The 979,785-nt window shown below is 44.6% G+C and overlaps 8 protein-coding genes, 1 non-coding gene and 4 pseudogenes across 17 annotated transcripts; 7 read left to right on the forward strand and 6 right to left on the reverse strand.

The window, feature by feature from the left end:
• The first annotated feature begins 108,103 nt into the window (after nt 1–108,103).
• On the forward strand, nt 108,104–108,590 carry LOC110557921 (large ribosomal subunit protein uL15-like; annotated as a pseudogene).
• A 60,895-nt stretch (nt 108,591–169,485) lies between these two features.
• LOC110557918 (centromere protein N-like) lies at nt 169,486–170,837 on the reverse strand (annotated as a pseudogene).
• Nucleotides 170,838–185,028: 14,191 nt separating this feature from the next.
• On the forward strand, nt 185,029–185,185 carry LOC110557919 (large ribosomal subunit protein eL39-like; annotated as a pseudogene).
• Nucleotides 185,186–216,949: 31,764 nt separating this feature from the next.
• LOC132652024 (small nucleolar RNA SNORA17) lies at nt 216,950–217,066 on the forward strand (annotated as a pseudogene).
• Nucleotides 217,067–346,622: 129,556 nt separating this feature from the next.
• Nucleotides 346,623–361,068, reverse strand: Tex36 (testis expressed 36). Its single transcript, XM_021657532.2, has 4 exons — nt 361,018–361,068; nt 353,640–353,771; nt 352,837–352,917; nt 346,623–346,933 (listed from the first exon to the last, which is right to left on the reverse strand). Exons 1-4 carry the CDS (start codon nt 361,066–361,068, stop codon nt 346,637–346,639), a joined length of 561 nt encoding a protein of 186 aa, XP_021513207.1. The 3' UTR covers nt 346,623–346,636.
• A 34,497-nt stretch (nt 361,069–395,565) lies between these two features.
• Edrf1 (erythroid differentiation regulatory factor 1) lies at nt 395,566–430,488 on the forward strand. 2 transcript variants are annotated; one of them, XM_060381326.1, is made up of 25 exons: nt 395,566–395,807; nt 396,730–396,938; nt 399,113–399,179; nt 399,793–399,918; nt 401,953–402,077; nt 402,315–402,471; nt 404,706–404,807; nt 405,062–405,183; nt 405,815–405,926; nt 408,418–408,565; nt 408,640–408,748; nt 409,172–409,283; nt 410,167–410,427; nt 412,319–412,390; nt 412,687–412,837; nt 415,433–415,621; nt 415,883–416,083; nt 417,076–417,294; nt 419,446–419,669; nt 421,186–421,344; nt 421,504–421,653; nt 422,688–422,841; nt 424,207–424,322; nt 425,923–426,074; nt 429,675–430,488. In XM_060381326.1, exons 1-25 carry the CDS (start codon nt 395,697–395,699, stop codon nt 429,844–429,846), a joined length of 3,720 nt encoding a protein of 1,239 aa, XP_060237309.1. In that variant the 5' UTR covers nt 395,566–395,696; the 3' UTR covers nt 429,847–430,488. The 2 variants fall into 2 exon arrangements, with proteins under 2 accessions (XP_060237309.1, XP_060237311.1); XM_060381328.1 differs by lacking the exon at nt 404,706–404,807.
• A 1,919-nt stretch (nt 430,489–432,407) lies between these two features.
• Mmp21 (matrix metallopeptidase 21) lies at nt 432,408–439,089 on the reverse strand. 2 transcript variants are annotated; one of them, XM_021659729.2, is made up of 7 exons: nt 438,915–439,089; nt 436,438–436,969; nt 435,320–435,459; nt 434,926–435,067; nt 433,789–434,046; nt 433,034–433,206; nt 432,408–432,850 (listed from the first exon to the last, which is right to left on the reverse strand). In XM_021659729.2, exons 1-7 carry the CDS (start codon nt 439,074–439,076, stop codon nt 432,551–432,553), a joined length of 1,707 nt encoding a protein of 568 aa, XP_021515404.1. In that variant the 5' UTR covers nt 439,077–439,089; the 3' UTR covers nt 432,408–432,550. The 2 variants fall into 2 exon arrangements, with proteins under 2 accessions (XP_021515404.1, XP_021515405.1); XM_021659730.2 differs by lacking the exon at nt 433,034–433,206.
• Nucleotides 439,090–444,970: 5,881 nt separating this feature from the next.
• On the reverse strand, nt 444,971–461,745 carry Uros (uroporphyrinogen III synthase). Of its 3 annotated transcripts, none has more exons than XM_021659735.2 (10): nt 461,455–461,742; nt 455,140–455,229; nt 454,839–454,922; nt 453,810–453,906; nt 452,365–452,439; nt 451,039–451,113; nt 448,808–448,888; nt 448,251–448,336; nt 447,292–447,390; nt 444,971–445,371 (listed from the first exon to the last, which is right to left on the reverse strand). In XM_021659735.2, the coding sequence occupies exons 2-10, from the start codon at nt 455,200–455,202 to the stop codon at nt 445,234–445,236; spliced, it is 798 nt and encodes a 265-aa protein (XP_021515410.1). In that variant the 5' UTR covers nt 455,203–455,229; nt 461,455–461,742; the 3' UTR covers nt 444,971–445,233. The 3 variants fall into 3 exon arrangements, with proteins under 3 accessions (XP_021515410.1, XP_021515409.1, XP_060237345.1); XM_021659734.2 differs by having other exon boundaries at nt 461,352–461,741; XM_060381362.1 differs by lacking the exon at nt 448,808–448,888 and having other exon boundaries at nt 461,352–461,745.
• Bccip (BRCA2 and CDKN1A interacting protein) lies at nt 461,746–474,663 on the forward strand. Its single transcript, XM_021659738.2, has 7 exons — nt 461,746–461,962; nt 466,468–466,542; nt 467,158–467,238; nt 470,235–470,324; nt 470,972–471,147; nt 472,478–472,652; nt 474,218–474,663. Exons 1-7 carry the CDS (start codon nt 461,798–461,800, stop codon nt 474,386–474,388), a joined length of 933 nt encoding a protein of 310 aa, XP_021515413.1. The 5' UTR covers nt 461,746–461,797; the 3' UTR covers nt 474,389–474,663.
• On the reverse strand, nt 474,621–535,015 carry Dhx32 (DEAH-box helicase 32 (putative)). Of its 4 annotated transcripts, none has more exons than XM_021659736.2 (12): nt 534,880–535,015; nt 510,817–511,330; nt 499,690–499,883; nt 493,164–493,536; nt 488,517–488,762; nt 486,046–486,145; nt 485,799–485,957; nt 478,996–479,187; nt 478,237–478,386; nt 476,709–476,896; nt 475,796–475,977; nt 474,621–474,917 (listed from the first exon to the last, which is right to left on the reverse strand). In XM_021659736.2, exons 2-12 carry the CDS (start codon nt 511,096–511,098, stop codon nt 474,749–474,751), a joined length of 2,235 nt encoding a protein of 744 aa, XP_021515411.1. In that variant the 5' UTR covers nt 511,099–511,330; nt 534,880–535,015; the 3' UTR covers nt 474,621–474,748. The 4 variants fall into 4 exon arrangements, with proteins under 4 accessions (XP_021515411.1, XP_021515412.1, XP_060237316.1 ...); XM_021659737.2 differs by lacking the exon at nt 534,880–535,015 and adding an exon at nt 528,499–528,692; XM_060381333.1 differs by lacking the exon at nt 534,880–535,015 and adding an exon at nt 520,288–520,350.
• Fank1 (fibronectin type III and ankyrin repeat domains 1) lies at nt 528,763–623,549 on the forward strand. 2 transcript variants are annotated; one of them, XM_060381343.1, is made up of 12 exons: nt 528,771–528,875; nt 529,362–529,451; nt 595,337–595,514; nt 603,324–603,448; nt 610,460–610,541; nt 611,539–611,613; nt 612,290–612,355; nt 619,236–619,401; nt 622,091–622,234; nt 622,692–622,769; nt 622,862–622,906; nt 623,015–623,549. In XM_060381343.1, exons 3-12 carry the CDS (start codon nt 595,489–595,491, stop codon nt 623,075–623,077), a joined length of 870 nt encoding a protein of 289 aa, XP_060237326.1. In that variant the 5' UTR covers nt 528,771–528,875; nt 529,362–529,451; nt 595,337–595,488; the 3' UTR covers nt 623,078–623,549. The 2 variants fall into 2 exon arrangements, with proteins under 2 accessions (XP_060237320.1, XP_060237326.1); XM_060381337.1 differs by lacking the exon at nt 529,362–529,451 and having other exon boundaries at nt 528,763–528,875; nt 623,015–623,548.
• A 2,014-nt stretch (nt 623,550–625,563) lies between these two features.
• On the reverse strand, nt 625,564–944,898 carry Adam12 (ADAM metallopeptidase domain 12). The gene is made up of 23 exons (XM_060381368.1): nt 944,361–944,898; nt 895,697–895,797; nt 858,775–858,848; nt 749,309–749,387; nt 731,525–731,601; nt 716,247–716,433; nt 709,845–709,910; nt 708,562–708,633; nt 701,937–702,106; nt 698,940–699,024; nt 695,189–695,337; nt 674,182–674,359; nt 668,469–668,558; nt 666,663–666,858; nt 656,799–656,907; nt 656,496–656,694; nt 653,593–653,670; nt 650,220–650,328; nt 646,180–646,315; nt 645,472–645,580; nt 643,094–643,255; nt 632,449–632,579; nt 625,564–630,110 (listed from the first exon to the last, which is right to left on the reverse strand). Exons 1-23 carry the CDS (start codon nt 944,449–944,451, stop codon nt 630,056–630,058), a joined length of 2,703 nt encoding a protein of 900 aa, XP_060237351.1. The 5' UTR covers nt 944,452–944,898; the 3' UTR covers nt 625,564–630,055.
• Nucleotides 921,153–921,294, forward strand: LOC132651560 (small nucleolar RNA SNORA48). Its single transcript, XR_009589170.1, has one exon. It is a non-coding gene; the product is annotated as a small nucleolar RNA SNORA48 (small nucleolar RNA).
• Nucleotides 944,899–979,785: the final 34,887 nt, after the last annotated feature.

Here is a 979,785-nt window from a genome sequence, read left to right on the forward strand (position 1 = left end):
GTGGGCATTGAAGCTGTTTTGAGAAGCAGCTGTCGCATGGTCAAAGGCATTCCAGCCACGGAGGGTTCCAGAAGCTTTAGCAGTCAGGCAGGTTAAGGAGTCATATTTTCACTGGGTGGAGCTCTGTGGGATAACGAGCCACGCTAGAGAACTAGAGAACTAGCCCTAGGTAGTGGTGGAAGCTTTGGCTGAGAGCCATTGTGTTTTCTTTAGAGACAGCTGGGTCCCCAGGGGCAATTTGCTAGCTGGGTTAGATAACAACCTTCCCGCTGGGCTGTCTCCTCAAGTCAGGCAGCGAGGCTTCCGCCTTCCCAGCAGGCAGCCATCACTGTCTTCTGATAATAATTCCTTCACTTTCCTTGGGAGAACTCTAATCTTCCCACTCCTTGGGGTCCTTGGGTTTGAGTAGGGTTGGCCCCACTCATCTGGGCCACCCTGCTATCATTATAGCGATGACCACTAACATGGATCTAGGCAAGGATCAGAAACGGTCTCAGAATTTTGTCAAAGGAAAAAAAATGCCCTTCACAAGTGCACTGAATTCATATGAGAAAGAAAAGAAGAAAAGGAAACCCCAAGTCCTATGCAAAGAGGGTTTCCAGGAGGATCATAGGCCCAAGTGTGGAAAATAAATCATTATCAATTCTAAAAGAAATTGCAGGGAATCTTTTTCATGTTTTAGGGATAAATTTTAAGTGAGACACACACAAAACACTTATAAAAGAAAGATATATAACTTAATCTACCTTAAAATTAAGAATTTATATTTGTTTGCAAACAGGCATAGGAATTTTACCTAAGGTATTTGCATATACATACACATATATGTATACACACACATATTTGTTGTTGTCTATACAGGGTCTCACGTAGCTCAGGATGGCTGGAAATGTGCTATGTAGCCAAGGATGAACTCCTCACCCTCTTGCCAGCATCTCCTGAGAGTGTAGGCATACACCAACATGACAGCTTTTCTTTTCAGTGCTGGGGGTGAAACCAAGCCTTGTGCACAGCAGGCCAACACTCCATGACCTGAGCTCCTCCTCCAGCATCTGAAATCCATACAGCTGAGTAAGGACTCATCAACGGAAGGAGCTTTCAAAGCCAGTCGGAAAAACACAAACCCAACCCAACAGAAAAGTAGGGGTTAGGGGGCAGGAGAACTTGAATAAATGTTTTATAAGAGTATATGCAAGAGGGTGGGAGGGTGGGAGGAGAGGAGGGAGGAGACTGGGATTGGTATGTAGAGTGAATAAATAAATAAAGAGTAAAAAGGTATCATTAATGAAAATATTTTTAAAAAGAGTATATGCAAGAGAGTGAGAGGGACAGCTTGGGGATTAAGAGTGTGCACTCTGTTTAGAGAGGACCCTGGTTCAGCTCCAAGCCACCCACATGCCAGCTTACAGCACCCTGGAACTCCGGCTCTAGGACCTGACACCCTCTTCTGGCCACTGCAGGCTCCTGAGTTCATGCAGCACACAGACATACACTCAGGGGTACAGTCATATACATAGAAAAATCAGAAAAAAAAAAAAAAACTTTAAAAAAGTGCAAATCACACACACACACACACACACACACACACACACACACACACACACGCAATCTGGAAAGATGCTTGCCTTCATTAAACCACCAAGGTAAATCATGTTAGAATGAGAGTTGAACAATTACTCAACTAGAGTGAGAGAAGAGTGTGTGGCCTGATAAACTTCTCCGTTTGCTTCGGAAAACCTCTTGGTTTGCATACTAAATTGGAACAAAACACATGCTCCATGAACATGTATGTGCTTAAAGTCATTGTGTACGTTTAATAATAAGAGATCCATCGTTGCAGGAAAAGTTCCTAAATAATGACAATACATGTCCACAAGCAGTAAAGCTAATTTACTTAGGGCCAGGATGTAGCTCAGTGCTTAGAAGGGTTACCTAATATTCATGCGTCCCTGGGTTCAATCCCTAGCACCAAAACCAACCAACTAACCAACCAACCAACCAACCAACCTACCAACCAACCAACCAAACAAACAAAAATCCCCCAAACAAATAAACCGACCCTCAAATTCCCAAATAAACAACAACAAAACAACCAACTGACAAAAATTAAACCCTGAACAAAATAAAACAAACAAATAAACAACAACAACAAACTTAGGCCCACCATTTGTTTAAGAAACAAATCATTTAATTGAAGCTTACGGAAGATTATACAGTGAAAACAAAGGACAAAGCTGCAGTCATCCCCCTGTCTCCATTCCCACCACATTGGAGTCACAGTTTGGTAGTTTTGTGAGATAGTCTTCCTTGGTAGCTGTCCTGTTACACATCTCCTCAGCCATAGGTGAGACCTCCAGTCATTCCAGAGTTTGGTATTGTCAGGGCAGAGCTTTCTCTGGAACCTACAAGGATGATTCCCACTAGGGTCCCTCCGGCTTTGGCTCTCACAGTTCTCTGTAAGTTCAAGGCGGGTTAAAGTAGACTGCAGCTAACAGTAGGGAGGACATTGGAAGGAAAGGTGGGACCACTCCTCTGCCTACAGCTGCTGGTTAGGAGAGTATCACTGACCACAGAGAGACACACAGGTGTTTTCCATTGGAGATGAGACAGTCTCTATTCTGTAAAAATTGTTACAGACAGGGCTTGAGGAATGGATGGCTCAGCAACTGGGGGTGCTGACTGCTCTTCCGAGAGGACCCAGGTTCCAATCCCAGCACCCACGCGGCAGCTCACAACCCTCTGTAACTCCCAGATCTGACACGTTCACATAGACGACACACAATGCACATGCAATAAAGGTAAATAAATTAGAAAATATTTAAAAGAACGGTCACAGACACGATTCTGTTTTCCATAGATGCTCTCATTCACCCTCTGTGGCAGGAATTCTGAGTTTCTCTAAAGCACAGCTTTGAGAGCAGCCGGATCATGCCATAATGTATCACATCACCCAAGAGCATCAGGGACAACAGGGACAACTTGATTCCATCCGAAAGGGTGTCTTCTCTCTCAGGAAACAGTGCATACACTGCCAGTTAGCATCAGGAAGAACTAACAGCAGAGCTCGGCCTGAGGGTGGACGGAGACCTTTCCTTCTGCTTATCACATGAATTAATTAATTACATCTGTGTGTGCATGTGTGAGTGTTTGTGTGTCCGTGCCTTTGTGTGAGTGTGTGTGTGTGTGTGTGTGTGCACGTGTGTAGGTCTGTGCACACAAGCACAGGTGCCCATGAAGGACAGAAGAAAGCATTGGACCCCCTGGTGCTAGAGTTACAGGAGCTGGTGGGCCACCTGAAAATGTTGGAGACCTAACTCATTAACTGCTGAGCCACCTTTGTAGTTTGCAACAGAATTTTTTTATGGTAAAAATCTTGAGGTGAGAGCTTAGGATGTAGCTCAGTTTGTAGGTTCCTTGCCTAGCACGTACAGCCCTGGTCTCATTTAGAAATCACTAAAACATTCCCAACCTATAAACCAGGTGAGCTAGTGTATGTTATAATCCTGGTACTCAAGTCACAGAGGCAAGAGGATCAGAAGTTCACAGTCACCCTCAGCTACAGTGTTGAGTTTGAGGCCACCCTGGGTCAAATGAGACCCTGCCTTAAAAAAAAAAAAGTGTGGGCAGCAGCGGCTCATGCCTTTAATCCTAGCACTTGGAGTGGGCAGGGTTGGGGCAGAGGCAGGCAATCTCTGTGAGTTTGAGGCTAGCCTGATTTACAGAGCTAGTTCCAGGACAACCAGGGTGACACAAAGAAACCCTGTCTTGAAAAGCAAAACAAAACAACAACAAAAAACCAAAACAAATCTCTTATTCTAGGTGATGGATAAATACCTTCGTTAATATAAATTCATGGCACCATTTTAGACATTTTATAAGATTTATTATGTGCATATTTTGTGTGGTAATTTCTAATGAAAACAGGCCCATCCATGGGTATGGGTGGTCTTGGGGTGTGGCCACCATTTATAGCAGTTGGGAACTTTGGTCCATGTGGCTCACGGAGGTCCATTCAGCTGTGGCCTCCATGATGCCTTTTTGCTGGAGAACCTGTCAAAACTGTTAGACAGTTCTCATCCTACAAGGGGCTTGTCACCAATTTGAAGGTAGACAAAGGTTCCTAATCTTTAAGCCTAAGCTCACTCAGCTCCCTGAGTAACTGTGAATTCTCTTCACCTTGACTTTCTATAAGGTGACAGAGCAACACAGGGCTGAAGCTTCCTGCAAACACCACAATGACTAGTGACCAAGAGAAATCAGCGAATGACAGCCATTCACATTTTAAGAGACAGAATGGGGTAAGGACATTTATGATAAGGAAGGACCACGTGAGTCAGGAAGGAGGGAGCCGTTTCCATAGGAGGTTCTACAAAGACTTCCAGGGAGATGTTCTAGGTGAACATCGAAGGATAAACGAAACATTGAGGGACGTGGCAGTGAGGGGGTATTTGAGTGAAAAGAAGTCTTCAAAAGAAATGTGAGCATCTCTAAGGATCTGGGGAATCAGAAATCGCCTGGCATGGCCAGAGCTGAGGGTGAATGGAGGGATGAAATGATGTTGGAATGGGTCAGACCTGAAGGGGCCTGATTCATGGGCTCTGCAGGCATTCCAGGTGAGGTCCCTCCATTCATGGTGCTCTGCTTTGCTGATACCTAGAGATGGGGCAGGATGACTCTTGGGGTACCTCTGAGAGGTTCTGTGTTACTCCTCTGTCCTGCTTGCTAATTTTAGCCTCACGGTAAAAGCAAAGACTAAATTAGACTGTGTAGTTAAACACACAGAAAAAGCCACAAGATTAAAAATATAAAGGAAGGATTGAGTTGTTAATCATATCTCAGTGTTTGAAAAAGAATAGGCTGAGTTTTCCAATGAACTGATGACTCCAGCATATAAATTAATCTTTTGTATAGGAAGAAATGAAAGTCGTTAAATGTCATTGTCTTATTTTAAAAGCAGCAATATCCTGCCTGATTGCAAGTGCTTAGAGGCAGATGATTAAACAGAGACCTTATCTTCACTGTTGCAAGGAGAAAATTGGAGCAAAGTTATCCAACTACGGATGATAAAGCTGAGAGAAAATTTTGAGAAAGGCAGAGTTGGGTCAGCAGGTTGTATAAGAACACCATCACCTTGATACCATGATGGGCTCATGGTCAGCACCCAAAACAAACAGCCAAAAGGTTACAGTGACACTCCTATCTACTGTTGAGAGCCACCAAGATCCTCAAATTCTTGAGTTTTGTTTTTTGAGATACTGTCCCAGGTAGCCCAGGTTGGCCTCAAACTCACTATCCATGAACTTCTGCTACTCCTGCCTGCACTTTTGGAACTCAGGGCTTCATGCATACTAAGCCAGCACTCTACCCACTGAACTACCTTCCTAGCTCCAAATTCTCCATGTTGTGAATCTTCTCTTGAGTTTCTGTTTTGGCTGGTGTCTGCTGTTTTGTGTTTATTGCCATGGAAAAGGCTAAGGATTTGCAAATTAGTCGTGGAAAATCAGACATAGTCTTCTTAATTCCTGGATTCAGCCTCCTTACCTATATGCTGGGTCTGTGAATGCCCTACTGAGCACATTCCTGGGAGCTTGTGCCGAAGATTAAGTGACCTCCACACTGGGGTTGCTCTCTCTTGAAACGCTGGCATCCTGGTCTGGATAGCTCTTTGTAGTGGGAGCCTGTCTTGTTCATTCTGGAATGTTTAGGGAGCACTCCATATCTTCACTCACCAGCAGCCCCATTTCCCTCGCTCAGCTATGACAACCAAAACCTTTTTTTTCCCTTCCCATTGTCAAATATTCCCTGGGAACAACAACAACAATAAATCACCCTTAGTTGAGACTATCTGGCCTTGAACTTGCTGAGTCCACACTCAACTAATTGTGGCTGTAATTCTTTTTTCTTTTTCTTTTCTTTTCTTTCTTTTTTTGAGACAGAGTTTTTCTGTATAGCCATGGCTGTCTTGGAACTCATTTTATAGACCAAACTTACAGAGATCAGCCTGCCTCTGCTTCCCAAGTGCTGGGACTAAAGGTGTGTGCCATCACTGCCCAGGGGTAATTCTTATTGGTTTTATTATGTCCCAGTCTTCTAACAGGTGCTTTCAAGCTAATCACTGTGGCCAAATGTGCCCAGTACCACAATTTTGGAATTTATTTTCTTTTCCTAAAGTAAAAGAAATGACATGAAAATATTTATTTTTAAACTTGAAAGACCATGATTATGATAAACATTTTTCTTCAAAGGCATAAATATTTTCCAAAGGCTTAAAATTAAAAAAACTAATTCTATTTATTTTTTCTTTCTTTCCTTCCTTCCTTTTCCTTTTCTTCCTTCCTCACTTTCCCTCTTTTTTTCTTTTCTTTTTTTTTTTTTTTTTGGACAGGGTCTTACTATGTAACTCTGGCTGTCTTGGAACTCACTCTGTAGACCAGGCTGGCCACTAAGTCATAGAGATCCACCTGTCTCTGCCTCCCAAGTGCTGGATTAAAGGTGTGTACCACTATTCCTGGCTCTTATTCTATATTTTTCTAGTGATTAAAATAATGGAGAAATTATTCAGAAATGAGTATAATGGGCCATACCTAGTATAACAGAGAATCACCAAGCCACATAAGGAGCAACATGTGTGTGATAATTCCACAGGAATATATGTCTCACTAGATACTGGACTACAGATGCTTGTTTCAAGTAATTTAGCCTGCATTTATCAGTTACCTCTTTATTGTTGTGCTAAAACACCCCACCAAGGCAACCCAGAGAAGGGAGTGTTTATTTGACTTGTGGTTCTAGAGGGAAAAGAGCGAATCACGATGGGGAGGTGTGGCAGCAAGCAGCAGATGTAGCTGCTGAGGAGAAACTGAGGGTGCAACATACTGAGCAGAAATTGGGAAGCAGAGAGTGAACTAGAAATGGCTTGAGTCTTTAAATTCTCAAAGCCCACCTCCAGTGGCGTACTTACTTAACCAGTGCCCCAAATCCTAACCCTACCAAAACAGTACCGCCAACTGGTGACCAAGTATTCAAATAAGGACCATCTCATCCAAACCACTGCATCCCACTCTGGCTCCCATTGCCTTGTGGTCATATTGTAATGCAGAATACATTTAGTCCAACATCAAAAGTCCCCATAGTCTTCCATAGGCTTAACATGCTTTAAAACTTGTAAGTCCAAAGCCCTGGCTGTCCTGGAACTCGCCATGTAGATCTGGCTGGCCTTGAGTTCAGAGAGATCCACCTGCCTCTCCCTTCCAAGTGCTGGGATTAAAGGAGCATGCTACCATGCCTGGCAAGGCACTCTCTTCACTGTAATGTCCTGTAATATTAAAAACCAAATCACATACTTTTAGAACAAATGGCAAAGGGAGAAAAGGGGGCTTGGGAAAAAAATGGATGAAAGCAAGGCTGAATCTTAGCAGGACAAAGACCATATTATCTCACCTCATGTCTCCATGTCTGATGTCAAAGGGCTTAGATAGTTCTGCCCCTTCAGCTTTGCCACCTGCAGCACAGATCTTTCTTTTAGCTTAAATTCACTGTCTGTGTGCAGCAGTTCTAGGCAGATCTCTCATGACTTTGACATCACCGACACCTTTGGGTCTCCAAGGCAACCCAGGCTTCACTTCCACAGCTTCATGCAATGGCCTCTCAGGTCCTCTTGCCCCCTCAGAACCTTCTCACGGGGAATCCCCTGACACATGTGTTGCTTCACCTCATCAGCTCTCCAAACGGCAGGGGAAGATTCCACAGCCTCTTATCTCATCAGCTCTCCAAAACAGCAGGGGAAGATTCCACAGCCTCTTATTTTGCCATGACTTTAGAGTCAGCAAATGTGGGGAAAATGCCAAGTTTGACTAACAGCTTGGGAGGGACCCTGGCCCCCAGAACCATAGCGGCATCAGCTTTTGACTGCAGCTGTCTTGCAGGAGCAGAAGATGCCTCTGTTCTCTTTTACAAGCTAGAAGCTCAGCGGAATGGGGTCTGGCCCTGAGGACACCGTTCCTTTTATTCCAGCTTAGGACTCCTTGTAGTGCTAATGTTAACAATTGCAGCCTCTCTTCCAACACAAGCCTTGCCTGCAGCATTAAGCTTTCAGTGTCCCTTTTCTCTTTAAATTGCACATTTTGTATTTCTTTTTGCTCTTGCTTGATCTTTATCATCGTAGTCCTGCATAAGAGTGATTAATAATAACTACAAGACAGGATCAATATTAGGCTGTCTTGAAATCTCCTCTGCCAAAGACATTAGTTTTTACTCTTAGGAAAGTTCTTAGCATATGGACAGAAAGCAGCCACATTTTTTTTCCCCAAAAATATTACAGCAATGGTCTCTACCCCAGTTGCTAATATTTTTCCCCTTTGAGATCCCTTGAGCTGGGTGGTCCTCCTCAATCTGTATATCTCTTGGCTCTGTGGTTTCCAAACTTCTACTAGTATGGGTAATTAAATTCCGCTTACAGCATTCAACCACTTTTCTCCTCCAAAGTTGCAAAGTGTAATGGGATTTTGGTTTCTTTGTAAACTCAGATACATATGTTTTTGTTTTAATCCCAAGTGTGGAATTTTAGTTGGGCTGTAGTTTGCCCCCACCTGTCAATGGTCACATGTGAGGCATGATCTTTGCCAGCTGGTAAGGTCCTTCCATGTATGTGCAGCATGGAGAGAGGCATGGCCTAGGGCTCTGAGGATATAAATTGAGAGCCCAGAATAAGAAGAGGTGGTGTGCAGTGGTGGCTAGCAGAGTTTAGCATTTGGAGAGACCAGAGAGACGGATGGTGTGTTGGTTTGGAGCAGATAGATAGGGTGCAGTGGCATGGGGAGACTGCTAGCTGTGTCTGCAGTTGATGGATATTGATACAGGGTCCTAAAAGAACCCTGTGACTCTAACTAGCAAGAGAAGTATAGGGGCCCTCTCTTTAGGCCCACTAAACTTCTCTTTCCTACGTAGGGTTGGGAAGTTGGAAGGAAGGTTGAAGCCTAAACACTCCAAATAATGTGGAGCTTAAAAAAAAACTGAGAGTGAGAGCAAAGTCTTCCACATTCTTCTAAAATGCAGCAAGGTCATGTTTATCATAGCAGTAGTTTACTTTTTGGTACTAACTTTGGTATAATTAGTTTTCTATTGCTGTAATGAAACATTGTGACCAAGGCAACTTATAGAAGAAGAATTTATTTGGACTTGTGATTCAAGAGGGTTAGAGTCCATAATGGTAGAATGAAAGCATGAGAGCAGGGGCAGAAAGCTGGGGGCTCACATCTTGAGCTGCAAGCTAGAAATTGTACAAGTCTTTAAATGCTCAAAGTTTAAAGTTAAAGACTTGGTGGCATACTCATGCCAGCAAGACCACACCTCCTAAGCCTATCCAAACAGCACCACCAGCTGGGAACCAAGTGTTCAAGTACCCTAGACTTTGGGGGAAGATTTATCACTTAAACTACTATACTACTCATCTACACATTCATGTACCCATCATCTATCCATCTAGCCACGCCCCACCCATCATCCATCCATCACTCTATCTTCTATCTTTCATCCATTCACTCTTTGTTTTTTTTCTTCTTTCATTCACTCCCCTCTTCTTATTGTTTATTTTTGTTTTATGCATGTGAGTGTTTTGCCGGAATGTCTGTCTGTGCACCATATATATGCCTGGTACCCACAGAGTTCAGAAGAGGGCATCAGGTCTCCTCGAACTGGAGTTATGAATGGTTGTGAGACACCACATTGGTGCTAGGAGCTGAACTCTGCACCTCTGCAGGCTCAATAAGTATTGGGCCATCTCTCCAGCTCCCTTCTCCTCCTTTTCCACCTGTCCATCCATCCCTCTATTCATTTATTTATTTCCCTTTGTACAACCAACTGCTCATCTTCCTCTCCCTTCTATGCAACTATCTGTCCATTCACATTTTTTTTTCCTCTGTCCATCTGTACACCTATCTAGTACACAAGGTTTAGTATCAACATCCAGTTGATACTGGCACAGTTCTGGTGCATTCTGAGCATGGAGTGATGAATAACACAGACTTGGATATTTTGTGACCTAAACCTAATATAATTTGGTGGGCTCTCTGGTGAACAGCAAAATCACACTTAGAAACTGATTGCTTTCCTGTTGTCTCAGAATGGACCCATGCAAATGAGGAGCCCTGAAATACAAGCTTTGTTGGCTTCTTAGCAAATCCTCCTTTGTAGGTGTGGCCTTTTATCTCTTGGGGATCATACCTTATGTTGAAGATGGGGTCTGGGCCCCCACCAGGCAAGGATTTAGGCAAACTTGACAGAAATCTGTAACATCATGGCCCATGAACATGTGGAGCACCTCAGCTCTCAGCTTTCATCTGTGTGGCCTGTCTGAATCTGCAAATGCTTCATGTTTTCCCTTACCTCCTGTGTAGAGCTTCACCTGTCTGCTGACGTCATATGAGGTGCCCAGTGGTTCTGAGGATGGTAATGCCATCACCCTGTTGTGACTTGCCGAGTTCCTTTGTTTCTTGTCTCCTCATCCCGCTTCTCTCTTGTCCAACTTCCCAGCGCTCAGTGTTCTGGGGTCTTTGCTTCTGTTGCAAGTGAGCCTGTCCTTCAAATCAACTCCTCTTAATAAAAGTGAGTGTCTCCTGAGAGAAATGCCCATGTGCGCTGCAGCAGGAGAATACTACATTCATCTTGTTACACTGGGCTGATATCAAGATCCCTCTCCCAGGATGAGATTGGAGTGGGAACTCTATTTCAGAGGACCCTCAATTTTTCCAGGTGCAGATGGCATCAGCACAGGGGGAACCCCTCACAATCAATATCGTGGGCCGGGCTCCTCTTTTCTTGCGCTGGTACCTAGAGAGCTGATGTGGCCTTGCTCCTTGACCCTCCTGAAACTTTACCAAGCCCAGTTGCCTGCTGATTTCTGGTCAGGATGCTCACTAGGATCTGACTCATCTACACATCACATTGCTGGTTGTTTAGAGTCTTCCAATTCCACCGGGGCAGGACTTTATTCTTTGTTCCGAGCTCAACATTATCTGTAAGGCTGTGTAGTAATGTCGAGGTGGCAGAAATAGCTGTAGACACTTTGCTCCTAAATAGCATTTTTCATACTCAAAATATTTTGAAAATATTAGCTAATTAATAAACAAGACAGAATGCCAGAGTCAACACATATATTTTGAGCAAAGCAGCCACAATGCTTCGGGGTGGGAATTTTTGTCAAATTTGCTGACGTTGTTGTATTGGTTTGGTCTGATAACTACTTCATGGGTTCCAGAGTCACTTGGCAAGAAGCCCTGCAGGCCACTGGACAAGGTGTGAGTGTGCCCTCGTCAGAACGTTCTTTTCACTCTCTGCAGCAAAAATCTGGAGAGTCAAATGGATCTCAAACACTGGGTGAATATCACGGGGTCCAGATGACCTCCCCCAAAAGATGTGGGTGCAATGAGACTCAACTGTGTCCCAGGTAGGCGGAAGAGACCCCTGCTTTTTCATTTCGAATTATCTGGCACCCACCTATTCCCATGATCTTTCTGATGTGCAGCCTAGATAGAGCTCAAATATCTTTTAAGCCACAGAGCAGAGGCATGTGAATCTCTATAAGTTGGAGGCCAGCCTGGTCTACATAGCTAGTTCAAGGCCAGCCAAGACTACACAGTGAGGGACTAAAAATCAAACCAAACTAGACCATGATAAAACAAAACCAAACCTCAAATAATAGCAACAACAAAATACAAAACAATAAAAGATATTCCAGTTACCTGGGATGACAGGCACACATGGGGCCTTGGAGCTGAGAGTGGGGACCATTTGAGCACATCTCTGCTTTATTACCAAGGAGAGGCTGGTTGCCTGGTGGTTGCTCAGTCAGGACTCGGGTGGTAATGAAGCCTTTCTATAATCAGCTTGTTATTCTGTAATGGTTCTTGGCCCACCAGAACCTGGACTTGTAATATAATTTCATTACAAATTAAAAAAAATCACGCTGAACATACATCATAAAAATTTGCTATTGATGCTGATTAAATTTTGCCATGCTTTCCAGCGTACATTATAAGAGATACCAGAAACTGTCAGACCCCTGGCTGCACACACGAGCCCTGCACCTTTAATTTTCTTTTCCTTCTTATTTATTAATAATTTTTTTTTTGTTTTGAGATGGAATATCATTATGTAGTCCAGGCTAGCTTGAAACTCACTGTATAGTTCAGGCTGGTCTCAAACTAGAAATCCTCCTGTCTCAGTCCCCTGTAATTCAGAATTGAACATGTGTACTGCCACACCCACTTACACTTTGTGCTTTTGAAAAGTAATTCAAGGGGCTGGGAAAAGGCTTAGCAGTTAAGAGCACTAGCTATACTTCAAGAAGACCCTGGTTCAATTCCCAGCTCTTCACCTGGCAGTTGATAGCTGCATCTCTATTTTTGGGAAATTTGATGCCCTCTTCTGGTCTCTGAGTGCACAAGGTACATACAAATATACAGGCAAAACACCCATACACACGAAACAAGATAATATAATTTAAGAAGTATTTTAGAATTCTGGAAGTAATCTTTTGTTTCCTTTATTGAAAATAGATTTTTTTCACATAATATATCCTGATTATAATTTTCTCTCTCTCTACTCCTTCCAATTCCTCACACTCTCTTCTCCCATCTGGGTCCACCCCCTTTCTGTCCCTCATTAGAAAACAAACAGGCTTCTAAGGGATTATATAATATAATAATATAATATGATAAAACAAAAACTAACACATTGAAATTGGACAAAAGAAGCAAATAGAAGGAAAAGAGCCCGAGAGAAGGCATAAGAAACAGAATGTGGAAAACTTGCTTGCCCACTCAGAAATCCCATAAAAAAATACTAAACTGGAAGCCGTAATACATATGCAAGGACCTGAAGTGTACAAAGAGGGAAGAAAAAATAGAAATAAAATAGAAAAAAAAATACATAATATCTATTATAATAGGTATATATTAATACATTATAATAGGCACATTATAATATATACTAAGATATATATTAATATATATATTTAAAAACAGGAAAAGCTATTACACAACACTGTGAGACAAAGCACTTCCAAAGATGATGCTGGGTCATTTTCTGTTGTCTCTAGTGTGGAACATGCAACTTACCCTTAAGAATAGTTTGATTAAAAAAAAAAAAAAAAAGAATAGTTTGATTCCCCAGTAAGCCTGTTTTGGAGAAAACTAAATTTTCATTTGCAAATGAAAATCTGCAAATTGGAGATTTCAATTGGACATGGCGTCTGGTTAGGGATGGGGGCACGAGTCCACTTCTTTCCGCTCTAGAAGCACATCTGGTGCAGATGTGTGTGGACCCTGTGGATGCGCCTCAGTCTCTGTGGGGTCATATGTGCACCGGCCACGCTGATTTGGAGAATCTTGTTTCCTTGGTGTCCTCTATCCCCTCTGTCGCTTACACTCTTTCTGCCTCATCCTCTGCAGGGTTTACTGGGCCCGGAGGGGAGGGACTTGATGGAGACATTTCATTTCGGGTTCAGTGTCCCAAGGTCCCTCAGTCTGCGCGTCTGGCTGTAAGTCTCTGCATTTGTTCCCGTCTTCTGCAGGAGGGAACTCTGATGATGGCGGAGCAGGGCACTAACCTGCACCTAGCTGAATGTCATCAGAGTCATCATTGCTAACCCCCTTTCTTGAACAGTAATATTTGGTTTTGCCCTAGGTCCCTGGGCTATCTAGGCTCAAGTTCTTGGTCACCCCAGCAATGCTGAGTAGGGGTTCTAGTTTGTGGAGTGGGACTTAAGTAAAATCCAATAGTGGTCAGTTACTGCCACAAGCTTTGTGCCACCTTTGCACTCGTATATTGAGTAAGCAGGACGCCATTGTAGATCAAAGCGGTTGTAGTTGGATTGGTGTTTATGCTTCTCTCTTGGTAGCATGAGGGGTAACTTCTGTACCAAGGGCACTAGAGTAAGGGGTGAAGACTCTTTGTGGGCAACAGCTTGACTTTTCCATGTATAATGAGTTGTGTAGGTGTTGTTTTCAGCAATGGAGACTCTGCCAGTTTGTGGAGAACAATATATAGTCTTGGCAACAGCCTGTTTTTTTTTTTTTTTTAATTTTAAGTTTTTTTTTTTTTTTTTAGGCAGGGTTTTTCTGTGTAGACTTGCTGTCCTGGACACACTTTGTAGAGCAGGCTGGCCTCAAACTCACAGAGCTCCGCCTGCCTCTGCCTCCCGGGTGCTGGGATTACAGGCATGTGTCACTGCAACTGGCTATGTTTGGGTATTCTTATGAACATCCTTTGGAGCTTATACTCATTTTGATGTAACTGTATCCTGGTACTGGAATCTTTATCTGGTGACAAGAGATGGCCAGTTGAAGATGTTTCCGCTACTATTTGGTAATTTCGTTTTGATTGCCTACAAATATGTATAGATTTTAAGAAGCATCTGTTATACTAGGTTTTTATACTGAGCCTCAAGTGGCCCTTAATTGTAGCCATCTCTCTCCCTATTATCTCTCTCACCTCCTTATCTCCATTCTTCTTCCCTCTAGATCTTCCCATTCCAGCTCCCCCTCATCTTTAACTACCTAGTCTATTTTGCTTTCCTAGGGAGATCTATCTGTGCCTCCCCACCCCCAGGCCCTTACTCTATATCTAATGTCTGGTTCTGCAGATTGTAGCTTGGCTATCATTGATTCAATAATGTCTACCTGTACGTGAATAATACCATCTTTGTCTTTCTGGGTCTGGGATACCTCATTCAGGACGATTTTTTTTGCTAGTTCCATCTATTTAACTGAGAATTTCATAATGTCATTTTTAAATGGCTGAATAATATTCCATTGTGTAAACGTACCACACTTTGTGTATTCATTCATCCATTGAGGGGCATCTAGAGTGTTTCTAATTTCTGGCTCTTACGAATAGAGCAGCAACAAACATGGCTGAGCAAATGTCTCTCTGGTAGGATGAAGCATCCTTTGGGTATATATCCAAGAGCAATATAGCTGGATCTTGAGGTAGATCAATTCCCATCTTCCTGAGGCACTGCCACAATGATTTCCATAGTGGCTGCACAAGACCACATTCCCTTCGGAAATGGATGAGCATTCCTTCCCTATACTCCACATCCTTGCCTTCATGAGTTGTCATTTTTTTTAAACTGATCTTAGCCATTCTAGTAGTGTAAGATGAAATCTCAAGGTAATTTTGATTTTGCAAATAATTTTATCAGCTACATAAAAATCAGTACAGTTCTTATATTGAGGCTATTTAGTGATCTTGCCCCCTTGTCCTTCTTTCCATCCTCTTTTATTCACTACTGCAGCCAAACAAAATTCTCAAGTTGAGCTCCACTGCCTTGAGCTGTTGGCTCATTCCCCCAGCACTCAGCCAAAGTCTATGTCTTCTTCCTGGACTGGGACTCTCCTGAGGGTTTAGGAGGCCCAGGAAAGGAGCGCCCTGGTGGACACCATGTCCCTACCTAGTCTCTGCCTCCCTTGGCTCTCACTCACCCAGCTGGTAGCTCAGATGCCTGGGACCATCTTGTCCTACAGGTCCAGAGGGTGAGATGTTGTTTCCATGACAACCACCCACACATGGATATCTGAGGTCATCCACAAAGGAAGGAGCAAGTCAGCCACGATGACATACATGTTTTCTGCGTCTGCAACATTGCAGGTGCCGTCTGTAACACCTAAAAGTCAGTTGGCTGGGCTCCAGCTAATGCAGCTGCTGCAGCTTGCTGACCTCTTGATGTAGTTTTTAGTCTATTTATAATGGCTTCATACGTTTTTTTCCCCTCTGGAAAACTGATGCTTGGCCCTTAAAATACTTAAAAAATTGTTTTTAAGGAATCAAAAAGGCAAAAATAAGTTGATGCTTCTGTGCCATAGTAAGTGAGGGGCAGGGTGGTTGGTGTTCTGTGTCCTTAATCACACCCCAGGGCATTCACAGGAACCACCTGTAACCGTGAGACTGGGATAAGACAGGTCTGCACTATTGTGGGAGGAAGACCCAGTTTCCTCTTTTTCTTCTACAACCTTGCTCCTCCTCCTAGCCAGCTTCCCACCTCTCTCTTTTTCATCTCTGTTCAGCTGACTGTTGCCAATGATGAGCTGCGTTGCTTTAGAAGTGCCCATGGTCACAGCTGTGGCGGCAGCAATTAGCTCAGGACGTTGCCCTTTCAACACTTGATGTTCTTGGTCTCCTTGACTGTGGGTTTGGGGATAGCAATTTCTGCCTATTGGTTTTCTTCAGAAGAGGAAAATTCATGGCTGTATTTATAAATGTGGAAGATGGCTTTCAAGAGGAAATACATTGTGCAAATCTCCCAAAAGTCCTCTGACCCAAAAGCCAGTTTGGACTCCTCCCCATCGCTCATCTTCTATCTCCCCAAGATCTCGCTTCAACACAGCACTCTCTGAACATGTCAGGCTCACTCCTGCCTGAGAGGCTCTTCCTCCCTCCATCAGCGCATAACACGGATTAAGATATTCAGGAGCTGCTTGCAGATTTCAGAGATGTGCTGTGGTGCACAGGCAAGCAAACACGCTCAGGGTTCTAAGACTGGTCCCAGCTGTCTTATCCCATTGCTTGCGAGATTCTCTCAGCCTCAAAGGACATCTGCTTCCCTGTTTGGAAAGCGGGGATTTGAGCGCTGCCATTGGGAGTGCCTGCCACTGCCTGTCCTGTTGTTCTGACTGGTGCTGTGTGGGTCACTCACATTCGGGGTGCTGCCCTTCTCTGTGCAACTTGTGTTCCAGTAATGTTTAAGGCTCAGCGGGAAAGGGAGAGAATGACAGGCTCTTAGAACAGAATGTGCACCCAGAGCGGTGCAAGGCCTTCTAAAGACAGCAATGTAAGAGAAAGACACCCAATGACTGCCAGCCAGTGTGTACGGGGAAGCCATAATAAAAATGTCAACCAAATGGTAGACATGGTCCTGCATGCCTTTAATCCCAGCACTTGGAAGGTAGAGAGAGGTAAATTTCTATGGGTTAGCCTGATCTACATAGTGAGTTCCAGCCAAGCCAGAGCTATGTAGTGAGATCCTATCTCAAAAACATGTTTATAAAACAGTCATTTTGTCTACTCATCTGTGTATTCATTCATCCATTTACTTGTCCAGTCAGTAAACAGCAGAGAATCTGCCGTGTGCAGATCACCATGCTTGACACTGGCATCAGATAGATGAGGTTACCTCACTCTTGAGGCTCAACACACACTACTACTATGATCTTAATAAAAATGCTCTTTAGGCTTCAGAGCCCGGGGAGACTGTGCCATTGGCAAATGCGAAGTAGGGATCAGGGAGGCTTTGAGTAGGTCTCTTTAATAAGGACATCAAAGGGCAGAATTTAGGGAAAGGTCAGATGGTGATGGAGGAAAGTGCGTGTGAGCAGAGGTAGACAGTAGGGTTTCATGAACATTGTTTGGGGACAGCAGGAGAGCAGAGTTTTCTTGGGGAACATGCTGTTAGGGCACCTCCGGAGGAGGGTTGTGTATGAGCAGGCACGCCGTTGAGTGGCTTTCTGGGGGAAGGTATCTCTATTCACCTACATGAGGCACTACAGACAGACCAAAGATATGATTCCACCAGGAGTACACTGGCGAACCAATGAGCTTGCTGGACTTACTTACAGGAGTGTGAGTGAGAGGGGTCACTTACTGAAGCATAGGTGACACAAAAGCATCCACCTCACAAAAAGAGCTACTTCCAAATTGGTGACAAAAGCTGTATCCGTGGGGCTTCCTGCCCAGCGCACAGGCAGGCCTGCAGAAGATTCTCTTCTTCCCAGCAACTGTCTCCTGTTCCTAAGAATTGTGTAGGTTTCATGAGCCTCCTGAGCCTTGTAAGTTTCCTAAGTTTTTTTTTTTTTTTCTCTTCTCTTTTCTTTTTCAGTAGTATGAACTGCCCTTCTCTTTCTAGGTGGAAGTAACCACACAACCTGTGATGGCTATTTTGGTTGTTATTTTGACCACATCTATAATTAACTCAACTCCAAGCATCTGGGCACACCTGTGAGGCTTCTTTAAAAAGTTTTCTTTTAAAAAACAATCATTTGAAGTGGGAAGACTCACCCTACGTCTGGATCTTTTGAGTTGAGAAGATGCACTTTAAATGTGGGCCGCACCTTCTGGTGGCAGCCTATATAAAGGACATGGAAGAGGAAAGCACTTGGTTTCTGTAGGTCTCTCTCCCTCCCACTGGCAAGTTCATTCCTTCACTGGCAAGAGCGCCTACTTCTTTGGAGGGTTTGGTGTACACTGAAGACTAGCTGAGCCATCCAGCCTTGTGGCCTACACTACTGGATTCTTGGGCCACAGCCTGTCAGATACTCAAATATGCACCTCCCCCTCCCCCCGACTCAATATTTTATTCTGCCAGTTCCCTTCCTCTTAGAGAACCCTGGCCAATACAGCCACCGGATCCAGCCTTACCCGCTCACCACGCCTCACCCGCTCCCCAGCCTAGCCTAGAAGCCTTTCTGCGGAGTCCCCCTGAGTGCTGAGGAAAGGCCATGAGGTCAACCAGCAGGTGAAATGCTAATGGCTCTGGATTCAATCCCAGGTGTGTCTAGACCCCCGTAACCCTCCCCCCAGCCCATCTAAGGCTGCCCCAGGTGGAGCCCTACCAGTCCCAAATGCCCTCATTGGTGACTCTCCCATAGGAGACATTATTTTATCGTTTTTAGGGGAGGCATTTGGCTTTGGGGTCCCCCTTGGAGCAGCCCCAGCTGTAGCTGAGTACTGTTTCAGGCAGAGCTTAGAGGCCAGAGCAGGCCAGCCTGCTGAGCTCACCCCTTCCGGTGAGCACCCAGCTCTCGGAAAGATCTCTTTCTCCTTGGTGCCTTTAAAGCAAGGTTATCTTCTCAAGTATGTATGAGTAAATGAGGTTGTTTGGCTTATGGATACAAATAGATACTGCTTTTTTGACTTGCAAAATGAATTTCCCCATGACTGGTTCAAACTTAAGTATTCAAATGCTCGCTGAACCAGTTGTCTATTTATTTCTGTTTATGCCTGCAGACCCATTAGCAACTTTTTTCTTGTTTTCTCTTAGAATATTAAACGGTTCCAACATATTCTAAAAATTAGTTGATTAGCTTGTTAGGGCACATTTTAACTGCTAGCTCCGCCGAGCCAAAGGAGAAAATGAAGGTAATTTTGTTGGCAAGGGCTGTACGGCACGGAGCTGACTGTTGAAAGATGCGCCGCGTCACCGTAATGAGGGAGTGTAATATCTTAGTTTGCATCAATATGGAAATAACCGTGCGCTCTGACAGACCTGATGCTGAAGGCACCACCAGCCTCCTCATTAGGCATGCCGGCTCTGATTATGAAGAATAGTGTGTTTTCTCTTAAAGAGGAAACCACATTATCAATCAGGCCACACCAATTACTTCAGAAAGGGATCATGGTGCAACAGACAGGGGGCTCTTCGATGAGAACGGCGCCCGAGAGGCAGGCGGATCTTAAGGGGTGTGATATTTTCATTTCGTGACAGTTTGTTAGTATTAATTAGGAGCGCTAACGAAGTATTTTGTGCGGTGGCACCCAGACAGCCCCCTTTGCCCGCTATCATCTGGATCTTTATTATTTGTTTTAATGAGCCCTGTCTTCAGTGGTACCAATGCTCTTCCGATGATAAGTCTCATCCTGTTCCACTCTCCTAGATGAGCTGTCGCATCAGGGAGATGGAGGAAAAGAAGGGAGGTGAACAGAGAGACAATAGGGAAAATATGGCCTGTGACACGCAGGCACCAAACAGAGGCATGAAGACAGAATTGCCCACCGCATCAGCCAGCACCCCACCACCTCTCTCTCTTTCTCGTGTGTGTGTGTGTGTGTGTGTGTGTGTGTGTGTGATGCCTCCCAGGGCAACTCACTTGTTTCTGTTCCAGTCTTGCACACAAGTGGGTAGAAAAGTCTAGGAGCCCAGAAATAGGCTTGGGCACCATCACTTTGGATTGCTTGTTGCTCTTCATAATTGTTCCCCACAGGTCTGTGAATTTCATGAGGAGGTGACCGGTCCAGCACCAGCTAGAGGTGTGTAGCAGATGCGCATTCCAGAGCTGCGGATGAACACGTGACCAAAAACAAAGGTAAACTACACAACAGAAGCAACTTAAAGGGGAATGAGTTTATTGTGGCTCACAGTTTAAGGTACACTTTGTCATGGTGGAGAAGTCAGGACAGAGGAGCTTGAAGCAGGTAGCCACTTTGCATCCATGGTCAGGAAGCAGAGAGCAATGGATCTGTGATAGTCCTCGGCTCACTTTCTCCATTTGGTCCTACAGTCCAGGATCCCTGCTCAGGTCCCACAACTAAGATGGGTCTTCCCACATTAATCAATGTAATTAAGATAATCAATCCCAAACACCCAGAGGCCCATCTCCCAGGTAACTCCAGAGGCTGTCAGGTTGGCAACACCAACCGTAGAAAGTATCTGTAGACGCACACACTTTTATTTTTTGAGATAAAGTCTCATTATGTAGCCCTGGATGGCCTGAAACTTGAAATGTAGACTAGGTGACTGACCTTGAACTCACAGAGATCCACCTGCCTTTGCCTTCTGAGTGCTGGGATTGAAAGCATGTGCCACCACTCCTGGCAGAAACATGTTCTTCTTGAAGGAAACATAATAAGAAGCTAATGATACAGGGCAGAGAATGCTGTTCTGCAGTAGAGCACTTGCCTAATATAAACAATGCTCTAGGTTGATTTCCAACACGGCAAAAATAAATAATTAAGGTGCTATTAGACACGCAAGAGCCAATGATTAAGCATTAAGGATTTGGGTAGACCTGGACACATTCACCTTGAGGCCTTGGGAACACTACATCATATCTACAGACCTTGACTTCCTGTCACATGAGAGGAGTGATGGGCAAGGGAGAATCTTCAGAAGACTCCCGGCACATGGAAGCTTTCTATCCCTGGTGGGCCATCATGAAGAAAATACTTGTTGGATGAACATGCGTTAGGGAGCCAACAGTGTATCTCTTGGGAATCTTCCTTTTCAGTCCCTGGTGGCCAAACACACTGCTGAGCAGAGGTGGCGGTCATGTTGCTGTGGCAATGGAGTCACTGATGGCCTGCAGGGTGGGCATTCATTTCCTTGGTGTTCCAAGACAGGGGTGGAGAAAGCCTGGTCATCCTTCTAGTACCTTCCCATGAGAAATGCTGCCTCAATCACATTTAATGTTCCACTAAGCCCCATGGGAGACACAGGGAATCCATCCACACAAACTGAGAGGCGATGCCTCTTTCACGTCTGTGAATGGATCGTGTCAGGGTTGGTGTTGCCTGCTCCTAGCAGCAAGGTTGCTCTTTCTAGCTGGGATCCAGGGAAGCTGTAGAAACAGTAGGGGATGAGGCTGCAGCCCAGCCTGGAGGGAGAGCTAGCGGCTCATGCTGAACGTGCTGCACCTTTCTGCCAGCTCAGGGACACAGGCTAGTGGTCTGCACCTGTTCATGCATTCACAGATACCTTCGTTCGAAACACGGGCTTCAGGCGGTGGATCCTGGTGTGTCTAAGGCCTGAGGGTTGAGCTACAGTGCTGCAAAATGCAGAGTTCATCTGATTTACACAGGAGGTTCCAAATGAGGTAGCAACTTGTAGTCTGGTGGGAGGAAGAAGATACACTGGATGATTCACAGCTGTGTTGTGCAGGTTCTGAACATGGATCATGACAGCTGTGGGGGAAATCTGGAACAGTTTCCTAGAAGCCTTGGCTTTGCGTTCATCTGACAGCATTTCTCGAGCACGGGTCTTGTAGCTCTCTACTTGCCACAACACGGACCTCGCTTGTCCCGCTGTTATACAATAGTGGGGGTAAGGTAGCAGAGGCAGACAGTGACCCAGCCAATGAATACACAGAAGGGACGCTGTGCAGAGAGGAGTAAGGGCAGAGGATGATGGATGTATAAAGCTGGGTCCAGGCAGAGGAGGAGGGAAGGTGCTCCAGGGTAGAAAGAGGGCACAAGCCCTGAGGCTGATGAGGGGTGAGAGTGGGAGAGAAGCCTCGGAAGGGAAGCAGGGTAGGAGGTAGATTGGACAAGAGCGGAGGAACAAGCATGTGCCCTGGGGGAGCAGGAAGCCAGGACGGGTTGCTGTTCAGGAAAGCAGTAGGCAGACCCCAAATGGGATGGAAAGGTGTAGCATCCTCTGAAGTGGGGAGAGCAGGGCAACAAGGACTGGGAAACAGGGAGAGAGAGTGGGGAGGTCATAGCAGAGATGGAGATGACAGTGGGGGGAGAGAACGGCATCTGTGGATAGGGCACTTGGCTACATCCGCTCATGAGTGACGTCATCGGCTCAGTCCCAGGAGGGACACGCAGCGAGTGAGTGGGAGGCAGCTACTCCTCAGAAGGCCTCGGAGGGAGCCATGCCTCGATGTGCAGCATCTCTGTCCTCTGCCACCTCTGTGCCCAGAGTAAGCAGCCTTTCTGCCAGGGTTGCCAGGTTCAGAATAAAATTAAATCAGAATTAAATTTAAATTTCAGGAAAACAACAGCAACAACAAGAACAGAATTTTAAGGTGTAGGTATGTCACAGCACGGGATACATTCAGATTAAAAACATTACTCGTCGTTTGCCTGAAATTTGCATTTAATGCTGTTTCGTACTGTCACTCTGCTCCAGCGGCAACCTGTATGAAGAAGCTGCCAGCCATGCCCTGAGGAATCATGGTTTCTTGTGTGCATGCCTATGCGTATGGCAGAGCCAGAAGGCCTGTATATCAGCTTTTAAAAATAGAAACCAACCAACCAACCAACCAATTAGAATGAGTCAAGTTTGAAGCTGTCTCTTGTCAGAATGGACTGAGCCACTTTTCCCCTGGTGGCTTGACAGGCAAGGGGGTGGACCACCGGTAGGACCCCGTGTCTGCGGACAGCCAGGAGACTGTGGCATCTCCAGGTGACAGGTTCTCTCCTTCTTAAGGTCAGTGGCAGTCACACCTCGGGCTCAAGCCTGGTGTGATCGCAGAACAGAGCTGTGCTCACGTTTGCAAGCAGGAGTGCTGCCGGTGGGAACGAAAGTCTGAAGGACCCTCCCTGCCATTTGTTCAGTGCCTGTGAATGTAAACCTCTGTGGTCAGGAGGAGGCTGTGGCGGCATAGGGACTTGAGCGGGGTCTTCAGTGTCAAGTTGTCTGTCATTTGTCCTGAAAGGAAGCAGGATCTTCCTCTGGGATGTCGAAATGCGTCAAGATGCCCACCAGAACTGACTGAGAGCCTATTGACGCACCCTCTGCTTGGGTCCGTGTGAGGTGTGCAGGGAAGCGAGCTCCTGGTGGCTTTGAAGAAGGCTGCCTGGCATGTTGTCTCCAGGGAAAGGAATAAAAAGGCCAGCCCAATAGCAGAAGATCTTTTGACCTTGTGTGGACTGGGGAACTCTGGTGGTGGGTGTTGAGGGTTACCACCTCCTGGACTTAGGGGACCTAGAGGGAAATTGTGGGGGAGGAGGCCCTGGTTTAAAGATACCACGTCCCCGAGGAAGGCTTCCAAACTACAGAGAAGGGCCCCTGCTGCAGAGAAAGCCTCCAAGCCTGGCTTCAGCATGCATTTTCAATGAACCAAACAACTTTACTCTCTATCTGATACCCACTGTTGCCTGGCACCGAAACCTGCTTGGAGTCAGGTATGGGGAATTCAAAGTGGAATCAGACTGGACAGGCCCATGCCAGTTTCTTTTAGGAAAGTGTGATTTTCCTCCTTGAAATTGGAAGGCCGACTCTGGGTGGGTCAAAGACCAGCTTTCTCTGGATAGGTAGAAAACGGGATTGAAAGAATCGGGGCTTTCCAGGCAGACTTGGGTGAGTGTCTTCTGCCTCTGCTCAGTGGCTTGATGACTTTGGGCCAAGCAGTTGACCTCAGCATGCCTCAGTTTTCCACCTGTGAAGGTCATTAGCAGACGTGAGAGAGCTGAAGGAGAGAGTGCAGAGGAGGTGTGTGGCTGGTCAAAGTACTGACACAGACAGCAAATTCATGCCCCGAGCCAGCTGCCACCTCGAGGACTTCTCCTGTGAGAACTCATTCAGGCTGGATGATCTCCTCTTTCTGCAGATGAGACACCTGTGCCTTTTACTTCTCATTTTCATTTCACTATTTATTTTCTTATACTTTTTATTTGAAAAAAAAAAATCCATTTTCCCATAGGATGTATTCTGAATGTTTTCCCCACCACAGCTCCTCCCAGATCCTTTCCACTTCCCCACCCATCCACCCAACCCTACTCCCTTTCTTTTTATCTTTAGAAAGCAAGCAAGGAAGGGGTCCCCTTTTCTGAGGAGAAGGGGAGGGGAGAAAGGAGGAAGAGGGTGGGACTGGATGAAGAGGAGGGAGGGGGATGCAAAATGGATATAAAATGAGTAAATAAAATTTAAAAAGCACGCAAGCAAAATATGAATTAAGAAAACAAAGAAAAAACACAAGAAACACACACACACACACATATACATACACACACACCCCATGAAAACACAAAATCAGAAACCATAATATGGAACCAGTAAGACAAAAGCAAACAAAGCAATATGAGACAAAAAGTCTACAAATATACCACTGGGGTGAGTTTTTATGCTGGCCATAGTGTGGTTAATATAGCCAATGAGATGCTACTGGAGAAAACTAATTTTTCCTACGCAGGTGGGTGTCAGCTGAGGCTAGCTTCTTAGTTAGAAGTGGGAGCCCACGTCAGCTTCCCCCTCTCGGCGCTGGAACCCTGTCTGGCTGGCACCTGCACAGGCCCTGTCCGTGCTGCCACAGCCGATGTGAATATGCACATACATCCTCCCTCTGCGTCGGAAGACAGTTTCCTCGGAGTTACCCACCTGCTGGCTCTTACAGTCCTCTTCTGCACAGCTTCCTGAGCCTAGCTACGATGGTGATTGCCTGCCAGATTCGTGGGGGCAAAAGTAGCACAAATGTTGTGGGAGTAGCCAGTTACTCTCCGATTGGATTTAAGGTCCATTCCGGGAGCTGAAAACCATGCCTGATGCTGGTCGGGTGGCCCCAATAGACCGGATAGGCCCGGGGCCTGGGGAAAACAAACTGCTATTGTTCTGCCAAAAGATCATAGCAATAAAATGACTCCTAATGAGATAGATTCTGCTATACCCGTAGACTCTTAATGTAGATCCTGCCTCATAGAAGCTTCCCTTGCAGTAGACCAGACTGAGAGATTTTGGCATACCCAGTCCTAAATGGGATGTCTTCGTGAAACACTCCTTGTTCTCACTGTGAGTTATGTCTGTTAGCACATCCAGACCCAGTACTAGTCCCAGTAAAGAGCAGGGCTGAGGTTCTGGCAAATAGTCTAACATAAAAGGCTCTGAGTGTGTGTGTGTGTGGGGGGAGTTCACTTGGGCTAGGGATGGGTGAGAAGGTGGTGTTGGCTTTTAACTGAGAGGATGCTGCTGGGTGGCGACGGGAAGGGAGAGCTTTAAACAGTGCGGAGGCTGGAGAACAAGATGTTTGGGAGGAGCTGTGGGTCCTGCTGTGTTGCAGCTGGGTTCAGGCAGAGAGCGAGAGTGAGACACGCGTGTGCGCACGCGCACACACACACACATGCGTACATGCACACCCTGGGGATGGGGCTGGAGCTGAGGGGCAGGCAGTCCCAGAGCTGGCCACAAGGTGGAATGGTCATTTTAGTTCATGAAGCAGCTTGAGTGACAATGCCAGCTCACATGGTGAGGGCGCTGTGACGGGACAAGTTTAGTGGGGGGAGAGGAAGGGTTGGTAGCAAGGGAAGAGCCGAGTGCTGCAGAGGGGTTCTTGCAGATGGGCAGGAGACCATGTTGGAGGAGGGTAGCAAGCAGCTTCCAGATGCAGGGCACCCCAGAGGCCTCTGAGGACCCTGGGCTGCGGAAGGAGCAAGGCTGAGTCAGGCAGGCTGTGAGCAATGGGAGTGCACTCCTAGACTTCAGCACAAGGGTCTTTGTCGGGAATGTATCTAGTCCGGGCCTGAGGGACTTGTTGGACAGGGGACTCAGATAGGGGCAGAAACACCGGAGTGGAGGATGCTGGCATCACCGTTATCCCTTGATACTCAGGCTCCCTTCTTGAGGCTTGTGCTGGCAAGGGCTTAGGACAAGAGCCTCTGGCTTGGTAAAGGCAGGGCCCTGCCCTGTGATCCCTCGGGGAAAGTCATTTGTACAGAAAAGACTGTAATGCTATGTTAATGACCTTTCCAGTTGCTGTGACAAAATATTGACCACAACTGAAGGAAAGAGAGAGGGTTTATTTTAGCAAGCAGTTAGAGGGCCCATCCTGGTGAGGAAGTCACGGTGACAGAAGAATGAGGCAGCTGGTTGTATCACGTCCACAGCCAGCAAACTGAGAGAGATGGGAGGCTAGTGCTCTGCTCGCTTTCCTCTGTTTACCCATTCCGGGACCTGTTCTGTAATAGTTTCCTCTGAGATTGAAACATTCTATTCCGCAGGGATAGAATTGAACCATTCTAAGCCGGAAGGTAAACAACCCAAAATAGCTGAAACCCACCAGATCCACTAGGCTCCTCCCTGCCAGAGTAAGCAATAAAAGCCCAGAGCCCCCCGCGGAAGGGCAGAGGCAAGCTCCAAAGACTCTCAGCCCGGACCAGGTGTCCAGAGGCGGAAACAGAAGTAGAAACCAGCCGAGCTGCCTGGAAGAGGTTTAGACTAATGGAGTCACTGGAAAGGACACGCTTCCACCTGTTGAGCCACCTGCAGGCTGTGCGGGGAGCTCAGGTTCCCAGCTCTGGAGCTCAGGTTCCCAGCTCTGTGAGCTGTCGCCCATGCTGGGATGGGCTTTGGTGATGCTGCTGTCTTTGAGTCATTTCTGCTCCCGTAAGTAACCCCTCGCCCATATTCCTGAAAGTGATCCTAATAAAACTCATGCTTCACCATCTTGGACTTCAGTGTTGTTCATACTTTGGTCTGTCACAGAACAGGAGGCCTGGCTATGGAATGGTGCCACATACACTGAAGGTGGATCTTCCAAATCTAGAAACTCCCCGGCAGGCATGCTCCGGGGCTCATTTCCTTAGTGAAGCTAGAGCAGCGGTTCTCACCAATGCTGTGACCCTTTAACACATTTCCTCCTGTGGTGGTGACCCCCAACCATAAAAATTATTTTCATTGCTACTTTGTAACTGCGATTTTGCTACCGTTACAAATTGTTATGTAAATATCTGTGTTTTCTGATGGTCTTAGGTGACCCCTTGTAAAAAGTTCAATCCAGGATGGGGTCGAGACCCACAGGTTGAGAACCACTGTCTTAAATCCTGTCAAGTTGAAAGTCAAGATCCCCTCAGGGATGGATTCGCCTTTTCCCTTGAGGGTGACTCTCAGAGCATCTCGACCTCACACTGGGCAGATGGGAGCAGGCTCCAGGGTAGGGTTGCCCAGAATCCCTTACAGTCTACAGAAAGTTCATACCAGGGCAGAAGCAGAATCGTGTTCAACAGGAGAGAACTTCTTGGAAGGAGCCAAGGTGAGATAGTTTCAACAGGTTTAAGGAAGAATCCTCCAACACAGGCCTTTCCCCACCGAGGCACACCTTCTGTGGGAACTGTAATGGAACTGATGGAAGGTGACAAGTTACGATAGACTGAGCTACGATGAGAAGACAAGCCATGTGACAAAATGGTATTTTGGGGTTGGGGCTGGAGTTAGGCATAATTACAGTCCTACCGAGCTCGGCTTTCCCACCCCTCACTGTGCTACTGGGGTCTTGCACGCGTGGATTGTAGAGAAGAGGATCATTTGACTCTAATTTCCAGCCTTGTTTCACTAATGGCTCCTTGTGGGATGATGTTAAGTAATGATAATTATCACAGAGCCCGTGCTCTGAGCCAGTCTCGCCATCTGCAGCTGTGGCCTGCGGGCTCTGCCATCTCTCTGGAGATGGGTTGGGAAGGCTGGTCTACAGATGTTTGCTGATCACTTCCTCTTGCCCTTTGTAACTGTAATTTGGGTCAGTGTCACCAGATGAACACGGGTGTCTTGAGCTTGGCATTGGGGAGGGGGTGTCCAACTGTTTAGGAGTTTCATAGTCACCCATACTTCCAGGCAGAGGATCTTGTGTGTCACATAGAACAGAAGAGCAGATTGCAGTTGTAGGGAGTGAACCGTGATGATATGGCTGAATGAAGGCAAGGCCACAGTTTACATTCTGAAACAGGTGTGTGTGTCCCTGATGTCTGAGTGCTGGGATTAACCATGCCTGGTTATGCAGTGCTGGGGAGTCAAACTTAGGGCTCTGTGTGTGCCATGCAAGCACTGCATCAACTGAGCTACATTCCCAGCTCCCAGCTAAATTTTCTCAAAGATTCATTTTATTTTTGTTTATGTGCATATAAGTACAGGTGCCCATTGAGGTCAAAAGAGGGTGTTGGGTCCCCCGGATCTGGTATTACAGGCAGTTGTGAGCAGCCCAATGTTGGGGCTGGAAACTGAACTCAAGTCCTTTGCAACAGTAGCAATTGCCCTGAACTGCTGAGGCATCTCTTCAGCTACTAGTTATATTTCAATAATTTCAGAAACAAAAACAAAAACAAAAAAACCAACCAAACAAAAACAAACCAAATGAGAGAGTGAAGGTAGCTGTGTTGACACTTTTGTTTTTCCTTCTTATCCTGCATTCTGTATCTTCTTTCCTCTCCCTGGTCCTCTTCCTTGGGTGTGTGGCTTTTTTCTTTCCTTTTTCTTTCCTCAGCTGGGGTGAACCTCATGCTACAGTTCTGTTTCATTGTGTCTGTATTCCACTGTCTAGTCACAATTTGATCATCTCCCCTGTCATAAAATATCACTTGTATCTATTATTTTCATTAGCTCAGAATTTTGCCAGATGGTTATACCATTATTTCCAAAATCATCCCTGTACTGTTGAGCATTTAAGTGTGTTTTAATTTTTTTTTGCTTTATGAATAACATGACCATGGATGCAGCAATAGAACTTGTCCATTTCTTTGGGATAAATTCCTAGGAGTTTAAGGATGGGATTGAAGTGCCTGTATTTCTTGAGACAATGTTAGTTGCTCTGTTTTAAAATTACACACACTGAAAAAGGAGCCTGTCCCTGTAACGTCCAGGTAACGGCGGCAGATTGAACATTCTAATTTTGTTCCTCCACCTTGCTGCAGCAAGCAGGGTTTAAAAAGCCACAGACTGTCAAGAACATTAGAGGAGAACAGCAGTGCCGTGTGGAAGTCTGGGAACAGATGGGCGAGTGGCGACTGCTTCAGCAGATTTGAGAGGGCTAAATCCCCAGCCGGTGGCTGAGAAAATGGAAAATCAACCAAATGTACACAGTTGAATTTTCAACATTGGGGGGGGGGAGAGTGGCAGGTGAGTCTCTGAAAGCAGTCAGGTTTGAGATCACTTCCGTCGGGTGTTTGTTTCTGGGGTGGGAATGGGGAATGCCCTCACCTCATGGTAGCTTGGACATTACTCTCAGGAGAAGGGGAAACTGACAACCTTGAGTGTCAGCAGGTGGTTGCGGGGATTAGGAATTCTCTCCTCTCAGACCCCTGGAACCCTGGTTTCTCGGCTGGAGATGGAAGGAGTCTTTTTTAGAGAGCACAGACTGATGGTAGACACAAGTAGAGTTTCCAGGTTAACTTACAAGGACGTTTGTAGTTGACTTCTCCTACCTACACGTGTGGCTTCTTTGTGTGTGTGTGTGTGTGCGCACACACACACACACACACACACACACACACACACACACGTGCATGCCTGCACATGCGCAGAAACTAGAGGGAGGCATTGGGTATCGTGCTGTCACTTTCTGTGAGGGGGAAAAAAAAGACAAAAACAAAACAACCTGTGACCAAAAGCAGGTTGGGGAGGAAAGGGTTTATTCGGCTTACACATCCAGAATCACAGTCCACTGAGGGAGGCCAAGGCAGGGACTCCATACAGCCTGGGGACCTGGAGGCAGGAGCTGATGCAGGGGCGTGGACAAGTGCTGCTTACTGGCTTGCTCCTCAGAGCTTGCTTATAGAACCTGGGAACCATCAGCTCAGGATGCCGAAATAGGTGGGGCCCTCCCATATCAATCACTCATTAAGAAAATAGCCCTCAGGCTTTCCTCCACAGAGGCTCCTTGCTCTCAGGCGATTCTAGCTTTGTCCAGTTGACATGAAACTAGCAAACACGTCTGGTGAAAGGCAAGCCGCAGTAATCCTCCTGTCCTGCCCCTACGGTATCTGAACTCAGATTCTCCAGCTTGTGCTCTTAACCACTGAGCCATTTTTCTAGTCCTACATGTGTGATTTCTAAACAGATAGTTTAATTTTTCATTAAGAAAAAAAAAATGTGTTATCTGTGTGTCCCTGTGTGAGATTATGCACACCACGTACAAGAAGGTGCCTGTGGAGGCCAGAGGTCATTGAGTCCTTTGGAACTGGAGCTAAAGAGGGTCAGGAGCCGCCTGATGGGAACCAAAGTTGGGTCCTCTACATGAGCAGCAGGTGTTCTGAACTGCTGAGCTTCTCTCTAGCCTCATCTGACTGAGTCGTCTTAGATCGTGAGAAAATCAGGGACTGTCAGCCACGCAAAGACTCTGTAGCTTGAAAGAGAGAACGAGGCAAGTTTCCAGAGAACATGGATCGCTCACACTGCAAACAGCAACAGTTTGGGATGGAGTGCGGAGCTAACTGTGAAGGGGAAAAGAATAAAGCGTCCAGCAAAGTATGTTATTGTGACCTGCAGGTGGGCAGACTTCATTTTAAACATGATTGTTTTGATGTTAATTGTGTGTGTGTGTGTGTGTGTGTGGGGTTAAGTGCGTGGGCGTGAGGGTGCCTGCAGGGGCCAGGGGCCTTGGATCCCCCTTGCTGCTACAGTTACAGGTGGTTGGGAGCCACCCCATACAGGTGTTGGGAACCAAAGTCAGATCCTTAGCAACAGTAGCACTGGCTCTAAACTGCTGAGCCATCTCTTCAGCCCCCAGAGGCTTCCTAAATAAGACACAAAAGACACTAATTATAACATAAAAGATTAATTATTTGTAGCTCATTAAAATGTAGCATTTCTGTTCTTTAAAAAATGTCTTTTAGAGAATTAAAAAAAAAGAACCAAGTCACTGAGCAGCACTGGATGTTTTTAGTTATTGCCTTAGGCAAATTCGTCTATCCCGATCATTCAGGAAACCACTTTACATCAGTGATGAGCCCTCCCTCAACCCAAAGATCACTGAGAGCTTGAAAATCTTTTAGAGGACCACTCCCCTCCCCTTTTGAGATAGGGTCTCACTATGTAGCTCTGGCTGTCTTGGAACTCACTCGTAGTCCAGGCTGGCCTTGAATTCAAGAGGTCCACCTGCTTCTGCCTCCCAAGTGCCAGGATTAAAAACATGTATTGTCATGTCCAGCCCGAAAATCTCCTAGAAATGCAAAGTACAGAATAAGGATCAGACAAAGTTGGAGAATCTTGGAAATTGAACAGGAAGACCAAGAGCTGAAAAGTAAAAGAGCTTAGAAAATGAATGGATCATCTCAGAAGCTACGAGGTCAGGAGATGGGTAGGAGAAAATAGTGATAGTTCAAGGAAATGGCCCAGATAAAAGGACCATACCTCAGCCCAGAGAAGCTCAAGGTTTATAACAAGTCAGGCAGAATTCAGAAATTGTATATCTCATGCATCACTTTTTTCCCCCAATGGGCAGCCATGAGTTGATGTTTAATCAAAATGATAGAGTACAATAAAGAAACAACAAGAAGAGACAGAAGCTTTCTAGGAGAGTAGGACTGACCCTGGTCCCTGGTCAGCGCTGTATAGGAAGGGTGCCACATCCAAACAGCATGAGTCCAGAAGGGAGCCAGGATGTCCATCAAGATGTCCCTTGCTCTTTTATAGTTTAAAAAGATTGCATTAAAAAGATTGTTTTCACTGCTGGGGATGAGACCCTGGGCTTTTCTCTGCTTGTCCTAAGCAAGGACTCTACCACAGAGCTGTGAAATAACACAATAAAAAATTATTTAAATTTTATTTATATTAAAGATGTTAAACTTATACATGTATATATAGGTAGTGTGTGTGTGTGTGTGTGTGTGTGTGTGTGTGTGTGTGCGTGTGCGTGTGCGCGTGCGCGCATGTGTCTGCCTGTCTGTCTGTGTCTGTGTCTGTGTGAGTGCATGCCACATGTGTACGGGTGCTCATGGAAACTGGATTCTGAGGCTTTGAATCCTTTGTGGCTGGAGTCTCTGGCAGCTGTGAGCTGCCATGTGAGTGCTGGGAACTTTGTGCTCTCTGGAAAAGCAGCAAGTGCTTTAAACTGCTGAGTTTTTTATAGTTCCTTAAAATATTGTTCTCTCTTTCTTCCTATAGATCAATCTATCATCTCTCTCCTCTTTAGTCTATCATCTATTTAACCTCCTGTCTTAGTTAGGGTTCCTAAGAGTATTTATGTTATTTATGAGTGTTGTATCTGCTTGGGCACCTGCCTGCCAGAAGAGGGCATCAATTTCCAGTATAGAGGGTTGTGAGCTACCACGTGGTTCCTGGGAATTGAACCCAGGGCCTCTGGAGGAGCGGACAGTGCTCTTTCCTGCTGAGCCATCTCTCCAGCCCCAACAGCAACTCTTAAATGATGGAAAACATTTAGTCAGGGCTGGCTTACAGTTTCAGAGCTTTAGTCCATTATCACCATGGCAGAATGTCTGGCCGCATACAGATAGACATAGCACTAGAGAAGGAGCTGAGAGTTCTACGTTTTGATATGTAGGCAGCAGAAGGAGACTGTGAGCCACACTGGTGTAGCTTGAGCATATGAGACCTCAGAACTGGCCCCAACGGTGACATACTCCATTCAACAAAGCCACACCTATTCTATCAAGGCCACCCCTCCTAATAATACCATTCCTTATGTGCCTATGGGGGTGTATTTATTCAAACCACCACAGTCATCAGTCTTATATATCTAATATATCAACCATCTATTATAAATTATCTATCTATCTATCTATTTTTCTATCATCATCATCATCATCATCATCTCTCCGTCTACCTATCGACCTACCTTGGTTTGGGCCATAACAAACACAATAATCTTGAATGTCAAAATCCTGAACATTTATGATCTTGGCAATGAATTGTGAAATAATTTGATCTCTTAAAAAAGACATTTATTCCACATTTTTAAAAAGGAGATTTGAGAAGTACATAAAAACAATTCACAAAAAGAAAAAGGCTGAACAAACAATTCACGAGCCACTTAACATAACACACAGATAAACAAAGGCACACATTTTTGCAGTGATGAGCACCAGGCATACTGACGCCACTTGCATGGGTGCACCAGGTCTGAGCTCATGGACTGTATCCAAAAAGACAAAGGTCAAAAGCAAATGGTCTAAATGCATGTCACCATGAGTGTGTGCACCCAGGTTTATAACTGTCATTGTCTGAACTATAACATTAGACAACCCAAGTCTTTTGAAGAGATGCTGCAAACCCCACCATGGGTCAGCACTGCACGAACAGGGGCCCAGAGAGTGGAGACCTTGGGAAATTTCCTCTTTAACAAGTGCGCAGAGGGGCGTGGCGTTGTTCTCCGAGGAGTGGAACGGTTTTTATGCATGTGCACAATACTTACAGAGTCAAAGTCTGTGAGGGTGATAATGCATTTCCTCAGAGCCTAATTTGCAAAACATGCATAAAATGAATTTAGAACTCTCCAGAAGTCTTTCCACAATTCATATTCCTCACCCTGACGAGATGCTCAGCAGTGAAAGATGAAATGCACAGCAGAGAGAGTTGTAAAAAGCAATGCTGACTGTAGGAGCACAGCATTATACACTGCGTGTTTATAAAAGCGATTTCAACTCATTTATAGCATATTTCTTGAAGAGCCCGCACAGGGGTCAAGGCTTATTACGGATGAAATGAAGAGAGCAGAGGTGAACCAGCTGCCCTTTCTGCCGGTTGTCATCCAGAGGGAAGTGACAGGGTCAAGCTCTGCAGTCATAAAAATAAATACATTGTTACAGCGGGTGATGAATATCATAAAGAGGAATTTCAGGTTGAAAAAGACTGTGAAACAAAAGAAGCGAACCCGTGCGTTAATATTGTATTGGCAAAGCACTTTAATAAATTGCTGTCTATTCACTTTTAGTTTCCTTTCTCCAACAAACTGATATCCTGTGTGTTAGGGTTACCATTGCTGTGATGAACCACTATGACCTGAAAGCAACCTGAAGAGGAAAGGATTTATTTGGCTTTACTCTTAAACATCACCGTTTATCATGAAGGGAGTCAGGACAGAGTCAGGACAGAGGCAGGAGCTGATGCAGAGGCCATGAAGGAGTGTGGCTTACTGGCTTACTCCTCATGGCTTAATCAGCCTGCTTTCTTATAGCACCCAGGACCACAAGCTCACAGATGGCACCACCCACAATGGGCTGAGCCTTTCCCCATCGATCACTAAGAAAATGCCCTCCAGGCTTGCCTATAGCCTGGTTTTATGGCAACAGTTTTCTTAGTTGAAGCTCCCTCCTCTCAGATGACTTTAGCTTGTGTTAAACTGACAGGAAACTAGCCAGCACACAATGTATGTGGTACGTATGACAACTGATTGGAGAATAGGTTTGAATCAGCTTTACTTCTATTTTTTTCCCTTTATTTCATTCTTTCCTCTTTCTTTTCTTCTTTTTAGAGATGAGGGCTGATCCCAGGGCCCTGTCCTCTTCAGGGGGCTGGAGGCAGGCTAGGACCAGCGACCCATTCATCTTCCCCTCTCTTGGGGTCTGCACCTCACATTGAAGGTATTACCAGTTATAGAGCTTCAGGCACTGGTACCCAGTGTCCATATGATTTATTCCTTAATTCATTTCTACAAAGGAAGTTGTTGCTAAAATAGTGAATACTCTACTGAGAGATTTTATTCTAGCCTTACTAGTTGATATTGCCCAGGTTGATGTGAAGAAGCAATGCATTACTGTTTTAGTATTTTTGTTTGGATGATGATGATGATGAATTTTGATTTTTTTGACACAGGGTTTCTGTATATCCTTAGCTGTCCTGGAACTCACTCTGTAGACCAGGCTGGCCTGGAACTCATAGCCATCCACCTGTCTCTGCCTTCCTGAGTGCTGGGATTAAAGTCATGTACCACCACTGCCTGGCTTTGTTTGGATTATTAATGAAATTGGCCAATTTTTTATGCCAATTAGTCATTTGCAAACGTGTGCCTTTGCAGTGTGTGTGTGTTGTGTAGGGGTATGTGTATGTGTGGAGGTTAGGGGCTAATGTCTGGGTTTCCCTCAGTTGCTCTCCACCTTAGTTTCTGAGGCAGCATCCCTCTGAGAACCCGGGCCTCACCTCTGTTTAGACTGGCTGACCAGCAAGCTCCAGGGATCCCCTTGTCTCCTGAGAGCTGGGCCACAGCTGTGTGATGTAATGCTCGCTTTTCACGCGGGGCTGGGGATCCAGGCTCAAGCGTGTACAGCAATTACTTGGCTGAGTGAGAATCGTCCTCTACACATACCTGATTGTCTTCTAAAGTGAGCTCACCAGGATGGTCACATGTGTTAACGCAAAGAGCTAACAGACATGCGCTGGCATTCTAGCACAATGTTGCTTATTGTCATATTATTTTAAAAATCATTTACTTATCTTTCAGTTCTGGACATTGAATGCAGTGCCGTGTGCATGGCAGACAAGTGCTCTACCACTGAATTATGCTCCCGGGCCTGGTTTTTTTTGTGTTGTTTTGAGACAGGGTCTCATCCTATGGCCACTGTGCTTGTCTTCATCTCATGGCCATTCTCTTGCCTTGGCCTCTCTTGTACTGGGATTGCAGGCATGAGTCACCATGACTGGAATCTCGCTTCTCTTTGGTTTTTGAGACTGGAGCTCTCTCTGTAGACCAGGCTGGCCTTGAACTCACAGAGATCTGTCTGCCTCTGCCGTCCGAGTTCTGGGACTAAAGGTGTGCCCCACCAGGCCTGGCTCTGGCATCACACTTTTATTAATCATTCTTAATGTAGTTTACTGTTCTTTCAAGTGGCTGTGTTCCACCCACCTGAAGGAAGAGGAAACACCTGTTGCGATTTCGTTTCCCAGGAGTTCGTAACAAGACTTTAAGAAATGCTCAGAGTGCGTTGGCAAGTAAGAAAACAAGCAGGATACCAGTGCCACGTCACTGTTACACCCACAGAAAAGAAATCTGTAGGAGAGGGGGAAACGCACAAGGCATTCTTGGCTATTTCTAGGAAATGGAATGCTAGGTGTGCACCTTGCTCCCATTCTTTCGACTTTCTCGATTTTCTTCACTGAAGAAACACCTGTTGTCATGATGGATATCATTTATTAGGGCAAAGGCACCTGTCTGAGCCGACATGTGGAATAAACCTACAGCCACGTGCAGATGAATAGATAAACAAAGTGCAGTCTGCATCCCAGTGGAAAGCCATGAAGCTGTGAAAAAGGAGGCCCCGCCCTGCTAGGGACATGGACGGAGCCGGAGGCTAGTACATGAAGCGGAATTAGTGGGGCACAGAAAGAGAAAAACATTCTTCCCCAGCCACGGAAGCTTTAACAAGCTGATTTCAAAGGAGATAATACGCCATCAGTTACCAGATGCTGGGAGGACGATGCGGGAGAGAGGGAGGTCTGCAGAGAGGAGGTCGGTGGAGGCAGGGTGAAGCTGGGTGAAAGGGCCCTCTTTTTTCACGATTTATTTTTAGTCTATCCCCTCCCCCCTGATCTCCATGTGTCCACACAGGTGCAGATCAATAAAGGCCAGAAGACAGTGTCAGAACCGAGGAGCTGGAGTTACGGATGGTGGTGAGTTGTCCGAGGTGGGTGCGGGGAACTAAACCCCACTCCTCTGCAAAGGCAGCAAGTGCGTTTAATCGCAACTCACCAGTTTGGCAAGGCTGTGTAGCCAGCGAGCCTCGGTACTCTCCCTGTCCCACCATTCCCCCCCACCTCTGGGATCCCACGTGCACATCACCACGTCGTGTGTTTTAAGTGGGTGCTAGAGCACATGCTTGCCTGACGAGTGCTTCTGTGCCAGAACAACCAATCCGTTCTCTCAGGCCTCAACACTGTCCTTGTAGGCAACATTTATTCTGTGTGTATTTATGTGCCTTCACATCTGCATGTACATCACATGTATGCAGGTACCTCCGAGGCCGGGAGACAGTGTTGGATTCCTGGAGCTGGATGTGGTGTGGTGTGGTGTGGTGATCTGTCTGACGTGGATGCTGGGAACCGAATCGGGTCCTCCGGAAGAGCAGACAGAGCTCCTGACTTGCTGAGCCAGGGCCTGGTGGCTGTTTTGAATGAGGCAACAGGTCCTTTAGCATGTGGTTCTGGCGATTTCTAAAACCCCTCACCCCCAACCACCCAGAAGTGCAGCAGCAAATTGGGTGGTGGAAACTGGGCAGCTTGAAGGTGTTTGCACAGCATGAAAAAGAGCTGATCTCCCTCGGCAACCTGCTTCCATGTTTGTTTTAAAACCAGCGCAGGTAGTGTGCCAGCTGCCCGGGCTCTCACACTGCCACAGGAGTGTGAATGAGCACAGCTTTTCCCGAGGACAATCTGGCGACTCGCAAGAAGAGCCTCGTGCTTCTGTACAGCCTTTTAATGGAGCTGTGCTACCACGGGGATTTCTTCTGAGGAAATGACCCCGTGTGTCTAAAAATAGAGCTGTAAAGTCCATTGCAGCAGAGCTTTGAACAATAAGCATCAGAAATAATGCAAAGGGGTGAGTGAAGTAGATCACGGTGCATTTCTGTGATGGGACGCTGTGTTTCTGAGGAATATTAAGCAAAGAAATTATTATGCCGTCATGTGGGAAAAAGCTAATATAAAGTGATATATATATCGGTATATATCAGCATGATCCATTCTGTATTCAAAATATTACTTTCTAATTAAAAATAATGGGAAATTGCAGTCGAAATTTGTAACTCTTGCTGTTTTTGAATGATGGAATCAGGGTGGTTTATTTTTTCATGTGTTGTTTGATCTTTTTATCTATCCAGCAGGCGGGTCTTAGCTGTCTTGCTCCAGTAATGGACAGAGACTGGTGAGATGTGTTGGGCCAGCCTTGGCTGCCCAGAACGGGGGACTGTCCTTCGGTACGCCAGATATTCTTTACAGGCCCAAGATAGGGCCTAGATGCTGGGGAAAGAAGTAATGCAATAGTTTGGCCATGCCCTGTACGGTCTTTGAAGTGCACCACTGTTTATTCTAATGAGATGGGGGAGAGGAAGTGGTCCTCGTTCTAACCTTTTTGAGTGTGGCATGACTGGGGGTTACTCACATTTTTCAGTGAGTTATCTATTCACCCATTCATCCGTTTACTCATCCACTCATTCACTTGTTCACTCACTCACCCATTCATCCTTTAGTCATTCACTTATTCACCCACCTACCAGTTCATTCACTTACTCACACCCATTCATCCTTTAATCTGTTTACTCACCTACTCATTCACTTATTCACCCACCCATCAGTTCATTCACTTACTCACACAACCTAAGCCTACCTTTCAACATACTCACCCATCATTTGTCCATCCATCCATCAACACCTGTCCATCTCTCTGGCCGTGCCCTTATCATCATTCCTTCATCCTTCTACACATCCATTTATCCATGTACCAAACCACTCATTTATTTGCTTATATAATTGTTCACTCATTCATTCACTCACCATTCATTCATCATTGACCCACTTAGGCACACACACACACCATCTATCCATTTGTCCATCTGTACACCCACCCATCTTCTAGCCATCAAATCTATCTATCCACTTACCAGTCCATCCATCCATTTTTTTGTTGTTTCTCTCTTCATTCCTCAAAACACTGACTGAGGGTCTACAAGTTCCACAGCTTGGGAGGTTGGACGTTTGTGTTGACTGGTGCCAAAATAAAGGACACATTTTATACTCTTCACTCAGACAAGGAAGTATTATTGGAGGCTGTGGTGTGGCCTGAAAAATAGACAAGCTGGGGTCCCCCGTCTGGACTTTAATGGACAAATGAACTAAAGCTAGGTGGGAGAAATAGAAGCAGCGTTATTTTCTGGTTTTGTTTTTTAAACTCTTTTAAAACAGGGTCTCATGTAGCTCAGAGTAGCCTTGGATTTGATATGTAGCTGAGAATGATCTTGACCATCTGATTCTTCTCTCTGCCTCTCCAGCGCTGAGCTATCTCCCAGCTCTTCAAGCCCCTTTCTTGCTCTCAGGGTGTGAGTCAGATCATGTTGATATTTAAGCTTTTAGAAACTTTTCAACATTCCTCTAGTGTCCTCCTCCTCGGCTTCCTCCCTGTCCTCCCTCTCTTCCTCCTCCTCTTCTTTGACAAGGTCTCTATAGACCGGAATGACCTAGAAATCATTACATAGGACCTCAAGTTATGGCGTTCCTCCTGCTTCAGCATCTCAGTTGCTGAGATGACAGACTTAAGTCGCCGTGTCCTGCAGGCTTCCTTTCCAAAGCTGTAAAAGTTCATGCTCTCTCCACATCCTTCTACCCAAGTATTCCAAAAATTTGGCTCAGTCATTAGTGAAACATTTGTTATATTAAAGTGTGTGTCCCTGACTCTTGAGAGTCTTTTTTTTTTTCTTTCTCTCTCTCTTTCCAGTTTATTGCTCATTTTTCTCCTTTCCTCCTTGGCTCAACGGCTCTACATTAAGTGATGTGTCTTGTGTCCCTTTGTCAAAATCTAAAAGACAAATAGATGTCTTTGAGACCAGAGTGAGTTTATTCAGGCAGAGACTGCAGAGGAAAGTGAGTGCCACCATGACCTGTGTGGGGATCCAAGGAGGCTGAGGCAGTCGGGCCTCTTAAAGATTAAACGAGGAGTCAGAAGTTACTCTCGCTCTGTTATCCTGGACTACAAGGATCAGTGGCAAAGATGGTGTCAGGGCGAGGTTAGAAAGTTGTTGGGCAGATGCCTCTGTGGAAATATTTTTGTGGAAGGTTGTGGTTACCTTTGTGGTTCTGGTAGAAGCCTTTGTGAATTACACATGCTTTCTTACACGCATGCATTCCTTAAAGTCTTTGGGATTGGCACAAGGGACCTCTTTGATTCTGACAACTTTTGCACCCTCTTCACGTGTTGAATTTGGAGTAAGGTGCTTGGTCGCTTGCTGACTGCAGTTAGCTAGGAGCCCTGCTGTAGCCTTAAATTTGCTACATGTTACAGCAAGCGTATGGCTTTGCCCACATTTTGCTCCTTTCCACAGAGGACTAGAGGGAGCTGCACTACCCACAGATGGCAAAGGTTGGGGCTCATCAGACTGTATTAATTCCTTCTTCCATGGAACCAAGACTTTGGATTGAGATCTTAAGGTGTTTTTCTCTACATTTAATTAACCTTCCCAGCTTTTGGAAAATGTGCCTTTGTAGTGCGGTTGTTGGGGAGGCAGAGGCTTAGCTGAGTGATAGAGCTGACATCCCCTGAGGGGATAAGTACCTGGGACTGAGTGTTTGTGCTGCTGCTCTACCCAAAAGCGTGGCCTCGGTCAAAAGACTAACAGCAAATACCAGCTCAAGGACACACCGTGGACCAACTAGCTTGTGTTCTTCAGAGCTGTCAGCACCAGGGGACAGAGACAGCCAGAGGATCTGGTCCAGGTGGATGGAAATTGGAGTTCTGACAGCTAATATGACATGTTCTTGCAGGCTGGATCCTGAGACAGAAAAATGTTGCTCTGAAGGACATTCTTGGGACAGAGGGACTCTGTGAATGGTATTATGTCAAGGTGAGATTTTCCTGGGTTACACAAAAGAGTGTTTTTGTTCTTATAAAATCAATGCTGAAGCATTTAGGGGTAACAGGTCATGGTTCTGCAACTTCTTATCTATCTCTCTATCTCTCTCTCTCTCTATCTCTCTCTCTATCTATCTCCATTTATCTATCTATCTATCTATCTATCTATCTATCTATCTATCCATCTACCTACCTATTATTTTTCGAGACAAGGTTTCTCTGTGTAGCCTTGGCTGTCCTTACTTTGTATACCAGGCTGCCCTTGAACTCCCAGCAATCCCTCTGCCTCTGCCTTCCTGAGTGCTGGGATTAAAGGCGTGCACCACCACACCCAACTAATTTATTCTTAATGAATGCAGAAGAAGGAAGGAAGGAAGAAAGGAAGAAGGAAGGAAGGAAGGAAGGAAGGAAGGAAGGAAGGAAGGAGGAAGCAAGGAAGGAAGGAAGAAAGAAAAAAATCATGTTGGGACTAAGCATTGAGGTTAAGGTTAACCTCCTGCTGAGTCTGACAGCCTGCTTTCAATCCCTGAGACTAACATGGTGGAAAAAGAGAATCACTCCTGTGAGTTCTCGTCTGACCTTCATGAATACACACACACACACTCACACCACAGGCATGCACACACAACGCACACACACACACACACATACACACATGCATATATGCACACACACAAGCCATGCACACACAGGCACACATAATAAATAATACAATAAAAGAGGGTGGGGCTAACTGTTAATTGAGGAATATAGATGAAGGGTATATTAATACTTACCACACTTTTTAGAAGGTAGATTGACAATTTTTTCAAAACAAAATGTTATTTCTTGTGTTAGCTAAGAGGATGAACATTGCTCAGGTTCTGTTGAAACTTAAGGTCTTTTCTGGAATAGTCCAGAGGACAGAGTCGTCATCTGCTGCAGCATATAAGCGGTGGGTTTCTGGGGATTCGAAGCATCTCTGTTAGCGTCTGCTGCGTGAGTTTTGTAGAGGAGGAGCGTGTAGGTTACACTGGGGCATCTTATCCTTGTTCCTGCTGTCACGGCATTATCCGCTCAACTCAAACTGCATTCAGTCACAGGAGCATTGCTGCTGCTTAGATAGGTTCGCGTGGCCATCTTCTGGTTAATGTAGCTGGCTCAGGGTCATTCCCTGACTCTGTCTCAACCCAGGACTTCGTGTCAACGCTGGTTGTAGTTTCAGCGCCTCATGGTGGGCATTTACACTGGCCACACAGCTGGCGATCCCTCTTCCCTTTGCCTCCAGGTTTGCAGATGTGCCGCAAAGAAAGGCCTTTGTTTGCCAGATGTGGAACCAGCATTAATGAAAGACGATGCGTGGTTCCCAGTGCATGGAATGATGGGTACCTAACAGGTGAACCGTGCCACAGGAAGTGGAAGTCTGGGATCTATGTGTGTGTTACCTTGACACTGACAGGTATCGCTGAACATACTCACTTCAGTTCTCTTTAATTACAAGCACTGATTGGGTGTGTATGTGGTGTGTGCGTGTTAATATGTGTGTGTACATGTCGGTGTAGTTACATGTGTTTGTTAATGTGTGTATGTAGCCCTGTTGGAGGCTGGAGAGATGCTTCAGTTAAATGCTTGTCTCGACGCATGTAAATGTGTGTGTACTAATGTGTGTATGCACTCGTGAGGTGCATGTGCAGATGTGGAGGCCAGAGGCTGACGTTGGTGTCTTCCTCAGCACTCCCCATCTCCTATTTTAAGATGGAGTCTCTCACTGCACCTGGGGCTCACTCGTTGTCTAGGCTGGTGGGTCATGAAGCTTCCAGGAGCCTCTTGCCCCTGCACCCTTGGTGCCCGAATTACAGGCGTGTGCTACCGTGCGCAGCAGTGTGGTGAGTGCTGCTGATCTAGAGTTGGCTCCTCATACTCACACAGCAAGCATTTAACTGAAGCCTCTCTCCAGCCTCCAATAGGGCTATTGTTTGTTTATTTATTTATTTATTTGGGCTTAAAAAAAAAACAAAACAGAGGCACTGTGTCTACACCTGCCCTCCCAGCTGCTCAGGAAGCAGGATGGAACTGAAGTTGAGAATCACCTTCAGTTTGAGATGGATGGGTTTGGAGGAATGGGGGACACTAGACTTGAAAGAATGATGGAAACAAGGAGCTGAAGTGGAGTGTGTCTTGGGAGACAAATCAGAGTTGAACAAAGGTCCTCGGATAAAGTTAGAGCAACAGAATGGCCCAGGAACCTTCCGTTGGCGCAGAGAAATTGGCTGGAGGCAGGTGGCAAATGAGGATACCTCCAACACGGACATCTACTCTGGGCTCAGTTGGTGGATATAGCCTGGCTTCGGGTCTCAAGAAGAAGGTGCAGAGACTTGGAGTGGAGGAAGGGATGGAAAGTAAGGACTTTGGGTCCTGGACTTGGATGTATCTGATCAAGAGAACGGCTGAATGTGGGATTGGCCTTTAGGTCAAGCTTATTTGGTTACAAGGGACTAAATAAATATTCAGGTTCCATGTTCCCCAGGAAACAGAGTCAGGGACATAGATGAGGTCTGCTCTATAGCCCCGGAAGATCTGGTTGGTGGCTCTGGTGATGTGAGATCAGAAGACCCTATACAGGACACTGGCATAACTTTTATTCAGACAAAGAGGATGTTAGAACATAAACTTACTTCCACTAGCCACCCCTTTGGAAACGCCGGCCTCCCTCTTCTCCATGAAGGCCGTTCTCTGGATGAAGCGTAGTGCTCCACACTGAACTGGCCTGGCCTGGTGGAAGCATACTTTATTATTTATTTTTCTCTTTCCATTAAACTGAGATGAGCTTCCTCAGATGTGGCAGAGACCTGGGCAGCAGGGCCACCTCTGCTCAGAGCTCCAGAGCTGGTGACTTCCACAGAGCAATTAACCTGAAGGCTGCCTGACCCTCACCTGGTGTCTCCATTGTCACTGTCGGTAGAATCCTCGTTTTCTAATTAATGGGACAGGGATGGCTTTATCGTACTAACAAAGGGATGGGGTGACCGGAGGCAGGTGAGTCTGGACTTAATGCGCTGATTTGATTTGATTCATGACCTTTACTCCCCATTTTAAGCAGACGAGTGAACAGCTGTAATTGTGAGCTATGTTATTTTGGCCTGTATTTAACCTTCGACATTACCTCTAGGTGAGCAACTCATCTCTCTGGAGCCTCAGGAGAGGGCTACCTTGCTTACTCATTGCATTCCTACTCTTCCTCCCCTCCTCCCTGCCAGAGCTGACATTTTCAGCCGAAATGGAACACAGGGAAGGAAAGGAGGTAAAAACTTAAGATTCTCCTATTGTTTGGCTGTGGGTCTTTGCATCTGGGTTGCCTTGTCTGGCCCCAGTGGGAGAGGATGCACTCACCCCTGCTGTGACTTGATGTGCCAGGGTGGGTTGGTACCCGTGGGGGCCTCCCCTTCTCTGGGGAGAGGGGAAGGAGTGTGTGTGTGGGTGGGATTGGGAGGATGGGGGGGCTTTGATCAGGCTGTAAAGTGATTAAATAAATACATTAATGAAAAAAAAAGCAAAAATAAAGACAACCAAAAACCTTTAAGATTCTCAGTAAAACAACTCCCTGTGGTTTCAGAAGGAGCTGCCACCTGGCTGGAATCATTTACAATTCTTGACCAAATCCCTGGCAGTGACTATTGGGGTGTGTTGAGGCTGACTTCTCCTGGCCCCTCTCTCCCATCCCTTTCTTACTGTAGGATAAGGTTCAGAGGTTTGCTTGCTTAAGACCTGGGACCTGAGTGTGGCAGATGACGAGTGAGGTTTTCTAGATATTTCTGAAAGTTCCTCCTTACTTTTCGGATAGCCAGGGTTTCTCCCTTCCTCTGAGCGTGAATGAGAATACCTGCTACCCCTCGCTGTGTAAAACCAGGAATAAAGCTAAAGTCTGAAGAAATCATACTTCTCTCTGTAGAAATTGAGAGAAGGGTGCCAGAATGTGGTGACGTCATTGCGCTCCCAAGTCACCTATCCAAGGCGTCCTGTCTACCTGTTGGTGTTCCAGAGACCAGCGATTTCTTCTGCTCATTCAGTGCTGGGTCTGTTTCTTGTAAGCAGAGCCTCCCAGCCTGGAGCCGCACTCACCTTCCCTCCTCTCACACCGAGCTTCTTGCGGATTTCTTCACCCCCTTGCACCCCCGCACCCTGCTGGGATCTTGTGTGTGTGTGTCTCTCTGAGTGCAAAAACTCCCTTTAGTTTGCGCTGTCTAAGTTCTTCATCTTCTAAATCGCAGTTCACAGACCACTTTCTCTGAAGGGCCTTCCCCAGGGGAATGTTCTGTGCCCTCATTATGCTTCCACTGTGCACTGATGAAGTAGAGAGTGGGCAGCCAGGCAGTGTCTGCGCAATCGCTCTTAGGATGGGGTTTCGTTTGCGCGTGAATGAATGCCACGGCTTAAGCAGAAAAGGCACGCTTCCCATTTACGCGAGCCACAGTTCTGTACCGTAAAGTTATCAGGGTCAAAATCCTTTCTTTCTGGTGTCTTTACGGTCTCTTGTATGTTACTACCATGTCCTCGTTCTAGCCAGCAGGAGGGGATAGAGGCAAAGGGAGCAGCGGCCTCTCTCTTCAAAGATAGAGCTTTATTTGTTAGCTGCAAAGGAGTCCGGGAGGCCTAGTCTTTAGACCCAGCACTCAGGGGTCTGGCTAAGCTTGATTACAATGGGGGAGGAAGGACAGTATGGGGAATTGTATCTCTTTTCCACACTGGCATCAGTCACAGACGGGTGCTGGCTAAGGTAGCTTTCTGCACACGTCTGCTCACCCATCAGGTGACATGAAATGTACCTCATTTTTCAGTTCCTTAGTCACCCCAGCAGCAGGAAAAAGGGTGAACGCATATGTTATTCTTCCTACCACCTGAGAAAGGCAGTGCATAGGAAACTTCCTTGCTGTGGCCAAGCTAGGGAGTGACTGCACCAGACAGTGGCAAGGGGGCAAGGGTCGAAGCAACCTCTGGCCATACTTTTTAGCCCAAGACTCATTAGCAAAGGCTAGCGAAAGCTGGTATCTCAGGACACCAGATTCTGAAGTCAAAATAGTATGTAGTATAGTTCTATTTCTTATGAATAAAAGTTTTCTTTCATTATTTGTATTTTTATAGTCTTCTATAACCCCAGTGCAAAACGACATTTGCCTGGTTTGGTAAGCCTCTCTCTCTCTCTATTTCTCTCTCTCACACACACAATAATGAAAACAAACAAAATGGAGTGTAAGACTAGCTGCTGACAGCGAAACCGTAAACAAGGGACCTTGGGGCTGAGCCTGTGCAGAACAGTTCTGTTCTCAGTGCAGATGAGGACTGATGCCCTCTGTGTGGGCTGTCAAAAAGTTGTTGAGAAAGACAATGAAGTTGATTGCTCAACGTAAGCAATAAACTTCTCCTTCTCAGCAGTTATGGTTTAGCATAAAATGTTCCTCCATAGACTCCTGTGTTTCAGTGCTTGGTCACAAGGCGGTGGTGCTGTTTGGAAAGGTTATGGAACCTTTAAGAGGCAGGGCTTGGCTGAGGAAAGTGGGTTACCCACTGGGAGGTGGGTTTAGGAATTATATCCTGATCCCATTTTTTTGCCTGTTTTTTAAAAAAAATCTTCATTCCCTTCCTTTCCCCTCCCCTCCCCTTCCCCTCCCCTTCCCCTCCCCTTCCCCTCCCCTTCCCTCCCCTTTCCCTCCCCTCCCCTTCCCTTTTCCTTCCCTTTCCCTTTCCCTTTCCCTTCCCCTTTCCCTTCCCTCCCCCTTTCCCTTCCCCTTTCCCTTCCCTCCCCCTTTCCCTTCCCTTTCCCCTCCCCTTTCCCTTCCCTTCCCTTCCCCTTCTCTTCCCCTTTCCCTTCTCCTTCCCTTTTCCCTTCCCCTCCCTTTCCCCTTCCTGCCCTTCTCCTTTCCCTTCCCTTCCCTTTCCCTTCCTTTTCCCTTCCCTCCACCTCTCGGTTTTCCTTCCTTCCTTCCTTCCTTCCTTCCTTCCTTCCTTCCTTCCTTCCTTCCTTCCTTCCTTCCTCCCTCCCTCCCTCCCTCCCTCCCTCCCTCCTTCCCTCTCTTTCCTCCCTTTCCTCCCTTCCCTCCTTTTTCCCCTCTCTTCTTTGTTTCCCTTTCCTTTCCTTCCTCTTCCCTCTCTTCTCTCTCTCTTTCTTGTTCTTTCCTTTGACAGGGTCTCACTATGTAACCTGGCCAGCCTGGCCTGGGGCTCCCTCTGTAGACATAGTCTGTTTCTGCCCCCTGGTCTGCAGCTGTTGCAAGCTGCGTCCTGGGGCTGCTGCTGGGGACAGGTGCCGCTCCTTGCTGCATGGAAGCAGGAGGCTTTCCCTTTGTGGAACCACAAACTAAAACAAAGCCTCCTCCCGCTCGCTCAGTTGCTTCTGGAAGGTATGTTTTCCCAGCAGCAAGAAAAGCAATGAATCCATGTTATTATTTTTAATATGTATTTTTATTTTAATGTGTTCTTTAATAATGGGTAATGTGTTTACTGTGCATTTATTTGCATTTAAGAATAGTACTCAAATCAGTACATCCATAATGCTATCATTTCAACATGTAATCAACATAAAAATTACTAGTGAGATATATTACATTCTTTTTTTTGCACTAAATCTTCCAAACCTAGTGTGTATTTTACTTCTATACCATATGTTAATCTAGATTCTAAATTTTTGTCGGGAGTATTTATTTCATAGTACTTAGATTTTGTAAAATTCAAAAATGTGCTTTTTTTTGTGGTCCAGTGAGTTTAATTGCTTTCAGGGTCATAGATAGGGGGTCCATTCTAGGAGAAAGGACAAACTGCTCATGGCTAACCCCCTGAAGAAGCTGCCTCCCCCTCTCCTAGCAACCCGTTAACTGCCTATTGATTCTCAGGGAGGGGTGAGGCCTCATGAACCCCTCTCCTTTCTGTGACAGGATGTCAACAGGCCTAGCCTTTCCCATGTCTCATGCAGGTAAACACAGTTGCTGTGCAATCAAGACAGTACTCCACAACACCCCCTTTCTCTCCTGAGATGTGGTCTCAGGTGTCAAAGCCGACCTGATGCTCACTGTGTATCTGACTAAGACTTTTTTGCCTCTACTTTCTGAGTGCCGGGTTCGCAGCACTGACTTAATGTAGTGCTGGGGGCCTCACCCAGGGTTTTGTGTGCGTTGGGGATCTCAAATCTCTACAGGCCGAGCTACGCCCCCCACCCTCCCATTGACAGATGATAAGTAGACTCACATTCTTAAATTTTGCCAGCAGCTAAATGAAGCCCCAACATATTTTTCCCCTTTAATATTTACATGCGACTTGACAACCTATTTCATTTATTTTGGAAAGATTGGCTTTGCTTTGCTTTGAAACACATTGCTTTCAAAACTATACCATTTCATTCCCGCATGGTGGCACATGTCTGTTACCTTAGCACTCAGAAGATTCAAGGACAACCTTGACCACATGGTAAAATCCTGCTTCAAATCAACCAGCCAACAAAAAGTGTGCTAACTCCTTAGTCAGCCGAGCGTCATTAACGTGAAACTCCAAGGGCTGTTGAATGAACTGTTCCTCCAAACTTATGAATACCAATGAAACACTTCTTGCCATTTTTGGTGGCCCATTTACATAGCACTGTTATTAAAATTTAAATCATGCATATTTGTATCAGAAAAAAAACATATGCTATTTTTATAAATGAAAGTTAAGAAATGATTTATTCCACCTCTCCAACCAAGCAAATGTTTAAAACATCCTTCTTTGAAGGGGAGAGGGCTGATAATTAATGATCTCATGTCAAGGTGAGTCAGTCTTTGTTGGACCGTCTGGACTCTGAATATTTTTGTTGTTGTTGTTGTTAATGACTGCCTTTCCTTCAAGTGAATTCTAAGATACTTGACATCAGCAATATACTCTAAACTTCAGTCCTCCAGGTATTGGGGCCTTGTGTAAAGCCCTAAGGAGGCTTCCTTTGCTGTGTCCTCTAACCACAACTGTTCCCTCCTCCTGAGTTTCCTTGTGGAGAGGGGATGTGGGTCCTGTCTATTTCCATCTGCAGGACCACAGTCCTGTTTCCCCAGTCTGCCCTATAGGGCAAGTCTGAGCAGTTTTAGGATCTGGATGACATTTTCTGTAGTCATGTCAGTAGGAGACTTGCCTGTGGCCTTTGTGTGTGAGGTGCTCTGGGGTGGCTTTCTACAAATGACTCGGTGTGATTCTTTGTTCGCATTGCTGAGTCCCAAGCCGACACAGCAGCACTTCTTCAAAGTTTTAAGGTGGTTTTCTTAAGAAGTTACTGATATGTATGTATCTTAGCAATGTATCTTATGCATGTGGAATAATCTGGCTTTTATGAGTGTTGCACCAAGCTTAACATTTGGTAGTATTTCTGAGAAATTCGCTCTCCCCTCCCCTTGAACACCGCTTAGTAAGATGGTAAAGAGCCAGCACTGGGAAATGCTGGCCTACCAAGAGGTCTCCATCAGATGGGGCCCATGTTCACGCTGCACACTGCAGCCAATCATCCTTCCTCAAGCATCGCCATGGCAATGCCATCTTCTTCCCAACACCTTCCTCAGCTCCCGTGGCTTGCCAGTGAGTTCCCACATCTCTTCCAGTCCCAGGCTCCTTATTCTCTGACTGCAACATGTGACTCTTGGGCATAGGATCTTTTCACAGAGAGAACATGCTACTGTCCAGATGACATGAACCCGTCTGTTCTGCTTGGTCATCTCAGCCCTTCTCTCTTGCCTCTGGATGAAAACCAAGCATTATCAAAGGCGCTGCCGGAATGCCTCTCCTTCATGATCTTTTATTGAGCTAACTCACCTGGGTGCATTTAAACTTATTGTTTGAGAATTTCATATATATGTATGAAATATATATATCACACCATATATATGTGTCTAATATACATACACACATGTGTATTTGTGAGTGTTGATCAAATCCATCTCTCACTTCCTCCCTGCAACTCCTTCTATATCCAGCCCACTACTTTTCCTTCCCACTTTATGTACTCATTTTTAAACCCTCTTAGTCTAACCAGTTATGTGCAAGGATGGAGGAACAGCTACATCCCTGGCTGCCTCTGACCCCTGATAGCACGATCATCCGTAGGAGCTTGGGCAGCCGATCAGGGTCCCAATATCTGAAGAAAACAGATATTCCCCAGAAGCCATACATCATCTGAGTTCTCCACTCTCACCTCTTGGGTTTTGCTATATAGCCCTGGCTGGGCTGGAACTTGAACTTGCTAGCTATGTAGACTAGGCTGACCTCTAACTCACAGCGATCCACCTGCCTCTGCCTCCTATGACATGGACTTCCCTTCAACTGTCTGCTTTCCTGAAACCTATGTCATGGCCAAGTCTGCTCCAAACACTGCTTACGTGTAGTCATTCCAAGTCTCAGTCCACTTACCTCACTCACCAATCCTACTTCCAATACCATTCAAACGCAGGCTTGCTGTAACCAGTCCTGCATGTGTTAGTCAACCGGCTTCTAGCAAGATTGAGCTGTAGGGCAGAGTCCCATCTCTATGAGCTGTCATAGAAGCAAAGGCATGCACTGAATTACCTAAATATTATCCTGATACAAACCCAGGTGACTAGATTAAAATTGCCAAGGGGGACTTGATGGGGAGGGTCTTTGAAAAGTTAACCATAGTCTTGCCCTATGATTTTGCAATTCTATTTCTCATTATATACCCCAGTGAGTTTCAAACAAGCGTTCAGTGTGTCATTACACTCATCTTCACAGTGACACTAGTCACAATAGGCAAAAGGTATGAACAACACAGTGTCCATCAGCTGACACTAAATTAAACAAATTGTGCTACATTTGTATGGTGGGATATTATGTAGCCTTATGAGGAAACAAAGCGCTGATGCCATTAGTGAAGGATTGACCTTGAAGACGTCATAGTGAATTAAAGAAACCAGATGTGAAGCACACGCTGTTTGCATTCATGGGAAATGTTTAGAATGGCAAACACACAGGGATGTTGCAGAGGTTCATGGATGCCAGAGGCAGAGGAGTAGGATGAGAGACTCTTAGTGGGTGGAGGCCTCTTCTGTTGTCAAATAGAATGTTGTGGAACTTGGGTTGTGGGTGCACAAAACTGGGAATTTTCTGAATATCACTAGGTTTACACTGTACGACAGTCCCTTTTATGTGATGTGAATTTAACCTCAATAAAAACAATTTTAAGGTGGAAGTAGATGTGGGGATCCCCAGGCTGAAGGAGGAATATGATTTCTCTAAGACAGCATCAGGAAACAAAGAGGACTAGAAACCTGCAAATGGCAGGGTAGCTGGAATGGGAGGCATAGGAACACTCAAAGAAAGACCGGGAGGCCAAGGCTTTGGGGGCGGTACCAGTGGGGAGCGTGGCCAGATGGCTTCACTGCGTGGTAGAGCAGTAGAGGAGAGAAGGCCATTATTCAGCTCGCTCTTGTTGAGTTTCTGAATAGGCCAGGCTCTGCACTGGTCACCAGTATCTGAGGGCTACAAGAGGGGGAATCTATGCCAGGGGATGAGAAAGAGCTATAGAGGGAAGGTATGCCATGGGCTGCAGCGTTGGGGAGCTATGGGTTAGGGCATGCTATGCCATGGGTTAGGGTAAGCTATGGCATGGGTTTTTCCAGCAGAGGGATGGGGAGTGGAAGGACACTGGAGAGAGTAAGGAAATAAATGTTAAAGTGGCGGGTTTGGAGGGACAAGAAGGCGGGGGAGGAGCAGGGGAAGGAGGGTTAATTTTGAGAGGGATGTTTGAGGGGCTGACCAAGCCCAGCATGAGTTTTGCCCATGGCTTTCCTAAGCTGGGTGAGGGGAGGTGGTCACTATTCTGGATGAGGCTGGTTGCTGGCAGTCATCGCTTAATTGTACCTAGGCGGAGGTACTTGAAGAGTGCTTTCACCTGCTCCAAACCCCACTTAGCTAGATCTTTTCTGTCCCTAAACCCTGGTGTCTTGTAGTCACGATTCTTAGATATCCCAGGCCCAGATTAAGCCCAAAGGTTTGGAGAATGTCACAATGGTTTTGACGTCTCCCTGTGACCATCCTGCTGGCCAGCAAGTACTGGCATCTGCAACTCCATTCTGTCCTGAACTAATTCAGTACTTAAGAATGAGAGCGCTTTCCAAAGACCATCTGTTTAAGCTGCTGCTTAAGGAACCTGCTCCCCAGCAGCCTCCTAGCATCAGATTCAATAAATCCTGACATGGAGGGATGTTTTCTTGGTGGGGCCAGCAATTGAATGTTTTCCAAATGGCACATTATTGATATTAAAACTGATTTGCGCATCACTAGCCATCAAAGATGTATACTAAACAGTATTTTTAGGAACAGAAAGGGAACATAAAATTCTGTCCACATGTGTTCATCAGCCAAGACCTGAGGCCTGACTGTACTGTGAAATTCAGCAAGTCTGTGGGCCCAGGAAATGACAGCAAACTCAGGTCTACTTTTTGATACAGAGACACCCTTCAAAATATCTGACATAAGACAAGCTTTCCTTAGTGTCTGGGGCTTTGCTCCCTTCTTGTAGCATGCAGCTACCATGAAATCCACAAAGGACAATTCTGAATGGAGGGAAGGGGGTGGGGAGAGACAGAGAGACAGGAGACAGGAGGAGAGGGGAAAGGAGGAAAGGGGGAGAGAGAAAATTTGGATCTGGGTTGGGTTCTTCCAGTTCTGCACACACAGGTTGTGTGATCTTGCAGGGTGCTGTGGTTTGAACATGAAGTGTCACCTGCAGGTTGGGTTTTCAGTGCTTGGTCCCTAGATGCTTGTGTCATGTTGGGGAGCAGCAGAAATGTTAGAAAATGGGGTCTAGCTGAGGAATGTAAGTCACTGGGGAGGGCTGTCCTCCCTTCTTGTTGTCCTGTTCACCAGGAAGTGAAGGGCAGAGCCTGTCTGTCCTTTACTGCTGTGATGCTCTCTCTGCCCAGGTATGTGAGGCTCAGTGACCAGACCGAAACCCTCTGGAACTGTGAGCCTCAGCAAGTTCTCCTTAGCCACCTCTGTTGCACATTTCTTCACACAAATAACTAATACAGGTTAGTCAAACTTTCCCAAACCCGTTTTCTCAGTATTGAGTAATATTTTCATTAGATTGTGTGTGTGTGTGTGTGTAAGTAAATGGCAAGGCACACAGTAGGTCTCTACTTCTTGGTGTGTTTCTTTTCCTAGCAGCCCCTGCGCTCCCCAGCTCTTGTGTGGGTGGGTGCTGAGCCGTTTGGTGCTGGCTCCTCCTCTCTTTCCCACTGTTGCTTTACTCATTGCCTGTTTGCTGACTCAAAAAAAAAAAAAAAAAAAAAGAAGTACTTTTCTAATGCAGAGTCCTAACCAGAACGGTGGCCATCTAATGAACACTTTGTAGACTGCAGAGGGATGGGGCACAGTGTAACTCTGAGAATGACTTTAAACATTTAAAGACTCATTTAAACATTTAAACTTTAAACATTTAAACTATCATTGAGGTTGCAGCTGCAGACGCGTATTGACTGTTGCTGCTACTTTGGCGAGCCCTACGTTTCTATTGTCACAACGGAGAGGGGCAGCTCCCCAGTGTTTGAAGGGGGGTACCCTCCACCGGCTGTCACCTGCCTTCTCAGCACTAGGGTTTCCGGGCTGGTCAAGGGACTCAGGGTGAGGGTCCCAGGATGGACTACTGAAGGAGGGTTCTTCAGACTCTTCTAACATTATCTAACCAATGGAACCACTGGAACAGCAAACGCTTGCCTTATATTTTCTCTTCAGATATTGCCTGTGAGAAGTGTTTCAGGCGCCTACTACCCCCTGCCCAAGTGTTGCTGTTTTTAAATTACGGTATGTTAACATTATACAGTAACGGGTTTCAGTTTCGATCATATTCATCCCGGTGCCCTCTCCTGTCCCCTTCCCCCTCCTGTTGATGTCATTCCTCTTCCTAAGTGAGCCTCCCTTTCTATTTTTTGTCTCTTTCTGTGTGTGACCCGGGGAGTGTCGTGAGAGTTGCTTTTGTGAGCACTGGTGAAGCATTAGTCACAGGAGTATGAGCAAAGGACCAGAGGCTCCACAATGGAAGAAAGCAGAAAACCGCTCATTATTTTTTTAAGTGTGTGTCATCATTCATTCCAGTGTGTTACAGTTCACTTCAACCACCCAAGCTCAGTTATCTGGCCTAGGCCTGAAGTGACAGCCAACAGACACAGGGTTGGGCTTCCTCTGAGTGGAGAGCTGGGGGAGAGAGTGGCTTTGTCCTGATCTCTTTCTGGCTGTGGTTGTGTCTGCTCCATCATGTCCATGTTCAAGGAGGTTTGCTTGGCTCCCACTCCAATGCTGCTGCCCTCTGATAGCTTTACAGCTTGTGGAACTTAAGTGTTTGTCTGATACATTTGATATGGAGGCAGCTGAAAAGGCAAAGCGTGTCGTTAAGATGTAGCTTAAGCAAAGGCAAGCTGAACACTTGAAAACCATCAGGCCATCATTGTAGTGTTACATCACAATGCGGGAGCCAATGGTTTGTAAGTGTTCAATGAAAAGCCACTGTCTTGGCTGGGTGTGGTGGCGCATGCCTTTAATCCCAGCACTCAGGAGGCAGAGGCCGGCGGGTCTCTGTGAGGCCAGCCTGGTCTACGGAGCAAGTTCCAGGACAGCCAGAGCTCCACAGAGAAACTCTGGTCTTAAAACAAAACAGCAAAAACAAACAAACAAACCAGAAAGAAAACCAGAAAGAAAAGCCACTGTCTCAGTAAATGTCATGCGTGTACATCTTTCAGCGTGTGTATGAGTAAATCTGTGGGATCAGTCCATACAGACAGAGCACTAGATCAAGGACCATAGCCACCAGCAGTTTATGCCACATCATCAATGTAGGATGGCTCTTCTTTATCCACAGGGGATGTGCTCTCAGCTCCCAGCGGACAGCAGACGCTAAATCCTATATAAACAATTTTTTCCAATAGCTGTGATGAAGTTTCCATGGTAAGAAATGAACACCACTAACCAATGATACAATAGGGCAATCTGATGAAAGTTATCTAAAAGGTATAAACTACTTATTTCCTGAATTTTCCACTCAAGTTCCCGGTTTGCAGAAAGTGACACAGTGATCAAGGGCGAGTGCTGAGAGGCCTGGTGATCAATACGGACACATGCAAAAAGGCTTTGTCTTTTGAAAACTGAAGGGCATCAAACAAATTGGACATTGGCTCTGAGTCTCAGGCACTGCAGACAGTCCTGTTAGAATGAGATGTGCCTGCTTTTAAAACTGGCCAGCACGGACAGGCAGAATAGGGCGCTCTTCAGGAAAATATTATGAGAAGTATCCCAGCACACTTCCCTCTCCCAGGCATAGAGGTGCTTGCCTTAAATTTCAGGAGGCAGAGGCTGGAAGATCTCTCTGAGTTTGAGACCAGCCTGGTCTACAAAGGGAGTTGTAAGCCAACCAGGACTACATAGAGAAAGTCTGTCTCAAACAAAACAAAACAAGACAAGACAAGACATCACAAGATAAGACAACACAAGACAAGACAAAGCAAAAGAACCCACATTCTTTTTAATGCAACATTCTTTTTAATGCAAGGCCTAGAGGATAAAGCTGTAGTATACAACCCACATTTGATTTACTAAAAGCATGTGTCTCTGCTCCCTTTCAAGCTCTGCCCTTGGTTAAGGGCATGGATTTTAATTTTAACTGGTTGCAATTCCAGGGTGTGACTATGATGCATAAGATGATCTTGGCAGTTGACCAACAAGCAAACAATGAGCTCAGCTTTTCTCAGATTGCAGATGACAGTCACACACAGCCTCCAGTCACTCAGCCTGGCTGGTCTGTATCAAACTCAGCTAGTGAAACTACTTGTTAGCACTTTCTTTTCTTTCTTTCTTTCTTTCTTTCTTTCTTTCTTTCTTTCTTTCTTTCTTTCTTTCTTTCTTTCTTTCTTTCTCTCTCCTTCCTTCCTTCCTTCCTTCCTTCCTTCCTTTCTTTCTTTTTTCTTTCTCTCCTTCCTTCCTTCCTTCCTTCCTTCCTTCCTTCCTTCCTTCCTTCCTCCCTCCCTCCCTCCCTCCCTCCCTCCCTCCCTCCCTCCCTTCTTTCTTTCTTTCTTTCTTTCTTTCTTTCTTTCTTTCTTTCTTTTTTATTTCTCGAGACAGTTTCTCTATATAACCTTGGCTGTCCTGGAACTTACTTTGTAGATCATCCTGGCAAAACAAACAATATACCCCAAAACCAAAGCCAAAACAAAAGGAAACCAACCAACCAACCAAACAAAAAAACCCCACAAAACTTCAGCTGCCTCAGCTCCCTCACACTTGTTCTGTTTACCCTCCTACTCTTTCTCTCCTTCTCCTCTTTCTTCCTCTACCTCCTCTTCTTCTCTCCTCCTTCTTCCCCACTTTTTATTTATTTATTTTCCTCCAATGTGAAAGGATGCAAGGAAAAAGAAAAAAAAAAAAAAACAACCTACTTTGGATGTGGACAAGTCAGTACTTTCAGTGGACATCAAAATCCCAGCAAAATATTTTGATGAAGTTTTAATGCAGAGACAAAAGAACCAGAACATTTAACCTCACCATTGAAGGAGAGGGAAGCTGGGGACTTAGGCTACCTGGCTTCAAAACTCTGTGTAGTTAGAACTGTCAGGATGGTTGGTGTTAATCAAGGAAGAGACAGGACCAGTGGAGCAGAGTAGACACCCTCAAAGGAGAAACGTGAGTACATCAACAGCCAGTCTTTGACAAAGGTGCAACGGCGGTGCAACGGCAGAGAGAATCTTCAGAGAGGCCAGGACAACTGGAGGGTGGAAAGTGAAAGCAAGAGACCACAGGGCTGAGGCAAACACAAGCAACTTCTTAGTCTGGATGCTGGCTGGGAAGCCAGAAGAGCCTGAACTAAGGAGCAGGAGGACCACCCTCCTAAAAACTCTCCCCTGAATAGGGAGGGTCAGCCCAATCTTAAGAAGTTCCTGGAAGGCTGGCTTTCTACAACCTTTTCTGCCTCTGATGAGGCTTTGCCTGCTGTCCTTTCTTTATGAGACCCGGGGGTGATGCAGAACAATCAGGATGTGCCAAGGCTTGTTACAGGCAACCAGGGCTTCTGCTCCAAGCAAATAAGGCCAAAAAATAAATACTCGTTGGCTTTGTCTGGACTTATCTAAACAGGCACGTTAATGGTTGCTTCCCCGAATATATTTCATTTCTTGGAGTAAAGGAAAATCAATAATAATATCAGGTTTATGTGAAGGTCAGTGGGCACTGCACTTAGCATTCCTCATGATCCGGCTTTAAAGGAGTTACCAGGCAGCGTTATTTCTGACAGTCCTGCCTGGGAAGTGTCTTGACTGAGATTCTTGGACTTAATAAAAGATTTATGGGAGAAATTCTGCAAGTAATATCTTGTTAAAATAACTTCTGTGCTAACCTCAAGTGACAAGTGATTGCTCAAACTTGTTCCTACAGCTCCGGGACTTTCTTTTTAATCTTTCATTAGCTCTGTTCTCCAAACTTGAAGTACAAGGGATGGCGATTACTTGGGTCCATTATCTATGATCTGAGCGTCTCTTTGTTGTATTGGGTCTGTGTTTTCTTTTTCAGAATTACAAATGAAGTAAATGTCACCATTTGATGGTAATGGATGACATTTGGATGCACCCCAGAATGTCACATCGCTCCAAAGTCAAGACCTTTGTAAGCAATCTTAAGTGCTAGGCTCTTAGAGCATTTCCTGGGATGGAGAAGACAGTGGGAAGATTCCCAGCTTGGATGTCATGAACCAGCAACCCTGCCCCCCTGCCAGCTCTCTGCTGTTTGCAATTAGAGGCACCAGGATCTCTGGTGTTACAAACTGTTGAGAGACTTTTCCTGGAGAGACAACACACACACACACACACACACACACACACACACACAGCCCTACTCACCCCAGAATGGGCACCAACAACAGACCGAGGAAATGACTGCTCTAAAGTCCAACATGATGAACCGGTGAGTTTTTATTGTGGTTTTTAGAAAGGGAGTGAGGATGAGGGGTTACTTCCAGAGATGGCTCAAAAGCTCATCCCAACACAAGGGACAACGCAGGAAAGCTTCACCCCTGAACTCTCTGCCCAGCTTACAGGCAGCTTAAGGGGTCCAAGAGTCTCTTCTGGGCAACAGGGCAGGCCAGAATCTCCCTTTTCAGCCTTTCTTACAGCTTCTATCAGCTTGGGGAGCAGCCTTCTTGAATCTCCTAAGTTTTAGCTTTCCCAGGCACATGAAGCTGATGTTGCCTCCCGAGTCTCAGCAGTCACCCTCCTGCCTCTCCTGAAAGGAACATATTTCAGCTCAGAGGAAACTTATATGCAACAGAAAGAAAGCAAGTGTCCGCCTGTGGGAAGCCCGGGAGGGTGAGAAGTCCACACTATCTTACTGTCTGGCTCCTAGGGAACTTGATCGTGGTTGCCTTCTGTCACAGAATGGATGGAGAGCCTCCCCCAAGTTGTGTGCTGAAGTCCCGACTACTCAGTGCGATAGTATTTGGAAGTACCTTTAAGGAGATAGATCAGATTAACTACTGTTTTTAATGGTGGGGTCCTGTCGCTGGGTAAGAAGAGGAAGAAGGATGGGAGAGATTAGCAAGAGAGTGCTTGCCTCACTTTCAGCTCAGGCACGTGATCCAGTCTTGGCCAGTGAGACATAAGCTAAGACTCCTGAGCATTCTGGGTAGGAAGGCAAGAGAAAAAGCCTCTGCAGTGTGGCCCCTTAATTTCATTTTTGCTTTTGTCTACTTTCATAGGAGGAGGCAAAGTCTGGAGCTGCTTCCTTCAGCAAGACCCAGAGAAGTGGGAGCCATTGTTCTGGAGTCCAGACACCGAGGGACCACAACAGTGCCAGAAACAGCTTCCCCTGTACTTCCTGGTTCGCATTGCTTGCCCGAGGATGCACGAAACAACACAGAACTTTGCTTTTTAAAAGGAAGTTCTGCCATTCCACATGATACCATGCCAGACAGCCATCCAGAGAATTCTCATTAACACAGAGCACTGGAGAGTGGGACACAGGGTGTTCAGTACTGATGTGGCTCATGGACCATGAGAAATTACAATAGTGGTGTGGGCTTCTAATACAAAGGCCACACCATACAGTGTCACAGGGCCCAGGTTTTCAGGTAGTCCTTCTGAAAATCACTTGTATTTGCCCTCATCTTTATTGCGAGCAGCTCAGCATGCCCCCACAGTGTTAGGGACCCTAATTTCCAGGGAGGATGAAGAGAGCTCAAGAGATCGGATTGATGCAGTATGCAGCAGGTTTATTTGAGTCATCGTGCTATGTGGCTGCCCCCTATAAAACCAGCAAGGAACAGCCAGGAGAGACAGAAGGCTAAGGTTTTTAAAAGAAGGAGCGCAGGAATCTCGGAGGTTGCAAGCTTGGTGATAGTGGATTGGGTAGAGTAGTTGACTTTTAAAATGATTGGTTCATTTAGGCCCCAAGTCCATCCGGTTTCCACCCGATGTGGGTGGGGGAGCTGGACCAGTTACCAGGCAACGTTATCTCGTACTGCAGATGTGGACACTCCTTCACAGCGGGGAGGAAACCTTTTGTACTCCTTCGCAACAGGGTGGGGTCTTATTTCAATTCACCGGCTCCTCCTCCTGCTTTCTGGAAAAGTGCTGGGAGAACTTAGTTTAACATGGGGTATGGAATTTATAAAGAAACCTGTAAAGCTAGCCTGTTCCTTTCAACAGCTGCCCTCCCGAGAGCAGATGTGCATTTCCATGTATGTGTCCATAGGCTGACAATAGAATCAAGTGATAATGGGGTCTGCTGCCTGCTTGAGCCCTCCTCCCCAGTCCTGCTCTACAAGGGCAATCAGTAAAGCTCAGAGCATCAGTTCTTAGCTTCTTCTGCTCCCCCTTCGCATCAAATCATCTCTAATTACTATTTTTAGTTCTTTCTGTTGCTGTTCTAAAGAATCTGTGTCTCTGAAAATATACTAAACGGGGATGCTGAAAACATAGCTGCAGTTTAAGGGCTTGCTTTTGCAGAGGCCTGGAGTTTGGTTGCCCCACCCACATCAGATGACTCACAACTGCCTCTAACTCCAGAGCTGGGGAATCTGATGCCCTCTTCTGGCCTTTGAGAGCACTTGCACACAGACACAGGACATGCACGGACACACTTAGTGATTCACAAACTGACACTTTTTTAAAAAAATTTTCTTCTATGTGTGTGCTATGTGCTTCTGCACATGCTTGCACATGTGTGGGCATATATGTGTGGGTACTGGGGACTGAGCTTGGATCTTCTGCATGAACAATTAATGAGTAAGTTGTTAACATGAAAGTGGATACATGTAATATTTCTTAGTCCCTTTTACCTAAAACTAAAGCCACACTAAGTGAAAGGAGAGTGTGGTTAAATTACAGTTGTAGCAGGAGTTTTAGCATGTTTGTTTCAGAACTGGGTCCACCTAGTAGATAAATATAAGAAGGATGTAGAGGAATAAAGTGCAGAGAAAAGAGGGCGCATATCCACACCCTCTGAGCAGCAGATACACTACCTCATTTCTGTAGAACATTTTCAGGAATTGGTTATGTCTAAGTTGCCTGTAAAGGAAACCATACAATCCAATACAAGAAAATTTCAAAGTAAAGAGATAACCAAGAGGCAATAAAAGAATTTTAACATAGAAGAATTTAAGTGATGTATTCCTAATTAAACGTTGGAGCAGTGCAGTTAAAGAAAAATTATGCATTATCTTAACAACAATAAAGAAGATCATCCCAGGATAAAATGAAGATGATTGTAGAACGGAAGTTACTGAAGTTGGGAAGACCAAAGATGGAAGCAGGAGGGGGAGTGGCAAGGAGCGGGTTGATGGTGGATAATGGGAGATGGGAAAACAGGTACCCAGGCTCAGTTAGCTGGAAAAGAATGGGTTCTTGTACTCTGTAGCACATGCAAGGAGTGGGAATGTTAATTGCCCAGATTTGCTATGTGTTAAGGTCTCACACAGAACATTGCTCATAGTCAGCATAAACTGAAGCCCCCAGAAACTAGCCACACCTACATTAAACAGGACTGATTGGAACTCCAGTGATTGGGATAGTGCAGGCTCAGGCCACCTTATCCTGGGCTATCTAACCATCCATTGCTCACCTCTGGGTTTGATGTAGCATCCTCATGACTATTAGGTAGGTCCTTTTGGAATGTAACAATGTGAAATCACTTAATGCCCACAGGAATGTTTAAAACAATACCGTGCTTGCAAAAGAAGGTGTCAGTCTTTTTAAACGTATGCGTGTGGATGCAAATGAGCACATATGCAAATGTGTGCTTATGCAAATATGTTCTTATACAGGCATGCACCACTTAATGCTGGAGAGGTGTCCTGAGAAATGTGTTACTAGGTGATTTTTTTTGTTTGTTTGTTTGTGAACGTCACAAACGATGTCAGTCACATGGCCTCGTGCATGCAGACACAGCCTGTGGAAGAAACATGCAGTTCCAGCTGGTATAACATGACATACTGTTTTATAGTAAGTTTTAAAAAAATAAGTAGGACCATAAAATAACAATAAAAGTATAGTACATGCATAAATGAATCACAATTGTTATTTATCATTATCAAATGTTATGAGCCATGTGCAACGTGTGTACCATTCTTCTACATGCCTGGCAGGAGGGTGGGCACTTTTCACCAGGATCCTCATACATGGAGGTGAGGTTGCGCTATCATGTCATGATGAGGATATGGTTCAAATGTCATGCACCTCCCACAGGCTCATGCATTTGAATGCTTGGTTCCCAGCTGGTGGTGGCGGGGCCTGGGAAGCTGCAGAATCTTTGAGATGACTTTAAGAATCTGAGGGAGGGGCTGGGGAGATGGCTCAGTGGTCAACAGAGCTTGCTGCTCTGACAGAGGACCGAGGTTCACTTACCAGCATTCCCACGGCGGCTCATAACCACCTGTAACTCCAGTTCCAGAGGACCTGATGTTCTCCTCCAAGGCACTGCTGGCTCCTGCATACATGTGATGGAACTCCAGGTAAATGCACACACATAAAATAAATGCATATTTTCAAAGGGGTCTAAGGGAAATCTTTTTCTTTGTAAAAGATGCTTACATATGTATTGACTCACACGTGCAATCTCACACACACACGCCTAAAGGTATCAAGATCTCCCTGACTGGTTTATAGCACCAAAGATCAGTCATTCTTGACGCTTGTGGCCTCACCTGGCTTTTGGCCTGAGCTCTTTGCTTTCTGATTCTCTGAGATGTGAAGAGGATGTGCCACAAGCAAGATCTCACTACCATGGATGAGGCTTCTCTGTCACCAGGCCTTCCTTTCCACGATGGACTGTGCCCGAAGACGGTGAGCCAAGACAAACATCTTCCTTAAGCTGATTCTGTCAGGTGTTCTGTCACAACAGTAAGGGGGAGTGATGGAAATAAATGGCTACAACATTAAGAAGAGGTGGAGATTTTAGCTCCAATTTAAGTTAATGAGTTTGCCATTGTAATATGTGTCCATAATCGACTGAAATGCCAAGCAAATGTGACTGCTTGTGTGTGCATACTTTTAAAAACTTATTTATTTTATTAATGTCTCTTGTCTGCTGGTCAGCAGGGGCAATAAAAGGACATTAGATCCCCTGAAGCTGTAGTTGTAAGCTTTCATGAGCTCCTGTCATGGGTGCTGGGATTTGAACTTGCATCCTTTGGAAGAGCAACATGTGCTCTTAGCGGATGAGCCATCTCCCCAGCCTCATGTATTTATGATTTTATGAGTGTGGATAATTAAGTTTTCATTAGATTTCTGGTGTTGGAGGGCTGGTATAGATGGGGAGGAAAAGGAAATGAATAAAAGTGAGTCATAAAACACACACAAAAAAATACCAAAAAAAAATAGATATTTTAAAAAGATATCAACAATATGTTAACCATTGTGCCATCTCTCCAGCCCCTCCCTCAGGTTCTTAAAGCCATTATTCTATCATCTTTTGTCCCTGTTTTTTTTAAAGCATAGGAAAATTGAAGTAGTAATGTAGTATCCCACTGATATCCTTTACCTGCCTTTAAGCGTTGGGGATAGATCGGTTCGTCTGCTCTATTATAGGTATGTGTGCCTGTGGTGGTTTGAATAGGTATAGCCCCGATAGACCCATGGGTTTGAATGGTTGGCCCATGGGGAGAGGCGCTATCAGGAAGTGCGTCACTGCTGGGGTGGGCTTGGAGGTCTTCTGTGCTCAAGCTGTGTCCGGTGACACAGTCCTCTTCTGCTGCCTGTGGATCAAGATGTAGAGCTCTCAGCTCCTTCTGCACAATGTCTTCCTGGATGCTGCCATGTTCCCCACCGTGATGATAACGGACTAAACCTCTGAAACTATAAACCAGCCCCATTTAAGTGTTTTCCTTTATAAGAATTGCCATGGTTATAGTGTCTCTTCACAGCAATGAAATCCTAACTAAGACAGTGGCAATGCATAATGTAGATCTGTCTACTCACACTGAGCCATTTCATGCTTGAAGTATTTCAAAGCAAGTTGCTGGCAAAATGGTACTTTATCCCCAAATACTGCAATATGTATGAATAAGGACATTTCTCTAATATAGCCACAACACTATTAACACATTTCAGAAAATCAACACACATCCCTTTTCCTCTCCCTCTTTCTATCCTTCCCTCCCCCACTCCCTCTTCCTTCTACACTCTTTATGTACCCCGGTCTAGTCTTAAACTCACTCACTATATAGATGAGGATGACATTGAACTTCTGGTTCTTCTTATGTCTCCATCTCCCTGTGCTGGGATCACAAATGAGCAGCTTCTCACATGGTATTGTGCAGCATTGGAAATCTAACGCAGGGCTGTGTCCATGCTAGGCAGCTGCTGCCCCAGTGCAGCCCATCAACGCTGACTGCATACACTGTGCATTCCGTAGTCCGTTTCCTTCAGTTATTCCAGTGTCAAAGATTGTTGTGTTCCCCCTTTGGAACCTAGATCCAGTCACACTCTCCACATCATGAGCGTGTGTGTGTGTGTGTGTGTGTGTATGTGCGTGTGTGTGTGTGTGTGTATCTGTGGGTTTGTGAGGATACACACTTTCCATGACACCTCTAAGTCATCGGACAACTTCAGGGGTTAGTCCCCAGTTTTCATCTTGTCGGAGATGTGGTGTGCCGCTATGGTGTGCACCAAGCTATCTGGGCCATAAACTTCCGGGGAGTGTCCTGTCCCTGCCTCTCATCTCATAGAAACCCTAGGATTTTCAGTTTTCTGTGCTTGTAAGTACTTTCACCATGGTCACTGTTATGGTGATATGGGAAGAGACACAGAAGCGTTTCTGTGAGCTGATACAGGCTGACTTCAGCATGTCCCTCTGTGAACAGAAAGAAATAAATGGCTAAGAAAGTTCAGGAGGCCTAACTGTACGGCCAAGTAGTTGGGATTATCAGAAAGAATAGATGTATATTCTTAGATGTATATAGTATCTGAAAGCAAGGCAGATGTATACACTCAAACCCATATCAAGAGAGCAGACTGTCCCTTGACACACATAACCAATTTTACTGGTCAGGTCATGGGAAACAGCTTGTTCCTGGAGTCATGGTATATTGCTGATGTTTTCTAGCCAATGCCGGACCTTTTAGAGTTATTTTCAGATCTTAATAAAATAGCAATGGCAGCCACGGTAAGAGACTAGAGGCAGGTTGAGGAGAGTGCAAAGAAGATCACACTTATTGAGTCCTGGGGCTGGAAATCAGACAGAGCCAGGCCCTGAGCCTCACACTGGCCTATGTCACTACAGGAATTTAAAAAGACCCACTGTGGTGAGTAACACGGTCTTCTCGGCACAGCCGACACCCACGCCATCTATTTCCCAGCAAGACTGTCTTCATCCCTCAGATACACTGATATCACCAAGAGAGCTGTTAATAAAGGCACCTGCTAGGTCCTAATCCATGCTAATATTTAAAAGGCTCTCATATACCTCCGTGGCCCAAGAAACAATTATATTCACTTGGGCTCATATGGTAGCCATGACATCACATATTCCTAAAGTTTTTTTTGTGCCTCCTCAAGGGACATCACTTGGGGTTGTGTGTATGTGTGTGTATAAATTCCAAGTCACCTGCCTAAGAAAGTGCTTCTGATGGCTTGAGTTGCAACTGGAATACCCTTAATCAAGTGGCTTCGAGGTGATCCACAGGTTGACACATACGCTGGATGGCCACACCCAGGGGTCTGGTCTAGTGGCAGTGGTCTGGCACCTGCCCGTCTCACCCCAGATCTGTGGGTCCTGAGGAGTTGCTCTTGTGAGATAAGAAGGTGATAGGAATGCCAGTCATGTGCCTGTGGTGCCGTTGCAGAGACTCTTCCGGTTGCTCCTAGAATTGTGGACAGATGTGAGCAAGAAGAGGTCCTGAGAGGTCTTTACTATAGACCATTTGCCTCAGCTAAGGCAATCGGTGTTTGTGCAAACACCCGGCGGCTCTTGTTCTTCACAGGGGTTTCCGCTCCTCCGGAAGTTCACTGGCTACAGGAATGTACAGGAATGTCTACCTTCCTATCATCCATGATTCTTTTTCTTCAAAGATTTTTAACTGTGCTTACATGAGTATCTGACTTTCTAGATGAATGCCCACCTTCCTTCAAAGTCCCAGAGCCTCTTCATCCTTTTTTTTTTGAGTGTGTGGGAGGCTGCACCCACACCCATAATGCATGCACATGCAAAAGCCAGAGCAGAATGTCTGTTGTTTTGCTCAATTGCACTCCACCTTATCGTTTTGAGGCAGGGTCTTTCACTGAACCAGAAGCTTGCTGTTTAAGCTTAGCTGGCTGGTCCGCGAATGCCCTGGACTGGTCTACATCTGCCTCCTGATGCTGGGCTTACAGAATGAGCAGCCCTGCCTGGATTTTTATGTGCATGTTGGGTATTCAGACTTGGCTCCTCATGCTTGTAGAGCAAGTGCTCTTACCCCTGAACCATCTCCCCAGGGTCCCATCATCACTTTTATGCCCTTTCTTGGACCTGGTTTAGGTCACAGAGACATAGCCTTACAATTATGTAGATGCAAATGCTTTTCAGTTAAAAAAAAAAAGGGTGGGGTGGGGTGGAGAGATTTATCTTATTTTTAAGTGTGTGTGTGTGTTGTGTGCAAGGACCCACCGAAGCCAAAAGACGGAGTTGGATTCTCTGAAGCTGTAGTTACAGGTGATTGCAAGCTGCCAGATGTGGGACCAAACTCAGGTCATCTACAAGAGCAGTGACCCATCTTACCGAGCCACGTTTCCACCCCCATTCAGTCCTATTTCTTTCCTTGTGTTGATTGGGTGCTCTTGGTTGGGAACGACAGAAAACCCAACCAGCAAGGGGAAAGGGTGCTGTCTCATGCACCAGGAATCCTGGGGGCAGGCTGGTTCAGAGGCGGGTTAATGAGAACGCTCAGATGCTATCACAGACCCAGGGGCACTGGTTTTCCGCTCTGTCACAACCTGCACGCCGCCAGCGGTTCCTGAGCTCCTCTCCCGTGCTGTAGTTAGGTGCCCGGCTCCTGGCTCCCGGAGGTTTGGGGATGACGTGAATGTGAACAGGAGACAACCTTTTTCTCTTGTGTATTTCATTTTATCATCAAAGAAAATCTCTCTCAGGCACCTTCTAGAAGTTTCACCTGGTAGTTTGACAGCAGAGTTTCATCACATTCCCACTCCTCTCCGGCAAAGAGAAGGGGTGAATGGTTTAGATTAATTAATATTTAGCCTTCTGTATTGCCGTTTTGAAACACATTGTCTTCTTGTAGTGAAGAGAATTGGGGAGAACCTGAGGTGCTGTCTGAGTCTTCTCATACTTGGTTTCCGAGGAGAGGTCCATGTGAAGCACTTTGTTCTTCTGAGGGCGATAAGAACTTCCCTTTCATCTCTGGAGCTTTCCAACATCAGCAGAGATTTCTAGGTGTGGGCTTGTTTTCATTCACCCCTGGGCCCTAGCCTGCATCTTCAGGTTTTGGCTCACCCCTCTGCTGACTCTCCTTGCTCTGCTGCTGAAGCCCGGGGTCTGCTCCTTTGCCTCCTGCGCCTGGCACACATGACCCTTCACCTCCTCTGACTTTGCTCACTGCTTGTGTCCACAACAAGCGATGCAGGTCTCCTGTGCTAGGTCTTCTCGACCCGGACAGGTGGGCCACAGGCTGTGGGGTAATATGACTTATGGCCTTTGACTTATGAGTCAAAGGTTAGATTTTATATTTTTTCCTGATGGAAAAAAAAATAAAGCAAACAACAGTTTGTATCAGGTGAGCACTTTATAAACAAATTTTAGTGTTCATAAGTGTATTTTTTAATTATAAATTAAAAAATTTTTGAGATTATAATTACATCTCCTACTTTTCCCTTTCTCTGTCCAACCCCTCCTATGTATCCCTCACTCTCTTCAAATTCATGGCCCCTTTTTCTTTAATTGTTGTTACACACACACACACACAACCTTAAGTCATAAGTATAACCTGCTTAGTCCATATAATGTTACTTGTATTTATATATTTTCAGGGCTGATCCCTTGGTATTGGCTAACCAATTGTTGTGCTTTTCCCTGGGGAAGACTATTTCTTCAGCTCTCAGCATTCTTAGCTTTCTGTAGTTCCTTCTTTATGGCTGAGGCCTTATGGGCTCTCCCTTTTCCATGTTGGCAGGTCTGTTGGGGCCACTGTTGTTCAAGTCATGTTTAGGCAGCCATGTTCACGAGGCTGTGTCTGTCCCTGTACATACTGCCCACAGTTGCTTTGCGTGACAATCAGCAGTGCCTTAGACAGAGGGAGGGGCTTACAATGAAGCTGTTGAGTTCCCTGGTCCTGGCCTAAGGACATTTGCTGCTCTGTCTGGGACCCTCAGTGTCACCAGGGTCAGCCACTGCCACTTGATGATCAGGCAATTCACCAGCTTATTTTTAGTGATATTACTTTTACTTTCTAAGAATGTTTGTCCTTCACTTTTTCTTTTATAGTATAAACCAGTTACTGTGTTATGGGATTAATATTACTGGTTATGTATTTATTTTGTGTTTGTTTATGAACAACAATTTTTTAATATCTGAATTTCTGAACCCACTACACTATAGCAATTTGCATAGTTTGCTTTATAACATTACTACTAAAGTTATTTCCAGTTTGGGCTATTAAAATGTCACTGCCATAAACGTTTGCATATACTTTAAGGAATACTCTGTTTGTGCATTTCCACTGAAGGAGAGGAGACTGCAGAGCCCCAGAATGTGGATGTGTTCAGGTACAGACGGTATTTGGAAGGCATTTCCAGGAGTTGATGGGAGGTCCCTTTGCTCCATGTTGGTCATAGCAGTCTTAATTTTAGTCATTTAGTAATGATGTGTGGCCATGTATCACTTAGCACAGTGATGTGTTAACTTAACTCACATGCTCTGAGAAGGGCATCCTCACACAGCGTCACCACGTGTGAACATCCTGGAGTGAAAGGACACAGACTGAGGTGACCATGACATCACTCACTAGGTGATGTCATTTTACGGCTGTGAAGTCTTCTGTGTGGTCCATGGTTGACTGGAACAGAACGAATGTCACGTAGGTGGCGAGGAGGCTGCACTCCTTTCCCATCCGAGTGGATATGAGGCAAGACTGCCTACTAGCATTTATATTCAGCATTGAAGGCGAGCTCTGACAGCAGGGCAATAAAGCAATGGAAGAGCGTAGTGGAGAAAATAAAAACAAAATTGACATTCACAGACTTTGTTTTGGTTGATATTCATTAAAGAAGTTCTCTGCTATGCCTATTTTTGTGGATGGGTATTAAATTTTATTAAATGCCTTTTCTGCCTCTGTTGAGATGATGATATAATTTGATAATGCGGTACATTACCCTGATTGAATTTAGAACATTAAACCAACTTTGTATTCTTAGAATAAACTCTGCTTCATAATGGTGTTTTCTCCTTTGTATTTGGATTTGATTTGTGTCTGTTTAGACCCTTTACATCTATCTTCTTGCAGAGTTTTGAACCACAGCTTTCCTTTCTGGCTAACTGGATTCTGATAGAGCCTGTTTCACATTGCATGGCTCCTACAGAAAGCGCGGACAATTTAGGAATCCCATGTATTAGAATCTGGAAGAACTTGAGGATGTCGCCTTGCAAGCATTGGCAGGTTGGTTGGACAAGCCTGCTCACGTGCTGAGCACATCAGAAAGGGTAGCACTCTTCATGTATTGTTCTGGCAGTGTAGCATTTGCTAACTCTCCTTTCTCCCTCTCATATTTTTCATCCAGTAAATTAGCGATTCCTTTCTTGGTGCCACCACATACACATCCAAAATCCAGACGACATATTACATCCTGAACTGCTCTGTATTTGACAAAGCCATTGTCTTTGTTTGGGTTGCTGAAACTGTCTTTACTTGCCCTTCTTTACTTTACTTTCCATTCTTGTTCTCTTCCTGGAGTCCGATCCGTGTTCAGAAACCTGTGGGATATTTAAAAATCTAGTTTTCCAGAGTCAGTAGTGTCAACGGATGATCAAGGCAGATGGAGGTTGGAGGGTCTGAGTCAGGAAAGGGGCAGTGAGGTGGAAACTGGAAGGACCATGCAGGTAGTGACAGCACCCAGCATACGGGTGATGTCTGTAGTGGACAGGGGGATGAGCAACAGGGCCAGCTGTCAACTCTGGATGGATGTAGGATGAATCTGGGAGATGGAGATAGACACTGTACAGATATCTGGTAGCAGTCTGAGGAGTGGGTCATAGGAAGGTAAGAAGGGGCAGTATTGAGATGTCACCCTAATGTTTCTATCTCTATGTTGACTCTTGGTTGTTGACTTGTGGGGAACTGGCATGTCCAAGAGATCCAGGTTCTGGGAGAAAACAAGGCCACATCTTTATTACTCTTTCCCATCATTCCCAAGGGAATGATTTCTGTTCCATTGTTCAAGTCTTCCATAAATTAATCAATACAACCCCCCCAAACCCCCAAATAATGCCACCACCACCACCACCACCACCACCAACAACAACAACAAAAAACCTCTGTCAGCCCCAGAGCTGTCAGTATCTGGCATTCTGGGCTCATAATGTGCTTCCAAGCAGATGGAAGGTTTTGTTTTACTTAACTCTTCAGGGTAAGGGGTAAAGCTGAGAATAAATGTGTTCTCTTCAAAAAACCTTCTTCAAAACACGAAGCCTGTCTCCACCTGGCCCCACTTCCTTTGGACACAGTTTCTTGTAATGTCTAGCTCTCCTTGGCATCCAGTCTTAAGGGGCCTCTGAGATGAACTTTTTCTGACCTTCCAGGCCATTCTTCACCCTTCCATCCCCAAACCGTTCTCTCCTTTTGCATCCCCTTCTTGTTCAGGAACTTCATCGTAATGTATAATCCACTTGTAAAAATGTTACTCTGTAGACAGCATCTCTCTCATCAGAATATGCCTTAACTCGGACCAGCACTGTCTATCCTCACACCATCCGATTTCCACAGTGCTTGGCACTTGTCAGGCATCCATTAAGTGCTGGCTAAGCAGCCCGTGGATGGAACATGCTAGCACAACGTGTTCGCACAGAGCACAGAAGGACGAACAGAGACGAGTCAGGGGAGAAAGAATAGCCATGTTCCTGTTCCTGCTCATTTTGGCATTTTGCCTCTGAGATTTCCTCTTTTACACCTTTCTCATCCCTGGAAGGATCAATATGAAGGTTGTTTATAAAGGTCTCTCTACCTCCTACTTAAAAAAGCCTTTCAGCTTTGGTCCTTAAGCAGGACACTGATGCCTTCCCTGTTAATGGCTAGTTAATGAAGGCTCCCATCACCTGAAAGTCCAGCTTCATTGTTTTTAAATAAAATGTCCTGAAGAGTCATGCTCCATCACCCTGCATTTGAGGATGTCTATAAAAGCTAGACTTGTTCAAAGTCAATATGGGGTCAGCTTAGCTGAGTGGTTGACACACTCGTGCCCAAAGCTCCTTGCATGACCTTGCTGTCAGGCACTCCAGGTCTCAGGAAGGAAACCAGGTGGACGCTCAGGCTGGACCCGTTTCAATTTAATTCTCTACAATCAGTACATGGTTGTCGGCGGAAAGAAATGACTGGACAGTTTCCTATTGTATGGGATTCAGTCTTAGGTTAAACGTTTGCTTTGCTCTCTGCTAACATGGTCAGTTTGCTGGGTGCATTCCATATCTCCACGTAGAGTGTGGAGGGAAATTCCCGTTTGAATGAAGGCAGTGCAAACTTTGAGGTTTCAGCTGTGATTGGATTTCTTGGTCAGGGCAGGAGAATGTAGGGGCCAATAAAGTTGGGTCAGAATCTAGGAGGTGAGATAACTGGTCCCTGATGGCTGGGGTGATGGGAAGCAGGCACTTCCTCTGTGTGGTCACTTGCATGTGCCAGCTGCCGAGGCAGGCCAGGCTCCATGTCTTCGTGCCTCCCATGGGCAGCCAAGAGACAGGAGTCGACTGGTTTCTCTCCTTCACTTTACAGATGAGCAGATGTGGTCTGCAGAGAGCAGTGGCTTCTCTCAGCTTGAGAGCGAATGGGTTGGACAACTGAGGCTTCTTCAGCCACTGTTTTCCATATTGTGGGTGGTATCCAGAGTCCTCTGTGATATGTCCAGTTCTCGGTGACACAGGTCGTCCCGAGCACCAGAAATGGAAATATACCCCTGCTCCCTGTTCATAGTGCCCTCAGCCTCCAGAGCCACTCCAGGTTATACAGAACTACAGCTACTTTCCGGAAGAAGCCTCTGGGGGTAGAGCCCATGCCTTAGAACATAGGAGCTCAAGGACAGTGATCTGAGTGCAGAGTCCTCTCCACAGGACCCCTTCATCTCACCAAAGCCCCTGGTCCTCTCTCTGCCTCTTGGGGTGCCAGCTTTTCTGGCACTGTCAAGCCTGTGGTTGGGAAACTTCACTGAGGACCACGCCGAGAGTGACCCAGTTCCATGCTGCCAACCTCTCCACCCTCCGCACCTGCCCTAGCCTTGCTGTGAGCTTCAGTCACCAGTGAGCCTGGCCTCAGATTATTTCAACCTGGTGGGTCTCCCTGCTGCTGACCACCTGTCTCCTGAGAGGACCCACAGCCAACCCCTCCCACAGCAGATGGCTGCCCCCTCCCGCTATTCTGAGGCATTCTAGCTAAGGCCAGGCCCAGCATGGACAAAAGAGGTCCTGGCCATCTATGGCCAAGGTCAAAGTGTCCATCTGGACACAGGTATCAGAAGTGCCAGGGGGCTGCCACAGAACTGCTTTGGCAGGGGAGGCACTACCCAGACGGTTGCTCTCAGGTTCCCTTTGAGTCTTGCTTCAAAATCAAACCTGAGCTCAGTTGCACCGTTTCTTGGGCAGGTAGGCACATCACCTAATAAATACCTTCAAAGCCCCTCTCTGGTCAGTGACGGCTCTTCCCCAGGAGCCACTGTGGGAAGCGATCCTATCATACTGTTGGAGAGAAGCTTGGCCAGACGCAGATGGACTCTCCTCAAAGGTCATGGTCAGTGAAGTTTCAGGGTTCCACCTCCCAACTTCTACCCCGGCCCGCTAAACTCACCACTCTCAGACACTTCCTCTGAGCCACTGAAATGGGCCTCATGCTGTGAGTGAGTCAGCTTTGAACGGCATCATGGCACCAAACTGTATAAACCAGAACGCTGGAGAGGAAGCCGCGCTTTGCTTCCTGTACAGGACGGCACGCAAACAGGCTCGCTTTTTCCCAATCCTCTTGTTTTCCTTTGTGAACCCATAAAGGACATTGAGGCTGGGGGAGACATCTTGGTAAGGAGCAAGCACGGGGCCTGGATTTGATGCTCAGGATCCATGTAAGAAAGCTGGGAGCGGAAGATGAACTGCGTGCCATCCTAGCGCTGGACAGGCAGACACGGGTGGATCTGTGTGACCCTCTGACAAGCCAGCTTAGCTGACTTGGCCATCTCCAGGTCAGTGAGAGACCCTGTCTCAGAAAGACAAAACAAAACGAAACGAATTGAAGTAGATAGATCCTGAAGGGAATGACACCCAAGGCAGTCTTCACGTACATATGCAGACATGTGCAGGTATTCTTGTACTAGTTCTCACTCATGCCCCCCCGCCCCCACCAGTGAGCTGGCCTTGCCAGAGTTTGTTTTTAAGGATAGCATGGGTTGTAATTACAGTCTCCGCAGTTTTTCCTTATGTCTTTTATTTTTCTGATCCCATTCTACCATGGTCGCTTCCAGAAGGCATTTTTTTTTTCCCTTGCGTTCCAACAAGGCCTTCATTAGATAAAGTTTTTTTCCAAGATGGCACCAGAACGATCAGTTTCACCAGTAACGGCTGAAATAGAATCCAGATACACTGACCATGTTTTCCTATGAGAGATGCATTTGAGTCATGCAATCTATTTACTTACACCTGAGGGAGGTGCTGGGTGAAGCCGGTGGGTGGGTGGGGATTAACCTTCTTCTGAGCATGGTTGCCAGCTGAGCTCTGATTGGCTGGCGTTTCTCCAACCACAGTCCAGCCACCTCAGTTCTTGCTTCTCTGAGGATGGTCGAACCACCTGATCAAGGTGCCAGGAAGGAGGTTGCCATTGCGATTTCTCCAGTTCTACTTGGTGGTGCCAGCCTCATTTACATGCTGCCAGTTCTGTGGGGGAAATCGGATCTAATTTAAGCACCACCTTATCTGCTTATTTTACCTACAGACACGAGTAGATCTCTCTATTATGTAAGCATCTTAGCTTCATTACAACTGTCTCCTGGTACTCTCTACAGCAGACAGCCCCACCGTGCTGGAGACAACCTTTCATGCACTCTATTATTCAGAGGCAATCAAAGCTAGGATGCAAGCAAGACTTGCTGAGGTCATGGGAAAGCCGCCGAAATTTATCCGAATGTCTCTTTGAGCCAGTTCATTTGTTTCACCTAGGTGCTGAGAATGAGTCCTCTAGATTCCTGACTTTGTCTCCTCCAAATGAAATATTAATAATGTTACTTCTGCTACATTTGGCAATGTGAAGAACATCCGGTAATAAGCTGAGCATACAAAATGTTCTTATATTCACTGCAGGTTAGCAGTAATACAATGTACACAGTACAGTAGACATGATTCCCCAGTCCGTGAATTGAGCAGAGCATTAGGAAAACTCCTGGGAATATTCCATTCACCCTAATGAAGAGTTTCCAGGAAGAGTGAGTAAAGTGTGAAGCCAGAGCAAAGCCTTGCTCTGGAGTCAAGGGCTCAATTCTGCCCTCTGGTTGTAGGATTCCAGGTGCAACGAACTTCTTGTAGGTGTCCAAGACATCAGCTTAATTGGTACAAGAATGTGTCTCCAGGTGCATATACTTTTAGCCTGACAGGTGTCTGTGGTTGTTCTGGTAGGTTCTGTGGCGTGGGCTGCCACATGAGGTTGGAGTTTAGAGCAGGAGAGGATCCCTGGAAGTGAGAAGGTGGGGAGGGAACCAACCAACAGGGAGACTGGTGAGGGGCAGACACTGCCCAAGGGGCTTCAGCGGCTTGGAATGTCAGACAGGATCTCATCTCTCCCTGCTAGGGGGAGGACATCTGGGAAATAGAAACCTCATGCCTTCCATGTTCCCCAAAGGATAGGTGCTCATCGTGAGTCTGAGGTTCCAAGTGCAACATGAAAGGAAAGGGGATTTAGGGTAGAGTCCAAACCAAGATGGGGCAGGGCTTGGGGGCACAAGCCTTTGATCCCAGCTACTTGGAAGGATAAGGCAGGGGGCATTAGAGTACTTGCCTAATGTGAATGAGGCCCAGGGTCCCATTTCCAATACTGCAGAAAATCTCAAACCCCAAGACCCCAAACATAGCAGGATTCTCTAAAAAGAAGTTCCTGATGAGCCAGAGGCATATAGAACATGACTGGTCCTTTCTGGTTTGTTTCAGAAAGTCTGGAAAATGGAAACTTTTTGGCAGAACTGTGCCGTGGCTCTCGACATCCTCTTACCTTGTTAGGTCACCATGATTAATGAGCTGTGACCTCTGAGAACAGCTTGGGTGAAGCTTCAGGGTCGAGCACCACTGTTCGCAGCTGGGGATGAAGTGTATGGGTGTGGAGTTTCCTCCAACATCTGAAGCTGTCCTTTCAGAGTCATTTGGATTGTGTGCAGAGGTCATTCACTCAGCAGACTCCTAGGATCAGAAACTGTCTCTCACCACAGTACCTTCAGCTCCTGTGACTGGCTGGCTGCTGGTATGTAGCACCTCATCTCTCTCTGACGCCCGGGCCAACAATCTGGGTGATGTAGAATTCGGCTGTCTCTCTATAGAAGTGCATGGCAGGCTTATTTGGGAAAGGACCAAAAAGTAAATATTTGCAGCTTTGGGTGCTGTACATTCTCTCAAGCACTAATGTGACAGCTGTTACTGTGTGAAAGTAGCAGCAGAGAACAGATGACCAAGCGAGCAGAGGCAGGCGTTGCTACCTACTGACATTTGCTAGCCCTAGATAATGTTTGCTGGTCGGCCAGCTCAGGGAAAAAAAGCCATTTACTCATTTGACAAATGTTTTACTGTGTCTACCCTATATTGTACATAGTTCTTGGTCTTAAATCAACAAACACAGGCAAAGGTCCCTGTACCTGTGTGTTCTGACTTTCAGTTCAGCTGGAAGACAGACCACAGCAGTGTGATGACTGCCTTATCTCCATCTGCCGTTCATCCTCCATCCTAGTTCCCTTCTGCCTTGGTGTCCCAGAAGCCTTGTATACTTCCTTGCCTCCATCATCCTGTTGGGTCCAGCCAACAAAAAGAATGGGCAGGTAGCCTGGTGATGGTGGCACATACTTTTAACCCCAGTACCCGGGAGGCAGAGGCAGAGAGATCTCCAACTTCAAGGCCAGCTTGATCTACAGAGCTAGTTCCGGGACAGCTAAGGCTACACACACACACACACACCCACCCCCACCCCCACCCACCCCCCTCCCCACACACATCCCCCACACGGATGGAAGGAGGGATGGAGACAGAGAAAGACAGAGACAGAGAGAGACAAAAACAGAGACTCCTCCCTTAGGTACTAATGCCTTGCTGATCACCAGAGAGCCAGCAGAGAGAGGGTGAATGAGGCTGTGTGGGACTCAGCTTTCAGAACAGAAACCTTTACCAACGCCAGCTTCCCACTGGTGTCCGTTGGAGAGCTACACTGTTCTACTAGGCAGGCTCTTGCACGCATGGGCAAAATGACCTCTTCTGTGGAAAAATTCTTCCCGGGGTCAGCTCCCTCTCCTCTATCTTAACAGTTGGGATGCCTTATCACCTTTTCTTCACCAACAGATCATTTTGAATCACTTGATCTTTGGTAAGTCCCTTCATTGTTATGGGCTCTGACATGCCAAAGTTCCTTCATTGTTATTATTGTTATTTTGAGAGAGAGAGTCTCACTGTGTGGCCCAGGCTGGCCTCAGACTTATGGCCCTTCTGCCTCAGCCTTCTGAGGTAAGTGCTAGAGTTGCAGATGTGCAATGACACAGCAGGTTTCTTTAGTGCCATTTCACCGAGGTCTAATTAATGAGAAGGCACAGCTGGGGTTGGTTTGCCGTCTTGACCTGCACTTGATAACATGTGTATGTTAGTGTGGTGTTTGCATGTACTTGTATCCATGTGTGCCATCTGTGTGTATGTGTGTGTGTGTTTGAGGGAGATGGAAAGTGATGGCACCTGTCTTCCTTAGTCACTCTCCACTGAGGCAGGATCTCTCACTGAACCTGAAGCTTAATGATTCTGGCTGCTCTACCTGGCCAGTTTGCTCTGGGGAGCCCTGTTTCTGCCTCCCAAGTGCTGGGATTTACAGGGGTTTGCTGTGCTTGTCCCACTTTTACATGGTCCTAGAAATCTGAATTCATGTCACCATGCTTGTGTAGCAAGCGCTTTATAGAGTGAACCATCTTTCCAGCCTCCCTGATTGTTTTCAACTTTGATTATGGTATAAACCCAGAAATTGATCCTCTTAAGTGTACCATTTTAAGTGTACAGCTCAGTAGCACTAAGTATCTTCTCATTGCTGTGGGAGTAATCTCCAGGACTCTATTTCTTCAAAACTTTAGCTTTAAGCTATTAAATAACTCCTCACTCCACCCTGACAGTTACCCCCATTAGTAAGCGTTACACTTTCTGTCTCTATGCGTTTGACTCCTCTATGAGCCTCATATAAATGAAATCACACAGTATTGTTGCCTTTTCAGACTGGCTTATGTCACAGCATAAAGTCTTCAAGATTCACCCGTGTTGCAGCACACACTATTTCTTTCCTTTATTCTGTTACATGGCTGTACACAGGGTATAAGTTTATTTGTTGGTGGAAACTTGGGTTGTTCCCACCACTTGGCTGTTGTAATGCTGTTGTGCGTATGTATACCAACACTGTTGAGTTTTTAAAGGGCTTCTGCAGGAGAAGCTGGCCACTTAGCCCTAAAGAAGATATATTTACAAGCAATTTCCCATTGCATTGAGATTAAAATATCATTATAACCGTTACTATCATCACCTTCATACTCACTATCACCATTACCACCACCACCATTTTCATACCTATCATCTCCATGGCTACCATCGTTATCCTCATCATTCTCATTACCATCATCATCATCACAATCATCATCATCATCATCATCACTACCACCGTGTCCATCCTCTACATCACCATGACTACCATCATCATCACCATCACCAGGATTACCATCAGCATCAGCATCATCATCATCATCACCACCGCCATCACATCATACCCCAATGCATAGAGTTTCCCTTGGCACACAACTTTTTAGGCCAATCACCACAATCTACATAGTATCAACAATAGAAGGCACTATTTGTGCATGATAGTGCTCAAAGTCTGAGCTGCAAAGAGGAAGGTTAATGGGCCACCTAAAAGTATTGGGTAGTTCTATCAGCCTGAAAAACATTGCTGAAAGGCTATGTCTGCATCGACTCTAGGGTAGGTTGGTTGTGCAGGCAGGGGCTGAAAAGTGATATATATATATATATTTTTTTAATTTTATTTTATTTTATGTGCATTAGTGTGAAGTTGTCAGATCCCTTGGAATTGGTGGTATAGACAGTTGTAAGCTGCCATATGGGTGCTGAGAATTGAACCCGGGTCCTTCGGAAGAGCAGACAGTGCTCTTAACCACTGAGCCATCTCTCTAGCCCCCGATATATATTTTTTTAAAGATTTATTTTATGTGTTCAGGAGTTTTACTTTCATGTGTATATTGCCCTTGGAGGTCACAAGAAGGGGTTGGATCCCCTGGAACAGGAGTTACAGATGGTTATGAGTCACCATGCGAGGCCCGGGAACCAAACCTGGGTCCTCTGCATGAGCAACAAGTGCTCTTAACTGCTGAGCCATCTCTCCAGCCCCCACAGCGATTGTCTTTAACCGGATAAGTTTAATGCAGTTCTTCCTAATGGATGAGCCAGGCTGAATTGTGAATTTCACAAGGGAAGGAGAAGTTTGTCTGAAGCTTTGCCAGCTGTGAGAAGACAGGATGGGAGGATATGATTGGAGTAGCAACGTTGCAAGATGTGCTCCTAGTTATTTTCCACAGAGGGGAATCAGGTAGATGTGTGTGGGTTGTTAGTGCCGTTGTTTCCGAACCACTGCTATTGTGTCGTTTAATGGAAGTTGATTATCAAACCACAGGTATACACATTGGATCTCATGGTTTACGAATGGTCAGCAGCGGCAGGAACACTTGTGGGCAATTGGAGAAGGGCTCTACAGCTCTGTCCCAATGGCTCTGACCTTTCAGTTTCCTGTGGAACTCTGTGATACTTTGGGCTGTCAGCTGAATCATGTATTCATCTTTACCCATTATTTCTATTTTCCCTGTCTTGTTGGAAAATAGATCTTTATGAAAAGGAAGAAAGGAAGTCGGGGAGCTGGCTCAGTCATTAAAGTGCTTATTGCTTGAGCCCTGAGGACTGATCTGGTTCCCCAGAACCTATGTAAAAAAAAAAAAAAGGTCAGGCACAGTGGCAACACCTGTATCTCAGAGCTGGGCGGAGGGAGACAGGAAGATTCCTGGACCTACCTGGCCAGCCAACCTAGCCTAGGCAGCAAGCTCCAGGCCCCAGTAAGAGACTGTGACTCAAAAAAAGAAAAGGTGGGTGGCTTTTGTAAAAATGACACCCAAGATTGAACTCTAGCCTCTATAAGCGCGCGCGCACACACGCGCACACACACACACACACACACACACACACACACACACACACACACACCAAAACAAAACCAACCACAGTTCTCTTGTGTAACCCTTGGTCCAGATAGCACCTTTTCTCAATTTTTTTAGGAAATAATGAATGTGGTTTCTGAAGCCTTTCATCATCACGTCATTTCCCCAACATCAGCAAGTGCAGATGCTACAGCATTTTATAATATATATTGGAGGAAATAATAGCCCAGGGATGCTAACACTCAGATGCTAACATCTGAAGTCCCATGGTACTTATTAAAGAAAAACTGGCACCAATGGTTTGTTCTTCTCATGCTAGTGTGTGTATTTACCCGGTAGGCTGTGAGAACGCTTGTTGAAGTTCTCAGCTATTGTATTAGAGAAAGGTATACCATTCCCTAGAGGTGACCAGAGGCTCCTGAGAGCTTCCACTTAAGATTTCTTTATGTGGTTTGCAGAGATGGTTAAAGCATGGGTAAAGTATGTGCTGCACAAGTAAGAGGACCAGAGTTCAAATCCCTACACCTCACGTAAAGCTAGTGTAATTCTGGTGCTCCTATGGTGACAAGGCGTGGAGAGGAAAGAGTAGAATAGTGGAAGCTGGCAGGGTAGCTGGCCTGGCTCATGCAGTGGTGAACAATAGAGACACCATCTCAAAGTGGAAGGTGACATCAAAGTTGTCTTCTTATTTTTGACCTCCGCATAGGGGCCCTGGCATGTGCTTGTTTGCATCAACATATATAAATGCACACGAATGCTTACATACACAAATACGATAAACAAAATGGCTTCATTCTTTCTTTCATCAAGAAAACAGCGAGTAAACTCCTACCAGCCAGATCTACACTTAGCGCTCGCATACAGAAAACCTTTTTTGCTGAGGCTCCCCAGGTTGGGCCTGAGGACACAAAGCCCAGCAGAATGGGTATGGCCTCTTCCAGGGCCATGGACTTACCTTCCAGGAGCCCATGACTTCAATGAGGATGGCACCTCCACCCCAGGGAGCTGTTAGAATGCGCTGATAGAATCACTGATGGTAGGCTCTTGGCTTATTTGCATTTCTTCCATCTTCTTGGTCCCTGCCACCCCCATTTCTAATCCAGAGCTCCAAGGAGACCTTTGTCTTCCTTCATTTTTGCTGAATTGGCCCTTGGGGACCCTAAATTTTCTCTTTCCCCTCTATCTCACAGCTCTGTTCTTTTGCCTCCAAGGACTTGGCTTCCCTTCCTCCTGGGGACTTGGCTTCCTCTCCTCCTTTCTCTCCAACTATGGATTTTCACAAAGTGTCTGCTTCATAATACTGCGTTTTAAGCATCAACATCTTTTCACAGTCTTATTCCTTAGTCCATTTTTGTTGACTCCAACTATCATCGTTAATCCCATGAATTCACAGAATAAAACCCAAATCCTTGGCATTGAGAATTTTTCTGAATTGATTGACACCTGCCTCTTGCTCGCACTAACTTCTCTCTTCTTCCACACTGAGCTACAGGCGAATGATCATTTTTCTCACTGTGAACTTGTGCTGTTTTTGTGAATTCTCTCCTTTTTTCATCCATTTCGAGAACTCATCTATTTCCTTGAAAACACAGGCTGTCTCATGTCTGGGGAGCCTTTCCCAGTTTATTCCTTTGTCTCAGTAGCTCTCCATGTGTGGTCCTAGGATAGGACCTGTCAGCCTGCTTTGCAGTTTTTTTGCTTTGGTTTTAGAGAAATCTGAAGAATCTAAGCTTGGAAGCTCCATTTGTAATCGCCCCCCCCCCCCATTTTATTTGTCTGTGTTTCTGAGCCTTGTTCCAGTCCCAAGGGTCTTGTCCTGAGTGGAGTTCAATAAAAGCTCTTGAAACGTATAAGTGAAGGAATGAATGACCTCTTATGTTTCATACAGTAACTTTATATTTTGTAGACACAAACCCACCATAATAACCCAGGTATATATAACATTGCTTAAATATATGTGGAAGCATTCATTTCACTGTCACAATGCTCAGCAATCTAACCTTGTATTCTCAGTAAATTCCACTGTTTAAAACAAACAAACAAACAAAAAAACAAAAACAAAAACAGGGAAACCTAATCTGTTGACCAGATAGCTAGCTTTGTTAAATGTGATAGCTTCCATATCTCAGATTTGTCTGTGAAACAACTTTTTTTCCTCCTCCTCCTCCTCCTTTTCCTCTTCCCTCTTCTTCTTTCTCCTCCTGTTGAGGCAAGGTTTCTCTGTGTATCTCTGGATGAATTGTAACTCATTCTGTAGACCAGGCTGACCTTGAACTCAGAGACCCCTCTGCTTCTGCTTCCTGTGTTGTGGGATTAAAGGTGTGCACCACCACTGCCCAGCTGTCTTCGAAACTTTGTAACCAAGAGGTTGGGATGTGCCTCAGTTTCCATGGCAGTAAAATAGGAGCTGTAACAAAACTGACATTTCATGGCTGTCACGATCATTGACTAAGACAGTTTACGTAAAGGGTCTGAACCCAGCAGTGATCCAACAATTATGAGAAAACTGAACTAAGGTTTTGTTTGGCTGAGTATGAAACATGGAAGCTGAATAATAGCACAGACTGCAGCTATCTATAGGCATGGCTTTATGACCAGGAGCTCCCCTCCTATGTCTTCAGCCAATAGAGGCACTCACATAACTCCATCAAAGACACGAATGGGGATGTTGACAGCATCAGTACTTGTAATTGTTCCAAACTAGAAACCATCAGAATGTTATTACTAGAACAGATGCACACACCAGGCTATATTCATACACTAAAATAATACTATACAGCAACGTGTAGGCTTAGATTCACCAAACCTACTTTATTTAGGGTTCTTAAGCACCTTTACCTCCCTTCCAACTCCCCCCCCATGTTAGGTAGATTAGTAGGAAAAGGGGCTACTTCCCACTGATAAGGGTCCATGGGTCTTTTGGGAATTACCAAACTCAGTCTTCAGGATATTAGCAGTCCATTCCAAAGGCCAACACCAAGCAGCAACACGAAGTCAGCGAAAGCCGCAAGACTCAGTTGGATTGCCCTGAGAAGTTCTCTGGTATGTTTCTTTCTGTGAAGTCAAGTCTTGAAGCATGAGGATCAGCATAGTGATGTTGATCCAAAAAGTGACGTCTCACTGTATGTAGGCCTCTATATATCTCCTCTCCTTACGTCCACCCATGGATGTTCTCAGCTGGCCAAAGTCACACCCTTTGCATAAAAAAAGTTCACGGCCGGCCAAATATCGTGTGCCCTCTCACAAGCCAACCTACAGCAAAACATCACATGATAAAACCGAGTCTTCAGAGAAACCAGAAATTTCCACTTCAGCAATGAAAATGAATGAAGCAAGAGTTGGTCTCCTAAGTACAACATGAGAGGAAGAAGTCAGGACTGAAGGAAATTATAGTCAAGTGATATCAGTTTTAATAGCAAGTGCTCTCATCTATGCTGGTGGGAACCAGGAGTCACTGCAGAGACTGGAGAGAGTAGGATCCAGGATACTGTTGTCCTAGACTTCAAGCTTGGGGCTGGGTCATCTGCACAGATTCCTTTTGTCCAACTTGGTGAAGCTATGCGTGAAATATGTGCTCTCGACACACTCCAGAAAAAGCTTGATCCAAGAGGCAAATGAAATGGCTGGATGCTGGGAGCACAGCCAACAAAGTAACACTGCCCACAGGGGAACATATTGGAGGGAAAGAGGTACAGAGGCCACATCAAGAGCAGACCCTGGGGCTGGAGTGATGGTTTGGTGGTTAAGAACAAACACTGTTTTTGCAGAGAGCCTGAATTCAGTTCCCAGCACCCATATCAGGAGGCTCACAATTGCCTGAAACTCTAGCTCCAGGCCATCATGAGTCCATTGTCCATCCCATGCTCCCCTTTTGTGGTAAATAATAGAGTCCAGAGCCTTGCATATGTTAAACAAGTGCCCACATCCCCATTCTATAGACTCTTCAAGGTCAAGATGGAGCATATTCAGTCAACCTGTACTTCCTGAGTGAGGCATGATTGAAGCAATTCCTTGGTAGCTTTACCATCTGGCCAAGTCTCAAAGCATACAGCGAGGTCATTAAGATGCGAGGTGCAGAGGCTGGGAGCTGGGGGAGTGGTGCCACGAGTGGCTCTCCATTAATTAAAGAGAACATGAGGTGAAGTCACCATCGTCTGCAAGTTCCAGACTTTGAGAAATCGTCTCAATAAAAGAGAACTTCATTTGGGTTTCAGTGAGAACCAATCAATAAATTAGTTGGCCGAGGGCAGAGATGGGCTGGAAAGGAGAGGGTCAGGTGCTGTGTAAAATCAAGGAGGCTGCAAAGAGTCAGGGTGGAAGGGGGGATAGGAGAGCGGGTGGGGGGTGGGACAAGCAATTTAAAAAGGTTAGAGAACAACACAAAGCCGCCATTTCCCTGTGATGTATAAACTAGCTTGTTAGCCTTGGGAGAGACAGAGAGGATGGAAGAGGAGAGCACTTGTCACAGATCGGCAGCCATTTGTTTTCCCTGTTATTGTCTCCATTAGGGTAGAGAGATCCATCAGAGGGTCACTGTCACAGAGACGTCCTGTACTCTAGCTTTCATTCCAGATACAGCTAAGGATTCTAAACTCTTTTGGGAAACATCCTTGCCTAGCTCTGGACCTGCCAGTGCTGAGCTGAGGTGTTCCATCATCAAGGAGCATGCGGGGTGGGTGACTGCCCTGGGCTCCCAGCTGGCCTTGTAAAAGTTGAGTCATGGTGACAGAATTCTTTCCATCACTTATGCTTCACCTTCTTGGTGACATTACTGCTATTTAGCATACTGCTGTCATCCATAAAGCACCTCTTTGCTATTTGGTTTTTATTTCTCATTCTCCTGGGGGTAGTTGTCCTAATGTCTTGTCTGAGAGGGGGGAGGATAGTTTCTGTCCCCAAGCCTGTTTCCCCCTGCATCTCCTGGGGGAGTGCTTTCTGTCTCCAAGCCTGCCCCTCCTGCCCCTCCTCACCCCACCAGGTGGGTGCTTGCAAGCCTAGGAATCCAGAGCTTGGCACCTGGCTAATCTCCCCTACTCTCCTACTTTATGATCCTGGACAAATCTTTTCATTTCTTTTGTTTGTCCTGTGCCATAAAAAGGACAAATTATAGTGGCTCCCTTTTCCTCAACGGATCGTCAGGCCAGATGTTGTTTCTCCTTATTGCAATAAATTTGAGAGGCCACATATAAACACCGAAAAAGGAAACACTGAGTTTCTTAGGAGGGGAGGGTCTGCTAGGAGTGTCAACCCAGAGTTCTCAGACAAGGACAGCTGTGAATGTGGCTTGGTACAAAATCATAAAGTTACTCGAAATGTGAGGTTTTGTATTATAATTGCACCATGCCACCGTCGAGTATGGAGTTTGTTGGTGACGATGTTGCATCGAGATACCAAAAGGTAGGGACCCTGTCTTAATCCTTGCCAATAAAGGCTGTGCCTAAGAAAACCTCCTGGGCACTCTTCCCTCCTGAACCCCAAGTTCATCTTCTGCTCAGACCCTCTAATGCCCCCCTTCTCACCTAGAGTCTAGGAAGGTCTTTGGAATGGCCCAGGCTCATACTGCTCTCTGCTTCTCCCCTGACCTCCTGCTCTGCTATAGCCAGGCAGCCACCTGATGGCCCTTGTGCACAGCTGGGTAGCACCTTTGACACCTGGAGTTTGCTGTTTCATAGAGCCGATGGCTGTTCTAGCATTTTCTGATGGTCTCTCCTAATGTGACCTTGTGGTATGGGAGCGAGGGGCTTCCCAGACCTTGGTGCTCTCTGCAGGATATCCTCTAAAGCATTTACCAGACCTGCTGGTCTTAGAGCATCTAGGCATCCCCTATATTTGTTCAGACCACACTGGAAGCGCTCAAGGGTAAAGTTCTCTGCTTTGATCTCTGCTGTGTTCCCAGTACCTCCCTCAGCACCTGGTCCATGGTAGTTAAGACACATCTACTAAAAATATCAATATTGCAGCTCTGGTTGAATATTAACAACACCAGCAATAATTATTATTCATACTAAAGGTTGTAAAGCAGTTTGAATGCAAACCCAGTAGTACTCATGTGCTGTAGGCACATTTACCAGTCAGGAATTTGGACATGCAAAGATGTTCACTTTATAGACACTGAGAGTTAGTTAATTTCCAAATCCTTAATTCTACTCAAGGCCAGAATATTTCACCGTGTCAATACAAAGACACTAAGTGTTTCCTCATTCCCTTAGCTCCAGGTCAATTCCAGGATGTCAAATTTTGTTTGTGTTGCATCCTCCAACTGGTCTACCTCACCCTGCTCTGCTGCTGAGGGTGGAGAATGGATCTCAGTCTACACTGACAAGAGGACCCTGTCCTTTTGCTAGCACTAGGCTTGTCAATCCTTCATAGCCTCACCTTGGAGTCATGCTGTGTATTAAGTGTATTAAGTCTTGGTTCCTCAGTTACTCTTTGTAACCTACACAGGACAGCCGGGGATGGCTTTTCCCATCTACATGGCTGAAGAAGTCATATCTTCCCTCTACCTATGGCTGTCTCCCAGCTATCACTTTTCTCTGGTTTTCTTCAAGGCTCTTTCCTCTCAAAGTTTCACTAGAGAACACATTTCAACTCTCCAGCTTTAGGTCTCGGGATGCCGCGGTAGTGACAGGGACAGGAGAGGAATCTCGACTCTCTTCTCCCTGTTTGTCCAGTGTTACTCTCTGCCTTGCTCCTCTCCTGTGTGTTCCTGTTGTCCCTGCCCCAGCTTCCTATTTCAACTATGCTGGTTAACTAAGTTTTGAGACCCGTATGGCTCTTTATCCCAGGCTCTTGGAGCTGCAAGGCTGGCTACCAAATGATGGGTTGAGTATGGCTTTTAGAATGTCTGTTTTGAAATTCAAAGCAGAAAACCAGGGGCCACTCAGGAGGGCAAATACGGTTAATACTTCTCAAACGTTGGGGGCTGGGGAGACAGATCATTTGGTAAGATTTCTGCTGTACAAGTGTGAGGACCTGAATTTAAGTCCCCAGCGCCCATGTTAAAAAACTGGCTGTGGTAGACCACACCCATAACCCCAGCAGACAAGCGAATCTCTGGGGCTCATTGTCCATCCAACTCAGCTGAATTGGTGAGCTTCAGTTTCAATGAAAGACCTTTCTCAAAAAATAAAGTGAAGAACAACTGAGGAAGATACCTCAACACTGTCTTTTGGAAGATACCGCAACATTGTCTTTCGGCATTCACATGTGCATATAGGCACACATACCCCCATGAAGATATGAATATATGCATCACACATACAAATTCCAAAATATTATCTGAATACAAATTCAGTGCTGACTCATATTTCACATATGAGTGAAATATCCTGTGTAAGAGGATTTGACTGTGTGAGTCTGTGGAGACAAAGCAGGGGGTCAAGATTACAAGAGGCAGGATGGGGACTTCCACTCTGAACTTCATGTCTTTTGGTTCAGGAACTTGTCCTTCCTCCCTCCCACCCTTTTCTTCCTGCCTTCCTCCTCCTTTACCTTCCTTCCTCTTTTTCCTTCATTTCTCTTCCTTTTTTTTGCTTCCTTTTTCTTCTTTCCTTCCTCTTGCCCTTCCCCTTCTTTCTTGTGTAGGCTCTGAGGCTCTGACTGGGCACAACGGTGACTGTATGGTGACTCATTACACGAGTTAGTCTAGATTCCGTCATCGTATCGGGTCCTAGGGGATCAAAGACTCAAAAGGGTGAGTTGATAGAGCTCTAGTTCCAAAGTCAGGTGTGAGATGGGGAGGGGGGGTGTATTGTAGGATAACATTCTAGTTGGGGAGGGGGGGAGGGCATGTTGTAGATAGAGTTCTAATTCCAAAATCAGGTGCAGAAACGGGAGGGTAGGAGGTGGAGGGGAGAACGAATGTTGTAGGAATTGCTTCCTTTTTTCTCTTTTTCTTCTATTACCTCGACATCTGAGAGTCTGTTCTGTCTGTCTGTCTGTCGGGTGTGTGTTTGGAACTGTATCTTGGTAGAGCTTTAAATTTCCTTGTCCTATTTCAGACAAATAGTCACTTTACAATAGTTTCGAGTGATAAAAACCTCTCCATTCCTTCCCTGCTCCCTACTCTCTTTTTAGAGAGGGTCTTACTATGTCAACCATGCGGTCCTTGAACTCAGAGAGATTCACCTGCTTCTGCTTCTCAAGTTCTGGAAATCTTTTTTTCTCGTTAACAACTAAAAACCACAGTAAATTGCTGTCTTGACAATGAAGCACCCTACAAACAAATAAAACTATAAGGCCCTTTTTGTTAGGGCTTAGCAGTAGAAGGAAGAGTACCTTGGTTGGATGAGGCCAAGGAAGGCTGCAGAAATTGCACCATGCAACAGCTCTCATACAGGAGATTTATTGGGGGAGGGGGAAGGATTTATTGTGGTGACAGAGTGTGAGGGGGAGACAGAGATAGAAACAAGAGAGAGAGAGAGAGAGAGAGAGAGAGAGAGAGAGAGAGAGACAAAGAGAAAAACCAAAAGACAGGCAGAGAGACAGAGAGAGCAAGAGAGAGAGAGAGGAAGAGAGCCCCTGTGATGGCGGGGACTTTTTAAAGAATATATGTGTCACATTTGGCAGCGGCTGGCACTCAGTCACCGAAGGTGGGCCGAGGAGCACCTGGTTCCTTAACACCTTTGGCCCTCAAAGTGGATTTTCAAAGCTGTTTAAAACCTCTAGCCTTTTCACAGAGGCTACCAGCTTTTAGGGTGTTAGAACGTCTTGTCTGTGTAGACAGGGGGTTAGAGATACATGTGTCTTCTTTTTTTTTTTTTTAGCTTTCTTCTGTTGAACAAATTTCATTGACTAATCCCAGCATTTGCGCTGCTCTCCGGACCACGTTTTGGCAGTGTGGTTGAAAGCTCCTGCAAATCTCCTGGACAGTCTTTGTGCATCTCTGTTGTTCAATACACATCATTTTTCCCTGCACTTGTATGTTTCACACATTTGCAAGGTGCCCAAATTACGTTCTTCAAAAGGTGCTATCATCTATTTAAGCTTTGAAAAAGTGACAAATGAAGGTGTTTTTTTTTTTTTTTTCCTTCCTCTATTGAAAAATGCTTTTGTCAGGTGGTGGTGGCACATGCCTTTAATTTCAGCACTCAGGAGGCAGAGGCAGGTGGATCTATGTGAGTTTGAGGCCATCCTGGACTACAGAGTGAGTTCCAAAACAACCAGGGTTGTTACATAGAGAAACTGTGTCTCAAAAGAAAGAGAAAGACATTTTTAATGCAATATAGCCTGGTTATGTTTTTCCCTCCCCTTACTTCTCCCATTTTCCCCCATCTTCCCTACCATTCAGATCCATACCCTTTCTGTCACTCATTAGAATAATAAAATGCAATAAGATGAATAGAAAACAAACAAATTGGAATATGACAAAACAACTAAACAAGAAAAAAAAACAAAGAAAAAGCATAAGAAATACAAACAGACTCAGAGACACACACATTTGCACACACAGAAATCTTATAAAGACTCAAAACAGGGGAGCTGAAGAGGTGGCTCAGAGGTTAAGAGCACTGGCTGCTCTTCCAGAGGTCCTGAGTTCAATTCCCAGCAACCACATGGTGGCTCACAACCATCTATAATGAGATCTGGCCTACAGGCAGAACACTGTATACATAATAAAAAAACAAACAAATAAATAAACTTAAAAAAAAGACTCAAAACAGGAAGCCATGATGCATATATGTAAAGGACCTGTAAGGTTTAAGAAAACACCCTGACAACATTATGAGACAAAAGAACCTCCCAAGATGCCACTGAGTTTGTTTTGTGTTGGCTATCTACTATTGAGCATGGGTCCGTCCTTGATAGTGGCTTGGTTCCACAGTGAGGCTCCCTTGGAGAAAACTAATCTTTGGTTTGCAAGTGACTATCAACTGGGGATTGCTTCTATGTCAGGGAAGAGAAGGTGTGTCCACTTCTCCTCTCAGCTCTAGGACCCCATCTGGTGCAAACTCATGCAAGTCCTGTACATGCTGCCACCGTCTCTGTGAGTTCATACGTGCATCGTTCTTTTGTGTCTAAAAGGCCTTGACTCCGTGGTGTCCTCCACCCCCTCCGGCTCTTGCATTTCCTCCACCTTCTCTTCTACAGAGTTACTTCTTCGGGGGAGGTATTTGGTGGAGACATCCGTTTTAGGGCTGGGTGTTCCAAAGTCTCTCACTCTCTGCATATTGTCTGGCTGTGGTCTCTGAATTTGTTCCTGTCTGCTGCAAGAGAAAACTTCACTGATGATAGCTGAGCAAGGCATGGCTCTATGAGGATAGCAGAGTGTCGTTCAGAGTCAATTTATTGCTATGTTCTTTTAGCAGAACAATAGCATTCCATTTACCCCCATGTCCCTGGCCAGTCTAGTCTCAGGTTCTTGGCTATCTAAACAGTGTTCATTATGGGTTTCATCTTAGAGTGGGACTTCAGTCAAATTAGATAGTGGTTGGTTACTACCACAAGCTTTGTGCCACTATGGCACCAGCATATCTTGCAGGCAGACCACTCTCATAGACTGAAGCTAGGTTTGTGTTTACTTTTCTACTTCAATAGCATGTGGACTACCTTCCAGTACCGTGAATATTAGTTCACAAGGGTGAAGGCTCTAGGTTCAACTTCTCCATGTTTTTTGATGAGTTGGGTAGGTTCTATATGAAGGTGTCTTAACAGTTGAGTATGTTCTGAGGTTAAAAAGATTGACAAAGAGCATCAAAATATATTCTTGTTTTCTTAGTTTTCACTCTATCACCTTTCTCTTTCTCTAGCTATCAGTTCACACTAAACAGATATTTAATGAGCAGATTATTGCATTCCGTGGGCCACCTAGATACCTGCCAGGCACTATCATGAAGTCTCCAGGTGACACCCTTTCTGCCCTCAGGAGCCAGACATGGAGAGGGCATGGATGGGTCTGTGAATTCTTTCCACAAAACCCCACCACTGCCTGTGTGTCACACAGACACAAACATATACTCCGATGAACGGTGATCACGATCTGGAAGGGTCCTTAGATATTTATTCTGGACTTGATACGAGCAAAACTTCCCCTCTGGTTTGTGAAGATGCTGACATTCCAGGGTTTCTTTTCTTCTTACACCTGCCAGCATTTTCTTAACTCAAAGTTGCTTTCACTGCAAGTTTTAAATAAGGAAGAACAGAACAAGAACATGTGCCCAGGAAAAAAGCCATTTGAAGACAGAGAAGGAAGGTTACCTGTCAGTAAAGGAGAGATCTTTAACCAAACTCACTGAAACCTTGACCTTGGGTTTTCATAATTGAAAATTTCTGTTGTTTAGGCCACCTGACCAGCTCCAGAAACCAGACACAATTCTTCTCTTTTTATCAGCTTTTTAATCAAGTCTAATTTCCTTCAAAGGGTCATGGAGGCTCATTGCCTTTCCTCCAAACTGTACCAAATCTCTATTTTTTGAGTTCTCCCTGTACCCTGCTGTTCCTTCATCCAGTGACTCATGAAACCTGCCTGTGATGCCATATCCTTATCTAGAAAAAGAGCCCCACAATGAAGACCGTATCTGGTACCCCACATAAAAAGAGTGCTCAAGAAATAGATGACTATCAAACAGAGCAAGAAGAATTTTTAAGCCAGCTACCATCTGGAGAGTTGGAACTGGTCAGTGCAGTCTTGGGACTCTGCAGCAGAGGGTCTTTGTGAAGTGCTTCCTGGGAAGAGTTTCTTTATACTTGACAGGGCAGTACCTAACAGTATGTCCAGCTGACAACAAACAAACTGAATGAGAGCTTGGATAGAGTTTGCACGTGCCTCCCCCAAGGTTTGTGTGTTGAAATGTGATCTCTGTTCTGAGTTATTAAAAGGGTAGACATTTAATCTGACTGGAGTGTTTTGAGATGGGGCCTTTGGGAGGTGACTGGCATTGGATAGGATCATTATGGTGGAGCCCTATGATTAAATTACTAGAATATTTATAAGAAGATTGAAAGAGACTGGAAGATAGATTAATAGGTTCTCCAAGTGATGCCCTGAACAATCCTGGGGCTCTGCCAAGAGGATGACTATTACTCGATGCCGGGCCTTGTTATGGGCTTGAACCATTAGCCAGAACAAATCACTTTTCTTTATAACTTACTCCGTCTTAAGCTTTCTGTTCTAGTAAAGCAAAGTAGATGAATACAGTATCTTATTTGGGATGGGCTTGGAAGATTGCTGGCTTTGGAGCCAGGTTTCTTGTCTATCATGCTCAATTGTACTTTTCTATGAGTCCGTCATAGGTTGGAAACATTCAAACGTCCCTGGGTGGAGATGATGCCAGAAAATTAGGAGTAAGGGTAGGAGTAAGTAAGGACTTCCTCAAATCAGTTCCTCTAAAGAAGGAATAGAACACTGGGAAAAATGGTCAGAACTAACATTTTTCAAAAACAACAACAACAGAGAAAACCCCAAAACAAAACACAACACAACAAAACAAAACAAAACAAAAAACCCCATAAACAAACCTATAAAAAATGACTTCCAGGAACCTGGGAAGAATTTATTGAGGGAAAAATGGCTGAAAGTTGGATGAAAAGCTTGTCCCGTGTGTCCCCTACTCTCCTCAGTTCTGAGTAGTAACTTGGAAAGCCAATGGCCTTTAATGACTGTGATCGTCAACAGCCTGGCAGCCATTGGCAAAGCAAGAACGTTAGACTCCTTCAGAGTTGCATTCCCAGGGAACTGCTGCTGTGGGGCTGGTCCAAAGGTTTCTTGGAAGACCTCACTCACAAAGAGGTCTTTATTTATCTGCTTGAAGTTCCCTCCAGTGTGAACAGCCCTTTCCTCAAGGACAGTTGTCACAAGACAGTCAGGCCATTGTTGAGTGTAGTTTCTCAAGAGACGGCAAAGCAGAGTTGGGGCAAACTGTAAACCAAAACAACTTAAAAGAGAGCTCTAGGAACTGAGACTTTCAGAGCGAGCTTTGAAAAGCCCCGAGAAATCCTTAAGACTCCGAGAGGTCACGCGTGGACGTAGAGATGAGCGCATGCTCAGAAAACAACCGAGCAGGGCCCTGGGCGTGTAGCCTTGGCAACCGAGCCTCTGTACAGCGGATAGATTTGTCAACTTCCTGGTTGAGTGTCAAAGGAATGCTCAACACGCACACAAAAGGCCTTGGCGGGGATGGAGGGACAACTCGGGAGTTAAGATATTCTTCCATAAACCGGGTAGGCAACCCCTCCACTGACAACTAAAAAGCCCCTGGTGAAGACTGGCAGACTCATTAGATGCAGGCATCTACGGACATCTTTGGTGAATGATTGGCTGACCACTGAGCTAATTGAGCAAAAACATTATTGGTCACACACACAAAAGGACAGGACCTTACATTGTTTCAGAAAACCAAGAAAAACGGAAACTCTGGGAGGCAGAGGCAGGAGAATCTCTGTGAGACTACATAGTGAGTTTCAGGCCACACAGAGCTATACAGCCAGACCCTGTCTCAGACAAAAGAATACCCAACTGAAATGCACAACAATTAACCACAGAAAGGATCTGATTTCCAGAGTTTGAGTTATAACATGTTATTCCTTTTTATTTTTTTGAGATAGGGTCTCTCTGCATATCCATGGCTGTTCTGGAATTCACTCTGTAGGCCAGGCTGGCCTTGAACTCACAGAGATCTGCCTGCCTCTGTCTCCTGGATGCAGGGATTAAAGGCATGCACCACCACAACTGGCCCATTCTATTATTTTAAACCTCTGCATTTCAGAAGTAAAACTCACAAGACCTAACAAGCAAATGTTGATACACAGAGGCAAAGAGTCCAGCCAGTTCAATTTAACCAGTGTCTGATGAGGACTAAGGGATTAGACTTACTTGATTTTTGTTGTTGTTGTTTTGTTTTGTTTTTGACATAGGTTTTTCTGTAGCCCTGGCTGTCCTGGAACTTTCTCTGTAGATCAGGGTGTCGTGGGACTCAGAGATATCCACCTGCCTCTGTCTTCGTCTCTGAATGCAGGGATTTAAATGCGTGTGCCAGCACTGTCCAGCTGAACTTACTTGATGCTTTAAATCATTTATTTAGACTATTCAAAGAATTAAAGAGAACATGAATGAAGAATTTAGTAAAAGTATAAGAACAATATATGTTGTGGATGTAAACATGTTTTTGTTTTAATCCCAGGTGTGGGAGATGGGTCTGATTCAGATTGTACACAGCAACAAACTATTTGCCTCGTGCGGGCTCTGAGAGGGCTCTTTGCCAGGTGTAGATAGTTTAATTCTGAGGACTCTGGAGAGGGGAAAAAAATGCAAGAGCTCAGAAAGTGTTGTGAGAGCTCTGAGAAAGAAGGCGGCTGCTGGTGTTTCCCCCTGCTGCTCCTGGTTGCTGCTGATGCAGTTGGATGGGAAGTTGGAGATCTCCTGAAACAAAGATTGGACTTGACCCAAAGAACTTGACAACCCTAATTAGCAGGAAGTAGCCTAAGAGAACTATGCTCCCTCTCCCCACTAACCTCCTTTCTCTCCTAGTTGGTATTGGGCTGTTGGAAGGGTTTAGGTTGGACAAGAAAAGAAGAGGTATACGAAATTTAAATAAAATAGAGTTAAAAAAGTACGTCAATAAGTATCTCACCAAATAAATAATTTTAAAAAGAGTTGTAAAGTATGAAAAAGGACCAACTTAGAAATTCAGGAGTAGATGAGCCCCAAAACTAAAACAGGAAGTTTCCCTGGGGCTCAACAGATGGGAGTTGTAAATATGAGGATAAGGAGGAAAAAAGAAAGGAGAAAAGAAACAACCTTGAGTCCTGGATTCCATTCATGAATCATAAATACACATACATGCACACAGGTAATGCCAGAGGCACACACAGAGAAAGGGTCAGAAAAAAATCTCAAAGAAAATAATCATCCAAATTTGATGGAAAATTAGACATCCAAGAAGCTCCATGAAATTTAAGAAGATAGACTCAAAGGGAGTTGTTTCCAAATGGTTACCTGGTCAAACTGTTTAGAGCCACAAATGAGTAACTATTATAAAAATGTTTAGTGTGTATGTGTGTGTGAGAGAGAGAGAGACAGACAGACAGTGAGACACAGAGAGGGGGAGAGAAAGAGGAAGGGAGGGAGGGAGAGAGAGAGAGAAACAAAACATATGAGTGCAGGAACCTGAGGAGGTTCAAAGAGATGTTGGATCCTCTAGATCTGGAGTTACAGATGGTTGTAGTTGCCATGTAGGTGCTGGAAACCAAACTGGTCCTCTGCAAGAAAAAGTGATTTTAACCCCTGAGCCATTTTTCAGGCTCTTGACAAGGAAATATTACTTCATTCTTTTGTTCATTTATTTATTTATTTATTTTTAATTGACAAGGCAATCTTTAAAGCATTATGAAACTCATTGTACACAGAGGCTTCTCAATCAGATTAGCACCTGAATTTCCCAGAGACTATGGATACCAGAGGACAAAAGTTACAGATTCCAAGTACCAGGAAAAGGGACTGTTAAGTGGGAATTCTGTCCAGCAAGATTATCCTCCAAATGAAGGGGCGAAACTGAAATACCCCTAGCTAAACAGAAACAGAGGGGATGTTTGCGAATAAATACTAAAGTGAACCTTGACAGTGGAGGCAAAGGAACCTAGTAGCAACTTGAATTGCCATCAAAACAAACAAAAAACAAAATAAAAAAGAACAGACTTTTCACTGGATGGTTTCTTCTGAGTGGTTTTAAAGAAAACTTCACAAGACAATGCTCATAAATTTGTGTTAATTGACCTACAGTGCATAAGCTTAAATAGTATCATGAATTAGAAAGAGAAGGGAACTATATAGAAATATATATGTATATAATACTTATGCTGCAGTTAGATTACATTGTTATTAGTATAAATTAGACTACTGTAAATTAAGGTTTTTTATGATTCTCAGAGCAAGCACTAAAAAAAATAACATCTAGAAAAGGGAAAAGTGTCAAAAGAGAACAAAAATGTTCTATGAGACTATTCAATACCTCAGGGAATCCGGGAAGACAATGCACGACACAGGTTAATCAAATAGAAAAGAGGCAGACATGAACCTTAGCCCGTAAATAATTATAGCAAATTGAACAGATTAAGCATCATAACTAAATGGGCAAATTGGGCAGAATGGATAAAAGATATTCAACTTTCTGCTGTCTATAGGAGAAATATTTCAGATTAAAAAACACAGCTAGGGGGCTGAAGTGATGGCCTCATGCTTAAGAGCACTGGCTACTCTTTCAGAACACTGGGGTTTGATTCCCAGCTTCCACGGGGCAGCTGACAACAGTCTGTAACTCCAGTTCCAGGGGATTTGATGCCCTCTTCTGGTCTCTAATTCCAGAATTGATGGATGTTTATGGTCTGTTGAGTGTATATTACTGTCACATCATCGTAAAACTAAAAAAAAAAAAAAAGTAAGACAAAATAGACTTTAAGAAAAAATGTTGCTACAGACAAATAATGATAAAGGGTCAAGGTAACGAGAATATTTCACAACAATGAATGCATCTCACAACAGACTTCCAAAATGCATGATGCAGAGACTGAAGGAGAAACAGGCCAATTCAACAATACTAGCTGGGCACATCAATACTTCATTTTCAGTAATAGACAATTGGAGAAAATACATAAGAGTGTATATGTGATCAGTCTGTATGCGAACTTGACCTCAAAGACATAACAGCAGAGTGTGTATTCTTTTCAAGCTCAAATGGACTGCTTTCTAGGATAGGCAATATATTCAATCATAAAAACAGTCTCGTAAGTTTGCAAGGGTTGATACCAAACAAAATACAGTCATCAACTAAAATGGGATTAAATAGGGAATCAATACATTCGTAAATAGTAAATGAGCCAAAGCAGAAATCACAACAACAACAACAACAACAACAACAACAACAAATACTTCGAATCAATGAAGAAAAAGCCACTCCATACCCAAATGAATGAATGAAGAAGAATATTACCAGAAAAAAGAGAAAAAGAACAATGAAATCTAAAGCTAACAGAGGTTAAGAGACAAAAATTGAAGAGAAATGGATAAAGATTAGAAAAATAATAAAAAAAAATAAACAGGTAAAACAGTTGATAGACCAAAAAAAGTAAGATTCAGATTTTTAAAATAAAGTAAAAAAGGGACATTACTGCCTAATAAGAAAGGATGGGATAGGGGTATTGGCAGCTGAAATAACGTGGTAGATGCTCTGGAGGGCGCATTCCTGAAGCTGTATTAATTTCCAGAACTGAGTTCAGGAAAAACAGAAAATCTGTCAGAAATAAAAAGATTCAACTTCTGATTTCAAATTTCCCAAGTAGAACGGGCCAGGACTATATAGCTTCACTGACAGGTTCTAAATACTATTAAAAATGGTTATCTGCAACCCTCCACTAGGTCTTCCAAACACTGAAGGGGAGTTATCCACAAATCGCTCTAGAGGCTGGTATCACCCAGATGACAAACCAGACAGACATCCCAAATACCCTAAGTCTTTTGTGGGTGCAGATATAAATATCCCCATTGAACACTAGTGAAGCAAATCAGGAAACCCAGGAAAAGAAGTTTACGTCAGAACCATGTAGGACCTATGGAAGAATGCAAGGTTGGTTTAACGTGTGATGTTAAGTCAATGTAATTACTGTACCACAGCCACCGAATAAAAACAAAACCATAGCCATTCAGTCATCCCAGGAGATTCCAAGAGACCACACTCTCAAACCCTGTCTCTCTGAGGCACCAGCTTTGTTGTCTTGAGCAGATGACTTGACACTTCTGAGCCTTAGATTCCCCAAAAATAAAGGGTTAAGTCAGTTGGGATGATCAGTACAATCAGCTCACATTAGCATTTATTTGAGAATGTGAACGAATGTGTCACGCTGTGAGTATGCAGGAGTGTACTTCTGTGCATTTAATTTAAAACTTCAACTGAGAAGAAAATACATGCGTTCATCTTGAAAAATACCAAAGAGATCTATGAGAGATTCTCAGTGGTAAAGTCCTTTTGAACTCTGTGTGGCGACTATTTTTCTCACTTGACCACATACGGTAGGTAGCTATGGTGTAGGATGTCATTGGGAGCCATGTATGTCTGAGTTGAGACTTCCAGTTGTATGAAACATCTGGAAAATGGTAGATGTTCAATTCATATTAGTTCCTTTTCTCTTCCTTTATTGCCATTCTTTCTGGCAGGTCTCAATATGCAAACCCAGCTGGCCTGGGGCTTGTAGCTACCATCTTTCTCCCAGGCTTTGTTAGTGTGCGAACCACCATGCCCAAGCCCCTGCCTTCTTTTGATGCATTTCCTCTGGAATGATTTGAATGTAGCTCATTACTGTTCCTCTCATTATAAACTGTAGCCTTTGTCTCCTGAACTCACAGACTCCTTTGGAGGGACCCTACATCTCCTGTCTCCTGCTAGAGCCATCTTCACAATAGTTGAATACTTACTTTTAAAAATATATTGTTGAGAACATATCAGAACTGACAATCTAGATGAGACAATTTTGATTTTCCTCTAATTTGCGGAGTCATTTGAAGGAGTCGATCACCTAAGAACACTGTGCTGGAGTCTCTGAGGACACTTCCTGGCTCCCCATTAGTGCAGTTTACCACTGCCATGGTACTTAGCCACTGCAGGGGGCAGAGCTGCATTTAATAGTGTAGTGCTGGGCTCAAGGTAGACACTTAAGAAGCAATCTCCGAGTTCACCGAGGAGTGGCAAAATATGGGCTTGTTTTTATTGATGGGAGAACGGGAAAACAGAGAGCCTTTTTAAGACATGAAAGATGTTCGTGTCAACATGAGCGATGTGTTCTTACCTGAACCAAATGTGCAAAGCAGCTCTGTGGAGGCAAAAACAAAAGGTTATTTTGAAGGCAATCAATTTTGCTTAATTTTAACATGGCCTCATCTATGCCAAGCAATTAAAGCTTTCTCAGTAGTGTAGCAAATTCGATATGGCAAAAATATTTGGCAAACGCTGGTTTTAGAAGTTAGATGTTGTGCCAACCTTGCTAAATAATCTAGATGTGATTTTTAAGTTACCCAACCACTTCACAGTTGTTGAAATGGGTCCAAATAGCTGTTTATCAAAGATAGATGGTTTCTGATGGAAAGGAAGGTATGGAAGATTGGAAGACAATGTCAAATATTGGAGGAAAAGGAACAATTGAGACATTTGAAAGCCGGCACATTGGATATAAACAAAAAACGACTCCCCTGAGAAATCTACCTTTCTCGTTTGTACTGACAGATCCTCACTGTGCTAAGCACGTTACCCTCATGGACAACACAGATGTTTGTGAGCATTGCATGGGGAGTTGATACAGCTTCCCTTGAAACTCCATCTTCCTTCGACTTTGCTTTTCCCCATCAATTAGAGACACTCTGTTAAAACGATTATATGATTTTTGCAGAACTACGTTATTGCAGACTGGAGGGCAGTAATGCTCTTACATGCGACCGATTCACAGACAAATTCCTACCCGGAGCACAATCCTCAAGGGGCCACATATCATCTTCTGCAAGTGAGGCAGAGAGATGCCAATGCCCAAGAGATGGCAATGGGGCTTTGTGTGTGTGTGTGTGGGGGGGGGTAGGGGTGTCTAGGTTGTGGGGTGCACTGCGCTGTTTGCTGAACTGCCTGCTGTGCAGAGGTTGCTGGGAGGAACGCGCGTCAGCAGCTCTCCCTGTCTCCTGATAAGGTTACACTGAATGGGGCTGGCATCGTTCAAGGTTACTGTTTCAGAAAATATTTGCAAATAATTTGATGTGCTGTCAGCTAGCAGGCTGCAGTGAATCTTTGTAATTCAACATACTAATGTGGGTTTTCATGCCTTAAGCTATAAATAAGTTGGCAATGTGAAAGTTTCTGTAATGTTTATTTAATAACAGTATTTTAAAAAATAAATCTTGATTATTCCATCGCGCTCCAATGGAACTCTTCCACTCCGCTAGTTGCCTATGACCCCGGGCGGTTCCTTCCTTCCTTTGTCTCATTTGATATCGCTAAAGAACATGCTTGCTTTTTCTTTCAGGCCTTTTGAAGTGGCATTCTGATGCTTCTGCCTACATGCGCCCTATCCAAGTCTCTGCTTGTTAAATGGCTGAACTCAATTCAAGTCTTAGGAATCTCAGCAGGGTGGCAAGTTCATGGGCTCAGGGCCCGGAGCTGGGGACAATAGGAAGATGCCACAGCCATCCTGGACTTAGCCCAGCTGGAGCACCAGGCTTGGAAAAGACTGGCCCTGTCAGAAAGCAGTGCCCACAGTTTCAGTTTTTAAGGGAACCCAGAGAGAATTACTAGTCAGTTTGTGGCAAAGGTGACCCAGAGTGGGATCTATAGAGATGGATGTCGTGGTGAGACACAGCCAGAGCAGCAGGCAGCATAAGCACTGGCCGGCAGGCCTGGAGAGCTGGAGTCATCACTGCAGGACAAGTCGCATGGGTGGCTTTTTCTGCTGATATTTTTCTGGAATGAGGTCATTTCAACTGTGGCTTGGCTGAGCTAGCGAGCCTTGAAGGACAGTTCGAGGGAGTTCTTGAAGCTGGGGTCAGCCAGCAGGTCTGAAGATCGAGTCAGAGGGTGTCCTATTTTGTTTCTGTTGCTGTGATGAATACCACGGCCAAAAGCAACTTGGGGAGGAAAGGGTTGATTTTGCTTCCTGGTTACAGTCCATCACTTAGGGAAGCCAAGGCGGGAACCTGGAGGCAGGACGGAGGGGACACTGCTTACTAGCTTGTTTGCCACGGTCTCTCAATCTGCTTTATACTATCTGCTTGGAAATGGCACAACCCCATAGTGGGCTGGGCTCTCTCACACCAGTCACCAATCAAGAAAATGCCCACAGGCACGCCCATAGGCCAGTGTGAGGGAGGTGATTTCTCAACTTATATTCAGTTTTCTCAGTTGGCTATTGGTTGGGTCAGATTGTCAAATACAAGCAGCACAGAGAGTAACGCAGAGGACTGGAAGACATCCATCCTAGGGCGACTGCCATTCTGAGGACCTGAGAAACTTCTGAGGTTCACCATGTTGGTTCTAAAGAGGTGGGCCTCTGAACGAAGGGATGATGACTGTCCAGTCCTGCTTAATTGACAAACACACGTCCTGGTTTCTACCCTCAGCTTAATCAGGATAAAGGGGATTCTGGGGAGTGGTGGGGTAGGAGGCTGGGCCCTTTTTGGATTCACTATACTCATTGCATTGCCCTCAGGGTGAAGGTAAGTCTTGCCTTTGGGTGACCTTGAGAGTCACCGATGTGCTGGGACATCTGGACCAAGCCTTCAGCATCTACTTCTTCAGAAGGAAGGCTTCTAAAGTGTTGACCTATTTTCTTTCTAAGCGCAGAAATACTTAACTATTGAAAAGATGCCCTTTGGGACTAGGTGGGTTTTTTTTAAATATATTTTTTGTTGGTTTTCTTCTTTGACGATTTTGTACTTGTGTATAATTCATTCTGGTTACTTTCACACCCCATCCTCTTCTATCTCTCTCCCACCCCTGTCAATCACTCTCCTCTTCCCTACAGGCCTTTTTTCTTAAATCTCTTGTTTTATTTTGTGACCCCTTGGGTTTACCCAGGGCTGTCCCTGTGACCTCTGGTTGGGAGCCGTTCAGTGAAGGTTGGTGCGTCCACCTGGGTGCAATGAAAGACAATGAAATCTTCTCTATTGTTCCACTAGTTGACAATAGCTACTCAGGGAGGGGTAGGGTCTTGTGAATTCCATCCCAATCCATAATTGACAAGGGACAGGCCTGATCTTGTGCATGACAATGGAGGCAACATCAACCGATATGGGGATTGTGATTGTAATAGCTGTGTCATGCCCAGTGTTGGGAGCCTCTCCAAGCCTTTCTCAGAGGCCCCATCGAAAGGACAAAGGGAGCATTGCTTCTTTTTCCTTCCCTAAGGGCAGACTTGGCATGGTTGGGTCTATGGCTAGCGCCAGGGGCTTAAGCAGTTACGATTTTGTTCCTGGGAACCCGACTTTTCCTCTACTGAAGGGACTGGAGTTATCAGTCCCAAGCATTTGCTCTGCGATACACTTGAGATAATCCTGTGTTCCCCTTGTGCAGTATTGATTAGCTTTCTCCTGACTTTGGCCCACTGTGTGATGGCTTTCTGTTGACCATTTCATTTTCTGCCTGCAATCCATGTGTAAGACTTTACTTGGTATAAGACAGCCTGAGCGAGACCCCTGACCCCAGACTTCTCATCCTCCACCCCTTCCCTGGGCAACCTGTCCCTGAAGAGCCACCTGCTGGTCCATGCGAGCCCAGGACATGGCAGTTTGTAGCGCCTTATGCTCCCCTCTGGCTCTTATATTCTTCCTGTCCCTTTTCCCATGAAGTCCCCTGAGCCTTAGAGAAGATGGTAGAAATGTCCTGTTTAGGGCGAAGCACTCAACCCGTCACTTACTCTCAGCAGCCAGAGCAGCCTTGCGTCTCTCATTCACTGCTGTTCTCTGTACAGAGAGGCCGGCTCCTCTGATTGCTGTTGAGAGTGGTACTTGTCTATGTGTATAAACAGATATTTGGAAAGGAGTTTGGAACCATGTCAACGTATCTGTTATGCAATAATAAGTTCTCACCTAGAGACCAGGATGTCTCAGCCATGGGTTTTGGGCCGGAGTTACAAGCACAGTACATCTTTTTTAAAAGCAGCTTTATTGAGATGTAATTCACACACCAAACAATATCCCCACCTAAATGTCGAGTGACTCCAACACAGTACCTTGTTTTTCTTTTTCAGAGACGTGTTCATATACCACCATAATCAATTTTAGAATATTTTTATTGCCTTCCAAAGAATTCGCACACTTCTTGGCTGTCCTTTCCATTCTCAATTTCTCTGTGCCTCAGCCCCCTCTATCTGTGTTCCTATGTGGTTGCTTTATGTAGCTGAAATCACATAACATGTTCTTTTAAGATAGAGTCTCATATGTTGCCTAGGCTGGTTTTGAACTCACCATTTTCTTGCCTCTGCCTCCCAAGTCCCGGTATTAAAAGGTGTCCACCACCACACCCAGCCTTGTCGCTGGTTCTTGTGTGACTGTCCTCTTCCACTTAGCACGGTGTGGACAGGGGCACCTGTGCCGCAGCCCGGAAGTCCCTCCCGGCAGCAGCACTGGCTTTCTTGCACATTTGATTGCATAGTACTCCCTGAACCCCTGGCACGCGGTGTTCTGCCCTCTATGTGCAGCTGCTGTGGAACAGCCCTGGCTCTGGACTGGCCACCCAAAAGTTCCGGCTCCTCCCACGCAGCCCCAGGCTGCATGTGACCCAGAGCTCTGATCCCTCCTCACCTTCCCTTCTGTTTTCAACTGGAGAAAAATGGTCTTGGGCTCCAGCTGACTCAGAGACCGTAAATGAGTTTTGTACACCCCCGTGTGGTGTTTAGATTTGGGGAAATCTGAATAGAGGGTTAAAGTATGTGAATGCTTCCAGCCTCTCTGGCAAATCCAACTTGGCAATCATCTATGGAGATGCACCCGACAACAATTCTATTTGTTTGTTTGTTTGTTTGTTTATTTGTTTTGTGTGCATGTGCACAAGTGTGTACAGATGCATGTAAAAGGCACAGGTCAGCATTTGAGTCTTCCTCAGTTGCTCTCTACCTTATTATTATTATTATTATTATTATTTTGAGACAGTCTCTCACTAAACCTAGAGCTTGCCAATTTGGCTAGACTGACTGGCCATTGCACCCCAGGAATCATCCTGTCTCTGCTTCCTAGTTGGGATTAAAGGTACATGCCAATGTGGCTTGCTTTTTCGTGTGGATTCAGGGGATCTGAACTTGGGTCTCCAAGCTTACAGTGTTTTACTGGCTAACCCATCTCACCAGAACTATTAAGACTTTTTTTGGTCCTCCCTACCCCCAACTAAAATATACAAGTAAAATAAAGGCAAAATCAGTCTTCAAAATAGTTTTTTATTTTCTGGTGGGGAGGAAAATGTAGCTATTATGTTTATATTCTGGTAGGTGGAAATAGGTCTACAGCTGTGATTTCTTTGTACATTTTAAATAAGTAGACTGGTTTTTTTTTTTTTCCTCCTCAAGCAAAGTCATAATTGTATTTATTTTAAATTTATATCCTGTCTGCTTCAAAAAGGAATTTGAGGCAGCCAGGAAAATCACAAGCTATAAAATGAGCCAGCTCCATTTTATTCTAATAAAATAAAAGTTGGGCTCTCATCAGTGAGACAACTTCTCTTTGTGCTGCGCTGTGTGCAAATATTTGGATTACTAAAGAGAATTTATGAAGCAATTACTTTTAATGCTATAAGAGGAAATTAAGTACTCATTGATTCTTGATTTATAAGCTTGAGCCTAAGATCATGAAAAAGCAAATATAACTTAATTAAATGTCCCTTGGCTTGGCTACTATTGAGGTCTTCACTCATAAAGTTAGTAAAACAAACCATTCCTAGAACATAAACGTATATTGGCTCTTCCAGTTGGGAAGGCAAATAATTTACTGGTTAAATATATTCAGCAAAGTTAACCCAAGTGAGAGATTTTCCCAGTGTCCTTTGGGGCTTAAAGAGATAAAAGCTGTTGTGGTTCTAAGGAAGCCATTGTCCTGGGAATGATAGGCATTAACTTCCTCTAAAAAGATGTAAACATTTCTTCTATTAGAAATATATATTTTAATGTGCTAACAAAACAGACCATAGATCTGCAAAGGAAACAGCGTTCTAGTGTATCCATTGGCTGAGTGTTTGCAGTTATTCATGGAGACGTTAACCTGGGATAATTTAATTGAGCCTTCCAGTAATGTTGCTATTTTTCTCCTCTGAAGTGTAAGTGAGCTTTAAAAATTGGGTTCTAAAATGCAGCACTCCGGGTGATTCATAGCGAGCCAGCGAGCCGGTACGAATCCCTCTTTGTGCTTCAGGAGTTATTGACTAAAAAAGAAGGGAAGGTGAGACAGGAGAAAGAAAGCACAGATACAGAACTATGCAGAGTGGAGCAGGACCATGCAAAGAAGCCGCCTTCCAAGGAAGCGCTATGTCTCTGTTTGCCATTCATCTGCCACGCAATGGGAAAACCCATTTAAATACATGTTGTTTGTGTTTGTTTTTATGTCTGTATCTGTTCATATGTGTGTGCGCACTTGTACGTGTGAGTGCATATGTGCGTGTGGGGGCCAGACGTTGATGCCAGTATCTTTCTTAATTGGTTTTCACCGAATTTATTGAATTGATTTTGTGGGTATGGATGTGCCTGAATGTATATATGTGCTCCATGTATGTGTGAGCCTGTGGGGATCAGGATAGAATATCCAGTTCCCTGGAAGAGGAGTTAAAGATCATTGTGAGGTGCGATATGGGTGCTGAGACCTGGACCCAGGTCCTCTGCAAGAGCAGCAAGTGCTCTTATCCACTGAGCTGTCACCCAGCCCTCCCACCTTAGTCTTTGAGACAGGGTCTCTCACTGGCTTGAAGATCACCAGTCCACTCTAGCCTCAAGGCCAGCAATCCCCACAGAGTCCTGTCTCTGCCTCTGCTATCCAGGCCTGTCCCTCCATCCCAGCTCTTCCCGTGAGTGCTGGGGATCAAAGTCAGGCTTGTGTGGAAGGCAATTTAGAAACAGAGCTTTCTCCTTAGCCTCTAGATATGTTTTAAGGGTGCCTAAGCATTAAGAGTTTCAAGGCTTGTTAGAGAAAAGAAAGAGTTTGAGAAATTCTCTTCCCCATGGCCAGGGAGTGGTGGTGGGGGCGCAGATGGAAATTTTGTCTTCAATGGTCCAGGAGGCTGGTTCAGGAAGGAAAGTTGCCATGGCAGTAAAGGAGAAAAGTTTGTTTGAATTCTGGCCCCCAAGTGTTAGGGTGGTGAATGGGAAAAGCAGCATGTGCTGGCTGGGGGTGGGGGGTGAGGGGAGGGAGGGATGAAATATTAAGGTACTTTTTAGGGAGCGCTGGCATCTACCAGATCTCCTCTTAGATTGGCTTTGTGGTTAGATGAAGTTTTACCTGATGGTTGGCTGGTCTTAGGGGCTTTTTTTTTTTTCCTTCAGTGATGGAGAACTTTTTTTTCTCTGTCTGTTCAGTGAGTGTGCTTACAATTTGACCTGTGGGTGTATATTCTAAGCACAGGCTCTAAGTGGCCCCAATTTGTGGACTGTGTATGGCAGTGGATTAACCCAGAAAGCTAAAGTGGAGAGACACAACCTAATAAATTATTCTGGCTGAGTGGCCTAGAGAATTTCTTTTTTCTGACATTTCTGACAGACTGGTTCTGAGTCATGTCTTCTGGACGGCCACCTTCTCCTCATGTCTCCACACGGCTATCCCTCCGTCTGTCTGTGCCTGTGTCTTGGTCTCCTTTTCTGATAAGGACACCAGTCTCATTAGATTAGGGTCCATCCTTACGGTCTCATTTTTACTCGGTGCCCCAGCTTTTTCAAAATATTTAATTAATGTATTTTTTAAAACTTTAGGTGTCTGGGTGTTTCGCCTGAGTCAGTGCACAACACATTTGCAGTGGACTCAGATGCCAGACGAGGGCATCAGATCCCCAGGAACTGGTGTAACAGAAGGTTGTGGGCCACCTTGTGGGTGCTGAGAACTGAACCTGGGTCCTCCGGAACAGCAGCAGCCAGGACTCCTAACCACTGAGGCATCTCTCCTGCTCTTTAATTCCACTTTGAGAGACCCCGGCCTGTGCAGTTCTTTTCTGAAGTGTAGGAGATATTTTTAGAGGGCACGGTTCAGTCTATAATACAGGAGAGAAGCTGAGGTAGACATAGGTCATCGAGTAAAAAAAATAAAAAAATAAAAAATAAAGAAGACGCCGAGCAAGCAAGTCTGGTCCTTCGTGCAGTCTGCATACTGCCCATTTCTTGTCGCCGCTGTCGCTGGTGAATGTCAGTCAAGCAGGTTTCTAAGAAATAAGTAACTTGTTAGGCAGTGCTTGGTGGTGTCCGTGTCCCCAGCCTTCCAGCCTGACCTCCGTGGATGTAAAGTTGAGTGGACAGTTAGTTCCTGAACAAGCATTCTGGTGCCAGAATGCTGCCGGTGACGCCCCTAACAGACAGGTCAGTCAAGATGAAAAGCTGACACTCTATGTGTTAGTTTAAAAGTGATTCCTAGAAGGCCTGACAAAGGGGCAAAGTCCAGAAAATGTTACCTAAACTATCTATCACTTTCTCTTATTATGAAAAGAAAGAAGTTTCTAGAAGGAGAGATGTGACAGTCTGCTGAAAAGAGGTGATGACATGAAAAGGGCTGAAGACACGTTTGTTCCCTGGCAGTCTCAGGACCTGGACGTACATCCTTCTTCACATAGCTTCCAGAAACCTTGGGCACATTAGTAAGAAGTATATGAGGCAGCTTGGGCAAGTCAGCTCAGCGGTTAGGGTGCTTGCCATCAAGCCTAATGACCTGCATTTGACCCCCAGACTCCACATGGTGGAGGGCGTGCTGCTTAGTCTTATGTCAACTTGGCACATAAACTAGAGTTACCTGAAAGGAGGGAAGGCCAACTGAGGAAAATGCACCTTTGGAGCATAGGGTGCCCCCGAGAACTTGGTTGACAAGGACTTCGGACTGTGACTTTCATTGTTCATGGGACTAGAGACTGCGCTCAGTGTTATAAAAGACATTGTCCCGGAAAATGCCGCACATAGAGGGCGAAAGCTGTGAGGACCGGTGTCTCAGGGTTTCAGTCCCTTTTGGTGGGGCAGGTGAGGTGGAAACTTAGTTCTCATCAGCAGCGTGTGTGGGGGAACGTTTGCTCACGGTGGAGCAGAAAGGAAGAGAGTAAGGAGGGAACTAAGGGTCAGGCCAGCCTTCCAAGGCCTACTTTCATAAGCCGGGCTGTACCCCCTGAAGGCTCCACACCCTTCCAAGTCAGCGCTGCACATTACAAACTGTGGAGACTATTGACAATTCAGACCGTGACCTGTGGAGTCTGAGAGGCTAGCCCGCACCCCATGGCTCTTCCTGAACTGGGGTAATCTTGCCACTCATGGGGCACTTGTTGGTTCTGGAGACACTTTTGATTGTCATGCTGGAGAAGACACTGCTCACGCCTCCCATGGCCCAGGCTGGCCACTACAACAAAGTGCGTCCACCTGCCCCACACAGACCCAAAGGTCACATCTGCTCACTGAGGCTGATTTAAAGAGACCCCAGTGACCCCCACAGGGCTTGGGAAGCTGAGGTAAGAGGATTTTGTGTGTGTGTGTGTGTGTGTGTGAATTACAGGCCATCACGGACGATGAAATAAACTCCAGGCCAGCCTGGGCTAAAAGTGAGACCCTGTCTCAAAACACAGGGGAGAAAAGGATGATGAAAAAGAAAGTACAAATTAAAATTAAAATTAGGATAGATACAAATATGGTGGCTTCTTGGCAGGAGGTGGAAGGTAGAGCTGGAAGGTCACAGAGACACACACAGGGGCTGTGGGGTGAGCACACGGTCACAGAACTGTCATTTACATGTTAATGTAGTCAACAGTGTTTGCTGTAGGACAGGATGGGAGAGTGAGCATGGGCTGACCAGCCTTTAGGGTGGATGGGGCTGGGGAACTCGGCTTCATTTCTAAGGGATTCAGAAGGGTAGAGTGAAGTCTGCTGGATGGGAAGAGCAGATGTGGCTGGCAGAGTTTCTCTGTGTATCCTCGGCTATCCTGGAACTCACTGCTACAAGCTGGCCTTGAACTCACAGAGATCTGCCACTGCCTGGCCAATATATCTCATTGATGATGCCGATGATGAGAACGATGCCGATGATGACAATCGTGGTGGTGGTTAGTGCTGGGGACTGAACCAAGGGTCTCACATGCTCAACCAGCTGTGCTATATTCCTGATCACCCACTTATTTACTTATGTAATTTTGCAACACTAAAGATTAAATCCGTGGCCTCACATAAGCTAGGCAAGTCCTCCGTCACCAAGCCATATCCCGAACCCTCTTTTCACTTTTTATTTTGAGACAGGTTCTTGCTGAGTTGTCCAGAATGAGCTTGAGCTTGCAATCATGGTGACTCAGCCTTCCAAGTAGCTGGGATTACAGGCATGCATCATTGGGCCAGGCTTATTGCTTTTTTTTTTCTAATAGTGTAGACAATGTTTATTTTTGAAAGACTTTTGTGATGTTTATTTCTTTAAGAGGCATTGTTATTTGCAGTGTTGGAGACTTTATTAACACAAAGGATATGGCACATCGTTAAGATAGAATTGCTGTCTTAGTTAACATAGTTAAGATAAAGTAGCTGATGTATTATCATTAGAATATATAAAGTGGAATCTCTAGGCATTCAGGAAAAACAAACAGAAATAAAGTGGAATAGAGCTCTTTCCTTCCTGCCGCCACCATGCCATACAGACTGAGGAAGACTTGGGAATCCCGGGCCCTGTGGTCACTGCCGCCTCAGTAAACACTCCAAGCACCCAGGAGGCCGAAGGAATAGCTGGAGATGTGCATCACCGCAGGAGCAACTTCGACCAACATCGTCCAGGTTACTTTGGGAAAGTTGGCATGAGGCATTACCGCTTAAAGAGAAACCAGAGCTTCTGCCCAACTGTCAACCTGGATAAATTGTGGACACCGGTCGGTGAGGAGACAAGGGCCAGTGCTACAAAAGACGAGACTGGACTTTCTTCCATCATTGATGCTGTGCGATCGGGCTGCTGCAAAGTTCTGAGGAAGGGCAAGCTCCCTGAGCAGCCTATCATCTGAAGGCCAGATTCTTCAGCAGAAGAGCTGAAGAGTGGGATGTGCCTGTGTCCTGGTGGCTTAAGGCTATCCAGGGAGGTTATTTAAATGCTAACATTAAAAAAAAAAGTGGCATGGAAGACTGAAACTCTTCTATAGGAACCAAGTAGGAAACAGAGAATGAGGAACATTTCTCTGACATGACTCAGAGCTAGTGGATGAGCACAACCCTGTGACACAGAATGCTCCCAGAAGTGCCACCAGCACCTGAGGACACTTTACAATTGAGTCAAAACAAAACCTGCAGTGTTCCTTGAAGAGGAGGAGGGGAGGGGGGTAAGGGGAAGGAGAGAAGAAGCAGGAGGAAGAGAACAAAACAAAACAAAGAAAAAGACCCACAGTCTTTGCCAATCTATCTCATAGCTAATAACAAAAGTATGAAAGGAACAAATTCCTGAAGTTCTCCAAAACAAATTCCCAACTCCCCCGTAGGGCCACTTTTCTTTTCTTTTCTTTTCTTTTCTTTTCTTTTCTTTTCTTTTCTTTTCTTTTCTTTTCTTTTCTTTTCTTTTCTTTTCTCTTTTCTTTTTTTTTAACAGAACAGGAAACAAAATGTTTAACTCTAGATTGAATATCTACAATAACTGTAATAAAATACGGAATCTAAACCTATAGAGAGAGCAATACGTGGCCTGTCTTTTCTGTTAAGTGCCTGATTAGATAAAAAGACTAAAGGATCCAATAAAGAGAAACTGCACTTCACAGATCGTTTTGCTCTGAGCTTGAAAGTACATCGAAAACAAGGCTTGTTTTTTTAAAAAAAGGGTTTGTACATCTTAGGAAGTAGAAGTATAAAAAAAGACAGATGAAAAACTGATAAATTAGGAAATGAGTTAATTAGTGAGTGATCACGAGAGGTAGCTCAGGAGGCCCTCAGCTCAACGTAGCGATTGACCTGCTAGCATCTGCCAGAGGCACACACAGAACTAGTGTACACCCAGGAAAAGGAGCCAAGACTGAAGCCACCCCAAGGAGCCTCAGCTTCATTTCATGGCTATCAGTTTGGCTACAAGAATGAAGTGAGTGATTCCCAAGGAAAACTGGACGTGAAAATCTTTTCATGTCCAGTGAAAAGATCAGCAGAAAATGAAAACACTCTAACCATAAAGGAAAGGTCTAAGGAGGTCCTTTTGTAAGGAGCCTTCAGAGGGCTGGAGAGATAGCTCCGTGGGGAAAGCACGGGCTGCATGCTTCTCAGAACCCAGGTAAAGCTGGAAGCAGTGTGGTGCGTCTGTAGTCCTTAACAGGCGCATGGTCAGAGATGAATGAATGCTCCCTGGTTATAAAAACTTATACCATACAAGACAATAACATATAATTGCACACACACACACACACACACACACACACACACACACACACACACACGAGACAGGGCCTTACTATGCAGACCAGGCTGACTTTAAACTCACAGAGATCTGCCCACCTCTCCCTCTTGAGTGCTAGAATGAAGGTGTGCACCACCACTCCTGGTCCAATACTCTGCTTAACGAGGAAACCAGCATCAATGATGCTCAGTCTAGTCAGCAAACAACACACTATCATCAGGGCAGTTGCAATTAGACTCTTCTCTGACAAGGTTTTAGTAACTTGACTCTCAGCATCTCAAGAACCTCTTCTTGTGATTACATGATACTTTTCTTTCTTTCTTTTTTTTTTGTTGACTTTACATAGGAGGCTGTCTTATAGTGATTTTAATGATAATTTCTTTAAAGATGATTTTTTAATTTTTTTTAAAAAATGTGTGTGTGTGTGTGTGTTTATGTGTGTGTGTAAATGCATGGATCTATGGAGGCCAGAGCAGAGTGTTGGATCCCCTGGAGTTAAAGTGCCTGCCTTGGGTCCTGGAAACTGAACTTGGCTCTTCTTCAGGAAGAGCCAGTGCATTTCTGAGTTACCTTTTGTTTCCAAACCATTTGTGCTATTGTCAAAAACATATTCCAGCCCCCTTTGCCCATTCTTTCATTACTTTGACATTGTTGTATTTGCAAATTAGCAGCTCTTGTCATATACCTTGCAAATCTTTTGATCAGTTTATAGTTTGTCTTTAATCTTGTTTATGGTGTCTTTTGGCATGAAGGAACTTAAATACATCTATGTAACGAAATCTTCAATCTTATGTATTAATAGGTTTCCTCTTGGTGTTTGCACTGAGTAGAGCTGTGTCCAAGCCCGGGGGCATCGTCCCCACTGTTTTATTTGAGCGGTTTTACGGTTGTAGTTACGGTTTTACACTGAGTGCTCTGACACACCCGCAGTGCTTACAGCTGGCACGACCGAGGCAGGGGACGTGCATGTGCCAATTTTCCCAGGCTGCAGAGTAGCTGCGGGATCCGGTCCCTGGCCGTCGGTTTCAGGGGCCGTGTTGAGGCACTGTTTTCTCCTGTGGCCTCAGGTGTGCGCTTCTGCATCTTTGTGTAATTTGTCTGGCTCTGGCAGAGTCAGCACCCTGGTTCTCTGCCAGGACAGAGAGATCCTAACGCCATCTTTTCTTCCCCCATTATTCCCTGAAATTCCTTCTTCTGAACCATCTTAAATATTGTTTCTCAAGTTTCAAAAATAAATTTCTGAGCTATCCAAGAAAGGAAACAGTGTTTCCTTTTCTTTCCCTTCTCTGGTTGTTTTTGAGACAGGGTTTTAGTCTGCAGCTCAGACTGGCCTCAAATTCATGACAGTCCTTCTGCCTCATCCTTCGGAGTGTGGGATTATAGGCATGAGTCACCACAACTGGCTCTTATTCTTAAGTGTTATATTTTGGGCAATATTGCAGTTCCCCATTTAGTCCTCTAAACCAGTGGTTCTCAACCTGTGGGCCACAACCCCTACAGGGATCACATATCAGATATCCTGCATATTGCAATTCATAATAGTAGCAAAATTACAGTTATGAAGAAGCAACCAAGTTTTACGGCTAAGGGTCACCACAACATGAGGGACTATATTAAAGGTTACAGCATTAGGAAGGTTGAGAACCCTGCTACAAACCCTAACTGTTTTCAAACCTTCTTTTGTTATTAACTATACACTAACAGCTATTGGCATGCTGTTTTTCAGTTGGTAAATCCTATTTTTTAAATCTTTCTTTTTATTTTGTAGTGCTATTCATCAAACTCAGCACTTGCATACACGCTAAGCAAAGGACGTGTCACTGAGCCATCCCAAGCCTCTATTTATTTCTGAGTTCCTGTAAGATCTAAAGTCGTGTCTAAAACAATTCTGTTCTCTTCTTTTTAAATAGGTGTACATTTTGTTTCTTCCTACTTTCTAATAGTAACAACAAACGAATAATTCCTGAAGAAGGTAAATAATGGTAGATTACGCTTGCCTAGCCGGAGCTGTAGGACCACCGCGTACCACGATGAACTCTATGTACGTGAATTTACTTGACTCAGAATAACCTTATTCATCTACTTAGGTGACCATAAGCATTGATTTTACTGTCAGTGTGCCACAAATTAGAATCACCTGAAAAAGGAGCCTCGGTGGAAAAATTGTCCTGATTCCCTTAACTGATAAGGGAAGGCCCACCGAAAATGTATCTGGCACATTCTCGAAGAAGCTCAGGAGAAAAGGCCGTGGCAGAAGGAAGCTTATTTGTCTTTTGCTCACTTGATCTTTCCTCTCACCACGGAGTTGATTTATCTTACTGCTGCAGTGTTTTCCAGCACTGACTGAAAACGACAGCTTTCTGTGAACTCTCTGGGTTTGAGGGGCCACCCTGGACAGCTGAGGCACCCAGCCTCAAGGACTGAGCAAGCTGGGTTCTCAGCCTCTCAGGCGGGAGCCAGCTGCTGCCACCACTGTGTCAATGTAAGCTGATCTAATGAATTCGTTTAATGGGTTCTGATCCTTTAGAGAACCCTGGCTAATATGCTCATCATCCCCATTTCTTAGATAAAGAGCCTGGTGTATACGAAGATGAGGTATGGTGCCTGTATTCTCTGAGCGAATAATGGTAGAGCCAGAATTTGAACTCACATGTTTCATCTTTTTCAAAGTGTAGCTTAACGCTTATATAGTCATCTGTCTTAATATTTTGTTTTTATCTGCTTATTTGTTTGTTTTTGATGTTTTTGAGACAGGATTTCTCTGTGTAGTCTTGGCTGTCCTGACTGGCTTTGAACGTTATCTGCCTGCCTCTGCCTTCCTGAGTGCTGAGATTAAAGGCATAGGCCACTACGCCCAGCTTATTTGTTTATTTATATTTATTTATATTAAGTCTAGATGTGATTATTTTCCTATGGATTTCCTTTGGAATTCATTATATTTCCCAGGGTTTATGAGTAGCTATTTCTGCTTTTGTCATAAGACTTGAAAACTATTTGGTTAATATTTCTTCAAATGTATTTTGCAGCATCTAATGTTTTCTGAGATTCAATGCCCAGGTGGACTATATACTGCTGTGTACTGTCCCACTGGCTACTGAGACTTCTTAGCCATAGTTTTTCTTTCTGTGCTTGGCTTGTGTGATTTCTATTACATGTCTTTGGACTCACTAAACCTTTGTTTTATCACACCCATTGTGCTGAGTCTCCCCCACTTGCTTTTGAGTCTTTGCTGCTCTCATTTCCAATAGAGTTTTCAGTTCTTTTCATCGTTTCTGTACTTCTTTTGTTATTCCTCATGTTTTCCCTGCTCTGGTATTTGTCACAGCTGCTTGTTTTATTATGTTTTGTGAACTTTGGTTTATTTATGGAGCTGGTCTCACTGTGTAGTTGAGGCTGCTCTAAAACTCACACCCTCTTTCTTCAGACTCTAGAGAGCTGGGGTTTTAGGTATACACCTCTGCATTTTGCGGTCACAGTTTCTTTAAGTGTCTCTTTTCTAAGGCTAACATTTCTGTGTTGTTGGAGGCTCTGCTTCTTTTGGTGGATTGCTCTCCTGACGGTCTGATTTCTGTGTAATTTGTTATTGTGTATGGATACTGTGAATTATTGATACAATGTGTAGAAGGGAGACCTGTCTGCCACAGTTTGAAGAGCTCTGAGCTTTCTTGTAGCAGAGTTAAAATATTGATCCATTAAACTTACCCATATTTGGTTTTCTGCTTTCCTAGGGCAGCTCTGTTTAGATATTTCTTTAACATTATGATGAATCCCCCAAGACACATTTTTTGGTTCTGCTAAGGCAGGACCCTTCTGAGATTTCGGTAATGTCCATTGCTGTGATAAAACCCCATAAGCAAAAGTAATATGTGGAGGAAAGGGCTTATTTCAGCTTATAATTCCATATCGTAGTCCATCAATGGAGGGCAATCGTGGCAGGAATTTATACAGGGCAGGAACCTGGAGGCAGAAGGTGATTCAGAAGCCATGGAGGAGTGTTGCTTACTGGCTTGCTCCTCATGGCTCGTTCAGCCTGCTTTCTTATAGAACCACGACCACCCTTCCAGGTGTGGCACCACCCACAGTGGGATAGGCCCTTTCACATCAATCGGTAATGAAGAAAATGTCCCACAGGCCAATCTGGTGGGGGCTTTTTCTCAGTTTGAGGTTTCTTCTTCTCAAATGATCCCAGCTTGTGTCAAGTTGACGAAACCAACCAGGGCAATGACAATGAAAATGGCAAATGACATCATTATCATCATAATTCTTTGTCTCTAACACTCTTGGGACTCCTAGGGCTTCCCCAAAATGCACATGAAGAACCACTGATCCGAACACTTGTATCAATACCACTCACCCGAACAGTTAGGAAATAAAACTAACATTTATTTCTTGAATGTTGACTGCCCAAGTTTGTTTTCTGTTGCTGTGGTAAACCCCACAATCAGAGCAACTCCAGAAGGAAAGGATTTATTTGGCTACAAGGTGCAGTACATTATGGAGGAATCCCAGGAGCTCAGGGTAGGAACCTGGGGACAGAAATTTAAGCAGAGACCCCAGAGAAATGCAGATGACTGTACTCAGTTGCCTTCCTTGAACATCACAGTCCCACCTGCCCAGGGGTGGCTCTGCCACAGAGGGCTGGACCCTCTTACATTATGTAGCAATCAAGGAAATGTTTCATAAGATGGGCATGGTGGTACATGCCTGTAACCTCAGCACACAGGGAAGCAGAGGCAGGTGGATCTCTGTAAGTTCTAGGCCACTTTAGTCTACAGTGATTCCAGGGCAGCCAAGACTACACAGAGAAACCCTGTGTCAAAAAGCAAAAACAAACAAATAAACAAAAACAAGTCGTCCACAGGTCAATCTAATGGAAGCAATTCCTCAACTGAGGTTCCCCCTTCCCAGGAATGTCAAATGACAACCAAGATCTGTCATTGCAATACTTCTGTGTGTATTTTGCACTAAACTGCACTCTTTTTAGAGCAACCTGTTCTTGTAGAAATTGTCATCTCTTCTCTATCTTTCCCCTTCATTCATTCCCAATCTCACAACATTTTAGAGCAGGTGAACTAATGGAGAGACTGAGTCCCTTTTTTTGGGTTGTACGCAGTTATACAATGTTAGCTTTCTGGATAGAATTCCAACTTTAGTCTCCCCAACCTCCATCTGGACATCTTTCCCTTAAAAAAAAAATGCTGAACAAAGGTGCCTGCAACAAACTATTTCTTCGCTTTGTGATCTGTGATACAAATGTGTGTGTAGTGTGTGTGTGTGTGTGTGTGTGTGTGTCCTGGTGGGGGCAGGGTTTGGCTATGTAGCCCTCACTGGCTTGGAATTTACTATATAGATGAAGCTGTCCTTGAATTCACAGAGATCTTTATGCCTCTGCCTCATGAGTACTGGGATTAAAGGCATGTGCCACTATCCTTTGCTGCAGTATGTTTTTAAGTTTCTCTGTGGGGCCAGCAGCTGGGCTGACCTCAGTCTCCTCTCTTCCCCCCCCCCCACACTGGGAAACACCCAAAACTTCTTTCTGTGCTAACTGCTATTACTTCTGATGAATCGCCAAGAATACGTTTTGGCATATCACATCATACACTTTGTCCTGAGAGCGATTATTCTGCAATAAATGAAAAGATCTTGTCCTCTCATGAAGAATAGGCAGTGATAGCCAATCAATTCCTTAAAAAGATTTTCTCTTTATTACCATCAAGGGTTAGATCTAGGATAGTGTAGCGCTCTGATAGTAAAGGTGAAATACAGGATCCCAGGCAGATAACTACGAGGCACTTTCTTTTCTTTTTTTTTTTCCTGACAGTTACAGAGGCAAAGGAAGATGCCTGATAAGAACCGGAGACATTGCTGTATATGACTTAAGAGATAGGAACAAGGGAAGAGGGAGCAGGAAGAGGCAGGAAAGCCAAGGAAGCTGAAGAAGAAATGGAGCTCTCTTCCGTTACATGGGCTGCTTCTGATGATTTGCCTTTGTGGATGAGAGTTGAGATTTCTTTCTTTCTCTGGGGATTCCACGCTGGGGAAAGTGGCTGACTGGAGTGTATATAGCTTCTGTGAGAGGACCCCTGGCAAATTAAATTCCATGGTTTTGTCTTCATTCATAATGCATGCTTTATACATCTCCGTAAATAACTGCTGGAATTTAAACTAGAAAGTGACAAAATAGTCCCAGCTGTGCGTCTGAACCTCACTGGGGTGTTTGATCATTCTGAAGGCACCTCCGATCACCATCGCCTTCACTCCAGCCTCATGTCTTCCTGTGGAAATGGCTCTTATTCATATTTGGGATTGTCACCAGCGAACAGAGAAGGCAGAGACACTGCACTGCAGTCTCTTGAGATGACTCTCTGACGACAACAGAGTCCCTGTGGACACTACATGACCATCTTGGTAGAAATTTAAACAAAGGAAAAGGAAAAGTCCACTTGAATCTCTCCTCCAAACATTGGCCAAGCCTTGAGGATCTGGTGACCATCCCTGGTGAGTGTCCACAGCTCATTTTCAGGGGTTTTCTCTTTGTCTCTGTGTATGTGTTCATGTGTTTGTTCAGAATGCTCCAAGACAGGTGTCTTCTTCCAATGGCTCTCCACTTTATTTTTAATTTGTTTTTCAATTTTTTATGTGTATTTCGCCTGCATGTACACCATGTATGCACTTGGTGCCTGTGGAGGTTCGAAGAGGGCACTGGATTCCCTGGAACTGGAGCTAAGGTTGGTCTTCAGTCACCATGGGGGTGCTGGAAAATGACCCAGGGCTTCTGCGAAATTAACAAGTGTTCTTAACCACTGAGCCATCCCACCAACTCCTCTCCACTTTAATTTTGAAGCCAGTTCTCTCACTGAACCCACAGATTACTGATTGGCTTGCCTGGCAGGCCAGCAAGCCCCAGGGCTCATTTGTCTTCACTCCCTCAGGGCTGGGATTACAGCTGTTTTTCACCTTGCCTGCTTTTTCACTTGTGCCTTGGGGGAATCAAACTCAGGTCCTTATGACTGAGACCCAGCTTTAAATTTTGTAATGGACTCAGTCAAGGAAACCTTTAGGTTTCCATAAACACAGTTCCACCCTGTTAGTCCTCACTTAGCACAAGAGCTGAGATCACCTTTATTTATCATCCAGGCCACTGACTCAGAACTGTGCTCCTTGGAAACAGGGAGATCAGCCTTGCTGCTGAAGAACTGGACAAACTGAGCTAGTTTGACTCGATCAGGCTCACATCAGGCTCATGTGTATTCTTTGCCCATTGACATAAAGTCATGGATGGGGCAGAGAGGCTTTTATTTTTTTTTCAGTAATGTAGTCACTGAGAAGGTGCCATACCCTAGTAAATAACCCCACATCCAAATACGCAAGCGCAAACCCTAATTAAATGTAGTGAGGGTCGCTGTCTCTGTTACTCTTCAATTGCCATGACAAAACATCTTGACCAAGGCAACTAATAAACAAAAGTGTTTAATTTGAGGCTCCTGGTTCTGAGGCGTTACACCCATGACCATGTTGGCAGGGAGCATGGCAGGCAGGTAGGCAAGCCTGGTGCTGGAGCAGTAAAGCTGAGAGCTCTTATCTCTATCCATAGGCACAAGGCAGAGAGAGCTACCTGGGAACGGCATGGGTTCTTGAAATCTCAAAGCCAGTACCCAGTGATGCACCTCCAACAAGGCCACACCTCCTAACCTTTCCAAACAGTTCTACCAACTGGGGACCAAGTCTTCAAACATGTAAGCCTTAGAGGGCCATTCTCCCTCAAACCACCATAGTCACACACTCAAAAGAGGAAGAAAGAGTTAAATGGAATGGGAGGGGCTAAGAGAAGATAACGTGGGGAGTGTGATTACATCAGTTATGTACATGTATGCAATTGTCAAAGGATAAACAAATTATTTAAAAAACATTCCTGTTTTAGCACGGCACGGTGGCACATGCCTTTAATCCCATCAATCTGGGAGGCAGAGGCAGGTGGATGTCTGCGAGTTCAAGGCCTCCTGGTCTACAAAGCAAGTCCAAGACAGCCAAGATTACACACAGAAACCCTGTCTTGAAACACCAAAAAAAAAAAAAAGAAAAAAAAGAAGAAGAAAAACATTAATTTTTTCCTTATAAATTATCTCTGCACCGTTTTAAAGAGAAAAAAAAAAGTAACACACAAACTACAAAGCACGAGATGCTGAACATGCAAATATTCTAAGAGTGTAAACGAGTCTCAGAGCTCGAAGACTTTCCTGGTTTCACCCTCTTCAGAGCAGGCTCTCTAACCTGGTAAACTTCCCCTCTTGATCCTTTACCTCCTCTGTGTGTGTGGATGTAGTTTTCAAAAATGTTCGTATTGACACTGTGATACCACTTCCATTTTCTTTTTAAAAAAAAAATCTAACCCCATATGGTAAGCATCTACAAAGTTTCCACATAGCCCTAATCGGCTTAGTGGCTACACCACAGTGGATGATTTCCTCATGATTATTACTCCAAGTGTGCCTGAATGTTCTTGGGTGTAACTGTATTTGTAAGTGTGTGTGACGGTAGGTGTATGTATATATACATGTATGTGTGAGCACAGTGTGAGTGTGCGTATTTGTGTGCATGTATGTATGAATGCATGTGTGCCTCTGTGAGTTAGTGCATGTGAGTGTGTGTTTTGTATACACACATGTGTGAGTGCTTAGGAGTGTTTGTGAGTACATGTGCACATACATGGATAGGTGCATGTGAGTCCATGTGTGTGTGTGCATGTGTGTGTGTGCATGTATGTGTGCGTGTGAGTGTGCACATTGGAGCATGTGAGAGTTTGTGTGCATGTGCGTATAGTCTGTTTCCACACATGGTGCCTTCTCTCCTTTTCTTCCTCCTGCCAGATTTGGTTTGTTCTTAGTCTCCAGCATCACTTCCTCCTCTTTCTGGATACTTCTGGAATTCTTTCCATCATTTGGTTATTATTTGTACTTATTCTTGCAAAAATATCCATACTTATTTAGTCTGCACACAGTTCTTGGCCACATGTCTCACTCTGTCCCTTACCTTTGCCCGCTGAGTAGTAACCTTAAGACCATCCTTATTGCTTTTAACGCCAGAACATTCTGTGTCAAACAAACTATCCACTTTCCAGGTCTGGTACCCCAAACTTCCTTCCCATCCCCACTGCTTTGAAGAGCCCTCACCTGACAGCTTCCTCTGTGGAAACAACCTGCGCCTGTCTGTGTCTGGGTCTGAGGGACTCGCATCTAGGGTGACACTGTAGAATCACAAGGCTCGTATATACTTACTGTGGCTGGGAAGAGCCAGGTGGTCGCTGCAGTGGCTGCTGCTTATTTCTCTACAACCGGTGTGGGCAGGCGTGAAAATGCCCCAGCTCCACCCTCCTTGCAGGGCCCACACCCAGACCAGCAGCTTCCTAGACAGAGTCACACGCCATCGTGGAGATAGGACACTCTGATTATGAAATGTGGGCATCTGTGTATTTGCTTTTTGGGCCACTTTTGGGCTGCCTTTTTGATTTGCATCTTTCTCCTATTTTTCTACGAGACTGCCTTTTACTTCCAGTTGTCAAGACTTCTTTGACTATTCCAGGCTACGCTTCTGTCCATATTATATTTCATGGGCTGGAAATCCTTGCTTTCGGTGTGATTAAACTCTGCTGACAACTGTTCATTTTTCACATTATCATAAATCTTCTGATTTATTGTATCGACTCAGTTTTCTTCTCCTCCACACAGTGAACACATGCCCTGTTCAGGTGGATTCACTATGGCCCTCTCGCCCTGCTGTAGGCTTTCATCTACGCGTGGGTCTTTCTTCGTCTTGCCTGTCGTGGTTATGACATGGCTGTGCCTCTTTTTCTCCAGCTCTGTGGGGATCTATTGAACCCTAACCTTGATTTTTTCAGAGTTAACTTAAGCTATTCATGAACTTACTCCCTTTATACATCAGTCAAGTTTCTTAAACCATTTCAGAGGGTTGTGATGGCTCTGAGTTTATACAGCAATTTAGGGACAACTCAGATTTTCATATTATCATCATCCGACAGATATGTAATTTCTGATCTATGCAACTTACTAGAGATTTGAAGTATTTATTCTTTGTTAATTCCTAGATGCATTATCATTTTGAATATTGTAAATAATATCTTTTGTTCAGTTTTTTTTCGAGACAGGGTCTCACTATGTAGCTCTGGCTGTCCTGGAACTCATTATATAGTCCAGGCTGGTCTTGAGTTCACAGATACTCACCTGCCTCTGCCTCCTGAGTGCTGAGACTAAAGGTAGGAACACTGTATATCGCTGTAAATAGTATATTTCAAAATTAGCTTTTCTACTACTTTCTACCCTCTGATGTAGTAATAGCAACTTTGTTGAAAATTCCAGCTAGTTATTTTATTGTTTATTTATTGACTTTTTTTTCATAATTGGGAAATGAACCTATAACTTCATGCATCTTAGGCAAATGTCCTGCCATGGAGTTATAGCCACAGCCTTTATTTGTTGTTTAATTTTAAAAAAATATTTTAATATTTATGTCATAAAAATGTAAGTTAGTTGCACAAATGTTTAACGATTTTATGTTATATTGAGTATCTATTGTAATAGTACAGTAGTAATTTTGTCTCATGCTTCGGATACTCTCTTCTTATGCTAAGCTGGTAATCATGTTATCTACAAAGAATCTCATGTCTCTGGCACCACGTGAAGCCTCACTGGTGAGAATGGGCAGTCTCACTTTGTTCCTGATCTTAGAGGAAATGAGTGGAAAGTTACCTCCTTAAGCATAATAAGTTTTGATAGGTAATTTATACTAAGTTAGAGAAATGCTTCTTTCTGACAGGAACTCTTTTGAAAATCCACAGTCATTATTTATCATATACGTTTTAGGATTTAACTTTGACTACTATTTTTTTCTTTTAATGCGAGGATGCCATGAATCACACTGGCAGACCTTCTGAGGCTGAACCATCCTTGCCATCCTGGTGTGACTCCTCATTCCTGGTCCCTTGTTTTTGGTTTGGTTCCGTTATCCTTTGACTTGTTTACCTATTCATAAGTGAAAGAGACACAGACTTTTCTAGTCACGTTTTTCTTTCTTTATTTTGGAATCAAGACTATCCTAACCTCATAAAATGAGCAGGACAACTTCTCCTGCCTCCCTTCCCCCTTCCTCTCTTCCTCCCTTCCTTTTCCTTTTCCTACTTTGCTTTTTGCTTTAGACAAACAGCTAATTTAAAAGAACAAATTGTCTTTTGAAAGGTTGGTATAATTCACTTGTAAAACTGTATGACATTTGAGGGGCTGGAGCTCAGGAGGGAAACACACTTTCGGCTTATTATTTCTCCCCCTATTATTTGATTTGAACACCTCAGTCAGCTCATTTTCCAGTTTCTTGCCTTAGCTTTGGCCTGCATTTTATTTTAAACTTTTTATTTTATTGAGGCATAGCTTACACACTGTGAAATGCATGATGTTTGGTGTATTGTTTGATGAATATTGACAATTATAGATTCTTATGTAACCCTAAATCAAATAAAACCGCTCAGCACTTCCACAGTCCCATAGGCACCTCCTGCCTCTTCTGTAATCGCTGTCGTCCTCAACCCTGGTTCTTGGAAACACCCACCATTGGAGTCCGTCTATACCTCCCACTTCTCTCTGTTCTTCGGCATCATGAAAGTAGAATTACATAGTGTGAATCCTGTGTTTCATGCCAAAGAACTCCGACTTCTTTGGCTCAATGTGTTTGTAAAATTCCCCTGATTTATTCCACAGATCAGTAATCAGTTCTTTTTCATTCCCGGAAAGTGTTTCTCTGTGCATCAGAAACCAAGAACTGTTTATCAAGTCACCTGTTCACAGGCAACTAACCTTCTCCCCACATTTTTATCAATAAATCTTCCAGGAACATTGGATCGCACATATTCATTTCTTTCTTGATTAAATCTCTAGAAGCAAAATTCTTGAGTCTTAGGGCAGATGCACATAACATTGGTAAGAAACTGCCAATGTGTTTTCTGCAGAGTTTATGCCATTTTATGTTCCCACCCTCCAATGCAGGGGAGCCTGAGACGTTCCAGATTCTTGTCAACATTTGCTATTGTCAGTCTCTCCAACTCCAGCTTGGTGGATAGCTGTGAAGTGGTTTCTTATTGTGCTTTTAATTTGCATTTCCCTCTGTTTTTCTGTGCCATTAGCTCTTTACAGATCTTATTTTACAAATTATCTGTTTATGGCTCTTCACTCATTTTTTAAAAAAAATTTATATGTACAATGTCTGTGCATGTTTGTGTGAGATTATTTGTGTGTGACTGTGGGTAGGGGTGCCACAGCCCATTTGTGGTGTCAGCGGAGAACTCCAGGTGTCAGTCTTGCCTTCGGTTTTTGTTTGAGACAGAGTCCCCTGCTGTCTGACACTAGAAAGCTGGCCTGGGATTCTCTTTTCTCTGCCTCTCGTCTTGCTGCGGGACAATTGGGACCACGGAGGCATGCCGTCTCACTCTGCTTTGCTGGATCTGAATTTCAGTTCCCATGCTGTGTGGCAATAACTTTATCCACTGAGCCATGCGTCCTGCCCACAGGGCTCATTTCAAAGGTTGGATCTTTTAAATACTGCAGTGGAGGACACAGCGGTGTGTGTGATATGCAAGTCAATGAGAGCTCACATGTCCAAAGGTAGTTCCATCAGATTACATCACCTAGCCACCTAGGCTCAGCTTATTCTCTCCCCCTCTGTTTACTCTGTGACTTGCCTTTCTTCCGTCTAGTAGCATCTTTTTATAAAGTTTTAGGATCTATCTATCTATCTATCTATCTATCTATCTATCTATCTATCTATCTATTTATTTTTGAGACAGGGTTTCTCTGTGTAGCCTTGGCTGTCCTGGACTCCCTTTGTAGACTAGGCTGGCCTCAAACTCACAGAGATCCACCTGCCTCTGCCTCCTCAAGTGCTGGGATCACAGGTGTGTGTCACATGCCCAGCTAGTTTTAGGTTTTAATGAAATGCCATTTACCGATCTTTTTCTATCAGGTTTGTGTGTGTGTGTGTGTGTGTGTGTATGAGTGTGTGTGAGTGTGTCCCTGCTAATGTTTGTGAAGATATTCTTAAAATGCATTTTTTAAGCTTGTTTTTTTTATTAATTACACTTTATTCATTTTGTATCCCCCCCATAAGCCCCTCCCTCCTCCCCTCCTGAGCCCACCCTTCCTCCCGTTTCTGCATGCATGCCCCTCCCCAAGTCCACTGATAGGGGAGGTTCTCCTCTCCTTTCTGATCTTAGTCTATCAATTCTCGTCAAAAGTGGCTGCATTGTCCTCTTCTGTGGCCTGGTAAGGCTGCTCCCCCCTCAGGGGGAGGTGATCAAAGAGCAGGCTCATCAGATTATGTCAGAGGCAGTCCCTCTTCCCATTACTGTGGAACCCACTTGGACACTGAACTGCCATGGGCTACATCTGTGCAGGGGTTCTAGGTTATCTCCATGAATAGTCCTTGGTTGGAGTATGAGTCTCTGGGAAGTTCCCTGTGTTCAAGTTTTCTTGTTCTGTTGCTCTCCTTGTGGAGTTCCTGAAACTCTACCAGGGAACTCCTACAGCTGATAAACACCTTCAGCAAAGTGGCTGGATACAAAATTAACTCAAAAAAATTAGTAGCCCTCCTGTATACAAAAGACAAAAGGGCTGAGAAAGAAATTAGGGAAACAACACCCTTCACAATAGCCACAAATGACATAAGGTACCTCGGAGTAACCCTAACCAAGGAAGTCAAAGACTTGTATGAAAAAAATTTCAAGTCTCTGAAGAAAGAATTAGAAGAAGATATGAGAAGATGGAAAGATCTCCCATGCTCATGGCTTGGCAGGATTAACATAGTAAAAATGGCCATTTTACCAAAAGCAATCTACAGATTCAATGCAATTCCCATCAAATTACCAACACAATTCTTTACAGACCTGGAAAGAAAAATTCTCAACTTCATGTGGAATAACAAGAAACCCAGGATTGCTAAAACAATCCTCCACAATAAAAGATCTTCCGGAGGTGTCTCCATCCCTGATCTTAAGTTGTACTATAAAGCAACAGTAATAAAAACTGCATGGTACTGGCATAGAAACAGAATGGTGGATCAATGGAACCGAACAGAGGACCCAGAAATAAACCCACACACTTACGGACGCCTGATCTTTGACAAAGGCGCCAAAACCATACAATTAAAACGCATTTTTAAGACAGGTTTGTCTGTTTGTAACCGTGGGTGCTGCCCGAGGTGATGCGCAGCACGCCTATGTAGGTGCCCTGGAGACCAGCAGAGGGCACAGGAGCTCCCGGAACTGGAGTTGGAGCTGGTTGTGAGTCACCTGGTGTAGGTGCTGGGAAACAAACCCAGGTGGTCTGCAAAGCAGTGAGTGCTGCGAACCACTGAGCCACCTCTTCTGCCCTCCAAAATGAACTTTAGTATACCGTGAGTGAGTATACAGCGACTCCACTGTTGTTGGAGTCGCCCTCTCACTGAATTGATTAGGTGCCTCGGTCAAGTTCAGTGAGTCATAAGACGTACCCTCGCCCTTGCCCTTCAGCTTCTGTTTGTCCGCCTTCGCGTTAGAGCCACGCTGCTTTGATAACTGTAACTCCACAATGTCTCAGTAAGGGAATGCATCTTCCAACCCTGCTCTAGAGACTGTGAGTTAATACACAAAACTTGGAACAATGTAAAAACTTACAAGTGCACACGGATATGTGTTTGTGTGTTCACATGAATGCACACACAGCTGGCTAGGAGTATGGACTGGAGACAGTTTGTAGATTGATTTCAGGAGTTAACCAACTTCTTTTTCAGTCTATTAGCGGCATCCATTTGTCCCTTAAAGCAGGCCCTAACTGTTCTTACACAAGCCTGCTCATGTTTTCTCGTACTTATCTTTATTTCATGATTTTTGATCCTACTGTAGATGACATTTCAAATGTTTTATTTTGCAGTTAGTCACTGTTAGAATGGGGGGTATAGATGAATCTCTAAACTCTTAATGGTATAGTTTATAAATTTCTAAATTTGTTTATTAATATTTGCTTCTTGTAGTCCTTATAGATGATCCTGTGGCTTGTGTGTAATGGAAGCCTCATTTCTTTGTGATCTGTGTGGCTACTGTAGTGATTGTCATTATTCTAAGGCCACGGTTAGGGTGATAAAATTGACAAGAATGGTGTTTAGTACATTTTCTTATGGTGTGATATTGGTGGCAGTTTTTTCCACAGGTATCTTTTACTAGGTTGATGATAGTTTCTTCAGCACATGCTAGATGAAGCCTTTCCTCATGAATGGGTGTTCAGCTTCCTTAAGTGCTTTTTCTAAGTCTATTTATGTGACTGAGTGGTTTTCCTCTTCATTTAGTGTGATACGATGAACATATTGATTGATTTTTAAAAAATGTTATATTAACCTTGTGTTCCTGGTATATAAATGGAATCTAATAAAGTAGAAAACCAGTAGGGAAATAAGCCAATGAAACCAAAGACAGTTGAATTTTTGCTTTTGTTTGGTGATCAAGCATGGTCAAGTTTATTTTTGAGGCCTCTATTATAATTTGAACACTAAGAGGTCATCCTGGATAAAATGTCTTCTTCTTGTAATAAGGGATTCGGTTTACTAGTAGTTATTTTTATTTTGTTGCATATGTGCAAGTGAGGGATATTTTCATTTCTTTTAGCATTTTAAAGGTTTTGTTCTTATGGTGATCATAGGCTCATGTATTTGAACACTTAATCGTCAGTTGTTGGTGCTGTGTAGATATTCAATCTAGAGTTAAACATTTTGTTTTCTGTTCTGTTAAAAAAAAAAGTGGCCTATGGGGGAGTTGAGGATTTGGTTTGGAGAACTTCAGGAATTTGTTCCTTTCATACTTTTGTTATTAGCTGTGAAATAGATTGGCAAAGACTGTGGGTCTTTTTGTTTTGTTTCCTTCTCCTGCTTCTTCTTCCCCTCCTTCTCTTTCTCCTTCTCCTGCTCTTTTTCCTTCTTTCTCCTCCTCCTCTTCAAGGAACTCTGCAGGTTTTGTTGTGGCTTAATTGTAAAGTGTCCTCAGGTGCTGGTGGCACTTCTGAGAGCATTCTGTGTCACAGGGTTGTGCTCATCCACTAGCTCTGCCCCTGAGTCATGTCAGAGAAATGTTCCTCATTCTCTGTTTCCTACTTGGTTCCTATAGAAGAGTTTCAGTCTTCCATGCCATTTTTTTTAATGTTAGCATTTAATTAACCTCCCTGGATAGCCTTAACCAGTACACAGGCACCTCCCACACCCTTACTCCTCTCTTCAGCTCTTCTGCTGAAGAATCTGGCCTTCAGATGACAGGCTGCTCAGGGAGCTTGCCCTTCCCCAGAACTTTGCAGCAGCCCGATCGCACAGCATCAACGATGGGAGTGAAGAGCAGACTCCAACGCCTCCAAAAGAAACTAAACCTTGATTTTTTTATTTTTGTTTTTATTTTTAAACAAACATAAACTTAATTCAACTCTAACTATCTTGTTAATACCTTTAGTAGAGAAAACAGAACTTAAGCTCAACCAGCCCGAAGCAGACAACCAACTTCCTCGTGGGACAGACCAAATAAGGTGTGGCATCACACAACAAGAACTCCGTGTTCTCCCCACACTTTGGCTTGATGTTTTCTAACTCACCATGGTTTCTCCCTCAAAGTCTTCATAGCGTTATTGTGCCTTGCCTCAGATGTTTTGCTTTTACTGTATCATGTGATCCCCTCCTTGAAAGTTGGACAAATTCCCTAGGTATACAGTGTTCTTGTAGGAGGAGCTGGTTTCCTGCAGATTACAAGTCCAATTTTTAAAATTGATACGGAGCTGTACAAATTTTCTATTGTTTCTTGAGTGTAGTGTGTGCTTATTCATCTACACGTGGATGCATGCATGTGTGTGTGTGTGTGTGTGTGTGTGTGTGCAAGTGTGTGTGTGTGCACGAACCAGAGTGTTCCTTGATCACTGTCTGCCTTACCTTTGGAGAGGGTCACTCACGGAAGCTGGCACCCACTGATTAGCTGGACCAGTGGGCCTTCGAGCCCAGGAATCCTCTGTCTCCATCCTCCTCTACCCTGGACTACTCCTTCTTAAATCATGGTGCCAGCATTCAACCTAGGTTTATCATTCTTTCACAGAAGTCACTTCACTGATGGAACCATCTTGCTGGTGCCAGAGCTTGGTAATTCTTGTCTTTTGAGGGTTTATTTACTTCATACAGTTAAAAAAAACTATCGGCTTAGAGTTGTCTGTATTTATTTTTGATGTTTTTACATCTGTGTTATCTAGAGTGGTATTCCCTCTTGCATCCCTGAGATGAATCATGTGATAGCTCTCATTTTGTTTGATCAAGCTATGAAAGTTTGGTTGGCCATTTTATCAATATTTTCAAAGAACCAGCTTTATTCCATTTATTTCTTTCTACTGGTTTATTATTCCCATTTTGCCAATTTTGGTTTATATCTTTACTGTTTCGTCTCTTCTGTTTACTTTCATTTAATTTTTTTTCTAGATTCTTAAAGGAAAAGCTCAGAAAAGAAAATAGACCAATGTTCTTCCCTAAAACAACAATTTGAGGCTATCTATTTTCCTGTAAGTATTGCTTTGACTCCACCCTTCCCAAATAACATATTCTATTTAATATATTTCTATTTAGTTTTAATTATGTGTGTGTCTGTTGTGGATGTGTTCATGTGATTTCAGGAGCCTGTGGAACACAGTTACTGGGGTCCCCCTGGAGCTGGAGTCACACGTGCTGTGGACCACCCACTGTGGGTGCTGGGAATCAGACTCAGGTCCTCTGCAGGAATGGCATGCACTCTTAACTGCTGAGCCATCTCTCTAGCCCTGCATCTTATTTTTAATATCATTCAGTTTGAAATAGCTTCCAATTCCTTCTGTGACTACTTCTTTGCCCCATGGATTATTTAGAAGTACACTGTTTCGTTTCAAAATGTTTGATTTCTAATATGATTATATAGCCGAGGACACAGCATACATAATTTCAAATTTAGCAAGACTTGGTTTGGTGCATAAAATATCCTATCTTTTTCTAAAGTGTGTTTGCAGTATAATTTATTCTATTTACTGATAGTATTATTCTCTGTTGTCCAGTTTTTGTCTCCTGATATACTAGTTCCCGAGAGTGAAGTATTTAAATGGTTTTCTATAATCATTTTTCTTCAACCCCTACTGTTCTGTATAGTGATATTTTTGCCAGTGTGTTCTTATGCTTTCTGGTGACTGGGCACAAATCCATTTAGGATGACTATGGCTTCCTAATTAATGAACCTTTTTATCATGAAAAATCTCTCTCCGTTGTAATATTCCTTGTCTTTAATTAGTTTTCCTGTAATGTATACTCTATGATTAGGTTGGTAGACATATTTTTCCGACCATTTACTTTTAACCCACCAGTGACTTTCACTTTACATTTAAATTAGAATTCTTATACTGAACAAACAGCTTGGTATCTCTGGGGTTTGAGTCCAGTGTAATTATGTCAAGAAAAGTCAACCTAGAAAAAGGAATGTGCCACCTGAAATGCCTCTAGAAGCCAGCAGTAACAGTGGAGGACTCTTGTTGGTTTGTAATAAACAGCATCTTACATCCAATTGTCCAATTGCCGGAATTCACCAGCCTAGTTTTTCACCTCTAGCCACATGCTTCCTTGACAGTCCTGATTCAAGGATACTTTATAGGCACCGAGAGAAAAGGGAGTTTATTTTCTATTTCTTGGGTGCAAAAAATAACACTTATATCAAAATACCTGACCAAGGATTTCTGGCTACTTCCGTATAGACCTCTGCTCTTTACAGAGCTGATCTCCCTGGCTAATTAAGTTCTCTGGCCACCATCAGGAGCTAAAATGCTGAAGTAGAGAGACAAGATTGCATTATTTTCTAATAACCTGCAGTCTTCAGGCTGTGGTGCTTCTAAGATCAATACTTTTATCTTGGTGAGGACAGGCCATGTTCATTTTGTTAAACATCCGATGCTGTAGAAAAGACCATTGTTTCACACAAATAGAGTGACCCAGTACTTTGTTATAATGAATTCTTCTTGGAGGAGCATAGAGCAGTGTGAAAGTGGAGAATTCGTGTCTTAACCAACAGGATTACCAGTGTTTGTTTGTTCTTTTCATTCGTTCGTTTGTTTAAGAAAAAAAAAGCAACTACTTTTTACAGCAACCTCTCCCTCCTTGTCTTTTGAGACAGGGTTTCTCTAGGTAGCCCTGGCTTTCCTGGAACTCACTATGTAGACCAGGCTAGCCTCAAATTCATAGAGACCTACCTGTCTCTGCCTCCCGAGTTCTGGGATTAAAGGCGTGTACCACCACACTGGGCTGCAACAAGCCATTTCCAAATATCACTTCAGCCATGGAATTCTGACATTCTGACAGCCATTCCAGAAATTCATTTCCACTGAGCACCAACCGCTGTCATAAGGATTGTAAGCTGCTTCTGAGCCCCTGGATCCCAGTAAGTGCGCATGCATTCTCATTTTCAGAAAAGCAGCATCTCAAGACACAGAGTCTGAAATGAGGCTATCTGCTCATCCATGGTTTTATTTGTTAATGAGAACTTCATACATGAGTTCTGTATCTACGCCACTCGTACCCTTCCTTTTAACAGATTCATGACATCTTCTTTAGTTATTGTTACATATATATCTATAAATACATATATGCATACATATAAATATATAAATACAGACTACCAAATCCATTTGTGTTGCTTGTATGTGTACGTTTAGGGGTGACCACTTTGGATCAGATGCCCTGCCCTCTCAGGGGCATCAGATGCCCTCTCAGGGGCATCAGATGCCTTCTCAGGGGCATCAGATGCCCTCTCAGGGGCATCATCCCTTTTTCTCCCTCTTTTGGCAGCCATTCGTTGCATGTAGCTTTTGATCTAGGGGTAGGGCCTTGAGAGATTTTTTTTTTCTCCTTCCATGTTGGTATGTCAACTGGTGTTATCACTGTGAAGGTCTTGTTTCAGCAACCACATTTTTGAAATTTCTTGGGTGCAGCTTCTCTGTCATATACTGAAGACATTATCTCAGAGCAGATGTCCTGGTTTTCTGGCTCTTAAAATTTTCCCTCTTAGTCTCTGATGTTCCATAAGTCTTAGGTATATATTTATTTGGTGTGTGTTCGTGTGTGTATGTTTGTGTGTGTGTGTGTGAGTGTGTGTGTTCACATGTGCATGTTGCAGGACTCAAGCAGAGGTCAGAGGACAGCTTCTGATAGACTGCTCTCTCCTTCTACCGCGTAGGTCCTGGGGATTGAACTCTGGAGTCAGGATCCTTAACCCCTTGTCTTCGTCAGGGTTCTGTTTTTGCAAAGACACACCATGACCATGGCTATGGCCACTCTTATAAAAGAGATAATTTAATTGGGGCTTGCTTACCATTCCAGAGGTTTCACCCATGTTCATCATGGTGGAGGGCGTGGCGACACACAGGCAGACTTGGTGCTGGAGAAGGAGCTCAGAGTTCTCCATCCAGATCCACAGGCAGCAGGAAGAACGAGACTTTGGGCTTAGCATGTGGACAGAGGCTATGCTGTGGGTCACACTGTGATACACTACAGCTTCCACAATGCTTTCTCTTCCTTTTTCTCTCAGGGTGAGGTTGCAGGGGTGGAGAGTAGGTATGAGGAGATGAAGAGATGAGTGGGATTGAGGGGTATAATGTGAAATTAACAGAGAATCAATACAAAGTTAAATAAAAATAAAATATTAAAATGGTTTATTTGTGTGTATATGTGGTGTCTGAGGAGGCAAGAAGAGGGCATTAAATTCCCTGGGATTGGAATTACAAATGGGTGTAAAACATGCCTTCCCCTTCATGTGGGTGCTAAGAACAGAACTCAGGTCTTCTGTGGGTCTATGAGTGGGCTCTTAGCCACTAAGCCGTGCCTCCATCCCCTACCAAGCTCACTTTTTGCTGGTATGGTGAGCAGTTAGGGGTCAGAGCTGAAAACTGGGCTCAGAGTCATTTCATCACTTATCCCATGGAATACCTGCCTTCCAAACATTTAAGCATTTTGAAATAACATTGGAATGCACAGCATACAATTTTAAAATTCATCATCTATGAAAGTGATTATCCATAATGCCAAATAACTACAATCTGTGGTTCTCTGGGAAACAGGAAGAATCAATTATTCATGACAGTCAGATATTGTTATATGGTTATCAGTGGGCGGTGGAGAGTAACTGACAGGTAAAAACAGCACCAACCAACGCTGAGCAGAAATCGTGACCTTAAGTTCCTTCATACCGTGTTCACCTCCAGTGATGAAGCCCGACTTCCAGACTCAAACAGGAACACCATGAGAACCCAGAGTACTACCCATCACTTATTTATGTCCAGGAAATGATCTTGCCACCACTTGGTTTTGTGACTTGTGTAGGGGATATTCGTCAGAGAGAGGGGATTGGGTGGAGGAATTTCCTGAAAAATTTAGTTGCAGAGGAAAAAAATGAATAAGGGCAAGCAGGCCTTCTGTGTTGGTTTCTTTCCCAGTTGCTGTGATAAAATACCCCAACAAAAGCAATTTAAAGAAGAAGGAATTGATTTTAGCTGGCAGTTAATCGGAGAGAATGCGGTCTGAGGTGGAGAGGAAGTCAGGGTGGGAGGAGCAGGAGGAGCAGGAGGAGCAGGAGGAGCAGGTGGAGCAGGAGGAGCAGGAGGAGCAGGAAGAACAGGAGGCAGCTGGTCAGGCCCACTCTGCAGTCAGGAAGCAGAGAGAGACACATGCTGGTGCTCAGCTCGCTCTCGCTCCCTTTTGTTCTGTCTGGAGTTCTAGCCCTTGGGACAGTGCTGCCCACACTGAAGCTGAGGCTTCCCACCTCAGTTAACATAATTGACATCTGCCTCACGGGCATACCCAGAGGCGAATCTAATCTAAGTTTCCTCAGGTGTGCAGGCAGGCCTGCCTCCTAAGTGCTGTGAAAGTCTGTCGGGTTGGCAATATTAACCATCCCAAGGATACTTTGAAGAAACACTGTATCTTATTGTCTTTTCCATCAGTAGATGTGGCCTGTAATAGTTGGGACTTAAGCAAACATTCAGAACCTTTTTTTTTTCTTTCAATTTTGTTATCTTCACATGTTAGAGTAGAAGAATTCTGCAGATAAGACAGAGGTTTCTTACACAACCTTTCCGCCAGTTTCTTTTTAGATACTTCTGGAACCTTCTATATGGCCAACACATCTTTCTTGAAGCATCTGGTATAACCACCCTGGCCAGAATCCTGCCTCCCGTTGACTCATACCCCCAAGACATCTGGAAGTCCCTTCTCCTGGAGGAGAGCTATTTTTATACCCTATTTCCAGGAAGGACAATGCAGTGAATGAAAGTGACTTCTGACCTTCTGGGATCATCGCTCCCACCAAATAGGAAACATCTTAAGAATATGAGCATGTGCCTCTGGTCTTAAAAGTGGTCTGGAGCCTCAAGCTGGGGGTCAGAGAACAGTAGTTCAAAACCTCCTGCATCTCAAGGCAGTGCTCAGGTCGCATCGGGTGCATTAGAGGCTGCCCCTGCATGGGTGTGCAGATCAGAGCAAGGACGAGACACTTGTTTCTGCCTCGATTCTCTTCTACCAAGCAACGGACTCGGAGCATTTTGTTTGAAAAGCAGAATGCCCATAGCTTCTGCTTAATGGAAGGCTTCTGAGATGCTGTGGGTCCTATTTTGAAGCAGTGTATGTTTGAGCTTCTCGATTTTCTGGCCAGCGGGCACGGTTACATTCACCTGGCAGGAGACCCGAAGCGGGTGGCTGTCTCCTGTCTCCTATCACCTGGAGCTGTGATGTGATCATGGCCCTTGAGAGCTTCCCTTCCCTGCATCAGGGCAGCGCATCAAGTTTCAGAATTCCTGCTCCACAAGAGCCAGCAGGGGAGTGATTTCATTCCCATCTCACAGTCGGGGAAGCAAGACCGAGGGATGTACTTGCTCTTAGTCAAAAGGCTTAGAAGGGATGCTACTGAGCTGGTGCACAACTTTAGGCCGTGCTTGTGCTCCCACGTGCACACCCAGGGACCTGAGCATTCATTCGGCTCAGGGAAGCAAAGATGTGTCAACACCCCTGGCCCTGCCAAACTCTGTTGCGCTGAGCTCTGCCTACATACTGAAAGTGGGGTTCAAATCCTTACTGCAGGTCACAGAGGTGACCAGAGGAAGGTCATTTGTCTGACATAGCATCAGTTGGACAAGATTCCTTCTCAGAGCTTTTGTTCATAATCCAAGGATGAAAAGTCTGGTCTGGGGGATCTGAACCCCCAAGACTGGGGTCTGGACAGCATCCAGCAGAGGGTAGATATTTTAGAAACCCTACTTCGCTTCTGGCCCCACTCAAGAACTGTGAGACAGCACCAAGCAGCCCCAGAGATCTGGAAAACTGCGCCAGCGGCGCACCAGGCTTTGTCACTTCCTTTGCAGAGCTCATCTCTACTTTGGTGTCTGGTGCCAGTCAGCCCAGAAGCAAACCCTTCCATATCCATGCTTCTCACCTTTGCGTCTGACCTTGAAGGGCCTGGAAAATGGTTCTGGTCTTCACTTCGAGACTCCACGAAGAAGTTGAGTTCCAGCAAGAAGGGAGCTGGCCACCCGGGCTTGTGATGACGTCTCCTAGCCACAGCAGACGGCCTCTGTGTCTGGGGCAGGCAGCCACCTCTCTGAGAGGCCAGTGAAACTACTAGCCAGTGCTTCCTGAGTCTCTGAGCAGCTCAAGGCCACGTACCAGGCTCTGAGCAGAGACTGCAATGCTAGGTAATTGAAACAGAAACAATTACAGTGTGTTAGTGTGACTCCCAGCCCCACTCAGCTGTACCAGTGACAACATAGGACACTCAGAGTTTTGAGGTCGGTCAGCCTACTAACAAAAACAGAAGAAATAAGAATCTTGAAATGCATCAGCAGGCTGCTGTGAGCACATGGGGAGGATGAATGAAAAAAAAAAAAAAAACAAACTATCCATATTGCTTTTCTAGTGGTTGTGGCCAAATATCTGGCAAGAGGCAACCAAGGGAAGTAAAGGCTTATTTTGGCTCACAGTTGGAGGGTACAGTCCATCTTGGTGGGAAGCCACGGCAGCAGGGGCTTGAGGTGGCTGCTTGCACTTCTTCTATGATCAGGAAGCAGAGAGAGCATAGGAAGTAGGGCCCAGGCTATCAGATGTCTTCCCAGGGGCCCAATGCCTACAGCAAGGCTCGGTCCCTTATAGGTACCACAACTTTCCCAGACTGCAGCACAAAGCAGGGACCAAGGGTTGAAACACATCAGCCTGGTAGGCACATCTTACATTCAAACTACAACATTCCTATTTGAGGACAAAGTAGCCAATTTTGAACCTTGTGGAAGCTTTTTATAAATTCTTCAAGAAGGGTCTGCAATATAACTATGTCGGTTTCTTCTTTTGCCCCTTTGGAATCATGCTGACTCCATCTAGGACCTAGTGCCAGCTGAGTGCAGTTTCCCTGCATGAACCTTTAGAACCCGTAGAGAGGTCTCATTGGAGCTTGTAGCAGGTCAGAGGTTTGTCCAGGAATGGGTCTGACCCACTGCTCCTATGTGGCGTGTAGGGCCGTCTTCCAATCATGCCAATGTCTGTGCCAGCCCTGTACTAATGGCATCTGAGTGCCAGCCACAGAAGGGAGTCTGGGAACAGGGCTATGTCCTAGCCTGCCTGAAACAAAGCCAATAGCCTTCCAACGGTCATGATGGCTGCACTGCCCTTTCCTTGTGGAATCCATACATTGGACAGACTGTGTCCCCCACTCAATACGGAGTCCTGAAACCACTGGACAGGTGGCTGTGGGCCACTCAAAAGCTGCTGAGGTGGTTTTAGGAGGCACAGAGGTCGGCATTAGCCACCACTGCCTTACTGGGTGGCAGAACTATTCCCACTCAGTCCCCTCGCAGTTTTTAGTCTCTGGAAGCTTTCTAATACCACCTCAGGCCTGAACCCTTCTGCAGACAATGGCATCGAGTGAGCACTAATCCCATTGTTTTATGTTAACTAAATTTGTTTGTATAGTTATTTTTTCCTATTTGTGTCTAGTGACACTTAGAGTCTATTTGTGAGTGACATGGAACTTTAAAATCAGCGCATTATTTTATAAAATGTAATCAATCACAGGAAAAATATTAATTAAGTAAAAGGCCAGAGGTATAGAAAACTCACCAAGGTTTGCAAAATACTGACTGAGATTGGCGGTATAGGCTTGAACTTGTTCCCCGACTCTGCCATCTCCTAATCACATAGCCTATGCAGGCCACTTAATTATTGCTAATTACAGGAGCTAAGAGGCGTGGGAGTTCTCCTTGAACTGTAAGATAATAGTCAGTGATTGCTTATTGTCACTGCTGCTGAATGGCGATATTAAAATGTACGCGTCTCCATCACACTGGCTGTTTTCCTTGTTACTATGACCACGGTGGATGGACAAAAGGTGTGCAGAGAGCCCAATGCCTGGCTGAGAAGAGACCCCTTGGGAAGGAGGCTGGATGGAGCCCCAGCGTTCAGGTTGGGCAGGGAGAGAAGGTAGCAGGCTTTCCCAGGCAAGAATGTCTCAGATGCTAACGGCTTTGTAGGATATCTCAAGGACTGTTTGTCTCTCAGCTGGCCAGGAACCCAAGTTCAAGGATCCTGGGGTGGAACCCTTCCCTGTGTTACAGACAGGAGCAGAGTCTTGGGGACACACAAGACCCAAGTTTGAGGCCTTTTCAGGACTGGATGTTCTTCCCTTCAGTGCCAGGGTTGCTGTGTGCCATAGAAGGTACATTCCAGGGAGTAGAGGAGCTGCACATCCCAAGTTCACACAGGCAGTCCTCAGCCAAAGTTTGTCATCCAAAGCAGAGGGGACAAAGACCTTATGCCTGACCAGGACAAGCTTGAGGGCTGTCCCATATCGAACCCTGTTGCCTGGCTGAGGCTCACATGATGACAGCCCTGCAGCCATATGCTACTCCACCACTTTAGCCACATGCAGTGATGGGGAGCCCTTCTCCTAGGCACCCCCGCCCCCCAAGTTTAGATCCTCTTCCCCACAACTGGGCTATTTCTGCAGAACTTGACTGATGACAAGAGGGTTCAGACGCACTCACAATGGCCATGGGCTAGGGATGGAGTGGAGACCCCAAGCCTGGCTCTATCAGCAGTATCACGTGGGCCCTGCGGTGTCTTAGATGAAAAGCAATGTGTTCAACAGTCACCTTTAACTTGAATGTTTAAACTCCACCTTCCCCCCCCCCACCCAGAGGCAGCATTTTATAGTACAGGTTGCTACTGGAGTTTGAGTGTCAGAGCCTAGGCCCTGGCTTGGCTACCTGTCCTCAGCGCACCAATTAAAGGCACAAGGAATAGTGAAAACAGAAATAGAGATTTATCCAGTGTGGTCACATTGGGAAGAGGACCAAATACAGGGGTCCCAATCCACTCTCCCCACCCTGGCATAAGTCTGAGGTTTGAATAGAGGGTAAAAGGCAGGCAAGGTGTGGTCTACCCAGCAATGACTCACCACCGTCTCTGCTCCAATCTCTCCCGTGAGGCAGTCTGACAAGTTGTCAGATGGTGTGAAATCTATTCCGGGGAGAGAGCTTCCTGCTGGCTGACACCAGGGCCTTAGCCTTTCCCTTCCCCAGCATGGCTTCTATGGAAGATTCCAATTACTTGGGGTTCTTAGTCTCAATAGTCTGATAGTCAAAGGGGAGGGAACAAATGTCATCTGAGAATGGTTATAATGTGCAGGATGGAAGTAAAAAGAGCCTGTCCCCCAAGGTCAGAGCTCAAAGCCTACTCTTTCCGTTTGTTTTGTTTCAGACAGGTTTCTCTGTATAGCCTTGGCTGTCCCAGAACTCACTCTGTAGACCAGGCTGGCCTCAAATTCACAGAGATCCATCTGCCTCTGCCTCCAAGGTGCTGGGATTAAAGGCATGCGCTACCACTACCTGGCTCAAAGCACACTCTTGAGGTTTGTTCTTTTTATAACATTTTCTGTGTACAGACACAGTGGCAGGTACTAAAGGCAAAACAGTGAATAGAGTTGAGACCTTGGTCCTTGAGTGGAACAAAGGTAGACAATGAGGAAGTAAAGCTCTATGTATGTATGTATGTATGTATGTATGTATGTGTGTGTGTATGTATATGAGTGTGTGTGTTTGTGTGCACTTGTGCATGCATGTATGTGGGGGGCTGTGTGTGTGTGTTCATGCACCTACGCGTGTGGCAGAGTGTACGATACACAGGCAGGTAGCTGGAAAGGGCCCACTGAGGAAGAGGTGGGGCGGGGGGAAGCGCATGGATAGAGGGAACAAAGACTTCACAGACTGGGCTCTCTTGGGCATTCCTCTTTTCCTCAACTTTCCAGGCAGAGATTGTGGTAGTGGTGATGGTTACAGTGGTGGTGGTGATAATGGTGGTGGGTATGGTCATGAAGGTAGTGGTCCAGGTGATGGTGGAAATGGTGTCTTCTCATTTCCTGCCCATGGAAGCCCTTGTCCACAATTCCAGGCCCGTATATGATCTTTATGGTCTGGACCTTGAGCTAGCAGGTGAAACAACGGCTGGGAGGAGGGAGTGGCGGGGAGGCTGTTGGGATCTGGGACTCTTGGGAGGACTGTTAGAGAAGACCCTTTGAGGATGGAGCCTTAATTCTGAGGAACTGTGACTGGCAGAGTGGACTTGTCAGGAGGTGGGGGATGAGAAGCTCAAAAGAGGAAAGTGCATGAGCAGAAGACCTGGTAAGTTCAAAGGTCCCCGAGGTTGGAAGGAGGCCCGTGGGGTCCCCAAGGGAAGCCCCACTGAGTGTGAGAAATGGCTACACACCTTGCCTCCTGGGTTGTAGACAAAGAGCATGTCTTTGAGTGATTGGGGAGGGTTTCAAGGAACTGAATAACTTCTTGTATGCTGTTAGTGAGGATATAAAACGATACTCTCTTTTGAAAACATTTTGACACTTTCTTAAGAAGTTAAGCATAGGGTTGCCATGTGACTGAGCCATCTCACCTTAGTATTTACCATGAACAAGTGAAAACATGCTCTCTCACAAAGGCTGTACATGACATGCCTAACAGCTTTTAAAAGGTACATTTCCACCTGACTTACCTTCTCTTCTGTCCTACTTATTATGAGGCAATTGGCCTCCTCTGTCATATTCTCTCTCCACCATGATGTTTTACCTCACTACAGCCCCTAAAGCAACGGAGCCAACCGTAGGCTGACACCTCCAAAACCATGAGCAGAAATAAACCTACTTTCTGTAACTGTGGACGGGGGAAGGTTTCCTAGAACCACTCAGAGACAGACTCACATGGTATGCTCTCTGCCATTTTGCTTCTTTCCCAGTGTATGGGTATGCTGAGGTTCATCTATGTTGTAGTCGCGTGTTCCCAGCCCACACAGCTCAGTGTTGAGTGGTCGTCTGATGTGCACATGTTATCACATCTCCTTCACAGATCATCTGATAGGGCGACACTTGTGCCTTTATTCCTCCCCGGCCCCAGATTTTGGTTATTGCCATCGAAGTTGCTGCTAGCACTTGTGTACAGCCTTTGTGTGAGCATATGTTTTCGTTTGTTTTGGGTAAATACTAGGGTGGGATGGCTAAGTCATATGGTATTCCTATGTTTAACTTCTTAGGGAGCTGCCAAAATGTTTTCCAAAGGGAGGATTATTTTATATTCCAACTGACAGCATGTGAGGGTGTATTTCAGGTCCTTGAAATCCCCATGGGCATTTGGTGTGGTCAGGCCTTTCCATTGCAACCCCTCTAGTGTGAGTGCAGGACCCTGCGGAGTGGGTCTTCCTTTGCACCTCCCTCAGGTTGTCACAGGCTGAGTACCTTTCCAGAACTTTCTTGGTAGTGTCTACTTAAATATCTTTCCATTTTTAATATGGGTCCTGTGTATTCATTGCCTTGTTGTAAAAGTTCTGTGTGTATTTTAGATGCCTGTCTTTCCTCAGATAAATTGACAGTTTTTTTTCCCCCTCCTAGTCTGTGGCCTGCCTTTTGGAAGGTTTCTTTTGCTTCATATGGAAATCAAATTGTTCTAACATCTTGTGTTGAAAAGATTATCTTTCCCTCATTACGCTGCCTTGGACCTTTTCACTAAAAAACAACTCTCCCACCCAAAATACCCTAACCAAAATGTCATCTATGTATAAGTTGTGTTTGAGCCTCTGCTTCTTTCTGTTGGTCTGTGTTTCCAACTTCACGGTCATGTCATGTTATCCTGGTGACTGAGGCTTTTAACATCTTGCAATCAGCTTGTGTATGTGTGTGTGTGTGTGTGTGTGTGTGTGTGTGTGTGTCCCAAGCTTGTCTAACAAGGTTGCTCTGGCCAGCTTTGCCACCTTGTACTCCTATGTAGAGTTCAGATTCGGCTCCCAGCCCCTCCCTGCCTTACTGTGAGATGATGGCTCCTATCAGCTTGGGATTCTTTCTCCAGCAGGACGGTGACCTGGTCCTCTCTCTTCCTGCCCACCTTACCTCCATTTCCCACAATTCCCAGAGCAGTGGTTCTCAACCTGTGGGTCATGCCCCCTAAGGGTCACATATCAGATATATACATTGTTATTCATAACAGTGGCAAAATTACAGTTATGAAGTAGCAGCAAAAAATGATTCTATGGTTAGGGGTCACCACAACCTGGGGAACTGCACTAAAAGGTCGTAGCAGTAGGAAGCTTGAGAACCATTGTCCTAGAGGGATACTTCAGGCAATTAGCATTTTTGTTGTCTGGTCACAGGCTCTGGTGAGGGGTCTTCGCAGCCCCTCATTGATATGCCATAGCCAGAACTCATGGCCCTCAAGGGGACTGTGGAGTGCTGACTTTAATGGGCTGGAAGACAATGCACACGGAAGTAAATTTTTAATGCGGTGAGCCAGAACCCGCTCAGATCTAGTTTGTAGGTAAGACCCTCCTGGCCCCTCTCTCTATGCACTGTTTACTCTGGTCGCCACCCCATCTGCCATGCTGTGAAAGAACCTCGTTCTTATTCTGTTCTCTTCCCTCAGAAATGTCAGGGGCAGGCTTGCATGGCTGGATGTGAGAAAGCCATGCCAAGGGCACAGTAGGCTACGGCACAGACACTTAGCCTACCCAGCACACCACATCAGACTCCAGTCAGGACTAGGGTGAGCGGTCTGAGGTATGGAAAGGATATGACGGAACACCAGAGAATAGCTGAGAGCAAAGCCACGTCACATTCTTCTTTTTTTTTTTTAAATAACTTATTTATTTATTTATTTATTTATTTATTTATTTATTTTTAAAGATTTGAGTGCTCTATCTGCATGTACACCTGCCTGCCAGAAGAGGCCGCCAGACGCCCGTATAGCTGGTTGTGAGCCACCCTGTGGTTGCTGGGAATTGAACTCAGGACTTCTGGAAGAGCACTCAGTGCTCTCAACCACTGAGCCATCTCTCCATCCCCGCATGTTACATTCTGTGTCCCCAATGCTTCATGCTCTTGCTTGTCCTCTAATTGCTGGGATGGCAGGCTGAGGGGTGAGTGAAAACTGCCGTGCCCCTGAGCCTTCCCACTCTTGTTTTCAGCCAGTGTCACTTGGTCCCTCAGTTCTTTAACATCAACTTAAAGTCTCGGTTTCCTTATGCTATCCCACCCAACAACTTCAGTGTTAGCAATAAAGGCCCCGATTCTCTGAAGTGAGCTCATGTAGTGGGTTAATTAAATTTTTCGTAAAACCAGATTTGAGGTTAGTTGGGCTTTCAGAGGGAAGTCTCTGTGCCAGGCTCCAGTTCTCCATAGGAGAGCAGGGCCTTTGTGAGGGGTGGGGTAAACCTGTGACCTATTTTGCAGAAGGTGCTGGGAGCCAGGAAGAGCAGCGGACCCACCCTGCGCCACAGGGGAGGTGTCAAGAAGGGGGCCATCTTTAAGTTGGGCCTGAAGTTCAAAGCCCCAAATCTTGGAGGAAAAAAAGATAAGGAAAAAATTTAAATTACGTTTAATTTACTTTGTGTGCATGTACGGGCAGGCGTTTTCTCCTCTTCCACTCTACGGGTCCCAGGATGGCGCTCAGGTGGTCGGCCCTGTGGCAGATGCTCTCGCCCTCTGGTCCTCTCATCGGCCAGAAGCCCTGAATCTTTACCAGCTTGAGACAGCAGATAACGATGCCAGCACATGGTCTTTGGTAGAAGTCAGGCATGTGCGCAGCGACGCACGGCGGCTTCACGCGCAGAGCAGCCCAGGGTGCGCACCTTACGTGTACTCTATATGTGCGTGCACTGCACACGTTTAGTTGTGTGTGCCAGTTGCCCCCATCTCACAGGTAAGAAAGCCGAGACTCAGAACGCCGAGGTCCCTTGCAGACAATAAGCCTGAGCGAGCGAGTTGAGGAGCGCAGCTCCAAACCTGAGGAGTCTCAGAGAAAAACATCAAATGCACTCGTGTTAAACATTGAATGGAAATATTGCGGGACCTTCAGAATAGGCTCTGTTTTAGTTTTTCTTAGAATCTTTCAATATTCAAGTGCAAGTGTACTGCGAAGGCACAGCTGGCATGTCCTTTCCATCCTGAAGTGAGTACGTCATGACAATTGCAAAGGTCCTGCCCTGAGCGTCCCTCCCCACTACCCTCCCACACAGCCCGGGCTGAGCATGGGCCACCGTGCTCTTTGCCCCCTTGTGCATTGAGGAAGCTAAATAAGACTTTACTGGGGACAATAGCACCCGTCAGTTATCTGTGCCTTAGTGTAAACAATAAAAATCTTATTATGTACTCAGAATCCACAAAGCCATTGCCATGGAAACTGTTTTCATGTCTGTATCTTTAATGAATAGGTAATGAAAGAAATGCTGCAGTTACAACTTCATTACTGGTTTAAGAGAAAGAAAAGCAAGCAGGCAAGTAAATGCACACACACACACACACACACACACACGCACGGCTATAAATTTGGATTATAGTCCTTGTCACATTTTAGAGTGTGGGGAACACTGCAGAAGCATGCCCAGACTGTCATTTTTGGACTGAATGAGTCAAAGGGAAGCAAAAAGAACATTGCCCAGATTCTGCCCACCACGGCAATGACTGAGGCATTGTCTTTTGGTCTCATTGCGGTTTAATAACTTCAGTCCTAAACAATTCCTTACATGGAAAAAGTATTACTCACCTTGGGGAAAAGGGAGGGGAGATTTGCACGGAATTGCTGGTCTCTGGCATTCTGCGCCGCTTGATCTGTGTCATACACGGGAGGGTCTGCCAACAATGGCTGTCTTCTGCAACGCTTCCTTATCACACAGGCAGGGTGACAGGCAGGGGTTGTGATCGCTGTAGAAGGATTTCTTTCATGCTCATAAAAGCTTGTCTGATCATGGCATCTAATCGCCAGGAGAAATCAATTCTAGGGTGATGGAAATTCCTTAAAAAAATTACTGTTAGGAGAACCATTTACAAGGAGCGATGACATTTCCCTCCTGACAGGCTGGCTAAAATATGTGCAGAGCTTGGAAACTCCACCAGGCAGCAGAGCCCAGGAAAGGAAGAAGAGTTTAGGACACCCAGCACACCCAAAGTCACCACCAGGCCTTCTGGAAGGTTCCCTGTGGGTGAAGGCCATGCTGGAGTTCATACCTCCCCCTAAGCCCCATGCCATCGCTGGGATGTGCAGGCAGAGTTAAGACAGGAAATAAAGAATCTCTGTTGCAGTTTGGTCCTTGGAGAGGACAATTTCGTTTTTTATTTATGGGGGGTGGGTGGGAGTGGGCTGTGACAGGTATACGGAGGTCGGAGGACAAATTCTGAGAGTCGGCTGGGGTAGGCTCTCTTGCTGAGGATTTCTAGCCAAAGAATCCTTCCGGCAATTCTCCTGTCTCTACTTCCCACTTTGCCACCATAGGAGCGCTGCAGTTATAGATGGGGAGCGACCACATTTGGCTTTATTTTATGGCTTCCTGGGATGGCACTCTGGTCCTCAGGCTTGGAAAGCACGGGCTTTTTACCGGCTGAGTCATCTTGCCAACAGCAAGAATACAATTTTAAACCGCATCGGAATCCTGTCAATCTGGGGGTCTACCCACTGTTGTCCAGCTTTCCTGGTGCTTAGGGACCGACCACATTATCCTGCACCAGGCCCTGCATCTAGAGTTTATTGAGACGTCGTAAACAGTGGCAGCCCTCAGCCCCCGCACCCCAGCATTTCTGGCGACCGTGTGCTAAGAAAAGCCGCAGGAAAGAGGGACATTGGAAAAGATATGTAGATTACTTTCAAGTGCCCTTGAGGGAAAAATATCTATTTGTCTATAAAATGTATTGTCTATTCATTAAAGCTCTTCTGTTAAAGAGCTTAGGAAGGGAGGTTTTCTTTATTCTTTTCCTTTCAGTGTAGCAATAAGTACTTGAGGATCATCAAGCTACATTTCCTTAATGAAATTTCTAGAAGACAGGTACTGTTCTGTCATGGAGAATAACACTGTCTGACCTTCCTCGCTAACTTGAGAAGGGGTCCTGGGAAATTTTCTTCTCCAGGCTTGGCTTCCTTCTCTGTCTGTTGAGTGTAGCAGGCAAGAGGATGGAGGAGCTTCCTGTCTGACATTTTATGACTTTTCAGCTTTTCTTTAAAGCCTAGCCTGGGCGTCATGTGTGTGAGGCCAGAGCACAGAGCTGACTTCCTGAGAATCAGCTGGATTAAGGCTGTGCCTCACGGATCTAGAAGTTGGGAGTCTGAGATCAAGCGCAGGCTTGGGATGGTGAGGGCTGCAAACTGTTAGCTTCTTGCTGACCACGGAGGCAGGATGGTGTCCGGTGATGGTCAGATGCTCAGGCATGGGAGAAGGGATGGCTACCACACATAGCAGTGCATGCATTTTGCTTTGGGGATCCCCTGACATGCACAGTGAGTGCCTTTAGGTGTTGGGACTATGGGTAAGATATTTTTCTCTCCTTTAAATTGTATACACGTTCTAAATCTGTTTCCCAGAAATTTATGAGAAAACATTAATTATAGCTTTTTAGAAGAAAAAAAAATATGAAGGGAAAAGCAAAGGCTCTCTCTCTGTCTCTCTGGAAGAAATTTTAGTCTGAGAAGAATTCTTGGTGGCACTCCAGCATGTCATTTAGATCAACTGGAGAGTCTTTCCTATAGCTTAAAAGCAAATAAAAGACAAAACAAAACAAACAAACAAACAAACAAACAAACAAAAAACCCTTGTGAGCCGGGTGATGATGGCACACACCTTTAATCCCAGCAATTGGGAGGCAGAGGCTGGTAAATCTGAGTTTGAGGCTAGCCTGGTCTACAGGGCTAGTTTCAGGACAGCCAGCAGAACACAAAGAAATCCTGTTTCAGAAAAACAAACAAACAAACAAACAAACCCAAACAACAACAAAACCTTTTATTTTGGACGATTGATTGGAGTGCAAAGAAAAGTTGTATCCACATGGTGGTGAGTTTACGTGTTCTATTCGCCCAACAAGCATTTTACAGCAGCATGTTACACTGGTTGAGAGTAACAAATTATCCTTGACACACCTCTCTGGAACAAGTCACAGAATTCAGTTGGATTTCACCAGTTTCCACTGATATCCCCCTCCCTGCACCCCCTGTTTTCATTTGGGATCCAATCTGATGTACCAAGCCTGAATTTAGCCAATTAACTCTGGAGGATTTCTTGGTCAATATGCAACAATTGTTCATTTTGTCTCTCATGCTGAGAGGGAGCTGAGGTAATCAGCCGGAAACAGGTCTGTGTTTTGTAAACTGCTGTACAACATTGGGACATTATGATGACAGCGATTACACACAGGTCAGTGGGGCTAGCTTGCTGGGTAGAGTTGCAGGGAAGGCAATAGAGACTTCCGTGTGAGTGTCACACTGCTCTCTGATGCCTCAGAGTCTCACTGGCTAACAAATGGCTCTGGTTAGGCGATGACCAGGTGTTTACTCTTTGGTCAGGACGGGGGTAAGTGTGTTTATTGGTCAGGAACAAAGTGCAACAAGTTGGATAGCTTGTAGGTGCATCCAACCTTAATTTTTTAAAGACGTATTTATTAATTTTTTTGGTGTGTATTCCAATGTGCGCTATAGCGCATGTGTGGAGGTCAGAGAACAGCTTGGGCAAATCAGCTCTCTCTTCCACCATGTGAACTCGGGGACTCAAGCTTACTTCATCAGGCTTGGTGGCAAGAGCCTTTGCCCACAGAGCCAGCCTCCCAGCCCACACCCAACCTTCTGACACTGAGAAACAACATTACCAATACAAAGCTCACACTTGATTCAACTACAAAAATATTCCAAAAATATTTTGTACAACTCTACGTGAGTGAGGTTTGTTGCTGGCTGTGTTCATTCATGGCTGTCCTCAGCTGTGTGTGGCTTGAGGGCTGTAGGATGAACATGCTTGAAAGCAAGCGGCCTTGCTCTTTCCTGGATCTGGAAACTAGACAGACAGAGTCAAGACTCCAGCAGCCTCCTTTGGAGGAGCTGCGGAGAATCTGTTTTTGGCCTTATCCATCTCCCCTGGCTTCTACGCAGCAATGCCTGGCATTCTCTGGGCCGTGGACACAGTATCCTCATCTGTGCGTCTCTTCTCCCACAGCGGTCTTCTCTGTGTGTGTTCCTATGATAAGGTCCAGCATGGACTAGCTTGAACTTGCTTACATCTGCTGAGACCCAGTGTCCAAACAAGGTTCTCGGGGAACATTAATTTGTAGGGAACACTACTCAACCTACTATGTGTGGGGAACACTATTCAACCTAATCATATATGCTCTAATGGAATAATTTACTTCATGATACCCATCAACCTATGGTGCAATACTTTTTTGTTGTTGTTGATTTCAATCTATAGACAGAAAGCCAAGGCTTAGAAAGGCAAACCTGTGTCAAAAACCCCAATAAATTCATGAGGCCATGCTGAAACCATGGCTTCCCAGACCTCAAGCTGTTCTTTCCTCTCACAGGTTTCTCAAGCTAGATTCAAGCACGTACTCTTGGGCTTCCTCTCAGTCTTGTGACTCCTGTACTTATATTTGAGTTGTGGCTAGGACAGTGCTCGGGTTAGGACAGATTGCAAGCCAAGAATAGGGGACAGTGTGTATAAAAACATGTGTTGCTACGAGAAGGCCCACAGCCTGTCCTGGCAGGCAGACATGCCCGGGAGCCTGGGAGCTGAAGCGAGAAGAGAAGTTTCTGCAGGGCAGGGTGCAGCTGGGTACCACTTGTGCAGCATAGCTGTCCTGGGCACGGCAGGCCTGGAAGCCTCATCTCGAGATGCTGCTTAGCTCAAGCAACAGCATCCCTGTCACATTAAATCTGTGCTTTTAATTGGACTTTTATAGGTTTTATGGTTTTGTTTATATTTAATCTTTAATTTTGTTTTGGTTTTTATAGATTGTATAAGAGCGACAAGCAGAAGGAGGTTGTGCCTAATTTATGGTTTGCCCATATTTGAGTGTAATTAAAGAAATTAAGCTCAGCATGTCAAGAGAGTGTGTTAGTCGTGTGCATGTGGGGGGAACACCCTCTTGCCTCTGGACTCCACCCTTTCCAGCTGCCAGCAGAGGAGAGAAATGTGTGATGTCACTTAGTTTTAGCAAGACCACAATAGGTCTCACAGATGGGGGAACCAGGAAGACTGACCCATCAGCCATCTAGGACTCAAAGCTACCAGGTACAGAGAAGCAATTCTAACTGGTGCGGAATATGACTCATTCAGTGGCACACATAGTAAAACAGAATGGAAGAAGACTCATTAGGGTGGTATAGTCTGGGCTCCAGATATAGGACCAGGATCTGGCTTGTCTCATTTCACTCTTCCCTATAGTCCATGAACAGTGACTCTCAAGGCAGCTCTTGATTTAGGGCCCATAATGGCTATCAGCAGGTCCCAGGCTGTTGAAGTTTTCTATTCATGTCCAGTGGAGACATGGTAGCCCGGAAGAAACCCATGAGTTCTAGCTGGACCTTGAACCCACCTCTGAAGCATCCTTGGACCTAGAGAAAGAGGTGAACTGAGCTTGTCGGTTTGCTTATCCAGAGCCTGAGACTGCAGATGAGGTTACCTGAAGAGCATGGTTAGGAGGTAGCAGAAGTCACAAGCCCCTCAGAAGGAAAAACAGTGTGGTGACTGATAAACAATAAGGAAATGCCAGATGAAAAATACCAGTGCTTAGAAGGTGCCCTAGTTAGCTTTCTGTGGTTGTGATAAATACCGTAACCAAAAGCAACTCGGAAAGGAGGGCTTTACTATTTCTTACACTGCCAAGTCGCAGTCTGCCATCCAGGGCAGGAGCTCCCACAGGGCAGGAACCTGGAGGCAGGGACATCGTTTACCCCTTGCCTACGTTCCACACACCTCCTGGGCTCACCTGCCCAGAGGTGGCACCACCCACTGTGAGCTGGGACCTCCCATGTCAATCACTACTCAAGAAGATGCCCCTCAGACTTGTCTAGAAGCCAATATATGACGAAGGCATTTTCTTTATCGAGCTTTCCTCTCCCTGGATGACCATAGTGTGTTGACAGAAAAACCTAAGAAGCACAGGAGACAAACCTTCCTTGCTGAGTGACCTCTAGCAAGTGTTCCAGCTTTCCCACCCCTCAGGGCCCACCAGGGACCGTGACAACGGTGTTTATATCACAAGGTGGACTTGTTTTATTGGTAGAAATGGAATGAAATAATATAGCAGCACTGACTAGCCCCTGCCTGGGGCAGAGATGAGATCCCAACTTTAGCTGTAACTCACAGTATCTTTCAGCATGGATCCCCGAACAGAAGCAATGATGGTAGGAATGAAGTTGCGTTGGGGGCTCTTGGGGAGTGCTCCCAAGCTTAATGAGGGGAAGAACTTGGCTTTGCTTGAAATAAACACGTTGAAGTAAGAAACCCCTAGTGATGAAGTTTATGGAAGAAAATATCAACATCCTGGGTGTCTGGGGGGAGCACATCAATGTGTCCTAGTTAATTTCTTTTTTTTTCTTTTTTTTAATTTTATTTTATTTTTATCAGTTACATTTTATTAACTCTGTATCCCAGCCGTGTCCCGATCCCTCATTCCCTCCCAGTCCCTCCCTCCCTCCCTCCCTCATCTCCACCGTGCCCCTTTCCAAGTCCACTGATAGGGGGGACCTCCTCCCCATTCATCTGATCCTGTTTTATCAGGTATCTTCAGGACTGGCTGCAAAGCCCTCCTCTGTGGCCTAACAGGACTGCTCCTCCCTTCGGGGGTGAGGAGACCAAAGAGCCAGTCATTGAGTTCCTGTTAGAAATAGTCCCTGTTCCCTTCACTTTGGGAAACCAATTGGTTACTGAGCTACCGCAGGCTACATCTGAGTGGAGGTTCTAGGTTATATCCATACATGGTCCTTGGTTGAATGTCAGTCTCAGAAAAGACCCTGTGCCCAGATATATTTGGTCCTTGTGGAGCTCCTATCCTTTCCCCATCAGACTAACTCCCCTTCTTTCTTATGATTCCCTGTACTCTGCCAAAGGTTTGGTCATGAGTCTTTGCTTTGAAAACACTGCTAGTTAGAGTCTTTCAGATGCGCTCAGTAGACTCCTGTCATACGTTCAATGCACATCCCATCTGTCTTTCTAAATGAGGATTGATCATCTTACCCCATGTCCGCTCAATTGATTATCTTTTTTAGGTGTATAGATTTCATTATGTTTATCATATCTTATAGGTCTATATAAGTGAGTATATCCCATGTTTGTCTTTCTCTTTCTGGGATATTTCACTCAGAATGATCTTTTCTAGATCCCACCATTTGCCTGCAAATTTCATGATTTCCTCGTTTTTGATTGCTGAGTAGTATTCCATTGTATAAAAATACCACAATTTCTGTACCCATTCCACCGTTGATGGACATCTGGGTTGTTTCCAGGTTCTGGCTATTACAAATAGAGCTGCTATAAACATGGTTGAGCAAGTGTCCTTTTTGTGTACTTGAACAAACTTTGGGTATATACCTAGCAGTGGTATAGCTGGGTCTGGAGGAAGCACTATTCCTATTTGTCTTAGAAAGCGCCAGATAGCTTTCCAGAGTGGTTGTACCAGTTTACATTCCCACCAGCAGTGGAGCAGGGTTCCCCTTTCTCCACAACCTCTCCAGCATGTGTTATCGCTTGAGTTTTTCATCTTGGCCATTCTGATGGGTGTAAGGTGATATCTCAGGGTCGTTTTGATTTGCATTTCCCTGATGGCTAATGAGGATGAGCATTTCTTTAAGTGTTTTTCTGCCATTCGATATTCCTCTGTCGAGAATTCTCTGTTTAGCTCTGTTCCCCATTTTTTAATTGGATTACTTGGTTTGCTGCTTTTCAGCTTCTTTAGTTCTTTGTATATACTGGATATTAGTCCTCTGTCAGATAAAGGGTTAGTGAAGATTCTTTCCCAATCTGTAGGCAGTCGTTTTGTTTTGATGACGGTATCCTTTGCTTTACAGAAACTTTTCAGTTTCATGAGGTCCCATTTATTGATTGTTGCTCTTAGAGCCTGTGCTGTTGGTGTTCTGTTCAGGAAGTTGTCTCCTGTGCCAATGAGTTCTAGGCTGTTCCCCACTTTTTTTTCCAATTGATTTAGGGTATCTGGTTTTATGTTGAGGTCCTAGTTAATTTCTATTTTAGCTGGACACAAACAAGGGTCACCTGAGAAGAGGGTGTCTCAGTTGAAGGATTGCCCAGATCAGGTTGGTCTGTGGACTAGACTGTGGGGACCTGTACAGACTGTTGATTGTTAAGGGAGGGCTCGGCCCACTATGGGTCATGCTACTCCTGGGCAAGTGGTCCTGGGTTGTACAAGAAAGTTGGCCGAGCCTTAGCCAGAGGGAGCCACACAATAAACAATCATCCTTCCATGCTTTCTGCTTGAGCTTCTGCCTTGACATCTCTCACTGATGGGCTGGGACCTGTAAGCCAAAGAAATCCTTTCCTTCCCCAGTTAGATGAAGCTTGCTTAGAGTGTTCTATCACAGCCTTAGAGAAGCAAACAGGAATAGTGCTTTGTGGCTGTGTGTCTGTGTGCATACATATGGATGTGAAATGTATGTGAAACTGGGGGATTAGGTGTGTTTGTGTGCATGTGGGGGAAATAGATATGTGTGTGACAGTGATAGTATGTGTGCATGTGTGTATGTGTGCATGTAGGAGCGTTGTGTGTTCCCAGATGAAGCTCATGGAAGCTATGCAGCAAAGAGGATATGAGAAGCTATGGTGACCTATGGGGACAAGAACTCATGGCATGACCCAAGGCATTGAGGTCTTGTCCTATTTCTTCCCAGTAGGGTAGTGCTCTTCACTGTCGACTGAATACAAGGACCAGGAAGACCCATGTGTGTAATTTCTAGGTGCATGGGGAGAGAGAGTGATTTTCCTCAGACAGTGGTGGGAACATGGGAAGCAGTCCTGTGTGTTATTTAGGGAAGGAAGCAAACACACACAGAGACAGACAGACAGACAGACAGACACACACACACACAGAGAAACTGGGAGGCAAGGACATTAAAAAAAATAAAAAGACTGGTTTGATAAAGTTTGCCATGGTCTAAAATGAGTCCCCAAATCCACACAGAGCATGCAGAAGCCTTACTAGTTAGAAGCTTCGGAAAGAGAACTTGAACCTGGTAGGACCCCTGGAGGTGCAGAGGCCTACAAAAAAAGTCTCCAAATGTGAGCACCACGGTGATACTATTTTTTTTTTCTCATGGATTAATGGACAGGCAAGCACGTTTTTTATCAGACAGAAGGTGTGCGGAAAGGTGCTGGTCATCGTGGTCCTTCACGCATGTTGCCACTGACTGACGGTTCACTTTGTGGACTGGGCAGGCTGCAGCCGGATCTGCAGCTCCTTCAGTTAGTTCCCTCCAGCTCCCCCCAGCCTCTCAGACCTCTGGGGCAACCCCATCATGAGACACAGACTCAGTCAACAGGCATGTATTGTCTATCCGTCTCCAATTCCATCGTCAACAATGCTAAGTTGTGTATTCCCTATGCTCGGTAGTGGTTCTTATTACTGGCATTATTTTCAATAGTATTCTGACCAATATGCCTTACAGACAGCAAGCGTAAGAAAGCTGGAGTGACTAGCTTCATGTCGCATGAAATCCTCTTCAAGACAAAGAAATCTGCTAGGAACCAAGGTGGACAATGCATAAGGATGACAGGAAAATGTGAGCTATAAATGTAGAGCTGTGCAGCGACAGAGAACCTAAATACACAAAGCAAGACAGCACTACAGGGGAAGCAGAGGAATCTTCCAATACAGTTGGAGGATTCAATACTCTTTGCTGGCCCTTGATATATAAACCTTGGTAAGTATAGTTAACCAGTTAGGCTTGGCTGACACTTATTCTATACAACAAGAGCAGAGCACATGTTCATTTCAAGGACACACTGACTGTTAAAGAAGATAGACCATATGTAAGGACACAGAACAAGTTGTAAAGCATTTGGAAGGTTGAAACAAATCCTAGCATGTTCTCTGACCATGACAAAATTAAACTGTCACTTACAGGGTGATCTCTGGGGTGGCTCCAGGCATCTGGAAATTAAACAAGTCTTTCCCTTTTAAAAAAAAAATTAATTGACATCTTCACTGCACACCTTCATTGTACATGATATTGTATTGCATATGGACATTTTTATCTACAAATACATTATACATCGAGCATATTCTCTGTGTGCGTCCAGATTTCTCCTCCTGCCTCCTTCTGCTCCCATCAGTCCTCTTCATTCCTTTAGACAATCTTTGCTGCTACTGCTCTGTCCTATAAACATGCATGATTTTATGTTTCTATATGAAATTTATGAACCCTTTATGAGAGAGAGAGAGAGAGAGAGAGAGAGAGAGAGAGAGAGAGAGAGAGAGCAAATGATATCTGTCTATCTGAGACTGGCTTAATTTCTTTAATATGATCATTTTGTATCCATTTTCCTGCAAATGAAATATCTTAGTTGTGGCTTTGAAATTCCATTGTGCATACATTTCACATTTTCTTTACCCATTCTTCTGTTGCTAGATGGATACATCTAAATAATCCGTAGATTGAGGAAGAAATTTTAAGAGAAATTAGAGAATATTTTGAATTAAACAAAAACAAAAATATAACTTGTTAAAATTTGTTCAGTGCAGCTCAGACAACGCTGAGGGGAAGAATGAAGGACTCTGGAAGCTTCCTGTCAGGAAAGGGGCTGGAGCAGGGCTGGGGAGAGGGCTCAGTGGGTCAAGGGCTCTCTGTGCAAGTGTGAGGACCTGAGTTAGAGCCTCCAGAACCCACATAAAGCCAGACATGGTAGAGCTCATGTCTGTGATGCCAGCACTCCCATCAGTAATGGGAGGCAGAGAAGGGAGAATCCCTCCAAGTTCTCAGGTCAGCTAGCCTGGCTCATGCAGCTGTGAACAAGAGAGACCCTGACTAAAATAAGGTAGCAGAGGAGAACATTGGCTCAGGTTCTTCTCTGACCACCACACACAAGCCATGGCAAAGCATATAGCCACATTCCTGCACTGACATAAAGACAAAACTCCTTGATAACATTTTATAGACTCAAAACAGTATAAAGAAATATACGTGCTCTAGAAATCCAAGTCTGTCGTAGTAAGAACATTAATCATTGAAATTTACACAAACAGAATAAACTCGAGTGATCGTCTCCATAGAAGCAGGAGAAAAGTGCTGAATAAAACTAAACATGAGCCTTAGAAAACTCTCAGAAACCAGGAAACAAACAAATGTTCTCTGGCTGATAGAACATTATGTGAAACCCAGAAGTGATTTGCATTGGCGCTGAGACAGCGAGGATAAGTCTTCTCTGCTGGAGAGGCTGCCTCCCACTACTCACGGGGTCTCCTGTGAACCAGGGTCAATCATCCGGATCATGTGACCTTGTGACATTTTGGCCTTGTAGACGTAGGTAAATTCTTTCGGGTTGAGTCCAAATTCCCAACACTTGCCTCCCCACCCCTTTCTGTTACATCCCCCTAAACAACAATGTTTTGTTAAAAAAAAAGAACCTGTCATACCACCGAGGACAACTATACATCACAGCCTGTCTTTGTACCCGGACATAAACACCATATCTGCCCATTTCCTTCTCTTTCAGAGGTGTCCAGTACCTCTGGTTGAAAGGACACTGTGGGAAAAGACAGTGTCTACCAGGGGTCCAGGACCTAAAGTTCCAGGAAGTGGTCAGTGTATCCAACTCTAGTTTCTGTTACTCACTCACCTGAGGTACGTGTCCTCTCTGAGCCTCAGTCTCCCACCTGGTTATTGGGTGTCACAATATTGATGAGATACATTAAAGGTACATTACCTCTGCCTTTTTTCCCCAGTAAAGAAATGTGCTGACTCCCTTGTCTTTTGGGAAGCATCCCTTGAGAACACTGACTGAGCTCTACTTCATGGCTGATTAAGGTATTGCTTAGACAATGTATTTTAAAAATTAATGCGGCAAGAGAATAATACCTGGTATTGATATAGTCTTTGGTCTGTTATCTTAATTATGCTTTATGAAGCTACTATAAAAGTGTTAAGTAAGATTACTGCAAATTAATTAATATTTATTAGACTCCTGGAAGCTAAGTAGTGCCTTCATAAATCAGGGAGAGGGAACTGAAGACAATTCTCCCTGAATTTGTAGGAGCTGGTGCCACCAAGGCTGCTGGCTTGCAGCAAACTTAACCCTCAGCTGTCGGCCAAGACTGCTGGAGCCATCAGGGACCATTTGGGAGAGATTTGGCAGGAGCTGAGAGCTAAGGATTTGCCGAGGACCCGGAGCCCTATGGATTGTGCAGCCATTGAGTGTCTACACGGCAGCAGCTGATTTCCTCTCACTTCTTTGGTTTTCACTGCTCTTACTGCTGGCTTCCTGACCTGACCTTTGCTGGTAGTCCACGCACATGCTTTCAGGAAGAGTGAGAGAAGAAGGAGTGGATGGGGCAGGAAGGTCTGGAGCAGACTCAGCTTTAGCTCTGTCCATTAGGTTGATATGCACCGAGCAGCGTCCGCTCCTGCTTTGAATTCCAAGGTGGCACCATATTTTGGTGTCTACACATATTTTGGTTGACATGATCAAGAATAAACATGCTTTCACATAGCCCCCGTCACCCACCATCTCTGACTTTCTGTTGTTTTGGAACTGATTTATGTTTGGTTCTCTGAGGAGCCTGGGCGAGCTCAGTGCAGGGGAAGAGGAGTTGGCTAACTTTTTCTACAAGCCTACCTCAGGCTCAGAATGGGCTCTGTGTATGTGTGTGTGTGTGTGTGTGTGTGTGTGTGTGTGTCTGTGTGTGTGTCTGTGTGTGTGTATGTGTGTGTGCTCTTGTGTACACATAAACCATATGTAAATATTTACATAGTACCATATGTACAAGCCATATTTCTAGAATTTATTTAGATGTTGGGCTTTAACGACAGTATGGTGTGGGGGAGGGATCTGACATTGAGTAAAAAGCCCTGTGGGTGAAATGTGGTTGGAGTTACGTTAGCAAACAGCGTATGTACCACCTGCCTCAGTTTCCTCTTTTTTCATGCAATTCCACCTCTCCCTGCAACCTCACACCTAATTGTGTTCTCCAGGCACACATACCGTACACTTACTTGAAAGTGCTTTGCACATGGTGACATTCTGCCTCAATCTGGTTCCTGCTTCTAGATTTCTGCAAGCGTAGATTTCCAGATTCTTGCGCAGGATTATGGATTAGATACCGTGCAAACAGAAACTTTGGAAGAACGTAAATTTTGTATTTTCTGTAGTCACTGCTTCATGCCCATTTGGATGGCTATTATTAAAGAGCTCAGAGTAGGCCAAGTGTTAAATGTGGAGGCCAGAGATCAGCCTTGCCTTGTCCCTATGGAGATATCCATTTTATTTTTTCATAGAGTCTCTCACTGGCCTGCAGCTTACCAAGAGGGTTAGGCTGCTGGGCTGGCTGAGAAAGCCCAGGAACCTTCCTGTCTCCCTCCTTACTGCCGGGACTTTAAACATGTCACCATACCCAGGATGTATGTTTCTTTCTTTTCTTTCTTTCTTTCTTTCTTTCTTTCTTTCTTTCTTTCTTTCTTTCTTTCTCTCTCTCTCTCTCTCTCTCTTTCTTTCCCTTCCTTCCTTCCTTCCTTCCTTCCTTCCTTCCTTCCTTCCTTCCTTCCTTCCTTCCTTCCTTTCTTTCTTTCTTTCTTTCTTTCTTTCTTTCTTTCTTTCTATGTTTATTCATCTATCTATCATCTATCTATCTATCTATCTATCTATCTATCTACCTACCTATCTATCATCTACCTACCTATCTATCTGTGGGTGGGTTCTGGGGACCAAACTCCTGTATTCATGATTACAAGGCAAGCATTTTACTTACTGAACTGTCTCCCCAGCATTGTCTGTGTCCCCCCTTTCACCTGCAAGCTTTTTTCCTCTCTCAAGCCTCCAGGGAGTCACGAGGGAAACTGTTTAGTCCACCTCTCTTCCCCCCCCCCCACCGTTACACTGCTGGCCTCATAGGTACTGCAGTTGCTGGTCAAGTGAGCAGACATGTTCTCTTGGGCACCAGTGGAAGGGGAGGTAGGGCCGCTGAGAGCAGCTTTAGGTTTTGTGCTTGCAGTGGTTCGGAGAACACCTCTTCAGCTGTGCAGCAAACACATCTTGGACAAGTCAGTGCTCCAGAAGGAGCTGTGAAAGCCTTCCTTGAACCTCTCTTCCATCCTCCAGCTCATCCAGACCCAACTCTGTGCTGGAGCTTTCAGAAGGTGGAATTGGGGGGTTCCCGGAGGAGTGTTCCCATCACTCTCTGTGCTCTTACTCTCCTTTGTGTGTGTGGGAGCACAGAGCTCATCCCCTGCAGTCTGTCTCCATGGTGGGAATTCTCTTGTATCTTCCAGCCCTGGATATCAAAAGTTCAGCTGCGGAAACCCCTGTCAAACTTGCAATGGGCAGACTCCCCAATCTTGGGATGACTAGTGTGTCACACTGGTGGATTGTCCCTTCTAGTCCGCACTGTGAGATCCCCCCCCCACTCCCATTAGTTTCTGAATTTGGTGCAGCCGCTCTCTTCTTCACCACTGGGTCCCTGTAGACTGTTTTTCTTCACTCTTGTTACTCCAGGGTATGGGATAGTAGCAGAAACACAAATAAATTAATAAATCATTCATGCGTAACTTAGAGTGGTGGCCAGGCAGAGCCCCACCCACTGCTTCTTCAGGATAGGATTTTATGCAAAATTCTAGGAAACTTTAAATGCTTATACACCAAGACTTGGGGAGCCATGTCATAATGACAGCCACACAGGGATACAGTTTGCATATTTTGCAGAAACTGCAGTGTATACGAAATGATACATACTCTGGGAAAAATTCCCAGACTATCAGCATTAAGCCAAGGTATATACCAAACAACACCTCCCCAGTGAGCAGTGAAGAAAGATGTGAGGGGTGGCATGCTTTTCAGGACTATGGGAGAGGGCAAGAATCTTCCTCGGGCAGGCGAGACAGCAAACGCATTTGCAGCAACTCTGCCGCAACAGATTCATTTTCGGTTCTGAGAGGGTGCGCCGCAGACAGGGGCTCATCGGATCTATCATTAGGGTGCTAATGAGAAAACATCACACACCTATCACCTGAAAGCTGCAATTGAAAGCCTCACCGTATCACTGGAAGAAGCTGAAAATGGAGTAATCAACATCAACAAAATCTATTGTTCCCAGAGTACAAAATTGAGGGATTATTTCTACCGAGAATCGGAATGAAACCTGTTTACATTTGTCAGCAAAATGATCACATTTTTATACCATTAACATTTGGCAAGACAGAGCACCATCCATTAGCTAATCTGCAGATGCCCCAAGCACAGATTCAGGGAAAACAAAGAAGAGGGCTGCCTAGTCTGCTAAAAGCCCAGGATGGGAGCTGAAGCTGCTCCTGGGTTTCTGGCCAGGTTCTGTGGGAACCAGGGAGTGGACGGTCCAGAGCTGGCGGATGTTGGGAAAGATATCACTGGATGCATGCAGTGTCAGGAGGTGCCCAGGCAGGGGCTGCTAGCATGGTAAGGTATGTTTGGGGGAGCCAAACAGGCTGTTCATGGACTCACTGTCCCTAAGATGGTGGCCCGGTGCTGGCGTATTTGGCCTAACATTCTTTCTCCACTTCTCTCTCCTTTTCCCTCTCCCCCTTTTCTTCTTTTCCTCTCCCCCCCTTTTTTTTTTCTGAGACAAGTTCGAATGATATAACTCGTAATGGCCTTGAATTGTCATTCCTCCTGCCTCAGCCATTTAGGATTACAGATGTATGGGCACACCTGGATGAAAATCTTTTCTTGTTTTTCCTTTCTTTTTTTTTTTTTTTTTTTTTTGAGACAGGGTTTCTCTGTGTAGCCTTGGTCGTCCTGGATCAGGTTGGCCTCGAACTCACAGCAATCCTTCTCCGTCTGTTTTCCTTAGTGCTGGGGTTAAAGGCTTGTACCATCAAGCCAGGTCAGAATATTTTCTTGAGTCCCACCCCAGGATAAGTGGCCACACGAGAACTCAGGTCATTCTTGGCCCTGGCCTTCTCTGAGGATGTAGCTGCTTCCCTGAGCTTTCTCTCGTCAGTCCTTGGCAGCCGTTAGCTGTTGGCTTTGCCAGGTTAACCTGCTCCAATCCTCAGCCTTTCTCCCTGGCTCAAACCCCGTTTCTCTTCAGAGCTACAGTCCACAGGCACCAGGTCCCATCCCTGGAGCACCCAGCCCTCACAGACGTTGAGAAACGAAGCTTGGTTGTGAGGCTGTAGACGAAGCCTAGTGCTCTGAGCAGAGAGGGCACTGCTGATGGGCTTGGGAGTTACGCAGCAGGACCGTCCATGGCCACTGCACCAAGCACCAGCAATTAGCCTTCTATTGTGTCATCTCAAGATGTTAGTTTTAGAAGAATGAATCTAAGGAAATATTCCAAAACATACAACATAAAATGTATTAAGGAAAGAAGTATCATTCAGAATCCTTCCTGAAATGTAACAGGAACACAGGTATATTTACTGAGGAAATGAGTAAAGGAATCCCGACCCCAAGAATCCTCTCATTCTTGTGAAGTCTTGGTCCTCAAACTGTCCCACTTCACAAAAACAGGACGAAAGCAAATAACCACGGGTGGCTAGAAAAGAATTCTCTCAAACACTTGCTTTATGCATAAAGAATGATTCGTAATGGTGGGGGCTGAGAAGCATTGATGTAACGTCCCCTAAGTCAGCAAACGGGCCCTTTAGCCTGTGCTAGGGGCTAGTATTCTATTGTCAGAGTCGAGCCAAACTCTAGCCAGAAATATTTCATTCCGGAAAACTAACCAGATGTCCCCAGCCAATGTGCCCCTGAGTCATGTTGACTCACCAGGTAAATATGCGGTCTAGACATCACACTGCCATTCTGCATCCTTTTTGCAGAGGGACCTCTGTCTGTTACTGTTTTTGGATTTATGTTCCCTCTGAAGTCGGGGGACAGATAGCTCTTCTGTTGGGAAGTAGACAGTGAAAGCCACAGGAAGCTCAATGACCATCCTCGGGGAGGAAGAGCTCAGCGTAAACCGGACAGGAATTCATACTCAGTTCTGCTGGAGCCTAGGGAGAGACATGCTTCTGCCATGACGCCTGATTCTTCCTGCCTCTGGCTTGTGGCTTGTGCTGTTCCCCTGGCTTAGACAATCCCGCCCCGTGCCATCCTCATACTCTGTAAGTGGGACCTTCACTTCACACCCCACCTCTCAGCTTGGAAATAAACGTTTCAGAGAGGACTCCACAGGCCACCCCACCCAAACTTAATGCAGGATTCACATCCTTCTCAGAACTTATCGGTATTCCTGATCATGTTTATCTTTGCTTGTCTTTCGTTACCTGTCCATCCCAGCAGCGATACATGACAGCGGGCCACTGACCCTTTATTTCCTGACATAACCCAGGAATTGTCATCAGCCCTGGCCACACTACATATAAAATCCTGTCTTGAACCTCAACCCCAGCTTCTGTCGGCTCCAAGTCTCCTTCGATAGTTAATCCCAAGTTGGACAAGGGAGCCAGGGGACAGGAGACATCACCACACAAAGGTTTGTTCTTTTGTGCTGGCTTTTCCCACTAGGGTTTCCCCGTCAGTAATTGTTGGTTTCTATTTTTCCCCTAGAAAGTTACAAGCTTTTCTCTTTCTATTCCTTTTCCGCACTTTAAGGCGCTGTCACCATCGAGGCTGGAGGGGTGGCTCAGAGGTTAGGAGCACTTGTTGCTCTTTTAGAGGACTAGAGTTTGATTCCAAGCACCTTTATCGGGCAGTTCACCATCACCTGTAACCATCACCTGACAGCCTCTTCTGGTCTCCTGCAGCACCTACAGGAACATGTTCCTACGTACATGCATGTACATGCAGACACACGTATACACATAATATTTTTAAAAATAATAAAATAAACCTAAAACCAACAAGTTGTGACCATATTCCCACATGGCTCAGAACCTGAGTTCTGCCAGGCCTCTGTTCCAAGGACCAGCAAAACATGTCCTAACAGTCCACAATCTTCCTCCCCAGGTGGGTGTGGCTGCTGTAGTGATGTCTCTGTCACTTTTCTGTCCTCTCCCCTTGCCCCTTCCCTGGTGCTTGCTTATGTGCCTTGTGTTAGAGTCTCCCTGTTAAAACAGTACTGTGGCGTCCCTTTCCTGACTGGCTCCCTGCAGATGTACTTACCACACGGGTTCCATGAATCCATCTCGCTCTCCCAGGCTTATGAGGTAGATACAACTCCCACCCTCAAATTACAAAAGGGATTGGGATGAATAGAGAAAGATCTGGAAAGCTTGGCAAGATTTCCTGCTACTAAACAGCAGGACTGTGGCATTTCTGAATGGGCTGGTAAACTGTGTGGGTGAGGGACCAGAGCACACCACTGCATGGCAGTCCGCTCTGCCTGGCACACAGACTTACGCTTGATTAAATCTGGAGACATAAGATCTGGAGTGTCAAGACTTCTTGTATCTATGTTTGTGGCATGCGTGTGTGTGTGTGTGTGTGCGTGTGTGTGTGCATGCGCGCGTGCCGATGGGAGTGTGGATAAAGGCCAGAGGTCGATGTCAGGTGTCTTTCTGGATCACTTTCCACCTTATGTTTTGAGACAAGGTCCCCCACAGAACCTGGAACCCACTGACTGAGCTAGGCTGGCTGACCAACAAGATCCGGGAATCCTCTGGTCTCTAGTGCTGGGGTTACAGTGCATGCTGTCATGACGAGCATTTTATTTCGGTTCTGGAGATTCCAACTCTGCGCTCCTCGTGCTTGCATAGCATACACTTTTTTGACTGAGTCATCTCTCCAGTCCTTGGAGCCTGAATAGTTCTGAGTGATACTCTTTGTCTTTGTGTGTGTGTGTGTGTGTGTGTGAGAGAGAGAGAGAGAGAGAGAGAGAAAGAGAGAGAGAGAGAGAGAGAGAGAGAGAGAGAGAGAGAGAGAGAGCACTGAAGGGAACAAGAAAACTCCCAACCCTAAATTGCAGTGTGGTCTCTCTTTTCATCCCAGGTGCCTGCAAATGGCAGAAGTGTCCCCTCAGCCTTGACGTGGAGGCGCTAGAGCGAGATGGCAGTGATGGTTCCCTGCGTGTTGCTCTGCTGTGCAAGATCCACAAGAGCCACTGGGAAAGCCACCACGTTTCTGGGGCCACAATCTGGAGAGCTGGGGCTTCAAAGTGCTGGTGAGTGCCCTGTTCCTCAGCAGAGCTCTGATCCTGGAGTAATGGTTATTATGACTTACGCTGCTCTTTGTCTGAGGCACTCTGGGACAGGAGAGGTTTTCCTCTACTCTGCAAGATAATTACTTCAATTCCCCTCATTCACATGGATGTTTAATTTTATAACATTGCTATTGGGCCCAGAAAAAAAAAAATCCCTCTAGAGCCCGTTATTAACATCCTGAAAATGGAAAGTGTAATCCCAGAACAAATAGCTAAAATAATATTTTGCCAGGGTTTTATTTTATTTTATTTTTGCACAGAGAAGGAAGAAGCTAGGCAGTCATTGTCTGTCTCTCTTTATTCCTTTTAAGGTCTGGTATGTTCAAATAAAATGCTCCAGGGACAAAGGAGACAAACCACAGCCTTGAAGTTCAGTGACCATGCCCTTGACGAAGAGGGTGGTTAGTATCTGCAGAGCTGAGGCCTGACTCCAAAACCCATCTTGCACCTTGCTCACCAATCCTGCATGCACCATTATTATCTTACACACGTGAGCTCAGACTTCGGTATCTCAGTGACCTGTCAAACCAAGAGTTCTCTCAAGATCTATACCCTTAAGTCAAAGCCAGGGTGGCCATTATATCACAGCCTTTTACTTGCTCAAGCGTCTGGTTAGTGAGTGGTTTTGGACCCATTTTCTCAGCCTTGGTGCTAAGAGTCTAAATCCGCCTCATCCCAGAGCCCAGGGCAGCCTAGGTCTCATCACCTGGGAAGTAGAAAGGGGGACGGTAGCTGTCCCGTTTTCTCAGTTCCTGTGCTGTCTGCATCGTTGTAAGCCATGGCACTCGCTGATGGGCAAATTGCTGTGGGGGCTTCCTGTGCCCACACGCCACCCTGAGAATGAGTGCGTGGTGAACTTTCCCACAGCCACAGTGACCCAGAGCACTTCAAGGACACACTTGTCACCTCACCGAGCTGACTGAATCCTGGCTGATCAGTTATAACAAGCCATTTTAATACTATGCAGTTCTGTTTCATAAGTGATCATAAGAAAGTGGTTTATAAAATATGAGTAATAATTTATGGCACAGGAGGCTTTAACCTTGATGCATTAAAATTATAAGATAAAAATGCAATTTAAAATTTAAATAGGGGACTAGAGCGATGGCTAAGTGGAGCAGAGGAGCAGGTATAAAGACCTGAGTTCAGATCTCAGGTAGGCATGGCTAATGCAGTGTAACCTCGGCATGGTGGCAGGGTGAGCTGAGGCCAGAGGCTCGTTGGACGATAGCTCCTGTCTTAAGGGACTAAGACAAAGAGTGACAGAGCAGGACAATGACATCCTCCTCTGTTGTCTCAGAAGGCACTCCTACACACCTGCGCTTTTGCACATCCCAAAACACACACTCAGTGAGAAATAAATAATAACAATTTTAGATCAGTACACCAGCGTTTTGTGAATGTGTGAACACTGTAATGGTCACACTCAGAAGCACAGGGTGCAATGACAGCAGGGCGCTAGTGTGTTTGCCTACTGAGTGTAAATTCAATCCCTAGAACCACAAAACTAGCGCAATACAACTTAGGAGAAGATGCTGATATTCGTGGCATTCCGGAGCCCCTTCCAGAAGCCGTGGGTGGTTTGTTAGACTCATCAGTGTCAGTGCGGGGACCTTCCAAGGCCACAGTGAACTGGATGCTGAGGCAGTCCTTGGACACAGAAGTCAAGAGAAGCCAGGTGGATCACATCCCTGGGACACGTGGTAAATACCCGTGCTCGTCGTAATCACATCTGTGGTGTGATGTACTAATTTGTTGGATGCCAGAGTTAGTGCCCTCCTCAAGAGCTCCTTCCTCCTCACTCCTCCCTCCCTCCCTCCCTCCCTCCCCTCCTTCCTCCTTCCCTCCCTCCCCTCCTCTCTCCCTCCCCCTCCCTCCCTCCCTCCCTCTCTCCCTCCCTCCCTCCCAAGCCTCCTCCACATGCACTTCAGGCTTTATTTCATGTACTCAGCTCCGAGCTCAGGTACTTAGAATCTCCCATTACTATCACTCTGGCTCTTTACTGCTTTTTTATTTGCTCTATCATTCCACAGTCCAGTTGTTCTTTGTGGCCAGGTGGACTATAAAATATCCTGATAACAAGTTCTCACTAAGAGTCCATACCGAGCGCAGACTCCTGGGAGCGGCATGTCCCCAAGCCAAAGCTCTCAGAACTGTGCCGCACTCCCCTCCTCTCTGTGAAGCGCCTCTCCTTGCTCTTCATTGCTTTCATGCTCACAGCTTTTCTTTTAAATAATCAAACCTTTCCCACCCTTGCTTCTTAATTACCTCCTTTCTCTAAAGGTATTTTAATCTATTGCTATGCATTTAATATTATTTCTGTCTACATCAAGTCTCATAAATATGAAATAATGTTGGTCTCTGTGGAATACCTTCATTAAAATATCACCTTCTGCCCTGTCTTCAGGGCACGCCTTTCCAGGCTTGGTACCCAGGCGGGGAGTGATGTTCACTCAAAATACAGTCCTCAGGGTCATCCTGGTCTGTGGGTCACAAGTTGTGACCTTGACCTCTCTGGGCCTTAGTTTTTATTTTATTTGTAGTAAGGACTCCTTCCCACCTCTTTCCTTGGGGCTCTCCTGAGGATGGCATGAGATGGCCGTGTGAACAGCTGGCTCACAGTGGCTTTTACACCGTGGTTATGTCCTTCTCTCTCCAAGCATGCTCTCTCTGGATTACAGCTCTGACCTTGCCTTTTCCAGTAGCCTCTCCTCGTCTCAATAAAGAACAGTTCAACTCCCCTTTGCCACTGCCTGCTCTAAGAGACAACCCATTAAAGTCAAATGATACTGGTCCTGAGCTGGTGGCCTCTGCTTTAGAGTGAGTGTTGTTCCCAAAGTCTCTGGTTCAGGGTCAAGGTTATTTTTAAGCTTGTGTTGACCCAGTAAAAACCCATTCTTCACCTAATTTCTCAACCAAAATTTCTTTCTCTTTTGGTGTGTGTGTGTGTGTGTGTGTGTGTGTGTGTGTATACATGTGAGTATAGGTGTTTATGTAGTGTGGAGGTCAGAGGACAGCCTTGGGTGTCAGTTCTTGGGCTTTCCACCTTTTTGTTTGAGACAGGCTTCTTGTTGACTTATGTCTTAGTTAAGGTTTCTATTGCTGTGAGCATCTGAGACCTCGAAGCCCACCCTCAGTGACACACTTTCTCTAACAAGGCCACACCTACTCCAACAAGGCCACACCTCCTAATAGTGTCACTTCCTAGTGGCCTGTGGGGAGCATTTTCATTTAAACCATCACAGCCTAGAGGCTGCATAGGCTAGCTTGGTTAGCCCAGAGGCTTCTGGAATCCAGCTGTCTTCACTTTGCCCTCACGAGAATGCTAGGTGCACACTCTTATCTATTTTTAACACAGGCTCTGAAGATTCGAACTCAGGTCTGAACATCTCTCCAGCCCCAATTTTGCTTTTACGTTTAATTTCCAAAAGCATACATGTGGCTTCCATAACCACTGACCAAATTCGGGAATGCACGAGGCCAGAATTAAGAGTAGTAGTATAGTTTTTTTTTTTCTTTAAAAAATACATACAGATTATAAACTGTATGCCAGGCAAAGCCAGCGGTACTCAACAAGCATTCTGAACCATGGGTGATATTTTCACACATTTTACAGATAAAGGAACTGAGGCTCACAGAGGCTAAGTCTTTGAAGTCAGGCACCTACAAATTAAATGATAGCTGTCACGCAAGCTTGTCAGCCCCTGCTGTCATAAACCTTCTCCCACTACCATCTTCTGTAAGCAGACTCTATCTCTGGCCACATCTGGTTCCTTACAGACTGGGACAACTTGGCTCCTCACTTCCCACACCATCTGGAATCCAAGTGTGCAAGCTGGATTCAGGGTGTGTCAGTGGATGGAAGTGGACTATTAACTCTGTGGAAGAAGGACGAAGAATTTATCTTCTGGAACCATCTTCTCACTGAGTTCCTGCCGTGCTGCTCACTGGCTCTCTGATGACAGTGGCCCTCCCATAGCACATCAATCTTATTTTACAATAGTTGGCAATTGTTTTATCTGAATTTATTCAATTAAAATTAATAACCTGAAGTTGAGATGCTTCAGTCTTCCGCTACATATTTCTTTAAGACATCTTACCTCTTTTTGAATAGAAAGGACCTTGAGATGATGGTGAATTGATAACTCATCAGTAGGAATTGAAACCCCTTTATTGTCCCAGATAACTACACATTATAACATATCCTCCCACTCTTGTTTCTCTTCAGATTGTGTGACATACCCACCCATTAAAAATGTTATTGGAAGTGACTCACAGCAACAAATACGTGGATGCTTACCTACCTGGGGATGGCGCTATCCACAGTGGACCAGGCCCTCCTGTATCAATCAGCAATAAATGCCCCTCAGATATTTCCACAATCTAGTCTAATGTAGGCAGTTCCTCAGTTGAGATCCCCCTTTCCCAGGCTTGTCTAGATTTGAGTCAGCTCCTAAGAACTAATTACGATAGCATCATGAATTGTACTTCTTTAACTATAATCCAGAATAAATCATTCCTTCCCTAGATTTCTTCTTTTAAGGATTATTATAGAGACAAGAAAAGTAACTACTGAAGGTATTTGGATGTTTGGAGACACAGGTACCTATGGGTTAAGGTGACTACTGTGTTCAGTACATAACCCTCTATAGAGGTTTGCTGCCTAGGAGCTACAGGTTATGCCATGCTGCTAGGTGTGTAGTGGACTGTGCCACCTAGGCCTGTGTAAGTATGCTCAGTTGGTGTTCACACCATGGTGAAATCACCTGAGAATATGTCTATAAGAACACACGCCATTGCCAAGGGAAACATGAGCTATTTCATCAAATCCTCACGGCCATCAGTACCTGTGTTCAAGCTGGGATAATAACCCAGTGCCTGTGAGGATGTGCCAGATGCCCCAGCTTCTGCTGCTTCTGAGTAACATCATCCTCGGGATCACACAGCTACACAGCTCCTTGCCTCACCGCGCACCTCAGGAAGCTTCTCCTAGACCTGGCCTCTGGTCTACTTGCTCCCTCCTTCTTCCTATTCATTGAGGTTAATCTACTCTGCCAGAACCTCTGCCTGTCTCCTTCCCATCCCTCTGGCCTGGTCTTCTTCCCTCCTGTCATACTGCATGGCCAAGCCAGTCCAAAAAATATGACCTCCTTTGGTGACAGGACATCTCTGAGTAGCACATGCTCACACACCTGTTGGCCTTTATTACCCCAAGCAGACTGTGGTTGACCAAGCTATCAACTGCCAACCATTTCTGCTCTTCTCAAGGCCACCAGCTCTCTCCATCACTCCTGAGAGTGACGTGTTCACTGTAATGACACCCTGGGTATGTCTTGAATGACTGAATGACAGGAAGATTGATGGTTAACTCTTAGAAGCCGGGGGCAGGCCAGACACCCGAGGTCACACATCCATAAGAGGCAGACATCATTGAAGCATGACCTCTTTCCTCCTTGGCTGGTGGTGTACAAAAGGCTGGGCTCTGGGTGTGTTATATAGCCTACACTGCTTTTGAACCTGGATTCCACGATGTCAGTGCCTTCAAGATGTGCAGACACCCAGTGCTACTTTCCTCTGGTCACCTGAGCTTTTTGTAAGAGGATACTAGCTATGTTCTCCTGCCCTGATGCCACCACCAAGTATGCATCCTTCTAGGGCATGACTAGCCAGCACCCAGCAGATGATCACCAAGCTTTGAGCAGGGCCAGGCTTGACTCTCCACAAGCTGTGCCTGCCCTGGGAAGCAAGAGTGGACTATCCCATGAGCGTCACAGTTGGCTTCCTTAGAATGCCTGTTCAACAGACTGTTTGGATGGCAACATCACAAATCCATTTTGTGAAAAGCCAATGATATTTGCACCCAAGAATTCAATAATGGGACATAAAACTCAGGGAAAGAGATAATCAAATTGTCTATCCAGAGTGGAGTTAAAATTGTCATAAACATTGATCCTTCATTGCAGGGGACAGGAATAATAAACAGTTACTGAAATTGCATAGCTGCAGAGATTTCATTCTCTAATTGTCAAGAAGCATTAAACATCAACCATTTATTTTTGCAGCAGAGGAAGCATGAACAGGCTTTGGTGCATTCCTCCACTGGAGGCTGTCCCTAATTGTCATGCATAGTTTGCAGCAAGGTTACTGAGAAAAATTGTTTGCATTTATTAATCAAAAGGAGTCAAAGACACACAAAGATATCATCAAGGCTCCCTTGTGCGAGGGGGAGGCTGACAGGGAACAATTCTGATGAAGTGTTTGCAGAGGGCTCACAATCTGTTCGGAGCCCTTTTTCTTTGCAGGTGCAAAACCTTTCTATCAGAAACATCAAAGAAACAATTGAAAATTAAACAGAGTAAACATCGAGATGCAGGTTTCAATCTTCCATTTTTTGAAGACAATGGGAGAGGTATAATTAATTTCCAGGCAATATTTGCGTTCTTTCAAAATTCATTTGTGCACATTAGCATCTCATTAGCCGTGTGGTAAGCACGGCTGCTCCTTTCCCCCTCTCTTTGGCACCTTTTGTTTTTGAAAAATTAGAAAGTTGAACTACTCCTAAGATGTCTTTTACTCCAAAGCATCCATGCGTGGATAATTATCTTGCGCTGCTTGTTTGATCAGCTGAATATGTTAGAACTGCGTGGGTAAAGATGGGAAGCAGGAAATAGGTTAAAGAAGTGCTGTATCGTAATGCCGAGAACTTGAAAAGTATGGTGGTTTGGATGAAAGACAGCCCCCACGGTCTCAGACTTTTGAATACTTTGGGAGGCTTAGGAGGTGTGACCTTGTTGGAGGAAGTACATCTCTTAGGGATGGGCGTTGAGGTTTAAAAGCTTGGGCCATATGGAGTTTGGTCTCCTGGCTTCCTGCTTGTGGTTCAAGATGTGCGTTCTCAGCTGCCATGTTCCTCACTTATAATGATGGACTCTAACCCGCCGGAACAGTAAACTCAGAAAAACTCTCTTATATATTGCCTCAGTCATGCTGTGCTATCATAGCAATAGAAACCTAACACAAGAAGTGTTCTAACTTCTTCTAACACAAGAAGTAAAATGGCTTTCTGGTCCTTCTGCTACCAAGTATTTTAATATTTCTATGTTAGGCTACTTGTAACTACTGAGCCATCTCTATGTGGCTCCTCATTTGGTTGTTTAACTGTGTGTGTGCATTTACTTGTGTAGGTGTGCATGGAACGAAGCCAGAGGCTGGCATGAGGCTGTCTTCCTTAGATGTTTCTCCTCTTTAGTTTTTGAAACAGGATCTCTTACTGAACCTAAAGCTTGCCTACTGGCTGGCCAGTGCAGTAAGTCTGCAGAATCTTCTGGCCTCCATCCTCCCGTTTTAGCACTGGTGTTATAGACAGATGCAACATGACCGGCCACCTCCTGTTCCTACCATCACAATTTCCCTGGAGTGGTATATCCCCTGGAACCATGAACCAAAATAAATTCTTTATTTCTGAAGTTGCTTTTGATGGACATCTTGTCACAGTGGCTAGACAAGCAACGAAGGCACCTGTCACCTCTTCTGACCACAGAGGACACTAGCACAGATGACAGAAAGCAAGGGTTTGACAAAATTACAAGAAATGCCCGCAGAAGAGTAATTTTCTCTTCGTGTGGAGCTCTCTTTGGGTGTGTGTGAGCTCTGAGACACACCCACGTGGCTTCTTTGGTGTGCCACCACATCCTGTGCAGGCTCAGCTACTGACATGCTGGAGTAGCACACACAGTCACTTGGAAGTGGACCACTTTGAAGCTGCCAGCCACTCTTTAGCAAGTGGCAGTCAAAGAACCTGTGAAAGTGGCAGTTGAAGGGCCTGTGATTTGCTTGTTCGTGCTGGCTTGGCAGCTGGGTTTGATACGAGGGACCAGTCAGAAAACACAGCTTTGCAGCTGGAGAAGCTGAATCTCAACAATGCTCACAGCTGGGAGAGCATCTATAGCCCAGGAGGCTTCTAGACAATAGAGTGAGCATGCTTGGAGTGTGCTGGAATGGGGGCAAGTCTTGGGCAGTTTGGTTTATTTGCCAGGTCAATAATTTCAATACCTCCTTTCAAGATTTCCTTCAGAGAGGAGAGCAGTAGTTCCCCTCAGATGTGGCGTTAAAGAACATATACCGAGAACTACTGTTTTGCCTCAGAAAGCCTGAAGCCACCTGCTGACCAAGGACAACCTCTGTTCTACAGAGATCACGGGAATGTGAACTGCAATGGAAACTCAAAAGTGGAGAGTGCCCTGATTCCCTTTGCCTGCTGAGACTCAAAAAGCCAGTCCATTCTGAGGGGATTAAATCTTTTCTATGTGACTAAAGAACACGAGATTCTTTTCTTCTCTTTTGTGTTATTTACGATGGCTTGCTAGGTGACCAAAGGTGAAGATATTAATGCGTTCAGTCATTTTACAGGGAGTATTTAGTGAGTAGCTGTGCAATAAGGCCTGAGTGCATGTCTAGATGTAAAGGTAAAAATACACAGCTCTTCAACTCAGGAGCACAGCCTTGGAACAGAGGCACCTGCAATCAGCGTAGAAGACTGCACCTTTACGATGAGCAGGCTGGTGTCTCCCAATGTAGGTGCACTCCCGACTCAAAGGAGCTTGTGCCAAAGTGTTGGTGTATTTTTAAAATCTATTTTATTGGGTTCTTATATAGAGCACCCTTCTCCACCCCAATCCCTTCCAATACCACAAAACCAGGGAGAAGAGACAGAAGGTTAGAGGGAAGAAGGGATGTTGAAATCTTTTTAGACTACTTCCTGCTGATTAGGGGTGCTGAGTTCCTTAGGAAAAGTCAAACCTTCATCTCATCATGATATCTCCAACTTCTTCTTGTCTCTTTTGTCATAACCACTTGACAAACCAGCAACAGCAGGAGCAGAAACCAGCAGGAGGAATAGCCACGCCTCCTCTCTTGGGGTTCTGTTTTTGTTTTTGTTTTTGTATCTCATTTATCTGTGATTTTAAAATAATTCATCTTCTTGCTTGGTATGCAGGTGAGCAGTGAAGAAAGCAATGCATCTGAATGCATCTGCTGTACCGGCTGGTAAAAGACGTGGGCACGAGAACTTTAGAAGGCACTGGAGGAGCTCTTTCCTGTCAGTCAAGATGCTCTCACTCCTGTTACTCTTGAACTTGGTTTCAAGCTTATGCTGTGCAAATCCTAGCTGTGGCTGAGGATAGGCTCCAAATGTCTCCCAAGCGACTGTGGATTCTCTCCTTTTCTTCTCTGTTTTTATGAATGATCTTTAAATCCAAATTCATGTCCAGTCCAAGGCTTCCTTCTTGCGGAGGCATTGTAGAGTCCTGAATTCTCTCTAAAAGCAACAGCCTTGAGTGAGTCCAGGTGCCGGCTTCTCAGAGCCATCTGCGTGATGTAATGGTGTTTGCTAGCGACTTTTAGTGCCTGATGGAGAGGGGGCACAGTGCTCTTCAGATGGCAGGAGGAAATAAAGGTGCATGGAGTCTGGGGATAAAACACTACGAAACTGGGCTTTTACTGGTTTGGCTGCGAACACTGTGTTCCCCAGGCAACCCAAATCCACACTGCATCCTTCTCATCAACTCTGAAGCTGACCATAACATTTTTTAATGCTCTCTCAAGAATTTTCTTTTTTTTATTACAACTTATTCACTTTGTATCCCAGCTGTAGCCCTCTCGTCCCCTCCCAATCCTACTCTTCTTTCCGCCCTCATCTCCTCCCATGCCCCTTCTCCAGTCCACTGATAGGGGAGGTCTTCCTCCCCTTCTATCTGACCTTAGCCTATCAGGTCTCATCTGGACTGTCTTTCATAGTCTTCCTCTGTTGGCTGGTAAGACTGCCCCCCCACCTCATGGGGAGGCGATCAAAGAGCCAGCCATTGAATTCATGTCAGAGACAGCCCCTGCTCCCCTTACTAGGGAGCCCATTTGGAGACTGAGCTGCCATGGGCTACATTTGTGCAGGCAAATGGGCTAGACATTGGAAGAAGGTGAAACAAGAATTTTCTTAAAGGAACTGTCTCATATTGAAAAGGGCGACAGCTTCACCTGGTTCTTTACTCATCTGAAAGACATTCCAAAGCTCCCAGTGTTGATGAACCTGAGTAGACACGATGTCTAGAAGGGCCACACCATCAATACTTGCACACATCTCCTCACACAGCAGAATCACTTCCTGTGCCAGAAATTCCTTTCTCTGCTTCAACTTTGTGGTTGGTCATCAGACAAGAAGTCCAGGTTTTTAGGATGGTCTTCATCTCACACAGAGGGGTTTTCAGGATGAGCCTCCAGAAAAACTCAGAAACATTCTCATTCATGTCTTTGGCCCAGGCTCAACACTGCTAAGCTTTGGAGAGAAGGGCATTCAGGGTGGGGTGGCCAAAGACAAGATCTACCATTCCTTAGCATTTCCAAAGACTTTTATTCTGAGGGGCCTGCAGAATGCCATAACCTACTGCTTCTGCAACCATTCCCGCCGGCACATTTTCAAAGCCGCCAATCAGGTCCTGGTATTTTTATACCTCTCTAGAGGGCCCAGAATTAAACTGTCTACAGCTGGCATAATCACACCCCTGCGAGAGCATACAGGAGGCAAATATAATCTGCTTCTGTGGACCATCTGAAGCAGCTCCATACCCCACACCTGGGATTAAAACAAAAACATGTTTACATAACAAAACTGGGGTTTTTCTTCTTCTTTTTAAAAGTTTTTATTTATTTATTGTTTATTACAATTTATTCACTTTGTATCCCGGCTGTAGCCCATCCCTTATCTCCTCCCAGTTCTACCCTCCCTCCCTCTTCTCCCCCTAAGCCCCTCCCCTAGTCCACTGATATGGGAGTTCTTCCTCCTCTTCTATCTGACCCTAGCCTATCAGGTCTCATCAGGACTGGCTACATTTTCTTCCTCTGTGCCCTGGCAGAGCTGCACCCCCACAGAGGGAGGTGATCAAAGAGCCAGCTACTGAGTTCATGTTAGAGACAGCCCCTGCTTCCCTTACTAGGGAACCACTTGGAGGCTGAGCTGCCATGGGCTACATCTGAGCAGGGGATCTAGACCCTTTCCATGCATGGTCCTTGGTTAGAGCATCCATCCCTGCAGGTCCCCCTGTGCCCAGATTTTTTTGGCCCTGTTGGTCTCTTTGTGAAGCTCCTGTCCCCTCCTGGTCTTTCTATCCCTCCCCTTCTTCCATAAAATTCCCTGCCTTCTGCCCAAAGTTTGGCTATGAGTTTCAGCATCTGCTTTGATCCCCTGCTGAGCAGAGTCTTTCAGAGGTCCTCTGTGTTAGACTTCTGTTCTGTTCCATGTTTTCTCCTTTCTCCTTCTCTGATGTCTATAGTATTTGCCCTTCTGGATGAGGATTAAGCATCTTCCCTAGAGGTCCTCCTTGTTGTTTAGCTTCTTTAGGACTATAGATATTAGTATGTTTATCCTACATTATGTGACTAATAGCCACTTATGTCTGTGTCTTTCTGCTTCCGGATTTCCTTACTCAGGTTGATCTTTAGAGATGGCTTAGCTGTTAAAGGCTAGGCTCACAACCATAAACATAACTGTTTTTTTTTTTTTTTAAGACACCAAAATTCTTATTGCACCAAACTCTCCATCTTCTGGAGCACAGAGATGCACAGACTAGGTCATTTTGTCTTCATGGGGCACTGACATTCACCCTGAGACACAACGCTTGAAACTAATGATGGCAGTTCTTAGTGACTCTGGCTAGTGCCACCACACATGGGGTAAGCCTTGTTTTCTTCATACTTGTGTCTTCATTTTAGAATGGTGCCTAATGTGCAGAACACACTAAAAAACTAGTCACTTCAGAACAAGTCAGTTCAGCAGGAGCCTAAATGTGTGCAACAACCATAACCAGGGAAAACAGATGTTCTAAGTCTGATATGAAAGAAAGAAATGATGCTCAGAAATGTTACAGTTCATTTTTGATTAAAGCTTTGAGCTAGCCGAGATTATGCCCTGACAAATCCACAAGTCGGAAGTCCACCTCATGGCCTAGCCTTTCTTACTACAGTTCTATGGCTATGAGGAGACACCCATGACCAAGGCAACTCTTACAAAAGAAAATACTTAACTGGGGGCTTGCTTACAGTTTTAGAGGGTTAGTCCATGATCGTTATGGTGGGAAGCAGACAGCCATGGTGCCGGAGAAGTAGCTGAGAGCTTTACCTCCTTATCCACAGACAACAGGCAGAGAGAGAGAGAAAGTGAGACTGGACCTGGCATGGGCTTTTGAAACATCAAAGCCAACTCCCAGGGGCACATTTCCCCCAGCAAGGCCAAACCTCCTAACCATTCCAAACAGTTCCACTAACTGGGGACTAAGCATTCAAATGTATGAGCCTAGATGGCCATTCTCATTCCAACCATCACACTCCCCAAGCATCCTAATCCTACAATACAGTGCCTTCAAGGTATTGCTGGCTCCAGCTCTCAACTAAGGGCCTGACTATGACCTTCCCTGCCACCCAGTGTGGAGAGAGAATCCTCTGGAACATGGCCAGACAGGACAAGATAAGAATCCAAAATTCAAATAGTGGCCTATGCAAAACAGAAACTTAAATGCTACGTTTGTAAAGTTGAAAAGAACGTGTCAATTTCTTCATTACTTGGGGATGGAGATACTGTTATCCCATTTCATAAGGAGGAAATTGAGCTCTTACATGAGGCCACCCAGGAAGAGGAGACAGACATTAGCCAAGCTGTACTGGTTGGTGACGGCTCAAAGCTAGTCCTGGGTTAGGATGTGTACCTGGATATATGGTCAAAGATTATTCTGTGTCATCTGTGAACGTTGTTTGTTTTTAGGTGGGTCAACATTAAATCTGTATTCTCTGAGGAAGGTGGATGACTCTCCATCCTGTGGGAGGGTCACATAGAGTCAACTGAAGGGGTGTAAAGAACAAGATTGGTTGTTTTTTAGCAAGAGGGAATTCTACCAGCAGGCTGGTTTGGAGCTGGAAACACAACCCTCGCCATGATTCACCCATCAGATGTTCAGATCTGCCTGGCTCTTGTTTGTCTCTCTGCTCTGTTTCTTGTGGAACCCACATCCAGTCACAGAGTGGAAATAAAATCGATGGTCACCAGAGAGGCGTGAGCTGTGGCAGGATTGCAAGTGGGTTAAAACAAATTCTTATACCAAAGCCTTGGATGACTTAAAATGTCAAATTCCAAGCTGATGGCTCTGACATGAAGGCTTTCCCAATCCAGCCCTCAGAAGTACAACCTATGGACCTTCCTCTCCTCACCAGGCTGTGTCCTGAGCTGGCCCATTGCTCACAGCCGGGAGAGGCTGTCTGACTAGGAGTCGTGAGTGCTTCATCCAATTAGCAGCTTCAGCCCTCGATGCACTATCATATCCAAAGAAGAACACTTTTAAGTTGCTGCGTTTCTAATAGAGAGATGAAAAACAAGGATCTTTTTTTTTTATTAAATATTTATCTCATTAATAAACACAAGATAATCATGGCTTTTTATTGAATTAACTTTTCCATTTGGGTCCATGCACATTTCACAGATACACTCTTTTCTTGATGTGAAAAGACTTAATTACAAAATCACAATAGTGATTCTCGTCTGCATGAAAATGAAGCCAGTGAAATTGCTTTTCTCCCCCAGTGCTTGTTGCTACAAAGAAACACAATAGAATATGACAGTTCTTGGAGACTCACTAATTGTTTTTGGATGAAGTTTGGGGGATTACAGGCAATTATCCAACAGCACATTTTTCCATGACCATCCATGTTCAGGGACTTATTTTGAAATGAAAGCCAAACTACAGAAGAAATGCAGCTATGATAGCAGATATCTGTTATACCTCTGTCCCTGTTATGTGGCCACACAAGATAGTGGTGTATCGAGGTCAGAAGTCAGCTTGACGGAAGCTGGCAACAGGAAGCAGGCATCCCAACCTGCTAGTTCACTCTGTGGGGAAACTGTCTGTGGGACACGGCACCTGCTTGCACCTCCTATCTTTGTCCCAAATAGTCTTTGTTCTTCTTTCCAGCATGGCCACACAAAGTGGAGTTTTGGGGATGCCACATTTGGTGGCTATATAGTCCTTGAGCCACCATGCTGGCTCCTTGCTCAGCCCCCCTCCCCCCAGGCTGCGGCAGTTCTGCTTCCCACTGATAAGAACCAAGACCCAGCAATGCTGCCGAAGGTCTCACAGGCTGTGCTCTATTGGATGGTGGGAGCAAGGGCGGGGGGGGCACTCACAGACTTCAGTGGGAGGCAAGACCAGGGGTTGTGTAATGAGGTCTAAACTGAGCCTGTCAAGGGAGGGACTTTCCAACTCTGTCTGGCTATCGTCTAGTCCTGGCCTTTAGCTCTTGTTTCCATTGGCCCCTTGCTAGGAAGGGGCCTTTGTAGAATCCTTCCCTTTGTTCTTAAATCACAATCTGCATTCATGAAGCCTCTCAGCCACAGCTCTCTCCTTGCCAGACTAGGGCTCAGGGCTTGTGCCTTCATCTCCCTGCTTCATTACAGCTACTTGTCCAGCCTGGAGTCCATCTCATGGAAGTCTGGAGGTCCACCGACTTGTCCCCCTTTCAGATATGCTTCCATGGTATCTGCACCTTGCTGGAATCTTCCTCTGTTAGTCCTGGTCAGATTCTTTGGGACGGTCACTGCTGGGATGCCTTCTGGTTTGTCTCTGTTCTGTCTCACCCTCCTGGCTGGACACCCCAAACCCCCAGAATATGTGCCGAGATCTGCTGGACTTTTAAAGTGACCCTCTCGTTGCCACCAGTGATGACTGAGTTCCTTCAATGTGGCTCCCACAACATCCTAGAAATCCAGACAGCCTCTAGCCATTCTCGCCTGTTACCTTATCTCAGAAGAGCGTCCCCAGAGAGGTATTTTGAGAAAGAATTTTATCTGATCACTACAGGCAATGATCAAAGAAAACTAATTCCTCTGCGTTTGTTACGACAACATCAGTAAAAGAAGCCAGGGACAGAGTCTCCGGAGAAGCATGAAGTATGCAATAAAGGGCAATGTATAATTAATGAGCATCACGTCTCCACACAGCACTTTCAGACCCAAAGAGATGGGCAGAAGCTGGCTGCCTTTTACTTGTCTGTAAGAGGAAACAGGGAGAGAGGCTGAATGATTTTTCCCCCCAAAGGAAACTACCATAGAAAAGAAAAAGGACCCCAACAATGTTAAAGGTGGTTGTGATGCAGCTATCAATCTAAATCTCCATATCCAGGCTCCAGGGATCTGAGAGAAGCACCTGGTGCATCCGTTCTGTGGTTCACGGCTTGGGGAATCCCGGCACCGTCAAAGTCACACGGGAAGCCCATTGGACGGGAGCCTGTTGGACGGGAAGCCCATTGGACGGGAAGCCCGTTGGAAGGGGAGCCTGTTGGATGGCTTGCAGACAGCGTCTCCAGTCCTGCTCTCTGTTCTGTTCTGTCTCTGGTTCTGCAGCCACTTACCTTATGGATCTCTTTGAGAAGACTGGGGTAACAGTCAGAGCGATGAGGCATGGATGACACGGTGACACGCATTGGCATGGGCTAGCTGCTCTCGGAATGAAATTACAAGCAGCCTTCATTTTGACTCTGGCACAGAATGAGTTACCCATTCGGGTTGCTTATTGTGTGCCACCATTGACTTGAAAGCTTTCTTTCCTTCTTTTTTAAGATTATTTATTTATTATCCATACCGCATTCTGCCCGCATGTGTGCCTGCTTGCCAGAAGAGGGCACCATTATAGATGGTTATGAGCTACCATGTGGTTGCTGGGAATTGAACTCAGGACCTTTAGGAAGAACAGTCAGTGTTCTTAGCCTCTGAGCCACCTCTCCAGCCCCAAAAGCTTTATTTGTTAAACTCAGAAGAGGGTGTCAGATCCCTCGAAGCTGGAGCTGGAGCTACATGTTCTGAGACACCCATTGTGGGGACTAGGAACAGAAGCTGGGTCTTCTGCAAGAGCAGCAAATAAATGCTCTTACCCGCCGGACCACCCCTCCAGTTCCTGAAAGTTCTACTTTTTAAAAAAATCAAACTTGTCCTCAAAGCAAGATAACTGAATATACTAGTCAGACTCTCTCTCTCTCTCTCTCTCTCTCTCTCTCTCTCTCTCTCCCTGTTTCTTTTTCTGGACTGGGTCTCTGGTAGTCTAGGCTGGCTTTAAACTTACTGCTTCGTGGAGGCTGGCCTTGAAGGTCTGGTCCTCCTGCCTCTGATTCCTGAGTGCCGGGATTATAAGCATGTACTACAACCCCCAGTTTATGCAGTGCTGGGGATCGAAAACAGTGCTTCATGCATGCTAGGCAGGGGCTCTAGCCACTGAGCCACACGCCCAGGAGCATGGTTTATGGAAGTTATAAAAGAAACGGGATTTTCTGAAGGGGTCACCAACGCAGCTGTCTCACTGCGCTGTGGGAACAGGATACGTGCGGGTAGAAACCACAGCAAACACCAGCTTCTCTGCTCACATTCGTGAAACTAAGTTGTAGGAAATACACACGTTGGTTTGCCTTCCGTGTTCTTTTGAGTTTCTCTTTCTGTTTTCAAACCAGCTCTAGGCAGACGTGAGCGAACAGAACCAGTTTCTTTTTGTTTCCACCACCCTCGTTATTTCAGCAATTCCCAGCCTGGGCTCGGGGACCTGCTTTCGTGTCTGTTTATATGGCTCCTCTCACTTGTGTCCTTGGGAATTGGGGTTTTCATTTGTTCTCTTTTTCTTTACCGGAGTGAAAACCTATTTCTGCTCAGTCCAACAGTCAAACGTATCTCTTAAGTGACTAATCATACCCAGTGCTGAGCCAGGTGGACAGGAAAGAGCCTCCAAAACGCTGTTGTGCCTGTCCTTGTCCTGAGCTTGCTCTCCGAGCGTTCCATCTCCAGTGCTGTCTCTGACACGTCAGGTGCATGTGAAGTGCTTCCTATGATTTCACAGAAATCCGCACAAGGCCTGGGAGGTTGTTCTGATCATTTTGTCCTCTTTGCAGTTAGGAAATGGAGCGGAGAGACAGAGAGTTAAAGTGCTTTGCCAAGGTGACTCCGGAACAACATGCAGTCTTGGGGTAAGATCCGGGGTCTACAGTAACCCTGGCGGCCTGCACTGGAAGCGGCTCATGGGGATGTTACCTTCCCCTGTGGAGCTATTAGCCACTGATAGATTCTGGGGGAGAGGCAGTCATTTGGGAGGAGGAGGGTCATTTGTTGTGTACCCACTGTTGAGCCTACCAGCCTCCCGAGGTTAATTCTAAACCCATGGCTACACAGATGGCCCTGGTTAAACTCAGCAGGTGACAAAACCAAAAGTGGGTGTGGTGGTTTGAGTGGGGTTATTCCCCATAGGCTCAGGTATTTGACTGCTTGGTCCCCACTTGGTGGCGCTGTTTAGGGAGGTTTAGGTGCTGAAGCCTTGCTGGAGGAAGTGCATCCCTGGGACAGGCTTTGAGAGTTTATGGCCTCACCCCACTTCCAGTGTACTCTCTCTGCTTTGAGTTTGTGGCTGAAAATGCAATGCCTCAGCTTCTTGTTCTGGCTATCTGCTGCCATGTGACTCCCAGTTATGGACTTTCATCCCTTGAACTGTAAGCCAAATAAATTCCTTCTTCTGTAAGTTAATCTTTGGTCATGGTGTTTTATCATTAAAAACAAAACCCTGCTGACACAGTGGAAAAGCGACTTGTCGGGAGGAGGAGGGATCAACTGGGGTGCTAGGGGAGAGAAGACTGGAGGGGAGAATAATCAGAGTGTATTATAAACATGCAAGAAATGGTCATAGAATAAATTACAAAACTACACATGCATAGGAGACTTTATGGTTACAGCACACCCAGAATCCTTGTCCTCTCCCCTGCACACAGCACTTTCATCCCACTTTCACATGTGAGGCAGCAAAATGGAATCGTTCTTCCCTTTGGCCCCAAACCCTTGGCACAGGAAGAAAACATTATATAAAAACAACTCCATAGTACTAAGGATAAAAATAACTGTGGATGGTTCCTGAAGAAGAGAAGGCAGATGAGATGGGGGTTAAAGGGACAACAGTATTGGAGGGAGACCTGGCAGTGTAGACACTGCTGAGACACCTATAGGTCTACTTGATTTCACCATGAATGGGCCCATTAGATGCTGGAATGACATAATTTTACAAGCCTGATCTAATGTTTCAATATAAACATTTCAAACCCAAACAGAGAATAAACACTCCGTGGATACAAAGCAGTCTCAAGAACAGAACAGGACTCAAGCCGAATGTAAAAAATGGCAAGACATTTCAAGGGGAAAACATTTTAGTGCTTGCCTTTAATGCCTGTGCAGCACTGCAAATAGGAACTAATAAGAGGCAGGGCTGGGGGTAGGGCTCAGTGGGGAGTCTGCTGGGGTGGCATGCGTGAAGCCCTGGGTTCAACCCACAGTCCTGCATAAACTGGGCATCGTGCTGCGTGACCCCAAGTGCAGACCCCAGCACTTGGGAGGTGAAGGCAAAAGACTCAGAACTTCAAAGTCATCCTTAGCTACTTGGTAAGTTTGAGGTCAGCCTGTCTTGATGGAGAAGGGAGAGATGGGGGATCTTTGGAAATGGGTGTGGCTATGGCTTGAATATATCTCCCAGAGTCTGTGTGTGCAAACTTTATGCTGGGAGCTTGGGGCCTTCAGAGGATGTCTATGTCATGAAAGTTCCACGTCCACACATAGGTCCATTGTTGCTACTTCAGGAGAGGATACATTATCTTCAAGAGTCTATTTGTTATGAAAATGAGCGTGGCTCCTCTTGCTAGTTCTCTTGGCTGTTTGAGACTGGGTGATGCATACAGAAGGCTCTGACAGGGCCCTTTGACCTTAGCAGCCTCCAGAGTCACAAGAAATGCAATTTTTTTTCTTTATAAATTACCCAGTCTGTGGTATTCTAGTATAGTGGCACCAGCAGGCTAAGATAAGGTAAGAATACATCCTTTTTATTGTTATCTTCCTATAATTACATTTATAAGTGAGTGAGAAGTGCCACGTTTAGGAATACACGAAGATGGGACGGGACTGGTAGACTGAGACTGAGATCCTCCTTGGCTGGTATCTGACCTTGCTTTGCCTGAACAAACTTCCTAGGACCTTGCAAAGACGCAACTCAGAGCTACGTGGTTGGTGGTGAAACGTCCCAACAGCTTTTGACCCTACCCAATGAGGTCACTGACCCTTACCTGCAATCCTGTCTTGGAAGTAATCCCAATACCATGCCTGGCCCAGAGATGAGCATCCATCTCCCACTCCCTGTGTTCTGCAATTGATGAGACATTTCAATGTCGGCTGCTTAGTTTTGATCCTTTAGCTGTGATTATTCTTCCTCATTTTCAAGTATTGAAACCAAAGCCTGATTCTTCCAAGGTCACAGCTTGGTAAGGTTTGCTTTCCCATGTTCTAAAGGACTTAGAAGGTCTATGAAAACAAGTGAACAAGCCCACATGCCCATTGTGTGCTCCACACAGGCCAAGCGACTTTATATTTTATAACTATGACCTTATTAGATCCCCATGGGAACTTCCCAAGGGTACTTGCCATCTCCATAAATCTTCTGTACCAAAAAAGAAGCCATATGGTAATTTGTTCAAAGTCACATGGGCAGCAAGGAGCGGTCCCAGCATCTGAACCCAGGTCAGAGGCCAAGGCTCACGCTCTTTTTCTACTACCCCTCACCTGACCTCTGAATTTCAACCTACCCTTCAGAGGAACATGGGCAGGTAGAAATGTCACTCTACTTTGTTGGCCCTTGGGGATGTCATCAAGAAGAACTCTGCCTTTGTAATTTGAAAGTGATATTTATGAGATTAACTAAGCTAGGGGGCTATTTAAGAAAGAAAAATGCTATTGACTGCCAGGAGCTGCTGTGTAAATCACCCGGGGACACAGATCGTCTGCGGCTCTAAACAACTGAAAAAGTCAAACAACTAAAGATAGGTCATGGTAGGAGGCAGCACGAGAGATCAACGGGACAGACACCTAGAAAATACATCACGGCTCAGTAAGTATTAGCTCCATGGCTCTACTTTTATAAACATCACAATTGGTTAGTTTTTAGAGAAAAATCTAGGAGAGAGTGTCTTAAATTGTAACTGTTATAGAAGCATAAATCACCTGGATTAATCTGCAGTGGACTTTGGTCTACATGATATCAGTGTATATTGATTTAACAAATAAGTTTGGTGACAGAGGCAGTTCATAGGTACCTTCCTACAGCTGAATGTATATCTTCAGTTATTGACCATGATACTTGCTTCTGCTTTTGTTACAAATTTTACAGCTATAAATTAAAAAATCCATGCAGTCCTTTGTATTTCGAGTTTACTGAAATTGAAACCAGTTTCCACCCACACAGGAACATAGTTCCGTTAAACATAAATTCCATACCTGTAGTTTTCAGAGAGAAATCAAAATACTGAGAATTTGTGTTGATATATACTAGGATGGCTACTGAGCTTATTTTCTTCACTCACATACAATTTCAAGGAACATAAACAGTAGCTGATGGGTGCCTTTAGGCTACTGTTTGGGGCAGAAGGCAGCAGGACATAGTAAAACTCATTCATGGGCATTCCTTAAAATTAATCCCAGCACTTGGGAGGCAGAGGCAGGTGGATCTCTGTGAGTTCAAGGCCAGCCACTTAGTCTAAAGAGCAAGTTCCAGGATAGTCAGGGTTGTTGGACATAGAAAGCCTGTCTCAAAAAACAAAAACAAACAAACAAACAAACAAACAAAAAACCAGAAAAAAACCCATACTTAAGGAAGATGACTTACACAGTAAAGTGCCTACCATGCCAAGAAGGCATGAAGACCCAAGTGGAATTCCTAGGACACATATAAGAAGGTAGGTAGGTATGTGGTATGAGCTTGTAACCCCAGCACTGGGGTCACAGAGATAGGAAGATCCCTGGGGGCTGCTGGCCTGACAGCTAGAGTATTTGAAGAGCTCCAGGAAGGTGGAAGAGACCACGCCCCCAGCCCACCCCCACAACCCCAGCCAAACAAGGTGGATGTACTCCAGAAAACAGCACCCAAGGTTGATCTCTGGCCTCCACATGTACATGCACACATGTGCACGTGTGTTTATACACACACCCACACTTAACTTAGGTGAAGTTAGCATATAGTAAGCTTGCAGGATGCAATTTGGCAAACTTTGTTATTTGTGCACACCTATGAGTTCACCATTAATATGCTGAGTGGGCTTGTCACCTGGCTTTCTTCTGCTTTTTCACAATCACCCTCTCCTGTCTCTCTTCACTTCCCCAGGTCCAGGCTTTTCTTACCATTGTAGATCAGTCGTATTTTGTAGAATCTCATATAATCAGGATAACATATGCACTAGTTTTTTTTCAGCTTTGTGTGTGTGTGTGTGTGTGTCTGTGTGTGTACATGTGTGATGTACATGAGTATGCATGCCTGCACTTGTTTGACTGTAGGTGGACACAGGTGTGTGCATAGAGGTTGGCATTGGCTGTCTTCCTCAATTGCTTTCTACTTGAGTTACTGATGAAGGGTCTCTTGCTGGATCCAGAACGCTGGTTGGGCTAGTTTAACCATCTGGCTTGCTCCAGGAGGTGGGAAGATCCCCAGTCTCTGTCCCTAGTGTGCTGGGACTACCAGAGGGCCACTGCCTTCCATCCCCCGTCTCCTCATTTCCCACCAAGCCAGCTTCCAGCTCCTATTGCCATCTTTTATACTAAATAGATACGTCCTGGCATTCTGCCTTCCTCCTTGCCTTGCACCATTATCATGTACATTTTCGTCTGCGCATGTTATAGATTCTACCATACAGCTTCACAATCACATATGGAGTCTTTTCTTTCTGCTCATGCATCTATGGAGCCCGCACACATTTATCATCATGTCACCCATCACGTTGTAAGCTCAATGATGTAGTTTTATAATTGCTGTTTATGTAATTGTCTTTTAAATCAATTAACAGAAAGCAACAAGAACAGATCTATTTATATTCTCTTGTAATGTATACTGTCTTTCATAATTACCTATCTAATTACCTTTACTGGTGCTTTATATTTCTTCATATGGACTTGGGTTAGAACCTGTTTGCTCGAAACCTGAAGAACTTCTGGTAGCATTTCTTGGGTGCAGATTCTTCTGCGCTCTGCCCCGTGTAGAGACTGTCCTGCCTCACGCTGGCAGATGGGCACTCTGCAGAGCTGGGAGAGGAAGCCTGGGCAGAGCGGCGGCAGTCCTTGCTTCAACTGCCCAGGATCCCACTGAACAATCTGGGTTCTCACAGATAAAGCAAACAAAAGCCGCCAACCGCTTCTTAATTCTTGTGCTTGCTCATTTTCCAGGGCTCTGAACTGGTTGGTTTTGACCATTTTATCTAGCTCTGAGCTGCTGTTTCTGAGAGAAGATTTGCTGAGAAGTCTTAAGTACTATCTTACTGGGCTTTTGTTTGTTAAGCCTGAAGAAATGTTCTCCATTTTTTTCCTCTTTATGTTTTTGTTTTTAAGCTTCCACACATATGTATTGCAATGGTTTTGTCAACTTGACAGAATCTACATTCACTTGGGAGTGGGTCATGCTTGAGGTGTTATCATGACTCAGTAAACTGAGGCATTAGATTTGTTCACTGTGGGAGGCACTGTTCCCTGGGCTGGGAATATGGATGGTATAAAAAGGAAAAAGTGAGCCGTGCTCTCTGCTCTGCTTCTTGACCATGGCTGTAATGTGACCGCTGCCTCTAGCACCTGCTGGTCTGATTTCTCTGCCATCATGGGCTGTGGGCCAGAATGAACCCTTTCCCCCTTAAGTTGTGTTTGTCAAAGTGTTCTAACACAGCAACAGGAAAAGACTAAGATGTAGATTCTGTGTGACAAGCAAATTTGTCCTCATCTCCTCTAGCTTTTGTCTTCCCTCCTTTATTTAGGCTCCTCAGTCCTCATAGTTAGTTTACTTTTGTTTTCATGTCATATACTCATATTTTATCTTATGCAGCTGTATAAAACCCAGTAATAACCAATAAAAGAAAAAAATATATATTTGCCCAAGATATTTTGGAGACAAGGTCTTGTGTGGTCTAGGCTAGGCTCCGATTCAAATTATAGATGGAGATGACCTTGATCTTCTATCTCCTAGTCCTTCCATGCTATTTTTTTTTTAAGGAAGCTTTGGTGTGGCCAGAGGTCAACTCAGATGTCATTCCTTAGGAATCTTTCATCTAATAAGATGAAAGATTTCCCACTAGCCTGGAGCTCAGGTGGCCAGTGAGCCCCAGTGGAGGGAGACCTAAGTTTCATGAAGAATAGTTAGAACAGATGAGCCGAGAATTCTAGCAGGAGAGGCTGAAAGGAAGTTTACAGGGAAGACAACCTTGGAGCTTCTGTTTGGAGTTTAAGTCTTAGGGGGAGGACGGTGGTAATAAAGGGAAAGACAGTTTGTCGATTAGGGAGCTAAGATGTCAACCTGAAGTAGGGTGTTCTGGTGAGGCAGATAGGTTAATGAGGAGGAGGGCAGCTTAGGGTTAAGCTACAGAAGTCTCCAGTGGACAGGCTGTGGAATGTGCCCCTCTGGATAGTTGCAGGAGATCATGGTTTGAGAAGATTCTTCAGGTCTCTGTGGATGGAGGATAAAATTACAATGATGGAGTCATGGGAGTGAGGTGGGTGAAGCTGTCCAGCAGTTGCCATAAAAGTGATTACACCAGAAAGGTGGCAATGTTTCTTAGTATCAGAGCCAGGTCCTGACATCCCCAACAAGTTGGGTTTGGCTATCTGTCCTCTATGAGCCAATAAAAGGGACAGGTAACGGTGGAAAGCTGAGAAAAATTTATTCAAGGTGTCTACACTGGAATGGGAAGAGAAGAGGTTCAATGACACCTTCTCATCTCCACTTCAAGTTTTGATAAGATGTTTAGTTTAAACAGAAGGCAAGATATTTGCATAACTTAGTGATGGTCAAGATGTCATCCACCACAATTAATCCACCATTGTCTTGGCTTCCAGTCTCTCCTGCAGGGAAGTCTGACAAGTTGTCAGAACTGTGTGGAACTTTCATTGGCCAGAACAGCTTCCTTCCTTCTCTTGGCATGAGAGTACTGGGGAAATTCTAATTTCTTGAGAACCACTGTTTCAGTAGCCTGACAGCTGAATGGAGGGGCATAAGTGTCTTCAAAATGTCCTCATCCCTACCAGGATGGTTTCAGGAACATTAGTCAGAGGAAGCAGCATCAGCATACAGACACTTGGAGGGATTAATAATTTACTGTGTAGTGGTGGTACAAGTTAGTTGTAAATACTGAAACTCAGGAACTGTAGACTAAGATGGAAATCAAGCCTTCTCACAAAGTAAGATCCAGCTTAAAAACAGACTGTTGATTCAAAATTGCTGATTCTCACTGTGCATTTTCTTAATCCCCTGACTGAGGACAACCATACCAGCTATTTCTCAAGTCTTCTAATCGTGTTCTTCCAGCGCTGGCTTCCTCTTTTCCTTTCCTCCTCCATCATGCGCCTTATGCCTAACTCAGCTTCTTGCCATGTCTTCTCACAAGACTTTCTGAATCAAGTGATTCCTGGCCAAGAAACCAAAAGCAGAATCATCCTATTCCTCGATGGATTTGGATGAAAACTGGTAAGAAAATCAGGTACAACTCTAAGAGAAGACACTGGAGGAGAATGAGGCTGGGTCTGTAAGGATTCACACAATGGCAAGACTGAAGGTTTATACTGAGTCATGGTCCTCATCAACCATGTGTCCTATGATCATTAGTCAATCCTACCAGATGGGGTTTTACAATTTTAACCTGGACACTTGGTCTTGTCTAAATTGTGGGTGGAGTTTGTCCAGTAGTAAAATGTAGAACCTTTCAAAAAATACAAATAAAAGAAACAACAGAATTGATTTCAAGCAAACTTCTCAAACCCAGTATCTTTGAAAGATCCTCAACACTCCACATACCCTGCCCAAATAGGCATCACGCTCTAAAAACCATCATTTTCTGAAAGTCACTTTAATTTTCCCACCAGGTTGAGGATCTGTGAAAAGGGAGAGGCCAGCTTCCTCAGACACCATGGAGAGTAAAACTACACAGGAGGGACAACTGCAGAGTAACTAAGGGAGATGACAGCTCAGTAGATGCGACAGACAACTGTGTATTTCAAATGGTCACTCACAAACTGGAACAACCAGAAAACATCAGAGGTCCATTATGAGGAAAATAATGATATCAGGACAAAGGATACTTAATGGCTTGCAAATTTAGGTACAAAATAGTCATCTACACCCAACTGGTAACTTTCGAGTTTTGTTTTAAATGGCTAAGACTACTACCTGGAATGGTGGGGATACTTTCAGAGAGGAGGGAACAAATAATTCATCTTCCATTTTAATTTCACTACAACTGCGAACAGAGTGGCATGCTACAAATGTGAATGGTGCGCGGAGGGTATCTTTTTTACATTCCAGAGTATCTCACTGTTTGGGAGGGATTGTTCTCTTACTGGAATTGTTCACAAAGCAACCTATTATATGGTGAGAGGGACCCTCCAGGCACCATTGAAATTAATATGAAAGGAACAATCCAGAATGCCAGGCGCAGTGCATAAAGCGTAGGTAGGTGGTGGGAGACAGATAAGCAGCCTGGGAGGGTTAACTTGCAGAATCCGAAGCTGCGGAAAGATGCGTTATATAATTTACATTACAACCAGTCACGATTTCAGAATGGGTAATGAAAAGCTCATATAGTTAAGGACTGAATCCATAAAAGCCACAAAAGGCCGTGCAGCACAAGGGAACCAAATGATGGGTAAACAGACAAAGAAGGAAATCAGGGAGCAGGAGGAGCACGCTGGCCTTGCTTTCACCAACTCCTCTGGTCTTGGCAACCTCACCTGCATGCTGCGTCTTGCATTGTGTCTCGTGGTGGGTTACTTTAAAGGCAGGGTTTGGCAACCTTAGCAAGCCTGACATCTAAGGCCAGGTTGCTCTTTGTTGCGGGTGGGAGTGGGCGAGGGTTGTTGGTGCATCAAACTAAAAATGTCTCTGATGGTACCAGGTGTCTCCAATGAAGGCAGCCCTGTCCCCTTTGCTTAAAGGGAAGCAATGGCATAATGACTCCAGGGAGCTAGTGTACCTTGTGATCATAGACATACACCTTTTAAAGATTTATTTTTATTTATGTGCTTATATGTGTTTGTGAGAGTGTCATGTATGTGAGTGTGCCTGAGGAGGCCAGAAGAAAGTGTCAAATCCTCTGAAGCTGGAGTTACAGGTGGCTATGCGCTGCCATGTGGCTGCTGGGAACTGAACCGAGATTCTCTGCAGGAGCAGCGAGTGCTGTTAACCACTGAGCCACTTCTCCATCCTTCACTTTATCATTTAAGGAGGACTAATCAATGTAGTGTTAACTTTGTTCAAAAAAATATTAATCTAGAGCAGTGGTTCTCAGTTTCCCTAACGCTGCTACCTTTAATACAGCTCCTTATATTATGGTGACCACCAACCACGCACTTATTTCTTGGCTACTTCATAGCTGCAATTTTGCTGTTGTTATGAATTGTAATGTAGGATGTGTGGGATATCTGATATGTGATCCCCAAGGGGTCATGATCCACGGGTTGAGAGCCACTGCCCCAGAGGGTAAGCTGAGCATGCTTTAATAGATCTATGCATTCTAGAAAAATCTCTGCTGATTTCTGCCCCCAGCCAATCTTAAAACCAGGTAAGCCAGGCAAGGTGGGGCACACCCGTAATCCTAACACAGAGGCAGGTGGATGGATATTTGTGAATTTGAGGCCAGCCTGGTCCACAATGTGAGTCCAGGATAGCCAAGGCTACACTGAGAAACCCTGTCTTGAAAAACCATAACTAACCAACCAAACAAAAACCAAACAACAACAACAAAAAAACCCCAAACAACAACAACAACCCCCAAGTGTTTGGTCTGTCCATTCACAGAATAAGCATTGTTTTGTCACAGACTAAAACCCACTCTTTTAGGACACAGTGGCAATGATAGTTTAATTGCATGCTTCACTTGGTGGCAGGCAAAAAGAAAAGTGAGGTTTATTTCACAATGGAAGGGAAGAAGAGAGGCAAGTGGACAGTACTAGGCTCCAGGGTCAGACCTCTGGCCAGTAGGATGTCACAGCCACAGAGAGATTATTTCACAGTAAGCTACTCCTCAAGACTGCATGCTGGCTTCATGGCCGTCATTGTGATTTAGGCTCTTTTTTTCTAAACAGAACTAGGATTAGAGCATTAGTTCCATGAGGGCAGGAATTATGGCTCAGTGATGTTCATCATTGTATCTATAACACTTTGCCTGGTGGCTGCTCTGTAGTAATCAGTCAGCTAATGCCGCATGAATAAATGAATAAATAAATGAAGGAAGGAAGGAAGGAAGACAGGAATACTCACATTCAAGCCCATGGGTTACAGTGTCAACTTCTTAACAAGGCCTACTGTTATCTCTGTGCTGCAGGCACTCCTTGCTTGGCCCATGGTCGGTGGTCAATGAATGTGGAATCCTGAATGTGAGGACTCTGGCTGTGTTGCTCAGGCAACAAAAGCCATCTAGTTCCTGCCCAGGCAAGCATGCTGCTTGAGTCCTTTGTTCGGACTGCAGAGAATGGTTAGACGATCCTGTTTGCCTGCTCACAAGTGTCTCTACATCAGAAGAACCACACTTCTCCACCAAGACCCAGAAGAAGACATGCTGTGTGGGAAGACATCACTCATGCTTTACGGAGGATAGCACCACTGATTGCTCAATGAATGATGGCATATTCGGGTTTGGGTCTTCATCGCCCCTGTCCCATTCATAGGAAATTTCTAAATGAGCCACCCATATGCAGAATCTGACTTCACTGTCATGCTGCAGTTTAGGCAAAGGCTGTACAAACGTAATCATATGAGCCATTGAAGAGCTTGCCCTAATCTTAACCGGCATTATCTGTCATTTTGAGACTTTTTACATCTCATCTCCAATGAAAAATCAAGCGTGGGCCAAAAAGCAGAGTGGCTGGAGGAATGAGGAGAATGCAGCTCTGGGAAGAAGCAGAAACTCTCTCAAAGATGAGGGCCCGGCAAGTGGCATGCGCTGTTACACATTTGGCTGGTGAAATGAGGGCCCAGAAGCTACTGCAAATGGTAATGACAGGCAATAAAACACCCCTTTAAAACTCCAGCAAAAGATCAAGGCAGTAGATTGTAGCAATGCTGTAAAAACCAACCACTAGCAGATTAGCGCAGACAGGGCGAGAAAATCCAACTGAAAATTATTCAATCGTACCAAATGCTGCAGGGAAATGAGGCCAAAGAAGCAGTCAAAATCAAACAGAAGCAAGGTGCGCTTATATCGTTGAGTGGTTCAAATGCACTCAGGGGTTTCCAGCCCCAATTTAAGGGGGGAATGAATGAAACCTTTACTAGGAGAAAAAGTCACCAGGACCTCTCTGGTTTCTATCCCACCATCCCAAGTGGTCTTACCTGGAGAGCCCAGGTCCCACCGTGAGAATTCCAAGATGCTCTCATAGACCACAGATACCTTGAGTGATTTTGTCAAGCTCGGTTCTGCAACATGTGTGACGGACCTCTTGAATTAATTGCACTCAGTGTTTTCAGTTGTGGAAGATTCCTGACTCATGCAGGCAGTAATTACCTTTAATGGCATTCTCGGGTCTTTGATGATAAATTAGGCAACAACGATAATTTGGTAGCCAAGGTTGCAGTTAGTCACAGGTGCCCTCAATGACCTGTGAAAGTTACTTTAAAAAAAAAAAGTCTAAGATCCACACAGGTTAATTGCATTTCATAGTGTTAGAATAGAAAGATACAGTTCTATAAATAAACTAGTGTGGCTTTCTTTTTAATAATTGCTTAACTCCCCATGAGGAGGTGGAGTTACACATGCTAGTTCTTTGGCTGTGAGCAGGAAAGGATCAGACTTTTACTGAGCTCCACAATGTGACTCCGTCGTCTTCCTGGTGGCCCTGGGTAGTGACATACCCTCTCCACAGAGGAAAGGCAGGGTGGTGGAGATGTGGCCTCTCCAAGAAGACGCTTGATCTTTTAATCTCATCAATGACAGGGAGGGTTTCGTGTAAATGAGATACCTGTTAACATTCTTGGGTGAGTCAGCAGCGTGGACCGGCTCAGGGGATGCTGGCCAACTGTTCCAAACAACTCTCCACCCATTCCTAGGAAAGTTGCTGGACCCTGGGGTTGTAGTGGAGCCCATTGCAGGGTTTAGAGAGGAATAGCTGGCTCTGGCCAGCCTCTCACAGCACAGAATGATGTTCTTAAACCAAGAATCTCTTTCCTGGCTTCTTAGGAATCAGAAGGAGGAATTGTGGACTCAATGTGAGGTGAACTTGCCTGACAGTGGGAGAGTTGGAGGGAGACACTGCCTCAGAGAGCATTTCAACTAACCCAAACCTAACTTTGTCTCTAAAATACAATTATTTTCATCAACTAAAACCTCCTGTTGGTTTTTCCAGTGTTCCTGTCTTGTTCCACGATTCCATCTAAGATAATCGAGGGCTCTTTTGACTTCTCCAGACAATAGCAGCTTCTCATATTTTCCCATTTTGTGTTGATTTAGACAGTTCTGAGGAGTTCCAGTCAGGTATCTTGCAGAACATCCTGCAGTTTTGTCTTGACTGATCCTTTTCTCACAGTTAAATTGAAGTATAGGTTTGTGTCGGCGTACTTTAAAAAAAAAAACAAAAAACTTTTATTTACATTTTTTATATCCCTTTCTTCCTACTCCATCCCAATCCCTTTTAACACCCCAACACCAGGTAGGAGAGAAAAAGGGAGAGTGGGAAAGGGGGCACAGTTCTCTTAGCTGCTTCCCACTGGTTAGGGTTGTCAGGTCCAATTCTTATTTCAGGAGATCTCCAACTTCTTGTCTCACAACAGCAACCAGGAGCAGCAAAAAGGAAGCAGGAACAACCTTGTTCTTTCTCAGAGCACCCCAGAACTCTCTGGGCTCTGGCATTTATTCTCTTTCCAGAGTCCTCAGATTTAAACTATCTGCAGCTGGCAAAGAGCTCCCCTCAGAGCCGGCACGGGGCAAATAGTCTGCTTCTGTGGACCATCTGAATCAGTCCCACACCTGGGATTAAAACAGAACCATGTTTATATCCACCACAGGTTTGTGGGAGGGAGACTGGGCACTAGCACTAAGTGACCTTATCTCATTTTCTACCAAAGGTATACACAGTCAGTCACTGCTGCGGAATGTCCTCCCATCCAAGACCCCGAAGGACATGCTGTGTGTATAAGCATGTTGGGTTTTGGGTCCTTTCGATGAAGGGAGGTGCGCACCTTGGAGAACTGCAAAGTAGTCTGGCAGGGGGGTGCCAGAAAGAATCCAAGATGGAACACAGGCTTGTTGGGTTATTTGGAGTGGGTCTAGAGAAGCAGAGGTTTCCATGGCAATGTGACATTGTTAGAAAGCAGGACAATTCTATGATTGGGTATCTCACTAAATCTCATCTGCAGGGTAGCAAGACAAGTACAAATCTCACTAAAAATAAAAACGTCACTGAAAAAAACAAGCACCCAAACAGGAAACCACTGTTATTGAGCTATTTCTTTCCCATGACTACAACAAACTGCCAGAGCCCCATGTGGTTCTTTGTGAAGAAAAGGAGATTGCTTAGCTCAGCGTTTGAAGACTGTAGTGCAGGCTCTCGTGCGTGCTCACCGGCTATGTCACCTATGGTGGATGTATCCTGGCAGGAGGGAGTGTGAAAGGAAGCAATCACTTCCTGGGGTGTCAGGAAGCCACAGACAGAGGGAAGGACCAGGATCTCCCATTTAAAGAAGTTTCTGTTGGAGGACTGGCATCCCAAAGAACATGATCCCTCCATCAGCGGTTCCACCGACAGCTCAACCACCTCCTCCTAGACTCTGCTTTTTAATGGGAGCTAAGCCTTCAACACAGGGGCTCTTAGGGGACCCACTCAAGTCCCATCACAATCACACACCTTACAAAATCGTCCCTCATTAGATATCCTGTTAGATTATCGAATCACTCAACCCTTCTGCCATGTGACATAGAGTCAGGGAGTGGTGGGTGGTTAGCTTTACTGTCTTCTAAGTAAACACACACACCTTTTTAGTCTGGTTTTTCCCTCCTGTCTGCTATCAGAATGCAGCTCAGCAGCCTACATGGAGAAGCGCTGTCTGAGCACGCTGGGATGCAAGAAAGTCTGCGGAAACCTGGGTATTTCATGTCTACACAGTAAGAACTTACATCCTGAACTAGATATTTTCATTTTTGTGTTTTCTTCCCCCTCTAAGAATGAATACAGCAAACAGCTAGCCACAAAGGCAGACAATCCTCTCCAGCAGTCCATTACTTATGGATGCCGATAGCTCGCAGAACTTTACCCATGGGGAGGGAAAAAGCCGTCACTGGTGAGGAGGCAACAGTCACCCGTGGCTGGCGAGAGGGCAGTTTGTTGTGAGTGGCATCATGACTTTCTTTAGTCTCTCACTGCAGTCATCCTCGAAGGAATGAAGATCTAAAGGCATCTGTGCCTCTACCTTCCTTTGGCTATCATACAATAGAAACAACGGCCCTGAGGAATTGAAGTTTCCCCAGCAACCTTAACCTAGGAGAAGGAAAAGGTTAAGCCGGTGTCAGTCAGAGGGATGTCACTGGCTTCTGACAACTGTTAGACTACTTTGGAGGAGGAGATGGAGCCAAGACAATGATGGGTCAGTAATGGTTAGGACTGCACCCCAGCCAGGATTGCTCAGCCCTATAAACCTAACCTCTTTTTAAACCCCTTCCTTATTTTAGAACCCCATACATAGACTGGGGAGCAGGCATCATCCCTGCATGTCTTTATTTGTTCCTCTTCCCAAGGTGGCCATACTGAATAAACCTTCATCCCTGGCTTTTCCCTATTCCTTGTTGCTTTAAGGCTTGATGGGGATGGATGGCTCAACCTCGCTCGTTAGTTATCAGGGCCGGGGCTATGACCCTAACAAATTTTATAACACGGTGAGACAAAATTAGGAAGTGCTTAGTCAACATTTTGTCACAGTTTCAGAACAACTTCAAATTTGGCTTGCTGGGAAACTGTCTGTGCCTGTTTAGAAAATAAGCTGGGCTAGGTGTCAGAGGCAGGCCAGCCTTGGCATGTCAGGGGCACCTCCTCTGTCATTGCTAACCCCCTCCTCTGTCAGTGTTAACCCTGAGCACCCGGGAGAGGTCCCTCCCCATCCCACATGCTGTTTTGTGAAGCAGTCATGCAAAGTACAGGGCATAGTGAGCTCCCTGCACTTCCCTGTGGCATTCCTTCTGATTCTTCAAATGTTTCTCAGGTAAGCCTTAGGAGTCAGGCTTGGAAGAGCCTCGGAGAAGTCTGGAATGTGGTCAGCTGCAGTGTGTTTGGGGACCCCCATATGGCCTCCTCTCTGGGTTACTTGTTTCAGGAGCACGCATGGAAAAGAATTTGAGGATGAGCCAGTGCGAAAGTTAAAGTTTATTAAAGTAGAGAGATAATAGCAGAGTAAGGCCCAGTCGAGAGTGTGGGGGAGCTCTCAAAGGGGAGTCAGACATAAATATTTTTGGCAGTAGACATGGTTACCATTTGGGTGGCTCTCTGGTGACACCTCTAAGGGTTACAAAGTGACTTTTTCTTTCTTTTCTTCATATTTGACAAGTGAGATTATAGGCTGTAGAGGCGCCTTGGATAGAATTAAATCTGGTCAGAACCAGGAGCCACAGGGCCGCACAGGGGCACAGGACTCCCCCTTTCCCTGTAATTGAAGTTTCTGGTTTCTGAGATTCCAAGAAAATATCAGGTTTCCAGCTGAGAAGGGATGAAGGCTTTCAGCACTTGTTCCTGGTGTTGGAATTCTTGATGTGCTACTTGGCTGCTTGCAGGGGTGTGGGGGTGGGGTGCTCTCTTCCTTTTCCATGACCCTGTAATTTCTGTCTTTCTCTCCTGCCTCAGTGGGACTCCAGGGGGCCTCTTCTCTCCAGGGCTTTCAAAAAAGAGAAACTGGATTCAACCCCCCACTTTTTCCCCCACACAAAACAGTTGCTACCTTCCCAACAATTGTTCTCTTGCTCAATTGGATTGCAATCCCCTGTCATTTCTCCTCTTGCTCGTGAGCTTCAGGACACAAGAAGAGATTCAGAAAGCTTCCCTGGGTATTTTAGTTAGTGTTATGATTGCTGCGATGAAACACTGACTAAAAAGCAAGTTGGAGAGGAAAGGGTTTATTGGGCACACACTCTAACATTGTAGACCCTCACTGAAGGAAGCCAGGACAGGAACTCAAACGGGGCAGGAACCTGGAGGTGGCAGCTGATGCAGAGGCCATGGAGGGGTGCTGCTTTCTGGCTTGCTCCACACGGCTTGCTCAGCCTGCTTTCTCACAGAACGCAGGACCACCAGCCCAGGGGTGGCACCAGCCACAAGGAGCTGGGCCCTCCCTCATCAATCACTAATTTAAAAGATGCTCAACAGCAGCAGTTCTCAACTTGTGAGTTGTAACTCCCTTGTGGTAACTCTTTCACAGGAGTTGCATATCCCATATCCTGCATAGTAGATGTTTACATTACATAACAGTAGAAACATTACAGTTATGAAGTAGCAACAAAGTAATTTTATGGTTGGGGGTCACCACCACATGAGGACCTGTACTAAAGGGTCGCAGCACTAGGAAGGTTGAGCTATTGCTCTACAGGTTGGCCCACAGTCCAATCTTTTGGAGACCTTTTCTCAGTCCAGGTTTCTTCCTCTCAGATAGTTGTGTTGAGCTGACATAAATTTAGCCAGCACAACTGACCCCTTGTCAATTTGGCACACAAACGCCACAATCTTTCTTTCTAGTTCATCCCAAGATCACACACATTAATGAAGACATCACAACATAAAACATTCTACAAACTTAAAAAGTTCCACAGCTTTACAACTTCAAACACTTTAGAAGTTGTCTCTTAAAGAATATCCAGTCTCTTAAAATCCAAATTCTCTGTAAAACCCCCAAATCTCTCTCTTTTTAAAGTTTAAAGGCTCTCAACTGTGGGTTCCTGTAAAATAAAAAATAAATTAGGCACTTTCTTAGTTCAAGAGGGGAGGACCAGAGCACAGTCACCATCTGAACAAAGCAAAACCAAACTTCAAAAGTGTAAATAACTCAGTGTCCAATATCTGGGATTGACTCATGACCTTATAGGTTCCTCTGCCCTCTGCAGCACACACAACTTGTCTTCTAGGCTCTGGCTGGCTCCACTCTACTGCTGCTGCTGTTCTTGGTCATCATCCCATTGCCTGGCATCTCCAAAGCCCTGGGGTCTTTTGCTGCAGCTGGGCTCCACTTTGATCAATAGCCTCTCATAGGCTTCCTTCATGGTGCCAAGCCTCAACTTCTCTGCATGACCCTTTCAGTACTGGGCCTTTCCTCATCATTGAGGTTGCACCTTCACCCATGTCCTCTCTTGGCCTCTCACAGTGCCAAGCTCGGCTTCTCTCCATGATTCCTTCATGCACTATAAACCAGTGCACCTGGATGACTCTTAGATTACCAAGTTCTGCTGCCAACATGAGGTACAACCTTGGCTGCCTCTGACACACAGCTTCTGTGAGCTGGCTGTCAGGAAATACTTCCCAGAAGATTTCACCTCAGTGATGCTTGTCTCTTCTTAATCCCTGCTAATTTCTCAGCTCCAGCTGATCATCACTGAGTATCCCAGCAAAACAAAGTTACATATTAGTAATTCTGGTACTTTGTCAATCACAGATGATTCTTCAATCCCAGCCTCTTAATCACAGACTCTTAATTCAAAATAATACATGGCTATGATAGAGTCTTTGAGCTTCCCTTTGAAATGTCACAAGTCAGGCCTCCATCTTTTGCATTATCCTCAACAGTCTTATCTTCCAAAGTCCCACAGAACAGCTCACCAGGCACTGAATGCTCAATGGCTTTTCTTGCACAAAAGTTCCTAAGTCCTTCCACAATCCTCCCCAAAACAGCAGGTCCATCATGACAATAACCCACAGTCCTTGTTCCAACTTGTCTTAGTTAGGGTTACTTTTGCTGTGATGAAACATTATGACCAAAAAGCAAGTTGAGGAGAAAAGGATTTATTGGGATAAGACTTCCACCAGAACAGAAACTCAAATAGGGCAGGACAGGAACATGGAGACAGGAGCTGATGCAGAGACCATGGAGGGGACCTGCTTACTGGCTTCCTCTGCATGGCTTACTCAGTCTGCTTCCTTATAGAACCCCAAGACCACCAGCCCAGAGATGGCACCACCTCCAATAGCTCAGTCTTATGGAGGCATTTTCTCAATCAAGGTTTCCTCCTCTCAGATGAATACAGCTCGTGTCAAGTTGATATAAATCTAGCCAGCACACTGGCAGGCATTGTCTCCTTGTTAAGGTAGCTGGAAGGCAGGTGGCTTCACAGTGGCACATGTGTTTGGAGACTTCCTGAGCAAGGATTTGTGTCCTGGCTTCATCAGTGATGACCATCACCACGTGATCATGAGGTCACCTAAACTCCCAGTGTCCAGCATCTTTTTCTGTAGAATGAAGACACTGGTGGCTAAAACACAGGAAATTCCCTCTTTGACCATTCAGTGACAAGAACAGTGGTTTCCTTATCAGGCCAAAGTCTTCTTCTGATTGATCAGCTTTTAGGAAGATGCAGCAGAGAGGCTCAGGGTCTGAACTGTACATGACAGCTCTATCATCAAGTCACTTGGCTATTTCCTTAAGAACTCAGGAAGATCACTTGTCTGTTTTAATAAATGGAATTCTGGGGTTTCAGAGGCGCTGTCTTCAGGAAGAGGGTTTTCTGTATTGATCAAGAACCTGTTGGAACAGGGGTCCATGTGTCAACCTAGTAACTAGAGTGTACTAGTTGTCTTTCTTGTTCTGACAAAAGCAATGTAAGTTAGGAAGGAAGGGTCTATTTGGGCTCTCAGTTTGAAGGTGCAGTCCATCATGGTGGGATAGGCATGTCAAAAAGGAGCTGGAGGCGGCTGTCTACCTTACATCCACTGTCAGGAAGCAGAGATCAAGGACTGCTGCTGTTCAGCTTGCGTTCCCCTCTTTATTCAGTTCCTGACCATAATACAAGGCATGTTGCCAACCACATTCCTTCCCCTCTTAACCCCACTGTAGAAACTCTCTCACAGACAGGACCAGGGAGATTTGTCTCCTAGGTGATTCTGGATCCTGTCAAGTTGATGATATGAACCATTACAGGGAGCCTGGGTGCCCGCCCTACTCTAGAGGAGAACTAAGCTTGAAAGCCAAGTACTCCTCTGTGTATTTGCTTGAATGACACCCTCTACTCCACATAATGGGAACAACTCACTGATAGATGGAATGTGGGCTTTCTGGCCCTGCTGGTGATCTGAAGAAAATAGGTTGCCTTTAAAAAAAAAAAAAAGATGATGAAGAAGAAAAAAACCCAGAGCTTTTGTTCTGCGCCAGTAAGATAGAGTTCTTTCACTCTGGCAGTCAGCTTCTATACCACGAGCGTTCTCCTGTGTGGAAAATCAATAAAGACAATAAATGAGAGGCAATCCCATCGAGGGCTGCTTACTAAGTGATTAAATGTTTCAAAGCCCAAAGACTTGCACGCTTCGGGGAGACAGATCTGAACGAAACATGTAAACGGAATTAATGCTCAAATAATTTTCTAGTTACTTAGCACAAATATGTGATTATTAGTAGCACCATAATTTATGTTTCAATAGTCATCCCAATTTTTTTTTTCAGAATGAAACCTTTAATCTACTTTTCTGACACAGTTTGAAAACAGACATGAGAGCCTTTTTGAAACCATCTTATGCTTCTGTGAGGAGGCTTTGGGTAAGATGGGATGATCTCTGATGTCCCTATCTGATAAGGGAAGCATGTGGTTTTCCAAATTCAGGATTTGCTAGAAAATGGGAAGGTTGAATTTCTGTTTTTGCTGCAAAGACACTGAGACATAAATAAGGTTTTCAGGTGTGTTTCAGAAAGGTACTTTGAATTATAGAAGGCTCTCGGAGGAGGGTGCTGAAGATGTGAGCAAAAATCTACTCACCCCAGATTGGGCACCCACAATGACAAAAGAGTGTTTGTACCCAAATCTAGTTTGAGGTATTGATGAGTTTATTGGGAGTCATTTACAAGAGCATGTGAGAGGGGTTTCTCAGGAGCAGGGGGTGATTCTGAAACAGCTTCCTCACTGAAAAGTCTCATGACAGCACAGGTGATGACGATGAAGTTTCCCTTTCACTGAACCTTCTACCTCCCCGTGTGTGCTCTAGCGCCTCTAGGCACCGCATGCAGCTGGGGTAGAATTTCACACAGGGAGGAGGTGCAGGAATCACAGGGGATGCTGATGGCCCTCCCTCCCACTGCTATGAGGGAGTTTCAGCAGCCCATGCTTGCTAAGGATTATGGGCAATCACAGCTTGTCTGATTAAGATGGTTACCACAACACAAAGGGACGTGGTTAGACGGCCATGGCCATCTTCCCGAATACCCGTCTTGATCAGCTTTGTATCTAACCAAAATGGTGCTTACCGTTTGCTCGCCTCAGGCAGGGCTAGATTCCATAATTTATTTTTGTGGATGGCATCACAATTTAGTGATCGTTCTCTACTTGGTTCATTCTGAGGCTCGAATTTGTCACAACAATGGAAATCAATGAAGTAAACTTCTCACCTGAACAGACTTAGATGGCATAATTGATTCTTGAACGGCTTAAATAGAGGACCGGCCATTCATCCTGTATCACGTGAATACACTGGGTAAATTTAACCTAAAATCAATTTTTTTTCTTTAGTGTAGGACTGAAATGGAGGTTTACTTCTTTTCTGCTAAGTGGGAAGGACTTGGAAAAGAGAGACCCTAGAGAACATGGAAGGATCCTGTGGGGTATAAGTATTAGGAGCGTCTCTGTCCCAGACTCCACACAGAGGATGCTTTCTCATCCTTTAGGGTCCACTTAGTAACAGCATCATCACAGATAGTCACATTCTCAAGGAAATTAATCAATCAAAAGTCCCACAAAGCTTACAAGCAACACCGGGGCAACAAAACATAAGTAATATGAGCACCGATATGCAGAATAACAGAGAAAAAAATGGAAGTCAAAATTAATTCCATGGAAGAATGTATCATTGGTCCATTATAAACAAGAAGCATTGGCTTTGCAGAAAATAAAAGTCAAAACACAGAAGGAATAAATTAGAGAGAGGCGAACAAAATGCAGAAAGAAAGAAATGTCAGATGAGAATCGTGACAATGGATAAAGAGGGTAGATGACAGCAATCGAGACACAGATCACCAAGGTCCTGAACAGAGAGCTTGCTGACACAGGGAGAAAGAAAGTACACTCAATGGAATATCTGTGGAAACCTCAAGTCTTCCTTATCCAGCTCGCTGAAGCGAAGACCACGTGGTGGTTTGAATGAGAATGGACCCATCGCCCATCTGTTTGAATACTTGGCTCCCAGCTCGTGGAATTGTTTTGGAAGGATTAGGTGTGGCCTATTTGAAGAAAGTGAGTTAGGGGTGGGGCAGGCTTTGAGGTTTCAAAAGCTCCTGCAATCCCCAAGGCACTCGTTGCCTCTGCTTGCAGTTCTAGAGATGAGCTCAGCTGTTCCTGCCTGTGCTCTGCCATCACAGACTCCCACACTCTGGAACCAGTAGCCCAAATAAATGCTTCCCCCCCCATACGTTGTGTTGGCCATGGTGTTTTATCACAGCAACAGAAAAGTAACTGATGTAGATTGACAACAGAAAGTCTTGTAACAAAGATGGACAAAGAACTAGATAACCTGGAAAGACAGGAGACCAAGCCACAGAGAAAAGAAGGTAACAGCTTCATCCCTTTGCCATGGGACTGGCCTGTATACGAGGGATCTGCTAAAATGATAGTGGCTTGAATATTTTTTGGGCCCCTGGGTCCTCTTCTTTCCGTATTGGTCCTGTTTAGATACCTATCCCCTGTCTTCCACCTTTCTTCTCCAGATGGAAGCCACTGTCTCAGGGCTTTCACTTTCTTTGTCTACCTATGCTCCCGTAACTGTTCTTCCACATCTTGGGAAATCTACCAAACTCTGGAAATATTGAGGGGGCTGGCGAGATGCCTCAGTGATTAAACGCATTGGCTGTTCTTGCAAATAAAGATTGGTTCTCAGCACCCACATCAGGCCATTCACAACTGTCCATAACTACAACTTCAGGGAACCTGATGCCCTCTTCTGGCCCCTGTGGACACACACACACACACACACACACACACACACACACACTTGAAACCTTTCTTTAAAAAATGTTGAAGAAGGAATACTTCATGTTTGGAAGACAGGATAAGTCTCTGAGAAAAATTAAACCAGCCTCAGAACCCAGATGAGAGACATTTGATGTCAACAAACCTTCATAAATTAGAAGGGGGCATATTTAATATAAGGCTTCTTACTTTCAGCCAAATGGTCACTCATGCAGCAACAAAGACAGTCACCAATGTGCAAGGGCTAAAGAAACACATGCCCCTCGATGTGGGGTGGGAAAGGTGTTTTTCAGGAGAAAAACCGCTGAGATTAGAGGTTGAAGTTAATCTACATGGTAAAGCTGCACCCCCGCTACACTGGCATTATTAAAGACAGAGTGTGGGTGTATGTGAGAAACCTAGAAAATTCTCATGACAGAGTTAAGAAATTTAAACCATCAGGACCTGTGGACTGGAGAGATGACCCGGCTGCTAAGGGCGCTTGCTGCTCTTGCAGAGAACCTGAGTCTGGTTCTCTGGTTCTCACAACAACCTATAACCCAGTTCTGTAGCGGGAAAGCTGACTCCTCTAGCCTCTTTGGGCCCCTACATTGAATTGCTCATAGCTAGAGATACATAATTAAAAATAAAGTAAATCTCTTTTTTTAAAAGCACCACGTCCTTTCCTACCAATAACTACATTAAATATAAATTCATCAACCAAAGGCAAGAGAATAGCTGAATGGAGGTTTCTAAAAAGTCAACTACAGAGGAAGAAAAACAAAGGGAAGATACATCCCTGATTAAAACAATAAAAATATACGAGCATATTAACCTAACTTAAGGTCCAGGGATCATTGCAGAAGACAGGTGAAGGGCTTATAGGAGCCAGAGGAACGGGGTGTTTGCTGTGACTGTGTCTCCTATGAATGTCAGAAGCTACACCCATAAAGCATGATTGCCTAAACATGAGCTGAGTAAGCACGTCACCAATGAGCTAAAAGGACAAGGAGAAAGGTGCTCGTGAAGCCTTCATCTGCCACAAATAACCACAACTAAGCAATGCTGAGAGAAGCCGCAATAACCTTCCCCAGGGAAGGGCACATCAATTGGTTGACTAATACCAAACAATCAACCCTGAAAATACAAGTATAAAAGTAATATTACATAGATTAAGCAAGGTGGATTTATGTATCTAGGAATATATAAATACACCCTGCTTAATCTTGGCCTCTTTCTTTATAGCTATATCTATTTATAGATATCTATATCTATAAATAGATAAATATATACAATTAATGAAAAAAGAGACCAAGAATTTGAAAGAAAAAGGGAGAATTTATAGGGAAGAAAAGAAAGAGGGAAATGATGTAAGTATATTATAATATCAAAATTTAAAAAGTAGTAATGGTCTGGGATAGAAAATATACTTAAATAGTTAAAATAGTTAAATAGACTGAAATATATTAGGGGAGGAAACATAAGAATAACCTAAACAAAAGCAGTCTAAATGTCCTCAGGTGGCTCTTCTTCTGAGTGGTAAGTGGGAGACTTCAGGCCACTGTTTAATGTTGCAAAGGTAGCCATTAGTTAGAACTAAAACAGAGTAGACACTTTCCATCTGCCTCTGGGGAAAAACAGGAAACAACATCCAAAGATATATTGAAAGGAAAAAGAAACAAGAGAATTCCAAGGAAGAAAAAAAACTAACCCCAAAAATATGAAATAAGATTATACAATTGAAATTAAACATGGTTATTGTAAAACTAAATGCAGATGTCACAAAAGTTAAGTTCTATTTGTTTTTAAAAGAAAAGAACTTATGTAAGGGATTAGAAACTAAATCCAGCTTGAGGCACAGATTTAGAAATTAGGACAGTCAAAGATACTGTCGACCTCAGTAATAGAGATTCCAAAGAGAGCTATCTTATTGAAGAACGAACGAGCAAAGAGATTGAAAATCTGAGGTATGGATGTTCTGGTGGATCCTAAGCCAATCTGGGTAGACAAAAGAAGACAAGGATATCTCATACAACACTTGGAAGGTTCTTCACATTGCTTTGAAATAGCAGTACCAGGCTCTAAGTGTCCATCGCAACGGTGGTATCTGTGTAAATGTCCTCACAGATGTATTTCTTGCATAAGGTGGCAGTGGCTTTGTGTAATGCTGGGTCCTTAGAGAATACTTATTATAGTTCATGTCATCGTGCTGCCCCCATCCTCCCCTGACTCCTGCATCTATTTGATTTTAGGATTAAACACATTCCCAACACATCAGACAGCAGATAGAAAGAGGCTGTATTTGTGATATCGATATCAGGCAAATTCCAGGAGACCCATTGAGCTAGAAAAGCCACAGAGAAATGATACGTTTCGTGTATTTTATTTGCCAAAAATTAAACATTAAAATAAAGTAAAAAAAATTTCAGGAAAAAGGGAGAAACTATTAAAAACAAACTAATAAAGAAAAAACACACGTTTCTTAGGCACTAATGGCTTCTGTAAACTAAGCATAAATAAGAAAGAAAAAAACAAAACAAAAAGCCTCCTGCATCTGTCCATTTTTTTTCAAGTGTCCATTTATTTGTAAAACCTGAGTAACAAATAAAAACCCAGCAAAGTCTAAGAAAACATGAAAGGTTAGTTTTTCTTGTAAACAACACAAGGCAATGAAACTAAAAGTAACAGCAAAGGAGGGTAAACACAGCCTCGTCTTCATCCTGGTATGTGATCACACATCTCCTACTCTACTCTGATGGCAGAGGAGGGGGGAGGGAGAGAGAGAGTTATCAAACCCACAAATGCAGAGTAACTAAAAATAAAAATAACAAAAGCAACCCAGATTGTATCCTAGAGCTCTCAAAGAAAAAAATGCAGTTTTGAAATCTCTCACTATTAATCATTAAAGAATTCAAGTAGGCAGAAAACTAACTAACACAAATAACAATAACCACAGACAGAAAAAGTAACGAGTCAATAATGATAAAACACCGCAATGAATGGAGTAGCAAATAAAACATGGCAGAATCAAATCAAGGGCTGGTTTTGAAAGAGGAAATAAAGAAACCCACAGTCGATTCTTGTTAGACTGATCAAGAAATGTGACAAAGCAGGAAAAATATAAAATTAGAAATAAAAATAGAAAAATAACCGAAAGGAGTTAAGAGAATTCAAAACGTTTTGCACAACTCAAGCTAAAACATGGATGGAAAGCAACTATCCCCATTCCTAGTCTCCCTTGTCAAGGGGACAACTGTGTGGGGATGGGGAGGGAGGCAGTTGGCATCCCTGATAAAAGAACAGACAATTGTGTGACTGTGGTTTTCTTATAACCACGAGGACACTCACAGACATGAGAGATTTTTTTTAAGCCATACATAGAATGAACACATATTTCCCTTTTTTTTTTTTTTAAACAAGAGAGGGTTTCTCTGTGTAACCTTGGCTGTCCTGGACTTGCTTTGTAGACCAGGCTGGCCTCAAATTCACAGAGATCTGCCCGCTGCTGCCTCCCTGAGTGCTGGGATTACAGGCACGCGCCACTGAGTCAGGCTTAACTTTCTTGATAATGGAAAAAGTGAACGTTTTTGTGTGAATCTTTGCTGTCTTTGTTCTAGGTTATTCTCAGTAAAACACGTTTCTCTGTGGAGAAGTTATTTTATTTTCTTGACAGATCACTGCATTGCGCTCATTTTAAAAACTACGAGGTAAAGCAAGGAAGCCCCTATGGGCAGTTTCAACTGCTTATTAAACTGCTAGTCAATAGAACATGACAAGAAAAACAAATGTGAAAATTAAAGGTAAAGAGAAGTCAAATATTCATGACTGACACAGTACCTGTCCTAGTTGGCTTTTTGTTGCAGTGATAAGTATCATGGTCAAAAGCAACTTGGGAGACAAGGTTTATTTCATCTTACAGCTTTCAGCCAGCATCAAGGAAGCCACGGCAAGAACTCAAGCCAGAAGCTTGAAGCCAGGAACTGAAGTTGCTCCTTAATTGAGGTTCTCTTCTCCAGATGTATCTAGGTTTGTGCCAAGGTGGCACAGACTAACTATGGCAGTAAATGAGTGAAATAAAAAAAAAATGTTACTAAAAGTATACTGTGATAATGTGGCAGGCTACAAAGGTGTGTTCAGGACACAGAAAAACAATACTCAAAATGAACTTAACAAAAACATAATAACTAATTAGAAAGTATAATAGAAGAAAAATTTCCACTCACAATAGCACAAATTGAAAATAACTAAGAACAGATTTGTGCAAATGAGACTTAAACCTACAGCATTTTTCTTGGTCTTCAAGGGCAATGAAAAATAGCATAATGCAAGTTCTTGCTACAAACCAAATCATAAAAGCAAGCCAATCTTTACATGAAGAAAGCCAGTGGAATCATGGAGCTAAGTCACAATTAGAGGAAAAACATTAGATGAAATGAGGGTATTTGTGCTTCCTAGAAAAATAATCTATTAAATAAATAAGATAGTTATAAATATTTATAATTATATACTGCAATGCAAAAACTGCTAGAAAAAAATAAGAGCAACATAAACAAAATTATGACAGACAAATAAAGACACAGATATTTAAATAACATAATGTATAATTACGGTATATATCAAGAAAGGGGGGAGTTTGTGTTCAATACACAGAAAATAGTAGGTCTGCTCAAAACCATGCAATATTTCAAAACATATGTTCATACAGTGTGCCACAAAGAATTCACAGTTTGTAAAGATAGAAATCATGGCCATTATCTCCTCTGATTATAGTTAAGTTAAGCTAGAAATTAATATTTTGCATGTTTAGAAACTCTGTTCTAGATAATAAAGCTTAAAAAAAAGAAAACATAAAGTAGACTACAGAACCTTTAGAAACTGACATAAACCAAAGTACTGTTCATCAAAGTTCTCGAAATGGAGCCAAAATAATATTAAAAGAGAACACTTACTATTTGAAGCACATTTATAACAAAACAACGAATACTAAAATTAAATGGTTGTGGTGGTTTGAATGACATGTCCCCCAGAGCTTGAGCATTTGAATACTTGTTCCCCCCCCCCCCCGCCTTTGTTGGCTGTTTGGGGACATTTTAGGAGGTGTGACCTTGCTTAAGGAAGCATGTTGTTGGGGATGGCCTGTCAAGTTTGCGATCTCTGCTTCCTCCATATGGATCAAAATGTGAGCTCTCAGTTTCCAGCTCCAGCACCGTGCTTCTCTGTTTCCATGGCTTCTCCACCATGATGGTGATGGACTCTCATCCCTCTGGAACTGTAAATCCAAATAAACCCTTTTTCTTGTAACACCTCAGTCATGTGTTTTATCACAGTAATAGAAAAGTAACTAATATGGAGGCTAAACATTCAACTCAAGAAATCAAAAGAGAAAGTATAACAAAATAAAAGCTATTTTTTTCATCTCTCAGCTCAACTATAAAGTTAGAAATTACTGACGTAGGAGGTGTGAAGACAAACTTGATAAATATAATGAATTGTTGTATCTTTAAAACTGCTGGTCAAATGAGCCAATCTCTGTCAAGTTCCAACCAAAGGGGAGGGACACTTAAAATATTAGAAAAGAAATAGAAATATGAAGTCATTTAAAAAAAAAGCCTCAAGGGTTTGGAGAGATGACTCAGAGGTTAAGAGCACTGGCTGCTCTTCCAAAGGTCATGAGTTCAATTCCCAGCAACCACATGGTGGCTCACAACCATCTATAGTAAGTTCTGGTGCCCTCTTCTGGCCTGCAGGGACACACACACACACAGGCAGAACACTGTATAAATAATAAATAAATCTTAAGGGGAAAAAAAGCCTCAAAAGCATAGTCACATTCTTCATCTTTTCTGAGAAATTTTAATAAACCTTACAAATGATGTTAAAGGAAATGTCATGGCTGCCAAGCAAAGAGGCATATTGGGACAGTTGTCCAGCTGGCTCACAAGTAAATGTGACTGTTTAGAACTTGTCTCCTTTCCACTGTCACCTCAGTGAAGTTAGTGCGCTGGTGGTGAAGAAACCAGTCAGCTTTTAACAAGTATAGAATCCTTGGAGTCATGTCAAAGACACCTAATGTCTTCAAAACCAACCATGCCATAACAAAACATGGGAGGGATCCAGGCTGTGCATTCAGGGTTAGTTCACAAGTCTCTTTGAATTCAGATTTGTCTAATATTGACCGCAAACCCTTCCTTCTTTCCTTCCTTGTTTTCTTTAGTCTTCCTTCCTTCCCTCCACTCCTTTTTGCATTTTTAACTTTTTAGTAGCACACAAAGCAGGTTTCATTACAGCAACACACTTTGTTCTCAATTGTTTCTCTCCCTCACTTTCTTCCCTCCAGCTACATCTGCTTGGTCCCCTTCCTCTACCCAGAGAGTTCCTGTCTTAGTGTTGTATTTCTGTGAAGAGACACCATAACCACAGCAACTTCTCTAAAGGAAAACATTTAATTGGGGCTGGCTTACAGTTCAGAGGGTTAGTCCATTATCATCATGGCGGGCAGCATGGCAGCACACAGGCAGACATGGTGTCTGCCTGTTGAGACTTCTATATGTGGATCCACAGGCAGAAGAAAAAGACACTGGGCCTTGCTTGAGCTTTTGAAACCACAAAGCCAACACCCAGTGACACACTTTCTCCAACAAGGCCTCACCTACTCCAACAAGGTCACACCTCCTATCCCTCTCGAGTAGCACCACTCCCTAATGACCAAGCATTTAAATCTATGAGCTTATTTATGGTGGAGATTCCCATTCAAACCACCAAAGTCTCCCTTTCTGATTTCTTATCACATATGTTCCACTACTCCTTTTTCCCTCTCCCCTGAGATTTCTCCCTCTCTTCCTGATTCTTGTTGTTCTGAATCAGGGTCTCACCACAGAGCCCAGGCTGGCCATGAATGTCCACTCTTCCAGCCTGGGCTCTGTGATTGCTCAATCACAGACAGGCATTTTCCTGGGTACTAAGAATGTTGGTGGAATAAAAATGGAGTTGCTCAGATAAAATGTAAACATGTAGGGAGAGTTTCAAGGCCTCTACCTGACTACAGGCACTACAGAGGACCAAGGACCCTACTTTGGCTGTTTTCTTCAAGAATTGTTAGAAAATTCCAGCTATAAAAACAACATGGTCCAAACAACGAGGGGCAGATAATTGTATTAAATAGAAGAGGGAAAGCACAATCCAGAAGCACTGAGCATACCGATACCCCAGACCTTGTCTTCTAATATCACTCTCCAAGTAAAAGAGGTGACAGGAATGGAGGCTCCTTGGACTAATGGTGATGCAGGGCAGAGACAGGCATTGGCACAGATGAGCCTGACTGTTAGGACCAGAAAGTGAGACTGTGTTCAAACCCAAGACCCCAGGCCCCTCAGTGAGGGCACAGAAGGCAACTGAAAGGAGCTCCCAAGGCTGCAGGTGGAGAAACTTGAGCCAAAAACAAACAAGTAAATAAACGAAATAATATTGTATTATAACCCAGACAATGCAACGGATATCCATGAACCTATCCTGATATGATTGTACGTGAATGCGTAGTTCAGCCAGTGGTGACTAGACCGGCCTCCTTGCGAGAGAATTGGATAATTTAGGCAGATTCTCTAGGCTCAAGATTGGAAGTGCAACTTAGAGCTTCTGGGTGTCCGTGCTTTGGGAGTGGGGGTGGGTGCCTTCCAAAGTCCACCAGAGGGGAGGAGGTGGCTTCACAGCAGAGACCTCAGCAGGCACATGGCCTTGAAATGATGAGCTGAGGTAAACTTTCCCTCTGCGGTCCTCCATGAAGCAACAGCCCTGCTTCTGGGAAGGAAGATGGGCAGATAAAGTCCTCTGTAGGACTGTCCTTGAAAGTGTCTGAGAAGCACTTCTCAAAATTGCCAAAGCCAGGGGTTAGAGGTGAAGCAGAATTGCGGAGCACTTGACTGGCACAGCGGCAGTGAGCATGGGGCTCAGCCTCCAGCACCATAAGACAAACTAGCGTTAGCGGAGTAGCTCCCCTCTGCAATCCCAGCGATCAGGAGGTAGAGGCAAGAGGATTAGGAGTGCAAGGCCATATGGGGCTACATACAGGGTTCAAGGCTGGAGATTGAAAGCATGTTTCATAAAACCTACTGACCAACCAACCAGATTAAAATTGAAACTGCCAAGGTTATTGCAAACAGGACAGCCTGAGAAATCATCACAGTTAAGAGCACTTAAGAAGACATGACCACTACATGCAATGTGAGATTCTTGGTGGGGTCCTGGAACGGGAGTCTCAGCACTGGTTTGAATCACACATAACATGCTAATACTTGGGAGCAGTGGATCCAAGGCATATGGGAACTCTTAAATTTTCCAAATCTAAAACATAATTAAACATAGTCTGTGAAAGAAAAATATGCTGAGTGTTGGTGGTGGGATTTAATCAAAGAAGCCCCCATTCTGTGGTGCATGCTGCAAACGTGAAAATGTTCCCGAGAAGGCCGACATTATCATGGTTTTCTCAATTATTGGAATATGGTAAATGCATGTAATAGTCAAGATCAAACCTGCCACCGTTCTTCCTACCCTGGAGACCTGGCTGTCTTGAAAAACAAGTTTTACCAAAAGAACTTAGGACTCTTGTGACATTTAGGTTTTTCCTCAAAGTAAAAAGGAAAAAAAATGTTTTCAAACCTTTCTATGGAGTTGGTATAATCTTGACAGAAAAAGGTGCGGACACAAATGTCATTTGTGAATATCCATGCAGAACCTGATGCAAGGAGAAGTGTCATGCCAGTGGCACCGTGCCAGCCCTGAGGGGACAGCAGGGACAGCCAGGGCCACTGGGGTCAGCAGCTCCTTTCCATTTAGTGTGGATCTGGCTTAGCATTAAGCAGCTTTCCTGGTGTGCTCTGTTTGACTGACCGACCAACACTGAAATACGCCCATTTATTTTGGGTATTTGTGCATCGCCCTGTTTTCAGTTTATAAACATATCCATTGAGGATTGGAAGGGAACACTTCAAATTACATAGCAGGAACTATGACCATGAATAATAAATAGAACTCGCGATTTCTTACTCAGTTATCTTCTGTTATTTAATTTTAGAGTCAAAATATGATATGCATATTCATTAAAGCCAAATAAAAAAACAACGAAAACGTGTTTGGCTTGGGGGAATAGCCCAGCAGTATAATGTTTGCCTAAAAAACATGCAAAGGCAAGACCCTAGGTCCAGTACCAGTACAGCCACCATCACTAAAGAAAAGAAAGGAAAATGTTTGATGTGATGCTAAGATGATATAATAAAGTGACAGCAGCATGTGCTGGTGGAGAACTAAGAGCTGGGGAACAAAAGCTTGTTTTAGTGAGATGGATCAGAAAGATCCACCTCTCTCTGGAGCACTGAGTCAGGAGTTACTAAATTAGCATTAAATACCATTAAAGTCAATAATAAGCCTTTACTGTAAGTACGCCCTTAAAGTAAGCTGTTAGGGGATGGGGTAACTTGGCTTCTGAATCACACCTGCTGAATCCTCCCCTGCTATCCCAGTTTCTCGGAGCGAAGAGTTATGAGTCAACCGCCAGCTGTACTTCCTCATGCCAACCCCGGCTGCTTTCAGTGCTCCACAGACGCTGTAAGGGAACATTCAAACACCGTGGGTACCGTGAGGAGGCTACACCCAAACCACAGCTGCTTGCCGCCGAAGCTCAACTCGGGTTCCAAGGGCACCGCCTCAACTACAACAGTTTCAACAGCTTGTGCTGGACTTTTTGCTATGGCCAATTCTGTAGCCATTTACAAACAGGTCAGAAGGGGAGTGTGCTGGTTAGCGTTTGTCAGTTGATACAGACTGGAGTTATCTGGGAGGAGGGAACACCAGTTGAAAAACTGCCTCCGTGAGAATGGCTCTGGGAAAAGCATTTTTCTTGATTGCTAATTGATGGAGGTCACTGTGGGTGGTGCCATCCTTGGGCAGATGGGCCTGTGTTATCTAGGAAAAGTGGGTGAACATGAACCTGGGGGTAAACCAGTAAGCATTTCTTCATGGTCTCTGCTTCAGTTTCTGCCTCCAGGTCCCTTCCTTGACTTCATTTGGGGATGACCTCTAAACTGTAAGATGTAATAAACCCTTTCCTTCCCAAGTTGCTTTTGGTCTTGGTGTTTATCACGGTAACAGAGAAGCAAACTAGAATAGAGAGCATTGCTCTTGGTTGTCCAAAGAATAGTTATGGTGGTTCGAACACAGTCCTTCCTTTGCATGTGAGAATATGATGATTGGTGCAAGGAAATTCATTTGCTCACAGGACTGTGCAGCGCTGGTTGCGAATGCGGTTCTTTATATGAATGAGGGCCTGACATGATTGTTGCAGACACCCTTGCCAGGTCTTTTTCTATCACTATAAACAGGCTGACGACACACTTTGTAAGCCAACCGGAAGACACCCTGCTCTCCTGTGCTGCCTCCTGACATCGCAACATTAATTCTGCTAAAAGGGTCATCTGAGGTGGCCTTTTCTTGCCTACTTCTGATATTTTTCAATACTAAAGTAGGCCAAGTTGGTAAAACAAAGGTAGAATGACAGACATTCACTGGAATGACCCCAGCAGTAACAGTGGGAATAGTAAAGAAAGAGTAGTTGAAGAGTTCCAAAGAGGGGCTGGGACAGAGTCAACAGAGAGCCGATGCAGCATGGACAATGAGTAAAGAGCTGAAGATGAGAAACTGCCACCACTGGAATAGTCCTGAGGAACTACCAAAGGCCCAAGGGTTTCAGGTACTCTAGGCCAGACAGCTGTAACCTAGTCACTGTCCATGGCTCAGCGTTCTGACACTTGGGGTCTGAATAAGAATTGTAACACTAGAGGTACTGCCTGCTTCTTGCTGCTATCTGCTGCCACTGTTTACTCCTGTCAGTCAGACCTAAAACTGAGAAGATAGACCCATTGTCCCCTGGTTGATTTCTGTCAGGACGCTTTCTCACAGGAACAGACATGGAACTAGAACACATGGCTTGGAACTGTAACACTCTGGGTCCAGCCTCTAAGGCTTTGGCACTCAAACAGCTCAGGATCGCCAACAGTGGAAGAGCTTCTTCTGTTCATGATTCCTATCCTGGTGGAATGAGCAAGAGTCTCAGTGTTTTAACAAGTCCTGACCAAGGACCAGAGAGCAATGCAAAGCAATCATAAACACACTATCCAGAAATAAACCTAAGTATAGATAGACATTGGCCACACAATGAAAGTGGCATTTCCAGCCAATGAAAAAGTGATGGGTAGCTCAGATGGCTAGCCATTCGGAAAATATGAAGTCAGCCCCCTGCTGAACTGTTTACATTGAAATGGGTAGTCGACATTTCAAAATCTGAGATATAAAAGTCTAAAACCATGAGAGCACTAGAAAAGGATTATGAGTGGCATATAACCTTGGCACACAGAAAGCATTTCCAAATAGAAATTACACTAAACTGAATTATCAGGCTCCCTTACAATTTAACACAATAAAAATATCATAATTAAAGTGAAAAGATAAAGGATAAGTTGGGAGGAGAATCCTTGCTGCACGCACGTGACGAAACTTCATGTCTCCTATAAGAAGACATAAGAAAAAGTGAAGATCCCCAAGATAAAGTTAGAAAGAAATAGTGGGAAGAGAAAGGCAACCTCCTTACAGTCACTCACATTCATACTCATGGGCAAGGCACACAGTGTGACCTAGATGTTACGTTTCTCAGAATCTTCTCTCTAGAAATACAAAAGCTGAAGTATTGACTGTAATAAGAAAACGCCAGGGGGAAGTCCAAAAACACGTTAAGAGTCTATTAATTTAACGCATTGTGGTACATCTGTACATGCAATGAAATATTACATAATGATCAAAAATTAAAATGGTAAGTCTGTGGATACTAAAAAGAAGTGGCACAATAATTAAGTGAAAAGGGTATTCATGGTTTTGTAAATTCGTTAAAATGCGTATATTGATAAAGATAGTTGAAAGAATATACACTAATCTGTTAAAAAAAAAGCAAAATCTGTGTGTGTGTGTGCGTGTGTGTTTCTCTCTTTCTCTGTGTGTGTGTGTGCATGTGTGTGTTTGTGTGCCTGCATGGAGCTCAGAGGACAACTTCAGCTCTCATTCCTCAGGTACCATCCACCTTATTTTTGAGACACACTTTTTCATTAGCTGGGAGCTTTCCATATACTAGTTGACCAGTGAACCCCAGGAATCTGCCTGTCTCCATCTCCCCATGCTGGTATTACAAGGGTGTACCACCAGGCCTGGCTCTTTTCCAGGTGCCTTGCGTGTCCTCATGCTTACAAGGTGATCGCTTTCACCGTCTAAGCCATCTCCCCAGCCCTCCATTCTAATTCTTACATTTCTTCTCAGTGGGATGTTTTTATGGTTTGGTTAAACCATCAAGGAAAATAACAATTAAAAATCAGAAATAAATTTAAAATTCTTTAAACCTTTAAATTTAAAATTTAAAGGTTCTTCCCTCAATTTCACATGCTATATGACCGGCAAAATCAAAATTTCTGCACCAAGAACAGAAAGGGGGGAAAAATCACTGGATTCTCGAGCCAAGCAAGTTCAGGGTCACAGGAACAGTGGGTTTTCAGCTCAGAGTCAATTCATTCAGAGGGAACTCTCAAAAGCAGGCTTAAGGAAAAGGCCTGAGGGAGGGAGAACCATCACAATTGGTTCCCTTTATCCTCTCTCTCCAAGGGCTGATGAAGGCATTAGCCAGGGACAGGAAGTAGTGAATAAATAGCTGCGGACAGGAAGTGGCCACTTGGGTAGGAAACATGGAGGAGAAAGTGTAGGAATAGATGCTTTGTGTCGTGGAGAGAGCCAGGGGCTGTGGGACAACATGGGTCACTGTGGTGGGGTGAAAAGGGTTGGGACCCGGAAATTTGGAGTTGCTTATCTCTCTGGTGCCTGACATGAAAAATCAGCTAAGGACTTAATCTCATTTGGAAGTGAGATGAACGCTGTCCATCCCCCTGGGATTGTGATGAAGGTTGGATTTAAATAGGGATGTGGAATAGTTCAGACATAGATGGCATACACAAGTCCATTGTCCACTGTCCTTCTGCCACTTGTGGAGCGCGCAAGCTAACCAACCGAAGGCAGTTGTGGGACTGGAACTCTGCTCCCGAGTCTGTGGTTTTTAGATAAAATGCAGTGAATGATTTTACTAGAAGGACATCCTATGAGCAGTGAGCACAAGTTAGTGTGGTTTTGTTTTTCTCCTCGTTTTCCTGTTGTGTACTCTTCATTTCTAATTGATGCCTCTCCACAATCCCTGTCCTGGCTCTCCTGTCAGGAGCTGGGCCACCGGCCTTCATGTGTGAATTAGCAGAGATCTCCAAGGCTGAGCAGGAAGCACCATGTTCTTTCCCTCCCAAGCTGGTGACATGCCAGCTCTAGGTGTGATTCAGAATTCCAGAATGCCACTTATCACCCCCACCTCTGAGTGCTGTTTCCTGCCCCTGATTCACTGGGCTACAGAGAGAATTTTAGACTTAGTTGAAGTATTAAAAAAGAACAAAGATACTTTAAGCTTGCCTGCCTGCTTTCCTTCCTTCCTTCCTTCCTTCCTTCCTTCCTTCCTTCCTTCCTTCCTTCCTCCTTCCTTCCTCTCTTCTTTCCCCCCTCCCTCCCTCCCTTTCTTCCCTCATCCCTCCCTCCCTTCCTTCCTTCCTTCCTTTCTTCCTTCCTTCCTTCCTTCCTCCCTCCCTCCCTTCCTTCTTTCCTTCCTTCCTCTCTTCTTTCCCCCCTCCCTCCCTTCCTTCCCCCATCCCTTCCCCCCCATCCCTTCCTTCTTTCCTTCCTTCCTTCCTTCCTTCCTTCCTTCCTTCCTTCCTTCCTTCCTCCCTCCCTCCCCTCCTTCCTTCCCTCCTCCTTCTCCCCCTTCCCTTTCCTTCTGAATGTGCTCAGGTATTTATGTATATTGAACCTGTGTACTCAGGAATGTGTACACTTGTGTGTGCACAGAAGCCTCCAGAGGAGGCCAGAAGTCAGTGCTGGGTATCTTTTTTGATGGCTCTCCATCGTATTGTTCAAGACAGGTCTTTCACTGCCCTAGTTTGCATCCTCTTGCTGTGATAAACCCCCAACCTGAAAGAGTTGATTTCAGCTTACAGCTAACAGTCAGTCCATGGTGAAGGGGAGAGGGGCAGGCGTTCAGGCAGGAACTTGGAACGCTGGTGCTGGCCTGCTCTCCTTGGCTTACTCAGCCTGCTTTGTGTTTTGTTTTCACTTCTTAAATGTATATTCCCTATGTATAAGTCTCTGTACCGTGCACACACTATGCCCTAGGAGACCGGAAGGAGGCACCTGATCCCCTGGGGCTGGAGTTATAGATGGTTAGGAGCCACCACGTGGGAGGTAGGACTCAAACCCCAGTTCTCTGGAAGAGCAGCATGTTCTTAGCTGTTCAGGATCTCTCCAGCCCGATTAACCTGCTTTCTTACATACTCCAGGACCATCTGCCTGGGCCTGCGCCCTTCCACATGAAGGACATGCCCCACAGACATGTCCACAGCCCAAGCTAATGGGAGCATTTTTTTTTTTCAAGTGAGGTTTTCTCTTCCCAGATGACTCTAGTTTGTGTCAAGGTGACAGAAACCAAAACCAAACCAAACAATCAAGCAACAACAACAACAAAACAACAACTCACCAGCCCTTTCCTGGGTGCCCCATGGTTAGACTGGCTGTCCAGAAAGCTCTGCTTTCTTTGGTGCTGGAAGCAGAGATGTTTAGATGAACCTGGCTTTTTACTGAGGGGCTGAACTGACGGTACAGCCAGGACTTTGCCAGTGGGGCCATCATTCTAGCCAGTGCCTGCCTTTAAAGAGGAACGTGAACTCAAATTCGGCTGAGCTTTCCCCGGTTGTGTTTTGAAAAGGAGGCTCTTTCCTAAACACTGGTCACTCCCTGTCATTTTTCCCACTTGATTCAACTTTTTAGCGAGCTTTGAGGGTTCACTACCCTCAGGATGAAAAGAACATTGAGTCAGTGTTTGCTAAAACAGGACAACGTCTGAAGAAGACCTGCTCTGCCCCAGGTAAAGTGGCAGCTCTAGCAGGCATCAGCAGTCCTTCTCTTTGAGTGAAAAATCCAAATATTTTTTTGGCATTCTTTGATAAAATTATACACTTGAATTACAAAGAGAGAATGTGACCAGGCATCGCTCCGCTTGTTGAGCTGCAGCCACGGCTGTGCCGGGGAGAGGATCAATCCTAGCTAAACAAAGAAATCAGCAGCAGAAAACACTTTTAAAAGGAAAGAAAGAAGAAAAGGAACCAGAGAGTCTCTTTGAAAGAAAAGTGGAATTTTCCGTCTACCTTATTCATTAAAGTTCGAAGCCACATCCCTTTAATGAGCAGCCCAGGGGTAGGGAAATTGTCTTAAACAGCTAAATTCCAGGGAGCTTTGGCACCAATCCCCACAATGTGGTGTGGGATGGCAATTGTATGGAGTTTCTCCCAGTGAATAGGAAGTGATCAAAGATAACACTGCCTGGGAAAGAATTAAAATAGTGTAACATTGCATCGAGTTCCAGCCCGTGTCAATCATCCCATGGGCGGGTGCACAAGGGGCCTTGAAAGCGCAGTATAGCTGCGCCGTGCCATTCACAGTATAATGACCAGCTTCAGTGGGGCTCAAATAAAAATGCAGAAGCATGCGCCCACTCATCTGGCCAGAACGGTGGAGCATAAGCACAGCTCTTTAAATAGATCTCAGAGCCACAGCCTTCATTTACATCACTTATTAAACACCGGACTCCAGGAAGTGGATTAATTCATAAAATACCATAGGACCGTGATTTAACAATGGAAATGCTGTCTGTGAGGAGACTAGCAAATTAGGGCACAACTGGAAAAAAAAAATATAAAGCAGAGAGGACTTCCATAATTGCACAATCACCTTTCTCTCCATAAAGGACAGGGAGGGAAAAAGTAATGGAATTGAATTCCTTATTGTGCAGAAAAGAGTTCCTGGCATATAATGGTAGGCAGAGCCATTTACTGGAAAAAGTGTTGGTTTATTTACATGCTAAACAGCACCACTTTTCAGCTCCCACCGACAAGTTGAACAGCTTAGCAAGGGGTAGAAAGGAAGCCAGGCCCCCTGTCCCAGAGAGAAACAGAACAAGACAGACAAGGGCCATCACTGCTCTAAGCATTTTGACTCCATCGTTATACAACAGAGCACTCAGTTTTTTTTCTGCACATCTCCAAAGAGATCATCTTTGCTTTGCTTTAAAAAGAATTTTTTTTTTTTTGTAACAAGAATCACAGCAGGAATAACAAATAAATTAGACTTTGCATCCAAAAGGAGACATGGGATCTGGAGAAACTGTGGACACATGCCCTACAGCAGGGCATCTCTGCAGGGCAACTCTTTAAAATCGCAGGGCAAGTAACATCTCGTGTCCAGCAGAGGACACAAGACCAAATGCTGTGCACTTGACAGACAAAGAGAAGTGGAACAAAGGCGGCTGAAGCCAGCAAACTGTTGTTGTACGGTAAACAGGAGCTCTGAATAAAGACATCAAAGGAGCCAGGGTCTAGACGGTGCCTACCACTGACGTTGTTCCCAGACAGTGACGAGGATCAAGTGAGCAGACAGGGTCACCAGTTCTGATCTAGTTGTCCACCTTAATCACGGCCTGGCCTTTTGCTTCCCTAGACAGTTGGTTTTTTACAACAGCTGAGACCTCAATAAGTGCATAAGTCAACAGATAACAAAAGGAGGCTGCTGGGGAGCACAGGCTATCCAGGCATCACCCTCAGGATACACAGGTTTTACTTTCACAGGTAGTTTCTAAACTATATGTGTTTTTACTTTACCCTAGAAATAATTTTTAACAATAGTTTTCTAAAACAACAGAGAGAGAGAGAGACAGAGACAGAGAGATTTCTAAAAACAAAACAGAGCAGAATCTGTGGAGGTAGCTCGGTGGGTAAGACTGCTTGCTACATGAGCCTAAGGACCTGAGTTTGAATCCCCAGCATCCACAAAAAAGTGGGCATAGCTGTGTGTGTCTATGACCCCAGCAACTGGGAGCCAGAGAAGGGTCGATCCTGGAAGCTCACTGGCCAATGAGACTAGCAAAGACAGTGACACTTCTGTCTCAAGACATTAAGGTAGAAAGCAACAGGGGAGGTCTTCCTCTGGCCTCTGTATGTGGGTGCACACTATATCACACACACACAAAGACGCGATCGCCTCTAATAGCATTGCAGGGATGGCTGCTGTGTCACCTGCAGTCGGTGGCAGAGGGGAGAGAGGCTATGCCTACACTATTCTGACCTGTGAACGTCTGAATGATGATAACAGTCCTTGAAAAAAGTCGAGCCTGAGACAACTGCCAGTCTGGTGACAGGGGGCATGGACAGGGAGCTATCCTGAGAGGAACACCCCTCACCTGGGCATTGTGGGAGAGCTGGCCTCGGGGGGCATGAGAGCTGACCCCACCCCTAGCCAGCCGCAGTACTCAGGAGAGCATCCCACACACAGACATGATAAGAGTGTGGGTGAGCCAGCCCTGGAGAGATCTGACCCTACCAATCATCTTCTGTGTGGTAGAGTGGGCCTGGAATCATGAGAACAGGAGAGCTGGCCCTGCTCCTCACCTGAGCAGCAAGGTAGAGCTGTCTCTGGTAGTCAGGGTTGCTGATGAGCTGGCTCCGAGGACATGAGAGCGGGAGAGTTGGTAGGCTGACCAGCTCAGATACCTTTCAGGTCCAGATCCAGGGCTTTGAATTGGCCCACCCCAACATCTACCCCATTGATGGACTGCTGGAGAACATGAAGAGACCAGTCTTACAGATCCAAAACTACAGGATCTTCATGACACAGGACAATAGGATATCTGAGAGGAGTCCCAGTGCGGTTCCAGTATCAACACAGTAGCAGAAGCCAGAGGTTTTGTGCCAGACCAAGGATTCATTGCAATGGACATTTGCAAGCAAAGGTACATAGACAAATGGCTATGCTGTGGGACAAATAATGACACATGATAGCTTCCATAATATATTTTTTTCTCTTTTCACTTGATACTGCCTTGCTGAGTCCCATTACCAGAAAGTCTGTTCCTTTGGTCCTCAACAGCCACTGAGAATGAGTCCCCGGTATCCTGACATGCAGCTACCCCATGGTGTCTACGGATGAGCCATCTGCAAATGCTCCCTTTCAAGTGTAAGAGGCCTTTAATAGGTGTGGGCAGTTAAGGGACCAGGACAGTCTCTCTGGAGGCAGCCAGTGTGTTTGTTTAAGGGCTGCAGGACTTTGGAATGAAGGTCTCGCTGGAGTGAGGAGAAGTGTTCTAGGGGACGTTGGAGGATGGGGCTGATATAGCCAGACCCTCTGAACAGATTCTAAGGATGTGAGTGTTATAGAAGTGTCTGCTTTGCCTCCACCCAACACGATATTTCTCCTGCTTTGATGCTGTTTGGGTACCATAGTAGGCTTGAGAAGGTGGGAATAAACTTCTGCTTTCCCTAGGCTGCCAACTCCCATCTCTGCAGTGTTCTCTTTCCCCTCTCCTTTCCCCATCCCTCTTCCCCCCTTCCCTTCCCTCATCTCTCCCCTGCCTCTCCTCTCTTCCTTTTCCTCCTTTCCCTTCTCCCTCCTCCCTCCTCACCCCCATCTCTCCCCACCCAGCGCTCTGTCTCAGGGAGTAAATACAAGACATCTGTGGGACTCTGCCCTGTGGCAGAAGACATGGGAGTCAGCAGGAATGCATCATTCACATCCACCCCAGGTCAGACCATGGCCACTTTGGAGTGGGTAGGACATGACTGATGCTTGGTTGTGGTTAATGACAGAGGTGACCCCCCTCCCTGACCCCCATGCGGTATGGAATGAGTCACAACTCCAGGGAAATCAGAGACTTCCTCCATAGTTGCTAATTTGTAGGAGGGGTCACCTGGACTTAGCAAGAGTCAAACTAGATATGTCTGTTGTGTCTTTCTGGATGTTTTCTCACCAGCTTGTGTGACGTCAAAGATGCCTGACAGGCAAGTGCTGGAGGAGGCTGCAGGCTAGGGGAAGGCATTCTGTAAGCAGGCCTCTTTGTAAATGGTGTCTGTGTAGGGTCTTATGTTCAGCTTCCTGAATACAGTGCGGGGACCTGGGTTTCAGAACCCAGATCAGCCCAGAGGGAGGTACCATATGTTTCCAAACTCAGTGGCTCTCCCCTTTCACAGAATTCATCCCTGGCCTGTTGGGTTTTGTTCTGGCTGGAGTGTCTGTATTAATGGGATCACCAGGTAGCATCAGAGGGATAGAAAGATATCTGGAAAAAAAAAGAAAAAAAGAAAAAAACCAGAAACTGAATTTGTTTCTGCTAGCGAGTTTGCAAAACCTGTGCCTGATTACAAACAGGTCTCAGAATTGAATGATGTTCTAAAAAGTGTAAAAAGAGGAAACACACGAGAGGAAAATGGCACCATCATCCTGGATATAGAATTCATTTCAGGAACATTAAAGATACAATTACTCCAATATTCTGAGCGTTGACTGACTATGAAAATAAAGTGATGTGTTATTGTATCACATGAAGAAAAACGTTTTATGCCATCGGTTTGCCTATGGTAAGATAAAAAAATTTTTTTCTCCTTCTATAGAAGGCATTCCTGATAAAGATGAACCTCATAGGATGACCTCTGTAAGCTCAGGCTCTAAGAAGCCTCCTCTGTGGGTTGCAGCTGACAAAAGGTACCCTGCTGATGTTATTTCAGTCTTCATACAAACATTATGGGTTTTTTATATTATTATTATTGAGCATCTTCAAAATGGACAGGTGAAGCAGAGAATATGGCTCTTTGTGCTGAAATGTCTAGGACCTTTTCTTGCAATATGCTGAAGATATCTAATGATTAATTAATTAGTAAGTGTGTGTGTATGTGTGTGTGTGTGTGTGTGTGTGTGTGTGTGTGTGTAGCCAGAGGTTGATGAGCAGTGTCTTCCTCAATCACTCACCACCTTATTTTGAGGCAGGATCTCCCACTGAGCCTGGAGCTCACTGACTTGGCTAGACAGGCTGGCCAGCGAACTCCGCAGATCTCCCTGGGTCACTCCCCGCCCCAGCAAGCGCTGTGCCTGCAAACCTGTGCTGCATGCCCAGCATCACGACAAGTGCTTTATCAATGGGTCCATCTGCAGAGCTCCAATATTTTTCATAATTCATATGATAGAAGAGGGGACCCGGAGAGGGATGGCTCAGTGGTTAAGAGCACTCGCTGCTCTTGCAGAGGGCCTGAGTTTGACTCCTGGCATCCACATTGGGCAGTTCACAGCTGCCTGTAACGCTAGCTCCAGAGGATCAGATGCCCTCTCCTGGCCTCCTGGAGTACCAGCATGCATGTGAGCATACTCGCTCACATGCACATAAATTAAAAAAAAAAATTAAATCTTTAAAAAAGTTATAGATGTTAAAACTTGGCAAAAGAGCTTAAGAGGAATGGTGTAAGCTAGTCAAAAGGAGATGTTAATATGGGAGCTTGTTTTAACACTCATATTGAAAAGCTACCAATGTTGCACCGGGAGGCTTCGGCCACAGTTGATGGATGAAGGGCTGGACTGCCCAAGATTTCAAAACGCAGAGACTGAGATAACAAATGTCACCTTTTCATTTCCATTGTTCAACCAAAATAAACTTGAGTTTAAACTTGAAAGCAGGCAAGTATTCAGATCCCTAATACTGTGATTTTATTCTGAATAATTGCCTTTTTATTTTCAGTGCCTATTGTGTCTTCACCGCACCTCTTGTCACAATTTAATCCCTCTTTAAACTTAATTTAATGCCCAATTTAATCTCAATATGACAGCTAGTAATTAAGAGAGCCCATGTTGTGTAGCTTAATGTTTGGTTGTGTTGGTCATGTGCGTGTGTCATGTACGATAGTGTTTCATACCGTGCAATTTAACGAGTAGCATCCCTCGATATATTTATTTCTGAAGGAGAAAAAAAAAGGCTCATAGCCATCATCTTCTCACAGTCAAAACACAGGCTTCTGTGGAGCGCTGTGATCAGTTAAAGGTAGGGAGTGGGACTTTTTGTCACATTTTAGTATTCTGTTGCTTTTAGTATTAGGCTGTCTCACGTACAAAGGTGCGCGTCTACAGATTACAGATCCCTCACGTTGTCCTCTCTCCCAAACCTGTGCTCCAGTGCTGGGGTGATTGACACCCATGCCTGGCTTTAACATGGGTGCTGGGGCGTGGAACTCAGGTCCTCGTGCTTGTGCAGCGGGTGCTAGGCCAGTTGGGCCATCTCCCCAGTCTTCCGAGTCTTAACCACCTTCTCCATATATAGATATATATATATATATGGAGAAGAGGGTTAAAAATTTATATATATAAATTTTGATCAAAGCATAGGGGCTGTCCTGTGTGTGTGTGTGTGTGTGTGTGTGTGTGTGTGTAAGGGTCATGGTAGAGGACTCGGAGGCTACCTTCCCTGGCCACTCACAATGGCCCGTGCATGCCCTGGTGCATGTGTGGAAGTCTGAGGATAACTTGCAGGAGTCAGTTCTTGCCTTCCACCTCGTTGAGGAAGGGCTTTAGCCACTCTGTTTACTTCAGGATAGCTGGCACTCAGAGCTTCTGGCCTGTTCTCCTGTGTCCATCAACCAATGTGTCCTAGGGGTGGTGGCATTACAGATACAAGCCACCACACCCAGTCTTTTGTTTGGGCCCCTCAGGTGTCTGTGGAAAGAGCCCTTTACCCCCGAGACCTCCTGCGGCAACCTGAGAGACTCTTCCTGCTTTCCACCTTTAGCAGTGATGATAGTCAGGTGGCTCATGCCTTTGTGGTTGACTCGGATTATCAGTGGCAGAGATCTGTGAGCAGTGTGGACCCCCTGACCTGACATCTGGGTACCTGGACCCTCAACAACACGGCCTACTGGAGTCCAGGATGATGTGATTTCCTGAATCTAGTTGTACGTTTGAGCAAGACAAATAGTTCACAAATTTTCATTCTTTAGTCATTGTTGTTTTCATCGTTGTGAGGATATTTTAGATTTGTGTATGTGGATCATATATGCATACACCCAGACCCGTGCGTGAGCATAATTGAAGCTGAGCAGCTTAAGCAATAATATTAGAGGTCAGAAAGATGCCTTGGTGGTTAAGAGTGTGTAATGAGCTTGCAGAGACACTGAGTTCGAGTCTTAGCACCCAAGTCAGAGGCCTCACAGCTGACGTGACTCAAGCCCAGGAGCACTGGGCATCTCTGGTCTCACAAACGCATACCCTCTCCTGCAAATACACATAATTAAAATAATTAAAAAGACATCTTTAACAAAGAAATAACATGAGAATTGAAAGATACCTCGGTGAAGGGAAATATAGGAGCCGATAGGGGTGGGGTTGGGGGAGGGAATGAAAGAAGACAAAGAAACCAATCCTAGAGGCACAGGCCTGTCATCTTAGCTGCTCAAGAGCCTGAGGCAGGAGGATCACAAGCTGACAGCCTGCCTGGGCCACAGAGTGGGTTCAAGGCTAGTCTGGACAACAAAAGTGAGATTCTCAGAACAAAAGTCAGATAAGGGCTGGGGATGTAGCTTTGTGGTAGAGCACTTGCAGAGCGCCTGTGAAGCCCTGGGTTCAGTACCCAGGACTGAAAAGAAGATGGAGACAGCATATCAGATGGGAGATGTTTAATGCAACTGTGGACTGATATCCTACGGTGTGTGGCATGGCACTTAATGTTATACATGGTGAAGGTGTTTGGTGCTAACCAGACACTCCCCACCTCAGCTCTACAGAGTGGAGTAGGAACATAACAGACAAAGGATGCCCGTGGAGAAGAAGCTGCAGGGCCCTCCGAAGTGCTGAGGGCAGAAGCCATCTTGTCTCTGTGTCTGGAAGGCAGAAGAAGACATTCATGAGAGGCGTAAGAGAACTTTCTGGCAATAGGAGTGTAAGCAGTTGGGGATATAAAGCTGAAGGGAAGAAATTCTCCCTCACAGGAGAAGGTAAGGGCAGAGCTGATGATACCCTTTGCATTTCACTTTCAAAGTTCTGTGACTCCTTGGGTCCACACGCCCAACAATTTTTAGCAAAGAAACCATGGAGCTTCATTGGTTGAAATGTAAATGAGTGCTCTAAGCCCTGCTCTGTGTTTGAATCGTGCTGGGAAGTACACTCAGGAGACAGGGGCAGGAAGCTCTTGGTGAGTTCAGGACACTGTGGCATGCCCATGTAATCCTAGCACTTGGGGAGTGGAGTCCGAAAAACCAGGGGTTCAAAGGAGGTCTACCTGAAACACTCAACAAAACCACCACACAACAGCCAACAAAAGGGACTACCAATGTCATGGGGCAGGACTTCCCTGAGTCCCGGATGTGCTAACTGTCCTGTTAGAAAGCAAAAAACCAGCAACACCTTACACACCTAGTCTAGAACATTCCATCTAGGTGGGGTGATGGTGCACACAGGAAATCCTGGCATTATAGATGGGGTGGCCATGCACATCTGAAATCTTAGCACATCAAAGACTGAGGCAAGAAGATGTGAGTTCAAGGCTATCCTGAGAGATACAGTAAGATATTATGTAAAAGAAAAAAGAAGGAACAAGGAAGGTAGAAAGAAGGTAGAAAGAAAGAAAGAAAGAAAGAAAGAAAGAAAGAAAGAAAGAAAGAAAGAAAGAAAGAAAGAAAGGAAGGAAGGAAGGAAGGAAGGAAGGAAGGAAGGAAGGAAGGAAGGCAGGCAAAACCCAGCTCTTTCCTCCTCGTGGATCACAGCCTGAAAGTGCCGATGCAGTGGTCCTAAGCAAAGTTAGAAATGGCAGGTGTGTCCTGAGTAATAAGATAATTGATGGCACCAGGCTTAGTAGGTTTACCTCAGGCCTTCTCTGCCCATCACCGAATTACACAGGAAGAGTGTCCTATGGGACACAGTCCCTAAGCACATGTTGCTTTACTGCAGGATCTGCATATCCTGCACACCACCTGGCCCTTGTCACCTTCCTTCCTCTGGTTCTCCTCAGTTACACTGTCCTACCCTGACCCTGCTAGATGCACTCTGCACACAGAGAGGCTGGAGGGGGAAGAACTTGAAGGACGTGCCGTCCAGCACCAGCCCACCCAGCAAGCCACCTCCTTCCCGGAGGCCACCTCCTGGTTCCCTCAGTCCCGTGGGCTTTATACATGTAGACAGACAGCCACACACCCGCAAGCTCACTTCTTGCTGCCACACCCCTTCCTACCTTGCTGTCCCACACAGGAAACAAAGGACTCTTCCCCAACTAACTTCAGATCACATGTCCCTCTACACAGACGTGTGACCATGTATGACCTCAAGCTTATATTTAGGTTAAGTCATTTATAGGCAAGTTTGGAATTTTAATATCACCATTCCCCAGTGTTACAGCCTTCTTTTCTCTGAAATCCCTTAGGCTCACCATTTCTTAGTAACCTTCTCTATGCATTTAAAAATTTTTTTTGTCCGCTTATAGTCAAATAAGACAAAATCAAAGTAGAACTGTTATTTTATTTTCCTTTAAAACAATTATTCAGTATTACCTCCTTAGAATTTGCTTTATGAAAATATTTTTAAAGCTATTAGTCATGTTGAAGTTCTAGCTTTCATTAATATATGTATTTTGTGCAAAATCAGCACCCTCTACATTCCTGGTCTAGCTGTAATGCACACAAATTAATGAACGTGCTTAAATGAATTTGATTAATATGCAGCAGCTTAAGATCCATTTTGTCTTATTAGCTGAGAAATTTTCCCTCTTGAATGCTGCTGAATCAGAGTGGTGCATTGGCTTAGGAAGGTATACACACAGAAACACACACACACTCCATACACACACGTGTATGCACACACACGTGTATGCACACACACGTGTACACATACACTCAGAGCAAATAATGTAAAGCTAAGAGTTTTCGTAATTACCATATCACTTATTAAGACATTAGTAAACAGTCATAGCCACCAGACAGCCTCATACATGCATGGAGCTTTCCATCCTCTGCCTGCATCAAAGACACATATGTAATGCTGGTGCCAGGGAACACGCTCAGTGGAAACCCCACTTCTGCATTTTATTAGTGACTTTTGCAAAGTCCAAACAGCTTGAGCGTTGTATAAATTTATAGTTGTGCTTGCACATTCATGATGGTGGCTTTCAGCAGCTTTCTTTCTTTCTTTCTTTTTTTTTTTTTTTGTGAGAGCTTTTACTTGGGACTGCAGAGAGCAAAGCCTCAAAACTAAAGGAAAATAAAATTGAAGTGGCTTTACAATTGAGTGATTTATACATTAAGGTATTTATTTTAAAACAAGATTAAAAACATTGCGCTCCCAGAAGCACTCTCTCCCGATTGAAGCACTCAGATGGAAAATTTCATCCATTTCAAACTGATTTTTTGCCTGAACAGTTCGCACATATTTTCCTAAAACCTAGTCATATCAAATGATTTATTTTGCCTTAACAACACTGTGCAAGAAGGCAGGATGACTCAAGTGTTGAGGGGATATAAGGTACTAGACCAATTAGGTGCTTGCCTATATTTTGAATTTTTATGCTTGCCCATGCTAACCCTCTCCTCAGCAGAACTTGCTCTAGGTGAGGACTTGTGTATATTTATGTCATAAGAGAATTTAGCATAACTTGAGATGTACGATGAATTTTATTTTGCTTTAAAATGTGTGTGTGTTTGACACAGACATGTTTGTATTCACATGTATGTATGTTGTGTGTGTGTGTGTGTGTGTGTGTGTGTGTAGAGGGTAGTGGTTAACTACAGGTGTTGTCCCCAGTTACTCTCCACCTTATTTTTTGATACACAGTCTCTCACTGAACTAGAAGCTCATCCACATGGGCTAGGCTGGCTGGCCAGCAAGATGAGGGACCCTCCTGTCCCTGCCTCCCCAGAACTGGGATTGCACATGCATGTTGCCATGCCTGGGTTTTACATGGGCGCTGGAGATCTAAACTCATTACCCTAGCTCCTGTTATTGTTTTTTGTTTTGTTTTGTTTTGTTTTGTTTTGTTTTTTTTTTTTTTTTTTTTGTGTGTGTGTGTGTGATGTGCATGCATCAGGATAGGTGTATGCACCATGGTGCCAGTGTGGAGGTCAGAGGACAAGTTTTGGGAGTTGATTCTCTTCCACCTTTTCTTTCGAGGTGAGGTGTCTGCCACGCTATATGCTATAAGCTCACTGGTCTACATGCTTCCTGGAAATTTTCTGTCCCATCTCCTGTGGGAGTGCTAGAACCACAGATTCTCGCCACCACATCCATACATGCGCACAACCACATCAGGCTTTCTTTTTTTTTTTTTTAATGTATTTATTTTTATTTTATGTACATCGGTGTTTCGACTGCATGTATGTCTGAGTGAAGGTGTCAGCTCCCCTGGAACAGGAGTTACAGACAGTTGTGAGTTGCTCTGTGGGTGCTGGGAATTGAACTCTGGTCCTCTGAAAGAGCTGTCAGTGCTCTTGACCACTGAACCATCTCTCCAGCTCCCCACATCAGGCTTTCTGATCAGGTTCCAGAGACTAGACTGAGGTCATCGGGCTTATTCTACTCACTGAGCCATTTTGACAATCCCTGTCAAAACGTGAGAAAACCCCTTCCCTCCACTTTAATGATAATCAAATATGGCATGTAAAAACAAACAAACAAACAAACAAACACAAACAAGTCTTTCTTTGTTTATTTCAAGACAAGGTTTCTCCGTGTAGCCCTGGCTGTCCTAGAACTTGCTCTATAGACCAGGCTGACCCAGAGATCTACCTGCCTCTGCTTCTCAAGTGCTGGGATTAAGAGCGTGGGCCACCACTGCCCAGGTGAGCACATTTAAGATGTCCCTGGGATTGTCCTGCCCAGTGCAATGCCATCGGTGCCACCTCGGTGAGGTTTAGGGCTTAGAGAAAGTGCTGCTCTGCCTCTCCTTGGCATGGATCAGCCTGCCATGGAGCAACGTGCCTTCAGCACCACAGAGGAAGAAAAGACTCCTGAAGTCTGCCTGGACCACAGAACTGTTGTATAGAGGACAGGGGGTGTGCATGGAAGATGGAGGCCAAGCATGGAGGCTGGAGGGGGTCTCGAGTGGATGGTGGAAGGATGATGGAGGGTGCACACTGCACGTTTCATAAAACCTGGGTCCTAAGCTGGCCATGGCATAGCCGAAGGGACAATACAGTGAGTGGTTAGTTCTGTCCTGTCTGCTATTTGCTTTCTTCACTCCAAGGCATTCCACTTTCTCCAACAAATAATACCTTTCTGGCAGAGGCTCAGCTGCTTGAAACGTCGACGAGAAAGTTTCATTGTCTTGCAATTGGAGGGGAATTTTCCAGAAACTCATCTTGAATCTTGCTATTTCAGGAGGCTGGCTCAGCTCCTAGGCTTTTTCTGTAGTCCATCTATTTCACAAATTGGCGAGGCATGACGGGAAGATGATTGTTGGGGTCAGGCACGGGGAGGAACAGAACACCAGGTGTTACATTAACAAAGGTGGCACAAGTCCCTGGCTTAGTCATGTACTTTAAGAGTGTGGAAAATAGCTGTTCACAGTTAACACCAGAAGTGCTCATTAAACTGACTTTCTGTTGGAAATGAAGCCTCTGAAATGTCACAGGCTATCAAGTAGCTCAAATTCTATCAGGATTATGATACCCACTGAGTTGCAAGTTATAAGAAATGATACTTGAAATAAAGGCTTTGTGGGCAAATTAAAATAGTAATAATTTCAGCTAATGGAATGATATCTTTTTTAAATCCCTTAATATCATTTGGCCAAAATTACATATTTGGAAAAAAAAAAATGAGCCACTCAAGAAGACTTCCTAATTGTATGTAATGTGCCCGAAGGCATATTGCGGATGTTAATTCCGAGGCCCGAACACAGAGGAAGCCAGCCCTGATGGTAACGCTGTGCCTTGGAAATACATTGTAGTCACAAACAGTCATAATGTGGAATGATTTCCCAGAAAGAGATGATAGGAGAATGAGGCGGCTTCCACACTAAGCTCAGTAACACAGGCTGCTCTCTGGAGATGGCTGGTTCTGTGTGTGCAGACCTCTTGCGAAGCCCCTCAAACTATTCCAGTCTAATGGAGGCAGCTAATGGCTCAGCACTTTGTAAACAATAAAGCGTATTTCCCTGAATCTCAGTTGAGTCTGTAGCTTTCTTTGTTTAGTTTAGGCCAAGATAATACTACTTCAGTTGGTGCATGTTAGCTTAGGGTCTCCCGTAGGCCAAAGAAGGCCTGAATACAGAGCTTACAACGAAGGGAGAATTACTCAAACCATACCAGAATCCTGGAGTTAAACTACTGCATGGCGCTGGAGTGTACCTTATGGTACAGTGTATGTGGCCATTTGTAAGGCCCTGGGTTCAAGTTTAAAAACCACAAAACCAAATCCTGCTTGCAGATGTGTGTGTGTGTGTGTGTGTGTGTGTGTGTGTGTGTGTGTGTGTGTGCGCGCGCACACACACATATGCGTGTTGCTGGGGACTGTATCCAGGGCCCCACTAAGCTGTTGTTTACTTTTGATTTTACATGGTTGAACTTCAGCATGCTGCTTGTCAATCCATCTTTCAATGGCTTTGCATTTGTTCTAGTTCAATGACCACGCAGTTCTGCATCAGGTCTCTCGGAGATGAACATGTGATCTTGACAAAAAAAAAAAAAAATCAAAAATCAAAATGCTCTGGTCTGTTCTCATTGTGGTAGAACTCGGGAAGTAAAGGTGAAACTAAGTTTCTGTTGAGTGCTCAGGCAAGATCACCCAAGTCAGTTGGTGAAGGCTCATGGAAAAGTGGGATGGTGATTCTTGAAATTCATGGAACCACTGTGGGGCACAGCTCTACAGTGCTGATGACCATCACCTCCTGGGCACTCCCAAACCCCTATGCTTTCCTATCCCGCCTTCATTGGCTCAGAGGCAGATACTACCTCCTCCACCAGGTGATTTGCTCCTCCTGGGATGGACATACCAGGGATGCCTATTGTGAGGTCAGGCCTCATGATGGTGTCCTTGACCTTCAACAAAATTAGCTCCCTTTCCACCTTTCCACTTTGTCATGTTCTAAGCCAGCTGGTCCATGAATGGGTGAACAGTGGTCTCCTTGATGTTTGTAACTGCCTTCCCGGGTCATCATACTTTCTGCAGGCTTCTTGGCAGTGAGTCTGTCTCCCCCATCCAGCCTTCTACTTGGCTGCAGTCTTTTTACACCATCTGCAAAACCCTTGATCCTTTTCAGTTGCATCTAAGCCACATAGGAGCACAGCTGTGGGCTCCGGCTGGCCACAAACCAAGGTTGTCACTAACTTGGACATAATACCTCCAAAGCAGCAACCAGAGGAGGGAGAACAAACCACAAAGGACAGTGGCTTCTCCAACCTGGGTGACAAGTAGTTAGTATTTCCAGCCAGGATTCAGACAAGTCCCAGACTCATCTTTGCAGAAGACAGGAAAAGGCCATGTCTAAGTCCAGGGAAGGCCTTAGAAGAAAGCCTCCACCGTTCAGAAACAGGCAGGCATCCCGGGAACAAGGAGGTCCTGCTTCACATTACTTCCCTGGAGTCCCAGGGTGACAGCTGGTGCTGACTACCAGGGGGGCATAGCTAAGGTTAGCAGGTGTCTTAGTCTGGGTTTTATTGCTGTGGATAGACACCATGACTACGGCAACTCATATTTAATTGGGGCTGGCTTACAGTTCAGAGGTTTAGTCCATTATTGTCATGGCAGAAAGCATGGGCAACCAGACATGGTACTAGAGGGTAGCTGAGAGTTCTACATCTGGATCAGCAGACAGCAGGAAGAGAATGCCACACTGTGTCTGGCTTGAGTATCTGAGACCTCAAAGCCTGCCCCCAGCAACACACTTCCTCCAGCATGGCCGCTCCTCCTAATAGTGCCCCTCCCTATGAGCCTATGGGGGCAAATTTTTCTTTCAAGTCCCCAGAGTAGGCTTGCTCAACAGCAGAGGAGGGGTGACACTCACAGGCTGTACTTCCTCAGAAGCCAGTGCAATGTGGAGACCATTGCAAGGACTTTGGCTGAGCAGAACACAGGTAAGGATGACACTCATCATGACACTAGCAGTCTGCGCTTTCCTGCCCCATTGCACTCTGAAGAAGAGGTCCCAGGTGTCATCCATCCTCCCTTCACAGGAGAAAGAGCCTATGGTAGATTGGCCTAGCTTTGTGTTTACAAGCTCATTGTGGTATAGCCTTTCATTCTCACAGGGAAGGGACAGAACAGGCTCTGGGAAGGACCTTGAAGATTTTATTTGACATTATGGGCTAGGGTTCCTTAGCCATCCACACGTCCATCTGTAAAGATGGTTGATGATGACAACAATGATGATGACAACAATAACAAAACTCTTTGGATTTCCTGGTTCTGTTGGGGGACTGCAGATTTAAAAAAAAGGACAAACAATTCTACAGTCATATTTGGGGATGCCTAGTGAGCGGGCCACAGCGAATGTTGTACCAGATACTGTTCTGGCTTCTGGGGATTAAACATGAAGATATTGACTGTGTCTTCAGGGATAACACTACTGGTGGTCCTAGCTCCCCAAGTTACAAAATTTATTTATTAATTATTATTATTGCTATTGTTATTATCATATACCTTTTTCTGAGGCTTCCCTCACATCCTCCTTTTCCTGAGAAGAATTAGGGAACATTTGGGAGAGCAAGGATCAGTGAATATTGAGTTATAGGTCAGGGTTGATGAGACTGGAGCAAACGCCCCACTCTCTTCAACCAACTTCTCTTTTAATAATTCACAGGTGACATCACATTAAAAGTGAGTGAATCTTCCTGTTTTTAGAAAAATGCTGTCATGGGGCTGGGAGCACTCCTGCTCAGTGTAGGTATCAACAAGATAATGATTTGAGATCTTGGGAGGAACGCTTCATTATAAATGAAAGGCAATTTCCAGGCTGTAGGGAGAAGTGCTCCCAGGCTTCGCCACCTCTGATTTATCGGGTAATTTATTGTTATTTATTTGGATTCCCCTCGCTGAATGGTACGCAAACGAGGTACTTTTTAATTCTCTTTCTCAATAAGTCAATAATGGAAGGGATGAGTTCCTATGCATTCTAACCCTTGTGGTCCCCCTCAGTGTCCTTTAATTCGAGAGAAGATGGAGAATGAAGATGATGAAGGGCCACCAAAAAATTTAATGCAAAAAAAAAAAAAAAAAAAAAAAAAAAGAACAGAACCATTTGTTTCTGCCAATGGTGCAAGATTTTCTCACGGTCATGTTCTCAAAACAGGAATCTGTGATGGTTTAAGAGCTGAATACATAATTTAATACTGCCCAAGGCAGCTTTAGCTAAAGCAGATGTCTGCGGAAGATGCATGTTTTTATTGAAGGGCTACACTGCCCTAGTTATGGCCATCTCACCAGGCTTCTCTCTCCAGCCCAGCCCACCCCGTGTTTCTACAATGACAGACACCCACAATGGCTCTTTTAAGGGGACACCACCTGTTCCTTACACAAGAAGCAACAAAGCTGCTTCAAGATGAACAGGGTGGTTTCCTTTCACACAATCTACTGTTGAAAAGTCATCGAATGCCCAAATCCTCTAACTGAAAACCTCAGAGGGTGAGTGGTTCCTAGCAATATGTGAATCCTCTACAGCAGCAGCTCTCACCCACCCTGTGGGTTGTGACCCCTTTGGGGGCCAAACAACTGTCTCATGGGACTTACCTAAGACCATCAGAAAGCACAGGTATCTACATCGCGATTCACAGCAGTAGCAAAATTAAAGTTATGATGTAGCAAGGAAAATAATTTTAGGGTTGGGGGGGTCACCACAACATGAGGAATTGTATTAATGAGCTGCAGTGTTTGGAAGACTGAGAACCCACTGTTGTGGAGCTTCCCAGGACAGTGGTTAACTGCCTGCAGCGATGGCCTGCGTGTTCTGTGTGACACGGTTGTGACAAGGAAGCCCGCCGAGGTTGGGGCTAGAAGCGCGGTGCTTTTGGAATGATGATCTTGAGCTCACTCATTTAACTGGTCTGCTCAGGCTTTCTCTGAGAGCGCCTCGTAGGGTTTGTGGAAGATCTAAAGGGAAAGCGGCGGTAGACCCTCGGACACTGCCTCTGGCGTGGCCTAGAGACCAAGTCATAGATAACAGTCATCGTTTAATCTGTAGTCAGCGTCTTTGTGTTGAGTCTGGCCCTGTGAAGTAGCCAGAGCTTAGAGCAACCTCATCTCTCCAGCACATGACTGATATTTGAAAAGGGGCCTGAGTTTAACCTCTTTCCCATCATCCATCTGCTGCTTCTGTTTTTGCGATCAGCCTGAAACGTTTTCACTTGATGCTCCTGGTGTTTTCTGTCATCCTGTACTTTCGGCACATGTTAGCACCCTTGACCTGACCTCTCCCCCTCACTTCCATCTTCTTTTATGTCTGGTTCATTTATCTATGCCTTCAGTTGTCAACCTAGGTGTCCCTACTGTCTGGAGGCCTTCCTTGGTCCCCAGGGCTGGGCTAGCCCATGCTTCCGTATATCCTTGCCCACCCCCAGTAGGTCTGTCTTTCAGGGTGTCATTGTTTGTTTATTCTCCACTGTGCTCTAAGCTCCATTGGAGGGAGTCCTTGAGCTGCTATTGCTTACTGTGAAGTTCCAATGTACTCCAGGGTGTTCGCACATACTGGGTGCTCAATAAACATTCCAAACTAAAAAGGAAAGGCTGGTATGGCAATCCATGTTGGTCCTGCCCAATGAGAACATCATGTCTGCATTGACCGTTGTGAAATGCTTATACTGGGTGCATTTGGCCCCATGATTTCAAGTAGCCAGTAATTAGCAAAAGTATTCTGGAATTCAACAAAACGCTTTTCTTTCCCAAATCTTAATAAGATATGTCACAGAGAGCTATTGACAAAGTTTCTTTTTGTGAATGCCTGGAATCATAGCATAAGGAAGGTCATTTTCCACAGAGACAAGGATACAGGAGGACCTTTTAATGCTAATCCTGGAAGAGCTTGCTTTCCCCTTCCGTAAGCCAGAGTAAGATGTTTCCACTTCCTGCTCCCTGCTTTCCCTTCGAGATCATGTCTCTCAAACATAGGCTCAGCTAACGCCTCACATTCTGACCCTTTCTTTTCTTTCAGAGGGGAAGAACCATGCTCCCCACTTCACATACATCCCCACAGTGTATGCACGGCCCGATAAAACTTAGAGCCCCGATAAAACTGAGTTTAAAAACAAAACGAAAACCAAACACGTTCAGTGCCATCACTTTGCTGTAATTATTTTCTATGTAGCTAAAATTTTAATTAAAACATTTTATTTTATAATTAATTTATCCATTGTTGTTGTGCATGGGGGGGGGCTGCTTGTGTCATGGCAGGCATGCAGAGGTCAGAGGACAACTTTGTTGAGTCAGCACGTTTCTTACACTCTTAAGTGGTCTTCAGGGATCAAACTCAGGTCATCAACTGTTCACAGGAGGTGCTTTATCCACTGCGCCATCTTGCTGGCAGCACTCTGCTCTGCCCACTAAACCATCGGCCTTCTTTTCATAGGATTTAAAAGAAAGTTTCTGGAGTATTGTGTAAATAAGTAGGGTGAGACACCACAAACCTTATGTAAAAGAATGATCCTGGCAATTGGAAAATACAGTTGTCTGTAACAGTGGAGGTCTATGATGAGGACTCAGAGTATAACAAACAGGAGATCTCAGCTAGAAGGATCATGTCAAATCAAGGGGAGGTAGACAGGGATTTTCATTTGTTTGTTTGTATCCATCCCCTAGCATCAGCTGGTGAAGGCAGGCAGAGCAGGCTAGAGTTGACGATAGCTGTTGTAAGCGAACGTCTCCTCTCTGGTCGGAAGCACCCAGAAGAGGCAGAGCCTCTGCATGAGGAGGACAAGTGAGGCTCTAAAGAAATCAGCTGGCTAGAAGCAGGAAGGATTATGTCACCAGCGTTGGTCAACTGGATGACGTCTGCTTTGTGCGAAGGTGAAGGAGTGCTGCTGTGTGCCCAGAGGCCAGGGCACACTGGTGGGCAGTCAAACCAGGCCTCCGGGCATGCTGATGACCCTAATGCAGAGAGTCGGGGGCCAGAGGAGGACCTGTGGGGGCCAGGCTGGAAGTGATACTAGGCTAAGGTGTTCACTCTCCTTCGTGAATGTCACTTGCTGTGTCCGTCTCAATGAAGTCAACCTCTCTGGAATGTCTTTGCCAGGCTTTCCACTCCTCTGAAGTTTGTGCACAACTTGAGATCTATGGTATGTTGTCAACATTTTCTCTTTCCTCCAAAAGCCATTTTTTCAGTGTGTGTGCGCGTGCACACGCACGTGTGTGAAAGACAAATGAAACATCTGTCAAAAAAACAAAAAACAAAAGCAAAAAAAAAAAATCTCCAAAGCAAAAATAACAAAATCAAACCTGTTTTAATTTAGGAGAGTTTTCCTGTCTGTCTTCTCGGGGCTGGAGCAGCGTTTTCTTTCCCTCTCTGTCTGTCTCCCTTTATCTGGCACAGATGAACCCGTCCCTCTGCCCCCAGTGGCTCAGAACAGAGGGGGAATGTGCGTACAGCTGCCACAAAACAACTTCTGCTTCCTGTCCAAGTAGCTGGGAACTGTCCTTCCTCAGCCGAGAAGCCAGATGAACACCGTCCTTAGCCAGGAACATGAACGCGACCTTTGCCAGATGTTTTCATTCTCTAGGATTTGTTACAGGAAAACTTGGTGCTTCCAATACCTGCCGTGGATGTGCTTTGCCTGTTGTTTCCAAGCTGCCTCAGGCTTTCTTGTGTGGACAAAAATGCCGGTTTCTGTCATAATGAAACACCATTATTTATTCACCTAGCACAGCTGAGGAAATCGTTTTAAAGTAAAAACACAAAATGGCTTGTTTCAACCACAAACTTCCCACAAGAACAGAAACCTTACTTCCTAAGTGGAACCAGGCCCTACTCCATTCTTTACCCAGCAGAAAAACATTACATGGCTTTTAGCTTTAATGGCCTTTTAGGCTTGTCGCCAAAGAAGTTCCAGAAAGATTTTCCTGGTCCCGGTTTGCCCTCTCAGCCCAGTTCTTTTGAAAGCTGGGAGGGGATGGGCTGGAGAGCCTCCAAGGCAGGCTCCGTGAAATGAAGCCAGAGGCCGAGACCCACCCCGAAATCGAGAGGCGAGGAAGTGGAGCCCCACCATCACAATGAATCAGACCAAGCAGGCCTCAGAGAGCGGGCACGGTTTAACTGATGGCGTGACCTGTGTACATGTCACCAACATCTCAGGGTTCAATAGAGAGGGCTGGAGGAGCGCCCGGATGCCTGTGTGTGGAGATGTCGTCCAGGGCTTTCTGTCTCCCTTGTGCTGGTTTGTCTGTTTCTGTCTGCAATAAACACAACCTTTTCTCTCTTAAAGATCTGAGCTTTGGGGCTGGGGTGTAGCTCAGTTAGTAGGGTGTTTGCCTAGCATGCCTGAAGCCCAGCGTTGGATCCTTAGCATCACATAAATTGGGCCTGGGCTACATGAAACAATGTCTCAAAGACAAAGAAACAAAAAATCATTAAGATGTTATCTTCATGTTTTTAGATCCCATCACCCAGGTTGAGTTTTGTATCTGAAACATGTCTCCAGCTCTTCCCAGGGCTCTGTAAGCCGCAGAGGTTTTAGAAGACTCTAAGAACACTTAAGCCAAGAAACACATCGGTATTTGAAAGTGCCACCCACCGTACTTGCCTGGATGTTTCCTTCTCACTTGCCCCGGTAACCCCAGCGCCAGCCTCAAGCTGATGAACAATACTTTTGTAATTGCACACCTGCCGAGATCACCTTGCCCCGAGCTTGTAAGCGCTGCCCTTCTGTTTGACTCTCTCCTCTCTATGTAACGCCTACTCAGCTGGCACTCAGTTCAGTACCAGCTTCAAAGAACTGGGAATTGCCCAGAAAGATCTAAGGCGAGGGCGCACGCCAGGAACAGTGCCGTTCTCTGTCTGAAGCCATGAGGGCCTCTTGGAAGGCTTCAGAAAGAGGGTGTCCTCCAAATTGGGGAGCAGGGCCTCCACCGAGGTGGACAAAAACATCAGCAGGAGGCACGGGCTTGGGTTAAGATTTGCAGAATCTGGGCATGTGTGTCTCAGTTTGGATTGTCCAAACATGTGAGTGAGTTCTCTCCGTTTCCTACAGTCAGGTGGGTCCCTGAGGAAAAGGAAGAATGTCTTGTTGATGCCAGCAGCGGTGCCTCAGGCATTGCTTCCCCGCTGGCATACAGGTTAAATAAGCTTTTGAAGCTGACAGAAAGAAATAAAAACAAAAGCTTTAGGGATGCGGATTTGAGCGACTTTAAAAAAAAAAGTGTTTAAAGGGAGGGGGTGTGCCCTGTTATCCGTATTTTGCTGGGATTTTTAACGGTGTCTAAATGCTCTGGGAGCACTCGTCTTGGAGTTACTGGAATGTTCTGGTCGTATGGGAGTGTCTCAGCCCCAACCAGCTCTGCCGTCGTCTGGAGACGGTGTTAGTGAGAGTGTTACCAAAATCAAAGATGATCCAGGAGAAGCTGAACCTGCAAACTCGAGACAGGCTCATGCCTTGGGTCTCGCCTGAGCCAGTCAGAACCTATGCCAGAAAACGCTCCCGGGGTTTCACAGCCCCAGAGCAGCGTTTCTCTTCCTGACCACCTCGTTGCTGCTGGGGCGAAACAGGCAGAGAACTGAGAAAAGACATCCTTCCAGAACACCATGGAGCCAAAACCCCCGGCAGCCCAGGCCTGTTAGATATAAGACAAAGCAAATAAATCATCTTTACTATACACATAAAATAACAATTAGCATAAGATATTAAATGTTTATAAGCATAGACGATGCTTTTAACAATGTCCAATAGATGGGATGAGTTAGCCGCCCAAACGATCTCCTGATTACTTTTCCTGATACATTACATTCTCTCAGCTTTACCTCCAGGCAGTCCATGGCAAGATTCAATGACACGTCTCACTCTGGAAACACTGGCTCTGCAGTCAAAGGAACGCTCCCATAGGGCCTTCTCTGTTCCCTGTCTCCCTGTGGCACACAGAAGATGGCGGGAAGCACCCAGAGGGTGCACTTTATCTCCTCCCATGGGAGCTGTGCCAGAAAGTTCTGTTGAGAGCTGGACTTGAAGAAGTGTGGCTCACAGGGGTGGAAGATGCGAGATGTTGGAAACAAGATGAAGCCAGCCTGCTGCAGGAGCCTTCTGCTGGGCTTCTCGGTGTGTGGGAGCAGCCGGCCCTCACAGTTCTGTCAGCGGCCTGGAAGGTTTCATCCAGGCTAGCCAGGCAGAGCAGGAGAGCTGCCTGTCCCTCTCGAGCCATGACTTTACTGCCACTCTCTGCCACTGTCTGAGTCAAGAGAGGCCACTTACGCACCGTCTTACTAAGCCATCAGTTTTCAACCTGTGGGTCACAACCCCTTTTGGGGGTCGGATGACCATTTCAGAGAGGTCCCATATCAGATGTCCTGCATCTCAGATGGTAAGATGCACAACAGTAGCAAGTTAGAGTTATGAAGTAGCAACAAAAAAATAATTCTACAGTTGGGGGTCACCCACAATGAGAGGGTGACAGCAGCAGGAAGGCGGAGAAGCGCTGTGCTAAGCAGTATGGGTTGTGAAGCGGTTGGCGGCAATCGCCTTCTTAGGCCGCTGGTAGTTCAGCATGGTATAGGGGCTACGGGAAGGTGGTGCTCCACCGGCCTGGAGTAGGAGGCTAGCGTCTGGCTGAGGGAGATAACTACGCTCAGGAGAGCAGCTGCTCTGTGAAGGATGCTGCAGCAGAGAGAGAAAGACATCTTCTCCTCGGGTGCATAAGGGTGTGTGGAGGTGGCTAAGGGAGTAGGCTTGATCCTCCATGAGTGAGGAGAGCAGTCACATGGGGTTATGACTAAGTAAACACTTTGTTTCATAGATAGTAGAAGCCCAAGGGGAGAGTCACAACTACAGAAAACCAAAGAGCTCAAGCCTTGTGAGCGTTGGTGTGACTACATGGTTATATATACATATATGTATATATTATAATTTAACATATATGTATATAATCTTCCTCTGTTGCTGTCTCTGTCTCTGTCACTCTCTGTGTGTATGTGTGTATGTTGTACACATACTTCTTTTAAAATTTTTATTTTTATATTAATTACAGTTTATTCACTTTGTATCCCAGCTGTAGCCCCCTTCCTCATTCCCTCCCAATCCCACCTTTCCTCCTTCTTCTCCACCCATGCCCCTTTCCAAGTTCACTGACAGGAGAGGTCCTCCTCCCCTTCCATCTGACTCTAACCAATCAGGTCTTATCAGGACTGGTTGCATTGTCTTCCTCTGTGGCCTGGTCAGGCTGCTGACCCATCAGGGGGAGGTGATCAAAGAGCCAGCCACTGAGTTCACGTCAAAGACAATCCCTGTTCCCCTTACTAGGGAAGCAATTGGATACTGAGCTGCCATGGGTTACATCTGTGCAGGGGTTCTAGGTTATCTCCATGAATGGTCCTTGTTTGGAGTATCAGTCTCAGAAAAGACACTTGTGTCCAAATTTTTTTGGTTCTGTTGCTCTCCTTGTCGAGCTCCTGTCCCCTCCAGGTCTTTCTATCTACCCCTTCTTTCATAAGATTCCCTGCACTCTGTCCAAAGTTTGGCCATAAATCTCAGCATCTGCTTTGATACCCTGCAGGGTAGAGCCTTTCAGAGGCTCTCTGTTGTAGGCTCTTGTCCTGTTTCCTGTTTTCTCCCTCTTCCAGTACACACATTTCTTAATTCTGCCCACTAAGAGGAACTGGAGATCCTGTGTGCTGGCTAGCTTTATGTCAACTTGGCACAACCTGAGGTCATTTGATAGGAGGCAACCTCAATTCAGAAAATGCCTTCATAAGATCAGGATGTAGGGCATTTTCTTAATTAGTGATTGGGCAGGGGGAGAGGGCCCAATTCATTGGCCATCCGTGGGTGGGTGGCCCTGGGTTCTGGAAGAGAGCAGGCTGAGCAAGCCATGGGGAGCAAGCCAGCAAGCAGCACCCCTCCATGGCTTTTTGTACCAACTCCTGCCTCCAGGTTCCTGCCTGTTTGAGTTCCTATCTTGGTTTCCTTTGTTGAACTGTGGTGTGGAAGAATAAAGTGAATAAACCTTTTTTTCTCCAACTTGCTTTTTGGTCTTGGTGTTTCTTAGCAACTATAGAAACTCTAGCTAAGACATTCTATGCACATTGGTGTGAACACAGCAAATTTATATACATATATTACATATATTGATAAATAAACCTCACTTGGCATGTGTATATGGGTACAAATATTCCCCTATTCTGCCCATCAGGAAGACCTAGAAGCAGACGGACCTCAAGAAAACCCAATTGTGTTTTCTCATTGAATACTCTTCTTTGCTAAGAGAAACCATGGCTCATTCAGTGCCTGAGCATAGAGAAAAGCAGTTGATCTTGGAAATACTCTTTGGGGCCCCCAAATCAGAACATGTTTAAAGGAGCTGGAGAGATGGCTCAGAGGGTAAGAGTGCTTGCTGCTCTTCCAGAGGATCTGAGTTCAGCTCTAGAGCCCATATCAGGTTGCTCACAGTCACCGTCACCTGTAATTCCATTTCCAAGGAATCCCAGGTGTCTGGCCTTTGGAGACATTTGCATTAATGTACATGTGCCGTCCTCCCTAATAGGCAAAGGTGTGCACTCGCTTGAACACACACATACGTATGCAGGCAAGAATGCGCGCGCGCATACACACACACACACACACACACACACACACACACACATAATTAAAATAAGTCCAACTTTAAGAAGAAAAATAAAAGAAAATGTCTAAAGAATGATTGCAACAGGCCTAAGAAACAGAAGCCAGATTGACTCTTATTGGCTGTATCCAATACAGCTGCAGACCAAATTAAATAATCTCAGCAATGGATTATAACTGACAGAGTAAGACAGGAAACCAAGAGTCCCAGCCACGTAAGCAAGGGACAAAATGTGTGGTGGGGACCGGGATGCTATGTAGACTCAAATCACCTTAAAAAACGAGTTATAAATAGAAACAGAGCTGTGGTGGTAGAGCGGTTGGATTGAGACCGTGGGCCCCCTGAAGAGTAGAAGGGCACAGTGTCAGCTCTGCAGTTCACAGATGTGACAGCGTATTGTAAATCTTCTCACCAGGGAACATTAACCCAAATAACTAGCCTGTGATCCTTACAGTGCCGAGGTCGCGGTAGTCAGGGGAAGACTGCGAGATTAGAGAGAGGTGCAAGCTGCCACCTGTGCCTCTGAACTGGGGTCCTTTGAGGTGAAGGACCGTGCTGGGATGATTAAAAATGTGGGTGTAGCCTGCCTTCAGGGGTGGTGCAATGTTAATTTCTGATTGTGCGGCTAGGAACGCACCGCAACTTCCGATACTCACGTGCACAACTCTTTCCCAAGATTCCTAGGAAGACGTCTTGATGTCAAGCCCTTGCAATTGTCTGTAAGTTTGAGGGGTTTTGCTTCCCCCATCTCTTTTCTGTTTAAATAGTTGATCAATTACTTCTTTCTTCAAAGTACATGGAGTTTTGTGATGAAATCAACTGGCGGATTCTGCACACTACACACCAGAGAGAAGATGAACTTGAGAAACACTGATGATATTTCAGCTGACAATTTCTGTTCGTGTTCGTTATTACTACACATCCTCAATTTTCTTTGTTAATCATGTTTTCTACCTGCTTATCAGGGTTTGTGCCTCACAAATGTTTCCAGCTAGCTACGAAGTCCAAATGACTACATCTCATCACACTGAAGACAGTTCTTCAGTCCATGTGGCAGTGCAGTTTTTATTTGAGAAACACACAATGATAGAGATCATTTCATTGTAGCACTATCAATGATATATCACCTTGATTTAATAGACTTCTGCTATTTCAAAAGGACTTCTGCTATAAGTCCTCTTGAAACAGACGTGAATGGAAGCCTTCAAGCTGCGTACACTGAGCAAACAAAGACTCGGTGGGCAAACTGGCCACTCATTTGCTTTGCTCCTCGTGAAAGGCATCATGTCTGGGGGCTGAAGAGTGGATAAGCACTTGCTGCTTTTGCGGAAGACCTGGGTCGGGTTCCCAGTACCCACGTGGTCACTCATGGTCATCTATAACTGAAATTCTAGAGGATCTGATGCCCTCTTCCGGCCTCTGCAGGCACAGCACCCATGTGGTATATGCATGTATGTGCAGGTAAACACTCACACACATTAAAGAAAACTAAACAAACCTCTTCTATAAAGAAAGAAAGTCATCATTTCTCTCAGAGCCATGCTGCAGCATATATACTGGGAATGCTGTGTGTCATCCTCCTCTGGGGACCTCCCACATATCCGATCTACTGTGATTCTACAAAAAATAAAGATGTGTGAGTCATCGGTGAGGTACCGCTTCGGAATTTTTTTTTCTGTGTTGTATTGTTTCTTAGCATAGTGTTTCCACCTCTTTTATGTCAACCAAGTTAATAGTTAATGTCAATTATTTCAGGGTCTTGAACATTTCAGGGCTTTGTACATAAATGGATCATAAATGTACACATTTCTGCATCTTGCTTTTAAAACTCAATAAAACCTTGTGGGTATTCCTCCAAAACAGCTGAGTCACTAATGCAGATTTTCCAGCTTGTCCTGGGAATATTAAATTTCCTTATTTATGTATTTTTGTTTAAATCATGCACACCTAAATTTCTTTTATGTATATGCTCATATCCTGCCTTTATATTTTTAGTGATTTATTTTACACACATATTCTTTTTATATGTGTGGGTGCTTTGCTTTCATGTACAGCTGTTGTATCACATGTATGCAGTACCTGTAAAGGCCAGAAGAGGGCATCTGATCCCCGCTCCCCTCAACCCTAGAACAGGAGTTACAGATGGTTGTAAACTAACTTGTAGTGCTAGAAATCAAACCTGGGTCCTTTGAAAGAGCAGCCAGTGCTGTTAGCCACTGAGCCATCTCCCCATCCTCTGCATTTATTCCTGTAGATTGGGTTTCTAGGAGCAAGCGCAGTATACAACTCCACATACACAAACTCAGTAAGCTATTTCAGGTAGCCAGGCCCTGGTAGCTCACGCCTGTAATCCAAGCACTGGGAGAGACAGAGGCTGATGGGTCTCTGTGAGTTTGAGGCCAGCGTGGTTTACAAAGTTAGTCCCGGACAGCCAAGGCTACACAAAGAAACCCTGTCTCTAAAGACACACACACGCACACACACACATACACACAGAGCTATTTCAGCAGATTAGTTGATGTTTTCAGATTGGAAGTATGGGAATAAAACAGTATGTAAGTCCTGGACACACACACTTCTTGTTGTTATCGCCTAAATAATATGAAGTAAAAATGTTTACACAGATTTTATGCAGTTTTAGGTATGATGAGTTCTAGAAATTAATTGAAATATAAAGAGTGCCTGCAGGTCATCTGCAAACATTGGATTCCCTTACAGAAGGAGCTTGGTCATCTGAAGAGTCTGGTATGTGCTAAGTGTCCTGGAGCCAATCCCTGCAGATAAGGATTTAAGACTCTGACATCCTGGTACCATATGAGGCTATAGCAATTTATGATGGACAAATAGCCTTTTATGCCCATCCTTAACAGTACTCAGGATGTGGTTGGTCTTAAGCTCTTTTCTAGACCGCTGCCTATAAAGGGGTTCGCTTGCTCAACAAGTACCCAGTGGATGCCTACATACCAGGTACTGCGCTTGGCACTGGGGCTGTAGACAGTAACTGAGTCAGCCACATTCCCTTGTTCACAGAGCCCCACACCAGCAGAGACAGACAGATGACAGTAAACACAGGGCTGATACATGGGAAGACAACGGAGATCTGACAAAAAGGCAGTAGGAACAGACAGAGGCAGGAAGCCTGCTACTGCAGGTAGGGTGTACGGACACCTCAGAAGTCTCTGAAACTGGACACATTTGCTGTGCAAAGGGGTGGAAAGGGGAGGGGAGGGGAGGAAAAGGGAGGAAAGGGGGGGGAGGGGAAAGGAGAGAAGGAGAGAGGAAGGGGAGAGGAAGGGAGGAGAGTGGAGGGGAGGAGAGTGGAGGACAGTTGTGATTACAAAGGGCTGGCACCACTGAGCACCGCAGTACCCTTGGCAAGCCATCCACTTAGACACTGTTTCTGTAATTCCCTGGGATGGGCTTGCTGAGCCCAGGACACTGGCCATGGCAGAAGCTGGCTGAGGACACATGGGGCCAGGAAGAAAGCCTGTTTCTGCTCCTGTCTCCCTCCAGAACCTCTAAACAAAGAGCTGGCACCCAACCCTACCTCTTTTATGCATTAAAAATATTGGTTTCCAAATATACCTTTTGTCTACTGAGGCCAAATTTGTCTTCTAAAAGTTTTTTGGTTTTTTTTTTTTTTTTAAAGACCTGTCTTGTCTCAATTCCCTCATTATTTTTCGAATCTATCACTTCCAGGCATCTAGCCAAGGCTGAAAAGGCTTCCTCAGGCCCTGCACGGTTAGTACAGACACAGCTTTGTGAATAATCTGGGTCTTACTTATATCCAAGCCTTTGTTCCATCTAGGCTATATTTTCAGGGTACTGTAAGATGTGGATCCAACTATCTTTTCTTTCAGATAGCCTTCATGGTAACAAGGTTTATTAAAAACCCACCTTTGCCCACTGAATGAGTCTTTGCTGTGTATTGTCTATTTTCATTTGCGGCCATTTGGTTCTCTGTTCTGTCCTGCTGGTCCCTTTGTCTGTTGCTAACTGATGCCCAGGACTGGATTGCTGGGGTTTGTGCTGCAACCTAGAGTCTTGCAAAGCAGTGTCCTTTTCCACATATGTACATATATGCACAGTTCTTCCTGTAGCTTTCTTAGCTACTCTGGAAGTGTCTACTCTTGCGTAGAAGTTTGGATATCATTCCATTATGCTGAGAAAAAAAAATGAGGTTTTCATCAAAATTAGATTAACAGACAGAGAAGATGGCTCAGCAGGTGAAGATGCTTGCTGTCAAGCCCGATGACCTGAAGTCAATCCCTGGGCCACATGTGGCAGGAGGAGACAACTGATTCCTGTAAGTTGCTCTTTGATCTCTATGTGCACTGTCACGTCCACACACACACACACACACACACACACACACACACACACACACCCCAAATATTAAAAATCCCTAGATTATTTTATAGCTTTTAAAATTAAAGATTTTTATGTTGTGTATGTTCTCACGTCGGTGTGTGCACATGAGTGCAGGTGCCGTGGGGTGTCAGCGACACCAGATCCCCAGGAGCTGGAGTCCCAGGCAGCTGTGAGCTGCCTGATGCGAGCGCTAGGAACTAGACTCGGGTCCTCTGCAAGAGAACTATCAATCACTGAACCACCTCTCCACCCCCGTTTCTTTACATCTCCGTCTGAGAGAACTGACATCTTATGATATTAAGTTCTAAACCAAGAAGAGCATTTGCTTGGTTGGGTCTTGTCTGTATCGCTCAATACTCAGAGTGTTGGGTTTTCTTCTCTATACCCCTCATTCTATTGTTAAATTCATTCATTCTTGGATCTTTTATTACAGTGAGGGAAGCACAGGCTCTTGTTTCCTGTAACGTGTAAAATACCGCAGTTAGTTTAGGTACTTTAAAGCGTTTAAGAAAAAAGTATTTATAAAGGTGTGGGCTGAACAAGCAGGGGTGACGGCCTGGAAGCAGCCGAGCTTGTGCACGAATGCTGGGAAACTGGTTTCTAGGTCTGCAGCTGAGGCTCTAGCTGCAGGAGGGGGCCATGAGGGAGACTAAGGAATAGCCCCACCCCAGCCATGGTGCTGGAGAAAGACTGCACGCTCCATTTGACCTCCTCTCTCCTGCCAGGGGAAACCTGGTGTTAGGCCACCTTAGATATTATCATATCTATTCCAGTAACTTAAAAAAAAAAAAAAAAAAAAAAAAAAAGATGAGATCCCTTAGGCTTTTCTAGGCATCCAGCTGTACCATTTTTAAATGCAGGTAATTCTGTCTCTTCCCATGTTTATAAGTGACTTCATTTGCCTGGGATATTACTTTCCTGTAGTTGCTGTAACAAAGGATCCAAACGAAATGGCTAAAACAGCAGAAACTTATCAACCTACAGTTCTGGGTTCGAAGTCCAAGAGCAAGGCACCCGCTGTCCACAGCTGTCTCACCCAACTCTTAAAGAGGAGATAAATACATCCAACATTAATAGGTTTGTTGTAAAGAAGTGAATGTCCTAACTCCAAGTACCTGTGGGTGTCACCTTATATGGAAATAGGTTCATTGCAAAAGATCCTATTTGGCATCTTCTGAGGCTTGGAGGCATCTGTTCCAGTGCCTCCCATACTTTGGGGTTTTGCCAGCAATCTTTGGTGTTTCTTGGCCTGTAGAAGCAGCACTCCTCCCCCTGCCTTATTCACATGGTTGTCCCTCTTTCTCTTCCTCTCTCTTCACCCCCCCTCCTCCCTTCCTCTCCTGTGTGTGTGCATAGCCACAGCCCATGTGTGGAGGTCAGAGAACAGCTTGCAGGACTCGCTCCTCTCCTTTCACGGTGGGTCTGGGGATCCCATCCACACTGCCAGGCTTGCCCAGCAAGCTCTTTTGCCGGCTAAGCCACCCCACTAGCCTTCTGTTGAAACTTTGAAGAAACCTCGACACTGATGTCTACATGGCCTTCTTGGTTTGGGTTCCCAGCAGTTGTGTGCCGTGTTCGTGTTCTTCTCTCTCCATACCCTTGCTCACTGATCTCTTCTCCTCTTATTAATAGCCATCTTGAAAGGCACGAGGCAACATCTCACTGTGATTCTGAGAGCATCCCCTGAGGAGAAGCAAAGTCAGACTGGAAAAGCCTGCCTTTTTATTTTCTTCATTGTTGATTTGCTGTTCAGAAGCTTTTCTAGTCTGGCATGCTGTTGCTTGGGTTGTTTTTTTTTTTTTTTTTAATTTTTATTTAAAATATGCATGCATGTGGAGGTCAGAGGACAACTTTGAAAGAGTTCATTTTCTCCTTCTGCCACATAGGTCCTGGGGATTTACTTCAGGTCTTTTACTCCCTGAGCAATCTTGCTGACCCTATTTGTTTATTTTTGCTTTTGTTACCTGTGCTTTTAGTGTCATAGCAACAACAACAATGACAACAATTGCATAGCTTTATGTCAAGGAGTGTTTTACCTATATTTCTCCCAGTAATTCTGTGCTTTCAGGGTTGCACATAAATCTTTAATTCACTTTGTTTATTTTGTGTGTGTGGTGTAATAGTGCAGTTTGGTTCTTCTTTGATATCCACTTTTACCAACACCATGCACTCCAGAGACCATTGTAGGGGCAAGTGAAGGCATATTTCTGACATGGGCATGGATGGCATGGAAAGGACCCCAGTGCCTCAGCCCCATGTGAGTGGATGAGGGCGCACAGTGATAACAAAGCCTTCCTTGGGTCCAAGTGCAAATGCTGACAGTGCTTGCAGAAAATGCCCACCACAGCTCCCCGCCCCCATGCTTATGGCCTGAAGAATGCCCCTCTGCAGTGCCCCTCCTGCTGCGATCAGCTAAACCTGTCTCCTTGTTCTGCTGTATATAATAAACCCAGTGAGCTTCCAGGGTACTTCAGCTTTTCCACCAGAAAGCCCAGACCACCCCAACCCAACTGTGTCCCTGTGTCTAATGTTTCTTTAGTCTCTGGTGCTTTCTTTATTTTCTCACAGAAAATAGTCAAGGCTCCAAACTCTGCCTGTGCACAGTCACAGTAGACCATCTTTTCTCAAAGTATATTCTCGCAGTCTGCTGAAGACACCTGACTGGAGATCTCTGCAAGGGGTTATTTCTGGCCTTCTATTCTGTACCACAGATATTTTTGAGAAAAGGATCTCCTGTTGCCTTTATTTTTCTGTTTGACAGAATGATTAGCTGGGATTGTGGTTCTTCATTTACAAGATTTTAAACTGACATTTAATTGTAACTTAAATTTAAGTATAATGATGTTGCTTGTAAACACGGGTTTTAAAAAAGGTTTCTTTTATCTGCATTTGCCTGCATGTGTATGTGCACCACACACAGGCAGTGCCCTCAGAACCCAGAAGAGGGGGTTAGAGCCCCTGGACTGGAGTTACAGACAGGTGCAATGTAAGAGCTGGGAATAAAACCTGGGTGCTCTAGAAAAACAGCCAGTATTCTTTGCCATGGAGCCATCTCTGCAGCCCTGATATATACTTTCTGATTTTAAGATTTTTTAAAAAACATGACTAAGGATGACATAGGATAAATTTTTTATAAGTAATTCATGTATTAGAGAGGAAAAGTATGTTCTCTGAGTGTTATATGTAAGGCTTAACTGGAGTCAAATTTACTTATTATCTGGTTGAATTCCTTTATATTCTCAGTCAATCTATAGTGGCTATATAATCCCACTGCAGTAGTGATTTGAAAATTAACTTTTCCTTTCATTGCTAACCCTTGCAGTTCAGATACTTAACTGCTATATTCTTAGGACACACAGCTGTGACTGGTGTCTCTTCTTTACCTCTTGTTATTATCATCACAAATATCTTGTTGTGCTATTTGGAGCTGTCAATCTAGAAATTCTGGATATTAATACTGCCATGCCAAAGTTTTGAAGTATGCTTCTGTTCCCCCTTTGACCATTAGTATTTTCAGTGTCCCTACTTTACTTTGCTTTTCTGTGTTTCTTGCAGGCAGCATCAAGTGAGCTGAGTTTTGATGCTCAGTCTGGCTCTACTCGGTCTCTCTTAAGGGTTTATTGGCATTTCTGATCATATCATCACTGGTATTCTTGATTCTGGTCCTTCTGTGTTTGTATCATTTAAAATCTTATATTTTTATTTGTGTGTGTGTGTGTCTGATTGTATGTGTACCACATGCTTACAGTGCCTTTGAAGGCCAGAGGAAGGCATTGGATGTACTGGAGCTGTAGTTATAGGTGATTATGAGCTGTCAAGTGGGTACTTGGAACCCAATCTGAGTCCTCTGCAAGAACAGCAAATGCTCTTAACTACTGAGCCATCTCTTCTGTACTTCTCATTTTTTTTTTTTTTTTTTTTTTTTTTTGCTAACTAAGAACTTCAACTAAATATTTCTCTCCTCAGAATTCTTAATTGGGCTGTATTTCTAAAATGCTGTTTGGAATAAAGAGATCAAGACATTCTTACTGAAATGAACTGCTTCTGCTCTCTTCTAGTAAGGTGAAACCATTTCCAAGGTGTTCTTGGTTACTTCCTAATTTTCATTTTAGTTAGAGTTGATTCATTACGTATAATCCACATGAAATGAAAAAGAAAATTGGTTTGGAAAGGTGATGGAAATTACCTTAAGTAGCTCTTGAGAAATCAGTTTTATAACTTGTTTTCCTCGTCTGAAACATTGTCCTTCTTCACCCCCAGCAGAGATTTCCCATGTTAAAGTTACACACTTACCAGTTCTATTCCTTGTATTTGTACTTGTAGCTACTGTTTTAAGTGGGGCCTCTGCTTCCATGATGCTCTCTGATTACTATAGTTACAAAGGAAAACAGTGGAGTGTCCCTTAATCATCATATAAATCATAACTGGTTATAATGACTCTCCCACTGAGTCTCTTGGGATTTCTACATAGGCAATCAAGTATTGCATTAGCCATGATAATGACCAACATTATATCCTTAATTTTCTTTTTCTTGTCCTATTACAATGATTAGACCTGTAGCATGGTACTGAATAATTATGTGTTGAGGATTCTTGTCTTATTCCTAACTTCAGGTCAAATATCTTTTGTGCAATTCTGTTAACTAATAACCTGTTGCATTTAAATATATATATATATATATATATTTTCCTGACAGTTATTTTCTTTTGTTAGGACATCTTGACATTTCTTGACATGGTTATATGAGGCTATCTAACTTTATCTTTCAATGTCATGATAAACATCTACAGACTCCCCAAATGTTGATGGTCTTCTCATGTTTCCCAATCTTACGTTCTCTTGATTGGCTGACATTTTATTTTGGCTTTGCTTTTATTTGTTTGTTTGTTTATATAGTGAAAATGACCTATGGTTTCCCTACCTTGAACTGTATCTGCCTGTTTTTGAAACTTTGCTTATCATTTCAAATGTGTGTGAAAGACACTCTGAATGTGCTTTTTATAAAACAAATAAAAACTGCATCCTGGTTGCATTGAAAAGTATTAGATAAGCTAATAAATCCTCTTTGTCCATCAGGTCTCGGAAGCACGCCTTTCTTTTGGAAAGTCACAATATTTAATGAATAAAGGCTCTGAAAATTCCTGTAGGGAAAGGGCCCATTGCTTCTACTCAGTCTTTCCAAAACCGTCTCAGACACTGCACAATCTTAAGAAGGAAGGGAGACAATGAGTTATTTAAGACCTCCATGGGCTATCTTTAAATATCAGCATTGAAAATGCTATTTTGAGCACAGAAACACTTCCTGAAAATTATTTACAGTGTCAAAGATTAAGAAACAATAGGACCTAGCTCTGTAAATTATAATAGAGTGGAACTTTCTGTAGCCAGCCTGATGCATGAGAAGATTTTCTTAATGTCATAAACACATTAATATTACCTGGAAAGTCAAGATAAAAATATATTTTGTGATCACAGCTACATTAAAACTAAACCAATGGTAGAAAAGAGAAAATAATAACTAGAAATCAACTTACCATAATATCAAATAGTTATCTTGGATAGTGCTTTGAAATTTATTACTTCTTGCTACATTTTATAAGCATGTTTTGTTTTTCATATTTTGAGAGAAATGTCAGTGTCAAAATAATAGATACTTGCTTCTACCCAAAGGGAGCATGAAGGTGGGAGTCTGGCAGATGGAGAAGTGTCACGAGGAGATGGAAACATCAGTCTGTTTAAATCCTTTTTTCCCCTACTGTCTGGGGCTGGCAGTGCCCCCAGTGTGGCTCTCAGTGTGACCAGCCTCCACCACAGCCCAACTTGGCACAGCAGGCTGCAGCGTGCATGCTCACTGTCTCCTCCATTCCCTTCCTAACTCCTCCTTTCTCTCAGTTGGCCATGGGCTCCTACAGAGATGGAGACAGTGTCTAATGAACCACCATGTCCCTCTGGCAATCATCATGCTTCATATCAACAAGTGTTGTTGGCTCATATTCTAAAATAGCCTAAGTGGTGTCACTGAGGTGTCTGTCTAAAGCACCCTTCCCTGCTCAATATCAAGTTCAGAGAATGTGGCCACATCCGACACCCCCAGGAAGAATAGCCTTGAGAGACCAACAGTACAATGGCAAGTTACAGCTCCAATTCTTGACATATTTATCAATGTAATTAACCTTTTGTGGTACAATTTCTAAAGACTGCAGGGTCTAAATATCTATACCAAAATGGTGTTTGCCGGGGGAGGGGGGAACTTCTCTTATCTTTAGCATTCACGGTGTAATTTAGAACTCACTTGGTAACTACATCACACTGGATTATTTTTACTTTCCCTGTCAAACAAGAAAAGGCTGAGTTGTCCTAAGATTATGACACAGTTTCAAGAAGTAATAACTTGATAGTGAAAAAAGTTGATCACAGCCATTGTCATCGGCACCAGCTCTGGGCTGTGTGTCACCATACTTCATTCTGTGTGATTTCTACTGAAACAGATGATTTCTACTGAAACAGATGAGCAAGTGGGATTGAGTGAGGTTAACTTCACACACAGAACATACACAGAGGAAGTCTAAGGAAGATCAGGAATTTGGGGACAGAGACAACTTGCTCCAAGGCCATTTCTATCAACAACATGGAACATCTAGAAATTAGTGTATGAAACACACAGTACTCATTCAGAATGACAACAAAAGGACAGCTCCTACTGGCTAATCCCCAAAGCTGAACTCGATACAGGCAGAATTGTTCTGCCATCTTATTAAAGATCAGGACATTACATAAAGATGAAATGTGGGAATTATCGTGACCTCCACGTGGCTGAAGCACAAGCTACTTCAGGCCCATCTGCAGCAGGTGAGGGCTTGTAACTCACAGCATTTAGTTCCCGCGCTCATGCAAGCAGTGGCAGTCTATGGCCTCCTTTGGTCTGTTTATCATCTCCTTTAGTCCAGTGCCCTCTCTGCTGTCCTCAGTATGAAGAGGACATGGGATTATCTGTGTGCCCTGCACCAGTCAAACCCCTCAGGTGCCTTGCAGCTGAACCCTCTTCAAGCGTCATTAAGTGAAAACGGTGACAAAAATCTGGCTAGCCACTCAGGATTTGTTTTGTTTTCCCATCACCTTGGGCTTTAAATTGGTCTTTTGGTTTAATCAAACATCTGTATCCTGGTGGATGACTGCTGTTTTCTGCTCTTCTTCCTGAATCCAACAAATGATTCTGTCAGGCACCATGGCTTCAGCTTGGAAGCCCAGCACCTACCTGGAAGGTGGAGGCAGGAGGATCAGGATCAAGCTCATCCTTGGCTATATAGTGAGTTGGAGGCCAGCCTAGGCTACCTGAGACCCTGTCTTATAAAATAAAAAAAGGAAATGGAAAAAAGAAAGCAAGAAAGAAAGAAAAGGAAAAAAAATAAAAGAAAAGCAAGCTCTGTGATTCCTCTTTGCAGCTGGGGCCACAGCTACCCTAGAACCCAACAGTGATGTTAATGAAGTACTAAGAAGTTTCTAGCCTCAGAAGGGAAGCTCATACCCATATTCTCCAAGAGCTTCTACCCCCGTTTTATTTATTAGTTGGCTCCAAATTACTCCAGTCAATAAAATTACCATTGTTGGTTCTCACCTTTCAGAAAATTTGTGTGAGTTAAACACTTTGGCAATATTTATTTATTCTGCCATCTGTCTCACTAGCTACACATTCGAAACAGCCTGGCCCAGAAAGCTCCCCCCAAAATCACCTGAGCATCATAAAATTAGTCCACGGCTGTCAGGGTAGTGCATGGAGAACACAGCTGCTGTCCTGCTGCCTGATTTAATGAGGCTCTGAAAGCATGGGGATGAGGATGCTGTCCCTTAGTTACCATGGAAACAGAGGTGCTCAGAGCAGGTGTCAGCAGCATCAAAATCAAGAGGAATCAGCTGATGGCTCGTCATCTGGGGAGGCGGGGACCACGCCCTTGTGGCTGCAGTACCGAATATTCGCTGCTCCTCAAGAACAGACTCAACTCTTTCCAGAATTTATGCTGAACATATTGTGTTGCCGTATAAACTTTGTCAGCCTGGAGGATTTACATTTTACTATTTCAAAATTAGAAGTTTGAAGCGCTTCTGTTCTTTCGGATCCCAATTAATTGGCGATCTGTTGTTTATTATAAAAAGAAAGAAACAATATACCACCAACCCTGTACCGCCTCCCTTCAATCTGGGGGAGTCGCTCACTCTTCTTCAAGCTGCAACAAGATAGCTCACAGGAGGATTTAAGGGTGGAAGTATTTATTTTGACTCCTGGTTTCAAAGGCATTTCAGTCCATCACAGTGGGGTAGGTTAGGTCATGGGAGCAGCTTGTAGGCGGTGAGACTAAGGGGAAGCTGCTTGTTTACATGAAGGTATACTGGAAGCACCAAACACAAGCTGGAACCAGAAGGGGCTATCACCTCCAAAGACCCGCCCCAATACTCATTCCCCATGGCCAGCCGAATGTCTCCACAACCTCTATTCACAGCGCCACCTGCTGGGGTCCAGGTATTCAGTCACAAGCCTGTGGGGGGCATTCTTTCCACCTTCAGACCATACCATGGAGTGTATTTGTTTTATTCAAACTTCTCAAAAGGAAAAGTTTAATAAGCAGAATAGAGGAGCCAGTGCTTTTGGCAAAATCTACCTTTTACAATGTCAAAGGCTTTTATACAAAGCCAGCTTTTCTCCTGTTATGTTATCTACATAACATAACACAATTTGTCAATGTTAGTCTAGTTAGTGCCTTGAGTGAATTCTCAGATTCCACATCCCTTGGAAAGAATAAAGGAAGTTTTAATATAAAAGTAAAGCTCTCCACAACTCATCCTATGTTCATGGAATGGCTTTCAGGTGAAACAGTATGGGTGGAAGAATGAGGAAACTAAACAGACATAAACACTAGTCTTTAAAGATTCCAGTTTGAGTTAATTTTGTATCCAGCCACTTTAATAAAGGTGTTCATCGGCTGTTGGAGCTCCCTGGTAGGATTTTTGGGGTCACTCATGTGTACTATCATATCATCTGCAAATAGTGATACTTTGACTTCTTCCTTTCTGATTTTTACCTCGTTGCTCTCCTTTAATTGTCTTATTGCTCTAGCAAGGACTCCAAGTACTATGTTGAAATATGAAGAGAGTGTGCAGCCCTGTCCCTGACTTCAGTGGGATTAAGTTGAGTTTGATGTTGGCTATAGGCTTGTTGTAAATTGTCTTTACTATGTTTAGGTAAGTGCCTTGTATCCCTGATCTCTCCAGGACTTTAAACATGAATGAGTGTTGGATTTAAATTCCAGTTTGAAGCTGGGGACATGGCTTAGTGGATAAAAATTTGCTGTGCAAGCAAACCTGAGTTCAGATCCCCAGGACCTAGATGTGGCTACACATGTGTGATGCTCACACTCCTACAGAGAGACTGGACACAGAAACAAAGGAATCCCTGCAAGCCCAAGAGCCAGCTACCCTGTGTTAAACAAGAGACTGCAGCAAACAAACTGGGAGTCAGAAAGCAAGACCAAGGCTGTCCTCTGACATCTACTCATATGCCATGGAGCACACACGTGAATGCACACACACATTACTATATATACATATCACACACAAACAATTTTTTAAAACCCAGATTAGCAAACAACAAACCAAACAAACAAAATACCTACCACCCATTCATTAGAATGAACCTGTAGCTCAACATCCTCACTGTCTCTGTGCTGGGGCAGGGAGAGTGCACTAATGGATAATTCAGAGGAAAGAAGGCCACATATATGCTATTTCATGTAGAAAAAGAGCAAAGCGTTCAGTTCTTCTGCTCTTCGGCTGAACTGACACATAATCTTTGTTCTCTAAGAATGTGATGATTTAGGCCAAAAATCTGCTTTCTGGATAATTCAGATAATTGCCTCACCTCCACACTTAGCTGAAGAGGTTTGACTTCAAAAGCCAGGTGGTCAAATTAGAGTTTTGTTCCCGCTTTATTTTAAGCTCTTTTTCAAAAAAGATATTTACTGCTTAATTAAACATCTGATGCAGTTTGAAAACACGACAGACGTGCAGGCATGCTGAACATTTTTAGACATTAAGTGATGGGTAGAAAGATCTTTCTGAAATATGTGGAGGACATGTTCGATATCCTGGGCTTTGTGCGAAGGAATCATCCAGCCAGGCGCTCTTGTCAAGCAGACATTCCAGCTTCCATGTTTGAGGAGATGGAGCTTTCGTCCCAGCCCTCAGGAGCTGTGTGCAGAGTGATGCTCTGTTGCTGTCAGCCTGTGTCAAGTCACTCAGTGCCAGTGTCCTGCACTGTAAACAGAAGGCAGGGGGCTGGCAGCTGGAGTTCCATTAGGCATGTTGTGGGGGTCACTGCTGACACAAGCACATGTAACGTGCATGGACAGCCAAAGGTGGGGTACAATAAGCCATTAGATGAGCATACTTCAAGCAACAATGCTGCCATTAGACTTGCCTCCTATGACAGGCAACTCCTATGAGCTGAGTTTTCCTACCCCTACATGGCTGTTTATTCACTTTGTGAACATTCCGTCGGGTCTTGGGTTTCGTCTGTAACAGGATGTCCTTGTGCTTTGAGCATTCCAACTGTCCACCAGGCAAGGCTCATAACTTAAAGTGAGTGGTCTGCCGTCTCGTCTTCAGAGACCACCGTGCCAGCTCTGTTGTTTGGGATGCCGTGTGCACCCAAGGCTTCAGGGCAGAGCAGAGTCAGAGGACAGACCCTGGGGGAAAGAAGTGATTGGACTATAAAGGAGTCAGAAGCTGTTGATTCCTGGGCTTCGGGGCAGGGAAGAGGAAGCATGTGTGACTAAGACTGTGTTGGAAATATATAGACTTATTGCTGGAAGGGGCCCCAGAGTCCAGCTGGCCTTCAGGCCCTGGTTCTCTTGATGATTATTCATGAATCCAGGGGGATGATGGATCACCGGAGGAGCTTCCCTGAGATGGATGCTCAACCCTTGCTGCTCAGTTTCCTCCCTTGCGCTGGTAGCTGCTCCCAAGTACACCCAGAATGCTGCCTGCAGAGCCTTTGGCTGCCAGGCAGGCAGCAAGGCAGCAGAAAGTAACAAAGGCCACTCTGGTCATTAGAGGAGAGTGGCCAGGTGGCTCTAAGTGCTGTGTGTCACAGTGATGATGTGATCTGGTCCTCTACGTGCCTGTGAACCTGACAGATGAGGGTGGAGAGCTGCTGTGAGAGTGTGGCTGTGAGCACGGTGCATGCTTTGGTGGTGAGTCCCTCTTCCCAGGATGCCATCCTTAGGTTAGAGACCCAGCTAGGTCCAGGTGGGCCTGAGTATTGGCCTGTTCCAACATGGGGCTGGCAAGGCTCTCTGCCAAAGGCATTTCAGTGGTACTTTTTTTTTTTTTTTTTAAAGCTTTGGAGTCCTGTAGTCTCTGTCTCATCCTCCCAAATTCTGCCTGTTTGCCAGGAGAAAGAAGCAGCAGACAATATGTAAATGAACATATTGTAACTCGGTTTGTAAATAACAATGTCACTTTATAGAACAGCCTGTGGTTTTCTTAGTCACAATGAGGGGATTCTGGCATCCTCGGTTCCCCCCCCCTTTGGGGATTTTTGTGGTTGTTTAATTTTGAGATAGGTTTTCAATTATTGTCCATGCTGGCCTTGAAGTCATGGCAATCCTCCTGTCTCAGCCTCCCAAATGGCAAGGTTACAATCATGAGTCATCATACCCATATTTTTTTCTTGACTCCATCTTAGGATAAAACCCTAGACCTCATGTGTACTAGGCAAGTACCCTACCATGGACTACAGATTTCCTGGATTCTGATTCTTGTGACTGGGAACAATCCAGCCACCACTCAGTCTTTGTCACCAGGAACATTCCCCACCTATGGGGGCCGAAGATCTCCCCTCCCAAAATGGTTAGATTCCTCAGGGAACTCTTGATAACACTCTCCATGCTCCTTTCACTAGCTGGCCTCAGGCCCCTCCCAGGCTCAGACAGAGGGGTCCTTTTGGCCTGTTAGAGATTCTGGTTTGGGTGTGTGTGAATCCGGGGTGCAGTGATCACTACAGTGTGTTCAGGGAAGCATAAGTAAGGGGGGAGGGAAGGCAAAGAAAGGTTTGTCATTCCTCAGCATGTCCCATCGCCACACTGATGGGGTCAAACTGAAGTCACTCCAGAACTATAGCTTCAGCAAGGGATATGGCCTTCGTTTTCTGGTACAGCAAGTCATAAAGATTCCTCAGGGAGGGGCGTCCTTCAGAGACTGAAGCTGACAAATAGCCTTGGTCACCAGAGAGTGGTGACTGGGGCTGTGGTGCACCTGAACAAACAAAAGCTTTGGAGTCACCCTTATCTGCCACCAGCTAGTCCACCGGGTCGCATGCCCATCTGTCTAAGCAGCATCCACAGGATTTACTGCTCTGGTCCAGACAGCCAGTCCTTTTGCCAGTGCAGAGCTAAGTTACTGTATTTGAATCTCCTTGCCTTCTATTCTCTTCCTTTTTGTTAAAGAAAGAAAGAAAGAAAGAAAGAAAGAAAGAAAGAAAGAAAGAAAGAAAGTTCTTTTTTCATTTATTTATCGCTGTGGGGGAGGGTGGGTGTTTTTGTACCACCCAGGTTAGCCTTGAATGCAAGACCCTCCTGCTTCAGCCTCCCCAAGCACTAGGATTACAACAAACTCACTGTTCTTTGTCTACACTATATTGAAACATTATGCTTTCAGCCACTCTTTGACTTCACTCACTGAAGATCCCCTCCTGGATACAAAAGTAGTGGAGCTTTTACATTTTTCTCTTGTTAAGCTTCTATTACCTGGGTTCTAAGATTTAGCCAAAGAGTCATGTAAAAACTGAGGAGCAGATTCTCTCTCTCTCTCTCTCTGTATGTGTGTTTCTGTCTGTCTCTCTGTCATCTGTGTATGTATATGTGTGTGTCTATCTCTGTGTATATCTGTCTGTCTCTTCTCTCTTTCCCTTCCTCTCTTGTGTCTGTGTCTCTCTGTCTCTGTTTTACTCTCTGTGCGTCTATCTGTCTGCCTGTCTGTCTCTCTATCATCTGTGTGTGTATATGTGTGTGTCTATCTCCTTGTGTGTCTGTCTCTTCTCTCTCTCCCTTTCTCTCTGTCTCTGTCTCTCCCTCTTTCTCTCTGTCTCTCCCTAAAAGTTCTGGATTGGGGAGTGGAAGCCAGAACAGACATAGGCCTGCTCCTAAGGAGTCCTCTGGATGGCTTCTCTTGAAGGTCAGCTGTAGACCCCTCTGTTAACTGAGCCACCTTCATCTTAGTGCTTGTCTCTCCTGCTCTCTGCCCAGCAGAGATATTTCAAACCTCAATTGAAAGCACTAGTTCCCGACGCCATGCAGTGTCCCTCCAACTATGGTCCCTTTGCCTCACTCACTCTCCCTTGTCATTTCGTTCACTAAGTAAGTGGACTTCAGTCTCAGCGGATACAGCCTCAGCACTTTCATCACAATCCCATCCTGCCTTGCTGTGTCTCGTGATAGTAGAACCCAGGCAGAACTTGTCCTGTCTATGTGCCATCCCCTTTCTGGCCCTGGGCAGCACCCTAGGGACGTCACACACTGGAATGGGAGCCTGTTGGCTGATGGTCCCTTTAGAGTCTGTGGCCTGTCCTTAGAAGCCTGTGCCCTTACAGTGGCACTGAGTTTGAATCTTGGCTCCCTTCTTTCAAGTCCATCTCGTGTGTCCTTGAGCTTTCTTCTCTGGGCAGGTGAACTTGACATCCTGTGCTAGTTAGTTTTTGTTAACTAACCTGAGAAAGGAGAAGTTCAGCTGAGGGATTGCCTTTGTCAGATTGGCCTGTGGCTCGTCTTCGGGGCTTTTTCTTATCTGCTAATTAAGGTAGAGGAGCTCAGCGCACTGTGGGCAAGGCCATCTTTAGGCCAGGATACATAAAAAAAAAGTATCTGTGTTCGCCATAGGGAACACAAGGAGGTAGCACTGCTCCGTGGCCTCTGCTTGAGTCGCTGTCCTGACTTCCTTCAAGGATGGGCTAGGATTTGGAAGTGTGAGCCAAATAAACCCTTTCCATTGAAAAATGCTTTGGTCAAGGTGTTAACTGGAGCAACAGAAAACAAATAGGAATACCCCAGCCACAGAGCAAACCTAAGGCCCCAGGCAGGAAGAAAGTTGAGCAACCCCACAAACAGCCTGGAGATGTCTCCCCTCCTCCTCCTCATCTCTCCAGTGCCAAAGAAATCTGCAACAATGTGTATGGATTTCTGGAAGCCATTTCCAAGTGCCAAGTTCCACTTTCCCTTATTCTATGACAAGCCTAGGACATGGGGCCCAGCATGACTCCCCTTACAGAGAAAGAAACCCAGGTTCCAAACAGCTAAGACACTGGCTCAGGGCCACACTTGTAGTGTACGGCAGAGACAGGATGAAACCAGCTTAGCCACTGGGCTAAGGTACAGCCCTGGGGTTTTAGCTCAGGCTTGCCCTCTTCCATACCTCTCTGGATCTTGTCCCATTTCACATTTCCAACTCCTGGGTCTCATTTCAAGGGTTCTTGCGTCTTTGCTGCACCATTGGCCTCCCTCTCACCCATCTCCTCCCACTTAGTCAGGCCACAACAAGCCACATTTCCCCTCACCCCAAAGCATGATTTCCAACAAGCAGTTTCAGTCTTTATCTTTCTATGCCATTGGCTTTAAATAGATGCTTATGCAAAATAAACAAAGAGATAAACAAATAAGCACGTTTACACACTCTCACAAGGAAAAATCTTAACTCACTTCCCCTCATTGTACTACCTGCCTCTCGCAGAGAACCTGCAAGACGTCATGTGATCACATCTTGCTCTGTCTGAGGTTTTGACAGAAGTGCTGGGGTCTCAGGCCCTACCACTCCACAGTTCTGAACTAGTGGCTGAGACACTTGGGCACACCATGGTTGGAGGACTGTTGCCCTGTGCACACCAGATAAGCGATCTTCTTATAAGCTATTAGTTTTCAAATTACACTAGGGCATGTGCCTTTGAAAACATTCACATATACAAAGGAAAAGTAAGTGTTATCTTTGGCATGAGATAGTGCTTAGGTCTTCACCTGTCTTTGCTTGCTGTGCGATAATTCCCCTTTTCATCCAGGCTGTTGTTAAAGTCGCCAAACAGAACAATAGCAGGAGCCACGGAGGCGGAAGCCACAGATGCGTGCTCTGATGAGCTTCTGCTGACATCTCGGAGAGCGGTGATCTGCTTCCTCCACTCCTACTTTTTGGAACAAGGAAACCTTATTTAGCAGGCAGAACGGCTTCTCAGAGAAATGTGGATGAGCGCATGCTTCCCCCCTTCTGTGAAAATGCTCAGTGTTTCACATTCCGGGTAATTAATAACTCTAGTACTTTCTGTTTATGTGCCAGTGTGGCATTTACACAGCCCTGCATGTTCTTTAGCACATTTGACTTGAACAACATGACAGAAGTGGGCAGGATATTCAGTGCATCGCTCCTTCCACTGATACCTCATGGGAGCCCAGTGCCAGGCTGGGTGCCATGGGAACACAGAAGAGAGTTTGGCAAGGATGCCGCCACTCTGGGGTCCCTCCTGGGCTTCTGGAGGAGATAAACCCATGGAACAAGCTACAAAGCACCAAGCAATGTGACACGAGCTTACAAAGTCCTTGGAGCCAAGAAGCATGGTCATCATTTATATCCTCTGTGCCAAGAAGAAGGACTGACAAGATTCCTGAGACTAAGCATTATACAGCAAGGTCAGACAAGTGCAATGGAAATTGAGAGCAGGGTTAGAGATTGGAACGTCACATCTAGATTATTCCAGAACACCAGGGTTCCTTGAAGGTGGACAGATCTCATGAGCCAGTAGGACTTCATATGGTCTCTTTGAAAAGCCTGACAGGTCAAACGTAAATCCTTGGCATCCACAGAGAATTAATGATATCATGAGAATGTCAGTCTATACAGACCACAGCTTAACAAAAGGCTTTCTCTACCTCAAAAGCTCAGTCTCATTCCATATTAACTTCAAGGCTGTGTCTCTTTGCTTATTTTTCCTTTGTTTTGTACTATAGTTTGGGCTAAATGCCCCCACTCACACAACCCATTTGTTGAAGGCTTGTTGCCCAGGATGGCACCGCAGCGAGATGACAGAACGTTTGAGAGGAGGCACCTACTGGAAGCCTGTAAGTCACAGAGGGTACGCCATTAAAGGGGACTGTGGGATCTGGCCCATCTTCTTTCTCACGTTCATTTGTTGACTTGATAGATGCCACCTCATCAGAGTCCCAAAGCAATGGGCTGACTCAGTCTGAGATAGATCTTCTACAACTGTAAGCCAAATCAAAGCTTCCCTAGTTGTAATTGTCAAAGGTGTTGTGTTACAGTGACAGGAAGCTTACACATTTGATTAAAGTTAAGCAATACAGTCTCATTATAAATAATTTGGAGGCTGATGAGGTGGGTAAGACAACGTGTTTGACAAGCCTGCTGACCTGCTTTCATCCCTGGAACTCAGGATGGACAGAGCTAACTCACAGAAGTTGTTCTCTGACCCTACACATGCCATGGCAGGTGCATATTTGCACGCACACACACACACATACACACTCACACTCACTCATGGCCTGCGTAATAAAATACAACAAAAAATTAAATTTAAACAGATAAAGAAAAATGTGGAAAGTAGAAAAACATTGAAGACTTGTGGGAAAATCAGCCCTAACTCTGTTACCTACTGGTGGCCATGATTGCTAGTTTGAGCACATTTCCTTATAGACTTCGCACATTTATATATATTTTAATATCAACACATAAACATTAATGCACAGTTTGGAGTCCTTTTTCACTGTCATTAAAACATTCAAAGACAAAAGAAATAGATTTTTTTTGTTTTTGTTTTGATTTTAGGTTTGGCTCAATGATTGGGTTCTACTCCCAATATTGGGAAAAGAAAAAAAAAGAACAAAACAAAATTTTTTAAAGTTTACAGTGACATTGTTGGATTGTGCTAAGCTCAAATGTCTATCATGCTTGGCATTTGGGTTGTTCTAATCTTAGGTAAACCTAATTAAAGCTGAAAAGAAGACTGAAGAATGTTGACCATGGGTTGGATTGTGTTAGAACAGATTCCTCAGAAGGAAATCACGTGATCAGTAAAAATGGCATCAAAAGTCCTAGATTTGTGTAAATACCTTTCTTTCTCGGTTGTCCACTCCAGATCAGAGACCCTACAGTCTTCTTGTTACATCCACCGCAGAACACGCTGTCCCCAAACAAGGGACTGGAAGTGACAGCCATCTTGCTGTCCTGGACAATTTTGTGAGTCAGGGCTTGGCTGGCCCATAGCTGGCCAGTTCTTCTGCCCTGAGAAGATGTGGGGTAGGGTGTCATGGTAGTGTTAAGACAACAGCCAACGAGTAAGCCCACATTTATGTCCTGTATTCTCAGCACAGAGTTTTATGGAAGGCATTGGATCATTCTCTCTTTCCCATGTGTCTTTGGGAGTCCTTCCCTGGGTCTTTGCCCCAGGAGGGTCAGATGCCTCACAAGTGACCACAGCTTGCACAGGCTGGAAGTGGAAGCTTCCAGTCTCGGGGTGGCAAGTGTGACCACCCCCATACTCTGAGTAGACAGAGCCCACCCAAGCCCAAGCGGAGGACATGAGAATTTTTCTTCTTGGAAAAAGTGTCAAAAAGTTTGTGACCACCTCTTCTTTACCATGTTGTCATTGAATATTATAAAAATATTTATTCCCTAATTAATTTGAAGCTGAGGTATGGTAAGTCAGTGCACTAATTCCAGGCTTAAGCTTTCCCATAAGCTTTTAATCATTTGAATAACCCCCACTACACACACACACCGTGAGTCCTTATCTCTGGGTGCCATCCAGATCTGTCACTTAGAACTGAGAGATGCTCAAGGCAGAGGCTGAGACTCTCAGCCAAACTTTGGGTGCAGGGAATCTTATGAAAGAAGGGAGAGATAGAAAGACCTGGAGAGGACAGGAGCTCCATAAGGAGAGAAAAAAAAAATCTGGGCACAGGGGTCTTTTCTGAGACTGATACTCCAACCAAGGAACACGTATGAATATAACCTAGAACCCCCGTGCAAATGTAGCCCAAGGCAGCTCAGTGTCCAAGTGGGTTCCCTAGTAATGGGAACAAGGACTGTTGGACTGTCTCTGACATGAACTCAGTGGCTGACTCTTTGATGACCAACACCCCCCCCAGGGGGGGAGTAGCCTTACCAGGCCACAGAGGAAGACAATGTAGCCAGTCCTGATGAGACCTGATAAACTAGGATCAAATGGAAGGGAAGGAAGACCTCCCCTATCAGTGGACTTAAGAGAGGGGCATGGGAGGAGATGAGGGAGGGAGGGTGAAATTGGGAGGGGAGGAGGGAAGGAGGTACAGGGGGCATACAAAGTAAATAAACTGTAATTAATAAAAAAATAAATTTAAAAATAAAGAAGGAAAAGAGAAAGAAATGGCAAAAGAAAAAAAAAAAAGAATTGAGAGATGCTTGATAGGCCAGTCAAATTTGGAGCCTCTCTTTCCTCTTCATCGTCAGGGACGTGGCCATTTTACAAGGCTGTGAGGGCTTCTCAGATGTTCCAGTGAGGGACAGAATCTAAAGTGCTTATTTAGCACCAGGCCTGAGCCGCAACTCTCAGCACACACTTCTCTCCATCCTGTTTGTCAAAAGCTTACCTGTAAGCCACGGGAGCACATAGTAAGGAGAGACCGGGCACTAGATTGCTGGGGTCATGAGGCAACTTCAATCAAGCAAAAAGCCAGGCATCTCCTTGCTCTATTCAATGCTGGTTTAAAGCCACGAGTGTCTGGCACCTCTGCTCCAGGGCAGGAAGATGCCGCATGTGTGTGGGCAGCGTGCCGTGCTACGTAAGAACGAGAGCAGGCAGCCAGGGGCTTATGTGTGTCCTGCCGTGTTTGTTAAACAAACCGTTCCCAGCTGGGGAGCGTGGAAACAGCTGTCAATCCCGCTCTTACAAGCCTGTGGTAACAGGAGACCTGCAGTCATCCATCCATCTCTGAGAAGCATTACCTCTCTGACCTTCAGTTTCTTAAAGGCACAGTCCACCGCCGCCGCCACCACCTCCACCACCACCACCCCAAACGCAGAGAAGCAGAAGGTTCTGACGTCAATTGATGGCTCATGCCTCATATGGAAATAAATGTTATTCCACGAAATGGGCGCTGCACATGCTGCCTGGAAGAGCAAGTTCAGGTTCCAAGAACTGGCTTCCTCCCCTTGTCTAAAGGTAACACTCTGTCCGGTGGCCATCAGCACGAGTGACTTCCTTCCTTTGTATGGAGGGGGGTTATGTTCAGCCAGCCACGTGTTCGTTTGCTACTTTCAGCCTTTTGAAGCCTGGAGGTTTCCCCCGGGCTGGTAGATTCTTTGGGTGACACCTTGGACCACAAGAACATGAAGCCGCAGCCTCACCAGCCTCACCTGGGCAGGCACCTCAGCATGTTCCAGGTAGATGATGGGCTGGGAGGGATGACAGGCACATATCAGCTGTGGCAGAGGCAGAGAGCAGGTGACAGGAAACTCAGAAGGTAAGGACCCCTTCAACAATGTAACTAGGTTTTGAAAGTATCCATTTCTACACCTGCCACCAGTGATAAAATGTGTGCCTTGTTCACCTCAAGGGTATGGGAGAAAATGAGACCACATAGCCATGTCCTTTTGCTGCAGAGGCAGGTCACGGGATTTCTCCAATGTGGCTCATGTCAAATGGCATGCAAGGGTCCTGTGCTTGCAGAGCGTCATGAAGGTACTCAGCATGGTGTAGACAAACCTAAGTCGTGTGTGTGTGTGTGTGTGTGTGTGTGTGTGTGTGTGTGTGTGTGCCTGTCTGTTTGCATGTGTGCGGGTACACACACGCAGAGAGGACACTGAGTCTTCTCCATTGCTCTCCACCTTTTTCTCTCTCACAAACCCTAGAGCTTGTTGCCTTGTCGGTAGTTTAGCAGCTAGTAAGAGCCACTAATCTTCCTGTGTCTGTCTGCACCCCCCCTTGTGCCCCATGCCATGTCTTCCCAACCCAAGCCTTGGTGCTACAGTCATTTGTACCTACACCCCATTTTTATGTGGGTTCTGGGGGTCCAAGCTCCGGTCTTCACGCTTACACAAGCATTTTTACTTATCAAACCATCTCTTCCAGCCCCTGAGACTTTTAAGTCCATGCCCTTTGCATTGAAGTACCAGGGGATCTTTGCATTGTAGTACTAAGGACCCTAGTAACTAGGAATCAGTTCTGTAAATTTCTCGTAAGACTTAGATGCTAGTTCTGATCAGCAGCCAACATTGTTTTTATGTCTCTCTTCACAGAATAAGCTGGACAGAGGCTTTTCACCTTCCAGGCTGCTGCAAAGGCAGGTGGCTTGCAGGTGCACACGGGCTGGTGCCAGGAGCTGGGTGGCATCGAGGCCTCTCCAAGCGGTTGCCTTTTGCTGGGTTATGCTGCCTGAGTCCCCCCCCCCCCCCGCACTTTGTGTCACTGAGCATGGCTGAATAAGCATGGGCTTAGGAAGGTCCTTCACTGAACTGGATAGTCCATGAGCCCGGCACGGGGAGGTCTTTTTTCATAGGCCCTAATGCAGAAGCATCATACTACTTGCCTATCTCACAAGCTGGACCTTCTTGTCACACTCCCAAGTGTAACCGGACTATTGGCTACTCTATCGGATTCTTTTACGTACCACCCTTCTCCACCCTTATTCCTTCCAACCCCCCAATACTAGGTAGGAGAGAAAGAAGGTTAGAGGGGGAAAGGGTATCGATATCCTTAGACTACTTCCTGCTGATTAGGGACCTTGAGTTTCTTGGGGAAAATTTTATCTCTGCTGTCAGGACATCTCCAACAAACAGCAACAGCAGCAGGAACAACAGGCCCTCTCAGGGCTCTGGTGTTGTACACCCTCTGAAGAGTCCCCAGGCTTCTAAACGTAAACTATCTTCAGCTGGAAAAATCACGCCCCTGCTGGAGCACAAGAAAAATCAGTCATCTGTGGTGGAGAGCCTAAAAGCAGCCCTATGTCCCACACCTGTGATTAAAACAAAAACATTCTCATAACATTTCTGTGTTTTTAAAGAAACCAAAAATTCTCACTACACCTAGGACATACTGTTCCCCCTGAACAGGAGATTGTACCCAGTCTTTCTTCATGTAGCCACTGCATGCCTGGAGTCTGTGATGCTGGCTTAGCCCTCACTGGGGTTCAGAGCCTGGGTTCTATCATCTACAATCCAGAACTGTAGCATGCCCAAGTGGGTTTGTGTCCCAAGCTGATGTAGCTTCTCTGTGAATCTCTAAGGACCCCACGGCCAGATCTGCTTCTTGCAAACTCTTCCTGAGTCATGCAGAAATATCAAGACTGGCATATGGTATTCTCATAGCCGGGAAGGAGTCTCCCTCTTAAATAGATCCTGGATAAGCCACCTGCTTCCCATTAACACATGCTGGTCTCACAAACCCCTGTCTTAACTCAGGTCCTTCCAAGTCAAGTGACTCTGGCACAGGTGACCTATGAATGACTTTTCAAGGGATCCATGGGGGAGTAGGGACAGAGAAAGGGAGCCAAAGCATAGTGAAATCCCAGTTTTGGCCTCTTCCCCAGTGGTGGTGGTGAGGTGGTGTCTGGAACATGAATACCTCTTTGGGAGTAAGGCTAGCAGTGGGATTTCTTCTAAGCCCTGTCACAGCTCCGAGCCCTGAGAAAAGTGGTCTTTCAGCAATCTGGACCCCATGATTCAGAGCCCCTCAGACATGCTTCTACAGGATCGCTGGTGCAGAAGTGGGCAGGGGACCAAGATCAGTGTCTAGGAGGCACTCCTCTGCTGCCTACGGAGGCAAGGAGGGAATGAGCCCTGACAGTCAGGGTTGGTTTGTGTTGTTGCTACAGGCTCTGTATCCTTCCCTTCCCTTCCCTTCCCTTCCCTTCCCTTCCCTTCCCTTCCCTTCCCTTCCCTTCCCTTCCCTTCCCTTCCCTTCCCTTCCCCTTCCTTCCTTCCTTCCTTCCTTCCTTCCTTCCTTCCTTCCTCCCTCCCTCCCTCCCTCCTTCCCTTCCTTCTTCCTTCTTTTTTTTTCTTTCTTTCTTTGTTGTTGTTGTTGGTGGTGGTGGTGGTGGTGGTTTTATTTATTTATTTATTTTTGATTTTTCAAGACAGGGTTTCTCTGTGTAGCCTTGGCTGTCCTGAACTTGCTTTGTAGACCAGGCTAGCCTCAAACTCACAAGAGATCCACCTGCCTCTATCTTACAGAGTACTGAGGTTAAAAGGCATGTACTACAATGCCTTGTTCTATGGTTCTCATTATGTAGCTCAGGCTAGCCTGGGACTTTTAATTCCCGTGCCTCAGGCTCATGGAGTGCTGGAATTGTGCCACCATGTCATTCACTAGCAAATGCTGGCTGTTGTGTTCAGCAAGGGCATGGCTCCTGCCTTCCCTTTTAGCTTAGAGAATGTAAGTCAAAATAATGACTATAGCCTCTCTGAAACAGAAGGACTCCACTGCCCAGTGCTGAGAGAACCTGTTCTGGTGGTGTCCATCAGCCCTTGCTCAAGTAAACATCATCACATCCAACTGGGAAGGGACATTCAGTCACCTTTTCACCTCATCAGGAAGATGGACAGAGGTCTTCTTGAGAAGCAAGCCTCAGACAGCAGGGAGGTTAACAGAAAGAAGGAGCTGGATCTCACTGTCCAGGGCATGCATCTCTCCTTTGCAGTGCACCGATTTCCAGGAATGATTGTGTTCTAGAAAAGCATTTAGCACTATATTTATGGACATTGTGCTCAAAACATCTAAGGATGTGCAGTTACCACCTCCTTCCCTACTGCCTCTAATATGTAGAAATAAACATTTTCCTCCAAGAAGATGGAGTTGGGAGAAGGTTAATAGTAAAAAGGAGGCACTTAACAAATGAGACCACTAACTAATTTCCTAAGTGTTTAGAGCAAACTCAGCCTCAGTGGGAACTTTAGAGGGCAGAGAAGGGCCCTGGCATGGAGCGTGGGTTGAGGGGGCACACATAAATGGCATCTTAAAACTCAGAAAAAAAAAGAATAACTGGGGAGGGGGAAGAGACGCAGCGAACACATAAAAAGATGTTATCCCCACAACTGCAGATTGCAGAACTCAAGCCAGTCCTCCCACACAGGGAAGAACAAAGCTCTCATTTTTTAGCCACTGAAGAACATGGGAAGGGGATGTTGGCAGAACTTCTTCATACTAAAAAAGCAATTAAGTTATAACGAGATTTCAGAGAAGTTTCCACAGCGCAAAACCTTTCTTCTCAGAGCCCTGTGTGGAGTTGGAGGACAGAGACAAGCTTGTGCACATCTCTTTACTACATTCACCCATTAATTCACTGAATATTTATTGAGTCATCTCTGGGTGCAGGTCAGGTGAAGCAGCCATATGGATCCTGAAGAAGAAAGGGTCTCTGTGTGTTTGTTTTTCACTGCTGCAGCAAAATAGCTGAGGTTACAAAAGAAGAGAAAAAGTCATGGGGCTGCTGGACTCAGTCCATGGTCGTCTGGCTCCATTACGTTCAAGCCTATGGTCAAGCAAAAATATCAGAGTGGAAGAGTGTGTTCGTATTTTAGAAGGAGAGAAAGGGAGGGGGAAAAGGAGGAGGAAGAGAAGGAGAGGGAGAAGGAGCTGGGACAAGCTCTTTTTTTATATATACCTATTTCTTACAACCTTAAAGGGAATATGCCTACTTCCTCCAACCAAACCCCATTTCCTACTCTATCACCATACCAACACATGGGTTGGTTAGGTCAGAGCCCTCATGATCCAACCAAAGAATGTAAGGCCTGGGATTAGGATTCCCTAGACAAGAGTTGCCGGTTTGACAAGAACATGGTTTTTTGTTTTGTTTTGTTTATATGCCACTGAAATGCTGACTCCTGGGTCTCTGTTTTTCTCTTCTCAGATGTGATCTGTTCTACTTAGTAGCATCTGCGTAAGTGCTGAAGTCCTTGAAAATGTCAGTGACCCTTATTCTCACCAAGTTCCAGATCAAAGATAAGCACACTCCTTACTTTGTCCAACCCAGAACCAATAAGTTATACAGCCTCCTGCCCTCAGGGCCATCTGCAGAAGAGGAAAGTGTGAGTTGGCCCCCAGGCCCCTGATGGATGCCATGTTCAGATGAAGTAACCGTCCATCTTTTGCTAGCTGTGCCTGGACATTTCCCTGCCTCACAGCGCTGGCTCACTCCAAGGCTGAGGCTAACTTTGTGAAAAATGGTGCATGTGCGCAGGAGCAAGTACTCCACCACATCATTGCTGTGTGGTTCCTCAGAGAGGAAGTTAAAAAAAAAAAAAAGCATCTTGTGGCACTCTGTCTTAGTGCAGAACCTAGCACATGAGGAGATGCTGGTCCCACCAGTCCACAGACACAGGAAGGAAGGGCCATGCCTTAAGGAAGCATTCAAGTGGCTGCTGTAGGAAGCTGAAAGTTGGACAGGGCAAGTGGCATGGCCTCGCCCTAAGCGCAAGAGTGAGAACACTGCCCTAGAGGGACCATGGCAAGGGTGTGACAGCCACAGTTCAGTCACTGCAGTTTAGTCACTCAGTTATTTATTTATGCAGAAAAAAAGGGTGCTCCAATCAAACATGATGCAGCCACTTTGGGAATACTCAGAGACACCCCAGGAATCCCGGTGCCGTGGGCAACTTCTGACTTTCCCATAGGTGGAGAGACTGGGGGTGAGTACTTGAGTCACTGAGTGTATAAGCACGGGGTCAGTGAGACTAAAGAACTCCCCAACTCAGAGTACTTTCGTTACCGTCTCCTCAGTGCCAGTGCTACAGGTTAGGGGTGCGGGCCGGTCTCAGATGGACTCTCTTCTGCTGCTCTTAGCTGGGACACTGTGGACAAGGTTCCCGGAAACAGGTTGCCTGAAGCTTCGCATACCTTTCTGGTACTGGCTGGCCACCAGCCGAATGACCACGAAAGCTGGTCATATGTTCCTCATCTCCCAGGAGACTGGCATGAGTCCCTTTACATGTGGATGGCTTGGTTGCAGGGGGCAGCAAGATAGACAGCTGCCATGCGTAAATAGTTCTCAAGTCCTCACTTGTGGGTTTTCTGACATCCTAGTTCTCAAAGGCAGGCCTGGGGTCAGCCTGGCAGGGAACTGTCAGAGGAGGTAGATAGAGGAGGTCAAATAAATTATGGCTGTTACTGTAATCTGCCCCATGCGCCCCGCCCAAGGCACACAATCAACACATGGCGGACCCTCTGTGGTCCCAGGGGCTGACAGGCTTGTGGCGAGCACTGCCTTACATGCCCCTAATGTGTTCCAGACACACAGACCACTCCCTGCATGGCCTTGGAAACCGCCTGGTCTTCATCAGACCCCCCCCCCGAGTTCCTCTGACCCCAGGAGCCTCCTGTCTCAGCAGCTAGATAGAAATAAATGTGTAAATGCATTTGTACAACGTTTAGGGAAAACAATGTAAATGTCTCAGAAGTAAAATTGACTTTCAGGAAAGAAAAAAAAAATCCATGTATGTATGGTTCCCGAATGATCCTGTGCCAGCATTTCTGTACGATGAGGTCACAGCTGCTGGATCTATGTCCTCCTGGCACAACCGTGCAACAATTTGCAGGGTGTTGCTTGACTTGGCTTTCCAAAAAGCACCAAGGAGCCCCCTGGGGTGCCCAGGTCTCAGCAAATGAGCTTTTGTCATGTCTACATGACAAAAAGGATCAGCTCACCCATCTTGCACCACATACCTGGAAAAGGGCAAGAATCCATTTTCCAAATCAGAGAGGGCGGGCGGGGAGTAGGGGAAATGTGTCTGCGTTATTGCAATTAGTCATGCTCCAGAATATCCTGGGGAAAGTCTGCCCTCCAGTTATTATTGACACAGCAAAGTGGAGGAGGTTACGAAGAAACCTGTGGGCTCCATTAATTAACCTCTCCGTTAGTTATTTCTATTTCCTTACGCATTTTCCTGACAGACCGAAGATTACAAAGTCATGCCCTGTTAGAGCTGCAGGCATCTCTACATTTACAGAGCCTCGACCTCCTGCTCCCAGATACGAGAGGATAATGGGCACGCAGCCACATGTACAGTAAAACAGGTAGAGGAGGGGTAGGGAGGGTCCTGTTGCTCACTAAGGTGGTCATTCCTCCATGTACTACTGGCTTCAAAAGCTGTTTATATCCTCCTCCAGGAAGCCTTCCAGGATAGATTTCTCCCTCTGTATTAATGAGCAGCAGTCTTTGAAGTATCTCTAGCAGAACTAAGGTATCCTGCCCAGACCCAGAGCTCCACTTTAAACATTTTCTAATTGTGTGTGTGTGTGTGTGTGTGTGTGTGTGTGTGTGTGTGTGTGTGTCAGAGAACAGCTTGTGAAGTCAGTTTGCTTCTTTCACTGTATGAGTCCCAGGGATCAAACTCAGGTTCTCAGGCTTGGTGGCAGTTATTATTCCCGCCAAGCCATCGGCCTAACACTCTTCCCTTCCCTCCTTAGCACCAAAGCAATCATCATTTACAGTGGGCTACTTACCATTTCTGAGGTCCCTGGTGACTACCGCCAGGTGACTTGGTGACTTTCTCAAGGCTGTATGTTCTTTCTCCTTTCCTCCAGGGGCAGCTGGCATCCAGCGACTACCTGATCCTGGAAGGCCAAGTTCATGTCATTTCCCTCAATGTGAGGACGGTACAGAAGTGCCCTGTGGGCATCCGACACCTCCTCTGTACTCCTCTGCTAAATCCTTAGTTCCATGAGGCCCCACCTTCCACGAGGCATCCCCAGGAGGTTCCGATCTAAATGTCACTAAACTCCTGATCCTGCAGAGGCAGGGTGGGGATGGGAGGGGAGGGCGGGTGACCTAGATTACCCCTTCCCATCTCCCAGGATCTTTAGGTTTGAAACTGGATGCTCTGAGAATGAGTTTATTGGGTCCAGGTTTCTGGGGGGGGGGGGGGAGAGAAGAAAGCCATCATTTAAAATTGCCCACAGTTTTCTGTTTGGTACAGGAAGAAGTCAACCATGTTCTCAGGGACAGACTGCACGTCTGTCTGAACGTGGGAATGGCATTTAAATATCCTTGTTGTCCAGGAAGTAGAGTCCCAAGCCTGACAGAGAAAGTGAGGCTACATTCAGTTGAGCACAGTCTGTTGATGGCCTAGGATGTCTTTGCTAGGTGTGATGGCTATTCTTGGTCATCAGCTTGACTACATCTGGAAATAACTAAAACTCAAAAAGGAAGGAAGGTGTTTTCACTTTTTATTTTAACTTGAAGTAGGAAGATCTGTCTCTAATCTGGATCTAGAGGCAGAAGTCACCCCCCACCCACCCACCCCCCACACACACCTTGAGACAGGACTTTTTTCTTTGTGTAGCCTTGGCTGCCCTGGAACCAGGCTGGCCTTGAACTCACAGAGACCCACAAGCTTCTACATCCTGAGTGCTGAGACCAAAGGTGTGCTTCCCTACTAGGCTAAGACACACCTTTGAAGATCTTTAGAGCTGGGAAAACCCAGTTCTATCCTGGGCCAAACCTTCTGCTAGAAGCCTGGAAAGACTTGGAAGAAGGAAATTCTTTGCCTGCTTGGTCTCACCTTGCTAGTAAGTCGTATTCCTTTACTGACTTTACAGCCTACTTCTTTGGGATTCCTGAATATACTAAAGGCCAGCAAAGATGTCCAGCATTGTGGATTGAAGGACTTCTGGATTCTTGGACTTTCCTTTCATAGCCATCCATTGTTGGATTAGTTGAACTGCAACATGTAGGTCATTCTAATAAACCCCATAGATAGATAGATAGATAGATAGATAGATAGATAGATAGATAGATAGAGTGATAGAGTCACTGAACCTGGAGATCACTGCTGGACCAGCTGGCCATGAGCTCCCCTGCCTCCTCAGTACTGGGATTGCAGGGCTGCAATACTGCATCCTGCTTTTTGTCATGGATTCTGCAGAACTGAACTCTGGTCCTCATGACCAATGAGCATTTTACCAACTGAACCATCTCCCCAGCCCTTATTCCTGATTTTAATTAATTTTTTGAGGCAAGGGCTCTTGTGAGCTGACCTTGGATTCACAATCACCCTCTAAGAGAGGATGAACTTGATTTCTTCATCCTCCTGCCTGGCGTTCCAGGCATGTGCCACCAAGCCTGGTTTGTCACCATTCTAAAGACCATAATGGCAAGTGAGACTGTGAAATGGAACACAAAACTATTGCTTGCTTTTTATACCACCTGCCTTGTACAAGCCACAGGTGGCACACCTCCAAGAATGCCACCAAGGGCCACTTCCCACGAACATGACAGGAGCCATCATCTGTATGTGGGTTTAACTCTTCTCCCTAAGACATACGCTGAGCTTTCACAGAAAACCTTCTAGATGCCACACTAAGCTTCTGTGCGACCGAGTATCTCTGGGTTCTGTTTTTGTTGTTGTTGTTGTTGTGGTGGTGGTGGTGTTTTTTTTTCGGGGGGAGGGGGATTGGTTTTGTTTTGTTTTGTTTTGTTTTTGGAGCAGTTGTGATATCCTGGAAGCTCAGCAGAGGTCCCAGGCTCTGTTACTGTTCAGGAAGAAGCCCTCTCCTGAGAACATTTACCACCAAAAGACTTTTTGCTCTAAGAGGCTGTCAAATCAGAAGCTATGTTCTCATTCATTTTCTCCCTCAGATCCCCTCTCGTGTGTCACATAGGAGAAGCTCCTAATTAGCACTGACGAAGGCTGTAAATTAAGAGAGAAGCCATCATTGTTCCACGGGAGGAAGCCACAGAGCCGGCTGAAGGAACTGCTCAGGATGAAATTGTCTCCCACTCACTTATGTCGTGTCTGGGTGCCAGTGTCCCGAACAATGATTCATGGGTGCCTCTTTGCAGGCCCCATGTTCTCTAATAGATGGCTGAAGTTTTCCACCAAGCATTTTATTTGAGATGACAGTTATTTCTATTAATGGGTGGGCTCTGTCAGCTTCTTGACCCCGGGCGAGAAGGATGTCTCTCTGTTCAAATGGCAGTCATCACTTCTGTGAAGTGATGCATGCAAAGGAAGCAACCAGCGTGTGGCTCCTCGTGCAGGGCTGTCACTCAAGTTGACATCTCCATGTCGGAGCATTTTCTCAAAGTTTTCTCCATGTGACCCGCGAGTTAAAGATCAGGGGCTTCCTTAATCCAAGCCATCCATGTGTCAATCATCCTTACCTTAAAATGAAGGTTACAAATAACCCAGAACTACTATTTATACTTCCTGCCTGGCCCATCTTTCACCTGTCAATCTTTCTTTCTCTTTATGGGTACAGCAAGGCTCTCTCCAGGTCAGATGCTGGATTAGCCCCTCCCACAGCTTACCTTTAGTGATGTTTTATGAAATAGCTATGCCCTCTGGCCTTAGGGCTTTTTCTACTAATGAAAGAAAAACTTGTTTTCTTTCCCACTGTTTCCCTCCCTCCTTCCTTTCCTTCCTGTTTTCTCTTCTCCCTTCTTTCTACCCACCCTGTCTCCTTTCTTTTTCCTTTCTTCATTCCCATCTTCCTCCTCCTATCCAGACTCTTTTCTCTTCCTTCCTCCACTCACATTTTCCTCCTCTTTCCTTTCTCCTCTCCTTCTTCCTTTCCTTTCATCCCTTCTTCTTCATTCATTCCTTTTCTATGATATCTTCCCATGAAAATCCAGAGGTGGCCACTCCTGCCCAGCACCTTTCAGAAGCCCCTTCATAAAGAGCCCTCACTCAGCTGCCAGCCTGAGCCCTAAGGAAACCCCGCAGCCTCCCCTGCTCTAGCAGTGCTGCTTACCTCAGAGGGATTCACATCTCTGCTAGGGCTCTGCATCTTTGCTGGGACCAGCATCCCTTCTCCACCAGGCACCTTTGTTTCCCTTCACTATCCCCCTGAGCATCTTTCCTAGATCACCCCGTAAACGGTCCACCCTGCACACATATCTCGTTTATTTGATCAACATTCACAGGTGCCCATGTGTTTCAGGCTCTGGAGAAGCCCTGTGGTTAATGAGACAGCCATATACCTGCTAGCAAGAGGCGAGAAGTCCACTAGGAAAAAGACACAGCAAATATCTAACAACACTTATTTCCCCCTGGCTGTGATGTGGGTCACAGAGGAAGGGACTATGGCAATCAACGCATACCTTTGTGTGGCCGCTCCTCAAGAGGCACCTCCCAGTAGCGATGATCATTAAAAGCCACTCCTGGAGATGCGTGCTCTTGTTTCCAGACCCTTCTCACTTGGGAACATGTTCCCCTACCCCAGGGTCTGCAGACTTGCCTTTAGATGTGCTATGGCTGACAGGAAGTGCTGCGGAAGACTCATCTGTGGGGTACAACCCCCCAGGACCAGGGAGTCCAGGTCTGTTTGCAGCCTCATCTCAAGTGTTTTGTTCAGTCTCAAGTGTTTGGCTCTAAATGAGGTGTGAGTGCATTTTCTAGCCTCCCTTCCAGGTGAGCACTGTGGCCCACCAGGCTCATCAACCGTTACAGTCAATTTTAAAACAGACTTGAACGCTAAGCCTGGAGGTACTTGCTCAGGACCAGAGCAGAATAATGAAAGTCAAGCCACAGATGTAGTGGTCTTTATCTACTCCACCAGACTCGGTTTACTAGTTTTGTCAGGCTAAATTTCCCATAGGTAAAATGGGGGCAATGTACAGAAAATACCATCTGAAGCCTTTGCACATGCAAACACTGTCGTTTTTCAGAGACCTTGATGCTTTGAAATTCCTCATTGGGAATGTGACACATATCGCTGACCCACAGGAAACAGTGCTGAGGGTCTCTGCCTTCCTGGAGATGGAAAGATTCTCAACTTTAGATGGGGTAATAGAAAAAAAGAGGAAGTGAGCTTCCTTACCCCACCCCAACTAGTCAGTTGTCCTAGAGAAAAGAGATGCTTGAGGGTAGACTGAGGAAGCTGGCCTGAGCTAGAGAGAGTGCTGTGGTTTCTGCTTTGCAAACTAGCTTTGGGGTCTTCCAGTGAGGCTCTGCAAAGCTGAGACTCCTGTCAACTTTATGTTTTCGGGTTTTGTTTTGTTTTTTACCAGATTTTTTTTTTCTGGTCATTTCATAGCGTTAACACACATGCGGAAGTTAGCTGAGGCTGACATGGTGACCTGAGTGTCTAGGTGTGGAGAGGAAATGACATGTTTAATATGAAAGACTGGCTGGAAGATAATAGGAGTTCTTTAAAGAGCAAAACTACTGTTAACTTTTCAACTATAACAGCAAATGAAAGTCAGACAATTAAATGGGGAAGCCATGCACAAATGTCACCCACAGAGGAGATCAAAGGCGACTGCAGTCTCTGATAAAGATCAAGAGGGACAACTCGGATTTTTTTTATAGCATTTTCTAACAAATGGCTAAAGTGGGGGAAAAAAAGAAAGAAAAGAAAGAAAAACACAGTGGGTAATTTGATTTCTCAATACGCCTGCAGACTGCCCCAAGATGCTGCAGAGATCAAAGGCTAGCCTTGGCAACCAAATGCCACCGGGAATGGCATGTTCTTTGTTTTCATTATTATTTCAGGAGGGGTAATTTGTATTTCAGCCCATGTATCAAATTTGGAGGCTTATGTGCTAGTGTCAAGAGAGGTCGGTCAGCTGAGTAGACGTTGAGGGACACAGCGCTTGGCTCTCACAGTCTGGTTACATAGCTGCGCAGACTCTCCCGTGCCAGAAGCAGGCGTGCTCACACAGGGGTAATATTGTGCAGCATCATGCCTCATTACTGTCCCTAGTACTCTTCCAGAAACATCCTCTCTTTGAATTATGCCTGTGTCTGCAGACTATGTGCATGCGTGTGTGTAAACTATTACAGCGTAGTGGTAAACTGTTGTGTGCTGTTTAAGCTTGCTACAACAGTGGCTCTGGAGGCAAGGTAGACACTCCTATTTCAGACTCAGATCTGTCTGTCTCAAGGTATCCTCCAAACACCCCTGGCTTGGATCAGGCTGGCCGCCTGGCTCTGCAGCAGGAAGAGAGGGGAAAGAGCAAGAAGCTAAGAGAAGTAAAGATAGTGTGTTCCTGAGAACAGCCAGGAAGGTAAAGCATTTCTAAAAAAATATTACTGTCGTTCATCCCGCGATCTAGAAATGCCTGAGAAGTGGAAAGCTGGAAGGTCGTCCTTGGAGAGAAAGCTCCACTGGGGTCTCCAGGTGACAGCCTCAACTTCCCCCGCCGCTTTCTGCCCTGTGTTCCAGTTCCCCCACTTGATGCTGTAACCTTCCTTAGCTGTCTCACTTGGGCTACTCCAGTCGTCGCCGCTGGAGGTTGCAAACTCCTGTTTTGGTGATTTGTAGCTAGCTATCTGCTGCTTCTCTCTATCAGCTCTTTGCTATTTAGTATACGCATGACCTCATTCAATACTGTAGCTGACATAGCTCCTTCTCCTTACCACTCAGAACTAGATACATATCAACTAGATACCAGAAATTAGATACCCATCTTGAGCTACACAGATGCATAGACATTTGATGGCTATAGATTAATAAGGATGTATAGAAGCGAATCTTCAAGTCTCTTCTGGAATTTGGCACAATGTAGTGAGTGACATTATTTATAAAGGGCTAAGCTGTTTTTTTTTTTCCATTTCTCACATTTTGTTACCATTATATTATTTATTATTGTTTTTTTTATAATTTACCAATTCATCTACGTAGCTATCAAGAGGCATAATAATATAGTTAATGTTTTACACAAACAATTATCCTTCAAATGGAAGTTGGTAAATGGATTACGAATGAATCCAAGAATGTTTTGGCAGATATCCGTGGGAAGCTTCAGTGGGATCAAATCCATGGTAACGAAACAAGGTACTCTGGCTGGGGAATTGATGGTGTGTTTGAAAAGCTTAATAAACACTGAAATTGTTTATATTGTTTATTCCGGAAAGGCGGGTAGAGAAGTTTAATCAGATATCAAGTGGCTGGAAATTAAATGAAACAGATCAGAAATATAGTTCCTGTAATCAGGATATTTATTTCCCAGCAGTCCACAGCTGCGGCAGAGAGCAACGCACAATCTCTTGTAAGATGTGCAGCAAACAAAAGAGTGCCGCTGACTGCTGTTGACTGTTGGGCGTGATCTGAAGTCTCGGGAGTGTCACTGTCTCCCCTCTGGCTGCAGTCCTGGAACTGGCACCTGAGTAAGCTGTGGTTCCCACAAAACTCACTCTCACTCTCTGTTCTTTATCACAAGAATTCTCAAGTGAGCATTTTGCTACACTTTACTCAATCCTAAATGCCTTTTCTACACCTATTCAAATGAGCTTTTGCTAGAGAAGGGAGCATGATGAACTCCCCTGGAGCCATCACCCACCTTCAATAATTATCAGCACTTCACAAGTTTTAGAGCGGATTCCTTCTCTGGTTTCATTGTATTGAGAAAAATGCATGCCATAGCATTTAGCACGATGGCCATTTGAAAGTGCACCGAGTACATTCACGCGTTCTAAAAGAGGTCTGTAGAACCTCACCTGAAAATCTGAAACTCGACAGTAGGCAAACAGTCCCTTCCTCTAACCACCATTTTCTCACTGAATTTGACTTCAGCATTCTTACATATATGGAGCCGGTGACATTTGTCTTTTCCCTTACCAGCTTTTTTTCTCTTAGCCCAGTGTCCCCAGGGTTCACCCACACTGTACAGTAAGACTGAATTCCTTCCCTTCTTAAATCTGGAAGGCTCTGCAACAAGCACTTTTAACTACTGGGCCATCCCATCAGCAACGACTCTTAGTTCTTTTTTATTTAAATTTTTTTTCACCAATTAATTTATTTATTTACTTCCCTCCTCTCCTTTTCTCCCAGTTCCTCCCTCTCACCTCTCCTACCCGCACCCCTTCTCCCTTTCTTCCCAGAGAAGAAGAGGGCTCTCATGAATATCAACCCATCTTGCCACATCAAGTTGCCCTACCCTTAGTTTTTAAAAGGCACCAAAGCAGCTGCCTCATTTTACAATCCCATCAACGGTGCATACTCACCAAGTTCTTCATCTTGTTGCCAGCACTTGCTACTTCATGCTGTGGGTGTAAGGCTTGCGCTTGCTTTTTTCCCCCTGATCCTTAGCAGTGGGGCATCTTAACATGCGCATCAATTCCGTATCATCTTCAAGAAATTATCTGTTAAAAAGTGACTGTTGAATGCTCAGCCTTAAACAGGACATCTATATCAACTCTACTCCAGTGCCCAGCGAATATCGCAGAAGAGGGAACAAAAAGAGTAAAAGGAAGAGTTGAGTGGAATGCTGTCTTCCGGAGTTGGTATGGCCATCCAACTCTTAACTAATAGTGGCTTTGGTCACCTGCACCATATCAAGCCAAAAAGATCAGTCAAAACACCAACAGGCAACATTAATTGGACCTAGTGGGTTCAAAGAGAGAATGGGATATGAATGTGAGGGGGGTGTATTGAGGTAGTGCCTGGGGGTGTGGGAGAGATTTGGTGATATGATCAGGTGCATTACATACATACAAACCATTGTCAAAGAATAAATAAAAGATACTTTAAAAAGGAGAATTATCGGCTCAAGAATTTTCATGCTTTTGCATTAGATCATTTGACTGTTGTCGTGTGTTGACTTGTGAGTTCTTTAGGAGAGACATAAGAAAGGCTTCTGGTTTGGGTTTGATTTTAACAATAATGTTTGAAAGAAAAAACAAAACAAATTACTCCCGTGCTGAGATGGAGACCAGACGCTCTCAGGGATACGGCTTCCAGTGTGAGCCAACTGGACTTAACTTAGTAGATGGATTTGAACTATCCCTGTGACTAATGGGAACCATCATTCATTCAAGGAGTATTTAGATGCCTTTCTCAGCCAGTCCTCCAAAGGGACCAGTGTTTGTTATGCCGAGGTCTCTGTTGTGGTCTAGATATCAAGTGTCCTCCCAAAGGTGCGTATGTTTAAGGCTTGATCCACAGCAGGTGGGTACCACAGCAAGGCGGTATCACAGAGATGCTGCTGTGTTTTGCACAATTTGTACTCCAGAACCTTGAATAGGGGCACAAGGAAATAAAGAAACGACAGATACATGTGTACAAAACAGCTAGAATCAGATGGTCTGATGGAGAAGCTGAAGTACCTTGAAAGCTCAACATATTTATTATGTGAATAAGGAGGCGGGGTTATTACATACAGGTACACAAGGAGGCCCAGTTATACACAGACGAACGAGGAGACAGGTTTAGTTTTCTCAGTAGGCGCAGGCTCAGTAGGTAAGGGAACAGTTTTCAGGGTGTAAACACCTGGCGGGGACAGGGGGAGAAAGCTACAGTGGCAATCTTCTGCACACACTGTCCACATTCCCACGCAGACTCAGGAAGGCTTTTCTATTGCTGTGGGCCTCACCAGGAGGAGGTTTGGCCACTACTATGGAATGGAGGCACTGAGGCCTTTGCCATGATGACCATGTCATCAACATACGGTCATTCAGGACTTCACTGGATCCCTACACTGAGAAGAGGTTGGGTTCCGAGGACACAGACATCATCAGTACGTTGGCGCTTTGAAGGACTCACCTTGTCCCCAGTTCTCCCTATCTCGCTCTTTCTCTGCTTCCTGCCTGCTGTGATGTGAGTGGCTCTGGTCCTTCCCGCCTTTCTGCCAACGTGATGTCCCACCTCAGCACAGGCCCACAGTAATGAAACCAGCCAGCCCTGGGCTGAAACCTCGGTGAACATGATCATTTTCGCTGCATATACATTGTTTCTCTTAGGTATCCGTGTCACAGCAACAAACCCAACACAGGCCGCAGACTTGAGGAACTTCTGATACTTTAGGAGAAAAGAAGGGTTCTGGAATGATTTTTAAAAGCAGTTTATTAGGATAGACTTCAAGTAAGTCCAGTACATTACATTGTTAATCTCTCAAAGTGTGGTGAGATCTGAGCAGCATTAAATTTATCTCTTAATCCACATTAAAATGCTGCCTGTTTGATTTTTTTTAAATCAGGGATCTCTTAGGGCGAGGCCTGCGCGCTGGACCTACCGCACACACCATCACCACTAGAGGGAGCAACTGAGCATTGTGTATTTACGGGCCTGCCCGTGGCCTTTCTGGTGGTTTGGAGTGCTCCTGCCAGGCCCAGGTAGATCGATGGTCAGGTGCTCTTCTGGCATTGCTTTTACGAAGGTAATGGGATTTCCAAATGTCCCTCCTTCAAAAGTTAGTCACCAGTTAGGTGGCATTACAGATTGTTAATTAAGTATTTGGTTTGTGTTAATTGATTCACTTTTTGTGGTTCACGCATCAGCAGGAAACCTCCTCTCCCTTCCAACTCCATCTAAGAGCAGCCCATCCTTCTCGGCACAAAATCAAGGTTAGCGATTTCTTTAAATGATGCTATTGGCTTAAAGGTTGTGATTTCTTTAAATGATGTCTTCTTTTTTAAGACTTGTTTCATTTTGTGTGTGTGTGTGTGTGTGTGTGTGCTCTTAAAGGCCAGAAGAGGATGCCAGATCACCCTGAGAGAGAGTTACAGATCTTGAGCTGCCTGACATCGGTGCTAGGAACCGAACTCTGGTCTTTCCCAAGAACACAAGCGCTCTTGAACACAGAGCCGTCTCTCCAGTCCCTTGCTGTCACCTCTGTTTCCTCAAGAACCAAACAGAGCACTACGTACGAGTCAACACGGATGTCTGTTCTCCTCCTGCTGCTTTGATCACGATGGCGGCACACATTTATACATTGTCCTGTCTTGTGTCTTTTCTCTTAACAATATATCGGGAGAGCTTTGTAATGTGGTTTTGATCACCACAAATAATAGGAAATCAAGGCCCTGATGGGAGTAATTTTCACAGAGCATTTAGCTATTACTTGATGACTGGTATATGAGTCATTTACAATCAGAGTCTTCAGAGTACCACAGTTCACAGCCCGAATCACTGGGATCATTTAGGTGGGAAGAGACCCTGCTTCCATCTGAATTACCCAGGCAATTAGACTTAATTAGAGTAGATCTAAAAATACTTGCCCCTCTCCCATTTCCCACCAGGGACAGACTTGTGGATCCTGATCCCAACTTATTTTCAAAATCAGCATAGCTGTGTCATGGTTCCAATTGATTCATCCACATTTCGAATGCAAGGCAGTGACAGAGAAAGAAAGAAAGGAAGAAGAGAAAGAAAGAAAAAAAAAGAAAGAAAGAGAGAAGAAAGGAAAGAAAGGAAGGAAGGAAGGAAGGACTCAGTGTGGCCATTTTGTATTCTAGAACATGATCGACCATTCTGAGGCATAAATAAAGGGCATCTGAAACATGGAACTCACTCACAAATGCTAGGTGGTGACAATCCAGAGCTGGTGGACCAGCGCCTCCATGCAAAATGACGGTGTTGATTGAAAGTCAAAGAACCACCTTCCGGAGCGTGACAGGTGGTTCAGGAAATGCAGCTGAACCCAAGAATCCTGACACCAGAGCCCAGTCCTTTATAAACAGAGCGTGACTGACACCGGCACTCCGGCTACACGGGAAAGGTGGATAAGCTTTGTTCTGTTTTGGTGTGTGGGCGTGTGGACCCGGAGGTCGACACGATGTGGTTTCCTCAGCCCTTGTCTACCTTATTTTCAGAGGCTCGTTCTCTCATTGAGCCAGCCGTCCAGGAGAGCCCACCTAGACAAGCTGGCCAGACAGCGCCAGGGATCCCGTTGCCTCCATCCCCACCCCTGGTAACTGAGATTATAGGCGTGCGTAGATACAGCTAACATTTTTTGTGTATGGGAGCTGGGGACCCGACCTCTGTTCCTGTGCTTGTGCAGGGGGAGAGGGAGACACCTCACCAACCGAGTCAGATCCAACCCGTTTTGTTTTCTTGAGACAACACCCACTGCGCTCCAGATTTTTCCCGGCCTTGCAGTTCCTTAACTGGCAGAGAAAGTGAAACCAGTCAAGACCCCTAGACTGCATCACTTCCCTCCGTGATGGGCGGGGTCTGCCGCCTTCTTCTGTCCTTCTGTGTATGTCTTCCATCCTTCCCCTGGCAGCCTCAAGAATCCGCAGAATTTTAATGTCTTCCCCAGATGTCCCACGATTGTGCCAGCTTGGTATTTGAAAGCCACCCTGTTTTATTTCCTAATCCCATTAAACAGATTTATGACTGAACATTTCCTCAAGAACAAAACTTGCAGGGGACTTAGCCAGGGGGGGAGAGTGAGTTGGATCGCCGGGAAGTCTCTGGTGCAACACAACCCTTGAAACTTAACGGAGTTTCAGTGTGGGCCTGGAGATGACTTCATTTGTGCCCGCCACCTGCCCCAAGCCCTGACGGCTTAAGCGGAGGAACGCTGGGGCTTTTGAAGGCATTGTTAGGGTGAAGGGTGGCACGGCGGGAGGCTGTGATTTAATAGCTGGTTGCCTTCCAAGCTGGAGCGTTAACCACTGCCATTAAGCAGTGATCGCACCAGGTGAGGCGAGAGCGGTCCCGAAAGTTTGGACGTCAAAAAGCTAACAGGCAGGCGCAAAGGAAGCTCGATAAGATTGCTGCTTTGAGTTCCCATCGTCTTCCGGCCCCCTTGCCTTGCTTCTGAGTTAATTCTTTTTTTTTCCTCTCTCTAAAAGGAAATCCAAACAAAACAACTAGATACTCAGAGACCGGCCTTTTCTAGCTTTTATCTGTCCATCATGTCTGATTTATTTTTCAATAAGCCTGTATAATTTTTGTAATTAGGAAAAGCAACTGACACTTTCTTTTGAAAACAAAAGAAAACAGTTTGTGTTTTCATTCTTGCCTTTTGCTGAGCACCGACTTCTCTGGCGAGCAATAGGAGCTGGGGGTTCAAGGATGTTTATCCGATTGGAGTAAACAGTAGCAGATTCTCTCTCTCTCTCTCTCTCTCGCTTTCTGACTTTAGGAAATCAAAGACCTGCTTCCAACTAAGACGGTGAGATCAAAGACACCAGAGGATGGAAGGCAAACAACCAGCTCACCTCTCTGTCCATGCTTGCTCACATTTGTCTTTCTCAGCACTGGGCTTCCCGGAAGCCACTGTGTGTGCCCTGCTGGAAACCACGTGACTCTGAAGAGCCAGAAGGGTGATGTTGGGATGAGAGTGGGGTGCTTCCTGGAGGGGTAAATTCTGAGAACCTTGCTCTGAGGTCCTGCCACCCGATGTGGCTATGTTTTAATCACCTGGGGAGCTTGACAAACCGCTGATGTCCAGCTCCACCCTCTAGAGTTTCTAATGTGCGGTACTGGAAGCCTGCCAGGAGCTTCTGTTGTGCCACAAATCTAGAACCTTCCTAGGGATCCTCCTCATCTCCATCCCCCTGCCGTGGGCAAAGCAGCTGCTTAAGCTGTGAGAAAGAAACACTGTTCTGGAAACCTCCGGGAGAGACCCAGCTAGTCTCCTTGGAGATTTCTCTTTGTACCCTCCCCCAGCCCTAGACAACCCCTGAGTTGAAGTGGTCTGGATTGAGCCACTGAGGCACTGAAATTATTTCAGCCGAAGACATCTGAGCTCCTAAAATGCTCTATCCTCATTAACAGCAGAATCCCCGAGGAATTCAGCTGTTACGAAGCCCTCCCCATAAGAAACTAGGATAGTCTCTCACAGAGGTCAAGGCACAGCTGCACCTAGGCAGACATTGTCACACACTCACCAGCCCTCTCAATCTAAGGATACTGAAAGTGTTAGGGGCTGGAATGATGGCTTAGCAGTTCAGAACACTGGCTGTTCTATTCCCAGCACCAATACGGCAGCTCACAGCCATCTATAACTCCAGTTACATTAGATCCTACACCCTCTTCTGGGCTCTGGAGGCACCAGGAATGCACATGATACACAAACATACATGGAGGCAAAACACCCATATGCACAAAATAAAAGTATTTTTAAAGAAAACAAGAAGCATTAGCATTTCACACGTGTCATTGGTTCCTCTGAATTTACTGTTGTGCCTCATCCACTCCCGCCTCATTCTAAGGCGGCATACAAGCCCCAGTTCTAACCACCTCCTTAGAAATACTTGTGTTTCCATATGTCATTAAATCTGTGTTTCTCTCGATAACTTGTCCTTTTTTTTTCCTGATTAATTTGCAAGCCCCAAATACTGAAACCCTAAAACACACTGGAAAGATTTTCCTTTCAGATACTACGCATATGACCACATATCCTGCTGGTGCCCACCAGATATGGTGTGAGGCCCCTAATGTTGCCTAGAACACACTTACTATGTTTCCAGAACCCCAGAATCATGTATCACACCCTCACTTGAAGCATCTTCACAAATCTGAATAGCGGGACATTCTCCCTCTTCTTTGAGGATCTTTCTTCCTTCAAGACAAGCTCCAAGGCTGCCCTGGGCAGGCTGCCCACCCTCTTTTCTCCTGGGAGTGTTTCAAAGTGCCCACCAGATAGCCCCAGCACTTTGCTTCAAATGATTCGTCTGAATAATGAACTGATAGATTAGCAACCTCGTTTCCTAAGTCTCTACCCACCAGATTTAAAAGTATTTTGGGGCCGGCATTTACAGCGGCCCCGGGAAAGAGGAGCTCTGTCCTGGGTCCTGAATTTCCCAGCGTGCTGTAAGGCTTCAATACACAAGGAGAATGTTTCAGAAAGGGCGCCATGCCTCCAGCACTGGGGCCCTGACTGGTAGGATGGCATCGTGCCATCTGCAACCCTAAATGCCTCCTCAGGTGAAAAACAAGCTCAGTCTCAAGGGAACTCGTCTCAGTATCTCTTCTTCTGTCCCTACAAACAAAAAGCAAGATTCGTGGGCTGTCCCTGCACACGTAGGAAACAGGCAGGCTGTACACAGAAATGCTTAGGTAAGGTAAATGATCAACTAGTTGTGTGTGACTCTGCCCTTCTGGAGGAGACAAATACAGCCTTGCATCGCAAAGCACTCCTTTGTTGCTCTAAAATTCCACTTCATCCTGTGTCTTTCTTGTCTAGATTGTGAGTCGGAGAGACTGAAGAATTACTGTATTATCTGTCATGGCTGCATCTTGTATGTGAACACTCTGCAACAGTTAAACAGTTCACATCACCCTTAAACTTATGCATATGTGGATCTAGATATAAGACAAATGAAGCCTGTGTCTGCCACTATGTTAGTTATGATTCTCGTTGTTGTAAAAAAAAAAAATCTGACAAGAAGCCACTAAAGGAAGGATTTCCTTTGGCTTATGGTTTGAGAAGGTATAGTCCATCATGGGACAGCTGATCTCCTTCCATGCACAGAAGGAAGCAGAAAGTGAACAGAAAGTGGGGCCAAGCTATAAAATCTCCAGTCAGGCCTGTGAGATGGCTCAGTAGATAAAGCACTTGTCACTGAGCATGACAACTTGAGTTCCATCTTGGGACCCATATGGTGGAAGGGGAGAGCGGGCTCACACAAGTTGCCTTTTGGCCTGCACACACAATAAGTAATAAACAAACAGTAGGTGTAACTTAAAGCCCCAAGACACACCCCAGTGACCCACCCCTCTTCCAGCAAGGTTCTGCCTCTTAAAAGTTGTAACCCTTAGGGACGAAGTGTTCAAATACATGAGCCTCTAGAGGACATTTCACACTGAAGCCACAGCAGCAATTGAATGGTCATCAAATGGTAGAACCAGAAGGTCCCTTTCCTCCCAAACTATTTAATACAATGTAGTTAAAATTTACAAATTAAATGAAAGTGCCATCTTTAAAAAAAAAAAAAAAACTATTGTACTATCTGATTTTAGTTTGATTTTAATTTTAACATTATGCTTAGTGTTTTAAAGTCAATTTAGGGGTGGGGCGTGTAGCTTGGCGACAGAGCAGTTACTGCGTGAGGTCCTGGGTTCAATTAAGACAAACAAAAAGCAACCTTGAAAACATTTAAAGTAATGTTGATTCAGGGACATGATTTTTTTATGTCATATTTGCTTTCACCTTTTTATTTAAACTTGTCTCCTTTAAATATAACTACATCGCATCATTAATTTTTAAACCATTTCATGCCAGAGTAAATATATATATATATCAAGATTATGGTAGAAGTTTGTTTTAAAGAAAAGTAAAAGTAAAGAAAATTGGTGGAAGTTGAAGATAAGAAGAACCTCTCAAATAAGTGGTTTGTGTGAAAAATTTAAAGCTAGACTGAAACAACAGTCTCACAGAAAGCAAGGTCTCCACGGGACATGCAAGTACAGTACAGACTCTCCATTCACCAAGGTTTTAATTGCTGATCAAAACAATCAAAATGAAGAACATTATTCTCATGAAGTCTGCAACGTGAAGTCAGCTGAAGCCCCACCGTGCTTACAAAGAGAAGATTCAATTAGTGATCAAAGCAAAGAGCTTGAAAAAGATGAGTGTTCTTAACAAGTGTGCAATTCAGCAGCAAGTGGGACTCAGGCCGGGGACTTAGAAGATGAGAAAAGAGCCTTGATGAATTTGGCAATTCCAATGGGAAAGGTGAAATCGCAAGAACTTTGCTCAACTTGGATGATCTCCCAAATAGCTCTGGGCACAACCCCTAGACAGCAGCACGTTCTGTCACACACAATCTGATCAAATCAACCAAAGCAACTGTCTCGCCAGATAGCATGCAGGAAAGTTACTCTTTCGCTTTATACTGTCAGTCTGCTGATGGAGAAAAGATCTATAGAAGCAAGTTTTCTCATCTGGTACATCCCAGGCATAGTTCATAGTCTGAATTGTTAACACTTAGTCCCAGCTTGACATAGGGTGAGGCATGCAAACATAAATGGTGTCTTCAGGATAAAAACCAAAGAGGGAACATCTTCATGAAACAGATAGCAGATCTACCCTTACAACCTCTCTTCGAATACAATGAGAGTGACAGCTAAGTTCAAATGATTAGAATGATTAGGATTCTACAGAAGTTAGACAAATCAACAGAAAACCCCCATGAAAATATGAATGGGTAAAACCTGGTTAATTTTGAATTTGAATAACCCTACTTACAGTTCTTTGATTTCTATTCTTAATCACACAGAAAAATGATATGTGTGGGTACCTGACTTTTTTTTAATTGCTGTTTTTAAGTGTGTGTGTGTGTGTGTGTGTGTGTGTGTGTGTGTACATGAGTGCAAGTGCCAAAGAGGCCAGAAGAGGGTGTTTCATGTGCTGGAGCCAGTGTTATAGGTAGTTTTGAAGTGGCTGACATGGGTGCTGGGAACCAAGCTTGTGCCCCCTGGAAGAGCAGGGAAAGCTTTTAAACCCTGGGCCAGCTCTCTAGCCACTGTACTTTACTTTTTAAACATCCAAAAATATGTTTTGAAATGTTAAAAAGACAAGTCTAAAGGGAAACTGTTATAGAATGTATACATGCCAATGATGGTAAAGAAATCAGACAAGGAAACAACAACAACAAAAAAGTAAGCATGAAGAAGACTGTAATTTAAAAAAAAGTCTCAATAGGGAATATTTTCTGCCCAATGGACCAGAGAGTTAGTTGAGTAGAGGCATGAAAATTTTGAGCAATTGACTCATTTTTTCAGTTTCTTTTATAATGTCCAGGCTTGAAATTTTTCAAGTAAACATAAGAAATACAGATTTTATAGCATTAAGTTCATCATTTATGAATTACACAGTCTGTTATTCACCAATCTATCATGGAGCTACCACTGAAATTCTCAATAATAATTAAGTTTGGTCATCTTTGAAATTTTTCCAACTTCCTCTCCTGTAAAAAAAAAATGTCATCTAAAATATTCTCTTTTCTTCTTCTTCTTCTTCTTCTTCTTCTTCTTCTTCTTCTTCTTCTTCTTCTTCTTCTTCATTTTTTTTAAAGATAAAGTCTCACTATTAGCTTTTGCCTCCTGTAACTCATAAAGACATACCGGCCTCTCTGCCTTCCCAATGTTTGAATCAAAAGCATGCATCACCAAACCCAGACATGTTCATTTAATATACTTTTTAGTAGTTATTTTTTGAGATAGGAGCTTGACTAGCCAAGCTGGCCTGGAACTGATCCAATTGCCTCCACCTCCCAAGTGCTGGAATCATAGGCATATGCCACCACACCTGACTCGTGTTTGATTTTCCAACATGTCATATAAACATTTAAAAATTGTTCCTATGAAGGCACAACTCTTGAGACAGAAGGACTGGCCATCTTATGTAATAACTTCTTAGTTTGGTAAATACTGAGAAATTGAATACTCAGTACAAAGGCCTCCATTTGCATCTTGTCCATGGCCCTCTAAACCTTAAGAGTAGCCTTTCTTGGGCCCAGATGCTGAATCACTGGATATTGTAAGAGGCCTGGAGGTCATAGTGCTCACAGATAAGCACCAGGGGAACCTGGAATGTTAAGCACGCAGCGTTGTTCCTTCATAGGAAGGAATGCATAATTTGCTATCCACACAGAAGTCTGGTCAGCAGATGTGGCTAAAGCCTGGTGACCTTTGCACTGTCTGTGTGGTAGGAGGCCACACCTGATTCTCCCAGGCACTTATCAATTGTTTTTCTCAATCGGTTTATAGAACCCATCTTTATGGAAGGTGTCACATGTACTTTACAGACAGTTTTGATTTCCTCACACCCAATCTTTATTTGGCTTGCTCTGTTCCTCTGGGACATTTATGGTGCTTTATTGTGCACACGGAGTTGAGCTAATTATTACCAGGAAAGTTTTCACCAAATTGCAACCTGCTTACAAATGCCTAAAATAAACTACCGAGGATCCGACTCCCCAAGTTTGAACCACAGCTACTTAGCCGTGTTGAACCAAATTGCCTATTGCCTCCTGCCAATCATTATTCGCTGGCTGTGGCAGCCACAGAGGTTGGTGTGGGGCTATTCTTCATCTCTTAGGGTAAAACTTTCTACTGAGATTGTATCATTGACTCTTGATTATTTAAAGTAGGAGCAGGTGAGGTAAAATGTCCCTTATCATCAGGATGTAGAGGAATAGAGAAAATGCAGACTTTTAAGTCAAATGTGATAGTGTAATGTCCTTGAGGAATCAAACTAGGAGTGGGGAACTCTGGTTGAAGAGTGCTCATTGTTTTCATAGTGGCATTTGTGTCTCTGAGATCATTCAACAGTCAAAATTCATTCTTTGCCCTTTTGAGAACTGCAAAAATAGGTGAGTTCCAAGGGCTAGCTGAAAGTTCTGTATGTCCCACTGAAAGGGTTAGACTAACTTTGTAACCTATATGTCTTCTAAAGCCTATAGTTTTGAGTTTTAGGTCCAGGTTAAGCTAAAGCCTCTTAGTACCTTTCCAGAGAGTGAAGAAATGTGACCCTATCTGTGAGGACAGATATAAAAAAAGGGCAAGCAAGCAATGACATTCACTCAGCAAAAGAAGGACCAGACCCTTGTCCTTGAGATAGCGTTTCTTAGCAACGAACCTAGACTTCTGAGTAGCTTTTGACCTCCGGCCAAGAGCCCGCAGCCCTAATCTTCAAGGATGAGCTAACCACCCCCACCTTAAAGTGCAGCTGCATCCACACTTGGCAGGACTGGCCAAGCTTGAGCACCTAAGACTAACCAATTATCTTACTTTATAGCTTCCTCATCCAATCCTAAATTGCCAAAACTAAAACTTCAAATTTCCTGCAATTTTTCTTTTAAAAACCTAAAGGCCTTTGTCTCCCGGTGCCACTCTTTGCTGACCAGCAGGGGTGATCCCGTTGTACAATGGTTAATAAACCTCTTGCTTTTGCAACGAGTCTTGGTCTGGGGGAGTTTCTGGGAAGGGCGCGATTGAACTCCTGAGCTGTGAGACCCCAGGTCTTACACTACTTGCAAAGTTGGGCTTGTTCTGATTTTTCCTCATGAAGGAGTCGCTGATACTGAGTCATCAAAGACATGTTGTAGTTTTAAAGGCTGTGTGGATGGCCTTACTCCATGACTCCAAACAGGAAAGGTTGTATTTTATATCTTGCATTATAATTACCATGTGATAGTGCACATATGAGACCAAGTACTTTCTTCTCATGTCTGTTGGTTTCAGTTCAGTTGCCAAAAGATAGAAATGAGGAAGGCCTTAGTTTAGGTCTTCCCAACAGAACCTGGGTGCTGGAAGTGCTGTGTGTCAGTCACAGAGTCTAGCTGGGATGAGCACTGGGTACTGATTTCTCTGCCTGTGGAAGCGGATGGACGGAGGATAATGGCGAACAGAAAGGAGGATGGAGGCAACAGTGAACAAACAGTCCTTCTGCTCTTCCATTCTGGGTCACACGTAGCAAACAGGATTGTTCCTAAACCCAGACCTAACTATGGCTCAACTCAGCTCAAAAACCTTCCACTTGGCCCAATTTCTCCATGGTAAAAGTCACACTGCCACCCAGGTTGCAGGGCCTTAAATTTGGGATCCTGACTCCTCTGCAGCTTCTTGTGAGTTCTCCTTTTCCCCACTGCCTAAGGTTGCCCTCCCTGTGTCCTGCACCCAGGGCATTGAACACAATGTTTCCTCTTCCAAGAATGACATTCCTATTGTCCCTGCATACCACTTCCCTGCTTCCTCTCTCTCATTTCTCTTTCACAATACAAGTCAGACCTTATCTCCTCTTGGCGCTCTCTGAGGACTCCCAGCTCACCATCGGATCACTTTCCCTGCTACTGGCAGCTCCAGGTTTTCACCTCCCAACTCTGCTGAAGTTTCTGGATGTAGAGACAGCATGATCAGTACTACATTGCCAGTGTTCCAGTCACGGGACCGGCTTGTGCCACATGCTTGGAATATGTTTGTGGGTGGATGCATGGAAGCATGGGTGGATACAGGGATAATTGATGGATAGATGAATACATACATGCATAGATGGATGGATGCTCAGATAAATGGATGGCACCTTACTTTTCTATTGCTGTGATAAGACACCATGAGCAAGGCAACTTATGAAAGAAAGCATTTAATTGGACCTATCATTCCAGAGGTTACAGCCCATGACGACAGCGTGAAAGTATAGTGGTAGGAAGAGCAGAGAACTCACATCCCAAACTGCAAGCAGAAGGCAGAGAACACACAGGAAATGACACAAATTTCAAAGCTTTCCCCTAGTAACACACATCCCTTAACAGGGCCACAGTTCCAAATCCTTCCCAAATAGTTTCACCAGCTGGGCACCAAGTATGGAAACATATGAGCTTCTAGGATCATTTTCATTCAAACCACCGTAGTTGGGCAGATTGATGCTCCAGTTTCCATGCCTTAGTTCACTGAGTCCTGCTGGACCAGAACCCACCCTTCATCCCAGTTTCAGCCTGAACCCATCTTTCAACCACAAATCAAGAAATAGTCCTCATGTTTTAGATAAATCAGTAGTTACACATCACTCAGTACAGCTAATTCCCTGGATGCTTGGCCTGACCCCATCCTGGGCCAAAGTCTTAGTTCCTAAGTCCCTCAAGATTATTTCTTCTTTAACTCCTCCATCCCACCCAAGGCAGAGTCAAAATAGCACAAAGCGAGGAGACACACTAGCTCTGTGCAATGAGGAGACACATGTGTGGTCATCACATTTTATCTGTAAAAAATTGTGGTGTCGTCATGTGATCTTTTCTACTTGCCTCTCACCAGGTGAACTTCGTGTCTGCCAGGTGCTGTCGCCCTTTGGGGTTTCTGATGAAGTGACACCCATTTAGATGTTCAAGTTACTTCAGAAGAATACTTCTGCAGGGTAAAGGGGTCCCATTTGACTTCTGGGATTTATGTATTTACTCAGAGAATGAAGCAGCATGGCAAACACACCTATTTCCTTGAGATATAAACAAAGAACAGACAACTAGACAGATAAACCTTCCTGTCCAAGAGACTGTCCCCAAACACCTACCCCTTTGAAGATGTATGGAATACCCCCCCCCAATAGTCTGAACTGAGTTTGAAAGGGAAACTATGAATACAGAAGTCCTGTTTATTCTCTTGCTGAAGTTTTACTTCCCAATAGTCAAAACATATATTAAGTGGAACCTTCTGATGATCATGAGTTTTAAATTGCTCAAGAGTCTGAGTGATGTGATGAATCCTTGTGCTGTCTGACTCAGTTGATCCGGGGATGTGATTCATCCATTATCTAAAGAATTCATTCTGCATATACTATCTGCCTGTGAGTCACTTGGTGACTGTTTTGGCTATTAGACTGACTGTCACAGTGTTACTGTGTCTGTGATGAAGTAACCCTTGATCTATTAAACATGCCCCCAATGCTAAAGGGAAGTGAGAGTGGCATTTCAGACCTGCAAAAGAGAGAGGGCATGAGGTACTTTCTTTAAGTGAAATGGTCAACGTGAAATATTTAACAGGGGGTCAGAGAGATGGCCCAGTGGTTAAGAGTCCTTGCTGTTTTCGCAAAGGACCCAAGTTTGGTTCCTAGCAACCTCATCCCATGGCTGGCTAACAGACATCTGTAACTCCAGATCCAGGGGCACTTGATACTTTCTTTTGAACTCTATGGCCACTTCATGGGTGCTTACATGCAGGCAAAAATACTCCTACACATTAAAGATAAAAATAAATATTTTAAAAAGACACTTAATGGGAAAGAGAGAGAACTCACATTAATGCCACTTTCATTATAGTGTGTTTTATAAATATCCTATGCCTAATTTATTAAGTATATTCTATCATGGGCCTCTGTATAGGGTCAACCACAGTCATATTATATATATATATATATATATATATATATATATATACTCACACCCACACACACATATATACATATATATACATATGTATATAATACGCATATATGTATATTAGGCTCTGTGATGGTTAATTTTGACTGTCACTTGACAATATTCAGACTTGCCAAAGACCCATTCATGGTGATAAGACACATCCCAGGTATGAATGGCACTGGTACATGAGCTGAGGTGCTGAATTGAATAGAAAGAACACAGAAAGCTGAGCACCATCATTCGTCTCTCTGCTTCCCTACAATGAACACACGTAACCAGCTGCCTCGCAGTCCTGCCACCATGTCTTCTCAATTGTGATGGACCGTATCCTTCAAACTGCGAGCCAAAAATGAGCCCTTCCTTCCTCAAATCCAAAGGAAACGTTAGGTGTGACTGTGCTGTGCCCTGTGCTCACCTCTGCACTGGGGCCAGAAACTTTGTGGTACCATTATGGACTAGTTTTGGTCATATAGGTACCCATCCCTGTCAGTAAAAGTAGAAAAACAGTAAGAAGCAGGCAGTAGCAGAAGCCCAGGCCTAAGCGGGGCAGGAAGCTCTTTTTATAGTCAGAAAGGGGCTGTGTCTCAAAGACCAGTATGTTGAAGGTCTGGTCACCAGTGATCAGAGCTGGGTTTTTTGTGAAGTGACCAGGCCACGAGAGCTCTGACCTCATTGGTGAATTAATCCATAGATTATTCAAAGTTTGAACTGTTGGAAGCTAATGCAAACTTGGAAAAGGCACATAATTAATGGAGGTAGGTTCCTGGAGGTTCTTTTTGTTTTGTTCTGGGACCCTGGTTCTCCTGGCTTGCTCTCTTGCCCCCCTCCTTTCTGGCTGTAGTGAGATGGGGAGCTTCACCTGCTATGTGTTATCACCACCATTACGTTCTCCCTCAACGTGGCCCCCAAAGCAACTGGGTAAATAATGATCCCAAATAAACCTTTCTCCAATTTAGTTTATTTCTTTTAAGTGTCTGCCTTTACAATGGAAAGTTGACTAGTTCAGCTTCTGAAAAGATCTCAAGGATATACAGAAGCTCATTGAGACTTCGGATCTGATTAATCTTGGTGTGTGGTATTTTTTTATTTGCAAATTCTTGTGGTGGTTTGAATGAAAACAGCCCATATAGGCTCATGGGGAATGATACTATCAGGAGGTGTGGCTTTGTTGGAGGAAGCATGTGTGTGTGGGCAGGCTTTGAAGTCTCAGAAGCTCAAGCCAGGCCTAGTAGATCAGTGTCTCTTCCTGCTGCCTTCAAATTCAGATATAGAACTTTCAGCTGCCTCTCCATCAGCATGTCTGCCTGCGTGCTGCCATGATTCCAACCATGGCATCAACCAGTAAGCCAGCCCCAATTAAATATTTTCCTTTATAAGAGTTGCTGTGGTCATGGTGTCTCTTTGCAGTAATAAAACACTAACTAAGACAATTCTTTATAACAAAATTTTAATTTTAAAAATTGTTCTCAGGACAACATATATCTTCTGCAAATGTTAAATATGTTAAATCATGAAAAAAATATTTAAAAATATGGAGTAAAACTTGCCATTCTAATCCATTCATCTCTAAACAATAATGCCATTAATACTCAGGAGTAACTACCTCCAGTTGTTTTTCCCAAGTACACACACGTGTTTAATATTTAATGTAGTTCTGGTGTGTTGTGTGGACAGGTCTGCACTCTGCTCTTTTTGCTCAAAGCTATAGCAGAAGGACTTTTCTCGTGCCATTTCCTGGACTCTGTTTCTCACACACCCCACTTTCTTCTCTACTTAGCTCCTTGGCAGAAAGTGTTGCACAGTGAACAAATAACTAGAAGGAATACTGGCTCTTTTTGGTTTGAGGAATTTACAGAGTGAAAAGAAAGAGGAAAGTGGCCTCTTCGCAGGGATGCTGAGATGCAGAGTGGTGTTCCTTGTGAGGTCTTGGGAATGGCTATATTTTTCAAAATTATGGCCATTCATCACTACATGTGTTTACATTGTTCTTCAAATTTGTTTGTTTAGAGGTAGGGTATATATATTTGGGCTGGTCTCAGACTCACAGTCCTCCTGCCTCAGAGTTACGGTTTTGGGTGGAAAATGAATGACTCCCATCGGCTCACATGGTCTGCATGTGGTGATAATGCTTCAGCAGGCTGTGAAGCTCTCTGGACATGAGGTCTGCCTGGCAGACGGCAGCCACTGGAGTGGCACTTGAAAATGACTTCCACTTCTGGTTCCCACTTAAGCTCTACCGTGGCTGAGATGTGAGTAAGCCACTCCCCCCTGCTCAGCCTCAGCTGCCCTGATGGACTGACTTAACTCTCAAACCAGGAGCCAAGATAAACATCTCCCTTAAGTCATTTCTGTCGTGCATCTTGTCACAACAATGAGAAAAGGAACAGATACAGAGGACCTCCCAGGTGCTGGTACTTACAGGTGTGTGCCAAGCCCTGCCCTGATTTCTTAAATAAGGAAACCTACTGGACACCCTGCAAGAGCCTGAAGAGACTCTTGGTCTTCTGCCATGGGGAAAGGAAAACTGCCTCAAAGAATCCATGAATTTACTGTGTGCTCTGATAGAACTAGGGCTTTTCGAAAGCACCCCCAGCCCCAAAGCAGAGAGAGCGCTACATGGGGAGCGGAAGATAATCCACAGAGCCAAACCCACTGGCTCAGAGCTGCTTAACTGACATTCACTTTCAGCTCAGGTTCTGGCCCAGTTCAATGCGACTACTACAGACAATGAAGATAAATCCCTGGTCACAAGGAAAGTGAGTGCATAGCTTGTTCTGTCACCGAAACAACTCATCAACTGGAATTAAACTGTCTCCAGCTAACAGAGCTAAATTCTCTGCTGTTATCAGGCTTGGGTTTACCTTTTCTCAAGGTGGCAGGGACAGGACTGGGACATTCTCAGTGGCACAGAAAACCATTTGCATCTGAAGACAACCTTGGCTCTGGACTTCCTCAGCTGCTAGCGGACTAATTTTCCCTGAGAATGGAGCCAAGGGAAGGTGGGCTCTGGCCTGCCACCCATTTCTCATTCCTTACCCTGTCCCACCAGGCCACAGGCACCATCAGCACTACCTCTAGAATGCCTTTGGTCATCAATTTCTACAATTCACGCTCTTCTCTCACCTGGACCACTGTGCCCCCAGTCCTTATCTCCACTAAATTAGAGCAACCTTTCAAAACCAGGGTGTCAAGTGTCAGGCCCTCTGATCTAGACCTTCAGCATCTTCCTGCCAAAAAGAGACCAGCATCTCTATGTTCCACCATGGCCAACCCACCCTGCAGTGGAATTTTCAGCCTTTTAATTTTTTTTTTTTTTTTTTGGACAGTGTCTCAACCCAAGTCAACCCACGTTGACCCCAAACTCACTAGGTAGCCCTGGCTAGCCTCACTAGATAGCATAGGCTGGCCTCAGACTCACAGTAACCTTCCTGCCTCAGGTTTCTGAGTGGTTACAGGCATGAACCACCATTCCTGGGGAGAACCCATTTCTGACTTCCCTGTTAACTATAATTACCCTTATGTTATATCTATCTACTCATGCCTTCTCCCTACTTCCTGAATACCCCCTACATGTTCCTGGCACCTGCTCATGCTTCTATCCAATCCTCTCCCAAGTCATTACACAAAAGTATGGAAGGGAATGTTACTTATGTTGTTGTTGTTATCATTATCATCATCATCATCATCATCATCATCATCATCATCATTATCATCATCATTTTGGTTTTTTTGAGACAGGGTTTCTCTGGGTAACCTTGGCTGTCCTAGACTCACTTTCTAGACCAGGCTGGCCTGGAACTCACAGAGATCCGCCTGCCTCTACCTCCCAGAGTGCTGGGATTACAGGCGTGCGCCATGGTATCCAGCTGATTTTATTTTAAGTTATGTGTATATGCGTGTATCTGTGTGTGTGTGTACACATGTCAGTGCAGTGCCCAAAAAGTCCAGAAGAGGGCATTGGATCCCCTAAATCTAGAGTCACAGGCAGTTGTGAGATGCCATAAGTGGGGGCTGGGAGCCAAACTCAAGTCCTCTGCAAGAGCAGAACATTCTTGATAGTGAGCAGCAGCAGCAGGCGGCGGCAGCAGCAGCAGCAGCTTTTTTTCCCACTAGCACATGCCTGTCCTCTATGGCCCCAACTCAAAGTGAGACCCTTGAAAGCAAGGATGCTATTGTTCTCTATCAACATGCCTTATTAAGCAAACATGACTAGATGAGCACCTAGTTGCAAACAGGTGTGTCCTGCCTCATGAGCCCTGGAGGATAGCACTGGAGATCAATTTTGCTAGAGTCAATGGTCCCTGAGCTTTTACTGATCACCTCCTAAAGATGGAGTTGAACTTTGAGCTACTGAAGAACCCCTCTGACACCCATTAGGGCAAGGTGAGGGAAAGCCTTGGAAGGGGAAGCATGAATCTAACAAAATGTCAGTTTCCCTAAGGTGGGAAAAGACCCACAGCTTCCCTGTTTGCTCTTTTTGAAAGATGATCTCTTGACAGAACCTTTTCTCCAATTTTTATTCATGTTTGTTAAGAGGAGACCAGACAATTAAACTAACCAAGCTCTATGAGGTTGATGGGTTCTAAGTACCTTCCTAATGGTCCTCAGCCTGGTGGATGGGAAGAGGAGCAAGGAGGTCATGATGTACAAACAGAGCTTTAAGACTGCTAGAAGAGAAGGAGAAAATTTAATTTCAGAACCTAGAGTTTCTAAAGATGATATAGTCAAGATTCCACAGCTTCAGCAGTAAGGGTCAGCATCACTGAGGCCTGCCCTATTGGTGGCTGGGTGGGGCCTGGCAGGGACACCATTTCCATCTCTGGTAATCAACTGCCCCACCAGGTATGAACAACTGGTTCATCTAGGGCCTATCTAACCCTTTATCAAGAGCCCCAAACAGGTTTGGATTGCATTTCCTGGAGAAAGGCCATTGACCAGAGAGGGTGAAGAACAACCTAGCAGGGACAGACAAATGAGGTAGTGTCCCAAGGGCATTTGTGTCCAGGAAGCTGTTGCTAGAAGCTGCCTGGGCTGTGCAGCATCAGCTTCAGGACAGCTTCCCATTCCCCAAGTCTGAGTCTTCTGTCTCCCCTTCTCCCCTTCCCCAGCCTCCTTCAGGTTCTTCTACCAAACCAGGCACAACCCATTTAGAGAGCTTAGGTTCCCAGGGGAGACTCCAAGCAGAGGGGAGACAGGTGGTGGAGAAACTCTCATGCAGCAGCAAGGAGAGTGGACTGAGCTCCTGGCTGCTGGACAAATCATCATATTTACACTAGTAATAAGAAGAATGAGTACCCTGGGGTTTTGCGATTAAAGCACCATTCCTGATTGTGTGGTAGCATGGGCACCGCCTCCCAGTGGCTCAATGTTATTAGATTAGCAAGATGATGGCTAACATGACCCAGTGTTGTTCTTGAGAAATAATTAGCTCCCGAAGTGGACCCGAGATCCGGTGGAATACAAGCCCATCTCTTTTTATAACATTTAAATTTGGAAGCTTAATTATCCACTGAGAAATTGTCACTTTGGCACTTTCAGTCCATTTGCCTATATATTGACGTTATTAAAATGCTGTCCTGGTCTTTATGCAAATTGCCCTTTAAAAAAATAATTTATCTCCTAGCAACCCAAAGTGAAATAAGCATTGAAAAATGACATTGTAAGAAACTTTCAGGTTAGTAATCCCACTGATCCCCAGGGTTTATTTGTTGATTGTCCGAATGAACAAATGGATCTGTGCTTATAGGTGTATGCTGTTGAGTAGCTGGACTTCTGGCTACATTATTGGGTTCTTTTTCCTGCCTCCCTACACCATCCTTACCCCTTCCAACTCCCCGACATTAGATAGGACAGAAAGAAGGATAGAGGGGAAGGGGATATTGGCATCGTTAGACTACTTCCTGCTGATTAAGGGCATCAAGTTCTCCGGGGCAAGTTTGGTCTTCTTCGTCAGAGCATCTCCAACCAGCAACCAGAAATCCAGCAAACAGCAACAGCAGCTGCCCCAGGCCCTCTAGGGGTTTTAGCATTTATATCCTCTTAAGAGACCTCAGAATTCCAAACATAAACTGTCTTCATCTGGCAAAATCACACCCCTGATAGAGCATGAAGCAAATCATAGTCAGCTGTTGTGGACAATCTGAAGCAGCCCCATATTCCACACCTGGGATTAAAACAAAAACATGTTCCCATAACACTTCTGTGTTTTTAAAGAAACCAAAAGTTCTCACTCCACCCCTGGCTCGCTCACTAAACTGAATCTTTTTTTTATATATCTGTGTGTGCACTGCTCTTACATGTGTGTGTCCATGCATATAGAGGCCCAAAATTGATGTCAGGTGTCTTCCTCCACTGAACTCCACTTGATTTATTGGGTTGAGGTCTCTTAATGAACTAGAGCTTGCCAATTTCTGCTGATCCAGCTGGCCAGCTTGCCCTGGGTATCTCCTGACTGTGTGTGTCACTGTGCTGAGATTACAGGTGTCCCCCACATTTGCCTACTTTTGTGGGTTCTACAGATCTGAACTCCCATCCTCCTACTTGTGTGGTTATTGCTTTATTGACAGACCCGTCTCCTCAGCTCTAAACTGACCTTTTACGAGGCTCATGAAACAGTAAAATTCGCTCAGCTTAACAGAGAAAGTTGGTGCCTTTAACCTCCAATTTGGACCTACACACATGCACTCGGTGAAAACAGAAGAATCAAACTTGAAATTCTCTGTGTGTCTTTGAAACATTCTCACCCCTATTGTGTGGGGAAAGTCATCTTCTCTTCCTAGGACCTTAGCCTGAAGGACTGGTGGGGATCACAGCTCCCAGAATCTTAATTCCCAGCAACAGATAATGTAAGCAAAGCTAGTGCTTAATCTCACATTAGAAAGAAATGTGTGTGTGTGTGTGTGTGTATGTGTGTGGTGTGTGTGTGTGTGTGTGTGTGTGTGTGTGTGTGTGTGTGTTTGAGGGGTAACTTTCATCCTCGAGTGACAACCTGAGCTATGAGGGAACCAACTCTCCAGGGTTGTCCTTGACTTCCTACACCCTCCAAAATAAAAATAAATAAACAAATAAATGTGATTTAAAAAAAGAGTCACCAATATACTTGACTTTTCAAGAAAAACCAAGGTGGTTAAATGCACAGAGGCAACAGATCCAGTTCTTCCTGGGGATGACCCGGCAGCTGAGACTGGAGTTGCAGGGTTGGTGGCATCCCAAAGTGTATTCCTCCATCCCACCCCTGCCATGCAGGAGCCTTCAGTGTCAGGTGGGAGGGCCGTGCCTCTGTGCTTTGCATTCAGAAGCCCTGTTGTTAACAGATGCTCAAACCTTCCTCTCCCAGTTGCTTCCAGTGCACCACCCTGTCCCAGAGACCCTGACCTGGGGAGACTCCCCGCTTGTCCTGAGCAGCATGTCACCCTGTCTTGTCTGTCCCTGTGGAAGCTCAGGCACATAAAGGTCTCATCCTGGTAGCTACCTCATTAGCTGTTTGAATGTCAACAAAATTTTAAGAGACACATTAGACCCTCCAAAGATGTTAGCTGATTTTTGTATTAAAAAAAAAAATCAGCTGCCATTTTTTTTTCTTTCAAGTCCAAATATAATAGAATCTGGTGCCTGGCTGGAAAAAAAAACATAACCAATGTAAACATGTGAGTTATTGTTAGTGCTTCAACATAGGAACACAACCTCAGAGCAAAGATACTTTAGAAGGTTCTTTGAGGAGTCCATCACTTTTCAAAACCCCATATTCTGGCCTCTTCTCCTCTGAATGTACCTCTGCTCCTAGCCAGAGGTCCCAATGGATCCTGGGATCTGGCCAAGTCTGTGACTCACTGTGAGCAGTAGATCATGTGAGCTGAGTGTCCAGGCCTCAAGAGGTCATATAGCTACAATTCCAGTCCTCTGGAATTGTATGATGTACAATTCCAATGATATGTTGTATCATATAGCAAAGCCAAGCTGGGACCCTGGACACAAAAGACACCAGGGGAGGCATCAGCTGATACTCAGTACCACCTGCCAGCCCCGACAGGGCAGCAGACCAGCTATGAAGGCACTCCATCAGGACCCATTAATCATCCGGGTAAGACCGGCAGGATTTCTGGCTGAGCCGGTCTGGATAGCTGACCCACAGAACCATCAACAGATAAAACAGGTATTTTTAATCCTCTTGGCTTTGGTATGGTTTCTATGAGATACTGATATAAATAAGCTTTTCCGAAATGGAAACAGTTCCAAAATAAAAGCATAATGAGTAAAAAGCTGTCATCTGCACTCACATCTCCACACTTAGCTAGCATTAATATGCTGATGGTTTTACTTCCAAAGGTTTTCACACACATGCACCCGCAAACAATGAGTTACAGAACCGTCCAAAAAGTTGCTCTACTTCAGAGATTAAATGTTTCTCTCCAGTTCGGTTCCCACGAGTCATTTTGATGGGCTAGACTTCTCCCCTTCTGTGGCTTGGAAAGAAAAGGTTCCCGCAGTAGAACTGGCCTTTGCTGTGCTGCACTGAGAGAGGATACAACATGGCAGGAGGGAAGAGGTCACCAGGGCTGGAGTGGGGAGGGTTGGCCTCTGTGTTCCTTTCCTCTTGCCTGGCACCGAGACTTTGCACACAGGTCTTCTCCGAGTCTTTGAATGATGTTGGTGGAAATTCTCTTCATCTGTGATTGCTTGTGAGGATCAAAAGCTAAGTTAGTGAAGCTGAAACACACACAACAGCCTTGCCTGAAACCCTCAGTAGATGCTGAATGGCAGCCACACATTCAAATGACCATTGCTGCCGCCTACTCCTGATTAGAAAAGGAGAGAGGACTGTGGTTTGAAATACTGCATACAGTTATTGACATCCTGCCTCCTTCCCTATATCCCACCGTCCTTCCTACCCTTTCTTCCTCTCTCCCTCCCTTGCTTCAGTAGGTATTGAACTCAAACCTTGCACATGAGCTCTTCCCCTGAGCCACAGCCTCGGCAGTCTTTTTAATCTTTAATTTTGACATAGGGTCTCCTTACATTGCCTAGGCCTGCTTTAAACTCACTCTGTAGCCCAGGAAGACCTTGAACTTGCTACCAGCCTGTCTCAAGCCTCCCAAGCAGCTATGATTACAGACTTATGCTACCAGGACCAGACTTACCATCACACACACCAGTCTCCAAAACACTCCAAATCTTTGCCACTTAGCTCTAGCTTTAATAACAAGAAGCTAGCAAGGCTCAGAAGGGAAGGGGCCCCAGGATACATGGATTTGCCTTAAAGAGCTCTCCCATCAAGGGCGGTCAGTAATTACCTGGACCCTTCACACTCTGTGAGTGCATGCTGGGAACCTCAATGAACCAAGAGATACTCTGGTGTCTGCCTTGGTTAAATCAGTCAACGGCAGGCAGGATGCCTTTGCTATCTGAGTATATGCACTGCAGAGCCCCACTGAGGTGTCTACCCCATTCTCCAGATGGTCTGATTTACTTAAGTCAACAGGAAATTCACGTCCCTGTAGCAGAGCAAATCTGAGCCTTAACCTTGACCATGTACCTATGACACACCTGCCTGCACATTCAGAGCACCGGCTAGCAAGCACATTCCCGTGGCTCTTGTTTACTCAGCCCACGTCAACTCATCTTTGCTCAAACCAGCACTCGCTTGTCTGCACGAGAGTCATTAATGCCTTGCAGAGAGGACAGATTTTTGCATTCACAAGTCAGTAAGATTTCCAAGCTTCCATTCCTGAGGCAGGGCCAGGGCTCATCAGCATTCTCACACACTGACAGTTATAATTAAGTCCTAACGCAGGACTGTCCCAGACAATAACGCATTATTGCTCCTTTTTGTTTACAAACATGCACACTGTGAGGTGTGCATGATCTCAGAACTCAGGAAACAGTGCTTCTAGCCTCAACACTGGTTGGTTTTTGGTTTGTTTGCTTGTTTTTGTTTTGTCTTTGAGTCCTGAACAAATGCCAAATTTTTGGAAACTCCTGTCTTGAGCATCCTAATCCCTAAAGGGGGAAAAAAAAGTAATGATCTTCCTCTAACGACAAATTCACAAGCATCATGTTTCTTTTCCTGCAGGGGTGAATATAGTTATTTAAATTGTATGTTTCAGCGTTTCTCCTGTGGGAATGCAGGAAGAGATGAAGCGGTGGCTTCCCACCCTTCCAGTCATGTGACACAGAAACACAGGGCTTCCCCCACACACTGCAATCCTCAAGCCAACACCATTTAACTGTCCTCTAGTATGATTCCCTCTCATAACTACTTAGAGACGCCATCTGACCCAACAAGATGAGGCTCAGTACCCTGAACTGCATTCAACTGTAGCTATAAATTGGGGGCTCCACATTCCACTTTTTGGGTGTAACAGAGTTGTTAAAGCAGAATTTAGGGGGAGCCTTGACTTAGCTTTATCCATTCATGACAGAGGCTGTTACTGCTGGTGTATATGTGCAGTTCTAAGGAAGAAAAGCATAGAGCAAGGCATGGGGCAGGGCTGTGGAGCCTCCCTGTCTTCTAAGCACTCTTTCCTTCAGGGACATCCCAGCAATTTACGAGCTCTTAAACCCATGTCCTTCTCAGGGTGTATGCAAACAATTATTTTAGGTCTGCCTGGTAGATGACATCATTGACTGATCCACTCAACCCTCCATCACTCCTGTCTCCCCAAGATAAGGAATGAGACTGTAAGCACCAGCTCTTAGCTTCTTGTCCAGTTGCTGTGATAAAAAAAAAAAAAAAAAAAAAAAAAAAAAAAAAAAAAAAACTTTGAGAAGAGCAATTCAGGGAAGAAAGCTTATTACAGCTCCTAGTTAAGGGTACAGTCTATTGTGATGGCTGGAGCTTGTAGCACCTGGTTATATCACATCCACATATCAAGAAGCAGAGAGTAATGGAGGCCTGCTGCTGCTCAGCTCCCTTTCTACAGTACACAGTTGAGGATCCAGCCTAGGGAACGGTGCTGCCTACAGTGCATGGGTCTTGGTCACCTCACTACATTCAAGATAATGCCCCACAGGCATTCCCAAAGGGCTATCTCCAGGCAATTCTAGGTTCTGTCAAGTTGACAACACTGCCACAGAGAGAGAGCCAGAACTATTTGGGGGAAAAAAAAACACAACTGGCAAACAGCCCTACAAACGAACACCTTCAAAAAGTAAAGAAATATAAACACCTGGCAAGATTGACTGAGGGAGAAACAAAAGGAGAAAAGGAAAGGCAGCCACAGTACAAACTGTGATGGTTAAAACAGGGTATACAATCCTAGACACAACTGGGATTTTAACAGTCCAAAGCAGGACCAACAGCTCCAGGTTCTCCCAGCATTCCTCAGTCCCTATCTGCCGCAGGGCATGGCTGGCAACCTCACCCTCTACCCTGAACTGCCCAGCAGAGGCTTCCTCTCCTCCTCACTATGTAATCTGGACATTTTGGTGCCCTTATTTTCTCCTCTCTTTTACCCCCTTGCATGGCAACCAAGAGCTGCTTTAACTTGCCATGCATGAGAAGCAGTTCAACAGCCTCGCTCCCACCTTGGCACCCCTCCCTAGCTAATTATCGGAAAAGGAAGCCAACGCACTAGCCCACTCCTAGGTTGCTTAGCCACTTATGTTGTCATCTTTGGTCACCGCCCACAGAGGCCTGGGATAAAAGGTCCCCTGGCTCTAACCTCTCTCTCTCTTTCTCTCTCTCTCACTCCTTTCTCTGTTGGGGTTGCTCCCTCCCCCATCTCTCTCTCTCTCTGTCTGCCCTCATAGCTCACTCAGGCCCTCTCTTCTGCTTCCTTTCCCTGAATAAACTCTTTCATGTTTACATGGCATTTTTATAGAAATACTAATACTGTTCATCAAAACACAATGCTTGAGCGCAAGGTAAATAGATAATTACGTAGAAATAGAAATTACAAAGAATGAAACCGGAACATCAGAACAGACCTCATACATCTGTGGAATATAGGAAGGATGTTCTCAGGAGAGGTATCTGGTTTGGCCATCTCAATGGGTGAGTTTTGAATCACAGACCTTTGAATCACAAATAGATTGCTGTTCTCTTAAGTAAACCCTCAGCTCTCCAAAATAAATAAATAAATAAATAAATAGAAGGAAAGTTCCAGGACTCATTTCATGAAAATGTTGATATCAAAACCAAAAAGGAACATTCTAGGAAATAAAGACTGCTGGCCAGGCCTCTGCACCAATCTCCCACTACCTGACTAACCAGTCTCCCAGCTGTTGTATCCTCTTTTGTGTTGCTCTTCCTTGCTTCCACAGAGACCTGCTTAGGGTGTAAGATTATGTCACTGCTCTGCTGAAAGGTCCTTGTCTGCTCCCCAAGTCCCTGCATGCTTTTTCACTTTCTCCACTGCTACTTCCTGAACAGCCTAGCCTGCTTGTTGGTCCCCAACACAGAGTGCCTTTGCACTGGCCATTTCTCTGACTGGCATAGGCTTACCCACTGCTTTCCTTCAGCTGTGCTTCAGTTCTCCTCATCAGGTGTCAGCTCTCTCCATTTCCTTCTCCTAATTACTTTTCCGCATGGTGAGTAACATTGTCTATGACTTGTGGAGAGCCACTTGTTTGTCAAGCTGCTTTACTATTGAGCTCTCAGCGAAAAACATGTTTTCACCCTGGCCTCCATCTGGAGTCAGGGATAGGTAGGATGTTTTGCCAAGTTCACTTCCTTTTATTTGTGTGAGGAACACACAGACAGGTGGTTAAGGTAAACAAGTTTGACTTCTCCATGAGCCCCTTCATTGTATTGAGGTGCTTTGCTCTGACTGTGAAAAGGGATTGTGGAATAAACAGGTGCCACAGTTTCTACTGGCAGCCCTCTAAAATTGATACCATGTGTAATGTTTTGGTTTTTTAATTTTCTTTCAATCCTCACTCCCCACTCAAGGACTGTTTGACTCTGCTGGCAGGCTCCGACAATGACTGTAAGTATTTAATGTGAGCTTATTATGTCTACTCCTCTAGGATATAAACTCTGCAAGTCAATGACTTTCTCTTGTCTCCTGGTGAACTCTAAGGTCTTAGAACAATGCCTGACACATTACTGTTGCTTCAAATTATTTATCAAAGAAGGAAATCTCACTTATAAAATTAAATACCAAGATCCTGATTAAAACATTAGTGATCTGGATCCAGTGACTACTTAAAAATACTAATAACAACAGCATCATGAATGGGTAACACTTACTCCTGGAATGCAAGGAAGGTTCAACACAAAACAAACAAACAAACCATGCTCTTGGCATTGTACAGGTTACAGGCCAAATAAAACAGCCTCCCAACCAAGAAACCTGTGAAAACCTTATGCACAAAATGAACTTAACATCTGTGATTAAAGACGTTGACATGCAATTGTGATCCTGGACCAACCAGGTGGGCCCAAGGTTTTTACAAAGATCCTTTTAAAAGAAGACTATCATTAGAGAAGACATGAGAATATATGCAGGAGTGAGTAGGGAGGAAAAAGGAAGAAGAGAGGAAAAGAAAGACTGAGCTGAACTGTTGGCTTTGAAGATGAAAATAGTGACCATGAGCCAAGGAATAAATGCTGGCAACTGTAGGAGCTAGAAAAGAGATGAAAATGGGGTCCCTCACAACCTCCAAAAGGAATGTAGCAAAACTGACTCTTGATTTTAAGACCTCTGACCTTCAGAAATACTGGGAAATAAAGGGTTCCTAAGTCAGTGGTGATTGGTTAGAAGAGCAAAGGGAAGCTAACAGGGTCAATAATACCATATGTTTGCTGAGGTCACTCCTGTATGGCATCAACACTAGAGGCACCAAGGTGACAAAGGCCGGCTGGCCACTTAGAGAGTGGTGTCACACTATGTTAGTGACACAGAGGCCAATGTGCTGTCTTTGCCCCTGCCTGCCCTGGGTTTGCACATAGCTCAGCAGCCACTTCTCTCTAGGAAAGCACAGGTCTTCAGAAGATCTGTCCTTAGGAATCATGACCTCTTCCCAAACCAACAGAGGTCAGAACTGATCACCTGTGACTGAACTGGCTTAACTTTTGTGCTGAGAAAATAAATAAAAAAAAAATGCATAGCTATACTCCTTGGCACCTTTTGTAACTCCATATCTTTGGTAATCAGAAGATTTTGCTGATTTTTGCTTGGGGATTTTTTTTTTTATCAAACCCAATAGATTCATTACAGAAAAATCAAATCCATCCAGAAAGAGTAGTTGGGTACTGTTTCATCATCGGGCATGCTTAGAATTGTCTCAGCAAAAACTCACTTTACTTGAGCTAAATTGAATCTTTGCTAGGAAATAATTCAACCCCAAGCTGTCTTGAAAATTCTATCATCATTGGAGTGCAACAGTGCTATGTTTGGTCCTGTTGACAAACCATTAACAAAACAGCTAAATGTGAAATTAACCACATGCAGTATGCTTTTCCAAAATGAAGAGACCGCTATGAACCTTTCATATCTATGTCCCCTCCACTCCCTTCTTCCTCTCCCTCCTGAAGAGCCATTCACTAAAAGGTTAGAAGGGGTCATCCTCCTGAACTTTCTCTGTGGAAATAATGAGAACATTGTTTTCTTATAAGAATATAGCCACATTAAAGATTTGGTGAACGGAAGAAGAAAAATGCCACCCACAGCCCCAGCAAGCAGAAACAATGAGCAGATGATGCCCACACTGTGTCCCTTAAGAAGGTGTCTTGAACTCTGTCTCCTTGGATAACCATGGAGATTCATGATCCTGTCCTTCAGGACAAGCCGAGGCCAGTGACAAGCCACCATACCTCCCTGGAGGGGCTGCATCTGGTTTGGTATGAGCTCATTAATCTGTTTCCCCCTGTTTGTACTCTTTCTGTTGGACATTTCACTGTGCCCAACAACTTGACAAAAACATTGATCTGTAATTATGTCCTCAGAGTAGAATAGCATTCTGCATTGTACAAATGTTTGTACAAATGCCATTTTGTATTCCCACATTTTAGGATGGGCATTGGCTGGAGGCTTTAGACATGTGAATCCCTGTGGTTTCCATTACTTCAGCTATCTGAATTACTTAAAACTAAAGAGCAGAAACCAGACAGGGGAGCACACACAAGCAATTCCAGCAGTTAAGGAGCAGAGGCAGGAGGATCAGGCGTTCAAGGATATTCTTGGCTACAGAACAAGTTTGAAACCAACCTGGGTTACATGGTAGCTCTCCTGTCTCAACAGGAACAAATAATAATAAGGAAAAAGAAAGACTTCCACTCTAAGCCATCCATACTTGTAGGAGGATTTTATAGCAGTTGAGTCCCTTCCCAGGGCCACCAAGATATTTACTGGGGTCCCAGTCACAGCCCTATCCAGCATGATCTTTGAGTTACAGACCTCAATATGGTAACCCTCTCATGTTTAAGTTAACTGCAAACCATTCTTTCTAATACAACATGAAAATGTTGTGGTGTTTATTAAGTAAGTTTATTAAGTGTATGTGAAACCCTGTATATGAAAAAAGGACAAAGGTTTGGTCTTGCAAATGCGAACTGCTGAATCCATGGCCTGCTTTTATCCAGGTCTTCCCTAGAATTGCACCAACAGAAGCCTGGCTCAGTGGCCTCTGCAAGCAAGAACAGTTGCTAAGGAACACCATATATTCATGGAGTCCAAAAGCAATTATGCTTCAGCTTTCCTGTTTGGCCAGATGAGCTGGCATATGTGATTTTTATGGTTTGGATATGAGTTACTCTGAAAAACCTTGTGTGCTGAAGCCTTGGTCTTCATCTGGTCACAGAAAGTGACTCAGTCCTCAGGATTCTGACCCAATTAATGAACTAGTCCATTTATAGATTCAGTTGATGACAGTTATTGGGAAGAGAGAGAACAGGTCACTGGAGATATACCTATGAAGATATATTCACTTTCTCTCATTTTCTGTCTTTCCTGCTGTAATGTTCTGTCAACATATCCCCGGGACAACAGAGTCAAGGGACCATGAACTAAAACCTTTAAAACAATGAAGCACAAAACCAGGCACAGTGGCACAACCTTTAGTCTCAACACTCAGGGAGGCAGAGGCAAGTAGATCTCTGTGAGTTCAAGGCCAGCCTGGTCTACAAATTGAGTCCAGGACAGCCAAGGCTACAGAGAGAAACCCTATGTCAGAAAATAAACAAACAAACAAAATAACAACAACAGTGAACCACAGCAAACCCTCCCTCAAGTTGTTTTTCTCAGGAACATCATCACAGAAATAAATGGTTGTCTAACCAGTGTTGATTTTTGAGCTCTGTGGATGAAGCAGAAGACTGGGAGACACCAAACCTTCTAGTGGTGTCTAAGCATGTTGGTATGTGCTAACCCCAAGTCCTAATGGTTTGGATTTTAACTTTTTGTCAATACCAAGAGCTAAAGCAAAAGTATATGTTATGTGTATAAGGAACTTCTAGTTGGTAGTCAGTAATGGTGACAGGAAGGACTGTCTGTGACTGCTGTTTAGACAATACCAGAAAAGCTAACACTAGGTGCTCTCCCAATCTCTAAGCCTAATGGACCCAGAGAGGGCAAACTAAGGAAGATGCTTGTCTGGGGTGCAGATACAGAAGACAATACAGGACTTTGTGTTTGTCTTTGTGGAGGACATTGGCTAGCTGTTAGCTGTAATGTGAATCACAGCACTTATTTCCAGCTGAATTATTACCTTGTGAACAATGGTGCTCACCAGCTTGCCAGCTTGGTTTGGAAAATGCTGGAGGAATATGGTGATCACTGGAAGGTGAGTCGTGTCCCTGGGGTATTTGGAGCATGTTGGTGTGACACAGCCATAGATCCTTCAGGTGATGTCTGAGAACTCTGAACTGCTAACAAGTGAAAGGACAGTGTTCTATGAAAACAGAGGCTGAGCAAGGCTGGGTGTGATATTTCTTAGGGTCCTCTCTGGACAGTGCCCTAGTACAGCAGCTGAACTCTGGAATTCTGGGATCTGTGGCTCAGCTTCCTTACTCATCCAAGAGAAGGGTAAGGGCATTCTAAATGGAGAGGTCCCATTTCACACTGGGGATGTGGGGGCTAGCCCAGCACAAGCCTCCTGCCTGGTATGTCTAGAAAGGGTTTATGCTTTCAGCATGATATTTCAAGTGCAAATCAGCTTCTCTTGGCAATGGCCCCAAAAGGTAGGAATGGCTCCAGTGTGGCAGAAAGAGAACAAAAGCAAAACAAACAAACAAACAAAGAAGGCCATTTTCAGGAGCAGTTTCCACTTTGGGTAAGGACCTTGCCCTAGGAAGGAATGTAATCTTCCTTCCCACCTCTGTATCCCAGCTGGGGACAGTGGGTTTGTTGTTTAAAGATGAAATGTTACAGGTTGGCCTCAAACTCTGACCTTCCGGGAGTCCCTCTAGCTTAAGCCTTGACGCATCTAGGACTACACGTACCAGAGTCACTACACCTGGTTCTAGGGAGGATCCCCACTACTGCTAGCACCCCCTTCCTCTTCACTTCCATGCCTTCAGAAGCTGGGGAAGCCACAACTGATCCCCCCCATCCCCAGGACTCACAGCCTTCTGGTATACCTCGCACCGGGGCATCGTGTGACTGACTGATGTTTGGTGGTTGACTCATTCATTCACCAAACTCCTCTGAGTGGCAGCTCTGTCCTGCTGCTGAAGTCACTAGAGGGAAAGAGGAAAGAATGAAGAGAGGGGAAGGGTGAAGGCTGGAGTGAGTCCCGGTGCAGTCTCAACTGTTTGTTCAGGTTCAGGAATTCTTGGTTATATCAACTTGCTATGAAGAATTCTATTTACTTTTGAAAATAATTAACACTTTCATCCTGTAGTGCTTTGAATTAGAATGCCCCACAGAAACTCATTTAAAAATTTTTTTTATTAATTACACTTTATTTACTTTGTATCTCTCCTGTAGTTCCCTCCCTCCTCCCCTCCCAATCCCTCCCTTTTTCCTCTTTTTCCACGCATGCCCCTCCCCAAGTCCACTGGTAGGGGAGGTCTTCTTTTCCTTCCTTCTGAGCCTGGTCTGTTGTTAGGTCTCACCCTGTCACTTCCTGTTCCTTGGGTGGGTATGGGAAAGCTGCTGTCTCACCTCAAGGTGCCACAGAAGAGATGCAGGTGAGATTTTCCTTACTGTGCACAAGAATATTTACCTGATTAAATTAACACACAATAAAATCTCTAAAAAGAAAAAGCAAGCACACAAACAAAAGAGTCAGTGGGCACTAGAGAATGGACCTACCCTTGACCCACCTTTGCTTCAATCCAGGCCTCTCCCGAGCCCTTGAAAAGCACCTGCTGATGTCTGTGAGACCAAGGTCTATGTGGGAGAATTAATGAGTGGAGGGAAAAGCCTATTACTATAAAAACTGTGTTCTGTAAAGCTCAGCACAATATGATGGGGGCAGGGGCAGGGGCAGGGGTAGGGACGGGGCAGGGAGATGCTGGTAGTGTTACAGTGAAAACAGATGTTGGGGTTGAGTGCAGGATAAAGCAGCAAGGTGGGAAATGTTGAGGAAGGTATGGCTTGCAAGCTGGGTATGAGACAGCCAAGCTGAAGAGGCAAAAGGAAGGACAGGGCTCTGGGAAAAAACCCACAAAACCTGTCTTCTCAGGTTCCGATAGCTCTCGTGACACTAAGCCAATTGCCCCACAACCGTACAAAAAGCATTGTTTCCCTTTCCCTGAGGGAACTTTTCAACTTTGTGAGTGGTTTGTTTTTGTGCTATCTTAGGGTTTCTACGGTTTTGACAAAACACCACCACAAAAAGCAACTTGGGGAGGAAAGGGTTTATTTCACCTCACAAATCTCAGGTCAATTTCTATCTCTGGGAGAAGTCAAGGCAGAAAGTTAAGGGGAAACCTAGAGGCAGGAGCACGGAGAAAAACTGCTTCCTGGTTTGCTCCTCATGGCTTGCTCAACCTGTTTCCTCATGGCACCCAAGACCAAGAATAGCACCACCCACAGTGAGCCCTCCTACATGAATCATCATTCAAGAAAGTGCCCCTCAGGCTTTTCCACAAGTCCAACTGAGTCGGAGCATTTTCTCAATTGAGGTTCCCTCTTCCTAGCTTGTGTCAAGTTGACATAAAAGTAACCAACACATGTACTTATTTGTGAATCTAGTTATCACATACTGAACTGAGTAAGAATGGCTTCTAGGAAAGCTTTCAATTATTCTAGGAAAGGAGGTCCACAGGCCACCCTGGCAGTGGTCCAGGAGAGAAGAAATGGCCTCTCAACTCCACCTGCCCCTAACCAACTGTTCTCATTTTTCACTTTAGATTTCGCATCTGATGAAGTAAACCGTGACTGCTTGCATACTCTACCTGTGCCCTGGTGTGAACATGAGGCAGCTGTCATGGTTGGGGTCAGAGGGAATAAAGGAGGAGGCCTCTGGCCTCTCCCACCACAAAAGCACAGCTAGGGACCCGGCTCTGCTGGACAGGCAGTGGTGCCCACTCCCTATGTCAACTGCCCTTCTTAAGCCTGAGATCTCTTAACTTTTCTTCCCAGATTGGCTATGGATAAAGCCAAGTCTTCCTAGGTTGCTCTCAATCCAGCAAATGGTATAAACAAATTCAATACTTCTTTTAACACACAAATGAAAATAAATGGTATGACTAAATGAAGGAATGAACGAAGGAAATCCTCTGGCTCTGATTTTTCTGTTTTTATTTTCTAGTGGCAGAAAGGTATGTAGAAACTCATACCTTTCTCCTAATCCATTAAAACAAAACAACAACATTTAAACAAATTTTTTTGTGTGTGTGTGGATTTAAAACGTACATTCTAGGCCAATGAGATGGCTCAGTGGGCAAAGGTGCTTGCCACCAAACCTGATGACCTGAGTTTGATCCCCAGAATCTACATGGTGGAAAGAGAGAATTGATTCCTGTGATCTACACACACACACACACACACACACACACACACACACACACTAAACAAATGTAGCTAAAACATATACATCAGTGTTGTCCCTTTGTTCATCTAGCATTCTGTAGGCCTTTGGCCTTCGGGACTTTGCTAGCTTTGTGAACATTGCTGGCCTTGTGAACACTCAGGCTATGTCAGCACTCAGAAATCAGTTCACAGAATCCCATAGTTCAGAAAGGCAAAGACAGAACATCTTAACCAAGTAACATGGTAAGATTTTTCCCCCTACAATGAATTATATTCAGAAATGACATGTCAATAGATTCTTAAGTTTTCAAACATCCCTAGGAAAACCTAAAGCCTGGACCACTCCCTTCCACCTGTCTGTCCAAACAGGTAATTATACTTTGTGTATTAAAGTCCTGTACCTTTGACCTATCCAGTGGCGGAGAGAAGCAGTTTAACCTTTAAACCAAGTCATGTATACCATTTTCCTCCTAGAAAGATGAATTTATGTTATCCTGTCAAATCAGTATCAACCTGACCTTTAAAAACATCACTGTTTCTGGGAAAAATATTATGGCTGGGATGCCTACCGCGGTAAATAGTATTAGCTGTTCCTACCCAGTGCTGAGCCGTGCTGTGCTGTGGCTTATCATCAAAATAGGGGGTTGGAAGTCAGTGGGGACCGAGCGCTTCTGACACACTCTACAGGGTACGAAGAACAATGTAAATGTGCTGGAGTTGGCAGCTAGATTCCTCTATTACTGTTCCTATGATAACAGCTAAGGTGAATCACTTCCCACCCCCTCCTATCTCAAATTATTTCAAATTCTGAAGGGACCCTATTTATTTCATTGGTAGCTAGCAATTTACTTAGCTGAAGATCATTATATTTATGTGTCTGTGAAATCCTCACAATAATTACACATCGGAGCGCTCTCAGATGTGCTATGTGTATTCTCATTAGTCCTATATTTGCAAGGATATTATCACATTTTTTTGTAGCAACCTTCACGACGTATGGTTAAAGTGCCTTACTAGATGTGAACTTTGGTTCTCCTGGTTCCCTTCCATATCAAATTTGTGAAACAGCAGGACAGCCTGATTCGAATGCAAATGCTTATGGAATGCTGTGAAGTTGTCTTAATTTCTCTTTTTTTCCCCATCACTTCAGTGCCTCAGCCCTGGAAGATATTGTATTGGACAGCAGGGAGAACAAACCTAGCTGAGATCTGAAATTACTTGAGGAGCTTACCAAAAAGTTCTGTAATGGGAAATATTTATAAGGCAGGGTGCCTCCTTCTGAGCCATAAAGTCGTGGGAGGAGGAGAGGGGGGCAGAGCCTGTCATTTCCAGTGTTTTGGGGCAAGTGTCCCTGGTTGAGTTTTGGGTAATTCCAAGGCTGGTTGGTTTATCTGAAAGACCTATTTTTGTGGTTTTAAGTCAGACATTATGAAAAGGAACAGCCTGGTGGGTTTGCTCATTTCTGCCTCCCCGTGTTTATTACAGAAGAGCTTGCCCTTGTGATGAACACGGTGGTTCCCAGAACAACTCTAACCTTGATAGCAAATAAAAAGGATTCTCTTTCCTGAGCAATTCTTCTGAGATAATAGATAATAGGATTCTCTCTCTCTCTCTCTCTCTCTCTCTCTGTGTGTGTGTGTGTGTGTGTGTGTGTGTGTGTGTGTGTGCACGTATGTGCAGAAGAACATAGCAGAACCTTCAAGCCCAGCACCTGGAAGCTTGTAGTGCTCTGGCCATGGTTTGTCAGACCTTTTTTGAATGGGTCACTGACATCTCACTCAAACAGAAGACAGTACCTACTCACGTGCACCTTCACCCCCTCAACACCAAGAACAGTACCTGGCACAGAGTAGGTGCTCTGAAGAACTTACTGAATAAATGTGATGGCTGGGGTTATTGCTCAGCTTGACAATTTGCAATCACCGAGGAGATGGGCCTCTAGGCACACCTGTAGGAACTGCATGTGAGCTAGGAAGACTCACCTCCGGTGGGTGGAGCCATTCCCTGACTGGGACACAGCACTGGATAAAAATGGAGAGTGTGAGCTGCTCACGAGAACGCATGCATTAATTCATTGCTCGCTGCTCTTGACTGGATGTAATGTCAGTAGCTGCATCAAGTTCCTGCCGTCTTGGCTTCCCCACAATGACAGATTGCAACGTGGACTTGTGAGCCAAAGAGACCTTTTCTCCCTTAAGTTGCTCTTGTCAGGGTATTTCATCACAGTAACAACTACAACAAAAAAGACTGAACGACAATATGTGACTGAGGGAGCACGCTGAGCCAGCTCTGTCTCAACTGTAACCGCATCTCGTATGTGACATGTCTAAGACTAAGTCATATGTGTTCCCCATGTAAGATTAAAGTCAGAGGGAAAAGCCAAGTCTCTAGACCCATCAGGTATCATCATATTCCTTTATCCATAAAATTATGTTCTATTCAGCATCTACCAGGTGCAGGGAACTGTGCCAGACACAGGAGCAGCCATAAAGAACAAGTCATACAGATTGGGACCCTTGAAGATTTCATAGTCTGATGGGGGAAGAGAAGAGCCTTTTATTGCAAACCCCTAGGATATTACATAAGGAGGTTTGAGAACAGAAAAAAATAGACTAGAAACACATCCACAATGAAGGGAGAGGTGTGTGTGTGTGTCTCCTGCTCCTGTTGCTTATAGTCCACCATCTAAAGCTGCTCCTATAAGAGGAGCTCTGTGGGGCTCATCAGTCTGTATCTCTCCACGGTGATGTGTTGCGGTTAGGGTACAAAGGCTTAGATGCTTTCTGATGGGCTTCTAGGAAGTTACTGGACTACGGTGGCTCTGACCTTATCAGTAGAAGATTAATCCCTGATTGGAGTCATAATCTGAATGCATTATGAAGTGTGGAAACTAGGAAGTGAGGCCTGGTCAGAAGAAACCAGTCACTGCGTAGACAGGAAGGACGTTGAGCTGAAGGACATGTCTTTTCTTCAGTCAGTTGTTCCTCTTCCCCTGCCCCTCTGTCATCCCCTTCCTTCTCCCCTCCCTTCCTCCCTCCCTTTCTCCCTCCTACTCTACTCTAGCACATGCTTCATTCATGATGCTCTGACTCACTATACAGCTCCAGGAGCAATGAAGTTAAGTGACCATGGATTGAAACTTCCATAACCCCGAGCCAAATCCTTTCCCTCCTCATTTCAAATTGCTTGTGTCAGGAATTCTGAATGAAGCAGTGCATTTGATAAAATTCATCAAATTGCAAGTCAAATGGCATATTATTTATGTCTCAGGAAAAACATTACAAAATAACCAAACTTAGAGGCTGAAGACAAGGGCTGTTTGTGCTCATAGATGTAGGGAGGAGTAATATGGGCTTGAGCTGGGATGAGCCTCAGGCTGGAAGTGACCCTATGACTGAGAGGCTGAGTCTTGTTTTTGGGTGCTGGGGACTGGGGAGGAAAGGCTTACCTGGACCACTTCCATTTCAGCCTCTCTGATCTGCAGATCTTTTTCTGTGCCAAACTGTGCCCCCTCTGCTGTGAATGCTGGGCATACATTAAGGTAATGTTCACACAGCCCTGCACTGTTACATTGCTAAGTGGAAACACAGAGCATAAACAGTAAACACTACTAACAAGTAAATGGATGGTATGTTAGAGGCAGCGCATGCATAGAATAGAAATTTTAAGCAGGATGAGGGGGGTTGGGGATATTCTCTGTGAAGCTGTTTGCTGGCTGTGATGGTCTTGATAATCTGTTTTGCCAGTCTGGTGATGGAAATGGCTTTAATTATGTTTCCCTGATTGCTAGTGAGCTGAGTGTCTCTTAAGAAGTGTGGCCAAGATTGCTATCTGGTTCCCAACTGCTCTCTCTTTTCTCCAGCACAGTTTGACTCCATCTCTCAGCCTCTTCTGCCTTTAGTTACAGCCTTGGAGTTCCAACCAATGGCTATTAACGAAAGGTCTACATAGTTTCTTGGCCTCGCCTGTAAAAACCTCCCCAGGACAATCCTCTTTCCCTTTTTCAACTACCAAGCTTCCTAATGCAGCTTAGAAATGTGTCTCTGAGTTTCTAGCTGGAGACCCCCAAGGCTGTGAAGTGCAAAATCGTACAGTCCTCTCGCCAGCTTACAACACCTACCTTCTTTATTTAAACAATGGACTTGCTATCAAGTCTACAGCAGCGACCTTATCTGCATTATTACTGTGACCAAGGACCTCACAGAAAGCAGCTTAAGGACATAAGATAAGAGGGGTGACATCCATCAGCATAGGGATGGTTGTTTCATAATTACAAGACCAATGCCCTCTAGTCCAACTCCCTGTAGAATCTCTGTTCCCTTCTGGAGCCTGACAGTCCCTGACTTCATTTCCCCCTGCTTCTGATTTTCCAAATTCCCACCAGAAGTGGCTGTGAACTTGTCTACAGCACTCTAGCGCTACCTCACATGCAACTTCAAACTCTTCAGCATTCCTCCCGTACACCAGTTTCAAAGTCCAACAAACTACATAGCAATAAACCTGCTTCTCAAAGTTACTTTTCTTGTTGCCATGACAAAATCCCTGACCCAAAAAAAAAAAAAAATCCACCTAATGCAGGAAGGTTTTCTTTTCCCTCCTGGTTTGGAGGAATGCAGTCTGTCATGGTGGGAGACACGGTGACAGGTGTGGCTTGGGCCTGGCCCTGACCACTAAGCAAAGAAAGGGAACTTCTAATGTTCTTCTGAACTTCTCCTTCCCCCTCTTCATTTAGCCTGGAACCTCAACTCACCAAGTCTTCCTGCTCCCCATTGGGAATCATCTTTCCCTGTTAGTTAAACCTCTCTGGAAATGCTGGCCCAGAGGTGTATGTCCTAGGCGACTCTAAATCGATCTAGTTAGTAATGGTGATTAATCATCTAATCCTCCTAAGAAATGTAACATTTCTATTAGCCATTTAGTTTCTCTCCTCTAGAGATTGCCTGCTCAGATCCTTCCCAGGCTCAGTCTAAGGTGTTGATTCTTTTTTTATTTACCTGAAAGACTCCTTCATATCCTTGTTACTAAAGATGTGGTACATGGACCAGCAGCACCAATTCACACAGCCACCTATGTTTCCTGTACACCCTGAAGTGGAGGATGCACTGTCTCAAATGTTCTGAGACAGTTTTTCTGGTTGTTTTTAAAGAGGCTTTGAATTCATTGATTGCGTTACTTTCCAGGGTTTTAAAATACTTATTTAATATTTGCATATGGATATGATGTGTTTGACTTCAATCCACCCATTGTCTCCCCTCCAGTTCCTGAATAGTATCTGTCAGACATAAACTCACATCTGGGACTGTGTGCACAAGGCTTACCACATTTTTAAAATCCCAGGCTTGGCATATCTTCTCTGTCCCTTAAGACGTTGTTCTGTCTGGGGTCGTGTGGATATCATGCCATTTCTCCTTCTAAAACATTTAGTTTTTCTTTTCACCTGTTGTTCTTGCACGTGGAATCTGTGATTGTCAGGGGTGAACTATGATGCTCTCATTTTACTTTCTCACACGGGCAATCAATGATCCTGAGCCATCCATTGACTTCTCCATCCATTATCCTCTGATATATAATGTGAGCCCAGTCCCAGGTAGTCTATCAGGTTTCCACACATGACTGCTTTACATCTCTGGCCTCTCAATTTGAATTTTCCAGTTGTGTACACTCTGTTCCCTCGCATTTACTACACATCGTGACCATTCCCCCACGTCATTAGGGGTCTTCAATGATATAAATTTTAAGGGCTGCCTATCACTCTATCCCATTTGATTCTGCTAGACAGTTAAGATGTTCCCAGTTTTACTCTGTTGTGAGCAATGCTGAAAGTCAATATCCCTCACCCAATTTCTGAGCATTGGTTTCCCAAAGAAAGATTCTTTGAGTGAAATTACCAAGTAAGAATACATCTAAAGCGTTTGGACACTGCCAAGTTGCCTTCTAGGAAAGGTGCACCAATTTATATTTCCGCCTGCTTCTGGCTACTTCCTTAACACCTTAATGCCTCTGCACTAATTCTCTGCTGAATTCCTCAGCAAAAATAAAGAAAGAAATAAAGGCACACAATTGTTTCATGTGTCTTTGATTACCACTGAAGGCAATTTTTTTTTCCCCTGCTTATCGGCCTTTTGTATTGACTTCCTTAGGCATGCATGTGAGACTTTCCTGTCTTGAATCCATTTTTGAGAGGAAGGAGCTGTTTATTGATGGACAAACATTTTGTATATAAAATTTGCAACTCTTGCTTATGTTTGTTGCAAAGATATTTTGTGATTTTTTTCCCTGCTTGCTTTTGCAGTTTACAATCTGCCTTTTGCATTTGCCGGTAGAAAAATGCAGAAGCTTTCAATAGTAATAGGGTCAAATCCAACGGGGCTTTCTCTTGAAAAAAGAGAAAAAAAAAACTTATTCCATTTTAAATTTTACTTACTGTGTCTGTGTGTGCTCGTGTCATGCATGCCACAGTACTTGTGTGGAGGACAACTGCCGGGAGTTGGTCATCTCCTTCTGTCATGTGGATCCTTGGTACTCAGTTATCAAACCTGGTGATAAATGCCTTCATCTGCCACTCCCTGGAATGCTTTCTTCTAGTATCATGGTAAAAATAAATAAATAAATAGATAAATAAATAAATAAATAAGACCTATTCTCACACGCAGTTATTCCTCTGTTTTCTTTCTGTTCCTTTAGATTTTTTTTTTAACTTAAATTTGTTGCCTAGTTTCACCCCAGCTCTCAGGTAGCGCATTGTGCCTTTCCCACCTGCCCCCCTGCTCGGACCCCCAACCCCTGTGACTCCCACAGAGCACCAGTTGCCTCTCTGACTAGCACTTTGCACAATGGCCAAGTGTCTTCGATACCTAAGTCTTTCCTTAAGATTCAAGTCTTGTTACACCATGAAGCCCCGTGGAGGCAGGCGCTCTACTTCTTCCCACTGCTGTGTTCTAGAGTGCAAGGCACCTGCCTCTGCACCTGTGCTCCCACTCAGAACACCTGAGGACTTCTGTTTCCACCAGCCCTTGCTACAGCTGCTTAGCTCAGCTAGGACACACACAGACATAAGGGTGTATACTCACACGTATAAAGCATGCATATAGACACAAATGTATGCGGGCATATGCTTGAGCAAACACACTGCAGGCATACGTCAGTAAACATGTAAGTGTGTGGACACACATGTCTATATCGTTTTATAGTTGTACAGTGGCACCTTAGACACCCCTTGGAGAGTTTGCATCAAGCAGAGCTCTGCTGTGGCCACTGACCATCTTGCCCTCCAGCCCGCAGGAGGTTTCTAGGCAATCCTCCTTGCCTTGTCAACCACCGAGCACAATATTTCAAAGGAACTGGACTTCTCGTACTTGCAGTAATCATAACTTGATGTTTTTATTTGTTCATGGTATTAGCTAAAACTTTCAGAACATGTGGGCCTTTTTTAATCAGGAGAAAGCAAAAGGGGGAAGAAAGAAAGAAAGAAAGAAAGAAAGAAAGAAAGAAAGAAAGAAAGAGAGAGAGAGAGAGAGAGAGAGAGAGAAAGGAAGGAAGGAAGGAAGGAAGGAAGGAAGGAAGGAAGGAAGGAAGGAAGGAAGGAAGGAAGGAAGGAAGGAAGAAAGCCTGCCTAAAACAGAAGTGGAAAGTATCAGCATTCCACCTAAACTGTAAAATTTTTAAAAGTGTCCTCCTAAAGTGCCCTCAAAGTTGGTTTTCCTCATGGAGCTCCTAGCAGACTGCAACAGCCCTCCCTAGCTGGCTCTGGTCTTACAGTGCACCAAGACAACAGTTCCAGTGTTGGGGTTAGAAGCAAAGGTCGCGACCCTGCAGCAGGAATGTGAGACAGAAATAGCTGCTTTATGTAGGTCAGCTGCTAGCTATCAGGAAAACTAAGACGGGTCCCAGCTCCATCTTGGACAAGTCACTGTTTCTCTGTGGTCTCATTTCTGCACTTTCCAGTGGAGGTAATTCTATAGCTCAGGAATCTAGGAATATACTGCAGTTGCTTTTCAGGCAGTAAATGGCCTGCCTTCCAGCCCTTGATCCTCAGACTGAAAATATACAGGCAAAGTGATGATTTCAGTAAATACTCACTTGTCTCTTCTGCATGAGAGTGTTAAGGGATTAACTTTGGAGCTAGGTCTACATTGGCTGAGTCGAATGGCAGAGATCACAGAGAGAGAGGGAGAGAGAGAGAGGAAAAAAAAACAACAACATATGATAAGCCCATCACAGAGCAGAAGACTCAAGACATGCAATGCCAAGGAAGAACAAGAGCTTCACAGAGAGAATAGCAACATGTGGGAAGCTGAGGCAGGGGAATTACCAGGAGTGTGAGGCCAACCTGGGCCTGGGCTAGGAGTACGGGACCCTGTCTCAAGAAGGAAGAGGAGAAGAAAGAGGAAGAGAAGAGTCGCATCAACTATGGATGTCTGACACAGACTGAGACAAGGGTTCAAAACCTCCAAAGTGTGCAAGCATCCCTTCTAGACATCTACCCTTCATCCTTATCCCAACATTACATTCCCCCTCCGATATTCCTTATCATCAGAGTGGACCATGGCCATGCCATCTGCTCCCAGAATAGACAATTATTGGTCCTAGGTTTATGTCTGTGTGTGTGTGTGTGTGTGTGTGTGTGTGTGTGTGACCAGAGGTGTCAGAACCGTCCCCTCCCTGCCCCTGCCCCTGCCCCATCTTCATGTGGAGTTAGAGGAGGGGCCACCTAGTGTTGGTACTGGGTACTGAACGTAGGTCTTCTACAAAGTAGAATGAGCTCTTAACTGCTGAGCCATCTCCTAGCCCCAGGGACTTTAATTTTAAATCCTTGGAAAGAGACATAATATTTTGCTCCTTTTTTTTTTAAGTCATAAGTTTTCTAATTACAAAAACAGCAAATTCTCATTTTAGAACATTTTAGAAGCTACAGAACAACGAAAAAAAAAGTCCACAACCAAAAGCCACAGGTCACTTTTGATGGAATTTCCTCCATGATTTCTATGTAATTTCTACAACACTGGTCTTACCAAATGCATATATCATTAAATACACTTCTGATTTTTCATATCTACAAAGGTTTCTGACTTGTTCCTAAGCTTTGACAAATATTTAGCTGCAGTCTCTGAGCTGTAGTAAATAACTCTACAATAGACATCTTCGGCCCCAAATCGTTGACACGATGCTTTGTCAGTCCTCCGGGCTGTTCTTCATTTGTTCAGACGATAAGAATTCTTAGAGGACTATTGGTATAGACTATCACATTATCTTACAGAAATGTGCCTATTGGTTCTGGCAAGACAGCTGGGTTGGTAAAGTGCTTCCTTGCAAGCATGAAGACATGAGTTCAAACCATAGAGCCCAGGGGACACACTTGTAATATGATGACTGGGATGGAGAGACTGGGAGGCTGGGCTCACTGACCTACCAGGCTTGCTTAGTTGCCTAGTTGCAGGCCTTGCCCCCAAACATCTGGTCAACCATGTGCCAGGGCAGGCCCCCACTCGTGAGTGTAATTGGACAACACAAACTGGGCTCTCTGGGAAACTGAAAGAAGAAAACTCAAAGATGGTGGGTATGGAAGTGAGGGTAGATATGGGAAAGGTCTGGAGATGAATATGATAAAAACTAAGTGTATGACATTTTCAAAGAACCAATTAAAGTCTTACTTTAAATAGTAGAAATGCAAAAATAAAGCCAAACTGATACCCAAGCTAGCAGATAGAAAAAAATTAAATAATTAAGACCAGGACATTAAAAAAAAAAAGTATGGCACCCAAGGAATTATATCCAAGGTTGTTCTCTGACATCACCACATAGAAACACACACTTCCATGTGCACCTGAATACTCATGTGAACCAACACACACATGAACATAAATACACGACCATATACACACAGAAAGAAAAGTACCAATTCTGTATGAAGTTATCCAACTCAGCAGATCCTCCCCAACACTGGGTATTTAAATTGTGATGTTAAACTCTTTACTCATTTTGTGGTGAGCGGTGTTGCTTGGGTGGGCCCTCCACGGAGCACCAGTGAGGCTGAACATCTGGGTAATTTTCCCCCTGTGGATTTTCTGTCCATTCTTTCTTCCCTCCCTCCCTTGACCACTCCCTGCTTCCCTCTGACACACTGTGGAGATGTGCTGAGCCTACATTGTCTGGCCTTGACCATGGGGAATGTGGATCGGTAAGAGGTAGGGGGAACTCACAACACACCTGGAGCCCCAGCATTACCCGACAGCCAGCGGCCACTGCTGCAAGGGGGCAAGTATGCACTATTCCTTTTAATTGTGGAAAAAGTTATTATCTTAACCATTCTGCATCTGTGTGCTACTTGAGATGGACCTCATGGCCTTGTGCATATCAGAAAAGTGCTACTGCTGAGCCCCAGCCCCCGTCTTCACAATTTCTCAAGGTCCACTTCAGCAGCGAATCCGCATTACTATGTAACCTCTGCTTAGAACTGCTCCATCCTGCAAAGCTGAACTTCTGTCCCCATGGCAACAAAGCTTTCTGTGTCACTCTCCTTAGATGCTGCTGACCAGCCGTCTGCTGCCCATCCCTGTGGATCTGGACACTTCAGAGACCTGCTACATGTGGAATCACAGAGTTCTTCCCTTTGTGTAGTTCACTTAACATGGTGTCCTCAAAAGTCTTCCATGTTAGAAGAGGTGTCAGAATTTTCTCCTTGCTAAAGGCTGAGTAATGTCTTTTACATCGCAGGCCACCAGTTTTGGTCACCTGTCCACCTGTCAAAAACGCCACAACTTTTTCATTGGGTGATTGTAGACAAAGTTACCGCGCCAATCGTTTTGTGAGCATCTTCTGGGCATATATCCAAAAGGCTGTCTTGGAATAGGCAGACTTGTGGAATCTCGTGACAGTTGTATTCTTAACTTTTGGGAGAAGCCCCACGCTCTTTTCCATGGCAGCTGCACCAGTTTCCATTCCCACAAATTGCATACAAGGCGGGCAGCAAGATGACTTAGGAGGTAAAGGTGTTTGCTGTCAAGCCTTAGGACCTGAATTCAATTCCCTACATGGTGGAAGAAGAGAGCTGATTCCAAGAAGTTGTCCTCTGACCTTTACACAAGCACTATGTGTACACACATGCACATACACACACACACACACATGAGCCTGTACCCTCACACACAGGTATATGAACGCACACATACAGATTCACACACTAGTCAGTTAACCAATCAGTTAAGCAAATAACTGTAATATTAACTGAGCGATGTGACTGGCCAGCTTCACCATGGACAAAAAGGCTGTACGGGTCCCTGTTCCAGCCACTCCCACACATGCGCTGAGATACTGAGGCGTGGGCCCTTACAGGGGTCTGACAAACAAGGCTGAAGTGACTCTGGAAAGAAAAGCATTTTCTGCCCCTTTCAGTTCTCAAAGCCTTGCTGTGAATGTTGTATCAGCAAATATGTACCCAGGGATTTAACAATGCATTAAGAAAGGATTGGGTGTAAATTGTTTGGAATGGCTGTCTAGGCAGGATGAATCTACAATCACCTCTGTGCTTTGGGCCTGGAGGCCTGGGGATGTATTTACTGGGGCCATCTTATTCTCGCCCCAGAGTAGACGCATATATGAGAATCTGCACGATTAACACATGTGGAAGTTAGAGGCTTTCTCTTTTGTCTTTGTTTTGTTTTGCATTTGGGGAAAGGGTCCCGTGTAGACCAGGCTACCAGTCTGCCCTTGAGCTCACTATGTAGCTAAACCTAATCTTAAACTCTTGATCCTCCTGCTTCAGCCTCGTAAGTGCTGGGGTTAGGGGTCTGTAACACCATGTCTGGTTCTATGGGAGGCTTTCTCAGGCACCTCTTTTTTTTTTTTTTTTTTTTTTTTCTTTCTTGCTGACAACAATTCTCTGTTTGCAGAATTTGCTGCTGTGCTTGGATTCTCAGCAAACTCTGTGCACCTGACGCCCCTCCCTTATCTGTACACTGTTACAGGCTCAAAGAGGCAAGCTCATCTCGGTGTTTATGGAAGCAAAGCCCACCAAGCTGTTGAGCATCCTGATCTTCTCCAAAGACCTCCCTTTAGCTTCTATTGAACCGATGGAAGCAAAGGCCAAGGGTGTCTCTGTGAATATCAGCAGGATGTTCCCACCCGTGAGCCAGGGCAAGCGTGACTTCACACTGGGTGAAGTTCTTGGCAAGCTGGTTAGGGTCTGAAAATGGAAGCATTTGGTTTTCAATACTGTCCTGTAAGAGATTGGTGAGATGGAATGGCCCACTGCTAGTCAAGTCTGGTAAGAGCCAGTTAGAATAGTCCATCTGGTCCTAGGCTCTCCTCTGTTTCTCTTGCACCTTGTTCCTGTGGGTTGAGCATGAGAAATGACTGTTCTCCAACTATTCATAAGGCATATAGTTCTGCAGTTTTTTTTTAAGGTATGAAAACACAGAAGAAATTATGGGTTTCATGAGAATGTTGCCTACCAGACTCAGGGAAGTAGATGGCACAGAGAACCTGGGGAGAGAGGCCAAAGGCAGAGGATCCCTCCCGTGAGCAAACTCTGGGATCTAACAGCAATCCACTTTTGTGCACAGAGATGAATTCAAAGGCAGGAGCAAAACTCTAGGAGTCCTAAAGGTCAAGGAGGCCACAATGATCTTGACCCTTGGATAAGAACAGACACAAGAAAAATGCAGTTCCTAAGACATGTTAGTTTCTAATGGGCCAAACACTTTAGATGGCAATTTATTAGAATGTGGTAAAGGTCTCACCCCTTCCTCAGAGGCCATGCTGATCTTTGGCTTCCCCTGTAGGATTCCAGCTCAGCACCCATTGAGTTCTTCCAATGTGGGCTGTCCAAATCTCCCAGCAGATGGGGTCTCATGTGGTCAGATGGGTTGTGCCCTGTTCAGTGCTGTTTCTAAGCCCAGAACTGCCATGCTGCTAACCATGGTGCTCAGCTAAACTCAGGTAAAAGCAGAAGGGCTGGAACCCAGTTTTAATCTTCCCCAACTGTTTGGGTCTTTACTTCCCATGATGCCAGAGGGCTGCAGCAGGGTTTGGGTAGAGGATAGGGAATTGTTCACGTTTATGCTAAGATTCAAGGTCAGATCATTGTGATGTCTTTGCTCAGCTTGCTTTAGCACTAAGATACCCATACCCACTTGGCAGTTGAACTTCACAGCCAAACTCCTGTGGTATTTTCTCTTTTAAGAGGGGAAGTGGAGACTGGGGTATAGCTCAGCTGATAAACTGTTTGTGGTAAACTGTTCATTCCACAGCATCACATATCCCGGTTGTTGTGGCTCACAGCTGTAATCCCAGATTTTAGGTGGTGGGACTACGAAAACCTGAAGGTCACGGTCATCCTCAGCGATATAGCACATTTGAGATCAGCTTGGAATGTAAAAGAAGACGGAGTGGGGTAGTACCAACCGGAAGGTTTAATACAGCATAGTCATTACAAAATGTTAAACCAGGGGTTAGAGAGAACACTCTGTGACTAAGAGCACTGGCTGCTCTTACAGAGAACTCAGGTTTGACTGCCAACACCCACATGGCAGGACACAGCTGTCTGTGCAGTTCTAGGGGATGAGAGTCCCTCCTCTGGCCTCTGCAAGCAACAAGCAAGCAAGTGTATGCAGACAACCTGAAGGCAAAACACCCATGCATGCAAAAATAAATGAAATTGAAATTTAAAAGATAAAACTAAATTAAACAGCTTGATTGAGGTATAATTTTCATAAAACACACATATGTGCAACATAAACTTAATGTAACCCCATGCCCAGAGGAAGACTCAGAACACTGCACATCCCAGCGGTCCGGGGCTTTTGGAGATTCCAAGTGCAGAAGCACTTTGGCCACAGAGTTCCTCTGTGTACACCCCAGGCTTGTTTTCCCAGCTGCAGCCATCTCCAATGTATGCTGAGCAGGGCCAGGCTTCTCAGCCAGCTCCCTGTGGTCATGCTGTGCTCCACACTGCTATGTGCTGTCCAGAACCTCTTCTGGAAGGGAGCACTAGCTAGCAGAATCTCTGACACATCTCCATAGACTGCACCACAGAGACACCTCACCAGGGCACTTCCCAGACAGCCTCACAGCCAAGGATGGACAGTTTCAGATATGAAGGTTAGGTTATATTGGTCCAACTCAGGGCAACTCTGAAGGTTACTAGAACTCGGAGCTCCTGTGGGTCAGCCAGACAGTCTCTGACCAACATCACATACCTCTTCACTGCCTTCCTAACCCCATCCTTCCCACAAGTTGTTCCCATTAACTCCCTGGTTAAACATTCTGCAACCTAGGCCTCCAGCACAGGCTCTCAGAGTCTTCATTTCCCCTAGATCGATGGCTCAGAGCCCTCTAGGTCCAAGTGAGGCCCCGGGTATAAGCAGCAGCCATTACTGTCTGCTCTTTCCCCAGGTGCTGTGCTGACAGAACTCTTCTGTGCTTTCAGTCTTATCGGCTCATTCATGTCTTTACCCAAATGACATGGTGGAGTGCCAGCTCTATAGACACAAGAGTGAAGAGATAAGAAAGCAAACGCCTTTCCTTTCCTCTGAGAACTTGCAGCCCAGTGCAGCAGGCTGATGGCCATCCACTGAAGTCTTCCAGGTACTGAGGGCCACCATGCAGAGGTCACAGAAGTGGAGCTGAGCACTGCAGTGGGAGGCAGCTGTACAGAATGTGGAAGGAGCAAGCGGAGAGCAGTACGGAGCCTGGTCCATGCTGTCCCACTCTGCTGTGCATCGCTCTGCGCACAGGGCAAACCACAGGATACTTGGCTGATCTGAGCCGGGCAAAGACAGGGGAAGCCCAGCAGGTTCTGTGTCCCTCTAAGACACCCTCCCTGCCTCTGCCATCATTAATTGGGGACTAGGCAGTTTGGCTGGACAGACAGACAGGAGGGTGGAAGGGAAGGAAGGAGGTCCTGAGTGATACAGGTGGTGGAATTCCAGCTAAAGAACATTTGATCTTGGCAAACTGCCCCAGGTACCCCTTCATGCACTGGACACCCTTAAACTCTTCGTTGCTACTTTCCAAAGTCAACAGAATTTTCTAAAGTGTGTAATTTTGGTAGGAGAACTTAGAGAAACAGACGAAAACCAAACGTGTGTAAGTGAGATGTTTGCCCTAGGCTGTATTTGGGACATATTGATGGAGGGGTGGGTGACTGGGGCTGGGGGTGCAGAGAGTGACAGCTTAAGGGTGGGGTCAGATGCACTTCCTCAGAACATGTCTGGATAGAAGAACAATGGACATCGGATGTGTTTCAAGATGCCACAAAGATGAAAATAGACCTTAGCTATTTATCAAATTAATTACCCTATAATCTCAAGACAAATGGGATTCTTAGGGCGATATTCAGCTGGTAATTTAATACCCAAGTTTTTCTGATCAATAAACCATTGGCCTGTTAGAATATTTAAGTCATGCTTAAAGTCATTTAGGGGGAAAAAAACCTATTAACTTAAGTTCTTTGAAAGCATGCCTTTAATTTTAAATGTCATTTTCTATTTAAGCATTGCATTTTGCCTTCCTCTAAAACAACCCTGACCTTAAATTTATTAAGATAGATTAAAATGAATATTTGGTGTTGGAAATAACATAATGTATTGTCTTTTATTCAGCAAATATTTGAGTGTCTGTTATATGCCACTACACTATAGAATGACAGAGGAGCCACTCAGGTTGTGTTCTCAGGAAGTGGCCCAGGTCTGTGTGAAGCTCTGGAGAGAGGGGTGAAACAGAGCCCTTACCTACATGGAAAGGAGCTCAGGGCCTCCTGGGCGCTCAGAGAAGAGAACCAACCTTCCCTTAGAGCAGTGGTTCTCACCCTTCCTAATGCCAGGACCTTTAACATGGCTCCTCACGTTGTGGTGACCCCTCCCCCCAACCATGATATTATATTTGCTGCTACTTCATAACTGCATAGGCACTAAGGCCAAAATTAATAAATGAGATTTCATGAAACTTTAAAGCTTATGTAAGGCAAAGGACACTGTCAATAGGACAAGCCAGCGGCCCACAGAATGAGAAAGTTTTCACCAGCTTCACATTTGACAGAGGATTAGTATCCAAAATATGTGAAGAACTCAAGAAACTAGACATCAACAAATCAAATAATCCTACTAAAAGGGGGGAACAAATCTAAACAGAATTCTCAACAGAGGAATCTCTAATGGACTAGAAGCACTTAATGTTCCACATCCTTTGCCATGAGGGAAATGCAAATCAAAACAACTGTATGATTCCATCTTACATTTCTCAGAATGGCTAAACTCAAAACCACAAGTGACAGCTCATGCTAGTGAGGATATGGAGCAAGGGGAACACTCCTCCACTGCTGGTGGGAGTATAAACTTGTACAGACACTTTGAAACCAATATGGTTTTCAGAAAGTCAGGAATCTATTTATCTTAAGACCCAGCTATACCACTCCTGGGAATATACCCATCCATCCTCCTACAAGGACATTCGCTCAACTATGTTTATAGCAGCTGAAACTGGAACCAACCTAGATGATCCTCAACCAAAGAAGGTATAAAGAAAATGTGGTACATTTACCCAGTGGAGTATTACTCAGCTGTTTAAAAAAAATAACATCTTGAAATTTGTAGGAAAATGAATGGAACTAGGGGAAAAAAAATCATCCTGAATGAGGTAACCCAGACCCAGAAAGACAAACATGGTATGTCACACTTATAAGTGGAGCTTACCTGTAAAGGATAATCATGCTACAATTCACCGACCCAGAGAGCTAAGTTACAAGGAGGGCTTAAAGGGGGAAGCAAGGATCACCCTGCGAATGGAAAACGGAATAGATTTTGATAGTGGACTGGGAGCTGTTGTGGATGTTTTGGTTTATGGTATGTAAACATGTTTTGGTTAAAATTCCAAGTTGGAGATTTTAGTGTGTCCACACCTGTTAAGTGTCTCATGCAGAGTGGTCTTTGCCAGGTGGAATTAATTGAATTCTGAGGACTTTTAGGGGTATAAACATGACAGCCCAGAGGAAGACAGCGCAGCTGCTTGAAGGAGGACTGCCTGCTGCTGGGTCGTCCTGCTGCTGCCTTTGCTGTTTGCTGCTTTGCTGGTTACCTGGACCTCTGGATTTCTGGACGACTGATAATGGTATTGTCTCCAAAAGAATCCTACAACTTTACCCAGGGGGAAGTAACAGAGAGAACTCCACCCCTGTCTCCACTAACCTTATTTCCCTCCTACCTGGTGTTGAGGGGTTGGAAGGGAGGTAGAAGTGTTTAATAACCCTAAGTGAAGTCGGTGTGTTTAAAAAAATCAAGGTCAACAGGGGGCAGGTGAGGTTGAGAACAGGAAGGCTCAGATAGCAGGGGAAGGAAGGAGAGAACAATGGGAGAGATGACTGGATTTGGAGGGCATTTGGGGGTGAGGTAGGAAGCTAGTGCGATGGAAACTCCATGGAATCTGCTAGAGCAGCCCTAGCAAGGACTCCTAGTCATGGAGGACATGGAGCCTGAACTAGCCATCTTCTGTGTAACCAGGCAAGGCCTTAAGTAGAGGGACTGGGACACCAACCCAGCCACAGAACCTTCAACCTACAGTGTGTCCTGCCTAAGCATTGTGATTTGGGAGCGGCACCTAGCATAATCATCATCAGAGAGGCCAGAACGACTTCATCCAGCAGCTAAGGAAGCAGATGCAGAGTCCCACAGCCAAACATCAGACAGAGCTCAGCGAATCCTGGGGAGGAGAGGGAGGAAGAATCAGAGGACCCAGAGGGGTCGAAGACAACACCGTAAGAATACGGCCCGCACAACCAACTGGCTGGAACTCATGGGGGCCCACAGGTATCAGGGAGCCTGTAGGAGTCTGACCTAGGTCCTCTATGTATGTTATGGCTGAGTAGCTTGATGTTCTTATGGGATTCCTAACAGTGGGGATGGAATCTGTCCCTGATTCTTCTGCCTGCTGGTGCGACCCTGTTCCTCCTTCCGAGTTGCCTCACCCAGCCTTGATGTGATGGTATTGCCTAGTCTTGTGTATCTTGTTATACAGGGTTTGGTTGGTGTCCCTGGGAGGCCTGCACTTTTCTGAAGGGGAGTAGATATGGGGGAGAGAAGGGGGAGGAGACACCAGGGGGAGAGGAGGGAGGAAAACTGTACTCGGGGTATAATATATGAAAGAACCATTTTTTTTTTAATGCCCTATGAGCCATCCTGTGACACATGATGGTCCTGCTTTTAATCCCAGTGCTGGAGGCAAAGTCAGGTGAATCCTTAGGGCTCCACGAACAACCAACCCAACCTCCTTGATAAGCTCCTGACCAATGAGAGCTCTTGTCTCAAGAAAATAGGATAATTAAGTACTGTCTTCCCCACCACCACACACACCAAAAAAATCCTGTAATATTTTGGGCTAGTGAGATGGCTCAGAATGAAATGTTTCTGCTACCATGCCTGAGCATCTGAGTTAGGTCTCCTGTTGGTTATCCTCTGACCTCTATACTCATGCTGTGGCATGCACGAATGTGCTTGACTGTGTACACACACACACACACACACACACACACACACACACATTTATTAAATAAATAATGTAATAAAAAAACTGAAAAAATGGACAGTGCAATACCCAAAATAGCCTCTGGCACCCACCCATCACACACATACACACACAAGAGAATGTCCAGGCTAACCCAGATGACTCTCTTGTCATAATTTACTGCCTGTCCAAATTTAATGTGTGTACACTCCTGGGTTAAATGTTATTCAAGTTACTGGTGCCTTAAAAAAAAAAAAAAAAAAAAAAGGAAAGGTAATAATAAAATGTGTCTGAAACCATGCAACGATGAGAAACATTTGTCGTGTTGAAAGGAAACAAAACTGCAAGTGCTCTGTTTTACGAGCGAGGACCGAGGAGCCGCTGCTATAAAAACATCTGAAGTTGTTCGCTGGTCTTGGGAGGAAGCAAGGTTTGCGAGAGTTCCATTTGAAGTCACTGCATAAGGGGCCTGCTCCGTGCAAGCTGCACAGCCATGCGTGTCTTGTCAGAAATGATTGCCAACCCGGCGCCTCAGACACGGAAGCATGGTTAATGTCCCACTACATCTTACTTGTTACTGCGGCACCGGTGTGGGCTGCCGGGCACTCCCACAAACCCTCGGAGAGAACAGAGCGCGGCGCTTCGCGAGTCGCTTCCTTCTGGAGAGTCCTCTGGCAGGCGGACCTCAAACCTGACCCGGAGAGCGGGGTGGGAAGGCCTCATTCTCTTCGTGCTGACGAACCAGACAAGATGGACGGCTTCTAGCAGGTGTAAGAAGGATCGAAGTAAGAAGCGTCTTATGAGGGATCTCACGGAAGACGTTAGAGATTTCGTGCATTTGTAGACAATGGCTAAGGGAGACTTAGCATGTATCAGTTACTGTTGTCTTCAAACTCATTTTCGCAAGACAGAAAGCAAGGCAATAAAAAGTAGCAATAGAGGTGCCAGGCGTAGCGGCTCACACCTTTCAGTCCCAGGGCTTAGGAGGCCTGGGGGTTCAAGGCCAGCCTGGTCTAACAGAGTGAGTCCACGATAGCCAGGGCTCTTGCGTAGAGAAACCCCACCCCGTCTCGAAAAACAGAACAAGGAAGTAGCAATAGATAATGGCCCACTGGGTCTGCTGTGCCCAGGCCTGGTGGACCGTCCCCACGTGAGCTCAGGAAGAGCTTTAGGAAAAGACGGACCAGTTTCTGAGTGACGGTTTTACACCAGGCATGGGGCTCGGTGCTTTACCTTCGCGATTTCATTCAATCCTCTGGGAAAATAAAATGTGGTGTCCATTTTATAGACGGGAAAGCCATGCTTCAGGGAAAATAGTGGAGGGTACAAAGTCACGTGATGTATTCCCAGCCTGTTAGTTAATTTTTGCAGACAGAGCTGTGACAAAACACCTGACCGGAGCCACTTTGGAAGGGAGAGTTTATGTTGGCTCACAGTTGAGGGTGGCCGAGAGAGATGAACGCCGGTGCTCAGCTTCCTCTTGCCCCTTTCATGCAGCCTGGGACTCCAGCCAAAGGGGAAGGGCTGTCCACATTTGGGATGGCTCTTTCCACCCCAGTTACCCTAAATCTAGAAACGGCCTCGCAGCCACGCCCAGAGATTTATCTCCCAGGTATTTCTAGATCCCGGTAAATTGACAGTCAGCATTAGCCACCACACCGAAAACCTTAGCCACCGCTAAGGTACCGTTTTTTTGGCTCTGCAGCTCCAAACTGGTCCAGAGGAAATTGCAAGGGAGCCAGACTTTGAGTTTCATTTGTGTGTGTGTGTGTGTGTGTGTGTGTGTGTGTGTGTGTGTGTCATGGCTGTGCTAACCCTGTTCCAGAGCCAACTACCCTGATGAGCCCCAGGGTCAGTACAGAATGCACACAGTCTTCCCCCCCCCCGCCCCCCCACCCCGCCTCCCAGAGCAAGGCTCTCTGAGGTCTCTAAGAAACATTTTGAGTAAACAATTAGTAACCAGAAAAACCTCAAGTTCTGAGGAGCCTTAACCCTCCTCTTCAGAGAACTGGAAGCAAAGACTTGGAATTACCCAACAAATTAAGTTCGTTTTAATATCAGAATGCAATTGGGAGAGCAGGTCTGGGGTGAAAGAAAAATACTGCAATTGCTTCTTTTTTCCAGACTCACATATTGCTTTGTTTATTATGAAATAACGAAGCATTATTTGATCCCATTATTCTGTAAATGAGATTGAAGAAATGGTACATCTGCATTCATGCGGTGACACAGCGTTGGGAAATGTTTATCCCACCAACATTTAAAAATAGCAGTTCCATCTTTTGTGGTAATGAACTTGTAGGTGTTTTCATTGTAAGAATGTATTTTATAATACACACAAATATGGCATAGTTAGATTCAATGCTGGGGGATGCTCTTGTGGAGGCTTTCCTCTATACTTGCGTTTTTTTTGCAATAGGGTTTTGTTTCTTTAAAGCCTGTCTGTGGGTAGTGATGGATGGGACACAAAATCCACTGGCAATTTTTTTTTTTTTTTTTTTTTTTTTCAGTGAGACAGAGGTTAAGTTTCTGGAACCATTTAGCATGTACACCTGCCCTCTTGTGGCACGCATCTGCACGTTCACTGTTTTTAAGACCAAGACAAGGGTTATCCTAAGCACAGATGCTTGTCCCCCCAACGATCCATACTTACTATGTAGCTCCTCTGCTGAGTGTGAAATCCCTCCAGGTGCTCACATTTGGCAAAATTCCTTTATTGGTGTGTCACCGTTCACTGTCCTGTGTGGATTAGGGCCTTGTAACAAGTTACCTCAAAACCTAATGCTACAAAACAATCATCCTCTGAGTGAGAAAGTAAAACAGGAGGTAGTTTATTTGGGCCTCGGGGAGAAGATTCAGAGCCAGGGTTTTGGCACACCTGTAGCCTCATTTTCTTGCTTGGTGTACATGGACTAGGTCAGAATGGGTTTAGCTGGCTTCCATAGAGGATGGGAGACTGTTCCATCTCTCAGCCATTTTATTTCTGAAGAAAATTATACACCCAGCTGTCTCTCTTTCTACTTGATCTCTGCAGATGGACAGTTTCCTAAACATTGTTCTCTGAAAAGAAGTCAACAGATGAAGAGATTTAATGTGGGGGGAGGGGCCAACACCCGTGTGCAGGTGTGCATGGGTGTGATGTCCAATAGTCAACCTCTGACATCATTCCTCAGGCTCTATTCACCATTTTTTTTTTCATTTGAATAGGGTCTCACTCAACCCAGAGCTCACTAATTTAGCTAGGTTGGCCAGCCAGTGAGCCACTGATGCAAAGCATTTTGGAGGTGCTAGGAATCCAAATTCTGATCTTCGTGCATGTAAGCACTTTACTGTCCAAGCCATCTCCCAACCCAGAAATCCTTTTTCATTAATGACAGAAACTTTGCACATCAACAGGAGTCGATCATTCTGCAGATTAGAGCCAAGGAATCCCAGATTCTTCATTGAAGACCTCAGGTTTTTGCTTGTTTCTGGTTTGGGGGTTTGGGTTTGGGTTTTTTGAGACAGGGTTTTTCTTCATAGCCTTGGCTGTCCTGGAGTTGCTTTGTAGACCAGGCTGACCTTGAACTCGCAGCAATCCGACTGCCTCTGCCCCCCTGAGTGCCAGGATTAAAGGGAAGTGGTTGAAGATCTCAGGTTTTAACTAATTTGATTAACACTGGAAGCCCAGAAGGAGGCTTTTGTTCTGAGTAATAGTGTGTATTCAATAACTAATTGTTTCATTAATTGGATTTTTTTAAAAAGTTGTGAAATCATTGTAAAAACCAAAAATGTGGAACACAAGACTGTAGGTCTCCTGCAGTCCTTCCAGGCACTTCAGGCCTGGGATGGTTACACGCTTGCCATCTTCCCCACAGGAAGGTGGTCTTTTAGTTGTAAACAGGGTGCCTCCTAAGTGTGCCTTGTAGTCTGCTTCTTTTCACTTAACATTATCGGATTTTTTTTTTTTAATGAGCAATGAAATTTGATCTGAGAGGCCAGTCATGAGCTGTTTCGAAAGAAGACCATGGTCGCAAAGTGAGGCCTTTCTAAACCCTGTGGTCTTTGGGGAATCAGGAAATTAAACTTTGTGCTTACTGGTCTTTGACCTTCTCATAAACGGACACAATTCTACCTTGTTTGAGTGTACTATAAAAGCAGACACCGGTCAGGGAACAAAGATGCCATAAAACAATTAGGAACTAGGTGGGGGCAGGGCAAAAGTTTATGAGGGGGTGGTGTTGTTAGTGGGCCTTTCCATCTGTGCGTGTGTGTGTGTGTGTGTGTGTGTGTGTGTGTGTGTGTGTGTGTTTGTGTTTGTGTTTGCTCGCTCTTGGAGTATGTAAACTGCCCTACCTGTTTTTTGTTTGGAATTGTCTGGATGTTTAAAAACAAGCAACTGATCTTTTCACAGTCATTTAAGAGAAAGAATAAAGAAAGTCTGCCACTAAGTGATTTTTTTTTTAAACCGTGGCTTTCTGAGTCTGATTATCTTGTTGGAGTCCTCACGTGCTCACAGCTTCTCATGTAAAGTAAGACTGTTAGAAATCCAGGCAAAGCCCATTTTCAGCTCTGCAGGCTCTCTCTTTGGCATGGGTCATTGAAGGGACTCTGACCTTTTTTTGCTTCTGTGAATTCTGTGACATCCCAGACAGGGTGTGTTCTGGCAATTTCCACAGCAAACCCACTCAGGTTGTTGGTCTTACCCTCGATCCTGAGGTAGGAGTGTGTGAGCTCCAGACACTGTGCCTTCTAAAATCTGTTTCTTTATATGCTTAGTTGAGAGCAAACGTGTTTTCTTCTCTACCTGTGATCACAGCTATTAAACAAATAACTGATGGGAATCTATCGTCAGAGGAACACAGCCCGAGTGAAAAGCTGTCATCTTTGCAGACGTGCCTTTACTTACTGCCGGGGCTTTGACTAGCAAAGTGCTGCTTGCTGAGCTGGATTACACTCATTTTATTAAAAACAAAACAACAACAAAACCCAGCAGGTTAAAAATGCACAGGTCTTCAGGTTTGGGTTTAATGATCAGCTGCTCTGAAAATACTCACCTATTCATTGGAGCAATGAGTTGTTACTGGGGCCAGAGAAAGACAGTGTTTTAAGCTGAGCTCCATGACAAGCTGGAGACAGAATGTTTGGAAGGAACCTCCCCTCTACACACTGGCAGTCTTGGAGGAAAACAAATCCTATATACACACCTAATGTCACAGTGCCATGCTCAGGTCTGTGAGGGGTTCTGAGGAAGAATTCACATTATCTGTGAATGAAATGACAGTTTTCTCTTAGCAAGGCAGGAAGAGGAGCCATAGTCATGTAGGAATATCAGGACCTGATGTGTGAAAATTTTAACAGCAAAGAGTCTTGGCAAGTGTGCACCACTCCATTGTTGCACCTATGAAGTGGCCTGTCATTGAGAGATCAGGCTGAGGCCTCACTAATATGTATACATGCACGTGCATGTTCATGTGTGTGTGGGTACACAAGTATGTAGGACAGAGGACAACCTCAAGTGCCGTTACTCAAACGCTATCCACCTCTTTTAAGGAAGAGTCTCTCATTGGCCTGGAGCTTGCTGGTTATGCTAGGCTAGATAACTAGCAATTGCCGGGGACTCATTTGTCTCTTCCTCTTTTTCCTCCTCTTCCTCTTCCTTCTCTTTCTTCTCTTCCTCCTCCTCTTCTTCCTCTTCTTCCTCCTCTTCCTCCTTTTTCTCCTCTTCTTCCCCCCCCCAGCACAAGGATTCCAAGTGTACACCACACCTTGCTTTTTTTAATGTAGGTTCTGGGAATTAAATTCATGTCCCTTGGCTTGCACAGCAAACATTTTACCAACTGAGCCATATCCTCAGCCCAGACCTCTTGATTATTGTCCATTTTTATCTTGTTCGGCTAGGGATTAAGCCTCTTGCATGCTGGGCAAGTGCTCCGTCAATGAGCTACATCTCTAATCCATTCCTAGGTATAGAACTTAAAGCCTGCATCTAAGGCTTTGAAAAATGTTCCAGATGTATTTTCTCATATAGCCCTTAATGCTAACAGGTAAGCCCTCTAACTAACCAAGACTTAGAAGCTTGTTCACCATCACAAAGGTAGTAGGAGAACGGTGGGAATCAGGGCTTCGCTCCTCACCCAGTGAGCTAACAGCAGCCTTCACCACAGTCCCGGACACATATATTCTAGAATGCTCTTTCAGTCGTCTTCTGCGACAATGCAAGTGTTGTATGCTGATGTCAGCAGTGCGGCAGGAAGGGAAGAACAGAGTCTCTGGGCCTGAGGACGCTGGTGCTGTCTTGGTGTCCCCACATTTCCTGAACCTGCCTGAGCTTCCCTTTCATCTTGTTCTCTGGGCATCCATGGTCAACACCCTTGTCATGCACACTTCATCTCAGGCTAGGAGAGTCTACCTGCAGCCTGAACTTCTGGGGCTCTTCTGATGATTGCTTGACTATACTGTACAGAGTCTCTAAATGACCAAGCAATATTCAATTTTGGTGTCTACACAGAATTTCCAAACCAGTTCACACATAAAACTTCTAGATTCTGCATTCCAGATCTGTAAGTGCTGCTCATACTGTGACCCATCATAACTGCCCCTCTTCTTTCCCTCCAGGCATATCCCTCTCACCTACTTCTAGCATCTACAAAAGCTCCGGTACATTTCTCATGTGTTAAGAACACTTAGGATGAGATCTTCCCTCTTAACTTTTAAGTGTATGAAGTATAGCAGCATTGGCTACAGGCACTGTGTTGCCTGCACAGAGTGTCTCCGGAGCTCATCTCACTTAACCCAAATTTCTGGCCTGTGGATGACTAACTCTGTATTCCCTCCCTCCATAGCCCATGGTAACCATGATTCTAGCTTTTGGCTTAACGAATTTGACTCTTTTAAATATGTGGAAGCACCTAAAGTTTCTGTGTCTAACTTATTTCACTTAGCACAGGTCCTCACATGCGAGTCACCACAGCACCTTCCTCTCTGAGGCTGTACAGTGTGGTATCTACCCACAGGTCACCACAGCTACCTACTCAGTTGCTGTTTAGGCAGCCTACAGGTCCCTAATTTCTAATGCTGCCAAAAGCATTAGATGGAGGGAGGGGTTGGTTTGGGTTTTGGTTTGTGGTGTTTGTTTGTTTCTTTGTTTGAGATCTTGATTTCATTTTTTTTATCTTGTTTTCCCACCAGTCCTAGCTGGCCCTTGGGTCAAGTGAAGAGCTTTCTATAAAAGCTGAGGCATCCCCACCTCCAGATGCCTTACCCAGGCTGGTCTAGTGGGAACCAGGCACTAATGGATGCTAACTGGGCTCCCCAGGAAATCTGAAGAACAATCAGCTTCATAGGTCTTAGCCCCTCTGTCCCCCCATGCACACTTGGAACTGGAGAGATGGCTCAATGGTTAAGAACACTCACTGCTTTTCCAGAGGACTTAAGTTCGTTTCCTAGCACCCACACCAGGCAACTCACAACTGCTTATAACTCCATCTCCAAAGGGCCCGAGGTCCTCTCTCCAGGCCTCCTTGGGCTCCCACATACAGACATACCCGTATGTATAAGTAAAAATAAATCTTGAGAAAATTAACCTTGCCTCCAGCCGTGTGTTGCTCACATCTCCATTGCCATTTACCTTCTGGGGAGTTTTTGTCATTTTCCCCTGCCCCTTTATTGATCTGCCAAGCCTGGCTAAGATCCCAGAGGACCTCAAACCCTCTACCAATCCAGACCCACTGCTGGTGGGCCTCCTCCAGCCTTGTCCAGGTTCCCCCTGAGGCACCTTCCACCTCCTTTCAGCAAAACATCATCTCCACAGGTCTCTCCTACCTCCCTCCTGTCTCTTAGCATCTTTCTCATCTCGCCCCAGCCCCCCCTCATGCTGTCGTGGTTTGCCTGAGAACAGCTGGTCCTGCAGCATCCTCAGGAAGAAGCAGAGAGGTGGATGCTGATGTTCAGCTTTCTCTCTTCGTTTTGGTCTGGAGCCCCGCAGCCCAGGAGATGGTGCCACCTACATTCAGATCTGAAAACACCTTCTGTGATAGAAGCAAAGATGTGTCCCTGCTCATTCTAAACCGTCAAGTAGACAGGGAAGGTTAACCACCAAAGCCACCACTCTCAGCTGTATGCCAGACACTCCCTCAGCTTCCTTAAGGTGCATTGAACTGAGCTCACCTGAGCCCCCCACCTGCTGCCCTTACTGGCCCTCCAGTTTGCTTCATTCAAACAGGGGCCATGAGCTGCCTAGAGTCACCCAAGACCAAATGCTTTGCGTTCCTGACTGTAAGGTGGCAAGCCAGTAGACCTCATTCTGTCTGCTGAATAATTCTATTATCCCTCTCTATTACACTATTAATTCTTCATTTTACCTATCATTAGGCTTTCAGTAAATAAATAAATGAAGCCAACACAACTGCTTATATCCATAAGTAATCAAAATGTATTTAGTGCCTTAGTAAGTAGCTTGTTTTTCTAATTTTCCTTTAATTAGCAGAGAAAGAATTAAAATCAATTCCTTATCCAGCAGCTTAAAAAATTAAACTCAGCTTTCTCCCTCATACATATCCAAATTTAAGCATACGTAAGAAACACAAATTCATAATCATTCTGTAATATAATATGTATCCAATATTAAATGCATTGCTATGACATTTATCTTCTCTCCCTGATCACAGCTTAATAAGATTATAATTATGACCTTTCAAAGCATCCTCGCCTGATCCACACTGACATGGCATCCTTACGCTTCAAACCTTGGCTCTTTCTAGGGGCAGATACATCTCCTTGACAGGTCATCTGGCCTGCATAAAAAGCAAGGAAGGACGAGGGCTGTGACTGCTCACCCTTATAGTGCAGAGGCCAGAGCAGTGCTAAACTCAAGTAAGGGCTCAAAACGGTGTCACCAATCCTACCCCTAACCAAGAAGCTATTTGCAGATAGGAGCAACCCCACTCACCACTCATATTGAGCCCACCTGCTTGCAGGCTCATCCATGACGCCCATGACAGAAACAGCCTTCTCTGGGGGATAACACGGTTATCCCGTGGCTGGGAAAGAAACCGCCGTTATGTGGTGTGACAGTCTTCTGATGGCTAGAACCTTTCTCTGAGATCCTATGACTGGCAGCAGCTGGGAGTGGAGTACCCAGCCCTCCTCCAGCAAATATTGATGAGGTTCCAAAAGAGCCGCAGAGAGTTCCCTGGGTACCCACACAGGAGACACATTCCTGGTCCCAGCTGGTGCAGGCCCGTGATGAAAGCCCTTGGAGATTAAAAATTCAGTGTCATCCTCGGGTACACAACAAGTCTGAGGGCAGCCTGGGCTACATGAGACCCACTCTGTTCTGAAACACCCCTGAACAAGATAGTTCACAGCATCAAATATCTAGAAACTTCATAGTCTTGTTTTTAATCTATTTTTACTTCCTGCGTGCTGGTGGTTCACCTGCCTGTATGTCTGTGTGAAGCTGTTGGGTCCTCTGGAACTGGAGTGACAGTTGTGAGCTGCCGTGCGAGTGCTGGGAATTGAACCTAGGTCCTCTAGGAGAGCCGCCAGGGCTCTTAACCATTGAGGTATCTACCCAATCCAAATTCTCAGTCTTTTAAGGAAGAATTTGGCTTGCTGGAGCATATCAACCAAGAGCTGGTGATCTTTGACCAGTTAAAACAGGCCCCGGAAAAGCAGATGCTGTTGGCCGCTGAGTGCGAGCATTGCTCTTTTTCACTTGCAAGCCCACCATGCACTAGGCCTCCTCCCAAAGGCCCGTTCCCTTTGAGAGCCACCATGTAGCCGTGCCACATGTATAAATGCTCATGTGTTTAATCAGTTGCTGACTACTTAAAACTTATTGTTATTTAAATATTTTTCATACAATCTATTTTGATCACATTTCCCCTCCCTCAACTCCTCTAGGTCCACCCCATCCCACCTACCTACCTAACTTCATGCTCTCTCTCAAAGCAAAACAGGGAAAACATTAAAAAAAAAAAAAAAGGAAATCAAAACAGACATTTAAAAAATAAATTGGTAAGACAAAAAAAAAAAAAAAAAGCCAAAACAAAACAACACAGACGCATATACAAACATAAAGCCCTTTTGTGTTGGTCTGGGGCATGGGGCCCACATTGGAGAAAACTGGTTTCCCTTTTTTAGGGAAACTTTAGATAGCTGTAAATTATCTTGTTCTAGGGCTTGTTTGATGACAGAGTGGGTCTCCTGTAGCCCAGGCTGCCCTCAGACTTGCTATTGAGAGACCAAAAAAAAATAAGGTAGCAGTGCTTGTTAAGACACAGAGTAGGCGCGGTATAGTAGTAAGTTCCCTGAGGGGAGAGCTACCTCGCTGCATTCTTTCCCCACCCACTAGAGATACAGTTGCTAGGAAACCGTACCCTAGGGGGAGGGACACCTGGTCATTAATAGTCTGGGAACCTTCCTATAGCCAATCGATTCAAAATGTAGCACCTTGACCAATAGATGCTTGCCAGGCAGGAATTGCCCCTGCCTTGGGCATGCTGGGATGGACCAGAATCTATAAATCACCCCACTAACCTGGGCGCGGGGCGCTCAGCTCCCGCCGCTTCGGCGGTGGGTGCTGTGTAGGCCCGAGCTGCAGCTTGTAATTTACAATAAAGAGACCCTCATGTGTTTTGCAATGGAGTCAATTCCTGGAGATCTTTTGGGGGCTCGCGAACTGGGTATAACATTATGAACCCGAGGATGACATTAATTTCTAACCTCCAAGCACTATCATCACAGGCCTGCACCACCATGGCCAGCTAGTCCTTAGAAGACCAGGAATGTGTCTCCTGTGAGGGTACATGGGGAACTCCCTGCGGCTCTTCTGGAACCTCATCAATATTTGCTGGAGGAGGGCTGGGTACTCCACTCCCAGCTGCTGCCAGTCATAGGATCTCAGAGAAAGGTTCTAGCCATCAGAACGTTATGTCACACCACATAACGGCGGTTTCTTTCCCAGCCACGGGATAACCGTGTTATCCCCCCAGAGAAGGCTGTTTCTGTCATGGGCATCATGGATGAGCCTGCAAGCAGATGGGCTCAATGTGAGTGGTGAGTGGGGTTGTCTTCCCATTTGAAAGTAGGATTGTCCGTCCTGGATGATGCTGGTGCTGCAAGATCCGTGCCTTGAAAGAGCAGAGGTCATGACCCTTTCTTTCACTGGCACCTATTTGAGCTTGAGGAGGAGAAGGGACAATGACAGGATCCACACTTTTGAACCTGTGCTACCTGACTTGGGAGCTTGCAGGTCTGTTTGACTTTGATTAGGAGACAGAATGATAAGGTGATTCCTGTTCCCAGGCAGGAATGACACTCCACAGTTGATTCAGCACTTTCAGACAGGCGTGATGAAGCCTGTGAGTTAGTTCCGTTTATTTGGTGAGTCAGGCTCTGGAAGGGCCTGATTTGTTGTTTAATATTTTGGGGGGATTATTTTGGTATGTTGAGAGCATGTTTGCTGAAATACAGGGTGTTAAACAAGATGTTTTCGTTTGTTTTGATGGGTTCTTGTGAAGGCACTACTCCGCATTTCACACTTACCCGGCACTTTCTATCCTCAACCAGCACCAGGATGAACACAGCGACTACCCTGTGTGTTTGTCAAGTGTGGGTCTGTTTCAAACAGAGAAAGGCGGAGCCGGGAAGGACCTCCAAGCCTCAGAGCTCACAGCAGAGCCGGAAGGGGTCTTCCCAAACCCTCAGCTCCCACTGTCAGGTTCCAACCAGAGATGATGGGCAGCCTCTGAGAGACCAAAGGAATAAATTGATTATTCTCGCTTGTTATATGATGTTCGTAGGGTGTTACCATAACAGCACAGATCCTTCCCTGAACTCAGCAGAACATATGGGAAGCCTATTTTTAGCTTACCATTCCTCCCCGACACCCCTCTCTCTCCCTAGAAGTCCTCAATATGAGCCCATTATGTAGGAGGGGGTGGAGGGAGGAGTTGAACTGGGGGAATGTCTACTCCTCCTGACCCTTGAGGCAGTGATCGCATGTCTTATACTTGTGACTGGGGTTAATCCACATGGGAAGATTGTCCCTAGAACACTATCATATGAGCCTTAGTAGGAAACACGAAGCACGACCACACGGCAAAAGGCCTTTGGCCAAAGGAAGCCCCAAGATGCTCTGAATAAGAAATCACTAAGCAGGGGCAGGGATGTCCTTGAGCACAAACGTGACGACCTAAGCTTAAATCCTCGAAAGCTACATTAAAAAAAAAAAAAAAAAGCTGGGCATGGCAGAGTTCTTCTGTAACAGCAACACTGTGGAGTCAGACAAAGACAACCAACAGGTCCCTAGAGCTCAGTGGCCAATCAGCCACAAGGCATCGATCCACAAAAGAAAAACACCTCAAGGGAACCTCTGGCCTTCTGGGTTGTGGCCTCCACACACATGCTCACACATGTGCAGAGACCTATCTGAGCATGTGCACACACACCCCAGAGACACATGCAAGTTCAAGTGTGTGCAATGCACCCACATGGCATGTACGCATGCCCATCTGAACATGTATAAACACCACACCCACAGAAACATGCATGCGACAAAGGAAATCACAAAAATGATCTTTACAACATAATCATAAATGTCAAAGTGAACCAAAAAAAAAAATGATTGTGTGCCTTTGTTCAAAAGCAGAAAGCATTTAAGAGTGCATTCCATGTAGAAAACCACCACTCTGTCCCCTTGTCTGTGCTGTCCAAGGATCTCCAGACCCTATTGTTGCACATATGAGACTCGTTAGTCACACATATGCCTGCTACGTGCACCAGAAATGATGAGAGCTTCCTGGGATTGCTCTAGAACAAGAACCAGCATTGCTCCAGAATGGGATTCCTGAGCCATCGGTTGCTTTTTAAGTGCCTAAGTGATTTCTAGCGTGGCACAGGTCCAAGGCTGATTCATTAAGATGGAAGAAATCTGTAAACACCTGCGTGTAATTGATTAGTGAGCCGGCGTTTCTGTAGCAGACTGCTTGTTTATTTCTCCATTCAAAATGGCCTACTAAAGCCAAAAGCCAGCTACAGCAACTCACTAGTGCGGTGCCAATTTCTGGAAGATTTTTATTTTCATAAAGTGCATTGTGTTTGGAGCCCTAAGTCCCACCCTCCGTTAAAGTCCAGGATCCTCTTGGTCTTGGTTCACTGCAGGATTGTGAGTAAGTAGATGATGCTGTTTTACACAGGAGACAATTCAGTGAGGAAAGACTAGCTTTCAGGAGAGTTTCCATAGATGTCAAATACACCCCTCCCCCCACTCACTAAACACCACAGAATTGCAGATTTGGTTCTGATGTGCATGTATGTGTGTGCACATGTATGAGTGTGGGTGTTAGACTTAGAGTGGGGAGTTGAGTATAGTGCCCAAGATTTTCAAGCATCCAGTGACTATGTCTGAGTCAGATGAGTGGCCCAAGAAGCAGGACATCAAAGGAAGCTCTGGTGTCCCTGCCATGTTCAATTCAATAAGCAGCAGCAAAGCCAGACAGCCCTCTTGAAACTGGGAATCAGGGGTCTGCCTGCAAGATACTCTCAGCAAAGAAACTGCCACATTACTCACTCATGATACATAAGATGGGGTCTGCTAGTCCTTTCGTTTCTTTGAGCCCATTTATAAGGTGCTGTTTTGTGACCATGAAAGGGCCTTAGCCTGCATTTTCTACAGCATGGGAGGCAATGTGTAGGTAGCCAGAGGTAGCCAACGCCAGTGCAGCATTCAATTATACTTGACCCATACATAAGAAAGTTCCTTCTACTCTTAGCCTGTTGACTTCAAGGAGAATGTCTCTCCAATCTGATGATGACATAGCTAACATTACTTTCATGACAAGAGTGACTGGTTTTCTAAGGCAAAGATGTAGACAGAGCCCAGGTCAGATGTGCTGCAAATGTGTGAGCTAGGGCTCCTCTGGTGCTGGCATGGATGTAGTAAATTTGAGGAGATGTTGGACCAAGAACATGTGGTGGGTTACTTATGGAGGTCCTCTGCCATGCCTGGTCCCCATCATTCTCTCTGCTAAGCACTGAAATGGGTCAAAATCATTGTTGAGGTGCATGAAATGAGAAGTAGCTACTTGGATTGGGGGTCAGAGCAGTATCCCAGGAAGGTATCGGTAGATAAATGAAGAGCTCTTTCTCCGTGTGGTTCCTAGCAGCCATACCAGAACCATTTGTCCTGTCCTGACTGCCCACCTGCACTCAGACAGTCAGTGTGAGAACATGCACACAGCTCACAATGATCCTGAAAAGCTATAAACATAAAACAAGAGTCAAAATATGTGTGCTGTACTTGAGAAAACACAATGAGGGGAGGGAAGTAAGAAAACATTAGTCATTAAAGTTAGTATCAGGCAGCATTAAACACTGCACCCATACATCAAAGCCAGAGAGAGAGAAACTGTCGTGGTAAACAAAGTGGAGCGAGATCAGAGAAGGCTTCTGGCATTAACTTCTGTGGCCGCACGAATTCACATGCTGCCCACGCATACACACATGCGCACACAAAGAGCAAATTGCAAAATCTATTAAGAAATGACTTCAAATTGTACGTGTATTTTATAGGAGAATGACAAGAAACAAAAGTGGATGGTGTCTACGATGGTATTGTTAGAGATAAAGGATGTGTGAGAAAATCGATACACAGACCCAGGGAAGGAAACAAACAAAGTCAGGCCTGGGAGAAAAAAACAAGGATGACAGTCAGAACCTCAGGAAACGTTGTTGTTACTGTCACTGTTTATTCTTATTTTCTTGGAAAAAAAATTCAACAAGCATGTACTCAAAAAAGTACTTTAGAGAAAAAAAAAGCTAAACGAAACTATCAGAGATTACGCTCACATAGTTAAATATGAAATTTAAACTTAGAAATAAAGTTAGGGTATTGTCAATGTTAAAAATATACTTAGACCTACACAAGCTGAGTATTGGAAATGACATAAGTTACTACTTCCCCAAAAGAGCGCACTGTTTACATAGAAAATGCAGGGAGAAACAAATGAAAGATTACTAGAACTCAATCTGATTTTTTTTTTTAATTTTATTAGAAGTCCGGCTGTGGGGAACAAACACAAGATTTGCACATGGAAATCATTAACTTCTTCCTAGCCGTAGCTAATTTAAAAGTGCAACTTTAAAAAATATTAAAAACCACCAAAGCCCAGACCCAGAAAGACAAACATGGCATTTTATCTTTCATATGTGGATGCTATGGAGACATGGGGAATTTCAAGGGAGATGGGGTAGATTACAGGTGCTATGAAGGAGGTGGAAGGGGGATACTGGAGCATGAAGCATTAGGAGGGGTGGGGGATGGAAAGACAGGATACAGGACAAAGTTTGGGGAGAGATAACTAACACTAAAGGCCTTTGAAAATGGCATATGGAAACTTGTTATTGTAACCTTAAATCACCACACACACATACACACTCATACACACAAATACACATGCACACATGGAATTTAAATGAAATTATCCTACAGCAGGGAGCTATTCTTCTCCTAGACACCATAGGGTTGGAGATGAAACAGAATCAAGGGAACTTTTTGGCACCTCTACATTATTTGGAATTTCAAAACAAAAATTCAATCAAGTACAAACTTTTTTAACTCCCCCCAAGGTAAACATGACAATCTTAGCAGTTTATTTACATATGCATGTAGCTTCAGGACACCAGCTAACGACATGCATATATTTAAATGCGTACATAAGAAAGCCATTATAAAAGCCAACTTGTTGACTTTCAAAAGGCAACAAGAACCTGGCAGCTCTTGTCATTTTATCTGCTCAAAGTTCTTAATATTTTCAACCTTATGAAAAATCACAAAAGTCTTCCAACAATTTTGGGGTGGTGTTAGATCTGAGGCATGTACTTTATGAAGACCTGGTGAGATGATGTCACAAACCTCACCAAGAATCTTCTGGAAGGATTAGGGCTCTTGTGGAGAGGCATCCCTTGTGTCAATAGCAAACTCTTCATTTGGGTGGTTTTCCGAAAACTCTTCATAGTTTTGGTTAGGGAAAAAATTGAAGTTGTTCCATTTTTCATGGTAACATTTTGGGAAGCGTCGAAAAGATGAGATCACCACAGCTTTCTTAGGTACATATGATGTTCGGTTATTTGAAAGGCCATCAAGATGGGATGGGATGACATCACAGGCCCAGAGATTGAAATTTCTAGAAACTTGCTGCCTTTTGTCGTGGGGAATCTTCTTGCGACCAAAGCCCTGGGGAGGAGGAACAGGATTAGGGCAGAGCTGCACAGGGTCACACAGTTCCAGGTCAACAAAACCAGCTAATGACATGCATATATTTAAATGTGTACATAAGATGACCATTATAAAAGACAACGTGCTGAATATCGAAAGTCAATGACATCCTGACAGTGCCCAGCCAGACACCCTCAATTCCCAGGGAAGCACCACTCCCACTGCCTCTGAAGAACCAGCAGGTCGAATTTTTTTCCAGCCCTACGGCATCTCCCAAAGGAAGCAGGACCTCTGGTCTCTGCCCACGGGCTTGCTTGAACAAGCTTTTCTCCTAACAGTTGGTACCTCACATGTGAACCTGAGAGTCATCATGTATTCAGAATTGAACATTTGATTCATCACAATGGGGTGAAAACAAAGAAAGAAAATAGATGTTGGGACAAAGGACTGAAAAGACACAGACACAGGTCACACAGGCTCTGTGCCAATAAAATGAGGTTGCCTGCACACAAGAGCCCATCAACAAGGTGGCAACAGGGCCTGTTAGGATGCTTGAATTGGAGTGAAACAGTCTACAAAGTACCACAGCTGGTATCTGCCTCCCTACTTCACCTAATTTCAAATCCAACTAACTGGGGATGGAAATTGTGTGTGTGTGTGTGTGTGTGTGTGTGTGTGTGTGTGCACCGAAAATACTTAAGTCATATCTGAACTGAACATGTATAGATTTTCTTTATCATTATTCCCTAAACAACTATTCACACCACATTTCCATTCTATAGCAAGTAGTCTAAAGGATATGCATGGGATATATGCAAATGTTGTGCCATCATCTATAAGAAACAGGAATCTGCTGATTTTGGTGTCAACAGTATATCTCACAGATACCCAGCAATGACTACATTTATATAATGGAGGGTGTGAGGAAAAGTCCAGTGGCAGTACAATGGCTCCTGATGCGCATTCTGTACAGACCAGCGTGTGAGTCTAGGGCAGGGACGATAGGGGAGGGAGGCTCTGGAGGGACAAAGAGAAGATGCTGGGCACATTACATCTTTCTGAGAAGTAATTTGAGGATATTCCAGAAATACTAAAAGAATAAAAACAAGATAGGAAAAAGCTGCAAGGAAAGGGGCCAATAATGTAAGTCAAAATAATGAACATGTGGCCATGAAATATATTGGCAACTTAAGAGGAAGGAATAAGGGGCTCGGGGCAGGAAGAGTATGAATGTGGAAAGGAAAAGGGAGGAGAAAAGGAGCTAGAGGGGAGAGGAGAAACCGGAGGAAAGTTCCAAGATTTTAACCATACTGGAGAAATCAGGACCAGTGTCTGAGCCGCAGATGGAAGCCCCTTCAGGGTTCATCCAGAGACTGGGAGAAGCCAGACAGGCCACCAGCTATCAGCCCCAGGAAAGAAGGAAAGAAACAGAAAAGTCACTAAGGAAGGGGCCGCTTTGTTCTGGAGGAAGTCTGCAGGTGTTTGTTTTTGTATCCAGAGCAAAGTGCCTTATTAGCACACACTTTTAAACATTTGTATTTAAAGTTAATGATTAGAAGGAAAAAAAAAAAAAACAATAGGCATCAAATAAGCAAGTGCGTTTAACCAGTAGAGTAATGTGGAAACAGGGAACAAAAAGAGACAGCATAAACACATGGATAAGAGGCAGAAAGTGGGTGGCAGGTGTAGAACTAAAACTGTTGTAATAATGTGGATGGCTAAAAGACTTATATGAAGAAGCAGTGACTCTCCGCTGTTGTTTTGCTTTTTAATTGGGCTGCGCTGTTTACAATGGAAGACAAACCCAAAGCAAAATGACTAAAGTTCGTGAAGACACAAATTAGGTATCTATATTATTGCCTCTTAAATCAAGGCAGTTGGGGAAGAGAAAGCAGAAAGATTGTAAGAGCCAGAGGTTAAGGAGGACCAGAGTGAAACACTGTATTTGGAAATTGACAGGACATTGCATTTAGGACTCACAGCTGCTGTGGTTGCCTGGACAAGACCTGGACAAGACCAAGCCAGCCAATGGTCTAGCGTAAAGTAGGGAGAGCTCCTTAGCCCCCACCCCTAGCTGAGGAGTTATAAAGACTGGACACCTTCTGGGCAGGGAGGGTCTGTTTTCCTTATGGGTGTGGCCTATGGTCAGTGAAAAACTCCAGTAGACGCTTCCACACGTATGTGTACACAGGCCTTGGTGGGGTAGGGGGCTGGGAGAGTGGATCTGGGAGAAGTTAGGGGAAAATATGAGGTGAATATGATCAAAATACATTGTACGTGTTTCTCAAATGTTCAGAGAATTAGTAAAAAAAAAAAAAAAATTTTTTTTAATTCATGAGGATGAAGAAACTACACTTTGTAGTGCAACACATGTAAGGAAAGGCCCATGGCAAAAAGCAACACAGAGACTGAGGGATGCACACAGCGGTAAATGCAAAAGCCATCGAGATCAAAAATAAAGCAGTCATGAGTTTTTCTGCAACAAGACATGATACCAAACAATTTAAGGCAAATCCCCCAAAGTGTTGAAATCTAAGAGTAAAACTCAGAAGCAGAAATTGACAGACCAAGACAAAAAGAAATATTTTGCAATATAATTAGCAGTCCTCAGTCAATAATTTTGCAATTAAAGACAGGAATATAATATTTTTAATCACTACTGAAACCCTTTAAAATTAATCACATGCAAAAATAATCTCTGTCACTCAAAAATCAAAATCACAGTGTCCTTCATAAAATTAATGTAACACCAAAAGCAGATATCAGCAACAAATATATAACCTAACAAATTCTACCCACATCAGAAATTCTAGGAATCTTCTGAATAGCTCCCAGTTAAAAGGGAAATAAAAAATTAAATAAAGACTATTTGGAGGCAAATACTAATCAGACCTTAATTAGGTCTGATTAATACAAATTTTAATGATGTGTTTGCCTAAAATGTTACTTGTTCATTTATTTGCTCTTTCTGATTTCTGATATTTTCCTAATACTTACCTTCAAGTGTAAATGTTTGAGAAGCGTATTAACAAAGTACTACCCTCTGAATAAAAAAAATTATTTCCTGCAGATTTCCCCAAGAAAGAGCCTTAGCTCTGTTCAGATAATGGAACAATATTAGAATTGTTAGTTAGGCCTAAATAATAATATCTTCCTGATATAGCCAAAACACCTCAAGAATATTCAGTTTTAATAATTTTACTAACAAAAATAACAAGTATTTGAATTCAACGGTCAACTGAAGAAATTTCAAAGAATAGAAAAGCAAGGGTACTTTGATTGATATTATACCATTAAATTTTAGATGGATGAGATAAATTTTAGGCAAACACGTCATTAAATGCCATGCAATAAGAAGCAGGAAGTTTGGAGAAATAGACTGATAGTCAAGGTAAACTTGACAAAAAAGCTTGTTCTAAAAATGTATCAAACCTAAATAGTTTCATGAACAAAATTACTTAGCCAGGGTTCCTGTGCAGCAGGCAAACAAGCCCACTGAGCTAGCAGCACTGTTCTGCATCCCGTAGGCAAGTTTTATAAAACCATCATAAACTAAAAACACAAATGTTAATGTTATGCAAGCTATTTTAGAATGCAGAGGAAGCTGAGAAACCTCTGGAACCTTCCTGGAGGCTCTAATCACCTGCTAAGATGCATGTGCAGAAGCCTGCTTGCTTCACTAACAAGATACACAGTCGGTAGGTCCGCCCGCTAGACCCCGGTCAGCAGTTAATCACCAGGGTAGAGTGGTGAAGAGGGAAATAAGGATGCAAATTTTATTTGTAAATTTATAAAAATCTGTGTCGACTTTTTTTTTTTAAGTATTTGCTTATTTACTTGTGTATGTGAGCCCCTGAGCGTGTGTGTGTGTAAATCAGAGGACAACCTGTGGGAGCTTGTTCTCTTTTTTTACCTTGCGTTTTCACAGATCAAATTTAGATCTTTGGGCTCAGCAACGAGCACTGAGTCATCTCATCATCCCTTGTTTGGCTTTTGGGATGGACATATCTTACTGTGGCAATTTAGAAAACGTGTTAAGTGGGGCTAGAGAGATGGCTCAGCAGTTAAGAGTATTTGTTGCTCGTGCAGAAGACCCAAGTTTGGTTCCCAGCACCCACATAGTGGCTCACAACCTTCTCTAACTCCAGTTCCAGGTTTTTAGGGCAAGCTGCTCAGGTTTACTTGGAACACGGTTGTGTGGAGGGAACGGTCTCTCTGGGCATGATGTTTCATCTCAGTGGTTCTCAGTTTGCTCGTTTCTAAATCAAGGATAAAAGTAATTAGCCCAAAGGAGTGCTTTGAGGTTTAAACGAGATAATATGAAACACTGGTAGGTAGTAAAGTGTTAATAAACAAAGGATGTTGCTAACAGCGCCTTTGTCATGTTGAGTTTCGAGTTTGTTGATAAGTGTTCTTGGAGCTCACCTGACACATTCTTCTTCTAAGGCGAGCTAGCTTGTGACACTAGTTACCAAGCACTTAAATGCTTGGTAGCAGTTTAAGTTGAGATTAGAGATGTGCACATCCTATTTTTCTAAAGACTTAGTTTGAAAAGGAAAATGTGAAATAACTGATTAATAATTTTTAAGGGACCAGTGAGAGTCTTCAGCGGGTAAGGGTTCTTGTCATTGAGCCTGAAGGCCTAAATTCCGTCCCCAGAGCCTGCATGATGGAAGAAGAGACCAACTCCTGAGTGTTGCCTTCTGACTTCCACCCATGCCCCACACATGCACACACACACACACACACAGTAAATATATAAAAAAATCAAATTGTTTTAAAAGCTTAAGAATTGGTAGAACATACTTTTATGTTAATTGCTCTATTACATGTTGAATTGATAATTTGGAGGAAATATTGGGTTAAATAAAATGTTCAAATGCCCTTGGGCTTGTGATCCAATAAACCTAATGGAAGCTGAAAATATTCTAAGTTGAAAAGTGCTTCTGGAGTGGCCTTTGTGGGTTTAAAACAGAACACTTGAAGTTGAGGGGGGAAAAAAGTGGCCGCAGGGATTGGAAGGAAGGGAAGGGAATGGGGGGCAGGTTTGATCAAAACACACTATACATGTGTATGAAATTCTTAGGCAATAAAAAAATGCATGTAAAAATTTTTAAAGAAAAAAAGATGTACCTAGTCCACTTGCCCTGGCTTGGCAACACATTCCAGTGGAGAGCACTAACTTTGTCTAATGGTGTCTTTGTGGGAGCTGTGATCCAACCCCAGTGACAGAGCCTTGCAAGAAATGAAGATACATGATTCTTTATGTCTGGCAATAGCCCAAGAAAAGGGCAAAATTATAAGTTTGAAGTCTTACTGAATGTCATTCTTATAGCATCGTAAAGTTGAAACTTTTTAAGGAGAAAGTTTGTCTTAGTAATATTACCTGTGTCTTAGATTTTCCTGTTGCTACTAGAAATTTGGAAATCATACTTGCAGCTTGTCCTGTATATCTCTACAGCCAATTCTGTGTTAAACTGCTCGCATGTGCTGTCTGAACTTAAGCTCTCCAGTGGCAGGGAACTCCACAACCCTAGAGATGACTCCAGGAGTCTCACAAGAGATGATGTGGGGGAGGGACACTGTAACTATGGCCTGTGCACGAACGGAGGCAGAAGGCTGGTGCAGGCTTGAAAAACTCCACCCGACTCTGAGAACTTCAAGAGGTGGCTTTTGTTTTGTGACCTTTCATGAGTCTTGTGGAAGACCCCAGGGTTGTTTGGACACTGCTCCAGTCTTGAGGAGCACATGCCTTTCCATTATCTGTGAACCTTAGAAATCAAGAGACCCATTGCTGCTCCCAACTCTACCACTGGCCTGCTTGCTGTGCTAGCAATGGGACCCTGGGCCTCCTACACCAGGCAGGTGCTCTACCACTGAGCTGCACCTAAAGCCCTACTAGTTTGCAAAGAAATACTCACAGAGTCAAGATAGCATCCACAGTTCTCAAAAGTGTGGCGATTGTCATGCATGGAGAAAGGGAAGTTGTTGTTTTTTGCTTGCTGGAGAAGAATGAGGAGAGAGATGAAAAGCACATGTCAGAACCACAGGATGCCCTCAGAACTGGGGCAGAGGGATAGGGGATGGAAAGGTACCTCTCAGCTAGGCTAATGAAGTCTATCACCAGCGTGGACGGAACAGCACAGGATGAGGGATGTAGGTGCAGGAGTAGGTAGGGCTTCCCAACTGGTCCCTGCTACCAAATCTCAAAAAATCAGAAAAACTCTCTTTCAAAACGTCCGTCATAGGAGGCAAGGATGCAAAAGTGAATAGATGCACAGAACCAAATGCTGCCAAGGACTTTTGACAACATAGGGGCCAGCTTTTTGTCTGATTAATAAAAATGGCAAAAACCAAACCCTGGAAACCTGACCAGATTCTACAAGCCCTGAAGCTGGGTTCCCAGAAGCCTAGAGCCCAAAGTCAAGGTCCACAGTGAGTATTGATGTTAGAGCCATTCTGCTTCTCCCTTCACAGCACTGAGCCTGGGGGCATGCTCATGAGCTGGCCAGGGAGGCAGACCATAGCTGTTAATGACCAAAGGTTCCTGTGGAGAATCCCAGCTCATTGTCTGGACCAGGAGGCAGATGTAGCTGCAGAGCACTTGGGTCTATCACAGGGAACCTGGGTATGGCAGATGGGCAAATGGGTTAGCTGCCTGACCAAAATGCCACCTCCTCAGAGAGCCCTGGGGGCACGTATCTGAGGCCCATGCTCATCTCACCTTCTCTCGGACTTTGTATATTGGCGGCAGCTTCCTCTCTGCCTGCTGGGACAAGTACAGAGAGTGGATTTCCTTCAGGGTGGCACTTGTGATGGATTCTGGTGTCTTCTGCATCAGTCCAATGTGAGGGAACTGGAAACAACACAAGGCTTGATTAGAACCAGATACAGCTGGATCTGTGTGGCAAAGACAGGCTTCCTATGCAAAGTGATTACAACACATTTGGGGCACTTCTGGCATGCTTGGGAAATGGTAAAAACCCATGTTACTTTGAAGTATTTCTTCCAAGCAAACATTCCAAGCCACAGGGGCCTCTTCCTATTCAAGGTCCTAGCGAGCCTGGAAATATTTCCGCATTCTGGCAAAGAGGATGAGTGGAGGTACTGGGAGATGACAGAACTGTGTGGTCTGAGGTCTTCCTCTGGCTGGGGAGCCCTGGTACTTGGAGCCTAGCTTCCAGGCCATGTTCTAAGGACTGGGTCTACTCTCAAGCCTAGAGGTTGCCAAGCATGCTAAACTAGCTGGTCAACCTGCTTCCAGGGATCTTCTTGTTTCTGGTTCCATCTCACCATCATTAGGATTACAATCGTGTGCCACCATTCCCAGCTTTGTATGTGGGCCCTGGGATCAAACTCGTGTCCTTACCCTTTCAAGGCAAATGTTTTACAAACTAAGCCATCTCCCCACCCATCTCTTCCCTTTTGAAGGATAATGACATTGGCCAGCTCTGTAATTGTCTCTCCATTCCTCCAACTTAAGACACAACTGCACGCTCGGGTGGCTTTTGCTTGACATTGGTGCGAGGCTAAGGAGGTAGGCTGGAGATTGTATTATAAATACTGTGGACATTGTGGATATTCTCTCCAGTGATGAAGAAGCTAGAAAAGACATAGGACCTGGCAGAGCGGACAGAAGAAAGAAACAGAATGATGTTGTTGAGGACAGAGGACCGTGAGGGTCAGTTTTATGTTAGACATTGTGACACTGATATGGCTATCTGGTATAAATCAGCTAAAATATGACTGACACCACACATCAGAGGACTGAGAATCAGCACAAAATGAGTGGCACTGGATGTCCTGCGAACCCCAAACGTAAGTAGTTATGTTGTCTGCTGTTTAACTGTGGGTTCTGTATAAATGGGCCTTCATGTCAATGGCCTGAGTCTTTGCCTTTTCCAAGCTGCCTGTCTATCTTTGTCCATAGGCGCACGTGTCACCTGCCTATATGTGGTTACTGTGTACCAGGGTATGTCTGAGTGCCTGCCAGTGGCTCCCTGTCTAGTATACGAAGCATGTCCTATCAACATACAACTTCCTAAGTTCCCTCCAACCTCCCAGGCTCCTGTGACCCTCCTCCTTTCCTGCACTGGTGTTTGAAACTCACAGATGTATAACCCAGCACCACTGATGTGAAAACATAACCTATAGGTAACCTACAAGACCACAGGATAATAAAAGAAGCACCACCACGTACGTCTCAATGGCTGCCATGGGCTCAGAAGAAGAATGGAACCGATATGGCCAGGCAAACACATTGGCCTTTATGTGTGCAGGCCCTCCTGAGGAAATGTGAGCAACTGCCCATGGGGCTCCAGGGAATTTGTTCCCGATGAGACTTATAGTACATATGCCTGGTTTAAAAACCTCAGTAGAGAAAAACGTAGGGAAACAGCCAGGCCCGGTGGCTCGAGCCTGTTACCCGCTGCACAGGAAGTTGAGACAGGAAGATTTAAGTTTAAGGCCTGCCTGGGCAACTCAGTGAGAATGTGAGTCAACATAAAAAGTGAAAAAGAAAGCTGCAGCTACACCTCGGTGGTAGAGAGCTTTGCCTGGCAAGAGTTTAATCCTTAGTACCACAAAACAAGTCGAGGGGCTGACGTTCTCCCAAAATCTTCACCCCCACCGCTTCCCCTTAGCTCTTGAAGACTACTGTAAACATCTGGGTATGGATAAGCAACTCTGCATAGAGGTAACTTTGCACACATTGCATCATACAGACAATATACGAACTAAAATGTATTTGTAACTTTAGAAATCACGTGTGGCCATCTGGTGTGATTGATGCCACTTCTAAACACTGCATGCTTTTTAATTTGTTACAAACTCTTCTGGCTTCCCCTCCCCTCGTTGTTGCCTGCACTACCACCCCAGATAACATTGGCCCAGCCCTCCTGTGTTCCATGTGGAGGGCACTAACACTGCTTTACAGGAAACAGGTCATACTCTCCATGCTGTGCACCTTGCTTTCCTCGCTTAATAACAAACACTAGAAAGTTCTCAGCCAGCGTACCTACATTTTTAATTTATTCTGTATTAAATTTTTAAAGCACTTTCAGTTATTGTTCACGTGTATGCATGTCCATGTTAAGGCTAGAAGCCAGCTGCAGGTGTTACTTCTCAGGAGTTGCCATCTCTCACTGGGACTCCAGGGCCTGCCACGTAAGGACGGCTGGACAGGAAGCAAGCCTCAGGAATCTGCCTGTCTCCACCTCCCCAGTGCTGGGCTACAGATAGGTGCCACCAAAACCATTTGTTTACTCGGGATCAGGGAAGCAAAATTGGGCCCTCATGCTTGCAAGGCAAACACTTTGCTGACTGAGATGTCTCCTGAGGCCCTAAACAATTTTAATTGTGGACTTACTATCGCGTGCGTGATGTGTGCATGTAAAGTGCCTGTGCTTGGAGTGAGCAACTCTGGGAAGCTATCTGTCTGTCTTCTACCTTGACAGATTCCACCGATTGAACTCAAGTTGTCAGCTTGCATGCTAAGCACCGCTACCTGTTGATCCCCGAACAATCAAATCCCTATTAAAGATAAATACAAATGGTGCAAGTGGGCTCCAAGTGGAGCCTGTCTCCATTTTCTTTTCATCCAGCTAAGTCGAGACCCTCTTGGGAAAGCCTTGAGACCAGGCTGATGGGGCGACTTCTCTGACAGCAGGAACCGCGGCTCACATCAGCTGACAACTGACTAGAGTTCATTTGTATTCTGCAAGTCTGTGGACTAAATCACTGTTCAAAAATATGACACTACCATTTTAATTTCACTCTTTTAAAATATATATTTAATGGCTATAGCATGATAGCTGTAAAATAAACCCTTCTGTTAGATAGTGTAACCGTGAAATATAGCTTTTTAACTAGGTGGTGCTGAAATTTTCACTGCCTTCCATCACCCGACGACTGAAATACTAAATAGGAAAATGAAAGTAAGTAGGGGAAAAAGAAAGCCTTTCCTGCCCAGCAACAGCCAGATTATAACTGGCAAGGTCAACTGCAAAATGACCGTCACCTCTAATGGGACAATTACTGTCCTTGCACACGGGCTGCAGCTGACTCACCGCCAACTGTTTCTTTAATTTTCCCAACTCGTCTAAAGTTCCTTCCAGAAACTTCATGATCAGCACTATTCTTTTTATGCTCTTAGGTGCTGGCAGCAGAGAGGACTCTTGCCGGAGGCACAAGTTAAGCTAAGGATGCAGATGGACAGCCCCTCTCCATCTGACTCCAGCAGGCTGCCCTGCTGGGCTTGGGGCTGGAGGATGACACAGAGCACCTACTTGTGATGTGTGGATTCTCACCTTATCTCTCATAAGAGAACTTGGGCTCTCTGTAGTTGATTAAACAACTACAACAACAAACTTTCCTTACTCCCTTGTAGCTTATATTGACTCTGAGAACCCATGAACCTGTAAGGCTCCTGGGAAAATGATTGCTTTCCTGATAAAAAGCAGGCAGCCTGAGAAGAGATGCCTTCTGTCTTGTTGTCCTTTGAGCTTCTTGTTTTTCTACCTGGAATATAGACTCTCTACAACCTGGAAAGGACTAACCCCGCAATAAAGATGGCTGAACGGAAGGCTGAAAGGAACCCAGGGAGAACTCCCTGGAGCAGAGTCCCACTGCTAACCTACCTGCTTCTGCACTCTGTTGGTGTTTGAGAAAACACACACACACACACACACACACACACACACACACAGATCTGTGTCTGGTTAAGACACTCTTAGCCCTGCCCCACCATGCTGGTGACAAAGTCCAAACCCAGGACCTTGTACATGCTAGGCAGATAATATATGGATAAGCTACATCTCCAGCCTGGGAGTCAGCTTTTTAGTCAGTCAAACTTCTATCCTAACTGATATTTAGATGATGGGAAGCTATTTCATCTGAGAAACATATTTTTTCTCACCATGAGCCATTACAACAGAGACAGACAGAGGCAAGCAGATCTCTGTGAGTTTGAGGCAGCCTGGTCTATGTAGTGAGTTCAGGCTAGCCAGGACTACACAGTGAAACCCTTTCCAAAAAATAAACATGTAAAACAAACTAAAATAAAATTAAAATGTAGCTGGTTCTATTTCCCATTTGGCTTTGGCTCCCAGAGAGCTCAGATTCAAATTTGTTTTTCAGTCTCAGCCTTTTATTCTAACATATATTTATACTGGTCGTAAACTTTATTTTTACTTAGAGTTTTCTGTTTTATTGTGTGTGTTCCATATATTACTTTTGATCTTATTGGGATAAAGTCTACTGTGTGTGTGTGTGTATACGTGAATACTCACATACTCATATAGTTAGGAAATGTTGATTGACTATTCTGCTTACCTTTGCCCTTCTGAATGAATTATCTTGCTAGTCTTACAACAGGCCTCTAATTTTGGCATATTTCATTTTATAGTTTCAAAAGTCAAGGTTAGACAAACTTGTTTGCCTTAGTCTAAGGTGATGCCAAAGAGTGCAATGCTGTAAATTATTTTTGAATTAATTTATTTTTTATTAATTACAGTTTATTCACTTTGTATCCCAACTGTAGCCTCCTCCCTCACCCCCTCCGATCCCAGTCTCCCTCCCTTTTCTCCTCCCATGCCTGTCCCTCAGACCACTGATAGGGGCGGTCTCCTCCCTTTCCATCTAACCCTAGCCTATCAGGTCTCATCAAGACTGGCTGCATTGTCTTCCTTTGTGGCCTGATAAGGCTACTCCCACCTCAGGGGAAGGTGATCAAAGAGCCAGCCACTGAGTTCATGTCAGAGACAGTCCCTGTTCCCCTTACTAGGGAACTCACTTGGAGACTGAGCTGCCATGGGCTATATCTGTGCAGGGGTTCTAGGTTATCTCCATGTATGTCCTTGGTTAGAGAATCAGTCTCAGAAAAGACCCCTGTGGCCAGATTTTTTGGTTCTGTTTCTCTCCTGTGGAGCTCCTGTCCCCTCCAGGTCTTTTTTTCTCCCCCTTCTTTCTTAAGATTCCCTGCACTCTGCCCAAAGTTTGGCTATGAGTCCCAGTATCTGTTTTGATACCCTGCTGCATAGTGTCTTTCAGAGGCCCTTTGGGGTAGGCTCCTGTTCTGTTCCCTGTTTTCTCCATCTTCTGATATCTATCCATTTGCCTTTCTGATGGAGGACTGATCATCTTACCCAGGGTCCTCCTTCTTGCTTAGCTTCTTTAGGTGTACAGATTTTAGTATGTTTATCCTATATTATATATCTAATATCTACTTATAAATGAGTATATACCATGTGTGTCTTTCTGCTTCTGGGATACCTCACTCAGGATGATCTTTTCTAGTTCCCACCATTTGCCTGCAAATTTCATGATTTCCTTGTTTTTAATTGCTGAGTAGTATTCCTTTGTGTAAATGTACCACAATTTCTGTATCCATTCCTCAGTTGAGGGACATCTGGGTTTTTTCCAGATTCTGGCTATTACAAATAAAGCTGCTACAAACATGGTTAAGCAAATGTCCTTGTTGTATATTTGAGCATATTTTGGATATATGCCTAAGAACCAAATTTGCCCACACCTCCTCCATTTTTCTTTTTCTTTTAAACAAACAAAAATTTCAGTTTGGGAGATAGATGTATTGTTTAGTAAAGCTCTTGGATCTTGCCATGCAAGTTTGAGGACCAGATTCCCAACACCCATAAAAGCCAGGCTGGAGAGGCAGCCCACCTGTCATCCCAGCACTCAAGAGGCAGAGACGGAATCCCCAGAGCAAGATGACTGTTTAGACTAACCCAGCAGCCAGCTACAGATTCAAGAGAGAGATTCTACAATGTGTAAGGTGAAGAGTTATTGAGGCAGACACTTGACATCATCATTTGAACCTCCCCCCAAATGTATGTGCACAGCACCTGTCCACACACATGAACATACTCATACCCTACTCACATACATGTGCAAAAAAGCCACACATCTCTACCCCCACCCCCATATTATTGCCTAAAAGCTTTGAACACAAATCTTTTCTCAGATTCTGCCTCTTGTTTTGAGAGTAAAAGAGGACATAGGGAGTCCCCTTTGTAAAGAAGGTGTAGAAATTGGACATGGAAAACTAACTATAATGCAATATGCATATTAAAGAGGAAACGAGACATTTTGGGGGCCAAGCTGCAAATGTTTCCAGAAGACACTAGAACAACACTCCCAACTGGGCTGCCTGTAAGATCAACAGACGGGGGTCTTGCCTGAAGGATAGCTTGAGCCCAGGAGTCTGAGGTATGATCAAAACAGGTAAATGACACACTTCTAGGCTCTGTCCATTTCATAGTCTGGTGACGGGAATTAGATAGGACTTGCTGGGAGTTTAAGAATATATCAACAAATCCTGGGTATGCCTTCTGCACTGGATCCTACTCTAGGTAGTGATGGAGTACAATTGAAAAATGACAAAGGCCCCGTGGAGCTTCTGTTCTAGGAAAAGGAGACAGCTCGCAATACGGTAAGGGATAGAGAAGTTAGGTGTGCAGAAATAGGAAATGCAGAGCAGGCAGCTCTGCCCCCCAGTGAACATGCTCAAGGGCCCATCCTGTGCCAAGCATGTACCTGCTTTCCCCCCTTCTTCCTCTCCCCTTCCCCCTTTGTTCCTTCCACCTTTTTGCTTTTCCTCCTTCCTTCTCTCCTTCCCTCTCTTCTTTCTTCATTCCCATATTTTCCTCCCTTCTGTAACCCATGCCTCCCTCCTTTCTCTCTGTCCTTTCTCTTTTGTAGCTTTATTTTTCTGAGAGTGTGTCTTGTTAAGTAGCCTAGGATGCCTTAGAGCTCTCCATCTTCCTGCCTCAGCCTCTCAAAGCTTGAACTGTCTCCCTCAGATTCGAATGCATTCATTCAGTCCTGAGAGGATTGCTGAGCTTCCCACTGACAGGAAAAGAAACCAAAGCCAAGGAAAGGGACTCCTCACACATCAGGCTACTATAGGTAGCAGAAGGGAATCCAACAGACAGGGGTCTTGCCAGGAGGATAGCTTGACCCCAGGAGACTAAGGTATGATCAAAATGGGTAAATGACACACTCCTAGGCTCTGTCCATGTCATAGTCAGATGCCAGAAATTGGACAGGTTTCATGAGAAACCTTCCAGGAATGCCATCCTCCTTACCCATCTTCCATCCTTGTCTAAAGGTGGGTTGAAACGCCTCCCTTTGGCCATTCTCTTCCAGGAGCTGAACGTGCTGAGGTGAGGTTGGCTCCCTCACCTGTCTGTGACCTCATAAGCTTGACACATCTGAAAAGCTCCCCAACCCTAGTCCCAGATATTCTCAGTTGCTTCCCAGGCAGGAAGGTGGAGACTGCCTATTACTGTCATAAAATGAGAGCAGAGCCTTCTAAGTTCACAATGGGCAGTGCCTTCTAAGTTCCGAGGGAGGGTTCTTGCCACTTGTTCCTAGCATCAGGTTCCCCAAGCATGCGCCTAGCTCTAACCACCAGATCCTAGCTGAAGAAGTCCTAAAATCAACCCAAGAGGTGAAGACAACATGGCGCTGGAAACACAGCGAACAGTTTTCACCCTCTTGGATCCAACTTTGCATTAATGTCCTCATGGTAACCATCTGTTTCAGTCTCTTCGTTTTCAGAAAACTAACCTGAGTCCTGCACTGGAGTTGACTTTGTTCACATCAGCACTGCTGCTGCACTTGGACCAAAGCAGCCCCAATCTCCTTCCATAGTTTTCTCTGTATCCCAGCTCAGACCTAACAATGCTCTACACACTCCCAGGCTCACCCACCTTCTTGGCACAGCATAGATGTCACAATGAGAAAGCATTTGTGCATAACCATGTTGGTGTTCCTGCTTGAATGGAAGGGTATCCTGAGGCATGGGAGAGAGGTGCTGTCATTCTTTATAGTACAGGCATGGCAGAAAAAGAAAGATGCTTGCCATCTCTTCCCGAGCACTGTGGTCATGGGACTCCAGGAAATACTTAGTAATTCAAAAGCACACAGGAAAATTAAGAACAGACACAAATGAACATACTTCAATGTTTCCTAAATGCTTCCATGTTCGCTGTTACTTAAATGACTTCCACATCAATCCTAAGAGCTGTGCTGATTATTTCCCACCCATGTGTGCCTAGCACACTGCCGATTCATTTTCCATCTCACCCTGCTGTGCATCCAGGGGTCTGATGTGTAAAACTTGCATAACCTATTCTAGTGTTTGTCTCAGAGTTAATGAATTCATCCAGGAGGGAGGCACTAATGGGAACTGGAAAGGCAGGAGGCATCAGGTGTCTCTGTGGTAGATGACACCCAGTCCTCGGGGAGAGTAGCAGCCTGACTGGGGTTGGCTAATTTCCGTGGTCTGAGGGCTTCTGCTGTGGTGGGTTTCAGGCTTCTAGTATCACTGAGCATGGGATAGAGAAGCACTATATGTGTAGTCTCTAATATACTACAGAGTCAAGTTGCTGAGCTCCCAGGCTCCTTCTCTACAAAGCCGTGATTTGGAAGCAGCAATGCATCTCTGTACGCATATATGGCTCTAGCTTCACAACCACAGTTCTCCCTGTTAAGGACTCCCTTTGGCTTCAGGATGCACCAGGCCTCCTGCTACTGCTGCTTCGGAGAGCTGTTCCCTCCTTGTCAGTTCCTGTGATGCTGCCCACAGCTCTTAGCAGAGACTTCCCTTGCTCCCCCCTCCCTCCCTCCCTTCTCTTCTCTCTCTCTCTCTCTCTTTCTCTCTCTCTCTCTCTGTCTCTTTCTCTGTCTCTCTCTGTCTCTCTCTCCTTTCCTCTTTGTCTCTCTCTCTCTGGATGTACATGTGAGTGCACATATGGAGGTCAGAGGTCAGTATCAGGTGTTTCCCTCTACCATTTTGTCCCCTGTTTTTTGAGGCAGGGGCTCTCACTGAACCGGAAGCTCACTGTTTTGGGCTGGACTACTGCACAGAAAGTCTCTAGGATTTGCTTGTCTGCACATTCCCAGGGCTGAAATCACAGTTGCACAGCAGTGTGCCTGACTTTTACATGGGGGCTGGGCACATGAACTCGGGTCCTCACGATTGCTCGGGGGAGTGCTACTCACTGAGCCATCTCCACATTCCTACCTCTTCTGTCTTGGGATGTACCATCGGTCTTCGTAGCCGGACGTTAACATAAACTGAGCAGGTGTTGGTAACTGTCTACATTGGCAAGGGGGGGAATGGCACCCCAGAGAAAGCAGTGACTCAACATGGCTGCACAGTGATAGATAATAGAATCATGTTGGACCCAGATGCGCTAAAGCCATTTTTTGGGGGGCAGCTTCAAGCAGGATAGTTTAGTTGCAGTCCTCTGCTTGCTAGACAGAAAGACAGTGACTCTTTAAAAAAAAAAAATCGAACCTTCCATAAATATTACTGCAAACTCACTGCAGGCCAGTCCCATTGCAGTCACCAACATCAGCTCTTATTAAATAGCAAATACGGCTTCAGCAACACATCCAAAAAGCAGTGTCCCCTAGTGGTGGAATAATCCACATTATTTTCATTGAACTGTCTTCAACATGTATACAAATGGTTTCACCCTGTGTTTTATTTTACACGATAGCTTTGGTGGGCTCTGAAGTTCAGATAGTCTCCATCCAAAGCAGTCAAGAGTCTGTAGGAGGCCCACAGGCCAGTCTCTGTCATGCGTTTCTCCTGCTGGAAGCTATTCCTTGTTTTAGAGGATGATTTGACCCTCTCCACCTCTACCTCCCAAGTCTGTGCCGCTGTGTGCCTCTATGCCCACCACTATACGCTTTTTAAGAGCTTTCCAGAAAAGGTTTTGCTGGTAGCCGTTGTGTGCTAGATACAGTGATAGATGCCTTAGAGGCTGTCTTGGCTCTCGTGAATCTGGCTGGCTAATGAAGAGACAGACTTTACTGCACAGGTAGCTGGTTATAACCATGAGAGGTACAGGTTCCCTGAGACTATCTGGCAGAGGAGCCTAAATGAATCTGGAATGTGATAAGGAAATAAAGAATGGCTTCAGTGAGCTCAGGGAGGTGGGAGAAAACAGCCCAGGCAGATGGGCAGCCTGCTGGAGGCCTGATGTCCAGAGGAGTTCTCTCACTAAAGAACAGAAGAGCTCTGTTCTTTTAAAGGACAGGGTAGCTTGAACACATTGGAGAAGGCCATGCATGGGTTGGAGCAGAGGCTGGGTGGGAGAGCAAAGAGGTGGGTCCCCCAGTCCTGAGAGCTACAAACAGGCTGCTAGCCCTCCATGACCTTGACCAGCTGACCAAAGCCAGTGGGAGGCAGCGATATGAACATAGGTGAGTTGAACTGGAGAGATGACTCGCCCCGTAAAGTGCTTGCCTTACAAGCAGGAAAGCCGGAAACCAAACTCCAAAACCCACATTTTCAAAAGCTGCGAGCAGTGATGTGTATCAGCAGGTAGGAAGTAGAGAAAGCAGATCCCTGGCTCTCGATGGCCAGTCAGCCACACCCAGTGAATAAGCTTCAGGCTAGAGGGAGACCCTGACTCAAAATACGGTAAATAATGCCTGAAAAGTGGCACCCAGATTCCACATGAATGAGCATACATGTGCTTGTATAATCACACATGTGCGCACAGGCGCGCGCACACACAAACAGAAAAGAATTAGGAAATGACAACAAAACAAGCTTTAGCTTTCTGAAGGAGAGTTTTGTGTCTATATGTACATGCATTTGTGTGTATCCAGGTGTATATATGTGGGACATAACATGTATAAACATACATGTGCATGTGTGTTTGCACATGTGTGTGCATGTGTGTGTTGGCATGCACATATGTAGGGAATGAAGGAGTAGAGGTCTATTTCTGGTATCTTCTCTCGCTTTCTACCTTATTTTCTGAGACAGGGTCTCTCACCGAAGCTGGTGCTTGCTATTTCAGCTAAACTGCCTGGCCAGAAGTACCGGATGGTCCTGTTTCCTCCCACCTCTTCCTCCAGCACTGGGGCCACATGTGTGGGCCACCACTTCTAACTCGTATGTGAACGCTAGGCATCTGAACTCAGGTCCCCATGGCTAGCCCAACAAATGCTTTACCCACTGAGCCAGCCCCACGCCCCACAAACATTTACCTCTGGGGAGAGAAAGAAGCCTTATCTTTAAATGCCCATGTGGGCATGCCTAGATTGTTGCTATCTCTTCCTCTGCTTCTCTGGTTCACTGTCAGATAAGTCTGAATGGAAGCATCATGCTCCAGATGCCTGCTTCACCTCTAGAAAGGAGGGATGCTAGTTTTTTGTTTGGTTGGTTGGTTTGATTTATAAAGGGTCTTGTGTATCCCAAGCTGGCCTCAAACTTTCTCTACAGCTGAGGATGATGTTGAACTTTTAATCCTCCTGTCCCTTCCTTCCAAGTGCTGGGATTAACAGGCATGTGCCACTACAACAGCTGCTTTTGTGTTCACAGATCAAATGGGATAGCTCTCCAAAAACCCAGAATAAATGACAGCAGTAATTACACGTGTGACTCAAAATGAAGCTCCAAGATGGAAAACAGCAGCCCTGGAATTTTGAAACAAATCAGCAAAATAAATATCTCTTTTCAGCTAAAGAGAAAATAAACAGTGGCTTGGAACATGGCAAGAAGTTCGTTGCCACCCCACAGAGGCACAGGGGAGAAGCAGGGCAGGCAGAGTCTCTAAACAAAAGACTTTTAAAAACCACCTGATCCTCTTATTTCGTACTATAAAACATAATGGAGATTTCATCAAGTTGGCAGGAAATCGTGAGCTAATAAAAGAGCCTTGTTACAAAGATAATAAGACAAAGTCATAAAAGACAGACTTTGGGCTGAATCCTGGCTCTCAGCCTCGATCTGCAGCTCCACGGGAACGCAGGGTTCATCAACTGAGTTAATCGTGTGGATGACCACAAATTTGTCCTTCCTTGCCTTTGCTCTTTCTTCACATTCCAAGGTTTTGTTTTTTGTTTTCTGGGTTGTTTTTTTTTTTTTTTTTTTTCGCCCAGAGCATGAGCCTCAAAAAGGCAGACTGGAAGTGAACAGGGTACTAAGTCATCTTGTGCAGGCTTCTACATTTGAGACACTTGCTATTCAAGAAACAGTGAAGAAGACCCAGACAGGGCATCGCATGCAGATTCCCAGCATGTCTTGCCATCAAGCTATCAGCTGTGAATTTGCTCTCCTCCTTCCTTTTGGTGTTTTGAATGGGTTGTGAGAGGGAACCTTCCACTTGGGCCTCCCGCATCTATTGTGGAGATTGGACCAGCAACATTGCAATTACCCGGAGTTTATCAGAAATGCAGCTTCTCAGGCACTCTTTAGACCTCAGTCAGAACCTGTGTAAAACAAGGTTCCTGGGCTTAAAAAATTAACCTTTCTAGATTGCATTATAGCCACCTTCAACGGGGATATCAAAAAGGCTTCCTGGGAGGGTCCTATGCTGCTTCGTTGCACAGTTACATAAACACGCTGCAGTATGGCTGTGTTAATGTTTAATTTAGATTGCTGCCCCATTGATTCCACCGTGGCTCAAGCAAATGAGAGTTAGCCAGATTCATGGTTTGGCCATACCACGGTCCAGTTGTTCCGAGCGTACAAGAATGACCACATCAGGTTGTGCGCCTAATTAAGCACTTAGTCGGTAACCCGCTCCCTCTGTGCTGAGTCATTCGCTTCATTCCCCGGCAGAAATGGGATCAAGCTGGGCAGTGAGTGTGAGTAACCCATGCAGGAAGAACTCGTTTAAGGTCAGGGTGGATTGATTGGCATTCAGCATCTCAGACAGCAGAGAGAGAATGTGCAGTCCCTCCTCAGATGGCGCCAATATTCCTTTACAGATGCAAGATGAGGGCTGAGCCCAAATGTCTGGGGGAGGGGAGAGCCAGCAGGACGAGCATCTTTGCCTCCTGTGAGCAGCTGGGATATTGGGGGTCAGGCTCTGTCACCAGCATGCATGAGGCTCACCCAAGTATGGTTTTCAGAAAGTCATTTGATGCATCTAATTGTTCTTGGTGAGATAAGAACTCTCTGTTTTATCTCTAGTCACAAGACACCTTATTGACTGCACTGTCTTACAGGGTGGCCCATAACAGCATTGTTAGGGGGTAATGTCAGCGAAGGCACTGGAGGGTGGAGAAACAAGAAATCAAATTTCTCACATGACAATAGCTCAGATCTCTTCTGGGCTTTTGCTCCCACTGAATATGGTGAACATTCTTTTCAGGCTGATTCTGTCAGCCACGAAAATGTGTTTGCTCAGCCAAGCTAACCAGTAGCTATGCATTCTGACAAATTCCCCACCGTCCTCCTCCTGAGAAGTCTGGACACTGCACGCCCACCCTCCCCAACACTACACCGATCTCCTGCCAGAAAAATCATTTTTGTGGCAACCCCTGAGCCTAAGACTTCATGTGGCTTTTTTTTTTTTTTTTTTTTCCATTCAGCCATCTGCTTGTGTAGAGGCATCCACGAGACTTCTTCCTTGGCTGGCTGTTACATTTACATTCAAGTTATTTTATTTGCTCGTTCCCTCTCTCTCTCTTTCTCTCTCTCTCTCTCTCTCTCTCTCTCTCTGTCTCTCTGTCTCTCTCTCTCTCTCTCTCTGCCCTTGCCCTCAAGGAATTGTGGGAATTCGAGTTAATAGGCTTTTAATGGTTCTGTGATAACTGTGATTATAAACTGTGAATCCGATCAGGGGAGCGTCCAAGTTCAGCAGGATCTCGGGCAAAGGCACCACTGTCGCTTTTGATTCTCAGCGGAGATCGGTTCTGTGTTCAGACACCACTATGCTTGGGAGAAAAGAAAAAGAGAAAAAAAAATGGAGAGGAAAAAAATTAAAGGCGCCTCATTTGCTTTGCAATTGCTTTGATAACAATTTTAAAGCCTTTACACATTCTCTTTTTGATATGTTAGTGGTATTTAGAAACACATCCTGTTGCTAAAAATTAAATTTCAAAAGTCTACATGATTGTATATCCTGCTTTCCTTTGGAGGGGAAGATGCTGGGTTTATTTAAAACACATTGCAGCATGTTGGACACACACACGCTCCCTGCCTTCAACCTTTCGCTGCCAAATATTTAGAAATAAAATTTTACTGTGTTCTCTGAACATATAATTACCGCTTTGAGGCTAGTTAATGAAAATATACTTTTCTTTGAAACATGTTGGCCCTACTAAATGAGTCCGTCCTTGCGGGTCCGTAGATGAATCGATTGTAAGCCTCCTTGAAAAAAAGAGGCGTTGATCATTGCCGCCAGATGCCTCAAGAAAGCCTGCCAAGCTGGGGCTAGAAACACAGCCTTAAAATAGTAGGCACGCAATTACACCATCAGCCAATTAGAGCCTCGGAGCAAATTAGCGCTTGTTCCCATTGGCCAGAGCAGCGGTGACTTTCGACCGGATAGCCCAGGGAACGGTCCAACAGAGTATCTCTTTCTGTGGCCAGCTCTTGCTAGCATCTGAAACAACGGTCAGCTCTCTATTTAAAAAGAAAAATAGAACTGCCTTGCTCAAGCACCTCAGCTCACTTCCCAGGAAAACCTCTATGGCCATCCTAGAAACCAGGCTGCGGTCGAGGGGAAACAATCCTCGTGTTTGGAATAGCTTCAAATGGCAAAGCCTCTGGAGAGATGGGCTTGCTCTTCAAAGGGGGAGTTCTGACCTGTGGTCCCTCTCTGAGCCTCACAGTGGAAGCTGAACCATGGAACAATGACACACCGCACCGACAATTTCAGTCATCGGGGTCTCAAGGGAGGGGGAGCGTGAGGGGGGACAGGGCTGGGGACATGGCTCAGTCAGGAAAACTGGAACCTGTGTTCAGTCTCCAGAACACATGTAAAAAATTTCAAGCATGATGCTATATGCTTAGAATCCAAGTGCTGGGGAAGTGGAGACAGCCATCTCTGGGGCTCACTGGCCAGCCAGCCTGCTCAGTGAGGGACCCTGTCTCAGGAAGGAAAAAAAAATGGTGAATTGTGCTTAAGGAAAGAAAGAGACTTGAAGGTGACCTCTGGCCTCCGCATACATGCACACACACACACATGCATGTGCACACTCACTCAAACAGACTCAAACACACATAAGGTGGGAACCAAATTCACCTCAATTTTAATAAGGGTGTTTAGAGACTGGAGAAAGGGTTCAGTGGATAACAGTGACTGCTTAGGGCATAGGCATGAGGACCTGAGTTTGAATCCCCGAGCACCCACATAAAATGCTGGTCATAGATGCCTGTAAGCCCAGCACTGGAGGGGGTTGTATGCAAGTGGATCCCCTGGGGCTAACACTCGAACACGCATACACACACACACACACACACACACACACACACGTGTTTATGCACACACACACACACACACACAAGATATTGGGACAAGCAGCGGGAGGGACAGAGTCCTAGATGGCAGGCTCATTTGTACGGAACAAAGATCACTCCGACTGGGAGCCTCATCTCTCAAGGTGGGTGTTTGGCATGCACGTCCCTCGGAGGTACTCAGTGGTCAGTGGTGCTGCCAGTCCTGGGACCAGGAACCAAGGAATAAGAAACTGCTGTTGCCAACGAGGAGTAATGTGGCAGCAATAGCCTCCAAAGCTGTGAGAATACAGTTTATAGCCCATCGGTTCTCCCTCTGAGAATGTGCCCCAAGAAAACAGACGCTTGCTTGAGCAAATTTCTCCTTAAGTATATTCATGAAAGTATTTGGGTGTAGGGGAAAAATAATTTAAATGCAGCTGAAAGCAGGGCAAACAGGCCTGAAAAATATGAATTATACAGAAAAATATACTTAAAGAGAAAAGTAGACATTTATACAAAGTGGTCTCTAAAAACTGTATGCACATACATGCACAGGCTAATGGAAATTACACACATATTTTATAATTGTATCTTTTTCAGCATTTTTTTTTCAAATTTCTGTAATGAACATATATTGCTATTTGTGGTCAGAAGCAAAATTTAAGAATTTTTTTTTTAAGAAAGCATAACAAACCCTGTATGGTATGACTGATGCCTTGTCGTCACTCAAGAGCCAGGCAAGAATGAGATGAAGCTACAATGGGTGTCAGATCAAGGATAGGACTGCCTACCCATGATACACCAAATTGCCTTAGGTGCTAAAGAGCCCCTTTTCTCAAAGGCTCACTGCCTGGGGGATGAGTCCATGTTTCCATGGAACAACTGTCATCCACCCTTATGGCAGGCGGGGCAGTTCTCCCATCTGCTCCTTGGGGGGCACTTTAATTAAGCCTTGCGTTATGGAAAGTGAAATTGCATTAAGTACCCAGTCTACTGAGGCTTGATACTTGGCCCTATACCAGACTTGGAAGAGGAAGCAAGTCCTGGAGTCCAGTGGTGGAGAATAACAGAGCTGAGTTCCAGGAATGTCCCTGATAAGATCTCTAAGCATGTAGTCTGGATCTGCTAGATTATCTCCACATGTTCCTTGGAACACAGCTTTGAAACTTTCCAAATTTTCATTCTCAGGAATCAGACCTCCTAAAGGGTAGATGGTGTAAATTGAAGATACGTATGTATATACCTCTCCTCCTGAGCTCCAAAAAGCCCACTGGCCTTACTCTTTGAGTGTCCAGAAGTAATATTTATGTAACTAGGCTTGTCTGAGTGATTCCTCTTTAAAAGAGGAGATGCTGGGGACCAGATCTTAATATAATGAGGTAATTGTAGGGGTTAGTGGCAGAGGGAGCCGAGGCTATAAAGACACCTGGGACTTGTAGTTCTGAGTGCCTCATCTTCCTTGTCCTTCCAGCAATAACCCCCACTGCCATTCTGTATTGTGTAGGTAAAGGTAGCTGTACTTGCTCCAACACCAACCCATCGGAGTATTGCATTGTTCAGGGAAGAATACTGGGTCTAGAATGAACATGTGGTTCTGGAACTCTCACGTGAGCCAAGTGAGAACCTCTGTCCTCACTGGCAGATTTTAATCTGAATGCACACAGACTGGCGTTTCTGCTCCCTTTCCACCTGTGAGCCAATGAAGTTGTCAAAACACAATGAGAATCCAAAGGGAGCAGGGAAAGAAAGAAGAGGAGGCCTCACTGGTGACAAGTAGATGCTAGAGGGGTCCCCTCCAGCATCAGAAAGCCCCATAGAGGCCTGACTGAAGCCTTTAAAGACAAGGGACACTTGTCTCTCCTCCGATATGGCTTCTCCAGGTCTGTCTGTCTGCCATTACTGAGTACAGATCAATTCTTGGCCACCCTTGCTGTTGCCTCTCCAGAGCTGGATGGTGGGTCTCAGTCCTGACTCTCCACAAGAATGGTATGCTTGAGAATACCTGGGCTCCTGTGCGAGTGAGCAAGCAGCTTGGGATTCTAGCTCCCTGGCCCTGGTGGGACCCTCTACGTACCTGACTCTAAGCCCAGCCTGCATACTCTGACTTGAACTTGATTCAAAACCTCTGGGGCCTCCGCAACATCCACTCTGTCCTCTGACAGCCTCAGATGCCCCACTCCTCCTTGTCCACTGAGATTTCCCTGGATTCATAGCATGTGCTCATTCTTTTACTCTCAGGACCCACTGAACCCTTTGGAGTGTGAAAACCCATGAGCAATGCCTGCTCTTCAGTTCAGGGTTCCAGTCACAAGCCAAAAATTAAGCTTTGTTGAACCAGAGTGAAGAAAGAAGTGAGAGTCACACATCTGTGTGAGCCTATACACTCCAATCAGCTCTACACAAGGTTATCCTGGAAAGCCAAGGACAGTCCAGGCACCTCCTGGCTCTCCTCAGTGACGGACAGAGACAATGGTGCAGATAATCCAGCCAAATAATGGGGAATCCAAAAGCCATTTGTATTTGGCCATAGGAAAAGTTTCTGTGCCTGTTCTTCACAGGGGTGTCTGTGAGCCTCCCTGGAAGATCAGTGTGTATAAACTGAGCGAAGCTGCAGGCTGAACTCAGGGAGATGTCTCCCAGCCAACAGCAAGGGCAGCAGAAGATGGAGGAGGCGGTTTAGAAGTCATCGTGGTGACAAGATGATAGGATCTAGCCTGGGCTGATGGAGATGGGAAGACACACGCTAAGCATGGGTGCCCCATTCCACAGGCTGAGCAAAAAGGAGGCAGCCAGCTGAGCACCAGTGTTGACCTCTCTGCTTCCTGACTGTAGATGCAATACGACCAGCTGCCTTCTGCTCCTTCTGCCATTCCTTCCCCACCTGGTGAAATGTGTCCTCAAGCTATGACTCAAAATAATCCCTCCCTTTCCTGGGCCATTTTGTTGCAGCAAGTGGAAAAGTAACCAACACACTGGCGAGTCTCCATTCCACTCTTCCTTAGCGTAGCTTATCCTCCTTGCTCCTGGCTGTAAGACTGAACCTGAAGATGCTGTGGCCCAGGCTCCTTTGCCTTCTAGCTCCTAAGTAGACTTGAAACCTGGGAAAGAAGAAGCAAAGTAGGAGAAAGGCTAGGATAGTTTTTTCTCTGCTTTCCCTTTGTTGTGGTACCATGTTTTTGTTTTCTTTTACTTCTTCCCTGGTTCTAATTTCCCTTGGGCTCCAAGGCCACTATTCCCTCCCTGCCCTTTCATCCCAGGAATGGTGATAGAGCCTTGCCATGGACATGGTCTCATAACCTGCCCACATCTCTCCGAGGCGTCATTGCTCCACGAGAACATTTTTATGAAGCCATCTGGTCGAGCTCTCTGTTTTCCATCTGTAACTCCACAGACAGAGAGGGTAGGACAGAGGGACGGAATCGTGACAGACAGGTACTTAGGGTCCCTACACATAGCAAGCCTCTCACTAGCTGCATCTTACAATAGCCCATGGTTTACCTTTGTGTGGCAGTCAGCCTGCCCGGCATATCCACACAGGTGGCGTAAAATGTATCCACCAGCTCTCAAGCCAGTATTGGACACCAACTCAGCGCCCCCGTGTGGTCACCCTGGATGATGCAGCGTTACAGACAGCTTCCCTTAGATCAGTAGTTTTCAGTTTGCAAAGGAGAAACACATTCAAAAGCTGCCTCTTCCATGCTGTTCCTCCAGACTGGAACTGGGAAATTATCAGCTGCACCTCTGGTTGATCAGCAGCTCTGTGATTTTTTTTTACCCTTAGCTTGCTTTCCAGAATCATGACTCCAGCCCTTCGTGCTCTGTTGGGCTCCCATAGGTGTCCAGCTATCCATCACAGTTTATCTGATATTATTTCTTCTGTTGGTGAACAAATCTGGTCTTTTTTTTTTTTTTTTAACATTGGTGTGTTTTGATACAGGGTCTCATGTAGCCCAGGCTATCCTTAAATTTACTAGGTTGCTGAGGATGACCTTGAACTCCTCTCCCACCTCCTAAATGCTGGGGTTACAGGCATGTGCCAGCTGGCCAAATCTGTCATTTCTGGTAGTTCTTAAACCTAGTTATTGACCAGAATTTTCTATTCCTTTCTCACCATCATCTGTCCAGTTTCACATACCAAAGACATAGGTCAACCACGTGATGCCTGCCTCCCCACTCCCCAAGTCCTGCCGTATCTGGAAAGTCTACCTCTATTTATCAGGTCAATGACTACCTCCCCCCTGGGCTCCGGGTCCATACTTTCTTCCCATTCAAGCTACTCTACCCCGTGGTCCTTAAAAACATAAAGAAGACTCTGCTGACGCTTCCAAATCTCATCAGTGGCCTCAGTGACACTGAGTACTAAGACACAGTCCTGAATGCAGAGCATGGCCCATGTCGCCTCATGCCATCAACCCTTGTTACTCTGTGCTTCCTCCACGCACCATGCTCTCTGCCAGCACACAGCACCTGCATAAGTTCCCTGCTGATTGCCAGAGCCCATAGCACTCTTTTACCTGCTCCATCCCCAGCCATCCTTCAGAACCCACAAATCAGTTCTACTTCTCTGGACTCGGTCAGGTCCCCCAGCTAAGTAGAGAAACTAGAACCCTCCTGCAGAATACTCACCACAGTATGTAATGAGACGTGCGCAACCACCCACCCACCGACAGTGATCCCTATAAAGCAAGGATCACCCTTGGATTAGCGCCCACGGTCCCATCTCAGCACCCTTGTGTAGTCCTGAATGAGTAGCTCACCGTCCATTGAAAATATGCCACAGATGGGGGGACTGGTGGCACAGGCCTGTTACTCAGCTACCCTAGAGTCTGAGGGGGGAAAGGGTGAACCACAGGTTCAGCCTGGGTGAATTCAAGTTCATCTTGAGTGAATTAGCAAGACCTTGTCTCAGGATTGGAAAGGAAAGAGGAGTGGGGCCAGGGCTGTGATTCAGTGGTGGAGGTGTTCGCCTAGCTTGTGCAAGGCCCCTGGGTCCGATCGTCAACGTGAGTAAAAAGAAATGGCATGGAGGAAATTCATGGCAAGCTGGCCCTGCTCTTTTCTCCCCATTCCTTTTGAAAATCCTTTAAAAAGGGAATTTTCAAAGATGTAGATCAGGGGTTCTTGACCTTGCTAATGCTGTGACCCTTTAATACCGTTCCTCATGTTGTGGTGACCCCCAACCATAAAATGGTTTTTATGTTTTTGTTGCTTCATAACTGTAATTTTGCTGCTGTTATGAACTGTAATGTAAATATCTAGTCTGCAGAATATCTGCTGTGTGACCCTTGTGAAAGGGGGTTGAAAGTTGCTCATGTAGGCTCACAAGAACTAAGAGAACAAAGAGAAATGGCAGCTCAAAGGCAAAGAGAAGCAGCTACAAGCAGTAGCTTGTTAATGAGAAGACATTAACCAGGTGACAAGAACTGAGACCTGGAGACACGGAAACCACAGGAGGTGGGTGGGACCCAGCAGGGTGAAGTGGAGGGCTGCAGGGCGGCTAAGCATGGCTTCTACTCCCCTGCAGAAGAGCCAGAGACAGCGGGGGAGGGAGCTCTCAACGCTAACTATGGGCAGGCAAACTGCTTCTGTATAGGGAAGATGAGGCCCGGGACACTGGCATGTCAATGCGGATGACTGCACATTGGCATGCCCACTTGAAAAAACCAAGGTCTGGGCAGGACACAGCATCCTTTTCAGTCAACATATGCGCCCTGAGAGCTACACTCAAGCCAGGGTCAGAAAACAAATAAAGGCCCAGGAGTTGAGACCGTTGGGGGAAATTCAGATTTGGATTCCATGTCTCACTGTGTCTTACTGTGGTGATAACGTTGTATAAACTTAAGAGACTGTCTTGTTCTCCAACAAGCCATGCAGAAGTGTTCAGGATGGAGGCATGGTGATGTGTGCTGCTTTCAAATGCTCAACAAATGAGCTTTACAATAGGTATGTGAGACTGTATTTATAGACAGTGTGCTGGTGAGTTTTTTGTTTTTTTTTTTTTTTTGTCAACTTGACACAAGCTCAGGTCATCTGGGAAGAGAGAACCTCAAGTGAGAAAGTGCCACCAACAGATTGGCCTGTGGACAAGCCTGTTGGGTTTGACTTATATGTATTAGTTTATTTGTTTGTTTGTTTGTTTGTTCAGATTAATGGTTGATGTGGGAGGACCTGGCCCACTGTGGGCAATTTGACCCTTGTGCAGGTGGTTCTGAGATGTACAAGGGGAAGATTAAGCAAACCATGAGGAGTATGCCAGTAGGTGAAATTCCTCCATGGTCTCTTCTTCAGTTCCTGCCTTGATTTCCCTTGATGACGGGCTGTAACCTGTCAGATGAAGTAGACCTGTTTTTCTCCTTAGCGGCTTTGGGTCAGTGTTTTATTGCAGCAACAGAAAGCAAACTAGGACAGACAGTAATTACATAACAGATGGAAAAAACAAGCTGAAAAAAAGATAAAAATAGAGTGGTGCGCCAGAGATGGTCACGGTAATGACGCATGTGTGTGGTTCTCAGGAGTCCATTGTTCTTTCCTAAAATTTTTTGTAGGTTTGTAATGTCACAAAATAAAATAAGGGTACTGTTAGATTTCTCACCCCCAACACAGAGGACTAAGACCAAGGGCAAAGAGGCTGGGAATGACTCCCTTTGTTTACTTTGCATATTTTGTAAACTTTGTATACTTTGCAGGAAAGTGTACCAGCCCTCGCTGAGAAGCTCCAGCAGCCAGACCTGGCTGCTTCAAGTTTTGCTTCTGGGATCCCACTACATCTTCCCCTGGACAGCACGTTTCTGCTCTTCAGCTCCCCTGGGTGCCAGCCCCTGTGGTCCCTGAAAGGGGTGCTCAGATCTTCAGGCTGTGCTGCTGGCCTCTCTACACCTCCTGACAGCAACACCTCAGGACTCCCGAGAGGCTGAGCCTAATCTCCACAGCTTTGGGACCCGAGATGAGCTGCCTGGAGAAACGGAAAAGCTGAATCCACAGAGAAAGCAGCCTCAGTTATGGCTGCTGTCAACAGGGAACTCAGGGGTGAGGGGAAGTACGAGTTTAACTGGAGCTAGCCTGTGAGCTCAGGCACCATCTTTATGGCAACAGGGTATAAACTAGCTATTCCTCTGAGGCAGGGAGCTTTATCTGGTCTGACACTGCCAGCCAGGGACCAGAACTAGAAATCTGACCCCTTAGTATAAGTTCATAGTTTAGTAAGGGGAAGTTTGTTTTGTTTCGTTTAGAGTTCAAATCTGTGTAAACCTCTTAGGACATGAATTAATAGGCCTCTTCCCCAACACCTCTCTGTCAAACTGGCAGTTTTAGCCTCTAACTGTCACCATGCCCATCTTCAGCACCTTAGTGGGACCCTGCCCAGATTTATGCTAATTTTAGATAAAAAAGCTAAACAAAATCCAGGAATCCCTAAGCTTCCCCCAAGCTCAGGACTTGAAATCCCACCAGTCCTCACTCTGGAAATCTCTGCCCTAGACCACTCCACCCCATAAAAAATCTTATATAAAGGTTGTGTTTACCCATTTCTCTTGCTGTCTTCATCTGGGAGCAGAGGTGGCCACTCCTGGATTCATCTCATCTCTTGGATTCGTCCCTCCAATAAATCTCTTTTAAGAGGTTTGCTGCCTGGTATCAGAAGAAGCCAAGAAGCCCAGAAGAGAAGACTCGAAGAGGGAGCAAGGCTCAGGCTCCTAGGCTCATCAGGAGTTGGGGTAACCCTCCCCTGGGAGCTGCAACATCTCTACTGAGGAGGCTTCCTCTCAGGGCTGTGTGGTTCCTGGGCTCCTGTGTCTCAGGATACCCTTGGGACAGTATCCTACCCCACAGCTGTGTGGTTCCTGGGCTCCCATGTCTCAGGATACTCTCCCCTTGGGACGCTGCCCCTCCTCAGAGCTGGAATACCTTCCCAGGCCTTGGAGTTGTGGGTTTCCTGGACACTGTCCCACTCCATCTGAGAGCTAGGGACATGGCTCTTGGAGGCTGGGGACGTGGCTCCAAGGCAGAGCATGAGCTTGGAGTGTACCTGCTGCAAAGCTCAATCCCCAGTGCTGCCCAAGGGGAAAAATAAAAATCAAGAAAAAATATTTCCTTGAAGTATTTTAAATATAGTAATTGTTCACTCAAGAATTCTATTCTCAGCCGTACAATCTTCCAAAATAGTAAGTAAACACATTTAACATAATTGAGACATCAAAATATTGATCTCCAGTATATTTTTCCTTAGAAGGCTATTGAAGGATGTAGTTTAAGCAACAAGGATGTGATGTAGGGTACAACACCAGAAAGAAGGGACGTGTTGGGCTCCATGGCTAAAAGTACTTGTTGCTCTTGCTGAGGATGCAGGTTCAGTTCCCAGCCCCCACATGGTTGTTGACAACCACCTATAATTCCAGTTCTAGAGGATCTAATGCCCTCTCCTAACCCCAATGGACACCAAGCATGCTTGTGGTACGTATACACACACACACACACACACACACACACACACACACAGGGAAAAACCCATACATATAAAATTAAATCCAAAAAACATTTAGTGGGGACATTTTGGAACCATAGAGAAGAGGATATCAGTCATACAAAGGAGCACCCTCTGAAGAGGTGAGGGTGCATGACAGAATTCTAGGTGGATGGGTGGGGGATCAGGGAGAAGGAAACAACACAATGTGGAAAGAAGAGAAAAGAATTGTCTTGTCTGATTGACCTGAACTTATTTTTCTTACACGGAGCAGAGTGTTGAGGAAAGAGCACCGATGATACACAGAGCCAGCACATGAAAACTCCAGACAAAGAAAAAAAAAGAAAGAAAGAAAGAAAGAAAGAAAGAAAGAAAGAAAGAAAGATAAAAGAGAGGAAAAGAAAAGACATACATGTAGAACACATGCCTCAGCTGGAACCCATATTTTTATGATCATAATTAAATGAGTTTGGTACCAATGCTGGATGGGGCTTGGGGAGTCTGTGCATAAAGGAAAGGGGTTGACTATAGTCACGTTCTTGACTGACTGGTATACCATGTCTAGAAGTCAAGAGAAAAATAAACAAAACACAGATAAATCAAATACCCTGCAGGATGGTGGCACATGCCCTTAATCTCAGCACTCAGGTGGCAGACATAGGCATACCTGTGAGTTTGAGGACAGCCTGGTCTACAAAGTGAATTCCAGGACAACCAGGGCTACACAGAGAAACCCAGTCTCAAACACCCACCCCCAAAAAGAAAAGAAAAACCTGCCTGAAAGAACTGAAAACAGGGTACCTACGTTTATATACACCTCTTCACTATAGTCACAAAGAAACCCAAATGTCAGCTGGCAAGTAAATGGACGACCAAAATATGTACATCCACATGATGAAATATTCAGCCTTATTAAAGGATGAGGGGTAAAGACATGCCCCGTAAGTAAACCGCTGCTGTGCAAGCATGAGCATCCATGTAAAAATCTGAGCTCAGGAACACACATGTACAACCCCAGGGCTAGTCAGGTGGAGACAGGCAGACCGTGAGAACTCATCAGGCTAGCTGAAAGAGCAAGTTCCAGGTTCAGTGAGAATCCCTAGCTCAAAAAAGAAGGTCAAGAATGATTAAGCTGTTGGCCCCTTGCACATGAACACGCACACACTGAATACAGTTTTTACACGAATAACTACGAAGTGGATGGCCCTTGGAAACACCCTAAGCAGAATAAACCAGTCACAAGAGGACAGATACTGTCTAGCTCCACCTTCCTGAGGTCACTGGTGTAGCCAGATTCATAGAGACAGAAAATAGAATCGGGGGTGCGATACGGGAGCCAGGGACTTTATGTTTCATGGGCAGAATTTAGGTTTGGGAAGATGAGAAAGTTCTGGAAATGGATAACAGCAGATAATTTCATGATACTGCGGATTACTTGATGCTACTAAATTATCCACTAAAAATGATTAAAATGGCTTGCACGGCTTTTAAAAACAGGATGTCATTTAAAAGCAGTGACAGCAATTGGCAGGAGAAACCCAGGATCCATGGTTCTGTTAAAGCTCCGCCTTATCTATTAACAGGGTCTCATAATTCAGCCATGAGCTCCCCAGCTTGCTAGCCAGCTTGCTGTAAGGATCAGGCATTACAGGTGGGCCACCACACTGCCTGGCATTTCTGTGGGTGCTACGGGTTCAAACTCTGGTCCTCACAATTGCAGGGCAACCACTATACTCACTGAGTCATGTCCAGCCCTATTTTACTCCTTGCTTTATTTTATTTATTGGTTTTTTTGACACAGGGCCTCTCTACGCAGCCCTGGTTGTCCTGGAACTCACTACGTAGAGGAGGCTGTCCTCAGAGATCTACCTGCCTCTGCCTCTGGTTAAAGCCGTGTGCCTCCACACCTGGCTATTTTATTTTTTAAAATACCGTGTTGGAGCTGGAGACATGGCTCAGTGGGTAAGAGCGCTTGCTACACAAGCATGAGGACCTGAGTTCAGATCCTAGCACATACATAAAAAGTCGCAAATGATGGTACATGCCTGCAGCACCAGGGCTCTCGGAAGCAAAGTCAAAAAAATGGCTGGGGCTTGCCAGCTGCTAGCTGAGTTCAATCAGAGACCCTGTCTCAAAGGAATAAAGTGAAGAATGAAAGCACAGAATCCCTGACATTCTTGTCTAGCTTCTGCACCCATGTACACACATGCACAGATAGCATGCACACGCACACATGCACACACACATGATAATAGAGTAGCACTAACATTTACATGGCACTTGCTACATGCCCACCATGTTCTAGCCTAGGCTGGCCTCGAACTTGTGATCCTCCTGCCTCTGCCTACTTCAGCAAATCCTACCGGTGTGCGCCACCACAACCGGCGCCCACCATGCTCTAAATGCATTGGTTATGTGCTTATTTGTCAAAGGGGGTTTCGGATACTGAGCCATATTTGGAGGAAAGCAAACAGCTCCTTCTCTGGCAGACTGCCCCAGAGTTGTTCCTGTGCTTAGTCATCCTGTGTTTCTACAGGTCACACAAGTAAATGACTTCAATGAAAGTAAACAATCGCCAGGCTTGGTGGCATTAGCCTGTACTCCCTTCAGCACTCAGGGAGGCAGAAGCAGGCAGATATCTGTGAATTTGAGGCCAGCCTGGTCCTCAAAGGAAGTCTAGGACAGCCAAGGCTACATAGAGAAACCCTGTGGGAAGGAAGGAAGGAAGGAAGGAAGGAAGGAAGGAAGGAAGGAAGGAAGGAAGGAAGGAAACCAGGCATCGGTGATGCATGCCTTTAATCCTAGCACTGAGGGATGGGGTCGGGTGTAGACAACAAAGCCAGAGAGATCTCTAAGTTCCAGCCCAGCTTGGTCTACAGAATGCATTCCGGGACAGCCAGCACTACATAGAGAACCCTGTCTCAAACAAACAAACAAACAAAAAAGGAAGAAAGCAAGCAAACAACTGACTTAGAAACCCGCTGCACTGGGCATCCTAGAATGCATGCTCTGTCTGCTTGGGTGAGGACTCACCTGGTGTGAAGGCAAAGCCTGCCATTCACTTTCTCTTGCAAGCATGAAAGCTAAAACTAACACATCATGGAACTGAAGCAATGAGAAAACATTTTTTTTCCTACGTATGCATCATTCTGAGCAGGTCCTCTGGTTTTTGTTTTGTTTTTCTCCCACCCTGATTTCTCCTCTCGCTTCCCCCCTGCAGTCATCAGCAGAATGGGACTTGCAGACAGAGGAGCTTTCTTTAGGGAGGCCTTGATCTACAGCGGAGACACACTGAAATCGCAGCCCTATAGTGCAGATCCCAGGCTTTAAAGCACATTGCACCCCCTACTGGAACGCACAGAGCTGTAAACCTCAGATGAGGGAAACACTTCTGAAAATCTAGAATTATGAGTCCAGTTATCGGCAGGAGAGCAAGCCCTTTGACTCGTGGAAAATGCCCAACACGGAGTTACTTTGGGGACCACTGTCTAAAACAAACTCTCTTTAGAAACCGAACTTAATCATGCAGTTAAATTAACACACTCTGTGACTGTTTATAAAAATGAAATGATTAAGCTGGAATACGCCAACCAAAGTGATAAAAATGTAAATGAGAGGGAACACGGAAATCAATACACATTATCAGTTGCTAAATCACTATTTAAAAACAGGATTCAAGCAGACAACTGGAAAATGACAGGAAGCATAAGCACACGGGGTAATAAACAGAACAGAACCCGACATTAATTAAAGAATTCACCCAGTGAAATGTGATAGTGTTTATATCCAAAGTAATAATCATTGTCACAGCTTAATTACAGCTTGAACGTCAAGGCACCAAGCATTCCTGTTTAGGCTTTTTGACGTTTTAAAGAACACCTCAATATTTCTTCTTCTGCTTCTTTTTTTTTTTTTTTTTACTTTTTACAACAAAGTATTCCAAGCAATAAATTTTTGAATATGTAGCAACATTTATTATTGTACAACTGACAGGGATTTTATTTTAAATTACAGCTACAGTATCTACTATTCTAGATGAAATTGCTTTAGAATAGAGGCCTAAATATATTACATTTTAATTTCTTGAAACCTATTATGCCATTTCACTTATTTTATGAGTATTTTGTCTGAAAATTGATTTTATTTTTATATGTCAACCAAATTAGATGTCAACTAAATTAACTGGAGCATGAAATATGCAAGGGAGATGCATTTACAAACACACACAGCAAAATGGTGCTCAAATAGCGAGACCCTGACTTCAACCCACAGGCATGGAAGATATCAGGAGATGGTGACCAGATCCAGCCACGAACCTCTTTATTGGTGCAGATGATTTGTCTGAGGAGTCTGGTTATAATGACACAAGGTAACTGGGCAGTCTTTCATTGTCCTTTGTGTGTGCACACATGGATTCATATACATGACTTGAGTGTGTCTGTGGCATGTATGGTGTATGTGGAGGTGTGTGGTATGTATGTGTTTGGTGTGTATGTGTATGTGTGTAGCGTGTGTGGTATGTCTTGTGCATGCGTGCATATCTACCAAAAGATATTTTGTTTTTGAGGCATGGATTCTCATTGGTCTGTAACTCATCAAGTAATCTAAGCTGGTTGGCCAATTGAGCCCCAAGATTCACCTGTCTCCTCGGTGCTAGGATTAGAAGGTCACCACCATGCATGGCTTTTTTTTTTTTTTTTTTAACACATGAGTTATGGGGATCAAATTCAAGTCCTTGAACTTTCCAAATAAGTACTTTAGGCCATGGTGGTGGTGCACAGCTTTAATTCTAGCACTTGGGAGGCAGAGGCAGGCGGTTCTTTGTGAGTTCAAGGCTGTCCTGGGCTACATAAAGAAACCCTGATTCAGACAGAAACATAAAGTATTTTACTGACTGGCCCCTCCATGCTCATTTTAGTTCACTGCTGGTGTGACTGAGTTGAAAGTCCGTTGCCTGGGAGAGCTTGGCTTGTTCCATTCTGTCAGTGAGTAGGTGGTTTTGCCCTAGTATCACCTCTGCGTCTCCACCCCCTACCACATGACATGACTCCCACCTGTTATAACCTCCAACCTCCCCCTCACAGCTGGGCTAGCATATTTCCTGCCTCCTTGCTGCCTTCTTAGATGTTCCAAAGCCACAAGTGTCCCCAAAAGACCTGGTCGCCTGCCAATGCCTCAGCCTGAGCCCCCATTCTTCTGACCAAGGATCCTTATTGCTCATTTTTGCCACATTTCACATCCAACTGATTCCCAAACCCCACTCACCTGACTCTCATTTCCCCTGGAGCCTATTTTCTCACCACCCCCCTGCCAGTCCCCTCTAGTCTAAAGAAGGATTATATCAAGCCAGCCTTGCTTCCAGTCCTTCTCCCAGGAATGCCCCCATTCCGCTACTGTAACTTTGCTGAAGCTTTTCTCTCTCTCTTTCACTCGTTCTCTGGAATTCTCCTTCCCACCCCTGTTGCATAACAGCCTCCTTCAGACAGGGTCTTAGAGTCAGGGCTCCTTACTCTAGATAGTCTCGCTGCACCTTGCTTCTCACATACCAGTGTCCCGGCACCCAATCTAGTTGCCATAGGAATATATAGAGTGATTACCTCGTTTGTACTAAAAACCAGAAAGGACTCTCAGCCTTTCTGTCGGGAGGCAGCCCCTTGCTAGGCTAGCTGGACCACAGCCTGTAAGCCACTCTAATAAAACCCCTACTAATATTAGGTTTGTTCTATCAGTTCTACTTTCCTAGAGAGCCCTGATTAATATAACTCCCTACCTAGGGAGCAGCCAAGGGAGAATAAATGAGATGCTTTAGTACCAATACTATTGTACCAAAAGGGCACCTGCCTTGGGTCCTACTCTGGCTCATTTGTAGCCTAGGGGTAAAGATGGATCGCCCTACCAGGAGCTTCAGAAGCCCTTAATGACAGCTCAAGTCTGCTTCCAGGTACTTGGTGTATATGCCTGTGATGGCTGCTAGTCTTGGCTGTCAATTTGACATCTGGTATCAACTAAAACCCAAGCAGCAGGGCATGTCTGTGAGAGATTTTCTGGACTGGATCATTTGAGATGGGAAGACCCACACTAAATCTGAGCCACATTTTCTGATGGCAACTCACATAAAAGGAAATAAGGAAGCTTTTGTTTTTTGCTTGTGTGCCTTAGTCTCACTGACAAGTTCTCTCTCCTGATGCTGAGGCATTTTATTCACTGGCATTAGACCCTACCTCTTTGGGGTTCCAATGTAGACTGAACCCCTGAGACATCCAGCCTTGTGAACTGAACAGTCACAGGCCTCTCAGCCTTTCTGTCAGGAGGCAGCCCCTTGCTAGGCTAGCTGGACCACAGCCTGTAAGCCACTCTAATAAAACCCCTATTAACACTGGGTTCGTCCTATCAGTTCTGCTTTTCTAGAGAGCCCCGATTAATTCAACCCCCTACCTGGGGGGCAGCCAAGGGCGAATAAATGAGAGTGAGAATAAGAGAATGAGAATAAGAGATTGGCTGTAATGAAAATGTATTTATCAAGGAAGAAAGCTAAGCTATATTTTTTGTTTTAACAACACAATCTAAGGAAGCTTTAAGTAAACATATGTCATGTGAGCCTCTGTTGTAAGCATCCGAAAGCCCTGTGTTTGTTTCACAAGGCTTGTGTATTTGAAGGTAAGCTTTATGGTTTGGGGATCTCAGGATTATCTCGTGGGCTGTGGTAAGGTAGAATGGAGCACATGACTGCCTTCCAAGAGTATCCTCTGGGCCTCTCAGAAACAAAGTTCAAAGGAGAACTGAACTGACACTTAGCATCCACAGAGATGAAACCATGATTGTCCTGGGACTGCAGCAGTTAAGAGAGCTTGCTACTGGTTCCCAGAACCCACCCTGGCTGGCTCACAGCCACCTAAACTAACTCCAACACCAGGGGCTCCAACAGCCTTTTGTTGGCCTCTGTGGAACATTTAATTAATTAATTAATTAACATTTTTAAAATAAATGTTGTCCAAACTCGTTGATAAGCGTGATGAATGGGGTCAGTAAAGCCATCCCATGCTGAAAATGTGTTCCAGAGTCATCAGACACATCTCAGAAGACTAAGGAGCACGCTCTTGGGCTTGTCCTGCCCCCTCACGTTCTGCTGCTGTTGAGAGTTCTTCATTAAATGTGCCCACATCTTTAATGAAACCTTTTACCTGTGAGGAATTGAGTTGGTGTTCTGTTTCACTTACAAAAAGAAAGTGTTCTGCCCAAACTTGGCAATTTACAGAAAGAGAAGCAAGGAGCTGGAAAGGTAGCTCAGGGGTTAAGAACACTGGCTGCTCTTCTAGATGACATGGGTTCGATTCCCAGTAGCCACATGGCAGCTCATAATTGTCTGTAACTCTAATCCCAGAGGTCCTCTTCCAGGCTCCATGGATGAAAATTGTGGTACACAATCATATGTGTGGGCAAAACACCCATAAACATAAAATAAAAATAAACATCTTTAAAAAGAAAGAAAATTGGGCCTGGAGAGATAGCCCAGAAGTTAAGAACACTGACTATTCTTCCAAAGGTCCTGAGTTCAATTCCCAGCAACCACATGGTGGCTTCATAGCTATCTATAGTGAGATCTGCTGCCCTCTTCTGGTGCACAGAGACACATGCAGGCAGAATGCTGTACAAATAATAGATAGATATCTAGATAGATAGATATCTAGATAGATAGATAGATAGATAGATAGATAGATAGATAGAAGAAAGAAAGAGAGAGAGGAAGAAAGAAAATTGTAAAAGAATAAGAATCATCTCATTACTGAGCTAGAGAGAACTCTGAGGTTGTGAACATAACTGCCTGCTCCTTCTAGCCCCCTTGAGCAGTTCTAGCCACCTAGATGGCTTCGCTGTCCTCTGTGGCCATCTCCACACTTTGATGTTACTGCCCCACCCTCAGCCACTCTCTCTCTTCCTGGCTCAGACTCTCTGCATTTCCCCAACAGCCTTCATAACCAAATTGCTGTGCTCACCATGCTTTGTATCCTCCCTTTGTCAGTGACCACTGTCTGCCTTTCATGCCTCAGTACTTGCTACTGCCCTTTTCCATGACCTTGACCTAAACCTCAGAGGTCAGGAATCATGTCTGAATGATAATCTTCTACCAGAGCTAAATGTTGGACGAAAGAAATCATTGAAATGAATTAAATTTATCATACCTCATGGTGTTGGTCAATCCCAACACTTCTCTCGAAGCTGCTCAGGACTCTAGAGATATGGTTTTTCTTAGGTAACCCAAGACTGACTGATGACAGTGATTGACAGAACAGAAAAACATGGCCAGAAGAAATGCGTGTGGGTGGATGAAATGAAACACAATTAAGGGAAAACCAATTTCAGTAATCTTCTGGAGGAAGGAAGGTAGGAATATGGACCTGGATGGCCCATATGTATGGAGAATTGAAGAAGCAGATAATGATGACTGGGTGCAAGTATTGGGGTTGTTTTTCTATCTTCTCTACTGAAGTTTGCATCTGAAATGTTTTTGTGATGAAAGGTTTTAAGATGAAAGAGAAGTAAGCAGAAGCTGGTATGTAGACCAAGAGATTGTTAGGCAGGAAAGTGCTCCAGGATGGGTCCCTCATCCTTGGTCCTCTGCCTCCCGGGGCAGCACTCCTGCCCTCCAAGCACTCCAATTGCGTTGATAGATGCATACTCCCTCATTTGGTGTTGCCATCTCAGGTACTGCCTCAGGCTGCCCCATGTCCTAGAATGTTGCCAAGTAGGAACCAAAGCCCTTGGGTTGCAGGCTCTACCTCTGTTAATCCAGTTGGTAAACTCCTTCTTTAAGTCACACTGAGCAGGGCTTCACCCTCTTTAAGAAAGAGTATGTTTATGGAACTAGCTTGCTAGAAATTTCTTTACTCTGGACACAGTCCTGAGAAAGTATGGAACAGTTTAGACCAACGGCCACCAGAATAGTTAGATTCTAAAGGACCCTTTAGGGAGTCTCTCTTTCTGGTGACTCTCCTATAAGTTACAATGAGAGATAGAAAATAATATATACTTTTTGCAGCCAGGTGTCAACACAAAACACAGTTCTCACCTCAAGGTTCTTCTCTTCTCTTCTCCCCTCCCCCTCTCCTCTCCTCTCCCTCTCCTCTCATCTCCCTGTCCTCTTCCTCTCCTCTCCTCTCTTCCCCACCCCTCTCTCTCTGCGTGTGTGTGTGTGTGTGTGTGTGTGTGTATAGCATGTATCTTACCTACCTCTCATTAAAAGGAGGCCATTTGTAATGTAGATGAGGTCAGTGCCTGTCTCCCAGTGTTGACAGACAAGAGGGAGATTCCAGGGAGAAATGCCACAGCAACGAATGAATACAAATAATGTTTTTCCACTCTGTGCTTGGAAAATGCCTTTTGTAGGAGGATCTCAGAGCACTTCAGGAAGCATGGCTTTGACAGAGACTTTCAGCCAGGGTCAATGAGAATGGTCAGAATTTCTGAAGTTACTTGTGATGAAAAGGAATATTCATCCAAGACTTTTAAAATGAAATCTTGCCTTTTGGGTAGTAAACAAATGTGTGCCGATGGATAATGACATCTGTGGATTCTGGCTCTGTTTCTAAAGAGAAAAAAATGTAAATAAATATGTAAAAAACTGTCATATGTGGATAACACCCACAGTTCAGGCAGTGGCTGCCATCCTGTATGGCGTTCATAAGCAATGGGTCTTGTCAGTGGGCTCCTCTGTGTGACTGTGTGACTCTGAGAACAAAAACCACATCTCTTCAGTGCCCGAGGGAAGACAGTCAGATGATGTTATGATATGGTTAGAGAGGAGGCCCAGGCGGCGGTCATTTTGTTGTCCCCATTAGATGCTTCCTTGTAAATATCTAACAGCTAAAAAATGCATCTGGATGGATCTGGAAAGCCACTCCCTTAATTGGGAAGGGAGAGTGTGGGGGGAGGGGTGTCACAGCAGTGTTGACGGGCACACTCATTGGATGGTTCACTGGGCATTTTTTTTCTCATTCATTTATGTGCTTGTGTAAATAATTGCATTTTGGCTTCAGCCACTGACATGCTTGGAGAGCAGATGTTAGTGACTTTGAAACTATTCCCAGGATTCATCTGGGGTATTAACCATGCTTGGAGGATAAAACACAAAAACTCTAAGAACACTGCTCTTATAAGAAGCAATATCTTGGGGTGGGGTGGCTGAATGGGTAGGAGCACTTGCTGTGCAAGCATGAGGACCAGAGCTCAAACCTTAGGCATACATTGCTAACTGGGTATGGCTGTACCTCCACCTGTAACCCTAGCAATGGGGGAGGGAAGGGGCCAAGGAAGAAGATCACTGGGCTTGCAGCCAGCCTAGCTCTACATTCAGTGGGAGACCTTGTCTCAAGAGAATAAGGCAGAGAATGATAGAGCAGGACACCCAATGTACTCCTCTGGGTTCCACACAGTCATTCCCCTAGACCCTCAGAGAGAGACAGAGACAGAGACAGAGTGAGACAGAGTTGGGACAGAAAGAGAGAAGGCTAGTGGAGACAGCTTGCTGTTACAAACACTTGTCTGTAGTCTCAAAGCCAGTGCTGAGAGCTTGCGAAACAATCCAAGTTCATGGGTGTCTAGGAAACAAACTTCTTCCAACTCTGGCCACCACTGCCTATCAGTTCTGTTTTCTTACTAATATATTTTTAAAAGAGAGCAAAGTGCTTAAATAGGCTTCTTTAATTTTTGAGAATCAGGCTGAGGTCTCCTTCTAACTTGTGTGTGTTTATATTAAAATGATTTTAGATGCCTGACACATTTAATCTATCTTAAAAGGTAACTAGACCTAGTTAAAAGAGTTAGATGGCCTCAAGCCTTACTATATTAGTTAGCATTTTCTGTTGTAGCCACAAATCACATGAGGTTTTTGTTTTGTTTTGGTCTTTTGGGTTTTGTTTGTTTGTTTTTTGTTTTCCAAGACAGGGTTTCTCTGTGTAGTCTTGGCTGTCCTGCATTCACTTTGTAGACCAGGCTAACCTTGAACTCACAGAGATATGCCTGCCCCCGCCTCCCCAAGTGCTGAGATTACAAGTGTGCAACACCGCTCCACTATCGCAGGAGGTTTGTAACTGTAGTTTGGCTGGCAACATTTCCATCTTTTTTGGAAACCAGCTGCCCTTCTTATAGAGCAGTTACACAGGAACAAGGACTAACTTAGCCGGTTGTTTCACATGCAATGTGTTTTGTCATACATCAAGAAGAAAGGCTGCCAGGCTGTTGTCATAGAACAAATTTAAAACCAGGATGAGTAACAGGAGTGGGGAAAGACCTGCTGGCTGGCTGGCTGTGAGGGAGGATCTTGCAAGCATCTATGGGATAAACAGGTGGGCTGACAGCTGACAAGGAGATTAATCTAGGTGATTTGAATTGGTCAGGTAGTGGTATCTAAGAACACAATTAAGTATGAATAGCTTTTTTCCCCCAAAAAGCTGCCAAATGTGACAGAGGGGCATATGGGCTGGTTGCCTCCATGACCTTGTCGATCCTCCCCCCTTAGCATCCAGCCTCCCCAAGCCAGAGCTGCTCTGTGCTGAGAACCCCACCGTCACTAAGCATGCAATTTTAACTCTTGCTTTTCTTCATCTTTTCTTTTTTCTTTTTTTCGCGTATGCAAGTGTGTGATATGTGCCTGTTCACATATGTAAAGGTGTATACATGTGAATATCCAAGGTTAACATCATGTGTCCTTGATAGCTCCTTACCTACCGTACAACTAGAGCATTGGCATTTTGCCAAGTCTTACTAGCCTGGTTGCTCAAAGGATTCCATCACTTCTTCTTAGGCTCTGGGTTTACAGGCAGAGTGTCCAGCAACATGGCATTTATGTGGGCTCTAGGTCTCTGAACGCAGGTCCTCACATTTGCACAGCAAGTACTTTACTCACTTAGAAATCTCCCCGGTCATATGTGGGCTTTAATAAGCCGTGGACTTCATTTTGAACAACATAGTCATAGAATGCTACAAAGCTTTCCAAATGTCTATCTTCAGAAATGCTCCCTCAGTAGGCTGACACTATTTTGAAAATCAAATAGGTTCTCACTCATTGCTCAAACATCACGTTTATCTTGAAGGAACAGGTCTGTTTTTGTGAAACTTTCTCCAGACTAGATGAGAAAATCTGGAACACTAAAAAAAAAAAAAAAAAAAGAAGCAACTCATTTTCAAGCTTGACAACTCCTCTCATTAGTGTTTTGTCACTGAGGACCTGTGACTCCTCTGTGTAATATGAGCCGTCTCAAGGTCATTCTTTGCCCCATTACACAACTGCAAAAAAAGATCTCTGAGAGGCCTGGCTTTGTCACCAAGTTTAACCTTGTTAGTGGCATCCAATAGCCTTCACTTCTGGCATTCTGTAAAGCACTAATACTTATAACTAATGTCTTTCCTTGGGGATGCCTTCTTCTTCCCTACCTCACTAATGCCACAGCTGGTCCTGTGATTTTGTTGTTGTTGTTGCTGTTGTTGTTGTTAAAACAAAGTAGATGGCGGGTGTGTTAGATGGCGGGTGTGTTAGATGGCGGGTGTGTTTGTCACTAACCAAATGTTTTAAGGAGCCAGCAGTCTAGGTCCTGGATAAAAATTACATAGGCTAGTAGAACTCAAACATTGCATGGGGAAAACTTACAATAAATATTTGGTATATTCTCACTCTACAAGTTTTTTTCATTGTTCATCTGAAATGCAGTTTTAACTTAGTGTCCTATATTTTGCCTAGCAACCAATCCTCACGAGCACTAATACTTGAGAATCATTTTCTTCCATTGCATATGGAGCCTCACTTGCCTGGTATCCCAGCTGACCGTGGCCCAAAAAAAGGCACATATTTAGCAGATTTTTTTTTTTTTAAAGATGCTATGGTTCTTTGTAGGCATAGAGTTTTCACCAAACCTAAATTTAGGTTATTTAGGGTTGTTAAGCACTTTTACTTCCCTTCGACCCATCCTCAACCTTAGGTAGGAGATTAGTAGGGAAAAGGGCTGTAGTCCTTTTTATCTACTTCCTGCTGATCAGGGTTGATGGGTCATTAGGGGATTACCAGACTCAATCATCAGGATACCAATAGTCCAAAGGCCAACGTGAAACAGTGAAAGCCAAAAGACTCAGTTGGATTTCATGGAGAAGCTCTCTGGAATGTTTCTCTCTGTGAAGCCAAGTGTCAAAGCACAAAGATCAGCACAACAGTATTAATCCAGAAAGCTTTATCTCATTGTGTGTGGGCCTCTCTATATGTCCTCTCCTCAGAGTCCACCCATGGATGTTCTTAACTGACCAAAGTCATGTTCCTTGTCACAGCAAAACATCATGTGCCCTCTCACAAGCCAACCTGGGCAAAACATCACGTGCCCAACTTTCAACAAAACATCACAAGACAAAAAATTCAGTCTTCAAGGAAACCAGAAATTTCCACTTCAGTTCTTCCTGCAACCAGGGAGTCGCCTCTGGAGGTCACTGTCCTAAAGTGTGGTCTATAGGCCAATGTGTTCGAGGATGAGCAATCCCATTAAAAATGAAGTTATTGACCTAACCCAGAGATATTGATTTCAAAACTGAGTCTGCTGTGTAGCCAGTTATTATGAAACAAACTGAAGTTCTATCTGGGTACACTGGTCCAGCACTGGAAGGCTGAGGCAAGAGAATCATGAGTTACAGGCCAGCTTAAACTGTATAAGGAAATCCTAAGAAACAACAACAACAAAACAATGAAATTCTACTGGCCCACATTAGCAGCATATTAACGGCACCTGAGTAGTAGACCTGAGCACTCGCCCACTTTGCTTTTAGTGACTGTTGTACACCATTCAACAAATCAATTCTGTTTGTCTTTGTGGGCCATGCCATTCTCTTTAAAGAAGGAGGAAATGGCTTCAGATCACCTCAAATCCCACCTCCAATTCTGAGCACAGCCAGAATGGAGCCTCATGGTTTTCCAATGTTCAACTAGAAAGTTAGGACCACATCCCCAAACATTACCCTCGTATGCAAGTTCTCAGAGGCCAGCATCCTCCACTAGCAGCTATGAGTGCACCTAATTTCCCATGAGGCTCAGCAGCACCACTAACCATAATCACCTTCCATACAGTTCTCCCACTAAAAAGGTTTTACAAAGGACTTCTAATTCTGTTTCAAAAAATACTGGACAAACATGAATCAGTTCATGAAGGTGGCAATTCTTCTGTCTATGAGTGCATCCATCAGGCATTGGTGGCATCAAGGCAACAATGGATCTTTGATTTGAAAGAATCTAGGATCCACAGGGTTACTACAGAGCAGGGCCTATTTTGATGGGGTGCTGCTGAGGACACTGAAAGAACCACAGAGAAACTCAACGGCATGGAGTCTCAGACTGAAGGAAGAAGGGCAAAGGGAAAGCAGTCCTGAGAAGCCACCCTAAAATTGGAGTATAACAATAACGATGAGGACAGAGTGACTTTCCTGAGATGTGAGTCTTGGAATAGTAGCTGGTATCAGAATAAAAGGTTAATTTTCAAAATAAATAAATAAACTATCAGTCTTCTTTAAAAATACAATGAAAAGCCAAAAAGCTTACTTCTAGAATAATTTAATGTTGTCTTTGCTACAGGATTTCTCTGGGCCTTTAGTAGCAAAGGAACACTGTGACTATCTAAAAGAGGGTTAAGTATAGAGTGGGTAGCACACTTATTATAGCATTGGAATAGTGCCTCGTGTTCAGTAGAGTCGGGAGAGATGGCTCAGTGGTTAAGAGTATTTGTTGCTCTTATAGTAGACTCATGTTCAGTTCCCAGCACCCACATGGCTGCTCACAGCCTTCTGTAACTCCAGTTCCAGGGGATGTGACACCCACTTCTGTGCTCTGAAGGCACCAGGCATACACATGGTGCACATACATGCATGCAGGTAAAACACTCACATGAGTAAAAATAAAATAAATAAATCTAAAAAAGGAGAAAAGTTAGTGTTTAATGGGATACACTTGAGGGTATGTAGACTTGTTTTTTAAAACAAAATAAAAAATGTACAGAGTGCTGCAAACAATTAAATACAGACTTTTTAAAAGACTGGTTTTCACTGTGTATCTCTGGCCAACCCAGAAATCACTACATATCTAAGGCTGACCTTGAACTCAGAGCTTTGTCTGCCTCTGCTTCCAGAGTGCTAGGATTAAAGATGTGTGTTACCATATCTGGCAACTAAGTCAGTTTATGACTGGCTAGCACTTCCCCAAGAGCATCCTGCAGGCTGAGGGAAACTTCGCAAACTGAGGTCTAGCTTGAACCCCGTTTCAGAATGGTACAAACTGTGAATTGGTACTAATAATAAGTGATGACACTGATACACTATGTTGGAGCTGCTTTATTAAACACTTTAAGCCTGGATATTTGAGTATTAAAATATTTTTTGAGCAAACAACATTGTTTTTATGTTTCCAACATTTTGAAAGCACTTGAAAAGCCTGACAGCACTAGTCAATTTTCCCTACATTGCCTAAGGCCTGAAACAGCTCAGTCAGCAAATGCACAGCCTGCTGTTGGTGAAACAGAGGTGATCAGACAATACATGCGCCTTTGAGCTCACAGGCAGCAAGGGAAGCAGATACAAACATCATCTTCTTGTAGTGTAACAAATGCAGGATAAAGCAGTACAAGCGTAAGGGACCAAGACAGGAAGGTGACGTGAAGATAAAGTGGGAACCCTCAGGAAGGAGTTATTAGGACGATCCTGAGGTGGATCTAGAAGATGAGCAGAAATAAGGTAGGTAACTTGGAGAAAGGTATTCTAAGCAGATGAAAAGCACCAGTGACTTGGAGCTTTGGAGCAAGCTGCTGGGGTGGCACATTTTAAGTTAGTCATCCATTTAACATGTGTAGCCTAAGCAAGGAGGGCATCAGGCATTGAGACAGGAAACACAAAAGCCCTAAGCCAACACAACTGTTCAGGGAGGCAAGAGTGACAGAAACCATCTGCAGGGGACATAAGTCAGGCAAAGTCTGGCACAGTATGAAAAAGAGCCTAAGTTCATGTCTTAACATTTGAATTATGGGGGGAGTGATCTGTTTTCTCACAACATTGGATTTCAATCACTTACATTAAAGGCAATGATAATAACTTTTAAAAGCCTACAAGCATGTGTTTGATTATGGATTTAAAAAAAAAAGCTCTTAGAAATGGAGGAACGGATAAACCTTATGTAACCCAGATGTGCCTGTTTTCTCCAGGCCTCAGGGATCACTCTCCTCTCCCAACTAAATTAGTCCCTGCTTGTGTGTGGCTTCTAGAGACTCAGCCCACGGCCAGGCCTCCCTCCTTAAGTCCTGGGAGGCTTGATTGCCTTGGCAGAGCCCTGAGCTCCCATGATCCCCTTGGTGCTGTCAGCTTCTTTTTCTGTGTATCAAGTTCTCAGTTCTGCTTCATTGATTTCTGCCTTTTTGCAGGATATAACTAGCACATTTTCCTACTAAGCACCATCAAAAAGGGTCCAAATGTTAACTTCTCAAGAAAAAAAATGTGCAATTATTTGAGTCCTGAGGAAAAAAATTACTATCACCTCAGTAAATCCTTTCTTACTGATACACCATATATAATAAATGACAAAACTGTAAGATTATCAGAACTTAAATTATATTTGTAAAAGGGTTAATAAAACTAATTATAAAAACAAACAGAAAGGAAAATAAAGAAAACTTTGAAGACTAAATGTGGAATCATTTTTTTTCTTACATTTTTTCTTACATTAGACACATAGAAATAGACGTATTTTCAATTGGGATTATATTACATTTTAAATATTTGATTATCAGCCAGGCCGGTTGGCACACGACTGTAATCCTAGCACTGGGGGAGGCAGAGGCAGGTGGATCTCTGTGAGTTCGAGGCCAGCCTGATCTAAAAGGGAGTCCAGGACAAACTCTTAACAGAGAAACCGTCTCGAAAAACCAAAACAAAACAAATTGTAAATTAATAAAAATGCCTTTTTTCACTTGAAGACAGTTTGCATCTGCATCTGCTTTTTACAAGGATTCTGAAAGTTACTGGGTTCTCAGAGCCTCATGAAAAATCATAACCTAGGATAACCATAACTGCAAAGACCAAAACATTTAAAACAGAAAACGTAGTCTCTCAGGGCTGCAGAGAAGGCTCAGCAATCATGAGCACTTTCAGCGCTCAGCACCCACATCCGGCAATTCCCAACTACCTGTAACTCCAGTTCCAGATCGGTCGCCCTCTTCTGGCTTCTGAGGGAGCTTGCACGCACACAACGCGGCGTGTATGTGCAGTCAAAACACTCAAACACATACAAATCTTTCAAAACAAACAAACAAACAAACAAACCTTAATACTTTGCCATAAAACAAAACCTTGTACCTCAAAAAATATATTTTATGAGGACTGTGTCAGGGTCTTCTGTTATTATGTGCAGGGTTGGAAATGTAGCTCAGAATACGAAGTTCAAGGTCTCCCTCCGCCATACAGCCAGTTCAAAGCTAGCCAGGGCTGCATGGGACACTGCCTAGAAAACTGTTAAACAGCCTGATCTTTCCTTGCTTTTCAGAGCACTGGAGCGGCTTCGGGGAGAAATGCAGACTCGTAGCCCTCCAGCCCCACTGATCTGGAGGTACTAAGACCCACAGGTGTTCCCAGCGCGTGGGGAACTCGGAGAAGCCCTTGAGGGCACCGGCCGCCTGTTGAGCGCCTGACGCCACCGGCTTTGATTACGCGAATCCCCGAGGCCGCACGTACCCGCCCCGACCACCCTGACTTTGACTCAAGTCCTAATAACTGTTTGCCAACAAAGACTAGCCACGAGCGAAGGGGAGGAGCCCCGGCGTCGGATATCGCGAGAAGTGGCCGCCCCAATGGTGTGACAGGCGCAGGCGCGCTGCACCTCCTGTCCGTCCCGGGAAGGAGGGGCTACAAGCGGAGGTCTGGCTGGACCTTCGGGACAAATCTCGCGAGATTTGATCGGTTACCTAGAGCTTTTCCTGTCAGCCGCCGGAAGTCCGAGCTGCTGAGCGTCTGAGTCTCTCGCTCTGCGGTTCTCCTGCGAGTCTGGGCCCGCGTTCCTGTCGCCCACTCCGGGGCTCGCGCGTCTGGTCGCCTCCCCAGAGGCGGAAATGATGGGGGACCCCAAGGAAGCAAGAGCCGAGGCTTCTCCTCCACAGTCGGCTGCCCGAGGAGGGCTCAGCCTCCTATCCCAGGCAGAGTCCGAGGAACCCTCTGCACAGGTGAGTCCTCGGAGGGGCGCGACCCCTGGGACCCTGGGGTTTGCGGGGCCGCCGTGCCTGGGAGGGAAATCGCGGAGCTTCGGGAACTTTCTTCCACGCCTCCTTGACAGCTCTATTCATGAGTCACCAGGTGTTCCCTTGCCAGGCACTCCATGCAAAACACACCTGGCTTCCCACTCGGGGGTAATTGACAGGTTATAGAATGTGCCACAGCCCTCCGGAGGCGGAGGAAAGAGGGACGGTGCGGGGAGGGCCTCTTGACTGAGCCGATTTTTAAAAGGCGCAGTGTTTGTCAAACCTAAAGAGGCTTTAGAAGTTGATTGAATGGTTAAGTCCAGACTTGAAGCATACTCCTGAGTGTGCAGTGAAGGCTATGGTGTTGATTCAGAATATGTGTTAGGATGAGCTTATAGATCAGTCGTTGTATGTCTGATATAAACACGACCCAGTACCTATATACAAATGATTTATGTTAAATTAAAATATTCCATTAAAACAGTACAGAGGTCTGGCTGACTTTGCTTGCATTTCACAGAATACAATTGAGCGCACCTGATGTCTGATTCGACATACTGGGTCGTCATGGCTGGTGTGGAACTGGTTATGCAGACCAGTCAGGCTGGCCTTGGACCATGCACTGACCCCTCTGTGTCTGCCTCCACGGGGATGGAAGCACAGGTGTGCAACTAGTGTGCTCAGTATTTTAAAAAGCAGGATGGTTGGCCTTTATCCACTTCGTGACTGATCCATTTCTTTAAAGCTAGGGAAGAATAATTTTGGCTTGTTTATTAAGTGTTAAAGCTGATACGCAGCACAGGCTCCCTGTGAAGCCTGATTTGGTGGGTTCTTGCTTCATTTTTTTGAAGGTGCGATTGTCGATCCTAACAGTATTCATTAAAGCTTCATTCCACATGTTAATTAGGGATCAGCGTTACTTGTTGGAGGCAATGAAGTGAAAAGCAGAGCTGTGGTGAAATATTCTTCCGCTCCTCCGCGAACAGCATTTGCACGTCTCGAAGAAAAAACAGACTTGAAACTCCCACCTGCCAACTGGTTACGAGAGAGTGCCAAACTAGGGCCAGCAGGAACTACCATTCTTGGCAATAGTAAGAAAAGCAAACCATTTTCGAGGTAAATTTTAATTGCTGTCATTTCTTTCCCTTTCTCTAATCCCCCACTCAAAGCTCTTAGAGCTGCTTTCCAGTTCAATGTGAGATGTACATTAACCTGCTCAGATATTTTTAATAAAAGATTATGGGTGTCATCCAAAGTCCATGATACAGTAAGAAGAAATCAGTTACATGCTTTTTTCAAATCTGCAGCATGTTATTATAGCAAACATGAGTGTTGACTACTAATCAGCTGTTTTAGCCATTTGTATAACGTTTAAATATGTACAAATAGGGTGGCATGTGAGGAGCAATATATAAGCCATTACTTGGCTTGCCCTTTGGAGTTTATATTAAAAGGTAAAGGAGTATTTGAAAAAGCCTGAGGTTAAAAACCCCACATGCTGGGTAACCTACACCCTTGACCCACACTGGAAATTCTACTGGTGGTTTTTAAAGAGGAGAGTGTCCTGGGGCCTCATGCTAGTATCCATATTCTTTTAGGCCATTAACTGTGTTTTCTTTTTTCCCTAGAATGATTGGATTTAAGACATTTTCCTATAACTTACATAGAAAGAGCCACAAGTGCATTAATACCATATGAGCTAGTAGTTTAGAAATTGTCCTGGTAAAAGGGTAAAAGCTATTTTCACAAGTTGTTTATTTATAGAATTTTTGATACTATGAAAGTCTGAAAATAACCATATATTTCTATTATTTTAAAAAATGGCTTAATTATATTAAATGTGAGTTGGTTTAAATAGTTACATTGACCGTATAAATACTGTGCTAGATTGTTTTTTCTTCTCTGTTTCTCACAACTGTCTTTTAAGATAGACACTGTTAACTTTTGCACACAAGGAATCAAGGTTAACCTACTTACCCAGAGCAGATGAAAATCATACAAACATATGCAGTGTGCAGTCCTAGTTAAATGTCCTGACTCTGCCACCTACTAATGGGAAAATGGTGATATCCGCTGCTTTTCAAGCTTGTAGATTACAAAGATGAAGCTCATGTGGTGACTTGGAATGAGTTAGGTGCTCACCAGTTTTTCATTTTCTCCTCATGGATGAGTTGATTTCAGGTACAGTTTTTTCTTTTATTGGTATTATATATTCCTAGAAACACAAAATCTTTTTTTTTTCTTTTTAAAAAACTTTTTACTGATTCTTTGTGAGTTTCACATCATACACCCCAGCCTGCTCATCTCCCTGTCCCCTCATATCTACCCTTTGCCCTTGCAAACTCCCCCCAAAATGAAACATACAAACAACAAAAGCATAGAAAACATCTTGTTATGGAAGCTGTAGAGTGTCACAGTGTCCCACAGTATATTCTTCTGTTCACACATTCTTCACTTTCGAATGTTCAAGATCTTTGACCATCAATATTGTCTCCTCATTGGAACTCCTCCTGGTTATCCTGTATTATAGAGATCCTGCAGCTTTGGAATAGCAGTTCACAGATAATATAGATTTTTGGGGTGGGCCAATTCAGAGTCCTGGATCTGGGCCTGGGTGGTAGCTAAATTGGTCAGCCCACCAGCTCTCCCTTATCCACATCACTAGGGTGAGCTCTCCAACACTGCTCTGGCTAGGCCACCCAATGGCCCCCATTGGCAGGAGGAGTGTCAGCTCTTCAGCACTCATGCCCTTAGGGCCAGCTTACCTGCATGTACACCTCCAGAGTGAGCCAGCTCTACTGTGCTGCCCAGTAATGTATGGGCCCCACTCTTCCAGGTGCTGCGGCCTGTGAGGGACTGGGCCGGCTCTCCCACTCTCATACCTTCTGGGCTGGCTCACCAGTGTCTTCACCATTAGGGCCAGCACCACTGTATTGCCCAACCGAGGTGCAGGGCACGCTCTCCCAAAGAAGCATTAAAATCATAATATATCTTTTTTGTGTTTTTTTTTTCATGTGTAAAAAGAATAAAGTCTTGAACTATTTTATATCAGAGAAATTGATTGATGATAATACTAATCGCTTTTCATGGTTCTTACTGTTTCATGAATTGGAGATGTATTTCTAAGGTGTGCCTTCTTTTATGTACACCTAAGAAGGAAATACTAGGCAGCTGATTGATGGCAATATGCACCTTGTTATCCAAGTGTGAGATGTAGCTGTGCATGTCCTAGAAGCAGTACAGCCTGATACTCTGTTCAGCTTTCAACTTGTGTCTTCTTCCCTCCATAGTTTTGGCATGGCATATGACTTCATTGACTCGGTCGGAAATGATGTGGATGTCGTCTCTGACTCAGAAGTGAGTGTTGTTACACAGTTCTGACTTCAGGGATATGCAGTGCTGGATGGTAGCAGATGAAGGGTGTTATACCATGTTTTGTTTTACAGTCTTGCTATTAGTGCAATAAGGCAAAGTTTTGTGATTAATGATTATATTTATTTTTAAAGGTACTTTTTACCTTCTTTTTAAGAGGGAACAATTCCAAAAACAGTAGCAGTGACAAAAATGTGAATGTTTTTGGTTATATTTTAACAGTAATAATTAGAACATGCTATGTTTGAAGTTACTATACATATGCTACCAATTGAGAAATCAGACTTATATTCTAGTAGCTGTTGATCTTTGATTAGTACGATTAGTAGCTCTTTTTTGTTTTCGGTACAACAGTGTGACCAGAATGTATGTGCTTACTCTTATAATAAGGAATTTTGTTGTAAAAATAAGTGTTGGGCTGTCATTTACATTGACAGTATAGCTCAAAGTTTAAAGATCTCTCTTCTGTATGATAGTATTCCTATTTAAAGTCTAACCTTGAGAAAATAAGGCTTAGTAAGCTTCAAATTGAATGAAGTTAAAATCTGAAAGATTCTGGATCATAGTAATGGGGCCTTTCTAAAAATTTTTTTTTAAGAACATAAAAAAGCTCCTGAAGATTCCCTACAGTAAGTCTCATGTAAGCATGGCTGTCCACCGCATAGGAAGAACTCTCCTACTAGATGAGCTGGATATTCAAGAACTCTTTATGAGGTCATCTCAGGTAATTAATTAATTAATTATGCAAAAAGCATTTAGAAAAACATTTCTCTTTATACCTCATAAAAAAAAAGACATTCTTTTAAGGAAAAGCCAAAATAGGGCTAAGAGCACTTGCTGGGCAAGCATAAGGACCTGAGTCAAATCCCCAGAAGTTGTATTAAAAACTAAGAATAGTCATGCAGACCTCTAACCCCATTACTGAGGGAAGCTGGAGACAGGATTTCTGGAGCTTGCTTGCTGAGTGGTAACAGGGTGAAGAACAATGACAAAAACTTGACCGGGACACCTGACAACCTCATCTGACCTTCCAACAGACTGGCACACCTGTGCATCAGACATACTCACATGCATACGTACATACTTACTCTTAACACAGTTTTTAAAAATATGCCAAGTTGGAATTGTAGTTAAGTACTTTAGCAATAAAGAAATGAAATGTTTCATTAAAGATTTAAAAACAGCAAAAAGCTTTAATTAAAAAAAAATAAAAAAGCTGGACATGGTTAGTGGCCTATACCTTTAATCTCCAGGCTTAAGATGCAGAGTGGGCATCTCCGAGTTCAAGGCCAGGGCTACATAGAGAGACTGCCTTTTTTTTTTTTTAATATTATTTTTAGATGCATGTATACATCTGTATCTGTGGAGGTCAGACGAAGGTGTTGGATCTCACACATGTTTGTGAGCCACCACATGGGCTCTGGGGACCAAACTCAGGTCCTCTGGAAGATCATTCAATGTTCTTAACCTCTAAAACATCTCATTAGCCCTTTTTTTTATTGATTCTTACAATGAAAGGGATGAAGTAAAAAAAAAAAAAATCTGTGAAATTAAAGGTACTAGTTGAATTTTTAGAAATCTTTTAATGGCTATTATAGACAACTGAAACATCGCTGTCAAAAATGCAAACAATGTTAAAGAGCTATTCCTATGAATATAACTGATTTCTAGCTGTTGGTCAACAAATGTTATCCTCCAAGTGTTAGGATAGTTTTGGTTTCTTGGGGCCTACTTCATGCTTATGCTTACTTTCATGGACTGCTAACAAATGGCTGATAGTTCTGCTTGTCTATACTGCTTTTTAAAAAATATTCTTACACGGTGTTGCTTTTGTTTGAACCTAGGCCTTCACACATGCTAGACAAGTGTTCTGTCACTGAGCTATACTCACAAACAGCCCTCTCCCTGGACAGAGTCTTGCTAATTGCCCAGGCTGGCCTCCAACTTACTTTGTAGTTCACCCAGGGCTTAACTTGCAGCTTAACCTGTTTTAGCCTCCAAGTGGCTGGGATGATAGATGATAGACCTGCCCACCAGTCCGAGCTTCTCTAATGCTTTGATAAATAAACATAAGTTTCAGGTCATTAAATTGACACTAAAGATAGTTTTCTCTTGAGAAAACACAGTGTAGAGTATGTATGTGTCTGCATGCATGCTGTGCCAGATCTCGGGCTTGCTCCTTAGTTTAGTTTGATTGTTGAGACATACATAGATGCTTTGAATAAAGCGTGAAAGTAGGGCCTACTTCAGGCAACTAAGAAGGTACTACAGGAAAGATGTGAGCTTCTTAGAAAAGGTGTGAATTGGATGAAGAAAGGTGGAAGTGTTTTATAAGTACAAGCTTATGAAACAGTATGCAGAAATTAATACTGTTTGTAAATAAGAGTATTGGATGCGTATTAGTGTTTTGTCGCAGTGCCAGAACACCCAGGAGAATCAACATGAAAGAGATGAGGTTTATTCTGCCTGTGGCTTCAGAAGTTCCACCCTGTCATAGCACCGCTGCTTTGAGCCTGGGGTGAGATTCTGCTTCCCTCATGGTGACCAAAAAGCAAAGAGAAAGGAGGGGCCAGGGTCTCCTTCAAGGTCACACCTTCAGTGATCTAACTCCCTTCTACAAAGTTCTGTATCCTAGAGATTCCTCCACCTCTTAGGAGCACCGTTGGGTATGGGCTGAGCCTTCAACACACTGTTTCACATTCATTTTCACATTCGTTTATGTGTGCATATTTGTTCAGTAATATCTCATGTTATTCAGACTGGTGATTGGACATGGTTGAAAGAGTTCTATCAAAGACTGATTGATCAGAAGTGGCAGAGAAAGAAGAAGAGCAAGGAGCACTGGTATCAGAAGGCTATTCTCTCCAAGTTCTTGTACTACAGGTACTTGACCACTGTTTATTTTTATCTTAAGAAAAATGAGATTCTGGCCTAAAATTTATTAAGTTTGAATAGGGTAAAATTAGCAATTCAAGTTTTGATTCTGTGGTTTTGTTAACATTTATGTTACTATGTTTCTTATAGGCAAGATGTATGATTAGTTATAGAATCTAGTTTATACAAGAAGTAGGCTGTAACAGAAATGTGATAATTTTTCTCCTCCATTTCTGACTTGACCAGCATCAATGGTGATGGAGCTGCTCAGCCTGTCCCATCGCCTGCAGAACAGCAAGAATCCTCTAGTTCTGATCAGACACATGATTCTGAAGGGGCTTCCTGGCCTGCGCCCTTTGAAATGCCCTCTTCAGTTTCTGAAGATCCCAGTGCTTCCAGTCAGGTTTGTTAGTCCTTGGATGTTGATTCTGCAAACTCACTTAGGAAAACAGAGTCTTACTAAAGTAACAGGTGGCAAATAAGTTGAGGAGTATTTTATCAACCTCATCTCACAATTAGAACAAAAATACTTTTAGTTTTCCACAATAGAATTTCCATGTGTTAACATAATCGTTAGATAAAAGTTTTTATTAAATAACCACAAATATTTTAAAGTAACCAACTAATTTTTTTCTCATAAAATTGAGTACTATTGAATATAGCAGTAAAATTTATTATTAACTCGGGTGTGTATTAAGTAACTGTCATACATTGAGACAACAGGTGCCTATAATTTAGATTGTTCAGCCCAGAAGGGATGATGTTCTTGACATTGGCCCCACCTTAATGTTTTATCTCCCTTGTCTCATGTTCTTGGTTTCTTATCTACGTATTTGTTTTTGATATTTATTTTCATCTTATGTGTATTTGTATTTGCCTACCTGAATGTCTGAGCATGTCTGGTGCCACAAGAGAGAGTATTCAATCCCCTGGAACTGGAGTTAGACAGTTGTGAGCTATCATGCTTATCCTGGGAATTGAACCAGGGTCCTCTGGAAGAGCAGCCAGTGCTCTAAACCACTGAGCTATCTCTCCAGCCCCTACCTATTTCTTTTTAACTAATTGTGTCTACCATAGGAAATAACACTACAAATATTAAACTGTGGCATTTCTCTTTCTAGGAAAATATACTAATAAGCCCCTAAAAATAAAAGTAAAGCATTTAACTTGATAAATTATGGTTTTTGGTTTTTTTGGGTTTTTTTGTTTTTGTTTTTGTTTTTTTTTTTTTTTTGTCTTGCTGTGTATTTTCGTATACTGAGCGATAATTGATCTAGATTAGTTCAGTCTTTATGCATTATAGGGTTATAATGCATAACACATTTTTTTGACATAAAAATTAACACATAAAAATTAACACATTTAATTTGATTTTATTAAAAAAAGACTAACTTGATTCTAGTTTTAGGGGTTTTAATATAGAGAAGATATTTCACAAAAGTATATAAATGAATTTGAGGGGGGGTTTTTTGTTTTTGTTTTTGTTTTTTCCTTAAAGAGAAAACATAAAAAATGCTTAATGGGCAGGTTCCTTAAGGGTTACATCAAGAAGTGAAGACATATCAACTCTGTGTTTATTCCTGTACATGCTTTATTCCATGGGCTATGTATAATCAAAGTGTTCTTTTAAATTCGGTTTACTGTGGCTAGAGCAATGGCTCGGCATCTAAGTGTGCACGCTGCACTGTGGAGGGTGTGAGTTTTGTTCCCAGCACTTGCACTGAACAGCTCACAACTATTTTTAACTCCGGCTCCAGCGAGCAGTTGTCTTCCTCTCAATCAAAAAATAATATGGTTTTGTGAAATCAGCAGCATGTACATATGTACATCTTAAGCCCAAAGACAGCATCAATATTAAAGTTTAAAGTAGTGTATCCTAGTGACAGCTGTCTGGCTGCAAAACTGGATAATATACTGCTTACCCAACACTTAGGTGTTTTTCTAAATGTGTTACAGATTCTTGTGAAGAACAAGAGGTTAGTCAAAGCTACAAAGAGAGAAAAGAAGAAAAGTTTTAATGTTAAATAAATGGGAGAACATTAGATTATACAGAGAGGGAGGTGAATTTTTTTGTTTCTAATACCATTTAAAACATTTTTTTTTTGTTTTTTTTTTTTTTTTTAGGACAGTGGTGGGAATGATGTTCAATAGATATTGATCTTCAAAAGCATTATATGGCAAGCAGCAGGTCTTCCCACTGAAAAGTTTTCTCTGGGTCTCCAGTGTTTAGGCTTCTGTGATGTTTACATAGGACATGCTCAAGTGGAGACTGTTGGGGTGAAGAGTGTTTTAAACTGTGGCTGAGGTGCTGGGGGTTCAGTTCAGTAGAGGTGTGCTGGGCTTCCAGAGAGTGTTAATCAAACTTAACCAAAAAAATAAAAAGTGGAAACCAAATCTTTGAAAGATCTTTAACCTATCTCATTTAAGATATGAATGCGATTAGTTTGTGGCGGCAGTGGGAAATCAGAGCCAAAGCAAACCACATCCCATGAGTGATGAACACCATGCATTGCACTGGCTAATTCCCATAGCTAGATTGGGGCGTGTGTTCTGCTGTGTGGGTGATACTCTGTAAGCATAGGTCAATTTTAAGACGTGTTGGCAGCCCAGTCACTCCTTATCTTGCACTTTCCACAGGGCAGGGAGCCTCTTGAGCCCTCATGCATAGTGGGGCATGTGGCCTCAGCACCCAAAGAGCAAAACCTTACTACTTTGTTCAATGACGGGGAGAACAGTCAGGTATGCTTCCCATGTGCCCACCTGAGGCAACCAGTCCCCAACCCATTTCATCACTTGAAAACTAGTCTTAGTTGGAACTGATAGGGAATAACTTCACTTAGTCCTCAGAATTGCTTTGTAAATATATCTCTGTCTTACAGCTCTTGGGAATTGACTTTATCTCCTTTGCTGCTTCTTTCCTGGTGTTTCTTTGGATCATGGGGAAAAATTGTGAATCTGTTGTTATTATAAATCTTTTCTATTTTAAATTAAAGGGTCTTAAAAATGATTTCGTCCGGAATATTCTGTGGACTTTTGAAGATATCCATATGCTAGTTGGTTCTAACATGCCTATATTTGGTGGAGGCAGATATCCAGCAGTTAGCTTACGTCTCAGGTAAAACACCTTATGCCCCCTTTGTTTGTTTGTTTTTCAGACAAGCTTCCTGTAAGTGAAACATCTCATTTGCTCTTCTCTGCCTGTTGGGTTGTCTTTTTCCCTATCTTTTTCCTCTTCCTCCTCCTGCCAATAAAAATGGCCACAGTAAGAAAGGAAGTAAATGCTGACAGCCCCGTAAACAAGTGTTCATTCTGATCCTGATTGAAAAACCAAACCAGATGTCTTATGTGTTCGAGGCTACAAAAGTTTATTTAATTGCTTGAGGTGGCTGACCAGCTTCCACTTACATATTTGCGAACATTTTTCCTAATGCTCCATGCACATTAGCCAGGGTCAATTCTCACTTGGGCATTGTCATTTATGTGGTCAGTGTTTCCTTGGGATGTGAGAGGAGCATGCAGGGAGCTCACAGTCATATAATCATACCGCCTTCAATTTGTACTGAGAACTTAGCAATGCCCATTAGAGAGTTGTTAGACATAACACAACTTTTGACTATGTGTGTCTGGGTTTTCAGATTAGAAAATTTATATGGTAGTCTCTAGGAAGAATAGAGTAAGATATGTAAGATGATTCATTATGAGACATTTTAATTGAGCCAAATAACACTAGAAATGTACATTTTCAGGGATAACAACAAACCAATTAATGTTTTGACTGGAATTGACTATTGGTTGGACAACTTGATATGCAATGTACCAGAGCTTGTGATGTGCTTCCATGTAAATGGGATTGTACAGGTAAGACACAGGGTGACTGTTCTAATCTCAAATGTAGATTGGTGCTGAGAGAACTTTAATTCTTAAGGCTCTAAATATGAAGGTTTGTCTTTGACCAGGAAGATAGGTGTGAATAAACTGAAATTTCAGTATTTTTATGGTTAAGTTGGTAAAAGGAGAATTTTAGATGTTTCAGACTATCATTACAAGTAATTTTTGGGAAGGTTGAAATACTACTGGAGTCTACAATGTTAATGTCAAGCAGCTGTGGTGATTAACTGAAAGTGAGTGTACAGTGGACACATTTGTTTTTGCAAACATCTACTCCCATCTATTTTTTTATAAATTTTTATTATTAGTTACATTTTTTTATTTTTTATATTAATCACAGGTTATTTACTTTGTATCCCAGCCATAGCCCCCTCCCTTATTCCCTCCCAATCTCACCCTCCCTCTCTTGTCTTCTCCCTGCCCCTTTCCAAGTCCACTAACAGGGGAGGACCTCCCCCTCCATCTGACCCTAGCTTATCAAGTCTCCTCAGGACTGGCTGCAGTGTCCTCTTCTGTGGCCTAGCCAGGCTGCTCTTCCCTCGTGGAAGGGGAGTGGAAGAGCTTGCTGCTGAGTTCATGTCAGAAATAGTCCCTGTTCCCCTTATTAGAGAACCCATTTGGACACTGAGCCACCATGGGCTATATCCGAGCAGGGGTTCTAGGTTATATCCATACATGGTCCTTGGTTGAAGAAACAGTCTCATGAAAGACCCCTGTGCCCTGGTATATTTGGTTCTTGTGGCGCTCCTGTACTCTCCAGGTCTTACTAACACCCCCTTCTTTCATATGATTCCCTGCACTCTGCCGATGGTTTGGTTATGAGTCTTAATATCTGCTTTGATACACTGCTAGATAGAGTCTTTCAGAGGCTGTCTGTGGTAGGCTCCTGTCCTGTCACTTGTTTTCTCCTACATCCAATGTCCATCCCATTTGTCTTTCTAAGTGAGGATTGGTCATCTTACCCCGAGTCCTCTTTTCTTGTTTATCTTCTTTAGGTGTATAGATTTCAGTATATTTATCCTATCTTATAGGTCTATATAAGTGAGTATATTCCATGTGTGTCTTTCTGCTTTTGGGATACCTCACTCAGGATGATCATTTCTAGGTCCCACCATTTGCCTGCAAATTTCATGATTTCCTCATTTTTAATTGCTGAGTAGTATTCCATTGTGTAAAAGTACCACAATTTCTGTATCCATTCCTCAACTGAGGGGCATCTGGGTTGTTTCCAGGTTCTGGTTATTATGAATAAAGCTTCTATAAACATGGTTGAGTAAATGTCCTTGTTGTGTACTTGAGCATCTTTTGGATATATGCCTAGGAGTGGTATAGCTGGATTTTGAGGAATCACTATTCCTATTTGTCTGAGAAAGTGCCAGATTGATTTCCAAAGTGGTTGTACAAGTTTGCATTCCCACCAGCAATGGAGGAGGGTTCCCCTTTCTCCGCATCCTCTCCAGCATGTGTTGTCACTGAGTTTTTGATTTTAGCCATTTTGGTGGGTGTAAGGTGAAATTTCAGAGTCATTTTGATTTGCATCTCCCTGATGGCTAAGGATGTTGAGCGTTTCTTTAAATGTTTTTCTGCCATTCTACAGTCCTCTACAGAGAGTTCTCTGTTTAACTCTGTGCCCCATTTTTTACTTGGATTACTTGATTTGTTACTTTTTAACTTCTTAAGGTCTTTATATATACTTACTCCAGCTATTAAAAGCTTTAAGAGAATGGCACAGGATTAATTGCATTTGGCAGAGATTGTTTTTTCCATCATCACAGTCTATCCTGAGGCTAAATGTCAAAATCACCTAAGGATTTTTAGAGAACTATATGTGTTTGGACACTAGAGTTCTAGGACCAGTGAACCAACTTTTTTTCAAGAAGTTTTGTATACAATTCTGATTTGGAGCCTTGCTTGAGCACCATTGTTGGGCCTTGATCCTAAGTGACAACTGTAGTGAAGTATTCATGTTAAGCAGAGGGTAGAAAGGGGGAAAGTAGTAGTGGTGGGGATGGAGGAAGAATAGGGGGACTAAGACAGAGACATTGATTCATTTCAGGATGAGGAAATTGTAAAAGCGTCTAATGAGTTTTCTCAATGCGCAGTTGCTAGGGATGCTGGGGCTGGCACTTGATCTGGATAGTTGATGGTAGGTTTCCTCACCAAAGACTGTTACAAAGTCACACATTAGAGTTTCCACATAGAAAGGAAATTGAGGGGATTGCAGTGTAAAATGCTGGAGATGGAGATGACTAATAGATGAGTGTAGAAGGATAAGATACAACCTTGTTTGATATTAGGAATGCCTAGTCTTACATGTACATGAGATATTGTGTCAAGAGATGTTTAGGGCAGTTGCACAGAACACAAACTGGAAAGACATGGAGGTACTTACCTGTTTGGTTAACAATAAGTAGCTATTGCCTCAGGGTTTTCTAAACTGCATTTTATTTGTTCTTTACAGAAGTATGAAATGATAAAGACAGAAGAAATCCCCAATTTGGAAAACTCTAATTTTTCTACTAAAGTTATAAAAGACATTGCACAAAATATCTTATCATTTCTAAAGTCTAATTGTACCAAAGAAGGGCATACTTACTGGCTCTTTAAAGGTAAGCTAAAGCTTGAATGGACAGGAGTGATTTGGATGAGGGCGGTAGCATGAGGTGGATTGTTTCTCTTTCAGCCAGTGGCAGTGATATTGTGAAGCTCTATGACCTCACGACTCTCTGTGAAGAAACTGAAGACAAGTATCAGAACCCATTCACAATGCCAGTGGCCATCCTTTTATACAAGTGAGTGTTTGAAGAACTCAGACGTCAGCACAAGGTGGTGACACCTTGAAAGCTGGGGGAGAAGTATCACCAGTTCCAGGCCCACCTAGGCCACAGAGCAAGACCCTTTCTGAAAATAAATTTTTTTTTTTTTAGGATAAGGAAGTAGTCCCACTAAGTTAAAAGCTTTAAAATACGTATAGTGACAAAATACATCTTAGGATGGGGCTGGTTTGGAGGTTAGTGTGTGGGGCAAAGAAATATACACAGACACATTATGCCAAATAATGTTCAGCTTTGCTGTGAAAATTTAGTGGTGGTTAAGGTGCAGCATTAGGTGTATCTTTGTGTCAGTTATGTAGTTTAAAGAGTACGAGATGAGCTGCTTTTGCATCCTGCAGGAGAAGCTAAGTGGGTTCTGAAACTAGCATGCTTTTCTTTCAGGGTTGCTTGTAACATGATGATGAAGAAAAATCAAAACAAGAAACACTATGGGACTATTAGAACATTGCTGCTCAACTGTGTTAAGTTGCTGGACAAAAGCAGACATCCTCAGGTAAGATTGCCATGTCTAATGAGTAAGCCAGTTCTACCATACTGGAGAGCATTATTGCAGTGGAGCCTGGTCAGATCCTTTCTCCATACTGTGTCCCTCTAACTGCATGTACATGTAGCTGAGCACTACAGATGTGTGTAATCTGAATTGAGGCATCTGCCAATGTAAAATACACATTGAATTTTAAGAGAAGGTTGTGTGTTGAACATTTGGTAGATGTATAATTAAATACATTAAATTGTTTACTGGATTTCAAGTCTTCATCATGACCGCTAGAAGATATAAAATTTCATTTGTGGCTTCTGTTAACCTGCCTTTTGGACAGATCTGTTTAGTGATGAGCACTCATGTAATCCTAGTAGAGTGTGCATTTTTTCTTTGCTTTATCACAATTAGAAGGCCTTTTAAATAGGTTTACTACAGAAGCAAGATTTGTCAGTAAGGGAGGCTCACATTCCATGCTTAGATTTTCCCTCTTGTGTATATTGAGTTTCTCCCTTGTCATAGATTATATAGTAATTGTTAGTTGCCTACTAAAGATTAATAGTCACAGGTTATAAAGAGACACTCACTTGGGATGAGATGGAATTTGCTAGTATTCTACTTATGACACTTTACACATGAAAGCTTGTCTTCATTGGAATAGGAGGAAGGACGCAGAGTACACATAATTTCTAGAAGGAAGAAAACAGTCAGTCTGGGTTTCATATAGCATACTCGGTATTTGTAACTTTGATTGGGAACTGTTCTTTTTGTGGTATCTATGGTGAAAACAACTTAGCTTTAGACTTCCCCCTAAGACTTTTTCAGTGTGGTGAGGCAGCTTCTGTCTTTACATGTATTTTTCTTTCTTTCTTTCTTTTCTTTTTTTTTTTTTTATAAGATTATTGCTTCAGCCAACTACATGCTATCAGAGCTTTTCCAGTTAGATGAGCCTAAAAAGGAAGAAAGTTCAGACTCTCCTTTAAATGAGAATTCGGATGAAAGCTACAGTGAAGAGGAAGAGGAGATGCCTGATAGTGATGAAAATGGCTCCTACGGCACAAGCTCTGACCCAGCAGACGATAACAAGGCAGTGGCTATAATTAAGTCTGTTGGAGAACTGTCAGTACCAGAAAAATACAAGTCGATTCACCAAATCAGAGTAAGCATGCTTTACTTGTATGTATGTTGTTAGCCTTGCAAACATGGTATTATAACTCACTTTGTGTGTTCTAGAACTTGACTTTAGAAACCGCACAGCGGAGTAAAATTGCCTGGAGTAACTGACTCACATTATGTAAAACCATGATAAACAAATGTGCTAACCAGGCATTCATATTTTACTTTTTACGTAGGGGGATTTCCCTTTCTGGTGATCAGTGTTCAGCATTGTCCTCTTTCTGTCTAGTATTTGAGTTGCTGGTGAATTACAGCTTGTTTGATGAGGATAGAGTCAGAGTTGAAAAAGGGATGGCAGTTTGGTGTCTGTGTGGCGAAATCTGGTGAATTACCACTGTGTTACCAGTACTTGTTTTTGTGCTCTTGTGTCTGCTGTGGTTGAGACCAGATGGACCTTAACAACTTCCTCCTCATTAGGTCTGTGTCTTGGCATGAGTTACACTACTCTATTGTCCATCTGTTGGCAGCAGTGGATTATCGTATACAGTGCCTCCCTGTGTTTAGGTACAGGTCTGGCTGCTTTCTGAACTGAAATACACTCATGTACATTTGAGATGGGAACAGTATATCCAAATAACTTTTGAAAGCACAGCTTTTTTTATACCCTAAATCATTGTCTGATTTGACCTGCTTTTCACACACACACAGACACACAGACACAGACACACACACACACACACACCCCTTTTCTTTTCCATAAAGAAAAGTATCAGAGTCACCTAAGGTCCTATGCTGTTGCTTCTGCTTAGAACATGCTTTTCCTGATAACTTTTTCATAGCTGCCTTTTTCTAGGCCTATGTCTTGACTACATAATGTTACCCACTGCAGGAGACCTTCCCTGACCACTTTGGCCAAATCGTACTGTTTTATCTCTCTCAGAGCCTTTCTCTACCGATAGCCTTGTACTATATGTTCCCTGTCTTCACCAGAGTGTAAGCTTCTGTCTAGGACGTGTAATGTGTGCCTACAAATAAGTCATTACCTGTCTATCTAAATGTTAGTTTAAATTCAGCTTGAGTTCCACATTTTTCTAGTTAAAATGTGATTACTACACTTCTGTAGTAATGTGGAACTGCATTGTAACAGAGCCCTGGACTCACAAGACAGTTGGATGATTTAAGGATGGTATGGAGTGTTAAGATCCTCTGATTTTACAGAGTTCACTCTTTATCGGTGTTGGAGACACACAGAGTGTGGTCATCTTCACAGGAACATGTCTTAGCTTTGCCTGACCTGTGTTGAATGACTTAGGAGTTAGTATGTGGGCTCCTGGGACCCTAATTCTCCATTTGTTCACTTTGTCCTGTGACGATCCTGAGTCATCTGAGTGGGTTTTCCTCTGAAAGCTAGTGTGATTTCAGCCTCCCAGGAATTAGCAAGATGAAATGTCCTGTTGTCATCTAAAATGTACTGTTTAGTAGTTTTTGAGGCTATGAACTAGTTTTGTTCCTTAATTAAGCAAATAAAGGGACCTTGGGTGATGGGTGGTACCTGTTAACCTACTGTTAAATTGATGGTTTACCTGTGTGCTACAGTCAGTGTTAATAGAAGTTAAGCTGGTCTATTTGCTTTGGTGTGTCTTTATATTTATCTAAAGCATTGCTCCTCTTCACTTTTGTTTTTTATCAAATAGAATTACTAGAAGTTTAAGTGTTGTGCTGCACAGATCCTGGAAGGTCCTTTTAAGCAAGATTTGAAACAGTGCTAAAAACATTTTTATCAGATACTTCACCAACCTCAATACAAAGTGCTTTTCTAAATTACTGCTTTGCAGCATTGTAATAATTTTTGGGAAATGAGAGTGAGCTGATTTATTGTAGTGGTAGCATGCTGGTAACTTATCCTGGTAACTTGTCAATGCTTATCTCTGAAGCCCAGTTGTGCATTTCCTGTTTGCCACGACACAGAAGAGCGCTGTCGACTCGTACTTAGCTATGTGCTGGAGGTAAGTCTGGGTTTGCTCCTCATTGATCATCAGTCATCTTATTTGCAAGCAGCACATGTTTATTGGTGTCTAAACATTTTGAATGATGCCCTGCAGTGGTTTTATTTTCTTCATCTAAAGTGAAAACCAAACCATTTTTTTCTAAATCGTTCAGACCACATGTAGTTCTAAGTATCTGAGAAAGTAATTCTGCTGTGTGTTTAAGTTTTGGTTGACTGCTAGTGAATGAGATATAGCAGATGTTTTTCTTTTTAAGAAGGAAATAAAGGTGTGTGTTGTGTTTCTACTTTTTAAAGGGTTTAAAATCTGTAGATAGCAGCATCAAAAAGGAAAATGACCTTCCAGCAGCTGACCCCAGCACTCCTATCCCGTTAAAATATGAAGATGAATCCACAAGGGGTGGTCCCGAGGGGCTGGAGAAGCAGATGGCCTTGTTTCTGGACAAAAGTAAGTTGGTTGATATGCAGATAATGTCTTCAGTAGAGTAACATGCTGTATTGTAGCCAGGAAAAAGCTTGTGTCAAGGCACATATTGGAAGAGGTTTCGAAGGAAGGCGTGTAAATGGAAAGTCAAAGTAGCCTTTCCTTAAAGGATAATTTCAAGATTCTGTAGCTTTCTGCCCAACAGAGTTTTAGGGAATTGCTGCCCTTGGTAAATATTAGAATATTTTAAGAGCAAAGAATTGAGAACCAGGCCATTCACTTAAAACTTTGGCTCTGCCTGGCAGATGCAGGTGGATTTCTGTGAGTTCAAGGCCAGTCTGCTCTACAAAGAGAATTCCAGGTCAGCCAGGGCTATTACACTGAGAAATCCTATTTCCAAAACAAAACCCAACAACAGCAATAAAGATTTTGACACTTAAGGACATAATCTCTATTCAGTAGAGCTATGTTTTCTTTCTCAAACTGCAGACATTGGCATCTGCTTTTTGGAGGCTTGTAGAAGATTTAAAGGAATGATTAGATAATGTGCCTAGAGCTGTGTTCATGATGAGCAGCTACAAGAGATAGCTGCTATTGTGTCATAGTTGAATGAGCTATAAGTAGCTTTTAATGTCTAGAAGATCCTTTAAGGTCACCCCGCACCATGTGGACTTGGAAATAAAAATCTTGTTTCTCACTTTAATGTAAGTTCTATTTCCCTTTCCAGTTATACTGTTAGTCGGTTCCAGTTTGGGTTTTTTGAGATTTTATTAATTTTAAATTGTATGTGTATGGTGTTTTATATACATGTATGTCAGTGTTCCGCATGCATGCAGTGCCCACAGAGGGCAGAAGAGGACATTGGATATTCTGTAACTGGAGTTAGAGATGTGAGCCACCATGTGGATGCTGAGAACAGAACTCGGTCTTTTTGGAATAACAGCCAGTGCTCTTAACTGCTGAGCCATCATCTCTCCATCCTGCAGTTGCAGTTTTTTGTTTTGTTTGTTTTTTTAAACATTTCAAAGTTTGTTTTTTTGTTGTTGCTTGGGGAGAGTGTTTGTTTGTTTGTTGAGGTAATATGAATGTAGAAATGACAGGGCTAGAGGGAGTAGATTCCTTTGTCCAGTACTTATGTGGTACTCCTTGTGTGCAAGGCTCATTCTGTGTGCGCAGAGAACCAGGACTTCACTGTTGTCATCTAAAATGTCTTCGCTTGTCTCTTTTCCCTGTTGAAAATCCTTCCCCAATGCAGGCTTGGTAGCTCAGTTGTAGTTCTGTCACTTGAGAGGCTGAGGCAGAATCACTGCAAATTCGGTGGTAGTCTGGGCTGTAGAGTGAGACTCAAGAAAAAGGAAGATAGGACTGAGATGGCTCAGTAGTTATGAGCTCTTCCACAGGACCCGGGTTCAATTCCCAGCACCCACATGGCAGCTTGCAGCTGTCATTCCAGTTCCAGGGGATCTGATACCTTCACTAAATATCAATGCACACAAAATTTAAAAGGAAAAGAAAGAAGAAAGAAAAGGAAGAGAAAAGGGAAGAAGGAAGGGACGAAAAGGTTATCAGTCTTGGTCACATTCGCATTCTTCACTCTGCTGTTCATGTCGCTTGTCGGAGTGTGTGCTAAAACCAGCCTATATCCCGTTCTCCTGTGTGAAAACAGCTCTGAATATATACACAGCTGTGAACAAGATCTTCGTTGTTGTTCTGTGTCCTCACAGTGCCTCACACGCAGACAGTGCTTTTGACAGCAAAAGAAAAATATATAGGCACAACCCAGGCCATTATAAGTCATAGCAGCAAAATACCTTAAAAATTATGTATGACATTAATAAAGAAATTACATCAAAAAAGAGAAAGAAGTTAAGCTATGATCTGGGGTTCTTAATTCCACAGTATTTTGATATTATCAGTATAGTTAGAGTATTCTGGGCAGTGTGTGCTAACAAGGTAATCCTTTAACTTTGTGTCACTGTTTTTCTGTGTCTGATATCATTGTTGGCATAAAAATGATCATTTAACAGATTGGAGAAGGTAATAAGGGTGGACTTCAGTAGAATTGGTTTTATATTATGGTTTCATTATGGTTGCCCTTCTGTATCCAAGCTGGCTTCAAACATAGGCTGTTGAGTGCTGGAGTTAGGCACGAGTCACTATGCCTGGCAACTTGAGTGTTCTTGATAGAGGAAATGGTAAAATACAGAAGCATTTTTGCTAGCAACAGGTAGGAAATGGCTTTGGCTGATGGCCAGGAAGAATACTGGAATACAGAGTTTAGCATGTGGGCCCCAGTGAATAAAGACACTGGACTGATGTTGGGGGGGCTCTGCTTTACAATGTATACTGTTTGGTGGTTTGATGCTGAAATTGGAGACAGCTGGTAGGTGTCATGAGTTGAAAGTAGCAGTGACTGACAGTGGGAAAGCTGAAGTCCCACACAAGGGTGCCATGAAACTGCTGCTTTCTTCTCTGCCATAAGTAGAAAAGCCTACTCAACCTGCCAGTAGCCCCTGAGTCAGGAATGTTTCATCTGGTAGGTAGTTTTGTGGGGGTTTTTTGTTTTTGTTTTTTTGAGACTTAGATTCAGATAAAATGTGATGTTTCTCCCTGTTATAGTGGGCTCCCTTCAGAAGGGCAATTGTTCTGGGCAGTCTGGAATGACCCCTGGTTCTTGGCAACATAAAATGAAACTTCAGCTAATTCTCAAGTCATCAAAGGCCTACTACATTTTGTCTGATGCTGCCATGAGTCTTCAGAAGTATGGAAGAGCATTGCGATACATTAAGCTAGCTCTACAGAGCCATGGTAAGCCACTATAACAGAAGGCCCCGCGGGGAGGGAAGCATCTGAGTTATAATGACCCTTCACTCCTCTTTCTTGAAAATCTGATTTTAAAGTAGCACCTTCCAGCATGTTGTATTTTAGTGTTGCAACATCTTGGTGTGAAGTGTGCAAAGTCCTGTGTCATCTGATGTGTATAGTGGATGGTGACAGCCTCTTCACCTTTGCCATGAGTATCAATTCTGATGTCCTTGTGGGCTCTCCCTCTCACCATTGTTCAAACAGATACTTACTGCTGCCTCTGCACCAACATGCTTTCTGAAGTGCTGCTGTTTCTTTCTCAATATCTGACACTCTGCGGTGACATCCAACTCATGTTGGCCCAGAATGCAAATAACAGAGCAGCACACCTTGAGGAGTTTAATTACCAAACAAAAGAAGACCAGGAGATCCTCCACAGTCTCCACAGAGAGTCCAGCTGCCAGGGTATGTGGACACCTCCCTTGTTCACAGTGGGATTATCTGCCCAGCTCATGAATATTTAAGTATGCTTCAAAAGTGTCAGGAATATTAGTCTTTTGGTTAACTGTTTCATGTCATAACTTTTCAAGTTTTAAAATTGAGCATGGGTGGGCATGGTGTATACACCTTTAATTCCATTAAGGGGAAGTGTTGGTGAAAGTGGGTTAAATACCTTCTGAGTGGACCCAAGGAGCTAAGAGAAAGTTAACTTATAGCCATATGATTTTTTCATGGGTGCTTAAAGGAAGATTTAACTGAAGGAGCAGGATCCTTGGCTCATAGCAACCATCTGAGCACACTGCAGTGAGGTGTAAGTGTTAGTCTTGGGTAATTACAACTAGTGTGGAATACTAGAAGAGAGAGAGATGTATCATTTCCTAGTAATTTTACCCTTTCTTTCCTTTCTCTTTCTGAAATGATTATTTTAATAGCCACAGTGGGAAAATTCTGGAAGATTTTACTTCTCCCTTCATAGTGATTTCATTTATAATACTTTTTAGTGTCTCCCATGCATTAGTGTCACAACAGGACTAGCACCATTTCCCCCAGGTATTGGATGTGGTGCCATGCTGAGTCTAATGTCACCCAGCAGCCTCTTCAATGACTTAAGCTTGGCATCTGTTTTCTTTCAGGAGCTGGTCCCATCAATCCAAACAACACAAGCAGCATAGTTGCCTAAGTGTCATAAAGACCTTTGGTCTATACAAGTAACCTAGGAAAATCTGAGTGGTAGAAATATTTCGTATTTATAGACAGAAAAATACTTCATTAATCTAGAAAAAAATACCATTTTATTAATAGACATTTTTACTATGACATTGAAAAGCTTTGCTGTATTGATGGAATCTGTATTTATACTGTATTACACTTTTTTCTTAAAATGACAGGCATTGTAGGTACTAAGGAGGACGGGTTCATAATATCACTTGTGTTGATTTTTTTTTTTTTTTTTTAAGGATTTGCATGGGCAACAGATCTGTCTACAGACTTGGAAAGTCAGCTTTCAGTTAGTTGTAAATGTTATGAGGCTGCTAATGAAATCTTGCAATTTAGTGACTTAAAAAGTCAGAATCCAGAACACTATGTACAAGTGTTGAAGAGAATGGGAAACATTAGGAACGAAATCGGTGTGTTTTACATGAATCAGGCTGCTGCACTGCAGGGTGAGCGAGTAGGTGAGTGTCCTCCATGTCTTTCTCTTCATTCCTGTGCTTGGAGAATCAGTTGCACTAATTGTGAGTGGAGCAAAGGACTGGTACTTGAGGGTGTGTAACTACAAGGTTCTTTGTTGCAAATCTTAAGAAATAAAGTTAGAGAAAACATTATTTCCTCTGGGATTCATTCTTTCTGTTATTTTCCATTCTAAATTCTGTACTTTAGACCGGTCAATTCAGAAACAGCCAGGACAGCCAACTATGTGCCAGATTCCATATTGGATGTGCAGCTGGCAAAGTCTGCTCTAAATGCAGATCTCTGGGAAATATGCTAAAAAGTACATGAAGTGCAGTGGAAGGGGAAGCTGTCCCAGTTGTAGGGTATTTGAAGGCTTTAGGAAAGATGTTACTATTGAGTAGGCAATCCCTTAGAAGTATCTGGATGCAAATGAGGAAGGGAAGCCTCTGGAGGATTATTGTGCAGAGCACAGGAGCCTGGGGTGAGGGTAGCAGCCAAAGGCCACATGTGAGTTCAGGAAGCAGTGGGTAGAGGCTTAGGCTGCACTGGATTGGTTTGTGGACTATGCATCTGGAATGGTCTGATTTATTAGTTGATGGTAAGTGTTCTGAGAGCTGTATAAGGGAGGGTGCTATCCAGTATGAAAAGCATCCCTGTAAGGGTGGTACATAAAGCCACTAGAGGAGCTGTTAGTGCAAAAACTAGGTGCTAGGAGAAAAGGGGAGGGGCCAGGCTGGAACTGAGGGCCACAGATAAACTGAACACCTCCATTTGCCTGCTAAGTTGTGAACTGCCTTGGCCCAGGGGATGCAAATGATCCTCCAGAGTTCATTGTTGGTGGGAGTCCTTGAGTGCCCAAGGGACATCTGGAGTTTGTCAGTGGGGGAGAGCATGTGGTATAGTCAGAATCAAGGCAAACTAGATAAAACACAGACTGTAGTCTCTTAAAACTGTGGAACCATGATGTGTGTTTGAAGTTTTATAATACAGTGCTTTGCTCAGTTATCTTTACTTAGTTGTTTTTGATTGGCTGTGATTAAATGTGTTAGTCTGCTGAGAGTGCTAAGTAATAGAATTTACACTTGCTAGTTATGAATCCTGGAAGTCCAAGGTCAAGACACCATCAGGATTGGATTTCTCTCAGATTTCTTTTTCTGTATTTCAGAAAGTCACTGTGTTTTCATAAAGTCTTTTCTCTGTGTGTACTTTTTGTGTCTCTTCCCATTCTTGCAGAGATCAGTCATATCAGTTCAGGGCGCCTCATTCTTTCTTTTTTTTTTTAATTTTTTTTTCTTCACAATTTATTCATTATATATCCTGATTAAAGCCCCCCTCCCTCAACTTTACCAGCTCACCCCTCCCCCCACCTCCTTCCCTTAGTCCATGAAAGGGGGAATTCTTCTCTGCCATCTGCCCATAGCTTATCAAGTCTCATCAGGACTTCCTGGATCCTCTTCCTCTGTGGCCTGGCAAGACCGAATCACCAGGGGCGAGTGATCAAAGAGCAGGCAATCGAGCTCATGATAGAGGCAGCCCCTGCTTCCCTTACTTGAGAACCCACATGGAGACTGAGCTGCCAACCAGCTACATTGAGCAGGGGGTCAAGGCATCGTCTTTGCTTGGTGCATCAGTCTCTGCAGGCCCCCCTGGGCTTAGATTTTTTAGCTTTGGTGGTCTCCTATCCCCTACGTGTCCTTTATTCCCTCCCCCCGCTTCTTCTGTAAGACTCTCTGTGCTCTGCCCAAAGTTTGGCTGTGAGTCTCAGTGGCTGCTTTGATTCCCTGTTGGGTGGAGCCTTTCAGAGGACCCCCTATAGTAGGCTCTCTTCCACTGCTTCTGGTGTCTATCCTGTTTGCCATTCTGAATGAGATTTAAGCAGCCTCCCTATGATCCTTCTTGGTATTTAGCTTCTTTAGGTCTGAAGATTTTAGTATGGCTCAGGGCCTTATTCTAAATGACCTCATTTAACCTTAATCACTCTCTTCAAAGACCTGATCCTAAGTATAGTCACGTTGTAAGCTAGTGGGAGTTACTGCTTCACCTTAGTGACTCATGAAGAATGTGACAGGCATCAGAGAGAGTGCTACAGTTGACCCCATTGGGTTCACACTGATCTCTGCTTATGCAATTGTTTTCTTTCTTTCTTTGTGAAGTGAGCAAATCTGTGTCTGCTGCAGAGCAACAATTGTGGAAAAAAAGCTTTTCTTGTTTTGAAAAGGGGATTCACAACTTTGAGTCGATTGACGATGCTACAAATGCTGCCCTTCTGCTGTGCAACACAGGAAGACTCATGCGGGTCTGTGCACAGGCGCACTGTGGTGCAGAGGATGAGTTCAAACGGGAGTTCTCTCCAGAAGAGGGCTTGTATTACAGCAAGGTAAGGTGGTTGCCTTTACATCAGGCCTCATCTACTCAGTTTCATCACTAAATAAAACTAAAAGTGATTACAGCATTTTGATGCAAAGGAGTAAACAGCTCATAGGAATAGTAAGGTGTTAGTGCTGAGGATGGCATTTGGAACTGTTGGGGGAAGTGGTGTTGATGCAGCTGGAGTTCAGTGTACTAAAGATCGGCAAAGAGAGAGTGAAACTGGGAAAGTACCAGAAGATACAGATGGAAGGGTGTGTGCCCCACCCAGCATGGGAGATAGAAATGAACATCAGAGAGTAAAGGTGGAAGCAGGTCGAAGTCTAGCAGCAATGATCAGAGCACAAATGATAAGTAAGGTCAGAGGTGAATACACCCTTAAGGTAGGAAGAAAAGTTAAGAAATTTGAATATGCAAAAGAGCAAATAACCTTTTAAAGTAAATGCTCAATGTTTTTTTTTTTAATTTAAAAATTACAATTTATATTACACATAAAAATTGAACCTGAAGTGATGGCTCAGCAATTGAAAATGCTTGGTATTCTTCCAGAGGACTGGCGTTTATGTGCCATGTTGGACAGATCACAACTGCCTATAGCTTCAGAGGACCCAAAGCTCTCTCCTTGCCTCTGCATGTACCCACACACATGTAGCAAACACAGACACAAAAGAGAAAGTCAGTTGAAGGAATGACTCTGAGCTGTTTGCTGCATTCATGTAACCCTAGCACGTTGGAGACTAAAGCACAAGGAGGATTGTAAGCTACCTAGCAGAGACAGGCATTGACTTTATTTACCAAGTTGCACATTGTCTCTAGTGTTGGAGAGGGTACAAGAAATGAGCCTATGTGGCCCAGGAGGCAAGGACACTTGACACCAAACCTGATGACCTGAGTTCAGTTCTCAGAGCTCACATGGTCAAAGGAGAAAACCAACTCCAAACAAGTAGTCTTTGACATGACCACTTAAATTTTCAGCTCTTTTGAAACTAAATTAAGCACTTGTGAAAATAGACTGCATAGTACATTTTTAAATAACAAAAAAAAAAAAAAACACCCAAAAACCTATGTATCCACAACAGTTAATAAATAGTTACCTAAATCGTAGCAAGTATTGCTGGGTGATGGAGCTTAATATGACTATTGTGAGAATATGTGGGCAGGTATTTGAAGATGAAAGTGAGAAAATTAATTTTTTTTAAGAAAAAGTAATTTTTTGTAGTTTACTAGCTATACAGAATAATTTTCCTTCAGAGTGAAAAAAATAAAAAACAACAGAGTACATCCTCCTCCATCACCCTGGGTCAGAAAGCTGCACCAAGGACAGTCCCTGGAGAGGCATTCTGTCTGTTCAAAGACATCTTTTACTAAAAACATTGATTCTCTTGTCTCCCTTCTTTGTGAGACTGTCCTTTTGTTAATTCTCTCAGATTAAATTGACGTCCAAGTGGTTTAAAGCATGTTTCATTTCAGTGTATTCTTTGCACATGTTTAACAGAGTCCTAAATTCACACTTTCCCTCTTCACAGGCTGTCGATTACTATTTGAAAGCGCTGAGGTCACTGGGAACGAGAGACATGCACCCAGTTGTTTGGGATTCTGTGAATTGGGAATTGTCCACTACATACTTTACCATGGCAACCCTACAGCAAGATTATGCTCCATTGTCCAGAAAAGCTCAAGAGCAGGTGAAAGAGTTTCTGGGTTTTAAACTGAGGTCAACAGTACTTATTTCTTTATTTAATATTGCACATCAGTAACCATTTTTTAGAAAGCAATATTTAATATGAAAGTTCTTAAAAGATTATAAGCTTGTTCCCCCCCTTCCCATTGAAATGTGTGGACAGATTGAGAAAGAAGTTAGCGAGGCTATGATGAAGTCCCTGAAGCACTGTGACGTTGACTCTGCAACTGCTCGGCAACCCCTCTGTCAGTACCGAGCTGCAACCATCCATCACAGGCTGGCTTCCATGTACCACAGCTGTCTGAGGAACCAGGTAGGATTGTCCCAGATTAAATTCCATGCCTCATTTATTTAAAAATAGTCCCCACCCCTTTTAATTGTTTTTTGTCTATTTTAAATGCTGCCTCCTCTTAGCATGACAATGCTTTTCCCTTTCCATCTATACCATGTACTTACTATAATTGGGTCTTAGTGTGGAAATCCTGGCTAAATTACTTAATACTTGTTTTAAATGTAATTAGGCTTTGTATAGTAATAGTTCTGTGTACATTTTAAAATGCTATTCTTAAGGCTGAAGAGAGACCTTTCAGAAAACTCAAGTTCTATTCCTTGCACCCACATCAGACAGCTGTAACTCTAGATCCAGGAGGATCCAGTGCCTCTGGCCACTGCAGGAGGCTCCTACCCTCAAGTACATATACTCCTCTTCCACACATAATTAAAATGTTTTAAATAAAATTTTAAATATAGTTTTCCCATTTTTGTGAAATGGAAAATACATATTGAAAGAATGATAAGGAAGCCCCAGTGTGCTTGGACTGGAGGTCAGAGAATGGAAGACTGCTCTATAAAGCCCTGGTCTCCCTCCTAGATGGTCTTTCATGTTTAGATCCCCTGTATTTTACAACTGAGTTTTATTCATTTTTAATTTGCTAAGAGCTTGAAGGAAGGAGTTATATTGCCTTTTCTCTCTCATGGCTCACTACCTGTCATTGACCATCTTGTCTCTGAGACTCATCTGCACTGATGCATGGAGTCCCGTGTTTCTTTGGCTGAATTTTACTTACTTTTTTACCTGAGTGTCTTGAGACAAGGACTGTCTGTGCCATTCAGACGACCTAGAACTCACTGTTTAGTAGTTGGCTTACTGAGAACTCATGGTTCTCATGGTCGTCTTAGTCATGTCTTAGTCCATAGCAGGTACTAAGTAGGATTCTAATTCAATGAACTTAAAACTTATAGCACAATAAGTAATAAAAATGATGCAGGCAGAAGAATTGAGTAAGAATACTGAAGCCTGAGCCTTAGGATTTTTTTTTTTTATTGTTATATTATTTTTGTTTGTAGGTTGGTGATGAGCACCTTAGGAAGCAACACCGAGTGCTGGCAGATCTACACTACAGCAAAGCAGCAAAGCTCTTTCAGCTTCTCAAAGATGCTCCCTGTGAAATGCTTAGAGTGCAGTTAGAAAGGGTGGCATTTGCAGAATTTCAGATGAGCAGTAAGTCTGACTTCTCAGATGTGTGTGTGGTGGCTGTTTTCTGCATCACGTTAGGAGGAGGCCAAGCTGTGTGTATGGCTCTTGGATATAAGCAGGACCATTGTCTTGTTCATTTGCCCATAGTTAGATCCTTCCCTACACTTCTTGAAATACTTTTTAAAACCTGAGGAGTGAGTAGAGGTTTTTAAGACTGAAACCGTCTGGAAAGCTTGGGATAGAAAAGCAGCAGCCTGGGAACCATGATCCTCACTCATTCCCTTTAACTATGGAAGTGACACCTGGAAGCCTTCATAGTGTGTGAGGGAATGCTGCTGTAATAATCCCTGCTTGAGCTCAGACAGGTAAGAAAGTGGGGAAGGGTGACAGGAAGTGAGAGGGCTTCATCGTGTGTCATCTTCACAGGAGAGGTTAAGTCAACATTTTGGCCACTTAATGCTTCCAGGGTTCCCTCCCTGGGGTTCTTGCCAGGGCTCCCCTTGCCTGCAGTGGTAGCTTTTGATACCTCTTACGGTAAGGAAACTATTATTTGAAGTACTACAACTCATTTTATTTCATCTTGATTTTTTTTAAGTTTTATTTATTTATTATGTATATAATGATCTGTCTGCATGTAGATGTGCATGCCAAAAGAGGGTACCAGATCTCAGTATCAATGGTGAGCCACCATGTGGTTGCTGGGAATTGGACTCAACCTCTAGAAGAGCAGCTAGTGCTCCTAACCTCTGAGCCATCTCTGCAGCCCTCATCTTGATTTTTCAGTGTTACAAATTTAATTTATTAAAACTTTGGATTTTGGAACATGCCTGATAATCTGATTTTGGAATTAGAGGAGCTCAGCCTGTAAAATCTATACGCCTTCTCCAAAATAGGGAGACAAGATCTAAATTGTTTCTGTGCCCAGGCACTTGTGGTTAGGGATGTTAATGTGTACCGTAAACATATGACTTAGTTTGTGTGAGGTACATTTACAGTAGGACAACCAATAATAAGGCTAAACTAACCCAACCAACTTCAAACAACTAAATAGTAGGGTGACCTTTGAACTCTAGGCACTTGTCTATTGGTCCCATGTAACCTAATGCTTTAGCCACTGGCTCCTATTGCAGAGAAATTGTGAGCTCACCATACAGAGTCAAATGCTTGAGGCAAGAGAACATTACTACAACTACATTAAAAAGTTAAAGGTATTATTGTAGTATAATGCTTTGGCTAGGCTGAGTTTTTCAAAAGAAAAATTAGTAAACAGGTTAGTTTTTGGTTTGTTAGGATTGTCACAAGCTGCCTTTATAGTGCTTGAAAGTAACATTAACACTGGGTGGCTTCATAGGTTTGTAGTTTAGAAATGATTATTTGTATTTATTTTAGGTCAGAATAGCAATGTTGGAAAGTTAAAAACATTATCTGGGGCGCTTGATATCATGGTGAAAACTGAGCATGCGTTCCAGCTCATCCGGAAGGAGCTCATGGAGGAATGTGACCAGGTAATTGAAGAAAACTTTTTTTTGTATGTCTTATGCTAAATGGTAAATGTATGTAACAGGCATATGGCACATACTTACAATGTTTGTACATACACATATCATTGCATGAAAATACAGTACTAATTTGTTTAAAGCCTTAGTCTATTTGTGTGTTATAACAAAATACTGGAAACTGGGTAAGTTATAAAGAAGCTCATTGGCCCATAATTGTGATCCACGTTAGCAGATCCAAGTACCATGGCACCATTGTCCTGGTAAAGGTTCTCTAACTACGTTGAGCATGGTGAAATGGAAAGGGAACAGGCCACGTGCAGAATGAGCCAGGATATGAAGAAGCCTCTTTGTAGCATATACACTTGTAAGAACTAGCCCAGTGTTGATGCAGAAACATAGCTCTCATCACTAAGAAGGAATGAGATAAGTTTATACTGCAGCCACATAGCTGATCACAGCCTGGGAACACAGATGAGTATCATCAGTTTTCTGAAGGCATATAGTAATAGAACCAATTAAATACATTGGTGGGAATATCATACAGGTGAGTTACAATAAAAGAAAGTGGGGCATCTCTGTTACAGATAGGCCTCCAATGCTAGCTGATAGTATCCTTAGCCTTTGGGTTGGCAGAAGCTAGGAATCTATCAGTAAATTACAGAAGAATTTACCTCATTGTCACAAGGATGGATGTTAGGTAAGACACAGGTGGGCAGGGAGTGTCTCTGAAGGGTACCAAAGATAGTCTAAGATGATTTGACCTGCAGCTTTCCAGCGCTTCACAGTTGTGGAAGTTTTAATCAGTCCTGTAGAATCTTTAACATTAACCCACATACAGCTCCCCCACCCACCCCTTGGGAACTTTAGTTTACACCAATTACGTGGGTGGGGGAGCTGTATGTGCAGTCTCCAGAGACAACACTGAGAAGGTAACAGGGTCCAGTTACCTTCCCTGTGTCCGTGTTGTAAGTTCATCAGCTCATGGCCACACACTGCATAGGAGCCTCAAAGCACAGCCTTGGACAGTTCAGGCAAAGGCCAGTGGTTATATTTGCATGATTGCATTACTGACTGACTCACTTTAATGCATGTATATCTTTTATATAGAATGATCTTTAGTAGCCATAGTTACAAAGGGACCTGTTCGCAAATTACAAAGCCTTGTAACTTCATTCTTGTTTGGAGGTGTCTTTTTGCTTTCCAAGAGCAGGGAAGGCTGTGCTCTCAGTCCTAGCCAGCTTCCCAGGAGCATTTATTTGTTCCACAAGCTCCACAGTATAGTCCAGCATTTCTGCTGAGTGGCCTGTGCTCCTGCCTCCCTTACTTTTCTATCCCTGGGTCCTGGCTAGGTGGTATCTGTTTCCATATTGTTTCTGTAACAACCAGTCAGTGTTGGGTAGTCATAAAATTTCCATGCAAAATTCATTTCTTTTATGTCAGCACTTCTTAGGTGTGGGGGTTTATATGTATATGTGTTAGAGAGCTTTTCAGTCTGCTTTCTGTTTGTGATTCCATAATCTGCTGGATTGAAGAGGCAGCTTTGCCATCACTGTATATAAAACATGAAAGGAGGGCAGCTTAGATGAAGTAACTGTGCTGTCTTTAGCCTAAGAATGATGAAACTACACCGGCTGCTGATTCTTCACCTAATCTTAATCGGGAAGAAGTGATCAAACTCCTTAGTATATTTGAATCTCGTCTGTCATTCCTTCTCCTTCAATCCATCAAACTGCTCTCGACATCTAAAAGGAAAATGAGGTAAATTACATGGTTATTTCTTGAACCTTCTTTGCTAATGTTTCACCTATGGAAAGAACATGAAATCTCCATTGATTTAAAGAACACGTAGGTTGTTGTATTTTTTTATGTTATGCATACAAAATGCAAAATTTTTAAGTATTATTCCCTTGTTGGGTAAGAGTCATATCCATGTCCTACTGCCTATTCATAAGGTAATTATAATATTGAAGAGACAAGTAGCCCTGGAATGAAGACCCTAAATTGTTTGTAGTAACACTTATAAGCATGCTTTTTATGTGAATTCAGGACTGCTGAGGGCTAGTTGCACCCTTAAAGGTATAGTAGAATGTTAGTCTCGGAAGCTGGGGTGTTAAGGTGGGGAGAAAAACTATCAAGTACACAGCCAGAGTGTTCCCAGGTTCCTCGTCTGATATGTGCAGTGTTCTGTTTCATCAGAGCTGTTCTTTGGCATCCTTAACTTGAAATTGAGTACTAAGTACTACAACATCGTGAACAAGATATAAAACCACAAATGCAGTCTAACCCATATTACAAAACATGGAAAAATAAATAAAAGTAAAAGAAAATGCACCCACATACATCATTGTTAGTAGTTAAGTTTGTCTTACCAGTTATCTTGGGATATATGTAAGATAATTTTTGCCTTATGTGTTAATTTTATACACAATGTGACTCAGTGTTGGGAGTTTTGACAGCATTCAGCATTCCAAAGTTTCTGTCTACCAGAACCGTGACACACAGTCCATCACTCCACAAATTGCTTTTTGCTTATGTTAAGCAATCTGATCTTGTGCAGTTTCAGAGTTTTCTCTTAGTGCCTCTCTCATTGACTATGGTCATTTCAAGCCCCCATGAGGTAGCCCCTCACTGTTGTCTCTGCCCTGTTTGCTATTTTTTTTCTTTTTAACTTTTTTTTTAATTGCCTCTACTGCTTTGCTCTGAAGTGATGAAAACTGGACATCTGTTAGGACAGGAGAGGCTGGTTTGGTCTGTTTTTACCTGGCAGGTAAAACTCAGACAGTTGAGCTCATTTTTATAACATGCCCAGAGAGAATTCAAGTTACACAGTTGAGCATTTCTTCTTGCCATGACAACCTTTTGTATACCGTAGAACCCAAGTTCTAACAATAGTAGGTAGATGTCCATGGCTAAAGTTCTACCTCCGAAGTTTTACTTTAGTTGACTCTAGTCCAAATTATTAAGTGGAATATTCCAGAAGTAAACAATTTCTAAGTGTGTGCACCACACTGCACAGCCTGATAAAGTGCATGCTGTCTCAGGATGTAAATCATGCCTTTGTCCAGCATATCTGCACCATACACACTGTTAGTCTGTTAGTCATTTAGTAGCTTCTCAGTCATCAGCGTGTTGTAGTGCTGATGGCTTGCATTCATGTAGCCTCTGTCTTGCTTCATAATGGCCCCAGACTGCAAAAAGGGCAGTGATGTTAACAGTTTGAATATGCCGGCTTTAAATGAAAAGGGATGAAAGTTCTCAGTAAAGAAAGAAAAATGCTGTCTGTGGGTTGCTAAGACCTATGCTAAATCTTGCTAATCCTTGACTGTGTCTACTATAAGCTCAGTTTTATCATGTGTAGGGGAAAATATATTTTTCTCTGGGGTTCAGTATACCTAGTGTCAGGATCCACCAAGAGTGTTAGAAGGTGGAGAAGGGGTGATTATACCTTTAGGGTGAGGTAGGACTGTGGAAGGTGATTCCTAACATCCTGGGCTGTGCCCCATCCCGTTATACCATATCTCAGAGAGACTGGCTTCACACATGCTGGCTACTGCCAGCCATACTCCTCCCATGCTCTTTCAGCCTCTTTGGGAAGGGAGGACCAAGGGCGCCAAGACTTAGTTGATTTGGGCATACCTCAGTCACCCCCTGAGTAATTGTCTCTCACCTAAGGAGGTGAGAAGTCTCAAGTGTGCAGCGAGGCATGTTAGCATGTTCACTACCATGCAGCGGATGTACCGTACATCTTTGCAGAGGACCAGAAAGCAGCACATAGTAAATAACACATAGTGAAGAGGAGGCTCTTGGCTTTTACTGCCTAAAAACCTAACTGCAGGTAGGTTTTTAAGATTTATTGGTGTCCACAAGGTGGCAGTATATATAGGATTCTGTGAACTAATTCAATGATTTTTCCCAAATCAGTGGTTTAAGTGATTGGAAATCAGGTAATTGTTTGAGTCTTTTGATAATGTTATCACAATAGTCCTATGTATGACCTAAGTAATTTTTGTTTCTGATCAGGTTATTAATGTTGAAGAAAAAAAAATTTTTTTTCCAAGATATGGTTTCTCTGTGTAGCCCTGGCTGTTCTGGAACTCACTATGTAGACCATGATGGGCTTGTACTCAAGAGATCACTTGCCTCTGCCTCTGCCTCTGGAGTGCTGGGATCAAAGGTGTATGCCATCACACCTGAGTTGAAGAAAATTTTAATCTGAAGTTTTCATACAGGCTACATGTCCTATGAGCCGATTTGTGTTTTCAGGTTTATTAAACAAAAGAAATATGATACTGTGGCAAGTTTGAAGCAGATCACTGTGGTTACTGAGTCAGTGATTTTCTTTGTTTGACTCATATGCAGGTGAAAACAGCTAATAATTTTATTGTTGAAAAAGCAGACCTAGTTATCTTCTTGGAGAAAAGGAAATCAAAATGTGACCTTAAACAGAAAAGAACTTTAGTAGTTTGTTTTATTTTGACTGCTGTTCCCCCCCTAGCCTGAGGCCAAATAAGAAAGTGGGCTTAATAATTGAAAAGCTTAACTTACATAGGTTTCCAGTAAATACAGTGAGATCTAAAAAATTAAGATTAATTTTCTTATTGAGAATTATTTTTCAGGCTGTTGAGAGTGTGCTTCATGGTATGTTAGTTACATAGGTGCTGTTTCACAAAGTACAAATTTTGTTTATTAAGTTGCAGGGGATTTATTTCACTTTGGATTAAGAATTGAGCTGTTCTCATCATTTTAGCATTCCTTGCTGTAGCAGAGTGGGACCTCTTAACATTTTGTAGGCTTTAGGATTTGAGATGAAAAGCTATAAAACAAAATCTGAGGCTCATGGAGCCCTCTTGTATAGGACAAAGAAGTAATTAATGACATCATGAAACCAGATACACAAAGTAATTAGCTTTATGAGTAAAATGGTAAATAAGGTAAGCTACTAAATGGAAAAAGATCCATTTGACATGTGTAGCCTTTGAGTAGTAACTTTAGTTCAGTGGGTAACAGTAGGTTAAGAAAGGGCATGATCTGTACAAGTTGTAATAAATTGAGTCAGGAGTCTGTGACAGCCAGAGTTCAGCTGCCAGCTGGGATGTGGGCTGGTGAGTAGAGGAATGGCCACCTAGCCTCTCCGTGCCCTTACCAGTCTCAGCTCCCACTCTGCTTTCTCAATGACATGGATTTGACCATGTTTTTGTGGTTGCTCACTGTGTCTTTTCCCAGTGCCTTTGCCACTAAGGCAATGGTCTTTCTTTGATTCTCTGAGCAACCATAAATAAATGTGGCTGCTCTAGCAAGTGCCTGCTATTTCCAGCTCCTCCCTCTGTTCCTTTCACCTGTCTGTTTTTAACTGAGTAGTAACGCTGAAGAAGATGCAGTCCTCCAAACCAACAAGCAGATCTACTCCCAGCTTTTGAGAGCGACTGCCAACAGAAACTCAACTGTGCTGGAGAGAGTTGAAGTCATCATCTGTTTGCTGGAACAGCTTGCATCTGGGAGCAGCGGATCGAGTAGCAGTGTTGTCCCCTGACCCAGAGTTGTACCTGGGGGCTGTCTATCAGTGCCTTCCCAGTCTGGAGCTGTTTTGCCCACTTGGTGCTGAGTCTTATTAAATATGAGGAAACACCATTTAACGAACTCTGCGGTAGAAACTCACTTCCTATATCAGGCAGAGCATGTGGGGTGCTTTGGCTCTTTCTGTGAAGGTGAAAAACCAAAATGGAACCAAAAGCTTCTCGAATGTATTTCCTAGAGAAGTACAAGGTTCCTTAGTGGTAACAAGACCTCCTGTGATGTGATTATTCTTGCAAATATTCTAGAAGTATGTTAAAACACCTGAGTATAAGATGAGATTATTTTGGATAAAATGTTACTTTGGTCAAGAGAACTTTTATCCAAGTGATTTTACGGGTTCACATGGCTTGTAGAAACACTCTGCACATCAATGTGTTCTAAATTGCACAAAAGTGTACCCTTTCTAGCTGTGGGCGGGGTTTCTGAAGACTGATAATTGTGCAGGTCTCTATTCAGTGCATGTTCTAAAGGACTCACTTTTCTTTGACTTTGTGTGACATTGGTAAAGAATAGGTACTATCACTTTTTCATTTTAAACTTGAAACTGTGAATAAGGTAAGAGAACTATTTTGAATAAATAAGTTATTTATTTAAAGTACCTTGGTGTTTCCCACTTGCATTCTTCACACTGCTGTGATTTGATGTGCTTGTGATTAGCAAAACCTTATGAAGTACATAGATCCTAATGTTCAAGGCAAAGGTCTCACACCAATTCATGCTCCTGAAACATTCTGCTGTGCCATGCTGCTCTGGGGATCTTATCCTCTTGCATGAGTACATACTCTGCTGTCACCAAAGCCTATTGCATGTGGGGCTGTAACAGTTTCAAGGAAGTGTGCAGCACTTACATCAGGCAGACTTTTGTGCTTGGGTGACACTCTTAGTGTCCAGCCACTGCTCATCCCTTCCCACACCAGCCCCCGTTGTAGCTGTGGGTTTCTATCTGTCACTTGAGCAGGCCTCTGTTGCAGCAAGGCAGATTCTCTAACCATTTGTCTAGTTTGATTTGCATTGTCCTTGGAACAAATTTGCATCTATTTAATCATTGAAACCCTTAAAGTTTTGGTGAAATTGTAAAGCTTTTGAACCAGCTCATCAGTCCCATTTCAGGACTGCTGTGTTCCTTTGCCCCTGCAGTGAGTATGCACATAGTAATGCACAGTCCTTCCTCCATTGGGGAGCCCTGGCTGCTTCCACTGAGCATAGCGCCCTGGAGCAGGTAAACTCAACAGGATTTCCCCTGCTTCCCCAGAAACAGCTGGGGTGTTAAAGCTGTTTGTCTCCTCCTGATAGGCTAGGGTCAGATAGAAGGAGAGGAGGACCACACCCCTATCAGTGGACTGGGGAAGGGGCATGGGAGGAGATGAGGGAAGGAGGGAGGCAGAGCAGGATTGGGAGGGGACGAGGGTGGGGGCTACAGCTGGGATACAAAGTGAATAAATTGTAAAAAAAAAAAAAAAAAAAAAAAAAAAAAACACCTACTTGTCTCCTAGCCCCTCTCCTTAGCTGAAAAGCCTTCATATAGGAGTAGGAGGAGAATGGTTTTTAAGGAAAGTAGAAATTCTGGCTTTTTTCCTTGTCATAGCAATAATATGAACATTTCTGTAGGAGAAATGAAAGATCCTTCTCAAATGTGTTGTAACTACTTGTGTTGGTTTATATTAAAGCTTCCTGAAGTACATGTGTTTTAGCTGTTCCTTTAGAAGACTCTGGCCTGGCCACTCAGGTTTCTGAACCTTTTTCAGTTAATTTCATTGTTCAGATATCATCATCATATATGACATTGGCTTTTGTGTGTTAAGAATCCGTAAGCCTGCTGGTGGTGGTGGTGGTGGAGCATGCCTTTAATCCCAGCACTTGGGAGGCCCTGACTTCAAGGCCAGCCTGTTCTAGAGAGTAAGTTCTAGGACAGCCAGCACTACACAGATTTAAAATAAATAAACTACTAAGCCATATTGATTGTGTGGAAATTAAAGGGTTAATGCTTATCCTAGATTAGGAAAGCTAGCTTCTAGAGCCCTGTTGTGCCTTGGCCTGCAGGACATAAGCAGGTTAAGTGTTTGCTGCTTTGCAAGGAGACAAGACCAATTACAGTGATAAAAGCCAAGATCAGCAGAGCCATTTGGGGTGAGGCCCCTGAGCACAGACAAGGTGCATTTAGCAGGAGGAGGCAACCACCACAGAGTGCAGAGGTAGTGTTGGGATGCTAAGAATGCTGTTATGTCATCCAGACAGACACATTGGCGACCTTTGGTACGTGTCAAATGTTAAACGTCATTAATGACATGCATTTTGCAGTATAGTTAATTACAATTCTGTAGCCTAGTCTAGACCAGAACTCAGTTTAAGTGCTGTAAAAGCCATTTCTGTACCTTACAATGGTGGGACGCCTGCTGGCACTTTTGGGACTGAATGACAGAGGTCTTGTAATGGGGATTCCCTAGGGTAAATTATTTTGTTTCTAAAAGATACTTTCTCCCCAAGCATCTGATCCTTAAATCTATTTTTAAAGTTCAAGTAATGCTTTCTTAATCAGTTTTAGTTTAGGAAGCGGTATTTGCTTTAGCTACTATGAATCTGGTTTGTTTTCTTTGCCAAGAAGGCTGACAGTTTTCTCTAAAAGCTGTTCCTAAGTCCTAGTCATGATTTTCCTGTTCTTATTACATGTTCAATGTAGAGGTATGAACATCACAAACATCGAACCACTTCTCTGAAATAGATTTTTTTGGAAATAAGCCATTCAGAGGAAGTCGAGAGTTCTGTTGTTTGTCCTTGTCACTAACTACTTTCCAGTATGAGTTGCCTTTGAAAAAGAAGATGGAGCTGTGTGCATAGGAGTAGTAAGCTGAATCGATGTTTCTGAATGGATGGTTTTGAGGCATTATTGCTGGAAACACTTGGCTCATCTTCTTTGGATAAGAATTAAGTACTTGGTTTCGGTTGACGTCAAATGCAAATACCTGCAAAGTAAAGCAGACACTTTGCTGAGGATTGTAAACTCAAAAATCAGTGTGACTTTCCACTGGATTCTGTAGATGTGAAGTTCTAAATATGTTTCCCTCTGATTATCTGTCATTGTTACATAGATCTAAAGTGATGAGAACATTTTTCAACTAAGAAGTTGGAGATGCAGTGATACTTACTAGAGACTCCTTGAAGAAGTAAATTAACTGCTGCCTCCGCTCATAAAAGGCAGTGTCCAGGGGCGTGGGGATGCCAGGGAAGCTTTCTGAAATCAATTTGGGGTAGCTCCTTCCTTGTTCATCTTCTGTGTCTGCCTGGTCATTCTCACTGTCATATCTCCAATATTGGTTTCCTGAGAGCCAACCCAAAACTATCAATGTACTTTATTAATACCAGACTACAAGAAACATGGCATGGGTCAGAGATAAAGCCCAGGAATGCTGAACTCCACCAAGTGAGACTTCACCCACCATCCTATGGGAACCTGGTATGCCACTTTGCTTCATGTCATTCCAAAGGGCAGCTGATGATAGTTCCTAAGTCAGTCCTGCCATGGTCCTCTGTCATGATTCCAGAGAAATTTCTCACTCAGCCATCTGCTCAGGCTGGCATGGCTTCTCAGTTTGACCCCAGAAAGTTTGCCCTGCATGTCTGCCCTGCCACTCTGTTGCCTCTCACAGTGAAAGCTCATGAACATCAGAGTATCTTGAGTCTTAGTCCATGTTAGAGGCACCTAACAAAGTTTACTCATTTGGTAACTATTGAAATCGTCCTAAAATCAGAAGATACAGCCCACCCTGAGCCTGCGTTCTGCTTAATCAAACAGAAAAGCTAGTAGTTACCAGCGCATTACAGTGTATCCTTGGTAAGTGCTGGAAATATCTTAAGTACAAGTTCAGGAAGAGAAATAGAGCCACTCCTAAAGCATAGTTACCTTTAAAAAAATACCGCTCATCTTTCCCCCATGACCAGACATGGACGAAGGCATCTATGCTTTGCATAGGGATTCCGCGCCAGCCGGTAAGGATTTGGAGGGGGTCCCCATAGCGAGTCCTGTTGTTGCGGTTTTCATAGAGCCAGTACCAGCTGTTGCGGAAGAAGTAGGTGTTGAACCTCACCCTCACCTCACCATATTGGTTCCTCTCCTTGCGAATCCAGTCAAACACTGTATCAAATGATCCCTCACATGAACCTGGAGGGAAGAATTCCAGCTACTTGTCATTGTGAACACCAGCATTCATAATTGTCTGGAATGGAGAGACGGCATGGCTGGCAATTCTACTGGAATGCCTTAAAGCAAAGCATCATAGATTGAGCAGGAAGTAGGCTGAATTTTAGGAAGCTGCTCACTGGCTTCCCAGACCCAGTGGGGATGCAGCTGGCCCATGACTCTTGATGGTCTGTCTGGTTTTTATGAGAGGAAAGGCATTTGGTTCTGGGCACACAGCGACAGCCATGTTTCCCTGGGGGATGTCTATGTGGCTGAAACAGGCTGGATGTCAAGAGTGGGAGCACAAGAGAACAGACCTGGGATCGGATGTGAGGGCCTAGGAATGGAAGTACTTTCCCTATCTGTGTTATACTAACCAACTTTTTTTTTCTTTTTAATACTTAAAAATTTTAAATATACGTGTGTTCAGGGGTTGCCCACAGGGGCCAGAGGTGTTGGGTCCCCTGGAACTGATATTACAGGAAATTACTAGCCATCAGATGTGGGTGCTATGAATTGAACTTTTGGAAGGCACTCTTAACTGCTGAGCCATCTCTCTTCCCTGCCATATGCATTAAATAGCCATAAGTGCCTGAAAGTTTGTGGTGAGGCTGATGTCTGGAATCAGCCTCTGACAGTGGCTTTGCATTCTAAGGGCTCTGTGATGCCAAGGCATGGGGAGTCCTGCGTCCTCATCAGTGTGTAAGAAGGGGAAGAAAAGGCACAGAGTTTGAGGGCCGCTCTTCAGCCATGCAGCCTGTACTGTTTAGGGATTGGCCTCCTATTGAGCATTGAGCAGAGCATGCTAGCTTTAACTTCCTCAGTACCCCCTGGTCAGGGTTTACCCTAGTCCCATCTTACCATATAGTCTTTGAATTGCTTTCCTGTCAAACCAGTCCAACTCAAATGCAGGCTCCTGGGGAATGTAGTTTGGTTGCATTATGGATCCCACCCTGTAGGTGTGAGGCAGTCCAAGGACATGGCCAATTTCATGGACAGCTACCTAGAAAAGGAACACAAACTACTAGTGTGGAACCAAACCTGAGTCTTTGATGCTGCTGGGACCAGTCACTAAATTATAGAGGCCTGGCCTGTGCCCTGTGCAGAGTTTATTAGGAGAGAAAGTGACTCCTGGGGAAGCACCAACAGAGACTTGCTAAACTTTCTAGAAGGATATACACACAGGAAGGAAAAGCTGTTTCTGAATTTGTGCTAGTGTGCTTTGCCTTTCCCCAGAGCAACTGGAGCCTCTTACTTTGAGAAGGCTGATGCCCGTGTCACTCGATAGAGGTGTGAAGTGCTCATCATCATCAAAGTGGATCTCACCCAGGCGCCAGGCATGTGCAAACTCCTGTCCACTCCCGTCAAACACCCGCGAACAGCCCAGGTGCCGGCCTGATGTGGGGAGATGGGAGGGTAGCAGTGAATGAAGGTATCTGTCTTGAGCCCTCTCTGACTGCACAGACTTAAGCACCACAGCTTCCTGGAGCTAGTGCAGCAGTAGGCTCTGGATAAGCTCCTCCACAGAAGCATAAACTGTGTCCATAAACTGTGTGGCTATAAAGACTAGAAACAAGTGGGAAAAACTGGCACATGCCTTTAATTGTAGCACTCAGGAGGCAGAGGCTGGCCAATGTCTGAGATCAAGGCCAGCCTGTTCTTCCGAGCAAGTTCCAGGACAGCTAAAGCTACACAGAGAAACTATGTCTTGAAAAATAAGAAAAAGAAAAAACAACCAAAAAGACTGGAAACTTCTGGATACTGTGTTTCTCTTTATCTGAGTGTATGTGTGTGCTGATGGAGGAGACAGCATTGGAGCTGGGCCCCTATGTTAGAGAACACCTCGAGAAGGTCATCATCTCTTATATTTATGTATAAAAGTATTGATGTACTTTTATAACCATGTCTTATGTAGCCTAGAATCAGGAGATTAACTCAGTGAGAGCAGCAAGGTGGATGGGCACACCTCTATTCAAAGATGGCCTGTGGAAGTCAGGTTATTTGTCCAGTCTGCCAAGAAGGTAGTAGTGGCTTTATGAGTATTGTCACAGGTCAGTAGGCTGTACCTGCTGCTTCTCCATGTGTCCAGGAGGGTGGGTGATGAGCTGGGATACACGGCAGGCAAGTAAACCCCCACAGCTAAGACCTCAGAATCTACAGAGTAGAAAGAACCTTCCGCCAACCCCTTAGGTATCATCTCTGAAGAAGCCAACAGGTAAGAGTTGAAACCACACCACTGGGTGACAAGGCAATCAAAGCTGTGGTTGGCCCTGGTTGCCCTAAGCATGATAGTGGGCATGGGGCCTTGGTGGAAGAATCAGAGGCTGCCTGTAGAACAGGCAGGATGGGATCTCAAGTTTGCACCCCTCTTACCTCTCCCAAAACCCAGCTTTATGTCCACCACGGTGGCAGGGGCAGTGAGGTCCTCCCGGAAGTTCAGTGGTATCACCTCGCTCCACATCCTGAAGGCCAGTCTAAAGATATATCTCTGCTCATCCCCAGAGAGTTGGCTGCTGTAGGCATCCCCCAACAGCCTCCAGGTCAGTGTCTTCTTGGAGAAGGCCCTGTTGGCCCCAGTGTCCAAGGCATCCTTATGTTGCCCACCTGGCTTGGGTAGCAGCATTTGAAGAAAGCGCTTTTGTCGGGCCCTGGGCCGGAGGCCTAGAGGGGTTGCCATGGCTACTGGGGTTGGCAGGGCTGCCGAGGGTGGCAGCCGTGTGTCAGGGACACCACAGCGTGGCTTGTTCATAGCTGCCAGTGTAGATGAGTCTAGTTTCCCACTGGGCGGCAGTCTGTTTGCCTTCTGGAATCTACGCACAGCATGAGCCAAGATGGAGCCCAAAGGGACTCCTGCTGACTCCTTTGTGCTAGGCATCTCTGACCAGCCATATTTCAATAGGAATCTCTGTGGAAAAGAGAAGTCCTAAATTGATAAGGTTGCTTCCTGCTGGGACTTTCCTTGTGCTGGAGGAGGTTGGGGAGCAGGAGATACATAAGAGTTATGCTAGAGATAAAGGGCATCATCCAGGGCTTACCAGAATGAAGTTATGGGTGCCACATGGCCTGTGGTAGAGCAGAGTTGAAGCCGGCCAGGAGGTGGGACTGGGAGGGAAGGGGTCATGCCTCTAGAGGTCAAGGCTAGAGGTGGACATACACTGAGCTGAGGTGCTAAGAGGGAGGCCTGCCAAGGGAACTGGAACTTCAACTCCCAGAGACTGCACAAGGTTCATTCTAAGAGCCTGCTAGGCTTCTAGCATGTAGGGGCAGGGAAGACAGGGGCTAGAGGGGTGCCCTTTGGCAAGTTTGACCCATCATCCCTTCTCACTGCCCTCAACCCTGGATGCACCCAGGAACCAGGGAGTTTAAGGGAAATCTGTTGTGTTGTTTTTTTTTTTTTGAGAGATTTTTTTAAATTTATTTTTTATTTATTACAATTTATTCCCTTTATATCCCAGCTGTAACCCCCTCCAACTCTCCCTCCCTCATTTCCTCCCATGCCTCTCCACAAGTCTACTGATGGGGAGGACCTCCTCCTCCTCCATCTGACCCTAGCCTATCAGGTCTCATCAGAATTAGCTGAATTGTCTTCCTCTGTGGCCTGGTAAGGTTGCTCCCCCGCCCCTCAGTGGGAGGTGTTCAAAGAGCCAGACACTGAGTTCATATTAGAGGCAGTCCCTGTTCCCCTTACTAGGAAACCCAGGAAATCTGTTGTTTAAATGATGGAAAATCCCAACTGTTCTACCAATAAGGACTCAGGAACCAGATGCTGGGATGAAAACTGGCTAGCTCAGAGAAAGCACCCAGCTGACCTTAGCTCAGGTCTGGATGGAGAAAACCCAAAGGGCACATTACTACAACTTATAGCCAGGAAGAAAAGGCCAAAAAAAAACCCCAAGACCAAAGGCTTGCTAATTCAAAGCCCCAAAAGCCAGGGAGCTGAGGAGCTAAAGCCAGAGCTTGAGCTAAAAGCTTCTCCATGCTGTCTTAAATACCCCTCAACTCAAAGGCCCTCTTACTCTTTAATCTTTGTCAGTTGGTTTCTTGCTCTGCCTCTTGACCTAGGGTTAACTTTAGATCTGGTATACAGAGCTCTTGGATCTAACTTTATTAGATCCGGGGTATACAGAGAACTCTTGGGTTAAAGGTGTGTGCTATGGCTGGGTGAACCATACATTAATCATCTGTTTACAAAAAAAAAAAGAAACCCAGAACATTCTTGGATTAAAGGTGTGTGTTAGGGCTCAACCAAACCAAACAATAAACAGGGTTTTACAGTTCACAATGGGATCAAATATCCTGCAACCAAAATCTTGATTATCTGTCTCCTTAAGGTACCTGGAAACTACCAGACTGCAGGAGCCATCAAGGGGTAGGAGGTCTGCTCAAGTCCTCCAACCCATGACTCCAACCCATGACTCTGGAGTTAGAGAGTTTTGTGGCAGTGAATGCCAGTCAACAGCACTGTGCAGCGATCTTTGCTGGAGCTGCTCTTTCTCCGTCTATCCAGACTGGCAAGAGGCCAATCAAGGGATGGCACCAGCACAGTGCCTTAGACTGACAGCACCACATGCCCACATTCGAATGTCCTCTGACATTTAGAGCTGCTCTCGGCAGGGTTGATCCCGCCTAGACACAGCTGCTTCTAGGGTTAACACTAGATGGAACTAGGTGTAACTCAAGAGGCAGAGGTGCTTGCCCAGCATATGCAAGGCCCCAGGTTTCATTCCCAGATCCACAAAGACAACACATGAACTCTGGCCTCTCTATGTACACATGTGTACGCGTTTGTTCATGTGTGGTGTGTACTGTGTGTGCATGCAGATGCTGCTGTTCTGAGGGTCTCCTCTTACCTGAGCAGCCTGGAGGTCAGTAATGGGCTTGGCCCGGCTCAGGGGAGATGGCTCCAGGTCCGAACGGTCCCGGCTGTGGAAGAGCCGCTCAGGCTGGGTGGGCTGAGGTGTAACCAGCCAGCAGAGCAGCAACGTTAGACGCAAGACAGAGGCAGCAAGCATGGCCCCACTGGGATGCTGGTCCTATCTCACTGTGTCCTGTTTCCTAAGGAGTAGGGCGTGGTGGGGGCCTTTTATAAGCAAGCAAGCATTCTTCACCCAGCTCTTAAGCGTGCCTGCTAGCAAGCTGCTTCCGAGGCACTGGCGAGCTGCCTTTGAAAACCCCAGGGCCACTTTTCTCATGGGTATAAGAATTCCTCTTCCTTCGTCTTGGGTTACAGTGCTTCTGAGTGGTGAACCTGTGGATTGCTGTCTTGTATTGACTCTAGTGATCGAGTTTACTCTTAAATGAACAGAGAGAGGAGTGCTGGGTGTACACCTGTGCTGCTGCAAAGGCCAAGCCTACGCCCTAACAACATGCCTCTTAGGAGTGGACCTGCAAAGGCCGAGCCTATGCCCTAACAACATGCCTCTTAGGAGTGGGGCTGCCGTTTACTCCTATTCAGGTCGCCTTTTTCTGGGTGGTCTGAGGCTTACTTAGGGCATCTTAACTTTGTTTCTCAGACTTTATTTTCATTGTTATTTTTACTAGTTTTTCTTGATAAAAAGAATGTCTAGGGTAGACAAGAAGGCTCAGCAACTAAAGGCACTTGCTGTCAAACCTGATGACCTGAGTTCAATCCCTGGCTCCATATGGTCAGAGAGAACCAATTCCTGCAAGCTGCTCTCTGACCCCTATGAGCATACTCACTGCCCATATGAATAGTAAATAATATAATTTAAAAACTAGAATGTCTATTCAGCATAGAGAAATTGAGTTTTAGAACCAGTGCAAGAAAAGGGGATCTGTGGTGGGGCAGTACCATGTGGATTTTCTTGTAGGCACTTTTCTTATATGTCTATAGAAAAGTATGTACACTGTACCTGTGTCACAACTCCGTAGAAAGCCCGAGGTGCCTGAGTGTTCCTGAATACACCTAATTGTGGAGTCCCAGTCTGTAGTCAGTGAGTCTATGTGAAGATAAACTAGAACACCAAGGCCTAGACATACTACACAGCCAGAGGGAGTAAAAGGCAGCCCTTCAGTTCCTGGAGTCTGAGCCTGGAATCTAAGGGTTCCCATCTGCACCCAAGCCCTGCCTGACTTGCCTGAGGCCTTGCTCTGACCAGTGCCATCTGGCACCAGAGATGGAAGAGCATACGTGAGACATTTATAATATGGAGGCAACATTCAGTAAAGGACCCCCAACCGTGAGGACCCTCCTGCTCTGCTGTCAGCAGGTTGTCTCTTCTTCAGCCACCCCAGGAGCAGTGGTACCCCTTTTCACCTTGTCTCTTCCACTTCCTTTTAAAACTCTGCCTCAGCTGGCTTCTCTTCCTCTTGCATGCCATGGTAAGCTTCCAACCATACATTCTTCTTTGTAAAAAGATGTATTTATTGTTTATACAGCATTCTGCTTGCCTGCATGCCTGTGCACTGGAAAAAGGCACCAGATCTCACAATAGGTGGTTATGAGCCACCATGTAGTTGCTAGGAATTGAACTTAGGACCTGTTGAAGAACAGCCAGTATTCTCAACCTCTGAGCCATCTTTTCATAAATACTGTTTCTTTTTTTTTTTAATTTTTTTATTAATCACACTGTATTCACTTTGTATCCCCCCTGTAGCTCCCTCCCACCTCCCTCCCGAGCCCTCCCTTCCTTCCTCTTCTCCATGCATGCCCCTCCCCAAGTCCACTGATAGGGGAGGTCTTTTTTCCTTCCTTCTGATCATACATGCTTTCTTTTTTTAATATTTATTTACTTATCATTTATACAGTGTTCTGCCTGCACGTGTGCCTGCAGGGCAGAAGAGGGCACCAGATATCATTATAGATGGTTGTGAGCCACCACGTAGTTGCTGGGAATTGAACTCAGGACCTTTGGTAGAACAGCCAATGTCTTAACCTCTGAGCCATCTCTCCAGCCCCATAGATGCTTCTTTTTTGTTTGTTTGTTTTTTGTTTTGTTTTGTTTTTGTTTTTTGCCATAGATGCTTCTTAAAGTTGGATGTTCAGGCTTTTCTAGAGCTGTGAGATGGTCACTTCTGAAAACCCTGCCATTCTCTGGCTTGTTTTCTTTTGGAGAGGATGTACCTGTCCTTTCACTTGTGAAGACCTGTTTGTCATTCTGCTTTAAGGGAACCAGCAGCAGGGAAGGTTCACAGGTGATTGCTGCACTGTGTGCATCTGTGCTCACTGTGTGACTTGGAGATTTATGGCAACAGCCTCCAGCTGTCACGGGTAGATCAAAGACAGAGGGTCACTCAAGGATGGGTTAAAGCCTTGCCCGCAGCAGGAATATCCAGCTTCTGCAGACGGAATGTCGATGAGCCATACAAAAGCCTATTTTTTTATTGTTACATAAAAGTTGGTTTTGGGTAAAACAAGTTCTTCATAACAAAGCCCCTCGTCTAATCTATGTTTCCTGAAGGAAAACATCACAGCCCTGCAACTTCAGTTCTTCTTGTGCACTGTTTGCAGCATGCAATAGTGTAAGGACATGCCAGGTGTGCCAGGACTGTCTTGTGACCAAAGTCACGCAAAGGCTGTAAAGTTCCTTCAGAAAAACAACTCTAAAGATAACAGAAAACAACCACAGTTTTCTTCAATGATTTCTTCAAGGTCAAAGTAATGTCTAGAAAACAACTATTTCATTCTGATATTTACCCTGGCTACAATGATTCTACTAGACTTCTGCTACATCCAGCCTTGAAAACAATGAAAGAAAAGCAATGGAACTAAAGGCTGGAGTGATGGCTCAGCAGTTAAGAGCGCAGGCTGCTCTTCCAGAGGACCCTTTCAATGCCCAGCACCCACATGGCAGTGCACAGATGTCTGTAACTCGTGGTCCAGGGGATCTGACATCCTCCCACAGACATACAGGCAAAAACCACCAATGCACATGAAATAAAAATTAATGAATCATTCTCCCCCAAGATTTCTCTGTGTAGCCCTGGCTGTCTTGGAACTTGCTCTGTAACCCAGGTTGGCCTTGAACTCAAGTAATCCATCTGCCTCTCCCTCCAGGTGCTAAGATTAAATGCGGGTACCACCACTGCCCGGTAAATTAATAATTTTTTAAAAATAGAATAGAAATCTGTTCACTGAGCTTTCTGGAGGAAACATGCTCCCGTGGTACAGTATTCCACCAAACAAGCAAGGTTTTTCTATGGAAATTTCAATTGTACATAATTTTAAGGTTTTTGTTCCTCATAGCTTTGTCTTAGCAAAAAATACAGAAATGAAGTGAACTTTTCTAGCATGTGTGTGTTCACGTGTACATGTGATTAGTGAATGGGAATGCATGTGGAGTTCAGAGGACAATTCTATGGGGTCACTTCCCTCTGTCACTTTTAAGTGTTTCAAGAACCAAACTCACTCAGATTGCCAGGTTTGCATGACAAGAGCCTTTACTCAGTAAGCCTTTTCGCTGGTCTAAAAGCAGACTATCAAGGCCGGCTGACACTGACAGCCTGAACACAGGCTCCTCTCTGGCTGTCTGTCAGCTCCACAGGGTCAGGGTGCTGTAGCACAAGCTCTCTGTTCCTCACATGGCAGAATGACATTGTAATCTGGGATAGTGGATAGTCTGCCAGAAAGGGGCACTCAGTCAGTACAGCTGCTGCCCTGGAGCGCCTGCACACTTGGCACAGGGTTTTCAGAACACCTGAGGCTGCATGTGAGGGTGCTGCCAGCGTCCTTTGCACTGACTGTGGTGCTTGCCCTTCCCCAAGAACAGGCACCCTCCATGGAAAAGGCCTCCTGGAGAATGGCGCGTGCGCAGGGGTGGGGGATGGGAATCAGAAAACTAACTGTAAATGTGATATTGAAATCAGAAAGTCTGCAGCAGATTCTAAGACCCCATGCAAGACAACCAGGGTCACCACAGCGCCTTTGCTACAGCGCCACTGTCCATGTACGAAGCTCTTCTCACTGTCATTTTGCTCATGTGGGCCTGATAGGAGTTCCAAATGGCACTCACATCCTTGGAAGCTACTCCCCTCATTAGTTGTGTCACCTCAGGTCAGCAGCAGTGACAGGAGCATGTTTAGGGATAAGGGTCATATCTTTAAGGAGGAAGCCAGACACCACAGTTCCCCAGTTCCCTTCTCAGGGCACACCCCAGTGACTTGAGAGCCTCCTATTAGGCCTCCTCTGTCTCTTTCTTTTTGGTTTTCGAGACAGGATTTCTCTGTGTGGTTCTGGCTGTCCTAGAACTTACTCTGTAGACCAGGCTGGCCTCGAACTCACAGAGGTCTATGTGCCTCTGCCTCCTGGGTGCTGGGATTAAAGGTGTGTGCTGCCACTACTACCCAGCTTTCATCTAAGATTGAATTTCTTCTACCTATGAGTATATGTGTCTGGAGGGGAGTGTGACTACATGAGTGCAGGTGCCTGCGAAAGCCAGGCGATGAAGCCGGATTCCCTGGAGCTGTAGTTACAGGGGGTTGTGAGTTGCTTCACATGGGTGCTGGGAACTGAACTTGATCCTCTGGAAGAGCGGTACAAGCTCAAAACCATTGAGTCACCTTCCAGCCTGAGGCCCCTTAAAAAAAGTTAACATTTATTTATTCATTCATTCATTTTTATTGGTTTGTCTGTTTATAGAGCACCACAGTTTTGGGGTCTGAGGACAGTCTGTGGGAGTCACTCCTCTCCTTTCACCATGTGCATTCCAGAAATTTAACTTAGTTATAAAGGTTGGATCAAGGCCTTTACTCCACTGAGCCTCTGACAATTCATCAACCCTATGCCCAACCTCTTAAAGATTCCATGAGCATCTGGGGACTAAGTAAGATCCTACCATATCAAACTTTGGGGGACACACTCCAAACCATGGCCAAGCCATGGCAGTGGACCCTTCCTCCTCTACTGCAGTGATGATATGAGGTGGCTCAGGGATTCCAGAGTTGCTCTGAGGATCAGCTCACACCAAGAAATCTTACTGTGTCAGGCTGGGCTTGGTGGGCACTCAGAGAAGATGCCTCCCATGAACATAGCTCGGTCAGTACACAGACATCCTCCCTACCGCCAGCCCATGAGCTGCTAAAAGACAAGTGCAGCTTTTCCTAATGCAGCCCACATCTAGTCCAGGATTGCCTAGTAGAAGTCAAGTCTGGGGACAGAATTTTCAGAGCCTTTCTGCAGAGCACCACATTTCCAACACACATGCACACACACAGTCCAGAAGCAGCTGGCTTGATGGGTATGCTGCAGTTAGGTTTCAGAATGAGACAAAAATCTGTATGTAAAGCATAATTATCCACAGTAAAAAAGCCAGAATTTAGGTCTTGAGTTGTTTATTTGTTTTTTGAGTTTTAAGATAGTGTCTCACTATATATACAGTCCTATCTGACCTTAAATTCATGACTGTTGTCTCCATTCCCTCGAATGCTGGGATGATGAGTGTACTACCATGCTTGCCTCCATCTTTTATTTTATTTTTAAAGATTTATTTACTATTTAAACAGTATTCTGCCTGCATGTACACATGCAGGCCAGAAGAGGGCACCAGATCTCATTATAGATGGTTGTGAGTGCTGGGACTTGAACTCAGGAACTCTAGAAGAGCAGCCAATACTGTGAACCTCAGAGCCATCTCTCAAGCCCTATTTTATTTTTTTGAATAATGAATAAATCAACTTAATAATTCTTACCAGGTCAGCATCAGAGAGACCATGTATGTTGCCCTAGAACACAGCTTTGTAGCATGAATCACTAATGGTAATAGTGGACTGGAGAGAGTGGTTGAGAGCACTTGTTCTCCCAGAGGACCTGGCTTCCATTCCCAGTAGCCAGATGGCGGCTCACAGCTGTCTCTAACTGCAGTTCTAAGGGATGTGACACTCTCTCCTTGCCTCTGCAGGCACCAGGCATGCACAGGGCACACAGATATACAAGCAGACAAGATACCCATACACATAAAATAAATACAATCTTTAAAAAAGTGGGCAGCAAGCATGAGTCACATTGTGGTTGGTTTCATTTCCTTCTTTCTAAGCACAGGAAGTTCTTCTCCCAGGGTCCAATGGCTAGTGAACATGGCCTAGGTTCCAAGCTGGACTCCATGGAGCACAGTGACATGCTCACAGGCAGCTTCTCCAGAGCCCCTCTCCATTTGAGAGGCGGCAGCAGCAAGCTGTCCCATGCACAGGGAAGGAGCTGGCTCAGTGCAGACTTCAGCAGCAGTTGTTTGGCTGCAGTACTTTCCTGATGCCAGCAGCCAGGGCTTGTGGGGTGGGGCTCTCTGCTGTGCAGCTCACAGGCAGGCCCTTGGCAGCCATAGCACGAGTTGTACTGGGGCCAATGGCTACAAGCTGCAAGTGAGAGACACAAGAGACAGCCTGAGCACTACAGCAACAGCTGTGTACAGTTGTCATCTGGACACTTTGTTAGGACATCATTCCTTCATGATGTTTAACATAAATAACAGTGCCACCTGATTTAAAGGCTTGAGTCTGCACGGAGCCCTCAGTCGGGATCTCACTATCATCTCATGTCACAAGCATAGGTCAGAAGGTACCCCTTAACCTTCTGTGACCTCCTGCATTTTAAATAGTTCTGTAATAACGTTAAGTCTCACAAAAGCTCCTACAGAGGGCAGAAGGCCACTGTCAAATCTGGCACAGAGCTGGAACAAGAATGCCAAGCCACCCAATGCATGGGTCCCAGGACTCTGTCCTCTGTCAACATCAAAATTACCCACGTGGGCTGGCACTAAGTCCCAGTGATGAAGAATGACTCCCATTAATTTGTATTGGCTTTCTAGCTCTGGAATAACCCAGTTCCTGTGATAATGTTGGCCCTGAAACTTTCTTTCCTGCCAGCTGTGGGGCCCAAGGCCCCGGTGACATCTTTAACTACTGGTGCATGGTGCACTCAACAATGGCAGTAGGATGAAGGGGATGCCAAGAACCCATGGTACAGATTTAAGATGGGCACCTTCATTATGCCCCAGCTGCTGCATAAGTCTAGACAGAAGAAGAATCCTGAATTGAAATTCCCAATGTCCATTTTGCTCTGACTTGGGTTTGCTTGGGATGAGGACAGAGTAAGGTTAGAGCAGTATGAGTTCTTATTAAGGCAGACCAGCATGGTCAGCCCAGGAGAGTTCTGAGGCGTGTTTCCATCTGCAAGCTGTCCTGGCACTTCATCTGCAAGGTCCACAGACAGACACACACAAGCAGCACTGGCACTGCTGCTAAACTTCGCCTGTGCCTAAGTGCTCACTTGATCAGTAGCCATGCTGAGCATCTCTTCAACACTGACTGCAGGACTCAGGTGCCACTTCCCTCTCCCAGTAACCCTCATAAAAGCTGGCCTTCCAGGAATGCACTATCTGATGCTGGCAAGGTATGGAACCTCTCTGTGCTCAGTTTTCTCCCTGTAAGGAAGACGATCACCCCCTTCCTGCTGGCTGCTGGATCCCCACGACCAGATAGCATAAGCTATGACTGACTGCAAGAACTTTGACCACTGCCTGGCAACTGCTAGGACCATGGCTATGTATCACCATGGCCCACACCCTGGCATTCACTTTTCTGGGTTCCAACCCTGATTGGACCTTCCTTTTCAGCTGCTCTACACCTAATATGCCACCTTGAAATTGGAAAAACAGTATGGATGTCCAGGTAGGACATGCAGACTGTGATAGGCCAAAGTATTGGAGTCACTTGACTGAAGTGAGCTCTCGGGAGTGGAGATAGGACCTACTGGGGTTCCACGCCACACTTTGTACCCTCTCTTCAGTTCTAGTGGAGTCTGGTCAAGGGCACTTACTTCTGTTGCAGGTACCACAAGTACCACAAGGGTTGTGTACTTTGAAGACTCCTAATAAATTCAATCCCTGAAAGTATGGGTGTAAACCCTTTAAGTAAAAACAAAGGGACAGACATTTGTAGACTAGAGAACCATTCCAATAAGTTCAACAGGGAGCAAAGGAGGGGAAGGCACCAACACCTACACCAAACCCTGCCAGAAGGGCCTCACCTGAGTCGTCATCCAACCAAGGACAATGCCAAGCAGGGAAGGCTAGATAGTTGGCTATAAAGGACAAAAAACTTGGGGATGATCCCCAAGTTAGGATGAGAGCAGCCCAGAAATCAGCAACATATGCAGAGCACCAGCAAAGCAGCAGTATCCCCCCTCCACACCCCAACTCTACAGGCATCTAGCTCAATATGCAAATTCCAAGATATAGTAAGGACTAAAAGGCCAAAGTCCACAGAATACCATACCTTAATCTGATCAAAGCTGCCACCAGATAATGCCTGGATATAGTCGAGGCTGTATTTAAGGCCAGAGGGACTGAAAAATGTGATGCTGGCTGGGATACCCTATGGGGAAGGAAAAGATGAGATCTAGCCTCTGCCCCCAGACAGCATTCCTTGGTTCATCAACATCAACCCTTCCAACCCCAGAAACCTCAGGCTGGCTACGTGCCATTTTCAGCCCACCAAGGCACTGTCTGAAGGAATCGTTTATACAGCAGGCTGAGACTGGAGAGGCTGCCAGTTCCCTCTGGTTGCTCTGCCAGCCCTCGCCTGTTGGGCCAGAAGACATAGACTTCCTGGAGCCCAGTCTCAGCAGCAGAGATACCCACAACTCCTAAAATTAAACAGCCGTGATGGAATCAACAGTCTTCTTGTTGGTTCTGTCAACTTCTACCTGCTAGGGGCAAAGCAGACAACAACCAGCCAGTCTTCAGGGTTTCTCTGCACTTGGATTGTCCCAATAGAACCCCCAGAACAGAAGTGGTATGTAGAAGCTGTTCTAGGAGGGATGTGACTTCTGAATGGAAATGGTGGAGGTGGCCATTAACTCAAGAAGTGCTCTCCACTCCCCAGCCTCAGGTCTCCGAGTCCCATTCAGTTTCCACAATGGGCTCAGCCTCACAGTGGAGAACAAAGGCATAACAAAAGGCCACTGTGTATCTCAGGCCTTTGTATGTAGATGTTACACAAACAGCTTTGTATGAATTATCTCCTTTAAGCCTTATGCAACTTTCACTGGATGGGTCTATTCCCACATCACAGATACACAAATGGAGCTGCAGAAAAGCCATCGGCTCAGTCACATGCCTGGGAATGACAAAACCCCAAGGAGAATCAGAACCTGCAATCTCATGCCCCCAAGTCATGCTCCTCCCCTGGGGCCTGCCCTGCTAGGACTTGCTCTTCCTGGAAACCCGACATACCTGATTTTCGTAGTAGCTTTCCAAGTTCCCTTGGATTCCAGGGTGTGGAATTGTCTGATAGACATGCATGCTTTCCATAGGGATCCCTGGGCACAATCAAAACCAGAAGTTGGGCTTCACTTTACTGGGAACAGGATGGGGCCTCTGCACCCCCTGCAATATGTAGCTGATGGGGATCTTCAACACACCTCTGAAAAATAGCTCCTCAAATAGAAAGCTCAACTAGGGGGCAAAGACCCTGCCCAGCCCTGGGTGGCCTGAAGAGCACTGTGCAGTCAGGGAGGCTGAGTTAGCAAAGAAAGGTCCAGAAACCACAGCCTTCGTTGGTACTCACAGATGCCATTGGTTCTCATGTTTGTGTGGGTTTGTCCACACAGCTTTGACCCTGGCTGCACTATAAATCCCACAGTCATGCTGCCAGGTTCAGGGCAGCTCTCAAGAAAGGCTTAGCATCAAGAGACCTAACTGTATCCCAGCTCTGCCTCTACACAGTTATGTATGCTTCCTGCACCTCAGAACAGTCATCTTTGGGGATGTCATTAGCTCATTCTAGTCACCTTTGTCCTTGAGCATTTTGGGAAGAGTATCTCCTTTGATAGTTCCACAGGGAAAGAGAAGAGGCAGTGCTGAAGATGGCCCTGTGAACACACAACCAGACATTTTAAGAGCTTTGTAAATTCTCAAGAGAAGAGGTAGTGCTGAACATACCACCAACATTGTAAGGGCTTTGTAAAAGCTACAAGGGTGACCCTGTGTACAGAGGCACAGGGAGGGCAGCTCCCAGGAGGGCGAAGCTGGGGCTCCAGGCTCAGCTCTGCTCTAAGAGCTCAGTTCCAGCACCTGTCACCAGGAAGGGCAACAGCTACACTGTGCTGACCTTGAAGGGTTCCATGAACAACTGAAGAGGGAATATGAGGAAAGAACCTAGAAACCTACGCCACAGAAACAAGGCACCACTGTCCTATTTGCTGCTTGAACTCTGCGGCTCCCTGGTTCACAGTCCCTATTTGAAATGCATACCTTAAATGAGTAAGGACTCTGGCACTGGGCTGAGATTTCCTAGCTCTGGAGGAGGGCCTTTGTGAGCCAGGAACGTGCACGGGAGACAATAAGGAACTGGCACTTTGGAGTGGCTCTGTAGCCACCTCCAACAAAGACAAGCTCCCTGCCTACTATCTGCCCAGCCATGCCAGTAGCCCCTTGACCAAGTGCCCAAAAGTCACAAAAGACAGGATGCTGCTCCAATGAATCTCACTGTACCCACTACCCATCTCCATATGTGGAGACCTGAGGCCATGTTCAGGCCTGAACACTTTGCAACTAACAGAACAACATGTTGCAACAAAGCCTTCCAACCAAACTGAGGGGCTGTCAGATACAAAAACCTTCCTCAACTGAACACAAAGCATTTTACAAAACCAACCATTTCTTCCATATCATATCAAGAAATGTAATGGGCATTGGTTGTACACAAATGTCACATATTTCCTGTACCAAGATGATCCCTCTGAACACACCCCTGGCAACTGAGATCAGAGGAAGAATGAAAGATACTGTCCCCAGCTAGCACCGACTCTGGGAAGCAGTAGCTAAGTGACAGCAATAGCTGCAGGCTATCCGTGTTTGAAGTATGAGCAGCAGTGACATGCTGGCGGATGTTTTATTAAACTGCTCTGTGAATATTGGTACCAACACAGAAGAGCACAACTGATTGGGAAATGATTAACTACAGATCACAGGTACCTGCTGAGTTCTCTTCTCAGTGAAGTGCTGTAGGTACCACTTCTAGGCACATATTTTAAAAGACACATGTAGGTGCTATGCTCTCCACTCTAGCCTAGGAGCTCCCCTATGCCTTTCTCTGTGAGAGCTGTGGGCTGAAGGTGCTGGAAGTTAGGGGCTAAAGCTTCTCTTAAGGCTCCTATGGGAAGCAAAAGAGCTCAACTTTCCAGCACTCCTCCCCCCAAAAGCACACAAAAAGTGGATGGCTCAAGAGTCTCCCCTTCATCTCTTTATACTGCAATTCCTAGATGGGTAGGAAGTGTAGGACCCAAGTCCATCACTTATCCCTAAGGCTGGGATACAACCGTACAAGGCTTCCTTAGGACAGAGGCGTGTCTGGCCAGCACCTGCCGGGTAGGCAATGTGGGGTTCACATGTGTAGTCAGACAACTCAGCTGCCTTCCCAGAAAGAGAATACCCTATGGGCATGAAAGACAAACTGTTTTGTATGTTCACATGGAACTCTGGTGTTAAGGGATCTAATGAACTGTGTTTCCTGAGAGCTCTCTACCCAAAGTAAAACAAAACACCACCCCCCCAAACAAAGAAACAAACAAAACCCAGCTGGGTATGCCTATGGTTCTGGCATGCAGGAGTCAGATGCAGGAGGATCACTACAAGTTTAAAACCAGATGACCTTGGGAGCAGCTCCAGATTTCCTCTGCTGACATAGAGCAAGAGGAGTCTACTTCAGTCTGTGTGGCTGCAAGTACCTGTGTCTACAGCTGGATCACATACAGGGAAGAGGACAGGAGACACAATGCAGGAGAGGGCACATGCTCAACCTTCCTATCCTCACTCTCAAGTCTGTGCTCTAAAAATCTCTCCTCTGTATTTTCCAGAAGCCTAGGACCCTATAAGTAGCTTAAGGGAAACCACCATCTAAATCCAAACCCCTAGGGCCGGCCCATGTGCTGACCAAAGATAACCTTATGGGAGTCAGTTCTTTGCCGGGAGCAGGTTTTGTGGGGGAGGGTGGACTTCATGTGGGGCGGTCTTCACTTACTTGAGCAAATATACTCAGCGAGTTTTTCTGCGTTTCCACTGTGTGCTCCTTCTGCATCCAGGCCAATTTTACTCACTGGAAAAGGCCAAAGAGGTGAATTCCTTTGACAGTTACGGAAACCCTTTTATTCCTGCATTATTTTTAAATGCAAATGTACAGAGAACATTTCCCACCCACGGAGAAGTATACTCTGGTAGCTGAGCTCACAGCTCTCCTTTCAGAGATGAGGGTGCCTGGACACACCTCCCTAGACAGGGCTTTTTGTCTTAACTATCTTCTCTGAAGCCCACAAAACTTATCTACATGAGCCAAAAACAGCACACCTATAGAACTGTCTTGGGGCTCATGTGATAATGAAGCCAACTGTTGGCATTTGCTTATCAGACAGTTAGCATTTGGGAGCCACCAAGTTTTGCAAGCATTTCTTTAGAGAACCCTCATTTCATTAGGCACATGTGATCAGCTACCATCCAAAAAGGGGTAATGGACTGATATGGCCAGACTGGAATGGAGGGGGCAGAGGAAAGGTCTCACAACAATTAACAAGGAACCATAGCATTATAGACACAGGTAGTTTAGGGAGGGTGCTGTCCCAGCCTTTTTCTCAGTGGGAGTACTGGAACTCTATATAGACTAGGCTGGCCCCCAACTCACAGAACTCCTCCTGCCTCTGCCTCCCAAGGGCTGGCTGGGACTAAAGGTGTGTGCTACCACACCCTGCAAGCTCCTGTTCTTGAAGAGAACAACAAGTAGACAGATGAACGCTCCTTGCCTTCTCTAGAAAGGGAAAATGTAGCTACCCTACCAAGGATGTGGAGGAAGGCAGGGACCACTCAGCACTGCTACCTGCAGAGGAACATAAGACTTCCAAAGGAAAGAGATATGCTGGCCATTCCATTTAGGAGCCAAACAACTGGTACCTATATTACCACCAATGACAGCTTCAGGGGGAACACCAATAGCACTTTTTTTTTTCATGAATTATTAGAAATGTACCAAGCCTGAGGGAAACGTCTCATGCAAGTGTAAACTCTGCCCAGGACAAGGGAGTCGAGAAGCCTGGAATCCCCAGGAACTGAGCTGATGCAGGACGACTTGCTGTAACGCTGGCCCTTCACACAGTAGGCATGTGTGGCTCCCTTATCCCCGTTTTGTAATATCACTTCCTTCCATTTCAGCTACTCTTGGTCAACTATGGCCTGAAAATACTAAATGGAAAATTCCAGAAATAAGCAGCTCATAGGTTTCTGATTGTTTATAGTCTAAGTATGAAACCTCATCCAGCCAGCCTAGGATTCAAACCTTCATCTTCCTGTCACTCCTTACCTAGAGAAGCGGTAGCACTTCCAACCACGTACACAGACTTGGCATTCCATCTGTCTTTCAGGGACTTTTCCCAGGCTGAAAAACATGAAATTACACATGAGCTATGTATACAAAGTAGCCACCTGGATGTCACTAAGGTGGCCCGCTTCTTCATTCTAAGGACCCAGCCTTCTCTTCAGCAAGAGATAGGGCACTCAGGCTCTAAAGCAAGCCAGCTACTTGGGCAAGGAGACAACATCTGTGACAGCATCACCACCCTCATTCCCTCACTGCCCACTCTGCCCCTTGCAACATTCTAGATGCCCCTCCATGGGTCTCAGACTATGCAGTGTGCATCAAAACCCTGTAGCTCGGAGCACCTGGCACACAGTGGACATATGACATGTCTCAGCTAGTAAAGACAGTAACACCATGGTTTAGGTGCTGTGTTGCTTATTCTATGGCCAGGTCACCAAGGGAAGGAAGATCTAGGAGCCTGCAGCTCCAGGATGGCGACATGAATCCAGACCTACAAGACTCCTAAGCCCCGGCATTAACCATCTCCCAATTGCTTCTCCACTGGAAGAACTCCCCAAGCCTGTGTTTTGACTGTACAGTGAGGTCACAGCACTGTGCACATCTCTGGAATGAGGTGTGCACAGCATTAATTCTGAAGTATAATGGGTCCTCCATTAATGTCAGCTAAGCAGCCAGTCAGTCTGGGTGTCAGAAAATGGGTAGAGTCACTACATACTGCTGTAATGGAGAGAAAGAAACAGCATGTTGAAAGGGCCAGGTAGGGCCATGAGCATGTCCCCACTGCTACACTTTCTTAGCATCCACTGAGTAAAGTGCCACCTACCTCACTTTCTGAGGAAGAAGTTGGCACAACACTCAAGTGAACATTTAAAAGACAATCGAGGGCTGGGGGGATGGTCAGCAAGTAAAGGTGCTTGCCACCAAGCCTGATAATCTGAGTTTGATGCCTGGGACCCATGAGGTAGAAGGAGAGAACCAATTTCTATGGACTGTCCTCTGATCTCTACACACATATCAGGGCATGCACCCAATAAGTAAGTAAGTAAATAATAATAAATGCGATAAAACAAAATAAATTAAATGGCAAGTAAGAAGATCCTCTCAGCCACATCTGTCACCTGCGAGCCAGCACCCCCAGGTACTTAGTTGTGTTGGGCTTGTAGCTGCCTCTGGATAAGTGTCTCAGAAAAGAAATGAGAGTAAACAAGAGTCTGGTGGAATCCAGAACAGACCACCCTCACCTTTAGTTTTTTTTGTTTTGTTCTGGTTGTGGTTTTTAGTTTTTCAAGACAAGGTTTCTCTGTGTAATAGAGCTCTGGCTGTCCTGGATTCACTTTGTAGACTAAGCTGGCCTCAAACTCACAGAGATCCACCTGCCTCTGCCTTCTGAGTGCTGGGATCAAAGGTGTGTGCCACCATAATCTTACCTTCAGTTTTATTGTCCTTCTCCAAACACAGCTTCACTGCTTCCACTGCTCTGGGGCTGGTAAAAATGAGTCCTCCAAAGCCTTCCGGATGAGAGAGCTGCACCAAAACCAGCAGAGGTCAGCTTAGACCCAGCTTCTCCAAGGGCTACGATCCTGAAGTCCACATTTCTCTGCAAAGAAGTAGGCAACTACTTCTACCCCTCCAACTCTCCACCTACCGGACACTTACTGAGTGCTGACTATGGGTCTGGAGACATTTGAGGGTTTGGGTAAGCCCAACAAGTTCCTTCTAGATCAGAGACAGACAGCCTCAGGAGAGGAGCTGAGCAGAGGGGTAACCTGACCCTTCATGAGACAGATCAGTAAAGGAAGGTGCAGGCAGGAGGGCACACTTGATGTGCATCCGTAACACAACCAGACTATGAAGGAGGTAAAACCTAGCTGAAGCCTGGACTTCAAACACAATACTTTGCAGAACACTTCTGAGCCAGGCACTGAGCTGCATATACCTGACTTTACTGAAGGTGTCCATACTGAATCTGTGTTTTGCAGTACCAGGTACCAAATGTGCACTGTGCACACTCAGCACACCCTCAATCTGAAGTACTTGGAGGCTTCAGTAGGCCTGACTCCTGTAGTATCTGTCAAGCCTGCTGGGCAAAGCGAGGTGGTGGGCAGAAGCCCTGGGCTTGCATTCAACCCTGCCTCCTGCCTTCCTAGCTAGGTACCTGGGCTGAGTCTATGCCAGAGCTCACTCTAAAATCAGAAGCACCTGCTGGTCTTCTGTGCAGAGGTCAGGGGTGTGTGTACTAACCGGACCCTACCTCTGAGAGCCATGCTGGTGCCCTGCATGGCTTCCTGAGGAAGTAGACAGAGGCTTAGGACGAGAAGCCTGTAGGGAGTCTCCTGTAACCAAGGGAGCGTGTACTGCCCTCCTGTTCATGTCCAGTGTAAAACAAGGCAAGCATTCCCATGACTTGGGCTGTCAAGGATTCTACAGACAGCAAGCCCTAAGCATGGGATTCTTACCTTTTCTGACAAACTGGGGAGAGACAAAAACTCAAATGACAGAACAGGAATCAGCGTAGCTTCCAATCCATATAATCCCAGCTCCTGTAAATGAAAGAATTTCATTCTTGGTTGGCCAGGGCTGTCTTAAAAATAAGGAAAGGTCATGACATCACATTAACCATTGGCTGTTACCTGAAAATGAGGGAGCCCAGCATCATGTCAGCTATGTACCAAGTTCACTGAGTTTCAGCATCCCCAACCCAAACTCCATTAGCAAGGAAGTTTGGTTGAGGCCAAGGAACCTGGCTTAGCCACTCACCTGGATATATGGATCCTGGCCACTGTCATCATCCTTGGCATCTTTCAGTAGGAGAACCTTCATTGTGCCTGGCAGCCCTTATAAAAGACACTGGGAGAGAGCAAGGAAACAGATCTTAATTAGATCTCAAAGGCGGTTCCTCGGCAATGCTGGAAGAGGAGGGAGGAACAGAATGAGGGAATCAATCGCCTGTGACGGGCTAAATGGGCTTGGTCTTTCTCAAGACCCCTGTCACTGATAAGGCCAAAGGAGAGCATGTTAGAAGCAGATACTGCCTAGAAAGGCAAGCGAGAGCCATTAGTGAAATCAAGTGTCTCAGCCAGACTGTGGCTAACCAGAATCATGCTGTTCTATGTCATACCAGTAACAGAGACATAAATCTCTTAATTTAGAGGTGGTAAATATATAACTGAGAAAGGAAGCAAATAAACATTTCCTTTTCAAAATAAAGAGATTTATGCTGCTTAGAAGTTCTCTAAGAAATAGTTATATTGATTTTTCCACCTCTCAAGCCATATTTATTAAATGTTACCAAGTTTCCTGAGGTGATCTACCAACCTGGACACAATTCATCAACATATACATAAACATCCATAAAGACTTACATAATTCATATCCTCTTCCTGTAATTTTACTTGTACACAGGACAACAATCAAAACTATGCACAAAGATTGTCATAAAAATCCAAGCTGGCTACGATGGCATACTCCTTTAATCCCAGCACTTGGGAGGGACAGGCAGGTGAGCTCAGGCCACCTCTACATAGCAAGTTTCAGGCCAGCAAGGGCTACAGAGTAAAACTGTTTCAAAACAAACAAACAAACAAACCTTCTTAGTCAGCTCTCTAATTTCCAGTAACTGGAAACAATATTAGTTATCTAATGAGATAATGGTTACATAAACCACGATGTTGGTTTTAGAAAATCATTATTGACCTAATTACGTGGATTATCTAATCAAATATGTTAAATGAAACAGGCAAGAACAGTTATATAAGTAGTTTGGTTTTATGTTCAAATATATGAGAAAATACACACTAAAATATTAATAGTAGTTATTTCTGAGTAGGTGTTAGTATAATTCTTCTTTTCTATTTTCTTATTATCCAAAAGTGTTCTGAGCATTATCTTCCTGGTTATAGGACATTTTAAAAATCTCACAATAGTCTCACAATAAATGCCAGGCAAGACCTGCATAGTAAATCTAGCTGAGACACACCAAAAAAAGACACTTGGAAGTGAAAATGGGTGAGCTCCGGGAGCCATGGTTCACAAGTAACTACTAACTACACTGATGACTGGAATCGCCCAGACATAGAACATTAGGAAATCTGGTTCAAAATAAGTTGCTCTATATCTAAGTAACCAAATCCAGCTAAATGGATAAGAATCATGAAAGGATGTTCTAGTTATTGCTGCTGTCCAAGTGTCAGAGAAATGGGGGTGGATGGGTAAGAAAACAGATGGCATGGTTCCTGTCACTTCTTGAAGTTCTCAAAATGTCTCACCCAGAAATCGGGACCCTACCCCTCCATGGTGGTCACACCACACATCTCTGTGTCATTTCAGTTTTCCAAGCTTATGATAGTAAATCTTCTTTTTTTTTTTTTTATTTTACTCTGTGCTTCAATTTGTATTTTTGGAGATAACATAGCACACTGTAGTACAGCTCAGGCTGGCTGGAACTGTGGCCCAGGTTGGCCTTGAATTTAAGTTAATCCTCCTGCATCAGCCTCCAAAGTGCTAGTAAAACAGGCATGTACAACTATGCCTCAATAAGTTAAGTCTTGATTGGACTGAAAAGAGCTCAAGAGATTTGTGAAGCACACCGCAGGTGTCTCTGTGAGGGTGTTTCCAGAGAGGACTGAAAAGGCAGACCTGCCTCACACATGCTCCATGGCACCATCCTAGAGAGGCCTGCGTGGAGTAAGAGGCAAAGAAGAAGGCCCACACTTCTGGCTCTTCAGTACCAAGCCTTGGCCCCATAATGGTCTAACCTCAGACACTATGAGCCAACACGCATGGCCACATCCTCTAAGTTGTTCTCTTCTGTCCTCAAGCCACAGCTATGGAAAAGCAATCCGCAGCTAGTTTCTTCCTGTTTACAAATATTAACCCAAGGGCTGCTCAGAAGGCACTTAAGAGATAGGACCAAGTCCACCACTGATGGACTTTTAGGAATGGAGATCACCCTGGATAATCTGGGGAGCCTGACTCAATCAGGCCACAGGCACTGCCAAGAACAGTGGCAGGCTCCCCAAAGCAGGAAGATTCTACCTCTAGACCTAGCTTCAGCTTGAACAGAGGCCCAGCCTGAGTGTCCCACTGGCCTGTCCTTGTTGGTTTGTGTAGCAGATTCCAACCTGCCTTGCCAGCCCCACAGTTATGAAAGACAATTTCTTCTAATACTCCCCCCCATATATACACATATGTATGAATCTGGTATGAAATTTGTTTACAAGTAAAACTTGTAAATAAGCATTTTCTGCTGAAGAATGAATTTTTCTCGGGCCCACAATGCAAGCAACAAGAGTGGGGATTAAAAAGCTAAAATATGATGCTGTGGGAAACAGGTAATCCTGTAGCTTTGCTTGTTCTTCAACCTGCCTGTGTCCCTGTCATGATCCTGGGCTCTGGCATACAGGACCCCGATTCTACAGAGGACATTTTAGTAATGCTTTAATAATAAAGTCAATCTCTCACTTGTCTTTCTAGTTGTCAGGCAGTGAACCCAAATCTCCTGAGCCTGGAAGCTACCTCCTGAGAGTCAAGTCTCCCGGATTTACTTGAGGTTGTATGAGAATTTCAGATACTAACAAATGCTCTGAGGTGATGAGATATTAACTAGGGTTCTGCAGCCTGTAAGAGTTACCTCCCCAGGCACCAGGGAGACTGTTCTGGGGAGGTGACATCTGAATTGAAATCTGAATGACAACAGCAGAGACCAGAGGAACAGACAATGCTATCCAAGCACCAGGCTTTGGATTTGACCCTGACTAAAAATGTTTGTGCATCAGGAGGGAATCAGGGTATCTCCATGAAAGAACAGGTATGGCTCAAGTAGAAAGGTCAAGAGGGCTCTGGATTTTTTTTTTTTAACCCAGTAAATGGCCATACTCCTAGGAGTTAGCTTCCTATCTCTTTAAAGAAATGCAAACATTTCCCAAGTTCCAAAGATGCTGGGTAAATTTAAAGTGGTCTTCTACAATGTGAACAAATTGTAAAAAAAGCCAACATCTGAAAGGCTACCAGCTCCAAAAGCTTTACCTATAAACTTTCTGGACTACCTCAAGCTGGAATCCAGAAGCAGCAAGCACTTCTCACAGATGCCTTCCATGCACAGATGTTCCCATGCCATGATGCCACTGCCCTACCGTTATTCATAGCCAATGCTAGTTCTATGTAAACAATCTGCTTTCCTTTTTCACATTTTGAAAAAGGTATTTTATATATGTGTGTGTATATGTGTGTGTGTGTGTGCGCCCTATCTGTATGTATATCTGCATACCAGAAGGGGGCAGTAAGATCCCAGTATGGATGGTTGTAAGCCACCATGTGATTGCTGGGAATTAAATTCATGACCTCTGGAAGAACAAAGGGCTTTTAACCACTAAGCCCTCTTTCCAGTCCCCTTTCTCATATTTTTATCCTGAAAATTCTCTTGGCTGTTAGGTCTGAAGTGATGAGGACTGACGGGATAGATTCTAGTCCAAATCTGAGAGCCTAAAACCCAGAGGCACCAGGTGGCAGAGGGACAGGGAGAGGGTAAACTTCCTTCAATTCTTTCTCTGCTGGCTCACAGATTAGACAGACAAGGCCCTTTGCTTTGGGGAGGGCGATACACTTTACTCAGCTTACAGATTCACATTCAAATTCCTTCTGGAAGCACAGCACACTAGGTAACCAGCTGGCTGGGTAGCTCAAGATCCAGTCTGGTTGACAGATCTAACTGTCACAGTAGACTAAGCATTTTACAGTCCTCACTAAAGCCTGCAAAGCAGCCATTCTCCTCATTCTACAGGGAAACCCTGGCTCTTTCTTAGGTTGCTCAAGGTCAACAGAATAAATGGTGGAAATAGGATCAGAATCCAGAGCTAAAGCCCGGGGCTTGTCCTCCTAACCACTGGCTAACAGCTGAGCATTAAGACAAACGCTATGCTGAAGAGGGAGAGTGAGCTAGAAGGTACCAGTTCACTTCCAAAGTTCCCTGCTGGCAGTAAAGCTCAGGTGGTCCTCTAAATTATACTCTGACCATGGACTCGATAGCAGGAATTAATCTGAGGACACAAAGTGGCCCTTTCGTTTGTCCACTCTTGAAGCAATACAGGCTCCAGGAGAAAATTTTACAAATTACAAAAATGAAATTATTAAAAAAATTAAAACTAGTTAATTGTATGATTATGCTATTGCACTTCTAGGCAGATCCCAATAGAACAAAAGCAAAGATCTGAGGTATTTGTACACTCATGTTCATGGGGGCACTGTCTAATAGGTATAACACATAAGCAAATCTGGAGTCTGCATATATATGACTGAAAACAAAGAGCATGTATAGTCTTAGGCAAGAATTCGTGATGCATGAGTATGGTGATTCCAATTAAAGTCTTTCATCAGTTTCATACAGATGACTGCCAGGGGGCCACGGAAAGTGACTCTGGGGAACTGGTTCTTTGTCTATGCATGTGTACCTGCTGATGAAGGGTCTTGTCTTCTATCACTCTTAGTCTCATTTTTCGAGAACAGGTCTCTCTTTGAACCTGAAGCTCACTGATTGGTTAGATTAGGTAGCCGGTTGGGTCTGGGATCCACTGGTCTCCACCCAACTCCTCACCTCCAGCACGGGTTACAGTTACAGCATGGGTGTTGGAAGTGCTGGTACATCAAGCATTTTACCCACGCAGCCATCTCCTGACTTGACACAGAAAACTGTTTAATGAATAGTTTTGCCAGGTGTGAACAGTCCAAAGGATGGATAGTGATGATGGCTGTGAAGCAGCACGGATGAACGTAAGCAAAGAACCATGCTCTTACGTGTGTATACTTTACCATGCAAAAGAACTATAAGGCAGGGCATGGTGGCCAGAACCTTTAACCCCAGCACTCAGGAGGCAGAGTCAAGTGGAAATCTGTGAATTTAAGGCCAGCCAGATCTACAAAGAAGTGTACCAGGACAGCCAGAGATATACAGAGAAACCCTGTCTCAAAAAACAAAGCAAACCCAACGACAAAACAAAAAGCTATAAAGACGTGGGGGAAATGTTCACGAGTCTCTGTGCAATTCAACTGACATATTTTAATTTTTTCCTACTATTAGCCTTGTGACAGATATGCATGACAGTTCTGTTATTAGCCTTGTGATAGATTATAAGGGCATGTTTTCAGACAATTACAAATCCTCGAAGCCATTTTAAGCTCCTCTATCAGAGGTGGAGTTCTGGTGCTCTCACTGTCTATGGCATAGCCTGGCACACAAGAAGCAACCAGGACACCTGGATCCCACAGAATACCATCACGGGAACTCTGGGCTGGGCCTTGGTATCCTGACCATCTCCTATTGATGAAGATCACCGGGGTTATTCATATTTTCTAAATTTCTCTGGCAAAGGCTTCATTACTTCTAGAGGCAGCTCACTCTGGTTTGGGAATCTAACATACCTCATGTGCTGCCGTTATTTTACAGAGAAAAAGGGGGACCACGGAATTTACTGCCAGATAGTTAATGGTTTCCCTAGTTAGTGGATTCTTTCTCAATAATCTTTACAAGAAGCTGCAAATTGGTAGACTGAGAGCTACATCTGACTGGTAGACCTGACTTATCTAATACGGGTTTTAATCATTAGGTTATTTCTTGCAAAAATCTCACTTCTTTTGAAATAGATCTGAAACTTTGGACCAGTACTTCGCTAAGCCACGAGTGGTGGCAAAGAAGGGGTACACTCGCTAACTTGCCGCAACCCCCTTCTTTCTGTTCTACTCTTTTAAAACAATTCATGGGCCTGAAGGAGCAAAAGTCGTCTCGTCTACTTAGAATTTTGTTAGGGGGACGGCGGGGGGCCGGCCCGTCTGGATTTGAGGACCTTCCCGTGCGGACTCCAGCAGCGTCGGTCCGTCCCTGGTTGGCAGCTGTACCGGGACCCTGCCTCGGGGTGTCAGGAATCGCTAAGATCTGCGTGCACGTCCACAGGCCTGTCTTAGTCGAGTCTGACACCTACCTCGCGGGCAGGGCGACCTGCATGCCGCGGGGCACGACTCTCGCCGAGCACAGACAACCGAGACCGGACCCTCACCCGGCAACCCGCGATCCCGGGCTCGTACCTCACAGCGGAGGTGCGTGGGCCACACCTGGCTGCGCACGCGCACCGGCATCCTCGCGCCGGCGGAAGGAACCCAACGGATGGGACAAACCACTACGCACGAAGGGGGACGCCCGGAGAGAACGAGGAGGGTGGGGAGAGGGAGGGACGAAGAGAAAGCCGGACCGTGACCTCCAAGGTGGAAGGCCAACAGGACGATTAGTCCCGAGGGACTCCAAAGGGGACGCTCTGGGGTCGCGCGGTCTCCGCGGCGACCTTCGTTGTACTGTCTCAACCTTCTAGTCCTGTAGGAGAGTCCGGAAGGGCAGGGGCGGGACTCGCGCAGGCGCAGTGGGGCTGGCAACATGGCCTCCAAGGCTAAGAAGCGAGCCGTGGGAAACGGGGTCCAGCGGCCGCTGGGAGCACAGGCTCAGCGCGAGGAGGAAGAAGAGGATGAGGTCGAGGATGAGGAAGAAGACGATGAAGACAGTGACGAAGAAGAGGATGAAGATGACGAGGTCGTGGACGAGGTGAGGCACACGCGACCATACTTTTGGTGTAAGTCTGAGAGGTTAAAAAAAAACTTTCAGGCAACCGAAGCTGTGGTAAAGTGATAGGAATTGTGGTTCAGGAGCTGAACCGGACCCAGTTTCCCACCGCAGGCTTTTCTACACATTTCTTCCTGAAGCTCTTCCTGTCTTCGTTATTCCCACCAGAAGCCCGCCAACCGCAGCTTTCCGTTTTCTGCGTACGCGTGCAAACTCCGGCCTTCTGGAGTTTGTTAAAGGCAGCCTGTTCTGCCCTAATGTAAATTTTTCAAACGCCTTTCTCCTTTAAATACATCTCCGCTAGACCGTATTTACCGCCTCCCTGGGGCAGCCAACCTGGTCAGACTGGTTTTATGGCCTCACAGAACTGATGTCCTTTCTTTAGATTTGTTTGTTTTTGTTTTTCGAGACAGGATTTCTCTGTGTAGACCTGGCTTTCCTGGAACTCGCTCTGTAGACCAGGCTGGCTTCGAACTCAGTGATCTACCTGCCTCTGCCTCCTGAGTACTAGGATTGTTCAGACTTACTACCTAGTCCACGGTGGGTTGGATTAAGCACTTCTTTCTTGGTGAATGATTAGGCTTGAGTGATTGTTCAAGACAATTGCTGTCTCAGTAGGCACTTCAGACCGACTGTCCAAAGCAATCATTTTGTAGTTTATCCCCCATTTCTGTAACAGTTACATAATTCACCAGTTCAAACCCTAAACTTGGGTGCTAACTTTTAATTACTCCTCCTTTCTCACTCCATCAGTACATCAGTACATTAGCTTTTCTTTAGTATCCAGGCACATCTTATCATTGATCCTGCAGCTATTCTAATCTCTACCTCCATCATCTCTTGCCTGGTTACTATGACTTTTTTCTTATGCTGCTTCTTTTTTTCTTTTTTTCTTTTTTTTTTTTTTTTAAGGGGAAGTTAAGGCTGGGATAACCACTTTGAAATCATAATCAGATGCAACTTTATTGTCTTTACAGTGCTGGTAATCAAACCCAGGACACTATACTTGCTAGGCAAGCACTTCACCACTGAGCCTCACTCTCAGCTCCCTATAGTGGCTTTTCATTGTCTTGCCTTTCCATTCTGGTTCTTTAACCATCTGTATTCCATTTAACTGCCAGAGAGATCCGGTTGGCCTGTTCTACTCTCTCTCTTTAAATGCTCCTGTGGCTTCTAGTGGGATTTCCTTTCAGGATGGCTGGCTCAGAGCAAGCAAGAGAGAATGAGTGGAAATGGTCATTAGAGTAAGCTTGAGTCAGAGTGAGCATGCAAGGGGGTGTCTACTGGTTTGCAGTGCAGCATTGGGAATGAGACTGTGGTGTGGATATATAACATACCTTCCGTTCCAGGTCATTGCATTGCTTTGGACACCAGCTCAAAAATGTTTACTAGCTATTTTGCTACCTCAGGGTTCTAGAAGCCAGTGCTTCTTTTATTAACTTGGAAAATCTAACTGACTGCCAGTGACTAAACTGTGTACTATAATCACCAACTGTGGGAAGAGGGAAGGAACCTCAGATGTGGGACTGCCTCTATCACATTGGGCTATGGGCTTGTCTGGAGTCTGTGGGCCTTTGCTTAATTAATGATGGATGGAGGAGAGTCAGGCCCACTCTGAGCTGTGCCTCTCCTGGTCCTGAGTAGTATAAGAAAACAAGCCAGTAAACAGTGTTCTCTGCCTTAGCCTGCCTTGAGCTCCTGTCCAGACTTTCCTCAGTGAGGAACATACCGGGAAGTGTGAGATGAAAGAAACCCTTTCCTCCCTGAGTTGCTTTTTCTGTGGTGTTTATCACAGAAACAGAAAGAATGCCATCATTGATAATATTGTAGCAATATAAGCACCTACATACCCTGTTGGGGGGAATATAAATATGTGTGATTTCTTTGGAGGGTAATTTGACAGTATTTATCAAAATTTAAAGTGCATATAATTCCTGACTCAGTAACTTTCAAGAATTTACCCTACAGAAATTTGACAGTCATAATAATAATACTGAATACACTCCCAAGCTCTGTCCATTTTGTGTTAATTTACTTAATTCTCATGTTAGCACCATGGACTTAGGAAATATCACTATTTTACAAGTGAGACCATACAACAAGTTAAGGGAAATGTGTGTATATATAGTTGTTATGTGGAGGAAAAAAGGAACAAGGTGTGTGTGTGTGTATGTATGTGTGTGGATACAGTTGTTACGTGGAGGAAAAAAGGAACAAGGTGTGTGGGGAGTGGCATCCATCAGCTTGTGTGTATGCTATTTGACAGTAGTTTTAGGAGAATAGGAGTATTATATTAAGGCTAGGCAAAGGCTTTCTCACTAGACCATAGCAGATTTTACTACTCATATGCCTTTACATTTATGTGTGTGTGTGTTTGCCTACACATGTATGTACTCTGTGCATGTTGTGTCCACAGAGGCCATAAGAAGGCATCCTCTGGGGCTCAAGTATAGATGGTTGTGAGCCTCTATTTAGGTGCTGAGAATTGAACCTGAGTCCTCTGGAAGAGCAACCAGTGCTCTTAGCTGCTGAGCCATCCAGCCCTCCAGCCTGACAGGAAATTCTTAGTGTTGAGGGTAAGTCTCCTTTCTGAAATCTTTAGTGAGTGCTTGTCCCTTTATCTAATTGAAGAAGTCTTTCATTTTCTGATACATTTATTCACCCACAGTTCATTTTTGATGTAAAAACCCATGAAAATTATTTTGGATGATCAGAATCAACGTCAGTTTTGTTTTGTTTTGTTTTCAAAAACAAAATGGTATACCAGGAATAAAGATGCCATAGTTCAAGTCCCGAAGTGCCTAACTTAATGGACAACATGAGGTAGCTGACCTTTACCTTCCCAAATCGGCTTACCAAAGCAGTTAGGGGACTTAGGAGCATGTGCCTTCTTCCAGTCTCTTGGACTCACCATAATTTCTCTTCCCTTGGGGGCTTGTATTACTGTTTCCCAGCCCAGGAAAACTCTTTACCTGTTGTTTATGTCACTTTTTAGAGAAAGCTTTTGACTTTCTGTTTTCCTAATTTTAAGCAGTAACAGTGTATCTTTTTAAATATATGTATGTTTTTCAGTTATATTTACTTATTTGTATGTGTATGTGCCATGGTTATATATGCAGATGTCAGAGGGCAACTGTGGGAGTTGGTTCTCTCTGTGTCCACTCTCCCATGTGTACTCATTTGCCACATGGAAATCAGAAGATAATTTGCAGCGATCAAGTCTCTTTTCCAACATCTCAGTCCAGGGAATTGAACTCAGATAGTCAGGCTTGTCAATAAGTGCCTTTACCTGCTGCACATTCTCTCTCCAACCTCTCCTCATCCTTTTTAATGGTATATATAGTTGCACCTTTTTTGGTTTTTCAAAACGGTGTTTCTTTGTGTAGCCTTGGCTGTCTTGGAACTAGCTCTGTAGACCAGGCTGGTCTTGAACTCACAGAGATCTGCATGCCTCTTCCTCCTAAGTGCTGGTATTAAAGGCATGTGCCACCATCTCCCAGCTATACACATTACAGTTGCAACTTTAGACTTCTTTTCTGTCTCTCCTGTGTCTGCTCCACAAGAGCAGAGTTGTTCATATCTATTTATTTAGAGACAGAGTCATGCTATGTCATTGGTTGGCCTCGACCTCACATTGTAACCCAGCTTTACCTAGAACTCCCCATCTTCCTGCCTCAGTGAGTGCTGGGAGTACAGGCCTGTGTCACCCGACATGGCTTCACCGTTTCCACCCAAGCTTGGCACCTGCTGTTACTTAGTAAATATTTGCTAAGTGAATAAAGTATATCATCACATGAAAGGGTAAATTAAACTCTAGGCAGTTGTGGGGACTTCATGTGATCTTTTCCTTTACACAAGCTTTTTGAAGCCAGGTAAATAATTATTTCTCCTTTGAGGCTGCCTGACAGTTTTAGCTGGATGAGACTGTGTTTGTATTTAAACCAGGTCACCATGTTTTGTTCCTCCAGGCTTTTGCATCACATGAGGAAATGGTATGAGTAGCCTTTGTAATCTGTACAGGTATTTTGGCAGTATTTACCTTTTTTTTTTCCCCTTTGAGAAAGAGTCTCTCTTGATGAACAGGATGACCTCAAAAGCGAGGTGTTTTCGTACCCCTCCCAGCAACCTCTGAGTTAGTATTTGCAGGCCTCTAGAACCATCCTGGCTTTAGGTTTGCCTGTTTTGAAGCAATATTCCCCTCCCTTCCCTTTTATGAAACAACATCTTGTTATGTATCCCAAGCTGGTCTCAAATTATTGATCTTCCTTCCTCTGTCTGCGGAGTTGCTGGTCTGTACCACCACATTAGACTAACATTTCATGTTTTTCTCCTCAACTGCAAACCCCTGAGACATTTTCTGCAAATAAGTAATAGAGAACAGACCTAAAAGAATGTACTGAGGCAAAAGAAAAATTTGCAAAATGAATATGCTGCCTGCATCATCTTTAAATCTGTCTGTGATAACTTGTTTCACATATGATTTACAGGAAGTGAATATTGAATTTGAAGCTTATTCCATCTCAGACAATGATTATGACGGAATTAAGAAATTACTGCAGCAGGTATGGTCTTTCCAAATTCCCACGGTTGTCTCTGTGCTTTGCTGAAGGAATCTCTCCTTTTCCAGGGTGAATGGCTAATTGTGTCTCGTCTCCTTATCCTCCCCCCCCCATTACAGTGTTTAAGTTCTCTGTGTCCTGGAATGCCTTCCTTTTTATGTGGTCACTGCCTGAGATACTAGTCTCTTATAATTCACATCTGAATTTGGTGGAGTAAAAATCAAAAACAAATTTTTTAAGGGAGGAAAAGTCTGGCATATACTAAATAGGGGATGCTGTCCACCTTGGCAGGGAAGGCAGGGCAATAAGAGCCCGAGGCCAGCCTCACATGGCATTGGCATCAGCAGTTCAGAAGCAAAGCCTTGGTCCTTATATACCAGTCACATAACCGCTCCCCTTGGTGCTGTGAGGGCCTTGTTGCTGCCTGTACTTTTGCCTTTACCTCAGTAGGCTTGTTTTTCTCCTCCCTGTACCTGTTTGCTGAATACCACTGGCTTTGTCTTCTCACAGCCATCTTGATCAGGTCATTACATTTCAATGCTTTTGCTTGAATAATGGAATCAAAGTGGTATTAGAAATCGTGCTTTGGTCTTAAAGTATTTCCTTTTCTCCTTTAAGCTTTTCCTAAAAGCTCCTGTGAACACTGCAGAGCTAACAAATCTCCTGATTCAGCAGAACCACATTGGGAGTGTGATTAAGGTAAGTGGTGATTGACACTGTGGGTTCTTTGTCCTATTTAGTGGCCATTGAAAGGAGGTACTAGAGAGGACTGCCCAGAGGTTACTGCAGTGGTCCAAGAATATGAAGATGACTGATTTAGAAGATATTTTGGAGGTGAAATATGATATGGTTTAGTATACTGGGCCCTGAGTGAGAGAGAAAACATTCAAGGATGACTGCCAAGCTTCTGTTAGAGTGGTGAGGTTAGCAGACAGAGAAGATAGGTTGAGAGGATGAACGCATCATGGGTTTGTGCACTTTCAAGTTTGGGGTGCCTGGCTGCCGAGCAGCAGCTGCAGCCTTGAGTTTTCAGATGTCAGTCACTGAAATAGATGTGATTGGGATCGCCAAGGGAGGGCAGAAGACAGAGCCCTAGTAATGCCAACTGTGTTTGCCTGAGCAAAGTAAGTGGCAGAAACCTTACAGGAACGTATAGGAATGGCTGCAGTGGGAAGGGGAAAAGCAGTACATGCTTTCATAAAAGCAAGGAAGGAGTAACTAAGGAAGGCATTGTCTAGTAGAGTTATAGAGCCCAAGAAAAAGAGGACCCAGTTTGGACCCAGCTCTGCTACTTGTTGCTTGGGGTTCTTCTGGTTTCCTGCTGTTGTTTTACAAACAACCCCACAGCCTAGAAAAGCAAACATCTATTTGGCTTGTGGACCAGCCATTTGGACAGAGGTCAGATTTGTCACAGTTTCTGCTCTATGTTCTGTGAGCCAAGAAGGCTTGTAGTGGCAGCATTATCGCATGGGTCTTGGCACACTTGCCAGGTCGTCTAAAGTATAGGAAAATTGTCACAAGTAGATGATGGAAGACCAGGGCTGGTTCTTACTCACCATTTGAGTCGTATAGTTTTGTTGAACTTAAAACATCCTTGCCAGTTGGGCGGTGTAAAAGAAACTTTTATTTGCCTGATGTAATTGTTTCCCAGGCTTACTGCCTCCATCTGCTAACCTAGGCCTAGTTCTGGAAGCTTCTAGCCTCCCTACACTGTACTCTAGGCCTAGAATGTTTTCAGCCTCTGAGACTTAGTGCTGAGTCAGCTCATCCTTTTTAGCTCTTTCTGAACTCTGCCTGGCTAGTTCAACTCAGCTGTTCTGCCTCAGACGCCTCTCCCAGCTGACTTATTCAATTTGGCTTCTTTCTCAGCCCTGAAATTGCTCTGCTTGGCCTCAGACTAACTCCAGTCTTTTCTAATCTTCTGGCTCCATCTCATCCTCTGGCTTGTTCTGTCTTCACCTGTGCCTAGCTTGTTCTCATATTGAACCTTCTGTGAAACTCTCCCAGTAAAACTGCCCCTTTCTCTCTCTCCCTTTCTCTCCCTTCCCCTCTTTCTTTCCCTCTCTCCTTCTCTTTCTCTTTCCCTCCCTTTTCTCTCTCCCCCTTCCTCTTTCCCTTCTCCTCTCCCTCCCCCCTCCCTCTCCCCTTCTCCTGTCAGATCTTTCTCTGATTTGTTGCTTTTTCTGCCACTCAATTAAACATCACTTTCAAACATGGGTACTTCCTTCTATATACTAACTTTACCTTCATTGTTTGGGATTAGGCTTGTACCACCACACCTGGACCTTAGCTTTTTCTTTACCTGAAACTTGTTACATACCAGGCTGGCCTTAAACTTAGATCTGCTTGCCTCTGTCTCCTAAATTAAAGGCATGTTTGTATTCCAGCTGGCTCACACAGACCTAGCAGGTCTTCAGATGTAATCTCGTGACAGAGCAGCCATGTTCTGAATTAAAATTTCTCTACAGGGCAGTGGTGACCCGTGCCTTTAATCCCAGCACCTGGGTGGCAGAGGCAGGTGGATCTCTGAGTTTGAGGCCAGCCTAGCCTACAGAGTGAGTTTCAGGACAGCCAGGGCTACACAAAGAAACCCTGTCTTGAAAAAAACTAAACCAAACAACAACAAAAAGACCCCAACATCCCTGCCAAAGGCTGTAGACAAGACCCAACCCAACAAGCAGTGCTGCTATAGGCGGCTGTATTTGTAAGTGCCTTTCCATGCTGGGCCGGGATGGATCCCTGCCGTCCTCTGGTGTGGAAGTGGCAGGTTCGTTTCATCTTACTCATTTAACATGGATTCCTGAGTACTTGCTGTGTGCCAGGCTGAGGGCTAGGATGCAGTGGGAAAAGAGTTTGTGCCTGGACAAGTACACAGGCAGTATGTGGAGGGAACTGCCTAGGGCTGTAGTCTCCTAGTAGAGGAGCAGAATAGAGCTAGGGAGTTCGGGTTGGCTCATCATTGTTGTGCCTTGCTGTTTGCTCTTCCCCTCTGCCATGCCACGTAAACTGGGTTCAGTTAAATGGTCAAGAATTGCATTGTGGGAATGTGAATTTTAGGTGATTCAGTGTTTGAGGCTCCCAGAAAAAGAAGAAAGGGCTGTCTCAGCCAAGTCACTTAAAATCCAGAATGTTTTAGTTTATGAATATCTACCTTATCTGGATTTAATAATATATAGAGATCCTGGTTAAAGAAAACCTGTTAAGAATCTTTTTTTGAGACAGACTCCCACATGTAGCTCTGGCTGGCCTGGACTTCATTGTGTTTTGTCTGCCTAGGATTAAAAGGGCCACCACACCCACACCCAGCTATACATGATTCTTCTTCTTCTTTTTTTTTTTTTTTTTTCTTTGGTCTTTCAAGACAGGGTTTCTCTGTGTAGTTTTGACTGTCGCTATAGATGATTAACAGGCCTGGTCTACATAGGCAGTTCCAGGCCAGCCAAAAGTATACAGTGAGGCCCTGTCTCAAAAACAGAACAAAAAGAAAACCCAAAGATTCTTATATAAAGAAATGCAGAGCAGGATGAGGTCATCCAGAATGTAGAAGAGGAGCAGATTGGTCTGGAGGAAAAATGCTGTGAACACCACCACATGACACTCAGGACATGTGCTTTGTTTTTGAAAAGTGAGAAATTGGTGTTTTACTTCTTCCCAACCAAATACTGTAAAATTGAAGTATTTTCCTTTTAAAACAGCAAACTGATGCTTCAGAAGACAGCGATGACGAAGTGGATGAAGATGAGATCTTTGGCTTTATAAGCCTTTTAAACTTAACTGAAAGAAAGGTTAGTTTCTCTGGGTGACATTTGAAGCCTGGAATCTAGGTTGGAGTCTTCTGTGTCAGACTGATGGTTACTGCCTGGTACATGCTCTTTCTCTGTTCCTTTTCAGTGTGGACCTGTTTTGTAGGAGTGATTTGTATCCAGCTTAAAGCTGATCACTCCTGGTGGCACAGTGTTGACTGTGGCACTGACACAGGATCTGTTTGCAGGGCCTCTGCAGCTGGTCTCTGCTCCCAGTAACTGGATACACAGGCTTTTGTTCAGCAGCTTCCAAAGCTGAGGGCAGGCCCTTAAGGTGCATTTGTGTTTCGTCATCTCTCTGTTGACTAGTAATGAGTTCTAATCAAAACTATGCCTGCTGTTTATTCTCTGAGAATCAGGTACAGGCCACAGCCAGTCTTCAGTTTTCAAAGGAACTGTCCTGTTTATCTCCAACTGTTTTTGTCAGATGGAGTAGGACTGCTGTTCCAGTGTGTCAGTGTAAATTATAAACTTGACTTACCACCAATCATGGTGTGGTAATTAGGTGTAGTTACTTTGGGGGAATTTTTCAGCAGTCAGTACTGAAGAAACACCAGGGTTTAAAGGCAACAGGAGGAAACCCCTCCCCTTGAGGGAAAAAACAACAAGCCTTCCTCTTTACTTTCTAGGGGACTCAGTGTGCTGAGCAAATTAAAGAGCTGGTTCTAAGCTGCTGTGAGAAGAGCATGGTTGAACAGCTGGACAAGCTCTTGAATGACACCAGCAAGCCTGTGGGCTTTCTGCTAAGCGAAAGATTCATCAACGTCCCTCCACAGATCGCCCTGCCGATGCACCAGCAGCTTCAGTAAGCAGCTCTGGGAAGGGCCTTCAAACCGTCATTTTTTGCCCAAGGAGATTCCAAAATGTACCTCTTGTGGAATTTGTGGGTTGTTTGTTTGCAGCAAGTTCAGAGTGAGGGGAATGAAATAGTGAATGAGTTCACTCATTTCTAGTCCTTGGCCCCTTGAACAGTTTTGATTACTGATAGCAGTAATTTTAGTATTTTCAAAAGATTCAGATGGTAGAGAAGTAGATGAATTTTCAAGACTTTTTACATTTGACTGAGTTTCCGCATTCACAGTTGTCTGTAATTTGAACAAAATGTTGAAAAATACTAAGAAAACCAGAGTTAAATTTCTCTGTGTAGCGTTAGTTGTCCTGGACTGACTTTGTAGACCAGGCTGGACTCGAACTCACAGAGATCCCCCTGCCTCTGCCTCCCAGAGAACTGGGATTACAGGTGTGTGCTACCACACCCAGCTCAGAGTCAAATTCTTAAACTCTGTTTGACTATTGGAATGACATACCTAATCTAATACTGTCTCTACTTCTTGATCTCCTGTTGTTAAAAAAAGAATTTTAAGTTCAAAAAACATTTAAACATAGAACTACAAGATTTAGAAAATTAAGTGAATGAAGAATGATATCACCAATGCTTTGAGGCACAGGGTTAAAATGTAGAAAGGGCGTCGTCCTAGCTGGGATGTGATTTTCTGCCGGTAGCACCTTCTCTGTCTACATGCCCCGTTCTCCCCCCCCCCCCCCCCCCGCACCATCAGCTGCAGCTCACTGCTCCTGTTCCCCAAATGGTTTTTATGTCTGTTTTCTCTAAGCAGCTGGGGCTCTTGCCTACTTGTTTGCATGGGGCCTCAATCTGCTTTCTGCTGAGTTTGTGTTGGAGCTGAAGTGGACTGTTCTGAATTTATTAGCTTTGTTTAGAGGCAGCTTGTTGATTTTGGAAGGAAAAAAATTACTCTGCCATTCTAGAACTTAGGTTATCTACATCTGTGCAGTTTCTGCAGTGTGTCAATCGGTCCCAGACTAGTGGAGTTGTGAGGTCACATGCATGCTCTGGTGCCATCCGCTCTGCCTGTGTGCCTTTGAATTTAAACGCTTAAACATTGTTTTAAAAAAACGCAGGGTTTTTTTTTTTTTTTTTTTTTTTTAATTTGCACAAAACTGATTTTGAGGGAATGTGAGATCATCTGTTAGTGGGTATGTGTCTTTCTAAATCAGATTCTTCAATGCCCAGCCTGTGAGCAGCAGAGCCAGAGAGGGTGTTGCCTTGCTTTTCTCTGGGCTCCAGATAGATGTAATCCAATGGTGACGAGTGTGTTTGTGTGGATGCCTTGTAGGAAAGAACTGGCTGAGGCGCAGAGAGCCAACAAGCCATGCGGGAAGTGCTTCTACTACATGCTGATTAGTAAGACATTTGTGGAAGCAGGAAAATCCAGTTCCAGAAAAAGGCGGGATGGCCTTCCGGAGGAAGCGCTAATGTTCATAAATGCAGAGGAAGAGTTCTTCTATGAGGTAAGGATGTCCTGCTTCATCTCTCTGTTAACTGTCAGTAGCTTTTTTTTTTTTTTTTTTTTTTAAATAAGACATCCTTAGGCACTCTGAGTTCAAGGCCAGCCTGATCCACAAAATGAGTTCCAGGACAGCCAGGACTACACAGAGAAATCCTGTCTCAAGAAACTTAAAAACAAAACAAAAAAAACCTCTAAAAGATATCCTCTTGATTTATGCCAGTGTTCTTTAGTTCACCCCGTTTTCTCTGAGATCTTTGGCTGATGGCTAACACACTCTCTGGCACACCTTGCACACACAAACGCTTCCTATTACACTGTGTGTAGGTGTGGGCGTGAAGTGGGTACTGCCTGGGACCAGTTAGGCACTTAGAGCATGCTTACAGTGTGATGTTCAAGCCACATTTGCATGTTTTGAGTTCTTCTAAGAAGTTTCCCACCTGCAGATATGGGTGAGTGAATGTGAGCCCAGCTGCTCTGTGCCCTTGGGTCTGGATTACTGGTGGGTTTCTAGCATTTTCTATATTGGTGGCTCATGCTGTGATGGGCTTCCAAATCCCAGACAGTATTCCTATATTCCTTCTCACACTGCCCTCTTCCAAAATCTTGAAATCTAATCTCTTGGGGGTAACATTTTTCTGAATTGGATAACACAGTTTTTAAAAATGTATATATTTGTGTGTGTGCATATGCAGGCACCGTGGCATGCTTGTGGGGGTCATCTTCCACCTTGTTGAGGCAGGGTCTCTGATTGCAGCTGCTGTGCTGACAGGTGTCAGCACAGAGATTTTGGGGTTACAGTGCTCCCTGGCACCTGGTTGAGGTAGAGTCTAGGGTTCAGACTGGTGGTCAGACTTGCAAGGCTAGGTTATTCACCCTTTGAGCTATCTCCACTGACTGCAGCAGTAGAGATTCAGCGCTAGTTTTGTTTTACAAGAAAGAAATAGCAGAAATAGGGCTAGGGAGAGAATCAGCAGTATGTAAGCCTGAGGACCTGGGTTGGAATCCCTGACACCCACAAGCGGGACATGGTGGCATTTGCCTGTAACCCCAGCAGAGACAAGAGAATCCTGAGAGCTCGCTCACTCGCTGGTGGTGGTCCCCTCTGTACCAACGGAGACCATTTTAAGGAGATGTATGCGGGGTTTTAATATGGTCTGGCTATGCAAATACCCTGTTTACACAGTGTCCCCAAAAAGGAAGCTGCCAGGCATGTGAAGATCAGCCTGTGAGGACAGTTCTCAATTTCACTCATCTGTCACGGTATGATCTCAACAATCAAGGGAGACCATGAAAGTGACTTTAGAATTAGAACACTGTCACCTCTATCACTTGGCTGCCTGCTCCTGACTTGAATTGCACACCTTAGCTTATGGTCCTTCTGAGTTGACATTTGTTTGGTGTTTCATAGTTTCTTCCTGAAGTGTCCATTTGAGCTTATTTTATTGTTTTCCTTCCTTCACTGTTACTGGTATTTGCACATGCTAGATGGTGTTCTTTATTTTGGGTTAAATGAGCTCTGCCTTTGAGTCATCTACCTGTGCCTTCTTGTCTCCCCTTCTGCTGTAGAAGGCAATCCTCAAGTTCAGTTACTCGGTGCAGGGGCAGAGCGACACTTGCCTCGGAGGCAGATGGTCCTTTGATGATGCTCCGATGAAGCCCTTGCGAACTGTGATGTTAATTCCAGATGACAAGATGAATGACATCATGGAAAAGCTGAAAGACCATCTATCTGTCTAGGCCATTTCCCCCGGACAGTGACGGACTTGTTTATGTCTAATTACTGAGAAACCCATCGGAGAGATACTGAAAAACTCATTATTTTATTCAGATTCAAGTCCTCTACAAAAAGTAGGGTTCTGTTCCATGTGTCTGTGACACATTTACAAAAGTGTTTTTTTTTTTTTTTTTTTAATTTTGGTCAAATTGTGATTTGTTAAAAACTTCCAATAAGAAAAACATGGAATAGGGATTTTAAGAACTTAATAAAAACTATTTTTTTTATTTTAAAATCATATCTGAAGTGTTACTGTCCAGGACTTTGCTGGCTCCATAGCCCACACCTCCCTTTGGTGTCCGTATTGCACTCGGGTGGGGAGGTCACTGGATGGTGCATCTCTGCTCGGTAGTGTCGGGGCACTTCTCACACTCGTCCTGGTCCTCCTTCCTAGCTGTGGTGGGCAGGTGGCCTGAGGCTTGCTGGAGGATGTCCTTGCTTTCACTAGGAGGCAGGTTACTGAAGTAGTACTGTGGCACCAGCTCCATGAATCTGTTCACATAAAGCAAACAACAATATGAGGGCTGGGGAATGGCAGGCAGATGCCAGGTGCGTGCGGGCCCCAGCCCTGGAGAACACGTGTGGACCTGGTGTTTCGTGTGTTCTACCTCTGTAGGTCCTGCAGGCTGCGGTATCAGGGCAGTCAGTCTCACTGCACTTCCGAATGTTACTTCTCTAGTGCGAGGCCACACAGTCCAAGAGCGGTGCGTCATGAGAGGGATCAGAGCATATATTTGGAAAGGGCTTTGGGTAGACAACAAGAAGAGTCTTCGCCTCTTAACCATCACTTATTTCTACTTGGAATGTACCTTTGTAAGCTGCCACCTTAACATCATAAGGTGCCTTTAGACAGTCTCTGCAGTCATCTCTGAGTCTACCTTCTCAATGTTGCCCTTACTGTCTCTTCTCAACAGCTATGCAGAGATCTTTACAGTATATAGAGTCTTCCTTTTGCTTAAAACTCCAATTGCTGTGCATTGCACTAGCGATAAATCCAAACTCTTTTGTGGCTTACAGAGCCATACATCCTCTGAAACTACCTGTCTCTTCAACCTCACCTTCCTCGCTCCTCTGCATCACTTCATAACCCACCCCCGGCTCCACCCTGTGGCTTATCTCTTCCTAAAAGTTGACTAAGTCCACTCTTCCACAGCCAGTGCACTGGTGCCTTCTCTCTAACATGGTTCTTAATGACAGTCCATGCTGTGTTTACTATTCCTAAATTGCAATCTCAGGCTTCTTAGGTGTCATTCATGTAAAGACAGGCAGGCACCGGCTAAGTTTCATGGAAATGAGAATGAAACAATCCAGTACGGGCTTTATTCCCACATGGGTGAATTAAAATGCCCTTCCTTCTCAGTTGGACTTACAGTTCAGGAGAGACTGCTGAGGTGACCCTGATGTAGTTGTTCTCGGATATGCTGAACTCATGGAAGAGGACCCACTCGGGCATCTTCTTGCTGATGGAGTAGCTTGACAGTGGATGCAGCTGAGCAACCTGCTTATGTGTGAGCATTAAGTAGTTACCCGACCCGTCAACATCCCGAGCAATCTAAGAGGCGGGTCAGAGAAAAAGGGAATTGATACACAAACATGTTAGTTTTAAAAAACCCAAAGAAGTTTATACAGAATAGGTAGAACTAAAATTTGTCACCATGCTCCTGTTATTCAGATAATAGAAAATGAGGATCAGTGACTTTGGTGTCAGCTGCAGCACTTTAAGGCGGCCGCTGAAACAGTGCCGCTGTAAACATTTGGGTCATGAAATAAAATGTAAAGCATGCTGTGTGCTCTGCCATGAACTGTCCATGCTCTCCATCCTTTATGCCTGATCTTCGGCCCAGTTCATCCATACTGTGACCTCTTATGTAGATAACTTCCTTTTCCTCAAAGATGAAGAAATCTATACTGAAATGTCATCTTTTTTTTTTTTTCTCCATTAAGCCTACTTTCTAGGGTACAGTGTTGCACTCTTGATGTGAAGGACATAACTGCTTGTGTCATGGACACTAATTGGGCTCTGTGGAAATAAGAGAAACAACTGACACAGCAGTACTTTGGCTTGCTGGACTAGTAAACAGGAAAGAGGAGTTGTGCCTCCTTTCCTCTGTCCTCTTGGACAAAATTAACATACAGTATTCTCTCTTGAGAAGAAGTGTACTTAAATACCAAATCTTAAAGGTCAATAAAACCATCACCATCAGCCAGTGAGTGCTGGCTGAATCTCCCAAGTCTGTGGAGCTCATTTGCCGCACATGCCAGGGCAGCTCTGCGCCTGCCTACCTGCATAAAGTATCCAGAGAGCAGCGCTTTCCTGATGTTCAGACTATTTTCCTTGGAGCCGAAGGCGGGCTCTGCATAGGGAAGCTCGATCCGCTTGATAATCTCCAAGAGTTCTGCTCGGATAACGTCTGCCATCCTGAGAGCAGAGCAGCTGAGGAAGTGATCCTGACACCACTTCTCCACACAGTCTGGAGGGAGAACAAAAGGCCTCTCAGAAGTGATGTTACCTTCTGTGAGCTCTATTGAAGGTCATGGGAGGGGCAGAAGATGGCTAACATAAGCCTCCCCAGTGGCTGTGGGATCGGCCACACCTGTAGCAGCTGCTGAGGTTTTGTGAGCCCAGCATACTGAAAAATGTATTCCTGTCAGAAGCACATTTCCCATCTTGTGGCTGTGGTGAGGCACCTGAGACTGCATTAGCACCTGCATTTCCTTCTCTGACCCAAAGCAGAAGGGGGCTGTTAGCACCTGTCCCTCTGGTCATCCCATAATCATTTAACAAGGACCTGCCAGGCTGACCTAGTAGTTCGTTGTATCATGCTCTAGTCCTGTCTACCCTTGGTGCAGCTTTCTTTTAAATCCACATTTCAGTTTGAAGATACTTTCTTGGCACCCGTAATTGCGTCTTGAGTGAAGAGTGCAGGTGACGTTGGCCCGAAGGACAGCAGAGCCTTATTCACCCTATCTTGTTTACCTGTCCCACTCAGTGTAGCAAGAGTACATACTTGGTCAAACACCATCACCTGGCCTGGTTCTCAAAAGCTGACCACCTTTCTCCAGTCCATTTAGAAACACACTTCCTGCTCCTGACATGATCCTACCATCTTGCAAACTGATCTCAAGATTTTCCCACATCATTTCAAATACTGTTCATACCATCTTCTGGAGCAAAGGAAGTAGAGGCTGCTCTGTGGGAAGGAGAGCTTCCTGTGGGGAAGGGAGCTGATCCCGTTCCAACCCTTTCCCTGGAAGAGGTGCTGCCTGCTTCCCCAGCAGTGGGCCCTCTCCTGTGGCACTATGATAACCCTCTGCAGCTCGGGTACACACAGGGCACTAGGAATGTCTGCTCCTTACCTTCCTCCTCTGACTCTGTGTGTCCCAGTTACTGGAATTCAGGCATGCTGCTTCTAAAAGCTAGCTGACCAGAGTAGTAAAGCTCCCCAAATTCAGCCAGCGGTGTCGGCACACGCCTTTAGTCCCAGCACTCAGAGAGGCAAAGGCAGGTGGATCTCTAAGAGTTCGAGGCCAGCCTGGTCTACAAAGCAAGTCCAGGACTACACAGAAAAACAAACAAACAGCTTCCCAAATCCACAACACAGGCTGTGACATACTAGGCCTCTGCATTGGTGAATAAATGCTGCCACTTGACAGTGCCCTGTAGTGCATTTAGGAACCCAGTGCCATTCTGTTCAAGTGGTTGGTGTGACTATCAGAGAAGGGAGGCTAGCAAAGCAGTTCAAATATCTGAGCCTCACTTGGGAAGGCAGAGGGAATGGGGAGGTGGTTTCTGGGGACCATGCTCACGTACGCTCATTGGCAGAGTTCAGAACTGTGTCTTGGTAGGCCTTGTAGACATTGATGAGCGTAAAGTGATCACCTTCAGGATGCAAGAACGCTTTCCAGCAAGTCACTGCAGCTTCCTCAGCACCATGAGGCATGTGCAAAAAGCAACTGGGAGCTTGAAGATGCAAGAGGTCACAGTCAGCAATGTGGAGGACACCTCATCCTGGCCCAGGGTGCCCAGGGACAGGACCCCCGTCTATGAATGCACTCCTGACTTGATTTACATGGAAGCCAAAGAAACTGAGAGTGAGTTGTATTAACTCTTCCTTCTTTTTGTGCATGTTGCTTTGCCAACAGCAGGTAGTCCCCTGCTCATTGTCCAATGGAAGCAGGGTGTCAACGTGTCAAGGAGCCCAGTGGGTCAGACATAGACTGTGGCACAGCATTTGGTCCATGCTATTGTCAAAGAACACATGAAAATACAGGAGCCAGTATCAATGAAGCTGGCAGGAAATACAATACCATACAGTAATTTGAGAAGCATAGTTATTTGAGAAGCACTGTCTTGTGACTTTTTTTTTGTTTGTTTGTTTGTCCTTTTGGCAAAAACCTGTGGATGACCTTTTCAATTTTTGCATTAAGGTAATTTAAAAAAAAACTTCCCTTTTCAGTCTATTAAAACACTTTACTATCGTTTGCAAGGTTAATGGACCAACCACTGTCCCTGTTGCATATCTGTACCTGCTGTGGATTTGCGGTATAAAAGAAGTGTCATTAAAAATACCTGTTACCATAGCCGCTATGGTTAGCATTTCGTCTACACAGTCAAATTCACAGGATGCTAGGATAGACTTTGACAGCTGCGGATCCAGAGGAAACTCAGACATGATGATTCCAAACTCGGAGAGATTCCCATCATTGTCCAGGGCTGCCAGGTAATCTAAATCTTCCAGTGCCTGCATCAGGCTTTCTGGGGCTAGAAAAGAGGGGGTGGGGGAGAGAAGTAGGTTTTGCACAACTGAGTTAGAGCAGCAGGTAGTGGTTTTTCAGGACAGGGCTTCTCTGTGTAGCCTTGACTGTCCTGGACTTGCTTGATAGACCAGGCTGTCCTTGAACTCAGATATACTTGCCTCTGACTCTCTAGTACTGGATTACAGGTATGTGCCACCGTGCCTGGCATGCTTTTTCATTTTTGCATAAAACAAGCAACCGATAAACAAAATCTGTGAGCCAAGAATCAAGGAGACACTGAACCAGTAGTTTTTGAGGGGCTGACAAGGAAAGCCTATGGCTGTATATATAAGGGCCCTGATGGAGTAGCAGGCTTTGCAGAGCACAGCTGATGTAGTCCTGAGAGGCCAAAGATCTGAGACCTCTCCTGATGAGGAAGCAATGCTCCAGTCAGTGAGACTGGAGGGAATACATGGGGTGCTCAGAGAGCTTCCAGAGCAGAGCCTGCCTCCACGAGGCAGCCAGCAAGCCCGCTAGAGGCACGGATGTGGAAGCATGTAAGCAGCCCCTGCACAAGCCTACAAAGTGTATTTAAGGAAAGACAAAAATACTCAGTGCTCAATAAGGTGCAAAACACACATGGTCCAGAATCCAGTAAACAGGTAGGACAGGAGAACAGAACAAAGAAGACAGAGCAGCCTAGAAGTCACAGAGAAAGCAGAAAACGGCAGACAGGAACATAAAAGGTTGCTGCAAACACAACTTCCTTCATCCCTCACTTCCTCTAAGACTTAGATATCATGGGCACTAGTACTGTGGGTATTATATCTGCTCAGTTTCCATAAGGAAGTCCATTTACTCTCTGTCCTTCTGGAACCAGGTTCTATTAAAAATGCATTTTCACCTGCCTGCTACCTGATATTCCAATAAAGGCTATACAGGGAAGCCAACTCCTGCCGGGCTACTTGAAACTGGAGGACTTACGAGTCACTATTGGTTTTCCTCAGTCTCAGTCCTGGAAGGTATGTGGTATGTGGGAGACGATGCCCACAGGCCTAGCTTAAGAACAACTAAAGCTGCCTGTGCTGTAGTGTTTTTAAGTGAGTGACAGAGAAAAAAAATATTTACACTTTGACCACTGAAGGTAACTGTCAAAATTTAAGGCACACTGAGAAACTCTACAGCCTACTGACAGCTCTGATTGGATCATACTCGCACCACAGTCAGGAAGCCAGAAAAGCTTTTAGAAACCACTAGTGTGGTCTGGGAGACACCAGTGCTGTCCTGCTGCTGGGGGGGGGGGGTCAGAACAACTAAGGCAAGAGACCAGAAACGGGGTAGTGGTGAGGCGCATGCTGAGAGTGACACCCCACAGGGAGACAGAGTGAACTCAGCTATTTCTGATTTTTTTTTTCCCCATCAAAATTTAATACTAAGTGGAATGGCGTTCCCTTTATCCCTGGGGACTTTGGGCTTGTCCACGCTGGTAAACATACAACCCTGAGAGGCTGCAGTGCCAGGAAGGAAGCTGACAGGTTACTTGGCTATACCAAAACCATCTGATAGAAACGGGCCAAAACAATGAATGGGGGCTGGAAAGATGGCTTAGTAGTAAGAGCACTGGTCCTCTTCCAGCGGACCTTGGTTCGATTCCCAGCACCTACATGGTAGCTCATAACCATCTGTAAATACATTCTGAAGGGATCTGATGTCCTCCTCTGGCCTCCAAGGGCGCTGCATACTTGGTGCACACACCTACATGAAGGCAAAACATACACATAAAAATAATAAAATTCAGTTTTAAAAATGCCTGGGCTTTAACATGGCTGCCCAGTGAGTGACTTCCATGTACTCGAGGGCTCTCTTTGCTGTCTCTTGCCTTCTTTTATTATAAAGGTGATATTCACCATCTACTTCCACTCCAACTTCAGTGTCTTGTGCTGTTGGCACCTGCAAAGTCCTCAGGCAGGTGCCCCCTTGGGGTAGTCCCAGTGCTGGTCCCTCCAGGGAAGGAGGAACTGCTCATTGCAGGCTTAGATAGAAATCTGGACCTGACTGTTCTAGCAGTGAGACCTGGCTTTGTGTCACTGACCACCCGACTGTCCCCACTAACCCAGCCACAGTGATGGCTCACGGTTGCTTCTCACACTGAGCCAGACTCCCCTCCTTGGGAGCTTTATATTTTGCACCAAGACAAATGGGGACCTTTCCAGGGGCTGAACATACATCACCAAGCTCAGGCAAAGAGACGCTTAGATCCTGCTGTACAGAGAGGAGAGAGAGGGGGATGAATGTGTTATCTCCAAAAGACAGAGAACCACACGCCCAAGTGTCCTGAGGCACCTCTTGGATTTCAAGAGACGTCTCATTTTCTTACTCAGACCTGATGTTCTGCTTTGCCAGTGTGAACTGGAATACTGGCTTTTCCGCAGGGAGCTGAAATCCACACAGCACAACACTGTGTTTTGTAACAAGGAGTCATCTAAAGTGGCCCTAGGGCTTAGGAAAGGTGGGGACAAAAAAATCAGCCCAGGAGTAACAAAGATGGATTCTCCCACAGCTGTCTGTGGGCCAGCATGGGCAGCAATCACGCACACTGCTTGGTAAGGGTAAGGGGCAAGTCAGTGCCGGTTAATTGTGTCAAGATTGGGCCCTGCCTGCTGTGGTCACTGAACTGAAGACTTCACGGGGTGGAATCAGTTGAAGGATCGAGAGATGTCCTTGGAATGTTCCTCTGCACGCACACACATACATACACGCACACACACACACCTCTCTGAAGATGGTAATAAACTGTGTGGCCTTTGCACCAACAGTAGTGACCGTGCAGCACCTGGCAGTCAGGCCAGAGGATGGCTTAGTCGGGAAAATGCTTTGCAGCACAGGTCTGACAACCCGAATGCCGCCCCGGGAATCCACGGGTAGAAGGAGAGAACTGACTTCTGCAAGTTGTCCTCTAACCTCCACAGATAATGCAGTAAAAATAAATAACAATAACAATAAAATCCCAGCTGTTGGTCTTTGCAGGTGCAGTGGTTGAGCAATTGCCTAGGTCTGGGCTGTCCTGGAGGTGACGGGCAGCACACATCCTGCTACAGAGAGGAGTCCCTACCCTGAGCTGCAGGGGCAGCCATGATGGCTGAGCCAAGCTAGCAGGTGGCCTCTCCCTCTACACTTCTCTACAGACTGTGGCATTTTAAGACCAATCCATGCTTCAAAGGAGAACCCCAGTTTTCAATGCTTTGCAGACTCCCAGGCACCCCTCACAAATGTCTCTGGGTGTGTGATGATGACAGCAGAAGATCCAGGTTCACTGACTCAGGAATCTTCTAATGAAAAATGTGCACCTGAGCCCTGCTGGGACTATCGTAGAGCTGGATCCCTCTTTCCAACTGGCCTCTGCAACCAGGAGTCCTGCCCCTGCCTTCACCTTGTGTTTTCTTCCAGCCTTTGTCTTAGCCTTTTTCTTTCTTTTTTGTTTTGAGACAGGGTTTCATGTAGCCCAAGTTGACTTGGAACTCCATACACAGGACGATCTTGAACTTCCAATTCTCCTGCCTCTACTTTTCTCTACTTCCTTCGTAAGTGCTGTGATTATGGGCATGTACCACCATGCCTGGCTCTCATTTTTCTTTTCACAATCCGAGAAATCCTAGTTATCCCAAAACCAGTTTTATCTGCTTCAAATAAAACAAGTTCTGAATGTGAGCATAGAGATGATATTCTTCCTGGTGTCTCTGCAAAGCCATGTCTAGGTACCTTTGCCTTCCAAGGACAGAAACTGTCTCAGCCATCTGCTTCTGCTGAGGCATTCAGTTGGGCCCTAGATTCCTGACCCAGATCAACAGTGGCTGTGACATAGAGGTCAATCCTCAGGCAGCCAAGAAAGAGAAAAAACAAAACAAAACCAAAATGAAACAAAACAAACAAACAAACAAATAAAAAAACACAACAACCTGGATTTAGTTTTTCTAAAGAGAGATCCATGTTGAGGGGATTCACTTAACTGCCAGTAGCCTAGTCATGCCTTGTCCATTTCTACATGGTTACATATCCTGCAAAGGGCAGAGAGGTTGCTGTGTTCATATATTTCAATCATAAGTTGAAATAAATGTATTGGCAACAAGCATCTTCTATATGTTTTTGTTTCTAAAATGATGAGTCAGAGTTCAGCCATAGCTACATATCCCCAAGCACAGCAGAAAACAGCCCTGTGTGTATGTGTATTGTCAGGAGCCAAAAATAAATGGTGACTCTGACCCCTTTGTTCCTAGTTATCAGCTTGAAGCTTCACGAAGTAAGCAACAGACAGGAGGTTTACAGAGATCAGGGATCCTAGCACACACACAGGCACACACACACAGAGACACACACAGCAGGGATCCTAGCACAGAGAAAGAGCAGAGATTCCAGCACAAAGAGCTCAGGTATCCCAGCAAAGACACACACACACACACACACACACAGAGAGAGAGAGAGAGAGAGAGAGAGAAAGAGAGAGAGCAAGGATTCCACTGTGCAGCCACCTACTTCCTTACAGGTAGCTCTGATGTTTGATTTCTTCAGAATCCTCTTGCAAGCCTGCTTTTACTTCTAGTCCATCAAACATCTCCTCTCCTGAGCCCCAAGACACCAGCAGCAGAGCTAGACGGGCAATGCTAACAGCTGGAATGCATGTGGGCTGGCACTGCAGTTTAGAGGCAGGGTGCTTGCCCAGCCTTCAGTCTCTAGGGCCCACCCCCACCATCATGAGGAAACAAAGTCTGGTCTGGAATGTGCCTCAGTAGTAGAACACTCTCAGCATGCTTGGGCTCTGGGTTCAATCCCTAAATGTAAAAACAACAAAAAGATGGAAAAGCCATCTTCAGGAGAGGGCTTCTGCAAGGACTATTGCAGCAGAAGCCAACCGATCTGAAGTCCAGAGCCCATCAGGTAGAAAGAACACTGAATGGCACTCTCTCCTCTAGATGTCATCCTTGGGGCCAGGATGAGGTGAAGGAAAGTACACAGACAAGCCTGGGTTGCACAGCTCCCATTTTACACACTCCTACCTTGATAGCCTTCTTGCTGACTTATCTGTCTTGCAAAAAATGTGACAAACAACACAGACATCACAGGCAGACTGCCACTTACTTCTAGGGTAAGCATCATGGGAAAATTTAAACACCGGCCAAAAGTGTGGGAAAATTAAGTTATGTTCACATAAATAGAAGCAAAAACTATGACTGAAGAGCAACCGATACTTTAAATTAGAGCTCTTTATAAGATGATCCAGACATCTGTCTGCTTTTCCGAAGCTAAGCTTCAAGTCACAGAACAAAACAGTTTAAAGAAGCAGGACCCCGTTCTGATAGCCGTGTGTATGCCGTGGGGTAGGTCCCCAACAGCTTTAAGAGCATGCTGAGTGGGGAAGCGGGAAGCCCCCTGGCTCTCTCCTCGGCTCATTATTTGTAGGCACCTGCTGCCTGAGCTTGGCAAGGCACACTGAACAAAGAGCACCAGGGAGAAGAGGAAAACCACCCAGGACCTTTAGCATGAAAAGTAGGCAGGACAGTCAGACACCAGCCAGATGCCACCTGCTCCATCTGTGAGTTGCCTTGTGTGACTCGGTTTCTCTAGAGTGGAGCGAAAAAATAGCACCAGTCCCTGGGCTATTGTCTTTAATGATTTAACACCCCAGTAAACACATATAGACGACTGAGTGTTCAGAGAGCAGGCAAGGGCTTAGACAGGATACACAGACCATGGCTGCTGGGAGACCCTCCTCACTAGCTGGTGGTTGACACACACAGCTGCCACCACCTCCCAGACACCATACCTAGAGCTGAAGAAGGATTTAACTCCACCCTGCCACACAGAGGGTAAGCCAACTGGGGGTACAGAGAAAGCCACAAGCTGGCTTCCTCTGAACACATAACACTGCCCTGCCTTGGGCATGGGTGGCTCTGTCACTCAGGTTAGCAGTTGCCTGGCCTTTCTTTCCCTCGGCAATCCAATAGCTCTGAGGACAGGAGAAAGCCAGGGCTAGTAGACTCAGTAAATCCCTGGAAGAAACTGCTCAGATTAGGATCAAACCATCCTAACAGGTTTGACCTAAATTGCAAAGGGTGATATGTGAGTGGCCGTCCCCCAGGTGCTAACATGATTCATGAGGAGGACTCCAAGCCACTGGAAATGTATTTCTGACCTTCTGTTCATCTTGCCCTTACATTCCAGTGCTCCACTGTGCCCCCACACTCCAGTCCTACTGGCTCCAGTGTCCAAGAGATAAAATGGACTCTGGGCTAGGAAAGTGGCTCTGTGGGAAAAGTGTTTACTGCACAAGAATGAGGATTCGGAATTCAGATCCGAGCATCCACATAAACAGCCAGGCTCCTGGTGCTCATCTGAATCTCAGGGCCTGGGGGGAGGGAGGGGCAGAGCTAGAAGACTCAGTGGCTTGATCACTGGCCAGTCTGTCTAGCCACTCAGTGAGCTCCAGGTTCAAAGACAGACCCTGTCTCAAACACGAAGGTAAAAAGTGACACAGGAAAATACCTGATGTCAACCTTTGGCACTTACGCTGGCTAGTCTTTTGACATAAGGTAGTTATCTGAAAGGGGGGGAACCTCAACTGAGAAAATGTTGTAAAGCTACCTGGCCTGTTCATGAAGTCGCAGCGGCCCAGGCCCGCGATGTCCACCCTCTTCATGAAGAGCACCATGCTGGTCAGGTTGGCTTCCTGCATTTCTGCCGGCTTAAGCGGCCTCATGTCTTTGGAGGCAAATTCTTCAGTGTACAGACAGAAAAGTTTTCCTAAAAAAAAGTCAAGGGAAATGGCTTCAGTGTTGCTGTGGCATCCCTGAGGGACTTCATACTGCTTGCTGTTGGCCTACCACACTACCTGAGGGAGAAGACCCGAGGAGCTGCTTTCGGATCTCCGCTTGGCTTTGGCTGATAGGCTGCAGGACGAGGGAGTTGGCTCTGATTCGGGGGTTGTACACCTTGAACAGGAACACAGGATGTTAGCCCTGGAAACTAAGGTGCAGTCACCTGCCTCTACCCAAGGTGACCGCCCTGCAGCACGTCCCCATCAACATGCTGTCAGGCTTTTTTAATTAGTTTGGTGTCTACCACACACTATAGATGGGAACTGCAAGGGCCTTGATAAATGGATCTGCAGGCTGCCCGCTTTCCCTGCACCTCTGCAACTATGGGACCTCAGTACCACCTGCCACAGCACGGAACTGCCACTTCTCAGAGCCTCATGCTGGTGAGTGGGGACACCCACACCCCACACCACTGACAGAAAGGGTTCCTGTTCAACAGGGCTGTACTGCTTTGATGTTTTGGTCAGACTGAGTGCTACCTCAGTGGGTCCACATTTGTGACACATGCTACCCAGAAAATGCCACACAGCACTAATAGCCTTGCATGTGGCTTAGAAGGGCAAGTGACAGCCTGTACTCTAGGAATGCGGATGTAACTGAAGGCTGGCTCTAACAAGCCAGGTGTGGCAGTCAGACTAAGATCCAGCACTTGGAGGCTACCGGGCGAGACCCCGCCTCAAAGGAGACGACCTCCAACCTGTTTTAAGGGAATCTTCATAGCCACTGGGACACCAAGGTATGGACACTCGGAAAATGAAGTCTCTCCCTCAAGGAATAAGATCTGGTGCTTTCCTCCATCTCAAAAGCTTTTATCTTTTTGTTAGTTCTATGGTCTTCAGAGCTTAAGAAACCTGATTTTCAATTTTAAAATTAATTAATTAATTAACTTTGATTTTTTTTTTTTCTTTTAGACAGGGTTTCACTGTAGCCTTGGCTGTCCTAGACTCACTCTTTAGACCAGGCTGGCCTAAAACTCAGAGATCTGCCTGCCTCTGCCTCCCTAGTGCTGGTATTACAAGTGTGTGCCACTGTGCCCAGCCATTTTTTTTAATTTAAAGAGAATGATAAAAATATTTTGCATGAAGTTATTTCATTTATAATAATCTATTCTCTTTACATTGATATTACTGTTATTGGTTTTGTTTGTTTGTTTGTTTGTTTGTTTGTTGAGACAGGATTTCTTTGTGTAGCCCTGGCTGTCCTGGAACTTGCTCTGATGACCAAGCTGGCATCAAACTCGGAGATTCACCTGCCTCTGCCTCCCAAGTGCTGGCATTAAAGGCATGAGCCACCACTGTCCAGCTTTAATAATGTATTTTCTAAAAAATTAGAATTAGGGAGCTGGAGAGATGGCTCAAAGGTTAAGAGCACTGGCTATGTTTCCTGAGGACCCAGGTTCAATTCCCAGCACCCACATGGTAGCTTACACCTGTCTGTAACTCCTGATCCAGGGGATTAGACACCCTCACGCAGACATACATGCAGGCAAAACACCACTGCTTATAAAATTAAAAAAAAAATCGTTCAATTATCCAAGATTTTCAAAAGTTATGTCAATTTGGGGACAGGAATTCCAAAAGAAGACCAACAAGGACCATGGGGCTTACAGAGACTGAACCAGCAACTGAAGAGCATGCATGGACTGGACCTAGGCCCCTACACATGTGTAAATGGGTAGAATGGTCTTCATGAGGGTTCCATAGCAATCAGAGAAGTGGCTGTCTCTGACATGGACTCTGTTGCCTGCTTTTGTGTTGCTTTCCCCTAGCTGGGCTAGTTTGTAGGGCCTCAGTGGAGAAAGATGTGCTTAGATCTTGTGCAACTTGATATGCTGAGGCAGGTTGGTGGAGATGGCTCCCCCTCTCTGAGGAGAAGAGGGTAGGAGGGTGGGACTAGGAAGAGAGGAGGGAGGGGCTGCAATAGAGGTGTAACATGAATAAATAAATAAAATTTGAAAATTCTCAAAATAAGTTAGTCAATTCACTTGAAACTAATTTTCCTGAAGTAAGATGCTAATTGTGCTGATAAAAGATAATCAGACACAATGTACCAGAGGAGCTTCTGAAGCCGAGTAACATATTGTGCTAGTAGTTTACCTAAAGACCACAAGGGGTTGGGCACTGGGCTACTAAGTGGAAGGCCCTGGGTTTAATTCTCAGTTAAAATGAAGAACAGGAGGGAGGAAGGGAAGGATGGGAGGAAGGAGATGGGCAGGCAGGTAGACAGGAATCAACACCTTTGTGCTAAAGTTTGGTCTTTTGACAAACCTCTGTACCTCAATTAATTTGTTTCCAGATTACCAAGATGCTAATGAGATACCACCAAGACTTAATGGCTGCAACCACTCAGTGCACATATGACTAAATAAAGAGAACCCTGGATCACGGTGCACCCTTACTTTTGGCCACTGGTGCAGCAGGAACCCAGCAAGTGGGTGCCAATGATGCCAATGATGGGGCTACCCTAGCCCCAGGATGGTAATTACCTGCCTTCTTTCCACACCAACATCAATAACAAATCTGACCATGTGGTTCCAGATCAGTGACTCCCCGCAGCTGGTGGTCAGCACCACCCTTCTCTGATAGACTTGGCATCTTTTCTCGGTTTCCTCCACTGGCCTGAACAGGTTGCATTTCTCTTTGGGATACAAAGGAATGACCACCAGCTCACCCACGTCTGGGTTTAAGTTGGATCCTTCCTGACACACAATTTCATAGGTTTTTTCAATATCCTAAGGTGAAAAAAATAAACAGCCATGAGAATGAAAAACAATATTTCAGTACAAAAATATCCCACGATTGAATAATGTTTTAGGCAATAATGCACACAGGGAAAGAAACATCTGTGCTGTTGCCTTAAATAAGAAAAAGAAATGCAATCTTTCTTTGGGTGAGTTAAATGTGATTTCTTCACAACTTCATTGCTTTTAGTCCAGAATGGTTTTCCTCTCAGAAAATGTCCTACCTGCTTCTATGCCTTCATTCTACTGTTTTTCTAGCTTGATGCCATTCCTCAGCCACAGTAATATGAGCAGATACATCAGTTATTGTTTGAGCCAACCACACTAAGCAGCATTCAACATCTTCTGAATTTTCTATAAAGGAATGCATAACAGCCAGGTGTACTGGCTCATTCCTGGATTCACAGGGCTTAGGGGTGGGTTGGGGCAGGGGCTGAGGCAGGAGGATTGCTGTGAAGTCAAGGCCAGCCTGAACTACAGTGTGAAATTTCATCTCAAAAAGCATAAAGGCACAACCAGGTGTGGTGATGCACATGTTTAGCCCCAGCACTGGAGGAGGCAGGGACAGGCAATCGCTGTCAGTCTGAGGCTAGCCTGGTCTACAAAGCAAGTCCAGGACAGCCAAGGCTACATAGGAAACCCTTAAAACAACAACAACAATAAACACCACAAAGGCACACACAAAATCATGATTGAGAGCCTCACCTGGATCATCTTAGAAATCATTTGGCCCACATGTACTTCAAAGTGGTGGCAGAAAAGCCATAAGGTGGGCAGGAAGCAGTCACTGTCTCTGATACCTTCATTTGCAGACATTTACAACAATCTGTTCAAATGTACATCAAACATGTTGGGGAAAAAACATATACCATCTGCCACGAACTTACAAGTAAATGGGGGTGCCTGAGTGTAAGATATTTTAGTTTGCACAGTTCTCAAACCCCAGCTGGTTTTTGAAAATAAATAATACTTAATCTAAGTCCTTTGTACAGTTTCAAATTCTTGTCTTTTAAAGTACAAGGCAAGCCACCAAATGGGAACCTCACCTGGCTTATCAGTCATCACAGTTCACTAAACACTAAACACCCCACGCTGAAAGCTGGCTTCCTGTGGCCTCTGCCGTTCTTTAAGGCACCATTCCCTTCTCCCTGTCTATAGCTCAGGGTGGTTTCCTTCTTATATCATTTGTAGAATGGGTCTAGACTCCTCTCACTTCAAGGGTTTTTGAGGAGGTATCTACCTTAAGGAGGGTTCTGGCGCTGTCCCCGGGAGGTCTGCTCTCATGCTGCCTCCTCCAGCACATGTAGGGCTTACCGGACAAAATCTTTCTTTTCAAACCAAGCAAGCAGCACAGCTGTCTATATCCTAAATAGTGAAAGGTTGGTCAACTAGATTAGTAAGAGCAAACTACTTTTTGCCAGCGCTTGAAAGATGGGGGCAGGATGATTGAGAGGTGGTTGGTTTTCTGTCTAAAAGAAGAAATAAATGCTCCAGATCGCTTGCTTCATTTTAGCACAGGTTTTCTGAGGACAGCCTAATGGGAACAGCACATTCCTCCCAGCTTCAGGGAGATGCCAGCAACTCTTAACAGAGAATACAGAAAAGGAGATTCATCCCACTTCAGAGCAAACGCTTAACAATATAAACCTTCAAAGAGCAGTGAAGTAATTACTTCCTCTTAGAATACTGTTAAAGAATAATTTTGGTAACTATGCTGGTGTTAGTTTTGCTTTTGGAGATAGGGTCTCATCATGTGATTCTGGCTATTTCTAGTTGTTTATATTTCTTAATGTTGAATTTTGGAAACACACACACACTTTTTTTTTTCAGGAAGAGAAATGAAGGAAATGCTCAACAAGAAAAGGCAGAGGTGACAGAACAGATGCTACGCATATTTCCCACTCCTTAAGCACAGCTGACATATGGCTTTGAGGCCATAATCTTAAAAAACTGCAAAAAGTAATACTGAAATATAACCAAGTCTACTATACTGTCATTTTCTTTTCTTTTCTTTTTCTTTTTTATGAGACAGGGTCTCTATAGATAGCCCTGGCTATCCTGGAACTCACTCCAAGAACCAGGCATGGAGATCCTGCCCCTGCCTTTCAAGTGCTGGGGTTACAGGTGTGCTCCACCACACACAGCTTACTCCGAGTTCTTACTCACAAAGTCTGTCTGCAGGACTCTGCTGTGACCCCTCACAACACTGTGAAGACCACAATACCCACTGAGAGAAGCTATCTGAGACCAAAGAAGCCCTGCAGCCATGCAGACTTCCCAGGAAACTCCAACCCTGGACACCGGCCTGCTGGTCCCTCACAGTGATTGGCTGGACTACACACTACGAACTCAACTTGTGTTTTCTATTTAATTTAGTTCACGTTTTGTTTTCAGGTTGAAGATGGCTGGCTTACTCAGGCTGTTCAGTCTGGTAAGTGCCAAGTCACAAGGAAGTCTGTGTGTTATTGTGGGGATCAGCTGCTAGCACACGTGGAGTGGAGTCAGCAGCGGGAGGATGGCCAACACACCAACAAGAATGCACACCTGACCTCCCAAACCAACCTGTTAGTAGCCACGTCTGCACTTCGAATTGAATTTCTTAAAAAATGGCTCTCACCTATGTTTGTTTTATATAGTACTGAAGGGGACCACAGCAGATTTTGTTTTTTGGTTTTTCAAGACAGGATTTCTCTGTGTAGCCTTGGCTGTCCTGGACTCCCTTTATAGGCCAGGCTGGCCTCGAACTCACAATGATCCGCCTGCCTCTGCCTCTGCCTCCCCGAGTGCTGGGATTACAGGTGTGTACCACTGAGCCCAGCTGCGGGTTTTAACTGTATGTAGAAACCAGGACAGCTTTGTGTAGCATAGGGGAAATACAATCAACAGCTTTGAACAGGGATTTTTAAGACAGGAGCACTGACGAGGAAGGAGATACAGACCCAGAGCACTCAGGATGAAAACCGAGACAAAGCTGGCTTCCTGGCAAGTGTGCCAGAGCTGGCAGCTGCCCCCTCCCTCTTGCTGTGCCACTGGACAGGGAGTCCAGCACTGGTCAGGCCACTGCAGCAGCTCCTTCCACTGTCTAGGCCCTGGAGAGAAAAGCTCCCTGCAGCTCTCATGACCATTACTTCCCAGGGAGAAGACTGTTGTGTCTTGTGCTTCTCAACAGAAAGGACGTTTTCTAAGTCTCATGGACTGCCACAGCTCCCCACTTTAAAGGTCACTGGTGTATAGGTTCTGTTACATTTACAAGAATCAAACACTGGAAGACAACCTCTACCCCAAATCTGTTATGACCTTTAGTTTCCAAAGCATCCATTCGGGATGGCTTTTGTTTTGTTTTCTGAGATACAGTTTCACTCTGTAGCTGAGGCTGGCTTCCACCCTCTGATCTCACACTTCAGCCTGGTTAGTGCTGTGACTACAGGCCTACACCTAGCTCTGTTTTAAAATTTCCTATTTTAACCTCAAAGATGACTATTTATCCTGCCAGTCTCCATACCCTTTTTTTCTCCATCTGGCAGTTTCAACTTTCAAATGTTTTAGATTCCTAACTTTCCTGTTGTTCCTTTCCTTGGGCTCTACTCTGCCCCTTAATCATTTTATTACTTCCCCAAGGGCCTTTTTAAACATTCTAAACCATGCAACTGGGGCATGAGGATAGAATAAATCACTATCACACAAGATTAGTATTCAGGAGAATGTGTATCATCCACATGATAAATGCCCTTATGCAGATGAGACTCTAAATTACTTTCCCCTAAGGAAACAGATAAAGTTTAAGTCTCAAGACCTCCCCAAGCTCCTTTAGTTCTGAGCCTAAATTGAGGTCACACCTCCCAGATACCCCTGGCAGATCCACACTAGGTTGGGCCCTGGGCTCAACCCTTGGTAGCTCAACCTGTTCAACACTATCTGGTTCCTGTTGTTCACTAGAACCATTGCAAGACTGCCTCTTACTGAGAGGATGAAAGCACGGGAGAGGCCTGGGTAGAACAAGCTGCTAGGCTTTAAAAAGAGTGGTCCACCTCAGGTGCTGCTGAGGAGGCAGCAGAGTGGAGTCTCCTGAGTCCACTGTGTCTCCACAAGAGGTGGCCAGCGTGCAGCAGCTGTGCACTGATCGGCTTCCATCAAGCTGGGCCCTGGAGGAGGACCATGTCTCCAAACTCCGCAAGATGCCGCCCCACTCCTGCTCAGCACTGAGAGGTTTGGCAAGGCTTTCAGCACAGGTTTTGTTTATCCTCTCTGCGCTGCAGCTTATGTGTAGACTGAGGTGTGATGGGGTATATTTACGTGCCAGCTTTGCATCAGGAGCCATGAGTTGCTGATTAAAAGCTTCCCAAAGGAAATGCCTTTTGACAACACTTGGTTAGGTGGGAACACTTAACTTACTTGTTCACAGGCCAGGAAGACTACAACATCACCCTTCTCATCCGAGCGGTGGATTTCAAAGATAAGGCGTAAGACAGACTCGAAAGAATCCTTCTGAGCCCCACTAAGGTACACAACCTCCACAGGGTGCTTGTTTTTCACTTCTATGAGAGGCACATTTCCATAGTAGGAACTGAGTTTGCTGATGAGGAGAGGTGCGCAGTTAATTATGAGCTTCAGTTCTGGTCGGGCTAGTAACACATCTTTAAGAAGTCCAAGCAGCACATCAGTTGCCATGCTTCTTTCATGGATGTCATCCAGGATGATGACCCCATAGTTACCCAGAAAAGGATTGGACATCATCTCTCTCTGCAGCATATCATCAGTGCAGTACCTACAAAGAAGACATTCACGGCAGAGAATTCTCATGAAAACCATGTAAAGGACTCCCCAGACTATTCCTGCATGCCCTGCCCTGCCCTTCTTTGTGGCACTGGTTAGATTTTCTTTTTGGAGCCAACATCCCTTTGTGGTGACAGAATCTGTAGGGCCACAACACAAAGCCCCACATAAACACATTTTAAACGTCCTTTGTCCGTGCTTCATGACTCCTCAGGGATCACCAAAGAGCCCCTGGTCAGAGGCCTCTACTTACACAGAGGTCTGTATAACCAATGTTCATCACAACTGAGTGTTCTGTTGTTATCACAAGCTTATGCAAACTCACAGGTTCAAATGATAATAAGTACACTTAAGGATTGCCTTCAGCTTTGTAAACCAAACAGTATTATCATGAAACATCCTTACTGGACAGCTACCTCCCTTCCTGTCATAACTGGAACTCTGGGTACTGGCATACACTTCCCAAGGAGAGAACTCAGGCTCATGACCCATCGGGCCACAAGAAGACTCTCGCTGGGGGTTGCTGGTGGGAAGCTGTGTCACCAGGGGGCTAATATCACTAAGTTTGAAATGTTGCTCAAATAACAGCAAACAGAAGTAGCTACACAGTAACCATCAGCCTTCTTCATTAGTGATTTAATAAAGTTTTCTTCCAGGAGCCTTTGAGATTTGTTGTTGTTTATTTGTTTGTTTGTTGTTTTTTGAGACAGGGTTTCTCTGTGTCGCCTTGGCTACAGAGATCTGCCTGCCTCTGCCTCCCTGAGTGATGGATTACAGGTGTGTGCCCCAGCTGAAATGTTTTTAAAATTAAAAAAAAAAAAAATTAAGGCCCCATTGTAGTGATCCACAACCACAAAGATTTCTTTCTGATACTATTTTATATATGCACACAAATTACTGCTTGAAGAAGGTAGTTTTATGAATCCTCCATCTGTATCAGCACATAAGACTTAGGTTGTCGGATGGGTCTGCTGGCAATGCTGGCCCTTGGCTGACGTGTGGCTTAAATTTGTGGAGAGCTTCCACCCGGCCCAAACTGACAGGAAACTGCCTCAGCTCAGGGCTCGTGTGAACATGTGCCTTCCTCTGGGGGGGTCTGCAGGCTTGGGACAAAGCATGCTTACTGCCCAGCTGCTAGTCACGACCCTGGGCACTGAGTCCTGTTGCATTTCCCTGGCAGGACACTTTACACATGTTACAGCTCACTGCTGGGGAATTGCAGCATGTTTAGCTTGCGGGAGTGGGGACAGACTTGTTTGTTTGAGATAGGGTTTCTCTGTGTTAACAGCCTTGACTGTCCTGGAACTCTAGACCAGGCTGACATTGAACTCAGAGATCCGCCTTGCTCTGCCTCCCAAATGCTAGTGGGATTAAAGGTGTGCACCACCCCACCCAGCTCAAAGGGACAGACTCTTGAAGCTTGCCCCCACTTTCCTCTGAGGGTCACCCTATTCACTGTTTCACTTGGCTGACTTTGCCTGCCTTCACTCTGGAGGAGACTGTGCTGTGAATGCAGTGAAGCTCTGGACAACCCAAACCTGGTGGACCTGAGGACTCCTGACAGTGCTCAGTACCCTTTCAAGGGAGAACAGAGAGAATGAAAGCAAGCAAACATTTCCCTTTAGTTCCTGCCATGTTTGGGCCCTGGATCAATATATATATTTCTCATTTAACCTTCACAATAAACCCCAAGGGTCCATGTTGCCCCTCATATTTATGAATGAAGAAAATGGGTCAACATTCTAAGTACTCTGGCAAGAGCCACCAAGCTGGGGTCAAGTTCAAGGTTTGTTTTTATTTTTTATTTATTTGTTTTTTGAGGCAGGGTCTCACTATGTAGCCATGGCTTGCCTAGAACTCACAGGTTAACTTCAAACTTTCTACCACACACAAGAATTAAAAGGGTTAAGACTTGAACCAAATCGATTTATCATATCTGAGGCCATTATCAAATCAGAGGCTGCTTCCTCAGTCTCCAGAGTTTGGTGGTAAGATTTTAGATTTGGCACATGTCTGTAATCCCAGCACTCAGGGAGGCAGAGGCAGGAAGATCCTCATGAGCTGGACGCCATCCTGGTCTACAAATTGAGTCCAGGACAGCCAAGGCTACACAGAGAACCCCTGCCTAGAAAAACAACAACAACAACAACAAAAAAAAAAAAAAAAAAAAAAGGAAAGAAAAGAAAAGATTTGATTTTAGATTTGGTTCTTCTCACTTTATGAGATCAAAGCTTTACCCTCTGCCTTTCTGTTCATACAGACTCATCCTGTGTCTTACCAAATGAGCAGTATCAATATCAAATTGTGGGTCATTCCTAAGGAAAAATGATCAAGCCCAGGAGTGGAATTTTCCAGGGTACAATATTATTTCATTTTATACAAGATGCAGATAATGCATCCAAAAATCTAGCCTTCTGGGTATCTTCTGTAGAGGTTAACTAGGACACAGTGATCTAAGCTACTTTTACCCTATTTCAAAGCGAATTCTGCTCCTTTCATGTCACAAATACAATTTTATTCCTTTTCAGTAAAACACAGCTGAGCACCTATCTAGTCACTACTCAGCTAATCTCAAAGCCATGTGTCCAGTAAAGTGGAGGAGGCATGAGTTATGTAAATATATCCAGGCTTAGTTAAAAGGGGAAATTGGTGGCCTATTTAAAACTCTGCTACACTCAGCATGATGACTCAATACTTAAAGAATCACAAATCTTCAGCCTTTCCCCCACAATACAAAAGTCTCTCTCTCAATTTCTGTCTCTCTGTCTCTCTCTCTCTGTCTTTCTCTCTCCCTCCCTCCTTCCCCTCCTTCACTCACCATGTAGCCCTGGCTGGCTTAGAGCTCACTATGTGAACTACCCTGGCCTCAGAGATCCACCTGCTTCTTGAGTTCTGGGATTAAAGGTGTATGCCACCAAGCCTGGCAAGATTCATTTCTCATTTTCACATAAATAAGATTCCACGTGAAAAACACTTAAAAAATTTTGTTGTCATGGTAACTACACAGATGTGCTGTCAGTGTGGTAGGTAATGCAACACAGTCAGCACCTTAAATTCTCAAGGCTGGTAAGGGCCAAGAATAACATATTAAAAAGTTGTATTATATTTGTACCTTCTAAAATGTTTTATTGAATTTGACTCTAGTGAAAGGTAAGAACTCTTCAGTTATGAAAACTGGAGAGGTTTAAGATCCACACCTGCTACACAGAGACCCACTGCATAGGAGATTAATTGCACAGGAGACCCAATGCACAAGAGATTCTCTGCACAGGAGACCCACTGCAAAGGAGATTCAAACTACAAGAGACACACTGCACAGGAGATTTATTGCATAGAAGACACAATGCACAGGCGACTGGCATGCAGAGAAGAAAGTGCTTTCAGGTATGCAGTGCTTAGGTGTCTACTATCTGGAAATGCCAGAAAAAGAACTAAATTGTTTGTTTTTTAATACCATTTAAAAAGAAGCATAAGAGACTCTACCCAGTCGGGTATCAAAGCAGATGCTGAGACTCACAGCCAAACTTTGGGCAGAGTGAAGGGAATCATATGAAAGAAGGGGGGATGAAAGACCTGGAGGGGACTGGAGCTCCACAAGGAGAGCAACCGAACCAAAAAATCTGGCCATAGGGGTCTTTTCTGAGGCTGATACTCTAACCAAGGACTATGCTGGAGATAACCTAGAACCCCTGCACAGATGTAGCCCATGGCAGCTCTGTCTCCCAGTGGGTTTTTTAGTAAAGGGGAACAGGGGCTGTCTCTGACAGGAACTCAGTGGCTGGTTCTTTGATCACCTCCCCCTAAGGGAGGGTGCAGCCTTCCTAGGCCACAGAGGAAGACAATGCAGCCAGTCCTGATGAGACCTGATAGGCCAGGATCGGATGGAAGGGGAGGACACCACCCCATCAGTGGACTAGGGGAGGGGCATGGGAGGAGAAGAGAGAGGGAGGGCGGGATTTGGAGGGATAAGGGGGGAGGTTACAGCTGGGATACAAAGTGAACAAATTGTAATAAATAAAAAAAAACAAATAAAATTAAAAAAAAAAAGAAAAAAAAGCATAAGAACTAGGCATGATGACCAAAGCCTTTAATCCCAGCACTTAGGGAGCCAGAGGCAGTTGGATCAGTGTGAGTTTCAGGCCAGCCTGGTCTCCAAAGTCCAGGACAGCCAAGGCTATACACAAAGAAACTCTATTTTGAAAACAAAAAAAGAAGTGAAAGGAAGGAAGGAAGGAGAAATTACCTTTACCAGGTATCTATGATATGTCCAGTAGGGTTACAAAGAAAAAAAAAAAAGATAATCCTGGATACAGAAGACTAGAGTCTCTACTTAGTAACTGCCGTCAAAGCTTCTGGTTGAAGGGCTGGCAAAGCAGCCCAGTAGTAGAGCACTTGCCTGACATGGGCAAGGCGCGGGTCAAGCATCGCCAAGAAACATCTTTGGTTTAGACTGCCATTCAATGTGAGAGCACTCAAAATCAGCTCGTATATCTCTCCAGGAAAATGAACTGGTTCTGGGAACAATTCTAAAGATATAATTACAGATTTAACTATAATCATAAACTAGCCACCACCCACACTGTGCTTTGGGCATATCTACTCAGCCATTTAGTCCTTGCAACACCCCTCTGGACAGCCACTGGTTTTATGGATGAGAAGGCCTGAGAGCTCTGGGACGGAACCTACGCAGAGTCCCTCTAGAAAGTGGCAGATACTGGTTGTGCAGCCAGCCGCGTGGCCTCCTAGGCAGAGAGGACTCTGGGAGGAAAGCAGGTATTATTCGCTTCTATTGTGGCGGCTTTTCAATCTGTGGGCCACCGAGAGGCTCAGACCCTACTCTGTGTCCTGCCAACAAGTTCTTACAGTGAAGATAGGGAAACGAAAGGATGGGCAGCAGAGGACAGAACCTGCTGCAGAGGAGCCAGAACATCCCATCTACAGGAGCCACAGCTTACCCCAGTCCCAGGGCTCCCGCTCAGAACACAGAAACTCAGCACTTCCTCTGCTGACAGCATCCAGTGCTTAAAAGAATCCCATGAAAACCAAGTCCAGAACACACAGATGTTTAAAAAGGCACATTCTGCTACACTCTTAAAATGATAGTGGATCCCACTATAATATAATGGATCCCTTTGTGACTTTCTCAATAATAATAATAATTTAAGATTATGATTCCACATCCATTAACATGAAAGCTGTTACAGCTGAGAGTTCTTGCCAAAGGCTTTCAAGTCTAGATGCAGTGACTACAGAGCTTAGTTGAAGCCACTATTCAATTAAAACAGGATCTCTTGAGCTTCTAGAGGGAAAGACAGTGCCCAGGGCTCCTGAAACCCCAAAGGTGGTCACCTCTGGCTATAAGCAGCTTTGGCCACTCCTTGCAAAATTGGAATAGGCACAGGCACTGGCACTGTCTATGAGGGTGACATAAAACTATGTAGAGAAGCCCTGGCCCTGGGAAGCTACTTTTCCAGTTCCCCCACTTCATTGTTCTCTTTCACATTTCTTTTTCCTTTATATCAAGCTCTCAGAAGCCTGTTAAAGAAAGCTAAACACAAACATCCGACAACATAACTTACTGCAGCTTCAATGACTTCAATGAATAGCTAAGAAACATACCCGCAGCCTTGTGGAGACTGAGAAGGGAAGCCCCGTCAGAGCAATGCTCACCCCCTACCAGGTCAGGGAAGCCTCCCTGGTGCAGGTGGCCCTTGCCCTGAGTTCTGAGTGATGAGAAAGAACTGGCCAATCCTGGAAGAGGCACAGACAGGCCGAATACAGTGCTGGGGAGACAGTATAAGGCACTGACAGGTGGAAGCATGGATCACTCAGAGCCACATGGCTGCACACAGCCACTGGCAATGGACTCACCAGGAGGTACAGCTCTCTAGGTACAAGATGGAAGGAGGTCTTGAGTGAAACTAACAAGTTGTAATTTTCTCCCTGAGGACTATAATCATGGAAGTTTAGACAAGAAACAGCGGAGGATACCAGGGAGGAAAACAAGGGGTGTGTGTCAGGCTAGAGAGAGCAGTTATTACACCATGGGTACTTGAGATGTAGAAGGCAAGGCTAACACCCTTTGAACACTATAGAAGCCAAGCCAGGAGGAGCCTAGGCCAAGATGAAGTGCCTGCATACAAACCTCAGGATTGTTTCAGTGGTGCAGCAGTTCTCAAAAGGAATCACATAGCCAACTTCGTGACCAATATTAACGTCCATTTCGTCGGCTACCCGGAGGGCCAGCTGGACCGCCGTCTGCTTGTGGACCTGTGTGCATATCACGCCCCCGTGCTGGTAGTGGACGGAAAGGCAATATTCAGCACACCACTGAGGAACCTTTGACAGGGAAAAATGACACATGATCAGCCCCTGCTAGGAAAGATAGTCAAACTCCATACACAGAGGAGCAGCTCTCCCTCACAGCTGGCTTCATGGTCTCTGAAACCTTTTTAACCAGCTCATTACCAGCAGACTGTATTAAGCCTTATTAGTGGAGCTCTGAACAATCAAAACTATGAACTTTAATCACTAATAAATGGCATTAAGGGAATGTGGGTGTTATTAGAAATTGGAAACCATGAAGTTTTGGCTCACTGATTTTAGAAAGGCAGTTAATGACATGAAAAAAATGTTTAAGCCTGTATCTCTTAAGTTTTTAGAGACTTACTGTTTTATGTGTGTGAGTATTTTGCTCGTGTATGTGCGCCATAAGCATTCAGTGCCCTCAGAGGCCAAGAGAGGGAGCTGGGTCTCCGAGAACCAGAGCTACAGACGGCGCCAGGAACAGAACGGCCAGGTCCCCTTCAGGTGTAGCAAGTGCTCTAATCTGATGAGCAGTCTCTCCAGCTGCAACCTATGCCAGTTTTGAAAGACTCATGCAGTGGCAAATTACTTTTTTTTCTGGTAATAAGAAGGCCCCATCAAAATTACAACTTCACATAAGGTATTATGTTTTAAAGAATGTAATATTAAATAGCACTTAAATAAAAAGCAGCACCTCAAAATTAAAGCATTTCTACTTAAATTTAAGCAATCATAACAATATCCAAATGGGCCTACTTAACATGAGTCTACTAGTGAAAGCTAAAATACTCTGTCAATTTATTATCTGAATGCTATTAAAAATCAACCCAGTGAGATAACCAACAAACTTGCCAAGAGCCAACTTCAAGCAAAGCTGCTCTTCAGCCATTTTATTTTCAAAATCCTTTTATCTAAAATGTGTTATATAACTGGAGAGATGGCTTATTAGCTAAAAGCATTGGCTGCCCTTCCCAGAGGACCTGGGTTCAATTCCCAATATCCCCACATCCCCACTGTGGCTCACAACTGTCTGCAGTTCTAGTTCCAGGAAAATATGGTGCACTCTTCTGACCTCCATGGGCACCATGCACGTGGTACAGAGATAAGCACACAGGCAACACACACACACACACTATAAAATAAAATAAATTAAAAATAAAATGTGTTCTGATCAACTGAGCTTTAATCAAGTTCATTTGTGCTAGAATTACAGTAGAAGGTACCAAATTAATCTTGTCCACTATAAGGCACCGTTAATAAATTATGCTTTGGTACATGCATTAAACGAACAGTCCAAGGGTGGGCTGTTTTATTTTGTTTTGTTTCTCTGTGTACCCTGGCTATCCTAGAACTCACTCTGTAGACCGGGCCAGTGCTGAACTCACAGAGATCCACCTGCCTCCGCCTTCCTTCTGAGTGCAGTGCTCAAAGATTCAAAGAAGTGTGCCACTGCTGCCCAGTCCAAGGGTGTTTTTAAAAAACTGATCCAGGTAGTAAAAACCTGTTAACATTTTAAAATTATCTTGAGGGTTGCTACTGAGACACACATCAGGAAATTGCTATAGGAACTTGAAAGTGTTAGCAATTCCAAAATGAGCCACATATTTGCCATGTCTAAATGCAGAAACATAATCCTTCTACATTAAGGGGCCAGCCTTGTCAGGAAGACTATCAGTCGTTATTCACTAACTATTTTGTTCTATGAAAGAAAGTTTAAGCCACTGCACTGAAGAAATAAAAATCACGGCATAACTCAGAAAACAGCCAGGCACCCGGAGAGTCCCAGGTTGACTGGTTAATGATCTGTAACATAGAAAGCAGTTTTCCTATGCTTTATTTTCCTTATCTGTGAAAGAATTAACTGAACAGACCAGGCTGACCCCTTGTCTGCATATCCTTCATTTTCTCCAAGGCTCACCGCTGCCCCCTCTGAGGTAAATTATATCCTGTAGTGCTGACGATTAACAGCTGGCAGACTCGGGGTAGGGGTGGAGAGTTGGGGCGGTACTTGTCATCTCAGAGCCACAGGCTCCTCATCTCCTCTCTCCCTGTCTCCCTCCCCAGCAGACAATGAGCAGTGAGTACAGAGAGCCAGATTCTTCATCACCAAGTTATCTCAGTTATCAGTTAATAGATGTTAACTGAGCAAAACAATTTCTTATATTTTTCCAGAAATATTTCTATGATCCTAAATAGTCTATCTTGATTTTTTCAAAATCACTAGCCTAAATAGAAATTCACATAAAATTCTGTTTCCTTCATTCCTTGATGTAATGGTTAAAACCTTCATGGTCAACTTGATGGGATTTTAAATCACCCAGAGCCATGTCTGTCACGGCATTCGAGGAAGGATTAGTGGAGGAGGAAAGATTCAAATGTGTGCAGAGGATCATTCTTATAGACTGGGGCCCTAGACAGAATTAAAAAAGGAAACACAGGGGCCAGGGTACACTTTAATTCTGTCCTAGACAGAATTAAAAAAGAAACACAGGGGCCAGGGTACACTTTACTCCACGGGTGACGTGCCTGTTGTGTGTACATGAGGACCTGCACACATGTGGAAAAGTAATGCCAGCTACGGACTCGGACAGGCCTCCCAGGGTGCTCACTGGCCAGTCTAGCTGAATCAGCAAGCTCCAGGTTCCTTGAGATACCCTTTCTTAAAATATAAGATGTAGAGTAATTGAAGGCGATTCCTGATGTTGGCTTCCACAATGTTTGCATATCTGCACATGTACATTAAAAACAAAAGAAACAAAAGGAAGAGAACTGACATCAAGATCCAGGTCTCTCCAACCCTGACTGTGAACAGATATGATCAGCCAAGCTCCTGTCACCTTAAGCTGAAATAAATCACACCCTTAAGCTGCCTTTATCAGGTGTTCTATCAAGCAGCAAAAAGGTAACTAACTACCTAACAAATAATTTTTATCCTTGTCAGATCCCTCCCTTTAAAATTGATTTCTCTTGCCAGGGTCCTCTACTTAGGGTTGCTAGTCAAGATCTCAGACAGGATTTTTATGAAAACTGATTAAAGTAACATTTTGAGGCAGGAGGTGGTGGCCTTTAAACCCAGGATTCAGGAGGCAGAGACAAGTGAATCTCTGAATTTGGGGCCAGCTTGGCCTACAGAGCGAGTTCCAGGATGCACAAGGCTACAACAGAGAAACCCCGTCTAGAAAAAGAAAAAAAAAGTACTATTTTGAATCTTTTGTCTCCCCATAGACTGGAAAATCCATACTTAATATTCAAGAAGGTCCTAACACACAGTGAGGCTAACACATATTTAAACACTGTGAGACTCTGGTGATCAAGAAGATGGGTCTCTGCTCTCTCAGTGCTTACGCACAGCCTGGTTGGGCATCAAAGGACATTATAATGATGGGTAAGGGGAATGAGCCTAGGCTGGGGACTCAGCGCCAAATAAAAGTGAGGGCCATTTATCACAAAGGACAACAAACAAAAGCCTCTAAGAGACTCGGTATGCTCGGGAAAGAGACAAATATTCCATGATTCCTCACTGAAACACTGGGGTAATGGGTAATTAACATGAACAGCACCTGAGCAAGTAAGGTAAGCTGCATGAAGCGGCTTTGGAGCAGCAAGGGAGTCAGGCATGTGGCAGGGAGGGAGAAAACTCTCAGAAAGTCAGGAAGCTGGTCACTATCATGGTGACTGATGGCCAGAAGGCAGGAGGGGGTGTACCTCTCAGAGCCACTGAAGAGCAAGCCGGGGTTCTAAGGCAGAGGAGGAGAGGGTGGCTCTAAAGTTTCAGAGCTGAAAGGAACCTCAGGAAGCAATAGCCTTGGAGCTGAGAAGCGTCTTTCCATAGTCAAGTAAAACCCCCAGTGATGGAGGGAACACACACTTGCTTTGCTCAGAGTAGAGATGTTTACTTAGCAATCAAACTGACAACCGAGCGGACACTGCAACTGATTACAGAGCCTGGAAGATGTGTCTGTGACATGTGGGTAATAACAGTAAACCTTGTAACTGCAGGCTACGATATTCTCTCTCAGAACACAAAAGGGAGGAGTCCTGGTGTTAGGATTCCTATCCTCATTGCCCCATTACTCTAGGCTAGCAGGTCTCAACCTGGAGTCTGTGACCTCTTTGGGTCAAATAACCCTTTCACAGGGGTCCCTAGGACCAAAGGAAAACACAGATATTTACGTTATGATAAGTAGTTACGAAGCAACAATGAGAATAACTTCATGGTTGGGGTCACTACAACAGGAGGAACTGGATTGAAGGGTCGCAGCCCAGCAGGTTGAGAACCACTGTTCTAGGGGAACCAGGGGCCACTCTGAAGTGTAAGTTCTTGGCAAATGTCAAGTATTCCTGAAAAATAGGAGTCAGAAAAAGCTGGAAGTCTGGCCACTTAATAACACCAAGGGATAGAAGGAGTACTTTCCAAGAAAGCTTTGTATCTGTTTCTGTGCTGGTGAACATTTTGCCTACTGCTATGGTTCGGGCTCCTTGTTTGAATCTGTCATCGCTACAGGCAATGCTCACCCAGGGGCTTTTCACTGTCTGGAGAGGACCCTTACATGGTCATCTCACAACCACCTGCGGGACAGAGGTCTCAGCCCTCCTTGCAGTTTTTCTTTGGAAGGTCCTTCCCCACCACATGTCATCTGTGGGCAGGCTAGGAGCCGAGTTGGATCTGTGAGAACCACAGGCACGCAGAGAGCTACTACAGCTTTCCAGCGCCTGCTGGGCTTGCTCTCTTTGGGGAAAGTGAATTTTTTTTTTAAAGATTTATTTTATTTTATGAATATGAGTGTACTATCTGCATGTACACCTGAATGCCAGAAGAGGGCATCAGATGCCAGTATAGATGGTTGTGAGCCACCATGTTGTTGACTAGGAATTAAACTCAGGACCTCTGGAAGAACAGATAGTGCTCTTAACCGCTGAGCCATCTCTCCAGCCTGGAAGGTGAATTCTGAGACACTGTGTGACAACAAGGACACTAAGATGTGGTAAAAGCTGTGTAGTGTAGTGGGGAGAAAATAGGAAAGTGCTCCTTTACCACATAAATAGGAAAACTCTTTTCAAAACAGTTTATCTGGAGTCTAGTAGCAGATAACACCCATGTCCAGATACCTGGTCTAGAAATTCTCAGCAGCTGGAAATCAACTATTCAGAACCCAGCTACCAAAATATATTTTCATAATCCATTTTCTAAAAGCCATAAAAGCCATCACAGGGAAGCATGCCTTCTCTGCTCATAGCCTCACCGGCTTCCAGGACTCCTGGAGCAGGAGCAAGTGTCAGGGTAGATGGCAGTGCTGTGTGTCTCCTGCCTTGAGGGCAATGAGAAGGGGCGGTAACCCTAATCCTCATCCGGTCTGTGGCATTACTGACTGGTGCTCTTTCCCAGTGCAAATTCAGGAGGTAAAACAAAAATGTTCCAGTCCTCATGCTTAACAGCATGGCACATACAAGAGCCCCGCCTGCAGGATTCTAGGACTTACGGTCAGCTGCACAGATCTACAAGAATCTACCAGCCACATCCAGATCAGAACCTAGAGCTCCAGCACTGGGTATGACCTCATCGCCGCTAATCTGACAGGACGACATCCACAGGAGCAGTGCTGGTGTGGCCCTTTCTGTCAACTGCCACAGAGAGCTTAGCCCTACCAAATACTGGGAAAAGGCTCTTTTGAGAGAAAAGGATCACTGTTCCATGAAACACTTCCTGGACCTCAGATCCCCAAACCCTTGCTGATATCTCTATCCTGTACAGGAAAATCCTCTTTCATGTCTTCTCCTAGAGTCCCAAGGACATCAATCCCGAAGAGCATCAGTCTCTTCAGTATCAAGGTAATCACAGACTTCCTTTCTCCAAAGGAGTCCTAAGGACTGGCAATCTACCCAAAGATGAGAGCTTCTTCACATGATCCCTGCAAAGGGGCCACAGGGTTGACTCCCAAAGCAGCACATTCTGCCAGATGCCAACCAATAAGTCAGAATATTTCACCATGGAGGGTGCTTGTGAATTTCGAGTCATACATCCCACTAGTTTGGCTTTGCGTGTGCATAGGTCAAATCTACCGGCAGAGAATGGTGAACAAGGATGGCCAGCCAGGACTAGAGACATTTAAAGTCACCAGTGTCTTAAACTAAATCTTACCTGTTTTGTGCTTAGTCATGCCATTGACCCATCTGACTCATGGGGGATTAGGGTAAAAACCAAGAAGACACAGCAGGCAGTTCTAGAAATGCTTCTCCTCCCTTCTGGCTTTCCTAAAACTATCCCAAAACAGTGATAGAAAGAGGCTCCTTAGATGGATGAGAAATGTCTTTGTCTTCCCAGGGCAGTTTCTAAACAGCCTCCTTAACATCTACACCAGAAAGGGACGGCAGTGTTAAGAGCTTTGGCTCTAAAGATAGGTTTTTCTTTGGAAGACTTAAAACTGTGGGGAACAAGCAGAGTCTTGGAAACAAAACAAAACAAGTTACTTTCAGAATTTAGAAAACAACAAACGAATATATCCATTTCTATTTATTTGAATACAATTTGATTTCTCTAAACCAGAAAGACCCTGCCTTCCTACTTAACAGAACAAAAGCACAGCTTACTTAAATGATTAAGTTAAAAATGGTGCGACCCCAGCACTCAGGAAGTGGAGGCAGGAGGAGCAGAAGTTCAAGGTCCTTCTTGGCTGGCTACATAGTAAATTCGAGACCAGGCTGGGATACTTAGAGAAGCTATCTCAAACAAACAAGACTTTTTAAGTGGCAAAAAAAAAAAAAACAAAAAAAAAAACCATATGTTACCCACTTATGGCGACTGTTACAACAATTACATAATATATAGCGATTCTTGCTCTTAATGCTCACAATTCCTAAAGAAATGAGAGAAGCAGCAACTCTGAAATGGTAAGTATTGTGAGACTGAACAAGGAAAGGGAGATATAAATAACAAGAGCTGGATTGCTGAGAAAAAAAAATGTTATAGAAAACGGGAAAGCTACAATGAGAGCAGAGCTGACGTGGTTGCAGCCAATTGATATGAACACATCCTGATATAGGGAGATAAATATAAAAGATGAACAAATGGAAATATACAAAAGTGTATAGAGAAAGAGACGCACGCAGAGAAAGATGGAGGTAGGATGAAAAGATGGAATTGGTGGGGATACTTGTAAATCATATTTACTTCCTTGCTCTTCCTACTGGGAATGGTCCAGAGGCACCTCTGCTGTTCAGGTCCCAATTGAAATGCAGTCCGTCTGCTGAAGAAACTAGGGCTCCTTGAGAAGAATAGCCGTTTCCTAGGCTGGCACAGGGAATGTGCTAGGGGGGCCTAGAACATCTTCCTCTGGGAGCAACAGAGCACACAAGGACAATGCAAGTGGAGTGATAGGAGCCATTTCTGAGGTGTTTCAACTTGTCACATCAGGACAAATTGAGCAACACAGAGAATGGAATAAATAAATTATATTAAGAATAGAAAGCTAAGCCAGGTGTGGTGGCTCAAACCTAGAACCCCAGCATTTAGGAGGCTGAGGCAGGAAGATTGTTGGAGAGTTCAAGGTGAATATGGGCTACAGAATAAGACCCAGTTTCAAAAAAAGGCCAAGCATGATGACACATACCTTTAATCCTAGCAGCTGGGAAGTAGGAGGATATATGTGAGCTCAAGGGCAGCCTGGTTAGCTTATTAAGTTCCAGGGCAGTTAGGACTACAAACACAAACTCTGTCTCAAAAAACAAACAAACAAACAAAACAAAACAAAAGGTAAGAAATCAAAAGCTGACTCTTCAAGAATCTGAGACGATCAACTCAAAGGCAGAATTAGAGAGAGCACTGCTAGCTGCCACCAGGCATGCCAGACTTAGGGGGCCACTGCCAGGCTGCCACCAGTGCAAGGTGGACATCCCAAAGCAGAGCAGGCCACACTGTGTGCTAATGTGTGACAAGGCATGGCCCTCACACAGTCTTCGAGACCACGAGGGGAAACATCAACTTTACAACTGAGAACCAGGCAGGTGCAGTCTCTCTGAGTGATCACATTCAACATCGCAGCCTGAAAGACGCTTGCTGCTCCTCCTGAGAGCATACAGAGAAAGCACCAGTGAAAAGCCAACTCCATGAAAGCCAGCTCTATGGCAGCCCTCCTGCCGTAGGCAGAGCCCGAACCAACCCAAGGACACCTCAGACACCATCCAAGTTTGATAGAACTCACTGTGCCCTGAAAACGCCAACGTCATGAAGGACAGAGGAGACGCTGTTTCAACCCAAAGGGGTTTTTAACTGACAGTGAGACACAGCGTGATTCTGGATCTGTTTTGGAGGGTGACTTTAACGTTTTTATGGCACCCCACCTCGTCAATATGAATGCCCAGAAACTAGGAAGAAGCGGGCATCAGAACTCTACTCCCTTTTCTGATACTTATTGTTTGGTGGGAGAAGGGCAGCACGCCTCCTCCTCCCTCCTCCCTGTGATAGAGTCTTGTTGTGAAGCCCTTGCTGGCCTGCGGCTGCTCATCCTTCTTCAGCAGCGGCTCAGCAAGTACTTAGATGACAGGCATGCACCAAGCCTGGCTTTGCCAACTTATTCTTGTCTTCCTTTGAGACAGGGTTTCTCTCTGTAGCGCTGGCTGTTCTAGCTCACTCTGTAGTCCAGGCTGGCCTCAAATGAGAGATCCACCTGCCTCTGCCTCCTGAGTGCTCCGATTAAAGGTGTGCATCACCAGGCCTCAATTTAGTCTTCAAAGATACAAAACAATTAAATTTCTATTGTACAGTTTCTGAGATCATCCATTCCATATCCATTCTTTTTCTTTTCCTTTTTTTAAAAAAAAATCTGAACTCAATGTTTTTAAAGATTTTATAAATTTTAGGATACTAATGTAAAAATATCACTCTGAAATCAGAATTATTTTTATAATTGAAAACGTATTAAATAAAATATCATATTTGTCATAAAAATAGAAGAAAAAAGGTACAGAACAGGGGTTAGAGAGATGGCTCAGGGGTAAAGATAGCCTCTTTCGGAGGATCCTCTTTCAGAGGATCAGAGCTTGGTTCCCAGACTCACACTGGGCAGCTCACAACCACCTATAACTTCAGCTCTCTTTTGGCTTCGAAGGGCACACAGACACACACACAAACACAAACACACAAACAAGTAAAAAGTAGCTGGGTGGAGCGGTACAGGTACACACCTTTAATCCTACCACTCAGGAGGCAGAGGATGGTGGATCTTTGAATTCAGGGCCAGGGTGGTCTACATAATGAGGCCAGCCAACAGTTACATAGAGATCCTTTCTTAAAACACATACACACACACACACACACACACACACACACTTGATAAAACTTTAAAGTTTTAAAATATAAATGTGTGTGTTCACACCTGAGAGTTGGGGGAGAGAATACTGAATTAAATTGTCTTTGGGGAGTCAGGAGACAGCTGTGGAAAACATCTGTACTATTACTGAGAGTTCTTCATCCATCTGAAATAAACACAATAAATGTAACAAGATTTTAAAATGATAAATTTTAAAATAAAATAAAATTATTTCTCCAAAGAAACCAGAAAAAAAAATTTAGTTCTTATAATGAATTAAACTGAAATAAAAATAACTCATCAGAGTGACTAAGAACTCATAATAAACTCTTGACACTGGCTATTATAAACCAGATAGAAACCATCAGTGCCCAGCCCTCTTGCCAAAGCACATTTAAGGCCAAGTGGAAGAGGCAGGAATAGTGTGGGCGTTATTTTCAACCAACTCAGGAGACTGCAATTTGAGCCAGCAAAGGCTTCCGGGCCACAGTTCTATCATCTGAAACTCTGTGCTCTTTTACTAGATAATCTCCATGCTCTATTCTTATTGTTTCAGTATAAGAAGCTACAATGTAAAACACAGACCTCACTTGAGTCAAAAGCTGAAGTTCAAACACAACGAAGGGACAGGAAGTATTCAGTATCTATCTTTGGAGCCGAGGATCCACCCCCATTACAATTCTAACAAAGCACTACCTCTGCCCAATTCAAAAATCCTCGTTGGCTCACATCAGTACTGGAAACATTTGCATTCCTAAATTTACCTTTTTAGCATGCTAGAAGTCTAACCTAGGGCTGGGGCATTTTTGGCAAGTGTAACCAAGCCATGCTCTTGGGTACTACACTCCTCCTTCAGCAGCCACAGTTCTTCCTCTCATATAGTCCCGGATTTGAATAATATTTGGTCATCCTGCTTTTTGTTTCTGTTTTTTTTTTAGCTGCAAGACAAATAAGGCTTTCTGATGCACATGTGGCACATACACGTACTCTCAGCACTGGCAGAGCAGGAGGTTCAGGCATTCAAGGACAGCCTAGGCTCCATGAGACCTTTCTCTAAAACAAACAAGTGAAATACTAGGGAAAAGTAAATTTATTGCGCATTTGGTTTCTGAGCTCAGCCAGCTTCATATGTAAGAACACCCGTGCAGGCTGGAGAGATGGCTCAGAAGTGAAGGGCGCTGGGTGAGTTTACTCCCAGGCACCCACATGAGAGCTTACAAGAATCCTTAACTCCAGCGCTAGGAGATCTGGCACCCTCTTCTGGTCTCCCAGGGTACCAAGCACACACATGGTGCACAGAAATGCATGGAGGCCAGACACTCATACACATAAAATCAAAATAATAATAATTATAATCATCCTTTGAAAAGGGGGGGGGGCAAAAACAGGTATCTTAATTATCCCCATGGGCATGTAAACAAGCATGGGTAATCCTCTAAACCCTGATGGGGAACTAACACCTACTTCTAAGACCTTATCTACAAATGAGATCACGTGGGTTGTTATTCTAAGGTAATCTAGGTAAACTCCACTCTAGTTTCCTGTGTGTAATAAGCAAGGTTGATTTACAGTGCCAAAGGTGCTAAGGTTCTTTCTGTTTGGTTGAAACATTCCACACACGAAAAACCTCAAGGCCACAGGCCTCTCCAGTGGGTCCTCACCTGAGAGCTCTTGCCACACTTGGCGTCTCCAGACACGACCACAACCTGATTCTGCAGCAGACTCTCCATGAAGGAGTACTTTTCTTTCCATATTGGAAGCTCTTCTCTCTCTTTCAAAAGTTTATAATATCTCGATGAATATGGCAAGCCGTCAAAAGGGTTCAGCTCCAGATCCTCGCAGGCCAGGACCCCTTCCTCATCCCCATCACTGGAATCTAAGGATTCGGGAAAGTAGCGTTTTTCTGGGGAGGAGGTGGGATGCTCTAGTTCCTCTTCATCCATTTCTTCCCGTGTGAGCCTCAGGCTGTTCACATTACACAGTCCAGTTTTCCTGTCAGCAGCCCATTGCAGACAGGGTGTGAGGCCTGCTCACACCACTCAGCTAGGCTCCCAGGCCCCACTGGGGATTTCAGCAAGTTAATTCCTCAAACCCGTGTCCCTCGTTGCTGGGTTACCCTCAGTGCTGGCTCACTTCAGCGCTCTTGGTCTGTTACATGGCTTGCGATATACCACGCTAAAAACAAACACATGGAAGATAAGTGTAAAATAGGCTAACTTACAGGAAGTTAAAAACAGAAAACCCAAACATTCAGCCTTTTCTGTTAACTAGCTACTGTCTGTCCCGGCTGTTGCTTGCTTCCGACCCGCTCTTACAAAAGCACGCAGCTTTGGAAACGGATCCTCACTGAGCCTGGTGCTCTCTCCCTGACCTTTGTCCAGGCTTCTGCATCAGGGTAGCTGTGAATGGAAAGCAACAGGGAGGCTGATAGGAATTGTGAGGCTAATCAGTCACGTGGTCACCTAATCCCAAGACAAAGACGCATGGACTTTATAAAGGGGAGAGCTTTGCCAGCTGGGAGTGGTCCCCAAACACCAGTAAGTTTCCTATTACCCAGCATGCCTCGGATGTAAAGGACCAGTTAAGAAACCCGACATTTTACTTTTGCTCATGTCGGTTTAGAAATGGCAACGAGGGAAGTGCATTTATTCTTTTTTCCCCATCTTTTGTTAATAAGGCCTTTGTTTATTTAAATCAAAACTCTCTGGCTAACTTCTTGAGATTCCTGGGTGGGAAGCCCAACAAGCCAGCGGCCCCCTTCCCGATAAAAGATAACTTTAAATATAAACAAAGAGAAAAGATTAAGAGTCACACCAAAGACATATTCTTTGCACGACAAGTGAGATGTCTTTCCTCTTCCTCCTCCAATTGCTAGAAATTAATAGCGGAGACAAGCCAATTGGTGATGCTGTGTAAAGTCCATTCTCATATCATCCAGGTGGAAATTTAAAACAAAACCAACCAACCAAACACAGACACTTAAGTTAAAAAGACCAAATCATAGAACAAGACTAACAGTAATCCTGCCCTTACTCTTCACAGCACCTTGCTACCTGAACTGTTTACAGGGCTGCCCTGTCAATCGTAAGGAGGAAGAAAAGATCTGCTCACTGGCCCAGTGGGTGCTAGGGAAGCCAGTCACTCAAGAAGCATCTGTCCCCACCAGGCACCAGACAGAATAAGCGAGGAGGGGGGCTGGGGGAATGGGTAAGTTCTGTCCGAGTAGGGTTCTAAAAAATGCATCCTGCTTCTCAACTAAAATGGAATTACAATATTGCATAACACAAACGCAGGATTAGAGCATGACTCCCTTCCCTTCATGGCTCCGATGGTGTGAGATGATACACCAGACAGCTGCAGAAAACAAGGCAGCTTGAGACACCAGGCAGGCAAACTCTGCCCTCAGTGGGTCTAAGCTCCTCCATGCTGCTGAGGAGCTAAGGTTCAATCTTAGGTTCACATTTTCTTTTGCTCTAACTAGAATCACATCTTAGGGTCTCATTCACGCTTGAAATCCTCTTAAATTATGCCGCTATTACACCACATCCCTGACTGCTTTAGAAAGTACTTATTACAAATTTTACTTCAATAGACTGGAGAGATGGCTCAGCAGTTAAGAGCACTGGTTATCTTCTAGGACTTGGGACTGATTTCTAGCACCCACATGGTAACTCACAACCATCTGTAACTCCAGTTCCAGGGGCTCTGATGCCCTCATCTGGCCCCTTGGAATCTGCATTTATATGCTGCACAAACATACATGGAGACAAACAATCATACATTTTTTTTTTTACTAAAAAAAATAAAAATAAAAATAAGGACAGGTGGTGGTGATATACGCCTTTAATCCCAGCATTTGGGAGGTAGAAGAAGGCAGGTCTCTGTGAGTTCAAGGCCAGCTTGGTCTACAGAATGAGTTCCAGTATAGCCAAGGCTACACAGAAACCCAGCCTCAAAACAAACAAACAAATAATGAAATTAAAAAGGCATAGCCACAGTATTCAGTATCTTTACTGAACAAGTTTCTGTTCATTTATGATATGTCCTTGAGGGTGATCAGAGAAGTCTCGCAAAGCTTGAGCCACATGCCTGTTTCAGATCCCGAAGGCGGATGACCAGATCTTCATGACTCTGGAGCTGGAAATGGTTGGGAGAGTCAAAACTGTCTTGGTCTACCATTAGTCCTCTTAATAAACAATCATTACCAACCACTGCATCTGACCTAACTTCCTGTTTCCATTAAGCAAAGCTTGAATGCCCTTACACGGCTGAACAGACAGACCACTGGCTTCCACTCAGCCAGAGCCAAGGATGTCATCAGCTGGGATCTGGAGCCTGCAGCAGGGATTCCCTGGCTCTGCTTCAGCCCACCTAACTGATGTCCTCACTCATGTTTGGCAAATGCGCTGATCTGACTGTCTTTTTTTCTGTGGAACATGGTTCTAGGAAAACCTAGGTCTGTTGCTCCTGGTTTGTTCCTCACACTTAGCTTTAAATAAACTCTTATTCCCTTGGAAATGAGAGCTGTGTTTGAACATGACAAAGGGAATGACCACTATAAACCCTCACACATCTTCTGAGCAGTGCTCGTTCTAGATGCCTCAGGCTCACCTGGCTACTCTGCTACACAGTCTGTGTTCACACCACTTCAGTTATAGTGGAATACAAGATGGACATTATGGCTACAGAAAGGAGCTGTGCCAAAGGAATGCAGTGGAGTCACTCCCACAGCTCCCATGCTGGAAACATTCTGCTCTGGAGCTGGATATGGATGTTCAGGCAGCAGCAGTGGACAGTCAGCAAAAGCCTCCAACCTGAAAGAGCTGGGGAAGGTGGCCAGGCCTACCAAGCATGCCCAAGCCCTGAGCAAATACCCTCAGAAGCCTGCTCAGCTCAAGGAATCTTTTTTTTTTGTTTTTTGTTTTTTGTTTTTTGAGACAGGGTTTCTCTGTGTGGAGCCCTGGCTATCCAGGACTCACTTTTGTTGACCAGGCTGGCCTTGAACTCACAGAGATCCACTTGCCTCTGCCTCCCAAGTGTGCCATCACTGCCTGGCTTCAAGGAATCTTAGGAGGTGAAGCTGCCATGCTTCTGGGTGGTGTGCCTTGCAGCCTTGAGATAACGCATAGCCACAGTTTAATCTTTTCTTTGCAGTGTAGGATCATGATTACTGTAAGCCACCACAGCAGAATGTTGTCCTCAAATTTCCTTGAGTAGAGAGGAGTCAAAACCAGACTGCTGTCCCGGAGCCACTTGTCTCAGTGACTCAGGACCCATGCCACCTTGCCATCTGCCATCTCACCCAGGGAGGCTCTCCTGCCAGCCCTTAGAAACCAGACAGGCTTGTCTGAAAAATGTTTGCAAAGCTTGGGTCCACAAAGGGCTTCAGTGTAAACTGGTGAGTTTGAGAAGCCAAGCTATTAAGTTCCAGACCCTGGGGCAGAGAGTGACTTCTTGTGACTGTGGGGCTTGTTTTCTGGACATGGACAGAGGAGTGGTTGAGAGCCAACTAGAGGCTGAAGCTGAGGCCCAGTGATATTCAGACAGCCTCCATCTGTACTAAGCTATGCTTTCCCTAGCAGTAGTTAAGAACATGTAAGTGACCCATGCTTTGCATTAGCAAATTAACACAAGGGGAAAAGAAAATATGAAGGCTAGGGTTAAAGCTCAGTTGGCAGAGTGCTTACCTAGTATGCATAAAGCCCTCAGTTCATGCCCTGGCACTGAATGAACTTGGCATCTATAATCCTAGCACTGGAAAGGTGGGGGCAAAAGAATTAGAAGTTCAAGGTCATCCTGAGCTACACGGTGAATTTTAGGCCAGCCCAGGATATATGATAATTAGAAAGAAAGAAGAAAGGAAGCCAGGCTCAGTGGCACAACCCTGTAATCCCAGCAGAGACAGGTAGATCTCTGTGAGTTTGAGGCCAGCCTGGTCTACAAAGAGAGTCCAGGACAGCCAAGGCTACACAGATAAACTCTGTCTTGAAAAGAAAAAAAAAAAAAAAAAAGAAAAGAAAACCCACAACCAACCAACCAACCAAAAAACCAATAGATAAATAAACAAATAAAAGGAGGGAGGGAAATATGGCAGGTAAATCAAATAAAACTCAGTAAACTCAGTTATCAGTATAGGCAGTTTACTATAAGAAATTTATATATACTATATAAATTCCTTTTCAGAGTGACCCTACATACACACTGTAGACTGAAGTTTCTCTGGGCTGACCTATAAAGTAGGTCTGTAACAACTTGTAATTGGGTATCCACAAAAATAAGTAAGTAAATATGTATGTGATAGCCTTAGTAAGCAAGAATAAGAAGTTGAGATGAGAAAAAATATGCTTCAAATAATTTATATGCATGAGGTCTGCTCAGATAATTCTAGAAATACAGTGCACAGAAGAGCAAGAACAAAGTCAAAGAGCAAGCACATTTGTTTCAACGTTCTGTGTTCTTTGTGCACATTCTTCTGTGTTTGAGTCTTTCTCAGCACAGGCCCTGGCCCTCTGCCCTTTTCCCTTGATAATAGGGTGGTAGTTTCCTCTTGTCTCCTGGTTTTGTGTCATCATACCTTCCTGGACTCCAGTCTCATGAGTTCAACGATCTTCTCATCGTCTCTTCCTTGGATACTGAATAAGCACTGAAAACTTTGCATGTCTGAAACTCAGCTCCCAACATAACCTCAAAAATCATACACCTGGTTGCATCTCAGTTAACTCCTTCAGTTGCTCAGACTAGAATATTTGAGGTTATCCTTGAATCTGTCTCCCACGCCTAGGGATTAAAGCCAGAGGCTTTACAAATATCAGACAAGCACTCAACTGATTAGGTACACTGGCAGGGCCTTTGGTGTTTTGTTGTTGTTTTATTAGTTTGTTTTTTAAATTTCAGATCCTCTACTTGATCTTTCAACAGATGTGGGCAGTGAGCAATAGCGCTTTTCCCACTGAGCTCAACAGCCCTTAACTCACCAAAAGACAGCAGACACCAGCAGATTCAGGAAGTGGAACAGCCTGCAAGACAACTAACTTTCCAGGTCTCAGAGGGCCACTATCAGGTGCCTAATCCCTGAAAGTCCTGAGCAAAGGCAAAAGGGACCCTGCAGCTATAACCATGGACCTTGAGCTCAGAATATCCCAGGGTAGCTGGGTGGGTTCAGTCTAAACCTTCCTGAGCTGTAGTCAGAGATAAGGAGAACTACAAAGACCAAAGACTACTGAAGATGAAGTGTCTCTAAACCCAGGAACAATGGTGGTGACCCCTAGAAGCGGTGTTTGAGAGCGACCTGTTGCCACGCTGCCCACCTCCCACAGCTCTCATTTTTCCTCAACCACAGGCTCCTTTACTGAGCCCTAGGTCCTGTTATTGCTTTTCTGTGTCTGAAATGTTCCTCAGATAACCAATGCCTCACTCCCTTATTTTACAAAGCTTTGCCAAGTGTCCACTCAGTAAAGGATCCCCTGGTCACCTTATCTCTGCCACCCTCTCACTACCATCTTTCACTATACCTAACTCCGTCAATTTTGTTTGCTGTTAGAGCCCTCCACAAAAAAACAAGCTCCATGAAGCAGGGCTCTGGGTCTTTCCTCACTGCGTCTGTACCAGGGCCTGGCACGTAGGAGATGTGCTAACATCTCAATGAGATTTTTATCAAGCTCCCCCATATAAAGTCAGTCAACGAGTCTTTAACAATTTCTGGGAATTCTATTCCTTTCTTTTCCTCAGGCCATCATGCCTGGGATCTGCGACCACTGATCCCCTGACCCCCAACCTCTGCCTCCCTTGCAGACTATCCTACATCCTGCACAGCTGCTTTTTGTCACACCACTGCTCAGAGTGCCAGATCCCTTGGCAGTGCTGAATAATATGAAAATCACCTGTTGAAAGTCGCTTTTTCCTCCTCACTAATGGCATGTTATACACACTTGCCACCCGGAGAAGGGAGGAGTGGGAGTGTGGGCACACCCGGAAACTGAATAGCACTGTGCTTGGATTTCACCACTCCAGCGTCTACTGAGTTGGGTTTTTCTTGGCCCCTTCAGGAATTACTGTTAGAAATGCGAAGGCTACCCTTAGATTCAGGGGCCAGCAGGCATGACACTTGTGTTAGCACGCCACAGGCCTCAGTGGACACCACCGAGGAGCAAGAGGCTCTCATCCAGGGGGTCACCACCTACCCATAGCCTTCACTTACACTACTGTTAGAGTTTTGCTTCACTGCTGCATTGCTAATCCCTAAGATCCCGAACCTCAAATACAGACTGTAACTGAAGAAACAATAACCCAAGTTATGGTCTTCAGGAATTTTAGGCCGTTAAAACATTTGATGTACCATAGGCACCACTCACAATCCAGTCAGCCTTCTCATTCTCAGGGTCTGCATTTTCAGGTCTCCTCACCCATTTAGGCAACACTTGGCCTGATGTATGCCTGCACAGTGGCCATGCTGGGACAGTATGAACAGGCAGGCTGGCTTCTCTCCCTGGGCTCCAGTCCAGCCACAGCCGAGGGGGTGTCGAAATAGGAATTCTTTGTCTGTGAACCTCTTCATCTTATTGCCAAGCAACTAAAGGAAGGAAAACAGGGCTGGTCCATGCAGGTGGGGAAGGCAAATCTGGGCACTGGATGACTTCAGCAATGAGAGGGAGCTAGACAGGTGGCATGACACACTTTGGTACAAAGGCTGTTCACCTATGGGATAACGGGATATTTCCTGGTCAACTTTTGAGAAGTTCTCTGCTTTTCCTTGCAAGTCTCATCTTGTTTGATCGTACACTATTTTCTTTAACACTGCCTTTAGTGGTTTGTTTTTGTTTTTGTTTTTAAGTTGCCCATGAGATCCAGCTCTGGTGGAGCCAGGAAGAGGTTAAGTTAAGGCACCTGGCACAATGGGAGTTAGAAAGGGGCACTCAGCAGGAGAAACCTGTCAACCCAATTCATGTAACAACAAAACCCTAAGAATTATTACAAACTAAGGAATATTTCTCTTTTTTGTGTGTTTTTTTATATTTACTTCATGTGTATGCCTTGTGCCTTAGAGGGAGTTGGATCCCATGTAATTGGAATTATGGATGGCTGTGAGCTGACTTCTGGATGCTGGGCATTAAATCGAGTCTTATGGAAGAGCAACAAGTGTCCTTAACCACTGAGCCATCTCTCCAGCCCCTGCTAAGTAACATTTCTTGACAAAAACCTTTAACATTATTTTCTAGTAGATCTGAAAAATGAGCTGGTCACAACACTGGGTTCACAGGACACAAATATCTTGCCTCTTTTAAGTTACTCTTTTATGTCATGGCCAACTTTGTTTGTAGCCAATGCAAAATGTACTCATTTTTGTAAAAGCTCTTCGGGATTTTAATCTCTCTGATGTTCTCTCAAGATCTATATAACTGTAAAACATTTATAATCCATGTGTTTGCACATAGAGCAAATGATTAGTCAGGTCTTCTACAAGATCTTTAGCCTTGAAACTTTGATGTGAGCCTGGCTATAAAATTAAACAAGCCAAACATTTACTAATCATAAATCATTATAAAGAAATTCACTGGTTAGACATGGTGGCACACGCCATTAATCTCAGCACTTGGAGGATAGAAGCAGGCGGGTATCTGTGTCAAGCCAGCCTGGTTGACAAAGCAAGTCTAGGTCAGCTCAGGCTGCATGGAGAAACCATGTCTCAAAAACTAAAAAGAAAAAGAAAAAAGAAATTTACTTGAAAAAAGCGATGTATGATTATTATATTATGCATGTTTGCATGTACATATGGATATATGTGAGTGTTTTGTCTGCAAATGTGCTTTCACACCAGAAGAATTACGGTTATAGGTTGTGAGCTACACATGATGCTGGGAACTGAACCCAGAACCTCGGGAAGAGCAGGCAGTACTCTTAACAAGAGTCATCTCTCCTGCCCCAAGAAATTCACCTTTAAAATAATTCTTTGGCATATATATAGTATCACCATTTACTAAAGGCAAATTTGCATACTAATGAGATGAGCATGTTTGTTTATTTTTGCACAAAGAATGAACTCTTGCCGATACACTGCAGGACAGGAAGCTTCTTCAGTGGTTTTTAAGGTTAATTGACATTTTGATTTTGGGTTCATTAAGTGTTGAGAATGTCACTTTGTACAAATACATAGTATAAATGGTAGAACTATACTTAAGGGGACTTAAACATTAAAAAATTCTGTACTTTTAAGCCAAAATTTATGTAATTTTCCCCTGTCATTCAAGCCAGCAACACAAAGAGTAGTTTTTAAAACCAAGGACTCTTAACACAACAGAATCCAAAGGACACAGTCTCTTGAGGCACACGGAGGAAAGATGGCACAGCGTATTCAGTCTTTGTTCTCTGTAACTAAACCACGGTCCTTAGAACAGCAGAACTCTCTGGATGCAGAGTAAGACACTGTGATCCAGACTCTGTGGAGCTGGCTCATTGGACAGAGAACAAGGGTTCCATCCTTAGCATACACGTAAAAGCTGAGTGTGGGGTGCGTTCTGTAATCTCACTGGCCCAGGGTGGGTGGTGGTAGGAGAAGGGATTGGAGGATCCTGCAAGCTTGTTGGCCAGACAGTTCGGGCCAAGTTGATGAGTCCCAGATGCAACTAGAAGCCCTGTCCCCCAAAATAAGGTGAAGAGGAAAACACATGACAGTGACCTCTGGCCTCTACACTCACACACCCATGCACACAGACATCTGAAAACATTCACCACACATATACCAAGCCACTCCCCACAAAAAAAGCACTGCCATAGTAATAGCACACAATGGTGTAGACTCTGAGCCCCACTGTTTCAGGCAGAGCTTGTTGGCTCCGGATTTTACATTCGTTGGACCAAGGCTGCTGTGAAGCTGCACGATACAGCATGGAAAAGTGCTGTTGGAAACAACTAGGTTCATTTCCAGTTAGAGTCTGAATTAATCTGGGGTTGCTGTGTGTTCAGAAACCCTTTACTGTTGCCACATTTTTGTGAATCCCTTTCAGTTACAAGAATCACTTTCAGTTATAAGTTACAGTTACAAGAAGATGGGTTCTTAATAATAATCCTTAAGCTATTTTCTCATTCACAAGCTGCCTAGAAGATCCAAGCACTGTTTTAGAAACAGGAACACTGACCTTCCGTGATGCCATGTGATGCTGGAGGAGTGACAGGCATCATGCTATCGTCTCATGGAAGCGGGAGCCCACGTGGCCAGGCTATAAAAGCACAGCAAACACGGTGTACTTGAGACACAGGTCCTCCCACATTTCCCCATCTCCCTCTTGCTCCAGCTTAGAGCTGGTTTCGGAGTTACCTTGGCAGCTCCTCGAAGATAGACACAGGGCTGTGTGTGAGCAGTGTGACCAGTGAGAATTTGTCGAAGCAGTAAGCAATCTGCTCACAATGCTGATGGTTAGAAAAGAGAAAGAATGAAGACTACAAATGAGTGATAGTACTTTAGGATAAAAGGCCATCTGTTTTTTGGAGCATGTGATCATGGGTCCAATACTCCGTGGCAACTTTATGCAGAGTGCTGATGGATGGCAGGCTAAGAAGCTGGAATTAGAGTGTAGCTGAATTCATTGCCTCTCCCACCGTAGCTGTGACAGGAGGGCTGGGGCCAGTGCCTGTCTGCCGACCACAGGTGGAAAATATGGTTCCACATACTCCTAAAGTTGGACTAACGATGATGACAATGATAATTCTGATTAGCGCTTACTTTATGCCAGATGCTGATAAGCACTTAAGCACTTTATATGGATTATTTTGTTTAAACCCTTAAGAACCCCATGAGGGCTTACTTTATTAGTCCCATTTTTTTTTTTCTTTTTTTCAAATGAGGAAATTTAAGCCTTCAGGGGTTTGGTTAATTTATCCAGCTTTTAGCAGCCTGGCTGTTATACAGCGGGTGTTTGAAGTGAGGCAGTCTGGCCCTGGCTTGATCCTGGATAAGTGTATGGTGCCTGCTGAGCCATACAACCACTCTACTTTCCAGTTTCCTTACAGAACAGGAGGTTGACTGGGTGCAGTGGCCCATGCCTTCACTTCGAGCACTTGGGAGGCAGAGGCAGGCAGATCTTCATGAGTTTGAGGCCAGAACGGTCTACATAACAAGTCCCAGGTAAGCCAGAACTACACAGTGAAACCCTACACAAACAAACAAACAAACAAACAAACAAACAAACACCAGGCTTGTGCTGTATCAGTAAGAGCTGAAGAAATATTTGACCCCATGGGAGAGGACTGATGGTGTTTTTTAAAGGGGTGAGGAAAGATACTTTTTGTCAAGCCTGATGATCTGAGAACACAATCCTGAAAACTGTCCTCTGACCTCCACAGGCGCATGCTGTGTATGATGCACTGCATACATACATGCAAGCACAAGTATACACACGGAGTCATCGTAAATAAAATGTTTTTGAAGTAAAACAGGTACAGAGCTGTTTGCAAATCTTGTTTATGTATTTGAAAGGCGTGGCTCCAAGTCACAGGGCTACAAGTCAAATATTTAGCACATGTGCTTTCTCAGCTACAGAATGCTTCCAAAGACACAAAGGGGTCACATTCTGAGGTCTTCAGGAGGCTGGCTACGGTGGCACAGGGCTGTAACCCCAGCGTGCTCAAGGCTAAGGCAAGACTCGAAGTTGAAGACAGGGCTGGGCTCATAGCAAGGCCGTCTTTCTCTGTACGTGCTTTCATAGGTCTGGCCTTCTCTAAATCATATTATATTTGGTTTCCAGTAGCCACTTAAAATCTCTCTGAAAAGATACAGTCAAAATTCAAATTTTATTTTTAAAATCTTATTTCTAGATTTCAAAGACATTGACATTGAGCTTAAACAAATCAAATTGATTATCTTTGAGACTGGAGAGATGGCTCAGCAACTAAGACCACTGGCTGTTCTTCCAGAGGACCTGGGTTTAATTCTCAGCACATACATGGTTGCTCACAATCAGTGAAAACCCTTGTTTTAGGGGACTCCTATGTCTCTTCTGGCATCAGGCACGTAAGGGGGGCCAGACATACATGTAGCAGACCATCCATAAATGTAACATTTAAAAATAATGTTTAAAACTTCATCTGCTTTGGAAAAACTACCTAGAAAACCACTTAGTCTTTACTCTGCATTGCTCTAATCAAATGCAGCTTGAATAATCAATTATACAATTAATTTAAATTTTTTACATTATTTATTTATTTTCTGTGGAGGCCATGAGGGCATTTGTGTGGAGATCAGAAAACAACTTACAAGAGTCAGCTCTCTTTCTGTGGGTTCTGGGGGTGGCAGGCATCTTTACCCACTAAGCTCTCAACCTGTGGGTTGTGATCCCTTTGGGAGTCAAATGATCCTTTCACAGGGGTCATCTAAGACCTTGGAAAACACGGATATATACATTAAATGATAACAGTAGCAAAATTACAGCTATGAAGTAGCAACAAAAAACATTTTATGGTTGGGGTCAGGAGAACATGACAAACTGTATTAAAGGATACTGGCATTAGGGAGGTTGAGAAACAAGACATTAAGCCATCTGGCTGGCCCTACAATAAGTTTAAAAAACATACATCCTAATTTAAATACTTTCAGGTTTAGACTTTTTTTGTGGCTATGTTTGGTCTCACTACACAGGCTATCCTCAAACTCACAGAGATCCCCTGCCTCTGCCTCCTGAGTGCTTTTTGTCAGAAATTCTCAAGATCAGACGACTAGGTGCTTTTCAATTATTATTTTGTTTTGTTTGTTTTTTGAGACAGGGTTTCTCTGTGTAGCCTTGGCTGTCCTGGACTCACTTTGTGGACTGGGCCAGCCTCGAACTCACAGAGATCTGCCTGTTTCTGCCTACCCGAGTGCCGGAATTATAGACAGGTGTATGCCAACACGCCGAGTGCCCAGCAGTTTTTAAAAAAATCAATTTTGATTGTATAATATTTTAAGGACTCCGTAAGCAGGGTTAATATAAGCACACTAAAACCAAAATCCTAATTTGGCTTACTTCTGTGGGGATGGGTAGGTCCCAGTACAGCTAAGAACTAAGGAATGTACAACCAAGAAATATGACATTTATTTTGCCTCTAAAATCAACAAAATAGCCATCTTGTTTTTTACAGCCATCTTTTTACTTGTTTAAAAGATAAGAGTTTTACTATGTAGCCCAGGCTGTCCTCTACTTCCTCCACTTGAGTACCACAGGCATTTACCACCATGCTCTGCTACAATCCTTTTTTTTTTCAAGTATCAAGCAACGGAGCAAACAAACAAGTACTGCACCTTAGTACCTACGGAAGGCGTCATTAGTTACATTTTTCATGAATGGAGACCTTGAGCCCTATCAATGCCAAGCAGCTTTCTTTTCTTGTTGACCATCTGTAGCCACTCTGCATTCACTTTAGGAATGACCAGGAGTGGGGGTGGAGGGTGGAGTGGGAGTGGAAAAGCATAATGATTTCAGGAATGACCAGACCTGCCCTCCTCAGGGGCCCTCTCACAGTTCCAGCGTGCTCTGCTGGCTGTCCTTTACAATCTGTCAGGGTTCGTCTACCACCATACTACTCTACTGTAAAGTATACTTGCCCTGGGGACCTGGATCCCTTTCTCTTACTAAAGTTCCTATGAAAAACATAGTCCTAACCCTTGGAGCAGTGTCCTGGCTTCCGCAGACTTCTTTCTTGTGGTTGCACACCCACATGTCCAGCCATTGCTCATGGGAAACATGACATGCTCATTTTCCAGCCTGAGCTCAGTGCACAGTCCATTCATCTACTCTTTACAAAGCTCGCCTGCTTCATTTGTGTTCTACACTTCAACAAATAGCAGGAGGGCCCACCTCACCCCTGATGTAAGACATGAGGGACGGTCCTGGCTTCTCCTTCTTCACCCTGTGTCACCAAGACCTCCAGTTCTGCCCCTTCCAGTGGCTCCCTCCTCCCCATGCCAGGGCCATCACAATCACCAACACCCGCCCTTAATGACTTCCTCTTCATACCTTAACCAAGAGCCCCTCCCACTTTGTTTTTCTGTCTCTAATTTTGACTCTCCACTAATCTTTGATGCTTTTCAAATGGAAAATGATCACGTCACTGACCCAAATTTTTTTCTCCTTTAAAGAAAAACCCAGTCCTTAGGTTCTTTGTAACCTTGCCCTGGCACTGCTCAGGCTTCACTTCACTCTCTTCTTTGTATGTGGCTGTACATATTCAGCCAGCATCAACTACTACCCATACTTGCTTTCTGTTGCCTTTTGTCTACCATCCAAGATATCCTTTAATGGAGAGGAGGCCCTCTTCCCCTCATACCCACCCACCCGGGCATTCTCTTGTTTCTAACTATGAAAAGCTACATTAGGGTAGCACACTGTCACTGTCCACTAAATATTGGCCCTGAGCTGAGGGTGGGGGCGCACTCCTGTAATCCCAGCACTCAGGGAGGCAGAGGCAGGCGGATCTCTGTGAGTAGGAGGACAGCCTGGTCTACAAAGTGAGTCCAAGACAGCCAAGGCTACACAGAGAAACCCTGTCTTGATAAAACAAAAAACAAAACCCCAATAAAGTTTGCCCTATGTCAATATTGCCCTTTCCACTTAAAACCCCACCTTTAAAATGTTCTTTACAGCATGGGGAGACATCAGCATCCATATCTATTAACACATTATTGCTATTATTATTTGAGACAGGGTATCATGTCTCGTGTTGCCTAGGCTGGCCTTGAACTCATTATGCCACCAAGAATGGCTTTGATTATCTCATCCTTTTCCTCTACTTTACCAGTGCTGAGGTTACAGCCGCAGGACACTCACTGCATTTAGTTTACACTGCATGGGAACTGAACACAGGGCTTAGTTCTAACACTAAGTATTCTACCAACTGAACTATTATCTCCAGTCCCTACCATTACACATAATTCATTCTGATTCTCACAGTTTAGTAAACTTTTAGACAAACTGCCATCTGTAAGTGAGCAAACAGCAGCTCCTGGTGTTCCTAAAGTGGTACCTAGAAATAGAGACTAATAAAAAGACTGGAAGCTGTCCTCTCAGGTACCATCCCGCTCAAGCCACCAGGGACAACTAAATCCCACTCTGTCCTGAAGGGACTGCAGAAGCCACATGCTATGGGTCAATATAAAAGAAAACAAAGGTGTACTCAGAGGTTCACAATCCAAAAGCAAAATGAGAGAGGACTGTTACAAGAAAGTGTAGCTTCAGGGCTAAGTGCTCCACTGTGGAGTCCCTCTAGTGGGAAATAAGTTCATTTAGTGGGCGTGAGGCTCCTCCTGGAAGATGTGCTGGGGACCCAGGAACAACGGCCCGATCTGGCAGCATGATTACACCTTAATATGGATGAGGAAAAGAGCAGAGACATGCATTCTGGAAGTCCAGCGGTTTGAGTATAGTTTTAACAGGCTTGGTACAACACAAAAGCAGATATGGAAATAAGGTTGTAGTCTGCCTTTGACTGAGCATCTTAATGAATTCTGAAAGTAGCAGAGAGTTGAAAAAAGACCCAAACTATGCTAATGAAAAAAAAAATCTTCAAAGCAAAAATAAAGCAGTTCTCCCAGTTATGACAGTGTGAGCAGGAGACAGAACAAAAATTCTTAAAAGCAAAAGAATTTAAAACGGTTTAAAATTTAAAAGAATTAAAATGGTTCTCCCAGTTATGACAGTGGGTGCAGGAGACAGAACCCACATGCTCAAGTGACGTAATTATGGCTGTCCTATTTGTGCTAAATAAAGTTAACCTCTAAGTTGTCTTTAGTTTTCATTCTGAGAGTGGCCAAGAGATCTAAGAAAAAGAAAGGTTGCACTTTTTATGTCTTCTTCCTGGCTACCTTGTTACTCCCTGCCAAGGCTGCTTTGATTTGCTACCTGTAGTTACACATCAGGTAAGTAATGATGTCACTGCTCTGTGCACAAAGAAACTTGGAAACTTAAAAACAAAGCAAGAAACCCCAGAGTGTTTTTCCCCCCTCCTTTGACTACCAATAACATACTGCACACAGTAGCCAAAGGAAATAGACAGAATAGCAGAAAAAACAAAGTGACAATAAAATCTTTATGGTTCAGTTCCAAGCCCTACCCCAGGAACAGTGTTCTAGCCATGAGCATCTTCTTTACGGTAAAACACATCCCTACCCCGAAGTTCTCACCCACTGAGCAAGTACAGTGTGCTGGGTGCTAGGGAGGAAATGTCATGATGAATACTGTCCCTCCTTTGGACATTTCAGTGCCTTTCCCTCCCCACTTCTACCTCCTAGTCAGCTGCTTAGTTCAAAGGTATGACATCCCCCAAAAATCTGGCTTTCACAGTTAGCTGTCTTTATATAATGAGACTTCATCAATGCCCATTTCAAGGATGAGGTCTCTTCTAAACCTCTACAGGGTCCCTCCATCAATTCCTGTCTCCACTCTTCCAATCTTAAACTCCACATGCAGTCACGTGTTCAGTCTTCATTACCTCAGCAAGGAGATCTGCCTCCTTAAAAACTCCTCTTAAAAAAAGAAAACAAAAAAAGTACCTCTCCATCAATATCTAGGCTACTGTTTTTGACAGTTTAACTTTACCTCTGTGGGGGGAGAGGAGGGGTGGGCGCAAGTGGGTATGTCGGTAATGCCAGGGTTTTTTGTGGCATTTGCTGTTTCATTACTGACAGGCATGACCATGTCTTGGATGAGAAAGCTTCATTCTGATTTTGTTTACGAGAACCAGGGTTTGGGAAACACTGCACACAGAAGCACCCAGAGTCTTACCTCTGTCTCTTCCCTTCTCTAAGATGCAGGGACATTATGGAAAGGTCTCAAGATACATTTACCTTCCAGCCTTAATTTCTTAGTTTAGTACTTTAGCTTAGGATGTATGAGTTCTCCATAAATCACACTGCTTGTCAACACCCACACATAAGCCTCCTTGCTTTGACAATCACCCTCAGAGACAGAGAGGGAAGCCTAATTTGGCAGAATATAATAAATGTCTATTTCCATCACAGAATAGATGCTTTTCCTGCTCAACTAAGCTTTGGATGACTCCCTTCAGGAAAAATAATTCTCCCCTGTGTCCTTGACAGCCACAGAGTAGAAATATCTCTACTGGCAAAGATGAGTAATCACTTACATGACCCCAATAGGGCGAGCTGGCCTTCCATTTTTCTCTAGTACTGTCTATGGCATCGGCAGGAATTGATGGAGGGACTTTAATCTCCAGACCTGAACGCTAAATCAATCCTACAATTTCCCCCTGTCCCTCTTCGCTTTCTCATTCCCTTCCTTATCTCTTCTCCATTTTTCTTCCTTCCTGTTTTTTTTTTCTCTCTCTCTCTCTCTTTCTCCTTAACCCATGACTCCCGATGGGGTTTGAAATTTTTACAGCATATCAGATAAAAGTCCCTTGTGATTTTCACACCTTTCTTAAAGCAAAACCTGGATCAGGGTCTTTGAAACCATTGTCCTAGATAGTTTGGCTGATTCAGTGACACCCCACCCCCCCAAACAAAACAAAACAAAACAAAACAAAACAAAACAAAACCAGGAGGCTTTTTAACACACACACACACCAAACTAAACCAATCAGCAAGATTCCACGCGGAGCCCATGCCCTGAAATGTGATAGGTTGACAGTGGAGATGACAGAGCAGGACTGGAGGAGGAACTGCCCAGGGTTCCAGGGGACAGGCTTGGCTTACTATGGAGCCAGGAGCTTTCACACGGAGCAGTCCCACCCTCACCTAGGCCAAAGCGGTCGGACACCCCTTCTCTGGAACATGCGGACACGCAGTGCAAAGGGCGAGTCCTCCAGGAGAGGTAGAGGGCACCCAAACCCGGGAATCCTAGAGTCAGCCTGGCCTTGACTTGGGGCGACGTGGAATCCATCCTGGAAAGGAGCTGCCGGGGTTCTCCAACCCAAGAGGGGGACATCCTCACCCGGTGCGACCCCGGGGCAATGACTTGGGGCAACATCCTAGAGCAATGGACCCTCATCCTGGGGAGAGGCAACTGCCAGTCAAAGGCAGGGTCCTCCATCAGGAGCAGGGGCTATCCTGACTCTCTGGTGTCTCGAAGTCATCGGGACCCTAACCTGGGCCGATGCCAGGTGCAGGGGAAGCCCCGACTCTAGTTGGGGTTACTGTGGTGCAATGGCCGGGTCCTCTAGCTGGAGCAGGGTCTATTCTGATTCTCGCTTGGGCGTCTCGGGGACATCCGGGCCTTAACCTACTCCGGTCCAGACGCTCTCAGCCCAGAACTGCGGTGCTCCCTCCCGAGCTGGGGCGCCCTCACCCTCAGCTGTGCCGGGTCGGGCGGGGCCGCAACAGGTGCGGGGCCTCCCTGCTCGCCCGCCGCCTGCCCTGCCGTTACCTGCAGTGGCGGCCGCCGCGGCCGCAAGGAGATGGGCGCGGGGGGGGGGGGGGAAGCCCCGAGCCTGGCCGACACTCCTGTGCTGCGACAGACGCCGTCAGCGTCTTCCCAACTCCGGACGCGGCCCCGCTGGAGCCGCCGCCGTACCCAGCCCCTACCCCCTGCGCCACTCCCGCCCGTGCACGGCTCTGCGTTTCCACGTCACGTCACTTTTTGGTCCCTCCCTCTCGCCGTCCCCCGGGCCCCGCCCTCTCCCGTCCCCCGGTTGTCAAGGCAACCCGAACGACGCCCGCGGAGGAACTACAGGCGTTAGGAGGGCGGCGCCGCCAGGGCTCGGCCCGAGGGCCCCTGGGAGCGTCTGACCATGGAGCCCCACAGTAAGCAGCGGGCTGGACCCTGGGGTGCGGGCAGAGGTCGAGCCCGCCGGGCTAGGCCTCGAACCCGCAGCTATACGATCCGCAGGTTCCACCGAGCACTGCTAACAGCCTTAAGATAGTACGGGGTTCACTAATGGTGAATAGTGCTTCCTGCGGTTTAAAGAACCTGGGAGGAGGCTGGGTCTTGTATTTTTGCGATCTTGCCTCCCTTCGACCTTACCCCTAAAGTCTGCGGTACCTATAATTCACGTGCGTTCTCCCAGCGTAAGGCACACAACAAACGTTTCCCATTTCTGTTTGTCTTTTAAATTCCCCTGTTCTTTGGCGCTTGGAGGGGCTGCGCGTGCGCATGTGTGCAGGTGCCGTGCCACGTGCATGCGCAAGTGTTTGCACGGTTGTATGGAGGCCAGAGGGCAAGCTCTGGTGTCATTTCTTAGATGCCATCCACCTTGGTTTTTAAATTTTATTTTATTTTAATGTGCACAGGTGTTTTGCCTAGGTGTGTGTCCGTGCACCACTCATGTGCCTTGTGCCTACAGAGGCCAGAAGATGGAACCAGATCCCCTTGAACTGGAGGTAATAGCTGGTTGTGAGTAGGCACGTGAGTGCTGGGAATCGAACTTGGGTCCTCTGGAAGAGCAATCAGTGTTTGTGATAGTTGAACCACCTCTTCAGGCTCGCACCTAGGATTTGGAGACTGGGTGTCTCACTGGTCTAGAGCTCTAGTCAACTAGGCTAAGCAAACGGGCCGGCTAGAAGCCCAGACGTGCTCCTGTCCCCAGCTCCCTGGGGCTGGAGCCACAAATCACAGCACCACACTTGACTTTCTACGTAGGTTCCGGACATCAAACTCAAGCTCTCATACTTTCCACAAACATTGACTTGTTTTTGATTTTGCTTTCTTAACACTCCAAGTCTTGTTTGTCTCACGCAGACCAGGCTGACCTTGAATTCATGGCAGGCTTCCTGACACAGCCTCAGCATTCTGAAAGGGCGGGGCGGGGGGTGGGGGTGGGGGGCTTACAACTTTGTTTTTCATTTTGTTTTGTTTGAAACATGGTCTTGCTATATCTGGCTAGCTTGGCACTCACTGTGTAGACCAGGCTGGCCTTAAAGTCACAGGTCCACCTTGCCTCCGTTTTTGGAGTGCTAGGATCAAAGGTGTGGGCTACCATGATCAGAGTTGTGTCTGGTATATGGCTAAGGGTGTGTGGTTTATAGTTGCTAGAAATGAGAGGTACTGGAACTCATTGGTCTGTTGATTTTTTTCCAACCTCTCCAGGAACTTTGCCCTAGGTTCCTCTTTCCTCCTCCCCACCCAAACTATTTTATTGCCTCCTTTGTTCTTAAAACAAATACACCATTTGACTTAAAGACTTCAAAGAACTTAAACCTTTGTAAAATTCAGTTTTGTATGGGGGGGGGGGAATCAAATTGTCTTTTTTGCATAATTTCAAAAATAAAATACTTAGACAAAAATCCCATGTTCCTTAGGGGAAAGTCTGGCATTTAAAAAAAAATGCTCATTTCTTAATAGCAAGAAAAAAAAATTAAAGGCTTTCTCTCCTTTTATTTGCTAAAGAGAAAGCCTACAAGTTGGGTGTCACAGTTGCTTGGATTGGTAGGATTTTATATCTGTCATTTGTGTTTAAAACGTACCGGATTGTACACTTTATCAAACCTGCTGGGAAAAAAAATGAACATACAGCAAAGCTAGAAGTTTTAGACTCATACCACTGGTGGAATTGTCTAAATGGTGTGTGTGTGTGTGTTGGGGTGGGTTGGGGGGGGGTCTCATGTATCCCAGGCTGGTCTCATATTCACTATGTAACGGAGGATAACCTTGAACTCTGATCGTCAGAATGCTGTGGTTATAGGCCTTTACCACCCCCAGGTGTCCCTGAAGATAGAATATTGATTTGGTGGTTTATAGACAAGCCTTCTTCCAACTTAGCTACATCCCAAGCTGTGAAATGCCTTCTAAAGACAGCATCTTCATTTCTGTATGTTTGTGTTATTGTTTAAAGGTGTAAAATGCAAACTTCAGACTCTTCAGTGCTCAATGCTTCTGTCTCTGTTCTCTTTCCTGGTTCCTACTGTACAGGAAATGGGGATCAAACACACAGCACAGTGCCTGTTTGGGCCATCTCAAGAGATGCACCATTCCAGAGACCCACTCAAGAACTACTGAAACCTCCCGGGGTCTGAAACTGGGAAAAGAGAGAGATGGGTATCCAAGAGAAAGTATGAAGTAGCTGACCTGTCCAGTTAACCTGGTTAAGAATGAGGAGAGGTGATTCCCATCAGATTTCCCTGGTACACAGAAGAGGTTGAGGAGCAGGGCAAAATCATGTAGTCAACAAGAAGAGACTGTTTGGGTAGGGAGAAAACAGATGAACCTGAAAAACTGAACAGGGGCTAGACCAGGAAGGCTTTCAAAGCGATATCATTACATCCAGGGAAGACAGGGCAGGAGGAACTTCTTAGGTAATTTCCTGAATTTATTCCCCAGAACCCACATAAATGCTAGGTGCACATGGCCACTGGCCTGTGATCCTGGCCTGAGAAGGCAATGACAGTGACTTCCCAGAGCAAGGTGACTAGCTGTTTGGGCAAGTTCTAGGTATGCTTGAGAGCCCCTGCCACAATGACTGAGAAAAATGGCCAAAGAAGATTCAACATCAACCTTGGACATCCATGAGCATAAGCATGTACCCACACAGTATGGGTACCCACACATATAATTATGCACACTTATATATACACCGTACACAGACACATGAAAAAGCACATTTTAAATCTGACACAGGGTCTCACTGTGTAATCCTGGCTGACCTAGAATTCTCAGAGATCTACCTACTTGTGCCTCCCAAGTGCTGGGACCAAAGACGTGCCACCATATCTGGCTAATACAATTATTATATCCATGTCTCTGTTTGCTTCCCATCCCATTAGATTTAAAGCAGAACATACACCCAAGTCACATGAGTTAAATTAAATTCATCTCCTTTCACACATACTAAAATGTTTTGTATTAATTTTAGATAATTCCGAAATTGCCTTATGAAATCTTTCACACTCTAATAAACACCATTTTAGATGATCGTGAACTGTGGTCAGATATTTAAAAGGACAGTCTAATCTCTAAGGCCTCTGTCAATGTCAATATTTGGATCCAACCAGATCTCATCCCAGGCAGGAAATGGTTGATTCTTTCAGAGGTAAAAGAAGCATAATGGATATGATACTAACTAGTGCTAACTATACATAATTTTAGTCATACCATTAATGGCATTGTAGCAATATTAAGTTGTTAGGGCAGGATTACGGAGCACCTTTGAAGCCTGGTGTATACACTATTCCTTCTGCTCCTTGAGGGGTTTCAATAATACAGGAGTGTGTTTATGTAGCGTTGGTAAATTGATTAAGAGGAAGGATCTTTCTTAATTACTTTTAAGAATTAGCTGTATATCTAAGGGCAATGCCAAGGAACTACTAGAAATAACCTGTTAGTCCAATAGTTTCCACAGCTTAGCTTCCTATTACTTTTAGTAATGACCCCTGTTAGTTGAGTCATTAAAATCCAATAAACACAAACCTCTCAGACCCCACAGCTGGCTTAAACTCTGGCACTAAGCAAAGGATGTTGGGGGCTTCCCCTGGGCTACAGAATAATAGCAAGGTAATGAGCCAAGAAATGATTCTCCAGGGAAATGGCAAATGAAATCAGCTCATGACCTTGGGCTGCTCAGGGTGGCTTGGAGTCTTGGCTTGCACATTTACCTCTAATTACTTTCTTCATAAACTAACTTCACCACTAGGCAGATAACCTCTGTATAAAATTACAGGAGAATGTATGCCTGTTTTTTTTTTAATAATTTAAACTGGTTGTTGTGGTGCACGCTTTCGATCCCAGCACTGGGGAAGCAGAGGCAGGTGGATGTCTGTGAACTCCAGGCCAGCCAGGTCTACATAGTGACCTCCTGTCCCAAAACAAACAAACAAAAGATCAAAATTCTTTAAATTCCAACAGTACTATCCCTTCCCTAATGTCTAATACCAGCAGTGAATTGGGGAGTCTGTGGCACATTTAGAATAAACAGACAAGCCTGAGGAACTCCACAATCTGAATATAGTCTATGCATAATTATCAGATGCAAAAGTAAATTAGTTTATCAAATGGAGCCCCTCCCTCCAGCTTCTGCTCCCTCCATACCCTGGGTCAATCACAAATACTGTCTGTGCTTTGAATATGTGTCAGGCGGATGACACACAGGCTGTCTCATTTTCTTTGAAAATAAAATTTACATAATTGTATCTGCATATATAATTTCTTTTCCTATACTCATACATATACAATGTATCCTGAAGTAGGCCAGGCTACAAAAGCCAGGAGTGAGCCAGGCTGAGCTGGGTACAATCAGGCATGCCCGTAATCCCAATGCTCAGGGAGGCAGAGGCAGGCAGATCTCTGTGAGTTGGAGGCCAGCCTGGCCTACAAAGGGAGTCCAGGACAGCCAGGGCTAGCTACACAAAGAAATCCTGTCTCAAAAAACCAAAACCAAAACAAAACAACAACAACAAAAAACCAAAAAGCAAACAAAAATCAAACCAAACAACAAAACAAAAACAAAAACAAACCCCACGATAACAACGACAAAATGAACAAAAAACAAATTCCAAACAGATGTAAATGGCTGGACCTCACACATGAGGTCTGGACCTCACACATGAGGGGAGTGACTCCTTTCTCCAAACCTGCTTGTCCACTATCTGTCTCCGACATCTTCCTACTCACTCCAGCTTGAAGTTGGAGTCACCTTGGATTCTTGTTGCCACACCAACCCTCACACATGCCCTTGCACCAGCATGTAAGCTTATTCCACCTGGGAGGTATACCCAGGATGTGCTCTCCTTCCCCCCTAGCTGGCATCAGTGCCATGTCCTATAACCATGACTGTATGCTCTACTGATGTCTGCAGTGCTTCAGCGTTCTTTCTATGGGCCGGCTGCCCCTCACATCACCCTTTGGATCTCAGATCTGTTAATGCTTGTTCAGTTCTTCCCAACACATCAGATGCCCTTTGAGCCGCCAAGAGTGGTCTCCCTGCTGCTCCAGTGGGAAGGAGCCCTCCTATGCTTCCAGTCTTTGCTTAAGTACCCTTCCTCATCTACTCCTTCCCCAAATGCCTGAGGTTGAGGTGCCACCTCCCTAATGCTATTCCTGTCTCTATACTTTTCGTAGCAATAATCAAAATTTAATTCTTTTGTTAATTAAAAAACAAACAAACAAACTACTTTCTCCTAGTATGTTGAACAGGCTAAAGAGGACAGGATCCTGTCTGCCTTCTTTATCATTTTGACCCAGGGGCCTTAAACATTTATGGAATGGATGATGATATTGCCTAGTTTTATTTCCCTGAGGGTAATGTACGTATAAAAAAAAAAGACAGCTGTTTTATTCTACAGCAGGAGGGGCTGTGCTCCTGGTTTACTTCAAGTCCCTGTTGGGCAAAGTTCATTTAAGTCAGGCGCTTATAAATGTCAGGTTGGTTACAAATACCTCTCGAATTCCACCACTTTCCTGCCTAATCTAAACGGTTACGTTAAAAGCTTGTTTTATCTGGTATGATCAAGGAAATAATTCTCATCTTCTCCTCTGGATCAAGGGACCACCAGGACAGAAGACCTTACAAAACTCTTGTATTAGCATGGAGTACTTGCACATTCATCGTCTGGAAGGCCAATGGGGATTTGAAAGTCATTTTTCACTTGAGTACAGGAATCATTTAACAAATCTGAGCAGTGATTTTTGCTTTAAGTACTCTTAGTCCCTAAAGAATATCAGTTATTTCAGTTAAGTTACAATTCAAACCTTATTAAGAAGTAAATGCTTGTATAAATCAAATTTAGAAGTTTTAAAAGCAATTTTAAAGCAACACGTTTAAACAGTCCTAGTTTAAGATCCCATCATCACAATACTGAAAAGCAGTGCAGTCCTGACCTGTGATGCCCAGTCAGCCACGGAAAGGGACAGAGAGGTTCCGTGGTTGAAGCCGAGTCCCGGGAACCTGGATACACCCGGCTTGCCCACAGACAGCGTCAGCTTCCTGCTAATTTGGTTGTCCTTGGCCTCTCTGGGCCAGGGAAACACTGTTACGACTTGTCTTCTTCGAAGCAGCCAATCAGATTCGAGGAGGGGCCCTTGCTTTCCAGCGGCCTCCAAGGGACGCCTGCATGAGTCAGTACATCCAGGTAGAAGAACTCACTCAGTCAACAAGGCCCAGGCAAGGTGTACGTGTGGCTGGGTGAGAAGTCCGGAGCCTTGGGACCTTGCAGGTACTCTCGGGGAGTTTTCTCTGAAGCTAAGCGGCAAGCCTTCCTCAAGATTCAGGCGCCCATTCTCTATGTGTGTCTCTGACCCCCCGCAGTTTGTCCAGAACCTTCAGTCTGCTCATCTTCCTGGCTCCTACCCATCCACCACCTTTACAACCTCCCCTTGGGCCGCAAAAATGGCTCTTGCAGAGTTGCTAGTTCAGTGCCGAGCACTGACACGGTGGCTCTGTTAACTCTGATTCCAGGAGATTCGACAGCGCCCTCTTCTGGTCTCCGAGGCTCCTGCACACACAGCGTACTCAAATACATGCAGGCAAAACATTCATACGAATAAAATAGAAATAAATGTTAAAAACAAACAGAAACCAAAACCCTAACTCCTCCTGGATGCCACCATCTCTTAGAAACTTTGAGCAGCAGCCTATCTTGTCTTAACCCGTGACCCAGAGTTAATCCGTCTACATGTTTTGTTTTGTTTTTCCTGCTGTTTTACATGCTGTGATCAGTCCGTTTCTTCCTTGAGACGGGCACTTTCATCTTTGAAACAGAAACTCTTGGATGTCTGGTTGGCCTTGAACTCTGTATGTATCAGAGGATGACCTTAAACTTCTACTTCTCCAGTGCCAGGACTGTAGGCCTATGCCATCTTTCCCAGTTTATGGGCTTATGCAAGCACTCCACTAACCCAGCTACATCCCGGCCCAAGACTTTCACTTTTCTGACTCTTGAATCCCTTCAGTCATATTAGTGTGAGTAAACGAAAGTGTGGGGTGGGAGAGGATCAATCACAGAATTAGAGTCTCAAAAATGACTTTATAGACTGGCCAATGTCGTCTAGAGGTAAGATACTTGCTGTGCATGTAAGAAGCCCCAGATTCCACCACTAGAACTAACAACTGTTGACCACAGATGACATGATGTTATGGGGGCAGGCAAGATGGCCTAGCAGGTAAAGGTGCATGCTGCCGACCCTGACCACCTGGGTTCAACCTCTGGAACTCATGAGGCAGAAGGAGAGCTCCCGCTCTCCAAAGCTGTCCTCTGACCTCCATGTGCATGCTGTGACACATAACTGTAAGAATTGCCATTGTAGGTTGGTGGTGTGGCTATTCCACGCCCAGAACTGTGTAAGGCAGACCAAACAGGGACATGACCTTACAGATGTGATTGGTGAGAGAGATGACCTTATTGATTCACTTCTTTGGGATTACACAAATCCTCTGGTGAGCAGAATCTCCCACTCTGTAAAGAGTGTTGCTTGCTGAGTGTATTGCTCCTCCCTGGGAGTCAATGTTTGTTTATTATTATTATCATTTGGCATTTCTGAGACAGGGTTTCTCCGTGTAACCCTGGCTGTCCAGGAACTCACTCACTGGAACCAGGCCGGTCTCAAACTCAGAGATCTGCCTGCCTCTGCCTCCCGAGTGCGGGATTAAAGGTGTGTACCACCACTACCTGGCTGAAGTCAATGTTTATTTTTAATTGGAGTGTGTGTCTACAGAAATCCTAGAAACACTGTTTAGTGAAAATTTGAAAGTTGATCACATCCATGTGCTGTGTGTTGGTTGGTTTCTTGTCAACTTAACACAAGTTGGAACCATCTGGGAAAAGAGAACATTAGTTGAGGGAATGCCTCTATCATTTTGGCCTGTGGGGCAAGTGTGTAGGGCATGTTCTTGCCCCAACCCACTGTGGGTGGTGCCACTTAGGGCAGGAGGTCCTGGATGCTGTAAGGAAGCAGGCTGAGCAAGCCACGAGGAGGGAGCCAGTAGGCAGTATCTCTCTGAGGTCTCTGCTTCAGTTCCTGCCCCCTGGCTTCTGCCCTGACTTCCCTCAGTGGTGTGAAAGCGTAAACAAAGTAAACTTTCCTCCCCCAAGTTGCTAGTGGTCATGGTGTCTGTCAGAGCAACAGAAAGCTAACTAATACACCACGTAGTCATTCAGCTTAAAAGTGTTTACACAACTCCACCCTGAGGGTTATTGTCCCGTGCCCGTCATTGTGCTTCATAGGTGCCATGGCTCGGTAGGACTGTTCATTACACTCTTCTTTTGGAAGGTTGCATGGCTCCTCGTGGTACCATGAGAGCTAGCTCTGTGTCTGAAGGGCATGGTGTCTTCAGCAACAGGGCGTGGGGTGGGGCATGGGGGGTGGGGTAGGGAAGGAGCAATCAAGAGCAACAGCAGTAGCCTAACTATTATGGGAGTCCAACAACTTTAAAAAGGGCTTCTTATGTCCGGTACTGGGATTTTTGTTAGGTAGTCTTTGGCTCTTGGAGGGAGCTGTTATTGACCCAGGTGGGAAAAATTACATTTAAACTATATATTTATACACAGACTTATGTGTATTGTAGGTTTTTTTAAGTAGATAGTTAATAGTATGGTTCCTTACGACTTTTTCAGACATCTTTACTGTTATTTCACTCTCCTCTATCCTTGTCTTTAGTCTGTATTTACCTCCTTCTTCCCACCCTAAAGAGCTCCCTCTTTCCCATTCCATGGTCAGATTACTTATACCATGTTATTTCCTCTCTCTTGCTCCCCAGCCCCCACCAGAGCAATGGTCCTCTTTTACTTTCCTGATTCTGTACTTACTGCAAACTACTCACACCTGACAATTTGGACATAGGAGCCTCCAATGAGAGAGAACCACATTTGTCTTTCGGGGTTTGGGATACCTTGCTCAAAACGATATTTTCTAGTTCCAGCTGTTTAACTGAAAATTTCATGGTTTCATTTTTACTTACATCTGAATGTTCTTCCATAGTGTATATCTACTTCATTTTCCTTACCCTTTCATGGTAGAAGAGCATTGTGTTTGTTTCCATTTCCTAGCAATTGTGAATAGAGCAGCTTACCCACATTGTGAACATGGCTGAGCAAGTATCTGTGGCATAGGACGTTGAGCCCTTTGGGCATGTGCCAAGGAGTGAGTGGTGTAACTGGGTCATTTGGTAGACTTATTTTTAGCTCTTTGAGAATTCTCCACACTGATTTCTGGGGTGGGTGGACCAGTTTGCGATCTCCACCAACAGGGAATGAATGTTCCCTTTGCCCCACTCACGTGCACTTCAGTTGGCACACGCCTGGGAGTAGAATGCCGTGCCAAACGGCAGAGTTTACCCAGGTACCTGCACCTCTAATAGCTACCACCTGCGCAGCAAGGCGCCGCACCAGCAGGGCCTCGGAGCCCAGCTGCTCTCCATGCTTGCTGATGTTTGCCCCACCCCTTCTCCGCAAAGCAGATGTGTCTCATTATGCTTTCCACACTAACTAATGTTATTAAGTTTTAGATGTATTTTTATAGGCTACTTAAGTGTATTTACACTAAGTGGCCATTCAAGTCTTTTGCCCATATTTCTTTTTTGGGTATCTGTTTCACAGAGCTCATTTGATGGCGACTGTTTGGGAGGTGAACTGCTGTGCTGTTTTGTGGTAATTGGTTATACATCACTGGAATCCAGTCTGATCTAGTATGTTTTTGGTTTGGGGTGTGTGTTGTGCTGAGCATCAAAGCTACAGCCTCTATAATTTTTTTTTTTTTTTACTTATTTTTATTTCATGTGCATTGGTATTTTGCCTGCACGTATGGCTGTGTGTGAGGATATTGGGCCTCCTGGAACTGGATTTATAGACAGATGAGCTGCCGGTGGGTGCTGGGAATTGAACTCGAGTCTTCTGGAAGAGCAGCCAGTAGGCTGTTAGCTTCTGAGCCATCTCTCTAGCCCCAGAGCTACAGCCTTTTGCATGCTGGTGAGAGTGCCACCATTGTGCTTTAGCCCCAGCTTTCACCTGTGGTTTTTGCCTTGGGAGACCCAGCCTGCCAGCTTGGTTCCACCCACCCTAGGCTGTCCATCTGTCACTGTTTCCCTTCTTCGGTTCTTTCTACCTCTTTTTAGACCTTGTTTCCTTACTGTTTGGATAAGTACTACAAGTTTCAAAAAACAAAACAAAAAATTACAAAGGAGTATTTAGTGAAAAGTCATTGGATAGTGTTTCCATTCCGTTCCTATCTATTACTTTCTAATCTGTCACACTTCAATATTAGGAATAAAAGCAGATTATTTATGTTGCATTTCTTTCTCTGACCTTGCCTGACTCTTTTCAGTGAACGTTGAATTCTGGAGAGCTTTCTCTTTAGTTCGTAATGAGTTTTCTCATTGTTAAAAGAATGATGATATTCTATTATAGGAATTTATCTTAATTTATTTAACCACTCCAGTACTGATGGAGACACACTTCCGGTTACTTGCTACTGAGCCAAAGATATCCACAGCCCAAGGCCCTGAGTCTGTTTGTATGTCAGCTGGCAGTCGGAGGAGGCTTTGTGGTTAAGGATGGACAGATGGAAAGCATGTGCTGTGGTATCCAGGTGGGCCTGATATAATCAACCACACGTGCCCTTAATAGAAGGGACGCAGAAGGCCAGGCCTAGCCAGAGCAACCACTAAGAATGGAAGCAGGGGTAGGTGTGATGCTAGCTAGGATCTGAGCCAGGAAGTCTGGGGCCAGAAAACAAGTAGGCGCTGAAGAAGGCAGTTCCAAGAGGCCGCAGGAGGAGCCAGCCTTGGCCTTGAACCCTAAGATACATACTGTAATTGTGACCTTCAGAACTGTAAGTCAAAGCATCCGTCTCTGTTGTTTTTATGCAACAGTTTGTGATTACAGTGGCAGAGGGAGACCAGCGTGGCCATTTTACTTAAAAAACTGAAAGTGGCCTGTTTTTGAGTCTGATATTTTGTGTTTGTTCAGCTATGGAGTGGTTAAAGCTACTTTTGTAATCATTCAATTGTTCTTTTTTTTTTTTTTTTTTAAAGCCTCTTTTTAGAATCATGTGCATGGCCATGTTGCCTTCATGGGTGTCTTTCTGTGTGCCTCATAGGTGGTGCCCACAGAGGTCAGAAGAGGGCATCAGATCCCTTGGAACTGGAGTTAGGGATGGTTGTGAGTTCACCATATGGGTGCTGGGAACTGAACCTGTGTCTTCAGCAGGTTCCCTAAACCACTGAGCCATCTCTCCAAATCTTAAAATGTTCTTCTTAAATGAGCTTTCCATCTTGTAAGACACCTGGGGATTAACTTGGAAGAAGTGGGTTACTCTGTTTCTGCCCTGGAAGCTTCATTTAGGATTGGGTAGAGCCATTGCTTTGGGTACTTAAGGGACCCCAGATGGCACTAGCAGGGAATGCAGGGTTGTGCAAAATGTTTATCACATGACCTAAAAATAGCAGAGGAAGAGAGAACGTCTGGGGTCAGTCACACAGGCTCCTCACAGGTGCACCTTGAATGATCTAAGATTCTCCCATAGGCCCCACCTCCTAAACTGCGTCTCCTTGCTGGGGACCAAACAGGCCTTAGGGGGACACGGGTCATCCACACTTGTATCAGGGGTCCACAGGGGTTCTGACTGTTGTCACTCTCAGCAGTGACAAGGATGAGCTCCTCTTTCCAACAGCCAGTTGAACACAGTGGGTTCTTTGGATTTAGGCCATTTTGATGGTGAAAACTCCTGATTATTAAGTCTTCCCATCTGTAATTTGTTTGGACTCTCCTTCAGAGTTAGGCCCGGGGTCTGGTTTCTGCTCTTGTCCACAGCATTTGCCTTTGTTTCCCTCCAGCACCTCATACTGCAGCCTCTCTGTATGATGAGACCAGGAAACACTATCCCCAAAGGCATCTGTGTCCCAGTAGGTAGCGGACAAGAAATGTGGTAGCAAACACGTCCTATCAAATTTTCCCTTGTTTTGGACCCAAATAGCACATGGTCAATGAGAGGTCTTCTTCATGGAGGTCAGTGAGACTTAGGTTTTTGGATGCCGCTTGTGAAAATGATTTGCACACAAGATAAAACCTGTATGCTCTGCCATCTTAAAGGACTAACAGCTGTGGCACAACCACAGAGGACGAGGAGCAATGAACCCTTCCCTTAGATTGTGGGCCTGTATTACTACTGCCAACTTGTTAACGTAATCTTTTTAATTTTAATGTTGTTTTTAAAGATGAGTCTCACTATGTTCCTTTGGCTGGTCTGGCCTTCCATATGTATATCAGGCTAGTCTAGAACTCTCTGCCTCCTGAGTACTGAGATTAAAGGCATGTGCCACCACAGCTGGCACTGTTTGTTTATTTCTTTATTGTTTAAACTGTCTCTTTCCATAATATTAACTGAAACCATCGGCGACTTGGAACACCTTGCCTTTTGTAGTCTGGAAATTTAGACTGATGTGGTGAAGACTCCGACGAGTAAACATCTGGTTGCTGCTCGTGTTCTTGGTTGTCACGTTTCATGTATTTAACACGCTGCTGCCTTCAGTCTGAACAGCGTTAGTCAGTATCTGGACCCCCTTAGAAAGCTTCTAAAGCTTTAAGTGAGGTGGCAGCCATCTGTAATCACAAACCTTGGTGGGTCAGCCACTTACCTACATGCTGTCCCCTCAAACCTCCAAAGTTCCAGGAACCACAGAAAGTATTGACTTGTATGTCCTGGGAGTACTAGACAGTGACCCACTGACTGTGAGCCCAATTACAGCTTATCTGTTTAATTCTTAAAAAGGGAAGCAGAAACACCCAGACCCAAAGGGTTGGTATTTCCTGACCAACCAATGATTCTAGGGCTGTGCCAATGACTTGATACTCTTTTGTGATTACAAACTTCTGATTCAAAGGTTTCTTATTCTGTCTGACATGTAAACTCAGTTCTCGAGTGGTCTGCCAAGAGCAGGGCATGGCCAAAGCTTTCCTTACAGGTCACTGTCATATGGCCACTTGATTCCAGATAGCGCCAGTATGAGTCAGGCTGGCTTGCCACAGCTCTTTTCTGCTAAATGTGTCTCTGGCATGTCACAAGCACAGGAATCAGGAAGCCGGATTCTGCATGTCACCTCCCGCTTCTCTCAAACTGGGGTGGCTGGGGAAGAGGAGAGAGAGGCCTAGCTTGTGGGATCCCTCTGGAGGAGCTGAGCTGTGTGCATGGTGCCTGCCATGGGGCCTGGCCTATGATGATATACACCGGAGCAGTTAGAAGAACAAGATCCAGATGAGAACAAATAAGAGTGCAGATTTGAACCAGGAAGCCCAATGGTGCAGGTGCCTGTGGGTGGCGTGGGGCAGACCTGTCCTCTTTCACAGGGCAGTGGCTATCATGGACATCTCTACATCACGTTCTCCTTGGCTGCTTCTGGACTCCCTAGTGGCCATGACAGTGTAGAACATGGATGCCACTCCTTCCTCTCCCAGAATTAATGAGAACAAACCCACCTTGTGGAGGGCAGTGGTCTCCAGTGTCCTGCAAAGCAGCCACAGTTTTCTTCTGTGTTACTTTTCCTTTCATTTGCCGAAGCTCCGCATCAGCGTCCTTGTCTGCTGCTGCTTTTTTTTTTTTTTAAATCTCAGTCATCTTTGCTCTCATCTCTTCCCCTGACCCCCACTGGAAGCTCCACTGGGCCAGAAGCCTGGTTTGCTACCATGCTCACAGGCAGGTGAGTCGGAGGCACTTAGCAGTTGACTTAGGAGGGCAGGGCAGAAAGCTGGTTAGAGAGCACCACCTGAGACTGGGAAGAAGAGACACCCAGAGCAGGGCATGTCTAGTCCCCTTTATTTTTCTCTCTCTTTGCTTAGGGCCCAGTTCATGCCGGGCAAGCTGTGCCACTGAGTTATGTCCCAGCCCCCAAACTGGTGGTTCTCAACTACATGGATCAGTATTAAAGATCAAGAACCAAGGTCTCCCTAGTTTTTATCTATATATCTATTTCTATTTCTATTTCTATATCTATATCTGAAAAATATTTTTCATCTGAGCTTCAAAGGCCCTTGAAGGCTTCGGTTTCTGCCATGCTTTCTGCCTGCCCAGCCTTGGGAACAGTTTTCCTCCCTGCCGTGGTCCCCATGGAGAAGCAGTGGGAGGCTCCTAGTGGGAGCATGTCCTTTTCCTCCCTGAAGTGAGATCTATGAGTTCAGGGCTGGCTTCAGAGGTGGGGCTGCTGGCAGCGAGCCGTGTGGTTATGCCAAGGAGGAGACACAGTAAAGACCGGGAAAGGCTGGGTAGACAGGTAGATCTTGTTCCCTCACACCTGAGGTCAGCAGGGTGTGTGTCATCCTGGCATGGCTTTAACTACAATGTCTCTGGCTATCAGTCCTGTTTTCTGACCAGCTTCCCAAGGCTGGCCAGGCTGCTGCTCCACAGGCCTCCTGGAGAAATAAGGAACCAACTCATGAATGTGTGTGACATGGCCTTTGTTTAAGGATGGTTTGTCAAACACTGGTATGACGGTGGCTGTCACACAGATGTGAAGTGATTACCTTTAATATTCAGCTTATTAATGAACTAACCAGTAAGGCGTTCCCCTTCAAACGGAAATCCAGACAACAGGAACATCTGTGAATCAGAATGTGGAAATAAACTTGAGAATAATGCAGGCGAGGAGGGCCCTGAGTGGAGCTGGCCGATGTCTGTGCTTAGAATCATGCATCTGTGTTGCCATCGGTCCCAAACGTCAATGTGTGTGGCACATGAGTGCTGTGACTGGAGGCAGAAAAGCGCGAGCCAAAAGGTGCAGAGTGGTCCATAGTGCAGGGATGCGTAGGCCTGCCCTGCAGCTTATAATCTTTGGGTGTTTCTAGACAACTCTGTATGTTAGCTTGAAAACTTGTGGCAATTACTACCAACTCAACTTGTTTCTTTAATCACATCTGCTTCACTGCCCTAGTTCACTTTTCTAGGTGACAGGAAAGTGAGCAGGAATTCCTAATCAGGACCCTGACAGTGTTCCTGTCACTCAAGTGAAGGGAGAAGTGATTTTACAAAGAGAAGCCATAGATTGGGGACATAGCTTTCTCTGAGGGCCTGGGCCAAACTCTTTTGGTTGTTTATGTATACTGGTGTAAATATATGTTGGAAGAGCATATGTGTCATTACTGACAGTCCCAAAGTGGAAGCCACTCAATAGCCCATTCACAAATCCTAGACAAATTGTGGCATGCACAATAGAGTATCATGCAGCCTTGAGAAGGAAGACAATTCTGATATATGCTATAAAATGGACGAACCTTTTTATAGACATGTATACACATATATGTTCACACACACACACACACACACACACACAGTTTTGAGATAGGGTCTCACTGTATAGCCTCTAGGCTGGCCTAGAATTTGCTGTGTAGACCAGACTGGCTTCAAACTCGGAGGTTTGCCTGCCTCTACCTCCAAAGTTCTGGAGGGATGAACTTTTAAAGATACAAAGTGAAGTAAGTCAATCATGGAAGTAAAAGTGCTCTGCGATAATAGGGGCTGAGATGGGTCCCCTACAAACGTGGACCCCAGTATCTGAGGAGGTATCTTGCATCAAAGAAACTTAAGAAGGATATGAGAAAATATTTGCTTGCCACAACCTTTTCCATGTGAGAGGTCCCCTGCTACAAGGACATGGAGCAGGTCCCACTGTCCCTAGATTATCACACCCTCTGCACCACGGACCGTGAGCACCACATTGTGTTCGTTACACAGTGTGTACACCTTTGTCTTATTACATTTTCTGTTTTTACTCTTCATCAAGCCTAGTATGAAAACATTCTGCTTCTACAAACCCAGAATTTAGAAAGCTGAGGTAGGCGCATCAGGATTCAAGTCCCAGACTCATTTATATAGCAAGTTCAAGGCCGTCTTGAGTTACGTAAGACCCTGTCTCACCAACAAGCTTTATTGATGCAGGCTTTCATTACATTATGAAGACTGATGTGTGCAGCTTGCATCAAATACATTTCCATGATCCCCTTGTTTTTCCGCACTTTGTCACAGGAGTCTGGGCTTTTGGAAGGGCACAGGAAGATGTTTTTCTTACTGTGGCTATGACTCTATGTAGTATATGAGGTACCAATGCTGGTGTGGGAAGCTGCCGCCCAGAACAGCCAGCGCTTATGGAAGATGCTCCATTCCTCCTCAGGGACCAGTTGTAACATCCGATCCTCTGACTGTACAACAGAGAAGAATTTCAGAACAAGACTGAGTGAGGCAAGGTTAGTTTATTATACAGACACAGAGTTAGGATGCATTTTAAATAGAAGTGGAGGCTTTTAGAGAGAGGGCTATCAGGACACAGATAGCATATACCAAAGACATGGGTATGGGCTTCTCAAGAGACTTGCACGTGGGTGTCTTTGCAGTGATGGAATATAGGACCTGGTGGCTTGTAAGGTCACATTGTCCAAAGGTGATTTACAATGAGGTTTAAAGATTAAGCAGTTTATTTATTTTTATTTTTTTACAACATTATCTACAATTAAGATTAAGCAGAGTTTAAAAATTAAAATTTATAATGTGTCATTAAATATGAATTGGTTTACTTGGTTTTGCTTGTTTGTGGTGTTTTGTTTTGAGATAGGATCTTTGATGGCCTAGAATTCACTATGTAGAGCAGGCTGGCCCCAGACTCATAGTGGAATTAAAGGTGTGGCCACAATGCTCTGGGGTTTTCTTTTTAAATAATTTCCTTTTAAAAATGAAACTGGGGCTGGGAAGATGGCTCAGTAGATCCAGGTTTGATTCCCACCACTCACACAGTGGCTCAAAATTGGCTCTAACTTCAGTTCATTCTTGCAGACAAAACATCCATGCATTAAAAAAACACAAAACAAAACAAAAAAAAACAGGTTCAGGCTGTTTTCTCAGGTGCATTGTTTGGGCTTATGAATGAGAAGAGGCTAATGGGGTTTCAAGCTCACGGTCAGACACTGGATGCAGACAGTCTGACTTAACTGCCTTGTTAAAGAAGTCTTTAGGAAAAAACGCGCTAGCTCTGTAGGCAAGTTGATCTTATCAGTTGTGTTAAAGTTTCTAGATTTTGGCCAGACGCCTAAAGGGCTTCTTTTCCCCTTCTGTGCCTTCTTACTGATTGTCTGTCTAGTCTCACTTAGTCACAGTAAGGAAGTTAGTAGGTCCTGGAATCTGAGACACTGATCTCAGATAAAAGCAAGAGTGTCCTTTGGTTGTGGAGGAGAGTTTCAAATCAGTGCATGCAGGGTCAGCAGAGTAAACCAGAGCACCACAGAGGCAGGGTAGGCTGGGGCTTGGAGACACTTGTGAGCAGGCTGCCTGAGGCTTCTTGAGGGGAGATGAGTAAAATAGAGGTAAGTATGGAGTTAGAAACAGATACAAATCAAGGGTGAACTAAGTCCATCAGCATGTCCAGGTCAGGAGGAAAAACTGGTTTGTCTGGTAGCTGTCAAATCTTCCATGGTGTTGCTAGAATCTGGAAAATGCCTCTTTGGTAACAGTTTCCTACATGGTATCTGTGTGGCAGTCTTCCTCTTAAATATCTCAGGAAATGATTCTTGGCCTCCTTTTGGACTTCCTATAGTCATTTTGACCTTTAGGGAGCGAGAGCGAGGGGGGAGAGTATATTCCTGCATGTGTGCACAGAGGCCAGAGGAAGAAATTGGTGTCCTTTCTCTCATGCTTCACCTTATTTCCTTGAAGTAGAGTATCTCAGTAAGCCTGGAGCTATGCTGGCAATCTGGAAGCCTCAGCCATCCTCCTGTCTCCACTCTTGTCCACTACCCAGGCACAACTACCATGCCTGGCTTCTTACATAGGTGTTGGGGTTGTGAACTCAGGCCCTTAAGTGAGCACAATTGTTCCGACTAAGAGTTTGAGATTGAGAAAAGATTGGCTGATATTAGCATAGAGTTTTAGTTCGGGCTGACAGAGTTGTAGATCGAGGTAGTGGCATGCTTGCTCTTGATGGCAGTGCAGTTAATCTTATGTCTCCACAGTAAAATTCAGAGAGATTATTTGTACACGCATGCATATATCTGTGGGTGTGTTCGTGTGTATGAGTGTGTGCATCATGTGTCACAGTGTGTGTGCCATCAGAGAACAACCTTGGTGCAAGTCTTAACCCTCTGCCTTGTTGGAGAAAAAGGCTCCCCTTTTCCACTGAAATGCCGGGCATGCCTGTTCCTTGGGCTTCTGGGGGCGCTCCTGGTTTCCTCCTCCCACCTTGTCCTAGGAATATTGGTTGTTATGTGAGTTCCGGGAATTTAAACTCTGGTCCTCAACATTTGAGCTGCAGGAACTTTTCATCATTAAAATGGTAAACATTGTAATCTCCTCTAAGCTCCTATAAAACACTCGGGACTTCATAGGCCCCAGCCAGCCCTTAAAACATTCTTGCACAGAAAGCATGCCTACCTTGAGGGAAACTGTGGCTCAAAGTGCCATGGGTCTTCTCAGTGTCTTATTCTCTCTGTATCCTGTCATGTTCCTCCCCACACAGAAAAAAATTCCAGAGTATAGCCTGATTAAAAAAAAATTACGGAGTTTTAATAGAGACAGCTGCAGATGCCTGGAATAGTGAATGGGTGAGAAAAAGGAAGGAATTTCCTTCCAGGCTTGGGTGAAACAGGGATCTTGAGAATGAAAATTTAAATCTCAGCCTGTGGAAGAAGATAACAAGTTGCTACAGGACATCTTCCTAAGAGCTGGGAGTCTTCCACCCAGGAAGCGTTTAAAGTACACATGCTCCAGGAGGCGACAGCTCCTTTAACTCACTCCCCTTTGACCTAGCTGGGATGGGGAGAGGGCCAAGGCAGAAGGAAAGGAATCATCTGTGGTTGAGTCAAAGGGAATGCAGGAGACGGGGCCACTCTGCTAGGCTACTGTAAAGAGGAGCTGGGCCTTGCAGACAGCACATGGGTCTGAGATGAGTCATAGGCGTGAGCCCTGCTAACCACATGGCTTCACTGGGTCTGATAATTTCCTTTTTCATACTTGTGTCTGAGATAACAAACACATTTTCTTTCAGGTTTATGTTTGTTTGAAGTGTTTGGCCTGTGTGTATGTCTATGTACCTTGAGTGTGCCTGGTGCCTGCAGAGGTCAGAAAAGGGCATCTGCTTCCCCTGAATTGGAGTTATAGATGGTTATAAGCCACCATATGTGGGTGCTAGGAACCAAACATGGGTCTTCTGCAAAAGCAGAAAATGCTCTTAACCTCCGAGACATCTTTTCAGCATCTGAGCTAACTTTTTAACCAACCCCAAAGGTTGGTTTTACTTCTGAAATTGTATCAACTTTTTTTTTTTTGTGAGTGCACATTTCAGATTCCTTATTTCTGATTGTAATAATCGGGAAAGTATGGAATTTAAAAGATTGACTAAGCTGATTATTCTTTTAAAAATTAATTTACTGAGACTGTCTCAGTGTAGCCCAGGCTGGCCTTGAACTCACTATGTAACCATGGATGACTTTGAGTTTCTGATTGTTCTACTTCTAGCTCCTAAGCACTGAGATTTCAGGTGTATGTGTACAACAACATATTTATTGCTGAATCACTACAATATTATGATCAGAAATAATTTTATAATGTTATAATCAATACCGGTGCAAAGTATGGAGACCCTGTGTGATAAAGGGGACAATCTGGCTCAGGACAAATGCCTACCTCTTGCCCTCCTCTGATCATGCCTCGAGTTAATGGTTTCAACTCATTATGTTAGTTTTGTCCCTTTGCTGACAGACACTCAAACATAACACATAGCCTCAAGCCCTAGTGAAGAGGATGAAGGGTGGCCCTGAGCATCTCGCTTTGCCTTTTCCTGAGCTTCTGATAGAGTAAGCCCGGTGGCTTCTGGCCTTTTGAGTCCAGAACTGTGATGGCAGGTTAGTTCCACTTGACAGGTTTGATGTGGGGTTGGACTAAATGTTCCCTTCCAGCCATTTTCACAAGGCGCCCAGGAAAACTTATGGAGCTCGGCACACTTCAGTGACTTTATTAGGTAAGGGAGATTTTTTTCCTTCTTTTTTTGCTGAAAATGTTTTCCTTGTTTTAAAATCTCAAGCCAGCTGTGCTAGCGCACAGGAGGTGGAGGCTATAGGATTTTAAGTTCAAGGCCAGCCTGGGTGACATAACAGGCCTCATTTTCAAAAACTCAGAACAAAATAAAACACTGTAATGCCATCTCCTGGAATCGCCCAGCAGTGTGCAAGCAGTCTGGCGTAATGGCTTTTGGCAGAAGGCCATGTAAACATCCCTGCCTCTCTGTGATATATAGGTAGAGTTGATACATTGTTAAAAACAATGACCATAAATAGAGAATGTGTCAGGCCTGGGCTCAGTCACTGACTACAGTTGAGATGGAAAGGACCCTGAGAGCTATTCCTTGGGCAGGAACATTGTAAGACCTGGGGTCTCACAGCTCAGGAGTTCAATCATGCCCTTCCCAGAAACTCCCCCAGACCAAGACTCGTTGCAAAAGCAAGAGGTTTATTAACCATTGTACAATGGGGTCACCCCTGCTGGTCAGCAAAGAGTGGCACCGGGAGACAAAGGCCTTTAGGTTTTTAAAAGAAAAATTGCGGGAGATTTGAAGTTCTAGTTTTGGCAATTTAGGATTGGATGAGGAAGCTATAAAGTAAGATAATTGGTTAGTCTTAGGTGTTCAAGCTTGGCCAGTCCTGCCAAGTGTGGATGCAGCTGCAATTGAAGGTGGGGGTGGTTAGCTCATCCTTGAAAATTAGGGCTGCGGGCTCTTGGCTGGAGGTCAAAAGCTACTCAGAAGAAGTCTAGGTTCGTTGCTAAGAAACGCTATCTCAAGGACAAGGGTCTGGTCTGTCTTTTGCTGAGTGAATGTCATTGCTTGCTTGCCCTTTTTTTATATCTGTCCTCACGGATAGGGTCACATTTCTTCACTCTCTGGAAAGGTACTAAGAGGCTTTAGCTTAACCTGGACCTAAAACTCAAAACTATAGGCTTTAGAAGACATATAGGTTACAAAGTTAGCCTAACCCTTTCAACATCATATGCAGACATGATTGCCAGGAGCCAGAACCTCAATCCGTTAGCCCACTCAGTGCTGTGGAAGTAGGTGATGCTTGTATTTAGAGAGACAGACTCCCTCCCTCCCTTCCCCACTTTCTCCTTTTTCCCCCCTTTCTTCCTTCCTTCATAAGAGTTTATATTATTTCAAAGTCAACTCCTAGTATATTAAAAATTGTGTATTTATATAAAAATACCTCTAGGGAATGCTTAACATATGCAGAGGGCTGTTTTTTGTTTGTTTGTTTTTTTGTTTGTTTGTTTTGTGGTGCTTTGGGATTTCTGAGTAGCATATTAATTTTGTTAGCCTTTTACTTATTTCATTCACTAAACAAATTTCTATGACATTTTCTTGCTTTTTGTCTTTTGATCTCAGCCATTCTTGGTCTTTTGCACAATTTTAGAGTTGATTTATCAGTTTCCACAAATCTTGGGGTTTCCATTAGGACTGTGAAGGTCATTGAAGGTCAATTTTAAGTTAACATAGTCTATTGGCCCTTTTATGTCTTTCTTGTTGTTTCTCTAAGGAATAGATTTTTCTCCATTAAAGTGTCCCATTTTATTTATTTATTTATTTATTTACTTATTTCAATGCAGTTTATTCAGGAACCTTGAACAATCATCTGACCCTGGGGAAAGCCAGCCCACAGCTTAAATAGCCTCTGGGTAGCCAACCCCAGCCTGCCACGTGGGCAATGCAGATAGGTCCACATACATGGAAGCAAGCCAGATCCTCAGCCTTAGCCAAATGTGGAGTTGTTTGTGACCGAGAGCACTCACCATCGGGAAGGTGGAAGGCGGAAACCAGCTCCATCTTTAAGGCGCTGGTTTAGTGTTGGGTTCCGTGTCCCAGTTCGAGCTATGAAACCATAAAATAATTTTACTTTAGGATCTGAGGAATGACAGTGCCAACCAATTCTTCCAGTGGAGGCAGGAACAATGGGAGCTGACAGAGGCAAGCAGAGCGATTTGAAATAAAACAGGAAAAAGTTCTTTGTAGGTGACTTCATTGAACAGGGCCCTGTGATAGGAATACATGACAGATGGGGACCAGGTAGCCGACCAGAGTGAAAACAGGGTCTCACTATATAAGTTTGGCTGTCCTGGTACTCACTATGTAAACCCGGCTGGCCTCAAACTCAGATCCACCTACCTCTGCTTCCTTAGTGCTGGGATTAAAGGCATGTCCCACCATGCCTGTCCTACTCTGACGTTTTAGCCATAGCTGCATTCTCCTTTCCATGCTACTCTCCCTCTGTGTGGCTGACCTCTATTCTCAACACTGGGCATGTGTGCTGTGGTTACAGCACACCCCTGCAGTCTACTTCATGCTGAGTGTCTCGGGCTCTATTTCACAGCTGTTCCACAGTGTGGTCTCTTCCTGCCCGTGACACGCATTTGGGTCATTCTGTTTGGGTCTGCTGTAAGCAATTCTTCTACAGACATGTCTTTGGTTCACACACCAGCACTTCCATTGACTCATATGAGTGATGTATTTTATGAAGCATGCTGTGTTTGGTCTTAGGACAGCCTGTCAGTTTCCTCACTGTCTGCAGCAGCTGTGAGTGACACTCTGGTTTTCTTCCCATTACATCAGCTTCTTAAAGCTATAGTCATCCTGGTGGGTGTGCAGCAGTGTCTCCTAATGTTTGTCATTTCCTAATATCTAATTAGGTCAAACATATTTTCATATGTTTTAATACCAGACATTTGATTATATTTCTTGGGGGAAGAGATTGCTCATGTTTCTTGCCCAACTTTTTATTGTGTTGCCTGTCATTAGATTATCATTGGTTTCTAAGAATTCTTAAACATATACTGGGTCAAAGTTCTTCGGTTATGTTTTTTTCTCTATTTGGTGGCTTCTGTTTTTTATTCCTTTAAGCATTTTAAGATTTAATTTATGTGTATGAATGTTTTGCCTGCATTCATGTCTGTGCAGCATGTGTGTCCTGTACCCATGGAGGCCAGTGAAGGATGTCAGATCCCTTGCAACTGGAATTACAGTTGGTTGTGAGCTACCAAGTGGGTGGTGGGAACTGAACCTGGGTCCTCTAGAAAAGCAGCCAGTGCACTTAACCTTTGAACCATCTCTCCAGCTTTCATTTTCATTCTTATGATTTCTTTTGGTAGCTCGTTCCTTTAATCCCAGCATTTGGGAGAGAGAGGGAGGTGATTCACTGTTCAAGGCCAGCTTGGTCCATGTAGCGACTTCCAGGCTAGTCAAGCTACATCATAACATCCTGTCACAAAAGTTTTAATTTTACATAGTCCAGTTTATCAGTCTTTTATAAATAAAGTTCTGTTAGTATTTTTGGATAATACTATTTTTGGATAATTATTCAGGATAATTTACTGTTTATCCAGAATATGAGCAGCATATAAAGTAAAATTTAAAAATAGTATCATTGGGATGACTTGGCATTCATTAAAGTGACTACCTTTACTGTTGTTTACCATTCTTTTACATCATACATACATCATATATATAAGGGCCGTGGTCCTAGCTCTCCTCACTGCTTCATTTGTTGATTTATCTGGATTTTGTTTGGTTCTAGAAACAAGAGAGCATGACAAGATACAGGACTTGCTGTGAACATGCTTATAACTTGAGGGAGGAGTCAGATAGTTAACGTTAATATGATAGGTGGCATTGAGAAATTGAAGTCCTGCCTGTGTTTAAGGTCTGTTAATTGCTTCACTAAATGCCATCTTTTACTGCAGTAGAAAAACTGTTCCCATAATTGAAAAGTACTTTGTTTGATTGTGTGGCTTTTCCTTGCAGTTTAAGATACATAAATCCATTCCAAGACATGTTGTTACAATTCTACCTGTGTCTACCAGACAGCCCTGTGAAGGCTGGGATGGGCAGAGCTCTAAGGGAGTCCAGCCTTGGGCAGTAGATGGCAGTGTTGGTCAAGCAAGTGAAGGTTTAAGATTTCTGGCTATTCCTAGGGACTGAACCAGGGCAAAATTCCTCTCCTGGTGTCAGGACCATGAGGAAGGAACAGTACAAATGAGGGGCGGGGAATGGAAGAGGGCTAGGAGAATGGCTCTATTTATTTATTTATTTATTTATTTATTTATTTATTTATTTATGTATTCAGCTCTGAGCAGGCACTTCACAGCTTATTGGTCTGTCACTCAGCCCCCTCCTTCTCGGTGCCCTTAACCTTCCTTTCCTAACTACGGAAGAGAGATTGCAGAGGTAGCTGGGATGGGACTCACCCGGGCTCCATCTCAGTCTGTCTTCACAATTCACACAGTCACTGGCAACAATAGCTTGTTGTTGGAATTGACAGTTGTCGCAGCTTGGAAGAGTTGGCTCCTCACAGTCCAGATGCATTGCCTGAGCCTAGCTGAGCTGGCATGACGCTGGGCTCCTCCTCCAAGTCTGCTCAGAGCTGAGCATGGCTGGCTTCCGACACAGCTGTCTGCACTCCCGCTCCTGTCTGCCAGGGGATGTGGCAGAGCTTCTCTCCTTGGTTTGTTTGTTTGTTTGTTTGCTTTGGAGACTCCTACCCAGCCACAGGGCGTTTCTCCTCCTGGACCCACTCCTTTGCTGAGAGTCACCCTGATCTCCTCGGTAGTACTACACTCTTCCTTGGCTATGTTGACTGTAGTTTGTAACTGGGTGCTATCGATTCCTAACTCTATAGCTTCATGAAAGGCTGGGGGCGACGTCTGTGGTCACCATGGTCACCACTGCTTAGCACTGAGCCTGCCATCCCTTGATGCCTGCCAGAAGAAGGGCAATAACCATCTTACGTTCTTAACTTTGTCCTAGCCAGGTGGTAGAGCAATCTTATACGGCCCTTCAGGGAGTTCACCCTCTCATATTGTGTTTAACATGCTAAAAAAAAAAAAAAAAAAAATCAAAGACCTAAATGAACTTAAATCCCTTTCAGGGCTAGATGAGTTTTATGATTCTGAAGCAATTCTTTTTTTTTTTTTTCAAACGAATGTAAAGTGCAAATACAGAATTGATTATGACAGTGAATTTTATTTAGAATGACAAAAAGTACAACTAATGAAAAATATAAAACAAATACCACAAATGTCACAAAATAAAGTAACAATTGCTGATTGCCCAACGTATCTTATCTTCTTGTTTCTTTTAACACATATTTTGGCCGCCTGTCATAGGGTGTTCTGCAGAACACTTTTGTCACACCCTCTATGACTAGGTCAGGAAGGTGGTTTTGTTTTCCCAGTAATCTACATAGTAAACTTCTTTTCTTCAGTCTGAAATTACTTGATTTCTTACATAATTTTCTTGTGGTCTTATATAAGGTCTGAGTCTTTACAGTTAATAAGGGAGGGAAGTTTGCATGTTTTCACATCTAACCACATCACTCTGTTAGGAGCATGCTTAAGGGGAGATTTTCACACCCTGCGGACATGTGCACTGCTTTTCTGCCTCTTCACCTTTACCTATCATAGCATAGATAGAAACACAGTTATGTTAAGATAAATAGAAATGCAGACTAGGTTGCACATATTAATTATGAAGCCCAGGCACCAGTGTCCAGAAGACTGTAATTTTGAGCTAATAGCTCAACATTTTAAAATCAAAACCAAGTCAATCTGGTTTCCATGATTGTTCTTCGACTTGTCTTTAGGTATTTAGTTGAACTGAGTGATTCTGCACCTTTTCTCTGAAATTTAGAGTATCATTTTTACAAACTATAAAGCAAAAAACGTGCATGTGTAGCTTGCCAAATTTTCACACAGCGACCCCATCTAGCCACTCCAAGTCCAGAACAACCTCAGAAGCCCCCATCATGACTCCTCCAGAACAACCTCAGAAGCCCCCATCATGACTCCTCCAGAGTCCACCTCCACCCTGCAATAGCCAGCACTCGCCTCCAGCAGTGTGGATTCGTCCCCCTGACTCTGACTGCTGTGTAAGCAGATCCACGTGACATCTTCTTGCTCAGATGTGGCTTCTCACCAGCGCTGGTGCTGTTGCAGTTATCTCTGCCGTTGGGCATAGCTGAAGATTCTTCCCTCTCAATGCTAATTCCATTGTGAGGACAGACCAGGATTCAACTGTCCGTGCACATCTGGGTAGTCTCCAGCGTGCGCCTCTGATGAACACAGCTCTTACGAGCCTCCCAGTAAATGTGTGCATTCCCACTGAATTAGTTCCTAAAAGCGTAATCACTGAGGGATGCACTTAGCATGTAGCCATCTTTGGTTAGATAGTGTAAAAGAGTTGTTTAAAACTGCAATTCATGCCTTCATCAGAAGAGTGTGTGAACTCTGGTCTCTCTACATCATAATGGAGACTTGGTATTTTGATCCATTTATATATGTGTTTGAGGCATAGTCTTGTGGCCTTTAGGCTGGCTTCACCCTCTTGACCTGAGGTGACCTTGAACTTCTCATCTCTTGCCTCTGTACTTTCTAAGTGCTGGGGTCACAGATATGTGCCACTCTTCCTGCTGTTTATTTCCTTTTAATTTAGACTTTCAAGTACCTGCTTGTATCTCATTTTAATTTGTATTTCTTTTAATTTAAGTGTGTGTGTGTGTGTGTGTGTGTGTGTGTGTGTGTGTAGGTCAGAGAACAATTTTGTATAGGGTTGGTTCTCTTCAACTTTAATTTTTTTAAACTTTAAATTTATTTTATATGTATGGGTGTTTTGTCTATGTACCACATGGTGTGCCTAGTACCCATGGAGACTAGAAGAGAGGGCACAGAGGGAGTTACAAACAGTTGTGAAGCCACCATCTAAGTGCTGGGATTTAACCTGGATCTCCTGGAAAATCAGCAAGTGCTCTTACCTCTGAGTCGCCTCTCCAACCTATTCTCTTTCCACCTTCCTGTATGCTCTTGGCTTTGAATTCAAGTTTCTCTGCTTTTGCAACAAGGTTCTTCACAACTGTCCTGCTGACCCTATATTGCAATTTTAATTAGTAGACAGCTTAGAAAAGATTTTGTTTGGCTGTAGAAAAGCAAGAACCTGATTGAAATCTCTGTGTCTCCAAGAAGACATAGGGGCCACAGATGGAATTTTCTGAGCATCATGAGAGAGAAATCTAGTAAATTCTGCTGTAACCAAGCAATTAAAGCCAGCATTACTGATGATCATGTCGCCATTTGTGCCATCTGACATGAGGCAATGTGTGGCATATATCTGAATTTTCTCCTTGCTAAACCATGTTCAGTATGAATATGCAGTCAGACAAACCGTGACCCAGTCTGAAACAACTTTCCTGGACTCTTAGAATCAAAAGTCACAAAAGACAAGAAAAATAGGGGCTGTTCAGGATACGTGGACTGAGGAGAAAAGGCAGCTAGTAAGTGATTTGAGATTCTTCACTGAACCTGTGATGAACTGGAGGAAGAACAAAGACAATAAAATCCTAGCCTACAAGAACACAAGCAAAGCAACTGGGGGAAGTGTGAACATCGTGTCAAGAGACAGCTTTTCTGCTGTGATGGGATTGGCTTGCAGGGAGGCTGTCCTCTGGAGACAAATGCTGATGAATGTAGAGAGGCTCTGACCTTGCATTTTAATGGAAGTGATTTGGTGTATATGCACACACATTGAGAAAACAAATGTGCTGCCCTACAAAATTTAAAGTCTTAAAAACTATTTATTTGTAGGCTTGAAATATTTGAGATACCGACACAGGGAAACTCCCAGGGCATTTCAGATGTCTAGTGTGGCATCTGGTCCCCATATTAGTTTACGCTAAGGATACTAATTTAATATTGTGTCATTGATGGTTCCCTAAGAGAAAATCTGTTAATAAAATTCCCAGCATCAAATCAAAACAAGAATGGCGAGACGGCATTTGATAAAAATCAAACTCCTTTCCAGTTTTAACACACTTTTAAATGAAGGAGGAGTACACAGCTGCTTCCTACACATGGCAATTGCAAATTTAGTTCTGAATGTCAGCATCACAATTTTCAGAGCCATGTCTTGAAGTATTTTCATTGAAGGCAGACTCAAGAACATTACTCTTGCTGCCACTTTTTTTTCTTTTTAATTTGGATGATAGTAGCCAAAATAGATGAGAAAAAAAATGAAATAAAGATTTCAAAGTAGAAATCCTGTTTTTCATTATTTTGTAATGATGTGAATATTTAGCTGGAAAACGCCAAGATAAATAACTGGTATACTATTATATACATGATTATGAAATACTAGTTCCAGTAAAAATTAACAGCCTTTTGATCAGAAACTGTGGAAAAGGAGGTATTTGACATAATATCTCCTTTTGGAACTACACAGTGAATTCTAGAACAGACAGAACTACATAATGAGACCATTTCAAAATCAACAACAAAGAATGAGAATGCGGCTGGGAGATAGTGTGTGTCATTGTGGGGTCTGGCTTTGAGGTCCTATGCTTAAGTTCTGTGCAGTGTGGAATTCCAGCCTCCTCCTGGCTGCCTGTGGATCAAGATATAGAATTCTTGGCTCCTCCAACACCAGGTCTGCCTGCAGGCTGCCATGCTTCCCGCCATGATGATAATGGACTGAGCCTCTGTAACTGTTAACAATTAAATGGTTTCTTTTTACAAGAGTTGTCTTTGTCATGTGTTTCTTCACAGCAATAAAACCCTAAGACAAGGACTTTAGTTTGATTCCCAGCACTTATGTGGTAGCTCACGACCTTTTAAAACTCCAGTTGTAGAGGAGCCCATGCCCTCTTCTGGCTTCCACAGGCATTGCATGCTCATGGTACACCTACATGAAGCAAGACAATCACACACTTAAAAAAATAACAGGCAAAACCCAAAGTCAATTGGAAAAATTATAATGGATGATAATAGATATTTTTTGGGATACAACTTGTTGCCAAGTAAAAAAATCACAGGAAGGCCCATAAACTTTTTAGTAAACAGGGAATTAAAAATCGAATATACAATTACATAGCTTTTTACTTATTCATGATTGACAGTAATTAAAAAGCCTGGTCACAATGAATTAGGGGTTACTGCTTATATCTGGGGAAAGTCTAAATTAATGTAATTACTTTGAGAAACAATTCTGCATTAGCACAGGAAGTTGAACATTTGTGTCCTTTTAGATCAGTCTAGATCCCAGCAAAACTGTTGTGTCTGGATACTTAAAGGCCAAGAATGTTCATAGCTGCCCTTTACACAGCACCAGACCTAGAATAGACCTGGGAAGAGCTGTCTGTGGATTGTCAGGAGAATGGATGGGTATGTTATGGTGTGCTCATGACGGTATGTGTTACTGGCACTCCTTGGCTTAGTATCAGCCTAGGTCATTCATATATTTAGTGATCCTAACCTGTTTACCACAGGGCTTAGTAACATGGCGTAGAGTGGAGCTTGAGTAGTTTCTCTGGCGACTGAATGGTTGACTGACGGCTGGGGCTCTCTGCTGCCCTGAACAATGGACATATCCTGTAGCACATGTTTAACCTAAAATATCAAGATACAAAATCCAAGGCGTGTTTTCCAGTGAGAGTATACGATACTCGCCCTACTCTAAGTTGGAAAGTCACAGGTCAGATTGTCTTGCACACAATGAAAAACAGAACTACGGCTGCTTACTTACAACTTGACATACCTCAGTAGCATGATGCTTAATGAAATAGCAGATCTAGACAATGTAGTCTAGTGCCACGGTCAGTATTTTCCAGCAAAACTAAATATGTTGCTTTTCCGTACAATCACCCAGTAGAAATGAGCAGTACAGGGGCTGCAGAGATAGTCGGTGGGTCAAACGTTTGCTGTGTATTGGGTTCAGATCTCCAGTGTCTACATAAAATGTATGTGGTTATGTGCCCATAACTCCAGCTCTGGGCGTAGCGAGAGGCTCAGAGACAGTGTTGTAGATCATCCTCCTGTCCCTGCAACCTAGCCTAAAAATAAAAAGCCCCAGGTTCATGAAAAGGCTCCATCTCAAGAGGATGCGATGGAGAATGATAGAGCAGAACGCTTGGCATTCTTCTCAGCCTCTACACACGGACACATGTGTGCACAAGATGGCAGTGTTTTCCGTAGGCGAAGGGGAACAGGCCTAGCTACTGGTGCGCTGGCAGCATCCTGGAAGCCAGGGTGCAGTGCGTGTGCGCCCAGCAGTGGCTTCATCATGTATCTGTGCGTCATGTTTCTATGCTGCATGTGTTTCTACTACCGGAATACCAGGGTGATTGTAACGAGACAGTAAAATCGCTAATAAAAAGTGGTCTGTGTAAACAGCAATTTCCAGAAGATAAAGGTCAGAAAGGACCTCCTAGACAGAGTATTAGAGAGAACTCTGAAGGGAAATGTGCAGGATATGTATGAAATTAACTTTGAAAAGCACTGACAGTCACAAAGGGAGATGTGAACAAATGAAAAGCCATGATTGCCTTTTAAAAATCTATCCTCAGCAAGATGTCAGCTTTCCCTGAATCTATAAACATTTCATCAAAACTCTAAAATAATTTTCAATGTAGACAAGCTGAAAATTCACAGCCAGTCTGAGCTTGGAGAGAGAAACATTCTTTAAGGCAAGGAATATAACATATGGAACTGGATACAGAAGTTAATAAGTAACTTAGTCTTTGAGTGATTTTTCAGTGCACATTGTACTAAGGGAGTTTGTTGTGACATTCAGTGTGACCTTCCCACACAAAACCAGAGCTGGCAGTCTCTCCTCTCTGTTACGCTCTCTTGCCTCCTTCCCTGTTTCCCCTCTACATCCCCAGTAGTTCCATTTTTATGTTTCCTTCTGCTGAGTCCACATGAGAGAAAACATGGTATTTGTCTTTCTGAGTCTTGTTTATTTAGCACAGTAATCTCCAGCTACGTGCTCCGACAAATGGAGACCTTCATGCTGCAGAGCTGAATAAGGCTCCATTTTGTATGCATACACTTTATTTACCCTTTTTGCTGCTTGATGGACACCCAGGCTGACTCTGTAGCTTAGCTGACATGAGGAGCGCATGGTCTCCCTTTGTAAACTTTGTATACTCTGTAAGCTCTGTAAACCCTCAAGGCAGGAAAATGGCCAGGTCCCTGCCTGAGGAGCTCCAGGGCTAAGTCCCGCCTCCCCAGGCTTTCTTAATAGTTGTTTTCTAATGGCTCTAAAGGTCATTCTGCAGCCCGGGGTGGGGGGTGGGGTGGGGGCAGTGGCGGCAGTGGCCAGGCTGCTCCCTACAAGGAAAAAAAAAATCCTGTCAATCCCTGAACAGGAAAACCCACCAATCCCTGAGCTTCTCCAAGCTCAGGACTTGAAATTCCACCAATCCTCACCCCGGAATTTTCCACCCTGAGAGCGCCCCCATTTCCCCTCAAAACCTATATAACGTAGGAGGAGACTGTCTTCTCAGTTTCCTACTGTTTCTCACCCGAGCGGAGGAAGCCACCCTCTTGGGTTTTTCCCTCCCAGTAGACCTGTGTGAGGTGTGTTAGGCAGTGTGACTCTGATAGTCCTTGGTATTCTGACTGCCAGGGTGCTTTCTTCAGAGCTATAACACTTCCGTGCTTATTATTAAATCCTGCGTGTAAACATTAGGCGTGAACGTACGTGCAGATAAGATATGGGAGTGCTCAGGGTCGTGACCTTCCCTCACTCCTCCAGTTGAGAATGTTCCAGTGTGGGGAAAATGGCCATACAACACTCCCAGAATTCCCTCTGTACTTTGCAGATTTTCTCTGGCTTTTTGGGCGTCTTTTGTGTTTTTATATGAAATTTGGGATTGTTCTGACTCTTTGTGGAGACTGTCACTGGCATTTTGAAGGGCACTGCACGGTGTTTATCGTCCACTTTTGATAGGTAACATGGCCATTTAGTTTACCCATGAATATGGGCAGTCTTTCCAACCTCTAGGTTTTTTTTTTTCTTAAATAGACTCTTCAGTGCTCTATGGTTTTCACTGTGAAGGTCTTTAAAATCTTGAACTTTATAGCTATATATTTTTCTTTGAGGTTATTGTGAACAGAACGATTTTTCTCGCTTCTTTTTCAGCGGGTTTACTGTTATATAGAAATTCTACTGACTTTTACATGTTTGCATGGTAGCTTGCTTCATTACTGAATGTGTTTATTCTGGATCTTAATATAGAGTAACACTATCTGCAGAGAGGGATGGTTTGATCTCTTTCATACTCATTTTTATTCCCTTTACTGCTTTCTCTCATCTTACTGCTTTACCTAGGATCTTATGCACTACATCAAATATGAATGATGAGACTGGACATTCTTGTCCTAGTCTTGATTTTTACAGGAAATAATTTAAAAATTTCATCATTCAGTATAGTAGGTGTTTGTTTGTCACCTATGGCTTTTATCAGTTGAGCATGACCTTCCCATTCCTCGTTTCTTCAATGCTTTTCTCCTGCAGCAGTGCTGAATTTTGTAAAACACTTCATAAACCCTTTGATTCTGTTTGTGTGATATGTAGCATTCATTGATCTGGATATGTGAGCCATCCTGGCATTCCTAGTGTGAATATGACCAGATCACAGCATATGATCCGGTCTATGATGGATATTTATATCCATGTTCATCACAGGAATTGGTCTGTAGGTTTTTTTTTTTTCTTTTTTTGTTGTGTCCCTACTGGGTTTTGGTATTAGAGTATTTGGTATTAGGGATCCATAAAGCGAGTTTAACAGCATCTCTTCCCTTTCTATTCTATATAATAACTTGTGGAGCATTAGAATTCTTTTTTAAAGGTCTGGTGAGAATTCAACACTGAATTCTTCCAATGCTGGGCTTTAAAAAATTATCAGGAGAGTCTATTTCTGTTTCAGTCTCATTGTTTACTATAGCTATGTGAAGCTTTTTATGCAATCTTGGTTCAACTTTGGTCATGTGTCTAGAAACATATTCATTTCCAGGTTTTCCAATTTATTGAACGATAATCTTTCAAAATATCTTCTAACAATCCTATGGATTTTGCTGCTCCTTATTTTAATATCTTTTATCTCTAATTTTATTAATTTGATTTTTCTATTTTGATTTGCTAGTCTAAGAGTTTGCTAACCTTGTTCACCTTTTCAAAAAATTGTTTGTTTTACTGAGCTTCTGTATTCTTTTGGCTTCTACTTCATTACTTTTTGGCTCTGATCTTTTTTTTTTTTTCTTCATTCTATTAATGTGGGGTTTAGCTTGTTTTTATTTTTCCCAAGCCCTTCTGTTATGCATTATTAGGTTTTTCTGATTTTTAAATGCAGCCATTCATAGCCACAAACTTTCCTCTTAGGTCTGCCATTGCTATATTTCACAGTCTCTGGTTTTATTTGCCACTAGAAAGTTGCCCTTCTCCACACATTATTTACTTTTCATGCTGTTATAAAAATCACTATACCTAAAAGCAACTTATAGAAGGAAGAGTTTATTTTGGCTCATGGTTCCAGCAGTGAATTCCAGAATGGCAGGGGAGGCATGGCAGCATAAGGCCAGATCAAGAAGTTGAGAGATCTCATCCTCAACTCTAAGCACAAAACAGAGGGCAAACTGGAAGTGGGGCGTGCAGGCGTGGCTCCTGTTTGTGTGGGGGTGAAGGACACGGTAGAAGTTAGGGTCTTTGCTCTACCACTGTCACATACCTTGAGACAGGGTCTCTTTCTCACTGAACCTAGTGTGAGGCTGGTGGCCAGCAAGTACCCATCACGGCTCAGTCTGTCTCCTACAGTGTGCTTGGCTTCAGACACACATGTGGCCATGTCCAGCTTTTTACTTGGAACTGGAATCTGAACACAGGTCTTCAGAGCTGCACAGCACATGTTCTTACCCACCGAGCATCTCTCTGGCCTTTAAAACTGTTCAGCTTTACATCTCTTATTGGTGATGTCATGAACATTTTTAGGATTGCTCTCAGATTGGCTGGAATTTCCAGTGCTTCCTTTTTGCATCAACAGGAGTCTCTAGGTCACCTAGGATATTCTTTAATGGTCAAAGCACAGCTCTCCCTGCATCAAGAACACTTATTTTATCGTCTGTTATCGACGTCTCCATAACACTGACAGGAACTTCATTTTGCCTTTAAGTCAGTGTTTAACTTTAACACCTTCCCCATATGGTCATACGACACATATTTCATTAAGTAAGTTACCAAATAATCTAAAAACTTGTTCATTTATCTTTGTAATTACTGCTTTTAGCTCTGAAAATTATATTATGGTTTGCCCTGTGGTATTAGAAAGATTTCTATTCACTTCATTGTTCATTTAAGACTCTTTGATTTAATAGTCCAACCATAAAATTTCTATGTTTTATTAGATGAGTAAATAGAAAGCTTTCGTGTCTATCTAATCTAGGAATGTGAAATTTAAAAAATATATACCAGTATGAAATTATTAAGTTGCAATTAAAATGACATTTAACATTTTTGGCTTTAAAAATATTCAAACACTGGGGCTTGTGAGATGGCTCAGTGGTGAAGAGCATATACTTCTCTTGCAGAGGACCCAAGTCCAGTTCCCAGCACCCTCACTGGGCAGCTTACAACCACCTGTAACCCAGGTTCTAGCAGATCTAGTGTCCTCTTCCTATGAGGGCACTGCCCCCCTCACATACCACCTGCCTACACATACAGACATTTTCTATGACTCAAAGAAACTGCAGCAGAAACCAGATTTTCAAAGTTTTTTCAAAAGATAAGGTTGTACTAAAGATCATGTGTTATGAGGTTGGAGAGATGGCTTCAGAGTTATGAGCATTTACTACTCTTCCAGAGGACCAGATTCAGTTCCCAGTACCTAGGACAGGTGGCTCATGTCTGTAAATCCAGTTCCAGGGGATTTGATGTGCTCTCTTCTGGCCTCTGTGGGCAACTTAATTTATGTGCACATACCCATACTTGGGGACGGATGGACAAATGGACACACACACACACACACAGTTAAAATAATTTTTTAAAAAACATGTTTTGTGATACTATTTAGAGCCAATGACCCAAATAGGCAAACTGATAAGAGACAGTAAATAGATTGATGGCCACAAGGGGTTGGAAGTGGAGAAATGAGTAAAGGTGCTAACAGGAATGGACTAACTTACAGGGTTGAAAACTCACTGAAATTATACAGTGACAGTGACTGTGCAGAGTTATAGCAAGTGTACTGTGGAGTCAGTTGTCTTGTACTTTCTAGGGGGGAGTCATCTCACTGTCTTTAGACTCTTAAAAAGAAATCCAATTTGACATCAAGCCTGCCCTGGGTAAGAATGTGCAGGAAGAAAGAGCAGTGAAATGCCATTTGACTTATATCAAATTGGTAAAATGTTTTAAATGATCATGCTGAGCGCTAGCAAAGGCTCTGAGAAAGGGTTGTCACGTCCTTCTGGTTGGAGTGTGGATAAATATGTACCCTTCAGTGAAGGGCATTTTGTCAGTTGATACCCAAAGCTTTTAAAACATGGTGAGATACAGCTCACCATAGTAAGTCTACTTCTGGGAATTTGTCCCACATGAATTAAATATGCATAGAATTCGTTTGTGAAAATGTTCCTGGTGGAACTATTGCAGAAAAAAATTATAAATAACCTAAGTATTCAAAAGCAAAGGATTGTTTAACTCACGTTGAAGACATATAGTAAACTTCTAGAGACATTAAAAATGTGTCTTATTAGCATATTTAAAACAGAAAAATGTTCATACTGTGCCCAATGAAAACCATTATAAAGCTGCACATATCATCTGATGCTGATCTTTTAAAGGCATAGAAAGAATAGACACCAAAGAATTGCCAGAGATTTTGGGATAATAAAATTATGCGGTTTTAATTGTCTTCTCTCTATTGTTCCGAAAACATCATTAATTTCTAATCAGAAAAAAAGCGATTTCCCTTCATCACCAAACAAGCACATACTAAGGAAGTTTGACTTGCTTTTCATTGGCCAGTGCTTTTCAGTGATCAGTGATATCTGTGCAAATTTTCATTTATTTGGTGTTCACCGGTCTGTACTGAAGCAGGTATTCTCCTGACAGGAATGAGGACTTGGCTGTTCAGGAGTTTAGACAGCTGCCTGTGTATACAGAGTTAGCCATTCAGCCAGCTTCTAACTTTATGCGATTTTAGAGCCATTATCTAAAAGAGCTTATCTCCATGAACCCAGAACAGGCTTTTTCACCTTGCATTGTTTAGTCCAAGGAGACACAAGTCTACCCCAAACATGATTTCTTCTCTAGAAAAAGACCCAGGCAGCAGGCTGACGAAAGGTGAATCTACGTCTCCGTAGTGAAGCACTTTCCTGAAGAAAATGCTTTTAATTACGCCAGGTTGCACCTTGTGCTGGAGAAGTTTCTTAGATGCTCCTCCTTCACAGCTAGGGAAGTCTTCAGCTGCCTTGTCCTGCCAACTTCAAGAGTCTGTGTCACTCTACCCACACCCACTATTCATTCCTCAGGACTTGGCATCTGGTCACAGAGGCACTCATGCTAGCTGGTTGGATGACCGAGATCCCCATGAAAGAAGGGGATCATACCCTCCTGGTAAGCATTGTTCCTGTGACACTCATATGCTTGTAGTGTGGAAGGTTCCCAGACAAGCGTGCTTGGCTACCTAACAAATGAATTCTCTGCCTTTGGAGAAAAAGACAGAGAGCCAAGAACAGAGGGCAACTCTTGCAGAAAGGCAAATAGTGGGCAGCACCAAGGACCAGGAAGGCAGCTCTCCATGATGGCCCCACGATTGGCTAAGCTGCACCACAGTGTGTGTTAAGGACTCACCAGCGTTTTATGCTCTGTCACAAGCTTTGGAGAGTGAGCAACACAGGCCATGGTTATCTGGAAGTTACTCCGAAACACCAGTCACATTTGAATTGTTGTCCTGTGTGTGCTCTAACCTCAGAGGGTCTGATGAAAAGTAAAGCTTTGTTCTCCATGTGGCAAATGGGACTGTCTACCGTTAACAGATAACATCTGGAAAGCAATTCGCTAGTTTAGAACTTGCAGCAATGGTTTTATCTGGTTCTTAGTTCCTTTACTTACTTGATTTGTCACATAATGTTGTATGATCTTTACTAATTTTGGTTAATCCCCCTGAACTGATTTGGATAAATAAGTCATGTTTGTCTTAAAAAAAGATTTAAAAATATATGTGTATGCCTGTTGGTGGGTTTGCACAAGTGAGTACAGTGCCTGTGGAGGCCAGAACAGCGCGTCAGATCTCCTGGATCTAGAGTCACAGGTGGTTGCTAAGTGTCTGATGTGGGTGCTGGGAACCAAACCTGGGTCTTCTGCAAGAGCAGTGTATGGTGATAACTGTGGGGCCATCTCTCCAGCCCCCACATTTGTCTTTTTGTCTTGGTAGTCTTCCAGGCACTGTGTACACATAAATACAATCAAATGGTTAGCCTGATTCCCTGAGATTTCTGATGTCCAAAACAACACGACATTTATCTGTCTATTAGTACTTTTATGATGATGGGGAATGGAATTCAAGCCCTGTACATGCTAGATGTCGTGACATTCTCCTCCTGTGACCTCTGAGGGATAAATGCTCTTCATTTTGCAACTAAAGACATTTGGCTACTTTTTACACTACCTTGAAGAATAATAACCTTTGCTCATTCTTGTCTGTCACTCAAGCCAATGTTAAAGTAAGTTTTAATTCACTTATGTGCAGTGCAAAAAAAAAAAAAATCGTAGCCTCATGTTTTGTGTTGTCCTATTATTTTTTTCAATTTTTAATTTATTTTGGGGCTAGAGAGATGGCTCAGGAGTTGAGAGCACTGGATGCCCATTCAAAGAACCTGAGTTCCATTCCTAGCACCCATGTGGTAGCTCATTGCCCTCTGAAACATCAATTCTGTCGGGTCTGATGCTATCTTGCGGCTCCTGGAGGCACTGCACGTATGTGGCATACAGACATGCAGGCAAAACACTCATGCAAGTAAACAAACTAAAGAAGAAAAATGTAAATTTATTTTCTGATTTATGTGTATAAATGTTTTGTTTGCATGTATTTCTATATAGCATGTGCATGCTTTCTGCCTGCAGAGGCCAGAAGAGGGCATCAGATCCTCTATGACTAGATTTGTAAATGGTTGTGCGAAGCCACATGGGTGCTGGGAAATGAACCCTTGTGCTCTGCAAGAACAACCAGTGTTCTTAACCACCGAGCCATCACTCTAACCCTGTCTTTTGATTTTTGAGATCTCTTAATATGCTTTCGTGTGTGTGTGTGTGTGTGAGAGAGAGAGAGAGAGAGATATATACTATGATAAGCTATGTATATTTTGTTATAAATAATAATAACAAAAACCCTGTTCATTTTTAAATTATAGGATAGACAGGCCAAGATATTTTCACGATTTGTTCATATTTAAGTTTGTCTAATACTATCTGTTTTTGAAACATTTTTATAAGTCCTTTGTGTATTCTGTTTGGTGTATTTGTAAACTGGAACCCTGATTTGGGGGGTGAAATATTTGTATTCAGTGTCTCTGTGAGTCCCTAATGGTGACCAGCCAGAGGGACACTATGTCAACACAGTTGTTAAAGCGAGTTCATCCCCATAGAAATCCCATCTTTCCTGTGGAGAGCTTCGCTTTCTGTTAAGGGACATTCAGAGTTGGTCTTACTCACCTCCTCTGTTGTCACATCCACATTAAATGTCCTCCTGGCTGTCCCTATTCTTCCTGAACTGGTTCTGCCTGCCATTCAACCATGAGCTTTTAAGTGCCATCATTTTAAAGAATTTTTGATATTTGAGGTGCCTGCCAATCTTTATCTCTTCAGTTTCCTTACTTTCAATGGTAGTTATTTTTCATTGGATCTGAACCTTGTCGGGGTGAGTAGCTGTAGAAAAACCTAGGCCGTTCACGTGAAATGAAGGCCTACCCGAGAGCAATGCCAGCGCTCACGGAGGCGCACCACTGTGGAGAGTCATGCAGTTCTGCAACCCTGACATTTTTGGAGTCTGAATACTGCGCCATCCCTGGGGCCTATGCAGTCGTGCTTGTCCCAGACCACCGTGCCGTGCTGGAGGCAGTTTTCCATGCCTTTTTTTTTTTTTTTTTTTTTAAATCTGAAACTGTCAGCCTTTGTGAGAACAGATCCTCAAATACAGCATGCACAAGTCAAACCCCACCTCAGACCAATCTGTTTGGTCGTTCTCTGTCTGCGTCTATGCTCTACGAACCCAGGAATTTTGACAAATTTTATTGTGGGCAATTTCCTGCAAAACCTTTGTGATATTTTCAGAACTGCAATGCTGTTTATCAAGTATATTTCTGGCAAATGAAAGTTTGTTTTAGTGGGCATCAACAAGCACCAAATCCTCTGCTTACAACTGAAAACTTCCAGCGCTTAGAAAGACTTCCACTGACTAGCTTTCAGCATGTCCTGAACAACTTGCCTCTTCTCCACTGAAAAGCCCACCAGGAAGTGTGGTCTGTCGGTCACCCCAAGATCTGGGTTGGAAGTGGATCTTCCTACTTCAGATTAAGCTGAAAGTTTCCTTGCTGGCGTGCCCTCCATTTTTTACTTTTAGCTAATTCCAGATGTGGTCAAGTGGACAACCAAGAACAGCCATCACAGCACCCAACCACAGAACTGTGCTCAGGTCTGATGCTCACTGTAGACAGGAGGCCAAGGGGCTGGGTCTCTGAGAAGGACACATACAAGCGTTTTCTCTAATAGGCAAAGCTCCTTTGGGAGCCAGGTGAGAGTCCCGCTCCTGGTTTATCTGTGTCCCAACCCTCGCTCAGTCAAAATCAGGACAAAGCTCCATAGCAGGAGTTTAGACATTAAGACTGGATACATTTTGTCTTTGGCTCCAAAATGTGTCTGATAATTATACGTTTACAGGGTCTTTATAACAGGAAACTTTTTTTCTTTGATTCTTGTTTAATCTAGGTAAATTACCTTCCCTGGCTAGTAACTGTTTGGGAGGGGCCCTGGATTGCTTGAGGGTACAGTAACAATCCCCAGAATTCCTGTAAGAATGTTTAAAAACATTTTTTGAGATTTTATGTATATGGACATTTTGTCTGAATATATTCATATATGCATGCATAGACACGTGGAAGCCAAAAGAGGGTGTCAGATTTTCTGGGACTAGAGGTAGAGATAGTTGTTTTCTGCCATGTGGGTGCTGGGAACGGATCCTGGGGTCCTCTGGAAGAGCAGCCAGTGCTCTCAGCCGCTGAGCCATTTCTCCAGCTCTAAGAAGTTTTGAAGTGTTTGCTTAGTTGCTGTGAAGACTCTGAAACACCATTGTACTGTGCTCTAAACGAGCTAGTTTATAGCATGTAGCTGACATTTCAAAAGCTCAGATGATATTTTGAAAATCTCAGGGGAGATGGTCTGAGCCCTGAGACAAACCAGTATTATCCATGTTTGTAGCAGGCATTTGAAGAGATATTTTGACAGACAGACAGAGACAGAGAAACTGTGTGTGTGTGTGTGTGTGTGTGTGTGTGTGTGTGTGCGTGTGCGTGCGTATGTGGTGTGTATTTGCTCTGGGAGGGGCTTGCTATTCTGCTTCTGTCGAGGCTCCCAGATCAGGCACTGTTGAAGTCTGAGGAACTATCTAGGGATGTTTGTCTTTTGCCCTCCAGAGTCTTTACTCATACCCTGATGCAGTATGGTAGGGCTCCCGTGGGGTGACCTCATGTGTGGAAGGCTATAACCTCAGAATTTTGATCAGTTTTACTCTGGGGGATCTGTCTAGAGGGTAAATTACAGAGCAGGGAAGACACCACAGCCATAAAGCCTCTTAAAGCTCCAAACAACCTGGATTTTGAGTTCTAGAAAATAGAGCAGCCTGCCATTGACCTGTGGTCTCCTCAGAAGGCCACATGCTGGGGCTTCCCTATCATGGGAGCTACTTCCAGATCGGGCCTGGCTTTGAGGGTCTGCTAGGAGCAGGACTGATTCTTGTATTTTGATGCTAATTACAGGCCCTCAAGATCTGGTTCCTGCCTGGATACACCTATCTTTGTCGTGGAAACCTGCCTAAGACATTACTCCTAACTAGTTGATTAAAACCTGGGCAGGGCAGAGCGGTAGGCGGCTAAGGTTCATAGGCTTTGGGAACCGGAGAATCACAGGAAACAGATGGATGGATGGGAAGAGAGGAGGAAGGAAGATACCATGATGGGTTATCCTGGAGGAGAAACCATGTGGGCCGACGGGAAGGACTCCAAGGATGGTGTGGGTGGAAAGAACACCAAATATAAGCAAGTGTTCATAAGTTTATGGATGGAGGATAGCCCAGATGAGGAAGGTTAGGGAGGATGGCCTTGGACGGGGGCTGGGAGGTAGATGTGAGGTGATTGAGGGAGCACAGGTAAAATACCTGCCCAGCTCAAGGTAAATAAGGCAATTGTAAAATTTAACAGGTATCTGTGTCTTATTGTGATAGCGGGTTAAATAATACCACTGGGCTAATAATAATATATAGCCCAACATCATTTTAAATTTTCAACAACATGGGCCAGGACTCTGGAGTCAGAGAGACTCTCACTCTGGCTCTGCCCTATCACCACGTGGCCAGCCTCCTATGCACTGTCTTTGCGGCAGGGTGAAAGCCCAGAATGAGATAAGTGCTAGATTAAAACACTCTGCCCAAGGCCTGCTTGTTGTCAGTGCCGGCTTAAATAGTACCCTTGTCATGCCTAGTTATGTGATTGTGATAAAAAAAAAAAAAATCAGAAATTATTCCCACAGACTCAGTTTAAAAATGAATCTGAGTTTGTCCGAAATCCAAAAGAATTCTAGTAATTCATGTTTTTTTCTTGTGCAAAACAACATTTTTTTTTTTGTTTGTTTGTTTAAAAGGTAGAAAGGACAGTGAATTAAAAGAACGCTGAGCTGGCTGCAGTGGCACAAACCTTTAATCCCAGCACTTGGGAGGCATAGGCAGGTTGGATCTCTATGAGTTCAAGACCAACCTGGTCTACATAGTTCCAGGCCTTGGAGGGCTAGATAATGAGACTTTGTCTCAAAACAAAGCAAAACAAAATCAAAACTCAAACCCAAACAAAAGAACATTTCCTTAGAGTCTCAAACCCCACAGCTTTCCCACAAATATTTTGCTTTCTTTGTATCTGTTATGTGAAAACACTTGAAATACTCAAGTTTGCATCCCCCCCCTCCCAGACAGGGTTTCTCTGTGTAGCCTTGGCTGTCCTGGACTGGCTTTGTAGATCAGGCTGGCCTCAAACTCATAGAGATCCTCCTGCCTCTGCCTCTCTTGAGGGCTGGGATTATAGGCTTGCGCCACCGGAGCCCTCCTGCATCTTGGTTTTTAATGATGTTTTAACACAAACTCAGTTGTCTTCATGTCCAGTGGTATTTATCTCAAAACCAAATCAAGTTCTGCCCAGCTACAGAAAAACATTTGTATGATCTAAGGCCAGGATGGGATGTGGTTTCAAGTCCAAGAATGAGATAGAAGAAGCATTGATGGGGCTGCAAGCTTCCTCCTGGGAGAACAGGCCTGGGACCCTGCATGGGGGGGAGGGTGTCAGGGAGGGAGTGATAGAAGCCCTAATTCCCATCCACTTATAGCTGAAAGGGAAAGTATGGAGGGAAACAGTTTAAAATAATTTTGCTGTCTCATGCCTCACAGGTGTGTGTTTTATGGAGCAAGGACATTTCACACAGACTTTCAAAGCTTGACCAGGGGCTTTGTGGTACATTATATTTATCTGTTTGTTTGCTTGGAAGCAAAAGGGGGCTTTACAGTACCTATTTATTTATTTATTTATTTAGGAGCAAAAGGGGGAACAGCCAGGATGAGGCCTGAATGTATTTGATAGTGTATTCAAAGTGAATTTTAGTGAGCACTTCACTTTAGAAAAGCCAAGAGCTGGAGATTTTCTTAAAGATTATACAGAAAGTATGATTTATTGGTGGTATCCCTTGCCTGCCAGGGTCCATATATAACGCAGGATTCACCGTTCCAGAAGGTGGGTTGGCGAGGCAGATTTACTGTCTTCTGTGAGCATGAATAATTCTGACATTTATCACTTCCCCACTCAGATCAAGTTGGATTTTTTTTTTAACTTTGGACCAAAGGTTTAGTTGGGTTTGCAGAAAATATGGCACAAATGCATGAAGGGGAACATATTTATTGTATGTATTTACTGTGGCATAAAGGAATTAATCATAAAGTAATGGCCAGACAATTTTACACAGACTTACAGTCGAGGCTTCGTAATGCTAAGAGTGAAACAATTGGTGATCTGACTGTGTTTATTTGCCGGTGAATTTGCTGAGGATCTTTAGAAAACTCCCTGAAGATCTGGGGGAAGATGGTTTTCATTAATGGAACCTCTGGACTCGCTGAGGCTGTTGGTCCTGAGTAAACACACTTGAAGCCTGTGGTGAATTTCCCACTCGTGCTTGCTCTAGGATTTAAAACGGATAGGTTAGCTTACTATCTCAGCATTATGCAAAAAGGCTTTGGACCCCCTTTTACAACAGTTGGACCTCCCTCTGTCCTGTCCCGCCCGATTGTTTTACATCTTCTTTCTTCACATCTTACTGACCTCACAACATGTGGCTATTATTTTTTGCCTGGGGAGTGTCGTGGTTTGAATGTGAAACACAGGCTCACGTGTTTGGACATTTGGTCCTTGGCTTGTGCGACCTTTTGGATATGGAGCCTTGGAGGAAGGGGTCACTGGGGGTGGGTCTTAGGGATTTATGGTCTGGCCCTACTGTCTATTTTTTCTTTGTTTTCTGAGCGTCGATGTTGCTGGTTTTCCATTGGATACCTCCTATGATGATTGTGGTTGAAGAGTCCTGATCAGCATTCTACCCAAGAAAGGTTTCGCTCCATCTCTCTCTCTCTGTTTATCTGTCTATCTATCTATCTATCTTACATCCTGACCTTAGTTTCTTTTCCTCGTAGTTCCTCTCCCATACTTCCTCGCTCCCATCCTCCCATCCACTCCTCTTCCATTTTTCTTCAGAAAAGGGCAGGTCTCCCATGGATATCAACCAGTGATAGGTACCTTCACTCCTATTAAGGCTAGACAAGCAAATCCAGTAGGAATAAAAGGGCCCAAAGGCAGGCAGCAGAGTCAGAGACAGCTCCTGGTCCCACTGTTAGAAGTTCCACAAGAAGACCAAGCTATATTACTGTAACATACAGAGGACCTAGGTTAGTGCCATACATGCTCCCTGGTTGGTGGTTCAGTCTCCTTGAGGCCCTACAGACCTAGGTTAGTTGATTCTGTGGGTTTTCCTGTGGTGTCCCTGACCTCACTGTCCCCTGCAATCCTTCCTTCCTCTCTTCTGCAGGATTCCCAGAACTCCACCTAATGTTTGGCTGTGGGTCTCTGCATCTGTTTCCATCAGGTGAAGCCTCTCTGATGACAATTGGGCTAGACACCAATTTATGAGTATAGCAAACTATCATTAGAAATGATTTTATTGCTCCCTGTCTCTCTCCCTCTTTTTCTCCCTCTCTCTCTGCCATTTCTGTTTGGTTCTATCCTAGGTCTCTGGGTTATCCAGCCTTTGATTCCTGGTCCTCCAGGCAGTGTTGGGTATGGGATCCCTCTCATAGCATGGGTCTCAAGCTGGACCAGGCACTGGTTGGCCACTCCTATAATTTCTGTGCCACCTTTACCATCAAATCTTTTGGGCAAGGCATATGTAGGTTAAAGGTTCTGAGGCTGGGTTGGTGTCCCAGTCCCTCCATTGGAAGTCTTGTCTGCTCACAGGAGGTGGCTGATCCCCCATTGTTAGGGTTTTAGCTAGGGACAGGCTCATAGATTCCTGGGAATTTTTATTGCCCCAGGTTTCTAGCTCATCTCAGAGATTGTCCCCCCAATTCCAGTTGTCTTTCTCAGTACTTTCTCCCTTTGTCCTCCCTCACCTGATTCCTCCAGTTCTCATCCCCAGCCCCCATCCAGCCCTCTCCTCCCATCCACTCACTGTGTCGATTCTATTTCCCCTTTCCAGGAAGATCTTTGAGTACCCCCTTGAGCCCTCCTTGTACTTAGCTTTTCTGGGTCTATGGATTATCCTGCTCTCTATGGCTATTATCCACTTATAAGTGAGTACATACCATGTTTGTCTTTTTGGGTCAGGACGATCTTTCTAGTCCCATCCACTTGCCTGCAAATTTTATGATGTCCTTGTTTTTAACTGCTAACTAATACCCCATTGTGTAAATGCACCACGTTTTCTTTATCCATTCTTTGGTTGAGTGACATCTAAGTTGTTTCCAGTTTCTGGCTATTATGAATAAAGCTGCTATGAATATAGCTGAGCAAGTGTCCTTGTGGAATGGTGGAACATCCTTGAGTATATGCCGAGGAATGGTATAGCTGAGTCTTGAGATGGATCATTTCCCAATTTTCTGAGAAAGCACCATGTTGATTTCCATAGTGCCTGTACAAGTTTGCACTCCCCTCAGCAATGGAGGAGTGTCCTCTGTGCTTCACATCCTCTCCAGCATTAGCTGTCACTTGTGTTTTGATCTTAGACATTTTGACAGGTTTAAGATGGAATCTCAGAGTCATTTTGATTTGCATTTTCCTAATAGACAAGGATGTTGAACATTTCTCTAAGTACTTCTCAGCCTCTAGTGATCCCTCTGTTGAGAATTCTGTTTGTATCTGCACCCCATTTTTAATTGAATTATTTAGTTTGTTGATGTCTAATTTCTTGAGTTCTTTATATATTTTGGGTACTAACCTTCCTCTGTCAGATGTGGGGTTGGTGAAGATCTTTTCCCACTTGATATGCTGCCATTTTATTTGTTCAAATTATTTTGCTCCTTTTGAGGACTTCACACAGGAGCACTAAACTTCCATCACTATCATCTCTCCTCTCCAACTTTTCCCATGCCCCTTCCCAATCCCAGATTTATAACCTCTTTATTAACAATTACATCTGTGTGAGTATATATATATGTATATACACATACATGTGTATACATGTGTATATGTATATTCACACACACACATGTGCTTATAACCTATTAAATCTGTTCAGCATTGCTTAGATGTACATGTCTCCTGGGCTGACCACTTGGGACTGACAACCTATGTGGAAATTCTTTCCTGGAAGAAACTACCTCTGCCCTTTCTCAGCAGCCATTGAGTCTCTGTACCTTATCGTCTAGGGTTGGGACCCTGTGGCATGTCATCTGGTGACATCATTATACTGGTCTCATTCATGGGTACATTTTGCCTGTCATGTCTCAGATTCAGGAACTGAAACATGAATTCAGTAAAGAAGCCTCCTCTGGTTGGAGGAATTCATACCTGGTATCATACACCAACTGATTACCCGTGGCTTGTGAGGATCTGAATTATTTTTCTTTCTTCCCCTCCCTGCCTTAGACAGAGTTTCTCTGGGTAGCCTTGTTTGTCCCGGACTTACTTTGTAGAGCAGTCTGGCCTCAAACTCACAGAGATCTGCCCTGCCTCTGCCTCCCCAACTGTTGGGATTAAAGAAAGGAGTACACCGCCAGTGCCCGGCCAAGGATGGGAAACCTTAAACCCTAGCAGACGGTTGCTGGATCCCGTGGTGAGACGGTATTCAACTCTGGAACTGTCAGCAGGCTATTCTCCAAAGCTCTGTACATTCCCTTCAGTGGTGGGTGGAAGTTGCCACTGAGCGTGTTTCTTGTCATTTGGTAGTCAGGCCTTTGAATTTAATCCCCTTTAGCCATCTAAACTGTACTGTGGTATTATGTCCATGCCATTTACAGTCCCTGGATGATAATGACATGGTGCCCTTTACATATATTAATGCGCCATCCTTGTCTCTCTCTTTGCTGAGGTGTCTATTTAGATCTTAACTTCTTAATTAGGCCACTGTGTTATTGATGAGTTTTAATGAATTCTTTGTGTATTTGGAGTATGTCTTCTAGCAAATATGTTTTGCATGTTTTAATTGGCAATGTGTTCATTTCATACTTGTTTCTGAGGGAATTTTTGCAGAGTTTATAGTTGTAGGCTGACAACTATTTTCCTTTTCTCTGAAGTTATTATTGCATAATGCTTGGGTTTCCATTGGTTTCCTGGGAATCCTGGTGTCATCCCAACATTCTTCTGTCAGTGCTACCAAGTTTCCTCTGGTTGCTCGGGGAGCATTGCCTTTGATGCTCTTCTGGCTCATTTGGACATGTATAGGTGTGTTTTACTTCATGTAAGAATCAGTTCCTTTAGGTGTACAGATTTTAGTAGGTTTATCCTATATTATATGTCTATATGAGTGAGTATATACCATGTGTGTCTTTCTGCTTCTGGGATAGCTCGCTCAGGATGATCTTTTCCAGATCCCACCATTTACCTGCAAATTTCATGATTTCCTTGTTGTTTTTTTTTTATTGCTGAGTAATATTCCATTGTGTAGATATACTACAATTTGTGCATCCATTCCTCCACTGAAGGGCATTTGGGGACTATGCATGGAGATAACCTAAGACCCCTGCACAGATGTAGCCCATGGCAATTCAGTATCCAAGTGGGTTCCATTGTAATAGGAACAGAGACTGTCTCTGACATGAACTGATTGGCATGCTTTTAATTACCTCCCCCTGAGGGGGAAGCAGCATTACCAGGCCACAGAAGAAGACAATGCAGTCACTCCTGATGAGACCTAATTTACTAGGATCAGAAGGAAGGAAAAGAAGACTTCCCCTATCAGTGGACTTGGGGAGGGGCATGCATGCAGAGGGTGGAGGAAGGGAGGGATTGGGACAGGAGGAGGGAGGGAACCACAGGGGGGATACAAAGTGAATAAAGTATAATTAATAAAGAATTAAAAAAAAGAAAAAGAGAAAAAAAAGAATCAGTTCCATGATTTTTAAAAATAATTTCTATTTGCATTTCCCCTTAATTATTTCTAGAAATTCTTACCTTTTTCATTGCATATTCAATTTGTAGTTAGAACTCCCATTTCTTTAAGCGTTTGTATACAGTTCATGGACCCCTTGACGCTGACAGTCTCAATCTGTCCCTTTCTTGGGTCTGTATCCTGGCTGCTTGCTTGGTTGTCTTATTTGGTGTGTGATAATTTTTTTCTCAAGACAGGTTTTCTTTGTGTAGCTTTGGCTTTCATGGACTCACTTTGTAGACCAGGCTGGCCTCAAACTTATAGAGAACTCAGAAGCCTTCCTCTGCCTTCCTGAGTGCTAGGATTAAAGGCATGTGCCACCACCCCCAGCTTGCTGTGTGTTAGTCTCTGCTCACATTCTATGTGGCCCCACATGGTGTCACCTTCAGTCAGCATGTGATTACTCCTCTGCAGATAGGGGGACCCATGAACCAGGGCCACTTCTCATCCCAGACACTTTTGTTGAGGGCAAACTAGTATGTGCTGCCTTCCAAGCCTGGCATCCTCACAGTATGGCTTCTGTCTCAGTCTGGCCCCATAGAAACAGTACCCCACCTTTCTCACACACGCTGTGTCACGCCTGGCTTTACGTGTTCTGCAGTTCCTGTCTTCTCAGTGTTCCTGTGGTGGTCTCTGTGTGCTGAGACATGAGTTCCTATGCTTTCCAGGCCCAGATCTGAGCTCTTCCTAAGTTATTTTTTTTTTTTTTTATATTTGACAGATTGGGATGTGAGGACAAAGGGTGGTCTGTTTCTGGTGGTGGTTCTACATTTTGTGAGATCATCAGTGCCTCAAAGGGAGTGTTCCACCCCAGGCACGATGCTGTGGCCAGACTATGATGTGAGTGCACATGACTTTGTCTCTTGAAGCTATTTCTACGCTATACTTATATTCCTAACAATGTTGCACTGGTCAGTCAGTTCTTTGTTGTTAGTGTATAGTAACTACATATAATAATGGGCTTCAGTATGACAGTACATGTAGATGATGTATTTTCTCATTACACTCTTTTTCCCCTCATGCATTCACTGAGCCTCATCTATACCTGCCTCCCTTCTAACTTCTATGTCTTATTTTACTTTGTGACTCAGTGTTCCAGGGGGAGATGTAAATGATGTCTACCCCTTCTTCTAGGATCCCAACAACAAACAGAGGCATAATTCCTCCAAAGATCACTCTGGGCAGCCAGCAAGTTTATCAGGTGTCCTTACAGAACACAGGTGAAGGGTTACTTACCAACGTATGCATGTTCTTCACCCCAACAGGCCAAACCTGGAAAGCCTTTACCCAGCAGGGACGAGGGCTTCCCTATGGTTTTCTATATGGAGAACCCCTTTCAAATTATCTCCTGGTCTATTTACATGTGTAATTAATGCACAATTGAGTAGAGCAGGAGGCAGGGGCTCTGACCCTCCACACTCCTCCAACATGGGGTATGAAAGGTCAATAAGACCAACTGGGATGATCCTTTTGCAAGGGGCACAGTCAAATGCCCCCAAGATAGTGGTTGCTTGGCTCGGAGGACCGTCACTCACCACATCCAGGAGTTTCATTAGGGTTGAGTACAGTTGCATGGATGAATAGTTATTTACAGAAGGATGGACACCTTACTGTTGGTTACACCCTGGTCATTCTTGGCCACCTGTTCTCATGTTCTTATTCAGACATGTCTCTAGATCTTGTATCTGGTAGCAGAAGATCAACACTATTCCTATTTGCTTAGATACATAGAGCTCTCTTGCATACAAGCGGCAATATGTACCCAAGTGAGAAATCTACACAAAAGCTTAGCTGTGCTGCCAGGTCTTTGGCATAAAACATTCAGTGCCATGGTTGTATGACTATGTGGAGTGAAGTGCACACAACTTTGAAAGGTGAAGTTTTGTATATAATAAATTACTGTATGGAGACTGTATTTTTAAAGATTGAGTTGAAGCCACATGGCCTATTATATCAAAGTGCCCACTGATAGTCCATTAATCTAAAAAGAGAAGTTGCCAAGTAGTACTTCTTTGTGAAATGTTGTCCATACTAAAAACAAACAAACAAACAAACAAAAAACTCTTGGAATGGATTTCCCTCAAGCTATTGCTGGTGGGAATCCTGGGATGGCCCATGGACAGGTGTGAGCAAACTCTCATTTCTCTTCATAATTTTATGCCTAGAATGCTAGCACTCAGGTGGTAGAGGCAGGAGGATTCCAAGTTCAAGACCAATCTGGGCTACATAGCAGGACACTATATCAAAAACTAGAATGAAGCAAACCGTATTGCTTGATTTTTCTTTTCTTTTTTTAAACAATGAGTAGGGATTGTTTTTTTTATATGAGAACAAAAAGATAGGAGTATTATCTTCTTTAACGGGGAGTGCTAAATAAGAAAGAACTATTTTTTAAAGTTTATAATTCTAAATGTCTGCTTTTGTTTTAAAAATTGAAAGGTAACAAAGCCTGCTTTCTAGAACTCTGCTCACCGCCTGGCAGCAATTACATCCCCAGTTGAGTAGGGCTGTACCTCACTGCTTCACATCCCAGCTTACATTGGTAAGATTATTCTGCCGTTTGCGTTTTGAAAGGGATGTGTGATTACATACTGCAGTGAGAGCGCAATGCAAACAAAATTACCAATTCCAAGATCATTCCAAGTAGAACTGTCACACACATTTTGAGGACATTTAGAAGGGGAGTGGAGGATGTAACATGAGAGAAGCAGGGGAAGGGGTTGAGGATGGAGGTTGGAACGGGTGGGAGAGGAAAGCAATACCTGGTGGGAAGATTAAAAAAGATTTATTCACACCCAAGCTGAGATCAAAGCTGTACACTTGTAACCCGTGCAGAGGAGGGAAGTAAATCTGTTTTCCAGTGGTTTCTTACATAGGTGGGGAGGCTCTCTGGAGTGATCTAGTGGCTGCCTTTGAGTTCTGTTTGCAGAGCAGGTTTACTTACTGCCTGCCACAAAGGGTATGGACATGAATCTTGGCTGTGGAAGACTTGCCTGGAGCCAAGCAGCAGATAAATATGACAGCATTGCCCCAGGAGAAGCAGGGAATTTTTTGTACAGGTCGTTGTTCTCATAGATGCAAAGAACAATGGCCACTGCCGATAATTAATGCTTAATTTATGATCTCGCTTATTTTTATTCTGACTGTGAAAGGTTGTTTATTTTTCTGCATATAACCTGTAACTTTCTTAGAGTGAGTGTGCTTAGGGAGATAATCATATAGGTATAGAATTTGTTCTTACGTGGTAACTTCACCCAACCCTTCTGTTCATCCTTTTGCTTTTATTACAAATGGTTGTAGCAAGCTGTAGGAAGCAGGGGTGGTCGGCCTTTACAAAGGAACCCTGTTTGGAAGAGGCAGGAAAATGATACAGGCTGGTACAAAGGCAGAGACATGAAGTTCTCAACCTGTGGGTAGCATCTTCGACATCCTACATATCAGATACTGATTATTATGATTCACAACAGGAACAAAACTACATTTATGAAGAAGCAACAAAATAATTTTATGTTTGGAGGGTCACCACAACATGTAGAACTGTTTTAAAGGGTTGCAGCATTAGGAAGGTTAAGAACCACTGCCCTACAGTCTCTAGTGATTTTGGAGGTTGATGTTAATGCAGCATCATGATGATGATGATGATGATGATGATGATGGTGATGATGATGATGGTGATGATGATGATGGTGATGATGGTGATGATGGTGATGGTGGCTGAGCCTTTCTCCAGAGCACTTTCTGTTAGCTGGACCATTCTGTTGCTAGTACAATGATGACATTTGTTTCTAGGTTTAATTTTCACTAGGCAAGTTTCCAGAGCACATTACTGCCAGCAGAAATGGAAGACTGGTTCTTACTCATGTTGTGATGTTCTTCATTGTTCTCCCTGGGTTTTGTTCTTGAGGTGTGTACTCACATGTCCACTGGCACCCTAGTCTTTTTCCTTTAACTCTAACGATCACTTTTGTAAGGCAAGTGTCTGCCTGAGGTTTATTATCTCCTGAGTACCACAGACTCCATGAGGGCTGGAGCTGTCCATCTCATCTACCTCCTTCCCAGTACTAAGCAAAGGCCTACCCCGTAATAACATTGAAAAAGAAACGGAGGATCAGAGAGATGCTCAGCTGGCAGAAGTGCTTGCCACAGCCTGAGCTCAGTCCTCAAAATCCATGTAAAAAGCCAGATGCAGCAATCCCAGTGTCTATGTCAAGATGTGAGGCAGGGCCAGGAGACAGGGCCAGAAGCTCTCAGGCCAGCTACCCTGGAGTGACGCCATAGAAACAAGAGAGAGACTCCCTCAATAGGATGGAAGGCAGGGACCAATTCCCAGAAGCTGTTCTGGCCTCTACACACGGGCACCATCTTGTGCATCCCTCCTCCCCTAAACTGTTCTTAAAAGTAAATGGAAGGACAGAGAATATGGGATGGAAGGCCCAGAAGGTAAATGGCTGTGAAGGCACATCCAGACAGTGGCTGCTGGAGCTTCACAGTTTGCACTACAAAGCTAGACAGGTTAGAAGGTTTGGGGGTCAGGGTGCACCACCCCCTTTTATTTGGGTGGATTATAGAGTTTCCCAGTTGTGTGACTGATTTCTATTTCTCAATGGATTGAGAGCTTGTGACAGACTCCTGTGAAGACAGCTTACTAGCCCCAGAGTGGAGGGGACCATTGTCATATCTTGGGGGTGACTCACACGAACTGCATGATGGGCTCACCTGATGCTTTGAACTCTCATGAAAGAGTAAATGGGAATGTCTACTTGTTTTGTTTTAAAGGGGTACGCTGTCCTGATATTCAGCATATAATCCAGGCTAGCATCAAACTCAAAGCAATGCTCCTGCCTCAGCCTCCTGAGGGCTGGGATTACAGGCTTGTGCCATCATACTTGGATTCCTGTGCGCATTGGCAGTTAGCTCCTGTGTGTTTTTCATAACCACTGATGAATTATAGACACACAATCTACATGCGATAAGGTCTGACAGCTGTAGGGTAATATGTGGTGTTTTCCATTGTGTACTCAGTGGTTAGATTAACTGCAAACACATGCAAAACAGAGCTTCCTGTCAGCTGAGCTCAACTCAAGCATTGAACAGTGGGGGAGGGAAGGGCGCCTGCACACTGTCCTTGAGGGCCTGGCCACCACCCGGATAGCCGTGTCGCTGACACACAGGGAAACCAAGGACGGGCAGCTCTCCTGAGCTTCTGAATCTGACCTTGACGAGAACACTTGGAGACACTGGGTACCCATTTAGGGCAAATGTGTAAGGCAGAGTAAGGGTACCGACACTGCCACGCACCGGGTACCTTGTTCTTTAAGTAAACCACACCAAGCACATAAAGTGTTTGAATGCTACCTCCCATACTTAAAAAATGGGCCATGGCCAATTAAATCACTTTTTCTGGTATTCTATTCCTTTTGTTTCCTTTTCCGGATAGAGATTCTATTTTAATTTTTAAAATTCTATTTATTTTGTGTGTGTGCCCATACATGCCATGGTATATGTGAAAACCAGAGGACATATTTTTGGAGTTAGTCCCTCCTGCCAGCATGTGGGTCTTGGGACTCAAACTCTGGTAGTCAGGTTTGGTAGCAAGCCCCTTACCTACTGAGCCATCTCCACACCCCTTACAGATGTTAAAGCTGAACTTTATGTACGTTGCATCACTCTGAGAATATGTTTTAGAACCCTTAGCAACTCAACCTCCAAGTTATTTTTAGAATGAGTGAACTGTAACTTTATCTTACATAGTATTTGATTGTACAGAGACTATTTAGAACCCATGCTGACCAAGCAGGTAGTTTTCCCTCACAGCAAAGCTGCTGTGGCCCCCTTTGCATATATGGGGACTGTCACCATGAGTGAAATTGCGAGCTGATGAGAGTCAAAATCCTGAGCAGCCTCAAGTTGCTTCCCAGAGGGGTTAACTGGCTCACACTGTTGGGTATGGTCTAACCCTGGCCTTCCTCCTCCCCGCTGTTGGGAAGTTGTGGTTTCAGTGAGCCCTCCCAGTGTGAAACACTCTGTTTGGATTGCGCTGTGCCCCTGTGCTGACTACCCTCGAAGACCGAGTACCTTTTGCTGTCAGCCCTCTTGCATGGAACTCCTTGGCAAGGCCTCAGTTGCACCTTCTCTAAGGCTGTATATGCAAGCCAGCCATATGCATTGAGGCATTTTCCTGTTGCTCCTAGTAAAACCGCTTCTCAGTCTGATTTAAACTTCAGTGACACACCGCGTCCAAGGCATATAGATGACAATTTGACTTCTCACATCTGATTTCAGAGATGACTGTACAGGGTCATTCATTGTTCGTCTCACAAGAAAGTGGAGAAGCTCAGCACTGGGAGGGACCGCAGACTTTGAAACCAGGACCTAGCTTGAGCATTCTGCTCCTCACACACCAAATGTGCAGCCTCGAATAAGCTGTGTTCCTTCTTTGATTCTGATTCTCCAGCTCCAGGTGAATTAAGAACACCAAGTTAGACACTGATGGAGTGTCCTGCATGGCTCCTTGCTTAGGGCCATCTTGAGCATCAGTAAGGAAAAGAAATGCCATGGAAACTCCATTTCTGAGTCTGTCTATGACCTGATACCATATGGAATTCCAAGGAGAGTATCTGTGTAGCAAAAGCATTAGCATGTTAGGTCTGTGAAGTCCTTTGTAAGCTTTAGAAACTTTTTACTGTTTTTGTTCTTTTTTTTTTCTTCTTTGAATTAAGTCTGAGAGGGAGGCTGTGGTACATGGAATGAGAATGTCCTCCATAGTCTCAGGCATTTGAACAGTTGGTCCACATTTGGTGGAACTGTTCGGGAAAGTTTAGGAGGTCAGCCTTGCTGGTGGAAGTGTGCCACTGAGGGAAGGCTTTGAGATGAAAAGCCTCACACCATTTGCATTTTCTGTCTGCTTCATGCTGTGGTTGAGAGAGTGAGCTCTCAGCTCCCTGTTCTGGCGGCCATGCCTGTGGCCCCTGCCATGCGTCTCTTCCATGATGGACTTTTATCCTGTTTGAACCGTAAGCTCAAATAAATTAGCTTTTCTATAAATTTCCTGTTTATGGAAAAAAAGTAACCAAGACAGAGGCAGTGTCCTTATTCATCTCCATTTTCCTGGTGAGGAAAACCCAGGCAGGGCAAGCAGAGGAAGCAATGCTTGCCAATGTTAAAAGCTAAGGGCATCTGATGTGGTGATGTGTACACCTTTAATTTCAGCACTTGGGAGGCAGAGGCAGATGTATCTCTGAGAACTCAAGGCTAGCCTGGCTTATGTAGGGAGTTCCTGCACAGCCAGGGCTATGGAGAAAGACCCTGTGTCTGTCTTTCTTTCTTTCTGTCTGTCTGTCTGTCTGTCTGTCTGTCTGTCTGTCTGTCTTTCTTTCTTTCTTTCTTTCTTTCTTTCTTTCTTTCTTTCTTTCTTTCTTTCTTTCTTTCTTTCTTGAAATAAAAAGCTAAGGGTACCTGGAGATGAAAATAAGAGCAGATTAGACATATTAAAAAGCTTTGGGTCGATGGTGTATACACTCTGCCTGCATATTCTGCTATACTAGCAGAAAAGTTTCTCCACTATCTACTTGCATATTATTCCTTTCATGTGCTCAGACCTTACAGAACCCCATTTTGTAAAATCCAGTGGAAGGCTTGGTGGAATTAAACCTACTTTAGCTGTCCTATTTTTAAGGGAAAAGAGAAACCATTATCACTATGTGACTGTTCTGATACCTGAGTGACATTTTCATCCTTCAATAAGTACTCCTGCAAACATTTTTGATAATTTAAAAAAATATGAATTAAAAAAATTATTACAATTTATTCACTTTGTATCCCAGCTGTAGCCCCCTCCCTAATCCCTTTCCAATACAGCCATCCCTCCCTCTTCTCCCATGCCCTTCCCAAGTCCACTGATAGAGGAGGTCCTCCTCCCCTTCCATCTGACCCCAGGTCTCATCAAGACTGGCTGCATTGTCCTCCTCTGTGGCCTGGTAAGGCTACTCCCCCCTCGGGGGGGGGCAGTGATCAAAGAGCCAGCCACTGAGTTCATGTCAGAGATAGCCCCTGTTCTCCTTACTAGGGAACCCACTCAGACTAAGCTGCCATGGGCTACATCTGTTTAGGGGTTCTAGATTATCTCCATGAATGGTCCTTGGTTGGAGTATCAGTCTTAGAAAATACCCCTGGGCCCAGAATTTTTGGTTCTGTTACTCTCCTTGTAGAGCTCCAGTCCCTTCCAGGTCTTTCCATCTCCCCCTTCATTCATAAGATTCCCTGCACTCTGCCCAAAGTTTGGCTATGAATCTCAGCCTCTGCTTTGATATCCTGCTGGGTAGAGTCTTTCAGAGGTCCTCTGTGGTAGGCTCCTGTCCTGTTCCCTGTTTTCTCCCTCTTCTGATGTCTATCCCATTTGCCTTTCTGAATGAAGATTGAGCAATACCCAGAGTACTCCTTCTTACTTAGCTTCTTTAGGTGTACAGATGTTAGTATGATATCCCATATTATATGTCGAATATCCACTTATAAGTGAGTATATACTGTGTGTGTCTTTATGTTTCTGGGATACCTCACTCAGGGTGATCTTTTCTAGTTACCACCATTTGCCTGCAAATGTGATGATTTCCTTGTTTTTGCTTGCCGAGTAGTATTCCATTATGTAAATGTACCATCATTTCTGTATCCTTTCCTCAACTGAGGGTCGTCTGGGTTGTTTCCAGATTCTGGCTATCATGAATAAAGCTGCTATGAACATGGTTGAGCAAATGTTCTTGTTGTATACCTGAGCATATATATTGGATATATGCCTAGGAGTGGTATAGCTGGATCTTGAGGTAGCACTAGTCCTAATTGTCTGAGAAAGTGCCAGATTGATCTCCAAAGTAGTACAAGTTTACATTCCCACCAGCAATGGAGAAGGGTTCCCCTTTCTCCACAACCTCTTCAGCATGCATTGTCACTTGAGTTTTTGATCTTAGCCTTTCTGATGGATGTAAGGTGAAATCTCAGAGTTGTTTTGATTTGCATTTCCCTGATGGCTAAGGACATTGAGCATGTCTTTGTTTCTCTGCCATTTGATATTCCTCTATTGAGAATCGTCTATTTAGCTCTGTACCCCATTTTAAAATTGAATTACTTGATTTGTTGCTGCTTAACTTCTTAAGTTCTTTATATATTCTGGATATTAGCCCTCTGTCAGATATAGGGTTGGTGAAGATCCTTTCCCAATCTGTAAGCTGTTTTGTTCTGATGACAGTGTCCTTTGCTCTACAAAAGGTTTTCAGTTTCATGAGGTCCCATTTATTGGTAGTTGCTCTTAGAGCCTGTGCTGTTGGTGTTCTATTCAGGAAGTTGTCTTCTGTGCCAACGAGTTCTAGGCTCTTCCCCACTTTTTCTTCTAAAAGGTTTACTGTGTCTAGTTTTATGTTGAGGTCTTCGATCCACTTGGACTTTAGTTTTGTACAGGGTGATAAGTATGGCTTTATTTGCATTTTTCTACAGGTAGACATCCAGTTAGACCAGAACCATTTGTTGAAAATGCTATCTTTTCCCCATTGTATGGTTTTGGCTTCTTTGTAAAAAAATCTGGTGTCCATAAGTGTGTGGGTTTATTTCTGGGTCTTCTATTCAATTCCATTGATCCACCAGTTTGTTTCTATGCCAGTACCATGCAGTTTTTATTACTGTTGCTCTACAGTACAGCTTGAGATCAGGGATGGAGATACCTCCAGAAGTGCCAGAAGATCTTTTGTTGTAGAGGATTGTTTTAGCTATTCTGGGTTTCTTATTATTCCATATGAAGTTGAGAACTGAAGTCACAGTCACTTTGATGCCTAAACCTCACAAAGACCCAACAAAGAAAGAGAATTTCAGGCCAATCTCCCTTATGAACATTGATGCAAAAATACTCAACAAAAGTCTTGCAAACTGAATCCAAGAACACATCAAAGATATCATCCGCTATGACCAAGTAAGCTTCATCCCAGGTATGCAGGGGGTGGTTCAATATACAGAAATCCATCAATGTGATCCACCATATTAAAAAACTGAAAGAAAAAAAACCACATGATAATCTCCTTAGATGCTGTAAAAGCATTTGATAAATCCAACATTCATTTATGTTTAAAGTCCTGGAGAGATCAGGGATACAATTCACTTACCTAAACATAGTAAAGGCAATATACAGCAAGCCTATAGCCAACATCCAACTAAACAGAGAGAAACTTAAATCAATCCCACTGAAATCAATGAAATCAAGGCAAGGCTGCCCACTCTTTTCGTATCTCTTCAACATAGTGCTTGAAGTCCTTGCTAGAGCAATAAGACAATTAAAGAAGAACAAGGGGATTAAAATCAGACAGGAAGAAGTCAAAGTATCACCACTTGCAGATGATATGATAGTATACATTAGTGACCCCAAAATTTCTACCAGGGAACTCTTACAGCTGATAAACACCTTCAGAAAAGTGGCTGGATACAAAATTAACTCAAAAAACTCAGTAGCCCTTTTATATACAAAAGATAAAAGGGCTGAGAAAGAAATTAGGGAAACAACACCCTTCACAATAGCCATAAAGAGCATAAAGTACCTTGGTATAACTCTAACTAAGCAAGTCAGAGACTTATATGAAAAAAACTTCAGGTCTCTAAAAAAAGAAATAGAAGATATCAGAAAATAGAATATCTTCCATGCTCATGGCTTTGCAGGATTAACATAGTAAAAATGGCCATCTTACCAAAAGCAATGTACAGATTTAATGCAATTCCCATTAAATTACCAACACAATTCTTTACAGACCATGAAAGAAAAATTCTCAATTTCATATGGAATAAAATTTTGATACTTTTAAGATGCAATCTTGAGGCTTCTCCACTGCTGGTGGGAATGTAAACTTATACAACCACTTTGGAAATAAATCTGGCGCTTTCTCAAACAATTAGGAATAGTGCTTCCTCAAGATGCAGCTATACCACTCCTAGGCATATATCCAAAAGACGCTCAAGTATACAACAAGGACATCTGCTCAACCATGTTTGTAGTAGCTTTATTTGTAAGAGCCAGAAGCTAGAAACAGCCCAGATGCCCCTCAGTTAAGGAATGGATACAGAAATTGTGATACATCCACACAATGGAATATTACTCAGCAATAAAAAACAATGAAATCATGAAATTTGCAGGTAAATGGTGGGAACTGGAAAATATCATCCTGAGTGAGTTATCCCAGAAGCAGAAAGACACAGGTTATATACTCACTCGTAAGTGGATACTAGACATATAATATAGGATAAACATACTAAAATCTGTACATCTAAGGAAGCTAATCAGGAAGGAGGACTCTGTCTAAGATGCTCAATCCCCATTCAGAAAGGCAAAAGAGGATGGATATTGGAGGAGGGAGAAAACAGGGAACAAGATAGGAGCCTACCACAGAGGGCCTCTGAAGGCTCTACTTTGCAGGGTATCAAGGCAGATGTTGAGACTCATAGCCAAACTTTGGGCAGAGTGCAGGGAATCTCATGAAAAAAGTGGGAGATGGTAAGACTTGGAGAGGACAGGAGTGCCACAAGGACAGGGACAGATCCTAAAAGTCTGGGCATAAGAGTTTTTTTTTCTGAAACTGATACTCTAGCCAAGGACCACTCATGGAGATGGCCTGGAACCCCTCCACAGAGGTAGTCTATGGCAGTTCAGTATCCAAGTGGCCTCCATAGTAATGGGGACAGGGACTGTCTCTGATATGAACTGATTGGCCTGCTCTTTGATCACCTCCCCCTGAGGGGGGAGCAGCCTTACCAGGCCACAAAAGAATATAATGCAGCCATTCCTGATGAGAAGACCAGATAGTCTAAGATCAGAGGAAGGAGAAGAGGACCTCCCCTATCAGTGGACTTGGGGAGGGGCATGTGTGAAGAAGGGGGAGGGAGAGTGGGATCGGGAGGGGAGGAGGGAGGGATGTGTACAAAGTGAATAAACTATAATTCAAAAAAAAAAGAAATGGCTCTGTGGTTAAGAGCACTGGTTGCCCTTGCAGAGGACCAGGATTCCGTTCCCAGTCCCCAGTCCGAGAGGGTCCTATTCCCTTTTCTGACTTCTGCAGTCACTGAGCACACATGCAGTACATATACATACATACAAGCAAAATAGTCACACATAAAACAATGAATAAATCTAATAACAATTTTAAAAATTCAACCCATGAGAATGCTGGTGACCCCATGGCATGTTGATTTTGAATATTTTTCTGGTTGACAGTTGCTGTAGATACATGCCAAAGCCATGAGTAGTTGTCATACAGTTCATATAACCTTCCCTCAGGCCATCCTGATGACCCATCTGCCCCTGGAGGCTAGGTCACAGATGTCACCTGCCCATGAAATTGGGTTCGTGTGTAGAGGTGCATTTTCTGGAGAAAAGTTAGGTGACAGTTGTGTTTTATGATGTCATATCTATATGACAAATGGGCTTGCTCATTTTTATCTTTATAATGTCCCATTTTTGGTGGTCTGAACCATGAACACTAATTTCAGAGTCTGAACACCTATTTCTCACTGTAGCTCTGAACTGTGGCCAGCATACTGTCACAAGGATTCTCTGTGGCCCAATAGTTACTCACTTATCTTTTGAGTCCTCTCCCAGGACTGGCACATTTCTGTTATCTTAACTATACTCTAACAATTCCTTTAAACCTCAGAAAGTAAAGACCCAATTGCTGCAGAGAGGTTGGCTTAAGCCATTCTTTTCTGCACCTGGGCCTGTGGTTTGTAAACAACAGTGTCTTATGGGCTTCTTACAGACTCACAGTGATGCCTTGTGGCCTCTTCTGAGTGATCACAGGGACCGAATGGTGACAGTGAATGGAACTGTCACAATTTCATATTCACTATTTATCACTTGGCAAGTGGCACCAGAATCATAAAACGGTTTTATTTGCCATGTTTTTAGGAGAATTTTTATTACAGAAAGCGTTTTATGGCGTACAGCACACATCAGTTACAATTGTACTTTTGAGGTACTTGTAGCTTTTTCGTCTCTACACTTTTTGGAAGACTGTTAAAACATGGAAAGCCCTACCGGTTATAGAAAGGAACCACGATAAATTGAGTGTATGTCTGTTTTTATCTTTGTTTGGAAACTTTAGAAAACTTAAACTTTAAGCCTAAATTTGTGAGTTAAGGTTTTGGGACAAAGTCTGGTTATCAAATGTGTGAAAACAAAAGCACTTTTACAAAGAGTTGATACTTGCACCAAAGTATTTTATATAGAAATAGAGCATTAAGACCTAAGGATGCAGTTCAGTTGGTAAATTCTTTCATTATTTTTTTATGATGTTTAGGTATAGGTATGTGTGTGTCCATGTGACTGTCTGCCATGCCTGTGTGGTGTCCACAGAGGCCAGCAGAGGGCTACGGATCTTTTTAGAGCTGTAGATACAGGCAGTTGTGAACCACCCAATATAGGTGCTCAGAACCAAATCTGGGTCCTCTGCAAGTGCCCTATGAGCTGGTATCCTCTGAGACCCCTCTCCAGCCCCTCAGTTGCAAAATTCTTGCCTAGCATGCATGGAACCTTGCATCCCACCCCAACACTGACTAAACTAGGCTGGGTGATACACAGCTATGGCAGTACCTGGTAGGTAGAGAGGCAGGAGGATCAGAAGTTCAGGCTCATCTTCAACTACGTAGCTAGTTTGAGCGCAGCCTGGGATACATTAGACCCCATCTAAACAAGTGTGAATGAATGAGTAAAGCATCAGTTGTCTCTATGTGAGTGCATGTGGCTGCTGTACCTACACTGTAAAACTCGGACAGAATTTATACAACAAGAGCATTTCTGGCAATGAAAGAGCAATGCAAGTTTGGATGCAAACATTTTGGTTCAACAAATAATGAAGTGGGCAATGTTTGAGTTTTTTTAAATGTTTTTGATCTCCCAAGGTTCAGTGTACATTGCTGAAGACAGGGTGGGAAGAATGTAAGGGACAGAGAATGGTGGGTAGAAGCTGCGAAGTGCTGCCTTCTGAATATGATGTGGCCGCTCAATCCACGAAAGCACAGAAGCTACGGTTATCTGCACAAGGCTCTTGCCAGACCTGCCAGTCAACATTCTTGCATGGATAGAGGCCTGAGCGCATGAGGTCCCACCCCTAGCTGAAGAGCTATTGCCAAAGCTCTTCCCAGAGCAATACCTGCTGGGGAGGAGGAGTCATTTTTCAGGGTTGTGGGGTGGTAGGCCGCCTGTGCTCTGGTAGGTAGCCCTCTATGCATGGATATGCATGCAGCACTAACTGGACTTTGTGGGTTATAAAAAAAAATAACATGAAGGTGGGAGGGAGAAAGAGGAGGGTTGGATTTGACCTGGATAAGTAGGTAATTCTTCAGGGACAGGTTTCTGGTAGAGAGGACCAGGGGATGAGAAGATAAAGAAAATAGGAAACCTGGGGCCAGAAGGTCTTACATAAGCTATGTCTTGTGCCAAGAAAGATTATTAAGAAATACAGCATCTTATATACAGTTTGCCCAAGGAAATGGCAAAAAGTCAACAGGAAACTTTCGTACCCTGGGGCAAAGTCAGCAGGAAGCTGACCAAGCAATGTTACACAAAGGGGAACATAGGATATCTCAAGCGTGCCACAGATCAAGGACATATCGCCATTAAGGAAAGGGCTGGTGTCTCAGGATCTGAAGTCACAGCTCTCCCAAGGCCCTGGCCCTTGCCCAGACCATTACTACACTTGCTGTGAAAGCGGCATTGCTTCCACTGAGCCATTAGATTAGACCTCAAGTCAGCGTGAGACACAGGCCTGCAGTCATGGATGTACATTCTGATTCTAGCACTTCTGGCTTTGATCTCAGACTCTGATGATTAAATTTTCAAGTGGAGGGACTTGTCCATATCCTGGTACTAGATCTATTTTACACTGAGGTGTGGCAGCACCCACCCTGTCACCTGATAACTCATCCTGAGCTTAATCCAGGAAACCTGTCCAGTAGGAAACTCCTGCCTCTGTCCCTGGGCTCCTTCTCAGGAGCAGTTTCTCCTTTCAGTGACAGTAGGTCCACTTAGGTGACAAGACTGTCCACCCCTGGATCTGGATTTGACAGCACTACCTCCAAACAGCTCTCACAGCTTTGCCCTGGGTCCTGGATCACTCTCTGCTTCCATTTTCAGGACAGCCTCTCTTAACTGCAGCTTCTGCTCCATTTCTTAGTCATTTGTGAAAGGAACAGTGTTACCTCAAGATCCAGCTGTACCACTCCTAAGCGTACACCCAAAAGATGCTCAAGTATACAACAAGGACATTTGCCCAACCATGTTCGTAGCAGTTCATAGTAGCTGAGGTTATATAAGGAAGAAGAGCTGGGGGAAGGCCTAGGGTTAGCCGGTGGAGTACACCAGCCAGGATGTCTCTGTAACAGGGCCTGGAGATGCCGAGAGAGGCTGGTGGACAGCATCCACTTTGATACGTTAATAGCACCCCAGTTAAACCATTTGTCCCAGGTCTGAGACAAATGTGAGGCCTGAGAGATGTAAGTCGGTTAGCTAGGAGTGAAGAATGTGGCATTGCTGGAGGTAGCAACTACTGACTAGAGCCGGAGGCGTTTGGTGTCTTAAAGCCATGGAGATTGATGTGGCTTTGTGACCTTGTTGCTTAACACACTAACATTGTAGAAAGACAACAATGTGTCTGTGTTTCTGACATAGCTTGCTTGCGGCATAGTCTCTCTCCTTTCTATGGACTAATTTCCTGAAGGCCAGCTGCTACCCTGCTGGGTGCTGAGGGAGAGCCCGCGCTACTCCCCCTGTGTAAACTCTAGTTTATCCAACTGCCTGCTTGGCCTCCCTCGCCTCCTTTGGTATGGTCTGCCGTGGCTGTGCTTTGGCATTACAGGGTTTGAAAGGCAAGTGAACTGCTCAGCAGAGGCATTGCGCTGTGATCACGGAAGTCACTGCACCCATCAGTCACACACACACACACACACACACACACACACACACACAAATATACACATGCATACACATGCACACATTACCAGGATGGGGGGGCAGTGGCCTGAGCTGGAAGACTCGTGTGGCTCCTCAGCTCCTCCCAGGTGTACTTATCCAAAGCATTGCCAACAGTAATGCCCCCAAACACACCATATACTTGATTTGATATGGGACATCTTGCCATCCTAAGTTCTTTTCATAAACAAACCTCACAGTAGTGCAGAGAGACCACTTCCTGCCCTCACCTTACCTTTGTCCCTTCAGTAACATCTCAGGTGGTGAACCCACTTCTCGCAATGTTTTTTTTTTTTTTTTTTTTTTTTTTTTGTGAGTGGGGTATTTTGCCTGCATGTATCTCTGAACTATGTTTGTGCAGTACCCAAGAAGGCCAGAAGAGGGCAGAAGATCCCCTAGGAACTGGAGTTACGGAAGGTAGTGAGTTGCTGTGTGGGTACTGGGAATTGAATCCAGGTTTGCTTCAGAGCGCATGCTTAGACCACCCTGAGCCAGTTTAATCATGCTTTCTATAAATACTTGGAAAATAAAGTTAGGAAGTAGCAGCTTGCAGGCTGCCTTCTTTTGTGTCTTTAAGTCCCCTTCTTTCAGACATGGCCCTTCATACGGTACCAGTGCAGAGGACACTGTGGGCAGTGTGACCTGCTCTCCCAGCATGGGGCAAGACCAGAGCAGGTCTGTCTGTCTTGAGTGAGGCTCACTGCAGGGGGTCTGGGGTGCCGAGGGAGAAGCTGGCTGGCTGTGTGGAATGCTGTCTAAGGGAAATACACAATCATTTCTTTTTGGACAACTGAGCAGTACATCATGGCTATGTTCAGTCCTTACAAGGTACAGAGGTGCCTAAGACATGGACCCAGAAATGTGAAAACAGAAGAGACTGGGGGGTAGGCAGGCGAAAACAACAAAAAACAACACTATGCAACAAAACAACCAAAAAATAACTGTGGGCTGACAAATCGGTGTATGCCCTATTAGACTATTTTTTTGTTTGTTTGTTTTGGGTTTTTGAGGCAGGGTTTCTCTGTGTAGCATTGGCTGTCCTGGACTTAGTATATAGACCAGGCTGGCCTTGAACCCATAGAGAACCGCCTGCCTCTGCCTCCCCTGAATCCTGGGATACAGGTGTGTGCCACCATGCCTGGCTTGGACTCCTTATCTTTTAAAAGCTTCTTTAATAAATTCCTTTATTTCTCACCTGATAGAATTGTATGGATATCCTCTCAAAACATCTAGCATGGACATCATTCATTTTATTTTATTTTTTATTTGTATTTGAGACAGGGTTTTTCTGCATAGCACTGGGTGTCCTGGAATTTACTCTGTAGAACAGACTGGTTTCAAACCACAGAGATCCACATGCATGCTGGTGCTGGCATGAACAGTCATGACAGCTTGTTCATCCATTCCCTTCCCAATGCACGTGTCCCCATTGCTGTGGCAGAGATTGTCACAGATGAGGGACTGAAAGGTACACACTTTTTTTTTTTTTTTTTACAGGGTTTCATGTGGCTCAGGCTGTCCTTGAACTCACTATGTGAGGATGACCACAGTGTGCTCGTCCTGCCTCCTGAATGCTGTGATTATATGCTTATATGTGATTATATGATTATATCTGAGCTACCACACTCAAACTTGTGTCGTGCTAAGGATAGAACCCAAGGCTTTGTGCCTGCCAGGCAGGCACTCTGCCCTCCAGGCTACATCTCCACTGGCAAGTTTTTATCTTTCCCCTGTGCTTCCATCATGCTTTCTGGCAAGGCTTTGGTTTCTACTTCTCCACGGCCAATAATTGGGGATGTCTTCTCTCACTTGTAACAGTCATGATGTCAGTTCAGTGTCTGACCAGACAAAGTGAGAGCTCGTTGCTGATGACCTCTGTGAACACCTGCTTGTGTGAACATTTGTTCCGTACCCTGTTGGCTATTTGCTTTCTCTGTTTGGCACTCAGCTCATCTTTTACACGAGTTATGACTAGCCTGTTCTTGCTTGCTTTATTTGTTTATTTGTTATGTATACAGTGTTCTGCCTGCATGTACACCTGCTTGCTAGAAGAGGGCACCAGATCTCATCTTAGATGGTTGTGAGTCACCATGTAGTTGCTGGGCTTTGAACCCAGGACCTATGGAAGAGCAGTCAGTGCTCTTAGCCTCTGAGCCATCTCTCCAGCCCCTGCCTGTTCTTGTTTAAATAGAGCTAATTATACAGACTAGACACCGAGCCTTTGTCACCTATTATAAGTAAATTCAGAGCAGATATGGCGTTCACCTCTTGGCTCTGTGAGCTGCTTCACTGGAGGACGACAGTAGCATGGCGAGCTTCATTCTCAGAGTCAGCCAATTGCTGAGCCACAGTCATCCACCTTCTGGAAGGGTCACAGTGAACTATAGTACCAGTGGAGCAGTGCAGCTGCCGTCAGGAGTGCGGGCGGTCACGTGCCTGCTGCGCGTTGTAGCCCTTTGGCTTTTCAGGTGTCCCCTTCACTTGAGTGTTCAATGTGTTGAAAACAGTTGGGTCTCCAGGCAGGTGAGACCCACTGTCTTTCTCTCTCTCCTTTCTGGAAACAGGGCCCTGAAACTCCCTATTTCTCTTTTCAGAAACTGTGCCATCATCAAAGCCACACCCTCCTGTTGTGGGCAAAGTGACTCATCACAGCATCGAACTGTACTGGGACCTGGAAAATAAAGAGAAGAGGCAAGGACCACAGGACCAGTGGCCTAGGTTCTCCATCGAAGAGGAAGACCCCAAGATGCACAGTTACGGTGTCATTTACACGTAGGTGCAGAGGCAGCTCGTGTCTTCTTTCCTCTCTGTAGAATGGTTTGCCAGGTTTCTGAGAAGGCCCCTGCTCCTCTGAAGTTAAGGAAGGAGCCTGGGAACTTTCGGTAAATGAGCATTAGTGGTCAACCTGGGAATGAACTCCCATAACTGAGAGCTGCTTTGGCTCCTGAAATATGCTGGTGTCGATCACCTATGGCTAAATGAAGAGTTGGGTGGAGTGAGCTGTGGCTCCCATCAGGCTGCTTTGTTCATGGATGCAAGGTGAAATACCTCTAGTCCACACCAGCCCACTGCTCTAATCAACTGTGACACCATAGTCCCCTTCTCGGCTCTCTCCATCCAAAATGGCCTCAGTCCCAGCCTCAAGGCCAGGCTTGTCCCCACATCAGGACCTTGCTCCTCAGTTTCCTGATATTTTCTTCTGATTTAGTTCATATTCCCCGAATATGAACCCTAGATGAAGTTCCCTCCTCCATCCGTATTACCGTCTTACTCTAAGGGCCACAGACCTTGCCAGCCCGCTTCCCCTGCCAGCAGCTTTACCTCCGACCCTCATTCAGGCACCTCACAGTTAAGTATTATGTTGGAACTCTCCCACATGCTGGCTTTTTTTTTCTCCCTACCAATGTTACATACAATGGGAGAGGGGTAACATTTCTGCCTTGTGCAATACTCTGTCCCAGCTGGATGGCTGCAGGCTCTTGCAGAGCTGTGGCTTTCATGCAAACAAATGCCATAGCAGGGGATCCTTTGCATCAGCCATGCCTTAACCTCTCTTGGCTTCGTAGCCCTTTGCAAAATGAAGTCACTTCTTTTCTGTGATGTAGGAATGCCAGAAAGAGATGCAGGTGCGCGTCTCACTTAGCCTTTACTGTGGGTACAAGGCGTAACACAGAAGAGCCCGGGGACCTCCCCCTACCTTTCCCTGCTGCCTGGGGACATAGTCCTGCAGGAAAACAGAGGTAGCAGGAAGGCAACGATGTCAGGATCCAGTCAGGATCCAGGATGTTCGGTCAGCTACTGGTCTGCCCTTCCCCCGGGGCCATTGCGCCCTTATGCTGATACGGGGAGGTGGGGGACAGCCCATATGGTGGTGACGCACCTCACAACTTTTCAGATCTCATGTCACACCACCATCACCTTCTCCCCTCTCTCTAGCGTCACTCTTCCCTCCACCCCACTCTTTAGTTGCTGCCTAAGTGGTACTATCCTGATATCTGAGAAGCATTTCTCTGTACCCAAAAATAAATAAATAAATAAAAATAAAAAAATATAGTATTATCTGAAAGACAGTTAACCATATGAAAATAATTTTGGAGCCTGAATTCCTGTCTCGGGTTTCTATTGTGAAAAACACTTTGACCAAAAGCAACTTGGGGAGGAGAGGGTTTATCTCAGCTTACAGATCCACAGCACAGCACAACCGTGAATGGAAGTCCCAGCAGGAACCTGGAGGCAGGGCCTGATGCAGAGGTCATGGAGGGGTGCTGCTCACAGGCTTGCTCCCCGGGTTTGCTTAGCTTGCCCAGGGCTAGCACCACAATGGGCTGGGCTCTGCCATATCAGTCGTTAATCAAGAAAACACCCCCAGACTGGCCTATAGGCATATCTGGTGGGGACATTTTCTCAACTGAGGTCTCCTCTTCCCAAATGACTTCAGCTTGCGTCAAGTTGACAAAACGAAGAAACAGCCACTAAATCTCCAAGATGCTCTTTAATCATGCCATGTGCTTGATAGGAAGGCGATTTTCTTCTCATACACACATAATGTAAAATGTAATGTAGTATGTATGTACGAACGGATGAATCCATATGCATGTATGTGTAAGTCTGCATACCCTTGGAGGCCAGAGGAACGTGTTTAGTTCTCTGCCCTATTCTACTGAAGCAAGTTCTTTCATTGAACTCGGGTTGTCCTTTCCCAATGGCCGCTTGGTAGGCTGGCTGGCCAGCAAACCCTAACGATCATCCTTTCTCTCCCCACCCCAGTGCTGGGCTTACAGCCAACTTTTTAATGTAGGTGCTAGGGATCTGAACTCAGGTCCTGATGCTCTTTCTAACTCACTGAACCATCTGCCTCAGCCTTAAATTATATTTTAAGTATTTTTATAGAGGAAGAGAAAGACAGAGCCCTCTATTTGTCTGACTTGTGCTCTGCCAGAGCATGGGATACTGTCCTAGCTATGTTCCCCTCCCTCCCTCCCTCCCTCCCTCCCTCCCTCCCTCCCTCCCTCCCTCCCTCCCTCTCTTCTTTCCTTTCTCTTTTCTTTTTTCTTTTTTTGCCAAGGGCTCAGGCTTCACCTAGAGAGACAGCAGCCACATTTGCAGCCTCCAGCCTGAGGCAGTGTCTGCGCCATTCACCTTGGCCTTGGAAACCTCGCTACCACCTGGCCAGAGAGCAGTCTTGGACGATGTCCTGCCATCCTGAGCCGGTGGCATCTCCTGCAGACCCTGGCTCCAAGGGTCTTCTGGTGAAAGGCTTTATGCCTTGGAAAAAAGTTCGCACGTGCCTGAACACTAGGTGGCAGGCTTGGACTGCGGCAGCCCCACCTCATTTCCTCCGGTGGCTCCCTTCTACCTTTATCATTAAAGCTAGAAAACGCCTTCCTTGCTAGAATGGTATCTACAGGTGCACCGGGCTGGTGGGCTTGCGTGCTTTCCTCCTGTGTTGGCAGTTTGGTTGTGGGGTCTGCCCTTTCCTCCAGAGGCATTGTGCCCACGTGCTGATGTGGGGAGATGGAGGACAGCCTGGATGGTGATGACAAACTGGGTAACTTTTTCTGCCAGCTTGGTCACATCGTAGTCTGCATCACTGGGGTGGTCTTTGGCTGGCGTTTCCCTTACAGTTCTCAGATGTACAGCTACCGAGTTTTGTGGGTTCTCCCTCTGTTCCCCTTCACAAAGCCAGGGCATTGCACTCCATTTTCTGTCTGTTTTCCTTGTGTCCCAGGCCCTGACTCTCCAGACATTTGCCAGTGAGATGAGTCTCCTTGCTGCCTGTTTCTTGATTTTCTTTTTCCTCTCTCATTTGTCACAGCACCTCCAAGGGTCTTCTTTGTATGAAGGATGAAGGACATACACCTTAGGGCCTGACTCCCTAGAGTGTTGTTTAATCATGGTGTCTGTTCCACGGCGAAGGTAGTTTTCTTTTAAAACCGTGTGTGTGTGCATGCATGTGCATGTGTAAATACATGTATGTGTGTATTATTTGTGTGGTCTCTCTGTGTGATATATATGGTGCTCGTGTGTGTGTGTAACTTGCCCACATCTGCCTCATTACCTCTTATTTATGAATAGAAACTTTCTCCGATGTAGGGACTTGCTTTCTTTTGAATATGCCTTGGCTTCCTCTCCATGTGTGCTGCTTGTTCTCCCTGTGGACAAGTGCCCTCATTGCTCTATCCCCCCATCCTGCCAATGTAATAGTCGAAATCAAAGGAACATCTTCCTTGCTGTCTTACTGTTGCTTCACCTTACTGTGACAATTGGTATCCTCTTATGCTTTTTATCCATTCCACCGTCAAGTACTCCTGAGTGCCCATGACCTACTGAACACTGTTCTAAATGCCGGAGATGTGGAGTCAGATAGAAATGCCCCATGTTGAGAAAAACACCTGATAAACAAGACAAGTAAGTAAAAATGCATACTGTGTCAGGGTTAGTAAGTCCCAAAGAAGAAAGCCTAGGACAAGTCGGGGCCCTGGGGCAGGAGTAAGGACTCTTCACTGAGGGAAGGGCTTGGCACAAGACCTGAAGCAAGCATGAGATACTGAAGGGGACTTTCCAGGCCAAAGCCGTGTCAAATGGAAAAGCACATGGAGGAATGTGGAAGAGAGGAGAGGCGAGGAGAGAAGGGAGAGGTGGGATGTATTGGTGAGGTTGACAAGGTGTAGTGAGAGGTAGCTGTATGGCTGTGACTTATCCAGAGAACACTGGCTTTTACTAGAAAGATGTTGAGGGAGGCAAAGGAGGTTGTTCATCCAGAAGAGGCAGGATCTGTGCGGTTTATGAGGCTGCTGTGGCTGCCCGAGATGAGGCTCTGGGAAGGAGAGGCAGTAGACAGCAGAGAGGGCTAATTAGGAAGCTTGTGCAATAATTGAGGTGGGAGATAGCAGAACAGTGTGTGGACTGGTTGAATACAAGATGTTTTTAGTGGTGGATTTAAACCATTTGCTAGTATAGCATGGCTGTGGTTTCAGGTGCCTGGGAGACTGACACAGAGGGGTCACTTGAGCCCAGGAGACCGGGACCAACCTAGACAGGATTACAAGGCATCATCTCAAAAACCCAAACAGAATACCTTAAAAACTGGCAGTGCACCAGACCTTTACTGCCTACGAGGTGTGAGCAAATGCAGACAAGCAAGGGAGACTGTATGTGTGCAGGCAGGTGTGTGCAGAATAACCCCCACCTGCAAACCACCCATACCTTAGGGGACCAACCCTGTCTAAACTATAGTAAGGATGCTCACTTAGCAATGTAGTCAGTTTACTCGTGAGAATAATCTGGCCCAGCCTGATCTGTTTTTATTTTCTAGATTATAATTTTCAGCCCATACAGTATTTCAGGACATTTATTCAGCTTGGTTTAGAGAGTTCACATTGTGGTGACTATATTTGTATTCCTCACACATGTCTTTTTTATTCAAATGTTTTTCTTTATGCCATCAAAACCATTTCTTTATTATCTTATGTTGCTGCATAACCAACTGTCTGTGTGTCTGTCTTCCTGCCTGTATGTGACGGCACTGGCTTCTGCTCCATAGACTTTGGCAGGCACCATAGTGCTTCTGTTGGCTAGAAGTCAGCATGGAGGATGCTGCCTAGAAGTTTTTCCTCTCCATCCCTTTCTGCCACTGTCCAGTGGCTCCATTTTACCATGTGGCCTCTACAGCAGGGAATTAGGACTTTTCATGGTGGCAAGCTCCCAGTGACACCAGTGTAGAAACTATAGGCTTCTCACCACCCACCCTCATCATTACCAAGCTCCCCTCTGCCACCCCCTCATTCCAGGGCACAGGATTAGACCCTGGCCTATGCTTTTGTGTTGATGGCCTTCCTGAACATGTATCTTCTTTTGAGTGAAGAGAGGTGGCTTCTGAAGTAAAAGACACCGTAACAGTGTTGAATTTGCCAGAAAAGAGCAGAGAACAGGGCTGGATGTCAGAGAGGTCTAATTCACAGATTATTTTCTTGACTCTGTTGGATTTTGGTGTCTGAAGTTACTTTGTTGTGCAAGTTACTAATTTCTCCTGAAATTTCAATTTTGGAGGAACAAGGAGAAAGGGTCTCACTGGGGCACCTTTCCTTGCATGTCTTGGATCTGACGTATCCTAGGCTCACTCTGCTTGAGGCACACAGACCCTTTGTCCTGGAGCTGGTATCCTTTGGACCCTTCATTTCATTCTGACACGTCTTGTCATGTGGAAGTCAGAGAGACCTTCCTTGCAGGACACCATGCAATCCCTTTCTCCTTCTACCCATCATTTTCCATGCAGGGAAACAAGCGCAGGAGGAAATCAGAAGGCGTCAGGCTCTCGGTGGGGAGGGGATGGAAGGATGGAGGCTACTGCTCCCCTCAGGGTCAGGGGTGGCTCTGTTCTGTGGCCACCCCTTTATTTCCATACCTTGGAGAAGAGAATGATTTTCCAGCGGGCTCTGGGGAAGAACAAGTGAGACCTTGTGGGTAGCCGGTGAGTCCCGCCTTCTCTCTGAGGCCATGTTTTCAGGTGAGCTGCTATCAGCCATGATGCTGACTCCAAGAGATAGGGTCTGTAGGATGTTGGATGATTCAGCTTAGTCTTGAGCTCATCTGGGTCTGCCTGACCCGACACCTTGCAAAAAATGGGCATGGGATAAGTTTGAGTTGCATGGCACAGAACTTATATGCAAATATTTATTTAGGTTGAGCGCAAACATCCTTAAGTTAGTTTGTAAATAGTAACGTATGTCTTTGGCCTCTGCCTCTGCAGAAGCTCTGCTGAGGATGAGAGAGAAATGACAGAAAACAATGGTAAACTTGCACGCATGGAACTATGGGGAAGTATACTGAAGGGAAGAAAAGGAAACCTGGAGTGAAGTGGAGAGAAAGAATTAGAAATAGTATGCACTCTCATCAAAAGTCAAGCCTTTGAAGCACAAGGAAAGAAAAACTTAGATACAATTGAAAGGGATACTTGAGATCTACTCAAAGCCCCCAAAAGACTTCTGGTAGGAGAATGAAGCCGAGAATTGAGCCATATCAGGAACTGTATGTAAGCCTGTCGGTTTTGGTCTTAGAATGTGCACCAGGGCAGAGCAATCCCCTCAGCCTCCCTCACAGCAGATAGCAGGCATCTCCCTGCAGCTCCTGGCTCCAGCATTCTCTGAGAGGGCACAGGAAGGGCAGTAGGCCAGCCACTGCATGGTGTTTCCTGGTTCTCATTTCCTAGGCTCCTGTTTACTGAACTCAGACATCTTGTCCCTGGAGCCATGGGAACTTCACTGCAAGCCTCTAGTCAGATTTCTACTGCAGAAATCTTTAGCTCCTACTGCCTACCAGCATCATGTATCCATGATGTGAGGTGTTAGAGTTGGTTTGTACTGGGTTGCCTGACTTCTAAGCTAGACTGATTTTCTTCTGCGTGGCAAACCCATCATTGGCTTAACTTTTTAAGTCCTGTTCCCTGCAGTATTTTGCTTGCAGTAGATTTAGTGTAGCTATCAATTCATCAGACCTATCTACCTACTTGAATACTCTATTTGAAACTCACATGCATTCAATCTTTCAAATGTGAAGCTTTGTAATTTGAATATGAATTTTATGGGTTAGCATGATTATTTCTATGATGAACACATGTGCATGTCAGCTGTGCACCAAGCACTGTGTTATGTGAAACATTTTTTTTGGGGAGAAATATAAACAAATGTAAACTAATGACATATTGTAACTAATTTTACCAAAGTTCAACTTGATGAACCAATGGGATTGTTGTTTATTTTTTCCCTGGGTGTATGGGAGAGGGGTTAGTTACAGGGCAATGGAGGACTCAAAGGTAGCTGTGCCAAAGGTACTGACTGATGAAAGCTACAATCCCGAAGCTCTGAAAAACTTTCAGGCAGCTCTATCGTTTAGAAAGCTGCCTATCTACTTAGGCAGCTCAGATGGTGGGAGAGTGCCTTTTTTTCTTGTATCCAGACTGGTGGGAAAATCCCTCCTCTGGTCTTCTGAATTTTATTAATTTCAGGAACTTGCTAAGACTTGTGAGTTGTTTGCTTTCAGAGACTCATGAGCCTTTCTGGATGGAATGTTTCAATTAGGAAAGAAACTGCGACACAACACCTGGCTAGGCCCTGTGGGACAAAGAGAGTACATGCTACAAAGGTACAGAGGGTGTCATCTGCGAAGTGTCCATTTTCCTCAAGGAATTCAATACAGCAGGATCAAATCTATACTGATTCATTTAGTGGAAGCATTCAAAAGTTGCTTCCACCTGTAATTACCTACTACTGGAAAATGCTGTTTAGGTGACCTGGCATGCGGGCAAGGCAAAACTACACTACATAAAACTGAAAACTAACTTTACACATGAGAAGTTTTTCTTTGTACAACCCTTCCCCCAAACAACAACAACAACAACAAAAAAATCTCACCTGTGTTGTCAGTGAAAGGGTGTGAATATATAAAAAACATTCCATGCTCAAACATAACACTAGGCACACACATATCTTTAAATGTTTTAAAATATCAGTCTCAGGAAATGACATAAAACCAGGACATGGCCAAGGTGATCAGAAGCATTCATGCTTGTCTCCTTTTGTCCAGGGGTTATGCGACAAAGCATGTGATTGAAGGTCTAGAACCAAGGACACTGTACAGATTTCGACTGAAGGTCATCAGCCCCTCTGGAGAATGCGAGTACAGCCCAGTCATTTCGGTGGCTACAACTAGTGAGTACACGTATGCTCAGTGTTCACGTTTTAGTGTGCTTGAGCTTGGAAGCCACAAACAGGTCAGAGGTAAAAATGGACTGCTTTCTCCCAAGGCCTCACCGGAAGCAGAAAGGGCTCCACTCATGAGCGCTGTGACAGTGTTGTTTACTGCCTGCGCCTCTTTGCAGCATGCCGTAAGAAAGGCCAGCTATGCTTTCCCAAATTGGGAGAGCTGGCTTGGTACCACACTTGTCCTGTCCATGGGCATTTGGTACAGGGTGGGCATTATCTTTCTTAGGACGTGGGCCACAGGGATGGGTAGAGCATTGCCTCCTCCACATGTGTCTACTGTACATGGCTTTGCGCATGTGTGTGTCCTGTCTGGTCACAGACTTATGGTTCTCTAGTACTGAGACTGAAGAAAATCATGATCAGTGTTTCTCCAGCCACCGGGAGGTAGTGATACAGAGGTGGCCAGGGAGGCTGGCTAGCCACACTGCCTCTGACCACCTCATAGTCTGTGGCCTGCCACTGTATCCTTCATATGACGGAAGATGATTCAGATTTTGAGCTACTCTACCATTCCTTTGGTTGCAAGGATGGCAAGATGGGCCTGGCTCTAGATAAACAGACTGAGATCAGAGTTAGTTAAAGCAGAGAGGGGGAAAGGAACTTCAGCTATGGCCCTAAGTGATGTTTAGCCAGCCATGAAACAGGGCAATTTCATAGAAGACATGCAATAGTCAATTATGCAGGTCAGGCAAGAGGGCCTATTCCTTAATCTGGTGATGCTGAAGGCTTGGAAGTTATTCAGTTTTGGAGTCCCAGGGGAGAGAGAGAGAGGGAGAGATGGGGAGAGAGAGGGAGGGAGGGAGGAAGGGAGGAAGGGAGGGAAAAAGGGAGACAGAGACAGAGAGAGAAACAGAGACAGAGAGGGAGAGAGAGACACACAGAGAGAGAGGTGGGAGAGAGAGAGAAAGAGAGAGAGAGTTCAAGCACAAGCACTTGTAGCCCAGCAGGGCAAGGTCAGGGAGAAGTACACAGGGGAAATATAGACACAGAGCCTGCCTTTGAAGAAACTCTGCTGAGACACTGAGCTGGATGCTCTCCCAGGCAGCCTCTGCACTTCCTCCTGGGGCCTCTGACCTCCCACAGTCACCACTCTCTGCTCTGCTCTCACTGGAGTACCCAGTCCCCTGTTCTGCCCCCTCCTCATGCTCATGGATAGAGTTGATTCAGGGCTGATTTCTTGTGCGGGGTTCTTCTTTTCCTGTACACACATGAGCTCTTCCCATTTTGAGGCAGGCTCAGCACTTCTTCCATTCTGTTTTACATATCCACCTGCCCTTTTACTCCCACCTATATTGAAGGCTTATGGATGGAGGGGTGGTGGGTTGACCATCTCTCATATATGAGACTGGGTGGGTGGACTGTTAATTAAGATTCAGTAGCAGAAGTAGAAGCAGGAAAAACAGCACACTGTTTTTTGTTTGTTGGCTTGTTTGTTTTTGTTTTGTTTTGGCTTACTCTCATGTCTTGGGGGATGGATCCGTTTCTCAGCAACTGGGTGAGTCCACCCGAACCCAGCTGGAGAGGTGCACACAGTTGGTACTGCAACCAGGTGGGCTCCAAGTGACCTACCCTCTGAATAACACGCCCAAGCCAACGAGGGGCTCCTCACTTTTTAGCCAGAGCTCACGTAGAGCCCTGTAAGAAAGTAGAGACCAGCTGACAAGGAGAGTGCATGTGGCCAAGTGTGCGTCTCCAGGCCCAGCTGACTGCGGAGAGGCAGTGGTAGATATCTGGTCCAGAAATTTGTCATTATAGTTTTATGGTTTCTGTAGATAATTACACACACACACACACACACACACACACACACCATAGCACTTCCAAACACTGCACTTGACTGTTTCTCTGCTAGCCTCATGGGGCTATCTATGCTCTTTGGAGGGACTGGTGTTGTCTTTGCTGGAGGCAGGCCTCTGGCTCTGCTGGGTGACTGCTGTTCCCTTATTCTCTCCTAATGTTCAGTGTAGATGCTCTTAAGGAGGCAAAGATAGTAAGCAGAGAATTGAAAATGCTCACATTATACAGAGCAAGCAAAAATGCTTCCGTGGGCTGATAATTTGCATTCAGTTTGAGAGTGTTTTAATGAATCACAAAAGCCTGCACTTTGTTTGGATAAAGGATGCTCAGCTTTTTTTTTTTTTCTTCTTCCCAGGTAAAGTACATGGGGCTCTTGTTTAAATGAAGCATGCAGTTTTAATCAGCCAGACCCTTAAAAAGAAAGAAAAACAGCTGCTACTTGTTAATTGGCAAATATCTTCTCCAATGAGTTCATGATTTATTCACTGCTTTTAATAAAGACCTAAGTTCCAGCAAGGAAGGCGTTATCACCACGTTAGACTTGTGGGCACATCTGCAGCCCCATTTAGAGTGAGATGGCTTCTTAAAGTCCATCCTACCCACCCCCTCCTAGGGGTGCCCCCTGAGTGAACTTCATCCAGATGGGCCCCCCCAAGCATCCCCGACATGATGCCTACAGTCACAACACTCAAAGTAATCACTTGTAGTCAGACCCACCAAGGCCCAAGTCGGCCTGTTTCATATTGACTGCACATATTGAGGCCGTTTTCCTGGGCCAGGCCTGCAGTGTTGAAGAGTTGTTTGTTGGAGGAGTGGAGTACATTGCTCACCCTGGAATTTCCACTCTGTCCTCCATGATTCCTGCCTATAGTAAAAGTACGAGTGGCAGATGAGAGCCTTTTCATTCTGTCCTATGTCTGGGAAATTCTAGTTCACAGGCTTTATTTAAATTTTTTAAATCAATGTGTGTATGTGATGTGATGTTACATCATGTGTGTGAACACGTGCGTGTGTGTGCTCATGATAGCATGTGCACCTGATAGCATGCATGTGGAGGTTAGGAGACAACTTTACGGAGCTGATTCTTGTTCACCTCCACATGGGATTTGGGATGGCTTTCGGATTCCCAGGCCTGTGTAGCAAGTGCTTTTACCGTCTGAGGCACACTGCCAGCCCACCTTAAGAGGTTTTCCTGCACTGATCCACGTGGTCTTCCTGGGACAACATTGCAAGCTGGGAAGTACTGACTGAGCTAATGCTCAGAAGGACTCTCATAACTGACAAGTGTTTTGTTTTGCTGAGACTCAGTGAGTATGATGTATGAGCAAGGATGCTCTGTCTCTGCAAGGAGGTCCCCTTATTCCCAGAATCCACGTGAAGGGTTGAGGGTCCCTAGCAGAGGTGGGAATAGACAGTACATTTATGTTAGCTATGTCATAACACCTAGACATCTTTGCTGTACACAGCCATCAAGGCCATATGCATGAAATGAACTTGTTTTCTCTTCTAATATTTTTGTACATCAGCATTTTCTGGTCAGGATGTGCTAGGAAGCACCTTCATCAGGAGGCTTCACTGTGTGGTGATGTGGAGCGCAATGCAGTGAAGTGGAGTGAGTAGTGAGGTAGAGCTCAGTGCAGTGAGGTAGAGCTCAGTGCAGTGAGGTGGAGTAGGTAGTGAGGCAGAACACACTACAGTGAGGTGAAGTGCAGTGAGGTAGAGTACAGTGCAGTGAGGTGGCGCGCAGTGCAGTGAGGTGGAGCGCAGTGCAGTGAGGTGGTGCGCAGTGCAGTGAGGTGGAGCGCAGTGCAGTGAGGTAGAGTACAGTGCAGTGAGGTGGTGCGCAGTGCAGTGAGGTGGAGCGCAGTGCAGTGAGGTAGAGTACAGTGCAGTGAGGTGGAGCGCAGTGCAGTGAGGTGGAGTGCAGTGCAGTGAGGTGGAGCGCAGTGCAGTGAGGTAGAGTGCAGTGCAGTGAGGTGGAGTAGGTAGTGAGGCAGAACACACTGCAGTGAGGTGAAGTGCAGTGAGGTAGAGTACAGTGCAGTGAGGTGGAGTGAGTAGTGAGGTGGCGCGCAGTGCAGTGAGGTGGAGTGAGTAGTGAGGTGGAGCGCAGTGCAGTGAGGTGGAGCGCAGTGCAGTGAGGTGGAGCGCAGTGCAGTGAGGTGGAGCGCAGTGCAGTGAGGTGGAGTGAGTAGTGAGGTAGAGCACAGTGCAGTGAGGTAGAGTACAGTGCAGTGAGGTAGAGTACAGTGCAGTGAGGTAGAGTACAGTGCAGTGAGGTAGAGTACAGTGCAGTGAGGTAGAGTACAGTGCAGTGAGGTAGAGTACAGTGCAGTGAGGTAGAGTACAGTGCAGTGAGGTAGAGCACAGTGCAGTGAGGTAGAGCACAGTGCAGTGAGGTAGAGCACAGTGCAGTGAGGTAGAGTACAGTGCAGTGAGGTAGAGTACAGTGCAGTGAGGCGGAGCGCAGTGAGGCGGAGCGCAGTGAGGTGGAGTGCAGTGCAGTGAGGTGGAGTGAGTAGTGAGGTGGAGCACAGTGCAGTGAGGTGGAGCGCAGTGCAGTGAGGTGGAGCGCAGTGCAGTGAGGCGGAGCGCAGTGAGGTGGAGCGCAGTGAGGTGGAGTGCAGTGCAGTGAGGCGGAGTGCAGTGCAGTGAGGTGGAGCGCAGTGAGGTGGAGTGCAGTGCAGTGAGGCGGAGTGCAGTGCAGTGAGGTGGAGCGCAGTGAGGTGGAGCGCAGTGCAGTGAGGCGGAGTGCAGTGCAGTGAGGCGGAGCGCAGTGCAGTGAGGTGGAATGGGTAGTGGAGCACAAGCAGCCAATGCAGGAATGGGGGATGCTACAGGCGCTTCCAGGTCCTGTTCTGAATGTCACAAGTCCCCACTCACTGAGGCAGTTGGGCATCTACTTTTATTTGACACTTGTTGGGGAGGGTTAGAGAAAATTACGTTTTTGTTTGTTTGTTTGTTTTTAAGATTTTGCACTTAAAAACATAGTAAGAATTGAAACATATCACAATTTGGTTAGATACCTCAATGCCTATCTGGTGAGACTTGGTCATGAGCTGCCTGCTTCTAACTGGTGATCTTGAAGAGCTGAACATTGCTCAGACCTGATTTTGTAGACACCAAATGAACTTCCAATACTTCCAAGCATGACTCTATGTGGCTTGCCTTGAGGCAGCTGAATCTCGGTCTCTTTCATAGAAAACAGGTTTCTCATAGGCACTCTGCCTCTCCCTCTTTGTAGGAAGGAAGCAGAAGAGGAAGACCGTCTCTCCGCTTAGTCCCCTGAAGTGTATAGGTTCACACAGTGGTCTATGGATTAATCCGCTTCAGCGTAGCTGGAGTCCTCAGCCATGATGTGGTTGACGTTTTGGACCTGGTCAAGCCCTGAGTGGTGGCACGCAGTCCTGGGTGTCACAGGGCCCTTCTCTGCTAAATTCCAGTAGCATCTCCCATGTTGTTACGACAGAGATCTCTAGACACTGTCAAATGTCCCTGGGTGTATAAAGCCTTCCCACTCTGAGTCCCTTCAGTGATTCTGGACCTTTCCAACACTGGGACCCTTTAATACAGCTCCTCATGTTGTGGTGACCCCAACCATACTGTTGTTTGTTGTTATTTCATAGTTGCAATTTTGATACTATTATGAACCATAAAGTAAATATCTAATATACAACCCCTAAGGAATTGTGACCCACATGTTGAGAACTACTTCTTTAGTGACATCCCTGGGCTGGACCTTCTTTAGAAGACAAGGGTAGGTAGGTCCTTGGCTTTGAAAGCTTATCATTATACTCTGATTTGAATGAAGCCTTTGGTCTAAGACTTAACGAAATAATGAAAAAGGCATATAACATGACTCAAGCAATCTTTCAGAGATTGATAAACTTTAAAAGACAGAGCAGTTTCAAAGCAACTTTAAGTTGATATCAATTGTGTTTTCACTTAAAAAGAGACAGCAGACAGACAGTTTTCAGCCCAACTGTTAGTTCTGGGTCACTTTTTCTGTCACCTAGTGAGGGCTCCATTGCCTGGGAGCTGACATCCCAGAGAGACTGGGACAGGAAAAGAGCTGTCAGCTGATTCTGCAGGTGGGCTGTGGGAGTGGCTGGTGGGGTTGAGGACTCAGGAGACAGTCTGGGTTCCCCGCTGTGTGATGGGGCTGGCACAGCTAGTTTTCTTCACAACTTAGAATAGTAACAGGTTGAAAATTGGTGGTAATGTAAATCAGGAAATTATGTGGGAGAACCCTGTTTATTCCGTTTTCTCAGAGACTCCTGTGCTTAGCAAACTCCATGGATTCTATTGATTGACCATCTAATGATACAGATCAGGAGGTGCGAACTGAGGTCAGGTGGGCATTGCAAGTGTGGAAAGGGTGCTGGACATGGTAGAATATTAGGAAACGCCATACCAGACAGCAGTAGGTATGCTGGGCATTTACCACTCCATTGCTTATGTCCCTTTAAGCTCAGCCATGCTGATTTAAAAAGCGTAGACTGTAGGAGTGAAACGATGGACTGACTAGTGGTTGGGAGAGAGTTTCTTGTGAAGGCCAGCCGTGTCGAAGTTGGGCCTGTTGATTTGCCACCCCTTCACTCTCTCAGAGGTGACATCATGTCCCTGTCACTGCCAGCCACTGGTCCTCTTAATGTCCTGCTGATCTTTTTGTCATCTTAGGCTCATTGTCCCTACCATTTTCCACTGGGAAAACTGCCATCTCCCTTAAGGGTCGTCTTATATGCTCCCCACCTCCAGATGGGTATGAAACTCATCCACTCCCCAAACTCAAGGAGATAAAGCAATTGTCCTTGTTGTTGAAACCTTTTGGCCACTCTAGTAAGAGAAAGCAGTAAGTCATGACCATTTCTGGGCTTTCCTTGGTCACAGGAGACATTGGGGAGGATGATTCTGATGCTAACACACATAAAGCTGAAAATCTCCCAGCTCTTTGGGTCAGCCTGAGGTTTCTCTTTACATGTGAAAATCAGGTCTTTTCCAGTAGAAGAAGGAGTAGGAAACATGAGCCTTCCTGACAGGCAGAGCTCCATGCCTTCCTGGGAGTGAAGGTGAACACCCCCCAAAGCCACAGGAGGGAGAGAGTGGGCGAACCTCCCAGCCCTGCACGTTGGCTAACTGCTCCCCCTCTGCTTTCTCTAGGGGAGCCCATAAGTAGCGAGCACTTTCATCGTGCTGTCAATGTGAACGATGAAACTTTCCTGCTTCGAATACTGGATGGAGGGTGAGAGCGCAGCCAGCTTTTCTGTTCTTTCTTCCACTGTCCAGTAGGTGCAGACGTACATGGCACAGCTTTATTTTGCTTCCCTAAACAAATTCTCCAGTACCTTCAAAAGCACCTCCTCCATTTACCTCAGGTGACTGGCACGAAGCAGTTAAGTGTGTTAATAAAGAGTCATAGAGACCCCTGTAAATGATACGGTTTGTGATTGTTTAATGAAAACTAAAAGGAAATTACAGGTTTGGGCCTCATGCTTTATCCCCAGAAGCAATTATTATCCTTTGATTATCCAGCCCAGCATTTAGTACAGGTCAGTCTGAAATGCCTGCATGTAATACCAGGTGTCACTGGGAATGGGCAAAGCAGCTGTGTTGGAGACTAGAAGGTTGGTGGGACACTAGAGAACAGAGGGGACACGGCTGGTGCAGGTGTGACGCTTGAAGCTGCCGCCCAGGTAGAGCTGTAACTTAGGCTCTTCTGTAGCATGGTTTTGTGCACCATAGAAGGCAGTGGTCTCTGAACTGGGGTTTGGCAAGTCGATGAGAAGATTCCAGAGGACGCCAATGCGAATGTATGTTCTTTCCTGGGCAGCACCAGCGCCCAGCCAGAAGAAAAGTGGGGGGTCAAGCTGAAAGCCCAGGTTCTGACCATACCTGCTCCCTCGGTGAAGCTGAGTGTTGGCGCCACGCTGTTCCCAGCTTGTACCCCATGCCAAGAGGCTTTGTTGGTTTTAGACTATCTGGTGGGAAGGCATAATGGCTTTGAGTGGAAGGGAACTACTAGCTCAAGTGAAATGACAATTTTAAAAAAAACGAAACTTGAAACTTTAAAACTATTGGGGCATTGTAAGAGAAGAAAGACTTAATGGCCCAAGAGAAACTGACATTTTTGTAAAATGAACCATTTCACGCCCCACCCCCACCCCACGGGCCCTGCGAAGCACGGTTAACTTGAGGCATCTACACTGTGAATGACAAGTCTCTCATCTGCTTTCCTTAAGCCAAATAAAGGTTGATGTGCCCAACAAGTTCGGCTTTACTGCCCTCATGGTCGCTGCTCAGAAAGGCTATACCAGGTATGGGTCTTCTGGCTCTGAGTGAGGGGCAGGGCTTCCCCCCCCCCCACGGCTGCAGCCAGCACACACGGCAGCTTCTATTCCTTTTCCCTAACGGTCCCACAGAGTGGCTTCCATTCGGGCATGTGTGCCAGGTTAGGCAGCTTGCAGGTGAGTTTGCATTTAGCCTCACACCATGTATTGAATACTTCTTGGCAATAGTCATGATTGGAATTTGAATCTCTTTAAACAAAGGTGATTGAGGCACACGTTAGGAACAGACTTCTCTTGCGGTTGCCATTTACCTGTCTCACAGGGCTGGCTGTAAGTGCTAGCACCTTACTTTACAACCATATTCATATTTTAATTGCAACAATATCATTTTGACAGACAGTGGAAATGTGTTCTCATTAAGTATTTCTGTTTGATCCTATATTAAAAATGGCCACAAAAATGACACAAACTATTTATACCATGTGGGCAGGGTTGGGTATGATGAGCGACTCATGGAAGACTGGGCCCCTATCTTTGGTAGGGATCAGTGTCTACCAGTTTGACAGAGCCTGTCTTCAGAGTGGGCAGAGAAAAGGGTGTTGTAGGGATGCCGTGAACGTCAGATTATTGTTTCATGGGGTTACCGTGGGCTCCACATCCCCCCAGCCCTTTATCTCACCCCTTTCACCTTTGTTCCCTGCAGGCTTGTAAAGATCCTAGTTTCCAATGGCACAGATGTGAATCTGAAGAATGGCAGTGGCAAGGACAGGTAGGGGACGGGAGGTACCTCTGAGAGCTGGCATGGCTGCTGCTCTGTTACTAGGCTGTACCCAGAGGGGCTTTTTTTTTTTTTTTTTTGCCTTATATGGTTGTCCTGCTTTGTTGTGAAAGTCCTGAGCGGTGAGTGGACCCCACTGGGAAGATGGGGTGACAGAGGCTGGCTTGTGGTTTTCTTCATCAGGCACAAGCTGTCCAGCCCTTTCCAGCTCAGTACCCATAGCTATTCAAACGGCACCACCAGCTCTGGGCCAAGGGCCTTGTCACCTTCCAGTCTTCCTCTGCTGCCCACAAAGCCAGGAGTTTGTAAGCAGCAGCCAAAGTCCCAGAGGCACCACTGCAGCATGTTGCCATAGTTTCCACCACGCCATCTGGGGGGTTACAGGAGAGGCTGAGGAAGAGCCTGGTATTCATGGGCAGATGAAGGAACATTGAAAAACTTGAGTACCAGCTGTTGTAGAAACTAGATTGAACTGTTTCAGCAGTGCCAACATTTACTTGATGGCTACAGGCCAGGCACCATACTTAGTGCATGGGTGAGTTAGGCAAACTCAGTGCCTTTCTTCTGGATGCTCACAGGCAGGACAAAGGCTTATACACTGCTTGCACAGACTCTGATCACTCTCCGTATTTTGTGTGTGCACGTATGTGTGGGTTCATATCTGTATGGATGTGGATGTAAACGTGGAGGCCTCAGTTCACTTAAAGGAGCCATAATCAGGAGGCGTTCGTCTTGCCCTTTGAGACAGGTCTCTCATTGGCTGCCAGCTTGCCAATTCAGCTGGGCTGGCTGGTTGGTCTTCAACTTCCCAGGAGCCTCCACCACAGTCATGAGTTATAGGTGCACGCAGTCACACCTGGCTTTCTTCATGAGCGGCAGGGTCCTGAATTCAGGCCCTTTTGCTTGCACAGTAAGCACTTTAACCACCAAGTCAGCTCCGTAACCCAAAGTGCAGCTTTCTAAAGCCAGAAAGCCTGTCTACTCATTCCAGTGCATTGACAGATAACACTGAGACACCAATTTCAAGCTTGTTTTCTGAATGACTCTTAAACCAATCTGGAACTAAGACATTGATTGGCTCAAGATTTTGAAAAGAACAATTTCAGCTTACAAAAGAAAAAAAAAATGTAAGGAAAGCAGAAAACAGGCAAAGAACCAAAAGAGAGCCAGAAACCGATTGATGGGAATTTTCATGTTGCAAAAATGTAAGGGTCACCTCTTAAGAAAAATCTTCATGATGAACCAATGTCTTGTATGTGAAAGAGAGAAATAAAATAGGACATTGGGAAGGGAAATAATAATGACAATAGAAGGTATTTAAAAATGAAAAGAAAATGGTGCTTTGTGTCCCATCGTAGATTGGATAATTGTGTTGGAATGGATGCTTCTTGGAGAAAATAAAAGCCACCAGAATCAACCCAAGTAGTGGAAAATCTAAAATGTACAATATCCATGTAAAAATTGAGAAAATGTGTTCAAGCATTCACTCATGGAGGCTCTTGCTTGGCTGCCTGTGAGCTTTAGATTGGTGTGTGTCAGCATTAAGCGTGGGCTTTCGACAGCAAAGACAGGCTGGAAAACTGTGGCGAACATCAACATAGTTAATAACACATGAGAAGGGCTCAGTGTTTGCCTAGATGTGCAAATCTCTGGGTTCAGTCCCTACTACTGGGGAAAAAGGGCAGCAGGTCCTTTGCACGTTTGTAGGAGTTCATATTTATAAATCCCTTTTTCCCAGCCAGAAAGGTATTGAGGAAGGTAAGGCAATTCCCATCAGAAGGTTTTTGACCTAACACCCTTTCTTAGTAGATTCAAGGTAAAGGGGGAACTTTGTATGGCTTGGCACCTTGTTAGTTAGGTGCCTGTCAGCAGAAGGGTACTTGGAGAAATGTGTCCACTCAAGTGGAGTGTTAGTCATAAAACACATGAAGTGATGCCCTGTGGGGAATGGATGCAGCTGGCCATCATCAGATTAAGTGAAAGAAGCCGGATTCTGACAAATCTGGAATCTAGGGTTTATACAGGTACACACAGTCGTTTATGTATAAATGACATGAAAGCAGAAACGGGAAAAGGCAGGGCAGAGAGGAGACTAACTTCAGGGAGAAAGTGAGGAGGGTGGAGGGTATGCATTGGAGTGTGTTGTCCAAAATCAGGATCTACTTGAGAGAAACTGTCCTTATGAAACCTAACACTATGCACAATGAGTATACAAGTGCTGGACAGCTTTACATCAGCTTGACACAAGCTACAGTCATCTGAGAAGGAGGGAACCTCAATTAAGAAAATGCATCCATAACATTGGGCTACAGGCAAGCCTATAGAGCACTTTCTTAATTAGTGATAGATGGGGGACAGCCCAGCTGGTGGTCCTGGGTTCTATAAGAAAGCAGGCTGATCAAGCCATGAGGAGCAAGCCAGGAAGCAGCACCTCTCCATGGCCTCTGAATCAGCTCCTGCCTCTAGGTTTCTGTGCTATTTGAGTTCCTGTTCTAGCTTCTCTCAATGTAGAGGTGTGAGCCAAATACACCATTTCCTCCCCTATTTGCTTTTTGGTCATGGTGTTTCATCACAGCAATAGAAATCCTAAGACAATGCATCATTTTAAAGTATTTTGTGGTTAGACAGATGGTCCAGTAAGTAAAGAGCTTAACTCCTAACACTTGTGTAAAATGCCAGAATGGGTGTGTGCACCTGTAATTCAGGTACGGTGGTAGGGCCATGTGGTGGCAGGAAGATGGCTGAGGATTACTGATGGCTAGCCTAGCTCTGGGCCCAGTGAGGAACCTTCTCTCAAGGGAGTAAGGCAGAGAGTGCTAGAGCAGGACTCCTGTGCATACACCACACACAGACTTCCCAGCCTTTGGACGGGGGGTGGGGGTAAGGGTGGGGGTGGAGAGTGGTTGGTCTCACTGTGTTGCCCAACCTGTTCTGGAACTCAAACTTCTCCTGCCTCAACCTCTGGAGGAGATGGGATGCTAGGTGTTTGCTGTCCTGCCCAACACCATAAAAATGGGTTGTTTAGTTACTTATTTTACCTTTATAAAAAACATTTCAGACAGTTTTCCAATGTTATTTCTTAGCACTGGCAAATCCTTCTGAGTTTGCAGAGAGCTGGGGTAGGGGTGCATTGAGGAGCACAGACATCAGAAAGCATGGTATCAAACCTCAGTCCCTGGACAGCTACCTCAGTGCACTTCCCTATGTAAGCCATGGGGCTACTGTGGGCGATGAATGGGTTAATATATGAGAATGCATGAAACAGGGCCTGGCTTATATTTTATTTCATGATTGGACATTATTTTGGGAGATACAAGTGTGATTTCTCCTGGTCTGCAGAATTCAAGAGAGAGAACTTTCACTTGAAATTTAACAAGGAGTTTTCCTGATGTGGTAGCTACAACGTGATTTAAGAATTATCTAATCTGATGCTAGGTGTGGCGGCACATATCTTTGATCTCAGTGCTTAGGAGGCAAAGGCAGAAGGATCTCTGTGAGTTCCAGGCCACCCAGGGCTACCTATTGAGACTGTTAAAAAAAAAAAAAGGTACTAACTGGTTAATATCTAAACACAGTAGAATAGAATAAGTCCCAAAAGGCAAGAAGCCTGATGAAAATATACATCTACAGAACTATACTGAATGATCCAAAGATTAAAAAAATGAGATATATGTAGTACTTTGGAATGGCAAGACTGTGGCACCATTCCCCATTTTTCTCAAATTAGCATATAGATTGAATGTAGCCTCAAATGGAATTATTCTTGGGAACCCGTCAAAACGATTGCAATTTATCTGAGAGAACAAATAGATGGTAATAGACACTAAAAAACTTTGTCAAAGACTATGGGGACAGTTATTAAAATGCCTTAAGAGTTAAACTAATTAGAGAGATGGGCACTGTTCAAAAAATTGGAAAGAGATGAGCAGGATAGATAGAACTTAACATACGGTGGTCCAGGTGCCACAGACCAATGGAAAAGGTGTTAGAAAGAGGATATTTGGAAAAAAATAAGATCTTGGTCTTCCAGCAAGCACCAAAGCACGTGTCGAGTGGGCAGAGGATTTAAATGTAAAACGTCGTATTAGGAAGCAGGGATGCAGCTGTAACTGACTTTGTACTGCGCAAGGCACAAAGTGGGAAGGAGCTAGCCAAGGAGACGATACAGAGTTGAGGGCTGTCTGGGGAAACACTACGGAATGTGCAGGGCACAGCGTACCCGAACGCACGTCCACGGCCAGGAAGGACTCACTCTGTGCAGGAAGCAAGTCACACAGAAAGGTGGTACACAGAGGCCGCGGTGTGCAGTTCCCGAGATCCACATGAACTGCCGTTAGTCTGGCTGCATAAGATCCCACCTGTATACTTGACAATTAATAATGGAAAAGCAGAATAGAATGGATGCTTTCAAATGGAATTGCCAGAAGCATGACCTGAGGCACACCATTTGGGAATATACATGGATTAAACCCTGAGGGCTGGAGTCCGGCTCAGTGGTGGAATGTTTGCTGTGTGCTGTGTGTCAGTGACAATTTGAGCGTTCATCTTCATTTTCCTCCCGTTTTATGTAAGAACACACACACACACACACACACACACACACACACACACACACACACAGATCCACCTATATACAAATGATTCACACACACACACTCTGAGATTTACATTTATACAAGTGGTTTACACACACACAATCTGAGATCTATATATGCACAAATGATTCACAGACATACAGACACGATGTGAAAGCAGAAAGAGTAGAGAGGAGTGGGCTGACAGGAGGTGGGAGGAGAAGGAGAGGACAATGAGTATGTGCTAATACAAAGCCCAGAAAGGTCATGGCCACCCACACAGCAATTCCATTCTAAGGTCAGGAAATGGCCAGATGTACAATTAAGACTTAACGGTCAGGGCATATTACTTAGGATGTTAAAAGATTTGAGTTGTCCCAGTGTCCTTGTGCAGCCATTTAGGGACGGCTTTTTCTTACCAAGATGTTCTTCCGTTTTGTTTTCCAACTATTTATTTAGACCATTTTCAAACATTTAGAAAAGATAAAAGAATAACACAGAAAACACCGGTCCGTGCTGCACCCAGACTTGGCAGGTGCTGACATTTGTCCATATTTGTGGAAACCCCCTCCACCCATGTGTTCCACAGTCACCTTTAGCGTGTACTCCTGGAGGCAAGGTCATCACTGTCCAGCTGCCATCATACTCTGGTGTCACCCTCACCCACTCTCAGGTCATTCAGATGGCACTGTTTGTGGTAGGGATGGGGGCAAGACCGTGCTCTAGTCTACGCTCCCATACTGGGCCTGGTGGTTTGCCTCTGTGGTTTTATTTTCTTGATTGAAGACCTGGTCTTTCTCAGTTCTCTCCTGCCGCCATTCTTGATGCCCCTTCTCATTTTCCTCCCCTCTCTAGTCTCTCCTCCCCCATTCTACCTTTCAGTCTATTCTCCCTTTATTCTCTCTTCTCTTCTCCTTCCTCCCCTCCTCACAGCAGTGACACTTGAGGCTGACTACTCTCAGCACTTTGTGTTCTGGGGCTGCCTCCATCACCTCCCAAAGCATCTAGCTTGCTCGCTTAACCCTGTCTTTCCAGCAAGGGCATTTCCACAGTAAGGCCATAAAGATTTGGCTATTCCGGAGTACTATCCTCAGCAGGAACCGTGTGTTGTTTCTCTGACACGGCCGTGGAGGCCCACACTGTGTGACACATACAGGTACCAACTCCAGACTTGATTCGGGTGGTGGTGGGGACAGCTAGATCTCTGTGAAGTTATATTTTCCTCACGGCATATAGAAAATAATTTATAAGGTAATAGATTCATAGCATCAGTCCCCATGAACATCTTAAAACTGGGAGTGGTCCCTGCCCATACTAGCTAACTGATTAGGAGGTTCATGAAAGAATTTTATGATTCAGTTTTAGTCGGCAGTGTACAAGGAGGAACTCCTCAGCAGCTGGAATGGACCAGCCTAGCGGCAGTAAATAAGCAAACTTTCTGTCTTAGAGTAAGGAACTGGTTTAATAATGATCACTGACAGTATGACCTTCACATACTATACAAGGACAGTATGGTCCTTCACTACTTGGTTTTGAATATAATCTGGGTCTTATGGATATTTTAAAATTCAATAATTTATACTAAACCATAGCCAGTAGTCATGTTCAAAACACTTTTACATTTTGTTTTGTATGTGTTCATACGTGTGTAGGTATATCAGTGCTCATGGGCCATGGTAGTCATGGAGAGAGGAGAACAACTTTCAGGACCCTATGCTTTCCATCACAATGTGGCCTCTGGGCTTGAACCTGGGGCACCACACTTTATCCACAGGGCCATCTTGCCAGCTCCAGTATTTTTTATTAAAAAAATTAAGACATTGTCCACACACCATAGAATGCGCTGCTTTAAGATACATTCACTTAATCATTACCCATCAGCATGTGAGCCAGCTTCATGACTCTCGCAGTATCCTAAGTACATTGCCCATTCTCAGCCCTAGGCAGCTACCAGCTGACTTCTAGTCTTCCTCATTAGCCTCTCCTAGATGGTTCATGTAAATAGATCCTATGCTATGACTTTTGATGCCTGTCATTTTTTTTTTTTTTATCATATGGTTCTAAGGTTTTTCTACACTGCAGACTTGATTTACCTTTCATGGTTAACCCAACATTTCATTGTATGGATTTGCCACATTTTATTTATCAGTTGATGGACCTGTGTATATTTTATGTGGATAAACAGTTTTTTCTCTCACTCAAATGATGAGTTTTGGGTTTAATCTTGGTGGTCAAAATGAGGACCCAAGGTCAGTGGTAGCACCTCCAGCGGACTCTGTTTCTTCTGTATGTTGCAGCCTCATGCTTGCATGCTATGCAGGACATCTGGATGTTGTGAAATACCTCCGAAAACACGGAGCTTCTTGGGATGCTAGAGACCTCGGAGGTTGCACGGCTCTGCATTGGGCTGCAGATGGAGGCCACTGCCCTGTGATTGACTGGATGATAAAGGACGGCTGTGAGGTACGGCCTTCCTTGCTTCCTTGTTAACTACACTGCACTAGAAAGAACTTGAAAACATCCTCTGGGATCTGGAGGAGGCAGGCAGTCCTGGTCACTTGCTCTGAGAAAAGTTTGACAGGAGTTTGGGCTCATGAGCTTGAAAGGCCTGGGAGGATTCTTGGGGACCTGAGGTGACAGCCAGGCTTCATCTTATCATGGGAGGCGAGGGAAGTGGGTGGAGCTCAGAGCTGGCTCCAGGTGTCTTTGTTACTGCTCTGTCCCTGCATTCATTGCTGGCATCTGTTTAGTTGCTACTGAAGCCCTGCTGAGCATCTGCTATATGCTGGCGATGCAGAGATGCTGCTACAGTTCTAGCAGCTTTTCATAGCTTTCAAAGTTGGGTTGTTTTCATTTATGCTCTCTCTCTCTGTGATGTATGTACATGTTTGTATGGATATATTGTGTATACATGTGTACACATGGAGGTTTTAGTTGGTGTTGAGTGTGATTGGCAGGTGGTGAGTTCTGGGAAGTTGAGACAATGACCTGGAGCTTCGTCTGGGAAAGTCTCATTTTGCAGAAGGTGTTAGTAGATATGTCTAGTCCATCTCTGAGGTGTTAGTGAGGGAAAGCAGGACTTCTGACTCGGGTCTCACTGGCTCCTGCCATTGCTCTCAAAGAACTGATTTACCTCAAAGGAAAAATCCCAGGCACTAAGATAATTCCATTTCACCACATCTCTTGTAGCTTTATGCCTGAGAAACATTTGCAAGAAGGCAGAAGGCTTAGCAGGCTGTTCTCAGTAAAAGAGCTCTCTGTAACAGTGGTGGCCACAATGTCCTGTTTAGTAAGTTTGTAATGAAAACAAGCTGACGCCTTCCGGGAAAGGAAAACGATTTTTAGACAGGCAGGCTCTTTGATATAAACGTTCAGGTTCTGCAGTTTTGAAGTGTGGGTGTTTTGGGCTTCAGGTACACAGCTCAGCCACTTGGGTTAAGTCTTACCTTCTTCTGTAGCCCAGGAGCCATTTGCAGAGGACAGACCTGCATGCATGGGTTCCCTGGAGACACTGATGTATACAGCAGCCAGTGGGGATGGATGAAGGCAGCCCAGCCTCCATGTTGCTGCCAGGTTGCTCACCTGGCATTTCAGAAGACCATGGGAAAGGTAGAGAGCCAGGCAGAGCTACTACAGTCTTCCCAAGTGTAAGGACTTTGTCCTGAGGGCGATATATTTCCCTTAACAGGGAACCGTTTGTGCATTTGATGGGCTGGGTGATCTGGGGAAAGAGACTGGACTCCCAGAGGCAGTCTTGATCATTTCTAAACGAGGAATAAGAATACATGCCCATACCCTACACTCCTAGGACTAGACAGGATATGTGTGCAGGTGCTTTGGAGACCCTCTTGTTCTGGCAGGTGGTTATTTTATTGTTATTCAAGCACAGTGGAGCTTGTAGCTCATAGCTGGCTATTTATACGAGGAAGAACAGTGGTGGGATCGAGATGATCCTTCAGTCTCATGTACGTGAACAACCAGGGTACCCCAGGGCCTCTTGCCAGCCCCTTGTTTGTTATTTGTTCTGATGCTTCACTGAAGCCACAGATCACCTTTGCATCTCTGAGGAATGCAGCCTGTAGCATTCTCTGTGTGTGTGTGCATGCATATACATGTCTACTGTGCATGTGCAGACTCCCACGCTCTCTCTCATGTCCATTCTTACTCTGCCTGGTTTGGTTGGGGATACCCTAGAATTCTGTGACATCTATGCCCTTTTATTCCACACTATTTCTTTTGGAAGACTAAATTGAAAGAGTTGGCTATAAAGTGGGTTGTGGGTATTGGCTGTTTTATTACTGGGCACACTGTGTTTTGGAGATGACACTGGGCACGGGTGTATGCAGTTAGTTTGTGTGATGGGTCTGGTCTTTCTGCCTGAGATTGTAAGCCTTGTGACATACAAAGGCATACACTCTTGTCATCACTGTCTTGTTCCAGGCAAGATTTAAAGCACTATGAAAGATACATCAAACGAAGAAAAGAAATACCACTGAGCCAGATGTGGTGGCTCAGGCCTTTAATCCCAGCAGTGGAGTGGCAGAGGCAGGTGGATTTCTGTGAGTTTGAGGCTGCCTGGTCTACACAGCAAGACCTTGTCTCAAATTAAGAAAGGAAAAAAAGGAAACACTATTAAAATCACAGCCAGGGGCTTGAGAGATGACTCTGTACTTAACAACACTTGGCTACATTTCCAGAGGACCTGGGTTTGATTCCCAGCACCCGATGATGGCTCACAACTGTTTGTAACTCAGTCCCAGGCATTTGGATGGCCTCTCTTGGCCTCTGTGGATGTTGTGTACACACAGTGCACAGACATGATATGTAGGCAAAACACTCAAACATAAAAAATAAAACCAAGTCTTTAAAAACATTACAAAAATCTACTGAAGGAAAACCCGGTATCCCAGTGTGAAGTATAGTTGGGTCCCTTCCTAGTTGTCTTGTAGATGAATATGCCAGCGGGGAGTGCGTGGGGTGCCTCAGCAGAGACTCAGCACACCCCCTCCCTCAACACAGACATGAATGCAGCTAGCTCACCACAGGTCTAGAGAATGAGGGAGTCTGGGGATGTGCGCACACCCTGTATGTCTGCCCAGCGATGCCACAGAAAAGCGGTTGGACTGAGGCAGTTGTCTCTTTGGCAACATAGGTAGATGTTGTGGACACTGGTTCAGGATGGACACCACTCATGAGAGTCTCTGCTGTGACTGGAAGCCAGAAGGTAGCTTCACTCCTCATCGAGGCTGGGGCTGACGTGAACGTGAGGGACAAAGATGGAAAGACACCTCTCATGGTACATTCTTCTTCCGGGGTCTCAGTTTTGTTACCACAAGTCCTGGCTTGAGAGTTGAGCAGCTTGTATCTGAGCCCTGGGTTTGGTAACATAGTGTCCCCTATCCATTAACAATCAGGGAAAGGTCACTATAGTTTCTATTTGAAATGGGGCCGTCCATGTTGCCCATGCTAGCCTCAAACTCCTGGGATCCCGAAGTTCACTTGGGCATGCCTGAGTAGGCACTGTCCTGTGGGCACAAGTACATCTCCAAGGGCTATCAACCCCAGTTCCCAGGGCAATTGTGGGATCAAAATAGACTTGTTTACAAAATGAACTTGCTGCTTTTCATCTGTGAGGTTGGCCCAGCCGGGACCTGCTGCTTTCACTTGCTCCGGAGGGGCGCCCTGGTGGAGGGGCGCCCTGGTAGAGGGGAGTGCTCCTCACACCACACTACTCCCCACTATTCTTTTTTCAGGTTGCCGTCTTAAATAATCATGAACAGTTAGTTCAGCTACTTCTTGACAAAGGAGCAGATACAACAGTGAAAAATGAGGTAATGTTTATTGGAAGATCTTTCTTAAGAGAAGAAATGAATGTACGCACTCCGATCTGTAATCAAATTAAGGACTTTGTGTTTCCTTCCAGTTTGGCAAAGGTGTCTTAGAAATGGCCAGAGTTTTTGACAGACAGGTGAGGATCACCCTCCTGCCAATCGAAGCTGACTTCGTAGTTCTTTCAGACTCACAGAGCCTGCCAAAACCTCAAAGGGCATTTACCTGTTTGTTGTGGGTTTTCCAGAATGTACTCTCCTTACTAGAAGAGAGGAAAAAAAAGGTGCCAAGGAAGTCTTCTGTCCAATGAACGCAGTGCCACCTGAGGTCGACCTGAGCGAAACAGCGAGCCGTGACTGCTGGGCTGGACACATGACAAGCCGCGTCTCTGAGGCTGAGGCATTTATTTATTTAGTTGAAGATTCACAGTGACGTTTATGTAATGGGCAACTCTTCCCACATTGAAATACATCTTTTTACCTAAGCACATGCATATGTGGTCTTGTTGCTGGGCGTCTATAGAACAAGAATGTTTTCTTGCCCCGTGCCTTTGCAGTTAGACATGAAACCAAATATTTACGCACCGGTACTACAAAAACAAGTGCGCACGAGGGTCCCCACGCAGGCCACTCCCCCCCGCCCCAGCTGTCCTCGAGATGCTCCAGGCCGACCGGCCCTCTTCCCCTCATGTGTTTCTTATTATCTCTCCCACCCCACTGAAGGCCAGGCTGCTGTTGCCTCCTGCAGCGGGGCTCCTAAGCACCCAGGAGTTTTCTCTTAGGCTCTTGGCCTCACATCAAAGCTCCAAAACACATAGCTGAAGACCAGTGCCGTTCTGCTTGCAGGGTTTGACTGAAGGACAGGGCTGGGAGGACAGGTTCACCAGTTCACGTGTTTCCGCGTGCTCACCTACACGGTGGAAGCTGTCCTGCCGGTGGGAGAACAGCTTCACCAGTGCTCGGTGAGCTACGTTTAGTTTTGAGAGCAGATGAGATTTTTTGAGGCAAATCGTACAGGTTGTAGACAAAGAGGGGCTAACCACCACCAAAACTGTTGGTTAAGAGCCCAAAGATAGAAATGCAGGGCGCTTTAGCTGGGCCAAGCTTGAACACCAGCAGGACCACATGCATTTTGCATCTCTGGGGACAAACTGCTTCACTTGGCCTTCCAGTAAGGCAGCTACAAAGGCCCTCACAGGAGGGGACTTTTTGTTGTTAAGTAGGGAAGGCTACTGAAAGGGTCAACACTGGGGAAGCCACAGGAAGAAGGCCCGCCCATTGATTCAGGTGCGGGCAGTTTTTAACTCTTCTCTGCAGAGTTCAAAGAACAGCCACCTAAGGACTTGTGGACTATATATAATCCTGTCTGTGGATGTTGTCTGGGCGGTTCACCTTTCGTGTATGGGCTTATCCTCTCCTGCCTTGTTCGTGATCAGCAGTGACATCCCCCTTACTGCCCTCTCCCCGTCTGATGCAGAGAACTCTCTGGTCCCTGGCATCCTTCCTTGTCAGTGTAAAGCTTGGTGACATTGTCCACTGTCTGGCCTTACCACTGAACCATGCTTACTTGAGACATTCTTGACATGGTCTCACTGGGTTCTGGTGCACAGCTGGATCTGCGTGCTCGAAGGCTGCGTGTATTTGCTGTTCTTTTTGCCTGATGATTAGAAGGTGGTTTATAGCCTGCTTAATTTTCCCTCCCTGGGTAACTCATGGTTCTGTTTTTCTAACTCATTAAATTACATGCTTTATTTTTACAAGTTTATTTATTTTTTTAATGCAGTTTTTTTTGTTGTTCCTTTTATAGACGCTGAGCTCACCCATTGTTACTTGTTTGTTTAGTAATTTATGTATTTAGGCCTCTGAGTTTTTCCCTGGGGAAAATTTTGTTCTAGCATCATAAGGGTTTCTTTTCCTGAACCTTCCTGATCCTAAGGGGCAGTGGGGTCACTTGCTAAGCACCTTTCATGAGATCCTTTCGGACCCTCCAAATTGAAAATGAGCGACAGGGCAGAGGAATGGACTTCAACATCAGGTAAATGCTTCTAATTCTGGGAGTCTGAGAAACAGGCCATAGCATACCTCATTTCCAGAGTTACATTTGCTATTTTCTAGGTGGCTGAAGAATTTCTACATTTCTAGGGTACATTTGAAAGAAAAAAAAACATTTCTTCTTGGATTCTGAGAGGCACTAGGGAAGAGGTCAGATTCTGTGAATTTGGAATGCTTGTTTGCTGTGTGTGCATTTGTCAATCACCTGGTGACATCACAAAACCTGCTTGCTTTGTTTCGGGTTAAGTGCTATGAACAAAGACTCCTTTAGTTTTGCTATAATTTTGAGTACATATATGTAGATGATAAATATTTTCATTTTCTGCAGTTTTCCTTATGAAGTTGGATGCTACTTTAAAAATGTGTAAGTTTTGCATTTATGTTTTTTTATCTGTTGCATTTACATTTTCTTTGTCAACAATCTGATACTTCTACAATTGCTTACTCTTTGAACTTTTCTATAAATAATATAAAAATTTAAAATAATTTTTATAGGTTATGAATTCACATTGTTCAAAATGGCATCAGGTTCCCCAACTGTCTCACCAGTGCTATGTACTGACAGGCATTTTCTTCCCTCTTTGTTCCCAGGATTGGTAACATGGCTCCTCAGGTGCTTGTGCAGTGTTCCAAGATGCCCTCACACATACAAGTGAATGAAAACATAGGTATATTTTTCTATAAAAGGCCTTCCTCTTAGTTTTGTATCAGTAACATTCTGGATGAGAAATGAGACACCGAAATGTTTATCTGTTTACTGTTTATTGGATATAATATACTCTTAACAATGACATTTTTCTACTGAACTAGCAGGCTGTGTTTACCTGTAGACCTCCCATATGAGTAATGCGTACAGAAATAACAGCATGTAACATACAGGCGTGAAAACACGAGCTAACCAAAGCGCTCTCAGTGGATAAAGCCCTGCAGAATGACTGTGCCGGTTAACTGAGATGTAACAGTCAGAATGGAGCTAAGCAGCCTGTGGCCAGTTAGAGGAGCTCAGGTTGTTGCCACAACCACTCAGATGACTGGCTCTTCCGGGCACTACCACGTTGTCCTGATAAGGAGGACTGATGGTTCTGTTTCTAGTCTCATGAGATTTGTGTGTTTTCTGGTCACTGCCTAGTGAAGTCCCAGCATGCAGGCCAATGAACTTAATGCACTTAAATGTGCTAAATTAAGGACTAAAATGTTACTTTCTTGGATCATTACAGATATCACAGAACATGCTCCTTGAAGGTGTAGAAAGACAGGCAGGCGTTGGGACCCTCAGCTTGCAGGGGCCAAATCGTTTTCCAATTCAAAATAACTCTGTGTATTAGGCCTTCTGGCAATATCTGCCTATTCCTAGGTGTCCTGCCAGTTCCACACTTGACATTTCTTTTCCTAGTTTCTCTCATATGAGAAAAGCTTGCAGTGGTTTGATAATAAACTCTTATTGTCCCTAACATAAGTATGTATGGAAGTGTGTGTATGTATGTATGTATGTATGTATGTATGTATGTTTGTATGTTTGTATGTTGTACTCCACAAAAGGCACAGAAATGGTACATTCATATGTGTGCAAATGTCTCCTGCAAGGGTCCCCACTGCCCAATGGTGTGAGCATGGGGCTCACATATCTGGGAGCATTACTTACTTCATTAGAGTTTAAAAACAACTGATGCCAGTGGGAAATTCAGGTTGCATCAAAAGCATTTTGTAGTTAGTGCTAACTTGATTTTCTATGGCCAACCTCACCTTCTAATTAGAGCAAGGCATCAGGAGGGAGGTCTGTGGTTGAGATGCTGTGGCAAAGGTTCAAGGCTGGCGTGTGCTGGAGGTTGCTATGTGCCGTGGCCCTGGAGGAGGTTGGATTGCACTGTCTAGGTGAGCTGTGAAGGGTGCCCACACCCTGTAGCGGTTACCACTTTGGCTTGAAGTAGTGCCACAGGTGGAGACCTGACTCCCTTGGATAAGAGAGGTTTTGGCATGGGGTCTGGCCAGAGTAAGGCACTTAGGATTGGCAAAAGAGAAAGGCAAGCACGTGCCTATGATTTCCTGTGTACATGGCATGATGGAGGTGCTGTGAAGGAAGCAGGAGAGGAGGGATAGCTCCTGGTCTGAGTAAGAAAGAGAAAAAAAATTGCCTTTGTAGTATCCTTCCCCATTTGCCATGTGCTCAAAAAACCTAGCTCTTGGTTCCAGGGGTTTCTGGGACTTTTGATGTCTCTTTAGTCTAGATCATTTGCGTATGGCTGAGGCCATCTGAGAACTGTGGGGGAGGATCTGTAGACAAAGTGTGCCCTGGCTGGGGTCTGATGTAAGAGAATTAAAACATGAAGGGAGCCTCAGAGAAAAAAGCTGCAAGTGGCCAGGCGCTGCCCTCCCAGTTGTCAGGGTGTCGCTGGCTCAGAGTGCTCAGTAAACATCTGCTGAGAGGTAGGAGAATGCTGAGGCCTTCTCACTGGCCCAGCTCCAGCCTCTTTGTAGCACCATGGGGATCACAGGCTCCTAAGAACATTCAAACACGGATCAGGGTTTGGCAGTTCTTAGAGAATGCATTGATGGGTTGTATTGATTTGTTGGAGAACAATGACCCATAGCTTCAGCCTGAGAATTCTTAATAAAGTTAAGAAGGCATAAAAATGTCTCCTTGGAGACCAGTCAGGAGTATTTCTTCCCGTAGAATTTAATTTGTTGCTTGTGTGGTTTCTGTGATGTCATCCCACATGTGTAAGCTGGAAACACACAGAGCGCAAACTCGGCATGCATGTTTTGAAGTAGAAAACTGCATTGTTGCTCTCTATCTGATTCCATGTGCTGGGAAAACAGACTCGGGAATATTGTAGGAGACCAGCTTTGAAGTGGCATGCCTGCAAGGTTTGCCTTCCACTTCCTGTGAAGTGTGGTCACATAAGACAGACAGCAATTGAACTGTATTAATTTTGGTTTCTGTACTTTGAAGGATATAGAAAGAGAGAAAAACTACCCACTATCAAAAAACCTCAATGCTGGTTACTGGTTCTTAGTTTTGTTAAAACTGAAGTTACTGCTAAATATGCTTTCTTTGATGACCACTGTGTCTTAGATGTGGTCCTTTAAAAACACTACTTGTCCTGTAAGGGAATATCAGGATTAAACATGTTCTTATTTGGAAATGGGTGCATGGCTCTGTAAAAACAGTCAGCACTGCCCAGCTGGCACTGGCACCCACAGTGGTCACTGCAGTGATGGCAGAAGATCATGGCTTCAACTCCTTTAGACAAAACTGTCCCTGGTCCTCCAAAACCAAAGTACAGAAATAATAGGAGAAATATGGGTTCATAGCTTCCTTCTCACTCCCACCACCCAGGTGCTTACATGCTCCAGGTCAGGCTTTGAGTGTCTTGCAAGACCACACTCACACAGTTCTGTAAGTCTTTCCAGTTGTGTGTGTTTGGCCTTAATACAGCTACCCAATGGACATCAGTTACAAAAATTCTGTGTGAGTCTCAGCAGCAGCCATATTGTCACTGTGCCATGAAAAGAGGCATGCTATGAGTTCTTTTATGCATCTGTGATATAGATTTATTTATCCACAGTCATGAAGACCATGCTCCCCAGCACTGAATCCAGTTTTGAATTCTAGAAAGCAAACCAAATTCCAAGGCTGTATTTTCCCTTCTGCTTCAAGATACAGGTCAGCCATTGATGTGACCCTTCCAATGAAGCCTTGAGCCTAAAACACTCAGACAAGTTTCAGAACTGCTCTCAGTTACCTTCTAATGGGAAAGCTTGTCATCCCCCCCCACTACCAGGAGGCAGTGAAGGCCTCTGGCATTTTGTCTTACATGATTTTTTTTTCCCCATGCCACTGGGTTGAGGCATCTTAAAGATCTGCTTCTAAAGGTGGCTTCCCAGTCAGACATTGAAAGAGTACAAGGTGGAAGGGCTGAGTCTGCCTTTTATAAGCCTCAGCATTAGGGAACTGATCTTGTCATCAGAGGAGGCGTTAACAGGTATGTTTCAAGTGTGGGAAAGACTGAGTCTCTACATTGAAGAAAATAGAAGGCCCTGAAGGGGACAGATGGGTAACTTTGGGTTCTTTGTCCAATGGCTACTAATAAGGATAGCAGACATAGGCTGTACAATGAGAATCACATTCCATGTGGTTATAGCTTTTGCAAACATGGATTCTACCTAATTTTTAATAAGTTGAGCCTTGCAGGGAGATTTTTATCTTCAGAGTTGATTGACTAGATCTGGTTACCAGTTCACATCTGAAAATGGTTATGGTCCCCTAGAAAGCCTCCTCTATCTGTCAGCACACAGGGTCATTGTATTACAGTCAAGAAGACAATGTGGTAATTTGCTTAGCTCTAAACGGGGAAGGAGACAGAGGGCTGCAGCACCCGGGCAGTGGCTCTCTTGTAGAAACACCACTGTTCCCAATGTAAACAATGTGCCCATGCCAGCTCTCTGTGAATGGCAGCCAGGGAGATGCTCCTCCCACCTCTGGAAGCAGCACCACAGACTTTGCTCTCCAAAGGTGCTCATGGCGGCCCAGCTCAAGGTCAGATGTCTATTTGGACTAGGGTTCCAATCTCTGTCCTGGTGTGGCCACACCCCAACCTTCTGGTCTGTACTCCAGGTTCTCTCCAAAGCTGCTGGCCAGCAACCAGATCCTACCTTTGTCTGAGAGCTTCAGGGTGCAGGGCCTGAAGGCCTGTCAGCATGCAGGGTCCCAAGACCTTCCTGAAGGCCCTGGTTACAACCCCAAGATAGGGATTCCAAAAATAAAAATAAAAACAAAACAACCCATTCCAGGTTCCACCTGGGGTCTCCTGAGCTGTGCGTCTGGTACCATAACACAGCCTTGGGGAGCTGGGGAGCTGTTTTCCAATAAGGCCTCAAACAGAAAGTAAACATCTCATCTTGGATCCCGTCAAGCAGGATATTTCAAGTCCACCAGAAAACCAAAAGCACAAGGAGCCTTTCTTCCGTAGAAAAGCCCGGGATGGTACACATGCCTGCTACGGCGCCCTGCGCAGTAATAGACACTGCATAATTTAATAACTTACAAGTACCTGAGCAAGTGCGCAAAGCACCACAGCACAGCACCGAGGGCAGTAGCTCACAGGTCTGGGAGAAACGGTGTCTTAAACACTGTAAAGACTCTAAAAGTCGGTACAAGAAAAGAAAATCACTCCGGTGGAGCCGAAGATAGTGCAAACTTGTGTCTTCACTGCTGAGGACCGGTCCGGACTGGCTTCTCACTTGACGTAGGCATTGTGGGAGGGTCTGGGTACTTGATGCTTAGGGGCAGGTCTGAACCAAGAGCAAGCCAGGGAGGGGAAAAGAAAACTGCAGTTAGATTCACAGAAGACATGGACAGAGGACCTTAGAAGAAGCTTGTGCCTGCATACTGGTGAGTGTCCCAGGTTAGAGCCCACTGACCCTGACCTGAGGTTGAAGGCCAGGATAGCTTTTTGGGGGAAAGGGAGGGGGTTGCTGATCATATCAAGGACCTCACTGAAGAACTCCCACCCCTCTCTGCAGCTGTGCCTCCTAACCATGAGTTGACTCTAGAAGAGCCTTTTAACCTTTCAACAGAAAAAATGGGTACGAATCGCTCTGGTAATTCTCAGGCTTTCTTTTTAGATTTATTTATCTGAATGTCTATGCATGTGAGCGCAGGTGGAGTGGAGGCCAGAAGTAGGCACCTCTGACACCCCCTGGAGCTAGTTATAGGTAGCTTTTGCGTCACCCAGTGTGAGGGCTGGAAACTGAACTCTGGTCCTCTGGAGAACAGTGCTCTTAACTATTGAGCCATGTCTCCAGTCTCGTCTCACATTCTATGTTTCTAGCAGTCACATGATGTGGTAAACTCAGCTTTATTGCTAAATTTCATTTTACTGTTATCAACATCTCAATGTACAATCAGCATAAAGTACTGAATTGACAGGGGCAGGATTAAGTGTTAAATCTGGCACATGTTTACACTTTTGTATGTTTCAATCTTATTTTTAACCAGCTCCAACATGCCTAGTGGCCACTGGATCACAGTTCACAGCTCCAGAGATGGGGAGCCAGGCTGCCTTCAGCAGAGGTTAGACAGGCTGCCAACTGGGGCATTATGGAAAGGAGTGTTCCCTAACCCACTCCATCATGTCCATGTAGGGCTTTTATCTAGTAGACTATCAAAAGTAACTCAAATGCTATGCAAATGTTTTCTGCATTTCCACAGTGGTGAACTAGACTGTTCTCTTAGCCCTTTGACCAGCATTATCTCTGAGATTTATGAGTCAGTCATTTCTTTCCTAGGCCAACATTCTTCCCAAGAGCCATAATGAATCACTGACGTGTGTCTTCCCCTGCGGAGATAGGAGTTACTGAACATGCTGTCTGGCCAACAGTCAGAACCTTTGGTTTTCTGGTGCTCAGAGAGCTCACGTCCTGCTAAAGGGCATGCAAGTCAGAAGAGCGGGCTGCGGGTTTAACAGTCTCCTAGCCAGGCGTGGTAGCTCACGCCTATAATCCCAATGCAAAAGAGGGTGAAGGACCAGGGGGGGTCAGGTCAGCCCAGGCTACTAGGGAGACCAAGGCTGGGGGTATGTATCACTTGCCTAGCATGTTCTTGCCTGAGAACTGAGAAAAACAAGAAGGGAATAAATTCCCTGCAAAAGAGGTGGAGCTGCAGCACTGACTGACTTTCTCGTTGTCAATGCTCCCAGCAGCACCAGCAAATGTGGAAGGTGGGAGAGTGCCCAACATGCCATGGATTTCACCATGGAGATACATGTGAGCAACCTCAGCAGCAGGTGTCTTGGAGCAATTTTTTTGAGTAGTTATTATCCTTGTTTTAAGTGCAATTCGGTCTACACTTTAATATTTAATGTTGGCTAGGTTGCAAAGGCACGGGCCAGCTTCAGTACAGCTGTGGGTAACCTCTCCCCATGTAAGTGGATTTGGGGCTACATCAGCCTCAGCCCCCGTGGGAGAGGGTGGAGATGACCATAGCCAGAGATAACTCAGCTGTGGGGAAGGCCCTAGAGCTGCATCTATGGAGCAGCTGCTGAGCTCTCAGCTCTCCACAATCTCCCAACCTGAGCTAGAGTCTCAGCTGCTGGACTAGGCAAAGCAGGTCTTAGAGGATGGTGGCAGTCAAACCTTCATGCAGACAATATCTGCTTTCGTGCTGTAGGAGACCAGGCTGTGCCCTTGTCAGCAGCTCAGCTGTCCTGTGTCGTCTTGCCATGATCTCTCAGGTGAGTGAGCCATTGCTGAAAGCCCTGGGTGATGTGCACAGCTGTAGTTTGAAGCTACAGCTTCCTGGTTGTTTTCACACTTACCTAAATTCTTTTTTTTTTTTTTAAGATTTATTTATTTATTATTTATACAGCATTCTGCCTGCATACCAGAAAAGGGCACCAGATCTCACTATAGATGGTTATAAGCTACCATGTGGTTGCTGGGAATTGAACTCAGGACCTTTGGAAGAACAACCAGTGTTCTAAACCTTTGAGCCATCTCTCCAGCCCCTATTTTCACACTTATCTCCTATCATTCTCATGTTGGGGTCAGGTAGGAAGCATGGCTTTACATCTGATAACCTGCATACCAGTGTGGTTAGTTCTGTTACCCTATACTATTAGAGGACACCTACCTGACGGGGGCTGGGCGGTGCCCAGGCTCCTGTTGCCCTGGGGTTCTCACCACGGCACTAGTGAGGCGAGAAGTCCTGCTCAGTGGATCAGCAGGCAGAGGCTTCTGAGGAGGGCTGGGCTTGCAGCTGCCCTGCAACAGACAACAGAGCACGTGACTCCTCAGCTCTGTGGCGGGAACTGGATCCCAGGACCCAGCAAACTTCTGGAAGGCGGTACACATTACTCTGTAGCCCTGGCTTCAACTCAGATGTACAGCTCTCCTACAGTACAAGGTAGGGGCTGTCTTTAGCCTCCTTGTGGAATTTTATTAACACTTAAAGAATCGCACAGGTACACTCAAATGTGGTCACCTGACCCCACAGGTCTTAGGAGTCCAGTGGATAGTAGGGTTCTCTCCCAGTGTCCCACGGACCTACCCATGGCTTCAGACACTCTCCAGTTTATAAATGACTGGCACAACTGTGGATGCACAGGATCCACAAGACAGCCGTCCTCCTTCCGGTGTAAAGATCCAAAAAGATAGTTGGGTCTCTTTGTAGAACGTGCTGTAGATCTTCCACCTGAATGCTGTTAGAGCTTGTGAGAAGGAGTCAGGCAGTGGCTTGCAGGACAGGTAAGGATCTCTCAGGGGGCTAAGGTGTGATGTGCCACCGACCACGGAGTGAAAGTGAGAATTCAGGGGTATTCTATATTGACTTACACCCAAAGGCCACTGTGGAACGCACACAAGCCTACGTCTGTGGAAAAGGGAGTAGTCCATCTTAAATAAAAGAACATCTGAGATGTTCTCAGAACATAGATAATTATGCCAGCAGTTACTCCTGTGCCAGATTTAAATGCTTCGCTCCCCCACCCCCCAGGATGGGATGTCCTGTAACTAGATGAACTGATTCACTTTCATGACTAGGCATGGTGGGGCACCCCTGTAGTCCCAGCCATTGAGGTTACACAAGAAAAACCCATCTGAAAAGTCACCCAAGACCTGCACTGTCTTAGGACTCGGCAGCCCCCATATCTAGTAGCACCCAAACATTTCTTCAAGCACTTGTGATGTTTTCACAGCGCTTGTACTAAAACCACCTCAGAGGATGCAATACCAGAGTCACTGTCCAACAGCTCCCTGCACAGCCAAGGGGCCACTTCCGTAAGTCGGTAAACCACAGCTGCATGGGAGATGTGCCAAGAATGAACAGTAGACAGCTTGCGCTCAGAGCGAGCCCACTGAACAGGGGGCAGACATACAGGTGACAGACATACAGGTGACATGTCTGCGTCGGATTTCATCAGAGGAAACACAAGGCTCTAGAACAGAGACCAACACCTTAGGTAGGAATAAAGACCACGCTGGCTGTGCACACTCGGGTCCTGAGCTTGTGAGCTTGTGAGCATGTGCAGAGATGATAGTAGCCCCCCCACCCCCCAGCCAGGGGTGGTATGAGGACTGACACCAAAAAGGTCTTAGCCTAGGGGCTGGCATGCACTCACCTATGAATAAGAGCTGCTGCCGTTGGACAGTTGTGATTGACAGTGATTTCACCCTAGCAGCAAAGCCCTGGATAATGAAGGCCACACACAAATCAAGCTGTATTTCCCATCAGAGAGCAGAAAACTCTGGGCACGAAGTCCACGTGTAATGTAAAAATAAAGCACACACTCAACATGAGGAGACTCAGATTATGTGATCATTCCTTACAAAACAATCCTAATTTTGCTGCTAACTAGGACTTAACATCCAGTCCCTGCGGTAAAGATAACACCAGAGTTTTATTGCTGTGCGGAAGGAAAGGTGAAGTCTGTTACAGTCTGTCTTAATATGTTTGGATTTATCGTGGCAACTCGGAAGATAATTACAGCTTGCCCGAGATAGTCCCAATTTATGCTCATAGTCTTGTTATTCATCACATTCTCTCAGATGGCTCTCAGCTTTGAGGACAAACGTTATGTTCATTTCAGTGGTAAAACTCCAAACATCTAAGATGCTTATGGAAAGCCCTCAAGCCCCAAGGACAGCAACGGTGCTGGTGCTCCTCTGTCCTCTGTTGCCATGGACAGGACATGGTATAGATGGTTGCATATGAGGTGTGGGCTTGGCAAAATGTAGCTTCCTCTGTAGGAGCTAACAAAGGACTCCAGGGGGCTCATGCCAGCACACTTTTCTGTAGTCTGTGTTTTTAACAAATTCAGACATTGTTCCTTTTCCCTCAGGTCCTGGAGGAAAGTCCTACTCTATCATGTGGGGTCCCAGACCTTTGCTTTCCCTCTGTGTTCCAGCAACAGTAATACAGTCCAGAATTGCAGTGTTCTCTTCCTCTCTTCTCTCTCAGGTTTTAAAACAAACATGCCAAAATAAAAAATGTAACCCTGTTGACCATCACCCTTTTATCAGCTTGCACATCACCTACAGCAGCAAACATGTCTGGCTCTCCCAGGGTTCTGGGCAGGACGTCTGGAGGCTGTCACAGGAAGCCAGAGCTGCCACTGAGGTCCTAGGCTGACATTATTAGGATGTTTCACTGTAATAAGTGAGTCAGTCTCTGGCTAAACATTGTTGCTGTTAAGACAAGACAAGAATTGCCATCAGGGTGATGTAGGCAGCATGGAACTGCTCAAAGCTGATTCATTAGTGGGTCTTCTATAGCCAGAGACATGCCAGGAGGGCCACTGTGGCCTCTCTTTCTCCAACAAAAATACTTTCCATTAAAAAAAAATCGGATAGCTGTAAGGGAAGTAAAATGTTGAATCAAAACACAGCACAAGGGGAAGGAAGGGGGAGACTGACGCTGGAGGTATCTGTCCACTTAAGAAAACTTGGATCCTGTTATGGAAACCTGAGTCCTGCTTTGATTCTTGTCTACAGTGAGTGACCCAGAAATCAAAAGTCAGGACCTTTGGGGGAAGCCATATACTCTGGCTTAATGGGATGACATTTTCTTTCCAACCTTTCTACAGCAAAACTCTTGATGCTCTGCGAAAGGAGGCAACAGGTTAAGAATCATCTAGACAAAGATGCACACTGTTATCGACAGACAGTGGCTTGCAAGGAGTGTTCCCTTGGTGTTATGTAGACCATGCTAGGAAAGTGTTTACTTCAGTGTGTGTTCTGCAGCGAGAGGATGACTGGATACTCCTCCATGTGTTCCGGACTGCTTTACAGATGCATCATTCAAAGAAACTTGCTTCCAGGAAGGAAGCCTAGTGACAGAGGTGGACCACAGTGCTGCATAACCCTTTATGCCTCTGAAAGTTTCATTACAGGAATATGCATGACCTATCACATATGCAAAGGCTGAGATGCTGGGCACAGTTGTGCATGTGGAATATCCATTTCCACAGCAACAGAGATGAGTGGAAAACACGTCACTGCATTCTGCAATCACTTGGACCATTCCCCTGGGAGTGGGTATTCTCTGAAGGGATTCCTCTCCAGAGCGAGCCATGGAGATATCTACCACAGTACCCACCTCTAAAGACAGTCATATGACCCGTTAGTGTGTGGCATGAAACCAAGGACAGCAGTCTGTCTCAAGTTTACTGGACAGGTGGCTAGGAGAGGTCAGCTTTAGTCTAAGACCCCTGTATACCACATCTTAGGTCTACAGAGGAAACGCATTCAGGTCTTTGTTATTCTGTGATTCCTTGAGTGGGACAGCCAGCAGGGGACAATCAACTTATGACAAGACCAGTTTCCTAACATCCAGACTTAGATTAGCTTACTTGTTACACACCCATTGCATTCACTAGACTAGACTTTGGCGTGTCCAAGAGGAACAGCCCACAGGACGTTCTGAATGGAACAGCACAAGTGTCGAGGAGCTGCAGTCAGTGACAAGGGAGATTCACAGAGGACCGTGGAAAAGCAGGGAAGAGGTGTCACTGCCCAAGTAGGATCTTGGGCCTAAGGGAAAGACCTGGAAAATCAGGGGCAGGTCCACAAAGACACCATCCAGCCTTCTCCCCCACCGTCAGCCTATGGTTTGCCCAGGGAATGAAGGCTGCTACGAAGACGCCTTCCTTTCTATCGCATCTTCCCTCGTGGGGCATATTGACAAATGGATTTCCCTTTCAAATACATGCCAGCATTTCTGATGAGCAAGGACCTAAGTCATCAGATTGCTAGACTACAAATCTCAGCTGACCTCACTATTCAGAAGGGATGTATCCATCAGGTCTAAGCTGAATTTGCTGCCTGGTACAATTGGAGGGATGAGCTGAACATTGGGTGAGTTGGCCATTACCTGCTTGTCCTAAAACCAGGTTTTAAATTAATTGTCTAGGACATCATTTATATTATGCAAAAGTATTTATGACAATTAGCTGTTGCTTCCCCATAACAGCCCCAGAGAGTCACTTATCTCCCTGGTTGGAGTGGGTAGGTAATGTGGGTCTCTGGGCTGTTCTACGCCTCTCTCTACTGCTACTTAAGCAAAGCTCCATGCTTCTGCCTTTTCCTGGAAGAGCCTGTCCCAGACTGGCTGGCCTTGTTTTACAAATATTTTAGGCTATATCTGATATAGATTCAGGCTAGTGTTCAGAAGTGTGTGTTGGTCAAAACATGGCTGAAAATCTATCTGCCTTCCACAGAAGTGCCCTTCCTTAAAGGTGCTGTGGTACTTGCTGCTCTGGCCATGTTGCTAACAGTGGCCTGTCTTGTAAAGACAAGGATCACGGTGGCTCCATTGTGTTACAAAAGACTGATCCATGCCTTCTGGACCTCAGAGAGGCTGTACACAGTGCCAATGAACAGAAGAGCTGGAAAACACAGGAATGGAAGACTACGGGGGCAGCTAACTGGCTGCTCTGACTATGGTAACTATGACAGTTTCCTCTGCAAGTTCTCTTATTTTCCTCTGCCCATTTTTCTTTTCTCTCCTTTCCTTCCTTTCCTCACACGTGTGTGTGTGTGTGTGTGCGTGCGTGCGTGTGCGCGTGCGTGTGTAATTGATTCTATCACTATGTAGCTCTGACTACCCTAGAACTCAGTATGTAGACCAGTAGACCAGGCTGGCCTCAAACTCACAGAGATCCACCCACCTCTGCCTCCTGAGTACTAGGATTAAAGGTGAGAGTCACTGTATACGGCAGTCCTTGAGCTTTTGATCTTCCTGCCTCTAACCTCCTGGGGGCTGGGCTTATAGGCTTATACCACCATGTCATCTTTCTGTGAACCCAGGGCTTCATGCATGCTAGGTAAATACTCCACTAACCAAGCCAAATTCCTAGTTGTCCCCTGTCTTAACTCAGCAGGTGAAGAATGTGGGTTTGAGCCCTTGATTCTCCTTTCTCTGCCTCTTTGTTTATGGAACATGCAGCCTTATTGTGCCTGTCTCCTCCATGTACTGGAGCTCAGGGTATCAACTTCTCTCAGCTCACAGGGCTAGAACCATCTGCCAAGCCCTCAGCTCTGTAGTCTCTGCCATCCACTTCATGCTCAATACGTCTTCGTTTGAATGATTTTACAACCCCTAAGCAGACAAACACAGGTTCCTTGTAACAAACCAACATGGCACACATGAGTGTACACACACACACACAACATTTGGTGATAAATATAATGATGAAAGTGAATCCTGCCATTGCTGTTTGGTGGAAATTTTCACAGTGTAGATACATGGTACACAAACCAGGACTGATAATCCTCTTGGACCTAGTAGCATTTTCAAGAAAGGACCTTGATGCAGTCAGAATCAGTCTTCCCCGGTGATGGGCTCGGTTTTTAAAAGTCTCTGTTTCTCTCATGCGGCTGGAAGCATAATCTCAGTTCCATTCTGTACCTCGCTGAGATTTTACTTCCTGGCATTTCCCAGGAAACTCGGGTGTTTAAAGAAAAATGGATCCTTAAATTGAGTGTGCCCATACATCAGCAGGCATCAACCAAATGCCATTTTATGGCACAGATGTTTAGCAAAGCAAATGGGTGAGTACTGGGCCAGGGGCACGCAGGTGAGGCTCTCATTAGGAGAATGGCCACTGATAAACTGAAGGCAACACTCAAATCATTTCAGAACCTGAGAACACCAGGTCTGCCAGTAGAAAATTTCATGTAGACCCGCCATGTCTCCTTGACATACAATTTTCTGTGAGCTGAGAAATGTATTTCTTTTCTGGGACACTGAGTGCGTTTTTGTTTAAACTGTGACTAAACCCACTATTGAGAATCAACTGAACAATGGATTTCAGCTGGAGTGTCCTGGGAGCCCAGGCATCCTCCCAGTCATGGGCCTTGCTTGTCTTTGCTCTCCTTCCTCCACAGTGACACTAGGCACACTGTAAGGTTAGGGGGAGGGCTCAGTGGATAAAGTGCTTGCCACTCAGATGTGAGGAACCTGAATTTTAATTCCTAGAACTCATAAAAATCCTGATGTGGTGGTGCACACCTGTAATTGTAGCACCCCTGTCAAAAGATGGAGATGGAGACTCTCCCTACTGTCAAAAACCACAGGCCATGCCTCAGCAATGTGGAAGGAGAACTAACTTCCTGCAGGCTGTCCTCTGATTGCCACACATGTGCACACAGCATGTGCGAGCAGGTGCAACACAAGGACAGAGCACAGGATGAGAAGCCCACTTTCTAAGAGGCCCATTTTGGACAAGAGAATGAATTGAGTTTATGGAGGATGGAATGTTTTCTAGAAGAACAATGCTTACCCTTTAAAGGCAAGGTTAGCCAACATAACCCTTGTGACGTTCCCCTATCCCTGGAGTGTTTGTGTAATAATGCTCCCCCATCCTTGGAGTGTGTCTGTGTTAAATTTGGACAGGGTTAGCCATGGAGGCACATCTGTGTCATGCCATGTGGAATGGTACCCAGGGAATCAGTGGATTCAATTCTTGCTGCCAAGGAACAGTTACCTCTAGATACGATACTGCCCACGCCTGCATGGAATTGGATCCCAGGTCTCTGTATGATGAGATGGAAACATGCAGTTATTGTTGTCCCTTGTCTCTGAAAGGCTCCATGCAGGGACAGCTCAGGGTGAGAATGTGGAGTTTTCAGCGACTGGTGGTTAAAAGGGGATCTTCTCTCACTTCCACAAAACATAAGGCTTTGGGGTGGCTGCTCTGAATGAGCTGTTTCAGTGAGCACTCATAACTGGGGGAGAAAACTGTTGGGCACAACTCCTCTTGGGTCACGTGGCCCGTTTGTCCCAGTTTGGCACTGTACAGAGGTGGCACTGCTGAAAGAGAGGACTAGGAAGCCTCGGTATGAGGGAATTTACTGGGTGTTTACTGCTCTGGGAGTACCCAGAGTATGAATGCAAGGCACTGAGTGTTGGTGCATATCTTGGGGTTCAAAGCTCCCGTCAGAATCTCAAGTAAGTTCACAACCCAGGCATGTTTAGGATGTTTACCCTACAGCAAGGTAAACTAAGACATGCTAGAAAAAACAAATGGAAGAGAGAACTTTCAGCTGTCCACAAAACCAACAGAAGACACCATACAGTATTCCTAACTGGTAGTGAGTAAGAGAGTGTTGTGGGTATGCAAAGAATGAGAAAGTCACAAAAGAAAAGACACACTGATGCTATATTCAAAACTAGAGATTTCTGATATGCCAGAAATCAAGATAGAATAAAGGACAGAAATTCCTTAAAACACACACACACACACACACACACACAAACTTCTACATCATAAAAGATGACTCTACCTTACTGTTATATAAAAAAAGGAGTCCGGGACGGCACACCAGACAGTTCACAGAGCACACTCCTAAAACAGTGCCACGGAGCCAGGATGAGCTCAGGATGGCCAGTTCTGGACTTCTTGTGCAGTAACAGGTTTATAGCCAGAAACGGGCCATCATACAAGTTTTTAGAGCACAGTAATCAGCTAAAAGTCAAGCTCTTTCCCCCTCTGTATAAAGCTTCTAGATATAAAGTAGCTTAAGTGCTATCAGCAGCAAAAGAAACACAAAAGGAAATGAAGTTGTGACAGGATGGAATACGCAATAGTTTACCTTATTCCTCTTGGTACTTGCAACTGAGAGAGAACTGAAAATTAGAGAAAGGAAGACTACCAGGTGAACTCTAGACTCAAGGAATTACCCAGTGGTGGGTTCTTCTGTGTGCACATGGGTACATGGCAGAGCCCCATCCAAGATGTGTAAAAGGAGCGACGAGAAAGTCGACTATGTAAGTACAATCTGGAAATAACTAAATGGCACCAAAGAAAGCCGCCTCTCTTTATAATAATCCTGGGAAGAGGGCTGTTCAGCAAATATTTGACCATATATGATTTTTTTATATCTCAACCACAAAGAAAGCCACCCCTCCCTAAAATAATTGGTCACAGTACTTTTCTGGAGCAGAGACTGTGGAAATAACTCTTAGTGGATTTCTTATCACTGCACAGCCAGACAAAAGGGGAGGAGTCCTTCCCACAAAATAGCAACCTAAAATTCTATACGGGGGGGGCACAGAGAGATGGCTCAGAGCTTAAAAGCACTGACTGTTCTTCCAAAGGTCCTGAGTTCAATTCTCAGCAACCACATGGTGGCTCACAACCATCTGTGGTAAGATCTGGTGCCCTCTTCTGGCATGCAGGGAGAAAACTGTAAATCTTAAAAAAAAATCTATACACAGCAAAAATATCCATCATGAATTTAGACAAAGGGATGCTAATATGTCAACAATAGGCTTGCTTGAAAGAATAATGAACAGAAGTCTTTTTTCAGGCAGAAAGGAAGTGATGAGATGTAGAACATCAGGAAAGTGGAAGAGCTGATAGGATCAATATATGAACTCATATAAGCAACTCATTGGTTTAAAGTGTGTTTGGCTGAAAGCTAAAATTCCATTTGATCCAGGTATGGTGGTGAACACCTTTAACCTCTGTACTCAGGGAGGCAAAGGCAGGCAGAGCACTGAGTTCAAGGCCAGTCTGATCTACAAAGCGAGTCCAGGACAGCCAAGGCTACATAGAGAAACCCTATCTTGAGAAAAGACCCCCCCAAATCCATTTAAAGTAGTCCTTGATGCCCATTAAAGGCCACTCAAAATATGTGTATATGTGTGTCCAAGAGTATGTGTACCAAGTGCAAGCCTGCAGAAGTCATATGGGTTCTAGAAATTGAACCCAGGTCCCCTGCAAAAGAGTAAGTGTTCTTAACCTCTGTTATTTTTCTAGCTCCAAAGGCCATGCTTTTAAGACATTTGTTATTTAAAAATGAGGGCAACAACATCTAAAAGCTTGGATTTTCACATTTCTCCGGAAGCAATGTTAGCAAATTTTGAAAACACGATTACAAGTGTTACTATCAATTGATAGGACTCAGTGCTGCTGAGCCTCCCACAAAAGCACAAGGAAAACCCGCAGGACATCTAGCCCAAAATTTCTAAATGCAGAGGAAACAACAGTCGATAGATGAACCTCAAATATTAAGAAATATTTAAATCAAAACAAAAAAAATGATCGGCTCAGGCACTTTTATTCTTGGCTGCAATTAGCACCCTTCTCAGGAACTGATTAAAGTACTAGGCAGAAAGGAAATAGAGACTTTTTTTTTAATCTATCAAAAAAGCAAAGCTTTGAAATACTAATCTTTGTCTTTTGCATCATGACCTTGCTGGTATCACCGTGAGAATCTAAACACTTGCGATACTCCAAACATTTAACTTCGTCCAGCCATTTAGAGATTTGTGTATTGTTCAATCTCATATTTCACTTGAATCTTCCCGAGAGGAATACAGAACTGAAAAGATTCAACTGAATCTTTTCTAAGGGAATTAAGAACTCCAAAAACATCTGTTTAGATCTTTCAAATGAGAACTACTTGTAAAACAAAAACCACAGCTCTCAAACATATCTACTTACTCACAGGTAATTCCATGTTCAAGCAGCATGCTGCTGTTAAAAAAAAACATTTTCTAGGCTCTGTAATGCCAAAGGTATGGAGAAACAACTTGAAGGCATAAACAGGCCGTAAAATCATGTGTATATAGAATAACCGCTATGTTAAAGATATAATCATACATATATAAAATAACAGGTAAATACAACAGCATTTACGAATGATTGTGTTTCATTATTCAAGTTGCCCAGAGTACCCAGTGCCATTCTCAAAATGTTATGGTTGAGATCCTAGCTTCTTCAGCTCTGGGTCTCTAACTCAACATGTAGAAACCAAAAGCTAATGCAAAGCCAAGTGTGCTCTGAACCTGTGGCGGTCTGTCAGCACCCGCCCGTGCCAAGCAGCCTTGGTTCTGAACACAGCACAAACTACCGTATCATGTAGTACTGACAAACACTGCCCAGAATGCCTCAGGTCAGAATCCATTCTGTTAGGTTTCTCTGCTCCCACAGAAACAAAGGCAACGTGTTCCTATCACTTCTGACCTATATATCCAGAGTCCTATCAAAATTCCTCAGGTAAAAAGTGCTCACGGTGGAAAAGTTTTAAGTTCCGGTTTAGATGATCGATTACACTAGCATGGAAACAACTCTGAATATTTTAAACATTATTACAAAATAAAGAGTCAGACAATTACTATACCGCAGGCATGGTATGTGGGTTATCTCAGTTAACTGTCTGATTAACCGAATTCCATATAATGCAGTGACCATGTTAAACAATTTGCTCAAGTTTAAGTGTTAGCAAGGAGCAGAGCTGAACTACATCCCACCCCGTCAGCATGGGAGGCATACCTGGGCCTTCCTGAGGGCAGGATTGGCTGGCAGGGGCCTGGCAGGACCGCAGGGTGCACGTGGGGCCTGGTGGAGGGGCAGGAGCACTCGCTGAGCCGCCTGGGGCTGAGTATGGAGAGGCCTGCTGATGCTGAGGTTCTGGCATTGCAGCGAGCGCCTGTCCTGCGTAGTCAAAGCAGAGAGTCAGCTCTTATGGGTTTTCCTACCCATTAGCAAGGAAAGAGCAGCGCTTGCTGGTCTGTAATCACTGTGTGAGAAGTCCAGGGTGTCTGTACAGAGGACTGTCTTTACTTATTTATGTTTCAAAATTCTAAAGGAAGCACCCCCTAAATCTGGCATGGAGAGATGTATGTTTACATAGATTAGAAACAAACATTAAAAACCAAAACGGTAACAGCATTTGGAAGGCTGAGTCGAGGGGACTGAGAATTTAAACCTAGTGTTTGCTACAGAGAAGATTCCACTTCAAAGCAGTCTGTCTTCAAGCTGCTTTAGTTAACAAATAGGTGAAAGAAACTTGAAGTACCAGGTCGGAAGACACAGACTGGACCCCAGGGTGTGAGCTCAGCGTGCACAGGGCTAAGGGTGCCGTGAGAACTGCCGCTCCAGGGGCTAGGTGCTCATCTCTGGACAAGCTTCCCTGTGCTTGGAGGATCAGCTGGCCCGGCACTCCACACTCTTTATAAACACCTTCATTGGGGTATGACTGTTACCCAGTTAACTGAATGCATTAGAATGTATTTAACATACGTAAGTGTTCTCTTTTTTTTTTTTTTTTTTTTTTTTTGAGACAGGGTCTCTCTGTGTAGCCCTGGCTGTCCTGCAACTTGCTCTGTAGATCAGACTGGCCTTGAACTCGGAGACCCACCTGCCTCTGTCTCCTGAGTGCTGGGCTTAAAGGCGTGCACCACCACCACAATCTGGCTAAGTGTTTTTATTCCTTAGCCAACTTTCTGTTCGGCATCTGTGTTTTTGTGATTTGAACTGAAGATGCTCCTCATGTGCTGAGATTGCAGGCACGGACTAAATCCCTGGCTTGTCACAACCATGGCAATGTGTCTGTCACTCAGGAGAGCATCCTTGTCACTTCTGACTCCTCCCACCCGAATCCCCAGACCTTGGCATCCTCTTTGTACCATCTTAAATGAGTTTTCGTGTTTTAAAGTGGTATATAAGTGGTGCAATAGAGTATGTGTTCTTTTTTGGTTCTTTGGCTTGGGATGCCTACTTTGAGCTTTACCCCTGATGTGATATGAGTCTGTGGCTGACTCTGTCTTCCTGCTGAATAGAAACCACTGGATAATATCCCACCATTCATCCTTTAGCCTGTTGGTAGACCTTTGCATCATTTCCAGTGAGCTCTTGCTTTTTTGGCCCTAATGAGAAACCATACCTTTCTAGCTGGTGGTTCCAGGTTTGTGGAAGAGAGTGATGGCTTCCCCTTTAGAAGCCAGCCTCTACGTTTTATATTAAGAGCATTAAAACGATATATTGCCTGCTGAATTGATGGTAATATTCTTTTTAGTGATTTCCCATTTCTTGATATCTATCTTGCTCCCTTTTTTAATTTGAGTTTGTGTCAGTGAGACATTGTATTGCTGTGACAGAGCTCCCAGTGCGAGTGGCTTGGAAGGAAGATCTATTATGGCTAATGGTTTCAGAGGTTCAGCCTGTGGTTGCCTGGCCTCCTGTTCTTAGGCAGAACAGTGTGGCAGAAGTGTGCACAGAACCTTCGGATAGACAGAAAATGGGGAGGTAGGGACAGGAGACCAGCACAGCCTTCAAACCCTCTCTGCTTCCTGTCGTTTTCCCCACCACACTAAACAGCACCACCACCCAGAGGCCAAACATTCAGTACATGGGCCAGTGGGAGAAATACATGCTGACACCATAATGGAGTTCAATATGCAAGAATTCTGTGGATAAGTAAAACATGGAGACGCTGAGGAGCCAGGGGATACCTAAGGACAAGGGTGTGACTCTGTGAAAGAATAGAGTGGGCACAGATTCCACAGTTCTGGGCAAAACTGAGGCTCAGCAGAGCTTGGACACAGGCCAGAAAGCTCATCTGGACATAGATGATGCCCCCTGGAAACTATAGGCCCAGTACAGGAATCTGCTCTGGCTGTAATCTCTGTGGGAAACTGTGGTCAAGGTCAAGTTCATGGTTTATGATAGCCATATGCCCCACTGTCTGTCTTATCAGAATCTTTTAGGGACCTCAGAGGGTTGCTCCTCTTTGGGCCCTGACCATTGCAGGACCAGTGGGTTATGGCTGAACCAAAGGTGCTGACTGTGCATTCCACAGGAATGATGGAGTCCTGTCTTCCCAGGCTACCTCATGCCTTCATAGCATACTAAGTTCTTGTGCGACCTACCTTGGGGGTATTGGAATGTGGTGGCTGGCTTGTCAGCAGGCCTTTTCTGAGGGTGGGGTGAGCCTGGCCAAGGTGAGAGCCGCTGGGTGTCCGGGAGGGGTGCACACACCTGCAAGGCAACCCAACAGTTGCTAAGCAAGGGCTTAACCTCCTCCTTGCCGTAACTCCTCACATCCCATTCCTGGTCACTTATTTTAACTCCATGGGACAAGAATGCAGGGAAAGAATGAGCTAACATTCCTTTGTGATGAAAACATAAATACTGACTCCTGCTTTCTAGCCACTGTTTTGTCAAATTAGTTGAAAACCATAGAACCTTAGCTTTGAGTACAAAGGAGATGTTTTTCATGAAGCTGGCATTTCAGCAATAGTGTCTTCAAGCACATCTGGGCTGGAAGCTCTGCCACCAGAGGAGCACAGTCCAGTGTCCACATGTCTTGTAAAAACTACTAATGCAAAGATGAGAGAAGACCCATTTGTGGAGTTCACCAACACAGGGCTCATTTATGTAATGGACAGTGCGTAGTTTGAAGGGAGAGCAAAGAGACAGCTGGCCTGGCAGACATTTACAAAAACAAAAACAAACAAACCCAAAGACCCAGTTTACTATTCAGAAAATTCTCCCCGCTCCTTTGCTAAGGACGACACAATGAGAAACAGCTTGTTGAACGTTCTTTCAGCCATCATGTTTTTGAAGAGATGACATACCTTAGCTTTTCGATGGTGGTTTTTTTATGTGTGAACAGTAACCGCATTAACGTCTTCCTTTTGAAGTATACCACAAATCCAGCCATGAGCAGACACAGGACACTCACCAGGATTCCTACAGTCAAGCCCTGGTTATCTGAAACAAAACACATTTGGCTCAGGGGAGGAGGCCGTTCCAATAAAATACGGGAGACATCGCACTGTGACATTTATGGCAGAGCGAGCTCTAAAGGAACAAACAGAACCAGAGCACGTAAATCCCTGAACGACATCCTAATAAATTAGTCTCTTCAAAGGTCGTGTCTGAGCTCTGGTCTATGCCACCATTATTCATCAGTGACAACTTTGGAACTTGCTAATGCAGGACGTGGTCTGGTAGGTGGGACCCTGGCTGGACCACACAGGTTCCTCTAGGCACAACCGCAGCAGAGTGAACTGTGGAGCCCCACAAAGTACCAGGGCTCCATCTTATCAGGGTCAGAGGCTCCCAAAATGTCACCTTAGACCCTTCTCCACCGATCCTTGATTCTAGGTTCTGTTCACACTTCACTCTGACTTCTATCTTTCATTCATTCATTTATTTTTGAATGAGACTTCATTTTGGGGCATCTCAAATTAGAGTGAAAAAAGAAAAAAAAATATCAGCCTAAATGAAATTACCCCTGGGATTGGTTTCAGTCTGTTAGAGACTTAATACCTCTAAAAAGCTTGTAAGTGTTAGGATTATGCTGTGCAAAATCTCTAAGAAAATGGTAGAGTATAAGGCTAGCAATCAGGAAGCTCTGGGTTTGTTCCTCAGAATGCCACAGACCAGATGTGGTACAGGTGCCTGTGACCCATAGCACTTGGGAGGTGGAGGCAGGAGGATTAAAGTTCAAGGTTATCCTTGGCTACATAGCAAATTTGAAGCTAGTATGAGATTTTTTTTAAAAAAAAGGTATCTTTTTTTTTTCTCTTGTGATTTGATGCCTTTTTACTTATCACCCATGGGAAGGAGGAATCTGTAACCCACCAGCTTGGTGTCTGACTGGAGCCATAGGTAGAGGCCATCTGGGAGATGCTGAGAATCATGGGAGGCTTTCTTTGGGAGTTCATCAGAATCATGAAGTCCTGAAGAACAGGGACCCTCCAACTAGCCTGTCTACCCACCAGGAATGTTCAGGTTAAGCTGCATATCAGGTGCCTAACATGCCCTGCAGGCTGCTGGGGAGCCAGGCTCTGCTATGCCCTGCCTTCCTTCACCACTCAGCTGCTGTTGATCCAAGCAGCAGCTGCTCCCACTCTGGGCACAATGTCCTGCTGTCCTCTGTCTCTCACTTTGTCCTCAACTGAACTGTCCTAAGAGGACTACCATGACCATCTTCCTCCAGCCATCTGCATAACAAGAAGAGTGTCTTTGCTGGTCTCCTGGTCAAATGCCATTCCTTTCAGGCTCTTAGTAGCAGCCTGGCACTTCCGCTAGAGTTCTGTTGCCTCATAACAAATCTAAGTAAAAATTTTCAGTTCCTGACATCAAACAAGCTGATCTGTATATCCAATCAAACTCCTGCTGGAACCAAAACGGCACTGGGACACCTCAGAGTTGCCTGTTGCCCCGAGTGGCAGTACCATCTACTGAACTGTCCAAGCCAGTGTCCCAGACAGCATCATGACTCCACTGCCCAATCTGTAACCTGGGAGCTGCCCTCTGTGATTGTCACCCTGTCCTTCTCCACCCTGATTCCAGGCCTTGGCATAGCCAGTTCTCTGTGCTTGAAGTCTACTCTGTAGAGCTCTCTTTTCTAAGACAGGGTCTCATAGAACCCAAGATGGCCTGAAATTTGCTACATAGCTCAGGATGGCCTTGAATTGATCCTCCTGTCTCCATCTCCCTACTGCTAGGATGACAAGTGTGTATCATCCTATTCCATGTTGTACCCGGGATTACATTTAGGGCTTTGTGTATCCTAGGTGTGGAGGTTTGAATAGGAATGGCTCCCATAAACGTATGTTTGAATGCTTGGCTCATAAGGAGTGGTACCATTAGTATGTGTGGCCTTGTGGGAGTAGGTTTGGCCTTGTTGAAGGAAGTATATCACTGTGGAGGCCAGCTGTGTGGTCTCATATGCTCAAGCTATGCCCAGTGTTGCTCACAGCCGCCTCCTGCTGCCTGTAGATCAGGATGTAGACCTCTCAGCTCCTTTTCCAGCACCATGCCTGCCTGCATGCCACCATGCTTCCTGACACAAAGATAATTTCAACAGGTATCCTCTGAAACTGTAAGCATCCCCAATTAAATGTTCTTTATAAGAGCTGCTGTGGTTATGCCTCTTTGCAGCAATAAAACACTAAGACACTAGGCAAGCATCCTGTTGCCTGAGCTTTAGCCCTAGCTCTTCCTGAAGACATCAACAAACCTATCAAGGTCCTGGGATCGTTCTTATATCTCAATTCTGTTCCTATGTTCAATTCTGTTCAGTTCAGTTCTCTGCCCATAGTACCCTCTCTTCCCCTGCAGTGGCACCTCTCATGCCCTATGGTATCTCCTTAATGCCTCTCACAAGAAAACAAATACGCATGGATTTTTGCTGAGGGAGTGGTGGGGCGGTAGTCAGGCCGGTGGATATCATCAGACTGTGGGACAGTGAGGCCAAGACAACTGATACAAATCAACATGCTAATGAGAAAGGGTGGAATCTCACTGGCCCCACCCCTAGACAAAACATTACAAGCAACCAAGGAATGTTGGCAGTGGGAGACTCAGTTTTCCCCATGAATAAGCCCCCTAATTAAATTTCCAATACCAAGTGGTCAGCCCTGAAATCATACATACAAGCAACATAAACAGATTTAAAAGGTATTTATATATTTATACCTCTGTGTGTATGTCTGTCTGTCTCTGTGTGTGTGTAACAACGATTTCTTTTCTTTTCTTTTTTTTTTAAAGAGGACATTATTTGAGAGTGAGTGGGGTTGGGATACCTGGGAGGATGAAGGGAGGAAAGGGAGGGTGATGATGTAATTATATTTTAATTTAAAACCATCTGTTTTAGAATGATGTGGAGGCATCTGGTAGAGTACATACTGATTAACACTATACCTGCCCATAATGAACTGATTAATACTGACGGCCACTGTGAATGCTGTAACTGGTCTGGCCATTCTCTTTTCTGTGTGTGGTGCGAAGGAAGAGGTTGACATCAGGTGTCTTCCTCTATTGCTCTCCACCCTATTGTGGGGACAGGGACTCTCACTGAATTTAGAGCTCGTCAGTTTGGCTAGATTGGCTAGCCAGCAAGCCCCAGGGATCTTCTTATCTCTGCCTTCCCAGTTCTGGGATAATAAGCCAAGTGTGGACCACCATGCTTAACTTCTTATGTGGGTTCTGTGGACCCACACTCAAATGGCAAGCATTTTACTGACTGAGCCATCCCCTCAGCCCAGCACTGGCAACCCTCTTCTTTATTAAGAGGTAGCTGTCATACCTCTTGCATATCCTTTTCCTCCTCCTCCCCACCTTTTCCTCCTCTTCTTCGTTTTTTTTTTTTTTCTTTCTTTTTTAAAGACAGGGTTTCTCTATGTAGCCTTGGCTTTCCTGGACTCACTTTGTAGACCAGGCTGGCCTTGAACTCACAGAAATCTGCCTGTCTCTGCCCTCCCGAGTTCTGAGATTACAGGCGTGCGCCATTGCTCCCAGCTGCATGCCATGTTCTTGCATGCTCATTTCTCTCCTGTCTCTCTCTCCCCTTCCCTCCTCTCTCTGTGCTATCACTCTGATAAGAGTTTTTAAAATGTACTGGAGTGGCAGCATATAAAAGCTTTCCCTTACAAAGTCCTTTGATATGACAGTGACATATACATTTGGCAGTTCACTGTGGACATTGGCTCTGCTGCATGGAGCAGGACCCATGGTCAAAGGGAAGGAAAGGCCGAGAGAGAGCAAGCGCTTTTAGAACTTGCATGCTTCAGGCTGGAACAGAGGCGCTCAGGGTCCCCACTGTGGGGAAGCCTGCCCATGATCCACAACCATCAGCAGCTCAGCATCCCGCGGTTCCACTCACCTGCTTGCCGGATGGGACCACTGTCTGTGCTTCCTCCAAAGCCGAACTTGTCACAGAAAGGAGGGGCCCAGTGGGCCTCACAGTGGCAGTTCTTTCTGTTGTTACATACCTTTGGGGCAGAAGTGGAGGAAAAAAAATATTAAGAGGGGGCAGGGTTAGGACACGGAAGAACAAGGGTACTCTGCCAGATCTCTTCAGGCATACATGTAGACTGGGTAAATGCAAGAAAATCTGTTCCAAACAGCACCCACCACGGGGTGGATAGAGCCTGAGGAGGTGAGAGTGGTAAAACCAGCCTGTGGTCAGGAGTTGCTGTTGAGATCCAGCTCACTTTTCCTGCTCTCATTTCTTTTCAACCTGGGAAAGCTGCGGAGCTTCCCTTCTTGGTGGTAAAGAGGGACCCACTCAGGGACCCAGAATCAAGCCACTGTGGCCTAGAACTCTATTCCAGGCAGGAAGCTCAGGGAGGACCCCAGCAGGCTGTAATGAGGAAGTAGGCCTACAGCAGGACCTTTTATTTCCTGGTGTCCATGGTAGTTCATGGGGGTCTGCCAGCATCTCTGTGAGTCTACTCTTCTCCCCAGATGCCCACTCTTTTTTTTTTAACTATCGTTTTTATTTATGCACACAGTATTATGCCTTCATGTACACCTGCATTGCCAGAAGAGGGCACCAGAGCTCATCTTAGATGGTTGTGAGCCACCATATGGTTGCTGGGAATTGAACTCAGGACCTTTGGAAGAGCAGCCAGTGCTCTTAACCTCTGAGCCATCTCTACAGCCCCAGATGCCTACTCTTTTAGCCCCCTGTGGCTACTATCTGCCTCCTTGTTACAATGCATCATAGACAGAGACAGTAGCATTCTTCCTTGTGAAAAAGGAGGCAGGAAAGGGTGCTTTTGCCCTTGCTGTTCCTGGACAATGCACCCTGATGGGAGACCCAGGAGTCTGTCCATCTCCTTGCCAAGGGCCACTCGCGGTGGTCCTTTTATCTAGATTTACTATTGATGTTTACATAACTCACCAAACTGGATATGAACCAATTGATATGAAATGTGAAGAACAGATGTTTTGTTTTTTTTTTTTTCCTTCCTTAATTTTTAGTTTTTGAGACAGGGTCTTATGTTTCAAAGGCTAGCTTTGAACTAGCTATTTGAGCAACAATGACCTTGAATTTCTGATTCTCCTGCCTCTACCTTTTGAGTGCTGAGAGGTTATAGGTGTGTCCCATACACCCGCTTTCTGAGGTACTTGGGATCAAACTCAGAGCCTTGTACATGCTAGCCAGCAGATTAGGGAAGTGCAGGATAGTGGTGGCATGACTGGAGAGTGCTGTCCAGATCAAGGGCTGTGAGCCTGGTTATAGATGCTGGCAGTCTGTGTCTTTCTTGAGGTGGCTCCCTGCTCTAACTGGCTTCTTGGAGAAGAATCTAAGCATGTGTTCAGTCAACAAAGCCTGTGAGAAGGGTCACATTCTAGGACCCTTCTGGTAGTCAGGGCACAGTCTTTTGCAGAGCACCTGCAGTCACCAGGTTATCTTTCTAATGGTTGTAAGGGATGCACTAACCCAGTTCTTTTGTTTTAGTGATGAGGCCAAGGCTCACGCGGATTGGATGGTGTGTCCACAATAAAGTGGCTGGTCAAGAGCAAGTGGGTCAGACAGCTCTCTAGTGTCTGTGGTAACCCTGCACACATGGCAGAAGTGCTGCTGCTGGCAAACCACCCATGAGCCTCACACCCTGCCTGGTATGGTCCTAGCTTGAGTCAGGAAATGGAAATCCTACTTGGAAGTGCTGGTGGTAAGCCTGGTGTCATCATTGGGAGAGGGGGGACTGGAGCCAAGCTACTTGTCACCAAAGTGTCTTAGTTTCTTTCTGATGTTGGAATAAAATACTCTGGGATGGGAGAAGCTTAAAGCGTGGCTCATGGTTTCAAGCCCATCACAGGATAGTAGCTTGAAACAGGTAGTCACATCACATTCACAGTCAAGAGTTTGAGAGCCATAAAAGCTCAGCTTACTTTTCCCTGTTTATACAGTCCTAGATCCCACCCCAGAAAATGAGGCTACCCATAACAGGCATGTCTTTTTACCTCAAGTAACCTAGTCAAGATAATAGTCCACAGGCATGCCTGGAGGTTCCTCTTCCAGGTGACTCCAGATCTCACACAATGGACAGTTGAAACGAACCATCACTCTAAGTCAAAGCTTAAGTCAAAGCTGGCTGTTCTTGAGAATATGGGCCTTGGTATGCCAATTTGTACAAGAGATCCATAGATACCAAAAAGAGAGGCCTCTGGCCTACTTCTGTCGGACCAGCGAGTTTACTATGGACACACCTCATAACCATGTTGGCCTTGGCCTCATCACCAAAACAAAAGGGCCAGGTTAGTTTATCTATCGCCATTAGAAAAAAACCTATAGTCCAATGAAGACATGAAAAGATTCCATTTGACTGAGTCAGCTGTATACCACAGCAACACGACTGTCTGAAGCAGCCCGGCAATCTATCATTGTTACAGCATGGGGGTGATTTTGCAAAGACCTCCATAATCCCAAGTGTCTAGATATCCTAAAAATACAATTTAGAGCAGGGTTTCTGTAGAAAAGGCTTCAGGAGAACAAATGAGCCACTGGAACAGCTAATCAAGATTAATATAATCCCATTGGAAAAAAAAATTAACTGCATCAGGAAAAAGAAATTACGTTTTGAACAATTAAGAGTCCTTTTCTTCCCTAAAGCTTCTCTGAACTCAGCAGCGTGTGGTAGTCAAAACCACCGCAAGGGCATTCAAGAACACATAGTTGGTAGATCTGATGTCCTCATTTGAATCCCTCTTGCAAGTATCTTGGTTGAGACGAATTTGGGCTGTTGGGAGGAACAGGGACTGCCCTGCTTGAAATGCTAATGTGAGCCCTTTACCAAGCAAGGTTAGCTTCGGAATTACTTTGAAGATGACAAAATTCTTTCTCTATATCGCAGGATGTTAATTCAAAAGATAATTACCTCTCAATCTGATTTTCTTTGTTAAATGAAAGTGACATTTCTCCTGCTATGTAAAGGTCAGAGACAGTGAACGCCCCTGGAAGAAAATGTTGAGAAGGCAGTCACTGACTAACTGTGGTTTTAAAAAGCTATGGCTAGTAGGGGCCAAAGAAGAGATGGCTCGGCAGTTAAGAGCACTTGCTGAGGTCCTGGGTTTGGCTTCTAGCACCTACAATCATCTGTCCCTCTCTCTGGCTACTGTGAGCACCATGCACACGCATACATGCATGCAGGCAAAATATCCATGCCTGTAAAATAAATACATCAGGAAAATGAAAAACTGTTAGCTGTCTGTGGGCTGTCTGAGAGGACATGAGTAATCCTACTTACCCCTCGGCCGTGGCACTGCATCGCACACTTGTGAACTCCGAAGATGCTGATATTCTGACATCGACGATTGAGGCAGATCTGTGGGAGAAACACATCGATTGCCTCAGTACCTTTGTGTCCCTCCCCGCTACAGACACATGAAAAAGAAGAAGCCGGAGGCTTGAGAGGTGGTTCAGTTGGTAAAGTATTCGATGTGCCAACCTAAGGACCCGAGTTCAATCCCCAGAGCCCACGTTAAAAACAACCAAAAACCAAAACCCAAGTGTGGTGGTGTGTGCTTGTGGAGACAGGGGGATCTCCGGAGCTTGCTGGACAGCCATCCTAACCTAGTAGGTGAACCCTGCGGTCCAGTGGGAGACCCTGACTTAAAAAACAAAGTGGGCGTCACTGGGCGAATGAGACCAGAAGTTGGCCTCTGGCTTTCACAGGTCACAAGTGTGCACACATACTCGAACACCTTCCATACATAGACAGGAAAGAGAAAGCAAGGGAAACTTGGAGAAGAAGGCTCACATTTTCGTGAGCACGGATGGAGTGTAATAGCTCACGTTCTCCTCAGACGCGACTCCCGGGGTCTGACTGGACATTTTGCCCAGTGTGAGCAGTGTTAAGTTCTTTTTATACTTCATGACGCTTAAGAGGGTTTTAGTGGAGAGGAGAAATAATGATTGCTTTTCCCATGAGCTTTGTTTAGGGCTTTAGGTCACTGGTGACACAAAGCATCCACAGGAATGTTCCCTGGGGTCCTGTTTCTGCAGCCACTGCAGAGGCTTCAATTTGCGGCAAGGCCTTGGCTAGTTGGATGTGGTTGCCTCTTTTGGCAACGCTCGGCACCTTTCTCTCTTGCAGCTTTACAAATTAGTGGAGGGAAAGGAAGAAGAGTTCAAGGTTTAGAATACAGAGTTTCTTCATCAAGTAGAACCTTCCTGGGGGCAGGTGGCCTTCTCACCCCAACAGCTGGGGGGGGGTGAATGTCCTTTAGAAAAAAACAATGGTGGGGTCAGTGGAGGAGGAGACCAGTGCATCTCAACTGATAAACCCCGAGGGTGGGAGCTGAGTACCTGGCCTATAATCAGGAGAGCCAGAGGCCCAGAACCCACATAAACAGTGGACTGTAGTGGTGTGTGATTGTGATCCTCACAGTTGGGAAGTACAAACAGGAAGACCCCTAGGGGGTCGCTGTCTAGCCAGTCTGGCCTACTTGTCAAGTTCCAGATAGGTGAGAGACTGTCCCTACCTCCCCCCCAAAAAAGGTACACAGCGCTGAAGGAACCATACCCAAGGCTGTCCACACACATGTGCACACACCCATACACATGCAAGGAGAAAGAATCGACCAGGAGGGCACTGCACAGAAGGATTCTGCCAGGAGTGCCCTGTGTAGCCTTAATCCCTTTGGCAAGGTGGCGAGGCCGCAGACGGCTTCATCAGGCTTCATAAACAGCAGCGTTCTTGGAATTCCAGCATTTGACTATAGCAGCCTGGCTTCTCAGACCACAGCTTACCAAAATGGGTGCTAGAATGTCCAGGCCTGAACAGAAGCCGATCCCGCTTGGGGAATCTTCCTCAAAGGAAGTGTCTGGGGCTGGAGAGCGAGTCGGCACTTAAGAGCACCGCGGATTCTTCCAGAGAACCCAGGTTTGCCTCTCAGCACCCCTATGGTGGTTTATAACAGTCTACAACTTCAGTCCTTGGGATTTAAAGTCTGCCGGTTTCTGTGGGCACCCGGCATGTACGTGGTGCATAGCTAGACATGTAGCAAAACATTCATACACATTAAAATAAAAAATAGAAATATTTTCAAAAAAGAAGAAGTGTCTGTGACTCGGGACTTGGGGACATGCGTAAGGGGCATGTCTGCCTCCAGGATTCTGTGAGCCAAACCCTGGGTCCTGTCCTTTCTTCCCCATGACCTCTGAGAGCAACTTCATGATCCTGGGAAAAATTGGTCCTAAAAATGCAAGATGATCTATAATGTTTTCTTAAAGTATTTTAATTAATTTGCTATCATTTAATCTGATGGAAAATTTGATGAAAAGACAGACAAAATCAAAACAGACTGGAGAGGAAGCTCAGTCTGTAGAGTGTGTGCTGTGCAAGCCTGAGATCTAAGCATGACTCTGTCTCAAAAAAAAAAAAAAAAGGAAAAAAATGACTGAGGAATGTAGTTAAGATTGTCCATGGGGCTCAAGTACACACACACACACACACACACACGCTCATACGTGTGCATACAAACTATACAACTATACAAACTATACAGAAGCATATGCATACACACTCACACCCACTTGCACACATACCTGCACACATGCACAGACATAAACCAGTGTGGCAGAACACAAAATTCTAGTCTCCTCTTTTAAAAATTTTGAACTTGCTTTTAGCTCTAAAACCCATCTCAACCTTCCTCTGTCTCTCAGCTGATCCCTTCTCCTCTGCTCTTTTCTCTACAGTCTCTGAAGATGTACCCGACTTTCCATTTCTCCCAGGTGACAAGCCCCCAAGAGATCTGGCATTTCCCAGATGCAAAATGCCACACACACGCACACACACACGTGCACACACACACACACACACACTGTGTTCCTTTTTGAAGTCAACTACAGGCAGACAGCCCTCTTGAATCCCAGGGTGAAGAAGTACCTTGTGCTAAAGGGAGAAACAGCCCCAATGTCCCCACATTTGCGTCTCAATGGTCAGACTGGGACCTTAGTTTACTGTTTTGTTTTTTTTTTTTTTTTTCTTCTAGGTACAAAGAGTTGGATTCTGGAGACCGTTTTCTGAATAGTTTTAGGAAAATCAACCGACCTTACCCCCCTCCCCCAATTCCTAAGCAGGCTCTTCCAGCAGGCTGTGTTCCAGATTTACATTAGGATGCAAGTGAGAACTGGGATTCTTACTTTTCCTTCAGCACACTTTGTTCCTGCAAGCACAAGCCCTGGGTCTGGCATGTCATCGCCCAAGTACACATGGGTCCCCCGGCACAGAATCCGACCTCCTTCCTGCTGTGGGATATTTGTTTCTATGGAAACGGCATTGGTACCAATGACTGGTCGGCTGGCACCACCTTGACACTGGATCTTTCCACACTTGGCATCTCTGGAAAGGTAAGAATAGACAAGCTCAGAAGAGGGGCAGTGTGGAGCAGCCTCCGCCACGTGGGCCGGCTCAGCGCCGCTCTGGCAGGGTGTGTGGCCTCATACCTCATCTCACATTTGACGAAGGCGCTCTTGGAGTCTTTGCCACAGTTGCCATAAGGATCTCCTGCAGAGTTGACTCTCTCAAAGCAGATGCCAGGAGCTGGTTTAGCACCTGGAACAGAAGCACAATGATACTTTCCTCATTACTGCTTCTGATTTTCTCTGAACAGTACTGGTCTTTGGGGGCAAGGGAAGGGCTAGTCTGTGTTTAGTGGCACACAGTGCCTAGCTGGATCAGGAGTGGGCTGGAGCAAACTTGAAGGATCTACAGCTGGCGTTCTCTCCTGGCTCAGCTCAGTAAAAACACACTCATTTTTCTGTGTTGTAGGCTTAGATTCGGGACCCAAGGCATGTGCAGACTCTCAAGAGATTAGGCCTGACTGTGCAATTGGATCTGGAAAGGAGCAGGAAGGAGTTGGCTGGCTGGCTGCAGATGAGGGGAAGCTACTCTCTGTAGCAACATCCCACACAAATCCGGTGAGAAAAGGCAAGTTAGGCAGGTTCCAAGGGATAGTGATGACTAATGTGTGTGTGTGTAAGGGAGTGAGAGCAAGAGAAGGGAGAGTGAGATGGATGCAGAAATCTTTTGTTTTCAGTCCTACAAAGCCTCAAAGGTAAGAACTGGCTTCAATGAATCGTCATTTTTGCAGAGATTGCTCTCACAGGCCATAGCTTTCTAAGACCCAGTAGTCCCTGTGCATAACAGAATATATGCCCTGGCAAAGGGAGTTTGGGTGGGGGAGGGTCAATAATAGCTAGAGAATCCAGAAAGTGGCCGTTTTTAAAACCATATCTTCTAGCCTGGGACAGAAAACACATGATAGAGAGCTGCAGGGCCAAAGCTTTGGAGGGTTCTTATGTCAGCCATAGAGAACTTGTTGGTAGCAACGAGGAAGTCAGGAGAACAAAGCAGGTCAAACCATGCCACACGGTCTTTGCCTGCCTTCCTCTCCACACCAGCTTCTGGTTTGAACATTTTCTTTCATAGCACTTTCAGTGACTAAGAGGTGACTCCCCAAAGTCCAGACCTGCCCTTTATCCTTTTCTGCTCCCAACTCTAGGGAGTCTCTGTTGGCCTCTGAAGGTTGCAATGCAATCTAGATTCCAATCAGACTTGGTCCAAGGCCAGGATTCCTTTTCTCCTCCAAAGTGATACCCATTGTTCTTTAACTTGTGCTGGCCCCTTATCAGCTACTCACAGAAACGGCCACCTCATTTAATAGCAAAAACACACACAACTCACCACTGCCACCTCACACCACTTCTTTCCATGTGAGGTGCCTGGCCATGACTTCTGTACTAGCCACCCCATTCTGGACCTCTTGCTTCCCCTGTTTGTTTTGAAATAGGGTCTCATGGTGTAGGTTTGGATGTCCTAGAACTCACTATGTAGACCGGGCTACCTTAGACCTCAGAGAGGCACCTGCCTCTGCCTCACAAGTGCTGGGATTAAAGGCATGTGCCACCACACTTGGCACTCCCCCTTTCTTCACTCCTAGTACGCATTTTAGGCAGGCCTCCTGGAGCACCTTGCTAAGGTGACCAGCTCAAACCAGAACTAATGTTCTGTTACAGAAAAAGGATAGGCACCCAATCTCTGCAATATCACCTTTGTTTTCAACCAGACTCAATCTCCTTCACTTCGTTCTGTGTCCACTGACCCTTTCCTTGCTTGATTATGATGCCAGCTGCTCCTTGCTTCCCTCTTAGATATTGACCATCTGGGCAACACCCCCATAGAGTCTGTGCATGCACAGAGGGATTTCCCTCCAACTGGGTTACTGCAGAGAGCACCAGATAGTTTTAAACCCTTTGGTTGACTCTTCTTATTCCAGAAAAAAAAAATCCCCAAGAGATGAACTTTATGGAGGGGCTGGAGAAATGGGTGAGTTGGTGAAGAGCTCTCCAACATCGGTGCACAAAGCCAGGCACAGCAACATGTGCCTGTAACCTTGGTGCTGAGGAGGCTGTCAGGAGGATGCCCAGAGCCTACTGGCCCATCACTCAGTCTAGCTGAGTTAGTGAACTCCAGGTTTAGGGAAGGTCCATCTTAGAAAATAAAAGTGTGGCATGATATCTTGCCCATGTGCACAAAAACGTATGTAAAGACACAAACATGCAACCCTCTCCACCCCTCAGGTGACTTATAAAGAGATGTCAGTTTCTGAGGTAACACGCTTCATATAATTTGGCCAGTAAGATGGTCTCCACAGCACCTTGAACAATACGGCATTCTGAGGTTAGCTTTGTGTCTCTGCCAGGAAGTGATGAGGGAGCAGGAGACACCATGTCACAGTTTTCTATTGACACGTGCAGAGGCGGGACATGTCTCCACCCACCAGCACAGCGATGACTTATGCTGACTTCCTCTACTGCTGTAAGCCTGGAGACAGGATAGAACTGCCTGACTATGGCACAGACCCGGTCTATGCCACTACCCTGTATCCTCTCTGTATTCCTGTCTATGGAGACCATGCATGGAGAGCATGCTGTGATGCTTTTGACCTTCTCCATTCTTCAACAGCCAGGGACTGAGGATTCCCATCAATTCCTTGCCACTGCTCTCTTAACTGAATGGTGGGGTGGGGCAGGAAGGCAGGGAGGGGATGAACAGTGCTCTGTGTGTAATGCTGGTCCTTATCCAATTGCCTGATGGTTCCTACTGTAGAGTCTTTGGAGTGTGAGGTGATATCTCTTACAAGAAACAGATATTTCAAGGCTGAAGATGAAGTAGAATCAAACTTATAATGATGCAGACAGTTGAAACAGTCTAATTCTCCTCTGACTACCCCCAACCTTACACTGTAGGATGGTACCATGCAGGGTTCTAGGATACTTTCTGTGGCCAATCTGCTCCCAGTTAGAGCTCATGGGCACATCTTGGCACTGCTCCCTCCAGCGCAGCTCGGCAGCCACACACATGGAATAACTCCCTTATTCAGGAGTGCCAGTGCGGAGGGGGTTTCCCTGGGGATCTGAAGCAAAGTCTGCATTGTTAGCAATGAGTTGCCATGTAAACGATGTGAGATTGTTTGATGGCTGTGCCTTGTATGTCTATTATACTCTTGCTTTCAGGAGCAGCATGTATTTCTTATAGCAGGCCCATTTTACATGGCCAGGTATCGCTGACTTTCCAATGCAACGCCAGAGGAATGGATATTAAGACTCCTCTCTGGCCAGGGCAGTCTATCTCACAGGTTACATGATAGGATCAACGCTGGGTGTATGGTCTAAATCCATCACTATTGTATGCACCTAGGGCTGCTGGGTCCCTCGGGACCTTCTTCTGTTTCTCCCTTCCCATGTAGACTTGGCATGATCCTTGATTCTTTTCTTCTTTCCCTCATGAATCTTCCTTGCATTTGTCATACTTTTTACCTACTGACTACAAATAGAAGGGTTTTCATGAAGAAGTGAGCATAAGGCCATTGGGCCAGCCTCCTGCTCTCCAACATTCCCAGGGATAGGCATTTGTACCCTGCAAATGAAGCACCTGGGGTCTGTGGGCACATCTCCCCAGTGTTTTCTTCTACAGCTGTGGATTTTCACTTATTGCTGGCATCAAATGAAAAGCTACTGTGCCACCCTGTTTAAATCACACAAAGGCAGAGGCATTGTTTTGGGAAAGATAAATTGCTGTTCTCTCAGAGATGAAGTCCAGGTCCAAAACTTAGAAGCAGGAGGATTGCATCTCTACATCCGAAGGACCTATCTTCAAATGAAAGATAGAAAAAGGAAACCAAGTCACAGATGGCCTTCTGAGCTGACATTCTCAGGCTCTCACTGAGTCCATCAGGATGGGGACATGCTAGTGTTCTTTGTGGCCATTGTATGTCAGCTGCCAGCTGGTGCTGGTGTTTATCTCTGAGGCAGAATGGCCAAGAACTTGAGACTGCAGGTCTTGTCTTGTCCACTTGCAAAGACCCTGCAAAGTTGTAGATGTGGGCTCAGAGTTGTTGCACTTAAAAATTCTGGGCTGTGTGTCTTCACGAAGGTGAGAGATTCTCGCAGACAGAATGGCAACAATTTTCTTATCGCTTCAGCGCTATATCAATTAAAAACCTTTGAGTTCTTAATAACGGAACACTCAGTGCTTGGCCACTAGCAGGAGATAAAACTGAGCCTTTCTGAGGGAGTCTTGACACTGCCCTGCATTTTAATCACCAGCTTTGGTTCCAGCGCTGCGGCTCACACTTGTAACTGAGTCTGGAAGTTCTCAATGTCATGACGCCCTTTGAAAAGGAAATGAAGACGACGGCATCTTGAACGAAGCTCCAGGTTTACTCATCCTGAGCTTCTCCTGGTGAGGTGATTCTCGTCAGCAACACACTGCTCTAGTTCAGGCTAGTTGGCTCCACTCTCTCTGTCAACTCCTTGTCACTTAAACCCACAGACAAAGGCATTGGAATAAGCAGGGGCCATCTGCCCTTCCATTCTCTCCAAGTTGGCCTTTGCCTTTATCAGGAAATTAAGTTCAAATGAACAAATGCCATCATTTCCTTATTACTCAATGGGACAAGCTTGTCCTTATTCCCTAACAATCTACCTCTTGGCAAAATATCTTTTCTTCCCCTCTATAACTGTCAGTTACTACTGTATGTGATCAGTACATAGAAGGCCCTGAGTGGATTTCAAGAAACAGAGCTCTTTTAAACCAGCCTTGTAGATAAACACTGAATATTCACCAGCCCATAGAACTTATGTGGCCAGCTGACATGGCATAAATCAAATGACAGTGGATTCTGGTGAGTGATAACATTGGTTAACAACATGTACGGGGACCTCTTCAAGGGAAATCAGTGACTTTGGCATGTGGTGATTATATAACATACCTATGAGGTTAATTGTCAAGTAATGACATCACTAGGCTAAAGGTTCTGGCAAGCAACACTGCTGAATGTAAATCTGCAGCCTGAAGAAAAACCCCAGCTGTATTTTAGCAGGAGTAAAGGTCATGCTATGCCAACAGAAAATCTTCCCGAATATTAAGACAACTGGGATAAGAAGCTCAATGCTGTTTGAACTGTGGACAGTGTTTATGTCTGGAATACCAACACGTAAAATCTTGAGATGCTGGGCTAGAGAGACTGCTCAATGAATAAAATGGACCTGAGTTCAGATCTCCACAGCACCCATGTAAAAATACTTGGCCTGGCAGAACATTCCTGTGATCCCAGCAATGGAAAGCGGAGACAGGAGGATCCCTGGAACTCACTTGATGCTGGTCTAGCCAAATCAGGGTCCAGGTTCATGAGAAAATAAAGAGTGGCTGAGGATGACTCTTGATGTCAACTTCTGGTCTCAACTTGTGCTTGAGTACATGTACACACACACACACAGTGAAATGTGGTAGGAAAAGAAAACTGTCCCAGCTAGCAGGAAGATCTTCAACAACAACAACAACAACAACAACAATAATAATAATAATAATAATAATAATAATTAGATTTTTAAAACAAGTAAATGAACAAAACCCACAGAGGGTATTCTGAAAGTCTATCACACTGCCACTTTGGAGTTGCAGGCACATGTTTTGAATTTTCTATAGCTTTATTTGTAGGGAGACTTGGAAGCAGGAGTACTTTATTGAAATCTAATGCTGGACTGCGAAAAGCCCATCTCAAAAGGGAATAGTTAGCTGGAAGGAAGGGCTTCATCCGGTCAGCTCTGGGTAGCCAGCTCTGGAGTATGAGTAACGGACATCCTGGATGTAACTGGAGAGTTCAGTGTGACTCAACGACTTGGCCAGGTCACTGGGTGTGAATGGCATAGCCGTCCAAGCAACGACTCAGGGAGTTCTAGAGTTCTGAGTGAGCCCCTTCCCTGGAGCTCTTCAACGGCCCCTACACAACAAGTCCAGATCTGGGCTCTTGCTGCGGACTAGGAAGATGAGACACTGCAGATGTATCCTGGACAAAGGCTTTCTCCTTGAATCATGGAAAGTGCATGTGAATCAACTGCTATAGTTACAATGCTTGGTCCAGCACATCTGGCTGGCCAGAACCCCAGCCAGGAAGCAACCTCTGTCCCCGGGAAGGGTAAAAGGCTTAGGTGCAGTGGTGGGGAGGATAGGAAGCTGAGGGGGTCACATCCTGAGCAGAGCATGTAGGGACCATAGGAAGTACATTCCGCTGGCACGTGCACACTCTTGAGTCAGCGTCTTTCACCAAGCAGGATATCGACAAATATTTAACAAACGAGAGAATGAATGACAGATGAGGGTCTCTGGTGCTGTCCAAGTCACGGCTCTGTATGAACAGAATTACCTGCATTTCCTGCCTTGGCCCGGCCACCCCTGTGTGCCTTCTACCCCTTCCTGGATGCTAGAAACACTACCTCTTCCAGATGGCTATAGCAGGGCAGTTTGTCTCTGACTCCTCCATCCTGGCTGCTCTCCCCTGCTAATCCAAGCGGTCTTTCCCATCTCTACCATATCCTGCCCATTCTCCTGTTCTCTCAGAGCCCTTCTACAAACCCCTAAGACTTGAGCATCTGAGAGCATACACTGCATTGATTGGGCTCCAGGACTGGTTCTTCATGCATTCTACTACAAAGAACAGAGTACAGTAGATGATGTTACATGCATGAACTAGTGTGGGTCTGAACAGGAGTGGCCCCCATAGACTCATGTGTGTGTGAATGCTTGGCTCATAGGGAGTGACCCTATTAGGAGGTGTGGCCTACTTGGCGTAGGTGTGTCCTTGTTGGAGCAAGTGTGTGTGTGTGGGGGGGGGTTTGAAGTCTCCTATGCTCAAGTGATGCCCACCGTGGCACACAGTCTCCTTCTGCTACCTGCAGATCAAGACGTAGACCTCTCGGCATCCCCAGCACCGTGTATGCTGCCCGCCATGATAACAACAGACTGAACTGTAAGCTGGTCCCACATAAATGCTCTCCTTTATAAGAGTTACAGTGGTCACGGTGTCTCTTCACAGCAATAGAAGCCTAAGTAAGACATGTATGTCAGATGCTAATCCCACTTCACAGCCGAGCTACCTGAAGGCTCAGGGGTTTTTCTGAAGGAGTACAGACTGGTTGTTCAACACCAGGACATCCTCCCCAGTCTGGACCCAGTCAGTGTGTCACCTTACATGGCAAAAGGAACTTTGCAGACATGGTTTAGATCTTGAGGTGGGGAGATGTAGAGATGGAGACCCGGGTGGGCCTAATATAATCAAGAGTTCTTAAACGGGAGACAGGAAGGACAGAGTCAGAAGGCTACAGAAGCAGATATCAGAGAAGATGGACACGCAGACAACTGCTGCGCTGCCGTCCTTGAAGGAGGAGGGCCTGAGAATCAAGGGCACAGGCAACTTCCAAAAGCTAGGAAAGTCAGCAAGGCAGCCCTCTCCCCGAGAATCCCTGGACATGCTATGCCCTGCCAGCACCCAGATTGGAGTGATTGATCTACAGAACTGTAAGCTGTGACTTATTCTGTCACGGGCCACTAAGGCCATGGCCACAGGGAACTCATAGCATCTTCAGTGGAAAAGCCAGACAGTCCTGCCAATATGGAGGGGAGGGGCCATACTGTACTGCAAAGGGTGGCGGGAGGGAGTTCTAAGAAGCCACGGCCACAGCTGGAGGCCTTCCATGTCCCCTCTCTGCTGAAGATATTCTTTTATGATTTGCATTGAGGAAGGTCTGCTGGAGGGCCACATTGAAACCCAGGGGGTCACCTGCCTGAGGTACCCCCGCCTCCAGACCTCGCCACTATGATTTCCTCAGTGCTCCCTGCAAAAAGCCACTCCCGATGACTCCTCTGCACCTTTCCAGCCACCATCTAGAAGGTGGGTGGGAGACAGATGCTAAGTGGTGTGTGTGTGGGGTCCTGGGGGATGTCCCCTCCTCAAGAAGGCATGCAGGTTATAAAACTGCCAAGCTTCAGCCCTGATGATGGGGGGCATTCAAGGGGCGGATGCTCTTGTTTTTGAGAAGCTCATCTCTCAGTTAGGCTCTCTTCTGCGCTCATCTCTGTCTCTGCCCTTACCCCACCCCGGCCTACCCCTCATGCAAGTGATGCCAGAGGTCGATGTTGACTGTTGTCCTCTGTCACTTCTTTACCTTATTTTTGAGACGGGTTCTCTCATTTATAGGGGTTTGGTGACTGGGTAGGCTTGCCACAGCAAGCTCCAGGGATCCTCTGTCTCTATCCCCAGTGCTGGGATTACAGTCTTGTGTTGGCATGCCAGCTTTTTACATAGATGTACATAAAAAATAGATCAGGACTCCTCAGGTCCTCATGTTTGCCTGGTCAGTATGTTACTGACTGCGCCATTATCTCATAGCCCTATTGTTGTCAATCTCTGTCTGTCTATTTGTCTGTCTTCCCCTCCTTTTTTTATTTCCCCTTGACTAAAAACCTGCTTTGGTCACCATGACAGCTAGCAGAGTTACACAGCACAATGGCCCGGGGAACATTGCGCTGTTCCGTCTGAGCTCATTCTGGAGCTGGGGCCAGGTCTCATAGCACAGCTGGGCACTAAAATGCTCTGAGGGCTGGGTGTGCTGGCCAAGGATGGCTCCCAGAAGGGGAGCAGCAGAATAGCCACTGTAACTTTAGATGGGAGCTTCCTGCCTGTGGAAGGGCTGGGAGCTGAAGGGCCACTAGAGATGTCTGAGGCCTGAGGCAGTAGCCCCTGTCCTAACGTGACCTTGCTTGGCTAAAAGGGGTCTGAACTTGCTAATCCATTCAGAGTCCTGTGACCATTTGATACACGTATAATGGGCCTTTGGTCTTCCTAGTGCTTGTCACTGTAACGGTGGTGCCTTGCGTTTGTCTTAAGGATCTCAGGTGAGAGGGCCAGCACTGAGTCACGAAAGAGAAAGCGTGAAGGACCGTGAGTCTCAGGACCCTTTGGTCTGCCAGTCCAAGTACATCCACTTACGTGAGTCACTGTGTCCATCCCACACTGTATTCTTCCTCAGAAAGCTCCAAGTGACGGGGCATCTTTGCTGGGCATTGAGGACTCCCCAGGCATGGGCATTGTACCCACGTGGCAGTTAAAACCAGGCTTCTGTGTTTGGTCATCGTATTCTGCCCTGATTGATTCCCCTTATCCCCCTGGAAACCAGAACCTTGCACAAAGTCTCTGTTTTCCCCCAGAGCTGGCTCAGTCCTAGGTCTGAGTCTGGCTGACCATAGTGGCCTTGCTGGCGCTGGGGCCGCTGGCCAGGTCTGAGGTCATCTCCCTGCCTTAAGTAAGGCCTCAGCCAAGCACAAAGGAAAGAAAGAACTGCAATATACCCAGAAAACATCCCCAGTGGGGTTCCCAGCCAGGATCTTGAGAGCTGTAAATGGAACAGACCTGGAATGATTTCCAGGTAATGAGCCTTCCCTGCAATGGTAAGATCCCCTAGTAATAGGCCTTGGGGTAATTACCCCTAGTAATAACTCCTGGGGTAGTGAGACCTCCTGAGTAGGGTGAGGACCCTGAGTAGTGAGACCCCTAGGTACTGAGGCCTGGGGTAATGAGGCTGTGACGCAGACTCCAGTATCTAGGCTGCCCTAAGAGACCCTGGATCAGGCTTCAGAGTGGAGCCCTGGAGGAGACGTACACGCAGGGCTCTGGTTCTTCCTTTTTTTTTTTTTTTGTGGGGAGGAGGGGGAAACTTTAACCTATTTTTTTAGAACCTTAATGGGACTTTAGATCAAGGCTTCATTTGCTCATGGGAGTTATACCCGGATGCTGGGTCACGGTAACCAAGCTTAAATCCTAGCCATGCCTCCTGTGGGTGCAGAGTTTAAGTTTCTTTGTAGAGCAGAATGGGCTTGCATGGATGAGTTCCCCAGGGAGCAAAGGCAGACTCACACACATAGAGCAGACTTCCCCAGTGCCCCTCCCGGAGCTGGGAGAGGCCACGTACCTGGTCCCCAGAGAGTGACACACTGTTGCTCGTGGGTCTGGCAGATGCCGTTGTAGCAGTAACCATCCACTCCCTGACACGGGTGCCCATCATGTAGGTACACATTGGCTGGACAGTGAGGGGCAGTCCCTGTGCAGAATTCTGGGAGGTCACAGGAGTTGCTGGAGTCCCTGCATGCGGTTCCTGGAGGCTTTAGCTGAAACAACAAGGTGGCTTTTAGCACATGTACCAAGTATGAGGAAGCAGACCTCGGTAGCTCTCTTGGGGCAGAGGGCAGCAGGCTACCTTCTACGGTCACATTAACAGGTGGAGGCACAAGGCCACCCCCTTTGATGGCAGAGAGCGCTTTGGAAATGGTTTTCTATGGTTTACATTTGTGCTATTAAGGCTGGGTGGGAACATCAAGTAACACTAGGGTTCTCCAAGGAGTGGACAAGCTGGCTGTTACTGAACCTTTTGTTCAAGAGGTGGACTTTTCTCAGGTTGCTGACACCATCATAAGCTTTAAGTTGACACTCCATATCCTTAGGCATGTGGGGGGAGGGGGACGGAAGCAAAACAGCAAGATCAGAATCTCAATAGCAATGCTATGCTATCATCTGATTAAAGAGGACTGGGGCTCTGGGTATCACTTTATGGGGAAATCTCAGTTGGGGGAGTGAAAAGGTAGAGGAGAGGATGAGAATGAGGACCCAGGAGGTGGCAGTGGCAGCGGGAGTGGCTGCCAGTGAGGGCTATGAGACCTCTGACCAGCATCTCATTTTGGGGGGCTGAAGACATTAAGGTTCAGGCTGGTTTGTCTGAACTGCAAATTCGAGGCCACAGAGTCCCCTGGCTTGGTTGGTCTGCATACTCCCAAAGGCAGCAAGGTAAATCCCCTGCCAACTCCTGAAAGGTCTGAAGTTTGGAAGGGATCGATTGGAAGCTATAAACATGGATGACAGTTGGGCATCACCTCTCGTCTCTCCTCCATCTTGAGCCTTACTCAGTGAAGGCTCAGCTGCCCTCATCTTCCCTCATCCTCTCTCTGGCACTTTCCTGTACTCGTAACTGAGTACCTGGGGATTCTAACTTCTTCCACCATTCTCCAGAATTTAGTGAGCATCAGGAGGGGCCAAACATATATCATTATAATGCACTTCTAAATGATGTGTGTGGGTGGGGTGGATAACAGGGAATTTCCTGCGGTCTTTGTGCCAAGATCCACTGCTTAAGAATCAAGGCATAAAAATCTATCCTGGGAGCCTCTAACACTCAAGCCTCTTTCATTTGACATGCATTCTGAATAAACAGGATGAACAGTGGAAATGCCCAAGCAAGAGCGGTCGTAGCAGCACAAACAGCGAGCCAGGAAACTGCCACTCTGGCAGCTCAGAGTGGCCTGCCCTTTCTGCTGGTACAGATATTCCAGGAACCACCAGCATGGATTCTCTGCTACCTGCCAGACATTGGTATCTGGCAAGTGGACCTGACATGAGGTTGAGTGATAGGGGTAGGGCCTGGTTTTCCTCTCCTTGTTCTCCTCAGGGAGCTAGGACCCCATCAGCATAAATGACATATTAAGGTTGAGCTCAGGTTTCTCAGTCCTATTAGTTTTTAGCCCACAGACAATTTATCGCAGAGAATCAGCAATAAAAAGGTGCATTTTACCAGATCAGAAGATTATCAGCACAGCTAGATGGTACTGAGCAGTGAAAGGGCAGCTTCCCAGAATGAGCTTGGGGAATCAGCCCACTGTACTGCCCTACTTGCTTCAGAGTGGAGCCACTCAGACCAGCCAGCAACCGCAGGCCAAGCTGAACTCACCTGGCAGTCTTCACAACACTGCCCATGCGCACACACGGCGTCTGGCTTCAGAGTGCAGGTGGTAGCATTACAGCAGCGATTGGTACATTCCTGAGGAGGGGAATGGCATCCATTTGAAGGGTCGTATGAAAGTCGTGTCTCTCAGAATACAAATGTCACACCCCAAATGACAGCAAAGGATAAGGCGGCCTAGATCTGGAGCTGAAAACCTGCCCCAGAATTGTTTTCCTTGGCACAAGAGCAAGGTTTTGTTAAGTGTTTGTGAATCACAGCATCTGGTGTTACTGGGTGAAGTCAAGGGCTACTCAAAAACCCTTCATGGGAGGAGGCCTGGGAGCAGGGATGCAGCACATTGGAGCTTCCAAGGATTCTTCCTATGGGGCACGTTGAAGTGAGCTGTGCCGGAATCATTGAAGGACTTGGATATCACTCATTTAAAAATACGTGCATAGATGGGGCCCTTGCCCTCCAGGAATGAATCTTTCTGATAGGGTTAGGTAGGGATACAACTCAGTGGTACAGCACTTGTCCAGCATATTTGTTAAAAAGTGGGGCTGGTCTACTTTTGATTTGGAGTATGCAGATGAAATGACAGGAAGAAAAAATGAAGCCAGTTCCTTTTAGTCTAGCCAGGTGGGCGAGGAAGAAACCCTTGTTTATCAAAGGTTGGTCCTTGGCCCAGGACATTCTAGGGAGAGGACTGGACATTGGAATGAGACTGAAGTATGTTGGGGCTAAGAGTTCTCATTTCATTTTCCTTTCCCTCTTCCTTTCCCATCTTCCTTCCTTGCTTCCTTCTTTTGTTCCTTCCCACCAGGGACTCATAGATACCAGGCAAGCACTCTCTCAACTGGGCTCTATCATCAACCTCCTTTTTTGTTTTGGGAGACAAGGTCTCTCTCTGTGGCCCTGGCTGGCATGGCACTCTAACTGAAGACAGGCTGGCCCCCAACCTGTGATGGGCGAACCTCCCGCTTCTACCTTCTTACTGTTGGGATTGTAGTCTTATGCTAACCACACCTGTCTGGAGATGCCTGTTTTTAAGGGATATCAACAGATAAAAAAGTGAGCTATATTGTCCTCTCTGGAACAAAAGTGAGGAAGAAATTCATCTGCTTTAGTAGATGGTGCACATGCAAGGACATGGAGAAAGGGAGACATGATTGACACCCTTTGCCTACTTTAGCGGAAGGCCTGCACCCATTTGTGTAGCAAATCTCTGGAATCCATGAGCTTTAGAGCATCCCGATAGCTTGGAATTTGTGCAATTGAAAAGAAAATGTCACAGAATGTTTAATGCTGCCCAAGCCCTTGAGACTCCTTTATTTTTGACATGCTGTGAAGGGCTTCCTCCTGGCCAGCCTGCGTGAAGCCAACCGTACCCATGACTAACAGTGTAAGAGGTTACTTCTGACAATTCTCTCCTGTGAATGAAGTCTACATTGGTATCATAGATCGATTAATGAATTACCCAGTGATTGGAAAGATTTAGGCCAGCCCCAGATACCTGTCCGGCATCCCCCGAAAAGCTCCACGAGCTGATCCCTCACACAGTGTTCATGTTTGTTTCTACCATGCGTACTTCCAAAGTTGTTAAGTTTTAAATCTGTTTGAGGACTTTATAAACATCCGGGACTTGTAATGTACACAGTAAGATAAAACTGCCAACCAGAAGTCATTGCGGCGGCTTTCATGACAGTGAGGAGTTTTAGCTCATGGGCTTACAGCTCTATACAAGTTTAGAAACTTTCTTCCCCTTAAGGATCCCATTAATTGCATCCTGGACCAGTGCCACGGAACTTGCAGCAGCGCTGTTACTGCTTGCTGTGGTCTCAATGACTTCCCTAATGTTATATTAGCTGAGTCAGAGATTTCCTTGCAATACTGAGTTAAAACAGCAACCTGATATCTGGGTCTAAAATAGTTCTGAGGCCTCCTCCTGTCTCCCCTCAAATCACTGGAAATGTAAGCAGCAACTCCAATGGAAATGTGTCCAAGTGGAATGACTTCAAAGGGGATCAATCACGTGAGAAAGATAATGAAGTTTAAAAGACGTGTGAGGCACTGGCATCCTCTTGACTTCAAGTGAGACGGGGCAGCATTCCCAGCCTTGTTAGGTGGGAGAGTGAATGAGTTATCAGGATATTCTTAATGCCTTCTACTGCAAGGTAGCAACAATTTTTAACTACTCCAAATCTATTTCTTCTGTACTACTGTATTTCTCAGAAAGAGACAAATTCCTTGTGCACTGATGCATTTGCTATTTTAGTAGTCAGCAGAGAAGCAACAGAGCAAATGAATGCCAGGTCTCTGAATAAGAAAGAATAATGACGCTATCACAGAACCCTTTGTGAGGACCAAATGGTCATTCTTGGGCTGTGGGAAACAGATGGGGAATCTTAGTCACCATGAGCTGGGGTAAAGCCACGGTGCACTTTCCAAAAAATGAAAAAAAAAAATGATGGGGCTTACTTCTGAGACCAAGGGAGCACAGGCTTGTTCTAGCTATGTGCTGGTGTACATCACTCTGACCTGTCATTCCCTGCTTCCTTGGTGTGACATACTAAGTCCCTCCTTGGACGAGGGGAGGATGCATGGCTTGGTGTGATGAACAGCAGGAGAAGTGTCTGCAGGGCCTGAGCACAGAGAACCAAAAAGAAGAGTCCCGGTAATAGGTTTGACTGAAAGTGTTGGGCAACAAAGTTTGGCATCCTCATCTGCTTGAACTGGCAACTTGACACAGCCTAGAGTCATCTGAGAAGGGAGTCTCAATCACGGGGCTTGTGGGCATGTCTGTGGGGCATTGTCTTGACTGTTAATTGATTTAGGATTTAATTGATTTAGTTAATTGATTTAGCTCACTGTGGACAGTGCCAATCCCTGGGCAGGTGGTTCTGGGCTGGAAAAGAAAGCTGTCTGAGCATGGGCCTGAGAGTGAGCCAACAAGGACTGTTCCTTCATGGCTTCTGTTTCAAGTTCTTGCATGAGTTCCTGCCCCAACTTTCCTCAGTGATGGAAGTGTAAGCCAAGGAAATGCTTTCTGCCCTGAGTTTTTATTGGTCAGAGTGTTTTCTCTCAGCAACAGCAGAATGGAACTAGGACATGTGACTAGGCACAATTGACACCTGAACCTGGACATGAAACAGAAAATATAAGAAAATGATACTAACAAGTGAGGCAAAGGGTTCACTGTGATGCTAACAGATTTTTTTTGGGGGGGGGGGGTAGGGGAGAAAGAGCTTTAGATAAGGGAAAGGGAGTTTTCTTAAACTATCAAGAAACCTTTTGATATACCAAGTTGCAAGCAGAATTCGGCTTTATCTAATGAGGAATTTGTCACAATCAACTCTGCCTCACAGTGTAGACTGGTCCCTGAAGAGAGATCAAGCATCCAGCTATGGCTGTAGGATTCCTTTGTAGGAGACGACGGAGAAGCAAAACATGTATAGCTGCAATAGGAACTCAGTGATCTGCTGATATGGTGGTGACAGCTGTGCTGGAGACGGTGGTGACAGCTGTGCTGGAGACGGTGGTGAGGGTGCTAGTAACATTGGTCAGGATGTGGTGACAGCAACAGTGATGATTGTGGTAGGGACACTGGTATGGCAGTAGTGGTGAGGGTGGTGGGGATACAGGTTTGCTGAAGGTAGTGATGGCAGCTGTGGAGACAGCAGTTAATGGTGGGAATGGCAGGGTGAGGTGGTGGTGTAGAGAAAATGGTGGTGTGAAGAGGATGGTGATGATGACGATGTTGGAGGGGCAGTGATGACAGCTGTGGACACAGTGACAGCAGTAGATGGTAATGGGGGCAGATGGGGTGAATGGCTGCCAATGGAGTCATTCCAAACTTTAGCATTCATGATTCCATGATGGGCCATCAGATTTATTTGCATTAATAAATAATTATAAGGCACTCAGATCAAAGGCAAACCATCTTAAGTCAACATGGCCTCTCCTGAGAAATGTGAGTAATTTAAACTAATTGGGTTGTTTCTTTAAGCAATTAACAAGGCTTCCAAGGAACTTTTCTCCTTTGCACATGCTATCCCATGATGGCTTCACTTTTCCCTCTGTTAATCCTGAAACCATTCTGTAACACTGTAATTAGGACTTGCTCCTAGCCAGCAAATGTTCCCTGCTCACTGTGAGCAAACTTAACCACCGCTGTGGACAAGGCCATTTTATCATGGATAAGTTCTGAGTTTTTCAAGGACACGAAACAACCTCTATCTGCCTCATGCCATCTGATGACCCCTGAAGCCCCCACCCCCTGAGCTGCACGTTTTCCCTCCGAACTCTTGAGAGCAAGAGCATTCTTGCTGGCATGAGACCTTCTCAGGGACCTGGAGACAGGCTCACATGAAGATTACTCCTGTGATGAATACCAGAATATATGAGATGCTCTGGCTTCCTGCCCAGCATCCCTTGTTTCTGGGGGCCTTCCTTCTAAAGGAGCCCTCTGAGATAGTGTCTTCCTGAGACTTGTTTAGCCCACCTGTGGACCTGGCTAAGCCCACCTCATACCTGTCTCCCATCTGGCTTGCATATGCCCTCTTGGAAGGAACCCCAGTCTACCCACTCTGCAAACCTTTGGTTCTGATTTATTCCGAATATACTCTCCTCCAAGCTGTGTGGGGCATGTGCTATGTTGGGAGGTGGCAGTGTTCCCTTTGCCATCCTCTCTCAAGACTAAGAGAGCGAAAAGTAACTTACATGTTTTATGCTGAGCAGCTTCATTGTGGGCCTATCCAAATAAGAAACTTCCCAGAGAGTGGCTGGAAAGCAGGGCTCAATGAGCCTGGTGCTGGTTGCAAATGCTAGCTGCTTGAGAACTGATCGGCCAGAATGTCTGGCCTCAGCTGTGCACACAGAGGAGACATCAGAACAATCTCAGCTAGATGGAAAGCTCAGCTCAGTGCTGCTTAGTCCCACTCCCCTTTCACAGTAAGCTTTGCAAAGAGAAAGGCATGGTACTTATGACCTCTTAGAAGCTAGACTTCCAAGGCTTTGCTTTCCAAACAAACAAACAAACAAACAAACAAACAAACAACAAAAAACCCCCCCCAAAACAAAAAACAAAACAAAAAACCTCTGAGCTAAAGTTGTTTGTTTTTTCTTTTTCTCATCCTCACCTCACTAAGGGTGGGACACCCTTCAATAGAGAAGGCACCCACCCATGAACACCAATTGATACAGCCAACGCTGTACATTGCTAACATTCCAGAAAGCCACCCACTATGTGTGCCTGTTTAATGTGGCCATAGAAACTTTCCCACAGAATCTCTATTACACCAATATTTTCATTACAAACTCATTTCTCTCTTTCCCTCCCCCACCCTGTGTTTGTGTGTGCGGTTTGAGGTGTGAGGTCAACTTTAAGTATCATTTCTCAGGTTCTGATTTGCTTTTTTGGAATGAGGTCTCTCACTGGGACCTCTAGGCTGATTAGCTAGTATGTTTCAGAGATCTGCCTATCTCTGCCTATCTGCAGTGCTGAGATTGCTGGCACACACCATCACACCCAGCTTTTCCATGTAGGTTTTAGGAACTCAGGTTCTCCTGGTTGCATGGCAAACCCTTTACTAAGTGAGCCATCTCTGAAGCCTCCTAGTACCAGTTTTTAGCATGTTCATTTTGCTGCCTGACCTCACCCAAGCTTTCCCATCCTTCCAGTCAGAAGGAAAGGCAGGCACCATGGAGACAGTCCCCTTACCTCTGGTTCCCCACAGTCACACTCTTCTCCCTCTTCCACATAGCCATTTCCACACTTCCGGCCCCCAAAGGCCTGCTTGACCTCTGGTAGGTTGAAGAGGCACATCCCCATTCCCTTCTCCAGGCTAGCCTCCAGGTCCTTCCTGCTACAGCTGCTGAACACCATGGGGAATGGGAACCTGAGAAAGAAAAGCCCCAGTGAGTCACACAGGCACAGGTGGCCTTCCTGGCCTTCAGGTGCTTCGATTTATGACACCTGGTAGCAGCAATGTACAGCTGCTTACAGGTATTTCAATGAACAGGGTTTGATAAAACACAGTCAAATTAAGTACTACCAGATAGTATTCATCCCCATATGGCGAGAAAGAAGAGCTTTGTCAAAAAAAGAAGTGTTCTTTTGACAGTTTCACATCAGTAGCTTTATACAGGAGTCACACCACATTGCTATGGACAGTTCTTCAGCGAGGCTGTATTAGTTACTTTTTTATTGCTGTTACAGAACTCTATGATTAAGGCAACCTATAAAGGAAATAATTTAATTGGGCTATGGCTTCAGAGGGTTAGAGTCCGAGATGATAGAGCAGAGGTATGGTGGCAGGAAGAGCTGAGAGCTCACTTCTGGATCCACAAGCAGGAGGCAGAGAAAGAAAGAGGGAAAGGGAAAGGGAGAGGAAGGGGGAGTGAGAGAGAGAGACACACACAGAGAGACAGAGATAGACCGGGAATGGCAAGAGTGTTTTGAAACCTCAACGCCTCCCTCCAGTGACTTACCTCTTTTAATGAGGCTGCGCCTTCTAATCCTTCCCAAATAGTTCCACCCACTGAGGACCAAGCAGGCAAACTTAGGAGCCATTAAGACCATTCTCAATCAAACCATTACAGAGGTTATGTTGTAGAAAATGAAGCCTTAGGGCCTAGACTTTATAACAAAGACAGATAGTAATGTCTTCCTTGGTACATGCAGAAAGGAAAATGATACACATGAAGGTGGCTATTGGCTCTGAGCATCCAGGGGATATATGGTCTGTCCCAGTATAGATTATGTTGGTGTTGGCATTTAGGCTTATGAAAATGGAGCCATGGTCTTTCCCTGGCACAGTTATAAGCAAATGGAGGCAATCCAGAAACACAGGTCTTGGTCTTGTTGATAAATTCCAGGGCTACAAAGGGTGTGGTGGGGTCATCCACAGAGTTCTGGCCCCCTTCTCGGGTCTAGAGGAGGTGCTTAGGCAGTTGGTACCAGAGTGGACCTTGTAACTAATTCTTAGCAATGCACTGTGAGTGGAAGTGATGTCAGGTCTACAGTACTGAGCTGACTATTCCTTCCCTAAATCTTTCTTTCCCTTTTTCTCAAATGACCAGGACCTGGAGGAGCTAGGTGTGATAACTGATCCTGAATCCTAGAGAGAGAAAAGCCTAGAGCCCCTGCATGCCTTCTGAGATGGAAACACACTTCTTGTGAGTCACAGGGAACTGGGGACTTTTCCCACAGCAGACAGTGTTACGGGCATGTCTTAGAGACTCTCCCAGGGGTCATATACTGGAAGAATTGCTCTGGTGATCTGTTGCTGAGAGGTCAGGGGCCTCTCACAGGTGGTGTCTCCTGGAAGGTGGACACCAGAAGGGATGTAGCTCTTGAGAGACCCTGACGAGTTCCCACTTAGAACAAGGCATCAAAAGGATAAGCTTGGCTTCTGAATCATTCTCATCTTGGCACATGACTGCTTCCTCTTGCATGCCCTTTGCCACTGGGATGGCTTTTGCCATGAGACCCCCCATTAGGGTGTCAGAGATGTCAGCACCATGCCTTTGATCAAACTGTAAACTATAGGCTGAATAAACCTCTTTATATACTATGAGCTATGAAAAATTTGTGATAGAAACAGAACACAGACTAATACAGTTATCCCAACACAAAGTATATCATTCTCTCTTAATATGCATTTTCTGATTTCTCCAGCTATTGAAGACGATGAGGCCTGGCCTGCCAGAGAGCCAGGTTTTATGACTTAGTGAGGAAGCAAGCCTACTGTTCAGCACACCCAGGCATACTTCCCCGTGGAGACATTTCCAGGATGACATTATAATTGGATCTCAATCAATTGGCCAGGTCAACACAAGCAGCTATATCTTCCTAAATATGGCAGAGAAATTGCCACCTCATGACTGAGTTTGGCAATATTTTTGGGTGCTGAGAGTTCATGGAGCCAGGCTGATGACACCACTAATTCCTCTGTCCCTTGCCCCATCCCTCTTTTGTCACTTTCAGGTTAACTGGCATATAATTCAAACCACTGATAAACAAACGAAGGCAAATCCTGCTCTGCCAGACCGGAAGATAAATTGATGAACAGGGCTGTAACAAAGTTCCCTTTGGGATCTTTGTAAGTTTCCTTGGCAGACAGATTGTTGCCAGTATCAAAATAATGCAGAAAGGCTCCAGAGTGTAACATCTTCGAGTTTGAAAGGCTTGGTGTGGAGGAGACTAGTACATTACACAAGGTGCTGAAGGCAGTCCTTTGCAAAGAAGGCAGCTTGGCCAATGACTAGTGCAGGCCTTCTATTCTGTGTCAGAGCACCCCTCCATGAGGACCTTGGGGCCTCAAGTTCATTCTCAGACATATACAGCTAGGTGCTGCAATGACAGGCTGTGACCAGCTCCCTTCAGAAGAGGCCATTCTCTGGAGAGTGCCCAAGTTAATTAGAAAAGACTCTAGGGTAAATCGAGGCAAAGAAGAAGAGACAGAGCACTGGGGAGATTGCCCAGTGCAAAAAGTGCTTACAAAGTGTGAGGACCTCAGGTCAGATCCCCAGCACCCACAGTAAGCTGCAGTGTGTCTATAATCCCAGCACTCCCACGGCAAGAAGGGAGGCAGAGACGAGAGAAGCCCCTGGAGCCTGTGGGTGAGGCAGTCTGATGTACTCAGGAGAAAGACAGTGATCGTGCTTTAAACAAGGTGGCAGGTGAGGACCAATACTCAAGGTTCTCTAACTTGCCTGCATCGGTTTCTTATGGCACCTCTGTTGGAATTGCAAAACAGTACTGTCCTCCTAAGATATCAGGTAAGGCTTCAACGAAGTTTCTGACCATGAGGAGAGCTTACACATATCACATAGCTGTCCCTTACCCCCAAGCCTAGGCATGCTGACCTTTACAGTCTTGTTTGATGAAACTCCCAGAGACTGCTGACTATGGTCCTCAGTTCCTCCTCCTTCTCAAACCTAGGTATTTTTGTTTCTGTCTTCACCAGTACTTATAGCTCTTCCCTCAAATGATTTTCCCATTTCTTTGGTACTGGGGTGGTAACTAGGGCCTCAGGTATGTCAGGCAAGTACTCTAGCCCCGAGCCATTTGATAGCCCTGATACCACCCTGCCCAGGATGGGGCCGAGGAATATTTTCTGACCATTGACAATGTTTCCTGATTCATCTTTTTGTGATTCCTGACACAGGAGACCGCTGACTATTTCCTCTGATAGACTCTTCTTGAACCTTCTTTGGGCAGTTAAATGAGAAAAGCAATGTGACCAGCCCCTAATTATTCAGTGATTCTAAAAATATTCCATACTGAGGAGGTAGCAGGCTTGTTGCAGACTTCAGGGCACACACACAGATTCCAGGGCTCCTAGAGGTTTGTTCTGGTGGGCAGAGAGGTATGGAGTTAGGGGACCAAAGTAAGCCAGTGAGAAAGAGAGACACTGAGGAGAATTTGCAACGGGGATGCACACTGAGCTAATATAGAGGGGTAGGACTCCCTCCATCCCCCCAAGAACTCACTGTGAAAGGAGCAACTGGGCCGTCCAAAGGGCAAGAGGAAGAATGTCTGGACACACCCTGGGAGGAACTCACCGTGGGTGTGGGCAGCAGTGACTCCCGGTGGGATAGTCATCAGGAAAAAAGCAGATACACACAGCTAGAAGTAGCCCCTTCTGCAGAAAAGGGCCAAGGACAGTTCTGAGACAGAGAGGCGACACCAGGGTGCCCTTACCCATGGGGCTTTGCCAGCCTGTTTCACAAATACATTCTCTCATCTTTTCAGGCAGCAAGGATGATACGGACTGGCCTGCCAGAAACCCAGGACTTCATGAGCAAGCAGGCCTGCTGCCCAGCACACCCTGACGTACCTCATGGTGGAGACATTTGCAGGATCCCATTATAATTGGCACAGTCTTGATGGCACTTTCCTAAGGAACTCTAACTCTGATTTCCCAACTTTCAGCAAACTACACACGCCCTAAGCTACCCAGGTGCTCAGAGGGCTAGTGGTCAGTGCTAAAAAAGCAACAAAACTTAGAGCTAATGGACCTGACCTTCACTCCCTGCAGAAAGCTTAATAATCTGAAGTTATTTTGAGTCTCAAAAGAGAAAGGAAATTCAACAGAACCAAATATTAGATTGTTCTCATTATAATACTATTTCTGATCTATACACAAAAGAATATATTTTAAACCCCAAAGGGCCACTGGGTGCTTAGAGGTCGGAGCACATAGCCAGGGACTGCTGGTTCATGGAGTCATGAGTTCCTTTGTAGGATGAACAGTGTGCTTAGAATCTGTGCTCTGTGGCTTTAGGCATCCACAGGAGGGCCCGTGGTGTGGCCACTGACGGATACTGTCACTCCAGGTTAGTATAACCAGGGAAGCCATGATGAGAGTGCTCAGCAGGGCCATGTATATCACTCTGCCCCCTATTCTGCTGCCCTGGAGCTTTGTATAATGGTGGAACTTGGCTGATCTGGATGTTATCATTATAATTCCCTCTCATTCACTCACTTGAGAAGTATTTTGCAGGGTCCATTTTACTCTAATCTAAGGGGAGTTCCAAGAGGGTTCAGATATGATCTGAGTACTGCTCAGTGTTCCCAGGATTAGTCTTTGCCAAGTCCCTTTCCTATCGGACTGTCCAATGCCTCCTCCTCTGTCTTTTGAACCGTTTCTCTAAATCCTGTAGTGTTCACAGGAAAATGGTCCCAGGCCCTCAGATACATGATTATTTGTGTGACACATGTGGGGACCACAGGTTAATTATTCTTTTTCCTGTCACAGTATTTCTACTACAAGATTCTAAATTCCTAAGACTAGCCACTGAGATAGATTTTGGTCTAATTGTTCATTCAAAACAACCCCAGGAGAGTATTATTCCCATTTGCAAAAGGATGAGTTTCTAGTTAAGGATCGGCAGACACTGGGTTTGAGTAGGTCCTTTTATTCCAAGTTCATTGGTTACAATTAATCATTTATTAAAACTACCTATTTTTTAAATCGTTGATTAAAAACTACCCTATTTTCTTTGTTACTTAAGTCAGCCTGTGATGAGCAGCTGAAAATGCAGCAAGTTATCAGCATACACTTGATACCCAAACTCAGGTGCTGGGGACCAGCCTGCCTACACCCCGACAGGTGTGTAGGCCAGTGGCTCACAAAATGTGGTCTAGGAGCAGCGGTGTCAATACCTTATTAGGAATGCAGGTTCCCAGGCCCCATCCAGACTCACAGAGTGGGAGTAACTCAGGGAGGATCCCAGCATCCATGTCCTTCCAAGAGAGCAAGTGATTTGATGCAGAATGTGCAACACAGAAGAGTCACTTCTTAAAGCCATGTTAAATTCACCATTCAGTGAGTCTTAGTCCACATGCAGCACTGTAGGGTCACCTAATCCTGGTACATTCTCTTTATTGCTGCCCTGGTTACCCTCAGCTGTCAACTGAGTCGTCTGAGGGAATGTTAACTGGGGGATTGCCCCGATCACGCTGGGCTGTAGCCAAGTCTGTAAAAGATGATCTCGATTAACGATTCGTGTGGGGAAGGCTCAGCCCACTGTGGGTGACACCATCCCTAGGCAGGTGGGCCTGAGCTTTATGAGAAAGGTAGCTGACCATGAGCCAGGAATAGTTGTTCCCTTGTGGTTCCAGCCTTGACCTCACTCCGGGGATGGACTATTATCTGTAAGTGTGAGATAAAACAAACCCTTTCTTTCCCCCAATTGTTTTTGGTCAAGAGTGTCAAGCAACGGAAAAACAAATGAGAACTAACACTGACACACATGCCCATCAAGTGGTCGCTTCTATTCAGTACATGGGGGGAGGAACCACACAGAGTTCCCCATCACACCCCATGCAGCTGGTTCTTTTCTTCAGTGTGGTGCTTCAAGGCTCACTCACACAGTAGCCCAGCATCCCTTCCTACGGCTCAAGGGTTGTCCCACGGCAAGATAGCACTTCATCTGGCCATCACTAGATGGCCCAAGAGATGCCAGTTCAAGCTTAAGAACTCCTCACCCAAGTTTAAAATTCAATTCTGACTGACACTGAGTGGAACAGCCCACATCTACTTGTGCCATCTCAGAAACACTGGGTTGACACCACAGTATCATTTTCTGAGAAGCACTGAACAGCATTTAGAAAACCTTTCTTGGTTTTGGGCATGAACTCAGAATTCCCTAAGCACTTACCTGTCTCTTTAAGCAAACGTGAATCAAGAATGTGTTTGTAAATATTAAGAACTTCAGTAACATTGGCGTGCTTAAGTGCTCTTGGGAGGCAGAGGCGGATGGAGCTCTGTGAGTCCAAGGCTAGCCTAGACTACACGGTAATTTCCAGGCCAGCCAAGGCTACATAGAAAGACCTTGTCTCAAAAACAAAACAGAACAGAACTGCAGTAATACATGAGTCCTTGCTCTGCACACAAATTAGGTGCAGGGCAGTGTCACGAACAGAGATGCTCCTTTCTACGTCTTCAAGAGCCAGCATCCTAATTCTGCCTTCCTCTACTCACTCCTACTCCTGCCCTCTTACTCAGCAGTGTTATTCCCTGGAGCCCCCGTGAAGAGAGCACCAAATTGGGCTCTGTAGCTTTGCATGACATCAAAGATCTTGCTGAGCCCATGGTAGGTATTTAACGACACACGATTGTTTGTTGTTCTGCAGCCCTTGGCAAGCTAATCACAGTACGCTATTTAACACATTTAATAAATTGTCCCCGATATGCCGGGTCAGCAGCTAATTGAACTGACATATAGCAATGGCAGACTTGGGCAAAGCAATAAAACTAGAGAATTACTCGGAAAAGAAACCGTTTCACATGCTCCTGTCCCTGGGCACAAGAACACTTTAAAATAATTGTACCTGAGACCCAGCGAGGAAAGCTACTCTCACTTCAGTGCAGAGAATTTATCTCAGACACCACAGTCAGCCCACTGTGGTTCCTGCTCAGATGTGACCTCTTTTGTTAGACACATTCACCTTTTTCTCTAATATTTAACTACCTGGGACACCTGGGGCAGGCTTAGCACACGGAATGCAAGGTTACACATAAAAACAGAATGAAGTGGAAAGGTGGGTGATTTGTAGGAAAATAAAACCCAATTACTTAAAAAAAGAAAAACAATAAAAAAGAGGAAGCCGTTCAGGGCTTCCTACCATACAGGCAGTCACAACTTAATATCCAGCTGTCTCTTAACTGCCAAGTAAAACATGATTAGGGACAACTTTTACTTGGAGAAACCTACAGTCAAGAAAGCCTTTTCTTGTTTGAGCCTATTGTTCATTTCATGGCTAAACCATTTTATCACCCCTGACAGAAGTCAGTAGTTATCTGCTCTATGAAAGCTCTCTGGGACAGCCACTTTTCCAGTAAAAATTAGTCCTGAGGGCCAAGCTGCTGGGAGGTGGCTGGATTCAGGAGCTGCAGTTCTCATGGTTTCCTGTGGCTCTGATGTCTCCATGGTAATTTGATCCAGTCTCCTAGGGCTGCAAAAGGGATGGAGGATAAAGGAACCATGACAGGCCCTGAATGAGCATAGCTTAGATATTCCACCATTGTGTGATGGAGAAAGCCAGCTTTGGGAAAATAGGGTAGGAAGACATCCATGTTTATCTCTTTAAATCGACTGAAAAAAAAAAACTAGAAGAAAACACCTGTAGTACCTTATATAATATAGGACTCCATTTTCCATTTGCCCAAGCATTAAGGCCAACAATTGGTGAGTGGGAACTCAAAAAACTAAAAAGCTTTTGGGCAAAAGTAAAAACAAACACAAAACAATTAATTGAGTAAAGAGGAAGCTGACAGAATGGGAGAGAATCCTTGTCAGTTATACACCTGTCAGAGGATAATATCTAAATTATAAAAAGACCTCAGAAAACAAAGACTCAACCCCTCCAAAGCCCCAACCCATTAAAAAAATGAGCTACAGACCAGAACAGAGAGTTCCCAAAAGAAGAAATATCTCAAAGAGTGTTCGTGCTCCTTAGCAATTAGGGGAATACAAATCAAAACAACCTTGATATTTCATCTCACCCTAGTCAGAATGGCAAAGATCAGTAAAACCACCACCAATAAATGCTGAAGAGAATGTGGGGACAGGATTGCAAACTCCACTTTGAAAATCAGTGTGGAGAATTCTCAAAGAGCTAAAAATAAATCTACCCTGTGTCGGAGTTATGCCACTACTTGGAATATGTCCAAAGGACTCAGCATTCTAGTTTACAGATACTTGCTCAGCCATGCTCATTACTGCTCTATTCACAAGATCTAGGACATGAATACAAACAAAATGTCCTTCAGTTGACAACTGGAGAACATTCGGTATGGGTTATACCATTCAGCTGTCAGAAAAAAAAAAAAATGAAGGCATGAACTTTGCAGGTAAATAGATGGGACGTCAAGAGATCATATTGGGTGAAGGAACCCAGACCCAGAGAGATAAATGCCACAAACTTTCTCTCATTTGTGGTTACTAGCTCCAAGATATGCATACATAAAATAGAGTGAGTGAAGAAACCAGGAAAGTAAAAAGGAGACTGTGTGGGTGTGTTTGTGTGTGTGTTTGTGTGTGTGAAGTAACAGAGAGGAGAGTAGCAAGCGTTTTGAAAAAGGAAATGGGTAAAATAGGGGGTACTTTAACTTGAAGGAGGAGGAATGTCACTAGAAAAGGAGGTAGAGGGAGGAAGGTAGAATAACACGGAGGTGTCTGGACACTCCATAAAGGAATCATCATATTAGTACTTAGTTAAAATTACATCCATGTAAATTTATGTGTATACATGCACATATGTAGTTTAAATGAAGGGGTCCATACCACTTGGGGTGACACATCCCTCCAGTAATCATAGACTAATTTTCACCTCAGTTTCTAGTTTTCACAGTAGTAGGAGTTGCTATGTACCTTGCAAAGGAAGGAGGCAACCAATAGTTTACTCCGCTGTGATGGCTACTGACTACGATGATGAGCAGCATGACAACGCCAAGGCTGCAATGGCAGTGCTCACATCTTGCTGCTAACAGCTCTCTAATTAGACTTAAGCCCTGTTCAACAAGAGCCAACTGTCTCTGGCTAGTGAGGTCCTTGATCTTGATGGGAAACCCACAAGTGCCACTTTATTAAACCAGCGTGTAACTCCTAATGCAGCCTAAGTATTTGCCCTTATAGCCACAGATAAGTGTGGCTCTTGCCTCTCATGGAAGACGTTTCTCTTTGCAACAGATGGGGAACCATTATAGAAACAGTGACTCGTCAAAAAGCAGAAAACAAGTGATTATGCGTTTCTCAGACCCACATGATACAATAAAACTCCCACACCCAAAGATCAGGGAACATTTCAGAAGAGGGGGCAGAAAGATTGCAAGAGTCAGAGGACCAGAAAATCATCTGTGAGATTATGTCGCTCAGAAATGATAGGGACGCTATACCCATGACACCTCAATAATATGGCTGCCAAAATAAGACCTGAACAGGGTTGATAGCAATGAACATCCTAACATGGAAGGGGGAAATTTCAAAAGGACCCACTTCTAGACAAAGAACTATGGGCAACTAAGGAATGCTGAGAATGGGAAAAAAAGTCTTTCCTATTTTTAAAGTCTTCCTAAGGAAGATTATACACACACACACACACACACACACACACACACACACACACACACTACAAGTCCCCAAAACAAAACAACAAAAAACCCAATAGCAACTATAACCAAACTCCAATTCACATGTCCACATAGGAGAAATGACATCATAATAAAGAACTACCCAACAGCTCTTGGAAAATGGGTTGTTGGGGCTTCCCACTGACAGAGCAGATCTGGTACGCTCTCTCTGGGGGCGTGGCATGGAGGAGAGGGGGAGGAAGTAAGCCAGGATGAGGATGTCTGGGTACCTGTCTGTCAGTGCTACTGTGAGCCTCAGTTTTACGTCCATAAAGTGGGCCTCATCACCTCTCTAATGATGATGACAATGGAGCTCCGACCAAAACCCACAAAGCTTTGGGGTAACCTCACAGCATCCTGAGATCCTAAATCGTCTTAGGGAAAGATGTCTGTGACTGCCTTGTTCATTCTCAGGGCTTAGAAATATTTCAGAAATGGGGCAGGAGCCATCATAACTGTAGCTGGAATGCAGCAACCTTGTAAAACTGCAACACCAAATGAGGAAGGGTTATCTATTACCCTCACTTCTTTTCCATCCCTGAAAGAAAAAAGACTGAAGGGCAAACAGGAACAGGACTCAAAAGCATAATCGACCAGCCAGCCAGCTAGCCAACCACAGACCAGCCAACGAACATGCTCTTCAGAAGGCAGCTACCAGCCTCCTCTTGTTTGCAACTCCCCCTGAAGCTTTCCTCACATTTCCTCTGAGGCTCATCTGTAGGAGCGTGATTCTCAAGTCCTCCCATCTCTTTCCAGGCATGGAGCTCACATGGAGCACATTCACAGGACATGTGGTACACAGGGCTTTTAAGAAACAGTTCAGTCCTTTGCAATGTGGAGCCTGTTCTATGCTGTCCTCGTGGAAGCACCAGCTTTGCATTCACCTCAACTTCTCTTCCCAGGTCAAGGACAGGCCCTCCCACAGTGAGAAAGCACAAGAGCTCACAGCTGGGGTGGACTTAGTGCAGCTGGTTTTCCAACTCCAGATCCCAGGGCCTTCCTCAGAAAAGCCTTCAAGTCTTTTGCAACTGCACCTCTTCATAAAACCTTGTCACTTCCAGGCACAAAATGCATGAGCAACCAAGTGGGCTCCTGAGTTGGGCTGGCTGGTAGTAAGTACTGCAGCCATGAGTGATTGGCTTTCCTGCATCAGCCTGCGCACAATGCAGCTTACTGGGACCACTGTGGTTCAGGGCCTGCCTCCTCACACCCTTATAAAGGACCTAGAAAAGCTGACAGTACTTACCATTTGGTTAGTAAACCCTCCTCCTACCCTGATATCTTGAAGTAAAATTTTATTGCTGTGGTTTTTCAGAGTTTGATGAGGTGAGGACCCTTATTGGGACCACAGTGTTGCAGAGCTGGGGCTTAATGTTTGTTAACAGAAGTCCACAATCTTCGTCATTCTCTAGGTCTGGGAGAGCTTTCAGGAGCTTTTTACCCCAATCCCAGGCACAGGTTACGAGGCAACCTCAGACACAACCTGAATGAGGGGCTGTGTAGGGGTGGGGGTGATATGAAGTTATTATTTGTAGGAAGTGGCAGTCACCTGAATGCTTTGGGATTCCCAGGAGCCAGAGAAATAAAGGTGAGTGCTGGGGTCCTCTTCAATTTTAAAATGCACCTTGAAGCATTTGCCTGAAGGTTTTTGGTGTGATGGAGAACAAGGGTCAGCACACCTGAGTTCGAGTCTGGGTGAGCATGTGCACATCAGAATCATGTTGTGAGCCATTCTGTCCCTAGATTCCCACAGGGCAGCCTGATCACTTCAGATCATGGACTGAGCCCATTCTGTCACCCGATGGTATGTGGGCTGGACACCAAGAACACTGGCTCAGAGGCTGTACCGGACCTCAGTGAAGATAATGGGAACGGCGTCTCTATAACCTTGCAAGAACAGTAGTGACTGCATCAGGACCAATGCTGGCCCAGCGGACCTTTCAGATGGGCTACAGAAGGCTAACGAAGACACAGCCTGGGATGAAGGCTCCTCACCTCGGTAGGACATGGCTGTGGTTAATAGAAAGCACCTGGGACGTAGAGCTGATACATCTGCTGAACATTATTGTTCACAGGCTAAACGTGAACTTCGGCCGCTGCTCCTCCTCACTGGAACCTAATTAAAGTGCAAATCCAATTCCCCGGGAATTTGAATAGAGACACCGAGCTGTGGCTAGTTGAGACACGCTGGGGGACGGGAGGGAGGTTCCTGGATGCTGCCAGTGTGGGGGCCTCACTCCTCACTGAGTACAAGTCCTGAAAGCCGAGGACGCACAGGCGGGGGGGGGACGACTCAGTGTTCAGATGGAAGGGACCTCTGCTCTCCCTTCGGCAGAGGCCCTGTGTCAGATGAGCTGCTCAGTGTTTGGTTAAACGGAAAGGCTGCTGCTTGTGGGGCCCTCCAGGGCCGGGCGCTGACAGATATAAACAGGTGCTGTGCTTAACGAGGGACGGGTTATACGCCTCATGTAACAGGCCCCTTTCTGCTGCTGTAGCAGTCCCACCTGCACACAGCACGCTTCTAACGAGAGAGGTGCTTCACGTCAGACCTGCTGGGTGAAGCGGTCACAGCGGAGAATTCTGAACCCCAGCTGCAGAGATCAGCATGCATCCTGTGCTGGCCCCACCGGGTAGCTCTTGCCCGGGGTAGCCACCAGGGAATACAGGAATGGCGAGAGGCTCTCTCTTCCATTCCCAAGTCCTGGAAGCCGGGGGCTCCAAAGCTCACTGGCACCTAGTGAAGGGCAAAAGACTGGGCCTGGAGCCAGGAGCTTGGCCGGTGTCCTCCCTGACCTGCAGTCTTCTCATTCAGCAGATGGATCTGAGTGTGACCGTGCTTTCTCTGGGCTGTGAAGTGACATGAGGAAGACACCAGAGTTCTTTGTACAGTGGAGAGAGGTCTACTGCGGTGACTGGGGGAGGTTGTCCTAGAACTATTAGAGTATGCATGTTTTTTTGACATGCCTCTGGACCCCACCCCCCCCACTGGGAAGACCCCACATTCGAAAAGCAAATTTCTCTCATCTCCTTGCTCTCCATGGAGTGCATAAGGAATAGCAACAGGCTTGGCCCTCTCATCCTGTGTGTTTACATAGTTCCTACTGTGAGTGTGTTTCGAAGTTTTTCTATTGTTATATTGAGCCTATTCTTGTAAGTTGCTGTAATCCCACCGTATAGATATGGTTCGTACAAAAAAAGGAAAATGGAGATTGTACAAGTGCTAGATTTGATAAAGTGATGATTATACAGTTTTTCCTCTAGAGCCTGAGTCATTAACATAAGAAACAAATGATTGTGCTGCAGTTGTCACTTATCCATTCAACTCTTCATCCAATTTATCTCCTCATCCATCACCTATCCACTCATCCACAAACTGACCCATCAGTCTAACTATCCATTCATTCTCCTCTCCACCAAGCCATCTGCCAATCTCCAACCCACCCTTCTCTTCCTCATCAAGCCACTCACCTATCCACTCACCCATTCATGTATTTATTCACATATCTACCCCTACAGATAACCCCTACTACCTCCCTACTCACCCATCCATCTATTTCCCCATCTGTTTATATCCATGCATTTACCCCTGCTCCATCCAGCTGCTTACCGCCCACCCTTCAATCCACCCATCCTTTCATCCAGGAAATACTTATTGGTTCTAGTACATGCTGGGTGCTATTCAGCAATGGATAAAACAAAATCTGATCGTGTGGAGCATGACATGGTTCCTCCTGGATAGCATAGTTGCGGAAAGGCCCTGAGGTTACCTTTGGCTTCCTGTAAAAGCCTTTGTACCACTTTCTAGGAAGAGGAGGAAGCCATGTGTCAGGCATGGGACAGAACAGGGTCAGGGAGAACTTCAGCTGTAATGTCTTCACAAATAAAATGCCGGATTAAAGAGGCAAGGGCAGGCCAGGATTCCCTGCTGCAGTGATGCAATTTGAGGGAGTTTTGCAGACCTAACCAGCTTTAAAATGGGGCTGTCATCTGCCTCACAGAAGTTGCACTGGAATGCTTTGTCCCGAGAAGGCCTTTGTCCTTACAGGAAGTCCAAATAAGACTATGGCTGCTTTCATGTGGCAAAATATTAGGAGGAGACTCAGCTTTGGATTCCTGAGCTTCTGCTTGCATGATTCAGAAACTTGGTGGCTTGTTGGATTTCTGAGTTCCAGTTCGTTTTAAAGTGGACACACTTGTGTCCTTTTCAATGACCCAGGACAACGCAAGTGCCCTCCACTGAGATAGATGCACACTTCCTGTGTCATTCCCCCTGGACTGGATACTCAAAGAGCAAAGCTTATGAAGTGTTAAGCGTGAGTGAAGAGGACAATTCTGCTACGCCCTGGGACCATATTATATAGCAGTTGAAGTCTGCATTAAGTGCAGACAACCCTTGTTTTCCAGTAAGTACATCTACTTACCCAGGCCTGTGGTACACTAATGAGGTCTTCCCAGCCTGTTTATTCTCCTGTTAGGTCATTTTTCCCTAAGCTAACATCAGGATGTAGCAGACTACAGGATGCTGGCTGGATAATTAAGTTGATGACCAGTCATATTTCATTTCCTGGAGCCCCTCTTTTGCCACTAAGGCTCTCTATTTTTCCTTTTCCTTGGATAAAGATTTCCATCACTTATCCCAATACTTTGAAAAAACAATGTGACTTTATTAAACTTTTCACTGTGAACCCCCGACCCCCCCAAATCCTGTCATCCTCAAATGAGATGATTCAGAGACATAAGTGCCTTCAACCCCATCTTTGCAGATCCCTCCATGTCCAGAGTGTTCTGTGATCTTACACAGCTGCTCAGAGTTCAGAGAGGGTAGGTTTTGATGGGGTGTATATTCTGTGTCGATGACTCTTGGGTTCTGGTACTCCTTATCAGGCCCTGGGAGCTTTCCCAGAAAGCCACTATCCATTCTACCCCCTTGACACGCATTTTCAGGCAAATCCTTTCAAAGAGAAATTCCGTAGCACGGGATGAACTGGAGATGCTCAGGGAGAGGACAGCTTCACTTCTGCCCAAGCTCTCGAAGGCTCTCACACTGGCCTTAGCTCCTAGATGCAATCTCTGCTCACCTCCTTCCAGCTTTGGTTTCCTGTTCATAGGGATTTAAATTATTGGTCGCTTTCGGGAAGATCTGGAATGTGGTAGCATGGGTGAATCTGAGGATTTTGCTTTCCCTCCTAGAGCAGAGGTTCTCCACCCCCAGGGGTCCCATCTCAGATATTCTCCATGCGAGATATTTACATCATGATTCATCCAGCAGCCACGTTACAGCTGGGAAGTTACAATGGAATAATTTTATGGTTGGGGGTCACCGCAATATGAGGAACCGAATTAAAGGGTCACAGCGTTAGGAAGGTCGAGAACCACTGCCTTAGAGGGACATCTGAGTGCCTACAGACAGATGCTATGGTACCCAGGCCTGCTGAGACAGAGTAAATAGGATTCTCTGCAGCAGGATCGTCTTCCCCACACCTACAGGATCTTCTACCAGAACTCTGCCTGTTTTAACTTGCTACCTCCGGACCCCTTGCCTGTCTCCCCACTACAGTGAATACCAGTTCTCTGAAATCAAGGATACTGCCATCTGTGCGCAGTCGTGTACATGTGTGTATGTGAGTGGGTACTTGTATGAGTGTATATGCATGTGTGTGTGGTGGGGCAGAAGTCAACACTGAGCGTTTTCCTCAAACATTCTCCAACTTACTTTACAGCATCTTTCACTGAACCTGAGCTTGCTGATTGGCTAGGTGAGCAGGCTAACAAGCACCAGGAATCTCCCTGGCACTAGGATTACAGATGCCAGACACTGCCCAGCTTTGTACAAGGGCAGTCGTGTACAAGGCTGCTGGAGACCTGACCTCACCAAGCATAGGATTCCAGGCCCCCAGCTCTGTGCTCAGCTTTATAACTGGCTGCTGGGGATCTGAGCGTAGGTCCTTAATGCTTGTGCATCCAATACTTTATTGACTGAGCCATCTTTCCAGCCCTCTATTTAGCTGTTTATAATCAGCAAGTGTTAATTATAAATAATAGGTTTCATTATAGCATTGTCTTTTCTTTTTTTCCTTCCTTTCTCCTGTCCTTCCTTCCTTCCTTCCTTCCTTCCTTCCTTCCTTCCTTCCTTCCTTCCTTCCTTCCTTCCTTCCTTTTATTTTTTTGAGAGTTTTCTCTGTATAGCAGCCCTGACTGCCCTAGAACTCACTATGTAGACCAAGCTAGCCTTGAACTCAGAGATCCACCTGCTTCTGCCACCCAAGTGCTGGTATTAAAGGCATGTGCCACCACTGCCTGACTCATTATGACATTTTCATATGTTCACATATTTTGATCATCTTTATCCCCTTTATCTTTTGCCCCTCTGCTTCCTCCATTCTTTTCCCTTCCCAAGTATCCCCTCTTGCACCTTCATGTGTTTTGTTTGTTTGTAAGCCAGTTAGTTTCACTAGGGTAGCTTATGGGAGCACGGGTGAAGGTTTATTTGCAGCAAGGACATCTTATCAGTAGATATACCCCTAATAAAAGTGCCTTTCCTCCTTTCATTGACCTTGTTAACTACTTAGATAAATCCTCAGGGAGGGGTGGGCCCTATCCTCACTCCATGTACCTGGTGTTGCTAGGTCCTGCCTTTTGAGCTATTGTGCAGGTGATCACAGCTACTGTGAGTTCAGGAGTGAAACAGCCACGTCATGCTCAGAAGTCAGTGTTCTTTACCATCTCCTAGTTTCTTCTTGCTGTTTCAGTTCTTTCAGCTTCTTATTTATCCGTGTTCCCTGAGCCTTGGAGGTGCTGATGTACATGTCCCATTTAGAGCTGAGAATTGAATAGTCCCTGTTATAAGCACGTTAGCCAGGTATGAGACTTCAACCCGGGGAAGTTTTTTTTTTTGGCTGATTTTCTCATCTGCTTCTACCATAATAATACAAATCTTTCCTCATCTTCTCCATCATTTTGGGCTTTTGTGATTAATTCACCACTTGCTTAGCAAGTTGCTTGCCATCTGAGAAAATTAAGAACACCACTCTCAAGACAGGAGTGTGGGATTATAATGGGAACCAAATAGATATGGGTCTGTCCTGTGATGGGTGTATACCCACCATCTATCCAAGAGCACAATGTGTGGCCAATCCTAATGCGTTCCTCCCAGACAGCCTAAGTGCCCAGTTTTCAATAATAGAATTTCTGCAAAATTAGAGGAACTCGTTGTAGCCGGACATTTCTACTTTGTGGGTGCTTCTTTTTCCCACCCTTTATCCCTCTACCCCGTTTCACTCTCTAGCAGTGGATAGGAGAGAAATAAGGATAGAGGGGAGAGAGGAAATAGACAAGTCCCTGAATCTAATTTCTTCCTTGTTTCTTCTTTGACCAAAGCTACTAACAAACTGCAACCAACCACCCTGAACAACCAACAACCACAGACACCACCTATGAGGCTCTAGCATTTATATATTTGCACACGCACACATGCAATGCACACGTGCACACACACACACACACACACGAAAAGTTTCCAGAATTCCAGACATCACACGACCACAGAAACTATCTGTAGCTGGCAAAACCATGCCTCTGCTAGAGCACAAGGAAAATCATAGTCAGCTGCTTCGGACAGTTCAAAGCAGCCCCAAATTCAAAGAATTCTTAAGAATACCACTACAACCAGTGACTCTATTTTTGAATGTAAATCATAACCTTTTCTCGCTGTGGCAAGCTATATTTACTGTCCTGCTAACTCTAAAAGTGTTCTCACCATTTCTCTATCCTTATTCCTATGAATTCAGCACACTCAACCCAGGAAGACCAAAAGCTGTAAGGAGCCCCTTAATGGATGGATGTTGCTGAGTTTAACTCCCACACAAACCTCCAGACACCACATATGCCAAAGAGTAATTTCCAAGGCAGGTCCCATATGCTTAGTCTCCAAAGACATAAAACATATGCACTTACAGACAAACCATAGAGAAACTCCCTTTAGCTGGTGCTGCTGTGTGCAAGGAAATCAGGCACCCTGGTTTGCACAGGACTCTGCTCCGTGCTTGTACTTGCAGGCCTTCTAATCCCATTTGTCAGGAGAGAGATTTTAGATTTTAGAGTCAGGACACAGGAATACTGTGTTAAAGGAAAACCAGGTTCTCTACAGGACATGCCCTTAGTCCTTTTCTGGTATTTGTTTCTTTTCGATTCTAAGCCCTTACTGTCAAATATGTTATTAATGTTATCTCTTTCTGGGTCTCCTTCAGGCTTAGACTTTAATTAACCATTTTTGATACTAGCCGCCCATGGATTGATCAACAGAGAGGAAGAAGCCAGAGTTTAAAATCTGCCAGAGTAACCAGAAGTCCTTCCTACGGCTCAGTGGGAATTCTGAAAAAGGTCCAATATCTGTGCTTGCTGTCCCTGTGAACTAAATGACACTACTGCTCCTCTGTCTTGGGAGAGTGATTTACAATTTACAGAGGCACATGATCTCATTCAATCCACTCCCCCTCCTCTCCCAGGGACCCCAAGAGGCAAGGGAACCACCACCATGAGATAATGCTGGAACAGCCTGGGAAATTCCACAATAGGTGATAGATGACGGGGGATTGTCTGGGCCCCTTGGCTCTCCTCTCACTTTGGGCTTTTGTGATTAATTCACCCAGTTGCTTAGGAAGTTGCTTTCCATCTGAGAAAATTAAAAACACCACTCTCTGGACAGGGATGTGGGATCATAAATGAGAACCAAATAGAAAAAGATTTACACAAAAACACAAGCTCAGCAAAAGAGAAAACTCTGACATTGCTAATAAGGAATAAATCAAATAAAGGCTATTAGCAGGCCCCTGGTGTGCGGGAAAGCCTTCGAAATGTTTTGCTGAGCTCTTAACAATGTCATTTCTACCTGAGGTGTTCCGATATCTCTAGGGTAATCTGGCCTGCACTGTTCAGCACTGCTATGGCCACCTGCCAAACGAGAAAGACCTCACACAAAACCCCAAGAGTGCTAGAGAGCAGACCTGCAGATGTCTATAATCTTTAGGGCTATAGGGTCTTCCTCAGCTGAGTACACCTCAAACAGTGCTTCCTATTCAATAAGTGAGTGGGTGGCTGGCTGGGAGGTATAGAAGACATACAGATGGATCTAGCAAGGATCACAAAGGTCCAGGGCTGGGTCCTTTGCCTGTGTGCATGAGAACAATCGAGTGATAAGAAAATTAGGTCAGAACTTGGATGACATGATTTCTCCAGTCCAACCCAGTGGTCTGAATCTATACTTTCCTCTTTTATTTTCTCTTATCAAAAGCTAAAAAGCACTAGTAATGTTAGCTGCCAACATGGTTGGTCAATGGGGACCTTTTTTGGAGGTGCGTGGGTGGATGTATTACTGTGCACAGGGTACTCAGGGGAATGGAGCATAGAGAGCATTTGATCTGTCCACTGAATGAGTTCATCAAGAATGAGGAGTCACAAAGACCACCCTGCCACAGGCCAACTCCCACCAGTCCCATCTGAGCCAGTCACTCCAGGAGAGTGAGACAGAAGGTCCATCACTCCGTAGACCAACCTTGAACTCTAAGCAGTGGCTTCTTTCCCTAAATGTTCAGCTGGTCTTCCCCCTTGTTTGGATTCGTATTAGAGAACATTATGCACCAGGGTTTCCCTTCAGAGAGCACCACTTGTTAGTCTCTAGCAGGTACATGCAACCTTTGACACTGAAATGACATCATCTAAAAGTTCACATTTGAGAACTACACAATTGAGCTGTAAAAAAAAAAAATTCATCATGTTTTAAGTGGGTGTATGATTTTGTGCTGAGTTGAATTTATCTCTGTTTTAGGCTGCATGTAGCTTGTGGGCCACGCCTAGAGCTCCCTGATGGTGCTCTATTTTCACTTTCAGTCAGGTCTTTGATTTCTGTTATCACTAAACAAGGACCCAGTGACTCCATTGAATTGTGCTTATGGCAGAACCATGGATGAAAAGGTTGCCCCTGCAGATTTTGAGTGCCAGTGAGGGTGACTCACGCAGCAGTAGCTCACTGTGAAGGGCACGGTGGCTGACCCCAGATGGCTGTGTGGTTCAGCTCAGCCGTTATTGGTGTCTTACACACCGTCTGGTAGGGAGCCCCTCTGCGTGTTGTTTGTGAAGGCAAGACCACATTCTTCAGCAATCCTCCTCTCTTCTGGGACTCTAAAGCTCATCGGCAGGCATTCTTCCTCACACCATGCTGCCTCCTTGTTAGCAAGGCTTCATAGAGCTAAGCTGTTGGGTCATTCGGTCAATACTTTTTGCTCCTAATGTCACAAATTCAACAAACTTAGACAGCAGGCTTGGCTGGGGAAGCTCCATAATAGAAGTGTCTACACGGTCTTGGATGTTAATAGAAGGGACAGGGCACATATACAGCATGTGCTTTCCCTCTCTAGACTTGCCTAAATCTAGACTTGCCTAAAGCTCACCACTCCAGTTTGGGAAAGGCTCTTGCAGTCATCAGAGGATATCCACGTCTTGAATCTTCCCAGGTGGCGTCTGTGTCCACCTCACTCAAGGGCTTTTTAATAGTGGGCCTAGAAAGTCATTTCTTTTAAACCCTTAAGGTCTGGTTAAATGGTCTGTCAACATGGATACTGTAACCCGCCTTTACCCAGCCAGAGGTGAAAGGCACCTTCTACCCAGCATGCTCTAGGAGGAGACCCTTTAGGATGCATGACCCTTTTCAATTCTATAGGGTAGGTTCCCAAGACCCTCAGAAGCCTGGCCAATGTCAGCTGAGACTATATGTTCAAATGACAAACACGTGCTGAGACTGTAGGATTGATTTGTGATTTCTAAATAACAGCATCCATCTTCACTGCTTCCCAGGCAACAGGCCAGCCCTTGTGCTATGTGTCATTGAAGCTGGTTGGCTGTGACTCCCCGGAGCACACAGTCCGCTCTGGCTACTTGGGCATGAATTTCTTTCAGGAAACTTCAATCTTTTGGATTCTTCAATCAAAAAACCGGGGTGGGAAGCATTTTCCTCTTTTGCTAAGAAGTTTCTCAGCACACAACTCAAGCTGTGCACAGTGAACTCTGGGGCCACTGAAGCCTGGTACTTACCCGGTGGAAGGGTTCATGATGCAGCCTCCTTTCTCTGCAGCCATTCTGCAGCTGCAGCCCCTCTCCAGTGTGTCATGGTTCATTCCAAAGTTGTGGCCCAGCTCATGCGCCAAGGTGACGGCAGCACCAAGGGGGCTGTCTGAATGGTCCTCAAAGAAAATACAAGAGCGTAGATTTTCAGTTCATATCTGCTTGGCCTTTTCTCACTCATCTTCTCTTCTTTTTTGCATTTTGTCACCACTAACACTTGGTTTAACTGAATTCCCCATAAAGAGCCTGAATTCCCCAATACAGAGCCTTGCTTTTAATTCTGAACATGGGAAGTAATTTGGCCTGTTTCTTTAAGCCCATTTGAGGGTTCTGCTGAGGGCTGTCTCATTATATGTGAGGATTCGTTGTTGATCTCCCCTCTGCAAAACACCATTGAGAGAGACAAAAAGTCATTCCTAATAATAGAAAGAAAAGGCTGCCTGATCAAGAGGATGTTGAATGAAAGCTGTTTCAAATCAACCCTAAACAGCTAGACTTAACCCTGTTTCTTTCTTTCTGCCTGGTAGGGGAGGATTCTGGGAAAGTTCTTGACAACCTACAATAACAGCTGATTATAACATAATTCATTTGAGGATTGATTGAATTAAGATTACAGTTCAGTTATGTCTCAGCCTGGCTTGCCCTTTAAGTTGACCTTGGACACAGACAGAGACATCCAGATTCTCTGATGGGGGGAGTTGTTGGGATTCACATTAACCTTTTGCCATTAGCAAGCATGGCTGGCTTAACTGAATCCGTGGATAGTTTGGCTCAAGTAGACACTTGAACATAACTAAAAATACAGTTACTTAACTTAATCCAAGATTGGTTAATTAGCAGATGAGATTTATAGAAATTCTGCCAGTGAGTGGAGCTTTGGAAAACGTATTCATACCTTGAGGCAAATGAGTATCTTGCTCTTGCTTGAATTTTGGTTTGTGTTACCCAGGAAATAGATAACAGGTTTTCCAAACATGTCCAGAAGAGAGTATGGTACTATATTTTAGAAAAACCCTTATTTCTAGTCTTTCTGAGGACTCTGGGTAGAGGTGTGTTTTCTGTGAGAGCTGGCAGATGGCATAGGTCAAGGGCAGAGCTGTCACTTGCCTATTGTCTGGGACACAATAGTGTGTCTGAGAAGCAAGTTGTTCTTAGAATAGATAAAATTCCTGATAAATTAGCTCATTTACACATCACAGTTTCCTGTTGTCGAAGTATTATAGATTTCATGTTTCAGGAAATCAATTCTTAATAACATGCATTGGTGGAGGGAATATTGCCACTGTCATGTGTGGAGGCTGAATTTAGTTAGCACGTGTGGCACAGAACTCAAGGAACTTGTTACTCAAGAACACTCAACTACTAGTATTTTGTCCTGTGGAATATCAGTCTTATTTTTAACTTTTGAGTTGCTTTATATCATACATAAATAAATGGAATCTGTCTTAAGGGCTACTGGTAAACCTTTTATGCCTGCTTACAATTAGGATGAAAACATCTTTTTGTGTGTCTGGGGCCATGTCCAGATCAAGACTTTTTCTTTCTTTCTTTCTTGGTTAGTTAGATATAAAGGCATGGCTTTAAATTACTAAAATTAGAGTCGTTTTATCTTGAAACAATGGAAAATGGTCTTAGAAATATTTTGAGGGTTCCCCGCCTCTTCTTAACTTCCTTTCTCTGTATTTGAGGGTCCTTGGGCATGGTGATGTCTGCTCCTAATAAACATGGCTCCAACTTCGGGATGCAGTAACAGAAAGCTAATGTAGATGGTTTGGGTCTGGGCGGGATATTGATTTCATTGTCTCATGAATCCTACAAATATCAAATATCCTATTTGATATTTCTCTGTGGGATAAAAATGGTGTGTATATTATCTGCAATCTAATTGGTAAAACCAATTTATTTAAAAACATATTTTGTTTTAATTATGTTTCTATATGACTGTGTCTGTGTGTGGGTTTTCCCACGTGAGTACAGCCGTCCTGGAGCCCAGAAGAGGGCATTGGGTCCCTTGGAGCTGGAGTTACAGTCAAGAGCTGCTTGACTTGGGTACTGGAAACCAAAGCTATGTCCTCTTGAAGTGGAGCACTATGAACTCTTTATTGCTGGGTCCTTTCTTCAGCCCCCCTCCCCCAACAATTAACTTTGGGCCTCACTAGACTATCACGGCATGACACATAAGTGGCCTCTCTTTCTCATCTTACTTTCACATATTCAAAACAAACAGTTTTTTTTTTCCTGCATGATTTTAAAGCAGGGCTTTTGGTAATTACTTCTATGGAAACAGAGCAAGGGATATGAGCTGACAAATCCTTTACCCTGTCATGTGGGACATGGGATGCCTCAGCTCTCTGCAGGGCCAGGATCCACGTTGATTATGAAGAATTCCATTTTGGCTCCTGAACATATTTGTGCCAGTTTTAAGTGGCAAAGTCAGTAGCAACTAACCATGGAACCATGAAACTGAAAATTACTCCCTCTTAAAATTTTACAATCTGTTCTATGAAAACATAGCTGTGATCTGACTTGAAATGAACCTGGCACCAGCAAAACCCAAACTTTCCAGTGACTTCCATGATGGAGATCACCGGCAGGGCTTCCATGTTCAAAGGAAACCTGAGAGGAGCCGGTTCAAGCCAGCAAGCCAGTGAGTGGGTGAAGGCCCTCCACATAGCCTACCCACCCAGTGCATGCTTGCATAAATTACCTACCACTGCTCCCAGATGGGAAGAGAATGTTTATGTACCGTCACTAGAAAGATTAGATTAGCCAGTACGCAGAGAAAATAACACTCAGCAAAATGTAACTGTTCCACCCTTTACTGTGACTGGACGCTCATGGACACTCTGTATGAAGGGTGGGGAGGGGGTCATGGATTTTGGGGAGGGCAAGGGTGTATTTGTTTAATGGAGATGGAGGGAAAGGCACTGAAGGTACTTCCTGTCTGAGAGCTGGTACCATAGTGGAACACTAGATTCTCAAGGGGCAATCTGGTATGAGAATGCCTTTTAGAACTTTCAGCAGGGTTAGAATGGGAGGGAGCGCTCCCCCTCCCTCTTGGGCAGCAAGTCTAAGTTCCTTCCATTAAACTCCTAAGAAATCTCAAACGTGCTTCTCGCTGTACTTCCTTTTACAAACACATATAGCCCCGTATATGACAAAGTTACCCCTGTAAAGCAATAAACCTAGGCCTCTGTCTTCCAAGAATAAGGTTATGATAAAGACAAATTGTACTCTGGCCAGAAGGTATGGAAAGCATTTGCAATGGTACATAGTGAAAAACCTCAAACTTCTGACAGTTGGGCGCAGAGGCAGAACCATCAAAAAAAATTACTTGAGTGGCAACATTTAGTGTAGAACCACAGTCTATCAGCCTCCCCCAAAAAACCCTGAGCACAGAGGGTAACCCCCATGTCCTGGCCCCTACCACCACCAGGAAGCATTTCTGGGTTGAGATACTTTGACCAATAGTCCCAGTTGAGATATTTCTCCACAGAAGGGGCTACTCTTCCATGACTGCCTTTCCTGTGTACTGTCTGTGTCTTCTAAACTGTCCCCTACATGTAGAAAAATAAATCATAATGTAGGTGGATTAAAAGTTAGAGGTAAATCTAGGAAGCATCAATGGGAAGGAACTAACTTCACCAGGTCTGACAAGAGTAGGGATTTCCTAAGGGAATCATTGAACAGGGATGACATCTTCCGGACATCTTTGGCTTACCATGACAACTCCTCCGGACTGCTCTGCAGTGCACATGCTCATGATGGGTGCCATGCCAATGGTGGTTCCTTGGAAATAAACCCCACTAGAAAACAGAAGGAAGGGCTTCTTTAATCTTACACATTATAGATGCATATCCCAACATTTCAAATATTGTTAGGCCGGTCTGTCACAGAATGTTCAATGATGCAAATCGCCCCCAGGCGGGAGTATGGGAGTATTTACTTATGACTTTTATTTTTATTATTATTATTATTTTTTACACGTTCCTTTTCTAGTCACAAGATGGTCCCATAATTCTTGAAGAGTTTTGTTGTCTAGATTCAGACAGGGGCCAGGCGTTACTTTGTATTTATAAATTGTAGTTTGCCTGCTTCCTGTAGGGAGCTGTTGCTTTGAAACAATGCCTGTTGATGGAAAGGCTGCAAAGTCACCCGGATTCACTGTTTGCTGAAGGAAACATAGGAGACAGCTTGGGAGATTTTCTTTGGAGGTTCTTCTGGAGGTTGCTTTCCTGTGTAACTCATCATCGCCAGACACGAAATCCTTCAAAGAGTTCTGCCAATATGGCTTTTGAGACTGAAACCAGCAGAAAAACGATCGCTTCTCTAGAGCCAGTGTAGAGCAAGTAAGTACCCACAAAGCTTTGGCACCAGGCAGAAAGCTTCTGGGAGGGAACTTCGTGGCTTCCATGTAGGCGTTCTCCTATCTGGAATCTCAACCTGATCATGAATCTAATCATACTAATCAACTGTTTCAAGCAAGTGTGTTTGTTAATCCCAGCCTCATGCATTAAATTTCTAACACTGTATTTCTTGGACTACTACAAAATAATCAAATGACTTAGTCATGTTTTGTTGGCCAACAAAGACAATGTACCAACACAGACAATGCATTTAGAGTTTAAAAAGTCAAATATGGGGCTGGAGAGATGGCTCAATGGTTAAGACCTGGCTCTTCTTCCAGAAGACCTGGATTCGATTGCCAGCACCCAAAAGCTGCTCACAACTGTCTGTAACTCTAGTCCTAGGGGATCCAACTTTCTCTTCTGGCCTCTGTGAACACCAGGCGCGCACACACATGGTGAATACATACACATGCAGGCAAATACCCATACATATAAATAAAAGAAAAGAAAAGCCAGATATCTTCACAGTGACTAACTGAGCAGAGGTAGCATGGGAATAAACAGCATGGTTTCTTCCTTCTTCTGTTTCTTTTTTTCTTTAGTTTTCCCTTCCTTTTTCTTTATTTTCTTCTTTTAGCATCTATCTATCTATCTGTCTGTCTGTCTGTCTGTCTGTCTGTCTGTCTATCTGTCTATCTATCTATCTGTCTGTCTGTCTGTCTGTCTGTCTATCTGTCTATCTATCTATCTGTCTGTCTATCTATCTATCTATCTATCTATCTATCTATCTATCTATCTGTCTATGACACTAGAGCCATCCTTTGTTAACCATAGAGATTAAGCTCAGAATCCTCTGAGGGTACAAAACTCACACATACTCAACTCCCTGCATAAAATGACATTGTGTATTGTGTTTGCATAGAACCTATGCGTGCATATGCATGTGATCCAATCTCTTGATTTCTTGTCCTTAATGCATTGTGATGTTGTCTGTCAGTCATTACACTGAATTATCCGGAGACGACAGGAATGAAGGTCTGCACATGCTCAATAAAAATACAGCTTTTTCTCTGAACATTTCTGATTCGAGGCTGGTTAGATCCACAGGTGTGGAACACTCAGGTGTGGAGGGCCTGTATACACGCATGCTCACAGTGGCAGGCACTTCATTCAGCCCTTTTATTTACAGCTGCTCATATATACAGACCTCGTGAATGGTTACAGCTATACATACAAGTAAATTAAGAAGGTTAAAGAAGATGGTAACTTATTTCCAGATGTTTAGGTTGGGCAGATTCCTTTAGTGGAAAAACAAAATAAAACAAAACATTCCAACTCAAAGTACACGGGCTGTATTTTTAATAGTGCAAGACTGACCAGTGCATAAAATGGGGAGCAAGTGAAACACATCCCCAGGGGACCCCAGAGAAACGGCCAGAGTAAATGATCAGGGAATGCCGACAAACTGAGAGTGGATGGAGGCATTTCCTGAAGTGAACGCAAGGCAGAACCATCTTGTTCCCGCCTCATAAATGTTCAACAAGCTAGATCTGACTGGACAAAGAACAGGGACCCCTGTGTCTGAACGTTTCGCTTTAGTGATTTAGGTTACACGAGAACAAACGAATAACGGTAGGAAGTGCCTAAAGATTAGAATAAACATGTGCTGCTTCCAAACACATCTGCTTCCTATGAAGTCAAGCTAAGCTAGAGACGGTCTCTTCTTTAAAGTGCAAAGGTGCTGGACAGTCGAGCTTCCCCCTTCCTTCACTTCCCCACAGCAGTTGCTACTCTAGTGCTTTCTAGTCTTCTGTTTTCTCGCAGCGGCAGTCAGGTACTCCTCAGAGCAAGAATGCTTAATACTGGGCACTGATATGTTCAAAGCACCTACCTGGATCCTAGCAGGTCCCAGTGAGTACTGACTGGAGGAAGAACACAAGGCCAGGATGACACCCTCTGACCTGGAAAGCCAGACGGTACGTCTCTAACAGAGGAGAAAGGCCCTTTTCCTAGGTACCTGACAATCTTCACTCCTATGCCTCGCTCTCAGATCTTACAAAAACAGATTTTTTTTCCCCACTAATAATAGACTACTTGAGGCAATCTTATTAAGACTAAAACCAGAAAATTTACCGTAAGGAAAATGCCCACTTATGGGGAAAAAAGAAAAAAAAATGACAGTCCTGCAGATGCACAGACTTCCCAATGGAGCTATGATGCCAGCCAGGGATGTGCTTGACCCCTGACGCAGGCTGGGAAGCCCCTCGAGAGACTCAATATGCTGTGTAGACAAATGCGGCTTTGGCAACCCAGGAAAAGTATATTTAGATGGCACTGCATGTTTAACAGAGGAAGATAGCGCTTCTCACCTGATAAGCTGAGCATTGTCGTGGGATTTGCGAGGTAGAAGCTTAATCTTTCTCCAATCTAGAAACTCATGAAGGCTGGTGAACGGATCCTGGCTTATAGAGCATTTGTCGATGTCATTCCACACTTCCACCCCTACCAGCACGATCCGGATGTTTAGCGGTCTGTAAAACTAAGAGAATGGGTGTCCTTGAAGGATCACATTATCAGGAATTTAAAAAGAAAATTGGAACTGATTTCACTGTTTGAAGTCCACTGTTGTAAGTCAAGAAAACCCCTCTCTGTGAAACTTTGTTCCCATGGCAATGAAATTTAAGAAATAGTCTTAGTACCTGATGCAAAGTAAAATGTTAACTGGGCTCTGCAATGTTGACCAATTTGATGCTAAAGTTATCAGCCATTTCTCCTCTGTCTGCCATTATGTGCACAGAAGGGAGCATTTTAAGAGACTTGGCATGATTTAAGTGTGGGTGTAGATGTATGTTACCATTTAATATACTAGCAGTTAATATCTACAAGAAAAAATAAGGACTGGATGAAGATCATTCAGATAGCTCTGCCAATAATAATAATATTTTCATTTTAAGTAGACTGTTCTGTCTATGAGGTCCCGGAAATGAATCTGAGTTTCTCAGCAAAGACTTAGCCTTGGCTGATGCCATCATATTCCGTCACCTATCAAGTTAGTAAGTTTAGTGCTTTTTAGAATAACAGAAGCATAGACAAACTTTATGACCATATTTTTCACACCATAAATATGGGAGGATCTGTCATGTGGAGTTCTTGTCACAGGAGCTTGAGAGAGAAAGCTTCAAATAGATCCAAAGCGAGTCTTCTCTTTTACCCCTACATTTAGGCAGTAATGATGTCAACCAAAGCCTTCCCCACCCAAAGTTCATAAGAGCTAGAGGGGGAAGATAACTCTTCTGGTTGTCAGAGGGTGGCTTGGCTCACCTAAGCCTGGAGGGGCAGCATGAGTGGCTAGGCAACATGGACTGCACATCAGTCCATCCTGGGGTTGATGCTGAGGGACTTTCAGATGCATTGTTCGGCCACAAAGCATCTATGAGCTAACAACTGATATGATTCCCATTTATAGTCCAGGCAGTGAGGCTGGGAAGGGCCCTGTAAGCTGTTACAAATCGTGCTTACTCCATGTGGACTACCACGCCGACAGGGAGATGACTCTATGATCACGGCTAACAGGGGAAGGACATGAATTATCTATTAATTTTTTTTGATGCCAGTGACATACAAGTCCACACACAACCAGAAAGTCCCCGCCTTCTGAGACCCTGGATACACAAGGAGAAAAGCTGGGCTAGTGATAGGTTCCAGCCAACTCTGGAGGGAAGCAGATCCTCTTAAGTTTCTAGCAACATCTGGCCAGCAAGGAACAAGGGTCCCAGCAGCTCTGCGCTTGGGAGTTGAGCACCATTCCATTGTGGTGAGGTGAAGTTCAAGGAGCTCCCAAAGGCCAAGCATCTGACCCAAGATTCTCAGCCCCATGGGAGAGCCCATCCTTTCCCTTATTGATTCCCAGGGTCATGTGGTGAACAGTGGGTCAGCAGAAGAACTCAGAGAACTCAGCTGGGGCACAAATTATGTCATAGACTATGCTGATTGCAGTGGCCCAAGCTGGGGTTGGACAGATAACAAAGACCATACGAAATTAATACATTAATGAGACAATTACATAAGCAAAATGTTTTCCAATGGTATGTTTTTTCTTTTCTAAATCAAGAAATCATACAACTTGTGCCTATTTGCAAACCTCTAGCTCGGGTTTCCCAGGAAAAACAGTTCCAGGAGCCTCCTGAATGATGCCTGTGCATGTCGGGGGCACCCTCAAGATGACATCCCCAGCTGCATCATATACAGAGGTCACAGTAATTAGGAAAAAATATTCAGTGCTGATGCTCATGCCAGCTTTCTAAGAGATTCCATAGGGACAGATATTCCGAGTGGCCTTGAGGACTATCTTCTGAGAAATGAACACCGCCTCCCAGGAATATTGAATGGAAGCAAGAACTAAGGTTGGTCCAGACCTATTGTATCCTCTTTCTCATTATTAACCTAGCAATATACCAACCATGGAGGTTTTTGTTTTACACCAATGGAGAGGTTGTATTCTCTGTGAACCTGCTCAGAGCACATTCTAGCCCAGGCTTCAGGCTTAGTTACCTCCTCTCTAAAGTTGGTACCCTTGGTTAACATCTATGTGTGCTATGCCTGCAGCAAGCCATCATACACTGTCTCTTTACTACCTTCTCTAAGTGTTCTTCCGTGGTTTGCCCATAGGTCATCTTGGTTCTTGTTAGTAAAGTTTAATGAGCACAAATATACCCCTGGCTTGATGCCAACGTGCCCTGGATTAGTCCATAAAGCAATTTTATGGATTAGGAACTGTTATTGTTCCCATTTCAGAGTCAAGGCACTGACTCTGTTCAAGATCATGACTGCATGGCTGGGCTGGTGCACAGATATGCTGACAGTCATATTGTGAGTACTGTGACTCCAGACTTCCACAAAAGCTCATGAGCCTGTGTAGGACAAATCGAGCTTGGCAGCTGCCTGCCTGGTTCCAGGATCCTAGGATATATGTAGACACAGTCAGAGACCCAGATGAGTGATTCTCCTATATATACGAAAGCCACACATGTTTGCTGTCAGTTCTTGCTGTGTGCAAGAACCTGGTACAAGCAGAGGAAATCAATATTAGGATGGCCTCCTCCTGGCTCAGCTGCTCAGATATCCCCATAAGGCTTTAGGACACAGGACATGCTATCACGTCTATGTTAACTGGACATGAATCCAGTTAACTGACATGGTACCCCACTGAGTAATAGCACAAATGGGAAGTCCAGGGGTGTGCTAGAGGGGTCAAACTTTCCAGAAGGAATGGATTAGAAATGAAGGAGGTAGAATCCCCTAGGGTTCTGGGAGAGCTTGCATTCTTTAGGCTTGAGAGGAGGAAAAGGGGGGAGGGTGGTCACACGAGTGAAGACAGCTGAAGAAATTCAGAGTCCTTCAGAGGATGCTACTGAAGCTTGGAGCTGAAGTCACAGCTTAAGAAGGTCGTGTTGGAGTGATGGCTTCAAGATGCAAAGCTTCGGTCTGCAGATGCTCAGCTCTGCTGTTCCTGTTGCAGTGTAATCAAGACCCAGGAAGAATGCCCCATAGATTTTTTTCTAGAAGCATGGACATCAGACACACATTCTGCTTCTGTTACCTGGGATTTCCTGACCCTCTCTAGGATCTCACCTTTGTCTCTAAGTCATCTCTCTCTCTCTCTCTCTCTCCAAGTCTGAGGTTTTCTCATTCTCCAAGCCAGTACAGCTAAACAGTTATTAATTTAGAGTACCCAACCGAGCCAAGATGTCAGCAAATGAGGAAGTGGCCGCTGAGATAATCAATGAGTTTTGGGCTGAGATTATCCCATGAGTGTAGTTGCAGAACTGGGAAGTCTGATGTTGCCTGGAGCCATCAGCCAACATGTGTGGTTACAGAGTTGCCCAAGAAGTCTGACTGTCCCTTCCAGGATCTCTATGTGCTGAAGCTGTTGAAAGGTGAACAGGAATACCAGGGCTAAATGTGTCTTCATGATCAGCAAATTGGCTCTGCCCTCCCTCCAGGCTGGCATGCTTGACTGAGTCCACCAGCTCTTCTAGAGGCATACTGTTCTTTAATGACCAGCACAAGCTATTAACAGACACCCACCCCAATCTGCTCATTTTCGATTTTATGAGCTGAAGCGAGATAAAACCTAGAATAATATGTAAAGACAGATAAAGGCAGAGGACCAGATGTATTACTTCTTATAATGAGGTTTCTGCAATTTCTAGTTGGATGCTAATGTAGTCCATCATTTCCTTTTACTTCTGATGGACAGGATGAGCTCGTTCCTTCCTTAGGGGAGCAGGAGGGCTTTCAGATGATGGTCTGCTTTGGTGAGGGTAGAGTGCTAGCCTGGTCTCTTAGCTATCTAAGCCTTTCACCCACTGTCACTGTGTCTCCATTTTATCTCACCTATTTTAAGGCAAACTCTGGATGGCTCCAGGTAAAGCCCCCTCCCAGGCCAATCAGACCAGAGTAGGAAGGCTGAAATTTCAGAAGCGGTATCTTAAAGGGTAATCATATGAATGAACAAAACACCCGGGGACTTCTGGTGGCCCATAGTTTTGATCCTGCTTTTCCATTTTGGACAGGTCTCTGGTAGCCCACTCTAGCCTCCATCTCACTATGTAGGTGAGTATGACCTTGGACTTCTGATCTCCTGCCTCTGCCTTCCAAGGGCTAGAATTACAGCCAAGCTCCACCCTGGCCAGTTTATATGGTTCCAGGGACAGGATTCAGTGCTTCATGCATGGAAGGTGAGCACTTTACTTACATCCTCAGCCCCTGTGACCCAGCTTTAACTCCTGTGCTATGCTTGACATATTTCCCAGGATCCATGCTTTACCCTGCTTGCTAAAAGATTGGTTCCCTAGCCAGGATCCCCCTTCATTCCTTGACTTTAGGATGTGTGAAGAATTACTACTGAAACATACTTAAAAACCATGTATTGTGATGGTGTTCAGTCTGCCTCAATGGTCTGATGAAAAAACTGGGACCTTGGGGCAGTCTGAATTCCAATTCATTAGCTCCCACCCTGCCGTGTTCACAGACAAACACAATCATGCTGTATACATGCACAATCATGCATGTATACATGAGCACAAGTGAACATGTTTGTGTGCATGTGCCTAAGCTCTGTGACCACAAGGAGCTGCTTACTGTATCTATAAGGGGAGGGAGCAGACTAAGCCATTCCTTGTTCTGAGAGAACTCACTTGCCCACTCTCTATCTTGCAAGGTCACTGTCTCAATGGTGATGTCCTCTGTCCTTATCCCTAAGGGAAGTGAATGGCTCTCCTTTACAACTCCAGAGACCTCTGTTCACAGCATCACTGCAAGGCTGTCACTCAGGTGCAAGGTGAAGGGTTGATATGTCTACCTGCTATAGGTCTGCTATGTCTGCAAAAAGGTGGACACCTCTGATCATTTCTAAATTCTTGATGCACGGAACCCAGCACAGTGTGTTCTATAAGCACTTGTAGGATGAAGATGAATTTATGGAAGATGAATTTATCTTCCTCCCTCTGAAGATGTTGAAAATTTGAGTCAAACAGAACAGGATTGCTTGGATAGAAAGATGCACAAATTGCTGTGTGTGAAAGGTGGTGATGTTGGTAAAGCCTAGCTGTGAGGGGCTCAGCTAGATCCAGGCCTTCCTGTTCATCTCGTTGTCATAGGTAGGAGACACCTTACTACTGAGAAGCTCAGCTTTTTCTCTTCTCTCCACTGGTGGCATCCACAGTTGCAGCCCTGTACCAGGTGAGCTGCTGGCTTTGGACCCCGAGCAGCCAGCCACGTAGAATGAGTGATTCCCCAGGGAACATCTGGAAACATTCAGGCGCTTCTCTCACTATGCCAACACACAAGAAGCCAGAAAAGTCTTTGGAAGCCCCTTGGTCTCCCAGCACTGATGTGTGAGCCAGTGAGGGAAGCCCTGCTTTAGATGGGAGCCATCAGCCCTGAAGCGTTCAGATTCCAATTTGTAGGATTATCCCTGGGAGAAGGGTGTTTCAGGCAGACAGAACCCCTATTTCCTTGCCAGCAGGCTGTAGAAGAAACCAGATTCCCAGGGGTTCTATCCCCCAGCAATCATCTTGTGAAAGTAGTGGTGGGGTCTCCATGGTTCCCAGTGAGGGTCTTCTAGTAGCTGTTGTCAGAGGAAGGGTTCTCCAAAGAGCTTCTGCAAATGGCTTGGTTCTCATCAATCACTGAGATGTGACTAGGTTATAAAGACTCTGAACTAATCAAAGGATTACTGCCTGGCTGCAGTAACACTAGGGTGCTATTACTGGGAGGTAGGGCCTAGTTTAAGGATTGCAAGGGTGTGTCCTAAAAAGATACACTTGGGGGCCACTTCTTGCCACTGTCTGCTCCTTGGCCACCATGAGTTAAGCAATTCTGTTCCATGAGCTCCCTGCCATGGTAGTCCAGAGCTGTGGAGTCAGCAGATCTCAGCCTGAATCTCCCAAAACCACAAGGCCAAATAAACGTTCCCTCCTCCACAGTTTTACTTACAGGTATGTATATCATACTAATAAAAAAAATCTTACATGCTGGTTGAGCCAGAAGTCTGCTTCTAGGTTCTGATAGTGGAGCTTGTGAAGCCTACCCTCTAGTCCACACTGGTTCATCATGTTCTCCACAATGGAGTACAGAGAAGAGACTCAGTTACCAAGCTCTCAAAGTTTGAATGCACCCTACAAGGATTCTCTCTAATGCATTGTCCAGAATTCTCTTAGGCTGGAACACTTCCTGGCAAGACTAGATCCTAGCAGAAGCTGAGTCCGGAAGGCCACCACTGTCCAGACCAGGTAAGGCTGGAAATCTAAGTTTCCCAGTACCTGGAAAGCACCTGTTTAGAAGACTGGACACTCTTGGAGAACCAGCAAAAGACCCAGGGGCAGATCCTGGTCTCTCTGCTTAGTCAAAGGAAGTACACTTAATTCTCCCAAGCTCATTTCGAAAAACTGGCATGATTTGAGTCATTTAATTACCTGTGAAGGAACTTACCTTGTCAACGTGATTAGCGATCTCTATTAACCGGTGCTTAACTTTCTCCAGATCTTTTCCTTGCCTCTGAAACTTAACAATTTTAAATGCCAGTGTTAGTAACGGTAAGAATATCAGGATTCCTCTTCCCATGAACTTGGGTTGCTCTGGTGACTCCTTGTGCCCTTGGAGGCCCTCCACATTTACAGTGCAAGGAACTCACATTGTGCCAGGTACTTTCCCCTGTTGGGGAGTCTCTGTAGTCCCCTATTACTTGCTCAAGCCAAGGGCGCACAAGACAGTAACTTCAGCAACTCTTTCAGTCTCATAAATAATGGAGGCAGGGACATGTTTTGGCAAAGAGAAAATGGACAATGGGAAGGCTGTCTAAAGCCACTTTTCATATCATCAGCTTGATTTTAACTTCCTGAGAAATTTCTTTTATATTTGTTTTTAAACATTAAGTATAAGAAGCAAGAAAAGCTCATGGCAACATGTCCAAGGAGAATGGAAAAAAACTTAACTAATTCCCCATTCTCTCCTCTAAGCTGACCTTCCAGACTGGGAAGAGTTTTCTGAGAAACTGTTAAGCTGTATTCATTCATGTATGCTAAATGAGTTTAGGAGAAAAAATGTCACCAATTTGTAATATGTTAATGGGATGGTAAGAAACCATAGGGAAGAGAATCAGTCTAAAGAATATTGATTCAAAATGAATTGAAAGAAAAAAACCAATAGTACAAAGCCATTATCACAAGAGGGAGGGATTTCTTTACCATGTCTGTATAGCATGCATGCACTCATGCATTCATTCATTCAGATTAAAGACATGCCCAACTTTTCCCAAATGTCAGAATGGAATTTAAAGCCATCTATCACTCCCCTAGATAATTTGCCATACTCAGTTTAGCTACAGAGAAACCTGTGTTTTTGAGGGGTTCACTTTGCAATTATTTTTATTGCACTAGATAAATCTTAAAGGTCTATGCTTCCTCAGATCAGAAAAGCACTTTTGTTTTGTTTTGTTTTCAAAACAGGGTTTCTCTGTGTAGCCATGGCTGTCCCAGAACACACTCTGTAGACCAGGCTGGCCTTGAACTCATACAGATCAGCCTGCCTCTGCCTCTCGTGTGCTGGGATTAAAGGTGTGTGCCACCACTGCCCATCGAGAAAGTACATTTTTAATGCTCCAAACTTTTAAAGAACGTAGTAACAATGGAGGTAAAGCTAGTCCTACCTGGCTAAGCGCATCCTCTCATTTCTTTTTGAAACCAGTTTTCATAAGAAGTTTCATAGGTCCTTACCTCTCGGTTGTCTGCCACAATAACCAGCTCTACATACTTGGTCATCTTGAGGGTCTCTCTTTTATGCTGCCAAAAGAAAGTCAGAGTTTAGTTTTACTTAAGACTTCACTAAATGTTTCCAGAACAGTCACTGTACATGTCCGAAAGAAAGAAAGAAAGAAAGAAAGAAAGAAAGAAAGAAAGAAAGAAAGAAGAACCAACCACAACATTTAAAAGGAGGCCTCCTCTCCTGGGCTTTGTGAAATTGACTTCCACACCCAGGGATCTTTCAGAGGAGCCTCAACAGGGGTGATCTGGGTTCCACTGCCACGTGGGAAATCCTAAAAAGGGGTTTACGATTCTTGCTGAATTATTGGTTGTAGGTTCAAAAGAAGTCACGGCCATTTTTAAACAAAACGAGCACATAAACAACTCCAAAGAAGTTCTAGCAACACAGCCAGCAAAGGCTTGTTGTAGATTACATGAGGGTGTGAGGATCATTAAAGGCAGCACTGGAGTCCAGCCTGTCACTGGTGCTTCTTGTACTGTTATGTGTATATCTGTTCCATGATTTGAGGAAAGTGGAGGAGAACATACTTTGTAGAGAAACTGTGTGTGATTTTTCTGGGAAATGCTGGGTCCTTTTTGAGGAACCAGATGCTTGTGGCCAATCAGTTATACACATAGTTTGAAGCAGCAGACTGGGCTGATGAACAGAAGGGCAAAGGGGGTTGCAGAAAGACAAAATACAAAGGAGCAGGTAGAGTCCAGAAGAAACGGTATTTCTTAGAAGGCCTAGAAGATGACATGGGTGGGTTGAGATTGGCAAGAGTGGAGCAGCTGAGAAGAATATGCAAACTGTCCATCAAGGTGCAGGAATTAGACACTCAACAGTAGAGATACAGATCCAAACAAGATGGCCTCTGAGGCAGGTCATAACATTTTAATCAAGCTTCCTCAGAAGGCATTTGCACTCGTCTGTAAATTACTGGGAGGATCCCAAAGGCATTTTTTAGGGGAAATAAAACAATTCGTGGAGGGTGGTCTCAAAAATCAAACACTGAAAGCAAAAAAAGCAAAGCATTCTGTTTCCGTAATAACACATAGTTGGAGGAAGTGGGGGCTGGTCTCGTCTCGGATCCTCTCAATTGAAATTGCTGCTTTATGACTTAAGTCTAGTACAGGGCTTAAGCTGAAAACTTGATGTTACAACTGCTTGTCCAGACAAAAGCAAGAGGGATGAAGGCATGCTTTGAATCAGGTTTCCAGTCACATAATCCAGAGGGAAACATCTTTCATAAAACAAACCTCCAGCAGTCCAGAGTCTTCCAAACAGAATTTTACAAGAAAAATGTTTGTATTATAGTGGTGTTCCTGCTTGCTGCCCAGCTGTGCTGATTCATGAATTTAGGTGTCCCTTAAGAAATCTGGAAACCTCACGGAGGAAGGAAAATAAAGTACCATGAAAGGTATAATTTCTCATGCTTTTACGGTGCTGCAAGGAGAAACCATCAGGCTTGGTAACTGTATGCAGAGGCAGGCTTCCCAGTGCTAACAACGAACTCAGAAAGGCAAAAAGGTAGCCCCGGTGTGTGCTCAGAATGAGACACTTCTGGAAATGAGAGCATCTTGTGCCTTTTCCTTACTGAAGGGCCAAAGAAAATAAAAGCCTTCCCACCCTCCCTCCCCTCCCTCTGTGATATATGCACATGTGTTTGTGTGTGTCTGTGTTTGTATGTTATGCTCTTGTCGGTGTGTGTGTGTGTGTGGGGTCCACACACCTATGTGCAATGCAGATGGAAACCAGAGGTTGATGGTAAGTTTATTCCTCTAACCCTCTCCACCTTGCCTTTTTTTTTTTTTTTTTTTTTTTTGAGAAATGTTCTCTCAGTGAACGGGGAGTTTATCATTTCAGTTAGGCTGGCCTGCCCTCGAGTCCCTGGGATCCAGAAGTCCCCACTCTTCTGCCGGTGCTGGAGTGACAGGTGCACTTGGCTCTATACGTGGGTGTGGGGATCTGAGTAGAATGCACTTTACTGACGGAGCCATCTTCTCAGCTCCTAGGGATCGATTTAGTTTTCTCACTCTCCTTCCACTCCCTCCTAAAATACCCTGTTCAACCATGAACAGATTCAGCTAGTTATGCAGACAAAAACATGGTGGTGGAAATGAAGAAATAAATTAATCTCTCATGAAGAATTCTTCAAAAGAGCTCTGGTTGCTTAGGCATTTACACTTTTCAGACTGCGGAGGGTGAAATCTATGACCAGAGGACATTTCCAACTGGCCTTGGATCATCATTTAGAAAACACACAATCCCAGATAATGAAAACAAACACATGAACACAATTTTCCTGTCTCTGCAGTTTTCAGAGAAATCCACATTTTCTCATGAATTTAGAGAACTGCAAGCTCAGAGACAAGCTTAACCACATCATAATGAAAAGCCACAGGGGAGTGGCTGGCTCCCTGCTGAAGGAAGAGGCTTAAATTACCTCCATGTGATCTCTACCTATCTAGGCTGTCCAGTTTTTTTTGTTTTTTTTTTTTTAACATTTTAAATTTGTGATAGGGGAAGCAACATTGGAAACTGCTTGTTTGACTGAATTTTCATTCTGCAGGATTGTGAACAAAAGCTTGTTCCCAAACAAGAAGCCAAGTCTCTGAGAATGGCCCAACAGTTTCAGCTCCATGGTAGGGACAGAGTTGGGGATAAGGTGTCCAAGAGAGAACCCGTTCCTGGACCTCTGAATGTCAACCTAGCTAAGTTCCCAGAGTCTGCCTATCCCCTGAAGAGCTTGCTCTGATCTCTGGCACAGAGAGCTTAACTCAAGCTAAAAGAGCAAGGGGGACCAGGGTACTAATGGGTTTCCACGGCAACCCTGTCTTCTTGTGGCCAGAACCTTGGCAGAACATTTGCTCATCTCACAGTGTCTTCTGCGAGCTTGCTGTGTGCCATGTGATGGGTTAGGTACTAGAGATGTAGTGATGGACAGGACCACAGCCACTCACTGCCTTCATGAAGCAATTCCCTTCTTTGCCATTGGGATGTATGGCTTGACTTTCTTATTAGTAGCTTTAGCCTTAGGCTCTCTCACAAAGCCTCTTGAGGTAGCTGATAAAATCCTTTTCTGTTCTTTCTGATTGGTTTGACATGTGGTCTCATGTAGCCCAGGCTGGCCTCTAACTTACTATGGAGCTGAGGGTGACCTTGAACTCCTGATCTTCCTGCCTCCACCTCTGGAGTGTTAGGATAACAGGCATGTACCACCATATCCAATTTGTGAGGCCAGGGATAGAACTTGAGGCCTCACACTGAGCTACACCCCAAGCTCTTCCATTCCATTCTTGTATACACAGCCCATGGAGAGGGAAGGAGTCTAGGCAGATGAGCTGAGTACCAAGAAACGTCAGGATGGACTTAAAAATTTCCAGAGAGAAAACTATGACACTCCTGCCTTCCTGAAACAAATGGGGCTCTCACAGAAATCCAATATAGAGCCTTGTAAAAATGACAAATAGCTCAGCTTTATATGATAGCCAGCATGATCACTGAAATCGGATGGATTCTTGGTTCTCTGTGACGAAACATTGCAAACATCTGCAGAGAAGTCGAGACAGTTAACATTTGGGGGTTGGGGGAGTCAGGAAAACGCTGGAGAAGAGCAACTGTGCTTGGCACACTGCATAAACAAGATTAATTAGCTGCAGTTACATTGATTTTTTTAAAAGTATAGAATAAAGGCAGCATAGTGAAGCAAGTGATGGGCACGCAACTTGAATCTGTGCTCTGCCTGTTCATCACAAGAGTTCTCCAAAATGACCTTCCAGGTGCCTGCTACTCCCAAGTATTCTGCTTATTTGGAAATTATTTTTCCACTATCTTTATCAGATGCTCACAGTTTAGGTTAAGGACAATTTTTTCCCCTCATGATGGAAGACCATCACAAGAGCTTTTAGAGCAACAGCGGGAGTTGAAGTGAGTGGCACTGGCATCCCCGCCTTTCCTTTTCCGTTTAAAGGTCCATTTGTACTCCCATATTAGCAATACAGCACCATTAGGCAGGGTTTCTTATTTCTATCCATGTCAACATGACTGGAAATGATGGTGCCAATCATGGTTCTAGAGAGCTGTGTATGCTCAGAGAGTTAAAATATGGTCAGCAAGTGCGGAGCAAGTTTGTACTTCTAAGTGAAATGGGAGCACATTTGAGCATCATTTAAACTGTCAACTTATAAATCATGCAATGTGGGCAACGGGCATTCAACCAGGTCCTCAAAGCCAAGAGCATGGAAAACAAAATGCAAATGTTCTGCTTGTTTATGATGGGTGAAGCTTGGCTCAGTCACATCCTAGCTGGGGTCTGGACTCAAAAGCAGTGAAGAGTGAAGTAAATGAGAGGGACTGTAGAGGCTGTCTCCGATTCTAGCTCTTAGGCCTGTCACTCAAGAGAGGTAGGGCAGCAGAGGAATGAAAGAGAGACCCTTCCAGAGGTGAGGTGTTACTGTTGCTGGGAACATCACCCAAGAGTGCGTTTGTGTGTGTGCGTGTGTGTAGGTGCATGTGCTCATGTGTGCAGAGGTGTGAAGGCCAGAAAGCATCTTCAAGTATTCTCCCTCAGACACTGTTCACAGGCTGTTGCTTTTGTTGTTATTATTTGTTTATTTAAATACTTTTGTTTAGTAGTCTAGACTGGCTGACCAGGGAGCCTCAGAGATTCTCCAGTCTCCACCTTCCTTCCTTCTCTGCTGGGATTACAAAATAGCATCGGCATACATGGCTTTTAAACAAATTATACATATAGGTTCTAGAGCTCAAACTTGGGTATACGCACATGCACTTTAGTGACTGAGTTATTTCTGTAGTCTCATTTTGTTGTTATTTTGAAATAACAACAAACTGCATAACAAGAATGCCCTTGACCTCTTCATCTCCTACCTCCACACTCGACAGTGCTGAGATCATGGGGTGTACCATTGTTGCTGGTTTTTCTGGGTAGTTTCAATGGCCTGGAATTCAGACAGGCTCCCGCCCCCATCCCTTAAGCATCAATGCCAAGGTGAGCCCCAGAATCTAAAGGGGGAGCTCTTCTCTCTACGAGGAGGCAGAAAAAAGAAGTCTTGGGCATTATACATAAACAGTCTTGGGAACCATCATAGGGAAGATGGTTTTGGATCATATGACAGAAAACCTGAAGGCAGCTTAGAGCATTTGAGGGGAATAGATATTTGTACAGGTTTAAAGAGAGTGCTAGGAAGGGGGCAAAAGCACAGAACATAACTCTTATTGTTTAAACACAGAGGGTGCAGGACGGGAGGGTATAGTTCAGTGGTCCTACACTTGGCCTAGCATGCAGAAGGCCCTGAGAACAATTTCTAGCACTGCTGGAAAGCAAAAAGAAGAAAAGTGAATATAGATGAGTGGATAGATGGATGGATTAAAATGCACCAAGAGTAATCTTCAGAGAATGTTGACTATAGGGTGTACTATATAGCTCAAAGATGGGAAATACAAAATGCATTGAGAGATATGAAGAACACGACACTCTTGCTGTCCTTGGCATAGTATAGGGGATACCATATGTTTGATTTTTAAATATTTATTCTCAATAGGAAATAGGTAACATATGCAGACACACAGCAAAATAAAACGCCAACAAAAAAGGAAAAGGTTGATACTTTGAGCTCTGGTTATAATCTAGTGGAAGAAAAGACCCTTTACTCGTTGCCCACAAAGCTCCACTGTGGTCTCTACAGTCCATGTTATTGGCAATCAGTAGGCACCATAGGGCCGTGTTGTTACAGGTATTTTGGTAAATGTTGGTGAGGGGAGTCACCCTGTAGTATAGACTGTTGACAACTCCAGGGCTGCAGCTAAAATGGAGTCAGGGCAGGAGGTCAGACAAGGCTGGCTGCTGCGTAGTCCTGGAGGGAAGGACAAATGCAGGCAGCATGGGCTAAAGGAGACTTTAGAAACCCCCTGGAGAAGACTCGGTGGCCTTCTGCACATGCGGGTGGCTAAAGCATGTTCTTTTTCTGTATCATTCTGAGAAACTGTGGAACAGACCCTGGGTGATAAAACCTCAATATGGAGAACGATCCATGCCTGCTGTGTTGACCACCAGGGTACGCTACCCTGGGTTTACCCTGTTGTCACTGCCCATCATGACTTTGCTATCCTCTGGCCCTGATGATGGGACTTTCCTCGTCACACATTAATGAGTGTGATGTTTTTGCAGCGAAGTGGCGGAGATTTGAGTCTGTAAACATACTTTTCCCAGGACATCTCCTACCTGACAGGGAGTGGGGAATCATTCCATTCACAGGATGTCCAGCAGCAAGGTTGCTCCAGACCTCTAAACACTGCGTGTCCTCTCCTTCAGCTCTCAGCTCAAGAAACATGCACTTGGAATTCCTTCTTACCCTTCTTGTCCACATTTGAGAGGGCCTAGGGGAGACATCCTCCATGGTGTGGCTGGACTTGTTGTGATGCGACCCACACAGCCCTTGGATGTTCTTCATGTTCTCAGCTGGAACGAGCTTGTATCTGTCAGTGGTGTTTTCCATCGGTTCCAAGATGTAGGTTTTATTTTCAAACACAATAAGTCCCCTGTTGAAAAGGTAACACAGACGTTAAGGACAGTACCTTTTTATGGTGAAGAGAGATTTTTTAACATTTACTTTTACCCCTCTTTCTTTCTCAATGTGTGTGGTATGTGGTATGGTGTGTGTGTGTGTGCATGTGTGTGTGTGTGTGTGCGTGTGCATGTGTGTATGTGCCACACTTGTGTGGTGGCTTGAGGAGACCAGAAGACAATGTTGGTCCCCAGCCCTGGAGTTAGAGATGTTTGTGAGACAACTGATGTGGATTCTGGGAACTGAGTTCTGGTCCCCTTGAGTGCTCTTAGCCACTGAACCATCTCTTTAGTTCCCAAGATACAGTTTGTAATGAAAGAGAGAATAAAAGGGGAAATCCTGATTTTATTTATATTTTCAAGCCTTAGGAGTAAAGGACAGTTGTTTACTTTGGGTTTGTGCCATTCATTTTAAAAATTGTTTGAAAACCTGGTTTGGGATTTCACTTTTTTCAAATATTTTTATGGTGAAGAACAAACTGCATTGTGCCTGTTTTTTTTTTTTTCCCGTCTCAAAGATATATTACTGTGAAAATCTCACAAGAGTCTCTCAAAAAGAGTCTCACAAAAAGATCTGATGTGACAATAAGTGCATCTGAATTAGCAGATACAGCTCAGAAAGAAAACCTTCCCTTCTCTTTAAAAAGACACTTTCTGTTCTGAAATAATTTGTCCTGGTCAAGCCTACTTTCTAAATCTCTGAAGAGATTCAGATATAAAAATGGGAGAAGATTCATATTTAAAATTTTTTTCTTATTTAATCTGTGGGAGATGAACATGTCAAAACTCCCATCTTTACAATTTTTTAAAAATGTGTTCGCTTTACATCCCGATTGTAGCCCCCTCCCTTGTCTCCTCCAAGTCCCACCCTTCCCCTCTCCCACTATCCCCCTCCCCTAGTCCTCAGCAAAGTCCCATCTTGGAACCGGCTGGGGACTGAGTGTGAAGTATCCCCCACAGGCTCATGTGTTGTAACACTGGTTCCCAGCTTGTGGTGCTGTTTGGGAAGGTTGTAGGACTTAAGGGGGCAGAGCCTTGTGGGAAGAAGTGGGTCGGGAAGGGGGGACTTGAGGTTGTATGGCCATCCCTACTTTCTGTCCACTCTCTACTTCCTGATTATGGTATAATATGGCCAGAAGCTTCTAGCCCCTGCTGTCATGCTCTCCCATCATGCTGACTGTATCCCCTTGAACTATAAGCGAAAGCAAACCTTGCCTCCCTTAAATTGCTTCTTGTTGGCTATTTTCCCATATTAGCCAGAAAAGTAGCCAATATAATTTCCCAAACATTTTAGCTAACCCTTGGGTATATGGTGGGCTAGCCTTAAGTCCACCGAGGAGCTCATTTTTATCTGTGTGTGTGTGTGTGTGTGTGTGTGTGTGTGCGCACTCATTTGGAGGTCAAAGGTCAATTTTAGGACTATTCTTTGATCACTTTACACTTTATTCTTTGAGGCAGGGTCTTGCAATCAAACTCAGGGATCATCTATGGGCAGTCTTACTAGATAGCTCTGTCTGGGGAGTCACATGTGTACACATTCAAAGGCTGGACTTGCAGCTGCTGTTTCCATCAGGCATTTCCTTGGGTTCTGGGCATCTGAACTCCAGCCTTTTTGCTTGAACATCCAATGGAAGCCCTTTATGGAATCATAAAGGAACACTGTGGGAGAGGCCATGTCCTGTGGCTGGGCAAGGGGCTTTCAGTGCCTGGCAGCTCCAAGTTCAAGGTCCAGCTCCTATGCTTCCTAGCTATGTAAACTTGTTTAGGCTCCCGAGTGTTCTAAACTTGCTTTCTTCACCAGCACAAGGCAGATAAACTAACTTTCTGTCACGATTGCCAGTGACAGCACTCAGTGAGACCGTTTAGCCCCACAGATGGCTAAGTTACTGTTTAAATTGTGGCATCTCTTATCCTTGTGTAAGGACAGATCCACACATCAGGCTGCTGTTGATGGGTTATTCCAAGCACTGACAATTTTAGCCAAATCTTTCCTTTCTTTTTTTTTTTTTTCAAATCTTATACTTTGTGAATATATCCTACCCACAGGAATGCTGGCCATCTGTTGCTCCCTGAGATTAAATGCAGCATTCATAAGATAAACACCCTTCTGGGAATGACAATGACCAAAACAGAACCCTGTGAGCCAACAGTTTAGGCTTGGAAATAAAAGCATAGAGTTTTAAAATACATGGACAAGGGAACTCTGCGTAAGAGGAGCTTAAAAGTTGGGGAAACAAAGAGACCAGGAGTATCTCCTAATTCCCACCTCAGCCCCCAGGACCCACTTGATCAATGTTACAACCAACTTTCTCTACCACCTGACCACCAACTACCTTCCTGTGCTATTGGACCTGGACTCAGTGCTGCCACAGATGCAGAATCCAACCATCTCCAGCCAACTGGGCTAAAAAAGGCCTTGTCCAGAAAACCTACAAAAATTGTGCTAATGGAGATTTTTATCGACCGGGTCCCCAGAAGACTGCCGCCAGGACCCCATTAATGTCCCAGTGGGAACAGTGAAACAGTGGGAGCCAAGTGCAAGCTCTAGACAGTGCTTTGGGCACCGCACAGCCACTCCTGCTGAGGCCCTGTGAATTGAAGCAAGGCAGCTGCCTGAAGATTGCCTTAGCTATCCCCAGCTCACAGAGCAGAGCCAAGAAGCTCATTAGGCAAACTCGGTGTAGAGGTGGGGCTAGAAACTCTTGGGAGAACAGGGCTGAAAAATCAACATGGAGGATAGCTCAGAGCAGCACAAGGAAGGCAAGGCAGTGGATCTGTCGTGGGAGACAAAAATCAACATCCAGGCCGCCGGCTGCGTTCTCTTAAATCTCTGCTGCGTTCTCGGCCCTCTGCAGTCATTCCTTATCCACGTATACCCCAGGCGGTGTAGCAGACCAGCACCAGCCCCCATGCTTATGCTGGTTACTCTCTCTCTCTCTCTCTCTAATCTTCCCCTGTCCCCTTTCCTCCTATTGCTACATCTCCAAAAGCTCAGAGGCCAACCTGGCTTATGATGTCAGAGTATCCATCTTTATATCTGCCACCTACCATTAACTCTCCACTCCTTTCCCCTGCTTGCCTCTATTACTCCTCATCCTCCTCTGTGTGTGTGCTCTCCATGTATGCCTACTCTTCTGTTTTCTTTAGTTTTAAAAATGTAATATGACACAGAGAGCCTCTTTTCCAGTCTTGTCCAGTCAGTGTTCTGTGTCCTCTTGTATCTGCGTCGGCTCCCCTTTCCCTAGGTTTGGGGACTTTCTTCTGTGGTTATTTCCTTCTGTGGAATAGTTTTGTCTTTGGCATGACATTCTCCTCATCCTTCTGTGCCCATAAGTTGTCATTTTTACCCGTTTGTGGTGTCCCTTTTCTCTGTTTCTCATCTAGCAGCCAAATTGCTAATCACTCACTGTGAGTTCTCCCTTGTTTCTTTTACTTCCACCCACACCCACAATCACTAACATGTTAGTATAACCTGTACTAGTTAGGTAGTATACCATGGTACTATCTTGCGGTCTTTTACTGTTAGCAAGTGTCTGTTCTGTAGTCACCTGCTACTCTATTATCAGAGTAGGCCAACGACTGGATAGTGGCTATTCCTGCACTCAGTATCGGCCCACAGGGATGGACTAACACCAGAACCTAGTGCCTACAACACCAGTATGACACAGGGAAAGCTCATCTACCATGGCTCTACTGAACCTTGTCTCTACTGAACTCTGAATCCCTTCATTGGAAGAAGAGAGGTGCCCCAAATTAAAAAAAGGGCAAAAATCTTAACCAACCATCTAGCATCACATGGGCAGGTTCAAGTACAAAAACAGAAGTAACCTGAAAAATCAGGACTGCATGTCTCCTCCCAAACCAATGGGTGAACAGGTGTGATTCCTGAGAAGGGCTTAGACAAGATTCTAGTCACAGAAGTCAAAGGAATGACTATAAACATGTAAAAACAACTTATGGAGGATGTAAATGTCTTCCAAGAGAACACAAACAGCTGACTCAATAATGAAATCAGTTAAAGATATAGAGACAGAAAGTAAAGTAATACTGAAGTAAAGAAATACTGACGACAACTCAACTGAGATGATGATGGAAACAAAAACACAACAGATAAAGTGAAAAGGTCAGGGTGAAGCCTCCTCACCAGCAGAATGCATCATAATGGGATAGCCGGGTTTGAAGACAAAATGGAGTAAGTGGATCAGCTCATGAAGATCAATGATAAATTTCAAAATGGGTGGAACATGCAAGAACTTGGGGACACCACAAGCAGGTAAAAATGACAAATTATGGACACAGAAGAAGAATAATTTCATGCAAAAGGTGAAACTATTTCACAGAAGAAAGGAACCACAGAAGAAAACCCCGAAATCTAGGGAAAGAGAAGCCGACCCAGATACAAAGGTGACACAGAACACTGACTAGACAAGACTGGAAGAGGCGCTTCCTGTGTCATAGTATAGTCTAACACCAGAATGTACAGAAGAAGTACATGGAAAGCTTCCAAAGAGGAGAGCCAGGCCACAAGGAAAGATAAGACCATTAGAACAACGGCTAACTTTTCAGTCAAAACCATAAAAGCACAAGGGCTTGGGATGAGGTATTTCAAAATCTAAAGAGTCACAACTTCCAGCCCAGCTTCATATAACCTGCAGAGCCATCTATCATAACAGGGTGAAAGAAACATTTTCCATGATAAAGGCAGGCTAAAGGAATTCATGGCCACCACAGCATCCCTACAGAGAATGCTGCAGGGAATACTTGGGGCTGAAGAGAAAGATAAACACATTCAAGAGGCTAGCAGAGAAAAAAATAAATGATGCTAAAAAGAAATTAAACAAAAGAGGACTAAGAAATCCTGAAACCTCACACAATCAATACGAATGAGAGATATACCTCTGTCTGCAAATAGTCTCAATTCACCCATCAAGAGCTGTGGTCTAGAAGAATTAGAGAATAGAATTCTTACTTTGCTCCCATAAGAAATACACCTTATGACCAAAAAATAAACATCACTTCAGGGTAAATAGATGGAAAAAAGTATCCCAAGCCAATGCAACCAAGAGGATGAAGGTGTTGCTATCCTAATATCTGACTTGTCAGTTCTTGTCAGAGGAGATAAAGAAGGTCACTTCATGCTGACCAAGAAAACTACCCAAGAGAAAACACAGTTCTAAACATGTATGTCCCAAATGAAGGCGCATCCCTGTTTCAGGAAATAGATACCTCTAGATCTAAAGTCACAGATTAACTCCAACACAATAGTAGCGGGCAGCTTCAACAGCTCACTCCTACCCTTAGACACACCAACTGGGCAAATACTAATAAAGACGCACTGGAATTAAATGACATCAGCTGTTTTCTTGAATTCTACCTTATTTTTCTTCGAGGGTGGTGGTGGTGGGGGACAAGGTCTCTCAGTGAACCCAGAGTTTGCTGATTTGGCTAGACTGGCTAGCCAGCAAGCCCCGCTTGCTATTTGCCTTGACGCCAGCCAGCTGGGGGCTGAGAATGAAACATGGCACGGTGCTCTAATCATGAGAGAGAAGCCAATCTCTGAAAGTTTTTCTACTTAGTGGAAACTTCTAGAAACTTTTACTTGGTCGTAAAAATGTTCTCATATCTCCTTTTATCTTTTAAGTCATCCAAAGGCCAGATGTTGAGAAACAGGGGTGAAGGCCTTCCCTTTTGCTCCACACAGCTGGCAGCCTACAGCACAGTGTAATTAAATAATTGCTTTGGACTATCTTGGGTATAATTAATCATTTAGCTGTAAAGATCTCTGGAAAGAGCAGTCCAAAACTCAAGCACTCAAGGTTTCTGAGGCATAGAAATGTGATGTTCTCACAGCCCTCTCTGGCCCCAAGTTAGATAAGGGAGGCAATTTGTTTTAAGCTGGATGTCACAAATGTTTGATTATAAACTTCAAGTTGGAAGAATCTCAGAGTAGAGAATTTAAGTCCAGCAGATTTTGAAAGTAGGAAAAGTTCTATCCGCTCCATATCTCAGGGAGGAAAGGCCCAAAGAAGATATGCCAGTGTTTGGAAAATATGGAGATTGTAGAGTTCTTGGACTCTAGCCTCATTATACCTATTACTGCACAGCTGAAGCTCCAGCCATTATCCCCAGTGTCTTGGGTATCCAGGTAGCTCATGGAAGATCCGGAGAACCAACCCTGACCTGTGTATCTGTGTATCTTGTGTTTCCTGGTACACCCTTACCCCCCTCCATCAGCACTGGTTTGGCAGGAATGAGGGTCCCAGAACAGAGACAAGAGTAAAGAAGCTGGAAGGCGAAAAAGGCGGACCAGAGAGATGAGTGGCTGTAATGAAAACTAATGGTCTTTTCTTAAGATTTCAAGTCTGGGGCTGGGAATGCTGCTCAGGTGGTGACGGGCTTGTCTAGCATGCGTGAGGCCCTCTGTTCATTCCCTTCTTAGTACCATGTCAGCTGCGTGTGGTGGTGAACAGCTTGGGAGATAGAAGATGAAGCTGGGATTAAGGCAATCCATGATTGCACAGATAATCTGAAGCCAGCATTTGGCTACATGAGACCATGTCAGAAACAAAACAGAGTAAAACAAACAAACAAGCAAACAAGCAAGCAAACAAACAAAGCTCCACAATATGAAAATATTTAAAGTATTGTGTTTTTTTTTCCCCTTGAGTGGACATGAAGAGGAATTTATCAAATGAATAAATTGTCTTTGTGAGGTTTCACTGGTAAAACACATCAGAGCTATATTCCCTTGAGGTTAGGGTTTTGTCTTGAAAATTCAGACTCTAGTCTCTGAATCAAGGGTGCATTCATCAATAATGCAGCTTAATGCTATTGTTTTGATCATTTCCTTATTAGTCCTGGACAAGAAGGAAAGTAGCACCTGGATCCTGACTACGTGCAATAAGACAACAACAAGGAACAATGAGGAAGAACAGACTATATCTGCCAGTTCAGTGCCACACTGAGGAAGGACTTTTGGTCTCTGTATCATGCTGTCACTCACAAGATAGAAATGCAGTTGGCATAAAATTTCATTTCAATCCTCTTTTCTGGAGGAGCTCATGGGTAAAAGCAATATCCTGCCTCATGTATGTTTGATAAGCTGCAATGGCAGCAATATCAGCTAATATTAGCAATATTAGCATAGGCTCATAGAACCAACTCCCATGTGAATATCTCATGCGCAAACAAAACATTGCCACCACAATCACATGCCAAGTACTGAGTCAGGTACAAAGCCAGCCAGCCTGTGGCTCCTGCTTCAAATGCACTGTGCCACAAGTATGAGGTGCATGCCAACAATGGTGAAGAGGAAACTTTTACAAAGCCTTTAAAAATAGTTATTTACTGGTTGAGTATCCTTGGTTGGAAAGACCAACACTGTTAGTCCCAGGCATTTAAAAATATATTTATTTATTTTTAGTTTTAAGTGTATAGATATTTTGCCTACGTGTATGTCTATATGCAGTTCCCACAAAACTAGATGAGGGCTTCAGAACCCCTGAAATTGGAGTTACAGACTATTTTTAAGTACCATGTAGGTTCTGGAAGCCAAACCCCTGCCATCTGCAAGAACAATAAGTGCTCCTAATTGCTGGGCCACCCCTGTAGCCCTCTTCACCTTAGACACTTTGGATATTGTATCTTCAACCCATCCTACCTCAACAACAACAGCCAGAGCTGTCACTGTGAAGAAACTGTATGTGTGAAGAGACAATTTGAGGTAGGTCCCCTTTTTAAGTGACAGCTTCATGAAGAAAGATCCTGTATATCATTAGTTTTAAGGGGTCAAACAACCCTTTCACAGGGGTCACCTAAGATAATAAAATATATCAGATTTTTATATTATGATTCACAACAGTAGAAAGATTACAGTTATTGAGTACAAACAAAATAATTTTATGGTTGGGAGTCACCATAACACAAGGAACATGTTATGATATCCAAAATGTCTGGGGATCAGCGGGCTGGAAAGATGGCTTAGAGGTTAAGAACGCTGTCGTTCTGGCAGGTGATCCAGGCTTGGTTCCCAGCACCTACATGGTATTAAAGGGTTTCAGCATGAGGGAGGTTTGAGAAACACTAGTTTAAACCATTTCAATCATTTTTTTTTTCCTTCAAAATATTGGCTTTTACAAATATTGCCTCTACCTAATCTCAGATCAGTTCATCGTTTTCCCCCAAGACAGTGGGACCCACTAACAACCACTCTGTACCATCCCCTGTGCACAAACTCCAGGACCTTGAATGTATTGTCTTCTCTGGTATTATTATAAATCCTGTTTGATCAGATGGCACAGGCCTGTTTCACTAGTGAAGTGATGAGAGGCCAAGGATGCTCTGAGGGTCAGAGATGTCTTAAAGGCTGAACTCTAGTATCTTTAACTGCCCCACTCTGAGCAAGAATTTTTGAAGAGGTAATTAAAACCCATCTCTTAAAATGACATTGTTCTGAGAGTGAGCCCTAGCTCTGGAGACGTGTCCTTACAAGAGACAGAAGGCAACAAACTCACAGGGAAGAAGACAAAGTTCAGATGGAGGCAGAAACCTTGGAATGACCTGTGCACAAGAAAAGGGATGCCAACAATCAGTAGAGGCCACTGGCAGTGAAAGGAGAGGCACAGAGAAGACATTTAGTTTCTCAGCTGAGACATACAGTCAGATTTCTTCAGATAGAACAGTTCAGTTTGTCAAGCTATAAACGATAATATTGCATATTGCATGCACATAGTGCTTACCCAACAACAGCTGTATTTGTCTAGATTCCCAGTGGCAAATTATTGTTTTGATTATGGTAGTTATGAAGCTTAGTCTTTATCATCAACATGACTGGATTTCAAATAGGTTAGGCGACACACCCGGGGCTTTAACTGGGGGAAAACTCACCCCAAATGTGGGTGGCAGCATCCCACAGGCAGAGGTTCAGGCTGAATATAAATATGAAAAGAGGAAGAAAGACAACTACCAGCATTCATCTCTCTCTGCCTCCTGATTTGGAGGCAGTGTGACCACTTGCCTCGTGCCTTTGCCATTATGGCTAGGCCTGTCCTTGCTTAGCATCTCTCACCATGATGGCCTGTAGTCTCAAGCTGTGAACCCAAACCAACTCTTCCAGCTTTAAATTTCTTTGGTCAGGTGTTTTGTCACAGTAGTGAAAAAAGTAATTAAGACAGTGGTCACCCTGCAGTCCAGGAATGATACCAATTAAGAACCCATAGAAAGGAAAGCACATTGAAGACTATTTTCAAATAGCACGGGGAAAGAAACCTCTTATGCATTTATTAGGTAAAATTTAGTGCCATATATGTCATATTATACAATTAAAACCAAGACAAAACTTTCAGAAGTACAATAGTGTGTGTGTATGTATAATAGGCACATACAAACATCCTATCCTGATATTTTAATTTTTTTTTGTGTATGGTGCTCAAACTTAGAGCCTCATGGATGTTAGGCAAGAGATCTACCATGGATTTACCCCTCCACTCCTTGTATTTAGTTAAATTTAAAAAATCATCTTGTGCTGCCTCTCACCCCTGAAATTCCTCTGATAGAAGTTCCTGTCTACAGCCAAGGACTGTACAGATGTGCCAGGGATGTTTCCCACAGTGAAGGTGCTTACCACAGGGCAGGAAGAGCCAGAGGACAGAATGGACACACAGGATATGGACAGGTATTTGTGGAGGTCCAACAGTTCTGTAGGAGCTGAGACAAGTGAGCACATGCCATCCACATGGTTCAGGATGGAACTGGACTGGATGCAGGCTTCATGGAGAGGTGTCCCTTTGATTTAGCCTTGATGGGAGAGTGAACTTTACAGATTCCAACTAAGCCCAGGCAGGAGAAGGCAAGGATGGCATCAACAAGACACACACATGGGACATGCTCAGGACACAGCTAGGAAACAGCATGGCGGAACAGGCAGTTCCCTCAGAGAAGAGGACGTGGAGCTAAAAAACAAATGCTGGTCCAGGGCTGGGGAAGTCTTCAGTCAGTGAAATGCATGCCATGCAAGTATGAAGACCTGAGTTTCAGATGCTCACATAAGGAGAAACTGAATGTGGCTGTATACACCTATACCTCAAGCAGTGGGGAGATGGAGGTAGGCGGATCTGGAGGCCTCGCTGACCAGCTAAACTGGTGAGATCCAGGCTCAGTGAGAGATTGTGTTTCAAAAAATATGACACCCAAAGAAGACACCCAAAGCCCACCTCTGACCTCCACATGTGCACACATGTGCATTAGTACTCCCCACACATGTATACACTATACTACACATACACACATGCATGTGCACATGTGGTTTCTTGGTCTAAATTGTACAAGAGGAACAACTATGAATCTATGAACTGAGCAGAATTGTACCCATCAATACCGACAAACAGTGTGGAGACACACTTCTGCAAACTGAGGATGCCAACATATTTCCATGCCCTTGGGTCTCCATGTGTCCAAAATACACCATACTCAGCAGAAAATTTGCCCCTATTTTCCTTCCTAATGTCTGTCATGCTGGTGCTACTATGGATAAATACAGTTTTTCTTTATTTCCAGCCCTGATCGATTCTTCCTTCAGGGAGCTGTAGATTGGATACAGAATTCTGCCTCTCTCATTGAAAAATAAAGTTGACAGCATGGGTCTGTGATTTCTCTGTTGATGAGTGACCTGTGTTGGAGTGGCCAAAAGATCTGGGAAGGAGGGGGTGTCAGGAGCACAATCACAGTGACTACAGAGCATTCTTCAGCTTGTTCTGGAGTCTGTGGCGAGTGACGCGGAGAGGCATGCTTTCCAGAAGCTGGGGGTGGGAGGTGGGTGTTGATGCAGTCAACGCTCTCTGGGTGACTTTACTCTATGGGGATTACCTATGCCTTTGTAGGAGTCTGTGGCATTCAGGCAGTGTGTGGGAATAGATATTTAGTGGGCAGCAGAGGAAAGATGAAGCATGTGGTGGCTGAGTGGCATGCTGGGTACCTGGGCAGCTGGCTCCTTAAGGATGTGTTGTGCAGCTGTTTCCTCTGGGTTGAGTATGATAACTGCTGTCAGTACTCCCTCATGGAGAAAGGGGAATGAGCATGGGACTCCCAGGGCTTGAAGGTAGACAACAGAAACCATATTCTTGTAATCCTAGCACTAGAAAGGGCTGTGGCAAGAGGATTAGGAGTTCAAGCAAGCCTTGGCTACACAGTGAGTTCTAGGACAGCCTGGGCCATGTGAGATCGTGCTCAAGAAGTAAAAGAGCAAAGCAGAACAAAACAAGAAGGTAGACAATGGGCCCTGGGTTAGGAAACGCTTCTGTGCAGCAGTCTGTTAAGTTGTCCCAAGAATTTTCCTGTGGTGCATGAGTCACCCATGTTCCTGTAAGGTACGTGCATATATTGGTTCACCTAGCTGGACAGGATTGGGAGCCTTTCTCAGGTCTATGCATGTCTTCACTATCTGGGCTGCATAGATAGTTCTTTATACACCCCCAGGAGAGGTCCCACAAGGGAATCTTACTCTGGGAACCCCCAGCCCAGTAATTCTAGATAGTCATTGTCACTAGTCCATAAACTGTTTTATTAAATGTGGTTACCTTGTTCTCTTTACTCATCTAGAGTTTGATGGCCTCATAGAAACCTCCTGGCAATTGGGTGCCTCCACTGTCGAGGATCTCAGTGTTGATCCACTATGGCATCCACAGCATCCCTGGCTTTTTTTTCTTGTTCTTCTTGATAATGTTCACCATTGCTCTTGACACTGCCACTCCTTTCCTATTATTTGCCTGCTTCAGCCTGGACACGGTATGGACACATAACATTTGGGCCAGAGCATCTATCCATGTGCCACTGTGGCTGTCCCAGGGATGGACAATAATGGAGTCAGCACAGTTAAGATACACCTGGGGGATGCTTGCTAAATTTGAAGGAGAGGTCCTCATGCTTCCACTTATCCGCCCCCTCCATGCCAGGATAGAAGCTTACTAGTGCCAGCAGCTTCTTTGCCATATGATATAATTTAGTATGCTGTGACAAAAACCAAAAACGTTCATTGTGGTCTAAGAGCCAGTCCCCCGCAACAATAGTTTACGTAATCTCCAATGTAATAGTGTTAGGATTGGGGCTTTCTGAGAGATGAGAAGTTTGGTTAAGGCTGTGAGGGAAGGGTCACAGGAAGTGTTCCCCAAAGTAACCAACACTGGAGCTTCCTACCTCCACACATAGAGAAGGAAGTCATGTGAGTATACATCAGAACAGTGCCAACCTAAAGCCTGGAGATGAGCCCTTAGAAGTAAACCTATCATATCGACACTTTGCGCCTAAACTCTGGAACTGTGGAAAGTGTGAGTCACCCACTCTGTGGAATTTTGTGTGGTAGTTCAAGCTGAAACACTGTCTCAGGTTATACTTACGAGCATATGTGTGTATATATATATATATACACACACAAATATGCATCCAATAACAATTAGTGAAGCCATGGATTTGAAGGAAAGCATGGAAGTTTATGAGAGGGTTTAGAAGGAGGGATGAAAGGGAGAAATATCATAATTATAATCTCAACAATAAAAAACAAACAAAACCTTTTTAAAATTTAAAAACAGCCAGGCAGATCAGACAATGTCTTAGAATAAACCAGTACAGAAGAAAGTAGAAGATGGAGTTAGAGAGAAAATCAACTCTGACACCGCTATTTGATCCTCAGTCCAATCTTGCCTGAAGCCCTTTGAACTTTTCAATGGCCAGGGTTTGCCCTCCCATCAGGTTGTTTATCTTTAAGCCAGTTTGAGGCCATCTTTTTCTTCTTCACACACACTGACTTTAACATAAAGTGGAAAGCCAGAAAGAGCCACCTTTAACAAATGGCTTCTGGACAATCAGGTCTTTTCAGGCTCCAGAGAGATGCAATGCTGCATGTGAACTTTTATGAGACACATGTATGAGAATCAGTGAGTCCCGGAGTGCTGCAGCTCCCTAGCCCACGGATACGTTCCCAGAGTGAAAGGGCATCGGACTGCCCAGGAGGCTAGGATGGCTGGTCACAGGGGGACGCAGGTATGCCTCAGTACAGCTCACTGTGCTCATTTTCAAACTTCTCTCCCCCACGAACCTCATCACTTCAGCTATCGGCTGTATCCTCACCTTAAACCCCCGCGGGTGGAGCTCAGGGCAAATGAGCTGTCCACAGTCCTATAGCTGGCTTGCTGCCGGATTACTGTGCTTCAGGCAGTGGTCTCTCAGCCCACCTACCCTCAATGGCTATTCACCTTCACCCCACGTACTGCTTTCCTGGCTGGGGAGTGGAAGGGAAAGTCATTTGGAAGCAGCACAGGGTTGTAGAGTCCAGCCTCCCCTCATGCTGCGGTTCTCTTCTGCCAAAGGCCCCACAACCTCCCAAATCAGCACCTCCAGCTGGAGACCAACTGTTCCAACATGTAAGTTTTTGAGAGACATGTCCTAGCCAAACCATAACACTTTATGTAGACAAGGTTTGCCCTCACTTTGTCACTGAGCTCTGCTTATACCCGTGAGATCACAGGATGTCTCCCATAATCCTGATTTCTATGAACCGGGGCCATTGTGCCCCTCCAGTGCTCTGCTTGTATCAGACCTCATCACCATGCTCTTTCTACTGTCCTCTCTGATGTTTTCTTCTCCCACTGCCTCTCTTTGCTTTCCAGCCACACCAGCCACACTACTGCTTCTGCCCTGGGCTGTGTGCGTGCTTCTTCCTGCTTCCCACCAATGTCTGTGCTTTGCTTTCATCTTTGCATCTTGGGCTACTTCTTTTCCTTCCATCCTTTACATCAGCTTTGCTTCTCTCTATGAGGCCCTGTGTCACTCACTCTCTGTCCATTGCTCCCTCCTGGGAGCCACTCTCCGAGGAACACAGCTTATTTACTTCTGTGTCCTCAAGGCACTGAACAGCACTGTGGACAGGGTCACGAAGCGCAAAGCACACATGCAGTGTGTGTGTGTGTGTGTGTGTGTGTGTGTGTGTGTGTTGAGGCTGTGGTAATTGCCTCTGTGCGTTTATTTTATCATTTGCGGTGTGTGAACATGGTAGGCTATTGATGGCATGTGTGTTGTATGCATTATGGCATTTGTGTGTGTATATGTTTTGCTATGTGTCTGCATGCTGTGGCGTGTGCCTCATTCCCCACAAACCCTTACAGAACTCACAGAGATGGCATTTACTGCAGACATACAAACCACAGTCTCACGCTGTCATTTAAGCTGGTGTGTTTTCTAGGTCCTTCTTTCCTCCCTCCCACAGAGCCTCACTCTGGGGTCCTAGCCCACACTTCTTGGGATTTGAGGAAACAAGCTGGCAGTTCACAACACACACAGATATAATTTAAAAAAAAAGAAGGAAAGAAAAAAGGCAAGAGTGGAAATTTATCAGACAAGTAGCTGCTCCAGGGAGCATGTAAGAGTGTACTGGTGCTGACTGGCTGGGAGCTGGAAGGACAAGGCTCTGAGTGGGTCATCCCAGGGTGACAGAAGCACATCATTTCCTATGTCCATAGGTCATCTGGGAGACCCTGCCCAGGTGGGCCTGAAGTCAACTTCATGGTTGATGTTAAATTAGCTTTTACTCTTCCCTGGCGAGAATGAGGACTTAAATCTGTTTTGACTAAGCCAGACCCTACAATGTTAATAAACAATGTCCTATCTTTTAGCACTTGGAAGTTTTAAGCCTCGGGCAATGCCTGTGTGTGTGTGTGTGTGTGTGTGTGTGTTTTCACTTTTTGGTGGTGTTGGAGACTGGATCTGTGGCTTTGTCTAGCTAAGCATTTTTACCATTGAGCCATAGCCCCAGCCCCAGGCTGTGCTTGGGTGCTGAAACTCAGCCAGTTCTGTGGTTCTCAGGCACCTAACCCAACATCCAGTCTGAGAACAAAATTTAAAGAGGGGAAAAATGACAGAGAAGCTAAGATTCTGGGTCGGCTGTGCTGTTGCTCAGGTTGAGGAGCACCTGTGCTTCGAGACCACAGCGTCTGCTCTCAGGGCCTTTGAATGAATGCAGAGAGACAGAGGCGGTCCATGGGCAGCTAAATAGGTGTTCCTATGGTCACATCCACCTACCTGAGACCAGAGCAAGTGCTGAGGCTGACCACGGATGCAGCATCTCCTTGCACATGTCCATGGTAGTAACAATGGTCCTGGAAGGGAGCAAGGGGAAATCAATCAGAACAACCCAGCTTCCTCTAATCCCCTCTCCTTGCCTTAGCCATAGGACATGTCACACTGTGTTATATAGTAGTCTTACTGATCAATGCTAAGCCTGATGTGACTGGCCAGAGTCTATGGTCAGTGAGAATATCAGATCTGCTTAGAGATTATCAGTAGGGTTTTGATATGCCTGATTGGCCTCCATGCTCACCTCTCTGTCACCTGCCTCCCCCTCCTCCCCCAGGAAAGCCTTGATGGCCACTGTAGTATAAAATGCATCAGCAGAACAAATCACACTGACATCCTTGGTTTACCCTCATGTAAATTGTCTCCAGTAATGAGATGAGGAAACGGATGGGGTATTTAAGCACACTGTGAAAGGCAATAAAACCAGGCCTGAATGGATGGCTTAGGAAAACAGCAGAGCAGAAGGGGCCTGTGAGGAAATGAAGGAAGAGATCTCACAGAGTAACCTATATTCAGCTCAGCGGGAAGGTCACTGAAGGAGGTCCCAGAAGGAAAAAAAAATCCCTGTTGAATACCTACAGCATTTGTAAAAGGAAGGGCAGAACAAATGTCTTCTAGGAAGACAGACAACTGCCCAGATTCAAGGTTAACTGTGCTGTTGAAAAAATGTCGAGTCACAGCTCCAATTAAGCAGCTGATTGGCAAGGAATGGGCACTCATACTCAGCACTCCTCAGCCAGGCCTTCATAAAGCCAGCAGGATGCTGGCTGTTTGTAGGAAAGAGACCACCTCTTCTAAGGGACAATCAGGTTTCAGCCTGCCTCTGTCATGCTCTTGTCAGCTCACAGGTGCCTTACTCCTGGTGGTGACAGTCACTCACAAAGACTCTTTCCACTTTCCTAAGAAAAATGACTCGGGCTAGACAGATGGCTCTTAGCAAATGGCTAAGAGCATTTGCTGTTCTTCCAGAGGACATAGGAATGGCTCCCAGTACTGGGTTGGGCACCTCACAACTATCTGCAATTCAGTTCCAGAGCACCTGCGCAGTGTGCTCTCTTTCTCTCTCTCTCTCTCTCTCTCTCTCTCTCTCTCTCAAACACACACACACATATACACACCCCACAATCATTTAAAAACAAACAAGACTAGATGACTTTCAGTGACAAAGGGAAACCCATAATATCATGAGAAATTGGCTGAGATAATCTCATCTCAACAACATGAGGATCAAATTCTTGGGTCATGGGAAAGGCAAAGGATGAAGGGAGATGAGGGCTGCAGGGAGACAGGTTGCTCTGTTGGAACTTTCCTTACTGATTTTAGAGTCCTTTATATAGATTCAAGATGTTAATATTTAACCCCCGTTATTGTGTAAGAAAACTTTTTTTTAACCTGACCATTATTTCTCAGAGTTTTTGGCTTTATAAAATTGAGTCTCTTCTGCCCCACAATTTTTCTGTATTACTAAAGGCAGTTTTCTTTGAGGTCACGGGTACATGCCTTTTATTTTCTTCTGTTTACATAGTCGTGAGAGGAGCTCTTTATTCTGCCCAGTATTTATTTATGACCTGGAAGTACAGGGCTGCTATACAAGGTCCCCTATGAACTAAGAGCAGCCATTATTCATCACTGCTCATCAGTTTTCTCCCTGATACTCTGTCATGTGCTGTGTTTGTGACTCTTCTTGTTTCTGTGATACCTGATAAAAACAACTTCAAGGAAGAAGGATTTCATCGTGGCAGAGAAGGCGTGGCAGAGTTCTTGGCGGTGGGAATGGGAGGCTCCTTGCTCACATGTGACAACCAAAAAGCAGAGAGTGGCCCAACCCAGTGACCCACTTCCTCCTACAAAGCCTCACATCTAAAGTGCTACCCTCCTGCCAATAGTGCCACCAGTTGGGGACTGAGTGTTCAAGCATGTGGGACATTCAAATCATAGCATGTGGGAATACTCAGGGTATGTCTATGGTTCGTCTCTGTTTCATAGTCCACTGAGGAATGCTCAACAGTCCACTGCTAAGCCAATACTACTCTTTTAATTACAAATGTTTTACATGACAACAGTATACCCTGCAGAGCTAATTCTCTTTTAAAATTAAGATTAAATTCCCATGCTACACATTTCACTATTTTAAAGCACACCATGTCAGCATTTTATGGTGGCTTTTTTTTAAGAGTACACAGAGTACCTGAAAGTCCTTCATCACTGAAATGCATAAGGATGCACAACGATCGCCACTGTCTAATTCAGGAGCACTTTAATGACCGCACAGAGACACCTGGAGCAGCAGGCTTGCCTCACCACCCTTGGCAACGGCTGGTCCACCTTCTGTCTCTGTGGATTTGCTAGCTCTGTTCATTTGATGCAAATAGAAGCCTGCAATTCGTGGCCCCGTGCCTGGCTTCCTTCATGCAGCATAATGCTTTCCGGGTTCCGCTCTGCGCTCTTTTTCTTGCCGAAGAGGATTACACTGCATACACTGCAGTGTGGACAGCTGGTGTCCAGAGGCCAGGACCGGAGAAGAAATTACCCGCAGATGGAAAACTGCAGAGGCAGTGGGTCCTAGAGGGAGCACACAGTTCAGGGCAGCACATTTAGGAGTGCGGAGTGCCTTGTGGTCCGTCTCTCTTCCATGAGGTTGTCCTCATCAGCAAGCGGTGGTTTAGTCCAAGACACCTGGGGGGCTGAAAGGGGCTGTGGCTGTCTAGCCAGCCATATTAGGTGTCTAGTAGAACATCAGGAAGGGAGTGTGTAGATTTTGAATGGCTCTGTTCTGCTCCCCCCTCTCTCTCTCTTTCAGGAGTCATGTAAAAACTTGCTTGCCACAAAGGGCACATTTAACTGAACTGAAATACTTCAGGGCATCAGGGAGATCTTGGTTCCCTCCCAGGCTGTGGTATACAGGCTGGGGGATTCTAGCCCTGGGCACCTGCAGACATGCCAAAGCCGAAGATGATGCTGAGTAGGACAGGGCTGACCTTTGAGATCTATCGTAGAGTTTCCCTCATTTGGGGGGAGGGGGTGAACATCCAAGTAGTGACAATAATTACTGACTTCTGAAATTTGAAACTCATTTGTTCTCAGGCTCTGTTGTTAATGGATTATTTATCAAGTGTACTTTCTAATTAAATACACAGGAATACAAGCTCATTAAAGCATGAGCTGAGAACAAATTAGTATCAGATTAATTTCCAGTTCAATAACTTGAAATATTGCTTTTATGAAGCAGGGGAAGTGGAGCTTAGTGCTCATAAACCATTCCCTGAAGTCAACATCCCTACCCATCTTCGTTGTCACAAGGGCTCACAACTTATTTCTCAATTTACCTGTTAGATGGCTCCCAAGCCACTTGCTCACTCTCCTGACAGGGATTAATCTCTCAGAGTGCAAAACACAGTCACTAGATTCTCCCAGACAATGCCAGTTTCCTGAAATTTAGTGTTTTTTTTTTTCAACATGACTCACCACATATAAATGAACATGATTTCATTTTGATGATGCTATGAGTCACTGTCTGGATAATTTCATGACTCAGAAAGACAAAGTTGGGCCCTCCATGTGTTACATTATTGGTTGAGAAACTGGATTATGGAATTGGCAGAGATATGTTTTCGGACCCTGCTGGGATGCTGACTCCTAAGGCAGGTCAGAGGCTAAGGGGTCTTTACAGGTAGGACCATGATCAGAGAGCAGCAAAACCCACTCGGGTCCACAGGCCAGTGTGTGCCTGTATCTGAGGTCAGGTGGTCCCTATGTGATGATGCTCAGATGCAGCTACCAATCAGATCTTCTGGGCTCATGAGCACTTGGCCCGTGGGTTCTGGATGTGTCACACAGAAGGAGACATGACAGGCACCAAGTGTTCAAAGAAGACCTGTGCCCAACCCAGAGAACCCTGGGTCTGTATTACCACAGTGGCCCTTGCTGGGTATCTGTGGTTCCTGGTCTCTGTACAGCCTTTCCCAGCCCTCAATCCTCTCCTCTTTCTGACTGCCTCCAAAGCATCAAATTGCACAGCCTCCTGACTCTAAAGATGTTCTGAATGGTCTTAGGACCATTGTCTTTGCTTCATTCTGCTGATCCAATGCATTCTACTTCTCCCAAAAAAAACCCATGTGGAAGAGAGTCCTGAACATGCACGACCACAAAATTACATCTCTCCCTTCACAAAAGCTCTAACTGCGCATTTTATATACTTATTATTTAACCGAATGCATTTCCCCACTCCAGTAAAATACCGTTTTCCTTCTGTTTAATACTATCAATCAAATCTAATGGTGGGTAACAGGAAGCTGGAGTAACAACTCTTGAACCTGAAAATTGGTAGCCCTCAACTCCATGCCCTGCGGGAAGTCAAATCAAACCCCTGATACCCCTTTCTCTGTGGACTAGGAGCAAAAGGAATTTGTATGCTGAAGTGGTAGCAAAAGTGCTCTGACCTTGTGATTTAAAAGGACTCCTAGCAGATAGAGTCTGTGAAGAGCGTGCTGAGAATGGAGTTTTCAATGTGCTCCCAAGGGCCTGGGCCATCTCCACCATAGGCAACACGGTGAACCCCTTGGATTCAATGAGTGAAGGCAAGATGTTTTCAGCTGGAAGGAAGCCTGGGGCCATCTAAGGCCAACCTTGCTCTTCCAGCTAGCTTTTTGCCCAAAGGATGTGGAAGCTGAGGTCATGATTGTTCAACTGCCATTAATGGTCACAGAGGTGGCCGATGGCAGGGCAGGACCATAAAGCCAGGCCCCTGCACTCCAGGAAGGCTTCCCACTAGGGAAGCCCCACTGCTAGGGACATGTGTCCTGCGCCCTCATGAGCCTCTCCTTTTGTGACAAAAGGAGGCTTGCCCTCCATACTCTTTTGCAGGGTCTTACCATGAGGTCACTTATGGGATCACAGAAGAAAGGAGTCACTTCCAAAGGGGGGTGGGAATGCATATGTGACTGTGGTCTATGTGCATGCATGCGTTCCAGTCCACATTTCAATAGGCCAGGCTTCTATTCTCTCATACAGAACATCAAGCCCCAACAAGAGCACAAGCCTCAAGCAAAGGGAATATTGAGTTTGCAGCCTGGGTTTTGGCAGGGCTGTCTGCCCTATGCTTAGCCCTGAGTGTGTGTGTGCGTATGTGTGTGTGTGTGTGTGTGTGTGTGTGTATAGGATACGATCGTTGAGAAGACAGTGGGCATGCCCATCATCACAGGGCTATATCTGCTGCCAAACTCTAACAAGAACCATGTCTGTTGACTGAATGTTCAGGCCTAACCTTAGGGTCCACTATAGTTACTCAGCCATGCTGGACTCTGTGTGGCAGGATGAGGGGATCATGCTCCTGTTCATTGCAACCTCCTGACAAGTCAAGTCCAGAAACTGTGACCATGATGCCACAGAGGTCGGCCTAGATGAGTCTCATTGCTTCATCTGTAAAATGGAGTGGCTCTTAATCACTCAGGGCTCTAGGAATCCAAGAAACATAGCATGGGGAAGTATTCTGTAAGATGTGAGGCATTTTCACAAATACCCAAAGAAAGCATTTGCTCTTGCCAGCCTACTGTTCTCCCATGCTGCCTTCTCACTCATCCTGTTTTTACGGGATAAATGAATAGAGGAAGGTGAGAGAAACTGACCTGCTGGAGAGAAGGGAGTACCTTTGACTTACACACTTCCATTCATTTCGAAGGTCCAGCTCCAGATCTTCTTATAAGTGGGGAGGAGTTTTGTGTAGACACCAGGGGGGAATGGGATGTGGGGTGGGCAGAGTTAGAGGACTTTCAGTGCCAGCTGCTTTTGAGGGAGACTCACAGCCTCAACAGTTCCTGAAGCACTCATGTTCCCACTCCAGCTGCCGTCCACTCTCATCTACCCATAAGATCTTAGAGGAATTTCAGAAGGGACTTAGGGCATAACATAGTTGAGGACTGCTGGGATTGTCACTATAGTGGCTGGATGACTTTCCCAAAGGCCTGACTTGTGTCTGTGGCTTCACCTCCACACCGCATGTCTGGTGCAGCAGTCCAGCCAAGCTGGGATTTGGACCCAGTTAGAGTGACATGGCTGCTCTCCTAAGGCCTATAGTTGCTGTGCTAAACTGTAGGCCCATCCTACAAATGCTGATACCTTTAGAGCAGGAAGGCCACCACAGCCTGCAAATGGCCTTGGAAACTCCATTGGTTTTCCATGAGAAGTTCTCATAGGTATGTTTAGACGTCTTGCCTTCTCCCCATCTCAATATATCTGGTCTTTATAGCAGAAATGGTCTACCTGACTCCAGTTCATGCAGGAGAACCATTTGGATGAAAACCAATGTAGAAACTCCCACAATGTCCTTGTTCTAGGCATATTGTGTCACTTTTGGTCAGCCTGTATCTTTCTTCAGGACAAAGCTGCATCCTCTTCCCTTCTGCAACATCACCAGCATACCAAGACCTCACTGAGCTAGGCTAGGGTGGGCTTCCCAGCCACATACTTGGTGACCCTCTAGAGATACTTCTGGCTTCTTATTCCAGACTCTTTATTTCTGGGGTTGTACTTTGTCAACAAGACTAGGGCATGGGTTAGTGCTAAAGGTTTTCTTTGGTGAGTGAACAGCTATCAGAGATGAGGCCACTGGAAATGTTGTGGGATAGCCATGTACGGAGAGGGGTGTGTGGAAATGCAGTACATCTGACTGTCTCTGTACATTTGCTTACTGTGGTGCATGTGTGGCCTGTGGGCACTCTCTGACTTTCCTCTCTCCTGCAGTGCCATCCTGCCTTCTCAGGTGGCCTCTAGCTACAGTACACTGTGGACGATTCCCTAGGTTCCATTTGCTCACTATACTAATCCAAACCAAATGCTGAAGACTCCACTCCTGTTCCACAGACAGAAGTTGCCATGGAAATGGATAGGATGCCTCCCAAATACTGCTTCTGATGCATTCCATCACTTCCTTGACAGTCCAGTCTAAGCTAACACTGGCTGGCCCTACCTGACATCTCTCAGCAAAGACTTTTAAAGCTTTTCCCCATTGAAAACACATTTGACATGTGTGATCTTTTGGCGTAGTCCTCATAGCTATGTTCACACCTCTCGCCTCCTCTCCATCTCTATAGACCTGGTCGTTACAGCAGAAACTGTCTATCTGACTTCCAGCTCAGATAGTGGTTCCAGGAGAACCACTTGGCTATTCCTGCCATAGCCTCTCCCATGCTCCCAGAACCCCAACATGCCCATGACACACATTAAAGGGACATTTTAATGGTTTCCAAATATTCTTTGGTCTCCAAGTCACTCTGAACTTTGTCACTTTTGCATACTTCCCTGCCCTGGAAAAACTCTATAGTAGCATGCTGGAATATTTTCCTTCTCCTGACCCTGGGTCCATGCCTTGCCTAGCTTCAAATTTTGGTCTGCATGTTCTTTCTTCCATGCATCCTTCCCTGACCCCTCAGATCAGATGTGGTGGGACCCTTGCCAGTCTCCTCCTTTCTTTCTGCTGGGTCTCCTCACCTTTATGTAATCCCTGCTGTATTCTCAGTGGTACGCGCAGTGCATGGCCCACGTAGTTGTCCAGTCAACATGTATGTGACAGACAGATGCATTTCTACCAAACACTGCAAGCACTGGGAAGGCTGGCTGGCTACTCCAGTCTCCCCAGGGCTTTTGGGGGGAATGTGAGTAACCCACATGACATGCCTATGGTCACTCACAGGCCTTATTAGAAGTGACAGCATAAGGATAATTCTTCCTTAGACGTGGCCAGCAAAGGACAAGGTCATACACTTCATCTTGGAGAGGAGACATAGGAGATTGATTCCAGAGTCAAACGCAGCCACTGCTCTGAGTTAAGCAATTTACCCTAATTGTTGTTTTCTTAAAAACAACAAAAGCAATCCAGCCAAGTGGTTCTCACTCCACATGTAACTTTAAATTCAGGCTGACCCATCATGGGCTGATTATAAGGGGCAGAAAGATGAGTCAGCCAGTTCCCCTTTGCTTTTCAGTCTGAATCAACAGGAATCAAACTTCCAAGGCTCTGTTTGATTCCTCATCAATAGCCCTACAAGGTCCAGATGCTAGGCCAAGTTTCTATACAGGGAGATAGCTCTTTGGCTCCTTATCATATCACGGCCAATGATTTGGTTGGCATGATCAGAGTGTCAGCACTTGAGTAGAAATTTCCGCCATGTGTTTAAAAACTTGGTTTTCAGCTGGTGGTGCTGTTTTGTAAGGCCATGAACCCTTTAGGGGGCAGGGCCTAGCTGGGGGAAGTGGGTCACTAGGGGGTGGGCCTTAGGGGCTATGACTCCGCTTCTGCAGGATCTCTCCCTCTGCTTCCTGTTCTGTGAAGATGCAGAGAGGCAAGGGACTTTAATCATGCTGCCATCACATTCCTGGTGCCTCTGTCTCTGGGGCTATGGCGGACTGTATCTGTAAACCACAAGCCAAATAAATCCTTGCTTCCTTGTTTATTGTCAGATATTTGGTCATGGTATCGTGAAATATGATGCGTTCATAAAGGACCTAGGGAAGGTGACTGATGGGTGAAGAGAGAGCATATTCTTTTCATAATTAGGAATGTGAATGTGCTGTTTTTTTCTGAGAGAGGTGGCCAGCCCACTTTTAGTTGCTTCACCTACTAAAGATAGATTCATCCAGTCAGCCGAAGATTAAACTATAGTATCAGCATTTGAAAAATGCCTTCTTGAGGGATGCTGGTCTGGGCAGAAGTGAAACATCTAGTAATTTCTACACCCTCATCCTTTTCCAGCCTTTGGACTTATCCTGGGGACAGACCTTTTTACCCAATCACCTCCTGGGAAAGTGAGAAGAGAAGGAGCAAGCGCCTTGCCCTATAAACACACCAACGAAAATGCAGAGGAGCACAGAGCCCATGGAGGTGATGACTACTAACTTCCACCCCAGTTGTTTTCCAGGAGGTCTGGATTTGCAGCCTTTAGCTTTGTGGTACAAGCCCAAATCTGAACTGGCAGCTGCAGGACCCTCTAGAATGCGGTCCTGAATCTGTACAGTTTTCTTACTCTTTGTGTGTGTGTGTGTGTGTGTGTGTGTGTGTGTGTGTGTGTGTACCAGCAAGGGAGATGGAGACAGAACATAAAGCTATAACTGTGGACATGTACCTGACATATTCTAGATCAATACATGTTAGAAGAACATCCTTCATCATTGTGAAGTTGGAGAAACAGCCTTTCAAGGCTCTTCCTTTGCTGTTTCTCTTTGGGATAAGAGTTTATATAATAGAAATAGCATGAGGGGTATATCTGAGACATATTTCCAAATAAGATAGTCAGACAAACATATAGAAGATGTAAATTTAAGCACTGTGCTATATATGGGGATGACCCTCAGGTCCTGCCTCTAATCTTCCTCCTGTTGTCTATACACATATCCAACAGTCTACTGACTCCTTCACCTACTGCCCCATTCAGAACCAACACAGACAACCTTAGGGCTTGTTGCTCTCTCTGCCTAATGGTACCTAATAGTACCATGGAGGACCCCCCTTTCCACCTGTGACCATATGGAAAGGAAAGCCCCATTGACAAAATGCCCCTAACCAGGTATCCTTTTGCTCTTATATTATCTGTCCCTTTTGCCATCACGTGCCAGTTTCTACCAGGAAAAGCTGCATCAACTGCAGTCCCCTACCCTGAGCATGTCTCGTTTTCCATCTACCAGAATTTCTCACTTTGTCCCTGAGTCCCTTTGGATGGTACAGACCTGGACCATAGGAACATCTTCTGTGACTACCAAACTTTCGATGTTCAAGCCCACACACACCTCACTATTAAAGGATTCACACCCCTTCTACTGGCCTTTACTCATTTGTGAAGAGACATCAAACATCCCTCCCTTACTAAATCAGTCTCCCATAGTCAATGTTAAATAGTAGTAATTTGTACATATTTTATCATATATTGTTTTGTAGTAAATAGATTAAATAGATTTTATTTTATTTTACTTTATCGAAGTAAATATATTTAAAGTATTTTAATATGTGTTTTTTTTTAAATTTTTAAATGCCTCAACTTTTTATACTGTGGAGGTATATCTGGTGAATGAAACTTGCTTGCATGCTTTAGTCTAATTCTGCTGGTTAAACTAATATAGCAACTTATGTGCTGACGAATGTATTTTATTCAACATTATTCCACCCCAAACCAGCAAATGGGAGGGTGAATGACTTGTAGATGGTGACACTATATTGATGGGGTGAGTCACTTTTTGAAAACTGCTATCCACAAGAGGCCAAGTAAGGGTCTATGGAAGCAGAGAGTGATATCAGAAACATTCCAACCCATTCAAGCTGTACAAAAGACTGAAGGAGGAGAAAAATAACTGTAATACTCTTAATCTGAAGCTGCTAATGTAGTAAACTATGCTGTTAGAATTATAAATATTGAGCTATCCTTGCATTTCTCTAAAGGAAGTTGACAAGCAGGTGCTGGGCAGGAATTAGATATAACTTATTTAGGATATTTACAACTGTGTTCCTAATCAACACTAGCTTATAAGACCCACTTCATAAGGGCCTTTTTATATGGTGGTACTTCCTGTTCAAATTGTCTCATATTATCAGGACTGTTTATCTCTTATGGGTATGGCAGAACTCACTTGTCAAAACCATTTGGGCTTGATGCCATTTATGTAGGTGGATTTAAAAAAAACATTGTAATTTTGTTTTGGTTATTTTGAGACAGGGTCCTATGTACCTCAGTCTGGATTCTATGTGCCTAAGCTGGCTTTGAAATCTTACCTCCTGCTACCACTACCTAACTTCTGAGATCACTGACATGTGCCACTATGCCTAGCTTAAAAAAATACCATTCTTACATCTACACAATGGAATATTACTCAGCAATGAAAAATAAGGAAATCATGAAATTTGTAGGTAAATGGTGGGACCTGGAAAGGATCATCCTGAGTGAGTTGTCCCAGAAGCAAAAAGACACACATGGTATATACTCACTCATATAGACATACATATAAACCCTAAATGGACAAACCCACTAAAACCCGTGCATCTAAAGAAACTAAGCAAGAGAGAGGACCCTAACTAAAATGTCCAATCCCCATCCGGAAAGGCAAAGAGGATGGACATCAGAAGAAGAAGAAAACAGGAAACAACCTAGGAACCTACCAGAGGGCCTCTGAAAGCCTCTGCCCTACAGACTATCAAAGCAGATGCTGAGCCTGATGGGCAACTGTTGGGCAGAGTGAATGGAATTTTATGTAAGAACTGGGAAATAGTAAGAGCTGGAGAGGACAGGGTCTCTACAAAGAGAGCAACAGAACCAGAAAATTTGAACACAGGGAACTTCCCAGAGACTCATACTCCAACCAAGGACTATTCATGGAGATAACCCAGAACCCCTGCACAGATGTAGACCAGGGCAGTTCAGAGTCCAAGTGGGTTACATAGTAATGTGAAGAGGGACTGCCTCTGACATAATCTGATTGGCCTGCTCTTTGATCACCTCCCCCTGGGGGGGAGCAGCCTTACCAGGCCATAGTAGAGGACAATGCAGCCACTTTTGATGTGAACTGATGGACTAAGATCAGAAAGGAGAGGAGAATCTCCCCTATCAGTGGACTTGGGGAGTGGCATGCAAGCAGAGGGAGGAGGGAGGGTGGGATTGGGAGGGGAGGAGGGAGGGGCTTATGGGGGGATGCAGAATGAATAAAGTGTAATTGATGAAAAATTTAAAAAAAAAGAAAAAAAAGATAATTTAAGAACCTTAAATGACTTTCAAAAGTGGAGGAAAACATGGAGTTAGTCAATTTACATGGAGCACATCTCGCCCCTGGGGACAATGGTCTCCTGAACCTACTCAGACCTCGGACACCACCACTGCTAGTTCTAGAACTGATGCAGGATGTTCCAACGAGGGGGTTAAGGCTTCTCATAATATTTCCTATAAGCCCACACCTGTTTGTTTATAGCCCCCATTTTTATTCATTATTAGCCAGATAGAGCCAAGTAATTGTGGTAATGATACTTGCTTTTTTGCCCAATGCTGGAATGTTAGTGAATTTAGGTATGCCCTGGTTATTTGCATCCCTCGCTGGGTGCCTGCCCCTCATGCTATGACTCTCTTCAGACAGAAAAGGGATCTTGGAATTACAGCCGCCATTGTTACTGCCATCTCATTGGCGGCTGTTGGAGCTACCACCGCGGAATTAGCCATGAGTCATACTGTGCAGACTGCTCAGACCCTGAATAATCTTTTAGCCAATGTAGCTCATGCCTTAGATGTACAAAAAGGAATTAATGCTCAACTAAAAGGAGGCTTGATGGTGTTCAATCAGAGGATTGACCTCGTGCAGGAGCAAATTGATACCCTATGGCAAATTGCTCAACTTGGCTGTCAATGGAAGTATGCTGGACTTTGTGTCACTAGCATACAATATGAGAATTTTTCCTGTGCTGCAAATCTGTCTAAACAATTGTCTAGCTATATTTTAGGTAATTGGACTGGAGAATTTGATACTACGATGGAGCAGCTGAGAGTGGCCATTGTCACGGTAAATTCTACCAGAGTGGACACAGGACTAGCCACAGGATTATCATCATGGATTGCTGCAGCCATGAATCATCTGAAGGAATGGGCGGGCATGGGAGCATTAGCGGGCCTTCTGGTGTTGGTCTCCTTGGTTTGCCTGTGGTGTATATGCAAGATTAGAGTCACACAACAATGTAATGCAGCCATGACCATTCAGGCCTTTACAGCCATTGAAGCAGGACAGTCTCCCCAAGCGTGGGAGCTAAAATGTTATGCTCAGGATGCGAGGGTAAGCACTGCACTCAGGGTCAGCCGCTTTCGACCCAGAGAAGAGCATGTCTGGTTGCATGCGGGTTGATGCCCCAGGTCCCGCCTCTGAGAAAAAGGTATCGACGGGTCTGATGCTCTTTGGGTGGATGACACCTAAATGAACATTGGCACAAAGTCCCAATTTATTTCTAATATCAGAGATCAGACCTCTACTCTTGCCTGATGCGTCTAAAACAAAAAGGGGGAACTGTAGAGAGCTGCGTAATGCCACGCCTTAAAGATGGAGCTGGTTTCCGCCTTCCACCTTCTTGATGGTGAGTGCTCTCTGTCACAAACAACTCCATATTTGGCTAAGGCTGAGGATCTGGCTTGCTTCCGTGTATGTGGACCTATCTGCATTGCCCACATGGCACGCCTGATTTGGCTACCCAGAGGCTATTTAAGCTGTGGGCTGGCTTTCCCCAGGGTCAAATGATTGTTCAAGGTTCCTGAATAAACTGTATTGAAAAAAAAAAGAAATGCAAATAAAAAAAATACCATTCTTGATTTGGTTTATGCATATATTTAAATTTTTCTTTTACCTTAGCTAATGTTAATAGTTTTAATCTTTCTTCTCTCTCTCTTTCTCTCTCCCTTCCTTCCTTCCTTCCTTCCTTCCTTCCTTCCTTCCTTCCTTCCTTCCTTCCTTCCTTCCTTCCTTCCTTCCTTCCTTCCTTTCTTTTTCTTTCTTTCTTTCTTTCTTTCTTTCTTTCTTTCTTTCTTTCTTTCTTTCTCTTTCTCTCTCTCTCTTCCTTTCTTTCTTTCTCTCTTTCTCTCTCTCTCTCTTTCATTCTTTGTTGTTAATGTATGTGGATATTTTGCCTGCATGTATGTCTGTGCACATCATGCATGCAGTGCCTGCTGAGGCCAGAGGTAGGCATCAGAGCCCCTGGAACTGGAGTCACAGATGGTTGCTAGCCATCATATGGATGCTGGGAATAGAACCCCGTAATCACTGAGCCATCTCTCCAGGTTCCAAGAATCATGCATTTTTAAGATAATGGTCAGTATTGTTCATAGCTTTGCTGTGATTGAAATAGTCTCTTTATAAAAGGTGTACCTTCAATGTCTTCTCTCGTTCATCTTGTTATTGTTTTGTTTATTTTTTCAAATGGCCAGATTTTTTTTTGTAAGCTGGTCACCTTTCTCTCTCTCTCTCTCTCTCTCTCTCTCTCTCTCTCTCTCTCTATATATATATATATATATATATATATATATATATATATTTGCATTCCTTTTCATTAGTTTCTGCTCATTTTCCAAATCCTCATTTCTGCATAGACCCCGCCATCCAACCCACTCACCCTGGGCTGTGGGTAATCTTGGAGATTTTCAGTGTCTTCCTTGATGAATTAAGTTGTGCTAGTTTCATTTTGGAGAGTTTTTTTATTGGGGAGAAACTGTAATGTTTAAGAGTCATGCTTTTTTTTGGGGGGGTTGTTTTAAAATTATTAAACTTAGAAGTAAAAACAAAAACTTTAGACCTCTCACTCCTAATTTTAATGGATTCTCTAGATTTTAAGAAACCCTATAGTTAGGAGCTGGGCTAAAGCATTAACCACACATGAACCTGTATATTAAAAAAATCAGTCTTCTTCAAATAATTTTTCTTATATATGTTTGAGAATGTCGTGCTGTAAGTGGTTGCACAGCTTTTCAATAGCCTTTCTTTCTTTCTTTCTTTCTTTCTTTCTTTCTTTCTTTCTTTCTTTCTTTCTTTCTCTGTGTGTGAGCGTGTGTGTGTGTGTGTGTGTGTAGTGTATGCATGGACAACAGTATGTATGTATTGGCTGTAATCAGTTCTCTACACCTACTGCATCACATCTATGGATCAAAATGAAGTCATCAGGCTTAGCTGCAAAGGCCTTCATCCAACTGACCTATCCCCTAGGCTCTCACCATCTATTTGACTCATTTCTTTTATCATTATGCAATGACCTCTTGGCCACTAATATCTCTTTCTCTTTCTCTCTGTCTGTCTTTCTTTCTCTCCCTTCCTTCCTCTCCCCTTTCTACTTTGCTAGCTTGTCTGATGTCCTTACAACTACAGCAGCTATATTTTTTTTTATTCAAGTTTATCTATCTATCCTTCCTTTGATTTATTTCTTTCCATTTTATATATGAGAATATGGGTCTTGACAAGTCTATTCAACCTATTTATATACAATGTGATTCATGTATTATCTTATTCCTTTCTGTTATATATTTATCCTCTTTCTTTTCCAATCCTTTTCCTTTATTCTGCCCTGTACTGGGTTGAAAAAAGATTTCCACTGCTATTGGAAGAATACATTGTTTTTTCTGTTCTTTAGATGTTTATTCTGAAAGTGTTCAGGTGCCTTATATTTTACTTATCAAAGTTAATCAGCATGCCTGTTATTTTCAGGACAAGACAAACTCTTCAACTGTTTCAAGTCTATTTTTCTGTCTTGTTTGAGAACATCCAAACATAGTCACCCCTGTTATAGCTGCCATTTTTAACAGATTTATTTGGTGCAATTGTTTTGCTTGCTAGTGCCTCTGCTATTCTACCCCTGTGCTCAGTTTTCTTCTTGCTGAGCTGCTCTTTGCAGGTTGCTCTTCACTGGGTAGCCTTTGTTAGGCTCCGGGGGCGTTAAGTTCTCGCATTGTTTTATGAGCAAGGCTGTGTGCTGTTTCTTAGCTTTATAAAGGCATTTCGGCGTGGGGTCCAGGGGGCCAGTTACTGCCCCTCTTCCTTGTAGTTCTGGCCCCGTCATTGCTGATGAGGAATCTGCTGTTGATTCAGTTGCCCTCCTTTACCACGAACTGCTCTGTGTCAGCCAGGGTTAAGACATGTCTTTGACATCCTGTAGGTTCTCTGTGAACCACCCTGGAGTATTTCGGTCTTTCTCCTGGGGTTGGTGGAACTTTGTCAATATTCATACATCCCTTCAACCTGGAAACACCACTGTCACATTCTGTTTGATTACTGCTTCTATCCCACACTGAATATTGGATTTCTGTGAAATTTCCATTAGATCTATTTTGTTCTTAAAAATCTCCCCCCTGGCTACTCTTCTATCTCTATTTTGGGAAGGACTAATTTTCTCTCCCCTTTGTCTATGGGTGCCTTTGTTCATTATCTGGCTTGTGATTTATTTATTTATTTTTTGCCTTGGGACTCATCTTTAATATTTTTATTACCCTCTTTTCTCCTTGCATTATCATCTCATACATCTGGGCTGTAGAAAATTCCTTAGGGAACACTCTACTCTGGGCTTCAGCCTGGGCTCTAGCAGACTTTCCTGGTTTGGGAGTAGCTTTGAGGTCAATGTCTGACTGGGGAATACTCAAAATCTGGATACGGGCCAACAAATCCCCAAAACATTTAACACATGTGAAAGATCACATGGGGTCCACTTTCTCCTCCTTCCTTCCTTCCTTCCTTCCTTCCTTCCTTCCTTCCTTCCTTCCTTCCTTCTGTGTATGTGTGTGTGTGTGTATGTGTGTGTGTGTGAAATCTTTTAATTTATGACACCTGGCAGACAATTTTTTCCTGTCATCCTTGGGGCTGGACAAGTTCTCTTCTGCACAAGAAGCAGCTCTATCCAGAGAAGCCAACTCTTGTGAGATTCTAATTTAGACATCCAGTTCCTTCTTTTTTGCCTCTAGCACCTGGCCTTTTTATTCATTTTTATTCTCATTCATATTTATTCATTTTCTCTCTTCCCTTTCCTGGCTCTGGGTTCTAAGCACCCTCTTGGGGTCCCATGGCCCAAACCTTGTAACCAAAGCTCTGGCTATCCCTGTCCCCACATACCATTTTGTTAAGTTTAGAGAGGGTCTTACTATAGTCTGGAACTCACTATGTAGTCCAGGCTGGCCTCAGATGTGCTGTCATTCTCTTGTGTCCCAAGTGCTTGGATTACATGTGTCAGCCACTGTACTCAGCTAATGTCCCTTGGACTGCTTTTTCTGATTCACTTTTAAGCTTGAAAATTTTATAGAATCTTATAGGTACTTATACTTTTTTTTTTATTTCTGTGTCTTCTTGGGGCTGAGAGAGCTGCGGCAGCTCATCCTACCATGTTTTCAGATAAGAAAGTTTCCACTTACAAGTGGAGGTGCCAAGTCCCAAAGACGGTGTGAAGAGGATGCTGGATGCCTAGCAGAGAACGGAGGGGATCTTAAATGTAAGGTTTACCCCGCTGGTGCACCTTTAAAACACAAATGCACATGCTCATAGCTCTTAATACCGGGGAGCCTTTTCTCTCCTCATAGGGTGATGACGTTGGCCTCTGCTTTTGTAATCTCACGGACTTTACACACGGGCCTTGCGTATGTGCACAGATGCACAGTCACAGTGTGTGCCAAAGGGGCACACACATGAACGTGGGTCAAAGTTACACATGAAAGCTCAAACAGTCCCAGCTGTGGCACTACTGCTTTCTAAGCCACCTCTAACTATGGCCAAGCTTTCCGATAAGTAACAGAAACCTACTCATTGTCATCCCCCTCAATTCTCTCCCAATTTCACATGTAGGCAGGGACTCGCTATGTAGCCCTGGATATAGAGACCAGGCTGGTCTTGAACTCGCAGAGACCCATGTGCCTCTGCCTTCCAACGTGCTGAGATTAAAAGTCAATTTCACCACATCTGGCTAATGACCTTTCTAAAAAGCTTTAGTTTTTTTTTTTTTTTTGGGGGGGGAAGGGTCACCTTTTGCAGCCAGGTTGCGCTGAGCTCCACTCTATAGCCTCCACTTCCTCTAACCTCAGTGAGCCTTCTGCCTCGCTTTCCTGAGAGCTGGAATGTAAGGTGTGAGCCTGACTTCTCCAAGGATTCCTGGCGCCCAAATTAAGAATATGGGCATGTGATTAGCTCAGGAAAAAAAATAGCTATAAAGTGTCAGCACAGATTGCATGTAGAGTTCTGTTGATCCAAACATGCAGGAATTACCGTGTAGTTTCGAGTGAAGGAGACATCAGTACCATCTTGCAGATAATGGGTCTCTGTGAAGCCTTTGGCAATGAGTCCCCTGTGGAGATAGAAATGACATAAAAAGATGAGCACGGATCGACCGCCATGAGCATCTCAGGGGTGGGGCTGAAACAACCCAATGTGATTCCCGAAGAGCTTCACCTATTAAGGTTTCCAGGGAGAATTTGGAAGGAACCCGAGTAGGAGACAGTTTGCAGTACATTTGGAAGAGTTGTCCGTGTGGTACCTGTGGGGTCCTCCTTCACTCTTCTGATCCCATTCCTCTCAAGCACACAGTTTAGCATTCACCATGTACCTGCACAGACACTCCCCTGACATGCCATATTCTCTTGGTATACACCATACCCTCACCATATCCCACCATCACCACCCCCCGACACATTGTCTCCCCTCATCCCACACTTTAATACAGTCATACAGACAGATTTTTAAGTTGGGAAAACCCACCCCCAGATGTCACATTGTTCCACAAACTAGCAGCGGTGGGGAAAACAGTTATTTTCCTCACAGGTGAGAGATCCAGCTATCAATATTGAAATTTCACAGGAGAGGTCAAAACAATAATGAAATGTTAAAAGTGGTGTAGGTATGAAAAAATAACTTATTTGGACACACTGAAATCTGAATTTCCAAGATAAGCTAAATTCAGGAAAGCCCTTTGTGTCCCCAATTAAAGCTATGACAGTCACCACATCCTCAGTGAGGCCACAATGCAGGCTAGGTAGATTTTAAATGCTTTTACAGCCTGAGATTATGAGAATGATTTCATCCCTTTCAATTCAATGCAGGAAAGATTTCCTATATACCTACTATGTGCTGGTTTTAGCTTCTGGGTCACAAAGATAATCAGACAAGTCTCTGCTCTTGAGGATGCTATAGCCTGGTAGGGTGACAGAGGGCATTGTCTCAGAGTGGAAGTGCTGTGTTCCTGGGTGAAGCAAGATGCAGTAGATAGAGTATCAAGAAGGCATTACAGAGGGAGCTGAACAGCACTGTGCCATAACAGAGAGAGGAGGACAAAGTTCATCAGAGTGGGTAGGGGTGGCAGAACACCCAGGCTGAGGATGGCCATGACAGGCCACCTAGAGATCAGGACTCAGGAAGCCAGCTGGTGCAGGGCAAGAAAGGGACCTAAACAGAATCTGATTTCTTCTGTTGGGGTAGGAGAGTCCAGAGTGCCTTCAAATTCTGAGTCACTGGAGGTGTAGTGGAGGGGGCCATGCTTTTGCTCTTCACACCAGCAGTTCTTCTTGGTAGGGTCAAGTGACAAACACCTGACCCAAGCACAGCCAATCAAAGATCTCCCTTGCAGAAAGTGGGGTGCTAGGACTTCTGGGAAGAGGCCTTTCCTCCTGTTCTCAGGGCTCAAGGTGTGGCTGCAGAGTAGCCTTGCCTCCAGTTGGAGAGGATTCTGGAAGCAGACAAACCCATTATCCTGCAGTGATGAAGGGAAGAAGAAAGATGGTTCAGCTGCTTGCAGGCTGTAGCACCTTTTCTCTCCTATGGAAGCCCCTCTTTGGCTTGGTCTGGTTAGTATCTCACTTCAGGGAGGAGGGAATGCTGGTAGTGTCACAGAGGAGAGGACTTTCTTCTCAAACTCACATTGTCTTAGTGCTCTTTTAGCCAAGAGATTACAGTGTTCCTGTTAAAGGGCAATATCCCTGTTTTACATGGATTTCAATACATGTAAGAAACACGCATGCCTAGTTTAAGTCAGCTCGGCTGTTGCAGTGGATCTGAGATGTGATATATTTATCCATCAATGTTTCAGGAGGGAGTAGCAAAATACTAAACACAGACAGTGTTTCTTCTGAGCTGTAAGAGTTTTGCTCACCTCTAGAGTCTGAAAATACACATTTGAGAGGACCTGCCTGGTGACAGCAGGTTCTCAAAAACCCAGCCCCAAAGTTCTCATCTCTTTGCAGCTGTACAGACCTCCTGGGCAGGTCCATTCCCAGGGACAAGGCAACCTTTCTGGCATGTTTGGAGCAAAGCAAATGGGAGCAGGAAGGGAGCCAGCTAGACAGATGGGACAGGGGACAATGAAGCCTTCGAAAGGGGCATTTGGAGATTTTAATTGTCTTCAAAATGCATTTTGAGTCAGAGAGAATACAGTCAGGTTCACACCGAGGCTCCAGACAGTTCTGAAATACCACTGCCTGCTTCTTCCCGTTATGTGTCTCTGAGCAGGCCTTGGGATGGGCAGCCGAGGCAACTGTGCCACTCTTGACTCCACCCTGCTTTCCAACAGGGGTAATTTCTCTGTGGGTTCACGCTTCTTCCGGCCAACACTAGTCCGTGGATGGTTCTAGAACATTCGGCGAAGGGCTTTGCATTTGCCATATCCCGAGTCTGGAACGTTCTTTGCGTGGTGTGTCATGTGCCTGACTTCTTTTCTCCCTTCATCTCTTAGTGGAAGTGCTGTCTTCCCAGGAGGCCCCTCCTCTGATGTGGAATCTGAAGCAGCCCCTTCACCGTTAACCACTGCAGAGCCCTTTGGTTTCCTGTACAGCATTCCAACTTGGTTTATTTTGTCTGTTTACGCTTTGCCTCTCTCTGCTCTCAAGAATGTAAGCCATAGGGGCTGTTCACTCACCATGGTCTTCCCCATGGTGCAGACCGCCCACGCAGCCTTCTTCTCAAGCTGCTAAAATTTTGCTGAGCACTTCCTTTTAGAATTTTTTTTGAGTTTATAATTTAATTATAACATCTCTCCTTTCCTTTTCCTCCCACCAAACCCTTCCGTATACACCTCCCACTTTCCTTCAAACTCATGGTCTCTTTTTTTTTTTTCACTAGTTGTTATTGGATGCACACATATATTCCTAAATATAACCTGTTTATTCCGTGTAATATTACTTGTATGTATGTTTTTAAGGATGGCTGTTTGGCATAGGACAGTTGTTTGGTGTTCTGTTATTTCTGGGGAAGGCCATCTTTCCTGCTCCCAACTACAGTCACCTATAGTTTTTTTGTGTAGTGTTGAGACCACATTTCTCTATTCCCTCTCCCCCCCTTTGATATGTTCATTGGTGTTGTTCTTGTTCAGCACAACAATCATATTGTTGAGACATTATAGGTGTAGTTTCTGACAGTACTAGGAGACACAATCTCACAGAAAATTCCCTGATCCTTTCTAGATATCACATTTTTTCCACCCCATCTTCTTCAAAGTTCCCTGAGCGGAACTAGGTGTGGGAGTGTTTTATAGATGTACTCATGGACCAGGCTCTACAGCCCTACATTTTGATTGGCTTTCTGTAGCCATCTCATTCTGTTGAATAAGTCCTTTGACCCAGGCATCTGCTTGGCCTGTGGCATCTCATTTAACCTCTACTGTAGCTGGCTGTTTTTTTCCCCCCCTGTCTCTTGTGAGAAGTCTAGCTTTGAGCTCCAGATCCTGGCTCAGGCTCCAAGAGTACAGGATTGTGTCAGCAAACTCAGCTTTAACTCTAGACACTGTTCTTAATCTCCATTTAAAGGGAAAAAAACCCCAGAGATACAAGGGAGTTCAGATGACCTAGGGAAAGTCACACCATGGTTTGTACTTAAAAATATTATTTATTTTAATTTTATGTGTCTGAGTAGTTTTCCTGCATACATGTCTATACCACATGCATGTGTGGTGCCTGAAGATGTGGGAAGATGCCATCAATCCCCCGGACGTGGAGCAATGGATGGTTGTAAGACAACACATGGGTGCTTGGAACTGAACACTGGTCTTCTTGCAAGAACAACAAATGCCCTCAATCCAACTCCACAGTTTGTGTCATTGTGCCTTTTGGGTGACTCACTTCCTACCCTCTTCTTCAGTGCATTCAATGAAACCAAGCAGGTGCTAGGCCAGAGTGTTCTGAGATGTATATCTAATTTAAAAGTGGCTGGAAGTCAAAGGCCCTTGGAGAAAATGAAGAAGGGCAGATGGACAATGGGTCTATTGGAAATATGAAAGCAGTGATCTTATACTTTTACCCAAAGAGAAAATCAAATTAGATGGCTCTCCATCAGTAAATGGCAGTAGACGGTGGATGCATAATTTCATGAGAACATTCCTTTCCTCTGCTTATTAGGTTAGTTGATCTAACAAGGCATTCTCTTCCTCTCGACACCAGACAATGAAGTGCATCTTAACTGTGCCAGGAGCTGATGTTGCTGGTTCCCATTTGCTTTGCTGTTATTAGTGGTACTTAAATAACTCCCTCATTTAGCCAACAATTACTGTGCTGGACCCTGGAGGTAAGGTAGAGCATGAGTTTCTCCGTCTGCGGAGAACAAATGTGCAGAAGGGCAGATACTGAGGACATTCATGCCGGGAGTTGGATACACTGAAAGGCACAGGATACGGGGGGGGCGTTCTGGGCTTTGTGAATGTGATGGTGTGTGTGTGCTGCTGAGACAGGTAGCTGGGAGTGGACCTAGTGCTATATGTCACTGTTTTTGTCCCCTACAGCAGGAGCCATGACACACAGTGTTGACAAAGAGCAGACAGCAGCTTTGGAACATGCCTCCACTCTGACAGGGACATGGAAAAGATTTTGAGGGAAGGAAGGAAACAGGAAGGCTACAGAGGAGGTTGGTGTGAGTGTACAAAGGACCAGGACAATGCCATAGTATCTGGGAGTCACACCTAGGAGAGGCCCAGTACAATAGCAGATGCTGATAATGGCTGGGGGTGGGCGGCAGCCACCTGGATGGAGTAGGGTTGGTGAACTCAGTTCATACACAATGAGTGTGTGATGGCAAGCGACCTTTCTTGGTTGTGTACCTTCAGCAGGTGACTGTGTATTTGGCTTGGTGTTGTGGGGGGAAAGCAGAACCCTACCATTTCCATCCAAATGCTGTATTTTCTGATTTCAAAATCTTTGGACACACATGGCTGAAAATGGCCATTTAGGCTTTTCAGTAGAACATTATGGTGTAGGTAAAGTTCTTATACAATACACATTTCTGAAGACATTTGGATGTTGAACCAAAATACAAATGACCTCCAAATGGAATTTTTTTTTGCACTTCCTTGCATTTACCATTATATAATTTAGTTATATAGCTTGAGTGAGATGAATTCACTATTAAAGTGACCTGTGTTATGCTTACTCGTTTGGTCTCTGGGAACCCCTCTCCTACCACCACCACTGAATGAACTTTTCTCCTGTGTCCTGCCAGGATTTGGACTTAGGTCTTACCCTTGTCTATGTTATTTTTTGTTTGCTTGTTATTCCCACAGTGAACTGGGACACAGGGCAGAAAGTCCCAGACTAGCCCAGTGCCTGGCACAAGGCCAGGATAGAATACCTATGTCAAACATTGCTACAGAAAAGCCACTTGATCCAAACTGATTGAACCATTAAACAGAAATGTGGTTTAAATGGTTTTCTCTGATCCTAGAAAGGCGTATGGCGTGGGGATGGTCATGAGCAGGACCTCATTATTTTAAGAATTTTAGAAACATGGGGCTGGAGAGATGCCCCAGTACTTAAGGGCACCAACTGCTCTTCCAGAGGACCTGAGTTCAGTCCCCAGCACTCATGTCAGACGTCTCATGACCACCCATAACTCCAGCCCCTGGGAATCTGATGCCTCTGGCCTCCATCGTCACCTGCACTCATGTGCACATAAATAACTACAAGCAGACTCACATGTAGACATAATCAAACAACAATGAACTAGTAATAGTAACGACAACAATCATTGTAAAAGTAATAAAGAATCTCAAAGCTTGAAGGTCATTTAGATAAACTCCAATTCCTTGGCATCTATTTCAAAACTGTTTAAAATGAGGGAAACAGAAATGGTGGAATTGAAACGATTACTTGGGCTACAATAACTGATATGTCAACTTTCCCCCCTATTATTTCTTTGAAGAGTAAACGTGTGGCTTGTGGGTTTAATTACATAGTCATACAGAAGTGTCACAAGACAGCTCTTGCTGCCAGTCGCCACCAGCAGGCACTGTGGATGCTCTCTGCGATTGAGTCACGTGTGTGTAGACTTCAGTGACTAAGTCCTCCTGGAGATCCATTTGATACTCAGACAGAGCCTCTGGCACGAACCCATCTTCTGCTGGAGATTTACTTCACCACAGACTATTATTCCGCAAATTACAAGGTCATTTGTGTAGAGATGTGTGTCATGGTTTTCTTCTGCTGGAATGTGGAAATGCAGATAAGATGCCTGAACTCAGAGCTGAAGCATCTAAAGCTTTCACAATACAGAACGCCACAGAAAGCATAGCGAGAAGCCAGGATCTGTGTTGATGGCCACCTTTTATCAATATTATCTAGACATGAATTAGAAGTAGGCAAATCCAGAGTAAATATGAAGAAGCAGATCAGCACATATCCTCCTGGATCCCAGGGATGTTTTCTGGTTTGTAGCAAAAACTGTAAGCTGGCCAAAGTGACAGGCTTGTGAATGTGAGGGGGTAGAGGGTATACTACAAAACTAGTGCAGGGGGTATAGAGTGAGAGGGGGGTGGGGCAAAGTGCCTGCCATGCAAGCATGAGGCCCTGATCAGGGATTTTTGGTATTCATGGAGTAACTGGGTACGGCTGCACTCATTTGTAACCCTGGCACTGCGGTGCAGGGTACATGGAGTCAGGCATATCCCTCTGAGCTCACTGGTGGCCAGTCTCGTCAATCAGTGAGCTCTAGGCTCAGTGAGAGCCCTGTTTCTAAGGATGAGGTGGAAAGTGATAGTGAAAGACACCCATTTACTAAAATGCTCAAAATATAAAAAAAAATGTTGTGCAGTCTTTTCTGGAACAACAACATTGTCATCATCATCAGTACCATCATCACCACCACCACCATCATCATCATCAACAGCAACAACAACAACAAAGTTCTCTTTGCCCAGATCTTTCTTAGTTGGTTTCTAGAAACTACAACAAATAAAACTGTTGGTTCAGACTTTTGGAAGCGGTGGGTGACAAGCTTTCTGCCAAGTAATTTCTTAATATACTGCCTCCATCTGTAAGTAAGAAATGTGCAGAGTTTTGGAACAAAGATCAGAAATGAGATGCCATTGCTGTCTTTTGGGATGGCTCTCTTGAGTAGTTCAGCTACTCTCAGATGCCACTGTTGCCAGTGTTACCTCAGCAGAAATCTCTTTCAAGTCACAGGACTTGTTTCAGGCACCATTCCTGTTGCTGTGCTAAAAAATCCCAAAGTTATCTCCATGCATAGTCCTTGGTTGCGTGGAGATAACCTAAGACCCCTGCACAGATGTAGCCCATGGCAGTTCAGTATCCAAGTGGGTTCCATTGTAATAGGAACAGGGACTGTCTCTGACATGAACTGATTGGCCTGCTCTTTAATTACCTCCCCCTGAGGGGGAAGCAGCATTACCAGGCCACAGAAGAAGACAATGCAGTCACTCCTGATGAAACCTAATTGACTAGGATCAGAAGGAAGGAAAAGACCTCCCCTATCAGTGGACTTGGAGAGGGGCATGCATGCAGAGGGTGGAGGAAGGGAGGGTTAGGATGGGAGGAGGGAGAGAACCACAGGGGGGATACAAAGTGAATAAAGTGTAATTAATAAAAAAAAATCCCAAAGTTTCCAGGGAGAAAGGCTTTGCTTTGGCTCACATGTAGAGGACACACATCATGGCAGGGAAGGTGTGATGGGAGAGCTTGGGGCAGCTGGGAAGGTTGCATCCACAGTCAGAAGAGAGAGGTAGATGCTGGTATTCAGCTTGCTTTCCACTGCTTATCCAGCGTGAGGCTTCAGCCCAGGGAATGATACCACTCAGGGTTAGAGCAGGGCTTCCCACCTCAATTAACCTAGAAATACCTAACCTTCAAGGCATGCCCAGAGGCTAACCTAATCCAGATGAGTCCTCACAGCTGTGCCCAGAAGCTTGTCTGCCAGGTGTTTTCAGGTTCCATCAAGCTGACAGTCAGTATTAACATCACTGGACTCATTTGTCAACTGTCTGTCCAGTCAAGATGCAAAAGCAGGTGAAAATGAAGGTGTCTTCTTTCTAATCCTCAGCTCTCCCAGTGAAAGCCTCAAGTCCTTGGGCGACTGTCTCTTGCTTTAAATGATCACATGTCATTTGAAAGTCTTGAATGTGGGCTATCATCAGTGTATAAGAATTATCAAGTTTAATAAAGTTGGGGGAGATGGCCTACAGATAGAAAAGTTGAAAATGCAATTAACTATTTTCACAGATAAGTGAAGTCCTGTGGTCACTTCTCTGAGAATATATGTCTGATCACAATGTCTGAGCTAGATTGCCTGCTTTCAGTGCTCTGTTGGCCTGTGAAAACAGTGCCGTTTCTGAGGTTTCAGCATTTTTCTTTAAGGAAAAATAACCACTAATACCACCACCAGCAGCAACAGGCGGCATTGGCCGGAGCTCCTACAAAGCCAAGTCATTTTATCTGCACTTTCAAATGTTTTTTTTTTTTTTTTTCCAAGACAGGAGCTTCTCTATCCCAGGCTTGTGTCTAGTTAGCTGTGTAGTGGAGGATGATCTTGAACTTCGGATCCTTATCTTTCTACCTCCTGAGTGCAGAGGGATTATTGGTGTATGCCATCTAAGCCCTCACGTATTGTAGGCGAGGGCTCTTCCCACTGAGCTGCATCCACTACCTCACATGTTTAGATCTCATATTTACAACATATTTGGCAGGTAGGCACTTGTTTTAGGATCAGAAGTCAGAGGCACAGAACAGTTAGCAACTTTCCCAGGGTCACACAGCTGGCACCATAAAGGCAGTTTGGTTTTAAAGCCCGTTTTTATTTCTATGCTAATTAAACTTCTAATATCCTTTGGTCAGACAAATGGCCTTTCTGCTCCTCTCCCTGTAAATGAACAGTTTATGCTTAATGTGGTGCTATGGCTTTGAAAGCAATTAGGAAGGATTTCTAGTTTGTACTCGCTTAAGGCACAGGAGCAGTATGAGTCCGAAGGACACCTGCTCAGGTGTGGCCATTTGTGTCTCTACAGAATGGGCCACTGTAAGTTCAGTCACGTAACTGAAAAATCAAGCCTGCCTAATACCGATAATAAACAATATCCGTTTCAGGCATCCTAGACATTGTCTGAAAACAACCAACTGGCTTGACTCCAGAAGCCAAGTCAGCTTATTTTTTAAGGTTAATTTCTACCCAGCACAAGGCTTGGATGGTCATTTCAAGGAACAATTTATCCAAATGAATAACTGCATGTAGCAAGCAAGAGGGTTAGAGCTGAGGCCTGCTCAGCCTGCCTGGTGCTGTCAGAGATGAGTGTGGTCACTTTGACATCCTTGTCATATGTGGGACCAGCTTTCAGTTTCCAAAGGGTTTCTGTGAGTTTCTGAAGGATGTCTTGGGGGGCGGGGGTGCAGTTTCAATGGAGAACAATTTAGACGTGAAGACAAATCTTTCTTCAGAATGGGTCGTCGTTGCCCCACAGAGCAGTCTGGCTCTGCCTTGTCTTCTGTGACCTTGGCAAAAGGGCCTGACCCCATGCTGGAGTGTTCTTATCTATAGCAGGGCACATCATACACTTACAAAAGGTAATTATTATTTTTAATTATGTGCATGAAAGTCTCTCTCTCTCTCTCTCTCTCTCTCTCTCTCTCTCTCTCTCTCTCTCGTGCACGTGTGAGTGCAGCTGTCCTTGAAGGCTAGAAAAGGGCTCCATGTTTCCTTAGCTGGAGTTAGAGGCAGTCCTGAACTGCATACATGGGTGTCCTGGGAGTCAAACTCAGGTCTCCTATAAGAGCCGTACCCGCTCTTGACTGTTGAGTCATCCGTCCAGCCCCAACAAAACGGGAGTAATGATCACTTCCAGCCTGTGGCGCTCTGCAGTCTCACCCTGTCATCTGTTGTAGCTCTCCATTTTCTCTCATCTAACCTGCTAGGGGAGCCTAACAGAACCCCATACTCATTTCTGCACAGTTGTGGTCCTTCCTCCTCACCATATGGCAGCTGTAGTGATATTCTAAAGTGAAACCTCAAATCACGTCATTCTTGCTTACAGTCTCACTGCTTCCGACAGACTCTTCTGGATAGCCAGGCCCTTCTGCTCTCTCCCTGCTGGGCTGTGTGAGTCCATTTGGCTCCCTAAAGCATGTGTCCCTCCTTGTTGTGATCTGCAGTGTACCTTCTCTTCCTCTTCATGGTCACTCCCTAATCTGCACCCTACAAATGTCCCAAGAACTGACCTTGCCTGCCTGCTCCTCTTTCACTCTGCATCTCACATTTGCTCATCTTCCGGGCCCTGACTGTTCCTTAGTTGCTCAGTGGTTTGTCTGAGGTATGCAGCACCATCAGGGCAGAGACTTTCTCTTCCCTGTCTCATCAGTTCTTATGCTAGTACCTCCAGGTTAGTGTGTGTTCCGTAGACATGTGCTGAATGAGCTGCGTGGCTGTGACCAAAATCCCTGTAGACAGGTTAGGGAGGTAGGGCTTATGTTTGCTCATGGTTCCAGAGTACCCAGGCACTAGTATTTATGGAATATTTTATTAGTTTCTGTAATCAAACCCAGGTAGAATAAGACCTTACATGTTTAATTCAGTACGTTACCCCCTGGACTCATGCCCAGCACAAAATGACATAATGGCATTAGGCATGTGGGGTGGAGGAGGGTCTTTATGTCAGAAGAAAGGAGAATGGAGAAGAGACAATGCACATGTAGAGACAACATCCTCCTAAGATCCTGTCTCCAACTATCTACTTCCTCCAACTAGGCCTCACTTCCTCAAGCCTCCAAAAATCTCGCAAATGCGCACAAGCAGCTGGAAGCTCGGGCTTCAATATAGGCTGTGAGGGACATCACTTGTGTGAAGCCTAAGAGATGGGAAGAGGGCTCAGTCGGGGAGTTGCCTGACACTCAAGCATGAAGACCTGGGTCCCCAGCGTCCATGCACAAGCTGGATATCATGGCATGTGTCAATGCTGGATATCAGCATTGAGGGGTGGGAGATGGAGATGGGTGGCCTCCCAGAGCTGACTGGCCAGCCAGCCTAGCCAGTCAGTGAGTGCCAGGTTCAGTGAGACGGATGTAGACGAAGACACTGGTATCTGGCCTCCACAGGCATGTGCGCACACACAGAGAGGAACACTTGCTTCTATATAGATACACAGACACATACACATACCACACACAGACACACACATGCCCACACCCAATTAAGAATGAGGAAGATACATCACAGGGAGTTACAGATAACAGCAATAGTAATAGTATTGTTACCATGTTCCTGCTTTGAGGATAGAGAAGTTAGTCCTACTCTAACGTCAATGACTATCAACATCAACAAAAATCCTGAGGAGATAAGATACTCTGACCCTTAAAAATTCTACCATCTAGAATCTATTTGGTATTCAGTTCATACGCTAGAAATATATTCATATATATATGTGTGTACATATATATATACACATATATACATTCATGTATGTGAATATATAAGTCATCTTCAAGGAACTGTTTCTAAATTGCCAGCGTTAATGAAATATTTAGCAAGTTGTTAGGAACCATCAAACCAACACACTTCTTTACTTCTTTTGTTTCTTTGGAGATAGAGTCTCAGCATGTAACTTTGGCTGGCATGGGACTCAAACACCTTCTAATCCTTGGACACACAGCCTTGAACTTCAGAATGAGTGTGTCTGGTATACGTGTTCCTTCCGCATACCAGCTACCCTTGGAGAGAACTCAGGTCTGCCGATTGGGTAAGCATTTTCCCAGCAATCTGGATGCAGTTCAGCCCCGTTCTCCTCACCCACACTGCATGAAGAGGAGCTTTTATTAATTGGTGCTTGGGGCTGAGGGGGAGTTTCTTGGCCTAGGCGGAAGCCAGCCAGCTCCCAGGCAGACGTGCAGGCTGGCCAGCTGGGCTCTCTTAGCCACTGACCTACATTGAACCAAGCTCGCAGAATGTGTGTTAGATCAAATTTGTTCCTTTCTGCTTGCTCAAAGAGAGTTCTGCTCTGCAAATTTCCATGCTATCGCTGCCAGAGAGTGATACAAGACAGAAAAAGACCCCCAAGTCCTGGAGATTTCTAAACCAGCCCACAGAACTGCTCATAAGCTCTTGCAGAGGCCAAGAAATGCCTCTGCATTTTGAATAGGTAGTTTCCTGGCTTTGAAAGAGGGGCTCCCTGATTATGAACCCGAGTGTGCAGAGCCCGTCAGTGGGGCACACTTGCTTTCCTGCCCAGATGCTAGGACTGAGTTGGGACATCCTAGGAAAGCCGGAGTGTCTGCCAGCCACCAACATGCACTGCTGCTTGCAAGAGAACTTTGAAAAGAGTACTGCATGTCCCTGAGACAGCAAAGGGATGTAAAATATAAAATTGTAGAGCAAAACAGTAAATCCCACCTGAGTTCTAGTTACTGGATTCTGACTGCATGGGGAGGGCTGTTCTGTCTCCCTTGTTTTAAAGAAGCTACAGGGACTACTTATAACCCTCAGGCCTGTGTATCTTCCTCTCTGTAATTGACCTCCAAGGACTGGGTTGATCACTTAGTTTCTTCTCTTTTCAGTCTTGTACAGAGCTTTTCATTTAGGTCTCATGTGGCCCAGAGCCCGGAGGAAGAACCATCAAAAGCCAGGTCAGTAACAATGGGCAATGGTTGGATTTCTCTCCATGATAAAGGCCCCCACAATCAATATTCCCACAGTGGGGCCTTTGAATTGCCTCCTTTCTCTAGATGGGCTCTCAAAGGAACACTTTCCCCGGTGCCTCTGTTTCTCATTCACCTCCAGCCCTGGAGGGTTACCTGAGAGTGCAGCTAATCCTAATGGCTGATTTTCTACAAGAACTTAAGTAGTGTAGTCAGAGCGGTGGATGGAATATTTTATGTTCCTCTCATTGTTAGTAGGTGAGGGCAATATGAATGACTATGTGGAGTCAGTTAAACAATTCTGTGCACGACAGAATGTTTTCTTGGGTCATGAGAAATGGAAATCTGCAATAAGCTACAAGGCCTCAATCTGTAAAATTAGTTAAGAGCCATGGAAGGGTGATGAGTTGGCGCATATTTGATTGAAGCAACAATCTATGACACTTGTGAAGTCTCTGGAGTCACGTGCTGTACTCGCATTCTAATGCTTGGAGGACCTTAATAAAAAGCTGGCAATTGACGCAATGACAGAGCATGTGACAGCCGATTCAGAGCTAGAACTTTCTGTGTGCACGTGTGCATGTGTGTGGACAGGTGTGTGTGGAGACCAAAAGCTGATATCCAGATGTCTTCCTTAAAGTCTTCCCTAACTTACTGTCTTAAGATAGGGCCTCTCACGGAACCTGGAGCTCATAGTTTCAGCTAGCTCAGCTAGTAAGACCATGATACCCTAGAGCACCCTACCGGTACTGGTGTTGCAGACACATGCAGCCATGTAACCGCATTTGTACATGGGACTTGCGGATCCGAATTCAGGTCCTTAAGGTTATGCAGCACTTTACCCACTGAGCTATCACGCTAGTTCTGAACTTTTGGTTCTAACCTTTCCCACTGCTGCATCCCCAAGGTGTCCTGGGTATAGGGAGAAAAATGCATACTCAACGTACATACACCAGCACAAGAGTTTTCCTGCCTAAATGGATGTTGGCCAGAAAACAGACAGAAAGACAACATGCTTCCAATATGTTTGGCTTCCCAGTCCTAGAAAATGCAGTGGTTCCTTTTTCTCTCTCTCTCTCAAAAAAGGAAAATAGAAGAATACCTCCTCTAAAGAACCCAGAAACTCAGACTCAGATGAGATTTGTGGTTTCATTTTCATACAACAATCTTGCATGCGAAGTTAGGAGTCGGGATGACATCATGTGTACCACTAAATACACGCTCCAGAAAGACGTTCTTCATTAAGAGCTGAACGCTTTCCATGTGTCTGGGGGGAAAAGAGCTAAATATGCTGAGTGGGGAGGGAGGCATAGTTTAATGACTAAAAAATGTCATCTGTAATGATCAGCCTCAGTAACCCTCCATAGTTCCCTGAAAGGAACACTCCAGCCACCCGAAAGCTTATTGAATTAATCAGCACTTTCCAAAGTCAGAAAACAAGTATGACCAAGTGCAGTTCTCCTCATTCAGAGATGGGGAAGCTGAATCGACATAGAAAATGGATCAAATACCACCAATGCTCTTTTTTTCCCCCTCCTGAAGCCTGGGTGTTTCCAAATCTAAAGAATCACGTTTCAGCCTCCTATAGGACAGAGCACTGTTTTATTCTGAGCATCTGAAGTCTGGACCAGTTCTTGGATGAGCCTGGATCATCTGAGGTTTGGGGATGGTTCCTCAGATGAAGGCCTCACCTTGAAGGCATGAGGACCTGAGCTCTGTCTCTAGAACTTATGTATAAGGCCAGGACAACTCAGAGTGTGGCGGCTTGTGCCTGTGATCTCAGCACTAGAGACGTGGAAACAGGCAGATTCCGGGGCTTGTTTCCCAGTCAGCCTGGCTCCAAGCTAGGGAAAGACCCTGTCTCAGAAGACAAGATGGCTTACAACGTGTTCTCTCTCTCCTCTGTCTCTGTGTGTTTTGTACAAATGCAACACATTTTTCTAAACCACTGAGCATTAAGTCACACACATACACATCGTGGCCCTTTGTCCCAAATCCTTGGCTGCCATGTCACCTGGGAGCATCCCTTTAACCATTCGCTCTGGTCACAGTGTCACAGCAGCAGACTCAAAGCAACTTTAAAGATTTCTTTTAAAGTAGTTTTTACTTGTGTGCGAGCATGCATGTGTGTGCGCCTGCTTATCTGTATGTTGTGTACTGTGTATGCGCAGGTATCCTCGAAGGACAGGAGAGGGTACCAGATCCCTCTGGATCTTGAGTTACAAGGCAGTTGTGAGTTGCCCAATGTGGGTGCTGGAAGCTGAATCCCTGGTCCTTTGCCAGAATCATTTCCTTGCCCTTTCAGCACTGTCCCTTTAGGACCTGCTCCCTTATTATCCACTGTGTCCCTTTGCTCTATCCTAAACAGTGTTGAGATACAATTCGCCTGTCTTAGGATTCACATGCGATGGAAATAATTGAGTACTTTTCGGTGTATCTATTTGCAGAGCTGTGTGACCAACACTCAAGGCATGATTGGAGACTGCTTCCGTCTCCCTGCTTCACCTCATACCCATCACCCATCACTTCTTGGGCCCTTTGCACTGCCTCCATTTCTTTTTCTTTTTAAATTTATTTTTATTTTATTTTATTTTTAATTATACTTTTTTAACTTTGTACCCCCCCTCTAGTTCCCTCCCTCCTCCCCTCCTAACCCTTCCCTTCTTCCCCCTTCTCCACGCATGCCCTTCCCCAAGTCCACTCATAGGGGAGGGTTTCTTTTTCTTCCTTCTGATTCTAGTCTGTTAGGTCTCATCAGGACTGGCTGCATTGTCTTCCTCTGTGGCCTGGTAAGGCTTCTCCCCCTTCAGGGGGAGGTGATCAAAGAGCTGGCCAATCAGTTCATGTCAGAAGGAGTCCCTGTTCCCATTGCTATGTAACCCACTTGGGCATTGAACTGCCATGGGCTACATCAGTGCAGGGGTTCTAGGTTATCTCCATGCCTGGTACTTGGTTGGAGTATGAGTCTCTGGAAAGACCTCTGTGTTCAAAATTTTGTTTCTGTTGCTCTCCTTGTGGACCTCCTGTCCTCTCCAGATCTTTGTTTCTGAAAATAACAGTTGTTTTAAAAATATGCTCTCTCCATTTTTTGAAGCTAAAATCATTTGGCATTGTCTGGCTTTCTTCGTGCCTCCTCTGAGGTTGTGTGCTCTCATCTCAAACAACTTCCTTCTTCAGAGTAACCCATGGGGGCGGGGGGAGACTAGATATCCTGCAGTCTCCCAGGGATGGAACTGTTGACACCTCAGCAAGGCAGGTGTGTGTGTATGTGTGTGTGTGTGTGTGTGTGTGTGTGTGTGTTTGAGTGTGTGCACAGGCTTGCACGTGTGTGATTCCCTTCTGTATTCAGAGACCAGTGAGTGCTAGTCTGGGAAAGAGAGACACAGCTATTATGTAGGTGCTGCTGCCTGGCTTCTGTGGCTCATGCCCAGAAGACACACTCTTCCAGAGCTGGCCTCTGAGGGGCCTTGGGGATTCTTCCCACCTGTGCAGCCACTACCTGCCCATAGTTAATGGAGAACCTGGCTGTGTATGATGCTGCGGAAGATGGCCTTGCTCTTCATGGATCTGGTGAAGTATCTCTGGGACCCAGGAAAAAGGACCATACTTTATAGAAGGAAAAAGACCGTCTTAAATCGCCCTAGGATGTTTCACACCTGTGAGGAGCACCCCATCCCTCCATTCAGGTGGCTGGGCCGTGACTTGCTAGGGCACACCAAGCTCTCTTTCCTCTGCCTCAGGCCTCCTGACTTCCTGCCTACAATCTCCACAGCAAAATGCAGAGGCCACAGAGGGAAACAGGTGTCAAGGATGGCAGCAGCTCAGAATGGGCTATGGAGGACAAGACAGGAGCCCAGTGGAATCTTTTCCTTGAGCTCAAAGCAGACCTGGGTATTACCACTCCCTGCCTCCCGAGAAGGAGAAATGAGGTTGACTCCTGTGACTTCTTAGAGAATTCCTGCTCAGAAATATGGGAGGGAGGCCCAGCCAGGGGCAGGCAAGACCACCTCAGGGGTGTAGTCCTCCAAGAATGGAACAAAACAATAGCCTCGCAGTGATCCACAGCCAAGGCAAACAGAAGAGCACACACAGGAGGAGGCAGACTTGCCGTGGAGAGGAGAGCATTGTTAGAGAGATGCTGACAGCAATCAGAAGCCCGAGGGCCACACAGCCAGGTGCAGAGAGCATTGGTTCCCCTAATTGGGAACCTGTCTTCTCCCGGGGCAACTCCACAAAATATTATTATTATTTAGTCACAACAACAGTGACTCAGAAAACGAAAACCAAAACAGGCCAACTATTGGAACACCAAGAAGAGATTTCTAGGGGGTTTTATTTTAAACATATGTTTTCTAAGAGAGCAGGAAGGGTTGCCAGAAGTGCAGCGAGGAGCGTGTTTTCCTCTTTCTGTGTACGGGACTTGCTTTGGAAACTGTCTGTGTAAGTGCCCCCGAAGCTTCTCTTGTCCAAATACTTGAGGGTGGGACATGGAGTTCTGAGCTTAACCTAGTTATCTCATTGAAATGGAGTGAGAGTGAGGAGCTGGGATTTTCGTGTGACGTGGTTGTAAGCCTGTAAGCCTGTGGAGGTTGGGAGGAGGGGTCACTCATGCCATCTAATCACACGGAAGAGCACTACGTTCCATGATGTTTTGCAAAAACAGCCCAGCCACCGGCCACCCCGCTCTACAAGCTGTTGGCGGAGGAAGAGGGAGTCCCTCCATAGTTGTCATTATAGATTTCCATGGGGCCGTACCTCGTGTGATGGATCCTGACTGGTGTGGGAACCCCAGAGATGGGTAAGATAGCCTCTCCCTGCGTCTGCAAGGTCAGTGGGCAAAACCGTGACACAAAAACTGGCATTTGGTGTGTAAGCGCTCAGCAGCTTGGCATCAGCAGGTGTCTGTCTTGTCCCCTATAGCCACAGATGATAGCTTCCACACTGGGTTAGGTCACCCTGGTCCCAGGTCCTGGGTCAGAGAACTGGAAGGCTCATAAAAAGCAGACCATGCAGTGAGTTAGTTCAGCTAAGACTTCAAGCACACACAGCTGCAGATTGCTCCAAAGAAAAGAATGGCAGCTGGAGACCAGGGAGATGGCTGCTTGTGGGGTGCTTGCCACACGCTCATGGAGACCTGCGTCCGGCACCCTTGTAAAAGCCCAACATAGTGGGGTGTGTCTATAGACTCAGCATGGGCTTGTGTGGAGGAATCCTAGGTTTTGTAGTCAGCTAGCCTAGCCAAAGCATGGAACCGATCCTAAAAATGAGATAGCCTACAGTAGAGGTTGAACCCTCATCTCCATGGGCACACATAGCTACCTACATACATATACACACATAGTCACTACTTTCTCTTTCTCTATTTTTTTTTTTCAAGACAGGGTTTCTCTATGTAGCCTTGGCTGTCCTGGACTCGCTTTGCATACCAGGCTGGCCTTGAATTCACAGAGATTCGCCTGCCTCTGCCTCCCCAGGTCCAGGATTATAGGTATGTGCCACCATACCTGACTTTCCTTTCTCTCTAAAATAAAGAAAACCAGCTGGGCATAGCAGTGTAGCTATTTGGGAAGTTGAGACAGAAGTATTAAGAGTTTAAGGCCACTCATCCTTGATTATAGAGCAAATTTAAGGCCAGCCTGGACAACGTAGGAAGATCCTGTCTAAAATGTAAAAACAAAACAGAAGAATTTAAGGGTGTATCTCAGTGGTCACGGAGCATGCACAAGGACCCAAGTTCAACCTCCAGCACAGGAAGAAAAAAAAAAAAAAAAAGGAAAGAATCCAACTGCAGAAAGATCATGGAGTCCCATGCATGCCAGGTCCTCCCAGCCGCGTTGGCCTTGGCCTTCGGTGAGAGAGGTAAACGGTACTCTCCACCCAAAGCTATGAGTCAGCCTTCTGGCTCTGTTATGCTTCAGGGTGGGATTAATTATCACCAGGCCTCTTAGGGGATTCATTTAAATGTGATATGAAATAGAGTTTACTGTCATTTTAAATAAAGACAGCAGATGAAATTTAAGACATATGAAGAGTAGAGAGAATACCAAACCAGAAACAGCAGGATGCTGTGATCCCAGAGGGTTCTGAGTCATCCAGCGGGCTCTGCCATCAGAATGTGCAGCTAGCTGAGTTAAGGACATTCCGCGCGACGTGTCCCGCAGAGAAACTCGAGTCTTTTGCTTCAGTTGTAAAGGAAGCATGAGTTAAAATACGATGGTTTTCTCCAGGCCTAAAAAGAATGACCTTATAATAATGAATGGGGATAAAAACTCAATTCACAAGGGCTTTGAAGAACATCTCCTACTGTCCCCAACATGATAGAGCTTCTAAGTGTTAAGGGTTTGGGTGTCACTTCAGTCGGATGTGAGGGACTGTTTACTGTCAAGGTTTACTGCTGAGATCAGGGAGGAGATTCAGAGAGATAAATCCTCAGGGTAACTTCTGCTCAGGCAGAAGGTCCCTTCACTGAAGAATGTGCTAACCGTTTGTAAAGAGCCACAGTGGAATTGTTTAAAAAATGTACACCATTTAAAAAAGTCCACACACACACACACACACACACACACACACACACGCGCACACACACACATGCACACACACATGCCTGTTTCAATACAGAGGTCAGTAAAGAACATTTTTCTATGTGGGTGAAATGTCCTGCTTTATAGAAAGGACCTCTCACTGAACCTGGGGCTAGCTGGACGCCAAGTCCAGCCATTTTCTGTCTCCATCCACCACAATGCTGGGGCTACAGAGGTGCAAGTGCAGCCATGCCCGGCCTTTCACGTGAGCACAGGAAGTACTCTTAGCCACCCCATCTCCCCACTTCCCCATTTATTTGTCGTTGGGAGACCCAGTGTGCCAAAGTGCAGGATGAGGGAGATGAGGGCCTTGGCTGTGCTGCCCTTAGCATTCGTTCATGGGTTCACAGTGCTGCTGAAGTGCATTGTGGGAAATGTTCATGAGGATGTTCATGGAAGGAGAAGCTGGGTTGTAAGAAGACATTCAGGACATAGAAGGCAGATGGTGAAGAGAAAAAGGAAATGAGCACAGAGGTCAGAGTGTGGGTGGATGTACCCTGGCAATATGGATGGCGGTGATAGTCATAATTAAGGAAAAATGACAGTGGACACTGTTTGCTGAGCCCCTGCTGCATGCAACGGAGGGTGCTTATCTTTTATAGTCATGCCCTCATTTAACATTTAAGAAGGCTCCTGAGGGCCCGGGAATCTGACCATTCTATAGTGGTCAGATGAAGGCGTGACTGAGGTATGGAGAATACCTGGCTTGTTTAAGATCACGAAGCGAGCAGTACAGAAACACAAGAAGGCGCAGGGACTAACCGGCTCCCCTCCAGAGCCTACTGAAGGCTGGAGAGATGGTAATTGGGACTGAGTTTTTCCACTCTTTTGAATTACTTATTTAAAACACAAAAGTAAACAACACTTTTTTTTTCTTTCTTTCCTTTTTTTTTTTTTTTTTTTCTCTCCAAAGAATGTGGGAAAGGAGCCCAGGGCAGAGCTAAGATACCAATCAACAAATAAGCAACAACAAAGGATAATAATAAAGTCAAGAGGTAGTCCATGCTTGATTGTACTGCAACAAAGAGGAAGAATCTAGCAGCTACTAAACGTCCTTTACTGCCACAGCTTTAGCAAAAAAAAAAAAAAAAAAAAAAAAAAAAAGGTAGCCAAGACAGTGCTCGGAGTGAAGTGACGTGCCACTCAACTCTTTCGTGTCTTAATTCAGTTTCACTAAATAGAAAGCTCTTCTTCGTGTGTTTGTTGAACCTAGTTCATTAACCTCACTCTGAACAACACTTCAACTTCTTATTTAATTGATATTAAAACCAAAACAAAAAACCCTTGATCCCAAGTGAGCAAGCATTTGTGCTTTGTTTATGGCTTGTATTGACATGAAAATGGCAGTGTTAATATCTCACTGGCTACATTAGATAAAGCCATTTCAAAAATGATGTTACGGTCAGGTATGGTGGTGCTCGTCTGCTATCCCAGCACATGGGCAGCAGAAGCAGAGGAATCACTGCAAGTTCAAGGCCAGTCTGGTCTCCATAGTAAGACCCTGCCTCAAAAACACCTCCCGGTTTCTTTTTCCACAGAAATGAAATCTATTTTTAAAATTTTATTGTGCAGAAAATAAATAAGCTCTCAAAGAATCAAGAAAAATGTATTTATCAGAAGAACTTGGTTTATGATATGGTTCAGTTACTAATCCATATTTATTTGTATATATTATTGCACACACACATATATGTACACACGTGTGTTTGTGCAAGTGTGTGTGTGTATGTGCATCTGTATTGTGTATATAAGGGTGATAGAGAACTGCCATGTGGGTGCTGGAAACCAAACCTGGGCTCTCTGTAAGAACAGCAAGTATATTCGTAACCGCTGGGCCATCTCTCCAGCCCCTTAATCCACATTTTTATAACATTAAACAGTTTTACATATAAATTCAGAGCAGTCACATATTCTGGTAAAACCTGAAAATTACCCGTACTCCTCTTCGGTTTCCCTCAGGCCTCATGAAGGGTTAGAATATAATGATTACTGTTGAGAAGCATCTTTAAGAGTGTGCGTTATAACCAGCAACTGAACACATTGAGTTTGCCAGAGTCTCTTTTTTCTAAAGACAAATATTTAAAAACAATGTGTTTCTCAGTGCTTATGGAAACAATTCTATCTTTTTTGATATTGAAAGGAGCAGAAAGCAACAACAGGCTTTAAATAGGAGGAAAAAGGCATAGAAACAAAGTGATCAACAGAGGAAGTCCCACAGGGAAGCTTTCAAAAGGTGGAGCCCCATGATATACAAAAGGACCCATCTCCATTGCATGCAAACTACAAAACGTGACAGGAAGCTGTCAAGGTCCTTTTGAGCAGTACTGATCAATGCAACTGTGCCATATATTTCCTGTATATGACTCTCCCAACATTCCTGCTAAAGCTCTTATAAGTATGGCTAGGAACATAGCGGGTCCTGTAGCCCATTTCCTTGATGCCATTCTACTTTGGCATCCATGTACCTGTCTTTTCATTCTGGCCTTTTTTTTTTTTCTTCTTCTTCTCATTTTTGTGAACAAGTCATTCTGCAAACACAGCTAATTGGTAGCACTTTCTTTTTTTTTTTTTTTTTTTTTTTCTAGGATTTCTTTTTTTTTTTTCTTTTTTTTTTTCTTTTATTTTTATCAGTTACATTTTATTAACTCTGTATCCCAGCCGTGTCCCGATCCCTCATTCCCTCCCAGTCCCTCCCTCCCTCCCTCCCTCCCTCCCTCATCTCCACCGTGCCCCTTTCCAAGTCCACTGATGGGGGGACCTCCTCCCCATTCATCTGATCCTGTTTTATCAGGTATCTTCAGGACTGGCTGCAAAGCCCTCCTCTGTGGCCTAACAGGACTGCTCCTCCCTTCGGGGGTGGGGAGACCAAAGAGCCAGTCATTGAGTTCCTGTTAGAAATAGTCCCTGTTCCCCTCACTTTGGGAAACCAATTGGTTACTGAGCTACCACAGGCTACATCTGAGTGGAGGTTCTAGGTTATATCCATACATGGTCCTTGGTTGAATGTCAGTCTCAGAAAAGACCCTGTGCCCAGATATATTTGGTCCTTGTGGAGCTCCTATCCTTTCCCCATCAGACTAACTCCCCTTCTTTCTTATGATTCCCTGTACTCTGCCAAAGGTTTGGTCACATGAAATTTGCAGGCAAATGGTGGGATCTAGAAAAGATCATTCTGAGTGAAATATCCCAGAAGGAGAAAGACAAACATGGGACATACTCACTTATATAGACCTATAAGATATGATAAACATAATGAAATCTATACACCTAAAAAAGATAATCAATTGAGCAGACATGGGGTAAGATGATCAATCCTCAGTTAGAAAGACAGATGGGATGTGCATTGAACGTATGACAGGAGTCTACTGAGCGCATCTGAAAGACTCTAACTAGCAGTGTGTTCAAAGCAAAGACTCATGACCAAACCTTTGGTAGCACTTTCATCACACATTGGACTCAAAATGAGTTGGTCTAGTTTGTTAGAGGCAAAATAAATTTCTAATTCCTACCAAGCATGGGATGACCAACTTTAGAAGTAAAAGAAAAAGGGCAGTTCTAGAGAAAGAGTGGAGTGATTTAGACATGTTTTGGCTTTGTGTAGAGACGTGGGTAGCAACCTTCTTGTGTAGAAAGATGCTATGGAGTTACAGACATTTCTTATGTATTTTGACTACATCCAACATCACTCAGGGACTATGAGTCAGTTTGTAACTTGTTCATTATAACAGCAAACACAGAACCTGTACGTGCTACACTGGATACTGAGGAAAGAGATGAATTAGAGTATGGTCTATGTCACTAAAGTTCTCCAACATGAAAACCAATGTAAATAGAGTATACGAGATTCTGGACAGTGGTTGATGGATGGCATGTCAGGCCTGGCAGAGGAAGTGTGGAGTGTAAGCAGACAGGTAGACTGGAGATGTTTGAGTATATAAGGAAGACTTCCTAAATGTGATGATGGTGTGTGAGCATCTATGGTGATTTGACCAAGAGATGCCCCTGTCATTACAGGCATTTGAACACTTGGTCCCCGTTGGTGGCATTGTTTGAAGAAGGTTAGAGGTGTGGCCTTGCTGGAGTAAGTATGTCATTGGGCAGGCTTTGAGAGTATATATAGTCTTGCCCTACTTCCTGTTCACCCTCTGCTTCTTGATGTGATCTCTCAGCTTTCTGCTCCTGCCACTATGCCTGTTGCTTGCTGCCATGCCTTCCCACTATGACAGACTCATATCCCACTGGAATTTTAAACTCAAAAGACTCTTTCTTTTGTACAGTGTGTTTTATCACATGGACAGACAAGTAACTAATGCAGTATTTTCCTAAGTCTTCCTGATTGCCTTCTCAACTGAGGAAGAAAGTTCTGCCAAAAGCCAGAGAAATGTCTCAATGATTAAGAGTGTGCCCTGTTCTTCCAGAGAACCCAAATTCTGTTCCCTGAACTTACATTAGGAAGCTTACAACTGCCTGGAACTTCAGCTCTAGACATCTGATACCCCCTTCTGGCCTTCATAGGCACCTGCACCCAAGTGCAGAGACATACATGTATGTATGTATATGCTTGAAATAATGCAAATCAATCTCTCAAAGAAAAGTTCTGCTTTGAATTTTTTGAAATGTGTGCAAAAGTTATTCTTCAAGAAGAAATACATTTCAGGTTTCAGGGACTATATAATGTGCATCTGAATCATACTGACACAATACAGATGATATGGTTAGAAACAACAGGATCTGGGATGGTTGCCTTGGCCTTGGCACTCCATTAAACAATTTTTAAATCCCTTCCACAATTCACAGGCACCGTCATTGCCTTAGTTGACACATGAGAACTGATGTTTAGAAGGATGAAGAATGTTTTAAGGTCACCCTTCTCCTAAGTGGCTGGGATGAAGTTTAAACCTGACCCCTGTAGCTGCAGGGCTTCAGGTCTATGCTATGAAAGGATTGTAGCTAGAAAAAGCTTTCCAAATTTGTTTTTTCTTGCCTTATACCGAAAAACCAGGCCCTGTAATTCAGGAAGGACACAGATCTGCAGCTGACTTTAGGAACCAGTTTTTGTGTTACTGGGCTCTTAGGTTCATAAGTCCATGGCCTCAGTTTCCCTACATTCCAAAGAACTTGGGAGAGAGGTGTGTGTGTGTGTGTGTGTGTGTGTGTGTGTGTACACTGCAGTTAATATAATGTCATGAGACAAAAGCTAGAAGAGAGAAATTTAGCTATATGCTAACAGATGGCTCTTTTTCTTCGTGGAAGAGGCCCCAGACCTCAGGTTGCCTTCACCCTCTCTGGTTTCTGTTAAAGAGACATTTTTAAAAATTCAAATCTAGGTTGAGGAAAATGAGGTTTTAAATATACCCCATTTTTAAAAGAAAAAGTGTCTCAGGAATTTTATGGGTATTAAGATGCCATCCATTGGCCCTGGCAGAGTCTTTTGTTTCAGGTCCATTTCTGCATGCCCTTAAAAATGCTTCCTGCATAAGTGAAAAAAGTGATACTCTGATGGCTGAAAGAAGGGGCCCAAGTGTGAGTATTTCCTTCCCAGGGACCACAACTCTAGCAGAAGATAACTGTTACAATGGGCTAGGTGAGTATGTATGCATGTATGTATTTATGTGTGTAGGCATCTCTGTGTACATGTGTGTGCATCAATGTGTACATACACATGTAGGTGTGTGTGCATTTACTTGAGTGTAATATAGATATTTATGAAGTTTGCCTTTGATGTTACTGAGTCATCTCCCTACTCAGTTATACAACCTTATAAGTGATAAGGCGAGCTAATGAAGCGTGAGTTTACAACTTTTCTGGTTTTCAGTTCCCCATGTGGCTTTGTATTTCTGCAGTGCACAAATGGATGGATCATCATTGTTGCAATTATAGTAAATACTCTCCAATTATTCAACAATACACCAAAAACCATTCTGGAATAGGAAAAGGGACATGAGCTTAGTAATACAAGGATAATTAAAAGTAGCTACAAAATGCAGACTGTTCTACATAGGAAACTTGACCACAGTTCTTAATTCCTCAAAATAATTTGGGCTGGGACGGACACTGACATATGACAAGGCACCAACATCCTACTCAATTGTTGTAGTTACTGATATATCGTAGGTAAGTATAAGTCATATTTGGAAAGTTATCCAATCCTTCACTCTTCTAAACATCCATCTAGTCTTACCAATCATTCTGTCATCTACATATTTAAGTTTCTACCCATCCACCCGTCCATCCAAACACCATACTTCTATCCATCAGCCACACAGCTACCCAGACCTTTCCCCTAGTTCCTCAGTCAGCCATCTGGATATGTCCCTTCAAGAAACATTAATTATATGTATGTTAATTAGCAAGTCCTCAGTTAGGTGATAAAAGACAAATGGGGCCAGTGAGGACAGACACTAGGTGAAGGCATGTAGGGTGCAAAGCCAGGTTCAGCCCCTGGGGCCCAGGTAAGGATGGAAGCAGAGAACTGACCTCAGCAGGTTGTCCTCTGACCTGCACATTTGTGCTGTACCTTGTGTTTCCTTCCCACACATCATGTGCATGAACATATCATATGTACCAGTAATAACACATTTTAGAAATAATGTAAAATTTTAACAACAACAATAAAGACAAATGAGACGAACAAAGTTAAGAAAAACAGACTTAGAAAGGGGAGCCAGGAGGAAGACAGATGGTGAGATTTTCATCCCCATTTTTTGACTGAAATAGGAATTGCCTAATTGGCATTACATTCCCCCACAGACCAGGAGCCAGCATTGGGCAGTCAGAACAGGCTCCAGCTGCAGCTCCTCTGGGCTAATGAGTGGGGACAGGAGCCTCTCCTGACTTAGAGGTAGCATGCTTCCATGGACCAGGGGATTCAACTGTTTCCACGGGTTTTTATTTGTGATAGCATTGTCAGTGCCCATCAGTCTGTTCATCAGATCTACTCAAAATTGAAATAAAATGTCTCAAGGTGCTGGGAATGCAGCCTAGTTTATGTATGGCAACTGGGTAGGTGGCATACACAGGAAGTGGTGGTCTAGAGGCTGTGATGTGCATGGTGACCGGCAAGTTCCTTATTGCCAGGAGTGTTTCTATTCCAAAACCAAAGGCATGGGTGGGAAGCGTAAGGTTGAGGTGGAAGTCTGATGCTGAGGGTCTATGACAGCAAAGAACACTCATCTACCTTCAGTGTTGAAGACATAATAGACAACTTTAAAAAAAAAAAGTCCACAAGATGAAAAGACACATTCACATATTCTGGCGTAGGTATGATTTCCTTCACATGAGACCTCAATTCAACAGCATTCCTTATAAATAAACCAAAATGCCTTCACTTACTTAATTCTCTATCTTTCAAAGCACTTTTGCATAGCAGAGAGGATGTAGAGAAGCAAAAAGATCAGATTTTGTCTTTGGGAAGTTTGAAATGCCACTGGAATTGTGAGACTTAATACACAATGGGGAAACTAAGCAAGACCACACAAGTCAATGCTGACCATGCAGTGCAGAGACAAATGCCTCTGAGATCAGTGCAGGTGGGCTCAATGGTGCTCATGTGGTATCCCCTTCTGTATGCATGACTTTAAACTTGATATCTCAGCATATCATAGGTAGACAAAATCTTAAAAAGGCCAGTCTACCAGAAAAATGCTTCCACCGTCCATGTCTTATCACACATGGTGTTTGATCAATACTTTGTACCTTCAAACACTTTGGCTCTGAGAAGACTGAGTCTAAGCAGAGATGCTTTGCCTTCTGCCTTGTCATCTGCACATTCATTTGAGAAACGGGAAGCAGAGGTGAAGCAAAGGTGTGTGGGACAAGCTTGAAAGCATGAGTCTTCTTAAGGCTTGCAATAAGTCAGGGTTATCCCTTCCAGTTACACAGATCTCATGCTTCTACTTTTAAATGTCCATTTCCCTCACTTCTTGGATGTCTCCCGTGTTCCCACACATTATCCTAAGTACTCAGAGCCCGATGGAGACAGAGAAAGAGGTTCATCTCCTTGCCTCCCCCAGCAGAGTGGCAGACATCCCACGACACTTTTTTTTTTTCCCAGAGTCATACGACAAGCCCTTAGCATAAGTCATGAATGGATGGACTGCTGGAAAAATGAACACATGAGAGAATGTTTTGAAATCCAAACACAGGGATGTTATGGCAATTTCTATGTAACTGTAGAAGACTCTATTACTAGGTTCTGTGACTAACACTCAAAAACTTGGCACCGCAAGGTTTCCTAAATCCACACTTAATAAATGATTGTATATTTGATATTCTTTCTTTACTTCATTACTGTCCTTATATTTTGCTTGGTTTTCTTCAAAAAGAGCATGAAATTTCTATTAGCATCAAGACGCACGAGCCAAGGAATCTGGGCCTTTTCCTAGCGGCTCTGTACCAGATCCAGGGCCATGTGTCATGGAAGGTGCACATCGCAGCTCCATGCATGATTCCCCCAGCTCCTCTCCCACCCAGCTCTGCATCTTCCCAGCCGGACACTGAAGCACATCGGGATTGAATGGCCAGACAAAAATAAAATAGCAAAGCTGCACTGTAATGGCCTTAGACTTGGTCTTCTGGGTATGGAGAGATGGTGGCGTTGCTAAAGTACTGGCTGTACAAGCGCGAAGGTCTGAGCTTCACCCTCAGAATCTACCCATGTGAAAAGCCAGGCATGGTGGCACACGCCTGTGATTCCAGCATGGAGATGAATGGATCTCTAGGGTTCACTGGCCAATGAGTCTAGTCTTAAAAAGGGAGCCCAAGGCCAGTGTCAGATCCTGGCTCTCAAAACAAAACAAACAAACAAACAAACAAAAAACCCACAAAAACAAAACAAACAAACTGGAAAGCTCCTGAGTGATGACACTAGAGGTATGCCTGGCCTCCATAAATGTATGCACACCCATACACACCCCTTGACCTTGATTTTCTTAAACTTGCAACCTCCAGATGAACACACTGACCTGCCATAGGCTTTAGTCTCTACAGTACTACAAAGGAGTTGTCTCATGGTTTAAAAATGGCGCAAAGCTTGTTAAGCTGACTGAGAGTTCACACTCGAGCACTTGTTATCAGGTTGTCTTCTATTGTTCATTTCTCTAGATTTAGGTGTCCCAGTGGGTCACTGGGCAAGCTCTGGGTCCCATTTCACACGTCACAAATGACGCTTTCTAGATGGGATATAGGGGGTTCAGCAGGAGAGCTCCGTTTCAGAGCCCGTGATTTTATTGGAAGCTTTGTACTTGAGGCCCTTCAAAGCTCCATGACAGTCTGTGGGCCTCCTCTTCTCAGGGCTATCGTTTGCTTCCCAGCTTTGTCTCTTGACAACTGTGCTGCAGGGCAAACAAGGCCGGCATCACAATGGAAAAATAAAGTCACTGGAGGGGGCCAGAGCTCAAAGCTCTTTTCTTTTTCCTTTGCATCTTACAGCATCAGGCTTGTCCTGCCAGGGCTACATGAAGATAAAAAACAAACAAACAAACAAACAAAAAAAACCCAAAAAACTAAACTTCAGTGAACAACATTAACATCCTCTTATTTATCCTCATATTTGGGAAGAGTTGAGCATCAACCCACAAGGGAGCCTTCTGTAGGACTGGGACAGGTGCCACAGTCAGGGCTACCCTGATTTCCTATTGCATTAAATGCACTCATCTAATGAATGCACTGGATTCTCTCTCTCTCTCTCTCTTTCTTTCTTTCTCTCTCTCTTTCTCTCTCTATGTGTCTAATGTATAAGCTAGAGGTAAATTTCCTGTGTCATTCCTCAGGTATGTTGACCTTTTTATGGAGAGGAGTATCTCATTGGCTAAAAATTTACCAAGAAGACTGAGCTGGCTGGCCAATGGGCCCCAGGCCTCCCAGCACTGGGATTACAAGCATGTTCTACCACACTCAGACTTTTTTTAACCTTTATTTTATGAGCATGTGTGTATGGTCTGCATGTATGTCTGTGTACCATGTATGTACAGTGCCTGTAGAGGCAGGAAGGGATGTCAGATTCCCTGGGACTAAAGTTATAGATAGTTGTGAGATACCATGTGGGTGCTGAGATTTGAACCCTGGTCCTCAGGAAGAAGAGACAGTGTTCTTAACAGTGTTCTTAATTCATCTCTCCAGCAACCAAATGCTTTGATTATTTTTAATGGGTTCTGGGGATCAAACACATGTTGTTAGGTTTTCAGGGCAAGCCTTACTGCCTGAGCCCTGGTATATTTTCTTTTTCTATCTGGACCTTTCCTGGAGTGTCTCACTCAAGAGTCAAAATTTTGCAAGATGAAACTCAGTTCTCATTTATACTTGTGGGTAAGGATCATTGCAGGGAATGTTGCTCTTTTCTCTTTCTAGGTCATAAAACAATCTCTGATTCTATGAAGAAAGGCATCACTATACATCAAGCGTCCCTAATTTTTGTTGTCTTTGTTTTTTGAGACAAGGTTTCTCTGTGTAGCCTTGGCTATCCTGGACTCACTTTGTATACCGGGCTGGCCTTGAATTCACAGAGATCTGCCTGCCTCTGTCTCTCTGAGTGCTGGGAAGCATCCCTAACTTTAAAATCAATTGGTCCAAAAATCTAAATCCCTGAGCACTGAAATGATAACACAGGGAGAAACACCCAGCCCCACTGTCAAGATGTACAGGCTCTAAATGCTCTACACTCTGCTCATGAGGTATATAAGTGGGTTTTGTGTTTAAACCTGGGCTACATTCTCAAATATCTGTACAATATGTGCAAATTACATACATACATAAAAAGTTATAAATGTGCACAACTTCTGCTCCTGCACATTTTTAATATTCCAAAGACACCTTTGTTTTTGAATGTCTCACAACGAAAAGGTGTGAACTTATTATCAGACTTGCCATCACTGAATCTCACTTTAAAAGGTCATATTATGCCCCCACATCTCAGCGAAATGACCATTGGTGGCCTTACAAGGGCAGGTGACAGCTTCCTCTTTCAGTGGAACAACACTTGCATTAAGTCAAGGTTGCTGGGTGTCTTAATGAAGGTTTATCTTGTGGTAAAAACACATGAGCAAAGGCAGTTTGGGGAGGAAATGGGTGTATGTCATCCTACAGTTACAATTCATCACTTGAGGGAGGTCAGCCAGGACCTCAGGCAGAGCAGGAACATGTAGGCAGTAGATAATGGAGGAGTGCTGCTTACTGGCTTGCTCACCATAGTTTGCTCAGCCTGCTTTTTTATAGAACCTAGGACCACATGCCCAGGGTGGCACTACCAATAGTGTGATGGGCCTTTTCACATCAATTATCAATCAAGAAAATGTAGCAGAGGCTTGCCCACAAGCCAACCTTGTTGGGAGCATTTTTCTCAGTTGAAGTTCTGTCTTTTTTTTCTTTTTTTCTTTTTTTAAGTAGATGAATAGCAATTCTACAAAGAAAGGCATAGCTTTAGGTCAAGCATCTACAATCTTAAAATAAAATTTGGCCCACTGTGGCTATCACATTCTTCATGTGAGATCTTCATGGGGAAATGAGAACAAGACAGATCCCCAAATCCCATAGACAGAATGAGGCATTCAGGGATAGCATCAAGGATTGTGAAAGGGCTAGAATGTCATCCATGGGGTCAGTTACAGAAACAAAGGGATCTGAGTGAGAAAGAGTAGATGAGCCACAATGGGTAAAGGCTGTGCTGGCAGGTCACTCAGTGTAAATGATAACTTTATTGGCGTCCTCACTGTGTGTTGAAGAAGCTGCCTCTGTGGAGAGCAAGGCTCTTGGCCCAGTTATGAAGGAACTCCTGGGGGACTGGTGTCAAAGAAACTCAACAACTAACCAGAGGACAAACTAGGTGCCTGCCAATGTTCCATTCCATTTGGAAGTTCATTGACACTTTAGATAAAGGGCCACCTAGACTTGCTTTGTCACTAGGAGCCACTAGCCTCTACCTGGAAGGATCCTTCCTATACAGGCTGACTTGAGCTGAAGAGCTGAGCGATACACGGCTCTGCTCTGTGCTTCTGGATCCCACAAGAGTGATGGTGAGCAGGCGCCAGGCACGTCTGCAGAAGGAAGCAGCTCTCTTCCAACTGGACACTGCATGGTGCTCAGCTGCCAAGATCCTTCATGCTGCCACCCCCAAAGGACAGCAAGATCCTATTAATGTACTTAGCAAGCGTCACCTTGGAGGGTATCAGTTACAGTAAGGAAGAGGCAGTGAGAATCTTACTGCAGAGGAGCCATGTGGCGTTCTCCTGACTGAAATTCTCCAATCTCCCCCGCCCCCCCCCCCAGGCCAACTCCAGGCCAGGCTGGCAGTGTCCTCCATACAGAGGTAAGCTTGCGCCATATGGAAGGCATTGCTGTGACTCTACACTGAGGAATAAGTAAGAGCCCCATGTTCATGGCAACAAACTGTCTATTCTTTTGTCCGGGATTGTAGTTCCAGGAAAGAAGATGGGTGGGGAAAGATTGTTGCATGCAGGGCTGGGTGGCTGCTGAATATGCAAGAATTGCAGTGCAGACATAGGGAAGGACAAGGGCTGTGGGGATAGGGTCAGGTGTCAGATGGAAGACAGGTTAGCAGATCAATAGAAGAGATGGAGGGTCAAAGGAACAGAATGCCTGAGGCCTAGACATGAGATGACTTTCTCGATAAGTAAGCCAATTGGCTCACAGTCTTGAGAGCATACAGTTTATCCATATTGTTTTCCTTTGAACTCCGAACAAGCCCTGGGAAACATGATTTTTATTCTAGGGGTAGGAAGACTGAGGCACAGTGGGTAAACATACTTTTCTAGTCATATGATGAGCTGGAAGGAGTAAATTGACCCTAGATCTTATATTTTAGACTGCATAGTCTTCCTAGAGCACCACTAGCTTTTTTTGTTTGTGCTCATTCAGTGGGTGACATAGTGATTCCCCCTTCCTTTATTCTACGGTTTAAGTGATAGTTACAGAAAGAACTCTTTGTATATGAGTGCACAGATTTTTATATTCTTTATAAAATTTTATGTGATTTTACATTTTTTCTTAAAATACAGATACTACAAAGGCTGGTTTTTGAGAAATAATGTATTTGGGAAGAGTGGTCTTAACTGGCTTTTATTATTATATTAGTTTGCTTTTTATCACTGTGATAAACATTATGAGCAGAAACAACTTGGGAAGGAAAGGGTTCAGTTCATCATACAGCTCAGAGCCCACCGTGAAGGAAGTCAGGGCACAACTCAAGGCAAGAGCCTAGAGGTAGGAGCTGAGGCAGAGGCCAGGGCGGAGGAATGCTGTTTGCTGGCTTGCTTTTCTTGTCTTGCTTCTCTTGTCTTTCTCAGCCAGGCTTCTCATGTAACTCAGCACCACCTGCCAAAGGGTGCCATTTCCTCCAGTAGGCTGGGCCCTTTCATATAAATCATCCATCAACACTCTGCCCTATAGAATTCCCTATAAGCCAATTTTGCAAAGGCATTTTTAACAGTAAGGTCTCTTCTTCCTGGGGTTGTGTCTAGTTGATGAAAAACAACCAGATGACACACCATGAACCATGTTCCCATGGAACTCTATGACATCCAACATGTACCAGCACATCTTATAAAGCTTGGCCAAGTCACAGTTGAAGGGACCATGGGACCTTGAATAGCTCACACTAGTGCTCAGATATAAGGTGTGAAGACACTTCTCATTCAAACTCACTGAGTGAAGGGTCTCTCTGTAGTCACTGTCTCTGCCTGTCATCCAGAGGTACTGTATACCAGGTATTCTGCTAGGTGCCTGAAAGGGATCTGCACAGGCCAAGCCTTACAGCCCACTGTTAAAAACACTCCTATTTCTTAGCTTACGACCCGGGATTTTCATTGGAAGAGGAATCTTCTGTTATGGAATTTTCTTCAGATTGGCCCACTTCTTTTTATCTTTGGGATCATTCATTCTTCTGTCATCCAACCAGCATCCATTCATTACCTGTTCATTGGCTGTTCACGCGTGCATCCATCAGTTCAGGTAGCCATCCATCCATCATCCACTCCTCAATCCATTCATCATTCATTCATGCCCGTGGACATATCTCTTTATCATCTACCCACCATCCATTCATCTACCCATGCCACTGTGAGCACTGTGAGCTCTGTTTCCTAGATACTCTTTCGAGAGGTCTTCAGCTCAGAACAGGGAGACACATGTGACTATGATGAGAGGCCTGGAGAGATGGATCTGGGTAAAGTGCTTGCCGTGAAAACACCAACCTGAGTTTGGATTCCTAGAACCCATGTAAAGCTAGGGGGGAACTACACATCTATATTGCAGTGTTCCTGTGGTGAGATAGAAGACAGAGACAGGAGACTCTCTGGAAGCTTGCAGGTCACCTATCCTGAATTATGCAGCCGTCAAGAACAAATAGACTCTGTTTCAAATAAGATGGAAGGCAAGGACTGATACCCAGGCTACCTTCTGGCTGCACATGTATGCCATGGCAAACATGTGTCCATACTCACAAACACATGAATTCGTATGTACAGAGGCACTCATGCTATACTCAAATATATACACATACACGAACATACATGTATAGCACATGCATCATACATACATCTACCCATACACATATATTAACATGGAGGAGGAAAGAGCCCTGGACCTAGTTAAGGAATTAGCAAAGTTTACCCCTAGATGGTACAGAGAGAAGGACTACAATGAAGGAGAAGGAAGGGCTCAACCAGGACAAAAAGCAAGCAGCAGGGTGCTGATGACGGGAACGGCACATGGAACAAAATGAAGAAGGAAAGGACGTGCTAGTCAAGGACTGTGGCATTCCCTCCACATGAGGCATATGTCATAGGCACGGGGTGATGACTGAGGCAGGAAGGACAAGCTGGAGCAAAAGCACAAAAGCCTCTAAGGCTGATGTCAACCACCAGTACCTGGCCTTTTCTTGCTGTCACTCTCATGGCAATAGCAGCCCTACTCTACTGTAGGTGGTCATGGCTGTTTTCATGTTAACAGTGCACTAGACATGTGCTAAGCATGCATTGCTTTGTTCATGTCACACAGTGAGATGAGTAGATTGGATTTTAGCTCCACTTTAAAGCTGATAAAGTCAGACTGATCAGGTACCCTGTCCCAGCTTATACCCGGTGGCACAGGGATCTGTGTGTGGGAAGGGATATGCTTCCAACCCCCACATGCATTTCCTGTATTCAGTCGTGTCCCTCTCCATGTCTGACCTCAACAGTATCTACTCTTTCTCTGCTTTGCTAACCCCAGTTTCCTACAGAGCCTTCCTGGAGATGGCACGGCAGATCCCACACCTCTGAGGTGGCTCTCTTCACTTCTCAGAAGTATTTGTCATTGTTCACAAGATGCTCACCAACAGCATCACACCCTAAATGTAGCTGTGACCTTACTCCTCTAAATGGCAGCTGCTACACCAGTCAGGCACCAAGAGTGGAGACTTGCCTTCCCCACAGCCGAGATACCATCAGCATGTGCTTTGCTCCTCTTGTGATCAGGGCAGAGAGAACTTAGTTGTAGTACGTCTTCATTTACACCTCACCCTATTCGTTCATGCAGCAAAAGTCTAGCCACACACCAGTACGATACTGGGTGCCGAAGATTTCACAGCACTGACATGTATTTTTCTGTCCTCGCTGAATTTAAAGGATTGGAAAAATAAATATACTCTTGTTCAACAATGTACTTCAGAAACTCTGTGCTCCAGCCTGTGACCAGATTACGGCCTGTAACCATCTACTGCATTCCCATAAAAGGATGAGAATTCCAGGAGAAACAGGCTTTGAGAATCCATTATCCGATTGCCCATCCCTATTTATGCCATTTACTTGTTAACTTCCAACTCTCCATTTTGTATTTCAGTTCATATGATCCTCTTTGAGAGCATGCCCTCTGCTAAGACTTGATTGCAAGGCTTCTGAAACATTTATGGGGTGGCTATACTTGAGCATGTTTTGGATGTATGCCTAGGAGTGGTATAGTTGGATCTTTAGGTAACACTATTCCTAATTGTCTGAGAAAGCGCCAAACTGATTTCCAAAGTGGTTGTACAAGTTTATATTCCCACCAGCAATTGAGGAGGGTTCCCCTTTCTCCACAACCTCTCCAGCATGTGTTCTCACTAGAGTTTTTTTTTTTTTTTTTTTTTTTTTACCTTAGCCATTCTGATGGATATAAGGTGAAATCTCAGGGTTGTTTTGATTTGCATTTCCCTGATGACTAAGGACGTTAAACATTTCTTTAAGTGTTTCTCTGCCATTCGATCTTCCTCCATTGAGAATTCTCTGTATAGCTCTGTACCCCATTTTTTAAATTGGATTACTTGATTTGTTATGGGGTAGCTAATCTTATGTCAACTTGACACATAAACTAGTTTTCTGAAAGGAGAAAATGTCAATAGAAAAGAGGCCTCCATAAGATCTAGCTGTAGGGCATTTTCTTCATTAGTGATTGATAGGGGAGGGCCCAGTCCATTGTGGTTGGTGGCATCCCTGGGAGGGTAGATCTGGGTTCTAGAAGAAAGTGGATGGAGCAAACAATCAGAAAGCAAGCCAGTAAGCAGCACTCCTCCATGACCTCAGCATCAGCTCCTGCCTCCAGGTTACTGCCCTGTTTAAGTGCCTGCCCTGACTACCTTTAATGATGAACATTGATATGGAAGTGTAATCCAGATAAACCCTTTCCTCTCTAACATGCTTTTTGGTCATGGTGTTTCACTGCAGCAATAGAAACCCTAGTAAGACATGGGGTGTGTGGAAAGATCCCATTGAATCACAGGAGTCTGTGACATTCTATGAAATATGCCAAAGGCTCATTTCAGCATATGACTGACTGTTCCTCCAGGAGAAGCTAGATCTTCTCCTCAGGAGAAGCTGTGTGTCTAACCAGACAATTCTGCACAAAGGCAGAGAACCATGCATTCAACCTTTAAGGGTAGAGAGTAGCACACTGGTTAAAGAAATCATGTAATGGGCTATTGTTTTATTTATTTATTTTAACACGGAAATAGCTGGACATGCGTGATTGCACACACCTGTCATCCTAGCATTTGAGAAGCTGAGATGAGAGGAACTCAAGTTCCAAGCCAGCCTGGGCTACGTACCAAGTACCTACCTCAAAAGTAAAATATACACAAAGCACTCAAATATAAATAAATAAATACTCAACATATGCCGTGAATACAACTGAGCATGTGATCACAGAAAACACAGCGTGGGTAACCGGGTCTGACAACTGTGTTTGCTTCCTATGCAAGGCCTTTCAACCGGACAGCAATGAAGGGGAAAAGCTATCTGAGTCCTGGAACTGGTGAGGTCCATTTGAGAAGTGCACCTTCTGGATTCATTTCTCATGCTCTTGAAACAACACTGGGTGCTTGAAAGAAATTTGGTGGTAACGCCAGGAAGCATGAAGATTCTTCCAATAAATAAAGCAAGGACAATGTCCACGACAAGGACAATGACATCTTTTCTACAGACGAGGAAGCCCAAAGGTGGAAAGCCACACTCGAGGGGTTTATTTTGAAGTGGGGTGAGGCATGCTGCCACCGTGCATCGCAAAATACTTAGGAATCAGTATAACTCTTCCTCAGCAACCTTAATTCATGAAGCAAGGAACATTGGTCCATGATCACCGCAAGTGCTTATGAAGAGAAGTTAATAAAATCAAAGCCACCCTGGATGTAGTATGTTAAGTGAGGAAATGCTATAGTCAGTCTCGCTGTGACCCAGTTTTAAATGATCTAATGTCCTTGGCACTCTGGGACTTTGCCAAAAGTCACAGACACCTAATAAGAAGCTTGAATGCTTGGGAGAGAAGGAAAAACAAAACAAAACAAAAAAAACCAAAAAGGCTTCCTGGCAGTTGTCAGTGGATCTGTGAGGAGACTAGAGAGGGACACTTTCAGTTTTGGGAGATAAGTCAAAGGCAAGGATGGAAATGGAGGGTCTGCCTAGCTGTCTGCTGGGAATCTGAGCCAGAGGCTGGGCAACCACTGGCAGACCTCACACACAGAAAAAAATTCTCCAGTTCTCAGAGGCACTCCTGGCCTGTGCCTCTATATTGACTTGGATTACTTTCATTTTATGATGATTTAATTTTTCTTTTGCAACATTTTATTAGATTTGTTCTTTGACAGTTTCATACACGTATGGCATGCCTTCTGCATGCTGTAACCCCTACCTCTCTAATCTCCCTCCACCACTATCGCACCTCTCCTCCACAGAGTCCCTTTTCCACATTTGCATCTTTTAAGTTTTCAAGTCCATCTGGGTTGAACAGGATCTGCTGTGTGAACACTGGTTTTGAGCTATCCATTGGCGCCTGGTGGGCTTACCCATTGTTGCACTCCTGAAGACAGTGAGTGCTCCGCCATCAGAATCTACTAGTTACCAACAGTTCAGCAGGGAGTGGTACAGCCCCGTGATTGACTGCCGACAGACCCAGGCTTGTGCAGGCCCAGGGCAGGCAATCACAGTAACTATGGGACCATGAATGTACTGAGTGTGCCATCGTCAGAAGACACCACTCCACTTCTCTTCTCCCTGCCCTACAGTTCTTATATTCTTTCTGCTCCTTTCTTCCACAGTGATTCCTGAGCCATAGGAGTACTGGTGGTATAAATGCTCAGTTTTGGACACTTAGCTGCTGAGACTTCTTCTCTGCACCTCAAGCAACCACTCATCTCTTCATTCGTGGCTTGCAAAGAGAAGCCATAACTAAGGCTAGAAGCGGCATTTGTCTCGGGGTATAGTCACAAACACTTAGAAGGCAGACCATTACTGCGTTTCTATCATAATTTAAATCAGTGCACTGGGGTGTTTCATGCAAACATAAAACAAAGTCTACAAACAGCTCCTAGTACTTCTTCCAATAAAATTAACAAGTGAAACATAAAATGAGTCCTAAGTCCCTGAATCTCCGTGAGCAATATGGTAGACCCTGAAAACATTGGTTCACCTCACATTTCAGGGTAGAAATGTGAGACTGTCCATTCCATGCATCTGTGTTTGCCCCTGAGGATACCCTTACATACTTGTTTAAGGTTTGAGCTTGTTCAGGGCTTCACATGTCTGAATAGGGAAAGCAGACTCACACGTGCTCCCTACGCTCCAGTTATGTCAGGAAGTGGCCACTGAATATCTATGGCAATGAGGAAGGACTTGACAAATGTGGACTTGAAGCTGAGGCAGGATTAAGCATCTGCATCAGCTGTGTGACGCATTAGTTATGAGTCAGTCTTAAGTAATGTTCTCATTTATAGGTGGGATCAAACTCTGTAATCAAGAGCAACCCACAAGTGGTTACCATGGGCTGGGGGAGAAGGTTTGGGGAGGTGTTGACCAAGTAACCCAAAAATTCAGCTAATAGGCTAAGATGCCTCATGTAGGACATGATGATGGCAAATAACGGAGTATGGTATTTGAAAATTGCTGAGAGATCACAATGGTTTCACCAGATACACACACACATGTACACACACACACACAGTCATGAGAAGAAGTATAGGCATTAGGAGGTTCATTTAGCCATTCCACAATTCATACCCACTTGGAAGCAATATGCACATGACAAAAAATATATATATATATCTTTTGTATGTATATATATATATTTTTTGTGTATATATATATATATTCAATAGAAATGCAGAGTTAAAATCTTCACTAACTATATATCAATTGTAAAGATTATCAAACTCCCAGGGAATATATATATATATATATATATATATATATATATATATATATTTACCACTCTATTTAGGTTTAAGCTCGTGGGTACTGATATTTCAAAGAGCCACCAAACTGTTAAGCATGAAGACTTAAAACAGGAGACTCGGGTGAGAGGCTTGTCCTGATTCCCACATGCTTTTAAAGCCAGCTAGGGTGCCTTCTCCCAAGCTTGCCGAGGGCTCCTGGGGCTGTGTGGAGGAGAGTCAGTGGAGGGGGGTGAGTAGAGGCTAACAGAACACAGCCACTCGGGTGTTGTCTGGCTCAGCTATTGTGCTATACTTGCAGAATGGAGTCACTGTGACCGAGGCGGTCAGGCTAAGATACACTGGGCCTGCTCTTTTGTAGGCTCTCCTAGGGGTGCTGTTTCATTTGATTTACTACTTGCTTCTGATTACTGACCCCATTCAGTACAATTAAAGGTTAACTTGTAGAAGACTGATAAATTGCAAGCTGTTCTGTTGGCTAGAGATGATAAACCCTAAAGTTTCAGCTTCACTGCCCTGAAGGACATTATCCAGTTTTGTATCTGAGTCAGCACTCTTATTTTATCACTTTTATTTTTTCCTTTCAGCCGGTATCAGCCTGGCTGAGACCCTAATTAACGCGATGTATAAACTTTTGGTAGATGTTCACTATGCATGTGCGAGGGAGTCATATCTTTAGCTTTCTGGACTACTCTCTGCATGGATATCAATGACTTCCATTTGGTCAGTGAGTGCATGCACACATTTCCTGAGCAGCACTGATTACTGAGCAACAAGGCCCTCAGAGTCCTTGGAAGCTTTGTGTGAGGGTGGGTGGGTGTGGTGGAATTCCGAGTAACAACTCAGGTTGGTGGAAAGCAACTCAACTCAGACAACTGTGGTACACTGGACACGCATAACATACATGGGGAAATGGGTCCCAAGACTGAGCATGACAGGGGCAGAGACGGTAGTTCATTCAGTTAGGAGTTTGTGCAACACGAGGCGGTCTAGAGAACGTGGGAGTAGAGGTCCTTGAGGAACAGTTGTGATTTTACCCATGACAGGAAGGAGGAAGCACACTGAAGCCAGGAGCTTAAAGCAGAACCTAAGAAGTCAGAGGGAATCAGGGGCAGACTCGGGAATGGGACACACATTTGAGAGTTGGCTTGGTAGCACACCTCAGGAGCAGAGACGAGCCTAGGAAAGGATTTGGGGTGTGGCTTGAAGAGCCTGGCTCATTCTATGGGGGACCTACACATCATTAGTGCTCAACAAATAGTTACGGAGCTTCGATGTTTGTTCATTCATTTAGAAGGTGTATTAATGTGGAGAGATAGCTGGAGGGTTAGAGAGCCCTGCTGTGCAAGCAGGAAGAACGGAGTTTGAATCCCCGACAAAAGTTTGGAATAGTCTTTGCACACCTGTGATCCACTCCCTCCATGCCTTGACCCCTACACAGTGCAGGGTGCAGGAAGGAGGATCCTTGGGGATCTCTAGCTGTCAGTCTCGCTGAAGAACCAGAGCTCTGGGTTCAGTAGCAGACCTCGCTTCAAAAGAAAAAAGGCAGCGCATGAGAAAGGAAAACACCCAACATCCTCCCCTGTCCTCTGCACATACTTCTCCACCTGTAAACATACACATTTTGTTTTTAAAGGAAGTATATTTTCATCGCTTGTTTCTGCATGATCCTAGGAAGAGAGATATGATAGCGAAGAAATGAGATTATTGTCTTAGTGGAGTATTCGTGGTAATCTGGATGATATTATGGCAAAAAACTAGAGAAAAAGAAAGCAGCAAGGGTGGTGAACAGCAGGGGTGGTTTATAAAGGTTGCCACCTTATGGACCTTCTCCAATAAAGAGACATATGACTAAAGAAACCAAGGAAACTAGGTCGCTTTTGAGGACATGTAGGACAGACCCTCGAGCTAGCTCTAAGCAAGGAAGGTGCAGGGAAGTTTGAGCGGAGGCTGGTGAGAGAGAATCCACATTTCACAGAGACTCCCTGATACTTTCACAGGTCATGAGAGATGCCTGATGATCCAGGCAAGCAGATGATGTTGTCTGGGAGAGGGGGGGATGAGGAGCTAGGGGATGGAAGGTGATGGTATCTGGGATCACAGAAAATGTGGTGCCAGAGCATGTGGCCAGGCACAAGTCCTGAAGATGTAAAAGATGATCTTTGGGATTCACTTTCTGTCATGGAGATGGAAATGTCTAGGATAGGTCACAGGATTAGGAGCCTGAGAGTGCCCTCACCCAGTTTGCAGATTGAGGGGTGAAGGGGAGAGATGAGGCTACTGAGGGAGAGTGTGCGGAAGCTAGGCCCCAGAGCACTCCACATTAGAGTCATAAGGGGAAAGGGAGGCTGGTGGGATTCTGGAGAACAATGGATGGTATGGAGGAGGAGTGAATCAGGAAGCCACAGGATGTGAGGGCTTCTGAAGTGTAGTCAGGAGAGGTCAGGACCCAGCTTAGATGTACGTCTGGGTTTAGCAACTTCATTGTCATCAGCGCAGGAATAAGAGCTGTGCTGGGCCTCGTGAGAAGGAAGCATAGGAAGGAGCTGGAGCCTATCTGGCTGTGAACTGGAGAGTCATTCACATATGAAGGACATATGAAGGGCAGGTAGGGTCACTTGTGACACTTGGGGAATTTAGAGCAGCACTGTGGTGCTAGGAGTGGCCCAGGACACAGGCTGAGCCTGAGGCTCCCAGAGATGGAGGGTGTGGGGAAAGGACAGTTGGGGCAATGCCCGTGTGGGGGTGAAGGGTGGGCCCTGGGCACAGTGGTAGGATGGCCTTGAAGTACTCCATAGAGGTTAGCTCACAGGACCAGAGCCAGAAGAGAATGTCTGGGGACAGGGGCACAAACCAGATGTGTTTTATGGATCTTAGGGGAGGGGTGGAATGAAGAGGTGTGGTGGGATTGTCAGGTAGCTCATGATGTTCTCTCGAGATAAAAGGATTATTAGGGAGAGGCCTTGTATCTGGCAGTGGGGGAGAAGGCAAGAAGCAAGAGGCCTAGGGAGAACAAGGACGTTTACCAGTCCTTTGAAGGTTACTGTGGAAAGGCATGGAGTAAGGAGAAGTACATTTTGGTAGCAAAGCTAGGCACTGGAGTGGGTGGAAGAACATGGGTGCTGAGGAGCAGGGTAACTTTATGGGCTTGAGGGCTGTGGAGGAGCACTTTGTGTCCTCCACATGAAAGCTCCGTGTCTCCACTATTTTTAAGGTAACCTTCAAAGCACAGGCTGGGAAGTGGAGAAGGGCTTCAGCATATGATATGGGCGTCACCACTCTGGCATGAATATCTATTCAGAATCAGCATCACTGCAGCTGGAGAGATGGCCATAAGAGCACTTGTCAGACAATTATAAGAACTAACATTTGGATCCTGTCATCCACATAGTAAAGGCTCTGATTCCTTCTTTGGCCTCTGCACATGCATAGGTGTGTGTATCTGCACACACACACACACACACACACACACACACACACACCCCTAATCCTAAAAACAAAGAACAAAATGAGCAATCACCGAATCATGAGAAGTGATGAGATGCAAGCAAGGCTTCCGATGCACCATGGCCTTTTTTGAATCAGGATGACGGCCTTGACCAGCAGACCTCCTCAGATGGCTCTTTGCCCTTCCCTGGTAGGTCCCACTCATGAGTCTGCAAGCACGGGATGGGGGGCAGGCAAGGCACTGCTTCCAGGTACCACGTGATCTCCACATTCACAGACACTTTTTAAAGACTTAGTTCCAACTATGGCAAAGGAGACGCCATACTATCTAGAGACCAGTATAATGAATTTATAAGCCAGGAGAAGGGCAGGGGTGCCCCATCTAGTTCTCTCTCTCTCTTTTTCTCCCACATGCCAGAGATGTTCCTAGCCCCAGAAAGAAGCTAACGGAAGAGGCTGTTCAGATGTTCCGGGGTCACTGGCTCTGGAGGCAAACGGCCTGACATCTGCTCTGTGGAGGCAGATGGCAGGGCTGGGACAAGCGTACACCCTGGCTGAATGTGGATGGCATCACTTCTGCTTCTTGGTCTGAAGACAGAGGCCTCTTCATATCCTGCTGTAGGCTGTGGGTACTGTGCGTCTGCCTGGCTTTCATCGTGGGGTCTACTACCTGGCATCCGTCCTTGCAAAGCAAATGAGCAACCCATTGGAAACAAACTCAGTCCCGTCTCAGGGTATGTCTGGGCTTCAACCTGACAATATGCTCTTTCAATTCTATTTTTCTTTAAACCTCACCAAATTTCATGTGTATTTATGAATATACAGTTACTGCCAAATTCCTGGCAATTTATTCATATTCAAAACTCCCAGCTGTGGTGACAGAAGAGTACATTTTTTCAGGAGGGAAAGAAATGATTTTCCCAATATATTAAAAATATGTCCCATTTTATGGCCACATATCTGATATCAAAGTGTGAGGAAGGAAGGCCGGGGGAGGAGGAAGAAGAGAAGCTCTGGGGATATATTTTTCGTCAGAGGTGGGGGAGGCTGACCTTTCTATGGTGCCCACTGGGCCGTAGGAATAAGGGGAGTGACAGAGAAGAGTGCTCAGACTTGTTTGTAAAGTCAGCCTCTCGGCAGATCAAGGCCTCTCAGATTAGTCAGATGGAGGTTTGGTCTGGGTGGTTATCAGGAAGGGTCTGGCTGTGTGTAAAAAAAAAAAAAGGGATTGAACACAGATAATGAGAATGAGCATGTTCGGGATTGGTGGTCCCCAAACCTAACGCCACAGAGAGAAGCAGGGCCAAAGCTCAGATTCATCCTCAGAATCCACATGGTAGAGGTCAGGAACCAACTTCCACAGGTAAGTTGTCCTCTGACTTCTGCCTATGCTCTGTAGCATGAATGTGTGTACTCCTCCCCACCACAGTTTTTAACAGATTCTTTAAAGGTGGAGGCTGGAGTGATGGCTCAGCACTGGCTGCTCTTCCAGAGGACCTGGGTTTGATTCCTAACACCCACATGGCAGCTTATAACTGTCTGTGGCTCCAGTCACAGAGACTCCAATGTCCTCCTTGGTCCTGCACACAAGTAGTGAAGAGACATAAATGCAGGCAAAACAACCATACATATAAAATAATATATAATATATAAAGTGTTCAAAAATTATTTTTAAAAGATAATGCCTGGAAAGGCCTGAGTAGAGAAGCCAAGTATGCTTGCTACCATGTCAACTACAGCAAGAGTGAGTCCATGCACAATAATACTTCCTATGTTTAGACATCAGAGAAAAAGGGATCTCAGTAGGCTAGAGCCTTCCAGGCCTTAGAGAAAGAGATTCCAGAAAGTATCTTTGAGATGGGTCTTGGACTGTTGCTAGTTCTTAGATGGTAGAGGAGTATTAGCTCAAGGCTACAGAATCACCTTGGGCATAGACACAGATGTTTAAAATGTTTATTGGATTTAAAGCAGCATACAGATCAGCCTGGACAGCAGCAGGCTTTCACATGAGGAATAACAGGTAGCCAGACTAGAAATGTAGGTAGCCAGCTGGAAAAGATCATGATCCCCAAGCTCAGGGAGCTAGTGTTGCTTTCATGGACAAGGCTTTTGAGCACTGAAGTGGGAGGAAAAAACTCTGTCTGAGTGATGCCCACCCTCCTGGCTGGTTTTGTGTCAACTTGAAGCAGGCTAGAGTCATCAGAGAGGAAGGAGCCTCAGTGGAGGAAATGCCTCCATGAGATCCAGCTGCGAGGCATTTTCTCAGTTAGTGACCAGTGAAGGAGGGTCCTGCCCATTGTCGGCTGGTGGTCCTGGGTTCTATGAGAAAAACAGGTTGAGCAAGCCAGGGGAAGCATGCCAGTAAGCAGCACCCCTCCATGGCTTCCGCATTAGCTCCTGCCTCCATGATCCTTCCCTGACTTCCTTCAAGATGAATGGCAATATGGAAGTGTAAGCCAAACAAGCCCTTTTCTCCCCAGTTTGCTTTTTGGTTGTGGTGTTTGTTGCAGCAATAGAAACCCTGGTGGGTTTTATGAGAGGAGTTATGATCCTCAAAAAGAAAAGTTCAAATCCTAGTGGGGGTCCCTGACTGAGGCTCTCTTTGGAAACGTGGTCTTTATAGATATGGTTGATGTGGCTCATACTGGAGGAAGGTACAACTTTCATTTGACATAGACACCCAGAAATGAAAGCTATGTGAAGTCACAGACGGGACACAGGGATGATGGGCACACACATGGTAGTGGAGTAATGCAGACATAAGCCAAGAAATACCTAAACATGCCAGAAGCCACCACCCAGAGAGGTGTGGCTATTCTATTTTAGGTGTCTTCAGTGGGGACTGGCCCTGCTGGAAATCCCAGGTTCTTGACTTTCGACTTCTAGCTTTTGGAACCATGAAAGAGTTAAGTATGTGCTTATTTATGTGTGTGCACACATGTGCCCCCCCACCCCGTGTGTGTGTGTGTGTGTGTGAATGTATGTAGAGGCCAGAGGTAAACCGTGGGTATCTTCTTCACTTTCTACTTTGTGTTTCGAGATAGTCTCTCTCTTTTACCTGGAACTGGCTGGGTAGGTTAACTGGGCTAGCCAGTGAGCCCCAGTGATTCGCATACCTCTGCCACACACGGTCCCACCAACCAACTAGTGCTGAAATTGTGAGCATATGCCTGTCTTTTCTATATGGCCTAGCAATCATTTTATTTACTGGGTCACCCCTCTGCAGCCCCAAGTCCATCTGTGTTCAGTATATTGATGTGCTAGATCCAGGAAATGACTAAGCATGACATGGGCCTGAGGAAGAGTAGTATGAGGACTTGGATGTCCGAAAAAGATGTTCTACTTATATTTCTGTTGCTGACCAAGTACCCAGACACAAAGCAACATACAGCAGGAACGGTTCTAGGGTGTAGTCCATTACTGAGGCGAAGTTGAGGCAGGAACTCAAAGCAGCTAGTCAGAGAATTGCTTCAGTCAAAAGCAGAGAAAAAAGAATGTGTCCATGCTGCTGCCTTGTTTGAATTCTTGTGCTTAATGTTCAGTTTCTTTACGTAGTCCACATCCAGAGTGGGTCTTCCCATTTCATTCAACAGTCAAGGTAATCCCCCACAGACATCTGTAGGCCAAACTGGTCTACATACTTCCTCAGCTGAAACTCTCTTATTAGGTGATTCCAGGTTGTGTCAAGTTGATAGTTAAAACTAACCAGCCAGCCCACCAGATAAAATGTCTGTGACAATGACAGAGTTGAGAAATTGTCCTCTGAGTAAAGCAGTGAGACTCAAAGGAAAGGAAAGGAAGATGGGAGAGATAGCATGGTCCAGTGGCCCCTAAGGGGTTTCTTTTCATGGACAGAACAGCTACACTCTGGTACTTTGAACAAGACATTGGGTGGAGGACATTTTGGCAAAGGATCAGTGGCTATCTATATCTGTAATGATAGAATTCATTCAGTGGGAAAGTGGAGCTTCAATCCACAGGACACAAGCACTACAGGCCAGGAACCCCAGACTTCATCTCCATTGCATTCTGGAGACACACAAGATTGGAAAATCAAAACTTTGCAAACATCTTGGCTGGAAGGTTCATTCAGTGGCAGGAGACCCAACCCCATGAAGGGAATGTGCTCCCATAATGTGCATGGGTTAGAGCTGTCAGTACCTGCAGAAAGCTTTTTTTTTTTTTTTCAGCCCGAGGTCTCTAGAAATATAAACAAGGCACACCATAATTGTTGGTTAATTTGTTTCCAGTGAATTGATTCCAGATTTGGGCTTTTCCCATTATTGCCACTTTTGCCTCTTTTAGTGCACCCTGAAGTTCATGGAACTATAATTTTGTATATGCTTAATGACTACCCAATGACATTACAGAGTCTGGAAATGTTCTTTTTTCATTTTGAGATATCCCACCCCATAATCCGAGGGCCTGGAAACCCCAAAGTGCTCTAGTTCTTCTTGGTGCCTCCCTCCCCATCTCCCTTCAACCAGAAGAAAAATAAAGTCCACTTTCCAGTTGGAATAATTGCCACAGTGGAGAAGAGATATTTTTAAAAACTTTCTCCCCAAATTACAGATCTGAGATAATGATGAAAGTAAAATTGCAGTTTCAAGCCTAAAGCAAAATCCGTCAACGAAAAACACAAGCCACTCACAACGTGCAGTTTTCTTGGGGCCAAGAGGCATGAAATGCGCTCTGCTACAATGCCAGTCTCATCATTGCTAACCGTCTCAGAACTCAAGTGCTCCAGGTTGTACAAGGTCCCTAAATTACCCCAGGTTCACAGAATTCTACCTTGAACTTCTATTAAGGGTCAAATTGAGATCTGATCCTCAAACTGCTGCAGAGAAAACTGTGTCTCTATTTGAGACATGTTCCTTCATTTGCTATTATTGGTGGGGTAGACAGAGTATAGAAGAAACTGAGTGTAAATTCTCATGGGTTTCCTCTTAAGAAACCATCTTCTATGAAAATTAAGGCATCCAAAAATGCTAGTGTTGGTTAAGTAAAGAGAAACTGATGCACAGTAATAGAGATTTGGGGTGGGGGGTACTGAGGCAAAGTCCATGTAGAACTTCCATTCCAAAATGCAAGTTTTTTTTTTTAAACCTTGAAACTGAACAAGAGTGTGGGTTTTAGTTAACATATGGCATCGTATTGGTGGTTTTTTTTTTTTTAAAGAAGGAACTAGAAAGCATTCTTTATTTGATATGCATATTAATATATCATATGCCTCCCTACCAGCATCTAATATTCAGAAGAATTACAGTTTGAGGGAGAAAAAAAATACCTTGGTTCAATTGTAACAAAAATAGTATTTAAGGTAAATACTGCAACAGCCGTTTTAACTTTATTTCATAAAAGCGAGGAGGGTGGAATTCCTATGGAATGTAGGTGCTTTGGCCAAGAAAAATTATGTTTTACAGATTTCAGACGTTCTTTTTGAACAAATATAGAAATGTAAACACCAGGAAACACAGAAGTTGGTGAGAAAACAGTGGTTTAGGAGTAAACACTTATCAAAGTCCCCAGTACAACTTCACCCAGGAGCCATCTATCTTCAGACACACACACACACACACACACACACACACACACACACACACACAATCTTGTCTTGCAAACACAACCTGAGCATCCTTTACTCAATTGACAGGATCTGACTAAATAATCTTTTGAAATAAAAATTTCCTTCCCATTCCCACAAATTCCTCAGAAACGTCTGGGCAGCACTATTCTGTTTTTTTTTTTTTTTTTTTTTTCTTTTTTTAAAAGATGTTTCATAACTGTGGGCAGTAAGAGGGTGTGACCCGCAGAGACCACACCATTCCCAGCTTTTCCTCCGAGTCTCACTGTTGTAGGAGCCTTACTGTGTATGGTAAACTGGAGGAGCTCAGCTCTCGTACGTGTGTGCGTGTGTGGGTGTGCATGCACGCATGTGTGCGCAGTCCATTTTTAGTCTCTTCAGTCCACTCAGACGTCCACCCAAGAGCTACCGGACTTCTGTGACAAATTCTCCGCTAGTAGCAGCAGTCGACACAAGACTGCCAGTGAGGATAGTGTGGCTGCTACGCTCTAGCTACTACTCCCTCCCTACATCCGTGTGGAAGAGCTCCCTTCCACCGTGGAAGTGGAACATGGCCGACTCTTATCCTTGGTGAACGGATATGCCAGGGAACTTTCTGGGAAGAGATTTATTTTCTAAATAATTGAGCAAGGCAAGAGAAGAACTGTAACTTCTTTCTTTAAAAAAGTTAAGATGCTTCATATTGAGATGTTGCACACCAGTGTGATACTCCAAAGTGCAGCCAGTAACTGTGACCGAGGGATGAAAGCCAAACAGATCACTGAGGAGACTCCCCAGAGCCCAGGTGACATCAGCTGCTAAATTAGCCAAGGTTATCGTGCTGTTTCTGACTGTTGGTGTGGTGGAACTTGCTGTTGGCAAAGCTCCTCGGGTTGAGTACTCTGTTAAAGGAACACACAGGTCTGCTTTGTGTTCTGTCTTCACAAGTAGAGGTCCTCCCGAAATACCCAATCACTCCTCAAGTCTTAGCCAGGGGTCAGGTTGGAGGAAACTCATCTGGGTCACTGTAGGGGAAACTAGCTACCTTTCCCATGGTGCCCTGTGTGTAATACAACTTAGCGCTCAGTTGCTCAGATAATTGTTCCCTTAGTAGTAAGATTAGTAAGATTAGCCATAGAACCCCTGGTGCCTGGCATGGATGTTACTGTGGTACCCCTCTCTTCATAAAGTGTTAGAGACTTGAGATGAGGGCAGAGCATGAAAGCAGCCACAGGACCCTTCCAAGTGGGACTTGTGTGGCTGCTCAGTGCCTTCATGAAGTCTGTGTCACTTACCTTCTAGAAGAGGAGACAGCAATTCTCACCACCCCTCCTCCAATGGCAGTAAGCTTTGTCCCTAATAAGAATTTAGTGGCAATAACATATAGAATACATAGAGGACTGCCAAATTTACCCCCCCCCCCCACACACAAATTGTCCAAACAGTGGCTAACAAGTGGGAAAGACAGGTCTCAGAAGAAGAAACAGACACAAAAAAGTGCTCAGCCTCCTCAGCCATCAGGGAAACAAATGTAAATTAAAACTGCTTTTAAATTTTGTCTTGCCTGGATTAGAACAGCCCTCATTAACAAACAAACAAATAACAACAAAAGTCAAATAACAAATTCTGGAGAGAGTGTGTGTGGGGGGAAGACAATGTCCTTATCTGCTACTGATGGGAGTGTAGACTGGTGCAGCCATTAGGAAAATCAGTATGGAGGAGTCTTGAAAAACTAAAACTTAAACTACCACATAGCCCAGCCATGCCACTCCTGAACATATTCTCGAAGGACTATGAGTCTTACCACAAAAATACCTGCACGTCTTGTTCATTGTTTCACAATAGTGAGGAAATAAAATCTTCTTAGATGTCCATTAATAAGTGAGTATATAATAAAAAATGTGCTATATATGCATCATGGAATTTTATCCACATGTGAAGAAAAGTGAAATCATGCTATTTCCAAAAAAACTGGGTAGACCTGGAAATTATTTTTCTATTAGCAAAATATTTTGTGCTTTTCTAGGTTCACAGTCTTTGTCATAATTTTCAAACTGCTACTGTGGAGTCAAGGTAGTTACAGATAATGTGTGAACATACAGGTACGACTTGGTTTCAATAAAACTTTATTCACAGTAACAGAGGGCCATGGCTCAGAGGTGTTTGCTTACTGGCCGTTGAACTATGGTGAAGCTTAAAATCTGGATGTGCACACAAACCTCCTGAGGTCTCAGTGGAAATACAGGGCTGGAGTCAGCAGTAGAGGGCTATTACAGCCTGAGCTTGAGTGGTAGGAAACAAAGCCTCAAGTAATTCAGGCTCTGTTGCCATGGATGACACTTCAGCAGCACACTTTCAAGCCTGAAAAGCACTAGACAGAGCTGGGGGGCCAGGCTCACAAAATCTGTGAGAAGCGCTAAGCCTTGTTCCTTAAGGAGTCCAGGCTCTAAAAGGGACAGGACCTTGGTTTGTTTTGATGACTATTGTAGACCTACCCACTATGGTACTGGGCATGCTTCAGTATACATCCAGAAATGTCAACTAATCACAGTGGCTCAATAAACATTTGCTAAATGATTTCTAGGGACACAAGCCTCCAAGGATAGAAATGATTTCTTATACTTCTAACTTACAGGTTCTTTAAGAAAAACAAACAAACTAACAACCCTTGTACTGCAGATTTTAAACACATGCTTATTGACTGTCCTTGAAGTTGGTCTATTAAACAGGATTCTGTTTTTATCCTTATGCCGTGATTGTACTGGTCTCCCCCCTCTCTCTTTCTCTCTCTTTTCCTTCCTTTTTTGCTAGTGACACAGCCTCACTTTTTGTGTGGATTAGATAGGTCTAATCATATCTTCCATCACTGGTATCGGGCATGAGAGCCACAATGGGCCCAAGGGATGCTGGTTCCCTAGTCATGGTGCTGGCTCAGTGACAAGTCATTTGGAAGCCGGCCCTTCCTTTCCTTGCCAGTTGTGGAAAACATGTCAACATGTAGCCAGGCTTCCAGGTGATAGTGGAAAAGTCTGGGCTGTTTAAGGTCTCTGGATCATCATAGTCAACTAAAGAGAAGGTTCCCTAATGGTGTTCCAAGCCCCTGGTCTGGCCATACCTGAAACATGATGTTTCATGCTTCTTGGTCACAAGCGAGGCTTCTTCTCCTTTCCTTGTATTAACTTACACTAGTTTTCTGTCATTCAGCACCAAAACGAATTCACATTTGTATAAGATTACATACTTAACTAAAAATTGTATTGCAAATAGATTATTTTCTCATACAACATACCTGATTATAGTTTCCCCTTCCTTTACTCCTCCCAGTTCCTAACCCACTCCCCTCCTTTCTGGATCCATTCCCTTTCTATCTCTCATTAAAAGAAAAGGCTTCCAAGAGATAACAACTAAACACGACAAAATAAAATATAATAAGATGAAGTAAAACCTATCATGTAAAAGTTGGACATAGCAACCCAAAGTGAGAAAGAATACCAAGAGCAGGTAAGAGTCAGGGACCCACTTATTTTCACAGTCAGGAGTCCAAAATATGCTAGGGCAATGGTGGCATAGAATTTGTGAAAGTCCATGTATGGTCCTTGGTTTGTACTTCTGTTTCTATAAGCCCTACTGGGCCCTAGTTAGTTGGCTCTGTTGCTCTTTTTTGTGGAACCCCTATTTCCTCCAGGTTCTTTTATCCTTCCTCCTACTTTCCCACAAGACTCCCTACACTTTGCTCAATGTTTACCTATGAGTATCAGCATCTGTTTCAACCGCTGCTGGGTGGAGCCTCTCAGAGGACAGCTGTGCTAGGATAGGGTCTACAAACATAGCAGAGTATCATTAACAGTGTCAGGGACTGACTCTCTCCCATGGGGTGGGTCTCAGGTTGGGCTAGGCATTGGTTGGACATTCCCTCAACCTCTGCTCTATCCTTATCCCTGAACATCCTGTAGGCAGGGTAAATTCTGGGTTGATGTAGCTGATGGGGTGCTCAGGCTTCACATGAGTCCTCTAGTGAGGGGAGAGAGAGCTGTCTCTGACATGGACTCTGTTTCTTGCTTTTTGATCATTTCCCCCTGGTGGGGCTGCCTTGACAGACCATGGGGAAAGATGATGTGCTCAGTCCTGATGCAACTTGATGTTCAGGGGGTGGGTGGGTAGGTGGGTGGGGGATCCCCTTTTCTGAGGAGTAGGGAGAGGGAGGGGGTAAAGAGGGAGGAAGGGTAGCACCTGGAGGAAAGGAAGGGGGGCTATAATGGGGATGTAAAGCAAGCAAAGCAAACAAACAAACAAATAACCAATGTCTAATTTGACCTAAGGCCTATTCTGTGAGATGAAACCCACACCCAACACTGGTTGGATAACCAAGAGTCAGAGAATAGATAGCCCAGAGACTTAGGGTAAAACCAATAATACTAGTCTAAAAAAAATCAATAAAATGATTCATAATATGATATTCTGCTATACTAATAGATAAGTGTCTTATCCAGTTAACACCAGAGAGGCTTCTTTTGGTAGCAGATGGAAACAGATGCAGAAATCCACAGCCAGACATTATACAGAGAGAGAGAGAGAGAAAGAGAGTCTAAATTGGAAGTCTCCATCAAATCCCTCCTCTCAGAGCTCAGGAATCCTGCAGAAGAGAGAGCAGAAAGGATATATGAGCCAGAGGGGATAGAGGACATCATGAGAACAAGGCCTTATGAATCAACAAAGCAACTAAGCAGATGAGCTCACAGAGACCAAAGCAGCAAGCACAGGGTCTACATGGGTCTGTACCAGGCTGTCTGCATCTATATTATGGCTATTAGCTTAGTATTTTCATGGGACAGCTGACTGTAAGAATTCACATTTTATAGGAAAAAAAAGTTAGGGATGTTAATTTAGTTTCCCCAAAGTTTAACTTGTTTAATCACAGCAACCTACTCCAGTAGGAAGGCAGAAGTCTTCATCCAAGGCTGGTGACAGATGTAAAGCTGAAATGAAAGAGATCTATCAAACTTGTGGACCGGTGACTGTTTTTAAAGTTCAGAAGATTCCTATGTGTCATAAATGATCTATGTTTCTTATAGACTATTCTTCCAAGGCAGACTGGCTTTTCCCTCACAGGTGTGGCACTCCCCATAATGTTCTGTAGACAGAAAGCAAAGGCCCAGGTTGAGACAGCTCTCCTCAGAGTCTGAACTGCTCCCTGGCTCTTCCTACTTCACAGCTCCATTCAGCTGGGCTGGGACATGCCTTATACAATTGTCTGAGACCAGCTGGCCAGTATCAGTGGCAGAATTCCTTTGTATTGTGTTTGAGTTAATATCTTCTAAAATTTGAGGGGTTCTGGTTACCAGATGATCAGAATTTTAGACAAAACATCATTGATGTTTGAGTCAATTCTGCTAATGCAGGCTGGTACATACACTCACCCACATTAAAACATACACACATCATAGTCTAAAAATCTTGGTGAGAAAATGGTATTATGGCTCTCCCACAAACATCTCATGTGTCTGGAGAAATGTCTATCTTTTCTCAGCAGCATCTAAACAAATAGAGTTGGAACTGAACTCAAATAAAGCTGACTGTTGCAATGTCTCCTGCCCATAGCTGTTAAGCTCTCAGTTCTGGGAGGAAATAGACTGTAAGAAAGCACCTTCATTCTGCAAGAGAAAAACAACTTGCCCATAAAACCTATAGGTGAACATGGACTTCTCTCTTGACCTTTTAAAAAGTGTTGGTTAATGTACCTGAAATGCTGATCCCTATATTCCCCCTCAAAAGCAGCATACTGTTAAGTTATGTGCAAAGGGACACTCCCTGCCTAGCCTAGAGACACATTAATCCACATTTGAAAACATTTTCAAACATAAGCATTAAAGGAAAAGTTGACTCCATCACACTCAGCTGTGGAATTGTGTAAATCATAACATCACATGCGTAAGGAGACGCACAGTCTCCTCTTTCCAAGACACGTGCATTCAAATCAAGTGTGATTCACCATGCCGCCTGCCTGCTGTCAGGAGGGAACCCTTCTCTGTTACAGGACACTTATGTGTGTCTGCTAAGACTAAACACCAGATAATTAACGGGTCATCTGCTAGATAGCAACATTCAAAGAAAGAGACACAGGAGTCGTGCCCTGTGTGCTTCAGTGGGGTACTTGATTTTCCCTGACTTTGCAGTTCTCTGCAGACAGAAAAGAGAGGCCGAAGAACACAGACTGGAAATCCCTTAGATGGACAGTCTGTGATCTGTAAATGGGGAACAAGAACACTATGGGAGGGAGGGGCACTATGCCTTGTCACTGGCAGAACACATTGCTCCCTGATCCCAAACATGCTAGCAGAATTCATGTCCTTTTGACCTAAAAACAATGACAACAACAATGAAACCCAAGAGTGCAGTAGTGGCACGCATACCTTGGCTCTCTCATTGGACTTAATTCCACTTAACAAGTGGGAACTCATGACTGGTACTGAAAACCTAGCCAGCTACCTAGAGCTCGTAAAGTCATGGGTCTTGTAGGAGAACCTGCAACCACAACCCTACTAAGCCAGAATAATCCCTAACTACAGCCTAAGTATTTATCCTCATACCCACAGACCAGGGCCGTTCTCACCCTTTGTCAAGCAAAGTTTTCTTTGCAACAGAAGGATACCATTACACAAAGCTGCAATCAATCAAAAATGCAGAGTTGTGGAGCCCAGGTTCAACTGATACGTCCACAAAACAACCTCTGCACCCAAGGCTCAAGGAACACTGCGGAAGAGGGAGTGAAATGAGTGTAGGAGCTAGAAGAACAGAATTTGATGGGAAACTGTATCTTCTAGAATTGTCAAGAAACTACAAACGTGGCTGCTTAAAAATGATCTGAACATACTCCAACCAAGGACTATGCATGTTGATAACCTAAGACCCCTGCACAGATGTAGCCCATGGCAGTTCAGTATCCAAGTGGGTTCCATTGTGATAGGAACAGGGACTGTCTCTGACATGAACTGATTGGCCTGCTCTTTAATTACCTCCCCCTGAGGGGGAAGCAACATTACCAGGCCACAGAAGAAGACAATGCAGCCACTCCTGATGAGACCTAATTGACTAGGATCAGAAGGAAGGAAAAGAAGACCTCCCCTATCAGTGGACTTGGGGAGGGGCATGCATGCAGAGGGGGGAGGGAGGGATTAGGACAGGACAGGAGGAGGAAGGGAACCACAGGGGGGATACAAAGTGAATAAAGTGTAATTAATAAAGAAAAAAAATGATCTGAACAAAGAGGACGCCAACAGACATGGTAAAGTGGGTGGGTGAAAGTTCAGAAAACCTCTATATCCTAGATAAAGAACTACAGGCAACTGAGGAATGCTGAGAGCAGGAAAATAGTCTTTGCCAGGGAAGAACATGTCAGTTGGTTATAAGGTACCAAATGGTGAGATCACTGTCTTGCTGTCTCTGTTTCTGTCTCTCTCTTTCTGTGTTTGTATGAACACACACATTTATATGAAGTATAATTTAGGTGTAATTTCTGTGGAGGTCAGAAATAGGATTCCCTGTAGCTTAAGTTAAAGGTGGAAGCTACTTTGCATTAGTGCTGAGAATGAACTTGGGTCTTCTGCAAGATCAGCCTTTACTTTTAATGACTGAGCCATCTCTCCAGTCCTAGAAGAAGAATGCTAAAACTGAGGTCTGATATTTCGTGTGGAACTACATTAAAATAATCATTCACTTAAGGGAAAATTCTCAAAAGCACTCAGTATGTCTGTGCGCTCTAATGTTCTTTTCTCTGTTTTGATGGGATGTTGGTGCCTTGTCCACTCCAGCTATGCAAACTCATTCAGCAGCTGCTTCCTGAAGCACAATCACTCTGGTGGCTGACATTTCACAAAGTCTTTGGAGATTATATTACTGTAGATTCCTTACTGATACTGCGAAGGGTAATAGTTGCTATTTATTTAAACTGTTCCCCAGACAGTGGTATTCTCCCAGACTCTTGCTTCACTCATCCCTTATCACTGCCTCTTAGGAATCAGAGATTAAATTCCATAATTAATTGTTGATAAGATTATGAAAATATACAGGAACTCTTACACGCTTTAATGTGTATACAAGAAGTGGAAAACAGCAGACAGCTAGTTTCTAAGAGAAAAGATTTTAATGGATTTGATAATTTTTTCTGATAATGTATGTTAACGGGTTATTATTCACAGAGTTGCATTTTAAATATAGTGTTTCTTGATAAGAGACTCATGATGTTCTGAAGAACTCTATACTTCTGTCAGTTGGCCAAGATCCTGGGAAATTTGGAAAAACTCCCTTCAACATTCCTGGTTTTAAATCAGTGGTTTTAAACTGCAGTTGATTTTTGTCCCCCGGGGGACACTGGCAATATCTGGAGACACTTCTGTTTTTTCACAACCTAGATGATGGACTATGGGTAGAGGCCAGGGATGCTGCTATCATTCTGTGGTTGTCATGGCAGCCCATGGCATAGGCTATCTGGCTGTACACCTGGGAATGCTCAGGCTGAGGCACTAGTGTGAATATCACAAGCATGTGGTCTCGGTGGGATGGCTGTTCCCAGAGCTCAGATGCAATGACACGCAGGAACAAATATCCAAAGCGCGGGACAGACACGCCACAGAGCAGGTCTTCATAGAGTTAAAGTAAAGAGAAACAAATGGAATTAGGCTTTCTCTTTGTTATTTTGATGCTGGATGACTGACCCTCTGGACAAGTGGATATTCTTCTTGGGGACCAAACTGATACTACATAATGTGGGCAGTGGAGAATAACGAGTGTCAGCATGGAGAGGCAGCAAACTCAGTACCATCCAAGGGACGGTTAAAACCATTCACTGCAAGAAAAGGCAGTAAAGGGTTCAATGGCACACATGCCCTGCCTTGGCTTATCTTCTACAGAAAGTCCTGATGTGCAGGTTAGAAGGGAGGGGGATAAAAAGAGAAGTTAATTTTTTCTTCTCTCACTCCCCACATCTTTCTTAGTGATTATGTCACTTGTCTTTACAAACGGAGCTTTGTCTCAGTTATGCACCTACTTCTTATCACAGGAATACTCTCTGAGAATCATCTGGTGACAGAACATTTCTTTTTGGGGATTAATGAAACTTTTCTATTACTTATTATACTGCTGTCAAAATTGCAGCTGGGGAGAGAGTAGAATTCTTGAAGCAGGAAGAAGGCTGTCAAGTCACTGTGGGGAATTTGGGCAGAGAACCAATATCCTATCCACCTAGAGGCACATTATTCATCCTTTAATTGCTTCTCAAGAATACTTCCAGAAAATGTGTATGGTTCGCACCTTGATAAAGATGGGTGACAGATACTACAGCCTTTGAAATCTTTATTGTAGGGCACCCTTCAGTATAAATTTTCGTGACACCTCTATAAAATCTGCTGGACATGTAAATTGTCTCAAATAGATGAAAACGCATAAAAATTGACCTGTACAGTGTCTCTCCCTCCTGTCCTTAAGGATTGTTCTTTAAGACTTTATAAACACATGACTGTGAGAAAATAAATCCTGGTGTCCCGTTGTCATAGAAAAAATGTGCCAGGATCCATTCTAATATCCGTAACAAGAGTCTGGGTCACACCTTGACTGGGAAACCCACAGCAGTCCAACTGGGCAAGCTTTAGAGCAGGAGATATTGCGAACACAGCATCACAATCACCTCCCTGCCAGCTGTGTTCTGCCACAGCTCCTTAAGAGATCTCTGGGAGGGGTGCAAAAGATACAACTGGTGTCACTGCCTGAAGGTTGCAGGACACCGAGGGTTCCAGGAAGAGATAATCAAAAATATATCTTGGGGCCTAGGGAGATGGCTCAGTGGATAAAGTGCTTTCCTCATGTTGTCTTCTGGATCCCCAGAGGCATGACAGCTACTTGCAATCCCAATACTCAGATGCTGTATAAGGCATGCCTGGGTAAGGTGAGTCCTTCTCCCAGCTCCCTCACATTATTCTTTTTTTTTTTTTTTTAGCATTTTTTTATTAATTACACTTTATTAATTTTGTATCCCCCCATAAGCCTCTCCCTCCTCCCCTCCCGGTCCCACCCTCCCTCCCACTTCTGCATGCATGCCCCTCCCCAAGTCCACTGATAGGGGAGGTTCTCCTCTCCTTTCTGATCTTAGTCTATCAGTTCTCGTCAAAAGTGGCTGCATTGTCCTCTTCTGTGTCACATTATTCTTTGTATTTATTTATTCTTTCACAATTATACACACGCACATAAACACACAAACACGCATTGCTTTCATTAAATCCCCCACCATCAAAATCCTTCTCTTCCCCCCAAATCTCTCTCCTACTCATTCCCTTTTGCTTCTGTGCCCCACTGCACTTAATTAGGGCTGCCTGCAGGAGCATGGCTGTGGGTTATTTACTTGAGCAAGGGCAACATACTAGTGGCTATCTAGTAAGGGATACCGCTGAGGGATATGATCCCCTCTCCCTTCCCTGGCAACCCTTAACTGCCTATAGATCCTCAGGGAGGGATGTGGCCTTATGAGCTCCTTCCTCATCCATGATGAAATGTTGATGGACACAGTCTCATGGAGGAGACCCTGTCCAGGTAGCCACTGCTACTGTGAATTCATGGGGGCAACACCAATGCTTTGTCCAGAAGACAGCATTTCTTAGTACTCTTTCTCATTTCCTGGCTCTACTATTCTTTCTGCCCCCTCTTCCATGACATTCTTGGCTTAGGAGATGGGTGATAATAGAGCTCGTGTGACAGGTAAGTGGAAAGAGAAATATTTAGGCTATCAAGGCTTAAGTGGGCATAGAAGGGTGGGAATGAGACAGTTAACCAGAATAAGGATGTGTAGAGATGCCATATGGAAACCTACTATTCTATAAGATAATGTTAAAATATAATTTAAAAGGCGTCTGAAGGTAGCTACCTTCCTGGGCTGGACAGTGTAAACCTACCGCTCCCAGAAGCAGCAGGTTATTAAACAAGGACACCAGCGACAGGTGTGGGATACCGCTTATGAGTTGTTGGTTTGGGGAACCTCCCACCCTACAATATTAGTCACACAGGTTACTAGTATTGCTCTTGCTTTCCTGCCAGAACTAGACGATGAGCTCCTGCTGGTGTGGACGGCACACCCTTTCATTGCAGGGCATGAAGCAATCAAGGAGAACTGAGCCTGGAGTTTTTCTCCCTGCTTTCTAGCTTTCATAGTGCTGCAAGGTACTGTCCGCAGGCTTCTGGGGGAGAAACCCACCGAAAAATCTTACCGAGTTATGAACTCTGTAAGTTACAATATCAACCAGCCAGGCAAGATGATGAAACTGTGGCATGCATGTTATTAGGGTAATCAACTACCCTCTGATTGGGTTTGCGGCCTGCTTCACACAAAGAATCCATTCCTGGTACTGCAAGCCTACTCAAAAGCTCTTGGGTAGGGAGATGATAGGTGCTATGGTGGGAAACCACAACTGTTACTTTGCTAAGTACATATTGTCAGATCTGGCTTCTGGTTTATGCTAAGATTTAGTGTGCTAGATTTAGTTGGTTTATACTAAGATTAGTGTTTCTCTCAGCCTTGGCTGGAGAAGCTTGCTGACAGAGACTTAAAACTGGTCAAAAATGCTGAGAATAAGCAACTGCTGTGTGCTCAGTCTACGCCGCTAGGGTCTCTCTGTGAACCTGGAGCTCACTGATTGGCTAGACTGTCCAGTAAGCCCCAGGGATCCTTCTGTTTCCCAGCCCCACAGGAGGTCTGGGGATTCATACTCAGGCCCTCATGCTTGCACAGCAAGCACTTTACTGACTGAGCCATCTCCACAGTCCCTCACTTGTTTTGAATCAGTCAACTCTCTTCTGTATATACAAGGAGGGCTGGGCTGCCTCAGGGTTCTGTGGTCTATCATGTCAGTCTTGCTTCGCTAATCTAATTTCATCGTTTTCAGTGGCTGACTGAAGCAGCTCTTCAACACGAGCACTCAGATCCTTCAGAGCTTAATTGAGAGCAGCTTTGATGACAGATATGTTGATTTGTCTCAATTTTGCTGTAAATGCAGGCACAGGATTCTTTCTTCTAGTGATCACTAAACAGCAAAAAAATGGTGCTTAGATATTGAGTTCAGGTCCCCCATTAGCCTCTTGACAGATTCCACATATCACCAGAGAGAGAGAGAGAGAGAGAGAGAGAGAGAGAGAGAGAGAGAAAGCACCTAGTATATTATTGAGATTTAATTAATATACCATAAAATTTCCCTTTCTAAGCTGGATGAGTCGGTGCTTTTTACTGTAGTCACAGAGTTATGAGAGGAATTATTTTTTAAGTTAAAAAATTTTTAAATTATATATGTATGGTATTTTGCCTGGATATATATATATCTGTATATAATGTGTGTGTTTGGTACCTGTGGAAGTCAGAAGAGGGCATGGTAGCCGTGAGCTACCATGTGGGTGCTGAGAATTGAACCTGGGTCCTCTGGAAGAGCAGCCAGTGTTCTTATCCTCTCAGCCATCTCCCCAGCCCTAGTCTTTTTTTGGTTTCACCTCTATTCTTCACAGGCTACAAAGTTTTTCAGGACTCATCTTTGGTTTAGCAATTTTCCTTTTGCAGTATCCAGCACAGTATGGAACAGGTAACAGATTCTCAATAAACACTTGGAGAAAAGTGTGAATTATTTTGTAGAGGAACTAAGTTCAGAAATCTATTTCTTATAAAAATTATGATGAGGATGTTGTGCTGTTGTCAGGGTGCTTGCCCAGCATGCATGAAGTCCTGGATTTGATTCCCATCATCCCATTAACCAGGTGTAGTCCCAGCACTCGTGAGTTGGAAGCAGAAGGGTCAGATTCAAATTCATCATCAGCTATACAGTGAGTCCATGGCTAGACCATGTCTATAAAAAACATTGTGTTCAGCAGCATTTTTTTAAATAAACAATAAAATAGTTGCAATCTTGCAGCGTGTGTGTGGACATGCTTTGCTCTTTGAAAGAAATACACTTCTTCATTTTACCTGGTTTCATACTGCATGTTTCAGAGGTGATGCTCAGATAATAGGCCATCCTGAGCTATAGAGTGAGGCTATCTCAAAACAAAAACCCCAAACATTACTGATTCTAAAGCAAGTAAAGGCAGGGAAAGGCAGGGGGGAAAAACCCCTAACAATCAATTCAGCATTTGTGCCACACACGATTTTGTGGCACAATACGCTAGCATTTTCCAACTCATTGAAATGAATAAGCTACCCATTAAAACATGCCAGCGTTTTCTCTAGGGCGGTTGCGGAATAATTGCTGGGTGTAAAAATATGAATAGGCTTAAAGTACCCACCAGTTTAAAACTAGATATTTATTCTTATCCTTACATCTCCACGTGACTAAAACTAATTATTGTTGTGATTAATAATCCATATTCTGAAAAGCTCCCAGCCCAGCACAAAGCATTCGGACTGAAGCAAAGCGCAAGGCAGGCCTTTTCAACCACACTCCTGAAAGCGCCCTGCAGACACACTAGAGTCAGTGCTCACGCCTTAAAGCAGGGGCCGCCTGCTGCCTTGACTCTGCGGGACAGCGAGAAGGCTCCTTTTCAAAACGTAAACTTTCTGGACCAGTGGGCATCCTGGGCTTAACAAGGCTTCATCACTGCTCTTAAGACAGTAACGCAGTAGGAAACCCCCCTCCCTTTTTTATGCAAAGATGCAAAGGGAATCGAATGATCCCTTTGCAAAGGCTGGAAATAACTGGCGTGTTCACCAATAAGACATTGGCTACATGATTAGGGCCCACTCTGCACCTGGCATCCTCCGTGGCCGCTGTAGCAGTCAGGTGGAAGCAAATAGCTGGTAAGAGTGACGGCCCCAGCGGTGTGTGGCTGTTGCCTCCCAGCTCTGTCCTCTGAGCTCTGTGCCTCCATCACCTTTTGCTGTCTCCCTGTGTGGAGAATGGGGGCAGATAAAAGCTCCTGTCTGTAGGTTGCTGTAACGTGCTGTCATGGGCTATGATTTACAGATACTTAAAGTGGTTCCTGAGTTAAGCAAGCACAACACAAACTTGTTACTATTTTTGCTGCCACTGCTACCATCATGACCAGAGCACAGGCATGTTCGTATGTTCAAAGAAAGGATGGGCGAGACTGGGGTCTGATTGTTTCTGAGAGAAGGTTTTGGGATCAAACAATTCACTCATTAGCCACATCTTTAAAATTTGTTTTAAAATTAACTTTTTTGCATGGTGTGTATGTGTGTGTGGTATTGTGTGTGGTGTATGTGTGTATGGTGTTCTGTGTGTGTGTGTGTGTATACTTATATGCAGTGGGGTATCATCAGAGTCAGTTCTCTCCTACCACCTTCTGGATCTCAGGTTTTGAACTCAAGTCATCAGGCTTGGGATCAGATGCGTTTCCCCACAGAGCCAACTCTGGCCTGACTATCTATTTTTGTAGTCTCTGAGCTTCTGTGTGATTTTGTTACTTTTAAACAACAACAAACCCAAACAGCAACTTTTGCTTTTCAAAATGAAGAAACAGGGTCCCTAAAAAAAAGCGAACGTTTTGAAGTTGAATGTCTGTGGGGTTCCGCCGTGACTCACCCCTCTCTCACCCCCCAGCTCTCGGGGCAGATGGTCCCAGGACAGATCATTTCTGGTACTGGAAGAGCAGCTCTGGGCCCCACCAATGGCCATGAGCTCTTTAGCCTGATGGCTGCCAGGACCAGGGCTCTGCTCTCCTGCTTGTCTCCCAGGCTCCCTCAATCTTCTCTTTGTGTCCCACTGACTGTCACCTGCCTCTGTCAAGCAGCCTTTGTCTTTTCTGAACCTCTAATTCTCCTTTTCTGATCGTTCACACACATGCCTAATCAGGTCAATTGAGCTCTGAACTTTCTGCTCACACCCACAGCTTTCTGAGGGCCTGTGTGACACTGAGCTATAGGGCCAGGTCAGGTGGCACCAATTCAGCTCTGCCACGAATAGTTTTTGGCCACAGGACCTAAAGTGGGGTCCTTTTCTTGTCTTCCCTGGGGTACACAGGGCACAGGGGTGATGACATGGACAGCTGAGTAAAGGCGTGTCATTCTTCCTGGCTCCTTTTATACTTCTTTTTCTCTTCCCTTCAGCTTAGGGTTTGGGCCTCAGGGAGACTTCAGGGCCTCTCCTGGAGAAGCCTGCTGCTCAGCTCAGGGTCCCCTGAAGCACTTGAAGCGTTTGCTAGAAGAGACAGTACGTCCACCAGAATGCTACAGGTGGAGCTTGAGCGAAGAGAGGACTCAGCTTCAGAGAGCTTCAAATTCATGATAAGGCATGGAACAGAAAGTGCACCAGTGGCAGAAACTGCTGATGACTCACAACAGCACTACCTATGTCAACAGTACAAAAGTGCGTGTGCATTGGCTAAGGGTAGTGGTGTCCAGAAACGTATCAACATTGTGACATGTGAGAGCTCATGAGTTGGCCTTACCTTCTGGCCAAAGCCATTATGTTTATCACTCTGGGGACATGTGTGTTATTGTCTTGTGACCCCGCCCAAAGGCAACAGCCATAACCACATCTCCAAGTCAGCTGCCTTGGGACCTTGGCTAGTTGCGTCACATGCTCGCTTTTGCACGCAGTGTTAAAAGCATTTGCTTACAGCTTGCTGCTTTTAAAATAGCTGGAGTGGGCTAGAAGGACAATTCCGACGGCAAAGTGCTTGCTTTGCAAGCATGAGGGTCAGAAATGGATCACCAGAGGCCACATTGGAAAAAAAAAAACCAAAAAACCAAAACCAACAACAATAACAAAATGACTGTGGTGGCTCATGCTTATAATCTCAGTGGTGAAAGCAGAGACAGGAGCATTCCTTGGGTTTGCTGGACAGTCAGCCTGCTCTAATTGGTGAGGTCCAGGGCAGTTAGAATCCTTGTCTTAAAGGAGGTAGATGGAGTTACTGAGGATAACACTCTAGGTTGTCCCCTAGGCTTTATACACATATGTGTATATCTGAACATATACACACACATACACACAAATGTACCTGTGTGCCTCCAAGTATATGAATGCACACACACACACACACACACACACACACACACACACATACATGCATGTATAAAAATAAATTAAAAATTGCTTGAGTGATTTTAAGTGAGGGACTGGGAGTTATAAGGACTCCCTGGTAGGGGGACAGATAGGGAGACAGAGTATAGCTTAGTAACAAAGTTAACTTCTAAGATGGCCGGCTTCTTGCTCATTCTCTTGACATGAGACAAAAGCCTGGCAGCTTAAAACAAAGGCCTTGTACATTTTTTTTTCTTTCAGCCATTAGGCCCCCTGATGGACCAGTTCAAAAAGTTCTAAACAGGATGATGACATGCTACACAACACTGTTGGCCAGTCAACTATCCTATGTGTTTTCAAATTGACCAACTCGAGTTTGGGGAGGAAGATTTCAGACACTTTAAGAAGCGCAGCCATTAAAGAATAGGCTGGATTTTTTACTTCCTGAGTCCTCTCTCTGCAGTGAGGAGGGTCTGTTTCTCTGTGTGTCTGCTGTGTATGTGTCTCCCTTCCCCAATGAACACCTTATTTTTCAGTTACTAGTTCTGACTCCTCCTGTTTGCTGTGTTTGGAATGTCTCTGCTGCTGCCGTTTGTGCCTGAGACTTTTCTTGCCTCTAGATACAAGGCTGGGAACATCCCCAGACAGATGCACTATGCCCACAATAGGCCTGTTTTGCCTTGCTTCTCTTAAGGGTCTCAATTCTTGCTCAGGCCCAGGACTTGGAGGCCTGCTCTCGGAATGTAGGGAAGACAGTGTAAGGACAAACCCCCACTTTCCCTGTGTCATGCACGCCCCTCTGAACTTATAAGAACTCTCATAAAGATTTAAGGAAATTCAAACCCTAGGCAGACACAGGTCAGCGTGGAGGGGCAGAGTAGGAGTAGGGGTGGGGTGGGAGATGCTACCACTTGTTTCCAAACTATTAAGAAGCTTTAAGCTCAAAGTTCTCTGTTTCACCTCTAATAATTTTGCCTCTAACAAGATGTGTTCCATCAGTGCCTTTTGCATAAATCACCCCCAGAGTAGACCTTTTGTTCCAGACTCATGGAGCTGTTGGGCCTGAGTAACTCCAGGAAGGGGAGGACACTCTGAGGCTATAAATCTGTTTCCACCACTCTGAAATGTGTCACCCTGCCTCCCGTGTAATGGCAGACCTGCTTTTTATTAATGGCACCCTTGCTTTTTGGCCACTGGGAATGCTGAATGTATATCAAAAGCCAGAGGGCTCAATGGGTCAGAGAGGTGGCCTGTTCCTTGGATGGAACTCAGGCAGGCTGCTCAGATGACCCCAGCAGAAGGCTAAAGGATGCTATATCAGAGCTAAGTAGAAAATTCCAGATTTTGAAAGCTGAGCCTTGAGATGCTCAAGGGGCTTTGGGTGCTTCTCCCCAGATACATGCCCAGGCTTCAACCCTCGGTGTCTCTTTTCTGTCACTCTCAGGAGTTCCACATAACATAAATGAGTTTCTGTTTCTCTGTGTACCCACTATTAAGGAGTCAAGGCTGATAGAAAACAGATTCTGGCACCTAGGAAAGCTTTATGCAAAGGATGACCATGGAAAGCACATTGTACAGCTGAGAACACTGGTGAAGGTGGATTTACTTTAAAACAGTTAGAAAAGGTTGGCTTTAATTCCCAAATGAGTGACCTAAGTATATATGTCCTATGAAAAAGAGGAAACAAACTTTACTCAGAAGTGAGAAAAATAATCACTAGTCTATGGACTCCTACAAAGAAGAAACAAGATACCCCAATTCTATGAAGCTGACACAGGAAATGTGACACTTGTATGTGTTACATGCTCTCATCTGAATAAATCATGCTTTGCAATAGGAAAAAAAAAGATAAAACTGATAAATAGAAAATATGAGATACTTTAAATACTTTAATTTTGTGAAAATATCACTGGAAAAATGAAAGTATTGTCTAAAGTTCACACTTGGAAAAATTTATCATATTTTTAATTATGCATGGTGTGTTTGTGCACATGAGAATGTGTATTCATGGAGTCCAGAAGAGGGTGCCAGATCCTGTGAAGCTGAAGCTACTGGAAGTTATGAGCTGCCTGATATGTGTGAAGAACCAAACTCAAGTGTTCAGTGCAAGAACAGGATGTTCTTTTAGCTGCTAGGCATCTCTGCAGTCCCCAGAGGTCACAGCATTGGAGGTTACTCTCTGTCATCTCTGCCATCTCCTTATCCAGTGTGACTGACTTTAAATAAACCCACAAATGAGCTCCTCAGAGACAAAGGACATCATTCCGTGCCTTTTCTCGCGGGGTTTTTGGAGAGAAAGACATCTTCTCAACTGAGATGTGTGCAGGTGTTCAGGGACTAAGAATAAAAGTCAGTAGGTTAGACCTTTGTAAGAGATGAGAGTATAAATGCCTTTTATCAGTTGCTCAGCTGCTTCATCCCTCGCCTTGTGCCTGGTCTTCTCAATCCTACAAGAGAGGGTTACCCCAATTTCCAAGTAAGGGGGATAAGATACAGAGACAGCAGGTATTCAGCCAGGCCTGGGAATGCTAGTCACATATTCCACATGGTTCAAGCTGTTTGGAGTGGGGATCGAATGAAAAAGAATAAAAACACACGTGAACCTGTCTTTATAGTCTGAAAGACTGGTTGTTTTGGATGTTACACCAGACTGCGTGCAACATTTGGGATCAGAACATGAGGTGGTTGTTTTTAATATCTTGGGGGAAATGTCCTGGAGACCTGGCTTGGCAGGTTTAGCTCTGAATGACCTGTCCCTGTAGCAGCCACATCATTTCAGGCCTCAGACCTTTCCTTTTCACAGCTAGTCAGGGCACATTTGCTAATCTAGACATGTGTTCATTTTATTTTAGTCCTGAGTACCAGTGATCTTTAATCTCATTTTAAAGATGGGCAGAACTATAAAATGTCCTCATATTTTGGAGGAAAAAAGAATGTGTTATTACAACATTATAACAGCTCAGGGAAACTAGTGGATATCCATAGCTTAACAACCTTAGGCCAAGACAATAGTGTAGCATGAAAATAGCTGTGCTGCAATCACTAACAAGGCAGCTTTTCTCCCAGGGTACCAGCTAACCTGTCAATATGACAGGCACATCCATTAATGTCACCTGGATAATTTTTAAAAACACATTATCTTTCCTGTTGTTATTATTAGAGAACTCTGAGTGAATGAAAAAGAAATATGTTTATAGAGAAGATAGGAATTGGATCACTCTTGGGAACTGGCCTACCTGGGAGTAATTCATCAGAACTAAGCCCCTGGCCATCAGAGCTGGATAGTAGCTGTACAATTCTGGGATTTTCCAGGATAGTAAATAGCACCCCACTAAACCAATGAGGATGACTTCAAACCTCTGCAGAGACTAAGTCCACCCAAGAGGACACATGGAAAAATGGATGGGTTCATACCTGTCCACCATCTAGGACATTTCTCTCTTTCTGATGGAACCAGATTCAGCCACATATAAAAATCTACCTAGATGAGAGTTGAAACCTCTATTTGCAGTAGACGTTAATTAACACAGAGACCCACAACTGGCCAAGGTACAGGGAATAAGAGATTGGAGAATGCTTAGCCCTAAACAGGACATCTGTATCACACCTCCTTCAGCCGAGGCTTGGGGATCATCAGTGTAGTGTAAAAGCCAGAGACAGTGGATTTCTACAAGGAAGTATCATCTTCTAGACACAGTAGAGCAGCTGCACTTATGAAGTCAAAGTGGCTGTGACAGAATGTACATGACCCACAAAAACTCAAGCTAGACACAACCCCAGCAGGGAGGGAGGGAAGTGGGTATGAAGTCCCACCCTCACCTGAGGAGCTATAGACAACTAATAGCTGTTCAGTAAAAAAAAAAAAAAAAATCATATATCTAAGAGTAAATGCATTGTGTATTGTATGAATGCAACATCTGTCAATAAAAAAAAAATTGATGGCTTATAACTTAGGCCATCATAAAATTTGACAGGAAAGATGTGAGGCAGACAGATGCATGGTACCTGAGCAGGGGTAACCAGACATGTGGCAAAATGTAGGTTAGAAAAATAGGTTATTTTAAATTATGTGCTAGTCATAGAACCTAGCTATATGGCCAAGGTATTTGTAAATAATATTTTGGGTTTCATGAGTCATTATTCTGGGAGTGTGAGGAGAGGAGGAAAACTCCCACAACATATATGGGCAGGTTTACAGGGCATGACTCCATCCCTAGCTGTTTATCTGCTCAGGTCTTTTGGCTTCTCTGGAAGGGTGGTTTTCAGCTGAGTAGTGGTGACACGGCCAGTGCTCACACCATGGACAGTGCTGGAAGTAGGCAGAGCAGAGCCTCTAATCCCGGTGAGTGGAGACCGCAGGACTGTCTCTCCCCGCCCAGTGGGAACAGCTTGTCTGGCTCTCTGGAAGCCATGCAGCCTGACACATTGTGCGGCAGATAACCTTCGCCAAGCATTCTTTAGTGGGTCTGGTGGCCACAGCAACCCACGGGGTCCCCCAAATAGTCTATGTAGGGCTCTCATCCTGAATTTCTGGCTTGTAAGGAAGACAGGGACACTGGTGTCCAGGAAATGTGGGGGATGGCACCTCCACGCTTTTCCAGCATCAGGATACGTCAGGTCTGTGTGCGCCCATTCCTTTCTGTTGTGGAGACCTCAGTTGTCATTCAGCATACACCCCAATCCTTTAGAAATGAGACTTACCATAGGAGATTTCCCTTCCCTCTCACCATGTGCTGAGGGAAAGCGCCTTTGTCAGCTGGTTCGTCATCCTGACTAATTGTCCTTGGGTTCCTCTGAGCTTTAGAAAGTGCAGCTTTCTGCCAACTCCGCTGCCACAAACGTTTTGTTTTATTCAAACAGAAAATACTCTGCATTTGCTCCACCATTTCCCTATCAGTTTCTGGTTTGAAAGTTTTCACAAATGCTTCCGGATAGGGTGCAATGGAAGTGGGATGAGGTGGGCATTGTGCTTATAATAAGCAGAGCTCTAAGTAACCGGGTGCAGTTTAATCTCAATTCCTGCTCTCTTAATAAGTCTAAAGAACAGTACACTGACAGAGGTTCAAATTTGATTCCAAAGAGGCATTTTTTCCCCTTCCTTTCAGCTTCTACCTGTCACATTCTCCAGCTCACTAACATCAGCTGAGGGAAAGGCTAAGAATAAGAACTAATTGGGACTGGGTACTGTTTCTCCATAGAGCTTGTCTTGGTGGCAGCCTTTGCTGTACACACACATCACAGGCAGTAAAATGATGAATGACTTTCCACTTGCAATGACCTTGGTTGGATGAGCTGAGAACCAATGAAGTGACTATTTAAAATTGGGTGTGTGTGGGGGGTTAAGGGATATAGCTCTGTCAGTCAAATGCTTGCTGTGTAAGCATGAGGACCTGAATTTAGATCTTCAGTACTTGTGTAAAAAAACTGGTGTGGTGGCACACATTTATAACAGCAATGCCATGGAGATGGGAACAGGAGATTCCTGGAGCTCACGGTCCAGCCAGTCTAATTTCTCAGGAAGCTTTGGGTTCGATAATAGACCCTGTCTGAGAAGATAAGGTGGAGAGTGGAGTAGTTACAAAAACAAAACAAAACAAAACAAAACAAAACAAAACAAAACAAAACAAAACAAAACATGGATGCTGCAGGGCGTGGTGGTGCACACCTGTAATACTAGCACTCAGTGAGGCAGAGGCAGGTAGATTTCTGTGAGGTCTACTAAGTGAGTCTAGGATAGCCAAGGCTACTCAGAGAAACCCTGTCTTGAAGAAAAGGAGAAAGAAAAACATGGATGTCAACCTCTGGCTTTTTCATGTAAGTGAGCATGTCTGTAAGAGCACCTGCACATACATCATGTACACACATGCGAACATGTACATATAACACATGAAATTTTACTTGTTCTTTATGTATATGTATGTCTATGTGTGCATATGCATGTGTTTGCATGCCCATAGAGGCCAGAGGAAAGTATCAAATCTCCTTGAGCTAAAGTTATAAGTGGTTGTGAGCCTCCCAATGTGGATGCTGGGAATCGAACTTAGGACATCTTATAGAACAGCAAGTGCTTTTAATCACTGAGTCATCTCTCCAGCCTCATAACACACAACTCTTAAAAAGCTACAACTCAGATTTTAGAAAGAACACTGAGGGGGGCCCATTAGGAAGACTTTTTGGGTAAACATCTACATTGCATGAGAAAGGCTGCCAACTTAGTTCTTCCTGGAACTTGGTGGTACAGAAGAAGGCTGGTTACAGGCCAAGGGCAGACACATGCAGGGTATTAGAGGGCACTTCCAGAGTACTCTGGTTCAAACAACTCAGCATCAGGATCCTAACTTCTTTGTGGAGAAGGACACTCATGTGTTGGAGACAGCTGCTGTTGGGTGTGGCTGTGACCACTTGGGTGCCAGGGACATGCCTTATGCTGAGGCTAATGCTGATGTTTCCACCCCCGGACATCAGTAACTAGTGCCTTTGCAGCAGGACAGGGCTCAGTTTTATAGATGAGAACACCAACGTCAGAGAAGGCAGATGCTGGTTCAAGGCCAGGCGGATTATAGAGCAGGGCCTGAATTTCAACCTAGCAACATGTTCTCACAGTGACTAACTGACCCACACTCCAACTAAGGTCACGGGACTCCACATATCCAGACCTTTTCAGGCTTATGAGGAAGGGCAGCATATGGTGGGTAGCTGGTGGGACTGCCTAGGGTCTCTATAACACACAGGAGACTGATGTGGAAAAGCCTGGGCAGAGGCCTGCTTTGGGCATCTGCCCCTCTTCTTCTTCCCAGTGGTCCTAGTGAAGTCCCATGTTTAGCTCCTCCATGGGACAGACAGTTCTGTAGGCTCAGATTGTGCCCATGAGTAAAACCAATTAAAGGAGAAAAGCCACACTGGATGTGTCTCCAACATACAGCCACTTCCTCTCACAGAGACCCTGTCTAGCTTCAGAGAACCAGGAGCAGCTTATGTACTGATCCAAGTAGGGCTTTTCTGGAAAAGTGGGTGCCCAGATGGGAGAGAGGAGATGCGTGGAAGCAGCCCTTCTCACTTTCAGGAAGGCCGAGGGGTACGGTGCCCCATCACACCCCAAGTTACGCGGCTCATTTCATCCTCCCACAACATCACAGCCTTTAGCTTTTTGGCTTTCCTATATGGCAGCATGTGGCTTCCAGGGCCCTTGTTCTTTCCTGCCTTCTCTGTCTCACCCTGGCTCTGAGCATCCATGGTACTGTCCTCATAATGAAAACATCATCACTGCTCACATCAGCCATCAGCCCCAAGTGGACAGGAAGCAACATGGGAAGATGCGCATTTCCTGAGGCTTTCTTCCAGCCTTGGAGGGCCGCAGGCAGGAACCACAGCAGGAGAGGAGAGAGTGGTTAAAGGGTTATACTGCGGCCAGCCGCACCAACCCTGAGCCATACTGTCAGCTGCTTCCTCTACTCTAAGTTCAGACAAGCAGCTGCCTTTCAAAATGGCAATGGCCCCAGAAGAGGGAACAGGTGCCAGGGTTCACTGCCCAAGGCTTCCTGGAGGGCTCTCCTACCGGCTGTGGTGTGCATGCTTTCCTGAAGTAATGGCCACCCCTGACCACTGTGCCTCACTTCTGCTTGCCCATACCCTTGGGAAAGGTGGACAAGATTGGCTCTCATTTGCTAAAGAATTACGTATGTGTTAATGTCCCATCTTATCCATCAAAGAGCATGGGGGTGAAAGATAAATAATGGAAAGGAATCATTTAAAAAATGTTGACTGTTTCAGGACGATGAATTGTCAGTCCTAGTTTCAAACCTGAATGAGCATTAGAGTTTTCTGGTTAAGTCTTCGTTTTACAGGTGAATAAATGAACAAAGAGAGGTAAAGAGAGTTTCCCAAGGTCACACGGCAATTTAGTGTGAGATCAGGACAAGACTATCTGTGTCATTGTGTGACCTTGCCTAATCCTTTGGAATGTTGGTTTGCTTTCAAGCCTCAGTGAGGAGTCAGACATTCTTGTGTAGCTGGTGGCTGCATGGTTAAGTGAGTAACACATGGGAGATTAGCAAGCATGTATTGAGGCTACATAATGAGGGAGACAGAAGCATACACAGAGCTGCCTGGTGCTGCCTGTCAGCCTGATAGCATCTATTCTTTCAGCACGTACTAGGCTCAGCCTGTATCACTAAATGAGCCAAAGACTTCAAGCGCATGCCTGGGACCCGTGCTGTTCTCTAACTTCCCTGGAATGGTCCAGTATGGTATAGCTACCATTTCATCACGGCCAAAACAGGATGTGGGAGCCAGCTGCACAGGAATCTGTGGGAGCCAGCTGCACAGGAATCTCTGCCCGCCAGCCAGATGGAACAAAGCTGCAGCCTTGCAGAATGTCAACGGATGTGGAGCAGGGTTTACCCAGTAACATGAAATGGGCACCTGGGGTTCAGCCCAGGCGCTGCTGGAAGACATCAGAGAGAGACACCCTGCTGGAGGCAGCTAGGACGCTGAAAATCCTGGCACGGACAGCCCAGGCAAGTGGGGACCATGTTCTCTGCACATGTCACAGATGGTTTAAAGATGACAGCTCCAGGAGGAAACAAGGCGCTGTACCAATCTCAGGCCAGTGCTGCTATTTCACCCTCAATGTCCTCCTGGTATGCTCCCCAGGATGCAGGAAGGACTGTGGGGAGAGGGTGCAGCAACAGGAACAAGGGGCAAGGTGGGCATGGAGGGAGGGCATAGTGAGCACTGTGCTTACTTGGTGGGATGCCCTTTCTACAGACCACTTAGCCAAGGGTAAGGGCCTCTTAGCCATTATGCAGCTGTACCATCACAGACCCTTACATCATCAGTCTAAGACTGGGATGGCATAGGGTAAAGACCTTAGGATGTGGAGTAGAGTGGCTGAGTTTCTGGCTGTGCCCTAACCAACCAAATGACTTTGGGCAGGACTTACTTTCTGTTCCTTTAAACAGAGACTGATAACCATACCTCTGTCCAAGGCTTTGTGGAGGTTAAGTGGGCAGTGCTGAGTAGCCTGTAACTTCTCAGGAAAGGAGAAGGGAAGCCCACACTTGCTGAGGGATTGCCAGGGTCTAGGTTCTTTGCCAGGTGCCAGGCCAGACAGACAGACACTAAAGCCGATTCAATTGCTTTCTAAGGGAAAAGGGCTGAGGAAGAGCTGTGGAAAATTCTTGTGGGAAGTGACTGCCCACTGCCCAGCAATGCACCCCTATCTGCTCTGCTCTGAAAATCACGCTTATTTCATAGTTGTGGCAACAATGACCTCCTTATGAAGATAAATGCTCCTCACTATCACAAAAGATAATCACCATCATAACTGCTGTCACTTCCCCGCCTATCACCATCATCATCACAATTACTGTCACCATGACAACTATTACTGTCACCACCACCATTATTACCACAGCCACCATCACCACCAATTATAACCAATACCACCACCACTGCTTTCATTGTTTCCATAATTTCCACCATTATCTTCATCAACCACATTATTATCTTCATCATCCTCATCATTATAACCATTAGTATCACCGTTGTTGTTACCACTATTACTACTGTCACCATTATAGCCATTACCACCGCTGTTGCCATCATCATCACCATAGTCTCTATCATCACCATTGCCTCCATCATCAGCACTATCATCTTCATCACCGTTTCATCACTGTCTTTACTTTCTCTGTCATCACCATTATTTGATAGCAACCACCATCACCACCACTGTCTCCACCATTACCATCACAATTGTCTTCAACATCTTCAAGCTCTTTGCCCAGCTCCCTCAAGTACTGTCCCTCTCGTTTTTAGGTGACATAGTATCCACACAGAGTGCTCTTTACTATTCAAAGCATGAACCAGCAGCATCCATCCTTCGCAGGTGCTTCTTGGAAACAGGGATTCTCCCGCTCCGCCTGGACCACTGAGGGATTGTCAATAACACCTCCAGGGACTCTTAGACAGCTCTGAGCTTGGGGATTCCTAACTTGTATATATCCTAAGACAAGGTTCAGGAAGACACTGACTCTGAGGAAAACATTGCTCATATAGACAAAGCTCCCATCATCTTGGTCAGCCTTCTCCTCCTCCCTTCATAAAGGCCTGATGAATAATCCTGACACCACCAGGAAAACAAAGGGATAGAAACCAAGTATCACAATAGCTCTTGGGGTGTGTGTGTGAAAGAGTTAGAGGCAGGGAAGGGGTGAGAAGAAAGCAGGTGTGGGCAGTCCCTGGTTGTTTCCAGATCTGTTCCCTTCAAAGTGCTCCAAAGCTGTGGGTCCTGGGAGAAGGATAGGCAGAGCATATGGGCATGGGATATCCTAGGTCCCTGGCTTGAGGGGAGGACCTCAAGGGAGGAGGATGACTGTTACAGGTATTCTTGGCTCTGACTTGAAAGGCAGAAAGAAGGCTATCTGAGTAGGTGGGAGCCCCTGATCCCCCAGAACTGCCCAAGTTCTTGAATGAAAACCAAATACTGCTGATGAAAGCAACCCAATATTGTTTGAAAGTTCACCAAGTCCCAAGAATGCCTGTTATACGCCAGCTAATAGTTGGCATTAACCAAAGCTTAACACTTGCAACATGAGGGATTTTGCCTCATTAAAGCATACCCTAGGATGATTTTTTTTTCTGTTTAACTATTAAATGCTTGAGCCCAAGAAATCATTCCTAATAAAAATAAGTACCAGCAGCTAATGAAACAGAAGCAAACAGATTATTGAGAACTTCGAACATCTCTTGGATAGAAGGATTTCATTTTAATGAAACCCTAAGACAGTCATTTTTAAAAGCATATGTTTTAAAAACATTTAAATAGAAAACATCCTCCTTGTAAGTCTATGGCCTACTAGAGTGAGACCAGGTCACTAGGAATCCTGTTTTCTGGGAGGTATTTTTACTCCCTGAGAACGCAGTTCCTACACTGCCTGCTAAATGAAGCTCTTGCACATAGAAGTCCTTTCTTGTGATTCCTCAGAGGACTTTACATTCACCTGTCTGCCTGGAAACCTCCATCTACAAAAAAGCTGAGTGAGTCAAGCCAAAACTCCCACCATGCCATGCTTCCTCTTTGCTCTGTATTAACATTGGCCTTGTGAGTGTATGATAAATCAGAGGGATAGAAGAGTCACTCGTGGAGGCAGGTATGAGAGGCTAGGGAAGGAAAAACCAAAGCACTGTGCTCCACACAGGACTGCCATAAGGTAAGAGCAGATGTGGACGAGAAGAGGAGAAGGAAAGTGTGTGGGCTTGGGGGTGCTTCAGGCTTTGAGACAATTGGTATTTGTTTGAGGAAGGTGTTTTTAAGGTTGATTTTAGTGTGCTTTTTTGTGCTTTACGTGAACTGTGAATGAACCACGACCTGGAGACATGGCAGAAAGACATATTATAGATAAAGAACCATGGAGCCTGCTCTTCTCCCAATCCCCAAGGCATCTCAACATTTAAGGAGGAGGGAAAGGTGCTTACTGGTCATTGAATACTTTTGAACTAAATGAGGGATCCCTGTCCTGGCATATCTGAGCAAGTTCCCCACATGTTGGGAAGTAGCTTCCCGAATTGCAGCCAGCAGCCTTTGATATATAGTAACAGATGACAAGATGAGTGACAACTGCCATTTATATCATCCTGCTTGGCATTTTATAACCCTCTGGTCTACACCCCAGTATCCCAGAGGCTTCTACAAAAGGAACAAAACAGGAAGTGACTAAGGAAGAAGCAATATATCACCATTTATATATGTATGCCAGGGACATAGGTACACTCTTGAGTTACTATAGAGAAACTTGGAGCTAGGGCAGAAGATTTGGTTAATAGCAGAACTGTTCTTTCAGAGGAACCAGCTTCAGTTCCCAGCACCCACATCAACTGATCACAACTGCCTGTAAATCTAGATCCAGGGGATCCAATACTCTCTCTGGCCTCTGTAGGTAACACACACACACACACACACACACACACACACACACGCAGGAAAGCACGCATGCAGGCAGGCAGACAGACAGATAGACAGACAGACTTATGAATAACAATATAATTTCTTTTAAGCTACAGTTTTTCTTCCTGGGAACAGTCACAAAAGGCCTAGGTAGGCAGTAGGCAGAGCACAGGAGCTGGCTTAACCTTAACCAAGGAAACCACTGGTCACAAGAGTGCCATGTCATAGAAAAGTGACTGGAAGGAGGTATGCCAAAACAGAACAAGGCTGTGAATCATTTCCTTTTTGCTTCTGCTTCTTCCACATCTTGTATAAACAGCACAGTTCCATTTACAATATTACACAGGAACAGCACTTACAATAAGCATTTCATACGTCAATAAAAGCTGAAAACCATTATTTATGCAGTCAAAGGACTGCACCGATTATTATTTTTTTTCTGCTTAGAAATTCATGCTCAAAAATACAAACTCGGATAACACCTGGTAATGCCTGTCATCTTTACAGACATTTATTTGGGAGTCATGGGATCTGGCAGCCAAACACAGGCTCGTGTGAAGAATTGATTATCCCATTTGGCATTGGGCAACGTGCCTCCTTATTACTTACTGAGTTCCCCCTTCACACTAAATGGAAACTTGGGTGCATTGGAGCAAATAAGGACCAAGCATAGGAGAGCACGAAGCCTCATAGCTTGCCTGGGTCTGGGGAGAAGACAAGACAAAGCATTTCTGATTTTGTTGGCCCATCTGGATGCTCAAACCCCACGGGATAGGTTTCTGCATCCCTTGGACTGTGTAGAGAATGCCAAGGGAGATGAAAGAAGAGTATAAGCCAGTAACTCAGGAACACTCCGAGGAGAGGTCGTGTTGACAGACCGTTAGATGTGGCAGGCGCAAGCCAAGTAGATGACTGTGGGTGGCTTAGGCCCAGCTCACAGCAGAGCAAGCCTGTGGGCCTGCAGTGATGACCATGACAGGTTAATCCGACATCACGGTCTGGGTGGGAAGTAGGGGGAAGGTATCCTGTGGCTCAGACCTGATGGACATGGGAGGAGAGGGGACTCACCAAAGAAAAGGAGAAGGTGAGAAGAAGAAGGGTCAGGAATGGAGGTTGGGGTATGTGTATCATGTATAAGCATCACTTTCCTCAGGGTCACATAGTCGAGGCCAGTGCTTTCTAATGCCAAGCACCTACTACAATGAGGAATTCTAACTCTTTAGGTTTCACACACAAAATCAAGACCATTCAGTATTTTCCTTTCTCTGAATGGCTTGTTATACTAACTCATGTCCTCCAGTTTCATCCATATTGTTCCAAGTAACAGGATTTCCTTTTTGTGAAGCTGAATAATGTTACATGTATACACACACACACACACACACACACAGAGAGAGAGAGAGAGAGAGAGAGAGAGATATTTTTCTACCAGTCTATAATTGGTTGATACTTGGGATGATATAACCCCCACCTAGATTTCTACAATGAACACAGATTGCAGATGTCTCTCTGAGATTCTGATTTTACTTTCTCTGGCTATATACCCAGGTATGGAGTTTCTGGATCAATAGCTGTTCTATCTTCTCAGTTGACAAAACTTTCATGATCTCTTCTAGTTCTAGGTGACACACTAGTTTCTGTCATCACTCTGTGACCCAGAAGCCACTCCTGACCTCTCTGGATCACATTTCAGATCAACCTGGTAGGGAGGGTCTCAGACCAGATGTGAGAATAAGAGCGGATTAGGGATATTTCCTACATCACTCTTCTCCAGCATCTAGACAGCAGCAGAACCCCCTGGAGTGCCTGTTAATGTGGACTGCTGACCTCCACTTCCAGAACTCTTGGATGGTCCCAAGGATGGGCACATCTAATAATTTACAAGGTACCACCAATACTAGTGATCTGAGGCAGCACTTGGAGGCCCATTGTCTTTTTCTTCCAGGAAGCCTGGCCTGGCCAGAAGTAAAAAGTTAGTCCTGTGGGTAGTGACTGGCTCCAAATGTGCTTGGTGTATTAAGTGCTAGTACTGGGACAGTCAAACCAGAACAGATGCTTGCAATAGCTACTAGAAGAAACAGAGGAGACCAACAAGTAACTCATAAACACATATTAGGATGTAATTGTAAATTATGAAATGTGTCTAATGGGAAACTAGAAAAGTCTTGGGAGAGAACAGGGGATTTGCTGCACCTAGTTTAGACAGGTGGTCAGTTGTGCTCTCTCAGCATTCAGCCTGAGACCTAGAGGGTGAGAAGGAGCACGAAGTAGTGGGGAGGTAGAATTTTCCATGGAGCAGAATGCATGAGAGCCTGCAGCAAAAACTACATATTCAAGAGCTGGAAGAAATGCAGCCAGAAATCTATGAGTGGAAGGTCTGCTAGAGGCTGAAGATGCAGGCTGAGGACAGGGAGCACTGGCAGGGAGGTCATGCCAGGAACATCCGTGGCATTCTGAACGCTGCATGGAGCCTCTGGGGAGCTTCACTCACTGCTGTCATTACCATTAGGTGACCACTGGGTACCACGGGAGGGACCTGGACCCAAAAAACTAACTAAAAAACATTCAGAATACTCAGTAACTAATAAATGCACAGCCAAAACAGGATTAATATTATTCAGTGATAAAAATGTGATGCTAGCCATGGAATTCTGACATGTGTTACAATATGGATGACCTTAAACAGACATGCTCAGTGAGAGAAGCCAGATACTGTATGATTTCATTTATAGGAACAGTCAAAAACAGACAAATCCAGACTGGAGAAGGGATGGCTCAGTATGAAAAGAGCTTGTGCAATTATAAGGAATGCTTACATGGCCATTGCTGGAATACTGGAGAAGATGTGTGTGTGTGTGTGTGTGTGCATGTGTGTGTGTGCATGCACGTGTGTGTTTGTGTAGTAGAACCAAGAGAAGCAGGAGGTATCAGTAGGAGCTTTACTATCTTATTGTCATACTCTCCAGGGTCTTGGTACTTAATCGATTTATAAACAGCCTTTGGAATTCTCCATGGAAAAGAAAGAGTTAGTGAGGGGAAATCAACATTTACTTGTTTTGGTTTTTCCAATCCAATCAGTGTCTCCTGACACACACATTTGGAATCTCAGGCTGATTTTACTCCATTACACAAGTTGGTCTCTGCTTGTTTCAATTTACGCTTACAAAGCTATGTTTGGGGAAAAAGATGCATGCAAATCAGATTTTTACAATTCTGATAATATTTTCCCATTGTTCCACATGATATGCTCAGAGGCGATTTATCTTCATTTGTGATTTATTTTCAATTGGCAGCTGTTCCTAATACTTTACTTTTAAGCCTTGTTTTCTCCACAGACTTTGTCAAGTTGTAAAAACATATTCTAAACTACTCTTGATGTTTTTTAAAGAGCCCCCCCTTACCTATTTTGTAAACTCTGGCTTTGATTCCTAAGGTTTTTTACAAAGCGAGAGAGCCGGTTGCATTTCTGGGTCAGCAGTAAATGCTAAATGTTCTTGCTTGCTTTCCATTGAAATTCCCTAAAGACTTTCAAAATCAAGGCAGAATGAGGCAAAATTAAGCACAATGTAAGCAGTTCTGGCAGAGCAGGGGAGTGGGGGTCTGCTTCCCCTCCGTGAGATCCTGCAAGCACAGCAGTCTGTGAGGCTGGCCTCCCCTGCCTGCCCACAGCGGGTCTCAGCAACGCGTCTGACCCACGCTGTGTGAACCTGCTTAACGAAGAGCAAGTCTGCTTTATTTGGGTTGGAACTGGTATGGCATTTCTACACAAATAACAAACAAAGCCATGGCTGGAACCCCAGGCTCCTCAGGATGTCAAAATCTCTGGCTGGGGCAGAAGTAGGTAGACACATAATTTAACTGTGGACATTGACACGGAAAGGACTAGGGCCAAACGGAGCTGTGTGAATGCCTGTCTTTACCACCTCAAAACGTGGTAGACTCTTGAGAACTCGTGGAACTTTCCTTTCTCCTCCACGTGAAAGCTCCCCGCGCCAGGGATGGAACCCAACTAAGGGTATGTAGAGAGGTACACAGCCACCCTTGCAGGAGATTCCCCTGTCACCCATGCATACTCACATGACTCCATCCCTTTTCATTTCCCCTCTAAACATATTCATCACATCTATACGTCCAGAGCGGCTATGATGGCTGCAGGACAATGTAGGGAGCAGGCCAGCCATATGGTGTCACTTGTTGGTACTCAAGCTGTCCCTGTTGTAAGGGATCTTGAGAATTGCACCTTGGGTAGCTGATGTTAACGAGCCATTAAATTATTGATAGGTGTCTTTTGCTTAATTCCTGGATGATTCTGCAGCAGGCAGAATGACTAATGAAATGACTAATAGTTAAGTGGGTAATTTAAACCAGATTGGACACTTATTGATTCTTACTTTGTGCTACCTCTGCCCACACATCTTCTATACTTTTCTTAGTATGCTGGGAGGCAGGAACTAATGTTAACCTCAGTGTGGACTCAATAAGAGCAACTTCTAGTGTGTGTGTGTGTGTGTGTGTGTGTGTGTGTGTGTGTGTGTGTGTATGGGGGCAGACTGAGGAATTCATATTTACTTCATTTGGCGAGTAAGCAGTATATTCTTAAGAGTCTGGGTCCTTTGTTTTTGTTTTTCATTTTCTTCTTTTCTGTTTTGCTTTGAGACACAGTCTCATGTAGTCTAAAGTGTCCTTTATCTCTTTATGTAGTCAATGATGACCTTGACCCCCAAATCCTCCTACCTCTGCCTTCTCAGTCCTGGGATTACAGGCATGTACCACCACCTTTGGTTTTATGAAGTGCTAGAAATTGAAGCCAGGGCTTTGTGCACACTAGGTAAGCCCTTTTTCAGCTGAGCTATCTCCTCCATCATTAATGCCATTTGCAAATGAAAATACTCATGATAAAATAAGCCCTATTTTTCAGGCACACATTAATATCTAGGTATTTTGGAGAAGTCCCGAGAGGGCGGATGCTGCTGATGTCTTTTGTCCTGAGTCTAGCTTGCAGCCTCTTGTCTGGAGGGGACTGCTCTAGGAACTGTAAAGACATTGCTGTGGGAAAACAAGTGTGACCTTAGTAACTGATTTCAACACATCTCTCAAATCCTCCATAGGCCAGTTGAGCAAAGGTTCATAGCGCTCTTCGGATCTGGTGGAGGGCTGGGGGCAGAAGATTTCTGTTGCTTAAATTCTAGTCATTTCCAGACTGCCTACTCATGTTTTGGCCATTCCATGGTGATTCAGACACAAAAGTTCAGCCATAAAACAGGGGGCTAGATTGTCTTGTACTTGGAAATGAAGGCTAAGGTATCTAAACGACTCGTCAAGTCTTTGATGCACAGCAGCATGCATGCATGCAGTCCAGCATTGTTAGCAGTCATGAGAAGTCCATAGTACAGCCTGTACCTTCATCTGACTTGAACAACGTGCCGAGAGATAAGACCACTATTAAAAGGCAGCTGGGGAGTGCACATGAGGCCTTGACTCTTTGCTATCCTGCCTGTGTCGGTGTTAACAAACACGGCCTGCCAAGAAGAGATGCTGAGGGAAGGGAAGGATGGATCTGAGAAGTGGAGGAACAGGCCTAGAAAGTTTCTGGAAAACTTTGGCTAAGTGTGTGTTGGGGAATCATGGTAAATGTGATACGAAAGTTGTACTGTTTTAGCTAACCAGCAGAGACCTAATCTTTTACCTTCCTTTTGCAGGTAAAATCTAACCCAATCCAGGCAGCTTTTACGGATATCTATTATTGGATATGTCTGGTGTTGGGGACCCCATAAAGAGAATCCAAGTAGCTTGTACATGTTTAGTGCACGCAGACCTGGTAATACGGACAAAGATAGGCACAGACTGTGATGACGCTGCATGGGCTGAGGGAAGGAGAGGACTCCACTTGAATTAGGATGGGATAGAAGATTTAGAATCAGCAGGAAAATCTCTAGAGAAGATGATCTCAGGTTGTACATTTGAAAATGGGCAGATGGCAATTCATCAAGTCAAGGTAAGGATGTATGTTTCATCTTGGTTGTCCACTTGATTGGATTGACAGATACTTAGATTAACAGACTAGCCTCTGAGTATATCTCTGAGGGTATTTTCAAAGACTCTGGCCTAATTAAGGTTTTAATCCATCGCTAGATTCAAGATCTGTACTTTGACCAGTGGTTCTCAACCTTCTTGATGCTGTGACCCTTTAGTATAGTTCCTCATATTGTGGTGACTCCAACCATAAGCTTACTTTTGTTGCTGCTTCATACCTCTATGAATCATACCATATATATCTGATATGCAGAATATCTGATATGTGACTCCCAAAGGGATCAAGACCCACAGATTGCTGACTTAGAGATAGTGGAACTGCTGAAGGCAAGGTCTCATAGCATTCACTGGCAATGTATCAGTGCAGAATACATTTGGCCCTAGATTTTTCCTGTTACAGCTCTTTTATTATTGGCTGCCATGTGGTAAGCACATTGGCCACACTTAACCAACCATGATGAGCAGTATCACTGTGGTCCTAGAAGCAACAGAACCAACTGACCATGGACTAAAGCTTCTGAAACCATGAGTCAGAATAAATCTTTCCTCCTTTAAACTTTTTCTGGTGATAAAAATCTCATCAATAACACAGATGGCAACTAGGCAAGAGAGCAGCAAAAGCAGAGACATGGAGGTGTCAGCAATGAGGGATGTCTTAAGATGAGGAATGGTTTGTTGGAGGAGAAGCCAGCAATATAGGATAGGGAGTGGAAAAGCCTGTAATATAGGATGGGGAGGAACGAGGAGATGCTGAACAGGAATGAGCACAAAAGGGAAAGATAATGGTAGGAGTATAACACAAAGAGACCAAGGAGACACCCCGAAACACTAGGGCATCCCCTCCTCTGATAGTGCTGACTGTCAACTTGACAGAGCTAGAAATCACACAGGAGACAAACCTCCAGGTACGCCTGTGTGGGGTAGTTTAGATTAGGTTAGCCTCTGGCATGCCTTGATTAGGTTAATTGATGTAGGAAGACCTACCCTAAAGGATGACAGCACAATTCCTTAGGCTTGGGTCCTGGAGTGCCTAACAACAGCACAGTGTTAGCTGAGCATGGGCATCCATTGCTCTCTGCTTCCTGGTTGTGGACACAATATAATTAGTTACCTCCAAGTTCCTGCTGTCATGACTTCCCTGTTATGATGGGCTATACTCTTGAACTATGATCTGAAATAAAAACTTCCTTTCTCCCTTAGAAAGCTTTGGTTGAGTGTTTTATCACAGTATCAGCAAAGTGTCTAATATAGTTCCCAGCTGTCGAGAGCCACCAGGGGTGAGTGGGTCCAAAACCTCTGAGCCTTAAACTACATTTTAGTAAGAGCACCAAGTTGGTAGTGGCAAAGAAGATTGAAGAACAAATGAATATGGAGATTGCTCTAGCATCTTTGTAAGAAAGGTTGGTGGCCAGAAATTTCTGGAAAAATATTGAGTTGACTGTTGAAGCAACCCATGTGTGAAGCCATGTGAACATGGAGGAGGATTGGAAGGAATAATGACGTATCCTAGAGAGTCTGAAAGAAGAAACCTGGGAATTCAAACCAAATGTAGACAATGAAAGAAGTTTCTGGTGACCAAGAAAGGCAAGTGAAGAGTTGGGAATCACAGCCACCCACAGGGGCCTGCAGCTCAGGCTAGCAAGGCTGGATTTGGAGGATGGAGCATCACTGGAGGACTGGATACTGGGTAGCCTGGAAGGGACAATTTCTTTTGGAGTCTACAGCAGTGGGAGATAGATCGCATAAAACACCTACAGAATCCAGGCAGAAAGGGCTGAGTACCAGTTACCCATTGATTCATCCACACTTAGGAGGAGGAGGGAGGGAAGCCTGTGTAGAGATTCTACGGCTGGACATGTTGAGGACACTGGGGAAGAGATCACCAAGGAAGTCAGGATAGGGTCTCTTAAAGAAGATGCGGGAACTAGAGGCAGGCTAGAGAAGGCAATGGGCTGAGAAGAAAGCTTTGGGCCTTCCAGGGGAGGTCTTTTCCTTGGGAGATCTCTGAAAGAAAGGAGTGTGGAGAGGTCAAGGATGGGCAGAGGGATCCCAGCAGGATGGCTAAGACCAAAAACTCAAGTGACAGCATGAGCTGGCGAGTATGTGGAGCAGTGGAATACTCCTCCGCTGCTGTGGGAGTGTAAACTTTTACAGTCACTGGTGGTTTCTCAGAAAATTGGGAATAAAAACAAAGATGAAGGAGAAAATTCCCACTAATCTTGAAGGGGGATAGGTTAGATGGATGAATAAAAGGCAGATAGGCAGGCAGAGGTAATTTTTTTTTTAAGGCTGGAGAGATCAAGTGAGTGAAGAAACAACCCTAGGGACAGAAAGGTCATCTTTCCCAGAGACTGGAAAACATCTTCAGAGGCGCTCATCTGCCGAAGTGACATTCTGGGTAATTGCTTGCTTCCCCACTTTATTTCAAACCTGTTGTAAAGTACCTCTGGTTTCATAGTTCTAGCTTCAAAAAGAGATGGGCGTGTGTCATGGGGGTAAACCACCTGTACCCAGGCACCCGCTCAGTTATGTGCTTAGGCTTCTGTTCCTCTGTAGCAAAAAGATGTCACTTGACATTTAAATGAAAACGGTTTTGAAATTGCATAAAGCACTTCTTGTTGAAAAATAACTCCAATTATCCTTCTTTAAAAGATCTGAAAGTGTTTCATAAGAAAGGTTTTTTTTTGGTGACAGCCTTAAAGCTTGTAGCTCAAATCAACTTCGGTAACACACTAAGTCAGCGGGCGAGGAAGCTTATAGAATCAAGTGCGTGCTTTACGTAAACACTGCTGCTTCCGGAGTTAGCTTGGTGATGTTATGTATAAAACCGCCGTGTTTAATATTAACTCTTCTCTCCCTCTTTCCTAGACAAAACAGTGTTGAGTCCACTCAAGTGCAATGTCAACAAATCAAGTGAAGAATAAAAAGGAGTTTTTCAGTAACATGAGCCACTGACCAAATTCATGCATGTATCCAAGAAGTGGTGATAATGTGGAAACTCTCACCACTCCATGATTAGGAGAGAGCCTGCCATGGGCAACATGTGGGTTATTGTTAGATAGTTAGGAGAAAGCCTGGGTGATATCTGGGTTAGTGTTAGATGGTTAGGGGCGCTGTGCGGGTATTCCTAATGCCTGACTGGATCCTGAGAATCTTGTACATTTTTGGCCCCATGTTACGAGGAGGAATTGCTGGCATTCCATAGCAGCCAGGAAACAAAGTGGGTCACTTAAGACAGGGCTAAGTGCCAATCTTGAGAGTAAGTTACCAACTAGGAAATCCTGCTGTTATCTAGTTTTCAATACTGGTAAAAATGTCAGTCGTCAGTAATGTCCATGACTCATTTTAGAGTAATGACTTTAAAAATACCCCTGGAGTGAGCAGATGATCCAGCTCAGTGCAAGGTGGTGGTGGTGGTGGTGGTGGGCATAACTCTGCCTTCTCTGCTGTGTAGGCCTTTGCTAAAAATACCAGGACTACAAAGTGATGTTTCTTGCAGTCTTGTGACTTGGGAAGTGATGACTCTGAGGCATGTATTTTTTGAGCTCAGGGGCATCAGGATCAGCTCAGAAGAGCATCTGCAAGCTGAGAGTGGGTAGTAGGTCTGGTGGAGGACTTCTGGAGACAGCGTCAGAGGAGGCTTTGAGTTCTTTGCCCTACACTAGAGAGTGGCAGTGTTCATGGCCTATGGTACCTGCGTAGTGGCTACTTTACCCCTCCAGCCTTCCATATCCTCCCTCACTTGAATGTGAGGAAGAGACATCCTTAATACATCCTTCGTAGTTCTTGGCTACTCCCCTACTTGCTGTCATCAAATAAAAGCCAAGAATCCTAAGGAAGGAAGGGTGATTATTCCATCAGGGAGGGAAAAACTTGGCACCAGCAGGGAATGGCATGGTGGCAGGAGCAGGAGGACATCTAGTCACTTTGTGTGCAGGACCTGGGCTGGGATAGAAAACCTCTGGGGCCTCTCTCAGGGGCTCACTTTCTTCTGTGAGTCTTCACCTCCTAGAGGTTCCACAACTCTTGCAAACAGGTGGAAGTAGGTAACCGGGCAGTTTTTGAACTGGCCTCTCTTTGTCTCTTGGCTACAATGAGGTGAGCAGTTTTCCTCTTTCATGCCCTGTCACCAAGATGCCCTGCCTTACCATCTCAGCTCATAGCAATGGAGCCAGCCTACCACGGACTGATGTATGTGAAATCATGGACCAAAGTGAACTATTCTGCTAAACAGTTACTGTCAGGTGTTTGGTGCAGAGGAGAACGTCTAATAGATGAAGACATCATCCACACATATATTGTATACTATGGACTTGTCTACACAGAGGGCTTGAACAACTGAGCTTGGGTGTAAACCAAGTACCCAGATCACCACCAACCTGAGAGCACTGAGCATAGGACCAGCACAGAGTACCTGGTTAGTTCTGTCTGCAGTGCTTTACACTGATTGTCAACGTGACAGCATCTAGAATCACCTTAAAGGTGAATCCCTGGGCATGGTCTTTGAGGGATTTTCCACATCGGGTTAATTGAGATGGAAGGACACACCCTAAATATGGGTAGCACGGTCACATGAGCTGGAGTCTCAGACTAAATAAAAAGAGAAAGCAAGCTGAGCAACGGCGTTCGCCTCCCTCTGCTTCCTGAGGATGGCATGCTACCAGGTGCTCATGTGCCTGCTGCCATGACAACCTGTATCTTCAGGTGTGAGCCAAAGCCAACCCTTCCTCCTTCAAGTGTTTTTTTTTTTTTTTTTTTGTCTGCTATTTTATCATAGCAACAAGGGAACTAGCTAATCCACTGTCTTTCCTCAGCGTTCTGAGTCTGCTGTAATACTCAGTGCCACGGGGGTGCCGGGTTCCCTCCAATGGCTCCTCTGCAGCGCAGGCCTCACCCTTCCTGAGGCAGCTCAACTCCTGGATGAGTACAGTGGTGGCTGGTCCTTCCCTTGGTTTCCCCAGCTGTTGCTTCTAGTCACACATCTGGTTAATAGAAGGCTTCTCTGTGGGGGCAGGTTCACTAGCCTTCCAAGACACTCGGTACACTTCTCTCTCCCGTGCACACGCACATGCATGTGCTTGCACGAATACATGCGTGTACAGAATCCAGAGAACAACCTTAGCTGTTGTTTCTCAGTGACTAGCTAACCTTTCTTTTCTTTTTAGTCAGTTACTCTCACAGTTCTCCAACATGTAAAGGAGCTAGGCTGGCTGTCTAGACATGCTTCTTCTTTCCCAGCTCTGGGATTACATGGGAATACCACATTGCTGCCTTTTTTTTTGTTGTTTTTCTTATGTGGGGGCTGGGGATCCTCATGCTTTCAAGGCAAACACTTGACTAAGCCATCTTTCTAGCCCCCTTTAGGGTTTTAGTGAGGCAGAGTCCACAGCTTTAATACAACTCACCAATACTATGTCCTCATTGTAAGTGCTTTGTAGGTATCCATCTATTTCAGTTCTAGGACCTTCATGGGACACCCAGATATCCCTATTACAACTGGAGAACTTGAGGCACAAGAAATCCAACGTTCTTCCCAAGGCCACACCGCCTGGGTTTCTCCTCAGTCTTGTCTCCTCAGGTTAAAATGTGCTTGTCCTCTTGGTGCTCCTTTGTTCTGGATGTATATACTATATATATATTTTTACTCTGTGATTAACTTACCTCCTAAAATCAAACCACACTCACCAGCCAAGAGGGTCAAATGAAAACTCTTCTTTCCCTGCTCTAGCCTGGAAACAGAATTGTCAAATTAGGAGCTAGTAGTGGATGGATGCAAGGGCCAAGAGGGCTCAGCAACCTGTTGGACGGCCTTAGACACGCATGCTAGCAAGCTACCTTTGCCTTTGACCCAAGGTAAACCCAGGAGCTTCCAAGTACAACTTGGAATCATGGCTTCATTTGATCATGGACTTTTGAGTCCACACAGCCCTTTGCTAGTACGTAGGAGCCAGACCCACTGTCTGAACTGGATCTACTCTCAGGCCGGCAGTCTGCCAAAGGCAGAACTGCATCTTGATATCATGCTGGCTAGCTCTGCTCAAACACCAGGGAGAAGAACCACAGGGAAAAGTGAGCCAGCACAACCCAACATGTGGCCTGAGTCTGCCTTCCACTAGGCTCTTTATAGCCTGGTGGTGCTGCAGTTTCCTGCAGAGTGATCCCAGACTGTATACACAGAGGCTCTTAATCTAGACTCCAGAGGCCTACAGGATGGCCCTTGCGAGCTGCTGCTTACCGAGGCTCACCTTCACTTAAGTAAACCAATGTTTAAAAGATGACAATGGGAACACACAGCTTTCCCTAGAGTAAACCACAGAGGACGAAGCAGACTGACCCTCTGCTCATATGTTTACTGGGAGGCCAGCGAGGGTAAGGTATGTGTGTTCATGTATGTGTCCAAACCAAGTGAATGACTGATAATAAACACTTTCATATGGAGGGAATGTTTAAGCTAGTTTTGTTCCTTTTTTTGTTGTTATATCATGATTTTCTCAAAAAATGTTTAAAAAGATGCTACAAACATGGTTGAGCAAATGTCCTTGTTGTGTACTTGAGCATCTTTTAGATATATGCCTAGGAGTGGTATGGCTGGATTTTGAGGAAGCACTATTCCTAGTCTGAGAAAGCGCCAGATTGATTTCTAAAGTGGTTGTACCAGTTTACATTCCCACCAGCAGTGGAGGAGGGTTCCCCTTTCTCCACAACCTCTTCAGCATGTGTTGTCACTTGAGTTTTTGACCTTAGCCATTCTGATGGGTGTAAGGTGAAATCTCAGTAGCAGCTTTATTTGTAAAAGCTGGAACCTGGAAACAACCCAGATGTCCATCAATGAAGGAATGGATAAAAAAATTGTGGTACTTTTACACAATAGAATACTACTCAGCAATTAAAAACAAGGAAATCATGAAATTTGCAAGCAAATGGTAGGATCTAGAAATGATCATCCTGAGTGAGGTATCCCAGGAACAGAAAGACACACGGTGTATACTCACTCATAAGTGGGTACTAGACCTATAAGATAGGATAAACATTCTAAAATCTGTACACCTAAAGAAGATAAACAAGAAAGAGGACCCAGGGTAAGATGATCAATCCTCACTTAGAAAGACAGATGGTATGGACACTGGAAATACAAGAAAACAAGTAAAAGGACAGGAGCCTACCACAGAGGGCCTCTGAAAGACTCTACTTAGCAGTGTATCAAAGCAGATGCTGAGACTCATAACCAAACCTTCGGCAGAGTGCAGAGAATCATTTGAAAGAAGGGGAGTTATAAAGACCTGGAGAGGACAGGAGCTCCACAAGGATGACATATATCTGGGCACAGGGGTCTTTTATGAGACTGTTTCTCCAACCAAGGACCATGTATGGATATAACCTAGAACCCCTGCTTGAATGTAGCCCATGGTAGCTCAGTATCCAAGTGGGTATCCTAGTAAGGGGAACAGGGACTATTTCTGACATGAACTCAATGGCTGGCTCTTTGACCTCCTCCCCCAACCCCGAGGGAGGAGCAGTCTTGCTGGCCACAGAGGAGAACATTGCAGCCAGTCCTGAAGAGACCTGATAAGCTACGGTCAGATGGAAGGGAAGGAGGATCTCCCCTATCAGTGGACTTGGAAAGGGACAGGGAGGAGATGAAAGAGGGAGGTTAGGATTAGGAGAGAATGAGGGAGGGGGCTACGGCTGGGGGATACAAGGTAAATAATCTGTGATTAATATAAAAAATTATATAAAAATGTTTAAAAAGAAATTGTAATTCTTCAAATCTTTTAAACTTAACATTTTTCTTCTTTCTTTCCTTCTTCTCTTTTTTAATGTAGAATGAAAATTAAAATTATTGACTCCCATAGGGGGAAAAAACTTGCTTAGATGAAGCCGTTATTAGTATTTTGTTAGTAACTGAAATTTTATTGACAGAATTGTAGGTTAACACACGATTGTCCAGAGATATCTCTGGCTGGGGAGAGATGAGATGAGGTGTCTCAGCAGAGTAAAGGTGCTTGTCGCCAAACCTGACATCTGCCTTGACCTCTGAGGCTTTTCTGTGGTTAAAGAACGGAGAAAATGCCTGAGAGTTGTTCTCTAATCTCTGCATGCACACTGGGTCACACTCTCCCACTCACACACATGCTGTGTAATGTATATACATGTACATACACACCACACCACACACACACAACCTGGTTTAAAAAGAGATATCTCACGGAAAACCCCTTACCCTGCGGTTCAGTTTTTTCCATTAAAAGCTTTCCTAGACCTCCAGGACAGAGCAGCATGGCCAGGCTGCTGCTCACCCTGCTGAAACCGAGTCCTCTGATCTTATTTAGGATTCCCACTTGAGCTACGCTCACTCCTGTAGTTTTCCTTTTCTTTTTTTATTCCGTTCATATTATTGATCAGCTCTCAACCATTTCCATTTATGGTTGTTAATGTACAAGTGTTGTTTCTCACCCGCTATGACATGCTAACTGTGGTGCCAAGAATTTTATGCACAGAGTACCAATCGGTCCCCAGCACCCCTGTTTCCTGTTGCTGGTCCTAGATAAGTGGCCTCTGCCTTTGCCTAAAGACAAGGTGGCTCATTCTCTTGTCAGGAAGTCAGGAAATGACCAGATGCATCCCTCTGGACTAATACAAGGTGATGCTCATCAGAGTGGTCCTCAGCAGACCTGATAGGACTGTCTGAGATGCCCAAGTGTTCTGGACCCTGGCCTGTTGAGATGGGTTGCTTCATGCTTTTCTTTATTTCTGAGAGCTTTTCTGGATTTTTCCCTATGAACTCTGTAGATTAACTCAGCAGAGCATATTTCTTCAAAGGATCCCATTCCCAGATTAGCCTGGAGATGATTATTTGTTCTCTTTACAGGAGTAAGCATGCTTCAAATAGGTAGAAACTCACTCAAGCTTACTGGATTGGTCAGGGTTTTTCAGACCATTAACAAGAATGAATAGATGTATGTGTGGATGGATGGAAGAAAGAAAGAAAGAAAGAAAGAAAGAAAGAAAGAAAGAAAGAAAGAAAGAAAGAAAGAAAGGTAAAAGGGAAGGACAATAGAGAGATGGAGGAGCTCTGTTATGAGAGTCAGCTCACATAATCTTGAGGGCTGAGAAGCCCTTCCGTCTGCCACCAGTTATGGGAAACTAGGGTCAAGGTGCTCAGTTTTAGGTTGAAGGTCAGAAAGCCTGGTCATCTGGTGTCTAAGATCAGAAGATGTGTGTCCCATGTTCATGGGGGCAAGTGAGCTTGCCTTTAGTCCTTACCTAAGCCTCAGCTGACTGCGTGGTATCCAACCACCTTCATCAGATTCAACTCCCCTCACAGGGACACTTGGGAACAACGCTTTACAGTTCCATGGGTATCCCTTAGCCCAGCCAATGCACCATCTAAAATTATTCATTACAGGTCCTGTGCTGTGGAATGGCAGAGCAACAGGGACTCTGAGCAGAGTACCTTTGTGCTGATCTGATGCCTCAGCCTGGGAGATTCTGCCTTCTGAAACCCCACACCCCATTTCTGGGACATCTCTGGAGAACAACTTTATCCATGCTGAGACGTGAGTTGGCAGGTCTCACAAGCGAGGCCCTGTCATAGCTGCTTCCATGAGACAGGACAGGACAGTTTCAATGTCACTGGGAAGTACATCACAGACTGTGCACACTGACTGAACACAAGTGTGTTTCAAGCTCCTCTTCCTTCCATCCTCTCCCTGAGAGCCCCCTCACAGGAAATGTTGTTTTGTTGATTCTTTTAGGTCAGAAAAGAGAAAAGGAGGATGGGGGGGGGAGGGAGTGATACATACATTATGCTTTGAGTCACCACAGTTTCCTCAGCATTAGGCCATGCTTTTACAACTGGTCTTTATCAAAGGGTTTTCATCTGCTTGCCAATGCAGCCTCTGTCTTCATGACTCATGGTGGGGACTCGCTCCTTTCAGCTTGATCTATACTAGTTTATCATTCTCTTGTTCCCGGGGCGTGTTCCCGAGGGGCTGGTGTGCAGGAACCAAATGAACTCAGCCAGGAAGGAATCACCAGAGTTCTCTTTCTGTTAAGAAAAGCAGCTAATGGCTCTGCCTGTGAGTGAGCCTGCTTGGAGATTTCAATGCGGCATCTGCTTCTTGTACCGCAGAGAGAGAGGCAGGATAAAGAAATGCCTGCCCCAAGACAGGTCCTCAGATAGCTCTGGGATTCACTTGGGCTGATAACATCCCTAGGGGGTGGGGATGACAGGGTCTCCTTACACACACCATCCCACTCTCTCAGGACAGGGCACGGTGAGGAGGAGTGGAGAGCCTGGGATAAACAGTGATAAGACACAGTTCCTGTCTAGCCTGAGCTTGTACAGGCTCTGTGAGAGAGGCTTCTGGAAGGGCTGGGGTAGGTCCCAAGAATTCCTCACTTTTCTTCTCTGGAAAGCTCTCATCCTGCCCCTGAAGACAGGGGGCTGTTGAGTCATCACCAGCAATTCTGCCCCATGCTGTGCTCAGGCAGTGTTTCAGCCTAGTTGTTGGCTCTGAGCCATGTCCCTCCTAGGTGGGGCAGCCTACCCTTTCCTTTCATAGGCTTCCACCCCCAGAATGGGGTAAATAGCTGGACTCTGCAGGCCACCCGTTAGGGGCTGGTTCCAGTGCTATCACCTATCAGTCGCCTCAGCTGGCTTTAAATCATCTGGAAGGCCTGCTTCCTCTGAAGAACAGGGACAGCTGTCATATGCATTGCACAGAGTTGATGTGAGGGGAAAAAGCAGACAGTGCAGACAGAAGTGCTGCTGGGCACAGCCTGGCTTCTATCCTGGGGAGCTATTTTCCTTAGTATGGACTTCAGCTCGGGCACTTTCTCAAGATGGGCACTTAGCCCAGGGTGCTAGTTTTCCTTCCTGCCCTCTCTGTTAACAGGTAACACAGAGTCTGCATGGTTCTGCTATACAGAACTGGTCTCAGACTTTTCCAGCATCCTACAGGACTACGGTCCGCACTGCCCTGGGATTCTCATGGAGCATCCATGGCAGCCACCCTCTTTAGGGATAAAGGTCTTCAGCTGTTCTGCAATCATGTTCCCAGGCCTTCTTTAAGCTACTTGACACACTGCCATCTCTGGGGAGTACTTCCTTCTTCCTGGAAAGGTTTCTTGACATGTTCAGAGACTTTTCACACAGCCTCAGAAGTGTGCCAACAAGATGAAACTGTAATCAGACATACTTTCTTCACTTTGACTTGGGCTCCCCAAGATGCAGATACGTGGGTTCTGGTGTCACTTGCTCTTGCCAAGAGCCCCTGGTGGCATCAGGACGCAGTACACACTGAGTACTTTGGAGTACTGGGATGCCGGTTGGAAAGTACACCACAGAACGACTGTGCACACTGACTGAATACAAGTGTGCTTCAAGCCCCCTCCTTCCAGTCTCTCCCTGAGAGCCCCCTCACAGAAAATGCTGTTTTGTCAATTCTTTTAAGTCAGAAAAGAGAAAGGAGGGTGTGGGGTGATACATGCATTATGCTTTGAGTCACCATAGTCACCAGTCAGTGTGGATAACGTGGTTGTGGGGATGAGAACTGGTAGCCAGGAATTGGGTGCCTGTCCTGCCAGGAGGGGTCCATTTTCCCACCTTTTCCATCAGGAGGCCTTGCTTCCCATTAGCAGCCTGATCCTGCACAGTGGTTCTCACCCGCTGCCTTCGGATTGGCCGGCAGTCCCGGGAAAAACCAGAAGTCCAGGAAAAAAGTAGGATGAATTGACTTCTCTTCCTGGGAATCTTAGTTCTGAGCATCCAGCTGACAAGAGTGCATGCCAACTGGACTGACACAGAGCTGCCATAGCTCATGACCAAGAGCTTGTGAACTAAAGGAGGAACACCAGTGCGGAGACCTCGGGCTGTGCAGCAGAATCTCAGTTTCAGAGTGTTAGCAAACATCTGCTCTGGGTTTAAAATCAGAAGCCCCTGGCTTTAACTAATTGTGTGAACTTGGGCAGGTTTGTCCCTGCTCTTCAAGTCTCCATCTGTACAAGGGACACCTAGATACAATGATGGTTGAGGTTCCTGTATTCATGTGTCTAACCCAGCTCCACGGTATGCTTAGATCTGTCCTGAAGACTAGGCACACAGCCAGGAACCGGGCCAGCATCTATCCTTTGTGGGTTCACATTGCAGGAGGCCTCCCTTAGTCAATGACCTCCACTAGGTGAGGTCTGCAGTTCTGGGGGGCTGTGTCTTTGATCTGCAATGGCCCAGTTCAGAAAGCCTGAGATAAGGCCGGTGAAAAGTAGAGCAAATGTCGGGCAAAGTCTCTCTCAGTTATCCTGGAGAGCCTCAAAAGGGTGAAGATGTGGCAGGAGAAAAAGACAGTCAATATAACACAGGGGGTGGAAAGATAGTTAATACTGACATTGCAAAAGTCTAGCATAGTCACTGGGGTGGGAAGAACTGTACTGATAATGACCACCAAGAGAGAGTTCCGTGGTTTTCCAAGGTTCTGCTTTTACAGCTGCCCCTGCACCTGTGCTCAGGAGCCCTTGCCCACAGCTGCACTCAGCAAGGTCCATGGTCCCACTCACCCTTCCTCCCCACACTAGAAGAAAAGCATCTGCAGTAACCTCCAAAACCAAGGGCAGGCACCATGGTCGTCTTCTGAGTTCATGGTAGAAAGATGCTAAAAATGTCTCTCAAAGTTATGCCTCTATACTTATATTTATAGAGACACACATATTATGGAAATTCCATTGCATCATTTATTAACATTCTATGCTCCTTGTATGTCTGAGTTAGGTTTCTATTGCTGTGATAAAACACCATTGACCAAAAGCAATTTGGGGAAGAAAGGGTTTATTTCATCTTACAGTTTATAGTCCATTATGAAGGAAGTCAGGACATCAAAGCTCGAACTGAAGTTACACATGGTTGTGAGTTGCCCTGTGGGTGCGTAGAACTAAACAGGATTCTTTGTAAGAGAAGCATTGCTCTCAACTGCTGATCCATATCTCCAGTCCCATGCAGTGGCTCTTTGGAGATGCCAGGGACTGAAGACCTTTTTCTTTCTACTGAGAAACAAGGGCTGATAATGTTTTAATACTCAAGCCTCTAAATGTTGGAAAGAATCAATGTTCTGATCAACTCAGAACTCAGGTTCTAAGTTCTAATATCTGTTTCTAAGTAAAAACTTTGTTTTTTGTAAGTGAAGCTTACATCACTCTAAGTGTGTGTGTGTGTGTGTGTGTGTGTGTGTGTGTGTGTGTATGGAAGTCAGTGGACAGCCACTTGGGCACTATCCATGTTTTATGATTTGTTTTGTTTGAGATGGGATTCTACTTGCCTGGGCCTCACCAAGTGGGTTGGGCTTGCCAGTGAGCTCAGAGACTGGTCTGTGACTCTGCCGAGTTTATTTCAGCTCTTGTTATTCATATGCCTCAGTGGAAATATGTTTTTTTGCTGTGTCTGGCTTGTCCTTGTAATTGAATGCTTTACTCATGTGATTCTTCTTAACCCTCAGAGTATAAATTGTCTGATGATCTGCATAAAGTTAGCTATTTCGTGAGCCTTTAGTCCACCCCATTTTTAGACCCCATTCTTCCAGGTTCACACTGCCAACTAGAGTGGCAGAGTTATGGAAAAACGGGAGTACTGGCTGATTCCTGTTATCCCAGCTCCTAGGAGACTGAAAAAAGAAGGTCACCATTGGTTCAAAGCCAGCCTAGACTACACAGCAATACCTATCTCAAGCCCCAGCAAAGTGATGGGAGATGTAGACTGAACTTTATCTTTCTAGATATAACTTACTGAATACTGGAAAATTTTAAGAAAATGAGTGATTACTTTATATGCACAGTAATACACATTTATGTAATACATACTACATTTCAATATACTGCAACGTTATTAATACATGGCATGTATAGATTATGTCCATGTAAGTATTAAAATTACAAATATGCTCTATGAATTCCTACTCTTTATATAGTATTTTTATTTATTTCCACAACTTCCTTTTATAAAATATCCTTGCCAAATGTTATAAGAAGAAAAGATGTCAACTCATGAAAAATATCCAGCCATCTCTTGCCTTTGGCAGCAAAAAGCAAAACGCATTTTGCTTAAACTCCATCCAGCACCGATGTCCTCTGAATATTCATTCATCTGGATTCCTATCTATGAAGGTCAGTAGGAAAGAAAAGATGGACATGCTCAAAGGCATCAAAAATTTGTTCTGATCTGCTACCCAAAGCTGGAGTTTTATCCTTGTGACTCATAGAGCACACATGGGAGAACATGAAAAACAAGCCTGGAATGGGCAGTACACGTTAGTCACCTGCTTTAAGGTCACAATGAGCATCGTGGAAACACCCAAGCCCTATGTCCATCCTCACTTCATTGTTTCATTCAGCAGCCTCAAAAGAGGCCAAGGCTGCCTCACTGAGTAACCATAAAGGCCCTCCAGTCTTCACCCAATGCCATCTTTGTCTTGGATTGAGGGACCCTGTGTGGCCTGGGGTGCTTCCTACCCTGAATCTTCCCCACAGCCTGGGGATCCTGCTGTGCAGCACCACTGGACAGCAGCAGTCCTGGATCTTTTTCTTTCCTAAGCTGAAATTTTTCATGCATTTTATTTTCCCTAGGAAATAGGCTGGTCTGGATCCAAGGGTATATCATTATGTTTTCACGGAGCAAGCTCAAAGCTCGGGGTTCCCTGGTTTGCTAAAATACAGCTGAAGGAGATGATGCTCTCACACGGGAATCAGTTCATTGGTTTCCATGCTTGAATGTGACATATTCTCCTTGGTTTTCTGGGTTATCAGCGTGTGTCTGCTCATGTAGCCAGGCCACATGTTCCTCCCAGAGAGATGAGAATGTATTCTGGTGCTCAAAGTTCCTAGGGCTATAGATCTCATTCTAAATGACTGTGCGAGAGAGCAGCCATCTGAAGAAATGACTAATTTCCTCAAATACAAAGATATACTTGAGGGTCTAGTGTTGAATCACAAAGCGTTTGAATGCAGTGCTCATAGAATGAAGAGTGTGGTGGTTTGAGTAAGAATGGCCTCCATAGGTTCATATATATGAATTTTCTCAGTTGGTGAAACTGTTTAGGAAGGATTAGGATGTATGTCCTTTTTGGAGAAATTATGTCACCGAGATGGGCTTTGAGGTTTAAAAAGCCCTTGCTAGGCCCAGTTTCTTTTTCTGCTTCCTGCTAATGGATCAGGATGAAAGTGCTTAGCTCCAGTGTCTGCCTGCCTGGTGCTATGCTGCCTGTAAATTTTTGGACATTGCCTCACTCTCTGAAGATGTAAGCAAGCTCCCAATTAAATGTTTTCTCTTAGAAGTTGCCTTGGTCATAATGTCTCTTCACAGCAATAGAAAACATAACAGAAAGGACAGAAGGGGTGATGGAATCAAGTAATAATCGTTACCTTATTTGGTAAGACAATAAACTGGATCCAAAATTTAAAGAAAGTTTCAATATACTTCTATAGCTTCTGGAGTAAAAATTTAATTTTAATATATTGTAACTAATCTCCCAACATTCTATCTATTGTACTCATACAAATACACAACCCTGCATTAGTTGCTTTTGTCACTACAGTGACAAAATATTTGGCAAGAGTAACTTAATGAAGGGAGGGTTTATTCTGGCTCACAGTTTAAAGGGGCTGCTCCATTATGGCAGGGAAGGTAGCTGGAGTGGAGGACAGCTGGTCACATTGTTGCTGGCTTCAGGAAGCAGAGGAAAAGGGATGCTTTCTTACGTTGCTCTCTCCTTCTTATTCACTCTAGCATCCTAGCCTAGCGGTGGTGGTACTCACATTCATGGTGGTCTACCCTGCTCCATTAAACTTTTCTGGACTCATTCATCTTCATGCATGTGCCCAGAGGTGTTTTTCCAAGGTAATTCTGAATCCAAGTTGAGGGGAGGGAGGAAGAAAGGAAATAGAATATCTTCAAGATGGTAATGCTTCCTGGACAGTTGATATTACAGAACCACTATTAATTTTTAGGTATGATAGCAACCATTATTTTTACTGCTCAACATATAAGAATCTTTGGACGAAAGGATGGAATGTGTGGGGATGGAGAGTTTGACAAAAAGTATTTATGTTGTATGAGTATTATCAGCTTATGGGTACTAATTTTCAAGTCTAATTTACATAATTGGCTGCCAAGCCAGCCAACAGGCAGTCTGTACCCCCTTGACTCACTCCAACCCACAGCCCACAGGAAACTTGTAACTCTCCCATTCCTGATCCCAGTTTGAAGTGAAGACTGGGGGTCAAATGAGGTTGAGCAAGGCAGGGTGGATGACGCAGAACACTGGACAGATCTGGCTGGTGTGGAGTGGGATCATGAGAAAGAAGGATGTAACGAAGAAGGCATGGCAACAGACCACAGCCCAGGACTTGAACTTTTGGGAAGCCAGAGCAGCAAAACTTTAGATGAGACCTCCAACTACCCATAAACCATGGCTTGTCCCTAAACCTTACTGTGATAATTAGTGCATTTTTCACCTTAACAGAATCTAGAAAATTACCATTCCTGTGGGAGATGAACTTGATTACATTAAGACAAATGTGAGACACGGCCTGTCTTAATGGTGGGTAGGACCATTCCCTGGGCAGGGAATCCTGGACTGTGTGAAAGGCAGAGAGCGAGCTAAGCGAGTACAGGCATGTATTGCTCTCTGTTTCTGATGCTTAGTGCCACATGAGCAGCCACCTTCAGCTCCTGCTGCCTTGACTTCCCACTATGATGGGCTGGATCTTGACCTGCAGGCTAAAATAAACCCTTCTTCTCTTGAGATGCTTTTGTAACCAAATCCAGGCACTAGTGGCCTATCATCTCCCTCACTGGGAGTCAGAACTACATCTAGAGTGAACCGGAAATGGGTGTCATGACACAGCGCTTTGGAGACCAGCTTGGGTTATATAGAAAGACCCTGTCTCAGAAACCAAAGAGGAGGATATGGATAGCAGATCAGCTCTTGTAAGTTACAGCATAGCTACATCTTTATGTGCTAGTTGTGACAAGAGCTTCACCAAGATAAATGATCTTCCTAGAATTAAAGAAAGATTAAATACATTCTATATTAATTATGTCCATGAAGAAACATATTGGAAGTAAACCTTCTGTTTGATGATAAAAACACACCAGGAGCTCAGATTCTTGGTGTTTAAATAATGGTGAAATATATATATATGTATAATTTTATTTTATAATTTTTATGTAAATATATATATTATCATTTTAACCATTTGGGAGTATGTAATCTGGTAGCAAGAGTCAAATCCACAATGTTGGAACATTACTACCATCATTTCCAGGATGTTCTTAATCTCCACCGCAAAAGCTCAATTAAATCAGGGGGGAAAAACCCAAAATCCTTTTTAGGTTGTATAACTACATGCTGTTATAACTACATGAGAAGAAATCAAGGAATAGCTCTATCCAATTGGCACATTCAAGTTACTCAAAGCACACAATGAAGCACTGGCCAGTAACAGGCAAGACTCTACTGCCACCCAGGACAATGACACTGGAATAAACACTTCAGAACAGAACCATCTATATTTGTGCTCTCTGGCAGTCTGGGAACCTGCTGAACCAGTGTTCACAGATGTAGTTAAAGCAACACTAATGCTTCATACTTTCCTGTACGTTAATTTTGCTGTCTTAAGTGACTGATGGATCTTAGTGACACACAAGAACAGAAGTACCACCATGGTTGTTCTGTAGAGGAAATGACAACCAGGAAAAACCAAAAAGGTGTTTTTCGCAAACAAGCCACTTGTGTAGCACCTATACAATCACCTAGCCATACTTCAGGGCCAAGAATAATTCAATGACATCCACAAATGGCATTGGGTCCCCCCAGTGGCCGGAGAGCACCTAGAAAAGACAAGATTGCTACTACCATTTGTTTGGAATGCAGCTTCAGAGATAGAAAGCTGCACTGCAGGATTCTCATTGGCAAACCTTTGACCCATGTGTGTGTGCTTGTGTGTGTGTGCACGCACACATGTATGCCCACGTGCATGTATGTGGTCCAAGAGCTGAAAGACTGAAGTAAGGAAAGAAGATATGGAAATCTACTCCATCTTCAAGCATCCTTTGCATCCTCATCTCTTATGGAACCTGTTTAAGGATGTTACACTCCCAGGTTACAACAAGAAGAGATACTGTTTGGACATGGTTGATCTTAACTCACTTAGACACTTACATGTTAAGTCAAATTGGTGAACAAAACATTCTAAAAATGGTATTCTGACCTTTTCTCAGTGTCTGCACAACTTCAAATGAGAAGAGAGACTCAAAGGAATTTATCTTGTATCAGGAAATAAAATTTAGCCCAATTAAAATACTCTTAAATGTTAAGGCCGAGAAACTGTTACCAAAATCTGACGAGTTTGGTCTAATTAGAACATGACTGAAATTGGTGAAGCTTGTGTCAATTCATAGCTGACTCTTGTGTTCAGAGAACTGTCTCCTGGACCTGTACCCAACTTTTCAGTTCATTCCAGTGGCCCCCTTGAGCCTCCTGATTCTCTGAGGTACAGGGTGGGATGAGTTGAACAGATGTAGTCATACCTCATAGGAGACATTTGCTGTGACAACTGGAAAAATGTGTCAGCTATACCAGGAACCTCAGACTAGAAGCACATTATAGGTGGATGTTTCCCTGCTAGTCCAAGCTCTAAACAATGGAAAGCTTTGTGAGGATGGCCATTGCACCTCATGGTCCCCAAACACTTGGCTTACAGCTAAAATGACCAAAGAATTAGTATTTTTCTTCTATTTAAGTTAACCTTCGTTAAATAGCCACCTATGGCTAGTGCTTCCTGACTGATGTGTGACTATACTAACTTAGGAAACGCATTAGAATTACAGACTTTCATACCCCGCAGAGAGGTGGAGGCAGGCATCTGCCTTCCTACAAAGATCCTCAATGATGCCAATTCTGGTGGCCTAGAAACAATCTCCCAGATTTCATTCAGGGAGGAGGACCTCCCTGAGATTCTAGTGGCTCAGGAACCAATGGTATGGGCGTAGACTAGGAGAAATGTAGAAGAGGTATTGGAGGAAGCCTGCATGCCAGGAAGGATGCACCTTTATATTACAACCTGTTATATTACAGCCAAAGTACTCAGCTTCTCACTTAGAAGCCCTTTACCATCTGCCTATAGAGCCAGAATTAGTTGACCCATATTATGTCACTGTCATGCTCACAGGCTTGTCTTTCATGGTGTCCCGCCATGAGAAAATTCTAGGCCCTCACATGGGCAGAAAAATCCTTCACACCTTAGCTCTGCTGCCTCTTTCTGTCGCACCCTGCTCACTAGTGCAATGGAATCCTTGTTTCTGGAATGACCCTCCCTCATTGCTTTGTGCAGCCTTTACTTCTCTCATGAGCCTTTTACCACCCGCCCACTTTACCTGCCTCATGCCTACTCGTCTATTTTAAGTGGAGCCTTCTCACATACATCTTGAATGGCATTCAATTATACATCTGCCTTCTTCCCAAGACCAGGATGGTGTCCTGTATCTTCCTTCCTTGGCTATGCACCACTGATTTTTGTCTACTGCTTTTGCAATGCTTCTTAGCTTGTCTGTAAGAGGCCTTTACCTCATTCACTGTTCTATCTCCAGTGCCCACTGTCATGTCAGACCATTCTATCATCTCCAGTGCCCATTGTCATGTCAGTTAATCAAATATTTGTGAGTAAATGATGAGGGAAAGTAAGTGAATGAATAGATATCAACAATGCATTAACAAAATGCTGATTAGGAGTTGTGAACAGGATAAGGAAAGCAGAGAGTCCAAGCCATAAATTTAGGTAGCTGAGTTTTGTTCTTCATTTAGCCAGCTCTTAGAATTAACAAGGAAATCAGAATTCATGACTCTACAGATGGGTTGTATTTCCTGGAGGAAAAGGAGAGAAGAATTCATGCTTAAAGATTTTACAACTAGGGTTGTTGTGACTATCAAGACTATGAAATTAAAATCATTCTTATAACAAGAATCTAAAATGGATATTAAAATCTACTTCTCTATTTCATCTTCAAGCATCCTTTACATCCTCATCTCTCATGGAACCTGATTAAGAATGCTACATTCCCAGGTTGCTACAAGAAGAGACACTGTTTGGACAAGGTTCATCTTAGCCCACTTAGACCTGCTAATCCAGGTCTGCTCAGAACTGAGATGTGTGGCCACTACCTTGCATTAAGGAAGAAAACAGAGATAAGCTGTTTTTCATTCATCCACAAAGTCTAAAGTGGAACACAGGAAGAAGCCAGTGGTGGAGTAGTATTATAAAGTAATGAGTACCATAGGCATGACAGGGAAACCATGCTGAAACCATTTACAACTGAGCATCAAAGATAACATGAGCACTATTCTCTCAACACTGCTGTTCACAGGCCTTGACCCTACTCTGCAGACCAAGAGATGGGGAGACCTTAAACAGCTTGCTATAGAAACAGCAGCTGGGTTACAAAGCTCCTCTCTTGGCATCGTTCCCTACGCCTTGCAGGACACATCGTCCACCTCCCAGTGACCCATCTCTGGTTACTGCAGGCTGCTCGTCTTCCATTATTCACTAGTTTTGTAAGGGCTTAGTTGGTGTCTATGATCAGCAGGCCATGTGGAAGATGGTGGAAGGACATCAAGATCCTCCCTTTGACCTTAGGTCATTCCTGCTCAGAGGAGAGAAAAGAACAAATGATTGACAGTGGGAATACAAATGCAGGATCCACTGGCTCTCAAATGCCACATAGGACCATAAAGGATAGAGGGTCAGGTGTGGCCTAGCCAGAAAAGAGAAATGACTGCTCTAGTCTAGAGCTTACTACCTCCTTCCACATGTTCTGTGGAAGTGGCCCTTATCAGCAGCTATGTCGCCCTGAAGGATCCTGTTGGGTCAGCAGTCTCATTCACAAGATTACTGGGCAGTTTTCCTGAACTTGCAGGTTTGTTTTTTTTTTTTTTCAAATTTTAATTGTTAACTCATTTACATTTATCCCCATTTAATCTCATTTTGTTAGTTTTGGCCTATTGATTCAAAGTGTAGAAATCTCTGTAGTCCAGATCCTGCCATGTCAGGCACACTTATCCCCTCAGCTTTTTGCTGCCAGGAGATGCGAATTGGGCGCTCCATTATCGCATGAATGAAAAACAGCTCCATGACAGTCTTTATAGCAATAACTGCCAAAACCATGAGCCAGGGTGAGGCTGCATGCACACATTGTCCCAAGGCAAACAGAAACAGCACCTCCAGCTGCCCAGCATAGTCCAGGTCACCATGAATGATGGCCTAACATCCTCTATATGGTCACTTTACCCACCAAGTGCTATCTCCACAACAGCCACACTTTTCTCCTTTGTATAATGTAGCCTAAGGAAGGACCTAAAATAAACACCATTATTAATGTCTGAAAAAGCCACAAGAAATTACACTATTAACTATTTACCTACAAAGTACACATAATTGCATGTATGGATATATTTATATTGTTTTAATTAACTTTCTCATCTCAGCTAATGGTACCTCCTCCAAGAGCCAAAGTACCTAATAAAACCCTCAATAACAGATACAAGAAGCCCTCTTTTGAGTTATTGGTCATGGCTGTCCAACAGACACCCAAAACATACAGCCTACTGCTCTTGGCTTTGGTTATTCCCCAGAGGGAGAAGGTAAGTCCCTATTGCTAAAGACATCATACACTTCAGAAACAGGGCCCAGAGACCCCTGAGCTGGAACTGACCTGAATTCCCCTTCCCTGAGGATTAGTTTTTATGGGAAAAGAAGGCACCATTCACGTTTTTAAAGTGGGGAGGCAGCCAACAGTCCTAACCATATGATACCTGAGAAGCACCTTGTAACAGCACCTATAAACAATCTGTGTGTTTTGATAACTCTAAGGGTAAAGTAGTGGCACACATACCTTGGTGGTAATCAGTAGCTCTCTAACTGGACTTAACATCCAGTCAACAAGAGGGAAACCATGCCTAGTATTAGAAACCTAGCCAACTACTCAGTTTGGGTGAAGTCATGGATATAGAAGAAGACTCTATAACCACTATTTTACTAAACCAGCATAGTCCCTAACAACAGTCTATAAACATTTGTCCTTATACTCACATACTCATAGATAAGTGCAAGTCTTCATTCTTCATCAAGGAAACTTCTCTTTACATCTGAAGGATACTACTGTAGAAAACTACAACCAATCAAAATACAGAGCTGTGGAACCCAGTCCCATTAGATACAGCTACAAAACACTGTCACACATAAGGCTCAGGAAACATCACCAAAGAAGGGATGTGACATTGAGTCTCTTAGTGACAACAGAAGCTACACACATGAAGTCTCACCAACATGGCTGCAAAGTGTAAGCTGAACAAGAATGACACCAGTGGATATGCGAAAGTGAGTGAGGCCCACGAGGCCTCAACCCTACACAAAATATTATAGACAACTGAGGAAAGCTGGGAGTGGGAGAGGTGGTCTTCCCCAAGGAAGACCACACCAAAAGATTGTCCAGTGCCAAATAGTCAGTCCTGAAAACATATATACAAGTGTCATTATATGGAATGAACAAGTTATATTTAGGGAGACATGCACATACACAAACACACGCCACATCACACCACATGATAATAATGACAAAAAGACAATGAATTGGAAAGAAAGTGGGGAGGAGTATTATGGGATAGTTTGGAGGGAGGAAAGGGAAGAGAGAAATGTTGTTTCTTATAATCTCCAAAATTAAAACAAATACCCAGCAGATATTTATGCCCAACATGGAGCAATGTTTAAACACCCTTTCTGTTATAATTCTGGAGCAAAGTACTAATTAGAGTTGCCTCGTAGAGACGTCTGGAGTTGTTCCAGACAGGATAAAAATCAATAGTGACATTCTTTGTGCTCAAAGAGTCCCCGAGTGTAAATTTAGTTTTCCATGGGTTTCCCACAGCAACCACCTTTGATCAGTGGAGGGACAGGACTTGCAAAATGAAGGCTCCCTGGGGCTGAGAGAAATGTTGAATGGAGTCTAGGGCTTTCATTTAAAAAAAAAAATACAAAATTGGAAAATGAAATGGTGTCTAAGCTGGCCAGCACGACCCATAAAATATTTTGGTCAAAGATGCAGTTTCTGGAACACTGAGGAATGGCTCGGGAAATCTATGGGGATGCAGGGGAGTTACAGCAGCTAAAACCTGGTCCCTGCTGTCCCATATGCAGACAGCGACATCCTGATAGATGCGGCTCCAGGGAAACTTAGTGTTTCTTTAAACATTCAATTACGGTTACACAAACACATATTTTAAAGCCACCAGTGAATCTTTGCACAAATTAGGGATGCTAGAAGGCAAATCAAACAGATTCCCCGAAATGAGTATTTAATAAGAGTAAAGCTTTGTTCTGTGAAGAACTGTCTTGCCGTTCAGGACTTTGAGGAGGATAGTGAGGCGACTCTGCCAGCATCAGATTAGATGACAGCTCTTGTGACTGAAGGGGCTAAGGCCACTCTCAGTTCAGTTTTAATTGCTGAGCATGTTTTTAATTATAACAGGTCTTGGGATACCCAGTTGTTCATTGCTCAACAGGTAGGCCATTTTAGCACTCTGGAAATTGCTAGCGGCTGTTCAAAGGTCTTTAAGAAATGGTTTTGTAATGCATGTCCTTTAATGAGTGGCATACATGTCATCCTTCCTCTTTTTAAACATTCCTAAGTTTTTGCACTATTAGGATGGAGTTCCTGCCTAGCTTATAATGTCGTGTTTTCTTATTGTAAAATAATAAAGCCTTCTTTTATAGTCCCTGTATTCAGAGCTACTTGATACACATATCATTTTAAAATAAAAAATGAATACCATGCACACATTTTCTAACATGATATTTACATTGGGTACATCATGGTTTTATTTTTTTTTTAAACAACAGTAAAGTTCTTCATTATTTTAATCGTCTCCTGCCAATTTAATTTTGAGGAAGAGATGCAGCATTGAATGACTTTGAACTTGGGTCTAATTCCTAGCCTATTAACAGGCTGGTCATCTGATTGGGCAGGCCCTCTACTATCCTGGGTGTTAAATATATAAATGACCTTTTCTTATTTCTTACAGCTTCATTTGACTAAACTTTCTAAATTGGATCTCCTGAGCCAAAGACTATGAAAATTAAAATTTAATTAAAGGGGGCATGATTAATTGCCTTTTGTGTCTGACAGCATGAGGAAAAGGATAATAATTTTACCTCACTCACAAAATTGTACATTCACAAATTTGTACATTGCTTCATTTTTAATAGATGTGTAACCTTCTTTTTTTTTTTAAAAAAAAAAAAGGAATATTTGGGCAAAGACTGGTAATGCCAGAACATTCAAATTATGAAAACATTACTTTTAACAGAATGTGATCTTTAAAGTTGGCACAAGTGGGGAGTAAGGGTAAGCTGAGTGGAAAATATTTTCTTAGCAGGCATAAGGCCCTGGGTTTGCTTAGCATTACTGCAAAAATAAAATCAATACAACTGGTGTAAGTAAATGAAAACTATGGTATATCAAAGGAATAGCTGTGTACTCACTACATATTTTAAATTTAAATTCATGATTCATAATTTTTATTGAGTTGTTTTTTGTTTTGTTTTGCCGTGGCTGGCCTAAAAATTCCCCTTATACCCATTTCTAGTCTTGAACTTGTGGTGAATCTCCTGCCTCAGCCTCCTAAGTGCTAAGATTGAAATGTGCACCACAGTGCCCAGATGTTCCAGATACACACACAAAAAGTTTCATTAATTTTATTTTATTGGTATGGATACTTTGCCTGCATTCATGTTTATGTACCTTGGGAGTGTAGAGTCCACAGTGGCTAGAAGAGGGCAGCAAATCCCCTGGAACTGGAGTTACAGACAGTTGTGGCCTGTCAGATGGGTGCTGGGAATAGAACCCAGGTTCATGTGCCAAGTGATCTTACCCTTCTGAGCATTTCTCCAGCCCTGTAATCCATATATTCTAAAAACACAGGCTGACGAAGAGATTAGGAGGAAAGAAATTGAGAAGAGAGACTTTTAAATTTCTAACTTTTCTAATTCCAAGGTTATTTTGGAAAGGCCTAAAGGACTGGACAGGAATAAATTAGGGCACCTTTGAGATGATTTTCCACACAAATTATCCTTTGTCTGGTTGTCAGCATGCATTATGCTATCTTCAGTAACAGAGAGTAAATCACTTCCAGAGGGAGCCATGAAGAGAGCAATTAAGCCACTTCACAAACCCAGAGAACCAGATGGGGCCAAGACAGCATTTTATATGAACAGGCATGTCAATAATAATGCTAAGTGAAGCAACAGTACATAGGATTGCACAAAGACTGCCATGTCGACTAGAGACATCCAAAGCAAAGCCGTGTTTATAGGATAGGCATCCATCTGTGCACTTGCCCTGCCACCTCAGGGTTTGCACATTGGTTTATTTTGTTGTTATTCTTTGTTTCATTTCCCCCTCTACAGTCTTCCATTTTTCTGTTGTGGAACAGACAACAGTAAAAAACAAACAAACAAACAAAGGGTTTCATAAGATCTTTCCACTCTTCTACCGCAACCCTAAGACCATCTGCAAACTTAGGGTCACAGCCTCCCCTGTGCTGGTCAACATGTTTCCCCAACAGTTAGCTAGCCTAAGCACGTGCACCACAGAAACATCTAAGCCCTGCTGCCAATCAATCATAACAACCCATAAAGGACACAGGACTCCAAGGGAGTCTTTCTGAGATGTTTGTTTGTTTGTTTGTTTGTTTTTCTGTGTCTTTCAGAGGGCATTGAGAGCACCAGCTACTCTTCTTGTTGTGGCCAAACATTTGACAAGAAGTATCGTCAGGGAAGAAGGTTTACTTTGATTTATAGTTTGAGAGCATAGCCCACCATGGTGGACAGGGCATGGCAGTAAGAGCGTGAAGCAGCTGCCCATACTGCATCTACTGTCAGGAAGTAGAAAGTGGACACCTGAGACAGTATAAAGTCCAAGGGTTTAGCTCCAGTGACCTGCATCCTCCAGAAAAGCCCTGTCTTCTAAAGGTTTCACAGCCTTCCAATCCAGTGCTACCATTTGAGAATCAAGTGTTTAAACACATGAGCCCACAGAGGACATTTTACATTCTAGCCATGTTACCTTAGTTACCTCTAGAGAGACATTGTCAAAGTCATATACATGCAGCAATGCAAAAAAAAAAAAAAAAAGGTGAATTTCCTACAATATTTTTTACATGGATAAAAGTAGAGGGGCTAAGGAGATTGCTCAGTGCCTATAGCTCTTGCTATATAAACATGATGAGTTAAATCTGTATCCCCGGTACCCACATAAAAGCCAACATCGATGATACCAAAACTGGGAAGCAAATACAGGCAGATTCTGGAGGTTTTCCCAGGGAAAACTTAGTTGTTTAGCTCTAGGCTCAGTGAGAGACCCTGTCTCAAAAAACACAGTGGAGAGAGCAATTGAGGAAGTTAGCTCTGGCTTACGTATATAAATACACATTGGTATGTATGCACACACACACACATACACACACACACAAACTGTACATGCACCCACACAAATTATAATGTCCAAAGAGATCATTAAAATGTTTACTTTCTGAAGACAAACACATAAAAGCAATATCATTTTTTTCTGTTCAGAACTCTCGAGTACTTAATTCATGTGTTTGAATCTCTATTTTCAAGTCACCAGGATACAAAAAAAAAAAAAAAAAAGCTAAAACATAGTATTTATTGTTTTTCAAGCCTTTGATTCACTTGGTGGTGAAGGACAGACATATAAGAAGAAACACAAAGAGGCAAGTTGCAGATCCCAGGGACCAGGCTGTGTCATTTTACATACGCTGATTTAAGGCTCTTGGAGGCCTTGGGTGCCTAACGCCAGGATCTCTTCCATCTGACTTTCCCAGTGCCACAGATACAAGCTCTGACTTGGTGAGTACCATGATTTGTTCACTCAGAGACTGATTCTGGTTTTTGCGACTGCATGGCCCGGATGGATGTCTGGATGGATGTCTTCCTTCCTCTCCCTGTCAGCAAATGCTCCTCCCCCCTCCCCATCTCCTAGCATCTTAGTGAAGAGTGAGGAAGAGGAGCTAGCTTTCCTGCAAGCGGAAAACTGCTGCTTTAACAGTTACTCTTTTAAATACAGACTGCTCACTGGAAGACCTCATTAAAAAAGTAAGAATGAAATAGATGAGAGAAGCCCTTTGTAACAGGTACTTATAGGAGTGCCAGTGGGTAAAGGAGACATGAACAGAAGCTGTTCTCAGTAGCTACAATTTCTCTTGAGAAGTCACAAACAAAACATACCCATGCTCTCAGAAAGAAAGAGGAAGGAAAGAAAGAACAAAGCAAAACAAACCAATGTATTATTTTCTAGAAATTTATAATTTCTCCACTAAAGAGCCAAATTTTTAAATAAAAGCCTAAGATGAAGGTTATAATACTGGAGCAAGTTTGTAAGATCAAATGCATTCTGATGGTGATGTAAACGAGAACAGTTTGCATGGAACATTGCTTTAACTTTCTCTGTGGCTTTGTAAACAAAAGTGACCTTGACTTACTCATTCTTCTCCAGGCTGAGGATCAGTTCTCGGTTCTCTAGCTGCAGTTGCACAGTCAGCACATCTGGATGATCCTGAAAGATGAACAGGAAGAGTTAGCTGAAAAGCACTTGGCTTTGCCTTGCCAACATCTGGATGTTTTACATCAGTAAAATCAGTGAGGAGGAAGGAGGGGGTGTTGAGATTGATTGAAAGAAGGAGGGAGATAGGGAGATGGATAGGTAGATGGTAGATGGATAAGATAGACGATAGATGGGGTAGATCATAGAGAGATGGTAGATAGATAATAGATACACAGAGAGTCAGGCAAACAGATAGATATTGATGATTTACTTCTGGGGACTTTCTTTGACTACAAGTACAGAAGAACAAAGTGACAGGGCTGCAAAATGGGCTCTCTGGCTCTGATGTGGCCTTTATGCTCTTTTTTCTTAACTCTTCCTCCTTGGACCTTTCCCTCTCATCATAGCTCTATCCACCCCATCCACCCTTTTCTTTATCTTCCTCAGCTGTAAAAAGGGCACCTTTATTCCTTATCTGCTCATGGCAGAAAAACCTGACGTCATCCCCCAGGCTCCCTGAAGGCAGAACTGCTCTCTACAGCACCTCTCCTGCTGCCAGGGCTACCTTCCATCCTTTCCCTCACCCCTTTCCTCTTCAATCTACAGGCAACTCTCCTTAACACATGGCTTCCTCCTATAAATCCTTCTAATCCTGGCTCTCTTGGGTCTGCCTTGGCTTTCTTCTCATTCATGCTCCAGCAGTGGAAGGACACCTAAACTTCAATCTTACAATGAGCCTATGCTCGTTTCCCTGCTGCACTGATAAGATAACAGCTTTTGAACTTGGCCTATGGTTCCCAATGCCCTCTACCGTGCAGGCTTTCACTTGCTTCTGTGCATGCCTACAACTGCCCTCCTCCCTCCTTCCCTGCCTCTAGGTCCTGTCCTGAGAAGTTGCACATGCTGGCTTCTCCACCTGGGATGCTTTTCCTGACTGCCTACTTAAAAGTCAGCTATTAAAAGAGTTCCCTCACTACCAACCTCCTGCGGTTCTGTCCTTTCCCCATTAAAAGGATAGGCATCAGCAAGACACATTTTGGGTCAAAGGTTTTGTGAGTGGGTTGGTGTCCCCTTCCCTCCACTAGAAGTCCTTCCTAGCTATAGGAGGTGGCCTCTTCAGACTCCATCTCCCCTGCTGGTAGAAGTCTCAGCCGGGGCCACCCCTACAGACTCCCAGATCCTTCCCCTGACCCAGAGATGGCCCTCTACCGGCTTCCATTCTTTCTCCCAGCCTTCCTTCTCCCCAGATAATCCCCTCCTTTGTTCCCCTTCCCATCCTTCTTTCACCCCATTCCCTCCTTCCATCTACTTCGTATGTCTATTTTATTTCTCCTTCTGAGTGAGATTCAAACATCCTCTCTTGGACTCTCCTTGTTACTTGGCGTCTTTGGGACTGTGGATTGTAGCCTGGTTATCTGATATTTTATGGCTAATATCCATTTATAAGTGTGTACATACCATGTGTGCCTTTCTGGGTCTGGGTTACCTCACTCAGGATGATAAAGATGGAGCAGAGATTGAGGGAATGTTCAGTCAATGATGGGCCCAACTGGAGACCCACACCATGGACCACACTATTAATGATACTCTGTTATGCTTATAGACAGGAGCCTAGCATAGCTGTCTTCTAAGATGCTTCATCCAGCAGCTGATGGAAACTGATGCAGAGACCCACAGCCAAACAATAGGCAGAGCTCAGCGAGGATGGGGGGGAGGGGCGACACAGGATTGAGGAAGCCAGAGGGATTAAGGCCACCACAAGAAGATCTACAGAGTAAACTAGCCTGAGTCCATGGGGGCTGACAGAAAATGAACCACCAACCAAAGAACATGCATGGGCTGGACCTAGGCTCCCTACACAGATGTAGCAGATATGCAGCTTGTTTTTCATGGAGGTCCCCTAACAAACAGAGTGGGTGCTGTCTTTCACTCTGTTGTCTGCCTTTAGATCACTTTCACATAGCTGGACTGCCTTGTCTGGCCTCAGTGAGAGAGGATGTACCTAGTCTTGCTGATACTTGATGGACCAGGATGGGATGGTACACTGGGGGCCTCCTCTTTTCTAAGGAAAAAGGAATGGAGGAATGTGGGAGGTGTGAGGGGGAGACTCAGAGGAGAGTAGGGAGGGGGCTGCAATAAGGCTGTTAAGTGAATTAAAAACAAAAGGAAGAGCATCATACTACTTGAGTTGGTTTGCACTTCTTTATGATGTCCACTGGAGGGCTGGGCAAATAACAGGTAGGGGTGAAGGAAGGAGGCTGTCCATGCCAGGGAGATGGCTCTGCAGGCCTCTCTTCTTCCTGCTCTACACCCCTCTCTTCTCTGTGTTCCTCCCCTAATCCATTTACCCAAACATCAGTGTATATAACCTAGTCCTGGGGATGGCACTGCCCACACTTAGGGTGGATCTCCCTATCTCAGTGAACCTCACCTAGACAAATTCCTCACAGATATACCCAGACACCAGTCTCTAAGGTGATTCTCAAACTTATCAAGTTGGCAACCAGTATAAACCACCACAGTGTATTAGTGGAGGGCTGGATGGTACAGGAAAAATCCAGCAGAGGAAGAGAATGGAATGATATTTTCATTCCAATTCACTCACTGCACTGGGCATTTTAGTTTAAAAGCATGCTCCCATCCATTTTTCTAATTGTTATTGACTGAAGACCACAGCACGCAACATTCTTTTTTTAAGATGTTATATTGATTGATTTACCTAATGGAACTACAGTCTTTGTTGGATGTGCAAAGTACTATATTTGCTGAACCAATCAATCAAATGCGAATCAATGTGCCAAAGATACTTAAGCAGTGGCTACAATTCTATCTTTTAAGCTGTAGAAAGTTCCTCTAAACAAATATGTAAAGAACATCAATGTGCTTTTTAAAACAATAAAATAATCATAAGATACTTACAACACAACTGAAAATATAGAATGTTCCCACAATTCTAGAAAGCCCCTTTCTAGTTTGCTCTTCTGCTGCTGCTATAACAAACATTGTTACTGGAAGAAATCCGTGTTATAGGTTATAGGTCCATCATTGAGGAAAGCCAAGGCAGGAACTGAAGCAGAGACCATGAAGGAATGCTGCTTACTGGATTGTTTCCTCCAGCTTGCTCAGTTACATTTATTTTATGCTCCATGCCTAACTGCATAGGGATGCCATTGCCCATAGTAGGCCCATACTGTCTTTTGCATATCTGCAAAAGGATGTCTGCTTTGTTGGGTTAGGATCTACCCATATGTTATAGATTAAATCTGAAGAGTCCTTCACAGGCTCATGTTTCGAAAGCTTGATTCCCAGTTGGTGGCACTTTTGGGATATTGTGACATGTTTAGGAGATGCGTCAGTAAGTAGAAGCTCTTGAAGGTTCTTAGTTCCCTGGTTTTGGCTGCACTTTCTGCTTCCTGGTGTTTCTTGAGGTGAATAGCCTCTGCCAATGTGTTTCTGCCTCCACAAGCTGGGATGCCACAGCATTCCTTCCCTGCCACGATGAGTTAAAAACATGAGCCCAAATTAATCTTGTCCCACTATACAACAAGGGCATTTAAACTATGTTCATAGCAGCTTTATTCATAATAGCCAAAATCTGGAAACAACCTAGATGTTCCTTATCAGAAGAATGGATACAGAAATTGCGGAACATTTACACAATGGAATACTACTGAACTATTAAAAACAAGGAAATCACGAAATTTGCAGGAAATAGACAGAAGCAGAAAAGATCATCTTGAGTGAGGTAACACAGAACCAGAAAGACACTCATGGTATATACTCACTTATAAGCAGATATTTGCCATATAATTAATATAAGCTAAACATACAGATAAACAGATAAATCTACAGACCCAAAGAAATTAAACAACAAGGAGGACCCTTGGGAGGATGCTTAATTCTTATTCAGAAGGCAAACAGGATAGACACCAGAAGCGGTGAAAGAAAAGGAACAAGGCAGGAGCCCACCATAGAGGTCCTCTGAATGATTATTCTACCCAGCAGGGGGTCAAAGCAGATGCTGAGACTCAAAGCCAAACTTTGGACAAAGCACAGGGAGTCTTATGGAAGAAGTGGGGGATAGAAGGACCTGGTGGGGACAGAAGAACCACGAGGAGCCCAACAAAGCCAAAAAAATCTGGGCCCAGGGGGACCTGCAGAGACTGACACATCAACCAAGGACCATACACAGAGAGAACCTAGACCTCTTGCTCAGAAGTAGCCCATGGCAGCTCAGTCTCTATGTGGGTTCCCCTAAGGGGAACAGGGAAAGTCTCTGGTATGAACTCAGTTGCCTGCTCTTTGATCACTTCCCCCTGGCAGGGTGACCTTGCCAGGCCACAGAGAAAGAGGATCCAGGAAGTCCTGATGAGACTTAACAGGCTAGAGTCAGATAGTAGGGGAGGAGGACTCCCTCTCTCAGTGGACTAGGGGAGGAAGAAAGGGGGAAGAGGGAGGGAAGGTGACACTGGGAGGAGATGAGGGAGGGGGCTAAAATTAGGATATAAAGCGAATAAATTAAAAAAAAAACACATGTTCTGTGAAGTATTTTGTTCACAGTAAAAGAAAAATTCATTACTGTACTCTATGATGTCAGTTTACCTGAGCAGCCTCTTAAAGTTCTTTTCTCTAGATGTTCCACATTTCAAGGCTAGAGGTTAGAGCTTCAGTTTAGATCTGGCAGGGTCAGGGATGTGATTCAGTCTACAGCGTCCCTTTTTCATTCTTACATCCCACTAATTACCCTGTACCAATTAATTACTAATTAATATTAATTAACATCTTGGTTTTCTTTAGAGTTTAGTCATACTATATATACTTCTAAACAGACATTAGTCTCATACTGTTCCCATTCTTCTATGGTCCTGCTGGTTTTGCCTAATCTTATACCCATAGGGGTTGTTTGTTCTATTTGTCGTTCATTCTTATAGATTTATAGTATTTTATTGCATAGAACAATTTATATATCCACAGTCATAGGAATAGATGTTTACTGATGTTTTCTCTGATCACTTCTGTGTGTATGACTTCATAAATCTGTGTCATGCCCTCAACAGAACAGGTTCTATGGGTGGTGGGATTTGTCCATCTGCCTTCACTGGGGTTTTACAAACTGCTTCTAATATATGAATGGATTATATTCTCTCCATTACTGGATGCATGTTCCCACAACTCTACGTGTTTATAGACATCTGACAAAAAAAAGTTTAGGCAAGAAAATTTGCCAAGTATATAAGAGCATGTTGTTGAGATTTTATTTGTTAAAAATTTTTATATCTATTTGTTTATTGGGAATCTGAGCAATGGGGGTGGGAGTCAGCGAGCAACTTTCCAGAGTTGGGTCTTATCTTTATCACATGGATCCCAGGCCTTGAACTCAGGTCATCTCATGTAGAGGCAAGTGCCATTATCTGATGAGCCATCGGCAGCCTAAGGCTTTAGTTTATATCTCCACCACCCGTGACAGGCAGAGAATCTTTGGGACATGTGATACTGCTCTTCCATGAAGTTCCAGCTCATGCTTCCTACCACTGAGCCATATCCCTCTCCCTTTACATATCTGTCAGTGGCAGATTTTACCATGGAGGGTGTGTGCTCCTCTGAAACTTTCTTGTTAATGTAAGTTTTCAACCAGAAAACAAAAGATCAGCAATGCACAGATAAAAGTATCATCCTTTTGCTCCTTCCTTCCACAAGTGTGGGTACACCACATCCACATCCCCCCACAGGCATGCACCCCTTCCCATGCACACACCCACACATGCATGCAGACACACATCCTGAATTTTCAAAGACTTAGAAAAATCTGACCCTGACCTTGAAGCTGAAGTCATGTGGTAATGGGTTGGCACCAGGCTTAGCACGAGCAGAGAATCACCCTCAGTAGCTATGTCCATTCTATCACAGCCTTGAGGTCGTCCTTTCCAAAGGGCCCACTCAGAGCCAGAGCCATCCATCTAAACCATCCGTGCTGGCAGGTCAGAGGGATTTCATTTTTCAGGCATAACAACAATATTAAAATACTGCATTCAAGGGAACTCGGGAATAACTAAGTCCCTCTCTAGTACTAAATAAACGCTTCAGACTGCAGCCCTGGCAGTCATGGGGCACAAGGGAGGCATTTATTGCTATGAATATTTAGAGGCATTTTGATTACCACTTTAATATTAGCATGTTAGCTCTAGAGCCAGCAAGATCTGCACACCACGGAACGGAGAGAAGACAAAACTGAACTAAATGTAGGCTAGCAGGGTGAGGAATTAAGGCACTGCAGCACCATCATGGGAGGTCCCTGGCTTGGGGCCTGTTAGTTATTACATAAGTGACAGTGATTTTTATCCATGAGTTGGTGGTGATCTTTATTTTTGCAGTGGAAAATTGATATTAGCAACCCATGTGTCCAGCTGTGACTAGAGAGCACAAACTCTCCACACTAAAAGCTGCTTTTGGCGGAGGCACGAGGGGCTTGGATTGTAGCTCAGTAGTAGAATACTTGTCTATTGTGTAAGGCCCTGTGTTGAATGTGTGTGTGTGTGTGTGTGTGTGTGTGTGTGAGAGAGAGAGAGAGAGAGAGAGAGAGAGAGAGAGAGAGAGAGAGAGAGAGAGTGAGTGTGTGAACATACGAAATGAGGTTTTTAATCTTTACTTTCTAATACTGGGCTTACTACTTATATAAGGAAATCTCTTTCACTTCATTCTGTGGCCCAAGACATGCAACAGCTTTGTAGTTCATTTCTCCCTCTTGGGAGTATATGACTGTGTCATAGAAAGTATATTCCACCTTCCTCAGGCCCAGAGAGGGCTTTAGTTCCCCTTGACACTGCCTCCCAGTTCTTGATCTTCTAAAGTTCCTGATCATGGAATTAATTATTCTTACATTTGTAACAAGTGATTTTGATTTCTATAGCTACAGCCAGCAGTTCACATGCGGCCTAACCATTGTTTGTTGGCCATTGGCCACTGGACTAGTCATGACCACCTTAGCAAGGCTGTGAGTTCTCTGCCTGGCTCTTCCTCTTCTAGTATCTATCACCACCAGTGGTTAGTCATTTAGGGTTTCACTGATCTGTTATTTCCCAGGGAAAGAGAACCTTTTTGAAGGCAGGAATGTATGTGCCTCACGTGCGCATGCTTTCTGTATCAAGTATGGCTACCTAGATACATACATAGGTGAAGAATGGAATAGGGAGGCGATGAGAGTTCCCAAAATAACATTTTACTTGGGAAGAAAAGAGACTCCAAGACTGTAAACCTCCTCCCATGGGGCATGAGAGGCATTCTGGACTTTTCTTCTAGCCATGAACTGTCCCTGAGAAATACAAAGAACCTCTCTAGGTTATCAAGAGGCTGTCTACCACAGCCAAGAGTCTGATACCCCTGAGGGGCCCAGGAATGTACACACAGGTCCCTTACATAGTTAGTGTGGGCCAAGAATGAACATGTATTCTGTTCTTCTGAGGATGGCAGGCAGAACTCGCTCTGTTAAGAGATATCTCTTCTGTTTACCATTCTCTTTCCCTTATGATGCTTGGAAATGCAAGCACCAGCATGACAGGCAGGCACTCTGTTGTACAGCCACACCTCCAGCCCCAAGGGAGCTGAATGGCTTATTTATTTATGGTACTGGATAAAATGAACACTGACACTCCTTTCTCATCTCTCAACACCCTAGAGAAGACTCTGGATCCTCCTGCTCCATTCCTGTGCACCCCAGAGATTAAGACAACAAAATAAGAAGGGGAGGCTCTGCCCAAAGATTTAGGGCTTATGGGTATTGACATATGATTCAAGGTGAAGAGTGGATGGTGTGGCAGGGAGCATAGAAAACATAGGTCCACCAGCATGGGGCATAGCTAGGGAGAGCCTGGGAGGGGGTATCTTCTTTCTTTCTTTCTTTCTTTCTTTCTTTCTTTCTTTCTTTCTTTCTTTCTTTCTTTCTTTCTTTCCTCCTCCTTCTGCTCCTCCTCCTCTTCTTCCTATTTTTTTTTTTTTGAGACAGGGTTTCTCTGTTTAGCTTTAGCTGTCTGGACTCATTGTCTTAGACCAGGCTGGCCTTGAACTCACAGAGATCTGCCTGCCTCTGCCTCCCAGAATGCTGGGATTACAGGCATGCACCACTCTGCCTAGATAGGGGGTATTTCTTAAAGTTCCTGTACTCAGAGGCCTGTCTCCTAATGGTTTTGGATTTTGGAACTTGTGAAGACATGATATCTAGAGTGACAAGACTGGGAGGCTTGGGGACAGTATGATGACATTGTAGACCATACACAAGACTATGTGCTAATCTGAGAGAGGATCATATGGTGACACAGTGGCTCAGAGACAAGACTGTGTGGTGAGGTAATGGCTTCAGCACTGGCCATTTTAATGGCATGGGAGTTGGAAGACAGGATCCCATAGTGACAGCCAGTCAGTAGATGGCACTGTAAGTTATCATCAGCCCACTGAAGTCTGCCTCCATTGGGGTTTAGCTCACAGCCTCCCAGCAGTATATGACACCAGGTCCTCAGCCCTGCCTAACCTCTCACCTCCTCTTGCCTTTAGACATCTCTTTAAGCAATAAGGAGGGATAGTCTAACCCACCCAAGTGGCCGCCTGCCCACAGCTCAGGAACACAGAGGACAATGTCTAAGTTGGGACCTTCTCTTCAGTCATTCCCTAAAGGGCCTGTGATACCCTACAGCCCAAGCCCACATGGAAAGCACCTGGAGGCACACAAGAGATACCAGCCTTGATGTAACAGCCTCCTGGTACCTCTATAAATGAAGGAGTGCCCATCATGAGAAGGATCATTATGTGCAAAAGGTCTGCCTTAGTGTCAGGATCCAGATCTAGGTTAGGAACCTCAGACTTCCTCCAATTGCCCAGAGGAACGTAGCTGAACACTTCCCTGCCTTCCAGGAATACCCAAGCTGGAAAGTTAGGAGCACAGAGCAACTGAGTCATCTCCAACTATACAACTATAGCAACAGAGCAAAGAACTATTTCATGCTTCCTTGAAAAACATGGTGTTTTTGTTGAAGAAGTAATACAGTGGGTAGGACTCCAACTGGATGGCTGTCCATAGGTCAGAAGTTAACTCTATAAATCCTCAGTCTCCTCATTAGGAAAATAAAAATAACACCCTTTCCTTGTCCACATACTGTTTCAGGAAACCAGGAATAACTCAATTCAGGTGATAAATGGGGCTGTGAAGGTGATTAGGAGAAAAGACCTTGAAATGGGGAGGTCATCCTGGAATATTTAGATTGGTAGTAGTCAATGTAGTCACAAGGACCTTTAAAAGCAGTACGTGTGTACATTCAGGTATGTGTCTATGAGTGTGAGTTACATACATGCAGGTATTTGTAAAACTGTATACACGTGAATGTAGAGGCCAGAAATAAAGCTTGGTATAGTTCCATTGACCTTGACTTTTGAGACAGGATCTCTTTGTTGGCCTGGAGCTCACTGATCAGGTTAGGCTAGCTTTCCAGCAAGCTCAAGGATTCACTTGTTGCCTTCTCAGCAATGAATTATAAGTATATGCTACTGCCCATGCCTGTGGGGGTTACTGATAAGGTTAATTGAGGTGGGAAGTACTCACTGTGGGCAGCACTGTTCCCTGGGCTAGGATCTAGGACTATATAAAAGGAGTGAGTGAGCTGAGTGCAAGCTTCATTGATCTCTGCTTCTTGACTACATAAAGGAATGTGCTAGCTGCTTCCAGCTCCTCTGCTGGGACTCCCAGAGGAATGGAGGAGCAAAATCAGGTCCTCATGCCCACCGAATAAGCAATTTACAGACTGACTCATCTCCCCAGCCTTGCCTTGCTCACATTAAAGATGGAGAAAACAAAATCCTTCGGTGTGATATGCTCTGAGTGCTACTGCTGGGTACTGTGAGGGAAGTTTAAACAAGTACCAAAACCCGGATAGGAATGCAGTGGTCTCAATAATGTGCATGTGAACTTCACTCGAGAAGAGTGGGCTTTGCTGGATCATCCCCAAAAGAGTCTCTACAAAGATATGATGATGGGGACCTACAGGGACCTGCCTGCTGTAGGCTACAATTGGGACGATTATAATATTGAAATATATTGCCAAAATTCTAGAAGACATGGAAGAGGAATCTGGGATCAGTATGAAATTGGCATCATAAGTGTCATACATGGCAGCTAAAGCAGGAAGCTCAGAGCTCACATCCTCAACCTGTAGCATGAATCAGAGTGGGAACTACAAATTTTGAACAGTTTTAAACTCTCAAGTCCACCCCAAGTTACATATTTCCTCCAGCAGGGCTGTATTTCCTAAATATTCCCAAATGGTACCACCAACTGAGAAGTATTGATTTCTCTGACTTCAAGCCTACATGTTTTATTTCTGTTACATGAACCAATTCATGATAAAGAAAAACTCTGTAGAAAAGACTTTAGGTCCCTCAACACCTGAGTTACAGGAATGAATGATTACACAAGAAAAACACTCATTTGTTTAGCAATTTGTTTTAATTTCCATTATATGATGTCAGTGTTGTGTATGCACATGTACATTCTGGTCTTCAAGAAGAACAGACTCTTCGATCTTCTTGTACCAGGAATTACAGGAAGTTCTCAAAAACCTGACCTTGGTCCTGGGAATGAACTTAACTGCACAACTGTTGTCTCTAGCACTGTAAATATCTTAAATCCTTTATATATCACCTTGATGTCAAGAAGTAGAAAAGAACTCATAAAGAGAACAACCCTGTTCATGTAAAAGATTTGATAAGCCTTTGACATAATAGTTGTCTTTATTTTCAAGAGAAGAAATCTTGTTTCATCTGTTTTTCAATCATAGCCTTGAAGGAAGTGAATTGCTTACCATGTTCGCTTAACTGGAGAAGATCACCAACTGTGGTTGTGGTTTACATTTTGAAACACTGGAATGGGTATTGAAGTTTGCTGTGTGTGTAGCAAATCCATCTACAAAAGTTATTAGGCCATTCTGATATCTATTTTGTGGCTGCTGTTTATCTTCTATCATGCTTCCATTTGGTGATAGTTTTTTTTTTTTTCAATGTATAGAATGGTACTCCTATCATCTATGTGGTCCATTGCTTATTTATATCAGGCAGTATGTGATCACATTTTTCAAGTAAGGGTGTCTAAGAAAGGGTGGTGGTTTCATTTTTCATATTTTCACAAATTCTACTGAGATGTTGTTTGTTTTCAAGCCTGGTTTGGATGCCAGTAATTAGTTAAGGTTACACACGAACTCTTGATTCTCATGTGTCAGACTCCTGAGTGTAAGTCCAAGGGTGGAAAATGTACCCTCAGTGTGTTCTGTTTTGTCAACACATTTCACCAATGTTAATGTTAAAATGAGATGAGAAAGGAGGCTGCAGCTGGGATACAAAGTGAATAAATTATAATAAAGTAAAATAAATCTATAAAAAGTTGATGCAGACAAAAAATGCTTAATAAAATAGAATATAAGAAACATTAAATACCTCATATGTGTCTCCAAAGCAGAATTTTCATCTGTTTGGTAGAGATGTAATGATGTAGGATATCTATATATCTATATATCTATATATATGATTGTTGATTGGTATGGATATGTATATGTTATTTGAAGTTCCATGCTTCCTCATGTTCCCATTAGTTACTATATGGCACATCATTTTGAAGTTCTTCCTTCTAAAATAATTATCTAGAGGTGCTAGATAATGTAAGAGGAATGAGATTCATTTCAAAAAAGCATGTTGTATGTATGTAATATGATTACGGAGTTTTAGGCCATGATAGATATACAGAGACTGGATGACTACTTTGTGGGGCTTATTTTGGCCATTGTTATGTGATGGCCAAGGTCATGTTGCCAGCTTTGCACACCAAAAACATTTCCCACTGAGCTGCCTCATCAATACTCAAATAAACTTAGTTGAAACATTAAAGAAAAATAAAGATGGAGAAAACATTATAGACTTTGGCCCAATGCCACAAAGAATGAATTCCACCACACCTCCAAGAGGCAGAACAGATCCTGCCATGGTGTCGCCTGTGCTGCAAGCTGCCTGAGCTGCCTTCTTATCTTGTTGGGATTTAGAGTCAAGCCTCACCCGATTCATTGGACTTCAGACCACTCAGCTGGGAGATAAGAAACAGAGACTATTTTTAAACCATGCACACCAAGGACATTTTTTTTTTCAGAAGCATTCAACACTGACATAATTAATAGGATTGCAATGGGATCCAAGAGGTAAAATACCCATTTGCAAACCATCCTGCTTGATGAAATGGAAATGCATCTTCTTTATAGGAACCCAATAGCAAACGGAACTGCAACTTCCCAGTGTGACAGCAGCAAGACACCATTTCACTTATTATTTATTGCAGTTTATCCAGATGAAGCTCTTTTTACAAGCTTTGTGTATTTAGATCTAAATGGCTATCATAAATTGTTTTTCTTTAAATTTTCATAAAGCAATGTTATATGTTTATTAATTGAGGGCCAATTTATGAGTCAGGCTCCAGGCCAGTCCTAGATTGATAGCTGGAAACAAATTAGGTTTCTTCTTTCTTCCATGTGGGAAGACAATTTTAAGTAATCTGTATGTGAACACCATCACGGAAGCAGACAGAAGCGAGTAAAAACCCTGTGTGGATACAGCCTAACATACATTGCCAAACTTAACCTTGGTTCAAAATAGCTTAAACTATGGTATACTTACTGACACAACTGCATTGTTAAAAACATTATAGCTTGCTGGAATGATCTCACAAAAGCACAGCATGCAGTGTGTATATTATCCAGAAAGCTTGGTTTCCTATTCAAAGTTCATTTATCTAACTAATTTGATGTCTGGAAACGTTCACACTCTGCTTTGTTTTCCCCTCGGCAACACCATTTCAAAACTGTCACTCAGAGGAAGTTAATGGCTTAAGTTGCTAGTTTGTTTGCACGCAAGCTGTCTTCTAGAGAGAACACACCTCTCTCGTGTTGACCGAGAGCCATTTACCAAGCATCACTGCAATTGCTTCCAGATAAACATTAGCAGAATATAAGAAGCCCTTTTAAAGAGAACTGCTATCGATCACAGCGGCACTGCCAAGTTGCTGTGGACTCAGCAAAGCTAAGTGCAAACAACTTCTAATACAAACAGGATCACAGCTAATTGCTAAGGTTTTGTAAACCCATTCTAACTGCAACATTAAAATTCACACTCCAAGCTTCATACAGACCTTGTGAAGAGAGCTCATATGTCACAACCCTCGGACACACAGTACAACTGTCACCAGTTTTGTCCTTTGCTTGCCTGTCAGGCTATTTCTTGAATATTTGTACCACAGAACTGGGAGAGAAAAGGAACTAGAAGATGAGGAGAGAGGTTCAGGGTGGTGTGGGCAGAAGAGAATCTCAAATGGGAGAATTGGTTAAAGGTGGGGAATGGATACAGTCCTAGGCGCAACCCTCAGGACTTAGCACTCAGGAAGAGTATAGGACTCTGTGTCTAGGTATGAGATCTCCACATGGCCTCTCATTTCTCTAGGCTGGATGACCTTCCAGTCTTTACAGGCAAAAATTTCCAGCTCCAAACCATCTGAGTAGGGGACAGAGAAGCCCCCTGGTCCCAGCATCTTTCACTGAATGAAAAGTAGGATTCAACTCCTCTTCTTAAAACATTGACAGACCCTCAAAGGTCAGTGATATATGTGGTAACTTGGTTCTTCATGCAGAAGGTCCTCTACTTCAGGTCGCTCCGTCCCCTTCCTCTCCTGGGCCTAACATGTGTCTCTGAAGCCCTGCCCCATGGGGTCTCTCGAGAGCAACCCTGTGCTTCAGTGTTTAAAACTCACACCTCCTCTAAACATCCCAAGGGTACTTTTCATCTTGCCGGCTCCTCACTTCTGCAATCACTCTTCTTCGGGGCCATGCTGGTGCAATCTCTTGCACCATCCTCCTCTTAGCTCTCTATTGAGTTGGGTTCTATGATTTCTTGTGTGGTCTACCTGAAATTCTCTAGCTTATATGGTTCTCATCCCACCCTATCCCTGGGACTACTCTCATCCAGTCAGCTCTATATGGTTGTCCTTTGACTTGTGACTGGGTTACAGCCTGCTAAACTGAGATGAGGATATTATAAAAGGAAGATGCATTACCAGCTGCCTTTTCTTCTCCTTGTTGTTGTTGTGTTGAAATAAGCAACTTATTTTGCTTATTTTGGCTCACAGTTGGAGGTTATATCATGGAAGGAAAGTCAGTGCAGAGGAACTGGAGGCAGCTGGTCCTATTGCACCCATAGACAAGAAGCAGACAGTAATGGAGGCTCATGCTTAGCTCATTTGCTCCTTTTATACAGTCCTAGATCCTCATCCAGGGAACGGTACTGTCTATCACCCTGGGCTTGACCTGGCCCCTTCATCATTCTGAACATGAGCTGGGCCTATGAGGGCAATTGTCTTTGTGGTCCTTGGCCCAAAGTCAAGCAAGATTGTATCATACAATCGAAATGGCTATAAGAAACGGTTATAAGAGAGGGTTTTGATTCTTCCATAACAAAGAAATGAGAGAAGTTTGGAGTGATGCAGCACGTGGAATAATGTCTTGGCTTGATCATCAGAGAGTGAACTATACAGAAGTATGCTGAAAAATACTGTCTTTATTCCTGTACTGAAATATCACATCATGCCCAGTACAAATGTACAAAGATTAGTTAATTAAGTAAAGGTTAGATGCCAGAGAGATGGCTCAGTGAGTAGAGGTCCTCTCCATTTAAGTCTGACCACCTGAATTTGGTTCTCAAAACACACGTATTGCATCACAAAATACAAAAAGGCCAAGTATGGATTTCTCTTCTCCTGGCAAAACTAAGAGGAATAACTCCTAAGAACCCTAACTGACCTTTGATTGAAGTTATTTGAATAAGGAAGAAAGCTGAGAACACTGTGGTGGGTGTCCAGGCCTCCCTGCCTTCCCAGCGAGAACCTGCACTTCCCTGTCCCCGTTCTACCTGCATAGATTTTAAATTCTTCACCTACCCTAGAATGATGCTGTTAAAGAAAACCAAACCAAACCAAAACAAATAATGGACATAGGGTGGACAGGAGATGAGAAAAGATGTGTGGCGATGAAGTGATGAAAAGTAGAGACAGACACAAAGTTATGCATGCATACACATACTCATGCATGCACATATAGATATCTAAGCACACAACAAAAATGTGCAAGCATACCACACACGTTTTAAGACATACATATATATGTACGCACACATATACATGTATGTACACATTCATATGCATGTATATATATATGCACAGACATGCATGTGTTTGTACACATTTACTTACATGCATGCATACACATGCATATATATATACATACATATACATCAACACATACACATATACACACGTGTATATATACATATACACACATATGTTCATGTGTGTGCATACACATGAACATATTCTTACACATACATACACATCCATGTCAACATAGACATGAACATATCCATGTAAATTCATGCATACATATCACACACATGTATGCACATGTAAGCACATGTATGTGTATGCACACATATATTCACATACACACTCATGTGTGCAGGCAAACACACATATATGAAAGTACACACACATATATGAAATCATACACGCCCATGCAAACATCCATGCTCACACACATGTACACACGCAGAGGTGAATACTTCATGTACATACTTTTTCTTCTTCGACCCATCAAATGCCAGCAGCTGAGGTCTTGAATGGCTGGGCCTGGAGGAGAGCAGACTGATACCTCCCTGTGTGGAAATTGCTAGGAACTAAGCTCAGGTGGAAACATTTTGATGAGTGTGTACAATGCCCTGCTTCTTATTTTAACTGATCTTAGTATGTAGTTAACAAGGAAATTGATGCAAAGTTGTTTTCTCCTTCCCCAGAAAGCATTCTTCCATTCCTTCAACTGCTTTTATTGCAGTCTCGTGGCTGTCTGACCATCGGTCTACACTGGCTCAGGAAGACTGTCAGGTATGTAAGTTCTCCTTACGATGTACTATCACAAGTTCTGATATAAGCCACCTAAGAGTCCAGGAAACCTCCTTTCACCTTTAACCTGTACCCACTGGGGTCTATAAATTCAGTGCCAGAGAGCACTAACTCGGGTGCTGCGATCCACTCTTAACCAAAGCTCCTCCTTATAGGAACTGCTGTTGTCTCAGATCTTCCCACCCTAGACCTGTTCACAGGTTTTTTATGGAGCCACAGACCCTGTCACTTTACCTACAGATTTATCCTGTAAGTTGTGACCCAGAGGTTCAAACAATTGAGAGCTTTTAATGCTGCGATTTCCCCGGCCAACCTGGTAGCTGCCCAGGGCCATGCCAGATTTATTAAAGTATGAAACACCAGTGTTGGTGGGAAGCCAAGAAACAGGAATTTTCCTGCACAGCTGGTAGAAGTGTGAACCGGCCCAGCCTTCCACGAGGCAATCTGGAAATTGTTATCATATTCCTTAGCAATGCACAAGGCTTTGAGTCAACAATTCCACTCTTGAGAATTCATCTAGAAAAGATAACCCGAAGCACACAGAGATACAAGCTGCAAGACGCTTGGCCTGCTGCACAGTGAACAGTTGAAACGCACATGTATATGCTCTCCTACCCAGGGAATAGTTACAAAAATGAACAGGAAACTAAGATATGATGCTCATTGCTTTAAACGATGGTTGGAGGACGAATGTGACCATTAGCGTTTTGAACACTCCTTCTCCCCTTGAAAACAGGTAGCTAGGGGCATTTTAAAAAACTGTTTGAAAGCAACGGGGAATTTATATGGTAATAAAGGCTTATAGAACTAGGAACAAGCTTGGGAAGGAAAACTAGTGTCAAGCCCAGAATTTTGGGATATCTGTTCCACTGAAGGTATCTGTAGACCTTAGAAAAGGTAACTGCGAGGCTAAAAACCTTGGTAGACCTTTCAGCAGATGTACAGGGCTGAAAAACCAGAAACCAGAGAGGTGAGAAACAGACATGGTACTGATGATGTCCATCCCATGTCCATCCCTGACCCACACATACCTCAGGCTGGGCTGGGTTTTTAAAACCCTGTGTCCTGTGACAGGAACTGCTCTCTTCATTTTTTTTTTTTACACAGTTCTAGACTCCCTGCCTAGGGAATGGTATTGCCCACAGCAGACTGGGTCTTCCTACATCAATTCTTTTAATGAATACAGAGCCTCCCCCCACACGAACCATCACCATGGTCCAACCCAATGTGAACAATCCTTCACTGAGACGCTCTTCCCAAGTGATTCTAGGTTGTATGAAGTTAACGATTAAATCTAACTGCCATACTGTGGGATCTCCTACAAAGCCAGGACACTCCTTCCCTGTCATAAGCAAAGAATGATCTAGCCCAAATGTTAGCAGCGCCATATTGGATGGACTCCAGCTTCAGTGTCCTTCTTACATAGCTGTGTTCAGCCAGATGGTCTATAACTCAGGGAGTGCTAAGAGTGCGCCAGCTTTCACAGCTTCCATTCTTGTTATTTTATTTACATATGCAAACAGATGTGCTATGTACTTTTGAAGACCACCTTTGAGTGGGGAAAGAACATGCCAAACTGTAAGGACATTCAGCACATGTCAGGGTTAATGTACTTACATTAATGGTATGATAAGTCCTTGATCTAAAAAAGATTCATCTTCAGGGCTCATGGAAAGGGACAGTAGAGTATGTCAGTGGAAGGAAATTTAAAAAAAAATCATTATGTTTCTAAGTTAAATGTGAAAAAACCAGGAGGTAGGATGAGAACCATGAATGGTGGAATGGTGCTTAGTGTAGTTGCGTGGTGGATTTATTAGGGGAAGGGGGTATGTTTACATGAGGTCACAACCTGTAGGGTGTAACGAGTTGGCGAGAGCCTTGAGGACAATCATTAAGGTTATGGTTAATTCTGAGCAGAGGATAGGCATGCAGTGTTATGAGTCCCTTGAGAAACACACAGAGGACGATCACCATATTGTCCACTCTCTTCCCACGAAGATGCAGACATTGTGGCTTACAAGCTCCCTGTATCCCCTAGACACAGTCAACATTCTACCACTAAAAAATCGGAGTTTGCTCTCTGTGACGGGGGGAGGGGTGTCTAATTACTTTATCATTTTCAAACTCGAGGAACACGTATGGGTAGCATGCATCATGACTATGGGACAGCTTGAGCCACTTAAGAGAAGTTCTCAGTTCCAAATCATGTACAAAAACATCCTGAGCTTATCTAAAGTTTCGACATTCTCTGGGGAAGCACCAATCTGTCCTGTGTTCTCCACAGGGATCCCTGGGGCTGTCCAACTCCGATGCTTAAGTCAAATAATCATTTGGCTTAATTTTCTCATTGTTCCCCGAACTCTCCTCTCACCCCCACTATGCTTTGACCATTCCACACTGTCCATTCTGAGTGACTGAGTGTGTTTGGTGCCAAACTCTGCAAGTGAACCCCTCAGCCTTTAGACCTTTCTTCTCTTACTGGCTCATCCCTGCAGCGATCACAGATGTGCTCTTAGTCTCTGTTCCTTTTGTCAGTGAGCTTGAGGAGTTTGGACTGAAAATGGAGAATCAGCAGTTTTTTTTGTTGTTTTTTTTTTAAGAAAGTAATTGGTCTTTTATGATATTTTGAATATGATAAACGGGTTTCAGGAAAACAAATGTTCACAGGAAGAAAGAACACAGAGAGATGGAAAGAATTCATCCCTCGCATGAGGGTGCTTTGATAATAAGTAGGAGGGGTCTGAGGTACAGAAGGATGGAAGAGGAGGAAGGGACTAAGAGCCTGAAGTGATCTCCAAAAACATCAGACAAGATGATTTATACCCAGTTGTTCTCAAAAATGACACTCCACCATCCTGAATTATAGCCCACTGCTGGAGAACAACATTCAGAAAGAAAAAGGCTGGTCTCCTAGGCTGTCACACGTCACATCTTCACACAGTGAGCCTGAAACATTTGCATTTTTGCTCTTAACACAGGAAATTCCTTCTTACATCTACTACTTGGACACAGAGACAATGGTGCCAGAAGAAAAGGTGACTTCCAGAGAGGAGCAAGGGAACACGAGTGTGGATTGGTCTGGACACGAAGGAGAGAAGCCTGCAAGCTAAGGATGGGACAAAGCTGGAATCTGAATGTCTACAAACACACCCAACCTGGGAAAATAAGACACAGAGCACTGGTACAATCCTTTTAATGTTTGATGTATTAATCATCTTAACAAATGAGAAAGTAATGCTCATGTTGTTCGTTTTGAGTCTTATGTAGCCCAGGCTGGCCTTGAACTTACCATATAACTGAGGATGGTCTTGAACTTTTAGTCCTCCTGCCTCCACCTTCTGAGTGTTGGGATTATAGGCATATACCACAATGTCTGGCTGATGTGATTGTATTTATATTAGGTAAATACTCTCCCAAATGAGCTACACCCTTATCCCTGAAGTTAGTGCTTCTCCACATGCAGTGAGACCCCATCTGTGTCAGTAAGCAGGTTTGGACGTCCCGTTTGTCATTAGAGGTTATCATCCTTTTGGTGCTGTAGTTGCTCCTGCTGAGCTGTCTGTGTCACTAATGTAACAACAGCTGTGTCCTCACTGCTGTCACATCACAGGAAAAGCACAGGCAGACCCAAATAGCTCTTCTAGGCTTAGCTGTCATTTTCCTTATGCTAAGTTGGTTTTGTGTGGCCAGTGGGAATAGCTAAAGAGATGCTGAGATCCAATGAGAAAGAAGGACAGGGCAGAGAGCTCTAACAGTGCGCAAAGGGCCCAACCCTTGGGATGCCCAACAGGAAAGCTGTTCTGGGCCATCAAGAAGGCCTTACACTAGAAGGCATAGTACTTTGAGCACAACCTTGCATTGCAAGGCTAGAGGGCAAGAAGAACTGATGCACTTGAATGCTGGCATTGCTGCAAACCAGCTTTAAGAGTAACCATGGTGGCTTGGTTTCTTGACTCATAGCAAACAGTTTACATTTCCTAACTGTCAGACCATTCTGACCTATCATACTGAATGGGCAAGGATCCCAGGATGAAGGTACACTAAAATTCTCCCACTGTAGTGATTAGAATTGACAGTAATCTCTAAGTGAGAACACCATCTTGGAAGCTCAGAAGCCTTCTTCAGTCACACTTTCTCCAATAATCAAGCTACCATATATTAAGGCATCCATTCATCTATTCTTCATGATGCATTAGGCATGTTTATTTTGCTTAGGGAAGTACTCATGAGCGGACCCCTCTCCTGTTGCACATAGGAAGGATGTGTTGAGTTTTCTAAGAAATTTCCAAATTGTTTCCCAAAGTGGCATTCCCACTTGGAACATATAAGAAGGATAGCTGTGTTTACATCATTAACACTTGGCACACAAAAATCTAAAGTATTGTTATCAATATTACATGTTAAGCTATTACCCAACAGAAATCTCTGCTGAGAGCCTGTCTAGTTTATCTTTCCTTTAAGTTTCACAAATTTCATGAAAGATTTACAAAGAAAGTATTTGATAGTGCAGATTATTGTGAACAGGTTAACTGGCCTGTTTTCGTTATGGATTATCCTTAGTTATTTCCAACAAAATTTGTCATATGGAATCTGTTACATTTAATAGTGTTGGACGTTTTGGTGGTTTGAGTAGGAATGGCCTCCAGAGACTCATATATTTGAACGCTTGGTCATTACGGAGCAGCACTGCTTGAGAGAGATTAGGAGGTGGGGCCTTGTTGAAGTAGGTGTGGCCTTTTTGGAGGAACTATGTCACTGGGGTTGAGCTTTGAGGTTTCGGAAGCTCAAGTTAAATCTGCTGGCTCTCTCTTCCTGCTGTCTTTGAATCTAGACTTAGAACTCTTAGCTACCATATCTGTTTGCCTGCTGCCATGCTCCCCACCCCTTCATGACAATGGACTAAACCTCTGAAACAGTAATCAATCCCCAGTTAAATCCTTTCCTTGGTCATGGTGTCTCTTCACAGCAATATAACACTAATGAAGACAGAAGCGGTCACTTCTCAATCAAAGTTTGCGTCTATCTACCTACTTATACAGATAAGCACCCCTTATATATGCATACCTATCCATCCTTTTACTTTATTTCTATAGAAATTTCTATAGATGTTGAGATATATTTCAAATGTATTTCATTATATTTTGATATATAGTACGTGTACTATAAAACACACAGAAAAATTGGATTAATTTCAGCCCCAAATTTTATGTTAAAGTTGTTCATGCAGTTTTACTACTTTGACAGTCTACCATCTTGCTTATTTTCTTGTCTATTAGGAATTTATTGCTGTTTCATTTCTTTTTTTTTCTTTTAAAGACAGGATATCACTATGTAAAGCAAGCTGGCCTAAATTCACAGAGATCTGCCTGCCTCTGCCTTGAGTGCTGGGATTAAAGCCAAGACCTTTATTTTTATATAAAAAAAAGTAATACTCATCAAACTTTTGCAATAGCTCCTTATATATGGTTATATTACCCACTCGGTGCTTATATGAGAGCTTAAAATAAGCATGGGAGACTTATTATAGTACATCTTCTGTTAGCATCTTTACTGCCTTCAACAAGCAATGCAATTACAACAGTTTTACCGCCTTTTTTCTTCCATCCCAGGGCTCATATATCTCATTTCCATATGTTGCAAACCTCTGAGCATCTTGTTATTGTTGTTTTAAAGCAAATCCCTAAGCATCTTGTTATTGTTGTTTTAAAGCATCAATAGGATTGTGTTTGCCAGCATATTGGCTTCCTCATGTGCTTCCTGTTGTCCTATGTATCCATCTGGAATCACTTTTGTTCAACCTGAAAATGTTCTTTTCATAGTTGACTCTATTGGAAAGGAAAATTAAATCTCCTTATTTGACCACCAAACATCTTTATTTCTAGTTTTTATTTTAAAAGTTTTGTTCTTTCATCTTATGTTACATGTGTACGCTTGTATAAATTTATGTGCAGGTGCCCATCAAGGTCAGAAGAGGATGGAGGAAACCCTAGAATTGGAGTTACAGGTGGTTGTGAGCACACCTTTGTAGGTGCTGTGAACCGAACCCAGGTCCTCTGCAAGAGTAATAAGTGCTCTCAACCACTGAGCCATCTGTGCAGCCCCGCTCTTCATTTCTGTAAACATCGTACTCACTATGAACTCTAGGTTGATGTCTTTTCTATTTTCTGTCCTTTCGGACTTTCCATTTTCTTCTTGTTAGCATGTTTCTACCTGAAAAGTCAACCATCTGTCTTAAGCTTGCTCCTCTGAAAGTCTTTCTTTCTCGGAACATTTTATAGCCTTCCTCCTGGGCTTAGATTTCTATCAGTTTGATTATCATGATCTCAGATGAGCTTTTCTTCATGTCTGATCTCACTGAGGCTCACTAAACTTGAAAGTATGAACTTTTTTCTCATCTTCTCTGAAAGTCCCTCCGCCAATATCTTTTTAGATATTGCTTCTGTCCCAGGCTCTCTCTTCCTTATACCATGATGCTCAGGCCCTTTATGCTACAGTTTTCACACATGACTTCTAAGCTCTGTCCTATCCTCATTTCTCCTTTATATTTCATTTTTTCTTTAATCTGTCTTTGAGATCACTATCTCTAACTGACTTTTCTATCTCAATGACTATCTTATACATTATATTCATTGTTTAGACTAGAATATTCATATGATCTACTTTGTAGTATCTAAGGTACTATTCAGACTCTGCCTGTTTTTCTCCATTTCATTTTTTTTTTTTTTTTTTTTTTTGCCAGTCAGAGACCATTCTGAGAAAGGCTAGAACAGGGAGTTGAGTCCAGAGAAAGGAAACAAAATCCAAGTGGTTCTAAGGGATTCCAGGGAGTGAAACCCATGCTTAAGAGCTGGCTGGGTCCCAGAGCACACAGGAACATCAGTCATTCACTTAGTTTGTAGAAGCTGAGAAATTCAGTGCATTAAACCAAAAGCTAGAGAAGGCAGCGTAATAACCAGACTGAAGTGACTTGAGGAAACTGTATGTGCTTGAGCCTTGCAGAAGACTGACACTCGAGGTGAAGACCCAAATCCATGCTGCAGGAGTGAAGGCTGAACTTCAGGGTGTGCTGATAAGTGCAAAGAGGGTACTGAGTGATGAGGGAACAAAAGGAATACAGAACCTGGGGAGCTGCAAGAGTGCGGACAGCGAAGGGAGGAAAAGCAGCATGCAGGAGGAAGAGGAGGGAGAACAATGAGAGGAATGCTGGAACTAAAGGAGTGGTTGTGACAATGGGAAGACGAGACCAACTCTAGATGTCGGGACCTGGAGCCAGCGGTGACTGAAAGGGCCAGCCATTTCCCAAGGCTACTGCCAACTTCGTCAAGAGAAGACCCACACAGGTGGCAGTGCGGGGCCAGAATGCAGCAGTCAACCAACTACCCCAGGGTGGAGGAGAAAAGACACCAACTGCCTTGGGCTGCCTCTGAGCTGCCTGGAGGCTAAGGTGGGAGAGAGAAGTAGACAGGTATGAAGGCAATAGTACAGAGCACAGGACACCAATGCCAAAAGGCATGGATGGCCACCTTTATATTGTCTTTCACTGTAAATCACCACTTAAGCTGGTACCATCATTGCAAGTGGGTGGATACAAGCATCTTTTTCAGAGGAAAAAAGGAGAAAAGCTATAAGGCAGAGCAAGTAGGTCTTATGAGGAAAACTATTAGTACCATGTCGCATCTGGTGAGACAGAATATGAAAATGTGTACCAAGGGTGATGATAGAGATTTTTTGAGTATCTACTTTGTAAGGTGATGTCATAGATCCTAAAAAAGGAGAAAGTAAGGGCCTCCCCTTAGAAGACAACAGTCTTCATTAATGATCAGTTGAAGCAAAGCCCCAAGGGAGCTGCTTCTGAACTTGGCACTTAGTTTCAAGCTCTTGAGACCACTCTCCCAAAGGGTCCTGGGCCCTTATCACACATACCAAACTTATAGTAAAACAATACTATGTGTCTAAAGTTTAAATTTCTCTTGACATCTTGTATTTTCCAAGAAAACTTATGTTTTATCTGCATTTTCTGAATATGTTCAGAAGTGTAATGTGGAGAGGATGGAAAAAGAACATATTTGAGAAGGGAAATATATACTTGAAAACATATACTCTATGAACATAAGAACAGTAAGTGTGTGTGTGTGTGTGTGTGTGTACATGTTTGTTTGCATGTAGGAGAAGCAGATGTCAATCTTGGACGTTGCTCTTTAGGTACTGGTCATCTTGTTTTCTTGAGACAGGCTTTCTCACTGGCCTGGAACTCACTGATTCAGCCAGGCTTGGTGGAATACAGATGGGGGTATGAGAGAATCACATGAATAGGATGCAGAGAACAGAGATGTCACACAAATAACACCCCCACCAGGGACCTGCCATGATCCACTATCATGAGTATCATCACACCAGCATTTAAGCTGGGCTCTGGGCAAGACTAGAGAATGAAGGACACATGTCTCCCTCCCCTTGGGATGAAAAGTTCAGTTGGGAAGCAGACATTTGAGCAAGATACAAATAGGATAAGGAAAGGTGAGGCAGAGTGAGAGACATCGAAGAAAGAGCAATCAGAGCAATGGACTGGGAACTGGGAACCATCTGCTTCAGTGAGACAGGGGGAAAGGGAACGGAGGGTTGGGCCAAGAATTTAAGGCTCTCTTCCACAATGTAATAGATGGGATGATATTAGACAGGGTTGCAGGCAAGGTTAGAGACTGATTTATGTAGGGACATAGTCCACGGTTATTCTGAACCAAAGGCAAAGTATGAGGTAAGAATTAGGCATGGAAGAGGAGACTACCAACCTTGTACTGAGTAGTTGTATGTGGATGAGTCTTAGGACTGTGATAGGAAAGGCAGAGGAAGAGCACAGAGAGATGAAGAAACAGAATCTAAAGAACACATGGAGAGGAGGTCAGGGTGGTTCCTAGAAAAGAGACCTAATTCCCAGGAGAGGGCAAACAGCAAGTATCTGGAGTTCCTGGTGGGAAGACATGACTTGAGCTGGCTCTGAAGGGAGATCAAAGTATAGAGACGAGAGCAGGGTAAGCCTTAGGGCTGCAGGACAAATGCAGTTGCTGGGTGGGCTATTACTTCATGTGGCCCTGTGTGACAGAACTCTGTTTCTCATTGGGGACAAATTTGGGGACCAACATCCATTCTTAAATGGGATATGACTGAATCAACTGAGAGAGGCATCGTGGGCATTTTAAGAAAAAAGATTTTTCCAATGATATTTCCAGTGATGTTCTTTTCAAACCTCCTCAAAAACAGTTCCCAAATGTCACTTGCCTACTCTTAAACCGTCAGTGCCTTTCAATTGCTTTCTAAATGAAATTCTAACTCCACAGCATGGTGCCCAAGACCATGTTTCATTTGAAAAATGCCTCACTGACTTGGAACTCAAGTACTGAGAGTATCTTATTTATAGCAGGAATAATAATCACTTATTTGTAATAGACAGAATCTAGAAACAACCTGGACATCCCTTAACTGAAGAATGGATACATAAATTGTGGCAATTTACACAATGGAATAATACTCAGCTATTAAAAACAAGAAAATCATGAAATCTGTAGGCAAATGGATGGAACTAGAAAAGATTATCTTGAGTGAGGTAACCCAGAAACAGAAAGACAAGTATGGTATATGCTCACTTATAAGTGGATATTAGCCATATAATATAGGACAGCCATACTAAAAGCTACAGACCTAAAGAAGCTAAACAACAAGGAGGGCTCTAAGGAGGATACTTAAATCTCATTCAGAATGGCAAACAGGATAGACACCAGAAGCAGTGGAAGAGAGGAAACAAGATGGGAATCTACTATAGAGGGTCCTCTGAAGGCTCTACCCAACAGGGGATCAAAGCAGATGCTGACACTCAAAACCAAACATTGAGCAGAGTGCAGGGAGTCTTATGTAAGAAGTGGGGCTAGAAGGACACGGAGGGGACAGGAGATCCCCAAGGAGACCAACAAAGTTAAAAAAACAAAACAAAACTTGAGCCCAGGGGGTCCTGCGGAGACTGATGCACCAACAGAGAACCATGCATGGCCTAGACCCCTGTTCAGATGTAGCCAGTTGGAGGCTTAGTCTCCATGTGGGTTCCCAAGTAAGGGGAGAAGCGACTGCCTCTGTCATGAACTTGACTGCCTGCTCTTTGATCACTTGCCCCTGGAGATATGGCCTGACAAGGTCACAGAGGAAGAGAATCTAGGCAGTCCTGATAAGACTTTATAAGCTATGAGCAGATGGCGGAGGAGGAGACCTCTCCCTTTCAGTGGACTAAGGGAAGGGGACAGGGGGAAGAGGGAAGGAGGGTGGGACTGGGAGGAGTTGAGGGAGAGGGTTTCAATCAGGATATAGAATGAATAAATTGAAGAAAAAAGAAAAACAATCACTTACAAAAATAAACAGAGGGCTGAAGAAAGCTTAGAGAGTGAAGTGCTGCCTTGGAAGAATTAGGAATCCCCAGAATCCATATTAAAACAAAAAAGTCAAGTATGGTGGCCACATTAACAATCACAGTGCTGAGGAAACAGGTAGGAAAATCCCTGAGGTTCACTGGTTAGCCAGCTTACCCCAGCTGGCAAGCTCCAGGCCACTGAGAGACTCTGTCTCTACAATAACAGCAAAATATGCTGCCTGTGACCAAGAAATGACACCTGAGCTAAATTCTCTGACTTCATATGAACACATACACACACACCTGTACACACATACATATACCCCCATATACATAGGCAACACCAAAATAAAAATAATGAACAAGCAGAGAGTCACAGCTTGCCACACAGAACACAGTTCACACAGAGGCTGCAGCAACCCTCGCTGCCTGGGGAGTGGAGAGAGCAGGGCTCTATGGCTGCCTCTGACTGCACAGGAGCAGGGATGGGTAACTGAGTGTCCTTATTCGAACCAGAAATGGAGCAGGGGAATTCTGGAGCCCTTGCTCCAGTCTGAGCCACTTCAAATAAAACAGCTAAATTAATTTGTTGTCACAACTCTAGGAATTTCTTGCAAGCAGCTGCCTCTGAGGTTAACGAGTGTAATAGGCCAATTCCATGTGAACTGACATTTGGGGAATTTGAAAATATGGACTTTTTTTTTATTACTGGTAAGGTTTCATTGAAAAAAAAAATGTATACGTGTTATCTTTAGGCATGTGGACCTAACTAAAGGCGTGCCTTTTCTCCACTTCTGGACATGTATTTTATAGGAAGACATCTTTAAAGTGTCTCCAACTCATTTCCTGTCTTGCCAGCTTTGTCTGCCAGCCCTTTCCAGCATGCTTGCTGGAGCCAAAGGCTTGCCTCTGGTTCCCACCTATCACTAGTATTTGATGTCTTTTGTGTCTGCAGAGTACCTTCCTGTCTGTCCCCACAGTTGGCTTCTCTTAACCCCATCTGGCCAACTGGATAATGTGCCACGAAAGTCAGAATATGCTATACATTCTGTCCCGAAAACTCCAGGATATCCAGAGTGGCTCCCAATCTGGGCATTTCCCATGGCAGCTTCTAGACTGAACCAGACTGGGCTCAGCACCAGCCAACAAAACTGCAGGCTGGAAATGCAGCTTCTGGGACTCCATGAACTCCATGTTTTGAGGTCCAACCTCAAAACACTGCCCCTCCCTCCTCCTAAGCATAGGGGTCTAGAGAACTGGGGTTCCTAGTTTGCCAAGCAGCCAAGACATGAAGACAACAGGATGGAAAGGTATTGGTGCCCCTGTATGTAATGTCGCACATACCATCAGGCAGAGTCTGGTGGACTCCCAGAGAGCTGACACACTCCTACACAGTCCACTCCCAGTTCTGCCGGTGTCAAAGAACACTGAGACCAGTCCTGGCAAACAAGCACACTCAGCTGAGTCTGCAGGACCAAAAAATGATGTGCCCCAGTGGTCTTGTTTTGAACTACAAAGGAAGGTGCTGGGTTTTAAAGGCACTCTGACAAAATTATCTTCCCAGGGTGGCCTTTAGGCCTTTAGTTCTTTCTTTTTTTTTCTTTCTTTTTCTTTCTTTCTTTCTTTCTTTCTTTCTTTCTTTCTTTCTTTCTTTCTTTCTTTCTTTCTTTCTTTCTTTTTTTGGCATTGAGGGGTGAGCTATCTCCAAGGTCCTGTCTGAGCAAACAGTTCTGAAATGCCAACTGAATGAACATACCGAAAGAACTTGGAAAAAAAAACCACTGGATCATCTTCAGTTTAAGGGGGCATGTTTTCCCCTTAAATGTTTTTATAATAGAACTCCACTGACTGCAACCTGGTTGCTAGGCAAGGCCAACTCCCCAGGAAGCTGAGCTGGTTTTCTACCACTTGACTGCAGAGCTCAAAGGCTTCCCACCCTCTGCCATTCCCTGAGTTGTACAGCATCAAGTTTGCAAGGTTGTCCACGGACATGCCCAAAGAGGTGTGTTCACATCTATTAGGTGGAAAATATAATGAAACTATTACTGGTCCCATCTTCTAAAGACAATCATGACAGACAAAGGCATGTTAAGATATATGCAGTGCACTTCATTATTATCATTTGTGTGTTTAAGAAAAAGCTGTAAGAACATTGAGTCTGTAGACACTGATATGCAGCTTCTTCTGTGATTAATATCATCCAGGTAGGTTGTGGGTAGCTGAGGTTTGGGGAAGACTAAAGAAAAGGTTTCGTCTATGTGGTTTTATGGAAGGCATCATGCGTGCTAGGTTTTACAGTGTGGCTACCTTAGCTTCATCCATGCTCCTGCCAGTAAAGGCTCCCCTGCTCCCCTGTCCTCATGCTTCATAAGTGAGTCCAATAAATGCACTGGTTCTCCAGGAGCTTCGATAGAATCAAATTTTGTTTTGTTATTGGGACCTTATAGGGGGAAGTAGATGTTCAGTAATTATTCCATGGAGAAAAATTCTGCTAGGTAAGGGCAAGGAACTAAGCCGGGAACTTCTCCCACTGACAAGTAACCCTTGCCACCATGACCCAGAGCCTTGGCCTCCCTAGCTCTGGTTCTCACTGGCTCTGTTTTGAGTTCGTGACCAAGCCTTTAAATTATGTGCTGGGGAAATTAGTGGGTCAAGCAGAAAGAAGACCCTTATAACTCTGCTGAGGGAAAACTGTGAGAGATTGGTTATGCCAGCTCAATAAAGTCTTCCTGGGTGCCTTTTATAGAAAAGGGTCAAATTAATTTCAAGTAATTAGCAGAAAGGCAGTGCTGAGGCCTGGGTCAGCATGGAGAATGCCAAGTGCCAGAACCAGGTCAAATTCAGAGAACTGGGAGTTAACTTTGACAAACAGCTTGTTCAGGGGAAGAACTTAATGATTGTGTTTGGGTCTCAAGAATGAATGGCTGAAAACAGATCTCTACAGGTACAGCAAAACAAAACCAGACACTTATAGACCATATCTACATATGGCATGCCTCAGCCATGACCTAGCATTTTGGATTTTATGTTTTAAAATCTATCAAGAATATATACAAGTGTGGTCACACATACACACACACACACACACACACACACACACACACACACGTCTCTAAGACACAGAAACCAACTAAAAGAAATTTGAATGGCCAAAGCAGAATCAGTTCAAACAATGAAATAAGCCAGTGTATTGGATTACAATCTGAAGTACATGACAAATATCTATGAAATCCATATTGTCATAAACAAATGGTCAACTACAGAGAAAGATAGGGAAAATAATAAAAAAATATCACAAGCACAAGACTTGAAAATCACCTAGGTACTTACTTGTCCCTCAAGAAAAGGCAGTATCCTTTTCCCTCCTTAGCAGATGGTGTGTAGTGACTTAATAGTACTGGGTAACAGGAAAAGGAAAGGACTTGACAGTGAGGAAGGCTGAACAGACAATGGTCAACACAAACATTATATCGTTCTCAAATGTAGACATGATAAGATGTAGGAAGAGTGAGACTTTGCTATGTGTTCTTCACTGCAAAGCTCAGTCCTACCCAGAGAAAAGCATTAGACAATCCCAGTTGAGGCACCTTGTAGATCACGAATCCCTTGACCTATCTTGGAGACTGTCAAGGTCATCCAAAGCAAGCACGCCTCAGAAAAGATGACAGGTAAGTGGAATCTTGGAAGAAATGAGGCTAACAGAAGGTGGACTCCAGAATAGTCTTCTGGGAAGAAATAAGAATGTTAGGGAAGGAGCTAAGGAAGTCTGAATAAGGTTGGATTCAGTTGACTATGACCTATTGATGAAGATTATTAGCTATGCAGAGTGCAGTGATATCAGATGTTAACAAGAAGGGAAGAGCACGAGAGGTAAAGTAACTATGCAATCTATTTGCATCTTTGGTAAATCTAAAACTGTTCAGATATGAACACTTAAATTTGGAAATGTATCAAAAGCAATCTTTTGGTGTAGAACGTGTTATAATCAACTTTTCCTCTTACTGCCCCAAATCTCCAAGAGGAGGTTACTATAAATACATGGCATCTTGGAAAAAATGCATTTCTTTTACATGCAGAGTCTGAGGTATATGCTCAGTGGGCTTGAAGATGCCTCCAAAAAGGCAAAGCTTAAGGCAGCAATGGAAACTCTGAGAGATTTCAACATACGTGGCCCTTAAAAAGTCTCAGTATAACCCAGAAAATTCTAATTTGTGTTCAATTTGCCTTGTTAGAGAGGGATACATTTTAATTTTAAATAGTTTAATTGTTTCTCTTTATTCATACAGTCATGACAAGTCAGGTTGTCAGAAGCACATAAAATCAATGTTTAAAAAAAATCTTTCCACATGAGCCATGTGCTTTGAACAAATAATGTCCTCCACAGCCTTAAGTATTTGGACTCTTGGTCCCTAGACTGTCTGAGGATGGTATGGAACCTTCAGGCAGTGTAGTCTTGCTGGAGAAAGAACATCCTTGGGGACATGTTTTGAAGGCTTATAGCCTCGCTCCAGTTTCAGTTCAGTTTTCTGTGTGGTTGAAGATGTGACCTGCCAGCTCCTAGTTCCTACTGCCATTCCTCCCCACGATTATGAATCTGCCCTCTGAAATCAAAGCCAAAAGAAACTCTTTCTACCTTCAGTCACTTTTGGTGATGGCATTTCATCACAGTGACAAAACGTAATAAGTACATGAACCTTCTACACTGACAAGAGTTGCAGCCACCCAGTGGTCCTGTGTATAAAGAATTATCCTTCCTGTTACTAGGGACCAAAACCTAGGGCTTCAGGCATGTTAGGACAGCTCTATCCCCATCCTAGTTGTTGCTTTTAACATGATTTGACAAACTTTTCTCTTGTGGTAGATTTGAAAATTTCCCCTACCTCTATTTCTCTCTCGGAAGAATAAGAGCACTTTCCAAAAAGTGAACTTGAAATTTTAATTACACAAAAACAGCTATGTTTCCCTCAAAACTATTGACCAAGTAACTGTGAAGAACCATCCTCACTGGTTGTGTGTTATGACACCTTTGGAGAACAAAGGTGTCAGACCCTCATCCTTCGTGACTTTACCAAAGTTACACTAATGTGTGTCAAATCATTTTGGGGGAAATAAGCTCTTCAGCTAAAAGTAGAATTTTAAACCCAAAATACTTTTCAGAATTCATATGCTCTTTTAATTAACCTCTGTATCTCTGTCTCCATCTCTCTCCTCTCTGCTTGTCTGTCTGTCTCTTTCTTTCTCCCTCTCTCAAGAAAAGCTTCCAGGCTGAGAAAGGCTATGGACACACACACACACACTATCATTAATTGTTATAAACATATTATATCAGCATAAATGTGAATGGCAGGGGAACTAAATGTAGGCTTCATGGGAATGCTTGTGCTGCCTCTACAATTTTTCACTGGTTCTCAACCTATTCTAAAGTAAGTTAACTTTAAAATCACATATTGGTAAGTATTCATTCCAACTTATCACGGTCCATGAACTTCCCAAGAGCAGAAGAGGCCTCACTTGACCTTGTATCTCAGATCCCATGGTAAAAGGAGAGTTACAACTCTCCAAAGTTGCCCTCTGACTTTCATACTTAAGCCCCCTCCACATACATTTAATCATGAAGGGAACAGAGAAAGAATGTGTGTGTGTGTGTGTGTGTGTGTGTGTGTGTGTGTGTGTGTTTGAGATCCAAAAGAAGGCATTTGAAGGAGTGTAAGTCAGAGTTAAGATAAGTAGAGAGAAGGAAGGCACACACTGGCTTTAGAGGACACCTAAGACTTTGGAAAGACAGTTCTGATGAAGTATTAGAAACTGATCCCCACAAGAGGAGGAGGCATGGGAGAGGGAGAGACATTGAACGTGAGCCACTGTTCTCAGAAGGCTGGTTATGAAGGGACAGTTAGTTGGGAGCAGCCACTTGACAAAGAACTGAGCTCAGTTTTCTGGACTTGGGAAATGTTAAGTTTATCTGTTTGAGCAGACTCTACTGTTGTAATGAGTCATTACTGGATATTTGAAACCTACCATCTGCTAAGGAAAGCTCTGGGCCCCCCTATAATCCTTTGGCCTCTTATTTTTCATTTCATGTACAATTTCCATAATTTCCTTGTGATGTGAGAAGGCTGGAAATTAGACATTTCCTGGAGCATTCAGAAGCTGAGTTCCACTGAGACCATCTCATGCTCATGTCTTCCCTGGGTTTCAGCTCCACTTTTCCAAGACATGAAATTGGAGATGGGTCCCCAAAGACACTTCAAACTCCCAGTATCACCTTATATTTCCACAGCAGTGTCCCAGCTTTTTAAAAGTTACTCTGCTCATTCTTACCAGGCCCCCAAGAGGAGGGAGATAATGCCATGTCACAGGTGATGCCAACTGGCTCACCCATAGAAGGCCAGAAGCTTCCTAACTCTAGTAAGGCCACAGATTCCCCCGCCTTCAAATCATCACCAGAAGTGGCAGCTTTTGATAAGAGAGAAATATAAAGACAAGGAGAGGTTCCCCTTGCACCTCTCTCTAAGTCACTGGTCTCATTGACCAGCACTTCAGCACTGCATATAATCTCAAGACCGCCTCCAAACTTCTAACGCTTGTATTCTCATTAGACTCCTCCAAAGGCATTTAAAATGTATTCTTCTTTTATACATGTATAATTCCTCATTATCTTCTCTTACAGTGGGTTCTCAGTTTTTCCATGTTGTGACCCTTTAATACAGTTCCCCATGTTATAGTGACCCCAAACCATAAAATTATTATTAATTTATTTTCAGTTTTCCCAGACAGGGTTTCTCTGTGCAACAGAGCTCTGGATGCCCAGGACTCACTCTGGCCTGTTGCTACTTCAGAACTATAATTTAGCAACTGTTATGAATCATAGTGTAAATATCTGATATGCAGAATATCTGATATGCAAATGGTTATTTGACCCTTCAAGGGGTCACAACCCACAGGCTGAGAGTCACTTCTCTTGTTTCCTACCCTTTCACACCAAACCTCTCCTTTCCAAGTCTTCCTCCTTCCATGCCCTTTTCTGTATGTGATGCACCATATTTAACTACAGATGCACATGTGAGCATGCATATGTGGCTATTTTCTCAAGTGGGGGCAATGTATCAATGGCTATACTGAAAAATACAAAGAATATAAAAGGAGGATTCTTGAGTCTTCTCTAAGCCAAAGGGGAAAGATCACTGATAACATGTTCCAGGCAGTTCTAATATGCACGCAGACCAAGAGCCAGTGAACATGGCAAATTAATGATGTGGGGAAACCATACCAAATCCTTCCTCTTTGATCCTTCCTCTTTGAGGATGCCCATGGTGGCAGCTTTCTAAGTGGCCAGGGCCCAGACACAGGAAGTATCTTTAGCGTTGCTAATACACTGGCAGGCCCACCTGACATTCCCTGGTAATACTCCCCAGTCTGACCATTGTCTCCACTGCCTTCCCCCCCTTTTCTTTTTGATGTTCCGAATTTCTCCCTGCTGGCGACCCAAGTGAGAGATGGTGTATGCCTGTTGTGCACAGTGTGCTGCTTATAAATTCTGCTCCTTCCTGTTACTTGAATATCAATTGTTTACACCCAGGCTCTGTGAAACTCAATGGAAAAGTTAAAAATCTTATATCTCTTAGAAGGTCTTTCCTGGCCTTTCTAGCACAATGTACCTCCCCATGAATCCTTAGAAAAGAGCACTGTTTCCTTCTGAATGACAGTATGGATTTATTTTATTTTATTTACATGACCCTCATTGGAATATAAGGCATAGGGGGCAAAGGCTTGACTGCCTCCTTTGTTGATTATATGCCCAATGCCCACTGCATATGGTGGACTTCTAAAACCCAGCAGAGTCAAAGGAAGCAGGAGACAGGAAACTGGAAATCTGTTCCAGAAACATAATGGGCACAGTAAGCTTTTACAAATACTTTACTGGGAAAAGACTGAGTGGAGCGTTGATGCAGTTGCAAAGTCAGATCTTGACTGTTGCAGATAAATAACTGCAGACGCTAACCAGATCAAATAGTTGTATCCATTGCATGGAGAATTCCATTTATACCACATTAATAGACCATCTATATGTACCCCATTCATGCAGGATTTTGCCAGTTACCCACATGTGAAAATTGTTGCAATTATGGTCACATAAAGTTCATCTCACAGCTGTGTGCTGAGATGAGCCCTGTAGCATCAAACACTGTGAAAGCTGTCACCAACTCACCAACCTACCATTGTCCCTATTCTTTTAGATACTGCCAGTACTATGGAGTCAGTTGAATGCAATTACTTTAGCCCATCTCCCTTATGGCTCTACTTCTGGTGTGGAATCCCATAGCAGTTAGGAACTGTACCAAACAGCTATGGTGGTTCCTAGTTTCTAGTGATGCATAGCAAAGAAACTTGGTCAGCAGTGATGTGCCACTTTCTCTTTATATATGCCTCATGGCATCTACCAGATGGCCAATGAACACGAAAGACGATACCAAGGCCAGAAGCCAGAACAAAATAGAACTGGCTGACACTAGTATGAGCCAGCAACTTGGCAGCTTGTCACACTAGTTCCCCCATGGACTGATGACACATAAAACACAGGATACTCAGTCAGACCTGTACCTCTGCTGAACCATATCAGGACATAAAAACTTATTTTTTTTTAGATCAAGTATGTCCAAAATAGTCAATGGAATATATTTACACTAGAAAAAAAAACCCTCAGTGTTGAGCTAAAATTCTTCTATACACTGATTCTGGCAAATATCTTCCCAGGAAAACTCCCTATCATGTCTTCCACCACCCAGAATCTTGTTTGTCTGTCTGCCCTCCCTCCACCCCGTGTGTGTGTGTGTGTGTGTGTGTGTGTGTGTGTTTAGAGGTAAAAAGACAACTTGAAAGAATTGGTTCTCTCTTTCCACCATGTGGGACCTGGAGATTAAGCTCAGATTATCAAGCTTGTCAAGAAAGCACCTTTACTTACTGAGCCATCCTGCTACAGTGCCTGTAAATATTTTAGTATGCATACATTCTTTGTCAAATAGTATTCTTCTCTTTTTTGTATCCATCATCTTTTAATATGACTGACCAATAGCATGGTGAGAGGTTTTTTTTTTCTTTCTTTTTTTTTTTTTTTTTTGTTTGTTTCTCATATTTTTCTCCTAGGAAACAGCATTAGTGAGTGCCAACATGCTTCCTCATCCTCCAATATATACAACTTGGGACCACCTCGATAATACAAATTTTTCCCCCTATGTACAGACACTGAGCATTCGGCTCCTTTAGCCAAACCACTAACTTCTCCTAAAACAGTTTCAAATGCAAGCGCTCCAGGAGATAAATGGAGGATATAAATCATCCCATCTGTCCCCACACAGAGGAGCCCGGTGACCATTTGGAAAGCTACATGGGATTTCTATAGTCTCAACTGGTTTTTCAAAGTCTGTTTTCTATCATGAAAAATGATATAAAAATGCTTGCATAGAATACCAAGACAAACCCATCAGAGTGATTTCTCTGAAGGACTCAGGTTTCTTTGGATGCCATCATCTTCTGTTGCTATGCATTTTGAAATTTAACAAAGTCAGGTCTGCTTGGCAGATGAAACTCACCAAGGTATTAATTGGCAAAATTCCAATTATTTATGTTATATTACCAAAGGTCCAAATCAAATGTGTCAAAGGTAAACAAGGTTTAAACTGTATTTAAAGCTCATGGTGAATTTTAGAAGTATATAAAAGCATTTTTATTAATAATAAATTGGGGAAATGTTGATTAAATCGACATGAATACAGAAAAATAGTTGTCATTCAAGTAAACTGAATGCAGAAGATATATGTCTGGTATTGTAATCTTTGGTGTTTGATTGGAAAATTAGTTTTCAGTGCTAGGAATTGAACCCAGGGCTCCATGTAAGCTGAATGAATATCCATCACTAAGCTACATTCTCAGCAGCCCCTCAGGTAATTTTTTAAATTTTATTATTGTTGTATAAAGGTACTATTGTATACTTATGGATGTTTGGGTGCATGCATGAATGTACACCGTTTGCATGGCTGCTATCCAGAGAGGCCACACAACTGGAGTCACAGATGGTTGTGAGCCACCTATTTTGAGTGCTAGGAGCTGGACCCAGTCATTCTGTAAAAGCAGCAACAGGTTTTAACTAATGAGCCATCTCTCCACCTCATCCCCAAATTAATCTTGATAGATGCTGCCATTTCTGAGCTTTTCATCGGAGCTATTCCACCAGATTTGGACCCATTTTAACTCCCGTGAGAACGGAGCTCTCCTTACAAAGAAACAAAGTTTGCACTGAAATGGGTAAAGACAAAACATGAACAGAGAACCAGTTTGTTCAACGCAGTTCTGAAACTTCAACCATCTTAAAGTTGAGGGTGAAAAGAAAAAAAAAAGAAATAAGGGAAGGAAGAAAGAAAAACAAACAAACAAACAAACAAACAAACAGCCGACCTTTGCCTGGTAGCTCTGTCCTCCTGGGATCCCAAGGTCCTTGCTCAGAAGGGAGGCTCTGGCCACTTCATAAGCTCCTCGCTGGTCCCATAAAGTCATCCCTGGATCAAAAGAAAAGCAGCTGGGTTTTCATTCTGGTGGAAGAATTTGGCATCAGAAGCTTATTACAAAAATGACACAGTGAAAATACTTGGAAGTTGAGCGAGTCCAGGGAAACGCTAGAATCCATTAAATCACCATAGGCATTAAAAACGAATGAATTTTCTGTCAATCTCAACGTTAAAATATTGTACCTTAAAGACAACAAATTGAATTTTTCTGTAATCCACGTTGGATTATTAGTTCAGACAAACTATATAATTCAGTTCTTAAATTAGCAGGCAAAGTGCATGCAGTGACTTTTGAAAATGATAAATTAGTGCTACACTTAAGATCAACTCTCTTAAAAGTCCCAAGGCCTTCGCTGTATTAAGACTAAATCCATTTACTTAAGTCTCAGTGAATCTGTTAGACACGGTTCTAGGTTTCCTCTGGGCACTTAGGAAGTCTAATTTTATATGCTCTGGTAAGTCATTCTATAGATAAAATTAATTTGCCTGTTCAGACTGACTAGATTGGTTTATTCATTTATTTATTTTTAAATAAAGCCATTTGAAAAGTGATCCTATGCTCTTGTTTCTTGGGGTCTTGTCAATGGGGGCTGATGGGCCACAGGTTCAGTTCAGCCCCATTTCCATAAGCAAACCCGATGGAAAGAATAACATTTTTCTCTTCTGGAGGGTGTATCATTTTCATAACCAGCATGGTGATTTCTCTGGACTTGTTCGCCTATGAGGTCACATGCTTGCTATTTGGTGGGCCCACAGCATGGGCCTGGAGGTGAGGGACGGCACCAGATTCCCCCACGTGTTATTCCCATTTCTTCAGCCAGAACCCATGATTTTCAGACCTGAGTCATAATCGCACAGTTTCAAGTTACTAAAGACTTTATATTTATGGGGCACAAACGGTATTGAAATTTTAATCCTAGACATTTTACAATTCCCTTAATACTTCTAAATCCACACCATTTTATCATTCTCGATGTGGAAGTCTGCAGTTACAGTCAGGTTACAAAAGGATTACTACTGGAACGTTAACTGTCTCATGTAGCCTTTCCAGAACATTCTCAAGCTGGCCTCAAGCATTCTAAACTCCTGGTTGTTGAGTAACATGGGGTGAAAAGTCAGAAATATGTCCAGAGGCAGAGGAACGAATTGGGTACCTCAGCCATGTTGGAAAGAGAAAGAAAGGAACATGGGTATGGGTCAGGCAATGAGTGGAGGAGGGCAAAGGAGTTTGTGATGGTTCATATTCATTACTACTAGGCAGATCCTGGTGAGAAGCCTCTGATGTAGTTAAGATAGGAAGGAAGACCCACCCGAAAGTCAGTGACACTTTCCTATGGCTGGAGTTCCAGAGGCAATAAAAAGAAAGAAGTGAGCTGAGCAACAACATTCAACATCTGCTTCCTCACTGTGGATGCAATGGGGCCAGAGCCTCAGACTCCTTTCTTCCTCCCCATGATGAACTATGCCCTTGAGCTGTGAACTTAAGCGCTTTCTTCCTTAAGTTGGTTTTGTTAAGTATTTGGTCACAGCAAGAAAAGAAACTACTACAGTGCTCAGATGACACAAATGCTCAGTGATGGCTCTGTGTGTGAAAGATGACATGAAGGGAGTGCTGGCTAGAGAGAAAGAAAGGGGTTGTCTGGATAGAAGGTGCTAGGAGTCCACCTTGCTGTTGGGGGTCATCCTGGCATCCTGGATCCCTGTGTCTTTATCTGGTGGCCTAGAGAGGGCTTGCCACCATGGATTTTTGGTCTCATTGTTGGTCGTTGGGAGAGACGATAGTCTCCTCTTTTTCTTCCTCCTCATTTTTCTTCTTTACAAATGCACAGGGTAAGTTCTGCTTGGGCTTGCTTATAGGCACTTGATGCTTCCATTCAGAAAGCCCATTCTGTCTGCTCAGGCCAGCATCTCCTATTGTCACCTCAGGCTAGTGTTTTCTATCTGTGATATGGAAACTGTGGTCTTTTAAATACACTCCACACCAGAAGACTCAGCAGTGTCAGTCCTATGTCTAACATGTGGACCCAGAAAGAAATGCCCTATGATGGACAACTTGGCACAGAGACAATAGAATGAACATGAGCTGAACATCCTCAATCTGAAAATCCAACTTCTGAAGCCACCCCAAATGCAACATTCTTAAACTGGAGATGCCACCATCAATGTAAAACTCTGTGCCTGACTTCCTGTGATGTCACAGTCACGATGCATGCATGGTACTCTAATGCCGAATGTGATAAAGTGTTTGCAGGGCTGTCTGTTTAAATAGTATGTGAAACATAAACGGGCACTGGGAGATGGCCTAGCCTAGAACGCGCCTGCCATGCAAGAGTGGGGATCTGACTCCAGATTGTCAGTACCCACATGAAAGTAAGCTATGATAGTATACATCTACAACCGCTGTAGGTATGAGAGGCAGGCAGATACAGACCGATCCGGAGAGCTCACTGCTCAGCTAGTCTAACCAACCACTGAGTTCTGGGCTCAGCAAGAGCATAATGTTTTAACAACAACAATATTGTGCAAAGAAATAGCAGAAGAGACTCAATCTTGACCACTGGCCTCCATTCACTCATGTACATAAAAACATATCTACACTAAAAATAAACATAAATATAAACATAAATGATTTTTTTGTGTTTCTACAGGAGTCCTGTCCCCAAACTATCCAGTGAAACATATGCATATGCAAAATATTCTAGAATCTAGACAAAAATTTTTGAAGTAACTTACAGTCCCAAGCTAGTGATCAGGGAAAGCTCTCAGCCTGTAAGACTGGTTCAGAGAACAGCACACGTGCTATGAAAAAAAAAAAAAAAGGCAAAGGGAAGAGCCTTGCATCCTCTGTATTATGCTTGGATCTCTCCTGTGAATTCAACATTGTCTCAAGAAAAAGACAAGAGCAAAGAAAATGCTGAGAGGAGAGTGTCTGGAGTTGAGGCTCTTGAGAGAGAAACCAGGAGAGAACTTTTGGAATAGTCTTAACTTTGGGGGGTACATGAAAAATATCTGCAGATCTCATCTGCAGTGCCATGCCAAGTGCCCAGAGTGACTCTGCCCCTGAAATCAAGTACTACTATCAGGAAGGTAGGCACAGACATCTTAGGGTCCTTGCCATATAAACACACCAGCTGAATTATAGGCTATCCCTGCCAGCTTTGAGTTAAACTATCAATATGAGTCAATTTGCTAAATTACTAAAGCTAGTTGTCCTAGAGCCTGGTAAACTGGACAGAAGGAAATAGCTAACATCCCCTATGACCCAGCAAGAGGAAGCCAGAGTGTTTTTCCATACCTTCCAGCCACGGCAGAGAAAGGCCCGGAAGACTTCCTCATGGGCTTCAGATGCTTGAGGCAAGGTTTTACATGTTCTACAGCCCACATGAGCCTCTGCCACAGATGGAAGATGGTGCATGGTCCATTGTCAAGCCAGGAGAGATACCTTGACTTTGGGAGCATAAGGAAGGCCTGTAGGTGGGGAGCTTGGATTTGATCATGCTGAGGCCCAACAAACCCAATGTGAACAAACTTCTCAGCCTTCAGGACTAGTTCCTTTGGCATTCTCGGTGGCAGAGAACAATAGCTATTTGACTGTCTGCGGGCCAAACGCCCCCAATATTAAACACTCTCCCCTTTCACTTACATCTTCCAGACTCTGAATCCAAAGTGAAGCTCTCTTTTGGCTCCAGAGTGCTCTACAAAGAGACTTTATTTCTAGATATTCCTAGGAGAATTTGAAGGCAGAGTGGGCCAATGCTTGTGAGACATTTTGCAAGGCTCTGGAGAAGTTGCATAACTGTATTATTTGCTGAGCACAGTGTTTACTATCTGTGTACAGGAATAATGGAGCCATCTCTGAGCTTTTTAATTGGTTGCACAATATCCCCTCCATGGGATCTGTGGTCAGAAGGCTGTTTCTTATGAGCTTTGCTTATGTATTTATGCACTAGTATTTCTTTTAGATGATACAAATAAAATTTTTATTTGTGCGGCATGGGTAGACAGGATGAATTACTCACAGCTGTGAGATATCAGGATGTATTTTATGTAGCTATCTTGTTGACAAACCGTAAAAGGAGGTCTTGAATGATGCATACATTCAGAAAATATGACCTTATAAAATGCACAGTTTGTATACAGTTTGTTTTTCATAATCTGTATTTGGGCATCGAGAAAACTTACTGTTATCTAAAGAAGAAATGTGGGCAGCTCATGCTGGGGAGAAACTTCTAGTTTCTTTGATCCTGGGTAAACCTGACACAATCATAAGTGGGGGACATCTTTGAGATTTGCCAGACACCTGAGATACGGGAGGCCCCAGAAAGTCTATGGGGTCACCCTTGCTGAGATTCCAAGCAGCAGGAGATATAGAGCCTGAAGTGGTCACCTTCTGTAGCCAGTCAAGCCTTTCAGTGGAGGGTTAAGGACACCAACCCACCCACAAGACCTTTGACCCAAAATTGTCCTGCTGATAAGATGTGAAAGGACAAAGAAGGAACAAAGATAGAGGGAATGGCACGCCTTGACACCCATCCAATGGAGAAAACCAATCCCTGATACTATTAATGTTGCTCTGCTGTGCTTACAGACAGGAGCCTAGCATAGCTCCTCTGAGAGGCTTCACCAAGCAGCTGATGGAAATGAATACAGAGGCTCACAATCAAACATTAGACAGAGCTCAGGGAATTACATGGAAGAGTTTGAGGAATGACTGAAGGAGCCAAAAGGGTCAAGGACTCCACCAGAAGACCTATAGGGTCAACTAATTTGGGCCCATGTGGCTTAAAGAGACCGAACCACCAACCAAAGAAAAATGGATGGATTAGTCCTTGGCCCTCTACATATGCAATAGATGTGCAGCTTAGTTTTCACATGGCTCCCCAACAATTGAATCAGGGCCCTCTCTGACTCTTTGGATCCTGTTCTCTGAGAAGAGGACCAGAGAATGGGGGGAGGGGTGTGTTAAGGGGAGGAATGGGAGGAGGAGGCTGCAATCAGGATGTAAAGTGAATAAATAAACACATTTTTTTAAAAAAAGTAAATATATATCAGCCTCATCATGGAAAAAAAAAACAAAACAGTAGATACTTTGATTTCTAATGCAAATTATCTCCTGCAAGAATGGACTCTAATTTCCCAAGAGTGTCTCTCTGTTTCTGTGTCTCTCTCTTAAATGAGGCCATGCAGGAGAGGATCTTCACAAACCATAATGTGTGAACTCATTCTAAGACATAAGAATCCAAGTGTCTAGGCTCTGTGGTGTGTTTGTGTAATGACTGCTGTGAATATCAGAAGTTCACATTAATAATTCGAAAATGTCAAGGTTCAGTTGCCAGTGAGAAGACAAACCAGTGAGAATGTTAAGACAAGAGAAAGCCAAATATCACCCCATGATTTCTTCAAAGGAAAATTACCACCAATACTCACAGGGACTTAAGAAAGGAGGCTCAGGTGGATGTGCCAAAATAGATTCGTGATGAGCTTTAGAAAAAAAAAAATTCTAATGATAAAAAAGTTGAAGAAGCCATCTTCAGCTGAAAAGAAGTGAAGGTCAAGGCCTCAGAAACTCATTTAGCATTTTTTTATCCCTGAATACCAAAGGACTATATCAAAGCAGGCCCAGGCTATCTAGGGGTTCCTTGTTTCAGGGTCCTGTGGTGGTGATGTACCCATTAACAAGATGCTCTTTGTTCAGACTTACATCTTCAAACTCAACCAAGAAAACAGCATCATCCCTTCATCCATTTGTACCTTCTCTATATGAAAATTAGCAGTTCAATTTAAAAATAACATAGCTCAAAGACGTCCTCAAAAGAGTCAAAGGCAGATAAAGCATAAAAGAGTAGCTTCACAGTAGAGAACACTCTGAGCTCTGCCTCAGCCCAATGATCAAGGCCAACATCAGCAGGGATGCACCAGGTCGGTGGAAGATGCTCCTGATATGACATGATATGAACAGCACTTTGTGTGAGCCATCTTCCTCCTCAAACCCTATACTCTGAGGTCGGGAAGATGGCTCAGTAGGTGAAGCACAAGGACATGAGTTCTATCCCCAGAATTTCTGGAGTGCACCAGCCAGACCATCTAACTTAACCAGGCTAGTGAGAAGCCCTGTCTCAAAAAAAAAAAAAAAAAAAAAAAAAAAAAAGATGGAGGGTGGAGAGGTGGTTCAGCCAGCTGTTAAGAGTACTTGCTTCTCTTGCATATGCCTGGGTTCTAATACCAGCTCCCACATAGCAAGTAGCCCACAGTCGTCTGTAACTCTAGTTCCAGGGGTTACAGCCCCCTCTTCTGGTCTCTATACTTGATACATATAGGCAAAACACTCATACACATATAATAAACATAAATAAATAAAATAAACAAGGTAGATGGATCTTGAGAAATGATATTTGAAGTTGACGTCTGGCCTCTACATACATGAACATACACAAACACATATCCACAAGTGAACACACGCACACACACCTACATAACTCAGTCCCATCGTAAGATACATCCCCTAAAAGATGCATCCTACAATGTCCCAAACCAGGGCTCTTCAAAACTGTCAAGGGTCATAAAACACCAGGACAATCTGAGATACTACCCCAGCCAGAAAGAACCCAAGGAGGCATGCCAGTTAAATGCACTGCAGGCTCCTTGGCAGGACTGAGAGACAGGAAAGCCACAATGGATAAAAGTTAAGGAAACGGGAATAAGATTGAGCCTAATTTAATGTATGTAAATTACAGTGAATATGCATGTGATGACAATATAAGAAATTAAGTGGGGGGATGGGATGCATGGTAACTGGGAAGACTTTATATTAGCTTCTTCATGTTTTTATGAATCTAAAACCTGTTATAAAATAAGCCCATTTATAAAACTTTTTACCTTCTAACCTGAATCTTGTAGGAATAATTGCATCGTTCTGGAGGAGCTCAGTACGAGAAGGCTTGAACATGGCCAGGCATCTCTGTGACTCCAGAACCCTGCCAGCTGGAATGCTTGTTGCTGACTTCTGCAATCTTGACATGTATTCAGAAGGAAGAGGAGGTGCCGGGGCTGTGGCTAAGCACACTACAGCTAAGTCACTGACAAGGCTTTCCAGAGTTTGGGAAGGCAGACAGATGGGAACTGGGAGGCCCTTCTAGGTACTCCAGGGCGCTCTAGGGAAGAGAAGAACATGACTTTTATTGGCCTTTTTTAGCCTCTGAGATGGTAAAGAAGTGAAGGGAGAATTGCCGCTTGGTTTGGGGACCTGCAATGTGTGACTGACACAAGTTATATTGACAAAATGGTGCTGAAATGGAACCAGGTGAGTGAGAAACACCCATATGCATTTTTGGCCTGGAATGTAGCTCACTGGGTGAGTACTTGTTTAGCATGTACAGGGCCCTCCATTCAAATCCCAGTGCTGCCAAAACCAGAAGAGGTGCCACACATCTATGATCCTCAGGAAGCAATCTAAAATTCCTGAGGCTCAAATCCTTTGTGAGTCACTTGAGGCTGAGGACCATCATCTACCACAGAGGACTGGCAAGAGGACAGCATGAGGTCATGGATGTGAAAGGAGACCCTGATGCCCTTTAGTTTGGCAAATGGCTTTTTCAGATCAGTGTTTGGAAGGAAGCCAAGCCATGTGCTCATGCTGCTCTTCCTTGAGCCACGGGAACTAGGAATTCGTTATGGTTCTCTTCTTTATGTTCGTGCAGACCCGATTCTTCTGTAATCAGCACATATTATTTTTATTATGGAGAAAAAAAAATAAATGGAAAAACATCAATCACTTGGGCTCCTGATGACAAGCCCCACAATTCTCCTGGCACCAGCAGGCACAGCCTTGGGCATGAAGAAGACAGAGCCCCTTTAGATACGAGAGCAATTAGGACCTGTGCAAACAAACACAGTCCTGCAGAGAGGCTTCGGACATCAATTTGAAATTCAGAGAAAGCTAGCAATTGCTTCCAAGAAAGGTTTCAGGTGGATTCATGCTCCAAATACACATTGTCTCCACTACACATAAACGCATAAACGTAACTTGCCATGCCTCATGGATTTCCTATGTGTGAGGAGAAAGACGATTTACATCATTAACTTCCAGCTTTCCAGCTTTGGCTGCTCAGTGGAGATTCAAACAAGTCCCATTTGACAAACTGGGGGACTGTAGGGTCGTGCGGGTTTTGTTTTTCGTTTTTTCCTCATAGTTACCCAGAAACGAATATCAGAGTTCACTGCAAAATCAGAGCTGACTGCATTTCAAATGTCATCACTACGTTGTCCCTTGGAAGAAGAGAAGCTGTCCACTTGTAACAGTTGTGAGGGTGGGGTGGGGGTGAAACAAAGGTTGTCAGAACTCTTCTCTGAACTTACTAAGTAATGACACAAGAGATAAAATGGAACTAAGCATCAACATTTATAGCCCAGAAATAAGTTTTAGACATTAATAGCAAAGGAACATGAGTAGGCATCTGAGGAGTCTAGTGCACTCTGTTGTAAGGCGTTAAACCAGTGTGGTCTCAACCCTCCTAATGCTGTGACCCTCTAGTGCAGTCCCTCATGTTGTGGTGCCCTCCAGCCACAAAATTATCTTTGTCACTACTGGTGTGAATTATAATGTAAAAACCTGTATTTTTTGAAGGTCTTAGGTGACCTTCGTGAAAAGGTTATTAAACTCCTAAAAAAGTCAATAACTCGCAAGTTGAGAATCACTGTGTTTAAATGGATTAAGCAGTAATGAGAAAGTCACTGTGCAGTGACAAGAAACTCTATCTCCATCTAAGAATGTTCCTTAATATCTTCTTTATATCTAAGGATGCTCCCTATAATCATTCTTCCAAGTAAGAGTACTCCCTCACATCCTTGCTTTATCTTATCTAAGAGTGATCCCTAACATCCTTCCTCCAACTAAAAGTGCCCCTAACATTTTTACTCCATCTAGAAGTGGCCCATAACACCCTAACTCCAGCTAATAGTGCCCCCAAACATCTCTGGACCATCTAAATGTATCCCTTAATACCCTTGCTCCAACATCTGACATCTTGCACCCACCTTTGCTTAACCTATGCCTGTTTCAGAAAAACTTGATTATGCTGTATTTTTGTCTTCCCTGACCAGACCTTGTCTTCCACTCTTTAAAAATATGATCTGAGAGAGAAAGAGAGAGAGAGCACACGCTTATGTGTATGTATGCTTGTGCAGGAGGGTGCATTGCATGTGTGCATGTGTGCATGTGTATGGAGACCTTAGGTCAACCATGGCTATCATTCCTCAGGGGTCATCTTGCTTTTTGAAGAAGGGTCTCTTATTGGCATGGGGCTCAGTCAGTCAACTAGCCTGATTGTTCAAGAGCCACGGGGATCTCCAGTGCTGAGATCATAAGTGTGACCTCACTTTGACTTTTTGTTGTATGTTCAAGGTATTGAAACCAGGTCCTGAGAGAGAGCATCCATAATGGCATGGCAACATGAGCAGTAAGTTGGCTGAGCATATTTTATCTGCACACAGGAAGCAGAGAGAGTAAGCAGAAAGTGGGGAGAGGCTAGAAATGCCCCAACCTTTAGGTACATCTTCTAATGGACCCACAAACAGCGCTACCTACTGAGGACCAAGTGTTCAAACAATGAGCCTGTGAGGGACATTGTCATTTAAACCATCACACATGGCAATCACTTTACTAACGGAGTTATCTCCTCTGGAGCTGTCTCCCCTAGCCTGCCTTCTTCTCCTGATAATTCCCCTTACTGCTCCATGGAGAACTCATATTTCTGAAGCTGATGAATCCCATCTGTCCATCTCATCCAAGCACAGTCCAAGCTATCTCCTGAGCATGCTAATCTCAGCCTTCTCAGCATTGCTGCCTCCTGTTCAACATGGTTAAAAATAAGAAGGGTTTTATCTCCATCCTTCAGTCATGCCAGTGCCACCTCTTCCTCCTAATCTGTATGAGTGGGTGACCTCTTTGACACACTCTTTTTTTTACCAAGTCAGCAACTCCAGTTGAGTGTTTGGCTCTTGTCCTCTTTTTTATTTTTAAAACCTTCACTTCTTTTTTTTTTTTTATTTTTTTTTATCAGTTACATTTTATTAACTCTGTATCCCAGCCGTGTCCCGATCCCTCATTCCCTCCCAGTCCCTCCCTCCCTCCCTCCCTCATCTCCACCGTGCCCCTTTCCAAGTCCACTGATGGGGGGGACCTCCTCCCCATTCATCTGATCCTGTTTTATCAGGTATCTTCAGGACTGGCTGCAAAGACAGATGGGATGTGCATTGAACGTATGACAGGAGTCTACTGAGCGCATCTGAAAGACTCTAACTAGCAGTGTTTTCAAAGCAAAGACTCATGACCAAACCTTTGGCAGAGTACAGGGAATCATAAGAAAGAAGGGGAGTTAGTCTGATGGGGAAAGGATAGGAGCTCCACAAGGACCAAATATATCTGGGCGCAGGGTCTTTTCTGAGACTGACATTCAACCAAGGACCATGTATGGATATAACCTAGAACCTCCACTCAGATGTAGCCTGTGGTAGCTCAGTAACCAATTGGTTTCCCAAAGTGAGGGGAACAGGGACTATTTCTAACAGGAACTCGATGACTGGCTCTTTGGTCTCCCCACCCCCGAAGGGAGGAGCAGTCCTGTTAAACCTTCACTTCTTAAGTGAACAGTGTCATTGCCTGGTTTAAAATCCACTGGATGATACATTCATTGGTCTAAACAGACTTTAATTCTCGGAGAAGCTAGCCCTGAGAATAGGAGAGCCCAGTACCAAGCACTGGGACAGAGTAGGTGCCGATGCCGGAAACCCGCTCTAGGCACAAACAGGTTCCAAGATCAGAAGGAAGGAGAGGAGGACCTCCCCCATCAGTGAACTTGGGGAAAGGCATGCATGAAGAAGGGGGAGGGAGGGAAGGAGGACCAGGAGGGGAGGAGGGAAGGGCTTATGGGGGGATACAAAGTGAATAAAGTGTAATTAATAAAATAAAATATTAAAAAAAGAGAAAGACACTGAATAAGATAAAAAAAAAAAAATACCTGGCAGGTTTTATTTTTCTTTCAGGAGAATAGGCAGTAAGCAGCTAATTGTGTTCCTGGAACACAAAGGCAATCAGTGTGCCTAAAATGGTGTAAGCTATGGTCATAGAAAAGAGACAAAGTCCAGGTCATGGCAGGCCTTCCAAGGCAGAATTTGAATTTTGAGTGTGGAGACATAAGCAGCGTAAATCTGACTCACAGCAGAAACATTTTCCACCTAGCAGCGAAGTGTCTGAAGCTTGGAGAAAAGTAGATGCCAGCTCCTCCTGGGATACAAGTGCAGTGTTGAGCACAGATTATAAAAACAGTAACTGCATCCTGACGACAATCAGTGGAGCAATGGCTATGCTGACCACTCTGGCCAGGAAACACTGAATAAAAATAAAATTCTCCACAGAGTACAGCAAGTTGGAGAGTTCATCTCCAGCAAGCACCACCTTGCTTAGCCTGTTGTCACCACCTTGACCACCCTCTCAGATCTTTTGATGTCACCATGCCTTCCCTCTTGTTCTTTTCATTTCTCTCCTTCCCCCTATGGAGAAGACTGTGCTCAGACCTTCATGTGATGCCTCCCCCAAACCTCCTCAGAGCAGCTACTATACTTCGGCACCCTTCCTCTCAGGCTCGGTTTCTCTTCAGCCCTTCATCTTGCTTGATTCCTTCGCTTACTTATCATGATACAAACTTATTTTATCTATCTACCCTTTTGTCTGTCTCTGCCACATCACGTTTAATCAAAAGTGGACATACCCAAGGGCAGAGGCTTTGGCTGACAAGTTCCGTGATAGATTCCCAGGTATAGACAAGCATTTGTGCAGAGAAGCACTGTGGGATGAGTCAAAACTGTCCATGGCTGGTTCTTGTTGCTGCTGCTGAAGAGCTGGGGCTTAGGGTTAGGGGTGCAGAGCCTGACTCCCACATCACTGCTCTGACAGGTGGTAGCAGGTTTTTTTCTCCTGCAGGGTGATCCACAGAACACAATCCACATGAGCCTTTTTTATGAGCCAAAATTCCAATTTACTTATTTTTAATGAGGAAGAAGTGCTGTGTCAACCCCAGTCCTCATTTAAAACATTTGGCTCATTATCTGCCCAGCAGGGAGGCTTCCTTCAGGAGCCAAATTAAGATCAGGGTCGACAAGAAAGGGGCTGCAATGGAAACTGTCACCAAGGGAGCCAGATTGTGCTTCCTCTGTTTAAGAGGGTCCACCTACTACGCTGGCCAAGGGAGTGCTAAGCCCCTTGGTACACTGAAACTTAGAGAGCATGGGTTCATTACAGGCATTTCAAGTTCATTTTCTATAGACTTCTTGAGTTCCTGAAGGCCAGCCCGCAAATGCTTATTAACTCATGATGCAGTTGAGTCTTCTGACACCATTAAAAATACTTCTTTTTCCTCATGAGAAAAATGTGCTTTGAGTTTCAACATTAGTAATAGTTTTGGAGATACATCCCACACATTCCTGTGGGGGGATATCTTTTGAATTAAGAAAGGCAGTGGGAGAGACACTGCTTTCCCTCCCTGCCCACCTATGAAGCATTTACTTCTATAGACTCCTGTGGTCTGCTTGGGGTGAACTGGGACTGGATTGGGTAACAAGTGCAATGGGGAAGGGGAAGAAATGAGTGGTGAGGATGGGGACCTTAGGTCCTGATGACTAAGGATAAAGATGAGGCAGTCTGGACATGGGTGTAAAATGACTTTGGGTTTCTAGATGTTGGTTCTGAATTCTAACTTTGAAATCTTAATTTTAGATAGTCAAATAGAACAACTCGAAATAATTAAAACATAGAATTCAAGTCCTGAGTTCAGAGAACGTCTAATGCTATTTAACTCGGTGAGAATCTGTTGGGCATATGGCTTGACCTAGGAGCACTTTTAATAGTGTTGCCTAGCATTCTCATGTTCTGTTTTAAAACTAGACAGAATGCTTTGGTGTCTCCAAATCCTTGCTTTGCTTTAAATTAGGTTTTTCTGAATGCAAATTGCTCAATTTAGAAGCGTTTGAACTTTTAAGTTCTTAAAGAATTCCACCCCCCCCATTGTAATACCACTGTTATTCTGATTTCTTCCCAAGGAAGACGGTGTTAGCCCCATCCTAGTTGGCTACAGGTGTCTGGTCAGAACATGAAGGCCAGAGAACAAAGACCCAAAGCCTTGGTTTAAAGTCCGTTTTAATATTTTACTGGTTGTTCTAAAGGCATCTCCCATTCTCCCTACATGGGCACTGACAAGCTAGCCTGGTTCCCTGCCCTGGGACAGGATAGCTGTCAATGCCTCAGACTCACTCATTCTTCTCTTCTCTTAACAAAAATTATAGAAACAACGAGTGCTTATTGATTATTATTGGGGTAAACCATTAAAACCTCAAAAGGAGGTAAAACCTTCCATGGCTGCCCTTCGCTTGCTGGGAATGCAGCTGGGAAGACTGTATGTGGCTAGGGGTACCTTGTTTCCTTTGCTGTCTGGCTTAATCAGTGTGCCCCGGATATCTTGTCTCTAAAAAGGAAGGTGAATGGGTTCTGAGGAATGATATCCAAGGTTGACTTCTGGCCTCCACCTATATGTGCACACATCCTCACTGAACCTCCCCCTCAATGTGAACACATAAACATACCTGCATGTATGCACGTGCACACACACACACCACACACACAAATAAAATAAAATCAACTTTTGAAAAGTTAGCACTGGCAATGAGAGATAGCTCAGCAGGTAAAGGAACTTTCCAGAAAAGCCTGATAACATGTGTTTGATCCCCAGAACCCACATGAAGATGGAATGAGGGAACTGACTGCATACATTCCTTGACCTCCATATGCACAGCATGACGTAAATGCCCCTACACACACGTGTTGTGTTCATTCCCTGTCTCCTTCCCTCCTTCTTTCTGGCCCTCATATAATAATAATAATAATAATAATAATAATAATAATAATAATAATAATAATTTTAGAAGGTTTAGAGTTGGCATTGCAGAGGGAAAGAAGAGGCCTCCTCTGCACCACTGCCATATTTCTTCCTCAAGTCCCATCCACTTCTGCCTGTGGGGAGCAGTGCATTTATCAGAGGAGACTGTGGGATACACATACTCTGAGCAGATGGACATGCCAACTGCAGCTGAGACATCACCAAAGCGTCCATGGAGAGAGTTCTGACATCAGGGGACTGGGCAGATGCCTAGTGAAGGGACTCCCATCTCTATACAGCCCCTTAATGTCTCCTCTCTGCCTATAAAAAGGGAAAATTAAGGAGATGGGTATGTATCCAGAGAGCTGAGACAAGTCAGAAGGTTCTTCCTCCACCTTCAACCTCTATTCTAGAATAGAGGTTCTTAGAATAGAATGTTCTTCTATTCTAAGGACTGATGGACAGGACAGGAGAGCTGGACTGATTTATTCTGCCTCTGTCTCATAGACATTTCCAAACTCACTGATCCCTCATCTCTGAGGAGGGTTCTATGACAGACAGTCATTCTGTTTGAGAGTGAGCAGTGAAGTTGGATCCAGGTCAAGTCACCAGATTTAGAAAATAAGAACATAAGGCCCCAGCTAAACCTGAACCTTGGAAAAACAGTGACTAAGTTTTAGCATTAGTATAGCCTGTACAACCTATACTTCATTTATCCATATATATGTATATAGAGAGTTATATATAAGTATATTTAATATATACTTAATTTATACACATGCACATGCATCTGGTGTTTCCATGATGTCTTCTATTTTGCCCGACAACTTTATTCAGGGAAATGTTCTAATTTTAAAACGTAAAGTTAACACGAGAATGCCTCAAACAGAGTCAGTGTCCGTCAATTCACAGTACAGATAGACATCTTTTCTATGACACAAAATTCAAGACCTACTAACCTGGTGACATATTTAAGGAGGCAGTCGTGTTATGCCCTGTGGAGAACACACTTCTAGGCAATCAGACAGAGGTTTCTAATGCGCAACTGCTGGAAGACACAGTCTACACACACCCAAGTGTTTCATTCAGAGCTCACACGACTCCATCTGTCACCAGAACACATGTTTGGCACAGACTAAAAGCCAAGAGCAGTCTAACAAATATTTCAAAACTGAATTTATATCTTTCTAACACATGGTTTATATACGGATGTCATACCTAGCAAGCTTTGCAGTTCTCAAATAATATCCTGGCTAAAGCACAGATGATGTCTACAGTCGACTGCAATGCCGAAATGATTTGCTTTTAAAATATGTTAAAGAAAGCTCAGTTTATGAGGGGCTCCTGCCAGAGTCGCCTGCTTCAGTATGCAATTGTTATAAAGTTCGGGACATGAATCCAAATGCATATGCCATAAAGCCAAATATTTGCATAACTCCTTATTCAAAGGGGAAGCGCTCCTGGAAAAACACGAGTTGAGATCACCATTATCAAGGGTGGCACTCACATGTTAGGAAATTCAGAACTGCCTTCTAACCTCCTGCAACTCTGAGTGTCTCCACCATCTAGAAAATCTACATGTCAAATCTATGGGCTGTACCAAGTGGGTTTCTCCATGCATAACCATAGTCTAAGTTGTTCTCCTATAGGGCATTTCTAAATGAAAATTCAAACTACCCAAAAGTACTTCTTTCTTCTTCAGCTCCAAAAAGCCACGTACTTGCAGACTTTCGGTTCCCTTCTCATTTTTCCTCCTACTACGTGGGATAGCGTGTAGACACAGGCCCATTTTATTAGACAGCAGGCGATATTCGCCACTGGCTGGCCAACGATGTTCTTGTAAATATTTCAATCCCCTCCCTGTTCCCAAGGAGAAGATGGAAAAACTGAAACAGCTAAAAGCAAGCAGGGTCTGGGCACTGGCACAGACTGTAATTCCACTTTTACAGTGCGTCCTCGAGATCACTGTTCATGAGAACTATGGGGTGGGGAGCAAAGAAATTGTCACATTGGTTTTCTGTGGAAATCATGCAATTTTTATTCTTCAACTTGACTGTATCAGCATAAATCAGAGACACATGGAGGAAACACTCATATTGAATCCCACACATTTTCTAGGGTCAGCCAAGCTTAGAAGGCACTCCTTAAAGGGAGAAGAGAGGAATTTAGCCCAAAGGAAAACAAGGGCCACCTGAGGTTCCTTACGGGGAGACTCAGTTTATCTGATACTGTCACCACCGATTGGAGAAGTTGTAGCTGGAGTATCCAACTTAGCTCATGTCCTCGGGGCATTCTCTGGGGCTCAGGGTGCATTGCCCCTGTTGTAAAGAGCCATCTTGTACTGATATAGCCACATATGCCATCTCATACAGGTGGGCAAAGATACTGCCATAAGTAAGTATCTTTGCAGCATGGAGCAGTGAGCTGCTCGCATCACTGGCAGTCAGCTCAAACCCAGGCCTTCAGGGCCAGGGAGACGGCTCCATCATTAAAGTGCTTGCCCTACAAGCCCGAGGACCTTAGTTCCATCCCCAGAATCCACAGAGAAGAAGTTGAGTATGGGGGAATGCACTTGTAATCCCAGTGCCAGGGGAGTGGAAACAGGCAGATTTCTTGAGCTTTCCTGTCCCTTCAGGCTGTTAAGAGAGACCCTGTCTCAAAAGACAAGGTGGGTGGCTCCTGGGTCATGATGCCTGAGGCTGATCTGCTTCCATGTGTGCTGTGAGCATGTATGTGCAGATGTGTGCACGCAAATACACACACACACACACACACACACACACACACACACACACACTTGCCCATGGTCATCAAGTTCCATCCTTTGTGCTTTCTCCCGCACATGCAATGGTACCTCTGCTGATGCAGGAGGCAGGTCTCCTACCTATCTGCATACTCCCCACCCACTCCTGTGTTCACATCAGCTGCTGGGGTAGAAAAGTGGGCTTGGAGGGAGGGCGGTGGTCAGGACTTCACTGGAGTCAGGGTCTGGCAGAGAGCACCAAGAACCAGGTCCAGAGCTTTCCTGCTCACCCCAAGGTGGCCAGGTAACCTAGGATTCTGGCCCTTTGCTCTGCTTCCTGACTCATCGACAGCACTGGCTTTCCTCACGCTCTACCACATCAGATGGAGTCTGGTCATGACTGGCTCCTGCTAGCTTGCTCCTCTCCCAGCCTCAAAGGAGCCAATCAAGAGGGCCTCCGTTTTCACAGACAGGCCAGGTCTGTCTCAGTGGATGTCACCAAGCATTCTCACAGCATGACAGACCCCTACCTGAGGCTCACAGAAGAGCCTTAGTCTGGTTCTTTAAGCACTAAAACTTTTTTCTCCATCGTGTGGTTAATACATTGGCATACTGGTGTGACCTGGCCACAGGGTGCTGAGAGAAACTGTGGCTTTCTGCCCTCTGAGCCCTTGGACACAGGACCTTGGACTTAACACATGCTGAATAAATGTGTTGGGTGGATGTGAAAGAGAGGGAAGGGATTCTCAAGCTGTCAGATGACATGTACAAAAATAACCTCTACATGGGCAAGAAGTTCAGCATCCAGGAATAAAATGTCCATGCTCATTAGCAGGGTGATGTATTCACGTCTGCATTGTTTCCCAGCATCCTCATCTCTGACAAGGGTACCGCACCTCCACAGGTACTTTTAGGCCAGCTTCATGTGTGTCCACATATTCCAGAGTCTAGCACTGAACTCCCTCCAGCCTTTGGACTCAACCCAAGCAATGGGCCATGATGATACTCCAAACCCTTGGTGGACTGTGGGCCTATGCTTTCTATCTCACTGTGTTAGCCTTAGAAAATATCTGAAAACCCTTGGGACTCAGCTGTGTTGGCATGCCTTAGAGAGCCAGATTCACCTGGCTGGCAGGCTAGAAGATGCTCTTAAGCAATACAGAGCCAAAACTCTAAGGTCAAGGAGAAGAGCAAGTTATTTCCCTTTCAGTTCCCAGACAGCCTTCTAATTAGGACAGAGTACATTTGGCATAACATGCTGAAGACCTCCCCAGCCACTGGCCACCCACCCTTTCTCACAAAGGGCTCCGGTTCAGGACACCAGAAGACATGATAATCTAGCCAGCATTTAGCAACACTATTTAGCTTTCTTCTGATTTATTTTTTCTAGTGTTTATGTCAAGAGATCCTGGCTCTCTGTTTCCAATGCACAAGGACCATTTCCTTCTTGATTTTATGCAAAAGAGAAAAATTAAGATCAACGGAAGAAAAAGTATCTAACACTAGCACAGGTGATGCATTCCCTCCAGAAGATTTATGAAAGTAGTTCTTAGGTCACATTGGGAGTCCAGGTACTGCATAGACTCCCCAGTCTATGGCTGGCCACTGCTGATACATGTTTAAATACTTAAAGAGCTAGATAACAAGCTGTCATGACCATGACAGACATGCAATGCTGATTCAGGCTGGGATCTGGTTACTTGTGTTCATTACTTCCTAGGAGATGGTTTGGGTGCATGTCATATTGTAGACCATACAACCAGGAGGACACTAAGCTAATGGCCTTTGGCCACTACCCTAAACTTGAAGGACAGAGGATGTCCTCACTGTGGGTGTTTCCTACTGTGATTGGAGCAGCTTCTGTCTATCATGCTAGGGCACATTCTTCCAGGAGTGGAACACTTAAGTATCTTCTATTAAGCAGCTCAGTGATTCAAGAGCAATGATCACTTGTGTATGGTGATGAGTAGGATGCTAAGTTGGTACCAGTAAACTCAGAACCTCCTTAGATCATTTTGATACCTGAAGATTTTATTGAGTATCTGGTCGTGCCCATTGACAATCAAAGGTCATGAGGTCAGTGATGAAAGAGTTCAGAGCCTAGGTGGAAAGACAACAGTGTCAGAGAAAGATGGCAGAATATGTAGGGACAATGCCTATCGTAGCCCCATAGCCCCTCACCCTTTCAGAGGGGTAAGAGGGTAGAGATCAGAGAGGTTTCCCCAGGGACAAGGACTGTAAGCACAAGAAAAAGCAGGCAGGGGTGGCATCTGGGGCCTGGAAAGCAGATCTCAGAAGGAGACACTCAGTGAGGAAACATGGCAGACAATGGTTACATCCACTTGCCTCTTGTCCCCATTTTATCTGCAGTGCCCCTCTACATGTTCATGAAAACTGAATAGTGTGAGAATTCTCTGTAGCAAAATTTGAAAAAGACAGAGACAACTCCAGTGATACTATCCACTCTCTGTAAACAAGCAAAGCTAGTTTGAATCCCGGTACAGCCTCTTCTTTCACCTACATCTTCTGGAAGGGATCCGAATGAGCCCTCCTGAGTCAATTGCTCTATCATAAACAATCGTGGTCTTCACACTTCAAGAGTGAAGCCTCCGTCACAAATCTGCTAGACTGTGTCTAAGTCTGTGTCCTGGTTAGCTTTAGCTGTCAACTTGGCATAGTCTAGATCCTAAGAAGGGAATATCTATTGAAGCATTGCCTAGATAGTATTGGTCTGTGGGCCTTCTATGGGGATTGTCTTGATTGTTAGTTACTGCCGGAGGTGTCAGCCCACTGTTGGCAGTGTCATTCCCTGCGCAGGTGATCCTGGGCTGTCTAAGAAAGCCAGCTAAGCATCGATCTGGAAGCAAACCTACACGGATTCTTGTGTTGAGCCTGTGTTGATTCTTGTTTGATTCCTGCTTGAGCCTCTGTCTTGACTTCCATTGTGGCAGGAAAGTTAAGGCAGCAGGAGCTTGAAGGAGTTGGCCACACTGCATCAGCAGTCAGGAAGCAGAGAGCAACTGAATGAATGTTCTTGGCTCAGCTAATGCCACGAGTCCTTGGCATTATTCAGTCTAGTCCTCAAGCCCAGGGAAAGGGGATATTCTTCCCACTTCAGTTAACTTCATCTATGTAAACTCTGACTGGTCCCTGAAGGCTTGTGATTCCACATCATGTCAAGTTGACAATTGACACTAACCATCACTCTTTCTTACCCCATCCTTCCTCATATGAAAAATGACAGTAATTTGTAGATTGTCACTGGCATCCTTAGGGATTCAAGAAGTAATTTTTATTATGAAAAAGCTCACTCAACTATATCCTTTGATGACGCTGGTTTAAGATAATTGGACTCTGCCCTTCACAAGCATCAACTTCCAAAATATTCATGATGCTATTGTAGGGAAGGAGTAAGGCAGGGCTCCACGGGAAGAGGTGTGGGGATCTGAGACACAGTAGGTACACAATGAACATATGTGAGAAAATGGGAAAGCCTGGTGACTGCAGGACTGGGGGCGGCTCCAGCTTCTGCTAGATTTCTAAAATTCCATCGCTCCTTTATTCCATACACATTACAGGCAGTTATAATGCAAATTACTTTAGAATTAACTGATGTTTGATCCTTATTTTTCAAGACAGGGTTTCTCTGTGTAGCCTTGGCTGTCCTTGAACTCACTCTGTAGGCAAGGCTTGCCTCGAAGTCAGAGATCTGCCTGCCTCTGCCTCCTGAGTGCTGGGATCAAAGGCATGCACCACTACTGCCCAACTTGAAGTTTATTAATTTAAAGAATGCACATTGCACATGATACTGTGTTCCATGCAAACTTTTTCATAAGCTATGAGCATATTCCGCCTTCTAACTCCTTCTTCATCTCCCTTTTGTTGGTTTTCCAAATTGGATACTCAAAACTAGAGTTCTGTAAGACAAGACTCCAAAAGGAAAAAATATAGATGAAAATAGAAATCTTCTAGACAGTGTTAAAGGCTTGGCCAGAGCAGATTTTGTGAAAACACTGCTAAGTTTTTGACAAATTCTCAAATTTCAATCAATAAAATTCTAAATCAATGTTCATGTCAGTTTAGGGAAGTGTCACAAAAGGCAGATAGATGTTTTTCACATACTTATTTCATTGGCCACAGGGTTTAGAGTGGTTTACAGACAATTTGTGTAATAAGAGCTCCTATGTCAACCTTTAAATACAATTTCTCACAGAGAAAGAAAAAATATTAAAGACCAAAGACTTTTGAAAGTTCTGTTTTAAAAGTTTATATATCAGGGGGGTGTGTGGTGTGTGGTGGCACACAACGTTAGTTCTGGCACTTGGGAGGCAGGGACAGACAGATCTCTGTGAGTTTGAGGCCTACCAGGACTGAGTAGTGAAACTTTATCTTAAAAAATGAAATTGATCAAAGACTATGCAGACAGTCCTGATGAGACCTGATAGGTTAGGGTCAGATGGGAGGGGAGGAGGACCTCCCCTATCTGTGGACTGGGGGAGGGGCATGGGAGGAGATGATGGAGGGAGGGCAGGACTGGGAGGGGATGATGGAGGGGGCTACAGCGGGGATAGAAAGTGAATAAATTGTAATCAATTTTAAAAATTTAAAAAAGAAGTAAATTATTAAAAATGAAAATGATAATTTTCACACCAAAATATTTGAAATAGACCCAAAATGCTTTAAGTGTTATCAAGAAAGATAGACATAGATGGATTAAAAATAGTATAATTGTGAGTTGCACTGAAAACGCAAACTTATACCCACAAGGAATTCTAGCTCTCACTCCTCATTGAAGGACTAGCAGGTGCAGTTAACAATAGAAAGCCACAAAAGGTCAAAGGGTAGAGAATAAGCAATTGCAGGGAACTCAGTCCTAGGTGACGTGTCCACAGCACATGCCACACATAAAGCTCATGGAACATCACCAAAGAGGAGACAGAAAGACTAAGTGCCAGAGGCCCAGGAAATTGCCTGCAAGATTATGTCTTTATACATATGAGAGGGAAGCTGTACCCAAGAAATCTCAAAAGTATGATCACCTAAAAAAATCTTCAGCAATGACAATACTAATTGACCTGCCAACATAGATGGAAGAAATCTTACAAGACCTCACCCCAGATAAAAAGCTATGGACAATTAATGTCCATTGAAAAAGGGAGAATCAGTTTCCCCCAAAGACAAGTCCCTGCTAGATTACTCAGTTCTAAGCAGTTGGCCCTAAACACAGATGCATATGGATCAGCAGGATGTCTGTATATTTGTGTGTGTGTGTGTGTGTGTGTGTGTGTGTCTCAATGGCAATTAAAAAAAAAAGAAGCCACAAATTTGAAAGGAAGAGTATGTGTGGGAGGAGTTGAAGAGAGAGAGACAAAGAGACAGACACACACAGACACACACTCTCTCTCCCTCTTTCTTTCTCACGTAAAACCCTTTTACCTTTAGGCCAAGTGTGACAAATTCAAATATATTATATCTTGATGGAGTTAGGTATTTCCCCCCACCTGTAATAAATCTCTGATAAAATCACACTCATTTCTCTATCAATGACAAGTTATAGCAACATATCAATTAATATTTGCGTCAGTAAGCCAAAGGGAGAGGGGAGAGAAAGAGTTTGAATCTCGGTGACCAAATCCAGCTCATATAATTCAGTGTTCAATGCTGATTATTTCTAAAAGCCCAACCTGAAAACCTGCAGGTCAGCAGTCAGTTCTCCAGCCAGCACTGAGGCAATGGGAATCCTCACATCAGAGCCTGGGGCAGAAGCATGCCTGCTATTTGCATTCATTTGTAAACCTGTGGTTTATCTTTGAATCACTATAATAAAGCAATAAAAAAGAACTATGAGAAATAAATGTAAGAAAAGTAAAATTATTTATAGGTAGTACGATTAGTTACCTAGGAAACCCAGGAAAGGCAGCTGCATATCTTCTAAAAAGAAACATGATATTTTAATAGACATACAAGTCCCCAAATGCATGTGTGTAAATCAATACAAGAAAATGCCATTACTAAAATAAAATTGAAAATTGGATCCCATTTACAATGACAAGGAAAGACAAACAACCAAGGGTGAAAAGCCACCTAAATAAAACACATAGTGGGAGATGGATGATAATGCTTTTCATATAAAATTATGGCCTACAGAAGGGTAGGACCACAATATGTAAATAGCCCTTAATAAATCAGGTGGAGGAAGACAAATCCCTCAATAGCAAAGTGACCAAAAAACAAGAAGTGACAATCCCAAAATCACGAATCTCAAACTGATTTTTAAAAATAAAAAAGTCAACCACATAAAAATCTCAACTTCTCCATCTGCTGACTTCATGTTTTTATGTGCACAAACACCCACTAGACAAATTCTCCCTTATCCCACCCCACCTGCTATTCCTCCACCCTGCAAAGAATAAACCATGGCATATCAAGGCCGACTTTAGAAGAAAGCATTGGGTAAGTTAAAGGATCCCTGCTGGATCTATCTACTGTAAATTTATACCATGTGTGGAGGTCAGAGGGCAACTCTCAGGATTCTGTCCTCTCCTGCCCCTTTGTGGGATCCAAACATGACTCGTTCCATCAGGCCTGTACATAAGGACCTCTGTCACTAAACTATCCCTCTGACCCTCCGTCTTATATTTTGTTACAGGTTCGCTCACTGCATCAAGAGCTCACCAACTGGTTAGGCTGGCTGACTAACAAGACCCCAAGATGTTCCTGTCTTGAGCCTTCCCAGCACTCGGAGTTAGGCACATGCCAGCAAACCCACTGTTTACATGGGTGCTGGGGATCTGGATGCAGGTGCCTCTGGAATAAGTGCTTCAGCCAATGAGCTGTCCCTCTATCCCTTTTAAAACGTATAATCTAGGGAACTTGCAAAGACAATATGATAATCACAAACAATAAAATGAGCGATGGAGAGTAATCTGCACGCCAGGTTGGGAGACACAGCCTGTGGGGGCAGACAGCAACACATGGCCAGATTTCACAAGGTTTCTTAGTTCTCTCTGAACTCATGTGGAATTCTAACCCAACCCTGCTCACACCCACTGTGACTTATTTTTGACTCTAAAATGTCCATGGAACATAGTCAATGGAGTAAAGAAAGGTTCTGAAGGCGCAAAAGACTGAAGTCTTACAGGTATTGGACTTGTTAAGCAGCAACACGGACAGATCAGTGGAAACATTCAAACTCATCCAAATATGCATAAAAGTTATTACTTTCAATCACTAAAAAAAAGTAGTGAACTGGGTAGAAATTGGTAGATTTGTAGCCTCATTTGTGTATCAAAATAAATACTCTATGGATGCATAATTCAAATGCAATAGTAATAAAAACCATAAAGCCACTAAGGTACAGCTCCTTGTAGCCCTTCTCGAAGTCATGGCAGAAACATGTTCCTTTCCATCCCTTAAACGTTGAAGGTGCCCATTCTAATCCCAGTGGAAGCCACTAAAATACAACGATAAATCAGAGAACACAGTGGACGAACCCTAAGGCTTCTCAATCTGAAATAAATCAGGAAAAAGAGAAAAAGAAAGACACACAAACAGCAAATAGAAGAGAAACAAGAGAATAAAGATTTTTAACAACCCCATGAGGCTTGGACATAGCCCATTCATTAGGGCTCTTTCTGGGCATGCTCGAAGCCCTGGGTTCCATCCAGAGCACAACATAAACTGGGTGTGGTTCTTTCAGAACTCACCTGTAATCTTAGCACTAAGGAGGTAGAGGCAAGAAAGTTCAAAAGATCAAGGTCATCCTCGGTGACATAGCAAATTTGAGACAAGCCACTGATATGAGCCCTTGCTTAAAAAGAAAAACTATAAAAAACTACCCCACTATGATTGATCAGATTAAATATAATTATATTAATCTTCTACTTAAAGGTCCAAGACATAAAATGGATTAAAAGACAAAGCCAAACTCTGGGAAGCAGAGGCAGGCAGATCTCCGTGAGTTTGAGGCCAGCCTGGTCTACAAAGTGAGTGCAGGACAGCCAAGGCTACACAGAGAAACCCTGCCTCAAAAAAAAAAAAAAATCCCTAAAACAAAACAAAACGACAAAGACAATTATATGTTATTTTCAAGAAATTTATCACATACACATACATACAATATAAAATACATGTAAGCTTGTCTGGGTGGGAGGGGTGGTCCTCAAAAATGGTACTCCATGCTACACAGGATCACAGTCATCGAAGGAAAGCCCAGGTGGCTGCATATATATCAGAGTAGACTTCGGACAGGAACCATTTCCAGGTCTGGAAAGATGGCTCAGTGGTTAAGAGTATTTGCTGCTCTTCCAGAGTACCTGAGTTCAGTTCCCACCAACCATATTAGGCAGCTCACAATGGCTCATGTAACTCCAACTCAAGAGGATCCAACACACTCTTCCAGTCTCCATTGGTACTGCATTCTCATGCATATATTCCCACATGTCCACATTTTACACACACACACACACACACACACACACAAAACACCAAGGTGATCTAATGCCCTCTTCTGGTCTTCATGGGCACTGTACTCACAGGTACATAGCCACACACAGAGACACATAATACACATAGTTTAAAATAATAGTAATAATAATAATATAAGAAGAAGAATAGAATCATTGCCAGACATGGAGAAAATTTTGTATCAATGTGTGTGTCACCTTAAAGAATTTTCCCTCCCCTGGCAATGGGCAGAGACTCCTTCTTGTTGGTGTTGTTCTTATACCAGTCAGGGGCAGAGCAGATGACAGTTCTTTGTTCACCCTAGCTTGATGTATGGCTTGATAGCCAAAGCTGTCTTATGCCTAGGACTCATAAAAATCAAGTCAAATCAAATCCGGGCAGCACAGCACTGGAGGAAGAAGACAGAGACCTGCAGACAGCCATGCCATCCACTGACCTGGCCTCCAGTGCATGGCACAGGTGAGCCGCAGATGCTTGCTTGCCACCATACCATGAAGCATGGATGGAGGATGTCACCCAGGGACCTGCCAGCCATGTAGCCTGCCTTCAGTGGAAGCCACCCCCATGTGTTGAGTATGTGGTGGTCAGACAGGAGAGAAAGAAGTGGAGCAGCTTGAACATTTTGAAGGGAGATGGGACTGGAGACATGAGAGTGGAGAGGAGCAGCCTGTTAGGAGTGACCAGCCTTGTCACCAAAGCCATTGTGAGGTCCCAGTCTGGGCTACCACTGAGTGCCACGTCTGAGTCTATGTCTGTGCAGCAGCGGGGATCAATATCTGTGACTCACATTACCACCAGAGAACATGGGGATGTCCCTAGTGGGAACAGCTGCCAGGGAGCATATGACTGGCCAAAGACTAAGCATCACCAGCCCTGCCCCTCACAGGCTATATTGCTCAGGAGAGTTGACCCCATCTCTCATCTGAAGCACATGGGAGAGTAGGCTCTGTGCTTTGGCCAGGCAGTACAGTGGAACTGGTCCTGGAGGTAGGGTTTGGGGAGTATGTGAGTGTGTGTGTGTGTGTGTGTGTGTGTGTGTGTGTGTGTGTGCCAGTCCTGAGATTGTAAATGTGGGAGAGCTGACCCTGCCCCACTTGTCTGCTGTGGAGTGCCACAGTGATGCCATAGAGGTGAGGCCACCCCTTCCCTGCCTCTTGATACCTTTGGCAGTCTGGAAAGCTACCCACAAGATCAGGAGCTTAGGATAGCTAGTCCAGCCCCTTACTAGCTGTAGCACTTGAGAGAACAGGCTCTATACCTCTCCTGGACAGTGGTGGTGGGGTTAGGGATGGGTGCAGGTGAGCCAGCCCCAAGAGTGAAAGCTTGGAGGACCTGGCCCCACCACTCATCTGCTGTGAGGTGGCATGGGTGCGAGGGTGATGACCTCCCCTCTTCCCACCACCTGCAGCAGTCAGGAGAACCGGCCTTAAGGTCATGAGAGCAGGCGAGGTGTCCCTATCCATCTGCAGTTTCAGTGCTTGGAGAGTGTGCACTGCACCTCATCTAAGCAGCACAGTAGAGCTGGCCCTGGTGGGAGGGGCACAGGTGAGACAGCTCTGAGAATGAAAGTGCAGGAGAGTTGGCCCTGCCACTCATCTGGTGTGAGGTGGTATGGGTACAGGGGTGTTGCTCTCCTCCCCTCTCTTCCTCACTACCTGCAGTAGCTGGGAAAGCTAACCCTGGAGTCATGAGAGTGGGAGAGCTAGCCCTGCCCCATCACTGGCTGTAGTATTTGGGAGAGTGGGCCCTGCACCTTGCCTGGGCAATACAGTGGAGCTGGCCCCGATGGCGAAAGCATGGGTGAGCCAGCCCCGTGGTTATGAGAACAGGAACACTGTCCTTCTCTGCAGGCTACAGCATAGAGTAGGAAGAGGGGAGAGTAGGCCCTGAACCTTGATTGGGTAGCACAGTGGAGCTGCCTCTGGAGGTATGGGTGTGGTTGAGTTGCCCCGAGGGCATGAGAACAAGAGATTGGAGCCTGTCTTCTGCCTGTGGTAGCATTGGGTTGCCTAGCAGTGCTGGAGAGCTGGCCCTGTTGGTGTAGACAGAGGAGAGCCAGCAAGCTGACCAGCTCAGCTACCACCCAGGCCCAGATCCAGGGCTCTAAATTGGTCCACCACAAAATTTATATCATCTGCAAACAGTTGGGATGCATGAAAAAGCCAGTCTTGCTGTTCCAAAGCTGAAGGATCTCCATGACATAGAGCAACAACAGGATAACTGGAGGAGTCCCAGTGAGGATCCAATATTGATGGTGTCACAGAAGCCAGAGATCTCAAACCAGACCGATGACTCATTGTAATTAAGATTTGCAAGTGAGTATGTGTAGACAGAAGGATGTGCTGTGGGACACACAGTAATACACCAACTTCTATGATGAGATACCTTTTATGATTTGCTGCTGTTGTGGTGTATTCATTTGTGTGTGCGTTTTATTTTAGAGGGAGGTTGCAAGGGCAAAGGGTGGATATGAAGGGATAACGGAGATGAGCGGGACTGGGATATACAATGTGAAAGTCACAAAGAATCAATAAAAAGATTAAAAAAAAAAACTTCCCAAAGAGAAACGAATTTACTACTTCAACGTAGGGTTTTACTCTTATTTTTATTTTCTTTTATTTTTTCCAAGACAAGGTTTCTCTGGGTAGCTCGCGCTGTGCTAGATCTTACTCTATAGAGCAGGCTGGCCTCAAACTCGTAGAAATCTGCCTGCCTCTGCCTCCTTGAGTGCTGGGGTTAAAGGTATGCACCACCGCCTGGCTTACTTGCTTCGGTTTTGTTTGTTTGTAATAATTGACAGAAATGGTGAAAGTAAAGATAGGTAAGCTCCTCCAAGTCCATTCCGCTTATGGAACACTGCCTTTCCAACATCTACAGAACAAACATTGTTTTCAAATGCTTGTAGAGTATTCACTAACACATGCTATCAACTCCAGTGTGAAAGCAGCCTCAATAGGTAAACAGGTATAAAAATCACAATAGAGATGCATCCTCTGTAAGCATCTGACATTAGAAGTGAACAGCTGAAGATTTCTTTAAATTTTTTCAAATATGTGCTCATTTAAACATAGCCTTGTAAGGGCTGTAGAGATGTTTCAGCAGGTAAAAGCTGGAGTCATGCAAGCCTAATGGCCTAAGTTCAAGCCCTACAACCCCCACGAAAAGCTGACACTGAGGCATACATCTGTAATTCAGGACTCCTGCTGGGAGATGGGAAGCAGAGCAATCCATCTCTCCAGGGCAATCTCCTGCAAGTTTGGGAGTCAGGTAACCTAAATTATGTACCATGGTACAAATCACAAGATAGAACCTGCCTTAACAAGGTGAAAGACAAGAATCTGCAATCTGCACACACACACACACACACACACACACACACAATTTGCAAAGGTTAAAAAAAGCATGCTTATAGATAAGCCAAATATCAAAGAAAAATTACAAAAGGGAATTGTTGAATGTTTTGAAATAATGATTGCAAACATAGATTATATAAAAATATATGGTCTGCATATAGAAGCACTTTACAGCTATATGCATATGTTCAAATGATGTTCCTAAAACTGAGAACGTCTTGTGTTGACTGACATGCCTCCTCCCAGAGTAGGAGAACACATTTTAGACCGACTAGAAGGAAAGAGTGGTAAGCAAAGGCGTATACGCTGTGTGACAAACAACTACAGAGGACGTGCTTTCAGACTTAAGTTGGTTAGCCGAAAACTACCATCAAATTATTCAACTCTAACAAGATAAAAGAAGGACTGAGAGGCTAATATGATCTACCAATTTCAGGAACTAAAGGAGGGCATCATCAAAGCAGATTGTATGGGCACTCAGTATTTAAAAAAAAAAAAGCCAATAAGACTATCTCAGAAAACATAGACTTAGTATTGAAAGATGTAAAATTTCCAAACTTACCTCCAGTGAGAGGAGCTATATAGATTTATATCTATCAAAAAGAAAAAAAAAACCCGAATAATCAGGTCTTTCCCCAACACATGTTCAGATATGTGTGCCCATACATCAGCCCCAGATTATTACAGTGATGAGTCCCAGAAGATGTTTAAGAGAGAAATAACACTATCTTACTATAACTCTCTCACAAGATACAAGAGGAGGTAAAACCCTCAGAGCTCTTATTAAGAGGCCAGTATAACTCCAATACCCAAACTAGGCAAGAATATAGCAGTGGAAGTCTCAGGAATGCAGACATAAAAACCTTAATAAAACATAAGGAGTTCAAATGCAGATCTCCCTGGATATGCATAAATGTGGATATATGTGTATGTGTGTATCCTGATATATAAGTATATATATGTATGTATGTATACGTATACATATATATATACATATATATAATGAGAAACAAATGTGATAATTTGCAGAATTTAAATAAATCTTGAAGATCATATTCTCAGGCCTAAAACTAATTGGGCCACCCAATTGCTGTGTACATGGAAACTCTCCAAAAACATAAATCTCATTGTTCCTTTGATAACCCACTTCCATATCTCATGATCTCAGCTTATTTTCATATTTCTACAAAGAACAGATGGTAAACACTGAGAGAATTATAAAAATAAATGGTGTACCACTCCAGGACGTGCTCCTTTTAAATTACTGGGAGTTTATCAACAACCATATTCTTGCTAAGTTTCCAAACTTAAATACAAAAACATTTTCTGAAGCCACTGAAGCCATCCAAGATGGCTGTAAATAAAAAGGACAGCCAAGGAACATGAGAGAGAGAGAGAGAGAGAGAGAGAGAGAGAGAGCAAGTTAATACTCAGAATTTGCAAATTAGCCTGGTGGAATTCTCCATTGAATTTTGTGGCTGCTGAAGTTCACTCTGTTTAGAAAGAACATTCTGCCTCTCCGTTGGATTTTTACTCATTTGAATCAAGGTTACTCCAAAGGCCCAGCATTCTGGAGAGGGAAAAGGGAACACACAGTTACATTTGTCATTGTTGGGCCACTAACTCACAGCTCCAGGGAACTCAAACCCACATTAGATTGTGGAGCCTCTCATCCTGCTTCTTCATCTGTTTCCTTCCTGGGGGTAGCCAGCAGCACCTGCTGAGCCAATAGAAACATCAGCTGACGTATTATCATTTTATTGTTTACCCAGTAGTTGGAGCACCATAGTATTTCCTAGAGGTGTTTCTTTTGGATCACTGACATTAGAGATTCTACTTTTCTCATACCAAACGTTAGGACACATGGATTTTTTTTTTTTTTTTTTTTTTGTAAATAAAAGAATTGCCAAATATGCTTATCCGTTTACATGAGTGGTTAGATATAGGCAAAAGTGTAGGGAAGAGCAGCTCTTGAGTTGATCCACGTTTGGTGGAAAGGAAAATAAAAGCACAGTAGATGGGGTTACTCACTCACCGCACTACTGTTATTTATCTGGCAGCCGCACTGTCAGGCAACAGGGACCCAGGGGGAACAAAATTCTCAGGAAAAAAAATCAACTTGCTCTCTCTTCTTGCTGGTGAGAGCATCCATCTCTGCCACGGTTGCCATTCTTTGCTGACATCAGACTACAGTGCCTTCAGATCTATGATAGACTGAAGACCAGCAATTGTTCAGGAATCTTCTACCACCAGATCAGGACTGCTTTGTGGACTGGGAAGCTGCCAGGTTCTCAGCCTCTCCAGTGTGCAGATGGCCATTGTTGAACTATCCAGCCCCTATCATCTGTAAGCCAGTCTAGTAAGTCTCTTTAGAATATATACATTAATATATATTCACATACATTAGAATACATATGAATATATATTGGAATGTATATTTATATATGTGAATATGTATTATAATATATATTCTATCAGCTCTATTCCTCTAGAGAACCCCGCCTAATATGTTTGAGATGTAGTTTGGTCTAAGAAAGAGTTGTAGTGAGAACGAACTGGGGACAGAGGCAAAGAAGACACAGCAGTAAACACAGAAGCTGGGCTGTTAGGGAACTGAAATGCAGGGGGAAAAAACGCCCTAGAGACAGGATGCTATTAGCCATCTTAACACCTGAGAACAGGTGCATCTATCTGTCAAAGACAGGTCCAACAGTAACACCCATTGTCTTTCTGACTCACTGTGCTAGTCAGCCTAAGACCTTAAAGACCAGGCTTCCTGCTATGCCGGGATATCCAACCACTGCCTTAGGAATAGACTAGATTGGCCTTATGATTCTCTTCTAACTCACAGAGCCCAGAAATCACATCACGATTAGATTGTGTCACTTCAGGTTTCTTGAAAGCAGCACCCCTCCCCCGACTCCCATTTTCTACTCTCTCTTTTTTTAAATCTTTTTTTTTTATTATTAAAAAACAGCAAAGTTACAGAGCTTCAATGGGCTACACTATTGATACCACGTGAGTTCTGACTGGTCATTGGCAAGAGAGTAAGGAAGCTGTGTGCTAAGTTTCGTTCACAAAAGCGTGAAAGATTCTTATCTTGAGACAGTAACTAGTATCAATATCTATCCCCAAAACCTTGATGAGCATTTTAAACTATTTACTTCTCCCATTCTACTCCTAGCCCTCCTCCTCCCAGAGTCTTTTCTCAATGGTCCATTGGAAACTGAAGGCTTGGAAAATCCATGGCCCTGCCTTGGTCTGCCATGATTCTGCCCTTCTCAGTATTCCTTCTGCCCGCTCCATGGTATCCCCATGGTGGCACAGGAGGAGATGAATCTTTATCCTTTTAGCTGTAAGTCAACAAGACCAGAAGGATCAGGGCATGGTGGCATGAATCTTTAATCTCAGCTATCTGGAGGCAGAGGCAAACACATCTCTGAGTTTGAGGCCAGCCTGGTCTACATAGCGAGTTCCATGATAGCTAGAGACCAGGATGAAATGACACCATATTCCTAGGTTATAGAGAGATACCCCTGATTCTAAGTCCAACAGCACAAAGACTGGAACATGAGAGCTAAGATGCAAGGAAAGGAAAACATCCCTGAACCTTTCATTCAGCCATTTCGTATTTTGGGAACAACACTGACTACCATCCATTAGGATCAAGAGGGGATAGATGGTAGCTCATAGAACCTAGAACTTACGGCTTCTGAGGCATGGTGGGAAGCAGGTAAACAGAAGCCACCGAATGAGCAGTGGTACATATACCCCCTCTCCAATTTGAATAGAGAATGCCCACATCCGCTTCACTCAGTGCTTACTACAACCCAGGAAAGTGATATCATTTCCATTCCTTAGTGGTGAAGGATCTAAGGTCAAAGATTTACTAGGTTCCTTGGGGTCACACAGATATAAAGAAGTCACTGCTCCAAGTCCAGATCCTGGCTCTTGATTCAAACCACCTGTCATTTTTGCATCTATAGTAGAAGAATTCCTACCTTTACCCACTACATCTACCCAGGTGTGACACCAGAGGAGACAGGTGAAATACAGGTCCTTATTTTATGCCATTGATGCCCCTGGGAGATAAAGGTATCATGGGCGGGTTGTGGGGGGTGGGGGGAGAGTCATCTATATCTAATACAATCATCTTAGCTTAGTTTTTTTAAAAACTGTTTCTCATCCCATCCCTCCTCCCACCCTCTTAGCAAATTGTTATCTTGTTTGACACTCTGTAACCAATGGCTTAGCCCCGAGCTGTGCAGAGGAGAAAGCAAAATCAAAAGCTTAATTCTAACTGTAAGCAGAGTTGAGAAACAGGCAAGAAGCCTGAGAAATTCATGAGGACAAACTGGCAGAGGGGAATGTGAGAGTACACGAAGTTCCCATGAATCAATGGTACTCAAGCAACACTCGTTTCCTATGAAGAAACGAGATAGAGTTTATGTAATCAAGTTAATGAGTCATCAAATTTTGGTGTCATTTAGGTGAGTGGTTCCCGTCCCCTGGATAAATGAGTGGAGGAATGCAGTTAAGTGGACTCACAGAAGCCACTCCAAAAGTGGCAAAGACCTCCAGATGAGTGCACCATCATTGTGATCTATCACGCTTGCCTCCCATTATCAAAATCAATAAGCATGGGAAAATCTAGTGTGTGCTCCTGGAAGGTGCAGGCAAGAGGAATTCTGTTGACACCTTCGCTGGCAGAGAGGCGACTTCCGGAGTTTGTGTCGGCCTGATTCTCCAGCTGTTCTCATTTTGCCTCAGCCAGAAGAAGATGGGAACAGCTGATGGCCTCACCCGAAGCTTAGCTTGGCCCCATCGCTCACACATCCACTCTTGCAGCTGCCAAGGCAAAGCGGGACCTGCCAGCAGGAGAGCAGCTGCCTGCTTTCCTGATTAGTGTTCTGAGCGCTGGAAGCTGAGACCCAGTGCCCCTGGAGTGGGTTCAGTTTCTTTTCAGCACATCCCTAGGATTCATGCACTCTACATGCCACGAGGTGAGAGCCCGTGTCTGGTTTTCACACCCCTGTGCTCCCCTCCCCCAGCTCCTAGCCCAAATCTTGGATCACAGCATGCAGGAAGGAAATGGGTTGATTCACATGGGGCCTTCTAGCTCTGTGAACATGGTGACTCCAAAGAGAACTTTCCACTGAAGCACATACAAATGCTAAATGTGACACTCACATTGGAGGACGACCCATATAACTGGAATTGAAAGAAGGGGGGGGCGGAATTAAAGAAATTCCAAGCGAAGACATTCAGATATTCCAACACCTTGGAAAACCAGGAGGTCCAGTCGATACTGGCCCTACTCCAGGGGTTTACTTGACATTAAATATGACTTGTACACAGGAAAGATTGAAGCTTCAGATCCTTGAATAAAATCAGGACCTGGGTTAGGGATCTGCTAGCCCAGGGTACAGTGCTTGCCTAGCACATGAGGCCCCGGCTTCTATCCCTGACACTACAATAATAAAAACAAAATCTAAACAAAACCTTGAAGGACTGTCCTTTCCAACTTATCAGGCCTATTAAAACTTTGAGGTTCTCAAGGAACCTGCAATCTCTCAAGTCACTTATTTTCATCCCAGAATCTGATGAGTATATTAGATGGGCAGTCCAGAGCAGGTTCAAAAATTCCAGGGCTGCTGCTGATGCCCCGAGTGACAGTCTAGGCTCAGCTCAGGCTTCACGCTGAGCAGGTAAGTAGAAGGATTGCTACCTGAAGTAAGCATTGCTCAGAAACCTTATAAAGAAGGTTTCCATTTATCTGGATCAGGATCACTTCCCTTATCTACCCACTACAGCCAACTTCTTCCACCAATGAGCATCTAGTTTCTGATAAACACAAACGAGCCTGTAGCATATCTAAGTCCTCACACTAATTCATTCATAGGCTGTTCTGGCCCATACCCCATGCCCCACTACTCCAACTCCCAAGATAGCCTAGCTCATATGCCTCCCTTAAAATGAGCAAGGCTTTCCCATCTCTTTGCTGTCCTCTCTGCCCCTGGAGAGACATCAATGGTAGTTTGATCTCCAATAAACCTTTTTTTTAAAAAAAAAAAAAAAACACACACAGAGCAGTCTAGTTCTGTGGTTTCACTGAGCCCTCACTTATGCTAGGGACTTGGAACTTCAAGTCTTTGCCACTTGGATATGGCAATATCAAATAAACTTACAATAAACTTGTGGTGTAAAAGCTCCAAGTTAGGGAATGGTATACAAGAATGGGTTCCGACAAGTGAATGCCCAAGTACCTGACATAAATGAGCAATCTCTGTTCTTCAGGAAAGACTTGAATTTATAGCATGGCCCATAGTGTACAAGGCTTCCATGGAGAAGACAGCTGGGAAAGAGAAAGCAGAAGGTTCTGAAATCAAGACACCAGGAAATCCAGGCCTGGTGGTATGGGTCTAAATCCCACCCACCTGGGCAGGAGGCTATGGACTGAGTCAGTCTCTCTCTCTCTCTCTTTGTCTCTCTCTCTCTCTTTCTCTCTCTCTCTCTCTCTGTGTGTGTGTGTGTGTACACCACATGCACGAAAGGTGCCTTTGTAGGCCAAAAGAAGACATCAGATCCCCTAGAACTGAAGTCATAGGTGGTTGTGAGCTGCCTGACGTGGGTTCTGGGATTTGATCCTGCGTCTTCTGCATGGACAGCGAGTGCTCTTAAGGGATACGGCACCTCTATAGCTCTCCCTCCTCCCAGCAATGTTTATGAATGCATTAGCTACTCTCCTTGTGGCTGTGACAAGACACCTGACGAAGGCAACTCAGGAGATGGTGGTTATTTTGGCTCACAGTTTGCCACGTCAGAGAAGGTGCGGAGGTAGGAACAGCCCAGGGATGTGAAGGTGTGAGGCCGATGTCTCTCACATCCCAGGAAACAGAGAAGGATGAATCCTGGGGCTCAGCTGGCTTTCTAATTGTCCCCTTTTTATTTAACCATGGTCCCCAGGCTGTGGATGGTACCATTCACTTCAGTGAGTCTTTCTCCCTCAGTCAACCCTCTCTGGAAACACCTCTCATGGGTGATTCTCCTCAAACAGTGGTAACCAACCTGTGGGTCACAATGCCTTTGGGGGTCAAATGACCCCTTCACAGGGGTCACATATCAGATATTCTACATATCAGATATTTATGTTATGATTTATAACACTATCAAAATTCCAGTTATGTAGTAATTTTATAGTTGGGGGGGTCATCACAACATGAAGAACTATTTTAAAAGGTCACAACATTAGGAAGGTTGAGGACCACTGTTCTAGAAGATTCCAAATATTCTGTTAACAATGGTGATCGATTACAACAAGCAACATATGTTTCAAAAGAGCTGAACTAAATTACCAAACAGTGACAATGAAAACTCAGAAGTGCAGTGGGAAGCATCTACCCAGGCTTAGCCTGTACCACTGTCTGAGAGGAGGCAAGGGTTCTCTCCAGACTCTGTTAGTGAAGTACAAATGTGAAAAACCAAACAGTACTAGTGAAAGTGTGGAAAGATAATGAGACTTAGAGTGTCTATACTCACAGATCCAGAAGGTGTAAATAGTTCTTTAGCCATACAGTGGAAGACAGAAAAAAAGACTAAAAAGAAAAGAAAAGAAAGGCATCTAAAAGGGAAAAGGCTAAAGCTATTTTTATTAACATTGAAAGAGAGAGAGAACTTGACTCCATGTGCTGGCTGCTTCTATTTACCCTGCATAAAGAGAAAATGCTGACCCATGAGAGGCAGAAGGGGATAACACAAAGAATTGTGATAATTCTCAGAGAATTTCTGCAGAGCAAGTGTAAGGATTTCTACAGAATAAACACACATTCTACTAGTGTTAATGAACATTAAACAAGATCACCGAGTTCAAAACCAATACCACCGCAATAGGTTAAAGGGAGCATGAGCTAGACCACCACCAACAAAGGGTGTATCCGTACGGAAAACAAAAATAGCCAGGGCTGACACCTGCAGAAGCTCAGTGGTAGACACAGGGGCATTGCTAGAAGTCTATTTCTGTGTAGTTATTATCATTATCTAAAGATCTAGAGGCTGGAGAGATGCCTTGGCATTTAAGGGTGGTTGCTGCTCTTCCAGAGGGTGAAGGCTTGGTTCCTAGCACCTACATCAGGCAGATCACAACTTCTGCTTCCTGGATCCAATGACCCCTTCTGCCCTCTATGAGTAACCTGCACTCATGTGGCAGACACTTTCACAGACACATAAATAAAACTAAAAATAAAGCTCTTTTAAAAAAAGTGTTAAAGATTTAAAATAATAACAACTAAGAGTGCTCAGAGCATTTAGATGAAGCCCCTGCAGAGCTATGCAAGGATTCTGGGGAGAAAGTCATTCAAAGCATCCTGAATATCAATAGAGAGAACAAGTAAGTAGAAATGCCTATATTTATGACAGCAGCCTTGAGGTCACAAGAATGCTCATTCTCTGCCAAATTAACTGAGATCTCCGCATGGGGTGTTACATAAACCCTACAGGAAGATTCTAATATTCGTACAAGATGCTGGAACATCATGAACAATAAAGACATTTTAAAAGCAAAGAAAAAGAGAGTGGGAGAGATTAAGTCTTCTCTGAGCTTAGTGTGGGCTGGGCACTTCACACTATCTCATGGCATCCTCCGAATACATGGAAAGGTAAACACATCACTTCATAGAGAAGACCAAGGAAGAGTGAGGTTATCTAATCTGCCTGAATGGAAGAGTGGTTTGGAAGAATATGAGAGCTGGAGGGTGGGGAGGAGGGCTGGGAAACACTGTCCTCTGGGCCTTGTATGGCTATTGCATTCAGGGACCCCCAGCAGCTGCACGTAACCACACAGAGACAGCTGAAGTTCTAGAGTAGATGGGGCTGATGATCCCCAGGCCCAGCCCCTGACTGAGGAGCTCTTGGCAGTTGGTAGCTGTTGGGGGATTTAGAGTCAGTCTTTTTCAAGGATGCGGATCCTGGTAGGATTCCCATGCTCCAGTGGAAGGTCCCATATCCATGCACATTTGGGCAGCGCTGCCTGGACCCAGCAGGTTAACAAGAAAAACGAAAGACATCAAGCTGGGAAAGAGATGTGTTGAAGGGGCGTTGGGGGATAAAATGGGGAAATACAATGGTATGTTATTCTATACATTTATAAAATTCCAGAAAAAAAATTTTTTTTGTCTGAGGTTTGGGGCTCCAGCCATCTCAGTCCTTCTAGCCCTGAGAGATGTCCTGTGATGTGGGAGTTTGGGGATGAGCCCTAGCTAGCTGAGTTCAGCACAGTATCTCTGTACTTCTGAAGCTTTCTTCTCTGAGTCCCTCTTTCAGGAATTCTGTCACATCGACAAGATGTATTATCAACCTGAATACTTAAGACCTCCTGGAAACCATGGAAGGAAGATCCCCTGGACCTCTCAGTGTTGACAAAATAGGAAGCAAATCCAGTAACCATTACCATGACAATGGGTTGTTTAGATGTACACAAATATGGATGTTGATCCCATACAATAAATAGAAAATACATTTCAATTATAAGTCAACAGTAAAAGTTAATATTTAGGAGAAGTTATTTTAAAAAAATCTCTTTTGGAGTTCAAGAAAAGAAAGAAACATTCATAAACAAAACTTCTGAAAAAATCTCTAGGAGGGCCAGTGAGGTGATTCGGTAATTAAAGGCACTGTCCCTGTAAGCCCAACAACTTGGGTTCGAGTCTATGATCCCACAGTGGAAGGAGAGAACTGACTCCTGAAAGTTGCCATTTGAGTTACATATGTGTGCTATAGCACACATGAGCCATCACATACGAAAGCACACACACACAGGAAGTAATTTCAAGAATCATGCTTAACAATAAATAAATGAGGCACTAGAGAGTTGGCTCAGAGGTTTGGCTGCTCTCCCAGAGGACATGGTTAGATTCCCAGCATATACAGGGTGGCTCACGACCATCTGTAGCTCCAGACCCAGGGCGTCTGATGTTCTCTTCCGGTCTCCAGACATGTATATGGTACACAGACATACATCCAGACAAGAACCCATACACACAAAATAAAAATAAATTGTTTTTTGTTTGTTTGTTTGTTTGTTTGGTGGAAAATAATTGAGGAAGACACCTGACATCAACCTCTGGCCCCCACATGCACACATATTTTTGTACAACACACACACACACACACACACACACACACACACACCACAGATAAATGATTGGTTTGCCAAGATTACTGTTGCTGTTAGCCTCAACCAGTCAAAATAAACTTTTTTTTTTCCCACAATGGATGATGGAAACTAATGACCACTGGTGAAGCTCTTGGGAACAAGTGACTTGGTGTGGCACAGTAGCCCAATGCTTAGCCGTAGATGGACATCTATATCACTCTCTCCAAGACTCAGGAAACACTGAGCTTTGTAGAGAAGGCATCCGAAAAAAAAAGATATTAAGATTCCTGGTAGGTTGACCATTGCACTTTTTAAGAAGAGGAGGAGGAAAGCTCAAAGTTGTGCAGATAGGAGTGGATCTGGGGGAAACTGGGAGAGGGAGATTAATATACATAAAATTTCAAAATACATGAAATTTTCAAAGAGTTAATAAAACTGTTATTTAAAAAGAGAAAGAAAACAGAGGATGTTGGGTGCTGGGAAGGGCAGACTGTTGCATAGTAGTGTCCTCCCAATTGAAATATCCCCTCCAGGAGGGAGGAGGGCTCCTGAGACTGAAGAAGTAAACAAACTGTCAGGAGTCTGAGAAAACAGAAACTTAGATTCTCAGAGGCCCCTCCTCAGAGGCCCCTCCTCAGCTCTGTGGCAGGAGCAGAGCAGAGCCCAGAAAGAAACTTAGCTCTGAGAAGCTAAGATGAGACCTCGGAGCTGCCGGACCACAGCTGCAGCATTCCTGAGTAGTAATAATTCCTGAGTAGTCACTAAACTAATGGGGTGGGTGGGTTTTTATCGGATTCATCCCTGCTCTTACATGTAAACCCTATAATCCTGTTAGTGTGCTCAGTTAAAAACTCATTAGTCACCCCCCCACACACACACCCCAAAAAAGGAGGAAAACAAAAGCAAGCTACAAAATAATATCCACAATATGACTCCAGTTCTCCCGCTCTGCAATAAAAACACATAAAATGTTGGAACAGTAATGGTTTGGGGGGAGTACAAGAATTGTGAATAAATTTTGCTTTATTTTTGTTTTCAGACCATTTATTAAATTTTCTGAAATGTTACTAGCTATGTAGTATGAATGAAGAAAAATAAATAATATGGAAAAATGAAAAGGTAATAAATAACAATAACTTACTCAGAGAAAACATAAACAAAACTATTGAGAATATCTAATAGTGATGAAAATGTCAGTTAAGAGATGAAAATATTTCACATCCAGCTTGTCAAAATGCAAAAGCTAGAAAATAGCAAATACGCCTAATTTTGTGTAATCAAAACTCTCCAAGTAGGAATTTTTTTCCCTTTGTGGAGCCAATTTGAAAAGCAATTTAACAAAGTATATTAAAGTGGAAAATGAACGTACTGTACAACTCAGCAATTCCCTCATAATAGGTCCCCTACAGCTCACACTCACACATAAAGAGACAGGACAAGGATACACCACTGTGAGGTAAAAAGCTGGAGAAAGCAGGTATTTGTCAACAGAGGACAGCACAATTTTCAGCTTAGTCATTCAATTAAAAAGAAGGAACCAAGTTCAAATGACAGCATGAATAAATCTTAAAAACACATTGACTTAAAAAAAAAAAACCCTGAAGATTGCAAATGTTGTAATCTGTAGTAAGGTACCATTAGCCTAACAGTTAAATCCAAAAACAGCATCAGGGACTGATTAGAGAAATATATATATTTAAGACCCATCAACTTACTCTGAAAGGAAGAAGGTTTGCATGGGTGGAAAACAGGTGTGTGGTTGTGCACAAACCTTTAATGTTTTAGACCTTTAAGATTTAGACATTCTGAATCATGTATAATAAAATCTAGCAGGTAAGGAATACAGATATATATGACTTATTCTGGATTTGTTTTCCAACCTTAAATTCTTTTTCAATAATTGTTATTTTACTATACCAAATTATACTGAAATTAACTGGAAAACCCCAGTTTTAGTTTGGGAACCTATTTTTGTTTACTTGGTGCTATGGTCTGAATGTGCAGGTCCCTCCTCCACCCAAATCCCCCAAGACTCATGTGTTTGAACACTTAGGCTCCAGCAGTTGGGGGTGGAGTGGGGAAGAAGAGCAGAGCCTTTGGTATACGTCCCAACTGACAAACAGGGCTAGAGGGATAGGCTTCTAGGGTCACAGGTCAGCCTAGCTCTTAGCTTCCTGATTCACTAAGATCTGATTTTCTATACCCCAAACACCTGCCACCATGCCTTCCTGAGTGATGTTCTTTTTGAGCCATGAGCTCAATGAGCCCCTCCCCCTTCAAGTTGATTCTCTCAGGCATTTTGCCACAACATCAAGAGGAGTCCCTAGCACACTTGCTCTTTCTCATTTCAGGAATATAAATTGCTCCACGAACCAGAAAACAACAACCCTTTAAACCACAGACTGGCTGGAGAGATGGCCTGCATTGAACACCCACATTGAACAGCTCATATTGCCGGTAACTACAGCTCCAGGGTCTCTGATACCCTCTTCTAGCCTCCGAGGGCACCTGCATTCATATGTATGTGCCCTGCATGCTCCCACACAAATGCACAGATTCATGCACTAAGGTGTTTATTTATTGAAAAAATATATATATATATATCATGAGACAGGTTCGAAATCCTAACACAAGCTCTAAGAATTTCACCTGGATATTAAGGATTTAAGCCAAACCAAACAAGTAAAATCAGGGTCTCAGATCAGATCCAAGCTCAAGAGAACACAGACAGCTCCTTTCTAACACCACACACACACACACACACACACACACACACTTGAATTCTCTCCTGGCTTGAATACAACATAACAACATAAGAAAGTTTTGGGCTTGAATGCATGATGGTACTTACCACACTCTGCTTGGAAAGGCATGCCCAGGGACACAGAGGGCCATCTAAAGGAAAGCCAAAGTATCAGCAGAAAGCAGGCAGAAGGTCCAGGTACCCAAGGAGGCTGCCCAATTAAACAAACAAACAAACAAACAAACAAACAAATGGTTTTCTGGAAGCTAAGTTCTTAATATAGTCTTGGGATGACATAAAAGCTTAAAGGGCTAAAAAAATATCAATATGAGGCTGAATTATTCAGCTTCTCCTCCTCATCTGTCTGTCAGTTGAAGGCAAGGTATATTGGGCATTAGATAAAGTCCCAAGGAAACAGGATGAAAAATGACTTGCAGAGAGTGGGAAGGTTGAAACAGCAGTCTGTCCAGAAGCATAAAACTTAAGCGAACATTTGAATTGGAAAGCAGTGGGTCTGACCTGCATTACCAATTCTGTTTAAAATCAGATGAATCTCCAACTGCCACGAGCATTGTATTATGCCAAAGATAGAGTACACAGATTACAGGATGTTTACCAGGGCTGGGGTATGGCCTACTTTTCCTCATGAGATAGCACAGAGATGGCCTTACATCTGTCGCCTCCAGGCGCCATCTGAAAGCCCGATGTCCTCTGCTGTGGGAAGAGGGCAGGAACAAGACAAGCTGCAGGGTTCTCTCCCGAGCACTGCCTAAGATCTTGGCATGGTGCCTGGCCTCAGTGCTCTCAGGGGTTTTTAGTATTGACATGCCAATATGGAAACTCTGTGTTTGGTAAAATACTGACTTCACACATATAATAAAACAGCTACATGGCATACAGAATGAAACACACCGCCCCCCCCAAAAAAAAAAATCCCTTCTATATAGATTGCATCTACCTAACTTCTCAGGCCTGATAATCCAGAGTTGTTTAACCCTGTTGGGTAGATGCAGGAAGGGGGTTGTTGGGCTGTCTGGGGTGCAGGCTGAAGGTTGTGGGGCTGCCCATGTGCCCATGCTCGTGTGCAAATTCAGAAATGAGTCTCAAACCTATCTTTATAAATCAGAGATATAGCAGGAACAACAGAGCTTTAAAGAGCTTCTAGAATACATTCTGATATAAAAAAAAAATGGGTTTTTTTTGTTTTTGTTTTTTTGGTGTTTTTTTGCAACTGTAACGAGCTCATTACACAGCACCATCTAGGGCAGGAAGAAATCTAGTTAGCATCTTTAAACGATGGCTCTTCCACCCTTGAAAATGTGTGTGTGCGTGTGCAATTCCCACAGCTGCAACATTTGTCTAATTAGGTATATGTTGACTTTGAGTTTTCATAGAATTTTGAAAAGAAAGTTTTGGAACATTTTGAAATGGATTTAATGTTTGTTTCCACAAGGAAAGAAGAAAAGGAGCCAAATGATAGTGGGAGGAAGAAAATGTCAGTTGCGGTAATGAAGGCATGGCTGTCCTCCAGTTGGGCAGAGTCACAGGTGCTTCCCCATGTCCCCTTTGGAAACTACAATAAAACACTAGTTAGTACAACAGCAGCAGCAGCAGCCATAAGAACCGAAGCATCACAAGAGTAAGAAGAGGCAGCCAGCTGAGTGTGGTGACCCATGCCTGTAATCCCAGCCTTGAAGGAGGCAGAGGCAGGTGGATCGCTGTGAGTTCCGGGACAGCCTGGTCCACAAAGTGAGTCCAGGACAGCCAAGGCTGTACAGAGAAGTCCTGTCTCAGGAGGAAAAAAAACAAAAACAAAAAACAGAGGCAGCCAAGCTTTGTGAGATGTGCAGCTGTGGGCACAGCTCAGGGATAAGAGTGTGCTGCCCTGGGTCCTGTCTTTTGGTGAGTTGAATGAAAAACAACCCCCACAGTGTTGGGTGTTTGGCCCCCAGTTGGAACTGGTTTTTAGGCTTAGGAGGTGTGGCCACGCTGGGAGATTCTACTGGGGGTGGGATTGGAGAGTGTAAAGGCTCCCACCATTTCTAGTTTGCTGTCTCTGCTTCATGCTTCCTGATCCTGCCACCATACTTGGTGCCTTTCCTCTGCCATCATAGACTCTAACCTTCTGGGACTATAAGTTCCAATAAATTATTTCTTCTATATGTTGTCTTGGTCATGGTGTTTTATCCTAGCATTAGAAAAGTAACTAATATACATCCCCAGCATCCCTCCCCCTGCCCCCAGAGAGAGGGAAATAGAGGGAGAAAGGGGAGAGGGAAAAGGAGAGGGAGAGAGAGGGACAAAGAGAGGAAGGGAGAGAGAAAGGGAAGGAGGAAAGAAGAGGGAGAGAAAGGGACAAAGAGAGGGAGAGGGGGACAAAGAGAGGGAGGGAGGAAGAGAGAGAGATGGAAAGAGAGAGAGGCAGGGAGAGGGATCAATTCCTGGAGAAGATGAAAGCCATGGTTCAAGGAAATGAGAATTCCAAGCTCCAAGTTTCTTGCAAAGCTGGTATGGTGGCTCCCTGCCTCCCCAAACCCAGGGCACAAGAATGCATTCAGGAGTCCCAGCAGCATAGAACTGCTGAAGATCAGAACACTCCCATGCCAGCCATATCATATAGAGGAAAGATCAAAAGTACTGAATTAAAAACAAAAACATTAAATAGAAACAAGAGCAACAGGAGGGCATGATATCCTTTTTAACCCTCTTCTGTTGAACTTCCATGCCCCATAGCCAGGCTCAAATCTTCAGCAGGAAATAGAGAGATTTTGGGGGGTCAAGAGAAAAAAACTGACCAGCCCAAAGGAAAACAACACATATGCCAGAACCAATGATACATGAAGGTTTCCCACTAATAGGAAGCCTCCTTCCCTCATCAATAAATCCATCTGTGGAAGCACATAAAACTTCTAATCATCCAGAAATCCCAGTATTAAACAACAACAGTAAGCTGAAGAGAGAATGTTTGAAAAATCTAAGAGAGTCTACTAAAAGGGTAAAGAATCTCAAAATTCACAGTGACCCTGGGGTGAACAAAGAGTGTCTACCAACCAACAATGTGTTCAGAGCTAACAAAAACCTTCTCTGCATAACAAGAAGATAAGGCCACCATAATGAAAAGAAGACAACTTATGTAACAAGAAAAACTCTTGGAGATCAAACAGACGCCAGTAAACATCTTTAGTTTGAATAGAGAAGCTAAGAAAGCATAAGGAACTACCCCCACCTCCCCAAAAGAATAAAATGTAGAGATGGAAAATGTTAGGGAAGAAGAAGAAATAGCTGAAGAAATTTCAGTCTGACAGTTACACTGAGTTCCTAGTATGATCACTGAAAAGAACATCACTAAAGCACATTTACACAAAATGTAAAAATTACAGTTATAAAGAAAAACATAGTAAATCCCAGAAAGAAAATATATTTTAAAAATGAACAATGAGCATGCTATTAATTTTTCCTGTTCTCAAGCAGTAGTGGGCATGAAGACAATAAAGAAATTCCTTATGGAAATATGACTTCTACCAAACTAGCAATCAGGATGGAATGAAGAGCACACACACACACACCAAAGAAAGACAAGAATGTTGGTCATGCCTTGCATGCATATATAGATAACATAATATGTGCTGTGTAGTTTTTATATGCACAAAAGTGTGTGTATGTGTGTATACATGTGAGTGTGAAAGAGAGAGGGAGGGAAAGATAAAGGGAGGGAGAGAGGGAGAGCATCTCTATGGGGAAGAAATGTGCTCAACTTTTTTAGATTACTTAGCCTCATTTCTTAAAAAAAAAAAAAATGTTTCTTCAAGGAAGGAATAGAAGCCAAATGGAGACAAATGACAACAGAAGGAATAAAATATTTGTATGTCAAGTGTGGCAGCAATCTTATACATGTAAACACACACTTGTCTATGTGTGTGTCTGTGTGTGTGTGTGTGTGTGTGTGTCTGTGTGTCTTTATGAAGGGCACAGCAGACACCAGCTTTCTTGTGGAACTCTGGCTTTTTTTTTCTTTTCTGAGGTTCCTGTGTGCACAGCTACACATATCCAGAGTCCTCCACAGCTCCTAAAAGGCTCATAACAACATTATTTTCCTAAAAAAAAAAAAAAAGAAGGGATTGTAGTTCTTCACCTTTTATATCTTTTGCTCTATTGCTTCCTAGAATGCAGGTATGAGCATAAGAGGTACAGCAGCCAGCATGAGACCAGGAGGCACTAAGTTTAAGAGCAAAAACCAACATCTAAGAAGGGCAGATACAAAGACTGTGCAGTGCCCCCGATTGTAGTACTGGCCTATGACACCCGCAAAATCACTGCTGCACTGTTCACTTCATAGTGGTTTTCCATGTAAGAAAAAACTTACAATCATGTTTTCTGTTCTTTGCCACTAAAAGCAGCCTTCAGACATTCACATGCTATCAAAAGACTCTCTTGAGCTAGAAAGATGGCTCAGTGGTTAAGAGCACTATCTGCTCTTCCAGTGGATTCAAGGTTCAATTCCCAGCACCCACAACCATCTGTAAAATCCAGCTCCAGGGGATCTGGTTCCATCCTCTGGCCTCCCCAGGAATAAAGCATGCATTCACGTAGTTGCAGAGACACATGCAAGCAGATACACTTTTCAAAATGTGTGTCACCCCAATACAAATACCAAATACAAATAAACACCCTGTAAGTTTCTGGAATGTGCACATCACAAAAATACAAAAGCAAAGCAAGGAAGAAAAAGTTATTTGCTTAGAAATGAAGTGAGGCAATATGGGAAGGGCATGAGAGAACTTTCCAGCCTCCTCATTAGAGACAGTTCTGAAGCAGTTGCTGAATCATGTTCAGCAGTTTGAGGGGCTGGGGAGATAACTCAATCTGGAAATTGTTCTCTGTGAAACCATGAGGGCCTGCGTTCAATCCCCCAAATTCACTAAAAAAGTCATGCTTGATGGTGCACACTTGTAATCCCATGGCTAAAAGGCAGAGGTGGGTAGATCCCTAGGACTTACTGGCCAGCCAGTCAGTGAGAGACACTGTTCCAAAAAGGTGAATGGGACCTAAGGAATGACACTGGAGAGTATCTCTGTCCTCTCTGTGCACCAGCATACACATAAACTCTCATGGACATACATGAATGCCAAAGTAACAGGAAGTTTCCAGAAAAAAAAAATATTTTTTTTTCACCAAGAAAAGGAAATTCCCACGGTCTGCCTCAGGATGAACTGCAACAACAGCAGCCACACTGTTGGAGAGGACAAGAGGAACACAAGCATACCACTCAAGGGTTGCTGTGAAGCAAGGGAGCTTCCGCAGAGGGATGGCGCTAAAATGGAAGGAGCTGGGTGGAAACACACTCTGGTGGTTGATGGCTTAGGTTGTGAAAGGGAGACTGGGGATGAAGTGTCTGCATGAGACAGCTGAAGAAGGGGGCAGATAGCGCTCTTGCAGCGGGGAAGATGGCTGGGAGTGAAGTGCTTGTGGCCCAGGAATCTGTTTTGGATGTGTTTGGGCTGAGTTGTGCTGGAGCTCAGGGTAATGAACTCAGGATACGCTGAGCCCTTGACAAGTAGTAATTCCTCTCTTCTGCCAACATGAATAAATGCTTCATGTGTTTGCATTTTCAATGACACGATTTGGGGCATGGGCTCAGAGCTGATCCCGAGAACCTAAGTGTAAACACAGCGCGGACTTGGAATAGTAAGCCAGGATACTTCAGCCACTGGAAGTGTGTTAGCCTTACTGCACTGCTGAAGCTGTGTCTCCCATCCCAAGGCAAGACTCTGTCTCCAAAAGCTGCAGCCATTAAGTAATAAACGACACCCCCCCCCGTGAAATAATTCCCCACCATTAGCTTTATTTAATAAACAATTGCCTCTAAAAAATATCAGCTGTGCTCAGACTTCTGTTTATGCCTGTGGAGAATGTGCCAAGTTCAAGACCACCTCAGGCATACTTTGAAACTTAGTTTACATGTTTCTAAAGTACGTTTGCTGTAAAACCTTCAAAGGAATCTGTTTGTACAAAACTCCTTCAAAAACACCTTTGACTGCGGTTTTCAAGGGCAGGTCCCAGAGTGCTCTAAACAGTCCTCAGTGTTGTTGCTTTTTTCACTGATACTTGCGACCTTTTTATTTCATCACCAATTTGGTCCATATTGCTGGGTAAGTATTTGCAGGAGCTAAGATTTGGTCACATTGGTAGACATGATGGGGACAGAGGATTACAGTGACAACTGAGCTATAAAACGTCTCGCGTTGGCAACAGTTGACCATGGAGGGCTGCTTGCTGAAAACTAAATGCCTGTTACCTAGTCTCACAGAAATGCGTTGGAGGCCAAGGCGAATCATTCATTGGTGAACAGCACCCCTAGCGTCAGAAGGGAGCCGCCGCGACGGTGACTGGGGAAGCTTCTGAATTTTAAAAAGGCACCTGCTGTGAGTTCTCATTATGCAAACAGGATCCACAGGTGCCCGGGCTTTAGGAAGACTCAACTCACGAAAACTACAAGTCTGTAAAAAACGCCTTTAATGTATGCGCCTTCGTTCAACTCTGAAGTGGGTTCTCGCTCTTCAGAGAGAGGGGAGAAAGAGTTCTGTTGGAGTTTGATGGTTACTAACAGGGAGCGAAGCCGGCGATTCGATCCCTGAGGGTTGGCATAGCAAGGAAGTCAACTAAAACTAAAAAGAGCGCTGCACGTACACCTGCGAGGGGCGGCGTGGATCATCTGTGTGGCCACCGCGGTGCCCCAGCTGTGTCAGGGCGGGGATGGAAGAGAAGCCTCGTGGGGAGTTGACTCCGAAGCTGGGTAAAGGAACTCACTACCCCCACCGGATCAGTAAAACGACCCCACGCACACCCTCCCAGGCGACACGTGTAACTGTCAAGACCCTGAGAGCCTTAGGTGTAAATGTCACTCCGAGAGGGGAAGTTTTGTCTTTTCGTCCAGACACTGGCTGCTTCAAAGCCCCAAGCCAAGTGTCTTCTCCCCTCCCCACCCCCGCCAACCCCCGTAGTGGGCACCTGGCAGGACCGGAGCGCGAGCCTGGGGTTCCTCGGATGCGCCCCGGTGCGTCTCCTCTCTCTGCGGCTGTGGCGCGCGGAGACCCCAGATTGGCGCGAGGTGGCGGGGAGGGGATGGGACCCGGGGGGGGGGGGGGAGGGCAGCTGCCCGCGCTGGGTGACTTACCTCGGGCCGCATGGGGCGCCAGCAGGGCCCCAGCCAGGGCCAGCAGGAGGGCGCGGGCGGGGGGCGCGCGCCGAGGCGGGCGCTCTGCCATTGTCGCCGGCCTGGCGTGCAGCTGCTTCGGGGGCCCCGCGGCCAGCGCTGCAGCATCCCACGCGGGCGCCGAGCCGGGGGGGTGGGGGGGACCGTCCTACTGCCCTGAGTCTGCCGCGACCCCCTCGCGCAGCGCTCCGGCTGGGGGGCAGCAAGTCTAGCCTTTCATTTTTCAAAAAAGAAAAAAAAGAAAAAGAAAAAAGAAAAGAAAAAAAACTTTCTCCCCTCCCCGTGTGTGTGCGTGCGCGCGCGCGCTGCTCTGGCACGAGCCGCCTTTGACCGTTGCAATAAATGAGCAGCCTGTCCGAGTTGGCGCCGGGGACCAACTATCTGAGGGCGGGCCTGTGCAATGGATCCGCGGCCAGCAGTCGCCCTTCTCATTACCACGGAACAAATTAGCGTCTCCCCCGCACCCCGCCCGCCTTCGGCGTCCCGCGGGTCCTAGAGACCGCTCCGGGGTCCCCCCCCACTGCCGGTCCGGGTCCCGCCCACTCCGGGGGTGGCTGGATGCAGGATGCCCCCAGACCCGGTGTGCGGGCCGCCCGCGTAGAGCCGGCACCGTGGCGGCGACGGCGCGGGAACGCACACTTCACAGCCTCAGGATGATTTGGCCGCGGGGGCCCCCGGGCGCTGGCAGCCAAGAGCACACGCGGCGGCGGGGTCCAGCTTTCCAGACTGGGCTGGAAAGGATGACTGGGCTGCTAGCTGCTGGCTAGCCGGGAACCGGCAGGGCTCGAGGAACAGGTTTGGGATATGGTGCACAGCCAGGAAGGCTCTGGCTGTCAGGTCCCAAACCCCCAAACTTGTACCTCACACCTCAGGAATAAGATTGAATTTACAGCAGCAGGCACTTGGGCACAGCGTTTTCTGTGTGATGCTCTCTTTTTGATGGTGATAGATTGGCTTAAGTTTCCTTTCAGTTGTCTAGACCCAGGAATATGTCCAGATACTTTCCAAACTTCACTGATTTTTAAGGGGCACCTGGCTTTCGCTGGGTAGGGATGCACATAACAGCGGGGCTTGGAGATTCAAGCCCTTAATCCTAACATTTGGTGGGCTGAGGCAGGGGAATTACTGCAAGTTTGAGGCTAACAAGGGACGACATTGACACTGCGTTCTGGGCTAAACTGGGCTACAACGTGAGATTCTGCCTCAAAAAACCAGGAGGGTGGGCAAGGCCGATCAGGGGATAAAAAGTGCCAGTTGCCAGGCATCCCCATGTATCTTCAGGGCTGCTCTTCGGGAGCACAGCTAGGCAAGGGCCAAGAAACGGCTGGAGGGCCTCGCCTCATCTCAAAGCTGTAGTTGTCCCCTCCTCCCACTCTTCTGCCCATCAGCCTGACAGTTGTCCTAACAGGACTTCTTGTCTTCCTGAGAGGCCAGCAAGAAGCGGCAGGAGCCAGACACAAGCGGCAAGACATCTGAAGAATGGTGGCTACAGTAATTCCCAACATGGGGACTTCTTGGAACTCTAAGGGTTCAAGGGGAAGTCTACCCCATCTAGGCCAATGAACTCGGAACCTTCTATCTTGGGCCTGGCAGTTTCCAAAGCCGCGTTTGATTCTACTGCAGCCGAGGCTCAGGCCAACCACAGAGGTTCTGTTCTGATCCCACAACCTCCCCTGTTCTGGAACAGGCGCCCAGAATGAGAGGAGTGGGGTTGGAGAAAGCTGGGTTCCTTACCAACTCCAGTTGCCTCCCACCAGCAGTGGTCTGCAGCGTTCTCATATATGACATAGAACCTCAAAACAACCAAAGTGAGAGGCTTCATTCTCAAGTTGGAACAGGGACCCTTTGAAATCAGCCCTGTGCTAGCCAGCCTTGCACGTATGCCCTTGCGCTCATTCACTCATTCAATCAGAATTAACAATGATACATTAGGGACTTGGGAGATTAAGCTGTGAGAAATGCCTCTCCCCTTCAAAGGCTTTCCTGTCTTTTGGCTCTGTTCTGGGCAGGGTCACTCTATGGAGCGCTACAGCTGGCCTTGAACTCACAGGGATCTGCCTACTTCTGCTTTCCCATTGCTGGGGCTAAAGGTGTGCACCACCACAGCTGACAGGCTTTTCAGTCTTAGAGTACAATCCAGCAAACCACCATGATCACGCAGCATGTGCCCAATAACCTAGTCAACAGTAACCAGTTATTACATATGGTCTTCCCATGATCTGTGATCAAGGGTGTCACCTACATGGTTTCACTTTAATGTACAGACGGGGAAACCACAGCACCCAGAGGCACCACGTGGCTTTCCCACAGCCACACAGGGAAGGGCCCAGCCTCAGACCTGTCTTAGGGGCAGCCTGTGTTCCTCCCAGCATTTGCTAAGTCTCCCCTCTTAGGGGGTATTGAGCACTGAGGACCTGATGAAGGACTGCCACCCCTCCCCAGGGTGTTCAGGAAAGACATTGGAGATTTTACGCTGGGGCTCTGTTGAGAAAGATCCCAAAGGACAGGTTTAGAAAATTCTGTGTTTAGTTACAAGACTGCTGTTCTGTAGAACATCAGAGACATGAAAAAAAGGCTTAGAAATTATTTCCTTTGAGGTCACCAGGACAGAATGGCTCTAGGATGGACACAGCTGTTAGCCCAAACTACTGATTACAGAAATGGTTTATTCATGTGTGCGGGGCGGTGGGGGGGTGGTGGAGGGGGACTTTATACAGTCTCAATATCCTTTTTTTTTTTTTTTGCTGTTTATTACTCAGCTGTTGCTCTTTACTGTAAGAAATAATAATAAACTTTTTAAGTGTAGAAGTTACAAAGCTGTCTCCAAAAGGCCAAATATGCCCCAAGACTATCTTTGGTGTTTGACTGAATGTAACCAAACAGCCGCTACAGAAAAAGAAAAGAAAGAAAATTCTAGCCACAAACCCTGTCTCCCCAGCCTTCTGATTCACCGTGGCTGTGAAGCATGGGCCTGGCTGCCACTCCATAAAAACTTCACGTACATCAACCGCAGCCAGCTAGGCAGAGAGCAGAGCTGGCGTCCGGCAGATGGTCTGCCTTCGGATGGGAATTCTGCCTCCTCGTTCACAGGAAATGGAAGCCGACATGGCATTCAATACTGGATTGTTAGGTAATGGTGTGGGGTCAGAGGCCAGGATCTGCTCATTAAAATTTCAGATAGATGGCTGCTTGTCCCTTCCTTTCTAGAAGAATTGACCTTTGCAGTACTGTTTCCTGTGTGCTATTTTTGTCTAACAGCCTGGGCATTCACAATGAACAGGGGGCACTTATTTCTTATCCAAGCTTGCATTTAGCTCAATTCCCATCGAGTACAAGCAGAGGAAACACGGAGGCAAATTTTCCTCAGCTGAGATTTTACAGGCAGCCTCTCCCGTGTGGGCAGCTTGACCTATTGATGGAACTCAAGACAGCTCACAAAACAGCTTTTCTCTCTCCTAGCACAGTTCCCAAGGCTTGCTCAAAAGTAAACAAACATGATGGCCCCACGATTGAGATTCTTGGAAATCTTGTTAATTCCATCTCTTAGACTGAAATTCCTGCTGCCTCTCAGCCTATGTTTAAACACGATTCATTTTCCTATGTTTTTTGTCTTAGGGTTTCTCCTTCCTAGAACCCCAGGTCTTTAATCTCCACAGAGTCCTGACCCCCAGGGAGTCTCTTTCAGGCAGATACAGCCCTCACGAGTCAACTACCATAGAGATTCAATACTCAAGCAGGATGAAGGTATGCTCTGAGGCAAAGCAGGCAGAAGGAAAGAGCACCCCATCTGTATACGTTACCTTCCAGCTGGAGCCCCCTATATAGAGTCACCTGGTGGAAGGGATGCCATTGTTGAGGAGGCCTTTAGACTCCCATTTCCAGAGAAATGACTAGAAAGGCAAACAGGATTTTCACAAAAAAAGAGATGGCCTCACAAGAATGATCCAAGTGTTCAATGATGCCCATTCCTTAACTTGGGGTAAGCAGAAGAGCCCCTTTGGCTTTGGTGACATGCTCCCCTGAAGGGTGTGAGTCCTGAGTCATAAGCCACTCAGCCTAAGGGAATTCCAAACCATCTTGTGAGGATGCTCAAGCCGCACCATGGAGGAGGACTGAGGTCAGGAACCAGGATGTGGGTATGGTATGAATGAGCTGATCTGAAAGTAGCTCTTCCAGTCTCTGTCAAGCTTTCAGGTGACAGCTGCTTGGGACAGTATTTTGACTGCAACCTTTGGAAAGACCCGAAAGCAGAGCCTCAGCAAAGCTGCCTTCAAATTCCCAGAATAGAGAATTAGCTTTGTTCTGTGCCATCAACCCTTTTGCAGGGTAGGTGGGTAAGCTGTTATACCACAATAGCCAGCACACATTTCCTGAACTGCAAACATGTCTGCATTTGTTTCTAGCTTCCAGGACTTCTGACTGTGTCTCCTTAAAGGCAACCCCCCTTGTTTGAGAGCATTGAACACAGGTTCCTATGTTCCTCAAAACATAGCCCGGGTTCCTGGAGGCCAGGAGAGCTGGAGTTTATTGAGGCTAAGGAAAACTTGAAAGTATTTTGGGAATGAGTTGAGGCCTTCACGTCTGGTCTTCAGCTGGTTTTCTCTCAGGGGAGGGGTTGGGTCTCCCTCACTATAGCTGCAGGGAAGATCAAGCCTCATACGTGTGATGAAATCCCTTTCTTACCTGATCTATCTGATGGCAAATTAGAATGATTGCTTCTTATTTCCTGTACTTGACACTAGAAAGTAACTGGACACCAGCCTCTATTCCACACTGGAATTCAGTTCCTATCCCACCCTTACTGTTTTAGGCAAATCAGCCCCATTTTCCTTAACATGCCTCTGAAGTCCCATTCTCACAGTCCTCAATCAGGCTTGTTGCTGTCCTCTGGGTCTGCTCCAGAGTGCTGCTTTCTCTCAAACAAAAAGGCCAAACATGGCCTCAGAGCTCCTAGAAGGGTCTGGGCAAGGCCAATGGAGACTGAGGACTGGCTTGTTGTGTGTTGATAGCTGCAGCAGAGACCAGTAACTCCTCTGGTTTTTTCTTTGGAAGTGGGAAGCAACTACAGACAGTTCTGGGGGCACTGTCTCTCTAGAGGGTCCTCAGACTGTGCCCTGCCTGCCTTTGCTTGTGGCATACACACACAAAGCCTGGACTTCATAAAAGGCATTTCAGCCTACTTCTTGGATCCTGGAAGATCTGAGCTTTTGTTTTCTCTTCATTCTGCATGCTTCCAGACATGCTTATCTGGGGATTCTTCCTTCCATTAACCCGTCCATGAACTCAGGCATAAAAGACACCCAGTGTAGTGGTTCTTGCCCATAACACTAGGCTTCCAGAGGCCGAGACAGGAGATTGCTGAGTCTGAGGCCAGCCTGAGCTATAGTTGGAGAGATTGCCTTAGACAGCCAGACAAAGAAACAAGACATCCAGAGTTTCTATTGGACAGCGGTTCTTTCTCTCACATTCCAGTCTGGAATTTTGAACTGAATAACCATCTCCGCCAACTCCAGATGTAGCAGGACCCTTTACCATGTCCCTGCCATTTCCAGTGCCAGTGAAGGGCTGACAGACTGGCAGGGTCATCTTTGCCTTTGGAATTAGCCCAGATCGCCTTCATACAGTACACAGGTTCTCTGGGGTTAACTCACAACCAGGCTGGTTTCTTCCCCATCCTATCGAGTCTTTAGTTTCACGAGGTTGCTCACGTCTTTAAAACATCTGTCATGTTATGGTTTCCCATATGTCCATATAAGCCCCCCCCCCCTCCTAGGCCTCAACTGGTACCAGTTCTTCTGTAATGTCTTTCTACGGTCTGGGCAAATGAAGACTTCCTTTTCCTGTCTCCCATTCTATGTAGCACTGTTCAACTGAGGCTGCCCACTAACCATGCTCAACATGACTGTGTATACCTGCCTGCCATACAAGACAAGGACACGTGTGTCATCACTATCCGGGTCACTATCTACTAGGACCACGCCGTGCTCAGAGCCAAGACAGAGAAGAACATCACTCTCCAGTTGAGTGCATATGCAAGCCACTGTGTCGCCATGTTTCTTTGTAGATTTTTTATGAATGTTCTTCTCTATAGTTTTCTGATCCAAACTCAACAGGGGTGGTTCTCTGGAAGTGTATCTATTGCTGAGGTCCAAAAAGATAAGTGGACAATATTTCATCCCTCCAAAGTCACTGTCCCAATAGCTTTCCTAATTATTCTAGTTAAGGCCCATTACCATAGCAAATCAAGTTAGACCTGATTTCCAGAGCGGCAATCTGTGCGTGTTTTATATTCTAACCCCCCCCCCCCTGATTTTTAAGTAACTCTATTACTTCTGGTATTAAAAAAAAATGAAAGTCTACTAAGGCTCCAAACAACCTCAAACCATATTTTGTTCTAGTAATCAGACAATGGATAAGATTGTGGTTACTTGAGGATATTGCCAACAATGGAAAAATTAGATGAGAGCCTGAGTCAGAATAATTTGAAACCAGAAATGTGTGTTGGTAATAACTCAAAAAGTCACATGGCACAGCCTCAGAGACAAAATCAAATCTGATGTGTTTTGTTTTTTTTTTTAAAGTCATATCCTCGTATATTAGAGAGGCCCTTCCACCTGGTAGGATGCCAAGAAACCTTACAAAATCTAGTGTTGAGAAATAAGAATCCTTCTTCTTTAGAAAAATCCTGTGTCTCTTAGGGATAAGATGTAGACAGTCTTGTGAGCCTTATGGACAAATGATCTACAGTGGGCAAGAAGCAGTGGTGTTGTTAAAGAGGAGACTGTTAAAGTAAGGTAACCGCCATCCCTGCGTCTTAAGCTGTTTGGGTGCTCTTCCATCACCTGGAATGAGGCTGTGGTATCACTCTAGGTGGAGGCTGGCGCGGCAGTTGGAGTCCACACCAGTTCCACTGCAGTGAAATACCCAAAGCATGATCCGATAGTGTGGTTTTGTTATTCAAAACCTGCCTCTCGCTCACCTGTCTGGAGCAGGGAAGGGAATGCTTACTCAGCCCTGGCAGAAGCCAAGCACCAGGCTTATATCACCTACTTGGTCCTCCCTGGAGGATCTCCACACGTAGGGAAAGAATGCATGTGATTACGATTGGCACAATAGGGCACCTGGGTCACCTGCCCCACAAGGTGGCCCTTTTGCCTTTCTCAGAACAAGCCTCTGGAGTCTGAGTGTGTAGTCTGCATAGCTGAACCCTGCTTCCTGCTTCTGTCTTCTCCATTTTATGGCAGTTGACCTATTTTTATGGCCTTTTTTTTTTCTGACCTATTTTTTTTTTTTTTTGAGAATGACACAAAACTCTCTTGTATATTAGCAAAAGAAAAAAAGGTGTGGTGGGGGGGTGGGTAGGAAGCAGGAGTGTGGAGAAGCGGAGGAGAAAACTTACACACAGTATCCCTAGACGAACACACGTGAGATCAAAGCTGCACTGATGCTATATAAAGGGGTGTTTGGTTTTTGTCACAAAAAAATATAACCAAAAACTTGTCAGGAATACTTAAAAATTGTTAATGGTCCTTTCAAAATTGTGCACAGGTGAGTGTATGTGTGTGCACAGGGGAGGGGGAGAAGAAAGAGAGAGAGAGAGATAGACAGAGAGAGACTTTTTAGCTGTTTATTTTCTAAAATGTTCCCACTGGGTAATGACAATGCCTGCCGGTAAGGAACCTCCTTTGCAAAAAGAAGACAGGCAGCTCCTGTGCGTTTCCTAGCTTCCTAGATGCAGTTGCAAAACGGTCCTCTGCTTAGGGATACTTCAGCCAGAGGCTGCCTGTCTGAACTGTTATCCCATACCCAGCTGGCGGACTGAAAATTACATATCTGTTTTACAAGAGAGGTTTATGTTCTGGACGGCAAGTGGCCAGACATCCAGTTCCCGAGTGCTAGTTAAAGGCCTACCCAACAATAATGCCATGATAATGGCAATTACCATTTAATGAGTATTTATCGCAGCCTGGACACTTCACATATGTTATTTATAAACATCTCTATTGCCCTGTGATGCAAGGATGTGGTTCCAGTGTCACAGATGAAAAAGTAAGACTCGGTAGTGCCAAGGTATTCCATACCTACAACCAGTAAATAAAAGCTGAAAGTGGGGCTTAAACCCAAATGTGCCTCATTCAGGAACCTCTCTCTCTCTCTCTCTCTCTCTCTCTCTCTCACTCTGTGTGTGTGTGTGTACATGTGTGTGTAGACCTAAGGATAATTTTAAGTGTTGTTTTCCCCCAGGCCCCATCTGCCTTGCTTGGTTTGTTGAAAATGGGACGTGGGGCTCCTTAAGTCCCAAGGATCCTCCTGTCTCTGCCTCCCCGGTGCTGGGATTGTAGACATCCACCATCATGCCCAGCTTTTGACTCAGGTGCTGAGAGTGTAACTCGGCACCTAGTAGTTGTACAGCAAGTACTTTACCGACTGGACACCTCCCCAGTCCCTCAACTCCAGAATCTTTCCTCCCCTGAGCCAGATCCCCTCCCTTAAGAGAACGCCTGCTGAGAGTTGTACTGGATCCCTGGCTCATCCCACGAGAGTTCGCTAACGTGTTCTCCGTGTCCTTCTCCTCCCTCTTAGAAAACAGAAGTCCCCTTAACACTGATCAGCTCAGAATGGAAGGACATGGAAGGCAAGGTCACATTCTTGATTAGATCCCACAACAGGACATTTTTAGAAAATATGAAACAGAAATGAAATCCAGAGTCTAGTTAATAATAATATATTCACATTAGTTTCTTGCTTTTGAACAAATGTGCTATGTTATTTATGTATAGAGAACAGGAAAATCGAGGTGAGGGAGATTCGGAGCTTCCTGTGCATCTTTGTGACTTTCCTTTGCTTTGTTTTAGAGATGAGGTTTCACTCTGTAGTCCAGACCGTCCATGAGCTCACAGCAATCCTCCTGCCTCACCTTCCTAAACGCAGGGTTACAGGAATGAGCCACCGTATCTGGATCCTTTACATGACTTTTCTTAATTCTGAAGTTATTCTAAGAGGTAGATGGGGATAGCAGCTCTTCTGTAAGTCCTGCGTGTCTAGACAACTGAAATCAAGATTCACATCATGGATTACTTACCACAGTCTGAACAGACAGTGCACCAGTGTTTCCCAGTTACCCACCAGCATTTTAGGGTGAGTATGCCTGTTTCAAAGTGCCAGGAACTGAGGTCTTGTCTCCGTCTGTAAAGTGCTGGTCTTGTAAACATGAAGGCGGAGTTCCATCCCCAGAGCCCACGTGCTCTGCTGAGACCCGCACTTGAATTCTGAAGCTATGCGTACAGTCCCAAGACTGGGGAAGCAGAGACAAAAGGACTCCTGAGGTTCAATAACCAGCCAGCCTGAACTGCTTGGCAAGTTCCAGACAAGTAAGGGAACCTGCCTCAAAATTAAAAAAAAAAAATTAAATTAAATTTAAAAAAAAACAGCAAAATGATACACACTTCTACACACACGTGCATGCAAACACACACACACACACACACACACACACACAAATAAAGTGCTACTAAATGTGTGATAGGTTTTTCTTCCTTTGTATTTTCTTAATCAAGAAAAGCCAAAAATAGAATTTCAATCCAGAATAAAAAGCTGCTATTAAATCGTCTCAAAATCTAGGAAGAAAAAAGTATGTGGCATATGGTATATGCTACTATTTATCTAATAAATCATGATTTGAGTATATAAGCATGAGCACAGAACTGCACAATTATATTTTGAAAGGACCATTAATAATTTTTAAGTATTCCTGACAAGTTTTTGTTTATATTGTCTGTGAAAAAAAAACAGATAAATATGCATTATTATTTTTGTTATTGTTGTTGTTGTTGTTATTCCATGGACAAGAGCTAATAAGTCAGGACTGAGAAGGAAGTGGGGGAAGGGTTGGTCTTTTCCAAATACACTCAAAATGCAGGTCTAGTGTTTTAACCACAAAAAAAAAAAATATTTTCTTTCAAGACTTACTTATTTTTATTTTATGTGTATGAGTGTGTGCCCATGTATATGTATGTATGCATGCCACGTATGTGGAAGGCCAAAGAAATAAGGAGTTGGAGCCTCCAAATTAAAGACCACCATGTAAATGCTGAGAGTCAAACTTGGACACCCAGAAAAGAACAGTCAGGGTTCTTAACAGCTGAGCCATCACTCCAGCCTCAACACAAACATATTTTTATAGAATTGCAAAGTAAATATAAGCATTTTTTAAAAGAATCAGTCCCCAGAAGTCAAAAGCAAAATGAAATAAATAAATTTAGCTAGTGATTGATTTGTTATATAAATTTAAAGAGAGAATTAGTCTATCTGGCTCTCAGCACTTTGAAACATAAGTTTGATTGTTCATTGTTAGGAAGATACCCAAAGAACAAAAAGAAGAAACAGGAAAAAAAAAATGTGAGTACATTTTAATTGTCACGTTGCTGTTCTTAGGTTTAGGCTTGATGTTCTGAGATTTAAGACTGAGAAATTCTAGAAAAACACCCATTTCGGCTGAGAACATTCACATAGATAGATTCAACATAACTTGTTTTATATAAAAAAATTAAACAATTTTCAGCTTTCTGCACTAACGGTTCTAGAGGCACCAGATAACCCATCAATAGCAAATGCTTCTAGAGCCTGCACTGTGGTATCTATGCAACATTTTCCCTAAAAAGGCAGCCACAGCTTTTTTAAGAGCCTGCCAACTCCAGAGCTGGTCCAAGAAGCATACAGAGACTTGGCTGGTCTTAGTTGTCAACTTGACTGAGTCTGGAATCAACTAAAACCCAAGCCGCTGAGGGCACTCCTGTGAGGGGCTTTCCCGATTAGGGTATTTGAACAGGTACTCCCACTCTATACACGGTCACAGCATCGGGTGGCAGCCAGGATAAAGGGGCGCAGAAGGAAAGCATTGCCTGCTTGTCCTCACTCTTGTGGGCAAGTTCATCCACACTGTAGAGGTGGCACTCCCTCACTGATAGCAGATTCAACCTCTTCCAGACTCCAACACAGACTGAAGATAAAAGGCTCTCCAAAATAATCCTCCAGGATGCCAGGACCACCCTGGGACTGCATCTGGGACTGCAGAGACATTCAGCCTCATGGACTGAATATAGAATTCTTGGCCTCTGTGGTGCGAGACAGCCATTGCTGGACTACCCAAACTGCAGCCTGTCTTCAAAAATCCCCATTGTGTGTGTAGGCATGCATGTGAGTGTGTGTGTGTACATTCTCTCATTTCTATTTTTTTTTTTTTAGAGAGCACCGACTGATAAAAAACCCTGCACTATCTTGTCATACCAGAAGGAAAAAGCCATCAAAGGTCATGAGAGTCAGGTCAGAAAAAAATCCAGGAATTAACATGACTAAGCTCCCATTAGGCAAGACTAAAACAATTAGAGCAATGATGACTTAGGTTTGAAAACACACTGAGTGAAATAATATGCATTCATGAATCCATTAGGACAGGGAGAACCGAACAAGCATCCATTTGGATGGTCAGGACACTAGGAAACCAAGTCATTATTTTGAAATGGGGCTAATAAAGAGGCAGAGGAACCATTTTGTCCTGCCTCTCCTATCTGAGCCCTACCTTAGGGCATGCAAATAGCTGGTGCTAAAACGGATTCTTTTTTTCTAGAAGTAGGCCAGACAAAGGACAGCAGAAGGGGGAGGCTGTCAGTTTTCAAGTCCATTGAAACCACACATCCAAGAAGAGTAACTCAAGCTCGAATCCTGGCTTGACAAGTATGACCTGGAGTTGTTAACTCTCTGCCTTAGTTTCCCCACATGTGCTGCAGTGAGAATAATGTAGCCTTACACACAGCTGGCCAGAGGTTGTGCCTCTTGACGACAGCACACAGAACTGAATACAAACCCAACAAAGAACCATGTTCAGATACACCTTGGGGAACACGCTGGTTGAGTGTGGACTGTGGGAAATGAGGGCAGTGTTGTTTATCGAGGGGCTACAGGCCAGTACCAGCATCATCTGGGACCTTTGTTAGAAGTACAAACTCTTGGGTCACCCCAGTCCCACTGGCTCAGAGTCTTCTCTGGGGCCAGGCCCCAGGGTGCTGCTTAAGAAAGCATGCAAGGTGTTTTTTTTTCCAATTCTTTATTAATTACACTTTATTTAGTATCCCCCCTGTGGTTCCCTCCCTCCTCCTGTCCGAATCCCTCCCTTCCTCCCCCCTCTGTAGACATGCCCCTCCCTAAGTCCACTGATAGGAGAGGGCTTCTTTTCCTTCCTTCTGATCCTAGTCAATTAGGTCTCATCAGGAGTGGCTGCATTGTCTTCCTCTGTGGCCTGGTAATGCTGCTTCTCCCTCAGGGGGAGGTAATTAAAGAGCAGGCCAATCAGCTCATGTCAGAGACAGTCCCTGTTCCTATTACAATGGAACCCACTTGGATGCTGAACTGCTATGGGCTACATCTGTGCCGGGTCTTAGTTTATCTCCATGCATAGTCCTTGGTTGGAGTATCAGTCTCAGAAAAGACCCCTGTACTCAGATTTTTTGGTTCTGTTGCTCTCCTTGTGGAGTTCCTGTCCTCTCCAGATCTTACTGTTTCCCACTTCTTTCATAAGATTCCCTGCACTCTGCCCAAAGGTTGCCCATAAGTCTCAGCATCTGCACTGATAGTCTGCAGGGCAGAGCCTTTCAGAGGTCCTCTATGTCAGGCTCCTGACTTGTTCCCTCTTTTCTCCTTCTTCTGATGTCCATTCTCTTGGCCTTTCTGAATAGGAATTGAGCATTTTAGCAAGAGTCCTCCGTCTTGATTAGTTTCTTTAGGTGTACAGATTTTAGTAGGTTTATCCTATATTATATGTCTATATGAGTGAGTATATACCATCTTTCTGCTTCTGGGATAGCTCACTCAGGATGATCTTTTTCAGATCCCACCATTTACCTGGAAATTTCATGATTTCCTTGTTTTTTATTGCTGAGTAATATTCCAAGGGTCTGAAAGTGAGGACATTCCAGTTCTTTTCCTTTCCCACCTCCACTACCAAGGGACCTGATCTTTGGCATGCTAGACAAGGATTCTGCCTCAAAGCTATGGCCCTAGCCCAATTTAATACTCAAAACTGAATACAGGCCCAACTGGCATGGTCAGAAACCTATTTTGTCTAACGATGTGAATTACAAGGGACCCTTATATTTTAAAGCAGAAAAACCTACTAATATTTCATTTTTTTCCAAAGAAATTTTTGTTTTCACTTTCAATTATAGCATCATTTTGAAGCACGTCGAAAAGCAGAGTGAAAATTAAGTACTTACCCTTGTCAACCCAATGTAATAGTTGTTCATTTTTTGTTCTTCTTGCTATATTAGTTTTTGAATTATTTTACCATTTTATTATGAGAATCTTGAGGTATCCAAGATTTGAATCCAAGGTATCCAAAAAAAGAGAGAGATGTGATGTGTGCGAGAGGAGGGACCTAAAGAAGCAGAAAGAATTTTCTCAAATAACAATTTGCGGAGTGCCAACCTTGCTGGGCTCCTGGCGTGCATGACTTGTAAAAATCCTTCATGAGGGAAACGGAGAAGGCTGAATGCTGACATGGTAATTGATATTAAGAAATTGTTAATTTTTAAAGGCATGTTCCTAGACTCCTGTTAGGTTTCTAAGGGGCCTTGTAGCAGCATAAACACTTCTGTGTGAAAACGGTATCAAAGTGAAGGCTTGTTTTTAAAGAATCCAGGGGTGAGGAGTGGGCCACAACTGAAATAAGAGTGGGTGTGATGTCAGAATTATGGAGGCAGGCGCTGGGTGTGAGGGGAGTTTGTTTCACCCCTCTCTTTTCTTAACATTTCTGTGTTTTCATAAGGTGGAAAAAAAAACCCTAATTGAGGATAATATAGCAAACATTTCAGAAGTGCTAGATTGGACTGGTTGGAGCAGATACTGTGTTTCCTTTACTTTTCTGTATACTTGGAAATTATGCTATAATTAAAAATGACAAAAAAAATAACTTGCATAAAAAGTGAAATGGGGTCTCATGTTTGGATTGTATTACTGTGGAAAACAGAGAGCATTTGCTTTGGCTGTTGTTAAATTTCTCTAGGTAGAGAGTAAACAAGGTGACTTCAGCTGTTACTGGCACCATTATTGCTGATGTGAAGATGCAGGCAGTGAGGTCCAGGGAGGCAGGTGCTGAAAAGGCCACTACCACTTTAGTCTCTGTCTAATTCCGTGTTCTACCCTAGCCTTGCAAGGGGCTTAAGAATAAAACTCCGGGGCTGGAAAGATAGCTTAGTGATTGAGAGCATATACTGCTCTTTTAGAAGATTAAAGTTGAGTTCCCAGAACTAGTGTATCTGGCACCCTCCTCTGGCCTCATAAGGTTCCATATTCTTGTGAGTGCACACTCATGCATATACGAGTTTATTGGTCTACAATATCCACACAGCACATACATGCCTGTTAACTATACAGCTCCATAAAGATTACGTGTGATCCAGGCACAGCCACATAGATAATTACCAAGATCACAAGACAAAAACAAACAAACAAACAAACAAACAAACAAACAAACACCTTCCATCACCTCTATCCCTTGTCCTAACTGCAAAACTTCTGCAGAGGTTTGAATGGGAAATATCCCTCATAGTCTCAGGCTTTTGAATATTTGCACCCCCGTGGGTGATGCAGTTTGGGAGGTTTAGTTGGTACAGCCTTGCGGGAGAGAGTGTATCATGGCAGTGGAGGGGAGGGTTGGGGAAAACGAGGGTTGGCACTTCTGGCTTTCAGTCTCTGCCTCGTGCTTGAAGTTGCAGATATGAGCTCTTAGCCTCCTGCTTCTGCCAAGTTACCTTCCACTGGCTGCCATGCCTCCCACCATGATAGCCTCTTATCCCACTGGACCCACAAGCCAGAATAAACTCATTCTTCCATAAAGTAGCCTCAGTCATGGCATTTATCACAACAACAGTAGCCACTGTGCAACCTTCTGCCACATAGATCCAAACGGCATCCTGCCGGGTGGCCTCTTATGATGCTGTGTGAGAGGGACAAGCTTATTCTTTCATTAGTGCACAGCATTCCATTGTTAGAATCTACCCTCGGTGTATGGGCACTTGGGTTGCTTCCATTCTTGTCCATAAAGATATCTGCAATAAACAAGCCTCTAAGCATCTCCTATGCACCTGGGTCCACACTCAGCTTGGACACAAACCTGGGAGTAGGCCTATTGGCCTGTTCGTTGTTATGATTGATACTTGTCTCCATCAGTTCTCATCCAAGGCATCATCTCCAACTTGGCTGTACCGCTGCCACTCCACCACTGCAAAGTCCCAGGAGCTTCCTACTCATGTTTTAGGCATCCCAATATTCCTGTCTTGGAAACATGAAGATGCCCTGGGTTCTACTGAATTCATCTTCCCTCCTCCAGCTTCCCTGGCCTTTCCTCCCTAGCTCAGCTATGGTTCTTATCACTCCTAGCAGAAGCATTTGTTTCCTGTTGATACTCTTACAGTCACTCTCCCTTGGACAGGGCAGTGTCATTCGTCCTGGAATCACACAGGGCCTGGATCGAGAAGTGTTTGGTGAGATGAATAAATGCTCAGTCAATAATCAGTATTTTTAAGAGCTTAAAATATACTCACCTGGAAGGACTTGGAACACATTTTATAAGTGACAAAATTCTTTGACTCACATGGACCCGTTTTCATAGCTGTAGCACAGGGGAGAATTTAGTCTGAAATTCTAAGATCCTTCCAGAATCTAGGAAATACAAAGAAGCAGGCTGACTGCCAGGGCGAGTGCCCTGCATGGCACCTTAGCTCAGACAGAGCTTCTGCTTTGAAGCGTCCATCCATCTCTTCCCCTCTGGATACCGTTTTACCATGATCACAACAAATAGTACTTACATTGTTTTTCAACACTTACCAGGATCAAGAGCATCCCTGGTGAAGGCTTGATGGATGTGTGTGCTGGGCCTGTCCAGCACCGCCTCTGTCTCAGAATTTCCCATCAGAGACCTCCTAGTCCAAGAGCACGAGCCAAGAGGAGAATCATCCCATAGAAGCTATTTTGGATTTCTCTAATAGACATGTCTACAAAAAGATTGACATCTGTGTAACGGGGAGTTGAAAATTCACTGCTTGGTTAAAATAACTAGGGTACCTATGTAGATAATTGTAACCGCCAGCAATTAAGCTGAAAAGCCCATCTTTCAGGCAAATATTTGGCTTTCGTTGAACTTCTGCAAAATGATTATGCCAGTGGACAGACATCTGCAGCCTGGGTTGTGAGCATTTTATGAGTAGTTTTCTTGATGCAAGAGGCTGCTGCAGAATGGAAGCAAAAAAAAAAAAAAAAAAAGGACGTCAAGTCCTGAAAGAGTGGTGCTGGAGAGACATACCTAGGGAGGTTAAGACAAATACAATTACAATATTACTACTGTGTGCGTGCGTGTGTGCGTGTGTGCGTGTTTATGTGTGAATACAGGTACACATGTGTCATGGTACAAGTGTGGATGTCAGAGAACAACCTGAATGTCAGTCCTCACTTTCTACTTTATCTGAGACAGTCTTATTCACTTGCTGAAAACATCAGGCTAGCTCACCCCCCCGCCCCCATCTTCCAGGGATTACTGTATCCGCCATCCATCTCTCCATGGGAATGCTGGGAGTACAGACACAAGTTACAGCATCCGGCTTTTGTGGGGGTGTGGGGGAGATCTAAACTTAGGTCCTCATGCTTGTGTCGCAAGTCCTGTATGTACTGAGCCATCTCCCCGTCCCCTCACTGTGCCACTTCCAAGTCATAAGAGCATAAGGGAGTAGTTACATTATTGGTGCGTTTTATCGCACTGGTCTAAGCTCTTTGATGAGTTTTCTATACTGGATCCTAGACCCTTTACCTTTAAATTGTTTCTATGATGATCATATGTGTACTATTGAACAAATATCCCTGGTTTTTGCTCCCAACCCCTAGCAGCATGGACTCAGCTCCATCTCCTCCAAGCAGTACACCAGGAATCCTTGGGAGAGCCTGATGGCCAGGACTCTGATACTGAGCTGTGCACTGACTCATGGCCCCACTTAGGCTGCCTTGTTTTCAGGTATTTCTCTGGAACTTCAGTGAAGATGGGCCTATGGGGCTAAAAAGGTTTGTTCTCATGTTTAGTCTATACCCCCACGATGGCAAGGAAAGAAACTCCTGTATGGACAGGCCTTTGTATCTTCCAGATGCTGGGGAGAGCGTCACTTCATCTGGGCATCTTCTACAGAAGAGAGACAGGCTGAGAAATGTGTGATGAGGACAAGCAAAGGACCTGGGAGGCTTCACCTGTAACTCCAGCAAAGCTTTGACATCAGACAGTGTCTACATAGAACACAGTGAGGAGAATGGAGTAACAGGTGTCTGATTTGGGGCTAAAGAATAGTTGGGGTGAGGGGGAATGGAAATGGAGTACTTGGAAGAGCCAGGTATAAGTTCCTGAGAGCTGTAGTTTGGAGAACTGGAAGGGAGCAGAGCCTTTCTATAAATTTGTTTGTCCCCTCTGAGATTTTAGCACTCCAAGCTGAGCCTCAGCCAAGAAGATCTACGCAAGGAGGCTGCCTCAGGCCTGCCCAGCCGCATCCACAACCTACTATGAACACGGCAAGAAGGGAGTAAGTCAGACACACCAGAAGGAAGCACAGGCCTAGGGAGGCTCCATTCAGGGGCAATGTTACTGAGCAGTTCTTCCTGCCTGCTCAGCCACTTCCTGTCCTGAAGCAAGGGAAAGCTTGCATTCACAGGAAGCCTAGGATAGCAAAGGCAGCTTCCTGTTTCCAAGGCCACACTGAACCACCCAAAGCTGAAGTCTATGTCAATTACTCAGCAAAGTTAGTAAAGGCTCACTTGTTTATTTTAAATCCTTGTAAGCTGATTGACAGTACCTGCATTCATAAGCACGGACATGGATAAAGAAGTTTGTACAGGTGACGTTATTTAATAAAATAACTATTAAGAAAATTAGGAAAATGTTTAAAAGATGTAACCTAGTCAAGGAAAGCCACACTGTCCTGAAATAGCGCCATGAAATCACACTAATCAGAAAAAGAAAGGAAGCAAGATTTAAACAAAACAGTACATAAGTTTGTGTGGATTGTCATTCTCTCTCTCTCTCTTTCACATCTCCTCCCTTCTTCCCTTGCTCCCTCCAGCTGTATAAATAACTGTCTATAAAAAAAATCATAGAAAATACAGCAAAACATTCACACTGGTTATTTTAGGTTGACAGAATTTTGAGCAACTTTTGTTTCATATTAAAATTTTCTACAGTGACAAAGTTTTTTTTAAAGTGTATTTTGGTTAGCTTTTACTGTGTACTAAGCAACTCAGAAATTGAATGGTTTAGAAATGAGACACATCAGCTGGGTGTCTCAGCAGCACATGCCTTTAATCTCAGCACTTGGAAGGCACTGGCAGGTGGATCTCTGTGAGTTTGAGGCCAGCCTGATCTACAGGGAAGTTCCAGGACAGCCAGGGCTACACAGAGAAACCCTGTTATAAAAAACAAACAATCTATGAGAAAACAAACAAACAAGCAAAAAATGAGAGACATAATTTTCAGTGTTGAGTGGGTAATTAGGACTGTACTTCGGGTCTAGGGTGGTTTGCTGGCTCTTGAAGTTAGCTGACAGCCAGGATGAGTCAGTAATGAGGCCATATTTGCCTTTCTGATAAGTGGCAGGTTGCTTGGTCTAAGGACTTGATCTGGGATGAGTGTCTATATTTCTCTCTTTCTGGGCTTGCCCAGGCCTCAGCTCCCGGTGGCCTCTAGAATCCAAATAATCAAGAGAAGAGAGTGAGTCATGAGGTGACTTCCCTTTTCATCAGCCCACATCACATTTTCTCATACCCACCATCCAGGGCTAGTTCCGTGGCAAGCCAGGATGGATTGGCAGAGAGCGAGACACTACCACTTCATGGGTGGTGCCACCACTCACCCACAAGGCACTGGGCATACAGGGACAGGAAATTGTAGTGATGCAGAATAGCAGGAGTGACATTTTGCCAGCAGCTTTGGAATTGTGTGGCAAGGAGTTACAAGAAGCAAGAGTTTCTAACAAAATGAGATGTGAGGAGCCATCATCGGCCAAGACTGACTGTGTAATTAACACTTAGAGACTAAGAGGTGGCAGGGACTTTCTGCCCTTACTAAAACTGGTTCAGTTTCAATGGCATTTAAAATGTAGTAAGGCTTAAGTGCTCGCTGTAGGCAGGAGTTGGGTCTGTGCTAGAAACTCATTTTGTTGTTGCAACAAAATACCTGACAAAAATCACCAGCTTAAGGAAGGGGGGAGAGGTTGTTGTCTTATAGTTTGAGGGCGCAGTCCACCATGGTGATGAAAGATAGCAGAAGTGTGATACAGCTAGTCACATTGCACCCATAGTCAGGATGCAGAGAGAGAAAGAGAGGGAGGGAGGGAGAGAGAGAGAGAGAGAGAGAGAGAGAGAGAGAGAGAGAGAGAACACCTCCCCTCTCTTTACTTACTCTGGGATCCTGGCGGACTCTATGGTGCCATGCACAGTTGGCATGGGTCTTCCGTACTCATTTACCCTAACCTAGAAACTCCCCATACATGTGCCGTAGACATGCCCATAGGTTCCTTTCCACAGTGGTTCTACATCCTGTCATATTGACAGACAAGATTAGCCCTTATAAGCCCCCTGACCTTTGGCTCCTGGTGATGCACTGAATAATATGCTCCCCTGTGATAGCTTTGTATGGCATGCTACAAGGGAGGAGAGAATCAAGAGGACCAGGGGAGCTAAGGCTGATATCAGCTGACCCTACACTATGGAGAGTATTTGGATTATCAGGGGTGCAGGGTGACTGATATTCGCAGAAGGACCTGTTGCCATGCTGTTGGTCTTGCATAGAGAGAAGGGAGCCATGAGCCAGTGGCTGAAAGTGACCATTAGAAGGTGAAAATGTCCTTCAGTTGACACTGGTGAGGAGATAGAGACCAAAGGGACAAGAGGTGGATTCTGCCAACAACCCAAATGTAGTCCAGTGTGGGCCCACCATGAGCTTCAGAAAGAAATGAGGCCCTGCTTCTCCTGACACCAGAATTTTCACCTAGGGAGGCCAGGTCAGGCTTCTGAGCTACAGTACAATACTGTTTTTGGTCTGTGTGGATTTATGCTGTGACAATCTGTAAATTGCAGCAGTAAACAATGAGATCAAGGTTCAGAGTAAAACTTTTTAAAAATAGCCTGAGGAAATAAAGAAAACCCCAGTTATATACCTATTATCACACTGTAGTTCATATTTGAAAAAAAAAAAAAGCAATTCTATGTAGGTGCCTTAGAGGAACTGGGATTTTAAAATTATTTATTTGCTATTTTGTTGTTGTTTTCTTTAGAGATAGGGTCTTCCCAGGACGTGAACCAGGCTGGCCTTGAATTTGAGGTAATCTTCCTCCTAAGTGCTAGGATTACAGGCATGCTGATTTCTTTTTGCTGTTATAGAACAGACCTGGACAGCTTACTTGGACTGCACACAATAGATTTTCCCCCTATCCCTGAAAAGAGAGTGTTTAATCATATGGAAGGAATACTTACATGGTCACAAAGGGTCTAGGAACTTAGTGGCAAGGGCTAGTAAGCAAGTGTCAAAAGAGATGATTGGAGGCTAGCACTGGGAAACTGTGGTGGCTGTTCTGGCAGCAGTGGGGCATGAGCTGGAGGTGCATTGGTTACAGCACCTCTCTTATGGCTGTTCCCCAGAGTAGAGACAACACAGGCCCATCCTCCCAGAAGCAATGAGACAGCAGCTTTCAAAAAGTTGTCCTCTTATCTGGGTTTGCCAGTTTCCTCCCATGAACTCCATCTTGACAAGCGACTGAGGACTTCCCTCTGTCTGCCATCACGCCAGACAGGAACGGGCAGATTCTAATACCAGACAGCACAGGGTAAGGACAATGGTCCCTATAGTGGGCGCCCTGATGCCTCCAAGGAAATATGGAGACCACTCTAACCTTCTACAGTCACCTGCCACAGATGGAAATGGACTGACACAGAAAACACACATTTCATTATCACTAACTCCTAAGCCAGCCTTCCCAGACAGACTGAAGAAGTCCACATGCCAACTGCACACAATAGACTCCAAGCCATGGGGGCCTTTATGCTCTGGGCTTTCTTTTAAAACTTAAATTTCTATAGCTGTTTCAACGGGCAGCAGACAGTTGGACTGGGATTTCATTTTCACGCCCCGGGACCCAGCTAACACAAATACCTCTCTGCCAGCTCTCTGAGCAGTCCCACTGAGACCATCTCTTTCAGGATGACCACAGTTAGCCCCTGGAGTCAATTCTTTCTAGCTCTTTCCCATGCACCAGATAGGGACAGCGTGGGCTCTCTCTGCCCACATTTATTCTAGGACTGCACATCCAGAAATAATTAGATAATTCATACTTTTGAGTCCAGACTGGGGGATGAGCCCTGTTGAGCAACCAGGAGGCCAACTGTGCTTTCTCTGGGTCCATAGTATCTCCAGACCCTAGCCTGAAACTAGAGCGTTATTTCTTTCAGTCCCTAGCCTGATCTGCACCTTCTAATCCAAGCCTAATTCCACCTGGGCACTCTGTCTGCTGCCCTTTAAGACATCAAAGCACAGCTGCTCTCTCCAGCATAAGGGCTGTCTTTGTTATTCCCGCACGACTGGAATCTCTAAAATGTCACTTCCTGGCAGATCTCATTTGGTACAAGAGCAACGGATTTGAAAGTTAATAAGTGCATTTGGAGTTTTGTTCCTGGGGAGCCTGTCTCTTTGCCTTCTGTGGGCTCACCTCCGGGGCTTGACACTATACCATGATATGCAGAGATGGCTTTGCAAATCCTAGCAAGATTTTGCCAGTTTAAATCTTTCCTATCTGAGTTCAGGGAAAGAGACATCCCTGGGGCCTTTCTATTGCTATGAGTCTGCATTTGGCATTGAGACTATCCATATTTTTAATGCTTTTCTTTTCATGCAGCAGTTTTGGTTATATGAACCTTTACCCCTTTAGATTAGAAGCAATCAACTTCATCACATCTTGGACTGCCTCCCACCACCACCCTTAGGATTATGTGACCAGGTTGATTCTGTGACTTGCAGCCATGGCTCTCTCTGCTCAAGAATGACAGCCTGGTCCCCATGTGCCCAGGGAAGAAAACTGGCTGCCATATCACCCTTTGAGGTCATTCATTGCTATGACAGGAAACACTCTTGTATATACAACTTCTGCGAAACCCACCCATGACCCACCTGTGCTCCTACGCTCATGACTCAGGGTGACAGCACATCACACATCTATACCCAAAGGACACTAATCTTGCAAGCCATTAAGGCAACTTGAGAGGAAGCTCGAAAGCAATCATTGGCACGGGCTTTGAGCAGGTGGTACAAGGAAGCACGTGTGTCCCATGGTTGAAAGTGAGCCTGCTTTTCAAGGCCAATAGTCACTCATCCTAAAAAGTGATCTTTCTGAATGGTTCCCATGATCAGAGTGATGGTGGCTTCAGCCCAAGGTCAACTGGCCTAGAGGGCCCACAGGCCTTTCCTGGAGCTCTTACCTTAGGCTTAGCTCAGGTGGCAGACATGTTTGCCTCATAGTGTAACTTGGTCCTTGTGGAAGTTTCTAGGAATATGAATCCGGGATTCCTTCTGTGCTGCACAAGGGCTTGTTAAGAAAGAAGTCAGACACTGGGCATAGCGGGTGGGAGAGAGCCATGTCTCTGTTCAGCTCCTAGCTTCCTGCCTGAGGCCACATTATATGTGCCCACTGTCCTTTCTAATGGGGTCCCTGGGCCATGAAGCTCAGAGCCCAAGGGTTTTCAGTGGCCCCAGAGCTTCCCAACAGGAGAAGTGAACCTGGCTTACAAGAAAGGCATTTCCAGTCTTGGAGTTGAACTCAAGGGCTCCACTAAACCATTTTAGGATGGCTCCCTCCACACATCCTTTTGGCGTGCCCCTGATCTGACTTTGGGGAGCAGGTGGAGACTTTCTCTAAAGAGGGGTGATAGTTGCCCTAACCTTTCAGCTATTCCTTAAGACATTTGGCTTAGTCACAGTTTTCTGTCTTAAAAAAAAAAAAAAAAAAAAAAACCCTGCGAGCACATTTTGCACACAATGCCCTTTTTAAATTACAAGCCTGAAAATATGGTTATGAGTACAAAACAGGTGTAAAAATTTAAATGTTACATATGTATTCCTAAATTGGTTTCAAAAGGGTTATATCATCTCATTATCTAGCTAGTAATTTAAACGTTGCTGTAAAATGCTGAGAGACTTCACAATGGAGTTTACTTCTTCAACTAACATAAATCATTATTTGTATCTAATTACAAAGGTAGACAGTTTGGAAAAATACAAAGGGAGGAAGTGAATAAAAATACTTTACAAAGGTCTCTTTGACTGGGGAAATATAATTTCTGCAAATTAGTCCCAAATAGTTAAGAAATATAATGTCTATAATGTACACAGCACACAGAATATTGCATATATATCATGCTGCTTATATGTAAATGTGGGGGCTGGAGAGATGGCTCATTTGTTAAGAGCAAGTACTGTTCTTTAAGAGAGCCAACTTCCATTCACCGCACCCATGTCTGGCAGTTCACAAGTGTCTGAAGCTCCAGCGCCAGGGGATTTAAGGCCTTCTCTGGCTTTCCTGGGCACTTCCATTCACATTCACAAAGCCCCACGCAAACATACACAATTGACAATAATGATAAACTTAAAAATACTCAAATATATGTAAATATGTATTATATATTACATAGAATTAAACAGTCTATGAATCTATATCATGCATGCATATACTTCTGTATATAAATAATTGTGTTATACAGTCATGTAAGATGAACTGTATGTGCGCAGAAAATAATGTACATGTATCAAAATATTAACAATTGGTGGTTGGTCTTTTCTTTTTTTTCCTTTATAGAAAGTAGATGTTTTTTCTCATACAGTATATACTGATTATAGTTTTCCCTCCCTCTCTTCCTCCCTGTTCCTACCCATCTCCCTCCCCCTCCAGATCCACTCCCTTTCTGTTTCTTATTAGAGAAGAACGAACTTCTCAGGGATGACAACCAAACATGACAAAACAAAATATAACATGAAGGAAAAGAAAACTATCATAACAAAGTTGGACACAACAACCCAACAAAAGGAAAAGAGTCACAAGAGCAGGCAAAAGAGTCAGAGACCTACTCATTCTCACTCTCAGGAGTCCCATAAAAATACTAAGGTAAAGGCTGCAACAGACCTGGTGCAGACCCATCTAGGCCCCGTGCTTGCTGTCAGGTCTCTGTTGGTTTATATCCACCTTGCTTAGTTGACTCAGAGGGTTTTGTTCTACTAGAGTCTTCCATGCCCAGCTGTCCTACCACAGCAGTCACTGCATATTCCAAAACAGATGAAGCACAAAAAAGGCCTTAAATTCAACTACATGAAGAGAAAGAGCTCCCTAAAGAAGAAATGAATAAACTGCTTAAAGAAAATTTAAAAACCCAAAAACAGTGGAAAGAAATTAATAAAATTGTTCAAGGCTGCAATTGGAAAATAGAATCAATACAGAAAACAGAAACTGAGGAAATTCTGGAAATGAAAAAATTAGGAGCTACAGAGGCAAGCTTCACCAGTGGAATACAAGAGATAGAAGAGATAATCTCAAGCACTGAAGATATGATGGAAGAAACAGATTAGTCAAAGAAAATGTTAAAAAAAATTAAAACTCCTAACAGAAAACATCCAGGAAATATGAAATATTTTAAAAAGATGAAACCTAAGATCTAAAAATCACAGGAATAGAGGAAGAAGAATCCCAGCTCAAAGGCTCAAAAATATTTTCAACAAAATAAAAGAAAATATCCCTAACCTATAAAGGTACAAGAAGCATATAGAATAACAAATAGATTGGACTAGAAAATAAAGTCTCCTTGCCATATAATTATCAACACACTAAAGGTACAGGACAAAGAAAGAATATTAAAAGCTGTAAAGGAAAAAGATAAAGTGACATTTAAGGGCAGAGCTATTAGAATTACACCTGAGTTCTCAATGGAGATTCTAAAAGCTGGAAGGGCCAGGAAAGATGTGCTACAGACTCCAAGAGACCACAAAGGCCAGTCCAGACTACTATAACTGCAAACTTTCAATCACCATTGATAAGATATTCATGATAAAGCCAAATTTAAACAATATTTATCTAATAATTCAATCCTACAGAAAGTGCTAGAAGGAGAACTCCAACCAAAGCAGCTTAACTACACTCATGAAAACACAGGGAATAGATAATCTCAGACCAGCAAAATCAAAAGAAAGGAAACACACATCACCACCACCACCACCACTACCAACAACATAACAGAAATTAGTATTTATTCGTCACTGATATCTCTCAATATCAATGGATTCAATTCTCCAATAAATAGACACAAACTAACAGAATGGATTTAAAAAAAAAACATAATCCATTCCTCTGTAACCACAAAACACACCTCAACATCAAGGAGAGACATTGCCTCAGGGCAAAGAATACTCCAGGCAAATGGACCTAAGAATCAAGTTGGTGTAACCATTTTAAACCTAACAAAATAGACTTTAAAGAACACTATATGCATCAAAGGAAAAATCCACCAAGATGACATTTTCAATTCTCAACATCTATGCCCCAAACACAAGGGCACCCATGTTTGTAAATAAAACACTACTAGAGCTTAAATCACACATTGATCCTTACACACTAATAATGGGAGACTTCATTACATCACTCTCACCAATTGACAGGTCATCCAGACAAAAACTAAACAGAGAAATTCTGGGGCCTAACTAACAGACATTATTAAATAAAGTTTATTTGACAAAAAATGAAAATAATATATCCATCTTTTTAAATATTTTTTAAAATTCTACATGGTGCTCACAGAAAGCAGAAGAAGGCATCGGGTCCTTTGGAATTGAAGTTAAAGATGGTTGTAAGCTACCATATGAGTGATGGGAATCAAACATGGGTCGTCTGGAAGAGCAATCCATGGTCCTAACCACTGAGACATTTGTACCACCCCTATTTCCGTGGTTTTTCATAAAACACATCTTTTTTTTTATCATTTGTTTATTTAGCATTCTCAGCAGATGGCTTTGCAACATCAGTCTAATATAAATACATTGCTGTGACCTTTGTCCATAATCCCATGGATGTAAACAATTTCCTTCCTGAAGAACTTCTAAGTTGTTTCTAAGTATTCACAGATAAAAATAACATTTCTTTACATGTCCCTAGACACATATCTTCAGTCACATTTTGGGAGCTGTGGTCCAGCATGAAAGGACAAAACAGACTGCAGTGCGCCCCTGCTTGGGTTCCGTTCCTCTGGATTCCCATGGTGCTCTTCACAGTGGCCAGAAACGGAGCCTGGCTCCCAGCAGCTCTGTTGAGGCTGCGGGTGCACTGCAGGCTTGAGGGAGCTCAGGATCTGCAGTCACAGGACACACAACTGGTTCTGGAGAGCCAATGGACTATGGCCTGCACCTCCTCTCATCAACCTTTCCCTCTATCCACGTCCCTTTGCTGTCAGCTTCTTTGTCCTGCTCTGAGTTCTGGTTCTTTATTCAGCTTCTTCCGGAAGCCTGGGAGTCACTGTGGTATGTACCCTCTTTCCATCATTCCTGGCCAGGTTTCCCTCAGGCCTGGGAAGAAGTGAAGGATAGGGAGTTAGGGAGAAGACAAATTCTGTGAAACAGCATATGCCTTGCAGTGTGAGGACCTGAGTTTGAGCTCCAAAGTCCAGAGGAAAAAGCTAGGCATGGTGAGGCATAATCCCTGGGGCTCACTGGATAGCCAGCCCAAGCCGAATCAATGAATTCCAGGATGATTAGAGATTGGCTCAAAAACAAAACAGACCAAAAACCAAAACCAAACCAAAAACAAAACACAAAAACCAAGGTGTGGAGGTTACCTGAGGAATGACATTCCAGGTTGACTTCCAGCCTCCACACACATGTGCACACACATGCATCCCACACACATGGCCTCCCAATAACAAAGAGGAGAGAGCGTGTCTTGGTAGGTTTATATATTGCCTTATTTTAATTTCCAAAATTGGTGGTATCTAGTATTTTTGTGTGTTTGTCATCCCTTTTTGCTTCCTCTGTGAAGAGTCTGTTCAGGTCCTTTGGCCACTTTTCTATTGGGATTCTCCTCCTCCTCTTCTTCTTCTCCTTCTCTATTTTCTCCTCCTCCACCTCCTTCTATACCTCCTTCTCCTCCACCTCCTCCACCTTCTCCCCCTCTTCTTCTCTTTTTCTTCTTCCTCACTAGAACTATATCAAGCCTTTATAAAAGAGTTGATCCTGTGTGGTGCTTATTCTTGGTTGTCAGCTTGACTACATCTGGTACTAACTAAAACTCATGCAGCTGGGTACACCTGTGAGGGCTTTTTCTTTTTGCTTTATTCTGCTTTCATATATTACATCCTGACCAGTTTCCCTCTCCTCATCTCTCCCTACCACCTCCTCTCTCCCCTAGATCCACTCCTCCTCTGTTTCCCTTCAGAAAAGAGCAGGTCTCCCAGGGATATCAACCAAACATGGTGCATCAAGTTACAATAAGACGAGGTACAACCCCTCCTATTAAGGTTGGACGAGACAGTCCAGTAGGAGGAAAAGGGTCCTAAAAGTGTGCAACAGAGTCAGAGACAGCCCTGATCCCACTGTTAGGACTCTCACAAAAACAGCAAGCTGCACAACCATATCATACATGCAGAGGACCTAGGTCAGACCTATACAGGTTCCCTGGTTGTTGGTTCAGTCTCTGTGAGCCCCTATGAGCCCTGGTTAGTTGATTCCATGGGCCATTTTCTTGTGGTATCCTTGACCCCTCTGGCTCCTACAATCCTTTCTTCTTGAGTGGTTTTTCTTAATTAAATCATTTGAAGTGGGAAGACCGTCTTTAATCTGGGCCACATCTTCTGCTGGCAGCCTATATAAAGGACATGGAAGAAAGCTTTTGCTCTTTGCTTGCTTGATCTTGCTGGCAAGTCTATTACTTCACTGGCATTAGAACCTACTTCTGGATTCAAGTATGTAGTGAAGACCAACTGAGATATCCACTACTGAACAACTACTGGATTCTTGGATTTACCGTTGGTAGGTAGCCATTGTTGGACTAACTGAACTACAACAGCCGGTACACCTCTCTCTCTCTCTCCTCTCTCCTCTCTCTCATATTCATGTAATTCATATATTGTATCAGCTCTGTTCCCCTAGAAAACCCTGACCAATACACTTTGACTCATATAGCCTTAAATATTTGTTCCATTTTTCAATTTACTTTTTAAATTTTGTTGATGATGTCCTTTGATATTTATCAGTGTTTCTGTCAGTCCATTCTTTTTTGTTAAAAAGAGTGTAGATGAGGTAATTTATCAAAATAAATTAATTTATCACAGTTCATGAGGCTGGGAAGTTCTTTAAGGCCCCAGCAGATTGGCTGCCCATGAAGGGCTTGCTCTCCGCTTCATAGATGCTGCCTTTTGCTGTCATCCTGTGGTGGGAAAAACTAGCAGCTTCTTCTGACCTCTTTCATCAGGCCATTAATCCTATTCATGAGAACCCTGCCTCAAGGTTTGATCATCTCTTTAAAAAGCCCCATCTCTCTCTCTCTTTTTTTTTTTAAAGATGTGCTATTTTTATATATGGGTATGTGAGTGCCTGTATCATTTTTTGTGCACCACATGTATGCTGATGTTCGCAGAAGCCAGAAGAGAGTGTCAGAATCCCTGGAGCTGGAGTTACAGGCTGTCATGGGTCTGAGTCGTCTGATGTGGGGACTTGGGTCAAGGGAGATAGCTTAGTGGTTAGGAATTTGTTGTGTTTGTTCACTATCGCACTGGCAATAAAAAATTGACTGTAAAAATTTTGGGAACCAGGCACCTCCAGACTATAGCAAGCTATTATTGCTCATTTAATGTAATCAGATCTGAATTCATTCACTTGTCCACTCTTCCTCCTTTCTTCTTTGCCTCCCATTTTTCTTTCCCTTTTTCTTTCTTCTCTCCCTCCCAGTGTCTCTCCTTCCCTTCTAGCATAGTTCTGTTGGTGAAAACACTGCTTTCATAAGAATTGTTTTGCTTTCCATACTCTTTGTTGTTGAATATCTTTCGTTTATTTCTTGACAGTTTCATACATGTATACAGCGACTCCCAATCCTCCTCCCCCCAAGCTTCCCAAACATTTTCTTACTGCATTCATGTCTTACTTCTTGCCTTTCTAATTTGTTTGTTTGTTTGTAATCTACTGAGTCCAGTTAATACTGCCTACTGGAATGTTGGCCAATCTCATTGTCTCTATCTTGTACAGGTCTTATACAGGTAAACCATAGAGACCAGGAGTTTATTGAATACAATGACCATAACATTTCTAGAAGATATGTCACAGCTTTCCTCCCCATCTTCAGGCTCCTCCATTCTTTCCACCATCTATTCTACGGTGTTCCCTGAATCTCGGGTAGAAAGGGGTTCCTTATTTATTTATTTATTTATTTATTTTACACCCCAATCATAGGCCCCCTCCTCTTCTTCTTCTTCTAGACCCACCGTCCCTCCCTCTTCCTCCTCCCCTAACCTTTAGGAAAGGGGACCCTCCACTACAAATAAACCCCAGCTCATTAATTTGCATCAGGACAGAGCTCATCCTCTTTCTCAGTGGCCTTGCAAGCCATCCCAGCCAGGGGGAAGTGATCAAAGAGCATGTGACAGAGTCCTTGTTAGAGATAGCCTCCCAGTCCCTTTAGAAGGGAATCCATATGAAGACCGAGCTACCCAATGGGTACGTATTTGTAGGGCCTAGGTCCATGCACGATGCTTGGTTGGTGCTTCAGTCTCCACAAGCCCAGGTTACTTGGTTTGGTTGGTCTTCTTGTGGAGTTCCTATCCCCTCCAGGTCCTTCTATCCTCTCCATGCTGCCCCCACTCTTCCACAAGGCTACATGCACTCCAACCAATGTTTGGCTGTGAGTCTCTGAGTCTCAGCATCTGTTTCAACCCATTGCTGGGTAGAGCCTCTCAGAGGACAGCTATGCTTGGCTCCCAACGGCAAGCAGAGCAGAGTGTTGTTAATAGTGTCAAGGGTTGGCTCTCTTCCTTGGTTTGGGTCTCAGGCTATGCCAGGCATTGGTTGGATATTCCCTCAATCTCTGTTCTATCTTTTATCCCTGCACATCTTGTAGGCAGGGTAAATATTGAGTCAAAGTTTTAGTGGGTGGGTTGGTGTTCTCTTTCCTCCACTAAGAGTCCTGTCTGGTTAGAGAGTGGCCTCTTCAGTCTCCATGACTCCAGCTACTAGGGAGGTCTCAGCCAGATCACCCCCATATCCTCCCAGGAGCCTGTCATGCTGTATGTCTCCAGGTTGTCTCAGAGATGCTTCCACCCATGGTTTCTCTTTTCTTTGCAAACCCTCTGTACTCCTACCCCTGCTATCCCAACTCCTTCTATATTCTTATGGGTTACGTATTGTTTACAATCCACTTCCTATTTTACCCTGTACTCCCTGCTTAGGTGTGCCTAAGCATACTTTCACAGGTTATCAAGGAAGCATTCAACCCACAGGGGTTGTTATTGACTCATATAAAGACCAATGGAAATGCTTTATGGTCTCAATGACTTGAAAAATCATTGGCAAAACTGACAATGAGAATTCCAGAAAAAATATCTTAAATGGTACCTTAGTGCCTCGTGGTGGAGCTGGGTAAATGAATTCAACCCCATGTAGAAGATGTTCCTCACCTCCCACCTGTGAGTGGAGATGTGTTTTCTCCGGAGCCTGAGAGTCTTATGACAGATCAAGAGTGAATCGGCATCTTCCTTGAACAGATTCCAAGATTTAAACTATGTTATGCCCTTCAAATCTTGACAACTTCTGATGTCTTTGCAACCAATATTGCAATGCTTGTGTGCAAATTTTGTCTAACAGAAAACTGGTATGCACAAGCTCAGCTCTCATGCAGATTGTCTTATGTGCTCAGGCATGAACATTGACCACAAATACTATTACACAAATACTATTTTCAGGAAAGTAGTGCTGTGCTCCCAGGAGATGCCTTTAGGGCGTGCCTCACTGGAGCCTCTGAGCTTCAGATCTCACGTTGGAAAGGGAGTCAAAGTGGCCCTTGTGCATTCTAAAAACATGCACTATGCCACGCCTCTGTGTGCTTTCTCAACTTTCAGAAGCAATCATTGATTGGAACCCGGCTTTCTGTGTGGTTGTGAACTGTCCTGATCATTGCAAATCAACATTTGTAAAATTGTCTCTTCCCACTGATGACAAGAAAAAGGCAGCAAGAGATCTTCAGTGAAGTGCCTGGAGAAAACCAATGTGTGTATTGCATAGATTACAGCATGAATAATTCATTTTAGGTAAAGTGAATATTTGATGGTCTATTAATAATATATGTTCTTAGAGAAAATCATGCATTCTGTAGAAGAAAGAGAAAGCTATGAACATTGAGTCTTCACAGTGACACACAGCTGATGAAACCTTGAGTTGAAAGTTCTTTCACTAATGTAGCCTGGACAGCTCAGAATTTAGAAATTTTCTTCTGCTCTCTGGGCTCAGTTATTGCTCGTGGTTCCTCCCTTTCCTTACCCACTGTCCACCCCAGTCATAATTTTACACATCCAACTGCAAGGTATCTACTATGAAGTGTTGAGCCTGGGGCATGTAAATGGCATTGATTGATACATACATCAAGCCTCCCCCACCTTCCACTGGGAGCCAAACAAGGCAATTTCTGTTCAGAAGTTGAAAAATGTGTCATTTGTTCCCCCGCCTTTAATTTTTTTGTAAAGAACTTGAGCAATGCTGGCTTTAAGCAATGTTAACCTTCTCAGACAGAATGATATGCCAGGAAGAGTCATGACAAGCAGTTGATGATGCCACAGAATAACTAGGCCCTACAGGCTGGTGGCATCAAAGTGGGGGTGCTTTGGCATCTACAGGTGCTAGTGTCTGGGGAGAAGCATGATGTAACCTTTCCGCTGGCTGCTTTAGTCTGGGACACACATTGCATTATTGTGTGATTCCCATGTCATGATAAGTCTACTGCATTCTTCCATACTCTGGAGTACCTTACACATCACTGTAAGAATGCAAGCTATGAAGGCAGATGTTTCCTAAGTTTATTTACTTGAGGATATGAGGCACATTGTTCTATAATTTAAGTCTTTGGGGGAGATCAGTGAAATTATTTAAGATTTTAAATCCCCAAATACATCAGTATCTTCTATGCACACTTACCATCTGCCAGAGTGAAGAAGGTGCTGCAGAGAGCATACAGTTCTGGAGGGAAAGAGACACGGCTCCAATCTTTGTCCCAGCTTTCCAGCATGAGATCACATGGGCCAGTTATTTCTGTCCTCTGGACAACTATACTTCCTAGATATTATCGTGAGGGCTCACTCACTCACAAGTGTACACACACACACTTTATGATCCAGAGATGAGCTCATGGGAGAATGATGGAGAAGCATCTACTCAGCATCTGGTGGTATCCATGGTTCCAATGAAAGATCTTTGTCCTGGAGGAGGCCTAGATAAGAGAAAGAAACTTAGGCATTCCTTGGTGCTTAAAGCAGTACCATAATGCTAAGTGAGATGCTAATATATGTATTTTCTCAGTACCAATGGTCAAATCCTGAAGCCTGAATTCTGTTCTTGGAACAGAATCTCAGCAGTTTCCTCAGACTGGCCTTGAACTCAGTCCTGCCTCATTATCCCTGGCAGCTGAGATTACAGGCCATTGTCATCAGATCCAGCTGGGGTTCTGGTATTTTAAAGGAATAGGTTTTGTGCATTGTTCCTCTTAAACATTCTAACTTCTTCATCTGATGCCCATTCTCAGAGCTGGTGAAAATACTGCTGTGTGAGGAAGACAATGAAGCCAGTCCTGATGAAACTTCATAGGCTAGGGTCAGATGGAAGGGTAGGAGGACTCCGCCTTTCAGTGGACTAGAGGAGGGGGATAGAGGGGGAAGAAGAAGGGAGGGAGAGTGAGTCTGGGAGGAGATGATGGAAGGGGCTACAATCAGAATATAAAGTGAATAAATTATAAATGAATGAATGAACAAATGAATAAATAAATAAATACATACATAGAAAGAAAATGCTGCTGTGTATGCCAGGCTATCTTGAAGGATGGCAACCTGTTTGTAAGTGTGTGTGTGTGTGTGTGTGTGTGTGTGTGTACACACTCTCTATATATTCTAGCATTCCATCCATATCTGACTTTAGAAACCATCATTATCTCCTACAGCTCCTGTTCTAATAGGCAGCCACTCCAGAGCCTGCCTCCCCTTGCCTCCTGGGACTCTTCTGGGGTAATGAGAAATGGACAGGACTTTAGATGTGCAGGGAATATGGGCTCACTACCCACGAAGACATATTTTACTATCCAAAGTAAAGAACTGGGAAAATCCCCGAAAACGAAAAAAGGGCAACTGAACAGCTCTGAGGCCTGAAGAGCCCTCTTGCGACATCCTTGCAATAACTGGAAAGCCAAACTTTCTAGAGACGTGACAAAAATGTCTCTAGAATCTGTGGCTTTTCCAGCGCTCTACTCACTAGTTTTATGTCAACTTGGCACAAGCTAGAGTCATCAGAGAGAAAGAAGCCTCAACTGAGAAAATGTCTCCATAAAATCAAGCTGTGGGCAAGGCTATAGGGCATTTTCTTAATTAGTGATTGGTAAAGGAGGCCCCAGACCATTGTGGGTGGTGTTATCCTTGGGTTGGTGGTTCTTGGTTATATAAGAAAGCAGGCAGAACAAGCCATGAGGAAAAATCTAGTAAGCAGCACCCATCCATGGCCTCTACATCTGCTCCTGGCTCCAGGTTCCTGCCCTGCTTGAGTTCCTGTTTTTGCTTCCTTTGATGATTAACTGTGATGTGGAAACATGAGCTAAACAAACCTTTTCTACCCCAAGTTGCCTTGCTCTTGGTGTTTCATCACATCAGTAATAACCCTGACTAAGAGAAGAGCTACATCTAAAGATCTGGGAGTTGGGGCTTTATGCCAAGAACAGAGGGAATCTGAGATGTAAGCTGAGGCAAAATCTCTCTGTAATGGATTGGACAGGAGAGGCCTTTGACTGGGTTCTCAAGCAAGTATCAATGTGAACAAAGGGCTTTCTGTAGCTCAGGCCACAGAGTAGACCTCTAAGGCCTATGGGAGACAATCCATGCCCTAAAGGGATATGCTCATGGTCCTTGCAAAACCAGCAGCCTCCAGCTCGAAGACTTAGCTTGCTCTAGACATTGGTAGCAGATGTCAGCAAAATGGATGAGTGAACTGTGATTGCGGAGGACAAGTGAGGGTCGTAAATGGTGTGCTTGGGCTGCCATAATAAAATATATCTGGGCATTTAAAACAACAAAAATGTCTCACATTTCTAAAGGCCAAATCCAAAATCAAGGTGCCAACTGGGTAGGTTTAATCCAAGGACCTCACTGGGGACTGAGCACCACAGAACAAACATGACTGTTCAGTCCCAGTAGGTCCACACCTACCTAGGGACACTGTAAGCAGACCCACTGGAACTCTGACTTTTCCATACCTCTCCAATGGACCCATCCCATAAGTGGGCACCATCTTGGCAAGGAAAGAGGGCAGAAATAGAGCATGAAAAACCCAATGTGAGCCTTGGCAGGCTGCTCACCTCAAACAGATGGAGCCTTCAAATGAAGCAGAGATCCTTAATTCCAAAGGGATGAGACACTGATTCACTCATGGGTCTTTTGACTCATGAGTGGTAGCATGGATGCTTCCAAAATATTCAAGAAAGTAGCTATCATTTATTTGCATGTATTAAAGGCAGTTGTGATCAAACAGGGACATGGAAAGCACAAGGTATGGGGTTAGCCTTCAACAAAATACTTTCTCAAGCTGTTACAAAAAAAAAAAAAAACCAAAAAACAAAAAAACAAAAAACAAACAAACAAAAAAAAACATGTGGCAAGTGCCCTGGGAACAGTGGGGGTTTCTGTTCAGGTTCTGTGCTTGGTTTAGGAAGATTCTGTGTCAACCAACTGGAAGCTGCTTCATGAACGTGCAGTGGTGGCAGGAAAGGAAATCCCTCTCAAGGGCTAATTGAGAGGCAGGCTTGAGGTACCCAGATCCAAAGCAAAGGCTTTACCAGAATCTTGTCACCCCTCCCCCATATCCTCTAAGATATACTGACAGCTACCCATCTCAGACTAAGCCATGTAAAAATGTTTATTCATTATAGTCAGGGTCAGCCTTGCTAATGAAATGTCACGGCCTATACCCCCTCCCTACCCAGAGAAATCCCTTCAAAAACATTCTGTGTTACATTGTCATCTTAACAAACGTGTTAGCTGAGAGCAAGGTTGGGAT

This window comes from Meriones unguiculatus, chromosome 1 (genome assembly GCF_030254825.1).
Source record: "Meriones unguiculatus strain TT.TT164.6M chromosome 1, Bangor_MerUng_6.1, whole genome shotgun sequence".
NCBI lineage: Eukaryota > Metazoa > Chordata > Mammalia > Rodentia > Muridae > Meriones > Meriones unguiculatus.

Excerpts from the sequence above, each read along its gene's own strand:
- Tex36 (XM_021657532.2), bottom strand. The coding sequence starts at position 361,068 with ATGGCCAAAGGGAGGCGTTTCAACCCACCTTTAGACAAGGATGGAAGA. Across the intron at positions 353,772-361,017 it reads TAGACAAGGATGGAAGATGG|TTCCCTCACATTGGACTGAT; the intron begins GTAAGGAGGATG and ends TGTTGTTTCCAG. Across the intron at positions 352,918-353,639 it reads TATACAAAGTCCGAGAGAAG|CAAGCAAAAAACAACAACTT; the intron begins GTGAGATGAGCA and ends ATTCTTCTCCAG.
- Edrf1 (XM_060381326.1), top strand. The coding sequence starts at position 395,697 with ATGATGGGGGACCCCAAGGAAGCAAGAGCCGAGGCTTCTCCTCCACAG. Across the intron at positions 417,295-419,445 it reads ACTGCAGGGTGAGCGAGTAG|TGAGCAAATCTGTGTCTGCT; the intron begins GTGAGTGTCCTC and ends TTCTTTGTGAAG. Across the intron at positions 419,670-421,185 it reads AGGGCTTGTATTACAGCAAG|GCTGTCGATTACTATTTGAA; the intron begins GTAAGGTGGTTG and ends CCCTCTTCACAG.
- Mmp21 (XM_021659729.2), bottom strand. The coding sequence starts at position 439,076 with ATGCTTGCTGCCTCTGTCTTGCGTCTAACGTTGCTGCTCTGCTGGCTG. Across the intron at positions 435,068-435,319 it reads CGGGCATCAGCCTTCTCAAA|GTAGCTGTCCATGAAATTGG; the intron begins GTAAGAGGCTCC and ends TTCCTTTTCTAG. Across the intron at positions 433,207-433,788 it reads TGAGCGGTATTTTTTTAAAG|GAAACCAATATTGGAGATAT; the intron begins GTAACTATGCTT and ends GTTGGCTCTCAG.
- Uros (XM_021659735.2), bottom strand. The coding sequence starts at position 455,202 with ATGAAGGTTCTCCTACTGAAAGATGCCAAGGATGATGACAGTGGCCAG. Across the intron at positions 452,440-453,809 it reads GAAGGACAATAAAACTGAAG|CCTGGGAAAAGTCCCTGAAA; the intron begins GTAAGATTATGG and ends CATGTTTTTCAG. Across the intron at positions 445,372-447,291 it reads GCAGCTTTGATCAGATTAAG|CTTGTAGCCATTGGCCCCAG; the intron begins GTATGGTATTCT and ends TCTCACTTGCAG.
- Bccip (XM_021659738.2), top strand. The coding sequence starts at position 461,798 with ATGGCCTCCAAGGCTAAGAAGCGAGCCGTGGGAAACGGGGTCCAGCGG. Across the intron at positions 461,963-466,467 it reads ATGACGAGGTCGTGGACGAG|GAAGTGAATATTGAATTTGA; the intron begins GTGAGGCACACG and ends TATGATTTACAG. Across the intron at positions 466,543-467,157 it reads TTAAGAAATTACTGCAGCAG|CTTTTCCTAAAAGCTCCTGT; the intron begins GTATGGTCTTTC and ends TTCTCCTTTAAG.
- Dhx32 (XM_021659736.2), bottom strand. The coding sequence starts at position 511,098 with ATGGATGAAGAGGAACTAGAGCATCCCACCTCCTCCCCAGAAAAACGC. Across the intron at positions 485,958-486,045 it reads CCTCGGGTCTTCTCCCTCAG|GAAAACTTTTCTGTCTGTAC; the intron begins GTAGTGTGGTAG and ends ACTTTTTTTTAG. Across the intron at positions 475,978-476,708 it reads TCTCTGGATACTTTATGCAG|ATTGCTCGGGATGTTGACGG; the intron begins GTAGGCAGGCGC and ends CCCGCCTCTTAG.
- Fank1 (XM_060381337.1), top strand. Across the intron at positions 611,614-612,289 it reads GCTCAGAAAGGCTATACCAG|GCTTGTAAAGATCCTAGTTT; the intron begins GTATGGGTCTTC and ends TGTTCCCTGCAG. Across the intron at positions 622,235-622,691 it reads ATGGAAAGACACCTCTCATG|GTTGCCGTCTTAAATAATCA; the intron begins GTACATTCTTCT and ends TTCTTTTTTCAG.
- Adam12 (XM_060381368.1), bottom strand. The coding sequence starts at position 944,451 with ATGGCAGAGCGCCCGCCTCGGCGCGCGCCCCCCGCCCGCGCCCTCCTG. Across the intron at positions 895,798-944,360 it reads GGCGCCCCATGCGGCCCGAG|GGATGACTTTATGGGACCAG; the intron begins GTAAGTCACCCA and ends CTTTTGATCCAG. Across the intron at positions 708,634-709,844 it reads TTGTGGCAGACAACCGAGAG|TTTCAGAGGCAAGGAAAAGA; the intron begins GTAAGGACCTAT and ends AAAATTGTTAAG.